This window comes from Ambystoma mexicanum, chromosome 6q (assembly GCF_040938575.1).
Source record: "Ambystoma mexicanum isolate Mex_15411 chromosome 6q, UKY_AmexF1_1, whole genome shotgun sequence".
Classification (NCBI taxonomy): Eukaryota; Metazoa; Chordata; class Amphibia; order Caudata; family Ambystomatidae; genus Ambystoma; species Ambystoma mexicanum.
Genome location: NC_090937.1, coordinates 42,934,306 through 43,874,311, shown reverse-complemented (window position 1 = coordinate 43,874,311; position 940,006 = coordinate 42,934,306). Strand labels below are relative to the sequence as shown.

General features: G+C 47.7%; 1 protein-coding gene across 1 annotated transcript; it reads left to right on the top strand.

The window, feature by feature from the left end:
* Window positions 1-245,385: 245,385 nt before the first annotated feature.
* Window positions 245,386-918,997, top strand: METAP1 (methionyl aminopeptidase 1). Its single transcript, XM_069630447.1, has 11 exons — window positions 245,386-245,560; window positions 330,196-330,247; window positions 431,242-431,354; window positions 463,848-463,908; window positions 501,449-501,540; window positions 563,874-563,957; window positions 632,671-632,809; window positions 677,132-677,263; window positions 775,783-775,926; window positions 841,623-841,688; window positions 917,119-918,997. The coding sequence occupies exons 1-11, from the start codon at window positions 245,444-245,446 to the stop codon at window positions 917,283-917,285; spliced, it is 1,167 nt and encodes a 388-aa protein (XP_069486548.1). The 5' UTR covers window positions 245,386-245,443; the 3' UTR covers window positions 917,286-918,997.
* The last annotated feature ends 21,009 nt before the right edge of the window (window positions 918,998-940,006 follow it).

The following is a 940,006-nucleotide window of genomic DNA, read 5'->3' as shown; positions in this document are numbered from 1 at the left end:
TAGCTCACTGAGACCTGGTCACAAAAAGTATTATCATCTTCAAAATCAAAGGGGTGGGAGGGGTATGGTTGAGTGGCATATAGTTTGGTAGTAATGAGGCTTGCCAGGGTAAAGATTGTGGACCTCATCACGAGTTTGGCGGTAACCCTTAAATCCGGCAGTCACGCTATTACCGCCGGATTTAAGGGTCCGCCAAATCAGGACTTCGGTGGATTTCTCCCCAGCTCTGAGCTGGGGGGAAATCTGCCATAAATGTGCGCTATTACCGCCGGCGGCAAATCCGCCGGCGGTAAGAGCGCGAAAATTCCCCATTGAGCCCAATGGGGAATGGGGCATTCCCGAATGGGCTCAGTGGGGAATGGGGAATTCCATTACCGCCAAACCCGTGATCCGTCACTAATAGCGCCGGGGTTTGGCGGCAGGGCTAATACCGCCGGCGTTACCGCCCAACTTGTGATGAGGCCATCTGTCTGTCAGACTGCGTGGTAATATGAGAAAAATGAGCCATGTAAATGTGGTAAATGTGACCCCCACTGTAAAGCATCAACCATAATTATAAGGGAAATAATTTACCTCGACTGATTTTGCCACAAGTGTTGTAGTATTTGGTGACAATTCAATTCTGTTTTTCAGTTTATCATGTTTAATTACAAATCTACAGATTCATATTGGATGTAGTTATTGTTGCCATTTGAGTAGTGGAAATCTGCAGCTAGCTAGCATAGCCTCGGCTAGGGCTAGTCTAAGTCAAGTTTTCAGACATAACATGATGGAACAAAGTGAAGCTCTAGTGCCAACCGCCAGTCTCAAAAAAAGTGCTATTGTGTAGGAATCTCCCTGGTCAATTACAAATTGTTCTGTTAATCTCAAGCTATACCCTGCAGTTGTCAAGATTTGTTCAATCCTAAAAGCTCTTGAATACTCAAACATGTACAGTTCTATGATTCGTATTCCAAAAGTTCAGAATATTGAATTTCACGATCCAGTGCTACAGTTCTACCTGACTCAGCCAGAATCTACAAAATCTGCATTAGAAATCCAACAAGCCTTCTGGAATAAATGAAGATCAAAGCTTCCAGCATGACCTCTAAAGTCAGTCTGGAAAACGGCATGACATTCCTGGAGTTCTGGTTAAACAGCCCAGAAGGCTGCTACACATGTGGGAGCTGCTGAGCTTTGCGGTTCTTGCTGATCTCAACACCATATGCAGGCAGGAATCTAGGGCTTGAATGCAAGTGCCACTAACATAACCTACATTCAAAGAACCTATTGAAAGTGTTGCTTTTTGGCCATCTTGATCAGAATGCAGAACACCTGAGAGAAGAACACTGTTAAAATGAGTTGTAATTGAATTGCTTTTTAGTTTCTTCGCAATGTGTATTTGTCAATAGTGCATGTTTGTTGAGTTGGAATGTCGCTCCCTGCATTTATTATCAATACTGACAAACCTCTAGAAGGCATGCTCTTTGCTTTGTGAATTGCAGGAATGGAATTTGCATCAATTGTTGAGAATGCCGGAAGAGCTTAGTGACACATTTTTAGTCTTCTGTTCATGGGAGAAGGGGTCAGGGTGTGAATTTCCCAGGCAGGTGCCCAGTCTTCTTGATTGAATGGTGCAACATGGTCTATCGTTTAATAGTCTGCATGTACTTATTGAATGTTTTGTTTTCACAAAGAGGGAAAGGCTTCAGTGCACCGCTTGCACACTAAAGGAAATTGGCAGCCAGTAATAATGATGAATGTGTTGGACTACCTGATTATCGTAGGGTGGTCCCTAAAAATTACGTAAACCAAAATAAATGATGGCTTATAAAAGGGAAGCTTTTAATAACGAGGATTTAGAAGTTGCAGTGTTTTTGCATATATCTTTTTATTTGATTTGAATTCATTATGACAGACCTTTCATATATCCTATCCAAAGTGAATCAACAAATAATAAAATGGACCCTCCCCCACCGCTGCATTCCCCTCAGTCAATTCATCCTGTAGGGGTGTTACTTCTCATTCTATGCATAATATTGTCTTATCGCTGTCATGACTTCTCCATAGTGCTCTTCTGGGGGTGCAAATATTTTCTGCGGCCGTCTGAGTTGGGCACTTGACATGGGCTGGTTATTTATTTGCTGTTAAAGGCTTTCAGATCGTGTAAAGTTGGAAATGGGACGTCTGCCTGGGCACGTCTGTGACACTATCCCTACTGTGTCATGTAGTGTACCCATGATCCCTCACGCGCTCCAAGATTGTTTTTTTCTGCCATACTGGTCGGTTTCATAATGCAGAGCTTAGCGTGCAACGAATATATTGTTCTTCAGCATGGGGTCTGGCATGGATTCACATGCTCATGACTATTCCCCGTCGTCCCCGGTAAAGAAAAAATCAATTTCAGTTTCACTTCTGAACTGTCTTTCTTCTAACAACCAATCACTGGTCTTTGGGTCATACTGCCCCCAGCCAATGACTGCCCTCTACCTAAGCCACTCCTCTGGCAGCCATCTTCAGATTTTTACCGCACGTTCAAGTGTTGGGAGTCCTTGTGCTATACCTCTCGAGCTTTTACTGCGTTTTCGATTTTTCTAAGAATTTGCTCTTATTTTTTCGGTCAATTGAACCCCAAGCTCCATCTTCCGACTAACAGGGACCCGTTTTTCTGAACTTTCTACGCCCCTCAAGGGTGAGGTTCACTTCTTGGAGGATTCCGGAAGATTCTTGAAGGCCTACGCCACGTGGACATGCAGATGGGAGACTCGATGCCTCTGTTCAGGATTTGCCCGGGATGTGGACTACGGAACATTTTCCTGGCAGATGGGCACTCCCAGTGCCTCTACTGCATGCATACTGAGCAGACTCACGTGGAGGAGGCCTGTGCGTTCTGCAAGGATATGGTGCCCTGCACCATGAAGGACCGTCGCGATCGGCTTAGCAAGTGGCTCCAGTCGGGTGAGGCCTAGTCACCCAGCTGCAAGAAGAAATCTGAGAGGTCTTCTAAGACCTTTGAGGGCGCCCCGGTGACGGGGGTCCAACAGAAGACAAAGCACTGCGAGTCCGCGGGCACCAGGAGCCCTGTTGGTGTGGGCTCCTCGGCAGCCAGGTCGGGCGCAGCATCTCCGGCACCTTCGTCCATGAGCCACCGGTCTGGCTCGGCAAAGAAAAGGAAGTTGGAGCACCCGGGTAAACTTCTGGAGGAGTCCCGGTCGGTTCCAATGGAGAAGGCCAGGGGGGGACGTATCGTTGACCCTCCCCCACCACCCCCCTTCCCTCCACAGGGAAAGCCCCGAGCACGACCAAGATCGTTAAGGCCCAGATTCACCCGGTAAAACCTCCATTGAAGGAGTGGTGGCGTCCCTGGCGAAGGCCGTCGATACAGAATCACTGGCCCCAAGGCGAGTGTGTCCCTGCCGGCCAGGAGGGAATCATCTTTTCAGCCGGTAGAGAAGACACCGGTGAAGACTATGCCGGTCATCTGCCTGAAACAGTCTCCCCTGATTGAGGGGGGGGGGGGCACGGTTGTCCTACAGGGCACAGACATCTCTGAGGAGGAGCTTGCTGTTCTCAAGACCGGCTTGGACCAAAGATTCGTCGAGGCCAGGTCCTACGGGACAAAGAGGAGCAGGGCGTTCAGGAGCCGGAGGACACTACGCCTCTTCCGCCGTCCCTTCCACCGCAGCAGCCACTGCTGCCTCTGGCGGACATCTCTGTGGACATCCTTCAGGCACTACACACTCTGTGCTCAGAGATTCGGACAAGGATGCCCCTGTCGCCAGCGGGAGACCCCACGACACCTGGGCCGTCGGGAGAACCGCCGCACAAGAGAGTTCACCCTCCACCTCCTTACCATCTGTCGCCTCCCTCCCCCACCCAAACTGAGGGACGAGATGGAACCGGAGACGACAGTTACGGGTGGCTTTGCTTCATTCTACTGTCAACCGTCCTGTTCTTCGACGCAGGAGGACTACAGCGGCTGCGGCAAGCCCGGTGGAGGTTGCCGTCGTCGTCAAGGCGGCTCCTCTATGGCGAAGCAGGACTGAACGGGCTGGGACGTCGGGCCTCCACCCGTGTAGCCCGGTGTGAGACCGGCTGGCGAACTTCGTTGGCGTGTGGAATACCATCTCCACCGACCGTTGGGTGCTGGATGTGCTGGCCCATGGACACACTCTGGAATTCCAACAGAAGTCTCCCAAGTATACCACCCGTGGCCAGACAGGAAAACCACGTCCCCCACCTTCTGCTGGAGGTGCGGGCCATGCTGAGGAAGAGCACGATAGAACTTGTCCCAAAGAGACTCCAGGGATCCGGAGTGTACTCTCGGTACTTCCTCATCAAGAAAAAGATGGGCGGTTGGAGACCCTTCCTGGTCCTCTGCTGCTTGAACAAGTACATCAGATCACAGAAGTTCCGGATGGTCACCCTTCATCACGTGTTAGGACAGCTGGAAGAAGTGGATTTCCTGTTGTCATTGGATTTAGAGGATGCCTCCTTTCACATCCTCATCCACAAAGGACACCGGAAGTTCCTGCGCTTCGTGGTTAAAGGGTAGCACTATCAGTTCAAGGCCCTTGCCTTCGGACTAAAGTCGGTGCCAAGGGTCTTCACCAAGTGCCTGGCGCCGGTGGTGGTGCTGCTGCGTCTGAGGGATCCACGTTTTTCCCTACCTGGACCACTGGCTCATCCGAGGGGTGATCGTCGTCGCTCACACGGCGGAAACCATCCAGCTGCTGACAGAGCTGGGGTTCTCGTTGAACTATGCAAAGTCTTTCTTTGTGCCATCACAAGACGCACTGTTTCTGGCGTCTCGACTCAACATGGTGTCGTACCTGGCGTCTCGGTCGGAGGGGAAGATAGCGGCCATCCTGGGCAAGGTGCAACGGCTGTTGACACTGAGGATTGCAAGGGTAAGGTCCATAAAATTGCTTCTTGGCATGCTGTCATGCATATACCTCGTTCGTCTATGCAGGCTGCGGATGCAGCCACTGCAAGAGTACCTCGATGACCGTTGGATCCAAGTATCGGGAAGCTTCGAGGACAAGATCTCTCTCAACGAGATGTTCCATTGAGCGATACAGTGGTGGGGTGTCTGCGCGCATCTGTCGGCGGGCCCAGACCTCCAGACCCTGCTGCATCAGGAGACTGTCACGACGGATGCCTCCTTGGAAGGATGGGGCGCACACATCGGAGGTCTCCACGCAAGCCTGTGGCTGCCGGAGGAGAAGTTGTTGCATATCAACATTCTGGAGCTCCGGGCAGTGTTTTAGACCCTCAATTCCTTCCTTCCTTCCGTCCCTCAAGGGCAAGGTGGTACGGGTCTTCATGGACAACACCACCACGATGTTCTATATCCGGAAGCTTGGGGGCACCAGATCCTCAGCACTCTCCAGAGAGTCTCAGGACCTATGGCACTAGGCCGTGGACCAGGGGATTTTCCTCGTCCCGTTACATCTGCCGGGAGTGAAGAACATCATCGCCGACTCCCTCAGCAGGGAGCTGTGCTCGTGCCAATAGGGGGAGCTTTGGCGGGATGAAGTGGATCTTCTGTTCCGACGATGTGGCAATCCCCACATCGATCTGTTTGCGACGGCGACAAACACCAATTGCCGGAGGATCGCCAGCAGGTTTCCCCAGCCAGGGAGCATGGGGGGGGGGGATGCGTTCTCTTCCCCCTGGGACGGCCTGTTTCTCTATGCGTTCCCTCCGTTGCTGTTGCTTCTGCGACTCATCAATCAACTCAGACGGTCCCGGTGCAGTATGATCCTCATCACACCGGCGTGGGCGAGACAAATATGGTACCCGGATCTTCTGGACTTGTCGGCGTCAGGCTTCTGACGGACGCAGATCTACTCGCCAGGGAAGGAGGTGCAATTCTGCACCATGACCCAGGGTCGCTGAACTTGCAGGCCTGTCTCCTGCAGCACTAGAGTTTGGAGGATACGAGATCCCGGCAGACTGCAAGGAGGTACTTGCCAAGGCCAGGGCTGCTTCTACTCTTAAGTGCTACAGACATAAATGGACGAAGTTCACCGTCTGGTGCCGTGCACAGAAAATAAACCCTCTATGGATTATGGCCCCTCAAGTGCTGCCGTACTTGCTGTTGCTGGCCAAGGCGGGGGTGGCGCACTCTTCCATCAAGATTAATCTGGTGGCTATCTCCTATACCAGAACTCTGGGGCTGTGGTCGCACCGCCTGGTCAAGGAGTTCATGAAAGGACTTTTCTGTTGTTCCTACCGGTGAAGGCTCCAGCCCTGGCAAGGGAGCTCAATGTGGTGCTAGGCTCATGGGTCCTCTGTTCGAGCCTCTGCATTCAGCGCCACTGAAATTCCTATCGTGGAAGACAGTGATTCTTGTGGCCATCACCTCTGCACGAGTGGGAGAGCCTCTGTACTTAACATTCCACGAAACAAGGGTCGTGCTGCAGATGCACCCCTCCTTCCTGCCCAAGGTGCTGTTGGACTTCCATCTCAACGAACCCTTGGTGTTACCTGTCTTCTTCCCGTCGCATTTGTCGCTGGCCGAGAGAACTTTGCCTTCGCTGGATGTGGGTAGAGCGATAAAGTTCTATGTGGACCGCACGAAGAATTTTCGGAAGATAACAAAGCTGTTTGTGAACTTTGGTCCTGTGAACCAAGGTAAGGCCCTCTCCAAGGCTTCCATTTCCAGATGGCGCTCCGGCTGCTTCACTCGTCACCGGTTGGCAGACCGAATGTTGCCTGGCCGTCCGAGAGCCCATTCGACCAGAGCGATCGCTGCAACTACGGTGTTCCTTTCTGGTGTGCCCCTCCTGGACATCTGCAGGGCTGCTATGTGGATGTCGACGCATACCTTCACGAGATTCTACTGCGTCGACTGGGATTCCAGGGAGGAGTCCAGAGTCGGCCAAGCAGTGCTGCGCAACCTGTTCACTTAAAGGTGAGCCTGGTGAGGAGGTAAGAGTTGCTTAATGTTGAGATGTTGAAATGCTTAATGTTGAGCCTTGCCACCTCCTGTGGTTGTGCATGTGTGTACTGCTATGTATTCTTTATTCCTGAGCATGTGAATCCATGCCAGACCCCATGCTAGAGAAGGAGCAAGTTACTTACCTGTAACTGTTGTTCTCCTGCTTGGGTCTGGCATGGATTCGCATGCGAACCCTCCCGCCTACCCCTCTGCGGCTCTTCTCTTGGTCTTACTGCCACTTTGTGCTAACAAATCTGAAAATGGCTACCAGAGGAGGGGATTAGGTAGAGGGCAGTCATTGGCTGGTGGCAGTATGACCCAGAGACTGGTTGCAAAAGTGAAACTGATTTTTTTTTCTTTACCGAGGCGTCCCAGCCTAACGACGGGGAATATTCATGAGCGTGTGAATCCATGCCAGACCCATGCTGGAGAACAAGTGTTCTCTGGCATGGATTCACATGCTCTTCCAGCTCTGCCCTGAAGAACAGAAAAGGGAGGGGTTTCTGTACCAACGACGAGAGGCCAAGAGGAAGACAGTCCTCGGGGTGCCTTTACTCGACGACATCTGGGAGGAGGGGCTTGCTGTCCTCAAGAACCCTTCCACGACACCAGCCAAGAGGGACAGGTATGAGAAGAAGTACCGAGTCCCTGATGCCTTCCCCTTGTGCCTCAGGGCCCAGCCCACGCCGGACTCTGTCGCCTCGGCAGCAGCTAAGAAGGCGGCAGCGGGTGCGGTGGCTTCAACTTCCACCACCCCGCCGGACAGCGAGGGCAAGAAGTTGGACTCTATGGGACGACGAGTCATCTCGGCGGCGACGACGATTAAGGCGGCCAATGCCTTAGCGATCGTGACCCGCTACGACAGGGAGCTCTGGTTCAAGATAGCTCCCCTGCTAGACTTCCTGCCTGATGACAAAAGGGCAGAGGCCCTAGAAATTCTGCAGGAAGGCGAGGTAGCGTCGGATCATGCCATAACGGTGGCAACGGACATTGCCGATACCGGATTTCGCCAACTGGGCAACGGAGTTTGCCTCCGACGACGGCTCAGGGCGACAGACTTTCGCCAAGACATCCAGACCAGGGTGTTGGACATGCCGTTCGACAGCAACAACCTTTTTGGTAAGGCGGTGGATGAGTCCCTACAGGCCATCAAGACCGACTCAGAGACGGCCCGGGCCCTGGCGGTGCTTCAACAGCGGCGGCCCTTTCGGAGCTCCAGAGGCAGACAGGGTGCCTCCAAAGGATCCAGCGGTGGCGCCTCCACTTACCGCCAGGCGACCTGCTCCTCTTCCCAGGAGGCCTACAGAGGTTGCGGCAAGCAAGGGGGTTCCCACCACCGTCGCCAAGGCCGCCTCCAAGCAAGACTGACCCGGCCGGGTTGTCGGGCCCCCACCAAAGCACCCCGGTGGGAGGCCGGCTGACGAAGTTCGTCAGCGTGTGGCAGTCCATCTCCACTGACCGTTGGGTGTTGGACACCCTGGCCAACGGGCACTCACTGGAATTCCAAAAGAAGTGCCCTTGCATTCCTCCCGTGGCCAGGAAGGAAAATCACGTTCTGCAACTGCTGTCAGAGGTAAGGGCGATGCTCAAGAAAGGTGCCATTGAGCTCGTCCCCAGAAGGCTCCGGGCTCCGGAGTGTACTCAAGGTACTTCCTCGTCAGGAAGAAGACAGGCGGTTGGCGCCCCATCCTGGACCTGCGTCGCTTAAACAAGTACATCAAGGCGCAGAAATTCAGGATGGTCACCCTCCAGCACGTGCTGGGACAGCTGGAGGAAGGCGACTTCCTATCGTCTTTGGACCTGGAGGATGCTTACTTCCACATCCCTATTCTAAAAAGGCACAGGAAGTTCCTCAGGTTCGTGGTTCAGGGACGCCACTACCGATTCACCAATTCAGGGCCCTGCCGTTCGGACTAAAGTCGGCAACCAGGGTTTTCACCAAGTGCCTGGCACCAGTGGCGGCGTCTGCAGGGGATCCACGTTTACCCCTACCTGGACGATTGGCTAATCCGGGCAAGGACAAGGGAACTCGCCGTCGAACACAGGGCGAGGACCGTCCGGTTGCTCACAGAGCTGGGGTTCGCCATCAACTACCCCAAATCCCATCGGATTCCATCGCAGATAGCACTGTTTCTGGGAGCGAAGCTCGACACAGTGGGGCAATTGGCCTCCCCTTCAGAGGAGAGGACCAAGACCATCCTGGGCAAGGCGCGGCGCCTGCTAGCCACGGACGTGGCCAGGGTGAGGTTCATCAAGTCCCTCCTCGGGATGATGTCCTCATGCATCTACCTTGTACTCCTTTGCAGACTTTGGATGCGTCCACTACAGGAGTTTCTCGATGCCCGCTGGCTCCAAGCGAGGGGCTGTTTTCAAGGACAGGATCCCTCTCGACGAGGAGTTCCGTCGGGCGATCTTATGGTGGGGCATCCATGCTCACCTCACGACAGGCACGGAATTTCAAATCCCGGCGTTTCAGGAGACTGTGACAACGGACGCCTCTCTGGAGGGTTGGGGGGCCCACACCGGAGACCTCCACGCAAGAGGCCTTTGGCTCCCGGAGGAGAGGTCTCTCCACATCAACATTCTGGAGCTCCGAGCAGTGTTCTGGGCTCTCAAGTCGTTCCTTCCGTCCCTCAAGGGCAAAGTGGTGAGTATCTTCACCGACAACACCACCACAATGTTCTATATATGGAAGCAAGGAGGCACCAGATCCCCAGCCCTATCCAAGGAGGCCCAGGATCTGTGGCACTGGGCTGTCGCCCAGGTGATGTTTCTGGTTCCCTTCCACCTGGCAGGAATAAAAAACACCATCGCGGACTCACTCAGCAAGGAGCTGCGCTCGTGCCACGAGTGGGAACTGCGCCAGGACCAAGTGGATCGACTCTTCCAACGATGGGGAAAACCCCAGATCGACCTGTTCGCGACGGTGACGAACTCCAAGTGCCAGAGGTTCGCCAGCAGGTTCCCACAGCCGAGGAGCATGGGCGATGCTTTCTCGTTCCCTTGGGACGGCCTGTTTCTATACGCGTTCCCTCCGTTGCCGTTGCTGCTCCGCCTCATCAACCAGCTCAAGAAGTCCAGGTGCAGGATGATCCTCTTCGCACCGGCGTGGCCGAGGCAGATCTGGTTCCCGGAACTTCTGGACGTGTCAACGTCCCCACCAGTCAAGCTGCCGGCGGACGTGGATCTTCTCTCCAGAGAAGGAGGCGCCATTCTCCATCACAACCCACAGTCGCTGAACTTGCAGGCCTGGCTCCTGCAGCGCTAGAGTTTGGAGGGTACGATATCCCGGCTGATTGCAGAGAGGTTCTTGCAAAGGCCAGGGTGTCCTCGACTCTCAAGTGTTACGGTCATAAGTGGAAGAGGTTCTCTGTCGGGTGCCGAGCACAGAAGATTAACCCTCTGCGGATTACGGCCCCCCAAGTGCTGCCGTACCTACTGTCGCTGGCCAAAGCTGGACTGGCTCACGCCTCCATAAAAATACATCTGGCTGCCATCTCCAGATACACCAGGACTACGGGACGGGCGTCCTTGTGATCTCATCGCCTGGTAAAGGAATTCATGAAGGGACTATTCCGATTATTCCCGCCGGTGAAGGCCCCCGCCCCGGCATGGGAGCTTAATGTGATGCTGACCTGGCTGAGGAGCCTATGCATTCAGCGCCTTTGAAGTTCCTGTCATGGAAGACAGCGTTCCTCGTGGCCATCACCTCTGCACGACGAGTGGGAGAGATTCAGGCCCTATCTTGCAAACCTTCATACTTGACTTTTCATGACACGAGGTTAGTGCTGAGGACGCACCCCTCCTTCATGCCCAAGGTGCCGTCGGACTTCCACCTCAACAAGCCCTTGGTGTTACCAGGTTTCTCCAGCATGGGGTCTGGCATGGATTCACATGCTCATGAATATTCCCCGTCGTCAGGCTGGGAATCCTCGGTAAAGAAAAAACCAGTATCAGTTTCGTTTCTGATCTGTCTTTCGTAGTAATAACCAATCACTGGTCTCTGCGTCATACTGACCACAGCCAATGACTGCCCTCTACCTAAGCACCGCCTCTGGCAGCCATCTTCAGATTTTTACCGCACGTTCATGTGTTGGGATCCTCGTGCTATTGCTCTCGAGCGTTAGTGCTATTTTTTCGCGCTTTTTCACAAAAACTTCGATTCTTTCGGTCAAAAGAGCCTCAAGCTCCACCGATCCTACATCCGATCAACGGGGACCCGTGTCGGATTCATCTGTGCCCCTCAAGGGTGAAGATTTCGTCGAGCTACACTTCGGAGGACTCCAGAAGCTTCTCAGGCCCGGTCTCGGAGATGGCCCAGGAGAAGGGAAGCTCGACGCCCGGAAAGCTGTTCAGGGCCTGCCCTGGATGCCAGCTGCAGAACGTCTTCAAGGAGGACGAACACTCTTTCTGCCTTTACTGCCTTCATGGGGACAAGACGCACGTGGAGAAGGACTGTGCGTTTTGCGGCAACATGTCGGAACGGACCATGAAGGACCGCCATCAACGTCTCGCCAGCTGGCTGGAGGGTAAGAGCCCGTCTGGCGAGAAGAAGAAGAAATCTGAGCGGTCTTCTAAGACCTTTGAGGGCGCCCCGGCGACGGGGGCCCAACATAAGGCCAAGCACCGCGAGTCCGCTGGCACCGGGAGCGCCGAACGGTCGGGCTCTACGGGCGCCAGGCAGGGCGCACCCTCCCCGGCGCCATCAACCACGAGCCAACGCTCTGGGTCGGGTAAGAGGAAGGCCGAGCACCCGGCGAAGCTCCTGGAGAGACCCCGGTCGAGCTCTAAGGCAGAGGAGGAGCGTGGCAGTGCCCCCTCCCTCAAGGATAAGGCGGTGAGCGCACCTAAGGTGGTGAAGGCCTTGATCCATTCGACCAAGCCCTCTATCGAAACGGTCGCGGCGGCCCTGGCCCAGCCTGTGGAGGCTGCACCAGTGGTGGCGGCCTCGGGGCCCAGAATCTCCCTGCCTCCTCGGAGGGAGTCTTCTTTCGTGCCCATCGATAGGACCCCCGTGAAACCCTCCGTGGGGAAGAAGGGGGGGCAGGGCGTCGTCGTAGATTCGGCCTCAACCTCAGAAGAGGAACTGATCGAGGTCTTAAGCCACGGCCTAGGCGTGGAACAAGACCAGCCCGTCGGAATGGGCCCCGACGCAGGTGACGACGACGACATCGTCGAGGATACCGACGGGGCCCCTGCTCGCCCGTCGGATTCCCCTCTGCCAGCGCCGCAAGACAACTCAGCGGCCATTTTGTTGGCTATACAGTCCTTATGCTCCGAGATAAGGACGAGACTACCGTTACCGACGGAGGAACCTCTCCCGTCGGGGGATCCAGAACCGGGACCTTCTGGTGTTCCCCCTACCAAGAAAAGAAGGATCCATCCACCGCCTCCTTTTCAACCGTCGCGCCCCGTCCAGCCCTCCTCCCCGTCCACCCGAGGGGATGATACGGGGACTGACACGGCAGCGACGGGTACGGACGACGAGGCATACGACGAGGATTTTCCGTCGTCGCCTCCCACCAGGGCTTCTCCGCCCGACGAGATTGGATCGTTCCACTCAATGATCGCCAGGGCATCCGAGCTTTTCCAACTCTGCCCTGAGGAGAAGAAAAAGGAAGGCTTCCTTTACCAACGGCGCGAGACCAAGAGGAAGACGGTCCTCGCAGTGCCTCTGTTGGACGACATTTGGGATGAGGGCCTTTCCCTCCTCAAGAACCCTTCCACGACGCCAGCGAAAAGAGACCGGTACGAGAAAAAGTACCGGGTCCCGGACTCGGCCCCCCTATGCCTCCGGGCGCAGCCTACCCCGGACTCCGTCGTCTCCGCGGCAGCCAGGAAGAAAGCGGGGGGGGGGTGCGGCCTCCACGTCGACTTCCCCGCCGGACGGCGAGGGAAAGAAATTGGATGCCATGGGACGCAGAGTCATCACGTCGGCGGCGACGACGATTAAAGCGGCCAACGCCTTGGCTATCGTGGCCCGCTACGACAGGGAACTCTGGTACAAGATAGCTCCCCTGCTGGATTTTCTGCCGGACGACAAGAGGGCGGAGGCCCTTGAGATCCTGCAGGAAGGTGAGGTGGCCTCGGACCACGCCATCACCGTGGCGACGGACATCGCCGACACTGGGTTCCGCCAGATGGGCAACGGCGTTTGCCTTCGACGTCGCGGATGGCTCAAGGCTACGGACTTTCGGCAGGACGTCCAGACCAGGGTCCTGGACATGCCCTTCGACGGGAACAACCTGTTTGGGAAGACAGTGGACGATTCCCTTCAGGCCATCAAGGCGGATACTGAGACGGCCCGGGCCCTTGGAGTACTGCAGCAACGGCGGACGCCCTTTCGGAGCGGCGGAGGCAAGGGCGCCTCCAAAGGTTCCGGCGGCGGTTTCGCTTCCTACCGTCAAGCGGCCCGCTCGTCGTCGCAAGAGGCCTACAGAGGACGAGGCAAGTCTGGCGGCCCCCGCCGTCGTCGCCAAGGAGGCCAAGGCGGCAAGGCCGCGTCCAAGCAGGATTGAACCGGCCGTGGGGTCGGGCCCCCACCGAAGCACCCCGGTGGGAGGCCGGCTGGCGGGCTTCGTCAGCGTGTGGGAGTCCATCTCCACCGACCGTTGGGTGCTGGACGCCCTGGCCCGGGGCCACGCGCTCGAGTTTCAAAGAAGGTGCCCGCGCGTCCCCCCCGTGGCCAGGAAAGAACTTCACGTCCCTCAACTTCTCCTGGAGGTAAAGGCGATGCTCAGAAAGGGCGCCATCGAACTCGTCCCAAAGAGGCTTCGGGGCTCGGAGTCTACTCGCGTTACTTCCTCGTGAAGAAGAAGACGGGAGGATGGCGCCCCATCCTGGACCTGCGACGCCTGAACAAGTTCATCAAGGCGCAGAAGTTCCGGATGGTCACCCTCCAGCACGTCCTGGGTCAGCTGGAGGAAGGAGACTTCCTATCGTCGTTGGATTTGGAGGATGCCTACTTCCACATTCCCATCCTAAAGGGGCACCGAAAATTCCTCAGATTCGTGGTCCAAGGGCGTCATTACCAGTTCAAAGCCCTTCCCTTCGGACTGCGGTCGGCACCCAGGGTTTTCACCAAGTGCCTCGCACCGGTGGCGGCGCAGCTGCGCCGCGAGGGGATTCACGTCTACCCCTACCTGGACGACTGGCTCATCCGCGCCAAGACGAGGGAGCTCGCCGTGGTCCACACGGCAAGGACCGTCCAACTCCTCACGGACCTGGGATTCTCCGTGAACTACGCCAAATCCCACCTGGTGCCCGCGCAAGTCGCACTGTTTCTGGGAGCGAGGCTCGACACAGTGTCCCTTCTGGCCTCCCCGTCGGAGGAGAGGACCAGGACCATCTTGGGCAAGGTGCAACGGATGTTGGTGGCCGACGCGGCCAAGGTGAGGTCCATCAAGTCCCTCCTCGGGATGATGTCTTCCTGCATCTACCTCATTCCCATGTGCAGGCTCCGGATGCGCCCGTTGCAAGAGTTCCTGGATGCGCGCTGGATCCAGACGACGGGCAGCTTCGAGGAAAGGATCAAGCTCGACGAGAGTTTCCGACGAGCGATACGGTGGTGGGGCACCCGCGCGCATCTGACGGCGGGCATGGACTTCCAGACCCCAGCCCACCAGGTGACTGTGACCACGGATGCCTCCCTAGAAGGGTGGGGAGCGCACACCGAAAATCTGCACGCAAGGGGACTTTGGCTCCCGACGGAGAAGTCCCTGCATATCAACGTCCTGGAGCTCCGTGCAGTGTTTTGGGCCCTCAGGTCCTTCCTTCCGTCCCTCAAGGGCAAGGTGGTGAGGATCTTCACCGACAACACCACCACCATGTTTTACATCAGGAAACAGGGCGGAACCAGGTCCCCAGCGCTGTCCAAGGAGGCGCAGGACCTGTGGCATTGGGCCGTCGCCCAAGGGATTCTTCTGGTGCCGTTTCATCTGGCAGGGATAAAAAACACCATCGCCGACTCACTCAGCAGGGAGCTGCGCTCGTGCCACGAGTGGGAACTACGGCAGGATCTGGTGGATCGCCTCTTCCGACGGTGGGGCACACCCCAGATCGACCTGTTCGCGACGGCGACGAACACCAAGTGCCGGAGGTTCGCCAGCAGGTTTCCCCAGACGAGGAGCATGGGCGATGCTTTCTCGTTCCCCTGGGAGGGCCTGTTCCTCTACGCGTTCCCTCCCTTGCCTCTGCTAATCCGGCTCGTCAACCAGCTCAAGAGGTCACGGTGCAGGATGATCCTCGTCGCACCTGCGTGGCCGAGGCAGATATGGTTCCCGGACCTTCTGGACTTGTCGGCGTCCCCGCCAATCAAGCTGCCGGCGGACGCGGATCTACTCTCCAGGGAAGGAGGCGCCATCCTCCACCACGACCCGAAGTCGCTGAACTTGCAGGCCTGGCTCCTGCAGCGTTAGAGTTTGGAGGATACGACATACCGGCCGATTGCAGAGAGGTTCTTGCAAAGGCCAGGGCGTCCTCGACTCTTAAATGCTACGGACACAAATGGAAGAGGTTCTCTGTCTGGTGCCACGCACAGAAGATTAACCCTCTACGGATTACGGCTCCCCAAGTGCTGCCGTACCTGCTGACGCTGGCCAAAGCTGGTCTGGCACACGCGTCCATCAAGATTCATCTTGCTGCGATCTCCCGATACACCAGAACCACGGGCCGGACGTCCTTGTGGTCTCATCGTCTGGTGAAAGAGTTCATGAAGGGACTGTTCAGATCGTTCCCGCCGGTGAAGGCTCCGGCCCCGGCGTGGGAGCTCAACGTGGTACTGACCAAACTCATGGGACCTCCGTTCGAGCCTCTGCACTCGGCCCCGTTGAAGTTTCTATCGTGGAAAACAGCTTTTCTCGTGGCCATCACCTCCGCACGACGAGTGGGAGAGATCCAGGCCCTTTCTTGCAAGGCCCCGTACTTGACTTTCCACGACACGAGGGTAGTGCTCAGGACGCACCCCTCCTTCATGCCCAAGGTACCGTCAGACTTTCATCTCAACGAACCCTTGGTGTTACCTGTGTTCTTCCCGTCGCCTTCGTCGCCGGCTGAGAGGACTTTGCACTCGCTGGATGTAGCTAGAGCGCTGAAGTTCTACGTGGACCGCACGAAAGGTTTTCGGAAGACGTCACAACTCTTTGTGAACTTTGGACCTGTCAATCAGGGGAAGGCTCTCTCGAAGGCTTCCATCTCCAGATGGCTCTCCGGCTGTATCATGTACTGTCACCGGTTGGCAAACCGACCGCTGCCTGGCCGTCCGAGAGCCCATTCCACCAGAGCGATCGCAGCTACCACGGCGTTCCTATCTGGTGTGCCCCTGCTGGACATATGCAGGGCTGCTACGTGGAGGTCGACGCACACCTTCACGAAATTCTACTGCGTCGACCGGGATTCCAGGGAGGAGTCCAGGGTCGGCCAAGCAGTGCTGCGCAACCTGTTCGCCTGAGGTGAGCCTGGTGAGGAGGTAAGATGCTTAATGTTGAGTTGATGTGATGCTTAATGTTGAGCCTTTGCCACCTCCCGTGGTTGTGCATGTGTGTACTGCTATGTATTCTTTATTCATGAGCATGTGAATCCATGCCAGACCCCATGCTGGAGAAGGAACAAGTTACTTACCTGTAACTGTTGTTCTCCAGCATGGGTCTGGCATGGATTCACATGCGAACCCTCCCGCCTACCCCTCTGCGGCTCTTCACTTGGTCATACTGCCACTTCACGTGCTTCCAAATCTGAAGATGGCTGCCAGAGGCGGTGCTTAGGTAGAGGGCAGTCATTGGCTGTGGTCAGTATGACGCAGAGACCAGTGATTGGTTATTACTACGAAAGACAGATCAGAAACGAAACTGATACTGGTTTTTTCTTTACCGAGGATTCCCAGCCTGACGACGGGGAATATTCATGAGCATGTGAATCCATGCCAGACCCATGCTGGAGAACAACAGTTACAGGTAAGTAACTTGTTCCTTCTTCCCGGCCGAGAGGACTTTGCACTCGCTGAATGTAGCTAGAGCGCTGAAGTTCTACGTGGACCGCACGAAGAGTTTTTGGAAGACGTCACAACTGTTTGTGAACTTTGGGTCTGTGAATCAAGGCAAGGCTCTCTCGAAGACTTCCATTTCCAGATGGCTCTCTGGCTGCATCATGCATTGTCATCGGTTGGCAAACCAACCGCTGCCCGGCTGTCCGAGAGCCCATTCGACCAGAGCGATCGCTGCTACCACGGCTTTCCCGTCTGGTGTGCCCCTGCTGGACATCTGCAGGGCTGCTACGTGGAGGTTGACGCACACCTTCACAAGATTCTACTGCGTCGATCGGGACTCCAGGGAGGAGTCCAGGGTCAGCCAAGCCTTGCTGCGCAACCTGTTCGCTTAAGGTGAACCTGGTGAGGAGGTAAGAGATGCTTAATGTTGAGTTGTATTGCTTAATGTTGAGCCTGTTGCCACCTCCCGTGGTTGTGCATGTGTATACTGCTATGTATTCTTTTATTCATGAGCATGTGAATCCATGCCAGACCCCATGCTGGAGAAGGAACAAGTTACTTACCTGTAACTGTTGTTCTCCAGCATGGGTCTGGCATGGATTCACATGCGAACCCTCCCACATACCCCTCTTCACTTGGTCATACTGCCTCTTGGCGTGCTACCAAATCTGAGGATGGCTGCCAGAGGCGGGGCTTAGGGAGAGGGCAGTCATTGGCTGGGGGCAGTATGACCCAGAGCTCAGTGATTGGTTACTACTAAGAAAGACAGATCAGAAACTAAACTGAAACTGATTTTTTTCTTTACCGAGGATTCCCAGCCTGACGATGGGCAATATTCATGAGCATGTGAATCCTTGCCAGTAACTTGTTCCCTAGTTATGATTAAACTAAGTCCAGCTTTTGATTTCCCTTCGACTGTACCCTTTGACTGTCTGAAGACTTCCTGGACTCTTGACAACTGGCTGCAGCCTTCACAGCAGGCTTCATCCCGTTCACAGTGGGGAGGGATTTTTCTCAACATTCTTCATTACAGAGTTCTTTTTCTTGCCCTTCTCTTTTCTGGCTACTCCTCAGTTTATATTTAATAATGGCGAGAACTCCTTTTAAATTTTGCTCCTTTCTGGAACAGGAAGTTCCCTTGAGAGGGCACTTATAAAAGTGTAACAACTGTTTGCCTTGTGCTAATGATAAATGCCTTTGGGAGGCCTTTTGACTCTTTAAGCCTAAGGCGCTTAAATAACAGTGTACCCCAGCCCCCCCTCCCCCGGCGCTGTCGCATTGGACGAGGAACAATTGAGCAGCCATGGCTCCAGTTCGGATGCTGAAGACATAGCGGAGTCTTCGGCCTGCTGCGTGCCTGTCTCCAGCCCCGCTAGGCATGATGAATGCACTTCTATGGGGGTCCCACCCACTGGTTACAGGGGCGCGCGCACACACCCCCCCCAAGGCTAAGCACACAAACCACGGCCATACCGTGACAGTACTATCGAAGAAGCAGACTGCACCTACCAGTATGTTGACATTTTTAGAGAAACCTTTAGAACCTTTCGGTTCTCAACCATCTGCGCTAGTGCCTCCGTGTTCAGCGCATCGTTCGAAGTATTCCACTTCTCAAGGTGCTCCCCCTAAGTCCTTTGATGGCGGTTTCAGACCAATCGAAAGACCCATTGAAATGCGCATTGACAGTTAATTCTCCCTAAATTAAGGGGAATGTCCAGTCATCTTCCACCCTTTGTCTTTACACGTGAAGATGTAGTTTTTCCACTCTCTGAAACTGCAGAGACTTGGACAAGGGATAGATTTGAGGAGTTATGTGGAAAAGGGTCTGAGTTTATTTTTCTCAGAGAGGTTCCCTAAAAGGTCTCTTCCCTTAGATGATATCCCTAGGCCCTTTAAGTCTCCTAGATTTTAGTCCCTAGTTTTTCACATTGCCTCTTCTGTACCTATGTCAGTGGGTATATTTCAGGATGATCTGTATGATCAAGATGAGGACTTATACGTCCCATCCCCTTTTCTCCATCCGCCATCCTTGTGGCCCCTAACATGGGGACTGTACCGGAACCTTTGACAGTGAAAATTTTAGCTTACCCTTTAAATTTAGTATAGCGTGCAGCCTCGGGCATGGGAACACCCTGCCGAGGCTCTGTCCTCCGGTGCCTCACCTCCCCTTTTTTTTTCCGCGCGGATGTTGTCGGACCTGGCAGCCAGCGCAGAGACTTTTTTTTTTTTAAGCTTTCCGCTTGCTGTTTTTTTTTTTCTTCAATCTTATTAAACTTCACAATGGCAAAGGGCTCAGCGTCTACCAGAGTGATCTGAGGTTGATGCTTTCGCTGTGGATGCAAGACCCAAGGTGTAGCTTCCCATGTCTGATGTCTCTCGTGGCTTAGGACCTTTTTTGCGCCCTCCCGCCCAGAGCATAGCGCCAGGCTTCAAAATAGCAGAGAGGCACGTGGTGGAGGCTGTCACGACCCACCCATTGAATGGGTTTCTTTAGGAAGATCCCAGTCCCCTTCCGTCTGGTAGCGGTGGCGGATTGTATGGTACAGGCATCTGGTGTCCTCGGGGCTTAATTTACCCATCGCAGCTTTATGGCTATGCACCTCAGTGCTTTGACCAGGAGCGGAGACCCAGTGCCTTTTGAGGGCTGGGCCCCCTTGGCTTGCGAGGACTGCTTCCTCGAGCGATTCCTCTTCCTCGTGAGTTTCCCCTCCGATGAAGGGGCTCCTGAAGGATATAGTGAAGGTCATCCCACAGGTGGCGCCTCGCCCGTTCCTCCAGTGCTGCTGGTCCTTCCCCTGATCCAGGCCCTACCGGTTGTTCAGACCCCTCCACTGCCTCCTGTATCACCAAGTCCTCCCCCTCAACAGCTGTTGGACCAGTCTTTGTCTCTGGACTTTAGAGTGGAGACCCTGTCGGTGCCTGTGTCATAGGGCCCAGACTCCCCTCTGTAAAAATGGGGGTGGAGACATTGACACCCAGGACGATGAACCCTTTGTATCCATTAAGGGCTTTCATGACTGCTTTCAAAGCCTGTTGGGGTGCCCGTACCCACAAAAGTCGGGAGTGCTAGCAGAGGGTTTTGGTAAGCACACCATGGTCCAGTCTGGCCTCCCTCTCCAGAGGGATGTCCTGCAGTTGGCACAAAAGGTTTGGGAGAAGTCCAGGGCCAACGCCCAGATGAAAAAGAAGCTGGACAGCAGGTTTAGTCTAACGGATGGGGAGCCAATCCTCCTAGCCTCCCATCTGCAGCTGCATTCTTCAATGGTGGCTGTGGCCTCATATTCTAAATAGTCTTTGTTTTCTTCCTTCACAGGAGCCACCTCCAGTTGTCTTTCCGAGAAGGACAAGGTCCTCAAGCCTTTGGGAAAGTTCTGCTATTCCTTCTCAGGACTGCATCTGTGGCACACCAACGCAGACGCCTTCTTACCTACTGCTAACCAGAACCTGTGGCAGGAACTCAGGGAATTTCTACCCGACCTCCCTTCAGACAAGCAAGCCTCCTTCTAGGCTGGTCTGGCAGATTCCCGGCCCATTGCCCAGGACTTGGAGCCGTTAGTCTCCCACATTGACACAACCAGCAGAGTGCTGTGCCTTGGTCTCGAGATGAGGACGCTGTAGATGCAGGCCACTAAGTTTTCATCTGACGTGCAGGAGCAGATCCTGGATCTGCTCCTCGCGGGCATGGACTTTTTTCATTCACAACTGTTGACTAAGAAGAAAACCTCCACTCATACTGCTAAGTCCTTGGCCATCCTGGCAATACCTGGACAGAAACCCCTCAGTTTCTCTGACTTTAAGAGCTTTTGGGATTGCGGAACACAGAGGCCTGACAGGATGCCCAGCGACAATAGTAGGAAGCAGCAGAGGACTTTGCCCTGGTTTTTCTTCTTTCCCTTCTCAGCCCCTCTTGACGCCAAAAAGCAGTGATGTCCAGGTCTGGGAACACTGCTCGCCTCAGGGGGGATGTTTTTCTCTTTTCCCGGACACCCAGAACCATTTAACAACCCGTGGATCCTATACATAGTCCCCACAGACTTAAGTCTTCCTCTACCATCCTCTCTCTTTGTTAGACCAGGACCTCTTTTACGGGAGGTCCTTTCGCTCTTAGAGATGCAGGCGATGGGACTGGTTCCTCTTTCGGACAGGGGATCCTGATACTATTCCAGGATTTTTGCAGTACCCGATAACAACCAGGCTGGCCTGATAGTTGTCCTGGACCTGTCCTTTCTAAATGTGTCTTTACCGCTGGAATGTTTCAAGATGATTACTCCCGCGCACATACCAGAGTCTCTGTGTGCAGGGGAATGGATGTGTTCCCTATACCTCAAGGATGCATAGCTGCATGTACCCAGCTACCAACCGGATCAGAGGTTTCTGTGGTTCACGATTGTTGTACCACTTTCAGTACAAGGTGCTGCCCTTCGGCATGAACTTGGCACCTGGTGTCTTCACAATGTTCAAGGCACTAGCGGGCGTTCACTGCTTGGAGGGCTTTATCTGTACCCTTAAATGGACGACTGGCTGGTGATGGCGGGTTCACCCGAGTGGGGTGTTGCACTCCTGTCAGAGATTGGCGGATATCCTTCATCAGCTGGGCTTCTCCCTCAACCAGAGGAAGTCACAGTTGTGCCCATCTCAGGAACTGGTCTTCCTAGGGGTGTGTTGGATGACTGCCGCTCAGCGGGTGTTCTCTATGCCTGAGAGGCTTCTGTCCCTCGGCAAGGCGGTGGGGCACTTTCTGGCCAACTCTACCACCTCGGCATGGTGATTCGATATGCTGTGCCTGATGGCCTCCTGCATGCTCATTTTATAGCACACACTCCTCAAGATAAGGTGCCTCCAGCTCCACCTGGCAGCATATTGGGATCAGGAGATTGGTTCTCAGTTGGACTGGAACCTGATACTACAGCTCCTACTGCCTGATCTTTGCTGGTGGATGGCAATGTTTCAGTGGGAGCCCCCCCCCCACCCCCTGCACCCAACCAGAGCTACCCTAGTGGTGACGACTGACTCCCCTCTTTTGAGCTGGGGAGCTTTTCTGGAGGGCTATGTGATTCATGTTGGTCGGTCCAGGACATGAGTCCTCCTGCATATCAATCTGCTTGAGCTCTGGGCATGACCCTCCAGGGATTTTTGCCCCTCATCAGGGACAAGCATGTTCTGGTCAGGACAGAAGTTTCTACTACAATGTTTTACCTGAACAAGCAGGGTGACAACCCCCTTCTGCATGGAGGCGGTATCAATCTGGGAGTGGGCCCTGACGGGGGAGTTTGGATTTCAGTGGTCCACCTCCTGGGGGAAAGCAATGCAGAAGGGGACCCGCTGAGCCGTGCTGGGTTCAACACCTATGAGTGGGAGTTGCGCACACAGTCTCCTTGTTACCCCTGTTAGAGGGTTGGGGGGTTTGCAGAACTGGATTTGTTTGTGGACCTGGATGTTTGCACCCTCTCAGAATTCCAAGTGCCCCTAGTTTGCTTCATGGGCAGGACAGGGGTCTCTGGGAGATGCCTTCCAGATCTGTTGGCATGGCTGCAGGTCTTATACATTCCTGCCTACCGCCCCCTGCTCCAACAGACCCTTTGCAAGTTCCAGACTTGGGTGGGTTGCAGCCTCATCCTGATTGCCGCCCACTGTCTTTCGAGACCCTGGGTTTTGGATCTGCTGCAGTTGTGCTCCCATAGTTACATTCACCTTCCGATCTTGAGCAAGGGGCTTCCTGACGTGGCAACACCCAGACCCAGCCAATGTCGGCCTAGTGGGCCGGTTCCTGGCCGACTGAGACTACAGCATGCTCACTTTTCGGATGACAATTGAGACAACAATCAGCAGGCCCTCAACTCTGTCCCAGTATTAGCAGATGGACTAGGTTCTGCCATTGGGCTCGTGACAAGGGTCTGGATCCTGTCACCTGCATGATGTATTTTTTTTTTTTTTGTTCTTTCTTTTCAGCACACCTGGCTAGCTCTGGAGTCTAGGTGGATACTTGCTGCTCCTTAAGGGGTTGTCTGGGCTTTTTCCTCTGGTGCATAGGCTGCACCTGGTACAGTGAGTAACTTATACTTTCTTTGTTCAACTTCAGCCACGTCTACTTCAGTGTTCAGTATGTTACAAGAAACAAGTTTCTTAATAGAAAGGAAAGTAGGCTCACGTGATTTCATTTTGATCTTGAACTGCCATGTCAAAAGATATGCGTTCCCTCTTTTTGGTCAGTGCTATGCTTCCAAGCTAATGGGGAAACACTGTTTCATGAGCGGCCTCTTCTGATGTTAAACTGTGCTTGTAACATTTCGGGAAAGTGAAGTTCTGCTTCAAAAATTTACCAGCAATGTTCTCCTTGTTATTCGGAGCCACGTGACCACTCGGAAAAATGTTAAGTCTAACAATGGGGAAAAGAGATGCTTTTGCTACACAGTGGACTTCAGCTTTGTTAATATAAGCGTGTGTTACAATTCCCTTGTTAGAATGACTTCCATCTTCTACTAACAACTTTTAAGTGCTTTTATGTGTACGAGAGTATGAATTTAGCTGGCTACAGTTACCAGCAATGTATTCTTGTTGATTTGGAGTACAGAGCTTCCCTTTACCAGCTCCACAATCTCAGCCACTGTGGGCTGTTTCTGCTTCCTGGGCACTCTTGCAACCCACACCCCTTTGCTGCACGGGTGTCGCCAATCCAGCCTCATTAATGGAGAGTCTTCCACTCTCCAGCTTCCCTTGGCTTGCTTCTGCATACAGGCCTTAGTTGGATGCACGGCTTCAGCTATGCATTCACAGCAATTGGGTGCACCTGTAAAGACTGCCTGTTTCTCCCAGTCTCTTTCAATGCTGCCACAGCCAAACAGGGTTTGTGAGCACAGGACAAACTTGGAGCCTGCACGTGAAATCTGCTTTTCCTCTGCTCAGGCATCCCTTTTGTGGTCAAACTTCCTTGTGAACTGCCAGGCTCGTGCTCTGCTTCTGCTGACCTTTCACCTTTGTTCTACTAATCCTTCTTGCTGTAGCCTTTTATGCCCCGCAAGTGGGTTAATTGTCATCAGGTACAAGCCCCTAGGACTAATTGCCTGACCTTGCCAAAAGCTATTAGGCTTGCATGCCTGACCTTTACTCCTACATGCCTCCTCAGCCCTCTTCTTCACAGTGCCTGAGGGATTCTGGGATATGCAGTCCATTTTTAGGCAAATTACATTTCTCTACTTTGAAAGGTTTATGGCTGGGCTTTCCTCACTTGATATTAAAAGAGGAGCTATAGGGTTTAACCGTTTGAGAGATAGGTGGGGCAGGAAAAGTCAAATGTACGCCCTTCCTTTTGGTATACTTTTGGCATTGTGTAGAACATGGGGATTTAGTGGTATAAAAGAATGGTTCTGGAGAGGTACTATCGTTTGACATTTTAATCCTAGGTTTTATTGGCTTGGTTTACCACAAACAGACATTCTCCAGCATGGGGTCTGGCATGGATTCACATGTCATGAATATTCCCTGTCGTCAGGCTGGGAATCCTCGGTAAAGAAAAATCAGTTTCGTTTCTGATCTGTCTTTCGTAGTAGTAACCAATCACTGATCTCTGCGTCATACTGACCACAGCCAATGACTGCCATCTCCCTAAGCCCCGCCTCTGGCAGCCATCTTCAGATTTTTACCGCACGTTCAAGTGTTGGAATCCTCGTGCTATTGCTCTCGAGCTTTAGTGCTTTTTTCGCGCTTTTTCTTAGGAAAATTTTCTCTTTTCGGTCAAAAGAGCCTCAAGCTCCACTGTTTCTTTATCTGATCAGCGGGGACCCGTGTCGGATTCTTCTACGCCCCTCAAGGGTGAAGATTTCGTCGAGCCACGCTTTTGGAGGACTCCAGAAGTTTCTCAGGCCCATCTCGATCATGGCCCAGGAGAAGGGAAGCTCGACGCCCGGAAAGCTGTTCAGGGTCTGCCCTGGATGCCAGCTTCAGAATGTCTTTAAGGAGGACGAACACTCACTTTGCCTCTACTGCCTGCATGAGGACAAGACGCACGTGGAGAAGGACTGTGCGTTTTGCGGCAATATGTCAGAGCGGACCATGAAGGACCACCATCTGCGTCTCGCCAACTGGCTGGAAGGGGAGAGCCCGTCAGGCGAGAAGAAGAAGTTCGAGCGGTCTTCTAAGACCTTTGAGGGCGCCCCGGCGACGGGGGTCCAACAGAAGGCCAAGCACCGCAAGCCCGCTGGCACCGGGAGCGCCGAACGGTCGGGCTCTACGGGCGCCAGGCAGGGCGCATCCTCCCCGGCGCCATCAACCACGAGCCAACGCTCTGGCTCGGGTAAGATGAAGGCCGAGCACCCGGCGAAGCTCCTGGAGCGACCCCGGTTGAGCTCGAAGGCCCCATCGGAGGGGGAGCGAGGCGATAACCCTCCCCCCCAAAGAGAATGCGGTGAGCGCACCTAAGGTGGTGAAAGCCTTAATCCATCCGGCCAAGGCCTCTATCGAGACAGTCACGGCGGCCCTGGCTCAGCCTGTGGAGGCTACACCAGTGGTGGCGACCTCGGGGCCCAGAGTCTTCCTGCCACCGCGGAGGGAGTCCTCTTTCATGCCCATCGACAGGACCCCCGTGAAACCTCCGACGGAGAAGAAAAAGGGGGGGCAGGAGGTCGTCGTGGATTCGGCCTCAACCTCTGAGGAGGAGCTGATCGAAGTCTTAAACCACGGCGTTGGCGTGGAAGAAGACCAGCCCGTTGGGAGGGACCCCGACATAGGAGACGACGAGAACATCGAGGGTGCCGACGGGGCTCCTGACCGCCCGTCGGACTCCCCTCAACCAGTGCAGCAAGACAACTCGGCGGCCATTTTATTGGCTATACAGTCCTTATGCTCGGAGATAAGGACGAGATTGCCGTTACCACCAACGGAGGAACCTCTCCCGACGGGGGACCCGGAGCCAGGCCCTTCTGGGAGCCCTCCTCCGAAGAGAAGAAGGATTTATCCTCCACCTCCTTTTCAACCATCGTGCCCTGCTCAGCCCTCCTCCCCGTCCACAACCCGTGGGGATGATACGGGGACTGACACAGCCACGACGGGCACAGATGACGAGGTTTACGACGAGTATCTCCCGTCGTGACCTCCTCCCCGGGCTTCCCCGCCCAACGAGATTGGATCATTTCATGCCATGATCGCCAGGGCATCCGAGCTTTTCCAGCTCTGCCCGGAAGAGAAGGTGGTTTCCTTTATCAACGGCGCGAGACCAAGAGGAAGACGGTCCTCGCTGTACTTCTACTGGACGATATCTGGGATGAGGGTCTCTCCCTCCTCAAGAACCCATCCACGACGCCTGCGAGAAGGGATCGGTACGGTCCCGGACGCGGCCCCCTTGTGCCTTCGGGCACAGCCGACCCCAGACTCGGTCGTCTCTGTGGCGGCCAGGAAGAAAGCGGGGGGGGGGTTCCTCGGCCTCTACGTCAACCTCCCCGCCGGACGGCGAGGGAAAGAAATTGGACACGATGGGACGCAGAGTCATCTCATCGGCAGCGACGACGATTAAGGGTGCTAACGCCTTGGCTATCGTGGCCCGCTACGACAGGGAGTTGTGGTACAAAATCGCTCCCCTGCTGGATTTCTTACCAGACGACAAGAGGGCGGAGGCCCTAGAGATCTTGCAGGAAGGAGAAGTGGTGTGGGACCACGCCATTACGATAGCGACGGACATCGCTAACACTGGATTTCGCCAGTTGGGCAACAGCGTGTGACTTAGACGGCGTGGATGGCTCAAGGCAACTGACTGCCGTCAGGACGTGCAGACCAGAGTCTTGGACATGCCGTTCGACGGGAGCAACCTGTTTGGGAAAACGGTGGACGATTCCCTACAAGCCATCAAGACGGACACGGAGACGGCCCGGGCTCTTGGTGTTCTCCAGCAACGACGGCCGCCCTTTCGGAGCGGCGGAGGCAAGCAGGGTGCCTCCAAAGGTTCTGGCGGCGGATTTTCCACCTATCGTCAAGCGGCCCGTTCGTCGTCACAGAAAGCCTACAAGGGACGAGGCAAGTCGGGCAGACCCCGCCATCGTCGCCAAGGAGGACAAGGCGGCAAAGCCTCGTCGAAGCAGGACTGAACGGCCGTGGGGTCGGGCCCCTACCGAAGCATCCCGGCGGGAGGCCGGCTGGCGAACTTCGTCAGCGTGTGGGAGTCCATCTCCACCGACCGTTGGGTGCTGGACGCCCTGGCCCAGGGACACGCGCTAGAGTTTCTAAAGAAGTGCCCGCGCGCCCCCCCCCGTGGCAAGGAAGGAACACCACGTCCCTCAACTTCTCTTGGAGGTAAAGGCAATGCTCAAGAAAGGCGCCATCGAGCTCGTTCCAAAGAGACTTCGGGGCTCCGGAGTTTACTCAAGATACTTCCTTGTGAAGAAGACGACGGGAGGATGGCGTCCCATCCTGTACCTACGACGACTGAACAAATTCATCAAGGCACAGAAGTTCCGGATGGTCCCCCTCCAGCACGTCCTGGGTCAACTGGAGGAGGGTGATTTCCTGTCGTCGTTGGATTTGGAGGATGCCTACTTCCATATCCCCATCCTAAAGGGACACCGAAAGTTTCTCAGATTTGTGGTCCAAGGGTGTCACTACCAGTTCAGAGCCCTTCCCTTCGGATTGAGGTTGGCACCCAGGGTGTTCACCAAGTGCCTCGCACCGGTGGCAGCGCGGTTGCGCCTGGAGGGGATCGACGTCTACCCATACCTGGACGACTGGCTAGTCCGAGCAAAGACAAAGGAGCTCGCCGCGGAGCACACGGCGAGTACCGTCCAACTACTCACGGACCTGGGATTCTCCATAAACTACGCCAAGTCCCACCTGGTGCCCGCGCAAGACGCACTGTTTCTGGGAGCGAAACTCGACACAGTGGCGCTTCTGGCCTCTCCGTCGGAGAAAAGGATGAGGGCCATCTTGGGCAAGGTGCAGCGGAAGCTGGTTGCGGACACGGCCAGGGTGAAGTCCATCAAATCCCTCCTCGGAATGATGTCTTCTTGCATTTATCTCATCCGCCTGTGCAGGCTTCGGATGCGCCCGTTGCAGGAGTTCCTGGACGCTCGCTGGATCCAGACGACGGGCAGCTTTGAGGACAGGATCACACTCGACGAGAGCTTCCGACGAGCGATCCGGTGGTGGGGCACCCGCGCGCATCTGACAGCGGGCATGGACTTCCAGACCCCGGGCCACCAGAAGACAGTCACCACGGATGCCTCCCTGGAAGGGTGGGGGGCGCACACCGAAAATCTGCACGCGAGGGGCCTTTGGCTGCCGACGAAGAAGTCCCTCCATATCAACGTCCTGGAACTCTGTGCAGTGTTTTGGGCCCTCAGGTCCTTTCTTCCGTCCCTCAAGGGCAGGGTGGTGAGGATCTTCACCGACTACAACACCACCATGTTCTACATCAGGAAGCAGGGCGGTACCAGATCCCCAGCCCTTTCCAAGGAGGCTCAGGATCTGTGGCATTGGGCCTTCGCCCAAGGGATGTTTCTGGTGCCGTTTCATCTGGCAGGGATAAAAAAACACCATCGCCGACTCGCTCAGCAGAGAGCTGCGCTCGTGCCACGAGTGGGAACTACGACAGGATCTAGTGGACCGCCTCTTCCGACGGTGGGGCACACCCCAGATCGATCTGTTCGCGACGGCGACTAACTCCAAGTGCCGGAGGTTCGCCAGCAGGTTTCCCCAGCCGAGGAGCATGGGCGATGCTTTCTCGTTCCCCTGGGAGGGCCTGTTCCTATATGCGTTCCCTCCATTGCCGCTGCTGATCCGGCTCATCAACCAGCTCAAGAGGTCACGGTGCAGGATGATCCTCGTCGCACCTGCGTGGCCGAGGCAGATATGGTTCCCGGACCTTCTGGACTTGTCAGCGTCCCCGTCAATCAAGCTGCCAGTGGACGCGGATCTTCTCTCCAGGGAAGGAGGCGCCATCCTCCATCACGACCCGAAGTCGCTGAACTTGCAGGCCTGGCTCCTGCAGCGCTAGAGTTTGGAGGTTACGACATACCGGCCGACTGCAGAGAGGTTCTTGCAAAGGCCAGGGCGTCCTCAACTCTTAAATGCTACGGACACAAATGGAAGAGGTTCTCTGTCTGATGCCACGCACAGAAGATTAACCCTCTACGGATTACGGCTCCTCAAGTACTGCCGTACCTGCTGACGCTGGCCAAGGTTGGACTGGCGCACGCTTCCATCAAGATTCATCTTGCTGCGATCTCCCGATACACCAGAACCACGGGACGGACGTCTTTGTGGTCTCATCGTCTGGTGAAAGAATTCATGAAGGGACTGTTCAGATCGTTCCCGCCGGTGAAGGCCCCGGCATGGGAGCTCAACATGGTGCTGACCAAGCTCATGGGACCTCCGTTCGAGCCTCTGCACTCAGCTCTGTTGAAGTTCTTGTTGTGGAAAACAGCGTTTCTTGTGGCCATCACCTCCGCACGACGGGTGGGAGAGATCCAGGCCCTTTCCTGCAAGCCCCCGTACTTGACTTTTCACGACACAAGGGTAGTGCTCAGGACGCACCCCTCCTTCATGCCCAAGGTGCCGTCGGACTTCCACCTCAACGAACCCTTGGTGTTGCCTGTTTTCTTCCCGTCACCTTCGTCGCCGGCTGAAAGGACTTTGCACTCGCTGGATGTGGCTAGAGCGCTGAAGTTCTACGTGGACCGCACAAAGAGTTTTCGGAAGATATCACAACTTTTTGTGAACTTTGGACCTGTCAATCAGGGGAAGGCTCTCTCGAAGGCTTCCATTTCCAGATGGCTCTCCGGCTGTATCATGTACTGTCATCGGTTGGCAAACCGACCGCTGCCTGGCCGTCCGAGAGCCGGTGTGCAGTCATAATGTCGACATCAATAATGTCGACAGTCAAAATGTCGACAAATTAATGTCGAAAAACAATAATGTCGACAAACAAAAATGTCGACATTATTCGATATTTTTTCGACATTAATTTAGTGTATGCATAAATAAATATATATATGATGTGTTGAGTATGAGGGGTGGTTGGGGGGGTGTGGGGGGGTGTGGGGGGGTGTTGGGTGAGGGGGGGTTCGGGGGGGGACCCCCCCATAGTAAATACAATTTTTATTTAATTATTAAATAAATAAATAAATAATTGGTATGTGTTGAGTATGAGGGGTGAAAGGGTGGTTGGGGGGTGTGGGGGGGGGGTGGCAGGGGGGTGTTGGGTGAGGTGTTGATAGTTTTAAGGGTTTATAGTCATAATGTCAACAAAAAAAGTCGACATTTTTTTTTTCGAAAAAATGACTTTTTACATTATAAGTATAGGATGTCGACATTATTATTTTCGACATTTTTTTTTCGACATTTTTGTCTGTCGACATTTTTTTTTCGACATTATGACTATAAACCCCGAGAGCCCATTCCACCAGAGCGATCGCAGCCACCACGGCGTTCCTATCTGGTGTGCCCTTGCTGGACATCTGCAGGGCTGCTACGTGGAGGTCGACACACACCTTCACTAAATTCTACTGCGTTGATCGGGATTCCAGGGAGGAGTCCAGGGTCGGCCAAGCAGTGCTGCGCAACCTGTTCGCCTAAGGTGAGCCTGGTGAGGAGGTAAGAATTGCTTAATGTTGTGTTTTGGATGTAATGCTTAATGTTGAGCCTTTGCCACCTCCCGTGGTTGTGCATGTGTGTACTGCTATGTATTCTTTTATTCATGAGCATGTGAATCCATGCCAGACCCATGCTGGAGAACAACAGTTACAGGTAAGTAACTTGTTCCTTCATCACATTGGCAAGATGCTATAACCTGACATGGAATTATCTTACCATCATCTGAGGAACAATACAATTTCTTACCCTGTGAAATCACCCTGGGCCCTGTCTCTGCCCAGGTGATCATCCATCCGGCAGTACACCACCCCCAGAATTGGGATCAGGAAGTGTCTGGCCACCTTCGGAGGAGACTTTAGGCGAGGTTTTAGTGGTGAATCTGCAGGATTCTCCAAATTCTATGAACTGTAACCTGCATCCTACTTTCCAAAAAAGTGCATCTTTGTTACATAATAAAAGCCAAGTACCCTAACTCTACTGGGTCTGCATGGTCCAAGCACAGACCAAGCCCCACAATGACTAGCAACACCACAACTAATGCTGCTTGTCCTGTCTAGCTGAGGCTCGCTGTCAAATGAAGGTGGTCTACCCTTTGCATTTCAGCCAGGGCAATGTATTTATAATTTATGGTGTAAATCAAGAAATGCAAATTAAACATTTCTGTAATGTGTGTGATCAGGGAGGAAGGATGGTCATTGAGTTCATTTTGTGGGTGGATTGCATTGACAAGGTGCCTGGTATTGCTTTTGGGTTGTGGTGTGTGGAGGCAGGAAAAGATAGAATATGTTTGGATGTTCCTGTCCATGTTTGACTCTTTGAGCGAAGCCAAGCCCCCTGATTAGTCTTGATCAATCAATTCTCTAGTTTCTCTGGCTCTTTCCATTGGTCTATGAGCAAAAGATATGGCGTTAGAAGGGAGGCATGCTGCCTGTTGTGAAATAGCAAAATGGGACACAAGGACACTTCATGTATTGGCTTCCAAAGTTTTACCTAATCTAATGTCCTTTTCGAAATATTTGGACTACTTTTGCTATGTGGGGGAGATGCCCAGGTGTACTGTTCTCTAAGAAACAACCATTACTGAAAGATATAGTTGAAATAGAAAGTAATGTCAATAATATTGACTATATATAGTTTGTAATGTGTGTGTGGAGTAGAGTTTGTCATTGCGTTTAATTGTTATGGCAGTTGGGGAGAGTGCATTGTCCATCTTGTCCCTCTGCGCCATCTTCCAGAGTATTGTACTAGTTCTCCCTTGTGTTTATGGTTTAAAATGGATGGATTTATGTATGTATGTACATTGTGAGGCGAGAAACACAAATTCTGGCCTTCTTTACACATTTTTTTATGAACATAAAAAGAGAAATTTAAAGTCACTTCTGTCACCTATGTGACTCTAATGCTTCAAATGCGTCAGTGCTGCCCATGGCACCTGTGTCCCCATTCAAATTTTTTACTATTGAAAAGAAACAATTACAATTTCAAAATAAAATACACAAATGTATGTTTCTTTTAACAATACACTCAAACATTTTCTTTCACATTTATTCTTAAAAATAAAAAAGTATGTTATGAAAACATTCATACAAATAAACCTTGACTAAGAAAAAACACTCTAATTTAGTTGCCCAAATATACATACAATTTAAAATAAATATAAAAAATGTGTAATGTTTTAAAATAAAAATATGTATAGTAAACACATTTAAAATGTTTTTTTAAGATTTAAAAAAAATCTTAAATAATGATTTAACAAAAATAGGAAGGCGTTTTATAAACCACAACACTTCACTTGAATCTTGATGTGGTAATTTTACACTATTTCATATTTTTTTAGGGCGATGCACGTTAGCAATATTCTTCTGCATATAGTTCCCTGGCAACATTATCTGTTGTCAGTCTGTGCGGCCAGCAGTCAGATCTTTCACAAAGTCAATTGCATCTCCTCTAATTTTCGGTTAGCCACCCATTTCTTTTTGTAAATGCCAGGGTGTAAAAACATGCCAAAAGCACTTGCTGTTCTTACTTGTGCCATACCAACAATTTCATTGTGAGCAAGTACAGCAAGCCTTGTTCTGGCTGCCATACCGCCTATGTCAAAATGCAACCTTTAAGGCCTGTACTTTAGGCACATATTGTGCAAAACCTCCAAATCCCCAGTGTGGCAAAATTCAGTTAGGCCCTTCAAATCTTTGGTAAGCCATTTCACTTGCACAATCTTTTCAAGGGCTACGTGAGGAGGGGAGCTTTGCACCAACCACTTTTTCTTACTATCCTGCTCTTCACTCAAAGGTCTATGTACACACTCGTGATAATGCTCGGTATCAGCTCATGAGTGTAGTATGATGTCGCAGTCAATGTCACTTTTCAACCAACATCTGAACTGAACGGACTGTGGCCATTTTAAAAGTTCTTCTGCTGCCCCCCTCCCTTTTTTAATTTTATTTAACCAGCAGCAGTGAGTTTTTGGGCTTTTGATTGTGCCTGTCCGTGGCTATCAATTCTATTTGCAATCCCCTTGATTGCAGAAGTTCAACAGATTTAATGAAACCATATTTATCCATGGCAGCAGAGGATGTACATTCTGACACTTGCACCGCGACAGAACATTATTTGGGTGCCCATGTCCTGGAAGTGATAAGTGCAGTACTTTGCCAAAAATCCAGGACTGTTGCACTGTCCATCACCAGCAAGTCTAAGCCTTTTGTCTGCAAGAACATTATCTATAGCTATCTGTTTGAGATTCCAGGCTTGACCAATAGTGGGGAACAAGGACTGTCTCCGATATTTGTAGTATCCAATTTTAGCAATGAACTCAAGTTCTGAACATTTACAGAAACTTGAGATCTTACTAAATGTTGATCTGCTAAACAGAGCACAAGAACAAATTACATTTCCAGCTGTTACTTTTCCAAGAATGGTTTGAGCGAACCACGAACATATTGAATGCTCATGCACAAAGCTCCCCTTGATCTTCAGGTTGGTGCCTTTGAATTCTCGAGTAAACTTCACCAATGGCTCCCCACGAATCCTCCCACGTTTCCCATCGTTGCATTTAATCATTTTAATAATCTCAATTGGGCAGCTGTCAAAAACAATGTATTTTGGTTCTCTCAATCCTGCGATGGAGTGGTTTCAGATTCTATGGTTGAGTATATTTCCTCTGCACTACCCATGGTGTAGTCCGGGTCATGCACATCATTGATGAATTCCGAAGATGCCTCAGTTATTTCAATCTGGGATATTTCTAGAGTGTCATAATGTATTGGGGAAACGGGGAAGATTGAGTTTCTTTGACAGAAATAGTTCCGAAAGCATAGATTGGGTGAGAGGATCAGCAACTAATGAAGAAGCATCTTCTTTGTTGTCTGTCAGTTCTGGTGGAAGTTGTGCCCTGTAACAATGATCCATCGTTACTTTCCATGGCTCGCTGGTGATATTCAGTTCAAATTCTGGCCACTTCACATTGGCATCCAGATTCTGATCCTGGGGACGAGCATTCACAACCTCAAACAATAGTTGCTCCCAAGTGACATCAGTTTCATTCGCTCTTTCATTTAATTCATTTTTGTCATTTGTAAAGTGCCTTTCACCATGGGTATGGTCCCAACGCACTGTACTTTGAACGCCCTCGGAGTGAATGAAGTCCAAAGTATGGGAATTTGGGAGGTGCTATTATATGTGTGTGAATAATGGCCATTAACTGTTATGACGGGTGGTCAAGTCCCTGCTAAACACCCATGTCTAAATGGCATGAGGAGAGGTACACTAGAGAAATAAAGTGGAGGGGGGTATAAAAGAGGATAGTCAATTATGTGTGTAGGTACAGTTTGAAATTTTGTTGTGAAAGGTAGCTGCATTCTTATGGTAGGAGTATTGTGCAAAGGTTCATTCGAATTTTGCATGAAAGCGAATGAATGTGGGAGTGTGGTTGTGTCTTTCGCCAATTCCATAAACATGGTGTGCGAGAGGAAACGTGCAATGGTTATATTCAAGCAATGCCTAGAATTGGTACATTTGGCTAGATTCTAAACATCGAGGTAGATAAATTAAGGTGGCATCATTCTGCATGCATCCAGCTATCATAAAGTGGTTACATTCTAAACCCTAAATGACCATAGAAGCTGCAATTTGTCAACACCTAAATTCCATGTAATAGACAGTCTACAGTTGCCTAGAATCAGTCAATTGGCTACCCCCATAGAATCGACTAGGTGCAGCACCTTTGCCAGCTCCACAACCTTTCAAGTGCTATGTAGAGGCTGTTGCATAAGATCTTCTAGGTGCAATGGCTGCAATCTATGCAATACAATGTCTACCCGCACAAATCTTCCGAGAGCTACACCCAGGTCACCCTCATGAATCCCAGGTGTATCAGTGTCCAACCACTCAAACCCTAAGTGTAATACATATGATACCCTCTGGATTTCATAGAGCAGTACCTTGGCTACACTTATAAATCTTAAGTGCTACATATTGGTCACCTTTCTGGACCATCTAGTTCAACATATTGGCCATTTCCAAAATCCATCTGAGTGCAACACATTTTCTGACCCCCAAATCCATGTAAGTGCAATATGTTGCTTATCCCCAAGATCCATCTAAGTGCAATACATTGCCAACCCCAAAAATCCTTCTAACTGCGCTACATTGCCTATCCCCACATCCATCTAACTGCACTACATTGCCTATCCCCAAAATTCATCTACATCCTACGCACTGCCCACCCCTAAAATTCATCTACATCCTACGCATTGCACACCCCCTAAATCCATCTAGGTGCAAAACACATTGCCCACCACCGATAATCCTAATAACTGCAATACATTGCCTATCCCCAAAATCCATCTAATTGCACTACATTGCCTATCCCCACATCCATCTAAGTGCAATACATTGCCTATCCCCAATATCCATCTACATACAACGCATTGCACACCCCCAAAATCCATCTAGGTGCAACACATTGCCCACCCCCAATAATCTGTTAAAGTGTAATTGCCTTACTCCGATGTCCCGTTCCCTTTCCTCCATACTTGTGGGACATTCTGTCCATTGGGATGGGGCCAGAGCACTTTTAAAGCATTGCCCTTCAGTCCTTTTCTCTGCACGATCGGGGTCAGACGCACTTGCATCGTGAGGAATTTTTTCTTTTTGTTCCGTTGTCCTTCATATTCCTGCTCCGGTTCTATGGTCGTCTTTCTTCCGTCTATGCTGGAGTGTCTGGGATTCGTGTCCTGTGCTTCATGTGAACATCGTTTTTCGCGATGGCGGATCCCCACTCTCTCTGTATGGAGTGCTTGGGCCTGAACACCAGGGCACTCTTGCTTCTACTTCAGCTCTGTCCTGGCACTCCAGAGTTGACTTGTCAGGTGAGAGGAGGTATTCCAGCGGATTCCTCCTCCACATTAACAGCAGTTCATTGAAGAGAAAAGGAAGATGCTGGTAAGTTCCTTTGCCCAGGGTCTTCTGAATCTGGGAGGGGCCCAAGTGGCTCTGCTACGAGGGTTCTCCCTGAGGTGTCCCAAAAGGGATCTAACTCCAGTGTTTTCTCAGAGGTTCCCTGTAAGGGGGCTACCAGGACCGGATCTTCATTCAAGGTTCCTCATCTAGGGGCTAAGGTTAACACCAGTACTTCTGGGGCTGTTTTCACCAGGGTAGCTCCCGAGGTTTCCAAATCTGGAACTAAGTGCACCAAGACTTGTTGAGGTTCCCATTAAGTTGACTAAATGCACCAGGGTTATCCCCGATTTGGGGCTATATCTAAGACCGGCAAGATTGAGGGGTCTCCTCCGAAGGATCTGGCTACTAGGGGTGACCCTAAGCCTTCCCACACACAAACCTGTGGTTGAACCGGTTCTGTTGAGGGGCCAAAGAAGACGGTTAAACACCCTAAGTCTTCGAGCACTCGCGCCAGCGAGGTTCCCTCACTGAGGGCTAATTCTCCAACAGATTCTAAGGGGTTGCAGAAGCCCTCTACATCTGCTAGCACCGGCTCGGCTGAGGTTTCCGGTCACAGGGCTAAAATGTATACCCCTGTGGTGACAACAGCCTCATTGACTCCTGTGACGCAGTTCACCTCAGACAGTAACAAAATGGTGGTCCAAACCCTGCGGTCCATGGTGGCCATTTTGAATACCTCTCACACCAATGTTCTCAACGTCTGGTTTCGAGGAGCCTGTTTTTGGGGTGGAGCAGCATTTTCCACGTAATGTGGATAATAAGAATCTGTTCCGCCCTCCGATGGATTGCCGTGCTCTATTTCTGCTGCCACACAGTCCTGCTCCCCCCTACAACCGCTCCCTTGGTTTACGTGGACCCAGTTGGCAGAGGGCCTTCCGGGCAATCATCCTCTTTGCAATCCTGGGGGTAAGCCCCTTCCGAGCGGCCTCTGGCCACTCCAGTGCCTAGGCCTTCTCCTGAGTATGCTTTTTGGCAAGTTTCAAACTCTTATGCATTCCGATCCAATGAAGGCATACTTTAAGGAGCTTTTCAAGGTAATTTATCCTAAGCAACCTGAACCGCAACCTGCTCCGGTTACTCCTCCACAGGTCCCGGTAGTGCCACCTCCTCCCCCACTTCCATTGGGGCCACCAACACGGCCTCCACTTTTACCTATGCTAAAGGCTCCTGTTGCGCAGTCAAGTCTGCCTACGGGGTCTGAGGTGCCACGTGCTGCGGATCACGATTCTGTTCCTGCTGCACTGGATAAAGATCAAGCGGATCTGGACAGCAATGACCCGCCACGCTCTGTTAGAGCCTTTACGACTGGATATGATGGCGTTGCTAGACATCCCAATACCCAAGCTGCCGGCTCCACTAGAAGGTGGACTTTACTATGTCGACACAGGAGCACACCAGCCTATTCCTTCAAAGGGATGTTCTGACCAAAGCATGCAAGGTCTGGGAAAAACCTTATACCGGGCAGCACCTGAACAAGAAAATTGACACTTGCTACAAACTGCACGCGTCTGCAGACATATTCTTGACTGCATGTCCACTCCCCTCATCGAGGGTGGTGGCAGCAGCTATGCTCCATTCCAGGCTATCCTCCACTGCTGCGTCACAAGTCCTTTCCAAGTCGGACAAGCTTCTTGATGCCATTGGGAAAGAAGTATTTTCCAATTCACCCCTCCAGCTCATCAGGCTAATACCAAGGTCATCCTGGCCGGCTACTAATCTTAGGCTGTGGAAGGAGCTTGCAGAGTTTCAGGAATGTATTCCTCCTGACAAGCTCGAAGACTTTAAGGGCAGCTTATTCAATGCCAAAGTTCTGGCGCAGGACCTGCTGGTGGCCGCGGCCCATCATGTAGATACTTCCCCTCGGGGCCTTATGGTTGGAGAAGACCTCTCCCGCCAAGCGTGGCTGCATGCTACGAAGTTCTCAAAGGAGGTTCAGGTCAAAGTACTTGATCTTCCCTTCAAAGGTAAATAACTATTCCACTTCTCCACTGATAAGGAACTCGCCAAAACCAAGGCAAGCACGCAAACTGCTAAGTCTTTGTCGGTCCTTGCCAAAACCCCAGCTAAGGTGGCTTATACTCAGAGGTCGGGGTCTCAAACGAGAGTGGGATATATTGACCCACTCAACAGTATTTCTCCACATCACCAAGCTGCATTTGTGCAGTTACAGCAAAATGGCCTCCAAACTACGTTTTGCAGCAACAACAAAAAAATGGCTGCACCGCCCTGCCAGGCACACATCAGGCAGGATGGAACCAGGGAACACACAGAGAGCGTGCCAGTGTGTTCTGATGTATACAAAAGGAAGAAAGTGAAAAGCAGCATTGCTTTGCTGAAAACCCCAAAATCCCCATGGAAAAGGAAACATTTTCCACCTCTTAAAAAATGCTGCTTTGATGCTAATTCCATCTGTTCTTTCTGAAACCACTGTGATCAATAACGCCCTGCCATGCCTAGGATATCTCATTGTGCTTCAAACAAAACCCCTGCACTCAAGAAACTAACTATGGCTGCAGGACAATATTGGGAAGTCAGATGACAAAATCGAATTTGAAAGGAAATGCTAGCAGTTTTGACCACACGTGTAAAATGGGCTTTGCAAACCAAAGAAAAATAAATGCCTGTTTTAAAGGAAAAGTAATATGTTGAATGAAAGCTTGTCTGTGCCTAGCAATGAGAAGGTGTTGGCTGCTGGGAAACCCATATGGGCTATTTTTATTCCACAGGCTTGTTTTTTTAAAAAATTTTATTCAGTACCAAATACAAGAAAATAAAGGTTTTAAACTGACTTGGCTAGACTTTGCAAGCTTCCAAAAACAAGTTATTCTAGTTGGCAGAGCGAAGGCTTCCCCCAAGGAAGGGAGCCTCCATAAACTTCCAGGACACGAAAGTGATAATTGCGAGGTTGGAAAATGGTGACTGAATAGGACAAAGAAACTTCACAGACTAATCAGACTTCAGTCTGGGCAGGGCCCTCTTTCAATAGAAGTTCTGGGACATCAAAGTGCGAAATGGATAGGGGGCAATACACCTTCAATCGAGCTGGAAAAACCCATCCTCCCTTTGGGGGAAGTGACAGTTGGTGGTAGCTGAAAAAGAAAAAAAATGGTGCAGTGAAGGCCAAAGGACTGCCATTTGCTTCCAAAGACTATTTTATAAACACACTTTAAAGACTTTTATCTCTACAGCAAGACTCTGTAAAAATCTTGCAGTTTAAAAGTGATTTTGTGTTTTATAATTTGAGACATTGTAGAAGTCACTGACCCCTTCGGAATAGAAATGGCAAAGAATCAGGGATTACAAGAAAAGTATCAATGATACCAATGTGAATGTTTATGCTGACATCCCTTATGAACCACACGTGTATAAAGCTGTGGAATTTTAGGCCTAATCGTTTATACTCAAAATTACCAAAATGTATCGGAGGGGTGAAACAATGTCTCAGAGTTGGAAAGGAATGGTCTGCGCAAAATATGTAACCTCCTCCTGTCATTGGATAATATGCCACAACTGTACAATGTGTACATTCTTTTATGACTGATTTTTGGCAAAAAGGTATGTGAGAACTCTTTTTCACCTCATCAAAACGCAATCTCCTAAACTGAGTGACATCTTAGGGGAGGCAGCCAACATTGATTGTCCAATCCATTTGCTTAGAGGCGCGCTTAGCTAAGCCGGTCCAGCCATATAATTTGATGTCACTATGTATTATAAATAAAAGTCCCTGACAAGACTCTAGACACACACTCTTCCTGCGCTGCGTTCCTGTTCATTCATCATCCAGATTTCAGACACAAACTACAAGGCCATAGCATTGCTGAGCCTACTCCAGGGCCCACTGCAAAACCCAAGCAGTGCGGATCCTATTCCCAGCAAGGCCTCAAATCTGAAAACCCACTAATCTCCCATTAAAAAGGGTAAAGCTGTGGTACCTTTTGCATCCTGAACTAGCCTGGCTTGCTGCCCACTAACTGCATGCCTGCTGCAATCCTGCCATCCAGCTGACCTTTAATATCCAATGACCAGAATTGCCAGTACAGAAGTGCTATCCGATGACCAGAACTGCCCCACTGTTTGCCAGGCACACTGCAGTATAGTGAGCAGACGCTATTGACGGTCCAAAAATCCCAAAACTAAAAGTGGACTGTAAGTATATATTACCACCCCATAGAAGTCCATAGTATACCTTGTCTTGCTTTGGTCCTTATCCAAGTCATCCTATCCTTATCCTGATAACTTGTTAAAACTGTCAGAATCATTCTTGCAACCCTGCCCTTGATTTCTAGTGCTAGCGCCATCTATTTTTTCAATTTTGTCTTGTGTAATCCTATGCCATTAGTCATATATCGAGTGATCGGACTGGTTTCCGCCAAGGTTGGGCGCTGGGGTGATAGGGTTGAACTTGCGAATCAACCTTGGATCTTACTGTGTCCATCTTTGGTGGCCTAGTGTAACACTTACCTCATAAACTCTGCGGGAGCAATTCTCTGGAAAATCTGGTTATACTATTCTTAGTGTGCGTTGTAAATCAATGTGGTCAGGTTATCTAAGAAAATAACATTCAGCAATCCTCAATATGCTTGTAAAATACACAATTCAGTAATTACTTCTCTCACTCTCTCGGGTCTTTACCTTTTATTATTTGTTGGTGAGCTCTCCATCCTGCTTCTACGCAGGGGCGCTTGTTCTGAAGAATGGGGATGAATTGGAAGTTTCTAAAAAGAGTAATGACCCCCCTAGTGTGCGTGATCTGAGAGAGAGAGCTATTGGGAAAAGGTAAGGAGATGGAAAACGTCCCTTGACAAGAATAGAACTAGACAAGGAACGCCTAACCTTCCTAAACTAAAAAAAATGAGGAAAGCCTAGATGTGCGTGTGATCAAGTGAACAGACGAGGTCAACTGCTGAGATAATGTATAGATTCCCCTCAGGACATTAACAACCAAGGTGAACTACACCTTTACACGCTCAACAATGTGCTTGCCTTTATTACCTGGTACACTAGCCTCGTGCGGAATGTGCGGTAGCTAACTAGAGGGAGAAAACTTTCAACAGCTAACTAATATGACCCTAGTAGGTTCCGCTGACTGGAAAAATTGTAACACCCAATATATTATAACTAAACCCTACGTCACTGGGCTGCAGTGCCCTACAGAGTGTGTAGAGGGCTGACTGACTCACAGAGGAACAACTTATTACAGCTGACACGAAACCAGGGTAATTCAACTGATTGAAAAATGCACGCTGCCAAACTAGTGATCACTAAAACAAGTGCGCACAATAAATATTGACAGGCAATACTTGCAATAACGTAGGTTGAAAAGATAATGAACTTCAAACAGCTGACGGAGATTCTACGGAAATATTCCGCTGACAGGAATGAGCGCGGCAACAGCGCTACGGCAGATGTGAAGGCAACTGCTGATAATGCTGACTGAAAAAACTAACACTATGGAACACTGTGGCAATGACGGGGATGTTACCAGGCTAACTTCAGAGGGAACAATGGAAACTACGGTGAAGAATATTTCACGAATGGGCTGAGGTAAACTGTGACTGGAACTGGCACCGCGGTAAGCGTACACTGCAAAGCAGACGACGCGGAGCAGGAGCGGGGAGGGGCTTATATGTGCAGCGAGTGTGAAGCACTAGACCCTTACTATCACTTCCCACAGGACCACTAGGCTGCCATCTTAGGTAATGAGGAAGTGTCTTCTGCCCTATAGCCTAGACATGGTTTTTTCCTTGTTCCGACCAAGCATGATAAGCTGTGGTCCACGAATTCTTAGAGACTAATCTAGGGGCATGACCCATGCTCATGACAGTATTCCCCCCTAAGCCCCTTCTAAGCCAGAATCCCCCTCTGTAGGTTTGCATGGATTATTTCTATGAAAGGCTCTCAGCAATCTAGGTGCATGAATGTTCTCTTGGGGTTCCCATGTTCTATCCTGAGGATCATACCCTTTCCAGTCCACCAAATAGAACAACTTCTTGCGCACCACCTTGGAGTCCAGAATAGCCTTTACTTCATACTCTGGCTGATCGGTCTCAACTTCCACTGGAGCTGGTGCTTCTTGAATTCTGGTATTTGGGCTGACTGGTTTCAACAAGGAAACGTGAAACACCGGGTGGATTTTTAACTTCTTGGGAAGAGTCAATTTCATGGCCACTGAATTAATCACTTTTTCGATGGTAAATGGTCACAGAAATCTTGGAAGAAATTTTCAAGACCCTTTCAATGCTAAGTTTTTGGTAGACAGCCACGTCAAATCTCCCACCTTGTACTCAGGATTGTTCTTTCTTTTTAGATCAGCAAATTTCTTCTGGGCCTCCTTGGCAACAAACAAATGCTCTTGTGCCTTGACCAGGGCGGTGGCAATTTTTTCGTGCAGAGTTTTCACAGCTGGCATTTCTAAGGGTTCGGGAGGATCATAGGCAGACGTCCGAGGATGCTGACCATGTAAGGTAAAAAATGGACTCAAACCTGTGGAGGCATGTACAGAGTTATTGTAAGCGTATTCAGCTACCCATAAGACATTCAACCAGGTGTCTTCAGACTGATGCAACATACACCGGAGGTACTGTTCCAAGGTTTGGTTAGTTCTCTCGGTTTGTCCGTCCGTATGTGGATGATGACTGGTGGACAAGCGAACCTCCACCTTGGCTAGCTCGCAGCATTTTTTCCAGAATTTGGAAACAAACTGGCTTCCTCGATCAGAAACTACTATTGAAGGAAAACCATGTAGCCTTACCACATTCTCCAAAAATGTTTTAGCCAGGACCGAGGCTGTAGGTAGGCCCTTCAATGCTACGAAATGCGCCATCTTTGAAAAAAGATCCACCACCACCAATATGGTATCATACCCATCACACTTGGGTAGATCTGTGATGAAGTCCATAGAGAGAGTATGCCAGGGTGCAGGTGGCACACTCAACGGTTGAAGAAGGCCAGCAGGTTTACTCTTTTGATTTTTGTTTTGAGCACAATTTCTGCAAGTTTTCAAGAATTGAACTACATCTCTTCGCCAAGTGGGCCACCAATAAAATCTTTTCACCTTTTCCATGGTTTTGGTAATTCCAGGATGACCCTCGAGCAAGGCCCCATGATAGTCGGAAATTACTTGAACTTGCAGCCTAGGCATGGGCAGATACAGGCGATTACAATAGAATGGTAAACCATCCAGAACACTGAAGTTTTCACCCTTTGCTTCCCATTTCTGCAGTTCATCGGAGGTCATGCTGATTTTGACTTCCTCTCTCAGTTTCTCCCATGACGAATCTGTTGAACCCACTGCTCTAAGCACCTTTTCCCCAGAAATAATTTCCACAGGAATGGGAGGCACATAAGCTTCTTCACCTTTTCCAATACGAGATAGGTCATCTGCCTTTCCATTTCACACCCCCGGCCTGAATGTGATGACGAAGTCATATTCGGCAAAAAAGAGGGCCCAACGTAGTTGACGGGAGGATTGTGCCTTAGCCGAGCATAGATACTGCAAGTTGCGGTGGTCCGGAAAAATGGTAACAGTATGTCTTGCCCCAAGTAGGTGATGCCCCCATTCCTTAAGTGCACACTTGATGGGCAACAACTCCTTATCAGTAATTGTATAGTTGAGCTCTGCGGAGGAGAATTTCTTGGACCAAAAGGCCACTGGATGCAATTTGTGGGAGTCCGGGTTGCGCTGTGATAACACTGCCCCCATGGCCACATTAGAAGCGTCTGTTTCCACCACAAACGGAAGATCTGGCCGAGGATGCTGAAGGACTGGGGCTGCGGTAAATCTCTCCTTTAATTTTTTAAAAGCCTCATCTGCCTCTGCAGTCCAATCACATTTTTTGTTCTTTTTGAGTAAGGACGTAATGGGATGAACTAATCGCGAGAAATCAGACACAAATCGTCGATAAAAATTTGCAAACCCTAGAAAACTTTGAATTCCTTTAACAGACGTGGGTGCAGGCCAGGTGAGAATTGCATCAACTTTTCGATTGTCCATCTTGACTCCTTGTGCCGACAAAATGAACTCAACTTCTGGAACGTGGAAGTGACATTTTTTCAGTTTAACGTACAGAGAGTTTTCCTTGAGTCGTTGGAGAACAGCGGTCACATGCTTGACATGTTCCAAAGGGTTATCAGAAAAGATTAGAATGTCATCCACATAGACTACCACACAAATATCCAACATATCTCTGAAAATGTCATTCATAAAGGATTGAAAGGCAGCTGGAGCATTGCACAGCCCGAAAGGCATCACCTTGTATTCAAGGAGCCCTTATCTGGTTCGAAATGCAGTTTTCCACTCATCTCCCTCTTTTACGCGAATTAGATGATATACACCTCTGAGGTCTAATTTAGTGAAAATTTGCACCTGTTTTACTTGGTGCAACAATGTAGAGATGAGTGGAAGGGGGTAGCGATTCTTTACAGTGATTTGATTTAGAGCTCGGTAGTCTATACAAGTTCTTAACTCTCCTTCCTTTTTGGGCACAAAAAATAGGGGTGATGCTGCTGGGGATTTAGATGGTCTGATAAACCCATTAGCCAGATACTGATCCAAATGCGTTTTCAAATGGACATTTTCCTTTTCTGTCAAAGCATAAATTCGACTGCACGGAAGCTGGGATGCAGGAATTAAGTCAATTTGACAATCGTAAGGTCTGTGAGGGGTCAGTACTTCGGCTTGTTTTTCCTCTTGGAACACCTCTTGGAATCTCCAGTATTCATGGGGCAAGGAGCCTATAAGACCTAGAGTGTTTTCTGTAGACCCCTCCTGTTGCATTATCTCCACTGAAGCTTCCGTAGAATTGCAGGAGTTCAGACAGTCAGGAGCAAAGGTCAAAGTTTGCTTCGCCAATTGATCAATGGGTTATGCTTTTCCAACCACGGTATTCCCAAGATAATCTGGAACTGTGGAGCTCGAATCAGGTCAAAAGAGATCCTCTCTCTGTGTCCATCCTGGCAGAGCATAATAAGGTTGCTAATGCACTGTGTAACAGGACCTGACACTAATGGAGTGCCGTCGACCCCAGATACATTTTCTGCCTTTAACTTATCAGTTAAGGAAAATCCCAATTTGCTAGCCAGGTGAAGATCCATATAATTGCCAATAGCCCCACAATCGATATAAGCAGTCAACTCATGTCTTATAGTGGGAATCACATGACTAAATAGGATGATTGGAAACACAAAGTGCAAGGTCACTGAAACCTTATCCACGCTCGACAAGCTGACCTCTACACTTGCCGGGCACTGGAGTTTTCCGAATTCTGCTCCTTCTTGTCTTGACTCACTCCTCCCAAAGGTTTCCGTGCCGGTTTCACTGGGCAGTCCTTTAAGAAGTGACCCGCCTTACCACAGTATAGACATAACTTTTGTGGCGTCTTTTCTCTCTCTCCGTCTGAGAAATCGGGCCTCGAATTCCCCCCAACTGCATGGGTTCCGAGTGAGTATCTGGTCCTGATCTTGCAACTGGTTCTCTTGGGCGAACCACATACGCTCGATTGTCTTGGCGAGCACGATCAGTCCTACGATCTTGTAGCCTGTGGTCTAACTGAATAGTTAAATCAATGAAGTCATTGATATTCTCCGGTGGGTTCACCACTTGTGCCAAAAAGTCTTTTAATTCACTACGCAGACCTCGATAAAACAAAGTTGTTCTCTTTTCCGTAGGCCAATTGGTTTCTGCCACCAACCTGTTAAAGGTGGCCACATATGCCAGCAATTCTTGATTGCTGTGATGCTCACCTGGTTCCCAGGGCGGCGTCGACCGGAACTGGGCCGCTGTTGTTTCCACCAGCGTGACGTGTAGCGCCGAGATGACTGACTGGACTGGCCTGCTCACCCTAGTTTGTCTGGCTCGCAGGAATATTCTTCTGCAAAGGAGAAGAGGAATTAACCACCCGTGGAATTGAGTGTCAACCCACCTTCCCCACTCCCGTTGTCTTCCCACAGATCACTCTTGATGTCCCCTCCTTAGTCTCACCTGATGGTTTGGAAGGATGAGCTCTCCATCCTGCGTCGACCGCAGGGGCGCGTTGATGACCAGTTACTTCACTGGCGTAGAGGAATTGGTGAGTTCCAGTATTGACTCTAAAGTCCAATTGTTCATAAGAGTTCAAATGTCTGATCTTCACTCTGTCCGATTCCTTGCAGGTCCACTCGAAGATTTCCAAATGGCAATTGGTAAAATTCAGGTAAGTCTATTGTGGTTTTCCCCTTAGGGGCCGGGGTACGGCGATGAAGCAGAGTTCACTGTGCCGACCCGAGATGAGATCCCCGTGGTAAATCAGGTAAGTTTTGTGGGGGGTAACTTGTATTGTCTTTGCTTTCTCCCCTTAGGGGCCGGGGTACGGCGATGAAGCAGAGTTGACTGCGCCGACCCGAGATGAGGTGAGTACCCCCCATGGTAAATCAGGTAAGTCCTTGGGGGTAGCTTGTATAGCCTTAGAGAGTCCCCTTGCTCACCTTGCTGTCTTTGTCTCCTTAGGTGTCGAAGGGCGGCCGCGAGATGGAGAGAGCGTGATGGAATGCTGAAGTACCGCCAAGCAGGTGAGTTCAGCGCTGCACCGTAGGAATGCGAAGCGATGCTTCAAAGACTTCTGAAATGGATCAGGATTCAGGTAAGGATTAAAGTTAAAACTCCTGTTCTAACCTTTATCCTTCTTGTTTCAAGAGTCCCAGGTCTGAAGCGGGCGTGGCTGAAGACTGGAGCTGCTGAAAACACGGTGAGCGTTACGCTGCAGCAAGCAGAATAACGCGAAGCACATGTGGCTGTCCGGGCGTGGTTTAAATAGCCTTGGAAGAAGATCCAGGTAAGTATTCTTCCACAGCCCTACCAAGTAACAAAATAGTCCCTTCAGTAAAATAGTCCCTCCTAAGCCTCATTTGGCATGAGTCTTGATGCAGCATGGTCTGCCTCAGGTGAGTATGCAGCATGGTCTGCTTCAGGTAAGTTATCAATAATGAGCCTGGCGCCCATGGCGCCAGGACTGACTTTATCTTTATGAGCCTGGCGCCATAGGCGCCAGGACTGCACCCAAACAGCCCCTAACTGGGGCTTTTGGGCATGCTCCAAGTGGCATGATGCCTGCTTCCGAGGCTGCTGGGCCTGGTCTGGTCTTCCGGGCGCAGGCATCATGACAATTGCCTTGTTTCAATGACAGCAACTCGCCATCCAATGCCTGTCCTTGAGTGTGTCGAGCAAAAAGTCTTTCCAATTCTTTCTGAAATTCCTGAACATTTTGCAACACAGGATCGTCCCTATTTACAAGGGGGTATGGACCAATCTGCCGCATAGCCGCCCAAATAAGATAACACGAAAGCCACCTTTGATTGATCTGTGGGGAACACTCCAGGTCTGCACAAAAAATGTGATCTGCATTGATTTAAAAATACAGCAAATTTCTTTGGATCTCCCGTAAAGCGCTCTGGAGGAGCTAATGGAACATTTCCAGGAATGACCACTTGGACTGGAGCCTGGGGCGCCGTAGACGCAGGAGCCTGGGGATTACTTAATGGTAGCGGTACCTGACCCGCTTGAGCCTGTAATAGTTGACAAGCCAATTCTTCAGTTCGATCTTTATTCACCACTAGCTCTCTTCTAAGGGCATTGGTCTCAGACCGAGCTGCGTGGACTTCAGCTCGTAATTCCCCCAAAAGTTGAGTTAATTGGTCCATCTCAGTATTTTCCATGAATGCTCAGACAGAGTATTTTTCAGCACGGCTTCGTGTTCTGTAACGCTTACCTCATAAACTCTGCGGGAGCACTTCTCTGGAAAATCTGGTTGTACTATTCTTAGTGTGCGTTGTAAATCAATGTGGTCAGGTTATCTAAGAAAAAACATTCAGCAATCCTCAATATGCTTGTAAAATACACAATTCAGTAATTACTTCTCTCACTCTCTCGGGTCTTTACCTTTTATTATTTGTTGGTGAGCTCTCCATCCTGCTTCTACGCAGGGGCGCTTGTTCTGAAGAATGGGGATGAATTGGAAGTTTCTAAAAAAGAGTAATGACCTCTAGTGTGCGTGATCTGAGAGAGAGAGCTATTGGGGAAAGGTAAGGAGATGGAAAACTTCCCTTGACAAGAATAGAACTAGACAAGGAACTCCTAACCTTCCTAAACCAAAAAAAAATGAGGAAAGCCTAGATGTGCGTGTGAACAAGTGAACAGACGAGGTCAACTGCTGAGATAATGTATAGATTCCCCTCAGGACATTAACAACCAAGGTGAACTACACCTTTACACTCTCAACAACGTGCTTGCCTTTATTACCTGGTACACTAGCCTCGTGCAGAATGTGCGGTAGCTAACTAGAGGGAGAAAACTTTCAACAGCTAACTAATATGACCCTAGTAGGTTCCGCTGACTGGAAAAAATTGTAACACCCGATATATGATAACTAAACCCTAAGTCACTGGGCTGCAGTTCCCTACAGAGTGTGTAGAGGGCTGACTGACTGACAGAGGAACAACTTATTACAGCTGACACGAAACCAAGGTAATTCAACTGACTGGAAAATGCACGCTGCCAAACTAGTGATCACTAAAACAAGTGCGCACAATAAACATTGACAGGCAATACTTGCAATAACGTAGGTTGAAAAGATAACGAACTTCAAACAGCTGACGGAGATTCTACGGAAATATTCCGCTGACAGGAATGAGCGCGGCAACAGCGCTACGGCAGACGTGAAGGCAACTGCTGATAATGCTGACTGAAAAAACTAACACTATGGAACACTGTGGCAATGACGGGGATGTTACCAAGCTAACTTCAGAGGGAACAATGGAAACTACGGTGAAGAATATTTCAAGAATGGGCTGAGGTAAACTGTGACTGGAACTGGCACCGCGGTAAGCGTACACTGCGAAGCAGACGACGCGGAGCAGGAGCGGGGAGGGGCTTATATGTGCAGCGAGTGTGAAGCACTAGACCCTTACTATCACTTCCCATAGGACCACTAGGCTGCCATCTTAGGTAATGAGGAAGTGTCTTCTGCCCTATAGCCTAGACATGGTTTTTTCCTTGTTCCGACCAAGCATGATAAGCCGTGGTCCACAAATTCTTAGAGACTAATCTAGGGGCATGACCCATGCTCATGACACCTAGACTGAATACTCTAGTGCAGAGGTCTTCAAACTGTGGGGTGTGCTCCCCAGGGAGGCACGGGCGCATCCCAGGGGGGGTGCGAGAGCCCAGCATGAAATGTAAAAATAAAAAACGTTTTGAATTTTCTTTTTTAATTTTTTATTTTTTTTAAATTGTAGGAAATGGCCAGGAGCGGCTCACATGGTTGGACTGGACCATAATACTGTCTCAGGCACCAATGAAAAGGTGCCCTGCAGTTGCAAATGGATATTCATTCCTTTAGTCACAGGCTGTTTGAATAGTACCCATGGGGGTGTTTTTTGTTCAAATGTAAGCAAATTGTGATATTTAAAGAATATTCATTCAGCAACAATGGTCAAAGCTATTAGCTGCATAGCCTGGCGGCTCATTCATAAGGGGCATCCACCAAGTGGCCCCCTCACCCATTATGGAGGACTGGAGCCTGGCTGGACTGTCAAAGGGAAACAATGTTTCCCTTTGACAGTTAAGTTCCCCAGTAAGCATTTCAGCATCCACGTGCAAGCCCCTGCAGAAGGTAAGTTTATGTTCATTTATTTTTTATTAAATATATGTATGGATGCGTGTATGCTTGTATTATGAGTGAGTGTATGGTGATGGGTGCTTGCATGAATGATAGAGTAGAGTGTGTGTGTGTGTGTGTGTCTGTTTATTTATTTTTTTTGGTCCATTGAGCTGGGATGAGGGAGCCCAGCGACTGATGGGAGCAGGTGGGGGAGCCCAGGGACTATGGTGCAGTGACGGCGCCTAATAGTTAATAGCCATTTCTATATATTGTCCATTTGACATTTTTGGGGGGGGGGGCCCAGGCCAAAGAAGTTTGAAGACCACTGCTCTAGTGTAAAGTAAAACTGTTCTTGTCACAACTAATTTCCTTTCCGATTTCACGGCTTCATTTTACACAAAGTGCACCTTTTTATATCTTCTATAACTCCTCCAATTTACCAGCTAGAGACTTACTTTCACTTCCAGAGTATCCCTATGTTTTTAATACACATTCATTATTTATTTGTCCATTTCCGTGTGTAATTTCATCAAGAGGTTTAAAAAGGTTTTCTCTCTTATTTGGGGCGGGAAGGTCAGATTTGGATTCGGTTTCATGTTTCTTATTCCTGATTACCTGCTGCTTCTTTTTATCCACTCAGAATTGATTATTTGTGGGTTGAGGGAACATTGCAGGGGGAAATCCTAACTTGGGTGCTATCTTTCCTAAATCAATAAAAGTGCTCCTATTCAGCTGTGCTGTGTATCTGTTCCACTAGAAGGTTAAACCCAGTGCATTGCTCACATTCTCATTGTAATTATCACCCCATTGTGTCATAAATCCCCCCTGTCTCACCTGAGATCGCTTCTTGCTCAGTTCCGCGGGAAGATTCTTCTTGCGGGCGGATTGGGTCTTGTATAGGCTCGCACGAGTCTTGTCCGACTCCAGCATGCGTTCAGAGTTCCAGGATACTCGCGGGTACAGTATGTCCAGGAAGGAGGTAACGGTCGCTAATATGCGAGGATTCCAGGAGCAATTTGGAAGGGAAGGGTGGAAGGAGAAGAATTAAGGACAAGGAATTAGGAAATAGAAAATTAGTCGAGCAGCAAACACACGTCTAGTCACTACCTGTTGATAGCGTTGAGACGTGCGGGCCCGCGGGGGCGTGGCATATTTATGGAACGTGCTGTGTTCGACATAAGGCCGGTGCGAGGCGAATCATGTGACACGGCCATGTTGGGAGTAGTAATTAATACAAGCCCCGCTGCGATAAGGACCAGGAAGTCCAGAAGGGGTGTGTTCTAAGGGTCATGACACATTGGTGATTGTTGCCCCATATTAAAAAGTGTATGATTTCTTTTCAATTTTAAAATAAATAAATATTACATTTACCAACCAGCCTAGTTCATGGTCCATTGTCACCCGGGGTATTAGAAAAGGGGGTGTGATATGAGTGGTGTACCATCCCAAATGTAATCTGCATAATATAAAGAGATAGGCATTTCAATCGTGTGCTGCATACTAGGCTGGTGTGCGTCGCCTGCAGCGGGCAGATGCTCCAAGCAGCAAAGGCAAGGTGGCCGGTTTTTCTCTCGGTCAGCAGCCTCCTCTTCAGCAACTGGTGATCTCCCCACCGATAAACCATCTAAATGATGTTGTCCATCGGTCGCACGAGACTCCGGTGGGAGGATGACTATCGTCTCATCTGGAAGCGTGGCAGATCATCACAGAAGACCAATGGGTTTTGTCCATCGCCTGGGTGGGCTTCCGCTTGCCCCTCCCCATACCCTCTCCTCTTACCCTCCTCTTCAGCAGACTGGGCGCCCTCCCTCAGAGCTGAGGTACAGAAACATCTAGAACTCAGAGAAGTGGAGCCTGTTCCCTTGTGGGAACAAGGGGGGGGATATTACTCGTGTCTGTTTACAGTGCCCAAACCCAACCAGGCTGGCCTGCGCACTATCCTCGACCTCTCCAATTTCAATCTCTTTCTTCCCCAAGAGAAATTCAAGGTGATTATGCCGAGCCAGATAAAGTCCTCTCTCCAGAAGGGCAGTTGGCACAGCATGGTAGACCTTCAGGACGCCTACATGCATGTCCTGATCTGGAGCCTGCATTGGAAATATCTGCGGTTCTCTGTGGGAACAGAACACTTCCAGTATTGAGTGCTACCATTTGGTCTCAGCTTGGCGCTGTGTGCTTTATGAAGATTATGGCGGCCATCGCAGCATTCCTCAGACTGCAGGGAGTTCATGTATATCCATATGTTATGCTCACCTGGTCTCTGCGGAGGAGTTGGGGCACGGTTGCAGCCCTCCTGGGGATGAGGTCGCTCCGGTCCGACTTCGCCCTCTGTGCTTATGTGGTGACTGGTGGTAATAGGTGATGCTGCTCAGGACTGCTCCTTCATGGACAATAGGGGGCGGGAGTATGCCAGCTTGTGCGCCTGATCCCCTTCCAGACCCCTTCTCCCAAACCGTGGTACCTGTGGGATGCGCTGTCCCTGGAAAGCTCACCTGTTGATTATTTTTGGTCGAGCGCTCCGTCCTGCTGCTTCTGGCAGGGGCGCTTGTATGATCTGGACCGAGTTCCTTCACTGGTCCCTTGCACGTGGTAGTCCAGTCCTGCTGCGACTAAGCCACTATACTTCAGGTAAGTGTTCCTGTTTGCCTTTCCTCGTCTGTTTTTGTTGTATAGTAAAGTTTGTTGTCTTGTATTGCTGTCAGTTCCACTTTTGATGTTTGCTCTTTTGCTTTCTTCCCTTGCAGGTGATGTTGCCGGCCCGGGAGAAGCTGCAGAGCTCGACGCAACAGCCAGAGGGAATTAGGAACAAAGCTGCAGCGGTACAGTAGCTGGTAAGTTGTTAACTAGGGGGCGCGTGGGGTTCAAATGCTGCGCGACCCTTGGACGGATGTTCTAACCTTGTCTTTCTTCTTCTTCACAGGGTCCGAGTTCGTGAGTGCGGTGCTGCGGTGTCAGGATCAAGATCACTGGATGTCAGGAGATGAGTCTGCAGATGAAGCGATGAAGCACCAGTTTCCTGGAGGTGAGCATGTAGGAGAACGCCTGGTTTCAAAGGTAAGTAAACTGGTCCAAGCAGCGGGGAGCGTCACATTGCACGCAAGTGCACAATAACGCGAAGCACCGGCCTTAAGGGTGGAGCAGCTTATATAGCTGAGCTTCTGAAGCCACGCCCACCAGGTTCAGCCTGCCTGCCACACCCGATGAGTCAGCACATGAGGATGTTCTCTGGAATAAAGGCTTTCAGCTACTGGAAAGTTCTTGTAAAATAAAAGCAATCCTGCACTGAAATAAAGTGTTCCTGCTCACATCTTTATATGTGCCTGGCGCCAAAGGCGCCAGGACTCAGTCCAGCCAGGGCCCTGTGTTTATAGGTGCTAAAGGGACATAAGTGAGTCAAGTGACCCATTGCCCCATCACTAGATGGTGTGGTTTTTGTGTTCTTGGGCCTGTGGCCATGACACCATACTTGGATGATTGGCTCCTGTGCAGTCCTTGCCCACAGGCCGCAACAGCAAATCTTCAGTCACTCCTCCAGCTCCTGTTCATTCTCAGGCTGTCTACGGTTGCTCACAAACCTGATCTTTCTAGGTTTCCGTAGGGATACTGTCAGCACCAGAGTGTTCCTGACCGAGGACAGGATTGCAGACCTTTCCTCCCACATGTCGGCCTGGTGGTTCCAGAGACTCCTGGGCCTTATGGCCTCTTACGTGTTAGCTCTACCTCTTACACAACTGACGATGAGGCGCACTCAGCTTGCTCTTCGGAGCTGCTGGTCTCAGGCTTCGGATCCGGACTCCAAGATGATTCCAGTTCCATCCTCCATGATGGCAGATCTTCAATAGTGGTCGTCCGCCAGCAACCTTTCAGTAGGGACCTCCTTTTAGGAGCCCTGCCCACAATTGACGTTTACTACAGACTCCTCCCTTCTAGGGTGGGGAGTGTCACGGAGTCACCTCGAGATGTACGATTTGTGGATGCCCCAGGACAGGTGGACTAATATCAATTGCCTAGAGCTCCTGGCAGTTTTTCTGGTGCTCAAGGCTTTTCAACCCTCTATCACCAACTGTGTGGTTCGAATGTGTACTGACAATTCTGTAGCAGGGTGGCACCAGGTCTCCTCCTCTGGTGGATCTAGCTATCCAAATTTGGAATTGGGATATCCAACAGAATGGGCCTCATTACAAGGTTGCCGGTTTGGATACAACGGTATTGGTAAGCTTGCCGGTACCATTGTTACCGGACCGGCAAACTGAGTTGTGCTCGCGGGTGCCTTTCATTCTGCCAGGCCTAGCCTGGCGGAATGAAAGCCGCCACCCGCGTTCACAGCAAACCTCCAGCACCGGCACAGTAATGAACTGTGCAGGTGCTACAGGCATCTCCATCCCGATTCCCATTGAGCCCTATCACATGGGGATCTACCGGCACCCGCGAAAAGGCAATTACCGGGTCCGGCGGGGCCAGATTACCCCAGTAATTTGGCCATTTGTGGGTGCCAGATTTTCATGCCGGTTTGGAGGTAGCCTTGCCGGTTTTACTGGCAAGGCTACCTCCAACCTCGTAATGAGGCCCAATGACTGGCTTCAGGCAGTGCACGTTCCAGGTCACATCAATGTGGCTGCAGACTCCCTCAGCCGCCAATCTGTTGCGAGTTACGAGTGGGAGATGACAACAATGTTCTCACCAAAATCTTTCAGCAATGGGGTTCTCCAGCGGTGGACCTCTTTGCGGCCTCCACAAACAGGAAACTTCCTCTTTATGCTTCCAGGGATGGTTTTGGTATGTCTTCCTTGGGGGACGCTCTTGCGATCCCTTGGGACAACATGAAGGCTTACGCCTTCCCTCCTTTGCTGCTGATTCATCGGTCGCTCAGGAAACTCAGGAGTGCTCCCAACTGCACTCTCCTGTTCATAGCTCCTTGGTGGCCAGCCAGGTTCTGGTTTTCGGGAACTGCAGCACCTGTCGGTGTGCTTCCCGATCAGGTTGCCGTAGATTCCCGGCCTTCTTCACCAGAGCAATCGCCAGTTGTAGCATCCCTCCCCAAAATCCTTCAGCTTGGCAGCCTGTGCCCTGAGCTCCGATCATTAGCGCAGTTCAACCTCTCTGAGGATGACATGGACATAATTCAAGCGACACTTAAGCCTTTTTTACCAGGGCTCAGTACAGGAGCAACTGGCTCTGTTTTTGTAATTGGTGTCTAGCTAAACAGCTTGATCCCCGACAGGCTTCTATTGACTGTGTCTTATCTTTTGTATCAGACCTTGCAGCCTCTGGCATTCATGTCTTATCATGCAGGACATACCTATCCGCCATTGTGGCTTATCTTTGGCTTTTTGCAGACATTATTGTCTTGACCTGAGTTCTTGTGCTGATGCCCAATGTGGCCAGGCAGTTCTTAAGAATTTCCATCCACCAGTTCTTCCTTTGGTCAGTGCTTGGGAATCTCCCACAAGTATGGAGGAAAGGGGACGGGATGTAGGAGTATGATAAAGTTACTCACCGTAGTGACTACCTTACTCCTAGTCCCCTTTCCTGCATACGCCTGCCAGCCGTCCCCTCTAATAAGTATCCTCTATTGTTGATAAATGTTCCTGGCGATAGAAAGGGACTGGAGGGCGATGTGTACGACGGGAGCTCAGGAAGGCGGGGCTGCGGTCATGTGCGGTGGCCCAGCGTAAACATAAAAGAAGGGCAAACATTTTCTGATGCTTTAAAAGTGCTCCAGTCCCATCCAGATGGACGGAATGTCCCACAAGTATGGAGGAAAGGGGACTATGGACTAGGAGTAAGGTAGTCATTAGGGCGAGTTACTTTGTCAATACCCACACATCTAAGTGCAATATATTGCCTATCCCCAAAATCCATCTACATACAGCACATTGCCCACGCCCAAAAGCCATCTAGGTGAAACACATTGCTCACCCCCAATAATCCATCTAAGTGCAATACATTGCCTACCCCAATAATCACTTGGGTGTGATACACTGCCTTCGCTCAAAGATCCTACCGAGTACACCACATAGGCTAACAGGTGAGTGCACAGTGTAGGCCATCATTATGTTAGGATCAAATAATGTTAGTGTCTGGGTTTTACCAAAACACAGTAACGGCTGTACTCACTGCCCACTTCACCTTACCTGAGTTGTAACTGCAGGGTGTTCTGTCTGATGTCCATGGGCGAACAGGGGCAAACAGGGGATGTAAGCTGCCTAAGGAAGCTGCCCTTGTCCTCTGGCCCTTGGCCAACTGCCCGGGCAAGGCTGCCCTGGGAGGGACGCTGAAGCTGAGTTATTCCGGTCACATGGGGCGGAATACTGGGCCAATCACATCCTCCGGGCAGGCAGGGGGAGTGGGAGGAGGTGGAGTTGAGGGAGATTGGGCAGGGAGAAAACAGGAGAGGGACGAAGGACAACAGGCCTGGGTGGGTTTTAAATATGATAAAAAAAGAGGAAAATCCAAATAAAAACAATGCAAATAAAGTGGCGCTTACTGAAATGGAAGTGTGCTCACCCTCGAGTGCAGTGCAAGATCATTTGTTAGTGGTGTGGTCTGAGTCTTCCTGTTCTTCTTCGTAGGCTTCTAGTACATTTTACAATTTAGCATTATTTCTTTCCCATTTACAAAATATGTGAATATTAACCTTACAATCTAATACCAACAAACATTTCCAAATAATGACTTTGAACACTTTTTTAAATACCGAATCGTATTTCCCCTTGTTTTCCTAGTTAAAATTGATACAGTCAATCTTAATATGCTGAGTTCATCCACCACCTGTAACAGATCATTCACAATAAGTTGTAAACAACTGTACATTTACATTGTTTATAACTTTCCTCCTACTCCTGGTTGACAGTCAACTACAAGAGTCCTTAAATCCATGTACTTCCAATGCATGAAAAACGTTGAATGCCAATGTTTTAGTCATTTAATTAGTATTTCTCACATTTAAGTTTAATATACTACTAGTGATCATTGTTTATATTATGATGAAGATTGGGAATATTCTTGATCTATATATCATAGCTACGCACATGGACACCTCTATAATTCGCTGTTTCTCTCTTTTTCTTTTATATAACCGTTTATTGTTTTAAAACGAAAAGCTTTGTTTAACAAATAAACATGTGCAATAGCTTGATTGAACATCCAGTATGTCATTAAAATCAAGATCACAGAACAGAGAGAAGATCCCATTAGCAACAAATCGGATTTATGATGGGTAACACGTGAGGACAAATAATAAGAAAACCATACCTCCCCCTCCCCCAGCCACCAACCCCACACCTTCTGGAATTTCTGGGGACAGCCCCTCGCATTGTACACACGCCTCTCTAGGGGGGCACACCTATCAACCTCAGCGGACCAACGACTGAGCCGTGGGCGATCCGCAGAGCACCACATTTCAACAATAAGTCTCTTAGTCAACCCCAGTGTTAAAGATAGAAACATCTTTTCGTGCTTGGTGAACCCCACCTCCCCCCAGAGCCCAAGCAATGTCAGAGAGGTTAATCTATGGAATATACTTCCTCCTTGCCCATATTCCCATAATGTATGGAAAAAACAAGAATGTATGATATATTACAAAATAAATTAATTATGAAGCTATATTATTAATATTTTACTTGAAGTAAGGATCAGATATCATTTTTTGGTAGTAAATCTACTGCTTGACCGTTCACGTTCAATACTTTTACCTTTGGTGATCAAATCTATTACACAACATTTATTTTTTGTACCATTCGCAGAGTCATGGGTAATGGATGGAACACATCCCACTAATGTATGCTACTGTGAATGATAAAGAAAATGAGACTAGTTGAACACAAATAAGAAATCAAAACATATTATTTTTTAACGGTGCTTCAATTACTCAATAATATTTTCAGTGCCAAAAAACAAAAATACAATTAAAACACGTACCATATTTTACTTCGATGTACACTTTGCACAAGGAATGGAACACTGGATCCTCCCCCTTAATGTCTCCATCCAAGTCAACTCCATTGACCCAATACCCTGGGCAGATCACTTTGTGATCCTTTTCACCATGTCCCATGTGCCCATTATAACAAAAAAAAAATGAAGACCCTTCTCACATCTCTGCAAGACACACTAGAAAACTAACCAAGAGAATACTGGAACCTACCATTCGGGACTCATGGCCTGACAACAACAACCCTGAAACCATTCCCATGGCCTACAACTCCTCTCTCCTCAATGCCTTGGATCAACACGGCCCCCTCAAATCAACTGGGGGGGGGGGGAAACACCTCCATAACTGGTTCACTGAGGAACTAGAGCCCTCCACAAACTAAAACGGTCCAAAGAACACATCTGGGGAATAAATTCCTCCCCCTCTAACATAGAAGCCTTCAGCATCAGCGCTATCTCTTACAAATCTGCAATTATCAACACGAAAGCCAGCCTCTACAATACCTGCATAACTGAGCAGCTCTAACACCAGAGAGCTTTTCAAAATCCTCAAAGAGCTCGAGATACCAGCACCGCCCACCACAACCTTTCCCAAAGATTAAGCCTGGTACTCCCTGGTTCAATCCACCATAGCGAACAACATCCTGAACTTTAGAGACAAAACTATAATTAAGAAATCCCAGTTCACCTGCACCAATTCCGAAATCTCCACACCTTTCACACCCAGAGCTTCCCCCTTTCCAATTCTCCTGTCTCGCCGGTAGACGACGGTCTCCACCATCCAACGCCTCAAAGCCTCCAATTGCACAGGTGACATCTGCCCTGCCCACCTCATCAAACACTGTGCTGAACCCCTCGCTCCGACCATTGCCAAATTGATCAACTCCTCCTTCAGATCCTGCACTGTGCCCAACTCCATATAAGAAGCCTGGGTCACACCACTACTAAACAAACTTGCTCGATCCCATCCTGCTTAGCAACTACCATCCCATCACAACAGTACCCTTACTCCTGAAAATTCTAGACTGCACTGCTTACCTACAACTCCAAACCCATCTAGAAACCAACAATCTACTCGGGATGCGCCAGTCCAGATTTAGAACCAGACACAGTACAGGATCCACCCTCCTTGATCTAAAGATCCAGCTAGACCTTATCCGTGACCATGGCGACCTCGCCATCCTCCTGCTACTAGACTTCTTGGCAGCCTCGACATCATCGACCTCAACATCCTCTGCCACTTCCTCATTACCACCTTCAACCTCTCCCCTGAAGCGGCCAAATGGATAAAATCTTTCCTGAGCGAGCAAACCTCTAGGGTTTTCGCTGGAGCCGAAGCAGCCAACCCTATCCCAGTCCCCTAGGGGGTTCCTCAAGGATCCTGCCTCTCCTCCACTTTGTACAATATGTACACCAAACCTCTTTTTGATCATCTGGACAGCCTGAACATTCCTTATACTAACTTTGCTGATGACACGCAGATCTTCCTCAAACTCACGGGCACCCACAAGCTCGACTCTGCTAATATTAATCGCCTTACAGCATCATTCAGGCATGAATGGCCAACCACTATCTCTGCCTGAATGACGATCAGATGGAACTGCTCATTGGCAGCTCTCTGCACCGCCTTAAACTCCTTGACCCTGCCTTCACCTCTTTTCTCATCGATTGATCAGCATCCCAATATCTCTTCATGTCAAAACCCTAGGGGTTTACCTGGACACCAAACTTAACATGCACAAACATGTGAAAGCAGTAACCTCATCTGCGGCATACTCATGAAACTCATTAACCTATCCAGAAAATTCCTTCCCGCTAGCAATTGCCTTACTCTAGCCAGAGCCATCATTGGCAGCAAATTAGATTACTGCAATGCCCTCCCCACTGGTACTTCCTCAATAAATTACAACTGACCCAGAACAACGCCCTCAGAGTGGTGTAGGGCCTCAAGCAATCTGATCACATCTCCCTAATCAGACGTGAAGCACACTAGCTTCCAATTAAGGCTTGCAGTGAGTTGAAAATTGTATCCATCACTCACTGATGCCTCCACAACACCGCCCCTCACTACCTCACCAAATGCATCTCCAAAAAGTCCAACCCATGCAGCCGGCGCTCCTCCTCCACCTCACTTACCACCCCCAGATTCTCCAGAAAAAGAGCAGGGGGATCAAGCTTCACCCTCATCGCTCCCACATTGTGGAACGCCCACCCAGGCCCTATCCAAGATGAACCTTCCTACCTGAATTTTCACAAACAAATCAAAACTGCTCTTTTCAATAAATATGCATGAATCTTTGTACCATCTGTAACCTATCGTCATCATGCGGTGCAACCATGTACCTGCCACTATACTATCTTGTATTTAGCGCTGTGATACCTCCGGGTCTTGGGCGGTAACAATAATTTAAATAAATAAATAAATAAATGGATAATGAATGGAAACCATCCCACCAATGTATCCCCCTGCGAATAATAATGAAAAAGAGACTAGTTGAACACAAATAACAAAATCAAAACATATTTTTTAATGGTGCTTCAATTACTCAATATTTTCTGTGTCAAGAAACATAAATACAATTAAAACAAGTACCCTATTTCACTTTGATGTACTCTTTTCAGAATGAAAGGAACACTAAAATCCAATGGATGATAAAGGATTACTGTCACCATTCTTTTTATACCTGTGGTCCTTGTGTCTTCTGCGCTACTCAGTGAAGAAATCGATTTTAGAAAGACAGCTCAGAGCAGTCTTTCTAAATCGAACTGGGGTCATTGGAGTGTCATATCTCTGCATATTGAAGGGCGCACAAAATCGGGCAGACATTTTTTTCTTTTTTGTGTACGGCCTTTAATTGTATTGTATTGTACTTGTCATTTGTATGGCACCAATTTTACCATTATTATAGTTTCTGTGCACTGTTAGTGCGAACGCCCTCGGAGGACCGAAGGCCAGAGTGTTGGAGATCCAGGGGCACATTTATGATGCGTGTGTGCATTTGGCTGAAAAGGCTTAGCAAGGCTGGCCAAGCTCCAGTAGAAAAGCAACCCATGTAGTCAGGCATGTGGATGGGTGCTTAGAATAATAGGGGTGGTGTCAGTGCTAGTGACTCGCTTATGTGTTCAGCGTGCCTGAACCTATCATAGGACTGCGCCACATACTGCTGTCAAGAGGTGTTGAGAATGTATGTGAACAGCACAACCACATCTTTTTGTTGTAGTCCTTGCTGTATACTGATATGTGTGGTTAGCTTTGCCTGTGCCCAGTGGGTGGTGTATTATACATACCAGTGCTGCCAATTGGAGGTGCTTTGATGTTAGGGCACCCGCTCAGGTATTTGGCTTCTTCTGTTGGTTCTTGCGGCTGTGATAGAAATGGTTAGCAGCAACAACATTCTATGTTCCAATAGTTGCCACAGGAGGCTAGATTCTTCTATGTGGGTTAGGTGTTTGATTGAGCTGGAGGAGGCGTTGGTTCTATCACGCCGCTGTGCTTCTACTACTATTGTTGTAATAAGCCTGTTTTCTGTCCGTTTGCCTGGTGCAGTCATTCATCAATCCTGTAACATCACATAAGAATACTGTGAATCAGATAGTGGCACTTAAGGGAAGGCAGGGTCGTAATAGGTATATGAGGACGTGTGTGGTCCGGGCCACCGCGAACATAGTCGGCACTGTCAGGTGTTTATAGCAAAAAGGTTGGAGATGCCACAAACTCAGTTGGCCCCCGCCCGCAGAGACAGTTCATATACTTTGGATTTATGGGGCTTATGGGGTTTTCAGGATAGATTGGTAAAAATCTCTCTTGAATGTTTTCCGTGTGGCGGATATGTAGAGGCAGAGTGTTCCAGATGGTGGGCGCTAGGATAGAGAAAGCCGAGCCGCCAACTCAGTTAATGTTAAAGGGTATTTGTACAGTGCACTATCACCATCGGAGTGGTCCCCTGGTCCCCTAACGGATCTGAAAAGGAGGGCATGAAGGGGGGGGTGTGGGTGACGATTAATAGGGTATAGCGGGAACAGGTAAAGTGAGAATTGTGGTGTTCTGTTGGCAGCTTCAGTTCGGTTTGCACCGTTCGCTGAGTTTAGGTGCAATATTTAGGTCGGTCCAATTCCCTGTTGTGCATGGTTATGTGTTGTTTGTATGTTGTTGCAGTGTGTTGAAGTGCGTGCGGATTGCTGTGCAGAGCCGTGGTTGTGTGCGTTTGCATTGGTGAAGCGTATGTGGAAAATTGAGGTTTTAGAGTTGGGTTAGTGTTTTATTTTTATCTTTTCTTACCTCTTTGCTTTGGACTTTTGTGCTCATCATCTCTGACCGTCCTGTGTTGTTGGATGGTATGTGGGAGTCTAGTCAACAGGCATTTCGCATGTCGGTGGTTTTCCCCGGTAGGTTTTAGTATGTGGGCATGAGAGGTTGAGATGGCCTTCCCCCACCCATGGGCTAGCAATGGTTAGTAGATTTGGGTCCCTCCCTGGGTTTTTAGTTGTGGGTCCCTACCTACCGGGGTAAGGTGATGTGTGGCCCCTTGTGCTGCATACATTGGTTAATGTCCCCTGTCTGTTTCCAGCAGAGTCTTTGTTTTCCTAGTCGTTCACTTCTGATTCTGATGTGAAGAGCCAGGCTTTAAGTAGTTTTCTGAATGTCAGGTGATTCCTTGTATTGCGTATGTTTTTTGAAGGCAGTTCCAGTTTTTTGTTGCCGGGTTAGAGAAAGACAACCCTCCAAATGTTCTTTTATTGTATGATTTTGGTTCTAGGCGGAAAGTTGTTGCTTGATCTGAGTAGTCGTGCTGGAAGGTAGATAGTCATTTTCTTTTTTAGGAACTCTGCTCCTGTGCTGTGGATTGCTCTGTGCGTTATGCACATTGTTTTGAACCTTATTCATTGTTCTGGGGTGATGTGTTCTCGCCGTGTTAGTCTGAGCAGGTGTCTAGTCGCTGCGTTTTGGATACACTGTAGTTTCTTTAGTAGGTGTTCGGGCATTCCTAGCTATACGCTATTCTGGACATGATGAGGGAGTTGATGGTGATTGTTTTATTGGTGAAGGAGAGGAACAGTAGGATTCTTTTTACCGTCTGCAGGAGTGTGAAGCAGCAGCGCCTCGGCTGGTGCCGCGGCGGCCGCGGCGTGTAGCCGGCCCGCACGAGTCGGGCGGCGCTGCCATGTCCGCGGCAAGTGAGGGGAAAGGGAAACCCGCGGGGGTTAGCCGCGCGGCTAAAACCGCTACAGGTGGACACGGCAGGGCCGCGGAAGAAGCCGCTATGTGCAGCCGCGGCGGGGCCGCCCGGCACTCACCTGTTCGCCCCAGTCCGGGGGGGGGGGGGGAAAGTTCACGACGGCGCCAGGATACGAGGGAGCAGCGCCCGGCTCGCCGGCCCCGTGCTGCTCATGGCGCTGACGGAGCTGCACGTTGCAGGGGGGGGAGGGCCCAGCATCAGGATGCGTCCCTACGCATCGCGGCCACAACCGCATGGCCAACACCACCGCCCTCCACCACCAGGGGAACGGGGCCAACACCACCGCCCTCCACCACCAGGGGATCGGGAAGAGCGACACACTGGGATGGCAACCCTTAAGAGAGGTGGAACCATGTCCCAGGGACCAATGAGAAGGGGGTTAACTCAACCCCTCAGTGATTGGTGGGGGCTTGATACCTCCAGCTGTGATAAAAGAGCGCCCAGGGAGACTAATGGGTTGTTCTCATTACACAGGACATGGGGAGGAGAGAGGAGAGCGAACCAGAGTGGTGGGCCTATCCGGACAGCGGCTCGAGATAGGACCAAGCCAGGCCTAACGCCATTGTACTACAGGAGGACAAGACACCGGTGAAGCTAACCGGGAGGACTTAATAGTTATTATTTCAGCATCTGCTGCCTTAAACCAGAATAAATATTGTTTCAGCACTTGCCTGTCTCCGACTATAATTCCACCCTTCACACTGGCGACGAAGGTGGGATTTTTAGACAGCGCTATGGAGTCGTTGATAAAGACCCTGTCTGAGGGCCAACAACAATTGCAACAGATGGTACAATTGCAGTCACAACAAGCAGCTGCGGATCGGCAAGCCTTTCAACAAGCTATACAGGTGCAGGGCTCTATATTGACCACCGCACAGGACAACCAGCATGAGGCCATGTCCCGTCTCACCGATGCAGTGGCCAGCACTAGAAATCAACCACTGGTGCCCTCGGCCCTCCTACAAAAGTATAAGGACGGAGAGGATCCCGCCTTCTTCTTTACTAGTTTTGAACGTATAGCCAGAAACGCACAGTGGCCTCCTGACCGGTGGGGTCAGTACGTCGCCCCCCTACTGTCCGGGGTGATGCAGGGCACCTATCAGGCGGTGAACCCCAACGGCAACACGCCGTACGGGGAGATCAAAGCTGCCGTACTAGACCGCTTAGGCCTGGACGACGAGGCCTACCGGATCCGACTGAGGGAAACCAGGCTCAGGACCGGGGAGAATCCACGCCAGCTATACTATAGGATAAAGGACCTAGCAGAGAAGTGGTTGTTGGCTCCAAACCCCGCTAACCAACCCCTAATCGATAAAATAATTTTGGAACAATTCGTCGAAGCCCTGCCCGGCCAGATGCAGAAATGGGTTAGACAGCACCATCAACCCACCCTGACCGAGGCTGTGGATATTGCATCGGCATACCAGAAGGCAGGCCACTTCCGACTACCAGCTACAGGGGTATCAGCCCGCATCGCCATCCCGATATCCGACCCCCATATGATTAGGGGTAACCGAGCCTTACCCATAAGATGGAGACCTTCCGATGAGAACAACAGGAGACCCGAAGACAAGAGACCAGGAAGCGAGGAGAAGGCCCCAGCACCGACCCCTGGTTACAAGCAACCGCAGTGCTATGAGTGCAACGAGTGGGGCCACATAGCCCGGTTTTGTCCCAGGAGAAGAACAGTCGAACCCATGGACATCGGCTATCTGACCCCGATAGACGAGAACGGCGTCCCAGGACCATATGTGGTGGACGTTCGAGTCGACGGCAGACCATCACGTGCACTTTTGGACAGCGGCAGCAGGCAGACCGCCATATCACCAACCGTGAGTAACGCTCCCTGCTTACCTAACGTAACCGTACCTATCCGATGCATTCATGGGGACACCAAATGTTATCCGATGAAAGATGTAGTGATTGACTTAAATGAAACCTCCTCTCCCTTGAGGGTTGCCGTCCTACCTTGTCTCCCAACCCCGGTGGTAATTGGAACCGACCTCCCCGGTTTCGGTCAGACATTAAGGGATACAAAAGAGGGGCAGTCCCCGTCCAAATCCGATGTTGCAGGAACCGACCCCGTCTCCCAGGAACCCCCACCCGGCCGAAAGAGGAGGACCCGGATGGCATGGTGTCAGGCCAGTTATATGACCCGGCCTATCGACTGGAAGCTAGAAGGCAACGAAGACACCATAAGGGGGGAGACCCTAACTGACCCCACCCTACGAGTGGCCAGAGAAAGGGCCGCCCGGGAAGGGGAACCCAACATAGCCAGAGGCCCGGGGTTTCTACTGCGACAAGGTCTCCTGTACCGAAGGTATAAGGGTGACGACGACGCCATGAAGGAACAACTGGTGCTACCAAAGAGCCACCGACTTATAGTGCTACAACTGGCCCACAACCATCCTTGTGGAGGTCACATGGCCTCTCTTAAAACCCAACAAAACCTACTAAAGAGGTTTTACTGGCCCGGCATTTATGGGGAGGTTGCCCAACACTGCAAGAACTGCCCCACCTGCCAATTGACTAGCGGGGTTCTACCCGCAAGGGCACCACTACAGAAAATGCCCCTCATTTCAATCCCATTCCAGAGGATCGGCATGGACATAGTGGGACCCCTGGAACCAGCCAGCCGTGGTTATAGATACTTACTGGTCGTAGTCGACTACGCTACTCGATACCCCGAGGCCTTTCCCCTAAAGGGAACGTCGGCCCGGTTGTTATGCGACCAGTTAATTCCATTTTTTGCCCGAGTGGGGATTCCCTCCGAGATAATCACCGACCAGGGGACCAATTTTATGTCCACCCTCCTAAAACAAGTATGTGGACAGTTCCAGATTAACCAGTTGAGAACCTCAGTATATCATCCCCAGACTGATGGGCTGGTAGAACGTTATAATCAAACAATCAAGAAGATGCTAAGAAGGGTGACGGGACCAGACGGAAAGAACTGGGATCGGGTGATTCCCCTGGTGTTAATGGTGTTAAGAGACACCCCCCAGTCGTCCACCGGTTTCTCTCCCTTCGAGCTCTTGTTTGGGAGACAACCTCGAACAATACTAGACCTGGTTAAAGAGGAATGGGAAACCACAGAAGAAGTGTCTTTAACCGAGTATACCGAGGAATTAAAGGAACACCTAACCGCACTACGTACACTGGCCCAAGATAACCTTGGACGTGCCCAAACAACTCAAGAAAGAAACTATAACAAGGGGAGCCGTATGAGAACCTTTAACCCAGGGGACCGGGTATTGGTACTCCTGCCTACCAGCACCAATAAACTGTTGGCTAGATGGAGAGGGCCGTACGAGGTCACTGAGGTACTAAGCCCAGTAACCTACCGGGTACACCAGCCTGATCGTACCACCCCTGAAAGGGTCTATCATATCAACCTTCTAAAAAAATGGAATGAGCCTCTTCTGGGCACCTTTGTATGTGTCGAGGAAGCCAAACTGGACGAGGTCCTGAACACCGTTCCTGATACCCTGAATTCAGTCAATTGGGGAGACACCCTAACCCGCGAAATGAAGACGGACATCAGGAACCGGTTGTCCCCTTATGCTGACGCCTTTTCCGCCTTACCTGGAAGAACCGATGTTCTTGAGCATATTATCAAAACAGATCCCGGACCACCTGTGAGGCTTAGACCCTACAGGATACCCGAAGCCAGGCGAACCATCATCAATTCCGAAGTGGACGAGATGCTAAGGATGGATATCATCGAGCCTTCGGTCAGCGTTTGGTCATCACCCATAGTGCTTGTCCCTAAGCCGGATGGCTCGGTTCGTTTCTGTATGGACTACAGACAATTGAACGCGGTGTCCCGATACGAAGCCTATCCGATGCCTCGGATGGACGAACTCCTGGAGGGCCTTGGAGCAGCCAGTTTCTTAAGTACTCTCGATTTAACCAAGGGCTATTGGCAAATACCCCTTCGCTCCCAGGACAGGGAAAAAACTGCCTTTTCCACCCCACAAGGCCTATATCAGTATAAAGTCCTACCCTTTGGTCTCCACGGAGCTCCCGCCACATTCCAGAGATTGATGGACATCATACTGAGACCGCATACTGGATACGCTGCTGCCTACCTGGACGATATTGTAGTATACAGCCAATCCTGGGAATCGCATCTGAACCATCTAGAACAAGTAGTGGCTGATTTACAGAAGGCAGGGCTACATATCAACCCCAGGAAGACTACGATGGGAACCAATGAAACCAAATATCTGGGCCACATAGTGGGTGGGGGAGTGCTGAAACCGCAGTTGTCCAAAACACAGGCTATCCAAGATATACCGACTCCCACCAACAGGAAACAAATACGAGCTTTCCTGGGATTGATCGGGTATTACAGAAGATTTATCCCTGACTTCTCCTCGATAGCCGCTCCCTTGACGGACGCATTGAGGCTCAAGGGGAATCCCAACCTGACCAACGACCCGAAGGCCTTGAACGCCATAGCACACCTAAAACAAAGGATCACGTCCAACCCGGTCCTCTGTTGCCCGGACTTCCAGAAACATTTCTTTTTACAAACGGACGCCTCAAACCAGGGCCTAGGAGCTGTGTTATCGCAGAGGAATGGGGAGGACCTGCAACCGGTGTGCTTCATCAGTCGGAAATTGTTGCCCCATGAAGCGGCTTACTCAACCATCGAGAAGGAGTGTTTGGCCATCAAGTGGGCTATTGACTCGCTACGGTACTATCTGTTGGGTCGCCGGTTCACTCTGTACACCGACCATGCACCCCTCCAGTGGCTGGCCCAACATAAGGACACGAACCAGAGGGTCCTCCGCTGGTTTCTCTCCCTTCAGCCATTTGATTTCGTCACATTGCACAGGCCTGCCAGGTTTCAGCTGGTGGCTGACTATCTGTCTAGATGTTCACCCTGGCCCGAACGGCCTGGGATTTGGGATGTGTGAAGCAGCAGCGCCTCGGCTGGTGCCGCGGCGGCCGCGGCGTGTAGCCGGCCCGCACGAGTCGGGCGGCGCTGCCAGGTCCGCGGCAAGTGAGGGGAAAGGGAAACCCGCGGGGGTTAGCCGCGCGGCTAAAACCGCTACAGGTGGACACGGCAGGGCCGCGGAAGAAGCCGCTATGTGCAGCCGCGGCGGGGCCGCCCGGCACTCACCTGTTCGCCCCAGTCCGGGGGGGGGGGGGGCAGTGTTCACGACGGCACCAGGATACGAGGGAGCAGCGCCCGGCTCGCCGGCCCCGTGCTGCTCATGGCGCTGACGGAGCTGCACGTTGCAGGGGGGGAGGGCCCAGCATCAGGATGCGTCCCTACGCATCGCGGCCACAACCGCATGGCCAACACCACCGCCCTCCACCACCAGGGGAACGGGGCCAACACCACCGCCCTCCACCACCAGGGGATCGGGAAGAGCGACACACTGGGACGGCAACCCTTAAGAGAGGTGGAACCATGTCCCAGGGACCAATGAGAAGGGGGTTAACTCAACCCCTCAGTGATTGGTGGGGGCTTGATACCTCCAGCTGTGATAAAAGAGCGCCCAGGCAGACTAATGGGTTGTTCTCATTACACAGGACATGGGGAGGAGAGAGGAGAGCGAACCAGAGTGGTGGGCCTATCCGGACAGCGGCTCGAGATAGGACCAAGCCAGGCCTAACGCCGTTGTACTACAGGAGGACAAGACACCGGTGAAGCTAACCGGGAGGACTTAATAGTTATTATTTCAGCATCTGCTGCCTTAAACCAGAATAAATATTGTTTCAGCACTTGCCTGTCTCCGACTATAATTCCACCCTTCACAAGGAGGAATAAACATTTCTTGATTATTGCGTTAACTTGTGGTTCTAGTGTGAGTTCGTTGTCCATCAGGATTCCAAGTTTTTTTTTACTGTCGTTGACGATGTCAATGTCAATGCTGTTCCTAGTTCTGTCAGCCATGGGATGCAGTGGTTGTTTTTGCCGTTTTTGGATATAACCATTATTTCTGGTTTGCCTCAGTTGAGTTTGAGGCTGTTTGTCTACAAGACCTCTATGGTTGGATGAACACAGTTTTCCAGCTTTGTGTTTTCTTCAAGTGTTTCTTGTATTTTGTAGATGATCTGTGTGTCATCAGTGTAGTTGTAGCATGTGAAGCTGTGTCTTTTAATGAGCTTTATTAGTGGAGTCAGGTAGATGTTAACGAGCAGTGGAGATAAGGAGGATCCTTGTGGTACTCCACAGGTGGTTTACCTTGGAGTGGATTTAAAGGGGTTTTATCCAGACGGTTTCTGTTCTATCTGTTAGGAATGATTTAATCCACAGTAGGGCTAGGTCTGTGATTCCTATTTCTTCCAGTCTCTTGATGAGGATGTCACGGTTGACTGTGTCGTTTGCTGCAGAGAGATCCAGAAGTATCAGAGCTGAACTTGTGTCTGAGTCTGAATTTGTCTTTAGGTCGCCACATATTGAGAGGAGTGCCATTTCCGTCCCTCTCATAGGTCTGAAGCCGACCTTGTGTGTGCCTCGTACAGCAGTAGGTGTTTTTCTTGTGTTATTCTACAGATGTAGGTTTTGAGTTTTTGAGTAGTTTCACAAGGTAGGGGATGTTTGAGATGGGCCTGTAGTTGGAGAGGTCTTCCGCATTGCCTGGTGTGTCCTTGAAGAGTGGCTTGATGTATGCGGATTTGAAAGATTGTGGTAGTTTCCCTATTGAAAGTGATAAGTTGAAGAGGTTTCTGTAGTATTCCATTGGTGTGCCCGAGTGAGGATTGACTTGTGTATGTCTGGGGAGCAGGGGTCTATGGGGGAGCCTGCTTTGTTGCTACTTCTTTTCAGTTTGACAAATGTCTTTGCTGATATTTGGGGGAAACGTGGAGTTTGTTCTGACAATCCTCGGTTCGGACGGTGGGTTGTCTATTTCGGTTGACTGGTCTGGTCTGCTTGTATGATTTGGTGGATGGGGCTGATTTTGTTTTTGAAGTGGTCAGCCAGGTCGTTGCACAGTTTCAGTGAGGGTATCAGTGTGTTGTTGCAGTTTAGGGGGTTTCCCATTTTTGTTTATGATATTGAATAGTCCTTTTTGGGTGTTTGTAGCTTTGGTGATTCGGTTGTCGTAATATTTCCTTTTGGCCTTGTGGCTTTCCTTTTTGTATGAATGGATTTGTCATTGGAATTGTGATTTTATTTTTCACCTGGTCATATTTCTTTCTCCATTCTAGTTCAAGCTTCTTGTTTTTTCTTTTCATGGCACTGAGCAGCGGGCTAAACCATTTTGCCGCTGCTCTCTTGCACGATGGGGTGAAAGGTTTTTCCTTGGTGATATCGTCGATTGTTCTAATGATCCATTTGGAAGTAGTTCCTTTTTTCTGTCGAGATCGACTGCGTTCATATTCGTTGTTGATGGTTTGTTGAATTCCAGATGTTCTACTAAGTTGCTAGCTTTGGTAGTCCTCCAGTTTCTTTTCAGGATAGTTGGCAGTTTTACGGGTTGTTTGGCTGCTTTCGTAGGTAGCATAATCACGAATGGAATGATGAGATGATCACCCCAGAGGATCTGTATTGGTGGTGTTGTGGCGATGAGGTTTTTGTCGGTGAAGATTGAATCTATCATGTGTCCCTCTGTGTGTGTTGCTCCTTTGACTGATTTAGATTCATTGTCTTCAGTTGTTTGGCTAGTGATTTTTGTGAGTTAGCAGAAGTTGAAGTCTCGGAAGATTATCAGGTATTCCTGCTCGATGGGTAGGTTGGTAATGGCTTCTGTGAAGGGTTCCACGAAAATCATGTCAGAGGTCTGTAAACCAGAATTAATTTGAGGTTTGTTTTTGAGTCTGCTGTCAGGTGAACGGTTAAGGATTCACAGTTTTTGATGCTTAGCGGTTCATCTGTTTTAATTTCCAGGTGTTCTTTGTATGCTATTGCAAGTCCTCCTCCTATTTTGTTCTTCCTGTTTGCCTGTGAGCACTTGACGTTGTCGGGGAGGCAGTTAAGCAGTGTGATTTGGTAGTTGTCGTCTAGCCATGTTTCTGTTATGAATAGGATGTCGATACCTCCATCGCACAGGAGGTCCTAAATCTCGGTGGCATGTTTGGACATTGATCTTGCGTTGATTAAGTCGCAGTGGACCCTTTTGATGTGGTTTGATTTATTTTATAATATTTGTTTTGTCTGTGGTTGTTCTGTTGGAGTGCTTCTCTGTTGTTGTCACAGATTGATAGGAGCTGCGTGGGGTCTGCTTCGTCATTGAAGCGGTCTGTTAAATTAATTGTTGGGTTGCTGATTTCTTCTGCTTCTTCTATGTTTTGATTTGGTTGGTGTCGGTGTCCTTGTGCTTTTGTGATGTAAGGAGTGAGGGTACTGGTTTCGTTCCTTTCTCTTCTCGTAGTTTCTCTTCTTTGCGTGGTTCCAGTATGTTCTCGGTGAGCCTAGCCATGTTGGTGGTGTTAAGGTGTTAGGGTGCGTGTTCAGTTGCAAGGTATGGAGTTAGATATAGGAAGTTTTCACTTATCATGATGTTTGTCCTGTTGACTGCATTGTTTGTAGTGGTGTGTTCAATATTTGCGGCCGTTTGTACTGGAAGAGGGTGAGGTTCTGTTCTGTTTGATTCTTGTTCTGTTTTCTTCGGCGTTGTCCTGTTCTGTGTCGAGGCATGTTGTGGTCCTTAGTGGTAAGATGGTTTGGAGTGTATATCACAGGGGCTTCAGCCCACCTGCAGGACCTCGCAGGGTTTGGATGGGTATAGCAGTATATACTCTGTGGTCTTGCATTATAGTCCAGAGGTGATGGTGATAGTGTGCTGCTGTTGGCAGGTTGGCTGGAGTGTCTTTATTCTGCAGTGTGAATGAGTTGGAAATATTAGGGTGTTTCCAGGCTTGATATAGTTCTAGGTTGTGAGTATTTCACTCAGGTTGTCGGGGGGGTTGGGGGCGGGGTTTGCTAGGTTGTGGGTTAGCATATTGGTGTTCCTCTTTCCTGTGGGTGGAGGGTCTAAACGGGGCGGTGTCAGAGCTCTAAGCTGGTGATTGGTTGGTTGGGGAGGGGAGATGACCTGACCTGGCTTGATGGTTAGTTTGGGGCAGTGGTCTAGCTATAGTCAATTGTTTTCAGTTGATAGATGGATGTTTTCTGGATAGTGGGAAAAAGGGCAGGGATTCACAAAATGGCAGAAATGACAGAAACACACCTAGATTTGACTTCCCTGGATAGTGGGAAATAGGCCTAGTTTTCAGAAAGTGGCAAAGACGAGAGGAACACGCCTAGATTTGAGAGTCCTGGATAATGGGGAAAGTCCTAGGATTCACAAAGTTGCAGACATGACAGAAACGCACCTAGATTTGACTTTCCTGATAAGTGGGGGAAAAGGCCTAGGATTCACAAAGTGGCACAGACAAGAGGAATACACATAGATTTGAGACTCCTGGATAGTGGGCAAGGGCCTAGGATTCACAAAGTGGCAGACATGGAGTGGTGCGGTGGAATAGCCAGGAGGAGAGCTGAGCCCGAACAGAGGTTTCTGGGGGCTTGGTAGTAGATGATTATGTTCTGAAGGGATTCAGGTCACGAATTCTGGAGAGCTTGGTGCGTGATGCACGTGGCTTTGAAGGTTGTTCTTAGGCTAACCGGGAGCCAGTGCAGAATTCTGAGTACGTGGGTGAGGTGTTCTCTAGGTGAGAGGGCGAGCAGCAGTCTGGCTGCTGCGTTTTGGATACATTGAATTTTCCTTAGCTGGCATGCTTGGATGCCAAGATAGAGGAAGTTTGTGTAGTCCAGTCAGGAGATGATAATGGCCAATACAGCAGAGGGTAAGTGAGGTATGAAACAATTTGTTTTAGGATGCGTAGGTGGTAGTGGCAAGTTCTGGATACAGAGTTGTTGTGCTTGGAGAGGGATAGGCCTGTGTCCATGGTGCATCCATGATTTCTGACAGAGGGGGCAGGTGGGGCTCCAAGGGCGGTCGGCCACGGTAAAGGTTGTGATATCAGAGCAGATTTGCTACATATTAGGATCTCTGGTCTGCCCAGGATTAGGTGGTTGTTAGTCATCCAATCATCAATCTCTAAGAGACAAAGGCGAGGTCAGGAAGTGGTGAGGCTTGGATTTTGGGGATTTAAAAAATGATCTAGGTATTGTCTCCATAGCTATAGCAGGTAAGGTTGTGTGAGCGGATGAGGGCTGGCACAGGGATAGGGTAGAGGCTGAAAAGGAGTGGTGAGAGGGAGGCTCCTTGCGGCACCCCTTTGTTACTGCACAGGGGCAGACGAGAAAGGAAGAAGGAGAACGTTTTGTGATGGGTTGGAGATGAAGGAGGTGATCCAATTAAGGGCGGAGTCTTTGATGCCTAGGGTGAGGAGCCTGTTCCTCAGTATTGTGCGGTCGGATGTACCATAGGCTGCAGACAGATCTAGGAGGATGAGTGCGTCACACCCTTCTGAGTCGGTGGTTCTTTTTAGGTCACCCCAGATGGAGACCAAAGAAGATTCTGTTCGACAGAGGGGTTGGAACCCTGATTGGGCAGGGTCGAAGAGATTGACCGTGCAGCATATAAGCAGCTAGGCCTTTACAGAGAAGCAAAAAATTATTTTGGCAATGAAGCGGGTGTTGGAGATTGGATGGTAGTTAGATGGAGAGCGGGTCGAGCAGGATTTTTTGAGAAGCGGTTTTACATGAGAGGTTTTGAAGGCTTCAGGGAAGATGCCTGATGGGAATGAGTCATTTAGAATAGCGTGGGCTACACTGCCAGCACAGGTGGATCAGAGGATCTTTTTTTTACAAGGGGGGAGGGCAAGGGTCTCCAGGCGGGCCTGAGGGTCAGCTAAGTGCTAGAAGGTTGCTGAAACTGGTCGGAGAAAGGGGGTGAAGAACGAGTTAGTGGATCGGGCAGGAGGGGAGGGTCTAGAGTTTCGGGGTGTCCAGATATTGGTGGTGGGATCAGAGCTAGTTTTAGGGTTATGCTGTGGTGTCTTTCAAGCGCAACGTTCTGAAAGTGGTTTGAGAGCTCATCACAGAGAGCTGGTGAGTTCGGGGAGGGGGAGGTTAGACAGACGGGGCAATTGAATTGCCCTTGGATTTTGTGGAGTTCCCTGCATCGATTTTTGGAGTTGGAGATTCTGTTCCCCATAATGGTTTTGTTTTGCTTTCTTGATTTCATACAAGTATGTCCTGTTCAGTGTTCCAAGGGCCGTTTTATTAAGAGGATGTGGGTGGTCCGCTAGGCTCGATCTAGGTGATGCTTGAGGGTTTTGAGGGCAGGGATGTACCGCTTTTGATATGGGCTCTATCATCAGGAGGTGCGACGGGATGGTGCGAGGGCGGCCATAGCTTCGCAGAGCCAACAGTCAAAGAAATCAATGGAGGAGAGTCCTTCCTTGTGGGAAAGATCTGGAAGAGTAAGAAGGAGGGAATTGGCCAGGTCTGGATTGATGATAATTCTATTCCAGAGAGTGACGGTGGCCGGGGTGGATCAGGGATTGATTGGGGGTAGTGGTGGAGAGGGGGACAAACATTGAAGTGTGAAAGGGATAGCGTGGTGATCAGACCAGATGAGAGGCTGAGGCATGAGAGGGGAAAGTTGGTCAGATGTGCAGAAAAGTCCTTCAAGGGTGTGTCCTGCGATGTGGGTCGGTATGAGATAAATTGTGACAGGTGTGAGAAGCCAGAAGGTGTCTCCCTAGCTGGTCCCCGGGGGTCTGTCATCCAGGTGGCTAGGACACAGCCATCCTATTGAATCCAGTTTCTGGGGGTGGACCAGTGAGGGAGGATCACCTGGATGGGGTGTCCGCAGGGATGAAGACACCGACGGAAAAGATGCAGTATCCCCCTTCTTCCTACATCTTTTCCCCGTCCTAGCAAGTAGGATATTCCAAAGTACTGCCCCTCCGCTTTTCACACACGAACAATTTTGCACAACACGAAAGACAATGGACTTACACCAGAGCCGTTTACCTGACATGTCCCAATACAAGGGTCAGGCAAAATCAGGATGAGCAAAGCAGACCGCACAACGTGAGTGCTACCTCAGCATGGCAGTTCAAGAGGAGGAGAAAGACAGTGCATACCAAGGGGGTGACAAGGAGAGAAACGACCTTGCCCTTTCTGACCAAGGCCCATAAATCCTCCACAGAATGAATCATAAGACTGCAAACAAGAGCCATTGTGTGTTGCAGCAGATGGGAGAGATGCTGGTCTCCGTGGTACCAACCTTGACTCGAAGGAGAAAGAAAGCCAAGCGGTTCATCACAGACAGTCGAGGGAAAGTCGATAAGAAACTGAACTGTGTTGAACGAAAAGTAGCCAACAGCTAATTTGAACTTCAAAGAGGTTTAAAAGAAACGATTGATGAAAGAGGGGGAAAATCTGCAACAGAGGAGTCCGGCACCATGTGGGTGCTCAGGCAGAAAAGTCTGGGCTATTACCAGATGGTAGAAACTACTGTAACCAGAAGCCATGGGAAGAGGTAAAAAGAGGTCAAAATAGTCATACAGGGGACTTGTAAAATTCTCTGTACCGCTGAAAGTCTTTCACCGACAGATGATTGCGAAGCTAACGGAAATGAATCCTGCTTGGTGAAATGAGCGCATGAACAGTGTGTTGTAAAAGTTGGCCAGAGTGTCATGGCCATGAGCTCAGAACCCCAGACCCTGAACCATCAGGGTACGAGATCAAGGGGCAACACAACCTTTTATTGTCCCTTGTGGACAATACAACTTGGAGAGCCCAGCTGGACTCAATCCTGGCACCTTTGTCGCCAGGCTCATAAATAAATATGCACTTGCACATTTAATTTGGTGCAGGTACTTGGTTTCCCCAGCAGGGGCTACCATGTGCATTGAGTCAGGTGTGTCTGCTGGGGAGAGGCAGAATGCACGTGTAAGTATCCTTTTAGGAGTGGCAGGGTGAGGCTGATGCGTCATGACTATGGGTGTGGCCAGAGCAGGCTATATAAGCCTGCTCTGCCTCCCAGCACGCGCTTCACGTTATTCTGCTATTGCAGCGTAATGCTCACCGCCGCCTAAATGCATCTTACCTGTTTCCAGCTACCAGCCTGAGCGCATCTTACCTGTTTTCAGCTACTCGCCAGAGCGCATCTTACCTTGTCTCCAGCTACCAGCCACAGCACTTACCTTGCAATCCGCTTCCTTCGGCACGCATCATCGTGGACTCTGGCATTCATCTTCCATCTCCAGACCTCCAGATAGCAGCTCTCCAGCCCGATGTCATGACAGATGGTGCCTACAGGGGAAAAAGACAAAGACAAGGTTAGAAACCGCTAAGACATTACGTTTAAGGTCACGCTTAGACAAATCTTTGCGCTTGACCTAAAATCAACACTAACCATCTTTTGGATCATTGTGGACTCCATTCTCTTCCCATTTGGCCTCGCTTCTTGCACCGCAACTACCGCTGGGCCGCATATCACCTATTGGGAGAAAGCAGAGGAAAGACACTATTAAAAGGATAGGGACAATAATCAAGAATCAACATTACAGGATCTTAAACGCCAAAAGACACTTATCTTTAGGGGTGGTTCAGCCACAGCCGGTCTGGGCTGCCACGCACATGGATCCGTGATGGAACTCGGTCCATTCAACGCGCCCCTGCTGTGAGAAGCAGGAAGGAGAGGGCGCCATCATCAATCAACAGGTGAGACTATATGGGTCGGTGCATGCTCACCACATTCTGGGAAGAAGGGTTCGAGGGAGACAACAGTCATATAGCAGCCTGGGGCAGTGCCAACAACCAGCACAGTCCACAGCACACAAGCAGGGGAAGAAGCCTGACAAGGGGAATTCACTTCCAGGGAGGGCTGCGACCGTGCCCCAACGTCCTTGCAGAGACCAGGTGAGCGTAACACAGAATGAACCCGGCAGAGGGAAGCCGACAAAAAAGGGGCAAAGCTGAAGAATTTTTTGAAAAGACATTAAGACTTGTGAAAGTAAGAAAAGCCACAGTGAACCTGAAGGAGGGAGGCTGACGTCTGAACGGGTTCTGAGCCCAAAAGAGGGAGATCCAGGGTTGAAAAGTTATCAACCGAAGTGCATTGGAAAAGGAACTGTTTAGTTGATTTGTTGAATACGATTTATAAAGGGTCAACACCCATAAGAGGGGGACACAGGTGTGAAGCCATCACCCAAAGTATACGTGAAACAGAACTTTGTGTTTGTTTGTTGGATACATCAGGCCACGAAGGCAAGAGACTTTTTTATTAAAAAGAGACAACCATCGAGGAACCTGATAGCTGGTACGGAACTGTCGGCTCGTGCTGGGAAAGCATGAGCGTGTGCTGTGCTCAGGAGATCCACTTTGTTCTGTGCTCAAAACTTGTTATTTGTGAACACTTCTTTCTTTCTGTAATTAGTTGTAAGGTTTTGGCAATCTTTTTTTTAGTATAGGCCATTTATTTTGACACAAAGCCACTAGTACTGCCTTATTTTTCATTTGATGGTTGAAACTTTATCTTAGATTTAGATTAGGCATTTTTTGACACTGCATTCATTGTTCAATAAACACCCTTGAACTATGATCATTTGTGTCTGTCTTTACTGTTGCCATCATGAGGTCTTTACATATGGTGTCAGCAGTGGGATGTGACTCAATTGAAACTAATTGGCGAACTGTACAATTTCAAAACCTTAGTCAGAGAGCCTCTAACCCTTCCATCGCCACCAAGGAATCAATAGGGTTTGATATTTGCAGCAGGAGGGAAGCTACCATTCCCCCTCGGAAAAGAGGAATGATTCCTACAGACTTGGTTTTGATCCCCCCGCAGGGTGTTACATTCAATTGGCCCCAAAATCTGGCCTAGCGTGTAAGTTCGGGATAGACGTTTTAGCAGGAGTTATTGATCCTGACTTTAGGGGAGATGTGAAGGCTCTCTTACAAAACCATGGTGAGATCACTTTTGAGGTACGTCTGGGAGATCAACACGCTCAGGGGATTTTGGAAAGAATTCTATTTCCTCATTTTAAAGAAAGTGAACCAGATAAAACAGAAGAAGGTAACTTAGGCTTTGGGGAAGCTGATGAATCAATTAACATCAAAGAAAGGAAGGGAGAGGAACCCACCATCTATCCTGACCTAGCCTTCGCCCAGCGAAATGATCCAGTTCTCACTGAAGAGTTTTTACGAGCAATTCCGGAAGACCAAGGCTTAGAGAAGGAAGTCCCCTTTTCTTTCTAAAACAAGGATTGATTTACTGAAAAGAATCCTCACCAGCAGGATGGTGAAAATGCAATTGGTAATACCGAAAAGCTGTTACGCTCACTTGGCTCCCACAGGGGCGTCGGTCAGACGTGATGCGTAGTGCAGCGATGACCGACTGGATCTGCCCTCCAAATCTTGTCTGCTTAACCCGTAGAAATATTCTACTGCAAGTGGAGTGATGGATTTAGCCACTTGTGGATTCAAGTGATGGCACCCCCCTGTCCTCCCCAACTAATCACCTCCGAAATGCCCTCACAGCAATCTCACCTTATATTCTTGAAAGATGAGCTCTCCATCCTGCATGGATTTGCAGGGTGCGTCGATTCCAGTTACTTCACTGGTTTGAAGGCTTGGGAGAGTTCCGGAGAGTATTGACTCTGAGGTTCCTGGTGAGGACCAGTAAGTATTAAGTTCATAGAGTTCAATATGTCTGATGTTCACTCTTGTTCCCCCCTTCCTTTCTTGTCTTGCAGCTGGCTCGTGAAAAGATGCTCTTGTGGCAGCTGGTGGCGCTCAGGTAAGAGTCTGTATTACGCGGCGACGTCCGGTAAATGTTGCACGAGGAAAACGTGTTGTTTTGTCTCTCTTTATAGATGCGGCACGTGAAAATATGGAGAGTCACAAAATAATGCCTCTGGTGGTAAATCAGGTAAGTCTATGGTGGTAAGAATTATATTTGTTGGTTCCCTCGGCTCACCTTGTGGTTTTCTTTTGTCTCCTAGGTGCCGAAGTTCGGTGAAGAAATGATGGAGGCAGCGCCGACCCGAATGATGTTGTGAAGACTGGCGAGTATGGCGCGGCGCTGCAGCTGGAGGTGAGGCGCGTGCATAAATGATGTTCTTTACAGGTCCGGAGACAAGATGGATCCAGAATCAGATGTGGAATAGAAATAAGTTTGTTTTCTAACCTTGTCCCTTTCTTTCCTCTTTGTTTTGGGAGCTCCGGATTCCAGGCGGGCGTGGCAGAAGACTGGATGCAGGCTGCAGGCACGGTGAGTGTTACGCTGCTGGATGCAGAATAACGCGAAACGTGTGTTGCTGGTCGGGTGTGGTTTAAATAGCCTCAAAAGTAGTCCCAGGTAAGAAGTCCCTAGAACCACACCTGAGTAAAAAATAGTCCCTGTAGAAAAATAGTCCCTTTCAGGCTTCATGTTGGATTGGAGTCATTTGCAGCATGGTCTGCCTGAGGTAAGTAATGAATATGAGCCTGGCGCCTAAGGCGCCAGGACTGAACCCAGATAGCCCCTAGCTGGGGCTGCTGAGGTTTTACTAAATGTCTAGGTGCCTGCTCCCGGGGCTGATGGGCTTGGTCCGGATGCCTGGGGGTAGGCATCATGACAGCACACCACCCCCTCCCCCCAAGGCCCCTCCTAAAGTTGTTCTTCCCCTGGGCCCTGGTTTTTCTGGGAAGTTCTGATAGAATCTTTTCACCAACTGAGGTGCATGGACGTGGTCACTAGGTTCCCATGACCTTTCTTGTGGTCCGTAGCCCTTCCAATCGATTAAATAAAAAAGTTTTGATTTAACCATCTTGGAGTCCAGGATATTTTTTACCTCGAATTCAGGTTCTCCATCTATCAAGATGGGGTCGGGTGGTTTGGTTAATCTTATTCCTGGTTGAACTGGTTTTAAAAGTGAAACATGAAAGACAGGATGAATGCGCATATTAGAGGGTAATTCCAATTTGACGGCTACCGGGTTGATAATGGCCTTAATGGTGTAAGGTCCCAAATATCTAGGGTTAAACGTCCGAGTTCCCTTCAGAGGTATGTGTTTTGTAGCCAGCCAAACTTGATCCCCAATCTGGTATTGTGGAGTTTCACTTCTATGTTGATCAGCATTTTTCTTATATTTCTCTTTTGCTTGTTTCAAATGTTCTGTTGCCTCTTTAAAGGCTTGTGTAATAGTAGAATGCAAATGACTAACTGCAGGCATTTCTAAATGCTGAGGCGAATCTAGTTCTGAGGTTCGAGGGTGATGTCCATATATGGTATAAAAGGGGCTTTGTCCGGTTCCTGAATGTACAGATTTATTGTATGCATACTCGGAAATCCATAAAATATCTTTCCAATTACTTTCGGTCTGGTGTAGCATGCAACGTAGGTACTGTTCAAGGGTCTGGTTGGTCCTCTCCGTCTGACAATCGGTCTGGGGATGGTGACTGGTTGATAACCTCACGTCGATTTGCGCCAGTTGACAACATTTCTTCCAAAAATGTGAAATGAATTGACTACCTCGGTCAGAGACAAATACGGAAGGAAATCCGTGTATTCGAACAATGTTTTCGAGGAACTCCTTGGCCAGAATTGAAGCAGAAGGTAATCCCTTTAGAGGAATAAAGTGGGCCATCTTGGAAAAAAGATCCACGATAACTAGAATGGTGTTAAATCCATTACATGGAGGTAGATCTGTGATAAAGTCTAACAATAAGGTGTGCCATGGTGTACGTGGAATATTCAAAGGTTGTAAGAGGCCAGCTGGTTTTTTCTTCTGACTTTTGTTTTGGGCGCAAATGCCACAAGACATTACAAATGACTTTACGTCTTTTCGCCAGGTGGGCCACCAGAATTGTCTCTTAATTTTAGCTTCAGTTTTTGCGATACCTGGGTGTCCTTCCATCAGGGTGTCATGATAATTGGAGATGACTAGTTCTTGTAGTTCCTTGTGTGGTAGAAATAGTCGCCCTTGATAATAAGGTAGGTCATTGATGACTGAGTAGTCCGGGCCTTTCTTCACCCAGTCCTGCACGGCTGTTGGATCGAAGAGTTGTTGGATCTTTACTTGAATATCTTCTAGTGTCTGTAGAGTGGTTATGCCAAGAATTCTTTGTTCTGAAATTATAGGCACCGGTTCCGGGTTCGCATATGCTTCTCCTATCCCTATTCGGGATAAGGCATCTGCCTTGCCATTTTTACAACTGGGTCGATAAGTGATCATGAAATCGAACTCGGCAAAGAACAATGCCCATCGAAGTTGACGCGACGATTGGGCCTTGGCTGTTTTTAAATACTGCAAGTTCCAGTGATCGATGATTACCGTAATGGTATGCCTGGCACTGAGAAGATAATGCTGCCAAGCCTTGAAGGAGGATTTGATGGATAATAATTCTTTGTCGGTAACCGCATAGTTTAACTCAGGTGCCGAGAACTTTCTGGACCAAAATGCTACTGTGTGAAGTTGACCGGTTTCAGGATCCTTCTGGGACAGGACAGCTCCCATGGCTAAACTGGATGCATCAGTTTCAACTATGTATGGAAGTTCGGGGCGTGGATGCATTAAGACAGGTGCAGACGTGAATTTCGCTTTCAGCTCTTGGAAGGCCTTTTCAGCTTCTTCGGTCCACAAGAAGCGTTTGTTTTTTCACAAAAGTGCTGTGATAGGGTGTACAACATGTGAGAAATCCAGAATGAATCTGCGGTAGAAATTAGCAAATCCGAGCATGCTTTGTACCCCTTTAACTGAACTGGGTGATGGCCACTTGAGGATTGCGTCCACCTTTCGAGAGTCCATTCAGACTCCTTTTGGAGTCAGGATAAATCCAAGGAATTCAACTTCCGTAGCATGAAAAACGCATTTTTCCAATTTTGCATATAACTTGTGCTGGCGTAGTTTCTCAAGGACTGCACGAACGTGCTTCACATGGTCTGATTCTGAATCGGAGTACACTAGATTATCGTCTATGTATACAACAACACAGACGTCAATGAGTTCACGAAGGACATCGTTCATAAAATCCTGGAAGGCTGCTGGTGCATTGCATAACCCGAAGGGCATCACCTGGTATTCGAATAACCTGTACTTAGTGCGAAAAGCAGTCTTCCATTCGCCGCTTTTCTTTACACGTACCAGATGACATGCCCCTCGGGGATCTAATTTAGTGTAGATGAAAGCGTCCTTTACTTGGTCTAGTAATTCGGGGATCAGAGGCAATGGGTATCGGTTCTTAACCGTGATCTGATTTAATGCGCGGGTAGTCTATGCACGTTCTGAGGTCACCTTCCTTTTTAGGCACGAAGAACAAAGCTGAAGATGCAGGGGACTTGGATGGACGAATGAAGCCATTAGCAAGGTATTGGTTCAAGTATTGTCGTAGGTGAAGGTTTCCGGGTTCCGTAAGGGCGTAGATCCTACTACATGGAGGTTGTGCACCGGGTATAAGATCGATTTGACAATTGTATGATCTGTGAGGTGGTAGGGTGTTTGCCTGTTCCTTTTGGAAAACATCCTGGAATTCTTGATATTCCTGAGGTAACTGCACGACTGGAGTAGCGACTGTGGCCAGGCCTTGGTTCAAAGGTTTTTTTTTGGGTAACAAGTATGTGCACAATCCGGGAAGGTTATTCTCTTCTCTCGCCAATCAATACAAGGATTATGTGTTTCCAACCAAGGTATCCCCAGTATTATTTGGAACTGCGGGGCTTTGATTAAATCAAACACAATAGTCTCTCGATGCCCATCCTGACCCAATAGTGTCATCTCTGCGGTGGAATGAGTTACAGGCCCAGAGGCAATTTCAGTTCCATCGACTGTGGTGATGACATCTGAAGTGGTCTTTTTGCAGAGAGATAGATTCATCCTAGAAGCCAACTCGTGGTCCACATAGTTTCCTATGGCCCCGCTATCAATGCATGCCCTCACAGCGTGCATACGTGATGGCTGCCTTGGATCTATAAGGACCATTGGTATGATGAAGTGCGAGGTCTGAGTATCCTTCTTCAAGCTCGGCAAGCGGACCTCTATGCTTGTCGGGTGTGGTTGTTTGCCGAATCAGGCTCTTTTTGATTTTTATCAGCAACTCCGACTACTTTTTTAGATGTTTTTATAGGGCAATCCCGTAGAAAATGTCCTGAGGCCCCACAGTACAGACACAATTGCATCTGCCGTCTTCTTTCTCTTTCCTTTTGAGTTAAGGGTCCCTTGACCCCCCCCGATCTGCATCGGTTCTGATACATCTGTTCCTTTGAGGGTAACATTGGGTTTAACCAATACCCGATTCTCGAACTTAGCTCGATCAGCCTTTCTATTCTGAAGTCGGTGGTCTAACTGGACCACTAAGTCTATATATTCTGCACAATCCTGAGGTGGGTTCACAACTTGGGCCAAAACGTCTTTGAGTTCACCCCGAAGTCCACGATGTAATAATGTAATTCGTTTTACCTCTGGCCATCCGGTTTCCACCACTAACTTATTGAAGGTTGCGATATAGGTTAGCAGATCCTGATTACCTTGTCGTAGGGATAAAAATGTGTTATCCAGGGCCTGTCCCTGTGAATGTCTGGCGAATAGTCTATCCATGCTCAATTGAAAACCCTGAAAATCCCGAAGAAGAGGGACATCCTGGTTGACTAGTGGAATTGACCAATCCGCTGCACTGCCACTAAGATATGATAGTACAAAGGCTACTTTGGTTTGGTCGTTTGGAAAAGCTCCAGGTCTGCATAAAAAGCGCAAGCGGCATTGGTTCATAAACACGGTGAACTTTTTTGGGTCCCCAGCAAAACGTGCGGGTGGAGCTAAAGGAATGCTCCCTGGTAGAACCAATTGCACAGGATTGCTCGATGAAACAGGAGTTGGATTCCCCCCGAGTCCAGGTAATGGTATTTGCCCAGCTTGGTTTTGCAGTAATTGTCTAGCAAGATCATCAGTGCGCTCCTTTGACACAATCAGTTCTCTCCTGAGGGCATTAGTCTCTTGGCGCGCGGAGTGCACTTATGCCCTAAGTTCCCCTAACAATCGGGCTAGTTGGTCGGTTTCTGAGGTTTTCATAACGCCCGGGTGGGGATTTGTAGATAGGCTTCGTGTTCTGTTCCGCTCACCTGGCTCCCACAGGGGCATCGGTCGGATCCGGACAGCTGCGGTCTCCACCCACGTGATGCGTAGTGCAGCGATGGCTGATTGGATCTGCCCTACTAATCTTGTCGCTTAACCCGTAGAAATATTCTCCTGCAAGTTGAGAGATGGATTTAGCCACTTGTGGATTCAAGTGATGGCACCCCCACAGTCCTCCCCAACTAATCACCTCCGAAATGCCCTCACAGCAATCTCACCTTGTATTCTTGAAAGATGAGCTCTCCATCCTGCGTGGATTTGCAGGGGCGCGTCTATTCCAGTTACTTCACTGGTATGAAGGCTCGGGAGAGTTCCGGAGAGTATTGACTCTGAGGTTCCTGGTGAGGACCAGTAAGTATTAAGTTCATAGAGTTCAATATGTCCGATGTTCACTCTTGTTCCCCCCTTCCTTTCTTGTCTTGCAGCTGGCTCGTGAAAAGATGCTCTTGTGGCAGCTGGTGGCGCTCAGGTAAGAGTCTGTATTACCCAGCGCTGTCCGGTAAATGTTGCACGAGGAAAACGTGTTGTTTTGTCTCTCTTTACAGATGCAGCACGTGAAAATATGGAGAGTCACAAAAGGATGCCTCCAGTGATAAATCAGGTAAGTCTATGGTGGTAAGAATTATATTTGTTGGTTCCCTCGGCTCACCTTGTGGTTTTCTTTTGTCTCCTAGGTGCCGAAGTTCGGCAAAGAAATGATGGAGGCAGCGCCGACCCGAAGGATGCTGTGAAGACTGGTGAGTATGGTGCGGCGCTGCAGCTGGAGGTGCGGCGCGTGCAGAAATGATGTTCTTTACAGGTCCGCAGACAAGATGGATCCAGAATCAGGCGTGGAATAGAAATAAGTTTGTTTTCTAACCTTGTCCCCTTCTTCCCTCTTTGTTTTAGGAGCTCCGGATTCGAGGCGGGCGTGGCAGAAGACTGGATGCAGGCTGCAGGCACGGTGAGTGTTACGCTGCTGGATGCAGAATAACGCGAAGCGTGTGTTGCTGGTCGGGTGTGGTTTAAATTGCCTCAAAAGTAGTCCCAGGTAAGAAGTCCCTAGAACCACACCCGAGTAAAAAATAGTCCCTATAGAAAAATAGTCTCTTTCAGGCTTCATGTTGGATTGGAGTCATTTGCAGCATGGTCTGCCTAAGGTAAGTAATGACTATCAGCCTGGCGCCTTAGGCGCCAGGACTGATTCCTACTATGAGCCTGGTGCCTAAGGCGCCAGGACTGAACCCAGATAGCCCCTAGCCGGGGCTGCTGATGTTTTACTAAATGTCTAGTTGCCTGCTCCCGGGGCTGATGGGCTTGGTCCGGATGCCTGGGGGTAGGCATCATGACAAAAGCCACCGAAATGTTGTACTGGAAATCGCACATTCCTATCTTACCGGGGGGCCTTTAGGACAATCTAAAACCCAGGCACATATTAGTGAAAAGTTTTACTGGCCAGGTATCCACGCCGATGTAAAAACGTTCATATAGATGTGCAAAATATGTCAAAAGACCATTACGCACATCCCATCACCTGCTCCTCAGAACCTGTTGCCGATTATAGAAATCCCCTTTTCAAGAATTGGTATGGATCTCAAAACATGATAGAATATTTCTGGCACTGGCACTTGGGGCAGTCAAAAGATTGATCGCGGCTAGCTGGGGCTCTGCCGACCCCCTATCGGTGAACCGATGGGGCAATGAGTTGGACAGATGCGCGGCCCTGGAGCGACGGATTTATAATGCACGAGGGTGCCCCCGCAAATTCCAGAAAATATGGGGTAAATGGCTGGACGCTAACTGAAATGTACCGAAAGAAATAGAAATGTACTATTGTTAACATTGGTCACCTACCATACCCAACGAATGTCTGATGGCTCTCGGCCCCACTGGGTTCCCTCGGCCTCTTTGAAAACTGCCTTACTGTCATGATCTGTTGTATGCCTTTGACCCATGCCTGTTTTGTTGTTGTGTTATTAAAACGTAATAAACAGAATTATTAAAAAAAAAAAAAGAATTGGTATGGACATAATTGGACCACTTGAAACCTCCAAATTAGGCGACAAATATGTCCTAGTGATCGTGGATTATGTAACCCGATATCCTGAGGCATTCCCAATGCAAAATAATACCACCCAGCAGATCCCTAAACATCTTCTACCGTATTTCTCCAGGGTGGGGTTTCCCAAGGAAATACTAACGGACCAGGGCTCAAATTAAGTGAGTAAGTGTATGGCTGAAGTCAAAGAGCTACTCCACATTACTACCTTGCAAACTTATGTGTACCATCTCCAAACCGATGGCTTGGCAGAAAGATTCAATAAAACCTTAAAACTAATTTTTCCGAAAACTGGTAGACAAGGATGGGAAAGACTGGGACCGAATGATCCCATGGGCACTATTTGCAGTGAGGAAAACCCCCCAAGCTTCCACAGGTTTCTCACCCTTTGAATTGCTCTATGGAAGAGAGCCGAGAGATGTCCTGGACATGCTCCGGGAAACCTGGGTTGAACGAGAGAAGGCCTCTATTCCCATCTCGCAAACCACCACCTGAATGCGACAACATATGAAGTTGGTCCGAGACTTAGTTTGTACTCATATGGAAAACGTTCAGAGCCAACAAAAGGCCACTTATGACAAGAAAGTGAATTTAAGATTTTTCTCCATGGGACAGAAAGTACTGGTCCTCTTACCAACCTGAGAAAACAAGCTGGTCTCCAAGTGGCACGGACTTTATGAAGTAGTAGAAAGAACGGGAACCTGTACTTATAGAGTAGCCCAGCCGGATAGAAAACAGAAATCCAATTATATCACGTAAATCTCTTGAAAGAGTGGAAAGAGAACCCGTCAGCCACCCATGCCAAAGTACTAGCCTGTCTGGTTCCCGAAGACATAGATAACTTTGATTTAATTCCTTCCGAGTTATCTACTCCACACCAACAAGACTTAAAGGATGTAGTAAGTTCATTTCCCGATGTATTCTCAGAAAAACCAGGAATAGTAAAAGGTACATACCATTATATTAGAAAACCTAAAGGTAAAGTAGTACCCCTAAAACCATATCGACTCCCAGAAGCTCGTAAAAAGGTAGTGATCGAGGAAGTCAATAAAATGCTGAAAGCCAACATTATTGAGCCATGCTCAAGTCCATTGTCCGCTCCCATCATGCTGGTCGCTAAACCTGACCGTTCCTGGAGGTTCTGTATCGACTTCCGTCAAGTTAATGCCATATCGAACTTTGATGCCTATCCCATGCCACGCATTGACGACCTAATTGATAACCTCGGAGCAGCTACCTTTCTATCTACCCTAGATTTAATCAAGGGGTACATGGACTAGATAAGGAAAAGACCACGTTTTTAACGCTGCTAGGATTATTCCAATTTAAAAGCCTGTCTCTGGTCAGACCACTACTTTATTCACTTTCAGATCCACAATCCATCTCTCTCCAGGAAATCCGCCAAAAGTGAGGAATTTACCTTAGCTAGAAATTGGAAAAAAATGACTTTGGTCTCTAACGCCATTGCTTTTGGCCTTGGTGCTGAAGATTTTGTTAACAGATGAATTGCAATATATTACTAACCTACTCCTACTCACGTTTCAGGAGATCTTGGACACTCTAGCCCCTCTCAAGAAATAATATACTTCTGATGTTCATAAAGGAAATAAATGGTTCAATACAGAGCTCCATAAGCTGAAATCATTAAAATTTAAATTGTTCTATGAGTGGAGGAAAACCAGGATAAACAAAGCCTGGAAAGGTACAGAACCGCAGCTAAGGATTATAAGACTGCTTTGTTATCTGGAAAAAAGGAAATGTTTAATGAGAGCATTTCTAATGCCTGCTCAAAGAGCAAAGAATTGTTCAAGATCCTTAGAGAAAAAGAAACACTTAAAGGGCCAAGTAAGGAACTTATTTGCAAAGATGACGACTGGTGTAATAAAATTCAGGATGCCATGGTAGAGAAAATAGTGAGAATCAAAAAAGGCATTGAGGCTCAGAAACTGATTTGTAACCAATCGCTAGACTGCTCAGCTCGGCAGACTCAGTACAAGTCAGCTTCTCAGCAGGATTTCAACTTGTCCCCAATCTCAGAATCGTACTTGTTGAAGGCCATCAGCTTAAAAGCTCCAGCTGTAGCGGTGATCCTGGCTCATCTAGGATTATTAAAACTTGTCCGCCCTTGCTTTTACCAGCCTTATGCAAATTTGTAAACACCCTTTTGCAGAAAATCACGTTCCGGACAGTCTAAAAAGGCGTGGATTCTATCCCTGCTAAAGAAACAAGGTATCTGCCCTATTACTGCAACTAATTACAGACCTATCACAAACACGCCGTTTCTGTTACAGATACTGGATAGGGTTGCTTATACTCAAATATCTGAATACCTCAATCATCATCAGATTTTGAACAAGCTCCAATGAGGCTTCAGACAGCACTATGGGATGGAAACAGCGTTCTTGAGTTGAAGGCTAAACTACTTAATACCATGGGTAAGAGTCAAGCATCCCTCCTTATGATCCTGGATCTCTCTGCAGCCTTCAACCTGGTGGATCATTCCATACTGACCACCAGGTTGATAGAAGAGGCTAACTTTTGTAAGGATGCTGCCCAATGGATAGAGTCTTTCTTAAGTAATAGGCAATGCAGAGTTGTGAGTGGAGATGCAGAGGCGAAATCGGTAAACTTTATTATACGGTGTACCTCAAGGAACTTACATCTCCCCATCACTGTATAATCTCTTCATGGTCCCGTTCTTTGACATGTTGGAAAGAAATGGTATCACATTTACAAATTATGCGGATCACACGCAATGTATCTGTGGGATATATTTACCCACTCAGCACTACTTCCCAACATCACCATGCTCCACTTCAGCAGAAACAGCAAAATGGCTGCGCTGGCTCCTGTGAGCACCACTGCCTCACACCAAAACTGCGTTTGTAGCGACAAAAGGACGGATGCACTGTTTTGTCAAGCGCCATTGGGCAAGATGGAACAGGGAGCACCCCGAGAAAGGCTACTAGGGTGTGTTCTTGTTTGTCTTAAAGAAATGGTGTGAAAAAGCAGCGCTGTTTTGCTGCAAGCCCAAAATTCCCATTGAAAAAGAGAATATTTCACCTTTAAAATGATGCCGCTCTGATGCTATTTTTCCCTGTTTTCATCAAACTGCTTTTATCAAAAATACCCTGTCATGCCCAGCCATATTCACATTGTGCTCCATCAGAAAAGAGCCTTATTCTTGAATGACAGGCTGTGCCAGCCAAACCTGAGAAAATCAACAAAAGCTTTCCTTCAGCTACACGGTAAACACTTAAATTTTGCTACAAAATGTCAAAAAATGACTTCTTGAAAAGAAAATCATAGCTTTCTGTGCACATGTCAATTTCATGACGACTTTTGCCTTGTACAGACTGTTGTGTAAAACACGCAGACTACAGCTACAAAACCATGTGGGAATCTAGATGGAAGAGCAAAACCAAATTTGAAAGGAATATGCCAGCTTTCACCACACGTATCAGAATGGGCTTTTACAGATCAGAGGAAAAACAATGCCCGTTTTAAAAAGTACAATGTTGAATGAAAAGTTAACAGTTTAAATGTGATTTTATGGGCTTTCATTTAAGACCTCATAGACTTCACTGACACATGGGTAATAGAAATGGCAGAGAATTGAGTATTATAAGGAAAGTATCCATGATACCACTGTGAATTGTAATACTTACATGCCTAATGATAATCCACACCCATGTATACATTTATAGTATTTTAAGTAATATAATTCTCACTGAAAAGCAATATGTAATCTGCTCATGTGATTTGTTAAAGTGCCACAAATGTATAAATGTGTAAATTAGGTTATAACTGATTTGTGGCGAAAAGGACTGTGGGATGGCTTTTTTACCTCATAAAATGCAACCTCATAAACTGGGACTCCACGTGGAGGAGGCAACCAACATTGATTGTCCTATCTGCTTCTTGGAGGTAAGCCAACCTCAGTTCTGCCCACAAATAATTCTGTGATGTCACCATGCTTTATAAATAAAAGTGGTTGACAGAGGTCCAGATACACTCTCTCCTGAATTTCCTGCGACTTCGTTTCTGATCTGCTCCATTCATCTTGCTGATTCCAGATTTCACTACCAGGCCAAAGCTTTGCTGACCCTACTCCAGCAAGGCCAAAGCATTGCTGATCCTTTCCCAGCAAGGCCATTGATCCAGAAAAACCCACTAAAATCCCATTAAAAGGGGAAAAGCTGTGGTACCTTTTGCATCCTGAAATCAGACCAGCTTGCTGCCCAATACCTGCATGCCCGCTGCAACCCTGCCATCCAGCTGTCCTTGCCATCCGGTGACCAGAATTGCCCAGCTGTTTGCTGTAAGGCGCGCCTGCCGTGTGGTGACCAGACCCAGTTGGCTGTTCCAAAATTCCAAACCTAAGCGTAGAATGTGAGCATCTCCCCATCACAGAGAAACACATAGTCTCCCCATCTTGACCCTTTTGTTTGTATTACACTCTCTAAGCAATCATATTCATACCCTGGTAACTTGTTCAAAACTGTTAGAAATCAAGGACAGGGTGCACAGAGAATTCCAAGTGCTAGCGCCATCTCTCTTTTCATTTCTGTCTGGTGTAAATCCTAATCCCTTAGTGATATTTTGAGTAATCAAACTAATTTCCAGTTAAAGTTGAGCACTGGGGTGATAAGGTTCACCTCGAGGATCAACCATGGAGCTTCTTGTGTTCCTCTTTAACAATATAGTCTAGATAATTTAGTTTAAGTAACATTTGCCTTTCTTTCAAAACCGAAGTTTTCATTTTAACCGCTCTATTTTTCCTAAAACTGAACACCATTCCACCCCGAAAAAAATCTCATTCAAATCTTCAGCTACCACTATTCTTTCACTTTGATATTTTCCCCGTGATATACATCTGTCCCCCAGACCAAAAACCGCATTGTAATTTTCAGTATTTCACTCGTTTTTATAAAAAACGTTTGGGTAATTTTAAATGGGAATTGAGAAAATTGCAACTTTCCAACGTGTCATTTGGCTGCAGCATGTTCTAACTTTCCACTCATTTTGGAATTGTATGCTTCTTGTTGATCCATTGCATTGTGATTGCTAGTATTTCTGCATTCCTGTTGTGGGGAGAAATCATAGTTGCCTCACACATTAACTGCACATTAATTATTTATTTGTCCATTTCCGAGTGTCATTTCATGCCTTTGCAAAGGGTTTAAAGTCAATGTTTGCCTCTCATTCTGTGAGGGAAGGTCGGATTCTGATTCTCTTTTCTGCCCCTTATTCCTGACAAACGCTGCTTCTTTCTATCCAAGCAGAATCTGATTAATTGGGAGTTGAGGAAACGTTGCAGGGGGGAACCTTACCTTGGGTGCTATCCATCCTAATTCAAAATGTGCTCCTATTCACTTGTGCATTTGTAATTATCACCCCATTGGCGATTACTGCTCCATATTAAAATTGCATGATTTCCTGTGAATCTTAAAGTAAATAAAATATAGGATTTTCACCAACCAGCCTAGTTCATGGTCCATTGCGACCCGGTGTATTTTAAAAAAGGGGGTGTGAGATGAGTTGTGTACCATCTCAAATTGAATCCGCATAAAATAAAGAGAAAGGCATCTCAGTTGTGCGCTACATACTAGGCTTAGACCAAGGTGTGTGTCACCCGATTGAAATCCTTAACAAATTTGGGGGCTCGTAGCCAATATTGGGTTTTGGTTGCCACCCATGGCAGTCTAACACAGCAGACTAACCTGCAAGGTAGTGATACTTTGTGCAGTTGGAATACTATGTTACACTGTACAAGCACCTACCCAAAACAAATACTCTAATTACCAGGCCTGTGTATAAAATTAAAGCTAAATCAACCACAAAATAGACAGAAAGCAACAGAATACAGGTTACTCTTACATAAATAAATACATTAATAAAGAAAGAACATTTCCAAAATGACTGTTTCAGTAGAGATCAATATGGCTAGGGAGCACCATCTGCACAAGTTATTTGTCAGAGGTGAACGGCCAGAACAAGATGAAAAAGTCTGGCTAGAAGAAATAACACAACAGGTCACTGCCATGAACCTGGATGTGTGGCAGGACGGTGGCCTACTACACCAACCATTGAGTGAGTTATATATGACCCCAAAAATTAAAGGGGAGCAAATTAAAATCATCAGAGTCGCGCCCTACATGTATCTCCACATGGGAGTGATGCAGGAAAAGCATGAGGAAAACACAACTCTTGCACAGAACCAATCTGAATTATTAAATAAAATCCAGAGGAACTAAAATTAGCAGAACAAAAATTACAAAAAAGCCACGATTTGGAGGTAGAATCTGGAAATTACATTCTAAAACTAAAAGAGGACTTAGCTCTCCAACAGAAGAATAATGTAGACATAGAGGCCCAACTAGAAGCAGTAAAAATAGAGTATCAGGAAAAGGTTGACTCTCTGGCAGCAGAAGCTGACTCAACAATTAACGTATAACAGGAGTTGCCCAGGACAAATAACCATGCTGCAAGATCAGGTCAAAAGGTTGGAAGAGGAGAATAGCAAATACATTATAAGAACTCCACTCCCAAGCAGAATTCGATCAAGAGCGCCAAAAATTAAATACCATCAAGAAACAAAGGGATGACCTGGCTGAACAGAGGGGCACCCTAAATCAGGAGAAAGACACCCTATGCTAGGAAGTAAGCAATTTAAAAGAGTTACATGGAAGTGAGTTAGGCCTCCAGAAACTAAATGAACTCAAAACAGAATATGGGAATCTACTGGAGCACGCCAGACGGATAGAAGGTGCTCTGCAAGAGAATACCCAAACCAAAAATGCACAAACTCAGGAGGCGAGTCGCCTGCAACAAAAATTTGGCTCAGGTTGCCCAAACTATACAGGCAGCACAAAGAGATAACAAGGCTCTCTGTGAAGAGAATGATGGGCTCCACAAACAAGTGGCAGCGCAAGATCGGTGTCATGATCTCTGCTTCCAAAAGGTCAGGGTTTTCCCAACTCCCTTGGAAGCAGATCCATAACCCAGGTTCCGAGTGCCAACCAGTCCCAATTGGGACCTTTTGGACCCAGTCCTGGCGCCAGTGGCACCAGGCTCATAAATATGCCCAGTCCCAGCGCTGGAAGCGCCGGGCTCATAATGCTTGGGTGGACTTACCTTCAGCAGACCATGCTGCTTACTTGCCTGCCAGTTGAGCCTCTGATCCTCTTCTGTTTGGAACTACTTTTCCTGTTGGGTGGGGCTGGAGCCACTCCCTAGATTCAGAACACTGGAACTCTTCTGGAAGGCAGGAACTCTTTTCTTACCAGGAACTCTTTTCTTACTTAGGCGTGGCTGTGGAAGGAGACACCTAAGCACTACAGGAGGCTATTTAAACCACACCCGGTGGATGAATCTTGCTTTGCGTTATTCTGCAACCTCTGCAGCAGAACGCTCATCGTGTCTTCTGCATCCGGTCCTGGGCCTAAGGAAAAAGGCTTACCATCCTGAATCCAGTCTTCAGCAACACCTATAAAGACAAGAAAGAACAGGTTAGCATTCCGGCATCTGAAAGGCAAAGGCTTACCATCCTGAATCCAGTCTTCAGCAACACCTATAAAGACAAGAAAGAACAGGTTAGCATTCCGGCATCTGAAAGGCAAAGGCTTACCTACTCTTCGTGCGCTCCGGAGGTCTTCACACTGCATTCCGGCATCTGAAAGACAAAAGTTTACCAACTCTTCGCACGCTCCGGAGGCCTTCGGCGCTGCATCCCGCATCTGAAAGACAAAACAAGGTGCGTTTAAAGACATTGGGGAACTTTAATACTCACGTGCCATTACTCCTTTCCACATCTAATCCAGTGGGTATTCCGGCACCCTGCAGCCGCTCCGAACTCGTACCTGCAAAATAAAAAGACAGTTAGAGCGCATAGTGAAGCAGGCAACAAGCGCTTACTTACGTGCTTCCAGGCGCTTCTATTCATCACACGGGCTCCATCTTCAACTCACTTCAGCCCGTCATCCGCCATCGCCGGAACCCTGCAAAACAAGAGACATCATTACTAAAGACTTTAAAGACATTTGAATGACTCGAAACTTACCGTTCGTGCAGTAAACGACGGACAGCAGTCCTCTGAAGTCAAGAGGCCTGCGCTACCTATCCAGTGAAGAAACTGGTTACAGCACCCTGCCCCGAGGCAGATGGAGAGCTCGGCATTCACTTACCTAAGGTGAGAGCGTTAACCTTTGGGGGTCTACAGGAGAGGAGAAGAGGAAAGAGATAGGGACACCCCAATAACCCCAGTTCATTAACCCCATATTTTCTATCTGCAGACATCTTACTCTACACGTCAGGCATACAGTGCACAGAGGTCCAGCCCAAAGAGCCAACCGGGTGCTACACATCACCTTTGAAGATACGGTAGTCGCCCAGTCAAGACCGGCGCCTCTGCGAGAATCAGGTGAGCGTTACAATCGGGTCATAGAAGCTAGTAAAAGCCTGATAGCCGAACAAAAGGCTCCCATTTTTGCCTATTATCAAGAGATAGGGGCTGGGAAAGAAAAACGAGCGAGGTTTGAAAGGAGTCTCCTAGATCTCATACAAACTGGAGGGACCCGGAACAGGTAGAGAGGGACAGGGCAACCCCTGATCATAATATGATGACCTCTATACTAAGGGACTCACACCCATGTAATCCTTTGAACCCTGCTGACTTCAAGACTACGGTTCTACATGAGCCGGAAACCATGAGGCCATCAGAATTTAATAGGCCAGAAATAATGGAGCTGACAGCTCAGTGCCCCCCAGAAATTGATAGGACGTCCCTATGCAGGTACAAAAATATAAAGGCTGATATCTCTGACCAGGAAACCTCCTATGAGGAGAGAGTCAGGGAATCAGACCTGCAGGAGTACTACCTCCAAATTGAACTTACTCCTCAGCTCATCTATGTGTTTCTTTTCAGACAACTTTTGGATTTTATGATTCATTCGATCAGTAATACTGGAGATCTCCAATTAGGTCTTGATAAATATGACCAACATGGACAAGACACCCTGTAGCAGTACTTCCCTCTTTTTTTGATGTTCTTTATGAGTGCCCCAGTCTGCTATCTGTCACTTTGGGCAAACCAAATCCCTACTATATGTTTCAATGACTTACCACCAGATAGGATCTTCACCCGGCAAGGGGGGGGGGGGGAGTTCCTGGTGTACTCTTCCTGCCCTTATGGTGAGGAAGAGGTGACCTGTGATATCAGGCAGGATGAGGTGATCTTCCAGGTCCACAATGACAGCCTCTTCTACCTGAAACCCTCTGTCCAGGTCAATACTCTAACCAGGGACCTCTCCACCCAATTGGAGGAGGGCACTGAGATAGCAAAACAGGAAGTGTTTCCAGGCTTCAGGCAAATGGTTGAAGAGCGGGTCAACCTAGCTGATGCCTGTGAGACTCCGGAGCAAAAGCAAAAGTTGAAACAGGTGTTCTTAGATTTTCAAGCTCTCTTTGCGGTGGACTCGTATGACGGTGGTCGCACCGAAATCCATACAACAATTCCCAGGGACCCTGGAATGACTCCAGTGTTTGTGAAGCAATATTGCTTGCCTCTCGCATCCATGGAGTCCCTGACAGAAATCATCAAAAACCTTGAGTCCTGTGGGATAATTCATCCAGTCCACAGCATCTTTAATAATCATGTGCTGGGGATTTTAAAACCAAACAGCCAGTGGAGACTCTGTGCTGACCTGAGGGATCTGAATAAACGGGTCCACATGTCCCGATGGCCTCTTCCCTACATTGACCAAGGACTGGCCCAGATCCTGGGGTCAAAGGTATACACTGCCATTGACCTGACCAATGGGTACTGGACCATGACTGTCAGAAGTGAGGACCAATACAAGCTGGCCTTTACCTTTGGGGGGCAGCAGTACATGTGGACCCGGATTCCCTTCGGAAACATCAACTCCGGCAAGGAATTCAACATCTTCCTACATAAAACCATGCCCAACTTGGGTGAAAGGGGTAACCTGGCCTATGTGGATGATGTCCTGATAAAAAGCTCAACTGTGGAGGACCATATAGTGGAAATCCGTTATGTTCTGACCCAGTTGAGGGTTGCTGGAGCAAAACTATCCTACCAAAAGGCACAGTGGTGCAGGACCCGTGTCAACTTCCTGGGGCACGAGATAACTCCTGAGGGTCTCTGTCCCCAGGAGAAGAAAGTGGAAGCACTCCTAAAACTAAAAGACCCCACAACTCTGCGTGAGCTAAGAAGCCTCCTTGGACTAATTACAGTAGGAAGTTCAATGAGGATTACGCAGAGATCACATGTACCAGTTTTCTTCACTTTCTTCACTGGATCACTGCTGTCCGTCGTTTACTGCACGAACGGTAAGTTTCGAGTAATTCTAATGTCTTTAAAAGTCTTTAGTAATGATGTCTCTTGTTTTGCAGGGTTCCGGCGATGGCGGATGACGGGCTGAAGTGAGTTGAAGATGGAGCCCGTGTGATGAATAGAAGCGCCTGGAAGCACGTAAGTAAGCGCTTGTTGCTGGTTCACGATGCGCTCTAACTGTCTTTTTATTTTGCAGGTACAAGTTCGGAGCGGCTGCAGGGTGCCGGAATACCCACTGGGTTAGATGTGGAAAGGAGTAATGGCACGTGAGTATTAAAGTTCCCCAATGTCTTTAAACGCACCTTGTTTTGTCTTTCAGATGCGGGATGCAGCGCCGAAGGCCTCCGGAGCGTGCAAAGAGTTGGTAAACTTTTGTCTTTCAGATGCCGGAATGCAGTGCAAAGACCTCCGGAGCGCACGAAGAGTAGGTAAGCCTTTGTCTTTCAGATGCCGGAATGCAGCGCGAGGCGTTGGTGACAGCCGATGGACCAGGTAAGTGAAGCGCTGTCACTGAAGACCGTAATGCTAACCTGTTCTTTCTTGTCTTTATAGGTGTTGCTGAAGACTGGATTCAGGATGGTAAGCCTTTTTCCTTAGGCCCAGGATCAGATGCAGAAGACACGATGAGCGTTCTGCTGCAGAGGATGCAGAATAACGCAAAGCAAGATTCATCCATCGGGTGTGGTTTAAATAGCCTCCTGTAGTGCTTAGGTGTCTCCTTCCACAGCCACGCCTAGGTAAGAAAAGAGTTCCTGCTTTCCAGAAGAGTTCCAGTGTTCTGAACCTAGGGAGTGGCTCCTGCCCCACCCAACAGGAAAAGTCGTTCCAAACAGAAGAGGATCAGAGGCTCAACTGGCAGGCAAGTAAGCAGCATGGTCTGCTGCAGGCAAGTCCACCCAAGCATTATGAGCCCGGCTCTTCCAGCGCTGGGACTGGGCATATTTATGAGCCTGGTGCCACTGGCGCCAGGACTGGGTCCAAAAGGTCCCAATTGGGACTGGTTGGCACTCGGAACCTGGGTTATGGATCTGCTTCCAAGGGAGTTGGGAAAACCCTGACCTTTTGGAAGCAGAGATCATGACATCACAAGAGCCTTGAGCCATCTGTTGAAGGGGGGTCCAGTGGGAGTGGGGTCCAGAACAAGCCAAGGCAGTAAAACAACTCGAAAGAAGCCTCTCACAAGCACCTTGTCTAGCTTACCCTGTCAAAAACAAGGAGTTCTTCTTGAAGACAGGGTTTTCAAATACATGCTTGACAGCAGTATTATATCAAAAGCATGACAAGGTCAATAAAGTCATCTCCTATGCAAGTAAGACTTTATCCTCTGTGGAGGAAAAATTCAACGATTGTGAGAAGGCACTCTTGGAAATGGTGTGGGCATTACAGAATTGCTGCCCGTTCATCCAGGGGCAACACATCACAGTGGAGACTCCACACAAGCCTTTGCAATACCTCCAAAGTGACAGAATCCGGGCCGGAAATGTGAGTAATTCCGGAATTGCTTCCTGGATTCTGTCAATGCAAGGATTTTATCTGGAGGTCAGATGTGGCCAAAACAAGAAGGGTCCCCTTGCGCAAGGTCTGGCTGACTTGCATGATTGTGCCAGAGAAAACTGTCTCGAGGACGAAAGTCTTAAAACCTAGGACAACATGGAGGTGTACCTGAATTCCCTGCACAAAGTCTATGAAGAAGACAAGTGCAAGGTTTATGTGGACGGGTGCTCCTACCATGTTGACATACTTAAAGGGGTGTCTTGTGTGTGCACAATTTCAGCCAACTTCACTCACACACCGAGCCCCCCTCCAGAAGAGGGGATGACACTGCCTTGGTCAGATTTACAAGTAGATTTCATCGGGCCCGTGATTCGCTCCTCTAGGGGGAACAAGTACATGTATGGAATGTCTCCCGGCCCCAAATTGCAACGCAGAAACTGCAGCTGCCCTGATGATCAACCACATCTTCTCACGTTTTGGCCAACCCCAAAGGATTGAGTCAGACCGAGGTAGTCACTTCACAAGTGAAGTGAAGACAAAGATGTGGGAGATACATGGGGTAAAAAGGAAACTTCACATTGCATACTGCTGTCCTCTAGTGGTGGAGTTGAGAGGTACAATAAAACCATTGTGATCATTCTAAAAAAAAGTTTGTGGCAGATTCTGGGCCAAGTTGGGACATCGATTACTGCTTGTCCTGATCATCAGGTCTACACCTTCTTCTGCAACTAAGATGTCTCCATTTGAGCTGATGACTGGACGAAGGATGGTGCTACCTCAGCATCTGCTCTATAGAACACAAGAGCAGACACTGATAAATGCCTCCACAACTCATGAGTATGTTGAGAATGTAAGAAAACACCTTCAACATGCTTTTGCGTACGCTCAGCGGAATCTGAAAAGATTTGCAGAGGGTATGAAGACTCAATATGATTTAAAAACAACCAAAAATGAATACCAAGTAGGAGACAGGGTCTACTTGTACAATTTCCAAAGGAAACAGACCAAAAAACCTACATTTTTGCCAAGCTGGAAAGGTACTTTTGAAATTGTAGATAAAATTTCACCTGTCGCCTACAGAATCTGCATCCCCAAAGGAGAACTGACAGAAGAGAAATGGGTCCATATTAATCAGCTAAAGAGTTGTCACCCTAGGCACACTTTGCAGCAAATTGAGGAGCCAAGGGAGAATGAAATAGAGGAAACATCTGAAGAATAAGAACCAGACAAAGTAGAACGAGAAGGGAACAGATAGATTTATAGGTATAATTATGTAGCAGCGTATTTTTCTTCATTGTCAATTGTCATTATTGAATGCATGTGTCTCCCACTGCTGTCATCCTTCCGGGGGGGAAGTTAGTGGGAAAATGTAGTAACCGGTTCTTTATTTTATAGATTCGTACTGGTTGCGCCTATTCATAACCAAGGAGGACCTCCTTGGGGACCTGGAAAGGAGAAGTCGAAGAAGATCTGGGGGTGTCGCTCAACACCATAAAGGAAGATCCAAGAGAAAGCTGTGGGTGTCGCTCCATACTACAACGAGAGACAACTGGTGGATTGTGGAGTACCGCTCCCTGATGACGAAAGGACTACACCTGATGGACCCCGTTTTGCCCCATTGATGAATCCCACTTTCCCCTACTCTCCCTCGACAAGGAATCTCAGTAGAGTCGGGGGGGGGGGGGGTTTGTGGGATATATTTACCCACTCAGCAGTACTTCCCCACATCACCAAGCTGCACTTCAGCAGAACCAGCAAAATGGCTGCGCTGGCTCCTGTGAGCACCACTGCCTCACACGAAAACTGTGTTTGCTGCGACAAAAGGACGGATGCACTGTTTTGCCAAGCGCCATTGGGCAAGATGGAACAGGGAGCACCCCGGGAAAGGCTACTAGGGTGCGTTCTTGTTTGTCTTAAAGAAATGGAGTGAAAAGGCAGCGCTGTTTTGCTGCAAGCCCAAAATTCCCATTGGAAAAGGGAATATTTCACCTTTAAAATGATGCCACTCTGATGCTATTTTTCCCTGTTTTCATCAAACTGCTTTTATCAAAAAGACACTGTCATGCCCAGCCATATTCACATTGTGCTCCATTAGAAAATAGCCTTATTCCTGAATGACAGGCTGTGCCAGCCAAACCTGAGAAAATCAACAAAAGCTTTCCTTCAGCTACACGGGAAACGCTTACATTTTGTACAAAATGTCAAAAAATGACTTCTTGAAAAGAAAATCATAGCTTTCTGTGCACATGTCAATTTCATGAAGACTTTTGCCTTGTACGGACTGCTGTGTAAAACAAGCGGACTACAGCTACAAAACCATGCAGTAATCCAGATGGAAGAGCAAAACCGAAATTTGAAAGAAATATGCCAGCTTTCACCACATGTATCAGAATGGGCTTTTACAAACCAGAGAAAGAAAATGCCTGTTTTAAAAGGTACAATGTTGGATTCCAAGATGGCTGCCATCCTGTGAGAACGCACAACTCTGCTCCTCCGCTCGAGCGGGAAACGAAAGGTGAACATTTGCAGTTCACAGCTACAAACTCCGCGATAACTGACACATTCCGGTAGTTCACGTGCTGAGAAATAGAGAAAACGTACAAATTGGGACGCATCTCACCCTCTGCAACATACCAGGCAGAAAACGTTATACTGCGCGGCAACGCTGCGAGCGGAGCCGGGCGCCCACTACGTCCGAGGGCGGGGGAGGATCTGGCAGCCTGCATCGGTGCGGGACGACTGCTGAGAACAGCGGGGGAAAGGACAGCGGGTCCGCAGCTCCAACGGAGGGTGAGCGCCACCCCGCCCCGGAAATCTCCCCCGAGTGTTGGGGTGGAGAGGAACCTCCTCCGAGGCTCGGAAGCACAGCGGCAACTGGAGAACCATGAGCCGGAGGAACACCGCATGGACCTCCGAGCTTCACTGGACACAGCTCATCCCTGGAAGGTATGTAAGCCGGCGCAGGGAAGCATCTAAGGCAAGGGAAAGCATTGTAGTCCCTCTGCGTAGCATTGTACTGGTCCCCGATGGCACGCAGTGGCATAACGAACACCTGCTTGAAGCCTCTGACTTGCGGCAGACCCAACACTTGAACGTCCCCCGTGGCCCAAACAGAGTAGTTAGAGGAGCGGGGACACTTGCGCCGGACCCGTGGGACCACAACAACTTATGCGGGATCTGGACGCTGTCAATTTTAATGGTAAATCTAACAGTCGCAATACCACACAATCTAACAGGAGGCAACGGATACACCGCGGCCTGAACGCTCCACGGCAGCGACGGAGGCTCAAGCTAGCTGTGCCCTTGCACAACTCGTTATACTCGGGGTGAAGAAATCTGCCAGTGCCCTGCACCAGTATTACAAATGCTGCACTATCCTTGCCCTCCCCCAAACAGAAGGCGGTCACCCCAAATCGAAGGGGCAGATAAAAAAGGGGCAGGCAGAAGCTGCGCTGAGTCAGACCAGGGGAGCCTCCCTTATCTCCCATCACCGCCGAGACTTGGGCCCCGGAGGAGAAGGGCCCCGCCTGGAAAGCAGGCTGAGCCGCCAACACAACAGCAGCTACTGCAAAAGTGGGCAAGGTGAGCAAAGGCCCTGGAGGTGCCTGGAAATCTGGAATAGGTGCCACTTGACTCCAAGCTATTGATGTCCCACAGAAGGACTAACTAGTGAGGAGTGACACTCCGGAGCACTCCAAAGTCAAGGCCACATATACTGGCCATAAGCACCTGGTGACAACAAAGAGCCATACTACAACCCACACAATGGACGCACGACACAGATGTCAGGCACCAAACCAAAGAACACCCCTGCAAGAACCAGATCCACAGCGAAGGTGCGAAACAGACAGCTAGAACCGTACTGGAGGCAACCCCAGGAGGAAAAACAACACAGGGATAACACGGAGGACTCAAGCACTGCAACAGACATAGCGGATACCATCACAATGGCATTAAATAAGGAGGATCTACAGGAATGCCTGAGATGCATGGAGAATAGAATGATGGACTCCCTCCAGAACCAGTTGAGCACAATTCGAGAAGAACTAATATCCTCCGTACAGGAGGTGAGGAAAGACATTGTGGAGCTGGGAGAAAGAGTGGGCGCTACAGAGAGGGGCCTCTCAGAGACGACAGAAGATGCACAACAAAATAGTATCCTCCTAGAACAGATCTCCAGAGCAACGCATAACTTAGAATTGCAAGTGGAGGATCTCGAGAACCGATCACAAAGGTCTAACATACGAGTCAAAGGGCTGGACGTGACGATCGGGGACAAAGATCTCAAATACACAATGCAGCAGTGTTTCAGTAACATGCTCAATGCCATCCCACCTGAAGACATACTTATTGACAGAATACACACAGTGGAGCCCAAGCAAAACGACCCGGGAACCAGGCCAAGAGATGTGCTTAGGGCAATGACCTCATATTTAATGAAGGAGGAAATATTACGAGCAGCCCATGCACGACTAACAGTCACCATTAATGGTAGCCAAATTCAACTTTTTCAGGACTTGGCACTCTCCGAACTTCATAAAAGAAGACTGATGCAACCAGTCACGAGCGCTGAAAGCTAAAAATGTCACATATAGATGGGCATAGCCCTGGGGGCGTGGCCAACCGCCATGTGAGTAAGCCGCGCTTCGTTTCAGCTCCGCCGATGCGCCCGACATATTGCCAACAATCTGCATCTTAACTGTGGGAAACCACAACAGCAACCCAGGGACTGACTCAGAACCGCCTGCTGACCCTCCGACGGTAGTCTGGGACCTGTGCGTGCCCCGAACGAGGAGAAACACCGTGGCGAAGGGTAAAAGTACGAGCCCGAAAATGGTGGCTGCCTGCTGACAACAAGGGAGCTGAGCGCCGCGGGGCAGAGCGGGCGAGGAGGCTTGCCCGACCGCAGCTGATCGAGGAAAGGACAGCGGACAACAGGAGCCGGCCGGCTGACCCCGCCGTCCGAAGGGCACATTGCGCTGCTACTGGCGGCGTGACACCGGTACCCGCCTCCGAGTGCCTCACCTGCGCGGGATCTGCAGCGCCGACGGCAGAGGCACACACAGAGAGGCCGGGCCCCGGAGACCGGGTGCGCCCGAGAGCGGCACCATATTAAGAGGTACGGAGTGGAATGGGGGGTCTGGAGGGGACATAAATAACGCAGACCGCCCCCTCGCTAAGCCCCACACACACACAAACAGACCGGCGTGACTGTACGATCCCGTAGCACCCTGCTAAGTGGGCCGGAAAGGCCCATGACAAAGCCTCGAGGAGGGACCGGGCCCAGCTGCCGGATAGGGCTCTGGGACAAAGATTTGAGCTCCGAACATCAGGGGCCCTCCCAGACTGCACTCGAGCCCGGCATTCCAGGAACGCCACTCACTGGAGCCCTCGTAAAAACCACTGAAATAGGGCTACGACGCACAACGTGCCACGGAGCACACACACGAACTGAACTGCATGGCCACACGCTCTGGGGCAACGTAAAGAGCTGCGACCCATATATAGCTCACCACAACAGAACAGCCACGTGAGCCGTGCCACGGTGCACATATCCAACCCCAACTGCAGAACCACTGATAGCCACCGCAAGCTCGCCAACACACAAAGGGATGTCCGTAAAAGGCGCCAGAAACAAGCACAGGCAGACAACAATGGAGACCTTTGCAGCCACAGGCGTCACCAAGCCAGATGCCACGACCACAACCTCAGCTGCTGCTGGAGAGGGAACTCCCGAACCCGCAAACTCGCAACTACTCGAAGCCATCTGGGCGCTCCAAAAAACCATGGAGGGCAAAATAGATGCCGTGGCCATCAATTTAAATCTGCTAAGACAAGACGTGCGCTCCATCGCAGGCAGAACAGAAGCACTAGAGTCTCAGGTAAAGGAAAACACTGAAGCCAAAACCCACCTCTTGAGAGAGGTAGAAGCCCTAACCCAAAAAGTGAAGAACCTTGAAGACAGGGCGGACAAGGCGGGAGGGCGTGCGCGCCGTAATAACATCAGAATCATCGGACTACCGGAGGGAACAGAAGGAAACGACCCCACGAACTTTGTTGAGAACCTGCTGCTGCAGGAGGTCGGAGCAGGGAAATTATCACAGGGGTTCACCATTGAAAGGGCGCATCGATCCCTCACTAAACGCCCACCACCAGGGAATCCGCCAAGGCTGATATTTGCCAAAGTCCTCAATTATAAAGATAGAGAGACGATCTTAGCCCACTCACGAACCGGCAGCCGCATAGAATTTGACTCCGCTAAAATTGCAATCTATCCAGACTACACCCTCCAGGTTCAAAGAAGCAGAGCTCAATACGCCCACAATAAGGCTAGACTGAAAGATGCGGGCTTGCGAGATATGCTACTGTACCCGGCCAGACTTAAGGTCATTCGGAACAATAGAACGTAGCTCTTTGAATCACCCGCACAAGTAAACGAATGGATAGACAGGGAGCAGATTCCTGACATAGAAGGAAGGCAACGCAAAACACGAGAAAATGGCACCCCCAGGAAAACCAACTGAAACCACCTTCTGAGACAGCACATGAAGAAACCTTAATTTGCAGATTGTGGCACCATTGAGTGTCTTGGAGCTGGCCGAACTTGCACCGCTCGGCAATGGACACTACCTAGGGGATTGTCCCGCACCCCCGAATCTCTTTGGGTAACTAACCCGCCCGTAGGGCACCAAGAGACCGTAGGTCTAATGGAGCGGAAACGGGAAAGTCAGAACGGGGGGAACCCCGCTAGACCAGTTTTGTTAGCGGTTAACGCCAAGTTTATAGTTCAAAGGGAAGGGAACCCTTCTGTTGAAATCCTGATTCATTTAGTTAAAGGGGAAATCCAGGACCACCTTGGTCACCACACACTATTAAACCGGTCTAGAGTCAGAAGGGGACCACGCCAGAACAGGCCGCTGGGTCGCATATGGATAGACCAGAGGGAGATGCTACCACACAGCCCGCCCATATACCCACACAAACGCCACATTCATGAATAACGTAGTCAAAGTCATGTCCTGGAACGTCAGGGGCCTGAATAGCTACATTAAACAGCACAGGGTCCACACCTTCCTTAAACGCCACAAGATAGGAATCGCCTTATTACAGGAGACTCATCTGAACGCACAAAAGCTAGCAGCATTGGCTAAAAATTGGAGAGGAACCCTGATAGGCACCACGTATTCCAACTACGCACGTGGAGGACTAATATGGATCGCCCCCTCCATTCCCATCAACCTGACATACACTAACTTCGATAACGAAGGTAGAATGGCCCTCTTAAGAGGCACCATTGAAGGCAGAGAACTCTGCCTAGTGAACACATATGCCCCCAACCACGATGCGACGGTCTTTTTCCGTTCATTGAACACCCGGCTCAGTCCAAGTAGAGACGGCATGCTAATATGGGGAGGGGATCATAACTGCACCCTAGATCCACGCATGGACAGATTGGACAGTAAACACACCCGCCCCTCCCGCTAAAATATTGAAAGCCCTCCTACAACAATACACCCTGCATAATCTCTGGAGGGCTCAGCACCCAGAGGGCAGAGCCTATTCCTTTTACTCACCTCCACACGCAGTACACACTAGAATCGACAGTTTATTGGTGAGCGAGGAACACTTAGACACATTCGAGGACACACAATACCTGACAGAGTGCTATCGGATCATTCCCCCATAGTTACCTCTTGGACAATAATGGCACCTAGACCCCCCATACCCACATGGAGACTCAGAAGCGAAGCACTGTTAGACAAGGCATTCCGAGAGCAGATTAGACAATGTACGACAAACTACTGGCAGACGAACACGGACAGTGTCCAGCACATCGGCACGGCATGGAAAGCATACAAAGTAGTGATCAGAGGGGAAATGATAGCCACCACAGGGGTAGTCCAAAAATCCATCACAGCAAAGTTAGCAAGCACCGAAGAAGAGCTGAAGCAACTAGAATCCATAGCCTCCTCAGACCCAGCCCACATATGCAAAATAGTCGAACTAAAGCAGGCCTGCCTACAACACTGGGAGGCCCTTGGAAAACTCAGCTATGCCAAATACACCGAAAGAAGCCACGCCCTCGGAGAGAAACCGGGTAAGCTGCTTGCGTGGCTTTACAAGCGAGAAGCCCCCAGAACACCCATCTGCCTTATCCGCGATGCCAATGACACAGACACGCACTCACAAGCCACCATAAACCACGCATTCGCCCAGTATTACCAGGCCCTCTACACTGATACACCGCCGCCTACAGACACAGAAATAGAGGATGTACTGGACATCATTAGACTACCACACATTGAGGAACACGTAGCAGAGTCCCTGGAAGGGCCGGTAACCTCTGAGGAGGTTGCTGTTGTTATTAGAACACTTCCCTCTGGGAAAGCACCGGGACCGGATGGACTCCCAGGCGAGTTCTACAAGGCCTACGAGGACGTACTAGCTCCGTTACTCTCCCAGGTGTTCAACGAGGCATACGATATAGGCCAACTTCCTGATACCATGAGGGATGTGGTCATCATACCAATCTTAAAACCTGACAAAGATAGCACCGAGTGCGGCTCATATAGACCCTTGTCCTTACTAAACACAGACAGTAAAATACTAACGGCAATACTGGCTATGAGGATGCGTAAAGTCATCCCGACCCTGATCCACCAAGACCAAACGGCATATGTGCCCGTCAGAACCATCACCGAAAACCTACGTAGACTACACCATGTCATTTACAGTACCGAAAATAGACAGACGGAATGCGCAATGGCGTCCCTGGACGCCTCCAAAGCGTTCGACTCGGTACGCTGGAAATGGCTCCTGGCTACCATGTCCAAGATGAGTATAGGGCCTAGCTACATTAAGTGGGTCACACTCATCTACACCAACCCCGAGGCCAGAGTGCGCACCAACAACACTTTCTCAGACAAATGGAGGCTAACCCGAGGAACTAGGCAAGGATGCCCCCTATCACCCATGCTGTACATTATGGCTATAGAACCAGTGGCAGCATACCTTAGACAAGAATACGGAGACGGGGGCATAGTGATAGACGGGGAGAATCACCTGATCTCTATGTACGCTGACGACATGCTCCTCTATCTAACAAACCCTGTACACATATTGCCCTACATATTAGAAACTTTAGACAGATTCCACAGATATACGGGGATCCAGATTAATCGGAACAAATCCTGCCTGTTCCCCCTAGCCGCCTTGAGCGTGAAAGAGGCCGAAGCTCTCCCAACATTAGCCCTAAAATGGGAACCCTACTCCTTTAAGTACCTGGGCATTAGGGTGCACAGAGACCCCAAGATAGAGCACGCTCTCAATACAGTTAGGGCAAAGAAAGGGCTGGCAAAATCAATGAAGTTCTGGAGCAGGCTGCCGCTCTCGGTGGCGGGCAGAGTGGGACTTGTAAAAATTGTGGCGTTACCCAGACTTCTTTACTTCTTCACTAACGTACCATATAACATACCACAACGATTCTTCAATGAATTACACAAGCTGTGCAGGTCATTTATGTGGCAAGATGGAAGGCGAAGAGTCGCCCTAAACACAATGCAGAGACCCCATAAAAAAGGAGGCCTCAAGGTTCCCAATTTCGAACTGTATTACCTAGCCGGACAGTTGAAGCATGTGATACAATGGATGGCCGACGAGGCCTCAACAGACACTCGCCTGCTGCAGCCTGGAGTCACTCAATTGCTACTAAGGGACCTGCTATGGACTGAGCCGGGAACTAAACACCCACACTCGTACTTGATCCTCTTAGGTATCCAGATGTGGAAAAGAGCCTGCAAGGCCGCAAAACTACCGGATCCCTACTCCCCACAGATCCCGATAGCTGCCATTATGACAAACAGGCCGGGAAGCCACAAGATAAGAGGCACATGGGAAACTAGCGGCGTCGCCACCCTAGGTGACCTGGTGGATGACCAGGGAATCTTAAATTTTACTGAGCTACACGAAGCCTCTGGGATCCCCATGGGACATTTCTTACTGCACAATGTGGTGGCGAAGAGACTAGCAGCCCACTGGCCCACAATGGAGAACTGGGATCCCGGACACGAAATCATTGGGGGCCTGCTGGGGGCAGCGGAGGGAGGCCACAAGACCTCCAGAATATATGAAACACTGCTCGACAGCACCACCCATCAAAGCGTTAAGTGTAGGGAAAAGTGGGAACAGGAATTTGGCTCCCAGTTCGAAGACAGAGTGGGAGGGCATAATGAAATACCACAAGAAGGTATCTAGGAAAGCTAGGTTCCAGCTCATTCAATTTTACATCACGAACAGAGCGTACCTCACACCAGACATCATCTCCAGATTTAGAGGAGCCGAGAATACGGGATGCCCCAAATGCAAAGAACCTCAAGCAGGGATGACACACATGTTTTGGGGATGCCCCACCATACAGTCCTTCTGGGCACAAGTCAAAGCCAGGGCGGCCGAGGCGAACGTCACCCTGGAGGTACACATGCCAAAAGCATGCATCCTCGGAAGATATCCCAGAAGCAAGAAGAACAGACCACTAAACAGACTAAAAGACCTAATGTATATACTCGCAAAGAGACGTATTGCCATGAATTGGAAGCGCCCTCAGGCCCCGTGCTTGTCAACATGGTGGGAAGACCTTCGCAAATGGACGAATGCTGAAACGGCTGCTTGGGAGACGGCTCAGAGTCAACAAAGACAGGACACCTCGGACGACCTATTTCAATGGGTGGCACCAATAGTTACATTGTTCAGCCCCAGGGAAGATGGCTCCTCTGGCGACGACACAAATGACTCACAATAATCACAGAGATGAAACTTGTGGTGTAGAACGTTATGGTCTGGACAGTTGGGGAAGTGTTATTGTATCGTTAAGTAACCACGCTACTGGAATACTGTAAAAAATAAAAAAAAATAAAAAAAGAAATAGATGGGCATAGCCCTTTGGATTGCAATTCACGTGGAAGGGCAAACCTCAGCGGATCTCCACATGCGAAGAAGGAATAACCCTGCTGCAGTTAGAAGATGAAAAAACAAAGGGGTGATGGCTGGAAGGTTTAGACTGAATCTTAACCACTGGCATTGCTCGGGGCAACCCTCCAGACCATCGTTCTTCGCCTGCCAAGCCATTACAGAAGGGAAAGACCATATGCAAATCAGGCTTGGCCCCACCCCAAGAGGGGCAGTCCAGCCCGAACTGCTAGGCCACATCCCCTCTGCACGAGACCACAAGCATCCCCAAACATGTTTCACCCTTGTTGGGGCTCATCAGTGAGGAGTAGCTTGGGTCTCTAGGCCCAGCAGGCACGGGACCCACGTCTGGGCATACCCGTCCCACTCGGGGTGACAAAGCAAAAACAAAGGGGTGATGGCTGGAAGGTTTAGACTGAATCTTAACCACTGGCATTGCTCGGGGCAACCCTCCAGACCATCGTTCTTCGCCTGCCAAGCCATTACAGAAGGGAAAGACCATATGCAAATCAGGCTTGGCCCCACCCCAAGAGGGGCAGTCCAGCCCGAACTGCTAGGCCACATCCCCTCTGCACGAGACCACAAGCATCCCCAAACATGTTTCACCCTTGTTGGGGCTCATCAGTGAGGAGTAGCTTGGGTCTCTAGGCCCAGCAGGCACGGGACCCACGTCTGGGCATACCCGTCCCACTCGGGGTGACAAAGCAAAAACAAAGGGGTGATGGCTGGAAGGTTTAGACTGAATCTTAACCACTGGCATTGCTCGGGGCAACCCTCCAGACCATCGTTCTTCGCCTGCCAAGCCATTACAGAAGGGAAAGACCATATGCAAATCAGGCTTGGCCCCACCCCAAGAGGGGCAGTCCAGCCCGAACTGCTAGGCCACATCCCCTCTGCACGAGACCACAAGCATCCCCAAACATGTTTCACCCTTGTTGGGGCTCATCAGTGAGGAGTAGCTTGGGTCTCTAGGCCCAGCAGGCACGGGACCCACGTCTGGGCATACCCGTCCCACTCGGGGTGACAAAGCAAAAACAAAGGGGTGATGGCTGGAAGGTTTAGACTGAATCTTAACCACTGGCATTGCTCGGGGCAACCCTCCAGACCATCGTTCTTCGCCTGCAGTTAGAAGATGAACAGGAACCCCAGAAAGGTATGGGGACACGCCAAATGAGCAAAGTGGATGGCCCCAGATGATAGGAATGGTCATCCGACACTAGGCGACGTTGAGAAAGAGAGTCCGCACTAAAAGGCTCCAGGCCGAGATGAATCTTAAGGGAATACATTTGGTAAAGCAACAATGATTGGAACACCCAAGAACCTGAAACCAGAACGGAGGAGAAGCCGACGATTATATCAAGGACACAGAGAAAGGTAAAATGGAGAGGAGACTGAAATGAGCTTGGGCGGAGAGGGAGGGGAAATCTTGGAAACTACAACCAGGACTAGATATGCCCTGGCGAAGGGGACGCTGTGGAAAAAAAGGGACCCAACGCTCTGGGGGGAATCCCGGTGTCACGGAATTCCCCCTTCTCACCTGAGATCGTTCTTTGCAGGATTTCTTGGAGGAAGTCTTCTTGCGCACGGATCGGGTTTTATACAAGCCCGTGCGAGTCTCCTCTGACTCCAGCATGAGTTCAGCGTTCCAGGATACTCTGATGCTCAAGACGTCCAGGAAGCGAGGAACTGTACACGAAGGAGGTACACAAAATCCGGGAAACAAGGTAAGAGAGAAGGGAGGAATGAATTGGGAAAATAGAGGGTCCAGGAACCAAGGACAGGGGAAAGTTCAGCGAACTACGGAGCACACGTCTAGTCACCACCAGCGATAGCGTTGAGACGCGCTGGCCCACGGGGGCGTGGTCTATTTGTAGAATGTGCTACGTCCGACGTGGAAGCTGGTGCAAGGCATACCACGTTAGACGGCCATGTTTGGAGTATCAAAGAGTGCAAGCCCCGTTGTGACAAGGACCAGGAAGTCCAAAAGGGGCGCGTTCTGTGGATCATGACAGCATGCCTCCTACGAAAACTTGTTCCACCAGGTTTGCCCGGGTGTATGAGATGATAGCTTCTGAGCAATCGGGGGGTATTCATATTGGAAAGTGGTTCCCAGGTTCTTTCACTCAGAGGATATCCTTTCCACTCGACCAAATTTGAAGTTGATCCCGTTTATACCTGGAGTCGCATATTCTGGATACTTCATATTCCAGCTGATTGTCCACAACCACGGGGTTGGGTCTGCAGGATTTCCGGGAGGATTGGATGTAAGGTTTTAATAAGGAAGTGTGAAAAACCGGATGAATCTTCTGCCAGGAGTCTGGTAACTTGAGCCGGAATGAGACTGGGTTTATGATTTCCTTTATGGAAAAAGGTCCATAGTAACGGGGGGCTAGTTTGTTTGGTCGTAAATGTGGAGGCAGTATTTTCAAGGACAGCCAGACCTGATCACTGATGGCATAAGAAGGCCCTGGTATTCTTTTGGTATCCGCATAATGTTTAACGTGAGTCCGGGCCTTTTCTAAATGTTCTTTGGCTTCCTTGTGAACATTGATGAGAGTTTCAATCCAGGAGTCAACTGTTGGTACAGGTGTGGGATGTGGGAGAATGGAAGGTAGAACTGACGGGTGGAATCCTTGGCTGCAATAAAAAGGGCTGGTCTTGACTGCCGAATGATCCGAGTTGTAAGTGAATTCAGCCACGGCTATAAGGAGTGACCAGTCATCCTGTACCTTGGTGGCGAAACAACAAAGGTATTGTTCCAGGGTCTGTGTAAAGGTACCGGTGGGGGTGTCTGTACTTCCGCTCTCTATATGGTAGAGGAGAGGCACAGCGGACCCCAGCCAAGTTTCTCTATAAGGTAGCAATGGACGAGCAATCAAGGCCTAGCTTCTCAGGAGGTGATGCGGCTGGTTCTTAAGTATAGTGTAGTCCCCGAAACCCCACAAAGGAATGTCCACACACTGTATTACTGAAAACACCTGTCTTTATATAATTAATATTCAAAGGTATGTACACGATCACAATAACGCACTTTGTACTCGGAAATCAACAATGATAAATATATACAATTCTAAAGTGGTACCACCAATGTTATCAAATCTCATTAAAGTGCATCAACTGTACGGTTAAAATGTCACAAAGATCAATAACAAGGAAACCAGCAATAGAGATAGGAAGGAACGCAAGATGGTTGAAACAATAGGCAGATTTCTGGCCCCTACCACTAGACAGTTCTGTGTGGAGATCCCCCCACCTGGGCAACCTGTCAAATAAAGATATATAACACAAGCCCAGTCCATATATTGTTCACTAGTCTTATTTCATCCTATTAAGGTTTTACCCCCCCAATGTACCTGGTGGAGTAGAGTTATTTGAAGACGCGTCGAAGGATCCTTCTTGAGTGACTCCCTTTAAAGCAGGAGCCACGGATCGTCGAGAGGCGTCGAAGATGGTGAACTTGTCATCGACGGCGGCGATGAGAAGTTCGAGGGTGCCGAGACCACAGCGTCGATCCAGGCGGTGCCCATCAGTGACGTCCTGCGAGGATGAGGTGTGCGGGGCACCTCGGCGATTGATTGCTCAGGACCGCAAAGAGTTTCAGAAGAACTGTGGCCCAGCAAGGGTGTCGAGTCGTCGAAGTCTTTGTGGCCTTCAGGTGGCGGGAAACCCACCGGCGGATTCTCCTCGGCGTGTTGGTCGTCCTCGACTTTCTCCGGCGGGACAAAGCGGTCGACGTTGCGGACAAGGGAGTCCTTCGATTCAAATGTTCTTAAGAAAAAGGAGCGGGCGGCTCCGGTCGTCGACGGCACTGCGTCAAGTGGTCCCCACGGCTGGGCAACCCAACTTCGACGGTCCTCCAGCGTTTACACAAACCTGCGAACCCTGGTCGACGGCAATAGACTTTGACAGTGGTGAAGTCCGGGTGCTTTGCTTCGTTCTCCTCAGCGGTCCCGTCTCGGGTCGGCAGCCTTTCGAGGGTCTGACTTCCAGGGAGCTTCGGCGAAGGTTAGCGGTGCTCGATGGTCCCTCGGATCACGGGAAGAGGGCGCCTTACCAGGTCCTCTCTCGGATCAGTCTTCGACGAATTCGGCAGCTTTCAGATCAGGTCAAAGCAAACGCAACAGCAAGTCTTCTTCTTCCAGCTGGGCGTCGAGGATCAGCAGTTCCAGTTACTCTTCAAGTGTAGACACAGCTTCTGAACACTTCTGGACAATTTCCAGTGGTGAGAGGTCCCCAGATATACTATCTTGTCTCTCATCCACACTGCTGGGCCAAGCCTCACAGCCAATCATACAGAAGGGCATTCATGCAGTCAGTCAGCCAATCAAGCACACTGTGCATTCAGGCCATCCTCCTCCCTCTCAGACACTCACAACAAGGAATGTGGATTGGGACAAGTGCCCAGCCATTCAACATTACCCACTGCATTCAGGCCAGTTTCGGGCAGGACTGTCTCAGTCTTTGTCTCTCATACCAGAAACCAAACAGCCACAACAAGAAGTGCATATTGGTCACACACTCCATTCACGCAGGCCCAACCCACAGGGCGTACCCACAACATACAGTCACTGGGAAGGCTCCAGCCAGTCTGGACTGGACTTCACAACAACACCATATATGGAACTTCCACCCAACAGCCAGTCAGGGGGAAGGGACAGAGTCAGGGCTTCCCAGGACTTTGGGAAAACAAGGTAACAGGCAATAGAAAGCAAGAGGCCACAGGGGCCATCTTGTTTTCCATCAGCAATCAACTGATTCCAATGGCAGGGCCTGGGTATCCCAAAATGAGCACCTGTCAAATTCAGCATGGAGCTGCCACCAGGCCATACCCTGCTCTGCGGGCCACCCACAGGTGCCCAAAAACATACACTAGGGGCACAGGGTTGTACCCTCCACCCATGGGTGCCGTAAGGGTATCCCATGGGTCTGTTCACCAAACCAAAAGAGAAAGAGCTGCACTGCCAGGAGTCCCACATGAACTCCTGCGCGTAAAACACAACAGAACACACGATAAAAAGGCAGTAAAGGACAAGGATACGGAGGCCCTGTTCCTCCGATGCATTTCCAAGCATCACAGTCTGGTTTGCACGTTCCGTAGCTCCGTTAGTCTGTGGGTGATAACCCGATGAGAGAGCATGTTGGATTCCTAGAATACGACATAGATGTTTCCAGAATTGAGAGATGTATTGAGGTCCTCGATCTGATATGATCTTGGAAGGGAGTCTATGAAGGCGAAATATATGTTCCAGGAAAATGCCAGCGAGTTCTGAGGAAGATGGCAATTTGTACAATGGTGTAAAAAGGGCCATGTGGGTGAATAGATCAATGGTGACCATGATTGTCGTATAGCCCCTAGATGGTGGTAATTCCACGATAAAGTCTGTAGCGATGAACTCTAGAAGGTAGTGTAGGTTGAAGTAGGAGACCTGCCGGTTTCTTGTTATGTTTGTTTTGATTGCAGACTGCGTAGGCTCGAATGTACCATTGAATGTCTGTTTTCATTTTGGGCCACCAAAATTGTCTTTGTACGAGACGAAGGGTGTTAGTGACACCACGATATCCGGAGTGAAGAGTGTCATGACCAAGGTTAATAATCCGTAGTTGCAGTCTCTGTGTGGGAATGACCAGGGCATTGTACTTGAACAAATATCTGTCTCTAGTTTTTAGACTCCATCAATTCTTTCCTGTGAATTCTTTCCAGATTTCAGAGGACTGGGTTTGCATTCGAATGTCTTCCAGGAGACTGGCTGCTTGAGCTACAAAAATTGTGTGGGGAAACATCTTTGGGTAGGCCCGATCTTCAAGAGTTTCGTAATCAGGACGTCGAGATAGAGCGTCAGCAATTATGTTCTGTGATGGATGTGGAACTGGTACTGGGCAAAGAAGAAGGCCCAACGGGCTTGATGGCTATTCCTACATTCCATAGATTGCAGAACTTGAAGATTTCGATGGTCCGTACGGACCTGGATAGGATGTTTAGCTCCCAGAAGTAGATGCCACCATTCGGTGAAGGCTTGACGGATGGCCAACAGTTCTTTTTCCAAGACGGAGTAGTGAGTCTCGCTGGAAGTCAGGGTTTCGTGAGAGGTAAGCAATGGGGGTGCTTTAATTTATCCTCGAATTCTTACTTTAACACTGCTCCTATGGCGTAGTTAGAGGCATCTGTCTCCACTAGGAATGGTCGATTAATATCGGGTTGAGCAAGGATAGGGGCTTGAGTAAACTCCGTTTTTTTTACGTTGGAATGTCTTGTCCTGGGCTGGGGTCTAGAGGAAGGGGGTGTCTTTTTCAATAATCTAATGATCGGTGAACTATCTCAGAAAAGGATGGTATGAATTTACGGTAGAAATTGGCAAGCCCCAGGAAGGATTGAATCTGTTTCACAGAAGTGGGAACAGGCCAAGATAGTATAGCTTTTACCTTTGATTGATCCATTCCTATTGCTTCTGGACTAACAGAAGTGACATGAAAAAGGCATTTCTCGGGTTTAGCTAGGAGTTTGTGTTCACGTAGCCGTTGCAAAACTGCCTTTACATGCTCTTCATGCTTTTGAGGATCCTTGGAGTAAATCAAGATATCATCCAGGTAAACGATGACAAAGAGGATCAACATGTCAGAAAACACCCTATCCATGAAGCGTTGGAAGACTGCAGGGGCATTTGCAAGCCTGAAGGGCATGACCAAGTACTCAGAGTAACTCCTTCCCTGATACGGATCAGATGGTAGGCACCCCTGAGATCCAACTTCGTGAAGATTACAGCTCCTCTCACCGCTTCCAGGATATCAGAGATTAAGGGTAAAGGATAGCGGTCCTTGAGGGTGCACTGATTCAATCCACGATAATCAAGACAAGGTCTAAGCTCTTTAGTGTCTTTCTTGGGAACAAAAAACAACAAAGCTCCAGCTGGAGATTTAGATGGTCTTATGGTGCCATTTTCAAGGTTGGTATCCAAGAATTCTCTAAGGGCCTTTTTTTCCGGTTCGGATAGAATGAACATCCTCCCAAAGGGAATCACTGCTGAAGATTCTGTATCTATAGCGCAGTCTTCAGGTCTGTGAGCGGGTAGGGCCTGGACTATAGCAGTTGAAAACGCATCCGCATATTCCTGATAGGCCCTAGGAACCTGTATGATGTTTGAAACCATGAGTGGGCCTTGCTGCTTTGTTGGCGTGCTTTCGGAAGTTGTCAAGGAGGAATCCGGGAATAGACAGTGAGACATGCAAAACTCAGAACCAAGAAACAAGGATCCTGCTGCCCAATTGATGTAAGGATTGTGTTTCTGCAACCAGGGCATACCCATTACCATGGGGTAATGGGCTGACTTGATGATGTCAAATTTGATCAACTCTTGGTGATGGTTTATAGAGAGTTGGATTTCTTTGGTCTGCAAGGATATAGGTCCTGAAGTGAGAGGTCTTCCATCAATCGCCTCCACAGGTTGCATGATACTTCGTGTTTCATATGGAATGTGGTGCTTAAAGACCCAATCTTGATCAATGAATATTCCCATAGCTCCACAATCCACCAAGGCCAAAATGGGATAGGTCTCATTCTTGGATGATGATAGGAAGGCTTGTAGAATCACTAGATTGTTCTGTCCAGGAGAGTTCAAGGATGGAATAGATGTGGAGTAAATATCTCTCTCCCGAAGCCTTGCTCCATATAGGATCGGGAGCTGGCGTTTCCCGAACGCTGTGGAGGGGCTAGAGGACATTCTCTAACTAGGTGTTTATCCGAGGCACAATACATGCATAAGCCCGTGTGGATCCTTCTCATCCTTTCTTGCAGGGATATGGGTCCACGGAAGGCCCCTATTTGCATGGGTTCTGAATCGCAACCAGAGACTGGAGTAGGGTTGGGTTTCAATGAGGTCTCAAGGGAAACCTTCTGGAAAGGCATCTTGGTCTTTTTCCTCTCTGCCTTCCTTTCCTGGATACGAAAGTCTATCTGCATGGCAAGATCCATAAGGGCCTGGAATGAACTTGTACAAGCCACTCTGGCTAATTCGTCTTTTATCTCTTCATTTAGCCCCCTTTGGAAAAGAGTAAAGCTTGCTTCTGAAGACCAATCCGCTTCCTTGGCCAATTGTTTGAATCGTGTGACATACGTAAGCATGTCCTGGGATCCGTGCCAAAAGTCAAGTAGACACTCCTGGGCACCATAGACCTGTTCTCGGCAATCAAACATGGTCTTAAGGGCCTGTATGAATCCATCGTAAACATCCAGGAGGGCATCTCCAGAATTGACTAAAGGAGTAGCCCAAGTCAGTGCATTCCTGGAGAGGTGTGAGATTATAAAGCCCACCTTCGCACTGGGAGTTGAAAAATAGTAGGGCTTAAAGGTAAAGTGGACTAAACAAGAGTCAAGGAATCCACGAAGGGTTTTTGCAGACCCATCGTATTTGTCTACAATGCCACCCAGTAGCACGCTTTCCTTTGTGGCAGAATCGCGGCACAAAACTTGTTGTTTCAATGCAGCATTTTTCCGCCTTTAAATTCTGCACCTCGGTCGTTAATTCTTGCATGCCACGCATGAGATCCTGAACAGCCTGTTCCATATTGGTTTCAACTTCAGTCGTTTGGCGTCTCAAACTGTCACAGAAGTCCCCCCTTCTCACCTGAGATCGCTCTTTGCAGGATTTCTTGGAGGAAGTCTTCTTGCGCACGGATCAGGTTTTGTACAAGCCCGTGCGAGTCTCCTCTGACTCCAGCGTGCGTTCAGCGTTCCAGGATACTCGGATGCTCAAGACTTTCAGGAAGCGAGGAAGTGTACACGAAGGAGGTACACAAAATCCGGGAAACAAGGTAAGAGATAAGGGAGGAATGAATTGGGAAAATAGAGGGTCTGGGAACCAAGGACAGGGGAAATTTCAGCGAACTACGTAGAGAACACGTCTAGTCACCACCAGCGATAGCGTTGAGACGCACGGGCCCGCAGGGTTGTGGTCTATTTGTAGAATGTGCTACGTCCGACGTGGAAGCTGGTGCAAGGCGTACCATGTTAGACGGCCATGTTGGGAGTATCAAAGAGTGCAAGCCCCGTTGTGACAAGGACCAGGAAGTCCAAAAGGGGTGCGTTCTGTGGATCATGACACCTGGAGAAGGCGCAAAGACTCCTTGGTCCCACCACTGAGAGGGGGAAGCAAGTTGGGAAATTTATAGTTGTTTTGGTTTGGTTATGTTGGGGTTTGTGTGTGTAACGCTTACCTGCTCTGCGGGGACACCACTCTTTATAATGTAACTTTCTTCTCTGAGTGCGTTGTTCTAACCCTTAGTTTTTATTTCCCGAAATCTTAAGCTCCAATAGACTAGGAATCTATGAGGAAACACAAGAACATAGATAAATGTAACTTTCCCTGGTAACTTGCACTAACTAATCTTCCTATCTATCTTCCCCTTCAATCTCTCTACTCTTACCTTTGATTGGTATATTGTGGGCTATCCATCCTGCTTCTGCGCAGGGGTGCTTGTCCTGAAGATGGAAGGGGGTGGCAATTAGGATCTTACTGTAGAAGGGTGATTGGAGGGAAGGCAAATAGGCACAGGAAGGAACCAAATAGCCACTGTATAATAACCACCTATCACACTGGAGTGCCTCCTAAACCCTTGGACTGAATTGAAACAGGACCCTGAGGTGATGTGTACCAGGAATTTCACCGGGGGCCATGTTTGAAGGATAAGGAAGTGTCAAAACTACATAGCCAAGGACCTACCTTCCCTGAGCCCAGGATCTATATGCAGTTAGCAAAGACATTTTAGTAGATTTTGTGAGGGGAAACCCGGTGGTCATGACAGCGTGAGGCATGGTTCGCGACTACACAATGCACACCATTTATTGTTGAAAGAGGGCTCACTGACAACGAGGAAACCTTAATACAAGACTCATGTCTGAGTTAACTGTTATGACCCTGAACGTACAGGGCCTAAACTCCCCAGTGAAACGACGCAGTATACTAACGCGTTTGATGGAGCTTCAGGCTGCAATAGTATTCCTACAAGAGACACACCTGCTCACGATAGACGAAAAACGAATGGCCTACAAAGCATTCACTAGACAATACTTTGCCCCCAGGGGAGGTTGGGACTAGAGGAGTTGTAATTCTTTTAAGCGCTAACTTACCATTTAAGAAAAGGGCTGTATACAGGGACATAGAAGGTAGGTTCCTGCTACTCAAGGGGGTCCTGCACAAACAAATATACACACTAATAGCACTATATGCCCCGAATGACAGACCAGACCTGTTCATGGGTGAAATCTTGCTGAAACTGGGGAGTTGGTGCGAGGGGAAAATTATAATAGAGGCAGATTTTAATTGTGTAATGGACCCTACTTTAGACAAAACTCTTCCTCCCACTGCAGCAGACGGAAGGAACAGACAAGCACTGGGTAAACTGCTTAGAGACCTAGGGGGTAGTGGAGATGTGGAGATTGTTCCACGCAAAAGAAAGGGAATTCACTCACTACTCGCCGGTTCATAGATGTTACTCAAGGATAGATATTATCCTGATCTCATCCACACTAATCCCACAGATCGAAAACGTACAAATAGGAGTACAATTCCTCACTGACCATGCCCCAGTCATACTACAAATGCTCCCCATAAAAGAGATACCCCACACTCATCGGACCTGGAAATTGAATGAGATCATACTCACAGATGTCGCCCTTAGAACTCACATGGAGACAGTGCTGAATAACTACCTCCAGGACAACGCTAACGGCGATACAAACTGGGGAGTAATATGGGACGCAGCAAAAGCAGTAATTCAGGGGGAATTCATATCACAAACCACAGCACGAAAGAGAAGGCTACTCAAACAGAAACTTGAACTGGAACTGAGGGAAGGAGAAATACAACACAAGGCTAAACAAACACCCAAAACAGTAAGAAACCTCCGAGAGGTGAGAGCTCAACTAGAGACCCATATGGCGGACCACACCGCACAATCCTTACTATGCACTAAACTGTCCTATTATGCACACGGGGGTAAAGCTAATATGTTTTTAACAGTTAAACTTAATAAACAGAAGTCCCGTAACTACATAATGAGTCTTAAGAACTTGAAAGGGGGGATAAGCATGTCTGAGGAAGAAAAGTTAGATATCATGGAAAAGTTCCACCAAGGCCTCCTCGAAAGAGAGGAACTATCCCCACAACTTCAACTTGACTACATGGCCAAAATTGCTTTCCCACAGATAACTGAAGAAGATAACTTTAATATGCAAGCCCCTATAACGGCCCAAGAAAAAAGCGATGCTATAACACACTTGCCGCTCAATAAAACACCCGGACCGGACGGGTTCGGGAACAGATATTACAAAATATTCAGGAACCAGCTACTGGGTCCATTAACGAACCTCTTTAACTACATTAGGGAAACTGGGGCAGTCACACCAGACATGGGGAAATCGACCACAGTCCTGATCCTTAAACCAAGAAAAGACCCAACAGATTGCACAAGTTACAGGCCAATATCATTACTTAACAGCGATGCTAAGCTATATGCAAAGATTCTGGCAACTAGATTGGCAAAAGTCTTACCCAAAATAATTCCCAAAGATCAAGCGGGATTTATTGTGGGGAGGCACACGCAGGACAACATTAGGCGGGCGGTGGATATTATAGATTCAGGGAATAGAACAAAACAGAAATTCTCCATAACAGCCTTGGATGCACTCCGGGCATTCGACAGTTTGGACTGGGCATACTTGAACCTAGCTCTGAAGAAATATGACTGTGACCCTACCTTCATAAGGATGGTCCTGGTAAATTTCAAACTCCCCTCAACAACATTTATAATCAATGGCAGACCCACCACAACAATACAAATTCGGAGAGGCACACGGCAGGACTGCCCGTTATCTCCCCTTATATTCGCGATGGCAATGGAACCAGTGGCACATACAATAAGGCAGGACCCAGAAATAAAGGGGGTGTTAGCGGGAGGGATAGAGCATAGAATAGCATTATACGCGGATGATATCCTGTTTTTCCTGAGGGACACTGCCGTATCACTACCCAAAACCCTAGAAAGATTATGGGAATTTGCTAAAGTATCGAGGTTCACAATTAACTACGCAAAATTGAAGGCCCTGAACATAACTGAGGAGGAGGGGGTGGCCGAGGAAATGGCAGCCTAATAGCCACTAACCTGGGAATCCAAGGCTATAGAATACCTAGGCATCCAACTACCACAGGAATATAAACACCTATATGGAGAGAATATGGTTCCGTTGTGGAGACACTAAAGGAGGACCTCTTGAGATGGGATGCCCAAGAACTTTCTTGGTTCGCACGTATAACTGTACTCAAGATGACCCTCTTGCCCCGCCTCCTATATGTAACTAGCTCCCTCTCGATAGAGATCCCCCTTAAAGCGATCAGAAAATTACAAAAGGATTTGGTTACCTTCGTGTGGCATGGGAAGAAACCTAGAATTCAAAAGAAAATCTTAACCAGGCCAATCTTACTGGGGGGACTGGGACTCCCCGATGTTGAAAGATACGTATTGGCAGCCCAGATGGCTCCCATTCTGAAATGGATGGGAGAGAATGTACATAAAGGATGGGTAGGAATAGAGCAAGGAGTAACCATAATCCCACTAGGGACATTGCATGCATTACGGGCAGGAGCCAGGGGGGCGGAAGGACACCTGCTAGAATCCACCCGTGCTTCACTAAGAGCATGGGACACAGCACTCAGAAAACAACACATTGCACCGGGCTTGGGCCCCTTTACCCCAATGGAACACAATCAGGATTTCTCCTCGGGTAAACGAGATAGATTCTGGGCAAATTGGGGATGATCACATCCGATTCACCTGAAAGATTTCTACCAGGAAGGATCCTCACTACAATTTGAGGAATGCAAGCAGAAATTCGGTATAGGAGAAAAAGATAGGTACACATATATACAAATTAGGCATTGGATTTCCCAGGAGGGGGTCAAGAAAGCGGCCGTCAGGGCTCCTGTAGGATTGGAACTCACTCTACAGGAGGGCCAAACCCACAAAGCAATAACAAGAATGTATAAGCTGTTAGACAACACGCGAGTTGAGGATCAAATATCATATAAAGACAATTGGGAAAGGGACCTGGGAGCTCCTATTACGGAGGAGGAATGGGGGCAAATCTGGAGGAGGGCACAAAAAGCATCCAAGTGCACCACAATCAGAGGTACTACATACAAAATATACACTAGATGGTACCTAACCCCACACAGACTACATAAAATGAATCTTGCATAACCCCCAAACTGTTGGAGACAATGTGGTAACAGAGGGGACCTATATGACATGTGGTGGACCTGTCCTAAAGCCAATATATATTGCAAGGAGATGCTGGGACATATAAAAGAAATCACAGGGCGAAAACTCCCATATGATCCAAAGGTAATGTTGCCGGGAACTGAAGTTGAAGGAGTGTACGCTGAGACAGGTAATAACACAACCCTGATCACACAACTACTAAATGCAGCAAAACTAACAGTGGCCCAAGAATGGAAAAACCCGTTGAGTCCAGTGGTTGCATGCTAGTGGGTTAAAATATGGTTCATATTGGCAATGGAAAAAGTGGGGGCCTTAAATGTTAATAGATACCAGAAATTCAGGGAAGTGTGGGATCCATTTACAGACTTTGTCACAGACAGGGAAGCCTACTATCCCAGACCAAACTTGATGAGGACGATTCAGAAATAAAGCTCCTTGAAAGAATACAGGGTCGAACAGGCCCATAGCAATTGCTAAAACAATCTGGCAACGCCTGAGTCGCAACTGAACTGACTAATGGTGTACAAAGTGGAACCATCCCAGTTGGGGGGAAGGAGGGGTGAAAGGGATTAAGTGTTATTCGCGTTCTTATTGTGGACAAAAAAAAGGGTTGGGGGAGTTATAAATGTTAAACTCATGAGCCTTTTACAAGATCGAGATGAGAACCGCAAAGAAGAACAATGATAAGAATACTGTATACTGTTTCTCATATATATGTCTGTAATTTGAGCCCATGAAGAAAAAAATAAAGTTGGTAAAACATTTTTTTTTTAAAAGTACAATGTTGAATGCAAGCTTGTCCGTGCCTAGCAATGTAAAGGGGTTTGTTGCTGGGGAAACCTATATGGGCTGTTTTGTTCAATGAGCTTTTTTTTTTTATTCAGGACAAAACAAAAGAAGAAAAACTGTTAAACTGCATGGGCTGGATTGTGCAAGCTCCCAAAACAGGTTATTCCAGTCAGTCAGAGCTAAGGCTTCCCCCAAAAGGGAACCACCATAAACTTCCAGGACACCTGGATGATAATTGCTATTTTGGAAAACTTCGATTGACGCAGACAAAGAAACTTCACATACTAATCAGACTTGGGTCTTCGCTGAGCCATCTTACAATGGAACTCCTAGGACACAGATGTGTGAAGTGAAAAATCACACTTCCTTGTGACTTCTACAAGAAGCTTCAAAGAAAAACTCCATGACAAACCCTGGATTTAGGGGGGTAGCTTGGAAGCTATGCCTGTATATGGGAAACAATACTGAACATTTGTTTCCTAAAACTATTTTATGAATAAAACTTGTAAGACTTTTATCTTTTCCACAGTACTTTGCAAAAATGTGAAAAGTTAACAGTTTAAATGTGATTTTGTGGGCTTTCATTTAAGACCTTATGGACTTCACTGACACATGGGGAATAGAAATGGCAGAGAATTGGGTATTATAAGGAAAGTATCCATGATGCCACTGTGAATTGTAATACTTACATGGCTAATGATAATCCACACCATGTATAAATGTATAGAATTTTAAGTGATATAATTCTCACTGAAAAGCAATACGTAATCTGCTCATGTGATTTGTTAAAGTGCCACAAATGTATAAATGTGTAAATTAGGTTATGACTGATTTGTGGCGAAAAGGACTGTGGGATGGCTTTTTACCTCATAAAATGCAACCTCACAAACTGGGACTCCACCTCGAGGAGGCAACCAACATTGATTGTCCTATCCGCTTCTTGGAGGTAGGCCTAGCTCAGTTCTGCCCACCAATAATTCTGTGATGTCACCATGTTCTATAAATAAGAGTGGTTGACAGAGGTCCAGATACACTCTCTCCTGAATTTCCTGCGACTGCGTTTCTGATCTGCTCCATTCATCTTGCTGATTCCAAATTTCAATACCAGGCCAAAGCTTTGCTGACCCTACTCCAGTAAGGCCAAAGCATTGCTGATGCTTTCCCAGCAAGGTCATTGATGCAGAAAAACCCACTAAAATCCCATTAAAAAAGGGAAAAGCTGAGGTACCTTTTGCATCCTGAAATCAGACCAGCCTGCTGCCCACTACCTGCATGCCCGCTGCAACCCTGCTATCCAACTGTCCTTGCCATCCAGTGACCAGAATTGCCCAGCTGTTTGCTGTAAGGCGCGCCCGCCATGTGGTGACCAGGCCCAGTTGGCTGTTCCAAAATTCCAAACCTAAGCGTAGAATGTGAGCATCTCCCCATCACAGAGAAACACATAGTCTCCCCATCTTGACCCGTTTGTTTGTATTACACTCTCTAAGCAATAATTTTCATACCCTGTTAACTTGTTAAAAACTGTTAGAAATCAAGGACAGGGTGCACAGAGAATCCTAAGTGCTAGCACCATCTCTCTTTTCATTTCTGTCTGGTGTAAATCCTGATCCCTTAGTGATATTTTGAGTAATCAAACTAATTTCCAGTTAAAGTTGAGCACTGGGGTGATAAGGTTGACCTCGCAAATCAACCTTGGAGCTTACTGTGTTCCTCTTTAACAATATAGTCTAGATAATTTAGTTTAAGTAACATTTGCCTTTCTTTCAAAACCAAAGTTTTCATTTTAACTGCTCTATTTTTCCTAAAACTGAACCCCATTCCACCCTGAAAATCTCAATTCAAATTTTCAGCTACTAACATTATTTCACTTTGATACTGTCCCTGTGATATACATCTGTCCCCCAGACCAAAACCCGCATTGCAATCTTCAGTATTTCACTCGTTTTTATAAAAAAAGGTTTGGGTCATTTTAAACGGGAATTGAGAAAATTGCAACTTTCCAACATGTCATTTGGCTTCAGCATGTTCTAACTTTCCACTAATTTTCGAATTGTATGTGGGGAGAAATCATAGTTGCCTCACACATTAACCACACATTAATTATTTATTCGTCCATTGCCGAGTGTCATTTCACGCCTTTGTAAAGAGTTCAAAGTCACTTTTTGCCTCTCATTTTCTGCCCCTTATTCCTGACAAACGCTGCTTCTTTCTATCCACTCAGAATCTGATTAATTGGGGGTTGAGGGAATGTTGCATGGGGGAACCTTACCTTAGGTGCTATCCATCCTAATTCAAAAGTGCTCCTATTCCCTTGTGCTTTGTATATGTTCTAGGAGAAGGTTAACCAAGTACATTGCTTCCACTTTCATTGTAATTATCACCCCATTGGTGATTGATGCCCCATACTAAAATTGTATGATTTCCTGTGAATCTTGAAGTAAATAAAATATAGCATTTTCACCAACCAGCCTAGTTTATGGTCCATTGTGACCCGGGGTATTTTAAAAAAGGTGGTGTGAGACAAGTTGTGTACCATCTCAAATTGAATCCGCATAAAATAAAGAGAAAGGCATCTCAGTTGTGCGCTACATACTAGGCTGAGACCAAGGTGTGTGTCGCCCGATTGAAATCCTTAACAAATTTGGGGGCTCGTAGCCAGGATTGGGTTTTGGTTGCCACCCGTGGCAGTCTAACACAGCAGACTAACCTACAAGGTAGTGATACTTTGTGCGGTTGGAATACTGTGTTACACTGTACAAGCGCCTCCCCAAAACAAGTACTCTAAGTACCAGGCCTGTGTATAAAATTAAAGCTAAATCAACAACAAAATAGACAGAAAGCAACAGAATACAGGTTACCCTTACATAAATAAATACATTAATAGAGAAAGAACATTTCCAAAATGACTGTTTCAGTAGAGATCAATATGGCTAGGGAGCACCATCTGCACAAGTTATTTGTCAGAGGTGAATGGCCAGAACAAGATGAAAAAGTCTGGCTAGAAGAAATAACACAACAGGTCACCGCCAGGAACCTGGATATGTGGCAGGACGGTGGCCTATCACACCAACCATTGAGTGAGTTATATATGAGCCCAAAAATTAAAGAGAAGCAAATTAAAATCGTCAGAGTCACGGCCTACATGTATCTCCACATGGGAGGGATGCAGAAAAAGCATGAGGAAAACACAACTCTTGCGCAGAATCAATCTGAATTATTAAATAAAATCCAGGCGGAACTAAAATTAGCAGAACAAAAATTACAAAAAAAACACGATTTGGAGGTAGAATCTGGAAATGACATTCTAAAACTAAAAGAGGACTTGGCTCTCCAACAGCAGAATAATGTAGACATAGAGGCCCAACTAGAAGCAGTAAAAATAGAGTGTCAGGAAAAGGTTGACTCTCTGGAAGAGAGTCAACAGAAGCTGACCTAACAATTAACGTATAACAGGAGCTGCTCAGGACAAATAACCTTGCTGCAAGATCAGGTCAAAAGGTTGGAAGGGGAGAATAGCAAATACATTATAAGAACTCCACTCCCAAGCAGAATTTCGATCAAGAGCGCCAAAAATTAAATACCATCAAGAAACAAAGGGATGACCTGGCTGAACAGAGGGGCGCCTTAAATCAGGAGAAAGATGCCCTATGCTAGGAAGTAAGCAATTTAAAAACAGGGTTACAGGGAAGTGAGTTAGGCCTCCAGAAACTAAATGAACTCAAAACAGAATTTGGGAATCTACTGGAGCACACAGACAGATAGAATGTGCTCCGAAAGAGTATACCCAAACCAAAAATGCACAAACTCATGAGGTGAGTCTCCTGCAAAAAAAATTGGCTGAGGGCGCCCAAACTAAACAAGCAGCCCAAAGAGATAAAGAGGCCCTCTGTGAAGAGAATGATGGGCTCCACAAACAAGTGGCAGCGCAAGCGCGGGTCATGGAGGCTAGTAAAAGCCTGATAGCCGAACAAAAAGGACCGATCTTTGCCTATTATCAAGAGATAGGGACTGAGAAAGAAAAACTAGCGAGGTTGGAAAGGAGTATCCTAGATCTAATACAAACTGGAGGGACCCCAAACAGGTAGAGAGGGACAGGGCAACCCCTGATCATAGTATGATGACCTCTATACTAAGGGACTCACACCCATTTAATCCTTTGCGTGCTGCTGACTTCATGGCTACCGGTTCACATGAGCCAGAAACCATGAGGCCATCAGAATTTAATAGGCCAAAAAGAATGGAGCCGACAGCTCAGCGCCCCCCAGAAATTGATAGAAGGGCATCCCTATGCAGGTACAAAAATATAAAGGCTGATGTCTCTGACCAGGAAACCTCCTATTATGTCATGATGCCTACCTCCAAGGAGCCAGGTCCGACCCAGCAACCCCAGAGGCAGGCATCATTTCCCCCAGGGAAGTGCCAGCGGGCCCAAGCTGGGGCCCTTTGGACACAGTCCTGGCGCCTTAGGCGCCAGGCTCATGTTGGACCCCTGTCCTGGCGCCTTAGGCGCCAGGCTCATAAAGCTAGACATGTGTTCAAGTGTTTTAAGGTGCACTTACCTGATGCAGACCATGCTGCTACATCCAGGCCCTCTTGAGGCCTGAATGGAACTACTTTACCTGTGGACCTACTTTCCCCTGGGTGTGGTCGGGGAAGGATACATACCTGATCGGTGGAAGGATACATACCTGGAACTTCTTCCAAAGCTATTTAAACCACGCCCGATCAGCAACTCACGCTTCGTGTTGTTCTGCTCCTCGCAGCTGGACGCTCACCGTGTCAGCTCCTGCATCTGGACTTCAGCCACGCCTGTCAGCATCCTGGGTCACCTGCTAAGAGAGAATTGGAGAGAAAGAAGACCTTACCTGCTAAAGCTGCATCACGGAGACTTCACACCGACAATCCTGAAAGGGAAGACATCATTTTAAAAGCATTTCGCTTCGATCGCTGCAGCGCTGCATTTCACTCACCTTTCCTGGGCAGCTCCATCTTCAGCAGCGATCATCCGGATCCGCAGCCACTTCCCAGAGCCTAGAGAGAAAAAGACAAGAACACAAGGTGAGAGAAGGAAGGGAATAGGAAAAGCTCAGTTTCCTTCTAAGACTTACCTGTTGGGTCATTCCCATTTCATTTCGGGTCCTGCCGCTTCCTGGTATTTCGGACCCCGGCCCCTATGGGGGAAAAAAGACAAAGACATTGAATGAGCGAATGCAAAGACATTACCCGAACGCTCATCCAGAACTTACCTGTCATTTACTGGAACTGCACGTTTCACTTCGGGTCGGCGCCATATCTCCGGCATTCCGAACCCCGGCCCCTAAGGGGAAAAAAGACATAAGCGATTAGCGCTTGCTGCAATAAGACAATGAACATTATTATAAGGCTTGAACTTTTGAACTTGCTACAGAACTCTTACAGCGCCTTACCTGAATAGTCAAGCTTATTTGAACTCCCATCAAACCTCAATCCAGTGAAGTAACTGGGTTTCAACGCGCCCCTGCATCAGAAGCAGGATGGAGAACTCATCCTTCCAGACCCTAAGGTGAGACTTCACGGGGAATCGAGGAAGGGTATCGTGGAGGGCTGGAAGGGAGTGGGAGGCTTGAGCATTATTCCGTCAGTAGGTAATACTCCCTTTTCACGCACAGGGGAATGTTCCTGCGAGCCAGTGAGTCCATCTTCAGAGTCCTGCGCTTCACCATAGAAGAAGCATCAGCACTCAAAGCCAGATCTACGCCTCCGTGGGAATCAGGTGAGCGTGACATATTAGGAGAGAGTCAGGGAATAAGACCAGCAGGAGCACTACCTCCAAAGGGACCAGTTGTTTCAATTTGCTCAGGAACAACAGAAAAAGAGGCCCCATAAGAGCATCCTGAAGACCACCACCCAATCAGGGCACTGGGGTGGGGGGTACTCTGCCAACCCTGTGAGCAGGAAGGAGTCAGAAAACTACTCTCCTGTGCGCCGCAGGAGTGAAGAAACTAGGCCCCACCATTCTGCAAGCCCTTCTCAAGCTCACAGAATCAGGGAACACCTAGATGATCATGAGGGGACCTCAAGTAGCAGTGCCTCTGAGTCTGAGGGCGAGTGGACTCAGGTGACTAAGCCAAAGAAGGTAAATAAACTCAAGAGAGTTATGACAAAGGACCCCATTAGGCAGATTAAGGCCATTAGGAGTTTCATAGCCCCATACCACAAAATTGCAAAATATTCTGTCTGGGAACACTTGGAACTCTATGAGCAGATGATAGACACTTTTCATCTTAAAGACAACCCGAACTGCACAGAGTATGTTAAATGGACATTCTCTCCAGAGTACTCCAGGTTCTTTGCTGGACTGGAGGACCAGAACCATTCAAGATGGTCCACCTACAGGGCGGCGATCTTGAAACACTTTTCCACCCACAGAAACCCCCAAGAGGCTCACAAAACGGCCTACAATTTGCAGTGCGGGGAAGATCAGGCCCCACGAGAATTTGTGCAGGAGCTCAAACGCGCCTTTGCACAAACCACTAGGAGGGTGCGCACGGATAGCAGGGAGTTTATAACTACCTTTTTTCATGTGCTCCCAAAGTATATCATGACCCAGCTGGTGAGGGATTTCCACGATAAAAGATCTCTGGACTGGGTCATAGAGCAGGCGACCCACATTTATGAAGTCCAAAAACCTGCAGAAAACAAAAATCAGACCAAAAACCTCAAGACAGCCAACACCCCTGCTGCTGCTAAGGTAGCAGAGGTGAAGATTGCCCCCCTTTTTAGACCTAGAGATGGGGGAGCCTTAAAATGTACCTACACAAAATCAGCAAAATCAGAGATCCAGAAGGCCTTCAGGCCAATCACAAACAGGTGGCGGTCAGGGAGGTAATCCCACCAATGGGACCCCTAACTCCCCTGATTATATAAGTCCCAGATACAAGGGCAAACGACCAGTCTTGGGGTATGTATGAACTCCCCAAGCCAAATGGGGGGATCCAATCAGGTAAGTACTGCCCCTGGAAACTTCCCTCCTAACCTTCCCCAGGAGGGCCGTAATCCCCCAAATGCTGGGTTAAGTTTCTTTCCCCGGTACCAACAAAACCCCAACCTGCAGGATAACCCTCCTTTCTTTCCCAGCTTTCAGGAAACCAAACAACCCAAACCAGGAGATGGGAGGCCAAGGGTGCAGGGTTACCAAAATTCACAATATCCAGAGCACTACGGGAGAAGGGATAGTTACCCTTCCCGTGATCCACCAAGATTTGAACAGAGACCCCCATACCAGCTGGAACGGGTGTCCCACTGGAGCGCCAGGTCCAGAACCTTACCCAGAATCTGGGTCGCATGTTGAGGGCTCGACAGAACCCTCAGATGAACATGGCGGCTCAGAACCCCACAAACCAAGGGTCTGGCACCCCAGAACAATGACGGGGAGAGAACCCTGACAACTCACCGGTTCCACAGGAGGAGGCACAGGGGGAAAGGGCGTGTAAAGCCCTAGAGAAAGCTCATGAAAAGCCCCTGGACACACAGGAACCGGAACAAAAATCTCCTGCCCCTGAAAATCTGCAACCCTGGGAACAGAGGGTGGGTAGGAGAAATTAAGACCTTAAAAAGGCCCATTTTGGGGAGGAAGTTAGTTTCCCCCAGTTTGAAGGGGAAGAATCCTCAGAGGATTCTGGGAAAAGGATCTTCCCCTTCAGGGACGGGGGACTCCTCCCAAAGAAAAATGGGTCCCAAGAGATCTAAATGAAGACTGGGTCGGTGGGGGACTGATTCAGAATCGCCCATCCTTGAACACAAGAATGAGCATCCAGGGAACCAAGTATCAAAAGAGGATTCTCAAACTTCCCAAATCAATTCTGGTGACTGCCTCCAAAAAGGGGGGGGGGACCCATAATCGGAAAAAGGGGAGCCCGAAAATCCCCAAATATCATAATGTCAAATTTTACTTTCAGATTCCCAAACTCCAAAACAGAATTATGCCCAAACTACCCATGTGTCGGAGTCCAAAATAAGGAAATTGACCACCCAGCTTGCCCAAAATGCACATTGCCTTTGCCCACTTGAGCAGAAGGAGGGTAGATGTTATGTCCCGGTCCAAGTGCAAGGGCAATGTACATTTGCAGCGCTGGTGGACACTGGATCCCAAGCCACTCTTCTGTCAAAAAGGGGCTTTGAGCAGCTAAATTCAGGAAGGGGGGGAGAGATACCAGATCCCTCTCACCCCTCTTCCTGGACAACTCCAGAACTTCGACGGGAATGAAATTCCTGTCGAGGGGAGTGCAGATTTAGAAATAAAAAATGGGTTACACAAAGTGAAACACCCGGTCACAGTCGTGACTCCAGAGGACAAACCCTGTCTACTAGGGAATGAAATCCTGCATAGGTTGTCCCGCCTAATAGACTGTGTGAACAAGGTCCTCTGGACTCAGAATAACAGGTCAATAAAATTAAAACAGAGTGTCAACCATGTTAGTTTAAATGGCACATGCCACATGGTTGAACAAAAACCTGATCATATTGAGTTTCATTTCCAGAACAATCAAATACCTGACGTGACAGTAATTGCTGTAGGACAACAGACTGGGGATGGGAACTCCTCTCCATTCCTGAAAATCAACCTTCCTTCCAGTTTCAAGCGGCATACCACACTGGAAGGAAATACTTTGAAATTCTATACCAATTCACAATCTGAAAATCCCAATTCCATAGTCAAAAGTGATGAAAACCCAGCTCAAAGTTTAGCTGATATTCAGAAAATTAGAGAACAGTTGTTCCTTCCTATTCAGTTAAATGAGAGGAAGGAGTCTGTTCACGCCCGAGTGTGCGTGAACAATGGTAAGAGCTTCATCAGCAAAGCCCTGTTCCGAAAGCTCCCAAAAGATCCAGCTACTCCCACATTTAAATTGATCAATAAGTGGGAAATGGGCGTGGAAACTCCCAATTCCAAACATCTCCTGCCTAGCAGGTGTATGCTCAAAATTTCTATAGGTAACAAAAGCATAGAACATAATTGTTAGGTCGTGCAAGATGTCCCTGCTGCATTCTATTCAGGCGGTGACATAATCAATCGGTTTGCCATTAATTTGGACCTGATCAATTACAAAGCCTGGTCCCAACTAGGGGGGCAATCCCATGGACTTTGATGATTCAGAACAAGCATTTTGGTCAGCACAATTGCTGCCATATGCAGTTGAAGTTCAAATTGGAGAGGAGGTCACCATCCCAGGACGGACCAGACTATTCCCACTTGAATAAAAAATTAAAAGAGGACAGAAACTGCAAAATCCTGACAGATATATACACCTCAACGGCCATCTCCAACAGCAGGGGTTGGGGTTAAACCCAACACCATTAGTCAATGTAGAACACAACACCATTCCAATATTGATGGATAACAGCAACCTTAGGAGTATCACTCTGGGCGCAGGCACCATTATTGGAATGGCGGTTGATGAATCATAAAATCCAAAAGTTGTCCGAAATGAAACACTATCACAACCTATGCCCTTATTGCCTCTGCCCCACCAACTCAGATACACGTCCACACACACGTGCCCCAAGGATCCCTCATTGGACTATTAGGTCCCTCCAACATCTCCTCAGCACAACTTACAAGAAAGGACCTAGCTGACCCAGAGCATGGCATTCCTGGATCCAATTACATCAGTCAACGTTCAATCAACATGGAGAGGAAACAATCCAGAAGCTCATTGTGAGCAGCAGTCTAGTTTCTGCTTAATCCCTGGGTGTGGTTGGCTATTTAAGCCACACCCAGGCATGCGGCCACGCTTCGCGTTACTCTGCCTAGAGGCAGCGGAATGCTCACCGTGTTCTCAGCAGCCCGCAGCAACATTTGGGAATCCGTGACCAGTTCAACGTGCTCAGAAGAGGGAGCTCCTCTTTCATCAGCGGAGCCTCGTCTATACTTACCTGCTTCTGCTACGCGACGGCCCTGGCTCCTCCCCATTGATTCCGCTACAGCTGCTACGGGCCTCAGGTCCGCGACAACTCCCCAGCTAACGCGGCTCATCTGTTCCTGCACCCGCCCGTCCTCGAGCGGCGCTCCACCCTGAATCCTGCAAAAGGAAGAAAGACAAGCACACAGGAAGGTTGCGTGTGCAATAAGACATCAGTCTGTGAAAAGCAAAGCAAGAAAGAAAGGCAAGAAGCCTGTTAGAAAACAAATGACATTGGCAAACAAGGTAAGAAGCAAGAAAGAAAGGCAAGAAGCCTGTTAGGAAACAAAGGTTATTGGCAAACAAGGCAAGAAGCAAGAAAGAAAGGCAGAGAAGCCTGTAGAAAGACAAAGTCAGTAGTAAACAAGACAAAAGCCAGCAAACAGGCAAGACATTTGTGCAGAGAATCAACACTCGCAACAGCGCAGAGCACACTCCAAGCCACAGAAGGTCTGGGCTGGGCTACACATCAGTGAAGTAACTGGTGATGTTAGACTATTGCACCCCTGCTGAGGATTGAAAGCAGGATGGAGAGTCTACCTTCCAACTACTGAAGGTAAGCACACACACAGGTGGGAGGTGTTCACAGGGGAGACCAATAGGAGAAGGGGATTTAGCTACTACAAGGTCCCATATTCACAGTCACTTGTCTTCTTGGTCCCACCACAGATGCAGTCATCCTAGAGGGCAGTCAAGAGAAAGGTACCGAACAAAGGTTCCTGATACTCCCGCCGAGCTAAGGTGAGAGTAACAGAACGCAAAGCCAGCTTTCAAACCTCTGCCTGGGTATCATGGAGACTTCCGATACTGGCCAGTTAGAACAGTTGCTAGGGGAATTGCGGGAAGAAGTCCATGCCACTCAGCAGGAAACAAACCGCTTGCAGAGAGAGATAGTCGTTAATAGGGACCGAACTGAGGAGTTAGCACGACAAATGCAATAGCACCAAGCTGGGCAGGTCCCATTACCAAGCAGCCAGCCTTCTGTCGCACCATCAACAGCCTTGGTGCAGGTCGTCCTTCCAGGGACAGTGCCGCTAGCCCCACCCAAATGATTTTCCGGAGACTAACAAATTCGCCGTTTTCATGAACCAGTGCCGCCTGCATTTTTTGTTTAGACCAGGGGCGTTTCCCAATGAGCAGTCACGAGTTGCCTTTGTTTTGTCTTATCTGGGGGGGAAGTGCAGCGGACTGGTCCATTCCTCTGGTGAATTGGGACGACCCATTGTTACGTAATTTTGCGGGTTTTCAACGGGAGCTCGAGAAGTTGTTTGCCCAACACACTAGGGGCCAGGCTCTGGACAATGAGCTCCTGTCGCTACGACAAGGAAATCAAGACCTACTGAGCTACATAGCCACGTTTAATAGACTAGTGGCAGAGACCAACTGGCCTGAAGAAAAGAGGACCACCCTCTTCCATCGGGGGCTGCGAGGGGAATTAAAGGACGTTCTTGCCCAAGTCGTAAATCCTCCCGATGATTGTGCAGACTTCATTGATCTTGTGGTGCGGCTTGATCATAGACTGAAGGACCAAAAGGCTGACTGGGCCCGATCGGAAGGAAGAACAATGTTTGTGTATCCACAGGAACCACAACCGTGCCAGCTAGAGAGCCAACCAGAACCGATACAAATCAGTGGAGTACGGGGCCCCTTAAGCAAGGCCGAACGGGAAAAAAGACGACCGCAACAGCTGTGTTTATATTGCGGCAAGGCAGGACATTTCCTATGGGATTGTCCAGTGAAACCACCCAGAGAAACACTTGGAGCACTGGATACAGAAGAACCCAAGTCTGACTCGGAAATCTCCAACGCTCCGGCAAATGTAGCGGTCCGTTTGTTGAGCAAGGAGAAGGACTCACAGACCTCTCATCTCGTCGTCCCAGTGATCCTGATTAGGCAGCAGCAGCCCTGTCGCAATGCATGCCCGCGAGGCATACATTGACGGTGGGGCAGTAGGCAACTATATCGATCAGGGCCTAGCGGGCCAAATAGGTCTTCTCACACATCCAAAAGCAATGTCGGAAAACGTCACAGCAATAGATGTTACCCAGCTTTCCTCTGGACCAGTAACGCACTGCACTGAAGTTGTAACACTCCTTTGCCAGGATGGCCACAGAGAAGACGTCACCTTTGACCTAATAAGCGATCCCCAGTTTCGGATGATCCTGGGGATTCCATGGTTAGAGGCCCATAACCCACGAATCGATTGGCGAGCGAGAATGTTAACCTTCTCCGAAGAGTGCTTTCATTCCTGTTACAAAAACACAGTTATGCAGAAAGAGCCAAGACAAGGTATCTCGAGGAAGTAAGTCGTGCTCGGTCTACTAGGTGTTCTGCCTTCAGCATATGTCGATTACCAGGACGTATTCCAGAAAGAGCAGGCTAACACGCTGCCACCACATCGGGCATATGATTGCCAGCTAGACCTTATCCCTGGCGCGCAGGTCCCATGCAGCCGTATTTACGCGCTGACCGAACAGGAGAACACCCACCTGAAGGCTTACCTAGAGCAGTACCTGGCAAACGGTTGTATCCAGCCCTCTAAGTCTCCGGCAGCCTCGCCTCTCTTCTTCGTTCCAAAGAAAGAAGGGGACCTCAGAGCCTGCATTGATTATCGGCTGCTGAATCAGATTACCATCAAAAACCGATACCCCTTGGCGCTCATTCCAGAGCTGTTGGACCAGGTGAAGGATGCACAGATCTATACCAAGCTGGACCTACGAGGGACATATCTGTAACACTCACCTTGTATCCACGGGGACGTCACTCAGCCTGTTCTGACCTCTTATGACCTCGAACCCTTCCCTGGAGTCTACTCGACTGGAGACTGGGCCTGAAACACAGGATTGGTAGAGTTTAGCTCCCTATTGTCGCTGTGTGCTTGAACCCCTTCTTCCCCGGGGTCCAACCCTTCCCTTTGATCCACAGCTCACCTTGTTTTCTTGGAAAGTGTGCTCTCCGTCCTGCTTTCATCGCAGGGGCGCGTTGATTGATGCGGGCTCGTTGCTGCCTAGTTACTTCACTGGCAAGAGTCTGACAGGTAAGTATAATGAGTCTTTTGAACAGTTCTCTAACTTCGTTCCTTTCCTTCCTTAGATGAAGGCCGGCGTCCGGGGATGGCGGTGTGTTGCTGAGATGAGTAGCGCTGACGGTGAGCGAGAGCGCGATGCGCCCCTTTTGTATTTGTATTGAACCGAGTTCTTTTTCTGTGTCTTTTAGGTGCTGCGACCTTTTCAGCGTGGATGCCGGTTATGAAGAAGAAATGCGGCGAGTAAGCTTGGTATGCGGCGCCTCTAGATGTTTCCACGCTAACCCGGAGTGTCTTTTCCCTCTTGCAGATGGATGAGAAGTTCCGGAGACAGAGTTCCCCCAGAGCGGCTGGGATTCAGGTAAACGTTTGAAGCTCGTACAGTCTTTAAAAATAAGCGAAGATTTGCTAAATGCTTACTAATGCCTTTTTTCTGTTCTTTTCCCTTTTCCTTAGGAAGCGGCGTGCCGGGATGGGAATGACACCGCCGAAGATGCCCGCAGAACAGAAGGAGCGATGAATGATGGGCAGAAGCGCCGCAAGGTAAGGCTGTTCCTAACGGTGTTCTTGTTCTTGCAGGAGCTGAGCGCAGAAGAAAGATGTAGGCCTACTGGAGACCGATCCGAACACGGTGAGTGTCACGCTGTAGGTGCAGAAAACGCAAAGCATGTTTCTCAGCCTGGGCGTGGCTTAAATAGTCTCTAGGTATCCTAGGTATCTCTGGGCTGAACCATACCCAAAAGACTAGACTGCATATGCAGTTCTGGGATCCGAAATATGTGGGGGCATCCATCTTGTTCCCATCAATGCACTACAAGTCCAATCCCCAATGTTATCCTATAGGAGTGAGTGAGTCTGGTGCCACAAGCGCCAAGTCTGACTCCAAGTGGGTCTTTGGAGGGATGGAGAGGCCCTTGAGGGCCATGTAGGTGATCAGGGCCTGGCTCCAGCCTGACATCTTGGAGGGCTGGGGACATGAGGGGCAGGAATCATGACAGTATCACCTGGTGCGGGTCAAAAGTGGGGATGAGTGGAAGACAGCCTTCCGGACGAAATACGGTCTTTATGAGTACCAGGTGATGCCCTTCGGACTATGTAACGCCCCGGCTGCCTTTCAGAACTTTATGAACGATGTGCTAATGGATTTACTAGACGTCTGTGCCATTGTGTACATCGACGACATCCTGGTGTATTCAACCTCCGAATAGGAGCACGTCAACAATGTGCAGGCCGTCCTCGGCAGACTCGGAAGCCATCAACTCTACGCAAAACTAGAGAAATGTTCTTTTTATGTGTCTGAAGTAGAGTTCTTAGGATTCATCCTTACTCCTCAAGGAATCAGAATGGACAACAGGAAAGTGGACGCAATCTTAAATTGGCCGTCCCCCACTTCCATCAAGGGGATCCAGAGCTTCCTTGGCTTTGCGAATTTCTATCGTCATTTCATACCGGGCTTCTCTCAAATCGTTCATCCGATCACCGCTTTCTAAGACTTGAAAGTAAAATTCACTTCAGCCACGATCTTATGCCACCTGAGACCCGACCTTCCCTACACAGTTGAAACTGATTCCTCCAGTACCGCTATGGGTGCAGTCCTCTCACAAAACACTCAGAAAAAGACCCCGACACCGGCAAGTTACATCCGGTCGCGTTCTGGTCAAAGAAGTTTTCCCCAGCTGAAATAAACTATGCGATCACCGATAAGGAACTCCTTGCAATCAAAGCCACCTCCAAGGAATTGAGGCATTATCTCTTAGAAGCCCGACATACGGTCACCATCATCACAGACCATCGCAATTTGCAATACCTAAAGACAGCAAAAGCACAATCGTCTCGCCAGCTCCGATGGGCGTTATTTTTTGCGGAATACGACTATGTTATTACATATCATCCGGGGGTGCGCAACGGTAAGGCCGACGTGCTGTCGCGGTTGGTTGATGAAGACAAGGCATATGAGAAAACCGAACCAATCACCATAATACCTGAAAGCAAGATTCTTGGTGCCCCAACAACCGCACCAATGGACGATCTAAAGACCGATATATTGCATCACATGAGTAAAGAGGAACTTCAGGCATGGGTCACCAAGAGCAGTCAAGACACACTGAGTAATGGTCTACCATGTTTTAGAAAACGGATATATCTTCCGACAGCAGCTCAACGAGAGAGGGTCATTATTACCTATCACAACATTACTAGAAGGACATCCTTGGATAGCCAAGACCTTGGCCACAATTCAAAGAACCTATTGGTGGCCCACTTGGCGAAAATACCTCATTCATTTGGTGCTCTCATGTGGCGTCTGCGTGCAAAACAAATCTCAAAAACACAAACCAGCGGGCCTCTTACATCCGTTAGCTGTTCCACTCACGGTATGGCATACTTTGTCCCTTGATTTCATTACTGACCTTCCCCCCTGTAATGGCTACAATACAATACTGGTTGTTGTAGATCTGTTCTCGAAGATGGCCCACTTTATTCCCCTGAAAAGACTACCCACACACTCACAATGGCAAAAATCTTCCTGGAACATATAGCGAATTGGCCCAGGTGGATGTACATCAGTCACCATCCACAAACCGATGGCCAAACGGAACGCACTAATCAGACGCTTGAGCAGTACCTCAGATGTCTGCTTCACCAATCAGAGAAAACTTGGAAGGATGTACTATGGATCGCAGAGTACGCTTACAACAACTTGCAGCATTCCACTACTGGGCAAAGCCCATTTTACATTCTGTATGGGCGACATCCACAAACGTCAGTTCTCGATCCACAAGGAAAGCTGGAAATGCCACCAGTAAAGACTCTCCATACAACCATCAAACAAGCATTTAAGGAGGCCACAGAATAAATGGCAAAAGCCAAAGAAAGACAGAAGAAATTTGCAGATCAACGCCGAAAGGCAGCGCCGAAATATCAAGTTGGAGATGCTGTATGGTTAGCCTCCAAACATATTCCAATGAAGGGACCCCGACCATTTCGTCCAAGGTACTTCGGCCCATACATCCTCGAGTCAATCATCAATCCGGTGGCAGTAAAATTAACCCTACCAGCAAGTATACAAATCCACCCGGTGTTCAATGTTTCCCTCCGGAAACCAGTTCAACCTAACACACAAGTGCCCCTGACACCTACAATCATGGATGGGGAACTAGAATATGAAGTCAGACAGATACTAGACTCCAAGATTGTTAAGTCCAGACTGTATTATTTAATTGGGTGGAAAGGATATGGCCCACAAGACGCATCCTGGGAACCTAGTGAACATGTCCACGCTCCCCAGCTGATTAAGCGGTTCCATTGCACAAATCCAACCAAACCTGGGCCTGGGGTTTCCAACCTGAGGTGGGCCTGGAGGGTGGGGGGGGGGGGAGTACTGTCACAACCTCTGCCCTTATTGCCCCTGCCCCCACCAACTCAGAGACACATCCACACACACGTGCCCCAAGGATCCCTCATTGGACTTTTAGGTCCCCGCAACATCTCATCAGCACAACTTACAAGAAAGGACCTAGCTGGACCAGAGCATGGCATTCCTGGATCCAACTACATCAGTCATCGTTCACTCAACATGGAGAGGAAACAATCCACAAGCGTATTGTGAGCAGCAGTCTAGTTTCTGCTTAATCCCTGGGTGTGGCTGGCTATTCAAGCCACACCCAGGCATACGGCCATGCTTCGCGTTGCTCTTCCTAGAGGCATTGGAACGCTCACTGTGTTCTCAGCAGTCCACAGCAACATTTGAGAATCCGTGACCAGTTCAACGTGCTCGGAAGAGGGAGCCCCTCTTTCATCAGCAGAGCCTCGTCTATACTTACCTACTTCTGCTACGCGACGGCCCTAGCTCCTCCCCATTGATTCTGCTACAGCTGCTACGGTCCTCGGGTCCGCAACAACTCCACAGCTCCCAGCTACTGTGGCTCATCTGTTCCTGCACCCGCTCGTCCTCGAGCGGCGCTCCACCCTGAATCCTGCAAGAGGAAGAAAGAAAAGCACACGGTAAGGTTGCGTGTGCAATAAGACATCAGTCTGTGAAAAGCAAAGCAAGAAAGAAAGGCAAGACACCTGTCAGAAAACAAAGGACATTGGCAAACAAGGCAAGAAGCAAGAAAGAAAGGCAAGAAGCCTGTTAGAAAACAAAGGACATTGGCAAACAAGGCAAGAAAGAAAGGCAGAGAAGCCTGAAGAAAGACAAAGTCAGTAGTAAACAAGACAAAAGCCAACAAACAGGCCAGACATTTGTGCAGAGAAACAACACTCTCAACAGCACAGAGCACACTCCAAGCCACAGCAGGTCTGGGCTGGACTACACATCAGTGAAGTAACTGGTGATATTAGACTATTGCGCCCCTGCTGAGGATTGAAAGCAGGACGGAGAGTCTATCTTCCAACCACTGAAGTTGAGCACACACACAGGTGGGAGGTGTTCACAGGGGAGAGGTATAGGAGAAGGGGATTTAGCTACTACAAGGTCCCATATTCACCGTCACTTGTCTTCTTGGTCCCACCACAGATGCAATCATCCTAGAGGGCAGTCAAGAGAAAGGTACCGAACGGAGGTTCCTGATACTCCTGCAGAGCTAAGGTGAGCGTAACAAACACATAGACGAGCTGAGGAGTAAGTTCAATTAATTATATTTGAAAAGTGGAGTTGATTTTCACAAATACTAATGCAGGATTAAGAAAATATAATAACACCCCAAAAGGTGAAATTGCTTCTAAAGTAAATCCAGTGTACCAGAAAAATCATAGTGAAAAAGAACTACTGTGAAAAAGTACACATATTATACAAACATAAGAACCAGTGTCTAATTGGACATGGTTACCAAAATATGACAGTTAGAATTCACAGACAATATTCACAAAGCACATAGGTATTAACCTTTAAGTATTCACTAGAGGTTCGCTGTTGAACGAATCACAGAGAACACACATAGAATATAGAGTGCAGACAAAGTTCGCAACCACCCATTAAATGGGAGTTCTGCAAGTATTATGCCACCAGGTAATCCAACTGACAATGATTCTACCAGAAGGTTCACATAAACATTCTATGTTTCATTCTCAAGAGTGAACAGTGGTCTCTGTTGACTGTTTTCACAAAAAGACACACTTTGCCAAATATAATTAATTGAACTTACTCCTCAGCTCATCTATGTGTTACTTTTCGGACAACTTTTGGATTTTATGATTCATTCGATCAGTAATACTGGAGATCTCCAATTAGGTCGTGATAAATATGACCATCATGGGTAAGACCCCTTGGTAGCAGTACTTCCCTCTTTTTTGATGGTCTTTATGATTGCCACAGTCTGCTACCTGTCACTTTGGGCAAACCAAATCCCTACTGTATGTTTCAATGACTTACCACCAGACAGGATCTTCTTCCGGCAAGGGGGGAATTTCCTAGTGTACTCTTCCTGCCCTTACGGTGAGGAAGTGGTGACCTGTGACATCAGGCAGGATGAGGTGATCTTCCAGGTCCACAATGACAGCCTCTTCTACCTGAAACCCTCTGTCCAGGTCAATACTCTAACCAGGGTCCTCTCCACCCATTTGGAGGAGGCCGCTGAGATAGCAAAACTGGAAGTGTTTCCAGGCGTCAGGCAAATGGTTGAAGAACGGGTCAACCTAGCTGATGGCTGTGAGACTCCGGAACAAAGGCAAAAGTTGAAACAGGTGTTCTTAGATTTTCAAGTTCTCTTTACGGTGGACTCGTATGACGGTGGTCGCACCGAAATCCATACAACAACAATTCTCATGGACCCTGGAATGACTCCAGTGTTTGTGAAGCAACATTGCTTGCCTCTCGCATCCATGGAGTCCCTGACAGAAATCATGAAAAACCTTGTGTCCCGTGGGATAATTCGTCCAGTCCACAGCACCTTTAATAATCTGGTGCTAGGGACTCTGTGCTGACCTGAGGGAGCTAAATAAACAGGTCCACATGTCCCGATTGGCTTTTCCAAACATTGACCAAGGACTGACCCAGATCCAGGGGTCAAAGGTATACACTGCCATTGACCTGACCAATGGGTACTAGACCGTACCTGTCAGAAGGGAGAACCAATACAAGCTGGCCTTTACCTTCGGGGGGCAGCAGTACACGTGGACACGGACTCCCTTCGGATACATCAACTCCGGCAAGGAATTCAACATCTTCCTACATAAGCCATGCCCGACTTGGGTGAAAGGGGTAACCTGGCCTATATGGATGATGTCCTGATAAAAAGCTCAACTGTGGAGGACCATATAGTGGAAATCCGTTATGTTCTGACCCAGTTGAGGGTTGCCGGAGCAAAACTATCCTTCCAAAAGGCACAGTGGTGCAGGACCCGTGTCAACTTCCTGGGGCACGAGATAACTCCTGAGGGTCTATGTCCCCAGGAGAAGAAAGTGGAAGCACTCCTAAATCTAAAAGACCCCACAACTCTGCGTGAGCTAAGAAGCCTCCTTGGACTGACTAATTACAGTAGGAAGTTCATTGAGGATTACGCAGAGATCACAAGCGCCCTGATCCAACTGTTGAAGGGGGGGTCCAGTGGGAGTGGGGTCCAGAACAAGCAGAGGAAGTAAAACAACTCAAAAGAAGCCTCTCACAAGCACCTTGTCTAGCTAATCCTGTCAAAAACAAGGAGTTCTTCTTGGAAACAGGGTTTTCAAATACATGCTTGACAGCAGTATTATATCAAAAGCATGATAAGGTCATCTCCTATGCAAGTAAGACTTTATCCTCTGTGGAGGAAAAATTCTACGATTGTAAGAAGGCACTCCTGGCAACAGTGTGGGCATTAAAGAATTACTGCCCGTTCATCCAGGGGGAACACATTAAAGTGGAGACTCCACACAATTACTTCCTGGATTCTGTCAATGAAAGGCTTTCCTGTGGAGGTCAGATGTGGCCAAAACAAGAAGAGTCCCCTCGCGCAAGGTCTGGCTGACTTGCATGATTATGCCAGAGAAAACAGTCTCGAGGACGAAAGTCTTAAAACCCAGGACAACATGGAGGCGTACCTGAATTCCCCGCACAAAGTCTATGAGGAAGACAAGTGCGAGGGAATGCCTACAGTTTATGTGGACAGGTGCTCCTACCATGTTGACATACTTGAAGGGGTGTCTTGTGTGTGCACAATTTCAGCCAACTTCACTCACACACCGAGCTCCCCTCCAGAAGAGGGGATGACACTGCCTTGGTCAGATTTACAAGTAGATTTCATCGGCCCCGTGATTCTCTCCTCCAGGGGGAACAAGTACATGTTAACCGTAACATGCTTGTTTACCAAATGGGTAGAATGTCTTCCAGCCCCAAATTGCAAGGCAGAAATAGCAGCTGCCCTGATGATTAACCATATCTTCTCGTGTTTTGGCCTACCCCAAAGGATTGAGTCAGACCGAGGTAGTCACTTCACAAGTGAAGTGATAACAAAGATGTGGGAGATACATGGGGTAAAAAGGAAACTTCACATTGCATACCGCAGTCCTCTAGTGGTGGAGTTGAGAGGTACAATAAAACCATTGTGAGCATTCTAAAAAAAGTTTGTGGCGGATTCTGGGCCAAGTTGGGGAATCTGATTACTGCTTTTCCTGATGGCCATCAGATCTACATCTTCTTCTGAAACTAAGATGTCTCCATTTGAGTTGATGAATGGACGAAAGATGGTGCTACCTCAGCATCTGCTCTTTGGACACAAGAGCAGACACTGATCAATGCCTCCACAATTCATGAGTATGTTGAGAATCTAAGAAAACACCTTCAACATGCTTTTTGCATACGCTCAGCGGAATCTGGAAAGATTTGCAGAGGGTATGAAGACTCAATATGATTTAAAAACAACCAAAAAGGAATACCAAGTAGGAGACAGGGTCTACTTGTACAATTTCCAAAGGAACCAGACCAAAGAACATACATGTTGGCCAAGCTGGCGGGGTCCTTTTGAAATTGAAGATAAAATTTCACCTGTTGCCTACAGAATCCGCATCCCCAAAGGCGAACTGACAGAAGAGAAATGGGTCCATATTAATTAGCTAAAGAGTTGTCACCCTAGGCACACTTTGCAGCAAATTGAGGAGCCAAGGGAGAATCAAATAGAGGAGACATCTGAAGAATAAGAACCAGACAAAGAAGAACCAGAAGGGAACAGATAGATTTATAGGTATAATTATGTAGCAGCGTTATTTTCTTCATTGTCAATTGTCATTATTGAATGCATGTGTGTCCCACTGCTGTCATCCTTCCGGGGGGAAGAGTGGGGCAGTTAGTGGGAAAATGTAGTAACCAGTTCTTTATTTTCTAGATTCGTACTGGTTGCGCCTATTCATAACCAAGGAGGATCTCCTCTGGGACTTGGAAAGGAGAAGTCGAAGAAGATCTGGGGGTGTCGCTCAACACCACAAAGGAAGATCCAAGAGAAAACTGTGGGTGTCGCTCCATACTACAACAAGAGACAACGGGAGGATCGTGGACTACAGCTCCCTGATGATGAAAGGACTACACCTGATGGACCCTGTTTTGCCCCATTGATGAATCTCACTTTCCCCTACTCTCCCTCGACAAGGAATCTCAGTAGAGTCAGGGGTGGGGTTTGTGGGATATATTTACCCACTCAGCAGTACTTCCCCACATCACCAAGCTGCACTTCAGCAGAACCAGCAAAATGGCTGCGCTGGCTCCTGTGACCACCACTGCCTCACACCAAAACTGCGTTTGCTGCGACAAACGGATGGATGCACTGTTTTGCCAAGCGCCATTGGGCAAGATGGAACAGGGAGCACCCCGGGAAAGGCTACTAGGGTGTGTTCTTGTTTGTCTTAAAGAAATGGAGTGAAAAGGCAGCGCTGTTTTGATGCAAGCCCAAAATTCCCATTGAAAAAGGGAATATTTCACCTTTAAAATGATGCCGCTCTGATGCTATTTTTCCCTGTTTTCATCAAACTGCTTTTATCAAAAAGACCCTGTCATGCCCAGCCATATTCACATTGTGCTCCATCAGAAAAGAGCCTTATTCCTGAATGACAGGCTGTGCCAGCCGCACCTGAGAAAATCAACAAAAGCTTTCCTTCAGCTACACGGGAAACGCTTACATTTTGCTACAAAATGTCAAAAAATCACTGCTTGAAAAGAAAATCATAGCTTTCTGTGTACATGTCAATTTCATGAAGACTTTTGCCTTGTACAGACTGTTGTGTAAAACAAGCTGACTACAGCTACAAAACCATGTGGGAATCCAGATGGAAGAGCAAAACCGGATTAGAAAGGAATATGCCAGCTTTCACCACATGTGTCAGAATGGGCTTTTACAAACCAGAAGAAAAAAAAATCTGTTTTAAAAAGTACAATGTTGAATGAAAGCTTGTCCATGCCTAGCAATGTAAAGGGGTTTCTTGCTGGGGAAACATATATGGGCTATTTTATTCAACAGGCTTGTTTTGATTCAGGACAAAATAAAAGAAAAAGAAAACTTTTAACCTCTTTAGTGCCAAGGACGAGCTATCTCGTCCTTGGGATTACCTCCCTGTTGCCAAGGACGAGATAGCTTGTCCTTTCAGGCACTCTGTTTTGTGCGATCCAGGGGGCTGGATTACCTTCAGTTTCACATCGACGTGCGTAAAGCACGTCGGCGTGAAAGTAATTTTCACCGCAGCAGCCATTTCGGGCTGCTGCGGTGAAAACAGAAGGTGAGTGTTCACTTTTCTCCGCCTCGATCTCCGGCTGTATTTCAAGCCAGAGATCGAGGCGGGTATCGTTGGAAAGGGGAGATTCTCCCCTTTCCAAGGATACCCATTGTGTGGCATTGCTACCCGCGGATCGGGAGCAGGGCGTGCGATCCGTGGGCAGCAATGTCACCGGATCAATGCAGATCTGTTTGTGATGCGGGGGGAGGGGGAGCTGCTTACTAGGTAAGCGGCCCCCTTCCCCCCGTGGCCCCAAAGCATGGGGCCACAGCGTCAGAGACCCCTGGGGGCAGATGCTCACTGCCCCCAGGGGTGAAAATGAAAGAAAAAATAAATTAAAATCGAGGGAAGGGGGAAGGTGGGAGGGGTTTTGGGGCCCTGGGGCCCACTAGGCCACCAAGGAAAGAGGAAAAAGTGGTGTACTTGGAAAGGGGAGGTTCTCCCCTTTCCAAGGACACCACATATACGAAGCATTGCTGGTCACGGATCAGCGCAGAGCGCTGATCCGTGACCAGCAACCCACTAGACCACCATGGATCCGTTTGTGACTTGGGGGGAGGGGGGCTGCTTCAAGTAAGCATCCCTCTCCCCCCTGGCCCCCAAAGCATGGAGGCACAGCGCTGGAGACCCCTGGGGGCAGATGATCACTGCCCCCAGGGGTGAAAATAAAAAACAAATTAAAAAGTAAAAAAATTCGATGGATGGGGGAGGTGGGAGGGGTTTGGGGCCCTGGGGCCCACTAGGCCACCAGGGATACTGGAAAAAGTGGTGTCCTTGGAAAGGGGAGGTTTTCCCCTTTCCAAGGACACCACATATACAAGGCATTGCTGGTCACGGATCAGCGCAGAGCGCTCGATTCGTGACCAGCAACCCACTGGACCACCATGCATCCGTTTGTGACTTGGGGATAGGGGTGCTGCTTCAAGTAAGCAGCCCGCTCCCCCCCCCACCTGGCCCCCAAAGCATGGGGCACATATGTGCACAACCCTGGGGGCAGATGGCTGATCATCTGCCCCCAGGAAAGGGGGCAAAATAAAAAACGAAAAGCACAAAAACAAAAAGGGAATTTTGGGTGGGAGTGGGGGGCCACTAGCCACCAGGGATATATTTTACAGAAAAGGGGGGTGGCCCTCTCCTCCTCACCCCAAGGGGAAATGGGGGCACCCCTTGTAGCCCTCCCTGGGGGCAGATATCTGCTCCTAGGAAGGGGCATCTGACCCCAGGGAGGGCTGCATGAGATGGCCCCCTCTTATCTGCCCCCAGGGAGGGCTGAATGAGATGCCCCTCCTTTATTTGGTGTGTGGTGGTAGAGGGTCACCCCCCATTACATCAGAAAATTACCTGGCGCTTTAGGGTGCCCCTACAGAGTTGGGCATAGGGTGTCGAAGCCAGCAAGGAAAAGAGGGAACCCCATGCATTTCCCAAAAGAGGACACCCGTGGGAATACACAGAGGTCTGACTTGCGCGAAGCGGCCCAGAATTAATTACCCAGAACTCCAGACAAAGTGAACATTGTGTTTTTTCCCCACCAAATATCACACTTTGTCGGGGATTGTGGCTAATAAAAACTGGGGCAATTTGCGCAAGGTAGACCTCTGTGTATTCCCATGGGGGTCCTCCTTTTGGAAATGCATGGGGTTCCCCGTTTCCCTTGCTGGCATCGACGCCCTAGACCCAAATCTGTAGGTTTCCCACATGAACAAAATGGGATGTGCCGAAAGGCTTATGGCTACTAGTGGGTTACCTTTTCCTTTTGCACCCCCAGTAGGTGCACCCAAACATGTGAGGTACCGTTTTCATCGGGACACCTGTGGGAACGCGGGACGGTAGGCCATGTGTTGTTGGCGGTGTGTTTCGGTGGGTGGCCAGAGCGAAATGTCTGAGAATTGTCTTCATTTCCAGCCAATTTCAGAGATATTTCCCTGTGTCCACTTACCGAAACACGTCGCCAACAACAGATGTCATACCTTCTCGCGTTCCAACAGGTGTCCCGACGAAAAAGGTACCTCACATGTGTGGGTGCACCTACCGGGGGGCAAAAGGAAAAGGGTAACCCACTGGTAACCCCAAGCCTTTCGGCACATCCCATTTTGTTCATGTGGGCAACCTACAGATTTGGGCCTAGGGTGTCGAAGCCAGCAAGGAAAACAGACAACCCCATGCATTTCCCAAAAGAGGACACCCGTGGGAATGCGCAGAGGTCTGACTTGCGCGAAGCGGCCTAGAATTTATTACCCAGAACCCCAGACAAAGTGAACATTGTGTTTTTTCCCCCACCAAATATCACACTTTGTCGGGGATTGTGGCTAATAAAAACTGGGGCAATTTGCGCAAGGCAGACCTCTGTGTATTCCCACGGGGGTCCTCTTTTGGGAAATGCAGGGGGTTCCCCGTTTCCCTTGCTAGCATCAACGCCCGAGGCCCAATCTGTAGGTTGCCCACATGAACAAAATGGGCGAAATGTCTGAGAATTGTCTTCATTTCCAGCCAATTTCAGAGACATTTCCCTGTGTCCACTCACCGAAACAGGTCACCAACAACAGATATCATACCTTCTCGCATTCCCACAGGTGTGGGGACGCGGGAAGGTAGGCTATGTGTTGTTGGCGGTGTGTTTCGGTGGGCGGCCAGACCGAAATGTCTGAGAATTGTCTTAATTTCTAGCCAATTTCAGAGACATTTCCCTGTGTCCACTCACCGAAACACGTTGCAAACAACAGATGTCATACCTTCTCGCATTCCCACACGTGTACCGACCAAAAAGGTACCTCACATGTGTGGGTGCACCTACCGCGGGGGGGCAAAAGGAAAAGGGTTACCCACTGGTAACCCCAAGCCTTTCGGCACATCCCATTTTGTTCATGTGGACAACCTACAGATTTGGGCCTAGGGTGTCAAAGCCAGCAAGGAAAACAGGGAACCCCATACATTTCCCAAAAGAGGACACCCGTGGGAATCCACAGAAGTCTGCCTTGCGCAAATTGCCTCAGTTTTTTTAAGCCACAATCCCCGACAAAGTGTGACATTTGGTGGGGAAAAAACACAACGTTCACTTTGTCTGCAGTTCTGGGTAATAAATCCTGGGCCGCTTCGCGCAAATCACACTTTTGCGGATTCCCACGGGTGTCCTCTTTTCGGAAATGCATGGGGGTCGCTGTTTTCCTTGGTGGCTTGTACACCCGAGGCCCATATCTGTATGGTGTGCGGAGAAAGTGTGAATTTCAGGTGTCAAAACAGATTTGGGGTTACCTGCGTTTTAGGCTTTCCCTTTGGCGCCCAGGTAGGTGCACCCACACATGAGGTACCGTTTCCATCGGGACACCTGTGGGAACGCAGGAAAGTAGGCCATGTGTTGTTCGGGGCGTGTTTCGATGGGTGAGCCGAGCGAAATGTGCAGAAAATGTGTTTTTTTTCCCACATTTCGGACTTTGCGGGGGTGTCTGTGTACTAAATTCTGGGGCGATTTGCCCAAATCATACCTCTGCGGATTCCCACGGGTGTCCTCTTTTCGGAAATGCATGGGGTTCCCTGTTTTCCTTGGTGGCTTGGACACCTGAGGCCCATATCTGTATGGTGTGCCCGTCGGCAGAGAGTCTTAAATTCTGGTCTGAAAACAGACTTGGGGTTACTTGCGTTTTAGGCTTTCCCCTTGGCGCCCAGGTAGGTGCACCCACACATGTGAGGTACCGTTTTCATCGGGATACCTGTGGGAACGCGGGACGTTAGGCCATGTGTTGTTGGGGGCATGTTCCGATGAGTGAGGCGAGCGAAATGTGCGGACATTTTTTCCCACATTTCGGACTTTGTGGGGGTGTCTGGGTACTAAATTCTGAGGCAATTTGCCCAAATCGTACCTTTGCGGATTTTCACGGTGGTCCTCTTTTCGGAAATGCATGGGGTTCCCTGTTTTCCTTGGTGGCTTGGACACCCGAGACCCATATCTGTATGGTGTGCCGGTCGGCAGAGAGTCTGAAATTCCGGTCTGAAAACAGACTTGGGGTTACTTGTGTTTTAGACTTTCCCCTTGTGGCCCAGGTAGGTGCACCCTCACATGTGAGGTACCGTTTTCATCGGGATACCTGTGGGAACGCGGGACGGTAGGCCATGTGTTGTTGGGGGCGTGTTTAAATGGGTGAGCCTAGCACAATGTGCAAAAAAAGCATTTTTTCCCCACATTTCGGACTTTGCAGGGTTGTCTGTGTAATAAATTCTGGGGCGATTTGCCCAAATCGTACCTCTGCAGATTCCCACGGGTGTCCTCTTTTCGGAAATGCATGGGGTTTCCTGTTTTCCTTGGTGGCTTGGACACCTGAGGCTTATCTGTATGGTGTGCCGGTCGGCAGAGGGTCTGAAATTCCGGTGTCAAAACAGACATGGGGTTACTTGTGTTTTAGGCTTTCCCCCTGGTGCCCATGTAGGTGCACCCACACATGTGAGGTAGCGTTTTCATCGGGACACCTGTGGGAACGCGGGAAGGTATAACATTTGTTGTGTTTGAATGGCCACATACCAAAATCACCAAAAAAGGCCCTGGCACTGGGGGGGAAATACTGTTACGCTCACCTGATTCCCACGGGGACGTCGATCTGGACTGGCCTGGTGCCACGTAGAGCCGAGATGACTGACTGGACAGACCCACTTAACTTCGTTTGTCGGCTCGTATGAATATCTTTCTGCAAAGGAGAAAGGGAATTAACCTCCCGTAATTTGAGCGTTAACCCACCTTCCACTCCCGTTGTCTGCCCACTGACCACTCCTGATGTTCCCTCTTAATCTCACCTGATGGTTTGGGAAGATGAGCTCTACATCCTGCATCGAGCGCAGGGGCGCGTAGATGACCAGTTACTTCACTGGCGTGGTGGAATTGGTGAGTTCCAGTATTGACTCTAGAATCCAATAGTTTGTAAGAGTTCAAATGTCTGATCTTCACTCTTTCCGATTCCTTGTAGGTTGCCGGTTTAACCACCACGAAGAGTCCAAATGGCAGTTGGTGAGAGTCAGGTAAGTCTATAGTGGTTTTCCCCTTAGGGGCCGGGGTACGGCGAAGATGCAGAGTTAACTGCGCCGACCCGAGAGGAGGTGAGTACCCCCCTGCGGTAAATCAGGTAAGTCTTTGGGGGGTAGCTTGTAATGTCCAGTGGTTTCCCCTTAGGGGCCGGGGTGCGGCGGTAATGCAGAGTTAACTGCGCCGACCCGAGATGAGGTGAGTACCCCCTGTGGTAATCCGGTAAGTCTTTGGGGGTAGTTTGTATTGCCCTTTTGCATTCCCTTGCTCACCTGGCTTTTCTTGTCCCCTTAGGAGAGCGGTTTGGAAATGCAGAGTTCGCGATGGAGTGAGGAAAAGCTGCACTGGATGGTGAGTTCAGCGCGGCGCTGCGAGGTGCGTGGCGGCGCGCCTGCGATGACTCCTTCAAGATCGACAGCGCGATGGATCAAGAATTCAGGTAAGGTTTCAAGTTTAAACCTCTTCTCCTTCTTTCTTTTCGTTTCCAGGTGGTCCAGGACTGAAGCGGGCGTGGCTGAAGACTGGAAGCTGCTGGAGGCACGGTGAGCGTTACGCTGCTGAATGCAGAATAACGCGAAGCACGTGCGGCTGTCCAGGCGTGGTTTAAATAGCCTTGGAAGAAGTCCCAGGTAAGTATTCTTCCACAGCCCCCACCCGAGTAGAAAGTAGTCCCTTAGGTAAAATAGTCCCTCCTAAACCCCATTTGGCTTGTGGTTTCGTACAGCATGGTCTGCACCAGGTAAGTATGCAGCATGGTCTGCATTAGGTAGGTTTTCTGTAATGAGCCTGGCGCCCATGGCACCAGGATTGACTTTATCCTCATGAGCCTGGCGCCATAGGCGCCAGGACTGCACCCAAACAGCCCCTAACTGGGGTTTTTGGGCATGCTCCAAATGGCATGATGCCTGCTTCTGGGGTTGCTGGGCCTGGTCTGGCTTCCTGGGGGCAGGCATCATGACAAATACCCATGGCAGTTAAAGGGTTCAACTGCATGGGCTGGATTGTGTAAGCTCCCAAAACAGGTTATTCCAGTTGGTCAGAGCTAAGGCTTCCCCCAAAAGGGAACCACCATAAACTTCCAGGACACCTGGATGATAATTGGTAGGTTTGAAAACTTTGATTGACCAAGACAAAGAAACTTCACATACTAATCAGACTTGGGTCTGGGCTGAGCCATTTTACAATGGTACTTCTAGGACATGGATGTGTGAAGTGAAAAATCACACTTCCTTGTGACTTCTACAAGAAGTGTTGAGATGCCTAGCTGAAGAGCAGGCAGCATTTCTATCAAGCAATGTTCCTGTCAAGCAATGTAGGAGAACCTTTGTGTTGCATCAGGTCAATGTGATGTCATGAGTGGAACGTTCACCTACTGCATCTTCTAAGTGTGTTCTAGTTTTGCCAGTTGGAGAAGTCTTGAAAGGAGGGGAGCATCTTGTATTGGGGGTTCTCTCCTTCCCATATATATTTCTTAAATAAATACCCTTTATTAAACTTACTTGCCTCCGCTTGCATCTTCACAACAATGGCGACGAGGATGGGATATAAAGGGGCTGCTAGAGGCGAGTAAGGAGAGACCCCCAGCCACTGCCGCATCCGCTCCGTCGTGCCCGGCGTCGAGCGACGGCCCGCTGCAGTCGTGAGACTGACCCTGATTCGGCCCCCCCAACGTCTTTGCATCTGGGGTGCCGCTAGAGCAGTTTCCGGGGAGAGCGGTCGGCTACCACGCCGCCGGGAAGAAATCATTGACCGCTGCCCATGGGCCGCTCCGCTGTACCTGCGTCAAGCGGCCCATCACGGCGAACTGGGGAACGGTGAGTGGAGCCAGCGCTAAGCGTGTTGCCCGCCGTGGGAGGAACCGAAGGGGGGGGCCGCTCCGCTACTCCTGCGTTGAGCGGCCCGCCACAACTGATCGAGGAACGCCAAGGAGGGATCAGCATAAGTGAGTTACCCCGCCGTGGGAGGGACTGCGCAGTGTTGCCCGCTCCGCTTCTCTTTGGCGTTGAGCGGCCATAAAGCAGTTCCAGGTGCCACAAGTAAGTCTTGCCCTTACCTCCACCGCGTCACACGCTCCCTTCCAGCAGAAGTCGCCGGGCCGCCCAGCTTTCAGCCGCCTGCGGGGCCCAAACATCACACGAAGACGCGAAGCTGCATCTGTACCGTATTACGCCTGATAGAGTAGAAAGTGAACCTTGTGAATACACCGCGGATATATTACCGTATTATGCATAGTAGAGTGGGAAGCTGACCCATCTTTTTACGTGTGCATTGATAGAAAGGTGTCCCAGCGCATCAAAGCCTTACGCGAACACTGTGAAGTTTGACTTTTGCTGACTTGTGCTGTGGGAAGTCTTCGAGCCAGTGTTTGTTTTTCATCCAATAGAGTTGGAACCGCACTTACTGTAACAAAGTGTCCAGGAATTGTTTTGCTCAGAGCCTGCCCACATATTGAAATATGGCAACCTTGCCAGGTACATCAGGACCACCCATCTTCATGCCTACCCCAGGGGCGGCAAAAATTGCTTGGCCCCAATGGCGGAAAGGATTCATGCACTATATGAAAGCCGCTGGGGGGACAGCGTATTCCAGCGAGAGGAAGGTGGCATTACTGCTGCATTTTCTGGGTTCCGAAGGACAAAGAATATATGAAACGCTGCCTCAGCTGGCGGGTGATGGGAGTGGTGATGAACTGAATGAGTTTGAGGCGGCTTTGTTGAAACTTGACAAGCATTTCAACCCCAAGAGAAGCACCATTCTCGAGCGATACAACTTTCGAATGCGTATACAGTCTCAAGGGCAATCTGTTGAGAATTATGTGACTGCCCTACGGCATTTAGCTCTAACATGTAATTTTCAAGGAACATTCGATGAGCATATCAGAGATCAATTCATGACGCACTGCCGCTCGAACAAAATACGGGAAGAACTGTGGTTGAAGGACGAGCCCAATTTGGATGAAGTACTAGACGTGGCGAAACGGGTAGAGCACTCCCTCGCATGTGTGGCCAAACTCTCCAAGACTGAAGGGGGTGACTCCAAGGAGAGCAAACCCGAAATATTGAATGTAAATGAGGGCAAGAACAAAAGGAGAGGAAGGAACAGACAGAATGGCAGAAGTAATACAGAAGAAAAGAGAAATCAAGAATCTATGCAGAGAAGTGAGAAGAAAGAGGAAAGAAAAGACGAGAGATTTTGTTATCGATGTGCCAGTGCAACACATTTTGCGTCTTCTGCAATATGTCCAGGGCGGAAGGCCACATGCTCTAAGTGCAAGAGGAGAGGACATTTTGCGACGTGTTGCAAGAACTATCAATTTGGTCAGACAGCCCAGAGAAGGGTCCTCTACGTGAATGAAGAAGAGGAAGGGAGATCATCAGAAGACGATGTTGTGATGCCATTGCAAAATGTTGTGGTTAATACTGTCAATGTGGTTGCCAGCGGGGGGAACACTGATGAGTGCGAGCGTCCTTATGCTGTGTTGACAGTGAATGGACACAAAGTATCTATGATAGCTGACTCTGGTTCGAAAATCACGCTAGTGTCCAGAAGTGCATTGGAATGTGAGATGAATGGGGTCGTATGTGCATTGTCAGAACCAGACATTAGTCCAGGTGGATACAACCAAGACAGAATTGATTTGCTGGGTTATGTGAAGAGCAAGTTCGAGTTCAAAGGGCGGAGTTGTGAGGGTAAGGTGTATGTCACCAAGAAGGGACAATCCTTGTTAGGATGGAGAGAACAAAAGAATTTAGGAATCAGACTTGACCCTAATCATCCTGAGCAAGTCTTACAGGTCTCAGAGGTACGCCCGACATGCAACCGGTTTGTATCGGAGTTTGGAAAGGCGTTTGATGAGAAATTGGGTAAGATAAAAGGGTTTCAACACCAGATAATGCTGAAAAGAGGTAGTGTTCCCACAGTAGCAAAGCTTAGACCAGTGCCCTTTGCTTTGCGAGACAATGTTAAGAAAGAAATTTGGAAGCTTCTGGAAACAGGTGTGATCGGAAAAGCTGGGGGAGTAGAGTGGGTATCCCCAGTAGTGATTGTAAAAAAGAGTTCAGGGGATCTGAGGCTGTGCGTGGATATGCGCGAGTTAAATAAATGTAAGTTGGTGGACAGGCATCCCCTGCCTAACATGGGCGAGTTGTTGACCATGGTGGGTGGGGGGAAGATATTTTTCAAAACTTGATATGACATCAGCTTACCATCAGGTTGAGTTGGAGGAAGCATGTAGAAAAGTTACGGCGTTTGTGACTCATGAAGGGGTATTTCAGTTTAAGAGAATGCCATTTGGCTTAGCGTCTGCCTCTTCAGTGTTTCAGAAAATCATGGATCGCTTGTTGAAAGGAGTGAAAGGCGTGTTCTGTTTTCAAGATGATGTGTTGGTGAGTGGAGTGACGGAGGAAGAGCATGACAGGAACCTGTGTAAGGTATTGAAGATATTCGAGGAGAGAGGTGTCACATTGAAAGGAGAGAAATGTAAATTTGCGGTGAAAAGAGTAGATTATTTGGGTCACGAGGTGTCAGGGGATGGAATTAGACCCAAAGATGACATGATAAATGCTATTAAGAATGTTGAGAAACCAAATAATAAGAGTGAGTTGCGCTCTTTTCTGGGAATGACGGAATTTTACCAAAAGTTCGTTGTAAACTATGCTGATAAGGTGCAGGAAATGAGAAAAATCCTGAGGAAGGGTGCTGAATTTGTGTGGAACAGTCAGTGCGATGTGGAATTTGATGGAATAAAGGAAGATATAAACATGGCTCGTCCGTTAGGATGTTTTAATACAGGGAAGCCATCTATCGTCACTGTTGATGCCAGTGAAAGTGGTCTAGGAGCTGTGTTATCACAGAAGCAAGATGATGGATCTGAAGAAATAGCCCATGCGTCTAGGGGGCTTAAAGGCACGGAGTTGAGATACTCAGTCCTCAAAAAGGAAGCTCTGGCGTGTTTTTGGGCTGTGGAACGATTCAGAAGTTTTGTATGGGGGAGTAGAATTTGTGATACATACGGATCATAAACCCCTAAAGGCCATTTTTAAAAATAAGGGTCTGGACAAAGTATCCCGCAGAGTAGCAGGTTGGGACACCAGAATGCAGACACATTGTTTTAAGATAGAGGTCATACATGGAAAGGAGAATATATTAGCCGATAATTTATCAAGGGTGAGAGTAGCTGATCCGGGAAGTATGGAGGAGGAAGAAATGGAGATGGTTTTTTTAAACACCGAAGGTATTGTGTCCAAACAGGAATGGATGGACGAGGTGAAGAGAGATGATGTATTGAACAGAGTGATTACCTATGTGGTGTCTGCGGTGTGGCCCAACAACGGGAATTGGTGGAAGGCGTGAAGCCATATTGGGAAGTGAAGGATGAATTATCTGTCAATGGAAATATCTTGTTCAGATGGAGTAGGGCAGTTGTCCCGAGTAGTTTAAGAAAGAAAGTGATAGACCTGGCACATGAGGGTCACATCGGAGTTACCAAAACCAAGGGTGTATTAAGAGAGGATTATTGGTGGCCAGGCTTTGATAAAGAGATAGAGGACTGTTTGGCAAATTGTCAGTTCTGTATCAAGAGTGGAAAGGGAGAATCCATCCAGAATATGGAGTGAATTAGCTATGGACATACTAGGTCCCGTGGAATTAGGGTATGGCCGTGGTAAATATGTTGTTCTGGTGATGGACTTGTTTTCTAGGTGGGTGGATTTTAAAATCGTGAGGGACATCACTGGAGAAAATATGATAAAGGTGTTGCAGGAAATATTTGTAAACGAGGGATTGCCTGAAAGCATATTGAAAGCATATTGACGGACAATGGTCCCCAGTTTGTAGGGGGAATGTTCACTAGTTATCTGAGGAAGTGTGGTATTCACCACAAAAGAACTTCGCTATACCATCCTGAATCCAATGGTGTGGTTGAAAGGATGAATAGATGCGTAATGGAGAGTATCCGGATGGGAGGTGAATGTGGTTTAGACAAGCTCGTTATGGTACGGAACAGGATGTGGGCTTTGAGAATGGCACCACATTCCACGACCGGTTTGTGCCCATTTGAGCTTATGAGGGGTAGGAAGCCATATTCCATGGCGTATCCGCCATGGCTCGGTAGGAGTAGAGAGTCAGATCTGGTTGTGGAAGAAGTGAGAAAATCATTAGTGAAGAAGAAATCGGAATGGGTCACACGTGAAAATCTAAGGAGAGGCAAAAAGGAGTTACGTGTGGAATGTGGAGACTGGGTCAGAATAAAGAAGGGATTCATTAAAAAGAAAGGGGAAGCTCCTTATACGGATCCCGTCAGGGTCGTAGCTGTCATGAGAGGGGCAGTGCGTGTGACAGGAGGCCAAGTGTGGAACAAGGATAGAATTGCCGCTGTGAGAAGAGGCCACGTGTGAGGAGGTGGGCGGTGTGGGTGAGTGGAAATCTCAGTGGCTGTTGCTAAGTTGAATCTAGTGAATAAACCCTTTTAGACGTTGGTTAGGTAAATCCTGTTTTATCGTTGTGAAATGATACATTTGAATTTAAAAAAAAAGGGGGGAAGATGTGTTGAGATGCCTAGCTGAAGAGCAGGCAGCATTTCTATCAAGCAATGTTCCTGTCAAGCAATGTAGGAGAACCTTTGTGTTGCATCAGTCCAATGTGATGTCATGAGTGGAAAGTTCACCTACTGCATCTTCTAAGTGTGTTCTAGTTTTGCCAGTTGGAGAAGTCTTGAAAGGAGGGGAGCATCTTGTGTTGGGGGTTCTCTCCTTCCCATATATATTTCTTAAATAAATACCCTTTATTAAACTTACTTGCCTCCGCCTGCATCTTCACAACAAGAAGCTTCTAAGAAAAACTCTTTCAGGGTGGTAGCTTGGAAGCTATGCCCATATATGCGGAACAATACTGAACATTTGTTTCCCAGGACTATTTTATGAATAAAATTTGTAAGACTTTTATCTTTGCCACAGGACTTTGCAAACATTTGAAAAGTTAACAGTGATTTTATGGGTTTTCATTTAAGACGTCATAGACTTCACTGACATATGGTGAATAGAAATGGCAGAGAATTGGGTATTATAAGGAAAGTGTCCATGATGCCATTGTGAATTGTAATACTTACATGCCTAATGATAATCCACACCCATGTATAAAGTTATAGAATTTTAAGTAATATAATTCTCAGTGAAAAGCGCGAACAACTGGCAGAAGGGCGAAACAAGTTCACACCACCGTGAAGAATGGACTGCTAGGCTCTCTATACAATATGTAATCTGCCCATTTGATTTGTTGAAGTGCCACAAATTTATAAGGTCATGACTAATTTGTGTCAAAAAGGACTGTGGGATGGCTTTTTACCTCGTAAAATGCAACCTCATAAACTGGGACTCCTCCCTGAGGAGGCAACCAACATTGATTGTCCTATCCGCTTCTTGGAGGTAGGCCTAGGTCAGTTCTGCCCACCAATAATTCTGTGATGTCACCATGCTCTATAAATAAGAGTGGTTGACAGAGCTCCAGACACACTCTCCTGAAGTTCCTGCAGCTGCGTTCCTGATCTGCTCCATTCCTCTTGCTGATTCCAGATTTCACTACCAGGCCAAAGCATTGCTGACCCTACTCCAGCAAGGCCTATGCATTGCTGATCCTGCCCCAGCAAGGCCATTGATCCAGAAAAACCCACTAAAATCCCCTTAAAAAAAATGAAAAGCTGTGGTACCCTTTGCATCCTGAAATCAGACCAGCTTGCTGCCCACTAACAATATGCCCGCTGCAACCCTGCCATCCAGCTGTCCTTGCCATCCAGTGACCAAAATTGACCAGCTGTTTGCTGTAAGGCACGCCCGCCGTGTGGTAACCAGACCCAGGCAGCTGTTCCAAATTTCCAAACCTAAGCGTGGAATGTGAGTATCTCCCCATCACAGAGAAACACAGATGGGGTCATTACGAGGTAGGAGGTAACCATGCCGCAATAAGCGGCATGGCTACTCCCTTACCGGGACCCTTGAATAAGGAATTACTGGGCCATTCTGACCTTGGAGGGCCTGGTAATTCCTCATTCAAGGAACCCATCCCCATTCCCATTGGAGCCCCCATAGGGCTCAATGGGAATGGGGAGCATGCTAACAACGGGCCCGTTAATAACGTGCCCGTTGTTAGCATGCTGTGCTGCTTGCGGGACCCGCTAAGGCCGCCTGGTAAAACAGCAGAACTCGTAATGAGGCGGTAAGGGGTTGACAGCTCAGGCACCTTTACCAGTGCCGTTAACCTCTTACCACCAGGGTCAGAATGACCCCCATAGTCTCCCCATCTGGACTCTTTTGTTTGTATTACACTCTCTAAGCAATTATATTCATACCCTGGTAACTTGTTAAAAACTGTTAGAATTCTCTGTGCACACTATCCTTGATTTCTAAGTGCTACTGCCATCGCTCTTTTCATTTCTGTCTGGTGTAAATCCTAAGCCCGTAGTGATATTTTGAGTAATCAAACTAATTTCCAGTTAAGGTTGAGCACTGGGGTGATAAGGTTGACCTTGTGAATCAACCTTGGAGCTTAATGTGTTCCTCTTTAAGAATATAGTCTAGATAATTTAGTTTAAGTAACATTTGCCTTTCTTTCAGAACTGAAGTTTTCGTTTTAACTGCTCTATTTTTCCTAAAACTGAACCCCATTCCACCCCGAAAATCTCATTCAAATCTTCAGTTACCACCATTCTTTCACTTTGATATAGTCCCTGTGATATACATCTGTCCCCCAGACGAAAAACCGCATTGCGATTTTCAGTATTTCCCCGGCTTCATAAAAAACTGTTTGGGTCATTTTAAACATGAATTGAGAAAATTGCAACTTTCCAAAGTGTCATTCGGCTGCACCATGTTCTAACTTTCCACTCATTTTCGAATTCTATGCTTCTTGTTGATCCATTGCATTGTGATTGCTAGTGTTTCTGCATTCCTGTTGTGGGGAGAAATCATAGTTGTCTTACACATTAACCACACATTAATTATTTATTTGTCCATTTCCGAGCGTCATTTCATGCCTTTGCAAAGGGTTTAAAGTTTTTGCCTCTCATTCTGTGTTTTCTGCCCCTTATTCCTGGCTACCTGCAGCTTCTTTCTATCCACTCAGAATCTGATTAATTGGGGATTGAGGGAACGTTGACCTTACCTTGGGTGCTATCTATCCTAATTCAAAAACTGCTCCTATTCACTTGTGCTTTGTATATGTTCTAGGAGAAGGTTAACAAAGTGCATTGCTTCCATTTTCATTGTAATTATCACCCCATAATCTTAACACGTCATCCCGCTCACTGGAACACACAAGGAGGATGAGCACAAATTCAACATAGTTTATATCATCCAAACCTGGATAATTCAAAATCGGTTGGTTCTTAACAAAGACAAAACCGAACTCATGGTGGTTGGCTCATCTAAGAAAATTCAGAAGTACGGCCCTCTGTACAAATGCTTCTCCATTGCAGAATTAACATTTAGGTTCATAGTAAAGTAAAAACTCTGGCCATTATTCTGGACCAGAATTTGAATATGAGGGCACAGATTAGTGGGTTGGTCTCCGCATCCACCTACTATATCAAACTACTTGCGTCACTTCGGCCTTTTATCTCACAAAAAAACACAGAGACAATAACACGAGCCATAATTGGTTCCAAAATTGACTACTGTTGCAGCTTGCCTATTGGCAGCTCACAAACCGATTGTGATTGCCTCCAGGTGATACAGAACAGCACAGTTAGGGTGGTTACGGGACTCAAATGGAGTGACTATGTGTCGAACGCAAGGCGAAGTTTGCATTGGCTTCCGGTGAGGGTCAGAATCCAGTTTCAGCTACTTTTGATTACTCAAAAATGTCTTGTGGAACTCATGCCTTCCTATTTAAAGGGTTCGCTGGTTGTAAAATATAACTCGAGAGCCTTAAGATCGAACAATACTAATCAATTAATGACCCTTCGTTGCAACTCTAACAAAGCCCTCATGGGATCCTTTGCTAATGCCACCACTAGAGCCTGGTTCCCTCCCGGCGGATCTTAGGGACATGAAGTCAGTCAAACTCTTTAAAAAGAAACTAAAAACATTTTTATTCTACTAGATTTGTTCCCCTGTTGAGGCCTCCACCGAAGTTATCTGAATATAGTCTGCTCCCTTAGCTTTGGGTGCTGTTTTGTGTTGTTTTTGTCAGCGCCTGTAAGCCCTCGGGTCATTGGTGTGCGCTATAAATTCATATACAATACAATATTTATTTGTATTTGTAGAGCGCACTGCAGCCCACGGGCATCAAGGAGCTATGAGACAACTTAAGAAGGCTTGATTCAAAGTTACACGAATGCAGCCTCACAGGGAGCAAATGGACTTTCCTCCTGACCTCAGAGATGTGATCACGTCTGGATTTGCCAGTTGCAGACCTCAGGGCATTGTTCTGTGCTAATTGCAGTTTGGTCAGATTCTTTTGGGAGGTGCCAGCGAAGAGGGCATTACAATAGTCAAGCCTTGACCCAATAATTGCCCAGGCAATGGTGAGGCAGTTAGGTTGGGAAAGGAAGGGTCTAGCTGCAGTGAGAAGTTTAGAGTGGTAAGCCGAGGTGGAGGCTACTGTGTTAACCTGTCTATTCATGGATAGATCAGGTTCAATGTAGACGTCCAGTGTTTTTATGGTTTTTTAGACAGCGATAGGGATGTTATCGACTGTGAAGGAGCGATACCATTCATCCAGTTTATCCAGGGTGGATGGGGCCCCAATTAGCAAAAGTTTGGTCTTCTCACTGTTGAGGCATAACCAGTTTTCTGCCATCCATGATTGGATCGTTGAGTAGTTGGAGTTGAGGGTGTTAAGGTCAGATAAGTAATCACCAGCGAGGGGGGTGAGCACCTGAGTGTCACCAGCATAGTTCGTGTATGCGATGCCCAGTGCGTCAAGGATCTTAAACAGGGGCCGTGTAAAGAGGTTATAGAGCATGGGAGCTATGCAAGAACCCTGTGGGACCCCACACTTGATGAGACAAGGGTTGGCACAAGAAGATTCTGAGAAAACATTCATCACTCTTTCCTCTAGGAAGGAAGTTATCCATGCACAGGCCCTCTGGGAGAAATTGGCTGCAGTGGAGAGGTGGTGGCATAGGGGGTTGTGATCCACCAGATCAAAGGCAGCGGAGAGGTCCAGAAGCAGAAAGAGCGCAGGTTTGCCTGCGTCTCTAAGGTCGTCCATTTGATTTTTTAAGTCAAGCAGGGCTGTTTCCGTACCATGCTTAGGCCAGAATCCGGACTGCCGGAGACCAAGAAGGTGGTTGTCCTCAATTAATTTTTGGACTTGTAGGTAAGCTGCTTTGTCCAACATTTTTTACCAAAAACGGCACAGTGGTAATTGGCCTGTAATTACCTGGGATCGATGGGTCAAGGGTAGGTATTTTTTTTAGGAGCAGTCTCACCCAAGCTTCTTTTAGTCCAGAAGGAACATGTCCAGTCTGGAAGGAGGAATGAATGAAGGCAGTGATAAGAGGGGTCAGGGATGGGGCACAGTCTTTGATGATCTGAGCTGGGCAGGCGTCCCCTTTGCAATTAAAAGGTTTGATGGATTTAAGGAGGGTCGTGACTTCGAGTTCAGTCATCTCCTTAAAATCGAACACGGGAGCTTGAATGGGGGTGGTTGCTGGTGTGGAGTTGTGATGATAGTTGTCTAGGAGGTTGGACAGGGCTTTTTGGTGAGCTAGAATTTTGGTGTGTAGGGTTTCTAGTTTATCAAGCATGGCAGATTGAATATTATTACACCATGACTCATCTTTCCGGATGTTAGGTGGCGGGGGAGCCGAGCCTCCAGCTCTCTGATGTTGGCAGAGATTTCATTGGTCCGGGATTCAGCATTTTCAATTGTGGTGTTAAATGAGAAGGCCTTGGCCTGAATGATGGCCTTTTTATAGTGTCTGGAGAGATACTTGAAGGCTGCTTTGGTGGCGTTGTTAGGGCTTTTTTTTCCCAAGTGGCCAGTGCTATCCTTTTTTTAGAGCGAAATTCTAGGAGCTCTTGGGTGAACCAGGAATTAGAATGCTTCACTTTATTTGCTTTTTTAAGGGTAAGTGGAGCAACTGTGTCGACAGCCAAGGTAATGGTCTGATTGAAGGCAAGGGCCAGGACATCTGGGTCATTCTGGAATGGAGGCTGGAGCGCGGGCACAGCAAGGTAGGGGGAGATGTTCTCCTTAGTGAGTTTGCGTGAGCTTCTCGCAAATGCGGGAGGAAAAGGGGTAGTGGATTTGGGAGGGCCTTCGGACACAGTAAGGTCAAATTTGATGCACAAATGTTCCGACCACGGGATGGGCGGGATGTCGGAGACCAGGAGAGAGCAGTTGTGGTGGGATACCCAGTCGAGCGTGCGACCTTTGGAGTGGGTAGGTTGCGATATATCATGTGAGAACCCAAGGGTAGATAGGGCTTTCCGAAGGGCAGAGGCGTTGGCATCTTTAGGATCATTAAGACCTAAATTGAGGTCACCCAAGAGCAGGACTTTGGAGGAGTGTTTGAGGTTATCTGAGAGAGCATGAATAAGAGAGTCGTGGAAGTCGGAGGTAGGGCTTGGCGGGCGGTAGACCACATGGACGGTGATAGTGCAGTTGGGTGAGAGCCTAGGTTTAAGTGAGAGGTAGTCAGAGTTATGGCCCAGCTCCCCATCAATCTGTCTGATGACAGCGACTAATACCTTTTGGTCTACACGGTGCGACAGCCACTTTCCAATGCATCATGGATCAAATCCTACAACCCTACTCTGATTTCTGTGGAGCTTATATTGACGATATCGTCATTTATATTAAGACCAGGGAGGATCATTTTTTCCATCTTTATACCATCATGAAAGTGCTCAAAAATGCTGGCCTAACTGCTAATCCAGCTAAGTGCAAATTGGTTCAATCAGCCATAAAATATCTTGGCTTTTTCGTAGGGAACGGGAATGTACAACCACAACACGAGAAGGCAAAAGCTGTCTTAGATGCACTAACTGCCAAGACCAAAAGAGATCTTAGAGCTTTTCTCAGGTTAATACGATAGTACCGAAAGTTTATCCCCAACTTTTTGGATAAAACAGCCTGGCTGACAGATAAACTTAAGAATGCCGAACCCCAGAAACTTCATTGGAATGACGAGGATGAGATATGTTATAACACCTTGAAGCAGATGCTGTGTCAGAACCCAATCCTAAAGGTAGTCGACTTCTCTAAGGAGTTTGTCTTACAGACAGATGCCTCTCTTACAGGGTTAGGAGCCGTCCTGTCCCAGGATTGCGATGGATTGGAACATCCCATATTATTCACCAGCCGCAAGCTGTTCCCGCGTGAAATAAATTACTCTGTGTGGAACTGTAGGCCCGGCCATCAAGTGGACAATTATCCATATTAGGTACTACCTATTGGTCCGAAAGTTCCACTTGTTACAGACCACTCACCCCTAGTTTGGATTAGCCAATGCAAAGACTCCAACCCTAGTGTCATGCAATGGTTTGTAGACCTACAACCCTATTGTTTCACTGTGGAACACCGAAAAGGAAAAGACCAGGGAAATGTGAATTTTCTTTCCCAGTTCCCCTGTGAAATGAATGTGGCTAGATTGCATGGAGGAAGGGCATCTGAGAAACCTGAAGGTGTCTCCCTAGCTAGACCCCGGGGATTTGTCATCAAGGTGGCCAGGACATGGCCATCCCTATTGGATCCAGTTCCTGGTGGTGAACCAGTGAGGGAGGATCACCTGGATGGGGGGGTCCATGGGGAGTGGGACACTGACGGGTGAGATGCGGTATTCCCCTTCTTTCAACACCTTTTCACTGTCCTACCAAGTAGGATATTCCAAAAAACTGCCCCCTTCCCCTTTTCTCACACAAACTTTCTGTCATGATGCATACCCCGGGGCATCCAGACCACGTCCATCAACCCCGGGAGCAGGCATCATGTCGCCTTGAGAAAACCCAGCAACCCCTGCTAGGGGCTGTCTGGGTTCGGTCCTGGCGCCTATGGCGCCAGGCTCATATGAGACATCAGTCCTGGCGCCATAGGTGCCAGGCTCATAGGTGCACACTTACCTGATGCAGACCATGCTGCAAGAAGATCCAAGCCCATGTGAGGCCTGGAAGGGACTACTTTACCTTAGGGACTATTTTGTTACTCGGGTGTGGTTGGGGAGGAATACCTACCTGGGACTACTTTGGAGACTATTTAAACCACGCCCGAAGAGCAGCACACGCTTCGCGTTATTCTGCATCCAGCAGCGTAACACTCACCGTGCCAGCAGCAGCATCCAGCCTTCTGCCACGCCCGCCTCGAACCTGGAGCACCTAGAAAGAAGGAAAGAAGCAAAGGTTAGAACAAGAGTATTACCTGATTTCTTACCTGATTCCGGATTCATCGCATCTTCAAACCAGAGGAAAGACTTTGTTTTAAACGCGTTGCATCATCAGCAGCATCGCCGCGCCAAACTCACCGTTCCATGCAGCATCTCTTTGATCCAGCGCTGTCTCCATCTTTACATCGCCGAATCCCAGCATCTAAGGGGGACAAGAAACAACAAGGTGAGCAGAGAGAACAGACAGAGACAATCTCTTTAGCTGCCATATGCTTACCTGATTTTATCGCCAGAGGTATAATTCAGATCTTCTTATGCCGCACCTGTAAGATAAGGAGAAAGCAGCAAGTTTAACCCTTGGCGTTATTTACCGGACAGTGTTGGGTAACACAGACTTTTACCGGAGCGCTTTCAGCTGTCAATCTTCTTATTGGGTCAAAGCTGCAAGATGAAAGAGGAATTGGACAGGAGTGAATTCCAGACATTTTGAACTCTTACAAACTATATACTTACGGCTCTTTGCCAGGATCTTTTGGAGTCAGGATTCGTCTACAACTCTTCCAATATCTTCACGCCAGTGAAGTAACTGGTCATCAACGCGCCCCTGCGTGCTTCGCAGGATGGGGGGCTCATCCTTCAAGAATATAAGGTGAGATTGCTAAGAGGGCGCTTCAGAGGTGATTAGTGGGGAGGACAGTGGGGGTGCTATCACTTGAATCCATAAGTGGCTAAATCCATCTCTCCACTTGTAGGAGAATATTTCTACGGGCCAAGCAGACAAGATTAAGAGGGCAGATCCAGTCAGTCATCGCTGCACTACGCATCATGTGGGTGGAGGCCGCAGCAGTCCAAGTCCGACCGACGCCCCTGTGGGAGCCAGGTGAGCGTAACAGAACATGAAGCCTATCTACAAATCCCCACCCGGGCGTTATGGAAACCTCAGAAACCGACCAACTGGCCCAACTATTGGGGGAACTTAGGGCAGAAGTGCACTCCGCTCGCCAAGAGACTAATGCCCTCAGAAGAGAACTAATTGTATCGAAGGAGCGCACAGATGATCTCGCTAGACAACTGCTGCAAACTCAAGCTGGACAAGCACCCCTACCTGGTTCCGGGGCAAACCCAGCTCCTGTGTTATCGAGTAACCCTGTGCAAATAAACCTACCAGGAAATATTCCATTAGCTCCACCCGAACGCTTTGCCGGAGATCCCAAAAGGTTCGCCGTGTTTATGAACCAATGCTGCTTGCAATTTTTATGCAGACCAGGAGCCTTCCCAAACGATCAAGCCAAGGTAGCGTTTGTATTATCATATCTCAGCGGCAGTGCAGCTGATTGGTCAATTCCACTAGTTACTAAGGATGACCCAATTCTTCGGGATTTTCAGGGCTTTCAAACGAGCATGGAAAGACTATTTGCCTGGCACTCCCAAGGACAGGCCCTGGATAACGAACTTTTGTCCCTACGACAGGGTAACCAGGATCTGCTAACCTATATCGCAACCTTCAATAGATTGATAGTGGAAATCGGATGGCCGGAGGAAAAACGAACTACATTGTTTCATCGTGGACTTTGGGGAGAACTTAAAGACGTCTTGGCTCAAGTTGTGAACCCACCTCAGGATTGCGCAGAGTTTATAGACTTAGTGGTCCAGCTGGATCATCGACTCCAGAATAGAAAGGCTGATCGAGCTAAGTTCGAAAATCGGGTATTGTTAAATCCAACGTTGCCCCCAAAGGAACAGATGCATCAGCACCTATGCAAATCGGGGGGGGGGGGGCAAAGGACCCTTAACTCAAAAGGAAAGGGAAAGAACAAGACAGATGCAATTGTGTCTGTACTGTGGAACCTCAGGACATTTTCTACAGGATTGCCCTATAAAACCACCCAAGAAGGTGGTAGGAGTTGCTGATAAAAGTCCAAAAGAGCCCGATTCGGAAAACGACCACACCCGACAAGCGTAGAGGTCCGCTTGCCGAGCTTAAAGAAGGACACTCAGACCTTGCATCTGATCATACCAATGGTCCTAATTGATCCTAGACAACCCTCATGTATGCACGCAGTAAGGGCATACATTGATAGCGTGGCTGAAGGGAACTATATGAACCACGAATTGGCTTCCAGGATGAATCTACCTTTCTGCCGAAAAACCACCTCAGATGTCATCACCACAGTCGATGGAACTGAAATAGCCTCTGGGCCTGTAACTCATTCCACCGCAGAGATGACACTATTGGGTCAGGATGGGCATCGAGAGACTATTGTGTTTGATCTAATCAAAGCCCCACAGTTCCAAATAATACTGGGGATACCTTGGTTGGAAACACATAATCCTTGCATTGATTGGCGAGAGAAGAGAATAACCTTCCCGGATTGTGCACAAACCTGTTAACCAAAGAAAAATCAGAACGCAGGCCTGGCCACATTAACCACAGCAGTCATGCAACTACCTCCAGAATACCAAGATTTCCAGGATGTCTTCCAAAAGGAACAGGCAAACACCTTACCTCCTCACAGATCGTACGATTGTCAAATCAATCTCATACCCGGTGCACAACCCCCTTGTAGCAGGATCTATGCCCTTACGGAACCTGAGAACCTTCACCTACAACAATACTTAGACCAGTACCTTGCCAATGGCTTTATTCGCCCTTCCAAGTCTCCTGTATCCTCAGCTTTGTTCTTCGTGCCAAAAAAGGAAGGTGACCTTAGAACGTGCATAGACTACCGCGCACTAAATTAGATTACGGTAAAAAAAACGGTACCTATTGCCTCTGATCCCTGAATTACTAGACCCATTAAAGGATGATTGTATCTACACTAAGTTAGATCTCCGAGGGGCATATCATCTGGTACGTGTAAAGAAAGGCGACGAATGGAAGACGGCCTTTCGCACCAAGTACGGTTTATTCGAGTATCAGGAGATGCCCTTCGGGTTGTGCAATGCACTAGCAGCCTTCCAGTATTTTATGAACGATGTCTTTCATGAACTCATTGACGTCTGTGTTGTCGTATACATAGACGATATCCTTGTGTACTCCTCCTCAGAATCAGACCATGTTAAGCACCTATGTGCAGTCCTTGAGAAACTACGCCAGCACAAGTTATATGCAAAATTGGAAAAATGTGTTTTTCATGTTACGGAAGTTGAATTCCTTGGATTTATCTTGACTCCAAAAGGAGTCCGAATGGACTCACGAAAGGTGGACGCAATTCTCAAGTGGCCATCACCTAGTTCAGTTAAAGGGGTGCAAAGCATGCTCGGATTTGCCAATTTCTACCGCAGATTCATTCCGGACTTCTCGCATGTTGTACATCCCATCACAGCACTTTTGCGAAAGAACAAACGTTTCTTGTGGACCGAAGAGGCTGAAAAGGCCTTCAAAGAGCTGAAAGCGAAATTCACATCTGCGCCTGTCTTAAAGCATCCACCCCCAGAGCTTCCATACATAGTGGAAACTGATGCATCCAGTTTAGCCATGGGAGCTGTCCTGTCCCAGAAGGATCCTGAAACTGGTCAACTTCACCCAGTGGCATTTTGGTCCAGAAAGTTCTCGCCACCCGAGTTAAACTATGCGGTTACTGATAAAGAGTTATTAGCCATCAAATCCGCCTTTAAGGCTTGGCGACACTATCTTCTCGGTGCCAGGCATACCATTACTGTAATCACCGATCACTGGAACTTGCAGTATCTAAAAACAGCCAAAGCCCAATCATCGCGCCAACTTCGATGGGCATTGTTCTTTGCCGAATTCGATTTTGTGATCACTTATCGACCAGGCTGTAAAAATGGCAAGGCAGATGCCTTATCCCGAATAGGAATGGAAGAAGCATATGTGAACCCGGAGCCGGTGCCTATAATTTCTGAACAAAGAATTCTTGTCATAACTACTTTACAGACACTAGAAGAAATTCATTTAAAAATCCAACAACTCTTCAATCCAGCAGCCCTGGGTAAAGAAAGGCCTGGATTACCCAGTCATCAATGACCTACCCTACTATCAAGGACGACTATTTCTACCACACAAGGAATTACAGGAACTTGTCCTCTCCAATTATCATGATAACCTAATGGAAGGTCACCCAGGTATCGCAAAAACCGAAGCCAAAATTAAGAGACAATTCTGGTGGCCCACCTGGCGAAAAGATATAAAGTCATTTGTGATGTCTTGCGGCATTTGCGCCCAAAACAAGAGTCAGAAGAAAAAACCAGCTGGCCTTTTACAACCTTTGGATATTCCACCTACACCATGGCACACCTTATCTTTAGACTTCATTACTGATCTACCTCCATGTAATGGATTTAACACCATTCTAGTTATCGTGGATCTTTTTTCCAAGATGACCCACTTTATTCCTTTGAAGGGATTACCTTCTGCCTCAGTCCTGGCCAAGGAGTTCCTCGAAAACATAGTTCGAATACACGGGTTTCCTACTGTATTGGTCTCTGACCGAGGTAGTCAATTCATTTCACATTTTTGGAAGAAATGTTGCCAATTGGCGCAAATCGATGTAAGGTTATCAACCAGTCACCATCCCCAGACCGATGGTCAGACAGAGAGGACCAACCAGACCCTTGAACAGTACCTTTGTTGCATGCTTCACCAGACCGAAAGTAATTGGAAAGATATTTTATGGATTTCCGAATATGCATACAATAGCTCTGTACATTCAGGAACCGGACAAAGCCCCTTTTATACCATATATGGACACCACCCTCGAACCTCAGAACTCGATTCGCCTCAGCACTTAGAAATGCCTGCAGTTAGTCATTTACATTCTACTATTACACAAGCCTTCAAGGAAGCGACAGAACATTTGAAGCCAGCAAAAGAGAAATACATGAAAAATGCTGATCTACATAAAAGTGAAACTCCACAGTACCAAATTGGAGATCAGGTTTGGCTAGCTACAAAACACATACCTCTAAAAGGAACTCAGACTTTTAATCCTAGATATTTGGGACCTTACACCATTAAGGCCATTATCAACCCGGTGGCCGTCAAACTGGAATTACACTCCAATATGCGAATTCATCCTGTCTTTCACGTTTCACTTTTAAAACCAGTTCAACCAAGAACAAGATTAACCAAACCACCAGATCCTATCTTGATAGACAGAGAACCTAAATTCGAGGTGAAAAACATCCTGGACTCCAAGATGTTTAAATCAAAACTTTTTTACTTAATCGATTTGAAAGTTTACGGGCCACAAGAAAGGTCATGGGAGCCTAGTGACCACGTTCATGCACCACGATTAGTGAAGAGATTCCATCGCGACTTCCCAGACAAACCAGGACCAAGGGGAGGAACGACTTTAGGAGGGGCCTTGAGGGGGAGTGCTGTCATGATGCATACCCCCGGGCATCCAGACCACGTCCATCAGCCCTGGGAGCAGGCATCATGTCGCCTTGAGAAAACCCAGCAACCCCTGCTAGGGGCTGTCTGGGTTCAGTCCTGGCGCCTATAGCGCCAGGCTCATATGGGACATCAGTCCTGGCGCCATAGGCGCCAGGCTCATAGGTGCACACTTACCTGCCGCCTGTCAACACTGATACCGGGAACAGTGTGGCCGGCCACGGAGGGTCCCTGCTGATGCCGGTGACACCGGCATCGTGACTCAGAATACTCCGGTCTGGCAAAGGATGCCATTTTACCGAACCAGCAACCTTGTAATGAGGCCCTTTGTCTCCCCTCGAGAAGGTAGGTGACCAAATGAAAGTTCAAAATTCTAAACATGATAAGCCCTGTAATCTCCTGTTGCCCCTACTCTATCAACATAAGAGTGCCAAGGAATGACCAAAACACGAGTTCAAAACGTATTCTTAAAAGTCCATCCTTTTTGTATGGCAACAAACAGAAGAACAAGTTACTGACCCATGTTAACGTTCTTTCGACTGGATGTTCCTCCTGCATATTCCTCATCTTATGATATTTTCGTTTACAGCCTCAGCTGCTTCAGAAAAATGTTTCTTCTCGCCAAAGGGCAATGTGCGTCTAGATGGTAGACCCGATGTCCCTTTGAGGTCCTCAATCTCGGCTGATGTCATTGTCGAGTACATATACCACGCGCAGCGTCCGTTGGCTTCAGTTCTGTTTTTTCACCACCCATATGCAGAATTACTGCCAATGATAAGTGCCTTTAATTTATCAGACCTTAAAAGATCATAAAGTCCGAAGCTCGAAAATTCTACAGTGTTGTAGGTTTGGAGGGCGATGAGGAATACAATGTATTTTGTCCTCCCACGTATTCCTCATTTTATGATAGACTCCCAAAGTAGTATTAAGTTCTTTTGGAGGAGGGAGTAGAAATTTCAGAGTAAATGTTTGTCAAGAATGGAGCATAGAACTGCCTTTCCAAATCTTTCGTCATTGTTAGAGGTTTGTTTGTTTGTTTTGTTTATTTGTAGAGCGCTCCGGACCCGTGGGTAGAAGGGCGCTTAAGAACACGGTTACAGGCAAAAGATATGCATTTACATTTACAAGTACATCAATTTAGAAAATATTTACATAGTACAACAATTTACATATAGTGCAGGTATGGTTGCGGCTGTTAGATATTCGGGATGATGGTGGATGCTATTCTTTGTTCAGTAACCAGCCAATAACAAGTTTCCTAAAGATCGGAAAGGACTCAGTGGTTTTAATTTTGAGTGGTATGGTGTTCCAAGTGGTATGGTAGAGGTGTCTAAACAATGTTTTCTGAAAGTGTGGATGGTGGACTAGGTAGTTGTCTCGCAGGTGTCCTTTATCGGAACTCCCCTCTGAAGAGCAGAGGACGTTGCCATGCCCCTAGTGGAATGAGCCCTTAAGCCTTCTGGGGGATCTTTCCCAGCTAGCCTATGGTACTCTGAAATAGCTAGTATGATCCATCTGGATAGAGTTTGTTTGGTAACTGACTGACCTAGTGTATGTTCTCTATAGCCAATGAAAAGTTGGTCGTGCTGTCTCAACTTTGGTTGATCGCGCCCTACCCTTCACGGGACCCGATTGCACGACGACCCTGACGGAAAAGGACATGCAGTGCTTGGCCTTGTCTTGGGCCCCACTTCGAATGCCTGCTCCTCGGACCGACTGGTCCTTGGTGATATATGACCCTGCTTCGGGCACAGGGCAGCGGCCTTGGCGCTTAGCCATGCCGCCAGTCTACTGTGATGATCCTTCATCATTCTCTTGGAGAACCCGAGACAGATCTCGCAATCCCCTTCTTTGTGGTTGTCACGACTCGCTCCCTTCGCTCCCGTTCCCGCCACTTGGGGGCATGTTTTGGGGCTTATTCCTTGCTGGACATTTCCTCCGAACCTAATGCCACAGTGCTGTAATGAATTGGGAGCGCTAAATCCCTATTTTCCAAACTACTTCCCTTCCGGATCCATTCCAGGTTTTTGGCAGCCAGCATGCTTCTTTAACCAAATGACTGTGCTTCCCAGAATGCCTGGCCCACTGCTCCACCTCCACCCTTGCAGGACAAGGTTGGGTGGAGGATAGGCAACACCTGTGGCTGCAGGTGCAGCAGTCAGCACACCCGAGGCGTGTGCTCGTTAAACAGCTTTAAAAGCCTCAGTCTCACTTCAGTCCAGCGCTGGTCATCGATTGCAGTGTTCCTGTTTTTGACTAGTCCCTGGTTCCTGGTTCCTTGCCTTTGTACCTTCTTCCTTGTTCCTGTTTCCTTGTTTCCTCCGCCCTGAATTTCGGATTCATGAGCTAATTGATTTCTGCTCCCTTGATTTCCCTTTTTGTCTTCCTCTGTTTGCAGGCAGCAATTCTCAGTGTTTTCCCCTTTTAAATGCAGCCCAGTTTGTCTGTGTTCTATATTTCTTTGACTCTGTCTTTTGCTGCTGTTACCCATTTGCCTTAGCCTTCCTCTTAGTTTAGTTTCCTGTCTTTTCCTTGGAGGGGTAGGGAGAAGTTTGCATAGGTTATTTCGTTTTTCCCTGCTCCTGATCCTTACTTTCTAGAGGATCCATTCCATGTTTTCCACTGCACTTCTGCATTTATTTTCCCTTTGATTATTAGGTGTGGTGTGCGGTAGTAGCTAGCTCCTGTGTGAATGCTTATGTTTTCCTCACTATTTTGTAGACACTATTCCCACTTAGGTATTTAGTTTTCCTTCCATTGCTGTTCTAGCCTTTCGGGGTCCCAGTTTCTTCAACAGGATTCGTGGGCTAGCTGACATTCAAGAGGTTTATCTCGTCCTCGTGAGTACAGTTCTTAAGTTCCCTTCTGTAATACCATCAAGAGTGTTAGTACACAGATCCTGTCATTGCTTGCCCTCCACGTGGGTTTAGCGCTGTCAGTACCTGTAACAGCAATTGGGGGTAAGGCGCTTGCCGACTTTCCTCGCGGTCAGGTGCTTACCCCACATCCCTTTTCATATATTGGTTTTGATGTCACACTCTATTTGCATTCCTGGGTTCTAGCATACCTGAGTCGTAGCTCCTTGGTGCACATTTCCCTTGCCATATTCGCTGCCTTTGTACTCGCCTGACTAATCCTGACAGTATGACCAGCCAAAAATTCCCATTGCATATGGCAAGTTTAAGAAAGAAAGGCAGCAAGGCCTCTAACAAGTTAGTACAGAAAGCTTCCCCTACATTTACCTGTGACAATCAAATCACTAGTCTTGGCTTAAATGAACTCCTTGTCACGAATGGGCATTTACGAGCAAAGTATTTTTCCCATAGGATGGCACATCCTACATTGCCTGATCCTAGTTCGATCTTTTGTTCTGATCCCGATTCTATGTCAGCGCAAGCCTTAGCCGCAGAAAACAACACACTGTTAGACTTATTATACAAGAGTACCTCTGTTGTTGAACCCCATGATTCCAGTTGTGCTTCACCTCAGATAGAACAGTTTCATGGTACAAACATAACGAATGGAGGGGTTCCTTGCATAACTTCAGTTTTCTACCCTCAGTCCAAATACTCCTTTGCACAAGTACATACGGTAGTCCCTAATGTCAAGAGGTCTAAGGTCAATAGATTGCTTAAGGGTATCACAGACCAAGTTAGTATGAGAAAGTATAAATCTCAGAACCTGAAAGCAGTTGAGGACAATGCACAATCGGTGCACATCCAGATTGCTAGTGCAGGATCCAGCCCTGATGCCACTATGCCTCCCCCTGTGCCTACTGATAGTGATGTACAGTTAATGCAGGGCATGCTAAGAGCTAAGCTTGAGGAGTTAACACAAGAATTAATTTCTTTACAAGAGGAGAATAAGATCTTGCACGCATACCTGAATACACCTCAGACTTTATCCATTGATGTTGATGAAGTGAAAACAGTTCAGCCCCTGAGTGCAGAGACTTTGGTAAACCATGATAATTGCCAATATGTTAGATCTATTGGAAGTGAAAGTCTTTCTTCTAGCACAGCGCTCAATCTGGGCACAGTTTCTAACAATTGTTCTGCTGATTGTCAGGGATTGCAGTTAGCTGAAGATTTACAAGCCACTCCTTTACCAAAAGTTTCCTGTGTAGCAGTCTGTCATAATTCTGAGCTAGCACACATACAAGCTTCTGATCTCCAAACACAATACACAAAGGTGGCATACACAGATTCAGTCACTACAGTAGGCTTAGGTCCTTCTCTTGATACAGCTGCTGAGACTGAAGTAGATGTTAAAGCTGATGTGGAAGACGATCTTACCTCTGGGTTCACTCTTCCTTCTGCCAATTCTGATCAATACGAACAGTCAGAGACAGTACAGATTTCATGTTCTGATGAACTCATTCCACAGTATACAGAACCAAAAGACCAGCAGGCGATTCCTGAACTGTTGATTGTTAATCTGCCTCTTTCAGAAGCTAAGACAGAGGAATGGACAATTGACGAAATCCTGATTAACAGAGACTTTACTATGGTGATTCCACTGGTTGATTTTGACTTCCACAAAGAAAGAGACTCTGTGTCACCCACTAAAGAAAAGGACTGCAAGGGTACAGTTCAGTCCTTGGTTACTGGAGCCAAGGAGTCTAATGCCCTAAAGGTGCCCTCCATTCCTGAGCCACTAATGTGTCTATCAACTTCTGAGACTTCTGTGTGTCCTCCTACAACCATTGACTCTTCTATGATCCAATCCACAGCCCTGCAGTCATCTTTGGTACACGTGTCTTCAATCAATGAACCGCTGTCATGTCTGCCATTTAATCAAGAGCCTCCACCATGCACGGGGTTAGTCCCAAAGACCCTGACATGTTTGGATTCAGCTACCGAGATGGCTCCAACTCGCATGCCTTCAGCTTCAAAGTTTCCTCTGGCCTGCCTGTCTTCAGCTACAGTGACTCATCCAGAAGATCATCCTTCAGCAAGAGAGCCTCCGGTAGTCCATCATATGTGCATGTCTTCAGTTCCAGAGTTTATTGCTTGTTTGCCTTCAGTTCATGATACACCGGTATCCTGCTTAGCTTCGCTTCCAACATCAGAGGTATACCTGTCTACACCATCAGATCCTGCTATATTTTCTACTGCTCCAGACAGTCCTCCTGAATCCCAAACATTTACTGTCGATGAACGTTTAGATTGCCTTTCTTTTGCTTCAGGAGGAGCACCAGAATGCCTGCCTTTTCCACAAGACGATTCTCCCAACTGCTTCACTTTAGCATCAGAACCTCCTAAAAATGCAGCATCAGAGTTTGAGACTTTTGCCAGCTCCCGCTTCAGAGTCATCAAGCTGGACCAAGTGGTGAGTCAGAACCACTCACCTGGGTGTGCACAGGGGGTGGTGCAGACCAGCGTATTACCTACAGAACTGGTGCAACAGAATTCCGCCAAGAAGCACCAGTTGGGTGCTAGCAGCCAAAGGAAGGGAATGACTGCTGCAGTTCAAGATGTGTCTGTTATTGCTCCTTCTGCGAGTAAGCCTGAAATACCAAGTACTGTGTCTATCACTCCTATCGGTAGGCCAAACGTCCCTGCTGTTGTATCCAACGTGCAACAAAGTGGCTACACGACTGTCACCAGGAGTACCAGCCTCGTACAACCCATGGGACTTCCAGGCATCCAAGGCGTAGAATATGTGCAGTCAAACCTTAATCATTTTCAACCACAAGCCTTTTCCCAGATGGATGACAGAAAAAGATCTGAAACTCTACCTCAGCCGCCACTTTCTCTAATGGCTGAATATGAACATTTCCTGAAGCCTGCAACTTCCTCACCTCCCGCATGTCCGCTCTCGGCAGAAAGGCTAACAGAACTTCTACCATCGTCTAAGGCAAGTTGCACCAGCCTGCCTCCCTCCTCAAAGACTTACAAGGGTCCACTTCCAGTGACTGAGCTTCCTGGACCTTCCAACTCTGCTCCAGGTCCTGCAAGTTCTTCATGCCTTTCTTCGAACCATGAGTTTCTTCCTCACCAGAAGTCACCGTTTCCATCAGTATCACCTCCAAAGACAACACACTCCTATCATGGAAGCCCATCTGCCTTTGCCCACAAGCCACCATTTCCATCAGTGCCACCTCCAAAGAAAAAGCACTCCCATCATGGAAAGAAGAAGTCTCGTACGGGTGGCGGGCACCCGAAGAGGGCCGTAGGAGGGGGTATACTGTCACGACTCGCTCCCTTCGCTCCCGTTCCCGCCACTTGGGGGCATGTTTTGGGGCTTATTCCTTGCTGGACATTTCCTCCGAACCTAATGCCACAGTGCTGTAATGAATTGGGAGCGCTAAATCCCTATTTTCCAAACTACTTCCCTTCCGGATCCATTCCAGGTTTTTGGCAGCCAGCATGCTTCTTTAACCAAATGACTGTGCTTCCCAGAATGCCTGGCCCACTGCTCCACCTCCACCCTTGCAGGACAAGGTTGGGTGGAGGATAGGCAACACCTGTGGCTGCAGGTGCAGCAGTCAGCACACCCGAGGCGTGTGCTCGTTAAACAGCTTTAAAAGCCTCAGTCTCACTTCAGTCCAGCGCTGGTCATCGATTGCAGTGTTCCTGTTTTTGACTAGTCCCTGGTTCCTGGTTCCTTGCCTTTGTACCTTCTTCCTTGTTCCTGTTTCCTTGTTTCCTCCGCCCTGAATTTCGGATTCATGAGCTAATTGATTTCTGCTCCCTTGATTTCCCTTTTTGTCTTCCTCTGTTTGCAGGCAGCAATTCTCAGTGTTTTCCCCTTTTAAATGCAGCCCAGTTTGTCTGTGTTCTATATTTCTTTGACTCTGTCTTTTGCTGCTGTTACCCATTTGCCTTAGCCTTCCTCTTAGTTTAGTTTCCTGTCTTTTCCTTGGAGGGGTAGGGAGAAGTTTGCATAGGTTATTTCGTTTTTCCCTGCTCCTGATCCTTACTTTCTAGAGGATCCATTCCATGTTTTCCACTGCACTTCTGCATTTATTTTCCCTTTGATTATTAGGTGTGGTGTGCGGTAGTAGCTAGCTCCTGTGTGAATGCTTATGTTTTCCTCACTATTTTGTAGACACTATTCCCACTTAGGTATTTAGTTTTCCTTCCATTGCTGTTCTAGCCTTTCGGGGTCCCAGTTTCTTCAACAGGATTCGTGGGCTAGCTGACATTCAAGAGGTTTATCTCGTCCTCGTGAGTACAGTTCTTAAGTTCCCTTCTGTAATACCATCAAGAGTGTTAGTACACAGATCCTGTCATTGCTTGCCCTCCACGTGGGTTTAGCGCTGTCAGTACCTGTAACAGCAATTGGGGGTAAGGCGCTTGCCGACTTTCCTCGCGGTCAGGTGCTTACCCCACATCCCTTTTCATATATTGGTTTTGATGTCACACTCTATTTGCATTCCTGGGTTCTAGCATACCTGAGTCGTAGCTCCTTGGTGCACATTTCCCTTGCCATATTCGCTGCCTTTGTACTCGCCTGACTAATCCTGACAGTGGTCCGTGTGCAGACAGTAGAGGCATTGAAGGTGTTTGTCCACCACAAACACGTTCTGCAGTCCGCAGTCGGAGGGGCGGAGTAGACCTGATAGCATTCTGGAAACTTCGATGAAAACTCGACGATCCTTCCCCTTGAGGGGCGTTGAAATGCACCTACAACGGGTCCCTGCATGTCGGCCGATGAAGAGAAGAGCACACAGGCTCTGTTTTGACAGAAATAGGACTTTTTCTCAGAAAAAGTGTGAAAACCATAGAACAGCTCACAGAGCAAAACTGGATGACTCCTAACACTTGAACGTGCAGTAAAAATCTGAAGATGGCTACCAGAGGAGCGGCTTAGGGGGAGGGCTGTCATTGGTTGGGGGCCTTATGCCTCAGAGTACAGTGATTGGTTTAGAGGAGTTATACAGTTTGTAAGTGAAACTGTTTTTTTCTTTTACCGAGGATTCCCAGCATGTGAATCCATGCCAGACCCCATGCTGGAGAACTTTCTAATCCCTGCAACCTTAAAAACGTCCTTATAATGTTATGGAGCCAAAATGAGGGCGAAGGGGCCTAGTTTGAACAACGTGGACAGAGTTTGTTCAAGGGGTGAAATCTGGTGAAGGTGCAGATTCTGGCAGAGGTGGAGTAAACTTGGGGTGGGGGGGTAGCGCATGCACTTATTTGGGCCTAGAGCAGCCGAAAGCCTGAATAGTCCACTGCCTGTACCCTTTGTGAGATTGTTTAGTAGGCACTATCCAGCACAACAATGCAGCTTCTCACATACATGTCTGTGATATTGGGCACAATCTGTGTTACACAAACTTCAGTAGCTCGAGACATACTGGTCTCTGGCTAATGACATGTATCTATGGAACATATTTACATTTTCTAGTGATCCTTACATAAAGAGAATCACTCGAAAAGTACACATATTCCATAGATAGATGTCACTACATCTAGCTGTGTGACCACACCCTTCGAGTACTGGTGAATTCCAGGGATGCTCACTACTCTGCATTCTGCCTGAGTGTGTGTGTGTTTATTGTCACAATAAGACAGTTTGTTTCTTTTGCCAAACTGGAATACAATCTAAGGTGAGGTGGTATACCTGCATTTGTTTCAGCTTACTAGGCCAACCTGGTTATTTTATTTCCTGCATTTGGTGGTCCCAAGATTTTCACTAATGGTTTCTGGTCTGTGTGCAGTCCTAAGTGCCTTCCCCGATAGGTACGTCCTGAAGTGTGTTGTAGCCCAAGTGCAGGCTAGCATCTCTTTCTCTATTACTGAGTAATGTTTCTCTGTTTCAGTCAAAGATTTCAATGCAATGGCTACAGTGTGTGTAACATTCCAATCCTTTTGCACCAGGGCTGCCCTCCACCCATGTGTAACCCTGGGTTTAAATTAAGCCCAACCTGTCCCGGTCTTACTAAAGTCCACCATCGCTCTCTCTCACTCACACACACACTCATTTGTACGAAAACACAAATGATTGTCTGGATTTCAGTAAGTTAAGACACAGTCACATGGGAGTGGGTTATAAGCTTTTATTAAAAACTAGTCTAAGAGCCTGTGTACATGGGCCAAAGTGCAGGTTTTCACTAACACTAACCACTATATATCCTAAGGCCACAGCTCCCTCTAGCGATGACAACAGGCGAAATGACTGCATCGGACAAACATACATCTGGCCTTTTATTAACTGTTAGATAGATTAGATGTGTTGGTATTGCCTGAACATGTACTATTTGTGCTTTATGGTTTCTGATGCTTTACTTGGCTGTTTTATTTCACATGTAACCTGGACAAAAAATGTAAACAGGACATTCATGTTATCAACATGGACACTCAGCAGAGGCAAGAACTTTGAGATGGTGGACAATGGAGGAGTCCCTTGCAGGGGATGGCATTAGACTCTACAACAATTAACTTTTCAACTGCGCTACAGGAGCTGTATGCGATGCTGGAAATGCATTGGAGGGACAGGGCCTCCCTGTCATGTCCTGTACTCCCTTATCATGTGTGTTATTTTCTGCACTGTAGTCCAGTGGGTCCCCTGGCAGTGCAGCTCTTCCTCTTTTTGGTTGTGGTGAACAGAGACCCTGGGGATACCCTTATGGCACCCATGGGTGGGGGTGCAACCCTGTACATCTAGTGTATGTTTTTAGGCACCTATGTGTTGCCCTGTGAGAAACCGGAAGGTGTCGCACCCGCTAGTCCTCAGAGATCTGTCATCCAGGTGACCAGGACATCGCCATTGCTATTGGATCCAGTTTCTGGGGGTGGACCAGTGGGGGAGGATCACTCAGATGGGGGGCGGGGGGAGTCTTTGTGGAGTGGAAGTGTGACACCGACAGGCAAGACGCGGTACCGCATTCCCTGTAACAACTTTTCTCCAACCTACCATGTACGGTCTTTAGAAGCTCTACTTCCCTCCCCTTTTTGGATGCAAACACTTTCCTACACTGTGACAAACAATGTGCTAACACCAGAGCCGTTTACCTGACATGTCCCAACACAAGAGTCAGGCAAAGTCAAGCAATTTATAACAACTACACATACCTGATGGCCCTTTCTCTTCCCCACAGGGATAAAAGGCGAAGCACGAGAGCACACTACGAGCACGGCCAACTGTACGAGGCTGCAGCTATTCCGAACCGGCAGTTCAAACCGAGAAGAAAAGCGGGAAGATCTGAAAAGACGACAAGGAGGGAAGTGCCCTTGCTCCTTTCAACCTAGACCCACAAAGCCTCTGCGAAAGGACTTGCCAAAGTACTATCTTGTTTGGTTCCAGAAGATATAAACAACTTTGAACTAATTCCTCTGAGTTATCTATTCAACAACAAGAAGATCTAAAAGATGTAGGGACATCATTCCCCAATGTATTTTCAGACAACCAGGAGGAATCAAAGGCACTTACCACTATATTAGAACGCCCACGAGAAAGGTGGTTCATTAAAAACCGTATAGACTCCTGCAGGCCCGTAAACAGATCGTGGTCAAGGAAGTAAACAAAATGCTGCAGACAAATATTATTGAGCCTTCCTCGAGCCCATGGTCCTCTCCTATCGTGTTGATCACTAAACCTGCCCGTTCCTGGAGGTATGGTATAGACTTCCGTCAAGTTAATGCAATTTCCAACTTCGATGCCTATCCCATGCCACGCATCAATTACCTGATTGATAAACTAGGAACAGCCACCTTTCTATCCATCCTAGATTTAACAAAAGGGTACTGGCAGGTTCCAGTATATGGGCCAGAAAAAGAAAATACAGCGTTTTCCCTTAGGACTGTTTCAATTCAAAGTCCTCCCTTTCAGCTTACACAGTTCACCAGCCACTTTCCAACGCCTAAAATCCTACGTCCATATTCCAATTCATGTGGAGCTTATATTGACGATACGTCATTTATAGTAAGACCTGGTAAGATCACCTTTTTCATCTTCATACAATTATGAGAGTCTTCAGAGAGGCCGGCCTAACTGCTGATCCATCTAAATGCAGATTGGCACAGTCAGCTATAAAATATCTAGACTTCTATGTAGGGAATGGGAACGTACAGCCCCAACATGAGAAAGTGAGAGCCGTCCTAGATACACCTACACCCAAGAATAAAAGGGATCTTAAGAGCCTTTCTTGGGTTGATAGGATATTACTGTAGGTTTATCCCAAATATTTCAGACAAAATAGCTAGGCTGACAGATAAACTCAAGAACGCCGAACCCCAGAAACCTCATTGGTCTGAATAGGATGATACATGTTATAACACCTTAAAGCAAACTCTGTGCCAAAACCCAATCCTGAAAGTAGTAGATTTCTCTAAAGATTTTATATTGCAGACGGACACCTCCCTTACAAGGTTAGGAGCAGTCCTATTTCAAGTTTGCGGTGGATTAGAACATTCCATCTTGTTTACAAGTCGCAAGCGCTTCCCATGTGAAAATAATTACTCCATGCTGGAATTAGAGGCCTTGGCCATCAAGTGGGCCATTATCCACCTTAGATACTACCTCTTAGGCAGTAAATGTACATTAGTCACAGACCATGCTCCCCTAGTTTGGATTAGCCAATGCAAAGACTCAAACCCACGTGTCATGAAATGGTTTCTAGACCTGCAGCCCTACTGTTTCACAGTAGAACAACGGAAAGGTAAAGACCAGGGGAATGTAGATTTCCTGTCCCGGTTCCCCTGTGAAGCAGATACAGGCTACATAGCATGGAGGAAGGGTATGTGAGAAACCTGAAGGTGTCTCACCTGCTAGTCCCTGAAGATATGTCATCCAGGTGGCCAGGACACAGCAATCGCTATTAGATCCAGTTCCTGGGGGTGGACCAGTGGGGAAGGATCACCCGGATGGGGAGTCTTTGGTGGGGTTGAAGTGGGACACCGATGGGCGAGACGCAGTACCCCATTCCCTCTAACACCTTTTCCCGATCCTACCCTGTAGGGTATTTAGAAGCCGCCCACCCCTTTCTGACAAACACTTTCCTACACGGTGACAAACAACAGACTAACACCAGAGCCGTTTCTCTGACATGTCGCAAATACAAGGGTCAGGCAAAGTAAGGCAATTGACAACCATGTTGTGTTGTTCATGCCCCGGGGACTCCCAGTAACAATGCCCAACCGTACCTGGACATAAGACACAGACACGCCTGATTGTTACGGGCTCCCGGCGGCGAATGAGGTGCACAGGCTCCCCTTTATTATCTGCGCATGTGCGACCCTTGTTATGGCTCGCGCATGGGTACGGGGTGTACATCACTCCGTAACATTCCTCCTTTTTCATAAAAAACAAACAGAGTGAGAACATAAACAATTGTAAACTGCCCAACCAGGGCACATAAGTTAGTGCAAAACATATCGTCAACTCAGTCTTCGCTGAGAATCCGGGACCAGCGTTCATTATGAAGTCACAGAACCTGGCCGGGCACCTGCAACCTTCACGACTTGGGCACCTCCTGCTCTCGTCCCTTGACTGTTGTGGAGAGTCAGCTGGTACCATACTTTCTCAATCTTCGCTGTTCCCGGGCACCGGGCTGGTGAGCGGAGTCGCAGGCTCACCTGCGTTGGGGTCCTCTGCAGACGGGTGTCGACTTTCTTGAAATAACACGAGTTCCTTGTGACTGTTCCTCTTTCATCTGCTGCTGTCACCATTGACCCGTTACACCCATGGGACTGGGCTCGTATGTGAGAGATAGTTTCCCTTCTGGATGTTGGTTACACACTAGTACTGTATCGCCCACTGTAATGCTGGGCTGCTGGAGGTTCCTCCTGACATTTTCACGCTCATTGCGCACCTGTCGCTCCTCTAGGGTCCTCTGATCATCAATGGTCCCCGGGTCGCGCCCTTCAAGCTCAAGTATCAGTCCCCTGGGGCACCGATTGAATAGGACCTCTGCTGGGTCCACCCCTATGGACAGATGGGGAGGAGCAAGGTACTCCCGGAGGAATTGATATAGGTTCCTGGGTAGCTCCTCTCCTTGGCTCTGGGTGATTCTGAACACTTTGTTCAGAGTGCTCATAAACAGTTCTGCTTCTCCGTTGGCCCCGGGCAACAGTGGCGTCACCTTCCGGTCTGTTATTCCGCACTTCTCCACGTACTGCGCAAATTGATGGCCTTGGAACGGGGGTCCATTGTCTGAGCATAGCTCAAGGGGAAAACCATGGGTGGTGAATATTCGTTCCAGCGCTTGAATGGTGTGGTCACTGGCAGACTCAACCAACTCTACCTCCCGGTACCGGAACCATTGGTCGATTACTGCCAGAAAGTAGGTGCCTCTCCCCGTGGAACCGAAGTCGGCATGTACCGTGCCCCATGGCCGGTCACTTCTCGCCATGGATTCAATGCAGGGTTCTATCGCTGCCGGGCTAGCGGCTTGGCACCAGATGCAGTGTTGCACATACTCATCTACCCGATGTTCTAGATCTGGGAACCAGACTTTGGCCCTCAGACGTGCCTTGGTCTTGGCTGTGCCCTCGTGGCCACTGTGGGCCAATTCCAGCATTCTCTCCACCAACAGTCGCGGGGTGACAATCTGCCGTCCTCTTAACAGCAGCCCTTCCTCCGACATGGACAGTTCATGACGGGAGCGCCATAGCACTTACAGGTCTTGCTGTGCGCCTTTCGATCTTCGTGAGACGTTTGCCAGCGCCAGCTTCCAGTCTCCATTGGCCGTTGCAGACCGGATAAGCTGAAAACACTAATCAGCCTTAGATGCGTCTGCCAGTTCCATCAGGGTCAGTGCTATGGGCATGGCGGCTTCCACCACGTGTCGGACCACCTCGGCGCAGTCTTCTCCTGCCAGACCGTCCTGCGAGCGGCCGGCCCCGGGGTGCCGAGAAAGGTAGTCCACTCGGTTATTCATGCCGGGTCGGTACTGAAGCTTCACTCAGTACTCCATCAGGGATAACATCCACCTTTCAATTCTTGGGGGAGGTTTGGAGAATGCCCCCGTCATGATGGGGATCAGAGGTTTGTGATCAGTTATGACGGACACCGGTTTCCCCAGGATGTATATACGGAAATGTTTGCAGCCCCACAGGATGGCTAACGCCTCTCTCTCGATCTGTGAATACCTTCTTTCTGGGTCTGCCAGGGCTTTGCTGGCATATGCTATTGGCCGCATCTGCCCCTGCGTGTCCGGTTACAACAATACCGCTCCCAGTCCAACTGGGCTAGCATCAACTACCAATTCTGATTCTTTCTTGGGGTCAAGAAAGGACATGGTCTTTTCCCTGGTCAGGGCTTTCTTAATTGTGTCAAATGCCTTCTGCTCCCGGGTGTACCACTCCCAGGTGGCGTCGTTCTTTGTGAGAGCCCTAAGCGGTTCTGAGAGGGAAGCTAGGTCCCTGATAAACCGTCCACAATAGTATACCATCCCCAAAAATCTCTGCACATCAGATGAGGACTCGGGGTGGGGATGGGGGGGGGGCAGCTTTCTGAATGTCTTACTGTTTCTGGGACCGGAGACATGCCTCCTGCATGAAACACGAAACAGAACTCGATTTTGTCCTTAAAAAACACTCACATTTCTCTTGATGGAGGGTTAGCCCCAGGCCTCGGATCCTCTCCAGTGTCTTCTCGAGTCTCTTCAGATGGTCTGCCTCCGAGGACACGTATACAAGGATGTCGTCGCTCAGATTCAGCACCCCCTTGAGACCCGCAAGGCCACCTCTGATTACGTTTTGAAATACTTTGGCGGCCAAAGAGATTCCAAAACTCATTCTCTTGTATTGGTAGAAACCGTCGTGGGTGGTGAAGGTGGTTATGTATCGGGAGTCGTGGTGTAGTTCGAGTAGGTGGTACACCGAGCGAAGGTCCAGTTTAGAAAATATTTTGGCACCCTGGAGCTCTCCCACCACATCATCGAGTGTTGGTGTTAGACACCGCTCCCGCTTTATGGCTATGTTGGGCAGCCGCATGACCACGCAGATGCGCACTGCCCTGGGTTTGGACGCCACAACTATTGGAGACACCCACGGGGTGGGGCCTGCCACCCCCTCTATTATGTCCATGTCAACGAGATTTTGCAGTTCTTGTTCTACCTTCGCCCTTATGTGAAACGACATCTGGCGGTGTTTCAGCGTGGTTGGTCTCACGGACTCATTAATGGGTAAACGGATAGGTTCTCCCCGCAGTTTACCTACTCCTTGGAACAAATTAGCATACTGTTCTGTGATGTTGTGGACGTCAGATTGATATACCGACATGGCGAAGTGTACTATATTCAGAACTTCAGATGTCGCGCAGCTCAGCAGAGAGTGCGGACTGACCGCAGTTACGAAAAACTTGGCTTTGATGGAGTGTTGGCCGTGGGTGACTGACGTGGTGAACACCCCTTGCAGGTGAAGGGGTTAACTGCCCCCAAAGGAGTATATCCTGGACCTGGTTTCGTCGAGCACCGGTGGACATGGTAGCGCCTCATAATGTCTAGCGGCCATTACGCACATAGATGCTCTCGTGTCTATTAGCACTGGGGTTGGGATTTCGCCAATTTCCACCACACAGGTGGGTTGTCGTCGTTTTCTAGAGCCAGAGTTAATGTCCGAGATGAAGAAGACCTCTTCATCCTCTTCTTCCTCCTCGGCTAGTTCAAGATCTTGCATCCCTTGCTCAATGGCGGCCGCACTCTCGTTTTCACGGGTGACTATTGCCGGCCCTGGCCGGCCCTCGTGAGACAGCCACTGGGTTGGCTGCTCTGCATACTCTAGCAAAGTGTTCAGTTGTGCCACAGAGCCCGGCCACCCTTGATTTTGCTGGACAGTCATTGGCATGCGGAAGGTCATATCCGCAATGCTGACACAGTTGGGGCATGCCGGGCTTCTGAGAGGATTCTGGTCTCCTTTGGGCCCATTGCAGTCTCTGGGGTACATTTGCGGCCGGGCGCCCAATGGCGTAGGCCTCCTCACCTTTGCCCGGACGGACTGCTGCGTCCATTTTCAGTCCTCTGCTCTCCGCCAATTCATACGCTCTGCCCATGTCCAGAATCTGTGCTAGGGTTAGTCCTGGTTCTCGGAGTATCTGGCGCCTGAGCTTCCCCGAGCTGCACCCCTGGATGAGTTGGTTACGCACCATGCCCTCCTCATTCTCCCATTGACATGTGCTGGCCAGATGTCATAGCCTCCCGCAGAAATGATCCAGTGTCTCATGCCCCAACTGTCTCTTGCTGCACATGACGAACCTGTCAAAGTCCTGATTGGCCAGGGGCAGGAAGTGTTCCTTGAGGGCGTTTTTGACTTCCAAGTACTTGATTGCCGGAAAGTTCAGTGATTCAAATATGCGATGTACTTCGAATCCGACTGCATACAACAGAGTCGCTACCTTGGCATCGTCCTCCGTCTCCCCAATGGCCCTGAAGTACATTTCTAACTTCTTGACCCATAAAAGCCAGTTCGGTCCCAGTTTAGATGGAGGCCCAGACATGTCACACTCGGGCATGGGTGCCAATGGACCTTGTTGTCTCCGAATTGGTTGAACCTGCGCTCTGGCATCTTCCTGTTCCCCCATGGCTGCAGACCGCACAGGCACCTCTCTCCTTCAGAGGCCGCAAGTCAGCATCACTGTGTAGTTGTCGGATCAGGAGTCTGAGATGCAGGTCCACCCAACAGCAGACTGTATTAGGCCGATGGCACCAAACAAATTGACCCCTCGATGAGGGAAAGCTCTCTAGCAGGCACACTATAGTGGGGATGAGTTGAGGATCTGCAGCTCCATCTTCAGGCTGAAAGTGCTATACAGATTATATATGTGCACAATATGCATAAGAAACCACAGCCATCTGTATTGAAACAGCTGTGGTGTGTCCAAAAATTGTTCACAATGGCGCACGAGCACCCTGTGTGGGGCCGCTACCGTCAGATCACAAAATGGCGGCCTGCGTGTGCTGCGTAGGTAATGGCGTCTAGCGAGCGCCGAGAAAATTTCATGGAGATCAACTAGCGTGATCTAAATATTTTCTCTCCCCACTCCGGGCCGTCCTTGTCGCCAATGATGTGTTGTTCATGCCCCAGGGACTCCCAGTAACAATGCCCCAACTGTACCTGGACATAAGACACGGACATGTCTGATTGTTACGGGCGCCCAACGGCGACTGAGGCTCACAGGCTCCCCTTTATTATCTGCGCATGCGTGACCCTCGTTATGGCTCGAGCATGCGTACGGGGTATGCATCACTCCGTAACAAACTGTCATGATGCCTACCTCCAAGGAGCCAGGCCCAGCCCAGCAACCCCAGAGGCAGACATCATTTTCCCCAAGGACGTCTCAGCAGGCCCAAGTTCGGGCCTTTTGGACGCAGTCCTGGCGCCTTTGGCGCCAGGCTCATTCTGGACCCCAGTCCTGGCGCCTTAGGCGCCAGGCTCATAAAGCAAGACATGTGTGTAAGTGTTTTAATGTGCACTTACCTGAAGCAGACCGTGCTGCTACATCCAGGCCCTCTTGAGGACTGAATGGGACTACTTTATCTTTTGGACTACTTTATCACTCGGGTGTGGTCTGAGGAAGAATACATATCTGAGTGGAAGGATACATACCTGGAACTACTTTACAGGCTATTTAAACCACACCCGAAGAGCAGCACATGCTTCGCATTGTTCTGCATCTAGCAGCTGGACGCTCACCGTGTTTGCTCCTGCATTCGGACTTCTGCCACGCCTGCCAGCATCCTGATCACCTACAAAGGAAGAGAAAGAGAGAATAGGAGAAGGAAAAGACTTTACCTGCAAGATCCGCATTCCGGAGTCAGCTCGCCGACGATCCTGCAAAGGAAGACACTTAATTTAAAAGCACATCGCATCGACCGCCGCAGCGCCGCATTCCACTCACCTTCACAGGGCGCCTCCATGTTCAGCAGCGCTCACCCGGATTCGCAGCCACGCTTCCACGCCTAGGGAGAAAAAGACAAGAGCAAAGGTGAGAGAGAGAAGGGAATGAGGAAACCTAAACCTCCATGTTAAGACTTACCTGTTGGGTCATTCCCTTTTCATTTCGGGTCCGCGCCGCATCCAGGCGTTTCCGGACCCCGGCCCCTATGGGGAAAAAGACATTAGCGTCAATGAGCGAATGAAAAGACATTACCCAAAAACGCTCATCAAGACTTACCTGATTTCTACAGGGATTGCACCTTGCATCTCGGGTCGGTGCCTTTTTCCCGGCATTCCGTACCCCGGCCCCTATGGGGAAAAAGACATTGACATTAGCATATTGATGCAAGGACAAAAGGGGAACCTTTCAAGGAACTTACCTGGAGGCCAAGCAAGTTTGGTTCTCATAAAACCTAGAATCCAGTGAAGTAACCGGATACCAACACGCCCCTGCATCAGAAGCAGGAAGGAGAGCTCGCCCTTCAAGACCCTAAGGTGAGACGCCACGGGAAGCACAGAAGGGTTTCGAGGAGGGTGAGAGGGGAAAGGGGGAGGCTGGTAGCATTCCCCGCAGACAGTTAATCCCTTATTCTCGCCTACAGAAGGATACTTTTGCAAGCCGGACAAGCAGGAGTTGGGAGTCCGGTCCAGTCCATCTTCTGAGCCCCGCGCAACACCTTAGAAGAGGTCACAGCAGCACGATCCTGGCCAGCGCCTCCGTGGGAGTCAGGTGAGCGTAACAGAACGCGAACCCTACCCACAATTTCCCACCCGGGCGCTATGGAGACTTCTGAGACAGACCAGCTGGCCCAGCTGTTGGGGGAATTAATGGCAGAGGTACACTCAGCTCGCCAAGAGACTAATGCCCTCAAAAGAGAACTCATTCTCTCCAAGGAACAAACTGATGACCTGGCCAAACGATTGCTACAGAGTCAGGCTGGACAAATTCCTTTACCTAGTCCCGGGGGAATTTCCACTTCGTTGGGTTCGAGTAACCCTGTTCAGATCAATCTGCCGGGATCCATGCCTTTAGCACCGCCTGAACGTTTTGCGGGGGACCCAAAGAAATATGCCATTTTTATGAACCAATGTCGCTTACATTTTATATGCAGACCAGGAGCCTTCCCTGATGATAGGACCAAAGTGGCCTTCGTGTTATCGTACCTAAGTGGCTGTGCTGCCGATTGGTCTGTTCCCTTGGTGAACCAGAACGATCCAATTCTCCAGGATTTTCAGGGCTTTCAGGCCAGCATGGAAAGGTTGTTCGCTCCACACTCGCAGGGACAGGCCCTTGACAACGAACTGTTATCTCTACGACAAGGTAGTCAAGATCTTTTGTCTTATATAGCCTCCTTTAACAGACTGGTGGTGGAAACCGGATGGCCTGAAAATAAAAGGATCACTTTATTTCACCGGGGTCTGCGCGGAGAGCTAAAAGACATTCTGGCCCAAGTAGTGAATCCACCCCAGGGCTGCGCAGAATATATTGACTTTGTGGTACAACTGGATCACAGACTTCAGAATAGGAAAGCAGATCGGTCCAAGTTTGAAACCCGAGTACCGATCAGAACCCTCGTAAACCCCAGGAATACCGAAGCTTCGGAACCTATGCAAATAGGGGGAGTTAAGGGGCCGTTAACTCAGAAGGAACGCGAGAGAAGGCGACAAAAGCAACTATGCCTCTATTGCGGGGCTTCCGGTCACTTTCTTCGTGATTGTCCGGTAAAACCACCTACGAAGGTGGTTGGTGCCTCTGACAACAACTTAATGGAACCTGTTTTGGGAAACGACCTGGCTCGACAAGCGTAGAGGTCCGCTTGCCGAGCTTGAAAACGAACTCTCTGACCTCGCATTTTGTCTTGCCAATGGTGCTCGTGGATCCAAAAAATCCCCAACGGTTGCATGCCATCAAAGCATACGTCGACAGCGGAGCTATCGGAAACTACGTGGACCGCGAATTGGCCTCCGGGATGAACCTTCCTCTGCATCCAAAAATAAACCAGGATGTCATTACTACGGTTGATGGTACCGAAATAGCCTCTGGGCCGGTAACGCATTCCACCACAGAAGTGACACTTGTGAGTCAGGATGGACATCGGGAAGCAATAGTGTTTGATATAATCAAGGCTCCACAATTTCAAGTAATCCTCGGAATTCCTTGGTTAGAAACACACAATCCTCGAATAGACTGGCGAGCAAAGAGAATAACTTTTCCAGATTGTGGTCCCACTTGTTATCCTAGAAATCCAGCTATTGGTTTAGCCACAGTAACCCCCGCCACTGTTCAACTACCGGCAGAATACCTTGAATACCAGGACGTTTTTCAGAAAGAACAGGCTAACACGCTACCCCCTCATCGTTCTTACGATTGCCAGATCGATCTAGTTCCCAATGCTCAACCGCCGTGTAGTAGGATTTATGCTCTCACTGAACCTGAAAACCAGCATTTGCGTCAGTATTTGGATCAGTACCTTGCCAATGGCTTTATTCGCCCATCAAAGTCCCCGGACTCTTCCGCTTTGTTCTTCGTGCCTAAAAAAGAAGGAGACCTTAGAACTTGTATTGACTACCGCGCTTTAAATCAGATAACGATAAAGAATCGTTATCCCCTGCCTCTGATCCCTGAACTTCTTGATCAAGTAAAAGATGCTCGTATATACACCAAGTTAGATCTCCGGGGAGCTTATCACCTAGTGCGAATAAAAGAAGGTGACGAGTGGAAGACAGCTTTCCGCACCAAATACGGGCTCTTCGAATATCAGGTTATGCCCTTCGGTTTGTGCAACGCGCCTCCAGCTTTTCAATTCTTCATGAACGATGTTCTGTGAGAACTTATCGATGTTTGTGTCATCGTATACATCGACGACATCCTGGTGTACTCATCTTCTGAGTCAGATCATCGAAAACATGTTCGAGCAGTTCTAGAGAAATTGCGCCAGCACAAACTATTTGCCAAGCTGGAAAAGTGTGTCTTTGATACCACTGAGGTTGAATTCCTCGGATTTGTTCTGACTCCTAAAGGAATTCGAATGGATTCACGAAAGGTGGACGCCATCCTCAAATGGCCATCTCCCGGTTCAGTGAAAGGGGTTCAGAGTATGCTTGGCTTTGCCAACTTCTATCGAAGATTCATCCCGGAGTTTTCACGAATAGTCCAACCCATTACTGCTCTTTTACGTAAGAATAAACATTTTGAATGGACTCCAGAGGCCGAACAAGCCTTTCAAGACCTAAAGACCAAATTCACTTCCGCACCTGTGTTGAAGCACCCGCGTCCTGATCTCCCGTATATTGTTGAAACTGACGCATCCAGTTTAGCCATGGGAGATGTCCTGTCGCAAAGGGATCCGAAAACTAACCAGCTACACCCTGTAGCCTTTTGGTCCAGGAAATTCTCAGCTCCTGAAATTAATTACGCAATTACCGACAAAGAGTTACTGGCCATTAAATCTGCTTTTAAGGCTTGGCGTCATTACCTCCTCGGTGCAAGACACACCATCACTGTAATTACGGATCACAGAAATTTGCAGTATTTAAAGACGGCCAAAACCCAATCTTCACGACAACTCCGATGGGCTTTATTCTTTGCAGAATTTGATTTTATAATTACCTATCGCCCTGGCTGCAAGAATGGCAAAGCGGACGCCTTATCCCGGATTGGCATGGAAGAACCCAATTCGTGTTTAGAACCTGTGCCGATAATACCTGAACAAAGAATCTTAGGTTTGACTTCATTGCAAACCATCGAGGACGTTGAAACTCGAGTCAAACTACTTTTTGACCCTTCAGCCTTACTGGAATGGACTCAAAAGGGTCCCCACTTCACCGTTAAGGATAACTTACCGTATTTCCAAGAGCGGTTATTTCTGCCAAGTAAGGAATTGCAAGAACTAGTTATTGCTCATTATCATGAATCGTTAATGGAAGGACACCCTGGTATCGCTAAAACGGAAGAAAAGATCAAACGCCAATTCTGGTGGCCTTCTTGGAGAAAAGACATTAAGTCTTTTGTGATGTCTTGCGGAGCTTGCGCCCAAAATAAAGGTCAAAGGAACAGGCCAGCCGGCCTACTTCAACCCTTGGAGATTCCACCGGCACCTTGGCACACCTTGTCTATGGATTTCATTACGGACCTGCCTCCGTGTGGTGGTTACAACACTATCCTAGTAATCGTGGATCTGTTCTCCAAAATGGCCCACTTTATCCCTCTAAAAGGATTGCCTTCAGCTTCCATCCTGGCCAAGGAATTCCTGGAGAATATAGTTCGAATACATGTTTTCGCTTCCGTACTAGTCTCAGATCGTGGAAGTCAATTCATTTCCCATTTTTGGAGGAAGTGTTGCCAACTAGCACAAATAGATGTGCGATTATCCACCAGCCACCACCCCCAGACCGACGGACAAACCGAGAGGACAAATCAGACTCTCGAGCAATATCTTCGGTGCATGTTGCACCAATCCGAGTACAATTGGAAAGACATTCTTTGGATCGCAGAATATGCATACAACAATTCTATGCATTCCGGAACCGGTCAAACTCCTTTTTATACTTTGTATGGTCACCATCCTCGAACCTCTGACCTAGATCCACCTCTGACCCTGGAAATGCCCGCAGTAAATCATCTGCATTCCACAATAACCCGAGCCTTCAAAGAAGCTACAATTCATTTACAGCAAGCCAAGAAAAAGTACAAAGAAAACGCTGATTTGCACCGAAGTAAAACACCTCCTTACCAAGTAGGAGACCAGGTTTGGCTAGCAACTAGACATTTATCTCTCAAGGGCCCACGGACTTTCAATCCCAGATTCATTGGGCCTTACCCCATCAAAGCCATAATCAACCCAGTGGCCTTTAAACTGGATTTGCCTTCCAACATGCGTATTCATCCCGTTTTTCACGCATCACTTTTGAAACCGGTACAACCAGGAACCCGACTGTCCAAGCCTCCAGATCCTATTCAAATTGATGGGGAATTAGAATTCGAAGTGAAAGACATTTTAGACTCCAAAATGTTAAAGTCAAAACTCTTCTATCTTGTTGACTGGAAGGGTTATGGACCTCATGAGAGATCGTGGGAGCCTAGTAACCATATTCACGCACCTCGATTAATACGAAGGTTCCACCGTAGATTCCCGAACAAGCCAAAACCCCCGGAGGAAACAACCTTGGGAGGGGCCTTGTGGGGGGGGGTACTGTCATGATGCCTACCTCCAAGGAGCCAGGCCCAGCCCAGCAACCCCAGAGGCAGACATCATTTTCCCCAAGGACGTCTCAGCAGGCCCAAGTTCGGGCCTTTTGGACGCAGTCCTGGCGCCTTTGGCGCCAGGCTCATTCTGGACCCCAGTCCTGGCGCCTTAGGCGCCAGGCTCATAAAGCAAGACATGTGTGTAAGTGTTTTAATGTGCACTTACCTGAAGCAGACCGTGCTGCTACATCCAGGCCCTCTTGAGGACTGAATGGGACTACTTTATCTTTGGGACTACTTTATCACTCGGGTGTGGTCTGAGGAAGAATACATATCTGAGTGGAAGGATACATACCTGGAACTACTTTACAGGCTATTTAAACCACACCCGAAGAGCAGCACATGCTTCGCGTTGTTCTGCATCTAGCAGCTGGACGCTCACCGTGTTTGCTCCTGCATTCGGACTTCTGCCACGCCTGCCAGCATCCTGATCACCTACAAAGGAAGAGAAAGAGAGAATAGGAGAAGGAAAAGACTTTACCTGCAAGACCCGCATTCCGGAGTCAGCTCGCCGACGATCCTGCAAAGGGAGACACTTAATTTAAAAGCACATCGCATCGACCGCCGCAGCGCCGCATTCCACTCACCTTCACAGGGCGCCTCCATGTTCAGCAGCGATCACCCGGATTCGCAGCCACGCTTCCACACCTAGGGAGAAAAAGACAAGAGCAAAGGTGAGAGAGAGAAGGGAATGAGGAAACCTAAACCTCCATGTTAAGACTTACCTGTTGGGTCATTCCCTTTTCATTTCGGGTCCGCGCCGCATCCAGGCGTTTCCGGACCCCGGCCCCTATGGGAAAAAAGACATTAGCGTCAATGAGCGAATGAAAAGACATTACCCAAAAACGCTCATCAAGACTTACCCGATTTCTACAGGGATTGCACCTCGCATCTCGGGTCGGTGCCTTTTCCCCGGCATTCCGTACCCCGGCCCCTATGGGGAAAAAGACATTGACATTAGCATATTGATGCAAGGACAAAAGGGGAACCTTTCAAGGAACTTACCTGGAGGCCAAGCAAGTTTGGTTCTCATAAAACCAAGAATCCAGTGAAGTAACTGGATACCAACGCGCCCCTGCATCAGAAGCAGGAAGGAGAGCTCGCCCTTCAAGACCCTAAGGTGAGACGCCACGGGAAGCACAGAAGGGTTTCGAGGAGGGTGAGAGGGGAAAGGGGGAGGCTGGTAGCATTCCCCGCAGACAGTTAATCCCTTATTCTCGCCTACAGAAGGATACTTTTGCAAGCCCGACAAGCAGGAGTTGGGAGTCCGGTCCAGTCCATCTTCTGAGCCCCGCGCAACACCTTAGAAGAGGTCACAGCAGCACGATCCTGGCCAGCGCCTCCGTGGGAGTCAGGTGAGCGTAACACAAACCACACACACCCGACAGCCCTTCCTCTTCCCCAAAGGGATGAAAGGCGAAGCATGAGAGCACACTACAAGCAAGGCCAACTACATAAGGCAGTAGCTATTGTGAAACAGCAGTTCAAACTGAGAAGAAAAGCGTGAAGACCCTAAAGGACGACAAGGAGGGAATTTGTTGTTGCCCCTTTCAACCCAGACCCACAAAGCCTCGGTGAAAGTTATCATAAGACTGGGATATACAGCTGGTATGTGGCGTGGCGGATGTCAACTAGGCACGGGGGCCTTCCGCACTGACTGCCCAGGCGGGGAGGCATGCTGGCTATCGTGGTACTGACCTGGACTCCAGAAACAAGAAACGCCAGAGAGTTCAACAAAGCCGGTGAATCAGAGAGAGCTGATAAGTAAGCCGGACTGTGTTGAGCTGACGGTTGCAATCGGCAACATTTCGTAGGACATTAGCTGGCCCCCTTTTTTCTGTGTTGAAACTACAAGTACCAGAAGGCCCTAGGAGAGGGTGGCATGAGGTGTCGGAGTGGTCCTACAAGGGTGACGTCAAATCCCCAGTAAAATTGAAAGTCTCTGACCCTTTGCCAAGAGAAAGCTAGGGGAAGGGAACCCCTGCTTTCTGATGAGATGAAGCAAATCATGAACTATGTTAGAAACTCATGAACTGTGTTAAAGATGGCTATGTGAACCTGACGGAGGGATGCCAAGGAAAAAGTTAAGAGAAGTGAAATCTTGTATAGTGATAAAACAAAGTTAACTGTGAAATTTGGAAAATGTGAACCCGGTTGAGGAATACCTGTAAATTGGGTGAAGCCTAAAACACAGAGAACATTGTGTTGACAAGAGTGAACTCGGCTGAGGGATGTCCACAGTGAATGATTGTTGAACTTGTGAATAAAAGGCTGTTGTGAATGAAGGATCCGAGCCTCGCTGAGGGAGATCCAACGGGGGAAGAGCAATCACCCAATGTGCAAGAGCACCGAAGGAACTTTTGTTTGTTTGTTGTTTTGGTCCAGTAGGCCTTCCAAGTCAAGAGACTTTGTAGTAAAGAGAATTGGCCCCTAAAGGTTCTGGTATCATTGAATGGAACTGTAACCTTGTGTAAGCGAGGCCCCGGGGTGCCTGTGCTGTGCTCAGAAGTCCCACCTTTTCCCGTGCTCAAAAACAGGGGGAAGGTAGACCCCAGCCATACCATCCTGACTTATCATTTTGTGAACACTTTTCTTTTTTGTTGAATATTACCCCAAAATATTTTGTAACTTAGCGGTAAGGATTGAGAATAGTTATTTTTTTAGTATAGGCCCTTTTTTCTTTAAAACAACACCACCAGGACTGCCTTATTATTATTTGATGGTCGTAGCTTGCTCCCATCTCAGATTTAGGTTTAGATTAGGCGTATCTCTCACCCATTTATACAGTTTAATAAACACCCTTGAACCGTGATCACTTGTGTCTGTCTTTACTGTTGCCACCATGAGTTCCTTACAGCCCACAGGGCAGGGTATGGGCTGGTGGCAGCTTCATACTGATGTCACAGGAGCTCTTAGCAACCTCCATGTTGGCATACCTAGGCCCTGCCATAGAAATCAGTGAATTCCTGATAGAAGGCAAGATGGCTGCTGGGGCCTCTTGGTTTCTATTGCCTGTTACCTTGTTTTGCCAAAGTCCTGGGAAGCCATGACTCTGTCCCTTCCCCGGATTGGTGGTTGGGTGGAAAACATATATGGTATTGTGGGGGAAGTGCAGACCAGACTGGTTGGAGACTGGTAGAGATTCCTTTGTGGGGGCTTGGGGACTCACTGTACTCAAGAACCAGTGACTGTATGTTGTGGGTACACCCTTGGGATGGGACCTCTGTGAATAGAGTGGGTGACCAATAAGGATTCTATGCTATGGGTGTCGGGTTTCTGTGTGTGCAACACAATGAATGAGACAGCCCTGCCTGAAACAGACATGAATGCAGTGTGGTGTGCTGAAAGGCTGTGTGCTTGCCCCAATCCACATTCCTTGTTATTGGTGTCTGGGTTAAACTGAATGGCCTGAATGCCTATGAGCCTGATTGTATGCCTGCCTGCATGAACGCCCTTCTGTGTGATTGGCTGACTGAGCCTGGCTCAGCCAGAGTGAATGATGGACAGATGTGTATATCTGGGGACCTCTCACTTACCATTTTGTTCAGAAGCTGAAGTCGAAACTTGAAGCTCATCCTTGAAGCCCAGCTGGAAGAAGAAGATTGCTGCTGCATTTCCTTCAAAGTAATCTAAAGGTTGTTGAGTCTGTCGAGGACTGATCCGAGACAGGTCCTGGCTAGGAAACCTCTTCCTGAGCTACGAGGCACCATTGTGCAAAAACTGCTGTTCTTCATCGAGGCAGCCTGGAAGCCAGTTCTGTGAGTCTGACGTCCGGAGAAGGGGCCTGCCGAAAATCCTGAAGAGAAGCGCCTGGACATCAAGGCCATCGAAGTCCACCGACGGGCAACCAGGGTTCGGAAGATTTCCATGACCGCTAGAAGCCCGTCGTATCGTGTTGCCCAGAAGTGGGGAACACCTTCACCCAGCTCCACCATTGCTTAAGAACATTTGAACGAGTGCTGCCTTGCCATTACCAAGGTCCAACCCGTGGTCAAGTCCTGATCGCCGAATCTATCCTGAGGAACTTGCTGCGGCTGCAGAACTGACAGGCCAGAGGAACATCAAAAGCAATTTGCGACATTCGACACCCGCTGTCGGGCCTACATCCACCACTGAGTCTTATTTGTGGCACCAAACACTTTGCATCAAGGTTACCGCACGCCTCAACTTCACATGACTTCCACGATTGAGCAGCGCGAAGGTCAAAGTTGCAGAATCACAGCAAGTGTTCATGTGTTCTGTGAGGTTCTCGACGTACAGTGGCTCCTGCTTTAAAGAGAGCACCTCCTCAAAGGATACAGTCGACAAACCGTCAAGGAAACTCTTCCAATTCCGGTACATTGGGGTGGCTGAACTTTGTAACCAAGAAGCAAGACTTATTGAGCATTTATGGACTGGTCTTTTTTACACTTTTATTACAGGTTGCCCAGCTGGGGTGATCCTCATACAATATTGTGTATCTATATCCAAAGAAAGTATTTTGGATATAGATACACCCTTAACCAACCTTCCTCCCTTATTGTCTATGTTGATACACCTTACTGAACGATTTCTATGCTCTATTATAACTGCCAGCAATTGATGCATTTTAAAGGAATCTAAAAGTGTGGTACCCAATAGCATTGTATAGATTTGCCATTATAGAATTACCAGAGTCCAAAGTGTGTTATTGAATTGTGTATATATCTCTGAACCTTATTTTCATATAAAAGAACTGTGTTATTACATAACAGTGTGTAGAGATTCCTTTGTGGGGGCTTGGGGACTCACTGTACTCAAGAACCAGCTTGCATCACCTCCTGAAAGCTTAAGCCTTGGTTCCTAGTTCTTAGCTACCATATGGAGAACCTTGTGTCATGAACCACCGGACGCGTCCCTTCTGGACTTCGTGGTCCCTGACCCATAGGGGACTGAACTCAGCAGTACTCCCAACATGGCCGCTGAATGTGAAACGCTGTTTGCCAGTCTCCGCGTTGTACGCTCTGCGTTCTACAAAGCAGACACGCCCCCGCTGCCCTGCGCGTCTCAACGCTACCGCCTGCAGTAGTCAGACGTGTGCTGCCGTAGTTCGTACAGCGATTTCCACCGATTCCTGGTCCCCTAATTTTCCTCCTCCTTCATGTCCTCGACTTGCATTCATGGATTTCCTTCGCACTCGCCTTCCGAGTGCGCTCCTTGCTATTTCCTGGACTTTTTTCCCGGACATCTGAACGTTCCCTGGAGACGGGACTCAAACCGCACACTGGAACCCAAGGACCCACGCACAGGGTTATACAAGACCCGAACAGTGTGAAAGAAGACTTCATTGAAGAACTCGAACAAACAACACAGACAGGTGAGAAGGAGGGAAACCTGTGACAGATTGAGACACCAACAAACTGATACAGTTACGGACATGGAGGCTGCAGTTCAAGACCTCATGCGCGGCATGCAGGAGTTAACAACAGAAGTTCCGAATCTTAAGGCCGAGAAAGCTGCATTGAAACAACTAGTCCTGTCACGTGATTCCGCGACCAAGGAAAGTGTGTTACTGGGCGGAGTGGTGGATAAATATGATGGCTCATCAAAGAACCTTCATGGCTTCCTCGATTCGTGTTTAGTGCACTTTACCTTTAAGCCCTACTACTTCTACACCCCCAGGGCAAAGGTGGTCTTTATGATTTCACATCTTTCCGGGAATGCATTAACTTGGGCATCGCCCTTAGTTAATTTGGGTGATGCCCTCCTGGATTACCATGATGGTGTTGTACAGGCGCTAAAGACCATGTTTGACCGCCCAGAACAGGTATACAGTGCCCAAGAACGCTTATCGGACTTCCAACAAGGATCCCAGGATATGCTTACCTATGTAACACGCTTTAAGCAACTGGCCAAGGAAGCAGACTGGTCTTCTGAGGCCTGTTTTACCCTCTTTCGAAGAGGGCTGAATGAAGAGATAAAAGACGAGCTAGCAAGGGTAGCTCGCCCAGGTTCCTTCCAGGCCCTCATGGACCTCTCTTTACAAATAGACTTTCCTATCCAGGAAAGGAAGGCGGAAAAGAAGAAGACTAAAATGCCCTACCAAAAGACCTCTACAGAACCTTCCTCTAGACCCGAGCCCACTCCTTCCCCAACCACAGACCCAGAACCTAAGCAACTAGGAGCCTTCCGCGGACCCATAACTCCGCAAGAAAGGATGCGACGGATTCACACCAGGCTGTGCATCTACTGTGCCTCTGATAAACATCTTGTGAGAGAATGTCCTTTAGCCCCTCCACGGCGTTCGGGAAACGCCAGCTCCCGATCCTAGATGGAGCACAGCTTCGGGAGAGAGATGTTTGCTCCACATCTATTCCATCCTTGAACTCTTCTGGACAAAACAATCTTGTGATTTTGCAGGCCTTTCTATCGCCTTCCAAGAAAAAGCTTATCCCATTCTGGCATTAGTGGATTGTGGGGCCATGGGGATATTCATAGATCATGATTGGGTCACTACCCATCACATTCCATATGAAACACGAGACATCATGCGACCTGTAGAGGCTATCGATGGAAGACCTCTTTCTTCAGGACCCATAACCCTGCAAACCAAAGAGATCCTGCTTTCTATAAACCACAATCAAGAGAGGATCAAATTTGACATCATAAGATCTGCCCATTATCCAATGGTACTGGGCATGCCCTGGTTACAGAAGCACAACCCCTACATCAACTGGGCGGCAGGATCCTTGTTTCTTGATTCAGAGCACTGTATGTCCCACTGTCTATCCATGGATTCCTCGTCAAGATCCTCTGAAGATACGTGAACAGACCAGCAAGGTCCATTCACGGTCTCAAATATCATTCAGGCTCCCAGGGCCTATCAGGATTACACTGATGTGTTCTCAACTGCCATAGTTCAGGCCCTACCCCCTCACAGACCTGAAGACTGCGCTATTGATACTGAACCCTCAGCAGTGATTCCCTTTGGAAGGATGTTCATTCTATCAGAACCAGAGAAAAGAGCCCTCCGAGAATACTTGGATACCAACCTGGAAAATGCTACTATACGACCATCCAAATCCCCGGCGGGAGCTTTGTTGTTTTTTGTTCCCAAGAAAGATACCAAGGAGCTTAGGCCTTGCCTTGATTATCGTGGTCTGAATCAATGTACCCTCAAGGACCGCTACACTTTGCCCTTGATCTCGGATATCCTGGAAGCGGTGAGATGAGCTGTAGTGTTCACAAAATTAGATCTTAGAGGTGCCTACCATCTGATCCGTATAAAGGAGGGTGACGAATGGAAAACAGCCTTTAGAACACTCTTTGGTCATTTTGAATACTTGGTTATGCCCTTTGGACTTGCCAATGCCCCAGCGGTCTTTCAACGTTTTATGGACCGGGTGTTCTCTGATATGCTGTTCCTCTTTGTCATAGTTTACCTGGACAATATACCGATATATTCCAAGGACCATCTGAAGCATGAAGAACATGTTAAAGCAGTCTTACAGCGTCTACGTGAACATAAGCTCCTGGCTAAACCTGAGAAATGCCTTTTCCATGTGTCTACTCTTCACTATCTCGGATTTGTCCTTAGCCCAGAAGGAATTGGAATGGACCGCTCGAAAGTAAACTCCATTCTATCCTGGCCTGTTCCAACTACTGTGAAACAGATTCAATTCTTCCTGGACCGAAAATTCATACCTTCCTTTTCGGAGATAGTACAACCGATCATTACATTGTTGACGAAGGATACTCCCTTTCACTGGAGAGCAGTCCAAGATGAGGCGTTTCAACGATTGAAGTCGGAGTTTACACAAGCCCCCATCTTGGCTCAACCTGACATTGATCGACCCTTCCTAGGGGAAACGGATACCTCTAACTACGCCATCGGGGCAGTCCTAAAACAGGAATTTGATGACAAATTAGAACACCCCATCGCCTATCTTTCACGCACCCCGACTCCTAGCGAATCCCACTATTCTGTTCTGGAAAAGGAACCATTAGCCATCCGTCAAGCCTTCACAGATTGGCGTCATCTACTCCTAGGAGCGAAACATCCCGTTCAGGTCCGCACGGACCATCGGAATCTTCAAGTTCTGCAATCCCTGGAATGTAGGAACAGTCGTCAAGCCCGTTGGGCCTTCTTCTTTGCCCAGTACCAGTTTCAAATCCATCATGTTCCTGGAACACACAATATAATTGCTGACGCCTTATCCCGACGTCCCAACAACGAAATTCTTGAAGATCGATCCTTCCTAAAGATGTTTCCCCACACAATATTTGTTGCCCAAGCAATCAGTCTCCTGGAAGACATTCGGATTCAAACCCAGTCCTCTGGGATCTGGAAGGAGTTTACTGGGAAGAATCGATGGAATCTCAAAACAAAGGACGGATATTTGTTCAAGTATAATGGTCTGGTCATCCCCACAGAGACTGCGAAAAAAGGATCACAAGCCTATGTCATGACACCCTTCATTCAGGACACTGTGGCATCACCAACACTCTCCGTTTAATACTAACACAGTTTTGGTGGCCGAAAATGAAAGATGACGTCCAGCATTACATCCAAACCTGTGCAGTCTGCACTCAAAATAAAAGCATGATAACAAGAAACCAGTGGGTCTCCTGCTCCAACCAGCGCTGCCAACAAGACCTTGGGAATTAATCGCTACGGACTTTATTGTGGAACTACCACCTTCCAGGGTATACACAACTATCATGATTACCATTGATTTATTCACTCGCATGTCTCATTTCACACCCTTATATAAACTACCATCTTCCTCTGAACTCGCTGGAATCTTCCTGGAGCACATATTCTGACTTCATGGGACTACCCTCCAAGATCATATCTGACAGAGGACCTCAGTACATATCTCAGTTCTGGAAACACTTATGTCGTATACTAGGAATCCAATGTGCCTTCTCCTTAGGTTATCATCCACAGACCAATGGAGCTACTGAACGCGTGAACCAAACCCTGGAGCAATATCTTTGCTGTTTTGACACCAAGGTCCAGGACGATTGGTCACTTCTAATACCCGTGGCTGAATTCGCATACAATAATTCGGACCACTTGGCTGTCAAAACCAGCCCCTTTTTCTGTAGCCAAGGATTCCACCCTTTGGTTCTACCATCCATACTCGCACATCCTACCCCAGTTCCTACAGCTGACTCCTGGATTGAAACCCTCATCAACGTACACAGAGAAGCCAAAGAACACCTCGAAAAGGTCCGAACAAACACCAAGCATTATGCGGATTCCAAAAGAAGGCCAGGGCCTTCAAACGCAGTGGGTGACAAGGTCTGGCTATCCTCAAAACTACTGCCTCAACACTTACGATCAAATAAGTTGGCTCCCCGGTACTATGGGCCTTTTTCCATAAAGGAAATAGTTAAACTAGTGGCCTTCCGACTCAACTACCAGAATCCTGGAAGAGGATCCACCCAGTGTTTCACACTTCTCTGTTGAAACCATACGTCCAGTCCTCCTGGACTGCTCCAAGATCTACCCCTGTGGTTGTCAATGATCAATTAGAATATGAAGTGTCCAGAATATGTGACTCCAGGTACAGACGTGGTCAGCTACAGTATCTGGTCGAGTGGAAAGGGTACCCTCCCAGTGAACGCACCTGGGAACCAGTCTCAAACATAAATGCCCCCAGACTACTCCGAAGGTACCACCTTATACACCCGGAGGAACTGGGATTCGGGGGAGGCATGCTGTCATGAATCACAGGACGCGTCCCTTCTGGACTTCGTGGTCCCTGACCCATAGGGGACTGAACTCCGCAGTACTCCCAACATGGCCGCTGAACGTGAAACGCTGTTTGCCAGTCTCCGCGTTGTATGCTCTGCGTTCTACAAAGCCGACACGCCCCCGCGCGTCTCAACGCTACCACTTGCAGTAGTCAGACGTGTGCTGCCGTAGTTCGTACAGCGATTTCCACTGATTCCTGGTTCCCGGTCCCCTAATTTTCCTCCTCCTTCATCCTCCCCTTTTTGTCCTCAACTTGCATTCCTGGATTTCCTTCGCACTCGCCTTCTGAGTGCACGCCTTGCTATTTCCTGGACTTTTTTCCCGGACATCTGAACGCTCCCTGGAGACGGGACTCGAACCGCACGCTGGAACCCGGGGACCCACGCACAGGGTTATACAAAATCCGAATGGTGCGAAAGAAGACTTCATCGAAGAACTCGAACAAACAACACAGACAGTTGAGAAGGGGGGAAACCTGCGACACCTTGGTGGAGTGCTCGGTGCCTCTACTCTGCCATATAGAGGGCAGGAGTACAGATACCCCCCTCCAGTCTTTACACTGGTGGCAGAGGTGGGATGCTAATGGTTTTAAGACTCAGTGTGTAACCTTGCCACCTACAGAACATCCACACTTTGTTGATTTGAGGTTTAGTTGTGTATACTAGGATAACTACATTACAAGCAATGGAATCTATTGCAAATGGCAGATTGACTAGGTTGAGTTTAGAGGCTCTCCATAGTGCTTGTCAAGAGAGAGGAATAGATTTTACTGATAGGTCTAGGGCAGAGCTTATAGCTGCCCTTTTGGATTATCATACTGATTGTGACACACATGATGTACATGGGGTAAGCTCTGATGGGGCCCTTACCCCTGGTGAAGTCACAGATGTTGCCACTGGGATTGCCACATCTCCTGTCACTTCTATTCTGAATAAACCCAGGATTGTTTCTTCAGGGAATACCTTGGAACTTGAGTTATTAAGGATGAAATTGGAATACAAAAAGTTGGAAGCTGAATTGAAGAAAGAGGAGTTGGCACAGCAAGCGATACTCAAAGATAGGGATCTTGAACTCAAAAAGATAGGGATCTTGAACTCAAAAACAAAGACACTGAATGTCAGAGAATCCAGCAAGACAAAGCTAGACTTCAGCCAAACCAGTTGAGTGTCAGGTCCCCTGCCACCAAGTATATGAAAGATTTGGTTGGTGTGTATGTGGAGAGTTCTGATATCCTCCAATGGATCGAAGCATTTGAAATGGCTTGTAGTATCCATGATGTTGATAAAAGAGATTGGGCTAAGTGTTTGTTAGTACCTTAGACTGGTTATGACTATATTCTGAAACCGAGTGTGGAAAAAAGAGGCCATTATGCATGTATGAAAGCTGTGTTGATTGCAAAGTTTGGCAAGACACCTACCCAATACCTGAAAAGGTTCAGGGAATATAAAAAGAGAGAGAATGTGTCTTGCGTTGACTGGGTGAGTGCTGCACATATGAACATGATGGGGTGAATTGATGGATACATGGTAAAACCTTTGTTGAATTGTCCCACCTTTTGTTTTTTTAGCCCTTTTCTGAAGCCAGTTTACCAGAATTATGTCAGTACGTTGCTGACCTGATCATTTTGGATCACTTTAAGCTGGGCCGGCTGGCTGACAAGTGGGTCTCCCACCAGGTGTCCCCCAGGGAACCCAGTGGGAAGGACAAGGACAAAGAGAAAAGGACCTCTCAGAATGCTGAGGAGTTCTATAAGCAATCACAGTCGAGTACACCTAAACCGGCCTCTCCTAAGAACCAAACATCTAGTGGAGATAAGTCTCATGGGGGTGAGAGCAAGAGTAGCAGTGCTCCTGCTGTAAAGCAGGCTCGCAGTGGATCCAGTACAGTACCTCGCATTCCTGGCACTTGTTGAGACTGTGGGGCTGTGGACCACAAGAAGGGTTACCCGAAGTGTAAAGGTAAGGCACTTCGAGATTAGGCGGTCAGCCTGACCTACTCTTGCTTCATGCCTGAAGTGGAGGCCACTGCCCTTCCCTCCTCTTCAGGAATCACCTTTGGTGCTCCTGCAGAGATTTACCCTAGTGTCCCTTGGGGCCTGGGACCAGTACGCAGAAATACTGGCTACTATCCCACAGAATACCCACACATTTGTATGTAGTGGCATCCTGAATGGCCAGCCTTCCACTGGTTTGAGAGACACTGGGGCAAGTATGACAGTGGTGGACAGGACCCTGCTCATGTCAGAGGACTACGTAGGTGCTCCTCTGAGAACTACCAGGTTAGCTGGTGGGCCTCACAAATTATCTCCTGTAGCCCTAGTCACCATCCACATTGAGGAGACGACAGCGACGCTTCCCATCCTGGTTCAGGACAATGTGCCTGCCCACATATTGTTGGGGAATGAGCAAGTAGAGTTGGGTTGATCTCTGATGGGCTACCTCTGACTGCAGCTGCAGTCACTAGGTCTCAGGTCAATCAGGGTCTGACTGCTAGTCAGTTACACACGCTAAAGGGGAGACCCAAGGCAAAACGGGAGAGCAAGAAGACCACCTCTGTGAAGGGGTCTCCTTCTCTTCCTGCTGTTTCAGCAACACCCACCGGGATTCAAGCTCCTGATGGGCTAGGCCCAGTGGTAACCCTAGACCTAACTCTTGAGGGAGAAGAGCCAGAAGACCCTCCTCAGGAAGTGGTACTCAACCCAGAGGATCGCCCAGACCTTCAATGCCTGCTGACTAAAGTTGGGTCCTCTTGGGAAGACTTCTGTAAGGGTCAGCGAGAGTGCGACTCTCCCAAGGGTCTAGGAAAACAGGCACAGGCACATGGTGAAGTGCCTAGGTCATTCACGATTTATTGGGAGAGTGAGCTCCTTTGTAGTAAGCCCACTAAGCCTGAACCTGGTGCCCTCTAGAGGTTGGTGGTACCCACAGTGTACATGTCCTTCCTTCTGCAGTTGGCACATGAAGTGCCCTTAGCTGGTCACCCTGGCACCAAGAAGACTAAACAAAGGCTCTCTGCACATTTCTACTGGCCCAGGATGGGAGTAGAAGTGGAGTCCCACTGTCAGGCCTGTCCCACTTGTTAGTTGTTTGGCAAGACTGGAGGCAGAGTTATTGCCCGACTGCAGCCTTTGCCAGTGGTTGACACACCATTTGAGAGGGTAGGCATCATCATTGTCAGTCCCTTGCACCCTCCCACATCAGGTGGACACAGGTTCATCCTTGTACTGGTTGATCATGCCACCAGGTACCCTGAGGCTATACCCCTTCGAACCATAACTGCAAGGTGGTTGCCAGGGCTCTCCTGGGCATTTTTATCAGAGTTCGATTCCTTAAAGAGGTGGTATCTAACAGAGGATCTAACTTCATGTCTAGTTACATGCAAGCAATGTGGAAGGAATGTGGGGTAACCTATAGGTTCTCCACTGTCACGCCCTCCGGTTTCCTAGGACATTCTTATGCTCAGGGGAGAAGCCCATGGCGTTTGCCCTGGCGTTTACAGCAACGCCGACGCCACCGCCGGTAATTAACTACATCTCCCAAGAGGAACGTGCCTGCAAGGAACCTTTGGAATGTTTTCACTTTCTTTTTGCGTGCGTTTCACGCCTCCTTTGTATTCACTTCCTATATTTAGCCACGCCCCCAGTAAGCCGGTGCTCCTAAACCATTGCGTTACGCGAGCTACGCTCCTGGGATAAGTTATTCTTTCCTTGCTTACCTGGTTGCTGAATTCCACCTTTGCCTTGGACCTTGTTATCCGTTTTCCTGTCTTTGATCAACTCCCCTGCCCGACCACGGAATACACATTGGGCTTGCTTTGGGTTCTGCTCCTCATGTCTGGCTCCCGGCTCCCTTCAATCCCGGATTTTCCAATCGCTCCTTGCCACCCGCTCCCCGAGCGAAGAAAGAAACACCACTTCTAATCTCTCCCGGAGTGTCGTTTTCCGCGCTAGCAAGTACGGCGCTGTTTAACTACACACTTGTTGGTTCTTTATTTGTGGGACGCTTTGCTGTGTTGCTCCGCCCCCTTGGATCTTGAGACACTTGGCTCCTAGCTTCACTCCTTGGATTGTGGGACGCTCTGCTGTTTTTTCCCGCTTATTTGCTTTCGGAACATTGGATTCTGCTTTCACTCATTGGATTGGGGGACGCTTTGCTGTTGACATCACTGATCCATCATTGGGGGAAGTCTTTGGTCCCCCTTTCTTTCAAGCAAGAACACTTCCCCTGACCTTCACTCACTCCCAGTCTTGTGTCTTGTCACAAGTAGGTATTCCGCTGGAAAAAGGAATACACAGGTAAGCTTGTGGGGCTCGGAGGGGGTAGAGGGACTGGAATTGTCAACAAACGGTATGTAATCTTTGCTTTGTTTGTTTTCTTCCCTCTAGCTCCGCTGTGCGTTCCGCCTTTTTGCCTGAGCCCTTGGCCTGACAGGTGTTCTTTTCCCTGCAAGCTGTGCTCTCAGGAAGGAAGTCTGAATTACTTTAGCGGCATCTAGCCCAAGTGATCTCTCAGACTGATCGTGGAACATACGAAGCGCGACAGATTTAGGAGCCCAATACTGGTGCCTGTCTGTCCGAAATGGATCCTAATGCAGATCCTATGGCTGCTATGATGCAAGCCTTTACCACGTTACGCACAGACATGGCAGCAGCACATGCCGCTGTGCACCAACGCATGGATGTCATGCAAAGCTTTGTGCAACCCTTGCCGGTGGATGAGGAGTTTGGGGATGTTCCCGCTCCTGTACCACCACCGGTTCCCCTGACACCCCTAGCCCCTGTGGTATTGCCGGGTCCTTTTCCATTGGCACCACCGGAACGCTTCACGGGAGATCCCAAAACGTATAGGACATTTGTCAATCAATGCCGTTTACATTTTCTATGCCGTCCTTTGGCATTCCTTAATTCTGAAACAAAAGCAGCTTTTGTGCTCTCTCACCTAGGGGGTATGGCTGCGGCCTGGGCGAATCCGTTGCTGGAGTCCGATGACCCGGTTTTGTACAATTTCGATGCCCTACTAGTCGCCATGAATCTGGTCTTTGACACCAGATATAAGGCTCAGGCTTCGGACTTAAGAGTTTTTGGCAATATCCCAGGGGAAACAACCCCTTTTGGCGTATTTAGCCCGATTCAATCAGCTGGCCGCAGAAACCTCTTGGCCTGAATCAAAAAAGGCGGCAGTCTTTTATAAGGGATTATCAGACGAACTTAAGGATGCGTTATCTGTTGTCCCTTCTGTCCCTTCAGTATTTTCTGAATTGCTTGATTTAGTGTTACAGGTCGATGCTCGGCTGCAACAAAGGCGTGGAGAACGCCGTCAACTTGATCTACGTCCTGGCAAACCCGAATTGGGATCCTCTCCAGCCTCCGGAGAGGTAGAACCCATGCAAATTGGGGCAGTAAAAGGTCCCCTCTCAAAGGCAGAGAGGGAGAGAAGAATGCAAAACAATCTGTGTCTGTATTGTGGACAGACGGGACATTTCATTCGTGTCTGCCCTAAACGCCCTGCTAAACGGGCGGGAAACGCCACGGCCCGTCCCTAAATCGAGCCGATGTGACGGGTCAGCCTTCCAATGGCTCATTCCTTCAGACAGCTGCCGCGCACATATACTTAGATATGTCTTTTATGTTGCCCAACTCTCAAGTTTTTTCTAGTCCAGTCATGATAGATTCCGGGGCAACAGGCAATTATATGGATGAACATCTGGCAGCAACCTATGGTATTCCAGTAGACCCTAAGGAGTCACCAGAACTTGTCTATGCAGTAGATGGCTCCTGTTTGGTTTCGGGTCATGTCGTAAAACAAACACAACCCTTGCGAATGAGCACAACGGAAGGGCATACAGAACACCTGTCCTTCGATCTCATTTCCGCACCGCAATTTGGGGTCATTTTGGGCCTCCCGTGGTTGCGTAAACATAACCCTATCATTGATTGGGTAGAACAAACAGTACTTTTTTCTTCTCCCTTGTGTTTGAAGGAGTGCTTTCCAGTTCAGGGGACATCCCTCCCCTCTCCATGCAGGGCTCTGGTTTCAAGTATACTCACTTGTAACGCGACTACTAGGGCGACGATGGAAATACCTTCTGCATATCAGGACCTGATTGGGGTGTTTGACAAAGGTTTGTCTGAACAACTGCCGCCGCATCGGGAATACGATTGATCTGGTACCCAATGCCATTCTCCCCCACGGACGGATATATTCCTTGGCACGGCCCGAGGAAGAACACCTAAAGGAGTACATTGAGAAGTCTCTGAGACTGGGCCATATAAGACCTTCTCGTTCTCCAGCTGCTTCTCCGATTTTTTTTGTCCCTAAAAAGGAAGGGGATCTCCGGCCTTGTGTAGATTATCGTGCACTTAACGCTGTGACCATAAAAAACCAGTATCCATTACCCCTCATTTCGGAGTTGTTGGATCGCCTCTCTACCGCTAAACTCTTTACGAAACTAGATTTAAGGGGGGCTTACAATCTGGTGAGAGTGCGTGCGGGCGACGAATGGAAGACTGCCTTCAAGTGCAAATACGGCCTTTTTGAATATCAAGTAATGCCGTTTGGCCTATGTAACGCCCCCGCAACGTTCCAACACTTTGTTAATGACATCTTCCGAGATCTGTTGGATGTTTTTGTTGTGATATATCTGGATGATATATTAATATTCTCTGAAACGTTATCACAACATGAGGACCATGTCCGGACAGTGTTGCTCCGTCTTCGGGAACATGGGTTATATGCAAAGGCTGAAAAATGTGTCTTTCACGTTTCCTCTGTGGAGTTTCTAGGGTTCGTGATATCCTCTCAAGGTGTTCATATGCACGATGCAAAGATACGAGCAGTCCTTGAGTGGCCTGCTCCCACTTCGCTTAAGAGTTTGCAATCTTTCCTAGGATTCGCTAATTTCTATAGACGTTTTATTGCATCCTTTTCAGCCATAGTAGCCCCATTGACACGCCTTACCAGTCCTTCCGTTCCCTTTTGTTGGGACATTCAGGCTCAGGACGCCTTTCAGACCTTGAAAGAGGCATTTACTACGGCTCCGGTCTTGCTACATCCAGACGCCCTATTGCCTTTCATCATCGAAGCTGATGCCTCTGCCCTTGCCCTTGGGGCTATCTTGTCTCAAAAATGCCCCACGACTCGGCAGCTACATCCTGTAGCTTTTTTTTCCAGGAAATTGACTCCCCCGGAAAAACATTATACTATAATGGAACGTGAGCTACTGGCTATTCGAGCTGCTTTTAAGGAGTGGAGACACCATCTACTGGGGGGTCGACACCCTGTCACGGTTTATACGGACCACCGTAACCTACAAGCTCAATCCACGGTGAAATGTACCAACTCTAGACAAATCAGGTGGCATCTGTTTTTTGCACAATTCAACTTCACGGTTTCTTATCGACCGGGTCCCTTGCATGGCAAGGCCGATGCACTTTCTCGCATCGGAGTTGATATCCCCTCCGAGGAGGCAGTCCTTCCTGTTTTGCCGCACAACACTGTTATGTGTGTCTGTGCTGCAACCGGTTCATTATTAGAACGGATCCGCCATTGGGCTGCAGAACATGGGGAGGTGCTTCAAAGGCTAAAAGCACGATTGATATCGGGATTACCTTATGTACAGGAACGCCTATATATCCCTGATGCCCAGACTCGGTTACAGGCCCTAAACTGGTCCCATGATACTCGCCTAGCGGCCCATCCAGGACAAACTAAGACAACTGACCTACTCCTTCGGTGGTGTTGGTGGCCCAATATGAAACGGGATGTGGCAGAGTATGTATCCAAATGTGCCATATGTACGCAATGCAAAACGGTGCCTGGAAAACCGGTGGGGCTTCTCCAAAAAATGCCCATCCCGTCACGCCCATGGCACACTGTGTCACTTGATTTTGTGGTAGAGCTACCACCGGTCCAGGGGTTAACCACTATCCTGGTGGTAGTAGATACCTTCACCAAGATGGCACGGTTTATCCCCTGCAAAGGTGTTCCTTCTGCTCCTGCATTGGCCAAGTTGTTCTTCGAGCAGATGGTTCGCCTATTCGGCCTCCCTCTGGTCCTTATCTCAGACCGTGGATCCCAATTCACCTCGCGTTTTTGGTTGGCTCTCACTCGTTTTCTTGGCATTGACGTTTGCCTATCCTCAGCATACCATCCTCAGACGGACGGGCAGACAGAACGTCTTAATGCCACTATGGAGCAGTATCTTCGATGTTTATGTCTACAATATCAATCGGACTGGCTGTCCGTATTGGGGGCTGCGGAATTTGCTTACAACAATGCCTGCCATGCATCAGCCGGTTGTTCACCCTTCTATGCCATGTACGGTTTACATCCTCGTGTTCTACCACCCATCCTTCCTTCGGTGGCACGAGTACCCGCAGCTCAGGCAACAGCCCTGTCATTACTGTCTATCCGTGCCGCTGTGCTTCGGCATCTACACCAAGCACAGGATCGCACAAACCGAAATGCTGATAGGCATCGTAGGTCAGCCCCGGAGTATCACCTGGGGGATAAGGTCTGGCTATCCACTGTGCACCTTCGCATACCGGGCAAGCGTAAACTGAACCCTCGCTACGTGGGTCCCTATACCATCACGCGATGTATTAACGCAGTAGCCTATCGCTTGAACATACCCTCACCTTGGAAGATCCACCCCGTGTTCCATGTCTCCCTATTACGGCCTTATGTTTCCGGTACACGCGTGGGCAATCGTCCCGCTCCCATTACTATCCAGGGAGAAGAGGAATATGAGGTACAGGCTATATTGGATACCCGGGTGGCCCGGGGCACCCGGTATTATCTAGTGGATTGGAAAGGCTATGGCCCCGAAGATCGTACCTGGGAACCCGCCTCGAATCTTCACGCTCCACATCTTTTGCGGGCGTTTCTCCGCTCTCGTGGTTCGAGACTCGGGGGACGCCCATCTTTGAGGAGGGGTACTGTCACGCCCTCCGGTTTCCTAGGACATTCTTATGCTCAGGGGAGAAGCCCATGGCGTTTGCCCTGGCGTTTACAGCAACGCCGGCGCCACCGCCGGTAATTAACTACATCTCCCAAGAGGAACGTGCCTGCAAGGAACCTTTGGAATGTTTTCACTTTCTTTTTGCGTGCGTTTCACGCCTCCTTTGTATTCACTTCCTATATTTAGCCACGCCCCCAGTAAGCCGGTGCTCCTAAACCATTGCGTTACGCGAGCTACGCTCCTGGGATAAGTTATTCTTTCCTTGCTTACCTGGTTGCTGAATTCCACCTTTGCCTTGGACCTTGTTATCCTTGTTATCCGTTTTCCTGTCTTTGATCAACTCCCCTGCCCGACCACGGAATACACATTGGGCTTGCTTTGGGTTCTGCTCCTCATGTCTGGCTCCCGGCTCTCTTCAATCCCGGATTTTCCAATCGCTCCTTGCCACCAGCTCCCCGAGCGAAGAAAGAAACACCACTTCTAATCTCTCCCGGAGTGTCGTTTTCCACGCTAGCAAGTACGGCGCTGTTTAACTACACACTTGTTGGTTCTTTATTTGTGGGACGCTTTGCTGTGTTGCTCCGCCCCCTTGGATCTTGAGACACTTGGCTCCTAGTTTCACTCCTTGGATTGTGGGACGCTCTGCTGTTTTTTCCCGCTTATTTGCTTTCGGAACATTGGATTCTGCTTTCACTCATTGGATTGGGGGACGCTTTGCTGTTGACATCACTGATCCATCATTGGGGGAAGTCTTTGGTCCCCCTTTATTTCAAGCAAGAACACTTCCCCTGACCTTCACTCACTCCCAGTCTTGTGTCTTGTCACAAGTAGGTATTCCGCTGGAAAAAGGAATACACAGGTAAGCTTGTGGGGCTCGGAGGGGGTAGAGGGACTGGAATTGTCAACAAACGGTATGTAATCTTTGCTTTGTTTGTTTTCTTCCCTCTAGCTCCGCTGTGCGTTCCGCCTTTTTGCCTGAGCCCTTGGCCCGACAGGTGTTCTTTTCCCTGCAAGCTGTGCTCTCAGGAAGGAAGTCTGAATTACTTTAGCGGCATCTAGCCCAAGTGATCTCTCAGACTGATCGTGGAACATACGAAGCGCGACATCCACCTCCTTCCATCCCCAGACCAATGGGCTAGTTGAGAGGTTTAACAGAGCTCTCAAAGGCATGTTGGGTGCTTTGGAAGAGCCCCTAAGGAGGAAATGGGATCTTCTCCTACCATGCCTGCTGTTTGCCTATAGAGAAGTACCTCAAGAGGGTGTTGGTTTCAGCCTCTTTGAGCTTCTCTTTGGACATCCCGTGAGGGGGCTCCTTGCCTTAATCGGAGAAGGTTTGGAAGCCACACCACCAGGTCCTACCAAGCAAGCGAGGGACTATGTGTTAGGCCTCAGAAGGAGGATGGCACAGATGATGGGCCAGGCATCAGCGAATCTTAAGGCGAGCCGAGGAATTAAATAAGTACTGGCATGTCCTTAAGGCCTCACAAGTGGATTGGACTCCAGGTCAGGAGATCCTTGTGATGGAGGCTACCAAGCCTAGATAGGTGGACTGGGCCCTTCAGGATAATCTCCAAGATGGGTGAGGTCAACTATCTGGTTGACATGGGAGTCCCTGGGGGAGTCCCTCGGGTAGCCCCTCAGGCATTCCATGTTGACAGGCTCACACCTTTCCACAGAAGAGAGGAAGTCTCATGTCTTCTGCCAGCTTCAGAGCAAGAGGAGCATGAGAGTGAGCCCCTTCCCAATTTGCTGCATAGCAACCCTCAGGATGGCTCAGTGGAGGGAGTACATCCCTCTCCAGATCTGTCACCAGAGGGCCTGCAGGGCTTTGCTCCGCCAGTATGCCCCTCTGTACTCACTGACACCAGGCCTCAACCCGTGGTACAGGCACAAAATTGACACTGGTGACAGTGTACCTGTCAAAAGCAGATGCTATCGGATGTCAGACACGGTTAAGAACCACATCCAGGCAGAGGTCGCCAAGATGTTGGATCTGGATGTAATTGAACCCTCAGCCAGTCCCTAGTCCAGCCCTCTGGTCCTTGTCCCCAAAGCAAGTTCCCAGGCAGGTACCAAGGATCGGAGGTTCTGTGTGGACTACAGAGGAGTCAATGCCGTCACCAAGACTGATGCGTACCCATTGCCCAGGGCTGATGAGCTTGTGTACACCATTGGTGCTGCCAAATTTGTAAGCACCTTTGACATCATCTCAGGCTATTGGCAAATAGCTCTGACGGACCAGGCCAAGAAAAAAACGGCATTCTCAACGCCTGAGGGGCTCTACCACTTTAGTCATGCCTTTTGGGTTGAAGAATGCACCTGGCACCTTCCAAAGGTTGGTCAATCATGCGCTCAGTGGGCTGGAGGCCATTTGTGTGGCCTACCTAGATGACATTGTGGTCTACAGTTCCACCTGGGATGAACATTTGACACATTTGGATAAAGTGTTGCAGGCCTTGAAAAGGCTTAACCTCATTATCAAGGCCACCAAGTGCCAGTTAGGTCAGGGGAAGGTCAGTTACCTTGGACATGATGTAGGAGGGGGTCGAATCATACCCCTCCCCAGTAAGGTAAATGATGTACTTGACTGGGAGACTCCCACTACTCAAAATCCAAGTGAGAGCTTTTTTGGGAATCACTGGGTACTACAGAAACTTCATGGGAGACTATGGCACCATAGCTGCCCCTCAGACAGCCTGACATCACCCAAGCAACCTAGGAAGTTTAACTGGACGGAAGACTGTCAGGGGGCTTTTGTTGGCTTGAAGGAAAGTCTGTGTGGGGCACCTGTGTTGTGTGCTCCCGACTAGAGCAAACCCTTTATCGGACTGATGCTTGTGACACCAGAATTTGAGCGGTCTTGTCCCATTTAGATGACAAAGGGAGATAATGCCCCATTATTTTTATTAGTAGGCAACTCAAAGGTAGAGAACCTAGGTGGGCTACTGTTGAAAAGGAATGTTTCAGTATAGTTTGGAGCCTTAGGCGTTTTCGGCCTTAGCTTAATGGGTCTAGCTTCAAGGTCCAAACTGACCATCAGCCCTTAAAGTGGCTTATGCAGATGATGGGTGAAACCCCTAAACTTCTGAGGTGGTCCATTAGCCTGCAAGGGTTAAGACTACACTATTGAGAATAGACAAGGGAAGAGTCACGATAATGCAGATGGCCTTTCCAGAAGGTATGTTGACAATCTGGATGAGGGTGTCAATCTCCTGGGAGATTAGACCACGATAAGCTCAGTCTGGGGGTTGCAGGGTTTACTGTGATGCTGGAAAAGCATTGGAGCGACAGGGAATTCCTGTCCTTGTCCTGTAGTGCCTTATGATGTGTGTTCTGTGTTATTTTCTGTAAAGGAGTCCAGTGGGAACCCTTGCAGTGCATCTCTTCCTCTTTTTGATTGTGGTGAACAGAGACCTTGGGGATACACGTATGGCACCCATGGGTGGGGGTACAACACTGTACCCCTAGTGTATGTTTTCTGGGCACCTGTGTGTTGCCCACAAAGCAGGGTATGGGCTAGTGGCAGCTTCATGCTGATGTGACAGGAGCTCCGAGTATCTTCCATTTTGGGATACCCAGGCCCTGTCATAGGAATCAGTGGATTCCTGATAGAAGGCAGGATGGCCCCTGGCGACTCTTGGTATCTATTGCATGTTACCTATTTTTCCCAAAGTCCTGGAAAGCCCTGACTCTGTCCCTTCCCTGGACTGGCTGTTGGGTGGAAGATCCATGTATGGTATTGTGGGGAAGTCCAGACCAGACTGGCTGGTCTTCCCAGTGACTGCATGTTGTGGGTACACCCTTGGGGTGGGACCTGTGTGAATAGAGTCTGTGACCAATAAGCATTCTGTGTTATAGTGTCTGGTTTCTGTGTGTGTGACAATGAATGAGACAGCCCTGCCCGAAAATGCCATGAATAGAGTGTGGTGTGCTGAAAGGCTGGGTGCTTGTGTCACATCCCATCTCCAGCGATGGCTGTGGTGGAGAGGCGTAGAAGGAGACTGTGTACTGCCAGATGGTGCCAGAAGTCACACTCATCACTGCAGTTTTTCCCTGTTACCAGTACGGCACCGTGGTTCCGCCCTCATTGATTCCAGACCGAGGTTATCAGCAGTGGAGGCTTTCGGAGCAGCGTGTCGCTACTTTCCCTAGTGACGCTTCGTGAGTTTGGATACTTTCTCTCAGTAGTTTGTTTCCACTAACTTCCTACGTGACTAATCTCTCTCTGTATCATTAGGTTTCCCATTCCCGATACCTCGCTGGCGTTCTTCCCGGTTCACTTCCAAACCACTCTTACAACACATGCAGACACGGAATGTGCAGAAACAAACTCGCATTCATCTGACATTGCTCCCCGCTCGCAGCTGTTTCTTTCACTTCCCATTTTCCTTCCGGCAGAACGGAAAGTCATTTTCACGTCCCTCTGAGGCCAATCCACAGGCCTGCTCCAGACAGCTTCACGGAGCGGCAATTTCTTCCCGACCAGGTGGGATTTGCCTTTCTTCTCTCTATTCCGTTTCTCCCCATCTCGCCGAGGGGCTAATTTCTCCCATTTCCTCCACAGTTGGAGAACCGAGACTTCTGAGCACCGCCGACCCCCTTCCCGAACACCTGCAGAAAGATACAAAGGGTATAGTCAGTTACCTTCAGTCCCAAACACAATATCAGATGCACTGCTTACCTTCTCTCTATTCTCCTTGCAGGCGCACTATCATCAGATCACCCCTGTGCAACCACTAATACTCGCAGCAGCATCTAGAGAAGGAAGACTGCCACGCAGACCAAGGTTTCCAGCTCCTACGTTTTTCTTCCCCAGAGGGTTTCCCTGGGCGTCCTGTCCTCTCAGCTACCACCCTATTGGACGGGAGAGCAGGGTAGCCAGGGGGAGTTCTCACTCTCACCTGCTGCAGCCTCTGGACCCGGTTAGTGTCAGCCTCTTATTCCGAATGTTATCGTCTGTCAATGCCTTGCAATGATAGCTTGCCCCAATTCACATTCCTTGTTATGGGTGTCTGGGTGGAAGTGAATGGCCTGAATGCCCGTGAGCCTGATTGGCTGCCTGCATGAATGCCCTGCTGTGTGATTGGCTGACTGAGACTGGCTCAGCCAGAGTGAATGAGGGACAGATGTGTATATCTGGGGACCTCTTACTTACCAATTTGTTCAGAAGCTGAAGTCGAAACTTGAAGCTCATTCTTGAAGCCCAGCTGGAAGAAGATTGCTGCTGCATTTAGTTTGAAGTAATCTAAAAGCGGTCGAGTCTGTCAAGGACTGATCCAAGAGAGGACCTGGCTAGAAGACCTCTTCCCGAGCTATGAGGGACCATCGTGCAAAAACTGCTGTTCTTCATTGAGGCACCCTGGAAGCCAGTTCTGTGAGTCTGACGTCCGTAGAAGGGGTCCACCGAGAATCCTGAAGAGAAGCGCTTGGACACCAAGACCATTGAAGTCCACCGATGGTCGACCGGGGTTCGGAAGATTTCCGTGACCGCTGGAAGCCAGTCGTATCGTGTTGCCCAGAAAGGGACACCTTGACGCCGAATTGCTCGACGGCCGGACCCCAGAAAGCTCCACCATTGCCTAAGAACATTTGAACGAGGGCTCCCTTGCCATCACTGTCGACCACATTTTCCCATTGGCTACTGAAGAAAGTCCGCTGGTGGGTTTGCCGACACCAGAAGATGAGAAATACGTCCCAAGGACACTGACAGAGTGAAGATCTGAGGTCCAACCTGTAAGCTATCTTGAGGTACGTGCTGCGGCTGTGATACCGACAGGCCAGAGGACCGCAAAACGCAATTCCTGACATCTGCTGCCGGGCCTACTTCGACCACCGAATCTTATATGGGGCACCGAACACTTTGTATCAAGGTGTTACTGCATGCCTCAACTTCACAGGAATTGCACGATCGATTGTTGAAGAGCACTGCGAAGGGCGAAGCTGTAGAATCACTGCAAGTGTTCCCCTTTTCCTTGAGGTTCTCGATGCCCTGTGGCTCCTGCATTAAAGGGAGCCCATCCTCAAAGGATACCGTTTACAAACCGTCAAAGAAACTCTTCCGCTACAGGTCCATTGGGGTGGTTGAACTTTTTAACCAAGAAGCAAGGCTTATTGAGTATTTATAGACTGGGCTTGTTAATACTTTTATTACAGGTTGCCCAGGTGGGGGGGAATCTTCATTCAGAATTGTGTATCTATATCCAAAGAAAGCATTCTGATATTGCTTAACCTGCCTTCCTTCCTTATTGTCTATGTTGATACACCTTACTGAAAGATTTGTATGCTCCATTATAACTGTCAGCACTTGATGCATTTTAAAGGAATCTAAAAGTGTGGTACCACGTAGAATTGTATAGATTTGCCACTATAGAATTACCAGAGTACAAAGTGTGTTCTTGAATTGTGTATATATATCTCTGAACCTTATTTTTATATAAAGAATTGTGTAAGCACATAACATATTGCGTGGGCATTCCTTTGTGGGGGCGTGGAGACTCGCTGTACTTGAGAACCAGCCTGCATCACCTTCTGAGAGCTTAAGCCTTGGTTGCTTGTCCATAGCTACCATATAGAGAACCTTGGCTGGGGTACTCTGTGCCTCTACTCTGCCATATAGCAGGCAGGAGTACAGATACCCGCATCCAGTCTTTACTCTTGCAACAAGGAAAATGTACCTGCCATGGGTTGGTGCATTTTAAAGAAATTCCAGACAAAACTGGAAGGAGAGACGTGTGGAGATGTTTTAGCCCTCAGAGGGCTGCTGCCAATGGCATCCTCCTCCGAGGGTCTTGAGGCCCGTTTTCATCATGGAATGTAGGCAGGCCTCCTCTGCTTGGGGGAGCCATGCAAATGCCAGCAAAGCAAATGCTGCTGGTCATTGCAGAGCACCCATGAAATGTGGGAGTGCCGCTGTCATAAGAAGAGACAGAGAGAATGAGAAAGGTAGCAGCAGAAGCGGCCACCAAGGTGGCTGCTGCTGTTTCCGAGGCCCATGTAAAGAGGAGGAGGCCTGGTCTTCCCTACCGTGCTATGTGGGGTTCAGTGTGCAGAGGGGTTGCTGCATTGCAATGTCCTGGGCTCAGCTGGCATTACCTGCATGCTTTTGTGTAAAATGAAGAAAAGGAGGATCAAAAACAACTAGCCTCACTTGTAGCGAAGGCAAGGAAATGATGGGGATCCTTCTCCTGACACCACCGGCAACTGAGTGTGGTGAAATGGATGACTGCAACGCAAGAGCTGATAATCATTTAGGGAAAAAAACAGGGCTGTTCTGCAATGATGCACAGCTCTCCCTGCTCAAAGTGGGTGAAGTGTGGTGAGCCAGAGAGTGGAGAATCCACTGCATGTGCTGAAGCACTCCGGTGCTGAGCGAGAGGATGCCCGTCTGCCTTCCTGCTTCTGCATCGAGGCCCTGTTCAGTTATGATGCCCTTTATATGACGCAGGAAAAAAAAATGTGTCAGATTAGCTTTATTTCAGTCAACATATGATAAAAGTAGTACAAAATACAAGTCACAATCACAAACAATCAATTTCATAATACATTATCAAAAGCAATTTACAGTGTACATTTCACAAAGTTGCAGCGTACAGAAATAGCAGAGATTAGACACAGTCATAAAATGTTCATATAATATCTGTAGGGAACAGGTTTGAAAAATGCATAGTGTTATTAAAAATGATATGCCCAGTAGTATAGTTCTGGTGAGGTAGTAAACTCGTAGTTACAGGCAAACAGCTGTAACAAAGAGACGCCCAATTTTCACCCCCATTGTTGTGCAAGCGACAGTTAGGTAATGCAGCATAATTTTGCCCTTCGTGCACTTGCCAAGTAGTTTACAACTGAGTGCACTGCCAGATCATCTTTTGAGTTGAGACACATTGCTAGGGCATCATTTGTAGTTCCGATTGCTCTGCACCTGAATAGCGGCTTGATATATTTCTTCCTAGTTAAATGGTAGAATGGGCAGAATAGAAGAAAATGCATTACGTTCTGAGTTTGGTTTTCACATGAAAGGCATTTTTTGGGAAAATCACAGTTCCATTTGTGTAGTAATTTAGCCAACAGTAACCTGCCTAACCGGAGCTTAAATTATAAGGCTCTGGAAAATGTTGACGAGACCACATCCAAATGAACTCTCATATCCACGGCTCTGCTTCTGATGCCAATATTTCCTTGTGCTCTCATTGCTTGCGATATCAACGAGAAGTCTGCATGCTTCTGTGTCCGTGAGGGCTTCTTTGATTCGTGTTTTTGCACTCCGGCTAATAAATTGGGGTTCTGACCAGCACTCACAGTGACCAAACAAATTGAATGTATCCTTTAAATATCTCATCCAGGGTCGGTATCAACCTCCCTCCTGCAATAAAATATCTTCAAGGGCCAGTCTATGCGGCAAGTCCAGGAGAGGACCATACCCTAACCCAATAGAGTAAGGGTCTGGACTTGCATAGCAGCCCAATTCTCCAGACATCGACCTCTATAAAACAGGAATAGTAGGAGTACTTCTGGGGAGTCCCAACATGTTTTAAATACATTTGTTTTAACTTGTGGTTAGTTGGTCACAATTCATTCCTCCGCACATCCCTGCCCCATAGATCGCTGCTTGTCTAGCCTGAGCAGAATAAGCTCACTGCCCCATTGCCATAGTCCTGAGCAAACTTGGCAATGGCTCCACCAAAGTGGTTAAGTGTGAGGGAGACCTGTGGAGCCCAATTGTTGTTTTCTGTAAATCGGACACCCAGTTAGTCGTACTCATTAACTTACTCAACACACTCCCCATTGAGTGTCAGGCTAAGTTTATTGAGCCCCTTGGTTCTGCTTTTCCTAAAAATTATAGTTTTTGTTTTTGGATTGGATTTCTGAATGCTTTAGAACTGGATAAGAAAACTGAATAATTTCTACATGAATATAATCTATCAGTATTCAATTTAAATGAATTCTTTTTTATTTGCTTATTTGTTTTGACAAATTTTAAATGTATGTTTTCATATCTCTCTTTGTAAAATGACTTCAGTTAATTATATTGAAAATTTCATTTACTTCAGCTGTATCAATAAAAAAAAGAAATTAAAAATAGTTTTCGTTTTTTCACATTTATGGGGAGCCCATTTAAATCACAGAACTCTTCAAATGCAATCAGTTGTTTTTTTAGGCCGAGCGGGGTCAATGATGGAAGTAAAGCATCATCCGCAAACATTAAAATTAGGCCTTTTTTCCCAGCTAGGACCGGTGCATCTTAAGATAGATTCATTAGGTTGGAGATTGTGCCATTAATAAAAAGGCAAAAGAGTTTGGGAGCCAAAAAAAATCTTTGGCATACACTCATTTTGATTGGGATTCTCTTTGTGACCCTCCCATCAGCACTCCATCTTACCTCAACCTCATTACCTGTGTTTAAACGTTGTATTGCCCTAAGGAGGGCTTGAGGGATTCCCATGTTTCTTAGGGTATTCCATAGCACCACCCTCAGTACTTTGTCAAAAGACATTTTTAGGTCAAAGAATGTGACATATAGTGTCATTTTTCTTAGTGTTACAGATTTGTCACATAATAGACACAACCTTATAGCATTGGTTGGTAGTGCTGATATTTGCCCGGAAGCCAGCCTGCAAAGATATTCTTTTCTTCCTTCCAGGCCTCCAGATGGACCAATAGTGCCTTGGCGAATACCTCCACCCTCTAGCCCCATAATCGAGCAGAGATATTGGGCGGAAGTTCCCACAGTCCTCTCGGTCACCGTTTTTGTCCAGCGGGACGATTTCAGCCTGGGGCAATGTCTGGGGAACAAGGTTTGATGACAGATCTGCGTTAAAAAGCTTGGCGAGATAGGGCTGTCTAATCTCACACAGAAAGAGTGCAGATGTCTATCTACCCAGTGTGCTATTCCTCACCTGCAAAACAGGTGCGCTGTGCGCAATCATGAACAAAATAATTACAAGGAACTGTGTCCACAGAAAGGAGGATAGTGTCAAATAATTTTTATTTTTAAGTTTGGCTTCCTAATCGGGATAAGAGAACAAAAAGCGTTTGATACGTAACATAGAGGGGGTTTACAAGAGGTGTTGCATTTTACTGTGAACATGATTCTCCCTGCAGGGCTGTGTGTATAAAAGGCACAATAAAAAGATTAAATACATGACCCACGCATAGAGCGTCTCGGGCACCAGAAAAAGAACATTCTGCCAGCGTTAGGATTGAGTCGGATAATGCCTCCTAGGCGCTAGGAAAAAAGTGAAAAAGAACCAGATGCACGTTTCTGCTTTCACAGGATGTATGTGGGTTGGCTCCAGCCGCACCGCCCTCTTCAAGTCTGCGTGCATAGAGGAGACAATCAAATAACACCTGCCCCAAGACATAGCAAGAAAATAAAAAGAGGGAACTAATAATGAAACAAAGGCTTTGAAGCACGTTCCTCCAAGTGCTGTGATGAGAAAAAGAAACACATATCGGGAAAGTGGACAAAATAATCTAAGCCTGCTCTAGAGGTCCCTAGTGGGAGCGTGTACACCTGAACAGAAGAAGGGGGGGCCTATCCTGCCCAAATGCAAAGCAAATCCCAGTCACTAAGAAGCGGGAAGGAGAAGTCACTAAACCTCAAAAAGAAAAAGATGACGACTCCAAAGCCACCAGCAGTTTGCAAGGATGTCTAGGAGGAAAACAATGAATAAAAACATATTAAAGAAACAGAGAGAAGCGAAAACCAAGGATATGCAAATTCACTTGTGGCAACCATGCGTTTAAGTAATATTAAAGGAGTTCATCTACCCCTCAGGGAGACCTGTTTCTTAGCCCTCCCTCATGAGTGCTTGAAAGGATCCCTCTAACCAATTCCACTTGCCTCAGAGGGGGTGGCACGGAAGAAATTACAGATCACAGCAAGCATGATCTTAAGAGGCACAACAAGGACACAGGTAAGCTGGATGACCTAATATTTTAATTTTGGGGTCCTACTGGTTATGTTTTAGCTTTCTTGGCAGGCTGCAACTGCTATTTATTTCTGAGTAATTAAGTGCCAGTCAGTTAGGATAATACTCTGCATTATTTATTTCCATGCTTGTGATATAATGGAGTTTTCCTGGGTTAACAACGTAGTTTGAAGTTACCATTGCGAGCATGGTTTCATGCAGTTATAAATTGGGTTCATATGTGATAAATGTTTACATCTGCATTCAATAATTCTCCTTGGGTCTTAAGCTGGATTGGTTTCCATGCAAAATATACATAATCCTCTTTATTTTTTTATTTACATTATAGTATTATATAGTTAAAATCAACTTTTTAATACTTCACACAAGTAAAACAGCATAAAAGAAACACAAGTAGAGATGATATGAAAGAGACCAGCCTCTAACAGTGAACATAGAGGCTAAGCAAATACACTTACAATTTAAATGTCAACTTGCCATTCATAGTGCAACCACAAAGTCTAACTACAATCATTCAATGATGGTAGAATTCCTTCTCCAAAGTAATGAAACGAATACAGGCTTCATGGTACCACTCATGAAAGTATCCTGGAAGGCCTCAGCCGAGTAGTTCCCCACCATGCCCGCAGATCTCAATGCTAATGTCCGTAACTTCAATAGTGAGGTACTGTCAGTCAGTAAATATCTAACGGACTCCAGGTGTTTCTCTACGCACAGACGACAGTCTTTCATGCCTCCATATGTTTAGCCATGATCCAGTTATTTCCAGAGACTTCACCAAGTATATATATATATATATATATATATATATATATATATATATTTTATTTTTTTCAAAATGAAAATAATGCCCTGAAACAAGGCAAAATCCAATGGGTTGCACTCCCAAGAGCAGCTGAGGCGTGGAATCCAGTCTCAGCAAGGAAAAGGCATGACAGCTGGTCCAGGCAGCACGATTTTTTCTTTATTTGTAAAAGGTGCAGCAAATGGAAAAGTCTGGATAACAAAACGACGCGTTTCGCGGTACACTGACCGCTTGTTCACGTAGGTAGGGAATTAAATGGAAAAAAGACTCCCTATCAATGCTTTAAAACCTCTATGATACTAGTGCATAGAATGTCCCCATTCACAAGGGAATACAATATGGTGAACAAATGGCGGCCATCTTATAACAGTAAAAAAACAGCAATGCATAACGACATGCAGTGTATTATATAAGTAAAAACACACCACAATCATGAAAGCATTAAACCAATGTTGTATGGTACAAAATATAACAGCAAGTACGCAGATGTAATAGTTGCATGGACTGAGGAGAAAATGGCAGAAAACGTGGGTGAATGGCGGAAGTAGAACAAATATCAAATATAAGTTTGAAAAAAGAAAACATTACATTCAAAATGAAAATGTGGGTTTCAAAGCCATGATAATCCTGAAGGGATGTGACACAATATAATATTATGTCTTTTTGAAGAAGATGCCGTTATAAAGCATCCACCATTAGTCTTCATCCCAAATCCAAGATCCGTGCTAATTTCTCCCGCTATTATGGCCATTTCCTCAACTCAGTCCCATCAACCATCCATCATTCGTACAGTTTACTAGCTGATACATGTAAAAATATATAATCATGCCAAGTGTTCACCACGAGTCTCGCACAAACCTATATACATAGTCATATGAGTTTAAATACTCATATGTATACAAAATGATAAACATATCGAGCTCAATAATACAGTGGTTAACAATATAAAGTGCTTAGTGCTTTAGCAGCAGAGAAGGAGTTAAAGGAAAACATTGTCTTCTCAACAGGAATAATATTATGCCTAGTGCTCTGAGTCCATGGATGCACTAGTATGTTCATGAGTGTATAGTCAATATAAATCACAACATTATACAGTTTAACATCAGGTGGATAAAAAAACCCAATATATGTATATCACAAAATGGTAAAATACCATGGTCTCTAAAATATTGGCCAAAAATACACTCATGTCACAAAACATGAAAACATGCATACATGGACGACTGGAGAGTAGACAACGAGTTTGTCCCCAATAAAGTGCAAGTGCATAGAACCCTTAAAATTGCCATCTTAAATGGCAACCTACTCCCTTAAAAAACCTATTGATCACTATAAACCGAGGAAAGAAAATACCAACTCTGGGAAATCTCCAATTCAACGACACTGCATCTAAAAGCTGGAAATTATGAATCATCAATAAAAGAAAGCGAGACAAGTGAACGGGAAAAGAGTTAAAAAGAACAAGCAATAGGGAGTTCAATAACCAAGCTACATCAAAAAGTATTCTTCAAGATAATTAATATTAAGAAAAAACACCCTCCTAAGAATCATGTTAAAAACAATCATATTCAAGAAAAGCTTCACATACATTTGGAAAAAAACAACCTGTAAAGTGCGTCAGAGAAAAGGGGAAAAAAAAATATATATATATATATATATATATACACATTTTACTGTGTGGGCCAGGATAGAAAGATGTTAAACACTGGAGGGTCCCTCTAAAACGTTAAAGGTTTCATAAAATTTCAAAAATATGTTTTTTTAAAAATTCAGAAAATATACTAGTCAGTACCTAAAAACGTGTATAGCTCCTCATCAAGGTTGTGACCCCTGGGTTTTTTTGTCTCAAGATCCAAAATGGACTCGGTTTCTAGTTGTCTGAACAGTAACTCCCGGTTACCACCTCTGGGTAATTTAGGCACTGTCCGGATACCAAAAAGGAGAAACCCTCCAATTTACCTCCATGTTGAGACTGAAAATGCAGAGCCATTGAATAATTAGAATCAACATTTCTTATGGCTCTGATGTGTTGAAGCATTCTCAGCTTCAATTTGCCTTTCGTACTGCCAACATACCACAGGTTGCAGGGACAATTCAAAACATAAAGCACAAAATCTGTATCGCAAGTGTTTCTTGATGCGATCTGAACATTGTTACCCAGGACAGGATGTATGTAACACGTCTTATTAACTGCATAAGTGCAGGCTTTACACTTGGCACATTTGTGAAAGCCTTGTGGTTTGGTGTTTAACCATCTGTTGGTCAATGCATTGTCAATCGGCCTCATAAATCTGGGAACTAGTGTATCCTTAAATGAAGTGGATCTGCGAAAAGTAATGTTAATGCGATCACCCAGAATGGTATTTAAGTGTTCCTCTGATTTAAGGATATGCCAACGTCGTTGCATGACTTGTCGAATATTATGCGCACCTTCACCATAGGTTAAAATAAGACGTGTCTCACTGGTGTCTGTAGTTCTGTCTTCAGTAGTGTCTGCTAACAACAGTAGGGAGCGAGCAGTGTCTCTAGCTTTCTGAAAGGCTCTCTCTAACACTTTTATAGGATAGCCCCGTTGCTTAAATGTATTGGCCATAAAGGCACATTCGCAATCGAAAGTTTCGATCTTAGAGCAATTTCTGCGTATGCGAATAAACTCCCAATGGGGGATACTCCATTTGAGGGCTGCGGGGTGGTTGGTCTTGGCGTGGAGTGGAATGTTGGAACAAGTGGGTTTTCTATACAGACTGGTAATCAATTCACCCTGAGCCACAGTAACAAGAATATCCAAGTATGGGATAGCAGTCTTGCTGTGGCTCTCCGTGAATTGCAAATTGAGGTCATTGATGTTAAGTACTGTGACAAAATCCAACCATTCTGTACTAGTTCCTACCCAAATAATAAACAAGTGATCTATATATCTCAGCCAGAGGGCGATCTTGGATGTATGATGACTGGTTCTGGGATGCCAAACCACAAATTTCTCCAACCAACCCATCAATAAATTGGCATACGAGGGGGCAAATGCAGAGCCCATGGCAGTACCTTGTAATTGCATGAAGAACTGCTTGTTGAAAAGAAAACAATTGTTAGTAAGGCAAAGCAAAATCATTTCCAAAATCATTTGAGAATGTTGAAGGTAATTCAAGGATCTTGTATGCAGAAAATGTTCACATGCTTTAAGACCATCTGTGTGTCGTATTGACGTGTAGAGAGAGACTACATCCAGTGCTGTTAATAAATAAGTGGATTCCCAGGGTATTCCTTCTATACGGCTGAGAAAATATTTGGTGTCTCCAAGATAAGATGGCAAAGTAGTAACAAAGGACACCAGGGTCTCATCTATAAATCTTGAAGTATTTTCTAGCAAAGCCCCGCATAGAGTGACTATAGGTCTGCCCGGAGGCCTAATAAGACTCTTGTGTACTTTAGGCAGAAAATAGACAGTCGGAATAACCGGGAACTTGGGATGTAAGTAAGAACAAATGTCCTCATCCAACAAGTCTTTCTCTTTCCATGTCTGTAAAAGATTCTCTAATTTATCACTCATGGTTCCAGATGGATCATTTGTTAACTTAGCATAACAATCCTTGTTCAGCAGTTGTCTATGGGCCTCTTTGATATAATCATCACGGTTCATGAGGACAATGTTCATGCCTTTGTCTGATGGTTTAATAATGCACTGCGTCATGGCACTCAAACGTTCGATGGTGCATTGTTGTGATGAAGTAAGATTAGTTTTGTGAGGCACCGATTTCTTCCTGATTTTTTTAAAGTCCTGGACAGCTAAATCCTGAAAAGCCTCAACATGTCCCCCTGGGTTGAATACCGAGTTGAAGCGTGATTTTGCTTTGAGTTGTGTCTTCCCTGGCCAAGCAGTATCAACATACATGGAGGCAGATTCTTGGTCCCAAACATCCGTGTCTCTATCACCATCGGTTTCTAAATATTCCAAGTCCCTCAAAGTAAACTCATCTTGTATAGAAACATCAGTGCCACCCTGAAGATTAGGCTTAGGTTTAGATTTAGGTGTATACATGGTAAAGATTTTTTTCAATCTTACTTTGCGCATGTATTTGTCGAAGTCTATCCGAGTTTCAGCATTATCGTATCTTGACGACGGACAAAAAGTTAAGGCCCATTTGCAATACATTGGTTTCTTCAGCGGTAAGATGGTGTGCGGACAAATTAATGATAGAGATGTCCGATGAATTCATGGTCATGTGAGTTATTTCTTTGCTCCAGAGCGTGTTAGTCGCTCTAGTTTGTCCGTGTTCGATGTTGATGCTATGCCTTCCCCGCCTTGTTTTTTCTGCCTCTTTGGCCAGAGGACTTTCCTCTTCCTCGGCCTCTGGTTTTCTTGCCGCTGTTTAGCCTGCCCTCCATACCTAACAGTCTCATCTCCTCTAAAAATTTAAGCTTTCTAGAGGGCTGCTCACCTTCACTCTCAGTAGTGTCAACATCTGAGGAGGATATGTCAGTAGGAATATCATCAGTGGTATTGTAACGCTCACCTGATTCCCACAGAGACGCTGACCCGAACTGGACCGCTACCGTTTCTTCTATCGTGAGGCGCAGGGCCCGGAAGATGCTCTGGACGGGGCCTCCGAATTTGGATTGCCTGGCTTGTAGAGTGTCATGCATGCTGGACGTGGTCCTACCTCCTACGCTCGTAGAACAGCTAGACCGTTCTATTCCAAATGGCGGTTGTTCGATACGTTGCCGGGAAAACGACGTTTGCACTTTTCACGTCGCTAACTTCACGTGTATTCTGCTTCGTCACGTGAACTACGGCATTACGTATTTAAGCAGCGTGGAAACTTCACTCGCTGCTTCTGATCGAATCATTTGGTGTTGTGTAGCTGAACCTCCGGTCTGCTTCCTTGCAGGTTACTACAGCTACTTTTTGGGCCTTCTATAGCGTGTTTTCCGTCACACGCTGATTCCTGGAGCTGTTTGGTTGCGTGTAAATCCACACGCGCACGCTATCTTCAAACGCTGCTGGCCTGGTCTGCGTGAATCCTGTTCGCGTGTAATCCACACGCGTACGCTATCTTCAAGCGCTGCTGGCCTGGTCTGCGTGAATCCTGTTCGCGTGTAAATCCACACGCGCACGCTATCTTCAAGCGCTGCTGGTCTGGACTGCGTGAATCCTGCTCGCGTGTAAATCCACACGCGCACGCTATCTTCAAGCACTGCTGGCCTGGACTGCGTGAATCCTGCTCGCGTGTAAAATCCACACACGCACGCTATCTTCAAGCGCTGCTGGTCTGGACTGCGTGAATCCTGTTCGCGTGTAAATCCACACGCGCACGCTATCTTCAAGCGCTGCTGGTCTGGACTGCGTGAATCCTGTTCGCGTGTAAATCCACACGCGCACGCTATCTTCAAGCGCTGCTGGCCTGGACTGCGTGAATCCTGCTCGCGTGTAAATCCACACGCATATCTTGTCTTCGAACGCTGCTGGCCTGGACTGCGTGAATCCTAATCTCGTGTAAATCCACACGCACACGCTCTTTTCTTTGCGGCTGTACAGAACCGCGTGAACTTTGTTTATTCCTTAAAAGGAGCGTTATTTCCAACTCCTGCACCTGTGATATTAACAGGGGGATTGATTCATTTCTATACTTTACTCTACGTGGGAAGGAAGCTTTTCAAGGATAATTGGAAGGTGACAGTGAACAGTACTTTGGACGCTATCCTGTGGTGCATCAACCCGGTATCTAGCGTGAGCCTCGTTCCGTTCGGGATAAGTCTCCCTTACTAATCTTCCCTTCCTTGTCGTTTGTTCTACCTTGGATTCCTCAAGAGACTCTGCTGGATTCGTCTGCCCTAGACTCAAGGTCAGTGTGTGCATTCATGACATTTTCTATTCCATCATATCCAGGTTGGGGCAGTTATTCATGATACTTTATTTTGTTCTAGGCTGACTTCCTATACCTTACCCACGCCCTTTCCAGTGATCCATCGCTCTGCCTGTTTTACCGGTCAGAGAGTTGTATCATTTGGAAGGTCTTAACTTGACTTCACAACTATCAAAACGCTTGAACAGGGATCCGGAAGACCCTACCACCTGTATCCTTTTGAGTACCGTATCCTTTTCGGTTAATACTGTGGTGCTTTCTGACATAGAGTAAGTTTTCTGCAGGTGGAAGAAAAGGGATTGATTACCAGCTGGGGTGGATATGTGTTCCCACCAATCTCCCGTTTCTCACTCTTCTTGACCCCCAACTTGGTTTCTGCGAGCTCTCACCTTAGGTATTGTAAAGATGAGCTCTCCATCCTGCTTCAGGTGCAGGGGTGCGTAGAATCCAGTTACGTCACTGGATGGGAAATAGTTGCGGACACTGTGTCCTTTCGTCTCTCCTGCGGTAGCCGTAAGTATGAGTGTCTTTTCTCCACAGGAGCCGGGGCCCAGAAACCTAAAGCTGGTAAGTCTCTTGGTGAGTATTTGTTCTCCGTGCTTAGTTAGTGCTCACCATGTATTCCTCTTATGCAGGTGCTGGGATGTAGCTGGCGTCGTAGCCGCGGTGGAGGAAGGTAAGTGAAAGAAAAGCGACTGCTTACTTCTAATGATTGTCTTTTTCTGCTTACAGGTGCCGAGATGCTGCCGGCGACACAGCCGCTGTCGCGCGTGATGAGGCATGTAAGTAAGTGGAAGAAATGTGGCCGCTTTAGAGCGGGCACCTCTAATGACTGTCTTTTTCTGTTTTTCAGGTGCCGAGATGCTGCCGGTGTCGTGGCTGCGGTGGAGTTCGGCGAGGCCATGGATGGGTAAGGCAAGGCGGCGCGGCTGCGAGAGTTTGAGAGCGCTGCTAATCTTGTACCTTTCCTTTGCAGGATCGTCGGAGGTAGGATTGCTGAGGCCGGATTCCGGTAAGTAATTTCTAATGCTCGCCTTCTCTTTTCTTGTCTGTTTGCAGGTGTTCCGGGTGCTGGCGGGCGTGTCAGGAGCCAGGATGCAGGAGCCGACTCGGTGAGCGTCCTGCTGCTGATGCAGAATAACGCGAAGCACGTGTATTCCATCGGGCGTGGTTTAAATAGCAGAGAAGTGCTTCAGGTGTGTGTTCTTCCACCGGCCCCACCCAGGTAAGAAAAGAGTTCCTAAATAGAGGAAATAGTTCCTCCCAGCCCTGATGGCTGGGGACTTCAGCCAGACTGGATTGTTCTGGGTAAGTATGCAGCATGGTCTGCCTCAGGTAAGTCCACCTAAGCATTATTACACAGTTTATCAATATGAGCCCGGCGCCTATGGCAGGATCTTGTTCTTCAAAAGACGGTGTGGTAAGAATGCGCAAGCCTCTCGGAATACGTCCAACGTCGATATAGTTTTATAGGGAGTGTTCTTCCCACCATTTGCTGATCTCGCGGCGCCTTAATTTCTCTAATTCTCTAAGCAATCTGATTTCATTGTTAGATGGTGAGTCCAGGGTAGGCACTTGCAGTGCAGGTTTATTCACAGGTTGCTTCTCACAAAAAAGTGAAGCCGCTTGCATTTTTCTCAGGCTTTCCCTTTCTTGTTGTGATGCCATAATTTGTATGCACTAGGATGTCTGGATGCGTGACAAGCCCTTGCAACATTAAACAGTGTTAGCTCTATAGCACAGTCACAAATACCATGTAGGTGCTAGTATATCCTTGCGGGTAGTCCAATAGGCGTCAGGCATAGGTAAAAACAACAGAGACAAAGCACACACGTAGTCCTACCTGCGTAGATGGAATTTTACCGCGTCCTCCGATGCAGCGAAATCCCAATCTAAAGCACAGGCAAGGTTCAGTGGTGCTCCGTGACTCTGTAGCCTCGCCACACGAAATCAAAATGGATAATCCGGAGCGCAACAAAAAAGCCCTTCAAAGGATCCAAGAGGGAAACTTGTTGTGCGCCTCACATACAACGGATTGGTGCAAAGTCCAGCGTCGTGAATCCCACAGCGCGAAGATATTTTCAAAATGAAAATAATGCCCTGAAACAAGGCAAAATCCAACGGGTTGCACTCCCAAGAGCAGCTGAGGCGTGGAATCCAGTCTCAGCAAGGAAAAGGCATGACAGCTGATCCAGGCAGCACGACTTTTTCTTTATTTGTAAAAGGTGCAGCAAAAGGAAAAGCCTGGATAACAAAACGACGCGTTTCGCGGTACACTGACCGCTTGTTCACGTAGGTAGGGAATTACATGGAAAAAGGACTCCCTATCAATGCTTTAAAACCTCTATGATACTAGTGCATAGTATGTCCCCATTCACAAGGGAATACAATGTGGTGAACAAATGGCGGCCATCTTATAACAGTAAAAAAACAGCAATGCATAACAACATGCATTGTATTATATAAGTAAAAAACACACCACAATCATGAAAGCATTAAACCAATGTTGTATGGTACAAAATATAACAGCAAGTACGCAGATGTAATAGTTGCATGGACTGAGGAGAAAATGGCAGAAAATGCGGATGGATGGCGGAAGCAGAACAAATTATATCAAATATAAGTTTGAAAAAAGAAAACATCACATTCAAAATGATAATGTGTGTTTCAAAGCCATGATAATCCTGAAGGGATGTGACAATATAATATTATGTCTTTTTGAAGAAGATGCCGTTATAAAGCATCCACCATTAGTCTTCATCCCAAATCCAAGATCCGTGCTAATTTCTCCCGCTATTATGGCCATTTCCTCAACTCAGTCCCACCAACCATCCATCATTCGTACAGTTTACTAGCTGATACATGAAAAAATATATAATCATGCCAAGTGTTCACCACGAGTCTCGCACAAACCTATATGAATAGTCATGCGAGTTTAAATACTCATATATGTATACAAAATGATAAACATATCGAGCTCAATAATACAGTGGTTAACAATATAAAGTGCTTAGTGCTTTAGCAGCAATTAAAGTGCATAGTGCTTTAGCAGCAGAGAAGGAGTTAAAGGAAAACATTGTCTTCTCAACGGGAATAATATTATGCCTAGTGCTCTGAGTCCATGGAGGCACTAGTATGTTCATGAGTGTATAGTCAATATAAATCACAACATTATACAGTTTAACATCAGGTGGATAAAAAACCCAATATATGTATATCACAAAATGGTAAAATACCATGGTCTCTAAAATATTGGCCAAAAATACACTCATGTCACAAAACATGAAAACATGCATACATGGACGACTGGAGAGTAGACAACGAGTTTGCCCCAATAAAGTGCAAGTGCATAGAACCTTTAAAATTGTCATCTTAAATGGCAACCTACTCCCTTAAAAAACCTATTGAGCACGATAAACCCAGGAAAGACAATACAAACTCTGGGAAATCTCTGATTCAACGAGACTGCATCTAAAAGCTGGAAATTATGAATCATCAATAAAAGAAAGCGAGACAAGTGAACGGGAAAAGAGTTAAAAAGAACACGCAATAGGGAGTCCAATAACCAAGCTATATCAAAAAATATTCTTCAAGATAATTAATATTAAGAAAAAACACCCTCCTAAGAATTATGTTAAAAACAATAATATACAAGAAAAGCTTCACATACGTTTGGAAAAAAACAACCTGTAAAGTGCGTCAGAGAAAAGGGAAAAAAAATATATATGTATATATACATACATACATACATTTTACTGTGTGGGCCAGGATAGAAAGATGTTAAACACTAGAGGGTCAATCTAAAACGTTTCATACATTTCAAAAATATGTTTTTTTTTAAATTCAGAAAATATACTAGTCAGTACCTAAAAACGTGTATAGCTCCTCATCAAGGTTGTGACCCCTGGGTTTTTTTGTCTCAAGATCCAAAATGGACTTGGTTTCTAGTTGTCTCAACAGTAACTCCCGGTTACCACATCTGGGTGATTAAGGCACTGTCCGGAACCAAAAAAGGAGAAACCCTCCAATTTACCTCCATGTTGAGACTGAAAATGCAGAGCCATTGGATAATTAGAATCAACATTTCTTATGGCCCTGATGTGTTGAAGCATTCTCAGCTTCAATTTGCCTTTCGTACTGCCAACATACCACATGTTGCAGGGACAATTCAAAACATAAAGCACAAAATCTGTATCGCAAGTGATTCTTGATGCGATCTGAACATTGTTACCCAGGACAGGATGTATGTAACACGTCTTATTAACTGCATAAGTGCAGGCTTTACACTTGGCACATTTGTGAAAGCCTCGTGGTTTGGTGTTTAATCATCCGTTGGCCAATGCATTGTCAATCGGCCTCATAAAACTGGGAACTAGTGTATCCTTAAATGAAGTGGATCTGCGAAAAGTAATGTTAATGCGATCACCCAGAATGGTATTTAAGTGTTCATCTGATTTAAGGATATGCCAATGTCGTTGCATGACTTGTCGAATATTATGGGCACCTTCACCATAGGTTAAAATAAGACGTGTCTCACGTACATCCCCTTAATAAGATTACGAAAACAACATGTTAGGTTGTTTTTGTGATAGATTCCCTTTATCCTACCTCATATTTTGGGTGATGTCGCTAGCCCATTTTATAACTTGAAAGACCCATTTTTCTGTCTACTGACTTCGATTAGAAACAGTAGAATGCACCTTGCAAAACATATGTTCCTTCCACAGGGTTTCTCTTTAGGTGCTGCAGTATAAATGCCTATGATCAATCAATTAGCCTTCGTAAGAACCCAAGGACACCACTACAATAGCAGCACAGCTACCTCTTACGTATCTGTCATTCTTTACAGGTTGATCCGAGTGCTTCATGTTCAGGTGCAGCAGAGTACTCTGGGTCATTCACTGCCTCCTTATCATAGCACATTATGTATCCATATTATAGCACACAAGCCTAAAGTGCCTATTTCACACATGTTCTGTTTTTCAGGGCTTTAATTGCATCATCAGAAATGACTGTCTCCAGTCTTCTGTCACCAGACAATCCATAATATACCCCCCTTATCAGTACAGCTCTAAAGGCATTTGTGCTTGCAGGAAGTGCCAAACAACCTTGACGTGGTACTCTGCCATCCCCACAAAGGTTTGGAGTTGTTCTTTCTCTTTGGGACTTAAAGCATCCACTGTGACTTTAAGCAAGCTTTCCCCTAGGTGCACCCCTGCTGCTAAAACAGAGTGCTCCAAGTAGGACAGTTGATCTTTGGTTAAGCTACACTTTTCTTTCAGAGTCTACAAGCTTCAAGTATCACTTTAAGGATTTGTGATCTTCCGCTTCAGTTTTTCAGTTTGGCATCTTGACCATTTTTGATGCCATGCATCCCTTTCAGCATGATAGAAATCAGTCTCTGAAATACCGGAGCCTCGGACCATAATCCAAATGGAAGCCTTGTATATTGGAAACACTAAATTGCGTTATCCATGCAATTAGGTGCTTAGAATTTGGGTGTAGTTTCATTAAGTGATAGGACTCTCCATGCTCATCTTGGAGAATATTGTTGCTGCAGTTAGCGGTAGGACTAGCTCCGTTATGTTAGGCAATGGAAAGTTGTTGCAGATGACTTCTTTGTTCAGACTTATGAGATTGGCACACAGCCTCAAATTGTTGCTTTCTTGCATGTGAATATGATAGAGCGTAGCACTTTCTTACCTCTACTGGCTATATAACTTTGGAACACAGCATTTTATGTAGTTCCTCCTCACACGTTTTCCCCTTACTGTGAAAAGGACAGATTTCACTGTTTCTCTGAATATGTTCCTGTCTAGTTCCATAACTCATGAAAATAGCTTTTGAGGGTCCTGATCACTTGTTGGAATACACCTTTGTGTTTCTTGAGTGTCACATACAATCCCATCCCCTGGTGAACCATTATCTGAATATCCTTATTTGGGGATAGCTTCATCTTGAGATATCCTTGATCTGGCCACCCAAGCACTTGCCTTCCTTTCTTTGCAATACACACCTTTCCTCCGACTCCCCTTTCCTTGAACTGAAGATTGTATTTTATGCATAACTTTAAAGTAATTTTCTCGGATGAAATCAAGTCTTGTGTACATTTTACTAGTCTTTGCCCCAGATATCGCCAAATGTTTTCTATGAGATAATTGTCAGATCAGCACCAGAGTCTGCAAGCATTTTGAGGATCTTCCCACCAATTGTCACTTCAAAATGTGGTTTCCTTCTAATGTAGTTACAATGTTTCCAGCCTATACTTGGATCCATCTCATACTTTGGGCTTTCAAACTCATCAGCATGGTCATTCTTCAATCACTGTGTGACACCAATTTAACACATTCTGGTGTAGTGCTTGCAGCACTCTCAGACTACTGTGCTTCCACTTGTTCCATCTGCTTCATTTATTTATTCTACTGGGTACTTCACTGATTAACAAGAACATACATTCCTGCATCTCATGACTTTCTGCATTATCATGCAAACATGTTTCTTTGATGCTGTGCAGGATGGCTATTGCCTCATCCACGTCAGCATCTTTGTTCCGTAAAGGGTTCTCGCTGATTTTGGTGCCTTCTGCAAACCACTAGGATAAAGTGCCTTACAGCAGTCTATGTGTTGCCTCCAAAGTTACAGACTAGGATTAACTCCTTGCGTTTGCTCAAAAATGTGTCCCATTTGTTATCCAAAGCTTGCTGTATGGTATAGAACGTTAAGCGATAGGCACTGTTCATTATAATGGTGATAAGACCCGAGGTACTACACCAACCATTCCAGGAATGGCCCATCGGCAAGTTAAGAGTCAGAGCGATGCGAGGGTCCCGTAACACGGGCAGTGGTACTGTTACCGGCATGGTGGGCTCACTGCTGAGGGTGACATCGCTATTACCACCTTCGAAACTACAGCACAGGTGATAAAGGCTTTAATATATTGAAGGGAAAAGAAAAGTTCCACTTACCTTCTGCCCAGCGATGTCAGATCTCTGACCGGGAGCCCCTTTTTCAATTTTGATTATGCAGACATAATCAATACTAAAAACGGACTCCTCAAAGAAGTGGTGCCGTCAGACAGAAGGTGAGTTTATCTTTTTTCTTTTAATTTATTGTAGCCTTTAGCATCTGTGTGTGCTTTTTTGTGGGTGCTAAAAGTACCATGGGGATACATAGGAGGGACAAGTGAGGCACAGGGCGATGGGCGCACTGGGGGAAACAGGAAACGCAGGCTTACACCAGTAAATAGAGCCAGTGTTCTGAGCTCCCTGATTGGCTAGCGCCTCGTCCAGGGTGCTAATGTGTCATATCTACTTGTCCTCTTTTTTTAAAAGTAATCTTTATTGCCATTTATTTTCTCCCAACAAACATGTTTTCAACAATACGCAGTTCTCATTAGTCACCATCAATTTACAAGTCCCCCCCCTTACAACTAACCTTACTCGTTGCTGGGTACAATATGCACTGATCAAAATTGAGTCAAACCAATTAGGAGCCAGTCATTAGTCTGTTCCACGTCTCCAGATCCATCCAATTCTCACTCAGGCTTATTTTACAATGTTCAAGGGAGTGTAGCCATGTGGTGAAGAGCCCATCAATTTCCAACTTGACAGCTGCTGCCCTACCCCTTTCCCCCTCCCCCGAGGCATACAGTATCTTCAACTTCCATCCTTGCCATCCAAAATCCCCATTCTTTTTGGAATAGCCCCAACCGTGCATTCACCAATGCTGTTAGTTTTTCCATCGTCATCATATCTTGGAGTTTCTTTTCCCAATCTAATTTTATCGGGTGGTATTCACCTTTCCATCTATGACCTATAGTGATTCTGGTAGACCGAATCATCGTTTCCTGGGGTCTAAATTCCAGGCTATCCGTGGTCGGAAAAAAGGCCAAGACTGTCTGGAGGGGTCCATCTTAAGGGATTCCCCAGTAGTTTCTCTAATCCAGTTTAAGGCCTCCGTCCAAAACAGTTGGACTTTTGGACAACCCCACCACATATTGGAAAAGGTACCTATCTGGCCAGATAGTCTAGGACATCTGGGGAAACATCTTAGACAATCTGAGAGGGTCCCTATACCAACCCTGAAGGAGCTTAAAGTTGTGTTCCATCGTGGCTGTGAACAGGTTCCCATGGAAGGCTCTCTTATATATCCTATCCCATTCATCACCCGATATTTCCCTGCCCACAAGGTCTTCCCATTTCTGTTGAAATGTTTGTCGCCGCTCCATGTCCGCCGTGATTAGCACTTTGTAAAGCTGTGAGACCATCCCTTTCCTGCTTGTGGCTGAGTTCAGGGTTTTCTCGAAGGGCGTGAGGTCCCTTGCTAGTAAGCCTTTCCATTTGGGTACCGTGATGATCCCCTTGAGTCTTAAATAGTCAAAAATTGGAATGTTTGTGTTAGGCATGTCATTCTGTAAAGTTTCTATATACTTAAAGCTCCCCCGATGAGCTGGTCCGCCCACTCAAGCCCGCCATCGGACCATTGTTGGGAACATCTAAAATGCTGCTTGTCAAGGCATATTTGTGGAGCCCAGACCGAGGACAGAGGTGAGGGCCAGGTAGCGAGAGGCGCTGTTGCTTTACACCTCAGCCAAGTAGCTCACAGTACTTCTAGGGTTGGGTAGAGCTTGAGATTGGATGGGATATCTCTGTGTGGTGCCCATTGGTAGTCTCTCACTTTCATGGGGTGAGCCCCGAGATCCTCCAAGAATGAACAGTAAGTTCCCTGGTCGTCCCTCATGTGTACAAACATAACCCTCAGCTGGAACACCCGGTAGTATTCCTGAAAGTTGGGGACCCAAAACCACCCTGATCCCAGGGGAGGGTCAGCATTGATTTGATTCTCGCTATTTTGTTTTCCCAGATTAACCTGGCAAGAGCCCTGTTAAGATCCCTAAAAAAGTCCTCTGGGGCGACCACCGCGGGTGAAATAAGCAGGTAGAGAATGCGAGGCTAGAAATTCATTTTCACTGGGGTCATTTGACCATACCATGGCAGGACTAGTCGCTCCCACCTTTCTAGGTCAGCTTTTATTGTCACCAAGGTGGGGGTTGGACGCAAATAAACGTGACAGATCCCAAGCGCTGGTTCTCTCTAGGTTGGACTATTGAAACAGCCTCTTTCTAAATCTACCTGCCTCTACTCGCCGACCTCTGCAACTATTCATCATGCGCCTACTAATCCCTCATTGCCTTGTCCCCCACCAATCGATTCTGCATATATCGTCCTCAGTGATGAGCTGGTACTTGTATCCATCGTTTTTGAATGAAATCGAAAAGGGGATATGATATTTTATTTGCATTGCGCTCGTACACAAGTGTTTCAGAGCGCGACAAGGCAAGGGAGGGGAACAGTTTGGAACAAAACAACTATCTTACTAGGCCCAGTGACATTTAGAACACGCAAGTGCATGGGAGACGGAGTGACGAAAAGTGCCTGGAAGGGGGAGAGTGGAAAGTGCGTAGCAGTGGAGAAACAGATAAATAATAAATAGAGGTAGTGCAGCCTGCGCCTCGTTAGAGTGTAGGACAACAAATCTTGAAAGACAGTGAGATTTGCCTGCCAAGGCATCCTCGCCTCGAGCGCGCAAGCCGCGAGCAAGCGAATGGCCTCCACCCTTGTGGCGGCGGAATAACAAAGCTCCGAGAGCCTACCAAGGCCCTTTTAGCCCGCTTGCGGGAGACGCGAGCGAGGCGGTAGCCCCCACCCTGGGGGGGCGGAGCGGGAGCGCGAGAAGAGCCGCTCTCGCAGCCCCCACCCTCGCGGGGGAGGGGCCTAATCCCGGGAGTCCCGGCATAGGGATTGGAGGAGCGTGTGGCCCCCTCCTTTGGAGAGGAGGGGCCAAATCGCTCCAAACGCTTTGTGGGCATCGCGCCCTGGTCTCCTGACAGTGACAGTCGTAAATATTACCGAAGGAGGCACAGAGACTCCAGAGGGAGATTAATCTAAAGCAAATACAGCGTTACAGCTCAGCCAGAGCCTATCATTATTGCAGTGCTCTGCACTGAATAGTACAGAAGCTGCTTGGCAGCCCAGGTGCAGCCTCAAGTGAGAAGAGTGAATAGTGGACGTGCCAATACACCTGTACAGGTATTACCAGGCACCTACCAGCACACAGCATGGCTGATTTTGAATGGAGTGAGGAGGAGCAAGAAGTCACATACTCTGAAGACTTGGCTCAAAGCTTCAAAGATGTGCTGGGCGAATCACTCTTAGAGGCAGTGGCTCTAGGAGTCAGACCCCTGCAAGAACGGCTGCAGACAATTGAAACATTTCTGAGCCAAAGAGACAGAAGCAGCACACCACGAGCAAGCACGCCCACAAGGGCCGCGCCAGAGGGCCCACAGGGGTGTAATAAGGCCCGGAAGAGCACAAACTCTTCTGACCCCCCGGGCCAACCGGAAGGGGTAGGTAGATCCAAAGGCCCCAGAGGCGACCGACGCTTTCGTTAGGCTAAAAGAAGCCTTTATGACTAAGTCGGGGGTGCCAAGCCTCATGACCCCCTACCCAGGGGAAGAAAATATGGGCGACACAGAAGAAGAGGTTCTCCACGAAGAGGAACCCGCAGAATCTCCAACCTCCTCGCAAGAGGAAGGCGATAAGGAAGGAGATGAAGGGAGTTTGCCGCCTCTGAAAAAGAGGCTGAGGAGGAAACCTCAGATATGTTCCAGCCAGAGGAGATCAGAAACCCGAAATTCTCAGAATGGGTGCCTTCTCCAAGAGTGGCACGATATATGACACAGAGGCTGCGCAAGGCACTTGAGAAGGAGGTGAGGCAAAGGATGAGGGCAGAATGCCCTAGACCGGAACTCCCAAGCAAAGTGGCGGAAGCACCAGAATTGGATCCTAAAATGCTAGCTTTCGCAGCCAAATCAAACAGGGATCCTAGAAAAGGGATCGACCGTTCATGGAGAAGTTGCCAGGAGAAAGTCCTGGATCTAGCGGGTCCACTGGCCAAGATTATGGACTTAGCAGAGCGAGCAAAGGATACAGGGGAAGAGGTTGACCCAGAAGTGTTAGCAAACTGGGCTCAAAGAGCCGTATGTCTTTTAGGGAACGCCAACTGTGCGATACCCTCTGAACGCAGAAGAGGACTACTGCTGAAAATAGACCAGAAATTAGGAGACCTGTCCTCATACGAAGCGGGCGAAGCAGCACAGGGGCTGCTGTTTAGTGAAACATTCGGAAAAGAGATGGGGAGATTCGTAGGGACCTACACCTCCCTGGAAAAGGCACAAGCCTCAATAAAAAAAGATCTTCCCCGGAAGAGTTTTTGGAGGGACCGGTCGGTACAGAGGTCGAGCGACCGGTCGCTATCAGACGTCCAGAAGGCCTCAATCAAACAGAGCACACTACTGGGACGATAAGAAACCAGACACTTTCTTCCAACCCAGAGGTCGCTTCCCCAGAGGAAGACGAGGCAGAGGACAAGGAAGAGGACAGTACCTCCCCACAGGTGAGAGCATCCACATATCCTTCAGTAGGGGGGAGGACAGCGAAGTACTGGCAAAACTGGCACGCGCTTTCAAACGACCTTTGGGTGCTACAGTCAGCCAGGGGCTTACACATACAATTTACCCAGACCCCAATCCCGTACAAATCCCCCAGACCAATAGTATCAGCGTGAACAGAGAAAGATTTGTTACACACAGAACTACAGAGTCTAGCGAGGAAACAAGCTATCGAGCCATGCAAGGCTCCGAGTTTCATAAGCAATATGTTTCTGGTCCACAGAAAAGACAAAGTGAGACCAGTCAAATCTGAGGGACATGAACAAGTGGGTAGTCTACAACCACTTCAAGATGGAAGGGACTCACCAGTTGAGAGACACGCTCAGACAAGGCGACTGGCTCGCAAGAATAGATCTGAAAGATGCATAGCTCACAATCCAAGTAGAAAAAGAATACCGATCCTTCCTGGCGTTCGACTGGGATGGGCAATTATGGCAGTTTGCGTCAATGCCATTCGGATTAGCGTCCGCTCCCTGGGCGTTTACGAAACTGATGATACCAATAGCAGCAGCGATCAGGGAGAAAGAAATACGGAACATCATCTACCTAGACGATATCCTAATAATGGCAAGCAGCGAAGACATGCTTCGCTATCAGACCAGCTGGGTAGCGAACCTCTTAGCCTCTCTGGGTTTCCTAGTGAACCGAGAGAAGTCGGAAATGATACCAGCGAAGAGGATAGAATTCCTAGGTTTTATCATAGATACCAGGACAGCGACCCTGGCGCTGCCGAACAGGAAGATTCGGGACATAAAAAGAGAAATAAGGAACTGCCTCAGCAGCCCAACCACATCACTGCGAACGATCGCACAGATCGTAGGCCTGTTGGCGGCCTCAATCCAAGCAATATTTCCAGGACCCCTGCATTATCGAGCACTACAGAGGCTGAAAATGACACCTTCAGCAGGGGCTCAGCTACCACCAGCTAGTGCCGTTAGACCAAGAGTCCAGAACAGAGCTGGAGTGGTGGCTTCAGGACATGGAGGCATGGAACGGCAGAGCCATTTTCGGCGACCGTCCAGACATAGTAATAGAATCAGACGCCAGCAGGGCAGGCTGGGGAGCCCGGTGTGCGGAGCTCCAAACGGGAGGCAGATGGAGCTCGGAGGAGCTCAAACTGCACATAAACTGCCTAGAACTATTGGCCGGCTCTTTTGCATTCAAGCCCTTCAAGAAGGACAAAGTGAATTCATGTATCCTACTGAAGATGGACAACATCTCAGCGGTCAGATACATAAATCACTTAGGTGGAACGAAGTCCAGATTGTTAGCGGAGATAGCCAAGGACTTTTGGCACTCCTGCCTGGAGTCAGGAACAGCAGTAATAGCAGAATATTTACCAGGCGCTCAGAATGTAGTGGCGGACTGGAACTCCAGACATCTAACAGACTCCAGCGACTGGAGGCTGGACAGAGAAATCTTTCAACAGATAGAAAAGCTCTGGGGGCCAATTCACACAGATCTGTTTGCGTCCAGACTGAACGCACAGAAGAGCAGATTTTTCAGCTGGAGGCTGGACCCAGCGGCAGCAAGGACGGATGCCTTCCTAATAGATTGGACAGAAGAGACGCTATATGTGTTTCCTCCATTCGTAATGATAAGCAGAGCTTTAACGAAAGTTCGCAGAGAAGCAGCGAATCTGATGATAATAGTTCTGATATGGAAATCACAAGTATGGTTTCCAGTGCTGATGGAGCAGATAGCCGACTATCCGAGAATGCTGCCGCAAAGAGAAAACCTTCTCACGGACCCAGCTGGGTAGTGTCACCCTCTGCGAGCGAAGGGGACGCTGCCGCTGATGGCGTGCAGGATATGCTGGAATCTCCCAGGAATTTCGGCGCAAGCTGTGAGCCTCATCGCAGAGTCATGGGCTCTGTCGACTAGAAGGAGCTACGAAGCAGCATGGAACAGATGGTCAAGGTGGTGCAAAAGGAGAGGTTTTCATCCCGTTTCTGCCCCTTTAGTAGAGATACTAAATTTCTTAGCAGATCTTTTGCAGGATGGCAAAGCCTGCCAAACGATAGGAGTATATAGATCCGCAATATCAGCAGGTCATACACCTATCGAAGGAATCCCAGTAGAGGAGAATGTAGCGGTGATTAGACTTCTAAAAGGGATAAGATTTAGGAAGCCACCGCAACCAAGATACAAATCTCTATGGGACGTAACAGTCATACTACAACTATTAGCAGACTGGCCCAGTAATAGATACCTATCGCTAGGCAGACTGTCGGAAAAATTGGCAATGCCGCTGTGCATGATATCATGTAGAAGAGTGGCAGATGTCAGAGCACTGGAAATAGACAGAATGGTATATGGACCAGACAGAGTGACTTTCCATCTGGCCAGGAGAACGAAGACAGATTCCTCATCAATAACATACCCATATATGCATGAACACCCAAAATGGTGCGTTGCTGCATGTATAAAAGAATATGCAAATAAGACAGCTGAGACCGATGGGGACGACGCAATTGCTGATAGCGCGCAGGAAGCCGCATAAAGGTGTAGCGACAGCCACCATAGCGAGATGGGTTAGAGAGGTTATGACTCTAGCAGGGATAGACATGGCAAAATTTGGAGCACACTCAGTGCGAGGAGCAGTGGCATCCAAAGCACTGAGGCAGGGTGCAACGTTGCAAGATATACTGAAAGCAGCTGATTGGGCGAGTAATAATACGTTCAGAACGTTTTATTTTAAACCGATTAACACACTAGCAGAAGCTATGGTAAGAAGCTTTGAACAAGCATAATGCTCGCCTCCGTCTTGACATAGAATGAAGATTCCCCCTGCTAATAGCGCAGGGAGCTCTTGATTCTATTAAAGACAAGGAGACGAGCATTACTTTCCCGCCCTAGATACACGGGAGAGACAAGATGATGACAAGGAAATGCACTGTGATATGTATCTGAATGAGTAACAAGATTTTCCTCTCAGAATAGGGTGTGTATCCGCCGCCCTAACATGTACTGTTGTTTCCGTCTTAGGAGACGATCAGAAGAACAGCTGAAGACGTTCGCGAAAAGAACGGGACACGTTGATCAAGATCGCAAGTTAGAATGCGAGGGATCTACTCAGCAGAGCTATACAGTTCAGAGACTTTACGGAACAAGTTGACAGTTCAGTAATGGTTAAGATTGCAGTTGGAAGCAGTCAAAGAGGAGGTTACAGGAAGAGGAAGGACTAGGTCACATGACCAGGACACTGGGGACAGGGACCTAGGACTGATGGGAAATGAAGTTTTTAAAAAGAAAAAAAAAAGAAAAAAAAATTGTTTGTTTCAATGAAAAGATTGACATTTTTATTGATTTGTTGAAACTGCTGGAGAGCAAATAAATGAGAAGATGAAGCATAATGCTCGCCTCCTTGTCTTTAATATAATCAAGAGCTCCCTGCGCTATTAGCAAGGGGAATCTTCATTGCTCAGGACGGAGAGAGGAATGAACGAGTAGGGAGAGGGAATGACTACCGTAACCCCGAGCAACACAAGTCACCAAAACGGTCACTGGACCTGAGAAGAGAGGGAATACCAGAAGAGAAGGTTTGCAGAAGCCAGAGAAACCGGAGCTGTACAAACCTTCATACGGGTCACAGGGAACGACTGGAGCTACGCGAACCAAACGGACAGAAGGCTCATCAAAACCCAAGAGAGTAAGACATTGGGAAAGATGGACTCAAAAGGAGCCACAAGGGCCCAATAATCAAAGTAAATATCAGATACAAGAGGTGAACAGAGGAACCCAACAGTTGACTAAAGTGAGGCGAGATCAACCCAAATGGTGCATGCTCCAGGTAAGGAAATTTTGACATTTCATGTTTTCAAGGTCTTGAGACTTCTTGACATTTTGTGTTTTCAAGGACTTGAGACTTTTTGTTGGAACTTAGGACTGCCTTTCTCATCATCTTTCCCACAACACTTCTGCCTCTTATCCTCTTTGTTTCTGACATACGTTTTTGTTGGTTTATTATCACATATAACTGACAGAGCAGAAATAAAAAGCACCGACTCAAATTCTTCATATGTCGTGTGTGGTAACTTATGTCATCCCGTGAGGTGGCAGCAGGGGTAGCGGAGGGGGGGCGGTTCTGCTAGTCGAACTCCCGCTAAAGTAAGGTAGGAACTATGTGGATAACGAAGTGACAAAAACACACGTGTGGCCCGCTACGTCGCTTAGATGCGAGTAAACGGTTGGGGCTAAGATTACAAAGTAAGTCTAGGTCCATGTAGATTTTGTGGGAACAGTTATTCGCCTATTGAAGTGCATGGGGGGGAGATTAAGACGTGTATTATATGGAAGTTAAGGGGTGAAATTAATCGTATTTTTAAATGAAAACAGTGAATAAATTAAGAAATTCGGCTCTGTATCTTATAAGACGATCACTTACATGAGGGTTCAGAGAACTTTCGCAGTTTTCCCTGAATTAACCACAACACCGTAAAGCTCGCTGAGAAGACCACTCTGGAAGTACACCGCTTGGCTTGGCCCTGACAGCTTTGCGCCTTTCCGGCTAGGCGGCTATCTCTCAGTGCCCGCCTCCTTCGCCGCTGCATTCGGGGCGGGCCGCGGGCTAGGGCCGCCCCTTCCTCCTTTCCTCCCTACCCGGGTGCGTGCTGCCAGCGGCAGGAGGAGCTGCAGCAGCATGGCGGCCGTGGAGAGCAGTAGAGTGTGTGAGACGCAGGGATGCAGTAGCCAGGCCAAACTGCAGTGCCCCACCTGTATCAAGCTGGGGATCCAGGGCTCCTACTTCTGCTCGCAGGTAGAGACTGGGAAGCATGTGGGATCTGGTCAGCACCCGGGTGCCGTGCAGGGGGTGTCTGGTGGAGTCACATGTAGTGTCCACACAGGCTGATCTCCATGGGAAAGGCACACGGACAGGAGCCCTTCATTACCTGCACAATGACACAAAGGACAGTGCCTGTCCAACTGCTAGACCTGAAGCAGGCGCTCCCTTTGCAGGTGCACAGGGGCCTAGCTCGGTTCCCTGTCTACCGGCGTTTGCTCGCTGTGGCTATAAGGAGGGAGGGGTGTTGTGGTGGTTCTGCCAGCGCGGAGCTTCTGTGCCACAGAGTAGCTTTGTACGCGTCCAAATCTCTGTTGGGAAAAGAAACGTTCAGTTTTTATTTAGGGTTCCGTTTTCCCAACCTCATTTTTTAAAAAAACAATTCGTTCTCCAAGCATTTCACTGGGAATTACTTAGATCCCTGCCTCTCTACTCGTAAGCCTTATTTTATTGCTTTATCACTCCCTTTCGTTGTAGTTTCCACCAGTTATTTATTACGGACAGTTCATGCACTTTCTCAATTTGCTTGCATAATTTTTTTGTTACCGTTGACCTTAATTTTCGATTCTGATATTTTTTCATGTATTTACGCATTGTGCCTTAAATGTTTCATGGCAGATGTCTGGTCCTGGAACCTCTGAGAGAGAGGCATGTCATAATCGGGCTTTTGGGTAGAGGGGAAGAATGGATTACTTTACTAATTTTTCTTAACTGCTTACCATATGAAGTTTTGCGACAGTATTGCTCTGACTCAGCCCTAAGGAGTAGGTAAATTGGCCTCTCATTTTGAATGGGCTCAAGGGACATTTTAAAATTGGGTTCAGAGGGATTACCCAATGCCAACTAACAACAGTTTGGCCTTTTCATTAAGTACCCTCCTTGTATTAATGTCCTATATGTGACCCCATAGTGTATTTCAGGGAGACCTTCACATGCCTATGTATTCCTATCGCATGTAAGAAATACTATCAGTCAGTCTCAGGCAGGTTCGTACAGGCCTATAGGGCAATGCCCGAAGTGCATTCTGACATGGTACTATAGGCCACATCGTTTGGTCATAGTAGGACAATTTGAGGAGTTACTTCACTAAACGGCTAGTAGTTTTGATCAGTGTTAATACATATTAGAAAAAAAATCACAATGAATACCTATTTGAACAGAAACGTCCCCTTTGGGTACTATTCAAACAGTCTCTCACAGAAGGAATGAAATGCAATTTCCGAGTGGTTGCCATTTCTTTGGTGCCGGAGCCAATATTATGCCCCAGTCTGACACTGACTGCGTTTATTAAACCATGCCCTGCACCTCGCGTGCCAGTATAGCTTAACATGTCCATGTGCAGAATTTTATGTATACTGCCACACATGAGTAGGTGTCGCATATGAGCTGCCACAGTTTTTTGCGTGCACAAGTTCAAGACCTTTTGGTAGGGCATCTACCCCATGATCCATTTTAAATCCAATCTGTCACACTCTCCATCAACTCTCTTGATTATTCACATTCAAACCCGACTCAAGCGCAGACTTGTGTTCCCTTCATCCATTACCTACATTAACTAACTTGTAACTCTAGTTCCAAAGTATTGCTGCTGTATATATAGCATTGTAAATAACAGATTTTGATATCGCCCAACTCGTAGGAACTCATTTGATTTATTGTGGAAAAAAGATTGACTGACTGCCCTGCTGCAATTCGAACATACGGCACACAAAAATCATCGCGTATCTAAACAGTCTTTGGTGATCTGCTTGACCATATGGGATTCACCCACTTCACTCAGAGAAGTCCCTTTTTCTCTTCTGCTGCACAACAGCAATCTGCATCTGAAGTAAGCACATGGACAGCAAGTGTGCTGTACGCAGACAAGAAAAATGTTAGTGAAAATCATTGGACTTGGCATGAGAGGTCATTGTTTGATTTTGTTACTTGGTTGAAACTACTTCATCAAGATCTTCGACTCGCGAGCACCTCAGACACTCATTTGATTCTTTTTTTTTGGAGTTACTAATAGGACATTGAGATGGGACTCTATATACCGGTCTTCATCGCAAGCCAATGGATAGGAACTCCATGCTGGCCTATTCCAGCCAGCACCCTAAGGCCTTAAAAGACGGTTTGCCCTATGGGTAGTTCTCAGCTTCAAATGAAATTGCAGCTTTACATTGGATTTTGAACACCACGCCCAAGATCTAGCAGATTGGTGGACACAACAGGGGTCTCCATTAAAAATTGTGAAATGGGCTGCTAAGAGAGCCAGATTTATCGATATGGATGCTCTCGTCACCCCGGGACCACAATGCGTCTTTGGATAGGCTCTCGTGTGTTCCCACTTTCTCCAAGCATACTAACAAATGAAATTGGTCAAACTATTGGCGTTTTGTTACATCTACAGACTGTGACCCAGTTACCTTTGTTTGCCTTCAAGAGGGGAACAAATGTCAGGGACAGGTTGGTACACTCAATGCTCAATGTTCCAAGCAGGAGACAGTTGTACAACACGCTAGAAGGAGCATGCAACACAGAAAGGTTTGGGGCGAAATTGCAATGCATGTCCATTTACCAACAGCACAGGACAGCTCGGTCATGCAACATTTTAGTGCAATTAACAATGTACTTACTGCAATTCCACAAATCTAGTTTGTTTTTTATTAATTTTATAATACACCCCAAACCGAAAGGTATCGGGGTGCAGAAAGATGCAAGGAAATACAAAGCTTAGATCACAGGAATAAGTTACACATGATAAGCGGTAGTCCAATGGTACATATACAAGAAATCAAGTGAGCAAACAATAAATACAAAGGGCCTAGTGATCGGTGGATTTGAGCCAGATAGTGTAGTTGCGTCTGAAATTCAGGAATGATCTTCTCTGAGTGAAGGTGGCATGGCATTCCATGACGGGGCAGCTTTAACCGGAAAGCTACTGCCTCCTACATTCAGTACCTTTAAATCTAGGGATAGTGAGGCAGTTGGTGTTGGCTAGTCTGGGTCGGAAGGAGGTTCTTCTACGGAATCTCTGTGAGATAGCTAGGAACGGCATTAGTCAGAGCTTTATGGGTGAGTGAAGTAATCTTAAACTGAATTTTGTTATGGGTCAAGAGCCAATTGTTTTGGCGCCTGGTCTCAGATGTGTGATCTTCTAGTCACACCGATGGCTGCTCTAAGAGCATTATTTTGGAGAATTTGGGTTCTCTGGATAAACGATTTATTGGATCCAATATAAAGGGCGTTGCATGGTCTAACTTGGAGAGGATGAGGGCTCTGGCCAGGATAAGGCAACTGTAGTTTGAGAGGAAGGGTTTGCCGGTTCTGATAAGCTTACAAGTGTAAGCAGTGGCAGCGGCCAAAGCATTCACTTGTTTGGTGAAGGAAAGAGTGGAGTCCAGGTAAAAGCCAAGTGTCTTTACCTCTTTAGCTACTTTGATGAGATTGCCATCAATTATGAAAGAGGAATGAACCTGGCCTAGAATTTTGAGGTAGGTGGGGGTGCCCAGGATGATTTCTCTTTTATCATCATTCAGGTATAGATCGTGGGTCGCGATCCATGCCTGGATAATGAGGTAAACTCTATTCACCAAGGCCAAATCCTTGTCCTAATCCCCTGAAAGTGGGAGGAGAATCGGGGTATCATCTGCATAATTAGTGTAGGTGATACCAAGATGGTCCAGATCATCGAAAAGGGGCTTAGTGAATATGGCACCCCACATGTGATAGGAATGGGGTCTGCTGCTGCTGAAGGGGAGAAGGCCTTCATAGTCCTATCGCTTAAAAATGACTCGATCCAGACTATGGCCTCCTTGTAGAAGTGTGCAGCTGAGTCTAGATGGCTGCATAAGACCTTGTGGTCTACTAGGTAAAATACAGCCGAGAGGTCAAGGAGGAGAAGGAGGGCTGTTTCCCCTTATCCCTTAGCTCGTCTACCTGGGCCTTCAGGTTGATGAGGGCGGTCTCTCTTACGTGTTTGCGATGGAAGCCTGATTGTCGGGCTACTAAAAGGTGGTGGAGTTCCAGGTATTTCTGGATTTGAAGGTAGGCAACCTTGTCTAGCTTTTTTAATAGAAAGTGTACTGTTGTAATGGGATGGTAATTAGTTGGTATGAGTGTTTTTTTTTAAAATATTTTTTTTTATTTATTTTTTAGCAATGGGAGCACCCAAGTTTGTTTGAGGTTGGTAGGGATGGTGCCTGATGCGAAAGAGGCATTGATAAGTTTGGAGATAAACGGAGCAAGTTCCCTCGCTGTATCCTTTTTCAGCTAGTCTGGACAAAGGTCGCCCTGGCAATTAGAAGGCTTGAGCGAGAGAATAGCTTTTTCTACCTCGATAGTGGGAGTTTTAATGCAGTTGAAACGGATGGCTGGGGTATCTGGAGGGGGGTCATATTTGTAGTGAGGATGACAGGAGTCGTTGTAGGCGGTAAAGGAGAGCTTAGAGATGCTATTTTGTTTTGGAGGGTGGTTATTGTACTTCATTGTCTGCCTGTGTCTTATTTTTCTGGTAGTTATGCCTATGTATACTATTTGTTAGGATAAATGAGCACAGGAGCAGAATATGAAACAGCACCATTGGTGTAACATTTTCAGGAGAACCATCATGGTCCAAATGAAGTGCTAGTGGTGAACCAGTTAAAACAGGAGCGCACTTTTTTTGTTTTTTTTTGTTTTGTTGGATGAATACATGTTTACTCAAACTTGGATTCTCCGCTTGACATTACATAGCAGCGGGTTGAATGAAGATATACATTGGGCATCCCTAAATGGGTAAAGTGTTGTCATGGAGCACTGGCACCTGCTATACAATGGGTTACACACGTAGATTTTCACTCAATAGATAAGTGCATCGAGCGTAAACATTTTAAGTGGTTTTCTTTTAGAACCAGCCCGTGTCCGCATACGTTTTTTGATTCTACTAAATATAAAGTAACATGCACAGGGTTTAAGTGGGGTCCTCTGTGTGTGGTGAAATATGAAACAATATGCCTAGCTTGTGTTTCAATAGTGTGAGATTTTCAACCTAATGATTTGTAGTGGCATGGAGGAGGATGTATGGTTTGCCGTTGATGTTCGCCGTAGCTTCAGATTCAGCAGGCAGGTTAGCATTTGTAGTTGAGTGAACACTCGCGCTGCCAGAGAGAAGAGGGGATAGACCATATATGCACACTTACTCATCAATTCCTTTGGACCTTTTTGGGCTTCACGAGACTCCCGGTTGCCCAGTTTTCCTTTTTAAATCCATGGATGCGAGGCGATTCAAATATGTCTCAACAGCCTCTGCGGGGGCCCCAAGTCATATGGCCTTTTGATGTAAGACCCTAATGTATTTTTAATGACGAGGCCCTGGTATGCTTGTTTGTATTTGCTTGCAAGGCAATGAGTGGGAATGTTTCACTCCAAGTGGTTTCTAACTTGCAGGTTCCAGAGACCAGCATGAACGAATGACTGGTGCAGAGTGTTCAACCATGGAAGTTTCAATTGTCCGGCAGAGATTTTTAAATTTAATGTTTTAAAATGATGCGGGTAGGTGTATTGATTCTTACATTGAAATTGGATTTTATGCAGTCTTTTGCCCGATAAGTGACCAATTGTGTTTTGTGGCTACACCAGAAAGTTGTTGGTGCAGTAAAGTAGTTGGTGCAGTTTAGTGCATCAGCTGGCTCACGGTCTGTAGTCGGTGGATCCTCGGAAGTGACTGTGTTTTTGCTTGTTCAGCAGTGCCCAGTGGTTTGGTCGAGAAGGGGAGGGGCCCCAAAAATGAGCCCTCAAATTGAACATTTTTAATAATTTATTTGTGCAGCTGAATGGAATAGGCTTCCTGCTCTAAGCAAAGGGTTAGATGGTGACATTCATGAGATATGAGAGTAATGGGAATTTTTTGATTTCCCCACAGATGGCTTGAAAAGTATAACTCCATTATACGAATACACTATATTTGCCCTAAAGAAGGCTAGGTTCATTGAACATTTGTAAACCCACTTTTGCCGAAACTAGAGTAGGGAGACAGTTGCTGTTTGAAAAACACTGAAAAAACAGTTTTCGTGAAATTGTTTTTGGTAGGTGTGAATTAATTTTGGCGCCACTTTTAGAGTAGTGGCACATTGTGCTTTAAGGCTATTGGTGCTTAGAAGTAATAGCTTAACTTTGTCTGAACAAGCACATCTTGTGTTCAGGTTACAGCATCATTTTGCACATTGTGGCCTTCATTGTACAGTATGATGATACAGCACTTCAGTATAATATTTGGCTGTCTATGTGAGGGATGCTTGCTTGGTCGCTTGTTGTGGGAGCGGTGTGTTTGTGTGGATTGACTGTCCTTTTTATTATTGTGGTATTTATTGTTGAGAAAGTGACATACTGTATTTGCTTTTTTGCACAAGATGGGTCTTGCACTTTTTAGGCAGTATCTTCTGTATGTTTAAAAAAAGTAATCCTTGTTTGAAAATTTGAATAATGATGTTGCATTAAATCTGCATCTGACTTTTCATGTGCGTTGTTTAAGGTTCCCACTGTTCTGTTTCCGGAAAATAATTTGTGGGTTGACGTCATGTGTGTGTTTTTGGAGCTCAGAAGAGCCTGGTTAGCTTGACACAAAGAGCTACAAATATAACTACCTGACATTATCTTTGTATATCTTGACGTGCATAAAATTGCAATAGAACAGATCGTAATAGGTCAGATATATTGGGCAAAAGGTTAAGGAATGGATCTTGTGAGGAAGTGAGCTCCTCATTCCCCAGAGGTAGCTCCTGGTTGCAACCCTACAGATAAGTGGTCTATCCGGCCTCTTTTACTCCCTAAAAATAGGCAAATACTCCCAACAAAAAATGGGGAAACACGTAGGACCATGTGCATCCGCTTTCAGCCACACAGCTCCATGGATATGTTTGGACGGGTAGTGCACGTAGTAGCACAGGAAGAAACTACTAATCTTACTGCCTGATTGGAAGAAATAGACACACTTTTAACAAAAATAAAAATCCAATAAGTTTTGACATTTTGATAAACCAACAGCACATCCAATAACATGTGAAGTAACTGAAGAACTCCTCCCTTCAAACCCCCACCTCAACTCGGAGAATTTTTAGGGCTTTTGCGGCTGGTAAGTGGGCGTGTGCTCTCTGCGTGTCCCTTCCTCTGCCATTCATGACGTGCTTGGGTTCCGACTCCCACTATATAGATTCATCTTCCTGATCAGGGATTATGCCCAGCAGGGTCATGGCTCTCGGGCACAAAGCTCGGGGTGCGCCCTGCTTGCTTTAGGTAGATCAGTATTGAACTTTAAATGCTCTCCGTGTAATGAGTAGGTTAGCGATTCCATTGCTAGAAGCAACCATATTTTTGCAATCCACTAGTGGTCTACTGGAGGATGAGTTGATTTCCATCTGCGTGCGAGGACCAGGGCCACCGCCATCATCATTATGATGTTTAGCTTCCTTTTGGGTTTATTGATTTCCTGTAGTGCCCCATTCAACCCAATCATGGCCAGACCCCAATTCCCCACAATTTTTAGACCTAAGACTTGTTCAATGAATGCATGGATCATGTTCCAGAATTGACTTATTTTCGGGCACGACCACCATATATGGCTTCATGTGCCTATCTGGCCACAATTCCCTACCCGTGGGTAGATCTTGTGCATCCTAGCCGGTGTGAGGTGCCATTGTGTTATGAGCTTCATCCATATTTTCCAGATCTGGATGGACCTTGTGAGTTTCGTTATTTGAGTCCAGAGTTTCCTCCAGTCCTCTATTTCTGTCGTGGTACCTGTATCGGAGTCCCACTTAGCTTTGTATGTCATAGTCGACTTTGGCTCCCCTTCTTTAATGAGCGTATATATGGTTTTGACCACTTTCTTATCCCCTGTATTCGTGCTGAGATACTTAAATGGTGTGAGCTCCCGGGATGCAGCTGCTTTCACATCTGGATAGGACAACCAGTGCCTCAGTTGGATGTAAGTAAAGCATTGATTCTCCCCCAGATCGAAGTCTGCTTTGCACCAGTCATAGGTTTTGACCTGGGCTCCTTCGAACATGCCCTTCACCCTGCGACAGCCCCCCCCCCCCGTCTCCATCCCTGAAATGCGGTCGTGCCAAAGGCCGGCGTGATCTGGGGGTTCCCAAAGAGAGGTGGGGAGGGAAACGCTGTGAGATGGGCCATGGTCACCGCCAGGTCCCAGACCCTACCCACTGACCCTGTGACGCTGCTCGCGTACAGACGCGATGGTCTGTCCACCCTGGACACCCACAGCACCTCCTCCAGCTCAGTACCCACCACTGCTCTGTCCATTGGTCTCCATATCTTCCCCCCCTGCCATCCCTTTGCTAGTCTCTGATGACTCTTAGTTGGGCAGCCATGTAGTATGCTTTGAAGTCCGGGACTCCCATTCCTGACTGGCATTCTCATCACTCTGCCCGCTACCCTCGGTGGTTTAGAGTTCCAAATGAATCTGTCTGTGGCCTTGTGGAGGGCTTTGAAAAAACGAGGTGGCACATCAATTGGAGGGAAGAGCAGTGGTAAAGAAGCCTCGGTAGGACTGCCATTTTTAACCCGTTGATGCGGCCTAGCCGAGATCTAGTCAGTGGTCCCAAATCGATTAGTTTTGTTTTCAGCTTGGCCAGCAGAGGGGATAGGTTTGCTTGGTACAGCCCGTCTACTGTGTTGGTGAGTGATACTCCCAGGTAGTTGATGGAGTTTTCTGCCCATCTGAATTGGAAGTTTTGTTTTAAGAGTTTGCATCTCCTGTTGTGACAGTGTAAGGTTGAGGATTTCTGACTTAGTTATGTTAACTTTTGGGCCCGCCACCACCCCAAAACAGTCAAGCTGTTCCTGGGCCACTCTCAGAGAGGTGTCTGGCCTGGTCAAGGATAGAATCATGTCATCGGCGAAGGCAGCTATTGTGTGAGGTTCTCCTCCCAGACCCTCCGAATGGTATCCCAACTATCTCCTTGTTCGCCCTGATTGCTGGCAGAAATGGTTCTAGGTTTATGGCGTAGAGAATGGGCACCCTCGTTTCATCCCCCTTTCTTCCAGGATCGGTTCCGAGGTGTGGCCGTTTGTAGCCAGCCTCAGGAGTGGGTATTGATGGTTGGCCTCAATTATTCTTAAAAAAACTCGGCCCGAATCCCATCTTCCTTATAGTTGCAAAAAGAAATCCCCACTCCACTCTGTGAAAGGCTTTTTCAGCATCTATAATTAGTAGGACAGCAGGGATTGCTTTTTTTCAGCTTTTTCGATTAAGTGGGCTATTCGTCTGATATTGTTGCTCGTTTGTCTGCCCTGCACGAAGTCTGATTGGTCGGCGTGGACTAATTTTGGGAGGATATATTCAAGCCTGTTGGCTAGTATTTTAGTGTGGATTTTGGCATCTACATTTATTAATGCAGTGGGGTGGTACGATCCGCATTCGGTCACCTCATTTCCCTTTTTGTGAATTAGAATGACTTTTGCCTCTTCCATAGTTTTCGGCAGCTTTTTGGATGCCTCTGTGGTTAAATAGGTTGGTAAAATGGGGGATTAAGTCTACTCTTTGAAGCTTATAGAATTCCGCGCTATACCCGTCGGGTCCCGGGGACTTGTTAAGTGGACGTGAATTAATGGCCGCCCTTACTTCATCCCTTGTGATTTCCCCATCTAGCAATGCTGTCTTCCCTGGTCAACTGATTTAGAGGGACTTTCCCCAAGTATTTTTCTTGGTTTTTTAGGGCCGGGTATTCAGAGCTATATAAGTTGGTGTAGAATTTAACAAATTTGTCTTTGTATGTCCTCTTTTTTTGGTGGAAATCTGGCCCCCGTGCTGCTTTATTTTCAGTATGGTTCTATACCTTTCTTCTTTCCTTAGCATTCTGGCCAGCAGACTGTCTGCTTTATTGGCTTTGACGTACAGCCTCTGTTTAAGGCGTAGCAGGTTGCGCTCCACTTCCTTACTTTGCAAGGTCTAACTGTCCCCTGATTGCCCTGAATTTCCTTTTAATTGCAGGGGTTTGCTCCAGGCCCATTTTGGGCATAAGCTCTTTCAGTTTAGCCTCTCGCTTGGTTTCCTCTGTTCTCAGCTCTCGCCCATGCTGCACTTTTATCGCTATGATCTTGCCTCTAAGGGTCGCTTTAAGCGCGTCCCACCAGTTCTACCAAGTAGTGTCCCCCACTTTGTTGGTATCTACGTAACTGCTCATCTCTTCCGAGATCTCCCTTGCTAAGATTGTCTTTGAACAGATACGCTGGGTATCTCCACCTCCAGAGGCCCGGTGGAATCCTATTCCTGCCTAAGTCTAGGTTCATGGGCGCGTGATCAGAAAGGGAAATGGCCCCAGCGAGATATCTGCCACTTTACCCATCAGAGTGATGGACACCCAGATGTAATCGATCCTGGAATGCGACATATGTGCATGGGAGTAGAAGGTATATCCCTCCCGCCCCCCTGCTTCGTTCTCCATACGTCCACTATGTCCAGTTTGTGTAACTTCTGCCTAAGGTCCCCAGAGGGCTGTACCGAGGGGCCCTGAATTTGAGTGCTCCTGTCTTCGACAGGATTCCAGGCCATATTGAAATCTCCTGTTTGGACGATGGGATATTTGGCAAAGCTCTCTAGGTGCTTGAGTGCCTGTTGTATATACGGGTCCTTGCTCGTATTAGGTGCGTATATTGTAGCAATTGTATAGGCCTCCCCTTCCTTCTACTGTCATTGCAAGGTGTCTGCCTTGGTTATCTTTGTCTGAACTCGTTACCGCTAGACCCAGTCCATCTCTCAAAGCTATCAGTACCCCCCTTTTTTGCTAACTTGTGTAGTCTGCACGAGTACCCTGTATCCCCAGAATTTTATTCTATGGTTGTCCTGTGTTTGTATGTGTGTTTCTTGCAGAGCGATAATGTGAGGCGCCTCTCTCCTAAGGTACCTCTCCACCTTTGCGCTTGAGCAGGGAATTGAGACCGTTTACATTGAGGGATAGGATCTTTAGTCGGTTATCTATTGCCATGTGTGGTGTCCTGAGTCGTGATTGTATGCAGGAGGAATCTCGCGCTTCTTTGATATGCTTGCCCTTTCTTCGCAGCCCCGCTGGTTAGCCCTTTTCTTGTTCTAATCCCCTCATGGTAAGAGTATTGCTCCATCCTGCCTCCTGCCCCCCCTCCCACCTGATCCCTCTCCCGTCGCCGGGTGTGTCCAGCTGGCACTTGGCCCCCCTCGTATCACCATGAGAGCTAGACCCTAGTATCTGCCCAGCGTGTCCCCATGCAGGAAATCCATTTCCGGCTACCTTTCCCTCCCTTGGGTCTCCCGCCCCCTTGACTTCCTGAATTTCTTGGCAGCACTTGCTAATGAGGTGCTTTGTTGTGTGCCATTTCCAGGGTTGTCATAGGTGGTTGTTTCGGGGCCTTCTGCGGCTTCAGTGATCTTGCTATCCTGCTTGTCCTTGTTTAGCGCAATCTGTGTGTGAAGTGGAGGCTCCACGGATGGGATACCCCCTCCCTCTTTTTTGTTTTTCTTAGTCTCTATCGTTGTCCATTCCCAGGATTTCCTGGCAGCCTTTTGGGTGGGCGATGCGGGGTGTGATACCGGTTGTCCTTCAATACCAAGCATGGCTGCCCCTTCCTCGCATGTTATTCTGTGCAGTTTCCCTTGCCATGTGAAGCTCACCGCGAATGGGTGCTGCCATCTGTAACGCACCTGCTGGCTTCGCAAGTGGACCAGGGCCATTCGGCGTCTCCTGCTTAATGTGGCCTGCATTATGACCCTATGACATCGAGATTGTGTGAAAAAGTCTTAATGTACACTGTGTCCTTCTATTCCCTGTGTACCCTCTGCCCCCATTTAAACCAGGTCATTTTCGGTGGGCGGGTGGTTGGGCGTGGGTTGGGGAGGATGTGGGAGCGGGTATGTTATACAGTCTTTTTGTCTGTTTTACTCATGGCTTTGGTCGGTGGTAGACTGTTGGTGGTTTGTGTTTGGTGAAATGTTTAATAAAAACTAAGTGGGGAAAAAAAAAATAAGGTGGTTGTGTGTGTGGGGGGGGGGAGATTCCGCTGCCAGAGCGTGAACAGCACGTCCCCCGCGTTCCTGCACCCACATTCTGACATCTGGCAGAAAGCACAGCGGACAAGTCCTCCCCAGGGGCCGTAGCTTAGATCCAAATGCACAACAGCTGAACAAACCGAGGCAAGCACTCCGGAATCAAACGGCCGCAGCGGACCAACATGGCGGACCGGTGGGAGCTGCAGGCGGCCCGGCACTCGCCGCCCTCCAGAAGCCCACATACTGCAGTGGACAGAGGCCCGTCCGGGAACGAGGGAACGGAGTGGGCAGCTGCTACAGAGACTGCCCAGGAGGGGAGGCGCAACCACTGCGGCCTGGACCAGCATTGTGCACATGACCTGGGAGGGCCGAAGCTATACCCCTCGTGGCCCTGCTACCGGCGGGGGCTCCCTGGACTGGGCTAAGCGAGACCCGCACGCACCACAAGACCGGCAGCTGAGGGACTGGCCGGGGATAGTCCGCCCCCAGCCTGCCCAGCCCTCCATTGAAATCGGGTCTTGCTGCCGGACGGACCAGAGAGGGTCACACAGGCGTTGGGCTCACCGGCCCGCCGCCAATCAGCAGGGGTCCCCGCCTGCACACAGATACAGCGGCTGCACCGCCGACACACCCACGGGCGGCCGAGAAGCCCCGACAAAACAGGAGACCCAGCAGAAGGCTAGCCCGCGGGTCGGTGGGTGCCAGAAGTGGATCCGAGGGGCGGCTGAGCCAGTCCGGAGCCCTCGCATGTTCAAGAGTCAGCAGCAGAAACACTGGGCCGCCGGGGCTCGCTGCCTCTATCCCCGCCACGGCAGAAGGCCTTTTCAGAATCCAACGAAAGGAGATGAGCCTCCGACTCCCGCCTAGACACCTCAAGCAGAAGGCCCAGGGTTTTCCTTACATTATCAGAGCCTTGGCACCTGGGGATAAAGCCCACTGATCACCATGGACTAGTGAGGGAAGAAGTCTAGACAATCTATTTGCCAAAGGTTTAGCCAAAGTTTTAACATCTACATTAAGGAGAGAGATGGGCCTATAAGACTGACGGAGGGAGGGATCTTTCCCTTCCTTAGGGAGCACCACAATAAGGGCAGACATCATGGTAATAGGGAGGGAGCCAGTTTCCAGGGCCGCATTGAACACCTTAGACAAGAAAGGGGCCAACGTGGAGCGAAAGGTCTTATAGAAACGGACCGAGAAACCATCTCCTGGAGCAGTACCACTCTTCAGGGACGCGATAGTGTTGATTATTTCCTGAGCCGAAATAGGCCGTTCCAACGATTCCGAGGACTCCCGAGCAAGACAGGGGACAGGGAGGGAGTCCAGGAACCGGTCCACTTCTTTACCATCTCCACCATATTCAGAAGCATAGAGAGCCTCATAATACTGCCTGAACTGCTCTGCTATTTGGCTATCCTGGAAGATTTTCTCTCCAGCCTGACCAGAGACCCAGTTGACCCTCCTGCTATTGTGCAACTCTCGCAGCCTCCAGGCTAAGATCTTATCTGCCTTTTCTCCTTTCTCCATGTACCATTGTTTTAAGAACGCAAGCTTTCTTTCTGTCTGGCCTACAAGGAGAGCGGACAGTTTCGCTCTGAGGTTCTGAAGCGCTTCACGCTGGCCTGGGGCAATCGGCGTTTTCAACCTAACCTAACCCACCCCCCCCCCGGCTGAATGGCGGCGATTTGCTCCCTCAACTTAGACTCCTCCCGCAACTTCTCCTTCTTTCTCCAAGCTCTCATTTCAATCAACGTCCCCCTAATCGTGGCCTTAAAGGCATCCCAAACAATTCTAGGCTCCACCTCACCCGTGTCATTAAGGCGAAAGAATTCCTCAATAGAAGACAGTAGGGACTGCCTCAGCTCCTTATCTGCTAGCAACAAGTAATTTCAAGTATACCTCGTCTTACCTGGGGCTGGGGGAGGGATTCCCAAATTGACTTGGACTAAGTCGTGATCGGATCATGGGACAGCCACAACCTCGAAGTCGGACACGCAGTCCCTGATCGCAGAATCTACCAACAGATAATCAATCCTCGAAGGTATGATGTACCGAGGAACTCAGCACTAACCCGGTTGAATGAGTCTGCCATCCTCAAATGGTATCTGAGGTCGGGGCAAGGTTTGGGGGATCTCCTATCGTTCTCCGGGCACAAAACCATATTAAAGTCCCCTCCAACAATTAGCGCGCCTTCAGCAAATCCTCTGACACTGTCATGCATTACCTTACAAAAACGTCCTGCCCTTCATTTGGGGCATATACACCACAAAGGTGAAGAGACGGCCCCTCAGCTCTCCCTTAACCATAATAAAACGCCCTTCAGGGTCAGCTATGTGGGCTTTAGGGGAGAAGTGGGCATTCTGAGAAATCAAAAGACGACCCCACGTTTTTTCGCCACATAAGAAGCATGAAACATATGCTGGACAGCCCTAGATCTGAGCGCAGGCTCCCTCCCCTTGGCCCAATGGGATTCCTGTAGGAAGAGAAAGTGCAGCCTCAATCTAAAAAAATTCCCTCGACACCAAAGACCGTTTAGTCGGGGAGTTCAGACCCCGCAAATTTAAGGACCCCACTGAAATCAGCTGTAAGGAATCGGCCATAAGAAAAGCCAAAAAGATCTTCCGCCCCCACCGAGGGGCTGTCGAGAGTGCCCAACCCCTAGGCTCCCATGCACATGTAAAGCCCCAATAAGAGCCTACAGAACCCCTCAACCCAGGTAGACCCAAGTACAAAAAATGAACCACCCCAACACCCAAATAAGATACCCACTTCGAACCACCACCCACTGCACCCTTCCCCACCCAAACATGCCCCCCCACCCCTTATACCCCTGAGCGCCTGGACCGGATACGACATCCACTTGCCGCACCACCAGGCCGCCAATGATCACCTCCACTTCGGCTGAATTCGACCAACACAACCTGAAATTCTGGGCCCCCCCCAACTACAAAAACACAACCCAACAATACAAACGCCATAACCTCCCCCCACCAGCAAAGCATAGCCCTGCAGGCCGAAACTAGGAATGTCTCAACAGTCCTGCGCAAGGTCAGATAGCCAACCATGAGGCCTCGGGGCACTCCAGCATGCACAAGAAGCGGGGTCCTCTGCGTCAACGGTCCAACGCAGACTGCTCCGGGGAGGGCGGCGCCACCTTTCTGTACTTCCTGTGCCCTCGGACACGGCGCCAACCTTTTGAATCTGAAGGACCTTGCTACCTCCCCTCCTTCCCGGCTCCCAACTCCGGACCTGAGGACGCGGCCCCCAGCAATTCGCTAATGACTTTCTGAATATCCGATTCCGTAATTAGTGAGTACTTATAACCATCCCACTCGAACATAAGTGAGAACGGATGCCCCCACCTGGAGCCACTTTGTCAGAGGGCCACACAATCTCCGGCGGGCGAGGGTGAGCGCTGAAAGGTCTGATAGATCGATATTTTAGCACCCTCCCATTCGAAAGGGCCCTTCCGACGTGCCAGTTCCAGAATCTTTGCCTTCTCTACATAGTAGCGAAATTTGACCAGGACGGATCTTGGACCTCCCGCACAACCTCCCGCTCTGTGGGCTCTGTCAAATGTGGGCTAGCTGGTGTTATCTCCATCAAAGAGCTTACTTATGATGGACTTGACTCGCCTCTCAATGTCCAACTGGGTCTCCCCTTCCCGCTCCGGGATACCCAGAAACCTGAGGTTGGATCGCCTTTCCCTATTCTCCAAATCATCCAACTTAAGAGCGACCTTCTCCTCTCGCCTCTCTAACTCTGCCAGGCGCATGTCGAATTGAGTTTCGAATAGATCTGCTGAGGACTGATTGGCCTCTAGGGTTTGGACCCGGTCCTCGACATAGTCCACCTTCTTATCTAGAGAGTCAAGCCGCCTGCCAATATCAGCCCTGAAGCCGCAAATCTCCTCCAACTGGGCCGCCATATTCTGGCTCATGGACTGAGCCTCCAACCACTCTGATAGACCTGCCGCCTGCATATTGGTCCCGCCCGGCACCTGCCCAGGGGCACGCAGATACTTCTGTAGGGCTTGAACCCAAGAGGCCCGAACCACATGAGATGTCCCAGAGGCAGGCACAAGGAGGTCCCCCCACAGGCAGGCAAGTCCTCCCAGCAATCCTGTAGTTGCTCAGCTACCTACACTCTAGGGTGATTCCAGGCGAGCCCCTACTGCAAACTAGCTCCAGGAGATCCGGCAGCACAGGCCCAAACACGAGACCCACCAGCAAGGACCACTGGCACGACACACTCCAGAGCCGACCTCACCCACTCCGTGGACTATTTCTGGGAGCCTTGTGGACAGCATCAATCACAACTACGGAGTCCGATCAGCCCCACCACAAGCGTGCAGGTCTTCCTGAGAGTGCCACCCAAAAGCCTGATGACCACCCATAAATGCGGGTCCAAAGCCAGGCCAGAAGAGTCCCCTGCGAGACTCCTATGCAATTCAGGAGCAATAGGAATGCCAAGGAGGCAACTGTCAGCCCTCCAACCGCAGCGCAAAGCGCACAGGACACCAACCCAGGTCCCAACACGCCGCTGATCCAGCAGATGGTCACAGCGTCAGGGAGAGTCCACAGGAAACCTGCCGAGGCACTGGCGACAAACAAACCACAATCAAGCCGCCAGCCCTCGCCAGGAACAGCGTGGGCCGTCCCGGCCCAGGAAAGAGCCAACCGGGGGGGGGGGACGCTGGGCCCCGGAGGGTCAAGGGGCCACCACCACCACAGGCTGCACTCACCTGAAGAGCCACGTCACTGATAGGACTCCGTTGGGGGAGCCGGTGGGGCCCCCCAGGCCCACGGGCTCCGACTTCCGAAATCCAGAATACAAGGCCGTCCGGCCCGCCAGGACCGCTCCAGACATCCTGCACACAGCCCCCACAGAGACCGCGACCGACACACCAGAATTCTTTGCCGCAAGAGGGGAGAGTGCGGCCCAGTCCTCTGCCCCTCCCCCTCCGGCCAGCGGTCAGCGTCTGTGCGGGTCCCACCACCGGGCAAGCTGACACTCCACTCCCATTCGGTGCAGGACGGCGTCGGATCTTCGGCTTGGAGGAGCCCAAAAGCACTGCAGGCACGGTCCCCCAGCGCCCACCAGCTTAAACACGTTCGGGGGGGGGGGGGATCGGCCCTCAACTTCCATGGGGATGAGGGGGCCCAACCAGTCTTCTGCCCCTCCCCCTCCGGCAGGCAGTCAGAGGCCGTGCGGTTCCCGCCGCCAGGCAAGCTGACACTCCACTCCTGTTTGGCACAAGACAGCATCCGATCTTCGGCTCGGAGGAGCCCACAAGCACCGCAGGCACGGTCCCCCAGCGCCCACCAGCTTAAACACGCTCAGGGGGGGTTGGTCCTCAACTTCCAAGAGGGTGGGGGGGGGGGGCCAAACAATCAAATTCCGCACTCAAGGGAGGAGAACAGCCGAGACCCGTCAGCAGATCTCGGCGCCCCCTGGCAGCTCCCCCCACACACATCTTTTAATGTGTGTGAGTAACTAGGTGCAAAGGAATACGTATTACAAAAACATTTCTGCTTTTCAGTTAAAACATATTGTTACGCACTTATATAAAAAAAAATCATTTTACTCCCAACTTTGAAAAATAGGGAGTTAAGATGTATCTACAGCACTGCCTGGTTGTTTTGAGACCCAGGAGCTGCTTTTAGCTCCTGCTAATCAAATTCTTATTTCGATTAATTTCCCCAGTGTACACCCAGCCCTTTGTTGCTTCCCAGCTAGATTTGTGCTTTATAAATCCCATAGTTGCTGAGTATGATTAATCTAAAGTCCCTGAAGGCTGGTAATGCAGCCAAACCATGACCCACTTTACTCATTAACGGGAGTTTTTACTTGGAGCTCAATTGTAGGGTCCAGACAAGATTTTGAAGTGGGAGTATTTTGCTCTGTGTTTTAAAGCTGAGAAGATTAATATGGTTTACTGAGTTTGAAATGCAATTCTCATTTCCAGTTAATCATTTGTTTAAGGTGTGTGTATAGTGTGGGAAACTACCCATTCATGATGCCCGCTCGTGGACACAAACAATAAGAATGAGCTACTGGCGCAGAGATAGTATGACAATCAAAGTGTTATTCATACAGAATGCGCTTGAGCGCAGAGTGAACAAGCGCAACAGCTTCTTTGGGCCTCCGTCTTCCTGTTCCAAAATCTTCATGTTTGTACCTTTTTGACCAGCAGGATTGCATAACGCATAATTACCACAAAAGGAGTGCATCGAACATAATACGCACAAGACATTCTCAGCACACAATGTCAGTTGACCATCTGGTTTGTTGCTTCATGTTTGACAGTTTGGAATGTGTGTCGGCAAGAAAGGTAGACATAATTCTAATATTTTAGACAGTTTGTTTTTCAAAGTAAAGTTTGTTCTTTCCACCAATCCTGCTGCTTGGGGATGGTAAATGGCATGGAACTTCTGCTGTATAGATGATGCTTTACACACCAGTTCCATCGTGGTATTAACAAAATGCACAACATTGTCGCTCCAGGCAGTGCGAGGTAGTCCAAATCGAGGTAAGTACTCCTTCACGAGTATTTTAACAGTAATTAATGCAGTATTTTCCTTTAAGGGGAATGCTTCTACCCATGTGTTAGTGACAGTGGCATACTGTCACTAACGCATCCATGCCCAACAAGTTCAAAGCACATTTGTCCATAACCACCAATGGAGCCATACATGAGATAAGACAACTGGTTCTGATATTGGACTTTGAATAGGTTCATTTGCGAATCCCACTGATGTGTTAATTTCCTCTGAGAGGGGAATGAAAGACCCTTTCTGTGGGATATTGATGTGTTGGAGGCACTGTTGTCCAACAGGAATTTAACCTGCTTGACGTGTACCGCCACTTCAACAAACGGTCCCTTTTGGATCTGCAGGGATGCACACGTGTTCCTTTCCCACTCTTGGGCAGCCCTATTTCACATAGTTATCCTCTTAATATTCCTAGCCCAGTACTGCTGACCCTGTCTGTCAAAGTAATTGTGCTGCTTATTATTTCCTTCAGGCGCCCCACTATTTGTTTGAATGCTGCAACCCCATGATCGACCGCAACTTTTTCTCGTTAGTAGGCAGTCCCGGATCCTATGGTCCTCATCCTTACAATAGTGACACCCCATTTCCACTAGCCTTCCTCTGTCTCCTCGTCCTCTGTACGTGCCCCTCCTGTAGGTTTCCCTTGGCTCTTTCGGGAGAAGCCTGCTGCGTTAATGCTCTGGTTTTTAACTCCTCTTTTTTTTTTTTCCTTTTCCCCTTGTCTTTAGCATGGCGGTTTGCATAGTACCTAGCCATGGTCATTATTTGAGTAGCACTTTGGGTTGGCCAGGTGAAATCATACGTCTGAATGTCATTTATTAAGTGAGGTAACAACGCTTCAACAAAATGGAACAGAACGCTTTCGGGGTAGACCTATCCATCCCACTAAACGATGTAAAAGCTTTTTCCTTTCGAGCAAAATATTTTTCAACTGACTCCCTTCTGCCTGCCTGCAAGCGGTCAGCTTATCCTAATTCTTTTGCTTGCGGGCAACAACTTGCTGGATACGCGTTATCATCAATGCTGGAAGAGCCTTTATTTCTCTGGACAACTCCCCAGTCTCATCTTTCTCTTGCCGCCAAGGTCAGCTTATCCCACTTTATGACAGGATTTAAACTGTCTTGCATTCTGCATTGGTGCGCCATGTCGGCAGGGAGTATACATGAGAACAGAGGATCTGTATCACCTGGCGTTAGCGGACCTGTCTTTTAGACGTGGTCAGTCTAGGTATACCACTGCTCAGGATTTTGCCCGATATCTGGGTGATCTTTAGTAAAAGACAGTAACTCCATTCTATTCCTGGGTATGTGGACCTGGTGTGTGGTGTTATCCGCATCAAATCCAGGCACTTAATGGCAAACGTTTGAGTTAACATGGACTCGGTGGTTGGGACATTTATGATCCAAAATAGGAAGTTCGACACAATATTTGGACAGAAGTCTGAATCCAGCTTACACTCCTGGATTGCTTGCTCTATATCCTTAAAATCACTCCGGAGGGGTTACACTTCGTCCTCCTCATTCGCCCTTTTATGCAACAGCCACATTCGCCTGGTTAGTTCAAGCACTATTGCGAATATAAGCGTATCATGTTGCTGGGGTACGTATAGTTTGGCCTTTTCTATTCCTTCTACCCCTTTTTTGATCCATGCTACCACTACCCTTTCTGTGGTTTCTGTGTCCTGGGTTGTAATCCTGTGGGCACGAAGTGGCGAAGAGAGTGCCTTATCACCAGGTACACAAGGGGTTGGGGGGAGGCCTTTTATCCATTAAGCATTCTAACAACGGATCCGACTCCTCTTGAGGGGTCACTATGGGAGTCGGGCAGAGGCCCTTTTGCCACAAACTCCCTTTATTCGCATTAAATCTACTCGTTCCAGTCCACCTTTAATTGCTTATGCTCATATGCACAAGCCTTCTCTCTCTCTGACTGGTGTTTCTTATTATTTTTAATTTGAGCCTCTCTCATAGACCTTTGTCTAGAGTAATTTTCCCATTGCATTGGTCTAATTGCCTTATCGCCTTTAGCGGCTAATGCTTCTTAGGTACCCTATTTTTTTCCAGGTCAAAAGATCCATGTACAGGAAACTATTTCGGGGTTGGTGGCAGTGTATTTATTATTCTCGCAAGACAAACACTACCCCAAGCCCTTTTTAATCCTTTCCCATTCGGAATACCTTCCGAGGGCAGTTGGAACATGCTGATCCAGAACACTGGAACAAGCCTTACAGCATCTCAGCCCAGATGCCTGAACTAACCACTTGTGATCAAAGGCTGTATCTCTCTATGGCTCATTTAACACAGTGCTCCCACAGATAATACAGCGCTACACGCTCATTCACAATTCATCAATAATACATAATGGCATGCTTAACATCACATCATGCATATACCACATCCAGGAACTCTCACCCCCAATTCAATTGTCTGTGCTGGCTTCCCTTTGTCCAACACGCGGGGTCCTCGGTCGCAGAGGATCAGCGCGTTTAAGAAATCGGGTGGAGGGCAAAAGGCGTGGCTGCAGGAATCCTGGGTCCACCTTGTGCAGTGCACTCCACGTCCTCCGCCATCCAATGATTCTTCCCTGACTGTGTCACACTGTCCAACTGGATCATATCTGAGACGAGGCTCCAGCTGGGTCGCTATTTTGTTGGAAATTACCCATTCATTATGCCCGCTCGTGGACATGAACACTACTGGCACAGAGCTAGTATGACATTCAAAGTTTTATTCATACAGAATGCGCTCATGCGGAGGGCGAACAAGAGCAACGGCTTTGTTTGGGTCTGTCGTCTTGTTATAAAATCTACATATTATACATTTTGACCAGCAGGATTGCATGACACATGATTAGCCCAAAAGGAGCACAGCAAACATAATAACTTTCACCTGAAATGTGAAAGCAGGGAAGTGCATTTGAGCCAATTCAGACATTCCACAACGCCACCTAGTAGCCATCGCTGGAAGTTCACCTCCAGTTCCCTGTGTGTATATATATTTTTTTCTATCTATAATTCTTTCTACATAGTAATTCATGTAAACAAAAGGATACATTTCCATTTTTGAAGCCATTCTTCAGATCAGGCAGTCCATAATATGAAGCTCTGTAGTTTGGCACAGCATGACAGGTACCACTGATCCAAACCTATCCATGGACGCGGTTATCAGGCTCGTGTTTGACCATTGTTTCCTGTTGATCGGATTATTTTGACTTCCTATGATTTGCTTTTTAAAAAAAGAAATAATCTTAGGAGTAGAGGGGGACGTATCTCGAATGCAGCTGATCTGTAGCCCTGTTTCCACAGACTTCTGATACAGGCAGATGTTCATTTCCACTTATCTGTATTGGCATTTACAAAAAAATGAAAAAGCACAAATGAAAAATGAGGGCCTCCTGTCCTCAGCCCAAGAGCCCGTCCCCTTCTTTAACAAAACTTACTACAAATGAAGTAAAACTAATATTGGGAATCAACAGAATATCATCCCTAAATGTAAATGGGCTCTCTCGCCCTTTTCAACCAACAAAAGATTAATCTATAAATTACCAGCTTTGTTCCCACCCCCCACCTCCCTCCGTGTCCCTCGAGTGCCTTGTCACAAAAAGCACTAGTTTCCCACCGTGTTTTTTTTTTATTTATTTTTTTTTAATTCACATTCAGCCTTTCATATGGCTTCAGGAGCCAGACCGGCAAATGCGGGGTGGGGGATCTCGAGAGCAGATTCCTTTTGGTTCACCTTTTTGGTATCCGTGGCTGAAAAATCAAGGCCAAGTGCTTGTATTGAGATCATTAATAGATAACACAGAATTAAATTGCACAAAAATGAATTCCAACATACAGGTTTACTTAGTGTAGTTGGTTTCTTTTTATAGGTACGTTTAACTTGCATGGTCAAATGTAGCCTGTCCCAAGGCTTTAAGAAAGACCATTATCTCAGGTTTCGGGTCGTTTTCACTGTCCGGTTCTCTGGGTATAGATCTAATGGGTTTGCAAGGGATGGCCTGGGGGGTGGGGGGTAACCACTCTGTAAATCCTGGTTAATTTTAGTACTGGTCTTCTTCAAAAAAGAGGCGACTGATAACATTTTAATTGATTCAGTGAGATATAGTCCTGATGCTGTTTTGAATAGAATGTGGGGTGGGGGGCGACATGCACTCTAAGCTGCTTGTTAACTCCTGCTGCATTGTCCAGTGTTGTGGTGCCTACAGCTCTGAATTACCCTTCGTACTTACCTGTAAGGACTGTCAATCAGTGGATACCTTGCTATTGCCGATTCGTGAGTGTTTTTGCAGGAGCTGTCATACTTTGATTTTGTTAGGGTCCGAGGTTCCAGGCGGGATGTTGAGTATTCCTACATTCCAGTGGTTGTGAGGTGCAGCTCTAGGTAGATCCTCAAGCTGAAGCAGTAGCTTTGAGCTGCTAAAAATTGTGTTCTGAAGCTGGTGTATGGTACATACTTGTAAAGTCTAATAAAGGGGCTTCTCTAGTGGCAGAAGGATGCAGGAGGACCCCACTTGCGGCACTCTGGTAAAGAGGGCACTTCAGAGTGCAGGCTCTTGTGGGGCAGGTGCCATTTCAATTTTTGGATTCCATTATCTTGAGCACCTGCAAGTTTCAGACTCTCAACTGCTGATGTGTACTTGGTATGGTGCTCTTGTCTTTTTTTTGTATTTTCTCCACAGCGATTAAGCAATGCTTCCTTATGTTGTAGTGGTTGAGGCTTGTGACAATGCTGATCACAGGGACTGAGTTTGGATATGGCTATGTAGAATTGAGGCCAACCTTGCCTGTGGCTGCTGTCTTTAATGTATCACGTTCCAGCAGAGCTTCATCGTGTTCAGTCTTCCAGTTGAGTTGTCCAAAAAATATGTGACATAACAAAGCAAAGTATTAACACTTTTGGGGGTCCTTACTCACAGGGTTTCATGCAGGCAAACATTTTGGCTACCACCAAATCGGTAGCTGCGGGTGGTGCAAATTAAACAACTCTCCAGGTGTGGATTCAGTCTAGAATTCAGACACTGTTTACAAACCAGTTTTATTTAGTCATGGCCAATCTGCTGCCCTAGATCTCAAAGTCTGTCCAATCAAAGACCATTATATATATATGTCCCTTTTTGTATTCCATTCAGAGACATTCACCATTTCCAGGTAAATTACTGCATTGGTGCTTACTTGACGTTGCAGGTGGTTGGGACACACAGTGCTGTACTGACCAATATTGTGTTGCTGCCACTGGCTTACCCTTATTTTGGGAGCTCTTGGGTTGAAGGGCACACATAAGAATTAATTTAATCTTGCATTGGGATGACTCCGGCAAAAGTCACACTCATCAGGGGTGGGGCAAGCAGGTTGGGGATTTGTTAAAAAAAACATAGGAGCATTGTGCTAAAGTTGGTGTTTACACGTGTAGAACATACTACTTGTGTTACTCTAGATTCTCAAATTATTTTTGAAAAAACCTCTCTGGCCCTGCATTGCAAGTCCTAGCTTCTTTATCATATGTCCCAAAGTTACTTAATATGCAAAACAAGGGGGTTCTGGGGATCCCTCTACCAGCATGAACACAGCCCATTGATCTGTTCTTGGGCGGATGGCTCCTCGGAGAGACTCTACCAAGTGTGCGTATTATGTGGAGTTAGATTTGTGGAATGCTATTTACTAGATCCTCGTTCCCCAGTGGTAGCCCTTGGTCACTGGTTAATACTGGATACCCAGGAGCTGCTTTTAGCTCCTGCTTATCCAATCTTAGTTTAGATCCCTGTAAATGCAAGTCTACTAGTACCAAAATGCAATCTGATTTCAGCCTAAAAGTCATACTTAGCTGATTGTAAGTGACCTGGCCATAACTAGCTGATTATTTTATAAGTGGCCTGGTAAAGTTGAGATCTCTGTAAAGCGTCTTATGGCTTGTCCTATTTGAGGACTATACCAGAACAGTTGCTGTGGAACAATATGCATTTTGTTTTCTTCAAATGTTTTTATTTAACATACTGTGGAAATGGCACATGCATGAACATAGTGAGCACATTTCAAAGAGAAATGGCATACATTCTGCCTAATGAGAGGCTCAACCCCTTCCCCATCGCCCCATTGTTTTATTAAACACACTCAAACATTTAGTCCCTTCCGCCCCAAACAGTGTTACAGTAATGAGAAGTGCTGCATAAGGGGGAGGTTTAACCACCATCACATGATAGTTCTCTGCAAAATTGATGAATGGCTTTGATACATTGACATATTTGCCATATCACCCTTCGCACAATGCAATCATTTTATCTGTGAACAATCTGCTTTTTAACTTTGTTTGACACAGCATTAAACGGGGATCGAAATAAGGATTTGATTGGGAACATCTAAAAGCAGCTCCTGGGTATCTGGCATCTCCCAGTAAGCAGGAGCTTCCTCGCGGGAACCGAAAACTGTTATGCAACGTACCAACAACTTAATCTTTCTGTTTGTTTGTATGACACATGTTGGCCTGGGGGTGGGAGGCAAAAGTATCTCCTTGTAACTGTTGTCAAGTCAACCAGTCTCTCCCAGGCTATAACCAGGAGCTAAATGGCTCTCAGAAATGTAGACCTCTGATTGTATTGGAGTCTAATAAAAATGAGCAGTCCCACAAAACATGTTATCTGCTTACCAAAGAAGGTGTCATTAACTAGTCGGCTTTAAAATACATCACTGTTAAACTGTTGCGAGTAGCTTGGGGCCCTTTGTGCCTGCCTCAATTCATCATGATTTTATCCAAAGGCATGTTGACCATAATTTCATCAACATTTTGGGCGTGGTAGCTTAAGCACCAGATCAGCGCTGTCACTGAAGTCCCTTCCTGTGCTACTTGTTGCTTTTTAGAGCTTTGAATAGCAAGTTTACTTTCCTTCCGAATCATATGACCAGGAAGGGTGAGAGACTTCAGCACCCTTGTGATTCAAACATGTGACCTCCTGATGCTTCAACTAGCTGAGTTGTTTCTAGAGGCCCAGTCGGAGTGTGGGTTAGTGAATATAGAACGTTTTAAATCTTCAGGAATGGTCCCTTTTTATCCACATTGGTAGAGGGAAAAGAATAGCAAGAGAACATATTGTCTTGTTCTTTTAATGACATGTCTGTCTTTTTGACATGGGTCATGTTTATTTACACCTTAACTTCCAAGATCCTTTGACAGCAAGTGACTATGCTAATTCGCAAAGTGGACTCCTGCTTCCTTTTGGGTTGGCTTTCCCAGTACTTTTTGAACCGATTATTGGATTGAATTGATGTGCGCTATTTAGCTTGTGGTTGTAGTTTCGAAGAGTCTGGTTATGTTTACACCTACAACTACTAGGAGCTACTTTTGACCGCTTTCCCTCCTTCCCTCCATCCCACAGGCTAACTGGTGCCATACAACCATAACGATGCAACATTTAATTATGTATGTTTGAGAATGGTTTTAAAAGGTAATTGGGTATATTTGGAAGACCTTTAAAGCACTGGTGATGCTATGGACAAAGTTAACTTGCCAATTGTGGGCAGTGGTGCCGCCAGAATTCAAATTTAGGAGGGGCACAGAGGGGGCCATGGACAAAAGTGGCGGGGGCGCCTATGAAAGGGAATGTGTGACGTCACAAGCACTCCTGCAGAGAGGCTTTTGTGCACACAACTATCCACACCCCACTGCACCTCCCCTCTCATCAGCATGTAGGTACGAAACCGTTCAATGACTAATGGCTCATCATTAGCAGTTTCGTGCCCTCCATTCTGATTGGAGAGGCTGGTTTTAACTGCAGAGGGTACTGAACTGTTTTGATTGTTTGAGTCAAGCCGAGTGCTTATGAAGGCTTATCACAACCTCCGTTCTTTCATAGGGGGAGAGATGGTAGTCATCGGTGCACGGCTGAGGCTGCAGTCAACAAGGTGTAGGACTCGGACAGTGCAGAGAGACCAGCCCAGCTGAGGTAGAGGGGGAAACAAGGGGGGGGCAGGATTTCATAGGGGGCCCGGCCCCCCCAGTCCCCACTTAGCGGCACCACTGCTTGTGGGTAAGATTTGTGTTGCGTGGTGTACAGGCTCCTGCATGCTGGGTGATGCCGAATATCCAGTTGCTTTTAGCTCTCGGTTATCAAATCTTTATTTCGATCCCTACAGTTTCACTGAGGCTTTGTGACTAATATCATACCTTCAACCAGCCCCATATATGATTGAGTAGGACCTAAATCCTACCTACTAGGGATTTGACCCTCCTTGTTTTCTTTGCTTTAATTAGTCTTCAGAATGTCGGCACTGCTGCCCTAAACACAGTTCTCTTTATCTGTAGTCCCCTGTTTAAATTGTGGCTACGAGGAACATTTGTCTCTGTATTGTTTTTTTTTCTTTTGAGGCTACTTCTTTTCATCCAAGGGGTTAATTTCTTCCCATCTCCTGTTCTGGCAGCGACTTCACTCCCAGAGGCAGATTTCTTTGAGCAGTTATGGGGATTGCAGAGTGGCAGCGTTCTTCCCCCAAATAGAATAGTGCTTAACATAGCTTTTCTGCTGCAACCTTGCAGCGTCTTAGTGATTGACTGGTCTGCGAACAAATTGGAAAGAAGCATTTTTGACAGCTGGTCTGGCTGGATTCTGTTCTGTGAGAAGAGCAGAGACAGCTGAATTAACAGGTTTTTGGAAGGGGTCCAAAATTAAGTCGCTAGTGGAGGACTTTAAAAAAAAGAAAATCCTAAACCTCAGGGCCACCTTCTCAAGAATTAGCAGGGGACCCCAAACGCAAAACTACGAATGTTCATCGAATCTGTATTTATATCGATCTCTGCCAACATAATTTATGAGCCTTTTAACGGATGGAATGTTTCAATACTAGTCTGAGCATAGCTCTTGGCAAGCTCTGGGTGGGTATCGGGGGAATTGGATCAACTCTATCTGATGAAATGAGAGAATGTACTTTTTTTTTTATTAAAAAAGGACCCACTTTGTTACTGCAGACTATTCATGGCGTTCATAGGCCAGTCACGTTGCTGCCATGCAGCAACACCTTACATGTGCTCATGGGTGAAGATGCGGCAGCGTGCAGTACAGCTGTGCTGAGTGACCAGTGAGTGCTCTGGAGCACGTGGAGAGCAGATTCATGACTGGTCTTTGGAACGCCCAACAGGTGTGCAGTTACTTTACTGTGACATCGGTTGTGCAACGTCCTCCCTCATTAGTTGGAGCGTTTAAAAAAGCGTATCTTGTGTGGTTTTCCGTTTGATTCTGCAAATCATTATTCATTGCTCTCTAGGTGCTACCAGGTGTAGACAATTGTCTTTGGCACCAAAGAAAGTGTCCCAAAATTGCAAATGGAAATTCACTCCTTTTGTGATACTGTCTGAGTAGTATCCAAAGGGGAGGTTTTTGATAAAGTGTGATGTAAATTGTGCATTTTAAAGGCTGTTCTGTAACACTAGTCCAAGCTATTAGCCACATGCTGAATTAACTTCTCAAACTGGCCCACGTGGGCCAAAAGAGGTGCCCACTTTGACCCAAAAAACGGTCACACACTAACTAGCATTTTGCGTTTTTTGTTTGGGCATTTCCCTATAGCCCAGCCCGAGCCTGGGTGGTACTTTTGATTGGTACATGAGTGGGTGTGCAGTTCATTCTGCCAGCAAGCGTTTCCACCATTTCGGCAGGTGGTCTGAACCCGCCTCTAGAAGGGGGCTATGGGTGTAAAGAATTGAGAAATGTAGATGCTGGGAAAATCGTTGGCATTAGACATGGAGTGATTTGCTGGGTTGTTTCTGTTCCACTATTGCGTTGTCCTAGACTTACTTCTTGTAAGGCTTTCAAAAACGGGCTTGCTGGTTGGAAGTGCTTAGCAATGGTAATTTCTGCCATGTAGGAATTGCCCTTTTTATTGTGAATTATGGGTACGAGGTGACTCACTGATTTAGATACCTCTACATTATTTTTTGACAAGCTGTTCTGCTATATATGGTGGGATAAACTAATGAATAAACAGTTTTTATTTACATTTCATAGAGTTCTTTTAAATGAACTAGTAAACGTATAAAAAAAATTAACTAAGTTTGAGGCCCCTGCCCTGTCCGCCATGTTACCCCTTGTCAGGTAGTCACAAAGTCATTGATTGAACAGTGTGACATTTGTTTTCATTCACACATCCCTGTTGCTCAGTATTTTAAGAACACGTGTTTTTTGTGTGCATCCTCTCCCTTTCTTCAGACTTTCCAGGGTGCAAATGTTGCACTTGCCACTAGCTATTGGAAATGGATTATTGGCAAGTAAGAAATGATGTGCTATGTATGTGTAGAATTGAGGTAGCCAGTGACTTTGTATGGCTTGCAAGTTGAAATTCTGACCCCTGGTCTCACCGTTGTTTTGTTTAGGTTCCCTCATACTCTGGAGCATTATGGCACTTTAGACTTGCCATTGTACTTTGTTGGATGTCTATTTCGCATGTTGTGCCCAACTGTCGCCTAAATGCATTCCTCTTCCAGCATTCTGTTGAACCGCTTTTGTTAGCAATATCGAACAGAAGTAAGAATTACAATTTTGATACAAACTTGAGGATGTAGTGTTGTTTTCACCAGGGCGTATTCACTTGGGTAGGAGTTCATTGATATGTTTGAAAACCCTGATCCAATATTTTATTATTTCATTTAGAATAAAATTTGGGTTCAAGGCGAATGTCCTGGATTGACCTCTGGGTTCTGTTTTTTGTATGTAGATGCAGGGTTCGAAGATCCAATGATCGGGAGCTAAAACCAGCTCCTGGGTGTCGGGCAGCACCCAAAAGGCGGGAGCTACCACTGGTGAGCCAGTACCCAGTGCACCGCAAATCTAACTCCCACAAGAGATGCACACTTTTTCATTATGTTTAAATGTGTACTAGATGTGCCCTATTCTTTATAAGCATTTTCAAATACTCAATGTTAATGTCACATAATGCATATTTGCAAGGCAGCAATTGAATACCTGGTATGGGAAATTGTGGTACATTGGCTACTTTTTCCGTTCATCTCGGAACAAGACTTGAGGACGACACAATTAAGAATTTGCAACTCAGTGCTACTGGATTGAAGTTCTTGGAGATGCAAAGACATGTAATTATGGCTTTTTCCTAAAGGGCCAGTTGTTAGTCTTTGGTTGGGTGATGGCAGGGTGTGCATGCTAAATTGTAGATCCCTGAACTTCAAAGCATTTCCTTTTTAGCGGCAGCCTGTAGTTGTCGGAGGTAATTTCCTGTGAGCACAGCCTTATTTTATCGCTACAGCATTTGTGGTGGGTGTAACGAGTGGTCTTGAAGGTAAACATGAGCTTGTTCAGTGTCGTGTGAATGGGTGATAGCATTTCAGTTTGGTTCATTTATCTTGATCAGTTTTAGCCCCACTTACGGAACCCTTTTAGTTTTTTTTCCTGTGGCGTTATAGGGAAATATTATAGCGTAGATGGCTGGTGGTGCTTCTCAGTATCCTGCATAGGACTTCTGTGGATGTAAAGGATCGGGCATCCTAGGGGACAGTGAAAGGCAGTGCTGAAAATATTCCACCAACCAATTTACTACAAACCCCATCGAAGGCTATGAACTGTTTACCACTTTGAGGCAAAATACCATTTTGTAAGGCATTTTAAAGGGGTTCTCGGTTGCTGTTTTAGGCATAGTTCTTTCAAGTGCATTGGCCACTATGAGATCCAAATCTCTGCTCCTTACTGAGCTATGATGTCATTGACGGGAGTAACAACGGCTATCCGCAGAAGTAGGATTAGGGGTGATCACATAGTCTGAAATACTGACAACCATGCAAGCAGGATCTGTCTATTTGTTCCCTTTTTCCTGTTCATGGAATTACACTTGATTTGTTGAGGATCCCCCTTAACCCCTCCTCCTTCCTTATTTTATCTTTTTCATGCTATAGACCGCAGGTATCAGGACGCACATTAACACAAGACAGAAAGATCCAAGGGACAAAAGAACATGGGGGGGGGGGGGGTCTAGCATTTTACAATTTACCCCTGTAATGGAGGTCAAGCAATGAAGCACCTGACATGAAATTTGTTGTTCAACCACGTTGATATATTTGGATTAAGTTATGGAAGGGGTTGGTCCATAGTCTTATAGGAACTAGGGAAAGCTCTACAAATAAAGAAGGTTCTAAGGAAAACTAGTGTTGAGAATTGAACAACATAAAATGGAATAGTAAAGTGACCCAGCACCTCCCAGTAGCTTTTCGCCAAATCCTAACGCTTGTAACCTGTTGCTTGTAGTCCTTGTCCCTCTAGGGATACTAAAGTGTACAAAACTGTCCCAAAATGTGGCCAACATAAAGATCCAAATCTAATATTAACAAGTCCTTAGCTTCTTTGCTAATCAAAGATTAAAGCGCATGTTCCAATTCTTTCCCAACAAGAGTTCTCAAAACCTATTCTAATATGCATAGACCTAGTATAAACACAGACATCTGTCAGGGTTTGTTCCTCCCGGATTTTTCAGTGTGACACTCCTTTTGCTCTTTCTACTTTCAAAGGGTAGCTATGAACTTCTCCCAGTCTCTGGGATCTGTGGCTTATTTTAAGCTTCATATCTGCCTCTTTATCGTCCAGATTTTACTTGTCTTTCTTTTGTTGATCCTCACTGCATTGTTGGGTTTATTCCCTCCTCGGTTACTGAATACAATCAGATCAGACACTTGCAGCCATGAGGTATAGGTTTTCAACACTCGCATATTGACGTTTCTCAGCATTCACTTGTTAGAGTCCCTTTGTCAATCAGTTGTTAACGTCTCTCCAGGACTTTGGTTCCTCAATATTCATCATTGAGGTCTCTGCCAGACCTTTGGCAACATTCACCTACTTCTATACAGGTTGGGGTAGCATGTAGCTTCTCCATTAAATTGTCCATCTTGTACCAGTTGGTAGTCTCCCTGTGTGTTGGCAGGCAGTGGTGACGAACATGTCTTTCTGCTTATCCAGCTTCTATTATTGTTATATTAGTGGGATTTATATTTTGTACTGTCTCCAGGTCCTCTGGCAGATCTGATACTAAGAGAAGTGTCTGTTTCTTAGAGGGAGTAGGAGGAGAGCGCACAAATGTTTTTGCTATGTTGTTGGTAGTTTCAGTTTGGAAAAAACAGTCGCTGTGTGTTTGCTTCTAGGTGGTCCAGGTTGGTAGGCGTGCACAGTATTTGTATCCATATGGGAAGCCTTCTGTTTCCCGGTGGAGTAACAATGCATTGGCCATGTTGAGATTCTGAGTTATTGGAGATGTGGCATTCTGCTGTTAGGTGTCATGTGTGCGTGGCATAGTTTGTTTGCATGTTTGTCTGCAGGAGTAATGGAGGGTTTTAGTATGGGTCAATGGGCGAAAGAGTGCAATCCTCAAGGCAACGGGTTAAGTCAGCTGTGCAGGTAGCTGAAGTCCATTGTGCCATGGTCTGCTATGTTTGTCTCTTTGACAATGGCTTAAGGCTTGCAGGTTATCTCGGCATATTGTGTTGTTTTTCCTAAAGATCCAGTGTTCCTCTATTGTGTGTGTGTATACGCTTGGGGAGGAGTTCCATTGAGATGTTTGAAAACACTGATCCACTGTATTTCATTTAGAATAAACTTTGGGTTCAAGGCGTATGTCCTGGATTGACCCTGGGGTTCTGTTTGGTATGTAGATGCAGGGTTCAAAGATCCAATGATCGGGAGCTAAAACCACCTCCTAGGTGTCGGGCATCACCCAAAAGTCAGGAGCTACCACTGGGGAGCCAGTGCACCGCAAATCTAACTCCCACAAGGGATGCACACTTTACTTTTTGTATGATTCATTATGTTTAAATGTGTACTAGATGTGCCCTATATTTTATAAGCATTCTCAACTGCTCAATGTTAATGTCATGTATGCATATTTGTAAGGCAGCAATTGGCTTGGGCAGCCAAATGTAGCTCCTGGTAACTGTTAGTTTTAAGCTGACCAGGCTCTCCTAGGCTAGAAGCTGGAGCTAAATGGCTCCCAGCCCCCCTCCATTTCGAACCCTTTGGATGAAGTATCTTTTCATGCATGTATTCTGATCCTTGACCCTGCATTGCTCTTTGAATCTTAGTGCTGGTATGATATTTTCTCTTGTTGAGTGTTGCTGCTGCGTTTCAGATTTGCTGTTTTTTCGTGAGGTAATCGGGCATGCCAAGAAAAATGCTGTTGGTATAGTTTATTCTTGACACAAGTAAAATAATGATGAGTTGTGTGGAAAAGGAAGAGAGTACACTATCTGTCTGATAGATTGAAGAAGCATGTTTCTACTGCTTTAACTAGAGGTTCAATTTTTTTTATTTAGCTCATTGGCCACCAGAATTCACGATTTTTATTTTTTTATTTAATTTCTTTTATTTTACCAAACGTTTTGGAAACTTCTGTACTGTTATCGGTTCCCGTTCCCATAGGCCATGGCATAGGTGGTTGGATTAAAGGGTTGTTGGAAGCGATAATGATTTGTGTTTAAGGTTGTCCATCTGTGCATTGATTTCTGAGCGGCAATTGAAAAGGGTGTGGTGGTTGTCATTGCCATAAGTGTTTTTTTTTTTTATTTTATTTTTTTCTTTTTCATTTTTGTATTTTTTTGTAGATTGAATAGTTGTAGCACGTAACCTATTTGCTTGAGTTTTATGGGGGGAATCTGTAGATTTTGGAGAGTAGTAGCGAGAGGGATGTGGCTTGTGAAACGCCACATGTGATGAGCTTGAAGGGGGTAGGAGTAGCCAGGTTATTTTTTGTGTGATGTTGCTTAGCCCTCTTTCTTCTATTCTTTGGTGGTTGGCTGTGCCAAAAGCTGCTGAAAGGTTGAATAGTATCAATGCAGAGGTGATGTTGGAGTCTGAGAGTTCGTTTTTAGCTTGTCCCAACATGGAGTAGTTCTGATTGTAGTCCCTCTCAGAGGTCTGAAACTGACTTATGCCTGGTCCAGTAGATGGCTGATTTCAACATCTGTTTCTAGGAGTTTGGCTGGGTGAGGGAACCAACTGGTCAGAATAGTGAGTGTTAAGAAGGGGTTGGGAGCAATAGAAAGGGAGGCAGAAAGTTGCATTTTTTTTCAGGTGAGGTCAAAGAAGGCAGAGGTGGACCAACGGACCCAGTGGATGAAGGATGGTGCAGACGAGTTGGGGAGGATTATAAAGGTGGTGTGCAAGGGGAGCTATTGGTTGGTTGAGAGACAGTGGTACTAGAAGTGAATCAACGCGTGTGAGTGTAGTGGTAGGAAAAAGAAGGGATTGAATGAGCCTGGAGGTGAAAGTGACTGTAAGAGAGTGGGAGGTGTAGTTGTGATGGGAAGTAGGAGTTGAGTAAGATCAAAGTAAGGAGGAAAGCAGTGAAGCGTAGAGACAGAATATTAGCGGAAGAGAGGAGACACGATGGGTGGAGTGGGGGGGGATGGGTCAAAAGGGGAAGAGGGCATGAGATTTAGGGAGAGGACTATCGGGACGCGGAAGGAACAGCTAGGGTGATTAACTGCATGACTGAAGGGCACAAACCCTAAGTCGTTTCTGTGCAGAAACCATTAGATGGGAACCCATAGATGGTTCCCTAAGGAACACTTTGTAGAAAAGGCATTAGCCTATTACATGAAGACTATTTAAAAAGAAATGGTACGGCTGACCAATTTCTAGTATTGTTCTCGGATTCCGGGATGCCTGGGTTAAGCTGTGATTGCCCATTCCTAAGTTGGAGTGCGGGATGGCCCCTAGGTGCCCTGATGAATTGAAAATAAAAATAATGTGACCATCTATGGGAGTTGGCATGTTATTCATGTCATTTAACTTGTCAGGAATGTATAGAAGAAAAGTATGTCTGAGTCAGACGTTAAAATGTCCTAATATTTCAGATTTTATTCCTCCTATCCTCCCCGCCTTTCAGGAAAAGGTTGCAGTGTGTAGACATCTTAATTTACAAGTCTTGGACAACCCTCCCCAATACTCTCTTCTAGTCTCCCATCCTTTCCCTCTTTTGAATATAATTGTCCTTCTCCAAAACTTTCTCCCTTTTCTTATTTTTTGTTTTTTCTCATCTCCCGCCCTGCCCGCCTGGTCCTTGATCACTTAGCCCTGATCTTTTCACCACCCTTTCTTCTATTCTTTTGACCTTCAATGTTTGCCTTCTTGTTGACTTCAACCTATATCTTGACTCTCGCTACATCTGCCAGATCCCTTGCTCTGCTATTCTCCTTGTATCTGACTTTGACCATTACTTTACTAATAGTTTTCACTCTGCTGTTTCTCATCCTCTTCAGTCTCCTCTTCCTCCTCCTTGTCTTTCCGCTTTCTGTCCAGTTACTAATGTAGTTGCTGTACACTTTCTTACCCATCCTACTGACCCTAACCATTCTACTCTTACACCTTCTAATTATCCTCTGCTCGTTTACTATCTCGCATACCTCATTAATCTTTCTCTTTCCATCCACTTTTTCTAACTTACTGCTATTATCCCCATACTGAAAAAAACTCTCTCCTGGCCTTTCTCTTCTAATTGTCACCCTATTTTCCTTCCTTTTCTTTTGAAACTCTTGAAGCGTATTGTTTACTCCTAGTCTCTTCTACATGCACCTGATTAACTTTTTTCTGCATGTCACAATAAGCTATCCTCTATATTAATTCTTTATCTTTCTGCAGCCATTGGCACAGTCAACCACCGTACTCTTGGCCTAACTGGCCGTGTTCTAAGTTGGTTCTGTTCACATCTGTCTAACCGTTCTTATTAGCTGTCTTGGCCTGGCTGTATCCTCCCCATGTCCCTTAACATATGGTGGGCATCAAGGCTATGTCCATGGCGCCCTCTTATTCTCCCTCCTATACCATTCAGCTTTCCACACTTGGCTCCTCTTTCAATCTCTCGTCCCACTTCTACGCCAATGATTCCCTAATCTTTTTCTTAATGACTTATCTGATGCCCTTCCTTATCAAGTATCTGCATGCCTTTTTGCTATTCTATGCCGGATGTTCTCCCACTTCCTTCCCTTAAATGAGTCTTCTTCACTACCTCTTCTCCTCCACCCCTTTCTTTCCTCCCCTTCATAACCTGTTCTCCTTTTTTCTTTTCTACTTTTGCTTGCAATCTCGGCGTTCTCTTTGACTCTTCCCTCTCCTCCTTTTTCTGTCATCATGGATTTTAGTCACCAGGCATGCTGGTGTGCTTCTCGTGACTCCTTTGTAGATTATACATGCAGTCTTGAACAGTATCCTGGCCTGGCAAGGAAGCCAGTGTAGGATGGGGGTAATTCAGTCACCTTTCCGTGCACCCATAATAAAACATGGTGCAACGTTGTGGACTCCTTTTTAGGGGAGCCAAGGGAGCAGTTAGGAGCCCTGTCAGGATAGCATTTCACCCATTGATGTGCGAGACCAGAAGGGTCTGGAAGATCGCAGTGGATTGAAGGGTTTGATTTTTCCAAATGGGGCAGAGATTTGGAACTAGGTTGTGTGGGCTGTCTTGGCTATGTGTTTCTAGAAGGACCAGTTGCGGTCAATGGTGAAGCCTAAGGTTTTTGCTGAGCCCGACAGTGTGGATCAAATCCTTCTAGGTGCTTTTCATTGAGCCATTGTTGGCCAAGTTGTTTTTCATCTAAACCTTTAAAGGTGTACCTGGCTATTTCCTGATCTCTCCAAGTGTAAACGTCCATCTTTAAATCAAAGAACTAATCTGAGCGAGTCCGGATATGTGATGACCCACTATTTTATTGTAATTCTTTTTTTCGACCAACAACAAAGGAAACCTATTAAATCAAAAAAGTGACACAGGTAAATGGAAAGCATAGATTCTGTAGATGAGGGGGGGTTGGAGGGGTAAACCAACAATACTGAAATACATTCATAAAGAATTGAATCCTGGCTACAAAGGCCTTTAACCTTATCTAGAGCGCAATATTTTGACAAATACCAAATTAATTGGTTTGATCAATAGTGTTACGAAATGAGCACTGTGGTGGTAATGGAATTGTCGACACGTCTGTGTTTCAGCCTTGCAGCAGAAGTGATGTAACTACCTCAGCCTTCATCAGGACGGGGAATTGTGAAACGTACTCAGACATGAGGTATCCTGTGATCTAGAAAAACAAATAACACATACGAAATGGGGGGAGGGGGTCCTGTATCTGGAATAATTATATAAAAAGGAGCATCTAGGCTCAGGCATTGCTTCTAGTAGTCCCAAAGGGTATTTACTGTGTAGATGAAAGTCTAGCACATATGATGCAAATTTGCGGATTTGCGGCAATGTGTTGGAAATATCTATAACACACAACAGTGTGTCTTGGAATTGGACATAATCTGGTCAGAAGAGGCGCCTGTGACTGAGTGCGCTCTCATAAATGAATGATGGGGTCAAGTACCTGGTCAAGGGGACCCATGCGCCGGGGAGTCCTCAGTTGGGCTTGATTCTGGAGGATGGCACGGCCGGTAGTGTGCGTGAACCTGCTCGCTGGCAAATTGAAGAAAGGGATCAATGTGGTCCCTGTAATAAGTCAATCTTGCAAGAGGTCACGTGGTGGGGGAGGCCTTCTAATCACCCAGTATCTATAGTTCTGGACGAGCTTCACGGGATACCCAGGTGCTGGCTGTCAAGAGATGACATCCTTGTCTGTGAACCCGGAGCTGTGACATGTCTGGTGCCTGGCCCGTGGGGTTGACGAGTTGATAATACAGCATGTATTTCAGAACTAGGCCAAAAGGTGCTGCTTGTGTGTAATGGGTGCCTGGAGAGTGAAATCCTTACCAGAGGCCGTTGTGTCCCTTGGTGTGTGAATGGTGTCCGTAACGAAGCTGGATGCGTAGCCCAACAACTAGTTTTATGGTGCGGCATGTTACAGGACTCGTGCAAGAGACCAAGCCCGTTTTGTGCAGCTCGATGCTTCAAAAACCGGGATGGGTGCATTTGTGTGGCAAATCAGCCATCCAACTACCACATGTTCATGATTTCCCTTTTCCCGTTCAACCCAGGGTAGTCTAGCCCTGAAAAACAGGTTGGTGGGCTAAGGGACACCACCTCGAAATCTTTGAGAGCGCGATCGAACAGCTCTAAGCTACCCACTGTGGAAGGTGTCGTTTAACAAGCATATGGCCAAGTCTGTGTATACTCTCCGAACCATGCATAGGTTCGGAGGCACAACCATTCTGTACTCAATTGGCACAATCCATTTTTCAGAAAGCCTTTGTCTTGTTGGAACCCCTTCCAACAGTCTAGCAGAAAGAAATGTAAGACTTTAAAAACAATTGGTATCACGTGCTGTGCAAAAAAAAATGATTTGGAACAGTAATCGGTCACCAATATTGTCATGTGTTTTAGGTTTTTGGTATTGTTTTACACCTTTTTATCTTTTGCAATTTTTGTCCATCTAATTGAAAACCACACGCATCCCAATTCCTCCTGATTCTCACAGTGACCAGTCAGTCTAGGGTTCCATTCTGGAACACATTCATATTGGTTTTACATTAATAATGCAATTTATAAAGGGCTTCCAAGTGCACTAGCTGCCAAATCACCCATGTCCTTCCTGGGAGTCTATTGTTGAGCAATATTTTTAAATGCATTATCTCCACTTTGGGCCAGAAGATGTGTTCTTGCCTTCCAGCTTATGTTGAAATGTAGCCACTAGCAGAGCGTTCCTTTCCCATTGATCGGTGGAATATTCCAAAACCCACTCCCAGGGTTCTGCATACTTTCTGACTAGGCCAATTAAGTGTGGCAAATGGAGTCGGAAAGGCCCCCCTCTCCCAAACGCTGGTAATCTAATTAATCTCATTCGCATAATCTCCTGGCTACTTGGTCTGGAAATTGAGATCTATATTTTTTGAGCCTTACGAAAAAGGGAAAAATAATTTTGAATAAGTGGATAACTATGATAATTACACTATATTGTTTTGGCAAAGGGCCTATTCCCACCCCAGAGCTTTCTTTTTAAATGAAACTAGCAGGGGGGCCCGATCCATCTCACCAGTCCGGGCACCGTGACACTGTGGGGGGGGAAAAAACTCCTCGTTCCTGATTCTGAACTCCACAAGAGAACCACTGTTACTCCTAATTATTTCAGACTTGAGCAGACTTGGAACAGAAGAGGATTCATTGCACATTATTTTTATGAATGGATTGTCCCTAATCACACTGATAATCGTGCTGAAAGATGTTAAACCAAACTATATTCTTATAGTCTGTATGTGGGTTGCTTTCGAAAGACCCAGGAAACAGCACCAAATATCCTCCAGACGATTGGCCCATTCCTCATGATTGAAAAAAAAAAGGCATTCCAATGCATATAAAATACTTATCAGTTTTTGTTTGTAAGTGTAACTATACCCATCAAATTAAAGCCAGCATTTGATGTAAGAAATGTCTTTATTGATAACATTATTGCACTGACTTTAGTATAATGATTCTTTAGGCCCAATCGCTCGTTTGGAAGAGATAACCCTGGTAACCTAGATAGCAATAGTTGTGAACACGGCGCAACATCCCCCCTGATGTCACAGTATTTTACCTATCCCTCATGGCTTGACCCACACACATGAATTTAGATTTGTCAAAGTTGATGACAAAATTACGATGTTTGGTATTTTCAATCCTAGCATGCGCGCTTCTGCACAATCCAACATAGCTGGTATCAAAGATAGCCAAATTGTCAGCATATGTCAGAATTCAGTGTTGTACAATGAGCAGGTTTGTTATGGATTATGGACAAGGAGCCTGGTAAGACAGTTCGTCACACATCAGGCAACTTTACAGATGAAACGGGCAATAGCAAGTTGCTGCAAATGTTCGTTGAATACAATGCACATGCTTCCAAATAATGCAAAGGTTTTTGACAAGGAGCACAGGCAGACAATTGCTGTAGAAAATGTATGTTGCAAGAGTCCAGTAAATCATAGCTTCCCCCTCCAGCAGAGAAAACTAACCGCAAGTGGCAATTTCCTGTCTTAAATGGCACGTATCAAGGTCAGGAGATCTGTTTTACATCATTTCGATCTGACAAGCAGTTGTAGGACAGGAAGCACCAATACACCAAAATACACGCACACAGTTTAAAAGTGTGTGGAAGCAAGTGACATGCATTACCCCTTCAGAAGCCCAGTTTATGTAATGGAGTTTGAAGTTGTGTGGAAGCAATTGACCGCTTTACCCGTTAACTCAACGGAAGGTCATTTACTGTAGCAGACACAACCAATGGACATAGACACATACCCCACACCTCTCACTCTTATAAGTTTGCACACAGGAATGTCGTATGTTCAACAGACAAGGTAACACTCTAAGCGGCAAGCTTTAACCTCCCAAATGGCGGATGTGAAGCATAGGTCTGATTCCTGTGTTAAATATAAAACACAAGGTGGATTAAGGGAGAGCAGGAGATTCGCACAGCAATCAGCAGACTCAGCTTGTGGGGGCTGGGGAGAGATCGGTCGCAGATCCTACAAAAAAGGCGAAGGGGAGAGAGATAAGCAGGCCCAGGTGGACAGTACAGTACATCTTGCTTTAAACCCGTGAGTTAAATGTGGAGACTTTCTGTGCGCATTTAGAGACTAAAGGCGTTTGGTATCTTAATCCATAGCATAGCTCAACATAGTATAAATCCCAGGTCACTCAAGCTGCTAAACTAAAATGATCACTTGTTCTTGTCTCTATTAATGTAAACCATGCTTTTCGCTCACATAGCAGTTCTTTTCAGATGTATTTGCTTCTGTCATAGCGTGTGCAATGCAAATAAGAGCTTGTAGAAGATAGGTGTGATATTAAAAATATATGAACATACTAACCTTATTGTCAATTGCATATTTCTGAGTAATGCTTTAGAATGGTGGCTGAGTCCAAAGAACTTCACAAATGTCCTGGCATAAATTTTTTAAATTATGCTAATGGCCACAAATACTCAGGAAGGCTGTCCCGAGCGCTAGGTCACCTCCTGAGGTGTGTATTATCATAAAATGACTACTGACTCCATGTCCACTTCCCACAGCCTCAGCTCAGGTGGAGGGAGGGGGCAGGAATCAAGCTTGACCACAGACAATCAAGTCATGTTGTCTAGTTAACTGAGCTGTTGTGCCAAAGCTACCTGGGTTAATCTTACTGCTACTTGTTAAGTAACGGCAGCTCAGGGATGTGGTTGGAGAGGGGTATGTGTACATATGCAGATTATTCCCATAGAAGCCCAGCAATGCCTGAGAGGGGCTCAGTTTCCTCAATGGTTTGGTAGGGGGGCTTTGACTACTCAAGTTGCAGCCTCAGGGCTGTATTCTTAGCAGGGCACCTGAATACTGAATGCCTCCTCACATTGCCGTGTCTTCAGGGTTGCCCATTTATCTGTACTAAAGTGGTTGGGGTTGAGGGGCCCTCAAGGGTACACCTTTTGGGCGCACTGGTGCTTACATTGACTTGTACTAGGACAATATATGGCAAAATATTAGAATATTACACTATTCACTCACTGCACCATCCCTCCTGTATGTGGCAATACAAATATGGCCTCTCAGAGACTACCCGCACACCTGATCTCTTCGCCTGTTTTTCTGCCCCCTCATTTGTCTTGCAGACTGTTCACTTTGAGCACTGTTCCTTCTGACAGGCTGAGCCTTCCCAGGTTTTTGTCTCGGGTCTGTCAGGTCATCGTAACGCGTAATGGGCAAACCATCCTCCACACTTGCACTCTGAAGCGAATCTCAAACCCATCATGCAATCGCTTTCTAGTTCAATAATTCCCACTAAGTACTATTTACTTTCAGCATGGATATATGCCAGTTCTCAGGAGCATTGGCATTTGCCCTTTTCTATGCTATGCTTTGGGTCATTCTGCAAGGACTATGGGCTTTCAAACCATATGTGTGTCAAGATGTCCTTTGGACTACAGGCATTCCGGAATGAGCTGGGCTGCTTTGCTCTTACTCGGCCCTGCACTCCTACCAGAAAAGCAGTGATCCCAATCACTAAGGTGAAACTGGCATAGCATAAACGGTATACCTCCTTTTTTTTTTTTTTTTTTTTTTTTTGAAACTTTATTTTTGGGATTTTACAACTAAATCAAACGCGCCAAACGTGCGTCCAAAAGCAAGATCGGCTCGTAAACATCACTTTTTCAGGTAGCAATGGCTGAGGGCAAGCTATACTGTTCAGGAAGGTGTGAGACTGCATCCAAGTATCCAAACAGTACGGGAAGTACCACAACAAAGGCAATGTCCAGCCAAAGCTCTAAATAATATTAAAAAACACTAACAACCATCTCTGTAATGAGGTACACAGAGAATGCAGACTTTGGGATGAAAGGGTACTCTGCGCTTTGCAGAACAGGTGTCTGCAGGTAGTCTTGTAGAAAAGTCAAATGAGTTAAAGAATGTTGAAGGAATAAACTGGGGTCTTCAATGTCAAGAACCCATAGAACTAGACCAGGGGTACGGATTGGTACCCTTATTTTATTTATTTTTCTTTCAGGCTTTCGATACATTGACTGCTTTATGGCTAATGTGGTCAGTTGTATTAAATAAAATACATATCCTAACCCTACTTCTCAAATGATGGTTTCCCTAGTTTCAAAAGAAAATTACAAACTCGCCAGGCTGTCTTCTAATACCAAAACCTTCCTTTTGTCCAAATCTAAACTAACCTAGTGTTTGGAAAACTAAGCCCACCAAGACCCGCAAAAAACTCCCCCCCCCCCCCCCCCCCCCCTCCATCTGAGTTGGGGAAATGTTGGATGGTTGTTTCGGTCTATTGTCCGGACATGCAACTGTTACTCACGACTTAAGTCTGGTACTCTGTGACTTTCACCATTCGTTTCCTCCAATCCTCGTTTTACAGCCGGGTCTGTGGCTCAGTGGACTAATTCATCCGCTACAGGGGCATGTGTTTGACCTTATGGTCACAAGTTTGAATCCCAGCAGGTCCACTACCCCCTTCATCATTCTGAGGTCGATGAAATGAGTACCTTTTTAAGTTGGGTAACAATAAACATCTGTTATCTGCCAATAATGCCAAGATGCCACTCTGGGGATGAACGTGCGCTCTACAAATACACCTGTTGTGTTACAGGACTTCGATGTCCATTATGGATGCTGCTTACAGTTAGTTCTCTTCTCTATTCTTTTTGGCTCCAAACCCTCCTGGAGGTTGCAGCGCTCTGAGGGCTTCTCTGTTCCCCTCCACAACGCTGCATGCGTTGCGCTGCCTTCAGATATTTCCTCAGAGGGAGATATTTCCTCCTCCTGCGCTTCTACCCCGCCTTGCTTCTCCCACTCTGGCTGGTTCTTCCTCCCGGTGTTGATCTGTCATGACTTTTTTGTTCCTCCCTTGAAAAGCATGGTGATTGACTTTTGGTTCTGTACTTCATGTAAGGGTGGCAACAATGACTGGTCAGAAGCCATACCATCCATGTCCAGGGCCCTGCACATTAGTCCTACTTAATCCTCATATAGCATCTTCACCTCACTATCCCCAAAGGACTGGGTTTGTCACAGTACTTTATAGTGCATTGGAATTCAACAAAGCACTGTGGTTCCACAAGCCGCAACAGTTTCGGATTTGTAGATCCTTGGAACATGCAGGTGATGTAGATCTGGAAGGGCTTGACAGGGTCTTGTTGTGAGATTTGGCTACAGCTGCAAGCTTGGTAAACTGGATCCAACAAAGCATTGCGGGTTGACATGCAGCAGCAGCTCGTAGAAGCTTGTAACAGACGGGCAGTGTTTGGGTTGGCATAGATTTAAGGTGTTGATTAATATATTTTCTCACATTTTCTTGGTTTTACATAAACCTACAACCAGATTAACACAATGACAAAAACATAATTCTGTGTCCGAGATTGCATTAATGGCATACGAGTACTTTGCACATAAATTCATCGGTTATCCACTATAGACGATAGCACTTGGCCAAAGTTGGCTCTATTGGAGTCTTTGCAACTTCTGGAAGGGGTTCTGAGAGCTCATAGTGCTTACGTTTTACACTGCAACTCGAAGGAAGTTTACTTTGTCCCTTGGGGTGCTGTGGGCTCATTCATCTTGTCCCTGAGGAAAGGAGAGTCTGCCTTCTGGCCTACCCAGCCAGGAAGGTTGCCAGAGACCCTTGCAGGGCTTGCCACCTCATCATACAGAGTCCTGGATACAAGTTTCCTACAACTGTCTGTACTTTTGCCAGCTGGCCGCTTCAGAAGTTCCTAAGAAACTGTTGACGAAAGGGTGTGAATCCTCCTTGGCGGTCCTTCTCGTCACCCACTGGATTGGAACCTTTTTGGAATAAAGGCTACCCAAATTTCCAGTGAAATCCTTTTCACGTTGTTCCAAGATGCATTTTAACAATGCTTCCCCAAAGTATCCCAAAGATTCAATTTAGGGGTGGGGGGGGATTCTTCTTCCTTTTTATATTTGTCACTTTGTCACAGCCAATTGGTCCAGCCTTCTGTAAGGTGCCAATCCTTGTTGCTGTAACAAGTTATTCCTTGAGTTGTCAGCTGCCAGATTGCCTTGTTTGCAGGACGTTGGGGGAGGTGGTCTTGGGGCAAGGGTAGGACTGGGTATATTCAAGATGGCTGCCCTCTCTTCAGTGTCTGCCTTCCTTAGATCAAAGTTGCTTAAGTAATTATCTCCCTGATGTGACTAACCATTTGAAGCTACCAGCTGCTACCCCACACCACTCTGGGTACCTTGACACCAACAGCTACCAGGAGTTACTTTTAGCCCCACAGGCCAACCAGTGTCCTACACGCATAGCTATGTGACATTAACTTAATGTATTTGGGAATGTTGGAAGTATTGGGACACATTTAAAGTACTAGAGATCATACATAAAGGACAAAATGTTTAAATGTGCATCTCATGAGACACTTGGAGTTGCTCTCATGCTATGTACTAGTTCCTGATACCCCTGAGGTAACCATTGCCTATCTTGTGATGCCCGATACCCAGGAGCTTGTTTTAGCTCCTGTTCATCAAATCTCAATTTCAAACCCTGTCACCCCTAGTGGAGGTATGCCTTGTTCTCGTAGGAAGTCATCTGCTTCCCAGCAGAGAACAAAGGGCTTAAAGGATAAACTACCATTTGTCTGGGGTGGAACTTCGAGTCTGGCGCAATACACAGATGTCTCTGAAGGTCACATTGGAAACTTAGTGGATTATCTGATTAGCGTTTTAGCAATTTTAAGTTTCCACATATGCCTCTATAACTAAATAGCCCGGGAGGATAGCTCAGGGGCAACACGTTTTGTCTGGGAAACAAAACAATTCATAGCAACACAGGTTTGACTCATGGTCCCGCACTTTGAGACTGGTCTTGGTATGAAGTGTGTATTTATAAAAGATTAATTAACCAGTTAAAGATGTATGTTTACGCTTATCCAAAGTACCGCCACCAGACAAATGAAGATATGCAGTTAAAAGTAATTTCAAAATGGGCGCTATCGCTTTTAAAGGCGGCCCCTGACTGTTTGAATTTGATTCTGGATATTTTCGGAGTACATGTTGCCAATTTACATTGCAGTTGCTGATGTGCTAGTAGAAGAAGCCTAGCAGTGTACACATTTGTGTACTATGCTTTTCAGCATGGAGCATTTGAAAGGGGGAGGGGCTGTTTAGCCGAGCGCACTTTTCTGAGAAGAGAACCATCATTTTGCATATCAAAACCCCAAATATCACTGGATTGCACACCCTCGCAGATGCCATTCTGTCACATCCCTTCCCCACGTTCTTTGTAGAAAGCTTTAATGTCAAGGTCCATTCACTCAGATTCGATTTCATTGTAATGTTTTGTTGTCTGGTTTAAGGGTCACACATCTAATCCCTAAACCCAAATAGTGTGAATTGCAACACTTCACAATATTGTAGGCAACCCATCCCTGCAGCCTTTTGGGACAATACCTTGACCTGAGATAGAGGGTCCCGGTCTATAACTGGTATTTTGTGGCACTAGTGAAGTTCAAAATGAGGATTAGTGGAGTAGGAGCTAAAAGCATCTCCTGGCTATTGGGCATTACCTAGGGTTTCAGGTAATAAAATTGCGGCAAAAATGTCGCTAGTGAAAAAAAAAAAACGGCAAAAATGCTATGTACCCCATTATACCATCTAAGGGGAGCAGGGGTTGTGGGGGTGTCCCTGCTCCCCTTAAATGGTATAATGGGTCCGGGAGTTGCAGGGTGTCCCCTGCATCCTTTACATGATTGTGGCGGCAAAATCTGCCATTTTTGCCGCGATTCTAAGACATGGAACCTTACCTAGTAAGTAAGGAGTTAACTTTGGGGAGCTAGTACATAACTGGCTGGAAATCTAACTTGCACATACGTCGCAAAGTAATTACTTCAACCCATGATATATGGCCCATTATAATTTGATATGTTCTAATGCTCCTTTACCAAACACCAATATTTAAAATCACATGGGTATGCACATGGGTATGTTTCTACTGGACTAGTTGGCCAATGGAGGCAGAAGTAGCTCCTGGGGGCTGTTGGCATCAAGCTAATCGGGCTCTTTTAGGCTACACGCAGGCAATGATTGGCTCCCAGCCCTTGGCAATTTTGAACCCTGTAGTGATAGCAATGGATGTCTTAATTTTCTTTGTCCTTTGATTTGTGTGCTGACTCACAGTGTATGTTTATTCTGTTGTATATACTTCAGAGTATAGTCACCCACCACACCACCTCTACCTTAAATCATTGGACGCAGGTAGATCGCTTCAGGCTTTTGGGTCTTTGCACATTGAATCAACAAAAATTAATTAGGATGCCTATTTATTTTCCTTGGCATTTCAGTTTTGCAAAATGCACATTTTGAATGCAAAAATCCTGAAACCTGTATATTGCTCGCTTTTGACAGATTAACAGATGTGAACCCTGGGTGTAGCCTCTCACCAGCCTGAACTTCTGTCCATAAATCCTCAACCTTTGGCGCTGCCCAACAAACGAGATGGCGGGGTGGTTCAAAGTTTGATTCCCTCCACTTGGCTTGATGGTAACTTGCAAACTCAATCTGCGATAAGTGCCTCCACCTGTTGAACTATGGGCTATAGGACATTAAGACACTTGAATGAGTAAGGCACACCAATAAATGGGGTATAATTAAAGGTGTGGATGTGTTTTTATTTTTAGTATTTTTTGTTTTTTTTTACCTTTCTCCTTGTTCAAGCAAAATTTGTATGGGTAGTTAACAAGTAGAAGCAGGCAACATATAAGCAGTTCATGTGTTGGCCCAATTCATTGGTGTCTGAATCCTGAGAAGTAATAAGCTTGCTGATCTTGGTACTACTTCCCTTGTCAACTATTTTAACCTAAATACAGGGGTCAAAATTCAAGTACTAGCCAGCCATAGTCACTTGTCACCTCACTTCTATGCATACACACTGCAAGCCTAGAGTCAAATATCACTAGTCAATAGCAAGAGCAATGTTGTGCAGTGCAAAGATACACTAATGATTTTCTTGAGCCCCTTTTATTTATGCAGGACCTTGCCTACCTCTATATGACCCTACTTGTAAGTGACATGGTACCCTGCACAAGTTGTAAGGCAGCTACAACAGCATTTTACCCATTTCACACCTGTCACTTGTTAAGATCGGTCTGTTAGTTGATTAATGTACTCCCAATCTCCCAAAGACTGCTACCGGTGGAGCAACCCTTTCCCAAGCTATTTGCTTACAGGATTTAATCCATCCCATTATGATTAAAACCAGCACTGGAGATCTCTATACAATTCTGAGTAGCCGATGTCTGTGGTGAAACACTCTCTTGTAAGGACACATGTAAAGGCATTGCCTAAATCCAGTGGCCCATAGCCCCTATTCCCACAGATGCTCACTTCACCTGCATTCCCGGTTGTATTTATAGTGGCTAAAAGCTACAATTGGGTGCAGAGTGTACACTCTTTACCTTTTCCACTCCTCGTTTCCCCTACCTCGTTCTAAATCCTTATAAGTCGATGGTCCTGCCATCAAAGCATTGGTGCCTCACATATGCCTACACACGTATGTCCACCTCCAGGGGCCTGGTTAATTATGCCATGACCCACAGAATGTCAGTTTTCCTGTTATGTGTTTAGATTCTACGCGCCCAACTAGGGTAGGTAGTCTGATGAAATCCCAACTGGAGCTACTATGTCATTAGCTGCATCTACTTGGCACATAGTGAAGAAGTAAGTTACTTCCATTTAGTCTCCTAAGAGACTTTACATTCAAGTCACCATCACTGCAGTTCAGGACTACCCAACCAGTAAACGGGCATCAAGCTAGGAGCGATTGAGCTGTGAGCTTAACTCCTGCAAACCCAAACAACCGTGTTCGCCCCTTTTCAGCAAATAGAAAACTGCATTCGGAGCATACCAGAGGACCATGTAGATGAGGGGGTGGCCGTGAGGGTGGTGCACACATGCAACAGTCCACAGGAGCAGAGAGATGCATAGATCAGAAATGTAGTCAAGTTTTGGTTTATAGTTGATGTGAAAAACCGGCTCATTCAACCTTGACCTACAGCCCATTCCGCTTACATTTGGAGATTGCACACACATTCTGCTGTGCGTATAGCCAATCTCCCTCTGTAGAAAGAGATGATCCTTCAGCAGCCGACACATGACCATTGAGTATTTGGTTGGTTTTCTGTTTAGGGATATAGAAAACGTATGTATTGTCTGAAAAATAAAGGATAGGTGGTTTGTCAGTCAGGGTAAGAGTTTGATTTATCAGAATGTTAGACTTTTGGGTTCTGTAAGATTTCATTAGCCACTTTGCAAAAACATTTTTATAGTGCTGAAATAAGTAATAGATTTTTTTTGTATGTATTGACAAGTGTGCCAAGTCTGAGATGTTCAAAGCTTGCTTTTGAAGTTGTTTCAGTATTATTCTTCAAATGGGCCTCTTTGTTTCAAATACTTGGTGATAGTCCTTTAGAGAAGCAGTGTACCAGTCTGTTTAACTTCCTACAATGAGTTAAAGGCTTCCTACTAAAAAGGAGTAACCAATGGGCAGATGTATGACCCTTTTTGCTGCTTCAGCTGCTGTGGATCACGTTAGACCGAAGGTAGTGCATCCTGTGACGATTCATGGGATCTCATCACTTCTCCCAGGTGGGGACCTCTTCGCTTTGAGGCCAGGGAAGGGAGCCAGCTATACAGCATCCCCCCTAGGGGTGGCTGTAAGCGGTATGTCACAGGGAGAGACTTCCGTTCCCCACCCCACTTTCCTATGAGCCCCTCAGACCATTACTGCCTCAGAAGACGCAACCTGAACAAATGACGGTTTGCTATTGTAACACAACTAACTTCCAGTATTCAAACCAAACACAAATCTACTGGGAAGAAAGAGTGGAGGAGTAATGCTGATCAAGAAGAGAACACTGTGAAGAGTGGGAACCACAGAGTAATGCAGGCTACTGTGGGGGAAATAGATGGACAAGGATACTCTGCTTTTTATTCATCTGAACTTGGTCCACCACAGCAAAGACTGATGTCCATTAGAGAGTTGTATTCATTGTGCAGGTGAAGCCTGGGAAGTTCGAACCTGGGAGGGAGAAGCCAGGGCATTCCGGGAGGTCCTCTGGCGAGAGGATGTGGAGAACTAAGTAGGAAAGCGGTTCTGGAGCTGGCAAAGTGGCAACGTGTGTGTGTGTGTGTGTGTGTATTGCAAGGTGGTGGCATGACCTCAAGGAGGGGGACCGTGCGGTCTGGCGCAGAGACCATCCAGTAAAATGTTCAGCGGAGCTGCGCGGGCGAAGCAGAGAAGGAAAAGATGAAGGAAGCATTTATTGACACAGCGTGATATCGACCCCACCGGAAGAATCGTCGATGCCAACCCGACAAGTTAGAGGTAACTGGAGCGGTGGGAAGCCCCGGAGAGGCCATCGCCAGGTGCTAAACAGCAGAAAGTATCACAAATCTTGAGAGGCTCATTGTACTCAAACAGCAAAGAGTAGAACTAATACAGAGACTCTCCTACTGGTTCCAGCAACTGTGAAGACAGCAGATATATAACCAATACTGAGGGACTCCTCAAACTCGTCCCAATGATTACAAAAACAATAAAGTGAGCGAATACAAGTCAAAAGACTGGTAATACCAGTCTCAGTGGTTGGGAAGACAAGACATCCGCAAAGAGGAGCAGAAGAACCTTACATGGTGGCTCACATAAGTGGAAGTGCTTAGAAGATGACAAAGTGGTAAAAGGTACCGGAGACGCTAGTCTCCGTGGAATGAGAGACTTTGAAACAGTATTACCCAAATTGTTTGTTTACAATTGTTCGAATGAACAATTGACGATTTTAAAGGGTCACAATTGACCTTTTCACAATTGACATATATAGTTGCGGGGGGGGGGGTTCCTCCGCATATGTTACAATTGACCGTCACAATTCGGTCAATTGTAATTCGAACAGTTGTAAAACAAACAATTCGTATACAACCTTTGAAACAAGTGTAAGTGAGAGCGATATTGATGCAAAAGTCCAGAGGATTTCCAAGACCCTGAAGTGGGAAAACCAGGAACTATAAATAAAGCCTGGGATTCTGGAGGGGAGGTCAGTCCTCTTGAGGAATTAAAGGTACTGTTAAATGCGTCAAAAGGTCTAAGAAGGCCTTGCAGGAGAAGTCCTTCTCCTGGAACCCCTTTTTGTTGGTTGATGCAGCTGTTAGTGGTAGGGTCAGCGTAGGGTAGTTTTTGGACGGACTGTTTTGATTTGGACTATCTCACTGACGACGAGCACCCTAGTTAAACCTATTTGGTAGGGGGAACCCCCTTTTTTGTAAGGGACAGATGGGCCTTTTGTTATTTGAATAAAATCACTAGTAGAAATGCCACCTCTTTGTCCGCCTCCTTCGTCTGACCTACCACAATCCACAAAAATGGGGTTGGGCAAAAGGACTGGAGAGAGAGATCACTTTAGTCAGTTTAGCATGAGACCCTGAGGTATCATGATGGCAGAGAGGTCGTTACAAATGTGCATGGCTTGTTTTAGGGGAAGGAAAGGATAACAAAACCTGGGTCTTGTCTCTAAAAAATAAAATAAAAGTGATGCGTGAAGTTAAGGGTGCGGATGAGTGGAGTTAGAATAAAAAGCAGTGCAGAGAGACTTGTGTGTCTTCAGGTGTAAGTGCCACATGAGTCTGAGCCGTTGGACAAATAACACACCCAATTATGGAGACCAAGGTCCGAGTATATGCAGAGAAAAAAGGGTTATGGACTGTGTCAAAAGCTGCTCGGACGTCTACAAGGAGTACAAGAAGTTTCACATGAATGTATACCAGATGAGAGCAAGGAGTGGAGCGTAATGGGTGACTAAGGTTGTCACACATTTGAAATGTAATCAGGTTTTTATAGTTGCAGTAACTATATATGCCCACAATTTCACTGGGAGGTCGGATTGGAGGCATGCTGCCTATTTGCGAAATCTTTTAGTGAACTTGACAATGTTACAGCGTTCTGTGCAGTCTCAAGTTCTGCCTCTGTCTTCAACCATTTTTCCAGTCAAGCATTTTCCAGTTTCACCTAACCCAATGCTGTCAAATTTGCATGACCACACATTTCTTCTGTGGGTTATATCCATGATCCATTCCAACTACTCTTGCTCCACCCTGCTTTACCAGAGCTTCTATATGCCCTTTGTTTCACTTCGCCTCGTCTTTTTCCCCTTTACCACTAATGTCCCTTTAACATGGCGCTTCCTTTTGCATGATGTGGTGGATGCCCTTGCTGCAAGTCCTGGGGACTTTGCTCTGGGGAGCCATCTACCATCTGTGCCCCCCCTCAACTCATTGAATTAAAACGGACTCCTAGTCCAAACGCCCCTCCACCCCGTCCCCACCACTGATTGAATTGAAACACTGTCAGTACAAACTTATGTCAGCAGCTCATTACACAAACGCGTTCTTCACCAGTCCCCTAGATTTAAGACCCCCACTCGCCAAATGCTGTTGTCAGTGTCCTTTTGGTGTGAATGTCAACTTTGCCTACCTTTCATTGTGATGTGGAAAGAATCCACAGTCCAGAAATGGAAGCCGGTTCGGGTTTCTGCATGTCGGCGAACATGCAGAACAGAATACCAGAATACCATTGCAGCTCTGCTGACAAAGTAATTTTGGAGAGAAAAAAAACAATGCGTTGTTTGGCTGAGTAGTTTCGAAATGCTCGTGCTTAAGGTTGTATTATTTCTCAAAGCTATTCCAAACTGTATCCCTCTCTTCTGCATAATGCTTTAACAGATTTTAATAGGACAAGGCATAACGAGTTAATTCCTGCTCAAAAAGTTTGTCAGGATGTTATGCAATGATCCTGTTAGAAATTGCGTTGGTAGGGACTGCAATAATTTTATTTAAATTTAAAACGTTTTTTGGAGACTTCATCAACCTTAAGGATCGAAAAATAAGGAACCGCTGACTTTAATTGTAAGACCTCATTATTTATTGATTCACTTAAGTTTGCGTTTTTTCTCCCACACTCTGCTCGCTCCTAAGTTTTACCAACAAATATATGTAACGTTTTTCTTTTGCGCAGGTTCATCCTTTCCTCGTTTGCTTGACAACGGACTTACTATTCTCAGTTGCACACTTCTCTTAATACAAATACGCTCAGATCGCTCAACCAATAATACTCGCATTCTATTCTTGCTAATGCCTCGTTTTTTTTTTTTTTAGAACAGTAACCACGAACTGCAGTGTACCATTTGATCGTTAAGACAACACGGTATCAATAATGGCAATGCTGCACATACTAGAAATCGGCTGTACAGGTTTCTATAAAGGAGAAGTCTGCCTTTTAAATACAACAGTAACTATAATGGGTAATAACTTCAAAATGTTTTCCCTATTACGGGTAAAAGATGGGATAATAAGACTTGAAAGACCTATCGAAGTATGGACATTCAAGAACAATGACAAATCGCATTTAAATGGCATGAACATACCACGCACAAAATACTTTTATAAAATATTTAGTCCAGAAATTATTCTATTCGTTTCCCTTCTTAGCAAATTAAAGTTTATCCCTGTTAGCTAGACTGGTGTCGGAGTAGCACTCTTTTTACACAGTGTGGATCTTGATAGCCAATGTATTAAATAATCCGTCAGCTATATCTATGCATTTATGTGGCTCCTAACATTAAAGGGGGTGGACGAGGCAGTGGTGGGTGTGGTTCCCAATACCGTGTTAATCCTTTGGAGTACGCTTACTGAGAATGGCCTGATCTTTTAACAGAACATGCTACCATTTTCTTTTGCACCGTTCTAATTGGTATTAGAAGCAGCTAGTCATATACTGTATTTATTCTTAAGTCCACAACAAACTAAATGTTTTTTGTTGTATTTTCAGACATCTAGAGACCTTTCTGGTAAACTGGATGTTGTTCCATTGTGCCTTGGGTCTTGCTCTAATCGGCAGCAGGCAAAAATTCATGTTCCAAACTACTAGCCAGCAATAAATTCTGTCGCAATATCCGTTCTATATATATACACACAGTACGACATTTCTTACTTGCCATGAGTCCAATATCACTAGCCAATGGGGATTGGCGGGTGCAAATTTTGCGCCCCGTCTGTGCCATTTTCCTTTTTAATGGCTTCACTTGCAGCATACTGTTCAGCTGGTTGTATACCCATCTAAACTGCATCCTCGTTGGATATTGTGCAAAAATTGTAGCTGTGCAATTGGAAGGCAAGATGCAGCTTAGATGGCTAGTTCTAAAGCATTTTTCAGTTTATGCGTAGGAACATCTGCCCTGTTATGTGTGCCTCTCCCCACAGGCTCTCAATGCTCACTGCTTGGTACTGACCAGTGAGAGTCTGCTCTTGATAAAGTGGAGACTCGCTAAATGCGTACTTCTTCATTGTAAACGGTCCCATGAAGCTTGCCCTTGGTCTGCCTAGAAGTTGGGTGCTCTGTACGTTGTCAAGGTCGTGTCTCTGTAATAGTCGGTGACCCAGTCAACTGCATAGTGCTTAATTGTTTAACCAAACTTTAGTAAAATTATTCTACAGACTAGTATTTAAAAAAAAGACATTACACAACTAATTTGTAATGATTTTCCAAATTCTTATACAGATAAGCCCCTCCCCTCCGCCACCTCCTTCCACACGCCCACTTCAGTATAGATGCCATGTACACATTTTGTTTCGTTTGGAAATGACTTCTTTTCTACATAATGTCCAATGTTTTCAATTTCTGGAGGCACCACTGTGGTATCGGGCAATAATGTCCCCATATATTATGTCGCCGAGAAAAGCCATTGGCAACATTATATACAGCGACTTTATGTATGGGGATGGGTTGCAGGGATGTTCAATGTAATAATGTCTCTGCAAAAAAAGGCGGCTTTTTGTCAGACATTTTTGCAGGGACATTATGACCTGGAACCACCACTGTTTCATATAATCCCTCTAAGGAAGTCTAGTATCGCACCCCAATGATTCCGGAATGTGTCCCTTTCCCCTTGGATTCCATAAATTACCCATTTCATAGCAACTATATTCCGTATCTTGTGTAGCCAGTCTGTGTTCCTTGGGATGGGCCTTCTGCTTCAGTTTCCTGGCAATTACAAGCCAGGCCGCTATGACAATTAGCATGAAAGTTTTATGTAGTGGTGTTGTGGGGATTTGAAGATCAGGGTCCGTTATCCCACCTAACCATTCTGTAGGGGTGAATAGCTGGGGACCCCTAATCTGTTGCACCTGGTAGCACACCTTTCCCCAAAAAATGAGCCAGTACTGGACATTCCCACCAAACGTGTCTCCAGTTCCCTTTCCCCGAGCAGCACCCTTTCTTGGGTTGTGCCCAGATATATACAATGTAACCTTTCTGGTGTGTAGTTAAATTGATACATGACCTTGTACCAGGCCTTCTGGCCTCAGTAGATCTCGTGAGCTTGGTAATATTGCCCGAGAGGTGTTCCCAGTGTGTTCCCGCTATTTCCTCTCCTAGAGTCTTCTCCCGTCTTTGCATCTATGGCAATGTACTATCCTGGCCCTTCCTCCATCCGGAACGAATACAGGTGTGAGACTAGATGCTTGGCCCCACAGTGCGTCGTTATGAATTTCTCGAATGGTGTGAGACTTCTAGAGGTCGAGGTTTTGAATCCTGCTGTTTCAGCCATTGTCGCAATTGATAGTTTTCCAGCCTGTCCCTTTCTGTCAGGGCCAGTTATGTCTTACTGTCCTCAAGACATCACTTCCCCCATACCCACAATGCAGACCAAGTCCCCCACCTTCTCACAGCCCTTTGCCCTCCAGCTCAGAAAGTTCCTTGCTTCGTCCTGGGGAATAATTGTGGGTTATCAAAGAGTGGGGTAAAGGGGGAAGGGCGAGTTGATGGATGCCCTTTCCTTAATAGTCCCATATATTACAAGTTACCAATGGGATCTGACTCTGTCCGACACTGTCCTGCTTTTCTGGCCATAAGAGCCTTACCATTGCACGATCCATCCTTGCCCATTGCCTAGTATTGTCATCCGAGAACTATTTCCTCAATACCCTAAGTTGGGCCGCCTCATAATATTTTATAGAACTCGGAAGTCCGAGCCCACCTTGATATTTGGGAGCTATCATGGTTGTCCATAGCCAATCTTGGTCTCTTATTTTGCGATATAAATTGCGATCTGATTCTATTGAGCGATTTAAAGAATGTCTTTGGCACTGTAATGAGGATTACCTGAAAGGGGTACAGCAATCTTGGCAGTAAGATCATTTTGATCGTGGCTATCCTTCCCAGCCAGGAGATTCGTATGGGGAATCCAGACACTGAGGTCCGCCTTGATTTTAGCTAGGAGTGCTGGATAATTACTCTTGTATAGTCCGGAGAATGACCATGTCAGTTTTATACCGAAGTAGGTAATGGAGCCTTTTGCCACGTTAAATGGCACTGATGGTAAATGATCCTGGGCATTCGGGGGCCCCAGCCACAGGAGCTCTGACTTGATCTGGTTAATCTTTAGCCCAGAGACCGTCTCCACCAATTCCAGCTCCTGAACCAGGGTTGGGATTGAACTGTCATGGTCAGAGTCTGTAAAATACCACAGCGAAGGCAACTACTTTATGTCCCTCCCCCAGAACCTTATTCCGCAGATCAATGGGTTACCTCTAATGGATGCCAAAAGTTGCTCTATGTATATAGCACACTAAGTGCTGACGAGGGGCAACCCTGTCTTGTGCCCCGTTTGATGGGGATCTTATCCGACAGGCAGGAGTTGATTGAGAGCCTCATTAAGAGGTCTGTATAGTTGGCCCCTACCTCCCGTATAAAATCATACCCATTCCCATCTTGTTCATCGCTTCGAACAAGAATGGCCACGCCAACCAGTCGAAGGCCTTTTTGGCATAGAGGGCTGGTAGGATTGCCTTTGCTGCCTTCTCTCAGGTGTGCCACTCGTCTAGTGTTATCCCAGGTGTGTCGGCCCTTTTTATAAAAGCCGACTGATCCGTACCTATCAGCTTTGGAAGGAGAGGTGCTAGTCTGGCTGCTAGTACTGCCCCGCCCCCCAACCTCCATGTAGATCTTGGCGTCCAAGTTCAGGAGGGCTATTGGACGGTATGAACTACATGCCGTTAAATCCTTCTTGGGTTTCCTGAATACCACCACGTTCGCCTCTGTCATTGTGCACGTTGCTATCTCCCCCCCACTCTGATATAGTATTACTGGCGTGTGCACAAGAGAGCCTTTTCTGTGTTGCAGGTCCTTAGCATCTCTACCTGGCTTCTAATCTCTTTCAGCTGCTAAATGCCAGCGTAATTCTTTTTCTTAGACACCTCTAGCATTGCCTCCTTTAGTTGGGCCTCCAATTCCTCCTCCCTTGCCTTTCTGAGCCTGAAGCGCAATGGCTTCCCCTCTCGTAAGTGGCTTAAAGGCATCCCAAATAACTTCCTGTGAGGCCTCCTGATTATCGTTATGCATGAAATACTCTATTTTGTCCCCAGGATATCTGATATCTGCTCCAGGATGTCAGCCTGTCCTCTAATATTTCCCAGGGGAATGGTCCAAGACCTCAATCCCCTGTTCGGTAACCATCTTTTCACTTTCACCGTCATTGGGGCATGATCGGAAAGTGCATGATCGGAAAGTGCTATCACCAGTACCTGAATGTCCTTGACCTCCCCCAGAATGGTTGGTGTCATCCACACATAATCTATTCAGGACATTGTTTGGTGTACATGGGAGAAGAAAGTGTGCCCTTTTTTTTTTTTTCCTTGCCCTTTCTATGTCACCATGTGTCCTAGTGTGAGGTTGTCGAAGGCTTCTCTCAGGGTCTTAGATGCTGGACGGTCCCCCTGGTTTTTATCCGCACTTCTACTATCTCGGGAATCCCATGCTATGTTCAAGTCACCTGTTGGAATACTCTCCTCTTCTGCAAATATTCTGTAAGGTGTCCCGGAGAAATCTTTCTTGGCCCACATTGGGGGGCGTATATCATGGCCAGGGTCAATGGCCTGCGATCCATCTGAATCCTCAAGAAAACGTAGCGCCCCTGGGGGTCTTTAATGATCTGCTGAAACTTGACTTTCAGTGAGTCTCTAAGCCCAATCATTACCATAGCCATTTTCCCTTGTGCATTTGCCTGGTACAAGTGTGAAGTGGTAGAAATGTGGGACTGATTTTGTCTGCTCTTTTTATGAGTTTGTTGTATTAATATATCGGCCGTCATGCGTTTCACCTGCCCTTCCGCCTTTTTGCGTTTAACCGGGGAGTTTAAGCCCCTACATTGTAGGATAGTATTGTTATGTCCAGCCGAGACTAGCCCCGTCGTGTAGCCTAGGAGGTCTTCCCAGTATTGGTTAAACCTTTCAAGATAGGATGCAAGACGAGACACAGGAGGCGCAGGCCTGGAACACTGGATACTGCGGTTCCGCTGTTACAAATAATAATATATCAACAGACGGTTACCATCACAAGACAACAAGACGGATTGGTAAACAAGCGTAACCACACAGTAATTCAAGTAACCACTGACCTGATACACACAAGATGCGGAAATAACCAGGTAGGTTGACGTCTGTGCAATAGTTTCCTGTCTGGATGGCGTAGAGAAAAGACGTGCAGGAAAGAAATGTCCAAGTAATTCCAGTTATGCTGAAAACCCCAACTGGCTATTCCCGACGGCACGAGGACGCCTCTAGACTTATGGCACACCAATTTGAAGTCTCTAGTCCGTGTGCCAAAAACCCAAAAGTCACTGATTGGTTTTGTGAATCCTAACAGGAAGTTCAAAGGCAATCTGTATGTGTTCCGTAGTCGGCAGGAGGCGGGCAGCAGAGAAGGCAAAACGTGTCCAAAAGCAGTCCGTTTGGAGTTCCGTAGTCGGCAGGAGGCGGGCAGCAGAGAAGGCAAAACGTGTCCAAAAGCAGTCCGTTTGGAGTTCCGTAGTCGGCAGGAGGCAGGCAGCAGAGAAGGCAAAACGTGTCCGGAGACACTCCGTGAGCAAGCTGGATAAGGGAAGGTAGGAGGGCAGGATAAGGACGGGTAGGAACAGGAGCAAAAACGAGAAAACAGGAAGCAAGGAATTTCAAGGGACCGAGGCAGAATAGCGCTAACTGTTCGCAACGAAATTCAGAAGCACCGAAACAACAATGGGAGGTGCTTAAGTCACATGAACCGGCAACCACGCTCGAGTCGAACGTGTCACGTGACGGAAAACAGGCTGCCAGCGTTGCCATGCCAACTTCTAGACGCCTGGATGAGAATGTGGAATTCTTTGTTTACTATACACAGGGACGCCTGGATTACGGTGTTTATAGGGTAAAGCCCGGGCTGCCATGAAGCGTGAGGGAAGCTTGACAATTGTGAAACCCATCTTTCCTACTGGGTTTATGGCACATGGTATATATCAGTCTTTACTGGTGTACTATATACTCTAGTCCATCTGGCATGTGGATACTCGGTCCCTCCCTCTGCCCTCTCCCACCGTCTCTCCTCCCTCATGCCCCCCCCCTTTTACCCCGGTCAGGCCCTGTGGTTCAAAAAACCTCCCCAGTTTCTAATCTGAGGGATCGGATCTGTTATAACCCAGGGGTTACCCCTTCAAAGGGTGAACTGCACCCTTCTGGTGATTTAATGAATCAAACCACTTTCCTCCAGCTTGGCAGAAAATAGCTTGCTACCTGCTCCTGTGTCCGCTTCTGGTGTGTTGCCCACACAGAAATATCCATTTGCAGTGTTCTTTATTTTGAATAGGGCGCCGGGAGCGTGGCTTAATCTGTCTTGGAGCACTAATACCCCTTTCTTGCCCTGAAGCCCCTGTGGCCTTTGTTCTCTGCTGGTTCTCCTTCCTCGAATTTTAGACAATTTCCAGGTATTGGCATATTTTTGGTGGGGGTAGCTATGGAACTTTGCGTTAAGTGGTCTCCCCCACGCCCCCCCCCCTTCCATATTCAAGACTGGCAGACCCTCTTCACACGTACTCTGTCGCTCCTCCCACGTGAAGAGGTTTGAGCACCGTCGTAACTGGATCTATCTCTCTCTCCGTTTTTGTAAGGTGGATAAAGCTAAGTCTTGGAAAAACTGAATGGGGGATCAGTTTACCGTGATATCTGTGTGAGTTCTAGCCGCCCGCAGTATATTTTCCTTCATGGCATAAAATGCAAGTGCAGGCAGGACGTCATGTGGCCTCAGACCTGGCCATGACCTTTTTGGGCCCACTCTATGTATGCAGTCTATTAGGATATCTTCTGGGCGAGTGTCAGTCAGTAGGCTCCCGAATCATTCTTGCATTGTGCTCCTCAAATCGCCTTGTAAGGTAGCTTCGCCCACGCCTTTCACTCGGATATTTGATTTTTGAGAGTGGTTCTCCAGGTCCTCTGCCTGTATTTCCAAGTTTTGTGTTGCCTTGGCCGCCTGTTCAAGAAGTTCACTATTCTCCCTGACCTCTTTGGAGATGTTCGAGAGACCTTTTTCTGTCTCGTCCACTCTGGAGCCCAGGTCGTTGATCTCAAGTCTCACTTCTTGCAGGAAGCTACGCAGGTCCTCATCTTCATGAGCTTATCCTGAAAGGAGTTTACCATTCTTTCTTCCATGCCCTTCTGGCACTCCCATTGGGTCTTTATTCAGGACCGAAAACACACTTATTGGACTAAAAAGGTGGTTCCCAGCTGTGAGTTCCCCCCAATTCATATATCACACGAGTCGCAGGATTTTTCAAATTTTAAGGTTATTTATACATTACTACCATAAGTGTAGCCTAAAAATAAATTGCCCTTCAACATGTCTTACTAATCCCTTATGTGCTTGCTATCCCTAGATTGCGCTGATGAGCCGCTTAGCTAGGGTGAGGTGATAGGGCCAGTTTTTCTCCCGATCTCATACTAGTCACCAATGGTTTCTCCAAGCATGCTTTCTGCAGTGTGTGTGATATTTGCTTTTCAAATGAAATTTTCACCTTTATTCTTTTTCTTTGCTGGGCCTTACCACACTTTAAAATTTAAATGTATACAAAACAATCTGTATTGATCTATTTCCAGAAAGTCCCCAAATGTGGGTATTTTAAAAAGACCATACTTTGTACTCAAGCTTTTTATTAGTACAAAGTTGTTCTGAAAAAATGTTTTCCACCCTTTTGGGTTTGGAAGCTGAAATACTCAACACACTTTCTTTAATATATTGACCCTTTTTACCATGTTGCTGGGGTATTCCCTTCTCTTAAAAAAAGGGTCAGATCTGGCCTACCAGTTTCAGTGGTGTTGGTTGTTATCCCACTTTCTTCAGGGCCGTGCATCAAAAACTATATACGAGAATTCCAATGTCTCTGCAAGACACCCGACCTGCAGAAAATGCATAAATGGGAGTGTGGGGGGCAGGGGGGGCGGGAAGACATATATGTGGTGTTTAGCTTCGATGTTCTCTTGCCACATTGTTTAGAAATGTGCTTTTACATGTACCAAGGTGGTCACATTTCTTACCCTTTGTTTTGCTTGTGGTCGATTCAAAATGATGAATCAGATGACTGAAAAATAATTTGGATGCATCTCGACTGGAGCATTCCGATGTATCCTGCAATATTATGTCAGTTATTTTGCAGGAATTCAGAGGGACTTAGTTTCACGCATTTTACGTTCGTCATAAGTAATTAAAATATCTAGTGTATCTCCTTCTGTGCACTAGCCCAAACTGGACGATTGTGCACGATACGTCTGTCGGTACAGACATCCTTCGCTGTGGTTTGGAGGCAACAGGAAAAACACACGGCTTACCTGATGTATCACGTTACTGTGAGGCTGCAGCGGATTGACCTCTAAATGCCAGTGTGTTACTGGTTGTAATGCTGCATAGCCCCTAATTGAGAATCGTAAGAACCATTGTGGAAGATGTCATCAGTGATATGCTTGAGGCTGCTTCTGGATTTATCTCGCTCCTTCCTGAAGGCAAGCAAAGTTGTTGGAATGTCACAGGTGGGCAACTTCTGAATGCTGGCTTTCACTGTTTCTGTCCTTGCAAGATGTGGTCCACAGCAGCAGTTAGTGCTTTTGTGAACCTGCTGCCATTCCAGTGTAGAACACTTCAGTCAAGCTGCTGGGGTATGTCTGGTTCTTTCGTGATGCAGCTCTGGTACTCTAAAAGCAGACCTTATCGAACAGTGGCAGTTCAGGTAAGAGATGGGCTTCTCAAAGTCCTTGTTTTTCTTTCTGATTGTAGCTTCAGGTATCAAACGCAGGCCATGAGTGATTGGGACTCAGTTGCGTCCCTTCACCGCAAGGGCCTGTACTTAGTTTCATTTTAGTAGAAATAGCATCTGCAGACGATGAGCAGATGTGCGCATTCAGAACAGTTTTAGTAAGAGTGCAAGGGTGAGCAAAATGTCATGATTCCTCGTCCGTTGGTTGGCCCCTTCTGTGCTTTGACACACGTCCCCAATTCCTATGCGGTATTGGCAGTACAATGGGGTGCCTGCTCACAATCGCAGGGCAGTGCTCACCGAGGTGATATGGGGCTACCTCTTATGATTCATTTCTGGCAATTGGAATTGAGTCGCTCTGAGGAGGAGCTTAGTGTGTTGTGGAGGAATAGGCGAGGAATACGGCAAGATAAAGGGGCTGCGGCCCGGAGGTGAGCCGCAGTGTGGTGGTGATTTGAATCGGTTGCCATTTGAGGAGTGCGGGGGATCCGGTTGCTCTGCTGCATTACCCTAAACGCAGGTTGATTTTAAGAACGAAGGGCCAGGAAGCCCATTTTGTTCATAGTGTGCTGCCGTGGCGGTATTGGTGAATTGCTGGCAGTTTTTACCCGGGCGGTTTGCTGTGCCCTATGCCCGGGGATTACGAGAATTATTCAGGAGGGGCGCTGAATGAAGGCCCAGTTGAAGAATCTCTGTAGGTTTCCAGGAGCATTTCACAGGGGGAAAGAAGCAAAAGACCCCAAGTGAGGACTCTGTGCTGCAGAGCTCGTAGTGGCTCTACCCTGTTATAACACCCATCTGGCCTGCCTCGAACTGCCTCTCACACCAGGAAACAGGCTGCCCCCTCCTATGCATTCAGATCTACAGGCAACGCTTTCCTTTCCTGACTTGGGCTGCTGAATCCCACCCCTGTTGCTTGATGCTGCCTTTTTCCATGCCATTTCTGAACATCCGTAGTGCTCTAACCTGTCTGTATGCTGGCATTTTTCTTGTCTGTATGAAATCCAAATGTAGGCGTTTTTAAAATTCTGGTGCCTTCTTGTACTTTGTATCTTTCCTGCCCCTAGAAACTCCAATTTTTGGTTGCATTTAAAATCAGTTGCCCTGCTAAAGGCTTGTATTCTTCCTTTTTGTGTTGACCTGCAAATCTATGTGTACTTATTTCTGCTGCCCTTGCTGAACTCTTACATTTTTCCTCATTTTTTGGTACCTTAATTCTAGGGTAATTTTTTTTTTAATTCTTATATTTTTTAACATAAACAACACACCAACACTATAACGAACAGACAAATGAGACTGCTTGCAGGGAGTCTCTCACAATTCCGATAATCTTGGCGCTCACACGTTTCTCTATGGACCGTTTGTGGGTATTCATTCTGGCTGCATGTCCATGCGCCCACTTCTGTGAACTAATGTTTGGATGGCACCCATGGTTGGTTAGATCTCTCTAACAGTAGTTTTATCTTGGTCATTTGGATTTATAACCACGCTGTTTGACCCTTCCGTGTCATCATCACTGCTTTCTTTAGCCCAGCATAGCTTGCAGGAGTGTTCCAAGCCAATAGCTTGTTGCTGTTTTCTCTGGAGCCTCTCTGTACTGCGCCGGTCCATACTACTGTCACTGCCAACACCCAACGATGCAAGTCGACCCACCATGCCTCTATTCTGGACTCTGTGTCGGACTTCCATGCCATGGCGATCCGGCGTTTCGCTAAGATACACATCAAGTCCTTCATTTTGGCTATTTGTGGCCTTTGTTTGTCACCCCTAGGGAATAGGCCCAACAAGTATCTTTCTGGTGTCCACTCTTGCATTTGCACCCCGCCTGTAGCTGCTCTTTGATGTCTTACCAAAATGTTTGCATCACAGTGCACCCCCATAACATATGGAGCATATCTGCATTTTCCACGGGGCATCTTGGGCAGGTGTGAGTGACTTTGTTCCCCATTTTGTACCATCTTTTTGGGGTGAGGTGCGCTCTATGGGTGACATAGAGCTGTGTCTGCTTGAATCTTGCGTTTCTCGATACCGTTTTTACATATTTTAGGACCCTCAACCATTCCTGATCCATAAAGGGCTTCTGGAGCTCCGACTCCCACTGGTCCTGCACCTGTAGTTTCTTGGTATTATTGGTTTTCATGAGTTGCTCGTACAATCTTGATGTTGTGTGTCCACCTTCGGAGATGTCATACCACTTATCCAGGTCAAGTTGTTGTTCCTCCTGCTCGGTGAGGTTCGGCCACCTCTTTTTGATGGTCTGGACCGTGCTATTGTGCCTGCATGTACTGTCCTTTGTGAATTTCGCTTTCTTCTGTAAGGATGTTGAACTTCACCCATTTTCCCTCCTTCCACAGGTCTCCGAACTGTGCCACTCCTTTAGCTTCCCAGTGCGTTCTGTATGCAGCCAGAACTTCTGTTCTGGTACCCGCAAGTCCCGCCAAAGGGATCTGCAAGGAGCATAGGTCTTGGGTTCCCTGAATCTTCCACGCCCTTTTACATAGCGCTAGCCCCAATGTGAGCAGGGCAAGCAGGCCTTTGGTCCAGGATTTTTTCATCCAAATAAGTTTGCGCAGGTAGCAATTCTGTAGTGTCGGCTGGAATACTAGTGAGTCTATGGATTCTTCGTCCCCTAACCATTGGACCACAAATTGCAGTTGCCCTGCTAAATAGTATCTCTCGTAGTCCGGCACATTGATTCCCGTACTATAGTGTTCAACTTCTAAAAAAAATGTACTGGGTATGTTGTAGGGTATTATTGTAAAATAATATAGCAGACAGTCAAGGACTGTCATTTTTAACAGGGCTTTTTTTAACAGGGCTGCTCTCCCTATCGTCCCCAATCGCAATGTCTTCCAGAACTCCATGGACGTCATTGTTTTTTCTATGGCCACTTGCGTGTTGGCAATGTGTGTGGGTGTGGAAGGGGTCATGATGTAGGTCTATACCCAAATATCGGAAGGTGCGTGGTGCCCACGTGAGACCCAAAGTTTTGTGACTGCTCTATGGGAACCTGTCTGAGTTCTGTGAGGGGGTACATGATGGAATTTGCCTTGTTTATGGAGATGCCCGATAGTTTGGCATATGCGCCTATTGCCTCTAACAGATCGGGAAGGTTTTCGCGAGGGTTTGTGACGAACACGAGCATATCGTCAGCCTATAGTGACACAAGGGGCGTGACATTTTCTATGCATATCCCTGTGTCTGCATATGCTGCTCGCAGGAAGACCACTAAGGGTTCCAAAGCCGATATATAGAGCATTGGGGATAACTGGCAGCCCTGTTTCGTGCCCCTGTATATCTCCACACTTCCGAGATGTGCCTCCCCGTCTTAACTCTGGCCTTGGGGTCTTTGTCCTGATCCATCTAAGAAAGCCCTCGCCCACACGAAAGTGGGCCAGCACGTGGAGCCAGTTCCATTTCAGAGTCGAAGGAAGATGCTATTGCGCACTCGCCCTGTTTATCATTGGTTTGATCCACCACGTGATGCAGCCTTCGCAAGTTCCACGTGGTGTTACGCCCCGGAACATATACACACTGGTGCATCCGGACCAAACAGGCTAACTCTCTAGTCTATTGGCTAGAGCTGCCGTTAGGATTTTGCAGTCTTGGTTTGTCAAATAGATAGGCCTGTACGAGCCAGAGTCTAGGGGGAGGAGGGGTTTCAGGATGGGTATTAGGGTTTCTCGCATGCTATCTGGCAACTGGCCCATTTCAAACGCTTCCTGATATACCGCCAGTAATTTAACAGCTAGAGTGGTCTTGTAACCCTTCTAGAACTCTCCGGGTAGCCCATCGGGTCCCGGGGTCTTGGATGTCGGGAGGCTGTCTATTACTGCTTCCAATTCTTCTGCTGTTAAGGGGGCCTCTAGCATCTGCTTTTTTTACCCCCAACCTTGGGAGGTCAGTTTGTTCCAGGGCAGTATGTCTGTAATGTCCGAGTCGTCTGCATCACAAGTGCCCAAGTATAGGGTCTCTTAGACCTGTGACAATATTTGGTTCATCCCCTCCTGGGTTCTGACCTTCTGCTGCATTATTTTTGATTGCCTTGATCGGTATGTTCTTAACTTCCTGGTTGGTAAACCAAGCCAGGAGCCTCCCCGGTTTATCCCCTTCAGCATTTAGGCTTTTCGTATATTTCGCATAATTTAAATTCCCCAGTTTGCTTTGCACTGTATTCTAAGGGACACTAGTTTGGGTGCTTCCTCCCCCATTGACCCCGCTTGCGAACCCCCGCTTGTGATCCCATCCTCTCTATTTCTCGATCTTCCAAAGTTCGACCAGAATCTTCCCTTTAAGTTCCGCTGTCTTCTCTATCGCTGTGCCCCTGATTACTACCTTAAAGGTGTCCCATACCATTGCTAATGTGTCCATGCTAGATATGTTGAGTCGAAAGTAATCTTCTATCGTATCCTCCAGATGCCCCCTGGACCTTCCCCTGTAGCAGTACCTCTGCTCTCAATCTCTAGGTCGGTATTGGGGCCTTGCTGTGCGTGTACGCCCATGTTGCTGTCGCCAGTGTTCGCGCTCTGTGTTGCATGCTAGTGAATTCCCCTAGTGTCTGGCTGCCAGTAAAGAGGTAATCTATCCGAGTAAACGTACTGTGTGGGCGCTATAATGGGAGTATTCCCCCCTTGTCGGCATGCAGGTTTCTCCAGACATCCTCCAATTTCAGCTGCTCCAAAATATTTTGCAGTACCTTCGCCGGGGGGCTGGTTTCTTGTATTTATCATCTGATCAGTCTCGGAGTAGGTCTAATGCGCAGTTGAAATCACCGGCCCAGATGAATGCAGCTTCCCGGTATGGGGCCAGCCGTGGTGCAAGTGCTTGAAAGAACATAGTTGCATCCTGGTTTGGGGCGTATGTGTAAACCAGGCACAACTCCTTGTTCTCCAGCACCCCTTGTACCAGCACCCACCTGCCCTCCCTGGCTTGTTCCTGCGTTAATAGCTGAAAACGGACCCCCAGAGTTATCCACGTTAACCACCTCTGGCATAGGAGTAGGTTGAGCTGAATATTTTTGGACTGTTTGGGTCTCCTGCAGCATTGCTATTTGAACTCTTGATTTGTTGAGCCACGGGTGCACCCTCAACCTTTTAACGTAGACATTAAGTCCCCGGATGTTCCAGGTTGCTATTGCAATTTCTTCCGAGCCCATTTCTCTGAGTCGTCTAGGACTTTCCATTCCCTTGAGCCTATTCTGGGTTTCCTGTTCATGTCCTGGTCACCTGTATTTGTGTTGAGCGTTGCTCTTGCTGTTGTGGTCGACCCCCAGGTGTCTACGCCCTCCACATACCATGTGGCTCCAGTAGAGTCCCACCCGCCGGGCATCGTGGTGTGCAGCCTTCATCCTATTACCCTTGTACACCAAGTACTTTCCCCTTCTTGTGCCTTGGTCTGAACAAAGAGCGTGAACCATAAACGCCCAGCCACCCTCCCCCTGCTCCGGCTCTACTGCTTCTCTTGCACTGCTCTCCCTAGGTGGGGCAGGCCCGCCACAGCGTAATGCCTTAAAACTTGCATCAGAACCTGGAAAAACTCTGAGGTAGTGTCCTGTCGTCTTCCATGGCAGAACCAAAGCTTGTCGCTCCTTTAGCCATGTTGCATCTGGCTTGCATCATATCATTGGTGTCTTAACATTCCTTCCTGGTGGTGGGTCCGCACATGTTACTGGGTTAGGTTCTCATTGTTGTCATTTCTGGCAAGGGATACCAGATCCATCCATGCATGGGCCTCCTCCGTTGTTTTGAAGAAATACCATCTATCTTCTTGTATCACCTTCAGTTTGGCACGGTACAATAGCATGTAACATATGCCCACTACTCTGAAACAGTCCTTTGTTGGGCCAAAGCACACCCGTTGTCTCTAGACCAGCGCCGTATAGTTCGGGTAAATTGTGATTCTGGAGGAGTTCCTAGTTATCACCCCCCTTCCCTCAAATGCCAGTATTTGCTCCCGGTCTTTATAGTTAATGATCTTGCCGATCGTTGGTCTTGAACAGGGCGAAGGGGCAAGGGGTGAGGGTGTTCCCGGTTGAGGTTTCCTATTCAAGGCCCTGTGGGCCCTCTCCACCGCAAAGCCTTGGGACAGTGCCCCTGCCCCAATCTCCTGCAGATTTTCGATATAATTTGTGGGGTCCCTGCCTTCGTCCCCCTCTGGCAGTCCGACAATCAGGACATTATTTCTTCAAACCCTCCCTTCTGCATCTTCCGCTTTGTGCTCAAGGATCCGTACCTTTTGTAGTACATCTGACATTTGGAACTGGGTGGCTGCAATGTCGGTGGCATTCTGTACTTGTTGTTCCTCCGTACTCACTCGGTCTGTCAGGTTACTCGTATCCTACCGTAGGAGGCTCATATCCACCATAACTGCAGCCAGTTTGTTTTCCATGGACACCTTCAGGGTTGCTATAGCCTCCAATATAGGGCTGTCGCTGCAGCCTCCTTCCTGCTGTTCGGAGCCAGTGGCCCCCATATTTGTGTCTGATGCAGTGGGTTGGCTGTTGCCATGTTTCTTAGTAAAGGATTCCATGCTAGTCCGTTTGCCTCTTCCACCCTTTGATTTATCTGCCCCCCTCCCACCTCCTGTGGCTTTATGCAAGGCTCTGTTGTCATCAGCCGCTACGGCCGTAGCAAAGATTGCCGGATACTTCCGCGTTGGAGTTGGCGACAGAGGTAGGGTGTTTGAGTCCCTTCTATGTTTTCTTGCATGCGGCTCCATTGACGTAGCGCAGCGCCGCTAGGAGTATTTAATCCTCCTCCCCCGGCTAGACGTTGCATTGCAACCCCTCTTGGATGTTTCCTGTTCCGGGTTTCCTCGCTCCTGACTTCTGCCTTTCCTCTTCAGATCTGTCAGAGGTTCCTTGTGCTCCTGTGTTCGTACCTCTTACGAAGCCCATTTTTTCTCCTCATTTTTCCCAACCGCTGCTCTGAGCGGTTCGCTTCGCTTTCCGCTCTCTTGGCGGTTTTGTTCCATCGGACACCGCTCATTTCTTTCTCTCTTATCTTCCTCCTCATACTTTTCCTCTGTATCCTCCTGGTCCGTGTACCCTACTTACCTTCTGCCTCCTCCTGGTGGCCTTGGATTCAGCATCCGCCTATGAATTGCTTCGTCTCTACTTGCAAGGTTGTTTTGACTTCCTACAAAGACTGCGGCTCCTTCGCATCCGCTCTTTTGAACATTCTACTCGGCTACCTGCCTGTTGATTACTTCTCCAACATAGCCTTCCAGCCAGCGGTCCGTCTTGTCATCCGGATTGGATAAGAGTCATCACTCGGGCAAGGGTTTTTCCCCGATTTGGGTTTTTTCCCTTATTCCGGCTTGATACCGGAAGGGGAGCCACGGGACAGCTGTTTTATCAGCGGTCACTGTGGCTTCCCTCTGTGACAAGCATGTTCATCTGAAGAAGGGGAGAGACTACCTTGCACGGCGGCGCCTACAAGAGACCGACAACTCCAGCAGCTCTGGTGAGGGGAGTGTGTTAGTAGGGGAGGAAGGGACCAGAGTACAAACTTCACCACATCTGTGCCCACTTCAGTGTCTGGTTCCATAGGTTGCCTCAGTGTTTGTGTGGCACTCAAGGTTGGCTATTTGCCATCGACACAGTCCTCATGTTTGGCGGCAATCCGCCTGCAGTAAAACATTTCTGATGGGGACTTTCTATGGATTTCTGTGTCCCAGCCCTTACAAGGCTCTGGTTGGCTCCGGCCCCCCACCCCACCGCTCTGCACTGATGCGCTTGATCAATGGGTTATGCTCTCCCACGTCATTCGATGATCTACAGCTTGTTGCAACCCCTGAGCTTGGGGCAGCTTGCCGCGCAGCTTCGCTTTCAGCTCCCACTCTCACCTGGGGTATAGTCTGATCCTGTTGCTGTGGGTGACCAGGGGCGGTCCGTCTGTGTCTGTGCCGCTTCTCCCCAGTTGTCTTGTCTTCTTGTGTAGATGATGGCCTGGGTGCTTGTGCTCGGGGGGCCTTGCTTCCCTTTTGGGTGTGTTGTATCAGGCTCTTTGGGTTCCCGGGTTACCTTAAGGAGTTTGCATGGCACTCTGGATCGGCTATTCGCCTTCCACCTGCATTACGTTCTTGACAGGGTCTTGTGTGAATTTGTGTGTCCCTGCAGGGCTTTGGTTGGTTTATTCCCTCCCCTCACCCTGCTGCGCTCATACGCCTGGTCGAGGCGTTATGCACTCCCACATCGTTAGATTGTCTAGAGTTGCTTACAGCTGCCTCTGTGCTTGAGGCCACTTGCCGCACCGCTTCGGTTCTTGCTCCCACTCTCACCTGGGATATTGTCTGCTCCTGCTGCTGAGGGTTGCCTGGTGATTGTGGACGTCTAGGCGCAGTCTGTTGGTGGCTGCACTGCTTCTCGGGATATTGGAGACCTCTCCCCTCTCGGCTCTCTGATGCCGTTGTCTCGCTGTGCAGATGGCGGGCCCAAGCGTTCGTGCTGGGAGGCCTCGCTTTCCCTTTCAATGCGAAGGGGGTTTCTGGGCCCCAGGCGGGCTTGTCGCGGGCCTGCTCGCCTGCTTCAGCAATTCCAGGGGGTGGGGGAGCTGCTCCCTGACATCTCCTCACTCCCTTGTTACGGCCCACCTACTGTCTTCCGGGCTCTCCACCGATGCCACTCTGCAGTGGCTCTAGGTCTGTGTTCGAACAGCTTGTGTGCCAGTACAGTGATATGCTAGATTATGTCTCAACCAGTTGCCGGGTGTACCTCAGATCTTTCAGGTGTTGTGTGCACCTTTTGCTGGGCCTGGAGACTACGCTGCCCTCCAGTGTCTGTCCGTTATCACACAGCTCACCTCCATGTGGGTCTGGGCGGCTGTTACTAGTCCAACCAGCTCTTCTTATCACACCCCTGGCGCTGTGATGGTCCACGGAAGCGGGCCTGGAATCTTTCCTTGTGTTGTGGCTGCGGGCGCCATCGCTATCGTAGTGGGCGTAGGCGGGCGCAGTATCTGTCCTGGTCTTATCACGGCTTCCAGCAGCTCCGTGCCTGTCTGCCTCTGTTGGGCAGTACACACGTGGGTGCTGCATTGCTCTCGTGCTGTTGACCGAGTGGGCAGTGTTCTGCTCCCACCTCTGGGGATGAGGGCCGGTGCCACCAGCCGTTGGGGGATTGCGGGGGGCACTGCAGGCCTCCAGGACCCCTGCATTGCATCTCCGCTGTGTCTCCAGCCCCGGGACCACCCCAACTCAAACCGCTCTGGTATGTGCTTGCTTCCTGCACCGGTGCTTTGAAGTCGCTGCCGAGCCGTATCCAAGCGTTGGCACTTCCACTCTTGGCATCCCGATGGTCGGTGTGCAGCTTCTTAACCACCGGTCCTCTCATTCGCGAAGCTGGCTGCCCTCACTATGCGGCCTGTGTACCTCTTGGTCCCCTGAGGTCTATCAGCTGTTCTCTGTCCTCCGTGTGTTCCCGGAGTCTGCATGCGACATGGCAGTTTTGTTGTTCATGCGGCTGCGTGTCTCTTCCTCCCGGCGGGCCGCCGTCGGCTCCTTCACTGCGTGGGTCGTCCCCAGCGAGCCACATAGCTTGCACCCGCAATCTTGTATTTAGCTGTTACGCTCACCTGGTCTCAGCAGGGGCGTTGGGGCACGGTTGGAGCCCTTCCTCGGCTTGGCTCCCCTGTATCGGCTGCCTTCCCCAGCTGCTGTGGAGTATGTTCTTCTGGATGCTGGCATTGCCCCTTTCGTGCCGAGACTGAGTGCCGAGAGTCTTCCCATGCAAGCTCACCTGTTATTTGTAATGCTGGCCTCTCCGTCCTGCTTCCTTCAGCAGGGGCGTGTTGAATGGGCCTAGTTGCTTCACTGGCCCGCAAAGTGGCGATCCAGACTGGCTGCGACCAATCCACTTGGAGGGTAAGTCTTTGGTTATGGTTATTGTTCGTTTTTTCAATAATGTCTTTAGCAAAGAGTCATGACTTGATGGTAAGTAATAATGATTTCTTGCAATGTCTCTGCTCTTCCCTATAGGTGTAAAGATGGTAGATCGGAAGCGTGGAGCGGATCCGGGGATTCCCCTGAGGATGATGGGCTCTCAAGGTCAACAGGTAATCTGGCCGTTATAATGGAAGTCAAGACTGGGGTATGATGCGACCAAGAGTTTGTGGTTATGAGGTTTCTAACCTGTTGTGTCCTTTTTCCCTTGTAGGAGCGGTCCGACGGCGTGAAGCAGAGTCTGTATGCCTGAAGACAGTTCAGCGACTCCAGAGGGAGATACTGCATTGAAGCGGAGGCTTCCGCGTCGCTGGAAGTCCGAATCGGGTGAGACAAGGCTCTGACTCCGATGGTGATGGAATGCAGGTAGGATGCGCGCACAGTGATGGAGTGGCTGGAATCAGTAAGCGCTCCTTCAGTGATGGAGCGGCTGGAATCAGGTAGGTAAGATGGTCTTCAGAGGCGGAGTAACCGGAATCAAGGTGAGGAACAGCGGTAAGCATCACGCTGCAAAGCAGAGTAACTCGAAGCAAGGGCATGTGGTTGGGCTGGCCTTATATAGGATGGCTCCGGCCCCTCCCTTTAGCCATGACCTGTTGCTCCACCTTGCCCCAACCAAGGACTTGAGCATGTGCCTCCCAATGCTGTTCTATGGCCACGCCTGGCACTGAGGCACATGCGGCACAGAGGTTGCAAAGCACACATTTCCATGAGCCTTGTGCCAGAGGTGCCAGAACTGGGTCCATGTGGACCCTGGGGGGGTGATGAAGGCCTAGGACTTGCCCAATGGCCATGACAAGCGGGGAGAATCTTCAAAGTTGGTAATTTATTTGTTTCTGCCTCCAATTTTCAACAGAGAACTCCCCAGCTGTGCAGTGGATGTTCCGCCGCCTGTACTTACGTTTTGGTTATGTTTTGTGGCAAATCCAGCCAGTTCTTCGTTGTCTATCGCATGGCCTCCAAGCCACACCCCCAATTCTCAATTCTAGGGTAATGTATAAATGATCTGATGCCCTGCTTTATTTTTGTTTAAAAGACCCGCTTCATCTATGCCCTTTGGCTGCTAGCCCGTCTGGTGAGTTCCCTTGTGCACTGAGTGCAGCTCTCCTTATTCCCTCTTCTCCCAACCCACCGCCCCCGCGCTCCCCGGGAATCTGCCTGTTCCACCCCCCCCTTCCACTCCCGCTCAGCCCTCCCTCAATGGTGCTCTCTATCTCCCCTAACTACTCTTAATTGCTACTCTATTACCTATCCTCCCTCTCTTTCGAAGCCATTTAGGAAAAAGTTTAAGAAGCATCTCCTAGCCTCTTACCCAGATCTGCCCATTGCTGATAACTATATTAATGCTTCATCCAGGCGGACTATTACTGACATTCTCTGTGCCGTTCCTTCTCCAGACCTATGGACTCGCCATAAGGTCTCACTCCTCTCTCCTTTCTCTTCTTCGCCCATTAATGGTGGAACCAGATAGGAAGTGCTCTTGGCTCACTTCTCATCCTCAAGTCGTATCATTGTCTATCAGAATGGTACTATCAGGGCCCACTGCTCTCAGCCCAACCTCCTCCTCCTTCACCGGCATCTCCCGTCTCTCAATAATTTCCACTGTTCTTGATGGGTGTACCTCGTTCCTGTACACCCTCTCGGAAGACCTAAAGGCGGCCACCAGCTTCACCTAGCTACCCTAAATGATTGGTCTGCTGTTACACTGCGCTGACATCTGTCAACTAGAAGACTTTGACCTAGATGTCCTCGCCCTCAATGAGACGTGGTTCAATGCAAGCTCTGTCACTGCTTTTGACACTCTGATCCCCTAGCGATATAAGATCCTCTCCAGGCCTAACCGGTCTGGCGGTGGATTGGACCTGATCTTCCCTGAATGGGTCCCTGCTTCCTTCATACCCACTCAACCATACTCCTCCTTTGAATTTCCTGTCTGCATGCTCTGTATCTCTCCTACCCTCTCGCCACTATCTACAGGCCCCCTGGGCTGATCTCCCTCTTCCTGTCAGAGTGGGCTGACCTTGCCTCCTCTCTCCTGACCTCTACCTCTAAACTTCTCCTCAGAGACGATCTTCATCTTGACTCTTCTGATACAGCTTCCTTACTCTTCCGCAACCTCTGCGACTCTCTCCCTCACCATTCTTCCCTCTAGTCTGACCCACTCAGCCGGGCACATCCTGGATGCGCTCATTGCAGCAGACATCCCTTTATCTTTCTCTAAGCCTCTCACTACACCGTTCTCCTGTCTGACCATGCTCGCCTCTACTCTCACCTAGAGCCTCTTCCCGCACTGCCAGTCTCCTCCTTCATTCAGCCGATGAAGCGAGTGTCAGTAGCTTCTTTTGCCACCTCGTTCATTTCCCCCTCCCACTACTGACTGTCCCACTGACTCCGTTCTTGCTAACCTTCACCTCTATATCTCCAACACCCTCGACACCTTTGCCCCTGCCATGAGGATCTGTATGAAGCCATCTTTGGGGCCACCAACAACACTGCTGAACTCTTAAAATCTGTAAGGAACTTGCCAGTCCTTCTGCAGTATCCAGCTCTCCTCTTCCTTCTCAGACCCTTTGTACAGCCCTGGCCTCCATATATCCAAAACCCAGGACATATTGTCTTCACTCTCCTCCATCCATTCATCCTCACTCCCTCCCTCCTTCCCTCCCTCCTCTTCCTACTCTCAGGCCTCCCTTAGCCCCCGCTACCCCCTCTTTCTCTGCCGTCTCACCCACTACACCCAATGAGGTTTCCAAGACAGTCCGCTCTATGAAAGTCGCCTCAAGGTGCTTTCCTGGTCCTCCAGAACTTTCAAGGACAACATTGCCTCCCTTGCTCCCTCTTTGTTCTGCAACCACTTCTTTCTCGCTGGCTCCTTCCCACCACCCCTCAAGCACTTCCTTATGCACCCCCTCCTAAAAAAGCAGCTTAAGGACCCTTCCTGCCCAGCCAACTACCAGGCTATTTTTCATTTTTTACATTTTAAAAAAATAACTTAACCATGGCAGATACAGTGCTTAACACTGAAAACAATATTTGGATCATAGTACAACATTGTATATGAGTAGAAGCGGGTAGGAGCATACATAGCAATAATAGACATTTGATATGTGTTTCATGTGAGTTATAACTAATCAGGTAGGATATGGCAGCAGACTGTCCAGCTTTTGTGGCCCTACTCCTGGGCCCGGGTGGCTAGGTAGGCTTAGAATTCCACCTCTGTGTCCTTGTGTGGAGGTAGCTGGCAATGTCTCTATATGAGCGTCTTTGCAATTTCAGGCCCACTAGCCAGGATTCCGTGGATGGTGGGAGCCTGTCTTTCCATCTCAACAGTATACTTCGTTTAGCAATCATGCAACCCATGTTGACAAATGAGCAGAAGCGTTTATTGGCAAATGAAGCCCACCCCCAAATAGTACCCCCTGCAGAGCCGTGACCAGTGTAACATTGACAGTTTTTGGAAAGAATCCTCATAACTGAAACCAAGCATTCTCCAAGCGAGGGGGCATCCCAAGAACATGTGTATATGGTCAGCATTAAGGCAGTGGCACCATGGTCAGATCTGTTCCCCCCCACCCCCGTCCCCCATGCCAGAAGTTTTACCCAATTTTCTGGGAGTATAATAAAGTCTGTTCAGTAGCTTGTATTGCATGAGTCTAAACCTGGATTTTAGGTAAACATTACGAGTATGCACACATATTCCTCCACTGTATATCTGAGAGTTTAGACCCTAGGTCCTCTGACCACTTGTTCCTGACTGTAAGGGCTGAACAGGGAGCTTCATGCAGGATCATTTTATGCAGGGTGGAAAGGATACCCCGACAGCTATTAGAGTTGGCAATGTACGTCAACTCAGCATTTTCCTGGAGTTCAGAGGGGTAATCGGGCCACAACGTGGCGTCTGCTGCTAGACTATAATTTCTGTGGCCGTGCCTTTGTGTTCCTGACGCCAGGTTTGTGGGGAGATGAAGGACCCATCTGGAAATAGATCTGCCGATGCGTGATATCCCAGACTATCCCAATGTCTGCTCACAGCCTAATCCTGGGAATTTCCATAAGGGAATCCATTTGTAATATGGGTGAAGTGCCCCAGTCGGGAGAAAGATTAAGCGCCATGCATGTAATGTTGGAAGTACGGGGTCTAATGGGCAGCTATCCTGGCGTCTCCCACCTAGGATGAGTCCCAAGATCCGATCTTCCTGCCGCCAGTCATTCCAGCTTTACACGTGGGGGTTGTGGGGCAGCCCCGTACCAGTGAGATGCAAATGGGACCTGGGCTGCTAACCAATAGATTTCAAGGTAAGGGGCTGCAAATCCTCCTTCTGCAGGGGTCATATCAACCCATTTCTTCTGCACAGCCCCAGTATGCCATTGAAACTGCAAAAGCATGTTTATCCTGGCAAAGAATGCCTTGCCTGGCCAGGGTGCAACATTGGTAAAAGTATACAGTAGTTTGGGAAACAGGATCATCTTAACTAGGGAGAGCCTACTCGCCAGTGATATGGGCAGTTGGTACCACCTGGGACCATCTGACGTACCGTCAATGACTGTGTAGTTATCCAGTATGAGGGGGGCCCCCTCTCACAGGAAATCTGCACCCCTCGGTACCTAATGCCTTTGGGGGACCAACGCAGAGGAAATGCTCCCCCCCGCTGTTTCCCCGTGCATTCAGTCGGGGGGGGGGGGATCTGAGATTTAGCAGAATTATGAACCCTGAATACTCACCAAAGCGTGTCATTTCTCGGATAATAGGATCTAAAGTGACTAGCGGGTTTCATTTGTAAAGCAGAACATATTCTGAATAAAGTGAGATTATTTCTGCAGAGCCCAGGAGACTAATCGCGGTAGTGGTGTCATCACGTACAAAGTCCTCCAAATGATCAATGGCCAGTGCGAACAATAAAGGATAGAAGGGGCACCCCTGACGTGTGCCCTGTAACGAGAACTGGTCCGAAAGACAGGAGTTGACCATTACCCTTGCAATGGGGGGCCTGTGTATAGGAGTTTGGTAAATTGCTGCATCTCTGGGCCGAAGCCCATTTTTATTCAGAACTACATCCAGTAACTCCCAGGAGACCATATCGAACGCTTTCTGGGCCACGGCCTCAGAGGTCTGGTCTATTCTTGCAAACACATAGTCGTCTGTTAAGGGATGTAGCCCTTCCAGGGACAAACCCTGCCTGATCCTGGTGGACAATATGGGGAAAGATATGTTTTGCAAGTGCTTTCACAAAGATTTGTGTCAATGTTCATAAGAGAGTGGAGCCAGTCCTGGCGCCTTTGGCACCAGGCTCATATGTAGGAAGGAAGGGCTGTTCAAACTAGGTCCCATTTATGTACATGGGCCTTTAAATCCAACATGGAAGCAACCACACAGTCTAGTTCTAAAAACCAAGCCATGCGGTCTAGTGTTTTGGGTGTGGCAGGCCTGGAACTACTTTCCCTAGTACTACTTTACCTGGGCTATATAAACCACACCCTGACTGAAGAACACGCTTCGAGTTATTCTACAACCCGCAGCGTGACGCTCGCCGTGTCCAGCTCCTGGTCTTTAGAATCTTCCTGTAATCCTGCAAGAACAAGATTATTCAGCCTTACCTGAGAAAAGACCATGCAGCACTCAGCATCTCCACAGGGCTGCAATCTGTGGAAACCAAGGGAAGAAGAAACATCACTCACCTGTGAGTTCTAGTTTAAGGACTTCCGGCGAACCGCTACCACAGCTGCTGTTCGAACATTGCGACCTGCAATAACAAGGGGAAAAACAATATTCGAACATGCGCTTCCAAAACATCAAATTCCATCAGTCTTACCTGAATTCCATCGCGCTACGCCACGCTGTCGCCGGAGCACCACAGCAACATCTGCAAAGGAAGAGAGACATATTCAGGTTCGCTTTCAATATTAAACAACCGCACATCGCTGTAGTTACCTTAACGGGTTCCGGGGCCTGTTTTTCATCGCGCTCTCATCCACTCGCAGCACCACAGCGGCCTGTGAGGAGAAGAAGAAAACACAGGTTAGCTTTAAAAGGCGCTGTGCTTCGCGCTTTCTCTTACATAGAAAACGTGCTTCTCCATCCGGCATGCCAGCATCAAGACCTTCACACCTGAAAAGGAGATGACATTAACGAATTCCAACCATAAGCCGAACAAAAACTTACAATTAACAAACATACCTGCCTACCAGCAGATTTTGGGGCACAGCAGGCCTGGGCCCAAGGAAGGCGTACTGCACCAGGGAAGCAACTCTGGCAGCTCGCCAACAAACGTCAAGCACCCCTGCACAAGAAACGCAGGACGGATAGCTCACCCTACAAATAACTAAGGTGAGAAAAGAACCCAGTGGGAAGGGTGGCCTCTCGCATGGATTCGGGGAGCAGAGAGTTGGTCAATAACTCCTGCCAGACCACCCTAAGGCGGGGGGCCAGCAAGGCGCAGTATTCGAGAGAGTAGAACTCCGCTGTTAGTCAGTCAGGGCCAGGAGCCTTGCCGCCGGGGAGATCTCCTATTGCTGACACTAGTTCATCCACGGTGAGTGGAACACTCAAGCTTTCTGTCGCTTAGGGGCTAAGTCTTGAGAACGTAATGCCCTCCAACCAGGCCATTATGTCCGAAGGGTCATGGCGAAGGTTTGCCCCATATAGAAAGCCATAAAATCTGCAGAACACCTCAGACTCCTTGGTCACTAATTTTGGCTGCCCCAGGTTTCTTGCATACTATCCACCCGGGTTTGTCGACGCTCAGTTCTGACCCCTCTGGCCAGTGTCCTTCCAGGACGTTCCCCTTCCCTATACTTCCTGGCTGCTACAGGGCAAGCAAAAAACCTCACCTCACGTTCGGCATGCAACCTAAATAGTTCAAGCTCCGAGCAGATAATCGCCAGCGTATTGTAGTCTGACGTTCAGGCGTGTTCTCCCTCAACAGTCTTAAGGTGGTTTTCACATTTTTGGAGGTATCCCCTGATTGTTTTGGATACCTTCGCCTCCCTGGAGATTGACAGTCCCTGTATAAACACTTTAAATGCCTGCCAACGGGTTCCCTGAGATGTATCCCCATCCCTATTGTTGGAAAAGAAAGATTCAATGTCAGTTTTGATCTCGGATTTAAAGACTGTCTTTCAAAGCATCTGACTTGAATCTCCAGCAGTTGGCTAGTTCAAGGGGCTGATCAGTTTTGAAGGATTACAGGGGTGTGGTAAGACAGTGTGCGTGGTTGAATATTTGCCTCGGCTATCCTGCTCAGCAGCATGCTGGAAACAAGAAAAGTATCAATGCACAAAGCCATGTCGTATGCCGGTGAATAGTAGGTACATTCTTGGGCTGTCTGTCTAAGGCGCTAGGCATCTTAGTTAGAGGTCCTCCATGTGTGTCAGTAACAAGTGGGCAGCCCTGGAGAGGGGTCTGGGAGCCTGTCCTGTTCAATCAAGACACAAATCTATGATCAGATTCTGGTCTCTGCCTGCCCCCTCCCCCCCCCCATTATCGGAACTCCGGCATAAGTGGAGATCACCCGACAGATCTCCGACAACTTAATCAAAGAATTCCAGGGTGTCCACATTCGGGCCATTGGTAATTACAAGTAGAAATGCTGTCATCGCTAGGGAGCAGTGCACAATGACGTATCGTCCCTTTGTATCCGAGTCTTCCATGTGCTGAGGCTTAATGATTTGTGTAGAAGTGTCAAAAGACTGCGTTGAGTAGGAGGTGTAGTATCTGTTCCCACCCCAGGCGGGGTGCTATAGTCCGACAAACATCTGCCTTAGGGTGGATTTCCCATAAAAAGAGGGCATTGGCGTTGTCGGTTTGCTTGGGCCACAATTTTCCTTGCTTTCGAGTAGGTCCCCAGTACCCTGATGTTCCAACTCTTCATTTAATCGTCATATTGTAAACCAAACATTATCCCCACTTCCAGCTGTGGCCTTGTCCCACCCATCGCCACAGAATTGTTTTGCATATCATACCCCCCCCCTTGCCACGGAGTTTTCAAACTTTTCCACCAACTCAACTTGGAAATTGCCCCCCCCCATGAATTCCACCCCTGCCCACACTTCGCCTTCCCGATCTGGCAGTGTAGTGTACCACCTGCCCCCCCCCACTCCCCTGAACTATAACTGGCCTGCGAGTAATAGTATCACAGACCGGGCAGTGGACTGGTTGACCTCTTTCCTCTCCAATCGGCCCTACCAGGTCCAACTGGACCCTTTTTTTGTGTTCTACCTCACTCTCTAGCTGCGGTATCTCTCAGGGTTTTATCCGCTCGCTCTGGCTTTTCAAATTCTACCTTGCCCCTCTGACCCACTTGATCTCCGCATAACATTGGAAAGGAGAACAGACTGTTGATGATGCACAGCTCTCCTTCAAGCTCCCCTCCTCTTTCCTCTCTCATTCCTGACTGGCTACTATTCGGCCACAGTGTGCTGCTAATTTATTTATCTTCCTTAATGCCAGTAAGATTGAGATCCTTCTCATTGGGACTCCTGCACCTTCCTTTGCTCTTACTCTCTGGTCACCCTCCTTGGGATCTCTCCCCTAATGTGAGGCAAAAAAACGTGGGTGTCACCTTCGACTCCTCTCTCTCCCTGTCTCAACTCCTATCAGAAGGCCCACTTTCAGCTTTACCTTCGTAGAGGCATTCTCTCTTGACTCATCCTTGTCTCAGAAACTCAGTCTCCAGAGCTCTGGTTCTCTCCAGGCTGGACTACTGCAACCGCCTCTTCCTCAACTTGCCTCTTTCCTCCCTCCAGCCTTCTCCAACTAATCCAAAATAGCACTGCAAGACTTACCCTTTGCCTGAAGCCCAGGGACTGCATCTCTCCAGCCCTAAAATCTCTCCACTGGCTCCCAGTGGCTACAAGGATCAAATTCAAGACGCTCTGCATTATCCAAGGCTTTCTGGGGCCTGGGACCCCGCTACATCCAACTTTCTCTGCTTAAATACCTCCCTGCTAGAGTCCTTCGGTCCTGTAGTTCCACCTCTCTGTAGATCAGACGTTTCTCCAAGCACAGAGGGAAGGGGGGGTAGATCTTTCTTTGGCAGGGTCCTCCCTCTGGAATGGCCTCCCAGCTTCTCTGACTTGAGCCGGATCTCCTTAAGTTCTGGAATTTATTTTCCTCATCCTGCCCTCCTCCCTCCCATGCTAATCCACCCTGACCCCCCCCCCCCCCCGCTTTTGCGACTGGTTCCTGGTCCCTTTGAGTCTTACTGGGGGCCAGGTCATCCTTGACCAGTTCTCTCCCTCACTAGCACTTGCCCTCTGGCACCCTTCCCTGACGAACCTACTGATTCTGGACCACCCCTCTCACACAAGTCTTCCCCCTTCCCCTTGCTCCCCTGGCACTTGCCTTTTTGGCTCCCTTAGCACTTGCCTAGCCCGTGGGGCCCCCTCCTCCCTGCACTTCCCACTTCCCTCTCCCTCATCCATCCTTCCTCCCCATCCTTTGCTCCACATTTTGCACTTCCTTTGCTGCGCTTGCACGATCTGAATGTTACAAGGCCGAATAGGACTGTTATTGTTTTTCTCTTTGTCTCCCCACCGCACCACTGCCCTTGTGGCGCCAGGAATCACCCTGATTGTATAGGTGCCGTACAAATGTACATTAAATACATTGCGATAGGTGCTTCACATTTACTTGTAAACTTGTTTAATTAAATCTGCTAATGAGGCAACCATTGTTTATTTCCTCAACACGTTCCAGGGACACACCAGTCTTCAGGGGGAAAACATCAGAAATTGATTGTGCAACCTATTAACCAGCAACAAATGTCACTCTGCTTACCACTACTTCATCCAAATCAGTGCATCTTAGTGTGCCAGATTGAATCGCCATATTGCCGTCCTCATTCCACACTAGTGAGTTTCCAGCATTTACTACGTGGTCTGCATTTTTGTATCCATCTCTAGTCTTTCTTTCAGATCAACTTTTTTAAACAATTGAACCATACATAACATGATCGTCTGTGTCCTAGGGAGTTTTCACTAGTTCGGCATAAACGAAACAAGCAAGTACTGCATATTAATTTTTATAGGGAATTGGTTTTCTTTACAATTTTGATATGCAATTTTTATATGCCCATGTATTGTCAATTTAACACATATTGTTAACGTTAGTTCTACATGATTTGCTTGTATTATTTTGACCAAATATTTGCTAGGTAATTAGAGGGAATCCATTTTTACTCAATTTCTAATTGTTTTTTTCTTCCAAGTATGGACAAATCTGGAAGCAAAGCATAGGAAGATTCACACTAGGATAACTTGGGTATATTTAAGAGAATTTTATTTATGTTGAAGACTCGAGTTTTTTTTAAAAGGGCGCACACACATTTTTGGTATTTTTTGCTGTCATGCTGTCGAAATATGAATTGGTTGCACAAATCATAGTTTGGGAAATGCTAGTGACTTGCACACATGAAGTGAAACTCAATGGCATGTTCCACTAGAACGTTTATTTATACTGTGGGCTGTATTTTCTGAATGGCCTTCTGTGACTAGTAAGTGTTCCTCTTGCCAAAGGCACCTATCAATGCTGAGCTCTGTTCCTATTGCATTGACTCATTTTCCCTGCACCAGAAGCACAAAGATGGCATGACGCTGAACCAGGGATCTGAAACATTTGGCTCTCCAGATGCACTAAAACTCTGGTCGGCTTCAGCCAGCATATAGCTGTTGTTAACAGATATTTGGAGATGTAGACTTAAACATCAGCAGAGCCAAAGGTTGGAGACCTCTGCAAACCAATTTTTGAGGATTAAAAAGTAAAGTCCCTACCACCCCATGTCTATTATATTCACTGATTTGGTTGTACTGTTTTTTTTTAATTGTGCGGTGTTGGGGAGAATTATCAGACACTTGCTAATTCCCTTCTACCTTGGAGACCCTCAGCTCATTTGTTGGACTTAATTTTGATCCATGGAGAGAGTGAAACCTTTTCCCCACTCTCATGTAGTTGTCATTGATTTTAAACAGTGTTTCTTTTGATTTTGGAGTCTGACAAACTCCATAGGCATCATCTTTTTGCGTTGCGACACAGCACCTTCAGTGCAGTGACACTGGGAAGTCTTTCATATTTCCCAAAGGTTTAAATACCTTCGCTTGGTTAAACTACTGTTTCCAAGAGCAGTAAAGTGATATTGACTTTACTTACCTTTTGTAACTTTGTAAGATAGTGTGTGCTGGGTCTACAAAGAGTGCTGGAGGGGCTACCTAGTAGCCCCTTTGTCTACTTTCTCATGTAACGCTTGTTACCCGTTCTACAATTAATGGCTTGTGGCAGTGGTTTACATTTTCCTACCATTGTGTGTTTTTACTGCAGACTGCAATTGCAGCTGAAGTAAAGCACCCATGGGTGCCTATTTTGTCAAAATAGCCCCAGTCTATTTTTTCACCATTTCTTGTTGGAAAGGTCCTTCTTGAGATTTACTCTGCGTACCAAACCACATTTGGTCCCTTTGTTCATTTTGTCGTTGGCAGGGTTCACTGGAGAAGCCCGCCTTGGGCTCCAGCATGTCTGGCAGGGCAGGAAGCGACAGAGGTGCCCAAAACTCGCAGTTCCTAGTCTCAATGGTTACAGGAATGCACCCAAAGGTGATTGACCGGCTAAATGTCCTTGGAGGACAGCCACACTGCTGTGAGTGACAGCTAGGCTGCGAATGAATGGGTGACTTGCATAAAAGGCAAGCTCTTTTGCAAGGAAGGCAGAGTCGACCACTGGACGAAGGAATCCAAATAAGAAATTGCAAGAGAAGCTTGCTGCAACTCCTGGACCGTTGGTTTGCCCGTTGAAGCCTGCTGCAGTGCTGAAGCTCCAAATTAGCCTCGACTAGAGAAGCCCTGCAAAGGATGACTTCTCCCCTTGGGTTGGTGGGTTAGTCGAACCCAAGACGAACTCATCAGGAAATCCTGTTGTTGCTGACTGTACTTCCATTTGCTGCTGCAGGAACAGAGTGCCAGGGAGAGGAACACCAGAATCTAGTGCATCGTTTTTAAGTCAGACCCGAGCTTCAGGAAGATCCTCTGGACTCTCTCGAAGCAGGACTAACCAAGCCTGAGCCACCTCAACAGAGTGTTGGACCCCAGAAGCAAGGAAAGCCCACAAGATATCCGAGAACCGCAGTGGTGCTATTAGCAAGAAGCTGAAACTGGGAAGTGCCGCTGATCTTGACTTTGCCCATTGCTGCTGCCGACCTTCGCATCGTAGTGCAGGAGTCCCCAGATGTCCTCCCTCTTGTCCCCACGACTGAGGCCCAGGAACAACCGGATCTGCCATACTACAACAGGAACAGAAGCCAGCTGGAACCAATTTCTTCAGACCTAAGGTACTGTAAAGTAAGGGGTACTTGCCTCGAGCTGTGTCACTTGCTTCCTCTCGGTTGAGACTTGTATTTGTTGCCTTCTGCAGAGTTGCTTGCAGCTTTGCCCATCACAAGCCTCCCTGCTTGTGGCCCAACACTGATTTCATTTTCTACAAAGCTCTCTAACATTGTGTAAGACTTTTTCCTTACCTTCAAGAAGTGCCTCGGCTCCCCTAGACTTTGCTCAAGTGACATTGGCTGTCCTGGCTCCCTGAAGACTTATAACCTCTGACTTTGTGTTGTGATCTGTCCCTCCAAAGTGTCATCCATTCTTTTCTTGTATAGCCGAGAAAGGGTTTATCTATATTGCATTGGGGGGTTCAAAAGTGCTTACCTGTTTGAGAAACTTGTTAACCATTGTTTCCTTCCCTAACCTTTTCCTTTTGACACAAAACTCCGTATTGCTCTAAATGTACCAGTGATATATCAATGTCCACAGTGTGCTAGTTATTGAAGTCGCCGCAGGGTGTAGGAAGTGTATGTGTACCATCCCAAATGGGTATCTACTGATTTAATTAAACTGAGTGTGTATTTTGAATTATATTAGTTACATATTTTCTCCCTTCTAAAGAAAGCTTACTCAACTGACTGTTAAAATTAACAAATAATAGTTTAATCAAGAAACCTTGAGTGTAAGTGTTATTTGGATACTTGTCATTGTAAGGCTCTATGTTGCAACCCTACAGCTCACATTGACCCCTCCTGAGATGAGCCTGGCTGCTCAGTCACACTACCAACTTGTGTAGTACATGTTTATTGGGGTTGGGTCAACTATTGCCAAGAGAACCACAGGGTACTGCATACAATCTTGCCTAACATGCAGTAATTTACACATTTGATAAATGGGGAACCTTTCATATTTTGTTAAACTGACCTCACTACATTTAGGAGTCTTCTCCATGCATCCTGCTATTATTTTCCCTGATGTTGTATTTTGTGCGGTATTGATAACTTTTGTATTAATTTGAAGCTAGCTAAAATGGGCGAGAAGTTGAAAAATATGAATTGGATTTTTAACCTTTCAATAGGTTCTTGGAGTGTATATTTGACATATTAACATTCTCTTGTTTGGGATTGAAGTATATATTTACCTGCTTTATGAATATGAACCTTGGCTGCATTCACAATTTAGGTGATCACCCAACTGCTCAAAAGTAAATCGATGAAAATGTACACTGATTTGCTGTAAGTGAAGCTTAGTTTTGTGGCCCACCAATAAAAGCACTTTCTTTCGTTTATATTTTAGGAGTGCTTTAAGGGAAGTTGGTCCACTCACAAGCAACTACACAAGAAAGCAAGTAAGTAATGTTTTACTTATCTGGGCGTTGAGACCTTTTGATTGGATTGTGTTTTCCTTCACTTGAATGTTGCACTTTTATTTTATGGCTCACATGCACATGTCCCATTCTAAAAATAGGTGGACAGTCAAAATGTCGACAAAAAAATGTCGAAAAAAAAATGTCGACTTTCGTTTTTTTTAATTATATATTTATTTTAGGGGTTCGGGACTAAAAAAAAGGGAAAAATAAAAAAAAGGGGGGGACTGGGGGGGAACCCCCCCATTTCGAAAAAAAATGCATTGAAAAAAAAAGTCGACATTTTTTTTTCGACATTTTTTTTTCGACTTTTTGACTGTCGACATTTTTATTGTCGACATTATGACTATAAACCCTAAAAATACATATGCCTGACAGCAGTTTCGTCTGCTTCCTTTATATGTACCCAAAGTAAAGGACTCATTTTGGTGCATTGCCAGATGAACGCCCATTTCAGTTTAAGGATATAAATGCACAGATTTATAAAATGTGTATTTTGTATTTTTTTACCTCCCATGTTTTAACCAATTATATTAGTTGTTGTAAGCTTGTATGTTTTGGTGGGGTTCCATTGTATGTATTTTGATGATGCTAATTGACTGCCTGGTATGAACAGCAGCAGTAGACTGGGAAGAATGTAACCTTTCCATAAGTGATTGCTAAGATGGTGTTCCAAATTCAACCCAGAGGACCGATGTTGAAAGGTCCCCTTACTTATGTGAACAGTGAGACACTAATATTTTAGCCAAACCCAATCAAGGTGAAGTAGCAGAGCGGCAACGTTTAGTCTTGGAGGGGAGTGTGTGTTCTAGGGTTACAGTGAGTTCACACAGATCAAGACCAGTAATTCCATTTAGTCCCGGTTAGTTCAAATATAGTTTGCTTATTTGCAGAGTTAATTTTGGCTAACGCCATTTACTATTGAAAAATGTATATTGGTTACTCTTTCTGTCCTGTCTCCAAACCGACTTCGACTACTTCATCGCGGTGGAGAGGCCTGTCGAACGGAATCCAAGAGTCGACTAACCCTTTCGGCCTAACAGTAGGGAGAGTCGGGGGTGGGGTGGTCATTGTAGAATGCATTTTCCCGTCCATCCTCTCCTTTCTCGCCTGGCTGCCGTTTCCCATAAATGCGGAGAACACTCCTTTTTTTAAAAATGTTGCCCCACGCGGGTTACGGACAAGGTCAGGGCTCTTCCTGGGGTAACTAGGGTCAAGCCTCGCTGGAATTCCAGAGATTTCAGCACCAATCTCGTGGCTGTGGGAGGTCCTCAACATCCAGAGGTGGAGGTACACCTCGTAAACCATGACAGCCAGCTACAGGTCCCCTCCCATGCCTCTCCAGTAGAAGGGCTTATTTCACTCTTCACCCATGCATGGGAGGGAATCGCCACAGACAAGTGGGTGCTATCAACCATGGTGGGATGCTATTGGGTGGAGCTCATCCAAAAGCCATCGAACCATCCCCCGCGTCAAAGGAACTCAACAGTGGAAGAACAACTCATCCTTCTCGAGGAGTAGCAGCGCAGTGACCTCAAGAATGTCATAGTTCGCACCAGTAAATGAGGGTATTTATTCAACCTACTTCCTTGTGCCAAAGAAAGATCGATCTATTCACCCTGCACGCCCTGTAAATAGTTATGTAAAGCCAAAAAAAAATCACATGACAATACTAGAAGAGGTAATCCCCCTGCTAAAGCAGGGTGACTACATGGCAACACTGGATATCAAAGATGCCCATTTTCATATTTCAATGTTCCCAGCGCACAGAAAATTCTTGCGTTTTTCAAGATGGCAAACCAGCACTACCAATTCAAGGTGCTGCCCTTCGGAATATGGTCTGCTCCAAGGGTGTTCACCAAGGTACCGGCGGTGGTGGCAGCGCACCTGCGCAGGGAGGCAATCCCAGTGGGCCCCTACTTGGACGACTGGCTGATCACAAGGGAATCATGCCAGCTGTGCAAACAAAACGTGCAGAGAACCATAAACCTTCTCTTCCATTTGGGCTTCTCAATAAACGAGAACATTTCAAGTCTTGTGCCAAAAACAACAAAACTGTTCCTAGGAGCTGTCTTAAACACTGAAGCATGGTTTGTCCCTCCATCCATGGAAAGGGTTGAAAACATGCTCTGGCAAATGCCTCTGTATCAAGCTGGTCGCCAAATGAGCGTATGCAAAGCAATGCGTTTACTGGGCATGATGTCGTTGTGCATATACCTGGTCCCCCACGCATGTCTGCGCCCCATGCAGGAGTGGTTGGCGAAAAAATGGTCTCAGGAAAGCGGTCAGTGTGACGATCTAGTGGTCGTTTCGGCAACACTTGTAAAAAGAAAAAAAACTACATTGGTGGACAAAGGAAAACCTGTTTAAGGCAAAAACCACAGCAACCTGCTGGAACTCCTAGCAGTATTCGAAGTGCTTCAACCATTCGAATTGCAGCTGACTGACCAGTCTGTTCAAATCCTGACAGCCGGCACCACTGCTATGCTCTATCAACAAGGACAACCCCTCCCCCCTCCTCACCCCCCCCCAACACCTGTCTAAGCTGGCACAGAAAGTATGGAAATTGTCACTCAGACGAGGGATGTTCAGGGGTACTCCAGACTCTGAGCAGAGATCCCCTACCAGAGGGAACATAAGTGGAAACTAGGGGTAGACCACATCTTCTCAGTGGTGTTACCCCACGCTAGACTTCTTTGCTACAAGAGAAAACCAGCAATTCCTAGACTTCACGTCCAGGTTCCCCCAACCAGACTCCAAGGCAAACGCCCTATGGATGATCTGGTCAGGGAAATTTGCTTACGCCCCACCCCCATTCCCCCAACTCCTTTAATGAGCAGGGTAGTGAACATGATTCATGGAGAACAGATGATGCTCATCCTAGTGGCTCTTATGTGGGCAAGACAGCCATGGTGTCCACATCTGCGCAAACTGGCGATGTGTGATCCCATCAAACTCCTGTGCCAGAAAAACCTATTTCCCCAGCACAGGGGAATAACAGTACATCCCCAACCACACTCAATGAACTTGGCAGCATGGCTCCTGAGATCATGGAGTTCAGACATCTTAATCTACCACAACAGTGTATGGATAGCCTCAAGGAGGCACGTAAACCAAACACCAGGCACTGTTATTTCGACAAGTGGAAAAGATTCCTCAATTTGGTGCCTGTCTAAACAAACCCCATAGAATGTACTCCTTCCCACATTCCCAATTACATGCTGCATTTGCTAGACTCTGGGTTAGTTTTCAACTCTATAAAGGTCCACCTGACAGCTTTATTGGCTTACACTACCTCCCGAAGTAAAGTATCATGGTGGAAGGTGCCAGTCATTAAGGCATTCATGGGGGGAGTAAAGACTCCACCCTCCAATTTCTAACCCTCTGCCAGGCTGGCATCTCAATGTAGTACTTGCAAAGCTCATGGGACCACTCTTTGAGCCTATGCATAAGTCAAGTCTTAAACACCTGACCTACAAGACTGACTTCTTAGTGGCCATTACTTCCATAAGAAGAGTTAGTGAATTGCAAGCATTGTCCTTTCTTTGTCATACACAAGGATAAATTGGTTTTACATGCACACCCGAGGTTTTCCCCCTAATTAATTTCCAAATTCCATGTGAACCAATCCATTGAGCTGCTGGCTTTCTTTCAGAATCCAACTAGCTCAGCTGAGGTAAAACTCCATACACTTGATGTAAGTCGGTAGTCCTTTACTATGTAAACTAGACCAGACCGCTTAGGAAAACAGTCCAACTCTCTCCGTAGCAGCAGGCAGAGACCACATTTCCAAAAATGCCATCTCCAGATGGCTAGTCGGATGCATACACTTATGCTATTCATTATCAAACAAAACACTGCCTTTCATACCAAGAGCTCACTCCACAAGGAGCACAGGAGCTACTCTGGCATTTATCGCAAATGTCCTCTTGGACAGCCTTTGCAAAGCAGCAACATGGAGCTCAGTACACACTTTGACTCAGCACTACTGCATTGACACTAATTCCAAGGCAGATGCACAGATGGGACAAGCGGTTCTAAAACGTCTATTTGTTGCTGAACCTTCTCACAACCCACCACCTTCTCCTAACGCTGCTAGTAAATCTATGCATAGCATGTGATCTAAGTAGATTCCACAAGCCTCAGAAGGGATACATTATTCACCGTAATCGGATTTCTGAAGCTTGTATCTGCTTAGATTCACATGCGCCCACTCTTCCTCACCTGGGAGAAGGTGCATAGATGTTATATGAGCTGCTTGGATACACCTTTACTCATGCTACCCTTCATGCAATCTCATGTCAGAAACAAAACAATCTGAGGGACCTCAACTGGTGAAGGACCATGGGTACAGTAGGCATCACACTGGGGAAAGTATTACTGGCATGCCCTGTCGACGTCACTTTCGAGTTTCGAAAACTGTAATGCTGCACAGCTTCCAATAGATGTCAGCCTATGCATAGCATGTGGATCTAAGCAGATACAAGCATCAGAAATACGGTTACGGTGAGTAATATATCCCATACATTCTCCCTTAGAATATAGGAAAGCATTTGATTCAGTAACCAGTGCATCACAGGTAAGTACTTGTATCAATAGAATTAGAAAAGGCACTTCAGGATAATCGTATACCGCTTCCGAAGCTCTTATAAAGTTCAACCCTATGATAGTTTGGTGCCTTGTGCCCAAAAGTCACCAGTTCCAAAGCATATACTTCACAGGTAGGTTTATGAAGATATTGGTGATGCCACTGGTTATGTTTAATACTTAAAAAGTTATAACTAGTTCAGGTAAGTAAGTTCATTCAGTCCAGGCACACTAATGGGTCTACTAAGGGATCATTGATCAGGCCTCCACCGACTAAAGTAAGGAAAGAGGGATTTTTAGGGACATGACTTTATACCAATCGTAAGCCTATAGCAGACGGGGGGGACACACCTCGCATATTAATGTACCTCTGTGACACTGATCTCAAGACCACTGCTGAGGTTGCAGAATCCATTGAGCGCAAACCTTCTGTGCTTGGTCCGGCTGAGGAAGCAGCAGCGGTCACAGGTCACTTTTCAGTCTAGGTTTTAGTTTTGTTGGTCATGGTTCTTAAGAATCTGTTCCAGACCGCTTCCAGTAAAAAAAAAAAACACGTAGGAAAAGATTAATACTTTTGTGGTGCAGACCACCTCAGGACACCTCCAGGGAGCGAAGACAACAGATTTGCAATGGGACTCACCACAGTCATTGGCCGACAAGCGATCTTCAGTGAACGAGCAATGGCCCAGCACAGTTTCTGTTGTATCAAGCAGGCTGAAAATGCAGGCACAGACATCTTGTTGCACAAGTTGAAGATCCTCTGAAGGAGAGAGCTGGTTGTCCACCCGTTGATTCAGGGACACTTCTGAAGTCTCAAAGCATGGATCCACTGGTCAGGAGTTGAAGCACCAAAAGGGGTGGTCTTGAGATTAGGCAGCAGAGCAGGGCTACATCGGAACTTCACTGGAGTTTGGGCCAGCCAGCCACAGGGTTGTCCTCTGGTCATCAACTGGCTGCTCTTCTTAGTAGAGGACTTTGCTTCACCGATCTGTCTAATGGCTGCAGGACCCCTCCTTTTATTCAAGATTTGGACTGAGAGCTTGCACAAGCCTACCAGTGGTAAGGATCTGCACCATTCAAACAGGCAGTGGCTATTGATCCTAGATGGCCATCTGCCCAGCAACAGACGCACCTGCGGGCTCACAATCGAACCGCCCCTTCTACCGCTAAAGCAGAAGCATTACCATGGAAAGGGCAGTTCATATATGGCATTTCCTGACCTGAGTAGGCAGGAAGGTCAAATAACAATATGGCTAATGGACAAGCTAAAACCTTGTGGTACGGTCATCTTGGGGTGCTAGACACCCTTAGTAGCCATTGTGGTAAATGCAAAAGTGCACAAATAAAATCAGCAAAACACCAAACCACTGCTGCCACCAGCTCGTCCTAAGCGCATTGTAAAAGGAACCAAAGACGCACTTGACTTTAAGTGATGTTTGAAATTGTAACACTCCAAGACATTCAGAGGGACCTAGTCCTTCAATACTGATAGACTTGGGTACTAATCTGCTTCCCCATATGAATGAGAAAATGGACAATGGAAATGGCTTCTGGCACAATGCTTTATTTACTTCAAGTTAGGACAGGAGTCCAAAGTGTGTCGCATAGAAGTCTAAGGGAGGAAAGTGGAAAAATGAAATGTTTTAGTAACGTTGTTGTGCCAATGTCCAGAAGCCATTTGAAGAGTTCACTTTTGCAGTAGTAGTCCATAAAATGAGTTTAGATGAAGTGAACTGCCAATGTCTCACATATAGATGATAATACAGGATTTGCAGAGTTTATTCATCTTAATGCTATAACCTATTGGAAGGAAGAGCTGTGCGTCCTCCACGGAGAGTTCATAGTGGCGTTGCTGCAAAGGGGCAGCAAATAGTTGACAATGTGTTTTTAATGACTTTGATTCTGTGATTTGTGAGCTTAAGCAGATTAAAGGGTCTTGCATCTCTTTCAAAATTAATTCAGACAACACACTGCATTAAGGAGCGACGTGGCAAAAAGACTAGGATTGAATGGATATTGAATGAGGGTCAAGACTTAAAGGCGTTGGTGTTGCTTCGTCCTGTCAGTGTTTTGTCAAAGTAGGAGAATCGAAGCTGTTCTGCTGGTTTTGATTCTCTTCTGCTAGCTTCTTAACTGGGCCAATACAATTGCCTGTTCTTCCTGGATATACGTTTCCTCTTGACCTTACTCGAAAAAATAAAAATGAATTTCCTTACTAATGTAGCCTGCACTGCATGGCCTAGAGGGCGAGACCCAGGTAGGGACTCAATTTGTTAACTTGCTGACTTTCTCCGGCATTGTTTCACAGGGACATGACCGTGTCCTCCTCCTATTGGTTAACGTCGATATCACTAAACTGTACATCACCTCACGACTGCCACTCGCCATCCCCAAACCTAATAACACATGCATCATAAACATCCATGTGTATGTTTGTATAAACCTCAGAGGGGTAAATCAAATTGACAGCGTGGGCTCATTAAGATCAGTCATTGCCAATATGTGCCCAGCTCCTCTGTTCCAGGGCTTTGGTCTGCAGTGCACATAGAAATGTTGGGTGTGCCTCAATACCTTTTTGATATGCATAAAGAAGCTGGCTGTTGAACCCTTGGGGCCGCAGCCAAGCTCTTGCTGCACAGAAGTGTCCTCTGAGAAGTGGAGTATGTGTGCGAATGAAACTGCAGCTGCCGAAAGTACGAGGTGCTTTGCTAATCTGATTCCAAGACAGTGGTTTTTGACACTTTAATTATTTACATTAGTTATTTATGGAATGAGGCAAAACGTGATACATGTGATTTGACCAGGTTCTTATCACCGCCCATTCACTGTTTAGGCAATGGAGGCCTGCCCTGATGTATTCAGTTCTGAATAAAACCCCATTGGTGTAAACTGGCGTGTGGAAAAGTTTTTTCTTGTTTTTCAGTGTTCAGAAGATAACCATTATACCATGCAGCCAGGGATCATGTAATAATACATAGTAGTAGTCTTTAGTGCACACCCATTTTTCGTTATGTCAACAACCCAACTAGCCCCCCGCCCCCACACCAACCTCAATCATGTACGAAACCAAATGACCCATGGTGGTGCAACAGAGTAGCTCCCATTTTAACATAAAACTTTCTTTTCGAGGGCTTTCCATTCACCCCCTTTTCAAAGGACATTCTTCAACAAAGCAGGCTTGAAATAGTTCTGTTCTCTGGCCGAGACTTGTTCGTGAAATGGGAGCCATACTGACAGTTTTTTTTATGTATACCATTGGTCAATGCGCACACCTTCTCCAGCGCCATGATGCCCCACATTCTTACCTACCTCATAGCTCCAATTGGGCCCTGCACTGTTTTCCAACCATTGGCTATAGTGATCCTTGCCGCAGCCAGCATATGGGTAACCAGTGTGGCGCGGGCCCAACTTGCGGCATATACGTCCTCCGCCCCCTCTTATATGCTGATTCTTTGATGGGCGTACATTTAGAGCTCTTAAGCGCTTCGTGCCAGATCTGGCCCCATTATGCCTCAGTTATGGTAACTCCCAGGTCTTGCGCCCACTTGTACATACATGACAGAATGTCCCCAGGTGTAGTCCCATCCAACAAGCGATACATGTTTCTGCCAACAAAACCCCCCCACCTCTCCCCTCACAATGATTAATTCTGAGCCTATGAGCTCCCTGGTAGTCACCTCCCTTACCAGCCTACTAGTGATCCAGTGTCTAATCTGGACACAGTGGAATCATTCCCGTTCTGTTACCAGAAATGTCGCTTTACAGTCTCAAACTGCAAAGGAGCCCCTGCCTGAAAAGTCCCTTTTTGAGTTGAGTTTGCTTGCCCCGCCCAGTTGGCCCAAAAATTGGGTTGGGAGATCTGCCTGGCGTAATTGGTGCGACAGGACCCAAACCCAGGTTTAGCTTCTTATCCCATCGGGCTTTATCCCAATAAGTGAAGGAACAATTTGTAGTTTTGAATAGTGGGCCCCTTGCCAACTGCCCTCAGAACCCCAGTGGAATATTTGTAGCACCTTGTTCCAAAGTGCTCTAACCTGTTCGGAGCGCTGCTGAGGACCATTGCAACATAGGGGCCAACTGCTCTGCCAGGAATTGGCAAGCAATCTCAGGAAACCCAAAGCCTCCCAACCCCAAAGGCCAGAAAAGGACTTTCCTAGGCACTCTGGGCTTCCTTCACCCCCAGATGAAACACAGGATTTCCCTTTGTACGTTTTTGTTCATTGGGACATGTATCCGGATCGGAAGAGAGCTCACCGTAAACAAGAACCGCAGGGAGTAGGGTCATCTTAATGGCTGTTATGCAGGCAAACCAGGAAAGTTCTTACATGTCCCATCTCTTAAGATCGTCCAGCGAAGCTTTTCAGAGTCCCGGAATATTGGCCGCATACAGTCCGTCTTAGGTCGTAGTCAGTGTTACCACCAGATATTCTATACCATCCCGTTCCCAGATCGGGGGGAAATCTCCTACAATCTACCAGCTTTGGGTCTTTCGTAACATGGCGCGCTTTTGAGTTGACGTAGTTAATGTGGAATCACGATACCTCTCTGAACTCTTCCAGAAGCCTCGTAACCCCCTGGAGTGCGCTTGCAGTGTCTTGGAGGAACAAAATGTCATCTGCATATAGTGCAGTCTTATGTCTTCAATCATGATCCCTGAATTTCTGTCTCTACCCTTTCTGCCTGCGCCACTGGCTCCATGGCCATGGCAAATATTAATGGGACAGCCGACATCCCAGTCCAGTACCTTTCCTTACTGGAATAGAGGTTGAGAGCGGCCCATTGACCTGTATTTTCATAAAGGGTATCTGCAAGTTTGCCAAAACCATGCAAGTTAAAATTGGCCCACATCCAAATCTTTCTAGTTTTGGCTTCAGGAAACCCCATTCCAAGCCGTCGAACGCTCTGGGCTATCATGGACATCTTTTGTGTGGGTATGCGTCCCCATAGAGCCACCTTCACTGCCCTATGGATATTGTCCTGGGTATGTCTCCCCATAATAAACCCTGCCAGATCAGGTTGTATAACTTTAGGTTGCCCCCCCATTAATCGTTGAGCCAGAATGTTTGCATAGAACTTAGCATCTCCGTTGAGCAGGGAGATGGGGCGATAACTAGTACATTCGGTTGGGTCCTTACCAGGTTTTAGAATTTAAGTTGTTGTGGATGGTCCCATATCCTCTGAAACTATCCCCTTATGATCCGGTTGAAAAAATGTCTGCTTTTATAATAAGCACTCCCAAAACCAGGGGGCGTGGCTAAGTGGCCATGTAGAGATGATGTTATCTGGATTGAAGTTGCAGCAGGAACGCTGCGCTCGGCCCCAACTGTGTTCTGGCCCAAGCAGACAGGGCGGGATGTGCGTGGAGGGATCGCTACAAGACCCGATGTTGCAAGGAATCAACATGAACAAAGAAACTGGTTGCTAGTCCTCACTGCGGTCTGGCCCAAGCAGACTGGCTTGATGTGCAGAAAGCGATCGCCACGGAACGTACCGTTGCTGCAAGTCAACGCGGATTAACAAACTTACAGCAGGTTGCCACTGTGGTCCAGCTCTAGCAGACGGGGGCTCTCTGTGCAAGATGCGATTGCTAAAGAACGCACAGGCGTAGTAAATTGATGCGAAGGAATAAGCTGATAGCCAGTTTCCACTGTGGTCCGGCCCAAGCGGACAGAGGCTTGCTGGGTAGGAACGTACGGTTTCAACAAACCAGCACGTATGTGCAAACAGTTGGTGGTTTCCACTGTGGTCCGACCAAGTAGATGGGCGCTTGCAGTGAGGGTAGCGTTTGCTACAGAGCATGCAGCGGCCTTGATTCAACATTTGCAAGGAACTGATAGCTGGTTTCCGCTGTGGTCTGGCTAAAGTAGGTGCGTGTTCACTGGCGCACAAAGTACCTGTGGCAGAGCTATCGGCAGCGTTGCGCCAAAACAGACGCAAGGCCCACCAGCTGGTGCGGAATGGGACACACACTCCAGGAGCGGCAGGTGATCCTGGAGAGTCCCACCGACGCAGGGGCTCAAGGGGTGTAAAAGCCAGGAGCCCAGATGATACGCTGCCGAGAAACGGCTGCAACAACTGTGTGGATTGAACCGTATGATTGGAGCAACGCGTGTTGGAGATCAATATTAAGGCCAGCCCTTCCATAGCAGCTGCATGATGAAGACTTACACGAAGAAGCTGCAGCCAGTAGGTGGGACATATGAGTGGCTAACAGTTGCAGCAGATGGCCTGGGACCATTGGCGTGAGCTAAGTACCATCATCTGGGGACCTGTCACCAAGGCGCCCTGAGGAACTTTGGCAATTGGCAACAATGCAAGCACTCCCTAGAAGTTGTGACTAAGGAGGAACAAGACTGCTATATACATGTGCCCTGAAGTGGTCTGACGAGTAGGTTAACACGAGGCACAGATCAATACCACCCCGCATAAACCACCTCAGTGTACAGAAGAGAGCACAACCAGTCTCCCTGGTGCACCAGTGACATAACCTGGTGGTCACGCCAGGGTGTTGTACGTATTTACGCACCTGAGGTGTATAATTCGACAGGAGAACTAAAGTGCCAACAAATAAGTCCACATATACCTCAGCAGATATAAGTAGCTTATTGATTGCAAATTTGGGCGGCATAAGCTCGATGTGACGCACATGCACAAAGGAGGCCATCGGCACAAAGTGACCCAGCAACAGGCTACTACCCTACCTCTAGCATATTATACCAAGCAACAATTGGGACATAATATCCACAGATGCGATTGACTGCCTGCTGGAGAACTGCCTGGATGTTACTACGGACTGAGCGAGCAGGGTGGAATTGAGGATCAGAATATCGACACAGTAGTAGTCATGGCATCCAAGTCTGAGAAAAGCAAGTCTAAGCAACCTACACTGGACACCTTCAATAAACCCACGAATGCGCAGAGAATACCCGTTCAAGAACCTCGCCTTCACAGGAGGAACAAACGCACATTTCAGGAGACCGACAGGTTCTGGAGGCCATTGCAGCGTTGAAGATTACATTGGAGTCCAAAATAAATAAATACCGGAGTATAAACCTCCTGCGGCAAGATGTTTGGTCGCTTGCAGAACCCAAAGTGATCCTCGAGAAGGAGGTTACGACTGTTAAGCAGAATTGCATGCAGTATCCTCTGGGACCTCCACATACAATTAGGACCACAGGTGTAAGCAAAACCAACCTTGGGTATAAGTCTGTATTACAGTTTTTGGTAGCGAGCTGAGCAGCCAGGCTCATCTCAAGAGGGAATGTGAGCAGTACAAGGATGTTATACAGAGGTATTACAATCACAGTGGTTCAAGTAGACGCTTACACTCAAGGTTTCTTGGTGAAACACTTATTAATTTATTACACAATCATTTAGAAAACATTCACTAGAAGGAGGCAACTTAATATTCTACACACCCACTTCAATACCAAACCAATTCGTTTCTGAGTAAATTGGGCTCCCCTGAAATAGGAGCAAAATGGCATTTCAGTTACTTTGAATGGGAGTAAAAAGGCACAAGTTAATAGAATGGATCAAAAATACATTCTTAGGCAGTGCAAATAGTTTCAGTTCACTAGAGGACTCGATTCAGTTCAATAGGCATAGTCCAAAGTCAATGGGCTAGTGTCATGGGCGTTACTCCCGAGGGGCCAGGACTGACCCAGCGCCCTCGGAAGCAGACCCGTCTTCCACTACTCCGGACCCAGCAGACCCCTACAGGGGCCCTTTGGACCGTGTCCTGGCGCCTTTGGCGCCAGGCTCATGAAGGGTTTCAGTCCCGGCACCATAGGCGCCGGGCTCATATTGATAAATAGTGTAATAATGCTTGGGTGGACTTACCTGAGGCAGACCATACTGCATATTTACCCAGAACAATCCAGTCTGGTTGAAGTCCCCAGCCATCAGAGCTGGGAGGAACTATTCCCTCCATTCAGGAACTCTTTTCTTACCTGGGTGGAACCGGTGGAAGAACACACACTGGAAGCACTTCTCTGCTATTTAAACCACGCCCGATGGAAAACACGTGCTTTGCGTTATTCTGCAGCAGCAGCAGGACGCTCACCGAGTCGGCTCCTGCATTCCAGGTCCAGAGTCATCTTCAGCTTCCGCGCAGCAACCTGTGGATGAAGAAAGACACAGAACAATACTTACCAGATCCCGGAATCCAGTCATCGGCAAAACCTGCAAAGAATAAACATAAGGTTAGAAAAGTGCAACTCGCTCGCAGCCGCGCCCGCTTACCTGATCCATCCGTGAGCAACGGAGCTAACCGCGGCCTTCTCTTCGGCAGCTTCTCTGCACCTGAAAGGCAAAGGACATAATTAAAAAGGGGTTCGGGTGAAGGCAGTCGCATTCATCTTAACTTACCAGTTTTTGCACGCGCAGAAGCGGCCGCATCAACCGCAGCATCCCGGCACCTGAAAACTAGAAAGGACATTATTAGAGGTGCCATTAAAAGCGGCCAACGAACATTATACTTACGTGCATCGGCACGTGCAGCGGCAACGGAAAACTACGCCCACAGCATCCCGAGGCCTGAAACAAAGGAAAAGGGACATTATTGAGGTGCCCATCTTTTAAAGCCTAAAGACTACAGTATACTTACAGGCATCCGCTCGTGCAGTAACGGCGGCATCGCTCTTCGGCATCCCAGCACCAGTGTCACAACTAAGGCCGCAAAAGACTTGAGCCTCAACACTGAACTCATCCAGTGACGTAACTGGAATCCACGCACCCCTGCACCAGACGCAGGATGGAGAGCTCAGCATTTATACGCCTAAGGTGAGAGCTCGCCGAGACAAGTAGAAAGCTAGGCTGTGGGAGAAACTGGCGATCGGTGGGAGAAGGAATCCCATCAAACTGTGATTAACCCTTTTTCTTCCACCTGCAGAAAACTTAACCTGCAAGTCAGACATTCGATAAGAGGAAGCCCAGTCCTGAGAGTCGTCCGAGCTCTACGCTTCTCAATTGAAGAAACGATAGCAGCCCAGCCGGGATCAGCGCCTCCGTGGGAATCAGGTGAGCGTTACAGCTAGTGTCTTGGCTAGGAAAGAGCAGTTCTTGTAGTAAACGGTAAAGTCTTTGCCAATGTTCTCAGAAGTAGTTTGTACCAAAAAGAATATGTTGGGCCTGTACGTTGGGAAAGTTTCACAAACTGTCAGAGCGAGAAGTAAGTTCTTTCAATCTGGTTGGCACAGTACCTTAGAATGAAGAAAAAGATGCAGCTGGAGACGTTGCTTCCTGCAGATCTCACTGTTCCTGAGCCTCACTCGTGGGGATAAGAGGGAGGCCGTCGGGAGGGGGAGGGTTGGGGGGGGGGGGGACTCCTGCACTGCACGGGTCAAACAAGCTGGCAAAATGGAAGATGTTCGAGTAGCTGTCGTCGAGCACAAAAGTTGGTATCAAGAAATTGGCACAGGTACCCTCACCCAGGGCTTCACGGTTGAGAGGGCACATAGATCCCTGGCAAGGAGACTGCCACCAGGTGCCCCGCCGTGACCAATTATAGCTCGTATTCTGAACTATGACAGAGAAAAAATCATCACACTTCCGGAAGGGTGACACAATATAATGGGCATCAGCCAGTATTACCACATACCCGGATTACACTCTGCAGGTGCAGCGTCAGAAAATGAACTTTGCGTCGGTCAAGAAAAGGCTACGAGCAGGGAACTTAAAGTATATGCTACTTATACCCGGTGAGGTTGAAGGTAATACACAAAGGCAGAAATGTCTTCTTTGACTCGCATGAATGGATGGACACAGAAAATATGACAACCGAAGTGAACAACCAGTCTACCACAGAGGGTGACGCTAATTAAAAAGCACGCCTGGGATTAGATAAACTGCAGCCAACAAAGATGTCCGACAACAATGAGGCGTCCTTTTAGTGACACTCGGGCATTGCTTTTGTGTACACCACGGAAGCTTACAGTGTGATCAATTTGGGAGTGCGCTGTGTGTTGCGTCCTGCAACCATGTTGGATTTGTCCATGGATATCAGCTGTTGAGTATTCACCTGCTGCACTCCTAGCATGGACACACATCAAGGCAGGAGTGAGAAGCAGGAATGCCTGAGCACAAGATATTGAGCTGGGCAATTGTTGCAGGGGTGAGGGGTGGGTAAGGGTGTTGGGGTAGTTGGAGGGGAGTAAGCCTGTTGTATCACATACATGATTTATAATCTGCACACCAGACTATCAAGACCACCTAGAACACTAACCTGGGATGGGGGACCTTAGATTAGCCTTGTGGAATGTTTGAGGGCTAAATAGATTTATGAAACTAAATAGGATTATGCCATTTTTAGGGGTGCCAATAAATAGATTTCTGATGCTTGTTAATCTGCTTAGAATCACATGCTGTGCAGATGGTCCGACATCCAGTGGTAACCGCAGAGTATTGCATCTTGTCTTTCGGGGACCGAAAGGGGACGTCGGCATAGGTATGTCTGTAACAGTATCCCTATCGTGACATGTAGTGTACCCAAAATCCCTCACGCTCTGAGGTCCCTCAGATAGTTTTTTTTCCACCCAGATTACTGGTCGCCCTATTGGGGAGCTCTTTCATAAGAGACATTGTTATCACCTTATCGACTTTGTCGATTATTCCCTTAAAGTCATTTCGACTGTGGTTCCTGTACTATGCCAAAGACTGCGGTGGACTTTCAATGCCTACAATCCTGCTGCAGAGCCGTCCCCTCTGGCTGGCCTACACAGTAGGGAGAGTGGGGTCGGTGTGGCCATATCCTGTCAGCTATGTCTCTTCCCCCTCTTTACCCTCTAGGTCTGGTCATCACCTTTATTGCCTTTCGCTATGGAAAGGACACAAACTTAGGTTTTTCCCCTCTTGCAGGGCCAGATATCCTTGGAAGGACGAGCACTCTAAGTGCAATAATTGTCTACCCCCTTGACCACAATGAAGCGCGGTGCACGCCCTGTAAACTCCTGCGCCCTAAAACACTTAAGGAGCGCTGCGTTAAGCAGTGGGCGGTCTACGGCATGTCGCGGGCTGGATCTTCTCCCCCCCTCCCCCCCCCCCACCGCTGCACCCGCTGAGTGACAGGGGGTGTGGGGGGGGCTATTGTTTTTATTAATCTTATATAGCGCTTTATAGTTACAACAGGGTACATTTAACATAAATTGTAACAGAAGCAAATTACAAACATGAATCGGTCACCAAAAACAGAATGTAGAGCAATTATTCAGAGGGGGAGGGCTAGGAGGAAGAGGGAGGGAGGAAGAGGGAGGGAGGGAGGGAGGGAGTGAGTGAGGGAGGGAAGGTAGGAGGAGGATGGAAGGAGGGGATGGGGAGAAGATAAGGAGGAAGAGGGGAAAGGGGGTAGGAGAGGGGAGTGAGAGGAGGGGGGTGTCATAGCGGGGACTGGAGAAGGAGAGATTTGAGAGGTGCGGAAAGAGGAAAAAGTAGGGGAAGAGCGGATACAGAGAGGCAAGGAGTTCTAGTGGAGGGGGGGGCAGGAGTTGGAAGGAGCAGAAACGGGAGGAGGCACAGGGGGAGGGAGGAACAGTGAGGAGGAAGTGGTCAGCGGAACGAAGGGGACGAGAGGGCGTGTAGATTGAGAGAAGGGAAGAGAAATAAGGGGGCGCAAGATGGTGGAGAGATTTGAAGACCAGACAGAGGAAGTGAAATTTAAGTTGAGAATGAAAGGGGAGCCAGCCAATGGAGGAAAGGGAAGCAGAGATGGAGTCACGGGGGGAGAGGAGACAGAGGGTACGGATGGCAGAGTGATAAATAGATTTGAGGGGGGGGCAAGATGTGAAGTGGGAAGGCCAAAAAGTAAGGAGGAGCAGTAGAAGAGGCGAGAAAAGCTTAGTAGCATGAAAAGTAAGAGAGGGGCGAACTTTGCGAATATTGTAGAGGTGGTAGTGACGGGCACGAGAGGAGTGAGATATGGTGGGGAAAAAGTGAGAGAAGAGTCAAAGTGAAAGCCTAGGTTATGAGCGTGGGGGGGAGAAAGTGAGATTAGAGGGAGGAAAATGAATGAAAGGGGGGAAGGGAGTTGGAAGGGAAGAAAACTACTTCGGTTTTGTCAGAGTTAAGGGAAAGAAAGTGGGAAGCCATCCAGTTTTTAATGGCAGTGAGACAGGGGGAACGTTTTTAAGGTGGAGTTTAGGAGAGGAGGAAGAGAAGGAAAGAAAGAGCTGTGTCATCGGCATAGAAATGGTGAGGGATGCCAAAAGAGGAGATCACAGGGGCAAGAAGGGAGGTGTAGAGTGAGAATGGGAAGGGACCAAGCACAGAGCCTTGGGGAACTCCGTATTCAAGAGGGTGGGAAGGAGAGGAGTGGCCGCCCCAGGAAACAGTAAAGGAGCGGGAGGAGAGGTAAGAGGAAAGCCAATTGAGTACAGAGCCTTTGAAACCAAAGGAGGAGAGAGTGTTGAGAAGAAGGGGGTGATCAACAGTGTCGAAGGCAGCCGAGAGATCAAGAAGAATAAGGACAGAGGATTGCTTAGTGTGTCGGGCAGAGAGGAGGGGAGTTAAGGATGTGAGGGCAGTTTCAGGAGTGTTTTGGAGATTGAGAGGGGGGGAAGGAGAGAGATTAGTGACAAGGATGAGAGCTGCGAGTAGGAAAGGCGCTCAAGAAGTTTAGAGAGGAAAGTGAGAAGTGAGATGGGGTGGAAGTTCGAGGTGAGCAGGGGATCAGCGGTAGGTTTCTTCAGAATCTGAATGATAGTGGCCTGTTTGAAAGCAGAGGGGAAGGAGGCCGAGGAAAGGCAGATGTTGAAGAATGCGGTAAGGTAGGGAATAAGTAGTGGGAAGATTGTAGGAATAAGAAGGGAGGGGACAGGGTCAGATGGGGCAGACGAGGGATGGGCTTTGGAGAGGAGGATAGAAACGTCAGAGTGGGAAACTGGGGAGAATTCAGTCATGCAAGTAGAGGGTGATGAGGGAGAAGGGGGGAGAGGGAGGAGGAATTGATTTTCTGTTGAAGGGCAAGAATCTTTCAGGAGAAGTTTGCGAAATGAGGGAGAGGGTGGAGGAGGTTGAGGGGATCAGGGGTAGGGGGAGAGAGAAGACTAGAGAGAGTTTGGAAGATACAACAAGGGTGGGAAGCTTGGCAATGAAGGTTTGAGTAGTAGGATCGTGAGACAGGAGACATGGAGGAAGTGATGAGAGAAGTAGGAGGATTGGTTGGAAGGTGATGGAGATTTGAGCCAGAGTGTCTCAAGACAACGGAGAAGACAGCGCATTGAGAGGATAGGCAAGGTTGGACGGAAGAAGGAAATGGGGTGGAGGAGATCAAGAGAGGAGGAGATAGAAGAGGAAAGAGCAGAAAGTGCATCATTGGCTGAAAGAGAAAAGTCGCGGAGAGAGCAGAGAGAAGAGCAAGTTTCAAAAAAGAGGGAGGGATCAAAGTTACGAAGGTCACAACGTGAGAAAGAAGGGAAGGTTTAGGGGAAGAATGAAGGGGGAGGGGAGTAAGAGAGGAGAGTAAAGCATGATCAGAGAGGTGGAGAGGAAGTGTAGAGACAGAAGAAGAGGGATAGGAAGAGTTAAAGATGAGGTCAAGAGTGGAGCCAGAGGAGTGAATAGGAGAGGAAGGAAGAGGGGAAAGGAGGTAGGAGTCAAGGATGGACGATAGGGGAGAGGGGAAGAAGGGAAGTGAAGATTAAAGTCGCCAAGAACAGTAGGGGGGAGGAAGAGGGAGAGATGAGAGAAAGGAGATGATCAAGGTCATCATGGAAGGTAGAGAGAGGGCCAGGAGGGCGATGTATAATTAGGAATGAGATGGGGTGAGGAGAAAGATTTGTAAAGAAACTCGAACAAGGGGAAAGAAGGAATGAAAGGAGAGGAAAGGTATTTGGGGTTGAAGAGGAGGCCAATACCTCCGCCACGACCAGAGGCGTGAGGGATGTGAGAGAAGGAGGTTAGGGAGGCAGGGACAGAAGTGTTGTGAGGAGGGATCCAGGTTTCAGTAAGACAGGAAATGAAGGTTGAAACGGAGGAACATGTCAAGAACAGCTGCAGTCTTGTTGCAGAGGGATGTAGCGTTCCAGAAAGCAATGTTAATGTGGGAGGAGGGTTGGATAATGGGGGGTGGGGTTAGAGAAGGTTAGGGCGGTGGGAGAGGGAGGGCATAGTAGAGGAAGGGTGGGAGGGGGGAGTTAAAGATGGGAAAGGATAAAAGGAGAAAGGAGTAGAAAAGGAGAGGACGGGGGGGAGAGGGGGGAGAGGGATGGGGAAAAGAGGACGGATGGGGGGGGGGGGGGATTTGGTCAAGCCCATAACCGAGGGGGGGGAGAGAGAGGAGGGGGGATAAGGAGGTGATGGGAGAGCAGGTGGCAGAGAAGGGAAGGAAGAGAAGGGGGGGTGGGGTAAGATGTCAGGAACGGGAGGAGCAGGTGAGGAGGAGCACTTAGAGTTAGGCAAGTGAGACTGAGGGTAGGGGAGAGTATGAGGAGAGTTGGTGGGGACAGGAGATGAGTACTAGTGCAGGAACAGAGTTGAAGTCAGTGCAAACGCGGGCGAAGCACAGGAGGAGGCACGGACGGGCTCTAGAGGTCCGAGTGCGAGCGCCAGGACAGCACAGGGAGGGGACCACAGGGCATAGAACTAGAGCATAGGAAAGGGGTTTGGTGGGCATAGAAGATCAAGGTGTCATTTCTGGAACAAGGTGTCAGTACTGGCTCGGGCGTGAAGAGGGAGGGCAGTGATGCCAAAGAGAAGTCACAGGAGGCACAGGGGACTCCAATCCAGGGAGGGAGGAGGCCAGGTAAGCGGTGTACACAGGGGACGGAGGCAGAGGAGGCTGAAGTGGGGGGCCGAGCGGGAACCATGGGGACACGAAACAGGCTGGTGGTAGCATGGCAGTGTATTCAAGACAGGACTGCTAAAAAGGTTGGGAAACAGTTCTGGGAAGGCAGCAGTAACCGCAGCCATGCGGGAGACCACCTTATCCAAGGCGAAGGACACCCGTCACCGTTGCAGATAGGAGGAGTGAGCACGATAGTCAGGCAATGTAGCCAAGCCGGGAGCAGCTGAGGAGGAGCCCGTAGGTGGAAGGAGGCAGGCTGCGGGACTCGGGACAGAAGCCTACCCCCAAGAGACCTCGGGAGGACCCTCCCTCTGTGCCTGCTTCTAATTTTCTAAGAAATTTAGGACCTTCTCAGGAGGATTACACTTCTGTCCACCCCGAAGACGAGATCCAGATGGACACGTATCAGGACATTTATGAGGAGGAGGATACTAACTTCCTACAAAACTACACTGTGGATGACCAGGCAGATCCCATGGGAAGACTGGGAGGACAGTCACCAGGTTGAGGTGGAACCATGGGTGCTCCCCACTCACAACCAGGACCCTGATATCCTATGTTTGGATTCCCCTCACTCCACTCTGGCCTGCCAGGCTTCCCCCAGTGGACGATCAGATGGCGTTAAACGCCATTTTGAGAAAAGCGGCTGAATATTTTCAAATGGCCACCCATGAAGCTTTGCCTGAACAGGACTTTGTGGAGGATATCCTCAAAGAAAAGCCCCCCCGCCCTACCCCCCTCCTTCAGCCAAGCCATACCTCTTCTGAATTCCATTAAGAGGAGATTGGCTCCTTCCTTGATCACACAAGGCCAGACTAGGGCAGTAAATCAGAGGGTGGAAAAAAATTATTTCGCTCATCGCCTACTGACACTACATACATTAAGGGCCATGCCACCCCCGATTCACTAGTGGTTATCACCCGAAAACGGGCAGGGGTACCCCTTGCTACAGGAGAGGCGCCTCCTGATAAGGAGTTGAAAAGGCTATACACCTTGGGAAAAACAATCGCCACGGTAGCTGCCTTCCCACGCCCATAGCAAACACTACGTTGCTTGCAGGTTATGCCGATGTGCAGTGGAATCTACTGCAGGAAGGTCTCCCGGAGGTGCCCGAGCCCGCTAGAACCAAATTACTTGCCATTGTGACCGAGTGCAGGCAGATTAACCAGAATGTTCTCAAAAACACGCTGGATGCTGCTGAGACGGCGGGAAGATAAGGCACCCTGCTCAAACGGCATGCTTGGCTCAGGAGCTTGCGTTTCAAGCCGGAAACCCAAGCAGCTCTTATTAATAAGCCTGTTGAGGAGACAAATCTCTTTGGTAAAGCAGTCAACGATGCCCTTGCGACTGCCAAAAAGGACCATGAGACTCTTAAATCCCCCAAACTCCCCCCCCCCCCCCCCCACAACCCCCTGGCCCCACAGAGGGGAAGTGGGTCCTCCAGGTCCTTTTGGGGCCAATCTCGTTCCACACAAAACCTGTATAATACAGGAAATACCTGGAACTCCGGACAGGCATACAGCACCCCTGCCAATTATCCACCCAGGGGACAGCGGCGCGGGAAAGGAAGAGGCCCCAACTCCAGGGAAGCCACAGCCTCTGGTCAGAAATGACCTACGGATCCAGGTCCCCTCCCATGTCACCCAGGTCATGGGTGCGCTTAAGATCTTTCCTTTCGACATGGGAGGGATAACGTCAGACCAGTGAGTTCTCAAGACTGTCGTCCTCGGGTACTGTGTTGCATTCGCCCAACCAGCACAGTTCAGACCTCCCAAAACACGACGCCTGATGCCAGACCATCTGCGGATCCTGATACAAGAGGTGGAAGCCCTTCTGGAGAAGGACGCCATAGAAGCTGTGCCTATTCTTCAGGTAAACAAGGGTATTTATTCAGTTTACTTCCTTGTACCTAAAAAGGACATCACCATGCGCCCCGTGCTACAGTTGCGCCCAGGGAACAAATTTGTCAAACCTCAAAAGTTTTGTATTGTAACTCTGCAGGAAGTAATCCTACTGTTGAAACAGGGGATTACATGGCGACACTGGACATGAAAGATGCATACTTTCATATTTCAATGTTGCTGCCTGCTGTATTCTAGCCCCATTGCTTTTAGTAGCTGAGTGTAGTACCAACGCTGTCGCCTATGGTATTCCAGCCTAACAATGCGCCCACACTCCCAATTTCCGCTTTATTGCAGCTCAGTCTAAGTGTAATGCCAACGCTAGTTACTGCCTCACTGCACTTCAGCCCACTAATGCACTCTCAAATCTAGGTACTGCCCCACCACCACCTGCACCATAACCTAAAGTCCATTGGTCCTACACTGCGCAACCCTGTGATTAGACCATGTTCATCTGGCTCACTCTAACCATGTTCCCCTTTTGTGTCATACAGGACAATGTTCCCTGTAGTGGCAATGCCTTCATTGCCTTCAAGGACGGCCTAGCCAACCTCGGATGCCCCAGACACTACCCCATCCTCTGCCCCACACCGTTCCTACCCTCCTGGCCACCCTTCTCACCAAACGGACTCCATTACCACACCTTAGTCAAAAATACTAGCCTCCCAGCCAACACTATCTCCAACAAAACCTCCAATCACTTCAGACCTAATGTCCTAGGCAGCGTCCTGGACACCACCAAGCCTAACCACACTAAACTCGACACTAAGCTCCCCATCCCAAAGGCTGCCCAAAATAATCCTATGCACCGCTAACCCCAACATCATAGCACGCAACAACAGACTTGCCACAAGACTCCATCCGAAAACCAGCAGGCACTCTGCCAATTACAATTCCACAACCCAGGAGCCACCAAAGACTCAACAAGCCTGATCCACGGCCCTTTAAAGGAGCCCTGCTCAATGTCAGATCCCTGGCGGCACACCTACTGAAGTGGCCAACACCATTTTAACTAATGATCTTGACTTCCTTGCCTTAACGGAAACGTGGTTACATGAGGCATCAGGACCATACCTATCTATAGCCATCCCTGCCAACTACTCCATCCTCAGAGCTGATAGACCTAACAGTAGGGGAGGTGGCGTAGCATTCATCTCTAAATCACTACTTGGCTGCAGAATAGTCTCCTCCTCATCACTTAAATCTTGTGAGTTACTCAGTTAAGTTACAAACCTCTCCCACAAGTACAATCACACTTCACCTTATCTACAGACCACCAGGCCCACCTGGACACTTTGAAGAAGATATCACGTAGCTCAGTACCGAAAACTCCAAGCCGCTAGCACAATCTATTCTCCTCGGTGACTTTAATCTTGGCTACAACGACCCGAACGACGCCCCAGCTACATCACTAGCAAACGCTCTTACCGAGCACGGTTTCACTCAACACAGTACCCTACCCACTCACCAGAAAGGCAGAATTATAGATTGGGTGGCAACGCTCAACTGCAACACCACATGCAGCGATCCTCAACCCCTCACATGGTCAGACCATTACCTTATCCCCCTCGAAATCAACATCTATCAGGTAGCTCCCAAAAAATGCCCTATGGCACCTGCCTGCCCGACCAGAAACAAACGTAACATTACGGCCGAGGCCTTGCTACCACTGGTCCTACCAGCCCTAAACGCACTACCGGCCAATGCTGATCTAAACCTACTGGTTGACACCTTCAACAAGTCCATGGCCAATGCCATCAATACCATTGCCCCCCTGAAACTACGCAAAAGTAAACCAATAGCCCATTTAAATTCGTGGTACACCCCAGAATTTAAACTACTCAGGAAACAGAAAGCTAAACTAGAACTCATATGGAAAACTAACCCATCAGTGGAAAACAAATCCAACCTCAGGAATACATTTGCCCTATACAAAAAGGAGATAATTTGCACCAAAAAAGACGCTTACAACGTCAGGATAGATCAGGCAGGCTCTTCCACTAAAGAACTCTTCAAAATTCTAAAGGAACCTAGAGAACCCAAATCCACCCGCAGACACCTGCATAAAAGACAAGCCTTGGTGCACCAGCATCCAGAACGCCCTTAACTCCAAAATCTTAGGACTCCAAACTAAAATTGAGGACAAACGCAAACAACTCTTTAGTAGTAAGTCTACCAGCCCAAGCTCATCCTCACCCACCAATATTAATACAAGCTTCACCTTTAAAAAAGCCACTACTACAGAAGTCCAAAAAATCATCTCCTCCTTAAAACCATCGAATTGCAAAGGGGACAGCTGTCCCTCCCAGATAATAAAAGATGCAGCCAGAGACCTCTCCCCTTTCATCACTAAACTTATCAACCTCTCCTTTGCTAATAACTCGGTCCCTAGCAACCTAAAACAATCCTGGGTTCTCCCCCTGCTAAAAAAACAATCACTCGACCCAGCCATACCCACTAACTATAGACCCATCACAACTGTCCCATTTCTGTTAAAAATATTGGACAAAGTCGCTTACCTCCAAATCGAGGAGCATCTAGAATCTAACCAACTCCTAGGTATACGTCAATCTGGCTTTAGACCTCTACATGGTACAGAAACTGCCCTTGTGGACCTCAAAAGCCAGATTGATGAAATTAAAGACAAAGGCAAGACTGCTATCCTACTCCTACTAGACCTCTCGGCAGCCTTCGATTTAGTCGATCATGAAATTCTTTGCAGCCACCTATCTTGCGCAGCACATTTCTCCCCCCTCCGCCACCTCCTGGATACAATCCTTCCTAGCGAACAGAACCATGAGTCTTCTCCACCATATCGGCAGCAGACCCCATCGCCATCACATGTCTCTCCGACTTTGTACAACATATTTACAAAGCCACTATTTGACAAACTGGACCTTCTGGGTGTCACCGACACTAACTATGCAGACAAGACCCAGATACTCCTCACTATCTCAGGCAACTACAACAGACGCCACCCGAATCAATGAAATCTTCTCCATCATTCAGGCATGGATGACCACGCATGGCCTCTGTCTAAATGATGAGAAGACAGAGCTTCTCCTAGTCAGCTCTCCCAGCAACCTGTCCAAACTCAGTCCTCACTACAAAAACATTATTGACGATAACACCATCCCCATTGTGAATAGTGTGAAAACCCTAGGCTTTTACTTTGATGCCACCACCAACCTCACCAAACAAACTAATATTACTGCATCAGCCACCGCCTACACTGGCAAACTGATAAGAGCCTGCAGACCTTTCCTCTCGCCCCATAGCTGCCTCACACTTGCCAGAGCACTCATACAGTCCAAACAGGACTATTGTAACAGTCTATACCTAGGTGCCAACCAATCAATAATGAACAAACTCCGAGTTCTCCAGAATTACGCATTGCGCGCAGCACTCAACATCCCAAGACGAGAGCACATTTCCACAACTAGGAAAGCATGCAAATGGCTCTCAATACAACAGAACATTGACCTCCAAACCATCTGCCTCACCTACAAAGCCTTAAACAACCTAGCCCCACCATATCTCACCAACAAATTGAATTATGAAATCCGCTCCCAGAATCACCAGGTCATCCAACTCCTTATGCTTGGTAGTGCCTAGATTCACATTAAATGGAGCAGGCGGCTCCAGTTTCACAGTGCTTGCCTCACTTCTCTGGAGCTCCCTACCCCCCAATATCAAAACCATTGAGTCCTTCCCAATCTTTAGGAAGCAGGTTATTCGCTGGCTACTGAACAAAGAGTAGCGATCACCTCTGAATCTCCTATGAACCTGCTGAAGTTTTGTAAATAATGTAAATTGCTGTAATTTGTAATTGTTGTACCATGTACAATGCATACCTCATTCCTGTAACTGAACTCTTTATGCGCACATCTACCCACGGGTCTGAAGCGCTATACAAATAAACGAACAGACAATATTTAAGGTTCATGATAGAGGACAGGCCCTCTCTCACCAGACTGCCGCACCGAGGACGACTAGAACCACAAGGATAGAGGATCAGGAGCGCCGCTCTTTCTACCAGTCTCCTTTTCACAAGCCCAGGTGAAGCATCCGCTCCCATCCGACACCTATTTTCATTAATTTGCTCATTTTGCCCTTAAAATGTTTCTCCGCTCACACGGAGCAGCGTGGAGCCTGCGGCGTGCGCAAAATGGCCGCCACATCAATTCTAAGAGGTTGCTAGGCAACCCATTCCTCGTCCCCTCTCTGGCCTTGTGACCAGCATCTGTGTCACAGCCTCACCGGAAGGCGAGAACCGGCACAGGAAGGGCGGCAAAGTAAGGGTTTGGCCGGTCTGCACCTGTCCGTAGCCGGTCCGTGCAGTGTGCTGTGCCCAGACCTCTGGACCGTGTAAGCCATCCCCAGCACGACACAAACTCCTCCTCTTCCACCAGCTCACAGCCGCTGGAACATTTCTGAATGTTTTGCAGCCACGACAACTCAAAAGAAAACTTGAAGGTACTCTTGCTCAGCCGTCCCTTCTGACCTAATTCTAGTGCCATCTCTGACTCTTTAACCTTGCATGTGGGGATTGCAATAGTCTGCCTAACTGTCCCTTGCTGATCGCTGCCATATTAGTTTGGACTAATCTCCCCTTGAGACCCTTCCGGTCATCTAAATGTTTTGCAGTGCAATTGAAGTAATTATTGAAATGTATAATGGTATGTATACACTGTTGGTACGTATATAACTGCTGTCATGCGTAGCATTTTGCGATGACTTCCATATAATGACTTGAATGATCTCGCTCATTCCGTATATGCAATATATATCACTTTAACATGTCTTACAACTTTAGTGTGCCAGTACGTCCAAATTGTTTTGTGCAGGCACTATACCCACTAGTGCAACTACCGGCCTGGTAAGTGTTTAGTTCCTGCTATACACAACGTCCCTTGCAGGTAAACACGTATAGCAATCACAAGCTCCTCCAAGCCTACACACTCCACCCCACTCCAAAGCACTCATTATTACTACTGTGACTGTGAGCACTATACAAGGCACCCTACCTGAATTGCAACAACCACTCAATATGCAAATCTGGCTTATCTTAATCATTTTCCTGTATTGTATTATGCAGGATAGTGTACCATGCCTTGGCAACCACTATGTAGCCTACAAACATGGTCTGTCTAAACTTGCCTGCCCCCAGCTTCACCCTATCATGTGCTCTACACCATTCCTGCCTTCCACGCCACCATTTCCAATAGACCCCAACCACTCTCGCATAACCAGCCTAAATGACTTCACTTATGATATTAAAATAAGCACCAAGCCACACATAACAGAGCATGCTCAGCTCCACTCTAACACTGGTAACATCCTTTCTTATCCCATCTCAGGCATGACCAGTTGGCACTGCCTAAGATCTCGCACAGTGTCATGCTCCTGATACCATACCCAATCCTTATCATGGCACACCTATATTTGTACCCACTGCAATTAAGCTGCACGTAGGCACACCTACCACCAACCATGACATAACAGAGCGAAACAGAATAGGTACCAGACTTCCCATGAACACGAACCTACCAGCCAAACTCAACAGGAAGACCACCAGTAAACTGCGCACAGTTTCCAACAATCCCAATCACATGCGCAAAAACTCCAACACTAATGTCAAAGAACCTAGTTGACCACAGCCCTAGCCACATCCAGAAAGGTAACCAAAAACACCCTATAAAAGCGCCACTACTAAATGTCAGGTTCCTTGTTGCCCACACAACTGAAATCGCAGATGTAATTTTAACTAACAACTTTGACTTCCTTGCTGTGACAGAAACCTGGCTGCATGACACAGCTGGTCCGTCTCTAACCTTAGCTGTCCCCGCCAACTATTCCATCCTCAGAGCTGACAGACCCAACAATCAAGGAGGAGGAACAGCCATCGCCTTCAAATCTACCCTAGAAATGAGATTAGCCACCTTTTCTCCTCTGGCATCCTGTGAACTCCTCTTAGTCAAGCTCCAAACGCCCCCTAAAAATACTATCACTATCCACCTAATATATAGGCATCCAGGTCCTCCTGGATCTTTCCAAGAAGACATTATGTCACTAGTAGCTGAGAATACTAAACCCATGGCGCAAAACATTATCCTAGGTGACTTCAACCTTGGCTATAATGACCCCAGTGACTTTACTGCCACCTCCTTAGCCAATGCACTATCAGAACATGGTTTCATACAAAGAAGTACCCAACCCACTCATGAGAAAGGCAGGACACTGGATTGGGTAGCAGAGCTCAACTGCAACATTACCCTAAAGGACTCCTCGCCACTCGTATGGACTGATCATCATCTCCTATCCCTAGAAATCAATGTCAACAACTCGGAGCCAAAGAAACCTGTTACTGCACTACCCTGTCTGACTAGGAACAAATGCAACATCACAGCTGATGCTAGCTATAATACCTTTGGTAGTCCCTGTACGCAATTCACCACCTGCCACAGATGACTTGAATCTGTTGGTTGACACCTAGAATGACTCCATGACCAAAGCTATAGACACCATTGCCCCGCTAAAACTGTGCAAAGGCAAACCCAGAGCACGTTTGAACTCCTGGTTCACCCCTGAACTTAACTATTACGTACAGAAAAAAATAAACTTGAGACACTCTGGAAAATGATCCCCTCTATAGAAAATAAAGCTAACCTAACCAACATCATCATCATCATCACTACCACCACATACAAAAGTGAGATAATCCGCACCAAAAAAGAAACCTTCAACGTCAGAATAAATCAGGCAGGATCCAGCACTAGAGAATTATTTAACATCTTAAAAGAATTAAAAAACCCTAATCCACCTGTAGATACCTGCACCAAGGATAAACCTTGATGCCCTAGCATTCAAAATGCTCTCTCCAACAAAATCAGTGCTCCAGGCCAAAACAGCTGACAAACGACTCCAACTGTAACGCTCACCTGATTCCCGCAGAGGCGCCGGTCTTGACTGGGTGAATGCCGTATCTTCAAAGGTGATGTGTAACACACGGTTGGCTCTTTGGGCTGGACCTCTGTGCACTGTAGGTCTGACTCGAAGAGTAAGATGTCTGCAGATAGAAAATATGGGATTAATGAACTGGGGTTATTGGGTGCCTCTCTCCTCTTCCCTTTCTCTTCTCCTGCAGAACCCCAAAGGTTAACGCCCTCACCTTAGGTAAGTGAACGCCGAACTCTCCATCTGCCTCGGGGCAGGGTGCCGTAACCAGTTTCTTCACTGGATCAGGGTGCAGGCCTCTTGACCTCAGAGGACTGCTGTCCGTCGTTAACTGCACGAACGGTAAGTTCTGGGCACTTCAAAAGTCTTAAAAGTCTTTTGTAATGATATCTCCTGTTTTGCAGGGTTCCGGCGATGGCGGGCTGATGAGAGTTGAGGATCGAACCCGCGTGAGGAATAGAAGCGCCTGGAAGCACGTAAGTAAGCGCTTGTAGCCTGCTTCACGATGCGCACTAACTGTCCCTTTTATCTTGCAGGTACAAGTTCGGAGCTTTAGAGAAGCTGAAGGGTGCTGGAATACCCACTGGATTCGGCGTGGGAAGGAGTAATGGCACGTGAGTAAATAAGTTGCCCAATGTCTTTAAACGCACCTTCTTTTGTCTTTCAGATGCGGGATGCAGCGCCGAAGGCCTCCGGAGCGTGTGAAGAGCTGGTAAGCTTTTGTCTTTCAGATGCCGGAATGCAGTGCGAAGACCTCCGGAGCATACGAAGAGTAGGTAAGCCTTTGTCTTTCAGATGCCGGAATGCAGCGTGAGGCGTTGGTAACAGCCGATGGACCAGGTAAGAGATGCGCTGCCACTGAAGACCGTAGTGCTAACCTGTTCTTTCTTTGTCTTTACAGGTGCTGCTGAAGACTGGATTCCAGGATGGTAAGCCTTTGTTCCCTTAGGCCCAGGATCAGAAGCAGAAGACACAATGAGCGTTCTGCTGCAGAGAATGCAGAATAACGCAAAGCAAGATTCATCCATCGGTGTGGTTTAAATAGCCTCCTGTAGTGCTTAGGTGTCTCCTTCCACAGCCTCGCCTAGGTAAGAAAAGAGTTCCTGCTTTCCAGAAGAGTTCCAGTGTTCTGAACCTAGGGAGTGGCTCCTGCCCCACCCAACAGGAAAAGTAGTCCCAAACAGAAGAGGATCAGGGGCTCAACTGGCAGGTAAGTAAGCAGCATGGTCTGCTGCAGGTAAGTCCACCCAAGCATTATGAGCCCGGCGCTTCCAGCGCTGGGACTGGGCATCTTTATGAGCCTGGTGCCACTGGCGCCAGGACAGGGTCCAAAAGGTCCCAATTGGGACTGGCTGGCACTCGGAACCGGGGTTATGGGTCTGCTTCCAAGGGAGTCGGGCAAGTCCTGATCTTTTGGAAGCAGAGATCATGACACCAACTTAACTCCAGCAATCTCACCAGTCTAATCTTGCCATCGACCGCACACCTGAACTCAGGATTCAAATTCAACAATGTATCCGTACCTGAGGTACAATTAACCATAGCATCACTGAAATCATCTAACTGTAAAGATGACAGTTGCCCAGCTCAGATCATAAAAGATGCAGCCAGAGATTGATCTCATTTTATTACCAAACTAATAAACGCTTCATTCGCCAGCAACTCGGTCCCAAGTAACCTGAAACAATCTTGTGTTCTCCCATTACTCAAGAAACAAACATTAGGTCTGTTGTACCTACTAATTATAGATCGATTTACCACAGTCCCTTTCTTACTGAAAATCTTAGAGTTGAATACTTGCAAATTCAAGACTATCTAGAGACATACCAACTAATAGGAACCCGTCAATCTGGCTTTAGACCCCCTACATGGAACAGAAACTGCCCCTGTTGACCTTAAAACCCATGATTGATCGAAATAAAACCAAGGCAGAGTTGTCATCCTACTTCTCTTAGACTTATCGGCAGCCTTTGATCTGGTTGACCATAAAATCTTATTGGTATAAGATTGGTAGCACACTTCTCCAACTCGGCTGTCACGTGGATTCAATCTTTCCTCGCTAATAGAACCATGCGTGTCTTCTCACCCACAACTGCGGCTGATCCGATCCCCATCACCTCTGGTGACCAACAAGGCGCCTGCGTATCGCCCACTTTGTACAATATCTTTACAAAGCCCCGATTCGACAAACTGGACTGTCTTGGTGTCACCTCCACCAGCTATGCAGATGGCACCTAGATACTCCTAACATTATCAGGGACCTACGAATTAGATGTTTGCCGGATTAACGAAGTCTACACCATCATTCAGGCATGGTTGGCCACACATGGCCTCTGCCTGAATGATGAGACTGAGCTGCTCCTAGTCGGCTCACCCAACAGCCTTCTGAAACTTGGTCCTAACTACAGTAGCATCCTCATTGATGAGAACATACCCATTGCCAAAGATGTAAAAACCCTTGGTTTCTACTTTGATGCCAATACCAACCTAACCAAACGGGTATAATATAAGTGCCTTAGCCACTGCCTACACTGGCAAGCTGATCAGGGCTTTCAGACCCCTACCGTCCCCCAACAGTTGCCTCATACTGGCCAGAGCACTTATACAGTCCAAACTGGACTGTTCCAATGGCCTACACGTAGGCGCAAACAAATCCATAATTGATAAACTGCAGGTTTTGCAAAACAATGCACTCAGAGCTGCATTAAACATACCTAGAAGAGAGCACATCTCGGCAACCAGAAAGCTTTGCAAATGGCTTGCCGTACAAGAAAAAAATGACTTTAAAACCATCTGCCTTACCTACAAAGATTTGAAGCACCAAGCCCCACCATATCTCACAGACAAATTTGCTCTGAAATTGTCAGCCAGAATCACAGGATCTACTAACGCATCTTGCCTGGTGGTGCCCAGGTACAACCTAAAAAGAGCTGGCGGAACCAGTTTCCCGGTTCTAGCCGCCCAATTATGTGACACACTTCCACAGGACATCAAAATCATTCAAACCTTTGAAAAATTCAGAAGTCATGTCATCACATGGTTACTGAATGACTAACACCACCTACCTTACACCTGACATTACTCTGTACTCCCATTCCTTTAATGTATATATCTTTCCCCCTGTTTCGTATCACATACATTTCTATGCTCCCCACCTACCTTTGCCTTTTCTTATTTGAACTCATCTGTAATCTATCTAATTAACTATCTTGTAACCACTTTCTTTACCTTAAGCGCCCAGATACCCCTGGGTCAGATGCGCTATATAAATAAAATAAACAATTTAGAGTACTCCCCTTTGGCATTGCCTCGGCGCCTAGGCTGTTTACAAAGGTTCTGGCAGTAGCGGCAGCACACCTGCGCAGACTATTCGTCGCGGTTTACCCTTACCTCGACGACTGGCACATAACTGGGGACTCCTATGAAACATGCCTATTGAACACTCAGAGGACAATAGACCTTGTTCAGTCTGGGATTCTCCATCAATGAGAAGAAATACAGCTTAGATCCCAGTCAGGTCAAACAGTTTCGGGGGGCTCTAATTCGGACCAAAGACGGCCTCGCCTTCCCCTCCAACGAGAGGGTTCAGAACATGCCATTTCAGATACCTCAATATGTAGCCAGTCGGAAAGTGACGGTACGCAAGGCCATGCGACTGCTAGGAATGATGGTGTCATGCATTTATTTAGTTCCTCGCGCGCAGCTGCGCATGCGTCCCATGCAAGAGTGGCTCAACAGCCAGTGGTGTAAAGCCAGCGGACAATGGGAGGATCTGATAGTTGTCTCACCAGCCCTCGTTCTCTCTCTGCAGTGGTGGTCGAGGGAAAATATCTTGAAGGGGAAGACCTTCACCACCCCTGCAGTCGAAGCCACTCTCACGACAGACGCATTTCACAGGGTGGTGGGGCTCATCTGCTACAGCAGACAGCGCATGCATGGAGTGTGGTCCCCACAAGTAGCGTCCAACCACATAAACCTGTTAGAGCTATTAGCAGTATTCAAAGCACTGAAGACCTTTTCCAACACAGCCACAGGGGAAGATAGTTCTGATCTTGACAAACAGTACCACAGCCATTTACTACCTAATCAGGGGGGCACACACACTCCAGGGCTATCCAAGCTGTCCCAGAACATTTGGATATGGACTCCAAACACAAGATGTTCCTGCTGTCCCAACACGTTCTGGCGAACTCAACCTTCTAGCGGACGTGCTCAGCAGAGATTTCCAGCTACCCATAGAGTACGAATGGCGTCTACACGAAGACATCGTCACCAACGTCTTCGCAGAATGGGGCTTCCCAGAGATCGACTTGTTCGCCACTCAGGAGAATGCCCAATGCCAAGACTATGCCTCCAGGTATCCCCAGAACCGCTCCAAGGGGAACGGACTCTGGATAACATGGTCAGGGAAGTTTAATGCTTCCTCCCCACAACTCCCCAAATCAACAAGTTTGTGCACAAGATGAACCAGAACCAGACACCATGATATTAGTGGCCCCCATGTGGGCCCGCCAACCCTGGTTCTCATCTGGAGATGTCTCTCTCTCCCCTCTTATGAAGTTACCCTGCCCGTACAACATGTCTCAGGACAGAGGGGAAACACTACACCCATGCTCGCAAACTCTGAATTTAGCGGCATGGCTCCTGAGGTCATAGAGTTCGGACACCTTCAACTCCCTCAGAGATGCATGGACATACTTGGGGAAGCATGAAAACCTAACACCTGGTATTGTTATTCTAGTAAGTGGAAACGCTTTGTCATCTGGTGCAATATCAAGGGCATCAACCCGATTGACTGCTCTCCTACCCACATTGTGTTGTACCTGACACTTGTTAGACTCAGGACTGGTTTTTAATTCTCTAAAGGTTCACCTAGCTGCTCTCTCAGCCTACACTACGTCACAACAGAAAGTGTTGTGGTGGAAAATACCTGTTATTAAGGACTTTATGGAAGGGGTTAAGAGAATTCATCCCCCCGTTTCTAACCCAGCCTCCGGATGGGATCTAAATGTGGTATTGACCAGACTCATGGGGTCTCCCTTTGAACCAATGCATAAAGCAAGTCTAAAGGACCTTACTTATAAGACGGCCCTCCTAATGGCTATTACTTCTATTAGAAGGGTTAGTGAACTTCAGGCCCTTTCAGTTCTAGACCCTTTTGTTACAGTCCACAGGCATAAGGTGGTTCTGTGCACTCCTCCCCGATTTGCGGCTAAATTAATTTCGAAGTTCCGTGTGAACCAATCAATTGAACTACCCGCTTTCTTCCAGAATCCCACTAGCATGGCCGAAAGAAGCCTACACACACTAGATGTGCGCAGGGCAGTCATGTTTTTCCTGGAAAGAATAAAACCACTGAGGAAGACGATTCAGTTTTTCGTGTCAGTGGCAGCTGGTAGAGAAGGGGATCCTGTCTCTAAATCAGTTATCTCAAGGTGGATTGTCAAATGCATCACACTATGTTATACTCTTGCTAAGAGAGAACTGCCTTTCAAGCCTAGAGCATACTCTACTCTACTCTGCTCACTGGGGCGTCCATAGCATTCATTGCAAATGTTCTCCTTGAGTCCATTTGCAAAGCGGCAACCTGGAGTTCTGTACACACCTTTACAAAACACTATTGCCTAGACACTCATTCTAGATCTGATTCTCAGGTGGGATAAGCTGTATTAATACATCTTTTCACTACTGTTCCTTCTCACAACCCACCTCCAACTCCGGGTACTGCTCGCTAGTCTATGCACATCATGTGATTCTATGAAGAGTAAAAAGCATCAGAAGACTTGCATTACTCACTGTAATAGCATTTCTGATGATTGCATCTGCTTAGATTCACATGCACCCACCCTGCCTCCCCGCTCGGGTGGAAGGAACATGGACTTCTTACTACTTTCTCTTTTATGTACTCACTCACAATAGCCTTGGGCTTCCTCATGGCAAAAAAAAAAAACACTCGGAGGGACCTCGGCATGTGAGGGATTTTGGGTACACTACACGTCATGATAGGGATAGTGTTACAGACACGCCTATGCTGACGTTCCCTTTCGGTCCACGAAAGACAAGATGCAATGCACGGTTACCACTGGATGTTGGACCATATGCACAGCATGTGAATCTAAGCAGATACAATAATCAGAAATGCTATTACGGTGAGTAATGCATGTCATAGCACTCCTTCAAGAAAAGCACTTAATGGAAGATAGACAAACGACTTTAGCAAGTAAATGGAGCGGGAGGACCCTGGGCTCATCATACTCTGCATTTTCAAGAGGAGGTCTGATATGGGTGGCACCGTCAGTCCTCTTCAAAGTTACAAAGACCTATAAAGCTGCAGAGGGCAGAATGGTTATAGTACAAGGTCTGGTGGAACGGAAGGAGCTTTGTATTGTCAACACATATGCACCAAACCATGGCACAACGGCCTTATTCCAGTCGCTGTACCCCCCAACTGGCCATGTACAAAGATGGTACGCTGATATGGGGCGGTATCTTGAATTGCACTCTGTGCCCTGAAATGGATCGATCAAATGACAAACTGACGCAATCTGGTCCGGCGGCCAAAGCCTTGAATACACTGCTGTGAGCATTCACATTGTCAGATGTATGGCGAGCCCTACATCCGCAAGCTTGGTTATTTACATTAAACTGCCCCAAAAGTCTTCTAAACCAGACTGGACTACTTCTTTACAGGACAGGAGACACTGGGAGAGTTTAGAACGGCGGAATACAAGGCACAAGTATTGTCAGATCATGCTCCCTAGTGGTCACATGGCAATATTCCCCCCCAACCCAGATGGCAGGCATCCTGACTCGGAAACTCAGAAGCTAATCCCTCTGTAATGCGGTATTTAGAGAATGCATAAGAGAGGGGGTTAAAGACTACTTCAGAAATAATACGGGAAGTGTATGTTCGGCTGGTAACGCTGTGGGAAGCATTCAAAATGGTAATTAGATGGACGGAAATAGCTACAGCTAGGGGAACGCCAGCTACGACAGAGGAATTTAGATAAAGCGGAGGCCAAGCTAGAGGCTTTGGATGACCGAGGATCTGACAAGGAGATAAATCGGGTTGTCTGTTGGCCTGGCTTCATAAGAGTGAGTTTAAGAGAGATGATACAGGAGGTTAAGGGAAGTGGTGGTGAGGGCTACACAAAGCAGGAAAGTCTAAACGAACGCTTTTGTGATTTATTACAGGGAGTTGTATACAGAGACGGCAACAACGCAACAGTCAGATTGACGAGGCGCTGGAGCAGATAGATCCCCCCCCAAATTAGATGCAGAGGTGCGAGCAGGCTGGAGACACCCATAACAGTGGAGCAACTAGAATCCACCATACGTGGGTTTCCTACTGGTAAAGCTCCAGGAGCAGATGGGTTGCCCAGCGAATTCTAAAAGGAATTCATGACCGATGTTGTGCCCCCATTGCTGGAAATGCTAAACAAAGCGCTGTATAAAGGCATGCTACCAGCATTGCTGAGATGATCTATTATCGTCCCATTATTGAAGCCCAGCAAGCCGGACCAGGACTGTGGATCTTAGAGACCCCTATTGTTGCTTAATCAAGATGGGAAGATACTTACGGCCATAATGGCTAAAAGACTCGAGCCGGAAATATCTAAACTTATTCATCCAGACAAGTCTGGATATGTTCCAAACAGGAATATTGCATGTCACCTCAGGAGGTAGTACACACCAATATGTGGTTGCTTCACTCGATGCAGTTAAAGCATTAGACCTGGTCAGGTAGCCATGGCTGTTGACAGCACTGAAGGGCTTTGGCATAGACCCAGCATACATAAACGGCTACTGTATAGTAATCCGATTGCTGGGGTTAAGACAGGTATTTGCATTTCAGACCATGGCAGCTCGGTAAAGACAGGGATTTCCATGGTCTCCTATGCTATTTATACTAGCCTTCGAGCCACTGGCAATATATCTTCGCAAGGAATATCTGGACACTGGCATAGCCATACGGGGCAGGAATCCTCTACTCTCCCTATACACTGATGATATGCCCCTATACTTGCAGCATCCCGAGACTAGTCTCCAGTATATCATAGATTTGTTGGAACGTTACGCAGCCCTATTGGGCATCACAATCAATGCTCTGAAATCATGCTTGTTCCCTTTAGCAGGGTACAAAGGAAAAACCATAGACAAGTTACCAATCTTGCCGATTAAATGGGAGATGAACACATTCAGATATTTGTGGGTAGATATTTTTCATGATCTTAAGATGGAACACTACAAAACACTGTGAAAACGGTGGACAAAATGGAGAAATCCATGGTTTTCTGGGCAAACTGCTGCTCTCGTTGATGGGGAACTGCGGCGCTACTGAAGATGGTGGTGCTGCCGAGGCTCCTCCATTTCTTCCCCAATGTGTCATACAGTATACCGAGCGGCTTCTTCAAAACACTAGACACAATGGGGGTCATTCCGAGTCTGGAGGTAGGGTACAAACCATGCCGGTATTGATTTACCGGCATGGTTTTCCGCTCCATGCCATTCCGACCCCTCAGACCGTAAATTACGGCACCGTAAACTACAATGCCGTAATTTACGGTCTTGGGTCGCGCGCCACCACCACCATGGCGAAATTAACACCATGGCGTAAACCGGAGCTGATTCCAAGTAAGGACCACACGTAAATTAAGTCCTCCTCAAGGCCGTAAAGTACCTTACCGGCATGGAGTACATACAGGCATCTCAGAGAAGGAGTAAAGAACCCTGAGCAGTGGGACCCAGAGCCACAGGTGCACACATGCAACACAGACAGAGGCCAGGAGTCCGGCATAGTAGAAAAGGAACACACCCACACACCACCACCCTCCCACACCAAGATGACACCAATTGAACAATCCAGTCCACAACCACACAAACCCCTGCAACAACACCAGGCGCCCCCCCCCCCCCCCACTGAGGAGACACAGGGGTAGAAGGAGGGGGGAGACGGGCCCTGCATGCAGCACCAGTGCATCCTCCGTTACCACCCCTGCAGCCCCCATGCACACGTAGCATGACTTGACGCTCTAGGAGAAGGCCTACCAGACAGACACCCCTGACCACCTAGACTGTGACACCATCACCACCATATTGCGGCACAGACACAAGACAAGCGAGCACCATACAAATGTACAGTGCCAACCCGGCACAAGTGATGGTGTTGCCTGTGCCCCACACCCATGCCAAAGGCACCCACCAGCACACAGTGGCATGTCACAACCGTCCATTATGCGGCCACATATCCAAGTGCCCTTACACGCCCCCCCCCCCCCCCCCCCCCAACACATCCCCAAACACCCAAGGGTCCACCGATCCCCAACATGGACCACCCATGAGAGACACAACAGTAAAGCTGGACCAAAAGCAAATGGAGGCATGGCAAATGACAATGTTGCCCCTGACAGCACCCACCGGTCGTATGTGGACCAGCTTGGCATGCACGTTGCGGACATCAATTGCAAACAATACCACTCCCCCTACGTGCAGATGGAATGCAACACTACCAAGACCCGCACACATGGGTGGGCCCGATACCAAACAACTACACATGACTCAAAGGGCCCGCTGAAATGACATATGATATGGCATTTGGAACGCGCCAATACACAAGTGTCTCAAGGCGCGACGAGGCAGGGAGGGGGGAACAAGGGGAAGACAGACAACGATCCCACCAGGCCAGGTGTCACACAGACCGCGCAAGTGCAGGGGTAGTGAGAATGGAAAAAGTGCAAGTGCAAGGGGACGGGGGAAGTGCAGTACAAAGTAAGTCGAATATCCAAAAATAAATTAATAGGGCCAGCTGGTGGCAAGTGCAAGGTAAGTGCAGACAAGTGCTGGGAAGGGGGGGGCTGTAGGGATAGAGAGACAGTCCCGCAGTGCAGGGGTTGCCAGGGAGGCAGTGCAAGTGGAGAGTGGCTGGGCCCAGGACTGAGGTCGTCGAGAGTGGCCCAGATCCAGATCCTGTGCAGTTTCAGTGAAGAATTCAGCAGGGGGGAGGGAGAGAGAAAGCAGAAGCAAAGAGGAAGGTCATGAGGTGCTTCCGGAACCAGAGATGGTTCTCCTCAAATATCAGGGATGCAGGAAGGCTGTTCCAGAGGGAGGCCCATGCCGCGGAGAGAGATCTACCCCCAGCTTGTTGCTCTGAGAAGCGGCTGACCCTGAGTGAGTCGGAGACGGATGAGCAAAGGTCTTGGGAAGGAAGACATTCAGGAAGAGAGAGTAGAAGGTATTCATGCCCCAGGCCCCAGAAGGCCTTGTGGACAATGCATAGTGTTTTGAACTTAAGGGAAGGAGGGAGTGGGTGTGCCGATGAGGAGAATCTCAGTCTTACTAGCATTAAAGCAGTGTTCATTGGCTGCACACCATTCCTGGATATCAGACAGACAGTCGGAGATGAGGGAAGGAGTGAGGACGCCGAGGGTAGGCTGAAAATTTGCCGGGTATCGTCCGCATAACGCTGAAAGTTTGGGCAGAGGATGGCGATGCGGTGGCCAAGGAGTGCCAAATACTGGTTGAACAGCCAGGGAGGGAGATTAGATCCCAGGGGAACACCACAGGTGGAGGAAAAGATGTCAGAGAGGAGGGCCCCAAGTTGGATCTGGGAGGGTCGATTGAAAAGGAAAGAGGTCAGCACGCTACCACGCCACATGGCCCAACATGCAGGATGACCTGTCTGGCTGGCTGTTGAGTCGTCTGACTGTGTCATGCAAGTGCACTGGTGCCACAGGGTGGGTGCCTGCATGAACCTACTGCGTAGAAAAGATGGAGCCATTGTACGTTGTTCACCCTGACAACAAACCTGCCAAAGAACCAGGGCAACGGCACATATGAACATATTTTCACTTTGCCAGAATAAGGCACCCACATCACACTACATCTACACCAACTGACAAGGGATAGGCACACTACACCAGCACCACTCATTGGCGGACACTACAACCGCAAGTGCATATCGGAGGGCACACTGCACATTCACATTGCGGCATCCCCCAGCCTGGCACCACATTGGAGACCCACCCCTGGAAGTGGAATTCACGGAGGACAGCAGGGGTACGATATCACGTCACCGGCATGGCACACCCATAGGAGGGTTGGGAATCACCATAGAATGGATCAGAGCTGGATGATGGACATGATCCACAGCCAAATGAGAATGTACACAGCACCAGAATGATCCGACATCAGAACAGCAGCATGCGACAAAGGAACATGTACCCCAAGATGTCCACACCACCGTTCACGGACCATCATGTAGACATGACACCCCACAGCATTACATTGCATCGGACACATACTTGTGTCCCTGATCGTGCCGAATATATCTATGTACATGTACATCTGGCCATCATCGAAAGCCTGCCATGACAGCCAAGTGCTGTTCACCACCATTACAGTCCACACACCCACCTCATTTTGCGACACATGCAGCTGTTGGTGGATGTACCCTAACAGCAAGCCACATGACCCCTGTCATGAACCCCCTGAACAGACCCATGGGGCAACCAGACCATGGCCATACCTGTGCATGCGTGTAGATGCAGCAGTCACCAGGTTTGCGTGATGCACATATGTGCCCGCGAACCAGGACTGATGGCCGACCCCTCCACTGATATCTGGTGTCGAATGGGCCCATGCCATATGTGCAGATGGACAAAAAGTGCAATGAAGAATGTCCACAACGGTTCAACTTTGCAACACCAATTGTGTATTGAGATAACAAGAAATGAAAAAACAGTGCTTACTTCAGCAAATGCCCATGCCTCCTCCCCCCCAACCCCAGAACACATCACCCCCCTCCCCCCAACCCCAGAACACAATATCACCCCCTCCCCCCAACTCCAGAACACAACGCCACCCCCCTCCCCGCTCCCCCCAACTCCCGAGCAGTCGTCCCATGTAGGATCTTGGGACCACATGTGGCAGGAATGGCTAATGTCCCTTGGAGCCCTTGTCTGGGGGAGGCAAATCCCGTTTGCGCAAGGAACGCCGGAGGCGTCTCTCCGGGCTGCCTTGCGTGGCCTCACTTGTCTCGGACGTGCCCTCCTGCTGTGGCTCCGTATTTTGACTCCCTGCCTCAAGGGCATTAGCAATGCAGTTGAGGACATGGCATAGCCGGGTTGTATTGTCCGTCAGGGAGTCGCACAATCTGGTCGTTGAGGGACTGGCGCATTTGATCGAGTTCCTCATGCAGTCCACCCCTGGTCTGGCGATTATCCTCAATATAGTTCCCTATGAGATCGCTCAATTGCTGAACTCTGAACTGGTCAGGTGAAGGGGGGCCATCGGATGATCTACTTTCACCAGCATGCTGTGCAGGGGGTTGTATGGGTGGACTGGGGGTAACGACGTCACACCCCAGCAGGTCAAGTTCAAGGCTGTGCACTGGTGATGGTGCATCCCCGGAGTCACTGCATGACGCCAGTGTCACGAGGCATGGTTCCAGCATTTGCATGCTCTCCTGGTCGTCCTCCGACATGGGCCCCTGGATGGGTGGCGGGCTGGGCTCCCACTCATCTGGTGCGGCAGCCTCCCCTGAAATGCTCGATTGTGCTAAGGTAGGGGTCTGTTCGGCTGCTGCCACGGATGTTGTGTGGATTGCTGGTCTGCCAGCTTCAAGTGGCCTTTCCGTAGGCTGAGGGGTGGTTTTCTTGGCTGCTGGCTTCGGCCTGACCCTGCCAGTACCCGCGGAGGTGCTTGGCCGGCTTCCCTGGGGCTCTGTGCTGTCATGGTCTGTGCCTGTGTGGGTAGGAGAGAGGGACAACATTAGTGTATGTGCTATGTCCTATTTGCATACATGGTTGCATGGACATTTCAGTCATTCACGGGTTGTTCAGTTTGGGGGGTAGCTATGGCAGTGGTACATGTGCATGGTGATGACATATACACATGTTTGGGAGTGATTCGTTGTGCCCTGTTCATGTACATTTTGGCAGGTACTATGCCTACCACGCTGGACGGTGTGCATGATGGGCTGTGCAAGTCAGTCCAGTATGGTTGATGTGCGTTATGTACTCGCACTTGGGCCAGCATTAGGCGGCACTTGCCTCAGCATTTGTTGGATGGGGGGGATGCGTTGGATGGGGGGAGGGCAACACGAGAGGGTGCCTTCGATGGCCCTTGGGTCAGTTTACATGATGCAATGGACATTGCCAGTGTGCACTGTCAACACTCGCCTCCTTCTGCAGAAGTCGTTCCGTCGCACTCCATGGTCCCCACGCCCTCTATGGATTCCGTGCCAATGAGCTGCGTGCAGGTCTCCTCCCACGGCTCTAGTTGGACCTGTGTACTTGGCCCACCTCCCGTCTGCAGGGCCTGGCTGCGGTTGGTGGAGAGGAGGCCCGCACCCGCACGTCGTCCCACCGCTTGCGGCCGTCCCTTGGGGTGCGGGGGGTGCTTCCAACAGCGCTCACCCTCTGTGCAAGTTCCGCCCAGATGGTCTTCTTGCGGAGGGTTGATTCCCTGCGCATGTCGCCGCTGAAAACTACATCAGCATGCTCTGCAAGGTAGTCTACCATGACCTGCAGTTCATCAGTGGGGAATTTCACCTTGCGGACGCGATCCGCCGCCCTTTTTGGTGCTTTCGGCATGTCCTGCGGTGCCTGGTCCGGTTCACGACTTTACTTTCCTCACAGGGCTGCTGGCAGCTGCGGATGGCAATGGATTGTGTTTTTAAAGATGGCCGCCGCTCTCCTTCCCGTTCCTGTGCGATGTCGTAATTTCCGGATCTGTTTTTCGGCGGAGACTGTAATTTACGGTTTCTGTAAATTACGGTCACCGTAATTTACGGTCACCGGTATGCACTGTCGCTAATGCTTACAGGGCGGTGTAGTACTTTACGTGTCGGTTGCATGCCGGTTGGGGTTTTTCGGGGGGTTTTGCGGCAGGCCGCGCGGTCCTTTTCCGGCATGGCGGAAAGCGCGTGTCCGTGAGCTCGGAATGGGCCGTAATTTTCGGACTTCAACCAGCACGGTGTCGTACTTTACGCCATGCCGGAAAATACAGATACTTACCGGCATGACTCTGAATGAGGCCCAATATGTTGTAGTTTCCTATGGCATAACTTGAGATGCCGTGTGGCCCTTTCAAAATTGCAAAAGGCGTATGACCAGGGTGGTATTAGAGTCCTGCACTTTGAAGCCTATTTTATGGCGTGCCAGCTACAATTTGTTGTGAATTGGCTGTCGGACGTGCAGTCCCAGGATACCTTGTGTACCCCATTCTTCTTGAGAGAGAAGATATGGACTGCTAACTTGTGCATCCTAGACCCTCTGCTACTTTTGAGACTGGGTATGATATGATAGTTTATTTATATAGCGCCTGTTACAAAGCGCTTCAAGGCAAGGGAGGGAACAAGGGAAAATGGAGCAACATTCTTACAGGCCATGAACAGTAAGGATGTGAAATTAACTATCGTACTTGGCCTGACGAAATTTCAGATAGTGCAAGAGCTAAGACATAGTTAAGGAAGGGAGGGGGAGAGTGGGAAGGAAATGGAAACAGACCGGCGACTACCGTACTAGGCCTGACAACATTTCTGGTAGAGCCGGAGGAAAACAAAAGGTGAGAGGGGTGCAGAAAGGGTAGGGGAGGAACAAAACAAGCAACTATCATACTAGGCCTGACAACGTTTCAGATAGTGCTGGAGAGAGGAGGGGGAACAGTAAGGGGATGGGGGAGTAACAGACGAGGTTGCTATCATACTAGGTCTAGGGACAATTCTGATGAAGTGCATAGAAGAAAGTAAGGGGAGGAGATGGGGAGAGGGTAGGGAAGGAGAACAGAGAGTAAGCACTCAAAAAGAGTGGAGAAGCAAGAAGGGAGAGCGAATACAATTGCAGAAGTCAGTAACACATAATGTTGCAAGTCTGGATACAAGATGAAGACCGGAACAGTGTGATTCAGGGCCACCATGAGTAAAAGATGCAAAGGAAGTCCAGCATGAGAGTTGAGAAAGGGTGACGCACCGTGAATCAATGAAGTCCATAAAAGTAAAATCCAGCGTTGGCCACAAGACGGTGATGGTGAAACCAGAATGTATCAGGACTGACTCCTGTGTGCAGGAAGGGGGGGGGGGCACAAGGTAACAACACGGGGGAACAAGAGAGGGTGGGGATGGCCTGTGGGGACAGATGGTGTAAACACATGGTGGTGCAGGCTTACCTGCTGTCTTAGCAGGGGGTCGGACCCTGAATCCTCCTGGTCCAAACAGGAATTGCCCTTTTCTTTGACTGCCCTTCACTTTGGACGCCCGGACGAGAGACGCCCTTGATCTAAGAGCAGGAAGGAAGAGGCAGGGCTAGGAAGGTGGGTGGTGCTTAGGCCAGGTGACCTAGATCCACTTAACACCTGCTCCCCAACTGCAAAGGAAAAGAGGCTGGAGGGCTCCTTAAGTGGTGAAAAGGAGCAGCAACCAGGAAGGCATCAGGTGGGCGGGGCTTGCTAAGTGGTGAAAGAGCGGCAAGCAGGAAGGCACCAGGTGGGTGGAGCTTGCTAAGTGGTGAAAAAGAGCGGCAACCAGGAAGGCACCAGGTGGGTGAGACTTAGGCCAGGTGAACTAGATCCACTTACACCTCCTCCCCAGCTGCAAAAAAACATAGAGCGATATGGCATAGAACTAGTCACTTTCTGGACAAATAATCGCCTTATTCCCCCCAGGTACCACTAGTGATGCTAAAATGTGAAGATCCACAACTCCGATTTGAAGGTGAGAAAGTATTGGGAGCCAATGGGCGTGGCAACGGCAGGTGACCTATTGCAGGAGGTTAAATTGAGTTTTGATACTCTCCTCTGAAACAGGTTTACATACAGGACAATACTTCACATATGCAACACTACTTCAGAGGGTGCAGAGCAGATGGCCTGTAACTGATGGGTTGTTGCAGGAAGATGGGATCATAGAAACATGGTATGATATTTCAGAGGGAAGACGCAGTGTCAGTTATACAAGCTAATGTCACGGTCGGGGGATATGCTGGCGCAGTTGGGAGGCAGAATTACAGGAGCAACTCACTGATGCATCTTGGAGTAGAGTATTTGCACATAATAAAAAGGTTTCTATAAATGCAAAGTTTCAGTTGATCCAATTATGTCACCCATAGGGCGTTTCTGACTCCGAAAAAGATCGCCAAATTTAGCAAGGCGACAAACAGCCCTTTCCGAAATGCAGATTGATGGATGCAGACTTGGGACACGTGCTTTGGGCCTATACAAAGATCAGACAATTTTGGGAGGAGCCTAGCTCAGGGCCTGGCTGCCACAGTTGTAGCATTAGACATTGGTTCCCCTTCAGCTTGCATGTTTGGTATTCTTGCGCGTCCACAGCAGGCAAAACATGTTGGCAAACTAAAAGACCTAGCATACATCCTGGCGAAACGTCAAATGGCTATGGGGTGGAAAGCGCACAAGGCTCCGGAGATGCGCCTATGGTGGAGTGATCTCCCAAAAAATGGTCGAAAGCTGAAACCGCGGTATGGCAAGAGGCGGCTCGTCGAGGCTAAGATGAACAAAATGTGTTTTAGACTCCTGGAAGCAAATAGTACAATATTTGCTGGTATCAGTGCACAGTGCAGCCCGACGGATAGTTTCCCCTGCAATGTAAATTGTCTAATACCAATGTCTAGGTTTGGGACAGCAAGATGTAATGTGGTATAATAATGTAGGTGCGATAGGTGCAGTGTTGGGTGGGTGGGGAGTTGGGGGTAGTAGGTAGACCCACTAATGCTGCAGTGTCGTGTATCATTTATTGAAGTGTGTAAGTTATATTGTTGCTCATAAAACAATAAGATGTTACAAAAATAAATAAAAATAAAGCACTCCTAAACCCATCTAGCCACAGGGCCTTGTTCCCAGGGAGGGTCACAATATCCCTGCTTCCTTCTTCCTCAGTAAATGAGGCCTCCAAAAGATGTTGGTTGATATAGTTTTTGTCTTTGTGTCTCCTTAATTTTGCTGCGAGAAAGCGGTTAGATTTGTTCCCCCCTTTCCGATAGTACAATTATTTGGATTGAATTGGGAGTTGCGCCAACCTGTCTGCCAGGTGTGCCTCCAACCTCTGTCTAGCCTTCATCAAGGCCCGCCAAGCAAAGGCCATGCCCCGGTCGCTCCTTCGGACAATTTGAAGAAGTCAGACTACCATAGCAAAGCAGTGTGTCAAACCGGCCAGTCGCACTCGGTCTGACGCAAAATCATCAAGGATATAGTCTTGAGTATACTCCTTCTCAGATAAAGAGCAAATCGTCGACTTGGTCAAGCCTGTCGACGCACAAGTCGAAGTCAACATCGAGTAAGTCTGCGCTATTGCCGAAACCTTCACCAACACCGTTGTCAAAGGTTTCATCAATGCCATTGTCGAAGGCGCCATCAACGCCATTGTGGAAGTAGGTGTCAACGTCATTAGTGGCATCGATGCCAATGTCGGCACCTTAGACGGTCACTTCAACCATTTCGAGGCCTCTGCCCAGTCCCGGGAAGGTTTTTAAACCAATGCCAAAAAAAGACTTTAAAGTCTGACCTCAATTTATGAGGAAGAGCAAGCCTCTGAAGAGGATTCTCCCTCCCTCCCTCCCTCCCCCCCCCCCCCACCCCCACTTTGGTTTGCCTTATAGCACACAAAAAGCTCCCGAGGAGCTTATTAATCAGGATTCCAAGATGGCTGATCTTTACGATTGCCTCCAGTTGACTAGTGGTGTAGACACTTCGCCGGAGCTGGAATTCGACAAATATGACGCAGCTGAACATGCAGATTCTACATACAGGTCCCTCATGAATAGGGTCACAGCATCAGCAGGTCCATGGCTTCTAGCACCGTACTATGCAGGTTTGTGTGGTTGAGAAAGTCGGGCTTTGCACCGGATGTGCAGGCCAGACAATGCGATATGCCCTTTGATGGCTCGGGGTTGTTCGGCAGCAAGGCGGATGAGTGTGGAGAAGCTGCAGACCTTCAAGGTGGCGGCTAAATCACTTAGTGCCTCCATATGTCAACCTCAACAACAACCCTATTTAGTCTCATCTTCCTGGAGGGGTCGTCCTTTTCTATTCCTCATTTGGAAAGAGAAGAGGACAGGCTGGACAAAGGGGGACAGAAAAGATTTCCTTGTGGTGTACGAGGAAGGGGTGCTAAATCAGCCACAGCAGCGGCATCTTTACCCTCAGCTGCTGCTGGAGCTGCCTCTAAGCCACTCTGAGGCCTTGACTCGCAAGACCCCGGTGGGAGGCAGAATCTCTCAACATCTGAACGAATGGCAGGGCATTACTTCAGATGCTTGGGCACTGGAAACAGCCCAAGGTTATTGGCTTCCTTTTCAAAAAAGGCCTAAAGATCCTCCACTGGGAACCAACTGTCAAAAATCCAGATTCGCTCCTTGTGCAGGAAATATTAACCCTGCTAGAGAAAGGTGCAATAGAACATGTACCTGTTGCAGACAGTAACAAGGGTTGCTATTCCCCCTACTTTCTCATTCCCAAGAAGGACAGAGGTTTGAGACCCTTCTTGGACTTCAGAAATTTCAACAAATTCCTCAGGAAGGACAAGTTCAAGATGGTAACCCCTTCTCAGATCCTTCATGCTCTCCAACTCCAAGACTGGTTGGTATCCTTGGACCTTCAGGGTGCTTAATTTCATGTGCCAATCCATCTCAAGCACAGAAAGTACCTGAGGTTCGCGGTTGGTGGTTCTCATTATCTGTTTCGAGTTCTGCCATTCATGTTGACCTCCGCCCCAAGGGTTTTCACCAAACTGATGTCGGCAGTGGCAGCGAGTCTCAGGAGAGGGGGGGGAATTCATGTTTAGCCCTAACTGGACGATTGGTTGATCAGGGCTCATTCACCCATTCTCAGAATCACCTGCCACTCCCTAGACCGACTGGGCTTCTCCCTCAATTACAAGAAGTTCCATATGATACCATGCCAAAGACTAATTCATCGGAGCAGTCTTGGATACTTCCTCAGGGAAAGCCTTGTCCCCCAAGGTGCAAGCTCCACACATTCTGCACATGGTAACAAAATTCCAAAATGCCCAGCATCTGCCGCCCTTCGATTTTCTGAGGTTGCTTGGCCTCATGGCATCCTGCATTTTTCTGGTGCTAGAAGCCCGATTGAGAAAAAGATCCCTTCAATGGGCCCCCAGGACTCGGTCATCCCAATTTTCAGGGAATATGTCGCATCTACTGCAAGTTCCGAGCAGAGTTGCTCAGGACCTTCTATGGTGGGCTTGCAGGGACAATATTCTCAAGAGAGAATCTTTTTGGCAACCATGGCCAGAGACGATAATAGTGATGGACGCCTCACTTGCCGGGTGGGGAGCCCACACCAACGAACTAACGATCGGCAGTCGTTGGTCTCCATCTGAGTCCAAACTACACATCAACCTTTTGGAGCTGAGGGAAATCGGACTAGCGCTGAAGGCCTTCCTTCCCTCTGTACGGGGAAAGAATGTCCTAATGATGGACAACACAGTGGCCATGTGCTAACTCAACAAGAGGGGTGGTGTAGGGGTCACTATCACTGTGCACAGAAGCAATGCAGCTCTGGTTCTGGGCACTACAAGAAGGAATCTCTGTCGGCAGTTCACCTAGCCGGAGAGAAGAACACGGCGGGGGATGCTCTGAGAACGCCGTGCATTCTCCCACGAGTGGGAACTAGCTCAGGAAGTCCTTCAAGAGATATTCACACTTTGGTGAACCCCTCAAGTGTATCTGTTCGCGACCGAGGTCAATTGGAAGTGCGAACAGTATTGCTCAATGGAATTTCCCCTGAGAGGAGCTCTAGGGGACACGTTCGTAGTGGACTGGAAATTTACTCTCCTGTATGTGTTTCCTCCAGTCCCCGTCATTCCTCACGTGATCAGGAGGTGGAGAAAGTTCAGGAAATCCATGATCCTAATTGCTCCGGATTGGGCCAGGAGGACGTGGTACCCGGACCTTCTGTACGTCCGTGGACACTTCAATACATCTTCCACAAAGAGAGGATCTTCTCTCGCAAGGGGAAGGTTGGGTTCTCATCCAGAGGTCAAGACACTCGGGATTGGGATCTCCCGGCCGACAATCGAGATTTTGCTTTCAACCAGTAACCAAATCCTTTTAACAGTGTTGTTGGAATAAGTTCAGTGATTGGTGCAAGGATAAGAATGTGGATCCTTTCCTATGCAACACACCTATGGTGCTTTCTTTCCTGTTGCATTTATCCAATCTGGGGCTCCAGATTGGAACGATAAAAGGATACCTAGCTGTGCTTTCCATTTTTAAGTGCTCCTCTGAAGAGGTCTTGTATTTCAAGATACCTTTTGATGGGGCAATTTCTAAAGGGTCTCACTAACATGTGCCCTCTAGTCCCATTTCATGTGCCCTTTTGGGATTTAAATTTGGTATTAAAATGTGTCGCATACATTCCATTTGAGCCGTTACATTCATGTCCTCTCAAGCTCCTTACAGTAAAAACAGTCCTATTAGTGGCTTTAACTTCAGCCTGCATGGTCAGTGAGTTACAGGCTCTCTTATAAGCCTCCTTACACAGTTTCTCAGAGTCAAACCATCATTTCTACCTAAGGTAGTCTGACTTCCATTAGTCACAGAAGACAACACTTCCGTCTCCGTCTTTTTATCCCACCCCTCATGCAGCTAAAGAAGGAATTAAGACTTCACATGCTAGACCCAAAAAGGGCTCTAAGCTTTTATATTTCAAGAATTGCTAAATTTCGACAAGATGATCAACTTCAAACTTTATTGGGTTTACCGGCCATAAGTTGGGCCTAGCAGTATCCAAACAGACTATATCCAGACTGTATCCAGATGGATAATTTTAGCAATTGGAGAATGTTACAGGCTGGCGGGTAAAGGACCACCAGATGGCTTAAGGGCTCATTCTGCTAGGGGCATGGCAACCTCTGCGGCTCTGCAAAGGGGTGTCCCAGTAATAGATATCTGTGCAGCGGACACCTGGTCGTCTATGCATACATTCATAAAGCATTACTGGTCAGATTCAACCTCGTCTCAGGGAGGTCTTTTTGCAAAGGCTGTTCTTCGTGCGGTCCATGACTAAATTGTTACTCCCTTTTCCAAAAATGTAAATGCTGCTTTAGAAGTCTATCAAAGATGAGGAATATGTGGGAGGACACAATCCATTCGAAGAACAAGTTACTTTCCCCTGGTAATGTTCTTTCGACTGGCTGTTCCTCACACGTATTCCTCATCACCACTCCTAGCCTACCCCGCCGTACAATTTACATGTTTTGCACTCTGTGCTTTCTGAGAGTGTGGGGTCTTTGGGTATGCCTGGTCAATCCCTCGATTGAGTGAAACGAAAAAACAGAACTGAAGCCAACGGGCACGGCTCGAGCTATTTATACTACTGATGACACCCGATGGCAACCCTCTAGGGACATCGACACCATGCCAACGAGCACAGCGCCCTCTGGTGTGGAATTTCTTTTTCTGAAGCAGCAAACTGAAGATAAGTATATCAATGATGAGGAATATGTGGGAGGAATATCCAGTCGAAAGAAAGTTACCAGTGGTAAGTAACTTGTCTTTCTGCACCTCACATTCCAGCCCCACCCATGGCTCTTTCTGCCTCAGGAAGGCGACCATCTGAGCAATAAACCCAACCCCCCCAAACCCTAACCCTCCCCCCCCCCCCTTATAACTGCCTTACCAGCATCCCAAACTGTGCACCAGTCCACCTCCCTGTTATCGTTTTTCTGAAAATAGTTTCTCATAACTGTTTCCAAATGGGCTATTACGTAGTAGTGGTCCTCTAGCAGCATGTCATTCAGCCTCCACAGGCCCTCGAGAGGGGTGCCAAGGGGTCCGCCTTGAGGATGACCGGAGCATGGTCGGACCGATATCTCGCCCCAATCTACAGATCGGTCACATGCTGTATAAAGGCATCCAATAATAAAACCATGTCGATTCGCGAAAAACCTCTGTGCAGTGGAAGTGTGTGTATGCCCGGGTTTGGGGATGAAAGAATCACTATGTTTCAATGAGGTGCAGCTATGCTATGGCATTTATAACGCGCCTATACACAAGTGTTTCAATGCGCAACGAGGCAAGGGTGAGGGAACAAGAGACAGACAACGATCCTACTAGGCCAGGTGTCATTCAGATCGCGCATGGGAAGGGGAAGGGAAAAGTGCATGGGGGAGGGAGAGGGGAAAGTACAGCACATGGGATAGTATAATGAATACGATAATAAAAACAGCCAGCTGGTGGCAAGTGCAGGGTAAGTGCAGACAGAAGCGTTGGTAGGGGGACTGTAGGGATACAGTAAACAGTCCCAAGGTGTAGGGGTTACCAGGGAGGCAGTGCAGGTGGGTAACAGGCGGGGCTGGGCCCGGGGTCAGAAGCGTGGCCAAGTAACCAGGGCAGTTTCTGTCCAGAAAATCAGCAGGGGAGAGAAAGCAGAAGCAAAGAGGAAGGTTTTGAGGTGCTTCCGGAACCGGCGATGGTTCTCAAGTTTCAGGGAGGCTGTTCCAGAGGGAGGCACCTGCCGAAGAGAGCTCTGCCACCTGCCTCCCCCCCTCTATTCCCTGCCCATCCTCTGGCCCTTCTGCAGCCACCCCTCCTCTCTCCTTCTCTGCCTTTCCCCTTTTTTCTGCTGATGAGGTTTCGAGACAAGTCCGATCTATGAAAGTCTCGTCAACACAGGTCCACCCCTGCTCCTCCAAAACTATTAAGGACCACATCGACTCCTTGGCTCCTGCCCTTGCTGACTTCTGCAATCACCCCTTCGCCTCTGGAGTCTTCCCATCCCCTCTCAAGCACTCCCTTGTGCACCCCCTTCTTAAGAAACCCTCTTCCGACCCGTCCTGCCCAGCTAACTATCGCCCTATCTCTATCACTCCTTTCCTGGGCAAGCTCCTGTAGAAACTTGCCATCTCCCAGCTTAATCTCCATGCTGAATCTGTTGGTAGCCTTCATGACTATCAGCCTGGCTTCAGAGCTGCCAGAAGCACGGAAACTGCTCTCCTGAATATCCGTGAGGACCTGCTCTCGAACCTTGACTCTAACATTCCATGTGTTCTCATTTTGCTTGATCTCTTCTGCCTTTGATACTGTCAACCATACCATCCTGCTTAACCGTCTCCGTGATAACCTGGGTATCACTGGTCAGGCTCTGGCTTGGCTGACCTCTTTCCTCTCAAATCGACCCTCCCAGGTCCAACTGGGGTCTTTCCTGTCTGACATATTTTTCTCTACCTGTGGTGTCCCCCAGGGTTCTAACCTCTCTCCCTGGCTGTTCAACCAGTAGTTGGCACTTCTCGCCCACCGCATCGCTGCTCTCTGCCCCAACTTTCAGTGCTATGCGGATGATACCCAGCTCATTTTCAGGCTACCCTCGGCCTCCTCTTCTCTTTCCCTCATCTGACTGTCTTTCTGCTTTCCAGGAATGGTGTGCCGCCAACGACCTCTGCCTTAATGCAGTAAAACCGAGATTCTACTCATCGGCACACCCACTCCCTCCTTCCCTGCAGCTCTCTGGACGGTCTTTCTTGGCCCTCTTCCTTCTCCTACCTGCAAGCCAAAAAACCTTGGTCATCTTCGACTCCACACTCTCCTTCTCTCCTCACATTTCTGACGTTTCTAAGAAGTCACACTACCAGCTGCACCTCCTCAGAGGTATCCTTACTTTCCTCTCCTTCCCCCAGAAGCTCACTGTCTCCAGAGCCCTGGTTCTCTCGAAACTGGACTACTGTAACAGCCTCTATCTAGATCTGCCTGCCTCTACTCTCCGCCCTCTGCAACTCATCCAGAACAGGACTGCGAGACTTGTCCTTGGCCTCAAGCCCAGGGACCGTATCTCTCCAGGACTGAAATCACTTCACTGGCTCCCTGTGGCTGCGAGGATTAAGTTCAAAACCCTCTGCATTGTCCACAAGGCCTTCTGTGGCGTGGGGCCATATTACCTTCAACTCTCCCTTCCTAAATTTCTTCCTTCTCGAGCACTTCGCTCTTCTGCCTCCAACACCCTCAGTGTCAGCCGCTTCTCCAAGCAACGAGTTGGGGGGAGATCTCTCTCCGCAGCAGGGGCCTCCCTCTGGAACAGCCTTCCTGCCTCCCTGAAATTTGAGGAGAACCATCTCCGGTTCCGTAAGCACCTCAAAACCTTCCTCTTTGCTTCTGCTTTCTCTCCCTCTCCCCTGCTAAATCACTGAAACTGTACTGAATCAGCAACTGGGCCACTCACCAATCTTGGTCCTTGGCCCAGCCACTCTCCCCTGCAGTGCGGGACTGTCTCTGTATCCCTACAGCCCCCCTTCCCAGCACTTGTCTGCACTTATCTTGCACTTGCCACCAGCTGGCCATTATTATGTATCCTGTTCATTACTAACCCTGTACTGCACTTTCCCCTCTCCCTTTCCCCCTTGCACTTTTCCCGTCCCCCCTTACCCATGCACTTGCGCGATCTGAATGACACCTGGCCTAGTAGGATCGTTGTCTGTCTCCCCTTGTTCCCCCCTCCCTGCCTCGTCACGCCTTGACACACTTGTGCATAGGCGCGTTACAAATGCCATATCATATACCAGCACGTTGCTTGGAGAAGCGTCTGACCCTGAGGGAGTTGGCGGCGGAAGAGCAAAGAGCTCGAGAGGAAGATATTTAGGAAGGGAGAGCTGAAGGTATTTCGGCCCCAGGCCCCAGAAGGCCTTGTGGACAATGCAGAGGGTTTTGAACTTAATCCTTGCAGCCACTGGGAGCCAGTGTAGAGATTTCAGTCCTGGAGAGATACGATCCCTGGGCTTGAGGCCAAGGACAAGTCTTGCAGTTCTGTTCTGGATAAATTACAGAAGGCGGAGAGTAGAGACAGGCAGATTTAGATGGAGGCTGTTACAATAGTCCAGCCTAGAGAAAATCAGGGCTCTAGAGACGGTGAGCTTCTGGGGGAAGGAGAGGTAAGGAAGAATTCCTCTGAGGAGGTCCAGCTGGTAGTGTGACTTCTGACGTCAGATGTGATGGGAGAAGGAGAGTGTGGAGTCGAAGATGACACCAAGGTTTTTTGTCTTGCAGGAAGAGGGCCAAGAGAGGCCGGCCAGAGAGCTGCAGGGAAGGAGGGAGTGGGTTTGCCGATGAGCAGAATCTGTCTAACTGGCATTAAGGCAGAGGTCATTGGCGGCACACCAATCGTGGATGGCAGGCAGTCGGAGATGAGGGAAGGAGAGGAGGAGGCTGAGGGTAGCCTGAAAATGAGCTGGGTATCATCCGCATAGCACTGAAAGTTGGGGCAGAGGGCGGCAATGCGGTGGGCAAGGAGTGCCAGGTATTAGTTGAACAGCCAGGGAGAGAGGTTGGATCCCTGTGGGACACCACAAGTAGAGGAAAAGATATATCTGAGAGGAAGGACCCAAGTTGGACCTGGGAGGGTCTGTCAGAGAGGAAAGAAGTCGGCCATGCCAGAGCCTGACCAGTGATACCCAAGTTATCACGAAGACGGTTGAGGAGGATGGCATGGCTCCCTTAGGAAGTGTGCTAGTGCCTGCTTATTCATGCCATCGTTTAGGTTTGGCATTAGGGTTTTATTCAGAGGCATCCTTTACACAATTAAAGTTCCAACCCTTCCCCTCCCTCCCCCCCAACCACCGCCTTGCCCACACATCAACCTGTTAACTTGCCCAACAGCTCTGTTCCAAACTGGTCCTGCTTCTTGTTAGGCGCATACACCGCTACCAGGGTGACCAACTGTCCAATTAATTGCTCCCCCCCTTCCAACCTCCAAAAGACCAAGTATCGACCCTCCATATCTTTATACTGGAATCTATAGTCGGTATCTTTTGCAATCAGGATTTCAACCCCCTTCTTTTTGGTGCCGCTAGATGCAAAGTATTGTTTGAGGTACTCCTTGTCTCATACAGGCCTTGTCTTTGGGGCGCAAATGTGTCCTTTGCAGCCAAACCAGAGACATGCAATTCCATTAAGCGCTAAAGAATTGATGGCCTCTTGATGGGCGAGGCGTAGGCCCTGAACCTTGAGGGAAACTATTTGTATCTCACCCGCCATCCTCCAGTTGCAATCCCCGATTTCCCTGACAAATGGACAGAAACCCCCCGCCATAAGTGCGACCAGGACTAGTGTGTGCCACCACTACGATATTAACTGTAAACAGACAGAATAACCCCTCCGGCCCCCACACACTCTTGCGTATTTCAACTTGATGAACATAACTTCCAACCCCAGGCTTACTTCACCACCCGGGTACTATGGGACAACTCTCCAGCATATTGCCCACTCCCCCTTTTACGCCAGTAATTTCCTAATATAAGCTGCCCTCAGATTTAACCCAACTCCACATACAGTCTTGGCATCCATGTCCTTGGGACTTGGCTCTCCATCGCCCTCCAAATCGGAAGCTTCCTCTTCCTTGAAGATGGTGTATAACTGACCTTTCCACTTGAAATGCCCCACAGTGATCTCCGATCACTGCGATCACTCCGATAACCTATGTCCTTGGACTTCAGCCAGCCACCGACGATGGGAAGTCTTCTCTGCTTAATGTCGTATGAGCCAGATCTTGATAGTGTTAGCGGAGTGTCCCGAAACCACTTCAGCTCCTGCTTTTGTGCTGCACACTTGACTTCCTCCTTCACCCGATACAGATGGACTCTAGTCAGGACATCAGGTGTCAAATTCTTGCTCAGCTGGTATGAAGACTGCACGCTGTGGGTTTGATCCAGGACAATCTCTTGCTCAGCAGAAGAATCCAGCGACTGCCACCACATAGTCCTGTAGGTCCGTGTCAGGTATTGATTTGGTGATTCCTCAAATGCGTATGTTACTCCGCCAGCATATATTTTCAGCATCTTCCTGCTTGGTAAGGTCCGGCTTCATCTGCTGTTCTAAGGAGATCAGCCGTTGTTCTAACTCATCCTATTCATACCCCTGCTTGCTTATTGCGGTTTCTACTTCATCCACCCTTCACTCCAGCGCAAAGACACTTTATACTAAGAACTACAATAGCTTTGGTGAGGTCAGCAGCTCTGTCCTTAATGTCTGTCTTTAGTTCCTGCATCATGGCCAATAAGTCTGATCTCCTTGTTGGTGGGTCGTTGGCCTCCAGTTCAGAAGGGGAGGCAAATGTACCTGGGCCACAGTAAACTGCTGCAGATGCTTTTGAGCCTCGCACCCTTGCATGACCGCCTTTATGTCCCCTGACAAGGGCCCTTTCTGCTTAGTCGCCTGGTTTGCCATGCCAGCTCCTGGCGGGCCCCAGACCCACTCCACCTTGCCTCTGCGATGACTCGGGACCTTTAGGGGTTTATGTTGTACCTTCCGATCTCTCCTCCAGATAGTTTGCACCTCTGTCTGCGTCTTTCATGGCTTTGGGTCAGCTCCACCTTTTCTCCACCTGCATAGATCAATGCCTCCCAGAGTTGGCCCACCGCCACCAGTGCTGCCCCAGATGGGCCCAAGGCACACTTCCTGCAAGAGGAAAGACTGGTCCAAGTGAGGGTGGCGGGGGGGGGGACCTCGCGCTTGCCGCCTTTACTTGGGGCTGTGCCAGCACCGCATAGCTTCCCCCTAGTGTCTGCTCTGCTCTATGTAGCAGAAGAACGTGAGCTCCCGGTCTGGAGAGAGGACCACCCTCCTTTCTGCGTTGAATCCTTCATAGCTGGCAAGCTTGAGCGTGGGAGGCAGGTTGCGATCGGTACTTCCACGAAGGTCCCGGGAGGGGGCAGGGATACATTTTTCCAGAAATCCTGCTGATATGTAAGCAGGCACACTAAATCAAGAGGGAGTGAAATGTCCCATAGCCTGTGTGCTGGAGCTTAGCCACTGGGAGCAGGGGGCCCTACTCCCACCATCGCACAGCTTCGGAACCCATATCTGATGATGCTGGTTTTTCTATCAAGGGACGTCTCCTTCCAATAGCATGGGGATCCACCCACAGGTCAGACGTGAGTCTGCATTGGTACCCTCTGAGGGCAGGACTTCACTCCGTAGTTGATCCCCTGCCTCACTTCCTCTGCTGGCTTGTTTCTTCTGCTGCACCTTCCCGCGCTGCACAGCTCCAGATCACTACAGGCTCCACTACGGGTCCCCAGGCAGGCTGACCGGTTCACACCAATGAACATGCGCACCGATGTTGGCGCCGGGGCCCGGCAGCAGCCCCGGGACTGTCCGCTACTAATGCCGCTCCTGTGCTGGTCCCTCCAGTTCACTCCAGCGCCAGGAGCTGGCGGTGAGGGTCCCAGTCCCTCCTTCCAGCCTCAAACTGAACTCTGCTGGCATTCTGACCACAGCGCTTTGTCTCGGCTGTCACCTCAAACATACGGGGCAACAGCTGTTGGGTTCCTCCAGTGGATCCCGGTCTCCATCTTGTCAGTTGCGGGTCAGGAATTTTCATCGGCCCGTTCTCGCAAACCCACCTTCTGATCTGCTCAAAACTTTGGTGGCTGCCTTACTACAGGTTCAGCCACCTCTCCCCAACCTTGTCAGATTCTGGCATTCTTAAAGGGGGTTAGGGCATTGGGAACAGGCTCGAATACAGGAGCTAATCGGAGAAGCACCTAACTGCTTCCACCGCTAGCCACAGTCCCCCACAGCCCATTTGGAATAGTATTTTAATGAATGCTTTTAAAATAAGGGCAGGGTTTGATAATGTCATGGATGTTTCAATTTAACCATTGGCAAGGAATTCTGTCATTTCGATTCCTGTTAGTATTATTTGACATGGCAGAACATGTTGCATAGTTTCTTGAGGTCTCACCAGCTATGACCTTTGGCTGCGGTCTCTTTACGTGTTGCACCACTATCTTTCTTTTGGGCCTACTAGCCAAGGCAAAGGTAGATGTTAAAGCTTATTTATTTTTCAAACTCCTTACTCGCGTGATAATTTCACAGTAATTTCCAATAACAAATTCCTGCGGCAGAGTGCCAGTTCGCTGATTGATAACTGGGGAGATTGCTCAGGATTAGTCTTCCACGTCTTCACATGCACTCGACATGTGTCCTGTCTTTTTTTCCAGGTCCCCTCACTCCAGTTTTTTCCCCTCTCCCATTAATCCCCATCACAAATCATAGTGTGACGCACATTTATTTCTGAGCACTTTTTTCGGCATTGCTGATGTAATCTCGTGCAATTCACACAGTCTAGGCCTGATAAACGGAGGATGTTCTTCCCGTAACTGGCTCCCCAACCCACCCTCAAATTGTCAACTTCGCATGGGGTGGTCTTTCCCACTCCCGACCTCTAGCCTGATGTGATTGATAGTGCTATTTATATAGCGCCCATGGCCAGGCCATTAAAGCCACCCAAATCTTCCCATTGTTTTTCGTGCTGCGGCTGTTAAAAAACGGCACATTTTCTCTACGGAAAAATGAATGGGAGCAGGCTGAAAACTGTCTTTATATTTTCTCAACTTTAATTTTTCAACGAATTGTTCTCAAAATTTCCAGTTTGGAGCTCTTGACACACTGTTTGGAAAATTCTATCCAGCAAGTCAAACGTTATTAGCCTTGCTTGGCCTCTGCTGTAAAAAGCACCAAGGCCAATATAAAGGTTTTGAGCATCAGGGGGGCACCCCTTTATGTCAAATATTTGGAAAACTACTGGATGGATTTAACCCAAACCAGTCACATTTATTTGAAGTACATGCTTTGTGCCCAAGTTGTTTCTTATTTAGTCCAAATCTGCCTAGCGGTTTTCATGCAAAATCTGTCAAAAAATGAATGGGCTGAAAACTGGTGTTTTGTTTTCTTAGTACATTTTTCATTTTAAATTATATTATTCCCAAATGTGCAGTTTTGGAGGCTCTGAGAAAGGGGGTGTAGGTGGGGGTAGGAGGGAACGTTTCCAGCATGTCAAAAGTTAGTAGCAATATGGCACATTTTTCATTTTTGAAAAGCCTCTCTGCTTCAAAGCACCATGGGAGATAACGCTATAATTCTGGGACCAGGGGGATATTTTATCTATACTGGAAATAATGCTTCATGCCCAAGCTTTGTACCTGGTCCAATTCCGTCGAGTGTTTTTTGTTGCGCTCTGCAGAGAAATTTTGACTATTTGTCTATTGGTAAATGAATGGGAGTAGGCTGAAAATAGCCACTTGTTTGCTTTCTTATGAAATTTGTAATTTTTCAACATATCGTACCGCTTGATCACGTAAGTATACTAAACACAGATGGACAACATTTTATACCGTGATAACTCTATGGTAGTGTATATAGAGTGTCTACATATATAAAGCAGCTAATGGCTTGACTATACAGTTGGCCAGATTTTAATGTTGATACCTTTAGATGTAAGTACATATGAAAAGCATTATCACTCTTAAAGCTTGGATTGGGTCCGGTGGGGGTCGCCGCAACGCACTGATGGAGCTCAACCACCAAGATTAATTACTGACATAAAATGCAAACAAGTTGGAAAAGTCTCTTTAAATCATGAATAATGATTTATGTGCTGCTGATTAAGCGTGGCCTCTCCTTGTGCAAATATAGAGCCCTATTGGGCACAAGTAGCCATGAATATGGGAAGGATCGGCTGAATAGAAATTCCAAGGTTGCTAGTAGGACGTTATGGTTACAGGTAAAACCGAAAACCCCCAGAAATTTGCCAGCGGTATGCAACCATAACTCGCGCTACCACTGTGCACTGCAAGGACTAACACCCATGACCTCAAAGATGTCATTGACATCACTGATGCCATCACATGTGCTTTTAGTTTTAATAACCAGGCTCCAGAAGGGATTGTCAATATAATGTTGCCAACAAACTATCCAAGGTCATTAGGAGAACTATCATGAAATACATAATTCTGCACACAAGCCATTGCTATGAACACCATTGCACTACAGACTTCTTTCTGTTATAGCAACCACCTCATGCAGAAACTTAGGCATTGTCTGCAGCATGCACCATAGAGGTCCAACATTGACATTTTTGCCATGCTACATCGTATAATGATGAATGCTTTATTTTCTGAGTTTTGCGTACTGTAAAACATGTAATAAGTACCTAATAACCCCTCCCTGACTACATATTTGTACTACTACACACACACCATAAAGAAACCACAATGCCCACATACCGGGAAAGTAAGCAAAAAAGCAGCAGTATTGGTTAGACCCATGCGTAGGTTATCCACTATGCTGGTAACACTGCCCCTGTCGCCAGCCCTACGGATTCATGCAGTAGGCTACCACATTTAAAGTACTGCTGCCGACTTCATGGGTGGCTCTGCAAACCTACCAATGTGTGGCTAATGTACTCCTAATGCTTTAACGGCCTCTGGTAAACAAGGAACCACAACCGGCAGTATCACGTGCGCGTGTTAAATGTCGCTTTACTTTGCTTTATCTGCTGCTTGCCTTTCCATGACCTGTGAAACAGATACATTGTGTCTGCACTCAGCAGTGTGACGGAAACGATCGAGCTCGCCTGCCGGTCATACAGTTAGAGAAAACCTGTAACTGCAGGTGGGACAGTTTGTAGTAAGTCTGCCAAAATGGCAAAGCAGGTGCACTGCACCTTCCTCACGCACATACTAGCGCAGGTAAGGGCAAGTAAGGAAACAGCAGAATATGCACAGCGCAAGCAATCTTAGTGGTGGTTAGAAAAGCGACGTAGCTGCATGGGTCGCACAGAATAAATGGCTTCCTGCTTCACGTAATGAAGCTGCGTTTCACGTTGGTGTAAACATTCTTGTATTCCACAATGTATGTATATCCGGGAATGCTACCCCTAAAACTAATGGCGTAGCATGAAGGATTTGTACTGCATGCGACAACTGAAATGAAAGCACAATGGGCCAGTTGGCAGGCTACTGCCCTTCCAACAATTAGGTAGAGTACTTTCATGGACAGCATTTGCTGCAAGTGCTTTGGGCAACAAGAGGGGCACTCCTGTAGGGCAGCAGAGCTGTAAAACAACCTTTGCAAACCATATGCCGCGCTACAGACCCTTACCCGGCAAAGGGCATTGTATTGTGCATGTACTTGGAAGTGCGTGTGCACGGTCCTTACGGGAGCATTACAATGACTGCCGCCTATGTAGATGAGGGCCACCCAATAATTCCGTCTCCCGGCTCTTCCCCTATAGTATCCAGGCAGGTGCGGCCCCTTCTGTACCGGACCTTTCCTGCGGTTCCTTCTGTGGCGTGTGAGAACACCATAATAAATGAAAATGAACTGGGAAAGGAAAAAAGATCAATAAAGAAAGCATCTTTCACAGATCAACAACGGAATTGCCAATGCACGTTTGCAGGGCGGGAGGCGTGGCGGTGTGGTAAACACTGTAGTTAAATCGGTTAGAAAGGGAGTCGCTGTACAAAGAGGTTTATTTACGTGTTGCAGAGCGTTTTCAAGAGTCAGTGCGCAACACATACAAAAAAATCACTACTTTCAAGAAGGACACCAAGCCAATTTTAGATAGGTTGTACAGAAATCGGGATGGCTGGCATAGTAAGATGAACGTTATAGCTGTGGAAAAGTGTTTGTGCTGTGAAACGTATTCCCATGGGCGAAGTGTGCCATTGGCACATGTCAAACAAAGGCACAAATACATTTCTTTGCAATGTACCGCGCTGTCTACATTCACAGCCCAAATACAAAATGACGCTGCCACATCGGTGGCTGCATAATGTGATGGAATCTTATGCAAGAGATCGGAAACAAACTCATGAACTGGGCAAGTGCCTCCTTCATTGCAAACAGCACTGAAACTCCTGTAAAATGCTGTGCTATTTTCCCATAATGAACAATAATATCGGCATGATTGCGTCTCACCAAAGTGTCACACAGAGGAACCAAAATCAGGCAGTCCATTGTAGCTACTCCATAGCAATACACATGCACATGAGAGATTGCAAAATGAGTACCCACTGCAGTGTTTTCCATTCACTTTCAATCAATGTATGTAGGAATCCCTGTAAAACCTGCACACTGTGCCTCGTGAAACACACAGCCATAACTGCACCCTCTGCATTTCAGTCGACATTACACACAGTGTAGCACAGTCTGTCCGTACAGACCACACCCACAAACTTTATTGCCCAATCTCGTAGCCTCTGCAGGCCCATTTCTATGGCGGTCATCTGCAAAAGGGGCGTATGTAACATGTGCCGCCCTGCAACTATCGCGATATTCGCTGTCTTTTCGTGCTGGGCGCTCGCGGGAGTGGGGGAATAACTTTCAACCAGGGGAGCGGACCTCTTGTGGTGGCTCTTAAAAGAAGCTTTGTGTATTTTTTTTTTTTGTTTTTTTTAAAGGCGCTTTCCTAGAAGCACTTTTTTTTGCAGTTTTCATACGTAAATGTGTTTTCAACGTCGGCTCACATTCTTACAATAGGGTCTTCAGTGCAGTGTGTAGATTTTCAAACATTTCATTGCCACTGGTCGACAACGACGTGCCATTTGCCTTGAAAAGGTGTGTATCGCGAACCAATGTTCTCATTCTCACAGGAGAACATACCTACAGCACTCAAGAAGTACACATGCTTCTGTTGATGAGACCCCTTCAGACCTCTGGCTTGCGATGAGAATCATTGGAATACTACCGCACTATTCTCGGGGGGGGGTGGATTATACATTAGAAAAGCACCTTTCCTGTAGCAAAAATGCGCTGCACTGCTTTCATCATAATCTTCAGTTGATGGAACTCACTGGAACAAGGCATGTATCCCAAAAAGAAGGCTCCAAAGTGCACTATCACTACATGTACAGTTGCCGAAGAGGCCATGCGTCGACATTCTACAAGCAGTCTGCAAAAACAGCGCGCTTCGACACTACACCACAAAGCGATTGCTAGACAAGTCTTGTTGGAGGGCATACACGCACAGACCTTCCACAAAGCCATAATCCACGACGAAAACTGTGTGCCTTGCCATGTTTGCCAACCGCAGTACCCAAATTAATGGAAGAAGTGAATGTCGACCTTTCCTGTGACGTACACCCAGAGCACTTGATTGGCCAAAGGCCATAGTCCCACTCCCATTGGCCACCATGGTGAGAAGCGCAAAATGTGCCACATGCCTTTCCCCAATGACTGTGAGGCCCGTGCCCCGGTGAAGCAGGACTCCTCCTTCTCCCTATTGGTGATCTTTCCTGTGACGTACTGGGGCTCTTTCCTGTGACGTACACCCAGAGCACTTGATTGGCCAAAGGCCATAGTCCCATTCCCATTGGCCACCATGGTGAGAAGCGCAAAATGTGCCACATGCCTTTCCCCAATGACTGTGAGGCCCGTGCCCCGGTGAAGCAGGACTCCTCCTTCTCCCTATTGGTGATCTTTCCTGTGACGTACTGGGGCTCTTTCCTGTGACGTACACCCTGAGCACTTGATTGGCCAAAGGCCATAGTCCCATTCCCATTGGCCAGCATGCTGAGAAGCACAGAATGTGGCACATGCCTTTCTCCAAGTACCACGAGGGCCACGCCCCAATAAAGCAGGAGTCGCCCTTCCTATTGCCGCGCTTTCCTGTGACACACACCCGAGCACCACCTGATAGGACAATCGCTACAGTCCCATTGCCATAGGCCAGCATGGTGAGAAGCGCTGAATGTGGCACGTGCGGGTCCAAGTACGTCGAGGGCCACACACCCTAAGCATTTGATTGGACAATCCCCACAGTTCCATTTCTGTGGCCACCACCCGTAATATCCCTGGATGTAGCTTTCGTGCTGCGTGTGAGTGTGGGGGAATACCTTGCAACCAGGGTATGGGGAGTTTGTGGTAAGGGGCGGCTCTTGAAAGAGCCTGTTTTTTTTTTTTGTTTTTTTTTTTTTTTTTTTTGTTTAGGTGCTTCTACAGAAACCTTTTTTCGGTTTTTTATTAGCTTGTTTTTTTGTGCTCACATTAGTACAGTAAACCCTTCACATCCTGTAGACGAGCAAACAAAACTGGATTGCCAATGGGTGACAACAAAATACCATTTTCTTGGGGGTTTGGAGGAGGTGGCAGGGTAAAGAATATCAAACTGGGTAGGGGATTCGGTGTTCCATCGTAGATGTATATAAAAGTTTTGTTTTTTCTTTTCTTGATGTGCGAGCAACTTTCTTTGTTTTGTTTTTTCTCTTTATATGCATTTCTGTTTGCACAGTGTAAAAGAAAACGGCATTGCCATTGGCGCTCAAATAAATGCCATTTCTACGGAACCAGTGCATATTTTGTGACCTCATAGTGGGTGGAGAACATGCCAGCATTCTGCATAAATTCACCTTAATTCTGTTTATAGCACACCTTCCGACCTCTGGCTGGGGACAAATTACATCGTCATGGACCCATACGCCTCTTGGTGTTATGCATGCGAAAACGACCTTGGCAGTAGGAAATATACGTCACTGCGGTCAGCAACCTCTTCAGGTGACTGATTAATCGGCCTACACGACATGTAACCCAAATTTAGACTTCAATAGTGCACCACGACAAAGTCAACGATCGTGATGAATGCCACATATCTGCAAAGGCGAACCGTCCCGCTGAAACTGCAGTCACCCTGACCGGCCCAGAAAGCGTTAACTCCTTCCAACTTACCAGCAACGCCTCTTTGCACACAATACCTGTACAGATGTCGCACAAAGGTATCGCCGACGATAAGCACTGTGCGTCTCTCCATCTCGACCACCCTCATGACACAGTATTGGGACAAAATGGTACAGCCCGTTCCAGTGAACCACACCCTAAACTCTGAATTGCCTATTTTCCACAATTCCATTTCCCTCCACCCTGCTCATAATGGCAGGATGTGGCATGGGCGCTAACCCCTCTACATTGAGAGCCACGGCCCAGTAAAGCACACACAATACTTCTTCCCTTTGCACTGGCATTTTTGCAGCGCTCCCCCATTGGGTGCTGTCAAATCTTCAAACGCGCATCCAGCAATCGCATACAAAACCTCTGTACACTATCATTTCTATACACCACTCCAGATTTACCCCCTCTACCCGAAACTTCTGCTAAAGAAGGCACAATTGCAGCATCCACAAACATACTAAGATGCATCTAGCACACCTTTGGCCATGCACACAACAGTGCAGCCCTTTCCACACATCCCACAACACTATATATCCAAGCAAGCGACCATGTGGGCACCTAACATTATGCACAAACGTAACATACGTAGCGGCACTTCTACCCAACTCCCCCACACCATAAAACACCCATTCACGAAAACGTGGCACACTTAGCAGAATCCACAAACATACCACAGCCTGCACCGCCCCGATGCACTGCCATTCACAAAGTATTGTCACTGGCAACCTATGCACAACAGCTTCACAACATTGGGCCTACTTCAATAAATCTGCACACAGCAGAGTAACCAACCACATATAAACTGCACTTCAACCATACTCGCATTACGTAGACACTGCACCCTGTGGCCATACTACACAACTTCTCACTGCACCATCTCCTGCTGCACACCAAATACTGTAGCATGTTGCAACTATCACCACAACCATGGAATGCACAATACACGCTTTGCAACTCACTTGTGGTGCTATAGCACGTCGACAATGTGCTCCACACCCATTCTCCAAAGATCACCACCCTGTGCCTCATGCACTGTCAAACCTGCATTGCTCCAGTGGGTGTGCTGCTTGCACACATTCCCTGCACCGTAATGCAACTATGCATGTTGGCATCTACCCCTATGCATATGCGCACCACTGGCACCAGCACCCCTAATCAACCTCCACACGGCAATGACATGCACATTGTTGCATGCAACAGTTATCATAATGTATAAACATTACATTGTCTACGGCACCACCTACGCCCTTTCATTCACATACTATTGTCTTACCCACTTCCACTCAGAGTATTGTCAATCCCAACTTAACCACAAAATGTTTACAACATTGCCCATACTGCAAGCATTGTGCACACAGCACACTATGCAATCACATATAAGCTGCCCTTCAACCATAACCTCTACCATACTGACAGTTTGCAAACACTGCACCCAGGGCCCACACTGCGTGACTTTTCACTGCAGCATCTCCAACCACAGCGCACCACCATGGTGCTATGCAGCAACAAATTGCAACAGTTAACATAATGTACAAACAAAACACCCTCCTGCACCCCTGTGCACTTTCGTTCACATACTATGGGCGTACCCACTGCCATTCACAAAGTACTGTCACTGCCAACCTACCCACATCTGTTAGCAAGACTGGCCCTACTGCAACCAATCTGCACACACCACACTATGCAAGCACCACCCTCTAGCGGATGCAGAGTCAAACACGCGTTCCTGCGGTGGGTATGTTGCAGCCCTACGCTCTTGAGTGCATGGCCTACGACCTTTGGTCATGTACCCAATAGTCTAATCCTTCCACAGACCCACCGCACCCTCATTCACCCATGCATGCCACCATGTGCCCAACTACTGCATTCTATCCGCATCGCACAGCCACCTGCACTCCGATCCAACCTCTGTCATGTGCAGTTCACTCCCCTTCTGCAATTGACCTGCCACTACTCACCACGAAAATATGTTGCTGCAAACAGGTTGCGACAGAAGCTATGGGGCCCGGTTACGACAGCTGCCTCCAATTACCACACAAAGTACTCGTCTACATATGTCACATGAACCACTTCTCACTCCCCAACCCGTTCCCTCACTTATTGCTGCCAACACATTGCGTACCGTTCATTTTCTAGACCCTTCCGCCGCCGCAATGACCTCCAATACACCATGGGGCTTCCCCAAAACTGTTGACGCACAGCACGCTTCCCTCCAGCCAACCACCGGCCACGCCCCAACTTCTCCGACAGCACGCAGTACCGCGAGCCAATGACAATTCTGTCTGCGGAGCGAAGAGGGAAATGGGTCCGCAGAGCGGGCCCAGATATCGCACATTTTTTGGGATGTGCATTTCAGTATTTTGCAAACCAATTACTGGTCGGATTTCCACCAAACACACAAGCACGCTTTCTGACCCAATCCCCGCTCCTGCAAATTTGGTGAAAATCCATCCAGTTGTTCGGCCTGTAGCCGTGCGCAAAGGTTTTCCCCATTCAGGATGTGGAAAAAAAATAATTGGGACCCCCCTATAACTTTGCCTCCCTTGCACGAAACCTCACCCAACTTGGCAAAAAAAATTCCGAGCTGACCATGTACTTTTTTTTTTTTTTTTGCAAAGTTTGGTGAGGATTCGTCCAGGGGGAGCAAAGTTATAAGCCGCCGAAAAAGTGCTCTTTCTAGGAGTTCCTCAAAGCACTGCTTATAGGAGTGATTTACAATATAACTCTAAACTGCCTGGGCCTTATTGAGTTGGAAAACTGCAACAAGTGTATTTAGAAACAACCAATCAGTGGCAGAGAGCCTTGTTCATTCTAGTATATTCCTCCCTGTGAGTATTTGCTATCCGTTATTTATTGAACTCCAGCTAGAAGTCAAATCTATTGCATTGGAGTACAACTAAAAGGATTTGAGATTTCCTCGCAGGAATTTGCTGGAGGCCCATTTGTGTTTTTTCTTTTTTTAAAATCCCTTTCACTGCAAATAATGTGGGGGGGGCTGCAATATCCCCCACATCCCATCCACCTTTCTAAATGCCCAACCCTAACCCCACCATCTACATTTGCGTTGAAAATAACACAAATGGGCCTCAAACAAACTGGTCTGCAAGGAAATTGGCTAGTTCCCAACTAAAAAGGGAAATGACGTGAGGAAGGACACACAGCTTGAGGGTGTTTGGCCATTTACCCAGCCACTGACTGCCAGTCGCCATGCTAATCTCTGGCCATTCTCACCTGCCTCCCCACCCTGGCCCAAAACTGCAAGGTGGCTGTATCAAGCAGTAAAAACAAACTTTGGCATGGCAGAATTATTTCTGGGCAATGTGCTGAGAAGCTACTCATTTATTACAGCTGTAAATGAGCTATTGGTGTAATGCAAATGTCTTAACCAACTGTTTCTTCAGCCACTTGATTAATATCTGTTCCTTGTACTGGAAGTCCTGATAAAAACAAGCATGGGCTCGGCCAGTGTTTTTTTCTTGTGCGTCGCTGATGGAAGAATTTGCCACACTGCTATTATGTCCAGGTAATGCACCATTTTCCAGCTGTTGCCATTTTATGGCCATTTAGTGCCACTGTGGTAGTGCATGGAAAATGCTTAGCATAAGACTACACAAAAAGCAACACTTTTGACTTTGCCAACGCTTGCCCTGCTTGCTTCACCATTCTCCATTCTACATTTTTGCCCGCTCCTCAAGGAGTTGGGCTGTCTGGCACTCATTGCCCACTTCACAATGATGTACACTTGGGGGTAGATGTCCTAAATAGCTTGCTAATGTTACCAGAACCTACAAAAAAAAGAAATGTCGGACCCCGCGGTAATTACTGCTGTTTGATGTTCGAACAGTGAAAGACACGGAGTGATTTGTAAGCGTTATTGAGGAGCCTCAGACTTTCCTGTCTGGTAACGTTAAAGGAAATCTGGGCGTCAGGCCAAATTCAGCAAGTTGCTTCACGTCAAAGTCTGGAATGCTTGTTTTTTTTCTTTTCTTGCCTCTGTGAGAAGAATCAAAATTATAGGATGGTTTCTGTTTTTTTGATTGTTAGTACCAGACTAGTTTCTCTTGCAAATCCATGATGCGGACCATCGTTTGTATTAACTTTCATGCAAAGTGCTTACAGGTTAGGTTATGTACTACATTAAAATGACATTTTGTCAGAATACACTGCTAGGATTTGAGCCAGTGACCCCAATTCGTTTGGTTCATACACGAACCAGTAAATCCAAGCCTTCAGTTTTAATGTTTACTTTTTGTTCGTGTCTGTAATTTGTACTGCGTTCACCATGATACGATTAAAGAGTTTTGAATATTGCAGTTGGCTTCATTCTTCTGCCTTTCTGCATGTTTCGCATCTACTACATTCAGTGGCAATGTTCTGGAAGCAAACCGGTCACAAACAACTCAAGCTCTTCTTCCTGTCCTACACCAATAGTTCACCAATAGTGTCTTCCTTCTCCAACCTCTTGCATTGACGTCAGGGCTGTAGGTTTCAGGAATGATGCATTCCTGCCTGGCTTCCAGCAACACATTGTCTCCTGATTGCAAAGCACTGCCGGGTACGACTGGTACTTTTAAAGGATAGTTCCGGGACTTTTTTTTTATTGTCCCTACGGTTCGGCCATGTGTTTTTAAGCATAAATCGGTAGATCGTAGAAAACTTTCCTATGGACCTTACCCGACTTTTCGTCCATTAACGCACTCGAAATCAGCCGCCATTTTCTGATAATCCTATCATTTCCCCCCATCGCCTTGGCTCACCTGCTTTTGCGGCACTAAATCAAATCCCCCGCCCCTGAAACAGACTTTATCAAAACATTCATATTCCCCGCCTCTATCTGTGACGTGACTGTGCAGCGTAGGCAAACGCGCCCAGGCGTCTTCTACGCGACTACACACAGAACCCGGAAACCAACACAGATTAGCTCACAACACAGCGCGCCACAATTCGGAATATGAAACTGTACTTTTAAATCAAACCGCAAGATTGTAATTTTGGTAAAGTACATTTATTTGACATCAAATGTTTAGAGAATATTCAGCGATTTGCATTTTTATTTGCTCACGTTCCAAAAAGTTTGTTTTGAGGCACGCGATGTTCCTTTGCTGTACACAGGGTCTTAGATCATCTCACAATACAGCGCCACAATTCGGAATATGAAACTGTGGTTTAAAAGCAAACAGCAAGATTGTCCATTTGGCAAAGTACATTTATTGAACATCAAATGTTTAGAGAATATTCTGCGATTTGCATTTTTCTTTGCTCTCGATCCAAAATAGGTCGTCTTGAGGCAAGCGATGTTCGTGTGCAGTACACAGGGTGTTGGTTTACGATAAAATAAGCTCTTCGGTCGCAATGATAATCGCATGGCTGTTCCAACAACGAGGCACTAGGCCACCACAACGGTCTGTATGTTGCATCTAGCCGTTAGTACCGCGTAAGGGCATACTTGTACTTGGCGATCGTCCCTTAAAATGGTCAGGGTGGTAACGTTGTTCATGCGGAGAAGCAACTGGCGGTTATAAAAGCCATCCGCCGGTGTTTGGTACTCGTGACACATACAATAATGAAGGATGTACCTGTTTTAAAAACATAAAAAATGAAATTAGTCTCACCATCAGATCTTTATTAAAATTATTCATTTTATATATTAGGTCGGGAAATTATTTCATAGCTAGGACAGTGCAACTGGGTATTATACGTCAAGGGGGGGCTGTAGGATACTGAGACAGTCCCCCAGTGCAGGGGTTGACAGGGAGGCAGTGCAGGTGGAGAGTGGAAGGGCCCAGGACCGAGGTCGCAGACAGTGGACCAGTTGTAGCAGGGGAGAGGGAGAGAGAAAGCAGAAGCAAAGAGGAAGGTTTTGAGGTGCTTCCGTAAAAGGAGATGGTTCTCCTCAAGATAGTGCGCGGTACAAAACAATATGCCACATAGAACGAACAAGTACAACTTAACCCGTCTTTAAAGCTACTGTATAGTAATTAAATTGTGGTATAAACTCATCTAAAGAGTTACTTACATTATATTTGCATTTTCCATTGTGTCTGTGCGTAGGGCAGCCCCGAAATACCACTCCTTCTATGCCGACGTTATTTCTTCTAATGAACGAACATTAAATGGCTTTCGTTTTTGAAATTATATTCATTATCGTTTCTTAGGTTATTGCCCCACACCCCCAAAAAGAAGTCTTTCGGGATGGTCCCGGCCTGTCAAGGTCAAATAACAATAGAACCTTATACTGAGTCGTGGGCCATTCCGGCACCCGAGCAAAAAATCAAAGCAGCTGACCTTCACTTTGAACGAACACACATTCCTAGTTAGCTACATTCAGTGTAAGGCCATCTCACAGGACTTGAAATTTACACTCCATCTTTGCATTTTGTCTGCGTGCATTTGCAGCCCCAGAGAACCATAAATACGGAGACATTCTATATTTTTTGAAAAATGATTTATATTACTGTTTGGTTTAATTTAATGCGTTGATGAACAAGGTTGGATAGACACATTGCATGTACACTGAGCAATCACTTTTATTTACACAATACATAGCTACACATATTCAATGGGCCGGCGACATGAGGAGACTCCAGAACAAAGTCCCAGGTGACACCCGGGTGGTTCCCACAACTGCACGGTGAAGGGAGGGGCAACGGTGGAGAGACACATTGCATGTACACTGAGCAATCACTTTTATTTACACATTACATAGATACACATATTCAATGGGCCTGCGACATGAGGAGACTCGAGAGAACAGACAATCAAATTACAATCATTTAAACCGTGATGTGTATTTCTCAATGAGCTCTTCTTTAGGTGGACATGGAACAGAGGCAATGTTGGGTGGCAATGCAGTTGTCCCCTGCACAGGTTCGTTCACAACTCCATGTATGTGCCTATCTAGGACATCAACAATAAGTCTCTCAATAAAGTCATATTGCATATCCTGAAACACTGGTTTGATCACCCATTGTTTACTTCTTTTAGTGAAGGCCTTATTGTAGCGAAGCGTCCCTAAAGTTCCGGTCGTCCTACTTTGTTGACGGCCAACATTATGGTTATGTGCCAAGACCGCTAGAAGAGTCCGATTTATCATGCCCTCCATGCCAAAATGCAATCGTTTTGGCCTGTACTTTAGGCACATATTGTGGAACACCTCCAAATCTCCTGTGTGGCAGAATTCCGTGAGTCCCCTCAAATCTCTTGTTATAGTTTTATCAAATACAATCTTTTCAATGGCTTTGTGAGTGGGTGATGAAGGAATCAACCACTTCTTCTTCCGTGCCTCCTCTGTGGACAAATGGCCATGTTCACAATTGTGGAAATGTTGGTTTGTGGTCCAGCGGTGAACGTTGCTACAGTGTAGCATTACTGACCGCCATTTTTCCAGTAGAATTTCCAACGACCCTCCACATGTTTTTGAGCTCCACCAAAGATGGTTGCTGATTGACTTGGACCACTGTGAAATACCTTGAATATCTTTTTTTTTTTTTACCTGCAGCCGACATTTTTTTATTGATTGTTTTTGCAAGATGCCAAACGTCAAATTGGTGATTTATATTTTTGTACTCTTCTCTCATTGTCTTGGCAATTGAAATGTGTCTGTCCGTGGCTATCAGGTCGATCACCATTCCCCGCGATTGTAGTTCTTGCAATGATGCTACAAAGCCAACTTTCTCCATGGCCACTGAGGATGTACTTTGTGACACCTGCACGACCACCAAACTCACAATTTTCTTACTTTCCATGTCCTGAAAGTGGTAGGTGCAGTACTTGGCTGAAAATCCTGGGCTGTCACACTGTCCATCACCGGCTAGCCTGAACCGTTTGCCCGCGAATGTACTATCAATAGACATTTTTTCCATTCTCCAAGCTTCGCTAATGGCTGGAAATAGATAATCGGTTTGGTATTTGTAGAACTGAGTTTTCGCAATGAAATGGATTCCCACAAACTGAAAGAAAGACTCTAACTTTTTAAAACTTGAACCACTAAAAAGTGCAGCCGCTGCACAAAGTAGATTGCCTGCTGGCAGTTGCCCCAGCATGGGTTGTGCAGACCATGAGAAAGAATGATATTTTGTACAGGTGGCATGTATTTTAAGGTTAGTGCCTCGAATTGCACGAGCCACATTAATCAATTGCTCCCCACATACTTCCCCACCAACCGAATGCCCACATTTCATCCGAATAATATCAATCAAACAACTATCGAATACAATGAATTTGGCCTCTTTCCTTATACTGTCACTCTGCATCCCAGCTGGTTCGGCCTGTAACGTTGAGGACATGTCACTCACATGAAAGGTAGAATCTCTGATATCGTCTTCCGCTATGTTCAGTGATATTGATGGTGTTTCATTGTCGTCCACTTCATTCTCTTCCATTGCAACATCTGTTCCTTCTCCGGCGATGGGTGAATAAAACAATTTCTTCAACTTTCTAGCGGTCTTAGTTTTTGCGGGTGTGGATTCTGTGAATTGATCTCCGACTGCATCCGAACTACCAGGAGGACATTCACTATCAATGGCTGGATGTGGTATAGCTCCGTTGTCAATCACTTCATATTCTTCCCATTGGCACGATGCATCTCCAGTCTCAAGTCCCTGCCAAAAGGTTTGACAAGCAACATCTCTCGTTCGCTTCACTGTCTGTGTAGATCTAGTTCGTACACCCACTCGCAACTAGAGGACAGATTGGAAAAGGGATGTTCAGTTTAAACACAACTTACAGTATTGAACTATTAACAGTGAAAAACAACATAATATAGTGAGTGACCAGGACACTAACCTTCTTTTGCTTTCTTTTCTTTGAAACTTTCTTGCCTCGAACTTCAACATCGGGACGCTGTTGCTCCGACTCGTGTGTGCATGTCTCCACTTCCTCTTGCGCTGCAACGACTATATTTTCATGATAAGCACATCCATCACGCACCGACGGTCCATCGACTCCCTGAAACATAGAACTTTCATTAGTATGTATAATAATATTGAAAACACAAAATGTACTTGGGGACCAATACCCACGTACATCTCAATAGCAAAGCACGAATGAACGCTTTGTGTAGAACATTCAAACGACAATTATTCACGCATTGTTGATCTAGTTAGATGGAACTGTCAAGATCCATACCTCGGGCTCCTCATAGACTTTCATTGATATTATTGAAGATGATGCTTCAGTAACTCCCTGAAACACAGTAATTGCATTAGTATGGTTTTCTATTTTGTTAAAAAGAACATACACTTTGTGCAGGCGTCAACGGCTCATCTAAATAGACCTGCACAAATGATCAGTTGTCTAAAATAAATAATGGATATCTAAATATGATTCGATTTGCTCGATCGTTGGGAAGTGTCACCACCCAGAGATCTGCATCAGCTACTAGGGGTGATGTTCTTGTAGAAGAAGCTCCGTCATCTCCCTGAAACATAGTACTTGCGTTAATAAAGAAGGAAGTATAGCGGATGTAATCACGTCATATGATTTCGCTTGATCGAACTGTCAGTATCCATACCTCGAAATGCATAAGAACATCAAGGGACGATGTAACTGCGGTGCACACTTCTGCAAGCTGTTGCGCCGACCCGTAACTGCATGCTCCCCCTTCTACTTGGATTAATGCTCCATCGACTCCCTGAAACATAGGACTTTCATTAGTAATGAACACAATATTGAAAAAAGAAGACACATAGGAGGGCGACGACAGAAGGACATATCAATGGCTAAAAACGAAAGAAACATTGTGTGTAACAATCACGCTACAAGAATGCAAGATCTGATGATCTCCATCGATGGAACTGTCCGGAAACGTACCTCGAGCATCTGAGTGACATCAACGGTTGTCGTCAATGCGTTGGACTCCTCAGCATCTCCCTGAAAGACAGTACTTGCATTATTTTGGATAACAATAATTATAACTGAAAACAAAGACTAGAGGACGAGTACAAGGGTGTACCATTAGGTAAAATAATCACACGATAAATTAAAACTATTGATTTACATGCCTAAAACAAGTCAGTGGCAGAATAGCTAAGTAAGATTACCCGATAGGCGCTTGAAGTGGCTGATGACTGCAATAACGACACGGATGGAGAATCTTCCGCCTTCATATTGAGTGGATACATAAATGGGGAAATTATTGTTAGCTAATGCTACACACTACCGCAAGGCCGAGAGATAAATACGTAAACTTGACTCACCAGTGGAGGGATGTGGACGAATAGAGTGGGAATAGCAGTTGAGAGCAATTTTCGCTTCGCTCGCGGTGTGTTCTTCTTTATTAGCAATGATGTGGAGTACATGTCAGAGGTAAAGTGCCTGCTGCAGATGCGGTATAGATCACCCCTCTTGTCCGCAAAGACTTCTAGGACTCTACTTTCAAGCTCAGACGGTGGATATCCGCAATATCGGACCCATTCTCTTATCTGATCTATTGTCTTAGGGAAAACATGCATTATAGTACCTTCAGATTTACTATGAGTCTTCGAAGGGCAACCGCCAATGGAACAGGCAGGCATTGTGGAAAGTTATGAAAAGTAAAGATCAACAATTCTCTATGAATACCAATGTGTTAAAAAATAAAATGACACATAAAAGGTTCAATGCAAGGTTCGATTTGGTTCTTGGAACTATACACGTTATTCACATGCGGATAAGTATTTGAATAACTTTAAAAAATAGAAAAATAATTTCACTAAACTCAGAACATGTGACTAGTTCCTTGCATGTACTGTCTTGAACGAAAAGAAATTGGACGCAAAATGATTATGGTACATGGCCTTACCTTGACGAACAAACAGTTAGATGCAGGGATCAGAGTAGTTTCTTGTCGTAGAACAGGGAGCAGTTCACAGGTTGCAAACTGACGAGTTTCCTCGAAGTGGTCACGGAAGTTCACAGAGACGAAGAGCAGATAACCAGCACCTTCACGGGTTGACTAGCAAAGTGCAAAGAAGTTCTCATTAGAAATATGAAGTGGGTTATAAAGAATTCAAAACAGGGGTGTGTTTGTGAATGACGTGTATATGTCGTGGCATTATGCGGTTTGCAGGGGGGCGTCCAGCGTGAGGGGGGGATGCTTGGCAGGAGACACGGGGTCTGGAGGTAGACATGGGAACAACAACCCATGCTCTATAGACCACTTTGAAGTGTACATGGTATTTGGCACCTCTTGGCCTTTATCGCTCTCTGACAGCTCCACTTGCCAGCACAAGAACCCCGGTGCGAACTGCCTTTGATAGGGCGGGGGGTGGATTGGGGCGGTGGTCGTGCAGACAAGACACAGGAAGACTCGTGAATGGAGACACACTTATGTGGATTGCAGGGGGGCGTTCAGCGTGAGGGGGGATGCTTGGCAGGAGACACGGGGTCTGGAGGTAGACATGGGAACAACAACCCATGCTCTATAGACCACTTTGAAGTGTACATGCTATTTGGCACCTCTTGGCCTTTATCGCTCCCTGACAGCTCCACTTGCCAGCACAAGTACCCCGGTGCGAACTGCCTTTGATAGGGCGGGGGGGGTGGATTGGGGCGGTGGTCGTGCAGACAAGACTCGTTTGCCGCAGGGCCTCACCAAGGAGAGGCCATCTAACTGCATGTAAGAGGCAGGCTGCAGGATCTAGTACATGGAAGGCAGGGGGGTGAGTTTATAAATACCTCAGCCTCCCAGGAGAATATATGGGTGCAGTTCACCCTGGAGACCCTGGATGCCTAGGCAGCTAGTCAGCAGCAGGCTGGCCTGTGGTGGCAAGGCGGCACGGGCCTGAGGGGGTCATCTCTGTACCCGGTGCCCAAAAGGATGATTTATTATGATCAACCATATTGATTATTTACCTATAACCATGTTTTGTATCAATACAATCCAACGGCCTTTTATTGCCAACGCTTGAACAAAGTGGTGTGGTAAGTATTTTTGGGGGAGGCGGCAAGGCCGGGAGGCTTGATGCCAACCCGCAAAATAACATATGTATGTCTGCTGCATATGGGTTCAACGGTTATGTGGATTGAAGGTGGGCGGCCAGCGTGAGGGAGGATGCTGGCCGGAGACATGTGGTGTGACAAGACAAGGCACAGGAAGACTATTCGATGGAGACACACTAGATTCATTTAAAAAATCAAAACAACCATTGTTAAAATATATGTTGGGTTTTATTTTAGATCTTAATTTCAATTGAACATAAATAATAAACATTACACATTGTAAAGTTCCGGTTGCAGCACATCAAGGGAAAATCCGCGGTATTGTCCACTGTCGCTGGGGAAATGTCTAATGGCAAGTACCGCACAGGCAGGTATTACTCTCCGAACGCGGTGTCCGAGCCTCCCGTGAAGCCACCAAGTGAAGCAACGATAGGCCACCAGCCTGTACCACCTGTGAAAATGAAAGATGCAAACTGTATTAAAATGACAAAACTTTCTTATCACTGTCGATTCAGGTAAAAAATGTCATTCTGCTTTGAAAAAAATTCTATCTAGAAAATGCACAATATGGAACCAATTTACATGCATTCAAATGATATGTAGATGTTATTTTATATGTGGGAGACGACCATGAAATAGTAGTGGCATCACTGACATCACAACCAGAGTATACTTACTCGTTACTCGGATTACGCGGACGAACAGTGCTGCGAAGTTCGTGCATAAGCACCATCATCATCCTCAACACGGTCCGTGAGAGGCAGGCTTCCCTGAACTCTGGCAGCTCGGTGATGCATTGCGGACTTGGCTCGCCTTCCGAAATGTAGGCCAAGCACCTGGAATTTTCACGGCAGCAGCAGTTCTCCTCCTCAGTTGGCATTAGCTCACACCGATTGCACGTGCACCAGGTGGAGACGCCGTCCATGCGACATGGTCCAGGCTCTTCATCCGTTGACTGGTCCTCCCAACTGCCGTCCGAATCCCCATCGTTTCCGCGTGCTTGCCTTTCCAGTAGTTCTTCCTTGGTGTACTCGGGCTCGTACATATACGGCATTATTGTAGCCATTGTGTGGTAAAGAAAGTAAAATAATTTACAGAGATGCTACAGGTGTTCACAAGGCCTAGAAGCGGCGAAGGTAGCTGACCAGAGCACAGAAACGAGTCACAGAATACTCAAAGTAACAGAGAGAAAAATGGAATCGAAAATCTGCTGCTGTGTTGTGAAACGGTGTGTTTATACTTATTGAGGAAAGAGGCGTCCTGCCATTTCCATGGCGACTTGTCATTAGCTTAGGCGCAGCGATTGTTGACACGAAACGTGCTTTGGCGTTGGGAAATGGGCGGTACGCGTCTGCTGATGTCAGGCTCAGGGGCGGGGGATTTGATTTAGTGCCGCAAAAGCAGGTGAGCCAGGGCGATGGGGGGGAAATGATAGGATTATCAGAAAATGGCGGCTGATTTCGAGTGCGTTAATGGACGAAAAGTCGGGTAAGGTCCATAGGAAAGTTTTCTACGATCTACCGATTTATGCTTAAAAACACATGGCCGAACCGTAGGGACAATAAAAAAAAAGTCCCGGAACTATCCTTTAATTCTCGCTGTAGAGGTCTTCAGTATGAGCCATGTAGTCTGATCTTAGGGTCACACAATTGGTGTTTGTGCCAGAGCGCTCATGATGGAAAATATCGGGTAATCTAGGCATTGAAAATCTGAAACGAACTGGTTCTCATGCTTGTGCGAGTGCTATTTTAGATGTTTTGCTCAAGACCATGACCTTTAGAAGATTTTCCGCCTGTACCTGTGCAGACTCCACGTGAGGCAAGCACATTGGCAACTGACTGTGTTCAATGTCTGCTTGTGCTAAAGACCAGAGAAAGTACTTGACTCTGAAGAAACCCAAAGTGAATGTTGATACTTCCTCCTGATTAAGTTGTCATCCATGCACACTGGTAGATGGAACGCAGACAGCGATCTTCTCAGAATCTTACTTCTACAATGTACCCTCTGCAGGAGGAATTTGATCTGCTTTGTGAAACCTTCACTGGTTTAACAGCTGGCCTATTCTTTATTTACTGTTTCCGTTCTGTAAAATGCTGTTACTACATGCTAAAGGAACCATTCCACCAGCAGGACTAGGATGTTCTCTGAAGCACTATAACTTCTGCCACTGACCTCAACTTCGTGGGATCTGAATGTCAACTCGTCAATGTCGGAAATTGCTGCGGATAGCTGACTGAGGTTGCCACAAATCAACTCACCTTAAGAATGGTGCTGAAGTTTTCCCAGAGCAGGGACCCCAGCTCTTAAATGGGCCATAGACTTAAGCGGGGGGGACGGGACGACTGCAGAACCTTGCACTAGTATTTTGTAAAGCCATTGAAGCCTGTTTCAGTGCCTCACTATTTTCTATGAGAGACCAATATTGCGAGACATATATTTTTATCAGTAATTCAACACATTTGAGGCAATTGTAACTTGCCGTAGAATCAGTTTTAGCCACTGCAATAGTTAAAGTAAACATTGGGGAGGTTTTTCCACAGCCCTCTTGCGAGGAGGGTAACAAGATCAACCTTAAGAAGACACAGGGGTTGTCCGCTAAGTTTGTTCAAAGCTCTCTATGGGAACGGGGCAAAATAGCTTGGCTTCTCTCTTAGAAAGGGGAGATGGGATGGTAGCAAGGTACAGTCTGTCATTACAAGCACAACAAATTCACCATGTGTGTATACTGAAAAACATGCACATTCTTTAATAGATGTATTGCATTGCTGTTGGTACTCTTGTTCAGAAGTGGTGTGAATACCACTGTGGCTGGAACAGAGGGAGAGGTTGAGTCATCTCATGAAGTTTGGTGTGTGAAGGTGCTATAACTAGAGTAGTGGGAAACTACGTATAGTGGATGAAGAGCTGCAGAAAGTGAAGGGCTTTGTTGAATCTAACTGGGCTGACTGGAATAAAGCAGTAGGTTTTGAGGTGTTTTATCGTGTCACAAAGGATTTAAGTGTAGAAGGTACATTTTTATTGGGCACAGGACGGATTGTCTCACCTTCAGGTGTGAGAAAGAGATTGTTGGATATCTGGGTATTGTCAAAACTAAGGGACTGCTCAGATCAGACTACTCTGTGGCCCAATTTGGATTGTGATGTAGTCTGATTTAAAAACTGTAGTGAATGTATGGCCTCAGACAAGGTGTTCAAGACGCAAGTGCAGCCTGTAGAGTTTCCTATTTTACCATGGGAGTTTGTGACATGGGACATATTAGGTCCTTTGTCCAAGGAAAGGTGTTAAGACTTTCATTTTTGTTCCCGAAGTGGGTTGAGGTCAAGACAGTGCAAGTAGCAGGTTCAAGTGCTGTTGAATTCTTGGATGAGGTGTTTCACCGGGAGGGGTTTCCAAGTAAAATTTTGACAAACCATGGCTTTCAAGTTTACTTCAAGAATAAAGAGAGAATTTCTGAAAAACATTTGGGTTGAGCAGCACAGAACCATGTTGTGCCACCCATCCACAAATGGGGTAGTTGAGATTTTTAACAGACGTTAATGCAGAGCATTAGAATGGCTGTTTGAGGGGGATATGATTTGGACGATAACATAAGGAGGACAGTGTATGCATACAGGGTAAATATCCTTTGAAGTGTTGAGAAGGAGTCCCCCATGGATAAGAAGGATGACATTTGTTACGTGGAACATACAGGCTTTGAGAGCGCGTGTGATTGGTAAAAATTAGAACATTAAGGAGGCATGACCTTGAAAAGAAAGCATGCCTAACCAGGGTGGAAGAAGGTGAGAGTATGGATTCATAAGCCCTGTGGCGTGTTGAAAGAGCAGAGTACATTTAAGGGGCCGTTGGAAGTGAGGATGCTGTTTAGCTGGAAAATGCCAAGGTGTCGTCTAAGAAGAGCATGATTGCCATAAAGATTGGCAGGCGGTGAGGAGATTGGAGCAGAACATTTGCTGTTACACAGCAAAGTTTTACTAAAGAAGGGAGGTGTGTTGTGTGTGTTAACTTTAGTATAAATTGTACGTAGGCTTCAACTTCTGTATATAGTTAAGTACAGCATATTGAACAGATTGCTTGCTCACTGTCATGGTAAAATGTGTATCCAGTTGCCCAGGCAGCCTGGAATGTTGTTTGCTTGGGTGATGGCATCCAGAGTTCTATCTAAGTTGATAAACGATTGAACCCATGTATCTTCATGCAGTTGCTAGGCTCTCTACTGCAGTGGGGCCTCATAATAAGTGTAACTGTAATAAAGTGTTGGGAAACGTACGTGCCTGGCTTCTTGTGGACTAAAGAACCGATTCAGTCTGTGGATATTGGTCGGTGTTGATGAGCAAAAGGTAGCAACAGGAAACCAGTTGTAATTTTGGAAGATTTCCCTGCATATTCTCTCCATTGCCCAGCTGTTCCACAGTTTGGCCCACCACAGGCCCAACGAGGGGGCCCTCCAGGCTTTTCCAGCAATGGGCTATCGTGAGTCGAGCTGCATTTAAGGCCTGTTTGTTGGGGCTATGGTGAAAAGGAGCATGAGGTTCCTCCACATTTCAGGCACTACCCCATGTAAGGATCCGAGGATCCAGGGGCAGGTCCATGCTGGATATTTTTATCTTGGCGAGGATCCCCTTCCAAAATATTTGATTATATGGGCTTCCCTCACAACAGTGGGACTAGAACCCAGGAACAAAACCATGTAGGCTTTCCGGGCTGTAGTACCGCTTCAAATATTTCAGGGGAAAGCTACTCAAAGAGGAAGTGCCACAAGTTGTGGAAATGATGTGTAGTCTTTAGATCCTTTATTGCAGCAAAGGGACCGAGCAAAATTTTGGATTTTCTTTTACTTTGCACCAAAAATGTAATTTGCTTACTAATCGTGGCTCACCAAATGGTAGTAGTACTACAGTAATACTAACAATGATAGTCTCACTGCTACCAGCAGACACAGTAATTCAACTAGTAGGCATGTTTGATAGCAATAGTATTGCCACTATTACTACTTACTTCAGAACTACTACCATTACCATTACCAGTGGCAGTAAAAGCAGCATTACCTCAAGAAACCATACTACTACTTCCACCACTAGGACAACTTCTAGTATTAGCACTCCAGTTATTAGTACTACTTAGTGCTGGTAGCACTGCACTAGTAGCAGACCTAGTGCTGCTTCTGTTGCTATGAATACAAGTAGCAGTACTAATACTACGAATATCAGTAGTTGTGACAACATTACTACCAGTACTGGTGGTGTTAGTAGTGATGCTACCTCTGGTTAGTAGTACTAATAATGCTACTGGTATTGGAATAAACCTACTAATGGTAGCACTGCAAGTAGTACATCTACTGCTCAACCGGCGTCATGATAATCTGGATATCACGGATCAGGCTCTGGCCTGACTGACTTATTTCCTCTCTGACCGACCCTCCCAGGTCCAACTTGGATTATATATCTATCTCTTTACCCCCCTCCCCCCCACCCCCCCCTGTTGTGGTGTTCCCCAAGGTTCAGACCAATACCTGGCAGCTGTTGCCCTCAGCATTGCTGCTCTCTGCTCCAACTTCAGTGCTATGCAGATGACACCTAGCTCTTCAGGCTCCTCTTTGCCTTCTCTCATCCCTGAATGTCTGTCTGCAATTCAGGAGTGGTGTGCTGCCAATGATCTCTGTCTGAATGCTAGTAAGACTGAGTTCTGGCTCAGCGGCACACCTGCACCCCCCCCCCCCCCCTTTCCGGCCACTCTTGGCTGGCCTCCCTTGGCCCTTTTCCTGTTCCTACCTGTGAGGCTAAGAACCTTAGGGTTATCGTCGACTCCACACTCTCCTTCTCCCCTCACATTTCTGACATCTCTAAAAAGTCAAACTACCAACTGCACCTCCTCTGAGGTATTTCACCTTTTTTCTCCTTTCTCCAGAGCTCTGGTTCTCTCTAGGCTTGACTACTGTGACAGCCTCCTTTTTAAATCTACCCTCCTGCAACTCATCCAGAACAGGACTGCAAGACTTGTCCTTGGCCTCAAGCCCAGGGATCATATCTCTCCAGCACTAAATCTCTCCATTGGCTCCCAGTGGTTGCAAGGATCAAATTTAAAGACCCCTTGCATTGTCCACAAGGCCTTCTGTGGCCTGGGACCAAAATACCTCCAGCTTTCTCTTCAGAAGTATCTTCCTTCTCGAGCCCTTTGCTTTTCCACCTCTAACTCCGAGGGTCAGTTGCTTTTCTAAGTAAAGAGTTGGGGGCAGATCTCTCTTTGGCTGGCGCCTCCCTCTGGAACAGCCTCTCTGAAACTTGAGCAGAACCACCTCCAGTTCCGGAAGCAGTGCAAGGCTTTCTGCTTGGCTTCTGCCTTCTCTCTTCCACTTTCCTGCTGATCTCCTATTTTATAATGCTCTGGTTACCTGGCCACCCTCTGAATCACAGGCCACTGCCCTCCCAGTGATGGAAGCAGCCTATGCTGCAGAATCAGTGCAGTTTGTGTTTAAGTGGCATACAAATACTGCTGCCATGCAGGGGATTTCGGGAATTTCCAGTCAGGGAGCTTTGAACAAGGGGAATCGAGTTGTTTGTGTCAGCAGGTATTCAGAAATATAGAACAGTGTACAGGGTTTGAATGCAATCTTCCCTCCCCAAGCAAGAGAGAAAAGCGTTTTTGGAAATCTACACTTTTAAAATGACATTTGAAAAAGGGCTTAGGAAAACAGTGAAATGTGTGCAAAAATTCCTTAAATTGATATAAATTCCTATGGGAGCAACACTGTAAAGATTCTAACAAACATAAGCTATCATATGAGCAACGGTACACACTTTGAATCAGAATGGAAAACACATGTAAAACTTTTGCAAAATTGCAAATTCCCGCCTAATTTTCCCTATGTGGTTTTTAAGAACTGGTCAAAGACACAATGCTTCTGGTTGCAGGTTTAGGGTAGGGATGTTGCTAAAGGTCTTAGGTTTAAGTCAGAGTTGACATGAAGTCTCTAGCTATAAAATTGATGAAGTTATACAAGCTTGAATGATAGCTGTTTTTGGAAAAATAGAACAGAAAAACGGAATCGGTTTTAAAAATGACGGGTTGAGTTTACCTAAACTAGATTAATGCTACGAAAAAGAAGAATGCCACCTGTGAATCTCCAGTTACGCACCGCCACTTGTAACCCTTCACGTTGCGGATACTAAGTTTTCTTTATGGGAATGACTTTATTTGATCCAAATCACTAATGGCTTATGTTCTTAGGAGAACAAAAGGAGAAAATCAGTGCCATCTCTAAGAATCAGAGTTACAAGAATGGTTCTGACAAGATTGTAGGTTCTTAAGTTAAAGATGGGATGGTTGAGAAATGAGGCTGGGACAAAGTAAGGCAAGATATGCTATGGGTTACTTTGATTCCTATTGATACTTACAGTCCCCTTTAAATTAAGATTGGACCATAAAGTTCTGGTCATCACGGATCAGGTCTACAGATAACAGGGCACCTCTGGCGGAATTGGATCCGCTGGGTGGTTTTGGTCAATTGGACTGGCACCTCAGACTGGACTGGATTGGCCCTTCTGGTTGCTGGACACTGTAGATCAGCAGGATGGCGAGTTTCAGCAGGCAAGCATTAATGGTAGCAAGCCAGACTGGATCAGAATTATTTCTCTTATTCAGCTTTGGGATGGTTTCAGGATTTGGGCCTAGCTGAAAGAGTTCAGCAAATGCTGAGGTCTTGGCTTGGTAAAGAAATCTGGAATCAGTAGCAAGATGAAGAATTCAGGAACAGAGCGACACGCGGAAATCGGGATGGAGTCAGGATTCGGTGTCCTTGTGTGTTGTGAGGTTCCCTTATTTATCCTGCCAAGTGACATCACTCAGTTTATGGTAAGGACAGACTTACAACCCACAACCACAAGGCTATGAGTGGTCAAAGGCACAGTTCCCACCTTGCTTTTTGCTGGTAGTATGACAAAAGGTTGTCGGGTTTTATGTGACTTGGGAACGTCCCATGATTATTGGGTCCAAAATGCAACTTTCCCACAAATACTAATTTATTTACTTATGCCCTCTAATAAAATCGGACACACAAATGACATATCTTGTGGGTTACCTTTACATCCAACTCCCAATTCGGTGGCACCTGGTGTTGTCTTTCTATGAATTTTTGTCAATTTTGATCATAAAGGTTTGGCCTAACAATTCCTAATTCGGTACATATATGTACAATCACCGCTAGAACATGGGTACACTATTAGATTTGCAGCATTAATAGTTTTGGCACAATGAATCTTTTTGCATAACTTCAGTTACTTACACAATAAAAAATCCCACCAAGTCTTCACATGTCTATCATAAATTCAGATTTCAATGTATGTACTTTTCATTCCTTTACTTATTTTTGCCTCCAAGTTAAATGTCATGAGGTTCTGTGTCAAAATAAGCAAATAAACTCCAAAAATCACAGGTCCGTTTTTTTTTTCTTCTTGCTTCACAAGGGTAAGCAACTGGACGGTCCTTTGAAGTTCAATTAGAAGGCTACTCCCGGAGAATGGAACATCCTGCCCCTCCCCTGTAGGGATGAGTGTTCCAGCCTGCCATTGTCTTTGTTTGAGCCACAGATGAGTCTGAGGTCCTTTGTTCGGAGTATGAGAATCTTCCCCACAGCAATTAAGCCTTCCTGCCAGCAGTGGAGTGTCACTCTGAAGTGTCACCCTTTCCCAGGCTGATGACTGTCAAAGCAGAATTGTAATAGTTAACTCAAGACTGGGTTTTAACTTTAAGTTACCTACATCTTTCATTAAAACAGAGAAAATGAACACAGTTTATAGGGGATTCTTACATTAGCAATCCTTTGCTATTTCTTAAAGTATCAGGCCTTTCAACAAAAACATACTTTCAAGATATGTGATTTTTGCACTTTCTTTCTGGAAAAACACATTAAACTGAGTTCTTTTAAATCTGCTTTTCCTATGCAGCACACACATTTATTCAGCACCAGTTCTTCCCTTGAGCGCTGGAATCTGCTTGCAGGCTAGATACATGTATCCTGCCTTGGTTTAAAGTTTGTCTGTACATCTGATTTTGTTACATGTTGCAATTTTAGCTGCATTTTTCCTGTGGAACTGAAAACAAATGCTCCTGGACTGCCTTTTCCTTAGATACATTTCAGAACTGCGGTCAATCAATGAGGTGTGATTCCTCTGGCTATACTGAATAATCCTGGATTTTCAGTACCCTTTTAATCTCACTGATTATATGGAAAATAACTGGATCTAGCACCAAAAACAGCACTTTGAAGCGTGCAGAGCTACATTTTAAAAGGGATTCTCGGTTTACAGCACAATCCTGCTGTTTTTCTCCATGTTGAATGTAACACAACACACTGGCATGCTCCTGTAGTGAGAACTCTGGCTTTCACCCCACTTTGACTGTGTGTGGCAGGAGTGCAGCCTTTCCTTGGTTGTGACCCAAATGCGGTTTTGCAGATTTTGGCGCGCACAGGAGTCTGTGCCTCCATTTTGGGCTGTTTCTTTCACCATTTGGAAAGTGATGCAATGGGGCACATTGGAATGGGTCAAAATATCCCACAGCTCTTTACCCGGTCTTCGCCCATTAGGGCACCGCCTACCAATGATGATCCTCCACCTATCTATTATCCCCCAGTGGCTTGACAAAAGCAGGCACATCCCTCAGCCCCATCGCTCTTTGTCTTCATCTACACCATCTTCCCACACACCGAGTGTATCACCTGACAGCACTACTCCCCTGCAACTCTCTGCAAGTGCTGCATGCAGTACAAAGGTAACAGAATAATTTACAGAGCTTGGATAGGGTTCTCTCTCTCTCTCTCTCTCTCTCTCTCTCTCTCTCTCTCTCTCCCCGCAATGTCTGCTTGAGAGTTAAGGGAAAGAAAGTAGAAAGAAAGGCAAGGAAACATTAAATGGATATAATGGATCTGAAGAAGGCTAAAGGGAAGTCCTGTTATACACAGGTAGAAACATCAATGGAAACCATGGACAATTACTGCACAATGTTTTAAAGGAATTGGGAAAAAGATGATGGGTTAGGTGCACCACCACTTAGACAAGAGAACATACCCACGCTGGAAAAGGCAGTCATGGGAGAACATGCGTACCCAGGCATAACATCAACAGCCGGGGGTTCCAAACCGTGCCACACCACGTAGCATGGACAGCAGGTCAAATATGGTCCTTCAAGGATGCATTCCCGCCACTGTGCACAAGTCCTAAGAAGTTTGTCAAGGAGCTATAAAGCATTCTAGATTCCCACACACAACCCTGCTATTACAGATGTACTCCAACTAATCCTCACCCCAGAGCAGCTACACAATTGGAGAAAAGGTTGAGTAGCCCCAAAACTTAAAAGATCGATTAGTTGGGAATCACGCTGTGACTGATCAAAAACTAGATATGGAGACTAAAGGGGGTACCAAATAAAAGGCAGTAATAGACTTAGCAAAGACTGAGTGGTCTAAAGTGGTTTCTCCAAGGCAGGACAAAAACTGGACACCCTGAGGTGTTTTTTTTATCCAGTGTTATTGCCACGTTAGAAGATCATTCTACTATAGATGTCATCTACAGATCCTCTAAGCTTGTAACACTATTTTGTTGACAGCCTTCTCGAGCCAATTAAGTGATGTGGAAAATGCAGTTATTGTTTACCAAACCTCCGACCTTATGATCTAAACCACCAAGTTGTCTTTGCCACAATATTGTAAAATCTAGGTTGAAAATAAACCGATGTTACTGCCCGGAGCATTGAGGAAAATGTTTGCTCCGAGCTAGAACAATGCTTTCTTATTGGAATAAGGCTGTATAGAGTTGTGTTCTTTGTCGTTCCCATCCCTATTCATTATAAACTTTGGTAACCATAAGGTTTCCCTGGGGCTAGGACCATAAAGCTTAGTTTGGAGAGACTGGGGTAGGGGTTAGATAAGCTGAGACGGTCAGGTGTTCCCAGGATTTTTAAGTATGCAAGCAAGTGCTTTCCAGCTCGGCGTTGGATCAGAAAATGTTCATTCATGCTAACTATGACATTGGATAGGTCAACCAAAAGTAGAGGGTGGCAAGAGAGAAATGACAACATTTGAAGGCTCCTGTTAGTGTACATTGCCATCTTGTAAGATGTCCAGGTATTATACAGCCTAGAGTATAGTGGTACCTCAACCTAAACTCCTATTTCTAAATGGAAAGAAGACTTGCTATTGAATTTCAAAATAGTGTTGGGGCAATATATGGGCTAAGGCAGCTAACTTCTCTGGACTAGCTTTATGGAAAATTCTTATAACCTCTGGTCAATGGTTTATCACTGTAATGTGGTTGAACCAAATCTCAGAACACAATTTCCCTTCAGTTATTGATGCTCATTGACCAACCGATCCACATTTCAAATGTGTTGGAGTATTTATTGCATTAATTGTATTGGTTTTTTTCAAGGCATGTATCAGCATATATTTGCATATTAAAGCTTGCGTAATCTACTAGGAATAAATACCAGTTTGTCCAACATCTAACTCTTGACTAAGTTGCAACTACCCCCCACCCAGAGACGAGATAGGTTGAGTGTACTTCGATGTGCCATTTTTGAAGGAGTTCTGATCATATATCAAACCTGCTCATATATCAAACCTATTACCAATGGGCTGGGAGGATTGCTCAGGGGCAACACATTTGTCTTGGAAGCAAGACCATGCAGAGCAACACAGGGTTGGTTCCTGGTCCCGCCATTTGAGACTGTTCTGATATTAAGCGTTTTATATAAGATGCATTAATTATGCAACTCCCATCAAATGCGTCTTTGGTACTTTTGGGAGATGTGGTTTGAGAGGACATGTGGTGGTTTATTGGCTGTTTCTAAATTGATCACTTAGTTTAATTGCTGATATTGTCTATAGGGCAGCATTGTCCTCCCACGCAGAAACGATGGGTAGAGCTTTGGGCATTTTTGACAGCCCTGGTGGAAAACCCTTTGCCGAAATGTGTTAAAATCAATAATTGGAAGCAGAGATTTAATAATTTCAGTTCACATGTTCGACTTTCTGAAAAACTTTCAAAAATGCTTATCTAGAGAACTCACTGTTGAATTAAAGGAATAGTACGCTCAGAAAATGTTGTTGGCTAAAAAGATGGCCAATAATGAGAAAAATGTATATAAAAATATATATTTTTAAAGTCCCTATGTAAAGTATTGAGCACATGAAGCTCAATTGTGAAATGTATGACTCCTGTGCTTGCCCTTGCGGTACTAATGAAGCAAAAGCCAGCCAGCTGTAATTAACAAAATCTACCACTGGGTGGCTTTTGCTTAATTGGTGACGGAGGACGGAGACCAGAGACTGCAGGCAGGAAAGCTGCATCTTGGTAAGTGCTTATTTCTTAATTTCTTAAGCACTAGCTGCGTTTTTTTTCCCTAAGTTTTCCGGGCTGGAGGAGCCCGGAAAACCTAGAAAGAAAACCGCAGCTTTTAAAATGTTGTATATGTTTGCCGTAGCTTCAGCTTGGAGCCCAAGCTGAAGCTACCGCAAACATAAATACAACGTTGTATTTAAAAACGCTGCGGTTTTCTTTCTAAGTTTCTTGCTCTCCTCCGAGCTGGAAGAGCCCGAGAAACGTCCCCCCGGGGGCATCCGGGGCTACTCGGTGAAAGCTGCTGCAGGCAGAAACACAATGCGGGTGTGTTTTGAAATGCTGCTGTGTTTCTGCCTGCAGCAGCTTTCGCGTGGAGTCTCCTGGGCTCCCCCAACCCTGAGAGAGCCCCGGAGACTCCAAGCGAAAGCTGCCACAGTGAGAAATTCAACGTTGTTGTATTTATGATTGTCGTGGTTGGAAAACCACAGCAATCATAAATACAACAACGTTATATTTGTAATTGCTGCGCTTTTGCCTTCATTTTACATTTTCCGTGCTTCCCTGGGCTTGGGGAGCACCAAAAACATAAAATGAAAGTGAAGGCAGCATCCTCAGCTCTGGGGGCTTTTGCTGCTTTAGTGCCACCAGGGCAGAGCTGAGGAGGCTGCCTAAAATGGCAAAATGGATGCTCCTGTGTAAACGGTTTGAGCTTTGTTTGCTCAAGGTGTTTACATAGGAACTTTCATTCAGAATATGTTTAAAGTATGTTTTAGACTATTGGCCATCTTTTTCGCCAAAAATATTTTCTGAGTGCACTATTCCTTTAAACACACAAATATGTATTGATGTTATACATTTATGGAATTACTGTTGATTTACTGATAACCCACCCGTGTTGTCTGTCTTTAAACGAGAAAACAACTGGTCAAACAGAAAATGAGAAAACATTGTCCCAACTTGTTTACCTCATCCATGTAAGTTCATGAAATTTGCCTAAGAACTTGTCTGCCACATCTGAACACACATGCCAAATTGGGTGACTTTTCAAAGATGTTCTGTAACTGCACAAATTGTTACTTTTTGGTTTTCCAGAGACTCAAACCCACAGTATTTCTTGAAATTGTCCAATTTGATTTTTGGGCATACACCTAGCTCTAACCAGGAACTGGTCTATGCTATAAGAATTTCGATAATCTGGTCAGCCAAACTCTGGTGATCCACATTTTAAAAAACCAGCAATATATCTTCTAATTCAGTAGGTAAAGATACCTACAAATGTGAGTTTGCGGATTGTATGGATACATACATGCGCGCACATATACACTCATACAAATCTATGCAGACAATTGATTATGTTGGTCATGGCTGCTGGTTCAGTTTACTCTTGTACGTAAAAGCAATTCTCCTCATGCACGTATACAGATACCTCGAGATGCCTGCAGATAACATCCATGCCAACCAAGCATTGAGAACCGTGTGCAAAAACCAGCACTCTCGTGCTTTGCACTAGAAGGCATGCACACACAAGCCTGTGCATGCACACTCTCTGCCATTGTTGTACTTCCCACAGTTGGGGTAAGGATTGCTTTTACTAGTGAAGATTCAGGTGTGGACCTAGTTGATGCACACACTACTAGTGACAACCTAAGTAGATCCTTACAAAGATAAGAAAACACAGTTCGAGCATTTCAACTATGTTGCAGTCCCATTGACTATTCTCTACTCTTTGCTCCATGAATTCTGATTATGCATGTTAACTAATTTTTCACCTATATAGTTGTACTCAAAATCTAGGGGCAGCATGCCATTTTGTCTGGCAGTGTTAAAAGCCAGGTCCTCTCAGGTTTTGCAAAACGCTCATGCACTCGCCTTCCCAGAAACAAGCTGCTGCACCATTACTTTAGCCTTCCTCAATGTTTGTAGACTTTAACCTTTTATAAGTATTTACCTGAACTCTTAACAAAAAATGTTTTAAAAAATATATATATTTGATGCTTTTGGAATCTGCTTAGATCGCATGCTGTGCATAGGCTGACATCTAGTGGAAGCTGCGGAGTATTAGTTGTTTTCTCAAAGGGGCGTCGACAGGGTGTGCCAGTAATACTATCCATAGTGCGACGTCCACTGTACCCATGATCCTTCACGCTTTGAGGTCCCTCAGGTTTTTTTTTCTGCCATTCTAGACTGACTTATAGCGGAGTTCTCCTTTCGGCATATCGACTTTTGTTATGATCAATTAATGAGTTTATTCTTACTATCCTTTATTTTCACCGATTTTGAGACCATCCGATGCCGGTGAAGGAACGACCGTCGGAAGACTCCCGGCGATGGATCCGTTCTGGCCTTTGAAGGCAGCTACGGGTTTTGGCCCATGCAGTAATGAGAGAGGGTAGGACATTTTAGAATGTTTATACTCTTGCACATACACTACATACGCCTAGCTGCCGATACATTCCGTTATGGAAAGGGCCCCCTTTAAATTGTGCCCTAAGTGCAATAGAAGTTCCTGTGGGTCGATAAACCCCTTGTATGTAATCTGTGTCTCCCGCGAGACCACATAGAGGGTTCTTGTCAAGCATGTAGGCTCTTCACGCCCAAGACATTGAAGGACCACCTTACTAAACGCTGGGCCCACCACGCCAGGCTACTCGAGGCCATGGAAGTTGAGGGTGCCTTCAGCGACGGCAGCAACGCCGTAGTATCCGAAGGCGAACGCGACAGGTTTACAGCCTTGTTATGGGAACAGCACCCGGCGGCGAAGGCGCGATCACTACATCCTCCACTAAACACACAACCCACGGCTGAGACGCGGCACACGTGTCGAGCAAAGGGCAGCGCAAGCCGCCTAGGGAGAGGTACATTGAATCGCTGTCCTATGGGTGCTCCCAATCAAGATCACCACACGACGGACCTTGTCAGTCGAAGGACGGTACAGGTGTTGCGTGCAAAACCACTTCCGGTAGTCGATCATCCACTGATTATCCGGTTCAGCCCACAACCGAGGTTCGATGTTCTATGTCGAAGCAGGTACACAACCGGGACTATTCCATTTAGTATATTAAAAAAAAACACGCTGCAGAGCCTAGTTAAAGACCGGGAATCCAAGAAAAAGTCCTCTAAGAGCCCTCATAGTGAGAAGGCCCCTCACAGGGATAAGTTTCAAGAGGTTAGGCCCACTCATAAGAGTAGGGATCCTCAACCACAAGATTCATTATCTTCCACCCTCAAGAAGAAGGCTTCTCCTTCTACTATACTCCCTCCCTAACCTGAAGATATGGGACTCCCTTCTCAACCATTGGTCATTCCTAGCTCTGCCCAATAGCCAACTGAAGATATTGACAGGGTCATGAGGAGGATGTCCTTAATGGCCAACTTTTATGAAAAAGACCCTGCCTATTTCTCAAGATTCCACTCTATCCCACCCACTACAGCACCATCTGGGTTCCAACCCCCTGCTAGAAGGTCTCGCCAGGAGCATCCAGTGCATGACAGTCATTGATCTCTATGACCCGGACTCCGATCATGAGGACCACTCTATCCAAGAGGCGGCAGACCCTTACTACGGGGATTGAGGATGAGGAGGGTGACCCCGATACAGATATGTATATCACACTCTCCTGTTGATGGGACCTTCCGGGAAAGGAATCGCCCATAGACAACCTCTGCTAAATGAAGTGCTCGTCAAGGCGGCAGAGCATTTTCAAATAGCGATGCAGGAAGACCAGCAAGATGAGGATTTTGTGGATGAAATCTTAGGAGAAAAACGGTCACTGTTTATCCCGCTCCCATATCTGTTCAGCAAAAAATACAGGCCTCGCTGAAGACTCCTAATCTTATAAGGGCAATGAGCCCTGCATAGAGAAGCTGTTTAAATCCGCCCCTTCTGACCCACTATACATCAGAGGTTAATTGAAGCCCGACTCATTAGTTATCACTAAACCAAGAAAAAGGGCTGGAACTGCCCCTGCTTCCTCTGAGGCTCCACCTGACCAGGAAAGCAAGAGGCTATGCACAATGGGCCGGAAGGTGGACTCTTCCGCGCTGTTCCAAACTAGAATAGCTAACAATTCTTCCTTGTTATCTAGCAACGACTGCCATAAATGGGGAGAGGTCTCGACCTTACTATCAACTAGCCCAGGTGGCCATTGAGGGCATAGCAGTTTCAAGCCACTTATTAAAAACCAATCTTGATGCTGCCGACAACGCTGGCAGAATAATGGCGGAGGGGACCATTATCAAGCGTCGCGCTTGGTTACGCCAATCTGGTTTTATGCCAGAGACGCAAGCCACACTTAACATGCCTGTTGAGTCCAATGTACTCTTTGGAAAGGCCGTCGAGGACGCCTTAAAGATAGCCAAAGAGGAGTACGAAACTCTCAAGGGGCCCACTGACCAATAAACCTACTGGCCAAAGGGAAACAGCATTTTTCGTCACTCATGCGGCTAACCTTCTCAAAGGGGTTCCAACTGCAACCAGAACCAGAATACCTCTTGGGGAAACTATCGGGGCCAGTCCTCATAAGGTTACCCAAGAGGACTGCACAGATCCTGTGGTCGCTGTAGGTTCTCCTCCTCCTGAGGGGGCGATGGGTACCCCACCTCAGAAGCAGGGACTATCCGCTCCAGATGTCCTCCCATGCCTCTCCAGTAGGAGGGTGCATTTCCAGCTTCACCCACACATGGGAGGGAATCCCCTCAGACAGATGAGTGCTGTCCACTGTAACAAGTGGATATTGTATAGAGCTTCTCAAACAACCCCAGAACCATCCCCCATGCCAGAAAAACCCAATCCAAAGAAGACCAATGAATCCTCGTCGAGGAAATCGCCATGCTGCTCCAAAAGGACGCCATAGAAGTCGTCCCGGCCAATCGGGTAAACCAGGGTATTTATTCAACTTACCTCCTTGTGCCAAAGAAAGATCTAACAATACGCCCAGTATTAGATAAGCGCCCTGCAAAGAAATATGTCAAGCCACAAAAGTTCTGCATGACTACCCTACAAGAGGTAATCCCTCTACTAAAAAAAAGGGGGATTACATGGCAACACTGGATATGAAAGATGCCTATTTTCATATTTCAATGTTTCCAGCGCACAGAAGATTCTTGCGTTTCAAGATAGTGAACCAGCACTAACAATTCAAGGTGCTGCCCTTCGGAATAGCATCTGCTCCAAGGGTATTCACGAAGGTAGTGGCGGTGGCAGCACACCTGCGCAGGGAGGCAATCCCAGTGTACCCTTACTTGGATGAATGGCTGATTACAGGGGAGTCTCCCCTTATTTGCAGGGAAAAGAACTGCTGGAAGTATTCAAAGCCCTTCAGGCATTCGAAGTTCACTTGGTGAACCAATCTGTCCAAGTCCTGACAGACAGCACTACAGCAATGTTTTACATCAACAAACTGGGGGAGAGGAGGGGGCACACGTTCTCCAAATCTGACCAGGCTTGCGCAACAAATTTGGAAATGGGCACTGAAACTGAAGATATTCCTATCATCCCAGCACGTTCTAGGGGAACTCAACTCTCTGGCAGACTCACTGAGCAGGGATCCCTCTACCATAGGAACACGAATGGCTACTACACAAAGGGGTCGTAGAACCCCTCTTCTCTCATTGGGGTTACCCCACAATAGACTTGTTCACTGCAAGCGAAAACAGTCAATGCCCAGACTTTGCGTCCAGGTTCCTCCAGCCAGGCTCCAAGGGGAACGCCCTATGGATGAACTGGTCAGGTAAATTTGCTTAAGCTCCCTTCCCCCTCACCCCTCAACACCTCTCATGAAGGTGGTGGTCAACAAGATCCACAAGGAACAAATGGCGCTCATCATAGCTGCTCCTATGTGGGCAAGACAACCCTGGTATCCACATCTGCGCAAACTGCCAATATGGGATCCCATCAAAATCCCGTGCCCGTACAATCTGCTAACTCGGCACGGGGGACTAACAGTGCACCCTCAACATCGCTCAATGAACGTGGCAGAATGGCTCCTGAAGCCATAGAGTTTGGACATCTTAACCTACCAGAGAGATGTATGGATATCTTGAAAGAAGCAAGGAAACCTAACACTAGGCACTGTTATTTTGACAAGTGGAGAAGATTAGTAATTTGGTGCCAGTCTAAACAAATTAACTCCATAGAATGTAATCCATTCCACATTCTAACTTCTATGCTCCACTTGCTAGACTCGGGGTTAGTATTCAACTCCTTAAAGGGCCACCTGGTGGCCTTGTCAGCCTAACCCGCCTCCCACAATAAAGTCTCATGGTGGAAGGTGCCTGTCATTAAAGCATTTATGGAGGTGGTAAAGAAACTTCAACCTCTAATTTCTAATCCGCCGCCAGGATGAGATCTCAATGTTGTACTTGCTAAGCTCATAGGACCTCCTTTCGAGCCGATGCATAAGTCTAGTCTTAAACACCCGACTTAAAAACTGCCTTCTTAATGGATATTACTTCCATAAGAAGAGTGAGTGAAATACAAGCATTGTCAGTGCAGGATCCTTTCTTTGTAGTACACAAAGATAAACTGGTTTTACGTACGCATCCTAGATGCTAGATTGAAATGAGTTTCTCCCTGCACCAGGGACCATGCCCCTGACCTCAGTATCCCTCTGGTGGACACCGCTTGATAGGAGACGTTTGTCCTGACAATCCTCAACCCTTTATGGAGGCTGGCATAGCTGCGCAATCTATTTTGAATGTAAGCCTTAAGATTTACTCCTGTATTTACCAAATCTCCCGAGTTTCTGGCTGCTGGGGGGGGGGGGGGGGCAGAGTTGCATTGAGTTAAATGAATGTGCTCATGAACGCTTCCTTGCGACAAAGCCCTGTTAGGACCTTGGATTCTGCTGTTAACCATAGACCTCATTTCGAGGGGATTGGGTCCTCCGACATATTCCAGATCTATGACAGTAATCACCACAGCTGTGTTGCTTCTGAAAATCTTCGGCGTCTGCGTCGATGATGTTGATACGCCGTCCTCGAGGTCCTCCTCAGATGGCCGACGTCACTGGATGTTATAAGTAGGACGCACAACGCCCGTAGCCTCGGTTCTGTTTTTTTCGGTGAACGTGTTCGCTTCGGAGATCTCGGCGCACCTCGACTCTTTGGAGTTTGTTTTCTCGGTTCTTTAAACCTGTTCGTATTGTGAAGTCTTTCTTCGTGATGTGTACCTTGTCTTCCACACCTCGTCCGGGCTTTAAGAACTGCGGGGACTGTGGGTCCAAGATGTCGGTGAAGGGCTCGCACAACGCCTGCCTCTGGTGCCTCGGGGAGGCCCATGACACGGATGACTATCCACTGCCAGTTGCTCACGTCCAAAGCCTTGCGGGAGCGCAAGAAGATGTTATCGGTAGGTAAGGTGTCCAAGCCACGGAAGTCGAGGTCTGCGCGGCTTTCGACAGACGATTCGAGGGGCGACTCTCCGCGTCGGAAGTCCAGTGAGTCCCGGAGTCGGTCCCGCCACTCCTCTGCCTCTTCGAGGCACTCCCGGAAGCGCCGTCATGGGTAGCCTTCCCTGTCCTCATCCGAGGACTCCGCTCGTCGACGGGTCGCTTACCCCACCAAGCTTGCGACGCCGGAGGAATGGGCTCCCTTCGGGAAGAAAATGTTGGCGATTCTTGAATCGCAGGGCACTGGTCCGTCCGCGTCTCCGAATTGGGGTCGGTCGTATCGGTCGAGAGACACCGCTCGCACGCCTTCGGGCTCGGGTGGTCAGCACGATTCGCGGGAGAGGTCCTGCTCGGACAAGGGGAATCGTTCTAGTCATGCCCGTTCCAGGTCCCGTCCTCGACGCGCTCGAGACCGTGTGCACCTGAGGTGTCTTTGAGGAAGACGTCAATGCCGGTGGCGCCGAGGTCGTCGACGGACTCTTTCGAGACCCCGCCTCTAAAGAAGTCATCGGTGCCCAAGCTGTCGAGGGACACACTCGGGGCTCCGGCCTCGAGGACTGTGTCGACTCCATCGATGCTGTCGGCGCCACGTTCGGCGTCGACGCCCTCAACGCCTTTCGAGGCTGTTTCGACGGGGGTTCCCCGGAGCTCGGTGGAACCACCTAGAAAGGCTCTGGCAAAGGTCAAGCATAACTTTGTTCCACCAGCTTGAGTTTATTTCAGAGGTGGATGAGGGCTCTGATGGCATGGTTCTGGATACGGTGCCAGACAAGATTCACTCGGGCCATTGCCAAATTGAGGACCTGCGGCAGTCCCTGCACGATGCCAGTCGGTTGGACACCTCTTCGGAGGTGGAGTTTTGTAGGCCTGAGCCTGGCACTCATGCCGACTCCTCATACCGGTGCCATATGTCCAGGGTCACCGAGTACTTGGGATGGTCTGCTCCCCCAGGGGATTTTCTTCAGGATGTCCTTTCTTCAGGATGTCCACCAACTGACCCGGTACTGCCGTTCCATATGGCTCTACAGAGGAGGGTGGTGGCGGCTTGGTCTGCTCCGGAGAGTCTCCCGGCAGTGGGCAAGTCTTTGCCGCGAAAATACCACCCAGCCAGTAGCGACCCCTGCTACTTGACCAAGCACCCCACTCCGGAGAGTTTGGTGGTGCAGGCGGCTACGGCCCCGGCAAAGCAGGCGTCGTATCCTACCATCCCTCCTGATAGGGTCGACAAGCATTTTGATGGCTGGGAGAAGAAAGTGTTTTCTTCAGGGGGTATGGCGCTTCAGATGGCCAACTCCGTTTGTGCCTTGTCACGTTTCACGCACTCTGTGGAACTGTTTCCTTAGCAGCTGAACATATTCCCGAAGGGGACGAATGGGATGGTTTCCTTGCCATGGTTCAGGATGGCAAAGATGCCATGTGTGTGGCCGTTCAGTCGGGTTTGGGCATGGCAGATTGCGTCAGCCGGTCCATGGCGGCGAGCACCGTGATACGCAGATTTGCGTGGTTGCGGAAGTCGGGGTTTGCTCCTGATGTGCAAGCCCGGTTCCTCAACATGCCCTTTGACGGTGAACACCTTTTTGGCAGCAAGGCTGACGAGAGCCTTGAGAGGTTGCAGACCTCCAGAGCTGCAGCGAAGTCGTTGGGCGCTGCAGTTCGCCAACCTCTGCCTTTTCGTCCTAGGGGACAGCAACGGAGGGGAGGTTCCTTTTGTTATTACTCCTTTGGTAAAGCGAGAGGAGCTGCCAGTCAAAGGGGCCACCGTAGGAGTGCCAGAGGTGGAAAACGAGGTACTTGAGGTGCCAAGGACGCTCGGGCTGTTGCCTCGTTGCCCTCAGGCAATGCCGCAGCCGCTTCAGCTCAGTCATGAGGCCATGTTCATGGTTCGCCGATTGGGTGAAGGCTGGCGGAGCATCTTGCAGAGTGGCGCGCCATTACTTCAGATGTATGGGTTCTGGAGATCATGACCCATGGCTACTGTCTTCCTTTCCGGCAGAGGCCTCAAGACAATCCACCGGGGAATCTCTTTGAAGTGTCCGGATCCGCTCCTTGCGCAGGAAATTCAATCCCTGCTGGAGAAAGACGCCATAGAACTGGTGCCTGTAGCGGAGAGGAACAAGGGATGGTATTCCCCTTATTTTATGATTTCCAAAAAAGACGGGGGATTGAGACCCATCATGGACTTGCGCGGTTTGAACAAACTCCTCATGAAGGACAAGTACAAGATGGTTACTCTCACTCAAGTCCTCCAGGCCCTTCAACTTCAGGTCTGGTTGGTGTCTCTCTACCTCAAGGACGCTTATTTTCATGTGCCGATACATCTGAAGTACCTGAGGTTCGCGGTTAGCGACTCGCACTTTCAGTTTCGGGTCCTGCCGATCGGATTGACCTCCGCCCGAAGGTCTTCACCAAGCTCATGGTAGTAATGGCAGCGCACCTCAGGAAAGGGGGATTCACGTCTACCCCTACCTGGACGATTGGTTGATCAGGGCGCACTCTCCCGAGCAAGTCCTGGATCATCTGTCAGTTACCTGCCACTCCCTCCACAAGCTGGGCTTCTCCCTCAACTTAAAGAAGTCCCCTTTGACACCAACTCGGAGGCTCCAGTACATCGGAGCAGTGCTCGACACGTCCCTCGGGCAGTGTTTTCCTCCTCAGGTGATGGCTCATCACATTCAGCAGATGGTGCACAAGTTTCAGCTTGCCCATAGTCTCCCATCGTTCGAGTTCTTGAGATTGCTCGGCCTCATAGCATCCTGCATTCTTCTGGTGCCAGAGGCCAGGTTGCATGAGATCTTTGCAATGGGCACTCAAGCTCCAGTGGTCTCAGTCCTCCGGCAGGATGTCGGACCCTGTTCAGGTGCCGTCCTCGATCGTCCAGGACCTTCTGTGGTGGGCCGTCGAAGACAATCTGATGAAGGGGGCTCCATTTTGGCTACCCTGGCCGCAGGTGATGATCGTGGCGGACGCATCCCTCACGGGATGGGGAGCTCATGCCAACGAGTTGACAGTCAGCAGTCATTGGTCTCCGTCGGAGTCCAGACTCCATATCAGTCTGTTGGAGCTGAGGGCCGTCAGGCTAGCCCTGAAGGCTTTTCTGCCGACTGTGCGAGGGAAGAATGTCCTGATCCTAACGGACAACACTGTGGCCATGCACTACCTCAACAAAAAGGGGGGGGCAGGGTCACTTCCTCTGTGCAGGGAGGCGATCCAGCTCTGTTTCTGGGCAATCCAGCAGGAAGTTTCAATCTCGGCAGTTCATCTGGCTGGAGACGAAAATGAGACGGCGGACGCTCTGAGCAAGCAGAGCGCGATCTCTCACAAGTGGGAGTTGGCTCAGGAGATTCTCCTGGAGATTTTGGGGGAGCCCTCAAGTGGATCTCTTCGCCTCCAGTGTCAAACGGAAGTGCGAGAGGTTCTGCTCGCAGGAATTTCCTTCAAAAGGAGCCTTAGACGCGTTTGTGGTGGAGTGGTCATTCCCACTGCTGTACGCGTTTCCTCCAGGCCCCGTCATCCCGCAAGTTCTGCGGAGGTTACGGAGGTTCGGTTCCCGGATGATCCTTATTGCTCCGGCGTGGGCTCGGAGGACGTGGTACCCGGACCTTCTCGACTTGTCCATCTGCCCTCCACGTCATCTTCCCTACCGAGACGATCTGCTCTCACGGGAGGGGGGGGGGTCAGGTTCTCCATCCAGAGGTCAGATCCCTCAACCTTCACGCTTGGTTTCTGAAAGGTTGAGGTATAAGGATTGGAACCTCCCTGAAGACGTGATGGAGGTGTTGCTCTCGGCCAGATGGCCAGCAACTAAGTCCCTGTACCGTTGGCGTAGGTTCTGTGACTGGTGCAGGGTTAAGAATGTGGATCCTTTTGCATGTGACATTCCAATGGTTCTCTTTTTTGCTTTCATTGGCCCACAGGGGCTTGCAAGTGGGTACCGTTAAAGGTTACCTGGCGGCTCTGTCCATATTTAAGCACTCGTCTGAAGTGTTCCTATTTTAAAATCCCTCTAATTTCTCAGTTTCTGAAAGGGCTCACTAATGTGTTCCCTCTGTCACCTTTCCAGGTACTCGGTTGGGATTTGAACCTTGTTCTCAAGTTTCTGATGGGTGCTCCGTTTGAGCCTTTGCATTCATTCCCTTTGAGACTGTTAACTCTTAAAACTGTATTTTTGGTTGCGGTTACTTCCGCTTGCAGAGTGAGTTACAGGCACTTTCAGTTAAGCCACCCTTCACTGTGTTTGATAAGGACAGGGTTGTCCTTGGAGTTTGTGCTTCCTTTCTTCCGAAGTTGGTGTAGGAATTTCATTTAGGCCAGAAGGTTGTTCTTCCGGCGTTTTATCCTCCTCCACATCCTGGTAAGGAAGAGGAGAGGCTCCATAGGCTTGATCCTAGGAGAGCGTTAAGCTTTTATATTTCACGCATGTCCCAGGTCAGAGTGGACAATCAACTCTTCAGTGGTTATGCTAGAAAACGTTTGGGACAAGCTGTGACGAAACAGACTTTGTCTCGCTGGATTATTTTGGCTATCTGAGTGTTACTGTCTACTGCCCTGCAGAGGGGTGTTCCTATTCGTAACATCTGTGATGCAGCCACCTGGGCTTCGGTACATACTTTTGTACGCCACTACTCCCTCGATTCCATCCGGGGGCAGGATCTGGCCTTTGGCAAGGCGGTCCTTTACTCGGCAATTTGATTGGGCATTCTCAATTTCTGTTTTCTAAATTCTTTTCCCACCTCCTTGCATTGGTACTGCTTTGGGAGTCTGTCATAGATATGGAATACGTCGGAGGACCCAATTCCCCTAGAAGAACAAGTTACTCTCTTACCTAGTAATGTTCTTTCGATGGGATGGTCCGACGACTTATTCCATATCGCTCCTTCCCCGCTACAGAATTTCTTATGCGACTTCAGCTCACGTTTCCGCAAGGCTTTGTGTGTCAGACTGGCAGAAGACTGGTGCCACACGTTCTGGGGAAAAAACTACAACTGAGGCTACGGCCGTCGTGCGTCCTACTTATAACATCCAGTGACGTCGGCCATCGGAGTAGGTCCTTGAGGGCGGCATATCGACGTCATTGACTCAGGATGCAGACGCCGAAGATTTTCCGAAGCAGCACAGCTGTGGTGATTAATGTCATAGATATGGAATACGTCGTCGGACCATCCCATCAAAAGAACGTTACTAGGTGAGAGAGTAACTTGTTCTTCTTCCAACACAGAAACCGCTTGAACATTATTCATGCAGTCACTGTGTGTAGGTGTATTGCTACTCAGCCTGGTGATGCACCCTGCTTGACCACTTCTAATTCGATCACAATCTGCATGAGAACTCCTTATGCCACCACCTGTTTTGTTCATGTGGTGAAGGCAACAAGAAGGACATTATTTTACTAGTGTTTCACCTTGTGTTTGGTAATCTGTACAAGTAGCGATCTGCCAGGGTAGTAGCTTACTGCTGTAGACAAGCATAGCTTTCGTATACAAGAAGAATACTAAGAATTAGCTGCACAGATATTTCTATGTAGCAGGTAGTATAACAGAATAAATTAACTTATGTTTGTCTGATGCACAAGTTCCTGAGACACTATCATTAATCACTTGGTTTATGAAGCTCCAATGTCAACGTTATTTTTGATTACTTTGATTTTTCAGAAGATGAAAAGGCGAAGGGTGAGGTTTCTCCATGGATGGTAGAGGGGGACATAAACACAGATCCCTGGCCTGGTTACCGATACACTGGGAAATTGCGGCCATATTATCCATTGGTAAGTGTGCAACTGTTTTAAAGGCTGTAAATAAAATTAATTTGATTGGCAGTAATCTTTGAACTGTGATAAAGAAAGCTCTGTTTTTTTGCACTTGCTTGAGGGTTCATTGATTTTAAATTTATTTTGTTTTACCCCTGATCATCAAGAGTAATTAATAGGGTTGATCTATAGTAATCATGGTTTTCAAAGAAAACCAACGAATAGCCTATCGTCTTGCTTCCCACAGCATTTAATCAAAATATTAAGCTTTATTGCAAATCTTCTGTAGATATGTGCCTTAGTTTTGAAAGGAGTTGCAAGCATTTCTGCTTCCTAGTTCTCAGATCTGTTCAGGCACAGGGCGAGTCTAAGCTAATTTCCTTTTTTACTCTTGCACCTTCTCTCTTGCAAATGAATGGAATATATTGCCAAGTTGTGCACATCCTGAAACTACCAATATTGGAGTTCTGCACATACCTTTACAAAACACTATTGCCTAGACACTCATTCTAGGTTTGATTCTCAGGTGGGACAAGCAGTACTAAGACATCTTTTCACTACTGTTCTCACATCCCACCTCCAACTCTGGGTACTGCTAGTTAGTCTATGCACAGCATATGATTCTAAGCAGATTAACAAGCATCAGAAGACCTGCATTACTTACCGTAAAAGCATTTCTGATGATTGTATCTGCTTAGATTCACATGCGCCCATCCTTCCTCCCCGCTCAGATGGAAGGAACATGACTTCTTACTACTTTCTTTTCTGTACTCACGATGGTCATAGGCTCCCTCATGGCAGAAAAAATACAATCGGAGGGACATCGATGCGTAAGGGATTTTGGGTACACTACTTGTCACGATAGTGTTACAGGCACACCCATGTCGACGTCCCCTTTTGATTCTCGAAAGACAAGATGCAATACTCTGCGGTTACACCTGGATGTCGGACTATATGCACAGCATGTGAATCTAAGCAGATACAATCATCAGAAATGCTTTTATGGTAAGTAATGCATATCCTCTTACCTTTTTAAAACTATTTCAGAACAAATTAATCGCTGGAAGCAAATTGGCTGTCTAACCAATATTCCAACTGGAGAGGCTGGCCACCTTGATTTATTACCATTTCCGTTATGCAAGTAATTCTGATAAGAACCAGGCCCTGCTTTAAGAAAGAGAAAAATAAAACACTTAATGTATCTGTAAAGGAGTACATACTCCATGTCTTGTCAGGAGGCAACCATTCCAGTTTTCTGGCAATCCTTCTCCTGAAAAAGGACTTGGTTATTTGCTAAAATCCTAGCATCATGTTAAATGTTTAAATAACTTAAAATATTGGAAATTAACATGGCTCCCTTATCAGGACGTCCTTTCACAACCTGTGATCACAGTTGCCTTCCTTTGGGAGATCAGAACCTTTTGATGCCAAACATTCAGTAGAGTAGATTAGAATTTACTACTACAACAGCTTTTTCTAGTCTTCCCAACTGCTGCTTCCACACAAAGCAATAACAAAAAATGAACTCTCGATCCAGCATCACTCGCCCTGATACTTTTAGATCTTTCACCAGCTTTTGATACGATTCAAACATGCACCCCTCATCAAAAGGATACAAGGAGCCAGGATTAGCAACACAGCCACCATGAAAGATTCCTTCCACAGAACTTAATCCACATGGCTACCACCCTTCAGCTCAACATCAAGCACACTCGCCTGTGGGGTTCCACTAGGCTCATCCCTATTTCATCCTTTTCACCACTACTCTTCAACATTTACTTGAACCCACTCTTGAAAGGGACATGGACTCACATGCTACGACTATACAGATGATACTCCAATCACCTACAAAATCGATACCAGCGAGGACAGACTCCAAGCCTTGTCCACTGCCTCTCTCAAACCATACATTGTTGAGCAACAGCCTTAAACTGAAATTCTGATCACACCCAACAACCTCTCTAAACAACTGGATATACCATAGCCTACTGAAATGGGAACCAGTTCGGAATCATCCAAAGTAGTTAAAAATTTTAAAATTTGATGGACAATGACCTAACGCTGGAACCGCAAGTCAACACAGTGTTGAAGAAAGGTTTCTTCCACCCACTTACATACTATCTAGTGGATATTACTCTTTCTCTCCTTCCCACAAAGAACACTTGCCATCAGACCTCTTGTTTCATCAACAATCTACTGAGCCAGCAGGATCTACCTTGGAATGCCTCACTACCACACCCAAAAACTGCACTGGATCCAGAAGACAGAGGAACGATTCCTCCTATGACCCAGCAAGAGAGAACACATCACACCAGCACTACAATCCCTAAATTGAGTGCTAGACAAGAAAATGATCTATTTCAAAACAGTTTGCATTGTTCACAGGGGCAGAATTCCTGCAAGAAAAAATCCCCCGTCTACAGACAAAAATAATCCTTAATTCCAGACGCACATCTTGAACCCAAACAATATCGAAAATGTGATATGGTGGATCAGCCTGTTTCAACATCTGCACAAAACTCTGGAACTCCCTCCCTAGGGGAATATGCTCAATAGAAGAACGCCTGAATAGCACTTAAAACATGGCTCTTTGATTTGCCAACTGTTAGGGGAGATGTCCTTTTTGCTGCTTTCCACCCCATAAAGATAAATGGGACGCCTTATCTTTTTGCTATGGTTTGACTTCTCACCTGTCTTTTTGGAGGCAAGTAAAGGCTTCTGTATACTTCTCTTTTCTTTGTGATCATTCTTTTACTGATACTGATCAGTCCATAAGACTATCAGTACTGAGACTCTCAATTAATTTGTTATATTGTTACAATTGCACACATACCCTAAAGGGAAGTGCGGTTATGATCCTTATAACGTTTTCTGTAGTTGTAGATGAGCTGGTGGCAGGGGATAATTTTGTACCGCGTTTTAAACTTTATACTTCTGCACTTTTGCATTTACCACAATGGGCTACTAAAGGTGGGTAGCACCCCAAGATGGCCGTGCCACAAGGTTTTTGCTTGTCCTTTGGCCATATTGTTCCTTGGCCTTCTTTCTGCCTTTGCGGCCTGGAGCTGCTATATCTTGGAAGCCCTTTCCCAGGAAAGCTGCTCCTTTCTCAGGCACAGGCTGCTTGTCTGTGAGCCCGGATGTGGGGGGGGGTAGGGACTTTTTGGCCCACTACACATCCTGGTAGCTGAAAGACTGCAACTCTGTTGAAGAGTTTTCTTATCTTCAATTCATGTAATAAAGGTCTTATTTCATTAGATCCAGGAAACGAGACCGCGTTTAGTCTTTAAAAGCTGAGCAAATTGCCTTGGGTTCCCAACTTTGCAGTTCTAGTATTGAACTATAACGTGAAGTCTCAATTGTTCTGATCTTTCACTTTTGAGCTTAGTTGTTAAAAAGAAACTGCGACTCTTCCCTTGATGACTGGAAAAGCACTTCAACACAAACGCTTGTAAGGCATGCCTCCCTGCAAGCACGCAGCATGTCAAAAAAGAAAGTTAAACGTTTAAACCCGTTGGATCCCCAATGCACAGAACGAACACTCACTTGACCTGCCGGATCTCAGACGAACATTCGTTGCTGTATAGCTTCCGAAGCCGCCTCCTCAGATCCCGACATCCGGGTAAACGCACGCAATGAAGAGATCTTCAGATCCATTCCTCTGATGTGGCTGTAATGACTGCAATTAATATCTGCTCCACATTTAACAAAAGACTGCTTGGCTCGCGAGGAATCTATTAATTTTTAAACTGACTGTATAGGTTAGTATTGTTATATCGAGCACTCGCGCAGAGTTAACATTAGTCTGAACCATGAAATGCGCTCTTAGTTAGAATTACATGCGCACTGCATTTTCAATAGAAACAAAATTTCCTTTAGCATAACGTAGCTGCAACCTTTTAGAGATATCTCTAGAAAAGCTAGTGAAAAATCAGCAAACGGCAATGTAACATTGAAGCTGATTCTTCTACTCACTTTCCTTATAAAGTGTGACAACTTTGTATAGAGTTAAAGTTCTTTAGTTTAACAGTTATCTCAAGCTTCCTGCTGTAGATCTCGAAAATCTGCTCCCTTGTAGATTGAACTCTAGATTTCTTTGTTACTCTTCTGTAGTAACATTTTCAGGAGCTCCTTACTTTGTGGCCTGCTCAGGACTCAAGATGAATGAAAGGCAGTTTGGAATTCTGAGCAGGGTTCCAAACTACCTCAGTTGACACCAAGCCAATCAGGGCCATGTGCCCCTCCTTCCCCATCTTGCACTGGGAAAACCTTGGGCTCATGAATAGATTGTCAAGGAAAACACTTGTAGAGAAAATCATTTCCCCCAACAACAGATAGACTTTCTAAACCATATTTCTCCCATGTCTCACACCAGCCTTCATCTGCCTCGCCCTCTTCGAATGGAGTGTGTCTTTCCAGGTATTCCTCAGCTTATATTTCCATTTCCAGCAGCTTCGGAAATGTATCCGGCAGAGGGCGCTGCGCGTCGATGTGTCGACTCGATGTCCCTTGGAGGCCTCCCTCTCAATGTCGATGTCATCGATGGTATAAAACACGCGCAGCGACCGTTGGCTTGAGTTCCGTTTTTAAAACATGTATAGGATATCCTACACCCGACAGTTACTCCTCCTGAAAGACCGAAGAAGACTGCAATCAGATGGAAAATTCTACTGCAGGGCTGGTTGGGGGGGGGGGCGATGAGGAATCCGTGGGAGGAACATCCAGTCGAAAGAACGTTACCATGGGTAAGTAACATGTTCTTCAAATGGATTGTGTCCTCCTACGTATTCCTCATCTTATGATAAACTCCCAAAGCAGTGAATGTATCTCTGGAGGAGGGAGTTACAATGTTGAGACTCATAATAATTTAGGAGTTCGTTCATAGGTCTGTGTGCACACAGTGTAGGACTGCCTTGCCAAATAAACCTTCCCGGGTGGAGGAAGAATCCAGATTATGGTGTTTGGTAAAAGTGTTTACGGATGACCATGTGCCTGCCGCACAAATATTTTTAATTGGACACCCCTCTGTAATGCAGAGGAGGTAGCCATGCCCCTGGTTGATTGAGCTCTAAGACCCTGCAGGGCATCCTTTCCTGCTGATCTGTAGCATTCAGATATTCCTAAAATGATCCATCTTGACAATGTTTGTTTTGAAATTGCCATACCAAACTTGTGGCCCGTATAACGTACAAAAAGTTGGTTGCGTCTTATTTTAGACCTCCTGGAGATGTAAAATGTCAGTGCACGCCTTGGATCAAGCCTTGTTGACCTCTCTTCCTTTCCAGGATGAGGATAAAATGAAGGCAATATTATTTTCTCAGGTAAATAGAGCTCTCACACAATCTTGGGTAAGAAGGTCAGCTTAACCTTAAGGACCTAGAGGTTCTAGGGGTGAAGCCATCACCCTACATAAAATGTGGTAAAAAAATTACAAAGGGATAGCACCAAGTGTGAGCCCATCCCCAGCGAACATTGGAAACAAACTAACATCTGATCAAGGAACATTTGCTTTTTTAGCTGAATCCGCCAGGCCTGCGAAGGCAAGAGACTTTAAGTGAAACGAGACTTGGCTGCGCGAAAAAGAGTTGGGGTTACCCGTGTTTTTGGCTTCGACATTTGTGCCCCGGTAGGTGCACCCACACATGCGGGGTACTGTTTTTCATCGGGACATCTGTGGGAACGCAGGACGGTAGGCCATGTGTTGTTGGCGGTGTGTTTCGGTAGGTGACCAGAGTAAAAGGTGCAGAAATTGTGGGTTTTTCCCCCCAAATTTTGATTTTGCCAGGGGTTCTGGGTAATACATTCTGGTGCGATTTGTGCAAGTCAGACCTCTGTGGATTCCCACAGGTGTCCTCATTTGGGAAATGCATGGGGTTCCCTGCTTTCCTTGCTGTCTTCGACACCCTAGACCCAAATCTGTAGGTTGTCTCCCCAAACCCTTTGGGGGTTACAAGTGGTGTAACCTTTTTTCTTTTGCACCCCAGTAGGTGGACCCACATTTTGTGCTGTACCTTTTTCAATGGAACACCTTTGGCAACGCGGGAAGGTACGCCATGTGGTGTTGGCGGTGTGTTTCGGTGGGTGAGCCGAGTGAAATGTGGGGAAATTGGGTTTTTTCACCACATTTCGGACTTTGACAAGTTGACAGTTTTCTGTGCAAACCGGCCCAGAATTTTTTACGCAAGTCAGACCTCTGCGGATTCCCACGGGTGTCCTCTTTTCGGAAATGCATGGGATCCCTGTTTTCCTTGCTGGCTTTGACATCCTAGGCCCAAATCTGTAGGTTGCCCGCATGAACAAAATGTGCTGGATCCCCATTCCTCCCCGGAGGTGACTGTCACGACCCTTACCCCGAAGCCCCCCCTGGCCTACCCATGGGCCAGGGGGAGCCTTGACCCCAGTCTCCTCTAAATCCCAACCAAGGCCTTCTTGGGGCCAGGCTCAAACTTAATAATGTGTTTTTGCTTGGGAACTACTTTTTGTTACTGTCATTCAATGTGGAAGCATCCACAGAATCGGGCTTCTTGGAACCTGGCTTGCAGAAGGATGGTTTGGGTGTGGCACCTTGGAACTCTTACCTGGACTTCTTTCTTGAAGCTATTTAAACCACACCCGACTGGACTGACACGCTTCGCGTTCGTTTGCAATACTGCAACGTGACGCTCGCCGCATACAGCTCCAGCCACGAAACTCGGATAAACAGAATCTGCAGAAACAGAAAGAAGACATTGTTAGAAAATGTTGCAGCTTACCTGAATTCAATCATTAGCGGTTCTCAGCTCTTCTGACCGGCATCCTGGACCAGCGCTCCTTCGGATCGACGGACCGGCAGAAAGAGAAAGACAAGGCTTTATACATTTTACACGGTTAACGAACTCCGCCAAAAGGCTTACCTTCCCACTCGCACTTCATTCCGCAACATCTCTGGAATACTACACTCCGGCGGAGCACCGCGACCTGTGAAGACAAAAGATAACAGGTTAGCAAAGGCAAGGCACCTTAGTGCTGCATTAAGCGCCAACTCGCTTCGTCTAGGCACTCCAAAAACGCTAATACTTAACAGCGAATCCAATTTATGCCACGAATTGGACTTCCACGTACCTAAGGAAGAGAAAAAAGACATTGTTAATTCCAGAAAGGCATGCTAGGACAGCAAAACATCACAGCAATAAGACCTATCTGAAAGACTAGGGCCGGCATAAGTGAAGTAACTCGATCGCCATTGCCCGCAAAGCACCATGCGCCCCTGCCGAGACAGCAGGACAGAGAACCTGCCAACATCAAGAACAAGGATTATTCTGCTGGTCACTACTGGGCATCGCAGGGAGGGATACCTGGACACCGATTGCTGGGTGGCGCCCCCGTGGAACCAGGTGAGCGTAACAGTGACACCTGTAACGTAGCACAGCCAGAGCTGCAGCCTGGGCTTGTAGACGGACAAACCACATGGTAGGCATCCACTCCCAGGGAAACACCAATGTTCTGCTGGCATGGGGGACAATTTGTGGCCTGCCTCTGCAATTGTGTCCCAGCCCACCAACAATAATCACACAGCGTTGCAGCTGCTCGCGTAGAAAAAGCTGTAAACAAAACAAAAAACATGTTACCTACGGTCACACCAGCAAAAACAAATCAGTACTTTCCAAGCAAGCTTCCCCCCCCCCCCTTGCAACCAATCCCTGGTGGTCTACTGAACCTCACCCCACATCCCCCCCCCCCGTGAAAACCCATTTGCCCCTTCCTACGGGCAGATATCTGCCTCCAGGGAGGGCTACATGAGGTGCCCCCCCCCTCCCCACACTCCATTTGGGGTGGGGGGAGAAGCCCACCCCAAAATGTCAGACAGGCCCCCCAATGGATGGGGAAGAAGGGTTTGGGCACCCTGGGGGCAGATTGGCACACTAATGTGCCCATCTGCGCCAAGGGAAGTTTGGTAAACAAAGAAACAAATTGAAAATGGCAGGCTGCACTTTAGTGGGGGGGCTGAGAGGCACCCTACACCGCCGGGGGAATTTTGTAATGTGAAGGGGGGTGCACCTCTCCACCCCCACCCAAATTGGAGGGGCAGCACATCTCATGTAGCCCTCCCTGGGGGCAGATATGGGGGCTGTCCTGCACTCCTCCCTGTGTTCAGGTGTCCCTTCCTAGGAGCAGATATCTGCCACCAGGGAGGGCTGCATGACATAGCCCCCCACCCACAATGTGGGTGGGGGGAGGGGGTCTGAAACCCCTTCCCATTAGAAAATTCCATGTCGGTGGGTCAGTAAGGTTTGGGCACACTGGGGGCAGATTGGCACACCAATGTGCCCATCTGCGCCAAGGGCAGTTTGGTAAACAAAGAAAAAAATTGAAAATGGTACACTACACTTTAGGGCGGGCTGAGGGCACCCTAAACCTCTGGGGGAATTTTCCAATGTAAAGGGGGGTGGCCCCCACACCAAATGAAAGGGGGCCATCTCAATCAGCCCTCCCTGGGGGCGGATAAGTGGGGGGCATCTCATGCAGCACTCTCTGGGGTCAGATTCCCCTTCTTAGGAGCAGATATCTGCCCCCAGGGATGGCTACAAAGGGTATCCCCATTTCTCCTTGGGGTGAGGGGGAGAGGGCCACCCCCTCTTCCATAAAATTAATCCCTGGTGGCTAGTCGCCCCCCATCCAAATCTCCCTTTTGGTGTTTTATTCTTCCATTTTGCTCCCTTCCCTTGGGGCAGATGATCAGCCATCTGCCCCCAGGGTTATCCATATGTGCCACCATGCTTTGAGGGCTGGGAGGGAGAGCTGCTTACTGTAAGAAGCCCCCACCTCCCTCCGCTTCTCAGACAGATCCCTGGTGTCTAGTGGGCATTGCTGGGCGCGGATCTAGCGCTCTGCGCCCAGCAATGCTTTCACAAAAGGTGTCGTTGGAAAGGGGAGAATCTCCCCTTTCCAACAACACCTCCCTTGATTTCCGGCTTGAAATACAGCTGGAGATTGAGGGGAGAAGGGCGGAGACTCGCCTTTCATTTTCACCGCGGCAGCCCGAAATGGCTGCCGCAGTGAAAATTACATTCACGCCGGCGTGCTTTTCGCACGACGATGTGAAATTGAAGGTAATCCAGCCCCCTGGCAGTGAGGGGGGACCTCCCTCTCACATAGCCCACGGATTGTATTAGAGTTTTGAGCGATCCCTGCTTTGCAGGGATCGCCCAAAACAAGGTGCCAAAAAGGATGAGCGATCTCGTCCTTGGCACTACGGAGGTAATGTTAGGGATGAGAAATCTCGTCCTTGGCACTTAAGGAGTTAATCACACATTAAAAAATGAATCAAGCAGGTGATACTATTGCACAAGACTGAATAATACATTTATTTCTGATGCTTGTGAATCTGCTTAGAATCACATGCTGTGCATATAGTCCGACATCTAGTAGTAATCGCAGAGTATTGCGTCTTTCTTTTGAAGATCGAACAGGGAAGTCGACATGGGCGTGACTGTACCACTATCCCTAACATGACGTTGTAATGTACCCAAAATCCTTCACGCATCGAGGTCCCACCAGAAAGTTTTTTTCTGCCTATTTAATCTGTCGCACGTGCAGAGGTCGTATAGCATTTATATTGCTTGTCTAATTTAAGCGGTTTGCACTTATTTCATCGGCTATTCAGTGACTGATTCCTGCTTCGCCGACTGTCCTTCTACTGGCGACTCCGCGACCGATTTCCTTGCGGCCTCGGCCTTGCAGTAGGCATAGTGGGGCTCTGTTATTACTGACTTTCTTCTGAGAATGCCTCTTATTTGCCCCTCTTTCTTTTTCCTTTAGTCTAGCTGCCGTTTCACTGCGTTAAGGAGCGAGCGCCCTTTAAATTCTGCCCAGTCTTGCAATGGGAAATTGTCCTGGAAAGACACCCATTGCTTGTGTAATTAGGGCCTCCCTCGTGACATTGACGAGCAGCATTGCAAGGCCTGTAAGCTTTTTTGGTTTAAGACTTCAAAAGACATACATTCTGAGCGGTGGATGGCCTATGCTACACAGGCTGAGAGTAGCGCCCCACCAGCGCAGTCGCCTTGGACGAGGAGTCTGTCGGCAGCGAGGGCTCAACAGTGGAGCATGTGTGTTCCAGCGTGCCCGTCCCCAACAAGCATGTCTTCGGTAGTGCGATGGGGAAATCTCACCCCGGCAACTAGGGCACACTCGCTACACCTCCTAAACACACAACCCCTACGCTTTCCTCTGCGGATCCACTGAAAAAGCCTTCGACAACCGCAGGCTGTCAAATGTTTCGACTGGGCCTTCTGAACCTCGTTCTTTAGCGCCCTCTGCCCACCTGCCATTGCGACCTGCACACAGCATGAACTTTTCTTTGCGCGCTCCTGTTAAATCATCGGCCTCGAAAGACATGCTGAAATGGGCCCATTGATCTAAAACACTCCCGAAATTTCAGGAGAAGCTCTCTAAAGCCTGTTCTCACAGTTCTGACCCTAAAAAGGCCTCCCCTTTACCTGAAGGGTGTTCTCTGGCCTCTCCTCCTCTTTCCAAAGCCCTGCAGCAGGGTCCAGTTCCAGCTGCCCGGCCTTTCCCTCCCACTGATGAGTCCACATCCTCTGGGTGGACTAGGGAAAAATGTGAAGCATGTATGGATAAAATGGCTGAGTTTATCAACTTTACAGGCTAGTTTGATGTGAACCTTAAAAGACGTAGGTCTGTGGATCCTTGTCCTATTCCTTTCAAGTCCCTGAGGCTCCTTTCACCTGGTGCTCAATTTGCATTCCCAGATGAACAGCGTCCTCAGGAACCTCCCATTGATGTGTTCCAGGAGGACCTCGACCAGGACATTTATGTTCCTGACTCATGTCGGGCATCTCGAGACCCAGACTGGGACCCTGCTTTTGATCAGGGCACTTGGCAAACTACCCCGATCTGTGATCCAGACATCTTTTTGGACCCGCCTCCCATTGTTCAACCACTATTGACGACCAGATGCTTTTTAATAAATTTCTCGAAGGCAGCTGAACATTTTCAGATCACCACCCAGGAGGCCTCCCTGGCTGGGACTTCAAAGGACTTTTTCTAAGGAAAGGTCCCGGTCAGCCAGGCTATTCCACTCTTAAATTCAAATTCAGTGAAGAAACACCTCGCTACCTCCTTGCTGACGCCATCAGGTCAAAGGCCTTAAAACCTCATCCAAGACACTCTTGGAGTCAGTCCTGGCGCCTTTGGCGCCATGCTCATAACCATCATGAAGACCAACATTAGAATGGGACTATTTACTTGGGACTATTTAACTTGGGTGTGGGGGGGGTTTCAGCCAACATGGAGGCACACATAGCTCAGTTACAAGGAACTGAGCTAGGAGGTCTAGTCTTTTGGGTGTGGCAGGCCTGGGACTACTTTACCTGGACTACTTTGGGTGTGGTAGGCCTGGGACTGTTTTACCTGGACTACTTTACTTGAGACTATTTAAACCACACCCAAACAGCAGAACATGCTTTGCGTTATTCTGCTGTTGGCAGCGTAACACTCACCATGTCCAATTCTTTGATGCCAGCTTACCTGAAACCAAGGACCTGCAGAGAGAGAAAGAACACTACGAAACTTACCTGGAACAGTAGCCTGTCTTCAATCCATCGCTGACTTCACCTCCACTCACCTGAAGGTACGAACTCAATCATCCGGCACCGCATGCATCCTGGAATACCGTAACCTGGAAAGAGGAGAAAGAAAGACAGCATTAGTAAGCGTTTACTCACGTTTCCTCCCGAATTAAGACAGCCACACAATTCTTACCTGGGTAGTCCTCTCCTGGTCAGTATTATTGCTGGAACATTACAGTGCTCGGCGAGGCACATCGCGACCTGCAAGGAGAGAAAAGACACAAGTTAGCAGCATAAAAGGCAAAACGGCGCCGCACATCGCGCATTACTCACCGGACAGCATCGCGCACACCGCCTTTCGCCTACCGGCCCATGCTCCTTTTCAAACTGCATGATGACACCAAAATACCTTTCTATACCTAAAAGGAAAGAAGTAAGACATTATTATTCGAACTAAGAGGAACCTAAGAACTGCATATAAAGACTGTAAAGCAGCAAAGCTACGGAGTCGCAGAAGGCCTGGATTCCCATAAGGGGGCTTGCACCAGTGAAGTAACTTGGTCCCTGCTCGCCCCCCACATCTACGTGCCCCTGCCACGAGGAGCAGGACGGAGAATCCACCTTTTACGATATTAAGGTGAGAAGGCCCAAGGGGGAGGAAGGAGTTGAGGCCAAGGGAGGTGGGAAAACATAAAGACAATCTGGTATTGAATCCAGCTCTCCTATATTGCAGATCCATCTTTAACCAGAGGCCTTACCAAGGGAACGGGAGAGGGTTCAAGAGTGCAAATCATCCAACCAGGGCTGGGTGGCGTCTTCATGGATACCAGGTGAGCGTAACACTCTCTGGTCGTTACTACTACCGGAAAAGGACAGGAGTACAGTCTCCTCCAGAAAAGGATTGCAAAAAGCTGTACGCTCTCGGCAATCATGTCACCACCTCTACTGAGTTTTGCACCCGGATGACCAAGAACCCGACGCTCCTTGCGATCTTTACTGATGTGCAATGGGGAATGGTACAGGAAGGCCTCCAGAACGTCCTGGAGCCAGCCTGCATCCAAATCCTAACTGTGGTTACTGAAGGTTGAGCATATCCTGAAAAACACCTTGGATTTGACTGAAACGGAGGGACGCATCCTTGCACAGGGGACACTTCTAAAGGGCCATGCCTGGCTGAAAAATTTGGGGTTCAAGCCAGAGACTTGGACTTCCCTCAATAAGCTGGTGAAGTTTCTGCTCTTTTTGGTAAATTCGGTCTATAAGGCTCTGGAAACTGCTAAAGTGCATGAAACTCTCAAATCCCTTAACCAGATGTCGGCCAAACCATTTGTCCAGCGAGGTGCATTCAATAACGGCTGGTCCTTTAACGGGCAGTCCTTCTCCTGTTGCTCTGAGGGGCAGTATGGGGTCAGGAGCCCCTTGGTTTTTCGGTGAAGGTACCTCCAGCGGATTCCTGTTCCCACAACAGCAGGGATTTCGACATGGGAAGGGTAAAGGGTGAAACTCTGCAGCCAGAGGCACCCCTACTCGACCAGCAAGTGACTCTGCAGTACAGGGTCCCCTCCCATGTCTCCCCTGTTGGGGGACGTCTGACATCTTTAACCCACGCATGGGATGGGATCACTTCAGATCAGTGGAGACTCAAGACCGTCGTTCACGGGTACTGCATACAATTCCTTCTAACATCCACCCAGGTGTCTGCACCTGCTTCTAGACTAGGGGGCAATGAAGGTCATCCCTCATGTTCAGCTAAACAAGGGTGTTTATTCAAATTACTTTTTGTGCTGTGAAGGCATCTTGAAGTAAGACGCAGCCAACCGATTCAACTTTCAGGATGAAGTAAGGCCTAACTTGCCCTATGCTAAGGTCGTATTTTCTTACCTAAAGAAAACCAAGGATAGTCTGTCAGTAAGTTCAACTCAAGTCTGTCTGTGTCCAAAACCTATACTTGCCCTAAATATATATAATGTGTAGGGATGTCAGAAAAAGAAAGTTCAAAATTAAGTTCCAAGTTTCTTCGAGCTCCTGCCCTATTTTCAGCTTCCCCTTCCCCAAATTCAGAACAGTTCCAAAAACGCCCCGGGGTTCCCTTCCCCAAGAAATCGGCTTTTCCAGCTTCAGAACTACAGTTCAAATCGACTTGCTTTCAGAACAGTTCCAAATCAACTCCTTAACCATCCAGGCTTTTCAATAGTTCAAAGGTTGCTCTTTCTGTATTTCTCATTCACAAGTAACTGTGGCAAAGTACCAGCTTTATTACATTTGCTTTTCTGGTCTCTTTTTAAAGCAGGCATCACTCGGTCTAGGCGCAGTTGTCGGACCACGCGGTCCACCCATTAGAGGTCACGTAACCGATAACACTTGGCACTTTGTTATACTTATGTATTCTTCAGGTATTTTTTCCAATACAGGTTTGCCCTCTGAACCTGTGTCGTTGGCCAACACTTATTTCAGATTCTCCTCGGCAGTCTTTTGGCTTTGCCACACCTGTATCTCATGCAGCTAGACTCTCATTGACAGTCTTTATGCTTTGCCATAACTGGTATCGCAAACAACTCACTTCGTGGTATTAACTCTTTTTCCACCCCCTTGCTTTCACTTTCTTCATAAGTGCTCATTGTTTTGTCTTCTACCAAAACGCCCACCGTTGCTGGCCATTTCAGTTTCAGCCCATGTAGAAGTGAGGTGTGGGTTATATGTTGCCCTTCGTTAACTCCTGATTCTGCTGCTATTTCGCTAAAGGTCTTTGGTCTTACTTCAATCAATATATCGCCCAGTGTCACTACCAATCTAGGCTCCCAGTATTTCTGAACATTGCGCCTAAGCTGAGTATACTCGCTCCTACGTGTAACCAGTGGGATCTGGGGTGAATAAGGTGCGTCTTTGCTCAGAAAGCGGCAAAATCTTTGCCACATCACAATGCCAAGTTTCAGCAGTAGAGGAGGCCTAGGATCTCGTGAAACCTTGTTCATGCCAGTTGTAGTAACTCTGTATCGTCAGTCTGTTCATCAGATAACCAATACATGGCAAACTTTAGTTGGCACGCCCCCAAAATTCAAACTCTTGAAAAAGGTACTATGTATATTATATGGGAAGTTTGTAAAATAATGCAGCAGCCTCGGGAGCGCCACCATTTTCAACAACGCAGCCCTCCCATTTAGTGACAGCAGCGGTTTGGCCCAGAATTTCATAGAGGTCTCTATTTACTCTTGCGTCCCGTCCCCTTTCCTCCATACTGCATGGGTGTCCCCCCTTAAGTTGAGGCGCAACCCTGGGAGCGTGCGCTACCCTGTCTCCGCACACCGGCGCCACACCTCAGTCCCCTTTTCCGTGTCGACAGGAATGGGCCGATTTCACCAGCGCTCCTGGGTTTGGCTTCGGCCATGTAATTCCCTGCACTCGTCCCTGTATTCTTCTTTTTTTTTTTTGTCATTCAGGTACTTGGTTCTCCGGCGTCATGCTTCTCCCTGGTGCATGTTGATTTCAGCGGGCTTCCGCAGGTGTCCAGCCTGCAAGGGGCTATTCCCTACGTCCGACCCCATGCTCTTGCGTGGCCCTGACCACGGCTGGGAAGGTTGTACCGCGTGCGATGGACTGACTCCACGCGCACTGAAGAACAGGCTAGCTAAGTGGAGGGAGCGCTTCCAAAGATCGCCTCCAGAGGACTTGAAGGACTTCGTCAGACAGAGATCGAGGCCCAAAGGAAGGCTGATATTTTCCATCGCACTCGTAAGGGTGGCTCCTTTCCAAGAAAACACCAGAGCGGGAGGAACCTCTCGGGTTCTCGCACCGGCACACGTACCGAGGCAAGTCCAGCTACCGGCCTCATGGCCGTCAGATACTTCTGGGACCGGTGCTGAGGGACTGCAATGTTCTTTTTTACCGGTGTTCACATGAGGCACAACGGTCTTGTACTGACATTATGTCTGAGGGGGCACCTGCACACAGGACTACCAGCGACACTGCCGAGGGCAGTACACCTACCAGGCCTCAGCCTGTGGTGCAGGGTAGGCCTCATGCTCCAACACCAAGAGTCTTGGAGGAGGCTAGGCCCAAGGAGCCGTGCACCACAACTTCAGCACGTGGCAAGCAGTTCGACAAGATGGGCGCCGCTTCAGACAAGATGGCCGCTCGTCCGATGCCACTCCTAGAAACTGAGCAGATGGAAGAACGGGTTTCAAGGTCAGACTGGTGTCAACCGGGTATGTGGCCTACAGTGTATCCATCAGCAGTGCATTGCAGGTTCCCCCTGCAAACTAGACAGTGTGCTCTGGCCCCAGCCACTCAGTCAATATCTCCTGCCACATCTTAAGCCTCCGAAGATAGGTTCTTCGAAAGGTTCCTGGCGCTGATGCAAACCCCACAGATGGGGGCCATACTAAGGGATGCAGTCAGGGACTTGGTTACTCCGGTCGCTCCACCTGCGCCTATAGTCATTCCTCCCATGGCTCCGGCACCACAGGCCCCAGCGCTGCCATTGCCGGCTCATTCGATTCCGACTCCCCTGCCTCCCACAGTTCAGGCAACTTCGCAACAGCTTCCGGGCTCAGTCACCTCACCTCACCTCACCACACCACACCCCACAACGCCCAGCACTCCTCCAGCCGCGCCGGACAAGCCAGACACTCTGGTGGATACAAATGAGGAGGACGACAACCCTGACACGCCGTCGTCCTCAAAGGCATTCCACGACGTGCTTGTAGGTCTGGCAGAATATTTGGGCCTTCCTCATCCTGGGGTTGAGCAGCCCGAGGAATGGGTCTTGGCAGAAGTCCTCTCCGTAAGACCCCCTACGAAGACTGGAATCCCGTTGCAGGAGGACGTAGTTGCCTTGGCCAAGAGCGGAGGTCCAGGCAGCCTGACCGTTCGCTGATGCAACATTGGTGCAAACAGCAAAAATGGGCGGGGAGGGGGTGGCAGAGTAAGGGATTTTCCCAGTCCCCCTCCTCCGCAACATCATAGGGAAAGAAGGCATGACACGCCCCTCAAACCCGCCCACCCCACCGCTCCCCACCGGGTCCACGTCTCTAAAGTAGGGGTGCAGGCTTGCGCTCCATGCACATTTCAGGCTGCAGAATTTTGTGGACCCCGGGATCCTCTCTGTAGTCTCCACAGTGTAACGCCTCCCTAGCCCAGCCTCTCCTCCCTCCTCCCCCTCCACTCCCACAGTTTGGGACAGCAACTCTTTTTGTGGAGATCCGGTCACTTGTCCAGAGCCGGGCAGTGGAGAAAGTCCCAGCCTCCAAGCGACCCTCTGGCTTTTACTCCAGGATTTTCGCCATTCCGAAGAAGAACCAGGCGTGCCTGAGAGTTGTGCTGGACCTTTCCACCCTCAACCTCTCCCTACATCTACAAAAATTCAAGATGGTTACGCCTGCTTTGATAGCGGAGACATTGTGCAAGGGAGACTGGTTGTGCTCCCTGGATCTGAAGAACGCGTACCTACATGTCCCGATCTGGCAGCCTCATTGTTATCATGGGCTACCATTTCCAATACAAGGTGCTTCCTTTCGGCCTCAACTCGTCCAGCAGGGTTTTTTACCAGGCTGAGGAACACTTTATCAGCCTTCCTCAGGTCGCAGAGCCACCACATCTACCCGTACCTCGACGACTGGCTCGTCAGGGCGACATCCCTGGAAGCAGTGCACCATACTTCCCACGCTCTTATGAACATGCTGCAGAAGCTGGGTTTTTCACTCAACCTCAAGAAGTCGCAGCTGCAGCCCACGCAGAGACTGACCTTCTTGGGTCTCATTTGGAGCAGGTGCTACGAGATGTTCCCTCTGAGGACAAGATCACGGCCCTCAAGCGGGCCACTGTGCACTTCCTCATCAGAGAAGTGACCTCGGCCTGCTGGTACCACCACCTACTGGGTCTCATGGCAGCAGTCCTGTTGGCCACCCCCCACACGAGACTCAGGATGAGGATACAGCTGCACTTTAGAGCCTCTTGGAACCAGGAGCGGGGCTCTCAGTCAGAGATGATCAGCGTTCCTCCATCACTTCACCCGGACTTCACATGGTTGTCCAGGGATTATAACCACCTGGCAACCTAACCTGCAGGTCACCATCACCTCAGACTCCACTATCGCAGGTTGGGGGGGGGTGCCACCCTGGACAACCACTGCGTCCATGGCACCTGGACCCGGCAGGAATACCACATCAATTGGCTGGAACTGAAGGCGATCTGGCTGGTGCTCAGAGCCTTCCTTCCGGTTATCGAGGGCAAGGTTGTCCTCATTGAGACAGACAACTTGACAAGCATGTTCTATGTCAACAAGCAGGGAGGTATCAGACCCCCCTCTTCACCCATTGTGCAGGCTCGTAGTCTGCATGTGGGATTGGGCTCTGGAGAACAAAATCTACCTCACGGCTGTCCACCTACCGGGGGAATCCAACCTAGAGGCATACCGGCTCAGCAGATTGGGGGCAGACGACAGAGTGGCAGTTGAATGACCTAGTACTGCAGGAAATCTTCTACAAATGGGGACACCCCCAGTTGGACCTCTTTGCCTCATGGGACAACAGGAAATTCCCACTGTTCGCTTCCTGGTATTCCAGATTCAGTGGGACGGAATGAGAGCATACGCCTTCCCGCGCACTCCACTAATACACAGGGTGATAAGCAAGATCAAGGAATCTCGCCACCTCAGCATCATTTTAATAGCACTCTAGTGGCAGGTCAGGCCATGGTTCTCGGAGCTGCTCAGCCTCTCAGAGGCCGCCCATTCACCTTCTGATGGGCCCAGCCCATCTTTTGGCGCAGCAGGGGGGCAGGGTCATCCACCCCACACCACAGAAACTAGCCCTCACAGTGTGGTTCCTGAACATGTAACGCTAGGTCTCCTCCGCCTCCCTCAGGCTAATCTAGAGCTCATACAGGGCGCCTGGGGCAAGTGGACCAGGTTCTGCCACTGGGCAGACTCGAAGGGTATCAACCGCCATGCATGTCCCTTGGACGAAGTGCTCTCCTTGGCGCACCTCGCCCACTCTGGCGTGCAAGTGGACACTTGCCAAACTTACTTGGCAGCCATTGGGACTTACAGAAACTCGGAGGGGGTTCTTTTCCTCTTCCAGCACGATTATCGGGAAACATTTGACGGGACTCGCCAGGCTTTACCTGCCTATCAAGGTGTGACCCCGTGTGGGACCTCAACATAGTTCTGGGTGCCCTGGCACACAAACCATTTGAACCAATGGCGTCTGCAGGCATCAGGCTGGTCACCATTAAGATGGCCTTGCTAGTAGGCCTCACCTTGCCTTGCAGAATCGGCGAAATCCAGGCGCTGGCCGCCCCAGAGCCATATACTACGTTCCACAGGCATAAAGTAGTCCTGTGGACACACCCAGCATTTTCGCCCAAGGTTCCTTCCGCATTCCATCTGAACGTAGAAATAGTGCTACCTACGTTTTTTGCTGAGCCCAAAGATGAGGCACAGAGTTCTGCAGTGCCTTGATGTCGGGCGTTCCCTGAAATTCTACTTTGACAGGACCAAGGGCTTCTACAAGACGGATGCACTTTGTCACCTTCGGCGGGTCAAGACCGGGGTATCTGGCATCTAAGGCCTCCATAGCCCATTGGATGGTCTTGGTCATCAAAGAAGCTTACGAGGGACAGCATAAGCCACTTCCGGCCAACATGCACGGCCACGCTTTCAGAGCCAAGCGAACGGCCATCACTTTCCAATGGCATGTCTCCTGGCAAGTCATAAGCAGGTTGGCCACATGGGCCACCCCTTCGGCTTTCTGCAAGCACTACTATCAGGATGGTGGTTCTGGATCCGACGCGGCTTTCTGAAAGGCGGTTCATAGAAACTTGTATGCTTAAGGAGTGTCTCCTCTCCACCCTGGGGCTACACTCCGTTGTAATCGCCCATGCAGTATGGAGGAAAGGGGACAGGACGTAAAAGTAATTGAGTTACTCACCGTAGTGACTAGCATACTCTTAGTCCCCTTTCCTCCATACGTCCCACCAATCTCCCCCCTAATAAAACTGGTGTCATTAGGCAATGTTAATCAATTGTCGTCCAGTCTATGGGGACTGAGGTGTTGGGCCGGATGGGGGAGTCAGGGCAGCGCATGTTCCCAGGGCCGCACCCCTGCGTGCCTCTAAATTTAATGGGGAAGGTTTTTTGTGGTGAAAAAGGTTCCGTCTCCCGTCCCCTGGAAGGGACGCCCATGCAGTATGGAGGAAAGGGGTCTAAGAGTATGTTAGTCACTATGGTGAGTAACCTATAATTTCTCAGTGTCTCCCTGTTTACCATAACATTTTGGCCTCTGTAAGGGTGTAAGTGTCTGATACAACGGTGCCCTGGTGATTGACAAAGACTTAAACAAACACAAAGACACCCAGCTCTCCCTAACTCTAATAGGGGTTTCCTGCCTCTAATCAGGAACTAAGGAGTCGGTCAGAATGTCCAAGTAAATAGAGTCCACCATTGTCAAAATTCCTACTTCTATCCCTCACACTTGTAACTAAAAAGAAAAGGGTTGTGAATCTTCTTGGTCCAGAATACTGTCTCCCTTCTTCTGGACAATGAGCCACAGTTTCAAACGTATGGGAAATTGTACCTGTGAGAATGACTCCCTTCTTCAGTGCGAGGGGTCCAAAATGCGAGGCGGACAACTTGGTAAAGGTTTTTCATAAGTAGCCATTCTATGAACTCCTTGCTATCCTTAGCCTAAAGACCATTTCTCTCTATCAAAACAAAGCTTAAGGAGAACGCTCTAACAAAAGGAATGTGTCCATCACACTTGTATATACATAAAACTCATAAAGGTACAATATGGCAATTCAAGTTTAACAGAAATAAGTTATGGTCAACATAAACCTGATAGGTTTGTATCCTTGTAGCCTGGCTCAATTCCCCTTAATCAGGTTAAAAATAGGATCGTCAATCAACGTTCCAAACAAGAAAGTCCTTACTTTGTATAGCCAAGTTCAATTCATAAAGTTGTTCTTGCTCCAAAAGTAGTCTACTCAGCATTTGACAAATTTCCACAAAATGAAGTTTCAATCATCAAACTGATAATCAGCACTGCAAAAACACTTCTCCTTAATGGAACATGAGCAACTCAACAATTCTTGATTCACAACAATGTCTCTGTTAGGATGTTTTTTTTACTATAATTCATCAAACACAATAGTGGCATTGCCACTCTTTCCTTCACATCCTTCAACCACAATGCAGTACTTGAATGTCTTCTTCCTGGTCCACTAACCTACCAGGACTACCAATAATATTCCTTATCCCGGTATACTCCCCTGCCAGGACACCACCTAACACTACTGCAGTACTTTGTGGTTTGATTTGTTTTACAACCTTCAGAAACATCTTTGATTTTCAACTTCTAATAATTACAATTCCTTCAGTGAAGTTCCAATACACATTTATGCTGTTAATTCCACAGATTTTTAATTATTTATTTATTTCCCCCAGGCAATGCAGGTTATGTTACTCTCTTCCTTACTACCTCTTACAGGGAAGGTTTCTCTTTTGCCACTCTATCGCCTCACTTTCACATCAAACAACTGCTGATAATGTCTCTTTATCACACTTGCCTTTCTTTGGCAATACTTAATTATTTTTTTTACATTCATTATTGTATTTTCTAACATTGAACATGTACAACAACACAAACACTGTAACAAACATATAAACGGCACTGCTTGCAGGGAGTCTCTCACAATTGCGATAATCGTGGCGCTTGCACGTCTCTCTGTAGTATCTTCTCGGGTGTTCGTTTTGGATGCATGTCCATTCGCCCAGTCCCATGAACCAATGTTCGGATAGCACCTGCGGCTGGTTAAACGTTAGTGTCTGGGCTTTTCTCTTGATCTTTCCGGTTTGTAACCATGCTTTCCGACCCATTAGGGTCCTCCAGATCACTTCTTTCTTTGGATCCCAGCATATCTTGCAGGAGCGTGTTCCAAGCCAAAAGTTGCTACTTTCTCTGGACCCTCTGTACTGCGCTGGTCCAAACTGTCTCTGCCAGTGCCCAACGATTCGGTCTGGGGTTCCTTGAATCTTCCACAACCTTTTCCATAGTGCAAGCCCTAGTATGAGCAGGGCAGGTAGGCCTTTGGCCCAGGATTTTCCCATCCAAATGAGTTCTCGCAAGTAGCAGTTCTGCAGTTTCGGCTGGAATAGTAGTGTCTACGGAATCTTCATCCCCTAACCATCGGACCACAAATTGCAGTTGCCCTGCTAAATAGTATCTCTCATATTCCGGCACCTTGAAACCCCCGACTGGTAGTCCCTTTGTAGAGTGTGGGGAGCCAGTCTGTTCTGCCCTCCCCCCACAGGAATTTGCATACTATCGTGTTCAGTTTCTTAAAGGTATGTTGGAAAAATAATTTAGCAGACGGGGAAGGACCGTAATTTTCAATAGGGCTGCTCTCCCCATCATCCCCAATGACAGTGTTATCCGTGTGTGTGTGTGTGTGTGTGTGTGTGTGTGTGTGTGTGTGTGTGTGTCATGATGTATGTCTATACCCAAATATCAGAATGTGCGTGGTGCCCACATAAGACCCAGGCCTGGTAATTGCTCTATAGGAAGGTGTCTGAGGTTTATGATGGATTTTGCTTTGTTGATGGCGAGGCCCGATTAGTTTGGCATAGGCGCCTATTGCTTCTAGCAGGTCAGGGAGGTTTTCGCGAGGGTTTGGGACGAACAAAAGCATTTCGTCTGAGTATAGTGACACAAGGTGCATGACATTGTCTATGCATATGCTGCTCAGTGGAAGACCGCCAGGGGCCCCAAAGCCTATCTATCTTATCTATCTCACAATAGCAGGCAGCCCTGTTTCGTGCCTCTGTACCTCCACGCTTCCGAGATACGCCTCACTGTCTTACCTCTGGCCTTAGGGTCTTTGTACAGTACATTAATCCATCTAAGAAAGCCCTCAACCATACCAAAGTGGGCCAGTACCCTGAGTAGCCAATTCCAATTCAGAGTCAAAGGCCTTAACCGCGTCTAAAGATGCTATTGCGCATTCGCCCTATTTATCATTGGTTTGGTCCACCACATGGTGTCTCCACAGGTTCCACGTGGTGTTAACCCCCCCCCCCCCGTTACCCCCCGGGACATAGCCCGTTTGATCCGGATGGACCAGCATGTGTATAACTCTTATTTATTGGCTAGGGCTGCCGTTGGTATTTTGCAGTCCTGGTTTATCAATGAGATGGGCCTGTACGAGCCGGAGTCAGTGGGGAGGGGGGGGGGGTTACCCGGTTTCAGGAGGGCATTATAAGGGTTTCTTGCATGCTGTCTGGCAGCTGGCCCACCTCAAACGCTTCCTTACATACCTCCAGTAATTTGACAGCTAGAGTGGTTTTATATGCCTTGTACAACTCTCTGGGTAGTCCATCAGGGCCTGTTTGGTAAGTCGGGCCAAGAGCCTCCCCAGTTTATCCCCTTCAGCGTGTAATCTTTGCGTATACTTCGCATAATTCAGATTCCCCCAGCTCTCCCAGATTGCCTTGCACTGTATCCTGAGGGATACCAGTTCGGATGGTTCCTCCCCTAGTGACCCTGTTTGCGATTCCATCCTCTCCATTTCCCGTTCAATCTTCCCAAGTTCTGTCAGGACCCTCCCTTAAGTCCTGCTGTCTTCCCAATAGCTACCCATCTGACTAACACTTTGAAGGCATCCCACACCATTGCTGACCTGTCTACACTACCTGTGTCGAGTTGAAAGTAATAGTCCATTGGATCTTGCAGGAGCCCTTGGACCTCCCCATCCAGTAGTGTCTCTGCTCTCAATCTCCAAGTTGGTATGGGGGCCTTGCTATGCGTGTACACCCATGTTGCTATCACTGGGGTATGATCTGAAAGTAAGTGTTCGTGCCATGTGATGCACGCTAGACCTCATTCACCAAAGCTTAAACCAAGCATGTGGCAGACCAGGAAACCGTTAGGAAGCACTGCATGTTCAGTTACAAACCCATATATTGATATATAAAGGAGATCATTACATCATATAACATTTTACTGATCTAGTGTATATGTGTAGGTGTGTATCCCACACTAATGGTACCTTCAGTCCTGAAAAAATAGACCCGGTACTTGTTGTTTCTATTGTAAAAAACAGTTACAAACCCACCCAGTTCAAGTTAGACTTGTCAAGAAATGATTGCCCAACGTACCCGCTGTATTAAGTGAGGATATGGAGTGACCATGAGTTGAGCGCTTGGACAGAAACCGCAAGAGACCTGTTGTCAGTCTCTAGCGGACGCGCAGATGGTGTAGACCTTTCATATTGCAGAGAAAGCCTCAGAGAAGATTGGTACGCTTCATCAAATTAACCAATTCAGAGAGCCTCATTACGGTGCGGGGGCAGCGAGCACAGCTCAAGAACCCCCACTCCCTATCCCCAGGCCAAAACCTTAATGATCCAAGACAAGGCCAACACAATTAAGGAGGAGAATTCCATTCCTATTAAAGTGCCTTTCTGAAACAAGTAGGGGCAGAAGATCGTGAGCAGGACGATGTGTTACCTACCACTTCCTGGCGCAGCAGGGAATTTGCCTCTTGGGGCAAGGTTGCTTCTCAGTGTGAAGTGCAGGCCCTTACCCCAGGGGCTTTTGTTGTCTTTTTGCTGAAATGTGGCCACATGTGGTCGAAGCCACCTTCCCGCGTTACAATACCGACCATGTTGGTAGCCCGGGACCAATGTCAGAAGGAAAACCGAGATAGGGGAAAAACACTCAAGAAATCCAATATGCAGTAACTGGTAAGACGAGGGTCCTAATGAGGAGAATAAGGTCTGAGGGCTATGAAGGATGGTAGAAGGATCCAGTCGAATAAGGTTACCACAATAAAGTTGTGCCAGTCAACGGCAGCATGGAGCACAGCAAGAAGGGGGCTGTAGACCGCAGCAGAGGGTAACATCCACAGTAGACACTTTTGTAGCCAGTAACAAAGACCCCCCCCCTCAACAGAGAGGAGGCCAAGTATAGAAGGATCATCCACAGCAGAGGCAGAAATAAAAGCAGAATCTTGGTCAAGAAAACAGGGAAGCAAGAAAATACGAGGTGGGAGCGCCATAAGGGACACATAACCTGGCTTGAGATGAGGAATACTGGCGTCCGCATACGACCTACTGGAAACAGAAGGAACACCATCTTGAAATGGCTGTCACGACCATCCTGGCTGCCATCTTGTTTGGCAATGCGCAGCAACTCACGCTGACTGAGTGGATCCCTCAGAGCAGCCAGAAGCACTGGTGTCCTAGGCTTCCATAACGAGCATTCAAGTAAGTCCTGACACTTGTGTGAAGGAACTATTGGTGATGTGGACCCCGATGGAAGTGCCTGAAGCCTGCCAAAGGTCTATGAAGGACCTGAATGTTGAATGCTGAGGTTGTGTAAAGAGAATGCTGTGAACCAGGTAATAGCGAGACCCTAACCAAGTGAATGCTGAGAAACCAGGTCGCGGAGAGAGACCTACCCATGTGAAAACTGAAATTAGGTTGCGGAGGGGCCGGATCAAGGCCTGATCAATTGAAACTGAGAATCAAGGTTGTGGAGATACTGAACCTGTGAATGCAGAGTAATACCCTGAGGTCTGGGAAAGCTTTGCCTGAATGCTACCAGACGTTGGTGACAAACGTAACACTGCAGTGATGCATGCTCATGCAATCAAGGTGAAGGACAAAGGCTGGAGTGAAGTCGGAGATGTCTGAGATGGCACACACCTGGCTAAGGTCTAGAAGGAGAACTCAAAAGTTGAAAGACCAAAGGATGCTTCAGACTGCAAGTAAACCCTGGAAGAGCGTTCCCTAAAGAGGCTTCTTTTTCTGTCTTTTAGAATGGTAATAGACATTGTAAACACGGCTTCTGTGACTTCTCCTATTGGCCAAGAACTGAAACATATAATTGGAACATTTGTTATATCTTAAGGATTAGCCTGGCGGTTAAGCATTTAAGCATTTGTTTGGAACTTGTTTTTGCCCACACTTTCGAACATTGCTTTGTAGATTATTTAGCCGACCCCCGCAGGGGCAAGAACTTGTAAGATTATGTTTTATGCATTTGCTTTTCAGCATCGTGTAACAATTAAGACAAATAAGTGTTAGAGCAACTCTTTGCAGTGTGTGACCAGCCCTCTACCCCTTGACCTTCCTCCTAACCTCCCTCCCACCCTGCATAGTCTGCTCTTGTACACTAGCTGATCCCATTTCTTCATAGCCCCATCCCTGTTCTGTTTTGCCCTAGTTTGGAGGGGCAGTGGGAGGGTTGTAGACTTTTATTTATATATTCATACATACAGGGTGGAACAATGCTCTTTTGATCACAAACAAAAGAATATACAATAGATAAGAAATCAATTGACTGGAATCAGTGGACTTATTATAATGTGGTGTGTTTCAGTGACATTCTGACTAGGTTGTGTGGGGGGGGGGAGTAAATGGAATTGTGACTGGGGACAATACATGGGTGGACATACATAGGTTAAGGACAACCAACATTGGATATTCTGAAGTACAGGTAGGCGGTACGGCCAGCTTTTAGGGATGTGACCAGGATGGATGAAGCGTTAGAGTGGAACAGTAGAAAGTGTGGGCAGAAGCAGGGTTGAGGCGTGGGGGGAAAAATGATAGCTAGATGACATGAGAGGTAGGTTAGAAATGTAACTGAGGCAAGGGGGTAGACATTTAGTTTTGAACAAATCCTGTTTCTTGAATGTCCGGTGGAAGAGAATTCCATGCAAAAAGAGCAGCAGTGAGAAGGGGACACAGGGAGGGCGAGGTGCCACAAAGGGTAGTCTGGGTTGCAGAGCGGAGATTTGAGAACGCTAATAGAGTTGGATAGATACAGTGGTGCCTTTCCGCTGATAGATTTGTGAACCAGCAGAAGACATTTAAATCTGGTCCGGTTTCGCATTGTTCACCATCCAGCCTTGTGACGGTACAAGGAAGCAGGTGTGAAGTGAGGGAGCTCAAAGAGCCCTGGTAGCAAAATTAATGATCTTGTAGCGAGGACCGAGCATAGTTGGGGAGACCCAGGAGGATGTTAGCATAGTAGTCCAGTTTAGAGAATAAAAGAGTGGTTAAGAGTTGCTTGGTGGTGTTAAAAAAGGGAGGTAGTGAATTCTTTTACTAATATTTAGGAGGTTGAAGTGAGCTGCTTTTGCAGTTATGGAGATGAAAATAGAGCAGGTGTGAGAAGGGTCATAGATGACTGGGGTTTGTAGCTGAAGAAGATTATAGGAGAGTGTTGGATGGGAACTGGATAGGCAGGGGAAGAGATGAGAGAACTTGGCTGGGATGAAGGGCACGTACGTTTTGGTATGGTTTAACATCCGGGAGTGCAAAGCCAGCCAATATGTAATGGCAGAGGGAAAGTTTGAAGTTTTGATAGCTACGGAGTGTTTAGTAAAAGAGGAGATGATTTGTGTCTCGTCCGTGAAGTTGGTATGAGAATCCAAAGGAGAAGATTATTGCCCCATGTTAGGCAGAAACCTGTGCAGTTCCCTCTGGGACCACTGCAAAAGATTTAAGACTACAGGTGTTTGGCAGTAAACCCACTTGGTAGCAGTCTGTACCACACCAATTTCACTTAGTAGCTGTGGCTGAGCAGTCAGACTTCCCTCAAGAAGAGTTAGGCAGTATACAGAGTATTCACAATAGGTCAGAAGAACAGAGTAGAAAAAGTAACACTGACCAGAGCTTGGTGTAAAAGAGATATAATTATTTATTTAAAACCACATCTAGTAAAACACACAGGCACTAAGGTTAAGCAGTTAAGAAACACGGTCACTAAAAGATATACACTCCCTTAAAAGAATATTAGACAAGTCTAAAGCCCCACTTATTTTCAGACAGCGGTGAGCGCTTAACGCAGATAGCACTCTAATAATTCGTTTTAAAAAGGGAGAGAAAAGCAGAGTATAATTTGAAACCAATCCCAACACTTTCACAAGAACACAAAAAGAGAGGAAGGCAAAGTAAAACCGCGAAGTTAGAGTTCAGAAGGCTGGATCCACTTTAAGAGGATCAGAACGAAATGGGTCCAAGGTCACACGATTGTAGTGCACAAAAGTCTTGAAAAGGTTCAAAAAGAGTTGGACCAATGAAAGGGACCAGTTAGATGGTCAAGGCGGCCAGCCCAGTCCAGAAGGTTAAGGGATTGTTATTACCTTGTAGCAATCTTTAGAAAGGGAGGCCTGGCGGACACGGTACCTTAAAGTGGTGAGAATACTCCAGTGGGGGCAGTTGTTCTGGCAGTGGATGCAAGTCGGTGCTTCGTCCGGGGGAAGAGAGGATCTCGTCGGGGAGGAAGACAGGAGTCCGTTGCACTGCCAGGGAAGAAACCAGCCCCGGAGTTCTCAGGTAAAAGGAGCAGTCCTTTTATTTGCGGTCCAGTGGTAAGTGGCTATCCGGTTGCCGGGGTGCTTGGCACGGGCAATTTGACCACAAGACGTCCTGGGATGCGAGGAAAAGAAGGTAAACTGGTTGTGCCCACCAGTCAGGAGAAGCCTCCTCTCCAGCCGGGAGATCTTCTCTGTCGTTGGGAAGTGGCGAGTCGGATCCGCAGGGCTCCACCGGTGGTGTCGTCGTGGTAGGTCGGCTCAGCTTCTCCCTCGTCGGATTCTCAGGTCCTTTGGCGACTTCTGAAGTTCCAGTCCCCAAAGCCCTGCTTTTATGCAGCACACCCCCATTCACTCAGCCCAGCTGTCAATCAAACATGCTAAGTGGTGAGCCGGCCAGCTCACCCCTTGGGCCAATCACACAAGAGTACGACTTGAGTTACCAGGGTAACTCAGTCCAGGGTACCTAAACCCCCCTCCCACACTCCCTATGGTACCCAGACAGAGTGGCACCACTTTTGGAGGCTTCTGTGGAGAAGCCTGCCAAAAAGTGGAACAAAGGTCTTGACTTGGGTTGGAGTCACAGAAGAGAACATAAACGCCATTTTAGAATCGAGTCCTGGCAAAAAATACCAACTGGCGAATTAATATTAATTGAATAAACCGGCGGTATGTTCGAGGCTATGAGAATTAAATCATTAAAGTTGGTAGCCTCGAACAATGGGAAAATCCCATAGGGATATATTCGCGGTCGAATATATAAAGTAGTATCCACTGCCACCAGCCAAAACTCTATCAGGGGGGACGGAGATGTGCACCCTCGACTAACAGACCCCGGGGCAATCGAATTGCCTCGACCAGTACGTCCACAATATGATCGTTTGTACCGGTTTCTGTTAATAATTTGGGACTAGTAAAGCCAATGGTGACTTTACATGCCCTGGGAGACGGTCGTCAGTCCCAGGGTATGGAGTCTATGGTGGGGTGTCACTATGACATCCCTGTGTCACTGCACGGAGGGTGCAGTGTAACACACATAGTAAAAACACATGAGACCCCATGGAGTAAAGGACAACATAGCCCATAAAACACATTAACAGTCAAAGGAACACCATGAATCATGTCCAAGAGTGGGAGAAAGAGTCTCACTCTTGGCAGGAGAAAAAAAACAAACTCCAGAAATCCAGCAAAGCTGCTGGGGGACTCACTAGGTTAGGAAATTCAGCCTAAAGGGAGAATTCTCCCTAACACCCCAATAGCATAGCTGTCTAGTGTAAAAAGTGGCAGGACCCAAGACAGAACCTTGTGGGACACCAACAGTTGGCAGACTGAGTTGAGGGGTGTTGTTGTTCCAGGAGACAGCGGATTGGCGAGGTGCCAGGTAGCATTCAATTCAGGCAAGCGCTTGATGGCAAATCACAATAACAGTATTAAGGAGATCAGAGTGATAACTGTCAAAGGCAGCGGAAAGGTCAAGGAGGTTAGGTTGGTGTGCTTAGCAGAGGAGATGATGAGGGGAGTTTCCACAGAGAGACAGGAGCAGAAATCTGCTTTTAGGAGGTCTCAAATGTTGTGGATATCTAAGAAGTTGGTAAGAGAGTACAACACACCCCTTTCCAGCACTTTAGACTAGTGTGGAAGGAAAGACACAGGGTGAACCTTAGCCGGTAGATTAGGGTCAGCATTTGCTTTTTTAGGAGACTGATGGCCGTGGCTGTTTTGAAAATGGAGGAAAAGCAAGCAGAGTCTAAGGACAGGTTGAAGAATTCAGTGAGGTGAGAGGCACTAAAGGAGCAATATGCTTGACTAGCTGAGGAGCAAGAGGGTCTAATGGGGCACAAGAGGAGTTCGCATTCATGAGTAGATATGGGACTTCTTCAGTATTGGTGTGACTGAAGTGGTAGATGGAGGCAGACGATGGTTGAGTAGGCGGAGTGTAGAATGTCAGAGGAGGGAGTATGAGGAATGTCAGCAGGTAGTCTCTAATTTAGGAGGTTTTTGCAGCAGAATATTCAGCTAGGTCATTAACTGTAATGAGTGGAGTTGATAGTCAAAGGTTTAGGAGGAGTGACGTTAGGGTGCCCTGGAGCCGGCGAGGATGGTTGGAGTGAGTCAATGAGGGTGCAGTAGAAATCTGTTTTTGCTCTATCCAGCGAGGACTTGAGTGTTCAGGGCAGAGAGGTAGAGTTTCAGGTTCTCATGCCAGTGGGTATGCCTCCATTTGTGCAGCAGCCGACACAGGTCTGTGCGGGGAGAGCGTATGAATGGGGTGACCCATGGTTGAGGATTGGGCGTGAAAGTTAGCAGTGGGAAGTGAGAGGAATCGCCTAGTAGGGATTGGAAGCTGGAGAAGGCAGTGTTTGTGAAAGAGGCATTGGGTGTGAAGGAGGCGAGTGAGAACTGTAGCTTAGAGAGTAGGTGGAATGGCAGTTTTACATTTCCTTTTAGTAATAAGTGGGGCAAGTGGTGAGGGAAAGTCAGAGGGTGGAAATAAAATGGTGGTGGAAACAAGGGAATGATCAGATAGGGATGCTGTGACAGTAGTACTAGTGGCTGAGAGAGAGGTGGAGATAAAAAAGAGATTCAAAGCGTTGGCCCCGTATGGGTAGGTAGCTTATGGATAGTGGAAAGCATGTTAACTATGGAAAGACTGAAGTTTGATTTCTGACAGGTGGTTGAAGAGTGAAGGTTAAAGTCCCCTAAACAATGAGGTTTAGTGGAAAGAGAATCAAAGATTTGCCCGAGTTAATCAAGAGATGGTCCAGTGGGACAAGAATGGTGATAGATGGAGATGTGAACAGAGTGAGGTGAAGCAGTAGCAGAGATGGTGAATTCAAGAGGTCGGAGAAGATGTGGCATTGGAGATTTGTGAGGCATTGAGGCGGGAAGAGTGTAAGTGTGTGATGCCTCCTATCTCTGCCAGTCAGGCAAGGTGAGTGAGTGAATGATAGTTTGGAGTCACGTAGTGCTGCCAGGGTGTCTGTATCAGAAGAAGAGCTCCAGGTATTGGTCATAGCTAGGTCGACTAGGGGAGGAGAGTAGGCATGAAAGTAGTCTGTGATAAAGGAAGTTTTATGAATACAGACTGGGCATTCCAGTGTGCAATGTTCAGTTGATATGGTAAGGAAGAGTAGAAAAGTTACATCTCAGAGTAAGAGAGACAAGGTGGATATGTTAGGGGAGGTATGGTTAGCTGGGAGTCTTGGTTGGAAGTAGGTGGTGCAAGAGAGTTGAGTTTCGAGATGCAAGTTCTATGATGGGGATGGGAACGGAGGCAGATGTAGCATAATTGGAGAAAGCATAGGGAAAGGTGAGTGGGAAGAACAGCACCAGCGAGTATGCATTGTAGGTCAGTACTGCAGTGTGGAGAGCCGGCACAGTAGTTGGCAAGCTGGAAGTGCTCACAGGTGCAGCAGGGAAGAAGGCAAAGGTTCATAGGCCAAGAGGCCCGTCAACCGCTGTCACCCACCCTTCACTGTTGCGCCCCTAGGAAGTTCAGAAGTGCTAACACGCTCTGGTTGATTTATCACCTAGTCCATCAGTGGTTGGTGTCTAATTTTGTCCCTGGTGTTGGGTGAGGTGTTCTTCTGGGTTGGTGCTCCCATAATATAAGCTACATTGAAGTGTCTTGTGTGATGAATCCAGGGAATTCTGTCCCTTCTTAACAAAGAGAGCCCCCTTTGGGACTAAAGGGGTGAGCCTGAATAGCAATACACTCTAGGGGTCTGGGCAAGCAGGATGCCACTGGGGGTGACCCACTCCCAATGGACACAATGAAACCCATGTCTGGTTTTATTTCTATGACCTCCATGTTTATGGGTTACATGGGAAGTGAACCTGTTACTAATGGACACAAACCCTTTAAAGTGGATGGCTTGGTTACTGACCTGTACTTGTTAGCACCTGCTGAAGAAACAGCTGGACGATGCAGTACTTTCCTTCCCTCCAGTGAGGAACTTAAGACCAGCATGAAACAAGCCAGAGGGGAAGAGCATCTGGCAGACAAGCCACAAGCAAACGCTGGGCTGTGCGAGTGCGCAGTGGAGGGAGCACCTCCCTCGCAGTTAAAACTAAATGCCAGAGCAGCAGTGTGATGGACGGAGCCACCAGAAAACCATGGAACACTGCTGTTTGCTGCAAGGCTATCCTGTGAGTTTTTGGTAGGGTTTTTCCTCTTGGAAGAACCAGGATTTGAAGTTGACCACTGGGAATTGCTTGGCCACAACTGAATCTTGGAGAAATGACAATTTTTCCTTTATATTCCATCAGTCACTCGGAAAGCCATCTACTCATGTTATCACGGTTATGGCTCTGCCCTTGCAAGGCAGGCCTGAATTTGCGTTAACAATATCAACCTCCTTTTGACGCCAATGGTCCCTGGGAAAATTAAGTTTGACTTGAAGTGTGGACTTTTTTTTAGCCTTTGTCCTGTGAGACAAAACATTGATTGCCATCCTTTTTCTATGGCCAAACCCTACCTGTTTATTGTTTTGTAACAATGGGCTTGCCTTTCATGGCATGCACACACTTTATTCAATGTAAGAACTGCTCTCTAGACAAATATGGTGTTTGTGTATAGTTGAAGAGTTCCTATCATGATGTAACTGTTGCCATTTTTCTTCATTTAGATGCCAATGAGGCTGGTGCCTAGCTATATTCAGAGGCCGGACTATGCTGACCACCCTTTAGGTAGGAGAATAGATTTTGGTCTTGCTTGTATAGAATCAAATAGTAGTAAAACACACTTGCACATGGGTGCCCCAAACTCATGTAGCTTGTGTGCTGAAATTCTGGCTAGTGTCTGCTGTAAAATGTTTGGGCAAAGCTCTTTCTTGGCAATAGGAGTTAGTGTAGTGACATTGAAACCTTGATTGTTTCAGAGTAAAGTGCTACTAAAGTCTATATTAATGTTATGTAATTGCCTATAATTGGGATGTTTGTATCGTTATTTTTTTTATTTTTTTCTATGTCACCTTTCTGCTTTTCCCACTTTAATTTCACACGTTTATGCATTTGGGATATCTGAAAGTTGTTCAGACCATTCTTCACTCACACTAGTTTGCTGAACAGGGCAACTCGCATGAACATTTACAGACTCATCGTGACCCTGGATACAGCTGATTGTATTCCGGAACCGCTAGCACTAGTGGTCGTTGCTTTAGATTCATATACTGGAAATGTGTCTGGGCGGTGTTGTCACGTATGGGTTTTGGGCTTACCTTCCTACAATGGAATCGGATTGTTGTAAGAGTCCCTGACCATTTGTTAAGGACCTGTTATTATCCTGCAAAAAACTACGCCTTATAGGGTCCATGATTTACATTTCTTGGCCTGGTATAAAATGTACAAGGAACGTTGAAGGCTGGTCAAGCACTGGTATGACTAGAAAACTTGTCATTGGCCTCTGCCATCAAATGGGCCATCCTCTTCCTCTGTCCCAGAACAAAGTGCACCACATTTACGGTAGTTGAAGTATATGGTTGTTTCCCACCCTTTCTTCACTATGGCAAAAGGGCCCCTTACTGGGTTACCAAAAGAGCCAACAAGGCTGAAGCCAACCCCTTTGTGTGGCACATCTCTGTAGGAAACCACCATGGTAGTAGAGGGTCCCTCTTCTCTGGGGCTCCCCAATAGCTCCAATAATGATTCTGAGGATACTCCTTTAATCTTTCAACAAGCCAATTGGTCTGTGGTTGGTAGGCGGATGAAAATCAATGGGCCACCCTACAATCCTTCCACATGGCCTCGATATAGTTAGAAATAAGGGAAAGCGCTTTTGTCTTGGAAGCAAGACACCAGAGCTCAACACATGTTTGAATCCCAATCATGTGCTTGGAAACCAATCTCTGGTATTAAGTGTTATAAAAATAAATAAATAACGTTGGTGCCTCTGTCAGAAACAACATCTTTAGGGTAGCCAACACCAGTGAACCTGCCTAATAATGCTCTTACAACTGACTTGGCAGTTACTGCTTTAAGTTGGGTGGCTTCAGGATATCTGTTCAACTACCAGGATAAATGTGCTGCAAGAGTAGGTAGGAGGATCAAGTGGACCAACCATGTCAATCCCTACCTTCTCAAATGGTACACCCACTGTAGGAAGTGGGACCAGTGGAGCCTGGATCATTGCTTCACTTTTGCCAGACAGCTCACATGTAGAACTCCTCCTGCAGTGGCCTTTTACTTGGACCCCGATCTTCGGTCTGTATAAAGGCATGGATAACCTCTCTGTAGTCTTCTTGGTCGCAAGATTACTTGCAAAGGGGACTTTGTATGCCAATTGCAGGAGGGAGGATCTCATGTACTGAAGGGCCACCAACATCCTATGGTAGTCTCCTGTGATAGGTTCACTACATGGTAACCCACCTTCCCAGCAGATCCTATGTCTCCCAGGGGGCTCACCCTGCAACTGAGAACCGGCCTGTCTCCTTAGGCCTTCTAGAGATGGACATTCTCTGTCCCTGACTGAATTCCTCCCTGGAGGGCTCCCCTTCTGCAAGTAAACTCTGCAGTTCTCGATCATGGGGATTGAATACCTCGGGTAACACCATTTTCTGTGGTTCAGGTGCTTGGTCAGCTACCTTGGCCTCAGTTGTAGGTACTTGACGGGAGGAACCCTTCCATTTTTATGAACATTTGACTGCCTTGGAGTTCCCCTTGGGCTTAGGCTTTTCCTTAGACTTGGCTATGGTAGTCTTCTTTATTTGAGAACTTGTACGTGGTCTTTGTGTCGCCCACAAGTATGTGTTAGAGAACATTCCACAGCAGAACTCTACTTGGGCTTTGCCTCTGGACACTGACTAGTATTCTAACCACTCCACCACTGACTGCTAGGATACAGGGCATTACTGGGAATCTGGGGGCAGGGGTGCATCTGCTAACTTGGTTGAGCTCTGGCCAGAGCCTCTGGGCTTACTAAAGTGGAATCCACCACACTGAGACTGGCCCCAGTGTCCCAATAACAGTGAGATCTATACCACCGAGCAGTACATAAACTATCCTTAAAATAACACTTGGTATTGTTGGGGAAGGATGCATGTGTATCAGCAAGTTGCTGTTCCCATCCAGGATACGAGGGGCACTGGAGTAACATCTGCTCCAACACCTTTGGCCAAGGAGTCCAAAGTGAAGGATGCCACTGTGAGTATCTCTGTCATAAGGTAATGTCAGATTCACAAAATGGACCCTCAATGTCTTAACCTTACATTGGGTGGTCCCTCTTTACATAGTCGCTTGCTCCACAGGTTACATAAAATCCTGGGAATGTGTATTTAGGTAGACTTACTTTGGCCAGGTTCTTATTTAGGCCAGGGAGTCCCACTGCCCTTGACATAATCCCCATGTGAGTTATTCTTTTTACAAAACGTTTTGTGGGTCCTATGGGCACCTGGTTTTTCAGCACTTGCACTTTTATTTTCTTTATCCCCTCCTCATGCTTACTAGAAGCATCCTTGTCGTTGTGGGAGATTGTGTGTCACCCGCAGCTTAGCAGCAATGGCTAGCTTCTTTGGATCAAACTTAATAGAATCTGCTAAATGCTGTTTGCGCTCAGGGGCAACATGAAGCAAAAATATGTCCCAGCAAGACTAGATTCATCATATCTTCAAAAGTGGTTACCTTATTTCCTTTAACCCACCTCCACTCATTTTCTTAAGAGAATCATTTGCATAGGTGACCCAAGTGTCATTCTCGTTAGCTCTTGTAGTCTTGAGACATCTAAGTATTGGGCAGGTCTTCCCAAACCTTAAGTGCACAGCCTGCTTTATTTAAAAAAAAAAACTTTTCTAGACTTGGATAATTACATAATACCACTGCAGCCATTCTGTGATAGTCTGCTGAGAAGCCAAGTACTTGTCACTCATTGTACCTAATCCGCATACTCAAATGCAGCTAATCAAGCCGTAGTACTTTTTCTCATCGTAAACATTCAACAAATCCATAGGAAATCCTAGATGAGAGAAGGAACCAGAGCTATTCCCAGACCCGCTGGACTAACCTGCAGCCCCATTCAACTTGGCCAACTCCAGCTGGAAAGCTGCCTTTTTCCCTTTTCAATCTTATATGACTCCTTTTTTTGCCATCCTATATCTGATTTCCATCACCTTGAGATGACTTTTCCAAATCCTATATAGATGCAGCATCAGCCGTGCCAATGGAGGACTGAGAAGCCCTCTTTCAGATTCACTTTCGCACTCTGTGGTTTCAAGAAAACCAGGACCATTAATGCTGCTAGGCTCTTCCCCCAGCATCATTGCCACCCCTAGTAACAGTTAAAGCATTTTCCCCATATTCCTGATGATACCTCAGTTTTTGTACTGTCACTTTTGTTAGCAGAAGTAGGAAAGCTTTTCCCTGAACACGTTTTCAAATGTTCCAATTCATGCAGAACAAGACTAGTACGATTGTATGTTTCCATAGTTTAATCTAGGTTATGTAAATTTTACAGGCCTACCTTTTTTTTAAAGGAGCAGCCGTGCACCAAAATAATTTTGCACCTACAATTCAATCTGCCTGAAATAATTGTTACCCATTGAGCTGCATGCGTACGCATGAAAGTGGAAAACTGCTGTTACCACATAAATGTTAATCTCGAAATGACTGTGTGTGTACTGTTGCGCATCAAATGATCAATTTAAATAGAACCACTTTTTTTAACCACTTGGTATAAATGCACACTTGATTTATATTGCTTTACAAAAACAACCTGTGTTTCGACAAGCAGGGCTTTGCCAAGACGTACTAACAAATCAGTGCTGCCCTAAAGGTGAATTCTGAAATTAATATGCAAAAAATGTTCTTAAAGTTCCCTCTTTATAAATTAGTGGTTCAATAAAAGTCCTGATTAAAGTAGGAAAGTTTAACTTTTAAATCAAAACTTCAAAGTATCAGAAGTTTGGTTCAATTATGGTTCTATATTGTGCGGTTAAAGCCTAAGTGTAGGATATGTTCATATGCAAATCTTGCTTGTAGCTGATTGTGTGTTGCTGAGTAAGTGGCACACGCAGACGGCCAGACCGAATGCAGCATGGGAACCGATTGCCACTATCCCAGTTACCCAGCAATACACAATCAGATACACAATCACATTTTAAAAAGGCAAGAAATCCACTATGGCTAGTCTGATCAGTTTCCCCATAAGAATTAGCACAAAGCAAGGGGAAGTAAAGCAGGTCAGCAGTCAAAACATTGGACATAAAGTCCTTGACCCGAACTCCCTCTGACCTACCCTCTGGTCGCCGAACGTGGATTAAGGATCCTTTCCTAGGTTTTACCTCATGAATAGGATAGAGTGGGTAATTGCCTGAATTTGGGTCTATACTTCACTTTTAAAAACTTTCCAAAGCACCTCCACAAACTACTGGGTCATTTCTGAATACCTTACCTGAAGAGGCTATATATTGGAACCTGTGACTTTCAGGCACAAGGCCCCATGCCATCTTAACTTTGAGCTTCATAAGATTGAGGGAAGCCGTAATTGTGCTTGTTCTGACTTTTTACCTATGTTGCTTGCATCTGGCTACTCACCTGTTGAACACTGGTAACTAATTGATATACAATTGTTTTCTTTTATTGGTTAATGTGTCTCTGATGCTTGTGAATCTGCTTAGGATCACATGCTGTGCATATAGTTGGATATCTAGTGGTAATCACATAATCGCAGAGTATTGTATCTTGTCTTTTGAGGATCGAAAAGGGACGTTGACATGGGCGTGCTTGTAACAGTATCCATGACGTGTAGTGTACCCAAAATCCCTCAACCGTCGAGGTCCCTCGGATTGTTTTTTTCCTCCCAGCTAGCTGGTCGCTTTATGTAGAGCTCAAATTGCTACGTTTCTATTTCATTGCCCACGACCGTCGGTTGTTTAATATTCATCACTTCTTAGACTACTCCTGAACCAATGCCGAAGACTGCAGATTTTGGCGGCTGGTGCCTCGGTCAACGCTGTCGACCGCGTGGCCTCAGCCCTCTGGCCAGGTCTTCACAGCAGGGAGAGTGGGGCCGGGGGTTCTGTTTCTTTTGTAGAATGAATTTCCTTCTCCCATCTTTTCCCTTCTGGTTTCGCTGTTGCTTTTATCCTGAGCTATGTACATGACCCCTTTTAAAATGTTGCCCTTCTTGCAACGGCAAATATCAATGGAAACAGACACACCGGAGGTGTAATACGTGTCTACCTCGATCACAACGAGCAGTCCTGCATGTCCTGCAAACTTTTACTTCGGAAGATTATAAAAGAATGGCGGACAAAGCGGTGGGCAGCCTACACCATGCAGCCGGCCGAGAGTAGCTCCCCCGTCTGTACAGGCGCCTTGAGTGATGAGGATGTAAGCGACAGCCATGTCTGTGATGCGGAGGCCATTGACCTCTCTGCGGAACAGGCAAGTTCTGAGATGTCCGCCGCGGGCAGGCAGGCCACCCATTCTGCTATGGGGAAACGACACCCTGGTGAAATGGACACACACTCGTACACTCGTACACTCGCACACTCGTGTACACACACACACTCGTACACACACTCGTACGTGCACACACGCGCAAAGAAAAACACACAACCCCCTGAGCCGCCTCGACCGACTCGTCGGGAAGGCCACAGATGCCAATGGGAATGCTGAAACCTTCGATGGAACCCACCGATCTCCATGATCGGCCGCCATCCCCTCATTCATCCATCCGGCATGTGTCCGGGCATCCAAGTCAAAAGGGCGTCTGCGCCAAACATCCTAAGAGTGCCGAGACGCCTCATAGGAGCGCATCAGCGCCAAAGGTTTTGGCAGTGCCGAAAACCGCGAAAAAGCAGTTAGGCACGTCGATTCACTCCCAGATATGCCAGAGATCTGCCAGTCTCGCAACATCATTTTAGCGGCAAATAGGCCAAAGGACACGTCGAAAGACACGTCTAAGGTCGAGAAGAATATTTGGATGGGTCCCAGCCCCTATCTAAGACACTGGTATACAAATCTCGACCAGTTAAAGACCCAAGTCCACTGGATGACCAATCTCGACCACCTAGAGCCCCAAGTCCTCGAGAGTCCTTCCCCCTCCAGACCCCTCTGGTTCATCTCAATGGACCAGTGATGGGTTTGAGGGATGTATGAACATGCTTTCCAAGTTCGTAGATTTTTCTGAAAGGTTTTATCACCCCATAAAAACCAAGTGAGGAAGACTCATACCCTACTTCGTGCAAGCTGCAAGGACTTCAGTCAGTTCATGAGGTGGTGTTGGACATGTCAGACCCTGGGGAGGTCCATCAGGACCCCTATGATCCGGGAGAGAATCCCTTTGACAAGGCAACATATCAGGGTCCAGACTGGGGTGATGAACAACCAGTAGGCGAGGCACCATGGCTGTCACCTTCCACTACTCCAGATCCAGACACTGTGTATAGATCCTCCCTCCTCACCACCTCAAAGACCGGCCTCTCCTATTGATGACCAGATGGCATTCAATGCTATTCGTAAAGCAGCTGAACACTTTGATTGCCACTCGGGAGGCGGCACAAGACACCGATTTTGTGGAGGACTTTCCTTTTTTTTCTTTTTAATTCTGGTTTTGAGTTTTTTTCAAACAAAGAGAACTTTGGTTTACATCTACATTTGGAGCACGTCAGTATATTGATATCATACATTCCGTTCATACACTTTACACAACTTAGAACCTCAGGCATAAATTATACATTTAAAATTCAGTTTTCCCCCCTTCCCCCACCCACTCCCCATGGCAAAGATTCACTTGTACGTTTTCTTCATGGTTCCATTTATTCTCTTCAGTTTTATGTCGCTCCCTTCGTTTTAGGATTGTCCGTGACCCAGTTCAAACGGCTTTAAGGCAGGCAATGTTTTATTTGCAGGTTTTACCTCGGTATTCAGTGAGGATCATGTTCCTTTTAACTAGTATAGTTTCCAGAAGAAAAAGGTAGCTGGATATCTTGCTCCAATTGTTTTCAAGAAAATGATTTTCCACATAGTGTTGCACTTTTGGTGCTTGATTGTGCAAAGGGGTTTATTGGTTTTGAAGTTTCAGAGTACACCCTTATTTAAGGTACAAACGGGACTCTTATGTCCCCATGTGGTCAGCCGACAACGGGTTTCGACCTGTAGGTCTTTCTCAAGGCTAGGGATTGCAGTCCGGTGCCCCCTATGGGGTCCTGGTGGAGATTGATTAGGTTCTGTCGGTACAGTGGCTCCTGTTGGGCCCTGGGATGCAAGGTCGTGCATCTGGTAATAGAAAATCATTTTCTTGAAAACAATTGAAGCAAGATACTTTTTCTTCTACCAAACAAATGAGGTATGGGCTATGTCTCAACACTACCCTGTGATCTTGCAACCAAAACAACCCACAACCGAATAGACTTTCAAAACTAGAGCTCAGCAAGGTAATTTCCATCCTAGAGCCCACAATCCAGTATAGTTTTCATCTTGTAGCTTTCTAGTAGAAGCTGGGCATATATTCATTCACAAAGTCGCTCCACATTAGTTCATTTTGACCCGCTTTTCCATGTAGAGCAGTGGTAATCCACTCCATTGTATATATTGGTTGCAACACTTGACCATTCTTTCTGACTCTGGGTCAGGTGTGATTTCCATTTTATTGCTAAGCAAGCTCTTGCAGCAAGGAGGAGAGGGCCCACAATTCCGTACACTCTATTCACGTCGTCCTCCCATTCTTCCAGGTTCAACAGTATTAATAGGGGCGAGGGTTCCCTCTGAATTCCATCTAGCTGTTTGATCCGTCCAAGTACCTCATACCAATATATTTGAACTCTGGGGCATACCCATCATATGTGCGAGTAGTCTGCTTTCATCCCACATTGTCGCCAGCACACCGGCTCTTTTGTTTGGAACATTTTAGATGGTCTATAAGGGTCATACTGCCATCTATGTAGTAATTTCACAGCATGAAGCTTATATTGTGCTGCTATAGATATCTGAGAGGCCCCTTCACATATCTTGGCCCATGTTTCCAAGATCCCTTTCCCACCTTTTCCTCAGGTTGTCTGTCGAGCCCCTTCCTGCGTCTAATAGTGTTTTTTACATATTGGAGCTCGACCATTTAGTCGCTTTTGTTGTGTCTAATAGTTTTTCAAAGGGTGAGAGGTCTCTGAATTTTATCGCGCCGTTCTCTTCTCATGAGCGTGCCTTTCAGTTGCAGGAAGGGGAAAACTGGCAGCGGGTGTATTCCCAATGCCTCTTCAAGTTCTGTGATCATAACAGACACCGCCCCTCCATAGTTGTCCCACTCTCTCGAGGCCCGCATCGTACCTATTTCTTCAGGTATTCCTGGCGACCATATGTGGCTTAGAGGCGAGGGCCATGTTGTTATTCTTTTCATCGCTGCTCCTTCTGTGGAGGACATTTTAAAGGGAAAACCACCCACAAGTCAAGCAATACCACTATTGAATTCTATCAAAAGGCGCATCGCTCCCTCTTTGCCAACTCCATCTCAAACAAGAGCTGTAAATCCACAAGTCGAAAAACGCTTTTGCCCCTCTCCAACAGGCTCGCTATATATCCGGGGATATGCCACTCCCGACTCAAAGTTGTCACAACTACAAGGAAGAGAGCCGGAGTACCCTTGTCTATGGCTGAGGCACTGCCAGACCAGGATTGCAAGAAGTTGTATGGGTGCATTACAACATCAGCAGCTTACTCCACTAGGATAGCTAACACCACATTGCTGGCTAGTTATAGCGATGTCAATGGAATTTTCTCCAGGAGGGCCTGCAAGAAGTTCCGGAGCCAGCACGATCACGTCTTCTGGCGGATGTGTCGGGAGGGAGGCATTTCAATCAGAACATCCTCAAAAACGCCCTGGTTGCTGCAGAAACAGCGGGGAGAACACTGGCCCAAGGTACCCTGCTTAAAAGGCATGCATGGCTAAAAAACCCAGGGATTTAAACCTGAGACCCAGGCATACCTAATTAACAAGCCAGTTGAAGAGACTAACCTGTTTGGGAAGGCAGTGGAGGAGGCCTTGGAAACAGCTAAAAAGGAAAAAGAAACCTTAAAGTCTGAACCAAATTACCAAAGACCCTACCAGCAGCGAGGGGGTAGCTCTTGCCGTTCTTTCGGGGACAGTCGTTCCCACGTTCCCCCCCCCACAATTAATACAGAACTGGAATACACCATGGTCTCCGGACAAGGTGCAACTGCCACGGGTCAATATCGGCAAAGAGGGCAGCTCCATGGCAAAGGAAGAGGTAGAAACTCCACCCCAAGAGGCTACCCGGCCTCCACTCAAAAATGACTTACCGGTCCGGGTCCCCTCCCTAGCCTCCCTGGTCGGGGGACGAATAACATCTTTCTTTCATGCATGGGAGGGGATCACCACAGACCAGTGGCTGCTCAAGACCTTCACCCACGGTTACTATATCGGGTTCAGCCGACCACCAACATTCAGACGCTTATCACCAGAACACCACAAGATCGTGCTGTGAGAGGTGGAGATCCTCTAAGAAAAGGGCGCAATAGAAGTCGTCCCCAGTCAATAGGTAAAAGAGGGTATTTAGTCAGTCTACTTCCTTGTACCCAAAAAAGATCTTGCCATGCACCCTGTGCTAGACTTGCGCAAAGGTTCAGAATGACAACATTGCTAGACGTTATCCCTCTACTAACACAGGGGGATTACATGGCAACATTAGACATGAAGGATGCATACTTTCATATTTCAATGCTGCCAGCGCACAGAAAGTACCAAAGGTACATGATGGAGGACAAACACTATCAGTTCAAGGTCCTTCCCTTCGACATTGCCTCAGCCCCAAGTGTATTTACAAAGATGCTGGCGATAGTAGGGGCTCACCAGCGCAGGCAGTCCATTCCAGTCTATCATTACCTCGACGACTGGCTAATAAGGGGTGACCCGTATGGAACATACCTATCCAACACCCAGAAGACTGTAGATTTACTCTCTCTTCAGTCTGGGATTCTCAGTCAACGAGAGAAAGTCCGGCCTAGGCCCCAGCCAAGTCAATTTCTAATTCGGACGGAAGACTGCCTCGTCTTCCCCTCCGAGAGGGTTCAAAACATTCTGTTCCAGATCTCTCATTATGTAGCCAATCGCAAGGTGACTGTACGCAAAGTCATTTGACTGTTAGGAATGATGGCCTCCTGCATTTACTCAGTCCCACACGCACGCTTGCCCATGCGCCCCGTGCAAGAGTGGCTCAACAGCCAATGGTGTCAGGCCAGTTGAGAATGGGACAATCTAGTGATTGTCTTGGAAGCCCTTGTTCTCTCTGCAGTGGTGGTTGAGGGAAAACCTCTTACAGGGGAAAACCTTCACCACCCCCCGCAGTAGAAGCTACTCTCGTCAAACGCATCTCTTACGGGGTAGGGGGGCTCACCTCCTTCATCACATTGTGCACAACGTTTGGTCCCCAGCAGTAGCATCCAACCACATAAACCTGTTGGAATTGTTAGCAGTGTTCAAAGGCCTGAAGGCTCTTCAAGCACAACTACGGGGGAAGACAGTGGTAGTCCTCACGGACAGCACCACAGCCATGTATTACCTGAACAAACAGGGTGGCACGCACTCTCCAGGGCTATCCAAACTGTCCCAGAACATATGGAAGTGGGCTCTCGAACACAAGATGTTCCTCCTGTCTCAACACGTTCCAGGGGAACTGTCTTCTGGCAGACGTGCACAGCAGAGATTTCCCACTACCCAGAGTATGAATGGCGATTACACAAAGACATTGTTGTCAACATCTTCGCAGAATGGGGCTTCTCTGGAGAGCGCACAATGCCCAGACTACACCTCCAGGTACCCCCAGAACCACACCAAGGGGAACCGTCTCTGGATAACGGTCAGGGAAATGTGTCTACGCCCCCCCCCACAACCCCCACCCCACCTCTGCTACTCAACAAGATAATGCACAAGATGCACCAGGGGCCATTCACAATGATTCTGGTGGGCCCGCCAACCCTGGTTCTCTCGTATAATGGTGATGTCGGCCTCTCCTCCGATGAAGCTACCTTGCCTATACAGCATGCCGTCGCAAGACATGGGGAAGACTGTCCAACCATGCCCGCAAAATCAACTTAGCGGCCCGGCTCCTGAAGTTGGAGTTCATGCACCTCCAACTTCCTCAGATATGCAAGGACATACTTGGAAAAGCAAGATAGCCCAACACCAGACATTGCTACTCCAATAAATGCGTCAATCCCATAGACTGCTCTCCAACACAGTTTCTTATACCCGACTCATCTACTTGACTCTGGTCTGTTTTTTTAATTCCCTGAAGGTACACCTAGCTGCACTTTTTTTAGCCCAGAAAAAAGTCCCAGAAAAAGTTGTTGTGATGGAAGATCCCATTGATCAAGGCTTTTATGGAAGGGGTTAAAAGACTTCATCCCCCCTATTTCAAACCCAGTTCCCGGATGGGATCTAAATGTATTAACTAGACTAATGGGATCACCCTTTGAACCTATGCATAAGTCTAGCCTTAACCCCTTAATTGCCATGCTATAATGCAAGTCTATGCAAAAAGGACGAGCATACTCTTAAAGCACTCACTTACAAGACCGTCTTCCTAGTGGCAGTCACTTCAATAAGAAGAGTTAGGAATTACAGGCCCTTTCAGTTCTAGACCCATTTGTCACAATTCACAAAGACAAGATGGTTCTGTGCACTCACCCAAGCTTTGCGCATACGATCATTTCAAAGTTCCATGTGAACCAATCCATAGATCTACTCAACTTCTTCCAGAACCCCACTAACGTGGCAGAAAGAAGCCTACCCACACTTGATGTGCGAAGGCAGTCGTATATTATCTGGAAAAAACGTAATCACGAAGGGAAACAAATCTGTTTTTCGTGGCTGGTAGAGAAGGGGAGCCTGCCTCTAAGTCAGCCATCTCAAAGTGGATTGTAAATTGCATCACATTCTGCTACACTCTTGCCAAGAGAGATCTGCCTTTCAAGCCTAGTGCACACTCTACTCGAGGCACTGGCGCTGCCATAGCATTCATTACTAATGTTCCTCTAGAGTCCATTTGCAAAATGGCAACCTGGAGTACTACACAAACACATTTACAAAACACTAATGCTCCAGGTCTGAATCTCAGGTAGGACGAGCGGTATTAAGACCTCTTTACTACGGTTCCTTATCACATCCCACCACCAACTCTGGGTACTGCTCGCTAGTCTATGCACAGCATGTGATTCTAAGCAGATTCACAAGCATCAGAAGACATGCATTACTTACGTAATAGCATTTCTGATAATTGTATCTGCTTAGATTCACATGCGCCTACCATTCCTCCCTGCTTGGAGTAGAAGGAACATAAACATCTTACTACTTTATATCTGTACTCATGATAGTCCTAAGGCTCCCTCACAGCAGAAAAAAAACCAACCAGAGATATTTTGGGTAAACTACACGTCACGTTAGGGATAGTGTGACAAGCACGTCCATGTCTACGTCCCCTTTCAATTCTCGAAAGACGAGATGCAATACTCTGCGATTACCTCTAGATGTCAGACTATATGCACAGCATGTGAATCTAAGCAGATACAATCATCAGAAATGCTATTACTGTAAGTAATGCATGTCATATGTTTATACTTTTTTGTGACAATACTGTCTGGGGCAACATGTTTGTTTTGGAAGCAATACCACACAGAGCAACACATATTTGTATCCTGGTCCTGCATTTAGAGGCTGGTCTCCAGCATTAAGAGTGTCATAAAAGATGAATTCTTACCTGTGATTTCTTTTTGTTGATATGCTTAGTGTATGACTAAGGCCTAATAAATCACTCTATTTTTAAATACTGTGGGACCTGAATGATTACTGTTACTGTGTGCGGATTCATTGTAGCCCAGACCACTCACACTTTTCCTGAGACCAAACCTTGACTGCTCCTCTACCTTAACCTTTTTTGAGTTTTGGCTAACCTGTGTTTTCACTGGCCTATAAATAGAATGGACTCTCAAAATCTTTGCACCAATGTCTGATTTTGGAAATCCATCTTAACACATGGAAAGATATAAATCCATACAGTTACAGATAAGTAAAAATGTGTAAGATCAATGTCCAACAATGTTTGGAGGAGAGAACCTTTCAAAGGCACGCAAGGCTTTTTTTCCGTTTCAGTAAAGGAGTTCACTGGAAGTCAATGGGCCAAAGTCTTTCAGAAAAGCTGTTATTCGCAGATAAGGACTCTCATTTGCCAAAAGTACCAATAGGTGCAGTCTCAATTTTCTGGTCAGTTCTGAAGGCCAATGCTTTACTTCAAAGATGAGACCATAGGATGAGGATCAAGATGAAGCCCCTCTCCCGCGTAGAGCCAGAGGAAAGAAAGAGGGATCTCGGACAGGGCCATCTTAAGTTTCTGGGTCCTGGGACAAAGAGAGCCTTCGGGGGGCGTCTGCCGAAACCTATTCCTCCCCACCACCCCTCCAAAACCCATGCCCCCTCCCAGTACGCAGAACAATGGTATAACCTACCTCAAGTCAAATTCAACAATTGCGACTAGGCTTCAAATTGATTATCTAGTTAATAAAAAATAAACGTTACACCTCTGTGACCTGCTATATTGAAGACATATTAGTTTTAAAAGAAAATAAAGGAACATGTATTTAGTTAATAAAATGATAATATAGCAGTTCAAACCAACCCTTTTTTCTGTATGTGTCCATAGTACATGCCCTTGGAAAAACATTACATGGATGGGGAAAACAAAGTCATGTAACAAACATCAAAATTCCCTTGGCATTTCAGTTCATACCCACACAGCAAATTCAAGTAATCCCAGAAGGAATGAAATGAGAAGCAACCAGCGAGTATGTGCTTTCTACTGACCAAGCTGATATGCCTAAAACACTGTCTAGGTTAAACTATATATTTCCATCAACATTTGTATATTTCAAAATCATTCATTTGTCAGAAAATTCTATCTCTTGAAACAGTCCGGATTCTATGCTTAACAGAGCCAAATAATTCAATCTGTCTTCAATCGTAACGATAAAACGGGGACTTTTAAGAGATGTACCTCCTTTTTGCCTTTTGTGGTAATTTGGGCCAAAGAAAGGCTATGCTCTTAAGGTGTTTACAGTAGTGATTGCAGTCCATAATGAAGGGAATGCCCAATAAAAATATATATACTTTAGTTAAACACACCATCTGTAATAGAACAAATAGATAATACTGTGCAAAACCCCACCCGAAGGAAGAACCGAGAAGATGTAAGAAGAAACAAGCACTCTGAAGATGATTCCTAGGGTCATAGTTATTAGCCACGAAAAGGATAAGTATATGTTGCAAACTGGTGCAATCGTGACCCAATCAGTCTCTAGGGCCCAAGTGGAACGAGGGACAGTTTAGGGTCAACAGTACCTTTATTCAGTTTTTGGTAGGGGCCGAGAAGGGGCGAATGTGGTCGCTCTGTGCAGCAGAAGGGGTAATCTCAATGATGCATGTCAGAGCAGTCCCTCTCATTGCTTCCCAGTTGAGCCAACCTGAGGTGGGCTTAATTTGCTGGGAGTGGTCGATGAGTGATGCTCCTGCGGTTCGAGACGGGAGGCAACGGTTGTCAAAGCGTTGTCTTTTGTGGGGGTTGATGTGCAGGTCCATGAGGCGGCCGTTAAAAGGCGAGCTTGGCTTAACCATGGTTGTAACCCCCTGGTCAGTCGGTGTATGACTCACCAGTGATTCAGACCAGGTCCTGGCGTCGAGCATTCTATTCAGGTCTAGCAGGTGGTTGGCTTAGATACGACACGAGGCAGTGGCAAGCCGGTTTGAAGTGCAAGCAAGAGCTTACTTGGTGGACGAGAGCAACAGTCAGCGCCTTCCGTCTCATTCATGGTGCAATAAACATGAAGCGAACGGTTCGGTAGAACAGAACTTTGGATTGTCTGGCCCTCTAGCTGCAATAAACCTGCTAAGGGGGACTGGAGGATAGGATGGTTCTATTCAGTGTCTGGTTATTAGGCAAAGTTTGTATGCAGTACCCTTTGGGAACACTACAAACACCTATGACAGGTATAGGCAACCCAACCTTTGGTATAAGCTTGTACTACACAGTTCTGGTAGCGTGTTGAGCTGCCAGGCTTCTCTCAAGAGGGGAAATGTGAGCTGTAGTGGTGTTGCACAAAGATTCAGTTAAAGGTATTCAAAAACATATACTCAAGGTTTCTTGCATAAACAATTAATAATTTATCAGTTATAAAGCCTTCTTCAGAAGGGAGCAATAGGATAGTAACACACAAATATACTTCAATACTGTACATTTTGAGTTTGAGTCAGACAAGACCCTTTTGAGATGGCCCCCAGACACAAACTACACCCACAGGTGACTTCAGTAACAAGGGTGCTGACAACATTAATATCTTACTGTTGGCATTCAGAATACTCTTAAAAAGTTGGTAAAAGCCAAAGGTTATTAGAACACAAATCTTCATAAGCAGGGCAAATACTTTTAGAGTTCACTAGAAGAGTCATTCAATTCAATAGGCTAAGCCAAAGTCAATGGGCAAAAATTCTTGGATAGGATAAAGCACTTCTGGTATGTAATGGAAAAGTCTTTGCACAAGTTCTTGGGAGTCTTTGCAGAAAATAAGAATCAATTTGTTTGTTTTCTTAGGCTAGTTTTACAGTACCTTAGTAAAGAAGAAAAAGATGCAGCTGAAGACTTATGTTCCTGTCCATCTCTGCAGATCTCGCTGTTCCTGGGCCTCAGTCGTGGGGACAAGAGGGAGAATGTCGGGGGACTCCTTCAATGTATTGGCACCGTCTAAGCTGGCAACCGGCAAACTTTACTTTCAGTGGCTGTTTCGCGTTTCAGCTCCTTGCGATAAAGCAAATACCAATAAGCGTGGGTCCTGGCTGTCGAGGTGGACTTTCCTCACATCTGAAGTCCCACACTCAACTGAGGGGAGTCAGGCTTTGTCAGTCCTGCTTCATGGGAGTCCGGAGCTTCCAAAAGCTTTAGGCTAGCTTACAAGCAACGCACACAATCTGGTGTCCCTCTCTCTGGCTCTAAGGTTTCCTGCAGCAATTCTGAGGAAATTCAACCAGCTCCGAGATGGGTGTCCAGGTGGCTTACTTGGAAGTTGATTGGTCCCACCAACTCAAAGGGAGAAGTCGTCCTTGCAGGGCTTCTCTGTCGATGCAAACTTGGCGATTCGGACCTGCAGCAGGGCTTCAACGGGCATACCAGCGGTCCAGAAGTTGCAGCAGCTGTCCTCTTCAAGCTCTTCTTCGGTTCCTTCGTCCAGTGGTCGACTCTGCCTTCCAGGCCAAGAGACTTTCCTTTTATTCAGTTCTCTCCCATTCATTCCAGCCTAGCTGGCACTCACCCAGCAGGGTGGCTGTACTTGCTGGACAGTCAGCCAGCCAATCGGAGTGCATTTGAGTCTTCTAGGAGACTAAGCACAGGGAGTTTCAGGTGCCTCCCTCACTTCCTGCCTACCCCACACACTCTGGAGCCAGAGGCTTGTTTCACTCCAGGACCTTTCCACAGACCTGGTGAAAAAACACTGTGCGCCATTTTTAACAATAAACGCTCGGCACCATTTTGAAAAACATGGCTCCTGCAATTTAACGTTACTGGAGCTGCGAACAGTTCACGGTCTGGTTAAATCATGGTAGTTCATACACAAACCACTGTCACCAGCCATTCTGAGAGAAAAGGGTAACATATGAATGCTACATGAGTAACTAGACACAGGGGATACCAAGTAACCCCGCCAGCATGCTGTTGTAAGATAGGGTGTGCTGGGTCTAGAGTTTTCCAGGAATAAGTGAAGTCAATTTCACTCCACTGCTCTGGGAAACGGTAGTTGATCCCAGAGAAGGAGTTTACACCTTGGCAAATCTGAAAGACTTCCCTGTGGCACTGCACTGAAGGTGCTTTGTGACAAAATTGTAAAAGCTGATGCCTATGGAGTTGGTTAGAGTACACAACCAAAAAAGAAACGGTGTATAAAGTCACATTAAAATTCATGAGAATGGGGAAAAGGTCTCGCTCTCCAGGTTAAAAAAAAAAAAAAAAAAGTCCTCAGAATCCAGCAAAGTAGAGGAAATTAGCACATTTTTGAGAATTCTCACCAACACTGGTCTCCTAGCTTCAGGAGATTCTGGCACAGAGTGGTAGGTCCTGGTTCGCTGCAAAGGTCACTCCCAATGTTCCCTGGAAGTGAGTAGAGTGGGAAGACCTTCCTTCTGGCTTGGACAGCTACTTCACCTCAGGCTGAGGGCTTTGGAAAGTACAACTTTCCCAAAGGAAGTCCAGTTAGTTCTTCACAGGTGAATATTTGTGTCTTGAGAGGATCCAAGGGAATCCAAATAAGCAGTGGGGGATGCCCTTCTTTTTAAAGGCGATTTGCCTAAAGCTAGCCTGACTTAGTGATCCAATCCCTGTTCTTGAGCAGTGATCTTTGCCCTTCTGATGTCACACCGAAGTGCTTTGTTTCAGAGGAAACGTAGGGGACAGAAAAGAGAGAACAAGATGGTTTACTGCTCACCCCTATGGGGGGGAAACTGATCAGTCCATAAGACTAAGTACTGAGAGATGGTCTCCCTCAGTGAATTTATTGTAACAATTGCAATCACTCGAAAGTCAAGTGCAGTTAGGATACTTTGCATCCTTTTTCTGTAGTGGCTTTTTGGTTACATATACAATGTGCATTGGATGAGCTGGTGATGGTGGTTATTGTTCTACAGTGTTTACATTTTTGTGCCCTTTTGCATTTATCGCGAATGGCTACTAAAGTGGCTCACTCCCTCAAATGGTTGCTACACAAGGCTTTTGCTTGTCCTTTAGCTAAGGTGTGTCCTTTTTCTTGCTTTTTTGGATACGGAATTGCCATATATGGGAAGCCCTTTCCTGGTGAAAGCCGCTGCATTTCCAGGCAAGCAGGCGGTTTGTGTGAGCCTGGATGTGGGGGCTATGATGGTCTGGTCCTAGTAGACATCCTAATGTCTTTTGCCGGGCAGATGTTTTGGCAGGTGGTTATCCCTGTTTCAATAGCCACTGTCAGTTTGAATGCTGTAGATCCTTACCATTGGTGGTCATGGTTGTTGTGGAAGTTTTCCCAAAGTCCACTGTTGGGTTTACTTTACAAAACTATCGCAGTGGTTTGTAGATCCTCCAACTTTTAGTATGAGTCTGTACTACTCAGGGAGCCTTGGTATTACGACCTATATGAACTGCCTTTAGCTAGGGTTGCGTTTTAGACCTCAAAAGCCTTGCTGGGCAAGGAAACTGCCTCTGTAACCTCAAGCTCCACTAATGTTACTCTAACCAACTGTTTTACTTTCCTAAAAGCCATGATCCTATGTGGTTTTGCAGAGTAAAAGTATTTACTGTATTTCTCCTATGTTTTGTGAGTGCACGTTAGTACCGATAATATGCTACTACTGTCATTACTGTCCAAAGCTGTAACAATTGTAAGCTGAGGCAACTACACACTAAGCAGTGGCCTTTGAAAGTATCCCAAGTATCCATTGTGTTTTGTTTATTTATACTAAGTATCTTAACTAGGTTCAGTGTACATACCTACAGGGCACATCTTCCTCTTATGATGAGCCTGACTGCTCTGCTACTCTACTAAGGTTTATTGATTAGTACCGATTGAAAATAAAAGTTGGGGATATACAAACCATTGGGATAGTTTTGTAAAGTCTACTGAACGGTGAACTTTGGGAAAACTCCTCTAACACTGGTGTTACAGCTGGTGTGATTTGCAAGGATTGGATTACATTGACTCCTGGTTGTATTGTATTAAAATAATCCATCCTCAAGTCTACTATACTGTGAATGTACTAAAACATGTCCACAATTGAAAACTATAAGGCAGAAGCTCGTATACCTCCTACTGTTGAAAAATGGAAAGAATTGTGTAAAGAAAAACGTATTGGTAATAAAGGAAAGAAAGCGGAGCTAATGCAAAATCTGTGGGGTTACCAAGTGGCTGTGAGACTTATAACTCTTACCCCCAGAATTGATCAGGAAAACGATTGTCAAAGTGAGGTAGATGTGGATGAAAATGTGATTATTAATCCATCTCCCGATCCTCTGACCTCACCCCTACCTATGGCTAACATGTCAGCTGAGCTGGTTCTAGAATTAGAGAAAATGAAAATGCTGCTTGAATTTATGAAACTGGAGGTTCAGTCTGAGATGAGACATCGAATTGAAATGGGAACTGCCACCCGGGGCGCCAGGGCACGGGGGGCGCTAAGGGGAGATGCAGCATGAGCTTGACACAAAAAAGTTGTGCCTTGATTCCACTTCTATTTCAGAGTCCTCTGTCTGATACCTCCAGGAACAGGAAGCCTAGTCTCCCCAAAGATTTGGTGAGTTTGTATGATGCTAAGACTGATATTCCTGATTGACTGGGTACATTTGAGTTCATATGTAAAGTGCAAGGTATATGTGAACGGGAGTTAGTTCCATGGGTAATCTCTAGGTTCACCCTGAATGGCTGTGATGGAGTTGAATGATGATGGACAAGATTACCAGATGGTAAACTGCTCTCATATCTAGGTTTGGGAAGACCCCTTCCCAATACCTAAAACGGTTTGGGGACCACAAGAAGAGAGATGATAACTTGTGGGTCACTCGGGTGAGTGAAAGCTTGAACAACTTCGATGGGTGGATTAAAGGGCTACAAGGTGAGCACTTATGATTGTATGAGATGGGTCTTCATGCTAGAAAGTATTTTTGATGCTGGTTCCCCAGAGCTGAGTAGCACCTTTCTGACTCTAAGGAACTGGACCCTAAGAACCTAGCAAATGCTGCTGATTTGTGGGTGGCCAACAGGGTTACCCACAAGGATTCTGGGGCACTCCTCAAGGAGGAGGATGGGATGTGGTCAGGGGCTTGGGGGTGGGGGCGCATAAAAAGGATGTGAAGGGTCATTCTAAAAATCCTCTACCAAAAGAGGGCCACAAACATAGTAAGGGTACATATCCCCCTAAACAACTGTATAGGGCTAATGAAACCACTGGGCCCAAACTAGAAGGAGGTTATCAGAAATGGTGGTTTCTGGCCCTGGTGACCACGTAACATGAGATCCCAGATGTTAAGGGTGAACCTTCGGCGAACCCCTCTGTCAGATTAACATTCACACATGTTGTCGATATACCAATGACCAGGGCTAGCTTTCACACTCGAGCCGAAGACCCCATTGGTGTTCAAGCTAGAGTTTTGTTGGCATCTCTGGGACTGTGGGAGCAACAGAACATTGAAGTTTAGAATTCCAGTCCTGATACTACTAAAAAATTATTATAAAGACGGTGTACTTGTAAATGGTCAGGACACCCTGCCATTAGAGACACTGGGGCCAGTATAATTGTGGTTGGTGAAAGTTTCTTTAAACAGGAGGAAGTTGCTATGGCGCCCAAAAGAAAGTTAGGAGGTCCAGCACAAATGTATCCCATACTGCCAGCAATCATTAAATGTAATGGCATGACTGTTAGTGTTGGAGTGTCCAGTCTGAAGTGCCAGGTAGGGAACTCCTGGACAATAACTTGCAGGCCCTGGGTGTAGATTGCAGCACCCCAACACCTCCTAAGAGAAGGGAGCTGACGAGGAAAACCAGCGAAGCAAGCTTAAGAGAACTTCCAATTGTGAGACCAAGGGGAAACCCAAAGTCTCCAAAGGAAGGAAGCCCCACCCTGCCCCCCAACCCCCAAGCCTATTATATCCTCAAGGAAGAATGTTCTTGTAGAGGACAACCATGAGGTCACACCTGTGTTCCTACCACCAGCTGAGACTGAGTTGGTGCCAGAAGAATCCCCAGGAGAACAATCTTATGATGCGGTGGTGGAGATTCATCGCTGTCTGGAAGATCTGTATCCAAGAGACCACCCTGATGTGCTGACTTTGCTTGCTGAAGGTGGGCCCTCAAGGACATATTTCAGTAGGGTACCGAGGGAGGATCCCTCTCTCGAAGGCCTGCAGCATCTGGCAGCTTCCCAGAGTGAATGGCAAGACCTTGGGAAGCATAGGCTGTACTGGGAGGATTGACCCTTTTATAGTGAGCCTATGAAATCTATTCCCGGGGACCTCAGAAGACTGGTGGTACCCCAGGGATAGAGATCCAAATTCCTACAGTTTGTACATTAAGTCCCCCTGGCTGGTTACTAGTTTAAATAGCACCAAGGAGAGGATATCATTTTACTTTAACTGGCCCAAGATTGGAGCAGAAATTGAGAAACATTGTAGGTGTTCCCACACTTGCCAGTTATCTGGTGAAAGTGGAACCAACAATGTGTCACCCTTGGTACCTCTCCCAGTAGTGGGAGTTCCTTTTGAGAGGGTGGGGATTGACATTGCTGGTCCCCTAGACCCTCCAACTTCTTAAGGAACCGATTTTGCTTGCAGTGGACAATGCCTCTAGGTACCCTGAAGCTATTCCAATGAGAAATGTCACTGCTCAGGTAGTGACTAAGGTCCTACTTGGTATTTTTACCAGAGTAGGATTTCCTAAGGAGGTCTTATTTGACAGGGGGTCAAATTGTATGTCCCATTACATGCAGGCCATGTGGAAAACCTTTGGGATCATCTACGAGTTCTCAACTGCTTACAACCCTCAGACAAGTGTGTTGATGGAGAGATTTAATAGAGCTATGAAGGGCATGCTTGTAGCTCTAGAAGAACCACTTAGAAGAAAGTGCGACCTTCTTCTGCCATGTCTTCTTTTTGCCTATTGAGCAAGTTCCTCAAGCTGGAGTGGGCTTTTGTCCCTTTGAGTTACTTTATGATCATCCTATCAGAGGCCCTTTGGCCCTGATTTAGCAGGGTCTGGAGAGTGTTCCTTCCCTCAAGCCAGTAAGCATTACTATGTGCTAGGCCTCAGAGGATGACACAGATGATGACAGAAGCTTCTAGGAATTTGAAAGCTGGTCAAGCAATTGCATGAGCAGAAGGCTGACTGGTAGAGTGTACTCGGATGGATCAGTAGAAGCAATAAAACTCTACTAATCTGACAATGCAGCAACAAGGAGTGTAAAGCTATGTTAACTCAGTTTGCCCCTCTGTTCTAACTTAGACTAGGATTGATCCCTTGGGGCCAACATGACATTGACACTGGTGATGGTGTACCCGTTCAAAGCAGGGGCTACAGGATGTCTGATAATGTGAGGAATCACATAAGGAGGCCAACAAGATGCTTGACCTTGGAGTGAGTGATTGAACATTCCACAAGTCCATGGGCTATCTCAGTTTTGTTGGTGTCAAAGGCAGGACCTAAGGAACCTATATTGTGTGGACTATAGGGCATTCAATGCAGTTATCAAGATGGATGCACACCCCTTGCCAAGGACATGAACTGATGGATAAGCTGGCCTCGGCAAAATTCCTCAGTACTTTTGCCCTGACAAGTGGTTATTGGCAGATGGCCATGACTGACAATGTCGAGGGGAACACTGCATTCTCCACCCCAGAAGGCTTGTACCAGTTTAAGGTCCTGCCCTTTGGCTTACAGAATGCACCTGCCAAATTCTAGAGGATGGTATACCATGTTCTGAATGGGCTAGAGAATGTCTGCATGGCATATTTGGATGACATTGCAGTGTCCAACCCTACTTGGGAAGAACATCTAAACCACCTAGGATATTCAACCCCTTACGATATGTGCTGCAGGCCCTTCAACAGGCAAATCCGACCATCAAAGCAAGTAAATGTCAGGCTGGTCAGAGTAAAGTGGTCTACCTTGGTCATGAGGTAGGAGGAAGGGAGATCAAGCCTTTACCCAGCAAAGTACAGGCTGTACAAGACTGGGGCACTCCACTACTCAAACTCAAGTAAGGACTTGCTGGTTACTACAGGAACATGCACTATGGGACCATAGCTTCTTCTCTGAATACTGTATCCTCTCCCAAGTACCCTGAAAATGTCCAGTGGAATGAGGACTATGAAAAAGCCTTCATGGGGCTGAAATATGCCCTCTGTAAAGCTCCACTGCTGAGAGCACCAGATTATACTTGGCTCTTTAGTCCAGACTGATGCTTCCAACATAGTAATGGGAGCTGTCCTGAGTCAATTTGATAGCAAAGGCAGGGAGCGCCACATCTGCTTTATTAGTAGAAAACTAAGATGGGGGAAACCAGGTGGGATAAAATTGAATGTGAATGTTTTTCTATTATATGGGCCTTGAAGTGCCGGCCATACCTCGATTGAACTACTTTCAGGATTCAAACTGATCACAAACCCTTAAGGTGGTTGCTGATGAAAGGATAAAACCTAACATTGCTCAGGTGGTCCATAAGCCTACAAAGCTTTGACTTCGCTATTGAGCACAGGTCAGGTACCCAACATAAGAATGCTTATGGTCTCTCCAGAAAGTATGACCGACTGGATCAAGAGTTCATCCAGGAGTGGATTAGATTCTCATGTCCCTAGTCTGGGGGGGACATGTATCATTTGTATGCTTCATCCCCCTCTCCTAGTGAGACCCCTAGCACTTTTTGCTGGACTTTTCGTTAATCCTGAATGAGTGGCGATCGTTTCCACTCGTTTGTATGGCTATCTTTTGAACTCTGTTCTGTGTTTTACCTGTCCTGATGGGACAGTCATCAGCCCCTTTCTGTAAACTGCTGAGATTCCAGTCCGAATCTTGGATGAGTCGGGTCCTCTATGGAGAAGAGCAGCCCACTGCTGACCTAGGTACGACCCCTGCAGTTGACCAGCACCAACTTCATTGACGTCCCATTGAAGCCCTGCTCCACTGCCTGATCTCAAGATTCTAGCCAGTGCTTCGACCCTTGGACCAGTGGGACCAACCAGTCTCTACCCCTGATCGCGGGTCTGTGCCTTCTGAGCCTTTGGACATGTGCCCCATGACCAACCAGTGGACGGACTAGCTCTCTCCTGGGCTACATTGCTGCAGCCATTGCTGTTCCTCGTCTATCCTTGGAATTTGGCGGATCTTCATCTACTCCTTCATATTCAGCCGTTTTATATTATTGAAGCATTGCATTACCTGGGTCTTTATTCGTCCTCGAAAGATCGCCTGTTTTAAGATGAAATTCTGGAATCTGGCCTGGAGGACAGATTTTGTGAGGCCACCCTAGTTAGGATACAGGGACCTCTGAGAGGTTAGCCAAAACACAACCAAGGTACGTGGATGAGCAGCCAAGGCTTAGTCTCAGAGTGTGAGTGGGGTCAAGGGTCCTCAATACGTCCACACAGTAAAGCACAGAATAATTCAATTTAGACAGTGCATTTAACATTATTTTAGGCTTTATGAACAGACTGGTAAATTAATCTGAATACAACAGGTAGTATCGCACAATGCTCTTATACAAATATATACAATCACATAGCTTGACTTTAAGCAAAGCAGATAAGTTAGGTGAAAGGAATGATGGAAACCAATCGCAAGACAATATCCTTAACTTGGGAAGTTCAAACCCTAAGATCAATGAAGCCTTGTGCCCAACTGTCACAAAGTACACTATTATGTTTTTTCACAAATACGAGATCCCTTTAGAAAGGATGCAATGGGCTTGTGGCAGTGATTAGTTTCAAACTATTTCAAAGTTATTCAACAATTTACCAGAGAAAGGGTAAGTATTTGCCTCTCTTCCAGACAAAGGCTAACCCACCAGAGGCGTGACACCCGACCCAGGTTCAACGACCACATGTGAGTGGAGAGGAGACAAAGGGACTTTTTCCCATTCGTTATTGTACGACAAACGGGGGGGACCGTTGCATTGATGCTTACTTACCCTCTTGACTTGGGTTTTCCCAAATGCCTCTGTGGATCATCTGGGTGTTGCGTGATGTCGATATTCTGCTGTTTGTTCCAGTCTGAGGTCCCCAGGAGTTGAGTTCAAGGCTTCTTTTGGTTGAATGGAAATGCAAGTTTCTCTCCTTTGTTGGTGTAGAAATAAATATTCCAACGATGCAGGCCTCCTTTGGACACTGGATGGGAAAAAGAGGTCCAGTGATGTTCACCATTTTCAGGCGGCGTCACAGCAGCTGCTCCAGGACAGGTTCCCTTGAAGGTGGGAAGCTGGAATTTGGGTAGAATGTGCCTAAGGCACGCGCAGGAGACATCCAAAGATCCAGACCCCGGGTAGGAACTGCTACTGCTCGGGCGGGGTAGTCCATGAGCGAGTTGGTTAGTCCACCGGGCAGTCCAGGAACAATTCCGAAGGCTTTGAAGAGCTGTATCATCTAAGGCATCGAGACTAGTTGGTGCGACTACTCCAAGGGCTGAAGCACTGCTTAGGGTCTTCGGAGATCAATCTGATGAGAAGGGCTTCACCTGGCTGTACACAGGAAGGAACGCTAGTCTACTTCAGGAGTCCTCTTTGGATCTTCAGCGGGCTGCTCTTCGAGGGATTCTTGGCTCCAACGTAGATCTGAAGAATGGCTGCAGGCGGAGTCCTTTTATCCAAGATTCGTACTGGAGGCAAGTCCAAGAGCACCAATGATAAGGATCTGCACCATTCAAACAGCTAGTAGTTGGCTAATCTGTGACAGCTACTGGTTATATATCCGCCCCAGAAGCAAACTTTCTGTCTGCAAAAAGTTGAAGGTTACAGTTCTCCAAGCCAAGTGCATGGCCTTATAAGGGATATCCTAAACTGGCATTGCAGGAAGGCCACACAATAATATGGCCAACAAAGCTAGTTAAAATATTGGTGCACTGCCTTTTTACGGCACTAGCAAGGTTTAAGAGCCATACGCAGTAAACATAAATGTGCACACCAAAACAAATGCAAAAATGATAAAAATGTAACTGCTGCCACCAGTTTGTCTTTAGGCACATATACACCTAAACAAGAATCCCCTGTGTAAAATTCAAGTATCCCCATTGCACTGCACTTAAAGGTGCTGTGAGCAATGTTTAAAAAGTACAAGATTTCAAAAGGGAAACAGTTTCCCGGTGCTGATATTCTGAACCACTGATCAGTTTCCCCATAACAATGAGTGCAAGGGAAGTGAAGCTGAAGGCTTTACCTCCCCTTTTAAAATGTCAAACAGGATCAAAAACCAAGCAAAAAGAATGGGATTCTATGCAAAACTATGGAGGAACCTTTGCCAAAATATCATTCCTAACAGCCTGTCACACCTGATTATGGTGCTTCCTGTTGCAATCAGTCTTCTTCACAAGCTAGAAATGTCATGGGTTTACCTGCTCTGCAGAAACCTTCGTCTATTTTCTCTCGAGTGTTTAGCAGGAAGGTGCCTGGTAACAGGATTCAGCACCGCAACCTACCGAAACTAAACCCTGCGTTCAAAAGTGACCACTGCACCCACGGCCCCATGGTCTTCCTCAACTGGACCTAGCACAGAAGACTGTGTTCCCAACAGATTCGGGAACCTCGGCTGTGGTTTCCTGAGAAATCAGGTTGGGGGGGAATTGGGTTAAAATATATGTTCCATCCACACCTCCCCCGTTACCCCAATGATCTCCATATGGTTACCTGGGTTTAAAGTCATGTACCTAAATAACGCTTTCCTGACTTTGGTGGGTTGGGGGCTCGTCAAGGATCCCTGCCTGGGCCTATCGTAGGGTCTGTGGATTGAGTGGGGTTGTTTACCTGAACTTTACTTTTTCAAATGCATCATAACCACCAGCATCATTTTATCCTTTTAAAAATATCTTCCTGAAAAGTCTGACTTTAGGGCACATGACCCCAAACCATCTTGCGGCTGGACTCACTAGGTTTTAGGGAAACTGTTCTGTGGTTATTCCAATGTATCTTTACTGAATTTTCTTGCATCTGACTAATTTACCTGTGTTAAACTAGTTATCGAATCATGCTTTCTTCTCCTAAGGGTGAATGTATATATCTGTTTTATAGTAAAGTCTGTGACAGTATTTGTCTAGATGTTTTACTTATTTAGTAAGCTATTACATCATTGTCTATTTTGTACTTGCCTGTTTAACTGGAATTACTGGTGGTGTTCTTTGTGGACTCATTGTAGCCCTAGACCACTCTCGCAGCCCTCTGAGACTAATCCTTGCCACTCTGTTAACTTACCTTGATTGGGATTTGCTAGATTTGTGTCTCCGTGTTCACCATAATAGGTTGGATTCCCCAAATCTATTGATTGTGGAGATCCATTGAGACACTGGCTGTCCCATCCTGTTGGAAATTTCTATTCCCTTTAAATCTCCCCCATGACTTTATATGCTGTGTACTTGCGATCAGGTAGTGGACCTACAGAATCATACAAGAGTTATGTTAGAAACAATTATAGTGCGCACGTTCACCCGAAGGCATCTTGCTGCAAGGGTTTTCCAGGTCACAGCCCTGAGTATCGGCTCAAAAAGGAGAGATGGTTCTCCATCCCCCTCAGACATAGGGGAGGCAATTCCATAGTTTGGGGGCTGCGAACAAAAAGGCTTGACGCCCACCACACTCAGGAAAGACTAACTCTAAGAATGACCAAAAAATTGGTCACACTCAAGCTGAGTAGATGAGCCGGAACATAGCGGTGGAATTCTTACCTCAGATATTCAGCCCCATGCCCTGACACTGACTGGTGAACCAGGCAAAGATTTAAACTTGATTCTCTGGGCAACCGGAAGCCAGTGAATATCACACAGCACTGGACTAATGTAGGATCCATACAGGAAGTTGGTTGCCACACGGGCAGCGAGATTTTGTAGCAGTTGAAGACGGTGGATTGACCCCAAAGATTGGGCTAGATAGCGTGCATTGCATTAATCTATCCGTCTTCGGATCAATGAAGCTACCGCCAGTGGTCTTAAGTGGGCCGGCAGGAACAGGAGTGCCCTGCGCAGAGTTTTAAGCATAAGGTGACCCATTTTACAAACCACACTTATTTGATTTGGCTGGACCGAGACCGGGAAGAAGAAAGAAGCACCCCAAGGTTTTTGACACTAACATCAGAGTGGGGAGATCACCCAACGTGGAAGGCCAGAGTAAAGACCACCGCCCAGATTCAGATGGAGAACCGACCAGAAGGACCTCAGTCTTATCCCCATTAAGTTTCAGCCAGTTCGCACTCATCTACTCCCCTACTGCAAAAAGGTACTGCTGAAGGCCAGACTGCCCCGCCTGGTCCAACTTGACCAGGATCTGGGTGTCGTCGGCATACAAGTAGCTACGAAACCCAAAGGAGTGGATGAGGCGGACCAGTGCTTGGACATAGATATTGAAAATCATGGGGGACAAGGCAGAGCCCTGGGGGACCCCACAAGTGGGACCACGTGCCAAGGACAGAAAAGGTGAGAGCAGAAGTGACTGACTCCTCTCAGAAAGGAAGGAAGCAAACCATGCCAGGATGGCCCCAGAGAGGCCTGCCGTGGCGAGCAAAGAGACCAGGATGGAGTGGTCGACTGTGTCAAAGGCCGCCGACCGAGCTAACAAAATCATGGCCCCCACACTACCCTGGTCCACCAGCATGGTCAAATTATCCAGCACACTCCGTACCCCGCCCCGGATGGAAACCAGACTGAAAGGAGACGAAGAAAGAGGTTGTTTCTAGAAGGGAAGAAAGAAGTGAGACAAGTGACTCAAGCAGCTTCATAAAAAAAAGGGGAGAGAGAGGCCGAAAGTTAGACAACACCGTGGGGGTCTAGTGACGGCTTCTTTAAGAGTTGAATTACTGTTGCTTGCTTTAGTTTCATGGGAATCGAACCTGACTGGCCTGATTCACGGCATCTGTTAATAACGGCAACAGATACGGCTAATTGCTTTGTCACCAGAGGAATGGGGTCCGACGGAGCAGCCGATTTAAGCCGACCAACAGCCAAATTGACCACCTCGTGCGAGAAAATAGGAAATACGCCCATGTTTTTAGAGGGTTCTCTGTCAGCGGGTCTTTAGAATGATCCACACAGTAGGATCTTGTGGTAACAATTTTTTCCTGAATTGTTTTCCATCTTAATAATAAAAAAAATCAGAAAGGGAGTCACATAGGGCCTGTGAGGGCTGGACCCTGGAAGAGCGGTAGGAAGGCGAGGAAAAGGATCTCGCCACTCAAAAAGGTTCCCTGGATTGGTTTACTGCGGCCTCCACTTTGGCTATTAGAATATCACAGTGATAGTTTTTAATAGCGGAGTTCATTAGCGCCTTCTCGGCTGAACCATAGGCAACCATAGGCAAGTCGGCATTTACACTCAGCTTGCCTGACCAGCAGAGTTCGGAAGGAACCCTCCGTACGTGGACCAGTTTCACAGGGGCGACAGTCTGCTACCTCAGTAAAATGGAAGAGAGGGATTAACGATCAGGCTTATCCAAAATCCTGCACCTCTCGAATATTAAGGATGCCAGGGTGGGCATATCTACAGGGCGCCAGTGGCGCCTTAGTAGATGCTGCTTAGGCGCCTTACTTTGAAGGAAACGGACTATGGTCAGACCAGATAATTTTTAGGACCACAGGGCAGGTGACACTGTCTGCAGTGGCAAAAAGCAAATCCAGTATCTCACCTTTCATTGTGGGTGGGCTCTACGAAATGTGGGCGGAGCCCCAAGTCCAGTAGAGCTTCAGAGAACTGGGCAATAGCTGGAGCGCAAGTGATATTAAGTCTCAAATTGAAGTCACTCAAAATCATTAGGTGAGAGTATTTGACTCGAAGAGTAGCCACCAGGTCTAGAAAAGGATTGGGGAACACGGCATAGGGTTCCGGAGGCCGATATACTAGTAGGGAGTGAAGGGTTAATGATGCTGAGATAATGTCGGACTAGCAGTGCTTCCATTTCCAGCGTATGGTCCAGCTGGATCGCTAGAAACTGGAGCGCGTTTCTAAAAACGACCGCAGCCCCACCGCCCGGAATGATGGGAAGCAAGGTCCAAGCAAATGTTAATCAACTGGAAGGGCCTGCACAGGAGTCGAGGACTCTGATAGCCATGTCTCCGTAATAAATCCAATATCCCACTTGTTCTCTCGCAAGAGATCATGGATAGACGGTGCATGAGCCGGGGTAGAACGTGTATTCAAAAGGAAAGAATGCAGCACATTTTGGGCCTTACCTGAAGGAGTACCATCTACTGGAGGAGTGACTACAAAATTAGGAGTTTGGATGGTTCTGTCTATTATTTACCATATATTCTGTAAGACAGTATGTTATAACAGTTCATTCTGCCCCAACCCTGTCGATGTCTTCTATCCTTAGTGGACCCAAAGTTTAGGATGGTGTACGAAATCTCTTAATACTTATTATTTTTGTAATATACTAGGTTTACAATTATTTATAAAGCACTTTTGTCCAAAGCACAGAATATGTAAACCGTGTAGAATGGTTTGCAAATAGATATCAGTTTGGCACCAAACGGGCAAGCAAAAAATTGCGAGCTGGAAAAACAATACAAAAATCAGTATCCAGCTAATGTTACTTTAAACACGTCTTAACCACTATGTAGGATATGAAGGAATATCCAAAGGAAGAGCGTTCCAAAGCTAATGGGCCAAACGTTAACAGGCTCTAACGTGAAAAAGGTGCTCATGGGGAGGGGGGGGCGGCGGCAATGGAAATGTATTACGTTGTGAAAAGCAAAGAGGCCTAGAGGCTTAATATAAAGAAACCAAACGCGGGTAACATAGAACATAGATGCATTTAACAATAATACAAAGAAAGTTAAAAGGAAGCATTACCGGAATAGGAAGCCAACAGTGTTGAGCAATACATGGAGACATTCTAGCAGATAAATTGAATTCAAAGAGAGCACAAACAGCCTAGTGTAAAATTGAACACAATGGTAACCAAGCCTAATTAGGCGAACCAACATGGTGAAAAACAAAAGTGTAAGCGATAAAGAATCGGGGTTTGCAGAAGTAGCTGAGTAGATGAGAAAATTGACACATGATACATTTTATGAATAGGGAATTAGTGGATACTGACAAGTGCACACAAACAAGAATTTGTTTTTGGCATGAAAGATTAGAATGAAACCAAGATCACAAGCATTTTTGGAAGTTGTAATGGAGGAACGAAAATTAATAAGGGAGGCTGGATTGTCATAGCAGCATGGACAAGCTAAATTTTATTTATTTATTTTGTTTACAGTTAAGACTATAAAAGATTAAGCCGTCCAGGAATGAATAGACCATAATAAGCATGAAGATAGCTATTCATGTAAATAATCAGTAAAGGCAAGGAAATGAAAATCTGTGGGTCCTCGGCATAAAAATGTATAGCTAGTGATGAGAGAAGAAAGATGAATGACATACAAAGTGAACAAGTGTGGCCCCAGCACTGAGCTCAGAGGAACACTAAGGGAAGTAGTGATGGCGAAGAGCTAGAACCTTTCCAATATAATGGAAGGGTCTCGTAAGAAGGATGGGTCAATACCAAATCAGGGCACAGCCAGTAAAATCAAGGGATGATGGATTGAAGATAAATGGAATGCTCAACACTGTGAAATGCAGCATTGAGATCTACTGAGACCAAAACTGAAGAATGCTTGGAATGACTTGTGAGGCAGAAAAAACAGAACAACCAGATAAAGTAGGAAGTGAGTCTTCAAGAAATGTGTTTATGTACAATCCTTTCTAACACTTTAGAATTATAAGTGTGAAGAGAGATTAAGAAAACATTAGACTGATATGTATATCAAGCGTATATTTCTTAAGAGGTATGCCAGTGGCCCTTGAGATAACCGGGTAATAGTCAAATGATAATAAATCATTGAAGATGACCAAAGAGATGGATGTAGGTCAAGGAAACGGGCAGGGGATGTCTGAGAGAGGGAGATCATTTGGGTTACCTAAAGATCGGAAACGGGCAAAAAGGTATTAAACGAGATCGAAGTCAGAGTTGATGGATTTAAGCGAAGCAGGAGTAGGTTGAAGATCACAGTGAAAAAAAATATGGTTTTGGGTCCAATAGCTGAATGTTGAGAATGAATTGACTGATGAAGGAGAAAAGCAATCGATGACCAGCAGGTCTGAGATGACACATTTGACCAATTCAGATCAAAATCCCTCCCTTAATTAGAAGTAGGAGGAGAAGAAAGATGCATTAGAAGATTATGTAGTATGACATAAGGGACACTTAGTAGAATCGGAAGAAATAAGATGAATATTAAAGTCCCCCAACACCAGAAATTGAAAATTGGGAGAGGATGCTAAAGAGAAATGAAATCATTCATAAATGGAAGTCAAGGCCTGGGAGGAGGATGGATAGCCTATACATATGTAGGATATGGAGAGGAAGAAACAAGAGGATAGTCAAATGAAGAACCGGGGCCAGGAGGAGTCTTGATTGATGGGCTACCAAACAGGGCTGAATAAAATACCCACACCAATGCCCTAGACACCTTGGGGGAATGCAGATATGAGGATTGTGATGAAGTAAAAGCAGCAATCGTATTGCTGAATCAAAGTTTCAGTAATGCATAATCCAATGAAATGAACAAGTCCAGAACAAGTTCTGGTTTGGAAACTGAGCCGAACGTTCCAGGAACCAACATTAAAGTAAAATGGCAAAGTTAATCAAATAGAAGATGTAACAAATTGGACGAATGTGGGCAATCTGACTTGATACTGACTGCCATTTGGCTGGCCGATAATACTGGAATTTCCATTTACAGGCATATGGCTGTTTTGCCTTTTATTTTTATACCATGTATGCTACTAACACTCTACAAGAGAATTATATGTGTAAAGTAATGCACATTTTCTATGGGCAAGTGGGTGAACTCATTGTACTTTGGTGTCGGCCTAAATCACCTTTCCAGAGTTAAAATAGTAACCTGGCAGGGCAGTCGGGCGCAAGAGTGGTTTGGCTTCCTTTTTGAGCTGTGCTTCACCCCACCTTAAGTGGTTGTACAGACCTCACCAGAGACTGAAGAAACTTAATTTGGACTATTATAATGTTTCCATCGCTGGATGCCCTATTACCACTTTACCTAAAGTAAAAATGCTTGGAGTTCATTTAGATCAAACATTGAACATGAACGCTCATGTGAATAATGTGGTCTCTACATCTGCTTCTTATATTAGGCTGCTTTGTCAATGTTGCCTTTTGTCAGAACAGATTCATTCCAGTGTTACAAGGGCCATAATGGGTGCTAAGCTTGATTGCTGTGGTACGCTACTGTTGGGAATAGGAAAAGGTGAAATGGGTGAACTTCAAGGCGTTTTAAACCTCGTAGTACGCGAGTTGGGTTGCAGTGATCACATAATCCAAGCTAAGAAATCCTTACACTGGCTCCCAGTCCTGACCAGAGTATCCTTTAGCTGTCTCACATTGGCTCACAAATACCCATTGAGACTGTGCCAGAATATCTTGGAGAAAAGCTGTCCTGCCTTCCAAATCAGAAGGTATTAAGATCCAATAACTTCAACCTGTTGAGTGTGCTAAGAGCTAATTTGTCCTTTTTTTTTTTTGTTGGCTGAGGGGCTTTCCATCTTATAGCGCCTAAACTATGGAATGCTTGTCCTCCAAATTTGCAGGATTGAGTCTCTTGGTCTGTCTAAGAGAATACTGAAGACCTACTTATTCTCCTGAGATACCTTTTTGGCTTACTGATGGCTTCCTGGTCTCCGTTGTTGTGGGTGTGTTCAGCGCCCTAATCCCTCTGGGCTTATTCTGTTGGTGCTATAGAAACATTAATAGAAAAAAAATTGCCTGTGTGGACATGAGAAATAGTAGTCGTCGCCATCCCTGGGATGCACAAGCTGCCAGGAGTCCATGACATTCACCTCCCTAAACAGATGCAGAAGGGTGCTGCTGTTGCAGTAGTCTGAAGTTGGTGGCAGAGATCTATCCAGGTGTGGGTCCAGTGTAGTGTTAAACCCCTCCCACCACTATATGACCCTCTGCAAGTTCGGCAAGGTTAAAGAGGGCACCTCATTGGGGGCATAGACTGAGGCGAAGGTAAACCGGTGACCCCTCCCGCTGGCTTCCTTTCAGGAGGAGAAAATGTAAAGGGAGCTCTTTAGAAATGAGAATTGCAACTCTCCCCCCCCCACCCCCCTCGCACAAACCCTCCCACCCCTGCTAGTCGGCACAGTATCTGGAGAATGGCCTTTCTTTGGTGGTCAGTCAAAATGTTGAAAAAAAAAATATGTATTTTTTGGGTTCGGTAAGTAAAAAAAAAGGGGTAAAATAAAAAAAAAATAGAAAAAAGGGGGGTTGGGGGAACCCCCATTTCGGGAAAAAAAAGTATTGAAATTTTTTTTGACTTTCGACATTTTTGTTTTCAACCAAATGACTATAAACCCCTTTCTTTATCTAGGCGATATCAAGCCTGATACATTTAGGGTGGTTATCTGGGATGGTGGGCGGATCCCCTGCATCAGTTGTGTTGGACATAGAGGTACACGCAGCTCCTATGAGGTGCGTTGTCCAATAGCATGGGTCTTGCATGTGTGAGTGTCACGATAGGGAAGGAGTGGGGTAACTAAACCAAAAAGAACATTGTGCTTGGTTGTTCCGACCCAAAAAGACTTGTAGGCTAATATGCCCAAATTTGGGTGAGGCTTAACCATTGCACTCATGCAGAAAGTAGAGGAGACATTTGTTAGAGCGCGCTCTGGATAACTGCAGTTGCACAAATATGCAGCGGCTTCATCAGACAACTGAATAAGCGTACAACCTCTGACACCCAAGGAACCCTCCTGGGGCCCATGCGACTGAACAAACAAATGCAGAGGGCGTTGTGTGTTGTCTTGTATTGTTATTTTAAAGGTTTTAAAAATATATTTTTTTAAAATGCAGAGGGCATAGGGTCGTGCCTAGTCAAGTGTCCGGGGAATGGGGATTGAACCCGCCCCCTGCTTGGAGAACGGCAATTAGTCCCGGGCTCTCTGCGGCATCCAACTCAGTTGACTATTCGGCTTCTGGATAGGATGAATCTTGAGAGCGTGATCGGCCAGGGTCCTGAAGGAATGCGAATGCGCTTGGGTTGGACAAAGTCCAGGGGATATTGTTCCGAGTGAAAAGCGTGCAAGGAAAATCCCCAGTGATACTTAATGCTCAGCACCTCGCCAACGTAGAGGGGGCCAAGTCCTGGAACTACTGGATCAGAGTATCTCTATAGATCATCTCTCCTTTTGATCGGGCCATTTTCAGGATGTCGTCTTTGACCTTGAAGTAGTGCACCCTGGTGAGAACATCAGGGACCAGATCTTTGGCTTGGTAGGTGGAGTATACTCTATGGGTCTGATCTAGCAGCATGTGCTCACTGTTGGGGACCATCAAGATGGACTTGAAGAGGCCCAGCATGAATATCCAGCTCTGTCCAGAATCCGGTTTTGGGATACCTCTGATGCAGATGTTATTCCTCCTGGCCCAGTTCTCCGGGTCCGCCTGCTTCACCTGGAGCTGCCAAGCTGTCGACTCGAGAGCCTTCACCCTCTTACTGAGTTCCTCAAGTACAAAGCGCTGTTCGCAAGATGAGCATTCGAGGTCACTGATCCGATGTTCCAGGCCAAGCGCAGAGTTGCGCAGTGTTGAGATTTTCTATCCCAGCTCTGCCACACTGGACTGAATCTCATTTTTAGTCTCCCGCAGAAGAATTGCAAGGTCATGCTTGATAGCCAACGGTTCCGTCTGGAGATTCTGACTGTCTGGTGTGTGTACCTGTGCCTCAATCTTGTGATCTTTCTTACTTTGTTTTCTGCCGTGGCATTCATCATAGTGATGTCTGTTGATTTGTTGTGCTTCCCTGGCTTGGCCATGGTTCAACCACCAGCAGTTCAGATGAGAATGGAAGGTCCAGGTGGAGAGACAACAAAACTAGCCCCATGGGCCAAATCCCCCCCCCCCCCCCCCCACACCTCCGGCAGCATTGTCGCAATGAGGGCCAAGTCATCCCCCACAAGGAAGGTGGGCGCGGGGACACTTTGCCTGCAAGGCCCTGTTACGGTCCCAGATGGTAGGCTGCTGAAGAGGGTGCTGGGCAAGGGACCTGGCTCCTTGCCGGCACATGCAACATGAGCCGCATCTCCAGCATCCCCATGCCCTGTTCACTCAGGGGCGGAACTGTGCTTTGCCCCACTCTAGGTCTCTTTGCTGCTCTCCACTGGCACCCGCTGGGCACCCCTCAGCTCTGCAGGGCAAAGACCGCCAGGGAAGGCGCAAGCCAACACTCCCAGCGCCGTTGCAAGGGGGTTGGTTTGTTGGTTGCCCGGCTGAAGCCTAGGACCTCGCCCATGTGCACCGAGGCAGCACCTTGGCCGCTGCCAATTTCCTCTTCCTGGGCTACAGGGTCTGCCACGATTCCACGATTCAGTCACACCCACCCCCCCCCCCCCCTATGGGAAGGCAGGCCCCACTGCCAGCCCGCTGTCGGCCCTCGTCCGCCCACCTCTGGCTCGCCAACACACAGTGTCACCCCCCCCCCCCCACACACCACCCCAGCAGCTCAAGACTTGCCTGGTGGAGGTCTAGGTGCCATGCAGTGAGGACTCTGTTGTCCGGTACTGGGCTCTTATCTATCAAGCGTGCCCCTCAGAGCCTCACGGAAGTGCAGCAGCCATGCCAGCTGCCCCGCCACATCCCCTTCCTGCCCTGTTCCATCCCCCTTTTCCTTCTAGTGCACCCATTGATCCCCACATCCCCCCCATCTGCTGGTTCCCCAGGCCAACCACTGGTTTCTTTTCCCCAGTGGGCTATCCAGAGGAATCAAAACACAAAAATGGCTTTAAGCCGTGTCCCTGTTTCGTATGCGTGTCCGCAGCCTCTCCAAATGGCACCCTGCTAAACCCGAAGTCAATTCTGGTGTGTATCTTCCTTGCATGGAGCACCAGGATTGTCCAGCCTGACTGGCATGGTTTTTCGTTTCTTTTCAGTCCTACGGGACAAAGGGAAAGATAGACCAACATTGTGCACAACTGGTATGGAACAAGTGGTGGTACTGCAGCCAGGCACAAGTAGAAGGGATGGAGACTTAGGCCCTCCAACTCCCATAGCCCTATTATGGGGCAGGACTGGCACTGGCAAAAACCCTGATAGGCCTTCTGCCCAAGGTTGAAGGGGCGATCCTTCGCCTCTTGACCGGGTCAGATCCCTGACACTGTCGCACTCTGCCTTGCTTCTAATGCAGAATTGATCCTAATTATTTTCCTGTGTACGATAGACCTACATAGGTGGCTTGGGCGGTAAGGACTAAGTTACCCAGGTAAGTTTAAGCTTTCACATTTTATATTTTCTGCCAACAGTAGTCTTTCTTGCATTCTGCCTCTTCTGATGTTTTACTGTGTATACCTCTTTATATGTTCTGCGCAGTGCTACCCTTGGGAAAAGGTTGTTATAGGAATGTAGGTAAAATGAAAGACTGGATTTTTTTCTTCCTTTTTTAGGATACTTTAAACAGTTTCCTGGCTTTTTTTTTTTTCTTCCCCATAGGTGTGTCTGAATCTGAACAGTCGCTAAAAGGCACATCGCAAATAAAAGTATTATGTACGGAGGACATAGAAGGGATGCGACAAGTTTGTAGGGTGAGTAGGAATGTGTACAATGAACAAACAGCTTGCTCCATGAGTAATCCTATAGGAGCTGTGACTCTCGGTAACATGAGTTTTATTCCCTAAAATAGCGGGGACACAGGCTTGAAGGGCTGCCCCATTTTTGCCAAACTATACAATGTGCCAACAGTGTTCCCTATGTGTACCAGGAGTCCGTTACCTGTGAATTGTTTTCTTCGTTCAACGCTGGTGTCCTCTCGGCTCCTCTTTGCGAGAGAGGTTCCACTTGGATCTGAGGAGATTGTAGAGGCAGCTGTGACGGTCCTTATTGGTCTAGGTGGATCTCTGTGAGACAGTGCTCTGCTGTAAGTTATGCATAATGGTGCGGAACACAGGATCTTCTAGCTGCCTCTTTACTTGGATGATTCTTTGTAGTTGGCCTCATATGCCGCATGCAGTGAGCTAATGGATATAAGGTAAGAGACCATTACCACAAAAAAGATGCTCATTCCTCCTGCCCTCAAGGATAGAAAGGCAGATACCACAAAAAACAGCTCCCAAGCGAGCACAAGGGATAGACCATTGTACAGACTGACACCTATGTGATCGAGTGAGAAGCAGAGGGTGGAAGAACTTTTAAAAATAGAAGTTATTAAGCAGAACAGAAGTGGGGAAGTGATGCAGGACTCATGAATGGAAACAGCTATACCTTCAGGTGGGTGTCTGTGAGAAGCATCCTTTTCACCCTAATGTTTTTAAAGATACCTGCAAACACTTAACACTTCGGTTTCATTTGTTGATTTATAAGCAAATGTTCTTGGTCTTGTATCTGTGCTCTTACCAGCTTATTCTGTTGGTTTTCTCAGATCTTCAGCAATTTTTGTGATGTCCCTGGCATTGGAACTCCCCTTTGCCACTCCCCACCCTTGTCCCCCACCTGATAGCACATATGGTTTTTAGGACTGGGTATTTTTAAGCACCCAATTTTGTCCCCATGCGATTATAGCACCCTACACTTGTTTTTATGGAGGTGGCTGGTGACCGCTGTATTTTACGTGTGGCTTTAACAAGGGCTCTGCCGGTTTTACTCCATTGGTAGTCCAATGTACCAGTATGATCGATGTAAGGCAGTTTTTGCCAACCCTGTGAGGTCTGTACTAACACTAACCTGAAGGTGAGGCAGTCTACCCTGCCCAGGCAGGCTTTACTATAGGAAAGGGAAGTAGGCTGACTCAAAGGTACAATCGGACAAATGTATCCATAGATTGTGCACCACATTGGTATACTAAAAAAATAAACATATTTATTTGATTACACACTTTTATATTACTAGCAGATAACTTTAGTAATCAGAACAGACTAAAAATATGCCCAATGTATACAGTAAGCAACACACTCCTGTAATATATTGTACGTCCATTACCTGGTGTTGTGCACATTACATTTAAGGACAGAGGGTGGTAAGAGAAACAGACATTGAAACAGTCAATATAGGTTCTCTATACATTGCCAACACTTACAAAGTATTCATAGACAACAGAGGACATAATATTTAGTACATACCGTTCTACACATGACAGTAAATGAAGGGCTTTGAGGGGGGCAAAACATTCCTAAAGAACAGCAAGATGCCACACGAAGATGAGATACTTTTAGGCTGAGAGCACCAAGGCATTAAGCTTTAAGGATAAATTAGATGGTGACACCAGAATTAGTTGGTGTAATCGGGCATTCTCTTCAGCATGAGTATAATGTACAGCCTTAAAAGTACAATAAAAATCACAGGAGTTAGCTAAAATTCGTCAGTGGACTAAATCGCACTGGACCCAAAATGGATGAATATCCAGGGGCAGGTACTTAAAGTCTGCAAGGTTACTTTGCGGGTAAGGGGAGTAAAATATGTCAATATGCATGTATTGATGGAGACGGGTATTTTGGGGGGAGGAGGGGCAGCAGGTAAGTCCCAGTTTTACCCCACATTTGCAGGCAAAGAAAAACATGGGAGGACTAAAGGAGGCCCAAAAGTAGAGCTTCAGAGGCAGAATCGAGAACCATGAGCCCCTAGAAGATACAGTGCAGCAAGAAAAGCCTTAATGGAAACCAATATTAAAATGAGGTAGAGACCCACCTAGGAATAGTCTCAACCACCGACCACAGGGATTTCTGAGGGGGAAGTATTGTGGATAACCCCTACCCCGTGGCCTAGAGTTATGCACTCTGTGTTTGTTCCCAGAAAGTCAGTTCTATGAAGACTGAACAACCAGTTAAGTACAAGTTTTGTTTTTCAGGTGCGGTATAGAGGGTGCATCATCGACAGAAAAGAACAAATGGCCTTCTTTGACGTGAATCCCTCCATCAATCCATAAGAAAAATTGAATTTTTCGAACAAGCAGTTCTTGAAGATATGAAGAATTAATTTCAGACTGAACACTAGAGGCAACTTAAGTTTGAACCAAAACAAATTCTTGAAACAGCCAGAGACTAATAGGGGGGTGGGAGAGTGTGGCCTGCAACCATGGAGTAGGACGTCACCCTTTACAGCTCCTGCCTGATCCATTGAAGATCCGTTCTCAAACGCAACAAACCGCTTGAGCCTGCACTCCAAAACGACAGCGCAGATAAGCGAGTGAGTGGAGTTCTAGCAAACGACCTCTGCAAGATACACGCTAAGCCCTGGTAATACATCGACCCACACTGCCGTAATTCCAGCTCAGCTGAAAACCAATATGGCGCCTGCAACACCATAGCACAGCGGTGCTGCATACATCTGTGAGGGACGAGCGGACACGCACATTGGCTGGGTCACCCTTGCAGGAATCCCTCGACACTCGCATTAGGATATTGAGGGAGAAGGATTTGGAAGCTGCTGGCCCCTCTTACCACCCCTCACCCTTTTCCGGGCAGAGCGCGAAGGGATTACAACCCTCTACGTTTGCTGCTTACCGCAGCACCTGAGGCCCATTGGGGTACAGTAAGATAAACTGCTGAACAGTATACCAAGCCTGTGACCTGCTAAACATGGCCGCTCTGCAAACCATGACTGGTGTGACCTGGATCCCTTGCCCTGAATGGGAATCAACCCTTTGGTTCTGATTCTTTGCGGAGATGGCTGCAACCAAGCATAAAAGCCCTCCCTACTGAAATAGAGCACCAACGGGGCCCCACCTAATCGCCATCCTCTGGAACAGAGAAGAGACTAACATTGCCGACAGAGACCTAAAAGCTGGACCTCCTCAGTGGGGAAAAAAGGCACCCACTGGCCCGATAAAGCACACCTGCTCTATAGACACACTGCCTGTGACCATGCACGCTATCCCCTGGGAGAGACTCATAGGACTGCACCATAACATTGCCCGCACAGAAATCAGAGGTTTTGACCGAACGCTTCACTAGTGCAAGCATGAACACGTTACAAAAAACGGCAGCAACCGCAACCAACAAACTCTTTAAAAAAAAAAAAAAAAGCAGCAATATCCTGTGCTGAGTGCTTAGATTACTTGCATTCCAAATGCCCTCAAAGACAGCACAACAGGCAGCCAAACCATCATAGACTACACTAAATACACTAAAAACTCGCCACAAACACCTGGACGAAAACAAGGATCCCCTAACACAATTGAAGAGGGAACTGCTGCGGGAGCCGAAAAACCAGATCCTCGCAGCAATAGCAGAGCTGAAATCCTGCCTGGAGTTCAAAATAGATGCAGTAATGATAGACTTTGGAATACTGCATTAAGACGTTGGGTCTTTAGCACAAAGAACCGCGAACATAGAAATGCAGTTAAGCAAGAACACCTCAGAGCCGCGTCACTCACTCAGGCGTACATGTACTACAACAGAAAGTTCAGTTGCTAGAAAACCGAGCAGAAGAGATCGAAGCTAGAGTTCGGAGAAACAACGTATGCATTTGGGCCTACCAGAAGAAGGCACTGACCCTACATCCAGAACATGTTTTTTTGCAAGAAATAGGACCTGGAAATCTAACACAAGGCTTCACAGTAGAAAGGGCATAGTTCCTTGACCAGGAAACGAGCCCTTCCAAGAACGATCATTGAGAAAATTCTAAATTGCAAAGACCGAAAGAAAATCCTGGCCTTCTCAAGAACGGGTGGCACATTACAAAGAGCATCAGCGCACCTAGTTTTTGGCGTTGGTATGCGTAACTAGTTTCCTCAAACTGTTTCGAGATTTCTTCGGTGGGGTCTCTGCTGAGTTTCCTATAATTGTTCTGGTCATCAATGAGATCTCTTACCATCTGTTTACTATTTCCATATTACTCAAAGATTTGAGGGGGCCTTCACGTTGACAGATACATTCTTATCTTTTTTTAGATTCTAACCTGGCAATTTTTCTTAGAACACATTTTTCCAATGAGATGGTCTCTCGGGGTACTTGGTTCTCATTGAGAGTGAAGTTTCCAGGACAAACCAGTCAGTTGAATTGGAAGGTACGAAGGAGAATCTGTTTGCTAAAATGTATTCATCAATAGTAAAAGAAATCTGATCGATTGATGAACAGAACACTTTGATTTGCAATTACCTCCACTGTGTTCATTGTCGTGGTCTGCATTTGGGGTATCAAAAGGGGTCTTGTTGGAATGGAGTTCAGTGTTCCCTAGAAATTTCTCCTCATCTGTTAATTCATCTTGGATTTTAGCATGAATCCTTTTGGGCTGTAGTGAGAATCAAGACCTTGATGTTTCGACTACATTTAGTTGCTATTTGGCTGAAGTACGTCGCACATTCTTTGTCATCTAGGAATAATACAGGCTAATTTCTTACGAAGAGGCCAAGAGGGATAATGTTGGCTTTTTGATACTCCTGCAAGAAATGCCCATGCAATTTGGTGCAGAAGCACTTCTTTTTCCCCGGTCGATGTCATGGCTGCACCCCGGCTGGTCACGACAGTTTTGAATAGTGAAGGGCCTTTGATAACTTTTAGTCTGCTCAATGTATTCTCTATCATGTTGTATCGGTGTCCCTATGGGATTAACTTGAACCCCTGGATGTTGGGCCACCTTTGGTGATCCCAGTCGCGTGCTTAGCTGTAGGTAAACCACTTCGTGGTCATTCAGTCTGGTTTTTCGATGAGTACTAGTGTGGGATATCACCTACTCATTACTTGCAAGTGTCCCTTTTACAGCCAGTGTGCGGTATATGTTTAACGGGAGGTAAAACCCCACAAAGGGAGTGCCCAATAAATAACATTTCCAAGATCGTCTTAAAAAAACATATGTACCTCAACGGCTACCAAACAATAAATTAGGCTACTAATGCAGCATATCGGCTTGCACCCTTGGTGAAGCCAAAACTAAAATTACAGCTGCCACCAAACTACTTGAGAAAACCAATGTAGTTTGATAGTCCCCCTAGGGCAAGGATGGGGGGTGCTTAAAAAGCCCCTTTCTATACTTGGGTAGCCCTGTACTAGGAGCCTTGTTGGGCTACCTTAAGACAATATACCAAAAGAGGGTTGCATAGACGCACACTTTTTAGTCCTGGCCACAAAAAGGAGTCAAATATCCTTCAAACCAAACAGTGGGGTGGGGGGGCATGGTGGTGGGGGTGGCAACAGAACTTCGAAAAATGAAATTGTCACAACAGCTATACTATGCTGATTTTACAGTATTATCCAAATCGATCGTTTACAAACGATCGTATGGTAAATATGGCCGAATTTGGCCAGTATCATTTGATTGTAAACTATCTGTTTTGTAATTCCTACCAAACATGTGGAGCGGAGGTTGCAGGGGTGTCTCCCGCATCCCCATGTTTGGTATTGATGGCTTATGGGGGGGTAGCAGGATTGCCCCCCGCTTCCAGAGGCTTGGAGGCAGGGACAGGAAGTAAAAAAAGAAAAGTGGACCCTGCGGAGTCAGATCCGACGGACGTAAGAGGGACGAATCCGACGCCGCAGGGTTATAAGATCGGACGCCGAAAAGGTAAGTAGGGGGTAGGTGGGGAAGTATATGGGGGGGTGTTTTTTTTAGTTTTGGCAGGTTTGGCTGCCGCAAAATTGACCACGGACAATTCGTCTGCAAACAATTGTGCCAATGCCAAACCGTATACATCAGATTTTACCAGCTTTATTTTCCCAGAAATTAATTTGCTTCACTTGCTGCTTTTCTACAGTGTTCAACCCTATTCGATCATGAAAACTGTGTATTACTATAGTTAATTCTTGAGAAATTAACCTTCAGTCTGAAAGGCATTGTAGTGTTTTGATTTCTAAATTGCAATTGATTCAATTTAATTCAAATTGTTCTTTGATGGTCTTGGTATGTCCCTGCTTCTAGCCGTATCTGTTTAACAAGGTATTTTTAATATGACTGCCTTTGTGAACTGCTCCCTGTCCAAAACTCTGGTGTTAACCAGTGCCCGCTGGTTTATTTCTTAAATCTAAGTGGCGCATATGTTTTCCATGGATACAGGGTGTGACTGAGTATAGCACGGGAGTCCGAACCAGCCAAGAATCTGGTTGTGGAAGGGTGGGGAGAGGAGCGGGGTACTCCCCGAGAATATTTTTCCAATATTGGTTTAAAAATGGTACATTTTACAGCCAACAATTTGTTGAACAATTGGGTAAAAAGCCGCACAGGGCAAACTGGTGTGTGTGTACACATACAGTAGTTAACATCTCTTGCCTGCACTCCATGCTCTTTCAACCCCTTGTTGGCATGCCACTCCAGCTTCTGTGTAGCACGCTAGACAGACTACCACTGTATAAAATTCACCCTCGCGTGTGATGAACCCTGCCCTCTTAAGGCTAAAGTAATGGACATCTACGAAACCAGAAACTCCCGAAAGCTCACAGTTGAGAATTTTTACTCCTATCCTCAAAGCGCTAGAAGCTGATATGGTCACCAGCAACGACCCTTGTACCATTGCTGACTCCTACCAAAATGCCCCACCCATACTATAGACGTGGTAGCTCCCTTAAGAACCAAAACGCGATGTGCTGACAAAAAGACACACTTCTGGTTCAACAAGGAATTAGTATCGCTAAGAAGAACTAATGTTGAGATGTATCCTTCCCCGGCTTCAGAAAAACTGCTAAGAACCTGGTTATTTAACCAATTTTAGTATGGTCAATTGCTGAACATGTAAATAATACGGAGGAGTGTATTATCCATGCTTGTAAATAATTACTGTACCTTTTCTTTGTATTATGTTTTACCCACCTGTAACTATTTGAATATAAATGCCAAAGCTGCCGGTAACCATGCAGTGATACCCCAGGGTCTGGGTCTGTAACAAATGAAACATTAAAAATACAGGAACTAGTAAGCAGAGTGATGTTCTTGTACATAATAGTCTGAGCTGGAGCACCACCAAATCACTGTGCAGGGGTGTCTCTACACACATTTGGTCATACAAGTCCCCAGCCTGCATCACTAATGGGCCATTCAATACTGGCGAAGACAATGTCCCTGGACCTGCATGATGGCCCTTTGGTTGGCCATGCTTGCTGGGGTACTGTATTTTTTAAAGGAAACAATGTATCCTTGCACTGTGAAAGCCAGCCAATGGGCACGTCCTCCACTGTTTGCTGCAGCTGAAGATGCACTCTGTATTTCACTTGCCTGGCTTTGCTTCTCCACATTGGCTGATGGGTTGACAACTTGTCACCCAGTATGGCTGATACTCCTGCTGGATCTTGCATGTAAATATTCAGCTATATAGGTGTGAGGACTGAACCAGTGTAAAGCAAAGCTAATTGTCTTCGATCTAGGGATTTATTATACGGACAATATCTTCACCCTTTTTACCATGGTTGAGAAGGAGGCTTGTTATGGTAAGGTAGTGTTGGGCAGAGTTTGTATGTAGTACCCTTTGGGACCACTACATACAACGGACTACAGGTGTAAGCAAAATCAACCTTTGGTATAAGTCTGTACTACAGTTTCTGGTAGGGGAGCTGAGCAGCCAGGCTTATCTCAAGAGGGAATATGAGCTGTAATGTTACACAGAAGTCTACAATCACAGGTGTTCAAATAAACTCTTCACTCAAGGTTTCTTGGTTAAACACTTGTTAATTTATTCAACAGTCAGTTATAGAACATTCACTAGAAGGAGGCAGTTGGATATCATACATAAATATACTTCAATACTATACTCATTAAGTTTCTGAGGCATTGAGACTACTTTGAAGGAGGAGCTAAATGGCATTTAGAATACTTTGAAGGAGGAGCAGAAAGGAATAGGTTCAGAACATAAAAGGATTACAATTATTCTTAGACAGTGCAGATACTTTGAGTTCAGCAGCAGATTCCATTCAATAGGCTAGGCCAAAGTCAATGGGCTAAAGTATTGGATAGGATGAAACTGTTCTGGTAAGTTAACAGTAAAGACTCTATAGAAGTTCTCAGAAGTAGTTTGCAAAAAGAATTGTATGTTGGGTCACAAGCTGATTATGCCTGCGAGTTGCGAAGGTTTCAAGCACTTTCACCGCGAGAGGTAAGTACTCTTGTCTTGTTTCACAGTACCTTACAAATGAAGAAAAAGATGCAGCTGAAGTCTTCTGTTCCTTCCAGTTCCTGCAGATCTCGCTGTTCTTGGGCCTCAGTCGTGGGGACAAGAGGGAGGATGTCGGACTACTGCACTGGGACTGGTAAAAAAGCTGGCACTAGCAAATCTTCAATTCCGGCAGCTGTAGTAAAGCACCCAAACTGATGTCCCTCTCCCTGGTTATTCGGTTTCCTGCAGCACTCTGAGGAAAATACAACCATCTCCGAGAATGGTATCCAGGTGGCTTAGTTTTGAGTTGATTGGTCCCACCAACTCAAAGGGAGAAGTCGTCCTTGGAGGGCATCTGTCGATGAATTTAGCGATTCGGACCTGCAGCAGGGCTTCACCGGTCAAACCAACGGTTCAGGAGTTGCAGCAGCCGTCCTCTTCAAGCTCGTCTTCGGTTCTTTCGTTCCAGTGGTCGACTCTGCCTTCCAAGCTGTCGTGAAAAGCCTCTAGGTGCTTGCGATAACCTGCACTTGCGTTAACCTACTGAGCTATCTTGCATGTATTTAGAGCTTATTCAAAGCGTGGAGGAAAATGCTGAACCAGCCAGGCCTCTCGAACTGGGTGAGCCCGCATGCTTGTGAGGGCTTAACTGCGAAGGCCCTTCTTGAAGACATAAACATCTAGTTTCGCAAGAAGCCCTGCTTAGCTTTTAGGAGCTAGGCACAGCCTTTCTCTTCGGTCTGCGAGTCAGGTGCACTGATAACACAGGAATGCAGAAGGCCTTCCCAAAACAACGTACACGGAGCCTGGGAGCCAAGACTGTCTGTTTATAGTTGTAACTATCCAGGCGAAAACATGTTTTGCTTCATGAAAGGTTGGGCCCGCAAGATTCTCGAAGAGCTAGTACGTCATAGTGATTGACATGCAGCCCCTAATAAGAGAACTTTACCTGGGCCAGTTAGGGGAGGACCCTTCTTGGGCTGTTCGTGAGACGCACGCACGGAGAGAGACAGCGCCTGGATAACCAGCCGGCACTAGAGGACAGAGGCTCCTGGCAATCACATTCCCGCTTGGGTGCAGGCCTTCGGGGAACTAGGCCAGTCCCTAAACGGTGCCGGGCACACTGAGTGGCATGGGTCCTTGGTGTGGTTCTATCGTATCGCCATCAACGATTCCTATAAGCGTAAGATTCATTGCTTATTCATCTGTAACTGAAAATTTTTATTATTCAGCTTGCACTTTAATTCCCATATTATTGAAAACTGCTGCTTAATTCTGATTAGTCACTGTAGTAATAAATGCAAGCATCAAATCTTCTGTGTGATTGGCTTTCTTCCAGACTGAGTTCATTGTGCCTCGCATAGATTCTTACTTGTGAGGGGGAGTGATTATTGCACTAAGGGCTGGCCCCAGGTGGGTGCGGGGTTCCCCTTCTCACTACACAAGCCAAGAGACTCCTTTTTTATTCAGTTCTCTCCCATTCATTCCAGCCTAGCTGTAACTCACCCAGCAGGGTGGCTGTCCTTGCCGGATAGTCAGCCAGCCAATCATACCAGAGTCCATTTGGGTCTCCTAGGAGACTAAGCACAGGGTGTTTCGGGCACCTCCCTCACTTCCTGCCCACCTCAGACACTCAGGCGCCAGAGGCGGTCTTCAGTTCTGAAGCCCGCCTAAGGCGAATGAACAAAGGAACCAAACCTGGTTTAACGCGCAGAGCAAAAGTCTAGAAGGACTTTCCACAAATAAATGGCGAAAAAAGACGACCGGGACCTGTTTAAACAAAGGGGTCTCAGACGCCATCTTGAAAAACATGGCTCCTGCGATTTAACGCAACCAGTGTTCACGGTCAGGAAAAATCATGGTAGTTCGTTGTAAAATCACTGCCACCAGCCATTTCGAGAGGAACGGGTAGTATTTGACTGCTACATGAGTATCTAGACACAGGGGATACTAAGTAACCCTTCCAGCACTCTATTGTAAGATAGGGTGTGCTGGGTCTAGGAATTTAAAAAGACAGTCAATTTCACTTTACCTTCTCTGGGAAACCGTAGTTTATCCCAGAGAAGGTATTTAAACCTTGAGAATGCCTGGAAAGGTTTCCCTGTGCCACTGCACTGAGTGTGATGTGACACCCATGAAAAGATGATGACTATGGAGTTGCATAAACTCCATAACCAAAGAAAACACCAGAGTAAAACACATGAGAGAGTGGGAAAAAGGGTCTCGCTCTCCCCAGGTTAAAAAAATCAAGTCCTCAAAATCCAGCAAAGTTGCTGGGGGTCTCTAAGGTGAAGGGAATTTACACATGTTTGAGAATTCTCCCTAAACGGTAGTGCGTTGTAGTGTTGCAGGGTGGAGTGAGGAGGCAGACAGCGGGATGTTATTTTGGCTATAGACTTTTATTATCAGGAAGTGAAGTGCGGCTGGAGTCTTGGTGTGTGGGTGACCTGAAGCTAGCCTACTTGTCAATCTTTCTACCATGTCTATTGAGGAAAGGGAGGAGTCTGCCTTAAAAAACTAATCTTCATGCGGAGCGCCGCAGTGTGCGGCTAAAGTGTTCTTAGTGTTCTCTGGTGACTCACTGGTGGCTGCCTGTAACCCGATGGCGATGAATCCGTAGTCCAAAGATAATCAACTTGTACAGAGTCACTGCCTCTTTCATTGAACTGCATAATCCCTGCAAACTTCAGACCGTTGTGCTGGGGCATCTGTTAGGAACTGCTACATTTCTTCTTTTTTTACACTCTGAACTTTATTTAACATGCAGTGATTAGCGAGCTTTAGGTGTGTGTTGGACTTACTGAGAGGGGGTGGACATAACCCTGAGCGGGGGTGTGTATAAACCTGGTGTGCTGCCATGCCTGGTGTTAGGCAAGATTGTATGTAGTAACCCTGTGGAAGACTACACCAGCCTTGTTCTCTTGGCAATAGAAAACCCAACGATTGGTATAGGTCTGTACTACACAAGTTAGTAGAGTGACTGAGCAGCCAGACTTATCTCAAGAGGGTTAAATGTGAGCGGGACAGATGTAACATAGAGATTCATATTGACAAGTATTCAAATCACACTTATACTCAAGGTTTTCTAGTAACTTAATTATTTAAGTCGGTTTTAAATGAGCCTTCTTTAGAAAGGGCAATATGCAACCACAAATTACACTTCCTCAGATTAAAGTTTAGTAGATACCCTTTTTGCGATGTCGCCCCCACCACCTCCTGAGGTGTCTTCAATAGCTAGGACTCGGTGGACATTGATATATAACGTTTGACATTTAATGCAATACTGAAGTTGTGGAAAAAGGGTAGGGAAGGAAACAAAGGTTAACAAGTTCTCTGAACAGGTGAGTAATTTACACTCCCCAATGAAGTATAGGTTAACCCTTTCCCATCAATACAAGTAACTTATGTCTCACCTATGAGGGGCAGATGAATACAAAGTCAAAGGGGTCAGAAGAGTCTGCAGGGAGCCAGCACAGCCAGTGTCAATTGAACATGTCTAGGGAGCTGAGGCACTTCTGGAACATAGCACATAAGTCTTGCACAATCTTATATAGAGTTTGTAGAAAAGAATCACTGTTGGGCCACAAGCTCTAAGGCTTGTGAAAGCAAAGCTGCAAGCAACTCTGCAGAAATATAGCTACTGCAAGTCTCCAGTGAGAACAAGCAAGCTACAGATAATGAGCTTTGTACTAAGTACCCCTTAGTTAACACAGTACCTTAGGTCTGAAGAAAAGGATCCAGATGGCTTCTGTTCTGGTTGCAGTACTGCAGATGCTGGGTTCTTGGGCCTCGGTCGTAGGGACAAGAGGGAGGATGTCTAGAGGACTCCTGCACTGCAGTTTGAAGGTCAGCGGCGGCAATTGGCTTACTTCAGATCAGCAGCACTTTGCAGTTTCAGTTACCGGTCAATAGCACCACTGCGGTTCTTGGACATTTGCTGGGCTTCCCTTGCTTCTGGGGTCCAGCACACTGCTGAGGTGGCTCAGGCTTGGGTCATCCAGCTTCGGGAGGGTCCTCTGGAGTTTCCTGAACGTCTGGTTTGGCTTAAAGACTCTGCACTTGGTCCTGGTGTTCCTGACCCCTGGAACTTGGTTCCAGCAGCAGCAAGGAAGTACAGACAGCAGGGAGAGGGGTTCCAGTAATGTTCTTCTTGGGGTCAGTTGGTCCCACCAACCCAAGGGAAGAAGTCGTCCGTTCCGGGCTTCTCTAGTCGATACAAAATTCAGAGCTTCAGCAGGGCTTCACTGGGCAAACCAACGGTCCAGCAGGGTGCAGTAAGCTTATCTTCCAATTTCTTTCTTCAGATTCTTCCTTCAGTGGTCGACTCTACCTTCTGTTCTAGAGACCTCGCCTTTTATGCAGGTTTTTCCCATTCAGGCATAGCCTAGCTGTCACAGCAGAGTGACTGGCCTACAAGGACAGCCGGCCAGCCACTCAATCTCCTTTGGGTGCATTCAGATAACCAAGGGAGTTTCGGGCACCTCCCTCGCTTCCTGCCCTGCCAGTCACACTGGAGCCAAAGGCAAAACAAAAGGGTTAAACCAAGTTTGGCGCACAGAGTAAAACCTAAGAAAGACCTCACAAGCAAGAAATGGTGAAAAAAGTAGGCTCCTGCGCTCAGCCCCGTCTTACCGCCCAAACCTTCCCCAAAATTAAATAAAATGAGCCAGTAATCAAACAGTGGCGAAAAGGCTAGGGAGCCTGCAGTAAGCAGTTGAGTATGATGTGACAGCATCTCGCAGAGAACTGAGCAAAGTCTGCCCAGTTGGAATTGAAAAAAGACGTTGGAGAAAGCGCCTCTGACCTACCCAAATCATTTACGGACCTCAATAAAAATGTTCTGGCTATTGAAAGAAGAGTGAATGAGGTGGAAACCACAGTGGCAGAACAGGGGCACGAATAAGATACTTGCCAGCAGTGGACCAGCAAATGGATCGGGTCCAATGTAAACCGGAGGATGCTAAAAACAGGTCAAGGCATAATATACGCATTAGGGCGATTCCCAAATCCGTGCCAGACCCAGTCCTGCAACAATATGTGGTGGACTTGTTTCGCCATATCCTGGAGCCAGCAGGGGTGGGGGAGAAATCCTCCTGGACTGCACCCACAGAGTGTACCCCTCGTACTAGCTAAACAAAAATCTACCCCCTGACGTACTGACCAGGGTCCTCTTGTTCCAACTGAAAGAGGAAATCATGCAGGCAGCTCAGAAACTGGGACCAATCTGCTTTCAGGTGGCGTCAATCTCACTCTATCAAGACCTAGCCCAAGAAACCCTATTAAAAAGAAAGCACCCAAGGATGGCAATGGACTGGTTGAGATCCAAGGAGGTGAGATACCACTGGATGTTCCAAAGCAGCCTCCGATGCGAATGGAAGGGCCAGTGATGCACTATCCCGAAGTTGGAACAAATGGCAGAGATCATAAGACGATGAAAATATTGTAACTAGTGATCGGGAAGAGAATCTGAAAGATGGCTCGTTGGTAGTGGCACAACTGGGGAAGGAGAAATGGAGTCTGGGTCGTCCACGCCCAAAAGGCTGGAGGAGAGAGGCTAAGAACTCTGACCCGATAAACAGAATAAACATGGGTGTGGGCCCAGGCAAGGCCGGAATCGACGTATTACAATCTTGGTCTTGATGGTAGAGAAGAGAACAAAGTAGGAGGGGGGAGGGTTGACGAGAATTTTGACTGTTCCGAATAAGCGGGTTAATAAAGGGAAATCTAGTTGATACAAGTTGATGGGGAAATAAGGAGGTGGGGTTGGGGGGAGGGGAGTCGGAGAATTTGGCCCCTACCTATCCCGGATGGGAGATGAGACCCGGTGAAATACTATTGTACAGCAATAGTGTCCATTTTCTTTAATGGGGGAGTTTAAAGTTTGGAAATGGGGGAGCGATGAGGGGACATGATATCATAAGGTTGAGGAGGCGCGCAACGCATTTCTACAGTGCAGGGTAATGGAAGAGGCTAGAGTCCATAAGTCAAATGGTTCTGGCTGACCTGACATTTATAACTTTGAACGCACAGGGGCTAAAGTCGTTTATGAGGAGACTGTCGGAGTTACAGGCCTCGGCGGTATGGGTGCAGGAGACTCACTTGCAGCCTGGGGACAAACATAGGCTAAAGCATAGGGCCTTCCCCAAGCAATACTTGGCTTCATGAAGAGGAGTGGGGATACTGTTTGCAAAGGGGGTGCGCTTTGAGAAACAGTTTGCAACGGGATCCGGAGGATAACCTTGATTGTAGTTTATATTCCTAATGAAAAACAGGACAATTTCTTGGAAAAGCGGTTAGCAAGGGTTGCAGAAGTGGTGTGTAGGACAGGTTAGGGGGGGGGGGGACTTCATCTGGTGATGGATGCCTCAATGGACAAGACGCTTTCTGCCTCCCCCAATGATGACAAATGTAGGAAGGCTTTAGCCCGGTTTCTCAGGGAACTGCATCTTAGAGACCTGGCCGCTTTTTCAGCCACAGGATAATTCATACACACACTACTCAGCTGCACACAGGGGCTTCTCGCGGATAGATATGATCTTGATCTCGGACACACTGCTCCCGCAGGTCACTGGGTTGGAAATGGTGGTGAGATACCTGACAGATCATGTGCCGGTTTCCCTCAAGGTAGACCTGATGGTGCCACTTCCACGAGTTCCCAAGCCATGGAGACTGAATGAGCTGATCCTAAGGGACCAATTCCTTAGGTCACACATAGAAACAACCTTGAAAAATTACTTTAAACAGAATGATACACCAAGTGTAGATTGGGGCACAATATGGGATGCCAATAAGGCAGTAATAAGGGGAGAATTTATTGCACAAACGGCAAACTTCCTGAGTGAAAAAGCGAAAGCTGGAGGTGGAAGTGGGGATCGCGGAGGCACAACATACGGCAAAGAGATCACAAAAGGCCTGACGGGAACTTAAGAAGGCAAGGGCTAACCTAGAGGCACATCTCGCAGATAATCTGCGCAACTCCTCCTGCAAACAAAACATACGTATTCTAAAAAAGGGGATAAAGCTCCTAGTGGCCAAACTACGAAAATGAATATCCAAAAACTATATAATTCAATGTAAACATTATGGGGGTGAATTGAAGAGGGGAAGCCGAAATAACAGAAATCATGCATTAATTCTTTACACCTAACCGAGCGCGAGAGAATTTAGTCAGAGACACCTCGGAAATGTCTGGAGAGGGTGGACCTGCCACAAATACTGGCAGTGGATAGGCAGGTGCTTGAAGCCTTGCTAACAGAGGAGGAGGTAGGGCATGCCATAAGCGCCCTAAAAGGGAACAAAACCTCAGGTACAGGTGGATTTGGTAACGCCTACTACAAGATGTTCAGAACCATATTGGTGCATCCTCTGACCAAAGTCTTATACCATATAAGGTATGTGGGGCTAATCACAGGGGACATGGGCCCCTCCAGAATATTACTGGTAAAACTGGGTAAAGACCCGACAGAATGCGCAAGCTATCACCCCATCTCATTACTTAATGGAGATGCCAAACCGTACACAAAGATTTTGGCGCAGAGGTTGGCCGTGGTTCTATCCGGTATTATTCACCCGGACCTGTCGGGGTTTGTAGTGGGACGCCACACATACAATAATATTCGAAGAGCTATAAATGTCATTGACTGGGGCCGGAGGACAGGTCAAAGCATGTCTGTATGGGCCCTGGATGCCACTAGGGCTTTTGACAGCCTAGATTGGAACTTCAGATATATAACACTTGAAAGGTTTGGGTGTGGGCCCATCTTCTCTTGCATGGTCTTAGCCAACTATGGTAACCAGACTACTAGACTATTGGTTAATGGGCAGCCCACAAATAGCATCCCTATACACAAGGGGACTTGTCAGCGGTGTCCATTATCCATCTAATATTGGCAATAGCCATGGAGCCGTTGGCACAGCCGATCAGAGCGGATCAAAGGGGAAGGGGATATCCACAGACTGTGGCACACAAAAAGTTGCTTTATATGCAGACTATGTTCTAGTGTTCTTGAAGGACACGGCACACTCACTAACAAGGGTCATCACATTGTTGAATTGCTTTGCGAGGGTCTCAGGGTTTCACATTAACTATGCTAAATCTAAAAACATGGAGTATTTGGGGGTGAACCGGACACCCACATAGGAGAAGTTATATGTTGCTAACATTCCGGGATTACTAAACTCTTGACATCAAAAGATGGAACATGCAGGAGTTGCCCTGATTTGCAAGGATAATGGCTATGAAAATGTACCTACTACCAATGTTCCTGTATGTGGTGGGCGCACTCCCAATTTGGAAACCAAACCTAGCGATCAAAAATCTGCAGGAAGAAACTGTCCTTTATCTGGAAGGACAAGAGGCCCAGGGTTCCTAGAAAGACCCTGTTCCGACCTCTGGAGCTGGGGGGGACTAGAGTTCCCAGACCTTCGCCGATATTGCGATATTGACTGACCGCACAGGTGGCCCTGAGGCTCCAATGGGCCCCTTGGGAGAATTCGAATGGGTGGTCAAACGTAGAAAGAGATGCGACGAAAATACAGTTGGAGAACCTAGGCTTTCTGACACCAAAACATACGGGACACGCTGTTAGAAACAAAGGCCACCCTCTGGTACTGGGACAAGGCCCTACGGGGGAAGAAGATAAAATTGGGAGGAGGCCGCTCACATCATTGGCTTATAATCCGGATTTCACTCCCAGATTACAACCCAGTTTCTGGGCGCACTGGGGACGGGACAAACCCTGACACTGGGGGACTTTTATGTGTAAGGGAATCCCTTGACGTTCAAAGAATGTAAAAACAAATTCCAGATACCTGAATGTGACTGCTTTCGATACTCTGTTTAGACACTGGATCTCAAACACAAAAGTAAAAGAGGGAGCGAATAGAAACCCTATTGGGCTGGAACTCGCGGTAAAGGAGGGCGTAATAAAAAAAAAAGGGGGGTTGAGACTTTATTCACTGATAGATGGGTAAAACCCAGAAGATGTCCTACCGTAGATGTTAAAATGGGAACGAGACCTCGGAGAACCTATTACAGAGCATGTGTGGCCAGATCTGGCGTAGAGCAATGAAAAGCTCGAGGTGTATGGCAATTAAGGAAGCGGCATAGAAATTGTGCTTGAGGTGTTATATGACCCCACAACGCATGCACTCTATCAACCTGGACTACCCCTCCACATGTTGGCGGGGTTGTGGGCAGACTGGGGATTTGATGCACATGTGGTGGAGGTGCCACCTAGCGGAAGTATATTGGAAGGAAATCTTAGGCCATATCAAGGAAGTGACGAAGGTGGTGTGATTGGGTCCACGGCGGAGGGAGCTTATGCCGCCACCGGTGTGGGCGCCTCCGTCATCACCCACATTCTAAATGCATGAGCACCAAAGCTGGTTAGTGCATGTTAGGGAGAATTCTCTGTTAAGGCTAATTTCCCAAACCTAGTGAATCCCCCAGCAGCTTTGCTGGATTTTTGGGTTTATTTTTTTCTCCTGCTAAGAGTGAGACTCTTTTTCTCCCACTCTTAGACATGATTTGAGATATCCTTTGACTTTGAAATGTGTTTTATGGGCTATGGGGTCTTTTACTCCATAGGGTTTCATGTGGTTTTTGGTAATTGTGTTACACAGCACCCTCAGTGCAGTAACACAGGGGTGTCATAGTGACCCCCAAACATGGACTCCATACCCTGGGACTGACTACTGTCTCCCAGGGCATGTAAAGTCACCATTGACTTTACTAGTCTTAAATTGTGAACAGAACCAGTACAAACCATCTTATTGTGGAAGTACTGAAAGGGGTAATTAGATTGCCCCTAGGTCTGTTTTTCGAGGGGGCACTGTGCAGTTCCCCCTCGTCGAGTTTCTGGCTGGTGGCAGTGGTTACCATGTGAAATATTCCACGGGAATATTTCCTATGGGATTTTCCCATTCATTTTAAACGCACCACTTTTTTTGGTGCAATGTTAAAGATACCACCGGGTTATTTATTTAATATTTATTCCCCAGTTAGGTCTTTTTGCCAGGACTCTGTTTTAAAATGGCGTTTGTGTTTGCCTCTGTAACTCCAACCCAAGTCGAGCCCTTTGTTCCACTTTTTGGCGGGCTTCTCCACAGAAGCCTCCAAAAGTGGTGCCACTCTGTCTGGGTCTACAGGATGTGTGGGAGGGGGGTTTAGGCACCCTGGACTGAGTTGTGTCGGCAACTCAAGTCGCACTCTTGTGTGATTGGCCCAGTGGTGAGCCGCCCGGCTCACCACTTAGCATGTTTGAGTGACAGCTAGGACTGATGAATGGGGGTTTGCTGCATAAAAGCAGGGCTTTGGGGACTGGAACTTCAGAAGTCGCCACAGGACCAAAGAATCCGAAGAGGGAGAAGCTGAGCCGACCTGCAACGACGACACCACCGGTGGAGCCCTGCTGAACCATGTCACCACTTCCCAACGACCGAGAAGATCTTCATCCCGGAGAGGAGTCCTACTCTGAACTGGTGGGGATAACCAGTTCGCCATCTTTTTCACCTTCCTGGATCGTCTCGTGGTCGAATCGCCCATGCCAAGCACTCCGCTGGCCGGATAGCCACGCTTCACCACTACCGCAAATAAAAGGGTAGTACCTTTTAACCGGGAAACTCCGCGGCTGGTTTCTTCTCTGGCAGTGCAACGACCTCCAGCTTTCCTCCACGTCGATCTCCTCTTCCCCTAAACGAAGCACTGACTTGCACCCGCTGCCAGGAACAACTGCCTCCGCTGGAGCTTTCTCACCGTTTCAGGCACTGAGTCCTGCCTGGTCTCCCTTGCAACAGACTGTTCAGGGTGTTCCGTAAATCCTTGACTTTCTACCCTGGGGTGACCTTGGACCTAATAACTAACTCCTCCTGACTTGATCCAACCCTTTTTGAACTCTTTGCAAAGACTCTTCAAAAGTACCGTTCAACTGTGTGATCTTGGACACATTCCGCCTTGCTGTCACCAAGAGTGGGCCTGGCCTATGACTTTCTTGCTCCTCAGTAGACTCTGCCTTTTCTGACTTTCTCTATTTCTCATAAAGTGTTGGTATTGTGTATGTTCCTAATTCTGCCTTTTTCCCTCCATTTTTAATTAACTTATTGGAGTGCCATTTTAGGTTAAGCGCTCACCTGTCTCAAAATAAGTGGTGTTTTAACTAAGACTTGTTCAATAAGTGATCAGGGATGTGTATATATGTATATATGTATATATATATATATATATATAGTGACTGTGTTTGAACTTGCTTGCCATATTAGTGTTAGGGTATTTTACAAAGTGTGTTTTAAAATAAATAATTATATACTTTTGTACCCAAGCTCTGGTCGGTGTTTGCTTGTGCTACTGTATTTTGGTACCTATCTTGTATACTCTATATACTGTAACTCTTCTTGAGAGAAGTCTGGCTGCTCAGCCACAGCTACCAGGTAAATCTGGGTGGTACAGACTGCTACCAATTGGGTTTACCGCCAACACCTGTAGTCTTAAGCCTCTTGCAGTGGTCCCTAAGGGAACTGCACAGGTTTCTGCCTAACAGTGCAAAAGAAAGCTGATGGCGGAAATGAGAAAATGCTTGCATGTATGATATGACAATGCAAGTTCGAGGGGATTGGTTCCTCCGACGTATTCCATATCTGACAGTAATCACCACAGCTGTGCTGCTTTGGAAAATTTTCTGCGTCTGCCGTCGATGCGCCGTCCTAGAGGACCTCCTTCCGACGGCCGACGTCACTGGATGTTATAAGTAGGACGCTCGACACCCGTAGCCTCGGTTCCATTTTTACCGCGAACGTGTTCGCTTCGTGAATCTTGGTACACCTCAACTCTTTGGAGTGTCTGTTGTTCGTCTCGGTTCTTCGGACCTGTTCGTTTGAAGTTATTCTTCGTGAAGATGTCAATCTCGCCTTCCACACCGCGCCCAGGCTTTAAGAAGTGCGGGGACTGTGGGTCCAAGATGTCGGTCACGGACTCGCACGACGCCTGCCTCAGGGAGGCCCATGATACGGATGACTGTGGCGACTGCCAGTCGCTCACGTCGAAAGCCTTGCGGGAGCGCAAGAAGAAGTTATCGGTAGATTGTAACGCTTACCTGAACTCTGCGGGGACCTTCTGGCGCTCCTAGTGCCTTCAACCTTCCTTCTCTATAATAACGCATAAATTCTGTGAAAATAATATAACCCTACTTAACAAGATTTCCTAATTAATCTTTAGCTATGGAATGACCCACTTAAACTATAGCTCACCTTTGTATTACATTTTACGAGCTATCCATCCTGTTCTGACAGGGGCGCTAATCCTGAAGAGGTTGGAACCCAGGAGGATAGGTTATTTACATAAGAGACGATGGGTTCTTGGATTCTATTATAACTATATAGAATAATGGAAGACAGCGAGAGCGTGGCAGGAAACTTGGTGTTTTAATGTCTATAATATGTAATCCTATGAGAAAAGGATATGCATTATTTTTCTGCACTTGCTAATTATCTATGTGCTGCCGTCAAAGGCGCCTAAGGAGGAACCAAACCAGCAAAACAGATGAGCAATATAAAACCTAAACAACTAAAGGTATTGCCTAAAAACTATTAGTGGGAGCCGTGTTCCATAAAATGTAAAGTGAAAGGCACACCTACTGAGCACAGAAAAATGCATGTGTGGAAACTACTCCTACAAATCCTTAAAGTAACACAGTAGTGTGAGAAACGTTGTAGTTAACGTAATATGAGGAAACTGTATCCGTAAACTAAATTCAGTTCTCCTAATGTCACTGTTAGGGCAATAACTGAAGTGCGACTGCTACCGCGGAAACACCATAGCACAGAAGCGCACGCGACAAAACATTAAGCCCTTCACCTCAAGTGACTGACAAAACTTTCAAAGGGAAAGGTACACTTCAGCAAAGTAACCAAAAACAATCTTGCTGTAAGTTAAATGTCAAAGCGGTACTTGCGTGACACAAACTCTTCAATACTCTGAGGAGAAAACATTCCGTGACTGACAAGGAACTATTTACTTGGAAAGCAAGACTCGAACAGACAAATAGGACGAGCGCAGTAAGGAAACTAAAATAAGGAAATGAGGGACAAATAAACTGAGGAACTATGACTGTGACAGGGAACAGCTGAGGACAGGAGAATTTGCGGTAAGCGTCGTATCTGCGGAGCATACGAAGACTCGAAGCGCGAGCCCCCAGATGGGTGGGTCTTAAACTACTGTGGACAACAACTAGACCTGCTGGTTTACTCCTGAAAGGACCCAACAGGCGGCCATTAGGGAACCCGGAAGCCTCTATCTTTCTATGAGGAATCTATAGTAATAGGATAACTAGGGCAAAACCTAATTCCTATTAGGAAAACCCCCTTAGCTTGCCTGTGGTCATGACATAGGTAAGGTGTCCAAGCCCCGGAAGTCGAGGTCTGCGGGGCTTTCGACGGACGACTCGAGGGGCTACTCTCCGCGTCGTTGTCGGAAGTCCAGTGGGTCTCGGTCCCGAAGGTGGTCTCGCCACTCCTCTGCCTCTTCGAGGCACTCCCGAAAGCGCTGTCATCGGTCGCCTTCCTCGTCCTCATCCGAGGATTCTGCCCGTCGGCGGGTTGCTTACCCCACCAAGCATGCGACACCGGAGGAATGGGCTTCCTTCGGGAAGAAAATGTTGGAGATTCTTGAATCGCAAGGCACTGGTACGTCTGCGCCTCCGAGTGGAGTCGGTCGTGATCAGCCGAGGGACGCCGCTCGCACGCCTTCGGGCTTGGGTGGTCGTCACGATTCATGGGAAAGGTCCCGCTCGGACAAGGGGAATCGTTCTCGGCATGCCCTGGGCGCCGATGTTGTCGAGGGACACGCTCGAGGCTCCGCCTTCGAGGCCTGTGTCGACGCCGTCGATGCTGTTGGCGCCGCGTCTGTCGTCGACGCTGATTCTCTCGTCGCCGATTCACTCGACGCCTTTCGGGGTTGTCGACGGGGGTACCCCGTGGCTCGGGGGAACCACCTAGAAAGGCTCTGGCCAAGGTCAAGCATTGCTTTGGTTCCACTTCTGTGCCTTCTTACGGCCATCTGGAGTTCATTTCAGAGGTGGATGAGGGTTCTGATGATGGCATGGTGCCTGACCCGATGCCTGGCGAGATTCTCTCGGGCCATAGCCAGTTTGAGGACCTGAGGCAGTCCCTGCATGATGCTAGTGGGCTGGACACCTCTCTGGAGGTGGAGTTTTGTAGGCCTGAGCCTGGCACTCATGCCGATTCTTTGTACTGGCGACTTGTGTCATGGGTCACCGAGTACTTAGGATGGTCTGCTCCCCCAGGGGTGTTTGTTCAGGATGACCTTACGGATATCCTCGACATTGGTCCACCAACTGACTGACCCGGTACTGCCATTTCCATATGGCTCTGTAAAGAAGGGTGGCAGCGGCTTGGACTGCTCTGGAGAGTCTCCCGGCAGTGAGCAAGTCTTTGCTGTGAAAATACCGCCCAGCCAGTAGTGACCCCTGCTACTTGTCCAAGCACCCTACTCCGGAGAGTTTGGTGGTGCAGGCGGCTACAGCCCCGGCAAAGCAGGCGTCGTACCCTACCATCCCTCCTGATAGGGACGACAAGCATTTTGACGGCTGGGCAAAGATAGTGTTTTCGGCAGGAGGTATGGTGCTTCAGACGGCCAACTCCACTTGTGCCTTGTCTCGTTTCACGCACACTCTGTGGAACTGTCTCCTTTGCGGCTGGACATATTCCCGAAGGGGATGAACGGGATGGTTTCCTTGCCATGGTTCAGGATGGCAAGGATGCTATGTGTGAGGCCGTTCAGTCGGGTTTAGACATGGCAGATTGTATCAGCCGGTCCATGGCGACGAGCACCATGATACGCAGGTTTGCGTGGTTGCGGAAGTCGGGGTTTGCTCTTGATGTGGAGGCCCGGCTCCTCAACATGCCCTTTGACGGGGGAACATCTTTTTGGCAGCAAGGCTGACGAGAGCCTTGAGAGGTTGCAGACCTCCAAAGCTGCAGCAAAGTCGACAACCTCTGCCTTTTCGTCCTAGGGGGTTATTACTCATCCTTTGGTAAAGCGAGAGGAGCTGCCAGTCAAAGGGGCCACCGTAGGAGTGCCAGAGGTGGAAAAAAAGGTACTCGAGGTGTAAAGGCGGCTCGGTTTGTTGCCTCTTTGCCTTCAGGCAACGCCGCAGCCACTTCAGCTCAGTCATGAGGCCATGTCCCATGATTCGCCGGTTGGGGGAAGGCTGGCACCGCATCTTGCAGAATGGCGCGCCATTACTTCAGATGTGTGGGTTCTGGAGATCATAACCCACGGCTACTGTCTTCCTTTCCGGCAGAGGCCTCAAGACAATCCACCGGGGAATCTCTTTGAAGAGTCCAGATCTTCTCCTTGCACAGGATCCCTGCTGGAGAAAGGAGCCATAGAACTGGTGCCTGTAGCGGAGAGGAACAAGGGATGGTATTCCCCTTATTTTTTGATTTCCAAGAAAGACGGGGGATTGAGACCCATCATGGACTTGCGCGGTTTGGACAAACTCCTCAGGAAGGACAAGTTCAAGATGGTTACTCTCAAGTCCTTCAGGACTGGTTGGTGTCTCTCTACCTCAAGGACGCTTATTTTCATGTGCCGATCCATCCAAAGCACAAGAAGTAACTGAGGTTTGCGGTTGGCGACTCGCACTTTCAGTTTTGGGTCCTGCCGTTCGGATTGGCCTCCACCCCAAAGTTCTTCACCAAGCTCATGGTAGTGGTGGCAGCGCACCTCAGGAAAGGGTATTCACCTCTACCCCTACCTGGATGATTGGTTGATCTGGGCGCGCTCTCCCGAGCAAGTCCTGGATCATCTGTCGGTCACCTGCCACTCCCTCCACAAGCTGGGCTTCTCCCTCAACTTAAAGAAGTCCCATTTGACTCCATCTCAGAGGCTCCAGTATATCGGAGCAGTGCTCGACACGTCCCTGGGGCAGTGGTTTTCCTCCCCAGGTGAGGGCTCATCACATTCAGCAAATGGTGCACAAGTTTCAACTTGCCCAGACTCTCCCAGCGTTCGAGTTCTTGAGACTGCTCGGACTCATGGCATCCTGCATTCTTCTGGTGTCAGAGGCCAGGTTGCGGATGAGATCTTTGCAATGGGCACTCAAGCTCCAGTGGTCTCAGTCCTCGGGCAGGATGTGGGACCCTGTTCAGGTGCCGTCTTCGGTCGCCCAGGACCTTCTGTGGTGGGCCGACGAAGGCAATCTGACGGGGTCTCCATTTTGGCTGCCCTGGCAAGAGATAACGATCGTGACGGACACATCCCTCACAGGATGGGGAGCTCATGCCAACGAGTTGACAGTCAGCGGTCGTTGGTCTCCGTCAGAGTCCAGACTCCATATCAATCTGTTGGAGCTGAGGGGCGTCTGGCTAGCCCTGAAGGCTTTTCTGCCGACTGTGCTAGGAAAGAATGTCCTGATCCTGACGGACAACGCAGTGGCCATGCACTACCTCATCAAAAAGGGGGGGGGGGCAGGGTCACTTCCACTGTGCCGGGTGGCGATGCAGCTCTGGTTCTGGGCAATCCAGCAGGAAGTTTCGATCTCGGCAGTTCATCTGGCAGGAGACGAAAACGAGACGGACGCTCTGAGCAGGCAGAGCACGATCTCTCACGAGTGGGAGTTGGCTCAGGAGATTCTCCTGGAGATCTTTGCCCTTTGAGGGATCCCTCAAGTGGTTCTCTTCACCTCCAGTGTCAACCGGAAGTGCGAGAGGTTCTGTTCACGGGAATTTCCTCCAAACGGAGCCTTAGGAGACGCATTTGTGGTGGAGTTGTCATTCCCACTGCTGTATGTGTTTCCTCCAGTCCCCGTCATCCCGCAAGTACTGCGGAGGTTCGGTTCCCGGATGATCCTCATTGCTCTGGCGTGGGCCCGGAGGACGTGGTACCCAGACCTTCTCGACTAGTCCATCTGCCCTCCATGTCGTCTTCCCTACCGAGACAATATGCTCTCACGGGAGGGGGGGGGGGGTCAGGTTCTCCATCAAGAGGTCAGGTCCCTCAACCTTCACGCTTGGTTTCTGAAAGGTTGAGGTATAAGGATTGGGACCTCCCTGAAGACGTGATGGAGGTGTTGCTTTCGGCCAGAAGGCCCGCAACAAAGTCCCTTTACCGTTGCCGTTGGAGAAAGTTCTGCGACTGGTGCAGGGTTAAGAATGTGGATCCTTTTGCATGTGAAATTCCCATGGTTCTGTCTTTTTTGCTTTCTTTGGCCCACAGGGGCCTTCAAGTGGGTACCACTAAAGGTTACCTGGCGGCGCTGTCTATATTTAAGCGCTCGTCTGAAGAGTGTTCTTAGTTTAAAATTCCTTTAATTTCTCAGTTTCTGAAAGGGCTCACTAATGTGTTCCCTCCGTCACCTTTCCAGGTGCCCGGTTGGGATTTGAACCTTGTTCTCAAGTTTCTGATGGGTGCTCCATTTGAGCCTTTGCATTCATGCCCTTTGAGAATGTTAACTCTGAAAACGGTATTTTTAGTTGCGGTCACTTCCGCTCGCAGCGTGAGTGAGTTACAGGCACTTTCAGTTAAGCCACCCTTCACTGTGTTTCATAAGGACAGGGTTGTCCTTAGAGTTCGTCCTTCTTTTCTTCCAAAGGTGGTGTCGGAATTTCATTTAGGCCAGAAGGTTGTTCTTCCGGCATTTTATCCTCCTCCACATCCTGGTAAGGAAGAGGAGAGGCTCCATAGGCCTGATCCTAGGAGAGCGTTAAGCTTTTATATTTCACGCATGTCCAGGGTCAAAGTGGAGGATCAGCTCTTTATTGGTTACACTGGAAAGCGTTTGGGACAGGCTGTGACGAAACAGACTTTGTCTCGCTGGATTATTTTGGCTATCTTTGAGTGTAACCGCTTGGCGGGTAAGGACCCACCGGTCGGCTTAATGGCCCATTCTACCAGGGGTATGGCTGCCTCTACTGCCCTGCAGAGGGGTGTTCTTATTCGCAACATCTATGATGCAGCTACCTGGGCTTCGGTACATACTTTTGTATGTCACTATTCCCTCGATTCCATCCAGGGGCAGGATCTGGCCTTTGGCAAGGTGGTCCTTTAATCTCCAATTTGATTGGGCGTGCTAAATTTCTGTTTTCTAAATTCTTTTCCCACCTCCTTGCATTGGTACTGCTTTGGGAGTCTGTCATAGATATGGAATACGTCGGAGGACCCAATCCCCTCGAAGAACAAGTTACTCTCTTACCTGGTAACGTTCTTTCAATGGGATGGTCCGACGTATTCCATATCGCTCCCTCCCTACCTTCCCCGCTACAGAATTTCTTATGCGTTTGCAGCTTAAGTTTCCGCAAGGCTTTGTGTGTCAGACTGACGGAAGACTGGTGGCACATGTTCTGGGGAAAAAACTACAACTGAGGCTACGGGCGTTGTGTGTCCTACTTATAACATCCAGTGACGTCGGCGGAAGGTCCTCAAGGACGGCGCATCGACACAGGACGCAGACGCTGAAAATTTTCCAAAGCAGCACAGCTGTGGTGATTACTGTCATAGATATGGAATACGTAGTCGGACCATCCCATTGAAAGAACATTACCAGGTAAGAGAGTAACTTGTTCTTCTGGACTGGTGGCTATGGCTAATTTCTAATCGAAATTTGGACAAAAAAAAGAAAAAAAAAGCACGATGGTTGGAAAATGTAATGGCTGGTGGCAGTAGTTTAAAGTAGTGAGGGTATTTTAAAAAATGTTACATGAGTACGTAGGAAAAGGAGCTACTAAGTAACCCCCCAGTACTTCCACATAAGATGGCCTGTACTGGACCTACATAGTTAAAACTGGTAAGTAAAGTCAATTTCACTTTACTACTCTTGGGAACAGTAGTTTACCCAATAGAAGATATTTAAACCTTTAAATAAATCAAAATGACTTTTTGTGACACTGCACTGAAGGTGCTGTGTGTCACAATACAATGGGTGATGCCTATGGAGTTTGTCAGACTCAAAAGCCGAAAGAAACTGAGTCCACATCAGAGCAAAATACATTAGTGAGGAAAAAGGTCTCACTCGCTCCATGATAAAAATGTAAAGTCCTAAAGTCCAGCACAAGAGCTGAGGGTCTCTAAGGTAGAAGTGAATTAGCACAGAAATGAGAATTCTCCCTAACACCTGGCAAGTTACGTTGAAAGGTGAACAACTATAACTTGAGGAAAAATGCACCGTATAAAAGATCACCCTGCCTACGGCCCCTGTGAACTCTCTAAAATGACGAGAAATGCAAAAGTAAAACAATTATCCACCAGTTCCCCCAGGGGGAAGCAGAAGAATGAGTGTGACCCATCACAAGTTATTTCCATCTAGAAATTGTGGCCCCACTCATGACCACTTTGCAGCATGCTACTGAGAGTATGCATATTACAACTCTTGGGTCGGGTCCGTTAATAGCATGTTCCGAGCCATATTTTGCGACAATGGACAATAACTCCCTCTTGGCACTGTTATTCTATATGCAACATACTTACGGCTGATAAGCCGTGGCCGCAGAAACTCAATCTTTCCGAAACATTGTCCTTGCAACCACTCTCAAATGTAAATTCAGCAGTGCATGCTGCCTCTAGAACTGCCTCTACAGCTGAACGTACTTGTCTACAAACTGCCACAGAAGAAAAGCGGCTATCGGCAAGCCCCAATATGTGCCCTTTGGAAATTCCTCCAGAGCCTTTAAGTATAACATGATGATAAACCCAGCAAAATGAGCTACAAGCTCAAGTATCAGTTTTGTAGTTTGCCATGAAGGTGCTTTTACGCATTTGCAGGAAAATCAAGGAAGATGTTACTTTGATTAAAGCCAAGCTGATTAACCAAGAGGGTGATGAGGTTCTCCACAAGCTTATTACAGCAGCTGAACTTATTGCAGCTCATAGACAGGATCAGAGGTTGGAGCAAGTGTCCCTGGGCGTCATTGATATTGAGGCAGATGCTGATGTCTCCATACAAATTGACCAACCATATGGTGGGATGCAGCTAGTGATGGCTCTACAATATATCTAAATAGAAGAAAACGTAGGAAAAAGAAACGCCATCTTCGTTTGGCTTCCCAAGATCGACTGCAGAAAAACTGGAATACTGATCAATGTGCAAGCAAACCAAACCTATCTAATGAACAAAATAGAAAACCGTCAGAGCACTGAGAAAGAGTAAGAAGACGGCTATAAGTAAAGTACACTAGTTGGCTGCTTAATAAAAATAGCTAATTGCTAGTAGCTGCTTACCCCGCAATTTGCCTAATTCTCCGTCTGACTCCCTGCTATTCTCACTCCCTAGACTGGCTCCTGCTCTAGCTCCTACGCTAGTTTCAATTCCAATCTCACCTGTGGGACTGGGTGTATGAGCTAGAGATTCACAAGCCACTATGTTGGCACCACCTGAGGAGATTGAGACTGCCGGCGATTTGGCAAAGTATTCTATGGATAGCTCACCTGTGTTTACAATCAAGAAAATGACGCAACCCACTTCTAATTAAAAAAAGACACATGAATGGATTTGACTTTTTGTTATTGACTGGTCAAATATTGGCACTAAGAATAAACCCAGTAGGAATATCAAACACCTACATAGAGTCCATTGTTTCAGGGAAACAACAATTATGATTCGATACTTCAAAAGCAGATATTTGGAACGCGGATAAGAATTTGATGCTAAAGAGGAGCCTGTCGCTCAAATCAAGAGTGCATGGGATACTCTTGAACAGGTTAATCCTATTTGGGGAAACACTGAATTCTACCAGCCTGCAAGGAAACATTATGGGTACTCTGACTTGGCTCATGCAAAATACAACCTGCACTCCAATGTCTGAAAATTGAACATGCTTGATCAGCACGTGGAACACGCATGGTTTTACTCATATACTGGATGAAGGAGGGTCATTAAAACTATTAAAGGAGGACATTTCTCTCTTACATGAGTGTTGGCTTCTTGCTGATCTGATGGTGGATGGTTATCAAATGTTTCAAATTCTAGCAAAAGGGACGTAGGGTCTCCCTTTTTGGGAGCCTAGTAATTGGCGTAAAAAAATCATCTAAGTACAGGACGGTGAACTTTCCCCTCTGACAATACATCCACCCTGGCAGTAAGAATTAGCCACCCTGGCTTTTGTGGCGGGCTGGGGGGGGGGGCGTTAAACATCATAAATGTATATGACCCACCAGGCTTATCAAAACATGAAGGTATTCAGGAGGCAGTAACAGAGCTACTTTGTAAATTAGAGAAGTCTGCCGAACAGGACTGGTTATATAATAGGCAGTGACTTTAATGCTTGCTGTGGCTGCCACCAAGCCATACACGAAACTGCTTATGTATACAGCGTACCTGAATTGAACAAGCAAGTAATTTCCCCAAAGGGCATTGCATGGACAGATGTCTGCATGCGACTGCTATATGCTAAATGGGTGACTGTATTGGGAAAGGCCTGGTAAAAATACCTTGAAGAGCGGGTCAAAGTCTTCTACGTTAGACTATTTCTTTTGCAGCAAATTGGTGCTACCATACATTAGACAGTGGTAAAAGTAACGCCCTTTAGTGATCACACCATATACTTACCCTTCAAGTAGAATGGGGGTAGGTAGTGAAGATCGGAAGCAAGTGGGAGATCTTGTCATTAACACTGGGGGAAATCGACTAGCTTGGACCACTAGGAATATAAAGCCCAGGAGTTTCTTATTGTAAATGCAGAGAGATTATTGGACCAGGTTCCTTCTTAGACAGCAGATGGTATTGAGTCTTTAATATCCAACCATGTCCAAGTTGGCTATTATGCCCATCTGCATCTATCGAGTAGGGGATATCTCTTTGATATCGCCATTCGCGATGCGAAAATTTCCTTACGCAGTTAGCATCAGGAAGAACGTGGGTTTTTCCTATGATGCCTTACAAGCCATGCTGTCGGCCAAAAACAAATATAGGAGGTGGACGAAAGCATGGCTAATATCTGGTAAAAATGCACAATGGCAATAATTGATAACTGTGGCCAACACAAGACGTGTGAAAGATGTGGAAGCTACTTGGATCGTTTAATTATCCGAGGGAAATGTTTCAGGGGCCTGACCCAGCATTCCCTACTGAGTCTCATTAAGGGAAGTTCAGAACATCTTTTGAATTGGATATCATAACAAATACTGAGACTCAAAGAATCAAGAGCACCTGGCCAAAATGGAGTTTCAAATGTTGTGGTTAAGGGATCGCCCGAATTCTGGGCAAATTTGTTGCTTATTCTATACTCTAAGTTCTGTGAGATGGGAGCCATTCGTACATCTTGGCGTAGATCTATCTTAGTGCCCATATATAAGCATGGGAGTAGGTCTTCGCCAGTAAATAATCAGATTACTTGCCATTTTAGACATCTCTGGAAAGATCTTTTCCTCCTTATTGTTGGACAGGTTTTAGGAGTGGGCACATGCAAAAAACCTTTTATGGAACTTCCAAATGGGGTTCAGGCCAGCATCAAGCACTGCACACGGTCAGTGGTCGAAAGACATCCTGATGCGAAGGTCTAAGATGAAAGAACAGCCACATTTGTTTGTGGCCATGATAGATTTTAGCGCTGCATTTGATACCGTCAACCTAACTAAATTAAGAAACAAAATGGAATCTATGGCTGCCCACAGGACCTGCTGTTCGCTGGACATTGTTTATATGAAAACGCCACTCTGCAAATTAGGTTGGCTAGCAGGATACCTGTTTCTCGCCCAATAACCAGTCGAGGAGTGAATCAGGGGTGGGTGTTAGCACCTCTATTCTTTAATATTTATGTTGCTCATTTGCCTGTTATTTTGGGGAAAAGTAACAGCTGCCTTCCAAAAATGAATGGCGTGAAGATGCAATGCTAGTCTTATGCAGATGATCTTGTTATGTGAACATACATTCTCTGGGCTTAAGGCTTCAGAGATTGTTGTTGACCCTGCACAGTTACGCGGATAATCACCACTTAACCCTCTACGAGAAAACAAAAATAATGCACTTTTCGCATAAGAGAACTGCACCTAGCATGGTTATTAAGGGCAAACTCATTGAACAGGTTACCGGTTTTAAATAACTTGGCACTGAATTGACCACCGGGGGTGGTAACTACCAGGTACTAATAGCAGGTAAGAGACAGAAGGTTATGGTATTGTCAATTAAGATGTACAGATGTGTTGATGCAGCATCAGGATTTAGCTTAGTGGGGATCATAACCTATAAACAGAGCTCTTGTGCCACAGTATTGTATGGATTAGATGCTATATACATGGAGGATCTTTCCTGGTTAGGGGTAATGGAGGGCAAGTTTGGCACAGAATGCTACACTTGGGCCGAGTACCCCGATGGAAATTGTCCGACTTGAATTGGGTCTTATGTCATTAAGAGCAATGGCCTTGAAAAGAAGGTGCATAATCTACCTAAAGTCAAGGAAAACACTTCTTGCCCTTTGCTCAAATTACTGGGGAACCAATGTAAACGGGAAGCTGGTCTTACTCTTGAATCCCTGGCTTATAAGACCTTTGAGCTGATTGGACACTAAATTGGGAAGACTTTCCATATGATAAAGGTGATGACAGATCACCACCAGAAGACATCAAGGTATATGCAAGGAGGAAGACCAGGCCTAAGGTAAGTGCCCTGTTCTCTGCACCCCACAAGGGCGACTCCTTCCCTGGGAAGCATCCAAGCGGGAGGGGCCTTTGCGGTCCTAAGACCAGAAAGGGGACCGAGGCTCCGAGAGCAAAGGGGTTCCAGGATCCTCTCGGTCCCACCGCTGAGGGGCCACAAGGCTCTAGTACCAGGGATCCCTGAGGGGCTCTGCTCTAGCATCGGGCTGGCTCCCAAGGGGGGGGTGCCTATATGCAGCACTAGCACTACCAGCGTCATGGCCGAGGGCACACCGCCTCCCAGGTCTCTACCTGAGGGGCAGGGAAGGTCTGAGCCTTAGCTTTAAAGCATGGGGGCGAAGATTGGTCCCATCTCTCGAGTCTTGTCTATTTGCCTGACCTGTGGAGTCGCACAGGGCTCATGTGTGTCCCCCCTGCTTTTCAATATTTATTGCAAGCCTTGGGTCCATCTCCTGGATGGACTGGATGTACAATACGCAAATTATGCTGATGACACCCAGGTCCTATTCGAGCTGACTGGTATATCTTTGGATGATGTCCTGGTGGTCAACAAAGTCTTCAACTAAATTAAAATGTGGATGGCACTAAATTTGTTGGCCCTTAATGAGAAGACAGAGCTGCTTATCATGGCATATGGCCCACGTTTAACGAAACTTGACACTCAGTATGCCGAGCTTCTGATCTTTGGTATCCCCCGTCCCCAAGCAAATCAGTGAAAACATTGGGTGTCATTTTTGGCGCCAAACTCTCATGAACTAACATGTCTCACAGATTTGTTCTTCGTGTGGACATGTTGTTAAATTACTCCATCAGATCAGGCCTTATCACTGTTAGCCACTGCATTGGTAATGTCACGGCTCGACTATTGTAATAGCCTCCTTACGGGTACATCAGAATCAAATCTCCATCGCCTTCAGATCACTCAGAATGGAGCAGTCAAGGCTATTTTTGGACTCCAGGCGCGATCATGATCACATTTCGGCCTTGAGGCGAAAGCAACACTGGCTGCCTATAAAGCAAAGAATTAGGCATAGATCCTATCTTAGCCTACAAATGTCAGAATGCGGCTGCTCTCCAATACCTTATTAAAAGACTTGGGTTAAGACAGCCTGGTCGGATGCTGGGCTACTGAAAAGCATTTTCTGAACCAACCTTGTTTTCGGTTGAAGAAATTTGGTGGTAAAAGTTTTGATGTCCATGCCCCACAGAAATGGAATGCTATATCACCTACTGTCGGATATTTACTGACTAACAGTTTTTAAGAGGACTATCAAAACCACCCTTTTTAATTCCGCTGACTGAGCTGAATTGCTCCTTCCTTTTGCCTCCCCGTCTTTGACCTTTCGCAATTCTTCTGTTTCCTTCTTTGTCTTCAGTGCACTCTGAGGCCTATGGGCATGTAGCGGCTAATAAGAATTCAAATAATAATCTCATCAGGCGCCATGCAGCAGGCACATGGCACTGGACATGACAAAATGGCCGCCCGGCCAGACACGATGGTGGCGCATCTCGAGCCTCCCGACTTTGGCGTGCAGGCATTGGAACGCACGTCTAGGTGGGATTGGACAACACCAGTTACCTGGTCCACCTCATACCCAACCACATCTGCACAGGGGCGATACACAGACCCAGGCTTAGTGAGACAAGGGGCGGCAAGAACACAGCAGCAGATGCAGCTTCAGGGACTTGTTCCCATGCAAGCAAGCTCTTCACCAGCATGCAAGGATAGGTTCTTTGAAAAGTCCTTCACCCTCATGAAGTCGCCTCAGATAGGCACTATCAAGGACATGCTCCCTCCTGTACCTCCTCAAGCTCTGACTGTGGTCCAGACCCCGGTTCCTGAACCGGCCCAACTTCCCACGCTTCCACTGCTGCAGGTACTCGTGGTGGCTTTGCCCCCAGCCCCCACAGCAGCTTCCGGCACTGCTAGTCCGCATGCCACAACTGCCCGCACCAGCACACCACAAGCAGCTTCCGACCTGCAGGGGACACGGACGAAGAGGAGGGCCAGGATACTCCTTCCTCAGCTAGGGCCTTCCATGAGAGGCTTGTGGCTGTGGCAGAGTTTCTGTGGATCCCGCAGCCGCAGATTGAACAACCAGAGGCGGGGGTCTTAGCAGAGGTGCTGACCAAATGCCCAATCACAAGAGCGGGTTTAAGTCTGCAGAAGGATTTAGAATCATTGGCTAAAAAGAGGTGGGTAAAGCCACATTCCACGCAGCCTACGAATAAGCACCTAGACGCCAAGTATACGCAGGTGCTAGGGGACTCACTCTTACTATCTGTGCACCCCCAACCTTTTTGCGCCTTGAAACACTTGTGTATAGGCGCGTTACAAATGCCATATCATATCATATATCATTGCTCTGTTATAGCTGTGGCCTCAATGTACTCCCCCCACATCAGCCCTCCTTGGGAAGGAAGTAAACCTGCTGGAGTCCTATGGCAAAAAGATCTACTCTAATGCTATGCTCCATCTGCGCGATGCCAATGCCATGTTGGCAGTAGTAAAAAAAAAAAGCTTTGGCGGTGGGTAGCAGACTTCCTCCCGGAACTCTGCATATAGCCAGGCAAGATTCAAGGCATGGTTGGCAGTGGTGAAAATAGTGGCCCAGGATATCCAAGTCAATAGTTGCTCACATTGACACCGCGGGCAGAGCTATCTGTGTCGCAACTGACTTGAGGAACACCGCTTGGCTCAAGGTGACAAGTTTAACCCTGATGTTCAGGAACGCATTCTCGACCTGACATTTAAGGGGGCGGGGGGAGGGTGACTTATGTCACTAGACTACGGACGAGGAAATTGACAAAAAGATAAATGGCTCCCAAACATCTAAATCCTTGTCAATCTTGGCCTATAGCCAAAGTCACCCACGATATGACAGACGTCGTACCTTCGAGGGCTTCTCTAGACAGCCTGAAAGGTCGCCCAGCCAGCACTGATCGCAAGCAGCACAAATGTTCACACAAAGGGTTTTTCCAGTCCCCCTCTCAGGCACCAGCCCCAGAAGGAAAGAAACTGCGACTGTGGCATCCAGATCCACAAGTATCCAGTGGGTGGCAGGCTTGCCCTTCACATTCATTCCTGGCTGGCACGGTTCGCGGACCGATGGATTCTTTTGGTAGATGCCTCCATTTCCTCTTCCCTCCCCTCTCACAGACTGGGACGGCAAATATTTTGGCAGAAATCCTCTCGCTCATTGTGATTCTGGCAATGGGGGGTGGGTGGACATGGGCTTCTATTCCCATACAGAAAAAGAACCAGGCTGACCTGTGAGTTGTTATAGACCTTTCATCCTGAACCTTTCCCTACCCCTTCAAAAATTTAAGATGGTTACTCCAGCACTCATTGCGGAGCCACTGTGTGGGGGAGACTGGATATGATCCCTGCATCTGATGGATGCTTACCTACACGTTCTAATTTGGGAGCCCTATTGGTCCTTCCTCCATTTCAGGATCATGGGCTTTCATTTCCAATACAAGATCCTCATTTTTGGCCCACAGGGTCTTTACAAGGTGAATAAATGCGGTAGCAGCTCTGCTCAGGGCAGACGGCCACCACCTTTATCCATACCTCGACAACTGAATCGTCCAAGCTGAGTTGCCCGAGGGAGTACACTGCACAGCTGCCACACTGATGCACATGTTATGATGCGATTTTCGGATTCTCCATCAGCCACAAGAAGTCAGTTACTGCCCACACAGTCCTTAACATTCCTGGGTTTAATTTGGGGTACCAGGGCGGAAAATATCTTCCCATCAGAGGCCAAGATCGCAGCACTCAAGAGGGCCATGTGACATTTTCTCTGCAGACCATTTACCTCAGCATGGTGGTACCACCTGCTCAGGATAATGGCGGCTTGCCTCTTGGCTGTGCTACACACAAGGCTCAAAGGAGGCTGCAGCCACATTTCTCAGCCTCTTGGAATCAGGAAATGGGCTCCCAGCACCTTCATCAGGACCTCTTGTGGTGGAGGGCAAACGCCAACCTGTTAGCAGGCAGGCCATTCAGGCAGCCTTTACCGGAGAACACCATCACCAGACTCGTGCCTAGAGGGATGGGGCACACTGGACAACCAGTGTCCACGGAGTCTGGTCAAGGCAGGAACAGGAACACATCAACTGGCTCGAGATGATGGCCATCTGGCTTGCTCTGAAAGCGTTCCTCTCCGTTGTCAGCAACAAGTCTGCTTGCATCCATACAGCTCCACATGCATGTATTACATCAACAAGCAGGGAGGTACCTGGTCTCCTCTGCTCTGCAGACTGTCCATCGAAATGTGGGAGTGGGCACCGTCGAACAACATTCACTTATCAGCGGTCCACCTTCCGGGGGAATCCAACTTGGAGGCGGACTCGCTCAGCAGGCTGGAGGTCGACGAGTGGCAGTTGAACGAGGATGTCCTGAGGGGGGGGTCTTGGACAGGTGGGGCCCACCCTCAAATAGACCTACTAGCCCCCACGAGCAACAGGAGATGCCACCCATTAGCGTCCTGGATGGGGCAAGGCAGTACTCTCTGGGGGGGGTGCGTTGCAGGTTCTGTGGAATGCCATGAATGTATATGCTCCCAAAACCCCCCCGCCCCCACCCTCCCCCACCCCTCTGCTGATTCAGAGTCATCTGCAAGGCCAAGGAGTCGCGGAGTCTTCGACTCACCTTGATAGTGCCATGATGACCAGCCAGACCTTGTTTCTCCGAAATAGTCTGTCAGATCGGCCTCTGGTACACCACCTGCTGGGTCTAGCCCCTCTACTCTGTGGTACACCCAGCTCTGAGGAAGTTAACCCTGGCAGCTTGGTTCCTGAACAGGTCACCCTGAAACACCTGCACTTGTCGCAGGATAACCCTGCTGTTATTCAGGGGGCAAGAAGAAACTCCACCAGGGGTCAGTATAAGAGCAAGTGGATGAGGTTCTATCACTGGGCCAAGGCAAAAAAGATGGATCCTTTGACCTGCTCACTGAAAGATGTGTTATCCTTATCTGCGTAACTGGCTCACTCCGGTGTGCATGTAGATGCCTGCCGTACATATCTAGCGGCCATAGGGGCCTACAAGAATTCCGGGGATGACATCTCCACCAATCTGGTGGTTAAAAGGCACTTGGCAGGCCTGACCAGATTATATCTGCCAGTCACATGTCCACATCCGGTCTGGGAACCTTAAAGTGGTGCTGGATGCCCTGGCCCACAAGCCCTTCGACCCCACAGCGTCAGCAGACATCAGGCTTGTTACTATAAAGACTGTTGGCCTTAGCTCAGCGTGCAGGACCACTGAGATGCTGGTGGCTTCAGAGCCCTATACCACATATTGCCGGTTCCAGGTGATGCTTAGGACGCACCCTGCATGTCTCCCCAAGGTCATTTCTTTTCACATTAACAAGGAGATGGTACTTCCAACATTCTTTACGGATCCAAGCGATGAGGCTCAAAGTATTGCACGCTCTGGATGTCGGGCGTGCTCTAAGATTTTACCTGGTTAGGACAAAGAGCTTCTGTAAATCGGATGCTTTGTTCATCACTTTTGGTGGGTCAAAACTGGGCTTTCGAGCCTCCAAAGCTTCAATAGCAAGGTGGATGGTGATGCAATACCTTTCCTTTTCCAGCACGGCAAGCTGCAAGAGCAGCGTTTCATCACTGCATGAGGTAAGCCCTCTTGGGCTTTATTGAGAATTGCTAAAGAAATGGTCCCTGTGTTTGCTATAATCGCTTTTAAATGTGGCACTTCTACAAGATTGAGTAGTGTGAACTTCTCTCCTAATCCTGATTCCTCACTGCTACGGTACACCCTTGTGCTGGGTGTGCCATTCAATTCAGACTTTAAATTGAATTAAAGTAATTTGAAAATGGCCGATCCTGTCAGCGTTTGCTGGGCTGGTGGCTTGCTAAGCCTGCTTGCCATCTGATTAGGCAGGTCGGGGCCTTTATGTCCATTCACAAGGCAACGGCAGGCGTTAACCGGCCCCTCACCAACAAGGCCCCCACAGTAAGGCCCTGTCTGTGCCTGTCCGAGCCGAGGAGGGCCTGGAGAGCCAGGCTCACAGTGCTAACTATGCTCCGTTCCCTGGACTAATTACTTGACTGCTTTGCTGCTTCTGTTTCAAAGGCCATCCACGATCCCGGCAGTCATGAAAATGAGTTTGGCTGAGTACACATCTAACTCTGCTGAGGCGCCTTCTGTGTTTTTCACCACCTTCATCCTCTCATTAACTAACTTTCACTCCTTTCACAGCATTTGTTACTCACCAGTGTTTTTAACATTACCTGTGAACCATCTGCATTGCTTGCTGCCTCCATTTATAAAAAAAAAAACAAAAAAAAAAACAATTTTAGATGTGTATAGTTTATACATCTCTGTACTGCTTATCCATTGTTATTCTATTCCTTCTGCGTCTCACTTATTCTCTCTGACTCAATCTGCTAGGCCTCCTAGTGAGTTGAACCAGAACTGTGCAATGCTGCCTCTCCTCCCTCATTCCTTGGCTAAACCTCTGCCTGCCGACGGCTCTCTCCATCTCTCCTATTTTCTCTAATTGCTACATTATCACCTATCACCAATTTCTCACAAAGCCCAGCAGGATAAAGCACAAAAAACATCCGGACTGCAAACCCTGGACTTCCCATTGCAGATGCCTGTTAGTGCTTCCTCTAAAGAGGTTTTTGCTGATATCAAGAGAGGGGTCGAAGAAGAGGATCTTTGAACCCTACAGCCCCCAATATCTCATCTCCACTCTCTCCTTCCACACACTACTCTATAAATGGTGGTACCAAGTGGGAAGTTCTCCTGTCAGGTTTCGCTTCCTCGCATTGCTTCGTTAATGTCTCACACTGGCACCATTCTGGTTCAGGGTCCACAACCCAACCTCCTTCTCTTTGGCTGCATCCTGCCTTCTCCGCGCCTCAGTCCCTCCGCACCTCTGTCCCTCCGCGCCTCGGTCTCTCTCTCACTCTCCCCCTCTAAATGATATCCAAGGATCCTGGACCCCCACCTAAGAGAACCATCAAAAGCATTGACCACCTCCACCTGGCGATTCTTAGTCCCCACTAATCCAGCAAGCACTCCTCTTACATCTGTTTCCTTATTGAAGCCATTGACCGCAACATTCTTGCTCTTACCGAGACTTGGTTCAATACCAGCTCCGTCACTGCCTTTGACTCCCTCCTCCCTGACTGCTTAAAGATCATCTCCAAGCCGCGACCTCACTGGCGGGGGGGGGTGCCGTAATCTTCCCAGAGTGGGTTCCTGCTTCCATTTTACCTACCAAGCCCTATTCCTCCTTTTGAGAGCCTGGTCTGCAAGTTGGTCAGTTTTCCCATCTCCACGCTGACCATTGCTACCATCTACCGGTCCCCAGGCGACACCTCCCTAGTCCTCTCTGAATGGACTGACTTCTGCTCTTCTTTCATACACTTCTAACCTTCTCCTCCTGGAAATTTCAACATTCAACTGGACTCCCCTGCCTCTGCATCCACTCTATTCACTGACCTCTTCACCTCGCTTTCCCTCTCCATTCGCCCTTCTGGGCCAACCCACACTGCTGGACACACTCTGGATGGCCTCATACACTCTGACCTCTCCCCACCCCCCCCCATTAGTCACCCCTTTCTCCTGGTCAGACCACTCTCTCCTCCCATCTGGGTCCCATTGGCCCACTGACTGCCCACGGAAAGTCCCACCAACCTAGTTCACTAACATCGGCCCGATGAAACGAGTGACTGCGACTGCTGCCTTTGCATCCACCTACACCTCCCAACCTCTGACTCTGCCCTCAGCAATCTCCAACTTTCTATCACCAACACATTCTTGCCCTAGTCATGTGGATCTGCCTGAAGCCTCCCTCAAAGCACAACACTTGGTACGACACTGAACTTGCAGCCCTAACCTCAGGTTCATCCTGACAAACTGGCCTGCCGACTGCTCCAAAGGCAATAAAGACTCTCCATCCGTGCAAAGAAAATAGCCCACATTCAGGTGCGAGTCTCCCGCGCATCCAATAACTCAGAGGAACTTCTCAAAATCGGCAGGGAACTAGCCAACCCCTCTGCAGTCTTCTCTCTTTCTCAGGCCCTCTGCAATGCACTGGCCTCACACTTTGCCACCAAAACTCAGGACATTCTGTCCACCCTTTCCACACTCCCACACAAACCATCCCTCGCTCCCCACCTGAACCCCCTCCCCTTCCTCCTTTCACACCTGAGGAAGTTACCAGAGTTGTCCACACCATGAAGGTCTCTTCCAAACAGGTCTTTCCTTGCTCATCCAGGACCAGCAATGATAACATTGGCTCTCTTGCACCCGGCTCTTGCTGATTTCTGCAATGGCTCTTTTGTTACTGTATCTCACCCCCCCACCCTCCAAGCACTCCCTTGTGCACCCACTCCTGAAAAACCATTTTTGACCCCTATCGCCATATCTCAAACACCCCCTTCCTGGGGAAGCTGATTGAGAAACTGGCCTTGCCCCAACTCCACTCCTACACTGAACTTGTTGCTGGGCTCCAGGACCATCAATCTTGATTATGTGCATCCAAAGGCACAGAAACTGCTCTTCTAAACACCCGTGAAGAAGTGCTTGCATCTCTGGACTCATACTCCCCAGCTGTCCTCATCTTTCTCAATCTCTCTTCTGCATTTGACACAGTTCACCATTCCATCCTCCTACAAAAGCACCACGATACACTTGGAATCTCGGAATGGGCTCTGTATTGGGTGCCCTCTTTCCTCACTAACCACTCTTCCCAAGTCATCCTGGGCTTCTCCTCCCCCCACCCCCTCCTTGAAGGCAGCATCACCGTGTCTAAGATCCATTTCCTCCATGGACCAATCGCCGATGACTTTAGCTGTATAACAAAGAGAACATTCCCCAACTCTCCCCATCCCCTCCAAGGCAGTTTGATTTTGTCCTTCCTTGACCATCTCGTCCATGGACCCATCCCTATTGTTTACTGCAAGTCCAGTAATCGCAACCACTGAGGGCGCCACCCAATCCAAAAGTCATCTTGTAGGAATATCAGGGTTTCTTCCCAGTCTCTTGTGAAGGATTGCACACAATTATTCATGGTAAACGTTGCCCACTCCAGTGCCATGATGTCCCAAAGTATCCGCAGCAAGTCCTGGAGTAGGGGCACCTCCACGCTCCTCCATCTCTGTGCTATTACTGTCACAGCTGCTATTACGAGGATCGCCCTCGCTTTCTCTTGGGGCCTAGGCTCCTTCAGTGTGGCACCTCCCCCGATTCCCAGGAGAATCTCCTCTGGTGGTCTATTTAGTGACCCAAATGCCTGTTCCTGAGCATCCCGCACTACCTGCAAAAACGGCTTAATTTTGGGGCATTCCCACCAGATGTTGTCTTGCCCTCCATCCCACATCCTCTCCAGCAGTTCCCCGAAGTGGTGGCGTAGATCTCCCAGAGGCGTGCTGGTGTATAATGCCACCTGAACAAGATCTTATACCACATTTCCTGTAGCTGGGATGCCTTAGCCAATTTGGGGATTTTCTTCCATAACCTCTCCCATTTTTCTTGCTCAATTGCTCTCCCTAAGATCTGCTCCCACCTCTGCATATAATGCCATTGGCCTCTGGTGTTTGCCAAATCCAGGATTCTGTATACATTCGATATTAACCCCTTAGACCCATCATTCTTCTCCCTTATTGCTGCCTGCTTGATCCCAGGATTCAAGACCCAGTGCTGTAACTGCTCATATCTGAGCCTTTCCCCCTCCTTTATCCCGTACTCCCTCTTGCAATCTTCAAACGAGAGAATCCCCCCCCCCCCGAAACATATCCCCCCAACAGTCTGCAGCCTCCCTCTTGCCACTGCCTAAATGCCCCCACCCCCAACCCAGGGGTAAAGCCTCCTCCATTGCCGAATAGGGGTGTGAAGGGGGAAGGAAAAGTTGTGATGCCCTTATTTCCTACCAGTTTGTCCCAATTAACCGCCATCAACTTTATGGTACTCTCGTAAAGATGCTTGGGTCTAAACTGTTTTGGAAGCCACAGCGCTTCTGCCAGATTGCGGTGCACTATTGCTCTATCCATTTTCACCCACAGTTTATACTGCACAGCTTCCCCCTCTCGAAGCCAGCCCCTAATTATCTGCAATTGTGTAGCCTCATAATACTGCCGGAAATTCGGCAGTGCCAGTCCCCTCCCCCCCACCCGCCTGGGTGCCATCAGCAATTGCCTGCTGACCTGCGCCTTTTTGCCCTTCCCACAAATTCTCTGGTCAATGACCCCAGTTCTTTAAAGAAACCTGCAGGGATCGCTTGCGGAATTGCCTGGAAGAAATACAGCAGGCGCGGCAAGGTAACCATTCTGACCGCCGCCACCCTGGCCAGCCACGATATTCAAAGGCTCCTCCACCTACGGTAGTCTCGCCTAATGGCCTTTAGCAATGGGGGGTAATTGGCCAGGTACAAACCTGCCAAGTTTTGGTGTGATTTTCACTCCTAGGCACCTAACGCCCCCCCAGGCTCCAAACAAATGGGGTGGCTGCCCTCAATGCTTCTCCACCTCCTGCTTTTAAGGTCAGATTCAGCAACTCTGATTTGCCTACATTAATCTTAAGGCCAGAGGCTTCCCCAAATTTCTCCAACAGGGATCGGCTTACCCGAATGGACTCTATCGGCGCCGTCAATGTAAGTAGCATGTTGTCGGCAAAGGCCGCCACCTTTTGTTCCGCCCCGCCAAATGGAATGCCCTGAATCCTCTCCTCCACCCCTAATGGCCTGCAAGAGAGGCTCCAGGTATATTGCATAAAGCATTGGGGACAGTGAGCAGCCCTGCTTGGTGCCCCTGGTCAATTTAAAGGGCCTAGACATAGCCCCGTTCACCGCTATCCTCATGAATGGCGTCTGATAATTGGCCTGGACCATTCGTAGGAAATCCCTGCCGATGCCCATCTTCTGCATGACCCTAAACAGCAAGGACTACTCCACGCGGTCAAACGCCTTTTCAGCTTCCAAGGCTAGGAGGACCGTGGGTGTGTTCGTCCTTTGAGCCTTTTCCACCTAGTGGGCCACCCTCCTGATGTTGTCTGCCGGCCCTTTATACAGCCTGCCTGGTCCGGGTGAATTGGGTCCGGGAGAAAACTTTAATATCCCTATAAAACGCCCTCTCTTCAGGGTCCTTGTTTGGTTTTAGGATGAGGGGTCAGCCTGGCCTCCTCCATTTATGGAGCTATTTTCCCTGTTGACCTAAAGGTATTGAAGAGATGGGTGAGGTGCGGGATTAGTTCAACTGCAAAGGTTTTGTAAAAAGCCGCGGTATAACCAGCGGGGCCTGGTGCCTTATTCGGTGGCAAGCTATTGACCACCCTCCTCACTTCCTCCTTTGTGATCTCCCTACTCAGTGATTCCAATGCCTCCATCCCGATCTTTCCCAACTCCACCCTTTCCAAAAACTCTACTTGTGCGCTGACCCGAGGCTTCTGTGAAGCGTACAGGGATTCATAGAGTTCCACAAGCGTTTCCCGTATCTCCCCTGCCTGTGTCACCCGTTCCCACAATCCCGTTTTTAGAGCCGTGATTGCATTCCTAACTTGTGCTCCCCTTAGAAGGCGTGCGAGAAGCGCGCCTGCCTTGTTCCCTTTAGCGTAGAATATTTGGCGCACCCTGAGTAGTGCTCCCACAGCCTTTTTAGTTCAGAGGACCTCTAGCTGCCCCAATGCTCTGTGATACTCCCTCATGGAGGCCCTAGTCGGGGTTATCCCCGCCTTCTGTCCCGCTGTCTCAACTCCCCTTTCCAGCTGTGATTCCAGCACCTTCAGCTGCTTCTCCCTCTTTGCCGCCGCTGCTATGAACTCCCTCCCCCACCCCCCCAATGTAGCTTTGAAAGCATCCCAACTCGTCTCCTCCTCCGTAACCCCCTTCTGTTGAGCGCCAAGAAGTTCCTAATCTTTTCTTCCATTTCCTGCCTAATTATTGGATCTCTAGGAAGAGAATTAGGATACTTCCAAGTCCACACCCCTCTCTCCTTATGCCCTAGATCCATCTTCATGGAGACTACTCTGTGGTCCGCTATTCCGATGGGGCCTGTCACCACCTCTTTAATCCGACCCACCAGGCTCGAAGTGACTCAAATATAATCAATCCTAGATTGAGATCCGCGGACCCCGGATAGAAAAGTGTACCCTTCTTCGTCTCCTTTCAGTTCCCGCCACACATCCCTCAGCCCTGCATCGCCTATTCTTTCTTTAAGATCAGCCGACATTATCGCTCCACCCCCTCTTGCGGGGTCCCCTGACCTGTCCCGTCTCCTCTCCCATGCTATATTAAGGTCGCCCAGCAGAATTATTTGCCCCCAGGCCTTGTCTTCCAATAGCCTCAGGAACCGCTTCCGGAACTGTTCCTGGCCTGAGTTTGGGGCATATACCACCGCCAGCGTATATGGGTTATCGTGGTGCGTCCCCTTTACAATAATGGATCTGCCCTCCTTGTCCCTTTATCCTTGACTCTAAAGTACACTGTGTTTTTGATTGCCAGGGCAACCCCCCTCCCCTAACACCTCCCCCCGCCCCCTGGCTTGCTCCTCTCCGAGGCTTGCAGAATCTGACCAAACCCCCGTAGCTTTAGGCTACCCTGGTCTTTTTGCCTGAGGGGTGTGTCCTGTAATCCCAGAATATCTGGGCCCTCTTTCCTCGTGAATTGCTCCAATTTCTTACTCTTCAAGGAGTGTTCAATCCCCTCACGTTGTGTGGACTAGCTTGTTCCTGTCCCACGGTACCTTTTGTCCCCCCCCCACCTTCCTCCACTCGTAGGGGCCCCCTGCTGATGGAGCCCTCTAAGTACCCCCCTTTGATCCCCCCTGCGCCCCTCCCCACTGGATTGGGTCTCTACTTCCCCAGTCCCGGGCCTTGTGCAAACCTTCCGCTGCCACCCCTCCCCCCTCCAAACCAACCCTCCCGAACCACCCCCACACCCCCTACTAGAAGGGCTTGCCCTTCCGCCTCCCCTTCCCCCTGCTCCTCAGGCTTACCCACCCTTACCGATTCGTAGATGGTTACCCCCCCTACCAATTTCACCCTTTGGGGGGCCACCACCCTTATATCGCTTTTATGTCTCCTCCTGCGCCACAGACCCCCCACCCCCCTCACCCGGGCTGCTATTGTTCCTTTCCTTAGGAGGTTTTCCACTCAACACCAGACCGAATGGGAAGGTCTACTTGTATTTGACTTCCCTGTTGTTGAGGGCTTTAAGAACCGGACCCAGTTGACGCCTCTTTATCGGGGTGCTGCTCGCCAAATCTTGGAACAGCGCGATGTGGTGCCCATTGTAAATTATTGGCTCATGTTTTCTTGCCTTCTGGAGGACTGCTTCCTTTTGGGCATACCTGGTAAATGCTGCCAGAACGTCCCTAGGTCTCGACAGTGATCCTCTGTGCACTCTGTGTATACGATCAAGCTCCACTTTGTCCGGGGGCAACACTCCCAATATCTCGGCGAAAATAGCCTAGACCACGCCTTTTAATTCTTTATCTTGGACCGTCTCCGGCAGCATTTTTACCCTTATGTTAATCCTACGGGACTTATTTTCCATGTCCTCCATCTGGATCTCCAGGTTTTGCATGGCTGCGTCGAGCCTATCAATTGCTTCACTGTTGCACTGCCATCACTTCTTTGTCCAGTTCCTGCATCCCTCTTTCCAAAAGATCCGTCCGTTCGCCCTGTTGCTGCAGTTCCTGCTTTATTTCCCCCAGGCCCGAATTAAGGTCCACTAGTAGAAGTTGAAACTGTTCCTGGAATGTCTTAGACTGGTCTGCAGAGTGAGCATCTCTTCCCCCCCCCCCCCTAAAGTCCTGCCTTGACATCATGGCTGTGTTGTCTCCTTCGGATGATGTGTCACCACATTCAGCCCCGTCTCTGGCTCACTCATCTCTTGCTGCGGCCAGATGGTAGGGAGAGTGCCTTGGGCGTCTCCCGGGGCTTGCAGGTCTCCCGCTTTTCCCTTTGTTTTTTGTGGTCATGTCAATGTCCGCTGGCCCTTGGGCGCTTATAACTTCCCTGGGGGTTCGGGGCATCCACTCCAGGGGTCTTCTCGGGTCTTTCCCCCTGCTGTTCTTCTTACAGCGATTCCTTATCCCAGATGCTTAGTCCAGTGCCATCCACGTCTTCACTGACAAACGCTCCTTTAGATGGTCCCACCGGTGGGGAGATGCACCCTTCCCCCGCTCCCCCTGGGTAGGCGCTCTCCTGAGCGAGGTGGAGTCGTCCTGCGTTTTGGTCTAATGCCCGGTATGCCACTCTGAGCCCCAGTGTTCTAGGGTCCTCCCCCCATGGAGGTAGTCGACGGGTGATCTGGAGGCGCTCCCTCCACCAGGCACCCAACCTCCTCCCTCCACAGTTGCTTTCCAGGCCGCTCTTCCGCCCTCTGGGCCAATGCTTTGCTTCCCCTGCCTCCTCAATGCCTCCACTCACTGTCCCGGGGCTCCAAGTCCCAGGGCCTCAAAGCACAAGAGATGTCCCCTCCCAGAGGCCACGGCTCATGGAGGCCCAGGTTCAATCGGCACCATCCCCAGCCACTTCCAGTGTCCCGCTAGGGGGCTATCCTCCGCCTCCTCTCCAGTGCTAGGCCACCGGGTCGTCTTGTGGGTGGTGAGAGGGCCCCTCGCCACCCGCCACTGTGCGCTGCTTCTCCTCACTGAGTGGTGGCAGGGCCCCCCGTCACCCGCCTCTAGGCTGCTCCTTCCCCTCCGGCTGCACACCGATCCATGGCATGCAAGGTCCCGGCTCCGCAGCCGCCTGCTGCTCGATCGGGTCTCCCCGGGTGCCGGGGTGCTTCCCGTGGCCCCGACTCCTTTTCAGAGTGCGGTCTCTGCCACCGCGACTCCGCGTCCCGCAGCACCCGCCTCCTCAGTTAGCTGGGTGCTGTGTTTTCATCGTGGCTCCTCCTTCTCCTTTTCGCTTTCAGGACGGCTGCGGTGGTCACAGAAGGCAAGCCGCAGCCCTGTCCTCCAGTGGCCGTTCGGGTGCACTGTCTCCAAGCTACAGTGCCTGCCACTTTAATTCCGCTCCGAACTACGGGGTGGTGGGCAATCCCTCGGTCCGGGACACGGGTGCTCCGCCAACACGTCTACTCCCTGCAGGCAGCCATTTTGAATTCACCCTGGCTTTTTAACATTTACCTTGCTCTCCTTGCACATTGCATCTCCTTCTCGAACTTGCAGTGTTACGCAGACGACCCACAACTGTTCTTCAGACTCCCTGCCGACCCTCTTGTGCCCTCGACTGCCTATCTGCCATCAAGTCCTGGTGCGCCTCCAATGATCTTTGCCTCACCCCTGTAAAACTGAGATCCTTCCCATTGTGACCCATTCTCCCTCCTTCCCCTCACGCTGGCCTTCCTCCTTGGGCTCTTCCCCTGCACCTTCTCTGAAGCCAGAAACATTGGAGTCATCTTCGACTTCTATCTCTCTATCACTCTTTCTCTTCATACTCAGGACATTGCCAAGAAATCCAACTATCAGCTCTTCCTTTTTCCATTCTGCGACCCCCTCCAGCTAATCCAGAAAAAGGCAGTGAGATTTATCCCTGGCCTTAAGCCCAGGGACAGCATCTCTCCTGGACCTAAGTCTTCAATGGCTCCCATTTGCTGTACAGATTAAATTCAAATCCCTCTGCATCATCCACAAAGCTGTCTGGGCTCGGGGACCACACCATCTTCAACTTTATCTCACTAAATACTCGCCTTCTAGACCACTTCTCTTCTGTCACCAACTCTGTGTGTCAAGCTTTTGCTAAACAAATGGCAACATTGGCTCCAAGTAAGACTGCATCACACTAAAAATTCGCACCATCACGCATAGATGCCTCAACAACACCGCACCCACTTACCTAACTGAGGCTATATCCAGAACCACCTCTGCACGCCCCACTAGAACAAAGTACACCAACTGCATATACCCTGTATCCACAGAGTCAAAGCTGAGGGGGTTAGGGTTCTCATACTTAGCTCCTAAACTATGGAACTCACTCCCCGCCCTATTTAGAGCTGAAACCTCCATCCATGCCTTCGTAAGAATCATAAACTTGCATACCTAAACAAACTCTCCTCTTACCCCACTAATCACCCTCACGCCTTGTTCATACTTTAATGTAATAGTTTTAAAATGTCTAATGTATCACTATTTACATATTTGCATTTACTGTAAATGAGAATCTGTATAACTCTGCAACTAAGTATGTATAACACTGTAACTAAGTATTTATAAATTCTGTATCTAAATATGTCCATTCTATGTAACAAGTGCCACGATGCCTCAGGGCTGCTGCGCGCTATACAAATATGAATAAATAAATGGCAGGGGGTCGCTCACTTTCCTCTGCGGGCTCCCTCCTTTGAAAGTATTCCCCTCCCCCTGCGCCTTGAGCAGGATCGTCTCAAATTCCTGAAGCTCCTTAGGACCTTCAAGACCTTCCTCTTTCCCTCCTCCTTTCCTCTGCTAATTCCACAGTTGCTAATCCCACAGATACTGAATCTGTATCCTTGGCCCTTATGCATCCTCTGGGCCTTGAGCAGCTCCTGTCTACTCACAGCACTTGCATCTGCAAACCTGTCGCACTGTGGGCTTGCACTTCTACCTCCCAGACTGTGTAGCACTCAACACTCATAGCACTTAGTCTATGGCTCACCCACAAGCTCTGACTCCCCAGCACTTACCCCCTCTTCCTTCTCCACTTGCATGTTCTGAATTCTCACAAGGCATAGTAGGTTGTCCCTCTCCCTCCTTCTGCTCTTAATTATGTTGTAATGTATTTCCCATCCTCGCTCCCTCCCTGTCCTGTGGGCGCTTTGAAACTGTATTTTCTTATTGTATAAGCGCTTAACAAGCGAACGATAAATCCAAATAAATGGCCTTTAACGATACGTATGAAGGGCAGCACCAGCCTTTGCCAGCAAACATGCACACCCATGCCATCAGAGTCACGGCTGTGGCTTTCCAAAGACAAGTTCCATGGCAGATGATCAGCAAGGTGGCTACTTGGGCTTCCTCATTGGCCTTATGCAAACACTACCGCTTGGATGCGAGCGCGAGATCAAATGCAGCATTTGGCTAGGCAGTTTTGAAAAACTTGTTTTCTTAGAGGGGCAACTTTCCTCCCCAGGGCTGCATTCAGTTGCAATCGCCCATACAGTGTGGAGGAAAGGGGACAGGACGTAGGAGTAATTGTTACTGTAGTGACTAACGTACTCATAGTCCATAGTCCCGTTTCCTCCATATGTCCCATCATTCTCCCCCGTAATAAACTAGTGCTGTTATGAAATTGCAATATTGTCGACGAGTCAAAGGGGACTGAGCAGTGGTGCCGGTGGGCAGAGTCAGGGGAGCACATGCTCCCAGGGCTGTGCCCCACGTGCATTTCTATTTAAAGTGGAAGAGCGTTTTTTCTGGTGAAAAAAGTTCCGTTTCCCGTCCCTAGGGAGGGATGCCCAATGGAGGAAAGGGGGCTATGGACTAGCAGCACGTTGGTCACTATGGTGAGTAACCTATCATTTCCCCAGCGTGTTCTTCTGCTGCTTGTCTTCGGTCTCTGCCACTCCGCAGAGCCATTTCCACAGCAGTCTTGGCGTTAATTGACCACACAATCCACCTCATGAATGTCGGGCCACCACTGGATTCTTCCCGCTTAAATAGCGAATAGGTCTCCCAAGCATGCCACTGGTTGGAACTTCCCAGGCTGTCCAGGACGGACGCTGGATTCTCTTGCGGCTGTTCCTGCTTCCCCACAACCTTAGTCCTTGCTCATTCTTTGCATTATATAGCTGGGCCCGCCTTAGCATAACGTCAACTTCTTTCTTTTGTATTCTTGATGCAATCCTCATGCCTCCCTGGGGCCACTTGATCAGTCTCTTGGTGATAGTCTGTGGTTTCTCTCCATGTTTCCTTGGATCTTACTCACCTGAGTCAAGGCAGATCTTGATGGTGAGATAGAGACTTTGCAACAGCAAAAAGTAGCACTGTCCGGTTAGATGGCTTAACCAGAGTCTTTGCTTCTGGGTAAACTGGTATAGGGAGGTCCTTCACTGGACGGGAGTCCATAACCCAGGAGGGGAGTCTCTCCCTGTGAGGTCCCACATTCCACCACCCCTAGCCCCTAGGCAGACTTTTGGGTAGCAGCCTCACCTCCCTGACCTCGTAGGAAAAGTCTCCCCCCGTGTTGAAGTGCCAAGCCTGTGAATCGTCACATACAGCATCCCAGAAAATTACAACAATGCTCTCCTAGTACTTGCTGCATTTCCTGCGGGGTGAATTCCATGATGTTCCCAATAACTGTCCCTAATACATCTGAAAAACCTCAAGATCCTGAACGAACCAGATCTCATTTTATTCAGCTCATTGCAGTTTCTCTGGAGAATACGACCTCCCTGATGAACAAGTAATATATCTGTATCCCCAGAGGATGATTGCCCCGGCCATATCCTCAAACTAATGCTGGGCGTTGTTTCTACATCTTGGTAACGCTCAAACCCTGGCCAACTGAGTGTATCCTGCCAAGCTGCTCAGTGCGACGGCCGCCCATCTGCTCAAGATTTGTATAGTGGCAAATGGTCTTTTTTGAAGAATTGTTTAGGACCCTGCCCCATCACCAGTACTACAAACTGGCAATCTGGAGATATAGTTTTATTCCCCAGATCAAGATGGTATCTGCATCTTGTTGCATTCTTGTTGCTCCAGGATTATAGGCTTCCTTTTCTCTCGGACCAAAGCACCTTTTGCTGCTCATTGCTGTATAAACAAAGGAAAGTCAGCATACACCAGTGAAGATTCTCAGCCGGCCCTAGCCCACCTTCATTGTTTATATATTTATAATGCGCTCCATACCCAGAGGCAGCAGGGTGCAACAGAAAGAATATGCAAGGCTAGAATGTTACAGAAGTATGCAGTTGTGAAGAATTATAGATACATACAATAACAAATTAGACATGTACAATATACAAAATCCACAACCATAGCAAATATCTATACAGCAATATATAAGTATACAAATATGTACCGAAGAAGGAAGTAGGGTTAATTTTGTGTGGAGAAGATGTGCAGCAATTGTACAGTGTCATGAGTTAAAGTAGGCAGGTTTGTATGATACTGTAGGGCCAGTGGCTAAATGCTACTAGGAGGGTGGCTAGAGGTTGTTGGAGTTCAAATGTTTGAAGTTCCTTCTAAAGTGTAAGTAGGGTTGGTCTGCTCTCAGATTGTGTGGTAAGGAATTCCAGAGTGTAGCAGCTTTCACGGGGAAGCTATTACCTCCGATGGTGGAGAGTTTGAATCTGGGAATTATCAGACAATTAGAATTGATGGTACTAGTCTGTCTAATGTATGATTTTTCTCTAATTTGTCCATCAGATAGCTGGGGGTAGCATTGTTGAGGTCTTTGTGGGTTAGGGAGGCCATCTTTAATTGGATTTTGTTGTCAATGGAGAGCCAATTAGAGATATGCTCTTTTATTTATGCCGAGCGCAGCTCTCGGGGCATTGTTTTGTAGGATTTGTAGCCTTTGGGTAATAGTTTTGGTAGCACCACTATAGAGAGCATTGCAATAATCGAGTCTGGAGAGTATGAGGGCTCTCGCCAGAATCATGCAACTATCATTGGACAGGAATGGTCTGCCTGCGCTTATTAATTTACAAGTATACGCAGTAGTGGATGCTAGCGAATTGACCTGTTTAGTGAATGACATGGTGGAATCCAGCTAAAATCCAAGAGTTTTTACCTCCCTGGATACTTTGATAATGTTACTGTCTATATTAAACTCGGCGTATTCAAGGCCTAATTTGTTAATATTGGCATGTGTGCCCAGGACGATTAGCTCTGTCTTATCATTCAGGCATAGGCCATGAGATGCCATCCATGCTTGAATGATGAGATACACCCTGTTCACCAACTCTGTCCTTGCTGTGATCCCCTGAAAGTGGGAGGAGAATCTGAGTATCATCTGCATAGTTAGTGTAGGTGATACCCAGACGGTCCAGATCGTCGAACAGAGGTTTGGTGAAGATGTTGTATAAGGTAGTGGAGACGCATGAGCCCTGGGGGACTCCACGGGTAATAGGAGAGGGGTCTTCTCCACAGGTAATAGGAGAGGGGTCTTCTGCTGCTGAGGGTGAGAAGACTCATTGTTCTCTCACTCAGAAAGGATTCAATCCATCTGATGGCTTCAGTGGAGAAGTGAGCTGCTGAATCCAGGTGTCTACATAGGACCTTGTGGTCCACAAGGTCGAATGCCGCAGAGAGGTCAAGTAGGAGGCGGCGTGCAGTCTTTCCCTTGTCCCTCAACTCGTCTATTTGGGTCTTTAGATCGATGAGGGCTGTTTCCGTGTCGTGTAGTGGGTGGAAACTCGATTGTCTGGAGCCTAGTAGTTTGTGTTTTTCAAGGTATTTTTGGATCTGGACATAGGCCACTTTGTCCACGATTTTCATTAGAAAAGGTACCCTGGTGATGGGACGGTAATTGGTGGGGATGAGGGGATCTAGCGTCTGCTTCTTGAGGGGGAGCACCCAGGATTGTTTTAAATTGGAGGGGATGTTGCCCGAGGAAAAAGATGCATTTATAAATTTGGAAATGAAAGGCGATAGGTCTCTGGCGGCATCTTTGATTATGTGTGCAGGGCAGATGTCGCCTTTGCAGTTCGAGGGTTTAAGTGAGAGTATGATTTTCTCAACCTCCAAGATGGTGGTTTTAGTAAAGGAGAATGTTAGTCTGTGCGCTAGGTAAAGCGTTAGGCGGAGGTGTGGGTGGTTTGGGAAGTTTTAAGGAGTCTAATTTAAAAAAAATATATATATTTTGTAGGATATTTATTTTGTTAGCTAATGCCTGTTGGATATCTGCACACCAGGTCTGATCCTTGGTACAGGTGTCAGGTGTGGCAATGGGTGACTCAAGTTCCTTCAATATGGAGAAAAGCTCCTTCATGCTTGAGTTGGCAATACGGTTGTTGTAAGAGTTCTGCTTTGCTAGGCAGATTTCAGTTTTATACTGTCGTGAGATGGTGGTTAGTGGCTTTCTTCTCGCTAGATGGGCCTTATTTCCAGGCAGATTCACATTTTCTCTTTTGTAATCCTTTTGTAAATTTTGCCTTGAGTTCAGGTGTGAACCATTTGTTTAGATGAGTTTTGGGCTTACTGGTACGAAGTTTAAGTGCGGCAATTTTGTCCATACTATCTAACATGATTTTGTTGTATTCGTGAACTAGTATGTTAGGATCTAGATTGTCTGGCAATGCGTTTAGAGTTGGGAGGATAGCTGGGATAATTTTTTCCACTGTTATGTTTTTCCTGTTTCTTGTTGGGCCGGGTGGTGCCAATGGCACAGTTATGGTGGGTGGTCTAGAAGTCAGTAGATTAAATGAGACCAAGGAGTGTTCAATCCAGGGTAGTGGTGTGATGGAGGAGATGACCGCTGAGCAATTAACATCGGCAACCCAATCTAGGGTTCTTCCCTTCAGGTGGGTGGGAGAGTTAACTTTTTGGGCAAGTCAGAGTGAGGTGATGTTGGCTATGGTAGATGCATGCGTGCTGGATCGTTAAGTCCTAGGTTGAAATCACCAAGTAGCAGCAGTTGTTAGGTTGTTTTGACATTGTTGGTTATTAGGCTATGCAGATCCTCCTCAAAGGTCCCAAGAGGGCCGGGCGGTCTGTAGACTAGGTGGATGGTGAGGTATTGGGTGTTATTTATGGGGAGTTTGGCGGTGAGGGATTCGCACGATTGCAGTGTTTGGGTGGGGGCTAGCCTTAGAGCTAAACTTTCTTTGGATATGATGGCAATGCCACCGCCAAGGTTACCCACACGGTCCTGCCTGGATATAGTGTATCCGCCTGGGATGGCCAACATAAGTGATGGACCTGCAGCATTGTGTAGCCATATTTCAGTTAGAGCAATGAAGTCTAATTTAGCTTCAGTGATTAGATCTGCTATATCAAGTGCATGGGTGACTAATGATCTTGTGTTGAGGAGTGCTCCTTTGCAGGAATGTGCCTCCGTTTTTAGTATAAAGTCCGTATGAGAGATTGGTTTGGTCTTAGTTCTGGAAATTGTAGGACCTTTGGTGGCAAGAGGGACGGACGGGTAGTTGGGCATTAAGTTCTCTAGTATAATAGCCTTTGGTTTCATGTTTGGAGGCAGAGAGGAGTCTTCGAGGCGGCTCATACAGTTTAGTGAGTCTAGCAGGTAGTTTGTTGTTTCTATCAGTGGTGGAGCTAGGCCAGGAGGCAAGGGTTGCTGGTCCTGACCATTACTTCCCTTCCCCAGTCAATATCTGTGGGGAGTGAATGGCTTTTGACAATTGCAAGTCTGTAATAGTCGGAATTTCCTTACTTGTGTTCAAAACCCAAAGATGCCACATTGATCTAGTTAAGCTTTGGCTTCCTTCAGATATCCTACACCTTTCCCAGGATGAAGTGGTTAGGACAACCAAGATAGACCTGTCAGGAGGTAAGTGGTGCAACAGAATTGCAGCATAACAATGTATTCAGAGTAAATGGCTCTCCACGCAGTTATTGTAACAAAGTATACACAAATGTAGTTGTCCCTCTAATGAGAACGAGCCTGGCCCAAATACCAGTTCTATGTGTTTGCCACTTCGAAGGGTCTAAAACCACGTTTTTGCTACTGCATCTTTCACATTGTAGAAATCTCTATTGGAATCAGTTTGGTACCCCCCACAAGAGTAGACTAGTACCTAAACGCTGGCAATTCTCTGAACAAGAGCACTATCGGTACTGGGAGGAGTTAGAGGAATTCTTATTTTTAACCCCTACTTGTGACCTTTGTTAAGATGGATTCTAGAATCTGACCTATTTTAGTGCACAGGGGAACATGTGCAAGGTTAGCCAAACCCCCAATAAAGGTAGCAATGGAGAGCAGTCTATGCTATTCTCAGGAAGAGTAAGTAGGGTCAGGGGTCCACAATCAATCCACACAATGAAGCTCACAGTAATGCAATTTAGATAGGAGTGTATAAAAGTACAGTCGTTTTCTAGGCTTTAAACGCACACTATAAAAGGAAACTAGCTGGTAATATTGCATAACACTGAATAATAAATATATATACAGTCATCATTGGTTTGTAAAATGCACACAGTTACTTAAATAAACAACACAGGTAAGTAAAGTGATGCAGTAAGATCGAAACAAGTCGTATTCCTAAGAGTGGGGGTCTTGAGATCAAAAGTCTCAAAGCTTCACCCCAGAATGTATCTGATGCAGGTAAGTTACTTGTGTTGGTGATTGTTCAAAAGAAGATGCACAAATAAGTAAAATGTGTTCTTACCTTTCAGAGTTTACTGCTCAGGTGCTACGACCATAAGGCAGTGCAATGGAAGGCTACAAAGAGACTTGTTGTCAATGTTTCCCTTTGTTGGACGCAGGGTGGCAAATGCTTTGCGTTTGCTTAACTCCTGGCTCGATTTTCCCACATGACTGGATGGGTCAACTGGGGGATGTTGGATTTCCGGCCGTTTGTTTGGTGAGAAGTGCCCATGAGCTGCTGGTGCAAGGATTCTGCCCAGTCGGGTCCAGGAGCAGAGTGCAACAGTTGGCGATGGAGAATTACAGACGGACCCAATGCACCTCTCTTCAGAGCACTTCAAAGGATGGGGGAAGGTGAGTTCCAGTGACAGCCACTGCACGCAGACAACGGCAGGTGTCCTTCCAGTTGTGGTTCTAGCAGTCCGTCCAGATTGGGATTCCTTGAGGCTGGGAGGCTGACATTTGGCAGAAAGGTGACTTAAACCACAAGCTGGCAACCACCAAAGTTCTGTCTGCAAATTCAGAACAGCAACGGTTCTAGCGAGGTAGCCCACTGCAGAGCTGGTTAGTCCACTGGGTGGTCCAGGCCGAGGATGGCTGGATCCTCAAACACGTCGAGAATGGTTGGTCCCACCAGTCCAGGGGATAAAGCACTGCACAGGTCCTTTGCAGATCACATAGTCCAACAGGGCTTCACTGAGACAGACTGATGAAGGGATGCTGGGCATCATCTGGAGTCTTCTTCGGCTCTTCAGTCAGCTGTTAGTCTGAGGGATTCTTGACTTCAACGCTGATCTCAAATGACTGCAGGGGTCCTCTAATTAGCCAACATCAAGTCTGGGAGCAAGTTTTTTTAACAATTTTTGTGATTTTACTCCTGAACTAGCGTTCACCGCGATTGGTTACTAAATATCGCCAGCCCCCTAAAATGGCAGCTTCGACAAGAATGTTTTGCTTGTTCTTTGGCATTCTTCCTGCTTTGAGGTCAGGGAATGCTTAGCTTGGAAAAGCAGCAGCCTTCACTTGGAAAGGGATTTCCATACAAAGTGGCTTTGTGCATGTGAGCCAGTGGAGGGGGTGGGGTGGAGTTGGGATTATCTAGTCCCAATCTACAAACTCTGGATCCTGAATCTGTTGCTGGGCAGATGTGATGACAATTGGTTGTCCAGGATTGGATCACCCAAGGCTGTTTGCATGGTGCAGATCCTTACCATTATTGTGCTTGGACTTGCTACCAGCTTAATTCTTGGATAAAAGGGTGCTCCTGCAACTGTTCTTTAGACTACTGTTGGAGCCAAGACTTCTCAGAATAGCAGCCTGCTGCTGACCCGAGGATGACCTCTGCAGTTTACCAGCACTGACTCCAGGGTTTATCACAGTGAAGCACTGCTGTTCCGTCTGATCTGAAGGCCTTTGTTGGTGCTTAGGGCCCTGGACCGGTAGGAACAACCAGTCTCCACCGCTGCTTGAGGATCCGTGCTTTCCGTGCCTTTGAAAGTGTCCCTGGACTAACCAGTGGATTGACGAGCACACTCCTTGTTTGCTGCTGTACGATTGCCTGTTGCCTCCTGACCCTAGTGACCTTCATTGGAACACTCCTTCAATCCTGTGAGGTGTTCTGAGGGGGTCTGCATTGCAGAAGTCTTCTGCCTTCTGGGTCTTCAACTGGAAGCTGTCCGTAACAAATTTCCTGTGCACCGTGACCAACCAAAATTAAATCCCAACGCTGAAAGTGACCTCTGCACCCACATCCCCATGGTCTTACTCGACCAGTCCAAGCTCAGAAGGTAGTGTATTCCGGAACACCTAAAATTGTCTCTTAATCAGTTGAGGGTAAGTTAACACACCAGTTTGTCTCCCCCTGGCCTCAATAGGGTTGCATTGGGCGTCAAGTCCTGAACTCCCTCTGACCTGACATTTGGTAGTGGAACCTTGATTTAGAATCCTTTCTTAGAGTGCTGGATTTAGTGGAGTACCTCTCTGAACACTACTGAATTCTAGCTTTGGAAACTTTATAAAAGCACACCCCAAACCCCCCCTCCCCCCCACCCCTCCCACAGCCCCCACCGCCAATTGCATCCTTTCTAAATGACCTTAACAGAAGAAAATCTATTTTGATCATGTTACTTTTGGGCACTAGACTGCTTACCTTCTCAGGGCTAGACTTCAGATTGAGGGATGCTATTTTTGTGTTGGTTCTGAGTTTTGCCTAATTTTCGTTGCATCCGACTACTTGCCTGAATTGTACTGGTAATTGTTTCATATGCAATTCCATTCTGCTAATGGTGAATGTTTAAATATGAAAAACAGCAGGGGTGCGGCACGCACTCAATTCCTGGCCAATATATTACCTGAACAAGTGTCCAAAAACAATCACAGGGTTACATCCCAATCACAGGGTTGATTCGTTTTTTGCACTGTTGTGCTCCTCCAAGCGCTTTCGTATCTGCAATGCTCATCAGGGGGGCTGAGTTGCCATTCAATTCAGGTGAAATCAATATAAATGCAATTGCAGTCTCTAGGAATTATGGTCAATGTAGTGAACCCATTTAAACAATTCAGGTGACCAGTGATTTTCCCTGTGTAGTCATTTCCCTATGCACCGCTTCCATGTAGTCAGGCAGCCAATGACCTGTGTGGAACTTTTCTTAGAACCTCTGCCACCTTTTTCCATTCATCAATAGTACCCAAATTATAGGAAAATTGGTTAATTTTGGAATTGCCAATCAGTGGTAGGGACAAATTGCTTTTGGGCTTTATGTTGGTGGGTGGAAAATTAATTTGCAATGCAAGTTAAACAGATGTATAGATGAAGATAGTGATGTCTAGGAAAGATATTGTTAGGCAAGAATTGATTTAGTAACCCTGTGGGAGACTACATAACACTTGTCCTCTTGGTATTTGGTAACCCACCACAAGTTGGTAGTGTGACTGAGCAGCCAGGCTTCTCAAGAGGGGTAAATGTGAGCTGTAGCAATGAAATTCAAGGTTTTAGTTATCGTTATTTAACATCAGTTTTTATATGAGCATCCTTTAAAAAGGGCAATAAGTATAACAATCAAATATACTTCAAAATACTTTTTCCAGAATCAACACAAAGCTAGTAGATACTCTTTAGAGAACTTTTTACACACTCCCTACACCCTGAGGTGACTCCACTGACTAGGACAGTAATGGCATTTATATATCACCAGTACACTTTGTAGATTCTGAGGTTTGTAGAAAGGAAAGGTTAAGGGAAGGAAAAAGGTTAAACGGGTTCTCCAAGCATGTGAGTACTTAAATCTTCCAATGACATCTAGACAAAAACCTTTCCCAGCCATAATAGTTTAAAACCAAGTTCGCACCTCCTGAGGGACAGTAAGTATCAAAGTCAAGTGGACTAGAAGTGTCTGCAGGGAGCCGGGACAGCCAAAGTCAATTGGAGCACATTCTATGGAGCTAAGGGACTTCTTAGATAACAAAGTCTTGCACAAAGTTAGAGAGCTTCTGAAGAAAAATCACTGTAGGGGTCACAAGCTGTTACACTTGTGGAGGTTAGAGCTGAAATCAACTCTATGAAAGTAGCTACTGCAAGTCTCAACTGAGAAGAGCAAAGCTAAAGACACTGAGGTAAGTACCCCAAGTCGGACCAGTACCTTTGGTTGGCAGAAGAGTGGTCCAGCTGGCTTCTGTCAGGTTGTAGCAATGCAGATCCTGAGTTCCTGAGCCTGTCGTGTGGACAAGAGGGAGGACATCTGGATGACTCCTGCTGTCCAATTTAGAGGTCAGCAGCAGCTACAGGCTCTTTTTGGATCAGCTGCACTTCGCAGTTTCAGCATGCGGTAAACTGCACCACCGTGGATCTTGGCTACCGGTTGGGCTTCCTTCACTCCTTGAGTCCTGCAGGGATCCTGGGGATTCGAGCTCTGGTCGTCCTGCTTCTGGAGGGTCTTTAGGAGACTCCTGGAGATTCTGGCCGGATTGCAGACATTGCACTCGACTAGAGATTTCTCGACCCCTGGCACTCTGTTCCTGCAGCATCACAATAGTACAGCCAGTTGGGGAAGATGGTCCAGTGGAGTTCGTATCAGGGTTAGTTGGTCCCACTAAACCAAGGGAAGAAGTTGTCCCGTCCGGAACTTCTCTTGTTGATCAGAAAAAGGAGTTCCAGCATAGCAGGGCTTCACCGGGCAATTCAAAGGTCCAGGAAGATGCAGCAAGCTTTGTTCACGGTTTCGTCTGGTGTTCTTCCTAGTGGTAGACTCTGCCACTATTCCCAAAACCATCACCTTTTTAAGCATGTTTCTCCCATTCATGCACAGCCTAGGCTGTCACTCAAACAGCAGGTGGCTGTCCTAAAAGGACAGCCAGCCAATCAGGACTGGATGCATTCAGGCATTCCTAGAGAAAAAGGACAGGAGTTTCGGGCACCTTCCTCACTTCCTGCCCTAGACGCACTGGAGCCAGTGGTTGGTGTCAGTGCTGATGCCCACCAAAGGTAAAACAAAGGGCTCAAACCTGGCTTGGCGCACAGAGTAAAACCCAACAAAGGCCTCACAAACCGAAAATGGTGAAAAAAGACGACCGGGTCCATTTTGACAAAATGGTCACCCATGGGTGCTATACTGCAGCTGAGGATTCAGCCTGCGGTAGAAAAGCACAATGGTAGGAAATTTAAATCCCTACCACCAGCCATTAAAAATAGTGAGGGTAACTTGAAAAGTGTTACATGAGTAGGTATAAGGGGAAACTAGGTAACCCCACAACACTCCACATAAAATGGTGTGTGTTGGATGCACAAAGATAAAAGGCAAGTAAAGCCAATTTCACTTTACTATTGTAGGGAACAGTAGTTCACACAAGAAAACATATTTAAATCTTATGAGAAATCTAAAGGAATTTTCTGTGACACTGCACTGAAGGTGGTGTGTGTCACTATACACAAAGAATATGCCTATGGAGTTTGTCTGACTCCAAAAACAAAGGAAACACATAATCCAAAACAGGTCAAAACACATAGTTAGAAAAAGGGCTCACTCACTCCAGGGGAGGAATTTAGCACTAAAATGAAAATTCTCTGTAACAGATATCAACAGAAGTGGAAATATTCCTCATGACATTTAAGTGAACTGAGTGACCCCGTTTAAATCTTTACTTCGTTGAAGATCATAGGACCTATCTGTGGACGCATTAACAAAAGCTCTTTGGCCCTCATTTATTCCAGCACAAGCATCAATCTTCAAATGAAGAGAACTTTGACTCTTTGGAACCAGAACACCTGCCTGCAGCTCTGAGGTTGTCATCCAAGTAGTACCTGCTCTGGCTAAGCGTGTATCTTGACCAAATCCCTCCATCTGTGCAGCATTTGACTAGTAATGTGCTTCAACTGGTGCACTTTTGTAACCACTATGTGCATTTAAGAAAGCAGCACAATTATGTGTTGAAGTCTGGAATATTTGTAGGAAAAAGAAATTACAAATGGATTATTTAAGAAATAACCTTCATTTTAATCAAAGCTTTTAATAAGCTTTTATCTCTTGTTATATATAATGCAGGTTTTTCTCTGGGTATGCCCGGTACTGGCTTGGGAGGCGCAGGGTAGGCCTCATGGCTTTATATTCAGAAACCAGATACTGATGTTTGAGGAGTGCAAAATGAAGTTTGTGGTTGGAGAATATCAAAGGTTTCACTATATCCAGCTGAGCCACCAGGCATCGCATGGAAGAAAGCAGGCACTGGGAAGCCGGGCGCCAATAGGGTTGGACAGTCTCTGGAGGAGGGGTTACAATAAAAAATATCACTGTGGTTAAACATTTACAGGGGAGCCTACTGTCTGATATGTTCATGTATATGCAGAAATGGAATGAGGAATTGGGGGTGGCGATAGAACAGGAGAATTGAACACACATATGGGAAAGCACGCTGAAGTCCTTAAAATAACAATCGGGGAGAATGCATTTAAGATCTGCTTTAGGTGCTACCTGACAGTGCCCAGAGTGAGTAAAAGGGGTAATGGGTCTTCACCACTGTTAGAGGCGCTGGGGTAAGTAGGGTTATCGGGCATATATGGAACTGCCAAGTGAAGACAATATTTTGGACAGGAATGTTCTCATATTATGGATATCAAGAGGTGGTCCTTTTTGTGGGATCTGCTGTCTGATATGGGGCAATGTAAATTGGAAATGGGGAATATACTATGTATGTACTAAGGGCAACCCTAACCACCCAATTATTACTGGTGGGCAGTCTGGCAATTGCTAGTAGTGGAACGATCCTAAGGGCTTGTCAATAGTCTCTTGGTAGGTGAAAGTGTGGGAATTGTGGCCATGGAGAACATTTCAGGCCTTATGCTGGGGAAGTTTCAACACTATGTAGATGTGTGGTCCACTTTTATTGAGATTTTGCAAGATAGAAATCACCTTTGTGTTTGCTTTAAGGGTCTATTTTGTTTAGCTTGTGGGACCAGTGGGGGAAAGATATTTTTTCCGGATGAGGTAATATCTGCTTACTGTTAGACAATGTCAGCAGCTATATGTTCTACGTTGATATAGTTGGGTTGGTTTGGAGTCTAATCACTTCTCTCCTGATGTTTCTGTTTGGTTTTGTTTAGGTTCTTTTTTTAGGTGTTTTTTCTTTTACAAATCTATGCATGAGTATTTCTGCTTTCTTGTATTAGTGGAGACACTTGAAAATGCTAAATAAAGTTTGTAAATGAACCTCTCCATAAGCTTCTGAATGTATTGGGAAGTTTTATCTGCAATTACATAGATTGAGTGTGTTTTTAAAGTTGACCTACTGGTTCTGTTGACCCCTTAATTTATATTTTTGATCTACTATTCTCATCAGCATATTTTCAAGAAATTGGAAGTCAAAATAGTGTGAATCCACCTTTCACATTTTTTTGTCTCAACTTTCAGATGACCGACCAGAAGCCTAATTTTGAAGTGTGTTTATTCTGTTAATACAAAATAAAAATGTATTTAATTTTGTTCTCGCTGGATCTTTTCAAACAAGAATTGCCATCTCTGCTTAATGTTCCATTTGCCCAGCATAAAGACATGTCATTTTGCTTTTTTTCTCAATTTTACAGCTTGCTAGAGAAGTTTTGGATATTGCTGCCATGATGATTAGAGCCGGTGTAACTACTGAAGAAATAGACCACACAGTCCACTTAGTAAGTTACTGTACTATGTCATGCACCATTTAAAGTTTACTGGTAACCGCTCCTCTACCATTGCAGTACAATGCATTTTTCGTACCAAAGCTATCCCCTTTCTGAGAAAGATGTGAAACGTGATGAATTGGCAAAGCCACGTGCTTGTAAATAAAATAGGACAGTGATGAATTGTGTGCTGGATGAATCTGTAAATGTTTTAAATGAAGACATGAAGAAATAATAATGAAGGGTATAGTGTGTGTATATTTCTGAGGCTTGTGGATCTGCTTAGATCGAAGGCTATGCATAGGTTGACATCGAGTGGTAGTCGTGGAGTAACATGATTTGTTTTCAAAACTTAAAGGGACGTCAACTGGGCATGTCATTAATACTATCACTAGTGTGACGTCTACTGTATCCATGATCCTTCATGCATCGCTGTCCCTGAGATTGTTTTTTTCCCACCATCATGGTCAGTCGATAGTTTGCATAGTTCTTCTGGCTAATGACTTTGATTTGACAAAGTTTTTAATTTTAGACTTTATCTTTTCTAAAACCGGCCATCACCCAGTGCACTACCAACTGCTTTGGCGGCTTTCGACCGACTGCGCCATCGTCGACGCTACAATCGCCAACAAAGACTGCGGCCTACACAGGCTTCACCGGTCCTCTGCCCATTACACTAGGGAAGGTAGGGGTGGGGCGAGGTTCTTGCATATCTTCGCTGTTAGAGAATGCCTCTTTTGACCCCTTATCTTCCCTTTCATCGCTGCGCTGCCTTTTCCTTTTGCTATGGAGAATACACCATTTAATTTCTGCCCATCCTGTAACAGGAAATACCCCTGGAAGGACACACAAAGTCTCTGTTAGGCAAGATTGTATGCAGTACCCATAGGGTGCACTACAACAACCCAGACCTCCTGGCAGTAGTAACCCAACCTTTGGTATAAGTCTGTACTACACAGGTTTGTAGTGTGGATCAGTAGCCAGGCTTATCTCAAGATGTGTCAATGCGAGCTGTAGGGGAGTTACACAGAGGTTCACAGTGACAAGTATCCAAGCAAACGCACACAGGGCTTCTTGATGAAACAATTATTAATGTATTTACCAGTCAGTTAATGTAAGCCTTCTTCAGAAGTGGACACTGTTAAACACCACACAAATACACTTCAAAATTACACCATCTTACTTCAGAATCAGTAAATACCCATTTGGGATGGCATACAGCAGGGACCTACACCCTCAGGTGACTTCATTTGCTAGGGTGCTGTTGACATTCAGAATTAGTTAAGAGCAAGTCAAAGGGAAAGATTATTAGAGCAAACAAGATACCACAAATCTTTCTTAAGCAGGCAAATACTTTCAGATCCCCCAATAAGTCATTCAGTTAAAACAGGCTAAGCCAAAGTCAATAGGCACGCGTCTAGATAGGCTTGAAGCACTTCTTTGATGGTAAGTAGAAACGTCCTTACACAATGTTTCGGAAGTTTTGGAAGAAAAAGATGAATCATTTAGGGCCCCAAGCTGTTAGACTTGTGAGTGTTAGAAGAGGCAAGCAACTGTACAGCAAGAGGTACGTTCTTAGACTTTGTCCAGTGCCTTTAAAGTGAAGAAAAGATGCAGCAGATGACTCATGTTCCTGTGCGGCTCTGCAGATCTCACTGTTCCTGGGCTTCAGTCGTGGGGACAAGAGGGAGGACATGGGGGGGGGGGGGGGACTCCTGCAATGCACTGGGACGGTCAATACCCGCAACCACCAAATTTCACTTTCAGTGGCTGTTCAGTGTTTGAGCTCCTCGCGTCTACCTCAAATAACACTGCAGTTCCTGGCTGTCGAGATGGACTTTCTTTGCTTCTGGTGTCTCGCACGCTGTTGGGGTGGGAGGGCACAGGCTCGGTCAGTCCTGCTTCCTGGGAGTCCGGAGGATCTTCCTGGAGCTCTTGGCCAACTTAAAAGCAACACACAAAAACTGGTGTTCCTCTCCCTGGCTCTACGGTTTCCAGCTGCAACTCTGTGGAAATTCAACCAGTTCTGAGATGGATGTCCAGGTGGCTTACTTTGGAGTTTGGTCCCACCAACTCAAGGGGAGAAGTTGTCCTTGCAGGGGCTTCTCTGTCGATGTGAACTTGGCTTTTGGCACTGCAGCAGGGCTTCACCGGGCAAACCAACGGTCCAGGAGTTGCAGCAGGCGTCCTCTTCAAGTTCTTCGGTTCCTTGGTCCAGTGGTCAACTCTGCCTTCAAACCCAAAAGACTTGCCTTTTATACAGTTCTCTCCCTTTCATTCCAGCCTAGCTGTCACTCACCCAGCAGGGTCGCTGTCCTTGCCGGACAGTCAGCCGACCAATCACTACAGAGTGCATTTGGGTCTCCTAGGAGACTAAGCACAGGAAGTTTCGTGTACCTCCCTTACTTCCTGCAACTCCAGACACCCTGCAGACAGGGGCGGGCTTCACTCGTGAATCCCGTCAAAGGCAAAACTGACAAGGGGACCAAACCTGGATTGGCAGGCAGAGTAAATCTCAAGAAGGATCTTTTCACAAAGAAATGGCGAAAAAAGAAGACTGTGGCCATTTTGACTAAAATGGCACTCTTGGGTGCTTTACAGCAGCTGCGAACGCAGCACACCACGGTAGTAAAAACGAAACCACTGCCACCAGTCATTCAGTGAGGAAAGGGTAGCAAAATGTTAAATGAGAAGCTAGACAAATGGGATACTAGGCAACCCCTCCAGCACCCTATTGTAAGATAGTGTGTGCTGGGTCTAGAAAGTTACAAATGTAAGTAAAGTAAAACAAATAATTAAAAAAAAAAATTATTTGATTTCATTGAATCAATCAATTTTTACAAAAAGAAACATCACATTGACTTTGAAGTTCGTTATGGCCATTCCATTTTGATGATGATGAACCATAGTAGTATTAGGAAGTTATGGAGTTACTCCTCCGTTCTGATCGATTTATTTTCAAGTTTCTGTCTAGGTCAGTCGAGGTTCCTGCTCCAGCACTGGAATGATTAAGTTCATCATGGAAACTACTGCCATCACAGTTTTTGTCTTTTCTCCGCAGATGAGGGTCTTCCAGAAGGATTCTCTGCTCATAAATGGAAAGTTCATTGCTAAAGGTGGCAAGTATTTAGTGCTTTCAGTGTTCCATTTTGGGCAGGTTAGCAGGAGGTGTTTGATCGACTCAGTTGCTTCACTCAGTTGGGCAGAATCGACAGACTCCTGAGGTTGATGTTCCTCGAATGCAATTTACTTCGTTTGTTTTGTGCAAATTCAGTCTCATTCGAAGGAAGGTGTCTCAAAAGGATCTGTCAGGAAATCTCTTCAGGTACCCTCTACGATGGTTCAGTTTTATTTCAATCGGGGGTAGATCTTTTGCCAGGATACTTTTGGAGGCCTCTTCAGATGTTCAGATCCAATCCAGCTCGAGTAGTTTTCTTTTTACTCTCAAGGGGTTTACTACTAGTTCTTCCTCCGAGCTGCCGATTTCTGCCAGGGTTGCCTTTCTGTTTGACACCCAGGTATTCAGTACCTCGACAGTTACTGAGGTGTTGGAATGTAATTGAATCAGTGGTTCTAGTATTCCATCCGGACAGTCTCGATCTCTTAACTTTTTCCACAGACGGTTTCAGTCTACTCTATCAAATGCCTGAAGGTCAACAAAGGCAGTGTAGATCCTTGTCCCTGACTGATGGCTTTGGGCCTTGAGGATGTTCAGCAATGCAATGTTTTCCGATGTGCCAATGTTCTTGATGAACCCTCTTTGAAATGGGTCATACCAACCATGCATAGTTGTCCATTTGTTGGATTTTGCAAGTAGGAAAGTACCGAAGATTTTCCCTGTGACATCTAATAATGCAATAGGTTGGTAGATTTTAGGGTCCTCTCTTTGGCCCCGTTTGTAAATTGGCACAATAGTTGCTGTCTTCCAAGATCGTGGAAGTTGTCGAGTTTTGCAGTTGGTGTCCAAAACTTCTTTGAGGTAAGCCCATTCCTAGGGGTGTTAGCCCATCAGGCTCTGGGGCCCTTGAGGGGTTTAGCGTTTTGATTTTGAGCTCAATGCCTTCTAGGGATTGTTCTAGGTCCCAGGTTGCTTCGGATGTCCCTGAAAGACACGGCATGGTGTTATCTTGGCCTCCAAACAGAATCAGAAAATGTTGTTTCCATGTTTCTTCTGAGACTGGATTTTGTTGTATGTCGAGCAGGGTGTCCTTAATCTGTTTAATGAGTTGCCAGAAGGCTCTTGAGTTCTTATTGGTTAGAGCCTTTAGCATCTGTTCTGTTCTGCGTCATTTTGCAGCAAGAGTCATTTACAACCTCTTATCCAGTTTTTATAGGCTTGTTTGGCAACTCTCGATTGTTCTCTCAGACGTGAAGAGTTCCTTTTTGATGCAATTCTTGTAATCTGTCAGAGAGCTCTTCGTTTCTCCACAAGAGCTGTGTCGCAACTGTGTTGTGGAGGTTTGTGGCCTGGTTTTGATGCCGGGTTTTGTGTCATATATTTTTCCAGAAGTGGTTGGAAATCAACTTGGAGAACAGTATTTGGTCCATGGTCACTTTTCATTGCTTATTGTAGTAATTCCGTAGGGAATTGATTTCCTGAGGTTTTAATCTGAGTCGGTTCCCTCTGTTGTTCGATTCAACTGCTAATTTCATTTGTTGAGGCCGACTTCCAGTTCCTTTTGCAAAAGATCTAGTTGTTAGGTTATGATCACTGTTTTGAGTTTGAATGATTTCATGAGTTAGAATCTTTCTCCCTAGGTCACTCGAGATGAAAACGTGGTCTAGGTTAGCTGCTTGATCTCCTCTTTGCCAAGTCGGGAGCAACAGTCTTATTCTTGGGTGAATCAATTCTGCAGACACAATGTCTCTTGGTGACATTGCTGATGACCATAGAGTACCTCTTGTTTCTCTGCGACCCTTCTTGACAGTATGCTTACTGATCCAGTTACGCCGTTCACAAATCGCATTCAGGTCGCCACAGATGTATTGTGGTACATCAAATTTTACTTGAGCCTCGTCGATTGATGAGGTCGCTTTCTTGATGAAATCGACGTTGGAAATTTGGTCAGGATTCCAGTAGCAGTTGATGATTATCAGGATATTTGGGTTTGGTTCCGGAGTAGATGTGACAGGCTGTGACCAACTTGTTAGCAGGCCAAGAAAGAAGAGTTCAGCAACTAGCACCTTTAGGATAGAGATCCCTGAGCCAGCTTTTACTGCGGTTAATAGACCCGAAACTGGACGCCCCTTATCGCCTTTGATTGCTGGGGTCGCTCTGGTGTCATAACCATCCAGTAGGGGTTTCTGGATCAGCAGCGTTTCTTGTAAACGCAAGATATCAAACGAAGCTACGTTCATGTCGCTCGGTACAGTCAGATGGGTAAACCCACGTGTGTTTCAGGATCCTAGTTTTAGTTTTGTCTTCTTTGTGTATGTCTCCAATTTTGGTTTCTGATTTGTGCTTTGCATTCTCCTGGATTGCTATTGAGCCTTGTGATTTGGTTTTTCTTTGTGGAGCTCGCTCCTTGGGTGTTTTTCTAGTCTTTCACTAGTGGTTGAAGAATTCTCCGAAGTAGCGATCGTGGTTCTTTCCGTTGCGTTATCCGGATGAAAGGAGACCTTGAGTATTAGTCGCGGTCCATGAGGTACTCTATTAGGGTCTCGATCTTGAACTGGGGTCTGGTGTGTTTCCACCGCTGTGCATTTGGGTCTATAGGCTTGGGCTGGCTCAGTTCTCTCTCAAGGTACCGATTTGAAGATGTTGGTACTTTCATGGAGGTTGACTGCTTTCTCCTTAGTTTTGATTGTGGCTTTGTTAGGTTATCAGGGCTTACTGGTCGTGGAGCTCTTGTTGAGCGGTTTGTAGTAAGATGTTCTGCACCATTCGTTGGTCTGAGGTCGAATCCAAGTTTTCATAGGTTATCCTTGGCTTCCAGGAGGGTAATTGTTACTACTACTGAATTGATGTGGAGGTACACTGAGTCGGTCACGGGTTTTTCACCAACTTCTACTGTTTGGATGTCCTCTGAGGTTATCAACCTCAGGCTTGGTACACAGTGAAGTAGTTGGATGACTGCTCTTCGGTTTAAAATCAGCTGGTCTCGTTTTCCCAGAACTCTTTAGTTTTACAGATCTTGTATCTCGTGATGGTTTGTAGTTATCGAATCCAGTTCTTGATTCGTTGGTTTTCTGTTTTTTTTTGTTGCTGCAAACCTTCTGTTGGAGTCGGGTTGCGATCCTCTCTACGAGCGTGTTGCCTATTTGCAGTCTGTATTCTATGGACCTCCTCTTCTGCACTTCTCGTTCTGAGTCGTTTTTCGTTTGGCGTTGTTCCTTCGGTCTTTCTTAGTCTCAGAGATTTTTCCACCTCTGTATGGATCTGGGAGACCACTCATACATTTTTGGTCGTGTTATTCTGGATGTCGTGGTGATGCTGTTGGTTTCTTTTCTCTGACACTGTTAGGAACGGAGGAGAAGGTAAAGGTGGTGTTTCGCTGAGAGTTTCGTCGGAGGTTGGAATGAAGTTATGGTGTTTGTATTCGGCTGAGTCCGGTTGGTACAGACTGTCTTGTCTGTTTTCTTTGCGATGTTAGCTTCTTGCGACTCCGATTCCGAATACTCGAATGAGTATACTGATAAATCCAACAGGTCCACAGAGGACTCTGAGTCTTCGGCCACAGCCAATATGACTATACTCGCGTTAACGTCGTCGACTGTTTGGGAGATAGGTCGATGGTTTTGGAAAGTTTCTGTCGGAGCATGCAAAGCCAGTACCGTAGTTGGATGTTGTTGGTTAGTTTTGGCATTGGGTGTAGGTTCTTCACTAGTCACAGCTTGTGGGTGAACTATTGGTGTCAGGATTCTTGAGGCTGTTTTAAGGTTTTTCTGAACGAAATATTCTTTAATGGCTTTTTCGAAAGGTGTTGCCTCAGACCGTCCTCCCTTGTTTTTTATTATTTTTTTTCTTTGATTGTTTGGAAGAAGTGAGTCTGCCTTTTTATTGTTTCCCTTTCTTTTGGCTCCTTGGGTGGAGCCTATTTGAGAGTGTTGTACTGGGAAGGGGGTCTTTTCTGTGCTAGTATCTGTGCCTCTAAGGATTACAGGCTTCTCGCACTGGAGATACTTATTTTGAGGGCCTTTATCTTTAGGTTCAGTACACTGAGTTTGAGTGCTTACGGCTTTCTTCTGTTGCTGATTATTGGCGTTTGCTTGGCCGGTTATCATTAGACTCCCCTCTAGGAATGTCATTTTATTGTTCATTGCTGCAACCAGTGAGGTGTGGTCCTTTAGAGCTTCGTGGATTGCTTCATATAACTTGGAGAATGGCGCGAGTGCTATCGTGACCGTTGACATTCTAGATAATAGGTCTGCTTTTCTTGTGCTCTCGTTTGGAGGTGAATCCCCAAGTTTACTAGACAGGCGCTTTCTTGGTGTTTTCGTTCCTTGATTGCTGAGGTCATAAGTTTCTTCCATGTTGATGTTGCCGGGCATTCTGTAAAAGGTTGTCTGGTTGAAGCCAATCGATCGTTCGGTTGGTCGTTCGATTGGGTACTAGAAGGATCTCGAGGTAGTCTAGTTTTGTTCTTAGGGCTCAAGCCAAGGGAGGTTGTCCTGAGTTTTTCTTTTTGGGTTGTTGTCTCAGTCGACTCTCTTGTGGTTTCTACAGGTTGTACAAGCAATGCGTTTATCCCATGGTCTGCGCTACCTAAAACGGCCCACCTCTGTCTGCGTAAGCTTTGGGCCAGGTTTTCCTGAGATGTAGTTGGTCTGGTTTCTTTTTGTGTCTTGTATTGAGATCGTAGGTCAGCACCAGGAGTGCTCTGACAGTTTAGGCCTCTGCTCAGGCAGGTAGGGGATTGAAGATGAACAACCTTTACTTGGAGTTGGGTAACTTGAAGAATCAGGTCTGACATTGGGCGTTTGTGTAGATTCCAGAGGTTTTCTCAGACCTAAAGATAGATTTAGATCGGGATCCACAGTAGGTTTGGAGCCCGACTGGGTCCGTTACTCTGAGGCAGGATGATTGGGGGGGGCAGGAGGGCCCCTCCACTTCGTTTCTGGTACTTTCAAGTAGTTCAGCGTCAGATATTTCGTGGGCTGAAGAGGATTCTTTTTCCAAGTCATTCCCATGGGCTAGTGTTTTTTTGAGAAAGAAGTTTGCAAGGTTTGTTGACAGTAACGTTTTTGGGCCAATTTTCCTAAAATGGGAATGAGCTACAATGGGCTGTGTTAAAGTTCTCGGTAGTCTCTGCCGATTTTTGTGGTTTTTCTTGTTCTATTGATCGTGTTGAAGTTGAGATGTTTCTGGATGCTTTTGGCTTTCTTTTTTCTCTTTTCTTTGTATTTTTCGGTATGGAATTTAGAGTTTTTGTCCTTTTTGATGTGATCAAGCTCTGTTTTGAATGAGATTGAAAGGTCATTCTGGTCTTTTTTTTGTGAGGTTCTGGATGCAGTACCCCATTTCTAACAGACCGGGGAGAGGCATTGTGATCAGAGCCTCCCCCATCCCGTCCTTGGGTGAATTTGAGTTCGGGGGCGGGCCGGCTCCCAACTGCTCCCTCGCTTCGTCAGCCGGCCCCCCGCCTCTGGGGTCATGACAAATCCTCCAGCACTCAGAGACCCACACAGAGGCAGGGCTGCCTCCAGGGGAGCCAGCAGGGCGGCGGCCGCGGCAACCGAAGCTCCTGGCACCCCACAGGCCTCCCCCAGCGCTCGGGCCAGCAGCGCTACCTCTCCCACGGCCAGCCCAGGACCCCCCCCAGGCTGCCACCAGCACTCCATAGACCTCCGCCACAACCAGGAGCGTGGCACCGTACCCTGGAGCCCCCAACCCGGGTGGATCACCCATCACTACAGGGGTCGCCGGGTCACAGACCACAGGGGAAGACAGCAAGAGAGGTGCGGGCGGCCCGCACCAGGTAATGTCTTCTGGGTAATTGGGTTAGGTGGGAGGACAACATGTTGTTGGAGGTGGTTTGTTGGGGGTTCTCAATCAAGTAATTTTCCCGCCAGATTGAAGGGCGGGGTGACTGTTTTAAGTTGCTTGTATTTGTAGTGCCTAGGGCTTTGTTAGGCACTAGACTGTTTGAGTTGGATAACGGTGAGAGTAGAAGTTGTTAGCAAGTTTGTCAGACGAAAGGTTGATAGGTCAATTCTAGCTCCTAAGGCTGGGGACGTATCCATGTGTATAGTGTGTGAACTAAGTTGAGGTGAAGTTTCACTTACTAGGGTGGCTTGGAGGCTTGTTTTCTCTGCTGGCTTACCTTTAGCCCCCCTAGGGCTGACATTCTCTTCTTTTTGGGGAAGCGATGCAGGGGCCTCTGTTGGAGAAGTCGTCCTCGAGTCCCTCTGGGGCTGCTCTCCATCGCGGCGCTTCGAGCTCCTTAATAGCCGTCCTTCATCCGGGGCAATAAGAGCTGTGGGGGCCATGGGGGAGCGGGAAGTCTGCAGGACTGCAACTCTCCGCAACTCTGCGGTAGACTGGGGTTTTTAGCAGCCCCTCCTCCAAAGAAAGCGAAGACAGACTGAGCGGGAAAGCAGGGTCTCAATAGGCAGAAGGAGCTGCAAGACTGCAACTCCTTCACTTTACTGCTCTGGGAAACAGTAGTTCATCCCAGAGAAGGTAGTTAAACCTTGGGAAACCTTGGGAAATCTAAAGAGGCATCCCTGTGTCACTGCACTAAAGGTGCTGTGTGACACAATGTAAAAGATGATTCTTATGGAGTTTCAGACTCCACAACTGAAAGAAAAGCAGAGTACAAAAATCACATTAAAATACATGAAAGAGAGAGAGTGGGGAAAAGGCTCTCACTCTCTCCAGGTTAAAAAATCAAGCCCTCAAAATCCAGCAAAGTTGCTGGGGGTCTCTAAGGTGGAGGGAATTGGCAAATTCTCCCCAACACTAGAAACTAGCCAAGATCCCAGCCTCATTCAGAGTCGAGAATCATAGTCCTACCAAAGGAAGGCAAGGACGTAACAGAATCTGCTTCATACCGGCCAATTTCACTCATAAACGTTGACGCTAATATCTACGCAAGTGTCCTTGCCGGCTGTCTCACCAAGGTTTTGCCGCTACTAATGCACACAGATGAGGTCGGATATGTTGGGGGCAGACAGGGCGCGGACAACGTCCGTAAAACATTAGATCTGGTTGCCTTGATTGTTGATGAGGACGACTGCCCTAGCCTAATGGCCGTCGATGCAGAAAAGGCCTTTGGCAGGGTCGAATGGCCATTTCTTAGAGCAGTGATGCGTTGGGCCGACAATGGGCATCGTGGGCCATGGCACTATATTGAAACGGCGTGGCTAAAGTATTTGTCGATGGCATTGCATCAGAGTCTCCGCCCCCACGCCCCCCCATGTCACGGGGCACACTGCAAGGCTGCCCCTTATTGCCCCTTCTGTTTGCCTGGGTTATAGAGCTGCTAGCGCAGGTGATACGGACACGAGAACTGGTTAAGTCAGGGAGTGAATCCAAGCTTGCATTTTGCTGACGACATCTTGGCATATATCACTCAACCTGCAGAGTTGATCCCCTGGTGCTCTTCACCTCTTTGGCGGAATATGTTGCCTTATCAGGTTTTCGTGCCAATCTACATAAAACAGTAGCACTCGGCACTGAAGCAATCTTCTCCCCTTCTGAGCGGCATTGTAGCTAATTGTGGTTTTCAATTTCAAACTCTGGGAATGAATTATGTGGGTGTAAAAATCACAAAAGATCTAACAAGCCTGTTCTGTGTGAACTACATGCCCTTATGGAACACTCTTAAATCTGATCTGGGAAGGTGGTCCAATTAGCATTATGCTGGACAGCCAGAATAGCATCAATTAAGATGAATATTCTCCCAAGGTTTTTATTTCTTTCAATCACTCCTGGTGGTAAACCCCAGAGGCATTTCATGCAGAGATGAAGCGTTTCCTTCATGCGTTATTGTGGGCTGGTCAGAAATCCCAAATACCATACACAACTTTGATAAAGACAAGGGTGGCACGGATTACACAGAATTTTGGGAGTATTATAGGGCCTCGCAACTTCACGTTCTGTTAGACCACCTGTGGGGAAAATACTGAAAGCATTGGGTCGGCCTTGAGAATGGGTTTACACCTGTAACCTTGGGCGAGTGTCTATGGGTCCCCTACAGGGCACTGCTGCATAGAATCAGGGAGCAGCCAGCCCAGAGGGTCTTGTGGTCCCTTTGACGCCCCTCACAGAAGACGGAGTGATGTCCTGGCCATCCCTGCTCAGTTGCATATGGGCCCCGCGCCCCACCAATTAGACTTGTTAGTTGACCCAAACCGCTTTCAGCCCCAGTATGAGGGTGATCTCGTTAGAGCGGGGCAGATGTGGAAGGAGGGCACCTACGTAACAAAATCAAAATTGCAAACAGCAAAGCAGGTGTTTCTATCTCGTCGCTAAGTTACTTACAGCTGAGAAGCGTGATAATGGCCGAGCGCCGGGGGCAACTCCCTCCAAAGACTGCTTACTCCATTTGAGCGCACCCTGAGTGAACGTCGGGATTCTAGGGGTTTGATAGCACACCTGAACACCGCATTAATCACTAGAGGCCACCTACCACAACTGAGCACACAGGCCAAATGGGAGACAGCGCTAGGGTTGCAGTATAGCCTTGACACCTGGGCAGTGATGCATAGAGCAGTATGGTCGACATCAATATCCATGCAATATAAAATGCACAATGGGAGATTAATAATGCAATGGCATCGGACTCCTCAAAGGTTAGCGAAGATGTATCCAGGGGTCATGCCATTCTATTGGAGAGATTGTCCGGAAGTCAGCAATTATTGGCATCAGTGGTGTGGGTGTGCAAAAGTACAGACGTACTGGAAAGAGATCTTGGACTGGCTACAGGCCATAGAGGGTGTCCACAGAAGCTTGTCCCTACTACTTATATTGTTTGGGGTAGAAACCGACACCCAGGGAACAAACGCAATGCTCTTAAACATGCCCAGAAATTGCTCCTAGCTGCTAAGGTATGTCTAGCAGTTAAATGGAAATGTAACTCGCTACCAACGAAAGGGGAATGGTTGAATAAAGCCTGTACAGTATAACAGAGCATCACAGCTGCATTGTTGGAGACGCATTCTCACATAGACATGACATGGCTCCCTTTATTGGAATGTTACGCTGCACACAAGGATGCACACAAGCAAGCGGCATAGAGACAGGAGGCAGCGGACCCAAAACGAAGGACTATTTTACCCACTGACTTGAATCAGCCCTGGTAGTTTTGAAAGGAAGTGTAAACAATCTGTTGGTCTGTTCTTGGGAATATCATTGTGTTCTGGAAAAGATAATTATATTAAACTATTATCACCCGGATTGATTATATAGCGCCTATACACAATGTGTTTCAAAGCGCTTCAAGGCAGGGAGGGAACAAGGGAGAATACAGTGACATTCTTATAAATCCTTGATACATTAAGAATGTGAAATTAACTGTCATACTCGGCCTGGTGATATTTCCGATAGTGCAAGAGCGTTGACAATGATACGAAGGGAGGGGGGTGGGAAGGAGACTGAGACAAGCGGCTACCTTACTAGGCCTGACAACAATTTTGGTATTGCTGGAATTTCCAGGTGAGGGAGGGGGGAGAAGACGTACAAGCTGCTATCATGCAGGTTGGGTGACGTTTCTGATAGTCTAAGTGCTAAGGATACAGTGAAGGGAGAGGGGAGGGGATAGCAAGAAGAGTGATACAAATAAGCAGACATTTAAGCAAACGGGGGGCGAGATACAACAGGCAAGCATAGGGGCAACCAGGGGGCGGGGGGAGTTAGAGAAAAGGGATAGAAAGAGAGGTAAGGATAGGCAATAAAGATGATTGCAACTAAGCTAAACGCATGAAAATCAAAGCCACATTGCAAAGCACCCAGATACAGAAGTTTAAAGGGGGTGTGAACATGCAGTGTAAACGGTGATGCAAACAATAGGGACAAGTGGAGGGGGATGAGACAAAAAAGAGTGTAGAAACATTTCCAGCGTAGGGAATGTACCCATAGCTATTGTGGTATATATTTACCCACCCAGCTGTACTCCCTTCCACAACCAAGCTACACTTCAGCAGAAGCAGAAAAATGGCTAGGCTGGCTCCTTTGAGCACCACTGCCTCATGGCAAAACTACAAAAAGATGGTTGCACCAGCTTTCCAAGCACATATTGGGCAGGATGGAACAAGGGGGCACACTGAGAAAGCCTGCCAGTTTGTTCTTACATGTACAAAAGAAGGGGAGTAAAAATGCAGCACTGCTTTGCTGCAAAGCCCAGTTTCCATTGAAAAAGGGAAATATTTACATTTAAAAATGATGCCGCTCTAATGCTCTTTTCCCACTGTTCCTCCTCACACTACTTTTATTAATGAGACCCTGCCATGCCCATCCACATTCACATTGTGCACCAGCAGACAAGAACAGTATCCCTGAATGAAAGGCTGTTGTTCAGGTCTGAAGAAATCAAAAGAAGCTTTACTTCAGCTACACAGGAAACACTTTACTTTTGGGGCTCCAAAATATCAAAGATTAATGCATCAGAGGCCCTGGCTGTCTGGGCCCATGTCAATTTCAGTGCATCTTTGTTTAAACAAAGTGCTGCATACAAAAAACTAACCCGGGCTACAAAACAATGGGAATTCAAAGGGAAGAGAAAAAACGAATTTGCAAGGAAAATGTCAGCAGTCACCACAGGTTTAAATGTACTTTGGCAAATAAAGAAAAATACTCGTTTAAAAGTGTATGTGGGATAAGGCCCTTCCCTTATCTAGCAATGTGAATGGGGTTTGTGCTGTGAAACATATATGGGAGATATTATTCAACAGGCTTTATTCTGATTTATAACAAAAATAAGAGGTTCATTTGCATTGGCTACATTAGGGAAATCAGCCCCAAACAGGTTTCTGCTTGGGGGTTGCCTGCAACAGAAGGCCCCTCACAGTAGATGCTAGAACACACAAGTGCTAATTGCAAGCTTGGCAGACTTTTGTCTGGGCTTAGGCCTCTTGCAATGGAACCTCTGGGACACCAACCTATGAAGTGGAAGGGGCCATAAACCTATCAAACTGGGAAACCCCTCCCCACACTGGGCTGAATTGACAGTTGGTGGTAGCTGAAGAGAAAAAAATGGTTCCAATGAAGGACAAAGGATGCCCATTTGTTTCAAAAGACTATTTTATTAAACTTTTAAAGACGGTTATTTTTGTAACAAATTCCCAGGAATGTAAACAATTGACGGTTTTAATGTCATTTTGTGGGTTTTAATTTAAGACGTTGTAGCCTCCACTGCCACCTTGGGTACAGAAATGGCAGAGAATTGGGTATTCCAAGGAAAGTGTACATGCCAATGTAAAATTCAATACTGACATGCCTGATGATGATCCGTGCATGCGTGTAAAATTATGGAATTCTAGGCCGACTATTTCATACTAAAAATTACTAAAAGTTATTAGAAGGGCGAAACAATATCTGAGTTGGACTGGCATGTTCTGCATAAAATATGTAACCTGCTTATGTAATTTGTTAAAAGCCCCCAAATGTAAAAGTGTGCCATTTATGGCAAAACTGTGTTTTAGCTAAAGTAACTGAGAGGTTCTGGACATTGTAAAACTCACACCATTAATCTGACATCATGGCCTTGAAACCCAACCAGCTGAGAGGAAGGCGGTAACTATCACCCCTGACCAATCCAGTTGCTTAGAGGCATGCTTATCTAAGCCTGCCCTATCGTATAATTCTATGTCCCCATGCTTTATGAATAGGGTGGCTGACGGAACTCTGGACAGACACACTTTCCTGAATTTCCTGTGCCTGCATTCCTGATCTTCTACATTCATCTTGCCAGATTCCAGATCCCACTGCAAGGCCAAAGCAATGCTGACCATCCCAGCAAGGCCTCAATCCAGAAATCCCACTAAAAATCCCAATAACCGAAAGGAAAAGCTGTGATGTTCTTTTGGGAAGTATCCTGAGACCAGCCTGGCTTTTTGCCCACTAACTGCATGCCCGCTGTAACCCTGCCAACCAGCTGTCCTGATTATCCAGTGACCAGACAGGCCCAGCTGTTGTTCTGCTAGGAGACTCTACCTGGTGACCCAAGCCCTGGAGTCCAGAACCCGGTTGACTGTTCCTAATCCCAAATTTAAGAGCGGGCTGTGAGTCCTCCATCCCATAACACATAGTCTACCCCATCTTGACTTTTGTCTTTGTTCCACTCTAAGAAGCCCTATCCATACCCTGATTACTTGTATAGACTGATCTAATTTTCTGTTCCCCTGTTCTTGTTTCCTAGTGTTAGCGCAGTTCTTTCATTCACCTCATCTTGTAACTCATTAGTAATATGTGGAGTACGTTAAATTCATTCCCACCTAGATCAGAACCCGGCTGGAAAAGGTTGATGTTGCGAATCAATCTTTGAATGTACCGTGGCTTTCTTTAACAATATAGTATAAATAATTTAGTTTATGTAAAATGTGCCTTTCATTTTAAAACCGGTTTTCTCTTTTGAACTGCTTTATTTTCCTAAAAAACAAACCTTCTACCTTCCAAATCTCTCTCAATTCACCAGCCATAGCCCTCCTTTCACTTTTGTATTGTCCCTGTGCGATGCATCTCTCAACCTGCCAAAAGAACACATTCTGGTTGTGTTTTTCCCCGTTTTCTGAAAAGTCTTGCCGTTTAAAATTGCAAACTAGAAAAAATTCAATTTTTCCATGTGTGAATTTGGCTGCACTGGGTTTTCAATTTTAACTTGCTTTGTGAACTGTATGCTTTTGTGATACTTTGCCTGATGGTTGTTGGTGATATAATATCCCTAATACTGTGATAAAACATATGTATAACATTATGTAAACACACACATCATTATTTATCAAAATCTGAGTGTCATTTTAGGCTGTTGCAAAGGGTTTAAGTTTTTGCCTCTCATTGTGTGAGGGAAGGTCTGATTTTGATTCGGTTTGCTGCCTCTTTTCCCCGACTCCTGCAGCGTCTTTCTTATTATTTGTCAGTTGAGGGAACATTGCAGGCGGAAACCTTAACTTGGATGCTATCTATCCTAATTCAAAAAGTGTTCCTATTCATTTGTGCTTTGGATATGTTATACTAGAAGGTTAATTGCTTTAATTTCCATTGTCATTACCTCATTGGTGATTGCTGCCCAATATAAAAATGTTTGTGATTTTTGTGAACTTTAAAAATATTGTATTTTCACCAACCGGCCTTGTTCATGGTCCATTGTGACCCAGGGTATATGTAAAAGTGGATGCGAGACTGGTCGGGTACCGGCTCAATTTGAATTCGTTGAAATGAAAGAAAAGGCATTCATATTGAGCACCACATCCCAGGCTAAAACAAGTGTCCTGGTCGAGTGTGTGACGCCCGATTGGAATCCTTATTATGGAGGAGTTTTATGGAAGTCCAGGTTTCAAGGTAGTGATGTCGCAGCATCAAGGAAGTTCGAGTGCAGGAGTGGCAAGAAAATGCCTCAAGCGTTCTGGTAGCGGACAGGGACCTTACATCACGGGCCTTGGAGGCGGGCCGGCATTCGCCGGTCAGCTCACTCGACTGGTCCAGAAGGAACGGTGAAGGACCAATCGCAGGCAAGCAGGTGGAGGACGGAGGGCCGGCTCAAAACATGAACAAAGGAGGCAGCCATGTTGGAAGGCAGTGTAGAAAAGCATGGAATTGTGCTGTTTTGCGAGGACAGCCAGCCAATCAGGACTGGTTGCATTCAGGCTGCCCTGGAGACTAAGGACGGGAGTTTTAGGCACCTCCCTCCCTCACTTCCTGCCCTGCCAGACACCCTGGAGCTAGAGCCAGGTTTCAGTACTGAAGCCGCCAAAGGCAAAACTAACAAAGGGGTCGCACCTGGTTTGGCGCACAGAGTAAAACCTAAGAAAGACCTCACAAGCAAGAAATGGCGAAAAAAGACTGGGGCCATTTTGACACAATGGTCGCACCTGGGTGCTATACTGCAGCTGAGGATTCAGACTGCAGTAGAAAAGCACAATGGTAGGAAATTAAACCACTGCCACCAGCTATTGAAAGTAGTGAGGATAGCATAAAAATGTTTACATGAGTAAGTAGGAAAAGGGGTCATTAAGTAACCCCCAGCACTCCACATAAGATAGGGTGTGCTGGACCTGCAAAGAGAAAAAGGAAGTAAAGTCAATTTCACTTTACTATTTTTGGGAACAGTAGTTCTCACAAGAAAAGGTATTTGAACCTTATGAGAAAACTAAAGGATTTCTGTGACACTGCACTGAAGGTGCTGTGTGGCACCATACAAAAACGTAGATGCCTATGGAGTTTGTCAGATTCCAAAAACAAAGGAAACGCATAATCCAAATCAGATCAATACACATGAGAGAGTGAGGAAAAGGGCTCACCCACTCAGGGTTAAAATGATAAAGTCCTAAAGTCCATCAGAAGAACTGGGGTTCTCGAAGGTTGAAGGTAATTGGCACAGAAATGAGAATTCTCCCCAACAGCAAAGCTGCTACATGGAGTTCCATCCATACGTTCATACAGCATTACTGCATTGACACTCTAAAGCAAATTCACAGGTGGCACAAGCGGTCCTAGGACATCTTTGCTGGTGTACCTTTTAACTTTCCACCTCCTTCTACAAATTTGTATATGATATGATGGGTTATGCTTGCTAATCTATGCAGAGCATGTGATCTAAGCAGATCCACAAGCTCCGGAAGGGACACATTACTCAACATAATAGTATTTCTGGTGCTTAAATCTGCTTAGGGTCACATGCGCCCACCCTCTTCCCCTACTGGAGTAGAAGGCGCATGGATGTTTTCTGGGTTATCACTGTCTCTGCTTTATCACATCTGTACTCGCACTACACTTCATGCAACATCCTGTCAGAAACAATCAATCTGAGGGACTTTGACATGTGATGGACCATGGGTACCGTACACATCACATTAGGGATATTATTACTAAACACTGCCTGCGAATGTCCATTTTTCGAATTTCGAAAACAGATCTTGTAATACTGACTTCCACTTGATGTCGGACTATGCAGAGCATGCAAGTCTAAGCAGATAAAAGCACCAGAAATACGAATACGGTTAGTAATGTATCCTATATTTCTGGAGCTTGTGGATCTGCTTAGATCGCATGCTCTGCATAGGCCGACATCTAGTGGAAGCCGCAGAGTATTACAAGATCGGAGCACAACTGTTCAACCAATCGACGGCTCCTAACGAACACCAACATCGTTGATGACTGTTCAATCGACCAGACGTGGCTTTTATTTGTGCTTCGGCCCATTACAGTAGGGAGAGGAGAGGAAGTTCCTCATATTGACCTCTTTTAGAGAAGGTTTACTCATCATCCCTTCTCTTTTCCCCCCATCTGCCCTTTTAAAATATAATGGATGAACCCCATTTAAATTGTGGCGGGACACGCACCAAGTGTGCAATCATTGTCTCCCGAGGGATCCCGCTGAAAAGCATTTTAAATCCTGTCGGCTTTTCTGGACGAAAACCATAAAGGTTCGATAGACAAAACGCTGGGCTGCTCACGCCATGCAGCCCGAGGCCTGCTTGGACGCAACTGAAGACTTAAGCGAGGGCAGTATCTGGGTTATGAGTGACGGTGAGGGTCCCAGACTCTGAGAAGCAGGCCGGCGGTGATGAAGACCCTCAGCGGCTAGGGCACACACAAACGCACTAAGGACATATCCCACGTCCAAGACTTGGCAACACCGTCCAGGCCCATCTGGTGACCGGGATAAAGCCTCAGGTTCCTCTCTGTTCTCTGAGCCATCGCACACGCTTTGATCTCATGGCAGTTACCAAAAACCGAAGGTCTGTTCGGACACGGCATATAAAAAGGCCCTCCTTTCGTGTGGTGAAAGGCTTTTTGGTATGCCCAAAGAAAACGCTGAAAATACAAATAGTAATTTAGAAACACGTTGGTGCTTCACTACTTAAGGCTAGGTCGCTGAAGAGTTTTGATGCCCTTAATCCCAAAGGACACCCAGACAGTTTTCTACCTCCCTAGACCCCCTCTCTGGGGCCATGCACCATAAAGATACCACTCCCTCCCAGCCAACGCCTGTTAAGGATGTCACTCCCTCCAAGGCCCCTGTCATTTCAGGCTTCCCGTCCTCATGCCATCTTACTCCAGAACAATTTAATAACATTTTAGGCCGAATGTCCTGTTTTGTGGACATTATGAATAGACACCCTGACCAACTGATAGCTCTAAAACGCCTCGCAGCCAGGGGCATCCAGAGAGCCACCGCCTGCCAAGAAATCTCACCTTGAGCCACAGCCAAGCACCTCTGCATCCCAAGACACCTATCAATACCAAGAACCCTCTCAGGACTCATATTATGATGACCAAACAGACCCAGGGTCTCACGGGGGACCTCTATGGCCAAGACCATTTTTATGATGACATTTACATAGTGCAGTCGCCAGACCATCAGGACCAGCCGGTAGCAGATTTGCTGGTTGACAACTAACTCCAGTACAACTAACTGCTTGTAAAGGCGGCGCAGCATTTCAATATCGACACTAGAGAGACACCGGTTGATAAGAACTTCGTGGAAGATATCATGGGGGACAAGAAGTTAGCTACCCAGTTTATACCTCTCCTGCAGTCAGTCCTGAGACGTAGCCAACCATCCCTACTAACGCCTAATCTTGCGATGGCGGTCAACCCAAGGATAGAGAAGCGTTTCAGACCCGCGCCCACTAACACCTTGCTTATTAGGGGCCAGCTTAGACCAGATTCCCAAGTGGTCACTACCACTAGAAAAAGGGCAGGCACTCCCCTGCCAGACCAGGAGAGCAAGAAGATGAATAAGTTTGGGAGAAAGGTCGCCTACTCTGCAGCATACCAGACAAGGATTGGTAACAAGATTTCGCTGTTAGCTAGTTACGGCTGCCGCAAATGGGATGAGCTGGAACAACAAATAAACTGTCCTAGAACCTCTAAAAGCTCAACTGCTTAAGAAAGTCTCAGAGGGCCAACCAATCTCGAAATGCATCCTGAAGAACAATCTTGATGCAGCAGATAAAGCAGGAACCATCGTAGCAGAGGGAAGGCTCATTAAGCAGCATGCCTGGCTTAGGCAGTCAGGGCTTAAGCTAGAGTCACAAGCAACCCTCTTAAACATGCCAATAGAGCCAAATGTATTGTTGGGGAAGGTCGTAGAGGACGCCCTTGAGTGCCAAGGACGGTTATGACACTCTTAAATCCCTTGGGCAGTTAAGTAACAGACCTTCTTCCCAATGGGGTTCCCCAAACTCAAAGAGATTTCGGGGCCAGGGTGCGGAACGCTCCTCGGGCTACTCTTGGGGAGGACATTCCTCGTCCTGGGGCCAGCAGAAGAACAAACAATATTGCTGGAGGAAAAAAGGTGCTACTCAACAAGGACACCAGATAAATGAGATAAACAAGCGTATTTCTTTGGCACAAGGAAGTACGTTGAATAAAGACCTTACCATGCGCCCAGTACTAGATTTGCGCCCTGCGAACAAATGTCAAACCACATAAGCTTTGCATGACCAGGCTCCAGGAGGTGATGCGATTCCACTCATGAAACGGGGAGACTACATGGCGACTATTGGACATGAAAGATGCATACTTTAGTATTTCAGTGCACCCTGCGCACAGAAAATACATGCGTTTCAGGGTGGCAGGAATACACTACCAGTTCAAAGTACTCCAATTCGGCATTGCCTCAGCACCAACAGTATTCACTAAAGTGCTTGCAGTAGTAGCAGCACACCTGTGCAGAAAGTCCATCCCAATATACCCTTATCTGGATGACTGGCTACTCACCGGGGAATCTCCTCAAATTTAAAAGTTAAATACACAAAAGACCATGAACCTTCTATTCAATCTGGGTTTCTCCATCAACGAGAAAAAATCAAGTCTAGTCCCCAGCCAAATACAAGTTCTAGGAACTATTCTAAACAGAGCATCTTTCATTCCCCTCAAACAAAATATGCTGTTGCCGGTACCTCAATACAAGGTCGGTTGCCAGATAACTGTATGCAAAGTAATGCATTTGCTCCGGATGATGGCCTCTTGCATTCATTTAGTTCTGCACGCTCGCCTGAGCATGCATCCAATGCAGGAATAGTTGCCAAAACCGTGGTCTCAGGCAAGGGGACAGTGGGACGATCTAGTGGTTGTTTCGATAACCCTAGTTCAGGCTCTTCGCTAGTGGTCCAAGTACAACCTGTTAAAAGGAAAACCTTTTTGTGCTGCACAAGCAATCCTAACTACAGATGGCTCACTCGCCGGATGGGTGGGGTGGTACACTTCCTCCACCACACAGCCCATGGACAGTGGACACATGCTATTGCCCAAAGAGATATCAACTTCCTGTAACTCTCGGCGGTCCTCAAGGCTCTTCAAGCCTTTCAAAAACATCTCAAGGGTCAAACGGTGCAGGTCCTCACAGACGGCACCAAGGCCATGTTCTATCTGAACAAGCAGGGACGCACACACTCTAAGTCTGTCCAAGCTATCCCAATATATATGGAAGTGGGCACTCAAGCGGAACATGTTCCTAACATCTCAACATGTTGGAAGGGAACTCCATTTTCTCACAGGCACCCTGTACCAGAAGAACACTAGTGGCAACTCAACAGATATCCTAGACAAATATTCTCACTATGGGGTCACCCCCCACTAGACTTGTTAGCCACAAAGCTAAACCACAATGCCCAGACTTTGCGTCCAGGGTTCCCCAGCCAGGGTCCAAGCAGAACGCCCTAGGAATGAACTGGGCAGGGAAATGTACTTATGCTTTTCCCCCCTACACCACTCCTGAGCAGGATAGTGCACAAGATGCACCAGAAACAAGTAACCCTGATCCTGGTTGCTCTTATGTGGGCGAGACAGTCTTGGTTTCCTCATCTGCTCAAGCTGGTGATGTGCGACCCACTGAAGCTCCGGTGCGCATACATGTTTACACAAAACAAAGGGGCATCACTGGCTCCTAAAGTCAGTTTGGCCACTTCCACAAAAGTGTATGGATATCCTCAAGGAGGTTCGAAAACCCAACACCAGACACTGCTACTTTAATAAGTGGAAAGGATTTGTGATGTGGTGCACATCACAATCACTGACCGCTTTTTAGAATTTTCTCCAGCTAACATTCTGTTAGGCAGAGTTTGTATGCAGTACCCTTTGGGGCCACCACACACAACTATGACTACAAGTGTAAGCAAAACCAACCTTTGGTATAAGTCTGTACTACAGTTTTAGTTAGCGGAGCTGAGCAGCAAGGCTTATCTCAAGAGGGAATGTGAGCTGTAATGTTAGACAGGGGTCTAAAATCACAGGTGTTCAAATAAATTCTTACTCAAGGTTTCTTGGTTAAACACTTATTAATTTATTCAACAGTCAGTTATAGAACATTCACTAGAAGGAGGCAGTTGGATATCGTACACAAATATACTTCAATATTATACTCATGTTTCTGAGGCATTCAGACTACTTTGAAGGAGGAGCAAAATGGCATTCGGAATACTTTGAAGGAGGAGCAAAAAGGAATAGGTTCAGAACATAAAAGGATTACAATTATTCTTAGACAGTGCAGATACTTTGAGTTCAGCAGAAGAGTCAATTCAATAGGCTAGGCCAAAGTCAATGGGCTAAAGCCTTGGATAGGATAAAACGGTTCTGGTAAGTAAACGGTAAAGTCTCTGTAGAAGTTCTCAGAAGTAGTTTGTAACGAGAAGAATTATATGTTGGGTCACAAGCTGATTAGGCCTGCGAGTTGCAAAAGTTTCAAGAACTTTCACCGTGAGAGGTAAGTACTCTGTCTAGTTTCACAGTACCTTATAAATAAAGAAAAAGATGCAGCTGAAGACTTCTGTTCCTGGCAGTTCCTGCAGATATCGCTGTTAGTGAGCCTCAGTCGTGGGGACAAGAGGGAGGACGTAAGGGAACTCCTGCACTAGGACTGGTCAAAAAGCTGGCACTGGCAAATCTTCAATTCCGGTAGCTGTAGTAAAGCACACAAACTGGTGTTCCTCTCCTTGGTTTTTCGGTTTCCTGTAGCACTCTGAGGAAAATACAACCAGCTCTGAGAATGGTATCCAGGTAGCTTAGTGTCAAGTTGATTGGTCCCACCAACTCAAAGGGAGAAGTCGTCCTTGCAGGGTTTCTCTGTCGAGATGAACTTAGCGATTCGGACCTGCAGCAGGGCTTCACTGGGCAAACCAACAGTCCAGGAGTTGCAGCAGCTGTCCTCTTCAAGCTTGTCTTCGGTTCTTTCGTTCCAGTGGTCGACTTTGCCTTCCAAGACAAGACACTTCCCTTTTATTCAGTTATTCAGCAGGGTGGCTGTCCTTGCCAGTCAGCCAGCCAGCCAATCATACCAGAGTGCATTTGGTTCTCCTAGGAGACTAAGCACAGGGAGTTTCGGGCGCCTCCCTTACTTCCTGCCCACCCCAGACACTCAGGCGCCAGAGGAGGTCTTCAGTCCTGAAGCCCGCCAAAGGCAAATGAACAAAGGAACCAAACCTGGTTTGGCGTGCAGAGCAAAACTCTAGAAGGACCTTTCCACAAAGAAATGGCAAAAAAAGTCCATGACCGGTTTAAACAAAGGGTGCTCAGACGACATCTTGAAAAACATGGCTCCCGCGACTTAAAAACCACTGCCACTAGCCATTTCAAGAGGAAAGGGTAGCATTTGACTGCTACATGAGTATCTATACACAGGGGATCCTAAGTAACCCCTCAAGCACTCTATTGTAAGATAGGGTGTGCTGGGTCTAGGAATTTAAAAATACTAGTAAAGTAAATTTCACTTTACTGTCCCTGGGAAACAGTAGTTTATCCCAGAGAAGGTATTTAAATCTTGGGAAAGCATGAACAGTTTTCCCTGTGCCACTACAATGAGGGTGCTGTGTGACGCACATGAAAACATGATGCTTATGGAGTTGTCTAAAACTCCAAGACCAAAGAAAACACGAGTAAAACACATTTAAAAACACATGAGAGAGTGGGGAAAAAAGGTTCCCACTCTCTCCCGATAAAAATATCAAGTCCTCAAAATCCAGCAAAGTTGCTGGGGGTCTCTAAGGTGAAGGGAATTGGCACATTTTTGAGAACTCTCCCGAACATCTACACTACATGCTTTACTTACCAGACTCCGGCGTAGTATTTAATTCCCTCAACGTGCACTTGGCAGCCCTTTCAGCTTACACCACTTCCACAGAAACAGGTGTCCTAGTGGAAAGTCCCTGTCTGGAAGGCGTAAAGAGGCTATACCCCCAATTTCCAACCCTCCCCGGGTTGGGATCTCAATGTTGTCCCCTCCAAGCTCATGGGGCCACCCTTTGAGCCTATGCACAAGGCCAGCCTAAAGCATCTTGCCTATAAAACTGCATTCCTGGTAGCCGTCACCTCCGTAAGACGACTCAGTGAGCTACAGGCTTTCTGTACAAGCCGCCTTTTTCATTATGCACAAGAACAAGGTTGCCCTCCGAATACATCCTAGGTTCTCACCCAAGTTCATGTCAAAGTTCCATGTAAACCAATCCATAGAGCTTCCCACCTGCTTTCAAAATCCTTCAATCTCGGCAGAAAGAAGCCTCCATACACTTGATGTACGGAGGGCGGTCTTCTACTAAGTGAACAAAACCCCTAAGGAAAACAGACCAACTCTCTTTCCATAGCGCCTGGTAGAGAAGGCGATCACATATCAAAGGGTGCCATCTCCAGATGGCTAGTCAAGTGCATACAGCTCTGCTATTCCCTATCCAAGAAAGTTCTACCTTTCAAACCTAGAGCACACTCTACCAGTGGGAGCTACTTTGGCATTCATTGCAAACGTCCCTTTGGACTCCATCTGCAAAGCCGCTACATGGAGCTCTGTCCATACGTTCACACAGCATCATTGCATTGACACACTCTAAATCAGATTCACAGGTGGGACAAGCGGTCCTAAAACCTCTTTGTAGCCAACAACCTTCTAACCACCCCCCCCCCCCCCCAAACCCCTGACTTTTTCTCCAGATACTGCTCGCTATTCTATGCAGAGCATGTGATCTAAGCAGATCCACAAGCTCCAGAAGGGATACATTACACACCATAATCATATTTCTGGTGCTTGTATCTGCTTAGAGTGACACGCGCCCACCCTTCTTCCCCTACTAGAGTAGAAGTCGCATAGATGTTTTCTGGGTTATCACTGGTTCTGCTTCATCGCATCTGTATTTGCGCTACACTTCATGCAACTTCCTGTCACAAACAAACAATCTGAGGGACTTTGACGCGTGATGGACCATGGGTACAGTACACGTCACACTAGGGATAATATTAATAAACACACCCTGTTGACGTCTGTTTTCCAGTTTCAAAACAAAAACTTGTAATACTAGATGTCTGACTATGCAGAGCATGTGAATCTATGCAGATACAAGAACCAAAAATACGATTACGGTGAGTAATGTATTGTGTATACATATTTCTGAGGCTTGTGTAATCTTCTTAAATCACATGCTATGCATAGGCCGACATCTAGTGTAAGCACCGGAGTATTACAGTTGTTTCAGAAGTCTTTAAAGAAAAAGATGAATCAATGTCGCTGTTAGACTTGTGAGTCTTAGAAGATGCAAGCAACTCTACAGCAAGAGGTAAGTTCTTAGACTTTGTACAGTATCTTTAAAATGTAGAAAAGGTGCAGCAGATTACTCCTGTTCCTGTGCAGCTCTGCAGATCTCACTGTTCCTCGGCCTCAGTCGTGGCGACAAGAGGGAGGACATCGGAGCACTCCTGTACTGCACACAGCCGGTCAAAACTTGCAACCAGCAAACTTCACTTTCAGTGGCTGTTCAGTGTTTCAGCCCTGCGTATACCGCTAATAGCAACACTGTGGTTCCTGGCTGTCGAGATGGTCTTTCCTTGCTTCTGGGGTCCCACACTCTGTTGGGGCTCAGGCTCGGTCAGTCCTGCTTCCTTGGAGTCCGTAGGATCTTCCTGGTGCTCTTGGCCAACTTAAAAGCAATGCACACAAACTGGTGTTCCTCTCCTTGGCTCTACGGTTTCCAGGAGCAACTGTGTGGAAATTCAACCAGCTCCGAGATGGATGCCCAGGTGGCTTACTTTGGAGTTGATTGGTCCCACCAACTCAAGAGGAGAAGTCGTCCTTGCAGGGGCTCCTCTGTTGACGCGAACACTGCAGCAGGGCTTCACCGGGCAAACCAATGGTCCAGGGGTTGAAGCAGGCATCCTCTTCAAGTTCTTCTTCGTTTCCTTCGTCCAATGGTCGACTTTGCCTTCCAAGCCAAAAGACCAGCCTTTTATACTGTTCTCTCCCTTTCATTCCAGCCTAGCTGTCACTCACCCAGATGGGTGGCTGTCCTTGCCGGACAGTCAGCTAGCCAATCATCAGAGTGCATTTGAGTCTCCTCGGAGACTAAGCACTGGGAGTTTCGGACACCACCCTCACTTCTGCCTACCCCAGACACCCTGGAGCCAGAGGCAGGCTTCACTTGTGGAAACCTGGTTTGGCGTGCAGAGTAAATTTCTAGAAGGACCTTTCCACAAAGAAATGGAGAAAAAAGACAACCGGGCCATTTTGACAAAAATGGCACTCTTGGGTGCTTTACTACAGCTGCGAAAGCAGTAGTACAAACAAAACCACTGCCACCAGCCATTCAGTGAGAAAAGGGTAACATAAATTGTTACATGAGAAGTTAGACAGAAGGGACACTAGGTAACCCCTCCAGCATCCTACTGTGAGATAGTGTGTGCTGGGTCTAGAAAGTTACAAATGTAAGTAAAGTCAATTTCACTTTACTGCTCTGGGAAACAGTAGTTTATCCCAGAGAAGGCATTCAAACCTTGGGGAAATCTGACTTCCCTGTGTCACTGCACTAAAGGTGCTGTGTGCCACAATGTAAAAGATGATGCCTATGGAGTTTGTCAGACTCCACAACCAAAAGAAAGAAGAGTTCAAAAATCACATTAAAATACACGATAGAGTGGAAAAAAGGGACTCACTCTCTCCAGGTTAAAAAAAAATATCAAGTCCTCAAAATCCAGAAAAGTTTCTGAGACTTCTCCCTAACAGCTCAACAGTGATTCTTTTGCTACGAACGCTCTAAAACATTGCAAGACTTTTGTGCTATCTAAAGTGTGTCAGCGCCATAGACATTGCTCAAATTAACTTTGGCTTTCCTGGCTCCCTGCCCACTCTTCTAACCCCCACTCTTCTACTTCTCGCTAGACTTGTTCGTAACAAGAGGAAACAAACCATGGCCAGACTTTGCATCCAGGTTTCCCCAATACGGCTCCAAGGGGAACAGCTGGTTGAGCTGTTCAGAGAACTTTGCCTACCCTGTCGTTCTCCCCCCAACCCCCCGTCCCCCCACTAATGAGCAAAGTGGTGAACAAGATTCACAAGGAACAGATGACATTAATCCTAGTTGCACCTATGTGGGTGTGACAACCATGGTATCCACATCTGCGCAAACTGGCGATGTGCGACCCGATCAAACCCCATGCCCATTCAAGATGCTCACCCAGCACGGGGGGAGGGACAACATTACACCCTCAACCTCAGTCTATGAACTTGGCAGCTTGGCTCCTGAAGTGTTTGGACATTTTAAATCTCCCTCAAAGGTCTATGTTTGTTACCCAAAATGACACGTCACATTTGCCGGGCCTGGCGAGATGCGCACAAACTGATAGGCTGGAAAGGTAAACCAACACTATCTCAACCCCTATGGCACAACGCACTCCTCCCAGAAATAGTAAAGATGGGCCCCTTCGGTCACTGGTGCGCGAAAGGGATACATACACTAGCACATGTGATACAAGAAGGCCACCTCCTTGACTTTGAGACCATGCAAGAGCGCTTCGACCTCGCACCTATGGACCGGTTTCGACATGCGCAAATGACCCACGCCATCCGCACCCAATTCCCTGACACGACGACCATACCCCCCTGTACTCCCATTGAGACTAACATCCTTCCGCAACGCATTGCCTCCAAGGTCACCTCCACGCTCTATCAAGCCCTTAACTCCTTCGGGGCGACGCAGCTGGACGGGCTCAAAGAAAAATGGGAAAGGGATACAGGTCACATGGAACCAGAGGACTGGGCTGAGGCATTAATGTCCCCTAGAGAAATAGGTATTGATTCTAAACTCAGGCTTATACAACTGAGGATCCTCCACCGCACATACTATTCACGCACTGCCATGGTCAGATGGGGTGGACTAGATGATGGGACATGCCTCAGATGCAAAACAGAACCGGCCACCTTTTACCATATGTTATGGGAATGCCGAGTCTTACAGGTCTTCTGGGAGAGCTGTACCAACACGATTTCTGCCACCCTGGCGACACCAATCCCCAGAGACCCCAAAATGATGCTGTTGGGAATCCGAGGTGAAGTGGATCTCTCAAAACATGATAGAATATTTCTGGCACTGGCACTTGGGGCAGTCAAAAGATTGATCGCGGCTAGCTGGGGCTCTGCCGACCCCCTATCGGTGAACCGATGGGGCAATGAGTTGGACAGATGCGCGGCCCTGGAGCGACGGATTTATAATGCACGAGGGTGCCCCCGCAAATTCCAGAAAATATGGGGTAAATGGCTGGACGCTAACTGAAATGTACCGAAAGAAATAGAAATGTACTATTGTTAACATTGGTCACCTACCATACCCAACGAATGTCTGATGGCTCTCGGCCCCACTGGGTTCCCTCGGCCTCTTTGAAAACTGCCTTACTGTCATGATCTGTTGTATGCCTTTGACCCATGCCTGTTTTGTTGTTGTGTTATTAAAACGTAATAAACAGAATTATTAAAAAAAAAAAGTCTATGGAAATCCTCAGAGGCACGTAAATGAAACACCAGACACTTATTTAACAAGTGGAAGAGATTGATCATTTGGTACCAGTCAAAACAAATAGAATGTACTCCTTCACACATTCTTAATTAGATGCTTAACTTACTTGCTAGACTCAAAGCTAGTATGTAACTCAATCCAAGTTCATCTTGCGGCTCTATTTGCATACACCACTTCTCAGAGTAAGGTGTCATGGTGGAAAATCCCTGTTTTAAGGCATTCATGTAGGGAGTAAAGAGACTCCACCCTCCTATTTCAAACCCGCCGCCAGGCTGGGGCCTCAATGTACTACTTGCAAAGCGCATGGGCCCCCCTTTGAGCCTATGTATAAGTCAAGCCTTAAATACCTCACATATAAAACAGCTTTCTTGGTGACTATCACCTCCATAAGGAGAGTCAGTCAATTGCAAGCAAGACCTTTTCTTTGTTATCCACAAAGACAAAATGGTATTAAGAACACACCCTAGGTTTTCACTTAAGTTCATTTCAAAGTTCCATGTCAATCGGGCCATCGAACTACCAGCTTTCTTTCAAAATCCAACAAGCTCAGCTGAGAGAACTCCATACACTATGTAAACAAGACCAGACCGCTAAGGAAAACAGATCAACTCTTTGTCTCCGCAGCTCCAGGCAGGGAAGGAAACCGCATTTCCAAGAACACCATCTCCAGATGGATTGTCAGATGCATACAGCTCTGCTACTCTCTATCAAGCAAAACACTGCCTTTCACACCAAGGGCCTACTCCACCAGGGGCACAGGAGCTACCTTGGCTTTTATCGCAAATGTCCCACTGGATGCCATTTGCAAAGCAGCTACATGGAACTCTATCCACACTTTTACTCAGCGCTACTTCATTGACACTCACTCTACAGCAGATTCCCAGGTGGGACAAGCGGTGCTAAAACATCCATTTGCTGCTGTACCTTCTCACAACCCACCCCCTTCTCCAAACACGGCTCACTAATCTATGCTTAGCATGTGATCTAAGTAGATTCCGCAATCCTCAAAAGGGATGTATTACTCACTGTAATAGTATTTATGATGCTTGTGTCTTAGATTCACAGGCGCCCACCCTTCCTCCCCTTGGAGTAGAATGTGCATGGGTGTTTTCAGGGCTTATCTAATACGTAATCTGCTTTACTACACCAGTACTCTCGCTACACTTCATGCAACCTCATGTCAGAAACAAACAATCTGAGGGACCTCTAAGCATGAAGCACCATAGGTACTGTGGACGACACACTGGGGATAGTATTACTGGCACACCCTGCTGTCCCTTTTCGAGCTTCGAAAACAACTGTAATACTCTGCAGCTTCCACTAGATGTCGGCCTATGCATAGCAAGTAAATCTAAGGAGATACAAGCATCAGAAATACGATTACGATATGTAATGTGTCCCATATAGTTTTTGATCTGCTTACAATCACATGCTTTGCATAGGGACTTCAACAAGGTGTGTTGGTAATACTATTCCTACTGTGATGTGTACTGTACCCATGATCCTTCATGGGTCGTTGTCCTTGGATCGTTTTTTTCCCCCCACCATAGTGTTGGTTGTATTTCATAGAGTTACTGCTTGTCACTGTTTACCTTTTTATATTACTTAAATAATAACTCTTCTCCAGCATGGGGTCTGGCATGGATTCACATGCTCATGAATATTCCCCGTCATCAGGCTGGGAATCCTCAGTTAAAAAAAAAAATCCGTATCAGCTTGGTTTCTGATCCGTCTTTCTTAGTAGTAACCAATCAATGGTCTCTGGGTCATACTGCCTCCAGCCAATGACTGCCCTCTCCCTAAGCCCCGCCCCTGGCAGCCATCCTCAGACTTTTACCGCACGTTCAAGTGTTGGGGGGTCCTCGTGCTATAGGAGCTTTCACTGCGTTTTGCGCTTTTTCAAAGAGATTTCTAATTTTTCGGTTTAATCGAGCCTCAAGCTCCACCGTTTCTACTTCCGATCAACGGGGACCCGTTTCAGTTTTATCTACGCCCCGCAAGGGTGAAGTTTTCGTCGAGTTACGCTTCTTGGAGGATTCCAGAAGTTTCTGAGACCTACCTCGCGGACGAGAGGAACATGGCCCAGGAGAAGGGAAGCTCGACTCCCGGCAAACTGTTCAGGGTGTGCCCTGGATGCAACCTACAGATTGTGTTCAAGGAGGACAAGCATTCAAAATGCCTTTACTGCCTCCACAAGGACAAAATGCACATGGAGAAGGACTGTGCGTTTTGCATGAACATGTCGGATCGGACTATGAGGATCGTCGGACCTGTCTCCAACTGGCTGGAAGGCAGGAGCCCAGCAGGTGAGAAGAAGTCTGAGCGGTCATCTAAGTCCTGTGAGGGCGCCCCGGCTGCCCTACAGAAGGCAAAGCACTGCGAATCTGCGGGCACCGGGAGCGCTGAACAGTCAGGCTCCTTGGCTGCCAGGCAGGGCGCACCTTCACCAACGCTATCAACTGCGAGCCAACGCTCTGGCTCGGGGAAGAGAAAGTCCGAGAACCCGGCTAAGCTTCTGGAGAGGCCCTGGTTGATCTCGAAGGAACAGGCCGAAGGGGAGCGAGGCGGTGACCCTCGCCCTAAGGTGAAGGCCTCAAGTGCGCCCAAGGTGGTGAAGGCCTTGATTGAGGGAGTCCCTGCGGCCCTGGCAAAGCCTGTGGAGGCTACCCCAGTGGAGGCGACCTCGAGGTCGAGTTTCCCTGCCTCAGCGGAGTGAATACTCTTTTAAGCCCATTGAGAAGACCCCCTTGAAGACCCCGGTGGAAAAAGAGGGGGGGCCCGGTGGCCGTTACGGACACAACCTCCGAGGAGGAACTGACCGAGAATTTGGAAGAGGCCCGGTCCCACGGGAGGAATCCCGACGAGGGGGATGACGAGAGCGAGGGTGGCAACGAGGTTCCCGTGGAGGAGGAGCAACCGTCGCTCCCGGCACGCCCATCACAGCCCGAGCCACAAGACAACTCGGTGGCCATTTTGACGGCAATCCAAGCCTTATGCACGGAGATGAGGACGAGACAGGCCCTACCCCCGCCGGACGACCCAGCTGAACCGGGTCTGTCGGGAAGCCCTCCAAACGAGAGGAGAATTCATCCGGCTCCCCTTTAGCCCTCACGGCCTTCTCAGCCTTTATCGCCTTCCCCGGTCCCGAGGGATGACACGGGAACAGACACGGCCACGACGATGGGTCTGACCTCCCGTCTCCGATTCCTCGGGAGTCCCCGCCTGACGAAAATGGCTCCTTCCACGCCATGATTGCCAGGGCGTCCGAGCTCTTTCAGCTCTGCCCAGAAGAAAAGGAAGGCTTCCTCTACCAACGGCGCAAGGCCAAGAGGAAGACGGTCTTCGCGGTGCCATTGCTGGATGACATCTGGGACGAGGGACTTGCTCTCCTGAAGAACCCGTCCACAGCGCCTGCCAAAAGGGACCGGTACGAGAACAAGTACCGGGTCCCCGACGGCACCCCTTGGTGCCTTAAAGCACAACCGACCCCGGATTCAGTAGTCTTTGCAGCGGCCAAGAAGAAAGCGGGGGAGGGTGGGGGGCTTTCGACTTCAACTTCCCCACCGGACGGCAAAGGAAAGAAACTAGATGCCATGGGACGACGAGTCATCTCGTCTGAAGCGACGACGATTAAGGCGGCCATGCCCTAGCGATTGTGGCCCGCTACGACGGGGAGTTGTGGTACAAGATCGCCCCCCTGTTGGACTTCCTCCCAGACAACAAGAGGACAGAGGCCCTGGCGATCCTACAGGAGGGTGAGGTGGAGTCGGACCACGCCATAACAGTGGCCATGGACATTGCCGACACCGGTTTCTGCCAGTTGGGCAACGGCGTTTGCCTTCGATGGCGGGGGTGGCTCAAGGCGACGGATGATTTCCACCAATACAGGCAAGCCAAGGTTTTGGACATGCCCTTCGACGGGAACAATCTGTTTGGAAAGACAGTGGATGAGTCACTGCAGGCCATCAAGACCGACACAGAGACGGCTCGGGCTTTGGGAGCTATGCAGCAACGGCCGCCGCCCTTTCGGAACTCCAGAGGCAAGCAAGGTGCCTCCAAAGGATTCGGCGGCTCCTCGACGTACCGTCCGGTGGCACACTCCTCGTCGCAAGAAGCTTACAGGGGACAAGGCAAGTCGGGTGGATCTCTCTGTCGTCGCCAGGGAGGCCAAGGCGGTAAGGCTGTTTCCAAGCAAGACTGAACCGGCCGTCGCGTCCGAAGCACCCCGGTGGGAGGCCGGCTGACTAAGTTCGTCAGCGTGTGGGAGTCCATCTCCACCGACATTTGGGTGCTGGATGCCCACACATTTTATAAGAAGTGCCCCCGAATTCCTCCCGTGGCCAGGAAGGAAAACCACATCCCTCAACTGCTGTTAGAGGTAAGGGCGATGCTCAAGAAAGGAGCCATCGAGCTCATCCCAAAGAGGCTCCGGGGCTCTGTATACTCAAGATACATCCTTGTCAGGAAGAAGACAGGAGGTTGTCGTCCCATCCTGGACTTGTGTCGGCTAAACAAATACATCAAGGCACAGAAGTTCCGGATGGTCACCCTCCAGCACGTGCTGGGCCAGCTGGAGGAATGTGACTTCCTATCGTCGTTGGATTTGGAGGATGCGTACTTTCACATCCCCATCCTAAAAGGACATCGAAAGTTTCTCAGGTTCGTAGTCCAAGCACGGCACTACCAGTTCAAGGCCCTCCCATTCGGATTGAAGTCGGCGCCCAGGGTGTTCAAGTGCCTAGCACCAGTGGCGGCGCAGCTGTGCCTGCAGGGGATCCACGTCTACCCTTACCTGGACGACTGGCTCATCCGAGCAGGGACAAGGGAACTCGCCGTCGAACACACAGCAATGACTGTCCGGCTGCTCACTGACCTGGGATTCTCCATCAACTTCTCCAAATCCCACCTGGTTCCATCGCAGGTTGCGCTGTTACTGGGAGACAAACTCGATACAGTAGCGCAGTTGGCCTCGCCGTCGGAGGAAAGGACGCAGGCCATCCTGGGCAAGGTATAGCGTCTGCTGGCCACAGATGTGGCCTGGGTGAGGTCCATCAAGTCCCTTCTCGGGATGATGTCCTCTTGCATCTATCTGGTGCGCCTGTGCAGGCTTCGAATGCGTCCTCTGCAGGAGTTCCTCGACGCCCGTTGGATGCAAGCGGCGGGCAGCTTCGAGGACAAGATCTCGCTCAACGAGGTATTCCGCCAAGCAATTCGCTGGTGGGGCACCCGCGCACATCTCACAGCGGGCACGGACTTTCAGACCCCAGCATACCAGGTGACGGTGACGACGGATGCCTCCATGAAGGGGTGGGGGAGCGCACACCGGAGATCTTCACGCATGAGGCCTTTGGCTCCCGGAGGAGAGGCCGCTGCACATCAACATACTGGAGCTCTGAGCAGTGTTCTGGGCCCTCAAGTCATTCCTCCCGTCCCTCAAGGGCAAGGTGGTGAGGATCTTCACCGACAACACTGCCACAATGTTCTACATCCGGAGGCAGGGAGGAACCAGCTCCCCAGCCCTGTCCAAGGCAGCCCAGGATCTGTGGCACTGGGCCGTTGCCCAGGGGATGTTTCTGGTACCTTTTCAGCTTGCAGGGATAAACACCATCACCGACTCACTCAGCAGGGAGCTGCGCTCGTGCCACGTGTGGGATCTATGCCAGGATCAAGTGGATCAACTCTTCCAGCGATGGGGCAATCCCCATATCGACCTGTTTGCGACAGTGACGAACTCCAAGTGCCAGAGGTTCGCCAGCAGGTTCCCCCAGCCGAGGAGCATGGGCGATGCTTTCTCGTTCCCCTCGGACGGCCTGTTCCTGTATGCGTTCCATCCATTGCCGTTGCTGCTCAGACTCATCAACCAACTCAAGAGGTCCCGGTGCAGGCGCACAAGCGTGGCCGCGATAGATCTGGTTCCCAGACCTTCTGGACTTGTCAGCGTCCCCACCAGTCAAACTGTCGACGGATGCAGATCTTTTCTCCATAGAAGGAGGCGCCATTCTTCATCACGACCCAGAGTCGCTGAACTTGCATATCTGGCTCCTGCAGCACTAGAGTTTGGAGGGTAAGATATCCCGGCTGACTGCAGAGAGGTTCTTGCAAAGGCCAGGGCGTCCTCAACTCTCAAGTGCTACGGACACAAGTGGAAGAGGTTCTCTGTTTGGTGCCGTGCACAGAAGATTAACCCTCTACGGATTACAGCCCCTCAAGTGCTACCGTACTTTCTGTCGTTGGCCACAGCTGGACTAGCTCATGCTTCCATCAAGATGCATCTGGCAGCGATTTCCCGATACACCAGAACTGCAGGACGGTTGTCCCTGTGGTCTAATCGCCTGGTGAAGGAGTTTATGAAAGGACTGTTCCGATCGTTCCCGCCGGTGAAGGCTCCAGCCCCGGCGTGGGAGCTCAACGTGGTGCTGACCAGGCTCATGGGCCCGCCATTCGAGCCTTTGCATTCGGCTCCGTTGAAGTTTCGTTCGTGGAAGACAGCGTTCCTTGTGGCCATCACCTCTGCACGACGCGTAGGAGAGATTCAGGCCCTTTCCTGCAAGCCTCCATACTTGACTTTCCACGAGACGAGGGTGGTGCTGAGGACGCACCCCTCCTTCATGCCCAAGGTACCGTCGGACTTCCATCTCAACGAGCCCTTGGTGTTACCAGTTTTTTTCCTGTTGCCTTGGTCGCCGGCCGAGAGGACTTTGCACTCGCTGGATGTAGCTAGAGCGCTGAAGTTCTACGTGGACCGAACAGAGTTTTAGGAAGACATCAGAGCTGATTGTGAACTTTGGACCTGTGAACCAAGGGAAGGCTCTCTCGAAGGCTTCCATTTCCAGATGGCTCTCCGGCTGCATCATGCACTGTCATCGGTTGGCAAACCGACCGTTGCCCGGCTGTCCGAGAGCCCATTCGACCAGAGCGATCGCTGCTACCACGGCGTTCTTGTCTGGTGTGCCCCTGCTGGACCTCTGCAGGGCTGCTACGTGGAGGTCGACGCACACCTTCACAAGATTCTACTGCGTCGACCGGGATTCCTGGGAGGAGTCCAGAGTCGTCGGCCAGGCAGTGCTGTGGAACCCGTTCGCTTAAAGTGAGCCTGGTGAGGAGGTAAGAGATGCTTAATGTTGAGTTTATGTAATGCTTAATGTTGAGCCTTGCCACCTCCCGTGGTTGTGAATGTGTGTACTGCTATGTATTCTTATATTCATGAGCATGTGAATTCATGCCAGACCCCATGGTGGAGAAGGAACAAGTTACTTACCTGTAACTGTTGTTCTCCAGCATGGGTCTTGCATGGATTCACATGTAACGCTCCCTCCTACCCCTCTGCGGCTCTTCACTTGGTCATACTGCCACTTTACATGCTACCAAATCTGAGGATGGCGGCCAGGGGCGGGGCTTAGGGAGAGGGCAGTCATTGGCTGGGGGCAGTATGACCCAGAGACCAGTGATTGGTTACTTCCAAGAAAGACAGATCAGAAACGAAACTGATAATGATTTTTTTCTTTACCGGGGATTCCCAGCCTGACGACGGGGAATATTCATGAGCATGTGAATCCATGCCAGACCCATGCCTGAGAACAACAGTTACAGGTAAGTAACTTGTTCCTTCAGATTAGTCTTTGGAGATCATGCTTGATGCAATCTGCAGCTCTTGACTCCGTCTTAGCAATGGCCAGGGATTCTGGAGCCTCAGATGGCCTACAACTGTTCAGGCCTCAACCTACACAGTAGGGAGAGAGGGTGAAAAACATTTAGTACATTTTTAAAGAATGTCTCCACGCATGTCCCCCTTAATACGTTCCTGTTAGGGAGTTTTACTGATGTCCGCCTATGGTAGGACTGTAGAAGACTCACTTAGGCATACACGGCTCAAACTGTTCGATTTGGCCTGAGCTTCCCAAAAGGTTTGGTAGCAATGGACAAGCAGCCCGGCTTAGTCTAGGAGGGGGAATGACTGTAGTTGAGTACAAAGACCATTTCACCCACTTCTGGTACAGGAAACACACACTGTAGTATAAAAATAGGCTTATTTATTATACATACTAAAGCAATGTTAAAGTTCAAGTCAGTAAAAATAGTTCACACACATTTGAGTCTTGTGGATCTGTTTAGAATTACATGCTTTGCATAGGCTGACATCTAGTGGCAGCTGCAGAGTATTGCACATTGTTCTTGAAATTTGAAAAGGGATGTCGACCGGGCGTGTGACTAATACTATCCCCAGTGCGACATACCCTGTACCCATGACACGTCACACAATGATGTCCCTCCAATTTTTGTATATATATTTCGAGTGGATGGTGTCCTCCAACGTATTCCTCATCTTAGATGTATTCCATCCAGCTTTGCTGCTCTTCGGAAATTTTTTCGGCAGAGGGCGTCTATGTCGAGTCGATGGTCCCTCGAAGGCCTCCGTCGAGGGCGACGTCATCGGGTGTAGAAGTAGCACGCGCGGTGCCCGTTGGCCTCAGTTCCGTTTTTCCGCAGTTACATTGCTTCAGACATTCGGCGCGCCTCAAGTTCTGTTAAGAAATATAATACAACGAGAAGTAATTGTCCTCGTCATCGACGCCAACCACGACCCTGAGATCGGGTTTTAAGAAATGCAAGTCTTGCGGCTCAAAAATGTCGATCACGGACCTCCACCGCGAGTGTTTGTGGTGTCTCGGGGAAGGCCACGACATGGAGGCCTGTTCGAAGTGTCAGGCGATGGCGGGGAAGGCCTTGCGAGAAAGGAGAGGAAAGCTATGGGTAGGTCGGAAGGATCGAAAAGCCTCTAGCGTCGAGTCGAGACCCCATGGGGAAAAATCTCCTCGACGCCAAAGGGATCTATCTAGATCCCAAAGCGATTCTCATCGCTCTTCGTCGAAAAAGTCGAAGAAACGACGCCATAGGTCTTCCTCCACCTCGTCGTCAGACGAGTCTCCGAAAATGAAATGCCCCATAAAACATTTGTCTACCGAAGAGTGGAAATCATTCAGGGTCAAAATGATGGAGGTGTTTGAGAAGGCGAAGCCTCGGTCCGTGCCTTCTTCGGAAGCCGGCCGGGAGCGTCATCGCTCCGACACTCGTGCACCCTCAAGCCCGGGTGATCGTAAAAGGAAGGATAGGGAACCTTCCAGGATGCAGAGCGATAAACGCTTGAGTCGACTGCTCGAGGTCACCAACGCCGTCCGGAAACTATTACACCTCGAAGGGGAAACCGTCGAAGGCCGCCTCGACGCCCTCGAAGCAGACCCTGTCGACCACCACACCTTTATCGACGTCGACGCCGAAACCTTCGGCACCAAAGGATCCAACCAAGCCAGGGCGGCCAGAAAAAGAGGAGGAGAAAACTACAAAACATGTATCTTCTTCAAAACCTGGTACTACACCTCTTCCTCCTCTCCCAGAGGTTTTCAAGCCTCTCCCTAGGAAGGAGTTTTTCAAATCCTTGACCTCAATTTTTGAGTAACAGGAGGGATCCGAGGAGGAAGATGTACCTTTTGGACTGGAATATGGCACCCAAAATGCTTGATATCAGAGGAAAGCAGAATGAGGGATTTGGTGGAGTCATTACATAATGCAAGTGGCATTGACACCTCTCCTGAGAATGACTTTGGTAGACCAGATCCAGGAGAGCATGCCAGTCCATTTTACCGTCGGTTAATGACCAAGGTGGTAGATTACTTGGGATGGGCTAAACCACCAGCCCAATTCGTCCAGGATGATTTAACAGACATATTGGACCATGGTCCCACTGAAGACCCAGTACTACCTTTTCATGTAGCCTTACAAAACAGGGTGGCCAAGAATTGGGAAACTCCGGATTCTATTCCTCCGGTAAATAAATCCCTTGCATCAAAATACCGCCCAGCCAGTAGCGACCCCGGCTATTTGTCAAAACATCCAACTCCTGAGAGTTTGGTCATACAGACAGCCACAGCTTCCAACAAACTTGCGTACCCGTCTATCCCTCCAGACAGGGACGATAAGCGTGTGGATGGCTGGGCACGGAAGGTATTTTCAGTCGGGAGCATGGTATTAAAATCTGCCAACTCCACATGTGCCTTGGCAAAATTTCCGTACACTCTGTGGGAGTGCATCGCAATGGTGGCGGAGCACATACCAGAAGGGGAAGAAAGGGAAGGTTTCCTAGCCATCGTTGGAAATGGAAAGGAGGCCATGCAGGATTCCCTTCAATCTGGATTGGACACTGCGGATAGTGTAAGCAGGTCCATGGGCACTAGCATGGTAATGCGCAGGTTTGCGTGGTTACGGAAGTCTGGTTTTGCACCGGACGTACAGAACCGCCTCCTGAACATGCCTTTTGACGGGTTTCACCTTTTTGGCAACAAGGCCGACGAGAGCCTCGAGAGGTTTCAGACCTCAAAAGCAGCGGCCAAACCTTTAGGAGCTACTATTGGGCAACCTCAGCCTTTACATGCGCAAGGGCAATCATGGAGGGGACGATCCTATCGTTGTTCCACCGCATACGGGAAGACGAGAGGAATGACCGGGCCAAAGAAGGTCCACTCGCGATGGACGAGGAAACCGTGCTAAGCCAGCTCCAGCTGCAGCCCCTTTGCCATTAGCAGCTGCAACATGCGCCACAAAACCACTTTGAGGACTTGCACCACAAAACACCTGTAGGAGGCAGGCTGTTGCAGCATCTGCAAGAATGGCGAGCCATTACTTCACATGTTTGGGCTCTAGAAATAATAGCCCAAGGCTATTGCCTTCCTTATCTAACGTAACCGCAAAGCAATCCACCAAGGAGACACCCATTGAAACTTTCAAACCCGCTCCTTCCTACAGCAGGAAGTTCTAACCCTGCTGGAGAAAGGTGCTATAGAACCAGTACCTGCAGCGGAGAGGAACAAGGGTTGGTACTCCCCGTATATTTTGATCCCCAAAAAGGACGGAGGACTGAGACCCATCTTGGACTTAAGAAACTTGAACAAGTTCCTCAGGAAGTACAAGTTCAAGATGGTTACCCTTTCTCAGATCCTTCAGGCCTTTCAACTCCAGGACTGGTTGATGTCATTGTGCCGATTCATCTCAAACACAGAAAATACCTGAGGTTCGTAGTTGGTGACTCACACTATCAGTTTCGAGTCCTGCCATTCGGGTTGACCTCCGCCCGAGGGTCTTCACCAAGTTAATGGTAGTGGTGGCAGCGCACCTCAGGAGAGGGGGGATTCATGTCTACCCCTACCTGAACAATTGGTTGATCAGAGCGCGCTCTGCCGAGCAAGCACTGGATCATCTGAAGGTCACCTGCCACTTCCTCCACAAACTGGGCTACTCCCTCAATTTAAAGAAGTCTCAAATGACACCTTGCCAACAGCTTCAGTACATAGGAGCTGTATTAGACACATCCTTGGGAAAGAGCTTGCCTCCCAAGACGAGGGCTCAAGACATTCTTCAGATGGTTTCCAAATTCCAAAATGCCCAAATTCTCCAGGCTTACGACTTTTTAAGGTTGCTCGGCCTCATGGCATCCTGCATCTTTCTGATGCCAGAGGCACGCTTGAGGATGAGATCCTTTCAATGGGCCCTAAAGAATCAGTAGTCCCAGTTCTCAGGTCAAATGATGGATCTTCTTCAGATTCCGAACAAGGTCAGACAAGACTTTCTATGGTGGACCTGTGCAGATAACATCCTAAAGGGAGAACATTTTTGGCAACCATGGCCGAGATCACTGTAGTGACGGACGCCTCACTCCTGGGGTGGGAAGCACATGCCAACGATTTGACAATAAACGGTCGTTGGTCTCCATCGGAGTCCAAACTACAAATCAACCATTTGGAGCTGAGGGCAATCAGACTAGCGCTGAAGGCCTTCCTGCCATCTGTCAGGGGAAATAATGTCCTGATAATGATCGACAACACAGTGGCCATGCACTACCTAAACAAAAGAGGTGTGGGGTCACTACCCCTGTGCAGAGAGGCAATCCAGCTCTGGTATTGGGCGATTCGGGAAGGAATCTCTTTAACGGCAATTCATGTAGCTGGGGAAGAGAATATGACGGCAGATGTTCTGAGCAGGCAGAGCACGGTATCCCACGAATGGGAATTGGCTCAGGAAGTCATTCAAGAGATCTTTGCCCTTTGAGGAACCCCTCAGGTAGACCTATTCGCAACCAGTACCAACCGAAAATGCGAAGGGTATGGGTCAAGGGAATTTCCCCCGAGAGGAGCCCTGGGGACGCATTCGTGGTGGATTGGAATTTCCCACTATTGTATGCGTTCCCTCAGATTCCTGTCATTCCTCAGGTCATCAGGAGGCGGAGACGCTTCGGGAACCGCATGATCCTAATTGCTCCGGATTGGGCCAGGAGAACGTGGTATCCGGACCTTCTAGATATGTCCATCTGTCCTCCAGTACGTCTTCCTCAGAGAGAGAACCTTCTCTCTCAGATGGAAGGTCAGGTTCTCCACCCAGAGGTCAGAACACTCAACCTTCATGCTTGGTATCTGAAAGGCTGGGATACAGAGATTGGAACCTTCCAGATGATCTTATGGAGGTGTTGCTTTCGGCAAGAAGGCCAGCAACAAAGTCTCTGTAGCGTTGCCGTTGGAAAATTTTGGCAACTGGTGCAGGGAAAAGAATGTCGATCCTTTTCTATGTTCTATTCCGGAAGCACTATCTTTCCTTCTGACCCTAGCACATAGAGGTCCGAATATCGGAACAATAAAAGGTTACCTTGCAGCGCTTTCCATTTTCAAGCGCTCATCGGAAGAATGCTCCTACTTCAAAATTCCTTTGATAACACAATTCTTAAAAGGTCTCACTAATGTGTTTCCTCCTCACCCATTTCAAGTACCGATTTGGGATCTAAATTTACTCTTAAAATTCTTAATGTGTGCCCCTTTTGAGCCTGTGCACGCGTGTCCATTAAGATTATTAATATGGAAAACAGCCCTTTTTAGTTGCTCTAACATCAGCAAGAAGAGTGAGCGAATTGCAGGCACTGTCTTCTGGGCCACCTATACTGTGTTCCATAAGGACAGAGTTGTATTGAGGGTTAAACCATCATTTTTACCGAAGGTAATATCTGATTTTCATTTAAGTCAGAAAATTGTTTTACCCTCATTCTATCCTCCACCTCATCCTTCTAAGGAGGAAGAAAGATTACACAGACTGGACCCAAAAAGAGCTTTAAGCTTTTACATCTCTAGACTTTCTAGGCATAGAGTGGACAACCAGTTGTTTATAGGCTACACAGGAAGAAAACTGGGTCAATCAGTAACAAAACAGACAATTTCCCGCTGGATCGTGCTTTGCATTTCAGAATGCTACAGACTAGCACAAAAAGACCCACCAGAAGGGTTAAGGGCTCATTCTACCAGAGGCATAACCGCTTCCACTGCCCTTCAAAGAGGTGTCCCAATAAGGTCCATTCGCGAAGCAGCAACTTGGTCTTCACTTCACACCTTCTCATTTGTATAGCCTGGATGCTTCCCAGTCTAGGGAGCTGACTTTTGGAAAAGCAGTGCTTTATTCCACCATCTAAAGGCATTGATGGGGAGAGGGGGGAAAATCTGACCCCTCCTCCAGAGGAACTATGCAAAATACTTCTTTGGCAGCCTATCTAAAATGAGGAATACGTTGGAGGACACAATCCACTCGAAGAACAAGTTACTTACCAACTGGTAACGTTCTTTCGATTGGATGTTCCTCCAACGTATTCCTCATCGCCCTCCCAACCTACCCCTCTGTAGATTTTTTCCGGGTTATTGCCATCTCAAATCTCGCAAGGCTGATACCTGTCTGCCGGAACAATCTACACGGTACAAGATCACAGATACAAAAGAGGGGAAAAACAGAACTGAGGCCAACGGGCACCACCCGTGCTACTTATACACCCGATGACGTCGCCCTCGACGGAGGCCTTAGAGGGACCATCGACTTGAAGACATCGACGCACGGCGCCCTCTGCCAAAAAAAATTCCGAAGAGCAGCAAAGCTGGATGGAATACATCCAAGATGAGGTATACGTTGGAGGAACATCCAATCGAAAGAACGTTACCAGTTGGTTAGTAACTTGTTCTTCTGAGGCTTGTGTAATCTGCTTAGATCACATATTGTGCATAGGCCGACATCTAGTGGAAGCTGCAGAGTATTAGTTGTTGTTTTCGAAACTTGGAAAGGGACGTCGACGGGGCATGCCAATAATACTATACCTAGTGTGACATCCAGTGTATCCATGATCCCTCACATGTCGAGGTTCCTCAGATTGTTTTTTTCTGCCATGCTAGGCGGACGGATATGGGTATTTCGACTCAACCCATTGTAATCCCAAGTTCGAAGGAATGATCTCCGCAAGATATCGATAGTTATGTGAAGAATTACCTTTATGGTGAATTTCTTTGAGTTTCTTTGAAAAAAATCCAGATTACCTTCAAAGTTTTCAATACACTCCTCCCACCTCAGCCCCTTCTGGCTCTCAAGCCTCTGCCTCTCTACCCCCTGCTAAGAAGTCTTGCTCTGATATCCTCGTACAAAGCAGAGTTATAGATCTCTATGACCCTGACATAGATCCAGAAGACCAAGAAGAGCTTTCCTTTGTGGAGACATCTGACCCTCAACAGACCAGGAGACTGACATGTACTCCTTAGATTCTCCTATTAATCAAGACCCTCCAATGGTAGATTCCCCTGTCGACAATCAACCCCCTCCTCAATGAAGTACTAGCCAAAGCAGTGAAACACTTCCGTATTGACACACAGGAGGTACAGGAAGACAGAGACTTCGCTGAACAACTATTGGGGGACAAAAGGACAGTAGGTCAGTTTATCCCACTGCTAAAAACGGTGCAACGCAAAATTCAACCTTTCTTGGAGGCACCCAATCTCACACGGGCCGTTAACCCGCGTGTGGAGAGACTGTTCAGGCCTGCACCTTCAGACCCCTTATACATAAGAGGCCAATTAAAACCAAACTCATTGGTTGTTACCATCACAAGGGAAAGAGCAGGCACACCCCTTGCTTCCTCTGAGGCACCACCGGATAAGCTAAGCAAGATGTGCAATGGGCAGAAAGGTTGACTCTTCTGTGGCCTACCAAATGATAATAGCCAACAATTCTACACTTTTGGCAAGTTAAAACCACCATAAGTGGGAGGCGGTTTCCGCGTTACTTTCGTCCGCCCCAGAGCCACTTAAATCACAACTAGCTCAGGTGGCAGCAGACGGGCTGTATGCTACTATGATACTTGTCTCCTCGTCAAATTTCAATACAGCGGACATTGCCGGGAGAGTCATTGCAGAGGGGACTATTATAAAGCGGCATGCATGGCTTCACCAGTCAGGCTTCAGGCCAGAAACACAAGCCACCCTAAAAAATATGCCAGTGTAACCTAATGTGCTCTTCGGCAAAGCTGTAGAAGACGCACTTAAGACAGCAAAGGATGAGTATGACACTCTAAAATCTTAAGGTCAGCTCACAAGCAAGCCTACGGGTCAAAGAGGTAACAGGAATTCTTTGCCGTTTTCGGGACCAAAATTCACAGGGGGGGTGATCAGGCTGCAATCAAGGCCAAGGTTCCTATGGCAACAATCAAGGACAAGCCTTTCAAGACTATCTACGAGGACAACGCAGAGGTCGTGGTAATTGGTGCAGAGGCCCAGCTCGAGGTGGCACCCCACCTCAGCGCAAGTGACCTTCCGCTCCAGGTGCCCCCCATGCATCTCCAGTAGGACACATTTCATCGCCTCGGACAGATGGGTTCTGTCCACGGTAGCAGGGGGCTACTGCATAGAACTACTTCAACCTCCTTGCGACCACCCCCCAAGACAAAGTCCACTCCGAGGAACATCCGCGGATCCTTCTAGAAGAAATAACAGCGTTTCTATGGTTGTACGTGATTTCGCCGAATTAAATGTCATCGTGGGACATTTCATCGCTGAAATCTCATTGCCAGAAACCCTGTATTTTTTATTTTATTTCTGGAGGGGTTCGCCCCCCCAGACCCTCCCTACTTTAATAATCATACCCCAACACCCCCCAAAAAATATAAATTCCGGCGATGAAATGTCCCACGATGACATTTCATTCAGCGAAATGCGTGTATACCGTTTCTGTTAAAGGACGCCATAGAAGTGGTCCCAGTCAACCAGGTAAACGGCCGTATTTATTCAACTTGTGCCAAAGAAAGATAACAATGCGCCCTGTATTAGATTTGCGCCCTGCAAACACATATGTCAAACCATAAAAGTTCTGCATGACTACGCTACAAGAGGTAATCCCACTTCTAAAAAAGGGGATTACATGGCAACACTGGATATGAAAGATGCCTACTTTCATATTTCAATGTTCCCAGCGCACAGAAGATTCTTGCATTGTAAGATGGCAAACGAGCACTACCAATTCAAGGTGCTGCCCTTTGGAATAACCTCGGCACCAAGTGTATTCACAAAGGTACTGGTGGTAGTGGCAGCACACCTGTGCAGGGGAGCAATCCCAGTGTTACCCTTACTTGGACGACTGGCTCATAATGGGGGAATCGCCTCTGATTTGCAGACAACAGGCAAAGAACCATCAATCTTTTTTTACAATTGGGCTTCTCAATAAACGAGAACAAGTCAAGCCTTGTACCAAACACAACAAAACAGTTCCTAGGAGGTGTATTAGATTCAAGAACAGGGTTAGCCTTTCAATCCATGGAAGGAGTGCAGAACATGCTTCGGCAAATACCCCAGTATCAAGCCGGTCTCCAGATAAGTGTACACAAAGCAATGCGTTCGCTAGACATGATGGCATTGTGCATATAGCTAGTGCCACACGCATGTCTGCTCATGCAACCAATGCAGGAGTGGTTGGCGAATCAGTGGTCTCAGGCAAGTGGTCAGTGGGATGATCTAATGGTCGTTTCGCCAACACTAGTTCAAAACCTACGCTGGTGGTCAAAATAAAATCTGTTCAAGGGAAAACGCTTCCACGATCCAGAAGCTCAAGCGATTGTCACAACATATGCATCACTCTCCGGGTGGGGGCTCATTACCTTCACCACACAGCACATGGTCTGTGGACTCACGGCACAGAACCATCTCAACCTGCTGGAACTACTAGCAGTATTCAAAGCACTTCTAGCATTCGAAGCGCAACTGACAAACCAGTTGGTTCAAATTCTAACAGGCAGCCCAACTGCAATTTTCTACATCAACAAACAGGGGCACACTCTCCAAGTCTGTCCAAGTTGGCGCAGAAAATATGGATAATGGGCACTCAGATGGGGGATATTCCTATCCTCCTGTAACGCTCACCTGGTATCCACGGGGACATCACTCAGCCTGTTCTGACCTTTTACGACCTCAAACCCTTCCCTGGAGTCTACTCAACTGGAGACTGGGCCTGAAACACAGGATTGGTAGAGTTTAACTCCCTATTGTCTCTGTGTCCTTGAACCCTTTCTTCCCCGGGGTCCAACCCCCACCCCTTTGATCCACAGCTCACCTTGTTTTCTTGTAAAGTGTGCTCTCCATCCTGCTTTCAGGGCAGGGGCCCATTGATTGATGTGGGCTCGTTGCTGCCTAGTTACTTCACTGGCAAGAGTCCGACAGGTAAATATAATGAGGCTTTTGAACAGTTGTCTAAATTGGTTCCTTTCCCTACTTAGATGATGGCCGTGTCCGGGGATGGCAACGTGCTGCTGAGATAAGTAGCGCTGAAGGTGAATGAGAGCGCAATGCGGCCCTTTCGTTTTTGTATTGGCCTGAGTTCATTTTCTGTGTCTTTTAGGTGCCGCGACGTTTTCAGCGTGGATGCCGGTTATGAAGAAGAAATGCGGTAAGCGTGGTATGCGGCGCCTCTAGATGTTTCCACGCTAACCTGGAGTGTCTTTTCCCTCTTGCAGATGGATGAGAAGTTCTGGAGACAGAGTTCCTCCAGTGTGGCTGGGATTCAGGTAAGCGTTTGAAGCTCGTACATTCTTTAAAAATAAGCGAAGATTTGCTGAATGCTTCACAATGCCTTTTTTCTGTTCTTTTCCCTTTTCCTTAGGAAGCTGCGTGCCGGGATGGGAATGACACCACCGAAGATGCCCGCAGAACAGAAGGAGCGATGAATGATGGGCAGAAGCGCCGCAAGGTAAGGCTGTTCCTAACACTGTTCTTGCAGGAGCTGAGCGCAGAAGAAAGATGCAGGCCAACTAGAGACCGATCCGAACACGGTGAGTGTCAACCTGCAGGTGCAGAGAACACAGTGCATGTTTATCAGCCGGGGCGTGGCTTAAATAGTCTCTGGGTATCCCAGGCGTGTCTGGGCTGAACCACACCCAAAAGACTAGACTGCACATGCAGTTCTGGGAACCGAAATATGTGGGGGCATCCATCTTGTCCCCATCAATGCATTACAAGTCCAATCCCCAATGTTATCCTATGGGAGTGAGTGAGTCTGGTGCCACAAGCGCCAAGTCTTACTCCAAGTGGGTCTTTGGAGGAATGGAGAGGCCCTTGAGGGCCATGTTGGTGATTGTGGCCTGGCTCCTGCCTGACATCTTGGAGGGCTGGGGACATGAGGGGCAGGAATCATGACACCTCCCAACACGTTCCAGGGGGACTCGACACTCTAGCAGGCTCTCTGAGCAGAGATCACCTACCAGAGGAACACGAGTGGCAACTAGACTCTGGCGCCGTAGACCACATCTTCTCTGTGATGTTACCCCACACTAGACTTGTTGGCTACAGGAGAAAACAAGCAATGCCCAGACTTCACGTCCAGGTTCCCCCAGCAATGATTCAAGGAGAATGAGCAGGGTAGTGAACAAAATGCCCAACAGAACAGATGACGCTCATCCTAGTTGCTCCCATGTGGGCGAGACAACCGTGTTATCCACATCTGTGCAAACCGGCGATGTGCGATCCCATCAAACTCCTGTGCCAATCAACCTGTTAACCCAACACGGGGGAGCAGCGCACCCACAACCACACTCGATGAACTTAGCAGCATCTCTCCTGAAGTCAGATTTCGGACACCTTAATCTACCATAGCGGTGTATGGATATCCTCAAGGTGGCACGAAACCAAACACTAGATGCTGTTATTTTGACAAGTGGAGGCGATTTGTAATTTGGTGCCAGTCGAAACAAATAAACTCCATAGAATGTACTCGTTCACACATTCTAAATTATATTATCCCCTTGTTAGATTCGGAGTTAGTATTCAACTGTATAAAGGTCCACCTGGCGGCTTTATCAGCTTATACCACCTCTGAAAGTAAAGTGTTGTGGTGGAAACTTCCAGTCATTAAAGCATTAATGGAGGGAGTAAAAAGACTCCACCCTCCAATGTCAAACCCACCACTGGGATGGGATCTCGATGTAGTACTAGCAAAGCTCATGGGGCCCTCATTCGAGCCTATGCACAAGGCAAGTCTTTAATACCTGACAAACATGACTGCCTTCTTAGTGGCTATTACTTCCATAAAACAAGTTAGTGAATTGCAAGCATTGTCAGTGCAGGACCCTTTCTTCATCCATAAAGATATATACCTAGGTTCTCCCCTAAATTAATTTCCAAATTTCAGGTGAACCAATCTATTGAGCTTCTGGCTTTCTTCCAGAATCCAACTAGCTCGTCTAAGGTAAAACTCCACACACTGGATGTGAGGAGGGCGGTCCTTTACTACGTAAACAAGACCAGGCCGCTTAGGAAAACAGATCAACTGTTTGTCTCCATAGCACCAGGCATAGGAGACCGCATTTCCAAGAATGCCATCTCCAGATGGATTGTCAGATGTGTACAATTATGCTATTCATTATCAAACAAAACACTGCCTTTGCACCGAGAGCTCACTCCACATGGAACACAGGAGCTACACTCTGACTTTTATCACAAATGTGCCCTTAGACAGCATTTGCAAAGCAGCTACATGGAGCTCAGTACACACCTTCACTCAGCACTACTGCATTGACCATTCCAAAGCAGATACACGGGTGGGACAAGCTGTTCTAAAACATCTATTTGCCATTGCTTTTTTTCACGACCCACCACCTTCTCATAACATTGCTCGCTAATCTATGCACAGCATGTGATCTAAGCAGATTCCACATGCCTCAAAAGGGACACATTACTCACCGTAATCTTATTTCTGATGCTTGTATCTGCTTAGATTCACATGCGCCCATCCTTAGTCTCCTGAGAGAAGGTGCTTAGATGTTACATGAACTTTATCTGCTTGGATACACCTGTACTCGCGCTACACTTCATGCAGCCTCATGTCAGAACAAAACAATCTGAGGGACCTCGATGCGTGAAGGACCACGGGTACAGTACACATCTCACTAGGGATAGTATTACTGGCACGCCCTGTCGACATCCCTTTTCGAGTTTCTAAAACAACTGTAATACTCTGCAGCTTCCACTAGATGTCAGCCTATGCATAGCATGTGAAAATAAGATTACGGTGAGTAATGTATCATGTATATAATTTTTCTTCATTGAGGTAGGTTTTTTTGCAGAGTCTGTAGCTTGAGATACTTTGTTAAAGCGACGTATTTCTGGCCTAGATCAGACTGCAGTGGCGAACTAGCCCCCTATATCACAGCCACTGTTAATTCCTCGTTCACCACTAGTACGGCCCACACTAATCTCAGAGGCCTGGGTCCTCCCGCTTCTTAAAAAAAAAAAAAACCTTGACCTGTGTGAATCACGACAGGAGCCGGTATTGATGCTAGACAATACTTTATTGAAGGAACAGAGTAATCACAGGCTTTTTTGTACAGTTACTTCACCCTGGGGGTTTAAAGTCTGGGGTAAGTAATCCTTTGGAGGCTTCTCCTACTCACTCGAGCCCGGATAGGCCCACCCGTCGCTTCCACTCTCCTCTCCTTCTCCCTGCCATGAGCAACAAAAATTTCACCAGTCCAGTACCTTTTATCCTATGTGATAGGCTTGTATGAGGGCCAATCGGGGACTAGTTCTCTCACCCTCCCCTTGATTGGTTGACACCCTGGGAGGCCTGCCCCTAGAAAAAGAGCTGCCATCCCCCTTCCTGTTCCACTTGTCCCGTTGCCTGTGATAGGACCTTCAACGAAGCCCCCAGTCGCCATGTGGCTGCTGCGGTCCACGTGTGCAACCCTGTGTCTAAGCCTCATTCAGGCTCCGCCCGCTGTGTATGGTGTGTCCGTGGGGTTGCTTCGGCTGAGTCGCCACGCTGCATGTCCGGGGCCTGTTGACCGAGCAGGTGAGGAGAGCCGCCTGGGGCTCATAGCGGTGGTACGCCGGGTTCCATTCCCCCCTTCAACGTCGGGTGTGCTGTGCATAGGGCTTGGGTTCCTGGCGCTGGCTGCTGACGGACGTCGGAGGGGAAGGGGTCTGCTTGTGTCCTCTAGGCCGCTGATCCCGGTCTGCGCTGCCGCAGCGCTGGCGACCCGGACCGATCCGAGAGCGGCCGGCGCTGTAGCGCAGGCGGCTCAGTTGGCGGTGTCCGGTAGAGTGCCTTTGGCACCCGACGGCACGCCAACGCTTCACCTGCAGCTCCCCATTCTCACGTAGACCCCATACGAATGGTGGCCCGAGTGCTCCTATCCACACCCCTATCCCCACACCACGGATCCAGCATCTGGACAGGTAGTCCGCCACCAACTGAAAAACGGCAGGTCTGTGCAGGGTGACAAAGTCGAAGGGCTGGAGGGATAAGAACCAACGTAACACCCGCTGGTTGGTGTCCTTGTGCCTGGCGAGCCATTGCTAAGGGGCATGGTCGGTATACAGCGTGAATCGCCTCCCCAGTAAATAATAACGCAAGGAGTCGACCGCCCACTTAATGGCCATGCCCTCCTTTTCAATTGTCGAGTACATGACCTTATGTGGCAGAACTTTCCGGATCACAAAACGTACAGGCCGCAGGACGCCCTCATATTCCTGCGATAGGACAGCTCCCAACCCTTGGCCTGAGGCGTCAGTCTGCAAGTAGAAATGTTTCAGGAAATCTGGACATTTTAACACAGGGTGTGATGCTGTTTCAGCCCTTCGATGGCCTGTAGTGCAACGATGTTGCCAGATAAGTCAGGAGATCCTCCATTCTTCAGAGCGTCAGTCAAAGGGGCAGCCAGTGTTGAGAAGTGGGGAATGAAGCGTCTATAATAACCAACAAACCCCAAGACTGCTCTTATTTGCTTCCTGGTGGTGGGAACAGGTATGATTTGTATTGCCTCGATTTTGGAGACCTGGGGGGGGGTGGGGGTCTGATAACTCCCCCCAGCCCCCCACACAGTATGACCCAAGTATTTAGTTTCCTGGGCCCCTAGAACTGTCTTTTTAGGATTGGTGTGTAGACCGGCACGGGTTAAGGTGTGAACCACTTCTTGGAGATGAACCAGATGCTCTCTCCACGAGGCACTATATGCCACAATATCATCCAGGTATGCAGTTGCGTAGTTGTCGTGGGTTTGTAGGACATTCATCAATTTCTGAAGGGTGGAAAACTTACTTAACAAACACAGAGAAATCCAGTCCCGCAGAGACTGACTTTAAGATAATTTCAACTAGAAAAAGGCCTGTTTGCCAGGCTATTCCACTCCTGGAGTCTCAAGTAAAGGGTCTGTCCCTCCATGTCTACCCCCTCTCTTACTAGAACGGTTAACCCACGGGTGGAAGGCCTTTCAGGCCCCCTCCTTCAGATCCCCTCTACATTAGGTGTTGCCTCAAGCCGGATTCTCTGGTGGTGACCACTACCAGAAAGAGAGCTGGTATTCCACTCTCAAACTCTGAGGCACCTCCCAACAAGGTGTGCACGAGACTTTAACCCTTTAAGTGCCATGGGTATTTCTCCCCAGTGCCAGGGCCTTTTTTGGTGATTTTGGTATGTGGCCATTCAGTGGCTTGTAACTTTTTTGTTACATGAGATATCTCGGCCAAATTTGGCTCCTTTTATCCCCACATGTAGGCGGTCGTAACGCCACCCAGGAATCCCAGGTTGCTGTAGGGTGGTGAGAGAAAATAAGCAAAAAGGGCGAAAATGTTGGGTTTTTTCAAAAAATGCCAATAAAATGATGTACAAAGAAGCCTGTGGTTTTTTCCTTGTAAGAGCTAGGAACAAATGGTTTGCTGTGCTGAGTTCCCCAATTTCCTTGCTTTCAAGAACAGGTTGAGTGGAAATGGCAAAAAATTATTTTGATGTGGTCATCAACCGTTTTGTGAGAGGTAGGCGATTTTGGCCATTTTTGCCAATTGGACATGCATGGACGGAATGGAAGAAAAGGGCAGGAAAGCCAAATTGGAGGACAGAAAGGCATATATTTCTGAAAAGTAGACAAAATTCCAAGTTTAGGAAGGGGTGATTTGCATAGGTCAGGCAATAATTAGGTAGGGGAAACTGCCATCGATTGGGAGAAAAGCGGGAAAATGACCGAAAAAAAAGGTATGTGTTGGACATGGTTGGCTTGGTACGGCAATGGCTTCTATGAATTTTGAGAAAAGCAATGCTCTGCTACATTCCCCCGACTCTTGCAGTTAGGAGAGCATACATTTTTTGTAGTGTTTTACAAAACAAGCAATACCACAAGCCAAACACTGACCCATGGTACACAGGAGTTTTACGCTCATGGCCTGACCAGACGCACTTAACATGTGTAAATCGGGAAAACCAATGTGGTGAGGAACGGCAAGCATACATTTTTTGAAGGAGCACAGGCAGAACTTTTCAAGGGTAGGTGACTTGTGCAGGTTACAAAAGTGTATGGTGGCTAAAGCAGCGACTAAATGTAGGTCACATTTGGGAAATGAAAGGGTTGTGAGACAAAGGGCACCAGCAAATGGGTCAAAACGTTATGAAAACCACACAACCACAACACATGGCCTACCGTCCCGCATTCCCACAGGTATCCCGACGAAAAAGGTACCTCACATGTGTGGGTGCACCTACCGGGGGCGCAAAAGGAAAAGGGTAACCCACTGGTCACCCCAAGCCTTTCGCCGCTGCCCATTGTGTTCATGTGGGCATCCTACAGATTTGGGCCTAGGGCGTCGAAGCCAGCAGGGAAAACAGGGAACCCCATGCATTTTCCAAAAGAGGACACCCCTGGGAATCCAGAGGTCTGCCTTGCGCAAATTGCCCCAGTTTTTATTAGCCACAATCCCCGACAAAGTGTGATATTTGGTGGGGAAAAAACACAATGTTCACTTTGTCTGGGGTTCTAGGTAATAAATTCTGTGCCGCTTCGCGCAAGTCAGACCTCTGCGCATTCCCACGGGTGTCCTCTTTTGGGAAATGCATGGGGTTCCCCGTTTTCCTTGCTGGCTTCGACACCCTAGGCCCAAATCTGTAGGTTGCCCACATGAACAAATTGGGGTTACCAGCAGGTTACCCTTTTCCTTTTGCGCCCCCGGTAGGTGCACCCACACATGTGAGGTACCTTTTTCGTCGGGACACCTGTGGGAACGCGAGAAGGTAGGACATCTGTTGGCGGCAACGTGTTTCGGTGAGTGGACACAGGGAAATGTCTGAAATTGGCTGGAAATGCAGACAATTCTCAGACATTTCCCTCTGGCCACTCTCCGAAAAACACCGCCAACAGCACATGGCCTACCGTCCCGCATTCCCACAGGTGTCCCGATGAAAACAGTACCTCACATGTGTGGGTGCACCTACCGGGGGCGCAAAAGGAAAAGGGTAACTCACTGGTCACCCCAAGCCTTTCGCCACTGCCCATTGTGTTCATGTGGGCAACCTACAGATTTGGGCCTAGGGTGTCGAAGCCAGCAAGGAAAACAGGGAACCCCATGCATTTTCCAAAAGAGGACACCCGTGGGAACCCACACATGGCCAAATTGGAGGGGCGCCCCATCTCATGTAGCCCTCCCCAGGGGCAGATAATGGGGGGGGGGGCGCTGTCCTGCACTCCTCCCTGGGCTCAGGCATCTGTTCCTAGGAGCAGATATCTGGTCCCAGGGAGGACAGCATGACATGGCACCCACTCCATTGCCATTGGGGGGTTGAGGGGGTCAATGCCCCATCCCATTAGAAACTTCCCAGACCCTTTGGGGTGCCCCACAGCCCCCCTAAAAAGCGTTCCACCATTTTCCTTTTTTTCGTTGTTTAGGAAACTTGCCCTGGTGCAGAGGGGCACATTGGTGTGCCAATCTGGCCCCCGGGTGCCCAAACCTTACAGCCCCACCCACTGGGGGCCTGTCCCACCATTTGTGGCAGCCCTCTCCTCACCCACACCGAACGGAGGTGGGGGGCACATCATGCAGCCCTTCCTAGGAGGCTCAGGGAGGGCAGCATGAGGTGTTCACCCCCCCCCAGCTATTTGGGGTGGGGGGGGGAGGGCCACCACAAAAGGTGGGGCAGGACCCCCAATAGATGGGGCTTTAGGGTTTGGGCAACCTGGGGGCAGATTGCCACACTAATGTGGCCATCTGCACCAAGCGAAGTTGGGTATACAAAAATAAAATAAAAATTCACAGGCTGCTTTTTAGGGGAGGCTGAGGGGCACCCTAAATTGGCAGTGAATGATGTACTGCAATGGGGGTGGCCCTCAACCCCCCCACCCCCAATGGAGGGTCCCACCTCATGCAACCCTCCCTGGGGGCAGATAGGGGGGGCGCCACCTCATGCATCCCTCCCTGGGCTCAGATGCCCCTTCCTAGGAGCAGATATCAGCCCCCAGGGAGGGTTGCATGAGGTGGGGCCCTCCATTTGGGGTGTGGGGGTTGAGGGCCACCCCCTGTTGCAGTACATCCTTCGCTGCCAATTTAGGGTGCCCCTCAGCCCCCCCTAAAAAGCAGCCTGTGAATTTGTATTTTTTTTGTTTACCCAACTTCGCTTGGTGCAGATGGCCACATTAGTGTGGCAATCTGCCCCATCTATTGGGGGTCCTGCCCCACCTTTTGTGGTCCCCCCCCACCCCCAATGGCTGGGGGACACACCTCATGCAGGCCTCCCTGGGCCTCCTACAAACGGCTGCGTGAGGTACACCCCACCTCCATTTGGGGTGAGGGGGGAGAGGGCCACCACAAAAGGTGGGGCAGGACCGCCAGTAGATAGGGCAGTAGGGTTTGGGCACCCTGGGGGCAGATGGCCACACTAATGTGGCCATCTGCACCAAGCGAAGTTGGGTAAACAAAAAAAAAATACAAATTCACAGGCTGCTTTTTAGAGGGGGCTGAGGGCCACCCTAAATTGGCAGCGAATGATGTACTGCAACGGGGGGTGGCCCTCAACCCCCCACCCCAAATGGAGGGCCCACCTCATGCAACCCTCCCTGGGGGCAGATAGGGGGGCCCACCTCATGCATCCCTCCCTGGGGTCAGATGCCCCTTCCTAGGAGCAGATATCTGCCCCCAGGGAGGGTTACAAGGGGTGCCCCCTTTCTACTTCGGTTGGGGGGGCATCCCCCCCTTTCATTCAGTAAAAACTCCATGGTGGCTAGTGGCCCCCCACCCCTTCCCCCACCCCCTTTCCCCACCATTTCTATTTTTTTTTCATTCCCCTGGGGCAGATGGTCAGCCATCTGCCCCAGGGTTCACATGCATGTGCCCCTATGCTTTGGGGGCCGGGAGGGGGCAGAGGGCTGCTTACTTGAGGCAGCCCCCCCCCCCTCACAAACGGATCCATGGTGGTCTAGTGGGTTGCTGGTCACGGATCGAGCGCTCTGTGCTGATCCCTGACCAGCAATGCCTCATATATGTGGTGTCCTTGGAAAGGGGAGAACCCCCCCTTTCCAAGGACACCACTTTTTGCAAAATCCCTGGTGGTCTAGTGGGCCCCAGGGCCCCAAACCCCCTCCCACCTCCCCCTTCCCTCTGTTTTTTTTTTTTTAACCCCTGGGGGCAGTGATCATCTGCCCCCAGGGGTCTCTGCCGCTGTGGCCCCATGCCTTACCTAGTAAGCAGCCCCCCGCTCCCCCTGCAGCACAAACGGATCTGTATTGATCCGGTGGCATTGCTGCCCGCGGATCGCGCGCCCACACAATGGTTATCGTTGTAAAGGGGAGAATCTCCCCTTTCCAACGATACCCGCCTCGATCTCCGGCTTGAAATACAGCCGGAGATCGAGGCGGACAAAGACTGTCTCTTACCTTCTCTCTTCCCCGCAGCAGCCGAAAATGGCTTCTGCGGGGAATTTACTTTCAGTTTCACGACGACGTGAAGCTGAAGGTAATCCAGCCCCTTGGCAGTGAGGGGGGACCTCCCCTTCACATAGCCCGGGGGTTAGATTACAGTTTTGAGCGATCCCTGCTTTGCAGGGATCGCTCAAAACAAGGTGCCGAAAAGGACGAGCTATCTCGTCCTTGGCACTGCGTGTGCACTGTCAAGGACGAGATACCTCGCCCTTGGCACTTAAAGGGTTAATGCTAGGTAAGCGTATCGCAACCTCTGCTGCGTACCTCGACAGAATAGCAAACTACACCACCTTGCTTGCCAGCTACAGCAGCACCCAGTGGGGTGAGGTCTCACAGCATCTGGACTCCATACCGGAATGCTCCCACCTTCGTAAAATCACCACCAAGAGTAAACTGGTTTCCCAAAACATCCTAAAAATGTCTTTGATTCTGCAGACTCATCAGGAAGGGTCATTGCAAAGGGTACTCTCCTGACAAGATATTCCTGACTTAGAGACTCCGGATTTAAGCCAGAGACACTGGTGACCTTGATTAACATGCCCATCAAGGAGGGTCTCCTTTTGGGGAAAAAAGCGGTTGACGACTAGTTGGAGACAGCAAAAAAGGAGCATGAAACAATCCAGACAATTGGTCAGTTTTCCAGCAGGCCCTTAGTTCTGAGGGGAGTGTTCAACACGTGAAGCGTTCGGTGCAATGCTCAGGAAAACCAGGCCAAGCCGGAGCAAGCACGTCTGGTGCCTCCTTTTACAGCCAGCATGTTCAGGCGTCCTACCAGCAGCATGGTTTTTGCTGTGGGAAAGGATGAAGCAGAGCTGCAGCCTCTAGGGCCACAGCAGCAGCCCCAACCTCGATATGACCGACAGATCCATGTTTCCTCCCACTCGTCCCCATTTGGGGGGTCTCATAACACACTTCGCCCAGCATTGCGACGGAATAACGTCAGACCGCTGGGTCCTCGATACAGTGGCCAAAGGATACTCTGGTACTCGGGGAGGGGAGTTCCTCAAAACACCTTGCCACCATCCACTGCATGTAGGACAAATCTCCTCCAAACACCTCCACATCCTCGAGGAGATCCAAATCCTACTACAGAAAGGAGCCATCAAGCTGGTGCCCTTCAGGGAACAAAACCAAGGTATTTATTCAATGTACTTCCTCTTTCCATAGAAAGATCTACCAATGTGCCCAGCGCTATACCTGCACCCTACAAATACTGTCAAACCCCCCAAAAATTCAGTCTATTGAAAACCGGGGATTAGATTGCAACATTGGACATGAAAGATGCATACCTTCATATTTCAATGTTAGTGCACAAAAAATACCTGTTTAAAATTGGGAAGCAGGCACACCCAATTCAAGGTGCTACAATTCGGCTTTGCATCAGTCCCCAGGGTATTCATGAAGGTCCTAGTGGCTGTGGCCTCCCGCGTGCGAAGGCAGTCCATTCAGTGTACCCTTACTTAGACTGGCTAATTACCAGAGACACTCCCCAGAGGTGCCTTCAATGCACACAGCAAGTAAACAGTCTGCTGTTTCGATTGGGCTTCTCTATAAACTAAAAGTCGTCCAGTCTGGTACCCAACCAAGTCTAGCAATTTCAGGGGGCACCAAGCAAAACAGACGCCCGGCTAGTTTACCCTTTCAAAGAGAAGGGCCAAAACATGCTGTTTCAAACACCAGTACGTAGCTGGTCGTGAAGTGACGGTATGAAAGGCAAAGCACATGTTGGGAATGATGGGTTCCTGCATGATAGTTTATTTATATAGCGCCTATACACAGTGTTTCAAAGCACTTCAAGGCAAGCAAGGGGACAATGGAAAATACAATTACATTCTTACAGGCCATGAACAGTAAGAATGTGAAATTAACTATTGTACTCGGCCTGACATTTTCAGTTAGTGCAAGTGCTAAGACATAGATAAGGAAGGGAGGGGGGGAGAGTGGGAAGAAAATGGAAACGGACAGGCGACTACTGTACTAGGCCTGACAACATTTCTGGTAGAGCCAGAGAAAAACAAAAGGTGAGGGAGAGGGGTTCAGAAAGGGAGGGGAGGGACAAAACAAGTGACCATCGTACTTGGCCTGACGACATTTCAGATAGTGGTGGTGAGGGGGATGGCGGGGGGGGACAAGTAAGGAGAGTGGGAGGAGACAGACGAGGTTGCTATCATACTAGAACCAGGGACAATTCTGATAGAGTAAGTGCATAGAAGAAAATAAGGGGAGGAGATAGGGAAAGGGAGAGAGAACAGAGTAAGCAGTCAAAGAGTGGAGAAGCAAGAGGGGAGAGCGAAAACAAATGCAGAAGTCAGTAGTAACAAATAAGTTGCAAGCCAGGATACAAGATGAAGATGGGAGCAGCATGATTCAGGGCCACCATGAGTACAAGATGCAAAGTAAGTCCAGCATGAGAGTTGAGAAAGGGGGACACACCGTGAAACGATGTCCATGAAAGTCAAGTCCAGCATTGGCCACAAGACAGTGATGGTCAAACCAGAATGTATCAGGACAGACTCCTGCTGAAGTAGGATGGAGGGGCTGGAGGTGGGGGTAGAAGAATCGAGCAAAACTGGCAACACCTATGTGCGAGAAAGGTGGGGGGCACAAGGGAACATCACAGGGGGGGGCCAGAGGGGCTGGGGATGGCCCGTGGGGACAGAGGGAGTAAACCAATATTGGTGCATGCTTACCTGCTGTCTGAGCAGGGGTTTGGGCCCTGGGTCCTCCTGGTCCGAACAGGTCCAAACATGATTTGCCCTTGTCTTCGTCTGCCCTTCACTTCGGACGCCCTAGTGCCTCACACCAGGCTCTGCATGCGTCCAATGCAAGAGTTGCTAGCTAAACAGTGGTCGCAAGCAAGCGGGTTGTGAGACGATCTAGTGGTGGTTTTGCAACCTGTGGTTCAATCGCTACAGCAGTGGAACAGACAATCGGCTAAAGGGACAGCCTTTCCACAAGCTATCGAGACCACTCTCACGAGAGACGCATCTATGACTGGGTGGGGCGCTCACTTCCTGCATCACACTGCTTGCGGCCTATATGTTATTTATAATGCGCTTAATACCAAGAGGTTTCTAAGCGCAGACCCGGGGATCGAACCTGTTGCGCTCCATGTCGTCTTGCTTCCAAGGCGAGGACGTTGTCCCTGAGCTATCCTCCCTATGGCCACATGCGCTAACCAAGAAGCACATCAACCTTCTGGAACTACTATCTATTCTCAAAGCACTTCAAGCCTTCAAGACTCAGCTAGCGCACAAGACAGTCCTAGTCCTTATGGACAGTACCACAGTCATGTTTTATGTAAACAAGGTGGGGGGGTGCACATTCTCCAGGGCTGTCCAAACTAGCCCAGAACATCTGGCGGTGGGCACTGCGTCACATTTTCCTAGTGGCACAACATGTTCCAGGGGAACTCAATTCTCTGGCAGACGTACTAAGCAGGAGTACAATGCTGCCCTCAGAGCACGAATGGCAACTAAACAGATGTGCTGAACGTCTTCTCAAACTGGGGGTTCCCAGAGATAGACGTCTTCGCAACCCTGGAAACATGCAATGCCAGGATTATGCTTCCAGCTTTCCCCAGAAAGGATCCAAGGGGAATACACTTATGATGAACTGGTCAGGGAGATTTGCATACACTCTCCCCTGCCCGCCCCCCACCTCCTGCCCAACACCTCTTCTCAAAAGAATAGTCCACAAGCTACACTGTGAACAAGTAACACTGATCCCAGTTGCTCTAATGTGGGTCCGCCAGACCTGGTTCTCACACCTACAGATGATGTCCCGGATGTCCTCCTATGAAATGACCTTGCACGGACAACCTGCTAATTCAGGATCCGGGAACAACGCTGTACTCATGCTCTCAGAAGCTAAACTTAACAGTTTGGCTCCTGAGGTCCTAGTTTGGTTACCTTAACCTAGACCAAAGGTGCATGGAAATACTCTAGGAGGCACGCAAGCCTAACACAAGGCAATGCTATTTTAACAAATGGAAATGCTTTGTGTTATGGTGCAGGACACGTTCTTTCAATCCAACTTACTGTTCACCAAGCAATGTAGTCAACTACCTGCTCTACCTACTTGACTCGGGATTAGTCTTTAACTCACTCAAAGTACACCTAGCGACTCTCCACCTAGACCATGTCACTGAATATTTAGTGGTGAAAGGTGCCCATAGTTAAGGCTTTCATGGAGGGTGTCAAAAGCTGTACCCTCATCTTTAATCCTACTCCCGTCTGGGACCTCAATGGTGTACTCATTCAAGCCTAGGCACAAGGCCAGCCTTAAACATCTGTCGTACAAGACAGCCTTCCTTGTAGATATTACCTCTATCAAAAGGGTTAGCTAACTACACGCTCTGTCAGTACAAGACCCTTTCGTAGTTATGCACAAAGACAAGGTGGTGCTAGCACACATCCTCGCTTCTCACCCAAATTCATATCAAAATTCCATGTCAATCAAACTATAGAGCTTCCTGCATTTTTCCAGAACCCAACAAACGCAGCAGATAGAAGTCTACATACACTGGATGTACGCATAGCTGTCATGTTCTCCCTTCAAAAGACATTTCTTTGTATATGTAGCCGCTGGTAGAGAAGGGCATCTTTTGGGTAAGATTTTCACATAAATGATCTTCCTGACCTTTCAACCCCAGAACTTTTTGATTTACTGGTGGATTATTGTTCATTATACCTCAGTGAGTGGGAACCTTTTTCCGCACTGTCTTTTACCCTTTTTATGGTGTCATTTATAAGACTCTCCCTAGTGTCTTTTTAATTTTACTCTGACAATCCTCTGCCAGAGGAACATGAATGGCAAATCAACAGATATTCTACCCTAAATCTTTTCCCATTGGGGTTATCCCCCATTAGACTAATGTACTACAAGCCAAAGCGCACAATGCCCAGACTTCGCATCCAGGTTTCCCCAACCAGGATCCAAGGGGGATGCCCTGTGGATGAATTGGTCAGGGGAATTTGCTTACGCTTTTCCACTGACACATTCTTAAGCCTTAACTTGATGACACTTTGGTCTTCAGTTACTTATGAGCAGGCTGGTGGTGGCATTTTGAACACCTCTTTGTTGCAGGTCCTTCAGCAGGCCCATCTGACAATAATGGCAACCAAATTGTTTAGAGCTCTGTGGCTTTGGTTAGATGGTGGTAGGATTCAGCCTCTTCCCAGCAAAGAACAGTTTGACAAGACTGGGTGACTCCCTTTACCCAAACCCAGGTGAGAACCCTTTTTGTTCACACTGGAATTTACGGGCTGGTCTTTTATGATGCAGATTAATTTTTTCCTTGATTAGAACACCACCTTTGGTTCCTTCTCATTTCATGATGGGCAAAGTGAACAATAACCAGTGACCTATGGCTGCCTATCGTACAAGAAAGAAATATAAATACAGGAACAGAATGTGTCTCCTTACAAGGAACATGATCCTCCAAATTACTGAGATGTCAATCATTCTAAATCTGAGTCCTTGGCTTGACAGTAGCACCTACTTGCTGGTCTTGATTAAGGCATCATGATTAGATTAAGTGCTGAAATGTCACCATCATTTATTAAATGTAACGTCAACCCTACAAAGAACTAACAGTCTGCCATCATAACTAGAGAGATTAATCTTTAATCACAGTTTGTCTTACTCTATGAATATGTGAACCAGTGATTGTTTAAAAGCATCCAATGTATTTGATTGTTTCATGGTTAAATTAACTTTTGTAATTCAGAATTTTATTTTATCTTGATTTTGGTCATTTTGAATTAATATTAGTATGTCTGTTTTCTGAAATAATTTTACATTACATATTAATTTACACTTTTGATGAAGTTGGTTCTCTTTGGTAACGTTTGTGTGTATTTATGTTTCATAAAATTGTAATCAGTCTACTTTATTTGTTGCTACAACACTATTTAAATAAAATATATATATTTTTTTTAAACAGTGTGGTTTATATATGTACAACTAGGCTTACTTGAGGTTACCATGTTAGTTATAGTGCAAACCAATTTGTTTAGTTTAGGTTTTTTGTGTCTTGTTAGGACAGTTTTTCTGAAGTCCAACTAAGGGACTTAGTAAAACTGTTCAACTGAGGCAGTACAAGGCTTCTCCACTCTTAGTATAAGGCTGTACCCCCTGAGTTCATGGTAGCGTAGACGGAGCAGCCAGGCTTATCTTAGGAGGGAGAGAGGGCTGTAGAATCAGTACAAATGAAATTGTAATTTAAATGGTCCAAAGAAACACAAACACTATGTACGTGTGAATACATTATTTATTTAAATACAGGTAGGCACAGATAAATCTATGGGTAAATGAGTACTAACACATTATATGAAATCGCAATTCTAAAAATACAACACTATACTGGAAGGTACACAGACCTTATTTGGGGCACCTAACAGTAGTTCTAGGGAAGTCAACCCCTTTTCATACACATTCCATATAGGTCACACCTATTCTTGGGGAGTAAAAAGCAATGGTTACTTTCACAATTACATTCAGAAATGCAAGGGCAGTAGACCCTACCAGTTGTGCAGTGCCTCTCAGTACAAATCACATAATCAGTCAACTGGACAATATACTTTTTGTGAATAGTGGAACACTTATTCCAGGTACAATAAAAACATATAACTAATTTTGTGATGATACATAGTTCTACTAGGTGTGTAAAACCTAAGGATGTAATATTCAATTACAGGTCAGCGAATCAGATTGAGATACGCAGTGTTAGGCAAGATTGTATACAGTACCCTTTGGGTGCACTACAATAACCTTGACCTCCTGGCAATAGGGACCCAACCTTTGGTACAAGTCTACACAGGTTGGTAGTGTGGCTGAGCAGCCAGGCTTATCTCAGGAGGGGTCAATGTGAGCAGTAAGAGTTTCACAGTAGAAGTTATTCAAATAAACACTCAAGGTTCCTTGATTAAAAAAAATCATTAATTTATTTCAGTCGGTTGTATAAGCCTTCTGAAGGGAGCAGTATATATAGATAACACTCATAATACACTTCAAAACACACTCTGTTTCTCTAAATCGGACGATACCCATTGGGGATGGCACACACACTTCCTACACCCTCATGTGACTTAAATAGCCAGGACATTGTGGCCATTGATTTATCACTGGTACATTTAGAGCAGTACTGAGTTAGGTGTAAAAGATGGAATAGAGGAATAAAACAAAGGTTAACAAATAATTCCTTAACAGCTAAGTACTTTTAAAAACCTTCCAAAGCATAGTAAATTAACCCTTTAATGGGGGAAAGGCTAAAGCACAAAGTCAGAGGTAAAGGGGAGTCTCTCGGGGAGTCAGGACAGCCACTGTTAATTGCACAATGTTGAGGGGAGCTGAAGATCTTCTTTGCAGGTAGGTAAAAAGTCTTGCACAATGTTTTTAGAAATGTTTGTAGAAAATAGAACACTTGAAGGGCCACAAACTGGGAGGTATGTGAGGGCAAAGCTTTAGCTACTCTGCAAGGTAACCAATACAGGTCTCAAGTGAGAGGAAGTAAGGCAACACAACAAGAGGTATGATACGGTATTTATAATGCGCCTATAAACAAGAGTTTCACGGCGCAACAAGGCAAGGGGGGGATAAAAGGGGGGACAGACAACGATCCTACTAGGCCAGGTGTCATTCACATCGTGCAAGTGCATGGGAAGGGGGAAAGGAAAAGTGAGGGGGAAGGGAGAGGGGAAAGTGCAGTACATGGGGAAAGTGGAATAAATGAGATAAATAACGGCCAGCTGGTGGCAAGTGCAAGGAAGTGAAGGCGTAAGTGCTGGTAGGGGCACTGAGGGGGTACAGAAAACAGTCCCCCGGTGCAGGAGTTGCCAGTGGGGCAGTGCAGGAGGGCAATTGACTGGGCCTGGGCCAGAGATCAGAAGGGTGGCCAGGTAACCAGTGCAGTTTAAGAACGGAGTTCAGCAGGGGAGAGGGGGAGAGAAAGCAGAAGCAAAGAGGAAGGTTTTGAGGTGGTTCCGGAACCTGAGATGGTTCTCCTCAAGTTTCAGGGAGGCAGGAAGGCTGTAACAGAGAGAGGCTCTGAGGTAAGTTCTCTTAAACTTTACAGTACCTCCGGTTAGAAGAAATTGTTCCAGCTGGCTTCTGTTCCTGGGCAGCTCTGCAGATCCTGTTGTTCCTGAGCCTCAGTCGTGGGGACGAGAGTGGGGATGAATTCAGAGCTTCAGCACAGCAGCAGGGCTTCAACTGGCAAACCAACGATCCAGAAGTTGCAGCAGGCGTCTCTTCCAAGTTATTCTTCGGATTCCTTCGTCCAGTGGTCGACTCTGCCTTCCCAGCCCAAAAGCCTCACCTTTTTATGCAGGTTCTCCCATTAATTCCAGCCTGGCTGTCAATCGCACAGCAGTGTGGCTGTCCTTGCTGGACAGCCAGCCAGCCAATCACCTTTTGGGTGCATTCCTGTAGCCAAGTGGATTAAGCACAGGGCGTTTTGGACAGCTTACAAGAAACTCACAGTCTGGTGTCCCTCTCCCTGGCTCTATGGTTTCCTGCAACACTGAGGAAATGCAACCAGTTCTGAGATGGGTGTCCAGGTGGCTTACTTGGGAGTTGATTGGTCCTACCAACTCAAAGTTTGCAGGGCTTCTCTGTCGATGTGAACTTGACGATTCGGACCTGCAGCAGGGCTTCACCGGACAAACCAACGGTCCAGGAGTTAAAGCAGCCGTCCTCTTCAAGCTCTTCTTCGGTTCCTTTGTCCAGTGGTCGACTCAGTCTTCCAAACCAAGAGACTCGCCTTTTATCCAGTTCTCTCCCATTCATTCCAGCCTAGCTGGCCCTCACACAGCAGGGTGGTTGTCCTAGCCAGACAGTCAGCCAGCCAATCATCACAGAGTGCATATGGGTCTCCTAGGAGACTAAGCACAGGGAGTTTCAGGCACCTCCCACACATCTTGCCTACCCCAGACACTCTGGAGCCAGAGGCAGGCTTCACTCGTGAATCCAGCCAAAGACCACACAAATAAATGGACCAAACGTGGTTTGGCGCGCAGAGTAAATCTCAAAAAAGACCTTTCCGACAAGAAATGACGAAAAAAGACCAGGCCCATTTTGACAAAACGGGTGCCTTACTGTGGCTGCGAACGCAGCCCGCGGTAAAAACACACAATGGTAGTAAAAAGTAAACCACTGCCACCAGCCATTAATTGTAGAAAGGGTAACATAAAAATGTTACATGAGAAACTGGACAAAGGGGATACTAATGAACCCTTCAAGCACCCTACGGTAAGATAGTGTGTGCTTGGTCTATAAAGTTACAAAATGTAAGTAGTCCATTTCAGTTCACTGCTCTTGGAAACACTAGTTTCACCAAGAGAGAACGTATTTAAACCTTTGGGAAATCTGAGACTTCCCTGTGCCACTGCACTGAAGGTGCTGTGTGACACAATGCAAAGATGCCTATGGAGTTTGTCAGACTCCAAAGTCAAAAGAAACACAGAGAATAATTTGCATTAGGACTTTTTATCGCATGTAATTTTAAAGTCCAGCAAAAAGAGCTGGGGATCTCTAGGGTGGAAGGGAATTAACACATTTCTGAGAAATTTCCCTAACAAGCAGTTACTCTGGTGATTTGTTGTTGGATAGCACACAGCTAACTCAAGGTAAGTAAACCCCATATACTAAAATCTCCCAAGGAGTCCATGTTAGAATTTTCCCAACTATAAAAGTGACTGATGTAGGACGTATAAGCAGGGGTGTTGCTAGGTCAGGAATAGGTCCGGGGCTATGCTAATGTGGAGACTGTCGGGACTCTGGGCTAGCTAGCCTTTTGGTTGTAGCTCAGGTGCTTCTATCTGGGGCTACAACCAAAAGACCCGGGGCTATAGCCCCCTCAAACCCCCAAACTACCCCAGCAGCGCCTCTGCGTGTAAGGGACAGTTAGAACCACAGACTGAGTTAGCTAGCACAGCAAAAGTAAACCCTAATGTTACACTTTACTGAATGACTCAAAGTTATTCTAGGTAGGCAAAAACCTAATGCAGACTTATTCTGGACAAGCTAACAGCAAGTCGGGGGAAGCAAGATCCAGTTGGGGGGACATTTCTCCTAACAGGACTACACTCATACAATTACCCTGCAGGAATAATCTGATGAAACCAACGCATTACTTTTAGGAAGAGGCACATTCTAATCACAGGATAGTAATATACCTTCACATCTACTTTCTGTTAGCATGGCAAAACAGTTTCTAAGGAAAGAAAAGATGTTAACCATACTTTTAAGAATAGTGCATCACACATCCAAGGTACGTAATGACTTTTGTAACTGTTCACTCTTAGAGTTACAGTTACCAACCGACTCTTTACAAGTAACTTTTAAACACTTATTTTCTTTTCTAGGCAGAAGTACCAATCCCTTAAGTCATTCCCTTATTCTTGCATCATGAGTGTTCTCAGTGGCAGAAGGGGGGTTGGCACTAGGATCTAGTGTCCAACAGGCAGTGTCAGGATAGGTTCTTAAGTAGCAAAAGTCAGAGTTCCTTAGGAAGACTGGGCAAACAGGTGAGTATTTTACTTTAGAGTTAGAAGAGGGTCCAGGTGCTTCGCACAAGACACCCTAGCAGGATTCTAGCAGTGGGACTGGGTGCACTGGGTGAGAGGCCGCCCCATCACAGAAATCACCCCACAGCTACAGAGAAATCCCAAGAGACTTAAGGTAAGTACATACCAAAGCCAACACAGTACCTCAGCATTGAAGATTTTGCAGCAGGAAGACATCAGGGTCTGCAGCCAAATACCCGGTCAGTGGTGACTGAAAACAAGACCTCAGAAGGAAATTTGTCAGCAGGGATCGATGAAGGCTCTAGACAAGGTTTTCCTTGTGGCTGAATGCGGTTCTGCAGATGTGGCACCTTTTTCAAGGAGCACAGAAGAAGACCGAAAATTGCGGTTTAATTCTTGTCGTTACGAATGTCCAGCACTCTGAGGCGACTTTTCAGACTCAATTCGTGTCTCTGGGGATCCACCAGGAAGCCCACGAAGTTTCAGCAAGATTCAGATTTCGGAACACAGTGCACTGCACAGTGGCTCGAGGTCCCAGGGTATTGGGGCATTGCAGCAACGCAAGGTCGCAGCAATGCATGGGATGGCTCAAAATGTAGGTCTTCATGAGTCTAGTGGGTCAGGCCGATTGGGAGGAAGGGCAACAGCAGGCTCCGGTTACACAGCAGGCTCTCTGGTCGCTGGAATTCTTTTCAGCTGCTTCATCATCCTCTTCAGTTCCAGTAGTCGATTGTCTTCAGCTTCCAGGTTCACAGCATTTATCAGGAATTAAAACATAACTTCTGCATTCTCTCCCTGCATTTTACAACAAGGGGGCGGTCTGGTTGTCCAATCAGGACAGCCAAGCCCCCACTGGGATTTGTCCCCATTCAGGCAAAGAGGAAGACAAAGGGCTGAGAAGTTTTGGACTCCTCCCTCGCTTCTTGCCCTCAGACAGACTAGAGCCTGGGCGGGGAGTCCATGGGACTCCCACCATAGATAAAAATCACACACAGGAATTTCCCGGCCTGAATGTCAGGGGAAGTAACACTAAAATGGGGATAAAAGAAGACCGGCTCATTTTGGTGAAATGAGCACCCTTGGGTGCCTGTACTGCAGCTGTGAACACACCCCGCGGTAAAGGTGCACCAAATTAATAAGTTATCGCTGCCAACAGCCATTGAAGGTAAGCTTGTCCCCAGTAATAGATTTGTTAGTTTGAATGTGAACGGGGATACATTGGATCTCCCCAGCACTCCACATAAGGTGGGGTGTGCTGGTTTCACCTAACAAAATGTAAAAGGGATCCAAAGATCCTTTCTACCCTTGGAAACTGTAGTTCTCTCAAGTTTAGCAAAAGAAAGTTAAAAGGCGAGCCCATAGGGCAACCCACCAACAACAGGCACGTATTGCTAAAAAGTTGTTAGAGGATAACTTTAAAATGACACTATGGAGAGTCAAAAAAATGACACCCTTGAAAAGGGTAAAAGGTTCTGTGAGTGTGGAAAAAGGTTCCCACTCAGAGGTATTGAGGATTTAGCAGTTCTGTGAAAATTTTGCCTAACATGTCTGCAACACAATACTTTGCAATTAAGTTACAGTATACATATTAGAAACAAATGTACCCAGGGGTGAATTAGATCTCTCCTCTCCCTACTTTTGTGGGCGGAGGTGATTGTTGGGAAAGATTTTCTTTTTGGTTATTTCCTTCCATTGAAATCATGTTAACTCCTAGCTATTTTGATGTCTTGCTATGCCTTAAACCCTGGCCTGACTTCGGAGGCAAGTAAACCCTTTTTGCTTCACTTCTCTTGCCTACTCATTTATTTGTGGGGAGAACTGGTAAGCCCTTATGGTTACCAGTGCAGGGGGTATATGACCCCTTTCAGGATTCTGGTGGTGGTTTTACTGTAGCATACATCACCTTAGTGAAGTGCTGCCGGGGTACTTTGTATTCCCATTTCTTTGCCTCTAGTTTTTTTTTGTCTATGGACAGGCGGGTGGCAGTGAACCGTGCCCTTCTACGGGGTTGGTTTTGAGAATCCACCTTAACATCAATGAAAGGCAATTGAATTTTGTCAGAAATTGAATGAACGATAATTACACACTTATGATCGACAATATTGTAAACGACCGAACCAAAAACAAAGTATTGATACATGAGCAGTAAAAGTTGTACTATGGGGCTAATATGCAATGTTGTGGGTTAAGAGAGGTGTTGAACACAATATCATTGTTTATTTTGTGTGCATATTTAGTCAGCTCTTCATTTGTGTAACCTGCATTTCATATATTTTAGGCTTGCATCTCAAGACATTGCTACCCTTCCCCCTTGAACTATTATAATTTCCCTAAATCCTGCTGCACGTCTGTGAATGAGGTGATCTGCCATGGAATCCCCGACAGGCGCCCTTTGCAAGATGGCGATATAGTTAACGGTATGAAAGAAAAAATCAAATATGTGAAATATATAATATATCGTCAGTGTGCCCTTTTTTTGTTGCACTCATTTTATCTGAAATAGCAGCTTGCATTCTCCATTTGAAGCCAGCGAAAGAGATGGCAACATTATTGTAACTAGGCCACAATTCTGAGTTGACAATTCATTCCTTGCACCTTAATATGGTTTGTTTTCGTTAATATCCACACCATCCCTCCCCTTTGATTTACTTGCAATGCTTGGCATTGCGTTTTAGCACAGCTTCTACACTATTTGGCAATGTCACTTTGAGTTTGTTTTCGATTTCCATATAAATGTTATATTTTCTGTTTGAAACTATGAAGATATAATGGCTTGTTAAGAATGCTATAGCAAGCATGTACAGCAATGTAGTCATATAGGCCATAAGTGGATTCCCTCCAGTATGCGAGACCTAGAGTATTCTGCAGAAGGACACTTTGATGGCTTCTCATGTTTGCACGTGATCTGCTGCCTTGTGGTCTGTGCCAGAAAAGGTTTTAAAACATGTAAAACCATTCACTGAAGTAAGTTGACTTCCAGAAACATACTAAACAGTCCATGTTAGGCCACGTGATCGACACATCTGGCTGCTAGACTCCACTTTATGAGCATATTTGAAAGCGTAGCCCTCCCCAAACCATAGAAAATGACATTGCAGGCTGGTTGAAGTGATATTTCTCCAGCATGTGTGTCTGGCATGGATTCACATGCTCATGAATATTCCCTGTCAAGCTGGGAAACCTCGGTAAAAGAAAAAAATTTCACTTGCGTTTATAAACTTTCTCCTATAAACCAATCACTGAGCTCTGGGTCATACTGCCCCCCAGCCAGTGACAGCCCTCTCCCGAAGCCCCTCCTCTGGCAGCCATCTTCATATTTTTACTGCACGTTCAAGTGTTGGGTGTCCTTGTGTTTTGCTCTTTGAGCTTTCTGGGGTGTTTTTTTTTGTTGCTTTTTCAGTAGGAAGTCTTTCGGTTCAATCGAGCCTGTGCTTCATCATTTATCCATCTGACTAACGGGGACCCATTTTTCAGCATCATTCATCACCCCTCAAGGGCATAAATCGTAGTGTTTCTTCTTGCAAGTTTCCAGAAGTTCATCAGGCCTACACTGCGCCGGATCATGTTGGAGGAGAAGGATGGAGCTTCACTCTTCAAGCTCTGCACCAGCTGCCGCTTCTGGAAATTAAGCATTCCCAGTGCCTATATTGTCTGCACCCGACGCACAAGGAAGAAGATTGTGTGATCTGCTGTGGCTTCTCCAAGCGCACAATGAAGGACTGGCGATGTGGCTCACGGCCAAGGCCTCTACCCCATGTGGTCCACAGGGGCATGCCTCATCCGGATCCGGCCATCCAGAGCGGGCTTCTAAGTCCTTTGAGGGCGCTCCTTCCGTGGGAGCCCAAGACCAGGCTAAGCACTGCGAGTCCGCTTCCGCCCGGGTCGCGGCGCAAGCGGGTCCCGCGACAGTTGGGCACGCTTGTCTCCATCAGCCTCTATCTCCAGCTTTTCGTCGAAGAGAAAGTAGACTACCCCGGAAAAGCTGTGAGAGAAACCGGAGGCCAAGCAGGACAAAGTGTCCAGTCCGTCCTGAAAGCTCAGCACAGGCGAGTTAGGCCAAGACATCCTTTTCCATCGATGGTTGCTGCCGCCCTTTCGAAGGTGAAAGGGGCTGACCCATCCCAGGGTACCCCGGTGGCAACCAGAATGGTGCTCCCTCCCAGGAGAAGAGGTTGACGGACCTCAGCTCAAGGCTGACCCCTGAGGACCAGAAGGAGGGGGTCTGTGAGGGGGTGTTAAAGAGAATTCGCAATGTGCTAATTCCCTTTACCTTAGAGACCCCCCAGCAACTTTGATGGATTTTGAGGACTTGATTCTGTTACCTAGAGAGAGTGACCCTTTTTCCCACTCATTTATTTTGATATGTGTTTTACCTTTGTGTTTCCTTTGGTTATGGACATCATCTTTTTCATTTGTCACACAGCACCCTTGGTGCAATGACGCAGGGAAGCCTTTCAGGCTTTCCCAAGGTCTAACTACCTTAGCTGGGATAAACTACTGTTTCCCAGAACAGTGGAGTGAAATTGACTTCACGTAGTCCTGTACATTTCTAGACCCAGCACAACCTATCTTCCTATAGAGTGCTGGAGGGGTTACCTAGTATCCCCTGTGTCTAGATACTCATGTAACAGTCAAATGTTCTCTTTTCGTCTCAGAATGGTTGGTGGCAGTGGTTTTACAATGAGCTACCATGATTTTTCCCGAACTATTCGTAGCTCCGGTAACGTTAAATCGCAGGAGCCATGTTTTTCAAGATGGCGCCCAGCCATCGTTGCTAAAATGGTTCCCGGTCTTCTTTTTTCGCCATGTCTTTGTGGAAAGGTCCTTCTAGAGTTTTTCTCTGCACGCCAAACCAGGTTTGGTCTCTTTGTTCATTCGCCTCTGGCGGGCTTCAGAAGTGAAACCCGCCTCTGGCTCAAGAGTGTCTGGGGTAGGCAGGACGTGCGGGAGGTGCCTGAAACTCCCTGTGCTTGGTCTCCTAAGAGACCCAAATGCACTCTGTGATGATTGGCTGGCAGACTGTCCGGCAAGGACAGCCACCCTGCTGGGTGAGTGGCAGCTAGGCTGGAATGAATGGGAGAGAACTGGATAAAAGGTGAGTCTCTTGGCTTGGAAGGCAGAATTGACCACTGGACGAAAGAAACCGAAGAAGAGCTTGACGAGGACGGCTGCTTTAACTCCTGGACCATTGGTTTGCCCGGTGAAGCCCTGCTGCAGGTTTGAATCGTCAAGTTTGCATCGACAAAGAAGCCCTGCAAAGGATGACTTCTCCCTTTTGAGTTGGTAGGGCCAATCAACTCCCAAGTAAGCCACCTGGACACTCATCTCGGAGCTGGTTGCATTTCCTCAGAGTGCTGCAGGAACCCGTAGAGCCAGGGAGAGGGACACCAGATTGTGTGCGTTACTTGTAAGCTAGCCGAAAGTGTTTGGAAGATCCTCCGGATACCCACAAAGTCGGACCGACCGATCCTGACCCCCCTCAGCTAAGTATGGGACCTCAGAAGCAAGGAAAGTCACCTTGACAGCCAGGACCAGCGTTGTTACCAGTGCTGTAGCCCAACCGCGAAACAGTGAAATTGAAGTTTGCCAGTTGCTAGCTTTTGACAGTCCCAGTGCAGTGCAGTAGTCCCCCAACGTCCTCCCTCTTGTCCGCACGACTGAGGCTCTTGACTCTTCTGGTGAACTCAAAGTATTTACACTGTCTAAGAATAATTGTAGTAATTTATGTTCTGATAACCTTTGCCTTTTACTCCTCTTGAAAAGTATTGAAGTATATTTGTGTGTTTATTATGATTGCCTCATTCTAATGAATGTTTTATAACCGACTGATAAATAAATTAATAAGTATTTCTCCAAGAAACCTTGAAAGCTTATTTGAACACCTGTGATTGTAAACCTTTGTGTAACATCATTGCTGCTCACATTCCCCTCTTGAGATAAGCCTGGCTGCTCAACACGCTACCAAAACTGTGTAGTACAGACTTATACGCAAGGTTGGTTTGCCTACACCTGTAGTCATAGTTGAGTGTAGTGTTCCCAGAGGGTACTGCATACTAAATTTGCCTAACAAAGGGCGTGGAATATATGCAAAATCCTGCTCAACGCCACTGTAGAACGCATTGTTCCTGGGATCCAGGCTCAATGCAGTGTCCCGTCTAGCGCCTCCATAGGAGGAGAGCATAGCAGCCAATTTGGGCAAGGTGCAATGACTGTTGGCACTAAAGATCGCCACGGTGAGGACCATGAAGTCGCTGCTTGGCATGTTGTTGTCCTGCATCTACCTGGTCCAGCTCTGCAGGTTGCGGATGCGGCCGCTGCAGGAGTTCCTGGATGCCCGTTGGATCCAAGTGTCCGGATGTTTCAAATACTGGATCGTGCTCGACAAGTACTTCCGTCGAGCCATAGGGTGGTGGGGGCATGCACTTCAACATCGTGGAGGGTGCAGACTTCCAGAGCCCTCGATACCAGGAGACTTTCGCAGCAGACGCTTCCCTGGAGGGATGGGGACCACACACACCAGATGTCTCCACGCCGGACTGTGGCTGCCGGAGAAGGCGCTACACCTCATCCCGCAACTATGGGCTGTGTTTTTGGCCCTGAAGTAATTTCTTCTGTCCCTCAAGGGCAACGTGGTGAGGGTCTGCACGGACAATACCACCACAATGGTTTACATCCAGAAGCAGGAGGGCACCGAGTCCCCAGTGCTCTCTGGAGAAGTGCAGGAGTTGTGGCACTGGGCTGTCGCCCAGGGGATGTTCCTCCATTCGTTTTCACCTGGTAGGAGTCAAAAACTGTCGCTAACTCCATCAGCAGGGAACTGCACTCTTGCCACAAGTGGAAGCTTCGGCAGGATCAAGTGGACAAATGCTTCCTCAGGTAGGGCAATGCCCAGATCGATCTGTTTGCGACAGCGACTAACACCAAGTGCTGGAGGTTCGCCAGCAGGTTCCCCCAGCCGGGGAGCATGGGGGACGCATGCTCCTTCCCTTGGGGAGGCCCGTTTCTGTACGTGTTCCCTCCGTTGCCGCTGCTACGAGTCATCAGTCAACTCAGATGGTGCCGGTGCAGGATGATCCTCATCGCACCAGTGTGGCTGAGGCAAATCTGGTACCCGGATCTTCTCAGCATGTCAGCGTCCCCTCGAGTCAAGATACCAGTGGTCGCGGATCTTCTCGCCAGGGAAGGAGGAGCAATATTGCACCACGACAGAGGATTGCTGAACCACAAGGCCTGGCTCCTGCAGCGTTAGAGTTCGGGGGGGGATGAGTTGCCTGTGGACTACAGGGAGGTCCTCTACAAGGCCATGGTGTCATTGACACTGAAGTGTTAGACACAAATGGAAGCGTTTCGCAACTTGGTGCCAGTCGCAGAAGATTAACCCACTGAGGGTCACGGCCTCCAAAGTCCTTCCATACATCCATTCCATCATTGGCTAAGTTGGGGCTGGCGCACGCCTACATCAAGGTGCATCTGGCAGCTATCTCCCACTACACTAGGTCTCCAGGACGGTCTTCTCTTTGGTTGCACCGTCTAGTGAAGGAATTAATTAAAGGACAATTACATTAGTTTCAGCCGGTGAAGGCTCCAGTCCCAGCGTGGGAACTCAACGTGGTGCTGACTGGGCTCATGGTGGTCCCATTCCAGCTGATGCATCAAGCTCTGCTTAAGTTCCTGTCTTGGTAGACCGCTTCCCTCGTGACCACCACCTCTGCCAGGAGAGTAGTGAGATCCAGGCTCTCTCCTGCAAGCAGCCTTACTTGACTTTCCACGAGACGAAGACAGTGCTACGGACGCACCCCTCCTTTATGCCCAAGATTCAATCGGAATTTCATCTCAATGAGCCCCTGGTGTTGTTTTTTCCGACACCTTTGTCGCTGGCTGAAAGGACTTTGCACTCACTGGATGTGGCTCGAGCGCTAAAGTTCTTTGTGGCCCGCACGAAGATTTTCGGGAAGACTTCTCCGCTTTTTTTGAACTTAGGTCCTGTGAACCATGGGAAGGCCTTGTCCAAGTCTTCCGTTTCCAGGTGGCTCTCCGGCTGCATCATTCATTGTCAATTTAGCAAACGGACCGCTGCCTAGCCACCCAAGGGCCTATTCTACCAGAGCGATCGCTGCAACGGCATTCCTGTCTGGTGTGCCCCTGCTGGACATCTGCAGGGCTGCTACATGGAGGTCTACGCACACCTGCACGGAATTCTACTGCGTCGACAGGGGTTCCAGGGAGGAGTCCAGAGTCGGCCAAGCAGTACTACGCAACCTGTTCATTTGAAGGTGAGTGTTGGGGAGAATTCTATGTTTAGGCTGAATTTCCTAACCTAGTGAGTCCCCCAGCAGCTTTGCTGGATTTCTGGAGTTTGTTTTTTTCACCTGCCAAGAGTGAGTCTCTTTTCCTCACACTCTTGGACATGATTTGAGTGGTTCCTTTGACTGTTAATGTGTTTTATGGGCTATGGAGTCCTTTACTCCATAGGGTCTCATGGGTTTTTACTATGTGTTATACCGCACCCTCAGTGCAGTGACACAGGGGTGTCATAGTGACACCCCACCATAGACTCCATACTCTGGGACGGACTACTGTCTCCCAGGGCATGTAAAGTCACCATTGGCTTTACTAGTCCCAAATTATGAACAGAAACCAGTACAAACCATCATATTGTGAACGTACTGGTCGGGGCAATTCGATTGCCCCGGGGTCTGTTATTCGAGGGGGCACGTCTCCGTCCCCCCGATCGAGTTTTGGCTGGTGGCTGTGGATACTACTTTTTATATTCGACCGCGAATATATCTCTATGGGAATTTCCCATTGTTCGAGGCTACCAACTTTAATTATTTAATTCCTATAGCCTCGAACATACCGCCGGGTTATTTATTTAATATGAATTCACCGGTTGGTATTTTTTGCCAGAACTAGATTCTAAAATGGAGTTTGTGTTCTCTTCTGTGACTCCAACCCAAGTCGAGCCCTTTGTTCCACTTTTTGGCGGGCTTCTCCACAGAAGCCTCCAAAAGTGGTACCACAGAGGATGTGGGAGGGGGTTTAGGCACCCTGGACTGAGTTGCCTTGGCAACTCAAGTCGCACTCTTGTGTGATTGGCCCAAGTGGTGAGCCGGCCGGCTCACCACTTAGCATGTTTGATTGACAGCTAGGCTAAATGAATGGGGGTTTCTTGCATAAAAGCAGGGCTTTTGGGACTGGAACTTCAGAAGTCACCACAGGACCTAAGAATCGGAAGAGGGAGAAGCTGAGCCGACCTGCAACGACACCACCGGTGGAGCCCTGCTGAACCGTCTCACCACTTCCCGACGACAGAGGAGATCTTCTTGCCGGAGAGTCTCTTCCCCTTGAGCTGGTGGGGACAACCAGTTCGCTTTCATTTTCGCCTACCAGGACGTCTAGTGGTTGAATTGCCCGTGCCAAGCACCCCGGCAACCGGATAGCCACTTACCACAGAACCACGAATAAAAGGACCACTCCTTTGAATCGAGAAACTCCGTGGCTGGTTTCTTCCCTGCCAGTACAACGACCCCCTGCTTTCCTCCCCGCCAAGATCTTCTCTTCTGCTGGACGAAGCACCAACTCGCAACCGCTGCCAGGAACAACTGCCCCCGCTGGAGTGTTCTCACCATTTCAAGGTATTGTCCGCCTGGCCTCCCTTTCTATAGATTGCTACAAGGTGACAGTAAATCCTTAACCTTCTAAACTGGGCTGGCCTCTTGACCATCTAACTGGTCCCTTTCTTTTGGTCCAACTTCTTTCTGAACCTTTTCGAGACTTTTGTGCACTCTTCAACCGTGTGACCTTGGACACATTTCGTTCTGACCCTCAAAGTGGATCCGGCTTTCTGAACTCTAACTTCATGGATTGATTCTGCCTTCCTCTCTTGCTGTGTTCTTTTGAAAGTGTTGGGATCTGTTTCAATTTATGCTCTGCCTTTCTCTCCCTTTTAAACTGAATTATTAGAGTGCCATCTGCGTTAAGCGCTCACCGCTGTCTGAAAATAAGTGGGGCTCTACTTAAGTCTTGTCTAATATTCTCTTAAGGGACGGTATATACTTTAGTGACTGTGTTTTTGAACTTGCTTGAGTTTAGTGCCAGTGTGTTTTCTTAGATGTGTTTTTAAATAACTATATATCTTTTACACCAAAGCTCTGGTCAGTGTTTGCTTGTTCTACAGTGTTTACCTGCCCTATTGTGTATGCTCTGTATACTGCCTAACTCTTCTTGAGAGAAGTCTGACTGCTCAGCCACAGCTACCAGGTAAATCTGGGTGGTGCAGACTGCTACCAATTGGGTTTACTGCTAACTCCTGTAGTCCTAAACTTTTTGCAGTGGTCCCTAAGGGAACTGCACATGTTTCTGCCTAACACTGGTGTACAGCGGTGGGATTTGTATTGAGTATACACTTTAGTGTGCTTGTAAATACTTAAGAACAACTAACCACAAAGCTTAGCACTAAAAAGAAGCTGAGTTTCTAAACCTGTCTACTATGGAAAGTTATACCCTAGAATCATTGTCTGCCAAAACTGCCGATTGCTTGAAAGTATTGTGTAGACATAAGAACCTCTCTGGGAAGGGCAAGAAAATCTAACTCATAGAAAGATTGTTGGAAAATCAAAGTCTGGGTGGTACAGAGGAATCTAGCCCCCCAGCAAATGTAGATAAGTGATGGTATTGATCTGAATCAAAGTATTGATAATCTTGATAATGAGTTAGAAGAGGAAAGTGAGCCTAATGCAGTTAGCCACCCTGAACCTCTGTCTGCCTTACCAACTGTACCCACTGTACCTATACCAGGTCCCACATGTAATCCTGAATATTTTGAACTTGAAAAAATGAAGCTGGTATTAGAATACAAACGTTTATTGCTCAATCTGAACAGAATCAAGAGTTAGAGTTCAAGAGAATCAATGCCCAAGCTAATCAGAAGCAAGCTGAGTTGAAGCTCAGAGAAATGGAGCTTAATCATGAACTGGAAATAAAAAAGTTGTCTGTGGAAACTGCTTCTCTCTCTTCTGGTTCCTCTAGTAGTTCCAGTCCCAAAAGACCACGGATGCCTAAGGAATTAGTGGGTATGTATGAACCTAAATTGGATGTGTTGGATTGGTTGAAAATGTTTTAATATAATCATGGGCTACAGGACATCACAGGGAATGAGCTACTTCCTTGGTTGTTTTCTAGCCTCCCTCCTCCCCCGTTGCAACTGATGTGGTAATGGAGTTGGGGGAGGTGGATAAGAAGGATTGAGGTTGTGAAGCTAGCTTTAATAGCTAGATTTGGGAAGACCCCTTCCCAGTACCTTAAGAGGTTTAGGACCCTCAAAAAGCATGATGGTACCCATTGGGCTACCTGGGTGAGTGAAAGTTTGAAAAACTTAGAGGGATGGATTAAGGGTTACAGGGTTAACACTTACGAGGGAATGAAGAATCTTGTAATGTGGGAGTCAATTTATGATGCCTGCTCTCCTGAGCTCAGACAGCACTTGGCTGATTCAAAGGAATTGGATTCCAGGAAGCTAGCTAAGGCTGCTGACTTGTGGGTTGCCAACAGGGCTACTCACAAAGATTCTGGGGCTACTCAGAAGAAGGATGAGGGAAAACAGCCTAAAAAGGACTCTAAAGAGAATTCTAATAATCCCAATCCCAAAGAGGGCCCCAAACAAAACCATAAGGGTAAACCATAAGGGAAACCGAATCAGGCTAGTGTACCTTCTGGTGCCAAACCAGAAGGAGGTCAGAACAAGCCACCATTCCAAAAAGCATTTGGTAAATGCTTTGTTTGTGGCTCTGACAATTTGAAAGGAGATCCCAGATGTAAGGATAAACCTTCAGGGGTCCAGCTTGTCTCCTTAGCCTTCGCTCCAGAGGAGGAAGTACAAATGGCAAGTGGAAACTTTCTATTACTGGCTGAAGAACCCATTGGAGTCTCAGCCAGTGTTTCTTTAGTGTCTCTGGGTTTGTGACAACAACAGAATTTAGAGGTCTATAATTCCATCCCAGATAATACTAAAGAGTATTACAGGGACAGTGTCCAGGTGAATGGTCAGGAGACTCCTGCCATTAGGGACACTGGGGCCAGCATAACTGTGGTGGTCAAATCGTTTTTTCAGGCTGAGGATGTTGCTAAGGCACCCAAACGCCTCACCAAGTTAGCTGGAGGGCCTTTGCAGATCCTTCCCCAATTACCAGTTCTCATCCAGTGTAATGTCATGACTGTGAAGATACCTGTCAGCATACAAAGTGAGGTACCAGGAAGGTTTCTGTTGGGTAATGACTTCAAAACTCTTGGATTAGTGTCACAGACCTCCTAATAAAAGGTTACTGGAGCTCACCGGACCTGCAAGGGAGATAAACATGAGGGGTACTCCCAAGGAGATGATGAAGAAAGAGATCACTCCTCCTCCACTGGAGCTGTCAGTTGCTGTATCCAAACCACAAGAGGAAAGGGGGAAACCTAAAACTTCTAAAAAGAAACCAGCAGTCAACACTCCAGTGCAGCCAACAAGGACTTCCCCGAGGTCGTCCAACGTTACACCTGTAACTCCCCCTCCAGCTGAGGCTGAGAGAGTGGTACAACCCTGTGTGGTTGAACTAGACTCTGAGGAAGAGCTAGTGGAAGGCCAGGAACTCATTGGAGATCTGGATCCTGTTGACCATCCTGAGCTGCAGTCTTTCCTGGCAGAAGGTGGACCCAACAGGGCAGACTTCAGTAAGGGACAGAGAGAATGTCCAACACTGGAAGGTCTTCGCCACCAGGCAGTTGCTCAGGCTGAAGGGCAAGAGCCTGGGAAATATAGGTTGCACTGGGAAGATGGCCTCTTCTACAGTGAACCAACAGAGTCTGCCCCTAGGGACTACAAATGACTTGTAGTACCCCAAGAGAACAAACAGTACTTACAGTTGGCCCATGAGATTCCTTTGGCTGGTCACTTGAGTTTCAAGAAGACTAAGGAAAGGCTCTCACTCTACTTTTATTGGCCAAAGATGGGGGCTGAAGTAGATAAGTACTGCAGGAGCTGCCATACCTGCCAGACTTCTGGTAAGGTTGGCTCCAAGAATGTGGCACCCTTAGTGCCTCTCCCAGTTGTGGGAGTCCCATTTGAGAGAGTAGGGATTGACATTGTTGGTCCCCTTGATCCTCCAACCTCCTCAGGCAACAGGTTTATTCTTGTTGTAGTAGACCATGCTACTAGGTATCCTGAGGCAATTCCTATGAGGACTGTTACAGCTCCGGCTATGGCTAAGGCCCTCCTTGGCATTTATACCAGGGTTGGGTTTCCTAAGGAAGTAATCTCTGACACGGGTTCACATTTTATGTCCCACTACATGAAAGCCATGTGGAAAACCTGCGGAGTTACTTACAAGTTCTCAACTTGTAAGGGCATATCACCCTCAGACAAATGGGTTGGTTGAAAGGTTCAACAGAACCATGAAGAGCATGGTGGGTGCTTTAGAGGACCCCCTTAAAAGAAAGTGGGATCTTCTTCTGCCATGCCTTCTCTTTGCTTATATAGAAGTCCCTCAGGATGGAGTAGGTTATTCTACCTTTAAACTTCTCTATGGCCATCCAATCAGAGGCCCCTTAGCCCTGATCAAGGGGGGGTTGGAGAGTTCTCCTTCCCCCAAGCCAGTCAGAGTGACTGACTATGTCATAGGTCTCGGAGGAGAATATCACATATGATGGCAGAAGCTAGTGATAACCTGAAAGCTGGTCAAGCTTTGGTCAAGCACTGGCATGATCAAAAGGCTGTCATGGTTGAGTTTACTCAAGACCAGCTAGTTCTAGTTATGATTCCAACAAGGCAGAGGGCCTTGCAAGACAAATGGATGGGACCCTTCAAGGTCAGCAAGATGCTTGATCTCGGGGTAATAGAGCCCTCTACTAGTCCATGGTCTAGCCCAGTTGTGTTAGTACCAAAAGCAGGATCTAAGGAACTTAGATTCTGTGTGGATTATAGAGCTCTAATGCAGTCATCAAGACTGATGCCCACCCTTTGCCAAGGACAGAAGAGTTGGTGGATAGACTTGGTGCAGCCACGTTCCTCAGCACATTTGACTTGACGTCAGGCTATTGACAGACCATGCCAAGGAGAAAACTGCATTTTCTACCCCCGTTGGCTTATACCAGTTTAAGGTTATGCCTTTTGGATTGAAAAATGCACCTGCTACGTTTCAAAGGATGGTAAATCAGGTTCTGACAGGGATGGAGGACTTCTGCATGGCATACTTGGATGACATTGCAGTCTTCAGCCAAACCTGGGAAGAACATGTGGACCACCTGAGCTATGTTTTGGAGGCTCTCGGGAAGGCCAATCTGACCATAAAGGCAAGTAAATGCAAGATTGGACAGAGTAAAGTGGTCTACTTTGGACATGAGGTAGGAGGTGGAGAAATAAGGCCTTTGCTCAGTAAGATTGAAGCTGTGCAAAATTGGACACCTACTACTCAGACCCAGGTGAGAGCCTTCTTAGGTCTCACTGGGTACTACAGGAATTTCATAGAGAACTATTGGACTATAGCTTCTCCACTGAATGTCATCTCCTCTCCTAAATTCCCAAATAAGGTTAGATGGAATGAGGAGTGCAATCAGGCCTATGAAAACCTGAAAAAGGCTCTTTGCCAAGCCCCAGTACTCAGAGCTCCTGACTACCACCAAACTTTTATTGTGCAGACAGATGCTTCAAATGTAGGAATAGGTGCAGTCCTCAGTCAACTGGATAGGAAAGGTAGGGAGCACCCTGTTTACTTCATCAGTAGAAAGCTGAAGGATCCTGAAACAAGGTGGGCAACCATTGAACGAGAGTGTTTTGCTATTGTGTGGGCTCTGAAGAAGTTTAGGCCATACTTGTATGGTTCTACTTTTGTCATTCAGACTGACCACCAACCCTTGAGATGGTTAATGCAAATGAAAGGGGAAAACCCAAAACTATTGAGATGGTCAATCTGCCTGCAAGGGTTTGATTTCACCATTGAGCACAGGTCAGTCTGTCACCACCAAAATGCTGATGGTCTCTCTAGGGTGTATGTCATCGACTAGAGGTATGAGATTCATCCAGGAGTGGATTAAATCCTCCTGTCCCTTAGTCTGGGGTGGGGGGGGGGGGGGGTGAGTGTTGGGGAGAATTCTCTGTTTAGGCTGAATTTCCTAACCTAGTGAGTCCCCTAGCAGCTTTGCTGGATTTCTGGAGTTTTTTTTCTCCTGCCAAGAGTGAGTCTCTTTTCCTCACACTCTTGGACATGATTTGAGGGGTTCCTTTGACTGTTAATGTGTTTTATGGGCTATGGGGCCTTTACTCCATAGGGTCTCATGGATTTTTACTATGTGTTACACCGCACCCTCAGTGCAGTGACACAGGGGTGTCCTAGTGATACTCCATACCCTGGGACTGACTGTCTCCCAGGGCATGTAAAGTCACCATTGGCTTTACTAGTCCCAAATTATGAACAGAAACCAGTACAAATCATATTGTGGACGTACTGGTCGGGGCAATTCGATTGCCTCGGGGTCTGTTATTAGAGGGGGCACGTCTCCGTCCCCCCTGATCGAGTTTTGGCTGGTGGCAGTGGATACTACTTTTTATACTCGACCGCAAATATATCTCTATGGGATTTTCCCATTGTTCGAGGCTACCAACTTTAATTTAATTCCTATAGCCTCGAACATACCGCCGGGTTATTTATTTAATATTAATTCACCGGTTGGTATTTTTTGCCAGAACTCTATTCTAAAATGGCGTTTGTGTTCTCTTCTGTGACTCAACCCAAGACGAGCCCTTTGTTCCACTTTTTGGCGGGCTTCTCCACAGAAGCCTCCAAAAGTGGTGCCACACTGTCTGGGTACCACAGGAGGTGTGGGAGGGGGTTTAGGCACCCTGGACTGAGTTGCCTTGGCAACTCGAGTCACTCACCACTTAGCATGTTTGATTGACAGCTAGGCTAAATGAATGGGGGTTTCTTGCATAAAAGCAGGGCTTTTGGGACTGGAACTTCAGAAGTCGCCACAGGACCTGAGAATCGGAAGAGGGAGAAGCTGAGCCGACCTGCAATGACGACACCACCGGTGGAGCCCTGCTGAACCGTCTCACCACTTCCGGACGACAGAGGAGATCTTCTTGCCGGAGAGTCTCTTCCCCTTGAGCTGGTGGGGACAACCAGTTCGCTTTCCTTTTCGCCTACCAGGACGTCTAGTGGTCGAATTGCCTGTGCCAAGCACCCCGGCAACCGGATAGCCACTTAACACTGTACCGCGAATAAAAGGACCACTCCTTTGAATCGAGAATCTCCACGGCTGGTTTCTTCCCTGGCAGTACAACGACCCCCTGCTTTCCTCCCCGACGAGATCTTCTCTTCTGCCCGACGAAGCACCAACTCGCAACCGCTGCCAGGAATAACTGCCCCCGCTGGAGTGTCCTCACCATTTCAAGGTACTGTCCCCGCTTGGCCTCCCTTTCTATAGATTGCTAGAAGGTGACAGTAAATCCTTAACCTTCTAAACTGGACTGGCCTCTTGACCATCGGTCCCTTTCTTTGGTCCAACTTCTTTCTGAACCTTTTCGAGACTTTTGTGCACTCTTCAACCGTGTGACCTTGGACACATTTTGTTCTGATCCTCTTAAAGTGGATCCGGCTTTCTGAACTCTAACTTCACGGTTTGATTCTGCCTTCCTCTCTTGCTGTGTTCTTTTGAAATTGTTGGGATCTGTTTCAATTTATGCTCTGCCTTTCTCTCCCTTTTAAACCGAATTATTAGCGTGCCATCTGCGTTAAGCGCTCACTGCTGTCTGAAAATAAGTGGGGCTCTACTTAAGACTTGTCTAATATTCTCTTAAGGGAGTGTATATACTTTAGTGACTGTTTTTGTACTTGCTTGAGATTAGTGCCAGTGTGTTTTCTTAGATGTGTTTTAAAAAAATTATATATCTTTTACACCAAAGCTCTGGTCAGTGTTTGCTTGTTCTACTGTGTTTACCTGCCCTATTGTGTATGCTCTGTATACTGCCTAACTCTTCTTGAGAGAAGTCTGACTGCTCAGCTACAGCTACCAGGTAAATCTGGGTGGTGCAGACTGCTACCAATGGGGTTTACTGCTAACTCCTGTAGTTCTAAACTTTTTGCAGTGGTCCGTAAGGGAACTGCAAAGGTTTCTGCCTAACAGTGAGCCTGGTGGAGGAGGTAAGAGTAATTGTTTCTGTCGAGCCTTGCCACCTCCACTGGTTGTGTATGTATGTGCTGCTATGTATTTGTTATTCATGAGCATATGAATCCATGCCAGACCCCATGCTATGCTATGCTAGGCTAGATAAGGAACAAGTTACTTACCTGTAACTGTTGTTCTCCAGCATGGGTCTGGCATGGATTCACATGCGAACCCCCTCTCCTGCCCCTCTGCTGCTCCTGTCTTGACTTTTGTAGGTAAGTGAAGCCTTCTGTTTTACTTTCCTTGCTATCTGCTCATGTTTTGTACTGAAACTGATCAGTCCATAAGATTATACATGTGTAGACTCTGTTTACGAGTTACAAATGACAAATGCAGTGTGTCCAGGATTGGCTGGTGGCAGTCAATATTCTACTACTGTGTTTTAAACCTTTTAATCGTGCACTTTTGCATTTTTCCGCAGATGGCTACTAAGAGTGGCTTTCACTCCAAGATGGCCGTGCCACAAAATCTTCACGTGTTCTTTGGCCATATTGTTGTTTGGCCTTCTTCCTCCCCTCCTAGGACGGATTTGCCTCTTATGGCATGCCCTTTCCGGGGGAAAGTTGCTGCTTTTCACAGGCCGCCTACGGGCGATAAATAATGCATGGTGGTCTGTGTGTGGCTTGATATGGGGACTGGGACTGTCTGGTTACATATATGGTGGTAACACGGTCAACCATACCATCCCACTCAACCGTCTCCATGATAACCTGGATATCACTGATCAGGCTCTGGCCTGGCTGACCTCTTTCCTCTCTGATCGACCCTCCCAGGTCTAACTTGGTTCCTTCTTTTCATCTATCTTCCTCGGTACCTGTGGTGTTCCCCAGGGGCTAACCTCTCGTCCTGGTTTTTCAATCAATACCTGGCAACTCTCGCCCACTGCATTGCCATTTTCTGCTCAAATTTCCAGTGCTATGCTGACGACACACCTCATTTTCAGGCTGCCCTTGGCCACATCCTCTACCTCTCTAATATCTGATTGCTTAACTGCCATTCAAGATTGGTGTGCCACCAATGATGTTTGTCTGAATGCTAGCAAGACGGAGATCCTGCTCATCGGCACACCATCATTCTTTCCCCTCACTCTCTGGCCGGCCTCCCTTGGCCGCCCTCCTACGCCCACCTGCGAGGCTAAGAACCTCAGTCATCTTTGACTCCACAATTTCCTTCTCCGCCCATCTCTGGTAGCTCTAAAAAGTCAACATTCCCACTGCATCTCCTCTGAGGTACTCTGCCTTTCCTCTCCTTCACATGGTCTCCCAAGCTCTGGTTCTCTCTTGGTTGGACTATTGTAACAGCCGCTTTCTAAATCTATCTGCCTCTACTCTCTGCCCTCTGCAACTAATCCAGAACAGGACTGCAAGACTTGTCCTTGTCCTCAAGCCCTGGGATCGTATCTCGCCAGCTCTGAAATCTCTCGATTGGCTCCCAATGGATGCAAGGATTAAATTCAAAACCCTCTGCATTGTCCAGAAGGCTTTCTGGGGTCTGGGTCCAAAATACCTTCAGCTATCCCTCCGCAAATACCTCCCCTCTCGAGCTCTTCGCTCCTCTTCCTCTAACTCCCTCAGGATCAGTCGTTTTTCAAAGAAATGAGCTGGGGGTAGATCTCGGTCTTTGGCTGGGGCCTCCTTCTGAAACAGCCTCCCTGCCACTCTAAAACTTGAGGTGAACCATCTCTGGTTCCGGAAGCACCTCAAGACCTTCCTCTTTGCTTCTGCCTTTGCTACCCCTCTCCCCTGCTGATCTGTTCTCTCTTGGCACCGTGCACCTGGCCACCCTCTGTCCCTGCTCACCCTGCCACCCTCCCGAACTGCCTCCGGGCCACCCCTTGCACTGGGGTCTTACAGCCCCCCTTTTTCTTCCTGCACTTATCAGTGCTACCCTGTCTGCTGCCTTAAACCCAGCACTTGCCAATTGCTGGCTGCTCTACCACTGTTTGTTGCCTTTATTATTTATTATCTGTTTCTCTTTTGCTCTGCACTTTCCACCCCCCTTCCATGCACTTTCCCCCCTCCCCCATGAACTTGCACGTTCTCAATGTCACTGGGCCTAGTAAGATCGTTGTTTTGGTCTCCCCTGTTCCCCTCCCTTGCCTTGTCGCGCTCTGAAACACTTGTGTACGAGCGCAATAGAAATAAAGTATCAATAACATCCTGGTGCCTGAATGTCTGTTGCTTGGCACATTGAATCCCCATTGACTATCCATGATTGCGTAGCCATTCCCAGTTTGAATTGTACTTTGGTGTGCTTCCAGTCCACATCTTGGACAAAAGGACTCCTGCATTTGACAGATTGTTGGAGCCAAGACCTCTATGAAGAAGTGCAGCAGCTGACAACCTGAGAACAACCTTTGCAGCTGACCAACATCAACTCTAGCGAAGCCCTGCTACTATGCCCGATTTTAGGAAGACCCTAGTCAGTTCTTGGACCTCTGGACCGGTGGCAACTTGAGGCCCTGACGCCTGCTCGAGGATCCTTGGCTTCTGAGCTGTTGGAAGTATCCCTGGACTCACTGGTGGACTGACCAGCTCTCTACTGCCCTACCTCGCTGCATCAGTCGCCGTTCTGAGTACATCCTTGGAACTTGGAGGATCATCAGCTTGTACTACGTGATGCCACCTGCATTTTTAGCTGTCTTGCAGCAACGGAAGCCATACAGGACCTGCCACTTTGTTGGACCATGGAAGGATTCCTTGTCGCCTCCTGATCGCGGGGACTCAATTGCAATCCATTTTCAGTGTTTGGGAGAATTCTCAGAAATGTGCTAATTGCCTCTACCTTAGAGACCCCCAGCAACTTTGCTGGATTTTGAGGATTTGATTTTTTTAACCTAGGGACAGTGAGACTCTTTTTCCCACTCATATATTTTAATGTGATTTTGAACACTGTTTCTTTTGGTTGTGGAGTCTTTCAAACTCCATAGGCATCGTCTTTTACATTGTCATACAGCACCTTCAGTGCAGTGGCACAGGGAAGTCTTTCAGATTTCCCAAAGGTTTAAATACCTTGTTTGGGATAAACTACTGTTTCCCAGAGCAGTAAAGTGAAATTTACTTTGCTTACCATTGTAACTTTCTAGACCCAGCACACACTATCTTACAATAGGGTGCTGGAGGGGTTACCTAGTATCCCCTTTGTCTAGCTTCGCATGTAACATTTTAATGTTACCCTTTTCTCACTGAATGGCTGGTGGCAGTGGTTTCGATTTAACTACCATGGTGTATATTTACGGCGGGCTACGTTCGTAGCTGCAGTAAAGCACCCAAGGGTGCCATTTTTGTCAAAATGGTCCGGTCTTCTTTCGCCCTTTCTCTGTGGAAAGGTCCTTCTTGAGATTTACTCTGCGCGCCAAACCAAGTTTGGTCTTTGTTCATTTTGCTTTAGGCGCGATTCACGAGTGAAACCTGCCTCTGGCTCCAGGGTGTCTGGGATAGGCAGGAAGTGAGGGAGGTGCCCGAAACTCCCTGTGCATAGTCTCCTCCTAGGAGACTCAAATGCCCTATGTAGTGATTGGCCGGCTGACTGTCCGGCAAGGACAGCCACACTGCTGGGTGACTGACAGCTAGGCCGGAATGAATGGGAGAAAACTGGATAAAAGGCGAGACTCTTGGCTTGGAAGGCATAGTCGACCACTGGAACGAAAGAACCGAAGACGAGCTGGAAGAGGACGGCTGCTGCAACTCCTGGACCGTTGGTTAGCCCAGTGAAGCCCTGCTGCAGGTCCAAATCGCCAAGTTCATCTCGACAGAGAAGCCCTTGAAGGACGACTTCTCCCTTTGAGTTGGTGGGATCAATCAACTCGTAAGCCACCTGGATACCATTCTCAGAGCTGGTTGTATTTTCCGCAGAGTGCTGCAGGAAACCGAATAGCCAGGGAGAGGGACGCCAGTTTGTGTGCTTGACTACAGCTACCGGAATTGAAGCTTTGCCAGCTGTTTGACCAGTGCAGGGCAGGAGTCCCCCAACGTCCTCCCTCTTGCCCCTACCACTGAGGCTCAGGAACAGCGAGATCTGCAGGATTTGCCAGGAACAGACTTGTTCCGCTCCATCTTTTTCATCATTGTAAGGTACTGTGAAAACCTGACCAAGAGAACTTGCCTCTCACTGTGAAAGTGCTTGAAACTTTGGCAACTTGCAGGCCTAGTCAGCTTGTGACCCAACATGAATCTTGCTTTTACGAACTACTTCTAAGACCTTTGGCAAAGACTTTTCCGTTTAACTACCAGAACTACCTATCCTATACAAGACATTAAGCCATTGACTTTGGCCTAACCTATTGCATTGAATTGACTCCTCTGGTGACCTCAAACTATTTGCACTGTTTGAGAATAACTTTAATATTTGTTTTATTAACCTATGTCTTTTTGCTCCTCCTTCAAAGTAGTTTAAATGCCTCAGAAACTAATAGTGTGAAGTACTGAAGTATATTTCTGTGTGATATAGATTGCCTACTTCTAGTGAATGTTTTATAACTGACTGTGAAATAAATTAAGAAGTGTTTTACCAAGAAACCTTGAGTATAAGAGTCTATTTGAATACTTGTGATTGTATACCTCTGTGTAACACTATTACAGCTCACATTCCCCTCTTGAGATAAGCGTGGCTGCTCAGCGACGCTTCCAAGACTGTGCAGTACAGACTTATACCAAAGGTTAGTCTTGCTTACACCTGTAGTCCTAGTTGTGTGTAGTGGTCCCAAAGGGTACTGCATACAAGCTTTGCCTAACAGTGTGCTTGCAAGCCGTCGCAGAAGATCTTACGGTGGTACGGCCGTAGAAAGGATAGGAAGAAATCTAACCATCAGGTGGGTGGGCGGCCTGCCCCTTAGAGCCGCCTTCTCCTCTCTCAGGGAGCCTGCAGTCGTTGTTCTGGGGGTGGGGGAGTTCTGACTGCTGATTCCTCATGCTTCCTGGGCATTCACCCAGCTTCTCATGGTCTCTGAGCCCTGGGCGTCCCCACATAAGGACCGAATGGGGTCCGCGGGTTGCGGCAGACACAAGAACTTTTCAACAGGGGAGTACCAGCAAGCCACTCCTCAAGAGACCCAGAGGCACCCCATCTCCCATTGAGCCGCAATGGCTTAGAGCAGCAAAGCCACTAAACTGACATCGCTACGCTGCTGCTGGATCCCCCGGGGAGCAGATAAGCGGCCCTAGTTCCACCCAATAAGCCCCAGACCCTGGCCACGAAGGCAGACCTGCAGGACCTTTTGGTAGCCCTGACGAAAGAAATTCAGAAGGGAACGGAGGATGTTACAAAAAAGCTTGATTCCCTTGAGAGGAGGGTTGAAGCAGTCGAGAATCGTACGGCAGAGGTAGAGACTGCCATGTGTGAACAAACATATGAATGGGGAAAAGGCCAAGAGAGACTATCGGCTCTGTAGGCTTTCTGTGAAACTCTCGAGGCGAGACAGGAGGATGCGGAGAACAGGTCGTGAAGGAACATCATCTGCCTTAGGGGGATTCCTTCATCCATCTCTGCTGAACTGGAGGATTATGTACTGCACTTGTTCAGATTCATTATCACCTTCCCAGCCTGCTCTCGGTTTGGACCTGGATCGGCTACACAGAACGGTCCGGCGCCAGTCGTCTGCTGCTTCTCCCGACGTCCTTGCCAGTGTCCATTTCTTCAAACTAAAAGATTATGCATGAAGCCAGAGCAATGCAGCAAATCTCCTTCAGAGGCTCCAATATGTCACTGTACCTTGCAACCTCCACCCTTCAGAAAAGGAAAGCCCTCAAGCCCCTCACTGACTGGCTCCGTGAAAGGAAGGTGATATACAGTTGGGGCTTTCCAACTTCAGAAGATTTTCCTGAGAGGGCTCACAGCGCCGGATTCACTCCATGAAGGAGGCCGAGGGTCATGTCATGGGCATCACGGAAGGGGGTGAGGGATCTGGATCGGAAGTTCACTCTCGGGACCTCAGCAAGAAGCAAACGTCTTGGACGCGAGTCAGCAGAAGGCATTGAAGCCGCGGCCCATCCCGCAAGAAGCCTGACCCAATTGATCTGAGCCTTGTCTCTAGCTGGAACTTTCCTAGAAGCTGGGACAGCTATATGGGTTGTACCAGTGTTTTCAGGGCGCCTTCTTGAACATTGGGGTTTGGGTTGTTGGACAGGTCTGCCTCTCCAGGCAACTTCCGGTTACTTGTGGGGGTGGAGTGGGGAGGGGGGCGGATTAGTCTTTTGCTCCCTCCTGGGCCCTAGTTCACATGGGGATAATAGAGCACTTTACCTATCCGGTCGCCTTCACGCTGGGCCCAGTTGGCAATTAAGCTCCTGGTTGGAGCCTTCCAGTTTCCCTGTTGGGAAGGATGATGGTTCTCAAGTTTGAGGGGGGTGGGTGGGAGACGGGGGGTTGGAGATTCCCCTAGCCGGGTTAGTCTCTCAGATCCTCCTTACACAAGTTGGGGAAAATCTCACCGTTTTGTTTGTTTAACTCAGGAGCACATTGCAGTCGTTGGTCTCCATCGGAATCCTAACTACACATCAACCTATTGGCGCTGAGGGCAATCAAACTAGCGTTGAAGGCCTTTCTGCCCTCTGTACGGGGAAAGAATGTCCTGATAATGACGGACAACACAGTGGCCATGTACTATCTCAACAAGAGAAGGAGTAGGCTCACTACCACTGTGCAGAGAGGCAATGCAGCTCTGGTTCTGGGCAATTGAAGAAGGAAAATCTCTAATGGCAATTCACCTAGCCGGAGAGCAGAACAAGGCGGCGGACGCTCTGGGCAGGCAGAGCACAGTATCCCATGAATGGGAACTAGCTCAGGAAGTCCTTCAAGAGATCTTCGCCCTTTGGGGAACCCCGCAAGTGGATCTGTTCACGACTGGTGCCAACCGGAAGTGCGAACTGTACTGTTCCAGGGAATTTCCCCTAAGAGGAGCTCTAAGAGACTCGTTCCTGGTGGACTGGGAATTTCCACTCCTGTACAGGTTTCCTCCAATCCCTGTGATTCCTCAAGTAATCAGAAAGTTAGTTCGGGAAATCCATGATCCTAATTGCCCCAGATTGGGCCAGGGGAATGTGGTACCCGGACCTTCTGGACATGTCCATCTGCCCTCCAATACGTCTTCCACAAACAGAGGACCTTCTCTATTGAGAGGAAGGTCAGGTTCTCCATCCAGAGGTCAAGACACTTGGCCTTCATGCATGGTTTCTGAGAGGCTGAGATACAAGGATTAGGGCCTTCCGGATGACGTAATGGAGATTTTGCTCTCGGCCACAAGGCCAGCAACTAAATCTCTATACCAGTGTCGTTGGAACAAATTCAGTAACTGGTGCAGAGATAAAAATGTGGACCCTTTTCAGTGTAATATTCCTACAATATTGTCTTCTACACTTGGCCAATTTGGGCCTTCAGGTTGGCACGATAAAAGGTTATTTAGCTGCGCTATCCATTTTAAGCGCTCCTCAGAGGAGGAATCTTATTTCAAGATACCTTTTTAATTGTACAGTTCTTAAAAGGGCTTACTAATGCGTTTCCTCCAATACCCTTTCAAGTACCTTTGTGGGATCTAAATTTAGTGTAAAGTTTCTCTCATGTATTCCATTTGAGCCATTACATTCTTGCTTGTTAAGGCTCCAACTACTACTAGTGGCAATTACTTCAGCCCGCAGGGTGAGTGAGTTGCAGGTGATTTATAGCAAACTTCCTCACACCATCTTTCACAAGGATACATTTTTTTTTTAAACAATTTTTATTTTTGTTTAAACAAACACACCAAACATTACAACCATTTCGGACGTTCATGATCAATAAGGCATCACATTATTCAATGTTATCCTCCATCCTCCTCCCTCCCTCCTCAAAAACTCGAGCCATCGTATCTGTGCCATCTACCTGAGCATTTTCAGGTATCTCAGTTATCGTCAACTCATCGCAGTCTTCTGTTTCATGATTGACCTGGTGGGGGTTTGCCATCAAGGTCACCAGTTGTCTCCAGGCTATCAGGGGGCCTACTTCTTCCTCTCTCCCCCCCTAGTGACTGCTTCATACCAGACTACAGTTTCTGCTTCTGCCCATTTCAAGAGGTCTGCCCACCACATCTCCACTCTAGGCCGGTGGGCCGCTTTCAAACACATTGCAATTCTGCGCTTGGCCAAGATCTAGGCCAGGTCTTTCATCTTGTCATGATGCCTACCCCCGGGCATCCGGATCAAGCCCATCAGACCCGGGAGCAGGCATCAAGGTATTTAATAAAACCCCAGCAGCCCCGGCTGGGGGCTTTCTGGGTTCAATCCTGGCGCCTCAGGCGCCAGGCTCATAGACTTTACTTACCTCATGCAGACCATGCTGCAAATGAATCCAAGCCAACGTGAGGCCTGGATGGGACTATTTTTCTACAGGGACTATTTTTTACTCGGGTGTGGTTCTAGGGACTTCCTACCTGGAACTACTTTGGAGGATATTTAAACCACGCCCGAACAGGAGCACATGCTTCGTGTTCTTCTGTATCCAGCAGCGTAACGCTCACCGTGCCTGCAGTCAGCATCCAGTCTTCAGCCACGCCCGTCTTGAATCCAGAGCTCCTAGCAATAGAAGAAAGAAGGAAAGGTTAGAAAACAGATATTATTTTAGTCCTTACCTGAATTCCGGATCCATCACGTCTTCAAACTTGAAAAGGACATTATTCTACACGGGTCGCATCGCCAGCTGCAGCGCCGCGCCATACTCACCAGTCCTCACAGCATTTTTCAATCCGGCGCAGCCTCCATCATTTTCTCCGCCGAATTCCACCATCTAGGGGACAAAAGAAACATAAGGTGAGCCGAGAGAGCCAACATATACAACCTCTCCACCATAGACTTACCTGATTAACAACCGGAGGCATTATTCTGTAACAAACCGCAACTTCTTACGCCGCACCTGTAAGGAGAGAGAAACCAGCAATTTAAACACGCGCATCTTTTGCCGGACAGTGTTGGGTAATACAGACTCTTACCTCAACACCATCAGCTGCCACAAGACAATCTTCCCTTGGACCCAGCTGCAACACAAGAAAGGAATGTACAAGAGTGAATATCGGACATATTGAACTCTTTGAACTTTATACTTACGGGTTCTCGCCTGGAACCTCGGAGTCAATATTCATCCGGAACTCTTCCAACACCCTCAAACCAGTGAAGTAACTGGTCTCTACGCTCCCCTGCATTCCACGCAGGATGGAGAGCTCATCATTTACAAACATAAGGTGAGTTTACAGAAAGTGAATATCGGTGGTGATTAGTGGGGAGAACTGTGGGGTGCCATTACTAAAATCCACGGGTGGCTGAATCCCTTTCTCCACTTGTAGGAGAATATTTCTACGGGTCAAGCAGACGAGATTAGGTGGTCCAGTCCAGTCTGTCATCGCTGTACTACTCTTCACGTTGGAGGAGGTTGCAGCTGTCCGGGTCCGATCCATGCTCCTGTGGGAGCCAGGTGAGCGTAACATCTTACTAATGTGTTTTAGATTCTGTGCCCTAGGGAAACTCCCAAGCATACATGCCCAGGCAGATCCCACGTCAAGCACCACCCCCCACCTGGCCATTCTCATCTTTAGTTCTAACCAGAATCTCGTCACCTCTGGGCAAGCCCAGAACATATGCAACAGCCCAACCTCCTCCCCACACCTGGGGCATTTCTGTATGGCCGAGCCACCAAACTTAGCTATTCTTCCAGGGGTCAAGTAAGCTCTGTGGGTGACATATAGCTGGATCTGCTGGAGTCTTGCATTCCGGGACACCTTATTATGGTACCTTTGGGCTCTATCCCACTGTCCCTCTGTCATGGGTGCACCCACCTCCTCCTCCCAGTCAAGCTCAGTTGGAGCAGCTCCTGCCCCGCCTTCGCACTCAAGAGCTCATATATCCAAGATAGTTTGTGCCCGCCCTCCGAGAAATCATACATCATTTCTAGGATGGCATTGGGTTCTTCTGCAAGTACTATTTCAGGCCACCTTTCCCGCACCCGTTTCATGATCCTGGTGTAGGTGATATATTGGCCCCTATGTACCCCTGTCTCCTCCTGCAACCTCTGGAATTCCAATGCCTCCCCATCCTGCCATATGTCTCCAAGGGTGGCTAGGCTCACCGGTTCCCAGTATCTACAAACCCCTTTGAACAGTTGGGAGCCTTCCCCGGCTAGCACCACCAGCGGGAACTGCTGAGAGAGTGGGTCTGGATCACCCACAGTTCTCCATGCCCTGCGCCAGACCTTCCAGCCCAGCACCAACAGTCTCCCCATCTTCACCACTTCTGTTTTATGCAGCCACACTGTCTCTTTTAGGAAGTATGGGGCAGAGTCACCCCGCAAAATCCTAGCTTCCGCAGAGTTCTCTGCGGATAACCACCTAGCCACATATAGTAGCTGCCCGCCAAGTAATCAAAAAGATTCGGCAGGTGTATGCCCCCCTTATCGCACAAATTTTGTAATTTCCACAGGGCCACCCTATTCCTAGAGTTGTACCATATGAAACCCCTGCACAGGCTATGAAGTTTAACAAAAAAGCGTGTGGGGATCAGGTACGGGACATTCACAAAAAAGTGCAAGAGTCTGGGCAAAACCACCATTTTGAGCAGTGCTGCTCTTCCCATCATGGCAAGGGGTCCAAAACAACATGCTATTTTTAATACCTTCAATTGCTTTCTCCGTATTGTGTTTGTGCTCCATCTCCATCTTGTGGTATAGGTTTATGCCCAGATATCTGAAAGTCTCGGTCTGCCAGTGTATCTGCAGAATGGGTAGGCTTTCCAGTGGGATTCTCTTACACCTCCTCAAGGGGAATATACTAGATTTTCCGGGGTTTACCGATATGCCCGAGAGGGTGGCATAACGATCCATCACCTCCAGCACATATTACAGATTATCCTCCGGGAAGCACAGATAGAGGAGCATGCCATCTGCATACAGTGATATCAGGTGTGTTTTTCCCGTCGTAGGAATCCTCACCTCTCCATATTGTTGCCTAAGGAAAATTGCCAACGCCTCCAATGCAAGAATATATAACATGGGCATCCCTGTCTGGTGCCCCTGCTGAGTTGAGTCCCTAGCCAAACAACTAAATAACCCTATCTGTGAGTAATCTCGTACCAGTTGTGTCTAGGCCCTAGTTGGTGCTGCTGGGCCTGCTACAAGAGGTGTCGAGATAAAGTCCCTAAACTCTCTAAAACACTTTCCTAGTGTCTAGTAATTGCACACAAATCTGGCGGTTGATACTCATGTCTTTAATTTTTCGCCCCCAAGATATTGTGTGTCTTATCATAAAAACAACAAGCCGACACCAAGGCAACTGATTATATGGACGGTTGTCGATGGGAGGGATTTATTTAAAAAAAAAAACGTATTTCTCGCCACCCAAGGATTTGTGTGGAAACAATACGTATTGATAACAGGTATAATTTCTTTCTGTAAATCCTCAATTTTCTTAGTGACGAAATAGAGGTCTGGGTTATCCACCAGGCCTCTTTTTGCAGTCAACCGGTTTCAGCAGGATTCTTTAGTGGCCGCTTTCTTCAGGACGAATACTTTCTAATTTCTTGTATGTTTAACAATCTCTTCAGCACTGTGAGGTGTTGGAGGGTGTCTTCTAAAGTCTAAGACTGGATAGGGTAAGTAATTCCTAGTCCTAAATGGACAAAGACAAGAGAAACGGGGCTCATATCAGTATCAAGTATTATAGGTCTATTAAAACAAGTCAGTTACCATAAAAGCTCCTGGTAAAGCCATCTGTTGGATATACTGTTTTCCATACCTCTATGAAGGATTCCCAGTTTCAATAATGCGTTGTATATCTTCAGTGGTGTCCAGCAGGTGTTGGATCACCGCCTCCAGTTCATCTAGGGTGATAGGAGCCTCCAGATCTGCGCGTTCTAAGTCATCCAAGGTGGGCAGCCCTATATCTTCTATTGTTTCCAGTATTTCTTGTTCCATAGCTCCTTCTTTTATAATACCTGAGGAACTCCTCCTTTATTCCTTCCTGGGTGTTACGATCTGACCTTCTGCGTCCCTGACTTCTCTAATCACTGGCCGGGGTGTCTCATTTTTGTGTAACCAGGCCAGCAGTCTGCCCGGCTTGTCTCCCCCGCATGTTGCCTCTCTGTGTGTTTCTTATAATTTAGCTTGCATAGCCTGTCCCAGAGTTCACTACTAGCCTTTTGTAAGTCTCTTATCTTAGCGCTGTTTTCTCGGGTGGTCACTCTCCTTCGCATCAGGCCCTCTAACTCTCTTTCAGTTTCCTGCAGTTCCTGTTCAATACCCCCTTGGAGCCCTTTGGATTTTGATATGGCTACCCCACGCACTACCACCTTAAATGCCTCCCACACTGTTCCCATGGATCGTACACTGCCTGAATTGATGTCGAAATATTCTTCGATGGCCTCCCTCAGATCCTCCCGGGATCCCGAGTCCTGTAGGGCCTCAGCTCTGAGCCTCCACGTCGGGATTCACGCTCTAGGGGGTTGATGTCGCCACTCCAAGACCAAAGATGAATGGTCCGAAAGTACCCTGGCTTTATATTCTGCGCCCACCATTTATCACGCTTTCTCGGCGGCGACGAGCACATAGTCCAGCCTAGTATGCAGGTCATGTGGCGCTGCGTAATGCGAGTATTGCCTATCCGTTGGGTGCAACCGTCTCCACACATCCTCCAGTCCGAGATCTGTCAACAGTGTCCCCAGTGCTTTAGCTGCTGCCATAGGTTTTGCTAACTTGCTATCTGACCTGTCTATCCCGGGGTTCAGAGTGCAATTAAAATCACCTCCCCACACTATTGCACCACCCAACAGGGGGCTAATTTTACTATATAAGGACCTAAAGTATGCTGCTGTTTCATGGTTAGGGGCATACAGATTTATGATGTTCACTTCTCTGGTCTCCAGGAGTCCTGCCACCACCACCATTCTACCTTCCTGGGCCTGTCGTCGATCTGAGCAGCTGAAACGGCACATGTGGTGCCACCCATGTAACCACTCCTCTTGTATATGCCGAGTATGTGGCTTGTATGATGCTACCCTTCCACTTTCTCCTAACCACCTCCAACTTCTCCTTGGTGAGGTGGGTTTCTTGTAGCAGAGCTATATCAATCCTCATCCTCTTTAGGTACATCATTACTTTATTACGTTTTAGGTAACGATTGAGGCCCTGCACATTCCAGGTCACGACTGGTTACCCGATGCCATTGACTCTATGTTCTCCCCTCCTCCTCCCATATCGTTCCCGATGGCTCGTTTTCCGGCTCTTATCCCTCCCAACATCAACAACTCCCCCCACCCCCCCTTTCCCCAACTATGCCCCACCGTACACCACTCTGTCCCTCCCCCTCCCCACCCTTCCTCAACAATTGCCCAGCTCCATACCTGGATCTCAGGCCCACCCGCGTCTGGTCCTATCTCGTGGTATCGAGGACTAGGACCTCGCGGGGCGTCGCCAAGCTAATAGTGACCTAACTAAGCACATTGCTATGGGGGTTCAAGAGTTGTCTCCCGGGAGCTCCCACTACTATAAATTGAATGGTTTAGTTCAAACGGATCTTGCAAGCTTATACTTTCCCAGCAGCACACTCTCTGAGAGCTTAACTGGATACTATATTCTAGTCCCAGTGGCCTGCGCTATGCCGCCCGGGGCGACAGTGGCCTTCTACTTATCTTCGGCTTCTGTATGGATGCCCGACTCTTGGGGGTGACTCTGCATATCCAGCAGATGGCGTCCTCTGGCATCTCGAAAAACAAAGTTTTGTTCCTGTGGAACACTTTCAGTTTGGCCGGGTAAAGCAACATGTATCTGTGACCAGTTTCCCTCAATCTTCTTTTCACCAGTCCGAAGTTCATTCTACTGCATTGTACCTGCAAGGTGTAGTCCGGGTATGCAGTGATTTTTGCAGGCCCCCTTTTCGATCGTTCCACCCTTCCGGAAGAATTTGAGTATTTTTTCCCGATCCAGGTAGTTGAGGATCTTCACGATCAGCGGCCTGGGGCGGGGTCTCCTGGGGGCAGCCTCCTCGTCGGAGCCCTGTGCGCCCTCAACAGCAAATCCCTGGGTCAATGCCCCTCTGGTTATTTCCTGCAGCAGCATGGTCTCCACATATTCCGTCGGATTCGGCCCCTCCATCCCTTCTGGCAAACCCACGATGTGGATGTTGTCTGGTGCGTCCTTCTGCTTCCTCTGCTCTGTTCTCCAAGTTGCCCACTCGCTGTACAAGGGCATGGATTTCGGATCTGTGGGCGGCGCTTTCCGCCGTGTTTGGGGCCATCTCTTTTTCAAGGTTTTCAGTGCGCTCTGCAAGCGTTCTCACGTCTTGTCTTACTAAGTTCACATCTTCCTGGACCGCTCTGACGTTAAGATCCAGTGCTACTTTAAGTTCATTCATGGCCAGGCCCAGTTTTGTCTCCCAGGCAACTTTCAGGTCCGCAATTGCTGCCAGCACCTCCTGGATCGTGCCCGGGGCTTCCTCTGTCACAGTGATAGCTTTGTCCTTGTTCCTGGCCCCCTCCGCCCCTGGAGGTGTCTTGGTATAGGCCTCTAGCATGGGCTGCTTACTCTTGGGTCTCACAATTTTATTAGACATCATGCTACTCCACCTTGGTTTGGGCCAGCACAGAGACCTCTTGTATGCAGGTCTGCGTGGTGTCTGGCTTTCCTTGATGATTAGGGCCCACCTCGACCGCGGCAAGGATATGTGCCTACAACTTGCTGCGCACTTGGAAGTGCGCCGGGACCCTTAACGTGCCTGCTCCAGCACTATATTGTTCTGTAGGCCCTTACTGTGTTTCCCTCAATTGCCAGTGGCAGGAGTTACATATGGCGTTGGTGTGGCTCTCCTGCCACTATGTGTTTGTAAGATGCCTCCATACGTTACCACACCTGCCCGGGATCCACTCGTGGTGGTCTTAGTGTCTGCCACTCTGTTTTATTTATTTTCCTTTCGGGCGAGCTCTCACCCGCCTGTACTCTATGATGTTGCCGCAGGTATTGTGTCTGGGTGGGGGCCGTTGCCCACAATCATGACCCGGGCCAGGTGCGTGTACCTGCACGCTGTCCGGGTACTCCGCTGTGGGCCAGTTGGGCACCTCCCTCAGAGTGCCCCCGAAGTATAAGAAATCCAGGGGAGCTCTCCCCACCAGGCCCCTCCGTGCCTCCACTGCCCGGTTCTCGGGGATACTGCAACAACTTCGAAGAGTTCATATCACAACTTTACTATTGGATTATTTAGGATGGTAGTAGCAGTCAGAACGCTCTCATTAGTTCCTTATGTCAGTTTGCCCTTTGCATGATCTGATGACTTGATATGCTGTTGCACAGAACTCCGCAAAGCAGGAACATACGTACTGCAAGCACTGCAATGCACCGTCCCCACTTTCATATTGTTCAGCTGCCGCGATCCCTCCACGGCCGCACAGGGAGAGCTCTGGCTCCCTCCCGATAAAGCTCCGGATCCGCAGAGCGTACGGCGCCTTTTGTTGTGTTCGGCCCCCTCGGGCTCAAACACCTCGGGGGGGGGGGGGGGGGGTCCCCGCTCTGCCCAGAGCCCCCAGGCCCAACAGCTGGTCCCCCGGCACACGGCCTCTGTAATGTGGTCCCCTGCGCTCGATGACTACAGTGCATCGGGGGGCGCTCCAATCCTGTTCCGCGGTCCAGGATGGCAAGGATCACTCTTCTTCCCTGCGCCCGTTGTGGGTTTCAGCGCCTGCTTCTGGGTCCCGCAGGCCCCCGCTACGGTCGGGTCCGTCGATCTGCTCTTTGGCTGGGCCACTCAGTCCGCAAGGCCGCAGCGGGGCCAGCCGCGATAGATGTTCCAGTGAAACTCTGCGGTCAGCTGCCGGCCCTTTGTTCTCTGGCCTCCATCTTGCCCGTCACACAATCGCGGGCACCCGTCTTCTCTTCTGTGGCTGCAACGTCCAGTCTCAGCCACCGCACAGGTTCTCCGAGCACTCAGATCGTGCCCCCAGGATTCATGCACCATTAAAAGTGCTTTTAGCCTGCATAGGTCACCAAAAACCGCTCGTTTTCTCACGGATCGCTGTTGGATCTTCAGGAGCTCCTCACAAGAGCGTCCTCTTACGTGGCCATTTAGCCACGCCCCCCCACAAGGATAAAGTTATTCTAAAGGTTAAACCCTCTTTTCTACCGAAAATTGTCCACCTGTCACAAAAGTTAACATTGCCAGCATTTTATCTTCCTCACACAAGTAAAAAGGAAGAGAGATTACACAGATTAGAGTCTAAGAGGGATCTTAGTTTCTGTATATCAAGACTGGCAAAAAATGCCATCAGCGTGACCAGGTTTTTGTGGGATACACTGGCTGTTAATTAGGGCTGGCAGTGACAAAACAAATATTGTCCTGATGGATAATTTTAGCTATAACTGAATGTTATATATTGGCTGGGAAAGATCCTCCAGATGGGCTGAAAGCTCATTCAACCAGGGGCATGGCGACTTCAACAGGTCTTCAGAGAGGTGTCCCGATACAAGATATTTGTGCAGCAGCCACCCGGTCCTCCATGCACACATTTGTAAAGCACTACTTCCTTGACTCAACTTCCTCACAGGGAGATCTCTTTGCAAAATCAGTACTTCATTCTGTACATGATTAATATTAATGGTACTCATCCTCCTATTTAAACTGCCTTGGGAGCTTATCTAAGTTGAGGAAAACGTGGGAGGACACAGTCCAATTCAAGAACAAGTTCTTCACCAACTGTAACGTTCTTTCGATTGGATGTTCCCACGTATTCCTCATCGACCCTCCCAGCCTACCCCACAGTAGAGTTTACGTGTTTTTACACTAACTTTCCTTTAGAGCTTTCTGGTCAAAGGGATGTGCCTTATCTACTAATTGACTGCAATATATGAAAAAAACAGAACTGAGGTCAACATGCGTGGCTCGAGCCATTTATACTGCGGATGACGTTGATGGATACTGCCGAGGGACATCGACGCCGCAGACTCGAGCAGAGCGCGCTCTGGTGGAGGAAATGTTTTCTGAAGCAGCAAAGCTGAAGCTAAGGATATATCCAAGATGAGGAATACGTGGGAGGAACATCCAATCGAAAAAGAACGTTACAGTTCGTAAGTAACTTGTTCTGTGCTAATTTCCTTCAACCTTAGAGACCCTCAGCTCTTTTGCTGGACTTTAGAACTTTTAATTTTTATTCTGGAGTGAGACCTTTTTCTCTCTGTATTTTGATCTGATTTGGATTCTGTTTTTCCTTTGTTTTTGGAGTGACGCACTCCACAGGCATCTACTTTTTGTATGGTGACACACGGCACCCTCAGTGCATTGTCACAAGTCGCTTGGATTTCTCATAAGGTTTAAATACCTTCTGTTGGACTAACTACTGTTCCCAAGAGTAGTAAAGTGAAATTGACTTTAATTACCTTTTTCCTATGTAGGTCCAGCACACCCCAACTTATGTGGAGTGCTTTGGGGGTTACTTAGTAGCCCCTTTTTCTACATACTCCTGTAAAAAAAACCTTGTTACCCTCACTACTTTAAATGGCTGGTGGCAGTTTTTTTGCCATTTCTTGTTTGAGAGATCTTTCTTGGGTTTTACTCTGTGCGCCAAACCAGGTTTAACCATTTTGTTTGCTTTGCATTTGGCGGACTTCAGTGCTAAAACCCGCCTCTGGCTCCAGTGTGTCTGGCAGGGCAGGAAGCGAGGGAGGTGCCCTCCCTGTCCTTAGTCTCATTGGTTACCTGAATGCACCCAGTCCTGATAGGAGGGCTGGCTGTCCTGCTGTGTGAGTGACAGCTAGGCTGTGCATGAATGGGAGAAACCTACATAAAAGGCGAGGCTTCTTGAGCCCAAGACCGAGTCGACCACTGGACCAAACATCCGACAAAAGAATCTTGAAGAGAAGCTTGCTGCATCCTCCTGGACCGTTGAACTACCTGATGAAGCCCTGCTGCAGTGCTGAAGCAGCAATTCCGAATCAACTAGAGAAGCCCTGGAACGGATGACTTCTTCCCTTGGGTTGATGGGACCAACTAACTAACTTCATAATCTTTGCTGGAAGACCTTCCCCACCGACCTACTTTGCGGCTGCTGCTGGAACAGATTGCCAGGGGTCGAGAAATCCGTAGTCGAGTGCATTGTCTTTAAGCCGGGCCGACGCTCCAGAAAGAGCCCGAGGACCCTCCCGAAGCAGGACGACCCAAGCTTGAGTCACCTCACCATAGTGCTGGACTCCAGGAGTGAAGGAAGCCCATCAAGTCTGCCTCCGACCTTCGAACTGCAATGCAGGAGGCCTCCAGGCGTCCTCCCTCTTGTCCCCACGACTGAGGCCCAGGAACTGCAACTGGAACAGAAGCCAGCCGGATCCTCTTCTAACCTAAGGTACTGTGCTGACTAAGGGGTACTTACCTCTTTTGTCTGGGGCTTGCATTATCTCACTTGATACTTGCAGTAGCTGCTTTTTGCAGAGCTGATCCCAGCTCTATCCTTCACAAGCCTAACATCTTGTGGCCCAACAGTGGTTTTCTACAAACTCTCTAACTTTGTGCAAGGCTTTTGTACTATCTAAGAAGTGCCTCAGCTCCATAGACTTTGTTCAAATTAACTTTGGCTGTCCTGGTTCCCTGCAGACTCTTCTGACCCATGGACTTAGATTCTAGCTGTCCCTCATAGGGTATCGGGTAATATTATCCCCATATATATGGTCGCCGTAAATAATATCGCCGGGAAAAGGTCGCGGCAATATCATATGGGTGACCATATATATGGGGACCGGGGCAAAAAAAAAAATTTAAAGAAAGAAATTTGAGGGTTGCAGGGGTGTCCCCCACATGTTCCATGCAATAATGTCACCACAAAAAACAGCAATTTTTCGGCAATATTTTTGCATGGCGAGATTTTTGTGGCGACATTACATGGAACCCCTGATAGGTGGTACTTTGATTTAACTAAGTATTTCTGGGAAAGGTTTTATCTAGACTTCATTGTGACATTGGTAAGTGCTCACATGCTCTGAGAACCTGTTAACCTTTTTCCTTACTTAACCTTTTCCTTTTCCACAACCTCAGAATTTTAAAACGTGATATATAAATGTCAATACTGTCCTAATAATTGAAGTCGCCTCTGGGTGTAGGAAGTGTGTGTGAAGCATCTCCAAAGAGTATCTACTTGCTTATCTTGATTCTGAGAACGTGTTATGAAGTGTATTTTTATTGTTGCACATTGACCGTTTTAAAGAAGGCTTATTTAAAACTAGTTAAACATATAGTTAAACATATATTTTACTAGAAAACCTTACAAGTTATTTGAATACTTGAATGTGTGGATTTCGATGCTTCAGCTCACATTTACCCCTCTTGAGATGGGTCTGGCTGCTCAATCACTCTACCAACTTGCGTAGTACAGACCTATACTGGTAGGTGGGTTACCTAATGTAAGGCAAAGTTTGTATGCAGTACACTTTGGGATCACTACACCAATTTAGGACTACAGGTGTAAGCAAACCCAACCTTTGGTACAAGTCTGTATTTTCTGTATTTGTATTTTCTAGCATCCCTAGCGGAAAAAGGGCTCGCCTAAAGGTCTGTGAACACCTACCGTTCAGCAATTTCCGCAGGTCAGGACCTTATCCAAGGAGTACCAGCAGGAGAACACCACCTCGTCTGCAGGTTGCTCAAGGGTGTAAGGCTTACCTTCCCACCTCCAGCTCGCTATGACAATCTTTGGGACGTTAATAAAGTAGTGAACTTTTTTCTGGCATGGCCTAGTAACGAAGAACTATCGCGTACAGCCCTATCTGGCAAACTCACTACTCTACTCTGCTTAGTCTCCTGAAGGAGAGTCTCAGACATCAGAGCTCTAGATCTAGCAGGCAGAACCTTTTCTCCTGATGGCATTGTATTCCATATTCACAGAAGAACAAAGTGCAATTCCAGGTTGATTTCCTATTCCGCCTTTAGAGATCAACCGAAGCTCTGCTTGGTTAAATACTTGAAAGTCTACGAAGAAAAGACGGCTCCACTCAGAACCTCCCCTAACGGGCAGTTACTGATCGCTCTGCGTAGACCGCACAAAGCAGTATCAGCAACGACCTTAGCACGTTGGGTCCGGTGGACGCTAGCTCAAGCAGGGATAGACACCAAGCATTTCGGAGCCCACTCAGTTAGAGTAGCCATGTCCTCCAAAGCCTTTCAGGCAGGAGTTTGCCTAGAAGATATCATGAGGATGGCAGACTGGGCTAGCGAATCAGTTTTCAAAGAATTCTACCTAAAGCCAGTCGAGCAGCCGGCATCTATTGTGGTAAGTAAGCTTTAAACAAGCATAATGGGAGCCTGCGGTCTTGACATAGAATAAAGATTTTCCATAATAACTTACTAGAAAGTCTTAATTCTATTAAAGACTCGGAGGCGAGCATTATCCCACCCGGCGAGAAAATAACAGCATGTTACCTAATGTTAATTAAAGATGTAATGAAAAGATTAATGTTCTGAAATTTACATGTACCCTATCGGAATAACTCCAAGATTTTCTCCCACCCCGATAAGGGATCTAGGGTTGTCATATACAAGACTAAAATTTTCCTTTTTCTTGACAGCGCCTGCAGACAAGTCCGCCTGATCACGGCCTGACACAAGTTCTTCTTCAAGTTAGCTACAATTATCTCCTATATGGACAGCCAAGTTCGCAGCCAGAAAGAGGAAGTGTCATCATGTTTAGGACTGTTTATGCAGGGGATCTGAACTACTATTGGTGGACTAGGTCACGTGTTGATGGCCTCAAAATGAACTGGAGTCAAGCTCCCTGGGAAATGTAGTTTTCTTCAGAGACTCTTAACTTTTATGTTAAGATATTACTGTTATATTGCTAGGGTTATTATATATTTGGTGCACCAGTTTTCTGCACATTACTCATGGCACATTCACTTTTGGTGCACAAATATCTTGCTGCTGAGCTCTTTTCTTTATTGTCGAATAAAAGAAAGAGAAGCATATTGTGAGTCGGGGAAAGTTTCAAGCACTTTTACCACAAGAGGCAAGTACTCGGTCTGATTTTACAGTACCTTTACAAATGAAAAAAATGCAGCTGAAGACTTCTGTTCCTGGCAGTTCCTGCAAATCTTGCTGTTCCTGGGCCTCAGTCGTGGGGTCAAGAGGGAGGGCGTTGGGGAGACTCCTGCATCGCGACTGGTCAAAAAGCTGGCAACTGGCAAATCTTCAATTCCGGTAGCTGTAGTCAAGCACACAAGCTGGTGTCCCTCTCCCTGGTTATTCAGTTTCCTGCAGCACTCTGAGGAAAATACAAGCAGCTCCGAGATTATTATCCAGGTGGCTAAGTGTCGAGTTGATTAGTTCCACCAACTCAAAGGGAGAAGTCGTCCTTGCAGGGCTTCTCTGTTGAGATGAACTTGGCGATTCAGACCTGCAGCAAGGCTTCACCGGGCAAACCAACAGTCCAGGAGTTGCAGCAGCCATCCTCTTCAAGCTCGTCTTCGGTTCTTTCGTTCCAGTGGTCGACTCAGCCTTCCAAGTCAAGAGACTCTCCTTTTATTCAGTTCTCTCCCATTCATTCCAGCCTAGCTGTCACTCACCCAGCAGGGTGGCTGTCCTTGCCGGACAGTCAGCCAATCACCACAGAGTGCATTTGGGTCTCCTAGGAGACTAAGCACAAGGAGTGTCGGGCACCTCCCTCACTTCCTGCCCACCCCAGTCACTCGGGCGCCAGAGGCGGTCTTCACTCCTGAAGCCCGCCAAAGGCGAATGAACAGAGACCAAACCTAGTTTGGCACACAGAGACACTCTAGAAGGACCTTTCCAGAAAGAAATGGCAAAAAAGCAGACCGGGACCTGTTTAAACAAAGGAGGCTCAGACGCCATCTTGAAAAACATGGGTCCCGCGATTTAACGCTACCGGTGTTTGCGGTCGGGAAAAATCATGGTAGTTCGTTGTAAAACCACTGCCACCCGCCATTCTGAGAGGAAAGGGTAGCATTTGACTGCTACATGAGTTTCTAGAGACAAGGCTAAGTAACCCCTCCAGCACCTTATTGTAAGATAGGGTGTGCTGGGTCTAGGAATTTAGAAAGACTAAAGTCAATTTCACTTAACTTACTCTGGGAAACAGTAGTTTATCCCAGAGAAGGTATTTAAACCTTGGGAAAGCCTGCAAAGGTTTCCCTGTGCCATTGCACTGAGGGCGCTGTGTGACACAAATGAAAAGATGATGCATATGGAGTTGGTTAGACGCCATAACCAAAGAAAACACAAGAATAAAACACATTTCAAAACACATGAGTGGGGAAAAAGGGTCACACACTCTCCAGGTAAAAACCTCAAAATCCAGCAAAGTTGCTCGGGGTCTTTAAGGTGAAGGGAATTGGTACATTTATGAGAATTCGCCCTAATACCAAGAGGACAAGCCTTGTGTAATCTCCCACAGGGTGACCGCATACAATCTTGCCTAACAAGCACCTACTATTGGCATGCGAGGAGCTGAGAAGCATCTGCAATAAGGTCCTATTGGCAGGTGGTGCCTTCAGACATGATGTGGCAGATGCATTTTGATGGAGACTTTTCTCATGTATCACATGATCAAGTTGTGGACCTGTTTGGCTGATGTTCATTGCAAAGTCAAAAGAATAACTATTGAGTTTTTTTTCTGTCTGCTGTAATTCGTGTATTGTAGGGAGTTTTATTGATTAGAATGTATGAAATGCCTAATAGGCTATGTTATCCGAATGAGTTCTATTGATTTGGTTAATAGCACTTGCAATTTGATGGTGAAGCTTTAATTTAGTTTATGGTGTGTGCATTATAAAAAGCTTCCCTCTGTGAAAAAAATGCAGCTCTTGCAATTAGGTGTTTGTGCTCCACTGATTGCTGGCAGCCTTTTTCATATAATGTTAGTGGTAGCTGCTGGATGTACTCTGGGGGTGTACTTAAAGTGATCCATGTAAGAGTATCCAACCAGCAGAAGTCTTTCCTATGAGAAACTGAGTGGTATACTAGTGTTGTCGCATGTGGCCATGGCTGCTACCTGCTTTGAAAAATAAGATCCCCAGTTTCCAAAACCGGATTTGACAGTTTGTATAATTGATATCTGGGATTGAAACCTGAATCCTCACCATAGAGAGTCCGATGAATGTCAATGAAAGGAGTAGGGTGCATTCAGCCCCCTACCCTTGTGATTCAGTAACCACCAAGCATTTGAAATAATTCAACCCTGTAATTGGGAGTAGAGTTTCCATTACCGCCTCCACCCATAGCTCCCCATCTACTATATATTTGGGGGACCGGCATTGCTACCTGGTTAGAGCTGGGAACATGTCCTGAAGCAGAGAGCAATTGCAGAGCAAACCCTGCTGCTTCCAGCATTCTTCCAAAAATTGTTATGACGGGAAACACCAGACTTTCTCAGACCAGAGTGAACCAAGAACTGGCGGCACACAGCATATTTGCACGCTCTCAAGACCCTATGTTCCCTTCAAAACTTTAATTTATCCCTGGTCAGATATGACGCAACGCAAAAGCACCAATTAGACTATGGTCTATGTTGGTTAGCAGTGCACTCTGTTTGCTTTTCTAAAGTAAAGAACAATGGACCCAAACTAATAATAATAATAATAATAATTAGGCTTTTATATAGCGCTACAAACCCTCAGGTATCTGAGCGCTGCTTATTATTACCCACGGTGTGTGGTGCTCATTTATCGACCTCGGAAGGATGAAAGGCTGAGTTTGGCCCCGCCGGGATTCGAACCTGCGTTAACAGGCTCTGCACGGGTGTCAAAGCGGGCGTTCTACTCGCTGTGCCACTTGACCGGCCATAACAAAGCCATAACTAAAAAACTCAAAGTTGGTATTCCGAGTAGCCCCCCTCTTGCCTTTCCTCCCTCTGCTGGACAAATCAGCATTTCCTGGTACTGGAGCTGCGTCTTCAGTGAAACTTACTGTTGCACAATATTCAATCTGAGGCACTCATTCTCTGCTTCAAACCAACACCTCTACGGGCTCCAAAGTAGTCCTAGTTACTTCAATATTTTCTTCAGTTGAACTCCAACAGTCGTTGCACGTTAACATCTCACCTTGCAACAACATAAACTTTGACGCTCAGCATTTGAAATTTACATTAAATACCAGATGGAGAGGTTCCCTCAACTTGCCTTTAGGAAGGCAGGTGATTTGATGCCAAGCAGAGTTCTTTCTTTAAAACTGGCTCTGTCTTTAACATTAGGTCCTGGCCTTAACATTATGTACTATGCATCAGGACCTGTGTTCAGCAAAGCCATTCAAAAACCAGTTTGTTTCTTTCACTATTTCATATGAGAGAGTGACAGAGTCCCAGTTGAGCCAACACAATCCATGAGGAACCCTGGGCTACTAACTGACGAACATGACAACCTTACCAAGCAGTGTCGTGGCCTGTTTTGCTCCCGTTTGCGCAGTGTTGCGCGGGTGGGGCCATAATCCCTTTGTGTTCATCATGAGGTAAGAACTCTGACAATCACGCTATGCTTTCTATATCCATCTAGTAAGCTGTATGCCTGGTACTAGCATACCCTACCTCCTACATGACTTATGTACCTGCCGAGTCGACCGGCTCCGCATGATGATGCTTTTCACTGCTAGCTACAGCTCAGACACGGTCTGCAGCACACCAGCGCTGACGCTTAGTCCTCATATTGAACTTTAACATTGCTTATCTGTCATATGTTTTACTTCTATTTTGCCATGCCTGCAATGTACATGTATTCACCACTGGCGCGGCATACCTCTGCCCGCCCATCCCTTGCATCTATTAGCGCCACTCGCTGAACACAAACACTGACATTATAGGAGCCCCAACAATACCCGCTCAACACTACCAATTTGACTGCAGCAATTTTTTCTAAGTGGACCATTGCCGCATGTATTCTCACTTTTGCTCATTTGATTGCTACCTAACTGCTTAACTGTTAAGTGTACTGCGCTCAACTCTGCCTACAACATATGTTCATGCCCCCCTGTGTTCACGTCGTACCCCTACAGCACCCCATGCACCTCACCAGAGCGACCGCCCTAATGTAAACACATGCTTCACCCCTGCGTTGGTGTACGCCCTTACCAGACTAAAGAACCAGCTAGCAACAGACTTGGGCACCCACACACCAGAATCTCAACCATAAGCTACATAACCTTCACTATCGGCCATCTCCTCCTGCTACATAGTGCCTCACCTCACCAAACTCTCAACACCACTTACATCAGTCTCTGCAATACTACACCTGGTCATTCAACAATCATGTCCATCGAAAATATAGTTCGCTCCAAAGGTGATTTTATCTTCCTCTGTACAGGCCTGGCCCAGATGCACTGCCCCAGACATCACGCCCTGCCCAGTCCCACGCCATTCCTTCCCAGCACCCCAGCCTTCCCAACCTCATTACACCCCTACTTCCAAACCCTGCCGCTACTAGGCAGAACATGCTGCACACTCCTCTCCTCTAAAACTGCACACAATCGCCCAATTAGGACCCATCACTACACCTAAAAGAAACCACACACTCAGCCTGCACGCACGCACCCACCACCAACACCCCCATATCAAAAACCAGCATGCCTCTCCTTGTCCCAACTATACTGCTATGCCCAAACTTCACATGACACAGGAGAACCGTAACATCAACTCCCAGCGGACTACCACCACCAGTGAGACCCTAAAAAATTCACCCAACATCGCAGTGAACCCCCTGCCTCCCCCAAAGACCAATTTGACCCTAACCTCGAGCTATCACAAAACCAGCCAACCTCTATTGGGAGCCCTACTCAATGTTGGGTCCCTTGAGACCCATGCCATTGATATACACGATAGCATACTAGAACTTAAACTTGACTTCCTAGTGCTCACCAAAACATGGTTACATACAGCCTCAGGCTCACAGATCACACTAGCCGTCCCTTCCGAGTATACCCTCCTAAGAGCAGATCGCCTAGAAGGCATAGGTGGTGGGGTGGCGTTCATTTACAAAACCTCACTACAGTTTTGGGAATGTAAAATAGAATGGCTTACAGGCTACAAACTCCTATCTTAAGATAGCCATCAGCCCTAAAGTAACAATTAACTTCTTAATATACAGAGTGCCGAATGCTTCTAACAATCCAGACATAGACCTACCTCTCTTAACACTTTCTCAAACCCAAAACCAAGTACATCCTCCTAGGAGACATTAATCTAGGCTACAATGAGCCTATGGACAGCAAAGCAACAGCCTGCCACAATGCATTCCAAGAGATGCAATTCACTCAAATTGTGAATGCCCCCACCCACCCCAAAGGCAGAATCCTTAATTGGACACTCTCTGAATACCGCAGAAACCGTAGTAGACATCCTCAATATGCAATGGACAAACCACTACCTAATCAAATTTAACATAAACCTGGACTCTGACCCAATAGCTAAAACATGCAGCCCAGCACCCATACAGGTCAGTAACTCACGCACACTCACCCCTGAGAACCTAAATCCATGACTTTATGACCTGATGAATGCGAAACCGCTACACAGTATTAACACAGCATCTCGGATCACTACCAACAATATTTTTTAAACTCCCAAAGAAGTAGTAGCCCCTCTTAAAACTAAATTATCTAAGCCCAAACGCAGGTCCCCCTGGTTCAACAATGAACTTATTGAACTCCCTAGAACACTTGTACAGAAAAAAACTCCCCTGAACTCCAAATACTCCAGCAACTATCCAAAACCTATAAACTTATTGTACTCTCCCACAAAGCTGAATTCTTTAACAAACGCATCTCTAACGCGGCTTCCAATACAAACGAACTATTCACTATTATCAGAGAACTAGAATCCCCTATTTTACATGCCTGCCCCATGAATACTAGCAGAGCCTGGTGCACTACCATTCAGGATGCTCTGTCTTCTAAAGTGAATACACTCAAATGCAAAATAGTCTTGCAAAAAAAGCTTCTAGAGCTCACAGCCAATCCACCTCACCCTTCAGGTACAACAACAAGGTCTGATGTACCCGAATTCCACTTCGCTCAAGTCACCAACGACCAGGTCCTTAAAACAATAGCATCTCTTGAGCCATGAAACTGCAAAGGCGACGGCTTCCCTGCTAAAGTAGTCAAAGACTGCGCCTCCACATTAGCACCCATCATTACCGAATTTGTGAATGTCTTTTACTCTAACGAAATACCAGCATCCATCAAAGTAGCTTGGGTCACAACCGTGCTCAAAAAACCCCTGCTCAAAAAACCATCTTTAGACCCGGCAATCCCTACAAACTACAGGCCCATCACAACAGTGCCATTTCTCATTAAAATCGACAAAATAGCATACACCCAAGTACAAACCCATCTAGAACAGAACCACTTGCTAGGGGATAGACTATCAGGCTTCTGTCCCAGACACAGTACTGAGACCGCTCTTCTACACATAAAAAAACAGATGGACTCCATCAGGGACTCTGGTAAACTGTGTATTTTACTACTGCTAGACCTCTCTGCAGCCTTCGATTTAGTCGACCACAACAAACTATGCCAAACCCTAACCACTCATTTTCACTTCTCCAAGAAAGCAACTACGTGGATAAAATCCTCCCTCTGACCGTACCTCAAGAGTCACCCTAGGTGATTAAGCAGTTGACCCCATCCCAATAACATTAGGAGTACCGCAAGGATCCTGTCTCTCCCCTACACTCTAGAACGCCTATACAAAATTACTCTTTGCAGCACTAGATGCCATGGGATTTGTTTATACAAACTTCCCTGATGATGCACAAATACTTATACCTATTACAGGCAACCTCGAACAGGACACAGCTTCCATTAACAAAATGTACTCCCTCATTCAAAACTGGATGGCTAACAATAGTCTGTCTCAATGGAGAAAAAACAGAGATCCTCATAGTCAGCTCCCCAGCCAGACTTGGCAAACTCCACACTGACTTCACATTCATAGTGATAGATGGCACCCCTATCCTTACATCCCGCAAAGTAGTTTACCTTGACTCTAGTCTCACCATGAATAATCATATTGGCGCACTTGCCTCCTCCACGACATATACAGCCAAACTCATCCCTGTAAGCAGGTCCTTCCTCTCCACCGAAAACTGCCTCACACTTGCCAAAGCCCTTATCCTAACGAAGATAGACTACTAAAACGTCCTACTGTTAGGCACCTCTAAAAAGAACTTAAACTGCAACTCCTTCAAAACAAAGCCCTTAGAGCAACTCGGGGCATTAACAGGAGAGAGCATATATCCCTACACAGAAGAGATGCCCACTGGCTTCCAGTACAAGCTAGAATTCTCCCCAAAACTCTTACTATTACCCATAAATGCATCTCGGACAACGCCCCCATCTTTCTCAGCCAAAGTATTTCTCGCAAAACCACGGCCAGAACACTCAGATCCAGCGCCAATACACACCTCCACATCCCACGTTTCACAACCCCCAGAGCAGGTAACACTAGCTTCTCCACAGCAGTTCCTAGTACAGTGGTCTTCAAACTTTTTTGGGCTGGGCCCCCCCCTGAGCAAAGTTTGGGCAGGCTGGGCCCCCCCAAAAGTGCCAGATGGACAGTATGTAGAAATCGCTATGAACTTTTGAGTGTCGTCACCGCACCCTATTCCCAGTACAGACCCTGGGCTCTCCCCACCCTACTCCCACCACTATCCCAGTGCTGCCGCCCATCTTGCTCCCACCACAGTCCCATAACACAAGCATACACACATCCATACACATTTAAATAAAAAATAAATCTCCATAAACGTACCTTCTGCAGGGGCCTGCGTGTGGTTGCTAAAATGCCCTGCTCCAGGTTGCTCTGCCCCGTATAGGAGGCGCAGGAGCACCCCCTCGCACATGCATACATGCAGTGCCCAGTCAGCATTTCCAATTAGCTAGGACCTAGTATCCCGGAACTTGCTTCCAGCCCACCTTAGCAATGGAACTTCCTTCCCGAAGTTTAAGAAGCTACTAAAAACCTGGCTGTTTAACAAATACTAACAGCGCAAGCCCAACCGAGTATGTCTCCTCAGTCTGTATGACTCCTAACCTGCTTCTACCTCACACTTTTTGTGGAACCCACCTGTCCTTTTTATACATATGTAACTGCTCAAGATGCCCAGGATGTAACTGACCAAGATACCCAAGATGTATGCAACTTCACAAGCTCCCCAAGATGTTTTTAACCAACGCTGTGATACCTAAGGGTTTGGGCGTGTAATCAAATGCAATAAATAAATGACCGAAGACAGGCAACCAAAAATGCCTGTAACCTACATCAACATCTTTGAGTGTTTTTCATGATCTCTGTACCTATACCCAAAGTGCTGTTACTCTGTATTGTTATCTCTACTTCTCTCTGCCAAAGATTTGTCTTTGATTGCTAGACCCCGCTACCAGCAGGGGAGCAAAGCAAAGCTTTCACTATTCACCTCTTTTTGGGATGGTAATTCTATACCACCTAAAGATAGGGATTGAATATTCCTTCAAACAATTATGCACTAATAATCTGCAGTACTCTCTCTTCTTGTGGCTGGTGTTGCTGTTGACCTATGTTTCATAGAGCAACCCTTTTTTATTGTTTTCCACACAGTGGACATCACAGTCTACCATAATGGCTACCATGGAGATCTGAATGAGACATTTTATGTTGGGGATGTAGATGAAGGATCAAGGAAGTTAGTCCAAACAACCTACGAGTGCCTCATGCAAGCAATTGATGAAGGTAATTATGCATAGTATATATTACGCTATTGCATGGTGCAGGCTCGCGTATACATGAGACTTGTTTTTTATAATCTTTTTGCAAGGAGTTTGCATTCTAATACCCTACATGTCTTATATTATGCCTGTTGGAGTTCTCATTTTTATGATTCCCTTCAACCTTAGAGACCCCCAGCTCTTTTGCTGGGGACTTTCTTATTTTAACCCTGGAGTGAGTGAGCCCTTTTTCTCACTTACTCGTGTATTTTGATCTGGTTTGGATAATGTGTTTCCTTTGTTTTGGAGTCTGACAAACTCCATAGGAATCTACTTTTTGTATGGTGACGCACAGCACCTTCAGTGCAGTGTCACAGAGAAATAATTTAGATTTATCTTAAGGTTTAAATACCTTTTCTTGAGTGAACTGCTCTTCCCAAGAATAGTACAGTGAAATTGACTTTAGCTTTTCTCTGTGTTGGTTCAGCACATTTCATGTGGAGTGCTGGGCGTTACTTAGCCCCTTTTCCAACTTACTCATGTAACATGTGTTATGTTGCCCTCACTACTTCAAATGGCTGGTGGCAGTGGTTTAATTTTACTACAATTGTGCTTTTCTACTGCAGGCTGAATCCTCAGCTGCAGTATAGCACCCATGGGTGACCATTGTGTCAAAATGGCCCCAGTCTTCTTTTTTTCTCCATTTCTTGTTCAGTTTAACCCCATTGTTAGTTTTCCCCTTGGCAGGCTTCAGTACTGAAACCCGCCGCTGGCTCCAGTGTGTCAGGGGAGGAAGTGACGGGGGTGCCCAAAACTCCACTGTCCTTAGTCTCCAGGGTAACCTGAATGCACACAGTCCCGATTGGCTGCCTGTCATTTCAGGACAGCCACTCTGTTGTGTGTGAGACAGGTCGGCTGTGCATGAATGGGAGAAGCCTGCATAAAATGCGAGGCTTCTTGAATTGAAGCCTCTGTCGACCACTGGAAGAAACATCCAACGAAGGAATTGTGAAGAGAAGCTTGCTGCATCCTTGTGGACCGTTTTATTGCCCGGTAAAGTCCTGCTGCTGTGCTGAAACTCCTTTTCCGAATCGACAAGAGAAGCTTTGGAAGGGATGACTTCTTCCCTTGGGTTAGTGGGACCAACTAACCTTGAGACAAACTTTGATGGAGGTCCGTCCCCCAACTGGCTGTACTTTGCTGCTGCTGGAACCGAGTGTAAGGGGGTTGAAAAATCTGTAGTTTAGTCCGTCTGTAAGCTGGCCAAAAGCTCCAGGAGTCTCCGGAGGACACTCCTGAAGCAGGACAACCCAAGCTCAAGTCACCTGACCAGAGTGCTGGACTCAAGGAGTGAAAGAAGTCCAACTGGTGTCCAAGATCCGGAGTGGTGCTGTTTAACACACGCTGAAACCGCAAAGTACTGCTGAATTGAAAAGAGCCCGCAGCTGCTGCCGACCTCCGAACTGCTGTGCAGAAGTCCTCCAGATGTCCTCCCTCTTGTCCCCACGACTGAGGCCCAGGAACACAGAATCTGCAACACTGCAACCAAGACAGAAGCCAGCTGTAGCCTCTTCTTCTAACCTAAGGTACTGTTCTGACTAAGGGGTACTTACCTCTTTGTCTGTAGCTTGCGTTTCTCAGTTGAGACTTGCAATAGCTGCTTTATAGAGTTGATCTCCACTCTAATTTTTCACAAGTGTAACAGCTTGTAGGCCAACAGTGATTTTCTTTTTCTTTTTTTAAAAACAAATCTCTAACTTTGCAACTTTTTTTGCCATCTAAGAAGTGCCTCTGCTCCATGCACTGTTTCAAATTGACTTTGGATGTACTGGCTCTCAGCAGACTCTTCTAACACGTTGATTCTGATGGTCCCTCATAGGTGATGCATTCGTTTTTAACTAATATTGCTGTGAAAGATTTTTAGCTAGACTTCATTGGGAGATTTAAATGTGCTCACATGCTTTGAGAACCCGTTAACCTTTTTCCTTTCTACCAACCTCAGAATTTTACAAAGTACAAAAGTGATATATGAATGCCAATACTGTCCTGGTTAGTGAAGTCACCTCAGGGTGTAGGAAGTGTGTAGGAAGCATCTCTAAAGAGTGTCTACTTTCTTTGCCTAGATTCTGAGTAAGTATTTTGAAGTATATTTGTATTGTTGAACCTTGCCCTTTTTAAAGAATGCTTTTTTAAAACTGTCCGTTAAATGAATAATTATTTTACTAGAAAACCTTGAGTGGAAGTGTTATTTGGATACTTTTATTTGTAGATTTCGATGCTACAGCTCTACAGGTCACATTTACCCCTCTTGAGATAAGTAGGGCTGCTCAGTCACTCTACCAACTTGTGTAGTAGAGACCTATACAAATGGGTGGGTTACCTAATACCAAGAGGGCAAGACTGGTATAGCCTCCCACAGGGTTACTGCATCAATTCTTGCCTAACAATGCCCAAGCCAATTTTCACTTTAGAAAGATTGTAAACTCTGTGCTTATCTTGAGCAACAAACAGAACAAATTCACACCATTAATTTTTGCAAGTTCCATCAGCATTTGCATATAGCAATACTGTTCTAGTTCCAAATTCTATTATTCTCTGTATTTAGCCAAATAGTTGGTCTTCGATTATTGTATTGCTTACTAGCTATCTGCATTGAGAAATTGCTTGATGAAGTTTGTAGCCTGTGTGTTGAAGGGGGCGGGGAGAGAGAATGAGACAGACGGGGAGAGACGCACACACAGGACTGTGCTGGCACTGAGATCTATATGGAGAGCACAAAATAATCTTTACTCTCTTTTCAGGATATTTGAGTTTGTTTTTTCACGCTTTCAGGACAACATACATGCCATCTTTTGGCAATTTCCCTACAACTGAAGTAGATTGTACCTTTTTGAATTAAGTAATAAACGGTGTGAATAAATTGCCTTATTTGTTCGAAGGAAATCTAAGAGTATTTTAACTTGAGGTGCTAATTTCTAGGATCTTTTGTGATAGTTTGCACCTGTATGGTGTCCCATGGTTGGAGGTACGAGTCTGGGGTTTTAATCTTTTTGGCAAGTTTGTTCCTTGTTGAGTTTCTTTCTTTTGGTCCTTCAGGTAGGTCATTTTGTTGACTGCATATCTGGATGTCTCATGGGGAATTATGGCTGTGTACTGTAATTTTGATTTCTCACATGATTGAGCTGTACTCCTACGTCCCGTACCCTTTCCTCCATACTGTATGGGCTCCCTCGCTAGGGACAGGAGACGGAACCTTTTTCACCATAAAAATCATCTTCCCCTTTAAATTAGGATGCGCTTGTGGGTGGTCTCCAACCTGCGCCACTCCCCAGTCTTTTCCGCGTCAATGGGAATGGCCGGCTTTCACCATCGCTCCTGGGTTAGGCCTCTGGCTTAGTAATTCCACGTGCTTTTCAGAGGAGTACCCTGGGGAAGTACTTTTGTCTACTTTCCCTTCTTTTCAATCAGGTACACTGTCCTCTGGTGCCACGTTCCTCCCCGGTGCATGTAGATGATTGCAGGGGTTCAGCAGGTGTTCAGCCTGCAAGGGTCCCTTCCTGTCGCTGGACCCCCATGCCCTGACCATGGGGGGGGGCAAGGCTGTACTGCGTGTGATGTGCTCACACCATGCGCACTGAAGAACAGATTAGCCAGGTGGATAGAGCTCTTCGGTAGGTCACCTCCAGAGGACCTGACACATTTTGTGAAGCAGAATACCAGGCCCAAGGTAGGTGCTCTGTTCTCCTCTGCACCCCGCAAAGGCGTTTCCTTCCCCAGGACAAAATGGAATCTGGCCTGACACCATCCCCTTTCGGGGACCAGGTAGAAGAACGAGTCTCCAGGTGGGACTGGGAAACACCTGACATGTGGCCCACGGCATACCCATCTACTTTACAGGGCAGATATGCCTCGCCCCATACAGCGAGACAGTGGGCACCTAGGCCTTGCTGCCTCTGGGCCCCACACCATGCCGGTTGCATCAGGCACTCTATGAAGAGCACCATCCTTGGGGATGTCATCAGGGACATGCTCCCTCTGGTACAGCCACTGGCACCCACGGCCATGCCTCCTCTGGGGCCCCTTCCTCTAGGTCTAGCACAGCCTCAGCTGCCCGTGCCAATCACTACACCAGCTCCCATGCCTGTACCAGTCGCAGCAGCACTGGCTCTGCTCCTGCAGCTGCCTCCTGCGCTGATTCTCAGTACGCCACAGCTTCCTGCGCCCAGCACTCCTCTGGCTGCACCAGACCAGCAAGACACAACGGTTGACACAGATGAAGAGCATGACCCTGAAACTCCATCTTCAGCCAAAGCCTTTCATGAGCATCTGGCAGGCGTAGCTGAGAATTTGGGGATCCCACAGCCACAGGTAGAACAACCAGAGGCAGGAGTATTGGCAGAGGTTCTCACCTTACGCCCTTCGGCTAGAACGGGAATCCCAGTGCAAAAGGACGTGGTAGCACTTGGCAAAAAAGGTTGGCTCAAGCCGCACTCTATCCAGCCTGCCAATCAGCGACTCGATGCAAAGTTTAGGCGAATGGAAGGGGACCCCCAAACACACTCATCGGTAATTGCGGAAGCTTCACTTTATTCTAAACCGCAATCGTCCTCTGCTACATCAGCCACTGCACTCCTGGGTAAGGAGGGAAAGATCCTGGATGCGTACGGAAAAAAATATATATTTCTGATGTTTGTTAATCTGCTTAGAATCACATGCTGTGCATAGGTCCGACATCCAGTGGTCACTGCGGAGTATTGCATTTTGTTTTTCGTAGTCGAAAAGGGGGCGTCGACAAGGCGTGTCTGTAACACTATCCCTATAGTGACGTGCGTTGTACCCACAATCCCTCACGCGTCGAGGTCCCTCAGATTGTTTTTTTCCGCCCTGAGGGAGCCTTCTAGACGTGAGTGAATACAGAAAAGAGAGAAATATAGTAGAGGATGTCTATGTTCCTTCCATCCGAGCGGGGAGGAAGGGCGGGCGCATGTGAATCTAAGCAGATACAACCATCAGAAATGCTTTTACGGTAAGTAATGCATTGTCTTCTGATGTTTGTTAATCTGCTTAGAATCACATGTTGTGCATAGACTAGCGAGCAGTACCCGGAGTTGGCGGTGGGTTATGAGAAGGAACATGGTCGCCTTACGCGGAGCTCCTAGAGAGACATTGCTAAACAATTACTACGGGCCTCGGTCCTTAATATATACTTATTGTTAAAAGATCCCTCCCCTCGACGTTAGCTGTGAAGCTGTTTCTCCGCCGAGCAAGTTTTCGACGGAGGAGAAGAGACGGAGGAGATCCTTCGGCGCTGCCGAACACGTGGCCAGGCCTCGCCGGCCAACATACAGTAGGGAGAGTGAGGGTTTCGAACTTTTACCTTCTCGTCGAGAATGTCTTTCTTTCTCCCCTATCTTTCCCTTGGGGTTGTTATCACCAGTTTTTATTGCCTCAGCTATGGAGAGGACACCTTTTAAGTTTTGCCCACGCTGTAGGGGCAAATACACTTGGATGGACAAACACAAGCTCTGTAATCGTTGCTTGCCCCTCGATCATAAAGAGGACAGCTGCGCGGCCTGTAAGCTCTTGAAACCAAGAACTCTTAAAGAACGGAAAGTTAAGAGGTGGGCGGACTACGCGATGTGGAAGTCAGTTTCCTCACCCGCCGCCGCTGTTACAGAAAGTGACGAGGAGGGTGATAACTCGACGTCCGTTACGGAAGTCATTAACCCCCAGAAGGAGCGCTCGCGCTCCTCGACGTCCGTCCCCGGCCCCGACGGGCTCGGCTCACGCCCTGCTTATGGGGATGAACACCCCGGCGACAAGGACGCACACAGACCCCATAGGCCTAAGCACACAACCCACGGCTCTTCTTCGTCCAGGACGAAGGATCCACCAGCGCCGAAGGGGACGCAGGGCACTCCGGCGTCGACCTCAGACCGCAAGGGTCTCAAGCCCCACCCGCAAACGCAGCCGCGACCAGCGATTGGGCTTTTATCTAATACGGGCGCTACCTCAAAAATATCCGACGTAACGCTCCATAGAGCGGCCGTCGAAAAACAACGCGCAACGCAGGCAGCGCCGACTCCAGAACCCTCGACTGACGAACTCGTCGAGAGTCTGGCGAGAATTGTTTCCGAGGACAAACGTAAGCGGACGACGAAACAGACGTCGAATACCGCACCCAAGGATATAGAAACGCTGAAAAAGCACAAGAGTAGCCAGGAACTGCCCCATCCATCTAAAGGCACTTCTGAACTACCGAAGGGCTTTTCTGAGGGCGACGGAAACCTTTCGTCGACGTTGTGGGAGCGTTCGAAGCGTTTTGAAGGTGAAAACACTGATTTCCCCCCTCTAGACTAGTCAGGGGTTCCCCATGAGACCCTGGAAAGACTCCATTCTTGTATGGAAAAGATGGAGAGGTTTTTGGGTAGCCAAAACCCACCCACACCCAAAAGACCAAGAGAATGGACCCAGGATGACCCTAGGGTCAAGATTCCTAGGCTGTTTCCCCCTTCTACAGATGCATATGACCTCACTGAAGAGGAGCAATACCTCCAGGAAGATGAGTGTTTAGGTGGAGAGGAAGAACTTGAGGAGGAGAGGTTTGAGGAAGACCCTTACACTAGCGCAGGAGCTTTTGAAGAAGATACAGCTACCTCACAGCCCTGGCACTCCTCATCAGTGCAGCCTTGGCAATCCCCATCAGTGCACTCAGACCCTGATGTCTTTCATCCTTCTCCTCCCAAGGACTCACCTATTGGGAACACCTCCCCCATAGATGACCAGCCTTCACTTAATGCACTATTGCGCAAGGCAGCAGCGCATTTTGAAATAGACACAGGGGAGACCCTTCCGGACATAGACTTTGTAGAAAAGGTTATTAAAGAAAAAGCCCCGGTCAGTCAGTCCATTCCGCTCCTGGCTTCTATAAAGAGAAGAATAACTCCTTCCCTTTCCAATCCGGCCTTAGTCAGAGGGGTCAACCCTCGGATAGAAAAGCTCTTCAGCCCTTCGTCTTCTGACCCTTTGTACATCAGGGGACATTCTATTCCGGACTCTCTGGTAGTGACTAACACAAGAAAGAGAGCGGGGGTACCACTATCTACTAGTGAGGCACCACCTGACAAAGCGGGCAAGAAGCTCTATGCACTTGGGAAGAGAATCACGACATCTGCCGCCTTCTCAACCAGGATCGCGAATAACAATTCCCTACTAGCTAGCTACGCAGATGCACAGTGGAGCAAGCTGCGCAGCGAAGCAGAGGACGCACCAGAACCCCTGCGTTCACGCCTGTTGGCTACTATATCAGAGGGAACTCTTGTAAACCAGGGCATCGTAAAGAACTCCTTAGATGCCGCAGAGACAGCTGGCCGCTCCCTGGTTCAGGGAATACTTCTCAAACGCCATGTCTGGCTGCGCAATTCGGGATTTAAGCCAGAAACCCAGGCTTCCCTAATAAATAAGCCCATAGAGCAAACACATCTGTTTGGGAAAGCAGTTGATGAGGTCCTAGAACATGCGAAGAAGGAGTTTGATACCATCAAGACTCTTGACCAAATTTCTAGGCCTCCTAACAGACGCAGCTATGGCAATAGACGTTCCTTTCGTGGCCAACGCCAGCAGCAAAGCCAACAACAATTTTACTCTGCTACCAACTGGCCCTCTAACCAAAGCACCCAGTTCAGTCAAAGAGGCCAACGTCGTGGCAAAGGAAGAGGGCGCGGCTCCAGTCCAAAAGGCCCCACGCCCAATACCAACAAATGACCCAAAGATTCGGGTCCCCTCCCATGCATCACCGGTCGGGGGCCGGCTAACATCGTTCCTTTCAGCATGGGAGGGAATAACGTCAGACCGCTGGGTATTATCCACCATAGCCCACGGATACTGCATCGAATTCAACGCTTCCCCGAAATACAGACCCCCACGGAACCGACGCATGACACCCGAACACCTCACTATTCTTCTTCAAGAAGTAGAAGAGCTACTGAAAAAAGAAGCTATAGAGGCTGTCCCCCTATCTCAGGTAACAGAAGGTATTTATTCAGTGTACTTCCTTGTACCCAAAAAGGACTTTACCATGCGCCCTGTATTAGATCTGCGCCCAGCGAACAACTTTGTCAAACCCCAAAAGTTTCGTATGGTGACCTTGCAGGAAGTAATCCCACTGTTATCACAGGGGGATTACATGACAACACTAGACATGAAAGATGCATACTTTCATATTTTAATGTTGCCAGCGCACAGAAAATACCTCAGGTTCAAGATAGAGAACAAACACTATCAGTTCAGAGTACTACCCTTCGGGATAGCATCTGCACCAAGGGTATTTACGAAAGTACTGGCAGTGGCAGCGGCCCACCTGCGCAGATTATCCATCCCGGTTTACCCGTACCTCGACGACTGGCTCATAACAGGGGATTCTTACGAAACATGCTTCTCTAATACCCAAAGGACCGTAGACCTTTTGTCCCAACTGGGCTTCTCCATCAACGAAAAGAAGTCCAGCTTAGACCCCAGCCAAATCAAACAATTCCTAGGGGCTCTAATTCGAACAAAGGACGGCCTCGTCTTCCCCTCCAACGAGAGGGTCCAAAACCCGCTGTTTCAGATCCCCCAATATGTGGCAGGTCGAGAGGTCACGGTACGCAAAGCAATGCGCTTGCTAGGGATGATGGCGTCATGTATTTATTTGGTACCTCACGCGCGCCTGCGCATGCGCCCAATGCAAGAGTGGCTCTACAGCCAGTGGTGTCAGGCCAGCGGACAATGGGACGATCTGGTGGTGGTCTCGCAGGCCTTGGTTCTCTCGCTACGGTGGTGGACAAAGGAAAACCTGTTATTAGGGAAAACTTTTGCCACACCCGCAGTGGAAGCCACTCTAACCACAGACGCATCCCTTACAGGATGGGGGGCTCACCTATCCCATCAGACTGCTCACGGAGTGTGGACTCCGAGCTTAGCATCCAAGCATATAAACCTGCTGGAACTATTAGCAGTGTTCAAAGCACTGAAAGCCTTTCAGGAACACTTACAAGGAAAGACGGTGATGGTCCTCACAGACAGCACCACAGCCATGTACTATCTCAACAAGCAAGGGGGCACTCACTCTCCAGGACTGTCCAAGCTGTCCCAGAATATATGGAAGTGGGCTCTCAAACACAACATGTTCCTACTATCACAACATGTACCAGGGGAACTCAATCTGCTAGCGGACAAACTCAGCAGAGACTTCCCCCTACCCAAAGAGTACGAATGGCAATTACACGAAAACATCGTCTTAGACGTCTTCACGCAATGGGGTTTCCCGGAAATAGACCTGTTCGCAACCCTGGAGAACTCACAATGCCAAAGTTACGCCTCCAGGTACCCCCAGAACCAGTCCAAGGGGAACGGTCTGTTGATTCAATGGTCAGGGAAATTTGTTTACGCCTTTCCCCCGACTCCCCTCCTCAACAGAGTGGTGCACAAGATGCACCAAGAGCAGGTTACCATGATACTAGTAGCCCCAATGTGGGCCCGGCAGCCATGGTTCGCTCACTTTATGGAGATATCCCTATCTCCCCCAATGAAACTTCCCTGCCCGTACAACATGTTGTCACAAGACAAGGGCAGGACACTGCATCCATGCCCTCAGACCATGAACTTAGCAGCCTGGCTCCTGAGATCATAGAATTTGGACATTTACATCTCCCTCAGAGATGTATGGACATCCTCAGGGAAGCCAGAAAACCTAATACTCGCCACTGCTATTCTAGCAAGTGGAAAAGATTTGTCATCTGGTGTAGAAGTAAGAACATCAACCCGTTTGACTGCTCTGCCACTAACATTATTCTGTACTTGACCCATTTACTGGATTCAGGTTTAGTGTTTAATTCCATTAAAGTCCACCTAGCGGCACTTTCTGCATACACCACTTCCCAACTTAGTGTTGTGGTGGAAGATACCAGTTATCAAGGCCTTTATGGAAGGGGTAAAGAGAATACACCCCCCGATAGCTAACCCAGCTCCCGGATGGGACTTAAACGTGGTACTTTCTAGACTCATGGGCACTCCTTTCGAACCCATGCACAAGGCAACTCTTAAATACCTCACTCTTAAGACTGCTTTCCTAATAGCTATCACCTCCATTAGGAGAGTAAGTGAACTACAGGCTCTTTCTGTACTAGACCCCTTCGTATCAGTTCACAAGGATAAGGTGGTTCTTCGCACACACCCAAGGTTTGCACCAAAATTAATCTCGAAATTTCATGTAAACCAATCTATAGAACTACCAACGTTCTTTCAAAACCCTTCCAGCTTGGGGGAAAAAAGTCTGCATACACTAGATGTACGCAGAGCTGTCATGTTCTACATGGAAAGAACCAGATCACTGAGAAAGACTAATCAGTTCTTTGTCTCGGTGGCAGCAGGAAGAGAAGGAGATGCAGTCTCTAAGTCCACTATATCTAGATGGATTGTACAATGCATCACTCTCTGTTACACTCTTGCTAAGCGAGAACTACCCTTCAAGCCAAGAGCACATTCCACTCGAGGCACTGGGGCTTCCATAGCATTCATTGCAAATGTTCCCCTTGAGTCCATCTGCAAAGCGGCTACCTGGAGTTCTGTGCACACCTTTACAAAACACTACTGTCTAGATGCACACTCTAGATCTGACTGCCAGGTGGGACAGGCAGTATTAAGACATCTTTTCTCTACTGTTCCTTCTCATAACCCACCGCCAACTCTGGGTACTGCTCGCTAGTCTATGCACAGCATGTGATTCTAAGCAGATTAACAAACATCAGAAGACTATGCATTACTTACCGTAAAAGCATTTCTGATGGTTGTATCTGCTTAGATTCACATGCGCCCGCCCTTCCTCCCCGCTCGGATGGAAGGAACATAGACATCCTCTACTATATTTCTCTCTTTTCTGTATTCACTCACGTCTAGAAGGCTCCCTCAGGGCAGAAAAATACAAACGGAGGGACCTCGACGCGTGAGGGATTGTGGGTACAACGCACGTCACTATAGGGATAGTGTTAGACACTCCTTGTCGACGTCCCCTTTTCGACTACGAAAAACAAAATGCAATACTCCGCAGTGACCACTGGATGTCGGACCTATGCACAGCATGTGAATCTAAGCCGATACAACCATCAGAAATGCTTTTACGGTAAGTAATGCATTGTCATTCCAACGCTACACTCAATTTGTGTCAGTCCAATGTGGATGCCATGCTGGCAGCAGTCAACCAGAGACTCTGGCGAGAGATTGCAGACTTCCTTCCTGAACTTCCGGCGTTGGGAAGAATTCTCATAAATGTGCTAATTCCCTTCACCTTAGAGACCCCCCGCAACTTTTGAGGACTTGATTTTCTTTACCTGGAGAGAGTGTGAGCCTTTTTCCCACTCTTTCATGTATTCTGAATGTGTTTTGCTCTGGTTTTCTTTGGTTATGGAGTTTTAGACAACTCCATAGGCATCATCTTTTCATGTGTCACACAGCACCCTATGTGCTGTGACACCGGGAAACCATTCCAGGCTTTCCCAAGGTTTAAATACCTTCTCTGGGATAAACTACTGTCTCCCATAGAAAGTAAAGTGAAAATGACTTTACTAGTCTTTTCAAATTCTTAGACCCAGCACACCCTATCTTAGTATAGAGTGCTGGAGGGGTAACCTAGTATCCCCTGTGTCTAGAAACTCATGTATTGGCTCCTCTGAACGCAAACTATTTGCACTTTCTAAGAGTAACTGTAATCTTTTTATTAACCTATGCCTTTTTGCTCCTCCTTCAAAGTAGTTTAAATGCCTCAGACCCGTACTGTGTAAAGTTCTGAAGTATATTTTTGTGATATAGATTGCCTCCTTCTAGTGAATGTTTTATAACTGACTGAAATAATTTAAGAAGTGTTTTACCAAGAAACCTTGAGTGTAAGTCTATTTGAATAAGTGTGATTGTAGACCTCTGTGTAACACAATTACTGCTTACATTCCCCTCTTGAGATAAGCCTGGCTGATTCAGCAACGTTACCAAAACTGTGTAGTACAGACTTATACGAAAGGTTGGTTTTGCTTACACCTGTAGTCCTAGTTGTGTGTAGTGGTCCCAAAGGGTACTGCATACAAACTTTGCATAACATCTGGTACAGAGCCAGGCTCGCTTCAAGGCCATGCTGGCAGAAGCCAAAATAGTGGCATGCGACCTAATGGAGTCCACGGTGGCTCACATCGATGCATCAGGTCACACTATTTGAATTGCTACCGACATGAGGACGATGGCTTGCCTCAGGGCAACTTAGTTCAACCCTGATATCTAGGAGCCTATACTGGACCTTCCTATCGCGGGGGGGAGACTTGTTCCATTCAACCACGGACGAGGAACTCTATAAGACCAGTAGTCTTTATCGATCCTCACCAAGTCCACCCCAAGGCATATAGCCAGGCGCACCAGCGCTCAGACAAGGGTCGGTCCTTTGAATGCTTCTTCGGCTTCCAAGAGACGGTCCAGACAACCGGACAGGTTCCCGAACTTTCATTGACGCAAGCAGTACAAGGACTCGCACAAGGGTTTTTTTTTTTAGTCCCCCCCCCCCCCTCCCCAGCACCAGTCTCGGAGAGCAAGAAAGCATGACACATCCATGCAGATCCAGGAGTCTAAGGTGGGGGGGCAGGTTTGCCCTTCACCCTCACTGCTGGCTGACAAGGTTCTCGGACCCATGGATCCTTTTAGTAGTATACACAGGCTTCCTCCTTCCTATCCCCCCCTACTTTAGCCTCCCCCCCCCTCCAGATTGGTACAGCAACTCTGTTGGCGGAAATTTGCTCGCGCATAGTCAGGCAGTGGATGAAGACCCTGCCTCTCAGTGGGATCTGGGCTTCTATTCACAGATCTTCGCCATACACCAGAACCACCAGGCTAGCCTGAGAGTTTGTTGGAACTTGAACCTTTCCCTACATCTCCAAAAGTTCAAGCTGGTTACCATAGTGCTCATAGCGGAGACATTGTGTGCGGGAGACTGGATGTACTCCCTGGATCTGAAGGACGCTTACCTGCACGTCCCGATCTGGCAACCCCATCGGTCCTTTCTGCGGTTCAGAATCATGGGTTTTCATTTCCAATACAAAGTACTACCCTTTGGCCTCAATTCAGCTCCCAGGGTCTTTACATGACTGATGAATGCGTTGGCATCCCTGCTAAGGGCTCAGAGCCACCATATCTACCTATACCTAGACGACTGGCTTGTCAGGGCGGGGTCTCTGGAGGCAGTCTAACACAACGCCTCCGCCCTCTTGAATACACTACACGAGCTGGGATTTTCCATCCATTTTAAGAAGTTACAGTTGGATCCCACGTAGTCTAACCTTCCTGGGCCTTATCTGGGATACGAGCTCTGAGAGAATTCTCCCCTGCAAGGACAAGATTGAGCCATCATGAGGGCCACAGGGCATTTTCTCAGCAGAGCAATGACCTCGGCATGGTGGTACCAACACCTCCTAGGCATCATGGCGGCATGCTTCAGACAAGGCTCAAAATGAGGCTATTGCAGTTGCACTTCGCAGCCTCCTGGGGTCAGGAAAATTGTTCCCAGGCGGACCTGGTAAGCATCGCACATCTACACTAGGACCTAGTCTGGAGCATGGACAACAACCTGCGGGTAGGAAGGCCCTTCCGTCAACCAGCACCTAAGGCTACCATCACCACAGACTCATCCCTACAGTAATGGGGGATCTACCTTGGGCGGTCAGTGTACACAAGGGTGTGGTCCTGGTTGGAGCAGACAGCCCACATCAATTGGCTAGAGTTGATGGCCATCTGGCTCTCCCTTAAAGCCTTCCTCCCGATGATCAGCAGCAAGGCGATTCTCATGGCCAGCATCACCAGCACATACTACATCAACAAGCAAGGTGGCACCAGGTCTCCTCCCCTCTGCGCTCTGACAGTCAACCATTGGGAGTGGGCTCTGGTGAATGACATTCACCTGGTGGCAATCCACCTCCCGGGGGAGTCCAACCTGGAGACAGACAGGCTCGGCAGGCTGGGTGCAGTCAACTACAAATGGCAGTTAAAACAAACTGGTCCTTCAGGGGATCTTCGACAGGAGGGGTTATCCGCAGGTCGATCTCTTTGCCACCTGGTACAGCAGGAAGTGACCCCAGTTTGCGTCCAGGCAGGGGTTTGCTGGGCTACTCTATGCAGATCCAGTGGAACGACATGAACGCATATGCCTTCCCTCGGACTCCCCTGGTCGACAGGGTAATCTGCAAGACCTGGGAGGCCTGGCACCTCCGTATCATCTTGATAGCTCTGTGGTAGCCAGCAAGGCCATGGTTCTCAGAACTACTCAACCTGTCGTATCAGGCCCCGGAACCCCTTTCGCTGGACTCAGCACACTTACTCTCTCAGCAGGGAGGCACAGTCATCAACCCTGCCCGGTAGAAGTTAGCCCTCGCACCGTGGTTCCTGAACAGGTCACACTGAGGCATCTGTCACAAGCTAACCAAGATATAATACAGGGGGCTAGAAGCGATGCTACCAAGATCCAGTACAAAATCATGTGGACCAGATTTTTGTCACTGGGCGGAATCAAAGGAGGTCGATCCATTGACCTGCACATTGGACGGCGTGCTCTTTCTCTGCGCACCTCGCTCACTCGGAGGTGCAGGTAGACACATGCTGCACCTATCTGGCGGCCATTGGATAGGAACTCTGAGGATGTTAGTCAAAGTTTGAATGCAGTACCTTCAGGGGACACTACAAACAACTATGACTACAGGTATAGGCAACCCAACCTTTGGTATAAGCTTGTACTACACAGTATTGATAGCGTGTCGAGCAGCCAGGCTTATCTCAAGAGGGGAAATTTGAGCTTTAGTGGAGTTACACAAAAACACTTACACTCAAGGTTTCTTGCATAAACAATTATTGATTTATCAGTTATAAAGCCTTATTTAGAAGGGAGCAATAGAATAGTAACACACAAATATACTTCAATACTGTACACTTTGAGTTTCTGAATCAGACAAGACCCTTTTGGGATGGCCCACAGACGCAACCTGCACCCACAGGTGACTTCAGTAACAAGGGTGCAGGGGACATTAATATCTTACTGTTGGCATTCAGAACACTATTTAAAAGTTGGTAAAAGGCAAAGGTTATTAGAACACAAGAGTCCACAAATGTTCTTAAGCAGTGCAGATACTTTCAGAGTTCACTAGAAGAGTCATTCAATTCAGTAGGCTAAGCCAAAGTCAATGGGCAAAAGTCTTGGATAGGATAAAGCACTTCTGGTAAGTAAATGGAAAGGTCTATGCACAAGTTCTTGGGAGTCTTTGATGAAAAGAAGAATACAATGTAGGGCCACAAGCTGATTAGACTTGTGAGTTGTGTAAATTACAAGCACTTCTACAGTAAGAGGTAAGTTCTCTTAGACTTGTCTTACAGTACCTTGGTAAAGAAGAAAAGATGCAGCTGACATCTGTTCCTGTGCAGCTGTGCAGATCTGTGCTCCCGGGCCTCAGTCGTGGGGACAACAGGAAGGACGTCGGGGGGACTCCTGCATTGCACCGGGACAGGCAAAACCTACAACCGTCAAACTTCACTTTCCGTGGCGGTTTAGTGTTTCAGCTACCCCAAATAGCAACAACGCAGTTCCTGGCTGTCAAGGTGGACTGTCCTTGCTTCTGGGGGTTCCGCACTCTGCTGAGGGGGCTCAGGCTTGGTCAGTCCTGCTGAGAATCTTCCAAAAGCTTTATCCCAGCTTAAAAGTAACGTACACAATCTGGTGTCCCTCTCCCTGGCTATACAGTTTCCTGCAGCAACTCTGAGGCAATTCAACCAGCTCCGAGATGGGTGTCCAGGTGGCTTAATTTGGTGTTGATTGGTCCCACCAACTCAAAGGGAGAAGTTGTCCTTGCAGGGGCTTCTCTGTCGATGCAAACTTGGCATTTCAGCACTGCAGCAGGGCTTCACCGAGCAAACCAACGGTCCAGGAGTTGCAGCAGGCGTCCTCTTCAAGCTCTTCGGTTCCTTCGTCCAGTGATCGACTTTGCCTTCCAGGCCAAAAGACTCCTTTTATTCAGTTCTCTCCCATTCATTCCAGCCTAGCTGTCACTCACCCAGCAGGGTGGCTGTCCTAGCCAGACAGCCAGCCAATCACCACAGAGTACATTTGGGTCTCCTAGGAGACTAAGCACAGGGCGTTTCGGCCACATCCCTCACTTCCTGCCTACCTCAGACACTCGGGAGCCAGAGGCGGGTTTCACTCCTGAAGCCCGCCAAAGGCGAAATTAACAAAGAGTTCAAACCTGGTTTGGCACACAGAGAAAATCTCGAAGGACCTTTCCACAAAGACATGGCGAAAAAAGAAGACCGGGTCCATTTTGTCAAATATGGCTATGTGCCATTTTGAGAGACTGCGCCGGCAGTTGGCGTTACTGGAGCTGTGAACAGCTGTGGTAAATGCAAACCATGGTAGTTCGGAACGAAACCACTGCCGCCAGCCATTCTGTGAGGAAAGGGTAACACATAAATGTTACATGAGCATTTAGACACAGGGGACACTAAGTATTGTAAGATAGGGTGTGTTGGGTCTAGCAAGTACAATGCTAAGTACAGTCAATTTCACTTTACTGCTCTGGGAAACAGTTTATCCCAGATAAGGTATTTAAACCATGGGAAATCTAAAAGACTTCCCTGTGCCACTGCACTGAAGGTGCTGTGTGACAGAATGTAAAAGGATGCCTATCGAGTTTGTCAGACTCCGTAACCAATAGAAACAAACACAGAAAACACATAGAATTTTTAAAAGTTCAAAGTCCCAAAGTTCAGCAAAAGAGCTGGAGGTCTCTAAGGTGGGAGGAATTAGCACATTTTTGAGAATTCTCCCTAACGCAGGAGGAGGTATTTTCATCCTCTAATCCGGTGGTTAAGACCTCTGGCGGGCCTGACCAGGCTCTACCTGCCTTTCAAGAAGCCACACCCAGTGTGGGACCTCATTGTGGTCTTGGGCGCCCTGGTGCATAAACCATTCCAACCTATGGCGTCCACAAACATCGGGCTAGTCACCATTAAGACTGCCCTCCTGGTGGGCCTTACCTCGGCATGCCAAATCAGTGAAATCCAGGCGCTGGCTGCTTCAGAGCCCTATACTACTTTCCATAAGGACATGGTACATGGTGGTGCTTAGAACTCCCCTCCCCCCAGCATTTTTACCTAAGGTGGTCTCCTCTGTTTTCCTCAATGAGGCGATAGTGCTACCGCGGATCCCAAGCGTGATGCTCAGAGGGTATTGCACTGAATGTGAGGCGTGCTCTGAGATACTACCTGCACAGGACCAAGAGCTTTTGCAAATCAGAGATCCGCTTTGTCACGTTTGGTGGGTCAAAGCCTGGCTGTCGGGTCTCCAAGGCTTCCATAGCAAGGTGGATGGTTATGGCTATCAAGGAGGGCTACGAGGGGCAGCACAAACTTCTTCCAGTGAATATGCATTCCCACGCAATCAGAGCAAAGGCCACAGTGGTTGTTTTCCAGAGGCACGTCCCTTGGCAGGTTATTGGCAAGGCGGCTACATGGGCTACGCCCTCGGCCTTCTGCAAGTACTGCTGCTTGGATGCCAGCTCCAGGTCGGATGCAGCATTTGGTCAGGCAGTGTTAAGGAACTTGTTTTCTTCAGAGAGCACCGTTCCACACTGGCGCTGCATTGTTGTACTCGCCCATACAGTATGTAGGAAAGGGGACGGGACGTAGGAATAATTATAAATTACTCACCATAGTGACTATCCTAATCCTAGTCCATATTCCCCTTTCCGCCATACGTCCTGCCCTCCTAATAAAACTGGTGTCATTAGACAATGTTAATATTGTCGACACGTCAAAAGGGACTGGGGAGTGGCACTGGTGGCCGGCGTTAGGGGAGCGCATGCTCCCAGAGCGGTGGCCCACCTCGCATCTTAATTTAAAGGGGAAGCAGATTTTTCTGGTGAAAAAGGTTGTCTCCCGTCCCTAGCAAGGGACGCCCGTACAGTATGGAGGGAAGGGGACTATGGACATGGAGTAAGTTAGTCACTATGCTGAGTAACTTAGTTATTTATCCAGGTAGCTGTGGGATATAGTAGTCAAAGGCTTTTGAATGGCCTTATCGAGCATTTGTTCATTCTGGTGTGATTAGCGAGGTCCTACCATGATTTTGCAGTGGCATATTGTGGTATATTAGTCTGTCACTGGGTTGTGAGTAGTTTTCTCACTGTTTACTAAAATGCCTGGTTTATAACCATTTTCTAAATGTTTTAGTGGTGTAATGAATCTTTCATAGACTCACATGCTGTTTAATATTCCCCGTCAGACTGGGAATCCTCCTACAATAAATCGGGTTACATTTAAATTTGAAACTGCAATTACTTTAGTGTTTTCTTAGATTAGTTTTGGGTCATATTGCCCCACATCCAATAGGCGAAGAGCCCCTTAACTCCTCCCCATGTGGGCCATCTTCAGATTTTTTTACTGCTCCTTCAAGTGTTGGGAATCCTCTCGAAGTTCTCTTCTTCATTCAACAATCTACATACTTTTTCCTCCGATTTTCATCTCTTACTGATGTATATTTTGAAAGTCTCAATCGAGTGCTTACAGATTTTGGTAGTTGGGGTTGTTTTGCATTCCTGGTGCTTCCCTCCTAGCCATACCTTTGCAACAGGCCTCAATACTGAGGTGCAGATTTCCTTTTCACCCACCATGGCTGATCCAAAGATAAGAGAAGTGTCTGTAAGGCATGCTCCACCTACCACAAAGAAGATCTACATGGAAGACCAGCATATAGAGCTTATCTACTGCCCGTACCTGGACCGCATGTCAACTCGTGTATTAGCTGCCATTTCTTGTCCAGCAAGACTCTATGAAACTGGCATAGAAGGTTGGTCACTTGGCTTAATGCGAGTACTATGCCCTCAGGCACTGCTTCCTTTTGGGGCTATGCTTCGATTTGCCACGGCAGACACCACAAGCATACCCCCTCTTCCAAGAGGTAGGGGCCCCATGAGACTTCCTGTGGAAAAAGGGTGAGGAAGAAACATACAACTTATTCTTAGTCTGCCCAAAGTAAGGCAGTCAAGGAGCCCAAGCCTCCACAAAAGAAGCCCGAGTCCACGAAAGCGGATGTGGTGGTTGTCAACAGCTGCTCGGTTGATATTTTTGTCTACTGCACATTCCAAGAATGTCAATGACCTCATCAGAGACGAAGTGAAGCAAGTCTGCTTCCATCCAACTTCTTCCACAACTCTGTTGGCACGGGTAGTATAGCTCAGTGGCAATGCACTCTTCTTGGAAGCAAGATGACGCAGAGCAACACCGGTTTGATTCCCTGGGTCCACGCTTAAAAACCGCTTTGGTATTAAGCACGTTATAAAAATACAATTCTAATCGGCGACACCATCGATGACTGCTTCGTCCACAGTATGATAGATGACAAAAAGACCTCATTTGACCACATGTTACCACAAGGCATAAATTAGTTTTCAAAAATTGATTAGCAGAGTTTGCTAATTACATTTTTCTTTATTAGCAAACACACCCATTTGATTAGCAATTTTGTACTAATATTTGTAATGCCACCAGAGGATACTTGTACCCAAGATATACAACGAGCAACAATACAGCAGTTTTGTATACCGCTGAAGTAAGACATTAGTGAGATAAGTCAGGCCTTGCAAATTCTTTCTGTAAAATGGTGCATGTCACCACAAACCCACTTTAGTTTGGCACACTGCTGCCACCCAGAGCCAGCCATGCACAGTGAAACTTTTATTTGACATTTACTGCAAACAAGGTAAAGTTTAAATAAGTTTTCATCATCCCCTGCAAATGGTACTGGCCCTTCTTAACATCTACTCGACTATGTGAGTCGGTGAAAATACTTTGCGAGCGCTACTTTAAGTAAATATCAAGTTAGCTTTGTGTATTCATTATGTAAAAGACTAAGCAGAGTGGATGGCATAGCAGGCATAGACCTAGACAAATTAGGTAGAATATTGTAGTTTGTGGCCATCTCACGCTCAGGGTAGCGGGTATAAACCAACAAAAGACCGAATCTCAAGCAGTATGATATCAGCTCATGAGTTGAGCACCAGTTGCAAGCTGTATGTAACCAGCAGGTGACGGGACTAGGTTTGCCATCAAAGCATTTGGCAGCGTGGTCATGTACATTTTCAAAGCTGTTCACTCGTCAATATGATGCATCTACCCCAACAAAATTGACAGATTTAAATACAGTTCACTGTAGAGAATGGAGACAATGCAGTGTTTTACAGTAGCAATACTGTAATTATGCATTATGTAACCCATCACATTTTTAGAAACGGAATTGAAAGCCTTTTAAAGAAAAAATAACTAACACATACTGGTCTTTGGCAGACAGGATACAGCTAGCTTAATGACAGTATTATCCTGATTTTTTTCTGGTTTGCAATTATTTGAAAAATAAAAATACAATGTGTGTAGCATTCCCACACAGGCCTTTTGGCAGCACATTAGTGAAGAGGATGATTACTGCTGCAGTCTCTCCATTAGCCCCTTTGAACTTGCAATGAACAGATTAAAGAGGGTGGAGAGAGCTCTGAAGGCAAGGCTGTGCTTTCATTGAACAAGGTAACTTAAATAGCTAACTTTGCTACACAAGTGCCCATTTAACTAGCAAACCTACAGAATTGCTTAGCAAATTGCTCTGCAACACTGCTTATTTTATGCCTTGTACCACCACATCGACAAGGCTTTTGCGAGCTCTCCTAGACGCAAACCACCTTGGTTTACGCTCGCTCCTTATGTTCCTCCTATTACGGGCCCTTCACAGATACTTCCATAGGAAATCCTTGAGCATGTGATGGATATGATTTTGAGGAACCAGAAGGTGTATTTTCAGATAACGAGGAGGAAGTTCTGTTGGCACTACCACCTCCGCAACCACTGGGGACCATGCAGCCTCCACTTAGCCCTCATACTCTTGCTGCTCCTAATCTTACACCTGCCCCCAGTCAACCAGTGAGAGACTTTAACATGACAGTTGGTCTAAATTGCAGATTCTTGTCTAAATTGCAGCGCCGGGTACAGTTGGTCCCGCCAGCTCTGCATGAGTCGCCTGCTCCCCTGGCTCCTCCTAGACTGCAGTCTAATCTCGACATTGGCTCCTCACCTTCCAGATCAGAGACTGAAGATACTACAACTGCTGAGTTTGATGTCCTCATTCCTCAGGATCGCAAACCTGATGATCCACCCATGAGAGATTCTCCTCTTGATGAGATTGGTTCTTTCCACTCGCATGTCCAAGGCTGCTAGTATGTTTGATCTGCTCTCAGATTTGGTAAAGGATGGCTTCCCGTACCAACGCACAGGACAAGCACAGAAGACGGTCTTCCCTCTACCCGTATTGAATGACATTTGGGAGTATGGCCTCCTAACCATGAAGAACCCCTTTCCGATCCTTCTGAAAAAAAGGACTGGTTTGAGAAAAAGTACAGGGCCCCTGTCTGCACCCCAAGTCTCTTTGAACCCAGCCCAGATAGGGATCTCTACGGCCTCCCCGAAACGCTCCTCCAACCGTTCACCATTTGTTGTTCCGCCAGATGACCCTTAACTCTACAATTTGATTGGTCGGGACTCCTTACCCCATTAGGCCATGTGTCAAACCAAAAGGAGGATGATTGTCCTCTCGAAGTATGTCTATTAATTACAGCAAGTCCTGCTTTGTTCAGTAGATGTTGTTCCTGGGTGCACAACTAGACAGTCTCTTGCCTGGCTACCCTAGCAGCATACAGAGTTGCAGCCATCCTGGCAAAGACTAACTTGCTCTCGCAGAAGCAGTCTGCTTTGGTCTGCTCTCTGAAGTCTCTTCTCGGAATGATACAGCATTGATGCCTCTGGATGAGACCTCTCCAAGAGTTCTTCGACTCCTGATGGAAAGAAATTGCAGGGGGAAAATGGGACAAGTTGTCACTCGTGCCCCTTCCATCTCTCATTGGTCTGGGGGTCGGTCCCCACAAAACTCAACCACAGGGCTCAGTTCTGCCCTCCAACACATCAGGTCACAGTCGCCACAGACAACTTGTTGGAAAGTTGGAGTGCGCATACTGGTGACTGTCATGCCAGAGGCTTATTTCACCATGCGATGAATTACTGCACATTAAAGTTCTCGGAATGAGGGCAGTGTTCTGTGCCTTGAAGTTCTTTTGTCTCCACCTCCAGGCGAAGGTGTTTCGGGTGCTCACGGACACCACCACTCCCACTTTTTACATACAAAAATAAGGCAGCACCCGATCACCACTCCTCTCGGAGGAGGCCCTGTCATTGTGTGAGTAGACCCTGGGCTATTAGGCAAACATTGATGCTGTAACCCTCTAGGAGAGTACACCAGTCTTGCCCTCTTGGTATTGGGTAACTGGCAAGATTGTATGTAGTAACCCTGTGGGAGACTACACCAGCCTTGCCCTCTTGGCAATAGGTAACCCAGCCTTTGGTATAGGCCTCTACTCCACAAGTTGGTAAAGTGACTGAGCAGCCAGACTTATCTCAAGAGAGGTCAATGTAGAGATATAACATAGAGATTCACAGTGATAAGTATTCAAAAATCACTTATACTCAAGGTTTCTTATTAAAAAAAATGTATTAATTTAACAGTCCACTTTAAAATAAGCCTTCTTTAGAAAGGCCAATAGGCAACAATAGAATACACTTCAAAATACACTTCCTAAGTTTTAAGTAAAGTAGTTACCCTTTTGGGATGTGTCACACACTTCTTACACCCTAAGGTGACTTCAATTGCTAGGACACTGTGGACATTGATATATCACTTTAACACTTAATGCAATACTGAGGTTGTGGGAAAAGGTTAGGGAAGGAAAAAGGTTAACAAGTTCTCTGAACAGGTAAGTGCTTTACAATTCCCCAATGAAGTATAGGTTTAACCCTTTCCCAGCAACACAGGTAACTTATGTATCACCTATGAGGGACAGATGAACACAGTCAAAGGGTCAGAAAAGTCTGCCAGGACAGCCAATGTCAATTGAAAATGTCTAGGGAGCTGAGGCCCTTCTGAAAGATGGCACAACATTCTTGCACAATGTTATATAGAGTTTGTAGAAAAGAATCACTCTGGGCCACAAGCTAGAAGGCTTGTGGAAGCAAAGCTGCAAGCATCTCTGCTGAAAAATAGCTTCCTGCAAGTTTCCAGTGAGAACAAGCAAGCAAGCTTACGTCTGAAGAAAAGTATCCCTCTGGCTTCTGTTCTGGTTGCAGTCCTGCAGTTCCAGGGTCTTAGTCGTGGGGACAAGAGGAAATATGTCTAGAGGACTCTTGCTCTGCAGTTTGAAGGTCGTCAGCGGCAATGGGCTTATTTCAGATCACTAGTGCTTAACGGTTTCAGCTACCGGTCAATAGCACCACCGCAGTTCTTGGACACCTTGTGGGCTTCCCTTGCTTCTGGGGTCCAGCAGTGTTGGGGAGAATTCTCAAAAATGTGCTAATTCCCTTCTACCTTAGAGACCCCCAGCTCTTTTGCTGGACTTCAGGGCTTTTAATTTCTAACCTGAAGAGAGTGGGCCCTTTTCATCACCCTCTCATGTCTTTTTATTGTGATTTGGACTCTGTTTCTCTTTTGGTTATGGACAAACTCCATATCATCTTTTTACATTGTGACACATAGTACTTTCTGTGCAGTGCCATAAGGAAGTCTTTCAAATTTCCCAAAGGTTTAAATACCTTCTCTTGGATAAACTACTGTTTCCAAGAGCAGTGAAGTTAAATTGACTTTACTTACATTTGTAAGTTTCTAGACTCGACGCACACTGAACTCCATGTGCTTCATCCCCTTGGTTACAGGAATGCACCCACATGTGATTGGCTGGCTGTCCTGTCCTGCAAGGACAGCCACCTTGCTGCTTGAATGACAGCTAGGCTGGAATGACTGGGAGAAACCTGCATAAAAGGCAAGGTTTTTGGCTTAGAAGGCAGTCGACCTCTGGACAAAGGAACCGAAGAAGAGCTATAAGAGGTCGCCTGCTCTAACTCCTGGACCGCTGGTTTGCCTGGTGAAGCCCTGCTGCTGTGCTGAAGCTCTGAATTTGCCTCGACTAGAGAAGCCCTGCAAGGACAACTTCTCCCCTTGAGTTGGTGGCACCAATCAACTCCAAAGTAAGCCTGTCCAGACATCCTCTCGTAGCTGGCTGTATTTTCTGCTTGCTGCTGCTGCTGGAAGCAAAGTGCCAGGGAGAGGAACACCAGATTGTGTGCATTGCTTTTAAGTCAGACCTGAGCGCCAGGAAGATCCTCCAGGCTTCCCTGAAGCAGGACTGACCAAGCCTGAGCCACCTCAACAGAGTGCTGGACCCCAGATGCAAGTAAGGTCTAGAGTGGTATCCGAGAACCGCAGTGCTGCTATTTGCTGTCAGATGTGAGGAGCTGAAACACAGAAGGACCTCTGAATCAAAGTTTGCCCATTGCTGCTGCTGAGCTTCCCATTGCAGAGCAGGAGTCCCCAGACGTCCTCCCTCTTGTCCCCACGACTGAGGCTCAGGAACAACAGGATCTGCAAGGTCTCACTCCCTCCAGGATAAAAATTAAAAGTCCTAAAGTCCAGCAAAAGAGCTGGGGGTCCCTACGGTAGAAGGGAATTGGCAGTGAAATTAGAATTCTCCCCAACGGTAACCCACCTATTGGTATAGAGCTGTATAGCTGTTGGTATTGTGACTGAGCAGCCAGACCCATCTCAAGATGGGTAAATGAGAGCTGTAGAGCTGTTGCAATGAAATCCACAAATACAAGTATCCAAATAAAACTTACACTCAAGGGTTTCTTGTAAATTTATATTGATGTATTAAACAGTCCGTTTTAAATAAGCATTCTTTAAAAAGGGTAATTTGCAATAATAAAAATGCACTTCAAAATACTTTCTCAGAATCCAGCCAAAGCAAGTAGATACTCTTTAGAGATGCTTCATACACACTTCCTACACCCTGAGGTGACTTCACTAACTAGGGCTTTATTAGAATTTATATATCACTTTTGTACTATGTAAAATTCTGAGGTTGGCAAACAGGAAAAGTTAAGGAAGGACAGAGGTTTACAGGTTCTCAGAGCAATGAAGTCTAGATAAAAACCTTTCCCAGCAATAATAGTTCAAGATCAATGTATCGCCTATGAGGGGTTAGTAAGAATCAGTTAATGGGTTAGAGTCTGCAGAGAACCTGGACAGCGAAGTCAATTTGGAACAAAGTCTATGGAGCTGAAGCACTTCTTAGATAGCACAAATGTCTTGCACAAAGTTAGAGTTTTGTTGAAAATCACTGTTGGGCCAAGCTGTTGCACTTGTGAAAAGTTAGAGCTGAGAACAATTGTACAAAGCAGCTTCTACAAGTCGCAACTGGGAAAAGCAAGCTACAGACGGACGTAAAGTACCCTTTAGTCAGAACAGTACCTTAGGTTAGAAGAAAAGGATCCAGCTGACTTCTGTCTTAGTTGCAGTGTTGCAGATCCCGTGTTCCTGGGCCTAGGTCATGGGAACAAGCGGGAGGACGTCTGGAGGACTTCTGCACAGCAGTTCGGAGGTCGGCAGCAACTACAGGCTCTTTTCAATTCAGCGGCACTTGGCAGTTTCAGCGCGCTGTAAACCGCACCAGTGCGGATCTTAGACACCGGTTGTGCTTCCTTGAGTCCAGCACTTTGAGGTAACTCGTACTTGGGTTGTCTTGCTTCGTGAGGGTCCTCTGGAGACTCCTGGAGCTTTTGGCCAGCTCACAGACGTTGCACTGGACTACGGATTTCTCGACTCCTGGCACTTGGTTCTAGCAGCAAAAAAGTACAGCCAGTTGGGGTAGGTCTTGGTTAGTTGGTCCCACTAACCCAAGGGAAGAAGTCGTCCCTTCCAGATCTTATTTTGTCAATTAGAAAAAGGAGTTTCAGCACAGCAGCAGGGCTTAATTAGGCAGTTCAACTGTCCAGGAGGATGCAGCAAGCTTCTCTTCACGATTCCTTCGTCTGATGTTTCTTCCAGGGGTTGACTGTGTCTTCAGTTCAAGAAGCCTCACCTTTTATGCAGGTTTCTTCCATTCATGCACAGCCTCACAGTCACTCACACATGAGAGAACACAGCAATTCAGGACTGTGTGCGTTCAGGTAACCAAGGAGACTAAGGACAGGGGAGTTTCGGGCACCTCCCTCACTTCTGCCCACTTGAGCCAGAGGCGGGTTTCAGTACTGAAGCCCGCCAAAGGCAAAACAAACAAATGGGTTAAAACTTGGTTTGGTGCACAAGGTAAAACCCAGGAACTCCTCATAAACAAGAAATGGCGAAAAAATACCAGGGCCATTTTGACACAATGGTCACCCATGGGTGCTGTACTACCGCTGAAGGATCAGCCTGCGGTATAAAAGCACAATGGTAGGAAAACTAAACCACTGCCAGCAGCTGTTAAAAATAGTGAGCTTAACATAAAAACTGTTACATGAGTAAGTAGGCAAATGCGCTAAGTAACCCCTCAGCACTCCACATAATATGGGGTGTACTGGACCTACAAAGAGTAAAGTCAATTGCACTTTCCTCTTCTTGGGAACAGTAGTTTACCCAAGAAAAATGATTTAATCCTTAAGAGAAATCTAAAGGATTTCTCTGACGCACTGCACTGAAGGGGCTTTGTCACCGTACAAAAAGAAGATGCCTGTGGAGTTTGTCAGACTCCAAAAACAAAGCAAACACATAATCCAAATCAGATCAAAATACATGTGTAAGAAAAAGGTCTCTCACTAAAAATTAAATGTCCTAAGTCCAGCAAAAGAGCTGTGGTTCTCTAAGGTTTAAGGGAATTGGCACAGAAATGAGAATTCTCCCTAACATGGGCCACTGGATATTCATGTCCCCCTTTCATCTGCCAGGCATCCACAACTGCATTGCAGATTCCCTGAACAGGGAGCTGTGCCCCTGCCACAAGTGTGAACTCCTCCATGATCAACTTGGTCTTATCTTCCAGATGTGTGGGTGTTCCGAAGATGGATCGCTTCACCACAAGGGAAATGCCAAATGCAGGGTGTTTGCCAGCAGGTTCCTTCAGACTGGAAGCATGAGTCGTGCGTTCTCGTTCTGTGGACGACATGTTTTTCTATGTCTCCCCTATGATCCCCAGGGTCCTACACTCCTTTAGGCAGAAGCTGTGAAAACTGATCCTGTTGGCCCGGCTTGGTCGACGCAATTCTGCCGTGGCTGAGTAGTTCAGAGAACCAATCTGTCTCTCATGTTTTCAACATGCTGTCCAGGGGCAACGGGGTGGTACTGCACCACAATCCGGCCTACCTAAATATGATGGCCTGGTTCCTGCTTTCTTAGAATGTTGACACATCCGTATGTGTTGGGGGAGTTTTCCTATAGTCCAACATTGGAGGTAAGACTTGAGTAAGCTATCCCATTGGTTTGTAGATCCCCCCCCAAACTCTTAGGATCGGTCTGTATTACTCAGACATTGGCAGAGTGGCAGAGCAGTCAGGCTCATTTTAAGAGGAAGATGTGAGCTGTAGGTAAGTACACTGCACCTAGTTGGTAATGCACATTAAAGAAACACTTGCACATAAATGTATATTCAATTCTGATGTTTGTTAATCTGCGTAGAATCCCATGCTGTGCATAGTCCGACATCCAGTGGTCACTGCGGAGTATTGCATTTTGTATTTTGTAGTCGGAAAGGGGACGTCGACAAGGCGTGTCTGTAACACTATCCCTATAGTGGCGTGCAGTGTACCCACAATCCCTTATGCGTCGAGGTCCCTCAGATTGTTTTTTTCCGCCCACATATTGGTCGCCTTTACGGGGAGCTCCTCGAGAGACATTGCAAAAACATTTATTCGACCTTTGGTCGTTATTCACTTCTATATTATTACGTTACACCCCTCCTTTGGCCTCGTAGCTGCGAAGCTGTTCACCGCCGATCAAGATCTCCGACGGCTTTGCTTTCGACGGAGGAGGTTGTTCGGTGTTCGCTGAACACGTGGCCTGGCCGGCCAAATACAGTAGGATGAGTGGGGTCGTGGGACATTTATTGTTTGTCTTTGAGAATGCCTTTCCTTTCCCCACCCTTTCCTTCGGGGTTGTTGTCACATTGAATCTGTTCCTCAGCTATGGAGAGGACACCCTCTAGGTTTTGCCCGCGTTGCAAGGGCAAGTTTACCTGGAAAGATGAGCATAAACGGTGTAACCGTTGCTTGCCCCTCGACCACAAAGAAGACGGCTGTGCGGCCTGTCAGCTTCTTAAGCCCAAGACTTTAAAAGACCACAGGGTCAAAAGGTGGGCAGCCTATGCTATGTGTAGGTCTGATTCATCACCCGCCGCTGCCGAAAGTGACGAGGAATGTGTCATGATGCCTACCGCCGGGGATCCAGATCAAGTCCAGCAACCCCGGAAGCAGGCATCAAGTTATTCCAAGCAAGTCCAACATCCCCTGCTAGGGGCTATTTGGGTGCAGTCCTGGCGTCTATGGCGCCAGGCTCATATGGAGAGTCAATCCTGGCACCGTAGGCGCCAGGCTCATAGATTAAAACTTACCTGATGCAGACCATGCTGCAAGAGCTCCAAGCCAAAAGAGGCTTGGAAGGGACTACTTTACCTTGGGACTATTTTTTACTCGGGTGGAGTCGAGGAGGAATACTTACCCTGGGACTACTTTAGAGGCTATTTAAACCACGCCCGAAGAGCAGCACACGCTTCGTGTTCTGCATCCAGCAGCGTAACGCGCCTGCAAGTCTGCATCCAGTCTTCTGCCACGCCCTCCTCGAGTCTGGAGCTCCTAGAAAGGGGGAGAAAGAAGGAGAAAAGGTTAGAACAAGAGCAATACCTTTAATCCTTAGCTGAATTCCCGATCCACTGTGCCTTCGAGCTGGAAGAAAGAAGTTTTTATGCGCGTCGCCTCGCCTGCTGCAGCGCCGCGCTGAACTCACCGGCCTTCGCAGCATCTTCACTATCCACTGCATCCTTCTGCATGTTCCCGCCGCACTCCGGCACCTAAGGGGAACACAAGAATAGCAAGGTGAGCCAAGAGAATAAACGGAGGCAATATTAGTTACCCCCCATAGACTTGCCTGATTTTACCGCCGGGGGTATTCTTCTTCTTCACAGGTCGGCGCAGCCTCCACCGCATCTTCGCCGCACCCCGGCCCCTAAGGGGAACAAAAGGACAGCAAGGTGAAACAAAGGGACAAACAAGGGGAATCCTTCTCACCACAGTAGACTTGCCTAATTTTATGGCCGGAGGCATTTTTCGCCTAGACTTCATAATTTCTCTCAGCACCTGAATAAGGGAGAAGGCAACAGGTTACATACTGACATATTTTATCGAACTGTGTTGGATAATACAAATCCTTACCTGAATGTTACCGGTTGCAACAAGGAACTCTTCGCTAGGATCAAGCTGCAACCTGCAAGGAATCTGACAAGATTGAAAGTCAGACATTTGAACTCTTACGAACTGTATACTTACGGCGTCTCGCCGGAAATCTCAGAGTCAATATTGTTCTGGAACTCACCAATTCCTTCGAACCAGTGAAGCAACTGGTTATCTACGCGCCCCTGCGCTCAATGCAGGATGGAGAGCTCATCTTTCCAAACCATCAGGTGAGACTATGAGGGGACATTAAAGGTGATCAGTGGGGAGAACAGCGGGGGTGGGGGTTAACAACTCCACGGGTGGTTAATTCCCTTTCTCCATTTGCAGAAGACTACTCCTACGGGCCAAGCAAACAAAGCTAGGTGGGCTAGTCCAGTCTGTCATCTCGGCACTACGCGTCACATTGGTGGAGACCGCAGCTGTCCAGTTCAGATCGACGCCCCTGTGGGAGCCAGGTGAGCGTAACAGAATGTGATAACTTGATGTGCGTTTCGTAAGTCGTAGACCTCTCTAAGGAGCGTTCACGCTCCTCGTCTGTCCCCGGCCCCGACAAACTCGGCTCACGCCCTGCTTATGGGGATGAACACCCCGGCGACACTGACACACACAAAAAACACTCCCATAAACACACGACCCATGGCTCTTCCTCGTCGAAGACAGGGAGCATTAGCGCCAACGGAGACGCAGGTCCTACCAGCGGCCTCCTCAGACCGTAAGTCTTAAGCCCCCCCCTCGCAAACACGACTAGCGACTGAGCTACCCCCAGATAAGGGCGCCATCACTAAACCGCCAGACGACGCGCACCGTCAGAGAGCGCCCGTCGGCGTAGAGCAAGTGACGCCTGTAACGTCGAAGCCGGAGGTACCCTCGACAGTTTAGTTGTCGAGAGCCTGGCGCGGATTATTTCCACCGATAGCCAGAGACGGACGGCGAAAGAAACGTCGATCACCGCTCACAAGGCCCAGGAGAAGCCGAAAAGGTCAGAAGGAAGGCAGGAACTGCCCCCTCTGTCGAGAGGGACTCCTAGCCTACCAGAAGGCTTTTCAGAAGGCGAGGGGAACCTTTCTTTGACGTTCTGGGATAGGTCAAAGCATTTTCAAACTGAAGGCCGCCCTTTTCTCCCCCTGACCGCTCTGGGGTACCTCAAGGAACCCTAGAGAGACTCCAGTTTTGTATGGACAAAATGGAGAGGTTTATGGAGACTCAGAACCTCCCAACACCTAAGAGATAAAGAGAGGGACCTCAGGAGGATCCCAGGGCCAAGTACCCTAGGCTGTTTGATTCCCCCCCCCCCCAAGAGGATGTAGATTTTTATGACCTCACTGGAGGGGACCCCCACTTTCAGGAGGATGACAAATTCTTAGGCAATGAAGGGGAACAAAACCTAGCGGAGGAGCGTTTTGAAGATAACCCAGATATGGGTGATGGGGGCTTCGGAGAAGACCCAGAAGAGGGCGCTTCACAGCCCTGGCAGTCCCCTTCAGCGTTTTCAGACCCTGACGCCCTAAACCTGTTCCCCCCTCTCCCCCCCCGCCCCCAAGGACTCACCTATTAGGAATATGTCACCTATGGACGATCAACCGACCTTTAATGCACTACTACGCAAGGCAGCAGCGCATTTCGAAATCGAGACCAGGAAATTTCTCCCGACATCGACTTTGTTGAAAAGATCATGAAGGAGAAACCCCCTGTCAGCCAAACCATTCCCCTTCTCGCCTCAGTAAAGAGACAAATTATTCCTTCACCATCTACACCCGCGTTGATCAGAGGGGTCAACCCGAGGATAGAAAAATGTACTCCTTCCCCAACGGACATGTTATACATCAGGGGCCACTCTGTACCAGACTCCTTAGTGGTGACAAATACAAGGAAAAGAGCAGGGGTCCCGCTGTCAACTAGCGAGGCACCACCAGATAAAGAGGGTAAAAAATTGTATGCCCGAGGAAAGAGGATTACAGCCTCTGCTGCCTTTTCTGCAAGAATTGCCAACAACTCTTTGGCAAGTTACGCAGATGCACAATGGAGCAAACTACGTAAGGACATCGAGGAGGTACTTTGGAGGCTATTTAAACCACGCCTGAAGAGCAGCACAAGCTTCGCGTTATTCTGCATCCAGCAGCGTAACGCTCACCGTGCCTGCAAGTCTGCATCCAGCCTTCTGCCACGCCCGCCTCGAGTTTGGAGCTCCTAGAAAAAGGGAGAAAGAAGCAGAAAAGGTTAGAACAAGAGCAATACCTTTTAATCCTTACCTGAATTCCCGATCCATCGTGCCTTCGAGCTGGAAGAAAGAAGTTATTTTATGCGCGTAGCCTCGCCTTTTGCAGCGCCGCGCTGAACTCACCAGCCTTCGCAGCATCTTCACATTCCAGCCCATTTTCCTGCATGTTCGTGCCGCACTCCAGCACCTAAGGAGAAGACAAGAACAGCAAGGTGAGCCAAGGGAATACACAGAGGAATATTAGTTACCCCCCCATAGACTTACCTGATTTTACTATGGGTACTATTCCTCTTCACAGGACGGCACAGCTTCCACTGCATCTTCGCCGAACCCCGGCCCCTAAGGGGAAACAAAAGGACAGCAAGGTGAAACAAAGGGACTAACAAGGGGAACCCTCCTCACCACAATGGACTTACCTGATTTTACCGCCGGAGGTATTATTCCCCAAAACTTCATACTTTCTCTCAGTGCCTGAATAAGGGAGAAAGCAACAGGTTACATATTGACATTATTTTATCGAACTGTGTTGGAAAATACAAATCCTTATCGGAATGCTGCCGGTTGCCACGAGGAACTCTTCATTAGGGTTAGCTGCAACCTGCAAAGAATCGGACAAGAGTGAAAGTCAGGCATTTGAACTCTTATGAACTTTATACTTACGGCGTCTTGCCGGGAATCTCGGAGTCAATATTGTTCTGGAACTCACCAATTCCTTCGAGCCAGTGAAGCAACTGGTTATCAACGCGCCCCTGCGCTCAATGCAGGATGGAGAGCTCATCTTTTCAAACAATCAGGTGAGACTATAAGAGGGGACATCAAAGGTGATCTGTGGGGAGAACAGCGGGGATGGGGTGATTTACGCTCAACTCCACAAGTGGTTAATTCCCTTTCTCCATTTGCAGAAGAATATTCCTACGGGCCAAGCAAACAAAGCTAGGTGGGCCAGTACAGTCCGTCATCCCGGCCCTACGCGTCACATTGGTGGAGACCGCAGCTGTCCAGTTCCGATCGACGCCTCTGTGGGAGCCAGGTGAGCGTAACATGCGCATGCGCCCAATGCAAGAGTGGCTCAAGAGCCAGTGGTGTCAGGCCAGCGGACAATGGGACGATCTAGTGGTGGTCTCGCAGGCCTTGGTTCTCTCGCTACGGTGGTCGAAGGAAAACTTGGTAATAGGGAAATCATTCGCCACCCCCGCAGTGGAAGCCACTCTAACCACAGACTCATTCCTCACAGGATGGGGAGCTCACCTATCCCATCAGACTGCTCAGGGAGTTTGGACTCCGAGCATAGCATCCAAGCACATAAACTTACTGGAGGTACTAGCTGTGTTCAAGGCACTGAAAGCCTTCCAGGCACACCCTCGTGCGAAGACAGTGATGGTCCTCACAGACAGCACCACAGCCATGTACTACCTCAACAAGCAAGAGGGCACTCACTCTCAAGGACTGTCCAAGCTGTCCCAGAACATCTTGAAGTGGGCTCTCAAACACATGTTCCTACTGTCACAACATGTACCAGGGGAACTCAATCTGCTAGCAGACGAACTCAGAAGAGACTTCCCTCTGCCCTCGGAGTACGAATGGCGGTTACAAGAAGACATTGTCTTCGACGTCTTCACACAATGGGGATTCCCAGAAATAGATCTGTTTGCAACTCTGGAGAACTCCCAATGCCAAGATTACGCCTCCAGGTACCCCCAGAACCAATCCAAGGGGAACAGTCTATCGATACCATGGTCAGGGAAATTTTTTTATGCTTCCCCCGCACATGCCCCCCGCGACTCCCCTTCTCAAAAAAATAGTGCACAAGATGCACCAGGAACAAGTTACCATGGTACTGGTGGCCCCTATGTGTGCCAGACAGCCATGGTTCGCTCACTTGATGGAGATGTCCCCATCTCCTCCAGTGAAACATCCCTGCCCGTACAACATGCTGTCACAGGACAAGGGCAGGACACTACATCCATGCCCTCAGACCATGAACTTAGCAGCCTGGCTCCTGAGATTAGAGAATTTGGACATTTACAACTCCCGCAGAGATGCATGGACATTCTCAGGGAGGCTAGAAAGCCTAACACTCGTCACTGTTATTCTAGCAAATGGAAAATATTTGTCGTCTGGTGTAGGGGAAGGAGCATCAACCCTGTTGACTGCTCTCCCACACAAATTGTTCTGTACCTGACTCACCTACTAGACTCAGGCTTGGTGTTTAACTCTATTAAAGTCCATTTAGCTGCACTTTCCGCATACACCACTTCCCAACTTGAAGTGTCATGGTGGAAAGTCCCAGTTATTAAAGCCTTCATGGAAGGAATGAAGAGGATCCACCCTCCCATAGCTAACCCCGCTCCCAGACGGGACCTAAATGTGGTACTAACCAGTCTCATGGGGGTCACCCTTTGAACCCATGCACAAAGCAACACTTAAAGACCTCACTCTTAAAATTGCTTTTCTAATAGCTATCACCTCCATTAGGAGAGTAAGTGAACTACAAGCGCTCTTTGTACTAGACCCCTTTGTAACAGTTCACAAGGATAAGGTGGTTCTACACACACATCCTAGGTTTGCACCAAAATGTATCTCCAAATTCCATGTCAACCAGTCAATAGAACTACCAACGTTCTTTCAAAATCCGTCAAACTTGGGTGAGAAGAGCCTGCATACACTGGATGTTGGCAGAGCCGTGATGTTTTATATGGAAAGAACTAGACCATTGAGAAAGACTAATCAGTTCTTTGTCTCGGTGGCCGCAGGAAGAGAAGGAGATGCAGTTTTAAAATCCACTATTTCTAGATGCATTGTACAATGCATCTCTCTGTTTCTCTCTTGCTAAGAGAGAACTACTCTTCAAGCCAAGAGCACACTCCACTCGAGGCACTGGGGCTTCCATAGCTTTCATTGCGAATGTCCCTCTTGAGTCCATTTGCAAAGCGGCAACCTGGAGTTCTGTTCACACCTTTACAAAACACTACTGTCTAGATGCCCACTCTAGATCTGATTCCCAGGTGGGACAAGCAGTATTAAGACATCTTTTTTCTACTGTTCCTTCTCACAACACACCTCCAACTCCGGGTGCTGCTCGCTAGTCTATGCAAAGCATGTGATTCGAAGCAGATTAACAAACATCAGAAGACAATGCATTACTTACAACCATATGAAATGCTTTTACGGTATCTGCTTAGATTCACATGCGCCCACCCTTCCTCCCCACTCTGTGATGGAAGGAACATAGACTTTCTTCTATATCTCTCTTTTCTGTACTCACTCACGTCGAATAGGCTCCCTCAGGGCAGAAAAAATACAGAGGGACCTCGACGCGTGAGGGATTGTGGGTACACTGCATGTCACTATAAGGATAGTGTTAGACACGCCTTGTTGACGTCCCCTCTTCGACTACGAAAAACAAAATGCAATACTCTGCAGTGACCACTGGATGTCAGACTATGCACAGCATGTGAATCCAAGCAGATACAACCATCAGAAATGCTTTTACGGTAAGTAATGCATTGTCATATACAGTCACTGTTAAAGAATTTGCACAATAAACCAACACACACAGGTATACTTCAATACTTTCAAAAGGCCACTTCTTAGTTGGTAGTTGCTGAACGTTCACAATTGTTACAGGAGTTTGACAAGTCTACTGTACTATCGTTAATAATGGCAATTACATTTAGTCAGCATATACACACATAAGATAAAGATTTTTGGTAAGGAAAACAGTTGGTGGTTATCCTAGCAGAGCTTTAGGTTCTAGAGGCAGTTTCCCTGCACAGCAAGTCTTTTAAAGCCCAAAACGCAACAGTATCTAAAAGGCAGTTCGGAGGGGCTTAAAGTCTTGAAAAGCAGTAGCAGTCAAAGTTCCTGTGGATACTTTCTAGTCTCTAGGAAAGAAGATACAAGAAGACTTAACCAACGTTGGAGATCCTGTTAAAGGACCTGCTAAAGAGACACAAGCAACGGCTTGAGTTGGAGGTAAGAGGGGGGTGGGTTGCCCTGGACACCTCTATGTGCACTCAAACGCTCTGGAACCATTTTCTGGAATAAGGTAAGCAATACCTTTTTCCCCATAGTACCTTGGGTTTGTAGAAAACGTTTGTGGTGGATGCTTCGCTATGTTGCAGCTCTGGACCGGACTTAAGATTCCTTAAGGTCTGATGACAAAAGGCAGGAAAATGGACGGGATCTCTCAGCTGCAGTCTCGAGGGAGGACCTTTGGCATAGCTTTTATCAACCTATTTGGTAATTGCGGTTTTGGCGCCTTTTCTGCAGCACTAACAAAGGATGCAATTCGCCCGGTCAATCTTCTTCGGTTCTTGCAGTCACACATTCTGAGGTGATATGGACAAGTTGGATTATTTCTCTGGAGTGTCCTTGAGGGCTCAGCAAAGACTTAGACGGATTTAGACTTTCCGCGAGGATGCACTCAAAATGGGCAGCAGGTCTTCTGGTATTGGGGTTCCACAGGTCTGGAAACTCACAGGGCCTCAGGAGATGGCTCGAAACAGAGTTGGTCTTGGAACTGGTTGTTCCCACCAGTCAACGGGAAGGAGTCTCCTTCTGAGTTCCTGTCGCACAGAAAACAGGGTCAGGACAGCAGTGCTCACTTCAGTGTTGCAAAGGGTTTGCAGACGTCTCTGGTCATCTTTGGTTACTTCAGCTTCCAGTGGTCGACTTGCATTTCATTACAGGAGCCTCGCCTTTTATCCAGTTCCAGCACTCACTCCTCTGCACTCTTCCTCAGCAGTTTACAGAAAGGGATGTTTGGCTCTCCAATTAGGATTGCCAGATCCCCAATGGGAGCTTGTTCAGGCACCCTGGCAGACAAAAGACGGGGGGTGGAAAACTCCTCCCCTGCTTCCCGTCAGCCCAGACACTGGAGCCTAGGCAGGGACACCCAATGGTTCCTGCCAAAGGAAAAACACACACACAGTCCCTCCCCTCCCAGAAAGATAGAATGGCTTACGAACAACCACGCTAGTAATGGTGAAAAAAGGAAGGCCCAAAGGCTAGTACTTTGGGGCCCCTATTGTGCATTACCGAGGCTATGGGCATAGCCTGCGATGGATAAATCACACATTAGTAGGTAGGACATGTCCACTGCCACCAGCCATAACTAGGAGGTTGTCAATGTGACTAAAAAGTCAGAGGAGCAGAGAGAAGGGGGGGATACTAGGCATCCCTTTGGCACTCCACATAAGGTGGTGTGTGCCAATCTCTCAACTACAGCGTTTTAGGAGAGATCCTTAAGAACTGTAGTTACTCTCGGATAAAGAAAAGGACGTCAAAGGAGGACCCTAAGGGTCCCCAGCAACACTGCCCATAAGGAGCTGTGTGCTGCAATAGTAAAATACAGATGCCTTTAAGAGGAAAATCGACTCCATAGGACAGATATAATCCAAAGAATGGAGTTCCAAAAGACAGAGCCCATAAGAATGAGTGTGAAAAGGCTTCACTCATTCAGGATTTCAGATAAAGGTCCTCAAGTCCAGCAAAAAAGTGCTGGGGTCTCCCTAGGAGTGTGGATGATGCATAAACATAATAAATCTCCCTAACTGTGTGCCAACGGTTTGCTGTTATTTTCTAGCTAAGACTTGCATGCCCTCAATGGCCTCATACTATCGTCACCAGTGGAAGCGCTTTACAACTTGGTGTACTTATCATGTTCCTTTTTGCTTACTACCTCAGGACATTTGACCGTACCTCGTGTCCTTGGCCTGTGGTGGCCTATTGCACACCTCCATCAGTACAACCGGCAGCTTTTTGAAGATTAGCCTGCTGTGCCGTCATTGTGGTTCCACCGCTTGGTTAAGTTTCTAAATGGTCTTTTCCGGACCTTCTTGCCTGTGTGGACACCAGCTACGGTGTGAGAACTGAAAATTGTTTCCAAACTCCCGGGCCATCCATTCGAGCCTTTGCACAAGGAGGACATAATGTTTGTTCCAGAAAGACTGCTTTTTTTGGTCAACTAGTCCCCATCACCTTTGCCAGGAGAGTAGGACAGATGCAGGATTTGTCATGTATGCCACCATACCTGCAAGTCCAAGGTAGCGTTACTGACTAATCCCACTTTCACAGTGCCTTCATCTTAATAAGCCCTTGCTCATGCCCGTTTTCTTTGCCTCAGCCTCTACAACTAAACAGAAGCTGTATTTGTTGGGGTTTAAAATATTATGTTGCCCACACCAAACAGCTATGTAAGGACTCTCCGTTCATGGCATATGGCCCCGCGGCTGTGGGTAAAGGGCTGTCGAGTCATCAAGCTCTGTCCCTGCATCCCTAACAGGCCTCTTCCTGGTGGGCTTGGAGCACACTCCACAAGGGCAGTTTCCTCCACTACCGCATTCCTCTGCAGTGACCCGCTGGTGGTCTATCCACATTTTTGCGAGTTTCTCCAGTGTGGCCAGAGATTCCACGTAGGAGTCCAGGTTCAGACTATCGGTGCGCCGACATCTGTACATGTTAAAGTGGTTCTATTTTGGAGCAACCCTTTCTCCATATTTTATGCACCCCCAAACCTTTTGCTTTTGTGTTTGCACTTTGTCCTGACTTTATTCCGTGCAGTGAAGCCTTCAGCTTCACTCCACTGGCCTTTTGCTCACTTTTTATGGGGCGACTGACTAGTCCTTCAGACTGCCATCATTGGGAAACTGTTTCACTTAGTCTTTTCACTTATCTATTTTGGATGTCTTTTTACAATTGCATACAGCATCTTCCTATGCAGTGCAGAACGGTATACTTTTGTATCCCCATAGACTACACTCACAGGCCGATTCATGTAATTCCTCTCAAAAGTGTTGCACGCGGCTGGCGCACAGCGTGCCAGTGCGAATGTCTGCGCCAGCCGCGTGCGATAAAATCAATTTCCGCGCACAGCGTATTCATGGATTCTCACCTCCAAAAGCAGACGTGGCGCAGCGACCCTGCAGCAGCGCCAGTTACGCCCCCAAGAACCCTCGCGCAAGGAAAAGCCATCAAGATCGCAAAACCATCGCAAAGGGCGGCGCCAACCCTGTACCAGTTTACCGGACTGGCAAACAGCAAACGCAAAGCGGGCAACGGGTGTCGGGAACACGCGTGCGCGAGAAGTTACACACGCGATCTGGCCTGGGGGAGCGTGTGCGTGTATTTCAGGGGTGCGCGAGAAGTATTACACACGAATGGCCTGGGTGCGTGTATTTCAGGGGTGCGCGAGAAGTTCCACACGTGACCGGGCCTGGGGGAGCGTGTGCGTGTATTTCAGGGGTGCGCGAGAAGTTCCACACGCGATTGGCCTGGGCGCGTGTATTTCATAGGTGCGCGAGAAGTTCCACACGTGACCGGGCCTGGGGGAGCGTGTGCGTGTATTTCAGGGGTGCGCGAGAAGTTCCACACGCGATTGGCCTGGGCGCGTGTATTTCATAGGTGCGCGAGAAGTTCCACACGTGACCGGGCCTGGGGGAGCGTGTGCGTGTATTTCAGGGGTGCGCGAGAAGTTCCACACGCGATTGGCCTGGGCGCGTGTATTTCAGGGGCTCGCGGGTGGTTTCACACGCAATCGGGCCTGGGGGAGCGTGTGCGTGTATTTCAGAGGTGCGCGAGAAGTTCCACACGCGATTGGCCTGGGCGCGTGTATTTCAGGGGCTCGCGGGTGGTTTCACACACGATCGGGCCTGGGGGAGCGTGTGGGTGTATTTCAGAGGTGCGCAAGAAGTTCCACACGCAATTTCAGCAGGGTACGTGTATTTCAGGGGTGCCGGGGAGTCCTACATGTGATTTGGCAGTGTGGGTCCTCCCAGGTGTCCCCTGTACACCCTCCACGGCCCCTGCAGGCAGCCCACACCACAGGGGACTACCCTGCATCCCTGGTCATGTCCCGCAGCTAGCCCACCCAACATGGGCATGCCCCCCAGCAAAGGCACATGTCTCCTTGCACTACTGATCACCAACTCATGTCCCATTGCACCCCCACCCCCAGCATTGCAGGGCACCTGCCAGCATGCCCCCACTCATGTCCCCCTGCACCCCCACCCCCCAGCATTGCGGGGCACCTGCCAGCAGGCCCCCACTCATGTCCCACTTATGTCCCCCTGCACCCCCACCCCCCAGCATTGCGGGGCACCTGCCAGCAGGCCCCCACACATGTCCCCCAGCCAACATGTCGTCACAATCTAGATCCCTGGCCCTTATGGTCAGCCTCCAAATGCAAAACACCCACTCGAGTTCTGCATCCACCCACTTAGAAATGGCAATGACATGATAGAACCCAAATGGCAAGTTTGGAAATGAACACATGGCCCTCACATACACCCAATGGGTGTCAGTGAATCTCAAAACCCATATCAGGATATGCATGATACCAATGAGGAGATACTACACATTGAAGTGTGATGAAAAAAATCTATTAAAAACAGCATAAATGGAATAAAAAAATAAACAAATGGGAATCAAAAACCAAAAGCAGCATGTCCGTAAAATAATGAAAAACGACAAATCATAATCCAAAGGAAAGGTGTCCAAAGTCACAGTTCAAAAAAGTAAATCCAAGGTAAAAACAAAACCGAAAACCATTGCTCCATGGGTAAATCAAAAAAAATAAAATAAAATCCAACAGTCAACTATATACAGATAAACAAACCAGGGTCCATGATCCCAAATGAAGAAATGAAACCTACATAAAAAATACTACCTAATAAAATAAAACTATATACAAAAATGTGCCCCATTTTCCAAAAGGTCCTAAATAAATAAAAAAGCAAAGGAAACCTAACACTAACTACATAACTATTTGCAAGGGCAGCGGGCTAGTCAGACGGCTCACTGGTTGTTGTCATGGGCCAGGGCATCGTCGAACTCCTGTTCAATGGCTTGGAGGCGGGCATGTTCCCTGGACCCGAGGTCCCACAGGGATAATGCAGTGTCCAGCTCCAACTCCCTGCGAAGACCCTCGAGGCACTAAGCCTGCCTCAGCGCCCTCCGCATGGAGTCCTCCGCCCTGACCATTGTGAGCCGTTCCTCCTCTGCCCGCTGCCGCTCCGCACCTATCTGCTGGCACAACCGCTCCCACACAGAAGCCACTCCCATTCCAGGGTTCTCCTGCCCTTCGGCCGATGCCTGCACCCCTGATGTTGATGGCCCGAGCCATGATACCTCCCACGTTGAGCCTGCTGCTGCCTCCGACGCAACTGCCTGTGCCAGCACGACGGCATCCAGGCTGATGGAAACCACTGACGCCGTCGTGCACATGCCCTGCCCTCATGATGCCGTCACATCCTCCATCTGCTGGGGTCCAGTTGCTGGTGTGTCCACCCCTGCTGGACCTCCGACTCCCGACTGTGGCAGGGATGGGATCCCCACCGAGGTGGCTGCATTGGTCGGGGCAGGTCCACAGAGGGCCCTGGTGGCATCTGGGCCGGAAGACGGCATGGAGTACGACTGGCGCATAGCCTCCACAGAGGAGGAGAGGGTCGCCAGAGTGCCCGACACATGTACGAGACCCCCGACCATGACCGCTCCCAACTGGGCCACGTTGGCACGGTGCTCTTCTTGATGACGTGCGTGCTCCCCCCGGGAAGCACGCACCTCATCACGAATGACAGCCGTGCGCAACGCAACACCAATCAGGACCTTCTCCATACGGCCAGGGGTCCCCTCGTCCGCAGGTGGAGGGGAGTCAGATGACATGGACATCCCCCCTACCTGCGGACGGGCCTGGGATGGGGCATCCCTGCTGGTGCATGGTGGTGCAGTCAGTGTCAGGGACAGTGACATGCACGGCGACCTGTGCTGCCTCCTGCCCCTGCCCCTGGACTGCACCACTTGCACCAGCAGGGATGCCCCCACCAGGCCCCATGTGCGGCTCAGTAGCTGCCACCTCCTCCTCTGTGGAAACCACCAACCTGGATGGTTCCACACCGTCTTCCGCCGTTGCAAACCCCTGTGGGGGTTCACCCACCCCTTCCGCTGCAGCTGTGGGGGCATCCCCGCCGCTTAGCTCCACAGCGCCGTCTCTGCCCTCTTCTTCACTTTGCGCTGTGTAGAGGGAGACATAGAACACAAGCATCAGGGTACTGTACAATGGTCCCCTAGACAGGAAGCAATAGCAGATGAGTGACACTGTCAAAGATCACTTCCATCATGTCCCTCCACAACACATGGGTCAGTGCAGGCAAAACACATGCAGTAACAGGCATGGCGCATGCTATGGACATAAGCAAACATGTCCAAGGGACTCTTGAAGCATACAATGTTGTTTTTGGACTCACATGCATCATGGGTCACGCCTATCACATGCACACACTTCAACGTACTTTCATCCATCTGGACTCGTACACCCCAGACACAGTGGATGCAAGGATAACTAGGCTGCATCAGTGAATCTGAACATTGTCACAGACGTGTCATGCATCCATGGCATGCACAAGTCAGACACGCAGGTCAGAAACACAGACATGGACACCATACATGTACATGGCATCAGCACCCATCCCTCACCCACACCCATGTCCAGGAACAGAGACTGGCATGCTCTCATGTGTCCATTCCGCATAGGGCTCCCCATGTTACATTTCAACACATACACCAACCGTTTGCTTCACACATTACTGGTCTCACATGCATGACCATGATGTCCCTGCACACACACACGCGTACATGGCCTATGTCACACATACAGGCAAGTATCAGACAACCAGCACGCTGCAACATGCCCTCTCACACACAGCAATGCTTGGCCACTTACCGCTCGACTCCAGGCGGGTCTGCCTCTCAAGGATCTGGGCATGGAGCGCTGGGCGTACGCGTTCCAGGACCCTCAGCTGGATGGTACTCCTGCTGCCCCGGCCCCCCTCCACGAGGCGCCGGGCCTTTATGAGGGTCCTGGACCTGAAGTCCTCCCAGCGCTTCTTGACTTGCTTGATGTTGCGGGTTGCCACCCCCTCCGCGTTGATGGCAACCACAAAGTCGTCCCAGATCCTGTCCCGTCCTTCCTTGTCGGCGCGTGGTGATCCGAAGAGGGCATCATAATGCCCCAGGACAAGCTCCACCAGGACACCAGCTTCCTTCTGACTGAAGCTGGTGGCCCTCTGCCCCTCTGGCTGGGGGTCGCCAGTGGTCTCGGATGGTGTTTTCCCCGAAATGGCAACCCCCGAGGCAGGCGTGGGTGGGCAACTGGGTCCTGGGGCTGGGCTGTGGAGCGATGGTATCCCAGTCGGGAGTGTTCTGTTCCAGCAGGGGTGGACACAGCAACTGGACCCCTGCAGATGGCTGATGTGCAGGCACCAAATGGCAGGGCACGGTGGCAGCAGGCAGGCAGCAGCAGATGGCTCGTGGGAGGCTGCTCGGGGCTCTGGGGGGCAGTAATTCGGCCTTTTGGGCAGGAGCGTGGTCTTCCGTATGCTTACGCGTGGCCAGCTTGATACGGAGTGATTTGGCACGTGAACATTCTGCACGTCAGCGTGTGAATCGAGGAAAGGCCCTTAGCGCGTAAGCGCGTCAGCACGCATACGCGATTCCATTGGACCAAAGGCCCTTAGCGCGTATGCGTGTCTGTGACGTATCGCGCACGGGCGTTGCTTTTCGTGGGGTGCGGTGCGTGTGTCTTGCAGGCGTTGGGGTTCACACGCTATTACTTCACAGCGGGTGGGTGTTGGCTACGCGTTCTTCTACACGCAAAGCAGAAGGTGAGTGGTACCCTGCTCCCCCAGGCCCGATCGCGTGTAAAAACACCCGCGAGCCCCTGAAATACACGCGCCCAGGCCAATCGCGTGTGAGAAACTTCTCGCGCACCTCTGAAATACACGCGCCCAGGCCAATTGCGTGTGGAACTTCACGCGCACCCCTGAAATACACGCACACGCTCCCCCAGGCCAGATCGCGTGTAAAACTTTGCGCGCACCCCTGAAATACCCGCACGCAGCCCAATCGCGTGTGGAACTTCTCGCGCACCTCTGAAATACACGCACACGCTCCCCCAGGCCCGATCGCGTGTGGAACTTCTCGCGCACCCCTGAAATACACACGCCCAGGCCAATTGCGTGTGAAACTTCACGCGCACCCCTGAAATACACGCACACGCTCCCCCAGGCCAGATTGCGTGTAAAACTTCGCGCGCACCCCTGAAATACCCGCACGCAGCCCAATCGCGTGTGAAACTTCCCGCGCACCCCCTGGAATACCGCACGCAGCCCAATCGCGTGTGGAACTTCTCGCGCACCCCTGAAATACACGCGCACAGGCCAATCGCGTGTGAAACTTCCCGCGCACCTCTGGAATACACGCGCCCAGGCCATTCGCGTGTGGAACTTCTCGCGCACCTCTGTAATACACGCACACGCTCCCCCAGGCCCGATCGCGTGTGGGCCTTCTCGCGCATGTAGGACTTTGGCGCACATTTTTTTCCTGCGCAGGGACGCTACCGCCTGCTTTCGTGTGGCGGACATGTATGGGCCTGTGCGCGTCTTTGGCCGGGCGCTGTTTTTCCCTATTCGATTCCATGAATACGTGTTGTAGGCGAGCGTGTGGGCGTTCTGCGCACTTGCCTCCTGTACTTCCCCCGTGACGCCCACATTTTCACAAGTTGTTCCCAATTCTGCGTGTGACGCCCCGTGTTACGCCTACTTTTGTTATGTGCGCCGCGCTATGTGCGAATTCTCTGTGGCCTTATCGCACGGCGTTCGATGACCTGTGCGCCAGCGTGCGCCACGCACTTTTCAGCGCACATCCCACATTTCCCACGTGCACAGACTTCCATGAATAGATGTGCGATGTTTTCTGTGCGATAATCGCACTTGCACTGCGATAATCGCACTTGCACTGCGATTTTCACTATTTCACTGCGAATTGCACGTTTTTGCACGCGTGCGCCGTTTTTCCGGCGCACGTTGATTCCATGAATCGGCCTGTCAGTCTCCAAACTACCCAGAATAATGCCATTTGAGCGGCCTTGAACATCCCCGCAACCACCACATTTAAGAAGCCAGAACCAACTTAAAGTGGTTACCTGTCAAACAGAGCATCTCCTTAAAAACACTTGCCCTAACGCACAAATGCCTGGCCAACAAAGCCCCGATCTATCTCTGTAGTCGGTTATCTCGCCACTCTATCGCCCGACCACTAAGAACTGCCCAGACTCATTGTCTATCGATCCCCAGGTTTAAGCTTCAAAAAGCGGGGGGCACCAGCTTCCCTGTCCTAGCCTCTAAACTTTGGAACACCCTCCCTGCCACTATCAGAGCTGAAGATGCTTTCAACACCTTTAAGACCAAAACCAAATCTTGGCTCTTTGATCAGCAATAAGACATGCTTGGCGTCTGCCTCACATACTTTGGTCCGCTTCCTCTGATACTATTTCTGGCCTGCTACCGCTGTACTGTTATTGTACTCCCTAGGGTATAACCTCTGTTTATTCCTAGTGGCTCTGTAATCTTTGTAATATATGTAATTAGAAAGATGGTTTAATATGGTGTTACTTTAAATTTTGTAATGTAATTTTATTCTGCAACTTTGTACAAATTGCGCCCTGATGCCCCCGGGCCTGATGGTTTGCGCGTTATAAATAAACAAAATACAAATACAAAGGGATTTATGGTTACTTGGACATGTGCCTAAAGACAAACTGGTGGCAGCAGCTACTTTTTTTACTGTATTTTATTTTAGCTCTCGTGCGTTTACAGGTTTTGGCTACTAACTGCGGCTAGTGTCCTAACGTGGCTGTTCCACAAATTTCTTCTTTTTTTGTTTGTTTGTTTGTTCTTTGGCCCTCTTGTCGTTTTGTCTTATTCCTGCCTTCTCAGGACAGGAAAATGCATGCATTTTCCTGGGAAAGCTGTGCTTTCCATGGGTTGGTGCAGGGCATGTGTGTTGAAAGCCAGGAGGTAGGTTGGGACTGGCTGGTCCCATTACACAAACTGGTTTCTGTATTTCTGGGGTGTATGCATGAGTTTCACCAACAGTGGTCCCTGATTGGACCACTGCTGGGGGTGTGAGTCAGGACAGCTATTCATTGGTTGGGCTGAGTTTCTGTGCTCATCTGAGTCTTCCATAAGAGGAGTTTTGCAGTAATTCGTCAGATCTGACGAGGAACCAAGTATACTGCATAGTCATGAAGACTTTGGAAGACCTGTGGACCGATTCCTTAGAGAGCCTGGTGACCAACTTTTGCAGCAGTTCCGGTGGAGCCTTGTCTGGCTTCTGATCTTAGAAGACCTTTGTTTTCTGGGTAAGCCGCATATTGGACGGTTCATGGGACATCCTTGGACTGACTACTCCAATTTGGGCTACCACGGCAGAAGCATTGTCGCTGGATGTTTTTGGCTCAAACTCGAAGAGTCGTCCGTGTGTCCTGCAAGAGTCCTTCCTGCGAAATGTTGGCGTCCGACTTTCGGTGCAACATCTGGGTCCACCGCTGTCTCTCTGCATCGTTGACTGTCCCTGAAACCTACTTTCATCATACCTCTAGTTGAGCATCCTGAAGAATCCTTACCTCAGGTAACCCTCCAACAATGACCTGCCAAGTCTGAGGGAAAAGTCAGAGTACGGGGGGGGTAAGGGGGGTAAGTAACAGCTGCATTTAACCTACACCTCTATATTCCTCCTTTTAAAAGTTTGGAAACTTATAGTTTTGTAACGTGTGGCATTGGCAATACTTGTCTCAAGCCCTCCAAAAGGTAGAAAAATGTTTGCTCACCAGTGAACTTCGTCTGTCTCCTGGTTCCTTCTTCACATCCTCGGGACCCTCCCCCTAGCTTGTTCTCACTCCCTAAAACTATTGAAAACTTTGAACTTTGGGGCACAAGGCCCCATACAACTTGAGGCTGGACTTTTCAAGTTAGTTTTACTCCGGAGGACTGTGAGTGCTATATATAATTAATTCCCTTCCAAGTATTGTGTGTTTTCAGTGAATTGATTGTTTGGCACGGACACATTGTGACTGTATATATTTAGTCTTGTTTGATATTACTACCCATTAGTCAATTTTCATAGTGTTCCAAATATATTATAGTATTTTTATACTTGCCTAAGTGTAATCCTTGATTGCTCATTGTGTAAGACTCATTGCGGACCCCTGACCACACTTGCCTCGGCTGCGACTCAGCCTTGACCACTCTCCATGCTTCCTTGATTGGTTTGGCTAAGCTCCCAGAGGTCCCCTGTCCTCTAACTAGTTTGGGCTCCTAAAAATCTGTCCACCAAGCCACAGTTTAGAAATCAAGTTTTAAATGTACGCATAAGGTGAGCATTTCCTGATGGTTAGCGGTTAGGGAGAATTCTCATTTCTTCAACCTTGGAGAACATCCGCTCTTTTGCTGGACTTTAGGACTTTATCATTTTAACCCTGGATTGAGTGAGCCCTTTTTCTCACTATCTCGTGTGTTTTGACCGGATTTGGATTGTGTTCTTTGTTTTTGGTGTCTGACAAACTCAATAGGCATCCACTTTTTGTATGGTGACACACAGCACCCTCAGTGCAGTGTCACAGAGAAATCCTTTGGATTTTTCCTAAGGTTTAAATACCTTTTCTTGTGTGAACTACTGTTCCCAAGAATAGTAAAGTGAAATTGACTTTACTTACCTTTTCTCTTTGTAGGTCCAGCACACACCATTTTATGTAGAATGCTGGTGGTTACTTAGTAGCCCCTTTTCCTACATATTCATGTAATATTTTTTATGTTACCCTCACTACTTTAAATGGCTTGTGGCAGTGGTTTAATTTCCCTACTATTGTGCTTTCTACCGCAGACTGAACCCTCAGCTGCAGTATAGCACCCATGGGTGACCATTGTGTCAAATGGTCCTGGTCTTTTTTTTTTTTCCTTGCCATTTTCTCTTTTTGAGGTCGATCTTGGTTTGAGCCCTTTGTTCGTTTTGCCTTTGGTGGGCTTCAGTAAAGCCGCCTCTGGCTCCAGTGTGTCTGGAAGGGATGGAAGTGAGGGAGGGTCCCTAAACTCCCCTATCCTTAGTCTTTAGGAATGTCTGAATGCACCCAGTCCTGATTGGTTGGCTGGCTGGCTGATCAGCCACCCTGCTGTTTGAGTGGCAGCTAGGCTGTGCATGAATGGCATAAACCTGCTTAAAAGGTGAGGGGTTTTGGGACTGAAGACAGTCGACCACTGGGTAGAACAAGCAGACGAAGAAACCATGAGCGAAGCTTGCTGCATCCTCCTGGGCCTTTGAATTGCCTGATGAAGCCCTGCTGCTGTGCTGAAACAGCTTTTTCTAATTGATAAGAGAATCTCCGGAAGGAACGACCTCTTCCCTTGGGTTAGTGGGACCAATTTACCCCGAGACGAACGCCACTGGACTATCTTTCCCAACTGGCTGTACTTCTTTGCTGCTGCAGGAACCGAGTGCTAGGGGTTAAGAAATCCGTAGTAGAGTGCAACGTCTGTGATCCAGCCAGAAGCTCCAGGAGTCTCCCCAGGACCCTCCAGAATCAGGACGACCAGAGCTAGAGTACCCTCACCAGAGTGTAGAACTCAAGGAAGCCCAACCAGTGTCCAAGATCCGCAGTGGTGCTATTTACTGAGCGCTGAAACTGGAAAGTACCGCTGATCTGAAAAGATCCCATAGCAGCCACCGACCTCCAAATTGCTGCTGCAGGAGTCCTGCAGACATCCTCCCTCTTGTCCCAACTATTGAGGCCCAGGATACCAGGATCTGCATCACTGCAACCAGACAGAAACCAGCTGGGCCACTCTTCTAACCAAAAGTACTGTTGTGACTTGGGGGGGGGGGGGGGGGGGTACTTACCTCGGTGTCTGTAACCTTGCTCTTCTCAGTTGAGACTTGAAGTGGCTGCCTTGCTAGAGTCGATTTCAGTTCTACCCTTCACAACTGTAAGAGCTTGTGACCCTACAGTTATGTTTCTTAACAAACTCTATCTTTGTTCAAGACTTGGTTCTCTAATAAGTGCCTCAGCTCCATAGACTACTCCAATTGATTTAGGCTGTCTGGCTCTCTGCAGACTCTTCCAGTCCATTTGACTTTGATACTTAGTGTCCGTTAAAGGTGATAACTTTTTTTTTTAAACCATTATTGCTGGGAATTATTTTTTATCTAGACTTCTTTGGAAGATTTAAGTGCTCACAAGCTCTGAGAACCTGTTAACCTTTTTCCTTAACATTTCCTTTCTACCAACATCAGGATTAACAAAGTGTACTAGTGATGTATAAATGCCATTACTGTCCTAATTAGTCAAGAAACCTCAGGGTGTAGGAAATGTGTAGGAAGCATCTTTAAAGAGTATCGACTAGCTTGCTGTTGATTCTGGAAAAAGTATTTGAAAGTTTCTGATGTTTGTTAATCTGCTTAGAATCACATGCTGTGCATATACTCCAACATCCAGTGGAAACCGCGGAGTATTGCATCTTGTCTTGGGATAATCGAAAGGGGACAGCAACATGGGCGTGCCTGTAACACTATCCCTACGTGACGTGTAGTATACCCAAGACCCCTCACGCGTCGGCGTCCCTCAGTTTTTTCCGCCCAGCATACTGGTCGCCTTATGCGGAGCTTGCCAAAGACGCTGTCTATTGTCCCTTCGACCTTTGGTCGAATAGTTATATGAAATAATTTAGATCACCCTATCCGTCCCTTATTTCGACAGCTGTTCCAGATCTCCGCCAAAGACCTTCAGAACTTCGGACGGTGATCCAGTCGGCACAGCCGACCACGTGGCTGGGCCTTCCGCCGGCCTACACAGTAGGGAGAGTGGGGTCGGGGTGGACATTTCTGTACAATCTGAGAATGCCTTTCCCTTTCCTTCCTCTTTCCCTTTTGGTCTTCGTCACTCTACCCATCCTCAGCTATGGAGAGGTCTCCATTTTTAGGTTTTGCCCCATTTGTAAAGGCACATTTTCCTGGAAAGATGAGCACAAACGGTATAACTGTTGCTTGCCCTTGCCCCTCGATCACAACAAAGTAGAATGCGTGGCTTGTAAGCTCCTCCGTCCTAAGACACTAAAGGAGTGCAAAGTCGAGCAGTGGGCAGCTTATGGGATGTCGAAGGCCAAGTTCTCTCCCGCTGCCGCAGCCACCGAATGTGACGACGGCGAGAGTGACAATCAGACCTCCAAAAGGCACGGCTCCGGCACTGCTATGAGGAAGGTACACCCCGGCGACAAAGACTAACATTCACACAGCACTAAACACACAACCCCAAGTCAATCTTTGGCCAAGTTGAAGAAGACTTCAGCGCCAACAGGTACACCGGAGGTTCCGGCGGCACCCGCCGACCATCAGGAACGGCAGCCCTCCCCACAGCCGCATATGCACCGAGCGACCGGGCCATCAAGAACAAAGGGCGCTACCTCTAATATCCCGGGTTCCGTCGAGATGATTCACAAGAAGGCGTCCGGCAACAACATGGTTCCGGTTCCGCCTAAGACGAGGACCTGGCACCGCCAAGGAAGATGGCTGCCGAGGACAGGGCCCCGGCTCTGCCGAAAAAGACTCCTTCATAATCGCAGGCCGAAGCTACGTGCCTCCTGTCTGCGGAGGACGTCGCCGACAGCATAGCAAGAATTATTTCCGCTGATTCTCAAACGGCAGTCAAAAGCTTCTTCGAGGCCTACGGAAAAGGCCAAGGATCCGTCGAGATCCAAGGATAGCCTAAGGGAGTACCAGAATCCTCCCATTAGCCGAAAGAGGCACAGGAACGTCCCACCTCTGTTGGTCCCCCAGGAGGAGTTCTCTGAGGGCGAGGAAGGGATGTCTTCGACATTGAGACAAAAGTCTTGCGGTTTACGACAGAAGAACCTTTTCCACCTCTAGACCATTATAGGTCTTCTGTTTGGACTAGAGAAATTTGAAAATTGCCTGGAAAGGCTAGACAGGTTTGTTTCCCGTTCAGAACAACCCACACCAAGAGGACCACGTGATGAGTGGTCAAGTGGCACAGCGAGTAGAGCGCTCGCTTTGACATCCGTGCAGAGCCTGCTAACGCAGGTTTGAATCCCGGCGGGGCCAATCTCAGCCTTTCATCCTTCCGAGGTCGATAAATGAGCACCACACACCGTGGGTAATAATAAGCAGCGCTCAGATACCTGAGGGTTTGTAGCGCTATATAAAAGCCTAATTATTATTATTATTTATTATTATTATGAGAGCCCTTTGGATCCTTTAGCAAAATTCCTAAGGCTCTTTGACCCCTCTCTGGAAGAGGATATATACAACTATGACCTCACTGAAGAAGACATTCCTGCAGACACTCAGAATGAGGATCAATTCACCAATCCTGAGGACATGCATGATCCCATAGAGGGCTGGGGGGAGAACCCAGATATGGGTTACCCTCAACCATGGCAGTCTCCAGATCCACAAGATCCTGATGCCCTATATTTGGATTCCCCTCAGACCACCCCCACTAGACCACCCTCGCCAGTGGATGATCATTTGACATTTAACGTCATGTTGCGCAAAGCAGCTAAACACTTCAAAATTGCCACAGATGAAGCTGTCCCTGAAGCAGACTTTGTGGAGGACATCCTCAAAGAGAAGCCGCCGGCCAGCCAGGCTATTCCTCTCCTCCGTTCAATTAAAAAACGTCTGGCTCCCTCCTTAACACCTTCTCTCACAAGAGGTGTTAACTCAAGAATAGAAAAACTCTTTCGTCCCTCTCCATTGGACCGACTTTATATCAGAGGTCACTCAACCCCAGACTCTCTGGTGGTGACTACTACAAGAAAGAGGGCAGGGGTCCCTCTGTCAACCGGCGAGGCAGCCCCTGATAAGGAAGGTAAAAGACTTTACGCCCTTGGGAAGAGGGTCACGGTTGCAGCACCTTTTTCAACACGTATTGCCAACAACACAACCTTATTGGCCAGCTATGCGGATGCTGCGTGGGCCTTACTACAAGAAGGCCTATAGGAGGTTACCGAGCTGCTACGAACTCGTCTCCTGACCAGTCACTGAGAGCAGACAAGTGAACCAAAGCATACTTAAGAACAGCTGGTCGATCCCTGGCTCAGGGCACACTCCTGAAGAGACATGCGTGGCTGCAGAACTCTGGATTCAAGCCAGAGACGCAAGCGTCACTTATAAATAAACCTGTTGAAGAATCCAACCTGTTTGGAAAGGCAGTCGACAAGGCCTTCGAGACTGCAAAAAAGGAGCATGACCCGCTAAAAACGCTAAACCAGATTACACAAAGACCCTCTACAAGACGAGGATCTGGGTCCAGATGGCTTTTTCGTGGCCAACTCTTCCCTCAACAGTACACCTCGGGAAACAGTTTGGTCCTCTCCACAGGGAAGCAGCGGGTACACCACCCCATATCCCCAGACGGGTCAGCGTCGTGGGAAAGGAAGTTGCCAGAACTCTATCCCCAGAGGCTCCCCGCCTCAGGTTCAAAATGACCCAAAGATTCGGGTCCCCTCCCATGCCTCCCCAGTCGGGGGCCGGCTAACATTGCTCCTTCAGGCATGAGAGGGGATAACTACAGACCAGTGGGTCTGAAAGACAGTGGCCCACGGGTACTGTATAGAGTTCAACCGGTCCACAATATTCAGACCTCCACGAGCAAGACTGACACCAGACCATCTTCGTATCCTTCAGGAAGTCGAGACACTACAAGAAAAGGAGCAATAGAAGTCGTACTTCTGTCCAGGTAAAAGAAGGTATTTATTCAGCGTGCTTCCTTCTACCCAAAAAGGATCCAACTATGCGCCCTGTATTAGATCTGCGCCCAGCGAACAAATTTGTAAAGCCACAAAAGTTCTGCATGGTCACTCTGCAGGAAGTAATTCCCCTGCTATCACAGGGGGATTACGTGGCAACACTGGACATGAAAGATGCATACTTTCCTATTTCAATGTTGCAAGCACACAGAAAATACCTCAGATTTATGATACAACACAAGCATCATCAATTCAACGTACTACCCTTCGGCATACCATCTGCACCAAGGGTATTTACAAAGGTACTAGCAGTGGCAGCAGCACATCTCCGCAGGCAATCCATCCCAGTTTATCCTTACCTCGACGTCTGGCTCATAACAGGGGACTCTTACGAAACCTGTGTCAAATAACCAAAAGACGATCGATCTTTTATTCAGTCTGGGATTCTGTATAAATGAGAAAAAATCCAGCCTAGACCCCAGTCAGGTCAAGCAGTTTCTAGGGGCTCCAATTGGAACAAAGGACGGCCTAGTCTTCCCCTCCAATGAGAGGGTCCAAAACATACTGTTTCAAATCCCTCAGTATGTAGCCAGTCGAGGTGGTGACAGTACGCAAGGCTATGCGACTGTTAGGAATGATGGCATCATGTATTTACTTGATTCCTCACGCGCACTTGCGTCCAATGCAGGAGTGGCTCAACAGACAGTGGTGTCAGGCCAGCGAACAGAGGGACGATCTAGTTGTGGTCTCGCCAGCCTTCGTTCTCTCGCTACGGTGGTGGTTGAGGGAGAACCTCTTGAAGGGGAAATCCTTCACCACTCCCGCAGTGGAAGCCACTCTAACTACAGACGGATCTCTCACAGGCTGGGGAGCTCACCTTCTTCAACAAACAGCGCACAGAGTTTGGTCGTCAGAGATAGAATCCAACCACATAAACCTGTTGGAACTATTGGCAGTGTTCAAAGCACTAAAAGCTTTCCAGACACAACTGCAGGGAAAGACGATCCTGATCCTCACAGACGGCACCACAGGAATGTACTATCTGAACAAACGGGTGGGGCACTCACTCTCCGGGGCTGTCAAAACTGTCTCAGAACATTTGGAAGTGTGCTCTCAAACGCAACATGTTCCTGTTATCACATGTTCCAGGGGTACTCAATCTTCTAGCAGACATACTCAGCAGAGATTTCCCGTTGCCCATGGAGTACGAATGGCGACCACACAAAGACATCGGCTCCAACGTTTTCGCAGAATGGTGCTTCCCAGAGATCGATTTGTTCGCACCTCTTTAGAATGCGCAAAGATTACACCACCAGGTACCCCCAGAACTGCTCCAAGGGGAACGGACTCTGGATAACATGGTCGGGGAAATATGTTTACGCTTTTCCCTCTGACTCCCCTTCTCAACAAAATAGTGCACAAGATGCACCAGGAACCAGTCACGATTATGCTGGTGGCCCCATGTGGGCCTGCCAACCCTGGTTCGCTCATCTGATGGAGATGTCCCCATCTCCTCGAGTGAAGCTGCTTTGCCCGTACAACATGTCGCAAGACAGAGGGGAGACGCTTCACCCATGCCCGCAGGCATTGAACTTAGCGGCCTGGCTCCGGAGGTCATAGTTTGGGCACCTGCAGCTCCCTCAGATGTATGGACATTCTCAGGGAGGCAAGAAAACCAAACACTAGATATTCCTATTCCAGTAAATGGAAACGGTTTGTCATCTGGTGCAAATCAAAGAGCATTAACCCGATTTACTGCTCTCCCACACACATTTTGTACCCAACTCATTTACTTGACTCAGGCCTGGTCTTTAACTCTCTAAAGGTTCCCTTAGCTGCGCTTTCAGCCTACACTACATCACAACAGAAAGTGTCATGGTGGAAGATACCAGTTATTAAAGCTTTCATGGAGGGAGTGATGAGAATTCACCCTTCATTTCTAACCCGGCTCCCGGATGGGACCTAAACGTGGTCTTGACTAGGCGTATGGGGCCTCCTTTTCGAGCCCATGCACAGTGCAAGTCTTAAAGATCTTACCTATAAGACTGCTTTTTAAATGGCTATTACCTCCATTAGGAGAGTAAGTGAAGTACAAGCGCTCTCAGTCCTAGATCCCTTTTGTAACAGTTCACAAAGATGAGGTGGTTCTACGCACTCGCACTAGGTTTGCACCTAAATTCATTTCTAAGTTCCATGTGAACCAATCTATAGAACTACCAACGTTTAATCAAAACCCTTCAAGCATGGGGGAAAGAAGCCTGCACACACTGGATGTACGCAGAGCTGTCATGTTCTACATGCAAAGAACTCGACCACTAAGAGACTAATCAGTTTTTCGTTTCAGTGGCGGCAGTAAGAGGAGGAGATGTCTCCAAATCCACTATCTCTAGGTGGATAGTCAAATGCATCACACTCTGCTACACCCTTGCTACGAGAGAGCTGCCCTTCAAGCCTAGAGCACATTCCACTCGAGGCACTGGGGCTTCCATAGCCTTCATTGCAAATGTTCCCCTTGAGTCCATTTGGAAAGCGGCAACCTGAAGTTCTGTACACACCTGTACAAAACACTATTGCCTATACACTCATTCTAGGTCTGATTCTCAGGTGGGACAGGCAGTAATAAGACCTCTCTTCACTACTGCTCCTTCTCACAACCCACCTCCAACTCCGGGTACTGCTTGCTAGTCTATGCACAGCATGTGATTCTAAGCAGATTAACAAACATCACAAGACATGCATTACTTACCGTAAAGGCATTTCTGATGGTTGTATCTGCTTAGATTCACATGTGCCCACCAGTCTTCCCTGCTCGGATGGAAGGAACATGGACATCTTACCACTTTCGCTCTTGTCTGTACTCACTCATGATAGTCATAAGGCTCCCTCATGGCAGAAAAAATACAATCGGAGGGACCTCGACGCGTGAGGGATCTTGGGTACACATGTCACGTAGGGTTAGTGTTACAGGCACGCCCATGTCGATGTCCCCTTTTGATGCTTGAAGGACAAGATACAATACTCTGCGGTTACCAATGGATGTTAGACTATATGCACAGCATGTGAATCTAAGCAGATACAATCATCAGACATACTTTTACGGTAAGTAATGCATGTTATATTTGATTGTTACATACATTGCCCCTTTTTAAAGCATGCTTATTTAAAAACTGCTTTTCAATAAATATTTTAACTAAAGCCTTGAGTGCAAGTGTTACTTGGCTACTTGTATTGGTGGATTTCATTGCTACAACTCTACAGCTCCCATAAGCCTGGCTGGTCAATCACACTATCAACTTCTGCAGTACAGGCTTTTACCAAAGGGTGGGTTACCTATTACTAAGAGGACAATTGTTGTGTAGTCTCCTACATCAATTCCTGCCTAACAACAATGGATAACCTGGTTCAGCAGAGATGTTCAGTTTCTAAGTCTTATTAATTAGACCTTAAATTGTTATGTTCCATAAACCATTAGCCATCTGTAGTTGGATGGCCCTTGTGTATGGTGGGTACTCTATCAGATTGTTTCTGGTGAAATGTTTTGGGCTTAATTTTGGAAATGTTATTCTGCAAGGCAGTAGATATTTGACCAGTACTTCTTATGTTTTAGGTTGATTACTAGTTTGTCGTGGGTAGGGTATTTCATTATATATTTTGAAAAACTTTGTTTTATTTTGTGTAGAAGAGATGGGGTTGTGTTATTTGTTTTTTTTTCCTCATAAATGTCCTGTGGTAGCCCCTGCTATACATTTTGCATTAAATGTTGTCATTAGGTGACTGATTTCTTCTGGTGTGTTGTATATTGCGCCCTGTGTTTTTAAGGCAATACTAGTTCGCTATCGAACCATTTGTTGATTTTTGGGTATTGATATTTTTTTTGGTTTCAGATTTTATTTTTGGTTACTTTGGTGCAGTAATGTCCACTGTGGAGTGATTTCTAGTTTTTCTAATAAGGGGACGTTTCTGACATTGCTCTGCTTGGGGGAGGAGTGGGGTTTCTTTAAAATGTCTATGTTGGCATTAGTGTTTCCTTCGAGCCACCCCAAATGGTCACTGAGGGACTGGGCCACTATATACAATCAATGCTGCAAGGTCTGTATTTGCTCCATCCATACCTTGTCCCCCACATACCTCTTAGTACTTGTAAATGGCATAATTTTCTTGGCCTGGGCTAAACAAATAGCTACTCCTCTTAAGCATTTGGGAAACTGCAATCTCAAATAAAATGGCAGTTAAAGGAAAAGAAAAGGTAATGATGCCCAAAGATGCAGTAGCAATGGCGTGCCTATACCCCTACTTGTTTGTCCCAGAACCAGCTTCCTACCACATCGATTGTGGTAATACTGCTTTTGCATCTTTGAATTCTGTGGCATTCATAATATGGGGAATTATAGATAGCTTAACTATAGAGCAAAAGTAATGCCCTCAGTCTGTCTGGTAACAGTACTGAGACAAGGTCCGTAATCTGACCTTGTCACGAGAGGAAAGGAACCCCCCTCAGCCTGCGATGGGAGGCCTAACAAGGTGGAAGCTGTTAGGCAGAGTTTGCATGCAGTACCCTCTGGGACCACTACACACAACTATGACTACAGGTGTAAGCAAAACCAACCTTTGGTATAAGTCTGTACCACATAGTTTTTGGTAGCGAGCGGAGCAGCCAGGCTTATCTCTAGAGGGAATGTGAGCTTGTAAGGGTGTTACAAAGGTCTACAATGACAAGTATTCAGATAGACACTTGGACTCAAGGTTTCTTGGTAAAAAAACACTTCTTAAATTATTACATATTTGTTTGTAAAACATTCACTAAATGAGGCAACCAATATCACAAAAGTTATACTAAATACTGAATACTAAGCAGTTGAGCTCCCTTGAAGTAGGAGCAAAATAGCATTGAAGTAGGACCAAAAAGGCACAAGTTAATAAAACCAATGTTACAAATACTCTAAAACAGTGCAAATAGTTTGAGTTCACCAGAGGAATTGATTCAATGCTATAGGTAGGCCAAAGTCAATGGACTAATGTCTTGTATAGGTAAAAACGGTTCTGGTATTTAAAATGGAAAAGTCTTTGCCACGGTTCTTAGAAGTAGTTCACGGAAGAAAGATTCGTATGTCGGGTCACAAGATGTCTAGGCTTGCAAGTTTCCAAAGTTGTACGCACTTTCGCAGTGAGAGGTAAGTTCTCTCGGTCGGGTTTTCACAGTACCTTATATTGAAGAAAAAGATGCAGCTGAAGACTTCTGTTCCTGCAGATCTCGCTGTTCCTGAGCCTCAGTCATGGGGACAAGAGGGAGGACGTCAGGGGACGCCTGCACTGCACGGGGACTGGTCGCAAAGCTGGCAAATTGGCTATTTTTTTTTTCGATTCCGGTTGCTGTTCTTTTAAGCACACAAGCTGGTGTCCTTCCCCCTGGTTAATCCTAACCAGCTCTGAGAATGGTATCCAGGTGGCTTACGAGTTGATTGGTCCCACCAATTCAAAGGAAGAAGTCGTCCTTGAAGGGGCTTCTCTGTCGAGATGAAATTGGCAATTCGGACCTGCAACAGGGCTCCACTGGGCAAACCAACGGTCCAGTAGTTGCAGCAGCCGTCCTCTTCCAGCTTGTCTTCAGTTGTTTAATTCCAGTGGTCAACTCTGCCTTTCAGTCCAAGAGACTCTTCTTTTTAAACAGTTTTCTCCCATTCATTCAAGCCTAGCTGCCACTCACCCAGCAGGGTGGCTGCCCTTGCCGGACAGTCTACCAGCCAATCGCGCCAGAGTGCATTCGGGTCTCCTAGGAGACTAAGCACAGGGAGTTTCGGGCACCTCCCTCACTGCCTGCCCACCCCAGACACTCGGGTGCCAGAGGCGGTATTCAGTCCTGAAGCCAGCCAAAGGCGTAGGAACAAAGGTACCAAACCTGGTTTGGCGCGCATAGACAAACTCTAGAAGGACCTTTCCAAAAAGAAACGGTGAAAAAAGATGACCGGGACCTGTTTAAACTAAGGGGCTTAAGGCGCCATCTTGAAAAACATGCTTCTGCGATTTTCAGCTACCGGTGTTCGCGGTCGGGAAAAATCATGGTAGTTCGTTGTAAAACCACTGCCACCAGCCATTTCGATAGCAAAGGGTAGCATGACTGCTGCATGAGTTTCTATACACCGGGGATACTGGGTAACCCCTCCAGCACTCTATAGGAAGATGGTGTGTGCTTGGTCTAGGAATTTACAAAGACTAGTAAAGTCAATTTAACCGCACATTCTCTGGGAAACAGTAGTTTATCCCAGAGAAGGTATTTAAACCTTGGGACAGCTAAAGAAAGCTTCCCTGTGTTACTGCACTGAGGGTGCTGTGTAACACATGAAAAGATGATGCCTATGGATTTATCTAAAACTCCATAATCAAAGAACACAAGAGTAAAATGCACATCAAAATACATGAGTGGGGAAAAAAGGCTTGCACTCTTTCCAGAAAAAAAAATCAAGTCCTCAAAATCCAGGAAAAGTTCCTGGGGGTCTCTAAGGTGAAGGGAAATAACACATTTATGAGAGTTCTCCCTAACAGAAGCCAGAGACGGTCCTACCCCAGAAGGGGATGGTGACAGTTGAGGACCCACAACTCCTGTCCCTTCCCCAAGAGCCTGCTTATTTTCAAGGGCTGCCACATTGCATCACCCCATACCTAAACCAACAGCTGCTTGGCACTTGCATTTCTGTAATTTCAGGCAAACGCAAAGTTCAGGAATCAACCTTCCTTTCTGTGTCTTAGCTCTTGCATGATCTGAAATGTCGCCAGGCTGAGTACAATAGTAAATTTCACATTCTTATTGTTGAAGGCCTTGTACAATTGTTCACTGTTTGTATTTTCCCCTGTTCCCTCCCTTGGCTTGAAGCGCTTGAAACACATTGTGTATAGGCGCTATACAAATAAACGATCATGCACGAAACCTTGATTCCCCTGCACTTACTGAAGAATTTACCATGAGGCATTTGAGCGCAAACTGGCACATAACACTGCTGTGGGCCTCCATTGTCTCATCATGGTGGTCCCGCGTGGCGAAGAGAGACTGGGCTTCATAGCCCATTTGTACCTTGATGTTGTAATACCTCATGGAAGGGGTCAACAGCTACATTGGGCAGGCAGAGTGGATCATTGGGAGAAGGTGGGGTAAGTGGAAGTGGGGATACAGGAATTGGGAAGGTGTGGGTTACTTGGGTTAGGTCGCAGAAGGAGGCGATGGCAGACCAAAAGACCAGGAGGGCAAAGGACGGTGTACTGGACTGTGGCAACATTTTTCAAAGAGGTGAGATATTGGTGGGGAGCGTTAATGGTACTGTGTGATGAGTGTGTGTGCAAGGTGAGTCAGATAAAGTGTAAGGTGTGTAGGGAGTGAGCATACCAGAATGAAAGGACTGGGAAGAAAGTGAGGTGCATTAGGGGGTAGTAGTGTGTAGAAAGTACTTGTGGTGGTGATTCAGAATAGTTTTGAACTAGTTAAGTTCAACAACCATTTACCAGACTTGTAAGCTCTCCTCTCTTCCAGGCCGAAGGCTAACCCAGAAGTACTTGACCCTGGTTCGATGACCGGGCAAAATGGAATTGGAAGACAAAGAGATTTATTCCCATTGTTATATGGAGGACAAGTGGGTGGCCGGAGAGACAGGTGCCGGTTTGCTTCCCCTCGAACCCTGATTTTGTCAGGGATCACAGTGGGTTAACTGGGCGGTCGTTGGGAGACCAGTCTTTTGCTAGTGAGAGGTGCCCAGGGGTTGCAGGTTTGGTGATTATTCTTGTCTGTGCAACTGCAAGATGCAATCCATATCAATGAAATATGCACTCCGCCGGTGCAGACTTCTTCAGGACACTTCACAGGATGGAGGAAGGCTAGTTCCAGCTACGATCACTGTTTGCAGGCGACAAAATGCATCCTTCCAGTCAGTCACAGAAGCTGCTCCAGGACAGGTTGCCTTGAAAGTAGAAAGCTGGAATTTTGGGAGAAGGCCACTTGTGGCACAAGCTGGCGACCAACCAAAGTTCTGGACTTTAATACAGAACGGCAGCGGTTCTGGCGAAGTAGTCCATGAGGGAGCTGCTTAGCCCACCAAGAAGTGCAGGGACACTTCCGAAATGCTCGGAGGGGCTTGATCCTCAAAAGCATTGACTAGTTGGTCTCAATAGTCCAAGGGCTGAATCACTGACAAGGGTCTTTCGAGATCAGGCAGAGGAGCCGGGCTTCACCGGACCGGTATCTCGAGAGGTTGCTGGTCCACTGTAGAAGCCGTTCTCTGGTCATCAAGGGGGTGCTCTTCAAAGGATTCCTGGCTTGAACGTAGATCTGAAGAATGGCTGTAGGAGTCCTCTTACACAAAATCCGAGCTGGAAACCAGTCCAAACCCACCAGTGGTAAGGATCTGCATCATTCAAACAGCAATAGTTGTCCAATTGGTGACAACTATTGGTTTCACATCTGCCCACTAGCAGCCTTTCTAGCACCAGTGATGTGGACTGCGACTAGACCGTCCCAGGACCCCCTCACCCCCTTTTTTCTTTTTTTTTTTTTTTTTAATAAACACAAAGGATCACTGGCTTGCGAATGAAGCAGCGTTCCTGACCTAAGAAGGCCAAACTAAAATATGGTCAAAGTACAAGCAACAAACTCCAGGCACGGCCATTTTAGTGCACTAGCCAGGTTTAGTAGCCATACGCTGTAAGTTCGAATGTGCACACAAAAAAGAATTCAAAAAAGGTAAAGTAATTGCTGCCACCAACTTGTCTTCAGGCACATATAAAAGTAACAAAAATCCCATTTCTTCACAGAAAAACTATCCCCATTGGCCTGCTCTGTGCATTGTAAAAATGCAAGCATTCAAAAGGGAAAACAGGTTTTCCAGTACTGATGGTCTAAACGACTAGTTCGTTTCCCCATAACAAATGAGCAAAAGGAAAGCGAAGCTGAAGGCTTTACTTTACCTTCCCTTCAAAATGTCAAGAGGATGAAAAACGGATTAAAAAGAATGGGGTTCCATAGAAAACTATAGAAGGAAAGTTGCAAAAAGAAAATCTTCCCTAATACTCGCGCCCCTCCTCCCCCAGGCCAGGGACAGGGAATCTAATTCACCTCTCGATGGGTTTCCTGTTCCAATCTATTATACAGTTGGTTATACATCCTAGACAGCCCATCAGCTTTATGTTGAGCACCTGCCCCATGGTGAAGTAAGCCTTGAAGACTTATGGGCCACCTGAGCAATTTAGGATCATCTTCCTTCATTGCTGATAACACATTTAAGGGCTTTTGGTCAGTCTGTACAGTGAAGTAACTTCAGTAATGTACCTGTACTAGTGGAGTTGATCCTTTTGACTAGTCCCCTCTTTCCTCATGAACACCGAAGAGTGCCAGAGACTTGTTACAGACTAGTGCTGGACTTCGGGACGTTTTAGTATATAGTGTGAAGTGCTTTATGATTATAAGGCCTATGTGTTTTTTGTGTCTACTTTGATGAAAGCAATTATTGTGAAATTGCTTCAGATTCTATAGTAGTGTGTAACCCATAGTGATTTACTTTAAAGTTGTACATGTGTACTTGAGTATTTTTACTTAACTTGGAATATTTAAAGAGTGCCTTACTCCTACATCCCGTCCCCTTTCCTCCTTCCTTGTGAGCGTTCTCCAACATGGGGACGCTACCGAAACCTTTTGGCAGTGAAACATTGAGCTTCCCCTTTAAGTTTAGTACAGCATGTGAGGGAAGGCCTCAGGCGTGGGTATGCCCCGCCCGCCAGCGCCTCACCCGAGTCCCTTTTTCTTTTTCCACACGGACTGTGTCGAACCTGGCAGCCAGCACAGACTTTTTTACCTTTCCGTTTGCTCTCCATTCTTTGTTTTAAAATCTTATTTAACCTCCCTTCTGTGACTCACCTCCATGGCGCATATCGGCTTCAGGAGGATTCACGAGATGTGCTTCATGCATTCCGCTCATTCCTGGCTTCGGACACTCGTGCACTCTGTCTTGAGTGCCTGGGACCCGATCATCGGTGGGAAGTGTGCACGGCTTGCAGGTCTCTCGGTCACAGGACATTGAAGAATCGGTTGTCGTGTTGGAGGGTGATATTCCATACTTCTCCGGCGCACCTTAAGGACTTTGTCTCCAGGACCTCTCGTCAAGGTAAGGTGGGTCCTCTTTTCAGCATGGCTACTCTGCGTGGCGGCTCTTTCCTGGGGACTCTGCCAGATGTTCCATGGGCAGACCTAAGGCCGGCAAGGCTACCGGCTCCCAAGCTAAGGTGCTCAGGGGCCCTACCGGGCTGTCCTCATAAGGGTGATCAAGTTAGTCCTTCGACTCACAAGGGCTAAAGGATCGCCGGGTGCTACTGCTAAGTCAGTCCTCCACTCAACTACTGGCGCAGGTGTCCAGGGCGCACAGCCTACCGGAGTTCACTCCAACGTTGTGTGTCGGGGCTTTCCGACTACCAGCCAATCGGGCCAAGGGGTTGGCGCCTAACAGAGTGGTCTGAGGTTGATGCTGCGGTTTCCGGTTTGGGACCCAAGAAGTGTCTCATGTCTGAGCCTGCACGTGGCTGTCGCCTTCACGCCCTCTCGTCCAGGGTGTGGTGCAATTCCCAAAAAGGGCAGATAGGCACGTGGTGAAGCCTGCTAGGCTGGTGGCCATTTTGGATTTGTATTGGGGCACACCCGTGCTATCACCCATTAAATGGGCCCGCAAGAAGGTCCTAGTCCCCTTCTCTCTGGAAGCGGCGGCAGACTGTATGGTACTGGCATCTGGTGGTCTCGGGTACATCTACCCATTGCAGCCTTACGGCTACACACCTCCAGTGCCTTTGCGCTTTGACCAGGAGTGGCGACGCAGCACTTCGGATGGTCGGGCCCCTAGGGATCGTGTCTAACGAGGATTGCTTCTTAGAGTGCTTTGTCCCCCTCATGCATTCCCCTCAGATGAATGGGCTCCTGAAGGATATAGTGAAGGAGGGGAGATCCCGCAGGTGGTGCCTCTGCGGGCCTCCTGTGGGTCCTCAGCCTGTTCCTGCAGCACTAGCGGTGCCGGCGCTGGTCCCTCCCCCGGTCCAGGCCCTACCAGTTGTTCAGACCCCCTCCACCTCCTCCTGTACCTCCAAGGCCTCCCCCTAAACAACCGTTGGACTTGTCTTCGACTCCGGACCTAGGGGCCACCCCACAGGCACCTGTGTCTCAGAGCCCGGATTCCACCTTCCTCCTCCCACCAAACCGTTCTGTAAAAAGCGGGGGGGGGGGGGGGGCGATGACGAAGATGGCGTCCAGGACGACGAACTCTAGGCATCCGTTAATGCCTTTTTATGACCACCTTCAGGGCCTACCGAAGTTCTTGTGGTTCCCTCTTCCCGAGGAAGCCCCACCCATGAGTCGGGAGTGTTAGGAGAGGTATTGGGCAAGCGCATCATGAGCCGGTCTGGCTTCCTTCTCCTGAAGGATGTCCTGCAGGTGGCAAAGGTCTGGGAGAAGCTGTCATGACCCTTGCCCCTGGCCCTCACTGGCAAGTCAGCCTTCCAGTTAGGGCCAGGTCAAAGGCCTTAAAACCTCATCCAAGATACTCTTGGAGTCGGTCCTGGCGCCTTTGGCGCCAGGCTCATAACCATCATGAAGACCAACATTAGAATGGGATTATTTACTTGGGACTATTTAACTTGGGTGGGGGTGGCGTGGTGGGGGTTCAGCCAACATGGAGACTCACACATAGCTCAGTTACAAGGAACTGAGCTATGCAGTCTACGCTTTTCAAGGAAAGCGTATCGAGTAGTTTCAAATAGCCGAGAAGGAAGAGCTTCATTTTTTTTGTTAATGACCGTGCCCTCTATCATTTTCTGCTGTAATAGTCACATGGAACCTTGCCCTCACCGCCTCACGTTATTTGCTGCACTGTTTATGGGAAGGCTAATGGAAAACAAGGGCACAATAATGTAAGTTGATAGCACGCTAAGTTAATGTGTGTGCAGAGGCACCTTGCAAATGTTTTGCTACTCTATTTAAATGTGCAATGATTGAAAGCTTATGTATCTGTATTAGAACACTGGGCAGGCATACCCACACCTAATTTCTCTTTAATGGCATACTCCTCCCACCCAATCACCTTCCACCCTATAAAAAAAAAACACATGTCAATATGGCTGCAACATTTACGTATCATTTGGCAATGTTTTCTACTTCAACTAAACATTTCTAATTCATTCTACTTTAATAAAAAATTGAGGGTGTTCTAATAGCTTTATAGACCTGCAGCTCGGGCCGTGTTAGGCAAAGTTTGTGTTCAGTACCCTTTGGGACCACTACACACAACTAGGACTACAGGTGTGAGCAAAACCAACCTTTGGTATAAGTCTACACAGTTTTGTGGTAACATCGCTGTGCAGTGAGGCTTATCTCAAGAAGGAATGGGAGCTGTAAGGATGTTAAACAGAGGTCTATAATTACAAGTATTTATATAGACTCTTATACTCAAAGTTTCTTGGTAAAACAGTTATTAATTTATTTCACAGTCAGTTATAAAACATTCACTAGAAGGAGGCAATCTATATCACACAAATATACTTCAGTACTTCACAATATCAGGTTCTGAGGCATTTAAACTACTTTGAAGGAGGAGCACAAAGGCATAAATTAATAAAACGAATATTACAGTTACTCTTAAACAGTGCAAATAGTTTGAGGTCCCCCTGAGGACTTGATTCAATGCAATAGGTTAGTCCAAAGTCAATGGGCTAAAGTCTTGTAAAGGATAGAGCAGTTCTGGAAGTTAAACGGAAAAGTCTCTGCCAAAGTTCTCAGAAGTAGTTCATAAAAGAAAGATTCATATGTTGGGTCCCAAGCTAACTAGCCCTGCAAGTTGCCAAAGTTTCAAGCACTTTCTCAGTGAGAGAGAACTTCTCTGTCGGGTTTTCACAGTACCTTACAATGAAGAAAAAGATGCAGCTGAAGACATCTGTTCCTGGCAGTTCCTGCAAATCTCGCGGTTCCTTAGCCTCAGTCGTGGGTACAAAGGGGAGGACATCGAGGGACTCCTGCAATGCATGGGGACTGGTCAAAAGCTGTCAAAGGCAACAAAAAAAAATAAATCAATTCCAGTAGCTGTAGTCCAGCACACAAACTGGTGCCCTTCTTCCTGGCTATTCGGTTTCCTGCAGCACTCATGAAAATACAACCAGCTCCGAGAATGGTATCCAGGTGACTTACAAGTTGATTTGTCCCACCAATTCAAAGGGAGAAGTCGTCCTTGAAGGGCTGCTCTGTTGAGATGAACTTGGCGATTCGGACCTGCAGCAGAGCTTCATCGGGCAAACCAAAGGTCCAGGAGTTGCAGCAGCCGTCCTCTTCCAGCTTGTCTTCGGTTCTTTCGTTCCAGTGGTCGACTCTGCCTTCCAAGCCAAGAAACCCGCCTTTTATTCAGTTCTTTCCCATTCATTCCAGCCTAGCTGCCACTCACCCAGCAGGGTGGCTGTCCTTGCCAGACAGTCAGCCAGCCAATCATCACCGAGTGCATTTGGGTCTCTTAGGAGACTAAGCACAGGGAGTTTCGGCACCTCCCTCCCTTCCTGCCCACCCCAGACACTCGGGCGCCAGAGGCGGTCTTCAGGCCTGAAGCCGCCAAATGCATAGGAACAAAGGGACAAAACCTGGTTTGGCGCGCAGAGACAAACTCTAGAAGGACCTTTCCAAAAAGAAATGGCAAAACAAGACCGGGACCCATTTAAACAAAGGAGGCTCAGACGCCATCTTGAAAAACATTTAACGCTACCAGTGTTCGCGGTCGGGAAAAAACATGGTAGTTCTTTGTAAAACAACTGCCACCAGCCATTTCGAGAGGAAAGGGTAGCACTTGACTGCTACATGAGTTTCTAGAAACAGGGGATACTAAGTAACCCCTCCAGCACTCTATTGTAAGATAGTGTGTGCTGGGTCTAAGAATTTGGAAAGACTAGTAAAGTCAATTTCACTTTACTTTCTCTGGGAAACGGTTTATCCCAGAGAAGGTATTTAAACCTTGGGATAGCCTAAAAGGTTTCCCTGTGTCACTGCACTGAGGGTGCTGTGTGATACACATGAAAAGATGATGCCTATGGAGTTGTCTAAAACGCCATAATCAAAGAACACACAAGAGTAAAACACACAATTAAAAGTTCCAAGCCCCAAAGTTTAGCAAAAGAGCTGGAGGGCTCTAAGGTGGAAGGAATTGGCACATTTATGAAAATTCTTCCTAACAGGCCATAGCGGGCGTTATGGTCCCTTATACCTCGTTAAAGGCCCTTGCTTCATTCAGGCCATTAACTCGGTCTTCAGGGCCCATAACGCCCGGTACGGCCCGAGCTGCAGGTCTGTAAAGCTATATACTCTTACGTCTAGTCCCCTTTCCTCCATACTGTATGGGCGTCCCTTTCAAGGGACGGGAGACGGAAACTTTTTCACCAGAAAAAACCTTCTTCCCTTTAAATTTAGAGGTGCATTCTGCCCTGACACCACCCTCCGGTGCCACTCCTCAGGCCCCTTTTCTGCATCGACGGGAACAGGCCGAATTAACAAGCGCTCCTGGGTTTGGCTTTCGGCCATGCAATTCCACGCGCAGATACTTTTTCTTTGCCTTATCTAACATCCAGGTACTCTGCCCTCGGGCATCACACTCCTCCCCGGCGCATTTCGACTTCTATAGGTTTCAGCAGGTGTCCATCCTGCAACAAGCTCTTCCCAACTTCAGACCCCCACACCCTCTGCCTACGTTGCCTTGGCTCAGACCACGGTTGGCAATCATGTTTGACGTGTGACTCGCTGTCCTCGAAGGCGCTGAAGAACAGACTAGAAGGTGGAGGGAGCTCTTCAAAGGTTGCCTCCAGAGGATCTCAAGAACTTCGTGAAGTAGCGAACCAGGTCCAAGGTAGGGCCAATATTTTCCAGCACACCCCGCAAAGACTCCTTCGCAGGGACTCTCCCGCGCGGAGGGACCGGCCAAGTCCTTCTACCGGTACGTGCCCCGAGGCTGCTACAGATACCGGCCTTCGAGTCTAGGGGCTACGTCCTTTTTACCAGCGCAACGGCGGAGGGGCTACGCCCTAATACCGGCAATACGTCCGAGGGGCTACGCCCTCATATCGGCAATAAGTCAGAGGGGGCGCCTAAGCGCAGCTTTACCGACACCCCGGGTTGAGGGTCTTACACCTACCGGGCCGAGGAGCAGGGTAGGCCTCGTGATCCACACGCAAGAGTCTTGGACGAGGTCGGGCCCAGCGGGCTGAGCAACACGTCGCAGGCACGTGGCAGGCGGCTCAACAAAATGGCCGCCGCACCATAAAGGGGCACCTGTCTGACACCATTCCACGTATTCGGCGAAGAACGAGTATCAAGGTGGGACTGGCCTCAACCAGGTACGTGGCCTACAGTCTACCTTTAATTTGCGCAGGGCAACTTTCCTTTGCGTCCATATGGACAGGGTACGCAGGGGCTCCAGAAGCCCCCCTCTGCCCTGTCGGTACCCCCTGCCACCTCTTTGGCCAGGAGGTACTCTTCGAGGAGTTTCTCGGCCTCATGAGGTCTCCTTAGATGGAGGTTATCATCAAAGGCGCAGTCAGGGAAATCCTCCCCGCCATACTAGAGGCACCACAGACGCCTTCATCGGGCCCCCAGGCCCCGGTGCAGCCACCGCCTTCAGCTCCACAGCCAACTCTGCAACCTTTGCCGCCTCCCCAGCCTCTGGCTGCGGTCCCTGTACCCCAGCCTCCGGCGCCATCTACCCCTCCTCCTCCACAAGATCCTTCAGATCCGCAGGATATGGACGAGGAGGAGGATTCGGACACATCATCCTCAGCCAGGGCCTTCCATGAAGGTCTTGCTGGCCTGGCGGAGTACCTGGGCCTCCCCCAACCCGAGGTCGAACAGCCGGCAGGGGGGGGTTCTGGCTGAAGTCCTCACAAGAAGCCCCTCTGCCAACACAGGGATTCCACTGCAAACCGATGTAGTCTCCCTGGCCAAGAAGGGTTGGCTCAAGCCCCACTCAGTCCAGCCTGTCAACCGACGCCTGGGCGCAAGTACAGGCAGATGGTGGGGGATACACTCTTGCTCTCGACCCTTCCTCAGCCACACTCCTCAGTGATCGCTGCAGCATCATGTTACGCTCACCTGGGTCCCGCAGGGGCGCCGAACGAAGCTGGACTGCAAGGGTCTCCACCAATGTGACTCGTAGTGTAGTGATGAGTGACTGCACTTGCCCACTTAGTTTCGTCTGTCTGGCACATGGGAGGGCTTTCCTAAAGTGGTAAAAATGGTAGTTAGCCGACTGCGGTAAAGAGGTTTAACTTCTGTTTTTTCCGTAACCACCTTGTGTTCCCCTCATTATGTCTCACCTTATTGTTAAGAAGGATGGGCACTCCATCCTGCGTCGGAATGCAGGGGTGCATAGAAACCAGTTAACTTCACTGATCCCGTAATCTTATGGCAGAGTTCCAGACAACAATAACTCAGAGGTAAGTCTTTATGCCAATCCAAAGTATGATGCAATGCTTTAGAGTTCAGGTTGTCTTATAGTTCACTCTTGCACTTTTTCTTATATTTCTTCCTCTTGCAGAATGGCCGACGATGGATGTCACTTCTCCGAAAGAAACGAGGTAGCGGCAAGGTAAGAGTCAGTTTTTGCACCAAGCACTAGTCTTAGCAAGCGATATTGTTCATTCATGTGATTAATCAATTGTCCTCTTTATTTTGCAGGTGCAGCGCTTCTCTAGAATGAGGGACGTATGATGGTGATTAGCGAGGTCTCGAGCGGGTATTGTTCCCAAGTAAGTATCTTGCGGTGCAAATTTAAATGTCTTTTAACGGAGCGCAACTCACCTGTTGTGTTTCTTTCCTTTGCAGATGCGGATGCTCCAAGCGGCGATCTCATCAGAGTGCCTCGCGTAATCGTGTGGATGGAAGGAGCATCGGTGAGTATCCCGCGGCGCTGCTGCAGACAGTACAGCGCGGTAACAGGTGTTCCTTTTCTTGCAGGTGCGGCGACTCCCAGATGAATGCAATGATATATTGGAAAGGCTCCTGTTCTAATCTGCTTTTCCTTTTCTCTTTTGCAGGTTCGGTTTGTGGAGAACAAGACTGGCGTAGCTGCGGACTGGATGCTGGAGCTGCAGGCACGGTGAGCGTTACGCTGCAGAAGTGCAGAATAACACGAAGCGTGTTCTGCTCTCCGGGCATGGTTTAAATGGCCACCACGAAGTAGTCCCCAGGTAAAATAGTCCCAGTACCACACCCAAGAAAATAGTCCCTGGCAGAAAGTAATCCCTTCAAATTCCTCACGGTGGCCTGTACATGATTTCTCCACTTGATGACCTGATCTGTCTGAAAAAGGCACTATGAGCCTGGCGCCATCGGCGCCAGGACTGAGTCCATGAAGCCCCTAGGCAATCCTTTCGGCCCCCATGAGTTCCCATGGGTGCCTGTACTCTGGGGAGACTGGCCTCCTCCTGATGTCTGGGGGCAGGCTTCGTGACGCATCACTATACTCCAAGCCTCAGTCATCCTCCGCCGTCTCCTCCGCGGCGCTGCTAGGAAACGAGAAGATCTTGGAGGTGTACAGCAAGATCTACTCCAACGCCTCCTTGCACCTGTGTTGGGCCAACGCAGATGCTATGCTGGCTGCCACCAACCAACGGTTATGGCGGGAAATTGCGGACTGCCTCCCGGAACTCCCCACCCAATGCCAATCGTGCCCTAAGGCGGGGCTAGCAGAAGCCAAGCTCGTGGCGCATGACCTCACGGAATCCACAGTGGCTCATATTGATACCTCAGTCCGTGCCATCTGCATTGCCACGGACATGAGGAGAACAGCCTGGCAACGAAATTCAACCCTGATGTCCAAGAGCGCATTCTAGATTTATCGTTCGAGGGGTGGGACCTCTTCCACTCCTCTACGGACGAAGAGCTGGACAAAAAGAACAGCTCACAAACTGCAAAGTCTTTATCCATTCTTACAAAGACCACGCCCAAATTGTATACCCAATCTCAGCAGCGCTCGGAAAAAGGTTGTACATATGGAGGGTTCCGCGGCTTCCAGGAACGCAGATCCAAGCAGCCGGACCGCTAGCCATCTCAAATCCGGCGCAAACAACAAAAAGAGGGGCTGGGGGAGTAAGGCCTTTTTCCAGTCCCCCTCAGCGTCAGCCTCTGAGGGAAAGAAGGCATGACACTCCCCTTTGGGTCCACGTGTCTCTGGTGGGGGGGCAGGCTTGCTCTCCATGCACAATTCTGGCAAAATAATTTTGCAGACCCCGGGATCCTCTCCGTAGTATCCATGGAGTACCGCCTTCCTATCCCAGCTTCTCCTCCCTCTTCCACTCCCACAGGTTGGGACAGCAACTCTTGATGGAGATCCGGTCGCTTGTAGAGAGCCATGCATTGGAGGAAGTCCCAGCCTCCCAGCGAGGTTTTGGCTTCTACTCCAGGATTTTCGCCATTCAGAAGAACCAGGCAGGTCAGAGTTGTGCTGGACCTTTCCACCCTCAACCTCTCCCTACCTCTACAAAAATTCAAGATGGTTACGCCAGCTTTTATAGCGGAGACATTGGACAAGGTAGATTGCATGTCCTCCTTGGACCTGAAGGACATGTACCTACACGTCACGATTTGGCAGCCCCATCGTTCTTTCCTATGGTTCAGGATTATTGGCTACCATTTCCAATACAAAGTCCTTCCATTTGGCCTCAACTCGGCCGCCAGATTCTTTACCAGACTTGTGAACGCTGTAGCGGCCCTCCTCAGAGCGCAGGGCTTCCAAATCTACCCATACCTCAACGACTGGCTCGTCAGGGCTACATCTCCAGAAGCGGTTCACAACTCTTCCCATGCCCTTATGCATACACTGCACGACCTGGGCTTCTCGCTCAACCTCAAGAAGTCACAGCTGCTCCCTACGCAGACTGACATTCCTGGGACTCATTTGGGACATGTGCTCCAAGAGGTTTTTCCCTTCAGAAGACAAAATCTCGGCCATCAAGAGGGCCACCGCCCACTTCCTCAGGACCTCGGCATGGTGGTACCAACATCTCCTGGGTCTACTGGCGGCGGTCCTGTTAGCCGTGCCGCATACAATACTAATGATGAGAAGGATTCAGCTGCACTTTGTGGCCTCATGGAATCAGGAGCGGGGCTCGCAATTCGAGATGATCAATGTTCCTCCATCTCTCCGCCCGGACCTAACTTGGTGGTCTATGGACTGCAACTTATGGACGGGCAAGCCCTTTCGGCAGCCCTCTCCGCAGGCCACCATCACCAGACTCCTCGCTCGAGGGCTGGGGAGCCACCCTGGACGATCTCTCGGTCCACGCCACCTGGACTTGACAGGAGCAGGAACATAAATTGGCTGGAGCTGAACGCCATCTGGCTAGCGCACAGAGCATTCCTACCACTTCTAAAGGGAAAGGTTGTCCTTGTCCAGGCAGACAACTCGACCAGCATGTACTACGTCAACAAGCAGGGAGGCGCCGGATCCTCTCTATGCAGCCTGGCGATCAGCATGTGGGAATCTACCCTGGAAAACGACATTTACCTCACGACACTCCACCTCCCGGGGGAATCCAACCTGGAGGCGCACAGGCTCAGCAGGCTGGGAGCGGACAATTACGAGTGGCAGCTGAACGACCTCGTTATTCAGATCTTCAACGGGTGGAGTCATCCCCAAGTGGATCTCTTTGCCACCTGGCACAACAAGAAGTGCCCCCAATTAGCATCCTAGTATATACAAACGGAGAGTAGTGCTGTCCTCAAATTAATGTCTGCAACAACTTCTTGCAGTGATTATTTAAACCTTCCTGATCAACCAGATCAACAGTTAACGAATACATGTCGCTGGGGGAAGAACCATCTAACTACAGAGATTGGTCTACCGAAGCCTTTTAATTATTTTGGCTAGATATGTAGCTTTCATTCATTTTTTTCCCTAGAAATGTTAAAACAAGCTTGACTTTTTGTAGAACAAACAGTTAGTGACAAAATGCAAACCTCAATCAGTGAGTATACCGTCAACAACAAAAATAGAGCAGGCAAAAAACATATCAGTTTGATGTGCCTGTGCATATAACCAAAACAGAAAGCGATCAGGCAAAATATTACTTCATATTAGTCTCGTCCGTGGCAATTGTTCCTGTTTTGTGCAACATCACATTTGTAACTGCATTATTTAATACAAAAAATAATCAATAAACCATTGTTAGTGGACCCTATATCTAGTGCATATTAATGCACCTACACATTTCTGGTGTCATAAGCAATTGTCTCTTTCCGGGCACTTGAGCCAACACTAAGATGTTGAATCTGTGAGCTGTCCGGGTTACGTGTACCAGGAATCTGGTGTATATGTCCACTGGTATGAACCGCTAAGACTTGTGCGGTTAAGTCTATTTGCACCTAGCGTTTGTGGAATGACCAAGAGAGACTGGTCGACGTCTATGGAAAAAATAGAGAAAATTTGTTGTGGTCCTTGCTCGTGGGCCTGGGAACTCTGCCACGTCGACCACTGACGTTTCGGTTTCAATAAATCACAACCTTCTTCTGGGACCCAGAGTGCAGGTCTCAGTGACAACTTGATGGACTGCAATACCGGGCAGGACAGGGACTTGTCTCTGGTCATTGCCCTGTGATTTGGGAGCAGGAATGGGGAGTAACAGGACAAGGGGGGTAGAGGTTAGATGGTTTCCGGCAAGGTGCAAGAGAGAAGAGGGGTCGAGGGGAGCCTGAAAGTCGTTCCTAGACGGATCGGGAACACACTAACGTGAGTTAGGGATTTAACGGTATAACGATATACCGTTAAAGATACTGTGAACAACTTAATTGAACAATAATAACCGTCACATTTTTTAACGGTATACCGTTCATACCGTTAAGTGTGCTTTTCAATATGATTTGGAAAGGCTGCAGTAAGCAGGTGCTGCGCAGTCTTGCACTGTTGGATTTACTGTCTGCCAAGGGGCCCTTGTTTGGCAGACAAGAGCATAGGGAAAGTGAGGCCACATTAGTAAATGCAGCTTTGCTGCTATGACCGCCCTTTCTCTGTGATCAGTAGAGATCGGGTCAAAGATCAGTCGACATTGCGGAAATTGTGATGCAAGCTGCCCAGTGCCTGAACCTTTGTGTTCCCCATGCAAAGCTGGTAACGATGAGCTGACTGACTGGCTGTGTAAGCATACCACATACTCCAGTTCATAGACTCCCCCAGACCTGGATTTCATGGGCAAACTAGAACAAAGTTATTTTGTTTCAGGCATTATTTATTTGAAAGGCAGAATACAGATTTTAAACGTTTTCACACAGTCATGCTGCTCCACGCTACAGGTCAGATATTCTATGGTGATTGTCCAGATTTTCAATTTGCAATTAGCAAGACCACAGGGACATCGCAAGGGTGAGCTGAGGGCCTGAACTGAAGGTGAGCATTTTATTTTTCCTTTTTGTTTGTATGTAAACAAATGCAATAAAATGTTCAGTGACTTGCAAAACAGTGGAGCCGGGAACACTTTGCTTAGCAACCACTCAGCCAGCAAGAGCAGAAATGTATCAATTCAGCCTGGCCCGGCATCATGTACCATTAGTTCATTAAATTAAGATCCTACTGCACTGATAGTTCAGTAAGTTAAGGTCCTACTGCACTGAGCAAACACACATTGGAACAGCTCTTTCTCTGGCACTGCAAATTGTAAAAGAAAAAGGATAGCCAGTGAAGTCCTGCTTATCGAATTACTCTCCCCAAGGTTTAGATTCAAGGAACCTACGTTTCTCATGGATGGGATAGCCATGCAGTTCTGTTTTAGCTTAGAATTCGGGAATTTGTAGTTTTCCCACTAATTTGAAAGATGGGAACTACATATCCCAGAATTCAAAGGGGAATGAACTTGATGCCCTTCTGATGCATGTCCACAAAGAACTTTAGCTCTGTAGAGTGTAGACTGTTTGAACACTGGGTTGCTAGTAATAAACTGCCCCTCCCCCACTGTCCTCTGTGTAGATTTGCACATTGGCACTAGAGTTGTTGCTTCACTTGATCCTTCACCTAACTGCCTTCTGCATATGGCACTGGACTCAAGCAGGCAGGACAGATTCTACATTCAATATGAAGTATCCAGAGCAATGGGGGTGAAATATTTCTTAGGTCTATTCTCAATTTGTTACACCACCAATGAAAGCATTCCTCCCTTTGAACTCGCATCACAAGGTCCTAATGCACTCAGACCTGGGGAAAATGGTAATGATGGGGCTGTGGTGAGGTGGTGGTCTAGGCCATATTTGTGCAGATATGTATTTTAACTTTGTCATTTTCAAAGGATTTTTTTGCCACTATATTTAAGAAGGTAAATGAACATTAATTGCAAGAATCAAGAAAGAAATCAACAGCACCCACTGAAAGCTGTCTCTTTAGGATTACATGGTCAGTGGTGACTCACTTTCATAATACACCAGGCAGATGGTAAACAAGCTATAGTGATTAGATCACTGTGCAACCTTTCGGTGTGTCTGTTGGCTTTCAGACCGCACATGAGTGACTTTTCTCCCTTTAATGGGATAAATAGTTGTCAAAACAAACTTTTTGTCGCAGCGAGGGGTCATGAGTCCCCATGCCACGTGGTTCCAAAAAAATGCAAGTCGAGGCCAATTTTCAAAGCGATTACCTGTGACTGAACAGCAAGCTCATTGCTCAAAATGTGCAGTATAACACTTCCACTAGTCACTCTTTCATTCAAGGCGATCAGCGAGTGAGCGCCATGAAAGGCTAATTCTGCATCCGCCTTAGATTCCTGGGGATCATCTAAATATGTGCACAGACAAGTTTCAAAATGCTACCTTGCTACAGGGGGAAAATCCTGCCTGCGTATCCGTAAGTGAACTAAAATGCATTGACTTAATGGTAAGTTAAAGAACTTCAAATGCAAAAAGGCAATGTAAAGTTATTTTTTTTGGTACAAGTACTTTCAGTTGGAGCAGTTTTTAATGCCATTCCGTAAACCCACACATGCCTTACACAAAATCAATGTTAGCAATAGGAAGAATAAATACAGTGCCTTGAAGGAAAAGGATTTACTTTGGGTTGGCAGCTTTTGGGTTTATATATTTATAATGGATGTTTTCTAAACATATGACAATGGAGGATTTCCCTGGTTCTATCAGTGCGGTATTCCCTGCTGCCATACCAAAGGGTAACATGTCCGTGATTACTGAACACCTTTTGGACCCGCAAGTAAACTAAAGGCTGTAACGTAAAGAGAGAGAGAGTGCGTGTGTGTGTATGTGCACAAGCGCATACTACCATCAGCCTCCATTGATCTGTGGCATGCAGATTATCAATATGGCAACATGTTCATCTTCAACAATAGCCAGTGGGGGTGCTAAAAGCCTAAATTACCACTTAAAAAAAGCTATTAAGTTTGCTTTGGCAGTCACAGCAGGGCTCCCCCCTCCTCCTCTCCACGCGTGTGTGTGTTTGGTGGAAGCAAGGAGTGGCGTTTCTGTGCAAAGTATGTTGAAAAGCCCAATTCTGGCTCTGGGTGCTTGGTTGGTTTGTGATGATAAATCTGACAATTTGACCTTTTTAAGAAAATGTTTAAGATTAGTTAACTCCACTTGCAATAACGCGATAACCATGATGTACCGTCATTTGGCAAGAAGGTTATCGTACCACCATAAAACTAATACTGTGACACCCCTAACCTGAGTCATTATGCGAGCGGGAAGCACTGACTTGAGCCGTGGAATAGCGTCAGTCTGAGTAACTGACGAACAATGGAGCTGTGCGTCCAGGTTACTGGAGCGCATGTGTTAAAGATGAGTGGTTCAGTGGCGCACATCCGCATACAGTGAAGTCGCCTGTAGTGATGGTGACAGCTGCGCAACTTAGCTCACACTACGGAGAATGGTCGTGTAGCAAACAGAGGTCACAGAAAAAGTATGTAAACTGTGTATAGAGGCACAGAATGCCATGCAGTTACAATGAAGAGGCGAACGGTGTGCAAGTCTAACTCTGGCTCTATATGTGGCTAAACTCGGTGCCCGCATCCAGGGCGAGTAACACAGAGTAACAGAACACTGCTGCTGGGCTACATGAGTGTATGTCACTCTGCTAATGTGGTGTGCAGGGGCTAATGAAATCCCAGAATAAATGTGTATGTATCCCAAAAGGGAGGGCCAGAGGGCACACTGTATGCAAGCATATGACAGAGCTACCTGTTGGTACCTACCGCGGGGGAATGGCTGGAGAGCAAGATGGATGGGATAGGCTCTAATGTAGTTGCCATGTGTCTGGACTTATGCAAATGGGTGAGGCGGTAAGAAGGAAAGAAAGGAAGGGGAGCATGCTAGTGGAAGTGGGCTCAAATGTAGCTACCATGAAGCGGAGCATGTATATACTCAATACAGAGCGGGCAGAAATGTAAAGATAGGAGAACTGTGTAAAGGTCAGAACATTGGAAGATGGTGGTTTTAGGATTGGTAGTCCATGGGGGCAGCTTCATTGAGGCCTCTGGTCAGAGTTTGTAATTTGAAAATCCACCATGCTTCCTTGAAGTTCAATGCATTGGAGATATTGGAAGTTTCCAATACTCTAGTTCGCATCCTGGCAGGGTCAGGGCTCTGGTTCTCTGGACGACGCATTTCACCTCCGGTGGACTGGCATGGAAGCCTATGCCTTTCCGCCTACTCCCCTAATCCACAGGTTAATTTGCAAGATCAAGGAGTCGCACCGACTCCGCAGCATTCTAATAGCACCATGGTGGCCAGCCAGGCCAAGGTTTTCGGAACTACTCATCCTCTCGGAGGTGCCCCCGATACACCTTCCGACAGGCTAAGAACATCATCCTGCACAGCAGGGGGGCAGAATATCCACCCCGTGCCAGGGAAACTAGCCCTCACAGCGTGGTACCTGAGCAAGTAACACTTCAGCACCTTAGCCTTTCACAAGCCAATCTGGACATCATACAGGGCGCCAGGAGCAAGGCCACCAGGGCCCAGTACAAAAGCAAATGGACCAGATTCTGCCACTGGGCAGACTCCAAGGGAATCGAACCCTTGGCCTGCAATTTGGACAACATGCTCTCCTTTTCGGCGCACCTCGCTCATTCGAGCGTACAGCTGGACACCTGCCGCACATACCTTGCTGCTATTGGGGCTTGTAGGAACTCTAAGGAAGGCATCTTTTCCTCCTCAAACCCTATAGTCAAACATCTGAATGGTCTCGCTTGGCTTTACCCGCCCGTCAAGAGACCGCACCCGGTGTGGGACATTAACATAGTCTTGGGCGCTCTGGCGCACAAACCAATCGAACCAATGGCGTCCGTTGACATTATGCTGGTCACCATCAAGACGGCCTTACTAGTTGGTCTTACCTCGGCTCGCAGAGTCAGCGAGATCCAGGCGTTGGTCTCCTCTGAACCATATACCACCTTTCACAAGGACAAAGTAGTCATGCACACGCACCCGGCATTTCTGCCCAAGGTTCCATCTGCATTTCACTTGAACGAAGAAATAGTCCTTCCTACGTTCTTTCCCGATCCCAAGGATGAAGCACAGAGTGTACTGCACTGCCTGGATGTCAGGCATGCCCTAAAATTCTACTTGGACAGGACCAAGGGCTTCCACAAGTCGGACGCTCTGTCACTTTTGGCGGCTTTGGTCCAGGCTATCGGGCCATATCCCGCTGGATGGTCTCTGCCATCAAGGAAGCGTACGAGGGCCAGCACAAGCCGCTCCTGGCAAACCTGCATGCCTTCGCAGTCGGGGCCAAGGCAATGGCCATTGCATTCCAGCGCCATGTCCCTTGGCAAGTCATAAGCAGGGCGGTCACTTGGGCCTCTCCCTCAGCTTTCTGCAAGCATTACTGTTTGGATGCCGGCTCTAGATCTGATGCGGCTTTTGGACAAGCGGTTCTCAGGAACCTATTTGCTTAAGGAGGGTCTCCTCTCCACCCTGGGGCTACAATCGGTTTTAATCGGCCATACAGTATGGAGGAAAGGGGACGGGACGTAAGAGTAATTATAAGTTACTCACCGTAGTGACTAACATACTCTTAGTCCATAGTCCCCTTTCCTCCATATGTCCCAACAACCTCCCCCTTAATAATACTGGTGTCATTAGGCAATGTTAAATCTATTGTCGACGTGTCAAGGGGGACTGAGGTGTGGTGCCAGAGGGCAGAGTCAGGGCAGCGCATGCTCACTGGGCTACGCCCCCGTGCACCTCTAAATTTAAAGGGGTAGAAGGTTTTTTCTTGTGAAAAAGGTTCCCTCTCCCGTCCTTACAAAGCGACCCCCATAAAATATGGAGGAAAGGGGACTATGGACTAGGAGTACGTTAGTCACTACAGTGAGTAACATATCATTTAAACACCCATAAAGGAATTGCTTATCCCTCTCAGGAAATTGTTTTATGCGTTACTAGTTTAAAATCCCTTGTTGCGTAGACGGTCCCCAGGTAAATCAGAAATGTCATGAAACTGCTCTGCATTATGGTGTCATGTATTTTTGTTATTCCTAATGCACATCAAAACATTCACCAAATACAACAATGGATTGCTGGACAACAGTCTTGTTGAACATGCGAGAAGGACGCTTTGGAGGTTGTTTCACAAACCGTGCTGAATACGCTTTAGTAGACGGAGGAAGAAAATGGTAAAAATGAAACCTTTTACCAATAAGCCAGTGCAGGTAACCATTACAACAGGGGCCTCACTGGCTAGTTGGGGAGGACATTTTCGAAACCACACCACATGGCAAATAAACTGGGCAAAAAACACCAACCCATAAATATGCTAGAGCTCCATGGGTGTCAGATTGCCATGTGTTCTTTTCAAGCATTACTCCTACATCCCGTCCCCTTTCCTCCATCCTGCATGGGCGTTCCTCGCCAGGGACGGCAACTGAACCTTTTTCACCAGAAAAATAACACTTTCCCTTTAAATGTATAGGCGCGTCCCTGGTAGCATGCGCTCCCTTAACCATGCCCCCTGGCGCCACACTTCAGTCCTCGTTTCTGCATTGACTAGAGCGGACTGCTTTCACCAGTGCTCCTGGGTGCGGCCTCAAGCCTCGTAATTCACAAGGCTTTCTGGGGCTTGGGACTGCTCTACCTCCAACTTTCTCTTCCTAAACATCTTCCTTCTCGAACTCTGTTCATTCACCTCTAACTCTGAGGGTCAGACGCTTCTCCAAGCAGAGTGTTGGGGGCAGATCTCTCTCCTTGGCTTGGGCCTCCCTCTGGAACAGCCTCCCTGCCTCTCTCAAACTTGAGCAGAACAACCTCCGGTTCAGAAAGCAACTTGACCTTCCTTTTCGCTTCCACTTTCTCTCTTCCTCTCCCCTGCTGACGTACCTGGTTACTCCGAGCACTGGTCACCTGGATACCCTTTGAACTCAGGGCCCGGGCTCCTCCTTGTCCAGCTGCCGTCGCACTGCCTGCTGGATCCCCCAGCACTTAAGGGTCTGTACCTGCAACCCTACGGTCCCTTCTCTGCACTTATGACCCATTCGCTGGCTGCACTTATTGAGTTACCTGCACTTCTCCCTTTCCCTCTTCTCTGCACTTGCGCGATCTGAATGACACAAGGTCTAGTTTTGTCATCCCTTAGTTTCTCCCTCCTTGTCGCGCCTAGAAACACTTGTGTACAGGCCCATTATGAATGCCATATCATTTATCATGCGCTTTCCCGAATCTTTTTTTTCTAATATTCAGGTTTTGGGAACACCATCCACCGGTGCCCTAGTCTGCCCCTGGCACATGTCAGTTCCAGCTGGCTTCAGCAGGTGCCAGTCATGTGACGGTTCCATGCCCACCTCGAATCTGCACGCTCTGCCTCTGGTGCCTTGGGGAAGACCACGGCTGGGAAGGCTGCTTCGTGTGCGAAGCTCATGCCCAGTCCCTCAAACAGGCTTGCGCAGTGGAGAGCGTTAGTCTCCAGGACTCCGGCGGAGAGCATTAAGTAATAAGTATGCAGGAAGACCAAATAGGTAGGCGTACTCTTTTCGAAAGTACCCCCCGTTGACGGGAGGGGTCAGTCGGATCCTTGCACAGGCAGGAAGGAAAGAGTCTCTTATAGCTACCAGCTTAACGGCTGAGGGGTCTAAGGGCCGTACTAGTTCAGTCGACGAGGAGCCTACTGGCTCTGGTGCCAGGATACATCCCGAGGGGCTCAGCTATGCCTGAGGGGATGCCTACACTCTTGTAGACAGCCCTACCGACCCCATGGCCGAGGGACAACAGCCTACCAGGCCCATGCCTGAGGTGCAGGACCAATGCGCTCAGACATATAGGTCGAGCCCAGACCTGTGTCGGCCCCGGTCCCTCATGCAGAAGGCACAGACAAGATGGCGGCGTGCGCCGACAAGATGGCGGCCAGGGCAGACCCCACCCCCCAAAGGGAGGAAACTATGCCGACCAGGACAGAAGCCCGCCAATTGGGTGAACCGCAAAGGCACAAACCTATGGCCAGGGCAGATTGGGTTCCCATGATTCTGGTCACTTGGGCCACTTCATACCAGACCTTCACAGGGCGAGCACGGTACAGTGAGGCATGTACTCGTAAGGTGGGGGCATGCAACAGGCCTTTACGCCGCCAGTGCAGGACCGCTCCCAGCCCACCTGCGAGGATCATTTTTCTACATGTTTTTTTACCCTTATGTGGTCACTGCAGCTAGGTAACTTTCTTAGAGACATAATTCAGGAAATGCTGCAGCCTACACCTACTCCTCAGCCGGTGCCTGCGCAGCCTGCACCTCCACCATCACTTCTGCCCATGCCTCTGGTAGCTCTGATCGCAGCACCTACAGCTCCACCGGCAGATTGAACGCCTAAGGACCCAAGGGCCCCTTCTAACGCATGTGGGCCAGCACGACACTGATGAGGAGTAGCAGGACACACCCTCTTCGGCAAGGGCATTTCATGATAGAATTGCTGGCCTACTTGAATACCTGAGCATCACTCAGGTCCAGAAGGATACTGGCGGAAGTACTCGCCATGAAGGCGGAATCAAGATCTGGCACCCCGTTGCAGAAATACTTGGAGGCTGTGGTGAAGAAGGGTTGGCTCAAGCCCCACTCCACTCAGCCAGTAAATAGAAGGCTAGATAAAAATTTCAGGCAAGTGGAGGGAGGCACCCTGCTGTTGTCAGTTCACCCCCCGTGTATGGCGTCAGTCGTTGCAGCGTTGACGTCTATGAACGCCAAACCTCAGACCTCTTCAACGAGCCCCTCAATTTAAGCACTTCTGGGCAAGGAATAGAAGAAATGCTCGAGGCCTATGGGAAGGTGTACTCCACCTAAGACAGGCCGATGCCATACTTGAAGGGGCCCCTGAGGGACCCTCGTTTGTGGAAACAAGGCACAATCACCACACACAAACTGATACGCCAGACACAAGGTTGTAGTCGCAAAATCTAGGGTTTATTGCAAAGCAAATAGATTCAGTTGGCCTACTGGTCTCACACCCCGTGACGTGTGTCTTCCAGACCTCGGGGGACGCAAGAGCACAAAAAAAAAATAATACAACAGTTACATATATACAAAACAAGCATCTTGTAATCAGTAGTGACACATTCTATACTGCCCCTAATACATTCCCTTTGAACCAGGAACGATGATTGACAATAGTGACGAGTATGACACCTTCCAACATCTATTTAGCAACAGTTTGCAATTTTGCAAGCCCGCAGACACAAGTCTTTGTTTTAGGAACACAGCGCTTCGGTTTCTGCAAGCAAGCTGTGCATAGAGAGAGACCCATTACAGGCTTTGCTATCTCTTCGTTTCTATTCGTGTACCGGGGGGTCAAATTGCTCTCCGAGGCTCTACCAGGCTTAGGAGAAGGAGGGCCGCAAAGAAGAGCAAAGGAGAGCATAGTTCAAGTCTTTTTAATGTTCGTTCTAGCATTTCTTTTGTGCTAACCCAGACTTGCTGGCACCTGTTGTTCTGATTAAAATGCCCCACTGTTTATCCTTCAAGGATATACGCGGGAGGGACCGGGCATCTGTCTGACCTACTGGGTTATGTTTCAACATGCCACTCGCGGCCTTGCATTGCACACCAGTGAAGCAGAATAATATTTCAGCAAAGCAGTTTTACATGAGGCAAAAAGGCATCGTTCGAGAAATCCGTGAAAAGACAAAATGGCGATTATAGTCTCCTTAAAATGGCCGCACCTTTGTCAAGCTTTAGCTACGGCTTTCTAATACTAAACACATGAGGCGGTTGGTCTTCGGCCAACAAATTATATTACCTTGCGATCGAGGGGGTGTCTATTCTTTCTGGACTGACATACTGACGGCTTCTTATCAACTGTGGGGTGAAATTGCCGACTTCCTCACAGACTTTCCAGACAGACAAGCCTCCTTCAAGGCAGGACTTGCCAAAGCAAAACTACTAACAGGACATCATGGAAGCCACAATGGCGCACATAGATACTGCTGGTAGGGCAATTTCGTGGCGTCAGACATGTGAAGGACGGTCTGGCTTAAGGTGACCATGTTCAACCCTGATTTTAAGGACAGAATCCTGCCTTTCGAGGGCGGCAACTTGTTTCATCCCACCACTGACTAGGAACTAGATGAGAAGTGCACTTTGCAGATAGCCAAATCCCTGGCCATTCTTACCAAACCAGTATCCAAAACCTTCGCACAGGGCTGTACTCCCTCAGAGGACGGTATGGGATACTCAGAAGCAGGTGTTCCCCACGGGGGAGAAGGTGGCAGTGATCAAAACTTACGTTGCTCACTTCCTCGGCAGAACAAGAACTACAGCTTGGTGGTACTGACGGCATGGCGCCTGGCTATCCCTTACACCAGGCTGAGAATGAGTAGGCTGCAGCTGCATTTTTCAGCATCCTGTGTCCAGGAGTCGGGTCATCAGGAAGCTCTGGTCACTATACCGACTCACCTACAGCAGGACCTCACATGATGGGAGCAGGATGCAAACCTCATGGTGGGCAGACCATTCAGACCACCTCCAGCAGATCATACTAGTACTACAGATTCCTCATTCAAAGGGTGGGGTGCTATCCTGGGGACAAATTCAGTACACATTCTGTGGTCCAAACCCGATCAACAAAATCACATCAACTGGCTGGAAATGATGGCCATTTGGCTCGCACTCAAGGCATTCCTCCATCTAATCGGGAGCAGTGCAGTTTGCATTCGGACAGACAACTCTACCTGCATGTATTGCCTCAACAAGCAGGGGTGCACCAGATAACCGCTTCTATGCAGCCTCAGCATCTGGGAGTGGACAATTGCGCAGGACATCTGGTTCTTGGTGGTGCATCTCCTGGGAGAATCGATCCTGGAGGCTGATGGACTCAGTCGGGCTCAGACAACTGAGTGGCAACTGAACAAGTGTCATTCAAGAGATTTTCAGCAGGTGGGGTCACCCGGTCACAGACCTGTTTGACGGAGAGCAACTGGACTTTCAGCAGTTCACGTCATGGAAGAGGGGACTGCTCTCTTGGGGACATGCTTCAGATCCCCTGGGACGGGTTGTGGGCATATGCATTTACTCCTACCCCTCTTATCCACAATGTTTGCAAGATCAGGCAGACCCAGCGGCTGTCTCATTCGCATAGCGCCTCAGTGACCGACCAGGCCCTGGTTCTCAGACCTTTGACAGCTGTTAGTCCAACCAGAAGTGACTCTCCCGTTGGGGAAGGGCCCGCCTTCTCGCACAGCAGGGTGAGGGTGGTCGGGCTTTCACCCCTGGCCGGAGAGGCTAATCCTAGCAGCCAGGTTGTCATGATCTCTGCTTCCAAAAGGTCAGGGTTTTCCCAACTCCCTTGGAAGCAGATCCATAACCCAGGTTCCGAGTGCCAACCAGTCCCAATTGGGACCTTTTGGACCCAGTCCTGGCGCCAGTGGCACCAGGCTCATAAATATGCCCAGTCCCAGCGCTGGAAGCGCCGGGCTCATAATGCTTGGGTGGACTTACCTGCAGCAGACCATGCTGCTTACTTGCCTGCCAGTTGAGCCTCTGATCCTCTTCTGTTTGGAACTACTTTTCCTGTTGGGTGCGGCAGGAGCCACTCCCTAGATTCAGAACACTGGAACTCTTCTGGAAAGCAGGAACTCTTTTCTTACCTAGGCGTGGCTGTGGAAGGAGACACCTAAGCACTACAGGAGGCTATTTAAACCACACCCGATGGATGAATCTTGCTTTGCGTTATTCTGCATCCTCTGCAGCAGAACGCTCATCGTGTCTTCTGCATCTGATCCTGGGCCTAAGGGAAAAGGCTTACCATCCTGAATCCAGTCTTCAGCAACACCTATAAAGACAAGAAAGAACAGGTTAGCATTACGGTCTTCAGTGACAGCTCTTCACTTACCTGGTCCATCGGCTGTCACCAACGCCTCGCGCTGCATTCCGGCATCTGAAAGACAAAGGCTTACCTACTCTTCGTGCGCTCCGGAGGTCTTCACACTGCATTCCGGCATCTGAAAGACAAAAGCTTACCAACTCTTTGCACGCTCCGGAGGCCTTCGGCGCTGCATCCCGCATCTGAAAGACAAAACAAGGTGCGTTTAAAGACATTGGGGAACTTTAAAACTCACGTGCCATTACTCCTTTCCACATCTAACCCAGTGGGTATTGCGGCACCCTGCAGCCGCTCCGAACTTGTACCTGCAAAATAAAAAGACAGTTAGAGCGCATCGTGAAGCAGGCAACAAGCGCTTACTTACGTGCTTCCAGGCGCTTCTATTCATCACACGGGCTCCATTTTCAACTCACTTCAGCCCGTCATCCGCCATCGCCGGAACCCTGCAAAACAAGAGACATCATTACTAAAGACTTTAAAGACATTAGAATTACTCGAAACTTACCGTTCCCCTTATCCAGGGAAGAAACTGGTTACAGCACCCTGCCCCGAGGCAGATGGAGAGCATGGCGTTCACTTACCTAAGGTGAGAGCGTTAACCTTTGGGGTTCTACAGGAGAAGAGAAAGGGAAGAAGAGAGAGACATTCAATAACCCAGTTCCTTAATCCCATATTTTCTATCTGCAGACATCTTACCCTTCGAGCCAGACATACAGTGCACAGAGGTCCAGCCCAAAGAGCCAGCCGTGTGTTACACATCACCTTTGAAGATACGGTATACGCCCAGTCAAGACCGGCGCCTCTACGGGAATCAGGTGAGCGTTACACAGGTACCTGAGCAGGTAACTCTTCAACATCTCCAGCTATCTCAGGACAACCTGGAAATCTCTTAGGGAGCCAGGAGTCAGGCTACTCAACCAGTACAAAAGCAAATGGACCAGGTTCTGCTTTTGGCTCAAGAAAAAAAGGAGTGGACCCGCTTTCTTGCATGCTGGACCAGGTGTTGTCCTCCTCGGTGTACCTAGCTAGATCAGGGGTCCAGGTTGACACCTGCTGGACATGCCTAGCGGCCATTGGCACATACAGGAACTCTGACAGGTTTACTTTCTCTTCTGCCAACCCAGTAGTAAAAAGACATCTAGTCGGGTTAACCAGGCTGTACCTGCCTGTCGGACGTCCGCACCCAGTCTGGGATCTTAACGGTGCACTTGGCGCCCTTGCGCACAAACCAATCGAGCCCATGGCAACAGTGGACATCAAATTGGTCACACTCAAGACTGCGCTACTAGTGGGGCTTACTTCAGCTTGCAGAGTTGGTGAGATTCAGGCTCTTGTGGCTTCCGATCCCTGCAACGTTGTGATGCGCACTCACCACAGGTTCTTCCCAAAGGTGGTCTCCTGTAACGCTCACCTGACTCCCACGGAGGCGCTGGCCTGGTTCGCGCTGTTGTAACCTCGTCTAAGGTGATGCGCAGGGGTCGAGAGATGGACTGGACCGGGCCCCAAATCTGGCTCGTCTGACTCGCAGAAGTATCCTTCTGTAGATGAAAATAGGGGGTTAACTGTCTGCGGGGTAATGCAATCGGCCTCCCACTTACCCCTCTCACCCTCCTCAAAACCCTTCTGTGCTTCCCCGTAGCGTCTCACCTTAGGGTCTGGAAGGACGAGCTCTCCATCCTGCTTCTGATGCAGGGGCGCGTTGGTATCCAGTTACTTCACTGGATTTTCGGATTGGTGAGAACCAAACTTGCTTGGCTTCCAGGTAAGTTTTTGATAAGTAGTTCCCCTTGTGTCCATGCATTAATGTTCTAATGCTAGTGTCTTTTTCCCCATAGGGGCCGGGGTACGGAATGCCGGGGAACAGGCACCGACCCGAGATGAGAGGTGAAATCCTTGTGGAAATCTGGTAAGTCTTTAATGAGCGTCTTGGTAATGTCTTTTCATTCGCTCATTAACGCTGATGTCTTTTTCCCCTTAGGGGCCGGGGTCTGAAAATGCCTGGATGCGGCGCGGACCCGAAACGAAAAGGGAATGACCCAGCAGGTAAGTCTTAACATGGAGATTTAGCTTCCCTTTTCCCTTCTTTCTCTCACCTTCGTTATTGTCTTTTTCTCCCTAGGCGCTGGGGTGCGACTGTAAATCCGGATGGTCGCTGCAGAACATGGAAGCTCCCTGTAAGATGAGTAGAATGAGGCGCTGCAGCGATCGATGTGATGTGCTTTTAAAAATAAATGTCTTCCTTTTCAGGATCGTCGGCGAAATGTCTCCGGGATGCAGATTTAGCAGGTAAGGCCTTTTCCTTCTTCTGTTCTCTTGTTCCCTTCCTTTGCAGGTGATTCAGGATGCTGGCAGGCGTGGCAGAAGTCGGGATGCAGGAGCAGACACGGTGAGCGTCCAGCTGCTACATGCAGAACAACGCGAAGCACGTGTGGCTGATCGGGTGTGGTTTAAATAGCCTTGGAAGAAGTTCCTAGAATGTGTCCTTCCTCCAATCAGGTATGTATCCTTCCCCGACCCGGGTGGTAAATGAGTCCCACAGGTAAAGTAGTTCCTTTCAGGCCTCAAGGAGGCTGGGGTTCTGCAGCATGGTCTGCATCAGGTAAGTGCACCCAAACACTTTCATAATGAGCCTGGCGCCTATGGCGCCAGGACTGACGTTTTGTATGAGCCAGGACACTGTCCAAAGGGCCCCTATAAGGGGTTGCTGGGACCTTCCCCGGGGACTTGATGTCTGCTTTCGGGGACGCAGGGCCTGAGCCGGCTCCCCAGGAGCAGGCATCGTGACAGCACCCCCCCCCCCCCCCCCCCAAAAGGCCCCTCCCAAGGTTGTTCCCTCCGGGGGTTTTGGTTTGTCTGGGAAGAGTCGGTGGAATTTCCTGACTAATCGAGGTGCATGCACATGGTTACTGGGTTCCCACGACCTCTCCTGAGGTCCGTACTCCTTCCAATCAATTAGGTAGAAAAGCTTTGACCTAAACATTTTTGAATCTAAAATGTTCCTCACTTCCGGGTTCCCCATCTATTTGAATAGGTTCTGGAGGTTTGAGTAGTCGGGTTCCGGGTACCACTGGTTTCAGAAGTGACACATGAAAAACAGGGTGAATTCGCATATCAGCTGGTAAATCAAGTTTAACCGCTACTGGGTTAATTATTGCCGTAATAGAATAAGGTCCCAGATATTTTGGGTTAAAAGTTCGGGGCCCTTTCAGCGGTAAATGTCTGGTAGCTAACCACACTTGATCCCCAATCTGATACGGAGGTGCTTCACTCCGATGTAGGTCAGCATTCTCCTTGTATTTTCTCTTGGCTTGTTGTAAATGCGTGGTTGCCTCTTTGAAGGCTCGGGTAATGGTAGAATGCAGATGTTCTACTGCGGGCACTCTGAGGTTCTGAGGTGAGTCGAGGTTTGAGGTTCGAGGGTGATGTCCAAACAAGGTATAAAAAGGACTATGGCCAGTTCCAGAGTGTACCGAATTATTATATGCGTATTCGGCTATCCAAAGAATGTCTTTCCAGTTGCTTTCAGATTGCTGTAACATACACCGTAAGTACTGCTCAAGGGTCTGATTTGTCCTCTCAGTCTGACCATCGGTCTGAGGGTGGTGACTGGTCGATAATCTTACGTCGATTTGTGCCATTTGACAACATTTGCGCCAGAAGTGGGAAATTAATTGGCTTCCCCGGTCAGAGATTAGTATAGATGGGAATCCATGTAGCCGAACAATATTTTCGAGGAATTCTTTGGCTAGGACAGAAGCTGAAGGTAAACCTTTCAAAGGAATGAAGTGGGCCATTTTGGAAAACAAATCCACAATTACCAGAATGGTATTGTATCCCAAACAAGGAGGCAGGTCCGTAATAAAATCCATTGATAGGGTGTGCCAGGGTGCTGGCGGTACGTCTAGAGGTTGGAGGAGACCGGCTGGTCTTTTCTTTTGACCTTTATTTTGGGCACAAACACCACAGGACATCACAAAAGATTTAACATCTTTTCGCCAAGAGGGCCACCAGAATTGTCGTTTCACCTTTTCCATTGTCTTGGCAATACCGGGGTGTCCCTCTATTAATGTATCATGATAACCGGAAATAACTAGTTCGTGTAAATCCTTGTGTGGAAGGAATAAGCGCGCTTGGTAATAAGGTAAACCATTATCTATGGTAAAGTCTGATCCCTTTTGTATCCAATCTTGTAGGACTGTAGGGTCCAGGAGTTGTTTCACTCTGACTTGAATGTCTTCAAGCGTCTGTAACGAAGTCATGCCTAGAATTCTCTGTTCGGGAATTATTGGTACTGGTTCTGAGTTTGTATCAGGTTCTCCCATTCCAATTCGGGATAAGGCGTCTGCTTTGCCATTCTTGCAGCCAGGTCGATAGGTAATCACGAAATCAAATTCAGCGAAAAACAAAGCCCATCGGAGCTGCCGTGATGACTGAGCCTTGGCGGTTTTCAAATACTGTAAATTCCGGTGATCACTGTGATGGTATGTCGAGCGCCAAGCAGGTAATGCCGCCAGGCTTTAAAAGCGGACTTTATGGCTAACAGTTCTTTGTCAGTGATTGCATAATTAATCTCTGGTGCCGAGAATTTTCTGGACCAAAATGCTACGGGATGCAGTTGGTTGGTTTCGGGATCTCTTTGAGACAGAACTGCTCCCATGGCTAGGCTGGATGTGTCAGTTTCGACGACATACGGGAGATCTGGACGTGGGTGTTTCAATATAGGTGCAGAGGTAAACTTAGCTTTTAAATCCTGGAAGGCCTGCTCGGCTTCTTCAGACCATTCAAAACGTTTATTTTTCCTCAAGAGTGCAGTAATGGGTTGTACTATGCGTGAAAATTCCGGGATAAACCTGCGATAGAAATTGGCAAAGCCGAGCATGCTTTGAACCCCTTTTACAGAGCTAGGTGATGGCCATTTGAGGATGGCATCCACTTTTCTTGAGTCCATTCGGACTCCTTTGGGTGTCAGGATGAAACCGAGAAACTCAACTTCTGTGGTATGGAAAACACATTTCTCCAGTTTAGCAAATAGTTTGTGTTGGCGCAGTTTTTCTAGAACTGCCCTAACGCGTTTTCTGTGATCAGATTCCGAAGAAGAGTACACTAGAATGTCATCGATATAGACGACAACACAAACCTCGATGAGTTCCCGAAGGACATCATTCATGAAGAATTGGAAGGCAGCAGGCGCATTGCACAACCCGAAGGGCATTACCTGGTATTCGAATAATCCATACTTAGTACGGAAGGCCGTTTTCCATTCGTCACCTTCTTTTACTCGCACCAGATGATATGCCCCCCGGAGGTCTAACTTGGTGTATATGCAAGCGTCCTTTACCTGGTCAAGGAGTTCAGGGATCAGAGGCAGAGGATAACGGTTTTTAACCGTTATCTGATTCAATGCGCAGTAATCGATACAAGTTCTGAGGTCGCCTTCCTTTTTAGGCACGAAGAACAAAGCCGAGGATGCCCGGGACTTTGACGGGCGAATAAAACCATTGGCGAGGTATTGATCCAAATATTATCTCAGATGCAGGTTCTCAGGTTCGGTAAGGGCATAAATCCTGCTACAAGGGGGTTGTGCACCGGGCACCAGATCGATTTGGCAATCGTACGATCGATGAGGAGGTAACGTGTTGGCCTGTTCCTTTTGGAAGACGTCCTGAAAGTCTTGGTATTCCGGAGGCAATTGCATGGAGGCAGAGGTTACAGATGCTAGATTAATCTTCAGGTTTTCTGGATAGCAGGTTTGTGCACAATCCGGGAAGGTTATTCTCTTAGCTCGCCAATCAATTCGAGGATTGGGTCTCTAATCAAGGAATTCCAAGAATAACCTGAAACTGTGGGGCCTTGATTACATCAAACACAACTGCCTCCCGATGGCCGTCGGGACCAATAAGAGTGACCTCAGTAGTGGAATGCGTTACCGGTCCAGAGGCAATTTCAGTTCCATCTACTGTGGTGATGACGTCTTTGCTGGTTTTAGGACGGAGAGGGAGGTTAATCCTGGAGACCAACTCATGGACCACATAATTTCCAATAGCCCCGCTATCGATGTATGCCTTTATTGCATGCAACTGCTTAGGCTGTTCTGGATCTACGAGAACCATTGGCACTATGAAATGCGAGGTCTGAGAGTTAGTTTTCAAGCTCTGCAAGCGGACCCCTACGCTTGTCGGGCTGAGTCGTTTCCCGAAACAGAGTCTTCAAGGTTTTTATCAGCGGCCCCTACCGCCTTTCGGGGCGGTTTTGCCGGGCAATCTCGTAGAAAGTGTCCAGAGTTCCCACAATAAAGACATAACTTTAATTGCCGCCTCCTTTCACGTTCCTTTTGAGTTAAAGGTCCTTTAACCCCACCAATTTGCATAGGCTCTGAGACATCAACTCCCTTGGGGTTAGCGTGGGTCTTGACCAACACCCGGGTCTCAAACCTGGACCGATCTGCTTTTCTGTTCTGGAGTCTGTGATCCAATTGGACCACTAAATCTATATATTCTGTGCATTCTCGGGGCGGATTTACAACTTGGGCCAGGACATCTTTAAGTTCTCCACGTAAACCTCGATAAAATAACGTGATTCTCTTATCCTCTGGCCACCCAGTTTCTACAATTAGTCTATTAAAGGTTGCAATGTAGGATAGGAGATCCTGATTGCCCTGTTGCAGGGATAGAAGTTCATCATCCAGAGCCTGCCCCTGAGAGTGTCGAGCAAATAACCTTTCCATGCTTGCTTGAAATCCTTGAAAATCATGGAGAATCGGATCATCCTGAGTAACCAGTGGAACTGACCAATCGGCAGCGCAGCCGCTGAGATATGACAATACAAAGGCTACTTTGGTCTGATCATTAGGGAAGGCCCCAGGCCTGCATAGGAAGTGCAAACGACACTGATTCATGAATACGGCGAATCGTTTGGGGTCCCCAGCAAAGCGTTCGGGTGGGGCCAGCGGCATGTTTCCAGGTAGATCAATATGCACAGGGTTACTGGGAACCACAGGAGCGGGGTTCCCTCCGGAACTGGGTAGAGGAGTTTGTCCAGCTTGACTTTGCAAAAGCTGTCTGGCCAGGTCATCAGTTCTTTCCTTTGATATTAATTCCCTCTTGAGGGCATTAGTCTCTTGACGAGCGGCATGTACTTCGGCCCGTAATTCCCCCAGTAATTGGGCCAACTGATCAGTCTCAGAAGTTTCCATAGCGCCTGGGTGGGAATTTGTAGGAAGGCTTCGCGTTCTGTAACGCTCACCTGACTCCCACGGAGGCGCTGGCCTGGTTCGCGCTGTTGTGACCTCGTCTAAGGTGATGCGCAGGGGTCGGGAGACGGACTGGACCGGACCCCAAATCTGGCGTGTCTGACTCGCAGAAGTATCCTTCTGTAAGTGAAAATAGGGGGTTAACTGTCTGCGGGGTAATGCAACCGGCCTCCCACTTACCCCTCTCACCCTCCTCAAAACCCTTCTGTGCTTCCCCGTAGCGTCTCACCTTAGGGTCTGGAAGGACGAGCTCTCCATCCTGCTTCTGATGCAGGGGCGCGTTGGTATCCAGCTACTTCACTGGATTTTCGGATTGGTGAGAACCAAACTTGCTTGGCTTCCAGGTAAGTTTTTGATAAGTGGTTCCCCTTGTGTCCATGCATTAATGTTCTAATGCTAGTGTCTTTTTCCCCATAGAGGCCGGGGTACGGAATGCCGGGGAACAGGCACCGACCCGAGATGAGAGGTGAAATCCTTGTGGAAATCGGGTAAGTCTTTAATGAGCGTCTTCGTAATGTCTTTTCATTCGCTCATTAACGCTGATGTCTTTTTCCCCTTAGGGGCCGGGGTCCGAAAATGCCTGGATGCGGCGCAGACCCGAAACGAAAAGGGAATGACCCAGCAGGTAAGTCTTAACATGGAGATTTAGCTTCCCTTTTCACTTCTTTCTCTCACCTTCGTTATTGTCTTTTTCTCCCTAGGCGCTGGGGCGCAACTGTGAATCCGGATGGTCGCTGCAGAACATGGAAGCGCCCTGTAAGATGAGTAGAATGAGGCGCTGCAGTGATCGATGTGATGTGCTTTTAAAAATAAATGTCTTCCTTTTCAGGATCGTCGGCGAAATGTCTGCGGGATGCAGATTTAGTAGGTAAGGCCTTTTCCTTCTGTTCTCTTGTTCCCTTCCTTTGCAGGTGATTCAGGATGCTGGCAGGCGTGGCAGAAGTCAGGATGCAGGAGCAGACACAGTGAGCGTCCAGCTGCTAGATGCAGAACAACGCGAAGCACTTGTGGCTGATCGGGTGTGGTTTAAATAGCCTTGGAAGAAGTTCCTAGAATGTGTCCTTCCTCCAATCAGGTATGTATCCTTCCCCAACCACGCCCGGGTGGTAAATGAGTCCCACAGGTAAAGTAGTTCCTTTCAGGCCTCAAGGAGGCCGGGGTTCTGCAGCATGGTCTGCATCAGGTAAGTGCACCCAAACACTTTCATAATGAGCCTGGCGCCTATGGCGCCAGGACTGACGTTTTCTATGAGCCTGGCGCCATAGGCGCCAGGACACTGTCCAAAGGGCCCCTATAAGTAGTTGCTGGGACCTTCCCCGGGGACTTGATATCCACTTTCGGGGACGCAGGGCCTGAGCCGGCTCCCCAGGAGCGGGCATCGTGACATCTCCTCCTTCGACATTAACGAAGAAATTGTGCTCCCACTTTCTTTCCAAACCCCAAGGAAGACGCTGAAAAGGCTCTTCACTGTTTGGACGTCCGAAGAAAACTCATATTCTATCTTGACGCAACCAAGGTCTTTCGCAAGACAGACGCCTTATTCGTCACATTTGCCGGGTCAAGATCTGGACAGCAACCGTCCAAAGCTTCCATAGCTAGATGAATGGCTGCAGCCATCCAGGTGGCGTACAAGGCTCAGCACAATGAATCGCAAAAGGGCATGCATGCTATCGCCATCAGGGCCAAGGCAGCGGCTGTTGCCTTCCAGCATCACTGACTGTGGCAGGTGATTAGCAGGGCGGCTACATGGGCCACCCCATCGGCCTTCTGCAAGCATTACTGTCTGGATACCAGGGCTGATGCAACATTTGGCCAGACTGTCTTCGTGATCTGTTAGCCTAGAGTGTCAAGCTCTCCTCCCCAGGGTGTTTGTATCAGTGGTAGTCTCCCATGCACGATGGGGGGGGGAAGGGGACGGGACGTAGGATTAAGTGTTATTCACCGGAGTGACTAACATACTCCTAGTCCATATTCCCCTTTCCTCCAATACGCCCCACCATGCTTCCCCCTAATGAAGAGCAGAGAGGTTGAGCAGTTTAATACAGCCGACGCGTCAAAGGGGACTGAGGTGTGCCGCCGCTCAGTGGGTTTAAGGGAGCCCATGCTCCCAGGGACGCACCCCCACGCTCCTATACATTTAAAGGTAAAGTGATATTTTTCTGGTGAAAAGGTTTCCGTTCCCGTACCTAGCACGTACCTAACACTACTGCTTCACAGACAATCAAAGAGTGGTTATGCAAGAGCAGAAGTGGGAACTCTGCACACTCAGATTTTTGCAACATGGGGCTGCTGATAGTGGACGACTTCTCAACAGGGGAGAATGCCAAATACAAAAGCTTGCATCCGTGTACCCGCAGCAGGAGTCCCAGCAAGGCACTATGGACGATCTGGGATGTTTGCATATGCTTCTCTTCCCCCAATGCCATTACTGCACAAGGCAGTACAGAGCTTACTTCAGGAACACGTAACCATGATTCTCATGGCACTAATATGGGTGAGGCAGCATGGTTCACCCACCTCCCAAACATCAGTATGCCCACCAATTAGCCTGCTGTACCTGAAACCTGCCCACCAAGCAGCAGTGGCAGATAACACATCTAAGCCTGCATGGAACTTGGCTCCTACAGCCTTGGAGTTTGGCTATTTGCAATTGCTCACATGTGATGTATGGACCTCTTAGGAGAGGCAAGACAACCTATCACTATACACTGCTATTTAAACAACTTGAAGTTGTTTGTTGTCTGGTATATGTTAGGGAGAATTCTCAGAAATGTGCCAATTCCCTTCTACCTTAGAGACCCCCCAGCTCTTTTTGCTGGACTTTAGGACTTTTAATTTCTAACCTGGAGAGAGTGAGATCTTTTTCCCACTCTTGTGTATTTTTCTGTGATTTGGTCTGTCGTTCTTTTGACTTTCGAGTCTGACAAACTCTGAGGCATCATCTTTACATTGGGACACAAAGCAGTCTCTTAGATTTCCCAAAGGTTTAAATACCATCTCTTGGTGAAATTACTGTTTCCAAGAGCAGTGAAGAGAAATTGACTTTACTTATATTTTGTAACTTTCTTGACCCAGCACACACTTTATTACCATAGGGTGCTGGAGGGGTTACCTAGTATCCCCTTTGTCTAGTTTCTCATGTAACATTTTTGTTACCCTTTCTACAATTAATGGCTGGTGGCAGTGGTTTACTTTTAACTACCATTTGAGTGTTTTTACCGCGGGCAGCGTTCGCAGCTGTAGTAAGGCACCCATTGTCAAAAAGGCCGTGGTCTTTGTTTTTTCGCCATTTCTTGTCAGCAAGGTCCTTCTTGAGAATTACTCTCCTTGCCAAACCAGGTTTAGTCCCTTTGTTCATTTTTGTCTTTTGTGGGATTCACGAGTGAAGCCTGCCTCTGGCTACAGCATGTCTGGCAGGGGCAGGAAGTGGGACCAATCAACTCCAAGGTGAACTCGTTTGGACATCCTCTCGAAGCTGGCTGTACTTCTGCTGCTGGAACCGAAGTACCAGGGAGAGGAACACCAAATCGAGTGGATGGCTTTTAAGTCCGACCCGAGCGCTAGCAAGATCCTCCAGACTTCCCTGACGCAGGACTGACCGAGCCTGAGCCACCTCAAGAGTGCTGGATCCCAGAAGCAAGGAAAGTCTGAGGTGGTATCCGAGAGCCGCGGTATTGCCATTTGCCATTTGCTATCAGACGCAAGGCCGAAGTGCCACTGAATTGAAGTTTTCCCTTTGCTGTCGCAGACTGTTGCGTTGTTGAGGAGTCCCCAGAAGTCCTCCCTCTTGTCCCCACGACTGAGGCACAGGAACAGAAGGATGTGCAGAGCCACACAGGAACAGAACCCAGCTGGAACAATTTATTCTAGCCAAAGGTACTGTACAGTCTAAGAGAACGTACCTCTTGTCTTGTAGCCTTACTTGTTCTCAGTTGAGACTTGTCTTGGTTGCTCCTGTAGAGTTGTTTGCATCTTCTACACCTCACAAGCCTCCCATCTTGTGGCCCTACTTTGATTTTACCACGACCCCTCTGGGTGGAAAAAGGGGCTTGAGAGGGATGAGGGGGGGGGGGCAAGGAAGACCTGGACCAGCCCCAGGCTGTGTCCCAGGCCATGGAAGTTACATCCACAGCTGACGGGACCTGCAGACCTTACACATTACCCACGAGGACGTGGAGACCCACAAAGGCGACAGACAGCGGCGCGGAGCATAGTATTCTGATCACGCCAGCTCAGCCGGGAGATGTATCTCTGGACATCCTGTCGACACTCCACACTTTGGTGGCAGAGATCCAGAAGAGGATGCCTGGTTGCTATGCCCCCCTCCTCCTCCTCCTCCCCCCCCCAGACAGAAGTGTGAGGCCAAGAGGAAGACGTGGGAGGGGAGGGCCTGGCCCTCTTGAAGAACCCTTGCATGGCTCCAGCCAAACTGAATAGGCTGGAGAAGTACCGGTTGCCAGAATCTGCACCCAAGTGCCTGAGGTCGCAACCATCGCAGGATTGTTGTTTCGGCGACCACGAGGTAACAGTCCTCTAACCTGTCCTCATCTTCACTACCTCCAGACAGCGAGGGGGAAGATGATGGACGCATGGGAAGGAAGGTAATTTAGACTACGGCGTCCACCACCAAGACGGCCAACACACTGGCGATCCTTGCCAGGTATGACGGGGAGCTGTGGTACAAGCTGGACCCGATTCTGGAGATCCTCCCCGACAAGAGGATGGAGGCAGTCCCCCTCTTCCAGGAGGGACGGGTAGCGTTGGATCACGGTGGCGTTGGACATTGCTGACACCTGGTTCTGCAGATTGGGAACAGTGTCTCCCTTCGTCGGGGCTGGTTGAAGTACAGGACTTTCCACCAGGAGATCCAGGCGAAGGCGTTGGACATGCTTTTCGACAAATATAACTTTTGGGAAAGTCGTTGACGAGTCCCTGCAGACCATCAAGGCGGATACAGAGATAGCCTGTTCCCAGGGCACGCTCCAGCAGCACCACTCCTCCTTTCACACCTCCAGAAGAAAGTCGAGCAGGTCGTCGAAAGGTTTTTCGTCATCGTACCGCCAAACTTCAAGATCCACGACTCAGGAAGCCTAAAGAGGCCGTTCCCAGGCCTACGTTGCAGGAGGCCAGCGCTGCTGTCGCCCGCAAGGCCGGACGCTGGTGACAAAGCAAGCTTGAACCAGCAATGATATTGGGCACCCACCCGTGCACCCAGGTGGGAGGCCGGCTGACTGGATTTGTCAGTGAGTGGGAAAAGATCACCACCAACAAGGAGACTAAGGACAGGGAGTTTCAGGCACCTCCCTCACTTCCTGCCTTGCCAGACACATTGGAGCCAGAGATGGTTTTCAGCACTGAAGCCCACCGAAGGCAAAATGAACAAAAGAGTTAAACCTGGTTTGGCATGCAGAATAAAACCCTTGCCGACCTCACAAGCAAGAAATGGGGAAAAATGACCAGGCCATTTTGACAAAATGGCACCCATCGGTGCATTACTGCAGCGGAGGATTCAGCCTGCGCTACAAACGCACATTGGTATGAAAATTAAACCACTGCCACCAGCCATTAAAAGTAGGCACGGTAACATAAAAAATGTTACTTGAGTAAGTAGGAAAAGGGGCTACTAAATAACCCTGCAGCACTTCCACATAAGATGGGGTGTACTGAACCTACATAGGAAAAACAGGTAAGTAAAGTCAATTTCACTTTACTACTCTTGGGAACAGTAGTTTACCCAAGAGAAGATATTTAAACCTTAGGAGAAATCCAAAGGACTTCTCTGTGACACAGCACCGAAGGTGCTGTGCGTCACCATAGAAAAGGTAGATGCCTATGGAGTTTGTCAGACGCCAAAAACAGAGTCCAAACCATATCAAAAATACATGAAAGGGTGAGAAAAGGGTCTTACTCACTCCAGGATACAAATTAAAAGTCCTAAAGTCCAGCAAAAGAGCTGGGGGATCTCTAAGGTTCAAGGGAAATGGCACAGAAATTACAATTCTCCCTAATATTCAGCCAGATCTCTTACTTATTGTCCTCCGGCTTGCCTTGGGGTCGTAGTTCTGATCACCCACCTTGAGGCGTGCTTCGTTTAGACCCATATCATTCTGGCTAAGAATATCTGAAATTATCTCCAGATCTGTTTGGTGGTGACTCGTCTTGGGTGACTTCAGCTGTGTCCACTCAGTCTGTTCTTGGTCTTCAAATCAGTACCTTTATCCCAAAGTGAGTAAATTGAGTAATTTATTTTTTAAGGGCACCTGTGTCCCACCAGAGGTCTTGTTGAACTTTTAGACTCTAGGGCAATTTTATGATCAAGTGAGATCCCATTTCTGAATGTTTTTCCGTTTATGAAGATTTAATACTTGTAAATTGTAGTTATTTCTTTTGCACCATTTCTCTGTACAGAATATATCTTTACACATCTATGTTGTGGGTGTATTATGTTTCTTGAATGTGTTTTTTGTTTTTAACCATTTTCCTTCCAAGTTGTCTTCACTGCTCAGCCATACTACCTCTTGGAGTGTCAGGATAACTCTGGGTAAAAACCCTAGGCTGTATGGGCTAATATCTTTATCCTTTAAATAGTCTAACAAATATCTCCCTCACAAAACTCATTTTGGCAATGTTCTCCTATATCAGTCACAGCAATTTACTTAAATTGATAAGACTCTGCCTTTGGCGTTTTACAGGCTGAATTATTGGTAGTCTGTTACTATTTGTGTGCCTATTATGTAAATGCTTGAATACAAAATGTTTTTATTTTCCTTAACAGTGAAACCCGGTGTTCGATACAGAGAGCTCGGGAACATTATTCAGAAACATGCTCAGGCAAATGGATTTTCTGTTGTACGAAGCTACTGCGGGCATGGGATCCATAAACTTTTCCATACTGCACCTAATGTTCCACATTATGCCAGTAAGTATTAAGACTTTTTATGCTGTACGTATTCATTTCAAATCCGACCATTGCACGTAAGAAACAATGTTGTCTTGCTGGTAACGAGAATGCATAATGCCCAATAAACACTCCTAGAATTAATTTGGTTATTGGTAGAAATCGCTACTAGCATGCATCTTCACTTTATTCGCATAAAAATGTATGCGCAAGTAAATTGTAAGTATGCATCTGGGGTTTTGGGGTATTAAATGTGAAGCGTGTTTTATCAAGTGAGAACTTCCAGTTGGTAAAGTCTAACTCGCATCTCTTATATAATCTAGGCATGTTGCCTTTAAACTCAGGCCCTTCCACTTTGTGTCATTAATCACAGGAGAGGTTTGTCCTCTACCTAAACTGTCTCCTTAGTCCATTAAGAGTCTAGCAAGATCAATGGTTCTTATTCATCCCTAAAGAACATGTTCTGGCACTTCAGATTGCTGGCAAGTTAGCCCTTTTTGCAATAAGCAACCATAGAAAAGAATGTTTAAGAAGATTTTTCCAAAGCCATCTCAGGGGTTCAATAAGACTCAACCTCTGTGAGCATGCAGGGTTTTCCACCAAGTTATTCCAAACTCGTGTTATTGTGACAGAGTAGTATGGCTTCTGGATTAGGAGGGGAGTGGACGGGGGGACAAATAAAAGATGCAGCTAGTCACAGACGAGCACACAAAAGTTAGTCCACACAGAATATTTATCAAAGCATATATACTCTTTATTACATAGTATTTCAAAGGACAGAATACTGGAGCCCCTGCGAAATCTGAAAAGACTTGCAGTGTCACTTGAAGAATCCGAGTCAGTGGGGTCGGAGGGTGTAAGTGAACATACCCGTTTCTAGCCTCGCCCCCCTCTTATTGGGTAACATTGGGTGGAGAGCCCTTGCCCTAAACTCTCTCTGGTCTGGCCTTTGGTTGTTGAACCTCAGTAAAGGTAATTTCCTAGGGCTTACCTTGGGAATGTTTCTGTACAGATTAAACGTGTTACCCTTGCAAGGCAAGACTCCTGGCCTTAATTCCCTAGAGGGGTGAACTTTAATCTGGTGTGAGTGTGATTAGGGGTACCGGCATAATTAAGGGGGTACTCCTGTAAATAGGATACCTTTCAGAAACCATAGTTGCACTTGTGATTTTCTTTTTTTGGGCACAGGGCCCCATACATTTTAGGGCTGGACATCATAAAACAGAGGGAAGCTGTCACGACCCTCGCCCAAAACCCCCTCTGGCAAACCCATTGGCCAGGTGGAGTCAGGACTCGGGCCTCTAGAGCCTGGCATACTCTTCAAAGGCCCTCATGGGGCCAGTCCTGGCGCCTATGGCGCCAGGCTCATACACCATGAAAAACAATGTGCTTGGGAACTACTTTATTGTATTGTCAGCCAACATGGAGGCATCCACATAGCTTAGTTCCTAAGAACCAAGCTATGCGGTCTAGTGTTTTGGGTGTGGTAGCCTAGGGACTACATTACCTGGACTATTTTGTTGGGGCTATTTAAACCACACCCGAGCAAGCCAACACGCTTCGCATTACTTTGCAGCTTGCAACGTGACGCTCACCGTGTCCAGCTATTCCCTCTAAACTCGGAGAAGCAGAACCTGCAAGGAGACAAAGGAACATCATTAGCAGCAGCATCTTACCTGCAGTCTTCATCTTTAAACACTCGTAGCTACTGAGAACAGCTTCCTCGAATCTGCACGCCTCCCGGACAGAACGACCTGAAAGAGGAAGATAGTCAACATTAAAGAAAGCAGTAGAGACATTTACAAATTCCGAACTGCTCAAAAGGCTTACCTGGCTGGTCGCCTCTCGGCTGGCACTACTCCGGACATTCCACTCGCGCTGAAGAACACCGCGACCTACAAGGAAGGAAAACAAAGGTTAGCAAAGGCAAGACTTTGCAGTGCTGCGCAGAGCGCTTACTTACCGCATCATAGCGCTCTTAATGCGCCATAATTTACCAGCGGGGCTCAACCAAGCCAGTCCGCCGCGCTGAAGCTCTGCATACCTAAGGGAGAAAAGAGACATTTTAAACAAAGAAAGGCATGCAGGATAGCAACAAAACTAAAGAACAGCAATAAGACCTACCTGAACAATATCAAACGGGCCGGCGTCCGTGAAGTAACTGGACCGCACTCGCCCATGAAAGACAACGCGCCCCTTCAAAGAAGGCAGGACGGAGAGCACGTCTAATTCTACCACAAGGTGAGGAGAGGGCGCCAGAGGGACTGAAATCATATGGGAGTGCAGGGAGGATACTTACCCCAGTCAGTCAGTCTTGAACACAGTCCTCCTGCAGAACCTTCCCCGCAGACCACATCAGGGCAAAGCTGAGAAGCATACCAGCGAGTCACCCGGCTGGGTGGCGTCCCTGTGGATACCAGGTGAGCGTAACAGAACTGGGGGGGCGTGGCTTGGAGCTGCCGTGAGTGGCATGTCTCCCTAGGAACTCCTGGCAGCTGCTGCGCACCGGATGATATATCGCCGGCCCATAGCCTCATTGCTGACAGCTGCTGCGCACCGGATGATATATCGCCGGCCCAAAGCCTCATTGAACCCCGATATCCGAGGAGGCAGAGTCGGAATGCTTGGGGCGGACTTCACTCTGAGAAATTCTCTAGAATGGCAGCCTCCTCAGAGCAACATGAACACCAGCTACGAGGGGGATGGGCAAGCGTAACTGAACGGCCCTGACTGCCTGACGCAACTGCTTAGGGCAGCCATCCTCAGCTCCCCGTCCACGTAGCTGAGATCAACGAAGAGTAGCATGCTGTGACCATCATCTGCCTCCCCCGGAGCCCGCTCTGATTCCCTCCCCGCCGAGCACCCTACCGAGGAGAGGCTACTCGCAACTTCCACTCGCCACACGGATGTGCGTAACGTGGGAAGGCCCTCACCATCCATCGCCGGCTGCTCCGGACCCATGGTGCGCCGCCCACCTGCAACTCCGGTGATTCCTGCCCTTTTGGGGCAGCGCCAAGGATCCAGTGGAGGCTCTTCTCCCGACAGACCTACACCAACGAACATGGAGATGAGCGGTGGGGGGGGGGGTGGAGAGCATTTCAGGCCATCGGAAGAGGTGGCACACCCACCGCATCCAGTAGCAACAAAGCGCTCCATCAGCCATACGAACCAGCATTGCCAAAGGAGTCCCAGTCCACGGATCGGGCTCTCACTCGGTGGGCTCTGCGCCTTTGCAAGATCATTCGACAGCTTGCTCAGCCCCGGTGGGGCCGGAGCCAAATGGGCAGCAGCCCTCTGCACGAACATCCTGCCAGCAGAGTTTGCTTAAACCAGCTTAAACCAGCTCTTCGCTGCACAATGCAAAAGCGGGGCCCCCTCCCAGGAAACACCATATCACTTAGGAGTCTTCTTCCTGGGCTGGGGAGGCATGATGCAGGAAATCCCCAGCAGAGGATAATTACCGGGAACACAGACCTGCAAATCCCACCCAACCCTCTCTCTCAGGGCTACGCTTCCCTTATCACTGAAGGGAGGAGAAAACAAGCTCAGTCTGGCTGAATCGCTTCAACAACACTAAGCCAAATAAGGGAGCACCATTCGAGAATTGGGGACTGGGGATCCTGTGACCTTGACCAGTGGGGTGATTCCGGGCTCCCTGGACCCCCTGTACTGCGGCAGAAGGTCTGGGCACAGATTCTCTGAGGGAGTAAGCCACAGGTTGTCACCCACCAGAGCATAACGCCAGGCACCCGGGAGTGATGGTGAAAAGTGAGAAAGCATCCAGGCAGGCAGACATCGCAAATTTAATGAGCGGGGTCAGCTGCAGAGAAAGTGATGAAGAGGGACCCGCCAGGATAACTAGCCCCAATCGTTGGCCTGAGTCCTTGCAGGTCTGGACTTGACGCAATCGGCCACTAAGTCAGACCTGAGAGACTTATTATTCGCCCTGACGAGAGAGATCCAAAAGGGTACAGAGGAGGTCACACAGAAGATCAACTCCCTTGACAAGCTGGTTGTGGCTGTACAAACCTGAGCTGCTGAGATCGAGAACGAACTTTGCGACCAGAAATTCGAATGGGAGAAAGGGCAAGACAGAATATCAGCACTCGAGGCGAGATGTGAAGCGCTAGAGGCGAAACAAGAGGACGCGGAACACAGATTGTGGCGAAATAACATCCGCCTCCGAGGGATCCCATCTTCAATCTCGGACGCAGATTTGAAAAGCTGTGTCGGATCTGTTTAGATGTATCATCACTCTTCCCAATGACGTGCCTCTGGAATTGGACTGAGTACACAGAACGCTCCAGAGGCGGGCATCCTCCTCTCCACCGGACGTCCTCGCAAGGGTGCACTTCTACCAGATCAAGGAAGATAGCATGCGGGAAGCCAGATCAATGCACCAAATCACCTTTCAGTGCTCCACAATCCTACTCTATCAGGACTTGGCAAACGCAACCCTCAAGAAGCAGAAAGTGCTTAAGGTGTTAACGGAGTGGCTATGTGAAAGGAAAACCCCATATCGTTGGGGCTTCCCAACATCTGTGAAATTCACCTGGGAGGGAGCTAGTCAGGAGATTCATTACCTAAAGGAAGCAGATAAATTAATGGTGGTCGGAGGGGGAACGGATGAGTCGGAAGCAGAAGAGACGGCCCGAAACACACCCAGGAAGCAGCCGGGGACATCTTGGTCCAGAGTGAGCCGAAGGCGTAGGATCCGCAGGCCTCCGCATAAGGCGCCTAAACCAGTCTAACACCACTTCGGCTTCATTAACAGGGTTGGTGGTCTCCAGACAGGAATTCATCTTTCTTCAGGAGCACCAGCCCAGAGTGGGGACACGGGCGAAGGGGGAGAGCGTCCGCCAAGGGCAGAAGGGAATAGAGAAACACATGGGAGCAATGGGGACGCGGGCCCCAGGGGACTCTTAACTCTTGACACACCCATCCTTAGGCCCTAACCCTGAGTTGTTATGCTGCACAACAACTTGTGGGTTGGGCCCAATTGGCCAGGTGATATGTGCAGCAGCACTGCCAGTTACCCTGTTAAGTGGGATGAGTTTTATCCTGCTAGGTTCAAGGGGGGGCGAGGAAGTAGGGGGGGGGACTAGGAAGCACAGGAAGAGCAAATTCATCTAATCCGCCATCGCAAATAGCCACACAACACAGAACACCATCAGTTGAGAGCACCCCTATGTGATACAATCAGCAAGCTGTCACACGCACGGTTCACACCAACTCTAGATTCGATAGGTCCAGCACCACGCTAGCCACTACCCCTCCCGAGGAGGGCTGATACAAACAAAATCGTAATCCTCACCTGGAATGTACAGGGCCTTAATTCCCCAAGAAAGCACAGATACGTGGAACACTGGCTGGGGCAACTATCAGGAGACAGTCCTCCTTCAGGAGACCCACCTACTGCAGCCGGACGAAAGTCGAATCCGATTCAAAAGGTTCAAGCAAGCATTCTTTGCATCCTCCGGGGAGAAAAAACGAGTAGTAGCCATTCTTCTGAGTGATAGTGCTCCTAACAAAAATCACGGTCAAAAGAGACCCGGGGGGCAGATACCTGCTATTGAAGGGACTATTTGTGTAGCAACCCATTACTATTGTGGCACTGTACAGCCCGAACACTGCCCAGAACAGATTCATCACAGATCTGATCCCAAACATCCTAACATTTAAAGAGGGATTTCTCATTATAGGTGGAGACTTTATTCTGGTTCCCAACCCCCAAATAGACCAAACCCTGGCATGCACCAATTCGGACTTCACGCACACGCTCTCACTAGCTAAGCTCCTAAGAGAATCCGAAACGGCAGGGGCATGGAGATTGGCCAACGGGGGTACGAGGGACTGCACCCACTACTCCAGGGCGCACAGAGGTTTCTCGAGGACCAACCTCTTACTAATCTCTAGTGTCCTGTTTCCCTGCCTAGACAAAATAGAGATCCACACCCGCATGATCTCGGACCATGTCCCAGTCTCTGCTAACCTTAGCATTTCTGGCCTGACAGACCCTCCACAGTGGTACTGGAAGTTGCATGACTCCATATTGCTGGATGACAGCATCCAAGGGGAAATCTGGGAAACCATAGGGAACTATTTCAGGCAAAATGCGCCCGTAGACACATCCATAGGTGTAACCTGGGATGCCATGAAGGCGGTGGTCAGAGGTTCCCTGATCAGCGCTGGGGCGAGCAGAAGCGGATTTTACAACATTGCTGTAGCTAAGCTTGAAGAGGTGAGATTCTGAGAGCCAAAGCCAAAATCTCGGAGCTCTAGGAAAACTGAAAGGGCCTTAAAGAAAGCCAAAATTGCACTCGGGATTCACTGGGCTGACCGCACCGCCAAATCGCTGGCCTTCACTAAACAATTTTATTATAGCAAAGGAAATAAAGCAAACAAGGTCCTTGCATATAAACAAAGTCCACAGCCGGAATAATATCCTGAGACTTGTAGGAGCTGATGGCAAGGCCAAATCCACCGAGACAGATAAAATGGAGGAACTGGTGAACCACCACTGAACAGTCATGTCGGGGCACCCCAAGCCACTCGTGGACCTGCCCAGATATCTTAGTCCCATCAACCCCTAAAATAAATCTCTGCTAGCACCGCTAGAATCCCCAATCACACCGGAAGAAATAACTGAAGCCATCAAATCTTTAAAGAGCACGGCTCCTGGCCCTTACAGCTTTACGGCCAACTATCAAAATCCCACTACACAGCTTCGGGTCAATGGCAACAAATCTGAAAGAATAAAGATAAATGGGGGCAGTTGGCAGGGGTGCCCCCTCTCGCCCCTGATCTTTGCTCTCTCGATGGAGCCTTTTGCAGCCAGAATACGGCAGAACCCTAGCATAAAGGGGTTGAGGGTGGGGGGGCCATGAATACAAAATCACCCTGTACGCGGATAACGTCCTGGTAACTATAACTGACCTGGGTGGCTCCCTCGGCTTCAGGTGGGTGCAGGGAATTACCGCTTTCTGGACATATCCCGCACCTATGCACCCACCTTCTCCTGGCGGCAAAAGTCGTATTAGCACGGCTTTGGAAAAACGCAGAGGGCCCATCAATCCCGTTATGGTGGTCGAAGTGTTGGGAGATTGTTGTAGCGGAGAAAGTCACAGCAATCACCTTGGTCCGCTTGAACAACTTTCTAAATGTGTGGGCCCCCTTCATGGACTATGCTGAAAAAGTTCCCAGCGCTCACTAAGAGACCACCTCTCGCGCACTGGCTCCAGAGTGGTTCGATCTACTAAGGCGAGTCTCCATGGGGGTTGGGGGGTCGGGGAATCCAGGGCCCCGAGACATCCTTGGGGGAAGGGGAGGTGGAAGAAAGTGCAAAAGCATGGCCAATTTCACCTACTGACACTTCTGGTGGGCGGCTCCTAATACAAAGCTCGAACTGTGTTGAAATGCTGTTGATGGCACTGATGATGCTGATATTATGTACCTTTGCTGATGGAAAACCTAATAAAACATTTGGTGAAAAAAAAAAACTGAGGGAACTGGGGGTTGTGATTATTCCATCTAATCTAACTATTATTCTTGCAATTAAATGCTCACCTGCTGACTACTGGTATTTAATGAATTTGCAGTCTTTTTTCTAAAGGTGAAGTTATACAATTTACAATTTCTTTAATGTGATACAGATTGAAATAAATTCAAACTTTACACAATACAAATTACATACAATAAATAGACCAATGAAAATACATAATTAAACAAACAAGCGAAATTTCTTTAAAATATTAAATCCTCAAAAAAGGGAACAAAGTGCTCAAATGAAACAATTTTGTTAATTTAAATCTTTGTCTTCGTCTCAACACAATCTTCACCAAACACACACAGCAGGCCTCTCACCCACTGTTGTCCTGCTTAGAAGTAAAAAAATAAGACATCCTGTGTATGCTATCTCTGACTAGAGAAATTACTGCCATCAATTATAACCCACCATAAGGAGATATTTTAACTCAAAGCAAAGAACCCAGATGTTTTTCAAATTGCTGCCAAACATTATACAAAAAATGCAATAAACAGATGCATATTGCTGGAACTTGTACAATAGAGCCAAAATGAGGTTTCACAGATGGTCAAATGATCATGTACAAATTCCCCAAGATATTTCAAAATCGGCCGTTCCAGAATCAAGCACTCAGTCAACACATGTTTGGCTGTTTCCAAGCATTCGGGGAATTTGCATATCCGACAGACTCGCTCACTAATAGGTATTTTTTCCCTGGCTCCTACATTATAAAAAGTGGGTAGTTGCTCTAGTCGGAACAAGATAATAAAGCGTCTAAGCCTATTAGTTGGACAAAGATTCAAATATGCTTGAGGTTGCATAAAAATATAAAGTCTATATTTTACAAAATGATAAGACTTTAAACTACTTAGATCTGCGAAATTCTCTAACCAGTCCCACAAGTCCACCTTTTTGCCGAGTGCTCCTAATACATCTTTAGAGGCAGTCTCCCCTCTGTGCGTCCAACCTATCGCTATAAGAAATGTGGTCATATCTTTCAAAAAGGGGGAAGTGGTGTGTTTTTTACATATTTCTTGATGTATCACTGCCAATAATGGATTAGTTGGGCTACCCTTCATTTTAAGATATAATCCTGCCCTCCTCTTGAGCATCAATGATTTAAGTGAGGGAAGGCCCAGTTCAAGCCTGATCAGGGCCATTGGCACACTCGGAGGTAATCCCAGTATCCTGCGCCAGAATTTACCCTCCACCACCTGCAGCCAGGCAAGATCAAAAGAAAGAAGAGACTCCAGACCGTAAATGACCATAGGTGCAAACACTTGAAAGTATAGATGTCTAGTCCCCCACAAGGTAAAACCACCCTGCTTGTTAGTAAACGATATTAATGCTGTTACTTGCATAGCCCTGGTTTCACGTCCTTGCCGACACAAGGAATAATCTCCCAGCGGCTCGATGTCTACTCCAAGATACCTATAGGAAGGAGCATAGAGTATATAATTATTATATACCCGCAGGTTGACTCGAGATGCTCTTTTCCTAGTGAATCTAAGTACCTTTGTTTTATCTAAATTTATACTCGGGCCGTTGAGCCTAGCATAATCACATAAGGTTATTGCAGAACGCCTAAATCCTGCTATGTTGTCGAATACAACCAAATCGTCAGCATATGCTAAAACTATGCAGGGAGTGTCACCTATTTTTGGAGGGCAGTTATTAGCTTCGGCAAGTGCTGCTGGAATGTCGTATACATAAAGATTGTAAATGAGAGGTGCAGTTACACATCCCTGCTTTACCCCCCTGTTCTGGGTCACCTGTCTAGTCGTGCTGCCTTTCTGATTTAATCTGAGGGACACAGAGGTGTTATGGTGCAGCTGTCTTAAATAATATAACAGACCAGGCGGGCAACCCATTGTTTCCAACTTAATCCATAGCCTTGCTCTTGGAATAGTATCGAAGGCAGCCTTAAAATCTATATATAACGCATAAAGCGGGGGCTGCCCCTTACTAAGAGCCTGTGTGCGAAGGATGTCCATTACCCATAGATTGAGAGGTAGAGAAGTCTTGCCGAAAACCACATTGGAACCTGCTAAGTATGTTAGTTTGTTCCACCCATTTCTGCAGCTCACTAAGCAGTAAAGCAGCAAAAAGTTTACCAGTAATATCCAGCATCGAAAGGAGCCTGTAGTTATTAGGGTCTATACGGCTACCCTTTTTGAACACAGGGACGAGGATAGCCATTTGCCAAGAACAGGGAATGGTCCCCTGAGCTGAGATCTTTTTAAAGAGGATCGAAAGGAGGTATGCCCAAAATGTAGGATAGTTCTTAATTACTGCATTAGCCAGCCTGTTAGGGCTAGGGGCTCTAGAGGCCTTAAGGGTAACTATTTTGTTATAAATAGCCTCCGCAGAAACCTCAAAAGGTGGAGGGAAGGGAACCTTCACTTGAGATATTCTAGGGACCTCCTCGTCTCCCGAGTTACACCCTAATAGGAATTTTATCCATTCTTCTTCGCCAATGGGGTTAGTTAATGGTGCATTAACCTTCTCTCTATTCTCGTTTAGTAGGGACCATATACTACGAGAGTTTCTAGAACAGATAGTTTGTACAAGCCTTTGATGTCTGTTATTCCTCTGTCCTTTTTATGCTCTTAATACAGGCTCTATATCTGTTTTTAGCCTTTCTGATTTTCTCGTAATAGACAGCTCCCACTAAGTTCATGCTCTTAAGACCCCGAATCTCAGCTCTATATCCTCTCTTGGCCTCCCGGATTTCCTTATTATAATTGAGAATTCTACCCTCAGGCTTTAATATTTGCCTAGTTTTTATTGTGGCATGTATGCCAGCGAATCCCCGAATCCATTCTTCTATGCCATTTACTGTCATGAGATCAAAATAAGGAAGATCCCGTATCTCAGCAGCTATTAGAGCGTCCGAGGCTGCTTTTATATTCTTCTCTGTCCAAACTATTCTAGTGCCTGAACAATTAGTTTGAATACTGCCAATATTAGTATGGAGTGATGAGGGGGAAGGGAGGCGGAAAGAACAATGGAGCAACGCATGGTCGCTCCATTTGTTGGGAGTAACAATCATGTCGGCAACTCTGGACTGCATCTCAGGACACAAATATGTAGTCCAGGGTACTGAACGATTTACCATTCCTCCAGGTGTGTTTCCCAGGCCGATCTCCCAATGTGCGACCATTGATCATGGCCAATTCCCATGATTCAAATAGTTGCAACCAACCTAATCCTTCTCCCTCCCTTCTACCATGTGACATTAAGCATTTTGCACTGAGGTCAGGATTAGAAGATACAAGGTAATCGCCTGTCATATGGCAGTTAAAATCCCCCACTACCACTACTGCAATGTTACCAGGCCTTAATGACCAAGAAGATAATATCTCCTGAATTGCATCTTGTAGAGATTCTCTTATCACAGCGCCAGGGGGGTTGTAAAGGTTGATCAATAAAAATCTACACTGATCACCTTCATTAACAAAATGAACCTCTACCACCAGCAGATAATCCTCTGCTTTACACTGTATCTTTCGTGAAGTAACTGTGTTAACCACCCCTATAAGTAAACCCCCAAAAGGGCGTCCCTTGTCGCCCTTCTTAGCAAATGACTGATATGTAACAAAGCCGTCAAGTAGTAGGGAGTCGATTGACCAAGTTTCTTGGAGACAAATGCAGCTGTGATTAGACAATAAGACAGCTGAACCCTCAGCCTTAAAAGATGCGCGAAGCCTCGACAATTCCAGGAAATTAAAGAAAAACATCAATGATTCTGAAGTGCTCGTGGTAAGGATTCCAAAAGTAATTTAAGGGCTTGTTGTATTTCAGCCAAGGCAGAGTTTTCCACAGACTTGGACTCAGTTACTGTAGGAGCCACTGTAGCACTGTCCTCGAGTTCATCATGGGGATCCTTCTCCTGAGGATCCACATCAATCTCAATATCAACTGCCCTCAGTTCTTCTTTAAAGTTTCTGAGTAAATGCGCAGAGGCCAAAAAGGTACAATGTATAGCCGAGACATGCGAGTTAGGCACCTGTAAAGGTTCAATGAACAAGAAGTCTTCAGATTTCAGTACTCTAAGTTGAGGGATATAATGAAGTCTGGTTAGGAAGTCTGAGCGTGACGGCCAAGGATTTTTCCCACTGGGATAGAGATTCTTAATGAAGCAAATGCGGTTCTCATTACATTCCTCCACTAAACTTTTTTGTCCATGCCGAATAGGCGCTGGTAATTCTCCTACTACACCCGTCTCCTCAGATTCTTCGGGTTGGAAGAGGATGCTGGAATCAAGATCCTGCACAGAGTCCACCGGCGAGGTTTCTTCTAAATCCACCACATTAGCCTTCTCTCCCGGTATTAACCACCTAGAAAGAGGCCCCTTTGTCACTGCCGCTCGAGCCACCGCTCGCGCAATTCTTTTCCTGGCTTTTTTGGAGCGGGTTTCCGGGGCAGTTAACGAACCAGCAGTGGAAGGTGGAACATTCCTTGTGGCTTTCTTATTTTTAAGCACCTTCTTAGCCAGTCTCCGTTGTTTCCGTGTGAGTGGTGGGGAAGCCCCTGGACTCTGTACAGGCTCCAGGTCTTCTACACATTCTACAGGTACCTCCCTATCTGGAATATTCCCGTGATGCACAGAATCTTCCCCATCTTCCACGATAGAGACTTCCTGCTCTTCCATCTCACCCACTAAGTGCACGGCATGAGATAGATTTATTTCCGCATTATCTCGAGGGATATCCTTGTGCTCTAGCGCCAAGGTGATGGTGTTGATATTTGTCAAAATACATCCTGACATTTGCAGGAGTATTTTTAGCGCAAATTGCAGGGAAGCCACAGAGGATTGGAGCTCAGCTATCGTAGTTCTATTTAGGTGAGGGCTATTATCATCCTCTACCTCGTTTTCAGGTCCGTCTTCCATGGAAGCCATCGCTAAATTTGGAGAGGCAGACAGGCGACTATTGCTACCCTCGGGATTTTGCACACCGGAGGGCGAGCAGATGTTCTCCTTGGGAGATGTTATACTACTGGGTGCCTTCTGAGGAATCTAACATTCCTTTCTGTATATTTAAACAGAGATCAAGTAAAGAATTGTTGTCTATATCATCAAAGTTAGTGGAGCTCAAGGAAATATTACCACTTGGGACAGGCTCCTCCATTTCCTCATTGGTCGTTGAATTTATTTCAGGGAGGGGGGATTTACCGCAAAGTCAGTGATGGCTCCTTGCGCCCCTGGAGTAAGATTTTTGGCATTCTTCTTGCGTTTATCCCCTTTCTTGTTGTTCTCGTTGTATTCTTTCGCAGGTTTAGTCTTGGTTTTCCGTAGATTGTAGGTCGAATGGGGAGCTCTTTTCCCCCGCTGCATGACTTGTGGTTGCGATGTGACTGCAATCACTTTATCTGGGTCCTGTCAATCTGGGTCCTGTCAATAGTCACCCCCGTGAATAAAGGGTGTAAAGATAAATGGAGCACACAACCGCTCCCACGTTGTGTCTTCAGACTGAGTCGTCCTGGTGATTCACACACAGTGGAGGATGATAATCCCACAAGAAGACACTCCTCCAGGGACCACTGCCAAATGATAGTCAGTTTGTGCTATTCGCCGCCTCCACTTCCAATTCCTACAGACCCAGCCACTCAGTCTTACCACTTCCCTACCCACCCCTTATTCTGGTCACTCCAACCCCAAAATAGCGCAAACACTAGAATACAGGCCACTCTGTTTGGGGTCACCCCTTAAGCCCTCACTACAAGAGGGCTACTTCTATATAGGCCCACCTGTGAGCCAGAAATTGGCATCAACCACAAGTTTACTTTGAAGTGAGGGCAACCACATAGGGGGGGGGGCTGTTAGGTTGCAGGGTTGCAAGGGTCCGGGGGGCTGGAGAAGGGGGCCACAATGCCCAAAGCAAAAAACAACTGCACCAGCACACCGTAGTCAGAAGGGCAGCGCGCCTGTGCTAATATCGGGGTTCTGTAGCACAGCCCGCTGAGAAGCAGCTGAAATAAAAGCTTACCGCTCCGTGACAGGCACTTCCCTGTCTTTGCCGCTCACTGCATGCCCACACTGGGCTGGTTCGAGAGTGGGTCAAGAGTGGATTTCCCACTTCACCTCACCCCGAGCTCCGCTGTACTGTGCCACAGCCTGCAAGAGTGCCTGGGGTCCGAAGATTCGTCACACACGATCAGCTCTCCTCTGCGCGGTTCCAAAAACACTCACTCCCTCTCTCGATCTCGGCCTGGCTCGTCCTTCGAACAGAGGAAAGGACCCACTAACGTGCGAACGTCAAGCCGCACCTCCGTAGAACCAGGAAACAGGAAACACTGGAAAGAGGCCGCTTCCAATGTCACGTTAAGTTATATATTTGTTTTGTGGTTTTTGAGTACATTACTTTCTTGTGGTTTTTATTTTGTAATGCTTAGTGTGTTTAGAAAGGCCTAATAATTGATATTTTCATATACTTACTAACTTGAATTATTAGTGGTATTCTGTGTGGACTGATTAATACTCATCCTGAGACTAAGCCTAGACTACTCTTCCACTCTACCTTGATTGGGTTTTGGCTATCCTCTCCGTATTTACGTTGCTTACCATAAATAGGGTGGTCTCCTAGAATCCTCCCAGTGGGGGTTATTGTTAAAAATCCATCTCAACAGCTCCCCTTTATATGCATTTCCCCTTAATATTCTACTTGCATAGTAATTTATTTTTGGCAGTCTCAGACACCCTCTTAAAAACGGGTACCATTCTCCCCCCTTGGAAGAAGTGGGCATCCGTCAGCAAGATGAGGGTCTGCTTACCTCCACACCCTGGTTGCCTTCTTTCTGTTTTGGGCCTGTTTGCGGTTTCTTCCACTGAAGAAGTCCTGGGGTATAAATTCCAGGAAGGCCTCACTTGAGTACTCTTTTAATCCAAAATGGAACCAAGGGAAAGTAGTATACTACATTCTCCTTATATGTTGTTGATTCTCCTTTCTCTCCTTCCCATCCATTAGTCGGTGAGTGAGCAAGTCTGTGTTCCCACAAACTATGCGTTTGGACTTTTGTAGATAAACTCCCCTAAAGTGAGGGATTTTTTTTTTGTTGGATCAATTCTCAGTGTATGTGATTAGACAGTGTTCCAAAAGTGACATCAAAGTAAACCATGGAGAGGTAGGGAGGGCACCACGTACATACAGAAAGGTCATTAATATAATAAACAATGGTACATTTTAACTAAATGGCGACCCTCAGAAACCCGATATACACCAGTATACAAAACCTGAAGCAAGAATAGTCTCTGGTGAAACCTTCATCAGACCTGAGGTCACCAAGAGATGTAGTAAATACTACTGCATATATTAATTATATACTCAGTTCTTCCATAATTGTCTTGATCGTCAACATAAATGGTGATGCCATGTGTGTATGAGATCACATTTTCTCTTGTTTTATTCTGTAATTTTGCATAGGTCTCTCTCCTACTATACAGGACTCTCAAATTTAGCTGTGTTTAGAATTGTAATCCATTACCTTTGTTTAGGATTGTAATCTTTCCACCGACTGGCCGTGTCCCTTCTCCCACCGTGCGAGGCTCTCAAATCTAGCTGTTAGCTTTGAAATCATTAGTTCACTTGTATAGCAACTAGCTAACCTCCCAACCCCACATAGCCATCTCACTGCAGTGAACCTCATCCAGCGAAAATCATATTAAAGGCAACCAACGTTCACCCAACGATATGATATAATACTAACTTCCCCTACCTTACTCAAAACACTGACTAAAACAAGTAGGCAATACCAGCTGCTGACCACCAACACAGTACCCAGACCTATAGCAGACAATTCCCCTCGCCGAGTTCTACACCACAAGACTGCCAGACCAAACAAAACAAAGACCAAAACAGCCTCGACCCAAAATGCCACGCAAACGACCTGTGCAGAGTAGAAGAAAAAGAAACGAAAGAACAAACACACCGGAACAGCAACAAAGATGCGTGACTGCAGAAAACACTCTGAATGACAGGAACGACACTTGAACCAACGCTGAGAGAAGAGAAACATCCCTCTACTTAACTCCATACCTCGCAAACTACTAGTCACCAGAACGAACCAATTCAATGCAAGAATCGGCAACACCAGTCAACCAAAAACAACCGCGCAGAAGATCAGACAACGCTAGAAATAACAAAAACATTATCGATGTAATAACACCCACATCACCAAAACAAGAGTAGCTTCCACTCGACACCCACAATTTTTGGAAGAAGAACCTGAGGAAAACAACCTAAGACTGCGCCTAGAAGAACTCTTCGACACAGACACACCTATACCAACACCTCAAATAGAGATCGACCTTAAAGGAGGAAACCCCAACACCGATCAGAAGACGACCCCAACAACAAAGACTGAACCACACGTCTAAACTCCACTGCAATCTATTAAACGAAAGATCCATGTCAAAACACTCGACAGAGATCTTTGACCTCCTCGATGATAATTGCATTGACATCCTTTTCATCACACAAATATGGCTGGACAACTACAAAATTGCACTCCAAAGCTGCCTCCCAGCCAACTTCAAATGCCTTCAAATAAACAGGAAACATAAAAAAAGGGGGAGGTCTCGCGATAGCATTCAAAGAACACCTAAAAATAAAAATGGGCGACCCTCTCAACATCCACTGCAAAACCATAGTCATACACCTATCGGCGAACCCAAAAACCAACGTCACATTCATCCTGGTGTACAGACCACCGTAATATGATGCAACCTTCGTCGATAACTTCATAGAAGCCATCACCAACATAGCCATCCAGCATGAACATCTAATCATCCTGGGGGATTTCAACATCTGGTTTGAAGCAAGTCACGCCAACCCCCAAAACTCACTGACCGGACAACTGACAACCATGAAACTATAACAGCTGGTCAAAGGAGCAACACACTCTGCAGGACACACCCTCGATGCAATCTTCGCCCATGAAAAACATCACCACGGCACCACCGATACAAATACTGTGGAACGACCATCTCATCATCCCTTTCATCATCAGACTACCAACTCCACTCTGCATCCAGACCCCAAACTCACAACCACCACAAAAAGAAACTGGAAAACTGTCAAAACAAGCAACCTGTTGGAACAACTAGAGACGACCAAACCCTCAATTACAAAACTAGAGCTGGCTGACCTAGACGGGCAAGCGGAGCTGCTACACAAATGGATCACTGATACAATCGAAAAGATTGCCCCGGAAAAACCATTCACCCCATTAAAAAAGAGCAATGGCAAAATGGTTCACACCACTACTAAGCACCATGAAAAAGGACAACAAGTAAATGGAGCTGGAATGGAGGAAAGAATACAACCCAGAGAAGAAAAAATTGTTCCAGAAACAAATCCGAGCATACAAGAAGGAAACACAAAAGGCAAAGAGAAGGCATTATGACGATAATCACCAATGCGACAAACTCACAAAAAGAAATGTTCAACATCTAAGAAATAAGAAACCCACCAGGCTGTGACAACACCACAACCCCCTTTCTGAGAAACTCTGCAACGACCTGGCAGATCACTTCAAGAACAAAATCAACAACATCCGACAAATCATACAAAACAGACCCACCAACCATAACATCCAACAAACTGAACCTAACACAGAACCACAACACAAACTCTGAAACTTTCCTGAAATATCTGCAGAGGCTTTCGTCTTGCTGGTAAAACACAGCAAGAAATCGGGTTCACCCATGGATCCATTCCCGCCTGACAACTACAAATCAATCCTTGCACAAGGAACACCATCAGAATATTACAGAAACCTCCTAAATCTCTGACTAGCAACAGGAACTGTACCAAAAACTTTCAAATCAGCATATATCAAACCACTCTTAAAAAACACAAGTGGCGACGTAGAAGACCTCCAACTACAGGCCGATCTCCAACATTCCCTACCCAGCAAAATTCCTGGAAACCTATGTCTACAAATTAACCCAAGAACACGTAGAAAAACACCACCTGTTGGACCAAGCACAAGCCGGCTTCAGACCCGCAAGAGGAGCAGAAACAGCACTATTGTCAATCTGGGACGACCTAAAAACAAACACGGACACCGACACAACCTCAGCCCTGATTCTGCCCGACCTCTCCGCAGCATTTGACACAGTTGGCCACGACATCCTAACCAAAAGACTAGAAGACATAGGCATAACAGACACGGCACTACTCTTGACTAAATCTTTCCTAGCAAAAGGAACAGAAACCGTCTAGTTAAAGCCCTTCAAATCCACACCACGAGTCAACGAATGTGGAGTACCACAAGGGTCCTCACTATCACGACTGTACTTCAACATCTACTAAACTGCACTAATTAGAATCTTCAAAAAATACAAAATTACATACTACAACTACGCAGATGACACTCCAATCATCTACAAAATCGGAGACAAGCCGATCACGCAACCCTAATCGATTGTCTAAAAGAAGTCTTTAATTGGATGAATGCCAACAACTTGAAAATCAACCCAGGAAAGACAGAAATCATATCATCGAAAAATCAAGAGAACACCTATATTCCAACAGAAATGGGAACGGCACCAATTCCATCTAAGGTAGTAAAAAATCTTGGCGTCCTGATGGACAACACCCTAACCTTAGAACCACAAATAAACGCAATAATCAAGAAATGCTTCTTCCTCCTTCATACAGCAAGAAGAATCTTACCTTTCCTCTTCTTCACCCACAAAACACTCAATATCGTCGCCCTAATCATGCCAAGTATCGACTATGCAAACAGCCTCTTTCAGGATACCAGAATACCTCCTGAAGAAACTACAACATATCCAAAATGCAGCAGCCAGACTCCTCCTCAAACTATCCAGAAGAGACATCAGTCCGGCCCTAAAAACACTGCACTGGCTCCCAGTCAAACATCAAATCACCTTCAAAACAATGTGCATAACACACAGGGCAATCGGCGGACAAGGAGCCGAGTTCCTGCAAAAGAAACTAACAATCTACAAGCCAACGAGACTCCTCAGATCAAGCAACGAAATCCGTCTGGAAGAAAAACCATACCTTAAGAAAAAACTTGGGGGCTCCTTCTCCCACTTAGCCGCAAACATCCTGAAAGAAATAAGAAACACTAAAGACCACCTACAATTCAGGAAATTAATAAAAACCTGGCTCTTCAACATCACAGATGCAAACTAAAAATCCAAAACCACCAAACGAGAAACACCATGAAAGGGATGACAAATCTAGGACGACGATGACAACATCTAGAACCAAATAAACTCTTACTAAAATAAGAGACGACACTGTCTAATAGGACACAAGTCACACCCATAAGGACAGAATCGAGTATCCCTAGCCAACTCCCAGCAAACAATTCTAGGACGAGAATGACAACATCTAGAACAAAATAAAGAAACTCTCACTACAACAAGAGAGGCGACACCCATAAGGACAGAATCCAGCGTCCCTAGCCAACTCCCACCGAACAACCATCACTCGCTCGATAAATGCTACTATAGATCATACCTGTATAAAGCTGGGTGAACATTAGCACTTGCCACACCAAATAAGCTGTGGTTAATGGCAGGGGCATGGACCAAAGAGTTGTGAATGAAAGCAGATGCCGCTCCTGGTCAGAAGTGCAAGCGTTAGCATTGCGACATACAAAAGGGGGTATGAGCGTTAACATGATTAAGCAACCGAATAAGATGATGAATGCCAAGCAGGCCTCAACACATGGATGGAGTAGACGCGGGCCTAACGATGCCACCCTTCTACTAGATTAGGAAAGCATTCTGGGCTAGACTGGAAGGGACGCACAAAAGCCCCCCCCCCCCCCCCCCTGCATATGAACAGGGACCATATAGGCAGCCGGTTGCCCAACTTGGGAAAGGTTATGCATATGAACAGATCCCATATTGGAGCTGGACATAGACACAGAGACGCCCACACACCCCACCTGATTAGAAATATGGAAATTCAACGCCTTACTTCAAGACAGGAAAGCTAACTAACCAACTCACTAACATCTTCACCCTCTCCATACACCGCTCAAATTCTAACCAAACACAACCACAAACTTGCAACACAACAATCAGCACCAACTTCACTACACTGCAACAACTAAACAAAGCACACACAGACCCACACAACGTCTTCCGACAGTATAACACCCCAAGCCCAGCCAATGGAATTCCAGGCTGAGGCCGCCAACAGCACATCACTGCTCTCTTGCGCTTCTCCAGATCATCCCCACTAACTCCCCCCCCAACCCACCCTTCCTTTCTTCCAGAGCCGCCAGGGGACCACTCCGGTGGTGATAGTGCGCGGTACAAATATCCTTTAACATTAACATGTTGGTCGTGCAGAAACCTCTACCGCCGATGCATTTTGGACCTTGGTCCTTCAGGGCGGGTTCTACAAATACAATATCATACAGGGATGTTTAGGAAGTTTGCTAACAGATCAGTCCGGAAATGCACATATCAATTTCAATATGTTGCCATGTGGCCTTAGACACAAAATAACCTCATTGTACCTGAAGTCTTGGAAAATCAAATAAACTTGTGTTCTAGAGTTTGTGTCTCTCTTCCTTCCTGCAATGTAAATGTGAGTCTTATTTTCCAAAGCAAAAATCTATATACTTAGTTATCAAAGAAAAAATGATACAAAATAATGTATATACGAGATAATTCTTACCCCACCAGTCAGATGCAAAATGTTGTGGTGCAAGGAATTGTAGTCTTGTGAAGACTCATGATGTTAATGGCAAAAAGCATGTGGTGCTTTAAAGATTCATCACCCATCAATGTTAATGAAGCTGTGACCTATATTAAACATGTGTCAGCGTTCGAGTTGCGATGCAAGTCTTTGTTATCTAAAAGACTGTGACTCAATAACTTATAGTTTAATGATAAGTCCTGCTCACCTGTTTGTGAAGTTGATTCTAAAACGAGTGGTGGCTCCAGAAGAGGCTACCGCGTCCTTGTTGAATGCTATTAGTGGTAGCTCTATTGTTAGTATTGTAATCAGTAACCATGGGAGACCACACTATGCAGCATGAGGACGTGTCTTAATGTTTTCTGGCACGTCCTGTTGCTAAGGGAATGTGTACAAGTCTCAGATTTAATCGGGTGCCTGATGTGCTGAATGCTGTTAGTGTATACATTGTATGATTTAAACAGATCATTGCGAGTGTAACCGATCGCTTGAACAATAGTAAAGCTTGCATCTAATTGTATCTGTGGGACTGTCAAGTACGAGTGGTTCCCCGATATATTGATGCTGCGCGTGTATTCATATGGTGATGTAGATGATCATTGTGAGGGTGAATAATCACCAAAACATTAGAGAAGCTTACATCGAAATATTTACTCTCTGTATTCTTGCTTACATATAAGTATATACATACAAATTCTTGTTCATATAAATGCATTCAGAGTTACTGACAAGTGCAGGATCTCCAGTTGACCTCAGTCGATACCAGTACTGAGGCAGTGATTAACATTCTTGTTGTATCATTCAATAACGACAGTGACCTCACTACTACTTCGCTAGTATAGTAGGAATGCCTCTCTAAGGAGTATGATAATCACAATCTTGGTGAAACACAAAATATGTACCTTCTCGTCTTAACCAGTTAAGTAGTTATATGTAACAGTATAAATCCAATAATGTGTTCAAACTATTGGGGTAGAAGGTATCCAGTTTTTCAATCCAATAGGTTTCCCTTTGCTCACGTTTTTTGCTAAGAATTGGTCTTAAATTAGCAGAATCAACCTCTGAAATCTGATCTGTGACAGTTGATGCTTAGCTTGTTCAAAATGTCTAGAAGCAGGAGAATGTTTTGTTATGATAGTCGATGTGTGCTCACTCCATCTTATCCTGGCTTTCTTGCTAGTCTGGCCTATGTAAAGAAGGCCACAGGGGCACTTAATGGAGTATATTGCACATTCAGAGTTGCATGTGGAGTAGTCTTGAAGTGTAATCTTTTCCCCTGTGCTGGGGTGTTATGGAATTGCCTTTTTTGCTACTGTTGCAATTGCCACATGACATGCAGGGAAAAGTTCCTTTCTTATTGGTCTTGGTTCTTTTTTCTTGCTTCAATTTTGTTTTCACCAAGAGATCTCTTAAATTGCTGCTGTGTTGGAAAGCAAAGATGGGTTTATCTTTGAACAGGTCCTGTAGCTGGTTGTTACAGGACAATGGCTCTCCAAATAGTCTACCTCATGATAACTTGTCCTAGCCAAGTCCATGAACGTGAGCATAATCCCGAGGACCCAGACAACCCAACCTCTACTAGGCCTCCTCGCCATAATGGCCTTTGCCTCATTGGCTACATGCCTACCTAAGGATAGAAATATGAGTCTTGGATCAAGATTGCCCCGCCTTTACGAACCCAAAACAAACTGCACCAGCAGACTCCCCCATACGTAATTCTGCCCAACCTACATAACTATCTACTAAATGTGCACAGCAGAACAGGTCAAACAATCTGACCTCTGCACATCTCGCCAGCATGCTGAAATCTCCCCCAAGAGTTAAGACACTTACAACCAACCATCCTCCTAGAACCAAACTTGAAAGTACCCTATCACTATCTGGGTCGCTTATCAATGCCAGATCCCTGGTGGCCCATGGTGCTGATATTGCAGACCCCCTAACTAATGAGAACCTGGACCTGCTTGCCATAACTGAAACCTGGCTTCATGAGGCAGCAGGACCCGCCCTTATGGTAGCCATACCAGATGGTTACCAGATACTCGGAGCTGATGGACCAAACGCCAGAGGCGGTGGCTTAGCCATTATTTCCAAAACTAATCTACCTATCAGACTTGCTACCTCTCCTTCTTACCAATCCTGTGAGATACTTATAGCTAAACTCCTCCTATCTAATAACCGTACTCTTAATATCCACCTGGTATACAGACCACCAGGACCATTAGGAACTTTCGAGGACGACCTTACCTGCCTCCTAGCCAATAATACCAAAGACCATGCACAAATCCTGCTGCTGGGAGACTTCATTCTTGGCTTTAATGACATTGATGACAAACATGCCCAATCAGTCGCTGCACTACTGAAGGATCATGGGCTGATGCAAAAAGCCCTTACCCACATCAAAGGACCCTAGATTGGGTTGCCAACCTGAACTGTAATATTACCATCACCAACATTAGCCTGCAATCTTGCACTGACCACTATCTAATTACCTTCTCTGCCACTATAGACCTCATTTGCCTCAAAACTATTGTTATGGCACCTCCACTCCCCACTAGAAGCAAAAAGGATATTACAGCGGAAAAGTTACTCCCACATCTACTCCCCGCTATTAACAACATAGCCAGTAATACAGACCCTACCTTACTAGTGGAGGTCTTCAACAGCGCTATGACCAAGGCCTTGGACACTGTTGCACCTGTCAAACTCCGTAAAGGTAGACACAAATCTCACCTTAATGCTTGATTCACGCCACAACGTAAAGAATTAAGACTCCAAAAAAGAAAGCTTCAATCAACTTGGCGTCACTCTCCCACTGACGAGAATAAAGCCAAGCTAACAAACCTTTACAAACTGTACAAGAATTAAATAATTAGCACAAAAAATATATATTTAACGACAGAATATCTAAGGGGAAGTCGGATACCAAGGAACTATTTTCTATCCTTCGGGAAATGGAATCACCGATAACACAGGCTGACAACACTCCCAAGGATAAGACTTGGTGTACTGACATACAAAATGCTCTATCGAATAAAATCACCTCCCTCCAACTTAAAATAGCTAAAAAGAAAGCCTCACTGCTCCTACCGGAGTAGCAACCCCCTCTAGTCACACTGGATAGTACCACCCCACCCTTCAGCTTCAAGAACATTTCTATCGCTGAGACAGAAAGAATCATACTCTCGTTAAAACCTTCAAACTGCAAAGGAGACAACTGATCGGCCCAAATTACAAAGGATGCAGCTAGAGACCTAGCCCCTTTCATCTCAAAGCTCATCATTGCCTCATTCAAGACAAACTCAGTGCCTAATAATCTCAAAGAATCTTGGGTGCTCCCACTGCTCAAAAAACAAACCTTAGATCCCTCCATCCCGACCAACTATAGACCCATCACCACAGTCCCCGCCGTACTTAAAATTATCGATAGAGTAGCTTACTTGCAAATACAGGTCTACCTGGAAGTCAACCACCTATTAGGATCACGCCAGTCTGGCTTCCACCCTCTCAATGGCACAGAAACAGCCTTAATAGACCTCAAGACCCAAATTGAAAAGTTGAAGGACAATGGGAAATCAGCTATGCTACTCCTCCTTGACCTATCTGCAGCATTTGACTTTGTGGATCACTCCGTATTATGCAACCACATTAGGTCAGCTGCCCATTTCTCAAGTGATGCCATAACCTGGGTTCAGTCCTTCCTAGCTAACCGTACAATGAGTCTTATCCCCATCAGCAGCTGCTGATCCCATACAAGTCTCCTGTGGTGTACCCCAGGGATCATGTGTTTCTCCTACCATGTGTAACATCTTTACTAAGCCCCTGTTTGCCAAGTTGAATAGACTGGGCGTCACCTACACTAATTACGCCGATGACACCCTGATCCTCATTCCCCTTTCGGGCAACTTTCTGGAGGACTCGGCCTTAGTAAATAAGATATACCTCCTCATTCAGGCATGGATGGCATCCCATCGGCCTATGCCTGAATGACGACAAAACAGAGCTACTGATCCTAGGTTCAGAGACAGCCATTAAAAAACTTAACCCCAGCTATGCCTCCTTCAACATTGACAATAACGTCATCAAAGTGATGCCCGCAGTTAAAACCCTAGGCTTCTACCTTGACTCTGCACTTACCCTTAAGAAGCAAGTCAACTCACTAGCATCATCAACAGCTTATACCTGCAAACTGATCCGAGACTGCAGACCATTTCTCTCTGAACCTAGCTGCATTACCCTGGCCAATGCACTCATGATATCCAGATTGGACTATTGTAAGGCCTTGTATGCGGGAGCCAATAAGTACATTATTAACAAAATGCATAGACTTCAAAATAATGCCCTTAGAGCAGCTCTAAATATACCCAACAGAGATCATATCTGTACAAGAGATGTCCACTAGTTTAAGATTAACAGGATCCTCCTTAAAACACTGTCACATCCAAATGTCTGAACAACATAGCTCCACCTTATCTCGTAGAAAGAATAAACGAGAGACTCACTGCCCGCCCCATGAGATCTGCCAACGCCCACACCTTAGATACTTAGATTTAAAAGCACCACAGCTGGCGGCTCTAGCTTCCTGGTCATAGCTGCGCAATCCTGGAATGCACTCCCCTTAGATCTCAGAACAGACCAACCTTATTCCAGATTTAGACGGAAAGTCCTCACCTGGATATGAACTAACGATTCCTAAACCTGTAGCATGACTGCACTTGCTACCTAATGCCTGTTAGGCCTTACTGCTCTCAATGGATCTGTTACTACTGCACCATTCAACTGTAATCCTGTAATTCCCATATGTGACCACTAGTCTCTTTGTAAACTGTGGTAGTAATTCTGTTTATTTCCTGTATGTACATACCGTATTTACTCTGTAACTAAGCTTCAAGTATACTTGTAATGGTGAGCCCAGCTACATGAGGGTTTGGTGCGCCTTATCAAATAAACAATAGTGGCCAATGTTTTAAAATGCTGTTCTTGATCTTAGGTGTCTGTACACTGTACTTGCTTACGAATACTAGTGGATTACTTGATGTGGTTGCTCTGCATTTTGGAGTCAAGGGCGTTGATAGTTCCTTTGTTGGTGGCTATCATAAGTTCCTCTTCTTTATATCCCCTTTATATCACAGTAAACCATCCACATCATACTCATTGGGCAGTCTAATGGGAGTGACCTATGTTAAATGATTTCTTTTCTGAAACATGTTCCTCTTATGTGGTGATTATGCTAATCAGTTCATCAGATTGCTCTCACTCAGGCGAGTCAAGTGATGTGATTCTCTTCTTGCCACAATAGACATTTCCTTTTTGTTGTGATACTTTTACACAAACATACTTTTTCCATCTCAGAATAACCTATCCGGCACGGATGCTAGAATATTTGATTCATCAACACACAACGCTCCTGCCTGAAATCATCCTAGTTTGCATTATAAAACACATCAAAAACTATCGTTTTACATTCATCTGATGGAGCATTCTTCATTTGGGAGATTCCCTGACTAACCTTTTTACTTGCAGCTCCAGCAGGAGGTGCAAGACTTTCTTCTGTAGGGTATTTCCTACTGGAGACTCCTTGAGGAAAACATTGGTAATTGTTTGGGAGATGGATATTGTGTATGCCTTCTCTCAGTTCCCACTTATTTCTTTGGTGCTGTGGAAGGAAGCATAGTGGAACAAGCATGATCTTGAACACTTATGTTTTAGCATGGAGGATCTGGTAACCAATTATGCAAGGCATACAGTTTTGCCTTTCTTGGAGGATCTGCTGACACAGAATTTCAGAGTGCTTTACCCCAATTCTGCAACACTCTGTTCATGCCTGACTAAGGTTGAGCTAAAAGGACTAGCATGTCTGGGTAGATGCTTACTGTGATGCTCTCTGCTTGTTGCCGCGGATCTAGGGCTCAACTGTTATTTTGCTCCACAGCACAGTTTTGGAGTTATAGGCCAGAGCAGGGTTAAACGTAGGGCACATTTAAAAGTTATTTTACAGCGTTCAAGTCTTTTATTTTTTTATTTTTAAACTTTACTTGGGTCATAGGCAAACATTACAGGGCAGTTCAAATTAAAAAAAAGCATTTATATGAGCAACAGTGCGGTCGCAGCGCCATACTGAGCATATGTAACCATTAATCGGAACCATACCGACTTTCATACATGAAATAATAATATCCAGAAGTAGAAAAAAGCAACATGGGGCCTAGCCCTGGAGTGCGGCATCAGTCCATAGCAAATCTACATCGCTCAGTAGCTGCCATATACACTTGCAAGGGAGTCCAAATGTCTTAAGGCCTACATAATGACACTACGATGGATACATACGTTCATTCCTTGTCCAAAGTATAAATGAGGTCACGCATCCTTTCTGCATGTGTCTGGGAACTTTTTGACTCCCGATAATGAAGCACACATCTTTTGGCTACAACACATTATAGAATCATTTTGACTACCACCAATACCTTTTCTGTGTCCCCCAAGAGGTACTTAAAAGAGGCTAACCTAGGAGGAATATCCAGCATCTGTTGAAGGGTAGCAGCGACCTTCCCCCAAAAATGGGCATTGCCAGACCATATGTACAGTATCAGTCGGTGAACGGCCACATTTCATATCTTCATTAGAGGTGTCCAGAGAGAATTTAGCGCATTTCGCTGGTGTGTAGTGCATTTGCTTTAACAGTTTAAACTGAATTGGCCTATATCGAGCCCATAAGGATATCTCTTTAGTGAGCAGACAGCATTTCTTCCACTGGACATCTTTGAATTGGATTCCTAAATCATGTTCCAATTTCTGCCGTGCAGTGATCCTTGTGGGCTGGGCATTCAGAACCAGACCATACCGTCTGGATACTAGTCGTCTGGGCTCCTTATGCGTGACTATTGCGTGTCTGAGCAAATGAGTTCGGGTTAATGAAGGAACATCAGCCACAACCGTTTTACCGCAGCCCTCAACCTATAATATTGCAAAATTACAATAAGACTACTGCCAAGCTTGGACATGGTCATCTACTTTACATTATTTGTTATGGGCAACCAAAAATGGTCCGGAGGCATACGGGCGCAGATCCTATCCGTATCTCATTCCATGGTAAAAGATCTAACCATCACTTCATTACTTTACTTTACATTATTTGTTATGCGTAGACTAGAGACACGAACAACCCACTCGGGAAAAGGTCACCTAATACCAAGCCAGTGCTTTCACCCCAGCATTTCTCGAAGTCGATGACAAAAGTGGGGGCCAGCCTCAGGAAGTTGAGTGGTATTATATTATGATGGAGCACCGTAAGCTCCACTCTATGAAACAGCCTGGCCCAAGCATTGACTGTCGTATGTACTGGATCAAAAGTACATGAGTCATTGTATTTGTCACTTAAGATTACTGCCTTAAGATTAGCGTGAATGCCCCGTATCTTTCAAGCATCAAGTGCACAGCTTCAGGGCCTTGCGAGTACCAGTATCCTGCATATTGAGCTTGAGAGACCGTGGGCTGCCAGGCCCGCTCGCTCATAGGTTCTGTGAGCTTCTCCCAACTCATTCTGGCTGCGCCAGACTCCCATAGAATTAAGCAAGTACAGAGCATCTAGCAGTGACCCTTACAATCTGAAACAGCATCTAACTCCCGAAAGTTTAGTAGTTCAGACTGCCACTTCTACATCCAAACAAAATGCATACCCATTTACCCCCTTGGACAGAGATGACCAGCGTTATAACACTTTGGCTAAAAAGGTTTTCTCTGCAGAGAGTATGGCCCTTAAATCGGCAAATGCCATGTGTGCTGACAAAGTTCACTTTCAAGTTACGGGATTGCATAGCGATGGCGGCTGAAGATATCCCCGAAGAGGAAGAAAGAGACAACTTCTTAAACAATGTCAAGGATGCGAAAGCTGCAATGTGCAAATCCCTCCAGACTGGTCTCAACTCTGCTGACCGTATCAGCAGAGCTGTGGTGGCTAGCACTGTAATGCACAGATTTGCCTGGTTGAGAGTCTGGTTTTGCTCCAGATGTGCAGTCTTGACTTCTTAACATGCCGTTTGACGGCACACATTTATTTGGCAGCAAGGCTAGCAAGAGCCTGGAGAAGCTACATTTCTCCAGCATGGGGTCTGGCATGGATTCACGTGCTCATGAATATTCCCCGTCGTCAGGCTGGGAATCCTCGCGAAAGAAAAAATCAGTATCAGTTTTGTTTCTGATCTGTCTTTCGTAGTAGTAACCAATCACTGATCTCTGCGTCATACTGACCACAGCCAATGACTGCCCTCTACCTAAGCCCCGCCTCTGGCAGCCATCTTCAGATTTTTACCGCACGTTCAAATGTTGGGATCCTCGTGCTATTGCTCTCGAGCGTTAGTGCTATTTTTCACGTTTTTTCTCAAATTTCTCTTTTTTCGGTCAAAAGAGCCTCAAGCTCCACCGTTTCTTCATCCGATCAACGGGGACCCGTGTCGGATTCGTCTACGCCCCTCAAGGGTGAAGATTTCGTCGAGCCACGCTTTTGGAGGACACCAGAAGTTTCTCAGGCCCATCTCGGACATGGCCCAGGAGAAGGGAAGCTCGACGCCCGGAAAGCTGTTCAGGGTCTGCCCTGAATGCCAGCTTCAGAATGTCTTTAAGGAGGACGAACACTCCCTTTGCCTTTACTGAAAGAGGTGCCCACGCGTCCCCCCCTGTGGCCAGGAAAGAACATCACGTCCCTCAACTTCTCTTGGAGGTAAAGGCGATGCTCAAGAAGGGCGCCATCGAGCTCGTCCCAAAGAGGCTTCGGGGCTCCGGAGTTTACTCAAGATACTTCTTCGTGAAGAAGAAGACGGGAGGATGGCGTCCCATCCTGGACCTACGACGACTGAACAAATTCATCAAGGCACAGAAGTTCCGGATGGTCACCGTCCAACACGTCCTGGGTCAACTGGAGGAGGGCGATTTCCTGTCGTCGTTGGATTTGGAGGATGCCTACTTCCATATTCCCATCCTAAAGGGACACCGAAGGTTTCTCAGGTTTGTGGTCCAAGGGCGTCACTACCAGTTCAGAGCCCTTCCCTTCGGATTGAGGTCGGCACCCAGGGTGTTCACCAAGTGCCTCGCACCGGTGGCGGCGCAGCTGCGCCGAGAGGAGATCCACGTCTACCCCTACCTGGACGACTGGCTCATCCGAGCAAAGACGAAGGAGCTCGCCGTGGAGCACACGGCAAGGACCGTCCAACTACTCACGGACCTGGGATTCTCCATAAACTATGCCAAATCCCACCTGGTGCCCGCGCAAGACGCACTGTTTCTGGGAGCGAAGCTCGACACAGTGTCGCTTCTGGCCTCTCCGTCGGGAGGAAAGGACGAGGGCCATCTTGGGCAAGGTGCAGCGGATGCTGGTTGCGGACGCGGCCAGGGTGAGGTCCATCAAGTCCCTCCTCGGAATGATGTCTTTTTGCATTTATCTCATCCGCCTGTGCAGGCTCCGGATGCGCTCGTTGCAGGATTTCCTGGATGCGCGCTGGATCCAGACGACGGGCAGCTTCGAGGAGAGGATCACACTCGACGAGAGGTTCCGACGAGCGATCCGGTGGTGGGGCACCCGCGCGCATCTGACGGCGGGCATGGACTTCCAGACCCCCAGCCACCAGGAGACAGTGACCACGGATGCCTCCCTGGAAGGGTGGGGCGCGCACACCGAAAATCTGCACGCGAGAGGCCTTTGGCTTCCGACGGAGAAGTTCCTCCATATCAACGTCCTGGAGCTCCGTGCAGTGTTTTGGGCCCTCAGGTCCTTTCTTCCGTCCCTCAAGGGCAAGGTGGTGAGGATCTTCACCGACAACACCACCACCATGTTCTACATCAGGAAGCAGGGTGGAACCAGGTCCCCAGCCCTGTCCAAGGAGGCGCAGGATCTGTGGCATTGGGCCGTCGCCCAAGGGATGTTTCTGGTGCCGTTTCATCTGGCAGGGTTAAAGAACACCATCGCCGACTCGCTCAGCAGAGAGCTGCGCTCGTGCCACGAGTGGGAACTACAACAGGATCTAGTGGACCGCCTCTTCCGACGGTGGGGCACACCCCAATCTGTTCGCAACGGCGACGAACTCCAAGTGCCGGAGGTTCGCCAGCAGGTTTCCCCAGCCGAGGAGCATGGGCAATGCTTTCTCGTTCCCCTGGGAGGGCCTGTTTCTATACGCGTTCCCTCCATTGCCATTGCTGATCCGGCTCATCAACCAGCTCAAGAGGTCACGGTGCAGGATGATCCTCATCGCACCTGCGTGGCCGAGGCAGATATGGTTCCCGGACCTTCTGGACTTGTCAGCGTCCCCGTCAATCAAGCTGCCAGTGGACGCGGATCTTCTCTCCAGGGAACGAGGCGCCATCCTCCATCACGACCCGAAGTCGCTGAACTTGCAGGCCTGGCTCCTGCAGCATTAGAGTTTGGAGGATACGACATACCGGCCGACTGCAGAGAGGTTCTTGCAAAGGCCAGGGCGTCCTCAACTCTTAAATGCTATGGACACAAATGGAAGAGGTTCTCTATCTGGTGCCACGCACAGAAGATTAACCCTCTGCGGATTACGGCTCCCCAGGTACTGCCGTACCTTCTGACGCTGGCCAAGGCTGGACTGGCGCACGTGTCCAAGATTCATCTTGCTGCGATCTCCCGATACACCAGAACCACGGGGCGGACGTCTTTGTGGTCTCATCGTCTGGTGAAAGAATTCATGAAGGGACTGTTCAGATCGTTCCCGCCGGTGAAGGCTCCGGCCCCGGCATGGGAGCTCAACGTGGTGCTGACCAAGCTCATGGGACCTCCGTTCGAGCCTCTGCACTCGGCTCCGTTGAAGTTCTTGTCGTGGAAAACAGCGTTTCTTGTGGCCATCACCTCTGCACGAAGAGTGGGAGAGATCCAGGCCCTTTCCTGCAAGCCCCCGTACTTGACTTTTGACGACACAAGGGTAGTGCTCAGGGCGCACCCCTCCTTCATGCCCAAGGTACCGTCGGACTTCCACCTCAACGAACCCTTGGTGTTGCCTGTTTTCTTCCCGTCGCCTTCGTCGCCGGCCGAAAGGACTTTGCACTCGCTGGATGTGGCTAGAGCGCTGAAGTTTTACGTGGACCGTACGAAGTGTTTTCGGAAGACGTCACAACTTTTTGTCAACTTTGGACCTGTCAATCAGGGGAAGGCTCTCTCAAAGGCCTCCATTTCCAGATTGCTCTCCGGCTGTATCATGTACTGTCATCGGTTGGCAAACCAACCGCTGCCTGGCCGTCCGAGAGCCCATTCCACCAGAGCGATCGCAGCTACCACGGCGTTCCTATCTGGTGTGCCCTTGCTGGACATCTGCAGGGCTGCTACGTGGAGGTCGACGCACACCTTCAGGAAATTCTACTGCGTCGATCGGGATTCCAGGGAGGAGTCCAGGGTCGGCCAAGCAGTGCTGCGCAATCTGTTCGCCTAAGGTGAGCCTGGTGAGGAGGTAAGAATTGCTTAATGTTGAGCCTTTGCCACCTCCCGTGGTTGTGCATGTGTGTACTGCTATGTATTCTTTATTCATGAGCATGTGAATCCATGCCAGACCCCATGCTGGAGAAGGAACAAGTTACTTACCTGTAACTGTTGTTCTCCAGCATGGGTCTGGCATGGATTCACATGCGAACCCTCCCTCCTTCCCCTCTACGGCTCTTCACTTGGTCATACTGCCACTTCACGTGCTACCAAATCTGAAGATGGCTGCCAGAGGCGGGGCTTAGGTAGAGGGCAGTCATTGGCTGTGGTCAGTATGACGCAGAGATCAGTGATTGGTTACTACTACGAAAGACAGATCAGAAACGAAACTGATACTGATTTTTTTCTTTACCGAGGATTCCCAGCCTGACGACGGGGAATATTCATGAGCATGTGAATCCATGCCAAACCCATGCTGGAGAACAACAGTTACAGGTAAGTAACTTGTTCCAACTCCAAAGCAGCAGCCAAATCCATTGGCACAGCAATTGGACAGCCACACGCTTGCCCCACTTGTATATCTTGGAGGGGCAGGTCCTTTCTCTAGTACTCTTCAGTAGGGAGAGGACTATCGAATGAAGGAGGTCAGAGAAGATTCCCCCATGGTGGACGGGGGGAAAAGGTGCTAAAACCACCCAAGCAGGGGCTACTTTACCATCAGCCGCCTCAAAACCTCTCTGAGGCCTTAGTCCACAAAAGCGTGGTTGGAAGCAGACTTGCAGCATCTGAAAGAATGGCAGGGTATTACTTCAGATGCATGGGCATTACAAACAGCAGCCCAGGGTTATTGCCTTCTTTCTAAAAAGGCCTCAGGAACATCCACTGGGGCACAGCTCTTTCGCAGATCCAGATCCTCTCCTTATGCAGGAAATCCTGACCCTACTAGAGAAAGGTGCTATAGAACCTGTAGCGGAAAGCACCAAGGGTTGGTACTCTCCTTACTTTCTAATCCCCAAGAAGGACGGAGAATTGAGACCCATCTTGGATTTAGACTTGAACAAGTTCCCCCGGAATGACAATTTCCAGATGGTTACCCTTTCTCAGATCCTTCAAGCCCTCCAGCTTCAGGACTGGATGCTTTCCTGTGCCAATCCAGCAGACGCAGAAAGTACCAGAGGTTCGGCGTTGGCAGTTCTCATTATTTTCAAGTTCTGCCATTTGGGCTGACCGCCGGCCAAGGGTTTTCACCAAATTGATGGCAGTGGTGGTAGTGAGTCTGGGGAGAGGAGGGGGATTCATGTCTACCCCTACCTGGACAATTGGCTGATGAGGGCATGTTCTCCCGAACAGATCCTCGATCGGATCAGCTCCACCTGTCACACCCTCCACAGAATGGGCTTCTCCCTCAACTTCAAGAAGTCCCATATGATACCATCTCAAAGACTCCAATTCATCGGGGCAGTCCTAGATGCATCCTTGGGGAAAAGCCTCGCCACCCGAGGTGAGGGCTGAAGACATTCTGCAGACAGTCACCAAATTTCTGAGTGCCCAGCTTCTTCCAGCCTTCAATTTCTTGAGGTTGCTCGGCCTCATGCAATACTACATTTTCCTGGTACCAGAGGCTCGCCTGAGAATGAGAGCTCTCCAATGGGTTCTCGGGACTCAATGGTCCCAATTATCAGACAGGATGTCAGACCTTCTTCAGGCTCCAAGCAGTCACACAAGATCTTCTGTGATGGGCCTGTGAGGAAAACATTTTGAAAGGAGAACCTTTTTGGCAACAATGATCGGAGATGACCGTAGTGACTGGGACTGGAGGCCTTTCTGCCCTCTGTACGGGGAAAGAATGTCCTGATAATGATAGACAACACAGTAGCCATGTACTACCTCAACCAGAAAGGTTTAGGGTCACTGCCACTGTGCAGAGAGGAAATGCAGCTCTGGTTCTGGGCAATTCAAGGAGGAGTCTCCTTATTGGCTGTTCACCTAGCCGGATTAGAGAACAAATAAGCGGATGCTCTGAGCAGGCAGACCAGTCTCCCACAAGTGGGAACTAGCTCAGGAAGTGCTTAAAGAGATTTTCATTCTTTTGGGGAACCCCTAAGTGGATTGTTAGGCAGAGTTTGTATGCAGCACCCTTTGGGACCACTACACACAACTAAGAATACAGGTGAAAGCAAAACCAACCTTTGGTATAAGTCTGTACTACACAGTTTTTGGTAGCGGAGCTGAGCAGCCAGTCTTATCTCAAGAGGGAATGTGAGCTTGTAATGAGGTTACACAGAGGTCTACAATTACAAGTATTCAAATAGACTCTTACACTCAGCGTTTCTTGATAAAACGCTTATAAATGTATTTGTCAGTTAGAAAACATTCAATAGAAGGTGGCAACATATATCGCACAAACCTACTTCAGTACTAGATACAATAAGATTCTGAGGCATTTAACTACTTTTAAGTAGGAGCAAAAAGGCATAGGTTAATAAAACGGTGGTTACAAGTATTCTTAGACAGTGCAAATGTTTTCAGTTCACCAGAGGAGTTGATTCAATGCAATAGGTTAGGCAAAAGTCAATGGGCTAAAGTCTTGTATAGGATAAAGCAGTTCTGGTTGTTAATGGAAAAGTCTTTGCCAAAGTTCTCAGAAGTAGTTTGTAAAAGAAAGAATCATATGTTGGGTCACAAGCTGACTAGGCCTGCAAGTTGCTAAAGTTCGAAGTACTTTCGCAGTGAGAGGTAAGTTCTTTCGGTCGGGTTTTCAGTTTCTTACAATGAAGAAAAAGATGCAGCTGAAGGCTTCTGTTCCTGGCAGTTCCTGCAGCTCTCGCTGTTCCTGAGCCTCAGTCGTGGGGACAAGAGTGTGGACGTCCGGGGACTCCTGCACTGCACGGGGACTGGTCCCAAACCTGGCAAATGGCGCTTCTTCGGTTCCGGTAGCTGTAGACGAGCACACAAACTGGTGTCCCTCTCCCCGGTTATTCGGTTTCCTGCAGCATTCTAAGGAACATACAACCAGCTCTGAGAATGGTATCCAGGTGGCATACAAGTTGATTGGTCAACTCAAAGGGAGAAGTCATCCTTGCAGGGCTTCTCTGTTGAGATGAACTTAGCGATTCGGACCTGGAGCAGGGCTTCACCGGGCAAACCAATGGTCCAGGAGTTGCAGCAGCCGGCCTCTTTAAGATCGTCTTTGGTTCATTCGTTAGTGGTCGAGTCTGCCTTCCAAGCCAAGACACTCACCTTTTATTCCGTTCTCTCCCATTCATTCTAGCATAGCTGCCACTCACACAGCAGAGTGTCTGTTCTTGCAGGACAGTCAGCCAGCCAATCAGGCCAGAGTGCATTTGGGTCTCCTAGAAGACTAAGCACGGGGTGTTTCGGGCCAACTCACTCACTTCCTGCCCACCCCAGACACTCTGGCGCCAGAGGTGGTCTTCAGTCCTGATGCCTGCCAAAGGTGTAGGAACAAAGGGACCAAACCTGGTTTGCCGCGCAGACACAAACTGTAGAAGAACCTTTACAAAAGAAACGGCGAAAAAAGACAAGGACTTGTTTAAACCAAGGGGGCTCAGAAAAACATGGCTCCCGCGGTTTAACGCTACCAGTGTTCGTGGTCGGGAAAAATCATGGTAGTTCATTGTAAAACCACTGCCACCAGCCATTTCAAGAGGAAAGGGTAGCATTTGACTGCTACATGTGTATTTAGACAGAGGGGATTCGAAGTAACCCCTGCTGCACTCTATTGTAAGATAGGGTGTGCTGGGTCTAGGATTTTGGAAAGACTAGTAAAGTCAATTTCACGTTACATTCTCTGGGAAACAGTTTGTCCCAGAGAACATATTTAAACCTTGGGAGTGCCTGAAAGGCTTCCCTGTGCCACTGCACTGAGGGTGCTGTGTGACGCACATGAAAAGATGTCTATGGAGTTGTCTAAAACTCCATAACCAAAGAAAACACAAGAGTAAAACACACATCAAAATACATGAGAGAGTGGGGGGGAAAAAGGCTCTCACACTCTCTCCAGGTAAAAAAATCAAGTCCTCAAAATCTAGCAAAGTTGCTGAGGGTCTCTAAGATGAAGGGAATTAGCACATTCTTGAGAATTCTTCCTAACCTGGATCTGTTCGCGACCACTGTCAACCGGAAGTGCAAGCTGTTTTACTCCAGGGAATTTCCTCCAAGAGGAGCTCTAGGGGACGTGTTCGTAGTGGACTTGGAATTTTCTTTCCTGTACGCATTTCCTTCAGTCCCCGTCATTCCTCACGTGATCAGGAGCTTGCGAAAGTTCAGGAAATCCATGATCCTAATTGCTCCAGATTGGGCCAGGAGGACTTGGTACCCGGGCATTCTGGACATGTCCATCTGCCCTCCAATAAATCTTACACAAAGAGAGGACCTTCTCTCGCGAGAGAAGGATCAGGTTCTCCATCCAGAGGTCAATACTCTCAACCTTTACGCATAGTTTCTGAGAGGTTGATATAAGGATTGGGACCTCCTGGACGATGTAATGGAGATTTTGCTTTCGTCCTGAAGGCCAGCAACGAAATCCTTATACCGCTGCCGTCGGAATAAATTCTGCAGCTGGTGCAGGGATAATAATGTGGACCCTTTCAAATGTAGTACAATCATTCTTACACCTGTTCAATCGGGGCCTCCAAGTTGGTACAATTAGAGGGTATCTAGCAGCACTATTTATTTTGAAGCATTCCTCTGAGGCGGTATCTTTCTTCAAGATTCCAGTGTTTATACAGTTTTTGAAAGAATTGACCAATGTTTTTCCTCCGGTCCCTTTTCAAGTCCCGGTTTGACATCTCAACCTAGTTATGAAATTCCTAATGTGTGCTCCATTCGAGCCTATTCACTCCTGTGCTTTATGATTGTTAACTTTAAAGACCATCCTTTTAATGGCTTTTACATCAGCCCATAGATTGAGTGAACTTCAAGCCTTGTCCTGCAAGCCTCCTTACACAGTCTTCTTTAAGGTGGTCCTTTAGGTTAATCCTACTTTTCTACCAAAAATTGTGTATGAGTTTCATTTAACTCGAAAGATCATTCTGCCTTCTTTCTATCTTCATCATCCTGCCCGTCCCCTTTATGCTTCTGAACCCTAACCTGTTCGTAGTATAAGCTTCTGGCAAAAGATGCCATGGAATTTGTAGCACTGACAGAAGGCAGCAGAGGCTGCTATTCCCTTTGCTTTCTGGTTCCCAATAAAGACTGAAGCCTGCATCCCATCCTGGATCTGAGCCTCTTGAACTTGTACCTGTGCAAAGACGAGTTCAAAATGCTTACTCTGACTCATATCATCCAAGCTCTCAATCTGCTGGACTTGTTGGTGACGCTGGATCTTCAGGACTCCTACTTTCATGTGTCAATCCATCTCAAGCTCAGGAAGTATCTGAAATTTGTGGTGTTCCCACTACCAACTGAAGGTTCTGTCATTTGGCATTTTTTCTGGCCTTCCAGTTTTCACCTAGCTGCTGGCAGTGGTTGCTGCTCACCTTGGGAGATAACACATATATTTGATTCACTAGCTGTTCAATTGGCTTGTCTGAACTTGCTCCTCTGACCAGGCAGCTACACATCTTTAATGCATATAGAGCCTGTTGCACAGTTTCTGCTTCTCTACATACATCAAGAAGTCTGTTTTGCTGTCTGTCTCTTTAATTTATCGATGGGGTCATGGACACTCACCTGGGGAGGGTGTTCCCCCTCCAGAGGATCGAGTGCAAACCACTCCCAGATGGTTCATGTCATTCAATCCCAGGAGCTGTTTCCGGCCTCTGCCTTTTTGTGCTTGCTCGGTCTAGTCGTCACCTGTATTTTGGGGGTGTTGGAGGCCCAGGTTAAGCATGAGGTTGCTTCAGTGCCAGCTCTGTAAACCGTAGTCTCACTTTCAGGGGAACATGCGAGACCTTTTACAGGTCTCGAACAAAGTGTCCCTGGACCTCGTTTGGTGGTCTGTGACAACCTGCTGAAAGGGGCCATTGCTTCAGCAACCCTTGTTAGAGAGAATTCTCATAAATGTGCTAATTCCCTTCACCTTAGAGACCCCCAGCAACTTTGCTGGATTTTGAGGACTTGATTTTTTTTTTTTACCTGGAAAGAGTGTGAGCCTTTTTTCCCACCCTTTCATGTATTTTGATGTGTGTTTTACTCTTGTGTACTTTGATTATGGAGTTTTAAGATAACTCCATAGGCATAATCTGTTCATGTGTTACACAGCACCTTCAGTGCAGTGACACAGGGATGTCTTTTAGACTTTCAAAAGGTTTAAATACCTTCTATAGGATAAACTACTGTTTCCCAGAGAATGTAAGGTTAAATTTACTTTACTAGTCTTTTTAGATTCCTAGACCCAGCACACACTATCTTCCTATAGAGTGCTGGAGGGGTTACCTAGTATCTCCTGTTTCTAGAAACTAGTGTAGCAGTCAAATGCTAGCCTTTACTATCAAAATGGCTGGTGGCAGTGGTTTTACAACGAACTGCCATGATTTTTCCCGATCGCAAACACCGGTAGATAAAATTCACGGGATCCATGTTTTTCAAGATGGTGCCTTAAGCCCTTTTGTTTTAACAGATCCTGGTCTTCTTTTTTCGCCGTTTCTTTTTGGAAAGGTCATTCTAGTGTTTCTCTGCGTGCCAAACCAGGTTTTTTGGTGGGCTTCAGCACTGAAGACTGCCTCTGGGGTCTGAGTGTCTGGGGTGGGCAGGAAGTGAGGGAGGTGCCGAAGCTCCCTGTGCTTGGTCTCCTAGGAGATCCAAATGCACTCTGGTGTGATTGGCTGACTGTCTGCCAAGGACTGCCACCCTTCTGAGTGAGTGACAGCTAGGCTGGAATGAAAGGGAGAAAACTGTTTAAAAGGCGAGTCTCTTGGACAGAAAAGCAGTGTCGATCACTGGAACGAAAGAACCGCAGACGAGCTGGAAGAGGACGGCCGCTGTAACTCCCGGAGGGTTGGTTTTCCCGGTGAAGCCCTGCTGCAGGTCCAAATTGCCAAGTTCATCTCGACAGAGAAGCCCCTTGAAGGACGATTTCTTTCCTTTGAGTTGGTGGGACCAATCAACTCATAAACCACCTGGATACCATTCTCGGAGTTGGTTAGGATTAACCAGGGGGAAGGACACCAGCTTGTGTGCTTGACAACAGCTACTCGAACCGAAGATCTTCCATTTTGCCATCTTGTTTGACCAGTGCCCGTGCAGGAGTCCCCCGATGTCCTCCCTCTTGTCCCCACGACTGAGGCTCGGGAACAGAGAGATCTGCAGGAACTGCCGGGAACCAACGTCTTCAGATGCATCTTTTCTTCATATTAAGGTACTGTGCCAACCCAATTGAGAGAACTTGCCTCTCGCGGTGAAAGCTTTTGAAACATTCTCAACTGCGGGCCTAATCCGCTTGTGACACAACATATGATTCTTTTTCGTATTGTAGTGAAAAAGGAGAACCCGCACCTCCGTGGGACCAGCCCTTAGTGCAATAAAATCACTCCTAATCACCTTCCCACACAAGTAAGTTTATGCAAAAGCACGATGAACTCAGTCTGGAAGAAAGCCAATCACACAGAATATATGATGCTTGCATTTATTTACTACAATGTCTAATGAGAACTAGGCAGCATTTTACAATAATATGGGAATGAAAGTGCAAGCTGTATGATGCCAATTGTCAGTCACAGATGAATGTGCAATTATTTTGTCTTACGCTCCTAGATAATGTAGATGAAGGTACGATCAGATCACACCCGGCACCCTCACCGCTACAGGTGCCCGGCACTCCTCGAGAGAGAGAGGAGAGGAGGACTGGCCAAGCCCCCCAGTCCTACACCAGAGCGGGGATGTGGTGCTAGGAGTCTCAGCCCAGATAGTGCACGGCTGGTCGTCCAGGCGCTGTTCCTCTTCGTACGTGCGTTTCACCAACAGCCCAGGATGAGTCCCTCCCTCACTGGCCCAGGTATAGTTCTCTTATTAGGGGCTGCACGTCAATCACTATGACGCACCAGCTCTTCGAGAAGCTTCTAGGCTCACCCTTCCAGGCAGTAAACATGTTTTTCGCCTGGAAAGTTACAAGACTGGAAACAGCCAGTCTTGGCTCCCAGGCTTTGTGCACGTTGTTTTGGGAAGGCCTGACATTCCTGTGTTATCAATGCACATAACTCGCAGAGCGAAGACGAGCAAGGCTGTGCAAAGCTGATCCTGGCTCCCAAGGGCTGCGTAGAGCCTCTTGCAAAAGCTAGATGTGTGTCTTCAAGAAGGGCCTTCGAAGTTAACCCCTTACAAGCGTGCAGGCTCACTCAGCTCGAGAGGCCTGGCTGATTTCAGCATTTTCCTCCACGCTTCGACTAAGCTCTAATACACACAAGATAGCTCAGTAGGTTAGTGCAGGTTACTGCAAGCGCAGGTTACTGCAAGCGCCTAGAAGCTTATCACGACATTCCACCCCTTTCGAAGTGAGGCCTGAAAATGCTGACTCAGTTCCATGATTTAGAAGCATGTACGGTGTGCTGTAGGCTGACTAAGTGTTTTTCTAGCGCAATCATTCTAGTATAAAGGAAAGACGTTCTGCGCAAGAGCCCAATGAAAACGATAAGGATGAATATTAGGGAATTCAGCAGCCACACCAATGGATGCAGCATTATATTAAGCAGCTTAGTGGAGGAGGGAGACCATCCAGTGAATACATCCCACCAGTGGTGAGTAGTAATCGATTGCAGATGGTCAGCAGTTTTGATTAATTGGTTCCTGTCTATTATCAGCTTGCACTCTGCAGAGATAACTGAGGTAGCTAGCGTCTTGAAATCTTTCCAAGCAGTTTGGGCAAATTGTCTAATTGCTTGAAGCCGGGCAGTAATCACCCCATAGGGTAGAGTCCAGTTAAGCAAATGCGTGATTTCGGCATGCAAAGTAGTGTGAGACCACTGGGTTAATGAATATAAGGTGTGAATAACAATGTCTGATAGTCACAACCTGATCTACACAATACTTGAGGATTCCGTAATAACCTATAATTGTTAATAAGCAAGGAATGATTAGTAACTACACAAGCTTTATGCTGATCTATCTGGAAATTGTCAGTCCCATTAATGTGTTATTGCATCCAGGTGCACTCCCCTTCTACGGGATGCATGCATGAGTCCGGAATACTTCCAGTTTGGGGACACACCCACCCCTGATCCCAGGGCATGCAGGTGTGACTGTGGATGTTGTAGTTTTGGCTGTCTAACCATTCCCCCTCGTATCTGCGGAACCCACCAGGAACCATTGATTTTCATAGGCAATACTATAAAAGGACACCATATTTCTAAAACATAAGCGGTTCTACTAACTTCCATTAAAGCATGGCATGTGTTAGTCATGCAATCAAAAGCAAGCGGTTTAATCCATATGTTTGCTGGTAACTGTAGCTCTGTAGCTCTGTGTGCCAGTGGGTTGAGGATAGTCGCCCCCATTTGGAGCGGAAAGCCAACACCTGCTCATTTAACAAATACTTGTAGCAGTGTTGCGCAGGGTAGGGCTCATCAATGGGCCCTACTGGCCCAGAAGTTTTATAGCGGCGCTGGCATCAGAACCCATAGTGGCTAACTTATTGCGGACAGTTTCTATGTCAAAAGCTTTTAAAGCTCCCGTTCCCACCCCAGCTGTTCCCGCAATCAATTAATCTAACCCCCTAGCTACACGCAATTTGGCAATGGGCCATAGAAATTGACTCTATTTGTAGCAGCTTGGTTAGTACTAAGGAAACATTGCCTCGTGATAAATCTGTCTAAGTGTACCTCTGTAATGATAGACGCGTGCATCACGTGTCTACAATTTAAGTGTTGTCTTACTACTGGAAAATCTAGCATGTTCACAGTTTCTATTTTGTGTGATTTGAAAAATACCATTCTCCAAGTGGGATGCCTGCCATATACAATATTGGTTTTAGATACATACACCATACTACCATCCGGCAGTGGCTGTTTCAACGTACAATTGTATGAAATGCATTTAGTCAAGTTATAGTCCAAAAATTCTTGGCGAGTACACTCGCTGCAGTTCTTGCGGCAGAAGAAACATCAAACATCAAACAAATTATTGGATCCATGCCCTGAAACATTTGGGCCTAAGATTTCATAAGGACCAGTCATATGAGTCAGTGACAAAAGGTGTCCGACAATATGCCAAGCTATTACTTTTGTAGTTCCATGTGGATACTCATTTGTAGCGCTTTTCTCACAGGTTACGGTGCGGTTGTAGTTATCACGCAGGACTGGAGCATCAGGTGTAGTGCATGCGATTCTCAGAGTCCATGTAGCGTCTTGCATCAACCCATTCTTTACAGAGAAAGCGTTTGCTTGGCAGGCCAGGAGCACCCACAGCAAGGTAAGTCCCATCCCCTTCATACTGCTCTACGTTCGTGGTGTGAGCCTAGTAGCAGGAATATAAACAGGCAAGTCAGAATTTTTCAAAAGTACAACACAAGTACTTCCAACACCTTAACTCAACACTTCCCCAGCCTCAGGCTTTTTGTTAGGATGGTGAACCCACACCTTTTCCCCCTGTGCTACCGAAGCCTCCTTCCCCCCTCAGTGTAGTGTCTGGGGATTGCTTGCTTTATACCACTAAGGGAACAACTGCTTGCTCACAAATCAATTGTGCAATTCGGTCATATTTTGTTAATGGTACTGCAGATGCACCAGCATTATGTAAGAGTACCGAAACAGTCCCTCTATAATCAGGATCAATCACACCTCCCAAAATGTCAATGCCTTTTTTCGCCAGGCTGGATCGTGCACCAATGCGTCGATAAGTGCCAGCCGGCAATTTGATGCCAATACCCAGCAAGATGGATTTGGTTTGCCCCGCTGGTATAACATCATCCTCACAGATAGATCAAGCCCAATGCTGCCTGCAGTGGCTTGCACAGGCAGCTTTGCTTCTTTGTCGATTTTCCACACAACAAGAGTCTTTGTGGATTCCACCTTCTCACTTGTCAGTCTCATAAAGGGTGTCTGGCGGTTTCCCAGCAGACGATTGTTCAGTTCAAACAGCGCTTGAGCCAGGTGTTTTGACCACCCCTTCAGAGTGAGTCTTAGTCAGTTTCTTTATTTGATTCTTGAGCAGCCCATTGCTGCGCTCCACCAAAGCAGAGAATTCTGGGTATCGAATGATGTGCAGTGTCCATTTGATGCCTTGTTCTAACGCCCAGTCTTGCACATTGTGTCCAGCAAAATGGCTGCCTTGGTCTGATTGGATTTCATCCGGGATGCCATAGTGCCTGATGAGGTATTCCATTCCTTGCAAGGTAGCCCGTTGATCTGCATGGGCGACTGGATAAGCTAACAGCAGTCCTGAGTATGTCTACCATGGTAAACACATAATGCTTTCCATTCTAGGGCAGTAAAGGGCCAATGTAGTCAACTTGCCATACGCTAGCAGCTCTTTCACCTCTTCTCAAAGGGCCTTGAGGCTTCCTCTCCAGAGGGTAGTGCTTCACTTTGCAGCACACGGAACATTGGGAGGCAGCTTGTCTGGCTTGATCCATGGTAATGGGCAATTGTCTCCTTTTGGCCCATTGATAAGTTCCTGTTTGCCCTAGATGCCCTGAGGTTTGGTGTGCCCAGTCCACCATTCCTTGCAACACCTTAGCTTCAGGTGTTGTCACTGGGCGAATCTTTGCCATTTGATCCACTTCGTTGTTGAACAGGGCAGCCAGTGAGGTGTCAGGGGGCATGTGTGCATCGACATGCCCAATGCAGATTTTGCACCTTTCACCTTTGCACCTTTCGCCTTTGCACCACATCTCTTCCCAGAGGTCCGGCCCTCCCCAGATCGGAGTGTTCTTGATCTGCCAGTCGTCTCTTCTCCATGCCGGTGCCCAATGCGTCAGGCCTTGATATGTGGCCTAACTGTCTGTTTATATGTATGCAGTCTGTCTCGTTCACCTGTTAAATCACAGTGGCCATCGCCTGCAGTTCAGCATATTGACTGCAGCCTCCCACACCTTCCCTCATCAGTAGTGTTTCTCGGTGGGGCTGGAATGCAACAGCTTGCCAGTGTCTTTGCCCTTTATCATACTTTGCGGTTCCGTCTGAGAACCATGCAGACTTTTGTTCTTCCTCTGTCAATGTATCACAGGCAGGTGCGACTTTGAAGGGAGATTCTGGAACCGCCACAGGGTGTTTGGTTCAGGCATCGCTTCCAGATCTACTGCCTCCAGCATTTGTTCTTGCAGTCTGGAAACCCCTGTGCGGCCAGCTTTCGCACATTGCTGTAAATACCATTTCCATTTGACATGAGTGGCGTCTTGTGCTCTGCCACTTTTTCTGCTTGCAGCAGTGTCACGCACCCAGCCCATGATCGGAATTTCTGTGCAAATTGTCACTGGTTACTCGCCTGTGATTCTTTGTCTCGACTAGAGCCCAGTACACTGCAGCAACTTGTTTCTCAATCGGAATGTATCTTATCATAGGATCTGTAAGCTTTCTTGACCAGAACCCTTGCGGCACTCTTTTCTGTCCTTGCTTTTGCCACAAGCTCCATACAGCAACATCATTGTAGACAAGAATTTCCAGTTCAAAAGGATCAGTTTTTGTAATGGGGCCCAGCGTGACGTAATTCTGCAAAGCGTTCTAAGCCTGCTGAAAAGCAGACTGTTGCTCTATGCCCCATTTAAAATCGTTTCTTTCTGGTGACTTTGTAGATGGGTTTCAGTATCAGGCTTAAATGAGGTATGTGATTTCTCCAAAAACCCATTAACCCAATGAATCTTTGTGCCTCTTTTTTATCTGCTGGTAGAGCCATCTACTGAACCATGTCAAATACAGGGTCGAGAATTTTCTTAACTGACCCAGACCAGATTGCACCTAAGAATTTCACCTCTTGAGCAGGCCCCTGTGCCTTTTTAGGATTTATGGCCCACCGCCGGTTTTGCATGTGTGTGTGATCAACTTTTCAGCAGCTTTTTCTACAAGATCTTTCTCAGCACTGGTAAGCATGATGTCATCAATGTAATGAGCAACATACACATCATCCAACTGCACCATCTTTAAGTCTCTGGCAATCAATCCATGACACAGAGTGGGACTATGCAAATACCCCTGGGGCAATTTAGTAAAGGTAAATTGTCTGTCTCCCCAAGTGATAGCAGATTGGTCTTGTGATTCAGTGTCGATCTCAATGGAGAAAAATGCATTGGCCAGGTCAAGGACCACTTGCCATTCACCCACTTCTTTCGTAAGGTTCTCAATCAGAGTAATGATGTCTGGCACTGCCACAGCTAAGGGCGGCACCTTCTTATTCAAAGTGCGGTAATCAATTGTCAGATGCCACGCCCCGTCTGGGCGGCGGACAGGCCAGATAGGCGAGTTGAATGGACTGAGTGCCGGCCTCATTATGCCAGCTTTATCCAATGACTCAGTAGTTTCACCGATCTCTTTATGCCCTCCTGGCAACTTGTACTGTTTCACGCACACTGGCTCAGCAGGAGGAGGTAAATGTAAGGGGGACCATTTGGCATGCCCAACCACAACGGGGTTAACAACTCTCACATGGATTTTCCGATTGCCAAAAACAAATTCACCTAAATCTGTAGTTACACTTTTGCCCAACAACACATCCATGCCAAGAATATACTCCGGTATGTCTGCAATCAAGACATTTGCTGTGAAAGGCAATCCCTCGCCAATTGACTTTTTACATTAAAGGCTTTTGCAACAGTTTCTGCTCCCCCCATAACCATTGACTAGAACTCTGGGACCAGATAATTTACTGGGATTGTCATTCAAAATGGTTACCTCCGCTCCCATGTCTAATAGAGCCAAGACGTGTTTTACTTTCTCATCCAAATACAATGTAAGTGGCACAAAAGGGCGTCTGTCCCTGGGACTGGTTCTCTTTATTAACCGTACCTCAAAGACAGAGCCAGCCCTTCAATCAAAAATGGGGTCTGGGACCTCCCACTTGTCCTTTGCCAAATCAGGGTAACCTTTTGCTCGCACTTTGGGCTTCAACACCTCTTCTTCAGAGGGTGCAGAGGGCTTAGTTTTTCCTGATCCGTGTTTTCTCAGTTTCTTCCATTTCTCAAGCAGCACAGGTGTGGGTTTACTGTCTATCTCTTCCCTTGGAATTCCCGCTTTTAGCAGGTCCACCCACATTTGTCTGCGCGTGACCTCAATGGTGTCAGTTTTCTCTTTAGACTTTGCATTTTTGCCACGCTTTTTCTCTGAATCATTATTCGCCGCCACCAGGCGCGCCGCTTTACGCACATCCAGCCCTTCTAATTGCCCACCAGCCGCCTTGCGCTGGACCCACCAATGAAAGCAATGCTCCCTTCATATGGCTCTGAGCGTTTCTCAGCAAGCGTGCGCGCATTCCAGCTGTAAACAACTCCATGTCAGGCCCTGCAAAATTTACACTGTACAGTGCACACTGTAAACCCAACTCTCTAAGCTGATCTGTTGCTTCCGTTAGTGACCCCCCAACCGCCCCAATTCTCTTCATGTCCATCGGACTCGCATACAGATTTATTAGGGCAGTCTGAAGCCAATTAAACAAGGAATGCAAGCTTTGCTGCCCGAGCGCGCCGCGCAACATCTGTCCCAGCATTACATTAGTGGTGATTGAACCCATTTTTAACAGTTCTTCTGGGGTTAAGAAGATCCCATCGGCACCTGTATCCCAGCCCCTTAAAAGCCACTTCATAATCGGATCACATGCCCTCTGTCTAAATAGCTTAGCAATCTCTAAAAGCTCTGTCTGTGTATAATCGCGGACAATCCTAGTATTCTGAATGTTTCCACCGCCAGCTTGGCCTTTTGACTTGTTAGTGATTAACGGCCATGCTGGATAAACACATTTCTTTGGAGCACATTCCAGCTCCTCTTTGTCAGAGCAGTCTAACTCTGCAAGCCTGACTTCAACAGATTAATTCCAGTCAAATGTTTTTTCAGTTTCGCTGTCACTAACTTCACCCGACCATAAATTTGGGTCCCAGTTATCTTTCCTAATTAGTGCACGAATCCTGAACTTTGACGGATTGCCCCGCCGCTGCCTGCGCCTGCGCTTGTGCGTGGCTACACGCACAGCTGAGGAGGAACACCTGTCCTCCATCTGATCGGCCCGCTTAACAGACGATTCAAGGGTCTCTCTCATAATGATTTGTTGCTCCTGGAGCAGGGAAATCTCATCAGTTAATTTGCGAATCTGCTCATCTTTAAGCAATTCTCATGCAACTTCCTGAGCGCCTGGAGGAATAACCAGCCTATGTTTCCTGCTGCTTTTAGCTCCCGTCTGATTTTCCCAAGCGGTAAACTCTCCAAGCACTCACTAATTACCACCGGGGAAACCTCATTTTCAAGCATGTCCCATGCCCTCGGTGCCGAGTACCGATGCAAAATGTCTGCCACACCCGACCATGCATTTGTTGCCGGCCATCCTGGAATGTGACAGAGTGCACTATCTCCCACATTGCATTCATCCTTTGCTTGTTTCTTCCAGAAGGGCACCGTGCTCGCAAAACCCTGCTCACAGCGCCAAATGTAGTGAAAATGGAGAACCTGCACCTCCCTCAGACCAGCCCTTAGTGCAATAAAATAACTCCTAATCAACTTCCCACACAAGTATGTTTATGCAAAAGCACGATGAAATAAGTCTGGAAGAAAGCCAATCACACACAATATATGATGCTTGCATTTGTTTACTACAGTGTCTAATGAGAACCAAGCAGCATTTTACAATAATATGGGAATGAAAGTGCAAGCTGTATAATGCCAATTGTCAGTCACAGATGAATTTGCAATTATTTTGTCTTACGCTCCTAGATAATGTAGATAAAGGTACGATCAGATCCCACCTGGGACCCTCGCCGCTACAGGTGCCCGGCACTCCTCGAGAGAGGCTGGGAGGACGGGCCAAGCCCCCCACAGTCCTACACCAGAGCGGGGATGTGATGCTAGGAATCTTGGCCCAGATAGTGCACGACTGGTCGTCCAGGCGCTGTTCCTCTTCGTATGCACGTTTCACCAACAGCCCAGAATGGCTCCCTCCCTCACTGGCCCAGGTATAGTTCTCTTATTAGGGGCTGCACGTCAATCTCACTATGACGCACAAGCTCTTCGAGAAGCTTCTAGGCTCACCCTTCCGGGTAGTAAACCTGTTTTCACCTGGAAAGTTAAAAGACTGGAAACAGCCAGTCTTGGCTCCCAGGCTTTGTGCATGTTTTGAGAAGGCCTGACATTCCTGTGTTATCAATGCACCTGACTCGCAGAGCGAAGAAGACGAGCAAGGCTGTGCAAAGCTGGGCCTGGCTCCCAAGGGCTGCGTAGAGCCTCTTGCAAAAGCTAGATGTTTGTCTTCAAGAAGGGCCTTCGCAGTTAACCCCTTACATGCGTGCGGGCTCACCCAATTCGAGAGGCCTGGCTGATTTCAGCATTTTCCTCCACGCTTCGAATAAGCTCTAATACACACAAGATGGCTCAGTAGGTTGGTGCAAGTGCAGGTTACTGCAAGCGTCTAGAAGCTTATCACGACACATACAAACTACTTCTGAGAACTTTGGCAAAGACTTTACCGTTTACTACAAGAACTGCTCTTTCCTATCCAAGACACTAGCCCATTGACTTTGGCCTAGGCCTATTGAACTGAATCGAGTCGTCTAGTGAACTGAAACTATTTGAACTGCCTAAGAAAGTATTTGTGATCTATCTATTTTATTAACTTGTGCCTTTTTATTTTGCTCCTATTTCAGGGGAGTCTAATTTACTCAAACTTATTGGTTTGGAAGTGTATTTGTGTATGATATTTTGCCTCCTTCTAGTGAATGTTTTCTAAATGACTGTGTAATAAGTGTTTTACCAAGAAAACTTGAGTGCAAGTGTCTACTTGAACCACTGTGATTGTAAGACCTCTGTGTAACATCCTTTTCTTATGCTTGTTTATCTGCTTAGATTCACATGCTGTGCTGTGCATATGGTCCGACATCCAGTTGTAACCGCAGAGTATTGCATCTTGTCTTTCGGGGACCTTAAAGGGGACGTCGGCATAGGCGTGTCTGTAACACTAGCCATATTGTGACGTGTAGTGTACCCAAAATCCCTCGCACCCCGAGGTCCCTCAGATTGTTTTTTTCCGCCCAGCAAACTGGTCGCCCAATAGCAGAGCTCTTTATAAGAGACATTGTTTCTCTTTATTCCGACTTTGTCGGTTATTTGCCCTTAAGTCATTTTGACGGCGATTCAAGCAACCTCGACAAAGACTGCTGGAAGTTTCGATGACTGGATTTGAGAGCCTAAAATCCGTCGGCTGAGCCATCCACGTGGCCGGGCCCTCTGGCCGGCCTACACAGTAGGGAGAGTGGGATCGGGTGGCCATATCTTTCGTTTTGTCTTTCCTCTTCCCCTCTTTGCCCTCTAGGTCTGGTCATCATTAATACCTTGCGCTATGGAAAGGACACCATTTAGGTTCTGCCCTAAGTGTAGGGTCAGGTACCCATGGAAAGACTAGCACAGAACATGTAATCCTCTCCCCTTTGATCACGACGAGAAGCGGCGTGCAGCTTGTAAGCTCCTTCGGCCAAAGACCCTTAAGGAGCACAGTGCAAAGTGGTGGGCCGCGTATGGTATGTCACAGGCTGAACCCTCTTCCTCCACGCCACACCCACCGAAACTGACGGGGGCACCTCCGATGACCAAACACCCATATCGGATCTTATAGACCTTGAGGCGAACACTTCTAGGCCCGCCACACCCATCCCCGACCCCTGAAGGCTTGACTCTCAAGTCTCGCTTCAGGGACAACACAGGGCGACGGGGGCGTACAAAAACCACAAAACACTAAGCACACAACCCCATCACCGTTTTCGACGGTTCAGTTGAAAAAGGTGAAAGCACCAATAGGGCTGGTGAAAAAATGTCAGCGATTCTTCTGAATTCTTCTGATCGGGTAGATCGGCAGCCTTCCCTGCATACGCAACAGTTTCTTGCTACTGGGCATTCCAAAAATAAGGGAGCTACCTCTAAATCGCGCTTACACGCTGAAACACGGTCAGTCGATGCTCTGGGGCCCCCTAAAGGAAAGATGGGTCCAAAACCTACGACTTGGCCTCCTAGCCTTTCTGCAGGGGCAAAATCTACCGATAGGCCTTCTGACCCGTTAACTCACGCCGATTCGGCAGAGATTGAGGAAAGCATCACAAGGATTACTTCGGCTGTTGGGCTGGTACCTAAGACACAGTTGAAATGCATGGAGCATTCCGCGGACAAGCCTAAAATCACGCCATGGGGTCCCGATGCTTGAAATACCTAAGAGGACAGTCAAGAGCCTCGGTCCAGCACCCTGGGAGACAAATGCCGACGCCAAAGAGCGGAGAATGACTTTTTTCCACCTTAGAGGAACCAGAAGGGCCCAAATTGGACAAGGGAGAAGTTCGAAGGGTGGACTCTCAGCCCTCTGCTTCTGTCCACCATGAATATGTGGTCCAGATGGACACTTACCAGGACATTTACAGCGAAGAAGAGCCTTCCTTCCTGCAGGACTACCCTGAGGACCAGGCAGATGCCATGGACAACTGGGAGGAAACCCAGCAAATGGAAACAGAGCCATGGACGCGCCCCACACAAGATCAGGATACTGATGTCCTATGCCTGGATTCTCCTCCAACCACCCCGGCTCGCCAGGCCTGGCCTGTAGATGACCAAATGGCCTTCAATGCCATTTTAAGGAAGGCAGCAGAACACTTTCAAATCACTACTCAGGAGACGGTACCCGAACAAGACTTTGTGGAGGACATTCTCAAGGAGAAACCCCCCTCAAGCCAGGCCATTCCCCTCCTAAACTCTGTTAAAAGAAGATTGGCCCCCCTCCCTGGTCACGCCAGCTCAGTCCCGGGCAGTGAATCCATGAGTGGAAAAACTATTCCGGCCAGCTCCTTCGAACCCTCAATATATTAAAGGCCACGCCACCCCGACTCCTTGGTAGTCCCTACCACTCGGAAACGGGCACGGGTACCCCTTGCTACGGGGGAGGCACCTCCGGATAAGGAATCCAAAAGGTTGTATGCCCTAGTTTAGCGTGTTACCTCTGCAGCTGCATACACCACACATAGCGAATAACGCCACGCTGCTTGCCAGTTATGCAGACGCGCAATGGAACCTTGTACCAGAAGGTCTCCAGGAGGTTCCTGAACCCGCTAGGTCCAGGCATCTCACCATCATGGCAGAGGGCAGGCACGTCAATCAGAATATAATCAAGAACACGCTAGACACTGCTGAACCTGCAGTCAGGTCGCTGGCCCAGGGCACTCTACTCAAGCGTCACGCTTGGCTTCACAACTCAGGGTTTCAAGCCTGAAACACAGGCCGCTCTTAACAAACCCATAGAAGAGACCAATCCCTTCGGGAAAGCGGTCGACGATGCCCTGGAGACGGCCAAGAAAGAGCATAAGACTCTTAAATCCTTGCAACAAATAACTCCTCGGTCCTTTCGAGGGCAATCTCGTGGTAGTCAAAACTACTACAATACGGGAAACTGGAATCCTTAAACATCCGGAAGCCCCGCCAACTAACCATCTAGGGGTCACCGATGCAGCAGAGACCCCAACCCCAGAGGAGCCGCCGCCTCTGGTCAGAAATGACCAACGGATCCAAGTCCCCTCCCATGTCACCACGGTCGGCGGGCATTTCACATCTTTCCTCACGGCATGGGAGGGGATAACTTCAGACCATAGGGTTATAAAGACAGTCGCCCAAGGGTACTGTGTGAAATTCACCCGACCACCACAGTTCAGACCGCCACGATCACAACGCCTCTCGCCAGACCATCTGCAGATCCTGAGTCAAGAGGTGGAAGCGCTGCTGGGAAAGGATGCCATAGGAGCCGTCCCTATTCTTCAGGTAAACAGTATTTATTCTGTGTACTTCCTTGTACCCAAAATGGACCTCACCATGCGCCCTGTTCTAGATCTGCGCCCAGCGAACAAGTTCATAAAACCTCAAAATACCTAAGGTTTAGGATAGAGGAAAAGCATTACCAATTCAAGGTACTCCCCCTTCGGCATCGCCTCGGCACCAAGGGGTTTTGCAAAGGTCCTGGCGGTAGTGGCAGCACACCTGCACAGATTGTCCGTTACGGTTTACCCTTACCTCGACGACTGGCTCATAACAGAGGACTCTTACGACACATGCTTTTTAAACACTCAGAAGACCGTAGACTTTCTGTTCAGTCTGGGATTTTCTATCAACGAAAAGAAATGGTCTAATCCCCAGTCAAGTAAAACAATTTCTGGGGGCTCTAATCCAGACGAAGGACAGCCTCGTCTTCCCCGCCAAGGAGAGGGTTCAGAACATGCTTTTTGAGATATGCAAGGCCATGCGGCTGCTAGGAATGATGGCGTCATGCATATACTTGGTTCCCCACGCACACCGGCGCATGTGTCCCATGCAAGAGTGGCTCAACAGCCAGTGGTGTCAGGCCAACGGACAATGGGAAGATCTGGTAGTTGTCTCGCCAGCCCTTGTTCTCGCTCTGCAGTGGTGGTCAAGAGAAAACCTCTTGAATGGGGGGGGAAGTCCTTCACCACCCCCTCAGTGGAAGCCACTTTCACGACACACACATCTCTCACGGGGTGGAGGGCCCTCACCTGCTTCATCAGACAGTGCCTGGAGTGTGGTCCCCACAGGTAGTATCCAACCATATAAATCTGTTGGAACTGCTAGCGGTGTTCAAGGCACTGAAGGCCTTTCAAACACAGCTAAAGGGGAAGACCGCCCTGGTCCTGACAGACAGCACCACATCAATGTATTACCTAAACAAACAGGGGGGCACTCACTCTCCAGGGCTATCCACGTTGTCCCAAAACATTTGGATATGGGCTCTCAAACACAAGATATTTCTGTTGTCCCAACATGTTCCAGGGGAACTCCATCTTCTGGCAGACATACTCAGCAGAGATTTCCCACTTCCAGAACAATACGAATGGCGTCTGCACGAAGACATTGTCTCCGTCTTTCGCAGAATGGGGCTTCCCAGAGATCGACCTGTTCGTACTAAGGAGAATGCCCAATGCCAAGACTATGCCTTCGGGTAACCCCAGAATTGCTCAAAGGGTAACGGACTCTGGATAACATTGTCAGGGAAATTTGTCTACGCTTCCTGCCCGCCGACTCAACAAAATAGTGCACAAGATGCACTAGAAGGGGTTTAAGAGCATCCATCCCCCCATTTCTAACCCAGCTCCTGGATGGGTTCTTAATGTGGTTTTAACCAGACTCATGGGGATCTCCTTTTTGAGCCAATACACAAAGCAAGTCTAAAAGACCTTACTTACAAGACAGCCTTCCTGGTGGCTATCACTTCTTTTGGAATGGTTAGCGAACTACAGGCCCTTTCTGTCCTAAACCCTTTTGTTACAGTCCACAGGGATAAGTTAGTTCTGCGCACTCATCCCAGATTTGCGCCTAAATTCATCTCGAAGTTCCATGTGAACCAATCGATCGAACTACCCACTTTCTTCCAGAATCCCACGAGCATGGCTGAAAGAAGCCTGCACACACTAGATGTGTGCAGGGCAGTCATGTTCTACTTGGAAAGAACGAAACCACTGAGAAAAACAAACCCATTTTTCATTTCAGTTGCAGCTGGTAGGGAAGGGGGTCCTGGCTCTAAATCGGCTATCTCAAGGTGGATTGTCAAATGCATCACACTGTGTTATACTCGGGCTAAGCGAGAAATACCCTTCAAGCCTAGAGCACTCTCTACTCGGGGCACTGGGGCTTCCATAGCATTCATTGCAAATGTTCCCCCTAGAGTCCATTTGCAAAGTGGCAACCTGGAGTTCTGTACACTTTACAAAACACTATTACCTATACACTCATTCTAGATCTGACTCTCAGGTGGGACAAGCAGTATTAAGAAATCTTTTCTCTACTGTTCCTTCTCACAACCCACCTCCAACTCCGGGTACTGCTAGTCTATGCACAGTATGTGATTCTAAGCCGATAACAAGCATCAAAAGAGATGCATTACTCACTGTAATAGCATTTCTGAAGATTGTATCTGCTTAGATTCACATGCTCCCACCCTACCTCCCCGCTCGGCGTGGAAGGAACATGGACGTTTTACTACTTTCTCTCTTTATGTACTCACTCACAATAGCCTTGAGCTCCCTCATGGCAGAAAAAATACAAACGGAGGGACGTCGGCGCTTGAGGGATTTTGGGTACACTACACGTCACGATAGGGATGGTGTTATAGACACGCCTATGCCGACGTCCCCTTTCGGTCCCTGAAAGTCAAGATGCGATACTCTGCGGTTACCACTGGATGTCGGACTATATGCACAGCACAACATGTGAATCTAAGCAGATACAATCATCAGAAATGCTATTACGGTGAGTAATGCATGTCTTACTGCTCACATTCCCACTTGAGATGAGCCTGGCTGCTCAGCTCGCTACCAAAAACTTTGTAGAGCAGATTTATACCAAAGGTTGGTTTTGCTTACACCTGTAGTCCCAATTGTATGTGGTGGTCCCAGAGGGTACTGCATGCAATTCTGCCCAACAACCCTTGCCCCTACTGACAGTGGTCACAGGCATCCATGAAAGGCTGGGGCACTCACCTGCTAGATCAGATGGCCAGCAGACTGTGGTCTCCCTCTGAAACGCTCATAAAGTTGCTGGAATTGACAGCGATCCGGCTGGCCCTGGTTGCCTTCCTCCCCTCAGTGCAAGGCAAGTGTGTGCTGGTCCTGACAGAAAACACAGTGGCCATGCATTACCTCAGCAAAGTGGTGTGGCGTCCTTGCCTCTGTCCAGAGAAGTGATGCAGCTGTGTTTCTGGGTTCTGGGGAACGGCATGTCTGACAGCAGCCAACTTAAAGGGAAAGAATACATCATAGTAATGCCTTGAGCAGACACTGTGACCTTCTAAGAGTGGAAATTCGGACACTAAGCTCTTAAGGAAATCTCCTTGTGGATGACTCGTCAGGTGGACACCTTCTCCCCCAGTGTCACTAGGAAGTGTGAGTTGATCATTTACTTAGTTGGGAGATCTGGGGTATGAACAGACTTAGTTCTCGATGCATTCCCACTGATCCCTGTCTCAGGAGGCCACACCTGTTTGTGTCCATGTTAATGTGGATCGCTCTGGACTGGAACCAGGATATTTAGTACAACGAGCTTCTGTAAATGTCCCTCTGCCCTTCCTGGCACCTCTTGTCAAGAGTGGATCTGCTCTCCCAGTCAGAAGGGCTGGTGCTTCACCTCAAACCTCAGCGGTTTAAACCTTACTTCATGCTTGGCTGCTGAGATGCAAGGAGTGGGATTTGTCAGACAACATCCTGAATGTTCTCATTTTAACTCTGAGGCCACCCACTAAGTCTAGTGCCTACAGGTGTTGTAAATTCTTGCGTTGGTGTCTGGGGGAGGGATCTAGACCCTTTCACCTGTTTCAGAGTTTCTGCTTTCGTTGGCATGGATAAGCCTACAAATTGGTACTGTGAAAGGTACCTAGCCACCATATTTGTTTTTTAAAAGGGCTCCTGTGTAAGGCTTTCTTCGCGATCCCAACCTTTCTGCAGTTTTTCAGGGATTGTACAACCAGTTTCCCCCCACAGCAGTTGGGGACTTGGTGTTGACTTTCTTGATGCCTGCTCAGTTTGAGCCTTCGCATTAATGTTGAAGGTTCCTGCCCCCTAAGTTGATTTTATTGGGTATCCATCAGCGAGACAAGGAGGCGAGCCCCAGGTGGTATTCCTTCTTTTTTTCCAATGAAAAGGTAACTTGAAGGGTGAGGTCGTCCTACATTCCAAAAGTGGGCTTGCATTGCCATCTCTCTCAAAAGAACAATCTTATTGTTATTTTTCCTCCTCCTAACCCCTCCATTGCTGAGGAGTGATTCCATCAGCTGGATCTGATGCGTGCCCTCATCTCCTATGTCTCTCCGAAGAGGTTTGTCTGGAACGATGACCAGGTTTTTGTGGGTTATCCTGGTGCCTGTGCTGTCAGGGCTGTGACTAAACCAACCATGTCAAAGTAGAGCATCTCTGCATCCCTGAATGCTGCGATTTGGCTGGGAAAGATGTACATGAAGGTCTCATGGCGCATTCAATCTGAAACCAGACGGCCACCTCTGCCTGCAGAGGTGGTGTTGAGTAAGATTTTCATAATAAGACTTCCTGACCTGTGTCAAACCTAGATGTTTTGATTTTACTGGTGGATTATTTGTCCTTATCCCTCTGAGTGGGAACCTTTTCCCACACTTGCAACATCTTTTACTCTTTTTATGGGTGTCATTTTAAGACTCTCCAAAGTGTATCTTAAAAGTTAGCCTCTCTGACAACTTTTTTGCAATAAGTGCCTATTGTTGCACCTTGGCCGGTGGCACAGCACCTGTACATGCACCCATGGGTGCTCATTTTACCAAAATGGCCCCTGTCTTGTTTTTCCACCATTTTAGTGTTCCTTGTCCTTTCTTCCGTCTCCTGATCTCAAGGGCGGGAAATTCCTTTGTGTGATTTTTATCCTCAACGGTAGTCCTGTGGACTACCCTACCCGCCCAGGCTCCAGAGTGTCTGTGAAGGCAGGAGGTGAGGGAGGAGTCCAAAACTCTGTAGCCCTTTGTCTTCCAGCTTGAGTGCGAGATTCCAGTTCAAACTGGGAGGCTGGATGTCCTGAAAGGATTACCAACCCCCCAAGTTTGAATGTTGCAAGGCTGTTTGATTGGCTGGGTTCCTGCTTAAGTCTGATGCTGGAATCTGAAGAGGTAGTCGACCACTGGGACCAAAACCGAAGAGGAAGCTGAAGAATTCACGGCTGAAACTATTTCCAGCGACCAGAGAGCCTGCTGTGTAACTGGAGCCTGCTGTAGCCCTTCCTTACAATCGACCTGGGGACTCCGAAAACGACGAACCCCACCCAGAGCCTGGTGAGATGCACTAGACTCAAGAAGTCCTGCATTTTGAGCCATCCCACGCGGGGCTGCAATACTCGAATACCCTGGTACCTCAAGTCATTGTGCGGTGCAATCTTCAAAATCCTGCTGGAACTTTGTGGGCATCCTGCTGGATCTCCAGAGGCACGATGCCAGTCTGAAAAGTCCCCTCACCAAAGTGCTGGATCTTGCAAACAACAAGAATCTGACCGGCGATATTCTGTCTTCTGTGCTCCTGAGAAGGCGCCAAATCCAGAGCCGCAAGAGCCTTATCCTTGCTGCAAAAGTCCTTCCAGTGTCCTGTCTTATTGATGATGGAATTCAACAACCGGGTTTTTGGCTGCAAATCCTGAAGTCTTGTCCTGCTGCATAATAATCATCTTCTGTGCTGAGTGTTAAGCTCACCTGATATCCACAGGTTGGATGATTTGCACTCTCAAACCCTCTCCCGGTCCATTGGTAAGGCCTCTGGTTAAAGATGGGTCTGCAATATAGGAGAGCTGGATTCAATACCAGATTGTCTGTTTTCCCACCTCCCTTGGCCTCAACTCCTCTCCTTAATATTGTGAAAGGTGGATTCTCCGTCCTGATCCTCGTGGCAGGGGCGTGTAGATGTGGGGGGCGAGCAGCGACCAAGTTACTTCACTGGTGCAAGCCCCCATGTGGGAATGCAGGCCTGCTGCGACTCCGTAGGTTTGCTGCTTTACAGTCTTTATATGCAGTACTTATGTTCCTCTTAGTTCGAATAATAATGTCTTCTTTCCTTTTAGGTATGGAAAGGTAGTTTGTGTTGTCATGCAGTTTGAAGATGAGCATGGGCCGGTAGGCAAAAGAGCGGGGTGCGCGATGCTGTCCGGTGAGCAATGCGCGATGCGTGGCACTGATTCGCCTTTTATATTGCTAACCTGTGTCTTTTTTTCTCCTTGCAGGTTGCGATGTTCCTCGCCGAGCGCCGTAATGTTCCAGCAATGATACTGACCAGGAGATGACTAACCTGGTAAGAATTGTGTGGCTTTCTTCATTCGGAAGGAAACGTGATTAAACGCTTACTAATGCTGTCTTTCTTTCTCTTCTTTCCAGGTTATGGTATTCCAGGATGCATGCAGTGCCGGATGATGGAGTTCGTACCATCAGGTGAGTGGAACTGAAGTCGGCGATGGATTGAAGACAGGATACTGTTCCAGGTAAGTTTTGTAGTGTTCTTTCTCTCTGCAGATCCTTGGTTTCAGGTAAGCTGGCATCAAAGGACTGGACACGGTGAGCGTTACGCTGCCCACAGCAGAATAACGCAAAGCATGTTCTGCTGTTTGGGTGCGGTTTAAATAGTCTCAGGTAAAGTAGTCCAGGTAAATTAGTCCCAGGCCTGCCACACCCAAAAGACTAGACCGCATAGCTCAGTTCCTTCTAACTGAGCTATGTGTGTGCCTCCATGTTGGCTGAACCCCCCAGGTTAAATAGTACCAAGTAAATAGTCCCATTCCAATGTTGGTCTTCATGATGGTTATGTGCCTGGCGCCAAAGGCACCAGGACTGACTCCAAGAGAGTCTTGGATGAGGTTTTAAGGCCTATGACCTGGCCCTAACTGGAAGGCTGACTTACCAGTGAGGGCCAGGGGCAAAAGTCATGACAATGAGTTGCTCTTAAGTCTCTTGTGATTCCTGAGTAGTTTTGGGGTGTTTCCTGCGATTGGTTATCCTCTCGTCCAGTGTACCCAAGCCCCTGCTGGAATCCTCCTAGGGTGTCTTCTGTGAAGCCCTTGGTCCCTCAACTATCTCTAAAGTAAATTAATTACTTGTTCTAACAGTCTTCCTTAGAAACTCTGACTTTTGCTACTTAAGAATATATCCTGACCTGCTTGTTGGACACTAGACCCTAGTCCTGTGAACTGAAAAGCAACTGTAATTGAATATTACACCCCAAGGTTCAACTCCACTAGAATAACTGTTATCCTGAATCCGAGTTTTAGTTTTATACTGTTCCTAAAATCTGTTTCACTAGATCAGAAAAGTATATTGTCCAGTTGACTTACTATGTGATTTCTTGCTGGGCGTCACAGTACAACTGACATGGTCTACTACCCTGGAATTACTGTAAAGTAATCTGAAAGTAATTTATGATTTTAATCCCCAATAATGGGTGTGACCTATACTGAATGTGTTGGATAAGGTCTGACTTACCAAGAAATACTGTTGGTTTTCTAAAGGTCTATGCTTTGGTATGTGTACTTTAAAGCATAGTGGTGTGTTTCCCCTGAGATTTATCTGGGCCTACTTGAATATAAATAATTTATTTTTACAATACATAGTGTTTCTTTGGGCCATTTGTATTACTATCTTTGTACTGATTCTACAGAACCTCTCCCCCCCCCTCCCCTAAGACGAGCCTGGCTGCTCTGTCTACGCTACCATGAACTCAGATGGTACAGCCTTATACTAAGAGTAGAGTCTTGTACTGCCTCAGTTGAATGGTTTTACTGAGCCCTTAGTTGGACTTCAGAAAAACTGACCTAACAAAGGGTAAGGAAATGGTACTTCTCTTAGATATTTGTCAAGCAGCTATATGGGCCCTGCTCACGTTTGCCAAAACATGCTGCTTGCATTTCCCTTCAGCGCAGGACGCTCGCTTCAGTAGAGCGGTCCTGCCGAGATGTCTTGTCTTTGTGGGGTCCTCTGTCTCTCGCTTTTTCTCTCTACTTCCTCCTCCATACCTAGGTACTCCTTTGGGAGACTATCATAATTTGGGAAACTATGGCAGCAAGGAAAACATTTAGACGACCAAATGACTTGCCTCCTGGTTATTTTCTTTATGATGGCTGTTGCTCCAATGGATTTGTACCCCTTCACCAGCATGGAGTCTGGCATGGATTCACATGCTCATGAATATTCCCTGTCGTCAGGCTGGTAATCCTTGGTAAAGGAAAAAATCAGTTTCACTTCTGAACTGTTTTTCTTCTAACAACCAATCACTGGTCTCTGGGGTCATACTGCCCCCAGCCAATGACTGCCCTCTACCTAAGCCCGTCCTCTGGCAGCCATCTTCAGATTTTTACCGCACATTAGAGTGGTGCGAGTCCTTCTGATTAGCTCTCGGGCTTTTTACTGCTTTTTGCACTTTTTCTTAATTTTCTCTATTTTTTCAGTCGATCGAGCCTCAAGTGCATCCATCATCCGACTAACAGGGACCTGTTTTTTGGAACTTTCTACGCCCCTCAAGGGCGATATATCGTCCAGTTCCCTTCTTGGAGGATTCCGGAAGATTCTTTGAGGCCTACTCCGCATGGACATGGCTGAAGATAAAGGAGACTCGATGTCTCTGTTCAGGATCTGCCATGGATGTGGACTACAGAACGTTTTCCTGGACGATGGGCACTCTCTGTGCCTTTACTGCCTACATTCCGACCTAACGCACTTGGAGGAGACCTGTGCCTTCTGCAAGGATATGGTGCCTCGCACCACGAAGGACCATCACAAGCGGCTCTCTGAGTGGCTCTAGACGAAGATCCCCGGGCAGCAAGCCTCACCTAGCAAGAGGAAATCTTAGCGGTCTTCTAAGACCTTTTGAGGGCGCTCCGGCGTCGGGGGCCCAACATAAGGCAAACCACCGGGAGCCACTACCTGCCAACCCTTAGTGCACTCCCAAGGGAATATAATCCCAAAACATGTAAATGTGGCAGGCACGTGAGCTCCGATAAAGCTTCCACTGCTTGCGATTCTGAGTTTAGCTAAAGGTGTCGATCTCTTTTATCTAGGGTTCACAGTTGGTGGGGTAAATAGAGTGGTCGGATGTGTGATCGCTGCTACCCGATAAGGTTGCCAAGCAGTTGTTTACCTTTCCAAGTTCACTTCACAGAGTTTTACAATAAGTATATTAATTCATTGATGTAAACCAATACAACTTTTGGGAAAGTAAAGAGACCCTTCATGGGTTGTTTTTAATCGAACCAAAACAATTTTTTCACTTTCAAAATTCGTCAAGATCCATAATTTGTACAGTTAACGACATCTTATTCATAAATACATAAGGTTTGTTTCTTTATGTACATAAATTCACAAAGACCTTTTAGGGTAACAATAAAAAATAACTAATTTTTAGAGTAGCAACAAGAAAAGTAGTCACACAGATTTCCTAGTTATAGTCAACAAAACAAAATAGTATCCAGATTTATCAATGTGTTGCCAACTCGTTTCAGACTTTTCTGACAGTCCATCTTAAGGGCTAAATGATACTACTTCTTCCAAAATTCAATTTCCTCGGCGGCCTGGTCGGCAACGGCATCTCCAGCACCCTTGACCACGAGCCAACGCTCCAGGTCAGCGAAGAAGAGAAAGTCGGACCATCCAGGTAAACTTCTGAAGTCCCAGCCGACTCTGATGGAGAAAGCCAGGGTAGTGTGGGGAGGGGGGGGGCAGTCTGGCAGGGCTCGGACATCTCCCCCGAGGAGCTTTCTGGTCTGAAGGCCGTACTGGACAAAGTTTGTCGAGGCCAGGTCCTATGGGAAGTACCCCAGCGAAGCGGATGTGGAGAACGCAAGGATACCGATGAGGAGCAGCAGGGCGGTGAGCCAGATAACATCACGCCACTGCCATCACTCCCGTTGCGTCCGCCACAGCAACCTCCACCACCGCCAGCGTGTACGTGTCGGCGGACATCCTACAGGCACTGCACATCTTGTGTTCATAGATACGTACAAAGATGCCCCGTCACTGGCGGAAGAGCCCGTGGCACCTGGGCCGTCGGGGGAACCATCTGTCAAGAGGAGGGTCCATCATCCCTTCTTGCCATCCTTCGCCACCATCCCCTCCTCCGAGGGACGATACGGAACCAGATACGATGACTGGCATGGACGATGACTGAGGAGACCTCCCGTCGCCAGTGCCCAGGGCCTCGCCACCAAACGAGATTGGCTCTTTCCACGCCATGATCGCTACGGCCTCGGCGATGTTTCAACTAGCATTTGGGACAAAGGGCTGTCCCTCATGAAGAACCAGTCCTCGGCCCCGACAAAGAGGGACCGGTACGAGAAGTACAAGGTGCTGGACTCTGCACCAGAGTGTCTCAGATCCCAACCGTTGGTGGTCTCGTCGGCGCCGGCAAAGAAGTCCTCTGGATCTTAGACGTCCTCTTCCCCCCAACCCCCCCCCCCCCACATACGATGAGGGAAAGAAACTGGATGCCATGGGGCGGCGGGTCATCTCGTCGGCTGCAGCAACTATCAAGGCGGCCAATTCCTTAGCCATCGTAGCCCATTATGATGGGGAGCTGACTGGCGGTTGGAGACCCATACTAGACCGCCGCCGCCACAAAAAGTACATCAGGCACCATAAGTTCCGGATGGTCACCCTTCAGCACGTGCTGGGACAACTGGAAGAAGGGGATTTCCTATCGTCGCTGGACCTGGAGGAAACCTATTTCCACATCCCCATTCACAAGGGACACCGCAGGTTTCTGCGCTTCAAGATGCAAGGGCAGCATTACCAATTCAAGGCCCTTCTCTTCAGATTGAAGTCGGCACCAAGGGTTTTCACCAAGTGTCTGGCGCCAGCGGTGGTGCGGTTGCGCCTGCAGGGGATTCACGTCTACCCCTACCTGGACGATTGGCTCATCTGAGTGAAGTCGAGAGAGACCGCCATCGAGCACCCAGCGTGGGCCGTCCGGCTACTCACGGAACTGGGTTTCTCAAACTTTGCAAAGTCCTGCTTGGTGCCATCGCAGGACACGCTGTTTCTGGTGTCCCGGCTCAACACGGTAACGTGTCTGGCGTCCCCGTCGGAGGAGAGAATAGCGGCCATCCTGGGAAAGGTACAACGGCTGTTGACCCTGAAGATCGCACGGGTGCGGTCCATCAAGTCCCTCCTCGGCATGTCGTGCATTTACCTTGTGTGCCTGTGCAGGCTGCGGATGCGACCGCTGCAGGAGTTCCGCGACGCCCGTTGGATCCAGATATCGGGAAGCTTCGAGGACAAGATCACCCTCGAGTTTCCGTCGAGCGATTCAGTGGTGGGGTGTCCGCGTGCATCTGTCGGCAGTCGCGGATTTCCAGACCCCCTTCACCAGGAGACGGTCATGACGGACGCATCCCTGGAGGGATGGGGTGCACACACCAGTCGTCTCCACGCAAGAGGCCTGTGGCTACAGGAGGAGAAGTCGTTGCACATCAACATTCTGGAGCTACGGGCCGTGCTTGGGGGCCTTCAAGTCTTTCCTTACGTCCCTCAAGGGCAAGGTGGTGCAGATTTTCAGACAACACCACCACAATGTTTTACATCCGGAAGCAGGGGGGCACCAGATCCCCGGCACTCTCCAAAGAGGCACAGGACCTATGGCGATGGGCCGTTGCAAAGGAGATTTTCCTTGTCCCATTTCATCTGGCAAGAGTGAAGAACACTCTGGCCAAATTTCTCAGGAGGGAACTGCGCTTGTGTCACGAGTGGGAGCTTCGACGGGACCAAGTGGATCTTCTATGCCGACGATGGGGCAATCCCCAGATCGATCTGTTTGCGACAGTGACTAACACCAAGTGCTGGAGGCACCCCAGCAGGTTTCCCCAGCCAGGGAGCATGGGGGATGCATTCTCCTTCCCTTGGGACGGCCTGTTCCTCTAGGCGTTGCCGTTGCTTCTGCGACTCGTCAATCAACTCAGATGGTCCCGGTGCAGGTTGATCCTCCTTGCACTGGCGTGGCCGAGGCAGATATGGTACCCGGACCTTCTGGACATGTCAGCGTTCCCTCCAGTCAAGCTTCCGGCAGACACAGATCATCTCGCCAGGGAAGGAGGCGCAATTCTGCACCACGACCGAGAGTCGCTGTATTTGCAGGCCCGGCTCCTGCAGTGCTAGTGTTTGGTGGATACAGTCTCCCGGCGGCCTGCAAGGAAGTGCTTACGAAGGCCAGGGCTTAGTCTACACTGAAATGCTACGGACATAAGTGGAAGAGGTTTGCCGTCTGGTGCCGTGCACAGAAACTCGACCCTCTACGGATTACGGCCCGCAGGTGCTGCTGTATTTACGGTCGTTGGCCAAGGCAGGGTTGGCCCATGCTTCCATCAAGGTTCATCTGGTGGCTATCTCCTGCTACACCAGGACAACGGGGCGGTCATCGTTATGGTCACACCGCCTGGTCAAGGAATTCATAAAAGGACTTTTCCGTTTGTTCCCACCAGTGAAGGCTCCGGCCCAGGCTATGGAGCTCAATGTGGTGCTGACTAGACTCATGGGTCCCCCCATTCAAGCCTATGCATTTGGCGCTGCTGAAGTTTATATCGTGGAAAACAGTGTTTCTTGTGCCCATCACCTCTGCACGACGAGTGGGAAAGATTCAGGCCCTCTCTTGTAAACCACCGTACTTGACATTCCACGAGATGAGGGTGGTGCTACGGACGCACCCCTCCTTCATGCCCAAGGTGCCGTCGGACTTCCATCTCAACGAGCCCTTGGTGTTACCAGTTTTCTTCCCGTCGCCGGCTGAGAGGACTTTGCACTCGCTGGATGTGGCTAGAGCGCTGAAGTTCTACGTAGACGGCCCGAAGTGTGTTCAGGAGTCATCACAGCTGTTTGTGAACTTTGGCTATATGAACCAAGGGAAGGCCCTCTCCAAGGAATCCATTTCCAGGTGGCTCTCTGGCTGCATCACCCATTGTCACCGGTTGCCTGACCGTCCGAGAGCCCATTCGACCAGAGCGATCGCTGCAACTACGGCGTTCCTGTCTGGTGTGCCCCTGCTAGACATCTGCAGGGCTGCTATGTGGAGGTCAACGCACACTTTCACGAAATTCTGTGTCTGCCGAGATTCCTGGGAGGAGACCAGGGTCGGCCAAGCAGTACTGCGCAACCTGTTCACTTGAAGGTGAGCCTGGTGAGGAGGTAAGAGATGCTTAATGTTGAGATGCTTAATGTTGAGCCTTGCCGCCGCCCGTGGTTGTGCATGTGTGTACTGCTATGTATTCTTTATTCATGAGCATGTGAATCCATGCCAGACCCCATGCTGGAGAAGGAACAAGTTACTTACCTGTAACTTGTTCTCTAGCATGGGTCTGGCATGGATTTACATGCTAACCCCCCCCGCCCACCCTTCTGCGGCTCTTCTCTTGGCCCTACTGCCACTTTACGTGCTACCAAATCTGAAGATGGCTGCCAGAGGAGGGGCTTGGTTAGAGGGCAGTCATTGGCTGGGGGCAGTATGACCCAGAGACCAGTGATTGGTTGTTAGGAGAAAGACAGTTCAGAAGTAAAACTGATTTTTTATTTACCGAGGATTCCCAGGCTGACGACGGGGAATATTCATGAGCATGTGAATCCATGCCAGACCCACGCTGTAGAACAGCAGTTACAGGTCAGTAACTTGTTCCTCATCTGTTGTACGGTCCCTCAGCTGCTGAGTGCTAGGGAAAAAGCACAATAGAGGTCATGTGGCATTGCAGCTCTATATATGTTGATCCAGACGTCCTGAAGTAGAGGTGCAGAGTGAAGCCAATGTGGTCCTGCGCTGGGCTCCCTGGTGGTGAAAGTCTGCTGCACTGGAGGTCGGATATCATTGAAGAGGAATCTATGGGAGGAACATATCAGAAAGAACATTGCAGAGGAGTAACTTGTTTGTTCTTCCACTTTTTTCTGAATGTCACACCAGCTTATGAAATCGTAGCTGTTTTTTGTAGGATGAACTGAGACTCCCACGATTTTGGCTTCATAGAAGTTTTGTGACCTGTAAAGGAAAGAAAAACAAGAAGTTGGTCCTTCAGATAGACATGTCGTCTTTTGTACATTACCGTCTTTACCCTCTTTGCTATTGGGGTTTGTATCTAAGCAAGCAGGGGGGAAAGTAAATGTATTGCTTTTAATGTAACCGGCAGAGTTTGAGATGTCATTAAAGAAAATAAAGATGTGTGGACTTTCAATAATGCAGAAACTTGGTTTGATGTAAATGCCTGCTCACAACACTCAGAATTAAAGTAGATTGGTGTTTATTCAGGAGGACTCTTAATACGGGCACATTGGTGAAGGTCAATTGTATACGTAGTTGGTAAATACCAAAACTTTGCATGTTAACCGTGAAAGAGTGCTTTAAAAATGCCTTCTGCTTAACAAACATTTGGTATGTTGTCCTATCTGATAATTATCTGCATTTGTTTTATGTTACAAGGAGTAATCATTAAGTAAAATTTGTTTGTTTCAGAAAATAAGGCTGTTGGAGTAATAAAGCCAGGCCATGTGTTCACAATTGAACCAATGATCTGTGAAGGTAAGCAGAAAGCCACATGCACCCATTCTTGTTGGCTCATGGATTATGAACAGCATACCTTTATCTCTACTAAATACTATTTAAATTGAAGTTGCATGTCATTGTGTTGGATGCATTTATTCTTTATTTAATGGTATAAGATTGTCTTGACTAGGTAAGATCTATTAGAATGCGGGCTCCAGTGGAGCCCCGTGGGTTCTAACTGCCAATGCAGGTCCTGGGCAGCATAATTCCAGTGATGCCAGAAAGCCTTCGAGTGAGCGAACTGAAGATCCCCTCCATTGTCCCTTTCTTCCGCTTGCAACCACTTTGGTAACTGAAATAAGTTCCTGCAGTGCTCATTGCAACCCATCTGTGGAGTCGGCAACGTTTTATATCCCCAACTCATGGGCACATAGCTATTATAATTCAGACTTGGCTTGACAATGACTCTGCTTGAATGTCCAAACACAAACTAGTTGGCTGTTTTTGGGCAGTACCATCCCCTCATCCAGGAGCCCTGTTTGTCAGAAGGTGTTGACCTTGCGCTTGATTTTACCAAGAAACAATCTTAAGAGATGGATACTATTAACTAGGCCTTATGATCTCCAATTAGCCACCAGAGCTATCAACCAAAGAGGACCCATGCAAATGTCATCACATTTTTGGTGTTATTGTATAGCTTTCTATCCTTTCTGATGGCCGAGTCCTCACTTGGACCTTTTACTTGTCTTTCTCTGCGTTCTCACTGCTCATTGCCCCCCTGTTTCTTCCTAGTCTGTCCACCAATGCTCTCAGTCAACTCCCCAGCCTGCGCCGCAGTAGGAAATACAAAGGGTGCCCTTTCTTTAGTGCTCTTTCCCATTTCTATAATGGCTGTTCTTTGGCTTGTTAATCGTGGAGGAACATTTTTGCACTGGCATGTTTTCTCATTGGTTTCAGTGCAGGCCGTAATGCTACAAGTGTTGGGCTGGACCCTGTGCTAAAGCCACCATGTTAAAGCCCCTCTTTGTTTGTCTGTTAAGTCGTAGTGGAAGGCTGTTCACATTGCAATGGTGGGTTGTACAAGACTGTAAAGCCTTTGTCATAGCCCCAACATGGGCACATGTACCAAACCTGCTATTAAAGGGTATCCAACCTTTTCTGTTTGATCAATGAAAATGTCTTCAAGCTGGTGATTAAAATGTAAATCCACCGAGTAGTCACTTTACCTCCTAGAAGGATCGGTAGATGGATTTTTAATTACACCATCACTTTTGGCTCAAAGAGCATTTTTGTATAGGTCCAGCCTTATTTGGGCTTACATGCAGGGCAATTTTCCATAATAACTGTTAAAAACAACTTTGGGATCTTTACATTTGGCTTAAGCAATCAACATCACGTATTTATTGGAAAGAGCGACTGACAAAGCACATAAAAACAAGTTGTAAAAGACTGATTTGTCTACCCAAAAAGTAGATTTTCCCATCATTAAAGAATCCAAATTACTCGTACAATTTATATTTTGTTGCTTCTTGTGTCAAAATAATCAATCACAGGCAAACTCCTTACTGGTCCAGGAATCCAAAAGTAATCTGGGTTAATCCGTCCTATACTTTCATATTGTATTCTGGGAAGAATCAGTCAAACTGTCACTGTTTTTTCTCTTGCATTAATCTATTCTGGCAACATTTTAGCATTGGGTTAGTAAAAGTACTATTCACGCCAAGCCAGAAACTTATACGTTTTCCATTCCAGTGTTAAGGCTTTTGGATTGGTGAAATACCATCCAAGGCACCCTGGAAATAAAGCAACAGCTGACATGTTTGGCTTTCTGAGCTTGACAGGGGAGTATGGTTTGTCCGGGCACAAGCGGAACACCCTATAATCATGGTGAAAAACTCCAAAGCAAGTTTCTTTTGTCTGGTTTTAGACTGAAACGCCACTTAAGCTTAATTTCCTCTGACGGCAAACAAATGAATACTCTTTGCAGATGATGGACCCTTGATCGTATGGCACTAAATAATGCATGACCTGCTCCAGCGAAAGACTGAAGCCTTGGCTGCTTTTTGTAAAAATCTTTATTGATCACAACAGTGACCCTCCAACCATACTATCCGTACTCTGAGTGTAGTGAATATCCATAGGTGCTGGTGGTGAGTTGCCCATCTAGGGTTAGCCCACACCATTGAGGGATCCCCCAGTAATAATGGGACAACCTATAACAATATGCACACAGCGCTTGACAATCAAGATCACTAAAGAAATGCATTTAGAATGGTCATTGAACTGTCCAACCCCCAGTGGACAATCCAGTGGAGTGAGTGGAAGGGAGAAGCTGGTTGTCATGCTAAGTGAATTGACAATTTCAGGCCAGAAAGTACAATGAAACATTTGAAAAGTAGTTGCAGAGGAGTGTCTTAATCTGTGGCAGTTGGGTGGTTGAATTAAAGGAAGAAAGTTTTCCAGTGCTCAGATGAGCCGTTTAACAGAATTTTCACCTGGATCCACCAACGCATTGAGTTAAATGATGAGAACCTCCTTGGAGTTGGACCTCTGTTTGTCCTTGAAGCCCGACCTACATCCAGGTCTCTTTCCTACTTTAAGCAGGCCAGGATTTTTACAGCTTCATTAATCGATTATACAAGCAATATGTCTGCATCCATGAGAATTCAGGATGTATTGCAATATGGTAGCATGTGGGAAATTCTGGCCCTCAAGCTCTTCTAGCACATCACATAGGATCATATTCCAACAGTTTAGATCCTTTAAATCTTCCCAAAGAAACATTCATGTGACACAAAAGCTTCATAAGGAAACTTATTGCAAAGACCTTGACTAACAAACATTACCCAGGATCGCTTAACAGACAAATCGATGGTGGCAGGAAGCACCTCAATTGCCCAAAGTTAATCGATTATACAAGCAATATGTCTGCATCCATGAGAATTCAGGATGTATTGCAATATGGTAGCATGTGGGAAATTCTGGCCCTCAAGCTCTTCTAGCACATCACATAGGATCATATTCCAACAGTTTAGATCCTTTAAATCTTCCCAAAGAAACATTCATGTGACACAAAAGCTTCATAAGGAAACTTATTGCAAAGACCTTGACTAACAAACATTACCCAGGATCGCTTAACAGACAAATCGATGGTGGCAGGAAGCACCTCAATTGCCCAAAGTGTCAAAGCTAGAGCAGAAGGCTTTTCGAATTGCAGTCATTTCAATTTTCTTTTGCACGCCAAGATCGTGCCGCAGACAGAGTAGAATTTGCATTTTCCAATGACTACGTTGATAGTAAAGAGAAAAGAGAATATGGCAGAGCAGCCACCTTCTCCACAGCAACATTAGGTGTAAGGATCTGCGCATTGCACCAGTAAGTCTCAAACTATGCTTGAGTGAAAAAGCTCCATATTTGGAGCTGCTACCGTTGTGAATTCTCGTTTCTGTGCTAATTCCCTTCAACCTTAGAGACCCCTAGTTCTTTTGCTGGACTGGGAACTTTTTAATTTCAACCCTGGAGTGAGTGAGCCCTTTTTCTCACTCATGTGTTTTTACCTGATTTGGATTTTGTTTTTTCACTGTTTTTGGAGTCTGACAAACTCCATAGGCATCTGCCTTTTGTATGGTAAAACACAGAGAAATCCTTTTACATTACTCACAAGGTTTAAATACCTTTTCTTGTGTGAACTAAAGTTCCCAAGGATAGTAAAGTGAAATTGACTTTACTTAACTTTTTCTCTTTGTATGTCCAGCACACACCATCTTATGTGAAGTGCTGGGGGGGTTACCTAGTAGCCCCCCTTATCATACTGTCTCGTAAAACATTGTACGATACCCTCACAACTTAAATGGCTGATGGCAGTGGTTTACTTTTTCCTACCATTGTGCTTTTCTACCGCAAGCTGAAGCCTCGGCTGCAGTACAACACCCAGGGGTGACCATTTTGTCAAAATGGCCCTGTCTTTTGTCGCCATTTTTGGTTTGTGAGCTCTTTCTTGGGTTTTACTGTGTGTCTAGACAGATTCGAGCCCTTTGTTTGTCCCGCCTTTGGGGCGGGCTTTAGACCTGATGGCTCCAGTCTGTCTGGAAGGACAGGATATGAGGGAGGGTCCCGAAACTCCCCGGTCCTTTGTCTCTAGGAATGTGAAAGCAAGCGTCCGCAAACAGCACGATCCTCCCCGCAATGAGAGACAATGAAAGACTCTCCCAAAATGGGAATAAGGCCAAGACAGAGTGCGGGTGAGCGTAAATGGGAGTTTATCAATCAGAATAGGGCATGCAAAGAACTCTGCAAACTCCGAGAGCGCTCTGTCTGACAATAGCAAAGACAGGCGTATATATTTACAAAAAACGTCATCAAAACCTACATACTATAGGGGGCACAAGTTCATTGGGATTGGGTGGCGACGACTAACTATAGGTGCTGCTGCGGCGTGGTTGGTCTTGGCTGGAGGACGTCACTGGTCACCCTCGTGGGTTGGGCTGGGCCTGGCAGGTCGGCTTGAGTTCATCCGGGCGGTGTTGGTGTGCCAAGGCGGCCTGTGGCAGAGATGAATGCCTTTCCTGACTTACTTGCCCTCGGCCATGCACACCGCAGTCATTCAGTCATTTACAGTGTTATTCTCTTTAGTAAATCTTCCAATAGGTTATTTTATAGGTTAATGCAACACAGGAGGAATGCACCTTGTGAGGGGTCTGGAGGTAATACATCGAGGCCTGGTTACCCGTGTCCTGCTGACCGGGGCCGTAGGTCGAGGGGCTAAGCTTCGGGGCCTGGGACGGGTGGTACAGGTCTTTCTGTCTTGTTAGAAGTTGTTATGGATGTTCCGCTGTGTGTTGTCAAAGTGTTGGGTGTCCTGATTGCACAGGGCCATAAGTCTAAGACGGTCCGGTGGGTTGTGGGGTTTACGAGGGGGCGCGTGAGTTTAGACAAAGGTTTACTGCTGTGCTGTAAATAATGCAGGTGGCTGGTCGCGGCCTTGGGTGCTGCAGTGGGGCTACAAATCTTTGAAGCGGCTCCAGTCTGGTCGGGGGAGGTGGGATAGCGCAGAGCGGGCCTCTGTTCTCATGTCTTGGCAGCCTTCGCAGGGTGGGAGGGGGGAAATGGCCTTGTACGCATTCACAAAGGTATCTCCCTCGTGTGTTGCTGAATGTAGGTAAAGACATCACAAACATTTGAACACTTTCTATAATACTTATTCAAAATCGCTTCAAAACATGCATTTAAACTTTGCTGGATGTGTCTCGATTATATCCAGTCCGAGCACCATATTTGTACATTATATTCTAGCAGCTACAGTATTTTAGTTACATGCATATACATTCGCAGTAAATGAGGTAGTAGTTGGGTCGGTGGAGTACATAGAAAACGACCCGCCACTGTACGTGACGGTGGTGGCACATAAGGGGCTTAGACATACACACGATAAGTGCATTCTCGCGCATCCTTTACATGAGTTCATAGTATAGTTGCATTCGCTTTCTCGTGTACTCTAGCAGCATTAGCTTAGTTATGGCGCAAAACCATGGGAGGTAGGCTGCCCAGTGATACACGCAACAAACAGATCCCTGGAGCGTTCCTTTATTATTAGCATCCACCTGTAATTGTGTGAGCTCGCCATTGCTTATATCATGGGAGCATGCTCTCTCATTTTAATACATTCTACAGGCGTTTGTAATATAAGAGATTTTGTGGAAGAAGCATACTTTGCAAGTGGTCTTGACATTACTATATACATATATATTAAGACTGTCTGCCATCAGATGACCATTTTACCGTTCTTCTCATTGTTCAGGCCTGCTGGCCGGGTCATGCTGATAGTGATAGTACACTGCGGGAGGTGAACTGTTACAATGTTAGCGTATTGCGCTAGATCATGTCCGTCTTGTTCGTGGGAACGTGCTTGCAGCGGATCTGCCAGGGTGCTGCGGCAACAGGGATGAGACTCTCCAAGGGTGGGGGCCGCGCTACAGTGCGGTGAGCTCACACCATCTTTACCAGACAAAAAATGGTTTCTGGGCCTAGCTAAATTTGTATGGGCAATCAATACGTGTGGGCAATGTCTCCAGCGGGTGAGCCCTCCAGCACCTGGGCCCGGGTGGCACGAGGGAACGCCCAATGAGCCATAGCCCTCACCTGGGGAGAAAACGCAGGCGAGAGGGGTCTCCTGGACCAGTCCTCCCCTACATTTCCCCCCTTTCGTTACTTAAGTAACGAATTCTTTAGCTCTTCTATCCTCCTACATTCTGCTTCGTCCATAACCGCCTCATCCCATGCAGGAGTTCCTTTGATAGGCATCCATGCTCTGCACACCCCCCTTAAGCTCTCACCTCTCCTGGCGTATTCATCTGGAGTACACGTGAGATATATACACCCATCATCTCCCTCCAAATCTACCCAAACTTCCTCGTACCATTCTAGTATGCGGGGCTCTTTGATGGTGGTGTGCCACAGCTTATCTACAATATCCTTGTCGTGGTACATGGGCACCAATTGGTACCTGGGTGTGTTATCTATCCCTGTTTGTATTTGTGCTTCTTGCATTGTTTTTATTGTACCGTGTGAGTTGCCCATTGTCACCATCATCATTGCACCATTTGGTACTGCGTTAGCACAGACTCGAAGACCCACCTGGCACAGGCAGAAAATCAAAAGGAGGAACACCACAGCTGGCATCAAAAATTTCACAGTTGTTCCAAGCCATGAGGGGACCCAGGAGAAGATGTTATCGAACCATGTACTATCTTCTGCTCCGCCTTCCATCTTAATTTTTTCTCCTAGGTTGTGGACTGCTTCGATCACATGGGACAGGGAGCCATTCTCTGCGTCTTCAGAAGGTACGAAAGTGCAGCAGGCACTTCCTATTTTTCGGCAAACACCGCCGTCCATCGCCGTCAACAGGTCCAGGACATGCCTGTTTTGCATGGTCATCAGTCGCAAAGCTCTTAGTTCGACCTTTATTATGTTAAATCCTTCTTCAGTGTCGTTTGCCAGCTGAATCAATTCCCAACGGGTTATCTGGAGCCATTTTGCGTTTGCCCTTGCTTGGACACTTGATACGAGTGAGGCAAAAAATGTTTCTGCTGAGCTGAATAATCGATATTTGTCTGGGATCTGAGCCAATAGTTCTGATGATGCCTGTGAGATGTAATTTGATGCTCGTCTGTGACGGGTTAGCACCTCTCCCTTGCTTCCGGAAGACAGGACATACATTTGTGATTCTGCAATTGGTTGGGCCACACTCTGTTGCGTGCGTTCCTGTGTCCTTTTGCTTCCATCGATGTGGCTTTCTGGTATCACCATTAGAGCTGAGTGCAGAGTGGCCATTGAGCAGCTGCCACTCCACGACGGGGGGAGGTGTAGGTATGCCTGGTTGCCACATACCCAGTACGTGTCCATAAGGGCCGCAGTCCCTTTTCTTAGATCTGGGATGGTGAGGGTTTTGTTGCACTTCTTGTTCGTCCCCATGGACGTTCTCCCTTCTCCTTCGAAACATAGTTCATAGTCTATTTCACTCTGCAGCTTGAAAGGCTTTTCGATGGGCGTAACCCAGGTTAGTTTTGAAATGTGTTCCTTCCATACGGGTGTGCACGTTTCTTCTATCCATTGCAACTTCACCGGTGCCACACCCCTCAGTGCTTCAGCTTTACACATTACTTCTTCGTCCTTCCACTTGTTGTCAGAAAAAAGTGTCCCTTCAATTACAAAAAATGGTTCCTTCAGACATACCACCCCTGCCGGTTTTGGGTAGCACGTTTTCTCGTTCTGTAGCATTTGAAAAGTCACTTCATGTGCCTGGAAGGTGTTCTTAATCCTGCATAACGTAAGATGAAGGAGACACTGGGCATCTATGATTGGCAACTCTTTGGGTAACAATACTTTGGGTGTACCTGATGCGTGGGGAATAAGGGAGCAGACATAACAGCTCTCGTTTGTTGTTTGTTTAGCTGTGGCACTCATATCTGCATACCACTTATTTGTTTGGTGGGGGTGTCGTGGGTCTTCCATTTTATCTAGACCTAGCCCATAGTACTCATCATACTTCCTCCTCCCTGCTTCCCTCTTCCGTCTGTTATTCTTGTTCCTTTGGCGCTTCCCAACCTCCTGAACGAAGGGCAAAACAGACCCCCCTTTCCCCTTCCCGCTCCCCTTCACCCAGTCATCATATAATATTTCATGTGTTGCTTTCATTCTTTGATTGTCTATGGCCATGGGGGCAGGTTGGCTGGTGGGGGTGTTATACAACCAGGATATGGCAGAGGGGTTTCGGTCGTTTAAGCTGTGAGCATTGTAATTAGACATCTCAGGTGGGGACAGTGTGTTATTTTGCCTTTTACCCTTTGGCCCTCCATCTTGTGAGATGACAACATTGGATGGCGTAGTATAGTAGCCCCACAAAAGTTTAGTTCCGTCCCATACCAAAAAATCACCTTCCCTTGTATTGGCATTGACACTTGCAGTTGTATTGGTCCCAGTAGTTGTGTTGTTCCCTCCCCCCTCGTTCATCTCGATAGAGATGAACGCTATGAACCAGTATGTAACCAGACCAAACATCAATGTAAAAAACAATACGATGCACGCAGATAGTCCACATTCATACGAATATATGCATTTCTCAGTTAACCACTCTCTAATTCTAGTAAATCTATCCGTTGCAGGCTGCCCGTTAGATGCCATGGAAGCTCCTGTTTAAGATATAAAAGTGCATTGAGTGCATACATGTAAACATTTTGCTAGCACCATCAGTGCCAATATACATGTGACGGGGAATGGAAGCGGGTGGGGATACGGGGAGGGGTATTCACAGACAAGGGTGTATACAAGCTTATAATTTGGCATTCCATTAAATATATATATACACACTCAAGATAAAAGTTAAAAAATTTTCCTTTCCTTTTTTTTTTTTGTATCTTTATCAGTTGTGCATTTATTCAAGTTTAGTACCAACACATACACACAAGTTCATATTCAGTCATTCTGCTCAGTTGCAGCGTTTGCTGTTGTCTGTGCCCCCTCATCTACCTCCTCTTGTACGTTGCTATATGCCTTCCGTACATCGGTCAAGTGCACCCAGTACCTCAACCCTTTGACCTTTACTGCCGTGGGCGTGCAAAATATTACTTCGTATGGGCCATGGAATCGTGGTGCATTCCACCGACGCACAAAGCTTCTGACATAGCTCCAGTCGCCTGGCATTAGCTGTAGCTGTTGCCCTGGCTCCGTGACAGCGCCTGTTACATTTCCCTCTTCTCTAGTGAAGGGTGGGGAGAGTTGCTTTGATATCACGCGCGCTGCCCTTGTCAATTTCTTTAAATAATCTGTGAACTCATCTCCCAATATCGCGGCACTTCTGTGAGCGTCTGAGTGTTCGCGCAGTGGCGAGTGTGCTGTGTTCATCAGTCTCCCAGTCACGATCTCGTGCGGGGACAAATGGTGGTCTTTGCTTGGCTGATTCCTTAATTCAAATAGCGCAAGGGTTAGGCAGTAAATCCAATTCTTTTTTAATGAGAAGCATAGTTTTGATAACCTGCCCTTCAACAGTCCGTTCATCTTTTCCACTACGCCATTACTTTGAGGATGATAAATTGAACATAATTTATGTTTTATTCCCAATAATGTAGTGACTTCCTTAAAAAAGCTCATTCACAAAATGAGTGCCGTTGTCTGAGCGAATCACGTCACAAATTCCCCAGCGCGGGAACACTTCCCTTACTAGGAAATTGGCGGCGCTCTTGGCATCGGGTCGTGCGCAGGGTCCTGCTTCCACCCACCTCGAAAATGGGCACACAACCACGATCATGTACCGTGCGCCATTACACCTTTCCCCCATATCTGCATAATCTATAAGCAGTTCTTTGAATGGGCCAATGGGTTTAGGTATTGTTCCCCGGAGAGTGCGTAATGTCATTCCTGAATTGTATATTTGGCATGTTGTACATTCCATTGCCAATCGAGACACATGCTCCTGGAGGCAGGGCACGAACCAGTCTTCCTGTATTTCTGCTGCAATATGCTGTTTGGTGTTATGTGCAGGGAAGTGTAGCTGTTGAAATGCAACCTCTAATAGCTGTATTGGCATTACCACTTTCCCCGAGTTATTTTGCCGCCACAGCAGATCTGTTCCTGACTTGCTGCATCCTCGTTTTGTCCACATTAATTTTTCCTCTGCACTGGCTCCTTCCTGTAATTCTATTATTTGTGGTATGGGCATCATATTATATCCTTCTGGGGGCTCTTCGTTTCTCTTGTTCTTAAGCATGTACTCACCTGTGTCATTTTTCTGAAAATAGGAAGCCTCCTTGGCGGCAGCATCCGCTGCCGCGTTCCCTAAAGACACAACATCTGTGTTGGATGTATGTGCTTGGCACTTTACTATTGCTACTGCTGTAGGGTTTTGCAGGGCCTCAATTAACTCTTTCAACAATTCTGCATGCTGTACTGGTGTTCCGTCTGCCCGCCTAAATCCCCTACGCCCCCATCTTGCTAGGCCTCCATGTACTGTCGTTGTCATGTAAGCTGAGTCTGTGTATATTGTCACTGCACAACCCTTTGCTGCATGTAGTGCTTCTATGAGCGCAATCAGTTCTGCTGCCTGTGCGGAGTAATGTGATGGGAGGCGGTATTGTACCAGTGTTTCATACTCACCGTCTTCTAACCTCACTACTGCCATGCCAACGTGTTTTTCTCCCGTGTCCACGTCAATTGATGCAGACCCATCCACAAAGTACACTTCCCCCTCGCTTAGAGCGTTCTCACACACCACTGTGTCCTCCCCTCTTTCTCCTGTGTAGGTTGCACAATCGTGGTTCTGCATGTCCTCTAGTGTACACGCTTCTGTAATGAATGTGGCGGGGTTCACTGTCTTGCATCTCACTATATGGATGTTGGCGCTGGACAATATAATCTCGTAGGCTGTCGCCCGCTGTGTGGTCAGTGTGCTTTTTGATCTCTCTAGTATTGCAAATAATGAATGTTCCACAAACAATGTCACCGGGCAACCCATTACTATGGTGGCACTTTTCTCAATCGCGAACGCGGCTGCCGCGAGTGATTGCTCACACTCGAAATGGCCCTGCATCACGGCATCTAAAGTACCACTATAGTAAGCCAATGGCTTGTGTCCTAAGGACGTTTTTTGTGTCAGCACTGCTGTCATGAGTGTTTCTTTGCAGTGTGAGAATAGGTAAAGTTCGCGTCCATAATCAGGGTTTGCGAGTACTGGGGCGCTTGAAATCAAATCTTTTAATGTTTGGAAAGAGGAGCTCATCTCTTCTGTCCATTCCATCTTCCTGTTCTCCTGTTGGGCCACCTTTAATGCTTGTAATAGGGGCCTGGTGTATGCCGCATAATCTAATATCCATGCTCGGCAGTAATTGCGCATTCCCAGGAATTTCTGCATGTCTTTTACTGTTGTGGGTTCACCTACTGATCTTATGGCTTCTACTCTGTCTGGTATTATTCTTTTCCCATCTTTTGAAATCAACTGTCCTAGGTACAGGACCTCTGTCAGACAGTACTGTAGCTTTCCCTTGTCCACTTTGTACCCCTTGTTGGCCAGCAAAGTCAGTAATGTTATGGAATTTGTTCTGCATTTCTCTTCGTTTTGTGCGCATACTAGTAAATCGTCTACGTACTGAATAATGGTGCTCTCAACTGATAGGTTTCCTAGGTCTTCATGTAATACGCGGTTGAAGATGCTCGGGCTCTCGCAGTATCCCTGTGGTAATCTGCAATGTTCATATCTTTTACCCCCCAGTGTGAAGGCGGTAAGGTATCTACTCTCTTCAGCCAGGGGTATAGAGAAAAATGCGTTCTTCAAGTCTACTACTGTGAAATGTGATGCCTCTTTCGGGATGCTGCATAGTGTTGATGCAGGGTTCGGGACTAGAGGGAACTCCTTCTGAATTACATCATTGAGGGGGGCGTAAGTCCTGTATCATCCTCCAAGACCCCCCTTTTGCTTTTTTGATTGGATAAATACAGGTGTTACATGGGGAGTTTGAAGGCACTATTATCCCTTGTGCTAGTAGGGCATTTATTGTCTCTTTTATCCCTTCTTCAGCTTCACGAGACAAAGGATACTGTTTAACTCGCGGTAAAATTGCTCCTGGCTTTAGTTTTATTACCACAGGTTGTACTCCGTGCAACAGTCCCACATCATGGGGGCCTGTTGTCCATAAGTTGTTTGGTACGAGCCTCATGTCGTCATCAAAAAATGACGGTGGTGCTCCTACCACTGTCATCAATTGGACGGGGGTCTCCCTTGCTTGTATTAAAATATCACAGGGCATCGCTATTTCCATTACTATCTCACCATCCCCTTCTGTGTCTGAAAAGAGATCCTCATCTGTTACCTCTCGTAGGGCGATGTTGGCGTTTGTGCACAGCACTGTGCGCCACTCACACCCTTCCTCGTCCACTCCAATCACAGCGATCCTTTTTGCTGACACTTGTACAGCGTGCAAGTCTAATGATACCACTGATCCTGGTGCTGTGTTGGGACACACTATGGGGGGGAAGAGGAACTCCGCCGGAATCCTCCAGTCCATGCTTCTTAGCTCGGGAATTATGAGGGCCAGAGTCTTCAGCCCTTTGATAAACATTTCCTCATTTTGTGGCAGCCCTCGTATTTCCTGTGTGGTTGTGTAGGCTTGCACTACCAACATCGCACGCAAGAGGCATATCCCGGGTGTAGAACACACTATCCCTCTCTCGGTAAATGATATGGTCATGTTGAGTTTACTCAGGAGATCCCTCCCTAGCAAGTTTATTGGGGAATGTTCGTAATACAATAAGGGTGCCTTCACAGTCTTACCCCCCACTGTTACATCCAAAGCTTCTGTGTGAGGAACTTCAATTACAGCCCCAGAGAACCCCTGCGTCTCTAACTTCCTGTTAGATAACGGGAATCGGCCCTCTCTGACACATGATTTCTCCGCTCCCGAATCAACCATGAATATAAACTGCTTGTCTCCTATCTTCGCCCCTACCAATGGTTCCTCTGCTGCATTGTAGGTGGTGGATAGAACTGGACACGCAAGTGTTCTCTGTGGGCTGTCCTATGCGGGGTATCTCATCGTCCCTCCCTCATTAAAGACACTCCCTGAAACCACTGACATGCCGCTATAAGGTGCTGGCGCGGGGGCCCCGTTTGCTGTTGTCGCGAAAGGGTTACCTGGCGTGTATTGCATACTGTCATTGTTTTGGGGGTGGTTCTGTGTCCTATACTGGTGTCCCTGTTGCTGGCCCGTGGTACCCTGGCCGTGGTTTCTTAGTTGCTGCTGTCCCATTGGGAGACCATATGGGCTCCCTGGGTGTGGATGACCATAATTCTCCTCCTCCTGGAACCCATTGTTTTGTCTACTTCTGCACTCCCTGGAGTAATGCCCCCATCGTCCACAGTTCCAGCAACTCCCTTGGGGGCCCCTGCCATCCATTTCCTCCCATTCCCCCGTACCCCTGTCCGCCTCCTCTCCGGTCCCTGTACCCACCTCGTCCCCCTCGAGGGGTCCACTCTTGCCACTGCGGACTTCCACCTTGCTCCTGCTCAGTCCACTGCCGCTGTGCTGTTCCCGCCCATTTAGTTGCCACCCTTCCTTGGAGTGCTATCAGCCCCTCCTCCTCATCATCTCCCTCCCTACTGTGTGGGAGCGCGGCTACTGCTGCTGCAACCTTCACTAACTTTGACTGTACTAACTTCGCCTCGTCTGCCAATCTTTTCTGCGCCACCTCCTTCTCCCTCTCCTTGATTCGTTTACAATGGTGTACTATTATGCTCTGAATTTCTGGCCATCCCTTTGCTTCAATACCTGCTATCTTGTCAAGCGCCTTCTGCACTTCCTTTGGGAGCCCTCTCTTTATAATAAAATAAAATAAAGATGTCGATTGATACCAGGGCGTGCCCGTTTCTGCTCTCCACATCTCTTGGACCCGAAAAATGTAATCCATAGCCTCTTCCCCGTCATTCATTGTACACTGCATCACTGACTGTAAGTCCGGTGTATCTGGGAATGTGTCGCGTAAGGCATCCCACACCCTAGCACGCACTGTGTTAAAGGAGGCCCCATCATGGCGGTCACAGTCTAGCGTTACTCCCGGGAAACCGGCCTTAACCCATACCCTTTCAGCCTGATCGCCCACTGCTGATACGAGTAGACTTTTTACATCTCCTATGGCTAGGGGTACCCCAGCAGTATGTTTCTCAAAGGCATATATCCACTTACTTGCCCCTCCTGACAACGGGGGCAATAGCTTTAATAAATTGGCTTTGTCCATCTGTGCCCATGGGATATAGTTAGGCCTCCCTCCTCCCCTGTGTATCAACGGGAGCTGTAGCCTTCCTTTCGTCGTTGCGTCCGGACCCGTTTTGGCTGCTGATGTTCCCAGTGATGCCATTTTTCCCACTCTGTTCCTTAGTCGCCCCGTCCACTCATCATCCAGGGTTCTCATTGAACATGTACCTTCCTCCCCCTCGCTTCCCCCTCCCATCGCCATACTCAACCTGTCGCTTTCTTCTAACTCGTCCCTTATATCACACAGCAATTCCTCTCTAATTCCCCCAAGCCTTTCTTCGTTTACAACATCTCCCTCTCGGGGCCCTACTTCTATTATTCGCGTTGGTTCTTCCTCAATTCTGAACAGAATCTCGCCCTTTTTCCACCCCTCTTCGGGCTTTCTATTTTCACCTGGTGCTCTGGACGTACGCCCTGATCTAGTTGCATCTAGTGCTGTTCGTTCGCATATGTCTTTTATCCTCGAGAGCTCATCCTTCGCTATCGACAGTGTTGATTCTAAATCATCTGTGAGCTTCTCTATATCTACCCTTTGTGTGCCTGCCTGGGCTCGCTCCCTCGTGCTTTCATATGGCGGAGGTGCCGTGGGCCGGTGGGGTGTAGTATCTTTCGGGGGAGGTATGTAAGTGGGGTCACTGTACCCCTCTGCGGGCACAGGCTTCTTTAATATCGGGTACAAACTTATTACCTCTACTGGTGGCGCTACACTTGACCCTTCTTTGACATCTCTTTGTATTAGTAGTGGATTGTCTGTGGTGGACGGGAGATCAGGATTTAATGCTGGTGTTTTAGGCGGTGGTATCTCTTCAAATAACCTCCAAAGATCTAATATTTCCCTCCTATTTTGCAGCTGCTTTCCTTTGTATTTTAGAAAAATGCATGTGGCCACCGTATCCAGAACACTTTTATCAAATGACCCTCCCTCGGGCCAAATCTGAGGTAACCCCTCCCCCTTTAGCTCGGTCACCCATTGGTCGTGATATTTTTTAATCCATTCCACGTATCCCGGGAGATTCTTACAAATATGTGATAAGGGTGTTTCAGCCCCCATCTCTGTGCCCTCCTAGTGCTGGTGTGTCTCAGTGTGTTTGCAACTACAATGTAAATGTAGTATCAATGTTATTCTTTATATTTTACTTCACCTTCAATGTTGGGTCCCTTTGGGCTCCCCTCCTCCCTGACTGCACAATACAAAACTGGCCGTACACAATGTCTATTCTGTTCTCTTTGGGGGGCACATACAAGAGCAACCCATCCTTTATTTTGACAATGTCAGCCTGGAAATCAAAAAGGTACTCCCTCACTTCACTATATTGACGTTGTCTTAAAAGGGAAAAAAGTTTTATCCAACCACACTTACCATGACCATTTAACTATTATGCATGTATAACCGCTTTACACATTCACAACATCAAAAATGTCTTCTAGCACATACGAGGTGCACACACCCCTTGGCACCACTCAATTCACCATTCAAGCTGCCCTCCCTTTCCTCCCTAGCCGGCTGTCCCTGTTCGTCTTATTTGAATATCTGGATGCGTATATATATATAGATATTAACCTGTTTTCCCCCCTTTCTAGTAGGACTCTTCTTCTCTTACTGTCTCCCTAAGTTTGTGCTAATCACAGTTCTTTATTCTCCCCCTACCCTTAAAGAAAAGAAAGGAAAAAAGTAATAGCGGTCACTAATGTACTCTGTGTCCCCTTTTGCTGAACACTTTTATTTTATACTCCACTTCTTCATATATTCCCAGTACTAGTCAAGATAGCACTATGCGGCGCCGCCTTCCACCCCCTTTCGGAGCTAGGTTCCCGTCACTTTTATCTCTTATTCACCTCTTGATCCTAATGGCCATATGCAAAGAAAAAGCAAGGAAAATTTAAGATGATCCTTAGAAGATCTGCGTACCCCCCCCTTCTCGTTATCTGTCTTACACTTCTTTCCCCGCTCCCTTTAGAATCGCTCGCACTCAGTACTCACGTGCCCGTCTTGAACCGATAGTCTCCGAAACTGGGTCCGTCCAGGCAGTGTCGCCGTCAGCTCTACAGTCCGCCCCGGCTCCGGCGAGCGGTACTCAAAGGGGATTTTTCAACCGGGATCCCGTACCCCCTCTCTATTGAGTGCGCACTTCTTAGTGTACCGGTCGCCGTTGGCGGGCAGCCTCCCGGAGCCGGCTCACCGTGCGTATCCCTTTTCGACCGGAGATTCTCGTGCCAAAAGGGGACGGTTATAAGGAGTTAGGAAGGAATAAAAATCACGCTATCGGGGTCACCACTGAAAGCAAGCGTCCCCAAACAGCACGATCCTCCCCGCAATGAGAGACAATGAAAGACTCTCCCAAAATGGGAATAAGGCCAAGACAGAGTGCGGGTGAGCGTAAATGGGAGTTTATCAATCAGAATAGGGCATGCAAAGAACTCTGCAAACTCCGAGAGCGCTCTGTCTGACAATAGCAAAGACAGGTGTATATATTTACAAAAAACGTCATCAAAACCTACATACTATAGGGGGCACAAGTTCATTGGGATTGGGTGGCGACGACTAACTATAGGTGCTGCTGCGGCGTGGTTGGTCTTGGCTGGAGGACGTCACTGGTCACCCTCGTGGGTTGGGCTGGGCCTGGCAGGTCGGCTTGAGTTCATCCGGGCGGTGTTGGTGTGCCAAGGCGGCCTGTGGCAGAGATGAATGCCTTTCCTGACTTACTTGCCCTCGGCCATGCACACCGCAGTCATTCAGTCATTTACAGTGTTATTCTCTTTAGTAAATCTTCCAATAGGTTATTTTATAGGTTAATGCAACACAGGAGGAATGCACCTTGTGAGGGGTCTGGAGGTAATACATCGAGGACTGGTTACCCGTGTCCTGCTGACCGGGGCCATAGGTCGAGGGGCTAAGCTTCGGGGCCTGGGACGGGTGGTACAGGTCTTTCTGTCTTGTTAGAAGTTGTTATGGATGTTCCGCTGTGTGTTGTCAAAGTGTTGGGTGTCCTGATTGCACAGGGCCATAAGTCTAAGACGGTCCGGTGGGTTGTGGGGTTTACGAGGGGGCGCGTGAGTTTAGACAAAGGTTTACTGCTGTGCTGTAAATAATGCAGGTGGCTGGTCGTGGCCTTGGGTGCTGCAGTGGGGCTACAAATCTTTGAAGCGGCTCCAGTCTGGTCGGGGGAGGTGGGATAGCGCAGAGCGGGCCTCTGTTCTCATGTCTTGGCAGCCTTCGCAGGGTGGGAGGGGGAAATGGCCTTGTACGCATTCACAAAGGTATCTCCCTCGTGTGTTGCTGAATGTAGGTAAAGACATCACAAACATTTGAACACTTTCTATAATACTTATTCAAAATCGCTTCAAAACATGCATTTAAACTTTGCTGGATGTGTCTCGATTATACCCAGTCCGAGCACCATATTTGTACATTATATTCTAGCAGCTACAGTATTTTAGTTACATGCATATACATTCGCAGTAAATGAGGTAGTAGTTGGGTCGGTGGAGTACATAGAAAACGACCCGCCACTGTACGTGACGGTGGTGGCACATAAGGGGCTTAGACATACACACATGATAAGTGCATTCTCGCGCATCCTTTACATGAGTTCATAGTATAGTTGCATTCGCTTTCTCGTGTACTCTAGCAGCATTAGCTTGGTTATGGCGCAAAACCATGGGAGGTAGGCTGCCCAGTGATACACGCAACAAACAGATCCCTGGAGCGTTCCTTTATTATTAGCATCCACCTGTAATGGTGTGAGCTCGCCATTGCTTATATCATGGGAGCATGCTCTCTCATTTTAATACATTCTACAGGCGTTTGTAATATAAGAGATTTTGTGGAAGAAGCATACTTTGCAAGTGGTCTTGACATTACTATATACATATATATTAAGACTGTCTGCCATCAGATGACCATTTTACCGTTCTTCTCATTGTTCAGGCCTGCTGGCCGGGTCATGCTGATAGTGATAGTACACTGCGGGAGGTGAACTGTTACAATGTTAGCGTATTGCGCTAGATCATGTCCGTCTTGTTCGTGGGAACGTGCTCGCAGCGGATCTGCCAGGGTGCTGCGGCAACAGGGATGAGACTCTCCAAGGGTGGGGGCCGCGCTACAGTGCGCTGAGCTCACACCATCTTTACCAGACAAAAAATGGTTTCTGGGCCTAGCTAAATTTGTATGGGCAATCAATATGTGTGGGCAATGTCTCCAGCGGGTGAGCCCTCCACCACCTGGGCCCGAGTGGCACGAGGGAACGCCCAATGAGCCATAGCCCTCACCTGGGGAGAAAACGCAGGCGAGAGGGGTCTCCTGGACCAGTCCTCCCCTACAAATGCCTGAATGAACCCAGGACAGCCACCCTGCTGTGTTGACAGCCTATGCTGTGCATGAATGGAAGAAACCTGCTTAAAAGGTGAGGGTGTTGGGACTAGAGGCAGTCGACCACTGGGAGAAACACCAGACGATGAAACCGTGAACCAAGCTTGCTGCATCTTCATGGACCTTTGAATTGTCTGGTGAAGTCCTATTGCTGTGCTGAAACTCCTTTCATTTCGACAGAGATGCTGTGGAAGGGATGACTTCTACCCTTGGGTTAGTCAGACCAACTAACCCGGAGACTAACTCCACTGGACCATTTTCCCCGACGGGATGTACTACTTCGTTGCTGTAAGAACCAAATGTCAGGGGTCGAGTAATCTGTAGTCTAGTGAAACGTCTGATGCAGTAACAAATCCTTGTAGAAGCTCCAGGAGGCTCCTAAGGACCCTCAAGAAGCAGGATGACCAGATCCTGAGTAACCGCACCAGAGTGCATGACCCACGGAGGAAAGGAAGCCCAACCGATATCCGAGATCTGCAACTGTGCTGTTTGCTAAGCGCTGAAACCGCGAAGTGCTTCTGAACCAACAAGAGCCTGTAGCTGCCGACAACCTCCCAAGTACCGCCACAGGAGTCATCCAGAAGCCCTCCCTCTTGCCCCCACGACTGAGGCTCAGGAACAAGGGTCTGCAGCGCTGTAGCAAGACAGAATCCAGCTGGACGACGCTTATTCAAACCAGAGGTAATGGTTAGGCTTGGGGTTCTTGCGTCATTGCCTTTTAGCTTTGTTCTTCTTGGTTAGGACTTGCAGTGGCTTACCTTTTTAGAGTTGATTCCTACTCTTTTCACAGGCTTAACAGCTTGCGACCCTACAAGTAATTTTCTACAAACTCTAACTTTGTACAAGACTTTTTTTTCGATCTAGGAAAGGTCTCCGCTCCATGGACTGTTCCAATTGCCTTTGGCTGCCCTGGCTCCCTGAAGACTCTTCGAGTCAATTGACTTTGATATTGTTTGTCCTTCGTAGTTAACTTGTTGTAGACTGTTACTGCTGGGAAAGGCTGGTCTCGATTTCATTGGAAGATTTATTTGTCCTCACATTTAGTGAGAACCTGTTTAACCTTTTCCTTCCCTAAACCTTTTCTTTCTGCAACCTCAGAATCTGAAAAGTATAACTAGTGTGATATATAAATGCCATTACTGTCCTTGTGATTGAAGTCACCTCAGGGTGTAGGAATTGTGTAACAAGCATGTCCAAAGATTGTCCACTAACTTGTTCTGATTCTGAAAAGTAATTTTAAAGTATATTACATTATTACATGAATTGCCTTTTTAAAGAACGCTTATTTAAAATTGATGTTAGTTAAATAAATAACTAACTATAACTGAAACCTTGTGTCTAAGTGTTACTTCGCTTCTTGTATTTACATATTTAATTTTTACAGCTCACATTTACCCCTCTAGAGATGGGGCTGGCTGCTCAGTTACACTACTAACTTGTGTAGTACAGACCTATACCAAAAGGTGGGTTACCTAATACCAATCAGATCATTTTTGTGTAGTCTCGCACAGTGTGACTACATCAATTCTCATCTAACGCTATCCCTCCCTGCGCACTGAAGCGATAAGTAAACATGGCAATTTATTGAAGAAACAAAGAAATTACACCCTGGCCAGACATGAATATTTAGGAAGAGATAGAGCAACTTTACAATTGAAAGAAAGACCAACATACTTGATGGTTAAGCTCCAGGAGACTCTTCATTTCAAACAATATGAACCCCCAGATACTTGCAAATATTTGGCGACCAGCAGTATTTATCCAGTGATGAGGGGCATATAGTGATGTCATTTAATGGAAAATGTTTAGACTTTGACGAATTTCAAACCAAGGATTGAGAAAGTGCTGCATCTCTGTAGTTTGGCTAATGTGAGCCAAATTAACCTCAAGTGGTCTGACTGAATATCATCTGTGTATGATGCAACCATTGCCCAGTAGCCTCCCAAGGCTAGATCATGGTGCAAATGCTCATCCCTAATGAACGTCACATGTGGCTCAATTGCCAGCGTGAATAGGAGGGGGGGTAAGGGGACATCCCTGCCTGGTTGCTGTGGCTGAGCAAAACAAATATTGGATAATGTCCCGCAACACTAAACCTAGCCTCTGGAGAAGAGTAAAGCAATTGAATATCACCAAAGTTACCACAAAACCCATTTATTGCAATACAGAAAATGAGGACCAAGAAACCGAATCAAACACTTGCTCTGCCTCAAAGAATGCAGCAACGGCAAGAATCTGGTGTTTTAACTGGGAAAGGATTTTTTTAAAAAGGCACAGAAAATTTAGATCAGTGGCCTTTGCTGGAATAAATCGACTGGTCAGGTTGAACAAAGCTTGACGGAAGAGGCAATAATCAGTTAGCAAACAACTTGGACAAAAATCTCACTGTGAATTAACAAAAAGGGTCTATAGGGTCCACACGCAAGAGGATATTTGGAGGGTTTAAATAAGAGTTTTTTGGTCTTTGCGCCTTATCGGGAAGTATCAGAGTCCGTAGCCTCCTCTTCTCCAGCATGGGGTCTGGCATGGATTCACATGCTCATGAATATTCCCCGTCGTCAGGCTGGGAATCCTCGGTAAAGAAAAAACCAGTATCAGTTTCGTTTCTGATCTGTCTTTCGTAGTAATAACCAATCACTGGCCTCTGCGTCATACTGACCACAGCCAATGACTGCCCTCTACCTAAGCACCGCCTCTGGCAGCCATCTTCAGATTTTTACCGCACGTTCATGTGTTGGGATCCTCGTGCTATTGCTCTCGAGCGTTAGTGCTATTTTTCGCGCTTTTTCACAAAAAACTTCGATTCTTTCGGTCAAAAGAGCCTCAAGCTCCACCGATCCTACATCCGATCAACGGGGACCCGTCTCGGATTCATCTGTGCCCCTCAAGGGTGAAGATTTCGTCGAGCTACACTTCGGAGGACCCCAGAAGCTTCTCAGGCCCGGTCTCGGAGATGGCCCAGGAGAAGGGAAGCTCGACGCCCGGAAAGCTGTTCAGGGTCTGCCCTGGATGCCAGCTGCAGAACGTCTTTAAGGAGGACGAACACTCTTTCTGCCTTTACTGCCTTCATGAGGACAAGACGCACGTGGAGAAGGACTGTGCGTTTTGCGGCAACATGTCGGAACGGACCATGAAGGACCGCCATCAACGTCTCGCCAACTGGCTGGAGGGTAAGAGCCCGTCTGGCGAGAAGAAGAAGAAATCCGAGCGGTCTTCTAAGACCTTTGAGGGCGCCCCGGCGACGGGGGCCCAACATAAGGCCAAGCACCGCGAGTCCGCTGGTACCGGGAGCGCCGAACGGTCGGGCTCTACGGGCGCCAGGCAGGGCGCACCCTCCCCGGCACCATCAACCACGAGCCAACGCTCTGGGTCGGGTAAGAGGAAGGCCGAGCACCCGGCGAAGCTCCTGGAGAGGCCCCGGTCGAGCTCTAAGGCAGAGGAGGAGCGTGGCAGTGCCCCCTCCCTCAAGGATAAGGCGGTGAGCGCACCTAAGGTGGTGAAGGCCTTGATCCATCCGACCAAGCCCTCTATCGAAACGGTCGCGGCGGCCCTGGCTCAGCCTGTGGTGGCTGCACCAGTGGTGGCGACCTCAGGGCCCAGAATCTCCCTGCCTCCTCGGAGGGAGTCTTCTTTTGTGCCCATCGATAGGACCCCCGTGAAACCCTCCGTGGGGAAGAAGAAGGGGGGGCAGGGCGTCGTCGTAGATTCGGCCTCAACCTCAGAAGAGGAGCTGATCGAGGTCTTAAGCCACGGCCTAGGCGTGGAAGGCGGCCAGCCCGTCGGAATGGACCCCGACGCAGGTGACGACGACATCGTCGAGGATACCGACGGGGCCCCTGCTCGCCCGTCGGACTCCCCTCTGCCAGCGCCGCAAGACAACTCGGCGGCCATTTTGTTGGCCATACAGTCCTTATGCTCCGAGATAAGGACGAGGCTACCGTTACCGACGGAAGAACCTCTCCCGTCGGGGGATCCAGAACCGGGACCTTCTGGTGTTCCCCCTACCAAGAAAAGAAGGATCCATCCACCACCTCCTTTTCAACCGTCGCGCCCCGTCCAGCCCTCCTCCCCGTCCACCCGAGGGGATGATACGGGGACTGACACGGCAGCGACGGGTACGGACGACGAGGCATACGACGAGGATTTTCCGTCGTCGCCTCCCACCAGGGCTTCTCCGCCCGACGAGATCGGATCTTTCCACTCCATGATCTCCAGGGCTTCCGAGCTTTTCCAACTCTGCCCTGAGGAGAAGAAAAAGGAAGGCTTCCTTTATCAGCGGCGCGAGGCCAAGAGGAAGACGGTCCTCGCAGTGCCTCTGTTGGACGACATTTGGGATGAGGGCCTTTCCCTCCTCAAGAACCCTTCCACGACGCCAGCTAGAAGAGACCGGTACGAGAAGAAGTACCGGGTCCCGGACACGGCCCCCCTATGCCTCCGGGCGCAACCTACCCCCGATTCCGTCGTCTCCGCGGCAGCCAGGAAGAAAGCGGGGGGGGCCTCCACATCGACTTCCCCGCCGGACGGCGAGGGAAAGAAATTGGATGCTATGGGACGTAGAGTCATCTCGTCGGCAGCGACGACGATTAAAGCGGCCAACGCCTTGGCTATCGTGGCCCGCTACGACAGGGAGCTCTGGTACAAGATAGCTCCCCTGCTGGATTTTCTGCCGGACGACAAGAGGGCGGAGGCCCTGGAGATCCTGCAGGAAGGTGAGGTGGCCTCGGACCACGCCATCACCGTGGCGACGGACATCGCCGACACTGGGTTCCGCCAGCTGGGCAACGGCGTTTGCCTTCGACGTCGTGGATGGCTCAAAGCTACGGACTTCCGGCAGGACGTCCAGACCAGAGTCCTGGACATGCCCTTCGACGGGAACAACCTGTTTGGGAAGACAGTGGACGATTCCCTTCAGGCCATCAAGGCGGATACTGAGACGGCCCGGGCCCTTGGAGTCCTGCAGCAACGACGGACGCCCTTTCGGAGCGGCGGAGGCAAGGGCGCCTCCAAAGGTTCCGGCGGCGGTTTCGCTTCCTACCGTCAAGCGGCCCGCTCGTCGTCGCAAGAGGCCTACAGAGGACGAGGCAAGTCTAGCGGACCCCGCCGTCGTCGCCAAGGAGGTCAAGGCGGCAAGGCCGCGTCCAAGCAGGATTGAACCGGACGTGGGGTCGGGCCCCCACCGAAGCAGCCCGGTGGGAGGCCGGCTGGCGGGCTTCGTCAGCGTGTGGGAGTCCATCTCCACCGACCGTTGGGTGCTGGACGCCCTGGCCCGGGGCCACGCGTTCGAGCTGGGTCAGCTGGAGGAAGGAGACTTCCTATCGTCGTTGGATTTGGAGGATGCCTACTTCCACATTCCCATCCTAAAGGGGCACCGAAAATTCCTCAGGTTCGTGGTCCAAGGGCGTCATTACCAGTTCAAAGCCCTTCCCTTCGGACTACGGTCGGCACCCAGGGTATTCACCAAGTGCCTCGCACCGGTGGCGGCGCAGCTGCGCCGCGAGGGGATTCACGTCTACCCCTACCTGGACGACTGGCTCATCCGCGCCAAGACGAGGGAGCTCGCCGTGGTCCACACGGCAAGGACCGTCCAACTCCTCACGGACCTGGGATTCGCCGTGAACTACGCCAAATCCCACCTGGTGCCCGCGCAAGTCGCACTGTTTCTGGGAGCGAGGCTCGACAGTGTCCCTTCTGGCCTCCCCGTCGGAGGAGAGGACCAGGACCATCTTGGGCAAGGTGCAACGGATGTTGGTGGCCGACGCGGCCAAAGTGAGGTCCATCAAGTCCCTCCTCGGGATGATGTCTTCCTGCATCTACCTCATTCCCATGTGCAGGCTCCGGATGCGCCCGTTGCAAGAATTCCTGGATGCGCGCTGGATCCAGACGACGGGCAGCTTCGAGGAAAGGATCAAGCTCGACGAGAGCTTCCGACGAGCGATACGGTGGTGGGGCACCCGCGCGCATCTGACGGCGGGCATGGACTTCCAGACCCCAGCCCACCAGGAGACTGTGACCACGGATGCCTCCCTGGAAGGGTGGGGAGCGCACACCGAAAATCTGCACGCAAGGGGACTCTGGCTCCCGACGGAGAAGTCCCTGCATATCAACGTCCTGGAGCTCCGTGCAGTGTTTTGGGCCCTCAGGTCCTTCCTTCCGTCCCTCAAGGGCAAGGTGGTGAGGATCTTCACCGACAACACCACCACCATGTTTTACATCAGGAAACAGGGCGGAACCAGGTCCCCAGCGCTGTCCAAGGAGGCGCAGGACCTGTGGCATTGGGCCGTCGCCCAAGGGATTTTTCTGGTGCCGTTTCATCTGGCAGGGATAAAAAACACCATCGCCGACTCACTCAGCAGGGAGCTGCGCTCGTGCCACGAGTGGGAACTACGGCAGGATCTGGTGGATCGCCTCTTCCGACGGTCGGGCACACCCCAGATCGACCTGTTCGCGACGGCGACGAACACCAAGTGCCGGAGGTTCGCCAGCAGGTTTCCCCAGACGAGGAGCATGGGCGATGCTTTCTCGTTCCCCTGGGAGGGCCTGTTCCTCTACGCGTTCCCTCCCTTGCCTCTGCTAATCCGGCTCGTCAACCAGCTCAAGAGGTCACGGTGCAGGATGATCCTCGTCGCACCTGCGTGGCCGAGGCAGATATGGTTCCCGGACTTGCTGGACTTGTCAGCGTCCCCGCCGATCAAGCTGCCGGCGGACGCGGATCTACTCTCCAGGGAAGGAGGCGCCATCCTCCACCACGACCCGAAGTCGCTGAACTTGCAGGCCTGGCTCCTGCAGCGCTAGAGTTTGGAGGATACGACATACCGGCCGATTGCAGAGAGGTTCTTGCAAAGGCCAGGGCGTCCTCGACTCTTAAATGCTACGGACACAAATGGAAGAGGTTCTCTGTCTGGTGCCACGCACAGAAGATTAACCCTCTACGGATTACGGCTCCCCAAGTACTGCCGTACCTGCTGACGCTGGCCAAAGCTGGTCTGGCACACGCGTCCATCAAGATTCATCTTGCTGCGATCTCCCGATACACCAGAACCACGGGGCGGACGTCCTTGTGGTCTCATCGTCTGGTGAAGGAGTTCATGAAGGGACTGTTCAGATCGTTCCCGCCGGTGAAGGCTCCGGCCCCGGCGTGGGAGCTCAACGTGGTGCTGACCAAGCTCATGGGACCTCCGTTCGAGCCTCTGCACTCGGCCCCGTTGAAGTTTCTATCGTGGAAAACAGCTTTTCTTGTGGCCATCACCTCCGCACGACGAGTGGGAGAGATCCAGGCCCTTTCCTGCAAGGCCCCGTACTTGACTTTCCACGACACGAGGGTAGTGCTCAGGACGCACCCCTCCTTCATGCCCAAGGTACCGTCGGACTTCCATCTCAACGAACCCTTGGTGTTACCTGTGTTCTTCCCTTCGTCGCCGGCTGAGAGGACTTTGCACTCGCTGGATGTAGCTAGAGCGCTGAAGTTCTACGTGGACCGCACGAAGGGTTTTCGGAAGACGTCACAACTCTTTGTGAACTTTGGACCTGTCAATCAGGGGAAGGCTCTCTCGAAGGCTTCCATCTCCAGATGGCTCTCCGGCTGTATCATGTGCTGTCACCGGTTGGCAAACCGACCGCTGCCTGGCCGTCCGAGAGCCCATTCCACCAGAGCGATCGCAGCTACCACGGCGTTCCTATCTGGTGTGCCCCTGCTGGACATATGCAGGGCTGCTACGTGGAGGTCGACGCACACCTTCACGAAATTCTACTGCGTCGACCGGGATTCCAGGGAGGAGTCCAGGGTCGGCCAAGCAGTGCTGCGCAACCTGTTCGCCTGAGGTGAGCCTGGTGAGGAGGTAAGATGCTTAATGTTGAGTTGATGTGATGCTTAATGTTGAGCCTTTGCCACCTCCCGTGGTTGTGCATGTGTGTACTGCTATGTATTCTTTATTCATGAGCATGTGAATCCATGCCAGACCCCATGCTGGAGAAGGAACAAGTTACTTACCTGTAACTGTTGTTCTCCAGCATGGGTCTGGCATGGATTCACATGCGAACCCTCCCGCCTACCCCTCTGCGGCTCTTCACTTGGTCATACTGCCACTTCACGTTGAGATGGCTGCCAGAGGCGGTGCTTAGGTAGAGGGCAGTCATTGGCTGTGGTCAGTATGACGCAGAGACCAGTGATTGGTTATTACTACGAAAGACAGATCAGAAACGAAACTGATACTGGTTTTTTCTTTACCGAGGATTCCCAGCCTGACGACGGGGAATATTCATGAGCATGTGAATCCATGCCAGACCCATGCTGGAGAACAACAGTTACAGGTAAGTAACTTGTTCCTTACACTCTGTTGATGTGGGGCTAGTTGAGAACCAAATTCTTTGAAGAAATGTTAGGGCCATCTGATCCTAGATTTTAGAACTGGGGAGAGGTACAATAAATTCAATCTCTGAAACTGAGTGATTCATTTAAGGACTATTATAAATGTGTGCAATCGTTTTTAAATCAATACCATCATAAAGATCTCTGAAGGTGATCTCAAAGCCATGATCTCCCTGATGCATCACACTGCTGCTCCTCTAATCCTCTCCCAGCTTCTTTGGTGTAGTTCATCCTCCCTGCTCCTGCTTTGGTTCTTAGTAACTTGTACAACTTATCTTTTGGCCTCTGGTTCTTTCCCGTCTGCATTTAAAGCTGCAACTGTACCACTCTTAAAGCTGTCTTACTTCTTCTGATACTTAGAATTTCCAGCCTATTTCTCTCCTACCTAATCTTTCTAAATTGTTAGAGCGTCTTGTTCTTGATCAACTCTCTTTTTATATAAATTAACATAATCTACTACCCTCTCTCCAATTTGGGTTCAGATTTAGTTACTGTGCCTGTTAAGTTTTCTTAAGTCCTACTGGTAGTAAGACTTTAGTAAGCTATCACAGTGGTTTGTAGATCTCCAAATCTTAGTATCAGTCTCTATCAACTCAGGATCTTGGTAGAGTGGCAGAGCAGTCAGGCTCACCTTAAGAGCAAGATGTGAGCGGTAGGTAAGTACACTGAACCTTAGCTAGACATGCCCATCAAAGAGACTCTTGTACTTATAATTTATATACGTTTATATATTATATACACCACAATCACTTTAAATTAAATACTTTAGACGTTTACACTCGAACACTTCGGAAAATACTTGTTTGTTCGCGGTTACAGTTGTAGCAACGTTAGAAAGGGAAAAGACAATGTTATCGTATTATCGGTTATTACGTGCAGATGCTGTTTTTACAGTTCATACGGTACTACATTTACTCTGCAAACACATATAGTAAAGTCACTCAAAGGGTGGTAAATGGTTAGTGTAACATTAGCCTGGCTCAGTGTTCCAGAGAGGGTTTCTTCACCTAGTAAGTCTTGAGTGCCAAAATGCAACACTAGCTAAAGGCAGTTTGGAGTCTTGACAAGCGGCAGAATACGACTTGTTTCTGAGGATTTCTTCTAGTCTCTAGTGTTATAGAAGCAGCAAGTTAACCACTAACAAGGGAGGCCTGTAAAAGTACTCAAAGGGACACAAACAGCAGCTTGGGTCAGACGTAAGAGGGGGTGACCATGGACACCTAGGTGCACTCCAACGCTCTGGCGCAACTTCTTGGAATAAGGCAAGCAGCACCTTTTTCCCCAGAGTACCTTAGGTTAGATGAAAATGTTTGTGCTAGATGCTCCGCGATGTTGCATCTCTGGACCCGACCTCCCGGTTCCTTAGTCTAATGACTTGAGGCATGACAATGGATGGAATCTCTCGGCAGTAGTCTCGAGTGAGGACCTGGGGAACAACTTTCAGAAACTTCTTGGTTCACTATGGTTTTGATGCCTTTTCTGCAGCACCAACAAAGTACACAGATTGCCCAATCTATCTTCTTCGCTTCCTGCAGTCCCACACTCTGAGGGGTCTGGGCAAGTTGGATCACATCTTTGGAGTGTCCTTACGGGTTCAGCAAAGATTTGGACGGATTGAGCCTTTCCACAACGATACACTCAAAATGGGCAGCAGGTCTCCTGGTATTGGGGTTCTGGAGTTCAGGAAACTCCTAGGGCTCGGGAGGTGGCTCAATTCAAAGTTCGTCTTGGGACTCATTGTTCCCACCAGCCAAAGGGAAAGCGTCCTCTTCGGAGCTCCTCTTGTCGCACAGAGAATGGGGTCAGGACATCAGTGGTTGCTTCAGTGTTGCAAAGGGGCTGCAGGCGTCTCTTTTTCAATCACATCAGCTTCCAGTGGTCGACTTGATTTTCATTCCAGAAGTTACACCTTTTATACAGTTCCAGAACACACTCCTCTGCAATCTCTCTCAGCATTTTACAGAAAGGGGCGTTTGGCTGTCCAGGACAGCCAGACCCGCTGTGGCAGCTGGTCCTATTCAGGCACTCTGACAAAGGACAGGGGGGTGGAAGACTCCTCCCCCACTTCCTGGCGGCCCATACACTCTGGACCAATGTTTCTCGCCAAAGGCAAAGCACACACACTGAGCTCCCCCTCCCAGAACCATAGAAGATGGGCTAACCAAGAACAACCATGCTAGTAATGACAAAAAAAGAAGGGAGGCCCCAAGTTGGTACTTGGGTGCCCCTATTATGCATATGGAGATAGGACATAGCCTTCAGTATAAAACCTACACTATAGTTGGAACACGTCCACGCCACCAGTCATAACTAGGAGATTGTGACCAAAAAGTCACAGGAGTAGCGAGAAAGGGGGTACTAGCTATACCTTTGGCATTCCACTGAAGATGGTGTGTGCCAATCTCTGACTATAGAGTTTTGGGAGAGATACAAAGTCCTTAAGAACTGTAATTACTCAAGGATATAGAAGAATAATCTTAAAGGGGGACCCTTGCGGTCCCTAGGCAGCACTGCTCATAAGGAGCTGTGTGCTGCAGTAGTAAAAACACAGATGCCTTGAAGAGCTATGGAACACACAGTCTCCATAGTATAGGTATAATCCAAAGAATAGAGTTCCAAAAGACAGTGCCCACAAGAATAAATGAGTGTAAAAGGCTCCACCCATTCAGGGTTGAAGGAAAAAGGTCCAGAAGTTCAACAAAAGGTGCTGGGGGTCTCGCTAGGAGAGGGGATGAAGCATAAAAATGATGAATCCCCCTAACAGCACCAAAACGTCTCTCCTGTTTGTATCTAATCATATTCTTCATGCTCGTCATCTCAAACCCTCCTTCTTGTTGATTCTGCGTGACCTCGGTGCCACATTTGACAGTGTTGATTATTCTACTTTACTTTTGACTCGCTTGTTGCTCTTTCACTCTTTCCTGGAAGGGCCTTGAACTTTAATTTCCTCTTCAGCATGGTGTTCTTGGGCCTGTATTATCGCTCTCTCGCTCTATACCTTGTTTGCCTCCTTAATTGCTCGTTTTGGTTTCCAAGTGGCTCTATATGCAGAGAATAACCAGATTCCCTTGTCATTTCCTTTAATGACGCATTTAATGACGATCCATCTTAGTCTTTTGGCTATTTCTGCTTGATGCCCTCTCGCTTCCTCTGACTGAATTTTTAAACAAACTGAAATTGTGTTCCTTTCATCATCTACGATCTCCACTTTCTTTTTTTCTCCACTTCATCTTCCCTTGTCATTGCAGGCACGCCATTTAGGACTTTTGTTTGACCTCGCCCTCTCATTTCAGATTCAAATTGCTTCAGTGGTCTCCTCCTGCCATTTCCATTTATTCAATATCAAACTTCATCCTTTGCTTATTTTCTCTTCTGCTAAAATGTAACTTGAATCGTTGATTCTGTCCCGGCTGTTATTGTTGCTCACTTTGTTGGCTTACCAAATCATGCTTTTCTTCCTATAAGTTCAATTCTACATTCTGTGACTAGGATTATTTTCTTATCTTGCTCATATTTCTCAATTTCTCAATGCTTCCAGTTAAATAGCGTTGTGAATTTCACTTTCGTTGCTTAGTCTTTATATATATGTGTGCTCTTGCTTCAACCTACTTTGATCGCTTTTAATCATCCTACTCATACATTTTCTGTTTCTTCTATGTCACTCATACCCCTTCTTTGGTCTCCCGCTTTCGTTCTTTTCATCTTCTCTCCCCTAAACCTTGGAATTCTTTGCTCTTGATATTCCTTCTTGTCCTACTCGTTCACAATTTAAGTCTTAAAACACACTTACTTATTGCACCTTTCCTGAATAATGTTGCTGGAACCTAATCTGATTCATATTTGTTCTCGCTTTCATTTTTGCTATATTTGTAGTGTTCCTTTTGTTGTGAAATGCTTTAGATAACAGCACTATATACATTCTGCAAATTAACAAGATATGCCTTTATTTCTCCTAAAGAGGAATCACAATTGGAATTCATGTGTGCATAGTAACCCACAAACACCCGATTGATTTGGGTTGGATCAGTATGAGCCCTACCGATGGCCTCCATTTTTGCCAATGCAGGTGATTTCCTGCAATCATTCCATGGTTAGATGAGTGAGGGCCTCGCCAGGTCTGTCATCCCAGTGGTGTCTAGCATTATAGGATGTGAACGGAAATGTAAGCCGAAAACATTCTACCTTGTATTTGAGGTCAGCAAGTATGGAGCTATCACTGGAGGTGGTGAGAGCAGTGTTTAGGGAATGCAGTATAGTTTCATTAACTGACAACTCCCACCTGATAGTCTTAATGATTCCTTCTTATTCTCAAATGCACACAGGTCTGGGGAAAGCCTTACAAACTTCCCAAAGAATGGAAGCACGAGAAACTATAACTCTGTCTTACATTTAAAGAAAGTGACCATCTGTTCCCAGACATACGAGCGAATGCAATGTCAGAGAGGCCAAGAGATTAGCATTGCCATTGAGGGTGCTGTAACTGACATCTGAAAAGTGGCAAGCACAACAGTATCGGGGTGTGATCTGAAAATGTATGTGGTGACATTGTGCAGTCCATGATCGCAAGAAGTAGTGTGGAAGAGACGCGGGCAAATCCAATCCTGGAATGTACATCCCGGATTGGTGGAATGATGGGGAGTATTTGCAAGCATCTGGATGTAGCACTTTGTTCAATCACAGCCCATTTAGTAGATATACAATCTTGCTGAAAGCATGCACTTTGTACTCTGGGAGAGTTGGATGACCTATCTGGGCTAGAATAGTATTTAGTCTTTGGCCCAAATGAGTCATTATTAATTAGCCAGGAAACGACACTGAATTAATCCAGGTACAGGGTATATATTTATCAGTGTCTCCTACTTTCTCTGAACGGCTTTGACATATTTCGTCCGTTCATCAATCTCTGCCACCTCAGGAAGAAAGGCCAATGATTTATGCATCAAAATAGATGCTTTCCTAGAAAAAGAGGAATACGTTTTAAAAAACAAGTCTTGCACATGGTTGGTTTGCCACTCCACGCAAATGTTTCTTGGAGGAACTCCAACTTGATGTCCATCCTAGTTAAGCAAACAAATATTCTGTTTTGGCAAGACTATATAACCCATGAACAATCCACTTACTTTATTTAATTTATTTTTTTATTGTGCTTTTAGTCACAAAAATGACTTTTTACACATTTTCATCAAATCATTTACAAAAGAACAAATAAGAAATAAGAACAAAACATAAAAACCTACTATAAAAACGTATTTAAAAGAGAAAAACAGGAAAAAGGAATATTGTTGACAAAACAATATACAACTTCAATTAATCCTGCACATTAATCTTAAAGCGGCAATTGTATAAATTTCAATTCGTTCAAGAGTTTTAGTAGTGCTATGGCTAGCCAAATCTCCTTTCCTGCAGAGAGTCTGTGCCAAAAATCTTGCATAGATAGCCAATTCACATAGAGAAAACTAGAAAGAAATTTGACCCTACGTTTTAGAGTAGATAAACAAGAAATCATTATTTCTGATGCTTGTTAATCGGCTTAGTATCACATGCCGTGCCTATAGTGTGACATCCAGTGGTAACCGCAGAGTATTGCATTTCGTCTTTCGAGAATCGAAAGGGTTCGTCGACATGGGCGTGCCTGTAACACTATCACCAACGTGACGTGTAGTGTACCCAAAATCCCTCCTGCGTCGAGGTCCCTCTGTTTTTTTTCCACCCAGTGTACTGGTCGCCTTGTGCAGAGCTCTTCCAGAGACATTGTTATACTTCTAGACCTTTGGTCGTTTCATAGTCTCTTACCGTCCCTTCCCTCGACGGCTGTTTCCTGACCTACGCCGAAGCCTGTTCTACGGAGCTTCAACGGCATTTGATCCAGTCGGCGCTGCTGACCATGTGGCCGGGCCTTCTGCCCAGCCTACATAGTAGGGAGAGTGGGGTCGGGGTGGACATTTCCTTTTTAAGAATGCCTTTCCCTTTCCTTTCTATTTGTTCCTTGGGCTTTTCACTGTTATTCCTGCGCTATGGGCAGGACTCCATTTAGATTTTTTCCTTCATGCAAGGCAAAATTCCTGTGGAAAGACAAACACCTTAAGTGTAATAGATGTCTTCCCCTTAACCACAACGAGGCGGCCTGTGTGGCTTGTAAGCTCCTGTGTCCCAAAACCCTAAAGGAGCGCTGTGTTAAGCGGTGGCCGGCCTATGGAATGTCGCAGGCCGAGAGTAGTCCTCCCACCACCCCCCACAACCCTGCCGCCACAGAGTGTGATGAAGGGCTTAGTGACGGCCAGGGATCCAATTCGGAGGCCATTGACCTCACAGCGGAGCGCTCTCGCCTGCATCATCTGTGCCCGGCCGGCCCCACCAGGCACGACTTGAGTCCTGCTATGGGGACTGTACATGCCGGCGACAAGGACGCACACTCTTCCCACACAGAAGACACAACCCACGGTCTGTCTTCAATGAAACAGTCGAAGCGGTCCATCGCGCCAACAGCCCACCCGATAGTTCGGCAGTGCCCGCCAATCGTCCTGATCGGCAGCCCTCCCTGCAACAGCAGGTGCGGCATGCGCCCGGGCAGTCCAAATCAAAGGGTGCTACCACCAATATTCAAGCGACCGTCAAGACACATCAGAAGAAGGCGTCAGTGCCACACAAGGCCCCGGTTACGCCGAATACAACCGCACAACCACCGCCCCAGTCTAAAACTTTCCTGTGACTTCAAGTATTACCGAAAGCATCGCTAAGATCGTTTCGGTGGCAAATCAAGGAGAACGGTTGAAGGACTTGTTGAAACCTACGGATAAACCTGAGGATTGATTGAAACAGAAATATAGGCCTGAAGACACATCTCAACCACCGGACCTCAAAGACTTTTCACAGAGCCCTGTCCCTCTCTTCGATGTTAAGGGAAACATCTCAATGTTCTAGAGAAGATCAACTAGAAGAGCCTTTTCCACCTCTAAACTCCTCTGGCTCCTCATTATGGACCAGAGAGAAGTTTGAGGGGTGTATGAATTAGGTTAGAGAGATTTGTGGATTTATTTTTCAGAGAAATTCACACCCAAAAGGCCTCACGAGTAGAGTCTTTTTTTACTCCTTTCAGGAGGAAGAGTCTTATGACCTCACTGATGATGAGGTCCCTATAGACCAATTCAATCAAGATGAATACCCCTATGGGGACCCCTGTGGGTGATCCCATTGACCCCACAGAGGGTTGGGAAGACGACCACGTCCAGCCAGTCGACCCTCAGCCTTAGCATCACCTACCCCAGAACCTGATGCCCTGTGCATGGACTCCCCTCCTCCCTCCCCCTCATTCCCCCAACACCTGCTCAACAGGCCTCCCCAGTTGATGACCAGATGGCGTTTAACGCTATCTTAAGGAGGGCAGTGGAACATTTCCAGATTGCTACCCAGGAAGCTGTACCAGAGGCTGATTCTGTTGCGGACATCTTAAAAGAAAAGCCACCTGCCAGCCATGCTATTCCATTGGTGAATTCAATCAAAAGACGCTTGGCTCCTTCATTGTTGACACCTGCCGTAACAAGGGCTGTCAATCCTAGAGTCGAAAAACTGTTTTGCCCTTCCCCTTCTGATCCCCTCTACATCAGGGGACATGCTACTCCAGATTCCCTGGTGGTAACTACAACCAGGAAAAGGGTGGGGGTACCCCTGTCCACAGGGGAAGCACCCCTGACAAGGAGTACAAAAGGTTATACGCATTGGGGGAAGAGTCACAGTTGCTGCAGCATTTTCCATTCACATAGCTAACACCATTTTGTTGGCTGGCTATTCAGACACACTTTGCAATATGCTACAAGAGGGCCTTCAAAAAGTCCCTGAATGGCTGCGGGCTTGCCTGCCTTCCATTGTAGCTGAGGGCAGGTTAAAAAGTATTCTCAAGAATACTTTGGATGCTGCAGTGACAGCTGGCAGGACCTTAGCACAAGGTACCCTTCTAAAGAGGCATGTCTGGTTACAAAACTCTGGTTTCAAACCAGAAACCCAAGCTTCATTGATAAATAAGCCGGTGGAGGAGACCAACGTATTTGGGAAAGTTGTTGATGAGGCATTTGAGACAGCTAAGAAGGAACACGACAACCTCAAGACCCTTGATCAAATCTCTGAGGCCTTCCCAAAGAAGAGTGGGCAGTTCTCGATGTTCCTTTTGTGGCCATTCTTGCTCCCCTCAGCAATATGACGCTGGAAATAACTGGTCCTCGCCTCAAGGTACCATCTACTCCACCCTGTATTCCCCAAGAGGTCAACGACGTGGAAAAGGAAGGGGCCGGAATTCCACCCCTAGAGCCTCCCCAGCTTCAGGTCAGAAATGACTAGCAAATCCGGGTCCCCTCCCATGCCTCCCCGGTCAGGGGCCGGCTAACATTTCTTCAAGCATGGGATAACTACAGACCAGTGGGTACTCGAGAACGTCGCCCACTGGAACTGCATAGAATTCCGCTGGACCCCCCAATTCAGACCTCCACGATCAAGACGCCTGACGCCGGAACACCTGCGCATCCTGCTGCAAGAGGTCGAGATCCTGCAGGAGAAGGGAGCCATAGAAGTCGTTCCTCTTCTACAGGTAAACAAGGGTATTTATTCAATTTACTTCCCCAAAAAGGATCTCACCATGCGCCCTGTACTAGATTTGCACCCAGCGAATACATTTGTCGAACCTCAAAAGTTTTGTATGGTCACTCTGCAGGAAGTAATTCCCCTGCTCACACAGGGACACTACATGGCAACATTGGACATGAAAGATGCATACTTTCATATTTCAATGTTGCCAGCGCACAGAAAATACCTCGTATTCATGATAGAAGACAAAAACTATCATTTCCAAGTACTACCCTTCGGCATTGCCTCAGCACCGAGGGTATTTACAAAGGTACTGGCAGTGGCAGCGGCACACCTGCACAGGCTATCCCTCCCAGTTTATCCTTATCTCGACGACTGGCTCAAAACAGGGGATTCCTACGGAATATGCCTGCCAAACACTCAAAAGATTATGGACCGCTTATTCAGCCTGGAATTCTCCATTCTCCATTGAGAAGAAATCCAGCCTAGACCCCAGTCAACTCAAACGGTTCCTAGGGGCTCTAATTCAAACAATGGGCTGCCTCGTGTTCTACTCCGAGAGTGTCCAAAACATGTTTCAAATCCCTCAATATGTAGCCAGTCGGGAGGTGACGATACACAAGGCCATGTGACTGTTGGGAATGATGGCGTCCTGCATTTATTTGGTTCATCACGCGCGGTTGCGCATGCGTCCAATGCAAGAGTGGCTCAACAGCCAGCGGTGTCAGGCCAGTGGACAATGGGACGATCAGCGGTTGTCTCGCCAGCCCTCGTTCTCTCTGCAGTGGTGGTCGAGGGAAAACCTCTTGAAGGGAAAGTCCTTCACCAGCCCCGCAGAAGCCACTCTCACAACAGACGCATCTCTCACGGTGGTGGTGGTGGGGGTTTACCTGCTTCAGCAGTCGTCGCACAGCGTTTGGTCCCCAGAAGTAGCATCCAACCACATAACCCTGTTGGAGCTGTTAGCAATATTCAAAGCTCTGAAAGCCTTTCAGACACGTCTGCAGGGAAAGACGATCCTGACAGACAGCACCTTAGCCAGGTACTATCACAACAAGCAAGGGGGCACTCACTCTCCAGGGCTGTCCAAGCTGTCTCAGAACATTTGGAAATGGGCTCTCAAACACATGTTCCTATTGTCACAACATGTTCCAGGGGACCTCTTCTAGCAGACGTACTCAGCAGAGATTTCTCACTACCCATGGAGCACGAATGGTGATTACACGAAGACATCGTCTCCAACGTTTTCGCAGCATGGGGCTTCCCAGAGATCGACCAGTTTGCAACTCTGGAGAACGCTCAATGCCAAGATTACGCCTTCAGGTACCCTCAGAACCGTTCCAAGGGGAACAGACTCTGGTTCACATGGTCAGGAAAATGTTTACGCCCCCCCCCCCCACCACCCTCCCTGACTCCCCTACTCAACAAGATGCATCAGGAACCAATCACCATGATATTGGTGGCACCCATGTGGGACCGCCAATCCTTGTTCGCTCATCTGATGGAGATGTCTCTCTCTCTCTCCCAGTAAAACTACCTTGCCCATACAACATGTTATCTCAGGACAAGGGAGAAACACTTCACCCGTGCCAGCAAACTCTGAACCTGGCGGCCTGGCTCCTGAGGTCATAGAGTTTGGGCACCTCCAACTCCCTCAGATGAATGGGCATACTTAGAGAGGCAAGAAAACCTCACACCCAATATTGCTACTCCAGTAATTGGAAGCGCTTGACATCTGGTGCAATTCCAAGAGCATCAACCCCATTGACTGCTCTCCTACCCACATACTATTGTACCTGACTCATTTACTAGACTCAGGCCTGGTTTTTAACTCACTAAAGGTTCACTTGGCTGCTCGTTCAGCCTACACTACGTCACAACCAAAGGGGTTGTGGTGGAAGATACCAGTTATTAAAGCTTTCATGGAGGGAGTAAAATGAATTCACCCCCCTATTTCTAACCTGGCTCCTTGATGGGACCTAAATGTGGTTTTGACTAGACTTATGGGGTCTCCTTTCGAGCCAACGCATAAAGCAAGTCTTAGGGATCTTACCTATAAGCCTGCCTTCTTAATGGCTATCACTTCCATAAGAAGAGTCGGTGAACTACAGTCCCTCTAAGTTCTAGACCCCTTCATTACAGTTCAGAGATAAGGTGGTTCTGCGCACTCGCCCTGTTTGCCCCTTAATTTCAAAGTTCCATGTGAACCAGTCCATAGAACTACCAACCTTCTTCCAGAACCCATCTAACATGGCGGAAAGAAGCCTGCACACACTAAATGTACTCAGGGCAGTCATGTTTTAGCTGGAAAGAACTCGACCAGTAAGAAAGACCAACCAGTTTCTCATTTCAGTGCCGGCGGGTAGAGGAGACCCTGTCTCCAAATCTATCTCAAGGTGGATTGTCAAATGCATCTCTTGCTAAGAGAGAACTGCCCTTCAAGCCTACAGCACACTCTACTCGAGGCATGGGGGGGCTTCCATAGCATTCATTGCAAATGTTCCCCTAGAGTCCATTTGCAAAGTGGCAACCTGGAGTTCCGTACACACATTTACAAAACATTGTTGCCTAGACACACACTCCAGGTCTGATTCTCAGGTGGGACAAGCAGTACTAAGACATCTTTTCACTACTGTTCCTTCTCACAACCCACCTTCAACTCTGGGTACTCCTCGCCAGTCTATGCACAGCATGTGATTGTAAACAGATTAGCCAGCATCAGAAGACATGCATTACTTACCATAAAAACATTTCTGATTATTGGATCTGCTTAGATTCACATGCTCCCACCCTACCTCCCTGCTCGGATGGAAGGAACATAGACGTCTACTGCTTTTTCTCTCTTTTCTATACTCCCTCACGATAGTCATAAGGAAGGCTCCCTCACGGCAGAAAAAATACAATCCGAGACCTCGACGCGTGAGGGATTTTGGGTACACTACACGTCTTGTTAGGGTTAGTGTTACAGGCACGCCCATGTTGACGTCCCATTTCTCGGTTCTCGAAAGACGAGATGCAATACTCTGCGGTTACCACTGGATATCGGACTATATACATAAGGTACATTCACCAGCAGAGTGCTCCAATTTTTGCCAAATGCGGTTGGTCTCATTAGTTTTTGTTAAATTATGCGAAATCTTAACTCATTATGCTATACAGTTTTTGATGTTTTTTTGATTCATAATCTGCGCTCTAGTTTTGATCCAGTCTGAGGGATTGTAATTGGTTATTTATAACGCCCTTAATACCCATAGGTTTCTAAGCAAGTACCAGGGGATCGAACCTGTGGTACTCCGTGTCGTCTTGCTTCCAAGGTGAGCGCGTTGCACCTGAGCTAGCCTCCCGAGAGACAAAGAGCTTGTTTGGCCTTTTCAGGATTTTCTATCAAGGTTTGCGATGTGCATTTGCATTCTTGTACAATTTTATTCAGCATAGTCACAGATATTAGATAGCAGTTCTTTCGCATGTGTGAATACTTGCTGATATCTACATACTGAGATTTATCCGGAGGTGTCAAAGTAGGTCGGTAAGCAGCCGATATATTCCATTGAAATTGGGATTGAAGGGAATGTAAACCTAATTCATATCTGTCTTGAGATGGATAAAGACTGTGGCAGAGATGGTTTTTTCCAAAGGCGACCCTCCTATAGATGCCAGTTGATGCTCGGAGCATAAGGAATACACTCCATACCATAAAGAAGTGATGGAACGATTGTACTTTTTGTAAAATTTCATAAGTGGCATCAAAGAAAATCACCAATGGGTCCATAGAAGTTTATTTAACTGACACACATTTGTTGTGTTTTTACTCAAGTTCAGTTGTTAGATCTTGAAACGAATGGTACGTCTTGAGTCAATCCTTTAACAAATGGTAATATTTGCCCCGCTATGCTCCATTGGTGTTTAAGGAGTTTATTGGTAGGTTTCCCAAACATAAGTATGTTTGATTTTAAACGGTTGATTATTAAATCATTTTCTTTGGCATATAGCTCCATTGCAGATGTAAGATATTTTAGCCCCAGCAGAAAGTTATCAAGAAGGGTAATATCATCTGCATAGGCCAATAGATGTATCTTATTATTTCCAAGTGACCGGAATGCAAAGGGGACATTTTTTAAGAATGGATCCAAATCCGCTAGGTATAAGTAAAGAGTAGAGCTGCAAGTATGCATCCGTGCCTGACGCCATTGTCTGTTAATATTTTTGTTTAAAGGTCGCCGTGGAAATTTAATCTTACTTTGTTTGATGTTTTATCATGTAGGGCAATGATTATTTGTAGCAAACGGTTAGGGATTTCAATTATTGCCATAGTTTTGACCTATCGACTAGGTCAAAGGCCTTTGATAAGTTAATAAGGGCGATGTATGTTGGCAATGATTGTTTTTTCTGGCTTTGAGCTTCCAAGGTGTTAGGCGTAAGGCCATTTAAGATTGTTGACGGGCCTTTACAAAATCCTACTTGGAATTTAGATAGGATTCCATGACTGGAGACCCATTTGTGCAAGTCTGTAAAACCAGACGGGGAGGGGGGAGGGGGAGATTTTGCTATCACAATCCATCAAGGCTATCGGGTGATAGTTGACTGGATCTAATTTGTCGCCATTTTTAAACAATTGGAATTATGATCGCCTGTTTCCAAGAGGGTGGGGATTGCTTTACACAGCACAATCTCCTCAGAGTTGTGACAAAAAAGTAGACCATGTGGCAGGATCTGAACAGAACATTTGTTTGGATAGTCCTTTTGGGCCAGCAGTTCAAGATTTAGAAACTGACATAATTAAATTCAATATCTCTTCCTCATCTATATATATAAATTCCATCTAATGGTGTTGTCTATCATAGATGGCGATGGCCTTCCTTTAACCATTTGTTCAGTATAATAATTCTCCCTGGTGGATGCAGGTAATGTACATGCTTGACGGCTGCTTTGAGATGTAGACAGATTATTAATTAATGCCCAAAGGTTTTTATTTTGATCAGGTAATGTGTTAAACATATTTTGCCCATCGTTTGTGCTGCGACTGGTGATGCCCACGTAACCATTGTGTATAGGTGTTTTTTAATTTGTTTTTCTCGCAAATGGGTAAAAGTCAAGGTTTTGTGTCTTAAGATCAGAGATTTTTGAGTGGTTTCCTATGTTTGTGTGCTCTGATCAAAGGTATGTGCATGAATTTTCCTCAGAGCAGTATTTTTTAGTTTGAGGAGGATTCAGATCCCATATGAATTTAACAAATTAACCAGGGGTACTTAACAATTCAATGTCATCTCTAGAGCCATTCAAAACCAAATTACGCAATTTTGCTTTCAGATTCAGACCTCCATTTTTAAAGCCAACAATACGATACCCGTTTGGATTGACTTGCAACTTGGCAACATGGATATCATTTCTCAATAAGAAAAGCAGCCTGAAGTGCATTGTAGTCACTTTGGGTCCAAGGCATTACTCTGAAGCACTTGCACTGCTCAAATAACTCTGGGGGTAGAGGGGGGGGGGATACTATTAAGTAGTCTATGGTAGAAGAGCTATTTCCGTTTGACCATGTAGGAACAATCGTACAGTCAGAATCCGTATTTCCTTTAACAATATTTAGATTCCAATTTATAAACCATGTTCCCATAATTCACCATTAGCCTTGTTGGTAGCATATTTGGATGAAAGCCTAGCCCTTGATGAACAGGCATTAAAGTCTCCACATATAATTGGCAAATAATTTGGGAATCGTATGTTTAGCTTAATATGACTGAGGGATAAATCTTCTAGAACATAGGCAAAGATTTTAGCACAGGATTCAAATATACATTTATCACCTGCACTCCTTTCTATAATGTACCCCATCTAATCGTGCCACGTATGGCAAGAATGCCATTAATATTATCACTTATATATTGAATTTAATGGCACATTATGTTTCGAATCGCAATCAATAAACTGCCAGATAGGCGCCCCTTGCTAGAACTGGTTGCATGTTGAGAAATTATAGTAAAACCATCCAAGTATAAATCAGTTTTTAACCATGTTTCTTGTAGTACAACTAGTTTAAACTGTGAATATAGATTCAGAGATGTCCATACACTGGAATGAGGAAGGTCCTCTAGTATTCCAGCACAAAAGCTTGATTACTTCATTAGCCTAGAGTAACATCAGAAATATTCAAACGTTGAAAGACTTGTACTATAGTTTCAGGAAGAATAGACGGTAGTTTACAATTTTCTTTTCCAGTATGTACTGCACTTATGCCCTTCAATCGAATTGCTTCCAGTGCTAGTATTTTTTGATCACATGAAGCAGATCTCATAAGAGTACGATCAGTCGATTTGTGCTTTAAGGGGGATTGGATCTCTCGGCAAAGGAATTGTTGTGTGGACTTCATCTCCTATATTTTTAAGGTCAGTGGTACAAGCACCGGAGCTTCCACGCCAGAATTCCGCGATGCTTGATGATTTACCATATGGAAAAGATAGTCTATCAATGTCATTAGACGAAAATAGGTAAAGGTCTGGTTTAAACCACACTTTTGGGGCAGCAAATGTTTTATTAGTTGAAACGATTACACAAGTATTGTCTATGTTGATCTTGGACGTTACTGGCAATATTAGATTTCTATTTATTACCTTAAGCTCTTTAGATTTAGACATTTGACTGTCACCAGAGTTGGACTGTGCACTGGTATCCAATGGTTTTGTATTTCTTTTTTTTAAATGTATTTATTACAAAAGGGTGAAGTCCATTGTATTCAGTCTGGTCTCCCCCTTACTGTGCAACATAGTTATAGTGGACCAGGAGGATAACTTTGGAGCAATGGCTTGCCTTGGAAGCAAGACGGTGCAGAGCAACAAAGGTTCGAATTCCATTTGGCGCTTATTGACTGGTCTCCGGTATTAAGCAGGTTATAAAAGATTAATGGTGTTAGGAGTCATTTAGCATACTATTGATGAAGTGCAGATAAATCAATCAATGTGCTAGATTTTGATTAGCAAATGCATCTAAAACAGCAAACCCTCATCCACCCAAGCAGCCACACTGTTGCCGCTTTACCTCACCCCAATACTTGAGTTAATTACCCACCCTAGCCGATAAGCAACTAAACAGACGATATCTGCAATTATCAACGGCAATCGCCAGGGGGTACTAGTTGAGACATTACTGACTTATGGTCCTGCCTGCCAAGCACAACAGACAAAAGAAATATAACATCAAAGGATGGACTGATCTGTTACATTCCTTATAGAGTGATAGAACTACTAAGGGCCAATAGCAAGTCAAATATTTATTTGTACATATCAAAGTACTCAAAGTATAGCTTTGCAAAATCTGAACATAAGTACTGAAATTGCAAACATACACCCAGTTAGTGGCGCCCTAGATCATTGGAAACCATATGAAAATGGGTTAGACCACCACAAGCACATTTAGGAGGTAGAACTGGAAACTCAAGATGGTGAAGAGGATGCACATACCTGGCCTTTTCAGCCCACAGAACATAGAGGGAAACCAATCCAAAAAGGTTGCCATTTCATTGAGAGTTTGGACAATTTTTCTAAAGTCCAACTAAGGCCTTCGTAACACCATACGTCTGAGGCAGTACATAAATCAACTCTTAGTATATGGCTGAGCCTTATACTAAGTCGGAAGTCAAGCAGAGTCGAGCAGTCACTGCGGATGGCTGAGCCTGATCCTGCTGGTCTGTTTTCACTGCCTATTGTGAAAGGCTGTGTTGCAGCATAAAACCCATGTGAAGCGCAGAGTCGAGCAGTCACTGCAACTGAGGAACGCACACGAAGCAGTTGGTGCAAGTTTTTCCCTTTCGATTAATTGGGAGCCTGTGCGAGAACAAGACGAACGAAGATAAGTGGTCCTTGCACACGCCGCCAAGGGAAACTCCAAGATGGTCTGCGATAAGCGTCTTTGAACGAGGTGAGCTTTCCACACCGGGCAAAAAGCAAAAGGGTCTCACCCATTGTTTCTAAAGTGCAGCAACTGGGGCCAGAACCTATGCTGCCTATTAGCATTGCTCACAGGAATTAACAAACGCTAGCTAGCATATCACCTGTGAGTATACTGCATGAGCGAGGAGGGGAAATGTGGAGAATTAAAACATGGCAGTGCCAGCAATAACTCGTACAGCAATAAGTATCCAAAATAAATGACTGTTAAAGACACCGAATCCCCTCGACCAGACGTTAAAGCAATCAAGCCGAGTAACCTTAACATTCATACTGCAGAGGAGACGGCTCTGAGAAGCTCATTGACTAAAACATTGAGAGACTAACAGGTTGGTGTTCCAACACGCCTCGCAGTCAGTTGCTTACATTTGTGCTTATACCTGGACCTTACGGAGAACCATTTTGTGACCTTGGCTCTGACAGACAGGAGGACAAACATGAGGACGCAACACTGAGTTGTTTGCGAAACAGATGATCTCATACAGAAAAAGGACTCTGCTTTCTTAAAATTAATATTTACCCGTCCTGAATCGCCTGAATATCAGCGATTCGTTAGTTGCATCCAAGCAGTGAACCATATGAGCACCCCCAGGGGGGACAAAATGAATCTATCTGATCTAGCACTGAGTGAGGTGGGCAATAAAAACATGACTGCCATTTTAGGTTCTGTGAAATGGCTTGGTTCTAAAGACAAAGAATATTCTATGCGAAATTTCACCAGTACCAACACTCAGACCTCGACTTAATGTCACCAACAACTGTCAAACTGAAATACTCCAAAATCCAAAGAAACCTCAGTCTCCCTTCAGCGCAAACTCGTGAGCTCATATCCTGAATGATCGAAAAGGTGGAGATAGTAAATAACATGATTCTAAGGGAGAAGGACATACGAGCAGCTGTGGAAGCCAGTCATTGTGTACTGAAACAGCGAGTGACTTCAAGGACTTCCTCTCATCGAGTAGTGAGAGATATGTCTCACTACTCGAGCAAAGAAGAGAAAAGAACGTCTTGTATGTGTGACATTTAACCCTATAAGTGGGGGACATAAAAAGGATCATAAACATTGGAACCTGATAAAACAACCAGGGTCACTCACACAGAAACCAATGTTAGCTTTTAAACGGAACCAAAATTTAAGACAGAAACTGGTACACACCTACAGAGAACCAATGAAAGAACAAACCATTAATAATTAGTGTTGATTGTCGCCCCCACCCCCCATTCTTGGTCACTATAGGTGTGGTAAATGTGTGGCTTGTCCACTTACTGAAACAACACGGGAATTTCAGTATGGCCGAAAAATTTGGAAAATGAAGTGTCATACCAATTGTCTGTGCCAACTCTTGTATGTTGGGAAAACGACACATGAGGTCAGACAACGCATCTCGGAACACAGAAGCTGCATAAGGAACAAAGTGGCAGATAAACCCTCTTGTTGAGCACTTTGTTAAACTACAACACAAAGATGCAGACTTGCGTTGGTTTATACTTCAACACATAAAAAATAAAACAAGAGGAGGCGATATGGGGACAATATTACACCGTATTGAACAGAAATGGATTCACACTCTGGACACGGTTCGGAACGGATTGAATGTTTCAGTAGAATGGAACATGTTGATTGTAAAAAATTGAAAGACAGAATTCGAACATAAGAAAGTGGAATGATATTTCATTTTTATAAAACTGTCCATCCCCAGTACTCCGCTATTGATGTCCAATGCAATATAGTAGAAACTACTGGTTGTACTAACATAAATACCTACATTGTAATGCTTTTTCTAAATAACCCTGGTACTTCTGTTATATGGACCAAAAGTAGATGTCTAATGAAGCTATGGATTTGCATGTATGCATAAAGTTTTTTGAAACTATGATGAAGACTGTTGTACACTGAAGTAGCCATTGGCCATACAAAAAAGTGTACCGTCATAAAATATTGTATTGACATATTAATGACCGCGTTTCTATCATCAGGGGGCCCATAGATGGGGAGTCCGGAGGGGATGGCATTGTGCTGTTATGCCCTGTGTTGCAATAACACTGGTGTATATAGGCCTTTAAGTGCCCGAGTTGTGTTTTTGAGGCTGGTAATGTTTTCCTGATGCCCAGTGTGCTCACAGTTGGAGTCGGAGCTACAGTTTGCTATTTGGTCCACTTGGAGTTATGCATAGGACTTTATAGTACGATTGGATAACCAATAGACATATTTGTGAATGGGGCCATTGCACCCTGTCCCATTTTGGGGTTCATTGAAGAACACAGAGTGACTCGAGGTATGGTGAAAGATAGTCTCTCTGGTATGTCGATTTGCATGATCAGGGCAACATGCCGCAGAAAATATGTATATAGCAAAGAGGTTGCTACGTCGATTCGCATGATCGGGAAAACATGCCGCCGAAAATATGTATATAGCAAAGAGGTCGCTACGTTCAATATGGGGCTGCTGGTGAGCAAGAGGCTATAAACACCCTGATATTTAATGGACATATATTCAACAGCGCTGCCGATGCATTTGGATTCATTATTGTCCCTTGTTTGTGTTCATTACGGAACCCATGACGTCCACATATAAGAGATGCCGTCCATTTTTGATGTCTAATAGAAATACAGGGATTGCCGTGTCGCGGGAATACCTCTGTGCAAAGTGGCTACTGTACCTCACGAGCTGCTGCCGGTGAGTTTATGGCGGTTGCCGTATGCACATTTAGGCTGGAATGTGATGAGTCACGCACACTCAATGTCTGGACGCGAGTAAATGTTTGGTGCTTTGCACTGGCTGATTTGGGCACCCACGAGTATGTGGGACCGAGCGCTTCACTTGTAATATAAATGTACTCTAGAAGGCACAGAGTGACATTAGAACCATTATGCTCTCATAGATATTGTAGTACATGTGGCTGACCGTTTTATTGATTGTAATAATTAGACACTTCAGAATGCATAGATGGACATAGGTATATTCACGTGCGCAGAGATGGTGTTATCCATTTTTAGCCTATGAACATTTCTGACATTTTGTTACCAGCATTGACCGTTCTATGGGTAGAAAGGAGCATTGTAAATTATGTTCAATCTATTTGTAGAGTCACAGACCTTGTCATGGTTGTTGTGTGGGTCTACAGTTGGATGAATTGTACATAGCAAAACCTGATTAAACTACGGGTTGGTGGACTGTGCAGAAGGTGCTTGAATTGCCTATAATACACGAATCGGCAGTGACTGTGAGTGTACATCGTTTTTTTAAAGGTTTTTTTTAATGGAATTAAGCAGCGATTGTTTACTTACTGTTATCCACCTATGCTGAATATTGGAAGACTGAGTGGTGTCTTTGTCTAATTCACAAGATGCCTATATTATAATAGACTCCTGTGGAGGATTGATTCCAACGTCTTACTTGCTAACCCTAGAGTTGGAACTTGGGGGTGAGGAGGCGATTCTATGGTTGACAACACATTTTTGTGACCTTAAAAGTCACTTTTTAAAAGAAATAGGGATGACACAATTCTGATGTAAGTTTATGTATGACTTTTTTAGAATGAATATTGGCTCATACGTTTCCGAAAAGGGCAGAGTAGTTACTCTGTGCCCAACGTCCTGAGGAAGGTCCTTTGTGACCGAAACACATGTCGACGACTTGCTGTGTGCAATCTGAATCAACCAAAAAACCAGATTATATCCGACACCTGATATTATGGACTGACTCATTAATATATGTAAAAACTAAAGGAGACTGTGCTAATAGTAGTTTACACTGCCTTAACAAGCCAAATTGGTTTATTCATGACTGTATGAATGTGGTAGTATGGGACTACGAATGAATGTTTGAGATATGAATGCTAACCTGATGGAATGAATTTGTTTTTAGGTTTTTTATCATACATGTATTAAATATATGAAATGTGTATTGATTTAAATTCATATTTGAGTGAAGAATTTGTCATCCTATTCTACTGGGCCACCCTTTAATATAATGGTAGGGCAGGAAGCAAGGGAGGTGCCTGAAACGCCTTGTCCGTAGTCTCCTTGGTTACCTGAATGCACCCAGTGCTGATTGACTGGCTGTCCTTGCAGGACAGCCACCCTGCTGTGAGTGACGGCTAGGCTGCGCATGAATGGGAGAAACCTGCATGAAAGGCAAGGCTTCTTGAACTGAAAACAGTCGAACACTGAACGAAAAATCCAACAAAGGAATCGTGAAGATAAACTTGCTGCATCCTCCTGTGCCGTTGAACTGCCTAGTGAAGCCCTGCTGCTGTGCTGAAGCTCCAATTCCGAATAGACTAGAGAAGCCCCGAATGGATGACTTCTTCCCTTGGGTTAGTGGGAGCAACTAACCCCAAGAAAAACTTTTCTGGACGACGTTCCCCACCTGGCTGTACTTCTTTGCTGCTCCTGGAACTGAGTGGTAGGGGTCGAGAAATCCGTAGTCGAGTGCAACGTCTTTAAGCTGGACCAAAGGTCCAGGAAGATCCTGAGGACCCGCTCGAAGCAGGACGAACCAAGATCGGAGTGAAGGAAGCCCATCAAGTGTCCAAGATCGGCGGTGGTGTTATTTGTCGGTAGCTGAAACCGAGAAGTGCCGCTAAACTGAAAAGAGACCGTAGCCGCCACTGCCGGCCTTCGAACTGCAGTGCAGGAGTCCTCCAGACGTCCTCCCTCTTGTCCCACGACTGAGGCCCAGGAACGCAGTATCTACAACACTGCAACCAGAACAGAGCCAGCTGGATACTCTTCTTACCTAACGTACTGTGCTAACTAAAGGGTACTTAACTCTGTCTGTAGCTTGCATTATCTCACTTGAGACTTGCAGTCGCTGCTTTTTGCATAGCTGATATCAGCTCTACCCCTCACAAGCCTAACGGCTTGTGGCCCAACAGTGATTTTCTACAAAATCTCTAACTTTGTGCAATACTTTGTGCTATCTAAGAAGTGCCTCAGCTCCATAGACTTTGTTCCAAATTGACTTTGGCTGTCCAGGCTCCCTGCAGACTGTTCTATTCCATTGACTATGATTCTTGATGTCCCTCATAGGAGATCCATTGCTTTTCAACTGTTTGCTGGGAAAGGTTTTTATCTGGACTTCATTGGAAGATTTAAAAGGGCTTGCATGCTCTGAAAACCTGTTAACCTTTTTCCTTCCCTTAACCTTTCCTCTTTGCCAACCTCAATTTTACAAAGTACAAACGTGATATTTAAAGGCCAATACTGTCCTAATTAGTGAGGTCTCCCCAAGGTGTACGAAGTGTGTATGAAGCATCTCTAAAGAGTATCTACTTGCTTTGCCTTGATTCGGAGAAAGTATTTTGAACTGCATTTGTATTGTTGCACATTGCCCTTTTTAAAGAATGCTTATTTAAAACTAACAGTTAAAAAATTATTTTACTAGAAAACCTTGAGTGGAAGTGCTATTTGGATACTTGCATTTGTGGATTTCGATGCTACAGCTCACATTTACCCCTCTTCAGATAAGTCTGGCTGCTCAGTCACTACCAACTTTTGTAGTACAGACCTATACCAATAGGTGGGTTACCCAATACCAAGATGACAAGATTGGTATAGTCTCCCACAGGGTTACTGCATACAATCTTGCCCAACAGGTATCCAAGTAAACACGTGCACACTTAGTTATATAATTAATATGTATTTATTTATACACAAATATTTTTAAAGCATTCTTTAAAAAGCAGCAACATGATTCCAAGATGGCCGCCGGCACGGAGGAGACGTGCCGATGGCGCTCCCCGGACCCTTCTGCCAACGGTGCCCACCACCCCAGCAGCAGCCGAGGTTCGGGTGGCGTGGGGCCATCTGCACCCCCGTAATAGCGGTCCAAGGAGTGTTGAAGCTGTGCGGCCCCTTTGTGTGGTCTGCCGGAGTGCCGCGATGTGTGTGGCTGCTGCAAAGGCGCGGAGCGGAGGGACTGCCTGCGGGGCCCGTTGCGGACACGGCTGGCGGGAGCGGGACGTGGCCCACCAGGGGTCCCCCTGAGACTTGGAAGCCACCAAGAGCAAGGGCAGCAGCTGCGGCGGGGCTCGGTTGTGGCTGAAGCTGAGTGTGTGCCGGAGCGAGGTGAGGCGGCCGAGTGAGGAGGCAATCAACTGCAGCGACGCCGGGAGGGCTGGTGTACTGTGCGGCCCCTCTGAAGAGTTTGCCGGAGGGCCACGTCGTGTGTGACTGACAAGGAGGCGTGGAGTGGGGGTTCAAACACGGCTGGCGGAAGTGGGGCGCAACCCTCCTGGGACCCAGCGGATGTGTGTAGGCTGTCAGGAGCGAGGGCAATTGCGGCAGTGGAGTCGCGCGGAGAGCCGCCCCGTCCTTGCTGCCAGAACCGAAATTAGAGAGAGTCCTGGTGCCGGGTGACCGCCGGAGCCCCGAATTGAGATACAGCCCCGGCGGAGACCGCCTGAGGATGGCGAGCCGCAGAACTTCACCTGCATGCTGCTGACTTTGTGATATGGAAGGGGCGATTGCTTGCTGTGTCGCCGGGTGAGGCTGTGGGTCAGCGGAGACGAGGGGAAGGTAGGAGGCCATAGCGGAGGAGGGGCACCCCAATTCGACAGCCAAGCAGTGAAACCTGAGTGGGAGTGGAGGGCCGAGCCTTCCCTACCTTTCTAAGCGCAGCTCGGACTTGATGTGCACCTGAGGGGGTGAAAGGATCTGTCACCGGGCCACCGGAGCCATGGGCAACGGACCTGTGTCTACAGGGGACATTGAGTTAGCCAGAGGAGCGTGGCTACGGTGACGCCTGCCCCCGGGCTGAGGAGGAGGCGGGGCCAATCCAGTTTGAGTGGGGCCAGTGGTTAAGACGGTTCCTGGCGGTGCTGCTAGGGAGATTTCTGGGGAGAAAAATCTACCTGTGCCTGCTATACAGAGAGGGCGGACCTGTGCCGCAGAGAACTTCATCCTCCTGGTTGCAGCGGGTTCACGGTGAGGCGCAGTAGGTCGGCGGCCCTCTGAGGGGAAGCATTACGGCTTCAGGGGGAGGCAAAGCAGGCGGGATGACCACGAAGAATGGGGAGAGGGGGCAGGGCGCCTCTGGCCCCTGAAGAGCATCACGGCACCCTACATGAACTGTGGCCGGCGCAGGCCTCAAAGGAAGGCAGCAGATCCCCCAGGGAGACGGTGGGGGAAGGCACCTCCCAGGGGAATGCAGAAGACCTGGCAATAATGCACAGGCAAGAATTCCTAGGGGAGTTACAAGCTTTACAGAACCATTTAGCAAAGACTTTTCAGGAGCAATTCCAGTTGATGCGAGCAGACCTTAATGTAGTCCTAGGAGAAATGAAGCAAGAAATGCGTCAAATGGGCGAAAGGACAGATGTCCTGGAGAGGGGCCTCCAAGAGGTGGACAAGGACACCAACGCCAATAGCGAAGCAATTGAAAGGCTGGACACTGCCACCAGAAACTTGGAAACGCAGATGGAGGATTTAGAAAACCGATCCCGCAGAATTAACAGAGTGAAAATGTTGCCGGAATCGGTGCAGGATAAGAACCTGAAAGAGGTACTCCAGGGCATCTTTGCCGAGATCCTGGGCGAGAGCGAACCTGGAAAGCTCGAGCTAGACCGGGTACATAGAATAGGGCATCTGACCAAGGGACAGTCAGCGCGGCCGAGGGATGTCTTGGCAGCATTTGCTAGGGATGCTCAGAAACAGGCGGTTCTCAAGGCGGCAAGATTAAAGGAACCCATTACATTTGAGAGCCAACAGATCACACTGTTTCAAGATCTGGCGAGCAGTACACTCCTGAAGAGGAGGCAGATGCGCCTGTTATTGAAAATACTAAACGACAAAGCAATACGATACAAATGGACCTTTCCGTTCGGTCTGCTCTTTGAGTGGGACGGTGCACAGAGGCGGGTTACATCACTTCAAGAAGGAGCTAACCTGTTGCGCGTGGACCTGGAGGATGCCCCTTCGAGCTTGGAGTCAAGAAACACGACTGGCCGGCCCAGACCAAGGTCTTGGGAGTGGATGGACGTAGGGGACAAACGGAGGAAAGAACCAAAGTATAAGGATCTGCAGCAACTGGGGAACCGAGGCGAAGAGAGGACACGGAAGTGAAAGACTCTATGTAGAATGGTCAGTGGTAGGGGTGGTGGGCCTCTAAAAGGTGGATCGAAGCGTGGGGTTGCTGGTGGAGCAGCCATTTTGGAAAAGGTAAGGGCGGGATGCCCGAGTTAAGAGTGGAGGGAGTGTGCGAAGGTGTTATCCTTCAGAGGGGGGGGGGGCGAGTGGGGTGGGACAAAGGGAAACGTTGGGGGGGGGGGGTCAATGAGCAGTTAACTGGGGGGAGAGGAATTAGGAAGTTACCAAGCTCGGCGATCATACATTTCTGGGGGTGGCTAACACATAACGTAAGGGGGTTGAACACCCCTCTTAGAAGAAAAAAGCTGGAGCTTTTTACGCAGAAGGAAGGGCCGGGCATCATGGGTCTTCAGGAAACGCACTTGGTACACAGGGATCAGCGCAGGCTAAAGTTACAAGGTTTTGACCGGATCCTCCATGCCTCGGGCCCTAGCAAGGCGAGAGGGGTGGCCCTGGCCATTCGGAATACGGTGGATTTTAGGGTCTGCGAAGTGATTAGGGATAAAAAAGGGAGGTACATAGTAGCCAGGGGGAAGCACCAAGAAGCATTATATACAATTGCAGTAGTGTATGCCCCTAACTCGGGTCAGGAGAAATTTGTGCATAGAGTCCTGAAGGTGTTGGAGGATGAAGCATGGGGTCAGATCATCCTGATGAGCGATCTCAATATTGCATGGGACAGGTAGAGGGACAGGGGTGGAAAGAGGGTAGCTGGAGGAGGAGCAGTAATGACCGCGAAAATGAAGGGCAGGATCAATAGGGTGGGGCTGTGTGATGCTTGGAGGGACTGCAAGGGGGATGAGGAATGTTATACTTTTCTATCGGGGGGTTCACTGCTCGCAGTCCAGAATTGATTACATTTGGGTATCGGCAGGCCTGGTGGGCAGCATTCGTGAGGTACACACTGGGCCGATAGGAATAGTGGATCATAAAACGGTTTCCATGGTGTTGGACATAGGCCGGAGGCCATAGTGAGGGACCCGGAAGTTAGGGAGGATATCGAGGGAAAGATGAAATTATTCTTTGACAATAATAAGGAGGAGGAGACTGGGGAGGGAATAAGGTGGGATGCTTTTAAATCTACCCTAAGGAGGGAATTGATTGCAGCGGCAGCTCACCGAGTGAACATTTTGAAGCTCTTAGAGACCCAGTTAGAAGAGGAAGTGGAGGTGGCTAGGCAAGCAGTGGACGATACCCCCTCCCGGCCTGCTATGCGTGTTTACAGGAAAGCTGTGGGTCAGTTGGAACTCTTGCGTATTAAGAAGGCTGAGGGTGGCCTGCTGGCAGTGAGGCAAAAATATTACATGAAAGCTAATAAGCCGGATGCACTGTTAGCCTGCCTTTTAGGGGTAATAGAGCAAGGAATGCGATTACTGCGCTAAAATTAGATTCGGGTTTACGGGTTACAAGGCAAGAGGACTTACAGGAAGTTATTGCGGAGTACTACGACGCCCAGGAGAAATTTTTACAAAAAGTGATTCTGGGGAAAATTAATAGGAATACGACGGAAGCCCTGAATCAAGAAATCTTAGAAGAGGAAGTGAGAAGGGTGATTAGGGCCCTCCCGGTGCATAAGGCTCCCGGCCCGGACGGCTATACCGCTGCATTTTATAAGTTGTTTACTACGCAGTTAGCCCCGCAGTTAACCTCCCTGTTTAACTCTTTTAGGCAAACGGGTAGGATTTCCCCTTCTATGGAGGAGTCGAGGGTCACCCTCATCCTCAAACCCAATAAAAACCCAGAGGACAGATCCTCATATCGCCCGATAGCCTTGATTAACACCAACGCGAAGATATACACCAAGATCTTGGCGAGCCGTCTAGAGTCCATCCTCCTGAGTTTGATCCACCCCGACCAGGCCGGGTTTATTAGAGGTAGACAAACGGCGGACAACATCAGGCGTGTGGCCCACATAGTAGGAAAGGCCCAAACGACTAATACTCCCGCGGTCTTGGTGGCACTGGATGCGGAAAAAGGCTTTTGACTTGAGTTCTGTTTTGAGTAATGGAGACAATGGGCTTTGGGGGGGACTTTATGAGGATGGTCCGAGCTAACTACCAGGACCCTAGTATCAGAGAGATGGTTAATGGTAAGGCCTCTAGGCGAATACGTTTGCGGCGAGGTACTAAGAAAGGCTATCCACTCTCCCCAATACTCTATACGATTTATCTAGAACCTCTCCTCCAGGCAATCAGGGAGAGTAGGGAGATTCAGGGCATTTCTTTCGGAGGGGAACAGCAGAAAGTTGCAGCTTTCGCAGACGACATGTTATTGATTTTGACCGCACCGAAAGACTTGCTGCAAGCGAGTGTGACCTTATTGGAGGCCTTTGGGGAGGCATCTGGTTTAAAGATTAACACCAAGTCAGAAGTGCTGAACCTGACGTTAAAGGCAGAGGAACGTGAAGGGCTAAAGGAGGGTCTGCAGTTTATTAGGAGCAAGGGAGGGGATCAGATACCTGGGGGTGAAAATCACAGCAACTTTAACAGGGTGATATGCGGCTAACTTCCCCCTGCTCCTCAAAGCGGTTAAAAAGGACTTCCAGAAGTGGAGGGAGCACTGAGTGTCCTGGATGGGGTGGATAGCCAGGGTGAAGATGGTCACGTTGCCAAGGCTGATTTCTTTTCCAGGCTATCCTGCTGCCTATCCCCTCAATTTTCTTTAAAGAGTTGGGCTCGCTCACCAAAGGGTTCATCTGGGAAGGGAAAAGGGCCAGAGTGGCCTTTAGGCTTCTGACGACGGCCAAGGGTGAGGGAGGGCTGGCACTGCCGAACTTTCGCCGATATTACGAGGCTGCGCAGCTTCGTGTCATCAGGGAATGGCTGATGGGTGATGAGGGGTCTCCAGACCACCTGTGGGTGAGGATGGACAGGGCGGTAGCACACCGTAACCTAGCAGAAATTCTATGGCTTCCTAAGCAATATAGACCCCGGCACTTCTATGAGAGCGCTACTACTAAGCTTATGGCGGATACCTGGGATAAACTGGTGGGCACCGGAGGCATAACTACCTTCCCGTCCCCCTTTACTCCCATCTTTGGTAATGGAGACTTCTCCCCCGAAATGGAGAAAGGGGCTTTTGTTCAGTGGCAGGAAGGTGGGTGCGGGAAACTGGCAGATATGTTCCGGGAGGGGGAAGTGCTCTCATTTCAGGATTGTAAGAGGGAATTTGCAATCCATGAAAGCGAGAGATTGCAGTATGCACACATTCGACATTGGGTTATGCAACCAGGAGTTAAAATGGCGGCCAGCAGAGACCCAACGCCATTTGAGAAGCTTCTCCTCACTAACGACGGTTCGAAAGGCTTAATTTCTAACATTTACAAGACTTTGAGCAGGGCTAATGCGGGTACCCAGTGACCCTATATGCGGGAATGGGAACAGATATTGGGGGGGGGGGGGATATCGGTAGACCAGAATGGGAATGTCTATGGCGAAAAATACCTAAATTGGCTAAGGCATCTCAACTGCAGGAAACTTGGTACCAGATACTGTATGGGTGGCATTACACCCCCGCTAGGCTCCATAGGATGTATCCAGAGATTTCGGAGAAGTGTTGGAGGGGCTGTGGCCTGGTAGGCACAGCAGAGCATATTTGGTGGTCATGCCCAAAGATCGCACCATTTTGGGGGGAGATAAGGGAAGCACAAGACCTGGCCTTTGGCCTGGGAGACGTCCGAACGCTGTTGCACATTCTTTTGGGTTTTCGGGCAAATGAGGCGGCGGGCAAACCTAGAGGGAGGGAGGGAGAAAGCAAGGGCGATATTAACGTTGGCTGCTATGATGCTAATAGCTTGAAGGTGGAAGATCGCTGAGGTCCCTGTCTGCCAGGACTGGCTCCGGAAGATGTGAGAAATAGTGGCTCTGGAATGGGTGACCTATACCATGCAAAACAAACTACAGAGCTTTGCGGCGGACTGGGGCGAAATGTGGACTTCCTTAAAGATGATTTTAGGGTGATATGGTGCCCGCAGTGCCTGAGAGTGTTGGACCTTCAATGTTCGCATTACGCTTACGCGTGGGAATGGTGAACTGAACTGGAAAGTGGTAGCTCGTTGTCTGAGGGGAAGGAGGGAGGAGGGAGGGGGTGGGAGTGAGGGGTATGGGTTCTTATGTTTTGTTCCATTTTTAGTAAAAGTCAATAAATAGTTTTCAAAAAAAAAAAAGCAGCAACATTCATCCCAAGTTGGGATTCAATTAAAGTGAACAATAAAGCAGGTGAGTAATTCATTCATAAGTTACACATTTTCCAGCACCAAGGGTGATGTCATTGGAGGTCAGTATAACACTTATTTTGTATCACCTTTGCAGTATTGAGTTAAGGAGGGACAGTTTAGGGTTAGATCAGAACATACTGGTATTCTACAAAAACAGTTAGATTCTCCCAAAGTGATGCAGTGAGTCTTTTATCCTAGCATTAATAGGCTTCAGCAATTAAAACCTGCAAGGGAACAAGCACTGCCAAAGCCATTCAGTTCAGAAGGGGGCCTTAAGGGAGCCAGGACAGCCAAAGTCAATGGGCAAAGTTCTAATGCTCTTCTTAGAAAATGTTCTTAAATCGTCAGTTGTTCAAAAAGAAATCACAGCAGCGCAAGAGGAGTCACCTTGAAGAAGCACAAGCTGAAAGGCCCAGTGCAAGTAAGTTAAGGTCAACTCAGAGTAGGGTTAAATGGCACTCCCCAAGGTAGGAAGCACCCCAAATGGCAGAAGGATAATGTACCCCTACCCCCACAGTACCTGTGAACTGAAGAATCTGTTCCAGCTGGATGCCTTCTGGTTGCAGTGCAGCAGACCCTTATTCCTTGTTCGTGGTGATGAAAGGGAGGACGTCTGGCGGGCTCCTGCAGCAGCACTCGAGAGAGGGACTTGGACAGCAATGGATTCAGGAGCTCTTTGTGGTTTGGCACCTTTTTCTCAGCGCCAAAGGAGAACTAGCAGCTCTGGTGAGCTGACTCTGGGTACAAATTTCCTGCTTCTGTAGGGTCCTCTGGATACCCACTAAGTTTTGTCTGGATTCGCACTTCGGAACACAATGCACTCAAAGATGGTTGAGGTACCCCAGGTATTGGGATTCTGCAGCCTTGGAAAGTCGCAGTAAGTCGGGGGTTGCGCCAAAATAGCTTGTCTTGAGGCTAGTTGGTCCCACCAGCCTAAGAGAGGAAGTTGTCCTGTACGGGTCTTCCCAGTCGATTCAAAAACTGGGTTAGCACAGCTGCAGGGCTTCACCAAGCACAAGATGGTGCTGCTGACGTAGTCTTCTTCAGCTGTTGTCCTTCAGTGCCTCTAGTCGCATAAAAAGTGAGATTTTTGGAAGTTCCCATTCATTCACAGCCCTAGGCTGTTCACACAGCAGGGTGGCTGTCCTGCAGGCCAGCCAGCCGGCCAATTGGTACTTATTTCACTCAGGCAAACCTAGAGACAAAGGACGGGAAGTTTCGGGACCCTCTCTCACTTCCTGCCTTTCCAGGCACAGTGCAGCCTGGGCGGCTTCAGGGCTGAAACCCACCAAAGGCAAAACAAACAAAGAACTCGAACCCGATTCAAACATAGTAAAAGCCCAGAAGAAACTGACAAGAAATGGCGAAGAAATTAAATGGGGGGAGGGCATTTGGTGCAAACGGTTACCCCTGGGCACTGTACTACAGCTGAGGTATCGGCCTGCAGATACTTGTTACCGGGTAGTAAATAAAAAAATAACTGCTACTAGCCATTCAAGTGAATTAGTGTAACAGAATGTTACCGAGAAATGGGTTGAAGGAGTTACTATGTAATCCCCCAGGCACTCCACATAGAGTAGTGTGTGCTGGACCCATAAATTAAAGGTAAGTAAGACAGGGGTCATCTTACTATTGGTGGGAACAGTAGCTCGCCCAAGAAAATGTAGTTGCGCATTAAGAGAAGTCCAGAGGACTTCAGTGGCACTGCACAAAATGTGTGGTGTGTTACAATGCAAAAAGCAGACACCTATGGAATTTACCAGACTCCATAAAACAGTGAGAAAAATAAATTCTCCCTAACAAGATGGGCTTATCATATGATATTCTCTGCTTACAAGAAACCTGGATCCGGGAAAAAAAATATATCGAGGGCTATAACATCTTTTGAAACCCTGCGCCAAAAGGCGGGACAGGCTGACCACATTCCGGCCTTATGACCTTGGTGAACTCTGGGCAAGGACTAACCTCATTGGAGGAGAAGAATCCCCATCCATTTATCCAAATGCTAATTTTGAACTAGCAAAAGCCCCATTCTGAATTTAAGAAAACACTTATAGTATTTAATCTATATTGGAATCCGACTACAATTGGAGATGCAAGCTTCTTCAATACTTTAACAGAATTGATCGATGCTGCATACAGTCAATCCTCACATGATTTGTGGAGATCTCAACATCAAGTGCTTGGATTCCGAGGGTAAGATGATTGGGAATGCTGAATTAAAGAATAGTGCTGCATTATGGACCTGAGAATTAAGACCGCAAGACTTAATGTTGAATGGACTCATCAAGGGAGACTTGCGTGCCTGGCAAACCTAATTGGACTCGCAATGATCAAAAAGCACATCTCGATTTTGTGTCGAGAAATACAAAGAGATTTGATTGGCATCTTAGTAATTACTCCAACTGATAGTAGTGATCATCCTCTTCTAACAATAACATGGAAAAGTCCTCAAGTGCGTATGGCGATGCGTCCCTATGCAAGTCTCTTATAGTGGAAACCTACTGAGAATCAACCCCTCAGATGTATGTTCCATCATTGAGTAATATTGTATGAAAGGGGGCCTGGAAAACAGGGAGTTGAGTACTTTGGCATTCTACTACCCTTCTCAGAAAAGCGGAAGATGGACTCAAGTCGCCTTTTGAAGAATACACGCATATAGCAAGGACTTGATTCAAATCCGAAAAATCTATCGAGCAGATATGAGAAAACTTAAGTTCCAGGGAGAGATTTAGGAAACGGCAATACAAGAGCTGGGTGATTTCTTCTAAAACCCTTACGTCACAGTATGATTCCGAACAAATGCTGAAAACCATTTTCTCGAAGACCCAAAATCTATGGGCCATGCTGAATAACAATACAACCTTTCAATTTACATCTCTCCCTAATGTACCAGAAAAGCTATGGAAATCTATTTCACAGCGTTGTGCACATCTCCAACCATTGGACACTATGTGGACTCAAATGTTTCAAGTGGTCCTTGGTCATTTGGATTAGAAAGCGATGACCTTGTAATGTTGCTAAAAAACCTTAGTTCTTCACATGCCCCGTGTCCTGATGGCCGTGCCAATGCAATTTTGAAACTGAACCCTGGGGCATGGGCTGATTTTTCTATGCTGCTATTTATCGAGATCTCAGTGGCCAGAAAAGTGCCAGTTTCCTGTAACATCCCCATATTCGAATAAGGAAATGGAGAAGAGCCGCGCAACTATTGCCCGATAGCCCTGCTCGACATTTTGGGAAAATGTTTTGTTGCAGTGCTGTCACCTTAGATCTTGGGCAAACCAATTAGGCAGACTGGATCCCAGACAGTCTGGCTTTGTAAGAGTCGTGGGTACAAACCTTAATCTATTCCTGCTGAACCTGAAAGCCATCAAGTCAAGAACATAAATTATATGTGGCCTTCATCGACCTCGAACAAGCTTTCAACATTGTCAGCCAGGAAAGATTATGGGATAAGTTTAATTTATGGGGATGCCCTAGAGACTTGCTAGAAGTAATAAATGCGCTTTACACATCAGCCTCCATCCAAGCGAGACTAACAAAAGAGGGTGTGTTTTATGGAAAAATTAACACCTTCAGGGGGGCTAAAACCAGGATGCTCACTGGCTTCTGCACTATTTAACATCCATCTGTACGACATGGGTGTGAGCCAAAAAGCTGTCAGCCTTCCCGCCAAAAATAAATGCTGCTGCGATTCCATGGGTCATATATGCAGATGACTTGGTGATCCTGGATCCGAAAGCAGTTGGCTTGCAGCGAAGAATTCACATTATGGAGTCTTACTTTGGAGAGAATGGCTTGCGAATCAATGTGAAAAAAATGAAAATAATGGTGTTGACTAGTTTCTACCTCCCCAAAAGTACACCAATAACTTTAGTGAGATATGAATTGGGCCTGCAATCTTTACAGTCCATCGTATTGTGGAACTCATTGGCATTGTATCGCAAGTGTATTGTGTAATTACCTGCCGCCGTTTGAAATCTTGTAAACTAATCCACAGAATACAAGTGACTGGCTTCTCGACAAGTGGAAAAAGAAATGTCGAAACTGGTTGCATTCCCTGGACTTGCATGATGAACATCTAATAACAAACCTGGTGAAGGTAAAACACACTATTCGTAGACAAGATTGTATAGAAAGAAAGAAGATCTACCTATAAACTATCGTTATCCTTGGAGCCTGAAAGAAGATAGATTGGCCAACTTCCCTTGTATCTGTCCAAATTTCCGTATGTAGAGCTGATTGCTCTTGAATTTATTACCAACAATAGAGATACTAAGCACGCAAGGACAAATTCCCAAGTCTGAGGCACATTGCAGATTCTGCCAAAAGCAGAAGATAATAGAATCTGTAAAACATCTGCTACTTGAGTGCAAGGCCCTAACACTGAAGAGGACACGTTTTTTGGCAGACAGTTGTAAAAATGTAGAATCCTTATAGGTGGAGTGGTGGACAACATTTTTAATTGGAGAAAATGATTCTATGATTCTATGATTGTTGTGAGGACGAAATTCATGAGACCTTTTTCATTGTGTAAATGATAGATCCTTAAGGACGTTTCACTTGAACTAAGATGGATTCATGTGATACATACATTTAAGTTGATGTGTAAGAAACTAAGACTATGAAAAGTTTGCAATAAAATAAATCATTAAAAAAAAGTATATGGCTGTACCACCCGAGTACATTTGGTGTCGTAGACTGAGCAGTCCGGCTTATCTTGGGAGGGCGAGAGCATATGGTACAAAGAAACAAACACAATCATTAAAACAACTCTACCTATGGTATGCAAACCAAAGGTATAACCTTCTTTAAAGAAACAAGTCAAGGTGAGTCAAACATAAGGTTATACATTCAGGATAGTAATCTACTTTCCATGTTAGATATACATTTAGAATACAATCAGTATTTCAAGGGTAGTTGACCCTGTCAGTCATGCAGTGACACTCTATTAAATCACATAATAAACCAACCGTGTTCTAAGTATACACCTTTAAACATTACTTTTTAGAACTCAATTAAGAGCTAGTAAATAAACTCCTACATTCATGAGGGGCCTCAAGCATCTCAATGATGAGTATGAACACTCAATAACTATTTTAGAATGCACCAAGCAGGGAAAGCAAAACCCAATTACACTTTAAGAAAGACACAATGTATTTCAGGTTAAGTAATTGAGCTATTGGCACAGAACTATATTTTATCTAGTAGCTAGTTATATCCAGTATACTTTGAAGAAGTGTGTGTAATACAGTTTCTAAGTTAAGTAAGGACTTTATTAAACTATTTTAGAATAGCACCAAAGCAATTCAGGGAGGCACAACCCAGGGTTACAGGTTTAGAAGAGCAGCAGCTAATTAAGGTGAGTAGGGCCTATATAAATTTTTTAAAGGAGCCTCTAGCTACTGTAAGGTATGTATAAATCCTAAGGCTGTTTTAGGTCTTTATGAAGCAGACCAGGGAAAGCTTTAAAAGTCTGATCCCTAACTCTATGCAAAGCAGCAGAACAGCAAAGGTTCCTGTGGTTACTTTTAGTCTCTAGATAAGAATACTAGAAGAAGTAACACAACAATGGAGATCCTGTTAAAGGACTCACTAAAGGGACACAAGTCTGCAGTTTGGGTATGAAGTAGAAGTGTACACTCTGTACACATCTTCACGCACTACAACACTTTGGAGCGACAACTTGATTAAGGGTAAGCAATATCTTTTCACCCCACAGTGTCTTAGGTTAAAATAAATGTTTGTGGCTGGATTCTCCTCTCTGCAGCAATGACAGACCTAGTATCACGATTCCTTGGTCTGGTGATGAAAGGAAGGGCTCTGAATGAGATGTCTCAGCAGCAGTCTCGAAAGAGGACACTTGGCATGGATTTCATAATTTTCTCTAGTCAGTCTGTGGTTTTGGCCCCTTTTTCTCAGCCCCAACAGAGGACGGTATTCACCTAGTCGATCTTAGATTCATGGAGTCCTGCACTCTGGTGAGGGGACTTGGATGAGTCGGATTGTGTCTTTGGAGGGTCACCTGTAGCCCAGGAAAGACTTGGACGGATTCGGCCTCGGCAAGACGTTGCACTTCGATTGGGTTGGCGGCCTCCTGGTATTTGCAGTCTACAGCTCTGGAAAGACACAGCTCCTTGGGAGATGGCTCAGATTGTAGTTCGTCTCGACGCTGGTTAGTCCCACCAGCCTAAGCTAAGGAGTACTCTTCGGAGCCCCTGTCGCGTAGAAAACGGGGTCAGGACAGCCACTTCAGTGATGCAAAGGGTCTGCAGGCGTCTCTGGTTGTCTTCTTCGGTTACTTCAAGTACCAGTGGTCGACTTGCCTTTCACCTCAGAAACCTCACCTTTTGTTCACTTTCAGCACACACTCCTTTGCAATCTCTCTCACAGCAGTTTGCAGAAAGGGGTGGGTGGCTGTCCAATCAAGAAGAGCGGTGTAGATGGAAGCCATTGAGAGAGGAATGACCAGCCCAGGTTGGAAATTGGTTTCCATGCAGCCAGCTGAAAGCGAGGGCTTGCTGGTGGAGTAATCTCACACTGACTGGGTCCCTGCTAATTCTCTGCTAACACATGTATAGTCTGAAGAGACGCACAGAGATGTAGAGTGAAAGCTGCCCATGCGTATACTGAGAAGCTGCACACCATTTTTCTGAGAAGAGTGGATATTATATTCCTTATTATATTCCTTATCCAACCTATAAGTCAGCTGTTCTCTGTTCTTACTTACATCTAAATGATCTGCATGCATCCAATGCATTCACAACCCTACACTTGTATAGGGGGCGCTAATTGAAAGGAATAGATGTTTCTAAATGTTATTTGCTAAAGTAACTTTTCTCTGATACCTTACTTGTCTTGATACTGGAGAAAATAGTGTTTTGATAAGCAGCAATGGTCTCTTTAAATGAATACCTGGATAGAAGCAATTGTAGAAGGAGAGCATAGTCGTTTTTAGAGTGTTTTATATATGTTTGGTCATGGGAATGAATCCTTGTGTGGTAGCCAGTAGTGAGACTTGTGTAGGCAGGGAAAGAATGTTTTCTTTAGACATGGTTCATAGATCTATAACATTCTAGTGATTTCCCTAGTAAAGATGGGAACCACTTTAGTTGAAGGCGAGTCATTTTAAATCATTTTAGAGTTTTAAGAAACACTGAGTTTTTCTTACCCAGAATTGTGGTCTGAGGCTGTATATCAGGGAAATTAAATGAATCATGTTACCTTAGACGAATACACAAGCCTGCTTACCACAGCTCATAATCTTTCCGGCATCTTCCTCAACTCTGTTGTGCAGTAACATTGTACATCCATGCATGACACTTTTTTAATGTTACCTTGCATTAAAAACTTGAATTATACGGGATAGAGATATACGATCTGGTTTTGATAGATTATCTCCCGTTTCTTGGAGCCTTGATGTGGAGAAGGATTCCCCACCTCCAACCTTTCAATTATTCGGTATGAATTGGGCATTCTCACTTAAGGCAAGAGCTTTGTGGCTTTATTTATCCCTCTATGATAAAATGCTATTACCAATACCTAATTCACTGTGGTGCGATTTTGCAGAAGCATGTGATTTGGGGGGAGGGGGGTCTTCGAGCTGTGTGCGAAATGAAAAGTCTTTCCATTATGTTGATGGAGACGAACTGTACTGAGTCCGGTCTGGTTCGCAATCCCGACAAAGTAAAAAAGGTATTTGCTTTGGATTGGGCCACCACTGTATCAGAATTACATGCTTACTCATCGCTTAGCCATCTAAAATCCGATCATAAAAAGCAAGGAACCATGGCGCCATATTTATCGATTTTATACTAGTAAATCTATGCAGTCCACCTTCATGATATTTCAGTTAAATCTGTTGCATACAAAGGAAACCCTGTTGAGATGGGACCTGGTAGTAGAGCACGCTGTTACTTGCAGATACTATAAACAGGAAACAAACAGCCAGACATCTTGTTATCATGTACAGCCTTTGAACAGATAAGGTCAAGAGCATTTTAGAAGTTTACCAAGGATCATTTTCTATCGAGTGATCAGATGTGGAATTGTCTGATGGGCTCTACTACACCAATTGTAAACGCGGTCTCTGAATAATTTGATTTAACTTTTGAATGAGAATGAATTTTAAAATTAATTTACTTTATGGTGTCAATGTCTGGATTAGTACAGTTGGTTTTATTTTTTTATTTTTTGTTTGGAAAAATGTGTATTGTTTTGAATTATGTTTCTTTGAAAATATGTATGTTAAAGGTTGAATTAAAATGTAACCAATAAAACAAACAGCATTTTTAAACTTTAATTATAAACTTAAATCAATGAATTAAAGTTGCAGCCTGAGATTCAGCTCTTCCTAACTTTCTGTACTCTTAACGTCCAGTCTCCTTTCCTCCATACTGCATGGGCGTTCCTTCCCAGGGACGGGAGACAGAACTTTTTTCACCAGAAAAACCTTCTTCCCCTTTAAAATTAGAGGCACGTCGGGGTCCAGCTCTGGCAGCATGTGCTACCCTGACTGCCCACCGGTGCCACTCCTCCGTCCCCTTTTTCTGTGTCGACGGGAACGGGCCGATTTCACCAGTGCTCCTGGGTTTGGCCCTGCCATGTAATTCCACACGCTCTACCCCTGATTCTTCTATCTTTTTGTCTTCATTTGTCATTCAGTTACTTGGTCCTCCGGCGTCACGCTCCTCCCAGGCGCATGTCGACTTCAGCGGGCTTCTTTCCTACTCTGACCCCCATGCTCTTTGCCTGACCACGGCTGGGGTGGTTGTACTGCATATGACGCACTGACTCCACGCGCACTAAAGAACAGGCTAGCTAGGTGGAGGGAGCTCTTCAAAGGGTCGCCTCAAGAGGCCTTGAAGAAATGTGTCCGACATCGAGGCCCAAAAGAAAACTGCTGTTTTCCATTGCACGCCGTAGGGGTAACTTCCTGAGGAAACGCCCAAGCGGGAGGAACCTCTCGGGTTCTTGTACCAGCACGTGCACCAAAGCTAGTCCAGCTACTGGCCGAGGGGTCATCGGATCCTTCCGGAATCAGTGCTCGGGGACCGCAAGGTTCTTTTACCGGGTGTACACCAGAGGGGCAACGCCCTAGTACCGGCTCAATGTCCGAGGTGGTGCCTACATGCAGCACTACTGGCGACAATGCCGATGGCAATATGCCTTCCAGGCCTAGACTTGAGGTGCTGGATAGGCCTCATTCTCCAACAACCAAGAGTCTTGAATAGGCTGGGCACAGGGAGCCATGCACCACGACTTTTGCACGTAGCTCGACAAAATGGGCACTGTTCCAGACAACATGGCCGCTTATCCGATGCCACTCCTAGGAACAGAACTGGTGGGTGACCGAGTTTCAAGGTGGGACTGGTGTCAACCAGGTACATGGCCTACAGTCTATCCATCAGCAGCGCAGGGCAAGATCCCCCAGCAACCTAGACAGAGTGCGCTCCGGCCCCAGCAGCCCCCAGCCACTCTGTCAATATGCCCTGCCTCCTCTTCTGCCTCTGAAGACAGGTTCTTCGAAAGGTTCCTGACGCTGAGGAGAACCCCCCAGATGGGGGCCATCCTACGGGATGCTGTCAAGGAATTGATCTCTCCGGTCACTCCACCGGTGCCCATAGTTATTCCTCCCATGTCTCTAGCGCCGCAGGCGCCAGCGCAGCCCCTGCTGCCCCTGCCGACTCCTTCGGTTCCGATTCCCATGCCTCCCACAGCACAGGTGGTCCCGCAGCAGCCTCCGGCTCTGGTCTCCACACTGCAGCCCACGGCGCCCAGCACCCCGCCACCTGCTCCGGACCAGCCAGACACACTGGCGGTCACGGACGAGGACCCCGACACGCCGTCGTCGGCAAAGGCCTTCCACGACAGGCTTACAGGTTAAGCAGAATATTTGGGCCTTCCTCAACCCGAGGTAGAGCAGCCCGAGGAGGGGGTCTTGGCAGAAGTCCTCACCCTAAGACCCCCTACCAAGACTGGTATCCCGATGTAAAAGGACATCATGGCACTGTCGAAAAAGGGGTGGCTCAAGCCACACTCGGCCCAACCTGTCAATCGGCGCCTAATTGGCAAGTATAAACAGATAGAGGGGGATACACTTTTGTTGTCGGCGCACTCTCAACCACACTCTTCGGTGATCGCTGCGGTGTCACTCTACACTAAGCCTCAGTCGTCCTCGGCCACCTTGTCCTCAGGGCTGCTAAGCAAGGAGAAGATCTTGGAGGCGTATGGAAAGAAGCTGTACTGCAAGGCCTCCCTGCACCTGCGTCAGGCCAACGCGGATACCATGCTAGCAGCCGCTAACCAGAAGCTTTGGCGGGAAATAGCGGCCATCCCCCTGGAACTTCCGGGGCAGAGCCAGGCACGCTTCAGGGCGGATCTAGCAGAAGCCAGGCTGGTAGTGCAGGACATCATGGAGTCCACTGTGGCCCACATCGATACCTCTTTCCAGGCCATCTGCATCGCCACGGACATGAGAAGGATGGCCTGGCTTCGGGAAACTAAGTTTAACCCTGACGTCCAGGATCGCATGTTGTACCTCCCGTTCGAGGGGAGTGACCACTTTCACTCTACCACAGACTATGAATTAGTCAAAAGAACAGCCTGCAGACTGCAAAATCTTGATCTATCCTGACGAAGGCCACGCATCGGTGCTCTGACAAGGGGGGTGGGAGGGTTTGGCGGGTTACGGGGATTCCAGGAACAGAGGTCTAGACAACCTGACCGCTCGCCGAGTCAGCACCAGCAACAAAAGGGGGGGGGGAGCAAGGGCTTCTTCCAGTCTCCCCCCCCCAAAAACCCCTCCTCAGCGGCAGCCTCAGAATGAAAAAAGGCATGACGCGTCCCTTCAGGTCCACGTGTCTGCAGTGGGTGGCAAGCTAGCCTCTCACGTGTATTTCTAGTGGCAAAAACTCGCTGACCCCTGGATCCTATCCGTAGTATCCACTGAGTACCGCCTACCGATACCTCCCTCTCCACTCCCACTTATTGGGACAGCAACTCTGCTGGCAGAGATCCGGTCGCTCGTCGAGAGCTAGTACCAGCCTCCCAGAGAGGGTTAGTCTTCTGTTCCAGATTTTCGCCGTACAAAAGAAGAACCAGGCTGGCCTGAGAGTTGTATTGGACCTATCCACTCTGAACCTCTCCCTCCCTCTTCAGAAATTCAAGATGGTTACGCCAGCACTCATGAGACATTAGACAGGGGAGACTGGATGTGTTCACTGGATCTGAAGGACGCTTACTTACATGTCCCGATTTGGCAGCCACATCGCTCCTTCCTACGCTTCAGGATCATGGGCTGTCATTTCCAGTACAAGGTGCTACCCTTTGACCTCAACTCAGCCCCCAAGGTATTCACCAGACTCATGAATGCAGTAGCGGCCCTCCTCAGGGCCATCATGTCTACCCGTACCTGGACGACTGGCTTGTCAGGGTGAGATCCCTGGAGGGAGTTACCCACACTTCCTCCCCGCTTATGAACACGCTCCATGACCTGGGGTTTATGATCAACCTCAAGAAGTCTCAACTGCAGCCCACGCAGAGCCTCACCTTCCTGGGCCTCATTTGGGACACGTGCTCGGAGAAGGTATTTCCCTCGGAGGACAAGATTACGCCAATCAAGAGGGCCACGGCGCACTTCCTTACCAGGGCAGTGACCTCGGCTTAGTACCAACACTTACTGGGTATCATGGCAGTGGTCCTTCTGGCCGTGCCCCGCACGTGACGCGGGATGAGATTACAGCTGCACATCGCAGCCTTATGGAATCAGGAGAGGGGCTCCCAAGCGGAGCTGGTCAGCATACCGCCTTCTCTCCACTTGGACCTCATGTGGTGGTCCAAGGACTGCAACCTGCTGATGGGAAAGCCCTTCCGGCAGCTGCCCTGCAGGTCACCATCTCTACGGACTCCTCCCTAGAGGGCTGGGGAGCCACTCTGGACAGCCGCAGCATCCAGAGTCTGGACCTGGCAGGAGCAGGAGTTGCATATCAACTGACTGGAGCTCAGGGCCACCTGGTTAGCCCTCAGAGCCTTCCTTCTGCTCATTAGGAGCAGGACCGTCCTCATCCAGACCGACCACTCGACCAGCATGTACTATGTCAACAAGCAGGGGGATACCAGGTCCCGTCCGCTGTGCAACCTAGCGGTCAGCATGTGCGAAGGGGCCCTGGAAAACATCTACCTCACGGCCGTCTACCTCCCAGGGGAGGCCAACTTGAAAGCGGACAGGCTCAGACAATTACGAGTGGCAATTGAACAGCCAGGCGCTGCAGGTGGTCTTCGACACAAGGGGCCATCCACGGGCGGATCACTTTGCCTCTTGGAAGAACAGGAAGTGCCATCAGTTTGCGTTGTGGCATAGACGGCCCCCGGTTCACTGGGCGACGTTTTGCAGATTCAATGGGAAGGCATGACAGCCTATACTTTTCCTCCCACACCCCTGATCCCCGGGGTACTCAAAGATAAAAGTAAGCTTTTCATCTCAGCATCAACCTGATGGCTCCTTGGTGGCCGGTGAGACTGTGGTTCTCCGAATTGCTCAGCCTCACAGATAGACCACCCATTCACCTTCTGCTGGGTCCAGCACACCACCTGTCCTAGCAGGGGGGCAGGGTTCTCCATCCCGCTCCCCAGAAGTTAGCCCTTGCAGCGTTGTTCCTGAGCAGATTGTTCCTGCGCAGATCACCCTCAAGCACCTGAGCCTATCACGGGCTAACCTGGAGATCACCAGGAGCAAGGCCACCAGGAGCCAATATAAGAGTAAATGTGGCAGGTTCTGTCACTAGGCGGACTCTAAGGCGATCAACTCTCCCCCACCCATCCCCCCCCCCCATGTGCACACTGGACGATGTGTTCTCCTTCTTGGCACACCTCACGCACTCAGGCGTACAGGTGGACACATGTCGCACCTATTTGGCAGCCATAGGGGCCTACAGAAATTTGGAGGAGGCCTTCTCTTCCAATCCGATCGTCGAGAAACATCTCCCGGGCTTGTCCAGACTTTACCCACCCATCAAGAAGCCACACCCTGTGTGGGACCTCAGTGTGGTGTTGGGCGTCTTGGCACACAAACCATTCGAACCAATGGCGTCCACTAACATCAAGCTGGTCACCCTTAAGACAGCTCTGCTAGTAGGACTCGCCTCCGCTTGCAGAGTCAGCAAGATCCAGGCTCTGGTGGCATCAGAACGCTATACCACTTTCCACAGGGATAAGGTGGTCCTGCGGACACACCTGGCATTCCTAACCAAGGTACCCTCCGCTTTCTATCTAAACAAGGAAATAGTCTTCCCTACATTCTTTGCTGACCCCAAGAACGAGGCTCAGACTCTTGCACTGTCTGGATGTCAGACGCGCTCTGAAATTCTATCTGGATAGGAGCAACGGCTTTAATGAGCTCTTTCCTTTGTTCATGTCCTCAATACTAGCGTGCATGGCTTGTAAAAAAACACGTTCATAGTCAGTAGCTGACAATATTTAGTTGCATTAGAAACGGCGACTTTCTCTGATGGCCTTCAGGCGGTTACTCTTTCCGGTGTGGTCCTTACAGAATGTTTGCGGTGATGTACACAGACTATCGATCCCCCTCTGGTGATTCATGTGGGTTGGTGACAATATACTCATTCAGTAAGTCATTCCACAGTTTTTCATATTGGGCAGCTTTCCCGTGGAGGGATGCCGAAATTCTCCCCATTACACAAATAATTGTGACGACCGCAATCCATTTTTTCTTGTTAGGAAGGATTTCAGCTCGCCACCTAATCACCAGACAGGCCCTCAACGTTAGGAGTGGGGTTACTATCCCAGTTAACCTCCTCCGTTCCCCTTAGCTCATGTATTTTAATGTGATTTTGTACACTGTTTCGTTTGGTTGTGGAGTCCGACAAACTCCATAGGCATCATCTTTTATATTGTCACACAGCACCTTCAGTGCAGTGGCAAATGGAAATCTTTCAGATTTCCCCAAGGTTCAACTACCTTCTCTTGGATAAACTACGGTTTCCAAGATCAGTAAAGTGAAATTGACTTTACTTACATTTGTAACTTTCTAGACTCGGCACACCCTATCTTACAATAGGGTGCTGGAGCGGTTACCTAGTATTCCCTTTGTCTAGCTTCCCATGTAACATTTTGTTGCCCTTTCCTCGATGAATGGATGGTGGCAGTGGCTTACTTTTTACTACCGTTGTCTTTACCGCGGGCTGCGTTCACAGCCACGGTAAAGCACCCATGGGTGCCATTTTTGTCAAAATGTCCCCATGTTCTTTTTTCGCCATTTATTTGTGGAAAGGTCCTTGAGATTTACTAGGCGTGCCAAACCAGATTTGGTCTCTTTGTTTTGTCTTTGGCGGGATTCACGAGTAAAGCCCGCCTCTGGCTCCAGGGTGTCTGGCGGGGGCAGGAAGCGAGGTAGGTGCCCGAAACTCCCTGTGCTTGGTCTCTTAGGAGATGGGGAATGCACTCTTAGGTGATTGGCCGGCTGGCTGTCCAGCAAGGACAGCCACCCTGCTGGGTGAGAATGAATGGGAGAAACCTGCATAAAAGGCAAGGCTTTCTGGCTTGGAAGGCAGAGTCGACCACTGGACGAAGGAATCGGAAGAATAACTTGGAAGAGACGCCTGCTGCAACTCCTGGACCGTTGGTTTGGCCGGTGAAGCCCGGCTGCTGTACTGAAGCTCTGAATTCATATTGACAGAGAAGCCCCTGCAAGGACGACTTCTCCCTTTGAGTTGGTGGGACCAATCGACTCCAAAGTAAGCCACCTGGACATCCTATCGAAGCTGGTTGCAATTTCCACTGCAGTTGCTCCTGGAACCGAATAGCCAGGTAGAGGAACACCACAACGTCTTTGTTGCTTTTAAACTGGCCAAGAGCTCCAGGAAGATCCTCTGGACTCCCAGGAAGCCGGACTGACCAAGTCTGAGCACCCTCAACTGAGTGCGGGACCCCAGATGCAACGAAAACCCATCTCGACAGCCAGGAACTGCGGTGGTGCTATTTGCAGTAGACGAGAGGATCTGAAACACCAGAGTGCCACTTGTTTGAAGATTGCCGGTGGCAGTCGGTGACTGGCCCATTGAAGTGCAGGAGTCCCCAGAAGTCCTCCCTCTTTTCCCCATGACTGAGGCCCAGGAACACCAGGATCTGCAGAGCTGCACAGGAACAGAAGCCATTTACTGCCCTTTTCTTCAACCTAAAGGTACTGTGCAGTCTAAGAGAACTTACCTCTTGTTGTGCCACCTTGCTTCATCTCAGTTGAGGCTTGTCTCGGTTGCTCTTGTAGATTTGCTTGCATTTTATACTACTCACAGGCCTAACCGCTTGTGACCCTTCATTTGATTCTACTTTTGCTACAAAGATTTCTAAAACATTGTGCAAGACTTTTACTTACCTGCAAGAAGTGCTCAGTTCACCTTGACTTTTGCTAACTTAACATTGGCTGGCCTGGCTCACTGAATGACTCTTCTCTCCTCTGCTTAGGTGTTTTGCCTTCCTTCCAGGAAAGGATTAACCGACTTTGCATTGAGGGGCTATTGAAAGTACTTATCTGGTTAAGAATAATTGTGTGAATACTTGTTTTATTCTGAACCCTCTTTTCTTTGACACTCCTCTCGAATATTCTAAATGCAACAGCGATATATTAATGTCACAGCACCCTAACTATTGAAGTCACCCGAGGGTGTAGGAAGTGTCTGTATGTCATCCCAAATGGGTATTTGCTGATTTAGAAAACGAAGAGTGTATTTTTTTAACTGTATTTGTGTGTTGCTTTACATTGCCCCCTTCTGAAGAAGGCTTACTCTAACTGGTAAATAAAAGAAATGTTTAATCAAGCAACCTTGTGTGTAAGAGTTTATTTGAAAACTTGTCACTGTGAATCTCTGTGTAACTCCCCTACAGCTCACAGTGGCCCCTCTTGAGATAAGCCTGGCTACTCGACCACACTACCAACCTGTGTAGTACAGACCTGTACCAAAGGTTGGGTTTCTATTACCAGGAGGTCAGGGTTGTTGTAGTGCACCGAAAGGGTACTGCATACAATCTTGCCTAACAGTCCCGCTTGGCACACCAATGAATGGCACACATTATCCTCATCTTGTTAGTCTGCTACATTGCCATCTTGGACTACTTAGAATTGGTAACCTTCTTTGGACCCTACTACTTTGTGCAATCCGATTGCACCCCGGCTACTGCAATATGGACCCCTGCAGCCTTTACTAGCACATGTCTTTCTCAGGTGGCACAAGAGTATTTGTTGTATAGGTCTCAGTCCTTATTGAGGTCCAAAGCAATGGTAGACTACTTGGACTGATTGGAGGTCTTATGCCACAGGCTCCTTCTGCTCCTGTGTCAATTATATTCTCAACCCCTCAGTTGACCCCTTCTTCAGCATCACTTTAAACTCCATTGGCTCCATCAGCACCTGAAGTTCTGCCTTCTCAGCCCATTCAGGTTCCTCACTTTCTTCCTGATGCTCCTCATAAGGTTCCGGATAACCCCACTACTCAGGATCCAGCATCTGACAATCTTCAATATTCAGACAAACTCTTCTAGAGAGACAGAGGATGATGTCCCTCATTCGATGAGTCGTTCTATGACGGTTGGCTTGGTGGAGTTCTTGGCGAGTCTGGGCTCCAGAGGAACTTCAGCAGGAGTCTGGTATTTTCTGGGGTCTTGTCTCTACGGGCTTATGAATCCAGCCTCTCACCCAAAAGGTTGTACTGGCATAGGCACCTAAGCTCTAGCACAAACCACGTGCCACAAAACCTACAAACTAAAGAATTGTTGCGTGTTATAGACCTCTGCTTGCAGAAAAAATGGACCTGCCATGCCACCTTCAGCCACAGGATCCAGTGGTCCGTCCTCCTTGGCCTCCCTGGTTACCAGAAATGATAAGCTTCTTGAGGCTCGTGGTTAAAAAGTCTGTGCTAATGTTGTGCTCCATCTTAGACAAGTCAACAGGATCTCTTTTGGTGACTGGTAATCTGGAATTATGGAGAGTTGGGGGACTTCCAGTCTTTTTTTCCTGGTGGAGAAACAGCAGGCATTGCTGAGGCCAAAGTCATAGCTGAAGATGTGTTAGAAGCTTCTGTTTATCACATCGATACAGCAAGCAGGGGCATGGCTCTGGGTGCTGACTGGCGTAGTTGCTTGGATGCACTCTACCAAGTTCAATCGAACATCCAGGCTGTGCGAAAGTACTTCATTGGCTCGCAGTGTATGAGCAAATGGGTTAGATTCTTGCTCTTCAAGCTCCTCACTCTTGTTCATTGAATAATGTACTTAATTTCGCATCTGGCAGTTTTTCCCATTTGTTGAATGCTGTTGCTCCTACTTGGCAGCTATCGGAGCATACCGCAACATGGGAGATTTGTTCTTTCCTTGAATTCAGTGGGTTGGAGGCATATAAAGGGACGGTTGAGGCTTAATTCTCTTGTTAAAACCTCACCCCATATGTGAACAGGTGATAGCAGAGGGGCAACGTGCTGGTGTTGGAAGCAAGACCACGCAGAGCAACAGAGGTTTGAATCCCAGATCTGTGCTTCGAAACCGAACTCTGGTATTAAGCGTGTCATAAAAAAAAGCTATAAAATAAATAATCTTTCGGCTCTTTATTCACAAGTGTTTCGCACAGATGGCTTATTCAGACTTGAAGCTAGTCTCCTGGAAGGAGAATTTTCTTGTAGCCCTTACTTCGGCTTAGAGAGTTTATGAAATATAGGTATTTATTCTGCTTCTGAATCTTTTATTTTTCTCAAAATTAAATTAGTCTGGAGGACCCATCCCGCTTTTTTTCCTGAGGTATTTTCTTCTGTTCACATTATTGAAGAGCTGGTCCTGCCAACCTTTTTTCCAAAATCCTCATTCACTCGACGGTGCCGTCCTACATTGTTTGGAAGTCCGGAGGGCCTTAAAAAATGTATATAGGGTAAGAGTGCAGGAAGTTTGATACTGTATGCATTACTCTTGAATCCAGGTACTCGAGCTGCCAAGGTGTCCAGCTGGTGACTCATCACAGGTATTAATCATTGCTATGCATTACAGAAATGGTCTCTGAACTGTCTGCATGCCCATTTTATCAGGTTTCCAGATATGGCTGTGGCTTTCCAGCGTAACCATTTGTGGGAAGTGATCAGTAAGGCGGAAATGTGGACAATGCCTTCAGCAAACACATTTGTGTAAACATCTGCTACACGTCTGACCCTAGGTTCAGACAAACTGTCTTCCAGAACCTTTTCTCAAATATATGAACTCTCACATTAAGAAAGTTACTTGTTGTAGAGATTACTGTACCCAGTGTTCATAGTCCCCTTTCTTCTATACGACCCCCTTGTCCCACACAAATCTTTAAACTAGTGGTAGCAAGCAAGTGAACAAAGGAATGGCTGTTGAACAGAATCTGTGAGCAGGTATGTCCTTCGTTCTTCAAATTTAAATGGGTGGTGATCTTTGCCAAGCAAATGAAAAGCTTTGGGCATGTCCTCATGGTACCGACAAACTGCCTCTTCCACTGCCAGACCCTTGCTGTCTATCAGTATGGTGAATACAGTGATTAACAGTTTTTTCATTAAAAATAAATGCAGCTCTAGCAATTTCTCCAGTCCTGTCCACTGCACAGACTGTTTCTCCAACCCAGTCTCTCCTGCTGTGCCATTGTCCATAATGATGCAAGGATTAGCATTGCTCCCCATTTATCTTTATTGCCTATCAACACCCAGAAATCCATATCTTAAGGTGCTTCCACTGGGGAAATCTGTGTGGCCACCCGCGTCCCGTTGCAGGGGTCCTTCGGCTGGCAGGGCATAGACTTAGTCTGGCCTTGTATTTATCACAAGAGGCTTCTGCGATGGTGGTTTTAATATGGGGGAGGTCATGAGGTAGGCCTCACAGGCAGATTGACTTTTTAATTTGGGTGGTGTTTTTTTCTTTCTGATGACGGCTCTAAACCGGCAGGCTTGGCAGTATATACTTCTCCTGACTTTTATGTTTAATGTTATTTGAGAACGATGAACACAATTGATGTTATCCTTCTACTGTTGTATAAAGTTCACTTTAACATTTGGAAATGTTAAATAAAGTTTGTTAAAAAGAAAAGGCTTCCACTAACCTCCGAGAGTAACGAAACAGGAAATACTAAATCCTAAATGTAAATGCGCACTCATGAAAATGTAGTGAGCCAGAAAGGAACCCCAACCACACCACCTTTCTTCAAAATCTCGTTCAATGTGATCTTCCTCTCCTCTTCTGCTAAGTTTGGGACACTTAAGCAGTGGCCTTTTTGCAACACAAACCTCAATTCTAAAATTCCATCATCTACCCACGCACTTACACTACACCATCCTTTCCTGTAACAAAGCCCTTTCTGGTTTGTAATCTGCTTATCCGTTTGACCCTCTTGTGCATCAACCTCAGAGTGCAGATTAGACATGGTCAGCACTAAATCCTGCATAAAAAATAAATGTAATTAACAGTACGTTATTGAATTGCCTAATTTGGCAATTTATAGAAATAGCAATGCCCCAATTTCTGTCCATTTTCTTTTGTTTAAATGAAATCCAAGTATACAGCTGTTTCTTCCAAAGAATTGACATGTGCTTTCTTTTTAATCAGGTGGTTGGCAAGATGAGACTTGGCCTGATGGCTGGACAGCAGTCACCAGGGATGGAAAACGGACAGCACAGTTTGAGCACACACTATTAGTTACGGAGACCGGCTGCGAGATACTGACCCGGCGGCTTGAAGACAATGGACGGCCTCACTTCATCTGTCAGTTTTAGTTCCTTCGCTGAACTGGAAAATCTATATGGTGTTTTTTTCTTTTTTTGTCCCTGTACTTTACATTTTTGCTGAAAGTACAGAAAAAGGGGTATTTTATCACTTGTTTTGTTCTTGTTGACTGTAATTGACAGAAGAATATATTTGGTTTATAAAGTCATATCTTGAAGAGCCTCCAGTTTTCAAAAAGCAGGGTTTTTTTCATTCTGAACTATTTTTGCCTTTTGATTAGCCTATTTTTTTCTAGCTCCCTCACTATTGTCTACCTTTTAATCACTCCTTACAGCCCAGTTGCTGTCTATAACATTAGTTTACAACAGGGAGCAGCATTTTCGGTTGTACCAAGCCTGCCTTCTTGCCTCTTTGCTACCAAAAACGGGTCTCGATCCTACTGGATAATAAATGTAATAAGTGAGGTTTTATTTTTCCCCCACTAACATTCTCCTGTAAACCATTTTCCTCTGTTTCAATGAAAGGTTTGTCTTCTGGTTTCAAAGTCCTGTGTAGCCAGTTGTGCGTGTCTGTGTTGGCAGGCAGTGGTTCATCTTGTACTCCCATCTAATGCTAAAGCTTTTTCTGTGAAAACCTGGGCCTCTCAGGACCTCAAAATTAATTCTGATCTGTTTTCATATCGTTCTATTCTGCTTGGGTGATTTAACGGATTGAAAAAAATAATTCATTGCCGCAGAACAAGGTCACTAGTGCGGTCAAGTCATGTGTATGAGGGTTGCATATGTGTCCAGGTGTTTGCAATGTGTTCCTCTTTGGAAAAAGATACCGGGCCTAGTGGATTGGATTGCCTAAACATGGAGACTCGCTGTTCCACGCTTGACTTCTAGTGGTGCTAGAATCTCAACCAAAATAAAATTAAGACTGCCTGAGCTGCTGCTTCTCCTACCCTCACATGTTGCATTCACAGTTGTCTGGAGACGTCTACTTGCAGAGGAAATGACCACGGTGAGGTCTGCGGAAATACTAAGGAGGACCATAAAGCCTTAAAAGTGATTGTCTACTGTGGCACTCTTCATAAGCACCCAGACCCCGTTCAAGGGATAGTCGCAGCAGCTGCATCAACATGAGAAGCCTTGGTTTCCTGCAACTCTGGGTTTCTCGGTTGCTCTCATACTTTTGTTCCATGATGGGCAAATCAAAATTTTAAAATTTCTAAATAGGGTTCATGTTAACTAGCGTTGTTTTGAGAAATCGTTACATTTTAAAAACATTTCTTTTTTTAAAAGCCTTCGAAAGAACTCCATTTGAGAGTGAAGCGTAATCTGTCAAATGACCTGTTAATCCTGTCTCCCTCCCCTAGTCCAAAAAAAAACCTTTGTGATGTGGCTACTAATATGGACTGGAATAATTTCTTCCTAGAGTGCCTCAGACTTTTATTGCTGTAAAATAGAGTTGTCATCACCTTTGCATTGCCTTCATAATTATAATTTTCAAGTGGCCTAAAATGGTACAGTAGTGCATGTGTGTTCGCAGGAGGCTTTCACTTGGCGGGCAGTACGTGGAGTGACCTGTGTTGACCAATAAGATACAATGTAACAAAATGAGGTGTTTAAAATCCAGGCAACCACTCTGGGAATGTCTCTCTTGCATACCATGTTACCTGTACCCATGCAGTGTCTTGCCTTGCTCGTGTTGTGAGTGGGCTTGACATTTTCTTGCATTTCAGATAATAAAACCTTCAACTGTTTTGGTGGGAGTTTAAGTATTATGCAGTGGGTTTTCTTTGTGTGTGTATGTGTGTGTGGTCTCACATGTATTTTAGCTATAACAAACCTTACAAATGAAATAAGACCTGTTAAGTGATATTTTGGTCTTGAAGTGCTTTGGTGGTTTGGGAGTTTGACAGACCGTATCCTGAACATACATGAAAATATTATATTGTTTTGCAGGAGAAGGACTTTACATGATACTAGACATTTAGAATGTGCAGGCATGAGCATTTATAGTAGAAGGGACAAACACTCTAACAATACAGTTAGAGGCTTAGTGTGCTGTGATTTGCTCTGTCAATGAATATGTGGGTGTTGGATTCAGCCAACTAAAATGAAAGATGGAAGCTGGAGTGAGCATCATGAATGTACTCCTATGTCTCGTCCCCTTTCCTCCATACTGTATGGGGCATCCCTCGCTAGGGACGGGAGACAGAACCTTTTTCACCAGAAAAATCATTTTACCCTTTAAATTTAAATGCGTGAGGGGCATGGCCCTAGGAGCATGTGTTCCACTGCCGCCGCAATGCAGATGCAGGACATTACACAATACTGACTATATATTTCCGATTGTCAGTAAGTGGCAATTTAACAATGTTTGGTAATATATATGTGTTGAAGCAGCTGTCAATTGCTATGTCAGTAGATGTGTGTTTCTGGCATGAAGACTGAATTTGACATTTGATGCAGGTAATATGAAGCTACTGTACTGAAAGCTGAGGCGAACAGCATGTAAATTGGTGACTATGCCTGGAGCAACTGATTTACAGTTGAGGTCTGTGAAGTTGCATGTTAGACAGTAATTTGTACCCCCTGATTCTTTAAACATTCCATTTCAATCGTACATAACAAGGCTGGCATTTTGCTAGACAAAGTCTAGTCGTAAAGTTGCAGGATCTGACTTGTTAAACTTGGAGAGCATTTAATTTTGTCACCACAATGCATCTATGTTCACTAGATTATGTACTGGTCTTTGCAAGGTGGAATGTGCAATGAGAAAATGGAAGCTCCAACCTTTCTTGAACATTAAATCAAAGCAAAAATCCCATTTGTGAGTTTGATATGCTTAAGGTCTTGCAGTATGTGTATAAATTGGGTTCCATGAGCACATTTGAGGTTATGGAACTTATTTAATTATTTATTAAATTGTATACCTGTCAGGTTGCTGTTTCTTTACACTGTGCACATCACTGCTGTTGTGGTTTTAAAGTGCTTAGCTGGTGCGTGTAGAGGTGAAGTGTGACCCTGCCCAGGGTGACATTCGGACCATGGTCTGTCAGGTTGTAAAACCAAAATGTGGTAACTGCACTGCAAACAATAAGAGACCAACAGACATGGAGATGAGTATAAACAACAAAGGTTTATTTGCTTCAAGCGGACTTGGGTTCTACCCAGCAATAGATGTGAGCAATTTACAGAAATAAATTGACATCCTTTTATGCCCACCAGTTTACATGAGTTCTGCTGCGAGTGTGATGTCATAAATGACATACACATTTTACAGCTCCATGCTACGTATAGGGTTTTCTGTGAAAACATGTTACGCTCACCTGGCTCCCACAGGGGCGTTGATCGGAACTGGACAGCTGCGGTCTCCACCAACGTGACGTGTAGTGCAGAGATGACAGACTGGACTGGCCCACCTAATTTCGTCTGCTTGATCCGTAGAAGTATTCTCCTGAAAGTGGAGAAAGGGAATTAGCCACCCGTGGATTTGAGTAATAACACCCCACTGTTCTTTCCACTAATCACCTCCGATATCTCCTTTCATAGTCTCGCCTTATGTTTATAAAAGACGAGCTCTCCATCCTGCGTGGAATGCAGGGACACGTAGATAGCCAGTTACTTCACTGGTCCGAAGGGATTTGGAGAGTTCCAGACCAATATTGACTCTGAGGTCCCTGGCGAGGAACCATAAGTATATAGTTCGTAAGAGTTCAAAATGTCTGATATTCACTCTTGTCCGATTCCCTTTGTCTTGCAGCTTGACACAAGAGAAGATTGCCTCGTGGCAGCTGGTAGCGTTCAGGTAAGAGTATGTATTACCCAACACTGTCCGGTAAATGATACCTGGGTTTAATCTGTTGCTTTCCCTCCTTTTACAGTTGCAGTGTGAGAAATTATGACGTCTTGATGAATAATGCCTCCGATGGTAAAATCAGGTAAGTCTATGGTGGTAAAAGAGATTGTCTTTGTTTATTCTCTCGGTTCACCTTGCTGTTCTTTTGTTCCCCTTAGGTGCCGAAGTCTGCGAAGATGAGATGGAGATTGCGCTGGACCATGGAGATGGAAAATGCCTCCGGCGGTAAAATCAGGTAAGTCTATGGTGGTAACAGAGATTGCCTTTGTTTATTCTCTTGGCTCACCTTGCTGTTCTTTTGTCCCCATTAGGTGCTGGAGTTCGGCGAAGATGTGATGGAGACTGCGGTGGATCGTGGAGGTGCTGCGAAGGCTGGTGAGAATAGCGCGGTGCTACAGCGGGCGATGCGACACATATCAAATTAACGTCTCTTTCCTTGTTTGAAGGCGCGATGGATCCGGAATCGGGTGAGGAATAGAAGTAATGTTCTTGTTCTATCCTTTACTCCTTCTTCCCCTTTTTTCTAAGAGCTCCAGACTCGAGGCGGGCGTGGCAGAAGGCTGGATTCTGACTTGCAGGCACGGTGAGCGTTACACTGCTGGATGCAGAATAACGCGAAGCGTGTGCTGCTCTTCAGGCGTGGTTTAAATACCCTTCAAAGTAGTCCCAGGTAAGAAGTTCCCCCAAGACCACACCCTAGTAAGAAAATAGTCCCTGAAGTAAAGTAGTCCCCTTCAGGCTTCACGTTGGCTTGGATTCTTAGCAGCATGGTCTGCATGAGGTAAGTGTAAGCATATGAGCCTGGCGTCTATGGCGCCAGGACTGACCCCTTCTATGAGCCTGGTGCCTACGGCGCCAGGACTGTACCCAGATAGCCCCTAGCCGCGGCTGCTGGGCTTTTTCTAAGCATCTGGATGCCTGTTCCCGGGACGGATGGGCCTGGTCCGGATGCCCGGGGGTAGGCATCATGACAGCACTCACCCCCCCCCCCCCCCCTTCAAAAACCATCTTCTCCCCCCACCCAGACGCCTCCTAAGGTCGTTCTTCCTCTTGGCCCTGGTTTGTCTGGGAAGTTCTGATGGAATTTTTTCACCATTCGAGGTGCATGAACGTGGTTACTAGGCTCCCATGACCTTTCCTGTGGTCTTTAACCTTTCCAGTCAATTAAATAAAAAGTCTTGAGTTCACTATCTTACAGTCCAGGATATTTTTAACTTCAAATTCGGGTTCCCCATCTATTAGGATGGGGTCAGGTGGTTTGGTTGATCTTGTCCCGGGTTGAACTGGTTTCAGAAGTGAAACGTGAAAGACGGGATGGATTCGCATGTTAGAAGGTATTCCAATTTGACGGCCACCGGGTTGATAATGGCCCTAATAGTTTAAGGTCCCAAATCTCTAGGGTTAAAGGTCCGAGTTCCTTTTAGGGGTATGTGTTTTCTAGCCAGCCAAACTTGATCCCCAGTCTGGTATTGTGGAGCATCACTCCTATGTTGGTCAGCATTTTTTTTGTATTTTTCTTTTGCTTGTCTTAAATGTTCTGTTGCCTCCTTGAAGGCTTGTGTAATAGTAGAGTGCAGATTATTCACCACAGACATTTCTAGGTGTTGGTGAATCGAGTTCTGAAGTTCTAGGATGATGCCCATATATGGTATAAAAGGGGCTTTGTCCGGTTCCTGAATGTACAGAGTTGTTGAATGCGTATTCGGAAATCCACAAAATATCCTTCCAATTGCCTTCTGTTTGGTATAGCATGCAACGTAGGTATTGCTCAAGAGTCTGGTTGGTTCTCTCCGTCTGCCCATCGGTCTGGGGATGGTGACTGGTAGATAACCTCACGTCGATTTGCGCCAATTAACAGCATTTCCTCCAAAATTGCGAAATGAATTGACTACCTCAACCTGAGACCAATGCAGAAGGGAATCCATGTAGTGGAAGAATATTTTCAAGAAATTCCTTGGCCAAAATCGAAGCGGAAGGTAATTCCTTCAAAGGAATAAAGTGGGCCATCTTGGAAAAAAGATCCACTACAACTAGAATGGTGTTAAATCCACTACATGGAGGCAGATCAGTAATGAAGTCTAGGGACAAAGTGTGCCACGGTGTAGGTGGAATATCCAAAGGTTGTAAAAGACCGGCTGGTCTTTTCTTCAGGCTTTTGTTTTGGGCACAGATCCCACAAGATAGCACAAATGACCTTACGTCTTTTCGCCAGGTGGGCCACCTAAATTGTCTTTTAATTTTAGCTTCAGTTTTTGCAACTCCTGGATGCCATTCAATCAGCGCATCGTGATAATTGGAGATAACCAATGCTTGTAGTTCCTTGCGTGGTATGAATAGACGACCTTGATAGTAGGGTAGGTCATTGGTGACTGAATAATCTTGGCCTTTCTTTACCCAGTCCTGTAGGGCTGCTGGATCGAAAAGTTGCTTGATTTTTAGATGAATATCTTCTAGAGTCTGTAAAGTAGTTATGCCAACAATTCTTTCTTCTGAAACTATAGGTACCGGTTCTGGGTTCGCGTATGCTTCTCCCATTCCTATTCGGGATAAGGCATCTGCCTTGCCATTTTTACAACCTGGTCGATAAGTGATCACGAAATCGAATTCTGCAAAGAATAATGCCCACCTAAATTGACGTGATGATTGGGCCTTGGCTGTCTTCAAATATTGCAAATTCCTGTGATCGGTGATTACAGTGATGGTATGCCTGGCGCCGAGAAGATAATGCCGCCAAGCCTTGAAGGCAGATTTGATGGCCAATAACTCTCAGTAACTGCATAGTTTAATTCGGGTAGCTTGAATTTTCTGGACCAGAATGCTACTTGAGGAAGTCGGCCGGTTTCAGGATCCTTCTGAGACGGGACAGCTCCCATGGCTAAACTGGAAGCATCCGTTTCAACTACATGTGGAAGCTCAGGGCGTGGGTGCTTTAAGATGGGTGCAGACGTGAATTTCAATTTTAGATCTTGGAAGGCTCTTTCAGCTTCTTCGGTCCACAAGAAGCGCTTGTTCTTTTGCAAGAGTGCTGTGATGGGATGTACAATATGTGAGAATTCAGGGATAAATCTTCGGTAGAAATTAGCGAAGCCAAGCATGCTTTGTACTCCTTTGACTGAACTGGGTGATGGCCATTTGAGAATGGCGTCCACCTTCCGAGAGTCCATTCGGACTCCTTTTGGGGTCAGGATAAATCCAAGAAATTCGACTTCTGTAGAGTGAAACACATTTTTCCAATTTTGCATATAACTTGTGCTGGCGTAATTTCTCAAGGACTGCACGAACGTGCTTAACATGGTCTGATTTTGAGGAGTACACTAGAATATCGTCTATGTATATGACAACGCAGACGTCAATGAGTTCACGAAAGACATTGTTCATAAAATACTGGAAGGCTGCAGCTGCATTGCACAACCCGAAAGGCATCACCTGATATTCGAATAATCCGTACTTGGTGCGAAAGGCAGTCTTCCATTCATCGCCTTTCCTCACATGTACCAGATGATATGCCCCTCGGCGATCTAACTTAGTGTAGATACAAGCATCCTTAACTTGGTCCAGTAATTTGGGGATCAGAGGCAATGGGTATCGTTTTTTTACCGTAATTTGGTTTAATGCACGGTAATCTATACACGTTCTATGGTCACCTTCCTTTTTAGGCACGAAGAATAGAGCTGAGGATGCAGGAGATTTGGATGGGCGAATGAAGCCATTAGCAAGGTATTGGTCCTAGTATTGCCGTAGGTGAAGGTTTTCGGGCTCCGTAAGGGTGTAGATCCTGCTGCATGGAGGTTGTGCACTGGGTAAGAGATCGATTTGACAATCGTAAGATCTGTGAGGTGGTAAGGTGTTTGGCTGTTCTTTCTGAAAAACATCCTGGAATTCTTGATATTCCTGAGGTAACTGCACGACTGGATTAGTGACTGTGGCCAGGCCTTTGTTCAAGGTTTTTTCCGGGTAACAAGTGGGTGCACATGTGGGAAGGTCACTCTTCTCTCGCCATTCGATACAAGGATTATGTGTTTCCAACCATGGCATTCCCAGAATTATTTGGAATTGCAGAGCCTTGATTAGGTCAAACACAATGCTTTCTCGATGCCCATCTTGACCCAACAGTGTCATCTCTGTAGTGAAATGAGTTACTGGCCCAGAGGCAATTTCAGTTCCATCGACGGTAGTGATGACGTCTCTAGTGCTCCTTTTGCAAAGATATAGGTTCATCCTTGAAGCGAGTTCGTGGTCCATGTAGTTTCCTATGGCCCCACTTTCAATGTACGCTCTTACTGCGTGCATACGCGATGGCTGCCTTGGATCAATAAGGACCATTGGTATGATTAGGTGCGAGGTCTGAGTGTACTTCTTTAAGCTCGGCAAGCGGACCTCTACGCTTGTCGGGCGTGGTCGTTTCCCGAATCACACTCTATGGCTTTTGTCCACAACTCCTACCACCTTTTTGGGTGGTTTTACCGGGCAATCCTGTAGAAAATTTCCCGAGGTTCCACAGTACAGACACAAGTGCAATTGCCGTCTCTTTTCTCTTTCCTTCTGAGTTAAAGGTCCTTTAACCCCCCCGATCTGCATTGGTTCTGGTGCATCTGTTCCTTTGGGGGTAACGTTGGGTTTAACCAACACTCGATTCTCGAACCTAGCTCAATCAGCCTTTCTATTCTGAAGTCTGTGATCTATCTGGACCACTAAGTCTATATATTCAGCACAATCCTGAGGTGGGTTCACAACTTGAGCCAAAACATCTTTGAGTTCTCCTCGCATCCCACGATGGAATAATGTAATTCGTTTTACATCGGGCCATCCGGTTTCTACCACCAACCTATTGAAGGTAGCGATATAGGTTAGCAGATCCTGGTTACCCTGTCGCAGGGACAAAAGTTTGTTATCCTGGGCCTGTCCCTGTGAATGTCGGGCGAATAGTCTTTCCATGCTCATTTGAAAACCCCGAAGAAGAGGGTCATCCTGGTTGACTAGTGGAATTGACCAATCAGCTGCGCTGCCACTGAGGTATGATAGTACAAAGGCTTCTTTGGCTTGATCGTTTGGAAAGGCTTCAGGTCTGCATAAAAAGTGCAGGCGCATTCATTCATAAACATGGCAAACCTTTTGGGGTCCCCAGCAAAGCGTTTGGTGGAGCTAAAGGAATAGTTCCTGGTAGAATTACTTGCACAGGCTTGCTTGATGAAACAGGAGTTGGGTTTGCCCAGCCTGGCTTTGCAGTAGTTGTCTAGCAAGGTCATCAGTGCGCCCCTTTGATACAATCAGTTCTCTCCTGAGGGCATTAGTTTCTTGGCGGGCGGAATGTACTTCAGCCCTAAGTTCCCCTAATATTTGGGCCAGTTGGTCAGTTTCAGAGGTCTCCATAACTCCCGGATGGGAATTTGTAGGGAAGCTTTGCGTTCTGTTACACTCACCTGGCTCCCACAGGGGCGTTGATCGGAACTGGACAGCTGCGGTCTCCACCAACGTGACGCATAGTGCAGAGATGACGGACTGGCCCGCCTAATTTCATCTGCTTGATCCGTAGAAGTATTCTCCTGAAAGTGGAGAAAGGGAATTAGCCACCCATGGATTTGAGTGATAACACCCCACTGTTCTTCCCATTAATCACCTCCGATATCTCCTTTCATAGTCTCACCTTATGTTTATAAAAAACAAGCTCTCCATCCTGCGTGGAATGCAGGGACGCGTAGATAGCCAGTTACTTCACTGGTCCGAAGGGATTGGGAGAGTTCCAGACCAATATTTACTCTTGAGGTCCCTGGCGAGGAACCATAAGTATATAGTTCGCAAGAGTTCAAAATGTCTGATATTCACTCTTGTCCGATTCCCTTTGTCTTGCAGCTTGACCTAAGAGAAGATTGCCTTGTGGCAGCTGGTAGCGTTCAGGTAAGAGTCTGTATTACCCAACACTGTCCGGTAAATCATGCCTGTTTAATCTGTTGCTTTCCTTCCTTTTACAGGTGCGGCGTGAGAAATTATGACTTCTTGATGAATAATGCCTCCGGCGGTAAAATCAGGTAAGTCTATTGTACTAAAAGAGATTGGGCCTCATTACACGTTAGGCGGTAAGGGTTTACCGGTAAGGGCACCGGTACCGGTAAACACTTACCGCCTTACTACAAGTTTCCTTTGCAGGACCCGACCTTAACGGCTGGTTTTACCAGCCGTTAAAGTAGGGTGCCGCAAATGGACCTTGGTGCCAATTACGGTACCACAATTTGCGGTACCATAATTGGCGCCTTCCCCATTCCCATTGAGCCCTATGGGGGCAAAAATGGGAATGGGGAAGTGCCTTGGTGAATGGGGAATTAACGCCCCCGCTCACCTTGGAGTAGGGCGGTAATTCCGCCATCCACCAAGGCGGACACAGTAAAATACCGGCAGCAACCATGGCGCTAATAGCGCCATGGTTACCGCCTACCGTGTAATGAGGCCCATTGTCTTTGTTTATTCTCTCGGTTCACCTTGCTGTTCTTTTGTTTCCCTTAGGTGCCGAAGTTCGGCGAAAATTAGATGGAGACTGCGCCCGACCGTGGAGATGAAAAATGCCTCCGGTGGTAAAATCAGGTAAGTCTATGGTGGTAACAGATTGCCTTTGTGTATTCTCTCGGCTCACCTTGCTGTTATTTTGTCCCCCTTAGGTGCCGGAGTTCGGCGAAGATGTGATGGAGACTGCGGCGGATCGTGGAGGTGCTGCGAATGCTGGTAAGAATAGCGTGGCGCTACAGCGGGCGATGCAACGTGTATCAAATTAACGTCTCTTTCCTTGTTTGAAGGCGCGATGGATCCGGAATCAGGTGAGGAATAGAAGAACTAGTTACTCTTACCTTGTAACGTTCTTTCGATGGGATGTTCCTCCGACGTATTCCTTATCTTAGATAGAAATCCTTCAGCTTTGCTGGCCTCGGAAAATTTTTTCGCCAGAGGGCGCTGCGCGTCGATGATCGCCGAGTCGATGACCCTCGACGGCCTCCGTGCCGACGTCGACGTCATCCTGCCTATAAAGGCCGCGCGCAGCGTCCGTTGCTCAGTTCCGTTTTGTAGTCCCCAGTAATGTTTTTGGATTAGACTAATCACCTTGAAGGAGCCTAGGCTGCAAACCCACAGGAAGTCATACTGCGGGGATGGATGGGAGGGTCGATAAGGAATACGTCGGAGGAACATCCCATCGAAAGAACGTTACAAGGTAAGAGTAACTAGTTCTTCGAAGGGATTGTGTCCTCCGACGTATTCCTTATCTTAGATAGACTCCCATAGCAGTGGTATTGTGACTGGAGGCGGGAGTAATAAAAGTTATGTTACCCTTCCAGAATGGACAGAGTGTAACACAGCCTTGCCGAATCTAGTTTCTTGACTAGAGGAGGAATCCAGGCTATAGAATTTGGTAAATGTATGTGCGGACGACCATGTGGCAGCCGCACATATATCTCGAATTGGCACCCCTCTTTGAAGGGCTGAGGATGTTGCGATACCCCTGGTAGAATGAGCCCTTAGATTTTGAGGAGGCTCATTTCCTGCCAATTTGTAGCACTCCAGAATGGCTAAAATAATCCATCTGGAGATGGTTTGTTTTGTTATTGGAAGGCCCAACTTATGTCCTGCATAACCTACAAAGAGTTGGTCTGCTTGTCTGATCTTAGCCAATCTGCTGATATAAAAGCTCAAGGCTCGCTTAGGGTCCAGCCTGTGCAGTCTCTCTTCCTCCTTCCCCGGATGAGGAGGAGGGTAGAAAGAAGGTAATATAATCTTCTGAGTGATGTGAAACTCCGAGACTACCTTCGGGAGGAAGTTAGGCTTCACCTGAAGAACAACTTTGTCCTTGTAAAAGATTGTATGTGGAGGTTTACACGATAAGGCTTGCAACTCGCTAACCCTTCTAGCAGATGTCAATGCTATTAGCAAAACAGTTTTGAGGGTGAGAAGCTTCAATGAACAAGAGTGTAGTGGTTCAAAAGGGGCACCCTTTAGGAAGTTTAAAATTAGGTTTAAATCCCATAAGGGAACTTGAAAAGGTTTCGGGGGATAAACATTAGTTAATCCTTTTAGGTATTGTATTACCAATGGAATTTTGAAGTATGAAGGCTCCTCTGCAGTGCGCTTAAAGATTGATAGCGCTGCGAGATAGCCCTTAATTGTGCCAACCTGTAGGCCTGAATTAGCCAGGTAAAGTAAGAATGACAACACCATAGGTGTACCACAAGAAAAGGGTTCAATATTCTTTTCTCTGCACCAGCTGCAAAATTTGTTCCAACGGCAGCGGTATAGAGTTTTAGTTGCCGGCCTTCTGGCCGAAAGCAACACCTCCATAACATCATCCGGAAGGTCCCAATCCTTGTACCTCAACCTTTCAGACACCAAGCGTGAAGGTTGAGGGTCTTGATGGCTGGATGGAGAACCTGACCTTCCTTCTGCGAGAGAAGATCCTCTCTGTATGGCAGTCGAATTGGAGGGCAGATGGACATGTCTAGAAGGTCCGGGTACCACGTTCTCCTGGCCCAATCCGGGGCAATTAGGATCATGGTCTTCCGAAACCTTCTCAACCTCCTGATCATTTGAGGAATGACAGGGACCGGAGGGAACGCGTACAGAAGTGGGAACTCCCAGTCCACTACGAACGCATCTCCTAGAGCTCCTCTCGGGGGAAATTCCCTTGAGCAAAATCTGTCGCACTTCCTGTTGATACTGGTGGCGAACAGATCCACTTGAGGGGTTCCCCAAAGGGCGAAGATCTCTTGAAGGACTTCCTGAGCTATCTCCCACTCGTGAGAGACTGTGCTCTGCCTGCTCAGAGCGTCCGCTGTCAAGTTCTTCTCTCCGGCTAGGTGAATTGCCGATAGAGAGATTCCTTCCTGAATTGCCCAAAACCAGAGCTGCATCGCCTCTCTGCACAGTGGTAGTGAGCCTACGCCTCCTCTTTTGTTGAGGTAGTGCATGGCCACTGTATTGTCCGTCATTATTAGGACGTTTCTTCCCCGTACAGACGGCAGAAAAGCCTTCAGCGCTAGTCTGATGGCTCTCGGCTCCAACAGGTTGATATGTAGTCTGGACTCCGATGGAGACCAACGACCGCTGATGGTCAAGTCGTTGGCGTGAGCTCCCCACCCCGTGAGTGAGGCATCCGTGACTACTGTTATCTCCGGCCATGGTTGCCAAAACATTTCTCCTTTCAGGATGTTCTCCCGACAGGCCCACCACTGAAGGTCTCGGGCTACTTTGACCGGGATCCGAAGGAGATCTGTCATCCTTCCTGAGAACTGTGACCACTGAGTTCTCAGTGCCCACTGGAGGGATCTCATTCTCAGGCGAGCCTCCGGCACGAGGAATATGCAGGATGCCATGAGGCCTAGCAACCTCAGAAAGTCGTAGGCTGGGAGATATTGGGCATTCTGAAATCTGATGACCATCTGCAGAATATCTCGAGCCCTCACCTCTGGTGGCAAGGCTCTTCCCAGGGAAGTGTCCAGGACTGCTCCAATGAATTGGAGTCTCTGTGATGGTATCATCTGTGACTTCTTTAAATTGAGGGAGAAGCCCAGCTTGTGAAGGAAGTGGCAAACATAATCTAGTTGTCTCTGAGCCTGTTCCGAAGATACAGCTCTGATCAACCAATCGTCTAGGTAAGGGTAGACGTGAATCCCTTCCCTCCTTAGACTTGCAGCCACAACCGACATTAGCTTGGTAAAGACCCTCGGGGCGGAGGTTAGCCCAAATGGCAGAACTCGAAATTGATAATGAGAGCTGCCAATTGCGAACCTCAGGTATCTCCTGTGCCTGGGATGGATCGGCACATGGAAATAAGCGTCCTGGAGGTCTAGAGATACCAACCAGTCCTGAAGCTGGAGGGCCTGAAGGATCTGAGAGAGAGTCACCATCTTGAACTTGTCCTTTCGGAGGAATTTGTTCAATTCCCGTAAGTCTAAGATGGGTCTCAGTCCTCCGTCCTTCTTCGGTATTATGAAGTAGGGGGAGTACCAACCCTTGTTCCTTTCCGCTACAGGTACCAGTTCTATGGCACCTTTCTCTAGCAGGTCTAAAACCTCCTGCAAGAGGAGCGGATCTGGAAGCTTCAAAGGGTTGTTCCCCGGTGGATGACTCTGAGGGATATGTAGGAAGGGCAGGCAGTAACCTTGGGCCACTGTCTCCAGAGCCCAAGCATCTGACGTAATAGCCTGCCATTCCGTCAGATGGTGAGTTAACCTGCCCCCTACTGGTGTTCTGTGAGGGGAGACCTCAGAGTGGTTTTGAAGCGGCTGATGCAGTTGCCGAAGGTAAAGTGGCTCCTGCTCCTGCGGGTGCGGCTTTCTTTCCCCTACCCCGTCCACCACGGGTAAATCTTCCTTGGCCTCTTTGAGCCGGTCGTCCTCTGCCCTTTCCATATGAGGAATAGTAACGAAAGGACCGTCCTCTCCACGATGATCCCGAAGGACGAAAGGTATTCTGACGGATAGCAGCTCCCAATGACTTGGCTGCTGCCTTGGACGTTTGCAGTTTCTCCAAACTGTCATCCGCCTTCTTTCCAAAGAGGGTAGAACCGTCAAAGGGCATATTCAAAAGCCTGGTCTGCACGTCAGAGGCAAAACCAGACTTCCTCAACCACGCATGCCTGCGGATTGTGGTACTTGCCGCCATGGCCCTGCTGATACTGTCAGCAGAATCTAGGCCAGTTTGTAGGGTCTCGCACATCGCATCTTTACCATCCCTGATGATGTTTAAAAATGCGTCCCTTTCCTCTCCTTCTTGGAGGCAGTCAGCCGCTGATGAAGCGCACTCCCAAAGGGTGTGGCTGAACCTAGCGAGCGTACAGGTCGCGTTAATAGACTTTAACGCCATGCTACAGGCAGAAAAAACCTTCTTAGCCATGGCATCATACTTTTTGTCATCCCTATCCTGCGGAGCAGTGGGGTATGCAGATGTGCTGCCTGATGAGGTTGCAGCCTGTACAACTAAGCTCTCAGGAGTAGGGTGTTTTGACAAATATTCAGGGTCAGAACTAGCCACCCTGTATTTTGTTGACAGTTTTTTATTTACTGCCGGGATAATTTCCGGCGTTTCCCAGTTTGTCAAAATCCTTCTCTGTAGAGCAGAGTGAAATGGAACCACAGGATCCTCCTGTGGGCCCTTGTCCAGTATGTCAGTGAGGTCATCCTGCTGAAAGGCAGGAGAAGGTGCAGACCAACCCATAAATTCTATGATTCTAGACATCAGAGCTCTATATGGAGTCTCCGCATGTTCTCCTGGGTCTGGTTTGATAAATTCTGCTTCAGGAGAAGTGTCCAAGCCACTAGCTTCCTGAAGTGCATCCTGAAGATTTTTTAATCCTCTTTCCTCAGAGGCGAAAGTCTCTGGCTCTGGTGATGTGGTCCTCTGTAAATCAATATCTTGGTCTGAATCCTCCCTTTCCTCAAAAATCGAGGTTAAAGGGGGATACTTTGGTTTTTGGAATGGTATAAACCCCATTTCCAATGCAGAAGGAGCCATCATCACAGGCCTTGAAAACGTCGATGTCGTCGACACCGACGTGAAAGTACTCGAAGGCGCCGTGAAAAGCGTCGAGAAATGTGTACTAGGCCTCGAGGAACTCGAAAGGATCGGAGTCCTGCTCGAGAACGACGTCGACGTTCTCGGCGTCGAGTCGGAGGTCTTTTGTCTAACCGTTGGCTGTGGAGTAGCCGTGGTTCTTTCCTTCACCGGCGTCGATATCGGCGTCGGCGTCGACTCGATCGACTGATGCGCCGATGAATCCTTCGACAACGGCGTCGATGGCGCCGACCTCTGTTTCGAAGGAGTTTTCGACGATGGCGTCGATGATGCTTTATCTCCCGATGGCTCGAGGCGCTTTCGGGTTGACTTTTCCGCCGGGTACTGCGACTCGCGGCGTTTAGATTTTTTGGGTTTTTTACCCGGGGTATCACCCTCAGCTGTCTTCGAGGGGGACGAGGCCGCTTTCTCGAAGACGCTTAGCATCTTTTTCCTGAATTCCTCCCACTCAGCTTGCGAGCTGCGTTTTGTGGGGCAATGAACTCTCTCAGGAGAACTCGACGAAGATGACGAAGGGGATCTCCTACGTCTCTTCTTCGAGTGTCTCGATGTCGACGAGTGGTGGGAGCCACTTCGTGATCTAGATCGAGAGTGTTTTTTATGGTGAGGAGACGAACGTCTCGACTCTACCGAAGAAGCTTTCGAGGAAGTTAAAGTTGACCTACCTCTCTCGAGCTTTCCCCTACGCTCCTTCAAGGCTTTCGCCGTCATGGAAAGGCATTCCTCACACTCCGAACTCTGGTGCGTGATTCCCAGACACCACAAACAGACCCTGTGAGGGTCCGTCAACGACATTTTCTTCCCGCAGTCTCGGCACTTTTTGAAACCGGACCGAGGGGTCGTCGGGTCGGAGGAGGATGCCATCGATATCGAGGTTAAATATTATATACGTTATCTGACGAGAACTGAGCAACGGTGTTCCGAGGCACAACGAAGCGCGGAAAAACGGAACTGAGCAACGGACGCTGCGCGCGGCCTTTATAGGCAGGATGACGTCGACGTCGGCACGGAGGCCGTCGAGGGTCATCGACTCGGCGATCATCGACGCGCAGCGCCCTCTGGCGAAAAAATTTTCCGAGGCCAGCAAAGCTGAAGGATTTCTATCTAAGATAAGGAATACGTCGGAGGACACAATCCCTTCGAAGTAATGTTCTTGTTCTAACCTTTCCTCCTCCTTCCCCTTTTTTCTAGGAGCTCCAGACTCGAGGCAGATGTGGCAGAAGGCTGGATGCTGACTTGCAGGCACGGTGAGCGTTCCGCTGCTGGATGTAGAATAACGCGAAGCGTGTGCTGCTCTTCGGGCGTGGTTTAAATAGCCTTCAAAGTAGTCCCAGGTAAGAAGTTCCCCCAAGACCACACCCAAGTAAGAAAATAGTCCCTGAAGTAAAGTAGTCCCCTTCAGGCTTCACGTTGGCTTGGATTCTTAGCAGCATGGTCTGCATGAGGTAAGTGTAAGCATATGAGCATGGTGCTTATGGCGCCAGGACTGACCCCTTCTATGAGCCTGGTGCCTACGCGCCATGACTGTACCCAGATAGCCCCTATACGGGGCTGCCTGGCTTTTTCTAAGCATCTGGATGCCTGTTCTCGGGACTGATGGGCCTGGTCCAGATTCCCGGGGGTAGGCATCATGACAAAACAAACATTTCTGTGAGTGATTCCAGGCTCTGTACATGCTAACCTCCCGACCTTGCAAGACAAGAGACTGTTCGTACTGAAAGGAAAACATTCCTACCAACATTCTTTTGTTTTTATGACCCAGGGTTACTTGCGTAGTAGCATGTTTTTACAGTTTGTTTAGGGTAGCCCTTTCCAGATACAAACAGAAAATCTCCTGTGTCATAAACTATTCTCATTAGGAGTATGCATATTTGTGAGATACAAGCAATTAAAGAGCAGATGATGAAAACATTTGATTGCGCTTGTGCAAGCCAAGGCTGTAATAACAATTAGCTAATTTCTTTGCAGCAGCAACCTCAGCATTCTTGTGCAGCAATTCCCTGCAGCTCCAAATAGGAGATGTCGCAAGTTGGAGTGCATGAAACAAAGTAGGGGTGCTTCAGGCTAACCTAAATTAATTCAGTTTCACAAACCGTCCTTTTTGCCTATGCTAAACCATTTTGTTATACACCAAATGTGTGTATTCTAAAATTTCTGAATTTCCTTGTCCTACATAATTAGTGCATTTGTCACGTTCCGAGGGGACAAGCGTTGAGGTTGTATGTATTTCAGAGTTCTTGAACACCACTGGCATAGCATAGATCCTAAAGTAGGTAAGCATTGTATGCAGAAACAGCAGAGTATGGTAACAGAGATCAGAGCAAGGACAAAGTATTTTCCAACCCCATGTGGTAAACAAATTCCAAGCCCAAGTACTGATGTCCCAGCTACCTTCTTTAGCATGCATTTCAGACCCCAATGTGTGTGTAACACCTTAATAGCCTGAAACAAAGGGGAGGAATCTGCTATGTAAATGCAGAAAGATGACCTCACCATTTTGCAAACCCCTCCTCTTTCAGCCAACATGGTGTCGTACCATCCTATTTTGAAGTGCAACCAGCCTAATAGCTCTCTGTTCTAATGTCATATTGAATAGTATATCAGTTGCCTCATTAATCGTTCTTTCTAACATTTGGGCCAACCTTCTACTGTCTCAGGAGTTTATTGCTGGGCACCAAAAGGGAACTATCGTTTTTGACATATCCCCTAATATTTGCTCAGTTGTATCGTCATCGATGTCCCTCCTAGGACGGTGTTTCAATATTTCAAAAATGGATGTCGAGTAAACCCCTGGTAACAGTATGCCTAAGTAACATGTTTCTTTCCAATCTTGGGGTAACCATGGATATGCTTGCTTCCCGCAGACAAAGTCAATTGATCCCCCAATGTTCAAGGCCTTGTTTTGTTCACCAAAACTGCAGTTTTCATACATTTGTCATGTAACCATGTACCTAGAACGTTCCTTACTTAGACAAAATGGTGTTGTGGCAGGATTATTTTTAATTGTGTATACTGCAGAAGTTGTTTCCCTATTCCCTACTGGTGAGATTTGAAATGATATCATTTATTGGTATGTCCTAGAATTCCTGTCTGAGCGTTTGGTATAGGCAATGTTGGTAGCTCTCCTGTTGGCAAACACAGAGCATCCCAAAGGTAGTAGCACCTGCTGATCAAACATATTTATATTTGTCCCATCCAAGTTACCTGTGCTACTGTGATTCCATCTACCAAATAACATGGCCCTAAAAGATGCACAAGTAGTGGACAATGGAAGTGGGTATGTGTACCATCTTAACCCTTTCTCACTGTGTTGCAGAAGGTGGGAACATACCCAACAATTGGTTTTGTTCAGTATTTTGGTTTTGTTCAGTATTCCATGAGTATCATTCATTATTCTTAGGAAGGGGTTATTGAGATAACCCTCTGTGTTCAAGATCAAGTTAACAAAGTGTGTATAGCGAAAGGAGACATGGGAGTGGAGCTCAGTGTAGGCAGTAGTGACCTAAGGGGGTGTCAGAACCATAAAACAGGCATTAATGTAACTGATACATGCCACAATAGCCATAATTGCACATTTTATCTCTAGTTGACCACAATCCTTTGGACCTTTTCATTCAGTGGCAAAACGTTCAATTTCATCGCTTCTGTGTACCCCAAACAGAAGCATAGTCGTTCAGTGTCCGTTAAGAAGCCTCACTGATATAGGCTTTATAAGATCATCCATGGGTGGCCCCTGACCAAGTGGCTTGTCTTGCTTGGAGTCTTCTTTTTGCTGCCCCGCCCCCTCTACCTCCAGGTGTCTTTGGGGGGTATGGAGGGAATATCTTTGGATTCTTGTGGGTACAGAACCTTTAAAAAAAAAAATACTTTCCTACTCGCAAGAACTCAGTCCCTAGCTATTTCTGTGGTTGAAGATTACATCTTGACACCACAGCACTGAGTGATCCTCAATGTGTTGGTGGTTGGCAAAGGTGAAACGTCTGGCTGCTTAAAATTTGGGTTAGTTTTTTCTCCTTCACTGGAAGGTATCTGCTGAGGAATGTATTTGTGTTCCGAATGAGCTACCCCCTCCTTTGCCCACCAGGTCAAAGGTACTCGTTTCAGATGTGCTGCGTGTATCCAGTGGTGCTTCCTGTCTACATGTACAGCAGTCTTGGTGGCCAATAGGACCCGGAGTGGCCCCTTCCAGCGCGGTTCAAGGTTGGATTTCCGCTGGAAGTATTTCACCAGAACGTAGTCGCCAGGCTGAATGGTATGGCCAGGACCCACGTATCGATCAGGTAACGCTTCTTGCGCCTGTTGGTGAATCAAACACAAGTTTTGCGTCAACTGGTTACAGTAGTCTACTAATAATGGGTACTGAATCTCAGACAATTTTTTTCGGCCCGAGTACATTCCACACATTAGCTAGTTCCCCCATTACAATCTCCTATGGGACACACCTGTTTTTGCTTAGGCAGTCATTCTCATTGACATTCAGGCTAATGGTAGGTTTCAGGCCATTTTAGTTGGCTGTATGCGCATCATCTGCTTGCTTGTTCTTGGGGGGTACTGTTGTGTCTCTGAACTAGTCTCGCTGAGTGGGGATGGTTCGCAGAATGACATTTCTTTATCTGTGATCCCTCACACACTTGCTTGGTGACTGATGCTATAAAAAATGAACCATTGTCCGACCAGATTACCCTTAGTAAACCAAAACTGAGAAAGTACTAGCATTACTTTTGCTGTTGACCTTGCAGTGTTATCTTTCAGAGGGAAAGATTCGACCCATTTGCTAAATGCACAAACTACCACTAGAATGTATTTAACATTGACATCTGTCCATCTCAATGAAATCAAAGTTTATTACTTCAAAGGGCATGGCTGGTGGACCAAAGCTGCCCTTAGGTACTGGTGGTCCTTTCCCAATGTTATCCTGTAAACAGATCATGCAATTCTTGACCAGCCAGTCTGTTATTTTGGGTATATTGGAGTTCCTCCCTACCGGGTTTAGGTGTTTACAAATGCCTTTTGCGCTTATATGGGCTGTGCCATGGGTACTATAATCACTATAGCTTGTACATATGCATTAGGTAACATCCATCTCTGTTTGTCATGGTCAACCCAAAACCTTCCTCATCTACGCAGGCTGGTACCGATCCCCACTCCTTGATTTCTTTGGCTGTGGCCTCGGCCTGAATCCCCTTTACACTGCCAATGCCCTCTTCCATCATCCCACTCTCAGCGACCCATCTAGCAGGACCCAATATGTACTTCCCAGACTGTAAGTCTGTGGCTGTTTGTTTGGGAGTTCGATCTGCGAAAGCATTGCCTTTCCCAATACTGTCAGTGACTTTGTGGAGGGCTGCGCATTTCATTATTGCTAGCTGTACAGGTAATGCTAGTGCTGATAAAAAGCTGCACTATCAAGCGAACATACTGAATCTTTGTGCCATGGGATGTCAGAAATCCCCTTTCGGCCCATTGTTTCCCAAAATTGTGAGCTACCCCAAAGGCGTTCTGGCTGTCCATATAAATATTTACTTTCAACCGTTGAGATACCTCACAAGCTCGGTTCTGGGCAAATATTTCTACTGCTTGGGAGGAGTTGTAAGGATTTCTCCTAGTTTCTACCACTGTATCTAGTGTCGTGATTGAATAGGCAGCAGTAGAAGTGCCATCCAGAAGTTTAAAGCAAGAACCATCACAAAATATTTCTACATCTGAGGATGGGAGAGGTGTGTCAGACAAATCGATTCTTCCTTTTGTTTCAATTTCAGTGATTAAAATGCAATTGGTATCAGGAATGCTACTCTCTAGGGGAGGTAGCAGTTCAGCTGGATTTAATGTGTTACATTGTTTAATTTTATGTGAGGTGCAAACAAAATGAGCTTGTATCTAGTGAGGCAAGCAGGTGTGAGATGCTATGTTTGCTTTCTGTTGAATAGTACATCTACTGAGTGAGGCACCATGATGGTTAAGGAGCAATTCAAAACCATGCCTTTGCTCTATTTTACTGATGCAGTGGCAGCAGCCAAAGCTTTGACATTTTGGCAAAGCGCATGTAACGCGGTCCAACATGGAGGAAAAATAGCCTCACTGCCTGTTCTTTCCCCCATGTTCCAGCATTAAAACAGCCAAAGCACAACCATCTCTTTAATGCACTAATAACACATACCCCTTGGTGTAATTTGGTGTGTCCGATACTGGTGCGGCACACAGAGCAGTTTTGAGCATATCAAAAGCAGCTTGACAATCTGTACCCCAAGGTAGAGTTGCATCTTTTTCCGTTCATGCTAACAATGGCTTAATAAAAAGGGAGACATTCGGAATCCATTGCCTGCAATAGAAAGTCATCCGATAAAAGTTCTAACTAGTTTGTGTGTTTGGAACCGCCATGCCAGAGAGTCTGTATTATTTCTGGTGCAAAACGCCCAACCTCCTTCGACAGGAGGTATCCTAAATAGGCAACCTCCTGTTGACAATATTGCAATTTCTTCAAAGAAGCCTTGTGACCGTTGTTAGCAAAGTGTGTTAACAACAACACAGCGCCCTCCTTACAAGCTTCCTCACAATCTGCGGCAATAAGTAGGTCGGCAATGTATTGTATCAATGTGCAAGATGAAAGTAATTCTAAAGTGTCCAGTTGTTCCTGGAGTGCTTTACTATATGTGCTTGGGCTTTCAGTGTATGCTTGGGGTATTCTAGTGAATGTAAACGATAACCCTCTCAGAGTAAAGGTGAATAAGTACCTACTGTATCGGTATGCTAAAAAAGTGTTCTTTAAATCTACCACAGAAAAATGAGTGGCCTCGGCAGGAATCTGTCAAAATAGTTGTGATGTCCGGTACAAAGGGAAATTGTGAACAAACAATTGTGATAGCCTGTAAGTCAATTAAAAAAACAGTAAGGCAGTGCGTTGTCACCCTATTTGTACACAGGAAGTATGGGACTCTTACAAGTGCTACCCGTAATCTGTTCAATGACACCTAGATGTACAAGATCTGAATTATTTTCAGTGCAGCTTCTCCATCCACTGAAACCTTGTATTGTGGTATTCGTGGTAATGTGACATTTTCCTTTAACTGGATGCATACTGGTTCAACATCAAGCATTCCCACATTATCGCTAAGGGCCCGTAAATGAGTGGGTACACGTTGCAATTCACAGGGTAGTGGCTGTGCTAACAACTAAAGTGTAGAGGTGTGCTGCAGTGAAAAAAATCCACCGGGTGAACAGTAAATAACAGCATATAATTTCTTCAGTAAATTCAAACCTAACAAGTTTTCATCGCAGTTAGTTGTCAATAGAAAAGGACATGCATCAGTGAATGGTCCCAGAGAAATAGGTACCGATATGAAGACCGGACCTATTACAGGTGTACCTGCTAACCCTA

Coding starts and splice junctions, on each gene's coding strand:
- METAP1 (XM_069630447.1), top strand. CDS start 245,444: ATGGCGGCCGTGGAGAGCAGTAGAGTGTGTGAGACGCAGGGATGCAGT. Junction 563,958..632,670: donor TAGACCACACAGTCCACTTA/GTAAGTTACTGT, acceptor CATATATTTTAG/GCTTGCATCTCAAGACATTG. Junction 775,927..841,622: donor TAATGTTCCACATTATGCCA/GTAAGTATTAAG, acceptor TGTTTGTTTCAG/AAAATAAGGCTGTTGGAGTA.